The sequence below is a fragment of the Lethenteron reissneri genome, chromosome 51 (genome assembly GCF_015708825.2).
Source record: "Lethenteron reissneri isolate LAM-NWPU_2019-01 chromosome 51, ASM1570882v1, whole genome shotgun sequence".
Classification (NCBI taxonomy): Eukaryota; Metazoa; Chordata; class Hyperoartia; order Petromyzontiformes; family Petromyzontidae; genus Lethenteron; species Lethenteron reissneri.
In genome coordinates, this window is record NC_083829.1 from 11,048,548 (window position 1) to 12,201,980 (window position 1,153,433).

Here is a 1,153,433-nt window from a genome sequence, read left to right on the forward strand (position 1 = left end):
GGGGTTATTTTTTAATGTCTATTTATTGAATCCGCAACTGAAACACATCAGAGGCGCGCGGGAAACGTGCGAGGGCAAGGAGCCGCGCCCTTTGGGCGATTCTCCACCCATGGAGGGGGCCCGAACAGGGTTCACAGGTCAAAGTTCACAGGGCAGAGGTCACAGGGCAGAGTTCACAGGTCAGAGTTCACCGGGTGGAAATAAATAGCCAAATACTTTAAAAGCATGTTGATTCTAAATGTGGAGGGGAAAACCGGAGGACCCGGAGAAACATCCGCACGCCCACGGGGGAGAACATGTAAACTCCAAATATACAGACTTCAGGGTCGGGATCGAACCCACGACCTTCTGCATAACAAGTGAGGGCTCAATACATGCTTTGCTGCATATATATAAGACTTATTTATCCTAAGGTGCGAACCCATACAAATTATTGTGCAATAAATTACGGTATTTCTTTATACATTTCTGAATAATTTAACATTAATTTCGTCGCTAGTTGGACGAGGTACCTGAAGTAATTTTCCCCGTCATTTGTACTTTAATTGGCAAAATAATGGGAAATTCCATTTACAGGCGTTTAATGAAACTGGCCACTGGATAAATCCGCAGCAGGACAGCCAGAGAGTTGAGACATTGGCTGAAGCTTTTAGCTCACCTGGTCACAATGCAATTCCTCACGCTCCATTATCCACTGTTGTCTATTTTAACTACATTATTGAAAAAAAAAAAGTTAACTTCTAAAATCACATCCCTGGGCCCTCGGCTGCATTATAAGACGTGAGTCACCTATTCCCTCTTGCGCGGCAAAATCTTGCCTTTCAAAAAACACCGCTGCAGAACTGGTCACACGCGGGCTTCTGCTCTCTTACAGGTGGGGCTTGTTGATATTTAAGGAAGTTAGGTCAATTGGGCCACAACCAGTGGCGGCTCCTGCAAAATCTCTCAGGGGGGGGCAAATGTCTGGATGATTGATAAGGATAAGGTCCACCCATGCAATGGATAAATTAACAGCTTAAGCATGTAAAGGCAACTTCACTTCTTTAATATTAATGAAAAATAAAGTGACTCTTACAATACATCTTGTTTGTTTCTATACTCACTATTATTACAATCCACTCAGTTTATTTTATTAAAGATTCCACTAGGTGGCGACAAATAATATTGTTGACTGAAATGGTATTACGTATGATGACGTAAGCACGTTAGTGCGAGCCCTCCCGGAAGCCATAGAGAATGCATTGCAGCGCCCGCCGTTCGAAAAAAAACATCTTTGAATGTAAGTCTATGGGAACACTCGGGGCGATTCTCAGCCAGAGTGAAATCGCCCAAAAAGAGGCGGTACTCCACAGAACGTGACATGACGCTGATTGGACTATATCCAGAGGCACAGTAACGGCTAGCATAGCTCTGTGGTTGAATGACATTGGTGGTGCGTCGCCCAATCGCCCTAATGAAGAAACCGCCCCTGGCCACAACAGAATACAATAATAAACTGGGTTTGTGATAGTGCAATTCACCTCAACGTGCTTAGCAAGCACTGTACGGACATGATCGGATCTTGCAGTACTCGTGCCATAGAATGTTGCACACGCTGCAGCTCGGAGATGTTTTTGCCAGATGTCCCATCGAGTAGTCAGTTTCAACAATCGAGCATTATCGATACTACGCTACACGCCACCGTGTTGGCTATGGCACGACTCAATAGTGGTTAAATGTGTCGTAGACCCCTGATATGAACAATTCAGGACCTGACTATTTCCTGTTGTAGAGAAGAAATGAGCAACCCCTCAAACACTCATTTGATCACTAAGCCAATGTGGCTCTTTGTAATTAAGAACACTGCCTTATTTGAATCCAGCTCAAGACCAATATCAATGACAAAATATCTGAAGCTGTCCTGGCCCCTCCACTAGGTCGATTCAGTCTTACATGAGTATCTGGTGCTGTGTATAAAACACCACCCCCCCCCCCCCCCTATGTGCCGTGCCGGCCTTCCTAGGTGTAATCTAATGGCACTTGCCCCAACAGTTTGTTAAAAGCTATACAGGGGATCTTTGTCTGTGTGGCTATATATTAAATATTCTTTCTGTGCAGTGAACACTCTATGGAGTGAAAACGATGAACATTCAAGCACGTGATGGTCTTTGCCACCAACGGCAGGTCAAAACACATTAAAACAAATCTCTCCATGCTGAAGTGAGTGCTGGCTGGTTGTTAATCTCTGCTGGAAATCCCGAGCCTCGTGGTGTAAATGACACGTTATGGCAGGCATTAGTGTTCGTATAGAGCAACCACTGCTGATATTCCCACAAAGTAGCATCTCGCTTAACTACCCCACAATGGACAATGAGCTGAGTCAAACTCATTGCCTAGATTCAATCTCATCACTTGCCAGGTTGAGTCGAGGTTTTTTAAAGTTTAATCTGAGACTGCCACTTGGGGGCAGAGCACAGGTGTTCGCTTTGTCCCTCACACGAAGAGTCGCGGGTGCATATCATTCAATACATTTTCATCTTAATTGTAAACTACTGAAAATACATTCTTAAAGTTGTTCAGTTTGGGGGGGGGGTGCATAATCCCCCGTGCCCCCCACCCGCAAACCCCACCTATGCTTTTAAACAAAACGCGTTGCAAAAGAATTGGCGCTTGACTTTTCGCGAGGAACATTAGAGCAACGCTGCCGAGTCGGGCCATACCGCGAGGGTTACGTTCTGCAAGCGTTCTTTCTGCTTGCCAACGTCCCAAATCTTCCCGCGGTAAAATGAAGGGGCGAAATAATTAGGCTTGGATGCGTGAGGATCAGTGGCATGACTTGATAAGAGATTACCTGTTTCAAAGGTATTCGCTGCTTATACAAAAATGCTTTTTAAACGCATCATGAATATTGTTTTCACCCGGAGATTTCGCTGGCATTTTTATTAAGAGACTTGGAATTGGGGAGTCCCAGGAGTTCTAAAAAAATGTAATTGCAGACCTAATTATTGTGGGATTGGGTTTTGGAGCTATGTATTAAATGTTTAATGTATTTATAGAGGCGAAAGGAAGCCCACACGTGTTGTACTGGTAAGGGAACCTTATCGTTGCGATTATCACAACACTTTAAAAAGCAAAAAAATAAGAATAGGCTTTACCCGTTCTGGCAATAAAACAGGAGGTATTTACACAATGAGACCTCCTTTACCAGTGGCAAAATATATGTTGATAGGTTTTTACCCTTTCAACTGGTACAAAAACTGACACCTTTATACAAGGCATCGTGTTTGCAATAATCACAACACAAGCAGTCAAAATTCAAACAAAAAGAAATATTTTGACTGCTTGTGTTGTGGTTATTGCAAACATGATGCCTTGTATAAAGGTGTCAGTTTTTGTACCAGTTGAAAGGGTAAAAACCTATCAAAACAGGAGGTGTTAAGGTGTTAAAACACCAAACATATATCTATTGCAAAGCATCAAGTCTGCATTAACCAGACACGTGCTTGCGGCAAAATATACAAACAAACATGCTCTGATAATATTATAATCTCTGCGTTGTCTTTGAAACTGAGTGCCCCACATCGCGGACAGTCTTCTTTATGGCCTTGTCTCACCAGTGTTAGACCAGAGGACGCCGATCCTGAGTTCAATTCCCAGCCAAGGCCAACATCAGTGGTAAGTTACGTATAACCCCCCTCCCGCCGCCCCCACTTCACTTGTATGTATGTTGAACTTTTTTACCACCATACACAAACAACCGCGCTAATCGGAGGTGCGGGTTCGAGACTGGTGAAGCACGGTCAGACAACCCCCATCAATGGAGTCGTGGGGACAACGCGGCAGAGGTCGCAACCGGGTACCTGATACCCGTACCCTACCCGATACCCGGCTACCCGTACCCGGCCAGGTACGGGTAGCCGTTTGCGACCCTGGTGCGGCCGGGTACGGGTACGCGTAGGCCGTGAGTCACTGGTGAGTAACCGTTTGTCACTCATTTCGGGTAGGGTACGGGTACGGAACGGGTACCCGGTCGGGTACGGGTACGGGTACCCATTTGCGACCCTGGTGCGGCCGGGTACGGGTACGGGTAAGGGATCAAAACCCGTTTGCGACCTCTGCAACGCGGTGATGGTTATCGTCGTGTTGCTGAAACAAACGGCACAACAAATGAGACGGCAGTCTGGGATTTGTAAATACAAATGAGGTGAAAGAAACGAGACGAGAGATAATGCCCCCCCCAAATCATGGCAGTCAAATTGTTGGGTGGACAGGGGTGGGTGATGAATCGTGACTTCAGAATCGGAATATTGATTTATACTGGCAGAATCCGACGAACTATGAAGCTCAGCTGTCCAGTAGATCCCAGATGTCCAAGCTTGCCTGATGAGATGAGTGACCTCACCCTGAGGGAGGATTTGAGACGAGAACTTGCTTTGCTGGAGTATAGAGGATTAGGTGGAGACGAGGTTTGAGGAAGACGAGAATGAAAATGTAGGCAGAAGCAAATCCGTAGAGAATATTTAAAGTCGTTGGACAATATTAAAATTCGTACATAAATTGACTCTGGTTGGGAGCCGAGATTACACTTCCTGCCCATTCATGGCGGCTGCTACAAGATTGCACGAGGTGCCGCGGATGAAAGATGTTAACTACCTCGCCTGGTATGCAGGAGGTCCTGAGTTTGATCCCGACCCTGACGTCTGCTGTATATTTTGTAATGTTCGTGTTCTCCCTGTGGTCGTGTGGATTTTTCTCCTCCGATTTCTCCCTCCACATGTTAGAAACACGCGTTGAGAGTATTTGGTTGAAATAAATGTCCACGTGATAAGCCACGTCGTTGACCTATCGTTTGTATGTACGCTGAACTTCTTTCGCACCTTACGTAGCCAATCGTGATATTTGAGGGTTTGTGGCCTGGTCGCATCTGAAAACGATCTTTCTAGCACAGTGGGCCTTATCTGATAAAATAAAACGTTTAGATTAGTAAGAACCCCCGTATGAAGGTTTCCTGATTTGGTAGGCAAGTTGGGATTGTGGTCTTTGTTTTGATAACTTTTCTGTTGTTTGTGTTTTAGTGTCATTTCTTTATTTGCTTATTTATTTTGTATTTTTTTTGGTAGTGGCGTTTTCATTTACTCGGTCTGTGTGTGTTTGTTGGGCTTCATTCGAGCTGTGTGTAGCCAACAGCGTATATGGGATTTGGTCCTTATATATATAATTAATGAACGGCGTTGTGGGATGCTGTTGGCATGAATGACGCTGTATAAAATTAAAGTATTATTATTATTATGATCATGTTGTTCAGGGAAATGCTGTTGGCAATAACTGGTTAAGGCCAGCATGGGATACATCGTGTGTCTCACCAGTGCTGTTAATATATTCGGCACAAACTCAGATACCATTTTCCAACGTTTTCTACATCATGGTCAAGAATTTAACCTGCGTTGTCCAGACTGTGATATAAATTCATCACGATCACGTACACGAGGTATTCACGCCATTCTTATAGCACAAAAATGCGGTCGCTATGCCGCTACGTTTCACGGACACGGTCGGAAGTCGTTTCACTGGGGTGCCTTTCCCCGTGGAGTTTGTATGTTCTCCCACTGTTGTATATGGGTTTCCTCTGGGTTCTCCGCTTTTTCTTCCCATAGCTAAAAAAAAAAGACCCGCACAACGTGACTGGTATTGGCCACGACATCCCAATGCTGAGAGGCCACCTGAAAATGACTCATTCGGGATCGCACACAGCAACGTCGCACCCCGCCTGTGTGAAACGTGGCAGGACCCTCCGGAAAAGGAGTCGTGAGACTCGGTAAGGCTTTTCGGGGTTAAAAAGCATCGCATCCCATTGTAATCGTCGGCCCTCCACCAACGGCAGATTCCTGCCCATCGCCTAGCCAGCTGCCGATAGGGGGATTCGCACTCGTGAGACGTTCCATTACGTGACGGGAAGAGCGCGATATGAATGCAAGTCAAGGAATATGCGTAATCCCAGTTGAGTTAATTTGCAGGTCATTTGGCGAAGTCGGACCATGACAGCGGCACGCAATGACCTCTACTCATTTTCGAAGGACGCAAGGGGATCTTGAACGTCCATCGTGAAGCAGACGGTGTAAGGTCAATACACTCGCAGTATTTACCAGGGAGGCCGGCCTGATTCCAACCGCGATCCTCCGCGACAAGGGTGGAAGGCGGTAACCACTGGGTCCGGTCACCACCTCTCCCCCATATACCCCCTCCCTTCTACCCCCCCCCATACCTCCTCCCTTCTCCCCCCTCCCTTCCATGCCCCCCCATACCCCCTCTCTTCTACCCCTTATCCCCCTCCCTCTTTTCCTCTTCCCCATGCCCCCTTCCCTACTTCCCCCCATACCCCCTCCCCCCCATACCCCCTCTCCCCAATACCCCCTCCCCCCCATACCCCCTTCCCCCCATACCTCCTCCCCTTCTTGCTCCCCCCTATACCCCCTCCCCCGCATACCCCCTTCCCTACTTCTCCCCTCCCACCCATGCCCCCCTCCCCCCCATACCCCCTCCCCCCCATACCCCCTCCCCCCCCATACCCCCTCCCCTCCTTGCTCCCCCCCCCATACCTCCTCCCCCCCATACCCTCTCCCCCCCTGCCCCCCTCCCCCCATACCCCCTCCCCCCCATACCCCCTCCCCTCCTTGCCCCCCCCCCCATGCCCACGATGAGAACCACCGCTCCGTCTCTCTGCAGTGCGTCCACACAATGGACGCACGCTCACGCGCCGCGGGTTAAACATCGAGCGTAAAATCATCTGGTAAACTGAAATTTATTCGGCATCGCCGAAGCTGCAACATGTTTTACTCATAAATCTATATATACGACGGCCAGTCAAACAGATTTTATAACATAGGAATGAATTATGCACAGTTTCTTGTTTATTTTACGTTCATTGTATTTGCAGTATTTATAGTGCCAATACAGTACATTGTAATGCACAATATGATTAGTGTTTAATGACGGGTTTTAAAATAATATTTGCATCAGATAAACATGGAGAAATAACAAAACACTCAAGACATTTGCCACTAAACCTGTGTGGCCATAAAAGGGAAATCAATATACAAAATAGACGTTTCACGTAATGGCCCTTCTTCATAGCACAGAACGTGCAGCCTGTTTAATAACCTCGTGTGCTATGACGATATGAAGATGTGCTGGGCTCTACAGAAAGGGCCATTACCGAAAACGTAATCAATTATATATTTTTACTTTGAAGGCGAATGTGTTATTTCTTATCTCTAATTAGCCTGCCTTCAAAACGTTATTTTACACAAAAAAAAACTACGAGTGGCGAGATGTTTACTACCTCGCCTGGTGTACAGGAGGTCGTGGGTTTGACCCCGACCCTGACGCCTGCTGTATATTTGGAGTGTGCTTGTTTCTATCATCATCACGGTGGCTAGATGTTAACTACCTTGCCTGGTGTACAGGAGGTCGTGGGTTTGACCCCGACCCTGACACCTGCTGCTGTATATTTGGAGTTTGCGTGTTCTCCCCGTGGTCGCGTGGATTTTTTTCCGGGTGCAACATACACTACATTCACGTATGTTCGCGTGTGCCCTCAGTCATTGAACCCTGCCCAAGTGACTGTGGGGCAGAAATTGATTCGCGAAAGAAGTTCAACATACGTATATATAAAAGTAGAGATATAAAAAATCTGGTCGGTGGGGGGTCGCCCATCATGCCCCTTGGGATCGATAAAATGAGTACCATGTGGCGAAATCAGCAGTGAGTGTCCTCTTAAGTGATTGGCTAAAGCCCAACTCCGTAGGGTGCCTCTTCCACAAGCGGCTCGATGCCACAGACTGGAATGAGCAAGGCACCAAGCTCACTGGAGCAAGAAAGAATCCCTGACGGTACATTGACAGGACACGCAGAGTGAATGTTAGCTCGCGCCTGGAAAGTCACATCCAGCAATCACAAAGTTTGTACGTCACACATTCAGGGTGATGATTTGGCTTTGAGAAAACTACTACTTCTCCCCGGCCCCCTTTGTTTATCATCTCGTTGAAAATGTATTCCCCTTTTGGAACTTCGACCGTTGGCTCTGGCTCTAAACTCGAGATGAGCACCACCTCTGTGCTCATCATCAGGAAATCGCAGACTGTTGGATTGGGCACTCAAGAGTACCAAATCCAACAGTCTCTGTGAGGTTCACACCATTGTGTGTGTGGGGAGCCGGAGTGTAGCAGTTAGCGCACTGCGCTACGAAGCTGGTGACCCGAGTTCGATTCTCGCTAATGGCCAGCAACACCAGTGACGACAATTATCTGAACCGATTTCGACTCGGTCTCAACTGAGCATCTGGTGCGATATATAAAGAGATTACCACTCGGGAGACAGAGGCGGCCAGGTCTGGTGCTGTCCAACCACCCTCTCGTGTGCCGTGCAGACCTACATAGGTCCTCGCTCACAGCAATTTCCCCAACAGTCTGTTAAGGCCTCGTGGGGGTTCTTTATCTTGGTAATTCTCAGTCCAGAACGTTGAAGGTTTTAGAAACTAGTGCAGCGTTTTGCTACTCAAGTCGGCGGTGTGCTGGGCAATGCTCGTCTCTTTTGGCGGTTCTGAGATGGAGGGTGAAGTTCCCTCGGACGATGGTGAGGACCTTAAAAGCCTCGGCCGACTCCCGACAGAGCCGTTCTCATCGCTGTCACCCCAGAGGTTTGATGGCCGGCTGAGTGACCCTTGTAAACTGGGATTCGAACATATAAACTTTATCACTGCTGTGCACTGAGTGCTCTTCCGTGGCACCGCCCTGCCGTTCAGGCATTGTTTTGGCGTCCTAAAACCTCGCAGACTTCACATTTGCATATTTCTATGTGTCCCTTAGGGCCATTCACAGCCTCTCTTCATCTTTTGAATGACCCTGTGTCCATTGCCAATATATAAGTAGGATATGGAGCCAATTTTCTCATATTAATACCGGGCAGCTAATTGCAGGATGGAGGCAAATATTGAACCGTGTAAGCATCAATATCCATACCATATTCCTCGCATCAATCACTCGGTGTAGATTGAAAAGACCGTAATGGTAGAAGCAAATATAAAACTGCGTGAGGGGTGAGAAGCGAGCATTTTACAAACCCTTCAGTAAAAGAGTTATATTCTCCACGACGACGCTAATTATTATTTTGTGCTACGTATTCTGTAATGTTGCGTCGTACTCGGATTAATATATTTTTTTTCCCCCCTTCCAACCCAGCTTATATATATATATGCTCCAAGCACGTGTGCTGTTTCATTCAGACGCTGTCGTCTCGACAGACCTGGTTTTCACCTGAGGACGGCTGCTTGCGTTGTGGCCGAGACGTCGTGAGAATTGTTTTATTATGTTTTATTTTTATTATTTTATTACTTCCCTTCTAAGTGACTTTACCGAAATAACCAAGAAGAGAAGGTCCTTTGCCTATAATATCTGGCAGGTCACGCAAATAATTGGTTCAAGCAAGCCTGACTGCTGCCGATGAGAAATCCAATGTTGAAACCGGTACGGAGTGTCACGTGTGTTGAACTAATGCTGCTGAGATGATGCACTCCCAGAGGGCCGTGTGGCTGGTGGGAAGGAAGCACTCTTGCCCGAATAGTGAAACCGATTGTTTTTCATCATCTTGATACTGGCAAAAAAGGGTCCCATCGATATTAAAATATATTTTTTTAGTTTCACAGAGAAGGACGGATAAGTTAAGGAGGCATAATGTCTGTGTATTTATTTTGTCTGTGTAATCATAGAAGCTGAGCGGCTTAGGGGGGGATAATGATTAATACTGTACCATTGCTATTTCAGAGCCTTGAGCTTACACCACTGAGATAGATCTTTGGGTTCAAATGCAGGCGGTCTCACTCATGTATCAAGTGCGCACAGGCTATCCACATCATCTTAGTAACAGCTTTGTAAATATTGTTAATAGTGTCTTTATTTTTCCAATGTGGTCTTTAACAAAAACACATCTATCTACATGATTATTCTGCACACAAACTCAAAGCGGGGCAACTATTGCTTGCCTTTCGCACGGAGCACATCTGATTGAGATTGCGCGCGTAAATAATTGATGAGAAGCTAACACCATTTTTTCACCTTGATTGCCGGAGCACATTAAATTTTAATTTTCATCCAGCCTCACTCCGCGCCTTAAAACTGTTTTCAATACGAGCCCATTCCTGGGCTCAACTGAAGCAGCCATAACAAGAAATGCATGGTGGAGGCGATTGGAGCAAAAAATAACTTCACGTTATCGCCCACCCAAGCTTTATCACCCGTTTTGTTAAGGCAAGGCCATTTGCTGTTGAGTGGCAGAGACCACGAGCTGACTGTGTACAGTCAGGTCAGCTAGATATTGCCTCGAGGCTTCCGAGACAACATGGAATAATCCTAACGTCTCTGCTTGCAACAGGAATTCTGTTCACTCACTGCACAGCAGTTTTCATACTGCGCAGTTTGTTGTCCTTTCCGCCTCCCCCACCGCCGCACCTCCGATGAGCATGGTTGGCTACGTACGGTGCGAAAGAAGTTCAACATACGCACAGCGGTGACATCATTTCCAGTCGTGTGGACAGGGCATTGAGGGTCGCCTCGACGGAGACTCGAGTAGGAACCGACCGAGTCGAGGTGCAGTGTTTATTTTAAATCCATTGCATCGAACCATTTGATTTGTGTTTTCAAAGCTGCGTTATTTGCAGTCGTGTCATCGTGGAGTCGATCGCGTGAGCACGAGCGGCCGAGAACGAGGCCGCTGCCCTCTGTCTCGCGAAGACATGCTGGTTTACGAAGGCTTTCAACGTGCAAAACAACATGCCTCTCTACTCAACAAAAACGCAGCCTTTGCCCATGAAGATGAAACAATTTGATACTAACTGCTCATTTGTGAGGGCCATCTTGGTGACATCGCAACGACAATTTAAGGCACCACGACTTGAGAAGTTTTTTTTCACAATTCAGGCGACTGCCTGCTGATGCTGGTTGTAGCTATCAGAAGAACGTCCGCACCCTATTGTAATACGCGTGTGGATTGCTCTTCAGCCAAAGTAATCATGGATTGGCCACGCTTGTTCAAGTGACAACTTTATTTAATTGGCTGCGTGGCGGATGGAGAAGGGTGCACGATGCAAGCTTTGCCGTTTGTACTCGCGCGATCTGACGCAACGATACGTCTCCAGCGAAGCAGCATTTGTAATTGTCAAAAAAGAATTATCGCTTTTCAACATTTACCAAATCGATTGCCGCATTTACCCACGACGGGACGCCTTGAGTTGAACAGCCGTGATGGGTGGTGGAGGAGGAAAAGCTGAACATTGGTATTGTACGTACGCGCTGATCGAACCCGAAAGTAACTGTTTAATCGTAACATTCTTCTTGGTCTTTCCGACAGACCTGTTCTTCACCTGAGGACGGCTGCTTGCGTTGTGGGCGAAACGTCGTGATAATTGTATTTTATTATGTTTTATTTTTATTATTTTATTATTTCCCTTCTACGTGACTTTACCGAAAGAACCAAGAAGATGAATCCCTGCAGTCACGAAAGCTTTAAATCGAAATTTAATCGTACCATTGGTCGTGAAATCCCCACGTGTACAATGTACCCGTGAGAAGTTGTACTGTTTTCCTCTAATATGTGCGAGTTTTATCCAGACATTGCCGTTCCCTGCCATGACTACGTGAATAAATAACGCACTCTCCTGAAACGAATGGTCTGGCCTGGTGTCGCCAGGGTTAGAGCCCTCGGTTCACAACATTTAGGTTGGGAACTAACGCAGCCTGTTATTCCTCTGGGGTCGCAGAGGAAAGAGGGCAATCATTATTATTACTTGGGGCACCGAGGTGGCGAAATATTAACTCACTTACCTGGTATACAGGGGGTCGTGGGCTCGATCCCGATCCCCATCCCGACCCTGAAGCCTGCGTATTTTTCTATTTTGCATGTCTCTCTCCCCGTGGTCGCGTCTATTTTATTTAAAATAATTGTGAATTTAGATTATTTGGCTGCTATAAGTTCCCACGTGATAAGCCACTTTGTTGAGCTATAGTTTGTGGTCAGGTCGCTTCTGAAAAGGAGCTGTGCAGCTCAGTGGGCCTAACTTGGTAAAATAAAATAAAAATATTGAGGAGTGGGTGTTTTATACTTTCCAAGAATCGAACATAAGAGTTGCCAGGTAACATTAAGGCTGTGGAAACCACTACAAGTTAAATATTGTATACCAAAGCCATAAAGATGTATAAGTAGACCAAATGCATGAAGGCTTTAACCAATATTTGAATGAGGATGAAGTCACAGTACAACATCATATTAGGTCACTTGAGTGCTTAGGACGGTAGGTAAAAGGTGCGGAAATAAGAGGATGAATTAAATGTTTTACATTGCAGTGAACAATGAATGCGGACATCTATTAGAGCAGCTGTCAGCAGGGACATGCAAAAAATAAACGCAATATTACGTTTAAGAGTATTTGGCTGCAATACATTTCCACATAAGCCACTTAATTGAACTTTCATTTGCGGCGGGGTCTCTTCTGGAAAAAAGCCATAAAGCTCAGTGGGCCTGAGCTTTTAAAAAATAGAAATAGTTTATAGTTTACTTTAATAGCTCGTCTGTGGAGCCTCTGCGTCATCCTCGCCCTCTCTCTGAGAGTGAGTGAACAACCTGTGGCGGCACCGGTTAAAATCATTATTAATACCTTCCAGTTTCTTGTTAACGTGTTTTACAAAATATACGCTCTACAAAAACGAAGGTTATCTCAGCATGCAAGGATTCTCCGGTTAATAACCCACGCACGACGGCTGCAGTATACGTAAAAATATTGACTTAAAGCTTTCGTGACTGCAGGAATTTATATTCTTGGGTCTTTCGGTAAAGTCACGTAGATAGGTTCAAATAAATTAATAAAAAATAACAGAAAAATACGACGTTTCGATCGCAACGGAAGCGGTCGCCTTCAGGAACAGGGGGGTTAGCGTCCAAGGCAAACTGTTTATAAGGGTTTGAAATGGGCGTAGCCCAAATGTCAGCAGCCAATGATAATGTAAGTGGTGGACAGCGAGCGCAGCGGTGGTTCGTTTTCCACCAATCAAAGGGCTGCCAGGTCAAAATTAGCATGTTAATGGCAGATTAGCAAGTTAGTGGGAGATCGCAGAGCCGCAACCGAGTGGTCGATGTGCAAAGTGGCTGTGAAAGTGCAAGTTTGAAATGGGCGTAAAGCACAACTAAGGTGGTAGGATGGGAACATCACGGCCAATTATGACTTAAACTGGTTAATAACGTCCTTCCAATGATTGCTCAATGTATACCCATCTTCTCGGTTGAAATTGTGTCTGTGTCTATATATATGGATGGCTTCATGAACGAATCTTTGTTGATAGCCAGTGGGCTTGCAAAGTACATTCGTCTGAGAGAAATCAATTTCGTGTGAGCCCACCGCAGTCAAACAATGATCAGCCACGGCCGAGGTATTGGTCCTACCGTGTTTCAGATCTGCCTTATGTTCAAGAATGACATTTTAACTTTTCCCTGGCAGGCAGAACGCTATTTATCGGAGGTTTGCTCGATCTCCAGGAGCCTTCGCCAGTTGCCTTGCGGGAGGCGGCAGGTCGTCAGGATGAGTTCAACACGTAGCAGGAGGCCCTCGCGACCAATATCATCTATAATGGAGGTTTTTTGGGTTAGATCGCGTAAATATATGAACGTGTCGTTAAACCCGCCACCACCCGACACAGCCAACTAGTAAGGGTTGTCAGGTTAACAGAACGTGCCAATTCGTCACTAGTACAGCACACCGGTGTGTTGGAGAGCCAAGCCACAACATTTACAACCTGAGTGCGACGTTTCGCCAGTAATTACAACTAGCTTCATCAGGAGATAGCCAGATTTGTGGAGAAGTCCACCTGGATCGCAACACAAGCGGGCGTCATCCCTGTTCCGGATGACGATCGCTTGTGTTGCGATCGAAACGTCATGATACTTTTATTCACCTTATTTTTATTATTTTATTGTTATTTTTTTCTATCTACGTGACTTTACCGAAAGAATCATAGAATACGTTTTTGTTTTATTTTCCCAAATAAGTCACACTCACTGAGCTAAATCGCCCTCTTTCAGAAGCCGCCACCTGGTGATCACAAATGACAGCTCAACAACGTGGATTGTCATCACGTCAAAATGTATCGCATCCAAATAATCTAAATTTACAATTATTCTAAATAATGTGTAGGGAAACACTGGAGTACCCGGAGGAAAAAAAAAATCAGGTGACCACGGGGAGACACGCAAACTCCAAATATACAGCAGCAGGCGTCAGGGTGAGGATCAAACCCACGACCTCCTGTGTACAAGGCGAGGGAGGTAACATCTCCTAGCCACCGTGATGATGATGATGATTATTAGATAGACGCAAACCCCAATTATACAGCAAGTGTCGTCAGGGTCAGGGATCGAACCCACGATCTCCTGTACACCAGGCGAGCTAGTTAACATATCCTAGCCACCGTGATGATGATGTTGAGACAGAGACGCAAACTCCAAATATACAGCAGCAGGTGTCAGGGCTGGTATCGAACCCTCACGATCTCCTGCATAGCACGCGAGGTAGTTAACGTCTCCTCGACAACGCGGCGAAATGCGTCGACGGCTGAAAGGAAACCCGAGCGTTGTAGAAATTCACGGCCATCGCGAGCGGCACGGGGGCTCAGAGGGGCAATTACCAACATTGTTGGGAGGCCAGGAGTGGAGTGGGAGATTTAAACGAATTCATTCACCATCTTGGCGGAGGGTGGGGAGAGGGCGGAGCGAACAAATACAAAAGCTGCGTTGCGCAGCAACTACGCTGGCTGCTTAAAAAAATAATCGCGTGTGTACGCAACTTATTTTTAAACACCTAACCTTGCAAGTCAATTAATATTCAGGCGTTTGCAAAGTGCAAAGTTAGAGAGGAGGAAGAAGAAGGGAAAAAAAGGACCTATGAATATTAAGTGAGTCCCCCCCCCCCCCCCCCCCATGATAAATGACTTAATAAATAAGTTGCAGGTGTGGCACGAGTTGCATATTTACTCGGCTGCTCTGACCAAATCTGTTGCGGTTGAAGTGGCCTCGGCGAGAGCTGCAAGTGGAGTAAACAGCTTGAGTCCGAAGCAGCCTGAAGTGCGTACGCGCCCCCCCCCCCCCCAACAACAACAACAACTCGCAAGATTGCTGGCTGCCGTTCCTCTGCGTTCACAGCTCCTGCGCCGGTGTTGGAGGTCACAGAAGAAGAACAAAAAATCACGACGTTGAATTCCCACCTCGTAGGGACTCAGTTTCATGGAGCCCGGATGAATTCCAGCCCTAGATTGTGGGTCGTCGGATGCTCTGCGGTGATGTCGCAAAGGAGAAGCGCCGTCAATGTTGTTGTCTCTTAAGTAAATGAGTCGCGTCCGTTGCTTGTTACAAGTGAGAAGTATCGATGTAATAAACTGCACTGTTGGGCACAAGCGGCCTGTCAGGTCACGTTTGGTGGAAACGGTTCTGGCAATTAAGCTGCTTTATCAGATCATGTTAATATTGTGTGTTCGGAACTGGCTTTGCGATCGGTAAAACTGTCGTTCGGTTTAACACGGAGCTTTTCTCGGTCATTACGCTTCGTAATGGGCTTTTTGGGCTTGGCCACGTAATGATCTGGCCACATTTTTTGTCATGTAACCCTCCACCACCCAACATAGGCAAACAAAATACTAAGTGTCGCATGTACAAGCATTTTACAAAATTGCTTTTTTTCCGCTCACCTTCAAGTTGAAGAACAATTCTCAGAACCAACTATAGCAATCACATATCAACAAGACACCTGGGCCATGCTGCAGAGGGTGACTGGGCACACGCATCTCTGTAATCTCTCACTCTGTGTGAAAAGGGTTGTGTGCCTCGCTCCCAAACTCGCCGTGCAACAAATTGATGGTTAAATCCGCGTGCGTGTGTGGAGTTGTGAAGCGTCACCCCCTCTATGCACATTGTGTGTGGTTTTTGTTCCCTCCGGGTTAGTACGACATCCTCCCACATGCAAAATATTTTATTCAGGAATTGGCCAAAATTCCAAATTCAGGAGCCTCCTGAACGAGATACTCGGCAAAGTGTTTCTGGATAAATAAAGGACCTAATTTTGTATGTATATAATTGTTATTCCATGCAGCAAAGCATATAACAATGTAATCTGATGGCGCGTGACAGATGCATTATTCTCGTGACTCCAGAAGTAATCTGCGGCTTCTCCAGCTGCCAAGGCTGTTGCCCGAATGGTCGTGAGGTCCCACTGAGCCTATCCAACAGTTCCCGGGGTACATTTCTTCACCTCACGCCACGACCGTGCAAGTGGTGAGATCCACCCACCCGTGGCATCATTTCGTCGATACATTTTTAGATTTCACTTTATTTATTTTTTGAAAATTCAATTATTTCTGCTTCTTGCTGCTGCTACCGCCGCTTGCTGCTGCTGCTGGTTGCTGCCACTGTTGTTGCGTCTCTACTCAACCGTGGTGCTGTGGTGGCTGCCGACTTTGTGATGAACCAGGATGGCGGTGGTGCCCCACGGAGCGGCTGATGATCTGACGTCACGGTCACAGTCCCACGTGGCGCTTGCCGGAGCCCGCTGTGCCAGCGGTGTCACTCTCTCTCGCGAGAGCTTTCCCCGCCTTCGTTTAACGTTGACCATTAAAGGGTCTTCTCAGTAGTCATTGACAGTGCAAGTGGTGAGATAATCGAACAACAACAAAAATATTTTTCGATTTAAAGCTTTCGTGACTGCAGGGATTCATCTTCTTGGTTCTTTCGGTAAAGTCACGTAGAATGGAAATAATAAAATATTAAAATAAAACATAATAAATTATTATATTATATAATTTTATTATGTTCTATTTTTATTATTTTATTATTTCCATTCTACGTGACTTTACCGAAAGAACCAAGAAGAAAAAAAATATATGCAACGGTGTAAAGTAAAAATGTTTAATAATTATAATTGTTGGCATGGCACGTGAGAGTCGTGGCACGAGACGCTCTTAATGAGGTGGCAACTTCTCCGTGTCGGTGCGCCGTGGGCGAGGTTCAATGAGGCTGCTGTGGTCACAGCGATTCGCCGTGTTTGTAAATGGTCCACTTCCTTAGCAGCCTGCGTGCTTACCAGGGACGTGCGGTCAGGGGAGGCAGGGGAGGCAGAGCTTCACCTGTAATGCTCCAATGAAAATACATGTTACAAAAAGTAAAAAACTGATCAAATAAAATCAATATTCAGATTTTTCCACTGATCTGTGATATAATTGTAATTTCTTTACAATTCCAAATTTTTTATAGTCAAAATCGCGAAATTTGTGGAGCTCCGCTGCAAATTAAGGAACAGACGAGAGGTGAGGCAGCGACGAGCTCAGCCTCCCCTCTGATTGCGCAACCCCTCAGTAACTGGATGGAGCGCGGGCAATAAGCGCGTGTCTGTTACTATCTCAGTGTGTCACCAATGTAATGTTTGTAGACCCCTTCATTTCATGTCCTCGCCTTCCATACTCCAGGTAACTTATTTCACGTATGTGTATAAAGATATTTAGGCTCGCTGGTCTCGTCATGAAACTGCAATGAAAAAGCGCCAGGGGAGGCAGCTATCACATCTGCCTCACTGAGGGGGACGTGTCTAACACGCCCCCTCAGTGTGTGAATCTGGTTCTGACACTAGTCAGTGCCTCTTGACCTCACCGCACGTCACTGGTGCTTACATACAACAAACACACAACATACATACGATAGACACACATACAACGGACACATACAACATACGTGCATACACGTGGAGGGACTCATTCTGTGTTGGAGGCGTATTAGTCTTGGAGTGTTGCTGCAGTGGATTCTTGTGTATCACTCTCATTGCTTCCCCGTGCATGAGAGAGATTCTTGTCACCCCCCCCCCCCCCCCATCCTCTTAACGTATGAGCAGGCCCATTGCTTCTCCCCCACACATTGATTTCTACAAACTTGCCCGTGGCTCCATAGTTTTTTCACCGTGGGCCCCCCCACCTCCCCCTTGCGAGAGAGACGTACCGTTTCTCATCGGGTTATTTCCTACATTTAATTAAGGGAATTATTGATCCATTGATTGATTGATAACTGGGAAGCACCTTTACATTCGACGGCTTCCCGCGATTTGTGGAGTCGAAGGCACGAGCCAGCGAGCGTGTCAGCCGCGCCGGTCCGGGATGCAAGCGGGAACCTGCCTCCACATGGATCCATACGGCAGCACACTATTACATTCTTAGTCAAGATATTTGATGCTCTGCGGAAAAGAGAGCCGACACAAGGTTGCAGGGGGGGGGGGGGGGGGGTTCGTCTTTTATTGCTTCCCCCAGTCCACACTTGTCCAAAGCCTTCCCCCCCTTTCCCACCAGTCCCCCACATCTCCCGCCAATTTTCCCCCTTTCCCGCCAGTTCTCACATTTTCCGCAAGTTTTTTTCCTTTCCCGCCAATTCTCCCCCTTTTCCGCCAGTTTTTTTTTACCTTTTCCGCCAGTTCTCCCCCGTTCCTGCCAGTTATCTCCCCTTTCCCGAAAATTATCCCTCTTCCTGCCAGGTCTCTCCCCTTTTCCACCAGTTTTTCCCCTTTCTCGCCAGTTATTTCCCCTTTCCCGCCAGTTCTCTCCTCGCCTGCTCCCTCCCCTATTTCCATTGTTCCCGCTCCACCGTCCCTCCTCCTTTTGGCGGGAATCCTTCCCCTGACGTCCCCCTTACATCTGTTTAGCAAGACAAAATCCCCATGGAAATGCGGTGCATTCCGGAGCGAGGGAGACGCGGGGGACAATACTTTCGCAGACGGCGAGAGCAACCGAAAAGTTGTGGGTCGTGATTTTAATTTTATGTCACGAGTTGAGGCCGCTGCACCGCATGCCTGGCCACTCGTGCCACTGATGCTTTGGAATATTTACTTTGCCTCTGATAATGAACCCCACCCCACCCCCCTCCTCGCACAATTCAATTAACTTTCAAGATTCAGGGTTATGATTACATTCCGATAACCTGATTGTGCGTGGTTATCGTATAAATTGAGTGTAATGGATTTGTTTGCACGCAAATTCCATGCGCGTACGAGCGAGCCCAAGGATAGATCCCATCGATGAATCGTTATTATTCCGGCTCTTTTAGCGACAACGCGCTGGCACGCAAACGTATTTGTCGAATTCCCCCCGCCGAAATTATCATGCAGGGACATTGCACAGTGCCTCTGAGCATTTGCTTTGCCCGAGTGCAGTAGCCCGTATCGCATCACGCTTTTGTCGTGCCACCGCGTGCAATTAGCGGCGTCCATGTCAGTAGAGGCAAGTGCTTAAAAAAAAAACCTAAATTTCATTTTTTTGGTTGGGGTCCGTCCATAAATGACTTCACGCGATTTTTGACCCCCCCCCTCGTCACACGGCGTCACAAGAAGGCACACCACCCCTCAAATATGACGTCACAAAGCTCTGCCACCCCCCCCCCCAAAACCATATTTCCATTTTGAAAATAAAACATGCTTAAAATCGCTTTAAACGATTGTCATTGTAGTGCGTATTTAATGTGGCGCTGCACTCTGATGTTGCAGGAGTGTTGTTATAACAATTAGTGTTGTTATAACAATTCTATATTTATTTAAAGTTGCGCATTTTGATGTGACGTCACACATCGTCACCAATGTCTGACCCCCCCCACTCCCCCTAGGTGCGTGACGTCATTTATGGACGGCCTCTTGGTATTGCTGGGGTTTTTTTACGTGTTGCATGCAAAATTCTTGCTACCGACATTTCCATTCCGGAAGTCAACACGGGGGAACAAGAGCCGAGCATCGCTTTGTGTGAGGAAATGGTGCGAGGAAGAGAATATCAGAGAACTACTTCTGATGTCACGTGAGTGCAGCCTGTTCACTACGCCGTGTGCTACACCTGCTGAAGGGCCCTCCAAACAATGTTCATCACATTGTAACCACATTGAATCGTTCAGTCTGCAAAGCTTGTGGTATGTTACATTTAGTGACACACCAAATATATTCATGATGGGAAGAAAAAAAGAATGCATTTATCCGATGTTGTGTAAAGTTACGTGTCCATCTAAGACCCATAACGAATGGAAAGGGCCCTTGCCTTTGAACTTCTGGCAGATCACCAGCATTGACGCAAGAAGGCCTGAGTGTTGAGGAGGAACTGAATGTCAAAGCCAATACAGACTTTGCTTGCATTGAACCAATGCTGCTGAAATTGTGCACTCCAGAAGTCCCTGTGGTTGATCGGATGTGTAAAAACACGTTTTGTTTCACGTGGAAGGACAGATATGCGATGGAGGCTCGTGATTGTCCACGTATATTTTGTAATTTTTATTTTCTACAACGTCGCTAATTGTTATTACGTTGTTACCCACGTGGTGGGGAGTAGTGATTGGAAACCAAGCCCAGGCAATCTAAACTATTTAAACTACATTCTTTGGTTCTTTTGGTAAAGTCACGTAGATAGAAACAATTTTAAGTAAATAAAATAAAAAACCACGACAGGTTATTTTTCCCCTCCTGATGACCATCGCTTGTGTTGTGCTCGAAACATCGTAGTTATTTGTTTTATTTACTTTTATTTTTTCTATCTACGTGACTTTACCGAAAGAACCAAGGAATATGCATTCCTGCAGTCACGAAAGTTTTAAGTCAATATTACATTTTTTTAAATTTTCTTTTAGCAGGTAAGGTCCACTGGGCTTCGTAGCTCTTTTTCATAAGCGACATGGCTGTCACAAATGATAGCTCAACAAAGTGGCTCATCACTGTGTGGAAATTTATCGCGGCCAAATACTCTAAAAGCATAATTAAAAATGTGGAGGGGGAAATCGGAGGTCACGAAGAAAAAAATCCACGCAAGCACGGCGAGAGAGACACACAAACTTCAAATAAACAAGCGTCATGGTCGGGATCGAACCCACGCACCTCCTGCATACCAGCCGAGGTAGTTAACATCTCGTAGCCACCGTACGTCACACTTGAGGACCCTGTTAAAGCATGGGAGGCTGCCGCAGATTTGAATTGATGTTTTGCAGTGCTGGCCGAGTGCCCGTGACGTTGGTACTTAACCACCTGAGCCTGTGCCAGGCCAGGCACAGCAGTAGCACCTCCGACACGTCCTGCGTGGTGGGCGCTCACACCCACGGCTGCCCCTTCAGTGTAAACTACGGAGCGCCGCCTCGCTGCGTACCTCGACGGGATTCTCGGTGGCGTTTCCGTCACCCCACTTGGGCAAGGGGGGGGGGGCTGGCGTGTTCACGGACACCAGTGGGTGGGAATGGTTTTCTTTGGAGTTGTTTGTTTCGGCTCTACACCTTGCCATGGCTACCCGCCCCAATGCATTGCACCATTGATAATTTTCATGGGGATTTCCGACAAGGTCACCATAACCTCGGATGTTATAGCATCAGCCAGAGGAAACTTTACACAGAATTGTCCTTCTGTGCCGAGACATTCAGTGCTAGCAAACCCTCCTTTGCTCCGTCGATTTCTGGGGGAGGGGGGGGGGGTAAGAAATGCCACATCCAGTAAAGGAAACTCACTCTCAGATGTTGCCATCCTACGAGCGGCAATGCGTGCTGCAAATGAACATCGCTGCCACGGAGTTTCTATAATGGCGTGTGTACAACGGCACCAAACCTTGTAGGTTGCTTGCACCGCTCACGTCTCTACTTGTTTACAATGTAATGGACAAGATGTCCGCTCTCAGAAAATATTTTAACGCTCTTTTCGATCTGCCCACGAAATTAAATTTCATATTGGCATGTGCCCAGATTGTTATTTTTTTCCCTGCTACATTTGTGGTGAAGAACGCAGAGCTCAGGTTTTAAGCGGAAATATCAGATTGTTACGAGCCTCCATTTTCAAACGATATGTTCAGGGTGACTATATTCAAATTGTTGAATAATTTGGTCAACAGGAAGAAATTCCATAATAGAGGTTTTTTTGGGGTTAGATCGCCGAAATATAAATGTGTCGTTAAACCCGCCACCACCCGACACGGCCAATGAATACTTTTTTCAACTAAACAAAACATGCCACTTTTTTTACAATTATAAATGTTGTGGGTTTACTCTCCCAACACACCGGTGTGCTGAAATCGTAACTAATTGGCACGTTTTTTTACGTAACAAACCTTACTAATTGTGTCAGGTGGTGGCGGGTTTAACGACACATTTATATTTACACGATCTAACCCAAAACAACCTCATGGATAATATTGGTTGCGAAAGCCTGAGTGTTCGGAAGAAATGCATTACATCATGCGCTGTTACCAAAAATACATTGTTGATATTTAACATGTATTTCTGTTATTATTATTCTGCTTCTTTACGCAAGAAGCCCTTGCCGAGTCTCGATTGTTCTTGAGGAGGACTTTACCGAGTTTTCACAGAAAGGGGGTGACGTTGCTGCTGGGCGTGGTCCCAACTGAGTGTGAAGTGCAGTTCATTATTTCTTGTAGCATTGGGATATTTAGCCAACGACATTAACATTGCATGGGTTCCATTGGAACCTCATTTGCCAGTAAAAAATATGATAATTGTTTTTTTACCCTTTTATCTGGCAACAAAACTTACACTTTTTTTTTTACAAGGAGTCATGTTTGCATAGACCACAATACCTGCAGTCATAATGCAAACAAAAAACGTGCGCCTTTTGGCGTCATCTGGTCTAACACCATGTGAGACTAGGCTCTAAGGAAAGCTGTCTCGGGTGTGGACCAATCAACTTCAAGGACAGTGCATACATTATCAGAGTTATGTTTTTTGTTTGCATTATGACTGCAGGTATTGTGGTCTATGCAAACATGACTCCTTTTAAAAAAGGTGTCAGTTTTGTTGCCAGATAGAAGGGTAAAAAAACAATTATCATTGCATGGGTTTTTGTTTTTGTTTAGCTCTGGGAGGAAACCGGAGAACTCGTCAGAAACCGACGCAGAACAGGGGGAGAGCGTACAGACTTCACGCAGAACAGGGGGAGAGCGCACAGACTTCACACAGGAAGATGCCCGAGATGGGACTCAAACCCAGGAGATTTTGCCGTGAAGTTGGCGGATCTTTAATCAAAGGAGCGTTGGGAGGGTGAAAATAACGACTCTTCGTGGAACTGGCCATTTGTCGTGCGTCTAAAAATTACATGAGCACAGCGCGCGTCGCTTCTTTGTGACCAGAAATATATTTTTTTATTCCGGGAATGCCATTCTTTAAGCAAATGTGCGGGACATTATTGGGAGCCAAGTGTGCTGAGGACGGAGGGCGATGAACAAAATGTAAATCCAGTATCATGAGTGGCAGCCATGGCAACTTTGCACCAGAGTGTGGAGGAGTATGTTGCTGGTGAGACGTAAATCCAGGTCTTAACCTTTTTGGCTTTTAATATTTGATTGCATTGTGTCATTTTGGCATTAGGTCGATGCAAGACTGATTGCATTGCATGATTTTTGGCATGAAGCCTGTGTCAGACTGCCCTGTGGTGGTGAGTTCTACATTCCAAATAATCATCTCCATCTTCAGCGCAGAAAACTGAGGCCATCATTTTACAGAGTCTTGAATTAGATTGCGAAAGGGGGGGGGGGTGTCTTGGAGGATGTGATATATGGCATTTCCATTCAATACTGAGCGTTATTTTTTCAGATCAAAATGATGGACACCTGTTTCATCCGCTCTAACTGATGTGCTGAGAACATTGTCTGAACTGCATTGGTTTTGTTATTGATCCCACAGAGAGCTGTCACTGTTACTGACTCTGGCTCGTCGCGAGTTCACGGTGTGCCTGTTCTTTGCACCAGACTTGCAGAACACCTTGTCCATCTGGAAATTGCCTCTGTGTTTAACTGCGCTCAAATTAGACCGTAGATAAAACAAATTCTGTGACCTCCGAATTTTCTGGAAGTCGCAGGACACGCCAATATCACTCTCACGAGCCACTCTTCCACGTTTGGACTCTCAACAGCCAGCAGCCCACTTCTAGCCCAGCGAATGCATTAGAGAAGAATCTCATGATGTGTTTCCCGTATCACAGAATGGAGGGGGGTTTGTCTTCTTGTTGCGGGGGTCATGTCCTTCTTTAAAAAAAAAAATTATTACTGGCCCCGCTTAGATTTCTCAATTGTTCAGTTCACGCACAAACAATAATCTTTTGAGATACCTGTAAAAATGGCACTGTTAATTTATTGCTATCAAATTAATTGTTTATTGTCGGTAATATACTTTTTTATGACCATCACCCTCGTGAGCGCAACTCTTTCTGTACCAGGCTCACGGAGTGTTTGATCACCTCCTCCGATACTTATTTATCAATACGACTGTGTATACATATCTGGCCCGTTACTTCTATTGCCGCCATATCTTCCCTCGCGATACGATACCATACAATAGGACTGTAACATTAGGTTTCCATGGCATTGCAAGTGGATTGCACAATTTCTTTCAATGGATGTTGTGCTCTGTTGAATTTCCAATACAATTTAGGATCACTTCTATGTTTGATTCATACTCTTTGGGTTTTTTTCGGTAAAGTCACGTAGGTAAAAAATAAAATAAAATAAATTTAGTTTTTTTCATTTTTTTTTACCTACGTGAATTTACGATCACTTCAACATTCTTCCAACTGCAGATAACTCACCATAATGAATCTAACCCTTTGCAACTTTACAATCAAAAACACCTATTTACGCACATGCTATCAGTTACGCGATACATTCTTTATCAGTCACATCTAACGATGACAATTATGATGTCAAACAAACACCATCACCGTGTAAATTACTCCAGAAAACATTGAGCAAATCGCTAATATAAAGGGTAAAAACTATTAAATTACATTGTTAATTACGGTATTGTAATTACTCTATTGTTATTTCATGAATTGTTATTCCATCGATATGTTTTCAGGAAATAATCCTATTTCTTCTTGATTTGAAGCTTTCGTAATTGCTGGAATCCATACTCTTTGGTTCTGTCGGTAAAACTGCTGAAATAGGCCTACTTCAGCAGTTTTTTATGGCTGTGGTTGTCCCACCTGATGACGATTGCTTGTGTTGCGATCAAAACGTCGTGATCTATTATTTTTTCTACCTACGTGACTTTACCGAAAGAACCAACGAGTTTGAATATTATACTCCAATGTCATAGCCGAGTGTTGTGGGAAATTGTGGCCCCCTACTGTGAAAACGGTGCTGTAAAATATATCTCTCTTTGCAAAGTCACGACTTTACCGAAACAACCAAGCAGTATCCTCTTTTTTTTTGCACAGTATATAAGCCACAATCGGGATCAAACAAGAGTGTACGGTTACCGTGGTTACCGTGGGCATGTTTTAGTATCTCGCCGTATCGGAGCAACTCTTGCACACCCACAGTGTGTTGTTTCACACTTTACTTCAGTCGAATGTTCACGTTACGGATTTGGAATGTGGAATTGGCACACAAATGGTTTACTCTTGCAAGTGATGTCATCGGGCTTATCAATGATTTGGTGGTGCTGCTACTGCTGCTGTTTATTGCATTGGCAGTGGTGCACGAGCACAGTTCACAACAACAACAACAACAACTCGACTCACTCCTCAACAACACTGCCTCAAAATTAAAATGAAGAACCGGCGACAATTTGGCATAGCACAGGAAAGGCCCCAAAGCGTCGCCAATTTAAAAAGTGTTTGATTTTTTTGAGGCAGTGTTGTTGATGAGTGCGTCACGTTTTTCACAGGGTTATAAGTTAGGTGCTTGGGTGCCGCTCAAGTTGAAGTTTGTTATTTTCAAGGTCTCGCCGCGTCGTTTTATTCATTTCCCCCGGTAAACTGAGGCGCTGTGAGTTTAAATACAATCGGCTCAATATTTAGCGTTCGCTCAACGGAGTTGACAAATGAATTGCAACCAATACACGTCGGGGAGTAGTATGGCGGCGTAGTATAGAGGCCTAGACGCAGAGAAGATTAGGAGCGGGAGTTCCTGAGCTCCCTGTACCGAATGTGAACAGAGCAGAAGGAGGTTCTCGGCCGTTGACTTTTACGCCAAAAGTAACAACGAGAGAGGAGGGTGCGATCCCCCTTAAAAAACGAAGCGTCACTTTTCCCCATGCGTAGTGAATGGCACCCGAGTAGGTGCGTAGCAATCGATAAATCAATGAAAATGTTGCGCTACTCTGCTTCTCCTGACACAATTATCTGACTCAACCACCTGAGTGTAAAATTATAGTTCTTGCTCTACATCAACGTCGCCAGTCACACGAAGAAGAATTAAAAAACGAATTCTTGCACACACTGCAACACGCGTGGCAATTTGTGAGCGCACGAGATTCAATCATTGAGAACGTTCGTAAACTACGCGCAAAGGTTACGTTTTGTCTCGCGGAGGAAATGAAACCGAACAAATGATGATGAATAAATGGGAAACAATAATGCAGACGAGATCTTAAACACAATTTATCTCTCTCTTTGAAACACGTCGTCTCTGAAACAACTTTGCATTGGATTCTTCCACCGTCAATCCAGTTGATCACATTACTTACGTAACTCAATTCGCTCTCTTCCCTGGCTTCTTGCACCTTACATTTTCCCAGCCGTAACATTGATATCCAGTCTCTTGTTTTCTCACTACGTGTCCAGGGCATCCAACATGTCCTTCTCTCATTATTTTTACAAACGTTCTTGTTGTAACCCCGCTGCTATCCAGAATACATATATGTTACTCATCTTAAACGTCATGTAATGTTATTGTATTTTTTTTCAAGAACAATTTTTATCAAATTAGTGAAACGGGGCCTCGGAATCATTACATATCTTTAGTAATAACCCACTTGACAGTGCGGCGCAAAGATTCGGGGAATCCCCGTGGACATTTCAAGAGTCAAACTCTCTACCCTGTGCAAACTGGAGTCAATTTCAAGAGTGCTGTACCACTATAAAGCCATCCACCCACCCGAAACGAATATTGCTCAGAGCACCGCGCAATATATATTCTAATATGTATATGGGCAGAGAGGGAAGGCAATTGCATGTTGCATGAATAAGAGAGATTGTAATTTAGTTAGAAAAGGGAAGAACGGCGTTCGTGTAAATGCCGCATTGTGCCGTGAAACTGGAATTACGGATGAAAGCTCTGGTTTGTTTTTGCGCGACGCTATGGTGGAGTGCGGGAGTCGTGATATAGGAGATAGAGTGGCGGTCTTACATTGAGATACTCTGCCTTTGGCGGGTGAGAATATCTGATAAGTAAGGCAGTTTGGTTTTGCATAAGCTTTAAAAACCAGATATGCTGGGTGGCTGCAGAGGGTAATTACACTGCCCGTATCAGAGCACTGAGCCAGCAATGATAAGATTCTGGGTTAAAATCCTGAACTTTCGCCTGCAATAAAATTGTACGATCGTGTCTTCGTGGGTTTGATTACGTCTGCCTGGTCACCAGGCACTGCACGAAAATAACACATTGTAAAGATTTACTTTTGCACTTATGTTGGTCAGGCTCAGTAGAGCAAACCACTCACTCATCTGCACCAGTGGAGAGAGAGAGAGCTCAGATTAGAGGCTGTGTATACAAGCTAGACAATTTAAGCTTATCAGACAAAGGCCGATGTCATTCTTGGGTCACTGCATATGACATTTGGTTCAGCTGTTATGAGGACTTTCAGAATGTAAAAAAAAACGGGTTGAAAGGGTGTCCATGTCCAGTGGCTGCTGTGATGGTTTCAGCCGGGTTTGTGGGTGTCTGTGCAACGAGATTACCGTGACATTTGCGTCTTCTGCCTTTGGTTCAGCCGCACTCAACTGCGAGCACCTCGGTGGCGGTGCAGATCCTCGCCCGTGCTCGTGTAAGGCGCCGTGTTTTATTTGACGGTGCCACCGTTTCGTTCTGCGAAGGCTATTTAAAGAACGGTGCTGATGACAATGACCACTCGACTTGTTGTCCTTGCGGACGCTTACCGCCGTGGACTACCGGTGAACTATTTGAAAACGAGCGTTCGGATTTGGCCTGCGATATGACGCCGGCAGACATTTGCCGAGCCTCTGCCAATAAATGTTGGAATGTCCACATTACAGAGTTGTGGCAGGAAACGCCAGGGGAATACAATGGGATGAATTAATTAATCACCAAGTGGAAAACCTGGCAGCCATCCCAACACTCATTGACAATAACTCGTTAATGAGATCATTGTGTGTGCCAAGCTAGTGCGCTCCTGTTCAAAGAGAGCGTAAGGTGCTGCTCATGTCCATTGGCAGTCCCGAGCCAGTGGTGGCAATTCCACATTCCTGAGACAAGGCTCAGACTTGTTCACCGAACATCCACTGTTGACGCCCCAGAAAGTTAGGGCTGCTCTATCACCAACCAATCAGGAGCATCATTATTACTCTGAGCAGTCGGACATATATTCACTGCATCAAATATATATTTAGTAACAGATAGAATGGCAAATTATACTATATTCTGCATTCTAGTAGGAGCATATTATTGGGAACGATGTAAATGCTATCATCCATTCTATCGATTTTTTTTGTTTTTGCCTGCACAGCATTATTGCGAATTAATTTATGAACTTGTAAGCCCGGCCCTGTTATAGTTCTAACCAAAATCGAGTGCACAATGTTTATTTCCTCGGTGTTTTTCAGAACATCCGTATAATTGCCAAGTTGACAGGATACCCTTGGAAGCATTCAAATCCCGAGGGACTTGTTAAACTAAAACATCATTATTTTTTAAGAGTAATTGAATATAAAAGTATTTGGTCTTGCTGATCGTTAAGACAGATTGGAAAGTGTCCATACACGACCGTGGAGCGTGCACACGTGCACCAACTAGCACTCGTCACGGATACAAACAAACGACGGTGAAACGCCACGACCGGCGTCTATGTGGGGATGTTAATCACGGATCCTTAAGTCCGCAACACTGCGATGACGACTCTTCACATCTGCGGTGGGATTTAGCAGAAAATCACTAACTTACGGAAATTTCACCCTCGCGAAATCCTAAAAAATCGTTAGTCAAAGCGCCAAAACACACCCTCGCGGTGTGAGTTAAAATAAAGTGCCTACAGAGAGATAGAGACAGTAAAACGCACCTCTTGTCGCTGCAAGCGTTACGGCAACTCATTGCACTCGACGACATTGCGCATCGACCTTCGTTCTCGCGCGCTCGGCAATCGGAACTCGCGCGGTGATGGAGTTCGGCCTGGCGAGAGTGAAGCGGGGGGCAGCTCTCGGGAGCCTGAGAACGACGCGTCCGCTCCCCTGCGTACGTGCGGCAAGCAAGCACAAGCGAACAGACAAAGTTCCTCTGCGGACACGCACGGCGGGGATCTCCTTTCCGACCGAAATTCCGAAACCCGGCGACGCGGGAGGAAAAGAACGGGCGTCGTTTCTGCCCGCGGACGCTCGCACAAAAAGGGATTTGCGGGGTGGCCTGCGACCGATGAATCCCGTCCCCCCCTCCTGCCAGAGTTGCGCGACGCCTCCGGCCACAGACAGCCCCCCCCCTCCCCCCCAACGCGGAGATTGAACGTGTGGGTAATGTCGTCCAGAAATCCTGATCGTTGTGCTGTAAATCAGTCGTTTTGCTGCAGGAAATGTCTCTTTTTTTCCGGTGAAGTATTCTAGCTGGGTCACTGGGAGCAACATCTATTGCGGCATTCCCCAGTGGTGTGTTGGAAAGGTTTATTTTTTCTCCCTCCCCCGTACCATTCCGTAGTCTATCTCCTCTTAATGGGCGGCGCACTGCATTGGTTCTCTATTTGTTCCCATAAAGGAGGGTTTGCTTCGTGTAAAAATAACAGGCCCGGCCATTAACAGAAAATATGATGTTGTGTCGCAATTGTTTTTTGTTTGTTTGTTATAACAATCAATACCGCAGCTATACAAACGTAATAAATAGCATTGCTCTGGATAGAGCTCGGTTTTAATAGATCATTAGTTAAAATTCTGCTTGGGATCAGCTCGGCTCACCATTCTTGCATCGACGCTGAAAAAAGCACCGTCTGGAGGAAAATTCTCCATTGACGCCGGGAGGTTTCACAGCCCCAGAAACGACGCGATTGATCGACTTGCCTCGCGACATTTGAGAGAGCACCCCCAGCGGCAGCTGTCCCTGTGGGTGCAATGGGAATCTGGAATGCGAGCAGGGCATTCGAATGCCCATAAGGGGGCAGGCAATGATTGCTGTGTAACCGCGGGTGACCGGCGCTTCTGCAGCCGTCTGGAACGCTCGTTCTTCCGATATTCAGAAGCCACTGAACCTATGCACTTTTAAATCAACTGGTATGGAAACTCGCTTCTTTCGGACTTCTTGTGGTGTTTAATTGGTTGTCCTTCCCCCGGACCTCCGCATACATTTGCCGTAAATGTGTTTTTGGCTGGCAAATCTGGACCATGACGAAGACAAAACAACGACCTACTCGTTTCGAATGTCAGGGGATCTTTATAATCCGCTGTGAAGCAGACGGCGTGTAAACCAAGTCACGTGGCTACAGTGGTAGCCATTAAAAACAAACTGTTCACTATCGCAAAACGGGAAGTTAATTAGCCTGGACAAATTCTTTGTCATTTTCACGAGCTAAATATATTCTGCTACTTCTTAATATGAACCCGGTGATTAACGTTACGTTAAAATGCAAGTTTGCCTGATTCTGTGCCCTGTGTTAATATCCCAATATTCTGAATGGTCATTAACATGTCAGAATATTGTGACTGTGCAAAAATCATCATGTTGCTGATCACTGCACCACATAATTGGCTCGATAGGCTCAGGGTAAGAACACAGCTGATGCCCTAGGGCAGGGGTGGGGAGCCTTGTTTCTGCCAAGGGCCATTTGGATATGTATTACATCATTCGCGGGCCATACAAAATTATCAACTTAAAAAATAGCCCGTTATATTTTGTCAAACATTTCATTAACTCACCCCTAATGTGATGGCTGGAACTGCTTCTCTTTGGTGAGGCGTGTGATGTTAGCTGGTATTGATGATGTTGCTACTCGCAACTGCTTTTCCAGGTTTGCTCCCAGATTTATTGAATTTTAGATTCCCGCCTGCGGTTGCCTTGGCAAGGCCACACCAAATGATTTTGCGGGCCTCATACGGCCCGCGGGCCGGACGTTCCCCACCCCTGTCCTAGTCACAACCACACTTCTACCGTCGAGTTCTCAAGAGCAGTGAACTCATGGCAACTCACTTGTCAAAGACAGCTCGCAAAAAATTCGTCTTTAGTTTTTTTTTTTTACTTAATACGCACCACTGAGACTTAAACAAATTATTGCCTCCCGTTGACAAACGAGGAACAATCAAGAGTTTGTGTGAATAAATAAGTCTACTGAAGCGACTTCAGGCGTCGTTCTGTAATGTCCTCTTCCGCGGCCATCCTCTCACGCAGGCAGATTCGCTTCGACGGATCGTTGCGTCAAAGTGTCGTCATCTCGTCGCATGACACAGAATTGAGTCACAAATGGGAAGGTAAAAATTAACGAAAAGACGAAACGGCATTGACGCTGCACGGTTATTCATTCACAGACGTTAGTGAGTGGTTGTATAAAATAATTTCAACCTGTTGCTTATTAAGGCGTCAGATGGAATCAAGCACACAGCTGGATCCAACTGGTCCCATTCATAAAGTGATCATTAATGTATCTTCACAGCCCAAGGCAGGACATAACTACCCCAACAACAACAACAAAAAATATCCAGCTGTCATTATTTTTTAGACATAACTGGGTCATGTTTTGTAGGCCGTTGAACACGAAGCGCTTGAAGCAATATCATTGAGTAAAGTGCAGCTTGTTGAGTGTGGAAAAAAAATCTACAAATTCGTCAATAACACTGTAGCCTTAAAATGAAAAGTATATATATATAATAGGCAATATTTCAGGAAATTGTCCTTCTTCATAGCACGCAAATTGAGTGAATATCTCAAGTGTGAGATTGCCATGATTTTAGATTTTGTATGATACCACTTTATCTAAGTACACGTATTCAGGACAACAAAGCCCCTTGTTTCCGTTGTCCGCTGTTCCTGCGGTATTGCATTTCTATAGCTGGACGGTAAGGTACCACTGCAACACCAACAAACGTCCCCACTCAAGAGTCGCGTCACGGTGTTGGCAAAGCATTACATCATGGTAGGGAATGGCCCTGACGTGATGTAATGTCAGAGCCTCGCTCTCGAGACAATCTTTAAGCAGTGTCCTTCATCGGGATGTTTATGGACAATTCCATTTTTAAGGAGTCTTTTTGCTTTTCAGAAGAGCAAAAAAAACAATAACCCTCAAGTACCCGGAGAAAAATCTTCACACAAGAATACGTCCATATAAAGACAAAGATCCCCCCTATAGCCTGGACAGCCGTTAAGGGCAAGTGCTCTCAGCGAACGCCTGTTAAGGCTGGCATTGGCACGCAAAGGGGGTGTGTGGCCAGCACCGTGCCTGGTTGCATTTGTCTCCCTCGTGGCGATGCAGCAGGTACTCACTTGAGGCCGAGCCGACCTAGAGGAGGCCCGGAACCAGTGGAGATAGTCGTAACTGGTGTTGGCCGCGAGCAGGAATCAAACTTGTGTTGCCGGGTTTGTAGCGCAGCGTGCTAACCACGCCACTGGCGCTCTAGCGCACAGACCGAGTGTTCACAGGCACATTTTGCTGTACTGCCATCTCCTGATGACCTCATATGCCAGCAGGTTTGGAAGATTTAAGAAAAAATACGTGTCATCTATCCAATACTCGCGGGGGTGTTCTATCTCGACTATAGAGTCCCCAAATGTGAATCTGTTGGCAGAGTGGCACGCGCAACTTAGAACGAGTAGGGGTAAGCCACGAGTGGTAGTTGTAAGTGTGCATGAGTCGCAGATGCTGTTGCATTGCAGAATGTTTGTTCAGAATCTTCACTTAGTTTAACACGCAGGAGGCTTTCGCGACCAATATCGTCCATAAGAGGTTTTTTTTTGGGTGAGATCGCGTAAATATATAAATGTGTCGTTAAACCCGTCACCACCCGACACAGCCAACTAGTAAGGGTTGTCACGTGAACAGAACGTGCAAATTCGTTACCAGTACAGCAACACCGGTGTGTTGGAGAGCAAAGCCACAACATTTACACCGGTGTGCTGTACTAGTAACGAATTGGCATGTTCTGTTTACGTGACAAACCTTACCAATTGACTGTGTCGGGTGGTGTCGGGTTTAACGACACATATTTTACGCGATCTGACCCAAATGAACCTCTATTATGGATCTTCATTGAGACTGGAGCAATCCGATAAGCTCTTTCACAGACGTCCAGTCGCTTCTGCAGGTGTCCATTTCAATGCACGCAGTCAACGTCACCAGTTGTGAGGTCTCTCCTTCTCCTATGCTTCCTCCACTGTCTGACGTCCTTTCCCCTGGCAGCTCTGCTGTGTTCTCTCTAGCACTGTTCAAATCCGCACTTTTCTCCCCAGCTTATGTATGATTGACGTTTGTCTCTAGCCAAAGTCTAATTTTATTTTATCGTATCCTGTACACATTTTTCACGCCTTGTACAGTGCCGTAAATTGACTGCATTGTATACATTCGTGTGGCCTACATCACACCTTTACGACCATTATATATATATAGCCTTTGAAAATTACTCCCCCCCCCCTTCACCCAATAATTTATATCTCCCCGAGTGTAGTGCAACCTCAAGGTACAATTGTATATAGGTACTTTAAAGATACAAATTGTACATTCCAGGCTGCAAACCCAAAATTCCTGGGTGTCTCATGTGAATTCCTGTCAGCAGCCTTCACTACACCGCGTGACCTTAGCTTCCATCAGGCCGAACGGAAACGCCGTGGCGATGTCACCACCACTTAGCGGTGAATGATGATGGTTGTTGTTGTTGTTCTCATTGTTGTAGCACGGTGCGCTCGTGTTGGGAGCCAGTGGCTTAAAGGTTCGTGCAATTTTTTTCTCTCTTTGTCATATCCCCGTGAGCCCCCCCCCCCCCCCCCGGGTTTCATTTCCAACCAAGCGCATCATTGGTGAGTCGCATTTTGTGTAAGTCGTACAGTCGTCAATTCAGCCCGACAACAAAAACAATGTTGATATTTGGTGGTGTGTAGAGCTGAGATGGTTCTCTAATCGTGATTCCATTCTTCTAATCAAATACGATTATCGATCCCCCGATGCCAGCTGACCCGCAGTTGCGAGTATCGTCATAAAAACAACACGTGTTACATGTGCACGTCTAGTTGATACCTGCTGACCGCTGTCGACCACGATATCAGATGGCCAGCATCGCTGGCATTGCCATTGAGACTTGGAGCACCGTAGTGGCGAGATGTTAACTACTTCGCCTGGTGTGCAGGAGGCCATGGGTTCGATCCAAACCCTGACGCCTGCTGCTGTATATTTGGAGTTTGCGTGCTCTCTCTCCTCGTGGTCGCGTGAATTTTACTCCGTAGTGGCGAAATGTTAACTACCTCGCCTGGTGTGCAGGAGGTCATGGGTTCGATCCAAACCCTGACGCCTGCTGCTGTATATTTGGAGTTTGCGTGTTCTCCCTCCTCGTGGTCGCGTGAATTTTACTCCGGGTCCCTGCGGGCTTTCCCTTCACATTTAAGATGAACATCACACATTTAGAATATTTTGTCTGCTATAAATGTGATGAGCCACTTCGTCGGGCTATCAATTGTGGCCAGGTCACTTCTGAAAAAGAGCTACACAGGTCAGGGGGCCCTTACCTGGTAAAATAAATAAAATTGTAAATAGTAAAGCTATGGACGATGGCAAGTGTGCAGAGATGGTCAAATTCCACCCGGATTGAGGGAGGGGTGCGGGCAGTGTAGTTGTCATTCAGGCGAGGGGGTTTTTTGGGGTTAGATCGCATAAATATATAAACGTGTCGTTAAACCTGCCACCACACGGCACAGCCAATTACTAAGATTTGTCACGTAAATAAAACATGTCAATTCGTTACTTGTACAGCACACCGGTGTGTTGGAGAGCCAAGTCACAACATCTACAATCTGAGTAGCACGTTACTAATTGGCTGTGTCGGGTGGTGGCGGGTTTTACGACACATTTATATATTTACGCGATCTAATAAAAAAAACCCCTCTATTATGGATGATATTGGTCGCGTGTTAAACTGAAGGAGGACCTTACCTTGCAATCGCCTTCCGTGGATGCTTAGCCTTTTATTTTGTTCGCTGTTCTGTTCCCAATGAACTCCATGAGCAACATAAGAGGCTGACTGTTTACCAGTCCAAGTCTGACCGTGCGCTGGTGCAGCATTTGTGCACGAAAGCTCACATAATGGAACACGCAACAAGGACGATTTTTGCTTGCGACGCGCCACGCAGTCTCTCCGCTCGCTCGCTCTCGCGGAGAGAGAACGACTCACGGGGCGCGAGGAGCTACGGAGAGGTGGGAAAGGCAGCAGCGGAGCAATGAGCCGGCACCGAATTCGCGCCCACGCTCTGCCGTCCTCCACATATGAAGGCGTTCAATTAATTAGTTTACACGCGTAGGAGGAGAATGGAGCACCCGGAGAAAATCCAGCGTGCGAAATGGTAACACTCCTATCGGTCTATGCCATATAAAGTAGGCAGGTGGAGTCTACATTTTTTTTCCTGCCTTCCCCTAGCAAACCTTGGTATTGCACCATCACGGTCGTGGGAAGGGGAGTTTCACAACGTCTGGGTGATCCATCAACCCTCGCTGCCTCCACAGGCATGCATAGCCACCATCGTCCCAGCGTTAATATTAAGTCTGTGAAAAAAAGAAAATAGCCATTTAATTTACATTATTAACTGTAGAAATTGGGACGATAAATATACCATAAGGTCAACACTCAAGCCCTGAAAAAGCAAATGGTCTATCAAAGTAAAATTGATGTTAAGAGTTCACAGTTTCTATTAATGTACCGTAATAACACTATTATAATTTAAACAATTTTATACTGTGGTAATTTAAATTATCACCAACTACAGTAAAGGTATCTAATCATATTCATCACTAGTCTGAGCAAATTATTTACTTAAGAATGCAGTCCCCCCCCCCCACCACTTCACTATGTAGATATACAGCTTTGATTAATGTGAACCAAAGTGTTCCAAAATAGCACACGACTGCCCGGTCAAATGCTCTGAGCTGCACGGCGCAAAGATTCATATCCACGCAACTCGCCGCCTTATCGCCGCCTTATCGCTTTCCCATCTCCCGTCGATATTCATAGCAGGGCGCCGCTCAAAATAGGACCGCCCTTCGTGAGCAGGCGTCGTCGGGTTATTAAAGACTCCATTTTCTAGTTGTTGTTGTTGGTGAGTTTCAATAAAGCGTGCGTTCTGCTCGGTGTATGTAAATAGGAACTGGTTGTGTTGTGTTCATGTATATATATACCATGGATTGTGGAAGCTCGGTTTGACTGAGTGCCACTATCACAAACTATTCATCAAATGGATCTGTTTTTGGCTGGGTGGCTGAGGGGCTAATGCTTACGTCCATGTCAGAGTAATGACCCCCAACGCTGCCGGGAATCTGTGTTAGAATCCCAGCCTCTCGCCCAACATAAAAGACCTTTCAGATTAGTCACCATTGACCATGTAAAAAAAACGAATTATAGAAATGTGCCCTTGCACTTAATTTAATGAAGCTCAACTGTAATGGGGTTATCCGGCAGCCGTAGTGGCGCAGTTTGCGGCAGCGCGACGCGCTGGTAACACTCCCCAAGCTTCACAGCTACAAGCACCCGGGTTCGATTCCCGACTCAGGCAACATTCTGCGTGGAGCTTCAAGTTCAAGTTCATTTATTAGGTATAGCCCTGTGAGCCATTCGGCTCTTGAATCGGGTGCAACCGCAAGAAACAAAAAAAAACATGAACAAAAAAACATCTTAAAGTGAATATGTGACTAAGTGCAAACAGAAAATCCAAGAAAAGAGAGCAAAATATTGCAGAAAAAAATCACCGTACACCAATGCTGTGTGCAAAAATCCCAGTGGGATGCAAGTCAAACAACCAACAACAACCATAAGACAACTTAGATTAAGGCCATCCGTCTAACTCTGTACTACAACAAACAAACATGGCCAAACCAATACACTTTTTGAAATCACCAAAATAAAGCCATGAAAGCAAGGAAACATCTTGCACGCTCTCACCGCTGTTCTGCATGGATTTCCTCCAGGTTATCCAGTTTCCTCCTATAGCTAAAAAATAAATCCGTAATATTCCCGGTATCGGCCAAAACATCCCATTGCCGAATAATTACTGCACGTTCATTTGAATTGCTTTGTTTATGCGGGGAAAAATCCACGCGACCACGGGGAGAGAGACACCGCAAACTCCAAATATACAGCGGGCATCAGGGTCAGGATCGAACCCACAACCTCCTCCATACCAGACGAGGTAGTTAGCATCTCGGATAGTTTTGTGTGCAAGATAAACCAGAGTGCCCAGAGAAACCCCACGCACACAATGAGGGGATAGCATCCATAATAAAGGCTTTTTGGGTTAGATCGCGTAAATATATACATGTTTTAGATTTGAAGCTTTCGTGACTTGCAAGGATTCATATTCTTGGGTTTTTTCAGTAAAGTCACGTAGGTAAAATTTCTTATTGACTTAATAGAGCGAGCGTGCTGTGACGGTTCCACCTGAAGACGGAGGCTTGTGTTGCCTCCGAAACGTCGTGATTTTTATTTTATTTTTATTTTACTTTTATTAATTTTAATTTAAAATTTTTACCTAAGTGACTTTACCGAAAAAACCCAAGAATATATATAAATGTGTCGTTAAACCCACCACCACCCGACACAGCCAACTAGTAAGGGTTGTCACGTAAACAGAACGTGCCAATTCGTCACTAATACAGCACACCGGTGTGTTGGAGAGCCAAGCCACAACATTTACAATTTCACTCACTTGATACAGCTATCGTGCTGTGACGGTCCCACCTGAAGATAGAAGCTTGTGTTGCCTCCGAAACGTCGTGATTTTTATTTTATTTTAATTTACTTTTATTAATTTTTATTTTTTACCTATGTGACTTTACCGAAAAAACCTAAGAATATGAATCCTTGCAGTCACGAAAGCTTCAAATCTAGAAGTGATGAGGTTTCCTTAACATAGCAGTGTAGGAAGTAAGTTGGTGATGTACATTGTACATATTTGTTTATTTTCACGTCGTATACCTGGATTTTATAAAGGTGTAGAGGAGTGAAATGGGGACGTGGCGTCAGGTGTGCCGTTCAGTGCGATGACGTCACGTCTCCTAGAGTACTTAAGGGAGACCCACTTGGGTCCTCTCACTGATAACTAAGAAAGCCCTCTAAATTGGTGAAACATTCATTAAATAACCCTGCTGAGACTTTAAGGTTCAGTTAAATGAGTCTGCTTAGATAAATAAAAGACATTTTTAGAAACATATTTTTGGATTTTTTTCTCCACAAATGTGTTATTCCAATTGTACTATCAGAATTATGACGTTATACATATTCTCAATTCGGAAATTTCACAGAGCAGTGTGCCCCGTATGGAGAAACTGCAAAGATATATACTGTATATTTACAGCACTTCTGAAGCACCCTTTACACAGTAGGGGGCACAATTTCCCACACACTCAGCTATGACATTGGAGTATAATATTCTAACTCTTTGGTTCTTTCGGTAAAGTCACGTAGGTAGAAAAAAAGAATAGATCACGGCGTTTCGATCGCAACACAAGCAATCGTCATCAGGTGGAACAACAATAGCAAGAAAAAACTGCTGAAGTAGGCCTATTTCAGCAGTTTTACCGAAAAAACTAAAGAGTATGGATTCCTGCAGTCACGAAAGCTTCAAATCAAGATATAATATTCAAACCAACATATTTTTGTTGCTATTCCCAGAGCGAGAATTTTCAGTTTTTAAAGAAGAAAACAAAGTCTCATGATAAGGTTGTTCTTTTGTACATTCATTGGTGACCAAGCTAAGACCCTCAACTGACTTGCCTGGGTTCAAACCCAGTATCTCAGCAGTCCCAGCTCAGCGTGCCTGGCCTCTGAGTCACCCGGCCACCATAGAGAATATTAATATATCAACTTTACTTGGAAGGCACGAAGCATAACAGCATTCATCTGCCCGGCTAAAATATCACATAATTGTAATTGCTATGTAAGGTAGATCTTCTATAAAGTAAATAGAAGCAAATGTATAAATATATGAACAATGTGCATCATAGCTCTGCAGGCATATATGGGATCATCTAGACTAAAATCAGGCTTTGGTCTGTGCTCAGCACTGTTCATAGCTCTAAATCGTAGCACGCAATTCATATCCCTACTGGGAAATTTCTTCAAAAGAACGATAGGTCCCGGCCATGTTTACTGCCTGCTGTCAATCACCAGATTCACGGCAATAATCTGCAGTAGCTGGTAATGAGAACATCAGAACAGGCCATTCGGTAATGACCCGCCACTCAAATCACCCTTTGGGGGGACAGAGCTTCCTTGCTCGAGCTTTGATATCGGGGCCAATGCCGAGTGCGCTCAGCCGCGGCTGCCAAGGCGGGCCTTGCGACAACTCTTCGCGTGCTGATGCTGCTCTCCACCTGGCCGGAATTGCAGCCGCATCCCGCTGCCTCGACTCCCATCGCTGACGGCACCACCATCCAAGCAGAGCGGAAGCATCAGTGGCGTAGCTAGGATATTTTGCGCCCGGGGACGAACTATAAAATTGGCGCCCCCCCCCCCCCCCCCCCCCCGTCTAATCACATACCAAAATGTAATTACATGACATGTAGGCTGTATGTGGCGGGATATATCAACTTTTAGGTTGAGGTGTAGATTTGTGCAGTAGTTTCAGGCTGCCGCGCCCGCCGCAATAAGTTATAATGTCACGTTGTAAGCCTCCTTTTGGCGCCCCTTTACCTTGGCGCCCGGGGACATATGTACCCCCCTGCCCCCCCCCCCCCCTAGCTACGCCTCTGGGAAGCATCGCAGCATTGCCGGGTGCCCGGGGGAGCGTGGAGGGCGCGAGTCGAGGGGACAGATCGACTGGCGGCGACATCAGTGGGGGAAACCCCTTTTGGCGGACACTGGAGAGCCTTTAACACGTAGCAGGTTTTCGCGACCAATATTATTCATAATCAACGTTTTTGGGTTTAGATCGCGTTATTTATAAGAACGGGAGACAGAGCAGAGCCTCACCATTCTGGCCAATTGCCCGATGATGCTGGATGCAATTACCAGCGAAACGTCGTACTCAAATTGTAAATGTTGTGGTTTCACGCTTCAACACACCGGTGGGCTAAAGCAGTGAACTATTAGTCTTTTGTCAACGTGGCACTTTTTTACTGATTGGCCGTGTCGGGTGGTGGAGGGTTACGACACATTTATAAATAACGCGGTCTAAACCCAAAAACGTTGATTATGAACTGGAGAACCTCCCTGTTCTCTTTGTGTGCAGGCAGCCCTCGACTTACATGTACCCGACTTATGAACACCCACACATTTACGAACATGCTTCCATGAAATATACCCCTGTGTGTGTGTGTGTGGGGAGCGGTAGTCCAATGGTTAGCGCATTGTACTACCAACCGTTCGATTCTTGCGCATAGCCAAACCAGTGACGATTATCTAAATGGGTTCTGGGTGTCCCCTCGGTCGACTCAGCCTCAAATGAGTACTGGGGAGTCAAAGGTGGCCGCCCAATTACCACCTCATGTGCCGTGCCGGCCGCTGCTCGCTAACAGCTCTTGCACCAACATTGTGTTGCACTAAACGCAGGATCGTTGTTATTGGTGTGTGTCTATGTGCATGCACGCGCGTGCCCCATGTGTGTGTCGATGTCTGTGTGCGCAATGTTGGTGACTCATTGCGCCCCTTCCGACAAGCAAGCCAGCATAAAGACTCAAGGTAACTGAAAATGAAACCTCATTTTTTCTATTTATTACGTTATTTTATGTTTAATTTACTATACAGTATTTTTTTACAGTGTTCCATGCAAATGTACAATATTTATTCTTATTTATAATATTAACAATGGCTCACTTTTTTGTTGAACCCTAACACAATTCATAACGCCTACCGGATGGATAATTTTAGATGCAGTACGTTATCGTGTTCAGACTTGCGAACCGTTCGACTTACGAACGGCTCGTAAGTCGAGGGCTATCCGCGTTGTGATTAAAAAGGTAATGGTTTCGATTTAAAGCTTTCGTGACTGCAGGGATTCATCTTTTGGTTCTTTCGGTAAAGTCACGTAGAAGGGAAGTAATAAAATAATAAAAATAAAACATAATAAAATAATTCTCATGACGTTTCGGCCACAACACAAGCATCTGTGAAGGATGTCGTTCCGGACTTACTGTATCCTGGAGTCTACAAATTGAGGTGCATTTGTGGTGATTGCTACATTGGAGAAACGAAACGTCATGTTTCTGATCGTGTCCGTGAGCACAAGTCAGATCTGAAACACGGCAGAACTGATTCTTCGGCCGTTGCCGATCATTGCTACAACTCAGTGGGCTCTCATGAAATTGTATTTTCCGAGACCAAGGTTCTCTGCAAACCTCCTGGCTACCATCAAAGGTTTGTACACGAAGCCATACAAATATAAAAACACAGACATAATTTCAACCGTGATGACGGTTACAAACTGAGTAATCATTGGAAAGATGTGATTAACCATGCAAAAAAGATTTAACTACACTTATTTGCCAATCTTATTTGACAGTGAACCATTAAAATTTCACCATGTTTAGTGGTGGTCTCCCTGTCACAGGTTGAGTCACAAACCGCACCTCTCCATAACAAAGGCTCAGCCTTTGTTATGCAGTCTATTCTTAGTCTTAAGCCTCACCTTACCATATTAATAATAAGTATGCGGCCCTTGCACCCACCACCTTCTCCAACCATTATATAAACGGAGTGGTAGCTCCTGCAATCTCTCATTTACTTGATACAGCTGTCGTGGCTGTGACGGTACCGCCTGAAGACGGAAGCTTGTGTTGCCTCCGAAACGTCGTGATTTTTATTTTATTTTACTTTTTAATGTTTTTACCTACGTGACTTTACCGAAAAAACCCTAAGAATATGAATCATTGCAGTCACGAAAGCTTCAAATCTAGAACAAGCAGCCGTCCTCAGGTGAAGACCAGGTCTGTCGAGGCGACAGACACCGTTCCACGGTGAGGTGAAACGGCCGATGGTCGTTGGCGTCCTGGGTAGCAAGGTGGACCGCTGCACGGCTGTTCTCCTGGGAGGTGCGTGCATTGGCCACTCGTTGGCGATGAGGCTCTGAGGGGAGCCTCCAGAACCGGCAATCGGTGTCTCCCGCCGTCCGCGTGGAATGTCTGAAGTGCTCACCGAGGAAGGGAAGAGGCTGCCGTTCCTTCTGTTGGGCGCCGGATTGCTACCAAACCTGGACCTCTGCGGAATATGGGAGGTCCATTTGACTCAGTCCTTGCTCCCATCGCCATAAGAGTGGGCAACACTTTCACAACGGGGAGTGGCTTTTTGGAATTCACACAACAACTGATGGGGGAATGAGAGCATGGTGGTGGGTGGTGGCGGAGTGTTGTGGGCTCGCCTCCGTACCCGCAGCAGTCAACGCGACTGGTGGTGGTGCAGCAATGGTTGCCCCCCATCCACTACGAAATTTTTTACGGCTGTCCTGCAAATATGTCTTGAGACTCGGTGAGACACAGCACCGTCTCCCGCAACTACGATGAGCAGGGTTGGCTACGTACGGTGCGAAAGAACGTCAACATGCATACACACAGCGAGCACAGATAATTGGTGGTGGTGGTTACCTATGCCGCCGCTGACGATGAGTGTTCGTGGAAGGACACAGGCAAGGTCGGTGTGTCTGATGTTGGGAAAAGTTGCTCCGTGGGATGGATTCATTTGATGAAGTGACTAATGCCCCCTGGGTATTACATTCAATGCCCACGCATCGTGGCTTCTCCTGGAAATATCAAACGTGTTTCATAATATACACAACCTCGTATTGTACATAATCTCAAAGAGCACTGCAGTGGAGCATGCTAGGTAATAAAAATAACAACAAAGGCTGTCCCTCTGATTCTCCACATCAACACAAAATCTATTTCAATTTGTCAGCCGGCCGTCCTTCTAGACTGTTGTTCGCCAACAGCAATTGTTCAAGCGCAGACTCGAGACTGCTTTGCCTATCCGGGGCTCATCAGTTAAGTCAGGCACGCTGGACAAACACTATTTTTTTCTCCGATTGTTATTGGCAAGTGCCTGATAATTAATGATCTGACGAGTCATAAATGTGCCATCAATTCCCCAGAAAAAAAAAACCCCATGCAACTTCCCCTCTCTTACGCCAGATGTCATTAGGAGAGATCTTCGCTGGTTTCATCCTCGGATGGTTGCGTTGGTAGGCATGTTTGGTAGGTGGGTTTGGTAGGTGGGTTTGGTAGGTAGGTTTGGTAGGCGGGTTTGGTAGGAAGGTTTGATAAGCAGGTGCTTGCCAGACTATACGACACCAATGTTTTACTTTCCCTGAAGGTGGCACATGTTTTTTTTATAGACTCTGGAAGGATGATGAGCCAATTGAACCCCTGAGAACACAATAATGTTTTGCTTGTGAGACATACGTAATAACTACATTGTATATATAAATACAATTAATTAAAATATAATTGGCCCAGAAAAATATATTAACTCAATACACCTCAGGGACAAAGTCTTATATCAGTATTTTTTTTTTATTTAGGGTATATTATTAAATGCAAAAACTTTTATATTTTAACTCTTTATGAGAAAAAGATTCGTATTATTTTTGGACTCGGGCCTTCTTGATCTGAAGTAATCTTAAGTGGTCGTTGCATATCCTGGCACACACCAACACTTGCAAGGAATTAATTGCCATCAATTTAACACGCTTTAGAACTTACACCTAATTTGGCTTTTCAAAGTGTAATACACTCGGTGTTTGTATTCGGTGTTCCAGGTGTCAGTTACGAAGCTTGTAGAATTAAGGAAACTCCCTCAATGAGAAACGTCGGGTTGTTTTCTTCTCTTCGCTTGATTAAAACAAAAGTAGAAACCAGTTTAGCGCAGCCGTCTCTGCAAACATTTGTGAAACAAAATAAACACCATCCTCGAGGAAGATTATTATTTCAAACATTTTGAGACCTGAATAGTTTTAACCTCCCTCTACGTGAACGATCGCGTGCTGTTAACCAACGTCTCGGGCTTCGGCGTGTGTGTGGTGTGTGTGTGGTGTGTGTGTGGTCAGTGTGGTGTGTGTGTGTGGTGTGTGTGTGGTGTGTGTGGTGTGTGTGGTGTGTGTATGTGGTGTGTGTGTGTGGTGTATGTGTGGTGAGTGTGTGGAGTGTGTGGTGTGTGTGTGGTGTGTGGGGCGTGTGGTATGTGTGGTGTGTGTGTGGGGTGTGTGTGGTGTGTGTGGGTGTGTGGTCTGTGTGGTGTGTGTATGTGGTGTGTGTGGTGTGTGTGTGTGGTGTGTGTGTGGTGTGTGTGTGGTGTGTGTGTGGTGTGTGTGGTGTGTGTGTGATGTGTGTGGTGTGTGTGGGGTGTGTGTGGTGTGTGTGTGGTGTGTGTGGTGTGTGTGGTGTGTGTGTGGTGAGTATGGTGTATGTGGTGTGTGTGGTGTGTGTGTGGTGTGTGTGCAGTGTATTTCGACTGCGTAGTTCGTGAAGCCTTCAATAGCTGTACCGGGGGAATTTCCAATTGGTACAGATATAATGGGAGGCTGATCGACGCCCGGGTGCGATCAAGGGATGGCTCCCTATTGGTCAACCACGTTATGTATGCCGATGATTTGGTAATAGCTGCTCATTCAAAAGAGGAGTTGGAGACGCTGCTGCTGAGACTGGAGCGTGCCACTAAGAGGTGGGGCCTTACCATCAGCCCCACCAAAACTAAGCACCTGCCTGGGTATTTTGTACCATCGGACACTCCACCCCCACAACTCCCAATCGGTGATGGGGCAGTTGTGGAGAGAGTGGAGAGTTTCCCATACCTGGGCAGTGTGCTTATGACCGGCTCCAGTTTATCAGCAGAGGTCTCACTCCGAATCAGTCGAGCGGCAATATATTTTCATCGGTTGCGTAACGCTGTGTGGAAGCTACCTGGTCTGTCGCTCCGCACGAAGCTTCAGGTCTTCTCGGCCACGGTCATTCCCTCCCTTCTCTACGCTTGCGAAACGTGGACCCCCCTAATGGAGCATCTTCGCCGGTTGGAAACATTTAGGCTGGCCTGCCTACGATCCATCCTGGGTTTAACCAGGCTGGATTGTGTGAGGAGCTCACAAGTCCTTGAAAGATCTGGGCAAAGTCCCATCAGTGAGCTCCTCCGGCAGGCAAGGCTGCGTTGGCTGGGTCATGTAGCCCACATGCCCAGCCACCGCATGCCTAAACAGCTTTTGTTCGGCCGGATCGAGGGGGCTAAACGGGCGCGGCACGGACTAGAGAAGAGATGGAGTGATGTGGTACAGGAGGACGTGGAGCTGAGTGGACTTGCCGATGACTGGTACCAGCGGTGTCAAGATCGGCCTCAGTGGAGGAGGCTCGTGAAGGACGCTACTGGGCAGTTGGAGGCAGTCGCCCTCCAACAACAACGGAGGGCGGAGGAGTGACACTCACAACAACGAGCGGAGCGCCGGGTGGCTAAAGCACAGCAAGTTGGTACAGTAGGGGGCACAGGTAGTGCATCAGCCAGTCATCTCGGTCATCTCGGTCAGTCGACCCGTGGCACCTGCTGGGTCTGCCCCGTGACCTCCTGCCAGCGGGCGTTCGACACTTCACGTGGCCTCAAGGTGCACTTGGCCTAGCACAAGCGTCGTGGTGACGTCACCGCCACTTAGTGGCGAATGGCGGTTGTTGTTGTTGTGTGTGTGGTGAGTGTGGTGTGTGTGTGGTGTGTGTGTGGTGTGTGTGGTGTGTGTGTGGTGTGTGTGGTGTGTGTGTGGTGTGTGTGTGGTATGTGGTGAGTGTGGTGTGTGTGTGGTGTGTGTGTGGTGAGTGTGGTGTGTGTGGTGTGTGTGGTGTGTGTGTGGTGAGTGTGGTGTGTGTGTGGTGTGTGTGGTGTGTGTGGCGTGTGTGTGGTGTGTGTGGTGTGTGTGTGGTGAGTGTGGTGTGTGTGTGGTGTGTGTGGTGTGTGTGTGGTGAGTGTGGTGTGTGAGGTGTGTGTGTGGTGTGTGTGGTGTATGTGGTGTGGTGTATGTGGTGTGTGGAGTGTGTGGTGTGTGTGTGGTGTGTGGAGTGTGTGTGTGTGGTGTATGTGGTGTGTGTGGTGTGTGTGTGGTGTGTGGAGTGTGTGTGTGTGTGTGGTGTGTGCGGTGTGTGTGTGTGGTGTGTGGAGTGTGTGGTGTATGTGTGTGGTGTGTGTGTGGTGTGTGTATGTGTATGTGGTGTGTGTGGTGTGTATGTGGTGTGTGTGGTGTGTATGTGGTGTGTGTGGTGTGTGTGGGCAGCGGTAGTGTCGTGGTTAGTGCGCTGAGCTACGATTCAATTCTCGCTCATGGCCAACACCAATGACGATCATCTGAACTGGTCCCGACCCTCTTCTAGTTCGACTCAGCCTCAAATGAGTACCTGGTGCAGCGTGTAAGCATCGCCATTCGGGAGACAAAGGCGGCCGGGCATGGTGTTGGCCACCCATCCGTGCCAGCCTTCATAGGTACTCGCTAACAGCACTTGCCATAACAGTTAGTTAAGGATATACGGGGGATCTTTGTCTCACGGAACAACTGATGTTTACGTAAAGATCTCCAAGTCAACACCACTGAGACCCCGCGTTTGAATCGTGGCTGCCACCCACAATTAGAACAGGTTTGTAACTTTGAGCGAGGCTGATGGCCTCAGCCAGATCACCAAATGACCGCAACACAAAAGCAATCGATGGCATTTTTGATTTTCGCTTGATTCAGCGTCGTGCGCTGAAATTTTGCACGTGTTCGATAATTGATTCGCTTTGTGGTCACCGCAGAGAGAGAGAGAGAGAGCGACGTGGGAGAGAACCAACTCGCGTTGGTGTATATCCCAGACATCGTTGAAGGCCCGTGTCATCCTCAGAAGTTGCACAAGCGCCATGCCGTTCCGTGGTAGCTTCTTATTTCGTCGCTCTCTGGCGCAACGCAATGTGCTGCTTTGCGCTGTTCTGGAAGGGCATGCTCACCTTGCCTCGACATTGAGAGAGAGAGAGAGAGAAAAAAGTTTGATAGAATTGGGTGATAAAACTGAAACATTTCTGGATCACAGCAATCTCGAGCTGGGAGCGACGCTTCTTCATCAGTCTGTCACTTGACTTAATTGCCTTTTCCCAAACAGCATCAACAACACTTTAAGTGTCTGTAGTTGTCTGAGGTGACAAAATAAAATTGAAAACGCATTAAACCGCATATATAAACTTTATATATATACTGTATAAAGTATATAATTAATATATTTCAGAGAAATTCAATAGCCACGCTGTAAATACCTAAAAACAACCTCATAATCGAAACACCGTTAGGCACAGAACGCACAATAATTAAACTACTAATATTCCTCCATGTACTTAAAGAAGGCCAAACTAAACTGAAAGACTATTTCTTTCAGGACGACCTTGCTTTATCTTTGAAAGCAGCTAACTTTTCACTTGCTCAAAAGAGTCAAATTGTTTTATTCCAAGAGTTTGATCCCCTACGGTGTGGATTTCCCACGATTTTGACAGGAGTGTTGCCGCTGATTCCTTCCACAAAAGCAGACGTCCTATGACTCCTGATTCATTGACCGCTGTCTTTTCGTTTGCCTTTTTGCGCGAAACTTTTGTTCTGTTTTAAATAAACCTTACTTAAGAAAAGAAATACGTTTTAGATAATTAATTGGAGGCCGGGCCACAAGCCATGTGGACCACCCTATACGCCATGCGTATGTCTCACAGCAGTGCTCGGTCGCTGCGAGGGAAAGGACCTATTTCCAATTTGGGCATTATAGCAATTTTAGGACGTAAAAGTGAAACGCGCTCTCCTGATTCTTGACGAGCAAGGAGGCTCTTTGGAGTGCGCACTTTGACGGTGGAGGATGGGCTTTGATAATCGGCCACAGCAGCAGCAGCAGGAGTTGAACCAGTGAACCCTGGAAATGTGTCACTCATTAGCGAGCGTGCTGACCTAAAGGCTTCCCGGACACCCAGGATCTTAAAGCAATAAAAGAGCGCCTTTCTCTTCAATTATCTTAATTGGCAGCACACGCTGTCTGTATTATCCTCAAAGTCTGGCGGCACGCTCCTGGGGCTGCCAATGTAAGAGACGGAGAGCCTCTGGGAGCCACAGCAAAATAAAGGCCTCTTGCTTTTAATGTGCGCGGATTAAAATTAAGTCACAGCTACGGGTGCTGTAATATGTCATGGAAAAAAACGGTGCAATATTTATTTAGGCTGTCTTTGACCACCGGTCTCCTTGCGTTGAATGATCCGGTCGAGGTCTTGCTTTCGCTGACGAGTAAATAAATACGCTGCTGTTGGTATACGTGGCACAGGTGCTCCACGCTATTGACTAAGAGATCAGTTGTGCACGTTGGCCTTTGTAACAGTAACCCAATTGGCTTATAGAGAGTGAATGTGTTTACGTGGTGTGTGGGGAGCGGTGGCGCGGCGGTTAGCGTTACGCTGCGCTACGAATCCGGCGACCCGAGTTCGAGTCCTGTTCACGGCCAACACCGATTATCCGAACCGGTCATGGGCCTCCCCTGGGTCGACTCAGCCTCAAATGAGTGTCTGGTGCGGTGTGTAAACATCACCGCTGGGAGATAAAGGCTGCCGGGCGTGGTGCTGGCCACCCACTCGTGTGCTGTGCCGGCCTGCATAGGCGCTCGCTAACAGCACTTGCTATACGGGGGATCTTTGTCTTTGTAACGGGTTAGCGCACTGTGCTATGCACCCTGGCAAACCGAGTTTGATTCCCAGCCATCGCTAACTTCAGTGGCGAATGACTGATCCGGTCCTCCTGGACCTCCCCTAGGTTGACTCAGCCTTCACACGAGTCCCTGCTGTAATGTGTAAACATAATTTACTGGGGATACAAAGGTGGCCAGGAATAGTGATGACTACACTGACCCCTGTTGGATCGTGTTGGCTTTCATAATGCTCTCATTAAGAGTATCAAATAATATTGGTCGCGAAAGACTACGTGTGAAACGGTATAAATCATCAAGTGAACTCCGGTCATCCTCGCAGCAGCTAATTTTAAAATACCATCGAACAAAGACGGTCACTCCATCGCACGCTTTCAGACGCGCTTCAGTGGCCGTCTGGAACGCTCTTCCTTCCGATATTAGCGAGCCACTGGAACTATTCACTTTTAAATCATCTAGATTGAAAACTTATTTCTGAGAACTGCTTTTTGTGTTTAGTTTGGTGTCCTTCCCCTGCACCTCCGATCAGTACAGTTGGCTACGTACGGTGCGAAAGAAGTTCCACATACGTACGTTAGTGCCCGCCAATAGCACTTGCCCAAATAGCCTGCGTGTAGCTGCAGGGGGAACTTTGTGTTTGTGTGTGCATGCACCTTTGTAAATTGGGGTTATGTGTTTTTACTGTCGCCTGTGTGTACAATGTCGATGTCAAGACAAGTACTGTAGGTAAGCACTCAATTCCCAGAAACCCGCATTTTGTTTCTTGGCCATGTCCTCCAGCAAAAAAGGGTTTCTGAACCTGTCCAGTGCCCCATTGAGGTTGCAGGACCCACATCTTGCAGAGAGGGTCCTTGCCTAAGACCTCATTGATTCAAGCAAGGCTATCGCGGTGCCGAGATGTTAACTACCTCGCCCGATGTGCAGGAGGTCCTTGGAGTTTGCATGTTCTCCCCGTGGTCGCGTGGATTTTTCTCGTGATCCTCTGGTTTTTACATCCACATTTATAATCAACGTGTGTTCAGAGTGTTTGGCTGATGTCAATTGGCACGTGATTAGCCAATTAGTCGAGCTATCATTCGCGATGGCCAGGTCACTTCTGAAAAAGAGCTGCATAGCTCAGCTGGCCTTACCCGCTAAAATATTTAACTATAAAAAAAATTAATCATCAGAACACTGCATGTCGAAACCGGTCCGCAGTTTGTTTGGACTGAATCGACGCTGTTGAAACGGTGGGCTCGACCAAGGCCGTGTGTGGAGCCCCCAGTGGGCTGCGTCAGCAACACTTTGCTCTGTTCGCGTGGAGCGGCGGACGTGCGAAGGCGACGCGTCGTCTGGCGATCCACTTTTGCTCCTTTGACGTTGGTTCAGGTGAAAGACGAGCGCACGCTGCACTGCAACCAACGCCATCGCCGGGAAGTTAAATCGGTCGCCGCCAGCGATGCTGCAACTGCCCATCGGAATTGCCGCAGCGCGTGTTAATGCACGCTCGCCACCGTCACCGTCACCGACGCAGATGAACAGTGCTGCCCCCCCCCACTCCCGCTTTCACGGGGAGACACTTTGCCCTTAATAGGCCCCAACTGAGAGCAATTGACTCTGAAGCATCTCCGGAACAAAAGGAGTCTAGTGCGTGCCTCCCGGTGTGTTTCAGCCTGTACGCGTCGCGTTATTGTGCTCACGTTATCAAATGACGTTAGGTCACGGTTGCCACCTTTTATATATGTAGACTCGGACATATTTGTTGGGCAACCTGTGCAGTTTGCAGCGACAAGAGTTCTACACAATACCGCAACACTGGGTGTGATCCGCCAAACCCCCTGACTTCCACCACAGGGCTGCATTGCAGGTGCCACCCGGGCCCGGCTCAAAGCAACGTCTGTCATGCACCCATCAGTGTGTTTCCACGTCAATTTGTTTCATGTCCCTCGGGGGGGAAACGTTTCCGTCGCGACGAGAAAATACCGTTATTGATGTTTTTGGCATTTCAAGCCTCGTTTAATTTGGGGACGCGGGGATGACGCTCGCCGTTTAAAGTTTGCCACGGATAAATTAAACAAGCTGGCAAGCCACCCCATTTAGCAGAGAACCACCCTGAACCGTGGTGCCACCTCGATCCGAATTCACTTTATTGTGCTACATAAGGCAAACATAATCATGACGCATTATCGCAGAGGGAATGGCAATCGCAAAATAGCTCGACGTTGAGTCAAGTCCAGGTTTCCCTTCTTGACACCGTGCTGACGCCATCCTAGAATCTCAACGCAGATCCGCAAAAACACCTGCGAACAGAGAGAGGAACAACACGGACGTCCAGAATGAACACCTCACTCGGAACATCAGTGATGGCCTCATCTTGCTCTATTTAAGACCGGAAGCAGGTGGATTGGCTTCACTATTCTGGCAAGTTGCCCGGTGATGCTGGATGTAATTACCAGCGACACGTCACAGTGCTCAAATTGTAAATGTTGTGAATTTACTCTTCAACACACCAGTGGGCTGAAGTAGTAACTGATTGGCGCGTTGTTTACGTGACAAATCTTACTGGCTGTGTCGGGTGGTGGAGGGTTACGACACATTTATACTCGCGCGATCTAACCCAAGAACCTTTATTATGAATAATATTGGTCGCGAAAGCCTGCTACGTGTTAAACGAAGCCAAACATCATCACACCTCCCCTGGCTTTGACATTCTTCCTCGAAGACACCGGTTGTGTGACCATCACCCGCATCAGGACATCAACAATGGGCCACTGCGTACGCCTCCGCCAGGGAAGTTAAAGACAAGCCATCGTGGCACGCAACGCAAACTATAAACCAAAAGTAAACTCATACAGTACATAGAAACTCACAGAGACACGGCACACATGAACTCACAGAGACACAGTAATGACAAGCCCAGTCGTGTGATTGTAGCCATGCGACCCAAACTATGGACCACATAGTAAACCACTGCAGTCTGCACTTCTTCAACGCAGGAGGAGAAGCAGGAAAACAACACGAGTTTTCCTGAAGCTCTTTCTTGGCCAGCAGACCTCGACATTGGCATTTAGCCACTGAACCACATTGCTACGGTCGTGCTACAAGAATAGAATTACAAATAGATGACACCTAGTGCACATATTGGTCGAGTCACACAGTCCGCTGGCCACACTTCCTTGACCAGCAGCATTTTACCAGCAGCATTGGTTCAATACAGGAAAATGTCTCGACCGGGGTGTGACATAATTATCAACGTTTCGGCAGCAGAGTCAGGCTTGCTCTCAAACAACTGCTGGTGAACTGCCAGATGATTAACAGGCAAGGAGCCTCTGGTAGAGACCGGGGCCTTATATTTTGACACACGGAACTATACGTATCGCTGCGTATAAAAAAGTGCTCGAAACATTCCGTCAATGGCGCTTTGGCCTTAAAAAGAACAAAATTAAGAATTGACGACGTTTTGGGCAATGGCCCTTCTTCATAGGACGTGAATTGAGAGGCCAGAGAGTGGATAGGAGGAGTTGGGGACTGCGTGTTAAACCATAACGCCTCGTGAGAGTCATGAGTAGTGCAATATACATTGAGGGGGAATTACATTTGTCTCTTTATATATAATACAAATAAAAATATGAATTGCATTTATGCTCATATATTTGATTTTGTATCATTTGTATAGATCCATTGATTCATCAAAGTTCACATTGATGTTTGAGCTCACATACACACACACACATGCATCGCATTCCGCGTGTGGCAATCAAAGTGTTTCACAACGAGCGGTAGAACTCCCCTGATCCACAATCTTCACGTCTGCGGAAAACAAAGTTGGTGGAAAATCGCTCATTTTTAGTCGTTAATTTTTTTTTAATGCCCACACGCACACAAACCCACGGTGGCATGAGATGCTCAAAGCATTCGCCTCTCACGTATTGTACTCAATCTTCAGGGCTTGTGGTGGTGCGTCTTCACACCGTTTTAAATGTCCATAATACAGGGGTTTTGTTTGGGTTAGATCGCGTAAATATAAATGTGTCGTTAAACCTGCCACCACCCGACACAGCCAATTAGTAAGGGTTGTCACGTAAACTGAATATGTCAATTCGTCACGAGTACAGCACACCGGTGTGTTTACAATCTGAGTACGACGTTTCACCAGTAATTACGCGATCTAAAATGTGTTCTTGCACCCATGATGCACAAATTAAATTGTGCTCCCGTATAAGTCGATTGTTGGAAGTTGGTGCCTTCGTGAGACTCGCAGAAGGGTGAACAGAAACTCGAGGAACAAAACAGAAAAATGAAACATCACACGTTCACACGAAGGACACGGAAGGAATTGATTTTTTTCTTTCAAATCAAATCCTCGCCTACGAATTTTGACAGGTAATCAAATAGCTGCGGAGATGAATCGTTACATATCTATGAATTAGAATGTTTGAAGATCGACCGTGCGGTAATCCGATGTGGTTATTGCATGCTATTGGGCCTTTTTATATTTTCAACGCACATTCTAATTAGTCGTAATTTCTGCCACCGCTGTTCGTAATTTACCGTTAAAGGTCTCTAAGTCTTGCGCTTTCACGTGGCGGCTCGGTTTGACCCGGACAATAATTCTTACATTGGCCACCCTTTTAACTTATCCATCAAGGCTGTTCGCGGCTAAGTAACGGCTAAATCACGTTCACCCAAGCCTTGGCTAATCGGCAGTGTCCAACCACTGAGTGACGGCGGGAATTTCAACAGTGGCCTCGTGAAGATTAATAATTTAAAACGGATTGTTTTCAAAGGAGAGACGTGGACCATTGTTAATTAATGATGTTTGTTTTTGACTGACAATGTCACGACAATGGCCCCGTGTCTTGGTTTGGTGACGATGATCAGAGTAAACGGCGGAAATGTCATCAAGTGAGTTTGATTTATTTTATTTATTAAAGATTCGTATTTAAATATCAGGGTTAAGTTTTAGAAATTCTCATCAAGATGCAGTCATAGTAATAACAACAACAACCCTAAACTAGCATTATTATTGAGTTTAATATGTAGGCTTTCGCGACTAATATCATCCATAATAGAGGGTTTTCTTTGGGTTAGATCGCGTAAAAATATAAATGTGTCGTTAAAACTCGCCACCACCCGACACAGCCAACTAGTAAGGGTTGTCACGTAAACAGAACGTAGCCAATTTGTCACTAGTACAGCACACCGGTGTGTTGGAGATCCAAGCCACACCATTTACAATCTGATTACGACGTTTCGCCAGTAATTACAACCAGCTTCATCAGGCGACAGCCACATTTGTGGAGAAGTCTTCCTGTTTCGTTCCTTATATAGAAGCGTAGATGTGTTGACACATGTGTTGACACATCTATTGATTTTGATAATGTTTAAGTTTCGTGCAAAACTAGTTACTACTGGCCAAGAATAATTAGAGAATCTATCGAAATCTAAAGAAATCAAAATAACTCTAACCGTTCGGATAGCTACCGCCTTCGTGCTGCGTGGAAGAATAATCAAATAACACATTATTTAAATGCATGCCTACAAAGGGCAACGTACTGCAATAGAGATTACCGTTGGTAGGGCTATTTTAATAAACAGAATAGACAGGAAGGACAAGTTTAAAGCGCTTGCATAATGCACATGCATAATGTACGTTGCCTCAGTAACCCCCCCCCCCCCACATTGTGCAAGAGCGCAGAAGGGTGGTCACAACACATCTACGCTTCTATATAAGGAACGAAACGGGTGGACTTCTCCACAAATCTGGTTGTCGCCTGATGAAGCTGGTTGTAATTACTGGCGAAACGTCGTACTCAGTTTGTAAATGTTGTGGCTTGGCTCTCCAACACACCGGTGTGCTGTACTAGTGACAAATTGGCCACGTTATGTTTACGTGAGAACCCTTACTAGTTGGCTGTTTCGGGTGGTGGCGAGTTTTAACGACACATTTATATTTTTACGCGATCTAACCCAAAGAAAACCCTCTATTATGGATATCATTGTTATGCCAGCAACAGCTTCCAAATGAGTCACATTTTTACACCGTTTTTTTAAAGCTTTGCATGCATAGTGTTAGTAGTTAAACGAAACTTATATTTACCAATTACATTTGTGTGCTTCCTGCTGAATCACGTGGCAGCTTGGGAAAGACAAACCCAGCCAGCTCCGTTGTGCTCGTGGTGTCGCCTGCGTAAAACGAATCCCACGTGCTCTGTTCAAGATCTCTCTTTGCCAAGCACAAGCCGAGATTAACAAAAAGTAATAACGCAAAGGATTACCTCCAACCAAATGTTTTATTCCCCAGCACAGTGTTATGTTAAACGTAATATTATATTACAGCATTTTTTTATTATCTTACTGTCGTATATAACTATTCTCATGCACAAAGTCGCAGTGGGTGCCGTGCTTGTCTGTGTTGTCAGTTGCGAGGTAAGAGGGTAAATTCGGCATTCCTCTAGCACGCCACAGTAGTTTCACACGATAACCGCTGCTGTCATCCCACCAAGTGGGATGACTTCAACAATTACCACTCTCATTCTGCCAAGCCTGGTTGATGATGCCCATGACGGGCTCAATTCACTTTGGCCCGGATTTTTACTTCAATATAAAATAAAATAAACGAAAAAGCTCACAATCTTGCGAATCACAAAAAAAACATCGCTGGGAATTTAGTCCCAGCCACATTGACAACTTCAGACAACTCGGCTAGCTCTGGCAGAGTTTGACTGCTCTCCTATTAAAAACTCTAAACAATAATTAGCATAGTTGTTGATGACGCCAACTATTATTTTGAGTTGGGTTTTACATCGCCATGCATCGCACTGGGACCCCCACGGCGTTGAGAGAGGCTCCTTGCCTGGAAGATCGGCAGTTCACTGGCATGGGGATGCCACGTTGGCGAGGAGATGTTGACTACCTCGCCTGGTATGCAGGTGGGTTCAGTCCCGACCCTGACGCCTGCTGTATATTTGGAGTTTGCGCGTCTCTCTCTCCGTGGTGACGTGGATTTATCTCCGTGTCCTCTGCTTTTTCCCTCCACATTTATAAAAGATGCATTTAGAGTTTTTGGCTGCTATAAATTTCCGCGTGGTAAGCCACTTTTTTTGAGCTATCATTTGTGACCAGGTCGCTTCTGACAAAGGGCTGTACAGCTCAGTGGGCCTTACTTGGTAAAATAAAAATAGTTTAGTTTTAAACATGTAACGCTCCGCACAACGCTCGCTCGCTCTCGTAGAGAGAGAGAGGGACAGAACGACTCAGAGATGCGATGAGGAACCACAGACAAGCGGGGAAGGCAGCAGCCACGTGGTGAGACGGTGCCAAAGTCCCCCCCCCCAAGTTCTGCGGTCCTCTATGTGTTGAGGTGTTTTCGGCCAATCAATGAGTGTGTACATGTGAGAAAACGCACACGTGCGAGGGGGAAACACTCTATCCCATGCAGGTGGAACAGGTGGAGTCCACATTTTTCTGTACTGCCTTCCTCGGGCAAGCCAGGCTATGGGACCTCGAAGCCCACGTGACGCAGCATCTGTGTGTGATCCACCTACCCTCGCTGCCTCCACATTGCTGGATTACAGGCAGCGTGCTCAGCCACCACTGCCCAGCAATGACGATGCATATGAGCCACTCTCTTTTACCCACTGAACCTAATCCCAGATATGTATCTTTTACATACAGTGATTTCGTTTTCGACTTCACTACCTTTTCAACGTTGGAGTATGTAAATGTTCACAACCGAGCCTGGATGGCTGATGCCAGGGTCATGTACGAATGGCCAGTGGAGGTCATTGAACGCTCGGTTGTGGCGTTCATATCGTATTGTTTAAAGTAAAAGCGTGCGCACATATACGTGTAAAACTCGCCTTTTACATTGTCGGAGCAAGTGCCTGTGATCGAGCATCTCATAAGGCCAGGGGCAGCATTTAATGAGATGGTGTGGCCACCACCACGTTGCCTTTGTCTCCCAGGTATTGGTACTCATTGGAGTCTGAGATTACCTAGGAGGGGGCCCAGGACAGGCTGAGATGCTGGTAATGAAGGCCAGGTGACCAGGATCTGAACGCGCTGTGCTAACTAACCCACTGCTCGAACTGCTCCTTGGACACACACGGAGACAAGGACTCACACAAACGCAACGCCGCTCAACAAACCGTGAGGCGCAGTTCGTATGCAAGCAAAATGAAGAACTCTTAAGTGGCGTTTAAATACATTTGAATGTTTTTTGTTGTTGTTATTTTTACTGTATAGTCTTAATTAGTGCTATCACGGCACATTGCCTGCCGGCTTAAAAAGCCAGCCCTCGACTAATAGGATTCAAATCAAAGTGGTGCATTTGGCGATGTTGCGTTGGCATTGGTGAACAAAGCATTAATTAACGAACATAAACTTAACACATCCGGCAAAATAACACCGTGACCTGGAAAGAATATACAGGCTATGAAGATGGGCGGTAGCCCAAGCATCGCCCATTATATTTTTATTTTGTTCTCTTAAAGCCCCACTGTGTTCTTGACGAATGTGTAAAGTTTTTTTTTTTACAAATAGGATTTAACTCTGCTCCAGCCCAGCCAATAATAGACACAGCGAATGAGACTTTTGCTTCCGAGACATTTTTTTTGTACACAGCCCTTTTGGAAATCAACAGCTGGACACGAAAAAGGCCTTCCCACACTGCACCCCCCCCCCCCCCGCGGTTGTGCTGATTTGGTTTGACCATACTTCACCACGCAGGTTACGTGAAAGCTGGAGATGGCCTGCGGACTGGATCGAGGTATCAACTCGCCACACCGATGCTGGCCCTTGGCCTGCAGTCGAACCCTAGTGGCCTGGTTCACGGCTTCCCAAAACGCGCAACGCTGCTTAACAATTCCCCGACACCCGCAGGGGCTCCCAGTGGGAAACAAATCTTTAATTTCTGCTGAGTGCGTCGTCGCCACAGTGGCAGTGGAGAGAATATACTTGGACTCAGACAAGTGCCTCCATCTGCTCTAGCCAAGTCACCGCGTTGCTACCCATGATAGAGTTGTCCAATTGAGAAGAGTGTCACAGTGTCATTGCATAGGGCACAGACATGTATAGCTCTAAACAAAATGTCCCTCTGTATTCTTGTTTGACTCAGAAAGCCTCGCCGAGTCTCAAGACTCCTTTTCAGGAGGGTCCTGCCAAGTGTTCGCAGTCGAGGTGGGTGGCGGGGTGATGGTTGCTGTTGTGTGTCATCCCAATTGAATAATTTGCTTTTACATGTTCAGCATTGGGATTTTTAGCCAATGCCAGTTACATTGGATGCATTTTTTTTCTTTAGCTATGAGACGAAATTGGAACACCCAGAGCAAACCCGTGCCGAACCGTGGAGACATACAAACTTCACGCATAAATATGCCAGAGTCACGAATCGAGCCCAGGCCTTACTTGCCGAGGCACCAATTGTTGCCACTGTGCTAGAAATCACGTGGCACCTACCACCTCCTCGAGCCGGTTCTCAGCACCACGCTGCAACCTCGCGTGAAGCCGATGCACCGGCGTGGCAATCTCTGCTCCGCCTCCCCCATTCCGTCTCCCTTGGCACCTCTGCTGGCGTGCTCCAGAATATTGTCTCTCTGCGCTCAGTGGCTTAGTGAGGAACACGCTTCCCACAGGACTCGGTGAGGAACGCTCCCTTTTAGCTGCATTTATATGACGGAATTAGGTCTGAACAGGTCTGTTCTGATGTAATCTGACCCGCTTCAGGATCAACCCCGCCGTTTTCACATTACCTAAAAGGTTTGCTCTCACTCCTTTTGTCTATGACCAAGTAATTGCTGTGCTGCCCAATGGAGTTTTTTTGTTTTGTTTGGTTTGGTCCACCAGAGAGAGAGAAAAACATCCTAATGTAATAAATATCTGAGCGCTGATCTCTCGGCTACAGCCTTGGGTGGTGGGGAGGGGGGTCAAAGGGCATGGCCGTAGCGATGACGTCAAAAGAAGGCCTTGCTTTTCTCTACAGCTTGGCCACGTCGGCGTTAAATCTGCTGTTGGTCCTCTGAAGTGGTCGCTCCCAACAGGGCATCCTCAGAAGTAAACACAAGCTCTGCCTTTTATTCACGTGTCTCCCCCCCCCCACCCCCTTAACAACTTAACAACAACAATAAGCAAACAAGATCACGTGAAGTTGATTCTCATGTTGGAGAGAGCGGTATTCGACAACGTTTTAGTGTTTTCAACAACAACAAAAATGCCCTCTCGAAACCCCTATCGGTGATAGGGCCCGTCTGGTTTGGGGCAGCGATCTCATCCCCCCCCCCCCCCCCATCTTTCTATCCAATCTGATTTTTCATGACCGGTCTCAGCTCACGCTGACGGCCTGCCCTACGCGTGCGTCACGACGACACGTCACGCGCCACACGCATTGCCTCAATAAAAACAATAACGTAAACAAATGTGTGCTAGAGGCCACATAAGGCCACTCTCGGTTACAACACACACAAATACACATACAATGTAGTTGCAATTTTTTATGGTGCTGTTTCTTGCTGTCCGCTTGTGGGATTTAGGCCTTGTGGCCTGTGCTCGGAAATTGTGTAAATATACAAATAAAATCTCACAATCCTACAGATCACAAAAAAGCCATCGCTAGGAGTTTAGTCGCAGTCACATTTACAACTTAAAACATCTCAGCAAGCTCAGACAGGGTTGACTGCCCGCCTATGAGCATCGTTGTTGATGACGCAAATTATTATTTAGAGTTAGTTTTAACCTTGTCTTGGGGCCCGTCCATAAATGACGTTAATCGATTTTGAACGATTTTTGACCCCCCCCTCGTCACACGGCGTCACAAAAAGTCAGAACCCCCCTCAAAAATGACGTCACAAAGCTCTGCCCCCCCCCCCCCACCAAAATAAAACATGCTTCAAATCGCTTGAAACTATTGTCATTGTAGTGCGTATTTAATGTGGCGCTGCACTCTGATGTTGTAGAAGAAAACTTTTATTAAAAAGTTGATTTAATTAGGTAGAACGTAAAGTTGCGCATTTTGATGTGACGTCACATTTCTCAAACCCTCCCCCCCTCGCTACACATCGTCACAAATATCTGACCCCCCCCCCCCCCTAGGTGCATGACGTCATTTATGGACGGCCCCTCGCGTCGAGCTCGGACGCCCACAGCGTAGATCGTCGGTTCACCGGCATTGGGACACCACGGTGGCGAAATGTTAACGAACTCGCCTGGTGTGCAGGAGGTCGTGGGTTCGATCCCGACCCTTGACGCCTGCTGCTGTATATTTGGAGTTTTGCGTGTTGTCACCAGGGTCGCATTGATTTTTCTCCGGGTCCACCGGTGTTTCCCTTCACATTTAGAAACATGTGTTTAGAGTATTTGACTGCAATACATTTCCACGTGATAAGCCACTTCATTGAGCGATCGTTTGTGGCCAGGTCGCTTCTGAAAAAGAGCTATACAGCTCGTTTGGCCTTACCTGGTAAAATAGTTTATAGTTTTTTTTTTTTATAGATTCAAGCGAGCTGCTGACACCGAATGCCGAAATCGGTCGTGCAGAGTTTGCTTGTCTTGAAACAATGCTGCTGACATCATGCACTCACAGAAGGCCATGTGTGCAAGTTTATGGCTTTCATTAAATAAAAAATTGATGGAAACGAATATATAAATAAGGAGACGTTTCGTCTCCTTGTTTACTCTGTTAGCGAAATATTTGGTCACCGTTTTGTGTTTAGTTTGTTGTTCTTCCCCCGCACCTCTGATTAGTACGGTTGGCAACGTACGGTGTGAGTGAAGTTCAACGCACGTGCATTCGTTCACCCTCCTGCACCATCGCCACCATCTCACAGGGACTTGGCTCCCCACCCCCACCCGGGCTAACTACGTTATTCACCTCGGCAAACTCCCACAGGACTCCGTACAATCCCTTTAATGCTGGAGGGGTCCCCTTTCACCCCTCTCACCAGCTGCACAACACGCGAGAGGAGTGTCTCTCTCCAACCCTACCGCCCTCCCTCCACTCTCACCGCACCCACACAAGGTCAACTCACTCAGCCACCCTCGACAAATAACACGCGCCGCAGCATTTCAATCGCGCACTCTCCATCGCAAACATTTCTGAACATTGTTCAATGAAAAATAGTTACAATAAAACAAGGGGTACTTGAAGCTTCGGCCCCCTCTCTTGCTTTCTCACGTGCGATTTGGGGTGCCGCGCTGGCGACGTGTTAACTACCCTCGCCTGGCATACAGGAGGTCGTGGGTTCGATCCCAACCGCGACGCCTGCAGTATATTTTGAATTTACATTTTTCTCTCTCTTTCTCCGTGGCCGTGTGGATTTTTTTCCTGGTCCTCTGGTGTTTCCCTCCACGTAAATATTCGCCACTTCGTTGAGCTATCATTTGTGGCAAGGTCGCTTCTGAAAAAGAGCCATATAACTCAGTGGGCCTTACCTACATAAATAAAACGTTTAATTTAGCATTAGTATATTGTTAAGAGTTGCAATAGAAGTTTCACTCGCTCTGTGCGTGTTTGGTTTGCGTGACTCCACGTACATTTGGCGAACCAATTTATACCAAAAAATTGCTATATTATACGGTTTGAATTCACTCATATGCGGCTATACGGTTGGAAATGGGACAACGTTGTGTAAGTGTGTGCGTCCTGAATGCTCAAAACAATGAGCGGAGCGCCGGGTGGCTAAAACACAACAAGTTCGCACAGTAGGGGGTACAGCTGGAGCATCTACCAGTCATCTGAGTGAGCCAACCCATGGCACCTGGGTCTGTACCGAGATCGCCTGCCAGCAGCGAGCCTTCGACACTTCACGTGGACTCAACGTGCACCTGGCCTGGCACAGGCGCCGTGGTCACGTCACTGAGTGGCGACTGGCGGCTGTGTTGGATTTCGGGAGTGAATGCTCTACTTGATAGGCATCTTTCTCGTGCTGTGCATGCTGCGGGATTTCGCTTTGTGTGCCCCTATATTGGAACGCGTCTACCGCATCTAACGAGGGATAGACCTGCATTGTCAACATGTACCACACCCGCGGACATATGCTGAAGACCCCTGAACAGATTCCAGACACGCATTCGAACAGTAGTCAGACATAAGCTCTGCGGTGTAAATGCAGACTATGGGTACTCGGTATTATTACTACTACACAAATCTATCCAGGAAAGCCTCAGCGAGTCTTGAAGCGCGGTGTTCGCACAACGTATCTTCACCACAGCACCGTTCTTCAACTCGGAACGCGTTTCGCACAACGTGGAATGCTCAACGTTATAACGCAGAACGCACACCGTTATAACATGGAACGCGTTCCGTTCTATCAGTGCATGGAATGATAGGGTGACACGGCGACGTGCCCTCATTTTAGTTTTGTCCCACCATCTGACTGCGCGTGCAAACGTCGTATCTCGCCACGCTTGATCGTTACAGCCATTTACAGGCAATTTTAGTTTTTCTCTTAACCCGGCTCTTTTCAAGAACGTATCTGCCGCGCCAAACTCGTTTGTAGGGGGGGCAATGAACGCTTACGTGTGTTTTTTTTTCCTGCAATTAAAATTGTTGACACGGCATTTTCCAGTTTTTGGTTGACGCCCTCCTCTGCGTTGAACGATGTCCACCGTGAAGCGGACGGTGTGTTGTAGTTGACGGTCCGTGCACTTGCAGTATTAACCAGGGAGGCTTTCCGAAAATCGAACCTCGAACCTCTGCAACAGGCGATAAACGCATTACCGCCGTGGCCTTGTCACCTCAGCTCTGAGTCCGAGTATCCTCTAGGCTCAGGGTTCAGTGTAGAAATCTGCACTCCCTTTCACGAGTATTGGAGAATGCAGTCTTTCCCATGGGATCATTGGATGTACGTATGCATGTTGAACGTCTTGTGCACCGTACGTAGCCAACCGTGCTACTCGGAGGTGCGGGGAAGGACAACTAGCTAAACACAAAGCGGTACTCAAAAAATTTGTTTCAATCGAGATTAAAAAATTAATAGCTCCGGCGGCTTCCTAATCTCGGCAGGAAGAGCGTTCCAGACGGCCGCAGAAGCGCATCAGAACGCGCCTCGCGATGCGGTGACCACCGCCTTTGTTCGATGGCAGCAGCCAAAAGACGTTGCTGCTGCTGCTGCTGCTGCGAGGATGAGCGGCGTTCGCGTGATGATGGTTTATGCTCCTTGATGAGATCAGCGAAGTATTGTGGTTCATGTGTGGCAGGCAATTTGTGTGTAATGAGCGCGACCTTATATTACACTCTGTGAGTGTCCTGAGACTTCTAAGAATGCAAGTAGTCATGTGAATGTGACACATTTGGAGGGGGCTCATAAAGTTCAGGAAGCTGAGCTGGCACCACTGGAGATCCTGGGTTTGAATCCAGGTTTTAGTTGCCTGTGATTAAAGGGCGTTCTCAGGTGTAATGAGTTGTTGATGGTCTCCAGTGACTGCACAAATCAAATAAAAACGTAGAATTTTGGGTCAATCGATACTTAATTTGTCTTTGGCATGACGTGTGGGAAAATGTGGACAGATGTTGCTTGATCGTATCGCAGAAGCAGCTTTGTGATATCTAATATGAAACATACATACGCGTGGGTTAGATAGTACGTCCGTAGGCCGCGATGGGACCACAGGGCTAGGATAGCGGCTCTGCCGACGGTCAGCGAAGCCCGGCACGCCGAGCCAGGGCCTGATTAGCGCTGGTTTCATTCACGTAGGATCATCGTTACGCAGACCCAACGCAGAAGGTGCCTCGTTTTGATCTTGCACCGAAACTCATGGTCCACCCTAAACCGCATCCACTGCGATACCTGATGCACAAATGGAAAAATTAAAAACTCTCCAGTAGCGTGCGACTGTGGTCATCCAGAGCAGAGACGGTGTAAAGTGTGACGACGCAATGGCCCGATCCACAAAACACGAAGGAGGCATCGTGGCGATGCCCTCTGTTAGTCTGGGATTGACCACCTGAATGTGAAATTGTAATCGTTGTTCTGCGTCTACATCAGCAGCCATACGACAAGAAAAAGAACAAGAAGATCTCTACGAGTCATCGCCCGTAGGCTGTGATGAGTCGATGACGAATGTGCATTCGCAGCTCTTCAAGGGACGGATCTTTTTCGGGCTTCTTTTGTCTCCATTTTTTAGCCAACTCTTCGCATTTGCCAGTTTCCCAAAGTTTATTGGATAATCTTTACGAGAGTTATGATGCTGCCCCCTGTTATGGCCAAGCAGAGAGTCGGGACAGATGGGCAGCGCTAATGAATGCATCAGTGCCTGCAACATTAGTTGAAATGCCATTGCATCAACTGGAAATGAATGGCATGTGAATATCCAGCTGGGATGGTGGTGCCGTTGCCACCGCTTGACTGATAATTGCGACTTTCTAACCCCGGTTAGCAATGCACTCGACCCATCGTTCTTCCACGCTCCACACAATGCGAGCCGCCTTGTCGCAAGCCCTGGTGGTGGTTGTCTTCGGGACATCCTTGCCCCCGTCGTGAGAACGTGAAATGTCCGCCACTTGCCAACTGACGTGTGGAGCAGCACCGCGATGAGATGCTCTGCGTGAAGCTCAGAGACGCTTTGCTTTTTTTTTACATTTAAACTTTTGACATCCTTCAAAAAAAATCCTGTTACCTGCAAAATGGGCCATTTACGCATCCCGGTAAATGATGGCTCTGCGTGCGCCAGGAGATGTTCACTCCGTAAATATCATCGGATTAATGATCACACGCAAAATGCGCAATGGGACTGCACAGAGCGCAGCAAATTGCTTCTAACAACGCAGTCTCTGTGTAGGGCAAACGCGTGAATGAGCGTGGGATGCCGAGTGAGGCTTTGCACGTGCGGTGTTGGTATATCTTTAAAAGATCGTGCTTAAGCATTACGAGGGGAAGTCGGAACGTTTTTTTATATTTGTATACGTATATATATACTCAAAGTCTTTCTCAGTACAATTATTTTACAAACCCGAATTCAACGTTAGAATGTCCAGTGACTCGACACAATCCCCAGTGTCTCAGTTTCCGACCTCTCACGCTTCAACTTGGACATTTCACTGGCCGTTTTGGCTAGCAGCTGCTCAGAAATTAAACGACACTAAACTCTTTCTATTTATTTTTGTTAACCTAAAATGAAAAAAAAAATTGTTTATATTTCGTGTTTGAACATCTTAACATCTGTTTTATTGCCAGAAAGTGTAAAACCTTTTCTTATTTGTCATTCTTTGATACTGGCAAAAAGGTCACATGGTATAAACAACTGTTTTTCAGAAGCGACCTGGCCACAAATTATAGCTTAACGCAGTGGATTATCACGTGGAAATTTATAGCAGCAAAATACTCTAAATGCATGTTCTATACATGTGGAGGGAAAACCCAGAGGACCCAATGAAAAACCCACAACACTGCAGGTCACAATCACCCACCCACTCACCTACCCACTCACCCACTCACCTACCCACTCACCCACTCACCCACCCACTCACCTACCCACTCACCCATTCACTCACACACCCACTCACCCACCGCACTACAGGTCACACTCACCCACCCACTCACCCACCCACTCACCCACCCACTCACCCACTCACCCACCCACTCACCCACCCACTCACCCACTCACCCACCACACTCACCCACCCACTCACCCACCTACTCACTCACCCACTCACCCACTTACCTACCACACTGCAGGTCACACTCACCCACCCACTCACCCACCCACTCACCTAACAAACTAGAGGCCACACTCACCCACCCACTCACCCACCACACTCACCCACTCACCCACCCACCACACTACAGGTCACAATAACACACTCACCCACTCACTCACCCACCTACTCACCAACTCACCCACCTACTCACCCACTCACCCACCCACTCACTAATCACAATGCAGGTCACATCGCTTCTCTTTTTTCTTCTTCACTCGCACCGCTCCACTTTGAAATTCCCTACCCCCCTTTGTTCAAGCTCTTCTATCAATGCTAACCTCGCTGAATAAACAAAGCAAACCGTGTTGCACTCGGATACAACTTAGAAAGTGCTGTTCGTTGCTGGCCCTTTGATGCGTTTGGGCCGTTTGTCCCTGTGCTCAACAACCGCGTCGAGAGTAAAGAATCTCTGTCGCGTTGCCGCCATCTTGAAACGGACTAAGCACAGAACTGCCACCAGAACCCGTGCGCTTTCACGATCAACAACTTTTACCATTTGTAGTCGGTGTCTTTTGTCACGGGGTGGCGATGGGGGCGAGGAAATACGCCAATTGATTTCGGTGTATCGGCAAGCCGGGACGTTGGTAGGCAAGCAACGTTTTTTGGCAAACTTTGCGCGACATTTCGCTTGAGATTGGACCCGGCACCGTCGGGCGTGTGAGGATCTCAGCCGTCGCGTCGAGCTCCGAGGTAGAGACGAGATGTTCAACGTTCCTCCTCCCGTTTGCTCAAAACACAAATCAATTGACGTGTTTCGCCCACGGTGTGACAATTTGCCTTGATGGGCTTGCTGGGCGGTGTGAGATGCCACGAAACATTGGCGTTAAAGGTACACGATCTATCCCAAAATAAACTAATTACGAATCACAGCTTAAAACGCGCATGAGAGAATGCATTGAAGATAAGTATTTGTAGCACGTCTACATTATAATAAAATAGATGCTTCTTCATTTTACAGTAAACCCTCGCCACCTGCGAATCATGGATCTGCGAGTTCCACATGTTCGCGAGTAGCGACTAAATGTACACCGCTTCGCTCTCCGCGACCCGCCGGACCCGGGTAGTTTGCGAGTGCTGCGCAGTGCCCACAGACCACCGCTACCGGGGAGGTGCTGGCTGAATGTTGTTACTGCGTTTGAGAACTATGAAAATATAATAATAGGCGTTTTACCCTTTCTGCCAATGAAACAGGAGGTATACTTCTAGATTTGAAGCTTTCGTGACTGCTAGGATTCATATTCTTAGTTTTTTTCGGTAAAGTCACGTAGGTAAAAAATAAAAATTAATAAAAGTAAAATAAAAATAAAATAAAAATCACGACGTTTCGGAGGCAACACAAGCTTCCGTCTTCAGGTAAAACCGTCACAGCACGATAGCTGTATCACTTGATGTATCACTTGATACAGCTATCGTGTTGTGACGGTTCCACCTGAAGACGGAAGCTTGTGTTGCCTCCGAAACGTCGTGATTTTTATTTTATATTTATTTTACTTTTATTAATTTAAAATGTTTACTAACGTGACTTTACCAAAAAAACCTAAGAATAGGAGGTATACTATGATACCTCCTTTACCAGTGGCAAAATATAGTAATAGGTTTTTACCCTTTCAACTGGTACAAAAAACTGACACCTTTATACAAGTCATCATGTTTGCCTGATGTTCAAACACCAACTAGGCCTGCTTATATGAACTCAGTGAATATGATGTCTCTGACAGTTATCATTGATCCTTGGGTCACATCGCTGTGTGAGTAGCGTGCCAATGTGTGTTGTATACCCTCCTCCACCCGGCCTGGCTAATTAATTAAAGTCGCCACGTGAGCAAATGTAGCAATTTGTTAATTTGCTTCGTAAAACATTGAACGCGCATGTTTGCGCGTTTAAAATTATGTCTCCCAATGGCATTTGTTCTCGTGTATGTGCTCCGTTCCTCTTCCTGTCTCTCACTGTAATTCCAGGGAAACGTCTTTCCATGCTTCTGTGCCAGGATTTTCAGGTAGGGGGGGGCAACCCCTCCGGCAATGAAAAATGATAGAGGAGTTGTTAGGAAGTAAGGACTGGTCCCTACGCTTTTTATTTGACGCGTGTGCGTCGATAGGCGCAGCCATCAATCGAGGGTCGAATTCGAACCGCGTTGTGTGATCGGCATCGCGCTCGCTGAAGGTGAATGCCTTCAGGGAAGTCGTGTACTGTATACGCAACTGAGCACAATTCTGTGAGTCACTTATAACTGCTTTGCCGTTACTTATTGCCAATTATGGACTCAGACTATTGTTCTATCATCTCATAGAGTCCCTGAAACGTAATAATATGCTACACAGTGGCAGTGGGGGTCACAACATGCGGATTTATTACTAATAAACCCCAATGATCTCATCGAAATGAGGGATTTCGATCGGATCATTGGGGGGGCACGTGTCACCCCAACCCCCCCCCCCCTCACTGCCTCCGCCAGTGGCGATCGCCCATGTATTCCGATCCTCATGTCACGTGTGCCGATTGAAAAAGTTATTCTTTTGGCACATTGCTTATCTTTCTGTTCATTGGCAGGTTCCGGTTTTTTTTCAGCCAGAGCACTTGCACCTGCCCATGCCTGTCTTTGTATCTCATCATTTTGATCCCAGTACCAGCTTCATTGACCATGTGCACACTATCAATCAGTCTCTGGAAGAAAGGATAAAACCCTCCTGAATATCAAAAACCATTATGCTGAGCATTTGTAATACGCATGGTCCCTGCACATGACCACACACATCCTATATTGATGCCGGCATATCTTGTTCTCATCAATCAAAATGTAGTTGTATCACTCACACTGTCATCACCTCTGGTTAATAACACAAATAATAATCAATGGAGGTGAGTCAATTCCGGACACAAACACACACAGAGACACCCGTGCAATTTCAGAAACACCGATGCGCGTGTATTTACAACTATCCACAAAAACAACTCGCCTCCCCTCCCCAGAGATCCCGGGTGCTGTCAACAGTCGTCTCTTAACGCTGGACCATTGCACGCTGGGTAATGTGGCCAGCGCCGCCACGTCAGCTTCCATCGTGTACCCAATGCCGATGTCTGAGCGACAGTGCCGGATTATCCTGGTAGCACAAGTAGCTACAAGTGTAGCTACTACATGTGTAGTAGCTACGGGCCCCGCACTTTCAAGGGCCCCGCGCTAAATGCTTTCAAGCTATCAATTCCGGTCCAGTGATTCTGCACTTGTTATATTACTATAGTACTATACTGCCTTCAACTTTTATTAACGACTGGGTGTTTAAGGTTAGCGATTTGTCGTCTTTGGCTGTATAGAAAATGAAAATATACAAATACTTTACTGTGCAAGTAAAACATTAGTGTTTTAATATTTACGTGTTTTAAAAAATGTATGGCCCCTCCCTTTATAATATGTGCTACAGGTCCCGCGCTAGCTTCATCCCGCACTGCTGAGCGCCACGACACACATTCTCGTCTCAGGCTGAGGGGACCCAAAGGAGACCCAAGGACGGGTTCACGTCCTACTTGCCGTACCTCCGCTGGGCGCGGTTGGCTATCGCCCGCTGAGAAAGAAGCCCAGCATAGTGCACGTGTCTGCAACACACATTGCCACTGATGCTGTCACCTCTGGTTGGCATTAAACCCAGGTCGCCGTGATCAGAGAGCAGCGTGCAAACCACTGCATCAACAACAACAACCGCCGTTCCCCACTAAGTGGCAGTGACATCTCCACGGCGCTTGTGCCAGGTTAGGTGCACTTTAAGGCCACGTGTTAACGCACGCACGCAAGAAAAGGGCCGAACGGGTGTGTTGCACATTTCGATCATAATTATATCGTTAATTTGCTTGGATGCTTCGGTTCACTGATGATCGATCACTCGCTCAATCAATCATTTCATTCATTGATTCCAAAGGCAAAACAAGCCGGTTCGAGCGGCAGCGGGGAGCCCCTTGTCGCCGGCGTGGTGAGCGCTGTGTGCGGCACTCCCACTGACGGCCGTGCCGTCTCTGGCCATGGACATCAATAGCGTTGCTGAGCAAGCCCTCCTTGACTATTCTAGTGGGGATTCTCAGCCTCTTTTGCCAGGAAACTATCGGCCACAAAATTATCAATGTCCGAGGGGAGAGCCTCCCACCCCCCCCCCCACCTCCTGCTACGATGATTCTCAATATGTGAGATAGGCCAAGAGGATTTATTAAAAACTGCCCAGGTCAAGCCTCGGTATTTATACACAGAGACATCCACTTCCATGTACAAAGTAGATGCGTTCCCACAGCTTCGTTCCAATGTTGAAACTTCGTATATTGAATAACTCGTAACATTAATACTGTGAGGATGGGTCCCCAGACTTTGTAACGTACCATTGCATACTGCACATTATTAAAATAAAATAGAATAACAAATAATAGATACATGATGAAGAAACTGAATCTTATTTATCTTTATATCGTACTGTAGATGGATGAATGAAACAATTATTTATGAATTTAAGCGTATGTATTATTTTACTTTGTTTTTCCCTTTCTGTGTAAAATAATGGTTCGACCGAAACGTCGCTTATCGAATATAGGCACATCGAGGTAATAGCGCACATACAACACTTTATGTACACGCGGCTTCATTTGAAATTGAATATTTCCCAGGGAGGGCCCATCATTCCCAAACCCCTCGGACCCCAGCGAAAATGGTCGGGGGGGGGGTGTTGGGATATTTTCCACAGCTCATCCACAGACATCCCCGAGTGAAATTAAGGGCCGCATATCTACTTATCTCAATCACACCAGTCTATATGCAAATACATAACTTTGCCTGACGCGGCACACGACCGGGGTATCTAAGATGAATTGACAGGTCCCATCAAAACAATAATTAAATAGGCCCCCTTTCAGTGATGTTAGTGAGCACCTATTAAGGCTGACTCTGCATACGAAGAGGGTTTTATGTTGTTGTTGTTGCTAGAACCTGCCTGGCTGCCTTTGTATCCCGAGTGCTGGAGCTGACTCAGCCTCCTCGTATTCAAACGAGTAACGAATGAACGTTCGTCTTTCGTGACCCTGGGCCGGTCGGGGAGCTTCCACACAGTTGCGCTCACTTTCATCAACACCCCAGGGAGATGCTCGGGTGAGTGAATTCCTCGACCGGGAATTCAACTTGTAACCTTCTCATTGACAACTCGGGAAGTAAGGATTTCAGGTGGAGACTGGTTTCTAGTGGCGAGATGTTAACAACCTCGTCTGGTATACAGCTAAGGCCCACCGAGCTACGTAGCTCTTTTTCAGAAGCGGCCTGGCCACAAATGATAGCTCAACGAAGAGGCTTATCACGTGGAAATGTATAGTGGCAAAATGCTCTCAAATTCACGTTTCTAAATGTGGAGGGGAAAATCGGAGGACCCGAAGAAAAATCCACGCGACCACGGGGAGAACGCGCAAACTCCAAATAGATAGCAGGAGTCAGGGTCAGGATCACACCCACGTCCTCCTGCACACCAGGTGAGGTAGCTAACATCTCCGAGCCACCGTTGGTGAATGAAGCAGGGGTGGGCAGGATCAGTTGTGACATCGTAGCGCATCTCGCTCACCACTGCACCGCGGCTCCACCGCCACGTGCCTAGAATTGATGGCTTCATATTTTCCACCACAGAGATGCAGAGACGGGGCAAGCCCCCAACGAACCCCGTTGTCTATAATGTCGCAGATGAACGCAATTCCCCTGGTGCCTGGTTATGATGCGTGCTGTGTCACCAGCGTGACACGTATGATGCGGCACGTGTCACATCCTACGGTTGTGATGGATGACCTTATGTTAGTAAACGCGTGTGTTTTCTCGAATGCGGGCGTTTGAAACGTTTCGCGTTTATTTGCAAACAAAAAAATATGATCGCAACTGTAAGATTTTCATTTGAAATCAATTCTGCATTTAACTTTACATTATTTTGTTACTCGCATTAACAATACAGACATCGGTCTCAAAATACTAATTATTCACGAGCAAATAACCCACTATATACGCGGCACACATAATCAGTTAATTGGAAATTCCTCTCGTGTTAAAGCTGACTCCGGTGCTTGTGAATTGTGTGCTCGGCGCCATTGGCAGGCTCCGGGACACCCATGCGACAGTCACTTTCCACGACATGGCTCCACGTGCTCCGTATTGGGTCTCGTCGCGGGTGACTAATTTCACGACGGTAAGGAGTGCCACTCGTCTGCCGAGCGCCCATTGATTAGCACCAAATGGCACCGAGGAATAAAGAGGCAAAAACTCCCATAAACTCTTTACGGGGGGTGGGGAAGGGCATTTGCTGCTGCTGCTGCTGTCGGCAAAATTAACCACCCACCGCAAGGCGATATATCCACCCCCACTTAAAATTAGTGCTATTAAAATTAAAGTGCCACACTGCTCGCTCCACTGAGTATCCATGTACCGTAGAGTACAAAAACGAATAAATAAATTACCAGCACTAAACACGCGCGAATTCGTGTTGCGTGTGTGCATCTGTGCAATAGTCTTCCTCCCCTTGCAATTAGGGGTGCGGTGTTGTGATGAATGTGCCCGCTTCCGTGTGCGTGCCAAAGCAGCAGCACAGCGGTTAGCGCATATTTGAACCAGCACTGGGGAGACAAAGGCGGTCGGGCGTGGTGCCTGCCACCCGCCCTCTCGTGTGCCGTGCCGACCTTCATAGGTGCTTGCCCACCACCGAGGTGACGGTATTCGTTGTGTTTAAGGTGACATGAAAAGCTTATATAACTTTTTCTCCCCATTATGTAATAACAATAAATAGCCCTTTGCTAATTAAATGTTGGACGAAGGCCTCCCCCAACCAACACGGTGTTGGCCATGAGGGTCGTGTGACGATACTTTGCTTACGTTGGTTATTGCAGTGATAGCGACTCCCCAGAAGCGGATCGGATCTATCGCTCGCCACGGCTGCATCGTTAGACGGCAATGTATGCCCACGTGAACGTGTACCCTGCAGATCATCATCATAAAAAAACAGTGTGTTTTATATTTTAGTTTTTTATATTTAGGGTCCCTTTATATCATATGCTACAGGCCCCGCGCTCTCTTAATCCGGCACTGTCGGGAGCGAAGTAAATACATTTGCGGTTTTCGAATTGGGCGATGTCCGCTTCCCCCAGGCGACGGCATTTGTTGCGTTTCAGGTGACACGGTGACGCGTGCCACGTGGGGGTCACTGCGAGAAGGCGACCGTCTCTCACCCTCTTAGCAGGTGTGATACGTCTTGACGAGCACCTCTCTGTGGTACACACGGTGGCGTGTCGCGTCGCATCACCGGCCCTCATTTTGCACTACGATATTACCTTCACGCGATTCGTGTTTTGTTAGTCAATAATGTCTCTTGAATTTTAATTTTCCTCAAGCAAGCACGAGATTGTAGGAAGCCGTAACGACTCACTTCGATATCGTACCCAGTTTGAGTGACCTCTGACAGCCGATGCACGCAGGGCGGCGGCGGTGGTGGCTCCGTGTCTACTGCTGCACGTGTCTACTGCATGTGGCTACTGCTGCAATTTGGCACTGTCGAGGCAGCAGCCAGGTTTGGTGGATCACCGCGCACACGTTGTGACAATCCCTTCGTGTGGGTGTCGAGGAGGAGCCACAAATAATACCCTGGCTCTCCAGCAGATGTATGCACACACCTTCAACTTCTCTCGTTCCGTACGTAGCCAAGCGGAGGTGCGGGGGAAGGACAACAAACTAAACACTAAAGTCAGTGGTGAAGAAACGTGTTTGTCAATCGAGATGAAATAAAAGTGCATAGCTCCAGTGGCTTCCTAAGATCGGAATGAAGAACGTTCCAGACGGCCGCAGAAGCGCATCTGAAAGTGCACGATGCGGTGACCACCATCTTTGTTCGATGGTTAGCCAAAAGGAGCTGCGAGGATGCCCGGAGTTTGCGTGATGATAGTTGTGGTTCACTGTGGCAGTGCAGCAGCTGCTGTGGATTCACCTGTTTGCTCCTGTGCGGAGACACAGCGTTGCCCCCACTCCTGCCTAGGGGTTTCTCCGGGTGCTTTCCTCCCACGTGTACAAACACAAATACATTGGCTGAAAACATCATCCAATAAAAAGCCAATGCAGGACATTCCTGCTAAAATACCTTGCGCTCAGCGCGGCTCTCCTGTATAAATAAGTAATTTATGAAGCAGGAGTGGGTCGGAATAGGTTCTTGGGCTTATCATGGCCAGACCTGAACTTGTTAGCAGGATTGGAAGGTAAAATGAAATTTCACAGGAAGCACTTTATATATATGAATCATGTTATTCAGGCACCATATGTTTGCTTAATGAGATGTGTAATGTAAATAAAACGAAAACAGTTTTCTTAATGCTCAGAATGCATCGGGCAAAAACATTCTAAATTTAAACGTAAAATATTTGTTTAAAATCCAATTTCTTACACTTAAATGAAAAAATTAGATGCAATATTCTTTTTTTAAATATCCACTCAGATGTATATAAGCACATAAGCACACACACACACGTACACACAACACATCTAATTTATTAAAATATATACACTCACCTGCATGCACAGTATTGCTCTAATAAACAACAGTTTTATTTAATAAAATACAAACTAAGATATGTACATTCACGCGCAGCAGACACACACGTGCACCCCACACCACACACGCACACACGATGCCGTCAGCGACACAACGGCGAACTGCCCATTTATTAAGCCAGCAGAGTAACGCGACCTTACGTTAACTCATGTTAAGTGATCTCCTGTAATTGTTTGTGAGGTCATGATATTAAGCACATTACAACACAGCAAGGAAATACTACAATCCGTGGGTGTACGCTTTCTCAATCGCTAACTTTCACCCCCAGTGTATTGGCGGCATGGCTTTAATTAAAAGCCGTTTGATTGCAACGCCACTTCTCCTAATGAGAATTGAAATTACGTTGTCGAGGAGAAGGGCCTGTGCAGAGTGGGCACACCTACGTCTGTTGTCTAGTGCGTAGAAAATAAAGTGTGCCTTCGGATATAGATGTGCATGTGCTGTGTATATGGAAATGTAGTGTGGGGAGCGGTGGCGCAGCGGTTAGCGCTACGCTGCGCTACGAACCCGCCGGCCCGAGTTCGATTCCCGCTCACGGCCAACACCGGCGACGATTATCTGAATCGATCCTGGGCCTCCCCTAGGTCGACACAGCCTCAAATGAGTACCTGGTGCGATGTGTAAACATCGCCACGGGGGAGACAAAGGGGGCCGGACGTGGTGCTGGCCACCCACCCCCTCGTGTGCCGTGCAGGCCTTCATCAGTGCTGCTCGCTAACAGCACTTGCCCCGATAGTCTGTTACAGGCTATACGGGGGATCTTTGTTTCTGTAGCGGTGTGTGTTGTGTATATGGTAGTGTAGAAGCGTGTGTTGTGTATATGGTAGTGTAGCGGTGTGAGTTGTGTATATGGTAGTGTAGCGGTTATCACGAGTCCTGCTCGTCGCCAATGCCAGTGTTGGATAGTTGAACCGGTCCTGAGCACGTGGTTGCGATGCGTCAACATCAGCACCGGGGAGACAAAGGTGGCCGGGCGTGGTCCTGGCCAGCCACTCCAAACGTGCGCCGTGCCGCCCTTCATAGGTGCCAACGGCGCTTGACCCAAGAGTCAACTCCTAGACTTCAGCTCTTCAAGCTTTACAACTAAACAGACTCTTCTCTGCTCGACTGGTTAGCCCACTCGCCGGCCATCACGGCTATGCAGGAGTTTGTGAGTTATTCTTTTTATTTCGGGGGGCAAGGGAGAAGAGGTTCCACGCAGGGCACGACGTATGGCTTGCCTGCCGTTTCATAAAGCTCCCTGCCCGCCACTACATTGCCACAAACACAGCCAACGAGGCAGTTCGCTTGCCAATATATTGGTTCAAATCCCTGCAGCTGCGGCCGTTGTCAAAAGTGTCCCCTCGCGCTCCAACGCACTGCAGCTGCTCGCAGAGGGTAGGCCACATTGTGCCAGTGTCGTAGCCTAAATGCGAATTAAAAATATATTGGCTATAACTAAATTATAACAAACGATGTACAACTGAATGTTCAGTCTCAAAGAGAGGTTGAGGGGGAGGGGAAAATCCCCCCCTCCGAAAAAGTTGGTATTTCAATGTTTACCAGAGAAAATACACGGTTATTATTTTTTATGTTATTTTCATTGTAGGGCCATATTTCTAAATCTTGACATTTCCAGGATCGCCCCAAACCCCTGGGAAGTTTCTAGATCCACCTCCGATACAACGGCGCCACATTACTCTCTCTCTCCATGTAATCATCATGGGGTGCCGTGGTTGGTGAGATGTTAACTCACTCGCCTGCTATGCAGGAAGTCGTGGGTTCGATCGCGACCCCGATGCCTGCTGTATATTTGGACTTCGCATGTTCTTCCCATTGTCGCGTGGATTTTTCTCCGGGTCCTCCGGTTTTTCCCTCCATAATTATAATCAACATCACGCGTTTAGAGTAGATGGTTGCTATACATTTCCACATGATAAGCCACTTCGTTGAGCTATCATTTGTGGCCAGGTCGCTTCTGAAAAGAGCTATATAGCTCAGTGGGCTTTACCTGGTGAAACAAAAAATGTGTTTAGTTTCATCATTCCACAAATCCACATTTCATAGCCACATGCCTTTAGATTAATGCGCTTTCTAGCCTGACTCAATTAAAACAACAATAGTCAGCATCATTGTCAATCAGTTGCAGGATGAAGGCCTCTCCATGCCGTGCGTGTCACGGGGGTTGTTTGACCATACTTCACCATCTGACAAGTGGGGCGTGCCGAGACCGTCTGGGTCATCACTCGTATCCAGAGTTATCCACAGGTCACATAATCAGGCTCAGGTCGCGAGCTTAATAGCGCAACATGCAAACCACCGAACCTGCAAACTAACCCCCCCTCTCCCCGTTAAGTAGAGGCCTCTAAATTGAATCGAGAGTCATTGGAGGCATTGAAGGGACAGACAACAGCGTGGGGGGAGCGTCACGGCCAAGTGCCGCCACGTGGTCCTGTCAAGAAAACCAATTTGGTCACATTGCAGAGTCAGTTGAATTCTTCACCGCTTTCTGCTAATGGGGAAAATAAATAAATTGCGCGCGCTAACGAGGGGCATTCCGCCCACACGTTGATCGCGAACGGCTAAAGCCGCCTCTCCCAAGTTTCAAGGTGTCATGTTGTTTAACCAGCTGGGAACTCAAGGGGCGCCAGGATGTTTCAATGTTTCACGAGTGAGCCGGCTCTCCCAACACACGACAGAGGCGAAACAACAAGGTGACATTCAGCAAGTAAGCGAAGAGGAACCGGAGCGAAAACGACTGCGTCACATGATACATCGAAACTACTTAGTCTGATCATAGTACAATTAAGTTACAGAAAAATGAAACAGTTTGTCTTTTGTCAACGTGACACTTTTTACTGATTGGCCGTGTCGGGTGGTGGAGGGTTACATTTATAAATAACGCGATCTAAACCCAAAAACGTTGATTATGAATAGGGTGAGTGTTGTACTAATGTGGCGAGAACTTCACAGCAGAGGCTGATGGAACAAAGTGCGTGACCCCGATGTTGCGCACAGCGATTCACACATCGCGTCGCCTTCACAAGGGCCTCTCGCACAGAAGGACCCCGTCACAAACTAAGAGAGGACTGCACGCAACACGCGCGCACACAAACGTAACAACAGGCTGCTTGCCACTTTTCAGCCACGTAACGTGATGGCTTGGCTAGCGCTCGTGGGACAGATGCAGATGTGAAAGGTTCACTGCGGCGATTGGCAGATGTGCACCGCCCGCAGTCTGCGCTGCGCCAACTTGTCGTGTGTTGGGGTACCGTGTCGCGTCGGTGCCACGTCCACTCATCTCGTGTGGACTCCACATTGCTCGTGTTTCCCCCCCCCCCCACCCCTCTACGGAATTCGACCAACTTTGTAATGAAAGTGGCATCTCACCTACCCACACACATTGCACTCACCGCTTCCATCGCATTTCTACAACCGAAGACAAAGACCCAGTGGTGCAGTGTTACAAACTCAATGGGCAGGTTGCCGTATTTTCTACTCTTCTGTTTACATGCTGAACCCAAGAGAGGCCCTGGGAAAGTGTAGACACCACTCGCCGCTGATAGCTGGTGTAATCATTCCGAGGCGTGCAACATCAGCAGCCAGCGGTCTGAACATGTTGCATTTTTCTCGAGCTGGCTCATTTTGTCAGCAAAGCAATCACTGCATTCACCAACTTTGTAATTATCGTTCCAACAATGATCCTACTTAGATACAAAGGTAAACAGCAAATGTCCCAGGCGAAGCCAGTGTTTATCTGGCAGGAAAAATAACACCGGAAAATAATGGGACCGAAAACATGTCCTGCAATCGAAAAGCTATCAATGGAAGTGGTCTTTAATCAAGTGAATTATCAACGCTCCGAGCAAGATAACCGCGCACACTTTTTTTTCCATGAAACTCCAGCATTGGACGCGTTTCTACAAAATTACCCACTATTACTCAACTACTAAAATGGCGCTCAAGCGAATCACTGGGGTTAAACACTTCTCTTGCTGTGGCAGATAAGGAAGCCCACTTTGGGAAACTATCGTCGTTCAACAATTTTTTTTTATTTGGACGCCAGGGGAGAACCTCTTTGGATCGCGCAAAGATGTCGCGAAACTCCCTTCGCGTGGGAGTCGAGGAGGAGCCATATCCTGGCTCACCAGGAGAAGACAAGTCCACCAGGTGTGGACTACGCCTGCTTTATCATCCGTGTTGCCCACTCCTCGCGCACGTCAGTTTTCTCCAGGTTCCTCCGGCGTTCTCCCATATCCAAAACACCCGCAAATTGCCTGGAAACACCTTCATACATAGAGGACCGCAAAGCTTCATGGAGGTGTCATTTGTCGCCAGATCACTGCCCGATTGCCTTTCCCACTTGTCTGCGGTTCCTCCTCGTGCCTCTGAGTCCTTCGCTCTGTCTCTCTCGACGTGAGCGAGCGAGCGAGCGCTGTGCAACGCGCCGCGAGTTGAAATGATCGTGAATGTTGCATCACGCGAGACTGTGAGACATGGTGACACGTTGAGGAGGTCTTAGTCCAGCAGTGCATATTCACGATATGCACGTGCGTGCATTTGTGTGTACGTATTGGACTGCATTGTGTGTACGTATTGGACTGCATTGTGCGTACTCTGCTTTCATTTTTACGTAATTCATAGTTAGTGCGTGGAGTAATAAATGTATTTGTAAAATTGTAGATAAGTTATGCATCTAAAGCAGTACGTCCTGTAGTTGTATTTGTAACTGAATAGGAGTGTACTTTATAAGTACCAGGCATGTAGCGTTATAGGGACTTAATTTGCAGACGGTGTACTAAAAATATCCACCAGATAGCCTCTATAGATCTGCGGGTGGAGGTTCTGTTAACAATCACCTATTTAGTTCGGCATGGCACACGAGGGTGTGGAATGGCAACCACTATTCCCGGATGCCTTTGTCTTCCCAGAATTGATGTACAGTACAGAAGCTTTATTCGCAACAAAGTGACGCTGATGCCGCCACAGCGCTTGTGCCAGGCTACGTGCACTTTGAGGCCACGTAAAGTGTCAAAGGCTCGCTGACAGGAGGTCTCGGGACAGACCCAGCAGGAGCCATGGGTTGGTTGACTGAGATGACTGGCAGATGCACCAGCTGTGCCCCCTTCTGTGCCAACTTGCTGTTATTCTTTTAGCTGAGCGTCGCTCCTCAAGCCCTCCGTTGTTGTTGTTGGAGGGCGACTGCCTCCAACGCCCAACAGTTTATTTCACGAGCCTCCTCCGCAGAGGCCGATCCTGACACCGCTGGTACCCGTCATCGGCAAATCAACTCAGCTTCACATCCTCCCGTCACGCATCAGCTCCATCACTGCTCTATCGCGTGCCACGCCCGTTCAGCCTCCTCTATCTGGTCAAACAGAAGCCGCCAGGGCTTGCGGTGGCTGGGCACGCGGGCTACGTAAACTCAGCCAACGCAGCCTCGCCTGCCGAGGGAGGTCACCGATGGGACCTTGTCCACACGCACCGTTGAAGGCGGCTGGATTTAGACCGCTCTGTTTCGGGGCTGCCCACACAACAACGGCGTTCCAGGCCGCAGGTGGAAGAGCCATGGCACAGCCCCGGCAAGCCGCGGTAAAGCTCCGGCTGCATGGCGGCACGACCCCCGCAAGGGTTCGAGAAGACGAGCCCCCTCCCCCGTTATTTCCACGGCATGACCCCTAACAAGCCCCTAGGTCCTCAGCTGCACAGCCACGGAAAGTCAGGGAATACACCCTGGGAAACATAATGGAAACGGCGATGAAAAAGGGAATAAAGGAGGCTGAGGGGGAGCAGGAAAGTGCCTGAAGGCACGAGGGAGAAGCAGGACTACGGCTCCGTCACGAAGGCCTGGGGAGCCATTGCTGTTTGATTTGTTATTTTTTTTCACGTCAGGATTTGTGTTCGCTGGTTCAGTTCGTCGCGTTGAAATTCGGAGTGGCCACACGGTCCCCCACACACTCTCTGCTGTGAGATTCTTTGTCACGTGCCAGTCAAACCAAGGGTTTTCATTCTCAAGAGCAAGAATTTAGCGCGATTAATGTGGAAAAAAAAAACAAATTTAATGACTATTTTTAGTTGTTGTCATGGGTGACTGGGCTCAGACTATCAACACTTGGGAAGGTGACTGTAATCCCCGACGGCTGGCTGATATCAAACTCAGCTTCTCAGCGGTGCCGGCTTCAACGCTCTTCGTCATGTGGACAATGTTCACGGCGTTGTCTTAGGAATGACAATACTAATAACGGAGGGCATACTCACATCCATTCTAAATTTAATAAATTAATACCATGCATTACGTAGAGCGTTATACTCCTCATTCTGGATCTTTTTAGAACCTCTGCACCAACACGTTGGAAGAGAATGGCCTCAATGAAAAAAATAATAATGCTAATGACACAATAATATTAAATGTTTAATGTCCCATGCATTCATTGCATATACAACGAGAGCTTGTGACTTCACTCCCGAGACTTATTGGTCTCATGTATTTATTTAGCGCGGCACAGATGGACACATTATGTTTGTCTCTCATTCATACGAACACATCTATTCATCCTATCACCCATTAGGTCCCAATCGTGCTCTTCGCCACGAGGCAGAAATCAAACAAATGCCGTTTTGGGAATTCCACAGGATGTCAGCTGTTCTTCTCTGCCGACAGACAACTGCCTCCACTGTCTCTCAAAGCCTGCTGTCACAGACTGTGAGGCTGCTTTGTACTAAGAGGATGCATTATTACGTTGTTTCTTTATCCGTCAAATATATAACTAAGAACAGATTCAGTCATATAATACCAGGAATCTATGTTCTTGCTGAGTGGCAAATTAGCTTTATACATTTTAAATGCTTTCTTGGAGCTGGTGAGCCAAACATCCAAAACAGGGTTTGAGGTCGGATTATATTTCATACGCTCCTTTCTACTGAACCTGCAAAACATTTGGCCAAATCTCTGAAGCAGCAGCCACTTAATTTCCATCCCAAGTACATTTATTAAAGAGCTTGTAAGCGTGGAGAGACGATACCAAGCACAAGAGCCCATTGGTGGTCAGGCTAACGCCGCCACCTGCCTAGACTTTAGGTCACGGTTTTAACTTGGACGGAGAACATATTTAAACCGGCTCAGCAATATTCTACTTCGCCTATCCAGCCTACATCACCTGTCATGCACCTGCACCATCGAGGACCCCTCTGCGGAAAGACCACAATCCATAATAGAGGGGGGGGGGGTTGGGGGGGGATTAGATTGTGAATATAAATGTGTCGTTAATCCCGCTGCCACCCGACACAGCCAATTGGTAAGGTTTGTTACGTAAACAAAAGTGCCGAATCGTTACTAGTACAGCACTAACCGGTGTGTTGATGAGTAAACCCACAACATTTACAATTCGAGTACATTAATTACAACCAGCTTCATCGGGCAACAGCCATTACGCGATCTAACCCAAAAATCGAGATTATTATGGATCATTTTGGTCGCGAAAGGCTTATGTATTGAGACCACAATCTTCGCTCAAAAGCCAGGGTGGCCATGCTTTTCACCGGACACCAACCCAGAACATATTTATCAGTCAGCACTGGGCATGTTATCAAAACTGTGCAGTTTACTGTAATAGTAGTGTATGGTAGTGTAGTGTATAATAGTGTAGTGTATAGTGTATTGCAGGGGTCGGTAACCTGCTGCTCTTTAAGAACTGGTCTGTGCCGTTATTTATGAAGGACCACCACCGTCTCGCATTCACCACACAGCGCATTGCGGCTCTTGAAATATTGAGGTTTTCTTTTCGTTCCGAACTCGACAAAAATTTAAAGAGCTATTGTTATTTTGGTTGCCGCCCCCTGGTGCAGTGTAGAGTAGTGTAGTATGTATATATGTTGAGCTTCCTTCGCACCACGCACCGTACGTAGCCAGCCGTGCTAATCAGAGGTGCGGGGGAAAGACAACAAACTAAACACAAAAAGTGATTCAGATCTGTGGACCCTTTGGGTGTTTTGCCCTCACGACTGTTGGGGCAGGTGCTGTTAGCGAGCACCCTACGTAGGCCGGCACGGCACACAGGAGGGTGGGTAGCCAGCACCACGCCCGGCCGCCTTTGCCTCCCCAGTGGCGATGTTTATACAGCGCACCAGGTACTCATTTGAGGCTGAGTCGACCGAGGGGAGGCCCAGGACCGGTTCAGATAATCGTCACTGGCGTTGACCGTGAGCGGGAATCAAACTCGGGTGGCTGGGTTCGCAGCGCGGCGTAGCGCAAATCACTGCACTACTGCCCGCTCCCCACCATGTATGCTATACATGCTACACATGCACACAGTATGTACTTGTATAATGCTGACTGAGATCCACACACACACACGTGTCAACTCTTCCGTCTCGAGTCGTGATGCGGGAATTGAGCGCAGGGTCATGGGGCTGCCGGTTCAATGCTCAAGGCTTGACCTCGTGACCTCTGTGCCATGGAGCCGCCTTTGCGCAAACTCCATTCTTAATCACCGTCAACCTTCTCCACTTCTCAAATGAGTGCTCTTTGTTTGTGTGTGAAATATAATGATTAAATATAAATGTGCCAGCATGCCTCCGGGCTATTCCAGGCTAAAATAAGTACTCAAGAATATAAATGGGGGGGCGAATGAAATCAGTTTTGACGCTACATTATTCACTCACTTGCCTTTCATTTAATTTTGATTGGGGGAAATAAAGCCACTGCAACACTGCCGAGCATTTTTTCTCTCCCACCGGCAAACAAAAGCTGGGTAACAAAAATAAATGGTGGGACGGGGAAGACTTTTTGTTGTTTGTAAAATATCTAAAATAGAAAAATACATTTAAAAAATATATGAAATAACGGTGGCCTTGTTTCTCAGGGTAATAAAAATAACGCTGCAGCTATCTATCGGGCTCAAATGCCAGGGTTCTCTCCTAGGATTAAACCACGCAGTTTGATGGTCTCAGGCCCCCGCCACTGTCTACTTAGGAAGAACAACCCAACCATTGTGGAAGTGGCTTTTACACCACGTACCTCCTGGGAGACCAACTCCACCAATGCAGGGCCCAACAGAGACAGAGAGCAGGAGTTGTTGTTGATGTTGTTTCTCCTCATGTGACAGGCTGGGGGGCTGGGTGAGAGTGGAGGTGCCGCCCCCCCCCCCCCACTAAAAGCCAACGTGTGTGAGGGTGCCGACAGCAGCGCAAGTGGCTACCTGGCTGAGCGGATCTGTCCAGCGACCTGCAAATAAATGTGCCAGCACCTCCGATTAGCATGGTCGGCTACGTAGGGTGCGAAAGAAGTTCAACATACATACAGTCTTGATTTTAAGCTTTCGTGACTGCAGGGATTCATATTCTTGATTCTTTTGGTAAAGTCACGTAGAAGGGACATTGACTTCTCCAAGACAGAGGTTCTCTGCAAGCCATCTGGCTACCATGAGAGATTCGTTCATGAGGCTATCCACATATACAAACACAGAGACAATTTCAACCGAGAAGATGGATTCTGGCAATCATTGGAAGTATTTGCTAAACCATTTCGGGTCTTAATTGATTGTGTTCACGCTTACGGTGACTTTCAGACCGCTTTCCATTCTCTTCCTCTCCCCCCTCCTCTGTTCCGAACATAGATGGACTCGTCCATCTGACCAACTGCCAAATCGCTGTTCGTGGTGCTGACGTTAAGAAAAAACGCCACTTTTTTCAAAATTTATTGCTGTGGATTCCACACCTGATGATGATTGCCTGTGTTGCAGTCGAAACGTCTTGAGAATAATTGATTATTATTTTATTATTTCCCTTCTACGTGACTTTACCGAAAGAACCAAGAATATATATACATACAGTCATGAACACTTTGCGTGTTCAACCCGACCTGGCCACAAATGACAGCTCAACGAAGTAGCGTATCACGTGGACATTTATAGCAGCCAAAAACTCTAAACGCTTGGTCGTTCTAAATATGGATGGAGACATCAAAGGACACGGATACAAATCTTTACGACCATGGGGAGAACATGCAAACTCCAAATATGCAGGCGTCAGGGTCGGGATCGAACCTGTGGCCTCCTGCATACCAGGTGAGGATGTTAACATCTCAACTCCTTGGCGCATTGCTGCTCTCAACCAAAGTGGCTGTATCCTTAATTTCAAAGTGTTTAAGGTTAAGAGCTTCATAGTCCCAGTTGATAATATCTCATGTTGAGAAAAAACCGTAAAACATGTGAAGAATTTGCATGTTTTAAGATGAGTATTTTTTATTTAATTTGTCAACACATTTAAATTAACTGTGTGAATAACAACTGATTATTACCAAATATGATTCATTAGGCAAGCAATACATATGCAGATCGCTAGAGAATTATTAAAAATGTTGAGCCAATTATTGTAATTGAATAATAAGCTCGGTTTTATAATGCGCCTTTCAAATTGGTAATCTCAAATAACTGTACATCAGAGGTAAAGACAATGACGTCAAATAAAACACTGAGACGCCAGTAAAAACGCAATCACAATACAAAGATAGAACGGTTAAACTGAGATTGTGTGAAGAAAATACCAAAACACAAATCAGGAGTTAAGCAATTAAAATAGTGTACAGTCTCACCAAGGCAATACCGGGCGGTGGTGGAGAAGCACGTGGCCTGTGATCCAGCACTGTGCAGGCAGCGAGGGTTGGTGAATCACGTGAACATTGTGAAACTTCTTTCCTGTGGGCATGGAGGGCATGCCATACCCTGGCTTACCATCAGGATGCAACAGAGCAAGTGTGGGCTAATGACACATTCCTGCGGAGGGAGCTGGTAGGAACGTTGGGTTGCTCGGTGTATTCCGCAAAATATGCCCGACTTTGAGGGCGGGCACAAGCCGGCGTGAGTAGGTTAAATGTTGAATTTTAAAAGGGCACCACGGGGTGACCAGCCCCTCCCCACCCAGCCGCACCCCTCCCACCCCCACGCAGCCCCACCCTCCCCACCAAGCCCCTCCCCACCCTTCCCACCCAGCCCCTCCCCACCCAGCCCCTCCCCACCCTACCCTCCCCACCCAGCCCCTCCCTCCCCACCCAGCCCCTCCCCAACCTCCCCTCCCCACCCAGCCCCTCCCTCCCCACCCAGCCCCTCCCTGCACGACGGACGGACGGACACAATAATCCCCTGTGGGCTGGTGGAACCAGTGGGTTCCTACCAGTATCATCTATCCCTTCTGTACGGGATAGAGCGTTGCCCCCTCGCACACGTGGGTTTTCACCAGGTGCGCTGGTTTCCTCCCACACGTATACACGCTCACTACTAATTGGATGAAAATATCTTAATAGAGAGAGAACTGCAGAGCAATTGTTTGGTGCCGGCTCACCGCCTGGCAGCCTTCCAGCTTGACCTGTGCTTCCTCGGTGGTCCCTGGCTCGCCACGAGAGAAGGCGGAGCAGCAAATATGCGGCCTCCACCTCTTTCATCGTGCATGAGATCGAGCGTTGCCCCCTCGCACGCGTGGGTCTCCTCCAGACATGCGAGTCTGTGGTTCCTCCTCGCGCCTCTAAGTCACTGTCTCTCTCTCTTCACAAGTTGAATATTATTATTATTATTTATAAGTCACGATATGCTTGTTCACTCAGAAAAGCCTCACTAAGTCTGAAGACACTTTTTCATGAAGGTCCTGCCAAGTGGTTTTGGTAGGGGGAATGCGTTGTTACAATGTATGTGATCCCAATCGAGTAATTTGATGGTTAATTTTCAGCATTGGGATGTTTTGGCTCATACCAGTTACAATGTTATATATTTTTTATAGCTTTGAAGCTTTCGTGACTGCAAGGATTCATACTCTTAGGTTTTTTCCCGGTAAAGTCACGTAGGTAAAAAATAAAATTAAAAGCTACTAAAAGTAATGATAGAAATAAAATAAAATAATAAATCACGACGTTTCGGAGGCAACACAAGTCTCCGTCGTCAGGTGGGACCGTCACAGCTAGATTTGCTGTAATAAGTGATTATTGTTACAGCAAATTTAGTCATTAAACATTTTATTTCTTACCTACGTGACTTTACCGAACAAAACCTAAGAGTAATGTTATTTTTCGATTTAAAGCTTTTGTGACTGCAGGGATTAATCTTCTTGGTTTTTTTGGTAAAGTCACCGAACAAACCCATGCAGAAGATAGGGGTGGGGGCGGGAGAGAGATCACAAACTCCACACAGAAAGGGACACGAGTCAGGAAACCAATCTCGGGCCCTTCTTGCTGCGAGGCGTCGCGCCGCCTTGCCGCCTGGATGCAACAAGTGAGTGAATACATTGGAGCCGGCCATGGAACGCGAAGGTGAGTTCCACAGCACACGAGAGCATGTCAGATGTGCGGACACCTGCAGCTTGCTGGAATATTTCTTGTTGCAACATTTGATACATGTCAGGCTCGGTGTGGCCACCCGCCGAGGTTTGACCCGGGGACTTGCCGGGAATTGGCGTTTGCGTTTCAGGTGTCCGCGAATTGATTTTTGCACGGAGATCTGCGACCGCTGCTGTGTTTGAGAGTTATCGCAGTCGACTGTGCAGTGTTGATAGACCCCGGGCTGACTGAGAAAGATACTCTGTGTTTGGTGTCCAGTGGGTAACGCTGGCAACGCTGTCCCGGCTTTCAGGCATTAATCACGCGTTCTCGGTGTTCGTCTGCTCTCTTAAGGGGCCATCCATTCAGTACGGACGCATGAAGGGGGGAGGGTGGTTAACCCAAATGCGTGCGTATGGGGGGGTTTACTCACAATGTATGCATAGGAAACGGGGCGGGGGGGGTCAAGCCTCGATAATTATTAGTCTACATTGGCCTTCAAATGAGCCACAGTTCAAAACAAACTAAACACACAAAAAGTAATATAAATAAAAATTTAACACGCTTTTATGAAATGTACTAGTAATGGAAGAACTGCACGACTCCAGGAAGTGGCCCCGAAGCTTGTCATAACGTAAGGGACCGTGGCCAATTAGACCCAAGCCGAAACATAACATGTAAAAAAAACGTTTAAAAATATTTTAGTTTTATTTTATAAGATAGAATGTAGTATTGTTATCAACATGAGGATACAACAAAGACAACAACAACAGTGAGTTACATGAAAGCGTGTAAAAAGCAGTTCGAAGCAGTTCAACCGGACAAACAGTTGTGAGAGACAAGAAGTGATTGCTACATTGGAGGCCTCAATAGTTTAAAGGGGACATCTTAAAACGAACGCTACATCTCACAGGTGGCCAGTGAGGCGACTGATGTTATTTCAGAGTTTGGTCCATAGGCAGAAACACTCTCGACTGCTTGAACTCTGCGTCAAAAATCCATAATTGGCTTCAAGTAACTTTATATATCGAGGACTGCAGAGCTTGGGCAGTGATTGGCGCTGGCTCACCGTGGCTCCTCGCACCTCCGTGCCTTACACATTTTCACGGCGTTGCGAGATGACATGTAACACTAAAACATCATCATTATGATTGGGAAGGGTAGTAAACCATGCAAGCGCTGATGCATCCTGGCTGTAACGGTAGTGTCGCCAGTCAAGGCAAAACGGAACTGGAAAAGCTCAGAAAAGTTTTGCTTCCATGAGCGTTCAATTATAATTCAAATGTGCAACTGGGTTTGTGGTACTCTTAGGTTTTTTCCGGTAAAGTCACGTAGGGAAAATAAATAAATAGCAATACAAATAAAAAATATTAATAAAAGAAATAATAATATAAATAAAATAATAAATCTCGACGTTTCGTTATTTATTCTTTTTTTTCTATTATTTCTATAATTGATTTTTATTACTTCTTTATTTTTCCCTACGTGACTTTACCGAAAAAACCTAAGAGTATGAATCCTTGCAGTCACGAAAGCTTCAAATCTAGAATGGGTTTGTGGTTTCAGAGAGTAAGGACAGCTTCGGCCCATGGATGTTTAGGAAATCAAGGTTTTAGCTTTTTTTTTTGCAAGCAAAGAAGGTAACATCAGCTGTGTTCGCATTTAGCTCAAGGGCATATATTGTATCCTGGGTGGAATAGGGGTTAGGAGTCAGGGAAAATAATCCTCTTTTTTATGTTGGATAATATTCATCATCCAAGCCAGACTTGAAAGGAATAGAGATCTGATTCAAATACGTGTGTCATTGGAAGCCAATATAATAATGATTTTGCCCAAAAAGACACGTACGTTATGAACAATGTTGAGCAATAGAAGACCCAGGATAAAAACCTGATGCTCCCTAGATATACAAACTATTGCTGACCTGAACAGTGTGACTTGAACAAACTGAGAACTTTTTTTTCTGGTAAACCTACATCACGTTGTGACCAACACACATGTCGGCATGAAAGAAGGTAGGATACCAAATGTGTTAAACTTTGAAGCTCTTTTTCAGAAGCGACCTGGCCACCAATGGTAGCTCAATGAAGTGGCTTGTCACGTGGACATTTATAGCAGCCAAATACTCTAAACGCACGTTGATTCTAAACATGGAGGGAAAAACCAGAGAACCCAGAGAAAAATTCACGAGACCACGGGGGAGAACATATGAACTCCAAATATGCAGGGATCAGGGTGGAGAAAGAACCCACAACCTCCTGTGTACCCGGCGAGGTAGTTAACATCTTGCCCCCGCAGTTATCGGTGTGACACCGAGCTCACGGCGGTCAAGGTGAAGACGTGAAGCCGGATGGTGGAATACTGAAAGAAGGGACTTTGGAGATCACGTGACAACAGAGCAACGGTTGAGGCGTCTGAGCAGAATGAAATTACGTGAAGGTGCGGTGGCATTCATGGCTTTGGCTGTGGCAGAAATAAATTAAAGCAGCTGATACTTAGACAGAAAAGGGAAGATCAACAGCGATAGCAAAAGGGGTGTCTGTCTGTACAGAACGTCGAGTCGAGCCGTGCCATGAGTAGAACCGGGTTTCACATTGAGACTCTTGCGTGCCCTTGAAGACCCTGATTTGAACTCCACACTTTGATGCATCCTCGTGTGCGCCACCCTTTGGTGTTGTAAGGAGGCGTTGGGCAGGGTTAGAGAGTCGGGACAAGCGGTGGGTGGTGTCAGAGGTGGCGTGCACCCTGCAAATGCAGCCACACAATGAAACGCCGCGTTTCGAGAGCAATGCCCACAAGCACAAAGACAAAGATGCCCCCTATAGCCTTTGACAGACTGTTAGGGCAGGTGCTGTGAGCGATGACCTGTGAAAGCCGGCACGGCACACGAGGGGATGGGTCGCCAGCACCACGCCCGGCCGCCTTTGTCTCCCCAGTCGCGATGTTTACTACACAATGCACCAGGTACTCATTTGAGGCTGAGTCGACCTAGGAGAGGCTCATGACCGTTTCAGATAAACGTCACCGGTGTTGGTGGCCGTGAGCGGGAATCAAACCCGGGTCGCATAGCGCAGCGCGGAAATCGCTACGCCACTCTTCACGAGCACACACACAGACAGACGCGACTACATACGCAGACAGACAGACGGACAGCTCGCTATTAGGAGGACTGCTGCCTCAGCTCTTAGTTTAAACTCTGTATTGGGAAACAACGCAGCGATCGCTGGCCTATTGGCCCGTTGGCACGCGGTGTTGACCTGCAATTTTTCTCTTTTGCTGATCAGCAGTTTTTAATTCCTCATTTCTTTTAATGCAGATTAAATTACACAAAATATGCCGGCGTGCGTAAATTCACACCTACTTCGAAGCATATATGCGCACACAGGAGATGAGTCCCCTGGCACGCGAGATAACATTGTATTTGAATAAAGAATGTACTTTGGACAAATAGCTTCTTCTTCTTTCAACCAACTTTTTCAGAACTGTGTTATTCTTTTGTGTGCACATGTGCAACACTGTACTGCACAAACATGAACAATAAATGTGCTCGTTTGTGTAGCGGTATAAATATACTGGAATTCGCCCGCACAATTTCACACTATTCTAACAAAAAAATCCCCACGATGGAGTGATCCCCAGATCAGGCCAAGATAGGCCCAACACTGACCCCCCCCGCCTTCCCCTTAGCCTGTTAGCCTGGGTGCCCGAGCCTCATATACCGGCTCAATAAGGGCAGAGAGGCTTAAAGTCAAAGGTTAACGTTACGCGTTTTGCAACGTGCGCAGTTTTCGAACATTACAGAAACAAAGAGGACAACGAGGGACAGACAGAACCGGTGCCCAAGATTGCCCCAAGCTCTGCGGCTCGAGGCTGGGATGTTTGGCGAACTCCATTCACGTGGGAGGGGACACTCGACCCCACATCGTCGGGAGCGAGGGTCAGACTGGTCCGCCTTACCCCGCAAGCCAGGGTATGGCACCTCGACTGCATCAGGATCCATTGTCTGCCACTCAATTATTATTATTCTTGATCACTGGTCATCATCTCTTCTAGCCATCATGGCACCTGCCCAAGTGCACTTTCTTTTTCTTAACAGTTTGAACGATGCCGTTAAGCTGCGCATCTTCTCTGACCCACGTGCTTCTCTGTACGTCTCTCGGTGCAGTGCAAAAGCTTGCATCTCTCCACGCTTCTTCTGAGCTTTTTGTCATAACTCAGAGTAGACATCATCCAGCTAGGAACACTGTATTCTATACACTGCGTTGGGGAGCCTGGGAAACACAAATTGTTACCTTTAAAAAAACCTGTCATCGGCTTGCCACCGCGTAAGCCAACCTAGTCGACAGCAAGTGGTTTAGTGCAAGAGCCGCGATCGGAGAACATTGCGGCTGCACACAGCAGGGACATTCACCGTGCTCTTACATTTCTGACCGTGAACACAAAAGTGCACGGATCCTCTGTGCGGGTTCACCTGTCGCGAGTTCGGCTATCACGGGTTCACCTGGCGGCGTGAGACGCGACACTGGTGATGCACCCTCGTAAAAGTATTTGTAATGTCTCCGGTCAAAACGTGAAACGCACGGTGCCTCCTTTGGAAACGGAACCCTTGCTGCCAAGAGGATGTCCATCATTATTAAGTAAATGCTCTCGTTCAAAACACGTTCCTCCTCCGACGTGAAGAACGCATTCTGTTTAAAATTGCTCCTGAAGCGTGAATTGTCCACGTGAGCTGCTTAAAATGTGCTGCACCCTTTGTTGCGTTTTTTACATTATTCCACGCCGCTTGTAAAATGCGAATCTCTAAACAAAAGTCGGAGTGTTCTTCAAACTGTTTTGTGATGTTGAGTAATATTCCAATTTTGAACCTTTCAGTTTAATTTGCAATCACATTCAGTTCAGAACTCATTAGCCAAAGAGCCACTCTGTCTGCCACTACACAGAGTTTATGTAAATTGCTATCCTCTTTCCTTTCATTTGAACAGGTGTTTATGCCCCGCAATCATTGCCACTACTCCACTTTTCAGCTCAAAGGAGTTTTGTAAATGGAGGAAGTTCACTTCATGCAAGCGTGTTTTTTTTCATATCAGAGTCAAAATATGAATTTATCCTGGAGAAATCCGATGAGCTATGAAGCTCTTTTTCACAGATGTCCAGTAGGGGCGGGTCAGAAAGTCAAAGCAACAAACAGTGCATCATCTAAAATAATTTCTGTGTGAATGACGCACAATAGATATTGTGTTATAATGTCCAACTGGGAATATCTAAAATGGTCCTCTGGCTGTTACAGCAACTCTCGTAGTGACTCACATCATTTGTAGTCGTTTAAAACTGTGATTTCTTTGTTAGTTTTTTTACAGCTGGACTTTTGGACATATCGCTATTCTGTCATGGATTTTCCGTATGTATGTATGCTGAACTTCTTTCACACCGTACCTAGCCAACCACCCGAATCGGAAGTGCGGGGGGAAAGACAACAAACAAAATACCAAAAGCAGTTTTAAAGAAATTAGTTTTCAATCTAGATGATTCAAAAATAATCTCGGCAGGCAGAGCGTTCCAGACGGCCGCAGAAGCCCATCTGACAGTGCGCGACGCAGTGGCCACCGTCTTTGTTTGATGGCTAGCTAAGTGAAGATATATCGGTAGGGGAACTCTTTACAATCGACAGCGCCCGTAGTGCACATGGCTGTCAGCTGAACAAAGCTGACGTGGAGAATGAAAGAGCGATGGTTTACTGTGGGCACTGCCACGGCTGCGGTGGCGTGAGCGGTTTCACACGCAGCACTCGCACGTCCACGGGGTGCGACGGTTCGCTTCCGTGTCCGGGTGCGGCCGTTGGAAACTCGACGGTTGCAAGTTTCTCAAATCCACCACCACCCCTGTCAACGTAATGGAATCAACGGGCGCAACCACGCGATAAGCCACTTCGTTGAGCTATATCTTTGGCCAGGTCGATCCTGATTTTTTTTTCTAATAGCCCAGTGCCCTTTACCTGGCCAAATAAAATAGTTAAGATTTATTTGTATGTGTATATATTTTTTCAGTGATTTGTTTACCTTTCCTATATTTTGCACTCCCGTCGTGTTTTTGTATTGTCTGTTGTTCTAACGTTCTGACCCGCCCCTACTGGACATGTGTGAACAAGAGCTTCATAGTTCATCGGATTCCTGCAGTATAAACACTCTGATTCTGGTAGGGTACAATGTGGGAACACCATGATCAGCTTGGCAGAGTAGAACAAATACCACTCTGAAGGCCCTTCCACCAGCAGTGGCGTGAGCGAGCAATTGCAGGGCTGCACCTTTATAATTTACCCTACGATTTCTCCGATGCTTCTCCCCTTTCTCTCTCCTCTCTCTCTCTCTCTCCCCTGTCTGTCTCTCTTTTTTTACGATCAAAGGAAACAAGAAGATGCTCTGTTTAGTCGGAACTTTGTTTCGTTCATCATTTCGTTTTTTTTTCCATTGCTTTGCTTTATGTGCTCCCCCATCCCCACCTTTTTTAAAATGAAAGATTTCACGTATTTTCTTATGTTAAAACAAAATCATTCTGTGCTACTTTCTTCCTAGACACAAACATCAACACGAAGAAGCACGCTCTGCTCCACCTCCTCACCCCTTCCCTCTCTCTCTACCCCCTCTTTCTCCACCCCCTCTCTCCCCCCTCTCCCTACTCTCTCTCTCTCTCTCTCTGTTCCCCCTGTTTTCTATGTAATCTTTTGTAAGCACTCCTATGGCCTCCGACGGTAGCTCGTGTCTCCATGCAGAGCTCTCCGTCGGCTGCCACCGAGCACATGACCTCCTCCAGCGCCCACTGCCCCATGAAGGCCGGCACGGCGTGGGTCAGCTGCGCCGCACGCCGGAACTCCGGCCCACACACCCTGGCACCGGCCGGAGCGCGGATGATGCCCAGGCTGCTGGCCGGTCGTTTCCCCTCCACGGCCACCTTCCTCGCCCTGTGTATGGCGAGCTTGGCACAGCCGACGAGCACGTTGACCAGCCCCTGAAGATGTTGGGATCAATCGCCCTTCGGGTGTCCAAAGATGAGGACCGTCGGGGAGAAGTGGAGGCTGAACCTAAGGAGATGTATTGAAGGACCTTCAACAGCCGGTCCAGGCTCTTGCACGCCACGTATTGGTGCGCCACCGTCTCCACTAGCTCCTTATCTCCTATCCCTGTCTCTCTCTCGCTCCCCCTGTCTCTCTCTCGCTCTCCCCTGTCTCTCTCTCGCTCTCCCCTGTCTCTCGCTCGCTCTCCCCGTCTCTCTCTCTCGCTCCCTAGATCACAGCTGGTGATCGCGATTAGGGCCAGACGCGCTGGGGAAGGATGTGAATCTCGGTTCCTTAGCGTTTTTTGGAAACAGAAGAAAATAATATCTACACAAATGGTCACATCATATAACCACAAGCCATCAATTACTCCGTAATTATATTTGGTAAAGTGCAAATTAAATAAATAATAGCGGTATATATTTTTTATGAATTTCAAAATATCGCTTTTGTTATGTCATGAATGGTTTATCAGAAAATACAAAAAACATAATCAACAACAATCATGATGATGACTATCGTGGATACTGAACAGCAGCGCACTGTCGTCTCGCTGTCCGCTTCGTGGCAACCCGACTTGTCTCCATGTCGGAGCAATGACCCAGAACTGTTGAGAGACTGGGTTCGACTTCTGCGCTATGCCAGGGAATGCAGAACAACATCGTCATGAATGCCGTGGCGAGTTGATGGGTCCAGCCTTGCCACCAAAGACTTGCACGAGAACACCACTTTCACGTTTTGCCTCTGAATTTAATTCAGCTTCGTCTTGTTTTCGGGCCTTTTTCGGCAGATAGACACACAGCAGACCACTCAATCAATCGATCGTTTATTGTAAAAGCTCCTTTCATCAAAGGTCGCAAAGCACTGAAACCACGTGACGTGCAATCTTTCCGGTTGGCTAATTAATTCAAAAACGCCACCGGCCACAGAGCTGCCCCCTGTCACCACTCACGGCATGCAACACCAGACGCACCGGGGGCTCTTGCCACAACACCGTTGGCCCTCTAACATCAGGAGATCTGATGCTAGAGGGCCGCAGTTGAATCTATCTCTCTTCCTCCCCCCAACCTCTGCCCCACCCCCTCTCTCTCTATCTCTCTGTCTCTCTCGTAGCCCTTTCACACGCCCACTCACTCTGGAGCCCTTCTAAGCAGCTACATTTGGAGGCTTGCCCCCCCCTTTTCTCTCCGCCTGAAGAAGACCGCTTGTGTTGCGATCGAAACGTGGTGGTTTTTTTTCTTCTTTTAATTTTTATGTGTGTTTTCTACCTACTTGACTTTACCGAAAGAACCCAGAACATCAGGAGATCTCTTGGTCCCGAGGCTTTCTTCCGAGGCGACCGAAGCGTGCGACCTCAACCAACGGGTGTTCCTCGAGAGGAGGGAATTGGCCAAAGTGTCGAAGTGCGTTGGGAGGCCCCCTGGCCCTCTGGACGACAACAAAGTTGAGCTCCAGCGTGAAGCCATCTCCTGGAAAAGCCGAGTCGCACGAGAGTACGACGACGATGATGATGCGCTATGAACCATGGGTGCTCGAGCATACCAAGGCTCAACCCTGTCAAATTAAAGGTTCACCTACAGCAAGTGACTCAATATTCAACGGCAGCCAGACCCGTTGTGGAGAAGCCTGCTGCTGTGCCAGTCATCTCAGTCAGTCAACACATGGCACCTGCGGGGTCTGTTCCGTGACCTCCTGCGAGCAGGGCCATCGACACTTCACGTGGCCTCAAAGCGCACCGAGCGTGGCACAAGCGCCGTGGGGACGTCACCGCGAACGGCGGTTGTTGCGGTTGTTTGCGGTTGTGGTTGTTGTTGTTCTTATGTATGGCCAATGGAGAGAGGGGGGTGTTGGGGGCTGGATCGGCCACGGAACGGCACGGAGGAGAGAGTTCGTCTGTCCCAGCTTGCGAACGGAGAGGTCCTCTCTTGCCCGATTATTCCACAAACACCTCGGCACGGCGGCGACTGGTCTGCGGCACACCGCTGCGCTAGGCTACGCTAAAACTAAACTTGAAAAAACACGAAACTATATTTTTTACTTTACCGTGTAAGGCCCACTGAGCTATTTAGCTCTTTTTCTAAAGAAGCGTGGAAATTTAAAGCAGCCAAATACTGTGACACGCCACGTTTCTAACACATCCACTGCTGGGTAAACCCGTGGCGGGTCGCCGGCTCGAGCCAGCTGCATCGTCCAGGTGCACAGGGCTCGGTGCTGTGGGCTGGCTCCGGCTCAACGTGCCCGCGGCAAAAACTCTGAGCAGCACTGCCCAGTTGGCATCAGATCATCACGGCTGGGCGCCCTAGGGATGAGCAATCATGAATCCACCCCTCCCCTCACCCCCTCCCCACCCATCACCCCCCTCCCCACCCCCACCACGTGCTGGCGCCAACTCCGAGTTGCGTGATAATTCCACACGGAAAACAAAAAGCGAGACAAAATAAAATGAACAACTTGACGATTTAATACAGCAGAGCAACAACAAACAAACAGCAATAGAATCGACCTCACGTGTCCTGTATCTCACGTGTCGTGTACCTCCCAACAACCTGTAGGCAAGGCAACCCGTAGGTCTGGCAACCTGTAGAACCAGCAAACCTGTAAAACCAGCAATCTCTAGAACCAGCAACCTGTAGAACCGGCAACCTGTAGAACCAGCAACCTGTAGAACCAGCAATCTCTAGAACCAGCAACCTGTAGAACCAGCAACCTCTAGAACCAGCAACCTGTAGAACCAGCAACCTCTAGAACCAGCAACCTGTAGAACCAGCAACCTGTAGAACCAGCAACCTCTAGAACCAGCAACCTGTAGAACCAGCAACCTCTAGAACCAGCAACCTCTAGAACCAGCAACCTCTAGAACCAGCAACCTCTAGAACCAGCAACCTCTAGAACCAGCAACCTGTAGAACCAACAATCTCTAGAACCAGCAACCTGTAGAACCAACAATCTCTAGAACCAGCAACCCGTAGAACCAGCAACCTGTAGGTCAGGCAACCGCGGAGGGTTGGCGGCAATGGTTGGTGGATCGCACGCAAAATCACGTTGCGCGGGCGCTGGAGATGTCCCACCCTGGCGGTTACAGCTCAGAGGTGCAACTCCACCTGTTCCACCCCGTGTGAGAGAGAGAGCGTGACCCCCACACCCTCCCCCCCCCCACGTCTCGCACGTGTGGGGGGGGGGGGGGTTCTCCGGGTGCTCCGGTTTCTCCCCGCACGTAAACGCTCATTAATTGGCTGAACACACCTTGACTAATAGGGGACCGCAGAGCTTGGGAAATCGTCGGTAAGGCGGCTGACCGCGCGGCCGCCTCGCTGCTCGCGTGCGGCGCTTCGTGCCTCCGAGTCGTTCCCTCTCTCGTTGCGTGCGCGAGCGATGCCGTGCGCGCCGTTGAAAGTCGAAGTGATGATCACTCTTGGCGGCCTTGAATTATTGCCAGATGAGACCTTCCGTTGCAGAGCTACCTCCATCACAAAGGATGCCGAGTCTCTCCTTTGCACAATGACTGCTGACCTTCGAGAGATAACGAACGGCGCTGACCTCCGACCGGGATTTGAACCCAATTTTTTTGTTTTGTTTCCATTCGTGAGAACCGTGCTTTTCCCAAAACATCATTCCAACTGGAGATTTGACGTCAGTGGATTCATGCGCCGATTGGACAGACGTGTCTAAGCGCACTGTGCTCTAATAAAAAAAAGTGCAATATATTCACAAGCGTAAAACACAGATTCTGGGCATTGAAATGTGGAATTGTGAAAAATGCAGCGTAATGAAATAGAAGAGGGGGTCATTCGGAAACTTTCATATTCGTGTTGCAAACTATTGAGTCTTCCACTTAAAAGTGATTGCAAAGCGGACTTCAAATTGTCTCTCCCGCATTTAAAGCGCTCTAAAACCTCCGTGCCACGCGATGTTTTACTCGACAGTGGTGTAATGTAATTGCGCTATTGTCTGATTTGCTGACGCAGGTTCGGCGGAGTATACCTGGTGCCCCTGGTGGAGAGATTGACACAATATATTTACTTATTCATTCGTCATCCCTTCCACCGCGTTCCAATTTCCCAAATTGAATCGGTAATTGGCAAACACGAAATGTGATCTCGGAGATCTGATACGCAAGGCAGCCCGTCACGGCCTTCCATTTTACCTTTTTCATTTTAAATTGAATTGTTACAACGTCGCTACGAGCTTCACCCTCCACCCCGCTCCCTCCACACGCATTTATATATACGTCTTATTTTGTTTAAATTCACATTAAATACTTTCATGGATATATTACAATTCCTTAACAGTTTGACGTAATGTAAGGTATGTGGCCAACCCTGCTAATCGGAGGTGCAGAGGGGGTGGGGGAAGGACAACAAACTAAACACAAACAACAACAACCGCCATTCGCCACTAAGTGGCGGTGACGTCACCACGGCGCTCGTGCCAGGCTAAGTGCACTGTAAGGCCACCCACAAAAATATGAAGACACGATGACGTTTCACTCAAAGTGGACTCACGAAATCAACTCCTCCAGGATTCTCGTGTTAAGGTTAAAACAGCACGCATGTCACACAGTCGGACGTAAAATATTAACAAAAACGCCACTCTTCATGGAGGTAGGTTTCATATTAAAATGGGAAAAATAGCTCTTTAAAATGGGAATTTCATTATAGTTTTATGGACTAAAATAATGTATCGTTGTATGAAAAATAATGAGTGTTTACCCTTTGGCAAAAAAAAACAGGAGGTGTTAAGATGTTCAAACACCAAATATGAACCTCTTTGCAAGGCATCAAGTCGGCATTAACCACACACAGACTGCTTGTGGTGAACATACAAACAAGCACGCGGCTCTGATAATTATGAATCCACGCATTGTCTTTGCAATTGATTGGCCGACACCAGAGACAACCTTCTGCACCAGTGTTAGATCAGAGAACGCCTCAAGATGAACAGTACGAAGACAAGGCATCTATCAGAGCATCCATAGCTCGGTGTGAGCAGCTACATCAAATGAAATAATGGTAAAATAATCATCTTCCATCCTGCCCGATGATGCTGGGTGTAATTAGCAGCGAAACGTCACGCTATTCAAAGTGTAAATGTTGTGTATTTACTCTCCAACACACCGGTGGGCTGAAGTAGTACACTACATTATACACTACACACTACACTATACACTACACACTACTATACACTACACACTACACTAGACACTACACTATACACTACACACTACCCTACACACTACACTATACACTACACTACACGATACACTACACTATACACTACTATACACTACACTATACATTATACTAATTGGCGCGTTTTGTTTACGTGACAAACCTTACCGGCTGTGTCGGGTGGTGGAGGGCTACGACACAACATTAACACACACGCGATCTAACCAAAAAACCGTGATTACGAATAATATTGGTCACGGCAGCCTGCTTCGTGTGAAACTGAAGTCTTACTTTTCGATGTATCGATCGATCGGAGGTCTCAGCCTCGGCGCAGCGGCCTTCGTGACGCATCGCCCGGCAAACCACCATGCCCTGAGCACGCTGCCGCGCGGAGTCCAGGCTGCGACGAGCGATTTCGGCCATCGTCATCATGTCAACTTGTAAGGCCACTCCCGCGCTCGCTCTCGTAGAGAGGCCAAGACTCAAGAGGTGCGAGGGTTCACAGACGAGCGGAAAAGGCAGTGGCAGCCACGCGGTGAGCCGCTGTCATATCCTCCTTCCTTCCTCGCCTCGCCGCCCGGCTGCTGGTGGTGGTGGCTACGCACAGGTTCTGAACTCGTGGCGAATTCTTGGCATTTGTTCTCCCACCGGTTCTTTGCCACGAGAACGCAGGGTTAAGCAGATAGTCGCTGGGAGCGCCAAGGTGGCTATGAGATGTTAACTACCTCGCCTGGTATGCAGGAGGTCGTGGGTTTATTTGGAGTTTGCGTGTCTTTCTCCCCGTGGTCGCATGGATTTTTCTCTGGGTCCTCTGGTTTTGTTCCTTCCTTATTTATAATTAACATGCTTTCAGAGTATTTGGCTGATATCAATTTCCACGTGATAAGCCACTTCGTTGAGGTATAATGCGTGGCCAGGTCGCTTCTGAAAACGAGCTGTATATCTAAGTGGCTCTCACTTGGTAAAATTAAAAAAAGTTGTAGTTTCGTCTAGTCGTGAGTGGTGTTGATTAACCTTTTAGACGGTCGCTTCTCTAATTTGGGAGCCAGCGGCACTGATGCTGAACATCCCACAGGCAGAATAATCATACTCATCTGAACAGCCTGACGATAGAGCTGAGAAGAAAGATCCTTGAAGATGACGTCGTGAAGGACAGTGGTGTTACCTGCAGATCATTCACCATGATTACCTGACTCGCAGCAACCCGCGGAACTTATGCGGTAAAAGGATGGCGAAAATGTAGAGACTGATGATTTCATAAGCTGATAATTTCATACGGAAAGATTGATATTTCAAATATACAGTATATACTTTATGCCGAAAAAAAATGCACAAATCATTATTCACGATTATATCTCAGTCACTGCATTTTATCGATATAACTATAAACAAAACAACACTTTACCAACTTGTTTGCGGTAAACACTGCACACACAAACGAACAAGAGACACAAAAAGCCAAAGATCCCCCGTATAGCCTGTAACAAGCTATTGGGGCAAGTGCTGTTAGTGAGCCACCTATTAAGACTGGCACAGCACACGAGGAGGTGGGTGGCCAGCACCAGGCTCGGCCGCCTTTGTCTCCCCAGTGTCGATGTTTACATATCGCACCAGGTACTCATTTGAGGCTGAGTCGATCTAGGGAAGGCTCATGACCGGTTCAAGATAATCGTCACCGGTGTTGGCCGTGAGCGGGAATCGAACCACAGTCTCGCCTGGTTCGTAGCGCGGCACACTAACCGCTACACTATCGCTCCCCACAAGAGACACACACACGTAGACACACACACGCGAACAAGAGACACACACGAACAAGAGACACACACGCGAACAAGAGACACACGCGAACAAGAGACACACACGCGAACAAGAGACACACACACGAACAAGAGACACACACGAACAAGAGACACACACACGAACAAGAGACACACACACGAACAAGAGACACACACACGAACAAGAGACGCACACACGAACAAGAGACACACACGAACAAGAGACACACACACGAACAAGAGACACACACGAACAAGAGACACACACGCGAACAAGAGACACACACGCGAACAAGAGACACACACGAACAAGAGACACACACGCGAACAAGAGACACACACACGAACAAGAGACACACACGAACAAGAGACACACACACGAACAAGAGACACACACACGAACAAGAGACACACACACGAACAAGAGACACACACGAACAAGAGACACACACGCGAACAAGAGACACACACATGAACAAGAGACACACACGAACAAGAGACACACACACGAACAAGAGACACACACACGAACAAGAGACACACACACGAACAAAAGACACACACACGAACAAGAGACACACACACGAACAAGAGACACACACACGAACAAGAGACACACACGAACAAGAGACACACACGAACAAGAGACACACACACGAACAAGAGACACACACGAACAAGAGACACACACGAACAAGAGACACACACGAACAAGAGACACACACACGAACAAGAGACGCACGCGAACAAGAGACACACATACGAACAAGAGACACACACGCGAACAAGAGACACACACACGAACAAGAGACACACGCGCGAACAAGAGACACACACACGAACGCTCTGCCCACAGCGACGGCGATCGAGCTGAATGGGCGTAACGCAACGGAACGACCTTTCTCTCTGTTCGTCGGAAAGGAAGAGGACGACACGTGCGTCACCACTTGTCGTTGGCCTTCGTCGGAGAGAACAGGTAGGGCAGCAGAACCCGTCCAAACTCGGTGTTTTTGTTTTACTACTTTTCCTGCATGTCCCGGTGCATCGCAGACAGACACACACTCGAACGAGCGGATTATTACCAAGCAGACAAGCAAAATGTATGATACCGCATCGGAACATCGACAGCCCGATGCCACTCGTCTCCTTCGTGAATGGAACATTGAGGACACGAGCCAGAGAGAGAGAGAGGGGGGTGACTGTAGCGATGCGACCCAAAGCTATGGACCACACCGTAAACCAATGTCATATGCGCCCCTTCAGTGGAGGAGGAACAGCAGCAGCAGCACACGAACTTTGTCTCTCTCTCTCCTGAAGCCCTCTCGTCGTGACCAGCAGACCACGATATTGGCATTTAGCTCCTGCACGTGCTGCCACAAACATTTTTGGGGAGAGAACTTGATATGTGGTCCTGCTGCGATAGATAGCTGCCTGGGCTGAAAGGACATTTGGTACAAAAATGGTGGGAAATGACACGTTAAGAGTAAACATTGGGGAAAGTGAATTTAAATCACCGTGTGCTCACGTGCTCACTCGTATCGATGCATAATTGTTTTGTTATTATTCGCAGTTACTAATTCATCTTAGGTGACCGTCCTGTATTGTGACCCATGATACTATAAAGGTTTCGGCTCAGTCTTCTGACACAGCCATTAGCTTCACCCTGAAGCATCCGTGCGCTTTCAAATCCCATTCATATGCAATCTTGCAATTACACAAAAGCACAAGCACATTTATATCAGAGGAGACTGATTTGCAACTGAAAGGACTGAGTGGATTTGTATATAACTCTATTATTTTTCTCAAGACGCGCGTGTGTTGTGGACACGTGCGCTTCCTGGCCATAGCCAACATCAGAGGGGCCAATAATATCTGAACCGGTCCTGGGCCTCCGCTAGGTAGACTCAGCCTTAAATAAGTACCTAGTGCGGTGTGTAAACATCGCCACTGGGAAGACAAACGCGGCCGGGCGTGGTGCTGGCCACCCACCCCCTCGTGTGCCGTGCCGGCCTTCATAGGTGCTCGCTAACAGCACTTGCCCCTACAGTCTGTTAGAGCCGAAACGTGATATATTTCCACATGTAATATATACATGTACGCGTGCGTACAATACACAAATTAAATGTAATCCTGATCAAACTTCCATAATTAGATGTCACATTACACGTTGTTTTCTTTTATACTCGTGTAGAAGAATATTAAATGAGCTTTATTTATAATCTGAAGCATATTTAATTGAATAAATCGAGTAATATTTACATCCACACCTACAAGGCAATTACGAACTCCACACGCATTGCCGGCATAGAAGATCGTCGCAAATATCCCAAGCGCAGCCTGGCGAGAGACAGCCAGGGAGGCTGTCACCCGATCGGAGAGGGGGATACGGCGAGCACAATAACACGAGGAATCACCTGTACGCAGACAAGGGCAGGTACTGCTCTTCTATTGAACAATAACAATATGCACGCATCGCGTAAGTTGATTACCATATGAGTAACCTAACCGGCAATTGTAATTTCTACGCATTTACTAACCCCTCCCCCCTTCAAACAAGGAGGGCTCGCAAGTGGCGTCATCACATCTACCCCTCTAATGAACGAAAGAGGTGGACTTCTTTACAAATCTGGCTGTCGCCTGATGAAGCTGGTTGTAATTATTGGCGAAACGTCGTACTCAGATTGTAAATGCTGTGGCTTGGCTCTCCAACACACCGGTGTGCTGTACTAGTGACGAATTGGCACGTTATGTTCACGTGACAACCCTTACGAGTTGGCTGTGTCAGGTGGTGGCGGGTTTAACGACACTGATATATTTACGCGATCTAACCCAAACAACCTCCATTATGGACAATATTGTTCACGAAAGCCACCACCTGCGTGTTGAACAAAATAACACGAAGCAATATTTTATTCGTATTCGGTAGAACAAAAAACCCTCTAAAAAAACCACTCCACATTTCAAGAGCCGCATCAATGCACTGCGGTGGTGAGTGCGAGACGGTGTCGGCCCTCGGCAAACGACGTCACGAAGCGACGGTCCCTTCAAGAGCCGCACGCACGCGGCTCCGCAGACGCTGTGTGGCCGACCCCCTGGGCGAGAGGCATCGTTTCGGACTCCTAAAAAATTAACCCGTAAAAACAAAGTTTTTCACTATAAATCCTTTATATGCGTGGCGGCTAGAGTCTTCTCGTCCTCTGGCTTGAGATGGCTGCCACCTATGGGTCAGATGATTGTCTGCCAGCATTAAGCAATTGGTAATTAAATATTTTAAAAATTTTCCATAAACAGTGTAAAATTTTGGAAAACAATTTTCACGAAAATTAATTGTCACGCACGAGTCTGTGTGCAAAATGTCAGCTCGATTGGATCACGGGAAGTGGGTTAAAAAACGACCGAAAGATTTGCACGGTCGTAAGCAAGCAAGCACGCAAGCACGCAAGCAAGCAAGCGAACTTAATATAAAGGATTTAAAAATAGTAAGTGGGCTTGGGCAAGGCACGTCATGTCTGTGCTACAACGATGGGCAACGGTCGAGTTTAGTAACGGAGTGGCAGCCAAGGAATGGAACTTGTCCGCATGACATCTCCCAGCTCTGGTGTTGAAACGTCGTGGCAGGGAATCGTTTTGGACTCCGTAAACGTAGATAACGCTCAGGCCTGATTGATACGTGCTATGTATGTGATATCAATTATTGTATTACTATTACGAATATTATTACAGTTTATTTTATTTAGCCAGCAAAGCATCACTTGAGTCTGAGAACTCTTTTTTCGGGACGGTCCTACCACATGTTTGCCATAAGGGGCAATCATTGATTTGTATGCTCCAACTGCGTGATATGCATTGAATATTTTTTTTACTTGGCAAATTTGAACCACGATGTCGGCATACCACAAATAACACAATTGACACAATCAACACAATAGCACATGCATGGCCGAGAATTAGGCGCTGTGCATTCTCAACATTTTTCAAATCTGTAGGACCTCTTCCTTTACAGAGTAGCATCTCAAACACCCAACACATCCCGAGGCATTGCGCTACTCAGACACTCTGCCACTGATTATTGCCACTCTCGTTTTTGTGGCTTTCCTCACTCTGAGCTGCTAGACTTCATATGGTCCAATATGCAGCTGGCAGATTTTCAACCCATTCTTGCAAACTTAACCACGCCACTATACAATGTGCTCCCTATTCTATGGGTCTTTCGGTAAAGCCACCTGAAGACGATTGCTTGTGTTGCGATCGAAACGTCGTGATATTATTTGTATTATTTTTCTATCTACGTGGCTTTATCGAAAGACCCATATAATATGTAGTCCTGCGGTCATGAAAGCTTTAAGTTAAAATGTACTCCCTATCCAGAATCAGAATCTTTATTTACACTGGAGGAATCCGATGAGCTATGAATCTATTTTTCACAGACGTTCAGTAGTGGCGGGTCAGAAAGTTACAATGAACCACGTAATTTGCCATCATTCTGTGATATAAAACTGCAATTCCAAATGATTATCCTGCAAAATCTCACCGACAGAACAGTTTTTTTAGTACCGTCCCACATTGAAATGTTTGACAAATGTCACTGATGCGTGGCACATGGAAATAACTCGGAGGAAATCCACGCATTATGAATGCTCTGAAGCTTTGTTTACATGGGTGTGTGTCCTTGCGCGCATGTGAAAATATAAGGACCGATATAGTATGTGACAAAGAAAGAATAATTAAGCTGAAATTGCTTACACCAATTATATTTTTCATGTGATGTTACATTTAATATGTTGTGTTAAATTGAATAAATGTTTCCGTTAATCAACGTTATATTCAACTGAGTTCATTATTGCTCTCGACTCAAAATAAACAAAACCTAAAGGAACTATATTTATCTTGAGTTTAAAGTTAAACGAATTACCAAAAATGATGCATTGACACATCGATGGGAATACAGATACTGAAATAGAAAATAGAACTAAAAACTAAACTAAACTATTATTTAAATTTGTATTTTACCAATTAAGGCACACTGAAGCTATATAGTTATACTGGTAGGAACCACCTGGTTCCACCAGCCCACAGGGGATTATTGTGTCCGTCCGTCGTGCATCCAAAAATGGGAGGGGTGGGGCTGGGTGGAGAGGGCAGGGTGGGGAGGGGCTGGGTGGGGAGGGTGGGGAGGGGATGGGTGGGGACGGGCTGGGTGGGGAGGGTGGGGCTGGGTGGGGGGTCGGAGGGGTAGGGCTGGGTGGGGAGGGGCTGGTCACCCCGTGGTGCCCTTATAAAACTCAACGTTTAACCTACTTACGCCGGCTTGTGCCCACCCTGACAGTCGGTCATATTTGCGGAATACACCACGCCACCGTTGACCCTGGCCATTGACCGAGCAACCCAACGTTCCTACCAGCTCCCTCCGCAGGAAGGTGTTTTTTTAGAAGCGACCTGGCCACAAATGATAGCTGAACGACGTGGCTGATTATGTGGAAATTTACATCAGCCAAATAGTCTAAATGCTTGTCGATTCTAAATGACATTCAAACTCCAAATATACAGCAGCAGGCGTCAGGGTCGGGATAGAACCCACAACCTCCTGTATACCAGGCGAGGTTGTTAACATCTCGTAGCCACCGTGATGATCATGATGATGAGAGAGACACGCAAACTCCAAATATACAGCAGCAGGCGTCAGAGTCGGGATCGAACCCACGACCTCCTGCACACCAGGCGAGGTAGTTAACATCTCCTTGCCACCGTGATGATGATGATGATGAGAGAAACACGCAAACTCCAAATATACAGCAGCAGGCGTCAGAGTCGGGATCGAACCCACGACCTCCTGCACACCAGGCGAGGTAGTTAACATCTCGTAGCCACCGTGATGATCATGATGATGAGAGAGACACGCAAACTCCAAATATACAGCAGCAGGCGTCAGAGTCGGGATCGAACCCACGACCTGCTGCACACCAGGCGAGGTAGTTAACATCTCCTAGCCACCGTGATGATGATGATGAGAGAAACACGCAAACTCCAAATATACAGCAGCAGGCGTCAGAGTCGGGATCGAACCCACGACCTCCTGCACGCCAGGCGAGGTACATCTCGCAGCCACCGCGGCGCCCTAGAGGATGCCCGCTGTGGAGAATGTAGAAACGAGGTGAGCTGTTGAGGAGGAGCGGGATTAGCTGTGGCATCGTAAGAGGGCAACAGAGATCACAGCTGCTGCTGATGATTGCAATGAAGAATAACATTCGTCAACCTATCTTAATCCAATCAATAATAATTGCCTCCATCAACGCAGGTGGTGAAGAAATGCTCATTCCGGAACTTCTCACAGACAGCGCGGGTCTCGCGTCACCACGTGGGTGGGACCATAGAAGGTACCTGTCAACCCCCTACCTCATTACAGACCGATTCAGACCATATTGGTGCCCCTCATAAATCTCAACGTTCATCCTACAAAGTCCCGTCACAAGGAAGACACACAAACAAATCGACAAAACAAGTTTGTGTTGCCACTATTGAAACGGCTGCACGCCATGTGCACCTGGAAACTCAATTTCCCTGTGCACGAATACGGGGGGGGGGGACTCGTGTGGGTTGACAGACGTCTGACCACGGCGATGATGGCTGTGGCTGCGCTGGAGAGGAGCATTCGTTACGTCCCCTGCCCCAAGGGGCATGTCCCAGTGGGCTCACGCACCACGAAAATCAATGACTGTCGGTGAAGGCCTCCTCACAGCCGTTGCAGAATCAACACCGATCCTCATGTTGCAAACATTCAAAGGCCTTTTTGAATTTTGTCTCCTAAACTCTTACACATTTTACATACATAAATCGTAGTGTACGCTGACTGGGTTGCACCAATGCTTGGGCTTGCATCAAGGCGCCGCGCGAGAATGCCCGAGACGGTGATTCTTCTCCTGTCGGGTGGCACGTGAAGAGCGCCTGTTGCACATCTAACTCGACGTGACCAAGCCACGCTGCTGCTTCGCCTGAGCGTTGGGACATTTCAACATTCACGTCGATATTCGGGGCAGTGCGAAGTTACACGCTGCGTGCTTTGGAGTTCTTAACCACCGTCGCACACAGTCTGGAGGGCCTCTGGTTTGCTACTCGTGCATTATGCATCATCCGTGCTTGGTGCGGATGCAGTCAAACAGATAGAAGCCGGGCAGTGTGGTGGTGGGCTCGCTGATGAGTTGTGTGTAGAGGAAGCTGAGCAGTGTGGTCGTGGGCTTGCTGATGAGTTGTGTGTAGAGGAAGCTGGGCAGTGTGGTGGTGGGGATGGCTCACCCATATCAGGGTTCAGACCCCAGGATCCCACCAAAGATAAAAGCTAGCTCGTGTTTGTGTCATGAGTTGTATGCCCAGAGCCTCCACTCGCACTGCGCACATCAAACACTAATGACAGTACACAATTACCGTCGTACCAAAAGCTGGCTTTGCGCATAATTATCTGCAAGCATATTTAAAGGTTGTCAACGGCCCACTCACGTAGGCACATTTGACTTGGTATTGGTGTATAAAGCCACGTGCGGCCGTTCGTTGATGATGATGCATCTCTCGTGTAAGCACCCCGGCTCTGTTGTGTGAGATCGACATCGAATTAGCACCTCCGAATTAGCACGGTTAGCTACAGTACGTGCAGTGCAAACGATGTTCAACATACATACATACATGCATTGAGATAATATTTGGGCCCCAAACCGAAGAGAGCATGCCTGAGTAATTCTACAAATGTCTCCGCGGCCGTTTCTGTCGGAGGAGGCGATTTCGGAGTTGAAATGTTCTAAGCCTGTGATGCCGATAGCACAATTGGGATATCATTTGAGAAAAAATCATTAAAGAGAGGGCTGCTTTTCTGTTCGCCTTATGCCAGTGGCAGAAATAGGAGATAATTGAAGAGGGAGAAAAGCCCTTTGAAAATGAATTTCGGATCCAATATGCCAGATGTGAATCCCTATCCCGGTTGTAACAATGCAATATAACAATGTGCTTTTCACAGCCTATATCAATACAGCAACCCACACTGCCTCATATTACAACACCTGATGCTACAAGCAGTGGTGTAAGATAATGATTCCCATGTGATAGCGGTTTGATTGCATTCCCTCCATATCTCACTCGTAAGACACATACATTACAGACCGCGTCATGTTATTCTTCTGTGTTGTATCTTCATTAAATCACCTCTTTCACGTGTATATATATATTAGATATATAAAACATACGTGTTTTTTTGGTCATTTACATTTATTTTTAACTGACTTAAACATAAATATTTCGCAGAGTGATGCTGTGGCAGAGTTCTCAACTCACAATCTGAAGGTCTTGAGTTGAAATCTCAGTCTTTTATTATTTTGTTTAAATTAAAATGTTTCACTTGAAAATTCACCAGGGATTGAATATTAAATTTGCGAGCTTGTCCAGTTTGGGGTCAACCGAGCTCATTATACCTCAGATGTCAAGTCAACGAGTAGCACAGTGTTTTTTTATTACAGAAAGGCCTTGCCCCTGCCAGAGGCATGTGGAGTTTCCCCCAACTGAATTGAGGCTGCCCCGAATGATGAGCACTTTTCCATCATCATTTGACCGGAGACAGTTTTGACATATCACTTGAACTTTCACTAATCCAGGTGGCTGGACGGCCTGCATAATCGTTGCTTCTATTGTCATGCATAGTCAAGTTGCATTACCCACAAATGTAACAAAAGACAAAGATACCCCATAGAGCCTGACACCGACTGCTCTGGCAAGTGCTTGTTAGCGAGCACCGATGAAAACCGGCCGGCATCATGCCCGGGCCACGTTTGTGTCCCTATTGGCGAGGTTTATACACCACACCAGGCGCTCACTTGACGCTGAGTGGGAAGCAAAATTCGGGTGGGTGGGTTTGTAGCGCAGCGCGCAAAAACCGCCACGCTGCCGCTCCGCACACAAACATCAGATTCTCCACTGCGTGCACTCGTTACCACGAACACACGTTTGATTTTCGAGCTTAATTTTAACATGACGCATTTTTTGTTTTTTTACAAGATTCGTTTTAATGTTGGCGACACAATATTTCCATGTAATTTTCTCCGAAGGCTTTTTTTCATCGATTTTACTTAAAAAAAAACGAATCAATTACACGGACCCTCGCGCCATGCATTGTGAAGATTTTGAGTTAAAATCTCGGATAGGAGTGAGTTCAGCCGATCTTACCTCAGGGACGCATTTAATGAGTAACACTCTGTGGGAAATGAACCGAGGTAGCGCCACGGAATGAGCGGTCGACTCGATAGAAATGTTGAATATTTATCACCGGTTAAGGGCCGCCAACAGAGACGAGTCTTTCCCAATGCTTATTTGACTTTTCTGTATATATAAAAAAAACATGCATATGTGACAATGGCCGGTGGATAACTTACAATAACAATCGACAGCCCTTTGTCAATGGACTTCAGACGGAAGGCCTCACTCACGAGGGTCGCTGAGCCATACTTTACCCTGCTGGGCCGTGTGGGTCGGTGAAAGTGGGGAGCCCAGGAGCAGCTCAGCTGTCACCCACCGCTGGTGCTGCAATTGCCTGCCAATTGGATCATTGTCAAGACGTTTTTTAAAGCCTCTCCGACCCTATGGGAAGACTCAAGAGCACAGAAGCCCTGCGACTCACACTTCTCATGGTCATGGCTGCACTCTAACGTGTAAACTGTTTTCGCCGTGCCAGACAGATAGGGATATTAAAGCTTGATCTTCTATTACGGGGAGGTGGTAGCCTCGGGACGAATGGGCACTGTGATGGATTTTGGCCAACTTTGATCCTCGATGTGGTAACAAACAAATATTAAACTTGCATCTCTTCCAAACTGTACTGTCATAGCAAGCCACATCGACATTGTCACCCAATCTGGTTATTTACCGTTTTCATTAACCCAGATATCTAATAATCTTGACAAAATGTGTACATTTGCAAATACGCGGGAGAATCGAGATCACCGGAACTTCCAGCACAGGTGCATTGGAATTTATTCTGGTGCCTTCTCATCATTACATATTTATGTATATATATGTGAGATGTAGAATATATGTTAAAACGTTACATGCACTGCCGTGGGCTAATTCACGGTGGACAGGAGCAGGTTAGGAGGGGGCACTATGGGGGGGGGGGGGGGGGTCACGGTGTCTCCGTGGCAACGTCTCGGGTCAGTGGCTACTCAGGGGCGCCGCGGTGGTGGGATGTCAACTACCTCGCCTGGTATGGAGCAGATTGTGGGTTCGATCCCGACCCTGACGCCTGCTGTACATTTGGAGTTTGCATGGAGTTTGGAGTTTGCATGTCTCTCTGCGCGTGGTCGCGTGGAGTTTTCTCCGGGTGGTTATCCGATGGATGGACTGGTCCCCGCCAAAGGAACGTGGAATGTACACCACGGGCTCAACGCTCATTTGAGCGTGGAGTAGCGACCCCGATACGCACTGCGAAGCGGCAGTCAGAGGCAGGGCGCTTGGTGGCACTGAATTGGAAAACAAAAAGACTCGGACAATGTTAGTTTTTTACGATGTATGAAGTAACATTAAATTCCAATGTAGAGTCCCGTAACATTCAATTCCCATGTAGAGTCCCGTAACAGCCTGAAGACATGACAATCCAACAAACCGTTGTGCTGAAGCTGTGATATCTGGGCGCGTTTGTTCATCACGGGATGACTTTATTCTTGGCAGTGTAGGGTGGAGGAGGGTGGACGACACACGTTTTACACACACGACGATCTGACCCCGAACATTTTTTTCTAAATCAAAGTGAAATTCCCTAACAAACACGCACTAAACTAAACTATTAAGATTTTATTTTATTTTACCTGTAAAAGCCCCCTGAGATATACAGCTTTTCACAGAAGCGACCTGGCCACAAACGATAGTTCAACGAAGTGGCTTATCACGTGGAAATTTACAGCAGCAAAAGTACTCTGAACGGGTGATGTTCATGCTAAATGTGGAGGGAGGGGAAAAAACAGAGGATCCAAAGCAAAATCCACGCGACCACGGCGAAAGAGACACGCAAACTCCAAATATACAGCAGCAGGCGTCAGGGTCGGGATTGAACCGACGCCCTCCTTGATGCCAGGCGAGAGAGATACCACACACACACATAGAGATGTTACCCCATCGCCTTCCATGTTTAAATTATGTGTTGTCAGGGATGCTTTCGTCCTTTGTTGTAATTTGAGCTTCGCAATTAATATGTATGACTAAAATGTGCAAAAATAGTTATTCTAAAGCATTACATGCCCCTGAAAATAGTACAATAATGAATTCCAAATGTTGCATTGTCATTATAATTTACCACAAATGTGCATTGTAAAGCTATTTTAATTATGGTATAAATGCATTATTGTTTCGTGAATAAGTTAATTCTATATTAAAGTATTTATGTACATAACACGGGGAGGGGGGGGGTGTACAAACGGCAGTTTGTTTTATTTGTCTTCATTTGTTTCGACCTTACTGCCGGATTAAACATCGTTAAATGTAACCGCTCTATCCATGTTTTTGTACCACACCACAGCTCGATCAAAATAATAGCGACAATAAACTACATTGACTTCATGTGTCCAAGACAACATTCGTCACTCGTTGGCATTCACTTTTTTTAAATCCCTCAGTCCATTCTTTGCTTTGTCAATAAAATGCCACGTCCTACGTGAGTCCATATTGGGTTGCTTTTTTAAAACCATCTTATTAACCGTACAATGTTTTTCATTCGATGACCAACTGCACCGTAGTTGTTGCCTTTGGAGTGAGGGCAACATTCCAAAGGGCATCGATAAAGAACGTTGATCGGTCAGCCAAGGCGTTGCCATCGCTATAACCTCGTGTCGGACTTCGCCACCAAAGCTTTTGCTATTGGGGCAGCAGCCACAGTGTCGCCTCTCTCGATGTGGGTGGATTCACCATCGAAGCAAATTCCCTCAACTCACGCTTGACGCCAAACACAGCCACACTTGCCACGGTGATTTGGCGGCCGTTCATTGTGTCCATTTTATTCTGAAATTGTTGTGTAGTTTGTGAATTAATTGCTTAATTTATTTACCTAGATTTGAAGCTTTCGTGACTGCAAGGATTCATACTCTTAGGTCTTTTCGGTAAAGTCACGTAGGTAAAAAAGAATAATAATAAAATAAAATCATAATAAATGAAAACAATTATTTAGTCATTTTCATTTATTATTATTTTATTATTATTTTACCTACGTGACTTTACCGAATAAACCTAAGAGTATTTATTTACCTGTTTAATTTTGCGTCATTGCCGACCCCAACTTGGGCAGGACCGCTGTGAAAAATATCTTTGTAGCTTATCGGATTTTTACAACTTCAAACAAAGCTCTGTGTGCACGTTGGTCATCGTTCGCACCGTTACGTAGCCAACCGTGTTGATCGGAGGCGCTTAATAACAACAATTTGTGTCTAAATGTCTCGTGTCTCCATCTCAGGAATTACCCCTGGAAGGTAACACCAGGCCACCACTTATGGGGGCACTGCGATGCAACTCGTGATGCTGTCTCTCTCTCTCTCTCGAGAAGAAGAATGTTTGGAGCACGTCAGCCTGTCAATGTTTCAACCTCACAATCTGGGAATGGGCGTTTGTGTTTTACGTGGCAGGAATTCATTTGTGCCGAGATTTGCTACCGGTATTGTTTCGAACATTATTACACTTTTGATAGACACAGGCTGACTGTGAGAAATGTGTATGGGCTTAGAGACTACAATGTAAAAAGTGGTAACCGTCATGTTAAGAATGTAACGTACATTACTGTACTTGTAACCTTTTGCTTTAAGAGTTGGGTAACCCTAAACACATTGCAAAATGACTATTTTTCGAATGGTATTGTGTATGTAGAAATTTGAAGCCAGACTGGCATTCTTAGAATTCACTACACTTTAAGACCTGGTGTAAACATGGGTAGCGACTATGATTGTATAAAGATGACAATTATACAATATATATATTTAGCGTCCAACATGCGCACCATGATAATCATATCCACCTCATTATATTTCCTTACAAAATATGCATTAAATAGCAAAAGCACGGCGTTTAAACGTTTTTCATATCTGTAACACATGAAGTGATCACTGTGCAAAACGAATCCAATAGTTGTGAACGGCATGCTGGTGTGACGACGTCACGATTTTGTATATTTTATTATTATCATTACGTAACTGACAATATGTGCATTCGAGGCATTACAAATTTGAAAGTTGCGATGATCATACAACGCGCGGCAGGGCTTACGTGAAGCAAACTGCGATCGAATAACTGTGAGCTAATCTTTATTTGTACCCGAAATACCACAAAGGGCAAACAACATTCCCATTGTGTCAATCAACAAATCATGACATCTACACGGTATCATCCCGTACGATATGACGTTGCAGCGATCCTGTTATCTCTCTGTGTTATGTCGTACTGCACTTAGCCTCGCCGAGTCCCAACACAATATTTTCAAGAGTGCCGGTGTTGTCGCAGCACGAGACGCTGAAGCCACGGGCATTCATGGGAGACGTCACCCAAAAATGAACGACACGCGCGCGCGTCCGTGTGCGCGCGTGTGCGTGCGCGTGCGTGTGCGTGCGCGTGCGTGCGTGTGCGTGCGCGTGCGTGTGCGTGCGTGTGCGCGCGTGCGCGTGCATTGACGCAGTGGTGAACGCGTGCGCACGCTTGATTTTATTCCAAGAAAAGCTGTCCTAAGCCAGATTATAGAGCTCAATTGTCGTGGGGTATTTTTTGTTGTTGTAACCATGGTCCGTAACACATAATGTAAATTAAATGACTCCCTTAACATTGCTCTTGGATAAACAAAAAAGCACCCATCCCAGACCCCCCTCCTTCCTCCCGTCCACGTTAGCTGCTGGCTGGGTCGGTTCCTATCAATGAGCGAGTGAAAAGGAAAAGCCGGAGGCTCGGAGAGAGAAACATCGCGGACCCTTAATGAGGCAAAACTAACAACACATGGCGCGGTGCATAAAGCGAGCAGACGCAATAAACTGATGCCATAACGTGCACACTCGGATGGCTGAGCGGTGAGCACGCTTCACCGAGACAGTTTGATAAGTTGTCTTTATTTAAAGACAAAAAGCGAGTGACAGCGTGTTGAGACTTGGAAGTCGACTTGTTTTCACAGGAGACGTGGGCGCTAAAGCAATGCGGAACCCAATTGGTACGATGTCAGAGACTTCGATGTCAAATACTTCGATTTCAAAGACTTCGATTTCAAACACTTCGATTTGAAATACTTCGATTTCAAAGACTTTGATGCCAAAGGCTCCGTTCAGTGTCGACGTAGGAGAGCAATATCGGTGGGTAACAAAATGATTCTTAGAAACCAGGAAGCGCTATCAGGACAGCGACTGCCCAAGCGCGAAGTTTAAAGTCGAACCCAGTGTGTGAGGCACGGTTAGGACAATACCAAAGTCCTCGCTTTCACATTGACCCACAAGGTCCGTCGGCCGTCAACAGTCGAATGGTCGGGGAAGCGATTTAAAAGGTAAAAGTGCGATTTTCCATATACTCGGGACATCGCCCGAGGAAGAAGAATACTTCGGTTGAAGTTGTTGTTGAGTGACTCATGCAGCCAGCTATGGCTGCAGGGTTTTGGTAGTACATGTTGTTTATGCCATTTATTGTGAAAATTCCGTCACAGTTCCTATGATTGCTTTTTCATTGCTTTCATGGCTTTATTTTGGTGATTTCGAAAAGTGTATTGGTTTAGCCATGTTTGTTAGTTGTAGTACAGAGTTAGACTGATGGCCTTAATCTAAGTTGTCTTGTGGTTGTTGTTGTTGTTTGACTTGCATCCCACTGGGATTTTTGCACACAGCGTTGGTGTACGGTGTTTTTTCAGCGAAATTTTTCTGTCTTTTCTTGGATTTTCTGTTTGCACTGAGTCACATATTCACTTTAAGATGTTTTTTTGTTCATGTTTTTGTTTTTTGTTTGTTGCGGTTGCACCCGATTCAAAAGCCGAATGGCTCACAGGGTTATACCTAATACATGAACTTGAACTTGAAGCTTTGCAAGCTCATCATTAATGCCTGGGACAAAACGTGGGCGCTCTGAGATTCATCTTGAATTGCGAGTGTATAATTGTGGAATTCATAAACCAGATTAGACTGGGTGGTATCTTCCTTTAAAGATAGAAGCAATGTATAGGCTCCCGTGAAGATCATAATGATGAACAGAGTGGTTCTCAATTGAAATGAAGCATGAGGGATACATGTTCAACTGGATCTAGACTAATGAAGGTTGAAACAAACTGCATGTAATGTATATTAGTGAAAGGCAAACGCATTGCGAGAGTAATTATCGAAGAACATAATTTTGTTCCTTGTAAAAGGCGGCTAAATTAGTGTTTGTCGAGGTTGTAGAGATAATAATTATCCTCGAACTCAACTAATCCGATCCCGGAATCGCTCTATGATCGTTAACAGGAATACTCGACAGTGAATCTGCACGACTTAGTGGGAAGTTAGTTGCTGTTGTGGATTACTACATAAATCAAGCGGCAATAATGTGCCAGTATCATAAACTATTGAACGAAACATTTTTTTATTTCACCAGTTAAGGCCCACTGGGCTACGCAGCACTTTATCTGAAGCGACCTGTCCACAAATGACAGCTCTACGAAGTGGCTTATCACGTGGACATTTATCGCAGCCAAATACTCTAAAACGCATGTTTGGTCCGTTCTAAATGTGGAGAGAAAAACCGGAGGACCTGGAGAAAAATCCACGCGACCACGGTGAGAGAGAGACACTCAAACTCCAAATATATAGCAGCAGGCGTCAGGGGATCGGGATCGAACCCATGTCTCCTGTATACCAGGCGAGGTAGTTAACATCTCCTAGCCAACCGTGATGATGATGATGATGATTAGAGAGAGAGACACGCAAACTCCAAATATACAGCGGGCGTTAAGGGGATCGGGATCGAACCCATGTCTCCTGTATACCAGGCGAGGTAGTTAACATCTCCTAGCCAACCGTGATGATGATGATGATTAGAGAGAGAGACACGCAAACTCCAAATATACAGCGGGCGTTAAGGGGATCGGGATCGAACCCATGTCTCCTGTATACCAGGCGAGGTAGTTAACATCTCCTAGCCACCGTGATGATGATGATGATTAGAGAGAGAGACACGCAAACTCCAAATATACAGCGGGCGTCAAGGGATCGGGATCGAACCCATGTCACCTGTATACCAGGTGTGGTAGTGCATATCTCGCCCCCCCTACTGCTCTTTCGATTATCCACTTGACAAAGACTTTCTTTTGCCAAGTGATGTGGAATTTACACCTGGGGCTGAGATCCGTTAACAGGCGACGGGACCCTCCCACCACACGTGGCGCTCACAACGGAAACGACTTTTTACTTTTGTGTGATAATTAAGACCGCGAGTGTTAATCGCGCCGAGACCAAATTACGAAAGGTGGTAAAATAAAAGCGTAATGATGACAATGCAATTGTGCGGGTAATATGCACATCATGTTTCTTTCTGGATATTAGTGCATATTAGTGTCGTAAGAATAAAATCTGCATTTGATTTTTGTGCTGTAAACTTTGTGTTTCAATTCAACTTCCGGCTTAACGGCTGAGCCATCCGTCACATTCAAGAACAGGACGCTGACGCAGGCCTTCTTCTCTGCCTGACAGCCACTTAAAAACTAAAACATTTTTTGTATTTTACCAGGTAAAGCCCAGTGAGCTATAGAGATATGTTTCAGAAGCGACCTGGCCACAAATGAAATCTCAACGAAGTGGCTTATCACGTGGAAATTTACAGGAGCCAAATACTCTAAAACGCGCGTTGATTCTAAATGTTTGAAGGAAAAACTGGAGGACCCAGAGAAAAATCTACGCGACCACGGGGAGAGAAAGACGCAAACTCCAAATATACAGCAGCAGGCGTCAGGGTCGGGATCTAGCACACGACCTCCTGTAGACCAGGCGAGGTAGTCAACATCTCCCAGCCACCCTCGGCGTGCACCGCGTGCTCACTCTACAACTATCCAGATGAGACTTGCTCACTCTGCGTACAATCTGCCACAGGACCAATCTCTCCTCTCAAGAGCTGGAGAAACTTAACCCTAAGTACGACATTCTAATGATAAGGTTCCTTGTGTGTTTGTTTATCCTCATAGGTGGCAGAGGCTTAGACCAGAACACTCTCCCCGAGGGCCACAAAGCACTTCAGACTTTCCGCTTGCTGGGCCAATGAGCTAGGGGGAAGTACTTTAGCTGTTTTTAACCAAGAGGGGTCATGCATTGGGGTTTCATTTCAAGATGTTTTCAGTCAATGAGCGTTAATACACGTGCGAAGACACCGCAGCACCCAGAGAAATCTTACACGCGCGTGAGGGGACAACGCTCGATCCCCGTAAAGATGGAAACAGATAGCGATTAGCCCATTTGCTGTCGTGTGCGAGCAAGTGTATGGCACGCCCATGGGAAGAGAGTTTCACACCAACCCTCGCTGGCTGGCTTCCTGCCTGGAGTCCGGGATACGTCGGTGCCGTGATCGCCGTCACCATCAGCCACGATGAAGAACATCGTCAAGTCATCGCCGTCTCGTGTGGTATCTCAATGCAACGATCCACCCATGCGACTTCCAGCTGTGCCCCTCCAATGAATATCAGATTAGCACGTAGGCTTTCTCGACTAATATTATTCATGATAAATGTGTTTGGTAGGTGACTTTAATCGCCACCTCCGCCTTCCCACCTCTCCCTCTCACCTGTTGAGACCCCAAAAATTGGAGACAATTTTTTAAATATATTTTGACCAATATTATTATATTCATGATTGATGTAGGGCCCTATTTTCATAGCTAGGGAATTGTGTACTGCCGCCCCTCCACCTTCCACTAGTTTATATGAGAATGAGAATGTTAATCCGATGAGTTATGAAGCTCTTTTGCACAGATGTCCAGTAGGGGCACGGGGTGAGAACGTCACAACAACAAGCAATACACAAACACGATAGGAGTGCAAAGTATACGAAATGTAAATAAATGACAACTGCATCGTATTTATATCTTACCGGGCAAGGCCCACTCAGCTGTTGGCTTATTTTTCAGAAGAGACCTGTCACAAATGAGAGCTCAACGAAAGTGGCTTAATCGCGATGACCGCTTCCTACTTGAATCCCGTGGCTCCATCTCAAATTCAGGTCGGTGCGTTGTCACTCGGTTCGCGCCTGCTTGCCCTGAGTCAGTTGTGCGGATTCTGGAACGGCGGCCGCTCCAGATATACTTAAAACCAAAACACTACACGATGGTACATCTTTTAAATGTACAGAACCTATAATTACTCTTTGGTTTTTTCGGTAAAGTCACGTATAACGATAGAATAATAAATTAAATACTAGCATACGACGTTTCGATTGCAACACAAGCAATCATCATCAGGTATAATGAAATAGAAATACAAATCTAGTATACTTAGAAATGTAATGTAATACAACAGAGAGTCGGATAACATAACAGTCAACACTCTACCTGGTTGATTACGTTCTTCCTGAGAATGCTAAATTTTAGAGAGAGATAAAACACAGAACCAAAGATATACAGACATATAAGCAGAGACAGATATCACAGAGATACATAGAGAGAGACAAACATAGGCACACAAATAAACCACGCCTCTGTGTATAACATTTCAGTATTGTTAAACTGGCATGTACTACATTTGTAGAGTTCGCTTCTAATCTCATTTTTTGTTCCCGTTAATAATCTATTCAGCTTTGTTTCACTGCACCTTTGTAATTTTGCGTCAATTGCGTGTCATGTTCAGCCCGCCTGAGATGTAACATCAATAATGTATGGTTTGTATTGTGTATCTACGGGGCAACCTTGAAACTGTGCTCTGTGAAACCTGTGGCCTTACAAGTATGGTGGTTATAAATAATAATGCTGATGATGATGATGGCAATGACTATCAGCCCCCTATTATGAATAATCAGTTTCTTTAGGATACCTTCAAGGCATCTTCGCGCATGTCTGCCGCACCACAACCACCGCATACATTCGCCGGGGTTGTTCTGCTGCCGAGTAAATAAATAGATGTTGCTCACTGCTGATGTGAAATCACTCCCGACACGAAACACGTGTGCCAGTGGTCACTTTGCCCATGGCATCCCAACTATACTACTGGTCATCCAGTTCCAACCAGTACATGATTGATCTTCTTCTCTATTTTTGCTCTCGGTCTGGCCAATATAAACATTTGCAAACGCACACGACCCTCAGCGCTTGCCACAGATGAGCCACGATACCTCGCTAAACTCGTCGATGAGCTTAAACCATCATCACGCTGCTGGCAATCGGACAAAGACGGCGGTCACCGCATCGCGCGCTTTCAGATGCATTTCTGCGGCCGTCTGGAATGCTCTTGCTTACAATATTGCGAAACCACCGGAGCAATGCGCTCTTAAATCTCGGTTTAAAACGCGACTTTTGAGAACTGCTTTTTGTTTTTAGTCTGTTGGCCGTTTTACCCGCGCCTCTGGTTAGCGCGGTTGGCTACGTACGGTGCGAAAGAAGTTCAACACACGTGGATACATTGCATTGGTTTCAGCTTCAAGTCATACTCAGCTGTCTCTGAAAGGAAAATGAAAAACGCCTCCGCTCTTTTTGATGTGCTTTGCATGCAGAACATGAAATTAAACATGAGTGTGTCAGGGCTATGCAAGATTTAGATCTTTTTTTTATGTTAAAGTTGTGTTTCCACTGAGACGGCATCGTTGGTGTGGTCAAACTGGAAGTTATGATAATTACATGCGCGCTAAGTTATGATAATTACATGCGCTTTAAGTTATGATAATTACATGCGCGCTAAGTTATGATAATTACATGCGCGCTAAGTTATGTTAATTCGATGCACGCTAAGTTATGTTAATTACATGCGCGCTAAGTTATGTTAATGACATACGCCCTGAGTTATGTAAATTGAATGCGCGTCAAATTATGTTAATTGCATGCGCGTTACCCAATGATTATTGCATGCGCGTCAAGTTATGCCATTGATGTGGACGCTTCAGGAGAGAATGGTTCGTCGTGGTGTTTGTCTCTGTCCCTCCCTGCCGCATGCTCCATCGTTGGGGTGGCGTGGCCTCAATCGCGCAGCTGTGGCCTGGTGATGTCCCACAACGGGTTGACTGTTACCGCCAGCAATGTCACAGCCAGGCGGAGTTGCGACGACGTTTGCGCGCCGCTGGAGGGGTCCATCCTGGACGTCTCCGTTGTTTTCCCCTCGCTCGCTGTGCGCCGGCCGCGGGCCTTCTGCCAGATCTGGCTGCGATTCTGGGATGGTGGCAGCAGCAGCGAGGACCTCAAGAACTGGGGGGGGGGGGGGGGGGGTCGTGACTCGATTTGTCAGCCTGCAACACAGCAGCGGCAGAGAGATGATATTCTTTGAGTTATTTATGTAATTTGTGTTCCCCAGGCTGTTCTGGGAAACACACATTGCGTCGCACCCTGTTATTCTTCATATACTCAGGAAACCCACACGGAGTCGGAGAACTTCATCGCTCGTCGGATCCCTCCAGTCTAAGTTAAGTTTGCCATTCTAATTGAGTCGTTGGATAGTTTTCATGAGGCTCTTGCATTCTATTTTGATCCTAAGATGCTGTCAGCCCAATTCATGACGAGCTGTGTGTTTATTGCACACGTGGGAGGACACAGGAGAAACCCCAGGGGCGACGCGCATATCCCCGTACGGACGGAAACAGATGGCGATCAGCCCACTCGCTGTGGCGCCTTCTCCGACTGCGCCAGACTACGACTCGGCACGCTTCAGGGAGGGTTGCTGGGCTCGCGTCGTGCCTGCCGCCAGCGCCACAACTCACCTCGGCTCGAGACTTTCGCGCCGCAGAATTCGCCGTTGCCCCCTTGTGCCCGTGACCTTTCGTCAGTTGTACGATCGCTGATGTCTCCTGATGAGCACTAAGTGCACAAAGCCGTTCCCAGTCCATTGTGTTTCACAAAACGAATTGCTGATTTTTTTAAATGAATATAGCGTAGGTTTATTTTGTCCATCATAGTAACTGGCGTTCCTCCTTTATGTGTCTGTGGCTGTATCGCACACGGGCAGAGCTGGATTCTAACAAAGAAAATGTGGGGGGGAGATAAACAGATTGTGACCTCTGACTACAGATGAACGATGAAGATGCTGGGAAGGTCCTGCGCAGTAAAGGGAAAGCAACCGGAACGTGTAGAGAAGAACAAGAAAGCGGCTGTCGGCGTGATTGAGGAGGCTGTGGTGGATGTAAGACGGCAGGTGACTGAGGGACCCGACTTGAGCGGCTGCTGATGGGAGGAAGCCTAACGGCAGATGGTGGGATGGTACTCTCGGGAGCTGGTCTTGGCAGTCAGACATCGGCTGTGAAACCACTGAGGGATCAGGCAGAAGGAAGCGATGGATAAGAGCGGTGGTGTTTGGTTTGGTGTCTTTCTCCCCCCACCAGCACCTCCGATTAGTGCTGCTGGCTTCGTACGGCGCGAAAGAAGTTCGGCGTACATACGATGTCTGCTTGACATTTTTTGTCATCCGAAGAGACAGCTAAGGAAAGATGATGAATTAGATAGTTATTTGCTGCATTAAAAAAGTCACCTTTTTGAAATGTCGGGGTTTTATAGCAACTTAGAGCTCGTTGTCAATCCGATGCTGGTGGATGGGATCCATACACTGTGTCGATCACGAGTGTTGTTTGGCCATACGTCACCATGGCTGTCTAGCGCGGTTCGTGAACGAAGGTGGCTAGGTCGGTTCAGATACCAGTCGCGACTGATGTGGAAAGTCAGGTCATCGGGGATCGCACGCTAACCGCTGCACCATCGCTCCACCACACACGATCGTTTCCAGGACGTAGCGTGCATCTGTGTTGTCGTCATCCGTGCTCACCGCAGGTGCGGGCCAAGGACAACAAACATCAACAGTCCATGAGAGATGCTGATTTCTTTAATATTTAAAAAAGATGACATGCAATTATTTTTTTTATTTTCAGGAAGCAAAGTGTGCTCATATTATGCTTTGTCTGGAACCCTTAGCTTCAAATCTGCCTGCTTAGGGCCAACGATGACCCTAATCTGGGCCTGGCTCTTGCACATTGCGCATTTGTGCCTTGCGAGATCTGCCCGAATGCGTGTGTGGACCTTGTGTCTGTGTGTGCGCGCGCGGCGTGCAAACACACAACAACAAAACCATGGTTTTCGGCAAAACACTGCCCCAATGACGCGTCCGCTTACGCACGAGATTACAGCGGAGACAGCGAACGACGAAAAATGAGGCCACGTTCCATCATTTGAATTTGGCCTTGAGCGCCTCTCCTGTTCCCATTCTCTTGCTGACCTTTGGGCAACTCGATTCATCGCGCTGGGAAGAGAGGGAGAGAGAGAGAGTCGCAACAAGTCAACGTTAAACTCCTCACGCTACGCAAAGAGATTCGGCGATGCGCAGACGCAGAGGAGCGTTCACGCCGCGACCGCCCCCGTGTCGCGTCTCTTGGCGACTCCTCCGCGCTGCGATTGCCCCGCACTTGGCCCGCACTTTCCGCGTGCCGCACAGACGGTGGCCCGCCGCAGGGCGGCGGGCGCTGTGCGTGTTCGACGGGAGTCGAGTATAACGTCGCGTGCCTGAACGTTGCTTGTACATGCGGAGGAAAAACACGGAGACAAATCCACGCGATCACAGGGGAGAGAGACAAGCAAACTCCAAATATACAGCAGCAGCAGCAGGCGTCAAGGGTCGGGATCGAACCCGCGACCTCCTGCATACCAGGCGAGGAAGTTAACATCTCCTAGCCAATGTGATGATGATGAGAGAGAGAGACAAGCAAACTCCAAATATACAGCAGCAGGCGTCAAGGGTCGGGATCGAACCCGCGACCTCCTGCATACCAGGCGAGGTAGTTAACATCTCCTAGCCACCTGTGGCACCCCAAGGAGGATGATGAAACTAGGTGCATAACAGAAGGGACGTTGCCAGCAGTGCATAGCGCCAGGAAGTCTGCTCCAGACATAGAAGGAGGAAGAGAGAATGGGCTGATGCCGAAGTGTGAATGATTTGTTCTGAGCTATGAGAAGGTTTACATTCACCGATGGAAGAAACGTTATAGGAGGGATGTCGACTTGATACCCCAGAATAACCGTGCACGTGGTTGATGGGAAGTTCAGAGCTGAAGAAGAATACGTAAAGCAAACATGAGCTCAAAGCAAATGAGGATGCCAGGAATTTCAGTCGTTGACGTAGCACCGTGAGAAATTAGACGCAGCATTTAATATAATAATAATAATAATAAAACACAATGATAAGTTTTCAGTGTCAAGAGTGATTGCTTAATTCATGAATGTAAAGTGATTAAGGTACTGCATTACAAAATGTAAGATATCTGTGCACTGCCATGTCAAAACACTCACTCACACGCTATCTGTCTCTATATCTGGATTTAATAAACCCGCATGCCAGCGGTGATCATTAGCGAGGCACTAAAAGGTGGGCCCGGTGACTCTAAGTCAGTGTGTACCTCAAGCAAATGTTAATAATTATAACACCCTGTCTGGCAATAATCTCACATTCAAATGTAATTACGTAATTATATACCCCTCGGCTCCTGTTGATCGGTAAACACGTCATGATATATCTATACTTTGGGAGGTGGTAATTAGTGGAGTTGAAGACCCTCGTATTAAGCAGTTTTTATTTATTTAAATTTTTGTGGTTGCTGAAATGTATATGCCATAGGGGTGGTGTTCCTAAGCTGCCGAATTAATTTTGATGAGCCAAGGTTGTCTTAAAAGAGCTCAATCTAATTATAAATTGTATGTCTCTGCACTTTTGATGTACCCCTTGATCGTGGAAAGCCTGTGAAGTATAAATATATTTTTTTATTTTACAGAGAAGCTGCATAACTTGAGCTGGTTTTAATGTTTTTGGTGGGGAACTGTCACTTGTTGAAACAACTTACCTCGTGTAAGAGTCTACGGTGATGTTATGGCGTGTGATTGTGCAGTGCATTTAAATAACAATCATAAAACCAGGAAAGATGTTGCTCTTTGATTTGCTCAACTTTGTTTGTGTTTAGTTTATTGTCCTTCCCCCGCACCTCTGATTAGCACGGTTTGCTACGTACGGTGCATAAGTTCAACATACACACGTAGTGTAAGTCCTCGCTAAACACATGTTCACACGTACGTATGTTGAACTTTCGCACCGTACGTAGTCAACCGTGCAATCGGAGGTGCATTTTCACTTCAACGCGGGTCTTCTATTCGCAATGCGGAACGCGCCTGCTATAACGTGGAATGCGAGCTGTTATGACGCAAGTTTCTGAGCGATCAATGATGAACTACTTACAGTGATACAGTAACGCGGAGTGATGCAGCAACGTGGTTGCGATGTACCCTCACTAATTCGTCCTGCCATCTCACTGCGCGGCGGGCGTAATAGAAACGTCCTTTCTCGCCAAACCTTATCGTTACATCATTTATGGGGAAATCGTTTTTGTTTTGACGCGCCAATTTTCAGCAGCGCATCAACCGCGTTGAACGAGGACTGACTGTACGCATATTTCACACCAGGGATGAAACGAGATTTTCCGGGAGAAAACCCACACATGCCGAGAGTTCGCATCCCACATTTCCCCAAGACAAGGTTCTATCATCTCGCTTGTTTTTATCGCCACACGCAGGCACCGTGTTTTCTCCCCGGATGGCCACCAAACTCACGATGACTCACATCTCTTAGCGATCCACCACTCCCACCACTTCTAAGGTACTGGATCATTACGGAAGCACAGTGGATAACAGCAGTCACCTGCCACGTGGGGTCCACAACGGCACGTGGGGTCCACACCGTCACGTGGGGTCCACACCGTCCTCCTGGCAGAGACCCTTCCGACGATAGAAATAATTCGAAAGATTTCACCACCGGTGCAGGCTCGAGGCTGAGTCCGGCCACACCTAAGCCAGGACGTATTTTCAAAACAGTTGTTTGTGTGTGTGTTACGTGCATGCAGTGATTGGGGCGGCAACGCGGTGTTGGAAGAGAATCTCGTTGCGTGAAGGAGACGTCATTCTTTTGTTGTCTCCCTGTCCTGGGGCCAGCTTGGAAATTTCAGAAGCACTGTGGCTCAGAAGCCGGACGCGCTGTTTCCCCCAGAGCCACTCTTTCTCTCTATCCTTCTACAGTACACCCAGCATTTTGGCCCTGAGCAGCCAGCCAACTCGCCCACTCTCTCTCTCTCACCATGTTTGTTTGTAGCCGATTTTTTTTTCTACAAAAACACATTTTCGTTTGATATTTTTTCCAGAAAGCACACCATTTGTTTTCATTATGTAAAGGAGAAAACGTTTTAGAAATAAATAAATAAACATCCAATGCTATTTTGTTTTCTGGAGGGTGGGAATCCAAGCGTCGATCTAAAATACATTTTCATACGAACCTCCAAAAGCCACTTAAATGCGGCTGTAAGTCGCGTTCACAATGGAAGTAATCTCATCTCGTCATTTCATCATCAGCCACGAATCAGGCCACTGTCCAATGAAGAACCTCACCCCATACCCGTGACCATTCCTCACGGCGCCGCGGTCCATCTCGCCCACCCGCGCTTCAGATGACATTGACCGTGCGTTGTTTTTGGGGAAAGCGATGAACTCTCCGAGTCCCCTAAAACGTTTCGTGTGAGCCTCCAAAACCCCCTTCACCTGCCACGTGGCCCGATAGCAAAGCACCGACACTCTCCGGGAACTCGCCCTCCACCTCGCCAATGTCTCAACAAACACAACGTAACATCCTCGTTTATATCTGAACGATTCTGCTTCCAATTCAACGAGGTTGGACTCACCATGCACAGGGTCCGTGTCTTGGCCATAGCAATGGTCCGATCCAGCGGAGGAATCCACTTTGTCGTGCCCGATGATTCCTCGCACCTCCGGCTTCGTGATCACCGTCCCAAACCGTGGCACAGGCCTCGTGAACACGCGCAGCTTCTGCCCACTGTGGAGCCATGATCGTGTCGGGGGTTTGACCATACTTCACCACGCTGGTCAGTGTATGTACGTATGTCTGTATGATGAACTTCTTTCACACCGTACGTAGCCGACCGTGCTATTGGGAAGGTGCTGCGAAAGGGCAACAAACTTAACACCGTAATCAGTGCAGTGCCGTTTGAAGGCATGAGTCCATCAAACAAAGGCGGTGGTCACTGCATCGCGCGGCGCTTCCAGATGAACTTCTGCGGCCGTCTGGAACGCTCCTTCCGATATTAGGAAGCCACTGGGAGCGATGCAATTTTATAATCTACATCGAAAACTCGTTGTTTAATTTGTTGTCCTTCCACCGCACCTCCGATTAGCAGTGATTGGTTACATACGGACGCGATAGAAGTTCAACATACGTACGTATGGCAATACAAGTACAATAGCCACAGCGGAAAGTCACCTTCTAGAGACACTCAACAAGGTAACCCTGAATCAATGTATTGCTGGATGAAGGCCTCCCCACACCATGTTGGTCGTAGTGTGTTGCTTGACCATACTTCCCCACGCTGGTCAGTGTGCGTTGGTGCGGGGGAGATGCTCAGGAACTCTACCGGATGCCGCTAGGCCACCGACATCATCTGCGGCTGAGAATCGCACTTCGGTGGCCGGGTTTGTAGCGCAGTGCGCGACAATCCGCTGTACCACGGCTCTCAACCCTGAGATATGCAGAGTGACGAAGAGTTATAATATAGATATATTTTGAAATCCCACCTGGTCAGTTGTTTTAATGTCCTCTCACAATGGCGCCTCTGCTCGCGTAAAATAACTCCTCCCAGCATCATTGTGCCCTGCCTGTTGAAAAGCCATTCATCCTCCCACACAAAACAACATATGCCCCGCTGTTAGGGAGCTCTGCGCGGCTGTCAATACTCCACGGTACAGCGTTACCAGCATTTAGTAAAGTGCTGCACACATTGAACAGATTTGAATGGCGCACAGCAAACACAATGGAGACACGTGACGGCTCTATCCATCCGCGCTAGTTATGGCCGTTAATAAGCAAAGGAAATGTCACTGAATGCCGGTGACAGGTGCGTAGGACGCCTTTGCTTATCCGTGACACCGCGGGAGCCCACGATGTGTCACTGCGTCACCGCGTTTTGTTCGTGGAAGAAGAGGAAGAAGACGCAAATTAAAGATGTGATTTTCAATGCAAGGACTTCGTTTCAGCAGATCGCTTTGTCGATTCAATTCGGGTCATCTTCACATCGTGGCTTGACTCTTACCGATGACAGCAAATTCATTTGACGGTCGCCCTACGCAGCCCCTCAGCCAGTCCGATTCTGGACGAAGACCCTTCGGCCACGCCGTGCAAGCAACGCGCAGTCGTTTGACCGTGTTGCAAGTGCAGCCTGGTACACACACACACACACGTGGCATTGAGTAAGCGGCTCATCCAGACCGGGTGAAGGCAAGCAAAGTAGGGTTGATTTAAACCAAGGAGGCGAAGTGCATAATAAGCGTCGCGTGATGAGTTGATTATACGTGTCGCGTTAAGTTTTACGGCAGTGCCATTAATGCGAGGATTTAAGGCGACGGTCGGTACGTTTCTGCAAATATGCGGGCAGTGCCTCGTGGTGCCACGGCTAGCGGCTCGGCACTTGTGGTCAAGCGAGGTCGCCGAACTCGCTCTCTCAGCGCGTTCCGTGCCTCGGCTCTTGGCGAAATCTGCGTGCCTGGGCCGAGAGCACAGTGACGTCTCCCTCGCATATTCACAGGCGCACAATTAGCCCGCGCGTGTCTGTGCGCGGCCACTCGGGAGACACGGGTGCCCGGGAGTGGTATTGCCCTTTGTAGGTGCTACTCGCGAACAGCACTTGGCCACTAATGACAGCTCGACGGAGTGGCTTACCACGTGGACATTTACAGCGGTCAAATTCTCTAAATGCACGTGGATTCTAAATGTGGAGGGAAAAACCGGAGCATTTAGCTCATGAGTGAAATTCGTCCTATCTCTTAAATGTTCTTGCTGAGTGTCGGTTTCTCTCGTCCCCAATCTGTCTCCGTGCGTCTATTTTACTCTTGGAATCTCTGTGGAGTAACTTAAGCGAAATGATTGCTGATGGCCTAGATGTTTGAGTTATTTTTTTGCTTTGGGGGGGGGGGGGGAATTAAAATGTTGTACAAGCGCATTGACTCGAACGATGGATAGCTGCCAACAAACATAACGAGAAATGTAAAATGCATGAGTTTGTAGGCTCTGATATTGAGCTGTAGTATTTTTCTTACAAGTTTTTTTCTCTTTATTCAGCATATTTCTGATTTGAAAAGCCTGTCAGCAAAAAGAAAAGAAACACAAAATGGATGCACGAGGCTGATTTTTTTTTTACAGGAATTTGTTTTGTGAACCGTTCGTAAAATATAAAAATGTGGCCTGAATCAATGCAAAATTGCACATGGAGCATTCTGCGTATTGGTATATCACACTTTTTCTTTGAATAGCTGGCCTCTATAGTTTGCTCTAGTAAAAAAAAAAACTTGATTGATACATGATTTATATATTACACTCTGTAACAAGAAATCTTTGTTCCTTGGTAGTAAGTGTTATTTCCTAATTTCTTACGCCTCAAAAGTACAGAAAGTGGCTATTATTCCCCACAAACTTTGCTTTTGTGACCAGGACAATGATATTTTGAAATTTACCTATTTTAAATGAGAAAACGTGGTGTGCATTTGTGTCTTTCCTTCACGTAAAGTCCTGGTCACAAAAGCAAAGTTTGTGGGGAATAAGAGCCATTTTATATACTTTTTAGTCATAAGCAATTAAAAAAATAACACTTAGTACCCAGGTACAAAAATTGTGTTACAAAGTGTTTTTTTATGTATATAAAGAATGCATCGACAAACCTTATTTAAAACGTTAGGGTGTTTCTTATTCTTGCATTGCAAAACATTACGAAACAAACATTGTGCCATTGAAATGAAACGTCACAGTAATCGTGCGTAAGCAGCATGCTGTGCGTTCAATGTCAAAGGCCAGGATTCACAGTTAGGTTATTTTGCATCAGATCGTGCGAGAGTAATGTCAATAGTGTTTACGTCTTTGGGCAAATTTGCAACAATTCGACAAATTGCATTACGTCGTTAAAAGTTGTGCTTGCTTTTCAACATTTCTGATTTACTTAAAAATTTCATCAATTGAGGATTAGAGTAAAACAAAGAAAATACGTTCTACCTCCACGATGATAAACCCCAGAATAAACAACACGCGAATCGTCACCGTGTAAAGCGAAAGCCTCCGTTTAGAATGTATCATTGCTTGCTGGGAGAGTTAATCATCGCACTCTTACAGTTTACAAGGCACCGTTTGCCGATATCGCCCAACCACCAGAAGCATGCACCAACGTGCTTTGTAAAATGTGCAAAGCCTGGCCACTGTCAGGGACTTGTACAGCATCTGTTGGCAACATCACGCCGCGACCCGCACATTTGATTATGGAGTTGGGCACAAGATAGATGATATTTTAATGTACTTGACCCTGCCCTTGAAATTTCACGGTCCATTTCCATCCACCCCCCCTTCCTCCCCAAGTCGCTAACCTCCAAGACCTTTACTGTGCCGGCAGCAAACCCCCAAGAGTGAGATATTGTTCCTTGTGGCACATTTACATCACACACCCGCGCATGCACACGCACACACACGGTCCCATTGACAATGCATTTTTCAAAAAATGCAAGAAAAAAAATCAAAATCATTTTTCAAACTGCACCGTGAGAATTGTGCACCCGCTACAGATGGACGGAGGGCATCTGGCCTCCTCCTGCTTGTCTATAGATTTTGATGTCCACGGTAATTAACATATGCGTGGATTACGATGGAGTCCATCGTGTGTACCACTTAATATCTCAATCTTCGTTTTCGTCTGGCTGCTGATGTTGATGCAGAGCAACGGCTGTGATTTGATTTTTGGTTTTGCATTCAGGTGGTTGCGCCAGACGATTGCTTCAGAAGCAGCGGAGCGGTGCATCATCGCTGCGTCGATGCCTCCTTCGTACGGTGTTTGCGAATCGGACACCGAGTCGCTGTACGTTCCATAGTCTGCCCTGGATGACCACAGTCGCGCACCGGGGAGAGGTTTTTTTTGTACTTTCATTTGTTCCCCAAGCATCCGCGTCTGCTGCTGCCACGGTTTGTGTGGGCAGAAGCTTCGTGGACGATCAAAGCCAGGCAACGTCTGTGGATCCTTCGTGTCTTTCAGGTGTTTGCTCGCGACTACTTGTCAACTCCATTTGGCTATCCGATCATCATCGCAATCGTCGTCAGAGTTGAAGGTTGAGCACGTGGGTCCACAAGGGCCTTGCCACGTGACCTCACGGGGTGGTGGTGGTGAGGAACGTTGTTGAGATCCTCCAGGTGGATGGCGGAGACGCACTCTTTCTCTACGGATCTCTATGGGTCTCTATGTATCTCTATGTGTCTCTGTGTATCTTTATTAATCTCTTGTGTGTTTCTATGTATGTCTATGGATCTCTATGTGACTCGATGCATCTCTGTGTATCTCTCTGAATCTCTGCTCACGTTGTCCACCATTCGATTCACCGCGGCGAAGGTAAATAGTGTAATAACTGGTGCGGACAAAGATGTAAGGAGAACTTCATGAACAAAGGGAATAATAAATAAAAAGGGGAAAGAATAGTCAGACAGGGGTTGCCATGACGGAATTCTTCTGGGATGGATGGTGGTGGGAGCCAGGTTTTAGGTAAGCATCCATATGAGTGGCTCTCCTGTAGACAGTGTCCCATTGAGCCATCTGGTCTCTTTTCGATTGAAACATCCAAGAATGGTAACTTGCCATCATTTTCCACCTCCATGGTGAATTTGATGGCTGGGTGTATGGAATTGATGTGGTTGAGGAATTGGTTCAGAGCTGGTACGTCATGTGGCCAGATGACGAACGTGTCATCTACATACCTCTTCCACAAAAACGGACGGAGAGTGGATGCCTGGATGACATCTGTCTCAAAATTTTCCGTGAAAACATTGGCTACAATTGGAGATAAGGAAGAACCCATTGGAGTACCTTCAACTTGTTAGTAGAATATTCCATTCCAGGTGAAGTAAGTGTTGGTGAGGCAGTGTCTAACCAGGGCCGGTTCATCAGCATTCAGTCCTTGTTGGACCAAATCTTCAATGATTGCTATGGTGTCAGGCACATAAACTTTGGGAAACAAAAATACTACGTAGAAACTAACAAGCAAATCACCTGGAGATAGTGAGATGTCCTTAATTAACGATACCAAGTGAGCTGAGTTAAGTACAGCTGAGGTGGTCTTACCAGTGAATGGTTGTAAGGTCTCAGACAGAAATCGGGCCAATTTTTAGGTGAGTGAGTCAATTGTGGAGACGATAGGACGAAGTGATGTGCCTTCTTTATGGATTTTTGGTAAGCCATACAATCTGGGTGGTCTAGATTTAACTTTAAAAAGTTACGAGATATATTGTGTCCGCAATGCACACTGCTCGCTCACTTGACCGTAATGCCGTGTCGGTCACCGATGATTGCGATGACGACGATGATGAACTTTGTCCACCAGCACAGCTGTCACCGGCTTCGTCGGTGCCCCGTTTGTACCTCACAAGCAGCCAAATGCAAACAAATGTTTCCCTTAACCCACGAGGCATTCGTGGCCCTGACTTTCGTTTCGAGCGAGGTCGGGTGTCGGGTTGCCTCTCATTGCCACGCCAGGGTTATCCCGCGTTGGCGAGACGTCCCTGCGAGCGCGGGGGGCACTGCCGAGCTTAGTGTGCACGTTCGGAGTCCAGCTCTTTGATTTCCACGGTCCCCTGGTAGCGTGGTGGCGTGCCGCTTTGTTACTTAGGCGCGCGGTTCGAATCTGGCAGGCCGCACATTACCGTTACGATAATAATAATGGGCACAGTCTGATAATAGTAATTGCGGATGAAATTTAAGCCGCCTCCCAACTATGGATCGCATGTGCCGCCGTGTATGGGAAGCTGCAGGGCAATTGGCCATACCTAAATGGGGAAAGGCCACTTCAAAGAGGTGAGTTTTCAAGGCAGACTTAATACGACTCTGTCTTGTTACCAAAGGCAAAGTGTTGGTCCACAGTCTGCCCCTGATCACCCCAGGATCAGAGCCTTGGCTGAGGAGTCCTTGGAAGAAGGCGATCCAAATGTCTCAGGGAGATCGTTGGAGTGCAGTCGACTGTTGCAGTGGCCTCATGGTTCAACGTTAGCCAAATTGAAAAATCACCCGTAAATGACCCCGTAGGAATATTGGAAGCCATGAGTAACATTAAGGCCTCCATATCACCGTTACACTCATTCCAACATGCAGCAGATCTTTTGGCGAGTTCCCCCGAAAATGGAAAAAAAAATCAAATGTATTAGTATTCAATCGTTTTAACATTTATATTATTTATTTGTTATTTGCTTTATTGTAATAGTGACAAAGGTGTATATTTTTTAGGTTAGGGGTAGAGTTGGAATGACTGTCCGATACACATCATCCCTAATTGGTAGTTATTAAACTAAAGGGAAAAAGCCGTTCCGATTTTCCTAATGTCGTTTCACGCGTGCCTTTCGACGAACGCAACCCGCTCGTAAATCGAGGAAAACCTCCGTATCTGGTTTACAGAGGTGGAACTTTGCAGCAGTGAGCATTGCTGATGAGTTCTAATGAAGACGAAACCGGTCCACAGTTTGATCTAACACTGTCTCACTGCCGATCTCGCTCGGTCGCATTCGCTCGAATTTTATCGCGATCGGGTGGCCCAAGACGAGACGACCAGCGGTGCACGGCCGCCGCGTTCTTTGTGCGTCCTTTGAAACGTGCACGGCGTCGTGGTCTGCGGCGCTGTGATTCTGTTACGATCGGCGCCCTCTCGCCACCGACAGATTTGACGAAACAGAGGCCGCTTCTTGAAGTACAAAACAAATGAGTGCGCGGCGTAACGCAGAGGTCGGCGACCTGCGGCTCCGGGGATGCACGCGGCGCCTCTTTGAGGACTGCAGTACGACCTCTTGGAAATTCGAATAAAATGGCTCTCATTGTTGTCGCTGCCGACCCCTGACAATGGAAGTCCAGGTCACCGTGGGAGTACAGTTTACCATGGAAGTCCAGTTCACCATGGAAGTCTAGTTCACCATGGAAGTCTAGTTCACCATGGAAGTCTAGTTCACCATTGAAGTACAGTTCACCATGGAAGTCTAGTAAAGCATGTAAGTCCAGTTCACCATGGAAGTCTAGTTGACCATGGAAGTCCAGTTCACAATGAAGAATAATACAAATATAAAACAAGGGAAATAATAAAATAATATAAATATAAACCAATAAAAATGTTTATTATTGTTTTATATTAATATTATTTTATTATTTCCCTTCTACGTGACTTTACCGAAAGAACCAATAATATACCTCCTGCTTCATTGTCAGAAATGGTAAAACACCTCCTACTACTGCTGCTATTATAACGTTTTCATAGGATCGCAGACGGCAGTGGCTCACGAGACTGCGCCCGAACCGCAAGCCACGCGACCGCGTCTCGCCTTCAAAGACTTTGCCGATACATCGACACCACAAAACTGAAATAAGCCACTGGGCCATAGCACTCGTCCGTCATTAAACCCGACGACGCCTGCTCGTCGGGAAGCGAGGATTTTGGTTCATTTACACAGCGACAGCGGCGCGCCACGAACGCGAAACCGTCCGTAGGTGGCGCCCCAACGCCCGTGCGTGACGGAGTTGCCCACCGACTCACACGCCGAGACGCCGTGGCGCGCACGTGGCGCGAGGTCTCCTGCCCCGCCGTGATCCATCGCGATGGCAACGATGATTCTTTGTGTTTGTCTCCCTTTGAGGGAAGCGCAGGAGTGGGAGGAGGAGGAATGATCAGTTTGAACGTGAGAGCAGTAGTGGAGCGACAACACCGGTGGCAATTATTCGAACTAGTGCTGGGCCTCCCTTAGGTCGACTCAGCGGAAAATGAGTGGCCGGTGCGGTGGTGTGTAGACAAACACGGCCGTTAGGGAGACAAAGGCGGCCGGGCGTGGTGCTGGCCACTCACTCCCCCTCGTGTCCCGTACCGGCCTTCACAGGTGCTGACTCGCTAACAGCACTTGCTCCTCGTCTGTCAAGGCTGTACGGGGGTGCTTTGTCTTTGTAGCGGTTTCCGTTGACAGACTAACTGTTCCTGGGGCCACCCCTAAGGTCTACTCAGCCTCAAATGAGTATCTGGTGCCGTGTTTTGTAAACATCGCCACTCGGGAGACAAAGGCGGCTGGGCCTGGTGCTGTCCACCCCACACCCGTGCGCGTGTGCTCTGTGTGCTCCCATGAAATTGATTGGTGATGAACATCTCGGCCGAGATCTATATATCACGCGCCTGAAAGCCCCGCGGTGTGGCTCATTCCCCGTGGCCAGCGAGCGTTTACGAGCACCAATTTAGTGATTAATTACCACCTAATTATCCTCGTGTGTTTTTACTCTCTTGTTCTTAATTACAGGCGACCTCAGCGGACGCGTAATTGGTCCCGAAGTTGGTGGGTGGGGAGGTGAGTGTGTGTGGGGGGGGGGGGTGATTCCCACAAACTCAGGTGACTTTGGTAGGAACGCGAACGTGGGGCGGACGATGTAAGAGGTAGTAAGGATTCCACGACGTGGCAGTCTTTGTGATGGGGTGGGAGGAGGGAGGGGGGTGCGCAGGCTGCGGCGTGGATGCCGTGCAGGAGAAATGTTGAGTGTGCGCGGGGGGGGGGATGCGATCGCCACGACATCACGCGAATGCCTTCACTGCCCCAAATACACTCGTACACGCGAATACCAAGATTGTCAGCCCCTTCTCAGTGCCCTACCTTATTGCAGATCAATTCAGACCTTATTGGTCGCCCCGTGCCCCTTATACATCTCAACGTTCATCATAAAAAGTCCCATCACAAGGGAGAAACACAAGGAGGGAGGGGGGAGGAAAATCTGGGGCTCAACTCCCACGACGCTGTTTGGCGAAGCATCCCGTACCGATTATTTATCCCCACTGATGCGCTTTGTATGTCACATCTTTAATAATAATAATATAATTTGATAATTGTTTTTTTACCCTTCTATCTGGCAACAAAACTGACACCTTTTTACAAGGAGTCATGTTTGCATAGACCGCAATACCTGCAGTCATAATGCAAACAAAAAACATAACTCTGATAATGTATGCACTGTCCTTGAAGTTAATTGGTCCACACCCGAGACAGCTTTCCTTAGAGCCTAGTCTCACATGGGTTGGACCAGATGTTTGCATTATGACTGCAGGTATTGTGGTCTATGTAAACATGACTCCTTGCAAAAAATGTGTCAGTTTTGTTGCCAGATAGAAGGGTAAAATAACAATTATCATATTTTAAATGGCAAATGAGGTTCCAATGGAATAATATAATTGGTTTTTTATATCCTAAAGAACCACATGCAAGCTGGAGAGCAAAAGCCAGGTGATACTAATCCGGCGTTACTAACAGTTGCCCAAGGTCTGCAGTCATCTATGTATCCTGAGATGTTTTCAGGCATCTCATTAATGTGTGTTGGTGTTTACAACTTAAAACGGTCTGAAATGGGCTACATGATGCATCCTGAAGTGAGGCGTAATCGTGTGCACGAACATTTGTGGCACTTTTTAGTTTCAATCATTTTTGGGAGTCGAGTCATCGCTTAGTTTAATTCTGCAGTGTCGAGCAAAGTGAGTGCTCCCTTGGCGAGATGCCGGCACCACTGCTTCGCTCCGTCATAGGGCATAGGGGGTGAATGCACCGACTCACTCACTAACGCGCAAGCCGCAACGACGCTGCGATTAAAACAAATACTTTGTTGAGCGCAACGCCGATTTAACGCGAAATTTTTAAACGTGCCTCGTGGAGTTAACACGCCGACTATTTATTATAAATGCGGAATGGCAAAGGTGGTCTGTTCACGTGTCACATTCCCCGGCTTACGCGTTGACGTTGATTAATAAGCAAAGCGGGCGACATGCATCATTCTCGTGCCCGTCTTGTCCACGTACAAAAAAACATTACCCCACACATCACAACAGCCATTCGGTGTTCTGGGATGAATTCGGTTGCATTGGCTCAGCAAAAGCAAACACTCTGGACTGGTTTCTACATTTCAGTGCCTCCATCAGCAGAGTCGGTGACGATCCCATACTTCTTGTAAGAATGTGCTTTTTGTAACATATCAAATGCGGTTGTAACGTACGAAGTTTTTACAGAATCTCCACAAGTCACGCAAATTTGAGAGACGCAATTGTGCAATTGTGTTTGGTGGAACCAGCGATGCTTTGCTGAGTTTCAAGACCCCTTTTACACGACGATGCTGCAGAGATATGTTTGGCGAATTGATTTTTAAAGGGCATGTGTTGCTTGTTATTATCCGTGTTGTCGTTGTCGTTACATGCCCAATACTGTAATGTGTTTACATTCATTCGTAACTTGTCGAGCAGGCTTATTGCCAGTACTACTAACAATGCCACCGTGTAAAGCGCAGTAGTCGCTCGTTCTCCGAGACGAGAGGACGACCCAGAGGCGAGAGGAGGAACCTCAGACACGCGGGAATGTCTCCGGGCAGTCAACAAACATCATTACAATAATCCCCAAGCTCCGCTATTCTAAATCAATGATTGTGTTATCGGGCAATCGATGCGTTTTTACACGCGGGAGGAAACCGGAGCGCCCAGAGAAAACCCCACGCGCGTGCGAGGGGACAACGCATTTGTGTTTGATTTTACCGAAAAAACCTAAGAATATGAATCTTTGCAGTCACGAAAGCTTCAAATCTAGAACGCTCTATCCCTGTCCATGGGCCGTGCAGCAAAAGGCAAAGCGCTCGCAGGCTGCGACGCCTCGAATACCGGCACCAGCGAGACGCGCGCGGGTGTTTGTTGTGCCGCGTGATGCGAGAGGCGCTGTCGTCAACACAGACACTGCCCCCCCCCCTCTCTCACTCTCTGATGTGCGTGGCTGTGTGGGTCACAAAGACAAAGATCCCCCGTATAGCCTTCAACAGACTGTTGGAGGCAAGTGCTGTTAGCGAGCACCTACGCATGCCGGCACGCGCACGAGAGGGTGAGTGGCCAACATCGCTCCCGACCGCCTTTGTCTCCCCAAGGTACTCATTTAAGGCTGAGTCGACCTCGTGACAGCTTCAGTTAAGCGTCACCAATGTTGGCCGTGAGCGGGAATCGAACTCGGGTGGGCGGGTTCTCAGCGCAGCGTAGCGCTAACCGCTACACTACCGCTCCCCTCTCCGCCTAAGACGAAGACCTCCCCCCCGTGTAGCCTGGACACAGTCGCGCCTTGCGGGAGCGCGGCGCCGTTCTTCTGCTCATGCAAAAGAAGCGACATCTCATCCACACGGAGATGGCACGAGCGGGAGGAGGCGGAGTAGGGTGGAGGAGAGAGAGCTGCGTGAGAAAGAGTGGCAGAGTGAAGAGTGTCCTCCTCGCGTTTGGGGTGGGAATTAATCTGCGCTCCTCTTTCCACACGCACACACACACACACGGCCTCCCATCGAGTCACCATCGTTTCTGCTCGGATCTCTGTTGAGTCTGTTCAAAGCGCTGAACCCAGGTGCTGTAGGCTTGGCCAAGAGGGGGCAGTGCCGAGTGTCAACCCTGCAGTATTACAACAGCGCGCAGCGCGGTTTGTTTGTGATGGAGACTCCGGTTGCAAAGCTTGAAACACATTCCGAGCAGCAATGGCAAAACGTCCCCATTGCCTGACCGCTCTAAACAAAACATAACAACACGAGGTCCCGAGGCTCAGTGCGGTCGGCGCTGTCTCGCGTGCAGAAGCACCGCCCAACGACCCCTCGACTCGATTATCGAGTCCACGGGACAAGTGTTACGACCGAGTAAGGCTGACCCTCTGCAAATATCTTTACACCTTCTACGTGAACTTACACGTCCACTGCCGAAGCCGATAATAGTTCCCGGGAGGATCGGCTCCGGTTGTCGAGGTTGGGTTTTAAATTGATGCGAATATCGCCCGTAAAGCCACCGCACTGACCGCGTTCCGAACAGACAAGGCGGTTGCGTGAACGGAACGCAGGAGGGAGCGCTCTGTGTGTGTGTGGCGATGACCCATCTTGGCCAAGGAGCCTCTGACACCAATCAACAGGAGTTGGCGAGACACGTCCCGACCGCCGCCTTTCTTCTCGAGGAGGAGCAGCAGGAGGAGGAAGAGAGAGAGGGTCCGAGTGATCATTATAATTATCAGATTGCCCACAGGCCGTCTATTGCCCATCGAACCCCGTGCCACCACTCGCAAGTTTAGGTCACTGTGTATCACGTGGTCGCAGTCTAAAATTAGCAAATTGCCCATAGCTCAATTGTGAAGTAATAATTACCCCGGGTGTTAATTGTGGTTTGCCGAGTCTCCATTACAATAGTGGATGTATCGTTATGGACTCAGGTCCGTCGGCTTAATGCACACGGGATTATAAAATGCACACAGTCGACTTGCTAATCATTGACGCGTTATGCATTCGACTTCAGCGTAAACATAGTCGAGTGTAATGCTCGGTCGAGCGTATGTAGCATACTCACAGTACGCGTAACACACATATGAATGATGCACAGGGCTGTGACTGCACTTGCTTTCAGCAAATCGTGTGTGTTAATCTTCTTTGTCTAAACTCTATACAAAACGTGGTATGCTATCCTGGTCCACTGATGTTTCCCCAAGGACTATACGTCTTACGACAGATTGATTCTGAACGAAATAATTAATTTATTCCACCCTCTAACGGAGAGGAAAATATTTCGCGTTATGGCCGATGGCCTTTAAATAATTATATTGCGTGTCTCAATATAGATCAAAAGATAAATTAATATAATACATTTTTATCAAAATAGGCATTTCTTGCATGTGCGAGCCCACTCGCATTGAACGGAGGCTGCTATATAGTGCATGCAGTCTCAATCTGTCACGTCTCTGTCTATAGGCGGTGTATGACTACGGCTAATACATCTACCCTGCAGATTGGCCGAGTGAATAATGCCCCCGCTCGCGTGCATTACTACTACAATGAGCCAAGACTGTCTGTCTGTGTGTCCCGCGCGTGACGTCACTACACGTGCCGCACCCCCCCCCCCCTTCATGAATATTCATGAGCGGGTGGATTTTTACACTCACGCAGAGGAAGGTCGAGCGGAAATACATTTTGTTTTCGCAAATTCGCTTGAAGTTTGATGTTTCTTTATTGAAAGTGAATCTTATAAATAATTCTACGCAGCAACAAAGTGCATTTGGTGTCTTTATTTATTTCTTCACCACTTGAGACAAAGGGTAAGTCTAATTTATGATTTTACATTATGGTAAAATCGACATTTCTCGGTGATTTTCCAGATATTGTATCGAATTCCAATTTATTTCAACACCAGCGACCGAAAACAGAAGAGCATAAAGTATCAGAGCAGTGAATTTGAACAAATTGAAGGTCAGTTATATACAGTGCTACAGTGAACTGCAGTGAAGTGTTTGATGATGTAGTTTCGTGCAAGATTCACTGACATTAAATTTACGCAAGATACAATTATACTCTGCTTAATTTTTTCGTAAATATTACAGCTTCCGTCCTAGGATGGGCAAACCAGCTGTCATACTCTACCTTTGTCTTGGCACGATAGATACACTCATCTTGTGTGTGAACCATGCGCCCGTTGAAGGCAGTTTTTATTTACAGTACTCAATGTTAGAAGAGGTTTAATATTTGTTTGATCTTCTCGACACACACACACATACACAAGATGAGTGTATCTATCGTGCATAATAAGCTGTATTAGACGTTCATTGATTTGGCAGCGTTTAGACATGAACCCTATCGGTTTGCTAAAATCGAATGAAGTAATGTGTATGTTGTGTCTGCGCGTATGTCTCTCTGTGTGTGTGTTCCTACTTGCGTGTGTGTGTGCGTGTGATTGTCCCGTGTCTGTGAACCATGCGTGAGTTGACGTCACATGCCAAAGAGTTGCTGGGACTTCGCACCTACGATGAGCACGCTTGGCTGCGTACGCTGCGAATAGAAGTTCAACGTTACGTGGGGAACCTGGTTTGGGGTGGTGATCATTCTGCGTGGTTATAACATTTATATGGCCAGGGATTTCTTCTAGTCCTGCGCTGTAATAGAAGTGGAGCATGCACGTGCACATGCGTGCATGCATGCGTGTGTGTGTTCAATTCCCGCTCACGGCCAACACCAGTGACGATTATCTGAACTGGTCCCGGGCCTCCTCTAGGTCGTCTCAACCTCAAATGAGTACCTGGTGCGATGTGTAAACAACGCAACTAGGTAGACAAAGGCGACCGGGCGTGGTGTTGGCCACCCACCCCCTTGTGTGTCGTGCCGGCCTTCATAGGTGCTCGCTAACAGAACTTGGGGGATCTTTTGCTGTCGGTGTGCATTTGTGTGTGCGTCTGCGCGTGGCCATGTAGGTTTGTAATATGTCGTGGGGAGCGGTGGTGCAGCGGTTAGCGCGCTGCGCGACGCACCTGGCGATCCGAGTTCGATTCGCGCTCACGGCCAACACCGGTGACGATTATTTGAACTGGTCCCGGGCCTCCACTAGGTCGACTCAGCCTCAAATGAGTACCTGGTGCGATGTGTAAACATCGCCATTGGGGCCTAGTGCTGGCCACCAACCCCCTCGTGTGTCATAAATGCTCGCTAACAGCACTTGCCCTAACAGTCTGTTAAGGCTATACGCCGGTCTTGGGCCTCCCCTCAAATGAGTGGAGTTCCTTGTGCCATGTGACAAACATCACCACCAGGGAGACAAAGGCGTCCGGGCGAGCTTCTGGCCACCCTTCTCCTTGTGTGTCGTGGCGGCCTGCAAGAGGTGCTCGCTAACGACACTTGCCCCATCAGTCTGTTAAGAGGCTATACGGGGGACCTTTGCCTTGTGTGTGGCTGTGCGGATGGCAGGCGTGCGTATTCACTCGCAGTGCTCGTGTACAATAATACATCAACCCATCGTCGACGGTGTTCAACTCGTAATCTGCACGCGGAATTATGAACTTCGCTTCGGAATGATGAAAATGGAAAGCAGATGACAAAATTCACACTCGTAATTAAAATCGTATCAACGGCTTGTAGAGCCACCCGCCGGTAATTATGATCATGTTGACAGCTGTAACCCCTGTCTGCGTTTGCTCACAGGATGCTTTACTCAACAACAAAACATCTGAGAACACACGTGAGTCCAATGCTCCCCGTGGGAAAAAAACAAACAAAAAACTACAACGTACAGCTGTGAACTTGATGGTGCTGTCGCTGACAAGCCAAAGTCTACAGAGACGCCTATGCGTACGAACGAGTTAGGTTCCAGAGGTTAGTTCGTAAGTCGAATGTTCGTAAGTCGAATGTCCGTAAGTCGAATGTCCGTAAGTAGAATGTTCGTAAGTCGAATGTCCGTAAGTCGAATGTTCGTAAGTCGAATGTCTGTAAGTAGAATGTTCGTAAGTCGAATGTTCGTAAGTCGAATGTTCGTAAGTAGAGGAGCACCTGTGCTACAGAATGTGGGTGGCGAAGGCCACGTTGCTGAATTGCACTTTTCAAATTGCAGTTGCACTATGACGAAGCCTTATTCTGTGATACTATACATCGCATGCGTCAACAATCACACGGAGAGAACGTAATCTGCCTTCACTGTAGCAATGCGGCCGACTCTCCACGGTGGGGGGTAACTGCGGGAGGTGAGACGTGTTTGGGGAGCGGTGGCGCAGTGGTTAGCGCACTGGGCTCCGAAACCCAACGACGCGAGTTCGATTCCCGCTCACTGTCACCATCGGTGCCGACTATTTGAACCGGTTTTGGACCTCCCCTAGGTAGACTCAGCCTTCAAATAAATACCCAGTGCAGTGTAAAAAAACTAAACAAAAGAACATCAGCACCGTGGATACAAAGATGGCCGGGGGCAGTTGTTGCCACACCACACAGCCTCTCACGCGTCCTGACCTCGAAGGGTGCTGCCATTTTTAACAGCACACTTGCCCCAACAGTCTGTCAAAAACGCTATACGGGTCCATCTCTGTCGTTGATTCCACACTCTCAGACTCGCGCGAATGATGGCATCTTGGGCATGTTCGGGGGCTGAATGCCCTCAGCGGAGGCGGTGCTGCTCTATCATTCCCCGTTGGAGGAGCGCAGAGCCACAGTGGCTTGAAAAACGACCCACAGCAGTGCGATGCAAGCAAAAAAATAATTGCATTCCATGCATGGATGTTGGACTTCTTTCGCACCGTACGTAGCCAACCATCTCCATGGGTGTCCGATGCGGTTGTTTAGCTTGACCACAGTCGCAATGCTGTGACTCGTTGTTAATTTTACATTTGCGGAGATGCGCGCCAGCATCTCCGCTTGAAGTTCTCGTGCGCGATGATGTTCACTTCAGCCGTGCCTGCGAGAAGGAACGTCAACGCCGGGAGGGATTTGCGACAGACGAAGTTTGGGCGTTCGTGTTGAAGTGTTCCGCTCTGTTCCTTGAAGAGTTCCACTCTGTTCCTTGAAGAGTTCTGCTGTGTTCGTTGAAGCGTTCCGCTCTGTTCGTTGAAGCGTTCTGCTCTGTTCCTTGAAGAGTTCCGCTCTGTTCCTTGAAGCGTTCCGCTCTGTTCATTGAAGCGTTCCGCTCTGTTCGTTGAAGTGTTCCGCTCTGTTCATTGAAGTGTTCCACTCTGTTCCTTGAAGCGTTCCGCTCTGTTCGTTGAAGTGTTCCGCTCTGTTCGTTGAAGTGTTCCACTCTGTTTCTTGAAGTGTTCCGCTCTGTTCCTTGAAGTGTTCCGCTCTGTTCCTTGAAGTGTTCCGCTCTGTTCCTTGAAGTGTTCCGCTCTGTTACTTGAAGCGTTCCGCTCTGTTCATTGAAGTGTTCCACTCTGTTCCTTGAAGAGTTCCGCTCTGTTCGTTGAAGGGTTCCACTCTGTTCGTTGAAGCGTTCCGCTCTGTTCCTTGAAGAGTTCCGCTCTGTTCCTTGAAGCGTCCCGCTCTGTTCATTGAAGTGTTCCGCTCTGTTCCTTGAAGTGTTCCGCTCTGTTCATTGAAGCGTTCCGCTCTGTTCGTTGAAGCGTTCCGCTCTGTTCCTTGAAGTGTTCCGCTCTGTTCCTTGAAGAGTTCCGCTCTGTTCGTTGAAGCGTTCCGCTCTGTTCCTTGAAGAGTTCCGCTCTGTTCCTTGAAGTGTTCCACTCTGTTCCTTGAAGTGTTCCACTCTGTTCCTTGAAGCGTCCCGCTCTGTTCGTTGAAGTGTTCCGCTCTGTTCGTTGAAGTGTTCCGCTCTGTTCCTTGAAGCGTTCTGCTCCGTTCCTTGAAGCGTTACGCTCTGTTCGTTGAAGTGTTCCACTCTGTTTCTTGAAGTGTTCCGCTCTGTTCCTTGAAGCGTTCCGCTCTGTTCCTTGAAGCGTTCCGCTCTGTTCGTTGAAGTGTTCCGCTCTGTTCCTTGAAGTGTTCTGCTCTGTTCCTTGAAGTGTTCCACTCTGTTCATTGAAGCATTCCACTCTGTTCCTTGAAGTGTTCCGCTCTGTTCCTTGAAGTGTTCCGCTCTGTTCCTTGAAGTGTTCCGCTCTGTTCCTTGAAGTGTTCCACTCTGTTCCGTGAAGTGTTCCGCTCTGTTCCTTGAAGCGTTCTACTCTGTTCCTTGAAGTGTTCCACTCTGTTCCTTGAAGCGTTCCGCTCTGTTCCTTGAAGCGTTCCGCTCTGTTCGTTGAAGTGTTCCGCTCTGTTCCTTGAAGTGTTCCGCTCTGTTCCTTGAAGCGTTCCGCTCTGTTCGTTGAAGTGTTCCGCTCTGTTCGTTGAGGCGTTCCCCTCTGTTCGTTGAAGCGTTCCACTCTGTTCCTTGAAGTGTTCCGCTCTGTTCGTTGAGGCGTTCCCCTCTGTTCATTGAAATGTTCCGCTCTTTTCCTCCAGATCTGCGTGGTAAGATTATCAGATGCTGGTGCCAGCAGCAGCATCGCGATCCCAGCAAGCATCGGCATGGGGACTCGAGCAGCAGTCGTCGTCACCGCCGTCACCGTGGGCAGGCGACGTCGTCGACGAGGGCACGAACCGCGACGAGCGGCGCCGCCCCTTGCAAAGGCCAAGGAAGCTACCGCCTGCGCCATGACGGGACTCAAAGACAAAGATCCCCCGCATAGCCTGTAACAGACTGGAGGGGCAAGTGCCGTTAGCGAGCATCTACGAAGGCCGGCGCAGGACACGCGGGGGTGGGTGGCCAGCACCACGCCCGGTCGCATTTGTCTCCCCAGTGGCGATGATTTTACACATCGCACCAGGTACTCATTTGAGGCTGAGTCGACCTAGGTAAGGGCCAGGACAGGTTCAGATTAATCGTCACCGGTGTTGGCCGTGAACGGGAATCGAACTCATATAGGTGTCCACCCCTTATCAGTGCCCGACCTCATTACAGACCAATGCAGACCTCATTGGTCACCCCGTGCCCCTTATACATCTCAACGTTCATCCTACAAAGTCCCATCGCAAGGGACAAACACAAACAAAACTCAATTCCCCTGTACAAGAATACGGGGTAAAACCGTATGGTTTGACACGGTATGAACTCGGTTCGTAGAGCAGCGCGATAACCGCTACACCACCACTCCCCACGGCACACGCACACACACACGCACGCACACATACGCACGCACATAGACACGCAGGCACACACACACGCACGCTCGCACGCACACACGCACACACACACGCACACACGCAAGCACACACACACGCACACATGCACGCACACACACGCACGCACACACACACGCGCACACACGCGCACACACGCGCACACACGCACACACACACGCACACACCCACACAGGCACGCACACGCACGCACGCACACACACGCACACACATAGACACACACATACGCGTGCTCCCCATGTTTAAACCGCCCGTGATGTCGCCTCGCTCGCCTCTCGCCCAGCGGAGCCACCGCCCGTGTCCCTCCTTGCCGCGACGGGCCCCGGGTTAGCGACCAGCGGCGAAGCCGGTGGGGGGAGGGGGAGAGGAGGGGGGAGGAGGGGGGGAGGAGAGGGGGAAGGAGAGGGGGGAGAGGAGAGGGGGGGGAGGAGAGGGGGGGGAGAGGAGGAGAGGAGGGGGGAGGAGGAGGTGGGGGGGAGGAGGTGGGGGGGAGGAGGAGGGGGAGGAGGATGAGGGGGAGGAGGATGAGGGGGAGGAGGAGGAGGGGGAGGAGGAGAGGAGGGGGGAGGGGGAGGAGGAGGGGGAGAGGGAGGAGGAGGAGAGGGAGCAGAAGGAGGGAGAGGGGGTTACCCCTGGAGCCACACCCCCGTGGGCGGGAGCCGGAATAATTTATTTATTTACTGCAAGGATGCGAAGGATCTCTCTCTCTCTCTGCGTGTGTGTGTGTGCGGATTTCACTGAATTCGTCTCTGCCGATGCCTCGCGTGCTGGAGGCTGAGCCCTGCCGTGCCGGCTGCGTGCGCGGCACACGCAGCGCGCTCCCCGCACGGCGGTGCTGTCCATGAACACCGCCACCACCGCCACCACACTCGTGGGTGCTGCTCTGGTCCTGTTTCTTTTTTTTTCGTAATTTAGATCGTTCATTTGACCCTGCCCGTGCGTCTATTCCGGTCACACTTTTAGTCTGTTGCATTGCCACGGCGGACTGTGTTGATACATCTCGTGGCAAACTCGAGACACGCTGAACAGAACCGAACATCTTTCATCATCCCGGAATCCGCCTGGCCTCCACTGGAAAAACAAGTTCCCGGAGCGTGGGGTAAGTGCCTGCGTGTGTGCTGTGTGCGTGTGTACTGTGTGCGTGTGTGCTGTGTGCGTGTGTGCTGTGTGCGTGTGTGCTGTGTGCGTGTGTGCTGTGTGCGTGTGTGCTGTGTGCGTGTGTGCTGTGTGCGTGTGTGCTGTGTGCGTGTGTGGGGGGGTTTGTGTGGTTCAGCGGTGCTGATGTGTGGTGGGACACGTGTGTGGGGGGGTTTGTGTGGTGTAGCGGTGCTGATGTGTGGTGGGACACGTGTGTGTGTGCGGTTTGTGGTTTCGCGATCGTGCGGGGTTTACTGCCTTCTTGTTGAAAGTGTTTGTGTGTGGTACAGAGTGAGTGTGTGTGTGTGGTACAGAGTGAGTGTGTGTATGTGGTACAGAGTGAGTGTGTGTGTGGTACAGAGAGAGTGTGTGTGTGTGTGGTACAGAGTGAGTGTGTGTGTGTGGTACAGAGTGAGTGTGTGTGTGCTACAGAGTGTGTGTGTGGTACAGAGTGTGTGTGTGTGTGTGGTACAGAGTGAGTTTGTGTGTGGTACATAGTGTGTGTGTGTGTGGTACAGAGTGTGTGTGTGTGGTACAGAGTGTGTGTGTGTGTGTGGTACAGAGTGTGTGTGTGTGGTACAGAGGGTGTGTGTGGTACAGTGTGTGTGTGGTACAGTGTGTGTGTGTGCTACAGAGTGTGTGTGTGTGTGGTACAGAATGTGTGTGCTACAGAGTGTGTGTGTGTGTGCAACAGTGTGTGTGTGTGTGGTACAGTGTGTGTGTGGTACAGTGTGTGTGTGTGTGTGTGGTACAGAGGGTGTGTGTGTGTGTGGTACAGAGTGTGTGTGGTACATAGAGTGTGTGTGTGTGGTACAGAGTGTGTGTGTGCTACAGAGTGTATGTGTGTGCTACAGAGTGAGTGTGTGTGTGTGGTACAGAGTGAGTGTGTGGTACAGAGTGTGTGTGTGTGTGTGATACAGAGTGTGTGTGTGTGTGGTACAGAGTGTGTGTGTGTGTGGTACAGAGTGTGTGCTACAGAGTGAGTGTGTGTGTGGTACAGAGTGAGTGTGTGTGTGTGTGGTACAGAGTGTGTGTGTGTGTACATAGTGAGTGTGTGTGTGTGCTGTTGATGCCATCGTCGTTGCTGCTGTTGCCTGCTGGAAGCGCACACGCCGCCTCCTTGAAGTCGAACGCGTCTCGTGTCGTGCGTTGCGAGCGAGCGAGCGAGGCGGCGTCTGGCTGCCTGTGAGCCCGGCACGAGTCGCACTCACCGAGGCTGAGCGCGCCGATGGTCCGACACTTTAAAGTTTCACGCGCAAAACAAACTCCTTTTGGCGGATTCTTGGTGTTGTTGTTGTATCCTGTGCGAGCCGTGTGTGGTGCCAGTGGCTGGGATATTCGTAGAGTCTATAGTAGCAGTGTATGGGATGTGTGTCTATAGTAGCAGTGTATGGGATGTGTGTCTATGGTAGCAGTGTATGGGATGTGTGTCTATGGTAGCAGTGTATGGGATGTGTGTCTATGGTAGCAGTGTATGGGATGTGTGTCTATGGTAGCAGTGTATGGGATGTGTGTCTATGGTAGCAGTGTATGGGATGTGTGTCTATGGTAGCAGTGTATGGGATGTGTGTCTATAGTATCAGTGTATGGGAAGTGTGTCTATAGTATCAGTGTATGGGATGTGTGTCTGGTAGTAGTATGGGATGTGTGTCTATAGTATCAGTGTATGGGATGTGTGTCTGGTAGTAGTGTGGGATGTGTGTCTATAGTATCAGTGTATGGGATGTGTCTATAGTATCAGTGTATGGGATGTGTGTCTGGTACAAGTGGATAGGGCGCATCGCTCTGCAGAAAGCGATTCGAGTGTTCTGTGCGCCTTATACTGGCGTCCGCCCGAGTGTGTGGCGTGCGCGGGTCGCGTGTGCGTGTGTGCTGCTCCTCGGAGTGGCACACGCGTGTGTGTGCTGCTCCTCGGAGTAACACGTGTGTGTGTGCTGCTTCTCGGAGTGACACGTGTGTGTGTGCTGCTCCTCGGAGTGACACGTGTGTGTGTGCTGCTTCTCGGAGTGACACGTGTGTGTGTGCTGCTCCTCGGAGTGACACGCGCGTGTGCTTCTAACCTCCATGAGCGCTCTGTGTGTGTGTGCCTGCACTGGTGTGATTAGTGCGCACCCTTGCATTCGGACGGGTTCTGCGTAACAGCGCTCTGCGTGACCGCGTGCGCGCAATTGGGGTCCTCGCTCACATCATCTGCCCCGACAGTCTCGTAAAAGTTCATCGATCACGTCTGCGATGGCCCGAAGTCCGGTGGTAAATAACCACGCGTCTGCCTCGGGTTATAGCGAGTGGTGGCTCTGTGTATCCGCGTGCCACTGCGTGCGCCCGCCTGCGCGTGCATCGCCCCTCTCGCTGCACCCAAAACACCGGCGCCTCGGCATCACCCGCGCCTCGATGGTGCCGCTGCTTGGCGCGTGGCACCCCGGGAGCTGAGCCCCACAGAGCGCCGCGCGCGTGAGTTCATCCGCGAGCGCGCGTGGTGTTCACGCGCGCAGTTGTGTCCATGCGTAAACGTGCGCGCGTGCGTGCGCGCTGGAACGGTGCCGATTGGAGAGGCTCCCTCCCAGCTCCCCCCCGCCGCCCGCCCTCAGTCGGGGCTCGTTGGCCCCGTCCCGAGCCCCGGCGACTCGCGGCCTCTCCCGCAGTCGCTCGTCAGCTGTCACCGCGCACCGAGTGCGGTGTCTCCTGCACCGCCCCCTCGACTCCATCGCTCTCCTCCTGCCCCCCTCTGCCCTCCTCCTCCTCCGCACTCCCCGCGGCGTCTCCGCCCAGCTGCGCCCCACAGGAGGGCGCTCGCGAGACGGCGCGGGCGGCTCCTCACCGAGTGCTTCGCGACTCGCGCTTGTTGTGGGCCACCGCCGTCTCCTGTTCACCACCGCCGCGGTGCATTGCGGCTCGAGACACATCGTGGGCTTGCTGTTATTATTATTTTTGTCACCGAATTCGAAAAAAAATTAACATAGCAATTATTGTTATTTCCGTTGCCGACCGCTGTGCTAAGGATGAAGGCAGTCGCGACAATATATATAGACTGTCTTCGCTGCCGAGCGCTGTGCTAAGGATGAAGGCAGTCGACAGTATATATATAGACTGTCTTCGCTGCCGAGCGATGTCACGCCGCGCACACACACGCAGAGCAGGCTACGGCCCTGGTTAGATCCCCCGTATAGCCTCAGTAGACTGCTGGGGCAAGAGCTGCTAGCGAGTAGCACAACGAGGTGGGTGGCAAGCACCCCGCGACCGCATTTGTCTCCCCGGCGGCGATGTTTACACCGCACAAGGTACTAATTTGAGGCTGAGTGGATCTAGTGGAGGTCCACGGCCGGTTCAGATAATCGTGTCACCACAATCTACCGTACCGTAGGGACCAAAGCGATTCCTTATCAGCCCAAATGTGTGTGTGTGAGCGGGAGAGTAGCGGGCGTGGTGCTGGCCACCCACCCCCTCGTGTATCTTCATAGGTGCAACTCGCTAACAGCACTTGCCACTAACAGTCTGTTTAGGCTATACGGGTGATCTTTGTAGTATTTAGCACGAACAGCACTTGTCCCAAACTTCTGTGAAGGCTAAACGGGTGATAGTTGTCTTTGTAGTGGTGAGTTCGCTGAACTATGAACCAGGCGACTCGAGTTCGATTCCTGAAGCAATCCTGTGCACAATCAGAATCTGTATTATTCCTGGATAAATCCGATGTGCTATGAAACTCTTTTTCACAGATGTCCAGTAGGTCGACTCAGCCTTAAAATGTGTGTGTGGTGCGGTGTGTAAACTTCAACACTGGAGAGACAAAGGCGGCCGGGCGTGGTGTTGGCTACCCACCCTCTCGTGTGCCGTGGTGATCGTAATAGGTGCCCTGCAAACGGCATTTGTAACAGCATTTGCCCTAACAGTCTGCTAAAGGGAACATGGGGGACATTTGTAATTGTTAAGCGCACTGCACTTCTATCCACGCCTGGATATCTGCATCCTTGGCGTGCTGGGTGGGGGGCGGGAGAAAGATTCAGGAACGTGTCCTGACCTAGGTTTACTCGGACCGAATTTAATACCATCTAGGCAGGACTTCCTGCGCAAGACAGTCCACCTGCCGTGATGCGCGTGTCTACTCCAGCGCAACGGGTTCAACTCCAGGCCATGGGCAAATATTGAGTCGAAAGCGGGCATCTAAGCCGGTCTCGCATCTCCCCCCAGGTCAACTGGGCCTCAAACGAATAGCCGACGCGGCGCCGTAATGCGTTCGCAGCAGGTGATCAGCGGTGGCAGAGCGGGGCAGACTCCACGCTCAGCCCCGCCAGAACTGAAGTGGGCTCTCGTTCACAGCACTTGGACGTGCAGTCTGCGTAGGCTCCACAGAGGGGGGACATGGACACCATTGGTGCTGCTGCTGCTGCCATCCCAATGCTTGTGCCCTAAACTGGCGGTCCCTTCTCTCCACGCGCCAGCTTGGGCACGTGGGTAGGAGGGACCGCTGCTTTCCGTCAGATGGTTCCCCGCAGTCTGGGACAGATTATAATCCCCCCCCCCTCCACTACCACCATAGAAACCATTTCTCCCAAAAATAAAATAAAGTTCTGGCCATCCGTCTTCAATCTCCCAGCAAAGTGCGGGGGACATTGCTGATGCTTGCTGCTCCCCATCGGGGCGATGCTGTCGTGGGCTGTGTGCAAGTTCGACTCGATTTGCCGGAACGACAGTCAGAACAACATCCGAGCCACTTAAATGCCCTCCCGGCCGCCTGTGGTGGAGTAAAGTGTGGGTACGCCCAGCTCTTCTAAAGTTGTTTGATGGCCAAGTTTGGGAAGGCAAAACGCGAAATGTTGCTTCTAGAGGTGGGGGGGGGGGGGGGGGTGCTCGAGCTCCTTTCCGGCGAGGCCATTCCGCTGGCAGTGGCGTGAGCAGGCACTTGCAGGGTTGCACCGTTTACTTGGGGGAGCACGCGCCCAGCATCAGTAGCAGCAGCAGTGGCGTGAGTGCTGTTCTGTGCAGGCTCCAATGACTGGGGCTCAAGTCCGCTTCGTAATGAATGCGAGAAACGAGATGAAAATGCCCCACGCCAATATGCCGTTGTGGGGCCCCACAGCACGTAGGAAGAATCCGGCTCCACGCCAAGACATTAAGGGAGACTGGTGAACTGGCAAATGTATAAGGAGGGAGAGAGAGAGCATGGATGGGTGGGATGGGTGGGAGAACAGAGCCTGCATGATAATCATGAGATTTTTTTAAAATTATTTTTTATCAAGGATAGCCACACTGGGTTGCAGGACTATTTTTCAGAAGCCTCCTGCTACATTTAGGTTTTAATTTTAAGATGTGTTCAGACACTTACTGATGAATGTTCATTCTACAAGTGGGAGGAAACCAGAGAAGCCCCACGTGCACGAGGGGGCAACGCTCTATCCCCGCACAGACGAGAACAGTTGGCGATGAGTCCACTTGCTGTACCGCCTTCTCCTGGCGTGCCCAGGGTAGGGCATCTCCTGGACGCTCACGGGAAGGGAGTTTCACGGCATCTGTGCGGTGATCCGCCAACCCTCTCTGCCTCCATGCTGCTGGATTACAGGCTACGTGTGTTCATTATGGGAGGGCAGGTGCATGTCAGGCGAAAGTCTTCGTGTGTCTTAAACTATAAACGAAACTGTGTTTTATTGTTCCAGGTAAGGCCCAATGAGCTATGCAGCTCTTATTCAGAAGCGACCTGCCCACAAATGATATCTCAACGAAGTGGCTTATCCTCACGTGGAGATGTATAGCAGCCAAATCATCTAAACGCGTGACATTCACTCTAAATGTGGAGGGGGAAACTAGCGGGCCCGTAGAAAAATCCACGCGACCTCGGGAAGAGAGAGCGAGAGAAAGCCACGCAAATTCTAAATACAGCAGCAGGCGTCAGGGTCGAGATCAAACCCACGACCTCTTGCATACCAGGCGAGGCAGTTAACATCTCCTAGCCACCGTCTGTCTCTTGCCTTCAGTCCCGCTGCTGCTTAGCAAGCGCAGGACGACACTACGCTACTAATTCACGCAGTGCGCTCTGTACGGCGAGGCAAGCTAAGGTCACCCGCGTCACGCCCCTGTTGCATGAAGGGCTCTCAACTTGTCAAGGGCACATTCAGCCTCGACCTTGTTCGCCTGAGCCGGCCAGCCTGGGTGAAGGACGTGTCAGGTACCCAGACCTTGCCCCACCACGTCTCATCTCGGCGCAGTGTTCCTAATCCCCGTGCTACTTGCTCGCTTTGGCAGTGGCTCACTCCGATGACATTCCTCATTGTCCGTCGGGGTATTTTTTTGGTATTTTTCTCCACCAAGTTCGTGAAATGTGATAGCAGCCAGACGCTCGTTGACCGAGTGATGTCGACTGCAATGACGTTAGAACAGTGGGCAAGGCGGCACGTGTATATAGTCAATCTGAGGCTTTATAACGAGAACAACCCCCACCCCCAAAAACATAATGTTGGAGTTTGAACCTCCCCGTGGGGTTGATCAATGCCACTCCTCAAGCCTTCCCCTCGCCCCTCCACTCCTTCTCGTCCCTCCCCTGGAGCCCTTCCGTGACCCCCAAGTTGTCCTTTGTCACGCTCGCTCATTCCTGAGCTCTTGCACTGCCACTGCCATCTAAATAGCTGGATTTTGTGTTCCCGATTTTTTTGTTTTACTTTGTTGGAGAGCGCCTTGTGCTAAAAGACTCTCTATGAATAGAGAACACGGCAAGGCAGATGGCAGGCGGCATTCGCAGTTTCACATTGCTCCGGTTCTCGCGCTCAGATCGTAAACGTATATAATCCCCGTCACCGGTCAACCAAGTTCTTATTTTCTTGTCGTGTGGAGTGCGACTCTCAAGCCGATAGGAATCAGAAAATGTGTTGCTACACCGTGGTACGAGTATGCACTGCTAAACCAGTTTTTTTTAGACTACAGTATATGTATTGCCTGCATTTGCCCGGGTGAAATCAATGTCCGTGCGGTTACCCATCTCTGCAGAGAGCCGCAGTGTTCATCTGCAACGCCTCGCTTAACATCATTGAGTTCCTGAGCAAGTCCCGCTGATTTGGATGTGGTGCCACGTGGCAGCGAGTGGCGGCGATGACTTTGCGTCACCGCTGCAGAGCGACGATTCGATTCAGTTGTGAGTGACGTCGCCACTGAGGTGCTTTGCCTGGGAGTTAATGCATTTCGGGTACTCGCAGCCACCTCCCACTCAACTTCTCACTCACGAACTCACACACTCGCTCACCCGATCACTCACTCTTCACTCACTCGCTCACCCACCACCTTCAAATGTAAATGTTGGGTGCAGTGCTACATTATGTTATCCGTCGTCGGTTGGTGTTCGTAGCCTCAGTCGCACACAGGTGGGAGTCTGTGCATTCGGTATTGCAATTCGTGCGTTGGGTGTCCACGTGTTCTGTGGTTTGCGTGATCCGTGGAAGATGGAAGCCGGGTGGTGTGGTGGTGGGCTCGCTGATGAGCTGTGTGTGGAGGAACCTGGGGAGTGTGGTGCTACATACTAGCTAGTGCACGTGTAGCTAGTGCACATGTAGCTACTACACATGTAGCTACTCCACATGTAGCTAGTACACATGTAACTTGTGCACATGTAGCTACTACACATGTAGCTACTACACATGTAGCTCGTACACATGTAGCTACTACACAAGTACACACTAGCTACTTTTACTTTTGCTACGAGGATAATCCGGCACTGGCTGACCCTCGTTCGCGTTTCACCTCCCCGCTTTGGGAAGAGAGCGGAAACAGAGCGGGCGATTCCGTGTGGGGCGATGTGGCGCCGTGGAATTGGATCCCCCGGCACGAAATCATGAACACGGAGTGTTAATTATTTTTTGCAAGATAAAAAAAATGACGAAATGCTTTTCAAGCAGATCATTTATATTTTAAAGCGAACGATCGATACGGGAGCTCCGTTTGGCCAAGCCTCAGAGCGAGTGTACGGTTACGCCGTGAGAGGCGCCGTGGAAGCGTTCCGGTCGCATCCAAACGGCAGCGAGGAGGGGTGTGATTAGGAGGTGGGCGATAAGGAGGGGTGCGATGGTGGTCCCTTCCCCCCCTGGGTACAGCTCACGTTAGCAAACCCGTGGGGAGCCGTCGGGACGAATCGTCGTACGGCAGTGTAGTCGAATAGTACGTAGTTTTGTATCGTTGCGTCTGTTTAACCGCACTGTTGGCATTTGTGTGTTGTTTTTCGCCGTGAATTTCACATGATGGCCGAGGATGTGACTCCTTCACCGTAGAACGTGATCAACCGTTCGTCAATTTCACAGCGAGCAGCTGATCACCGGCGTCAAAAATTGGCCCATCAGGAAGCACTGGGCGGTGCCATCTGGAGTCGAATCTTCGCTCCGTGCAAAGTAACTCAATCGTGCTTTGTTTATTTTTAGCGAATGTTTGCTTTTTAGCACGTGACTTTTACACGGTTAGAGCAACAGATAAACAAGCGAAATAAATAATTGCATCGATACATAGCTCGATACACGTGCATGTCGATGTTATCTATTGTGTGTGAGTGGACGTCAGGCGCCACGTAGCCACAAAGCCCTGCCACAGCCTCCTCCTCCACCTCCACGTGCGAGGCGACGCGTTCCCGCACGGCTCGCCCCGAATCACCGCACGGCCACAGACGATGAGCGCGATTGTGACGAGCCTCCAGTCAGCGTCGTGCAAAAAAATTCCAAGCCAAAAAATATATATATCTTGCACATTGAGAAGACCGTCTTTCCGAGCTCATTCCATCTCAACAAATGTGATGCCATTGATGACGTGTGCTGCACGGTGCCAATGGTATATTGTATTCACATCCTTTATTTTGAGAAAGCCTTAGCCGATTCTCACGGCTTTCAGGTCCTGCGTTGGGATGTTGGCCAATTCAATTAAATGTGGGAGGAAAGCAGAGAGTTGTTTTTTCTTCACGGAGAAACTGCCTTGCCTACAAGGGAACAGCACTGGAACATCGATGCAGACCGGGGGTCAGCAACCTTGCGGCTCATGAAGGACTTCTGCTTCGCGACTCTGTTTGTTAGCGACCGCCACCGTCTCGTATTCACCACGCGGTGCATTGTGGCTCTTTTGAGATATTGAGGGCTTTTGAGCGAATTCGCAAAGAAAAATAGCTCGTTTTGTTATTTTGCTTGTCGACCCTTTGACATGGGAGGATCCAAACACCATTTTTTGCTCTGCTGCCAGTGAACTTTACAGTCCGGCTGGGTTTGGAGCGTCACACTGAGCCAACGCGATCCACCAATCCTTGTCTCAAGAGTGGCGAATTACAGGCCAGAGGCGTCACACACCCCGCGCTCACACACAGACTGTTCGTTGGAAGTCAGTGATTGCTTTCGGGATGGGGAAACTTTTTCTTCTTGCAAAGAGGCGTGATTGTTGTTGTTGTGGTTGTTGTTGTATGAAGTGGATGATTTGAACTCGCATCCTCCCAAATGCGTGTTGCGTGATCTATCTAGGATACCACCCAGCTAGATATATTACATGCAGTAATATATCTTAAACGATGATGTATTTTGTATAATCATCGCGCAGTAATTGTACTTGTAAATCATCATAAATTACAGTCTTTCTCATTTATTTTTTCCCCACGTTTTTTTTTTCTCTTTAGTCCGGATAAAATGCTTTGACATTGAACGACCGCTGATGACTTTCCACAACGTGGTCGTAATTTCATTGATGCCACTGTTATGATGACGATGATGAAGATGGGATAATTAATCAACCCACAGATAGAACTTGAACTCGCACTGTCCCCAATTTGAGTGCGGAGCTCTGACACCCTCGGCATCGACGACTGCACGGTTCCCGCAACGCCCCAGCGTCCGCTTTCGTGTCAGCGGCGAAACCGTTCCACGTTCCCACGCGGAACGGGTGACAGTCCACGTGGCAAATGTTGATCTCTCCACAAATCGGCACCTATTTTCGCGTTGTTGTTTTTTTTTACGGGCGGTTGCTCGGCTGTGGACCCCTTTGTCTGAGATTTGACCTTGTGACCTTCTGATTGTCATTATATGGCGATCGGCCACAGTGCCACCTTGCCCATCGTTGACGAGCAATTTAACCCGGCGAAGGCAGTAACAGAAGCGATTGCAATTGCCCTCAGGTGCTCATAAGTGTCTGCATTCTCCCGACATCATTTACCTTACACTTTATGACCTCTATTCACATATGCATATACCGTTCATTATCCGCTGTATATCATTGCATGTGCAAAAATATAGCACATCCGCTGTCACCTTTAATAGCATTTCATATCAATATCGTATATTTGGTAAATGCGTTATAACAAATACAATCGTATATCATTGTGTAATTACACTGTGTGTTGTATAATTGCATGTGTGATTGCGTATGGACTAAAGATTAAATGTCATGATGCATGCAATCAGACACGCGCACGATGCTCACGCACGCGCACACACGCACACACGCACACACACACACACACGCGCATACACGCACACACGCGCACACACGCGCACACACGCACACACACACATGTGCGCACACACGCACACACGCGCATACACGCACACACGCGCACACACGCACGCACACACATGTGCGCACACACGCACACACGCGCACACACGTACACACGCGCATACACGCACACACGCACACACACACATGTGCGCACACACGCACACACACACACGCACACACACACATGTGCGCACACACGCACACACACGCACACGCACACACGCACACACAAACATGTGCGCACACACGCACACACACGCACACACACACACACGCACACACACACGCACGCACACGCACACACACACACACGCACACACACACGCACACACACGCACACGCACACACACGCACACACACACACACGCACACACACACGCACACACACGCACACACGCACGCACACACACACGCACACACGCACGCCGAGTGGGCGAAGCGCTGCATGGGCCGGTGATAAATAGCGCCAATTAAAGGGAGCTGTGGCCACACGCGCCTGGATCAGCACAAATCGCAATTGACAGCCACTCGATTCATTTAGGAGCCGGGTCACAGGGGCACATTCTGTCTGGCTCACAGAGGTCAAAATATTGACAAAATAACGCAGTGTTTATTAAAGCTAAATTATACGTGCGGTCGGTGTTATGTTTAGTTATTAGTGCGTGCGTGTGTATGGGTGTGTGTGTGTGTTCGTAGGAGCGAGTGCATTTTTTTTTGTATGCACGAGTTAGCCGCGCTGAACTCGAATGCGACGAGAGCCCGGTTCAACTCTCCGGTTCCCGCGTCAATTCATGACACCGGCCTGCCAATACTCAGCCCCGGGGGTCAGTCCCAAGGGAGGCTTAGCTCGCAATGCCCGCGGGGGGTAACCGGACTGGAGAACCCCACGTACCCAGCGCTGGGTGGATAGGGGGCACGCAACGAGCGCCTTGGCCCGACCCACGGTGTCGGCCAGCCAGGGGAGAAGACCCGGCCCCAAGCTGTCAGCCCTTGCCCGAGCGGGAGATCGTCGCCTCTCTTTACCTTCGTCACGCGTCGGCGGCTGCTGACGTGTTTTGTTTCGGCCGGCAGTCACGTAGAGCCGTTGGTCACCAGGACGGCTGCCTCGGGGACACGTGCCACGCCGCGGAGAGGGGAGACGTCGTGTGGGAGACGTCGTGTGGGAGACGTCGCGTGGTCGTCGCTCGCGAGATGAGACCACCTGCACGCTCGCACCGCCGCTCGGAGCTTCGCGTTTTGAAATTAGCCGCAACTTAATTGCATGTATATGTTTTTAAAGATAAATCATTGTGTCGCCTTGTAGATCATATAATACATCACAATGAGTTATCGCCTTCATTACTGCCTCAACGGGTTTTGACGAGACCACTGCTAAGTTATGACAGCGATGATTGTTGTGTATATTCCACCCCCCCCCCCCAAGTCATTTGTGAGTAATTATTTTCTTTCAAATTTGGACAACACGTCGGCAAAACAGTGGCTGTCTCTTTGTTGAAGGATATCACCGGATCTTTAATGTCCACTCTGAAGCGGAAGATCTGTGTCTTATGGTTGATAGAACCTGCAATATTAACCAGGGTTTCCTATTGGATTCGAACGACGATCGAACGACAGGAAGCGGTGACATCGCCCAAGTGCGACCACGCACTTGGGCGATGTGCAGTGAATGGGGACTACTATTCGTGGCTACTGAGCAACAGACAAACAAAACGTGTCACCAAACAGACGCATCTGTTCGGTTCAAAAAGCATAAATGCAACGTGTCGCTAGAACATTGCGTAACGGGATGAACCCTTGCCGTGAGGTCAACGCGTAATCCCACTCATTGAGGTCAACGCGTAATCTCACTCCGTGAGGTCAACGCGTGACGTCACTCCGTGAGGTCAACGCGTGACGTCACTCCGTGAGGTCAACGCAGAATCTCACTCCGTGAGGTCAACGCGTGACATCACTCCGAGAGGTCAACGCGTGACATCACTCCGAGAGGTCAACGCATAATCTCACTCCGTGAGATCAACGCGTGACGTTACTCCGTGAGGTCAACACGTGACATCACTCCGAGAGGTCAACGCAGAATCTCACTCCGTGAGGTCACAACGCGTGACGTCACTCCGTGAGGTCAACACGTGACATCACTCCGAGAGGTCAACGCATAATCTCACTCCGTGAGGTCAACGCGTGACGTCACTCTGTGAGGTCAACGCGTGATGTCACTCCATGAAATCATCGCGTTACGTCACTCCGAGAGGTCAACGCATAATCTCACTCTGTGAGGTCAACGCGTGATGTCACTCCGTGAGGTCAACGCCTGATCCACTTTCACGCGACCGTCGCCCGATGTGTTGCCGATCGCAAGGCCAAAGTCTTTTGTCGGCCGTTCGCTCCGGCAGAAGTGTTTCTGGCAATTTTTTTTGCCCGATGAACGTGGGGCAAATTTCTCTTTTGGACGAGGCAAATATTGGCGGTCGCGTAATGAAATCTCTGCCGTGCACACTGAAGTCCACTTAACAACAAACAAAAACCTGCCGCTTGTGAAAATAGCTGCGCTTCCCAGTGGCCGTGGGGATGCCATCGTCACGTGTGCTCTTCCGTTCTCAATCACGGCGCTTCCTCTTCCACCTCCACCAGACTTGCTTCCTTCACTCGTCAGACGGAGTGGTTTACAGTGGCATCTCGCTATCGATCACAGTTGACATTCGCCACTTTATATATAAGCACACCATTTACTTATTTATTTGTTCAGCCTTACCCAGGAGAGGCTCACTGATAATTATCAAGGCACGCTTTTCAGGAGGGGTGCTATACATAGCTTGTGTTTGGCCGATTTTATTTTTCTAGCGTGATTGTTGCGTGCAAGGACACTACAGTGCCCAGATAACTCAAAGTTAACCCCCCCCCCCCCTCCGGAAGCCTTCAGACTGTAGGAGCGAGTGCCGTTAGCGAGTAAGCACCTGTGAAGGCCGGCACGGCACACGAGACGGGGGGTGGGGCCCCCGTGGCGATGTTTACACACCGCACCAGGTACTCATTTGAGGTTCAGCACCGGTTCAGATAATCGTCACCGGTGTTGGCCGTTAGCGGGTATCGATCTCGGGTTGCTGGGGTCATAGCGCAATGCGCTAACCGCTGCCCCACCGCTCCCCATGCCTGCACAACATGCACACACACAGGACACACGGGTGCAGCTGTATATCAATCATTCTGAAACCCACTTCACGTACCGCATTCCACATACACTCTATTAGCTATGAAGTAGATCTTACGACATATCTCATTCTTGCATGCGTATATTATATGTAACGTTTTTTCTCATATCAATTTCTTCTTACCAAATTAGTGGGCGTTTTTTTATCCGCAAGTCATCAGGCTGAGATGACCACACTCGCATGAGATGGACAACCGGGCTAAACAACCGTTGCCCAAAGCTCAAGAGGTTCTGACACAGTGATCTGACGTGGGCACTTTGCCAGTGGAGCAACTCAGCCATCTGGAGGTGCACATTACACATATTTGTTGTAGCAACACCACAGAAAAAAATAACTTTCCCAATGAAATTGAACGAATACATGTGAAAACGGATTAATTATCATCTGGCTGTGACAAACGTGGCTGAAGCTTGCTCCTCTCTGCAGGGTGGTTGCCGTGTGATAATTATTTGCAGAGAGCGCATCTAATGGCTGGGACACCAGTATTGGCAGTGACCTACATCCGAGCCCTATATTGTGATGCGAGCAAAGTGTGTTCCTGCATGTCGCTGTTAGAGTAAGAGCGGCGTGCGTTTCGCTCCTTTGAAAAGGCGAGCCAAAGCGGTCGCAAAACATCGGGTACTGCCTGCCAATTCTCGCACCTTAGTTCACTGTAAATTGCTGTACCCACACAGCAAAGTATTAGCCATTTTGTAACACAGCAATATAGAACGGAGAATGACCGGCTCCTGGCATAGAAATTTGGAATGTGAACGATTGGCTGAGGACCGACGGTCGAGATGAACTCCGCCCGCTATTGTCGACTGAGCGGGGAGATGCTTTCGATAAATGTTGGACATCGGTGATGCTTTGCAGAGTTCACTGCCTTTTTTGCAAAGTGAACCCCAACAGAGTGCACAAAGTCCAATATCGATTTGTGAAGCAACAGTGCGTGTATTTCCCAACCCATTGATTCACATATCCCAATTGAAATTTACATTAATGGGATAGGTGAAATCTACAATTTTTTTTTTTTTTTGGTAATGCTTGGTTCTGATCATATCTACCGCATGGCTGTATCGCAGTGCAGTCTGTTATCCTATCACGCGGTAGTTGTGTTCCGGAAGAACACCGCCTTCTAAAAATAAATGCGTTACAATAAATAATATGTTATATCGGGGTAAAGCACAGCCCGCGATACCACGTGAGATGCGTACGCAGACTGAACAAAGACTGAGGCGCGTGTGTAGTAGCATCTCAAAGCATCCAGCAGCATCCCACTGCCTTGCGTGACGCTACGCCGAGGCAGGCGTGTGACCGCTTGTTCCTACTCACGCGACGTTGTTGCGTTCGCACGATCGCGTTATATCCAATTCGCATCCGCGTTATAAACAAATGCGTTCCCCTATTACATTTATCGCGTTGTATCCAATTCGCGTTATGAAACCAACACGCGGCGTTAAAGCAGACCAGACTGTGTTGTGTTGCGGTCTGGTATCAATGCCTGTGTTGCCCGGCTTAGGCATCATGCCGTTAGCGTACATGCCAGGTCTAACAATGAGGTGACTTCTATTGTAGACATAAGCAATGGTGAACTGATTTATCATGCAATTGTTTTATTTTTATTTTTACGATCCATTTTAATGAGGAAGCTGCCACACTGGACTTGTCTGTCCGATGTCAAACTTCGAGATGCCAATTATTGCGATGTCAATACCCCACAGTTTTGTGATAAACTTTTCTCGCAGTTTAATGATTAATGTTTGTTCCCTGCTGTACTCTGCGCACAATTAAAGGAGACGCAGTGCCGGATTATCCTAGGAGCACAAGTAGCTACACATGTAGTAGCTACAGATGTAGTAGCTACACATGTAGTAGCTACACATGTAGTAGCTACACATGTAGTAGCTACTGGCCCTGCACTTTCAAGGGCCCCGCGCTAAATGCTTTCAAGCTATCAATTCCGGTTCAGTGATTCTGCACTTGCGCTATTACTATAGTACTATACCACCTTCAACTTTTAAGAACGACTGGGTGTTTAAGGTTAGCGAATTGTCGTATTTGGCTGTATAGCAAATGAAAACGTACAATTACTTTACTGTGCAAGTAAAAATTTAATATTTACGTGTTTTTAAATTATTATTTAGGGCCCCCTTTATAACATCACGTGCTGCAGGCCCCGCACTAGCTTCGTCCGGCACTGAGGAGACGTAAACATTCTTAAACTGCGTTTCACTCAACACGGGCTCTGCCATACGTCTCTCTAATGAGTGCAACTTCACAATCGACAGCGCCCGTAGTGCACATGGCTGTCAGCTGAACAAAGCTGACGTGGAGAATGAACGAGCGATGGTTTACTGTGGGCACTGCCACGGCTGCGGTGGCGTGAGAGGTTTCGCACGCTGAAATCGCCGTCCACAGGGCGCGCCGGTTCGATTCCATGTCCGAGCGCGGCCGTTGGAAACTCGACGGTTGCAAGTTTCTCAAATCTGCCCGCCCAGCAGTGCAAATGTGTTCATCGCAAGTAGTCCGGCAGCAAGATCACGTGTGGTGGGGTAACGCGTGGGTTCGCCCACCTCTTCCAACACGTCTGGTCAACGTGGAACAGTTGACCGAATATCCTCGAAAAGTTTGCTCGAGTTGGGGGGGGGGGGGGCTCCTGCCATCAGCAGTGGTGTGAGCAATAACCTTCAGGGCTGTGCCTTCACCTTGTGTGTATGCATGTTCTACTGATTTCGCACCGTATGTAGCCACGCTGTGCTAACGATTGACCTCCACCAGACTGTCGAGGGGGGGGGGGGGGGAGCGGTGATGCAGCGGTTAGCGCACTGCGCTACGAACCCTGCGACCCGAGTTCGATTCCCGCTCACGGCCAACACCAGTGATGAATATATCTGAACCGGTCCTGAGCCTCCTCCCCACCCCCAGGTCGACTCAGACTCAAATGAGTACCTGGTGCGGTGTGTAAACATCGCCACTAGGGAGACAAAGGCGGCCGGGTGTGGAACTGGCCACCCACCCCCTCGTGCACCGTGCTCGCTCACAGCACTTGCCCCTACATTCTGTCAAGGCTATACGGGGGATCTTTGTCTTTGTTTAGTGCCTAAGGTGTTTAGCAAGCACCCTTGCTCCGGCCACGAGGTGTACACAATGGACGCTGGCCAATTACCGGCCGCATTGACCCCATGATGTGCCCTCGTGTTCGCTGTCTCCTCCCTGCACGTGCAATATGCTCTCCATAAAACAAGATGACTTCTCTACAGGGCGGGGGGGGGGGGGTGATGCGTACGGCTCTCAAAAAGGGTAAGAGGTTCTTTGGCGGTTCGCTATTACGATGCCTGAGAAAGAAACGGGGCCTTCCATCGCCGATCTCAGGCACGGGGCAAGCTCCATGCCTCGTCTCCACCGTCCCTTGCCTCTTAATCTGGCAAAAAAAAAAAATTTGTAAGTGGGTTTTTTTTCTTTCACGGCTACGTAAAAAAAAACTGTGACTCGTGCGACGAGCCTGCAGCCTTCGTAAATGTTGAGAGCCGTGATTTTAAACTTTGTTTTATTCTGCCAACTCCGCCAAGAGAGGCACCCCTCTTAAGGTCACGGCGAGATTGCTCTCCTCAATACGACTGTCGAATTGACTCTGCTGATGAAACAACAAAAACCGTGACCTTTTTTTCAACACGCGGACGTGTCGCTTCACAAGATACACAGCGTTCGTATCGTGCGTATCGACTGGGGAGAGGCCGTGCTGGGTGGTGGTGGTGGTGGTAGCTCAGCGGTTCGCGCTACGAACCCAGCCACCCGAGTTCGGATCCCATCTCACGCCCAACACCAGCAGCGATAATCTGAACTCGCACTGGGCCTCCTCTAGGTCGACTCAGCCTCAAATTAGTACCTGGCGCGGTGTGTAGTAAACATCGCCACTCGGGAGACGAAGGTGACCGGGGCGTGGTGCTGCTGCTCGTTAACGGCACTTGCCCCTGCAGTCTGTTAGAGGCTATGGGGGGGATCTTTGTCTTTGCTGGTAAGAGGCTGGGGTGGAGCAGTGGAGTCTCTGGGGGTGAGGAGAGGCTGTCGAGTGGAAGGGCGAGCGAGCGAGCGGGAGGGGGGAGCCACAGGACATTTTTTTTGCCAGTACAGAATTAAGAAGGTTATACGACAACAACAACAACAACAACAAAAAGCTTTAAGCTTGCTGGCAATAATAGAGGATGCGGTTTTTGTTGTTGTTGTTGTTATTAAAGAACCCAAAGGGCGGTTTGAATTTCACAAGGAGATGAAAACAAGGGTTAACGTCGAGCACGATCGATGTCGATGCACCCTCACAGAGTCGGGGACGAGCAGGAGGCGTGCGGGCGCACGGCGGTTGGGGTAGCGGTGGCGAGCGGTGTGCATCAGGGGGGTGGGTGTCTAAATAATAATACAGGGTGTTAAAACACCAACTAAATACACGTTACAAGCAGTGGCGGATTATCCTGGTAGCAATGGTAGCTGCGTACGCTACGGGACCCGAACTTTCAAGGGCCCCGCGCTAAATGCTTTCAAGCTATCAACTCCGGTCCAGTGATTCTGCACTTGCTCTATTACTGTAGTACTATAACGCCTTTAACTTTTATGAACGACTAGGTGTTTAAGGTTCGGGATTATCTAGCTGTATAGCAAATGAAAAAATACAATATCTTTACAATGCAAGTAAAAATTAGTTTTTTCATATTTACGTATTTTTGTTACATTGAGGGTCCCTTTATAGCATCATGTACTACAGGCCCCGCACGAGCATCGTCCGGCACTGGTTACAAGGCATCGAGTCGTCATTAGGGGCCATCCATAAATGACGTCACGCTATTATGGCCGATTTTTGACCCCACCTCCACCCCTTGTCACGCGGCATCACAAAAACTCAGACTCCCCTCAAATATGACGTCACAAAGCTCTGCCCCCCCCCCCCCCCCCGAAAACCCATATTTCCATTTTGAAAATAAAACATGCTTCAAATCACTTTCAATTAAAACTATTGTCATTGTAGTGCGTATTTAATGTGGCGCTGCACTCTGATGTTGTAGGAGAAAACATGTATTCAAAACGAGGCGTTGGAAAGCTGAAATTTAGCATAAAATTAACTTAAAAATATTCAACGTTTAACTAAAACTGCAGATGTTCAGAATATTATATTGAAATTCTCTTATAATTATAAAATATGAAAAGTAATTATAACTATGAAAAATACTTGAAACTTTGTAGTAGAACGAAGCAACACGGAGAGTACAATTATAACAATCACATATTAATTTCACAGAATGAAAAGCCCTGGTAGAATCATTAGAATCAAAATGTTTAATAACAATCATTAAAACAAATTACAAAATGTATGCTTCTCCATTCTCCCATTGAGAAGCAAAATGCTCCTTCGTGGAATAAATAAAAGGTGACCTTAGTAAATTTAAATAATCAAATAGTTAATAATGAAAATTAATCAAAATTTGTGTTGTTAAAACAATTCTATTTAATTAATATTTATTTAAAGTTGCGCATTTTGATGTGACGTCACATTTCTGAAATCCCCCCCTCCACCCCTTGTCACACATCGTCACACATGTCTGACCCCCCTCCCCTCCCCCCTCGGTGCGTAACGTCATTTATGGACGGCCCCTTAACCGCACATATCCATGAGACCTTTTTGCCAATATTAAAATGGTCAAAGATGTAAGAATAGGCTTTAGCATTTTTGACAATGAAAAAAAGAGGACGCGTTAAGACGTTTACACACCAAATAGAAACCTCTTGCAAGGTATCATGTCTGCATTAACCCCACACAGCACCTGTGGCAGAACATGCAAACAAACGATGGCATTGTCTTTCAAACTGATTGGCCTGGTGACCAGCACCACGCACGACCGCCTTTGTCTCCCCAGTGGCGATGTTTACCACACACCGCACCAGGTACTCATTTGAGGCTGAGTCGACCTAGGAGAGGCCTAGGTCCTAGTTCAGATAATAGTCACCTCCGTGTGGCGTGCCGGCATGAATTAAGCGCTACTCGCTAACCTCACTTGCCCCTACAGTTTTGTTTAGGCTAAACAGGGGATCTTTATCTTTTTTTTAATTGACAGTACAGTACTGTACTAAGATAATCTGTGTGCACACTCAGCGGGCTCTGGAGAACAGCGTGCGTACAAAATGCTCAAATAATCTTCAATGAATACATCGCGGGATGGTGATTCTAAATGCGGGGGTAACATCCAGAGGACCCAGAGAAAATCCACAAGACCACGGGGAGAGAGAGACACGCAAACTCCAAATATACAGCAGGCATCAGGGTCATGACCTCCTGTACACTAGGCGAGGTAGTTAACATCTCACCACCACGGCGCCCTGCGATACAACTTCATTTCATGGCCATGATGTACGCCGTGGTTGCTGCTTGATGTTTGAACCTGGGCTTGGACCATGGCATGACGAGACCATTGTGGCGACTGAACATCACCTGTGGCGACTGAAAGGTGACGAGGCATGGTGCTGTCGACTTTGTTAGTGGTGCTCGCGATCACCACTAATCCTGACAGTCTCTGAAGGTGAAAATAAAATCTCTGCTTTTATCCATGGCTTGTGGGTGCATGAGATGCATGTGCATTGTCATCACGCACACGTGCTCCCAAGTGAGAATATGCTCGCGACGTTGACAGAAAGCATTAGAGTAACACGCGTTACTATCTCTTGTGTGAATTGCAGTGAGGCTTTAAAAGCGAGCCGTATGTGGTGGCCACGAGACATTTTGAAGTTTCGTTTGAAGGCGGCAACAGCAGCAGTGGAAAGAAGAGCAGTTCTGGAGAAGAGTGGATCACCGGCCAGAAAGTCCAAAGAGTAATCGCTGCCAGCTCTGGTGAGAAGACATCACAGTGCAATACGGAATTTAAAGTGTGAGCGGGAGAGAAGGGAGGTAGAGTGGAGAGCAGAGGTGATGGAAGGGGGCAAGAGAAAGGGAAGCGAGATGAGAGAGATAGGAGAGAGTGCGCGGACCCACCTGTACACTCCGCGTGGAGCGATGACGAAGGGTTTCTCCACAAGTGTGGGTTGCAGAAGAACGGGGTTCCTTTGCAACGATTTGAGGGGCATGTCAAAGTTGACACTGCAGTTAAAATTCCATCGCGAGCAAGAGTTTACAAGCGTGCCGCTGAATTGTTTTAAATTAAACGCGGGTGAGATTTCACCCACCATACAAAGACAAAGATTTCCCGTATGGCCTTAAACAGAATGTTGGGGCAAGTGCTGTTAGCGAGCACCCAAGAAGGTTGGTGTGGCACACGAGGGGGTGGGTGGTCAGCACCACGCCCGTCCGTCTTTGTATCCCTCGTGGCGATGTTTACACACCGCAGCAGGTGCTCATTTGAGGCTGAGCCGACCTAGGAGATCCCCAGGACAGGATCAGATAATCGTCACTATCGATGTTGGCCCTGAGCGAGAATCAAACTCGGGTCGCCGGGTTTTGAAGCGCAGCGCGTTAACCGCCGCCATCACTTCAACAACAACAGCAGCAGCAACAACCCCAAATTCGCCACTAAGTGGCCGTGACGTCACCACTGTGCTTGTGCCAAGCTAGGTGCACTTGAAGGCCACCACTCCCCACACACACACACACAATCTACGTGCACGCGTGCGAGCGTCCGCGTGTGGGCGAGACGCAGCGTGCATACGGAGTGCGAATGAACAAAAAAAAACACGGCCACACAAATTGTACAGAGTAATGTCTGGCAGGAGCACATTTAATGGGGGGGGGGGGTGTACAATTAAAACACATCAGATTACATGTCCTTTGGGAAATGCCAGGGCATTTACCACCAAAAAGGGCGAGGGGGGGGTATAAAATTACTTTCTGTACACATTATATGTATCTTCAAATCTCTACCCACCACCTTTATGATAACGCAACACGTGAATGACATTTAAAACTGTGGCTTGTGTTGAAGCCAACTTCAGACAACTGACATCACTTTGAAGGGTGGGAGTTATGAATCCGGGTGGGTGCTGCTCACGGAATGCTTAGCGGACAATTGAAAGGTTACAATCTCAAAATCCTGGTCAGGGGTGAAACTCGGCTCACCATACCTCTGAGGCTTATAAAATATGTGGCACTCTGCAGGAAGTGTATATCGGTTGTCGTATGAAAAGAATGTCCCGCATCATAGGAAATGTGGAATTGTCACCACTGACTCAGGGCTTCCGTCACTATTTTTGCGTGTGGAGGACATTTTAACTTTCAATAAAAAGTGGCCCTTTTTATAGAGAGCACGAAACACAACATCAACTTAACGCGTAGGTTTCCAATGCCAATATTATCATTCATAATGCATTCTTGGGTTAGGCCACGTGACGTTCTGACCACTTGCTTTGTGTTGTCAGGACCCTCCACCACCCGACACAGCCAAACAGATAAATTGCCACATCTACAAGTCTTTAACGTGCCACCAATTGAGCAATAATACACGCGACGTTTCGTTTGAAACTGCATAACCATCATCAGGACACAATCCAGGAAGTAATTTTAAACTGGAAGTCACGTTGACTTCCTCGATATGATCCTGACGACGCTTGGTGTGGTTGTGAGTAAAACGTCGGGAACCCAGCAGCTAGATCGTTTGTGAGAATGTGTGCTTCAGCTTACCGCTGATTGAGCTGAAACAATCATTTCTGCATTTAGCCCTTGGAACACGTGACAATTTAATTTGTTTGGCTCTCGAAGGCCGTTGTGACACACATCCTCATTACGTGGCCTCAACCAAAGTATCAATTGTGAATAATTTAAATACTCTTGAATGTATTTTTTATTGGTATCCTTGTGCGTAATAGTTTCGTGTAATTAGCATGAAATAGCACAAAAAGTGAAAACCCCACTCTGAAAGTAACGCCTTCAATTATGTGGCCATCATCATACATTAGTGCAGTGAGTCTGGCACAATGATAATTTCCACCAAGTTCTCTCCCTTTGCTGCATTCCTATTGCTTGTGTATTCACTCTCTTGATATCCCTGGAAAACGAAGAATGGTGCATCGAACTCCCCACGTGAACGTAACCTTGCGGACGTCGTTTGCTTCTCGCAAGATGCGGAAAATGCCCAAACTTGGGGTGCGCTTTTAATTCGAGAACTCAAAGAGAGTGGCATCCGATGTGTCCGGCGGTACGTCTTTCGACGGTTGGACTTCAAGACAGCCTTTGTGCAAGATATCGTTTATTGCACGTATTCTCCTAGCCGCAAGGCGTGCCCTCGGGTCTCGACTGAGGTTGGCGATGTTTGTGAAATCCAAGGAGACCGACCCATCTCGAAGAGAGAAGCCACGCACAAAGACACGAGCCGTGGCTTTGGGATGTTCCCCAACCCCCCATATCCTATTTAGCATTCACGGTATGTTTGTCTTAGTTGGTCCATTTGAATCTCGGATGTTTACACTGAATCCTAAGCACCCTCAATTTGTTTTAGGTAGCTCGCGTCGTTAACACCACCCCCCGTGATAGCTCATGCACTACCGTGAAGAGACTTTTAAATATTAATAATCGCTATCACTATTCAAACCATGCCTTTCCGAGCGATGACCGTGCTGGAAGACGGACAGCACAGCTCACGAATACGCCTTTCTAACTCATTATAAGCCCTATGAAGACAGGTGCGTTGTCTGAAACATCGGCATTTATGTTTTCCTCCTTTTATTGACCACGCAGTGTTGTTGACCACTGCGCTGAGGTTTTGTTTTGCTACAGCAGCACAATCACCAGATCGCGAGTGTTATTCTTCAGCTTGTGTCAGCTCTGCTGTTGTTGTTGTTGTTGATGATGCTCGTGGGGAGCGGTGGTGCCGCGGTTAGCGCGACGCCGCGCTACGAAGCAGCCGACCCGGGTTCGATTCCCGCGCATGGCCAACACCGGTGACGATTATCTGAACCGGTCCTGGGCTTCCCCTAGGTTGACTCAACCTCAAGTGAGTAACCTGGTGCGGTGTGTATTAAGGATCGTCACTGGGGAGACAAAGGCGGCCGGGCGCTGTGCTGGCCTCCCACCCCCTCGTGTGCCCTACCGGCCTTCATAGGTGCTACTCGTTAACAGCACTTGCCCCAAGCAGCCCGTTAAGGCTATACAGGGGTTCTTTGTCTTTACGCATTTTAGCGACCTAGAGGAGCTACAGAGGGTAGCTTCCTCGCACGTCTCGTAGAGAGTGCGGCCAAGCCCATGCGCCCTGCTCCTGTGCGTCGCCTTCATCGCTAATTCTACCCGCAACTTAAAGATCGCTCTTACGCGGGGATTTCGAATGACTTCTTAACAGCTGTTACTGCGGTCATAGTCCTGGGATTTCGCAGGAGGCGCACAGCAAGACGTTATTAGCCGCCTTTGGCTCCGCATTTGTAGTGTAATCGAATTCCTGGTCGTTAAAAATGCCGTTACGCATACACTGTGGTGTACACATATATATACACTTGTATACACTACACTGATATGTGCTTACTCATATCGCCCAACAGCGTAAGAAAATAATAAGGCGAAAAATCAAGCGCGTACACGGTTTCTGTAACACGTTCGTCAATAACACCGTGGCCTTCAAGTAAAAATAGGTACGATAGACGACGTTTCGGGTAATTGCCCTTTATCGTGGTCGGCTCTGCCTCACCGCAGAACACGCGGCCAGCACGGCGGGTGGCCAGGCACTGCTCCCGGAGTTCGCGGCTCGCCAGACGCGTGCTCAAGGCAGCGTAGGAACTATTTTATTATTTAAGTGCCATTGCTTTGGGCTAAATGCAAAAGGTCAGGCTAGCCAGGATCCGGCTAACCACTTCACGAAGCAACTCCAAGATGCGCCACGGTGCATTGTTTTCCCCTCCACATTTAGAATCAACAACGTGCATTCGGAGCATTTGGCTGCTACGATGACGAGCCACTTTGTTGAGCTATCATTTGTGGCCAGGTCGCTTCTGATACAACAACAAAAATGGCGGGCCTTACCTCGTCAAATAAAATAAAATTCGTTTCAGTTCAGCTTGAACAGCTCACTGTGACGTAACGCCGGTGACTACTTTCAGCACCTCTCCCCGTGCCCTGGTCGCGCTCCCCCCGCTACCCGTGCCCCGTCGCTCGCTCACCAGGGTCGGCGAACCCCACCGTGTCCCCCCCCCCTCCCCCCCCCGCCAAGACGGAGTGATGCTCTCGTTTTACTCGCCGTGCAGACACTCTGCCTGCTGCCGAGTGGCTCCCCGCGCATGCCAAACCTCTCGACACGCCAATTCCTCTCTGCCTTTCTCTCTCTCACTCGCAACTCCTAAACCACAGAGCTCCGCTGCCTGCATACTTATTTCCCCGAGCGATACGATAGGCGGTTTCTCAGCGATGTTACCAAAGGATATCCGTGTGAAAGAGGTTTTGAGATATGGCTTCACATTAGGGCTTGCTGCAAGCTGAGCACAACAGCCTTAGGGGGGAGCCTGCCCCAGTAATTTCGAGGGATCTCACCCAATGCATTCCGACTGTCTGTTAAGAAAGAGCCGATGCGATGTTTATAATGGGTTTCTTTATTTACTTGGAATGAATTCCGCAATTGTACAAGATTAAACTTAATTGTAACATTGCAGCGATTCACAATACATTTTTGGGGGGGGGGGGTTAGGCCACGTAATTATACGAGCAAAATGTTGTCGTAATATCCCTCCACGATGTACCTGGCATAGCCGAACAAATTTAGTTGTCACGTGGTCTACAGTCGAATCAATTAACGTGCCAATTGTTACTGTCTGTAGGTCACTCACCGCAGAATTGAGCAAACAGGAAGCAGGATTTCTCCACAAATCTGGCTGTTGCCTGATGATGCTGGTTGTAATTACTGGTGAAACGTCGTACTCGAATTGTAATTGTTGTGGATTTACTCTCCAACACGCCGGTGTGCTGTACTAGTAACGAGTTGGCATGTTCTGTTTACGTAACAAACCTCATTAATTGGCTGTGTCGGGTGGTCGTGGATTTAACGACACATTCATTTTTATGCCATCTAACCCAAAAACCTCTCTCATGGTCGTTCAAATGTTTTGTACGTGCGGGATAATTTTGTTTGTTTGGCTGGATTGGGTGGTGGAGGGTCTTATGAGACAAATTTGCTCAGATCATAATGCAGTGGCTTGGCGCTGCTCACGGATCGTCGTCACGCTCGACGGTAGAGATGTGAAGCCTGTCCAGGAGGCCTGGTTAGAGGCGACGGATGGTGGCGACACCTGAAAGGATATTGACGATGGCGTCTCGACTGGGACTACAACTCCTCTATTAATAGAACATGTCAGTTGTTACGCAGGCAGTCGCAGGCTTGTAACGGGGAGCAGTGGCCGTGACGGCTACAAATCGTAAGTGACAACCAGAGGCAGGCCCATATCAATGTTTGGTAAGGCTCCCCCATTCTTTGTCAGATTGCGATATTCACATCCATAAATGTTATCCTTTTGCGGCTGATCAAATATGCACTATTTTTTGTGCAAACTCAACCAACATTGGTAGTCACATCAAAAAAATATTGTAGCCAACCACCATAGGAATGTGGAATTTCCACTGTTGGCTAAGGGCCAGAACCACTGATGACCATTGCATACTGGCAATGTTACAACATCGCATATCCTGTTGGTGAGTTCACCACCAGCACCGCGATCCTGGGACAATGGTATCCGCTACGCCGTGAAAGCAAAACGGCTTGAGACAGCACCACTTTCACGCGTTCACATCACCGTTCCATATGATTTGTTATTAACACCTATTTTTACCCCGAAAAGCCTCGGTGAGTCTTGTGACTTTTTGCTCGAGAGGGGGTCCGCTGGTTTCCAAACATCGAAGCCCTTCAAGCAGAGGTGATCTTCCCTACCACGAGGTCAGAGGTCGGCGAGCCGCGACTCCCTAACGACTGCTTTGTGAAGTTGTTTGTTATGGACCGCCGCCGCCGTCTCGTGTTCAGCACGCAGTGCGGTGCGTGACAAGTCGAGTTGGCTCCTGTTGTTACTTTGGTTCTAGACCCCTGCACGAGGCCATGCCACTGCACCGTTGGTGAATATGGCTGCACAACTGAGATCGCTTGCACAGGAACCTATGGAGGACTTTTTAAGAAGCCGTTAAATATCAGTAAATGTCCACAATAGCATACCCTTGTTTTCTATGTATGTTATAACTTTTTACGGAAAAAATGTACTGTATTTTACTCTCATAAAGCATGTGGGACTTCTTTCGCAGCGTACGTACTAACGAATCGAATCCGAGAACGGATTCATCGTCCAGGCACGGGCGGTCGTGGAAGCGTGCCAGACTTCTCACAGATGGTTTATATTCCTTTCTACACATCCACTATGGTCAATCCTCGCCATGGGCGAGTAATGGATCTGCGAGTTCCACATGTTCGCGAGTAGCGACTCAATGTACACCGCTTCGCTCTCCGCGACCCGCCGGACCCGGGTAGTTTGCGAGTGCTGCGCAGTGCCCACAGACCACCGCTACCGGGGAGGTGCTGGCTGAATGTTGTTACTGCGTTAGAGAAATATGAAAATATAATAATAGGCGTTTTACCATTTCTGCCAATAAAACAGGAGGTGTCAAGATGTCCAAACACCAAATAGAATTTTTTTTGCAAGGAATCAAGGACCGCATGAACCACACAGACAATGCTTGTGGTGAACACGCAAACAAACACGTGGCTCTGATAATTATGCGAGCATTGTCTTGGAAACTGATGGGCCCACACCACGCACGTTCGAAACTGCCTGCGAGGACTCGGATGCCCGCTCAAGTCCTCCGTCTCGCAGCGATCCCACTGTGAACCCGCCACGGCGCATGCTCACCTCGTTACGTACTCGCAGTCGACTCCTCCATACACGGCGCGATAAACGAGTGGACTGTGCGGTCCATTACAGAGAAGGCGAATGCAATCGGGGGGGGGGGGGGGGGGGGAGTGCTAAACATGACAGCCGTGCGTCATCGTTACCAAGCACCTGCATGTCCCGAGGAGTCATCCTCACGAATTCATCACCACCACCACCTCCATCGTCATCATCAACGGGGATTCAAACGCACGTCGTCCTTTCTAAATTTATATTTATTCTGGCCATTGCTTTTAAAGATTTGCTATTTCCCCGCGATGTTCACTCGTACCAGGAACGTAACCACAATTTTTTTGGCATCGGAGCGAGGTTTTACGCATCCGTGAGCGTTTTCCAGAATTCTACCCTCGGTGGACAGAAAGGGTTCACGGCACTGCGATGCGTCCACAGATGGGCTGCAGGACGAACATTTGTTCCAGCAAGAGGTCCACCAGTTTTGATTTCTAATCGCCTGAGGTACAGCGACTCTGTAGGAGATGTGTACAGGGGGTCCCCGGCTGCATTGGCACTCGACAGCAATGAGACCGTCGCCCGCAGACTTCACGGCCGCTCCTGCGATGCGTGTGGTGTTGGGGGGCGTGGGGTCCACGACTCGCAAACCGCATTTTTGTACTGAACTGAAACGGTTTTTATTTAACGTGGAATTTCATGATAATTGTTTTTTTACCCTTCTATCTGGCAACAAAACTGACACCTTTTTTTTTACAAGGAGTCATGATTGCATAGACCACAATACCTGCAGTCATAATGCAAACAAAAAACATAACTCTGATAATGTATGCACTGTCCTGGTCCAACCCATGTGAGACTAGGCTCTAAGGAAAGCTGTCTCGGGTGTGGACCAATCAACTTCAAGGACAGTGCATAGATTATCAGAGTTATGTTTTTTGTTTGCATTATGACTGCAGGTATTGTGGTCTATGCAAACATGACTCCTTGTAAAAAATTATCGTATTTTTTTACTGGCAAATAAGGTTCCAATGGTGGAATTTCATGTTGACACTCGTTGATCTCGTTAACCCTTTCACGTCCCCAGAGGGCTGCGAGTTGCAGGCTGGTGGGCAAGCTGCTCGCTCGACTTTCATTTTGTTGAGAGAGGCGTAGTAGTAGTAGCGCCGTTGTGTTTAAAGACGTCGTAGTGACACGACCGGACTCTATGATGGCTGATGCCAATCTGTCATGTTGAACTTCTTTCGCACCGCACGTAGCCAACCGTGCGTGGGCTTGTGGGAGCCTCGGTACTTCTTCAGGTCGGAAGACGTACCGATAAAGTGTATGTCATCGGAGCGTAATGGGAAGGAGGTTTTCTTTTCGCTGTGAAAATATATTTGGCAGCTGTTGGTTTCTCCAGTAGCGTGCGCACCTCTGATTGTGCCAAAATACGTTGTGTGATGAAGTTGTGATGATGAAGTGCTCAAATGTTGACCGCCATTCCACGTTGTTGATCACCAACAACATAATTCTTAATTTGCATGCGTAGAAATATCAAAGCCACTGAATCTCACTGCACTCTAAAAAGTGGGGGGACTACATTATGATAAAATGTAGTCGGATAAGGATGACGATTTGTATTTATATGGCGCTTACATTTCTCAGAAACTTAACACCACTTGCTTCACATCTCATCTCGAATTATTCCAATAATTATTTTGTAGCCGAGGAGACACCCTGGCGGCAGATGCCCCACAGCGCTGACCTGCTTTTGGACATTAGTCTGCCAGCAACGGTGAAAGGTCGCTATTTGTTTTCCAAATCAAACAACTTGCAAGTGACGCACACAATAGTTTACGCTTTTAAAAAGAAGCAGTGTTAACCAGGGTGGCCAGCGGTACACGAACCGAATCGTTATTGTGTGACAAGCGTCGAAAGCGCCACCGTGAGACCATGCCAGCCATGCCAAACTAAGATCATCAAAGGACATTCGGGTGCCTTTTGAGATGAAGCAACCTCGGAAGCACCTGGCTCACAATATAATGGGGCAGTACGAGACGTCCTGCTGCGATGTGCAGGGGTGAGGAGGGGTGAGGAGGGGTGAGGAGGGGTGAGGAGGGGTGAGGAGGGGTGAGGAGGGGTGAGGAGGGGTGAGGCGGGGTGAGGAGGGGTGAGGAGGGGTGAGGAGGGGTGAGGAGGGTGAGGAGGGGTGAGGAGGGGTGAGGAGGGGTGAGGAGGGTGAGGCGCGGGGGCTTGGAGAATTGCCCAGCGGAGGGGAGGGTTCATTCCGGGGTAGGGCTGTGGAGAGCCACATGCGGCTGGAGGCATCGGCGCACAAATACGATGGGGGAGCGGTCAAGTGCAGTTACTCTTTAGGGGGCATACGGAGAGAGTGGAGAAACACGCTCGGAACAAAGCTAATGTAGTAGTAGTAATAATAACGGCTGGTTTACGCAATGCGATGGAAGACAGGGTCGGCTCGGTGTGAGTTTAATAAAGTACTGGCAGGCGGGTGATATTTTTTTTCATTAAAAATCTGCCTCTCGGCCAAAATGTATAAATGGCAAACACACATTAGTGGTGCCTCGTACACTGCGTTTTTTTTTTTGTTATTACGGTGCAAGGGCACCTTACGGAAGAAAGTACCTCGTTTTGGTTCACCGGAATGCAGCCACTCGTCTCTGCCGTCCGTTTGCCTGTACCGAAATCTGGTTTCCTGAAGATAAGATTTTTTTTTTTCACGGGACCTTCATTCATTCTGCCAGCGCGCGATAGCAGCACGGCGCATAATTCGCGTGCGGGCGACACGGCTCGCCTCCAGAACCCTGCCGTGCATTGTGGGCCACATCCGAACTCGGCGACGCCAATTAAAACCTAAATAATAATTTTTTCGTCGTTTTGAACGTCTCGCCAACACGAAGCAGCCCTTGGTTAATTCGCCCTCAACGTCACAACACGGCTTGTCTTCCGCACGGGTCCAGAAAGCTTAGGGGGGTTTTCACGAGAATGCCTTTCGCATCTCTTTGCACGAGGATGATAAACTATAACGAGCATTGTCAGCTGTGAAAAAAAAAAACCCATCGCCTGCCGTACACAAACGTGTCCTATTCATATTTAGCCGCCCCCTGCTATGTTCCCTTTAATCCATCAGCCTCTATAGTCCGAGACTCTCTCTGGATGCCGAGAATAAATGAGTCCGAATAAGGGCAATGATTTCTCCGCCTTAACCGAAGAATGAATGGACAAATGGAATCATTTTGAAAAGGGAATTGGCTTATTTATATATATATTTTTTCCCCAAGCTCACAAAGAGAAAGACAAAGTGGGGTAAAAAAAAGCATTCAATGCGTGACCCTTGAGCTGCCTTGATGAAATAACGGAGCGGACTATCTCCCCTGCCGACAGCTGTCTTTACCAAGCGCCGCCCGTGCGGGGAGAAAGTCGTTAACCGTGACTTTGCCACGATTACTCTTATTTTTTTTCTCTGAATAATATAACAAATTTTGTGCCGGCATGCAAAGGACATTTTAAATCGTGAACACGCACCTGCAAGGGGGGAGACACGCACGCACTGTTATTTGAGTTTAAAATGAGTTTTCAATCTCACTTCCGTTGTTATTTTTTTCAACACCGCTTATGGATTTTTTTTAAAAATGCGTTCCTCCCCCTCCCTTCCCATTTACTGGAGCCATTTTCAGTCGCTGTTGGAACAGCTGGATAGTCAGGTGGCAGTGAGCGTGAGGACCCTGAGAGATTCTGGCCCCTCGGCCCGGCTGGATGGTAGTCGGACTCCCATAACCACGCCGTGAATGCTGTGGGGCAGTGGCTGTTAAGAGTGTGGTCCCCTTACCACGCTCTGACAACCACTTCTCCAGACCAGGGGGTCTCAGTGTGTGGTCTCCACAGCCCGCTGACAACCACTGCTCTAGACCAGGGGGTCTCAGAGTGTGGTCTCCACACCACCAGTGAGTGGTCCGCGAGACGATATTAATTATACCTTTTGTTTAGGACACGAATTAATATTCTATTTATGATATTTCATAAAAAAAAGTAAGTTAGGTAAACTACCCTGATTAAACTTCCCTAACCCTACGATTGTTATGTCAGCCATGAAAAAAAACCTATAGCTGCGTTAAAAAAAAATATGTTTTTGATGTTGCAGAAAATATGAATAATTCAGTGTGAGTGGTATTTAGAGAGAGATAAGTGAATGCGTGTTTGTCACCACGGGTGGCTTGGGGGAGCCGGGTGGCCCGCAGGGAATGACTGCATGGGCCGAGTGGTCCCGCAGTGGGCCTCAACATGTTTGAGGATTCATAGTCTTAGTTTTTTCGGTAAAGTCAAGTAGGTAAAAAATGAAATTGAAATTAATAAAAAATAATAAAAAGCACGACGTTTCGGAGGCAACACAAGTTTCCGTCATCAGGTGGGACCGTCACAGCCAGATTTGCTGTATCACTTGATCATTTGATACAGCAAATCTGGCTGTGACGGTCCCACCTGATGACGGAGACTTGTGTTGCCTCCGAAACGTCGTGATTTTTATTATTTTATTTCTATTAATTTTAATTTCATTTTTTACCTACGTGACTTTACCGAAAAAAATAAGAGTATGAATCCTTGCAGTCACGAAAGCTTCAAATCTAGAATGTTTGAGGATCACCGCTGTCAGAGCCACCGTTGAGTTTCGTGAGTGGTGGCTGCAAGCGCACCGTGAAAGTAAAAGCAAATTAATGTTTAACCGCGTGGCCTTTTTGCGGCCGATGTAACGCGATCTCGTAATTTTATCTTTTGTGTTCGGGCAACACAACGAGGAGCAGGCCAAATGTTGCTCGTGAAGATCCTCTTCCACCCACCCCTGCCGTGGCCGAACAAATTCAGTCGCCAAGTGTCACGAGCGTTTAACAACGGACCAAATTAGTTCCGTTTTCCATCTCTCTGGGAAGATCGGATGACACACATTTCTCACGACCGATTTTAAATTGTCAAATGTGCCCGGTAGATTTGTTCTTCGACTTACCGTCAATTATGAATTGCGAATCGTAAAATCTAAAGTTTGCATTCGCGATCTGCCTTTTTTTTGACATCAGTCAAGACAATAAAATGTGAAACAAAACTTAAACCGCCTTAGGCGTGCGCGCCTCCTTGTCTAGCGTGTAAGGGCGCTGACAGAGGAGAGAGGCAGGGCTGTAATATTCAGAGTTAAAATTTGACACTCGTAGTTTTATTGGCACGTGGCGAAGGCCTCGGGGAGTTAAAAAAAAAAAAAAATAAGTATCAATATAATAGGCAAAGTAGACGGGAGACACAATAAATTATGTATTTTCATGGCGTGGTGTTGAGCTGATATCACGGATATGCTGCTTTTCAAATTCTCGGTGTTCACCTGTGAACCATGATCTCGTGTTTATTTTGGGTTTACAGTCCCTTCAATGACTACACACACAAATAATACAACACTCGTTTTTTTTTTCCAGCAAAAGACAGCTGAGCCCAGCTCTGCAGGCTTTAATATCTGCCGTATTTATTCGATGCTAGATGTAGACCCATCTGGTCTGCGGTAAGCTGACCCGAATTTGCCCTGGTGCAGCGGATTGTGTGCGAATCGATGATCGAGTGTGCGAGTGAGTGATGCTGAAGTTGGCATTGTTCTCGATACGATGCAGAGATCATTCCGGTTGGGGGGGGGGACAATAGCTCCAAAGGTGCTGATGTCAGGAGCATGTCCGACTTGCAACATTTGACCGCAGTGAAGGGGTCATCAATGCCGTCCTACCATTTCACGAGCTGTGCTCCTGTTTATATCAACATATGTTAATATTTTTTCACATAATAAGTAGCCAACCGTGCGAATCGGGAGACGTGCGGCAAGGACATCAAACAAAACAAAAGAACCAGTTCTACAGAAATTAGTTTTAAATATTGATTTAAAAGTGCATAGCTCCAGTGGCTTCCTAACATCGGTGTTAGCAAGCCACCGAAAGCGCGCGATGCGGTGACCGCCTTTGTCCGATGGCCATCCAGACGCCGCTGCTGCTGCTGCTGCGAGCATGACCACCGGAGCTGGCGTGATGGTGGTTTATGCTACTTCGACGAGACCAGCGAGGTATCGTGGTTCATTTGCGGTGAGCACTTTGCGTGTAACGAGTACGACCTGATCACGTATTCGTTCGGCAACCGGACGAAAACGTCATCTATCTTCCAAGTGGTTGAGTCCCTCTTGGCTTTAGGTAAATTTAACTTTTACCGAGGTGTATTTGGGTTTATCATGGCACAGGTGAAAGCCATTTAGCTGTAAATGCTCATTTCCTTTGGGGACCGAGTTACGCAATAGAAACCTGGTCACAGAGGGAACAAATAAAGACGCGAACAAAACAATCCCCAAACAACGCTACGTGCTCAAGTTCCGAATGACGAGGTCATCCATCAACTCGGCACGACCAGCACGTGTTCTGCACACACGTGTGCATGTGACAGGGACACTACGCGCTGGGACGGCGGCAATGTACACAGGTCCGCGTGTGCACACCACAACTGACTGATTAAACATTCTCCCCGATTCGAAAACCTACACGTTAGATATCGTTTGGGCTCCGTTTATTGCGGGTATTTGTGGGTAAAAAATATATAATTCTACTCGTCTGTTTGCGCCTCTGATTAGCACGGTTGACTGCGTACAGTGCAAAAGAAGGTCACCCCACACACATGCATCTTTCACGCTAATACTGTGCCGTTTTTTGCTGACGCGACATCAGTGACGGTCACGAACGCCATATGTGTCCAAGCATGTGTACGTCCAAGCTCTGAGAAGATATCGGTATCTCTGCGCACGTGCGAAGTGGACGATGCTTCATCCTGGCTGGCATCGTGGTACAAAATTTAATCCCCCCCAAAAATGTACCCACAAATTACTGATTGGGGATTAGTTATAGCAATCATGGCCCCACTACTTACAGACGGTTTGTTTGCAGGCCAGGTGCCGAGTGAGTTTGATTATTTGGCTGCGATCAAATTCCACAAAAACCATCACGTGAACTCCGGTCACCCTCGCAGCTTTTTGTGGCGAACCATCGAACAAAGGCGGTGGTCACCGCATCGTGCGCTATCAGATGCGCTTCTGCGGCCGTCTGGAACGTTCTTCATTCAGATCTTCGGAGGCCACTGGAGCTATGCACTTTTAAATCATCTCGATTGAAAACTAATTTCTTTAAAACTGCTTTTGGTATGTCGTTTGTTGTCTTTCCCACGCGATCGCCACGGAGAGAACAGCAAACTCCAAATATACAGCAGGCGTCAAGGGATCGGGATCCAACCCGCAACCTCCTGTATACCAGCCAAGGGGGAAGGCATCTCACCACCCTGTCATGGAAATTCCACTTTCATATGGCAGGGACCAATCCCTTTGGAGCACCACTACTTGTGCATGCCTCGAAATCCAACTCAGGTTGCCAGGATTGCAACAGTGTTCCTCCCACAATAGATGTGCATGGGCATTAAAGTGCACACACACACACACACAGCATGCAAACACATTACTCAAAAAAGTAGCAATTATGTTATTCTCAAATGAACAATGAGGCGGTGCTGATCTCCCGTTTACAGGCCTGAAGCCAGTCGTGGCAAGTCCTCATTCCTATGGTGGGGACAAGTCCATACAAATGACTACCGCTGTCGGCTTACTCACAGAGTGGTACTTGTTTTATGTGCCCCAGAGTGAGGGGGGGGGTGTGATGGGCTGAGGTGAACCCCTCGACCGCGATTCCAACCCGCCACCTCCCGATCGCGAGCTGCTCACTCCAACCGCTCGCTAACAACACAACACACACAACACACACAACACACACAACACAACACACACAACACACACACAACACACACAACACACACACCACACACACCACACACAACACACACAACACACACACAACACACACAACACACACACAACACACACAACACACACAACACAACACACACAACACACACACAACACACACAACACACACAACACACACACCACACACACCACACACAACACACACAACACACACACAACACACACACAACACACACAACACACACAAGACACAACACACACAACACACACACCACACACAACACACACAACACACACACCACACAACACAACACAAACACAACACACACAACACACACACAACACACACACAACACACACACAACACACACACCACACACAACACACACAACACACACAACACACACAAAACAAACACACCATTGTGTTGAAGCCCATCGCACTCCACCCCCCATGTGTGTATATATAAACATGCATACATGAGCAGCAAAGAAAAAGATCCCCCGTGTAGCCTTAACAGGCCGTTGGGGCAAGTGCTGTTCCCGGGTAGCACCTATGAAGGCCGGCACGGTGGCACACGAGGGGGTGGGTGGCCGGCCCCACGCCCAGCCGCCTTTGTCTCCCCAGTGGCCATGCTTACACACCGCACTAGGTACTCATTTGAGGCTGAGTCGACCTAGGGGATGCCCAAGACCAGTTCAGATAATCGTCACCGGTGTCGGCCGTGAGCGGGAATCGAACTCGGGTCGCCGGGTTCGTAGCGCAGCGCGCTAACCGCTGCACCACCGCTCCCCATTTGCACGCGCACACACTCACACGCACACGTATCATATTTATATAATAAACCACACACACACTCGAGCCATCGCAGCTCACACTTTCCCCGAGGGCAGGAGAAAATGAACAAATAGCTTTTACTGTTCATTTACCCATGGCAAGACGACAAAAAAAACAACCCAACCCCGTGTACACCGCGATCACGAACAGCGCCTTGGGAACGAGGGAGCGAGACTCCGTCGGTCCGGCCGGCTGGCGGGGGCAATCTCATTGCGAGCCCAGCCACGCCGACATTTCTCTAACCTGCACCACCATCGCGAACCCTCCTCCCCCCCCCACCCCTTGTCCCAGCCAGCCTGGCCCACAGCAGCAATCAACCTACATCGCGGGTGGCACGCGGTGCCGAATTGAATGATCACGCCGTAACTGATTCGGCCATCAACTGGAAACCAGTGAGTTGCTACGGATTTTTCAAAGCCACTCCAACCCCCCCCCCCCCCCAGAGCGAGCGAGAGGGGGTGGTGGTGGTGGCGTGGATTCGAGTGGTCCTGTGGGTTTTTAAGGACGTCTTGCAGCAAAGCCACTTACAAGCGGGGCGCACCTCCCCCCCTCCACGCCGCCAACTGCACGTCCGCTGTGGCTCACAATGCCTCCCCTGCCCCCCCCACGGCGAGCCACAGCTACGCACGTGCCCGTGACGGCACTCGCGATGCCGCGCGCGCTCAGAGGAGCGAGACGGCCGAAGCATTCACGTTCTCGGAAAGGTGGTTACACAAAAACATGTTTCGGGGAAGGAGGTAAAAAGTGAATGTGTTTGGGAATGTGATACACGGTACGTATATATATATAAACACACAACTCACAATATTGGGATGTATTACTTTCATTTGCGGCACAGTACTCGCTCGCTCTCGTAGAGCTTTGTTTTTTTATGAGTAGGGGCACGAGGGTAAAAAAGTTACAACGACAAACAGTGCGAAACAACGATCGGAGTGCAAAGTATAGGAAAGGTAAACAAATCGCTAAAAATAAATAAACTGAAACTAAACTATATATTTGTTTTATTTTAGCAGGTAAAGCCCTCTGAGCTATTAGTTCCTTTTCAGACGCAACCTGTCCACAAATGTACGTACGTATCGCTAAAAATAAATAGTAATTCATCACTAAAAATAAATGTAGGTAAAATAGATACTGCCACTTCCTTCAAGACGAAGTGGGCAGCATGGAAGAGGAGGCCAAACTCCCTCTCGAGGTGCTCACGAGACCTCCCCCTCGGGGAGTCCTTTTGCCAGCAGTTGCACGAGCGAACAATTGCAGGGCTGCCCCTTTACCCGCCCTGTGGACTGCTGTGTATTGTCCCCAATCAGCTGTGGAACTTGATGAAGTTCTAGACGTGAGCTCCCACACCGTCATTGCTTGAGTGTGTGGCTTGACGGGTGCTGCGAGATCTGACCGTGTCCCTCCAGTGCTCACCGATCTGCATTCACGTCCGTTCAACACGTAGCAGGCTTTCGCGACCAGTATTAATCAAGTTTTTGGGTTAGATCGCCTTATTTATAAATGTGTCGCAACCCTCCACCACCCGACACGGCCAATCAGTAATAAATGTGTCACGTTAACAAAAGGCCAATTGGTTACTTCTTCAGCCCACCGGTGTGTTTCAAGAGTGAATCCGCAACATTTAGAATTTGAGTAGTACGACGTTTCGCTGGTAATTACATCCAGAGTCGTGAAGCCATCCACCTGCTTCGGGTCTTAGATGGTGCAGGGTGACGTCATCACTGTTGAACCCCATCGCGATTCGAGATCAGAGGCGGAGGTGGGGGCGTATTGTAATTATGTAATAGATCAGTAATCAGCCACATAGCATGTGACTCCTCTATCAGGAATTGTAATATGTATTGTGTATTACTTAATAATACGCTTCCAGGCTGAGCTAAGGCTGTAGCGATCAGAGCGGTTACAATTATTTGTATTTTTCTCAATTTATATGGATTCTCTCATTAGTCTTGGCCAGTAATACATCGTTTTGCATAACACTTCAACGTGACCAAAATCAATTGAATGTCCTTGTTGGCAAGCATGCTCTGCCACTGCTGACAGCTGTGTTTGGGATAATTTAATGTTCCTTTGGTGTTCTTTTAGTCTTCCGCTAATGTTACGTCCCGTCTGTCCAATATCGCCTTTACCGCATAAGCAATTGATCCGATATACACCTTCTGTTGATAACTTCAGTAATTCATCTTTAGTACACGACACTAGTTTTTGAATTTTGTGTACCGTACCAAATCTCACTTTAATGTTTTGCTTTCGCATTGACTTCCAGTTGCCGAGCGAACACATGATCAGGTCGCGCTCATCACACACACAAATTGCCTGCCACAAATGAACCACAACACCTCGCTGATCTCATCAAGGAGCATCAACCATCATCACGCGAACGCCGCTCATCCTCGCAGCAGCAGCAGCAGCGGCTTTTTTGCTGAGCATCGAACAAAGGCGGTGGTCACCGCGAAGCGCGGCGCTTTCAGACGCGCTTCTGCGGCCGTCTGGAACGCTCTTCTGATATTAGGAAGCCGCTGGAGCTATGCACTTTAAAATCATCTGGATTGACAAACTCATTTTTTTAGAACGGCTTGTTGTTTTTAGTTTGCTGTCCTTCCCCCCGCACATCCGACTCGCGCGGTTGTCTACGTACGGTGAAAAAGAAGTTCACCATGAGTACGTATGGTGCACACATGTCCTCGCTGCTAAGCATGCGGCAGCGGGATCCCATTTAGTTTAGGATTCAAGTCAGCATTTTGCTAATGACTTTAGTCGTATTAAAACGAACATTTGTCACGCTTACCTGTGGGGAGACGATTAAATCATGTGCTCCGGGCACACGCTCTTCCCTCCAGTCTTACACATTTACATTTGCAAATGTCTCGTACCTTTTCCCGACGGGCTGATCGCAGCGAATTTTAAAACACTACCCCCATTGCATGTTAAAGAGCGCACAGCACTTCGTGTTTATTTTTAAGTCGTCTAACAATGTATAGGCTTATCCTCGGCTAGGCATCAACTCCAGTGGGTTGATCTTCGTTGTTTCCAGTCTTGCCGGCACGCATATGGACCTCGACGATACCACAAATCAGTGCGGCCGTGATGTTTTAGATTTGCTTTGTGGAACGGAAAATCGGCGTATAACAAACTAAACAAGGTGACACGGACTGCAATCTATTTCTACTTTCGTGGCCCCTTATACCGTGTCAAAATAAAACACAATCGGTAATTGGAATTACCTGTTGGCTAATTCATCCCTATGAACCAACACCGACCGTTGATCATGGGACCTCCCTTGCCAGTATCAAAATATAAGAATAGGTTTTACCATTTTTTTAAGATGTTCAACCACCAAACAGAACCCTTTTTGCAAGGAGGCATGTCTGCACGAGCCGCATATACTTGTGGTGAACATGCAAACAAAAACTTGCTCTGGTGATATCGCGACCTTTGACCCCATGTGTTTGCTCACGTGGTTTCGACCGTCTCGATCACCCGCTACGCCCGACGCTCAAGACGCCTGGATACATCAAGCCAGGAACCCGCCATCCCCTTAAATGACGGAGCAAGACCGGAGTACCCCGTTACGTCTCCTGTGACCTCGCAAAAATACTGCCATTATTGCTTCGCGAAATAAAATGCTTTAAGTTCCATGCATTTAGAAGCCAAAAAACTCCAAAATGCGTGATTTTCATCTGTGCAAGCAGGAGCCATGTTAATGTAATTCATGCATTGGTGAGTTATTTACTTCTACTTCAGTATAAATTAGGTGACGTTCAACGTTTGTTCGTGTATATATATGTGTGTTTGCTGCTGGCTGAATAACTCACACACAGCGGAGGCAGCTTCTAAGCAGCTGCACACTTTTTCGTGCCTTGTGGGAAGCGTGAAGAAAGGGTCTGATGTTCCATTAAGCCGTGCAGAACTTTGCATGCAGCCTTTCAATAATGCAACCAACAACCACGCTTCGAGTCTATCCACCGTGAGGTCATTTGAAAGTCAAGAACACTCAATTTTACAGGATACCTATGTCCAAACGTAACCCCTGTCCTGTCCTGTAATTCTATACATTTCATCGTAATCATTATCGTGATCATTACCTTGTGTTTGGCGATGATTACATTTTTTTGTTTTTTTACACCAATTACGGTTTATCTCTGCCGCTATTGAATTAGCGTCACGTTACCCAGCAGATACGGTAATGCGTCTGTTGAATAACTAATCAAACAGTAAAAAGTCGCTTTTGGTGAATTAAAATAAGATAATGGATAATGAGACCAAACCATTAACTAATTTATTCCTTTTTCTTGTTTAATCTACTTGGACCGCAATTGTTGTTTCGATAAAAAAAAATCTCCCAGAATTTCGTTTAATAACTCGACGCACTAAAGTGTTTCCATTCTGGCTTCAATGGAACGGAACGTGCACTAGCCTTGTGGATCCCCCCAAATTAAAATAAGAGATTCGTTTACCGAGTCCCACTACTGATTTTATCGCGGGAACAGTTATCGGGAGTGAAATTGTATGTATGTATGTTGAACTTCTTTCGCACCGTATGTACGCCAACCGTGCTAATCGGAGTTGCGGGGGGCGGGGCGAGGGACAACGAGCTTGACACAAACAGCAGTTCTGAAGAAACGAACTGATCCCGGCGATTCGGATGGTTGCATGTGCAGCTGACGCTTCGCCAAATCTTTGCACCGTTGCTGGGATCGGGATGTCGTCAAAATTTCCGAGATTGACACACTTGCCAGAGAACATCGCACGGGGTTGGGAATCCACGGAGGTTACGATTATAGTCGATGAAAAGGGAACGTTTAAGCTGTCAGCAGAACCAACGCCGGTCTCGACGAGCCTTGAGATGGGCGCCACGTCTGAGATAACGGGCCGAGATGATGCACCGGGAATGACACCCCCCATGTACAATGACTTCATCCACAAGGGTCGGACGCAGAAGCAGTTGTTTAACTTCTTTCCGCACCTTCGAGATGAAGCTCACAGGTGATGCCCAAACGAGTTCTCTCCTCTTTATCCCGCCACCGTGGTGCCCACAGTGTAACCACCTCGCCTGGTGTCCAGGAGACTGTGGGTTCAATCCCGACCCAGACGCCTGCTGCTGTTTATTTTGAGTTTGCGTGTCTCTCTCTCTCTCTCCCCGTGGTGGTCGCGTGGATTTTTCTCCGGGTCCTCCAAGTTTTCCCCTCCACATTTAGAATCAACATCACGGGTTTAGAGTATTTGTGTGCGATGCATTTCCGCATGGTAAGCCACTTCGTTAAGCTATCTTTTGTGATAGTCAGGTCGCTTATGAAACAGAATTACATGGCTTTACCTGGTAAAATTTAAAACAATCAGTTTCAAAGCTTTCCATAAGCTCTGTCAACAGCGCATCATCATCATCATCGTTGGGATCAGGTGGTGCGACTTTGTCACAGACGTCACCGTGACACCCCGCGTCGGTCTTGCCAATGTAGGGGACCTCGTCTCAGTGGGGACCTAGCTGGTAAAACAAATATAGAAATGGTTCAACTGGAAATCCAAATTGTGGATCTTGCAGGCAGCATGGCAATGCACCAGCATACACCACCACGTTGTGTGAACCCGCTCGTGGCCGAGTAGGGCTTATTCAATCCTCCATCCCCCCCACCCACACTCTCCGGACCAGGCATATGTTTGTTTGTTTTCTGTTCCCAAGTTATAAAAAAACGTCCTTAAAGGATGGAAGTTTTATGGCATTTCAACGATTAACTCAAACAAGAAAGAGGAAAAAAAGATCACGGGGGAGCAGTGTTCTGAAAATACCCGTGGTGTTTCCAGAAGAGTGCTCTAACAAGTGCCTCCTTGCACTAAGGGGGTGATTGTGTGGCAGAAAGTTTGATAATTGCACGAAGAACATGAACAACAACAAATATAATCGGTCTTTGGATGGTTATTATCGAACGGAATATCCACTTGCTTGGGCGAAAACAATTTGCGTGCGCTGCAGACATTTACTCGGTGCTTCATCAACACGCTAAAGCTCTTGACACGATGAGATTCCCACGTGTTGGCATCGCCCTTGGTGGAATGCAAAAACGTCTCGGAAACGTCCATGAGCTTGTACAGATGTACGCACGTGTCTGCGTGTATGCCGAATATTCTTTCGCACCGGACGTGATTTCGGCCAACAACGGGATGAGCGAGACATTCGCCAACGGCCGAATGGATCCGCACTGCGAGGATGGCGAGCGGTCGTCGCTTGCTGGCGGTCCTGTCGTGGGTGCTCTCGCGGTTCGTCCTCACGTGAAAGACGTTCGCGCAAACGAGTCACGGTGACCTCGATCCTGACCCTGAAGCCTGCTGTAAGTTTGGAGTTTGCGTGTCTCTCTGACTGCGGTCCACCGGTTTTTACGTCCGCATTTAGAAACGTGCATTCAGAGTATTTGGCTGCTGTACATCGCCACGTGATGATAAGCCACTTCGGTGAGCTATTATATGTGGCCAGTTTGCTTCTGAAAAAAAGCTACTATATAGCTCAGTGGACTTTTACCTGATAAATATATAAAATCGTTTAGCTCATAGAATGTGACAGGGGCCCGTGGGAATGAGGTGGTTGTCGCTGGAGTGAAAGGAGGAGAGACCTGTGGATGAAGGAGGGAGCTGTGTGTGACGGAGAAGGTGGAATTAAAGGACTGGAACCCTCCTTACCTGTATCCACGTGTTGGTGAGGAGAGTGTCCACTACACAAGCAAGAGTCCCTCGGTGAAATTTTGAGACTCGGTGAAGCTCCCTTGAACAAAGCGCCACATTATCTGCGCTGCATTTTCACTTTGCGCTTTCAAATATCGCAAACCAAATGCGATTTGTAATAACGCTTTCAACTTGTAACACGCGCGCCGCAGTATTCGCTCGCCCTTGTAGAGATAGAACGACTCGGAGACACAAGGAGGAACCACAGACAGGTGGGAAGTCAACCACGCCACCAGCCAACAATTTCCCAAGCTCTGCAGCCTTCTATATATTAAGGGGTCATCGGCCAATTAAGGAGTTTTTACATGTTGGAGGAAACCGCAGCACCCGGAGGAAACTCACACATGCGAGGGGGAAACACGCTATCCCATACAGACAGACAGACTAGATGCAGTCCACATTTCTGCTGTATCGCCATCCCCATGTGAGCCAGAGTACGGAACCCTTGATGCCGTCGGGAAAGGAGTTTCGTGACAATTGTGCGATCGACAAGCCCTCGCTGCCTCCAGAGTGCCAGATTAGGGGGCCGTGCGCTCCACCACCTCTCGGAGACAAACGAAGATCAGACAGAGCCACCCTGGGCGTTGCTAGCTGGCGTGCGAGCTTCAGCGCGTCTGCCTGGAGACACGAGCACACGTCTGCTCTTGCCCACTGCAACAAGCCCTCTCAAGTGCGCACCTCCGATTCACGCACCTCCGATTAGCACGGAGGTGCGTGAATCGGTGCGAAATAAGTTAAAGGTACATACAGAGGAACTTTATTGGTCAAATTTAACTGTTCAGATGACAGTCTTTCTTTCGTAATACAGCTAAATCTACCGGTGCAATAATTCCGGGTAAACCCCACAGGTGAAATTAACACAATCCAATGCTATGAATTGTTAACGCTTTAGGTATGAATGACATTGGGTTTTCTGTTCACACAGCGAACGTACGGAACCTGTGAATTTATATTTTCAATTCCCACAACCGTGGCATGCTGCGCATTCAATAAAAGAGCTTTAGACTTGGGGGTCCTTTTGATTGGCCCCACAGTAAAACACCCTTGGTAAATTACAGCCAGTGTGCCCGTCTTCAGAGATGTACCGGTCGTGATGAGAGAGGTTCTTTGTGCGAACCAAGAATAGAATCCAGTCAGATACATTGAAGTAGTGCACACTGGGTTGAAAATTCATTAGTACGTCCAGATTCATGGGAAACCCCTGAAACATCCTTGGCTGTCTCAAGAGGAGCAGAACGGGGGGGGGGGGGGGGGGTGGTAGGGCGTAGCTTTATGAGCTCTTCATTTTCCGTCGCATTTCCATTGCTCGAAACGCCCTCGTTAAATATAAGTTGCTCCCGCTGTCACAGAGTCAGCAGCACGCTGGCGGGGTGACATCGCAACGCAGGGCGAGCGTTACTGCCGAGTATTTCAGAGATGCCCCGACCAAAGGCACCTTTAGGACTTTGAGGGTTCGGTGTGATTGCCCAAGGCTCGCAGTTTCTGCGAGCATCACTAGCCACTGGGAATCGCCCAGAACGGAGGTCGGCAACAAAAATAACAAGAAGAGTTATAGATATATTTCTTTTTGTTCGAATTCGGTCAAAATAAAAAAAAACCCTCTATTTCAAGAGCTGCAATGCACTGTGGTAAATCCGAGACGGCGGTGGTCCTTCGTAAATGACGGTCACGAAGCGGCCCTTAAAGAGCCACCGCACGCGGCCCCAGAGACATTTTCACGTCTTTCGAGCCGCTCTTTGTGTTCAGTTTGTTGTAGTTCCCCCGCAACCGGCAATTGGCACGGTCGGCTACGTACGGTGCGAAAGAAGTCCAACACACGTACGTGCAGCATGGCATGTGGGGGCCTTCATCCGGCAGTGGATGAATAATATCAAAGCATTTAGTATTGTAGAGTTGCACTATTGTTACGTTTCATGTATTACTGTATTTATAGAGGGTTATATTTATCGGATAGGATGGGGTAAGAGGCCTACGTGGGGTTAAAAGCCTTTGTGTTCCTTAAATGGGGTCGCCAGCCACGATGAGTTTGAGGTACAGATGCAGTTCAATCAAATATCTATTTAATTTATATTCATTCAATTTATTCCATCTAGCCTAAATCAACAACAACACAACTTTATCACGAATAATATTTGATCGCCAAAGCCTACGGTGTCAAACTAATTTCTATTCATATTCTTAGGTTTTTTCGGTAAAGTCACGTAGGTAAAAAAATTAAATTAAAATTAATAAAAGTAAAACAAAAATAAAATAATTTATTTTAGGTTTTTTTCGGTAAAGTCACGTAGGTAAAAAATTAAAATTAATAAAAGTAAAATAAAAATAAAATACTTTATTTTACTATTATTAATTTTTATTTTTTACCTACGCGACTTTACCGAAAAAACCTAAGAATATGAATCCTTGCAGTCACGAAAGTTTCAAATCTAAAACTCATTTCTGTTTGTTCGCGTGGAAAATCCCGTTTAGCCAGCCGGCCCAGTGCGTTGGCAAGGGGAGATCCGTGGAGCGTCGTGGCAGGCGACGCGTGATCGCGGCACGAGGGGGTAGAGACGATGACGACGACGTCGACGTCGGCCATGGCGAGAACGCGCGAGAGGGAGCTGTGTTTTTGCTGCACCACCACGCTGTGATGGAGGAGAGATTTGGGGGAGAGGGATTGGCGGCCCTTCTCTCGAGCACTCTGCTGCTGCCGTGGTGACGTGGAGACTTTACTGCAAGCCTTGCAGCCCTTTGGTTCTCAATCCTTTAAACAACAACATATGTTAATAAATACGTAGCTTTCATGAAACAAGGTAGTTGTACTCACGTGCCCATGCTTAATGTGTTTTCGATGATTCACCTTCTAAAGAAATCTGACCATGTCTCGCATCCCCAGAAAGGGCCCAGTTTGAAGCATTCAGGCTAGCCTGCCCACGATCCATCCTGGGTTTAACCAGTCCCATCGGTGAGCTCCTCCGGCAAGCAAGGCTACGTTGGCTGGATCATGTAGCCCGCATGCCCAGCCACCGCATGCCCAATCTGCTTCTGTATGGCCAGATAGATGGGGATAAGCGGGCATGGCACGGGCTGGAGAAGAGATGGACTGATGCGTTACAGGAGGATGTGGAGCTGAGTGGATTTGCCGATGACTGGTACCAGCGGCCTCAAGGTTGACCTCTGTGGAGGAGGAGTTTCGTGAAGGACGCTGCTACTGGGGAGTTAGAGGCAGTCGCCCTCCAACCACGGCGGAGGGCACAGGATAAGATTAGGAGTGGGAATCTCAACACGATGGTAAATGTCACCAGCTAGTGCTCACAGATTGCGTTACTCAGTCGCAATTATTAGTATAACTTCATATGCCAAATAAAAAAACTGGTCCTTAGAAAACATTGCATGCGAGCAGTCTCCAACTCTTATTATCCACGTATTATCTCTGGCCTCTCAATGCATGTGTGCTGTGAAGAAGGGCCATTGCCCAAAAACGTCGCCTATTATGTATTTCACAGCCAATGTGGTGGTGGTGTTGCTGACGAACGTGTTGGGTTTTCCTGCCACGTACTTGTTCACCGCTGCCAATGCAAACAGCAGCTGCGTCTTCTAATCCTGTTGCGTTTTGCCGTGGACTGCACTGTCTCGTGCAGCAGCGGCGGCAGGAACACGCGGCAGTGGCACGTACAACAATAACACCGACGACATTTTGCACGTGAACAGTGGTTTCGTGGGTGTGTGCGGTTCCCGCCCATGGCCAACACCGGTGACGATTATCTGGACCGGTCCTGGGCCTCCCCATGGGTCGACTCGGCCTCAAGCGAGCACATGGCGTGATGTGTTAAACATCGGCACCCAGGGAGACAAAGGCGGCCGGGCGTGGTGCTGGCCACTCACCGCCTCGTCTGCCGTGCCGGCCTTCACAGGTGTTCGCGAACAGCACTTGCCCCTAACAGTCCACTAAGGCTACACGGGTGATCTTTGTTTCTGGTAATGCCCCCTCCTTAGCCCCTTGACGGAGCGCTGGCAAGTCGCTGCTGAGATCAGCTCGGCGGAGCGCGTCACACAAACCCCGGAGCGCTTTCAACCTCGAGTTCGTCACATCGACACAACGAGAGACACGTGCAACATGGCCGCGGTGAACACGTGCTCCAGATTACATTCGACTTCATGAGGACGACGACGATGATGATAACGATAGATTTTAGATATTTAAGTAACTGTATTCATGAGCTCTCGCCACTCCACCCCATCAATAGCTCAAGACTTTGTTCTGCCAGATTTTGCTTTTGGGGCGTTTGGCCAATTTATCCCCGAGTTATTTACGTCTCGCATGAAATAACTCAGTGGTAAGTGCTTTAGTTCACACCCCTTGGTTTGTAATGTACTGTTCTGTCGGTGTACCATTCCACCACATGCGGTACTGATGTGGATAATTAAATACTGTATTGTACAAATGACACTTGAATGACCTTTAGCCATAATTAACACCGAAGACATTAGTGCACACATATTTACTTCCAGACATCTATAACGATTCACAAATATGCAGGGAGAAGGGGAGGCAGGCATCATCACGGCAATAACCGCGGCAAACGTCCACTGGAGAGCAATGCACTTTGTGCCAACTGATTTCAGGGTAGGCCTGCGATGGCCTGGGTTTGCCTTGCCAGCTGTCCGCGAATTGGAATCAGCGTTTTGTGTGGTAGGAATTGATTCGTGCCCAGAACTTGTACCGGTATCGCTGTGCTCATTTTCATATCAATTCGCTGCGCAGTTTTTATCTCGCCAGGTATGTCTGGGTTTGGTCTGTAGTGCAAATGTGGTGGCCCTGCTGTGAACACGTGGGTATGGCGGTGTGAGTGTGCAGTGTAATTAATGCAGGCGTACATTTGTACATCAGAGAGAGAGAGAAGGCAATCAGGACGGGAGAAGTTCGCGATAATGTTAATTAATCAGAATCCTGATTGGCATTCTGTTTGGGTTCACAACTTTGCCTGAAGATTCAACGAATCCGAATCTGTGCACCAAATCGGAGGCTGAATTGGCAGTGCCGGAAGCTGGCAGCACCAAGTGCTGATCATGCTGCTGCTCATTATGGTGATGCTGATATTAACATGGTCATACTGCTGCTGATGATGATGATAGTGATGGTGCTGCTGATGATGACGATGATGCTGACGATGATGCTGCTGATGGAGATGATAATAACCTTTTTCCGCACACAAACGTTCTAAGCGACGTATCCAGTTTACCATCGATCACAGGAGAGTGATTTAGAGAGGAGAGGCATTAACCGTAGGCGACACTGTGTCACCCCAGGTGCATGAAGCATCAATTGTGCAGCACGACAAGCCTGCACCATTGGCGCGGTTGGATCTGGGAAATATTGAACCTCAAGACATCGTGCCGAGACGGTGCGGTTGTTATTTCCCATTAATATTCTTTGCGGCTTTCGGTAAAGTCACGTTGATAGCTTCAAAGAAAATAACAAAACATAATAAAAAAACAACGACGTTTCGATCGCAACGCAATATGACGAACGCTTGTGTTGCGATCAAAACGTCGTAGTTTTTTATTTATTATGTTTTGTTATTTTCTTTGAACCTATCTACGTGACTTTACCGAAAGACCCACAGAAAACGAATTCCTGCAGTCACGAAAGCTTTAAGTCTCGCTTGTTATTTCCCGTCAACAGACTAGCTTTACTTTTGCAGGTATTGCAAAAAAAAATTACAGTGCTATCCTTGGGTTGTGTAGATGGCAGAATGCGTAAAGGTCTCTCAATTAGCTCCTTGAAAAAGAATGGGACTTCCAGTCTTGGTGTGAGAACGTGGGCCTGCCCTTCTCCCTGCAAGACGTCTTGGAACACGATGGGGGGCATGCTTGTCCACCTTCTCTTGGGAGGGAGCCGATTCAAATTAGGGTTGAGATCTCGGTGTGCGTGTGTGCGTTCACGATTCGATTCCCGCTCACGGCCAATACCAGTGATAGATTATTATTTGAACCGGTCCTGGGCCTCCCCTAGGTCGACCCAGCCTCAAACGAGTACCTGGTGCGGTGTGTAAATATCGCCACCGGGGAGGCAAAGGCGGTCGGGCGTGGTGCTGGCCACCCACGCCCTCGTGTGCCGTGCCGATCATCGTAAGTGCTGCTCGCTGACTGCACTTGCTTCACAGGCAACGATGTGTTTAACAAGCATCAGGTGCGTGCAGCGTGCAACCATTGATTTGCAACGTGAGTCACTTGTTCGGCGTGGGTGTTGAGTGGCGAGGACTGGGATTTGGGAAACCCTGATTTAGACTTTTCCCGTGAGCAAATTAATATTCGCGTGTAACCATTGTGTCGTGTGTGTAATAAACACAACGATATTATGATAATTATTTACGTGTCTTTGTCAACGCATTTGCTGAATGAAGATCTCCCGATGTGGATTTGCCTGTTCAGCCCACGTTGTTAGCACGGTCGTACGGAATGTAATTAACGATCAGGAAACGTGTTTGTTTCTGTTTAACATCATCTTTTTCCGTAATTATCACCTCAATTGGTAATTGCTTCTTCGTTTTTTAGGTTCCACGGAGCAGACGAGTTGTGAGTTGTGCCGACGATGTCGCTGCTCCGCTCGGCTGTTGCTCTGCAGCTCTGATGGCGCGCGCACGCACACACACACGCGCACACACAGACACACGCACACACACACACGCGCAAACACGCACACGCACGCACGTACGCACACACGCACACACACACACGCACGCACACACAGATACGCGCGCACGTCGATGCGTGCGGGGAGCGGTGGCGCTGCGGTTAGCGCGCTGGCGCCACGAACCCGGCGACGCGAGTTTGATTCGCGCTCACGGCCAACGCCCGTGACCTGCACCGGTCCTGGGCCTCCCCTAGGTCGTCTCAGCCTCAAACGAGTAGCTGTTGCGACGTGTAAACATGGGCACTGGAGAGACAAAGGCAGCCGGGTCTGGTGCTAGCCACACCATGCCCTGCTCGCTAGCAGCGCTTTCCCACGCAGCCTGTCAAAGGCTTTGCCTGTGTACGCATGTTGAATTTCTTTCGCGCCGTACGTAGCCCACCGTGCTAATCGGAGGTCTTTGTCGCACGTCGCGACGCCCGCAGTTGCAACAACCGGCGGTTCGCCGACGAGTTTCGTGTCTCTGATTCTTGTCGAGCCGCGCGAGAACTCCAGGAGCCAGGGCGAGTGTCACCTGTGAGTCCGTGTCGGCGGCAGGCGAACCGTGGGCATTCCGCAGCTGCGGCGGGAAACTTTTCCCCGTCCGGGTTTTTTTGTTTTGTTGTGGACGGCAGATAAGGGGCGGGCGCGCGACGGACACAATGACTGCGCCAGCGAAAATATTTCAAAACTCGGCGAATTCGCGAGAGGTTCTTATCTCCCGTCGGGGTCTCCAGCCCGCACCATCAATGATAAGAAGGCGGCTCGGTGCTCGGCAGAAGCGCCTCGTTATCCAACCCTGACATTGCCGGTCCGTGGCTGCGGATCCGCTTTATTCGTGCATTTTTAACTCCCTCCCGTCTACGGGAAGAAGCGTGGATGAAGCAGAGGCGGCGCCGGGCGTTGTGGAATGTTCACGTCGGTGCGAGGCGACGGGTGGCTCTGTGCGCGTGTGAACACGCACACACCGCCACCGTGGTGGTGGCTTTCGCTTGCGCGGACCTCACTCGCTGCACTCAGAGTGCTCGCCACAAATGAACCACGACACCTCGCTGGTCTCGTCCAGGAGCGTCAAGCATCACACCAACTCGGGTCGTCCTCGCAGCAGCAGCAGCTGCAGCAGCAGCTTTTGGCGAACCAAAGTCGGTGGTTACCGCACCGCGCGGCGCTTTCAGATGCGCTTCTGTGGCCGTCTGGAACGCTCTTCCGACATTAGGAACCCACTGGAGATGGATGCATCGATAGATGCATTTATTTGAACAGTTTTTTGTGTGTTTATTCTGTTCTTCCCCCACACGCCCGATTAGCACGGTTGGCTACGTACGGTGCGAAAGAAGTTCAACATACATACATACTATCTTCAAATATAACAAAAAAAAACACTCTCCGCGCACCTGATTATAAAAGCCTTGCAATTCATTTAGGAACTTATCCCAACTCACTTGAACGCACGTGTATGGACTACATCGCAGTGGCTCCGGTAAGATTTGTCCTCCAAACATCGCAGCCAATGGCCTCCGTTGCCGCATTCTGCTCGCATCCCAGCGCGACATAACGGGGGAGTACACGTACTGTGCTTCGAATAGCAGTCAAAAAGTTCCGGAATTATCCGCACGTGCAGTTCGTATGACTGTGACTCCGCGCCCGGTTATTGCATTATCCGGCTAGCCACAGCTTCAAGTCCAAATCTATTTTGCTGAACTCGGCGATGGTCTTATTCGCTTGATTCGCGTGGCGATCTGCCAGAACCAGATTGCCGTGTCTGTGAGTTCTGCCCGATATATTGTGGCAGAATGATATTTTTTAAACTCATCCTCATCAGTCTCCAAGCCGTATCGACTCTATCTCTTTGGTCTCTCTGGTTGTGTTCGGCAACAGATCCAGTGAGATCAAACAAGAAGAAGTGGCAATTATTTTGCACACAAGAAAATGGGGGCTTTGGGAGTGTGATAATGAGCTCTGGAAGGCCCAAGTCCCAGGCTGTCGCGGGCTTGCCTCCCCATTGATTTGGCGCGTCTATCATGAGCATAAGAATCGATTCCAATCGATACATCAATGCATCATTACATGTCTAGGACTATTCTATGGCGAATTGCCCAAAAGAGCACTGTCCAGGAAGGGGATTTTGGGGCTTAGCGCAGCCTTGCCTGTGATAACCACGGCAGCTGTGGCCACGACTTTGACTCCACCGCTCTGAGAATTAAACCAGAATGCAGTCAAACTCCACTTATACGCAGTCCTCGTATCCACAGGTAGAGCTATAAACTCTACGGGGAAGGGATGCGGTCACGCAGTTCCCGACCTTTTTATACATAGCCCGAGAGTAATCATATTACGGAACAAAATTATATATTGATGTCTCCCGTTGCACGGCTGACCGCTCATTGGGCTCATCTCCACGCTGACAGCGACGATGTTGTTGGCGGCTGTCGCGGGTCATCGCCGCTACAGCTAGCCAGGTAACTGGCTACACGGGGTTTCTTTCGTGTAAGAAATGAACGTTAAATTGGAATGACGGTTGGAGGTTCGGTAGACGTTGGATAGACACCGAAGGTAAAAAAAAGAAGCAAAAAAAAAACTAACCTCGCGAATCATATCACCTTGGGCGAGATAACGATGAATTACTATGGTAACCGTGGTGGACTGATGATGGTGATAATGAGGGTAGCTGTCGCTCAGCCTTCACCGCCCATCAGCGCCGCCAGACAGTGACCGACAATAGTGGAGATGACGAGATGATGATCACCAGAATCAGAATATTTATTTATACTGGAGGAATACACTCTGAGAACCACTGCTCTAGACCAGTGGGTCTCAGAGAGTGGTCTCCATATCACACTGACAACCACTGCTCCAGACCAGTTCATGCCTCTTGTTTTGGTTATTTATAAATATTTTACTTATGATATTTATTTAAAACATGAGTTAGGTAAACTACGCCGATTAAACTATCCTAACCCTAAGATATAAATTCCACCCATTAAAAAAAAATCCTCATAGCTGCGTTAAAAAAAAGTTTTTATCTTCCGATAATACGAATAACGATGCGTATGTGATATTTATAGAGACGTGATCGCGTTTTGTCACCAGGGGTGGGGTGCTGATTCGTCCCTCGGGCCAAAACAAGTTTGAGAAGCACCGCTGTAGAGGAAGTGCCACACAGTGGCACACAGCAGCCAGGGCGAGGCCAGCTCCGAGTGCCACTTAACACCACTCAACTGACCGGGTGTTGCGCGTGGCCACCGACTGAACCTCGGCTTGCTAGCGGCGCCACAAGCCAGTCTCGTGTAGCCCGGCGGGACGCGTGCTGCTGTTACTGAGCACGCATTAAGGCCGACACGACACACGAGAGCTTGGTGTCACTGGTGGCCCGTATGCCTTGCCACTTTGTGTCTCCTATTCCGCTATAGGGGGTCGTGGGAGTGTTGTGCGTGTGTCCGCTTGTGCGTTGTTGCTGGGGTGGGCAGCAGTGGCGCGCTATGAACCCGGCGACCCGGGTTCGATTCCCGCTCACGGCCAACACCAGTGACAGTTGTCTGAACCGGTCCTGGGACATCCCCTGGGTCGACTCGGTCTCAAATTAGTACGCGATGTTATCTGAAAACATCATGACTAAGGAGACAAAAATGGCCGGGCATGGCGCGAGCCACCCACCTCCTCGTGTGCCGTGGCGACCTTCAAAGGTGCTCGCAAAGAGCACTTGCCCCAAAGTCTCTTTTGGAAGCAGTGCACTAAGAAGAACATTATATTATTCGCTGCTCTGTCTCTTCTCTCTCCAAACATGCAAAATCAAATGTAGTCTGTCCCCTTACGGGCCTTGACACACAAGTATTTCATAACCTCACTTGTTTAAGCAGGCAACTCTAGGCCGGTGTTAGCCTCCTGGGTCTCGGCAGCATTCGGCTGCTAAATCTTACCGGTCGGTGGTATCCACTTAAGCTGGGGCCTGTCAGCACAAAAGATAACATTTTAAATACCCAGAATGCACTTTCAACCTTTCGGGCCACATATTAAACTCATGACTCTTGCCGATTCGTTCGTTTACTGGGCCTGGCTGCTGATGAGACCAAAAATGTCGAAACTCTTCCAGAGCTTACGCCGCTCAAACAAATAAAGCCGATACGTTGATGTATTATAAACACTTTAAATTCTTGCGGTTAATATCTTGAACGTCTCACGATTTGCACTCTCATTAAAAACCCGCCACATCCGGTCAGGACCGTGCGTGCGGTGCGAAGGAGGGCCCTGACCCAAGATGTTTCCTCCTCAGTACTTTTCTCTTTTGAGGCCACCGCGTGCTATCGATGAACATGCGGACCCTTGTTGTTATTTGTGCGCCGCTGCCAATGCGGCATCTCCAAATCACTTGTACCGTAATGAGTGCCGATTACAGGTTAGTAGGCACATAATGATTCACCATTGACTAAGGCAGTAAATTAGCAGAAAATAGTCTCCTTCATATATCTGTCTTTCCGCATTAAAATGAAACATGTTTTATTTACACACAACGCATCGGCCCAATTAGCTTCAGGGAGTGGATATAGTTGCAGCAGCATTGATTCAGCACAAGCAACCTGTGGAATCGGTTTTGCCATGCAAGTGTCTCATCAGCAGAGTTCAGGATTACTTGAATCGATGCCGTTGAGCTGTCAGATGTTACAGGCAAGGGACCCTCTTGTGCAGAATCGATGCTGCTGGAATTATAAACTCCCACAAGGCTGCTGGGCCGATGGGTTGTGCAAAAAATACTTTTTAAAGAAATGTTACGTGGAGATATGGATATGTGAAGCAGACGTATTTTCTGCCCATCTATTTTTTTTTGGCCGTCTATATTATTTTGCTAAATTTTTAATTTCCTGCCCGTCTATTTTTTTAATTTCATCAACTTTTTTTGCCCGTCTATTTTATTTTGTTCTGCTCGTCTATTTTATTGCGGGCCAATCCCCGGAATGACGCTCATGACGCCTTTGGACCGAGGCTTAAGACAACGCGTCACGATTCTCATGAGAGGCACTCGATGCATATGCATCGTGAGGGTAAATAATCCGATTCGATCGATTTAGACGGCGTACACTGTCACATTGTCACAGTTTCGTTGTTTTCGTCAACAAACACATCCCCGCATAGTGTAAAATTTGCGCTCTTTTTTAGTTGTTGCTCGATTACTTTTATAATTGCAGTTATTTCTAAGAATTAACCGTACGTTGGATGAATGTAGCCCCTGACTTACTGTAATCTAGTGGTATAATTGCATACATTGTACCGCGGCCCGTACACGCCATGGTTCTGACCCATCTGTTTGCATTAACCAAAGCTGATGGGGTTGTCCTTTTAAATGTGTTTGTAAACATGTCTGTATTCAAATAATACAATTAAAGAGTAATTAGTGGGTATATGGTGAGTAGCTGTAATATAATTACATCCTAAAAACAGAGTATTACTGGTACGCTTACAGTACTGAAATTACTAAACCGATTGCAGTACTGAATTACAGTTACGTATGTCTGTACACATTTTATTATTCATAAGTATCCACGTATGATGCAATGCATAAATTAGCTTTGATATTGTTCTTTTCCCAGATCACAGCAGGGTCCGTTACCCCCAGAGTCAAACTCTGGCCAGAGGCAAAGTTAAGAGCGCAACAAACAGATCATTTCTAGCGCCCCTGTCCTTTGTTAATTTTTTTTTTTTACAATTCCACAGAATCGGTCGGGCACCTGCGAATCGTTTGTATAGCGCGCGCAGTCCCACACCTTGAGACATTCACGAGCTTGACAACGGAGCGAGTCGACCCCGTGAGCGCCGTTCCTTTGCGTCTCGCGCAGCCTGGACAAGATCCACGACGCTCCCGTCGTTTCTTGCCGCTGCCCCGGTACTTTTCTGCGATGGCCAAGGCGCCGCTCGGTGGCCAACAATCAGGAGCGGAGTCGGTGCTCCGGACGAGCGGCAACCGTGGGCACGAGTCGCCGTTCGCTCCTTGTCCGCGCCGTACTCTCGCAACTGCACCCTGTGTGTAAACCACCGAGGAGCGTGAGCCATCGAGCGAACTCTTGCGGTCATCCTCGCAGCAGCAGTAGCAGCAGCAGTAGCAGCAGCAGCAGTAGCAGCAACAGTAGCAGCAGTAGCAGCAGCAGTAGCAGCAGCAGTAGCAGCAGCAGCAGCACGCCCAGTCGAGCAAAGACGGTGATCACCGCATCGCGCGGCGCTTTCAGACGCGCTTACGCGGCCGTCTGGAACATTCTTTCCTTCCGATATTAAGAAAACCACTGGAGTCGTGCACTTTTATATCTCGTTCGAAAACTGATTTCTCGAGAACTGCTTTTTGTGCAAAGTTTGCTGTCCCCCCCCACCTCCAATAATCACGGTTGGCTACTTGCAGTGCGAAAGAAGTTCAACATGCATACATACATTTGCAGCGACATGGAAATGTATTTTTTCGGCATATATTGGATTTATAAAAAACGTATTTGTGCTTGTGACGTCAACTGGGTGTGGAGTTAGCGATGTCAGCTTGTCTGCAGGAGATGAAGTTCCTATATAGAGTATGCATGTTGAACGTTGTTCGCACCATACCTAGGCAACTGTGATAATATAATCCGAGGTGCAGGGAAAAGAAAACAAATTAAACACAAAAAGCAGTTTTTAAAAAATGAGATTTTAATCTAGATTTTAAAATGCATGGCTCCAGGAGGAGAGAGAGAGTGAGTAGCAATGGTTTTTTAAGTGTAGTGTGTGTTGTTGCTCCCAAACAAGAAGATATTTTACCGTTATATTTACTTATTTATTGCTACCTGACCACCTCGAGTGTAATTGCCCAAAGCTGCTTAATTAGTCAGGTGCCCGAGGAAGAAATCTCAATAAACCGAGTGGAGAACCAAAGCCATGAACACGCGGCCCGTCTCGTGAGGTGGTGGCGTGGTGCCGTGGCGACGCGTCGCATTGAAATTTGGGTTCAGACGAAATGTGAGCGAAACGAAAGTGGCGTCAAAAGGCTCTTCGCTAAACGCTCTGAGGGGGCGCAACTGGGAGGGGGGGGGGACGGAAGAATACTTGTGCCTAGCTTCAGTTATTGAAGACGGAGCATTTATCAAAATGATGATATAAAGAGGTGGATTGCCAGGAGTTTGGTGGTTTTAATAAATTGGCAGCAGCTTCTTCTTCATTATTACAGTTGGCATCATCGTCATGGTCGTCGTCCTCTTATCCATGGGATATCGTGGACGAATGAATGAACATAACTCTTGTCAGCAACCACTTTCCCCACCATTAGACTCATCCGCCAAAATTTGCAGACAATAGGACGTGGATCGACCTGCAGGCAGCAGGTAATTTTTGCGGATCGATTTTTGTTTTTGCGCCGCCTTCAAATACGATTCGTTGACAGAGGAGTTTCAGCGTGAGACGCATTAAAGGCAGTGCCTTGATTTGGGAGCGTCGGGCGAAGGTGTCACGTGGCTCCTACGCAGAGACGGGGGCAGCACGTGCACGTCACGTGCTCTGCAGCGGGACAGCCGCCCTCGCCGCCGGGGAGAAGCCGAGGGCGGAGCCACGGATGTAGCTTAAGCCGGATAAATAAATAGACAAACGGGTGGTATCGCTCGCCATCGTTGGAATTGATTCTTAAGTGGATATCCGCCGCCCCGTGATTTCGCGAAAAACCCGAGTGCACTTTACCGCCCGCTGACCCCTGAACTCCTGAGCCGAGCCGGGGTGATGACACGCGATGTTGTGCTGCGGCCGGTTCAGTCGGGGCTGCTCCTGCGGGAGGCCCTTGCCCTCGCCGCCACGATGGCGCTCTTTTATTCATGGTTCGTGCGGCGATTTCTCTGCAAATTGGGGGATTCGTACAGCACGGGAAGACTCACCACGATACCCCTGGCCCCTTTGGGGTAATAAGATTCAAAGATAATGTGACATTTAAGAGGAATTCTGCTCTACGGGATTGAAGATATTTACGTTGAAAAAACAACAAAAACTCAACGCACGTGCCTTAAAGAAGGGCTATTGCCTGAAACGTCAACTGTTATATTTTTCCTTTGAGGGCGACATTGTTTTTAACCGACGTGTTGAGGTTTTGTGTAGCTGTTGTACTGTACACGCGCTGGTGCACCACTGCCAATGCAGCGTCGCAACCACAACATTTATTATTGTATATTTATACGTTAATTTAAAATGCACATTCTTTTTGGTGTGACATTTGGTGCGTGAGCACTGCTAATAAAACAGGTTTTATTCGTTTCTATTTCGTTAAACCCAAACAAAACCCCAATAATCTCTGGACGTAGAAGAGAGTGCTTCTGAATGTCTCTAGCCCTCAGACGGATCCAACCCCCCCCCCCCCAAACGTCTGAGCATCCAACCGTCATCCCGTATTGATCGCCGCTCGTGGTCACTATCGTAAAGCACGTTATTTATCGCAGTCGCTGAACATCTGTGATAAACACGGCCAAGCCTCCAGCGATTGGCCCAAGGATGTAAGTGCCTTGGCAAACAACACCAAGTTCCTAAATCATCAAGTCCGCTCGTGTGATGGCCAGGGCGTGCAATATTCAGCCCTTCTTTATAGTTTCGCCGTTGTTAGACATTAACTGCCGTTCGGAGGATCGAGCCGTTGGGTTTTAATCAAAGTTATGCCCGGAGTGAATATGGGGGAGGGGAAGTGTTTTAAAGCAACCTTCGCGGTCTTCCCAAACTGACACCTGTGGCGTGTCTCGGCCCGCTGGCAATCTTGGATTAGTCCCGTGCAAAATTACTGCAATTGTTTGCCACAGGGTTTAAATAATAAGTGAAAACTCACTGCTCGCATTTATTTAACAAGCGCACCTCCACGCATGATTTGATCCATTTGTTGTAATTTAATGATAAGAATAACAACGTGCGGTCCTTTGTCAATCCACTGCTGGATGACGACCTCGCCCTGCTGTGCCGGTCATGGCGATCGTCCTTCACCGCGCTGGTCAGTGCGAGTTGAAGGTGATGGGGGTGGGCACGAAGGACCAGGACCGGTTGAAATATCTCACGACACTGATTTAAGCTGTGAGCTGGAATAAAAAAAATAATTATAATCCAGTATGCTAACCACTGTGACATCACCCCCCCTCCCCCGCCTCATTGTAATGTGCTTGCAGATCATTTCCAAATCTGTGATTTGGGCTATGGCACCAGTCGTTAATGACCTGGATTTATGATCGCAGCATGAGTCTCACTGCCCGTAGCAGGACAGCTTGCTTTGGCGGTGTCCCACGATGTCGTGGTGGGGGTAGCGGTGGCGGTGGGGGTGGCGGTGACGGTGGGGGTCGCGGTTGCGGGTGGGGGTGGCGGTGGCGGTGGGGGTGGCGGTGCTTGTCGGACTTGGCGAACGCTGTGCATGGCGTGGCAGCCTCAGCGGCGATCGCGCCGACCCGGCTCTAGCGCCAACGCCAAAATCGACGACGTCAACGGGAACTCTCTCGTCGGCGGGCGGGCGAGGTCGAGCGATTGCAGGGGCTGCGCCTTCGCGCGCCAACACCGTCGTGTGCGGGTCTCAACAATTCCACCGAGGAATTGGTCACCGAGTAATCGGTGGCCGATTCGTGGCTTTTCGAAATTGGGAATGGATCCCGAGCAAACGATTTTTGCGGGTTTTTAATTAAATCTGCAAAATTAGGAGAAAGAACCTCCTCCTTCTCCTCCGCACGCTCCAGGTGAAGGGGGTGGTGGGGGGGGGGGGACAAATTGCGTTTCGCCCGATTACCGGTTAACCACTTGTGATTTAACAAACCTGATTTGCACGGGCTACGTGTGTGCGCGTGCACACCGGGCGCACACGTCGACTGCCGCTGAGCGTGGTGGGCGTAGCGGGCCACCGCTGTCTCGTGGCCAGTCGTTATTGTTGTCGTGCCCTACAATGGCGTAGGCATATTCACTCGCCAGTAATGGAGCGCAGATTTTTGGGGGTGGGAAAATTAAAAGTAAAGTTCCATTCCGTGAATCACTTCGTTCGATCGCACCGGCGCAATTTGCACCTGTGTTGTTCTGCAACAACAACAACAACATTACATGATTGTAAATATACTTTTTCTCACACTCGAGGGAAATGCATTTATAATAGAGTTTTTTGGGGTTAGATCGCGTCAATATATAAATGTGTCGTTAAAGCCCGCCACCACCCGACACAGCAAACTAGTAAGGGTCGTCACGTAAACAGAATGTACCAATTCGTTACTAATACAACACACCGGTGTGTTGGAGATCAAATCCACGACATTTGCGACGTTTTGACAATAATTACGACGTTTTCACAATAGTTACAACTATCATCACAGATCTGGCTGTCCACACAGTAAACCCATCAGATTGTAAATGTTGTGGATTTGCTCTTCATCTGTGAGATTCCAGAGATGAGATGGAGCACATCCTCATTGCGGCCCTCTCACGACAAACCACGGCCCTCTGCTTTCATGGCAATGAAAGGCATCGGTGCACATAGGCACACAAACGTAACAACAACAAAAAATCTCAACACGCAAGCACTGATAACACAACAAGAATCGTTGTCCGAAACGTTGCCTCTTATATATTTTTCCTCTGAAGGCCACGTTGTTGTTGATGAAAGTGTTGAGTTGTACATTACATGTGTGAGACGTTGTCACGGTGAGCGAGAAGCCGCGCCACCCTGGACACCTGGCTGGCTGTTTACGAATGCTGAACTTCTTTCGCGCCGTACCTAGCCAACCGTGTTAATGTGTGTATGTTGAACTTATTTCGCATAGAACGTAGCCAACCGTGTTAATGTGTGTATGTTGAACTTATTTCGCATAGAACGTAGCCAACCGTGGCAGTGTGTGTATGTTGAACTTATTTTGCACCATATGTATAATCGGAGGTGCGGGAAATGTAAAGTATGCACCGTGGCCAATTGTTGGCGTTCATGAAATACAAACTTTGCACTCGTTGTTTAATGTTGTCTGAATTAATTACGTAACACTCAGAATTTTTTTTTTATGACTACATTCTTAAATGTAGCAAAATACTGTAACAAAAAAGACCGTCATATACTCACCATGGATTGGCAAAGGGATGTAAATTACTATTATCTATCATTTGAACGAGTGTCCTACATAATCTTCCGCTGCTTACAGCGCCGTGGATAGTGGTTGGGATGAAGGATGGAAGTGTGAAAGAGAATCCCCTAAGGTCTGTCCGCACCTTGGTGAGCCCTGGGGCTCACGTATCCACTCCCGTGATAGCACAAATTGCTCCAGCGAAAGTCAGCCTTGCCTACGAAGCTTAACTCCTTCACTGGACATCACTCCGGCTAGAAGCGAGGACCCGAGGGTTGGTATCACAGGGGAATGGGATATTTACACAACGAAGATCCCATTAAAGGATCGCAGTCCATGGACACACACAGAGGCTGAACACGAACCACGTGAGTTGTATTGGTGCCACTGCTTTAAAAGTCACAGCTGTCCATTCCCTCTGCCCGCACGCACGGATAACATTCGCACATTCAGTTTAACACTGAGTAGACTTTCGCGACCAATATCCATTATAGAGGTTTTTTGGCCATAATGCATGTTTTTGGGGGGTTAGATGGCGATCTAGATGGCGATCTAACCCCACACAACCTGTATTATGGATGATATTGGTCGCGAAAGCCTATTCGGTGTTAAACAAAGCTTTTTAGGTTAGATCGTGTAAATATAAATGCGTCATTAAACCCGCCACCACCCGACACAGCCAATCAGTAAGGTTTGTCACTCAACAAGACGTGCCAATTCGTTATTAGTTCAGCACTCGCCAGTTGTGTGTTGGCGAGTAAACCCACGACGGTTGCAATTGCGCACGTCTCCTCACATGCAGAGACCGTGTGCCCGCTACGGTCGCCACCTTTCCCACTTGCAGACCCAGCCAGCCGTGGCCCACTATCAACACCGTGCAGCGACAGCGGCGATCAGACTTCAAACACGGCAACACCGGCGCCAGGCCTCGGCGCAAATCCATTCCCCGCCACAACCCGGAGGGAGACTGCAATTCCCGTCGCATGCTGGCTCGGACCCAGGCGGGTGTCGACCCCGACTCCTCCACCCGGGGTGAGGGAAGGGCCCTGTCTGCACTGTGGCACAGGGAGCTTGGAGGGCCTCTCGCTCTTGACTTGGCCAGCGAGCATCAAGGGCAGAGGGCACATCAGCGTTGGTTTGGCAGGTCAGCTCGCGCGCCGTAATTGGCAATCATCTAACCGACCGTGGCTTGCAGATGGGCGCTAAGAGAACAAAAATCTGTCCGGAGTGCTGTATCACACAATCGCTGGTGGAATATGTTGACCTTATGAAGGCCTGCAAGGCAAAAGGTTGATTATTCATTCCTCTCAGTGAATACATTTTCTTTTTTAATATAACTCATTTACATAATACACACTGCCACACTAACTGCAGAGATCCCACATTTAACCTCTTATATTGTTGCGGAGTGGCTCTCAATGAGTGAGCATCGAGGCGATCGGAGCGCACGGGGGGGTCGTGTGGCCAGCACCACTCGTGGCAATAATTGTCTCCCCAGTTAAGATGTTGACACTGCGCTCGGGGTGTACTTCAGGCCCAGTTGACCTAGGGGAGGCCCGGTGTTTAACGTTCACGTCGCACTCGACAGTAATTGAATGTGCGTCATTGTGATTTTGGTGTCGTCCGCCAACCGTTGCACACACGTCATTGTGCTCTCTCGCACGTGCACTCAGACACTCCATCTCCATGCCACTCTCTACCAGCAAAGACAAAGATTCCCCCACAGCCTGAGCAGATTGTTGGGGCAAGTGCTGTTAGCGAGCGCCTATGAAGGCCAACATGGCAACGCATTGGGTTGGGTGGCCAACACCACAGCCCCCCATGCTGATGTTTTACACAACGCGCCAGGTACTCTTATTAAGGCTGAGTCCACCTATGGGAGGCCCAGGTCCGGATCGTATATTCGCCACTTATCGTTCGTGAGCGGGAATCGGAACTCGCGTCGCCGGGTTTGTCGTACGGTGCGTTAACCACTGCGCCACCGCTCCCCATTTAAAACACAAACACGCGCAGTACACAAAGTCAGTCCCCATGCTTTCCAAACAGTATCTATTGGTCCAGATTACTCTGAATAAACACCCTTCTGCCGCTCTCCCCACCTACACATAGCGGCACCGCCGGCTAGATTGGGGTCAAAACGTTGCGCAACGAATAAGCTGTCTGAGGCTGACTGCTTGTCTCTCGGTCGACCAGGCCCGTCGAGCCGGCCGATTTCCGAGTGAATTTTCTCGGCGGATCTAAACAGGGCGCGCGGAGACCTCCCGGTGTTTAAGGCGGCGGTGGCGGCCACTCTCCGGGAATTGCAAATGTGTTTTTTTTTATTCTGGCGCGGGGCTGTGATGGGGTTACACTTCGGGACGGGCACGGGTGCGGCGATGTTTGTCGACCGGGCGATGAACGCGATTGCCCTCGCGCGCCCCGCCGAGAGAAATAGAGTTTTCGTTCTTTTTCCCCAAGATATATATTTTTTTATGCACAAACACGACTGCGCGCGCAAATCTGAATTCTGAGCAGAGGCTTCCATCGCTCTGCCGTGGCGGCGACGGAGGCGATGAGGAGATATTTTTTTTTCATCCGGGGTGGGGGGGGGGGGGGTCTCTGCGAGGAATCAACGTGCTTCTAACGGGAAAGAATAAACGATGTATGCAAGCCACGAATTGGTTTGCAGCAGTTTGGGCCAAGAGAGATTATTGAGCAGAAAAAAAGGTGCCGATAAGGTTTTAATTTACGATTGGTAGACTTGTTTTAAGGCTTTAGCAGCAAATCACGCTGAATCCACCTGATCTCATTAGGCCTCAGAAGCCAAGCAGGGTCATTGTGCCTGGTGACTGCTTGAAATGTGCAGTGAAGAAAATGAAGTGTTGCAAGAATGTGTGTGTTTTTTTAAATCGTGTCTGCGTATAAATGCGAGTGTCGCTCCCCTCGTGTGCGTGGGTGCTGTGGCCAAACACGCCGATTCAGGACTATCCTGAGAAGAAGAAAAAAAGCCTGAACGCTCGGCGAGGCTTCCTGAGTAAATAAAGGACACGATCATTATAATTATCATTTATCGTCTCCCAATTGCGCAGCTGGAGCTGCGTCGAAATACAAAGAATGTCTTCCTTGAAATCTCGATCAGCAGACCATTACGGCGCGTCGGAGAACGGCCCTGGGAGAGGATGACACCGTACAATTACCTCTGCAGTCACTTCCGCAGCCCCCCATCTCTCTCTCTCTCTCTTTCTCACCCGGCGTGACTACTTCGAGAATCAATTCCAAGGACCTCTCACCCAGTACGCCGCTCTCAAGTGTCACTTCGACAGGGCCTCTCGCCGAGTGCCTCCGCTCCGTGCTCTGTGCGACGGCCAAGATGAGCCGGGCCAAATCCTGTCTCTGCCTATTACTTCGAACTTGACGAGCGCTCGTTTGCGACGCGAGAGGAGAGCTACCGGAAACCTCCCACGCGCCCTCCGGCAAGTGCGATAAACACCGGACGAATGTTTTTTTTAACCATCAGCGACTCACTTTCCGCACTGCCATCCCTTTGCCACTTGCAGGAGGTTCGGATGATAGTGGGCCCCCCACCCACACCCACTGATGAAACGCAGCGTGTTCACCAGCCCCGTCCATTCAATCTACTCGGCTGGAGTGAAAGTTGCATTCGATTAATTCGGCCGTGCCCGATCAATGCTCTGGCACGGCCATCGTGACCCACCCACTCGCCCGCACTTGCTGGGTCACCTGGCCATCTCAATCCACTGATTTTAAGGTCAATGCAATTCATCAACCTGCCGTACCCGGGGCCTTTCTTACACAAAACACGATGACAAATCTGAAAGTAAGAGACTTTTCATGATGAACATCACAACGTATTCAATTGGACCCGCTGTACGGTTGAATATCAAACAGAGATATATCTCCGTCATAAAATTGCAAAATACATAACTGTTCAGTCGGGCTTCCTATACACACGGATTATTCCGTTAAGGTTTGCACAAAACATTTTAAATATATATAATTTTACATTCGTGTGTTTCATCAATTATATCCCACGTGTGCCGTTTCCATTAAACACATAGCGCTGTGCAAACTCATCCCATTACAATCCCCAGAAGCTCAGAGCTGCCGCACGCTATTGCACGTTCACAGCCGCATCAGCGCAAGGGGTTGCTTGCGTCCTGTTGATTTTTTCCCGTTTGTGCATTACGCCAATTTTTTAATTCTCACTTTTGAGTTCACAAGAGATTGCTCACGTTTGTATGCATTGACGATGCTAGTTAACACAATCAGTTCGTAATCAATGATCACGTGATGAATGCAAGCCTTGGAACAACAGCCCGTTGTGTTTCGCATCACAAGTCGCAATTGAACCCAGGTATATTCATGGTTTGGCTACGTCAGTAACTTGCGTACTACCCGCTATGTAACATAGTTCAGAAATACGATTTGTAACCTGTTTGTTTTGGGTGAGATGGGGTTGTTGTTATGTTCAGTTTGAACTTTAACCCTCCACCACCCGACAATCAAGTCAAGTTTCCACATCGTTTAAACAATCCGCAATGTTGAAAGGGAAGGAAGCACAATTTTAAATGCCACGCCGGTGATTGACACCCAACATCGTCAGCTGTGAACAGAGCTCAGCTCTCGCGTTCATAAACGCGGTGATTCGTGAATTTTAAAACCGATAGAGAGTTGTTGTTGTTGTTGTTCATAATAAACGTTTTTGAGTTAGATCGCGTTATTTATAAATGTGTCTTAACCCTCCACCACCCGACACGGCCAATCAGTAAAAAAGTGTCACGTTGACAAAAGACAAATAGTTCACTGCTATAGCCCACCGGTGTGTTGAAGAGTGAATCCACAACATTTACAACCACTGCATCTGAATGGGTTAAATGATGACGTCACCCCGCTGCTGCTCTATTTAAGACCGGGAGCAAGTGAGGGCTTCACTATTCTGGAAAAATTGCCCGATGATGCTGGATGTAATTACGAGCGAAACGTCGTACTCGCTCTTCAACACACCGGTGGGCTAAAGTCGTGAACTATTTGTCTTTTGTCAACGTGACACATTTTTTACTGTTTGGCCGTGTCGGGTGGTGGAGGGTTACGACACATTTATCAATAACGCGATCTAACCCAAAAACCTTTATCATGAACTTGTATCCGTGTTGCACGGAGCTACGAACTTCTAAATCTCGATTGGAAACTCATTTCCTAAGAACTGCTTTTTGTGTGTAGTTTGTTGTCCTTCCCCCGTGCCTCTAATAAGCGCGGTTGGCTACGTACGGTGCGAAAGAAGTTCGGCATACACACACGTAGACTCACATAGTCACTCATCCACACACTCGCCCATCCTCAGATTAGCGTGGTTGGCTGAGAGCGGTGGTGTGGACGGGCTTCATAAACGCGACTTCTGAAACCCGTTGCAGTGTTGGATGGTCAGCACCCTTCCTCTGTGTGTGTGTATTGGAAAGCCTTAGGATTTTACGAGCGCCCAAGGTATTTTGCTTAATTAGTGCCGATATTGTTCTGGCAAAGTTTTTGGAATTGGAGTAGTGGATTTATATATATAGCGTATTATATATATTTTAATGATGTAATTGTGCATTGATCCATGTTCTTTTGACTGGCTTATTGAATCTGCCCTAGAGCAGGACTTGCTCTCATTCATTTCCTGGAATGGCTCGGAGTCGCGTGTGTAGGATGGGTGTACATGTGTATGTATGTACGTGCGGGCGTGCGTACCTACGGGGAGCGGTGGTGCAACGGTTAGCGCGCTGCTCACCGAAACCCGCTCACGGTCAACGCCAGTGACGCTTATCTGAATCCGTCTTGGGCCTCTCCTAGGTCGACTCAGCCTTCAAATAAGTATCCGGTGCGGTGTGTAAACATCACCAATGAGGGAGACAAAGGCGGCCGGCCGTGGTGCTGGTCACTCACCACTTGCCCCAACAATCTTTTCAGGCCATACGGGGGATCTTTGTCTGTATGTATGTAGAGTGAGGTTGGGAATAGTGCCACAGTGCTGTGGTATGAGCAACGTGGCTTTGATCCTTGGTCATGTATATAAGGTTACTTGACATCTGTGAAGAAGCACTTCATAGCTCAAGGGATTCCTCCCCTAGTCTTAACAAAGATTCTGATTCTGAAACAGCTCGGGTTTTGGCTTCGACAGTTGCCAGTTTCAAAGATTGTGTTTCAGTATCCCAGAGTTTCGGTAAAATATTTTATTTTGTTCCGGACACCGTTTTGAGAATTCTGCCTTTCGCTCCCCACGTTATAAATTCGCCCTTTGCTACTCTGCATTACCACCGCTCACAATTACCTGCAACGCCTCTCGCCAACCGAGTTACAAGCTGTGTGCAATGTGCACACGGCGTCAGCCCAGCGTGGCGTGTATTCGTTGCCGGGGCAAAGAACACCCAAACGAGCTCCTTCGGCCGGGGCAAGACGCTGGCAGGAACGCAGATTTTGGGGTCTACTTTTCAAACGTCCCTCGCCTCGTGCTTGCGTCGGAGGGGGTGGGGCTACCCGAGTAGTGGGCGGGGTCTATAACGACGTGTGAGTGGGACAGGCATCAGAAAGAGCTCGCAATGCGTGCCGATACAGGCCACCATGCTTCAATAGAGATTACCGTTGATACGGCTATTTTAGTACACACAATGGACAGGAAGTAGAAGAGCAATGGGCTCGCATGATGCGCGTGCATCATGTACGTTGACTCATTAATCCGCCCCCACTTCGCGCAAGAAGAGCGCACAAGAGTTGTCACCACGTCTACGCCTCTATTTAAGGAACGAGACAGGTGGACTTCTCCACTAATCTGGCTGTCGCCTGATGAAGCTAGTCGTAATTACTGGCGAAACGTCGTACTCAGTTTGTAAATGTTGTGGCTTGGCTCTCCAACACACCGGTGTGCTGTACTCGTGACGGATTGGCCACGTTCTGTTTACGTGACAACCCTAACTAGTTGGCCGTGTCGGGTGGTGGCGGGTTTTAACGACACATTTATATATTTACACGATCTAACCTCATCCCCCCCAAAAAAAACCTCTTATGGATGATATTGTTCGCGAAAGCCTCCTATGTGCTAGTCTGTGAGTGGGCGTGGCAATGTGTCAGTGGGCGTGGCAATGTGTCAGTGGGCGTGGCAATGTGTCAGTGGGCGTGGCAGTGTACGAGCTGGCTTAGCCCTCGCCAATACTTTGGTGCGGAGTGGCCAGCAGCATCAGCGGTGGGAATACAAAGTTCCGGCCTCCGACACGCGTGTGACACGTGTGTGACACCTCCGCCTTAATAGGCACAGTGCTTCCCAGCAGCACTTTCCAAGGCGGTCTCCCATGGATTTTCCAAGTATTCTCAATGGCTGCTTTCACTCGTATAGACCCTTAGGGGCAAGCGCTCTTCGTCAGGACCTAATTAGACCAGCACATTATATGAATGGGTGGTCTAGCCTGCCCTATGCCCAGCTGTCAGTTTTCTGTACATGAGCATATCATTAATGCATGCTGCATACTACCACTGGCACGGTACAATCGCCAGCCAGTTTCGGTTTGATCCCCAGTTGCAACAGTTGAAACAATGGAGAAATGCATTTAATAGCCAGTGTCTCGCTCTCGCCACCTCCAGAATAAGTGGGCACAACCACTGTTGGCAGGTCGGTTGTGGTGGGGTGAAGCGTGGGATATGCCCGCCCCTTGCCGGGCGAGGAGTAGTGGACCAAACACCCTCTCGATGTCGCTCTAGCGGAGGGCGTTCCGCTAACATTGGCATGAGCGAGCAATTACTGGTCTGTACCTTTATCCTTCTTAACTGCCCCGCATACTCCAGTCGCGCTCGTGTGTGTATATCACGAGTGTGTTAGCCGGCGCCTGTAATCCAGCACTGTAGGCGAGCTGGATTACCTTTTCCCTCTGCGTGGGATAGAGTGTTTCCCCCTCACACTTGTGGAAATCGGTGGAAGCACGAGCAAAAGATTCCACGATTTTGAAATTTTGTAGAGAGAGAGGTTGAATGAGTGAATTTACGAATCACCTGCGCCTAATTTTCAAGGCTTTCTGACCACGTGGTTGGCGGATCGTCCGCACGTTGTCACGACTCGCTTCCTGCCGGTGGGTGTCCAGGAGCCATAACCACGGCTTGCCAAGAGAAGGCGGTACAGCAACACGTGGGCTCCACCTGTTCGATCTGTATGGGATAGAGTGTTGCCCCCTTGCACGTGTCAGGCTTCTCTGGATGCTCCGGTTTCCTCTGACACATAAACACTCATTAATTGCACGGTTTTGCCGCACCTCCGATGAGCATGGTTGGCTACGTGTGGTGCGAAAGAAGTCCAGCATACTTACGTACAATTGTCCGATAACTACTTGCTATATAGAGGACTGCAGAGCCTGGGCAATTGTTGGCGAGCGCTGTGGAGGCGAGCGGGGCCCGATCCACGCAAAGTCACGTGCGTGCTTGTCGCCCCACATTTCGGAATTGTAATTTAACTTGTTCATTTTGTCTAATGTTTTACCATCTCATCTCTCTCATGTTCAGTCTCATTTGTTCGCTGCAATTTTTCATAATAACAACATAGCGTGCAAGCTGATTCCCAACCCTGCCATTTCGGGTACACCACCTGCTCGCGTACTCCGGACTCTGACGTACTCCAGCCCCTCTCCTACTCCACACCTTCGCGTACTCCACCCGGTCACGTACTCCAGACACTCGTGTACTCCACACCTACGTTCCTACCTCCCATTGACACTGGCATCGCGGTTTGTCGCAATGTCTGTTTGTGTGTTTGCGTGTTTCTCCGGCTGTGCCCTTGACGTGTGCTGTGCATTTGAACGCGTAATATATTATTGCTTTGGTGGGGGGGGGGGGGGGAAGTGTCACGATAGCGTGTCATTTGTCTACTAAATGCATACATTATAAATAATGTATTATTACGCACTTGATGCAATGTGCATATAGGAATCGACTTTTATACATGAATTGATGCTTTCTTACATCTTATCGAGGGATGACAGGGTTGACTGAATGCTCAACTGGAAATTGAACTTGAGACGTTATGATTACGAGCCAAGCACTCTGCCACAGCACTGTCTTGACAGATAAATGAGCTAATTGAATGCAATTAAGCGGCACGGCAAACAAAATTGATCATTTCATTTCTGATGCTCGTTGCGTAATCACTCTAACGCCGCGTTTGCCATCTGCTATGCGGAGGGCTTTAACCACCCTGTGACATGCTGTCGTTTTTACATGTCCTCTTTGTAAGTTTGGAACATGATTATTATTACCAACCAGCACCACTCCAAATTAAGTGTTGTTGGCAAACTTAGCAATTTCAAAAGTTTCAAAACACTGCGTGTTGGTCTTGAGGGTTGTTTGACCAGACATAGCCATGCTGGTCGGCGCGGTTTGGTGACCGGTCGCTATATTGTTCGCGACTGACTTGAGCCGTGGCCACGAATCAAACTCAAGCTCCAGGGGGTCAAAGTGCAGTTACCGCAGAGTGTGCCCCGCAGCACCACAGCTCCCCCCTTTGACTCAAGTTCCATCCCCATGGTAGCCACGGATGGTGGTGGCGACGCGCGTGACCCCTTGGTGCAGCAACGCGGAGGCAGCGAGCGTCGCTGGATCGTCGCACTTTTGTCGCGAAGCTCCCGTCCCCTGCGCGTCGTGGACATGCCGCTCGCCGGCTCGCCCGGGAGAATGCAGTGCGGAAAATTGCAGACTGCCCCTTCTGTTCCGGATGGAGTTGGTGTGCTCTCACACGTTGTGTGTTACTTCGGAGTGCTCCGCTTTCCTCCCACACGTATACGCCGATGAATTGACTGAAAAGATATTGATACCGTACGTGGAGGATTGCAGAGCTTGGATAATAATTATTGGTGCCGGCTCACCGCCTGGCTGCCTATCAGCTTGTTTGTGGATTCACAGTGGTTGTGAGAAGCAATTTGCATGAATAACAATGCTGCATGAAACTAAACATCAGTATTATTATAATATGGAACAACAAATGTTCCTCAGATGGCCTAACAGGAATTTAAATTGGTAAAAATTTACTTCGTGCAAAAGCCAGCAATAGTGTGTAGTTTAAAGTAAAGAATAATCAGGCTAAATAATCAAACACATTGCAGTTAAATGTACTTTCGTGATGTTTTTTTCACACACTACAACATCATAAAACATTTGAATAAAAAAAGTTAACAAAATATATTTCATAAACGGCACACAAAATACAGCAAGGCATCAATTGTGACAAATACTTCCCATTAAAAAAGTGCACGGCTGAAGTATCCTGGATGAAGAGAAACGGCACTTGACTTTGAATGAGGCGTTCCTTCTGTGGCGCGGGATGTGATCGAGTCAGCAGGATTGATAGATAATCCTGTGGTGCGTTATCATTTGCACGCGAGCGAAGCATCGTCCGGAAACATTTTCCGGCGAATGTTGCATTTACACAACCGCGGGGTGTTAGGGGATCTATTTAGTCACACCTCAGGTTGCCCGAGTTTTGCCGAGGGGTCTGTGTGCTGGTGCTAATTTTCGTGGCAGTGATTCTCGATTGGCGGTGACTTCGTGGAGATCCTCAGACAAAATCGCCATCGTCGTCCTCATCATCTGTGGCTGTTGGATTACGAGCGCTGTCCCTCTAAGATCCCTTACTGGCAGCAGGTTCACTGTCCCACCGTCCGTCACGTGGTTGGTCATTTTCTTTGAGTGCCATTTCAATGTCCTGTGCCGTTATCTGCATCAGCGGATACTTCTTAACACGTAGGTTTTCACGGCCAATATTACGACTCAAAATTAGATTATTATTTTTATTTTTGGTAAGGCCACGTAATTATTTGGCTAAATTTATGTCGTGAAAGCCTCCGCCATCTCATCACAACTGACCCCTGACCTGGATTCTGTTCCCAAGATGCTTGGCACAGTTTCATCCGATGCGTCGTTTCTAATTCCACAATAACGGTTGCGTGATTTTTTATATATTTTTTTACCAGCGATATTAATCTAATAATAACTGCCACGTTGATTTGCTTGGACACGTGACGTGAATTTGGCCAGATCTCTACATAGCCTAATCCACAGCCTTTGTTACTTTCATCTTCATTCATCGCCAGTGGTGACAGCGGTGACGGTAATCACCACGCCAGACTTCATTCTCATCCCAATCACGGCGACCTCCATTGCGCATGCAAAGCCCTTTTGTCAATCCAGCGCGAGTTGATGGCCTCCCACCGTGCCATACCGACGGCTTCTCGGCGTTATTTGACCATGCTTCATGACGAGGCACGCTACGGGTTTGGTGAAGAAGAGGGGCAATAGACGTTGGAGCATAGTGCAATACAACTATGGATTTTGCAGGGCTGTCCTCTGCTGAAAACACAGCTCCAAAAGCAGCCTAATACACCTGTTTCGTGCACGGCGGTCATCCACGAGGACGTTATCCAGAGGCTCAACCCTGTCTACCATCCGTGGCAAGATTCGTTGCATTCCAGCTGAATTTGTCACAGGCGATCACCTATTTCCCATGAATAATCGCTGATAATAGGATGAAGTTACCACCTCACTGGCCATGGACATCCCCTTACATATGTGGATGGTAGATAAAACATATATATATATTACTTTAGCACTCATCTTTTTGACGCCTTCCTGTTATCCGTAAATGTGTGGATAAGAAGAGTTTCTGATCACTGCTTAATGGCGAGGAATCCTGGCTTGGTCTAACCCCGTGGATATGAGTTGTTGCGGATAAAAGGGCTGCGGATAAGAGGGCTGCGGATACACTAGTTCCACTGTACTTTAGTTCGTTGAGCTGCGGTGGCGTCCATTTGCCGAACGGATACATTACGAGGTGGCACTCGGCACACACACAAAGTTACTTGCGACAAATGAAACCAGAATGCTTCGTTCATCTCGTCGACGAAGCATTCGAATCTCATGGAGTGAACTCCGGTCATCCTCGCAGCAGCCGAGTTTAGCTGGCCCCATCGCGCGCGTTCGAATGCCCTTTCTGCGGCCGTCTGGAACGCTCTTCTTTCCGATATTTGGGGAGTCACTGGAGCTATGCGTTTTCTAAAAATTTAGATTGAAATCTCATTTCCTCAGAACTGCTTTTCGTGTTTAGTTTTTTGTCCTTCCCCCGCATCTCCAATTAGCAAGGCTGGCTACGTACCGTGTGAAATAATACTCTTCGGTTTTTTTGGTAAAGTCACGGTGTGAAATAAGTTCGACATAAATACATAGAGAAACAAGTCTTCCATGCAAAATAAAATGTTAAGGGAACTATCAATGTTCATTCAATGAATGTAGTAAAATGAATATGCCCTTTGAAAATTCACTAAATTATAAGTGTCTGCATGTTTGAATTACTGTGGATCAGGTTTAAGTTTCTCTCCACTATCAAATAACAGAATGCAATTAAAGAAAGTTGCCTGTTTAACTTATCTTTCCAATAACACTGCACTTAGCTTCAAATAAAATACAATGCTGTAGATCACAAGAACCCAACCCCTTTCTCACCAAATTATACTCCCACATTCTATTAATTTAAAGGCACTTATTTGATTATTTTACGAGTGTGCGAGGTTGCGCGGAATGACATCTTTCCTACGCAGTCACATTTGGTACGACTATCACGTGCCACGTTGTGCACATCACTGTCAGGGCCAACAGTTGCATCGATCTCCCTTATCATAGAGGTGAGCCGAGCATAGCGAACCATTGTTGTTGTTATTGACACAAATCAATCGGCTCGTGGTGGGGGCGTGGGGGGGTCAACGCTTTGCTTGTTGCTGCGTTCCCGCGGACGTCGTGAAGCAGCCTCACTCCGTGCCACGGTGTGCGTCCCTGCCGCATGGCTCAACCCGCCGCATGGCCCCTTCCGATGTTAGGAAGCCACTGGGGAGGTACACACTTTTGAATCTGGATCGAAAACTCATTTCTTTCGGGCTGCTTTGCACGATTAGTTTGTTTTCCTTCCCCCCCCCCGCACCTCCGATTAACGCGGTTGGATACGTACGGTGCGAAAGAAGTTCGTGACCAGAGGTAAGGGATCGTATTTAGGTTATTTACGTACGTTTGGGTTTGTTGTTGTTTACGTAATAGTGCACTGTGGACAGTTTCAAAGTAATTTATCTTCGCCAGTATTCGCTCCAGGAAATGTATTTTTAAAATGCTCTTTCATAGTTGTGCTGTGATTTTATTTGTATTAATCCTGTAACACAGGTTTGTTTGTTTTCCTGATTCATATCCCCTTCATTGCTGTCCTTTGTAAGCTATAAAAACATAACTATTTATTGATTTACCAGGTGAGGCTCACTGGGCTATATAGTTATTTTTCAAAAGCGATCTGACCACAAATGATAGCTCAACGAAGCGGCGTATCATCACGTGGACATGTATAGTAGCCAAATACTCTAAACGCGTGACATTGATTCAAAATGTGGAGGGAAAAACCGGTAGGACCCGGAGAAAATTTTACGCGACCACGGGAAGAGAGACACGCAAACTCCAAATATACAGCTCGGAATTGAACCCACGACCTCCTGTAGACCAGGCGAGGTAGTTGACATCTCCTGGCCACCGCGGTGCCCTGCGGTGCTTTTGGTGACCCAGGTCACTTTTGCAAACGAGACTCATCCTGGTGTGTCGAGTTCTCGCCTCGACAAACAGCAGAACCTTGGACGTCGTTGGAGATTGTTGCTCAGTCGCTTCTCTCTCACTGACGACAGAGGAGGGATTTCCGCTGTGTGTAGAGTCTATACGCTGCTCCACCAAATAAGAGAAGATAATTGAAGGATAATTTGGGTCTAGTTGTCTGTGGTGATGTTTTGTTGTTGTAAATAATAAAACAATAACAACAGGAATCTTCTTCCCCTTCATGCAATAGCATAGTTTTAATAAATATTTTTTTGTATTTTTTTTCCCAAGTCGACGGGAGTGATTGAACTATCGAAATATTACCAAGTAGACATCTTTGAAAAAGAGCTTTGCAGCTAATAGGATTCTTCTTGCAGTCTAAATGAAGGTCGTGATGCTGAGTTCGTGTAATGTGTGATTGCATTATTTTGTAAAGGGGGATACCAGTACCGAAATAATTCTTTGGAGTTCTTTATCATTCGGCCTTGAACATAGAAGGACGACGTGCCTGAGGAAGAAAGTTTCCAACCGTCGGATGAAGGCAAGCGAACGCAAACAAAGACACAGTGGCAATAGCCGGCGAGTGCACCGCGAGGCATGCCGAGATGCATGCTCGGAATCACAACGAGAGTGGAGGATAGTAAACACTTGGCGGGGGGTGGCGGGGGGGGAAACAAATGCAAATGTGGAGACGTCGCGCTGTCTGCTGAAGGGAAGCGAGTGGGCTTCAGGCAGCGCGCGTCCGCTGGCAGGTGATGATGGGCCAATGGAAGAGAGACGGGCGATGGAATGGCAGCCGAAGGAGAGAACACCTCGAGGAGAATGATCGCCACGGAGGTGGGAGCGGATGGAAAGTTTGGCCATCACGCGGCAAATGCGTCGCACCTCCGATTAGTGCGGTTGGCTGCGTGCGGTGCGAAAGAAGTTCGACGTACGTAGATACGTGCGTGTGGAGGGGCCTTCGTCCTTCAGCTGTGGATAGACAATGTTTGACGTGTCTATGGTCCGCTGGAATATGCCCAACCATGGAAAAATCTACCTCGCTCTTTCTTCTATGTCTGTGTAATCCAGCTGCCTTCCCAATTCACCACAGGCACTTCTGACTTTGTCTAAAACCAAAGTGAAATGTTATTACTGTGGGCTTCATCTCCAGCTAATTGTTTTAGTCATCTATTTTTATTCCGGCCTTGCTTGTTTTAACGATTCCCTTTGGTTTTAAGAGTGTTATGAATATTTAAGTAGCAAACCCGGTTCAAAGCTTCAAAGGACGTACATCTGCGGTGGCGTTGCAGAGGTTACGTAACCGAGACCAACGTTTCGTGATGAAGACCGTAATAATTATGTATGCGTGTTGAACTTATTTCGCACCGTACGTAGCCAACCATGCTAATCGGAGGTGCGGGGGGAGGACAACAAACAAAGCACGAACATCTGCAGTGGCGTTGCGGAGGTTGCACAACTGAAAACAACGTTTCATGATGACGACCATAATAATGATGATGAGAAGTGGCGAGTTTGCACTCGGTGACTCGCGCAGGCCTGGCGCTGAAACCCAGCCTCCACATGGCTGGCACTGCACAGGCCTCACAGACATAACTCCAGCTGCACGGACGGAGTACGCGCACTCTGTGAGTAGTTCATCATCCCCAGTCACGCAAAGCAGTCGCCTAGTTTATCAAAGCAGAGCGAAACAAGGCGGAGACTAGTCTTAGGTTAAACATATTGTAAGAGCAATCTAATATATTGTCTGCATGTCTGTAGGGGCCGGCGGGTAAAGCTATGAATATTAAATGCAGAAGTTTTGCACACGCATTCTCTAGTGCCTCAAGATGTCCCTTGCTTGTGGCGAACACCTCCTCAATCACATCTCGGCATTTATTGAATCTGCCACGAGTTGGAGTCCAATCAATCAAATAGTTTCTTGGCCGTTTGTGCCCTGTGTTGTTTGCAGAGTTGTAGTCAATCTTTCTTAAAGTCATCCCAATTCCAAATGTTTTCTAAATTTCACGGAGCATCCTCTTGTGACGAGCGCACAGAACTTCACACCGGCGCCTCGGTCCGCTCGATGGGTGGCCTCAATCCCGAGCGAGAGGTGGCCAAGCTGGAGCACGAGGGCTGCCACCGGTTTGTTACGCGGGGCGGACGCGTCGTGACGATGTCGAGACGGCCGCGCTCTACAGCAGCTCGTGAACGGCGAACTCTACCGAGGCAGCCATTCAAAAGGTCGTCCCCCTCTTTCGGTGGAAGGTTACCCGAAGTCAGGGGTTGCTAACGTGTGGCTCTTTGAGGACTGCCCCGTGAACGTTATTCATCGAGCACCGCCAGTCCTGTATCCACGTGCGTCGTAGCTCTTAGATCTTTTTTTTTACCGAATTCGCAAAAAAAGATGGCTCTTCTTGTTATTGTAGTTTCCGACCCCTGGCCCCCAAGTAAATGCACACTCGTGCACTGTGGCCTTCCTGCCCCTGGTTGGCAGGAAGTAGCCCAGCTGGAGGGAAGCGATGCACATGGGGCTTGGACCGCTGGGTCGGGTCGGCGCCTTCATTTAGCGACCTACAGAGACAACGGCCAAGCTCTGCTGCTCCGGGCGAAGACGGCGCATGTCCGCTTTCCTCCGCATGTCACGGAGGAAGGATCTGTGTCAGCCGGCTCGGTCGGTTTAGCCACGAACGCGCCCATATAACGAAGACCGTGCGTTTAAAAGTAATATAATACTTAAGCAAAGGATCACAAAACCACTAATTCCAAGCTTCTGAGACAGCTGTCGTCATTTCTGAAGGGCAGCTACTCGTAATAGACATGGCCAAAAACCCAGACATATTTCTCAGTCAGCCTGGTTCCATCATAACTGTCCAGCAAACTGCAATGAGGTCCAACGCAATGCCTCTAGATCTCGGCGCACATCATTTTCCCTGCCACCTGAACACAGATGCCGATTCCCAGACTGTCCGGGTCAGGGCCGGGTCAAACCCCGTCAGGTGGCAACGCTAAGGGACCACAGGGCTGCCCGGAGCTCCCCGCAAATTACAGATTGACATGCTAACCGCGAGCAATACAATGGCCGCCTCTTCAGCACCGTAGTCGTGAGCTATATCTGGCTCTGCGATCTTACATTTACATGCAAATTATATATCTAGCCCCGCCCACTTACCCGTGGGTTGCACCCATCTAAAACCTCTATAACCCCTTGCTGCAGCAGCTCTCCCGCTATATGTCTCCTGCCTCAGCAGTTCGCCTGCTGTTTTATTTCACCTGGAGACGATTGGTTGTGTTGCGATCGAAACGCCGTGATTTTTAAAAAATATTTTTCTATCTACGTGACTTTACCGAAAGACCCAAAGAGTAGTAAGGGTTGTCACGTAAACAGAACATGCCAATTCGTCACTAGTACAGCACACCGGTGTGTTGGAGAGCAAAGCTTACGTGACAACCCTTACTAGTTGGCTGTGTCGGGTAGTGGCGGGTTTTAACAACACATTTAAATATTTACACGATCTAACCCAAAAAACCTCTTATGGATGATATTGGTCACGAAAGCCTCCTACGCGTTAAACTGGTAGACCTACATTGATGAAGAAATGTTATTGGGTTTGGTCTCCACTGGGAAAGGTGGCAACCAAAATCTGTATGGCTTCGTTATGTTTTTGATTTGGGCTCAGTCTGGATTGGTTTGGGCTGATAAAGGATATCTCTGTGGGATCTGGTTAGGACGTCACCGTTGAATGAGATACTTGGATGCATCTTCTCAATCCCACTCAGTGGATGTGTCTCGGAATGTGGACACATGGACAGAATGAACGCACTGCAGCGAGAATTGCCCTGGTGGTGGTGGGACATCCCGAGCTCGATGGTGGCGAAGACCTGTGAAGTGTCGACTACACATTGAATATGTTACCGTGCCAGTTGGTAGGGGAGGTGGAGTTGTTTACGCTGAGCAATGATTACCCTGTGCGTCATTCTCCTGGCCCTTGATTGGACTTTGCACATGACTGGTGCCAGTGGTGGTGTCAGGATCGGCCTCTATGGAGGAGGCTTATGAAGGGAGCCACTGGGAAGTTGGAGGCAGTCGCCGTCCAACAACAGCGGAGAGCAGAGGAGCGACCATCACGATAATGAGCGGAGCGCTGTGCGGCTAAAACAACGCAAGTTTGGTACAGTCGGAAGCACAGGTGGTGCATCTGTCAGCCACCTCAGTCAACCTATAACACCTGGGTCTGTCAAAATATTTCTTGTCAGTGAACTTTCGATACTTCACATGGCCTCAAAGTGCTTGCTTTATGTCCCTTAGCTCAGCAACCTTTGCCCCATCGCGTCTCTAATTGCCGGTCGTTTCACTTTACACCCCGCAAATTTCAAACCAGCGAATTCATCGCGGCGCATCAACTTTACACCCCTTGCGATGCCACTGAAGTGAGACTTAAGTGGCCTTGCCGTCACATTTACGGTGCGTTAAATTATCCAATGAGTGAACTTGCAACCTGGAATTCTATCACCTCAAAAATGTCCTCGGTTACTCTCCCACACAAATCACAATTATTGCAAGATCCGACCATGTCCGTCCAGTCCTCTATACACGCAAAGTGCTTGCCACAAATAAACCACAGTACTTTGCTGATCTCGTCAAAGGGCATAAACCATCATCACGCAAACTCTGGTCACCCTCGCAGCGCATTTTAGCTGGCCATCGAACAAAGGCGGGGGTCACCGCATCGCCTGCGTTCAAATCCACTTCTGCGGCCGTCCGGAACGCTCTTCGTTCCGATATTAGGAAGCCACTGGAGCTATGCACTTTTAAATTATCTACATTGACAAACTAATTTCTTAACGACTGCTATTTGTATTTTATTTTGTTGTCCTTCACCCGCAACCCCGATTGCCACGATTGGCTACATACAGTGCAAAAAAAGTTCAACATACATACAATTTGATGCCAATTTTCACGTGACATATTAACCTTGTCTGCTTACTTATGAGAGTCACTCTTGTTTCTGTTGGCTGTTTCTGTGACCTAATTATAATTGCGGTATGGTCAGCCGAATATTAATAATAATCATCCACCCCAGCCGACTTACACTGCAGGATATTTATTATTGAACGTAGATTCATGCCAGCGCAACGCTTTTTGATTTTTCGTGCGAACGCGGTTGATTTTTTGTGCTGACTTCTATTTGCTTCCTCGCCGTGTTTAATTTGATTTCCTTTTCCCATTCGTAATCCTTCTTGAGCCCAGGTCACGCTCGTGAACGAGACACTCGCCCTTGCGCTCCTCTCACCGGGTTAAGCTGAAATAAAGCCCGACGTGGCGGTGCCGGGCAAGCTCCATCCCCCGTCTAAGTTGTTATGCCCTGGCCTCGTATGCAGATGCGTGGAGAGAACCTCCCCCCCCCCCACCACCACCACCACCACCCCCGTGAGTGCTGCGGAGTGATGCAGGCCAGCGTGCTTTCCTCACAATGATGTTGCGGGGAATTGTTCCGTACAGAAACACTCAGTATTCATGGAGTTATTTTTTTTTAACCATGCCTTGAATAAGAAGTGATTTTTTTTGTAAGTAGCGAAATAAGATGGAAAAAAATGGTGAACAAAAATTATCCGGAGCAGTGCTGTGCACACACACACACATATTATTTATTTAACTAAAACAAACACCCATAGTTCAAAATCAACTCATCCCACCGCCGTGTTCCGTCCTCCTCCTTCCAACTTGCCTCCATAAAAAAAATTACTAAAGCACTTACATTTTTTATTTATGAATAAATCACGATTTTGTGTGAAACTTTCTAAGTTATTCGTGATTTATTTTTAAACGGGATAGTATTTAGCAAAAACAACTTTTAAAGTACACATGCAGAAATCAAACAAGAGAAACCCCCATATAGCCTACACGGACTGTTGGAGCAAGTGTTGTTAGCGAGCACCTATTAAGGTCGGTACAGAACACGAGCGGGTGGGTGCAGCACCAGTCCTGGCCGCCTTGCGGTAGAAACATCCCCAGTGCTGATGCTTACACACCACACGAGGTACTCATTTAAGGCTGAGTCGACCTAGAGGATGCCCAGGAGCAGGTCAGACATTTATCGCCGATGCTATCTGTGAGCGGGGATCGAACTCGGCTCACCGGGTTTGTCGTGCAGCGCGATAACCACTCCGTGACCACTCCCCAATCAAGCGCAGACTCAGACACAGGGTACTCACACACACACACGCACGCGCGCAAAGATACACAGGCAAATATTCCCACGTGGGCCATATGGAATTTTGAGGCAAGTGTTCATTCATCTCTCCCAATGATTATGTTTAAACTCCCCGCACCAAGAAAGTCGACTTAAGGAAGCTCATGAAAATGTTTAATATTGCTTGCGATTGATGCAATCTATCAATGACAAGAACACCCGATCACATAGGCCAATTAGTGCAGTTCCGGAAAAACATTTAACAACACAGAGTTGCATTGCATGTACAAAAGCTGTCAGCCTTATCCCGACCACCAGCTCCAAAGGAACTGTATGTGTGGCTATTTATCTTATTTTGGACCACCAATTCACTCTAGATTTGAAGTTTTCGCGATTACTCTTTGGTTCTTTCGATAAAGTCACGTAGGTATAAAATAAAATAAATTAAATCACGACGTTTCAATTGCAACACAAGCAATCGTCATCTGGTGGGAAAACAACGGCAATAATTTTTTTTGTTTCACTGTTTGAGAAGATGCTGCCAAACCTACTCCAGGCAGCCGTGAAATGAAGACAAAATGGTATTGGTCCACATGAGGACGTATTTTCCATTTGGCCAACACCAGTTACGTTGTTTGGGGGGAGGTTTTTTAGTTATGGGAGAAAACCAAAGAACTTGCAGGAACCCCATGCAAAAGAGGAGGGACATCCACAAAATCCTCACGGAAAGACTCCTAAGTCAGGAAGCAAACCCAGGGCCTTCTTGCTGTTAGCCATGAGTTGTTACCATTGCACCTCCCTACAGCCCCATGTGAACTGAAATATATATTACAATTTGTCTGTTGATGCTTGATACGGTAAAATGAGAAAGTTGCAGACATTAACAAGGAGTCGACAAAATAACGTTGGTCAAATATAAGACTGTTACGATTCAGTGTGTGTCCCACTAAAGTGTGGAAATTAAAGTGCGTCTATATTGTGATTACGGTAATTCTTTTCGAAGCCGTTTTTTTTGTTACATGACATTTTAAACAGCCATGTGGATGTTTGTCGTGGTGAGGTTTTTACTTTTATGGAAAATAAACATTCCTGTTTTCTCAGATCAGGGCTTGTTCAACAACAGTGCAGGTGCCACAATGTCCCTTGGCTTAAACAAAAACACAACAAAGTTATTTTATTTTACCAGGTAAGGCCCACTGAGCTATATAGATTTTTTTTCAGAAGCGACCTGGGCTATGATAGCTCAACGTAGTGGCTTATCACGTGGAAAATATAGCAGCCAAACGCTCAAAACGCGTGATGTTGATTATTTTTGTGGAGGGTAAAACCGGAGGACCCCGAGAAAATCCACGCGACCACGCGGAGAACGTGCACACTCCAAATATACAGCAGGCGCCGGGGACGGGAACGGGATGGAACCCACGACCTCCTGCATACCAGGCGAGGGAGTTGGCATCTAGCCACTGCGGCGCCCCCCCCCCCCCACCCCCAAATTCTCCTCCCGCTTGTGTTCACTGCCTGCGTAGGCCCTCTGAGAGCGACCGCGTTAAACCATGGCACAGATGTCTACCACAGGCGCATGCCATCATCCCGTGCCCGGGGGCCCTCTCGCGATCGTTTTCCTTGCCACATTTGCCACGGCAACACCCTGCCCCTGCTTGGGAGCCCCGGGGAGCACACCTCAAGGCAGACGCTTTGCTGTTGCACCTCAGCATCTGCCGGCGCCGTGGGCGGCTGGGGCCCTCTTATCGTGGCCGAGCTGACAAGTCGCGTGAATTCCGCTTTGTAAAAAGTGTGACACTCAAAAAAAGGGGGTGGGCGGGGGGGTGTTGGAAGGGGCTTCCGACTTGCCGTGATGCAGCAGCGGACCCTGCATGCGAGGGCAAAGACTGCAAAGCAGTCCGGTTGGGACCCAATTTTTGTGTTTACACGGAGCGTTTATTCGCATAGGTCAGTGAGCATTTCAAATTGACAAGCAGTGAGGGGAAAGACCTCCGTAAACCAGAGCAGGTGGCAGGCCCGAGCGAGGCGTGGCTTCTTTGTTTTTGTCTCCGGCCTCGTCGTTGTGACCGGCAGAGTCGCACGGCTCATTGTGCATTCAGCGCCCCGCTCACGTCAATTGTCCTCTCTCCAAATGGGATTTCTCTTTTTTGGGGGGGTTCCTGTGCCTCTAATAACAAATTTTGTGGCTTTTTTCTCCCGCTGCTGTGTTTTAAGATACATTTCACGAGCGTTGTTTATGGAGCAATTTGATTCTGTTTGGCGGAGGTGAGTGTCGCTTATTCCATTAGGCGGCCGTTGCGCCACCATCACGAGCAAATAAAGGTCCCGCCGTAAATAAGTTGGGGCCCTTGCCTCCTGCTGCCCCGCCACCCGCAGCAATCCGTGGGCCGCGTGTAAACAAATCGTGTGTGGTCTCTCAGAGCGACACACGCACGACATTCAGAATTTAAGCAGGGTACCTGGATCATTTCACAACTCGTGTGTGTGTGCGTGCGTATTAGAACGCGGTAGTGTAGCGGTTAGCGCGCTGTGCTACGAACCTGGCGACCCGGGTTCGATTCCCGCTCACGGCCAACACCAGTGACGATTATCTGAACTGGTGCTGGGCCTCCCTAGGAATCAAGGCGAAGTTCCCAGGTTTTCTAGTGCAATGCACTCGCCACTGCTCCACAGCTCCCCTCACCCTAGCTGGTTGTACGCACTGTAGACGTTTCTGCGCACGTCCTGTGTCTCTCTCTCTCTCCACGAGTGTCATTGCATCGCATCTTCCCCGTAGCGTCGTCTCAACTCCATCTCCCACCTAGAGCGTTGTACACGTCCGTCGCACGTTGTCCATTGCAAAGTTGCCTCTCTCTGTGCGACATCTTGGGGTGCTTTGGGGCACCGCGGTGGCTAGGAGATGTTAACCCCCTCGCCTGGTGTACAGGAGGTCGTGGGTTTCAATTCTAACCCTGAAGCCTGCTGGATAATTTGGAGTTTGCGTGTCTCTCTCTCTCTCCCCGTGGTCACGTGGATTTCCCTCCGCGTCCTCCGTTTTTTTCCTCCACATTTAGAATCAACATGACGTGTTTAGAGTGTTGGGCTCCACGTGATCAGACACTTCGTTGACCTATCATTTGTTGCCGGGTCGCTTCTGAAAAACAGCTCAGTAGGCCTTCCCTGGTAAAATCATAAAATAGTGTAATTTATGCATTTCAAAAAGCATTTGTATTGTGAGGTTGGACTATTATTGCATAACATTTGCAGATAACAGGAATAATTGACCCAGGGATAGGTATTGGCAGATCAATTCGGGGGGAGGATTTAGAAAATGATCACTCTGTTACTTGGAACCAACATTATATTCACGCTACAATATTTCCAAAAACGTTGACAATTATTATTTGTACATCTTGTATCAGTAATGTGATGTATAGTTCATGCTGGTTATGATTTGTTTTAACTAGCAGTGGTTCAATCCCACAATCATTGGTGAAAATGTTCTTCATGTGTATTAGGAATGAATGATTTATCGAATAGTGTTATGAAAAAAGCAGTTGTAAAAAAGAAGACTAAGCAGACAAAACACCTTTCCATATCTCTCTCTCCAACGCGTGTGTGAGTGTTTGTGCCATAGTGTGTGTGGGGAGCGGTAGTGTAGTGATTAGCGCGCTGCGCTATGAACCCGGCGGTCCGGGTTCGATTCCCGTTGACGGCCAACATCGGTGACGATTTTCTGAACCGATCCTGGGCCTCCCCTAGGTCGACTCAGCCTCAAATGAATACCTGGTGTGGTGTGTAAACATCGCCACTAGGGAGACAAAGGCGGTCGGACGTGTTGCTGGCCCACCCACTCCCTCGTGTACCCTGTCGGCTTTCATAGGTGCTCGTGAACAGCACTTGCGCCTACAGTCTGTGAAGGCTACACGGGGGATCTTTGTCTGTGTGTGAGCAGAGCCCTAGAGAGATGTTAGCATGGTGTCGGAGCAGAGACTCATTAGAGACAACACAGACACCCTGCGTACACAGGGGACACATTCAGTACAAAGATAACGACGATCTTGGCAGTGGACTATAGTATTCTAGCCAAACTTGCAATGTGCACAGCGTATCATTTATACACTTCCTGCCGTTATGTACACATATATTCACATCTATTCTTGGCCTACTGGTGTACCTCATAGGTATGCTATAGTGCAGTGTATGAAGTAATATATTTCATTTTAAGCATATTTTAATACTTGTGTAATTCATATTTTTTTTTACGTTGGCAAGGAACCAGAGAGCCATGGTGTTAAATGCGATTACACATAATGTTTGTGCAAACCAGACAATATGCAAGAGGTGATTATTTTTTTTGTAATGAGTAAACGTAACGTTGAAATGTCACCCTTTAATAGCTGCGCTTACGGCCCGAAAATACAAAGAACAGCGATGTTTTCCCATTTATTTTCTGTCATCTGTGAGAAAAGAAACCCCATCACGTCGAAATTCACATTTACTTCTGTACCTACGGCATATGCATACATAGTGCACAGTAGAGCATATACTCTAGACGCGTTGTATATGATACATGTGCTCCATTTATTTACGCGATGATATTGGTCGCGAAAGCCGACTTGTTAAACTGATACATGCGCATTGTGTATGATACATACGCATTGCATACGTGCATAGTATATACCATGTATGCATATAGTGCATGTACATTGTATATATGTGGTATGCAGACACTGCATATACTGTCACATATATATAGCCACGCATGTCATTTTTCAGTCTCCGAGCTGCAAATTAAGCACAGAGCCCCACATTCACCGGGCAGCAGTTTGGGTAGGGGGGGGCGTTGGAGGGGGCGTTGGGGGGGGGATTGAGGAAACTTTTGGAGTGATTCTGCTGACACTCTTAGCGGGGTGAAACAGGTGGCATGATGGCCTCTTTCCTCAACACCCTCCTTCCTCCCTTCCTCCTCGTGACAGCTCAGGCATGCGCCTCTTAGGGCGTCTGCGCTCATTATCCCAGCTGGGGGGAGGACACGTGGATGTCACGTGGATGTCACGGGAACTTTGGCAGAGTCGTGGCAGCCGCCCGCTGGCGTTTGATTGCCACAGTGGCCGTGGGGCGTAATGAGTCACGCTCGTCGTCGACAGACCTTTACCTCCACCGAGGTGTGTGGTGGCAGGGATTATGGGGCCCGGGCGTTAATTGATGGATGAATAACTGAATACGTTATATATATATTTAAAAAAAAATTTCGCTGCAGTGCCGGTTTCGCGATTTTTGACGATCGTTTGATTTGCTCGATAAAAGCTTACGCTCCAAATCGGTCTCCACCAAGAGCTGTGTGCACTTCTCATTTACCGGGATGTATCTGGGCCCCGCCAAGGCGAATACCATTTATTGTTTTAATTTGGTTCCACTCTGCGGATCTTATTGAGCTGTCGTGGGTAGCATACCTCCACATTTCTCTGTTAATAGCACCCCCCACCCAGCCATCCATGATCTCCTTGAAGAGGACCACAGCATCTTTCACGTCCACGTGGTAAGATAAGGTGACCGCTGGTATCACAGAGATATCAACTGCTGCCCCAATAACGCTGCTTTCATCGAAAATACCGAATCATTATTTTGTTATTCCTTCCAGTTTCATTTTCTTTAAAACAAATGCATAAAATCTTGACTTGAAGCTTTCTTGACTGCAGGAATTCATATTCTTGGGTCTTTCGGTAAAGTCATTGGAATGTTTGGTTAATTTTCCAGTTAAACACATTTACTCGGTGGTGTACTTCAGGGAAGACGACCGCTTGTGTTGCGATCGAAACGTCGTAATCTTTGTTATTTTCTTTGAACCTATCTGCGTGACTTTACCGAAAGAACCAAGAATATAAAAACAAATGCATCGTATAGGTTAAAACACTCGGAGTATGCTCGCTTCTTAAGACGGTTCAATTCGGAGAAAGGCAAGTTCGATTGCTTGGACATGTAATGAGAATGCAAGAACAATGAATGTAACTATTTTGGCTGGAAAAATTCCCGGTACAAGAATCCGGGGAAGATAGTGGATTAAGTGCATATGCAATTTGAAGGGGAAAAATGATGCAACTCGGGGAATGAGAATGCAATGCAAAGCTGTTGAGTGAATATCATGGGCAGAGCTGAATGTAAGGAAGGACACGATCGCCAACGTCTTTGAGAAAGGACGCGGCTCACAGAGAGAGAGAGTGAGACTGCATGTATGTTTTTTAATCACTGACACAACACATTCCTGCGGAGGGAGCTGGTAGGAACGTTGGGTTGCTCAGTCAATGGCCTGCAGGGTCAACGGCGGCGTGGTGTATTCCGTAAATATGGCCGACTGTGAGGGCGGGCACAAGCCGGCGTGAGTAGGTTAAACGTTGAGTTTTATAAGGGCACCGCGGGGTGACTAGCCCCTCCCCACCCAGCCCCACCCCTCCGCCCACCCAGCCCCTCCCCACCCTCCCCACCCAGCCCCTCCCCACCCAGCCCCACCCTCCCCACCCAGCACCTCCCCACCCTCGCCTCCCCACCCAGCCCCTCCCTCCCCACCCAGCCCCTCCCTGCACGACGGACGGACGGACACAATAATCCCCTGTGGGCTGGTGTAACCAGGAGGTTCCTACCAGTACAATTGTTTTCTGGACAGTTTGTATTTTCACTCGAGAGGTTCCCTCCAAAATAGCGACGTATTGTCTCAATGATGGGTGCTCTACTCTGCAGTGCAGGGGCATCCTGCATTGGAATGGTTGGTTCATTTCCAGTGAAACACATGTATTCGCTGATGTACTGTATGTCGAACTTTTTTCTCACTGGACGTAGCCAATGGTGCTAATCGGACATGCGGGCGGAAGGACATTGGCAGTGGTGCACAAATACCAATAACAGCACCAACAAACTCAACACGTTTGCCAATAGAACTGGCCTCAAAAGGAAAAATTAAAATAATTTGACCTTTCCGGAAATGGCGCCTCTTCACAGCACTTTTCTAAAGAGGCCACAGAGAGAGATTATGTTTCTCTATGGCCTCTTATGTCCCTCTAAGGCAGTGTTATTGATGAATGTGTCGAGGTTTATTTGTAAATTTTCTCACGAGTGTTTTTGAATGTAGGATGGAAATGGACAGTAAACCTACGAATATTATCAGCCGGGACTCAAATCTGCACGGTTCAATCGGGAATCCACTTTTCTGTACTGACATCTCCTGCTCGCCTTTGCAGCTAAGTAGGTGGAGAATTTCACAGAAGCTTCCTTCCTATGGCGTAATGTCCCCTTAATGATTCTGCTGAGTCTGTTTGGTTCCCCTGTCAGAGCCGGCTGAACCACTTTGGGCCGTACCCACGGCACCCTTCCTGCTGCCTCGCTCCTCTCCCCTAGCCAGTTGTAGCTCAAAACCCTTTTAGACATCTTCCCACTCTCCAATGAATGACCTTCGAGAATAGCTTCTGTCTCTCTCTCTCTCTGTCTTACTGCGAGCGTCTTCCATCTCCTCGCCTGGCTTCTGGACAAACGCAGCTCGTTTTGCAAAGCGACCTGGCCACAAATGATAGCTCAACGAAGTGGCTTATCGCATGGACATTTATAGCAGACAAATACTCTGTATAATCACAGGTAGTTGCTTGTATTTAAATCCATGATCTCGGCATTTTTTGGGTTTACAATTTAATACCGGGCCATTTTAATCTATCCTAGAATATATATTTATATTTTATTTAAATTTGAATATTTGCCGAGATTAAAAAAACTCGCGGAGGAAAGACGTTTGGATCAGACTGTTAAAGTTGTATTCTTGTTGGTGCTGCGAGTCTGACGAGTTGTTACAGAAATATATGAAGTGTTTATACATTTTTTAAAATATATATAAAGTTCTTAAAACACATGGTTCTTTCTTAGGATCGACAGACTCGGAATGTTGGTGTGGGAGACTGGGCAATTTTCACGGCACTTTCGCAAAATCAAAACAATTTATTTGGTAATGTTGCCCGCCAGAAAGCCCGTCTGGTGCAGTTAGCGATGCTGCAGGATTAAATCACGTGCCCATTCTGTTTGTCAGGTGGAAGCAACGTCGTGTCGTGGAAGGTGAGTAACACTGGCTCACTCGGGTTCTTATAGAGTCGTGAAATAACTCGATTTGGCAGGTGGGGGAAATATCTTTGTGTTTTCATTTGGCTGCTGAGCAAAGAAACACATAAGGAGATGCTTTCTAAATGATCATTTCATATGGAAAAAGCTGTTGCTGTACTTAAATTGCGATTATTACGATACAATATCCAACAACAGAATTCCGCTTTTTTAATTGGCTTTTGGGTGGTTGGGCGTCAACATTTTCCTACATCACCAACACATCTCAGACAGGATCCTACAACTCCTCGTTTCGGATCTGTTTTTTTTTCAAGCCACGTTAATGTCTCTGCATTATAATCTGGCAATAGCAATGCTAAGAGCCATTGACTGGACGTTGCAGAGGAACCTGATAGTCCTGGATCGTAAAAGTGAAGTATCCCCCCCATAGCGCAAGTCCAGAATTTGATATTTTGCAAACTAAAATGCAGGATAACCTTGGGATTTCTCGAGGGGTTCACGCCTTCGTCGGTGTAGTGAGCCATCACTCCGTAAACCCAGCGAACCAGCAGTGATTGTTGGCATCGCGTTAGTTTCAGGCTGGGTTTCAGTCTGGCGTGAACAACGTGATAACAGTTGGCCAATCCAAACCTATCAGTAATGAGGCATTTAATGAGGTTAATGCCCTCACAACAAGGGAGGTGTAGTGACATATCTTAGCATTGAGAGATCCTTTATAAAGCACTTCTCTCTCTCTGAATGTCATTATTTAGCGTGGTTGGCTACGTACGGCGCGGAAGAAGTTCAACATGCATCATGACGTGACTTTGAAAGCACACCGTGTATACTTTACGTCTCTAACACCTGGGGGCTCAGGTTAATACCGCGGGGATCTCGATACGAGATCTTTCACCAGCCAGAGAATATAAATACTTAATTCCCTTGGCGTCACGGCCAAAATGACGACGAGCGTCTTGGTCGTATCGTAGAAAATCAGGAATCTTAACGAACGGACGCCTCCTAAAATCCGGCCCCCGAGAACTTTCTCATGAGTTACCAATCTTCTAATAAGCGGGCTCGTGTTATCGTGAAACCAAATGCCTTTGCCCGCAAGACGTTTCCTTTAAAAAGAGATAGAAGTGTCGGTTGTGTCACAATACTGTACACTATTGCAGTGACAATCTTCAGTCGGGATTTTCATGGACGTTTAATTTCCAAAAACCCAATTTGAGAGTTTGCCCAATGCTTTATTTCAATATTTTGATGGCCGTCACAGTGAAGTTGTTGATTGCATACATGGCTAAATGGATGTCTAATTGCGTGACTATTTCTTTGTCAAGCCTCCCGCTACCCTCCGTACATCTTGTAGCCTACAATTTCACCGAATGTGATATTTCTCTCCCAAACGTCTGTGAGTAGAGTACCTGTGAGTTCACCACCGCATCCGGGGTTGAACTCAGCTTATCATCCCTCTGAGGACTATACAAAGAAAAGTATCGCTTTGTGGGCGTAGAGAACGGGCTGACCTCGCCATCGTAAAATTTCATCTTTACCACCGACACGAAGCGCCACTCCACACGTGGTCGACTCGTCAAAAGCAAATCTCTTGATGCACGTTTAATTTGGCAAAAATGTTTCATTTGCCTCTCGGTTTTTTCTTCCTTCCCGGCACTCTCCCCCTTCACATACAGGGTGCTTCAAAAACCCGTGAACACTTACATGGGATCATCGTTTTTAATGGAAAAATAACGGATAATACACTGTGACGTGATAACAAATGTAATGTTAATCGCTTCAAAAATTCAAAGAGTCTGTACTTGTTCGCCATCGTTGTCAACACGTGCCTGGAATCTACCTCCAGGTGATCTCAAGAGCCCGGAAGCACGTTTCTTGCGGTATTGTTGCAAATTTCTCTGAAGTGGTCACATTTTTTTGAAGCACCCTGTACATTCGAGGAAACCGCTCGTTCACGCTTCTCCCGGTCTATCGCGATCCTTTCATCTTTCCTCCAGCACCGCGGCGCTGAGAAACGTGGACAACAACTCGGCTGCGAAAGGTCGCTTGCTCAATGCCCAAGAAGCGTGCGCTCAATCACGCGTACAGGAATCAACAATTTACGGCGTATGCAAATGACGTGTAGATTACCCCTACTTAAACGTTACATTATTTAGGCTTAACGGAGTAAACGAGACTGCGCGCACGAGCCTCGGCAAATGAGGCGCAAAACCAAGCCGGGCATTCCGCGTGGCGCGAGTGCCAGGCCGTGACAATTCAACAGCGAGCGAGGCGAATGGCAGCCCAGACTCGCACTCATCGACTCGCTCTTTCGTGCTCACCTCCGCACGTGTCCACCTGCGGTAGTCGCAGCCATTCGTCGCGAGAGCGGCTTCACGTCCCCGTCGGTGTCTCTCCCACGTAAACTTACAACCGGCGGAGGAGTCGGGGTTGTTTTTTATTCTGAACTGCATTCAGAACGTGCCAATTCGTCACTCGTACAGCACACCGGTGTGTTGGAGAGCCAAACCACAATATTTACAATCTTACAATGTGGCTTGGCTCTCCAACACACCGAATTGGCACGTTCTGTTTACGTTGGCTGTGTCGGGTGGTGGCGGGTTTTAATGACACATTTATATATTTACGCGATCTAACCGAATAAACCTTGCTGAATGCATCATGTATCAATTTCTTTGTATGTATATTTACAATCTTGATTTTAAGCTTTCGTGACTGCAGGAAAACATAATCTTTGGTTCTTTCAGTAAAGTCACGTAGGTAGAAAAAATAATAGATCACGACGTTCCGATCGCCACGCAAGGAACCGTCTCTCTCCCACACACACACAAACACCGAAACACGTCGCGGACGTCACAGGCGGAGCGGGGGGCTCCATCGTCGTGGCCCCCGTCTCCGTCGTGGCTCCAGCCTCACGCCCGCCCCCCTACCTCTTCCCAGCACGACGTTGGCCCATTGCCTTTTAGCCCCCCAGCCGGCTGTCGCCCAACACAAATCCCTTTTTGTCAATCCATCTTGCTTTGATGCATCAAAACAACATCATGTACATATTCTTAGGTTCTTTCGGTAAAGTCACATAGGTAAAAAATTAAAATAAAAATAAATTTTAATTTTTTTTTTATTAATTTTAATTTTTTACCTACGTGACTTTACCGAAAGAACCTAAGAATATGAATCTTTGCAGTCACAAAAGCTTCAAATCTAGAGTTAAAACATCACGTACCATAACCCAGTTCTTTGCTTCTAATTATTATCAAGATATGTACATTTTTATAATTTCTGTAAAGCGCCTCGGTAAAGGCGCTATGTAAATTTGATTAAGTTAAGTTCACGGCACATGAATAAAAAAGCATCCGTGTGTGTGCCACGGGGCAGAACCAATGCCCGAATCGTCGCCTCCTTTTGTTCATTTTGAGGGCACGGTGTTGTTGTTGCCATTATTGACGAACGCGCTGCGTTGTTTTCATCCTTGTTGATTGTGCTCAGCTGCCGTGTCCCCTAGTTCAGCTTTTGTTGCTTGGGTGGAGAGAAGGGTCCAACGCAGAGACGCCATCCAACACTTTGCGCATACGAGTCAATTTTGAGAAGTCCAAAAATATATATTTTTATTTTTCAACAAAGATACACAATCAGTATGTTGTAGTTATGCAAAGGGATTTGCTTTCACGTGATTATTTTTTTTTCATTACATGCGCTGTACACCGTTGCCCAAATCCACGAGCACAGATGCCGACGCTCACGCAATAAGATCTCCAAAGGAGCCAAGCGGTCTGTCGGTGCGGCCGCCGTGACCCAAGTATCTACCGAGGTTGGCAGAGGGCGCGCAATGGGGCGGTGTGACCCCGAAGCATGGCGGGGGTCCATGGGATTTGTTTTACTTTTGATTATTTAGATGCCACATTCACGTGCTCGTATTGAGACCCAGGACATGTATTAGGATTTTTCTTTCTATGGCCAGGGATCGATTCGGATGAGCAGTTGTTGTAGAGTGCGGTGCGCCAACCACCCCACCACCGATGCACGCCACCACACAGTTGTGCACACACAAGCACAACAACATAGATCCCCCGTGTATCTATGGATGGATGTTGAACTACGTTTGCACCGTGTGTAGCCAACTGTGCGGGGAAGGATAACAAACAGAACACAAAACGCAGTTCTAAAGAAATTTACTTTAAATCTAGATGATTTAAAAGTGACAGCTCCATTGGCTTCCTAATATCGAAAGGAAGAGCGTTCCAGACGGCCGTAGAAGCGCATCTGAAAGTGTGTGATGCAGTAACCGTAGAGCCTTAACAGACTGTTGTGGCCAGCGCTGTTAACGAGGACCTATCAAGGCCAGCACGGCACACGAGGTGGTGGGTGGCCAGCACAACGCATTGCCTGCTTTATCTCCCTGGGGGAGGCCCAGGACCGGTTCGGATTATTATACGTTCTTGATATTGGCTGAGAGCAGGAGGTATTTTCGGGTCGCCGGGTTCATGGCGCAGCGCGCTAACCACTGCACCAGCGCTCCCCCGCAAGCACGCGCTCGCATGCCCACCCGGGGCTTCATCTCTCCAATGTATTTTTCGCTGCAATGGAAATGAGGCGCACAATCAAAGCCGCGCGCACAGACACGCGCGCACACGCACGGACACACACAAAAAAAAACACAAATCAAAACACACTCACGCGTGAACCCCGACGATGTGGGCACAAAGGCCGACAAAAAAACCTGCATAAGTAGTAGAGGGGCTTTCGATATGCATGCAGACAAATACAGAGCAGCGGCCAGGAGACACGTAGAATTGCAGCCACATGCACGCTCGCTCACACAGCTGGGCACGCGGGGGGCAGAGCTACTTGTTGTCGTACGGCAGCTGACGTCGGCGCAAAGCATCGACTACAATCTCGCATTCAGGTGGTCAGGGCCAGACTACCGCGTGAGGAGCAGTGGACCGAAGGATGTCTCCTTCGTAGTTGTGGATCGGGCGTTGGGTCGTTGTTTGTCGTACGGGCGGTTCTGCATGATCACAGTCGTACAACATTGGGTATCCGCATCTGCCTTGACTTGTGCAGCGGATGCGGTTTGGGGTGTACCGTGAGCTTGGTGGAAGATCAAACCCAGGGAGGTGAGCAGACCGGCTCTGTCTAATAAGGGTCTCGCCTCAGTGTCTCTCCTTAAGCCTCGCTTTGAAATGCTTGGCACGGTCTGTAAAGTTATGCATAAAAGCAGAATAAGCAGCGCCACTGGGATTTATTTTACATTCGCTCGTCTAATTATGACATTTATTGAATTTGACACAAGCGTGCTGCCCATGTTTCTCGTCAGCTCTATCTCACATATTGACGTTTGGGTATTTTGGCGGTCGCCTAGCAACGCATGTAATGTCACAGAGCGCGATGAATCCGCCCACAAGTTCACAAAGTCGAACGTGGCAGAGAGGGGGGGGGGGCGGACAGATTTATCATCTGACACGTCTTGATAATTGGGTGTGAAGTATAACGGTAAATGGCGCTCTGTGAGTCAGGACTTATTTATATTTCTCTCTGCTGTGCGTGCGTGCGTGCGAATACGCTTTTATACTTACGTGTGTACGTGGAACGTCTTTCACACCGTACGTAGCCAATCGTGTTAATCGGTGGCGCGGGGTAAGGACAACAAACGACAAACAAAAAGCAGTTTTTTTTTTATGTTACCAGGCAAGGGCCACTGAACTATATCACTTATTTCACAAGCGACCTGCCCACAAATGATAGCTCAAAGAAAGTGGCTTATCACGTGGAAATGTATCGCAGCCAAATACTCTAAACGCGTGATGTTCATTCTAAATGTGGGGGGGGGGGGGGGGAAGCGGAGGACCCGGAGAAAAATTCACGTGACTACGGGGAGAGACACACGCAAACTCCAAATATATAGGTGGCTCAGTTGAATTTAACTGGTAAAATAACAAATATATTTGCTTATTTATAAGACATTTTCTAGTTTTTAAATTGTGTAGAGCCGAATAAAACAATTAACATTTTTTTGGTTTATTTAAGCATGTGAGAATCGGTTAAAGTTCTTCTATTTATTTAATAGAATGAGCCAAACTATGCAACGTGCTGCAGCGGGCCTGCATTCTTGTTGCAATTAAAATGAAATAACACAAAAAAAAGATAATGGGCTAAACTGCAATCATTTACGGAGCATTCTTTTTACAGAAAGGCAATTGCAGATACATTGTATCGTGTATGTGAATAAGAGCAAACAGTCCTCCACTGCAACTAATGGCTAGATTCCATCGCTTTGCACAATTTGGTTGAAAAAAATCTCTTCTAATATGTTGGTAGCCTTGGCTGATCACGCAGCAAGCTGTCTGGCTGACTTTGTTCTTGAGAAGTTTCTCAGGAGAGATTGCTAGCCTATAAATGAGAAGTGACCCGGCAACACGGAGAGTTCAAATAAGCATAGCAGGTTAGAGGTTACAGCCTTAACATTGATTCGGGTTACATCAGATTGGAGAGGGAGCCGCAAAGCCCAGTTGGGACGGGCTGAACGAAGCAGTACGAATGACTCCTGCGCTGAATTGTGGACGAGGGGGGCAGTCAATTGTGCAGGCCGTGCTCTAGAATTCTTTGGTAAAATCAAGACGCGCCCGGCTCCTGATAGCAGTGGCCACGACAGCGGCAGTTTGCGGTGGATCCAAGCTCCGCGCCCGGCCACCCTTGTCTTCCCGTGCCTTGTTGACGCAGCGCATCGCCGCTACGTTTCTTCAGGCCGAGGGGACCCAGGCGAGGCCCTGGCGAGACGAGGTTGGTGATTGCCACCGTGGTGAATGAGCAGAGATCGGATCCCACCGCTTTACTGTCGCGCTCTCTACGTCGACGCGATGACGATGCCATCCATTCCCCGTCGCCCGCAGTGAAAGCTGGCTGGTAGACGGCGCGCTAAGCAATCTTCAAAACGCTCCCGGGCACGTGACGATCATCTCGTTCGTCAAACGAACGTCCATTGCTACGCTGAGGTCACGCGGTTCGAATCGTGCTTGTGATCTGCAGCGACTTTAGATTCGTGCCTGGAGGAGAACTCCACGTGACGGCTACCCCGTGAATCCGCGTCCTGAGTCTCGGTGCGGTGGCAGGGGTCGTGCGTACATCGGCGCGTGCCGTGGTGGCTCGCGTCAGCCAGGCAGGAGGATCAAGAGGCAGGGGGATGTTTTTACTTAGCACGCTCAAGCCTCGCGAAGCGGGGGTAAGTTGGCTTAAATAAATTATTAAAGATACACCAATTAAAACTGAGGACAGGAATGCTGAGCGAATGCCAATTAGACTGTGAGTGGTGGGATTACGGCTCGCAGCGCTATGCAAATATTGTGTTTGAGCGAGAGATACTTCCATTAAGGCTAGGAAGTGCGAGACACGGTGCATCTCTCGCGATTGCAATCCACTCAGTGCAAGTGGCCTGCACGTGCGTACTGGCAATTCAAGACGCTTGCCACGGATTTCACGGTGGAATTTACATCCGGGTACGGATACAATGGGAGGCTCACACATGCTCAGGTGCGGGCAAGGGATGGTCCCCAAAGATCAACCATGTTCTGTATGCAGATCATCTGGTAATTGCTGCCCACTCGGAGAAGGAGTTTGAGATGCTGCTGCTGAATCTGAAGCATGCTACTAAGAGAGGGTCTTTCTCATCAGCAACTCAAAACCCGAGCACCTGCCTATGTAAGTGATGTCATCGATTGCTCCGCGCTCTCCCCATAAGTGTGCTATGTTGTATTAGTACGCTGAAGTTCTTTCGCACCATACGTAGTCAGCCGTGCTAATGGGAAGTGCTGAGGAAGGACGCGAGTTGAGCGAGTGTAGACGTGTGTGTACCTGGGCAGGGTGCTTGTGACCAGCTCCGGTTTGGACCGCGGAGGTTTCACTCGGAATCAGCCGAGCGGCATTATCTTTTCATCAGCTGTGTAACGCTGCGTAGAAGCTACCTGGTCTATTGCCCCATACGAAGTTCCGGGTCTTCTCGGCCACGATTAACGCGCTCTCTCTTCTCCGTGCTTGTGAAATGTGGAGCCATGTAAAGGATCAGCTGAGCTGGTTTGCAAGATCTGTACTCAGTCCCATCAGTGAGCTTCTCAGGCAGGCGAGGCTGCTTTGGCTGAGTCATGTATCCTGCATGCATAGCCAAGCTGCTTCTGTTTGGCTGGATAAAGGCGGTTAAACGGGCACGACACGGGCTACATAAGAGATGGACTGATGCAGTGAAGAAGGACGTGCAGCTGATTGGACTTGCCGACGACGGGGTCAAAATCGGCCTTTGTGGAGTAGGTTCATGAAGGATTGTAAGGGCAGTAGGCTAAAACACATCAATTTGGCGCAGTGGGGAGCACAGTTGGTACACCTACAAGTCATGCCAATTAATCAACCCAGGACACCTGCTGGGTTTGTTCCGTCACCTCCTGCCAGCGAGCCTTCGACACGTCAAGTGATAGCCTCAAAGTGCACCTGGCCTGGCACAGGCATATCGGCTCTGTCGTTAGCGACTCAGAGGCTCGATGAACCCTGTACTCATGCCTGTCGTGTGGGATTCAGCGCTCTTGAACTCTGACCTTATCCATGTTTTTTGCTCGGGCTCTCTCTCACACTCTATATTTTAGGCTTAGGTCACGTGTATATAACATCTATATTCGAGCCGTGGGAATCAATCTGTTTACTCGGTTTAAGAATCGGCCCTCCACCTCTGTTCCATGGTGATGGTGACTAGGATTTAACTTTACTGTGCATGTGATAGAAATGATTTTTTTATTAAACAATAAATATTCAATTGTAAACATCTGTTTGTTATTTAAGTTGTTAGGCGTTAGGAGTTATTACACGTGAATGTGAATCAACTTTAATACGGAATATGCTATCTAATGATTTGATTTATCATTTACGTGCTATGAGGAAGGGCCATTTAAGGCAGTGCTATTGACTAGTGTGTTGAGTTATTATTATTAAAGTGTGGCCTAGAGCACCCATACCAGGAAGGATCTCCTCACAGTCTGGCTTCGCGAGGTTTTACTCTATATACCTCTTTGTGTCAATATCCATTGGCAAAAAACAAAGATCCCCCGTATAGTCTTAGTAGACTGTTGGGGCAAGTGCTGTTAGCGAACACGCACGAGGGGGTGGGTGGCCAGCACCACGCCCGCCCGCCTTTGTCTCCCCAGTGCCGATGTTTGCACACTGCGTCAGGTGCTCATTTGAGTCTGAGTCGACCTAGAGGAGGCCTAGGAACGCTTCACATAATCGTCGCATTGCAAAACACACAGAGACAAAAGACGCAGGCTAAGTAATAAATTATAATAAAGCGTCGTCCTTGCAGAACTGCATGTCACAACAGTGTACAAGACGGAGAAGCAATATAATGAACAAACAAACAACAACTGTTCGATCGCAAGACCGCAGAGCGCACTCAAGCCAAGGGCAGCTCAATCAAAACAAAGCGGGGGGGGGGGGTTCACAATGGGGACCACGGAGTGGGAGCTGCCTCCTCACCCCCTGGGAGCTGCAGATGCGACGGCGAAACGCCCCATCCAGAGTCCCGCGTGTAGCTCCAGGCTGGGGGAGCTTGCTCCAGGCAGGACGAGCTTGTTCCAGGTGGGACGAGCTTGCTGCAGGCAGGACGAGCTTGCTCCAGGTGGGACGCGCTTGCTCCAGGCAGGACGAGCTTGCTCCAGGTGGGACGAGCTTGCTCCAGGTGGGACGAGCTTGCTCCAGGCTGGAGGAGCTTGTTCCAGGCAGGACGAGCTTGCTCCAGGCTGGACGAGCTTGTTCCAGGCTGGACGAGCTTGTTCCAGGCAGGACGAGCTTGTTCCAGGCAGGACGAGCTTGCTCCAGGCTGGACGAGCTTGTTCCAGGCTGGACGAGCTTGCTCCAGGCTGGACGAGCTTGTTCCAGGCTGGACGAGCTTGCTCCAGGCTGGACGAGCTTGTTCCAGGCAGGACGAGCTTGCTCCAGGCTGGACGAGCTTGCTCCAGGTGGGACGAGCTTGTTCCAGGCAGGACGAGCTTGCTCCAGGCTGGACGAGCTTGTTCCAGGCTGGACGAGCTTGCTCCAGGTGGGACGAGCTTGTTCCAGGCTGGACGAGCTTGTTCCAGGCTGGACGAGCTTGCTCCAGGTGGGACGAGCTTGTTCCAGGCAGGACGAGCTTGCTCCAGGCTGGACGAGCTTGTTCCAGGCTGGACGAGCTTGTTCCAGGCTGGACGAGCTTGCTCCAGGTGGGACGAGCTTGTTCCAGGCAGGACGAGCTTGTTCCAGGCAGGACGAGCTTGTTCCAGGCTGGACGAGCTTGTTCCAGGCTGGACGAGCTTGCTCCAGGCTGGACGAGCTTGCTCCAGGTGGGACGAGCTTGTTCCAGGCAGGTCGAGCTTGTTCCAGGCAGGACGAGCTTGTTCCAGGCAGGACGAGCTTGTTCCAGGCTGGACGAGCTTGTTCCAGGCTGGACGAGCTTGTTCCAGGCAGGACGAGCTTGTTCCAGGCTGGACGAGCTTGTTCCAGGCTGGACGAGCTTGCTCCAGGCTGGACGAGCTTGCTCCAGGTGGGACGAGCTTGTTCCAGGCAGGACGAGCTTGTTCCAGGCAGGACGAGCTTGTTCCAGGCTGGACGAGCTTGTTCCAGGCTGGACGAGCTTGCTCCAGGTGGGACGAGCTTGTTCCAGGCTGGACGAGCTTGTTCCAGGCTGGACGAGCTTGCTCCAGGTGGGACGAGCTTGTTCCAGGCAGGACGAGCTTGTTCCAGGCAGGACGAGCTTGTTCCAGGCAGGACGAGCTTGCTCCAGGCTGGACGAGCTTGTTCCAGGCAGGACGAGCTTGCTCCAGGCTGGACGAGCTTGTTCCAGGCTGGACGAGCTTGCTCCAGGCTGGGGGAGCTTGCTCCAGGTGGGACGAGCTTGCTCCAGGTGGGACGAGCTTGCTCCAGGTGGGACGAGCTTGCTCCAGGTGGGACGAGCTTGCTGCAGGCTGGGGGAGCTTGCTCCAGGCTGGGGGAGCTTGCTCCAGGTGGGACGAGCTTGTTCCAGGCTGGACGAGCTTGTTCCAGGCAGGACGAGCTTGCTCCAGGTGGGACGAGCTTGTTCCAGGCTGGACGAGCTTGTTCCAGGCAGGACGAGCTTGCTCCAGGTGGGACGAGCTTGCTCCAGGCTGGACGAGCTTGTTCCAGGCAGGACGAGCTTGCTCCAGGTGGGACGAGCTTGTTCCAGGCAGGACGAGCTTGCTCCAGGCTGGACGAGCTTGTTCCAGGCTGGACGAGCTTGCTCCAGGTGGGACGAGCTTGCTGCAGGCTGGGGGAGCTTGCTCCAGGTGGGACGAGCTTGCTCCAGGTGGGACGAGCTTGCTCCAGGTGGGACGAGCTTGCTCCAGGTGGGACGAGCTTGCTCCAGGTGGGACGAGCTTGCTCCAGGTGGGACGAGCTTGCTCCAGGCAGGACGAGCTTGCTCCAGGCGGGACGAGCTTGCTCCAGGTGGGACGAGCTTGCTCCAGGCTGGGGGAGCTTGCTCCAGGCTGGAGGAGCTTGCTCCAGGCTGGAGGAGCTTGCTCCAGGCAGGACGAGCTTGCTCCAGGCTGGAGGAGCTTGCTCCAGGCTGGACGAGCTTGCTCCAGGCTGGACGAGCTTGCTCCAGGCTGGACGAGCTTGCGCCAGGCTGGACGAGCTTGCTCCAGGCTGGACGAGCTTGCTCCAGGCAGGACGAGCTTGCTCCAGGCTGGAGGAGCTTGCTCCAGGCTGGACGAGCTTGCTCCAGGCAGGACGAGCTTGCTCCAGGCTGGACGAGCTTGCTCCAGGCTGGAGGAGCTTGCTCCAGGCTGGAGGAGCTTGCTCCAGGCAGGACGAGCTTGCTCCAGGCTGGAGGAGCTTGTTCCAGGCTGGGGGAGCTTGCTCCAGGCTGGGGGAGCTTGCTCCAGGTGGGACGAGCTTGCTCCAGGCTGGGGGAGCTTGCTCCAGGCTGGAGGAGCTTGCTCCAGGCTGGAGGAGCTTGCTCCAGGCTGGGGGAGCTTGCTCCAGGCTGGAGGAGCTTGCTCCAGGCTGGACGAGCTTGCTCCAGGCTGGAGGAGCTTGCTCCAGGCACAAAGAGATGTTCATGGCACATCAGCGTTTGTGATTCTCACAGCCAACTGCAGGGCAAATCCAAATTTGATGCAGTATGATGGCGCGTGTTTTTTTTATTTATGTGTGCAGTCATCTTTGAATGGGTCGAGACCATCAACTCGTTTCTGAATACTTGAGAACCCAGCTTATTCACGGGCTTTGAACCTGGATTTGAACCCAGGAAATGGGCAGCGCTCTGACCTCTTGGTCACCTGGCCTGCGAAAAGAATGGCCGTCTAAATTGTAATTCATCAAACCAACCTTTAAATGTCAGTGTGTCACAGGAGAGACGGGAGGAGGCCGTTTCTCTACAACGCTCGCGCCCCGTGAGCAGCCTGCGTGCAGCCGACGCCGTTGCCAAATCCGCGCCGGCGAAGGTGATTTAGCCTGCCACAAAAACGTCGCTCGCCAAAGCCACCGGATTCAGCGCGCAGCTCTTGACGCTCAAGCGACGGACCGAGTAGTCGCAAATCACCGACGAGTCGGCCCCTGCGAGCCGACTCGACGGCGGTCCCAGGGCCCCGCCCCCTCACTGCTGACGAAGACGAGGGCGCGATGATGATGATGATACTGATGATACAGCGTGGATCGGCGGTCAGGCCAGAGATATTTTTGTTGTTGTCATGACATACAGCTCCACGGAGGCTGACAAGGCTGCGAGCAGCAGCAGCGCGCGGTCCCTTGATTGCACGCAGCCAAACCTTCACACCACGTGGTCTGTGATCCAGCACTGTGGAGGCAGCGAGGGTTGATGGGTCACACCACGTGGTCTGTGATCCAGCACTGTGGAGGCAGCGAGGGTTGATGGGTCACACCACGTGGTCTGTGATCCAGCACTGTGGAGGCAGCGAGGGTTGATGGGTCACACCACGTGGTCTGTGATCCAGCACTGTGGAGGCAGCGAGGGTTGGTGGGTCACTCCACAGGTTTTGTGAAACTCCCTTCCTGTGTGCGTCGAGGAGCCGTACCCTGGCTCAGCAGGAGAAGGCGGCACAGCAAAAATGTGCACTCCACATGTTTTCCCACTGTATGGGATCGAGCGTTTCCCCTTCGCACGTGTAGGGCTTTGTCCGCGTGCTCCGGTTTCCTCTCACGTGTAAACTATCATTAATTTGACCAATAGCACCTTCTTACAGGGTGATTAAAAAAAATGTTAACACTTACATAAGCCTATCGTTTTTAATCGAAAAAGAACTTCAAGATGATAATAAATGTATGTTAATAGCTTCAAAAAGTCAACGAGTCTCCACTTTTTCGCCATCATTGTCAACACACGCCTGGAATCTGCTCGAGGTGGTCTCCCGAGTGTTAATGTTTGTTTGGAGCACCCTGTGCATAGGGGACCGCAGACCTTGGGCAGTTGTCGGCTCATCCCGTGGCCGCCTTCCCGCTCCTCTGTGGTTTCCCGTGCCGCTACGTCGCTCTCTCTCCCTCTCTTCGATCGAGAGCAAACACTCTGCGGCTCCTTATAAGTTGACACCGTGATTATTCATGGCATTTGGTTGCCGTGTCTGTTAATGAGGCCAGCGCCACAGTGAGACACATTCACGTGCTGCCGGGCATGGCGAAGCGCAATCTTCATCGATGCCCTGCAACACATTGGGGCGTATTTTTTTATTTTATTTATACAGTGTTTGCGGTGTTAGGTAATGAGGGGTGATAACATGGATAACATCCTGTCATCATTTGTGAGATCGCGGGTAATTGGATATGAATGTGTTCTCCTGAATTTAACAATATCAACGGATAGACTTTGTCGTGGCCACTGCCTTCATGAGATTACAACAGTATAATATAGCATTTGCTGTGTGTACATATCATCGTGATTTATTAACATGCTACATTATCAGTATTGGTGCTCTATCTTCCTGCTCGAGTAATAGACTAAATTAAAATCAAACTAGTTTTATTTTACCAGGTAAGGCCCACCGAGCTATGTAGCTCTTTCTCAGAAGCGAACTGACCTCAAGTGGCAGCTAAAAAACACGTGACTTTTCACGTGGAAATTGATAGCAGCCAAATAATCAACTGGACATCTGTGAACAAGAGCGTATTAGCTCATCACATTCCTCCAGGATATATATATATATAAATCTGATTCTGGATATTGCTTTTCTTGAGCAATTGGAAGTTTACAACTGCAAATTGCAGTTAGGGCTCGGCAAACCCCAACATGCGTTATAGGATTGGTAAAATAAGTATCCGTTTGAGGAAAGTGAACTGCTATCCTGCAATTAAAGCATGTAAAATATGCTTCTGCGGTCCAATGTACCAACGCATGAACCTGACTGGTGACTTTCATTGGTGCGCTTAATTACATATTCGACGTCGGCATCTGATACTTATGCAATGCTATTCACTGCATCTCTGTATCTCTGTGCAATAGAACAACTTGGGTAATGAAGCCAGGTGTCATGCGGAATACCAATTGAACCCCAGCGATTGCGCGGCACTAATTGGGAGGGTGGCATGAAGCGTAAAAAGCCTGCCCTTTTCTCCAGGGGGAGCTGGTCTGCGTTACTGAAGAACAGGTTGCCAAATGATCCTCATGGCTGTCCCCCGGGGTACCAAACAATACAAACTGGCCGAGGCAATTAAATTCTTTATTTCAGGGACACTATTTTTTCCAGGGGTGTACTTCACTCTGCGGCTGGGGTACCAATCAATCCGAAATCAGTGCTGCTCCGCGATGTCGAAACGCTGCGAGGACGATTGCGCCGAAACTCTGTACGCTCGTACGCACCGTAGTGATGCATCGTGTACAGATCGTCGAGACGAGTCGATCGCCGCATTGCCGAACATCAACAGACTAAACATGACTGCATCACGGGTACCGCCATAAGGTCCATTAGCTCGGCCTGAGGTGTTAAGAGCTCTCGTTTAAGCACTTGAGGGTGTGTGAGAGAAATGACTTTGGCACGCAGGCACGGCCATACACGCGGTCACACACGCGGTCACGCACGCGGTCATGCACACGGTGACAACAACAACAACCGCCATTCGTCACTAAGTGGCGGTGACAACATCACGACGCTTGTGCCAGGCTATGTGCACGTTGAGGCCACGTAAAGTGTCCAACACCCGCTGGCAGGAGGTCACGGGGTAGACCCAGGTGCCACGGGTCGACTGACTGAGATGACTGGCTGATGCACCACCTGTGCCCCCTACTGTGCCAATGTGCTGTGCTTTAGCCACCCGGCGCTCCGTTCGTTGTTGTGAGCATCGCTCCTCCCTCCTCCGTTGTTTTTGGAGGGAAACTGCCTCCAACTGCCCAGTAGCAGCGTCCTTCACGATCCTCCTCCACTGAGGCCGATCTTGACACCGCTGGTACCAGTCATCGGCAGGTCCACTCAGCTCCACATCCTCCTGTACCACATCACTCCATCTCTTCTCTTGCCCGTGCCACGCCCGTTTAGCCCCCTCGATCCGGCCGAACAGAAGTTGTTTGGGCATGCGGTGGCTGAGCATGCGGGCTACATGGCCCAGCCAACGCAGCCTTGCCTGCCAGAGGAGCTCACTGATAGGGCTTGGTCCAGATCTTTCAAGGATATGTGAGCTCCTCACAGAATCCAGCCTGGTTAAATCCAGGATTGATCGTAGGCAGGCCAGCCTAAATGTTTATAACAGGCGAAGATGTTCCATTAAGGGGTCCACGTTTCGCAAGCGTATTGAAGGGAGGGAATGACTGTGGCCGAATAGACCTGAAGCTTCATGCGGAGCGACAGACCAGGTAGCTTCCACACAGCGTTACGCAACCGATGAAAATATATTGCCGCTCGACTTATTCGAAGTTAGACCTCAACTGTCAAACCGGAGACGGTCATAAGCACACTGCCCAGGTATGGGAAACTCTCCACTCTCTCCACAACTGCCATATCATCAATTGGGAGTTGTGGGGGTGGAGTGTCAAATGGTACAAATACCCAGGCAGGTGCTTAGTTTTGGTGGGGCTGATGGTAAGTCCCCACCTCTTAGTGGCAAGCTGCAGGTTCAGCAGCAGCACCTCCAACTCCTCCTCTGAGTGAGCAGCAATTACCAAATCATCGGCATACATAACATGGTTGACCAATAGGGAGCCATCCCTTGACCACACCCGGGCATCGATCAGCCTCCCATTATATCTATACCAAATGGAAATTCCCTAAGATCATCGGCACACATAACACAGTGACACACATGATGACACACACACGCTCACACATACACGGTGACACACACATGCTGGCCAGCACAGTCACCTGCATGGCCACACACACGCGGGGCCTGTTGAACAAAGACATCCATCTCCTCTGCCACTCACAAGTGACGGACGTTGTCTGGAATTGGGGGGCTGTGGGCACAGACCGACTATGGCCGTGCAAAACGTACGACTTTGTATTTCTTTGAGCTGTTGACACCTTTTTACGTTGATTAAAAGGTGAAATTCAATTGTCCTACCAACATTCATAAACTTGTTAAGTTATGATTTCACACTGTTCAGGAGGGGGTTGAAGGCTTTGTGTGCTTTCTTTTTGTTGCTAAATAACCTCTCATCTGTCATTTGCATGACTCTTATATTCTCGGTCAGCACTGAGTGTCAGCCGAGCAGAGATGCGGCGTTGACTGTGTTTTAATGGTCGTCGTAATTTTCACGGCAATAATCCACTCGGTGTTGCGCGCACATTCACCCTCACGCGTTGCGGCGCGGGAGGCGATGTCACTGCGCGCGATTCCTGTTGAGTGGCCGTGGGTCCTTTATTTTGTTTCCCTTCTTAAATTTGTGTAATCTTGAACGTGAAGCGACACTGGCACGTTAACCTGTCGCTGCTCAAATGCGGCAATTCGGCATTTGGCATATGGGCACCGCGAGAAACAAAAAGGTGACGAGTGAATATTCGTAAATGTCCTCTTTTGTTCCGGGTGGCTGGGAGCCCAGGGTATCCGCTCTTTGCCAATTTGGATTCAAGCTCAGCCTCCCGATGTACCAGCTTCAGGGATTGTTATCAAGTAAACATTTCGGGCCTGCTAATTTGTGTTGATGCAACAAATCCCATGGCATTGTTTAAAGACTGTACCTCTATTGTGCCAAGTGCCGTGAGAGCCAATTAATACCAACACATTGTCCTTTTGTGAAAGCTTTGCCGGGCCTTGTTGCTCACGCTAAGCTATGCATTTGCTAGACTCGGGCCAATTTGCTGCAAGCAAAAATTCGGCTTCCAGTCCAGCGTTGCAGTGATAATCGTACATTTTCCTACCCAATTAATGACAATATACATTCATGGATTATTCATTTCCGCATATTCCAATTGTTTTTTAAATCCGGAAATAAATTAAATGTCGCTTATGAAGGCATCCAAGTCCAACTTTCTCAATACTTGTTCAGCATAATTTGTGTGTGTTGGCTAAAAAGGCAGGCCTTTTGCCAAAACCTTGAGTTACATTGGCTAAGTCATTACTGCTGGGATGGGGGGGCTTTTTTATTTTGGCTGCTTCTGATTGTTCTTGCCAGTGTATCATTCAGGGCCGATTGAATCTCAATAGGTCAGTGGAGTGTCAGCTGTTTGAAACAACATTAATTCTACATTTTAATTGGTTCCAATTCATTTTAAAAACTATATATTGACAGTTTCCTGTTACAGATTTATCAAGTCGCCAATAATGAGCAGGAATCCGCACAGCAACTTCGTTAGCAACTCATTGCAAGGATTAAATCGAGATCATCGGGTCGGATCGCATAACTAGAATGTGTGTTGTAAACCCTCTGCCACCTGACACAACCCACGCATAAAGTTGTCACGTGACTAAACGTGCTAGTTTGTATCTGCATCAGCACACCGGTATGTCGGAGAGCGATCCACAACTGTCGTTTGTCCATCACGTTACAAACTTCATTAATCGTCCGTGTCAGGTGGAGGAGGGTGTACAACACACATTTTAGTTACGTGGCGATCTCACCCAATAATCATAATGGATCATTATACTGGTCCCGAGAGCCTATGGTAAAAAAGTAAAAAAAACACAAATTATTGTCAGAACACTTACAGCCTGCCTGCATGTCTCAAATATATGGATTTGTTTTTGTTTTACCAGCATCTCAAATCCATGTTGGCTTCCCTGACAGTGCTGCCCGTTTCATCAGCCTACAGTGAGAACAAGGGCCCAGTCGCGGTGATGAGATGTCAACTACCTCGCCTGGTATACCGGAGGTCGTGGGTTCGATCCCGACCCTGGCCCGTGCTGTGTTTTTGAAGTTTGCGTGTCTCTCTCTCGCTCTCTCCCCGTGGTCGCGTGGATTTTTTTCTCCGGGTCGTCCAGGTTTTCCCTCCACATTTAGAATCAACTTGCGGTTAGGGTATTTGGCTGCGATCAAATTCCACGTGATAAGCCACTTAATTGGGCTATTATTTGTGAAAAGGTCGCTTTTGAAAAGGAGCTATGTAGCTCAGTGGGCATTGCCTGGTAAAATAAAAAAATAAACTAGTTTAGTTTCAGTTTTAAAGTCAACCCGCCAACTGGGATGTCAACTCACAACTCTCCGACTTCGAGTCACAAGCCCGAATCACAGCATCGTCTTACTGGTATCCTGCGCAACTTTGTCATTTTATATTATTACCTTTTACTGGCTGGCTGGCAGGACGTCACGTCCAGAGGGAGTGACTGAGGGACGCATGGGCACAGCCAAAGGACGTTCGCTTTCATCGTCTGTATATCAATAATAAAACAAATTCACAGTAAAATTAAATACCTGCTGGATTTCTTGGCCACTGACCATATCAGTTGACACCTGTAAAACGCAGGTGGAGAAAAAAATAATAATATGTCCACGGCCGCGAAACATTTGATCTATGACCCAACAAAACGCAGACATCGACATTGGATCCAGCAGTACTCGGCGTGTACATCTGTGGGGGGCGGCGTTGGGGTTTGCGTGCAGTCTTGAGGCCATCAAACTTGAGTCACGTGAGAAACCTCAGTCGACGAGGGCAATGTTCATTTTTCACTTGTCCGCCCGAAGGCCCCTGAACCCAGTCTCTCCGAGGAGCTGTCTCGGTGTTTCCTCGAAGCGGACCCCTTGGCCCCTGAGCCACGCAGCCTCATTGTTCCTCTGCGTAATTTATAAAGGCTGAGAGCGCCGAATCCAAAACGACGCCACGAGCCACTGAACACCGCTGGTGCTTACACGGCCCTTTAACCTGCTGGCCCGAGGCTAACGCACCCACGCTGACACGACGACTTTATTAGCAACGCGCACCAAAGACGCACGGATGCTCGCCCCCATTCGGGCACTTGTAAATGTGACGTTTTGTGGACGTTGCATTTCAATGGAGCGCACATTGAGCCTCGCTCTTGGTGGCAACGAGTCTGCAAATAACATTGTCAGATGAGCAAGAAGGTGGTGCTCGCTTGCCCACGTGTGATCAGCGTTGCGTTTGTTAGCTAAGGGCGCCGTGGCCAATTCACGAGTCACCTCCAAATGAGTACGCAGTTTCATTGATGAACTGAAAACGTACGTTGCCATCATCATCATCATCAGCCAAAATCAATCCACTGCTGGATGAAAGCCTCCCCCAAGCTGCGACCGTTGTCTCACCTGGCTCACTGCATCGCTCCATGTCCCCGGCAGACATCCTCTCAGGCACATTCCCCCCTTCGGCTTCTCACTCAGAGGTTCGTCCTGACCACGGGCGTTCATACTTTCCCGCGACGTGCCCTGCCCAAGCCCCATTTGCTTTTCTTGGCAGTCAGTCGCGTGGACGTGGAGAACTAAGTGCAAATCACAACAATACAGTCCAAGCAAATGCACCCGGGTGACTGCGCTTTGGAACGTTTGGTTGTCATTTATGCAACAAAGCACATTGGGGGGGGGGGGGGGGGGCTGTCCAAACTCTTGACGAGGAGGTACAGAGTGACGCATATTCTGAGAGCCAAAGGCCAGGGACGTGTATTAAACAATGCGAGACAGGAGAGTGATGTACGGGATTCGGGAGAGAGAGGGGTGAGAGAGGTATGATAGAGGGATGAGAGAGACAGGTGTTGACCAATGGTGTGTGGCGCCTCAGAGCAAACATGGGCCTGAGTTCGATTACCGACTCGGGCACCTTTTCCGCGTGGAGTTTGCGCATTCTCCCCCTGCTCTGCGCGGGTTTCTTCCGGGCTCTCAGGTTTCCTTCCCTAATAAGTAAAAAAAAAAAAGTAAACTGTAACTGGTATTGGCCAAAAAACATCCCCATGCTGAAAAACGACCTGCGAATTACTCCACTGGGATAACGCGCAGTGGCAATTGCAGCGACAGCAACAGCAACATCGCCCTCCGACTACAAACACCTGGCAGGACCCTCCTGATCAAAGAGTCTTGAGGCTGAGTGAGGCTTTCCTCGCCAGACAAGAGTATTCGGATGATCGGCACCACAAGAGAGACGCAGAGAATGAATTACAGCAGAGAAATGCGACAGGGGTAGCAGATGCATTTTAGAAGTGCGATATGAGAGATACATTTTAACGAAAATAATATTATTGCCCAAACATGCATTCAGCAGAGAGATAGGAGAAATGTAATAAAGAGATTCATATTGTTTCTAGAGTACTTGTGCATACATTTGGGTGTTTGTATTTGCATCTGTAATTCTGCGTTACGTACGTACAGAGTCTGCGTGTGTGTGTATATGTTTGTACATCACATTGGGAGCGGTGGTGTAGCGGTTAACGCTACGCTGCGCTAGGAACCCGGCGACCCGAATTCGATTCCCGCTCATGGCCAACACCGGTGACGATTATCTGAACCGGTCCTGGGCCTTTCCTAGGTCGACTCAACCTCAAATGAGTACCTGGTGCGGTGTGTAAACATCGCCACCGGGGAGACAAAGGCGGCCGGGCGTGGTGCTGGCCACCCACCCCCTCGTGGGCCGTGCCAGCCTTCATAGGTGCTCGCTAACAGCACTTGCTCCTACAGTCTGTTAAGGCTATACGGGGGATATTTGTCTTTGTACATCACATCACCACAGAGCCTATAGCCTGATCAAGATGTTTAACTAATTTATTTGACGCAGTCGTGTGAAATAATGAAGCTCACAAATTTAATTCATTACGCTCATCAGCTCTAAACCGTGCTCTGCCGCTTTGAATGGTGACTTTGAGTGACATTGCGGAATGGATTCAATAAGATGGCAGGCCGGATTTGGCCTGTGGGCTGCAGTTTATTCAGCTGCGCTGCACAGCACCACTTGGGTATCTTGCGACCAGAAGTGGGAGCGGCTCGCCACTGGGCACCCCCCCCCCCCCCCCCCATTGACAGCTCTGTAGCTTTTGGTGGAAATTCCACATTCCCATGGATGGGGCCTTTCTACAAACACGACAGCCATTGTTGTTGTCCCAGAGATTGCCGTGCTCATTTTGTTTTCGACTCTCGAGAGGTTAACCCCCGTTTCACTACTGTCCTTTTTAAAAAATATTTTTCAAATATTATTGAGGCAATATTCGCCAAACCGGTCATGAAAAGCTTGGGGATGGAAAGATGGGGGGCCGCACTCGCTACCCCAGACTACCAGACTTGCAATGACGACTCAGCGCCCACGGTGTGATCCCCGACTTCCATCGGACACAAATTCTTCCGATCAATTTTCAATGAACGGTGCCGCGTAGCAGGCAAACGCGCCTCGCCGCTCAAACAAGCGACGCGTGGTGAGTGTGGTGAAGGTGCCGATGACGACGATCCCGCAACGGTCGTTAATGACTCTGTGGCTGTAAAGTCAACAAAAAAATCGAATAGGTGACGTTTCGGGCACTGACTCTTCTCTATTGACGAATGTTTTGAGCTTGTTGTGCATGTATACTACAGGCCAATGCAGCATTACCAAGCAATGTTTATCATGTAAAGTGCAGGCATCGTAATGTGTGGCAGCTGTGAGCTTTGATTAAATCCTGAGATTTCTCGTGCTTCCAAAGATAAACTAAAGTCATCTATATGTACTTCTCTTAATTAACATTTGATTGCAACCTACATTGGACGCACGGGCTGCATTCCCTTACGCTAAGCTGGTTACAATGTCTCGATTTTATGAACTACTCAAGGCCAACACGGTGCTGCATTTTTAACTCGCGAAAGAAAGCAATTGTGCGAAACATTGCTGTGAGCTTGTTTCATAAATATAATTCACGTTTTGGCAGCTTAACAAACAGACAATGTCAGGTCGTACATTCTTGTACGCACGTGGATGCACATGCCAACACGGCCGCTCATATCCTCTCACATTCATCACAACGTGCGGCTGTCCATAACCTGTGCTTAATGTCCTCGCCCGCTCACAAAAAGACAAAGATCCCCCGCATAGCCTTAACAGACTATAGGGGCAAGTGCAGTTAGCGAGCACCTATAAAGGCCGGAACTCTACACGAGGGGGTCGATGGCCAGCACCACGCCCGACCGCTTTTCTCTCCCCAGTGGCGATGCTTACACACCGCACCAGGAACTCATTCGAGGCTGAGTGGACCTAGGGGAGGCCCAGAACCGGTTCATATAATCGCCACCGGTGTGGGCCTTGAGCGGGAATCGAACCCGGGTCATAGCCCAGCGTAGCGCTAACCGCTGCGCCACCGCTCCGTCCGTTCTAAAACAGTGGGACTGAGGGCAACACGCCGGCAAATCCTCGCGCGCCTTGTTGAGAATTGTCCACGCGTCCGTGCGGCGTCGTCAGTTGTGGCGCGTCCCGCGGATTAAAAGCGGCCCTCCCTCCGCATGTCCGCGCGGCGGTCGTTGCGGCTGGGAGATTGAACAAGAAACACGGACAAACCCGGCCGACGTCGCGCTCACGTTTTTTATTTCGGGGTCTCGTGAGGCAACGTTGTTCCCGCCCCCCTCTCCGCCTGCCCTCATCTCCGATGCACTTCCCTGCCCCTCCAAATAATCTGCCCCCGGCCGTGCCCCCTGGCACGGCAGTGCGGCGAGCCCAGGGGCTCCCCCCGTCCCTTCCCTCATCACGAGCGTGCGGTGACCCGTGACGTCAGGCGCTCGCCTGGCTCCACGCCGCCTCGCACCTCCTGCTGGTACACACACAAACACAAAACAATACACAAACCAACAACAATACACACAAACTATACACACAAACAACATACACACAAACACAAAACAATACACAAACAAACAACAATACACACAAACAAAAAATATACACACAAACACAAAACAACACACACAAACAAACAATACACACAAACAGAAAACAATACACACGAAACAAAAACGCTTATGAAGAAAGAAACAAACGAGAAAACCAGGCTATGCAGATCCGATGGTTCTCCTCCTCCTCCTTCTTCACGTTAAAAAATAATTAAATTTTAAGGCGGATTTCATCCGTAGATCCCAATGCGCCCAAATAGTAACGTGAACGCGGGTAACGGGGTGAGCACGCGTAACGGGGTGAGCGCGCGTAACGGGGTGAGCGCGCCCTCCGATAGCCCCCCCGGAGGCTTCGGTTGATATTTGCTCGCCAATCAGGCGGTGCAGGAGGGCAACGGCTGGGATGATGATGATGGTGGTGATGGCACGCCACCATTTCTCGCCACCGTTCTACCGAGTGGAAGGAGTTCGCGTGCGGGGAGCTCTGACGGGTGGCCTTTGCGTGCAGGGGAGCTCTGACGGGTGGCCTTTGCGTGCGCCTTCAATACCCGGAATGACGGAGGGGTTATTGTGACGTTTGGGCGAGACTCCCGGAGCCGGTGTCCGGCCTTCACGTTCCTCGAGCCACAATTGGGCGTGAAAGTCACATTCACAGCCTGGTCACGCCGAGCGGGAATCAATTACGACGCACCGCTCTCTACACAGACACCTGCGCTCCGACACACACACAAAGACCCCCCCCCCCCCGTTTAGCCTTGACAGACTGGTCCTGCAAATGCTGTTGGCGAGCGGCACGGGTGGGTGGCCAGCACCACCCCCGGCTGTCTTTGTCTCCCTTGTGGCGATGTTCACACACCGCACGAGGTCCCATGGTGGCTAGGAGATATTAACAACCTCGCCTGATATACAGGAAATGGTGGGTTCGATCCCGACCCTGAAGCCTGCTGCTCTATATTTGGAGTGTGCGTGTCTCTTTCCCCGTTCTTCCCGTGGTTGCGTGCATTTTTCCCCGGGTCCTCCGGTTTTCTCCTCCACATCTAGAATCAACATCGTTGAGAGTATTGGGCTGTTGTACATTTCCACGCGATAAGCCACTTCGTTGAGCTATCATTTGTGGCCAGGATCTCTTCTGAGAAGAGCTGTATATCTGAGTGTGCCTTACCTGGTAAATAAAGTAGTTAAGTTGTTATCCAGCAGTGGACGACCATGTCCGACATGTTAATTCCTTACTTTAACCAGACCCTAGGATGACGATGTTTTGTTTAGCCGTGTCGCCTGTTGGGGCGAGTGCGGAGAAGCCCCGCAGAGCACGTGAGCCGGTAGTGTGGCCACAGCCGCGTCTGGCGTGCCTTCGTGGTGGCGTCCTGCTCCAAGTGATGATCTTGCTTTAGGCCAAGTCAACCTAGGAGAGAGCCCAAAGCGGGTTGAGCGTGTGAAGTGTCGCGGTGTGTCCGCAGTGACGTTGTCAAGATCGCGGTGCGGTCCACGAACCAAAAAGCCACCAATTCTCACCGGCATCTCGCACAGAGCCGCATACATTGTCGTGTAAAAACACTCATAATGTAAACAAACACCCTCAAGACACGCACACCCCGCTTAGCAGCAACACATCCCCAGATAATTCACATTCAAAGCAAATCTCCCGCAGGGATATACACGACGTCTATTCACATTCATCATCATCATTATTATTTCACAACTTTAGTACCCAGGAGAGCTTTGTCGAGTCTCAAGACTCCTTCTCAGGAGGGGGCGCTGCCAAGCTCTCCCGGCAGGGAGGCGATGCTGCTGCTGTTACTGCTGTTGTTGCTGCTGCTGCTGTTGCTGCTGCTGCTGTTGTTGCTGCTGCTGTTGCTGCTGTTGCTGCTGTTGTTGTTGCTGCTGTTGCTGCTGCTGTTGCTGCTGTTGCTGCTGCTGGTGCTGCTGTTTCTGCTGCTGGTGCTGCTGTTTCTGCTGCTGGTGCTGCTGTTGCTGCTGCTGGTGCTGCTGTTGCTGCTGCTGTTGCTGCTGCTGTTGCTGCTGTTGTTGTTGTTGCTGCTGCTGCTGTTGTTGTTGCTGCTGTTGTTGCTGTTGTTGCTGCTGTTGCTGCGTAATCTCAAGTGAGCGATTTGTAAGTGTAATTTAGTAAGCTATGGCATTTGTTTTGGTCAATACCATTTGCGTTGTTTTAGTGGGGGGGGTTTTTGCGACGGGAGGACACCCTGGGAACACCAACAGCGAGAGAACGCACAAACGCCACGCAGAGAAGGCACCCCAGGCGGTTATCGAACCCAGGCTCCTTGGAGCTGCGAGGCACGAGTGTGCCCGCCGCGCCAACATCCAGCCCTTCTGCTGCCCGCCGATTAACAAATGAATGGTTGCCAAGAATGTCTACTCAATAAAACACGACACCGTGATGCGATTATAATGGGCGCGCGCTTATTTAACGGTGATACAATACGATATTGTACACGGTTACGCAGACACCTGTCTAAATGTGTGGATGCAACTCTCCGTGTTTGGACACGTGCAGGCTAAATCATTTAAGCAATGGGCCGAGCCTTCCTTAGCCTCTGTTCTATCTCGCCTGGTCTAAGCAAACAGAGAGACACCCCCAGGTTGTTAATGTTGTGGGTGGGAGGGCACACAAGGGGTGGCGTGGGTGGCAGTATCGTATGCAACTTGCACACACACACACACACCACACACACACCACACATGCACACACCACACACACCACACACACACACCACTCATACACACACCACACACATACACACACCACACACACCACACACACCACACACACACACCACACATACACACACCACACACACCACACACACACCACACACACCACACACACACAACACACACACACACCACACACATACACACACCACACACACCACACACACACCACACACACCACACACACACCACACATACCACACATACACACACCACACACACACCACACACACCACACACACACAACACACACCACACACACACAACACACACACAAACACCACACACACCACACACACACACCACACATACACACACCACACACACACACCACACACACCACACACACACACCACACACACAAACCACACACACACCACACACCACACACACCACATACACCACACACACACAACACACACCACACACACACAACACACACACAAACACCACACACACCACACACACACCACACACACACCACACACACATCACACACACACACCACACACACACCACGCACACCACACACACCACATACACACACCACACACACCGCACACACAGACACACACCCAACACATACACACACACCCCACACATACACACACCACACACACCACACACACACCACACACACACACCACACACACACCACACACCACACACAAAAACACACACCGCACACACCACACACCACACACACCACACACAATCCAATTGGGATGTTTGAAAATACAAATGCAGCAACATCTCGTAAAAAAAATCGTGTAAGAAACTCGTCCAGATGAATATGAATGCCGACGTGGTGTATGAAGGTATACCCACAAAACAAGAGGTATCTCCCCCCCACTGCGCTAGCTTTACTCTTGGTGCAAGTGGAGTTGGGAAGAAATTAAATCCGACAATTACATCTCAAAAATCAGATAATCGCCACTGGTGTTAGCCGTGAGCGCGACCTCGGGCCGACTGATTCGTAGCGCAGTGCGCGAACCGTTGCACCACTCGCAGACACACACGTGTCTGACACGTGTCAGACACACACACAATATCAGATGCGAATGTAGCCACCCTGTATCGAATCGTGGGTAGTTGCTGCTCTCAGCGGTTTATCCTACAGAGACCCAGGCATTGAGCAGGCGCGCGTATTGACCGGTCAGCATTCAGAAATCCCATTCTTTGTGAAGCTTACCGCTGTCCGTTTACTTAATTATTTATTTGTATGAACACAACGGCGAATACAGATTCAGAATACAACACATTTGCACCAAAGGCCCTTTATTCGCAGACATGGAGTGCCGCCGCACAGACATAGCGTTGTCCACACGCCCTCACGCCTATCGTACTTTCACATTGACTTGTACAATATAGGGCGCTTCAAAATAATGCTAACACTTAGATGGGACTATTGTTTTTAATGGCAAAAGAACGGATAATACTACACTGTAACGTGATAACAAATGTGTGTTAATAGCTTCAAAAAGTCAAAGAGTCTCCACTTGTTCGCCATCATTGTCAACGCGTGGCCTGGAATCTTCTCCAGGTGGTCTCCAGAGCCCGGAGGAGGCACATTTCTCGTGGCATCGTCACCTGAGGACGGCTGCTTGCGTTGTGGCTGAAACGTCGTGAGAATTGTATTTTATTATGTTTCATTTTTATTATTTTATTATTTCCCTTCTACGTGACTTTACCGAAAGAACCAAGAAGAGGAATCCCTGCAGTCACGAAAGCTTTAAATCGAAATTCTCAGAAGTGTAAAAAAAAACGTTTTAAGCACCCTGTATTTTTTTTTTTACCGATCACCGATTCAATTGGAATGGGCGGCGCGGCCGTCGTGAAAGTTCGTTCACGCGGAAATATTTTGCCGCCTACAATCGAGAAATGTCCGTGATTTGTCCGCTGCGTTCACGGCGAAATGCCGCGAACCGAAGGTTCGGAGATTGATAGGATACCAGCACGTGTTCGTTCATCGCATTGGGGACTCGTGCTGTGATGCGAGATGGAACACCGTGCCTTAACCCTCTCTAATGGTTTCAAAGAATTTTCGTGTCCGGCCTTCGCAGCCCGCGCTCTTGATTTAAGCCCACCGCAGATGTTTGTGTGCTTGAGCGGGGATTGAAGCGGCGCTCTGAATACTTTCAAGCTCCGAGCACTGGCGATCGTGCGTACCTCAAGGTGAAATAGAGATGTGCACTGTGGTCCACAAAGCCACGTCCGTCCGTGAATTACGTCATTACAAAAGTGTTCGTCACCCATCGTAAACATCGTAAGTGCATTAAACGCATCGCGCCCCTTGGATGACATGGGCACGCATGTCAGCGCGTGTTGTGAGCACTTTGATGCTCTGAACCTCTGTGATGTGAATCGAGTTTCAGATCGAGGCCCTGGAAATGTTGGTAACAACCCAGAATGTTTATTGTATCCGCCCTTTGATGCTTGTTTCTCCGAAGCCACAATTGTCACGCATGTCTGCCGGGTACACGCGGTGATGCCTGTTGTGTGCGTCCGTGCGTGTTTGTTCGACAACAACAGAAAATGTGAGTGAGTTCCTGCTGCTCAAATAAGCCCGGAGACGGTGCACATCTCCCGTTTACATCCATGAAGCAGTGGTGGAAATTACACATTCCTATGGCGGGAGTGAGGTTCCTCATAGGACCAACCACTGTTCACTTCCTCACAGAGAGGTACTGATTTTGTTGACCACCAAGAGGGATGATGATGATGATGATGGGCTCAGTCAACCCCTAACCAGGATTTGAACTCACACGGTTCCGATTGGGAGCCGCTCACTCTCCCGCTGAGCCACCCGACTGGATAATATACACACTTAATTACTTACTAGACATTTAACAGTTCACGTGCACCTGATTTGACGCATTGTCACGATTGAGGGATCTAATTCCGTAGAGGAATGGGCACTTGTGCGTGACTCGTTGGCGCCCTCCTCGTTTGTATTGCCCGTGCCGTTGGTCTCGTCTCTTCTCCCCCATGAGCCGTGTTACATCACTCGCACGGAATTGAAAAAATAGGATAAATAACGGAGATGATGAATTCGTAGACACGCAGGGGTTGACACACGAGTATCGCGGGCGTAGGAGTGGATTTTAATCGATGGACGTGCGGTCGCCACAAGCCAATTACCACGTTGTTGTTGTTGTTGCTGCCGCTGCAACAATCAATTATCCCCGTGGCTGTGGCTGTCGTGCTCCTTTGCCTGCAGAGTCCGAGTGCTCGGAGCAGACCAGAGCTGGGTATGGAATTCTGATGCCGCCGTTACGACGGCGAATCATTGTCCCTTTGGCAGGCTGCAGACGTCCATAATGGCTTTCGTCAAGGACTGTCAAATGAAAAAAAACTGAGCACTAGTTCTGCAGTCTTCTCTTCTTTCGTGTGGCTGCTGATGTAGATGCAGAACAAAGCTACAAGTTCCCAGTCTGGTGGCCAAGCCAGACAGCCGCATCAGGAGCAGTGGAGTGTGTCGCCGTGATGTCTCCTTCGTATTTGTGGATCGGGGCATTGTGCCATTATACGTCCCATGGTCTATTCTCGATGACCACAGTCGCACACTGGATAGTTTTTAATGTTCCATTGGTGCATCAGGTATCCGCATCTGCCATGGTTTGTGCGGATGCATTTTCGGGTGGACCATGAGCTTCGTGGAAGATCAAACCCAGGGTTCTTCTGCGTTGGGACTTTCACAAGGTGGTGTTTGTTTGTGAGTTCATTTGAGCTCCATTCAGCTCTCCAAGCTTATGCAGTGGGCAAAGCCGCTTACCTTGAATATTTAACAGTACGATCATCAAATTGGTTATCTATCCATCCACGTGGTTATCTGCACATCTCTCCGTCTCTCAGGAAAGTGCTTTTACCGCATTTGCTTTTGCGCCTTGGCGCCAATGAGTGCACTTGGGCCATATCTGGGTGATCAAATCCAATATACGTAAAGTGATCACTGCGAAAACCCCCCCATTCCCATCCATTTTGCCAAGAGTGTGCGGGAATGCCCCAGGGGTACAGGCTGTTACACTGCCCCGTGGCCAAATTGTGGTCAGCGAAAGCCAAGAGGCTGAAGATTCATCGCACCCATTGGCCGCTCCGAGGTTCGTGGAACGGCTCGTGACATTAAAAGCACAATTGTACATACGTTGAACTTCTTCCCACCGCACGCAGCCAACCGCGCTAATCAAGAGATGCGGGGGGAAGGACAACAGATTAAACGCAACAAGCAGTTCTAAAGAAATTAGTTCGTCAATCTAAACGATTTCAAGGTGTACAGCTCCAGTGGCTTCCTAATTTCGGAAGAGACGTTCCAGACGGCCGCAGAAGCGCGCGATGCGGTGACCGTCTTTGTTCGGTGGCGAGCCAAATGCCGCTGCGAGGATGACTGGAGTTCGCGCGGTGATGTATGCTCCTTGATCCAGGTATCGTGATTCATTTGTGGCAAGCACTTTGTGTGTAATGAGGGCGACCTTACAACGTTGGATGCCCCTCTACTGTCATGCACCCGGAGCGGTTCCGCCCAGTGCGGCGATGCTCAATTGCCGTTTCCACGACCGCCCCGCGCACGGGAAAAAGTTTTCCATGATTTACCAAACTTCAGGCGCGTGGAAGTGTGCAGTGGCTTATATATATATTTTTTTTTCTGTATGAATAACAACTATTGCTTCTGACGAAACAGTGGAGGATGATTGATCGCAAGGAATAGAGTTTAGAAATGCTGCTTGGTCTCAACTTCAATTCAAGTCGTCAAGGTGTCTGATTGACCAGGCTCCCATTGTGTTGTCGTACCCCCGCACCTCCAATTAGCACGGTTGGCTATGGACCGTGCCAAAAAAGTTCAATGCACACACAAACGTACGTAGCAGGTGGTGTACAGGTCAAAGTCTGATACAGGCTCTCACCTGTATCAGTCTCTCAACTGTATCAGTCTATCACCTGCCCAAGCTCTCACCTGTATCAGTCTCTCACCTGTCCAGGCTCTCACCTGTCCAGGCTCTCACCTGTCCAGGCTCTCACCTGTCCAGGCTCTCACCTGTCCAGGCTCTCACCTGTATCAGTCTCTCACCTGTCACCGACAAGAGACATTGATCTCTGGCTGAGCGTCTCTTAAGTTTTCGATCGTACATTGCGTTCGATTTGCGAAGTATTTGTGTTTATTATTTTACAATACAATAGGCTGCCTGGGAAAATGTTTTAGCAAGCACATATGAAGGTGACAGCAACACACGTGGAGGTGATTTGGCTGCCTTTGTCTCTCTTCCAGTGTTAATATTACGCATTCATTTAGGACTGGCTTGACTCAAGGGAGGTACAGGCCAGATTCACGTTAAGATTTCCATCTGGTGCTGCTTGAATGGGTATTAAAGGTGTCACGTGTGCTCACGTGACAACTTTACCTGTCGGCTGTGTTGGGTGGAGGAGGGTTTACGACGCAACATTTTACTTAAGCGGCCATCTCACCGAAACATCAATTTGCGAATCAAATTCCACCAACGATGGTTAATTTCCGCTGACGAGGAAACGGGAATGTGAATCCTTCACCGATGTGTCTAATGTTCGCTGAACACTACAACAACACGCCACGAACCTCCATATCACGCAATAACAACAACAGTAGCAGCACCACCACCACCGGCTGCCATTCACCACTAAGTGTAAGTGACATCGCGATGGCACTTTGTGGCAGAATGAAAGCGTGAGGGCCCAATGTGGAATGGCAGAAGCTCATTTGGCAGGAGGTCACAAGACGATTCTTATGGGTTAACTGACTGAGGGTGACTGGCAGAGCCACCACCTGTGCTCCCCACTGCGCCAACTCGCTGGCTTGCAAGCACAAGAGCGGTAATATATCACCGACTCAAAGTTGGAGAGCCGCACTTGACGCCTTGGTGGTGCCTTTCAACTTTCGAGAAAGTTGACACCTTGACACGCACAGTTTTGATTTGATATATGAATTGATTTGTGGATGGCAGGATGGAGGGAAAAACGCAATTTTAAGGAACACTCTTTCACGTTTCCTTCAAAGTTTTTAAGGCGTCAAGAGTGTAAAGCCCAATTTCTAAACTATACATCAATCGATCTCAATGCTTTCTCCGCGCTCCGAGGAAGCACCTTTTCCGTAAACATTACCACATTTCGATATTCCATTGTTGTAGCTGCCCAATGCTTTTCCAAGTTGTGACCATTGCTGAAGTAAGCTCCGTGCAACTTGGCCATCCGTGTCACGGTGGAAAGATGTTAACTACCTCGCCTGGTATACAGGAAGTTGTGGGTTCGATCCCGGCCCTGACACTTCTATATTTTGAGTTTGCATGTCTCTCTCCCCGTGGTCATATGCATTTTTCCCTGGGTTCTCTGGCTTTTTCCCTCCACAATTAGAAACATGCGTTTCAAGTATTTGGCTCCGATACATTTTCCACGTGATAAGCCACTTCTTTGAGCTCTCATTTTTGGTCAGGTCGCTTCTGAAAAATATCTATATAACTCAGTGGGTCTTACCTCGTAACATTAAAAAAAAAAATTGTTTAGTCATTCACAGTCCTCTGATACCAATGGTGCCAACCAGCTTTGCTTTGGCATGTGGCTTGCGGTAGTGGCTGCGTGTGCAGATGAATGTCCCAACCATTGTTGCATCGCCAGCCAGAAAAGCTCAATGATGCCGATCATCTCAGGAGCCGAGAGCAGCTTCCTCGCACAATCCGCGGTTGGATGGATCTTGGGGCAGGCAAGTTGAAATATTTTGCCAGCCACCACAGGTGTGCGCTTGTGAGCGTGCCCTCCGTTTTACAAGTGTACGTAGAAGATGGATCGACTGTGGCATAGACTTCTGGCGAGTGACATTATCCGGCTGCTTCCTCCTTATGAGCTGTCACATGAATGAGCCACGTCTACACACAGTTACGTTGGGTCATTTTTTTGCATGGACGGGGTGGCTCGGAATTGCCAGACTTTGTGATAATGTCTGTACTTGCGCGCACAAAGACAAAGATCCCCCATATAGCCTGAACAGACTGTAGTAGCACATCCTTCTTGGCCGAGAACCCACCTATGACGCAGCTCACGAGGGGGTGGGTGGGTGGCCAGCATCACGCCCGGCAACCTTGGTCTTCCTACTGGCGATGTTTACATACCGCAGCAGGTACTAATTTTAGGCTGAGTTGACCTAGGGGTGTTGGCCGTGAGCAGGAATCGAACTCGGGCCAACCGGGTTCGCAGCGCGCCTACCGCCGCACTACCACTCCCCACGCATGCGTGCGCGCACACACGCACACAAGACGGTTGTATTAAGCCATACACGGATCGTGAGCATATAGACGATATTATTGATGCATGTACATATGCAACATTGTCCCGCTAAGTCAGAATTAATGCCATTTGCTGGGCGTATTGAATTATAGAAATGATTGCGGGTTATTTTTCCCACTTGAGCAATAGAGTGTACGTTTGCATTCCATCCTTGCCCCGGTGACGTCCGCATTGCGCTCCGGTGTAATTTGCTCGCCTCGTTATTTATTATCCCCCACGATTACAGCTAATGACAATCGGTGCTCCCGCAAATCCATCACGCGGCGCGACTCGATCCATCACCGGAAATCCCGCCGCGTGGAGCAAGAAGAGCGCTGCTATTCGATGGGGAATCGCTTGCTCTCTCTCTTCGGACCATTACGTTGTGCTAATTATACTATTCAATGAGTCTGACCGGTGCCACTCACAGCAGACTCACTCTGGATTTGTCCAGGGAGGTTGTTGCCTGCAGTGTTGGGCGCATCAATTTCACAGTGTAGTCGTACTGCTGCTCTGTACCTCTGTGGGCTTTGCCTGGTAGGATGGGCATGGTTTGGTTTTATTTGTGTGTGTGTTTGGGTGGTTTGTTCACCTTTCTTATACTTTGCACTACTTGCGTGTTTTTGTACTGTTTGTTGTTGTAACGCTCTTACCCGCCCCTATTGGACATCTGTAAAAAACGAGCTTTATAGCTCATCGGATTCCTCCTGCAGTCTAAATAAAGATTCTGATTCTGACAAGGTGATATCGAGCAGGTAGCTCTGTGGGACCGAGTGCCCGACTGACGACATTGGAAGGATGCGAAGTTTAATTCCTGGCTCGCAGGGAAGACGAACATAACATGGGTGCCACTTAGGGGGAAAGTCGACGATATTTTTATTTTATTTTATCTGTTTATATTTTTTATTTGATTTTCTTTTTTATATTTTTTATTAGATTTTGTTTTTCTGTTTGATTTTTAAAAAAATGTGTTTGATTTACATTTTTATATATTTTTGTATACAAATTTTTGATGTTTGATAAATAAATTGTTTTGATATGTTATTTATTTATTTAATTTTTTATATATTTTTTGTTTCTTTTTATTGACCGCAGCTATAGGAATGTGGAATTTTCATCACAGGCTAAGGACTGTGTCCAATACGTGTTTGACTATGAAGGAATAATAATATTAATTGCTGTGTTATTCTTAATTCACCAAGGAATATCGTAATGAATCTCGATTATATTCTAATAATAGGATCCTTATGGAAATATTTGACAATTATTAATTGGATGCTCTTTCATATATATATATATACCAGTGTACTATATTATGGCACTGGGACACTAATGCACCATATTTATAAATGGACTACCCAATATATGTTCAGATGTACAATGTTCAGATGTACATAGACATATCTGGAAGTAGTTCATAAAAACTCAACACATTAACCGTTGACGATTTTTCACAGTTTATGAATACGTAGATTTTTTTTACAAATTATATCAGTTACTTGTGCTTGTGCACCACTTCCCAACGCACCAAATAATCCATGCGTGCATATATACACACACGGTCAGATGCGTTGAGATGTGCACGAGCTGCACGCATTAAACCATGACACCTTATCGCGCGAAATCCTCATTCATGCGTCCATAACAATCTTGACGCGTTACGCCATCCCGTGGATTGTTGACAACTCGGGGCGATGATGATGACATGCATATATTTTTTGTTTACGCCGCAGTCGCGGGAGTGCCGGCGTTGTGGCTGACACTCGCGGACGTGTCCGCTCGCCTCGATGGCCGCGCTGTCACGCACGGCCTCACCCGCCGCTCTCGGCGCCCCGACGGGAAATTGGCTTCACACAGAAGCCCATCCCACCCCATGCATCGACTCCACAGCCTGGCCGTGGCATGCATCGACTTTTATTTGTTCCAATGTCTCTCGGGGTAAAAAAAATAGATACGTCATCAAGGTTAAGCCACGGGGTTTTAATCTTGACTCCTGTTAACGGCTCGTTTTGGAACCAAAAATTACGAATTATTTTTTGACAACGGCAGGTCAAAGTGAAAGCTTCCTCCCGCTAAAAACAAAAAAATCACTTTACGCAGTGCTCATCGCAATTAACGGCCCTGAGCCAGTGGTGGAAATTCCACGTTCCTATGGTAAAGAGCAGTTTGTTCACAGGACAACCACTACTGATGTGCCACAAAGCGGCTACTCGTCGTTTTGACCCTGTAGGGATTACGGGTCAACGTGACTTCCTCATTGCACATCGCGGCGTCCCCCAGGATTGGGTTGTTAGAGTGAATAGTGACCGCCCTTCCCTCTCCCCTGCTCCCTCTATCCCCTCACTTAAGTTATTCCTCCATCACCTTCCCCATCCCCACGTGAGAGTACAAACACCGAAGCTCGCGGTCCCCGCTCGGTGGTGCGGCAGCAGCGAGCAGCCCAGTCTCCCCTCGCCCTACGTCGCGGTTCGCGCTCTGTACCGGGCCCCGACTGAAACACAGTAATACAAGCATGAACAACAAAACAGTGAATAGTCAAAGAGGAGGGGATGATTTAATGAGATAGATTAAAAAAACTGAACAATGTTTCACATCTCATTGTTTGTATATATGTCAACTCATGAACACCAGGAGATGCATTCACCTTTAAAGAGCTCTCACATATCTACAAATATACAGCGGGGGCGAATGGCTGCATATTTATGGAAGGTGTACATCATTGCCTAGTTCTACACGAACTTGCTATCTGCTATGTTGTGTATCCGCGAATCGCATTTGAAAATCTACGCGACTGAATCGAGAGAAAGTGCTGAATGAGCACACCCAGAGCCGTGGAGCCACACTTACACATTTCCCATACAAGGTGACGAGAGTACATTGACCCTCTTGCATCTCACCAGTGCCAGATTACCCTAGTAGCAAAGGTAGCTACATATTCTACGGGCCCTGCGCTAAATGTTTTCAAGCTATCAATTCTGATTCAGTGATTCTGCACTTGCTCTATTACTATAGTACTATACCGCCTTCAACTTTATGAACGACTGGATGTTTAAGGTTCGCGATTTGTCGTATTATCTGCCTGAATAGCAAATGAAAAAATACAATTACTTTACTATGCAAGTAAAAAATTTGTGTTTTAATATTTACGTGTTTTTTTTAATTTAGGGCCCCTTTATAACATGTGCTACAGGCCCCGAACTAGCTTCATCGGGCACTGCATCTCACCATCATGAGTGCCATGGTGGCTAGGAGATGTTAACTACCTCGCCTAGTATGGAGGCGCGCGTGGGTTCGATCCTGACCCTGACGCCTGTATATTTGGAGTTTGCATGTTCTCCACATTTAGAAACATTCGTTTTGACTCTAAACAAATGTTATACTCTAAACTTAATAGTATTTGGCTGCTATACATTTCCACATGATAAGCCACTTCGTTGAGCAATAATTTGTGGCCAGGTCGCTTCTGAAACAGCTATATAGCTCAGTGGGCCTTACCTGGTAAAATAAAAAAATAGTTTTATAGTTTAAACGCCACCACATGCAATGCTCAAATCCAGGTGAGATCCTCCTATTCACATTATTGAGATCATAGATGCTCAGTATTAACACATTCACAGACGAGTTTCCATCCTGTTATATGCAATAAAGAAGTCATCTTATTTGCGATCAATCGCTGACTTGTGCACATAAAAGACGAGACAGATCCCCCATGTAGCCTTAACAGACATTCGGGGTGACTGCTGTTAGCGAGCATCTACGAAGGCCGGCAGGGCAAATGAGGTGGTGGGTGGCCAGCACCACGCCCGACCGCCTTTGTCTCTGGAGTGGCGATGTTTACACACTGCACCAGGCACTAATTTGAGACCGAGTCGACCTAGGGGAGGCCCAGGACCTTTTTAAATAATTGTCACTGGTATTGGCCATGAGCAGTAATCGAACTCGGCTGTAGCGGGGTTTATAACGCAACGTACAAACTCGTGCGCCACTGCTCCCCACACTCACACCCCTGCCAGGCATTATTTACAAATCTTAATGCTAACTTAATTGCCATTGTATTAGAAAATGTATGGAAAACGTGATAAGCGGAAATTCTTTCAAAAACCCTGCAACATTATAACATAGGCATTTCATTTGCTTTTACCTGCTTTAATTGCTCCCTAAGGTTTGTGTTTTTTTTTCACCTGTCTCTGTGAATTATTTGCGGAGCTGATCCGAGGATAATGGGACGGACAGCAGATAAGACAGCTGCGGATAAGGGAGCCCGGCCTTGCTCTACAGCGATAGGCATCCGTATGAATCCTGAGAGAACAGAGAGTGGAAAAACAACCATCAACACATTCGACTATAGATTTAAAATGTATGCAATAGACTGTAGTACTGGAAGCAACTTCACTCAACGCATTCATCAATATGACCGCGCCTCAGAGGGAGAGATATTCAGAATAACGGACGACGTTTTTTTTGGCTGACAGAGAAGATCTGTAATCAAACCTGGCAGAAGTGGCCGTCAGGTTCAATGTGTGAATCCCTGTCCCTTGTGAATGCTGTCTCTAACTTTGTTACCTGATCCTGCATGCAAAACTGAGCAGCGCTGCATTAGGAGAGAAATATCTGTGTGTGTTTTGCGCGGGGAGTTTGTAGACACCGCGATTGCAAGCGTGGATGAGTGGGGGGGTGGGAGACAGGGGTCTTGTCAGGCTTGTGATTGATCAATAACCCAAACGCTTGCCTTGGCATTAGTGCACCATGCCTAGACCAAGGCTCCGATACAATACAGAAAACTCCATCTCCTCAATAAATCCTCCATAGATATTTGTTAATGTTCCGCCCTACAGAGAGTTTGCACTTTGTCGATAGCTGACAAATCAGTATTTTTTTACGGGCGGCTGGGCAGCCGGGCGGGTTAGAGAATGCGAATCGCTGAGCCACTTTCTCGGGGTCGATGGTTTGATTCCCACTGCCGTGGCCCTGTAACAAAAAGCCACGGAGCTTTTAGAGCTTGATTTGAAGCTTTCGTGACTGCGGGAATCCATACTCTTTGGTTCTTTCTGTAAAGTCACGTAGGTATAAAATAAAATAAATCACGACGTTTCGGGCGCAACACAAGCGTCCGTCATCAGGTGGGAAAGCACGGTCTGCTGCTGAGGCAGGCTGTTTTTAAAACAGAATATCGTTTTTAGAGCGTTTCACAGAGTGCTATGGTGAGAACGCAATTACAGTAATGATGATAATACGTAAATATTTACAGCCATTTGTCAATCGAGAAGACCCATTAATTGATGTGTTCATTATTACTGTGGGTGCTGTCGGTGATTTGAATACTTTTTAACGTCTAGCCAGTTGAGTAAGCACCGTGGTGCAGAGAAACTCGCGCGCGCAAGGCCTCGAACCAACTCTCGTTCGGTGGTTCCATGATGCCTACAGACAATGCTGCCAGGCTCAATAGATGACGTTCCGCTTCGTGGGAAGTCGTGGCACAGGGTTCCACCCGGTGTTAGACAGCAACACCATCAGGTCCATCGGGTCTCGTCGAAGTCACGAGCTCTTCTCCGGTGTAACCATTTTGTTCACTGCAAATTGGCGGAAAAAAGGCAGTCCCCTGCCGACACCGAATTCACCTCGGGTCTTCAATTAGAATAATGCTTAGTAATAATCAAAAGTTGACATTATTTACAATAATCACCGTTGCCTTCTTGTAGACTGCTGCGGTAAATGCTGTTAGCTAATCCCCACAGAGACCGTAAGGGCTTAATCTTCTTGGTTCTTTCGTGTAAAGTCACGTAGAAGGGAAATAATAAAATAATATTAAGAAAACATAATAAAATAAAATTCTCACGACGTTTCGGCCACAACGCAAGCAGCCGTCCTCAGGTGAAGAACAGGGCTGTCTTTCCGACAGCCGACAGACCTTTGTAATTTTTTTGCCTCAACTTGCACCTAGCCTGGCACAAGCGCCGTGGTGACGTGACCACCACTTAGTGGAGAATGGCGGTTGTTGTTGTTGTTTGTGTGTGCACGCGTGCGTGTGACTGCATGCACAATCCAAGCCCCGGTGGGCAATGTTACAGTTCATTTACAGCGCCACGGGGACAAGTCAAGTGGGCCATCTGTTTCGGCTCCCGAGAGACGGCTCGCTCCGACAGTGACGATGGCACCGACGAGAAATATCGGGTGCAACGGGTTGATGGAGTGTTCGTGTGATCTCTCACAGCTATTTACGTTCATACTCCTTCTACCCTCTCCGTGCGGCTGATGTTGATGTAGAGCAGCAGCTGTAATTTTACATTGAGGTGGTCGAGAAGGCGGGTGATGGTGTCAGGAGCAGAGCCGAGTGGTTGTGTGCGTCGCTGTCGTGGCCCCATCATCCTTCGAGTATTTCCGTGAAGCGGGGCATTGAGGGCGTTTGACGTGCCGTGGCCCGTTCTGCCGGAGAGTTTTTAACATTCAATTTGTTCGTCGTCAACTAATCCGTATCCGCCTGGGATTGTGCAGCGGATGTGGTTTCTGGTTGTGGCTCCAGGAGCTTCGTGGAAGGTTGCAGTCGGGCAGCTTCTGCGTCAGATCGTGTGGCTGTGACTTCTCGTGAGCGCCGTTCGGCTTCCTTAGCACCATCGAGGTTGACGTCGTTATGGTTCAAGATGTTTGTTTGCGGAACTGCGGTCATCCTCGCGGCAGCGGCTTCTGGCTGGGCCATCGAACAAAGGCGGTGGTCACCGCATCGCACGGCGCTTTCAGATGCGCTTCTGCGGCCGTCTGGAATGCTCTTCCCATATTTGGAAGCCACTTGACCTGTGCACTTTGAAATCATCTAGATTTTCAACTCATTTCTTTAGAACTGCTTTTGGTGTTTAGTTTGTTATCCTTCCCCCGTACCTCCGATGAGCAAAGTTGGCTACGTACGGTGCAAAAGAAGGTCAACATACACACATAACATGATACTGTATTTCACGATTACTTTTGTGGTGATTCACATTTGTGCACGGGCGGTTAGTGCATAATTGCGTGAACACGGAAGGTGCGATGATATTACGCTGCATAATATTTCGTGTACTAATAACAACACCGCACAATTGTCTGGCAAGTTTGTGGCCAAGTCTGTTTTTGTTCCGATTTGCATTAATTAATGTATTTCATTAAGTGTCACAGTTGCCCTTTGCTGAGCGTGGGAGCTGGGGCAGAATCAGTTTTTTTTTTCATTTCCATGACAGGTAAACACGTGGCATGCGGTGGTTTAGATTCACAGTGGTTTCTAATATCCCACATAAGTAACCTGGCCTTGAGGTACCCAATAAATTAAAAGTACATCTTTGTACGAGTGTGGGCTCGTGACGTTATTATTATTATTACATGAAACATTGTGCAGGAAATGTGGCGTATGGATATTTAAATATACACGTCAACGCAGAGACTGAGAGAAATGCGAAGTGATTGATAATTAACATAATTTGTCTCCTGTTGAAACGAAATCTGACAGCAATTACGTTCGAGCCGAGACTGAAACGTGTGCGACTTGCGCACGCTCTTCAGAAGAGACGCTACAATCCGCGGGGTTAATAAACGCTGCCGCTTGCAAGCGGACGTAGAAATGACACTTTTGGGTGTTATGAATATTAACATCCAATATATGTAATGGAAAAAAGAACTGCGTTTTTTAAAATGGGTACGAACATCTGCGGATAGAGAGCGGCGGTGTTCTGAGCGACGTGTTAGGGGTAGGATTGAGAGCGCGAGAGACGGCCACTGAGGATCCTTTGCGACGACTCACGAATGGTCATTTTCTTGGTTCTTACGGTAAAGTCACGTAGTAGGGAAATAATTAAAAAACATAATTAAATGCAATTCTCACGACGTTTCGGCCACAACGCAAGCAGCCGTCCTCAGTTGAAGAACAGGGCTGTCGGAAAGACAGCATTCAGACGCTGTCTTTCCGATAGCATTCAGACGCTGTCTTTCCGATAGCCCTGTTCTTCACCTGAGGACGGCTGCTTGCGTTGTGGCCGAAACGTCGTGAGAAATGTATTTAATTATGTTTTATTTTTGTATTATTTCTCTTCTACGTCACTTTACCGTAAGAATCAAGAAGATGAATCCCTCAAGTCACGAAAGCTTTAAATCGAAATTTATTGGTCATTGTTTAGTGCGTTTAGTGTGCTGCTTGCTGGCATCACGGCATGTTAATATCCATTTACAATCAACTAATTCTGGACTCTTAAAAAAGAAGAAATTTGTATTTATATATATAAAGAAATAATGCTGGTAATTATCGAATGTGGCTGAAGATGACACAATTGCTACACTCTAAAATGAGGCAATGTCTCTGAACCATACAGTGTCTTCTCTGCCCTGAATATGCATCTGTGCATGTGTTTAAAAGCATTCCTCTGGCAAGGAAAATGTATCAACACTGTGTGTACGATTGATGTCTAAAGTATGAGCAGCTTTTAAAAGGCTTGTGATGACAATGAAGACAACGGACTCAAGGTCCGTCTATCTGCTTTTGTTTTTCACAGCGTTCGTTCATGAGCAGCGTTCGTCTGACGGTGCAACCCTCCCCGGGCCATGGAAGCTATTCCAGCATCACCGCTCCTTAGCCGAGGTCTCCAGACGCTCCAGAAACGACCAGGAGCGGCTCAAAGCCCCCGAGCTCCCACGTCGCCCTCCCCGAGAGCATCTCCTTCACAGCCGACGCCACCGCTCGCTCAAGCGTCACCAGCGCAAGCCGTCTTAGGACCGATGACACCACCACCGCTGGCACAATTGCCTCCGACGCCGCCGGCTGAGCGTCCAATGGCAGCATCGCCAATTGTGCTGAACAAGCCACCGCCGTCGCTGTGGTGGCCGTTGCTTCAACTAATGCCGGCATCAATGCCGACAGCGCCAAGGTCATTTTCAAGTAAACCGACTCCGCAAATACCGTCGCTGCCACTCCCCCAAAAGCTGTCGATGACCTCGGCTTCCGAGCCTTCACCGCCCGTGCTGGCTACGCCTGCAACGATGCCAACGGCGCTATCCGCGGCGTCCGCAGCAGCATCGGCAGCATCATCTCACGCAACTCCAGCGGGCAAAAGTGAGGCGTCGCCACCGCCGCCGGCGGCCCTGTCGGAGTCAAATCGACGGCCGTCACCTTCGCCCGCCGCATCGGCGCCGGCTCCTCCGCCGTCGCCAGCCTCCCGCTCACCGGCGCGGTCCCCGCCACGGCTCCCCGTCCCGTCGGCAAGCTCGCCGCCCGCGGGCCGCCCCCCGAAGACGCGGACGTCCGCGGCCCGGCCGCCCCCCCGCGGCCGCGCGGCGCTGCTGCCGCTGCTGGCGCTGCCGGCGCTGCTGGCGCTGATCGACCGGCGGCAGCTGGGCCCGTCGCCATGCTCGGCGAGCGGCGCCGACGCGCAGCTACACTACCGCGTCAACTACCGCCTGCGCGAGGAGAGCCCGCCGGGCACGTTCGTGGGCGCGGCGGGCTCTGACTCGGGCCTGTCGCGCGTCTCCAGTGGCCTCGACTACCGCATCATCTCGGCCGGGCCCGGGGAGCGGCGCGGCCGTCCGGATGGGGACGCGGGCGAGGGCGGCGGCGGCGGCACCCTCTTCCGCGCCGACGCCAGGACGGGCGACATCTACACGGGGGCGGCGCGCCTCGACCGCGAGCTCGTCTGCGGCCGGGACGCCGGGCGACGGCGTCTGGGCCGGGACGTTGGCCCCGGCGCGCCCGGCCCGAGCGCGGACCGCTTGGGTGAGCGCGAGGACCGGGCGGAGCCGAAGAGGTCGAGCGGAGGGGGGGCGGAGGGCGCGGGCCGCCCGGCCGGATTGCGGGCCAGGCGGGACGTCGGCCACGGGATCCGGGAGCTCGGGTGCCCGACGGGCGTGCGGCGCTCGCTCCGTTCCGAGGGCGCCGTCGGCAAGCGCTCCGGGAGGGACGCTCGCGAGCGCACGTACGGCACGGGAGACCGGAGTGAAGGTGCTGCCGGGGACGCTGAATGGGACGATTTTAACGATGATGTCAAACGGCACAACACCGTCGGCCGCAATAAAGGGAGACGTTCTGGACACAACGTCCTCGGCAGCGATGGGTTTAATAACCGGCGTATGGGGGACGAGAGCACAAGATGTCACAGTGATGCCGATGGTGCTGGGCAGCAGGTTCTCAACAAAGCCCACCCTGGGCCTTTCGTAAACAACCTCTACAGACACCGCCTTGGCCGTGACGACAATCGCCAGGCCGGAGGGCGCGCGAGCCACAGCGGCGACAACGTGGCGCACTGGCCGGCCGGGAGAGACGGCGGCGGTGGCGGCGATCGCAGAGCCAGGAACGTCACCCGCGGCCACGACAACCGGGCGCCCATCAATCGCGCGGGCCGCGGCGCACATGGCAAGGTGCGGGTCGGTCGTCAACTCGCAGCCTATGGGCACGATGACTACGACGACGCCAGCACGAGCGACAAGGACGACGACGACGACAGCAGCTGCTTCTTCGACCTGCAGATCGTCGCCACACCCGAGCAGCCGGACCCCTTTTTCGCACTCCTGGAAGCGCGCATCTTCATCATCGACGTCAACGACAATTCTCCGACGTTCTACGATGAGGACTCGTCATCCACGCTGCTGCGCGACGCTATCTTCTCGCTCGCCGTGCCGGAGAACTCCCCCGCGGGCCTCAGCCTGGCTCTGCCCCGCGCCTGGGACCCCGACGCCGGCTCCAACGGTGCCGTGAGCTACAGCCTCGACTTTGACGACGGCGACGGCGGCGGAGGCGTCGGCGGCAGCAGCGGCGGCGCCGCCAACGACGACGAGCTGGCGCCCGCGAAGGTGTTCGAGCTCCGTGTTGGACAAGAGGATGGAGGAGGAGGCGGCGTGACAAGTGAGTGCACCGCGCGGTCATCGCACATGTCCCCTTGCAGAGCGTGGCGTCCTCCTGCAGCAGAGATTTGACAGATCTTCTGTTGTCGTTTATAAATGTTTGTTGCTTAACCCTTCCCCATTCCTTTGACGTACGTGTACGTCATCGGTAAAAGGCCTACGCGGAAGGGCGTGTGTGGCACAGTTTGGCGTGAGCTATCGTAGAGTGCGGTCGTGCCGCTACCGTTCTCTGCTGTGAGTACAACGTCTTTACAATTGAAGGCGCTATGCCTCTCTAAATAAAGTTCACTGCCTGGGTGACCCATAGTGGTGATGCTACTCTTGATGCTGGTTGCCTGACCTTGGCCCATTAATCATGAATTCCAAGAATCCTAAGGATGTTGTCAGTCTGGTTCAGAGTTTCGTGCATTAGCATCGAAAGCCTTGACACTTTTAAAAGTAAGTTAAACTGTGTATTTTCGAGCCTTGCACATTAGCGCCGGACGTTAGGGATATTAATGGGGTGAGTGCGGGCCGCTCGTTTGGGATGCTACCGAGGGCCATAGGGGAAGTTGTCTACGTGCTGTGAACTCCGGGTCGTGACGGTGCTCGATGCGCGCATGCACAGGTTGCGTTGCTGAGCAACAGGACATGAGGCTAATGGTTTTGCAATCCCATCGTACTCCACCGACTGCTCTGTAAATCTGATCCCTGCGCTACGGGTAGGGCCCCCGCCTACTCTCGCCGTCGCTTGGCGAGGAAAACGAGCAACCTCCCACTCGGCAAAGGTTGATTTGGGGGGGCTCCGATAGAGAGCTTTAAAGTTGCTGCAGCAGAGAGTGTGCAGACAGCAGTCGAGTGAAATTAGAGGGGACGGGCGGGCAGCGGAAAGTCTGTGGGGAATCTTGAAGATGGGGCGAGTGCGATCCTCAAATTGATTCAGGATTGGATTAAGAGCCAGTGGAGCGATTTGAGTACTCGGGTGATGTGGTCTCGTTTCTGGGTACGGCTGAGAAGCATAGCAGCAGCGTTTCGGATCATATGGAGGGTAACGGATGATGGGTTTATGATGATGGTGATGATGGGAAGCGTTGAACATCTTGTGGAGTCGGATCAGGGGACCTGAGCTTGAAAAGCCCTACCTACTATAACAGTTTGATTTTCAGATATGGCAGTGCTCCGAGTCCTGTGGTAGCGCAGCTTGTGGTGTTTCCTCTTTAAACAAGCCACTTTTCTTTTTAGCGATAGCAGGGCAACGGAGCTACTAAATGACAATTCAAGTTAGTTGTATGCGAACATAATAAGCTGCTATTTGCCTCGTACATTATTTAGAAGGCTTTAAACAACACAAAAAAGACACACAAAATCGGGTTCGTATCGCCATCTACGCCTTTGATTTGAAGCTTCTAGATTTTGGATACGGGTCAATGGAAAATGAAAAAGAAAGAAATAATGTCGGCCTGATGGGGAAGCCAAGCTGTTGACGCCTTGAGAATAGAGACTCCGTTGACCCCGAGCAAGGGTAAGCCACGTTGACTTGGTGACGATGCCTTCTTCACCCCGCCTCTGACCCCCAGCCACGCGCGTTGATCCTCAACTTCATTTCCAGAAGAAGAAAAAATAAATCACAAAATCTTCAGGTCGCTCCGATACGACGAAGGAGCGGACCTCGGCGTTCGAAATCGTCGTCGGCTCCATTTCAGGGCGTATTGATTTTTTTTATCTCAACCGCGAAGCGAAATGGAAATGAGCGGCGGGCAGTTATGGAGGGAACGCGGTTGGCACGATGCCTGCCCATGTGCCTCGAGCCGAGCGGAATTGCATCACGAGTGAGGGATACTGTTTTTTTTTCCCTCCCCTCTTGCACGATGAGCCACCTTCAACACCCACCCCTTGCACGATGCTTTGCGTCGCTTTTGGTTTGTGTCTTTCTTCATTGTTTTAGGTTTACCCTCCGAGAATTGTGCCGCTTTCTCTGCTCACTCTTTCCGTTATTGTTTACGCCGGGTCCACTGGTGTGCTGAGCGCCGACCTTTCCAAAGGCGTACGTTGCAGACCCCTTCGTAAACGACAGAGGGTGCCGCGGATGTTGAAGGTGACAATAGTGAATGAGCGAGCCTCGGCTCGTTATGATGGTATCCATCGAGCGGAGTGTTTGTATGTACGCTACGGTTGTGTGGACAGAAGTGGGTGGTGAGGGGTTGTTGTCGTTGTTGTTGTGCATTTTGAACGACGTTAAGCACAATCGCTCACTCTCAACAGGGGATTTTGCCAGTGCAGCCCAACGACTATGGAACGCGTTGTCCTCTGATAATAAGGCAATCAGAATCTTTAGAGCCATGAAAATCTTGACTTGAAAACTCACCTCTTTAAAATGGCCTTTCTGCTGCAGTGGTTTGTACACTGCACTTTGAACATCCAGAATTAATTCCGGATCACGGCAAACATCAGTGGCGAGTGGTATCTGAACTGAACCTGAGATTCCCACCTTTCATAAACCCGCACTTGTCAACGTGTGTGAAGTCCTGCACGGTCACACCAACGCGCACGGCCGACGCGGCACTGACAAAGGGGGTTTCATCTAGAAATATATTGGCAAATGAGAGATGGCAATATTCATATTGTTATCATGTTCATTGTTGTTTGAAGCTGCTACGGCGTAGTTCATCGTTGTCGGCACGTGCTAAGCATTCTTCGAGATGCAGGCCGTGAATGGGCACCATACAGTAATGTCCCATGCGTGTAATGCACGGGCGCAATGTGTTTGATGTATGTGTGCAGCGCGTGCAATATAAGCCCGTGATGTATGCATATAATAAACACGAAGCACGTGATGCATGCGTGCTATTTTATAAATATTGTTACGTGCGACATGAAACATGCCAGGGTCTCCCCGCTAAAACGAGAAATGGGATGGAGTTCATCTTTGTTGGTGCTCTTAAGCCAGTCGTTGAAACTCCACGTTCCTCGTTCCTCTCATGAATCCCTCGTAAGAGAACGGCGCTTTTGTTGGTAGTCGATGCTGCCGCCCACCTGTTGTTATGCGAAGCCAAATCCTTGTTTCTTGTCTTTTGAATGACTCGCTCCTAGAATAGGAAAGTACATATGTATGTTGAACGTCTTTCGCACCATACATGGGTAACCGTGCTAATTGGCGGTGCGGGGAAGCACAACAATCTAAACACAAAAGCAGTTCGAAAGAAATTCGTTTTCAATGTAAATGATTTGAAAGTGTATAGCTCCAGGGGCTTCCTAATAATGGAAGGAAGAGCGTTCCAGACGGCCGCAGAAGCACGTCTGAAAGTGCGCGATGCCGTGACCGTCTTTGTCCGATGGCTCGTTAAAAGCCGCTGCGAGGATGACCGGAATTTGCATGATGATTTATGCTCCTTAACGAGATCAGCAAGGTATTGTGGTTCATTTGTGGCCACCACTTGGTGTGCAATGAGTGCCACTTCATGATGTATTCGTTCGGCAACCGGAAGCCAATGCAGCTTTGCGAGCACTGGACGGACATGGTCGGGAAATTATCACTGGAGAGAGCACCATTTCATGTTTATTCGAGAATTTACTTCGACTATTAAAAAACAATAATTGTATAGACCAGGCCAGAGCCTTGCATAAAGGTTCCAGTTTTTACGGTTTTGCTATAGCTTGATTCCGTTCCCTGCCCAGTAATCCCTATCAAGTTGCGGTGTTCACCGTGGGTATTAATACACAAGAGGAAGCCACGGTGAGCCGGTTTCATCGCACACACATCCCACATTTGAATAGAGTGCACAGGTGTGCCGATACCCAAATGAGCAGTGGGCGGTGATAATCTCAGTTAGCCATCGACAACCGGTTGTGGAAATTCGACATCCCTGCCGATAGAACAGGGGTGAGGAACCTTTTTTCTGCCAAGGGCCATTTGGATATTTATAACATCATTCGCCATACAAAGTGATCAACTTAAAAATTAACCCGTTATATTTTGTCAAACATTTAATTAACTTACCCCTAATGTGATGGCTGGAACTGCTTCTCTTTGGTGAGGCGTGTGATGTTAGCTGGTATTGATGATGTTACTACTCGCAACTGCTTTTCCAGGTTTGCTCCTCGATTTATTTAATTTCGAGTCCCGCCTGCGGTTGCCTTGGCAGGGCCACACCAAATGATTTCGCGGGCCTCATACGGCCACCCCTGCTATAGAATAATCACCTGTGATTGTCCGCATATTGTTCGTTGTTTTGTTAAACCCCCAGGGGGGAATGAAGGGTTGCATTGACCCCCCCTCCCCCCCCCCAATTAGGATATCAATTAGGATTTAAGTTACAATGCTACCTGTAACGTGACAGTGTCTTGATATTCATAACAGTGACTTCAATTTGTGGGTGCGTGCATGCGCAGGAGGGAATTGCTTTTCGCCTGCAATCCTTTGCACGTTATTTTATTTGCGTGTACGATTTCATCGTGCGGTGGTACGTGTTGCAATCAACGTGTTGTACGTACGAATTCTCCCTTATTGTCTCATCTCTGGAAGGCAACCTCGCCCGCGGTATCGCAGCGCCGCACGCAATTATTAAAATTGCAAAACTCCCCGCTTTCGACAAAGTGCCACGGCTGCAGCTAACACTCCCAGCACGTGCCGTGATGACCCTGGGTGTGATTTTTAGCTGAGCTTGGCATCGTGATCCCCCCCTCCTCCCCTCGAGGTAAGCGAGGCCGCTGCAAAATCATTACCATTAAAAATAGGTCATTTTCATACTTCACTCGGATGTAGACAATTTTACAACTGTGCAAAAAAGTGCCACGGGGAAGTCATTTCAGAGCTTGATTTCGGATGCTCGAGGTTTTCTTCATGTGCACGTGTCAACACGTGAGTGTTCACATGTGCAGGCGAGGATGCGCAAAGGATGCAACGCAAATTCACAACATCAAGAGTGAAAGCGTCGCCCAGGGTCACACAAGTCTGGTGTGTGTGTATCTCTCTTGGTGGTCCACATTTCGATGGCAGGCGTGCAAGTATATTTATTAATCGATCATCGTTAGCATCACGTAAAGCGGTGCTCACCATGAAATCGATTCTTTTTAGGAATGATGGCTGAGTCCACCCTGAACTGGGAATTCAACTTGCAACCTTCGGATTGCGAGTCCAGTGTCCAAGGGCAGAGCCACCCAGCCAGATATAAGACAACAACAACAACAACCTCCATTCGCCACTAAGTGGTGGTGACGTCACCACGACGCTTGTGCCAGGTCATGTGCACCTTGAGGCCACGTGAAGTGTCGAACGCTCGCTGGCAGGAGGTCACGGGGCAGACCCAGCAGGTGCCACGGGTCGACTGACTCAGATGATATAAGACGCAGCAGCAAGCAGCAGCAGGAGGCTCTTGGAGCCACTCTACGCTCAAACTCGGCGTCATTTCACGTCCATCACAGTGCTCTGCTAAACGTTCTTCAGGTCAATGTCTAAATCGTGTTCAACAGACGCTCGCTGCCCTCTGATCTAGCGACTGCTTGACCGGTAATGAAATTCGTTATCGGGAGAAAAAATACAAAAAGGTCAGGAATTAAAGAAGGAACGTCTCAAATGGAGTTCACGAAATTTGTGGAGGAATCTCCGCCGTTACCCGTGCAGAAAATGTTTCGTGCGTAACACGACGGTGGCTCTCGTGTGTTGAAGAGCAATGGGTTACACTTATCATTCTCAAGGAGAGGTGACTCGCTGGTCGCTGGTGCATGCGTTAGAGGAAATGCCCCTGGGCCAGATGGAATCGCGGTTGACATAATTAAGGGGATAGAACCGTATGCGAGTAAAAAAAATAACCTTGCATTTCCTCTTCGCTCTGTGCCAGAACAAATATGATTTAGAGCCCCTCAGTCATGGAGTGATGCCTATTTTATTATTATATATAAATGTTAAGTTATACTAAACAGATGTGTATAATTATCGACCTGTCACCTAGCACACATAAACTCATTACAAGGTCATAGGCAACATGATACATGCCACGGATGCAAACTATTGATGTGAATAACCATAATTTATCCCCCAAAAATATATAATACAATGCTTAACTATTGTGTACTGGGTTTTTTTTGCATTGTTATATATATACTATCATTATTTATATTCTGGCTGTTTCAGTGTTATGCCATGAGATGTAAAAAATCATTCTGGAATTTTAGCAGCTGAGTATCACATTCCACAGAAATGGGGCTTCAAAAGATGACTTCAAAGTCACTTTAAGAGACCTCTAGCGCAGATTCAGATGGTGCGCTTGTTTTTAATCTGGAATGCATTTTCGAAAGCATGTCATTTGTGCGAGGAATTCTGCAAATTGTGGTCCTCAAAGCAGATCGAAGTGTAAAGGAGTTCCAGCTAAAAAACTAAACTATAGAAAAGTAAATCTTGACTTGAAGCTTTCGTGACAGCAGGAATTCATATTCGTTGGGTCTTTCGGTAAAGTCACGTAGATAGGTTGAAAAAAAATTACAAAAAAACTACGACGTTTCGATCACAACACAAGAGATAAGAACATCAAGCCACGCACTCCCAGAAGGCCATGTGGCTGATGGGATGTGTGACAAAGAATGTAAATATATTTTTTATATGTAGAGTGAAGGACAGCCATGTGAAGAAGGCTGTATTTTCCGCTTATTTATCAGGATGTGAGTCAAATCACACACTGCTGCCGGAAACAGCTCAACGCCCCTACCTGACTGTAGAATTATTATTTTTAAAACGCCATACCGAAATGTATAAATAAATAAATTATATTGAACGCTGCATTATTCAGTGTCCAACTGCACGTGATGTTTTGGTTTTTGTTGATGCTAAACAGTAGCCACTGTCACTGGGTCTGTTCTTCAAAATGTGTCGCGTATGTTGAGCGGCGACCAGTTTTGATCTTCCGCCGAAGCTCTTGGTCCACCCTACACCACGTGGTCCACTCTACGCCACGTGGTCCACCCTACGCCACGTGGTCCACCCTGCGCCTCGTGGTCCACCCTGCGCCTCGTGGTCCACCCTGCGCCTCGTGGTCCACCCTGCGCCTCGTGGTCCACCCTGCGCCTCGTGGTCCACCCCGCGCCACGTGGTCCACCCCGCGCCACATGGTCCACCCCGCGCCACATGGTCCACCCCGCGCCACGTGGTCTACCCCACACCACGTGGTCCACCCCACACCTCACGGTCCACTGCACAAACCATGGCAGGTGCTGATACCTGATGATGCGCAAGTGGAAAGTTAAAAACTCTCCAGTCGGAGTGTGCGACTGTGGTGATCCAGAACAGAACTTACAACATATAACGACGCAACGTCCGATCCACAAATACGAAGGAGACATCACGGCGATGCACTCCGCTGTTGACGCAGTTGTCTGGGCTTGACCGCCTGAATGTGAGATTGTAGTCGTTCCTCTGCGTTTACATCGGCAGCCTTAAGACGAGAAGAAGAAGAAGCGGCGACCAGTAATGGAGAGCGAATCGCTCTGCCATTTACCGCATCAGAAACCCCCCGAACCGGCAACTGAGTGTCTGCGTCACGGCAGGGAGCAGATTCAGCATGGAGACAACGCCACGGGGCTCCCCCAAGAACGAGTTTCATGACCCCCCCCCCCCACACTCTCACCGTGCGTGCTCCCAATTGTACATTCGTAATTGACCCCGGCCACTGTTATTTACATGCCCAGAGGTAGGTTTGACTGGAATAAGTGAATCAACCCAATTATTATTTCCCCGTAAAAAAATTACCCACTGAAGACTCGGCCGACACTAAAGCGATTACACCTAAAGAGAACAATTTTGTCCCGATTAAGAACACGAACCTCGAGGTAGGATAGGTTATATCGCTAGCGGGGAGTATAAGAGGTAGTCAGTGGCTCTAGTCGAAAGTCAAAGTGATTTCCTGCTCAAGCGAGCGTTGAGGCGCGAGTGCTCATCTCATGTAGAGCCAGCGGTGGAAATGTCACGTTATTTTAGTGGGTTTGAGTCGAGATGTTGTATTTTATTTATATCAGCAAGGACGGGCACGATTTCCTGTTAGGCTGAATTTCACGGGCGTCCCGCGAAATTAGCCTTATATGCGAACACCACTTTTCACTTCCCCATAAAGTGGTACTCATTTTAACCATCGCGGAAGGATGATGGGCTGGGTCAACTCCCAACCAGGATTTGAAACTCCTGTAATGGTGGCATTAGCCTCCAGTCAATTCACCTTCCTGTGTATGTGCGTTGAACTTCTTTCGCACTGTACGTAGCCGACCGTGCTAATCAATTACGTTAATCTTTCCGTGATAGTTGTTGCTAAGAAACAATTTGTTGTTTTTTGTGTCATTCAACTCCAAACACGTATGTTTATTAAACAAACACGTATGTTTATTAAACAAACACGTATGCTTGTTTAACAATCATACGGAGGACGGATAATTGAAATTGAAGCGGTTTGATTTGCCGAGCAAACGCTTGAGTTTCAATCTGCTTGGCTGGCAAGGTCTAATCAATCGCCATTAAGTATTGTTGTGGGATTGTTTTGCCTTGCCTATGGGCGCCTGCACATACGCACGTGCCGTTACAGCGGAAGCACACACGCCGCAGCACGATGCAACCTGCGCTATCACTCTTTCATGTTGTCACCGTTGACCCGGCTCCAAGGATCCCCATTACTCCAGCACAAGACTATCAAACCGTTCGGGTTGAAACCGGAGACGACACGAAGCTGCATTCGCGAGAGACCACCGTTAGAATACGTTCCGGGAGTCAAAACGATTTCGCTGCATGTCATCACGAGACCCTGTCGATGCTTCGAGGGCGCGCAAAATTGCGATTCGCCTCGGGCCTTTTGAGGGTTGAGAAAGGCTGCAGGGAAAGAAAGGTGTCTTCCCAAACAAGCGCATTGGCACATTTGTTTAGCCGCCCCCAACGCAGACGGCGGATGTAAACATGCCGCTGGGCAGACGTGGTGGGTGCACGCGGACCCCAGACGGTTAAAATCCTCAAACCTATTAAGTAATATGAGAATAAGTTTTCGCCTTTTTTTGGCAACAAAACAGGTGTTGAGTTGTTAAAACACCAATCTGAAACCTGAAGAAATAGTTCACTCATTCATAACGATCAGAGTTTTTAGGGAGTATTTTCGTCGCAATTTGCGAACACGTTTCAGGTCGGGAATTTAATGTTTTTGTTTCAATGTACATTCGTAGCAGTTCCGTCAAAATGTACAATGCGTACAAACTGAAAAAACATTCATGATTCTTAGCCACACAATTCAATGCGTGTATTGTGAGCCTAATGGTCAACGTTAATTGATGAATCAACGCCTCGTTATATTACCTTTAATAATAATAATGACACAGGAAAAGCTCGCCCAGCGTGGCGTTATCAGACGCGTGTTTCAGCTCTACACGGTTTGACGGCGCTGAGAGGGGCGCCACATCCATTGGGCGGTGTGAACGAATCGACCGTGGGAACGATTTATTTACCGCGCGTGTTTTTGCGTGATACCGTGACGCACGCTTAACACGCAACAGCGGCACGAGGCAAACTGCTCGCGCATTGCCGCGTGCATCTGGCCGTCCGGTCGTTGAGGACGTCAGTCAATACGTGCGCCTAGATGGCGAATCCCATCGACGTTCGAGTGGCTAAGTTAAGGGGCGAGCGTCGGGATGGCAATTCAGTGTCGGGCGCGAGTTCCACGGTGCGGCAAGAGTCGTGGAGACACGGGGGGTTTTCTTTCGTGGTGGAATTGAAAGATGACGAGTGTGCATACACGTGAGGAATTGCGAGCGACTCGGCATCCTTTACCTCAACAACAAGAGTGGAAGTCACGTAGAAGAGGGGAGGGGGTGATCATGTCAGGACCCAGGAACTCAACCATGTTTGTCGCACAAGGTCTATTGTTTGTCCAACACGGCATTTCCCAGTAACGTAACCCCCACGTTCTGCGAGGTCTGCCTGTAACCGTACTTAGAATTCCGAGCACGTGCATCATGCACACTGTGTGATTGCCTCCGCGGAATCAGAGTTAGAAGTTAATTTCCCCACGTGAAGTCCGTAGAGCTGTACAGCCCTCAGTGGGCAGACAGCAGCGGCAGTGACAAAGTGTGCCATCGTATTCGAACGGCATCGCGTTCTTAACTGGTAGGTTTTTTGTTCACATTGAAAAAAAAAAACCTTTAACTGGCTTTTACAAGGTGGTAGCGGTGCCGTAGTGGTTTGCACTACCTCACCTGGTATGCAGGAGTTTGTGGGTTTGATCCCGACCCTGACGGCTGTATAATTGGAGTTTGCATGTTCAGTCTGTGGTGACGGGGAATTTTCTCCGGGTCTTCTGATTTCTTCCCCCCCCCCCCCCCACATTGGCTGCTATAAATGTCCACGTGACAAGCCACTTCGTTGTGACCAGGTCGCTTCTGAAAAATAGCTACAAAGCTCAGTGGGCATTACCTGGTAAAATAAAACATTGTTTAGTTTTCGTTTAAATTGTAGCAATGACTAACATCAGCGGCGAGTGATATCCAAACTGGTCCTGAACTCCCCTTCATTGAGCAGCGTGGTGAAGCAGCCTGATCAAACGGCACCTCCAATTTTCCCGCACCTCCTATTAGTACGATTGACCACGTACGGTGCAAAATAAGTTCTACATACATACATACATGCAAACATACATACATACATGCAAACATACATACATGCAGACATACACCCATGGCTAACATTGTGTGTGGAAGCCTTCATCCAGCTCTGGATTGACAAAGGGCCATACAATATTCATATTATATCAAAAACTATGGATAGGGACCTTTATTCTCTCTGGGACACAACTGCATGCTATGAGCTTCGAATTTGGTGTCATCATAATTCGGGGTAGGTCTCGTAAATTAGAACCTCAGTGGCGTACGGATGCAGTAAACGTGCAAGATGGTCAGCAGTATCTTCCTGCTGGAGAAACTAAAAAACAATGGAAGGGATCGTGTGGCCAAGTGAGCTAATGTCCTTGTCACAATCCTGACAATGTACATGTCAGGAACGTGACAAGCGGTTGCCTGTGAACGTGCTTCACCAATGTGTCATCTCGAGGTGGATGGATGGCTCGGAGTAGTCATGTGTGTGTCGGAGAACTGAGGCGACACCGTCGACTTGCTGGATTTCAAATGGCGATGACCGCCTGGGGTTCAAAGACATCCCTCCCTTACTCCGGCCGCCTTCGGCCTGGTAAGTGTGTGCAGTTACGACAGGGGGAAAAAAAACACATTGCCGCATTCGATAAAGCATTTCATTCGGCCGGGGGCCAGATCATTGGGCTGAATTTTGAAAAAAAATAAGTACAGATCAAAAGACTCGGTTCACATGTGCACAGTTATATAATGTAGGTATGCAATTGTGCAATTTGCTATTTTCATGATTTGCTTACATTTAATATACTTTGCACTCCCACTGCTCAATGTCTTTCTTTATTTTTGTCTCGTTTGTTGTTGTCACTCGCTGAGCCGCCCCTGCTGGGCATTTGTCAAAAAGAGCTTCATAGCTCATCGGATTCGTCCCCTTGCAGTCTTCGTAAAGATTCTGATTCTGAATTTGTTCATGACAGGGACCTAATGGAGCGATGTCGGGGAACAGTTACGTGATAACCCTTCTGCAGTCCTTCCACACAACACGTGTACAATACGTGCGCTTTTCTTCGAGTCTCGAGATGACACTTTAAGTACTTTCGAGCCTGGGCGTGATGAAGCTGTGCCGGGACGTATCTGCGGTGGCGCATGCGATGAAATACAGCTCTCTGCGGCAGGGTTGGTCGATCATGCAGATTTCATCATGTGAGGCTGCTAACCTCTGGGCTGCGAGGTGGCCAGTAAATCAACGTGAAGTCAATAAAGGAAGAGTGGCCCTGGTGCTCAAGCGGATTGTGAAGCGGCGCTCATTTGCTTCTCGTGGCGCCGGGGCGGTGGGTGGACATTCCACTTTGCTAAGGTTTAGCAAATGGCAGCGGAGCCATTTGACCGGCAGGATACAATAAGAACAAGTTCGGTTTCTGACCTGTGTGGGCAGATTTTTTGTTTGGTGTCATTCCTTCACATGCCCGTGCTTTCGACCAGGTTCTTTGAGTTCTAATTATGAAGAGAGAAAAAACGATCACGCCTTTTGGCGTCATCTGGTTCAACACCAATGGAGACTAGGCTCTAAGGAAAGCTGTCTCGGGTGTGGACCAATCGACTTCAAGGACAGTGCATATCATTATCATTATCAGAGTTGTTTCTTTTTGTTTGCATTTTGCCTGCTTGTGTTGTGGTTATTGCAAACATGACCCCTTGTATAAAACTGTCAGTTTTTGTACCAGTTGAAAAGGTAAAAACCTATTACTATACTAAAAAAAAGATCGTTTGTATTTTTGGCTACACTAATTTTAGCCAAATTGGGTGGCTTTTATCTCTCAGCCCCACGTATGTACAGGATATAAACAGCAACAACATTGCCTTTTTTGATCAATTTAATCCGTCGGTGACCACAGCAAAACTGTCCTCTTTGGTGACTGAGATTAATCGAGACAGCCTCATCTCCAGTGCGTGAGAATCGCCATGGACTGGGAGGCTATCTCTAAAGTGTCTCTGTGCAGATTTGTGATGGAGGTTTGTCAATGGTATTTGGGTAATCTCTGAGATTGGAAAAATAAATTAGCAGACCATACACATCCTTCACATATCTGAAAATATCCGGCAAATTTTTTTAGTTTTTCGATTAAATTTTCAAGTAAAAGCGAACGCTCTTCATGATGAAAACAGACTTTAATGTACTGCAGTATAAGTGCTCCTAAAAGAAGAGAAAGCAACGGCTTACACACCTGAAATAAACCAATTCAATTGCATATCTTTCATGGAAACGTCTTAAGAGCACATTGAGATTCATGATCTGGTTTGCAAGGTGAGCCTGTAGAACGCCTGTCGTTAAACAGGAATCGTTATCATTATTAGCATTGGTATTAGTCTTGTTATTCGTGTTGTTTTTAGCGTTAATACATTTGCGCGTGATTTTCAACTGTTGGGATTTGTGTTTGTCGGCCACGATACAGGCCATTAAAGTCTGCGTCAGATGCCGCGTTCGGTGAATCTGCGGGGAACTCGCCGACAAACTGGCAATCGCGAGGCCGACTCTTGGGCATTGCTCACCAGTGGGCTTCTCGCGTGCCGCAACACAACTGCAAAATAGTTTTGTGAATACACGTTGAATATAATAATGTTTTCTTTTTTTAACCCATTAAAACGCAAACATGATACTCCGATTCATGGGACCTTCCCTTGCCAGTATCAAAATATAAGAATAGTTTTCTCCTTTCTTGCAATAAAACAGGAGGTGTTGTGATGTTAAAACACCAAACTGAAACCTTTTGCAAGCAATCATGTCTACATGAACCACATACACTCGTGGTGAACATGCAAACAAAAAACAACAACAAAAGGCAGACATCATTCCATGCAAAAGGTTTCTGTTTGGTGTTTTAATATCACAACACCTCCTGTTTTATTGACAGAAAGGAGAAAACCTATTCTTGTATATTACTCTGAATGTAAACTTTACACATGATCCGCTTGTAGGATTCGTCTCGCAACATACATACTGCAGTGGGAAATCTCTTTCTTATTTTTGTTTCCTCCCAACTTTGCCCTTGTCTCCTGGGAATAAATGTCCTTGGAGGGGGAGGCAGGCGTCGTAGGGGTGAGTGGGCGTCTGGGTGAGGTAGCAGGGGGAGGGTGTTAAATTTGACGCCTCTGCAGCTTGCGTAAGTGGAACTGTAAGTGGAACCCTGGGTAATGACTTGATTGGAAAAAAACGTAATAGGATTTTGAGAGGCACATCTCATAAGCCTAGCCTAGGGTGGCTGTGGTGGTCACTGTGTTGGCGCCTTTGCCACTGAGATTGCACAGTTTGATTTCAGCAGCTGCTGAAGAGAAATATGAAAGTGACCGTCCACTGGTCAAACAGACGTGAATAACTCCGGGACATTATTCACAAGTTTAGATCACTGTAAGCCAATGTCAAATGGGTGTACATTTTTTACTTTGTAAGAATTATTGTGCGTCTCACCAGACTCTAACATGGGTCATAATGAAATAAATAAAATAGAATTGTAAATGTCCTTGCACCGCCGTACATTAACACAGAAAACCCCTCGCACTTATTGTGGCGGAGGTTTCAAGATGCAATCTTGCTCAGTGTTAGACTCAGCCCAGCATGCTACGCGAGTTAATGAAACGCGTTACCACGTTTGTGGGAAATCGCCAGGGGGGGGTTCTCTTTTCGAAACTGGTCCCACCATATGAATGTGGAGTTTCCACCACGGAGATTAACCCTATCCCATTGGTCATTTGATTAAGGGGACCCTGATAGATGTGTTGTCTTATTATAATAATCTTCTGTGATCTGGATAAACAACACCAGGAATATTAGAACAACAAAACAACCCTGACCTCTTCTCTGGCAGACAGAGAACGATAACACATCTCAACTGGTTGGCTTTCTTCATTAAATTCATTGAAAATAACAATCGTGGTTTTGACCAAACTTGATTATAAATGCTGGACTCGTGCATTGCGATGACGTTGCACCCAATTGGAGATAATTCGGTTGAATCAGTGATTGTTAACCTTTACTGCAGACTGCACCCCTTTGATTCTCAATCGGTAAAAAAATGCATAATGTTAATAAATGCATCGCTTTTATGAAACAAATTAGTTGTACTTGCATGCCCGTGCTTATTAGTAGTTTTCATTATTTAACTTCTAACAGAAATCCGGCCATGCCTCGCACCCCCAGAAAAGGGGCCGTTCATAAATGATGTCACGCACCTGGGGGGGGGGGGGGGGGGCTCAGACATTTGTGACGATGTGTGACGAGGAGGGGGGGGGGGTTTGAGAAATGTGACGTCACAACAAAATGCGCAACTTTAAATAAATATAGACAACACGTTCTACTTAATTAGATTAACTTTTTGTTAAATGTTTTCTCCTACAACATCAGAGTGCAGCGCCACATTAAATACGCACTACAATGACAATAGTTTAAAGCGATTTGAAGCATGTTTTATTTTTAGGGGTGGGGGCAGAGCTTTGTGACGTCATATTTGAGGGGGGGGGGGTCTGACTTTTTGTGTCGCCGTGTGACGAGGGGGGGGGGGGGTAAAAAATTGTCCAAAATCGCGTGACGTCATTTATGGACGGCCCCAAAGGGCATCTCGGCCCTCCAAGCAGGATGCAGCGTGCACTCCAGGTTAAGACCCACGGGGTTAGCTTGAGGTTGGGAACTGAACATGACGGGGAACGCGCAGGAGAATGCGGAGCACAGAGAGGAGGGGGAGCCAGATGTGTTTCCTGCACCACTCGAGGACCGTTCTTCTTCCTCATCGTCGTCGTCGCCATGTCTCCTGTCCAACCTCTCCGGTACTTTCCCAATATTCTGCACAGGCCACCGCTTCTGGTGTTGGCATTGCCACATCTTGAGGAGTAGCATTGTGGTTGCTGCAGGGCACCTCAGGAGGTGGATCCTTCGTCCCAGAGAGATGATTTTTGCGTAACACAGTTGCTGACTACAGGCCCGAAGACCCAAAACGTCAAGCACCCGGCATCAAACAGCACTTTCAAAGTTGTAATAGATGCAGTGTGGGTGGCCGAGTGGGTGGGTGAGTGTAGGTTATATTGAGGTGTGTTGTTGTTGTTGTCGTGATTACTGGTGTGGTGAGTGAGTGGGTGAGTTTTGTGACTATTTGTGTGGTGACTGAGTGGGTGAGTGAGTGGGTGAGTGTTGTGATTATTGGTGTGGTGAGTGAGTGGGTGAGTGAGTGAGTGAGTGGGGCAGTGAGTGTTGTCATTATTGGTGTGGTGAGTGAGTGGGTGAGTGAGTGGGTGAGTGAGTGATTGGGTGAGTGAGGTGGGTGCGTATTTTGTTGTGATTATTGATGCAGTGGCTAAGTGAGTGGGTGAGTGAGTGGGTGCGTATTTTGTTGTGATTATTGGTGCAGTGGTTGAGTATATTATTGTGAACACAGTGGATGGGACGAATTAGTCTCTCTGATAGACCGAGTCCTTTGCCCAGTTGTTACACTTTTATAATTGTGAGTGCTGAACCTTCTTTTTGTGAACTCTGTCGTTGTTAATGCCAACCGGCAACAGTCCACCTTGTTCTCTGGACTCGCTGGGGAAATTGACCTCTTCTAACAGCCTGCACAGTCTGTTGGCTTGCAGACGAGTACACACGTGTAATATGAGAATATCCAGCTTACTGACGTATCACACCTTGTTATGGTGATTGGCTCTGCCGGTCCTGGTTTACAGCCAATGGGGGGAAGCCTGGGGGCATGGCCCTGACGTGATGGAAGGGTGACAGCTATGGAGATTGGTTCTGCTGGCTTTGGCCTCAGCCAATGGGGAGATGAGTCAGGGGCGTGGTCCCGGGAGCTGACGAGGGAGCCTGGAAGATTCGACGCAGGCTAACGAGGATTGGCTGAAGCGTACCACGTGACCCGGGGATTAAATAGGGGTAGAGAGAAACGACACGTGGTCAGAACGGGAACGAACGGAGGAAGGAGCCACGCGAGAGCGGGGCTCCGAGTTGCCACGTGGCAGTGCGTTTCTCTCGGTCTATCTGTCCCTTCACGTTGTCTACCAGCAGCGTGAAGTAGATGTAACCCAAAAGTGAATAAAAGACGGATTCCAGAAGTCGTCTCAAAGAGTATTATTGCACATGCATGGAGTCTGCGTCTGTGTTAGGTGCAGGGGCCCTATATACCATCTGCGTGTTTTTCATTTAAATCCTGTGAAAAGTGTTCAACTCTCAAACTGCAGTGTTGAGGGAAAATAATCCTGGCCAGGGAACTTGACTCATCATATCTATGAGGTAATACAATTATTACCGCTTTGTGGACAATGTGAGTTCTTTCGCTATGAATAGACCGCCCGCCCCCACTTCAGTGAAGTGAAAGTTCCACCGCTGGCTCAGAGCTGCCAAATATAGACAGTTGGATTGGAAGTTTGAGCTCATAGAATCCTGCTTAGGGGCTGAACTCATCATGGCTGTGAGTTTCCTTCCACACGGACTGCACATGTGACTACGGAAACATTGCGACTCAGCCTTGATATTTAGGAATTCATTACAAGTCAGGAGTGGGGGGGGGGGCCTTGTACGTATTAAGGGCATATATAGCCCTTTAAAATAATGTCTTGAAAGCCTCTACACATTAATCAATAATACTGTGGCTTTACAAATAAAAATATAATTGGCTACGTTTTGGGTAATTGCCCTTCTTCACAGTGCACGCGTATTGTTTTCAGGATATTTGAACATGGTAGGCCACATCTGGCCATCGTGGGTGATAAGGTTTTTTTTTACCCGTGGGTTAAGCCTTCAATAAGTTTACGTTCATATTATTTGTTACGCAGATGATCTCGTTTCACCACTTGCCTGGATATTTTACAAGCGGGAGGTCCGCGATGCATGAGCACAGTGACGTCAACAAACAGAAGCGAGCGAGATGCGGTCCACAAAAAAAACACTCGTTTGGCCACAACTCGTCAAACGATCATCGTCATGTTCCCATTGACTCCCACCATAAAAGCCGAGTTACGTGTCAGCCTCGTTAAGTGAACATCCGCTCGCTTTGCGAACAAATTGAGCCCAATTCATATATTGCTTGTTTCAGCGAATCCTTGTAGAAAGAACGCTCGTTTAGCGAGGCACGCCTCTATTTCAGGGAACGATTTCAGGGTCCTTAAAAGATATCACACAACTAACAAACGAGTTATTTAACGGTCGTGTAAACAAAGTGCATGCAAACCGGTGCAAATGTAATACAAGAAGCGCCACAAAAATGAAGCCAGTAGCCGAGGAAATCAGTCCATGCATACAACCTGTCATTGAAATATTCCATACAACTACTGCGGTGTTTAAATATTCAAGTCTGCGAATAATGAGAAGAGCCATCACAGCAGAAAATTTAGTGCGAGTCGGGGAAAAATGAAAAGTTTTGACATCACACAATAACACGGCCTCAGTGGCTCTGCATACTCCTTAAGGGTGAAAGATTTGTATTTTATTTTTGTACGCTACGTATCATGCCCTACAAAATTTTGTTTTTTTACAAATGACGGGTTGGACCAGGGGTGTTACAGGAAAGGAATGGTGAATTGTGGATAAAAGAGCTTTCCTCGGTCGGAATAGCGCCGAGCGAAAGGTGACAGATATTTGCCGTCGGCTTAGAAGTGTCCATGCATCTCCTGTACGTCACGGGAGACGTTGGGATGCACGTTTGCAATTGAATGTGTCGATCTGAGTCACGAGCCTTAATCGCGGTTGGCAATGCAGATCCGAGAGTTGAGTAAGAGGTTGACATTCCAACTTAAAAAGCACAAATTGAAATCGGACGGTACAACAAATGTGGGTGATGAGTTCTAAAGTGGACGAGGCTACGAATTGTGAGGGATGAGGCCAATCGTGTACTGCGGACGGAAGATTGATGAGAAAATACGATGAACAGGGCGAGTTGAAGAGAGTGCAAGTGGCACGCGCAGGTCAACAGACGGGCGGAATAATCCCCACGACTTTAGAAGAGTGCAGCCTATAGGCGTACTCGGTGGAGAGAGAGAAAAGGGCAAGTAAGAGGGCGGCGGTGAGCTACAGATGCAGGAGAGGCTCATGGGATATGGTGCATTTCCAGGGCATCTCTGAATAACAACAGCAAAAAAACATTTAAAAGTATCTGGGCGACTCGATATTTCACCACAGGTGCTCATTTTCCTTATCTGTCGAGCAGAACTCCACGGGAGAGATATGGTGAGCCATAAAACAAAACTTGCTTCATTGTTTTCGATGTGGATCCCCATTGACTGGAAACAACGTGAGCTTGGTTTACGAGCCCCTTAGACTCGGCTGATTTATTCGCTTTTTGCGGCCTTCCAGGTTGTGGGAAGAGCTGCTCCACTCCTCCAGCCAATTGTGGCGTTTACGATCACAGAACGACCTGATGTTGATGATTCCTAGCATTGGTTACACGTTTGCAAATTCCTCAAACGCACAACATTTTTGAAGCTTGTGTATGGGACCATTCACAGGGCTTTGTCCTATAGAGACTGGCCCCGATGACTGATGCCAGTGCTTCTAATGGGTATCGCACCTTTGTGGTCTCATTATGCCACCTGCTACTTGCCCTTCTTCATTGTACGGTGTGATTTGTGAACTCTTTAATTTACACCTATGGCTCAGGAACGCTATTTGAGATAAGTACATGGCTTGTAAATAAATAATTCGACTGCTTTCCGGGCATTAGGGAAGGGAGAGAAAAGTGAGGAATTGTTGTCAGCTCGGGATAGTGAATGGGTGGGGGGGGGGGAGTGCCTAGGATCACATGAGGGGCACTGCAGTGGCAAGGAGATGTTGACTACCTCGCCTGGTATGCAGGAGGTCGTGGATTCGATCCTGACCATGACGTCTGTATATTTGGAGTTTGCGTGTTCTCCCAGTGGTCGCGTGGATTTGTCCCCAGGTACTTTCGTTTTTCCCTCCACATTTATAAACATGCGTTTAGAGTATTTAGCTGCTATAAATGTCCACGTGATAAGCCACTGAATTGGCCTATCAATTGTGGCCAGGTCGCTTTAAAAAAGTTATGCAGCTCAGTGGGCCTTACCTGGTAAAATAAAAACAGTGTTTTAGTGGCAGTTTGTTTCCCCCTAGGAGCAAGGGTAGCCAGGTGCTTGTGGCAATGATTCAGTGTTAAGACTCCACCGCCCCCCCCCCCCAGAGCCCTTACAAGAAGGTCAACAAAATAAATTCCGAAAGCATAGATACCGTGCCAGCTTTTTTGTAAAGAGTTCACTTGCCGTTTGCCTATCTCTACTTTGTGCTTGCCAGAATAAAGTGCTTCATCGCTGCCTTTGGGTTCTGCAACGTACTACATGGTTCAAAACCAATTGCAGTGTGTTTGATGTGGTACATCCAACAACTCTGTGGATATGTTGGGTTGATGTTTTGTGTTGCAGGGGCAGTTCCTACTCCATGATTAAAATAAAAGTAGTGGTACCCTTTTTCCATGACGTGGAAAGAAAAGCCTTTCAGGTATTTTATAATGAACACAGTTTTGATGTATCTTCATCGAGGCAATGGTTCGTGCTGTACTCATTTCTCTTGTTTTTACCCAAAAGGGCTATTTATTATTTGTGTAAAAATCAAAGGAAACTGCAGTTGCCACATAATTCCATTGCCTGGCTTGAGTGAGACACTGGGGCCAGGGCTTCACGCCTATGACTTGAAAGGTACTCGGACCAGACCTAGCAATGAATACGACTGTTAGAAGTCTACACCGCGATTGAATAGACGAGCTTATCAGTGGACGTCGTTAATTTTACATGTGGGCTCACACGACCAATATCATGACTGATAGTGAGTTTTGTTTGGGTTAGGTCATTGTGTAGGTTATAATGTCAATATGGATTGGCTCTGTCGGGTGGTGGCGCGTTCAAGTAAAAAACTGACTTCATACCTACACGATCTATCACAAAATAAACTGATTACTAATCAGTGGACATCATTGTTTATGAGAAAGCACAAAAACATTGTATAACCTATATCTTGCAGAGGGTCCTGGTCTATAAAAACACACATCTGGCAGTCTATCGGTATTGGATTAATCAAGCCTGGGCACTGATGAGACTCTGGATGTCGAAAATGGTCCAGAGTTTGCTTGTATTAAAGCGATGCTGCTGAGAAAAAGAATCACTCCCAGAAGGCCGTGTGGCTGATGGAGGGACAGATCTGAGAAGTGAATTGTCGGATCATTTACATTTCTTATTTGCAACGTATTCGCGTCCTTTATTGGACATCGAGTGTCGTTTCGCACTTGTAGATTGGCAAAGCATCTGATGTACGCGACGCGCTAATTAACCAAGGCTTATGTTTTTTTTACAAATCAAACGTGATCTTACTTAAAGCTGATTTCATATTTATTGCTACATTTCAAGTAAAACGTTTAATCTGCTTTAAAATCCCCGTGCATAATTGCGTCTGATTGGTTCTGCGTACCCTCCGTCGCACGTGGAACGCGATAGGGAGTCGCGCGCTCCCGGCGCGCACGCTTCGTTTACAATTTCACGGAAGTTAAGGAGAAATTAAGAAATTCCACACGGCGGATGCACGTATTAAAAATTAAGCAAATCACGGTATCTCCCTTTTCTCATTCGGCGAAGTTTAATGAGATCGCTCTGTCAATTCATCTGTATTAACGGGGCCTGCATTTGGTGCATACTTTACGCTGGTTGGAGTGTGCTCAAGAGGACCGTGTTCTGAAGCGAGCTAGAGGCAGAGAGTCTGGGTGGGGGTGTCTCTGCTCCTAGCACAGGCGCCCTGGTGCACGGTGGTGAGATCCATTGGAGTTATTTTTTTATTCTTTCAAGATAATAATAACAATCTCTGTTTTATAAAGCGCCTTTAATATCGAAATAAGCCATCTCCCCTCCATTCTCTTTCTTTCTTCCGCAGCTTCATTTATGAATTTGTGTTTTTTTATTTGTTATATGTCACGGTGGCATTTGTGCGATACGTTTTTTTACGCGGATGAATTATCGTTATAAAAATTAAATGAAGGTACCTTTCACATTTTAAAGTAGCACCAAAGAGAAAAATGGCATTTCCTCAAGAGAAAGCATATAGATTCATTTTCAATCTATATTCACATTGTTTGATTATATAATCGTCTGCAGTGATGTTTCTTTAAAAACATTTTCAGAGGCTGTCCTTTTCACATTTTCATTTTATTCAGCGCCAGCATTGTGATACCGACCATTGTGTGCGCGTGACCTTTCATCAACACGTGAACGCACCCGATATCCACCTGGCGTCGTGTCCCTACGCGAGCGCTACGCTGGCTTATTATCAATTAGAAATACAAATCTGCACGTCTCAAACTCGGACATTGACGAAGGTGGGGGAGGGGGCCACAAGCGCACCTGATCGTTCATCATTACATTTTCTTCATGTGTTGAGCCGGAGCTGAGTGAAAGAGTTAAAACTGTCAAAGTGTTGGCTCTCGCCCATAGAGTCACTTACCTTTAGATCATTGTTTTGTGTGTGTGTTTGCCTGTCTGCTGTGTTGTTGTTGTGTGTGTGGCCGATGGGGAGGGGCTTCTTAAATTTCACTGTCTGTCTCCCATTGCCAATGGAGTTTGTCAGGCCCAAGTGCAACAACCTGCAAGGCAGCCGGATCTTCTCGTCCGTTCGTGTTACAGAATGACCAGCGTGCAGAAAACTTACTTTTTTTTACATCCATCGGATATTTCTTCTAATGACTCAATACAATTAAAAACACAAAGCAAACAAAGGAGGGGGGGGACAGCCTATCACAGAGTAGTCCATTAAGCGGGGGGTGCGCATTTGATTTGAATGTAGTGCTGTCCGAATTATGCGAATAAAACTAAACGGATTTGTAGGCGTGTCCGTACGTTGAACGTCTTTCGCACCGTACGTAACCAACCCGTGCGAGTCGGAGGTGCGGGGTATAGACCACAAACACCAAGCAGTTTTAAAGTAATGAGTTTTCAATTTATGAAGTAAAATTTTGTAGTGTACGGCGGCGCAGAGCGACCGCATGAAAGGTGAGAATGGTGGTGTGTGTGTGTGCGCGTTCGTCTGTGTGCAGTTATAACTGCCCTTGAGTGTCCCATATAAACACCACATTAAAGGAAGTTAATTAGGTATCATGAGGCTATAAACTTCTTTTCTTCTCCCCCCAATGAAATTAATATCACGATTTAAAAAAAATCGCAGTCCCATTATTAACTTGAAAATACAATTTAATGGTCAATTATTTAAAATAGGAAAATCCATATCATTTAATTCTCTGCATTAAAAGTCGCCCGTATTCCAATTATTTGACTGTACGGCAAATATTCAAATTACGCGTGACGGCTTTTCGTTTGGGAAGCAGAGCGGAGCGTCAGAGAAGTCGGTCGTGATGTTTAGGCCCGGTTTCTTTGAAGCTACTAAATATTTCATTATAACAGAAAAAGTAATCTGCTCACACAACTGTTGTTGGTCGTGACATTTACCCGTTACAGGGATTTAAAATCCTAATTTTCTTCCAAAGGACTTTGCTTTCACGTAGACTCAAAATAGTTTGCCGAGATATCTCTATTCTTAGGTTTTTTCGGTAAAGTCACGTAGGTAAAATATTAAAATTAATAAAAATAAAAAATAAAAATCACGACGTTTCGGAGGCAACACAAGCTTCCGTCACCTGAAGACTGAAGCTTGTGTTGCCTCCGAAACGTCGTGATTTTTATTTTTTATTTTTATTAATTTTAATGTTTTACCTACGTGACTTTACCGAAAAAAATCTAAGAATATGAATCCTTGCAGTCACGAAAGCTTCAAATCGAGATATCTCTAGACGCTCGCCGCACTTGTCGGAGAGACAGCGAGGCTGGGGCGAGAAGCAGATACCAGCGAAGAGAAAAAAATGTACACATCATCGAATTGTACGAACTGAATATTTCAGTATTTGAGTTTAATGTAAAATACTTTTGTGCCTTTTTTTTTTATTTGAAAACACAACGCAAGTCAAATATTTGTCTGGATCACATACGCTTTAAACTTTGGATGTTAATCATGATATGTACTTTCCTCAATACTATTCTGCAAAGATAACAGAGCGTGCCGTGATGCCACAGTACACACAGCAAGCTGCATCGGCGCGATGTGATGTCACAGAACACACACGCAAAGTGCCGGTGTGGCTTCAGGGCTTCATGTTGAAGCTCGCAAGGACCGTTCCGAGCCTCAAAACAATAAGCCTGATATGCACGACGCGGAACAACAGGCGACTGCGTGTCTACATGGGCGACAAAGCCAGCTCACCCTGGTTCCTCAACAGTGGACTGCCACAAGGCTCACTACTCGTGCCGAAGCTCTTCAATGGCTATACCGGCGTCGTGCTGTCAACCGGGTCACGTGTACATGCGGATGACCTTGCCCTGGCAACGCAAGCAGGAAACTTTCAACGACATCGAATCCACTCTGAACCGAGGCCTAAACACCATGCGGGAATATTTCGGGAAATGGAAGTTCAAGCCAAATATCCACAAGACAACAACATTTGCTGCATTTCATCTTGATAATAGGAGCGCCAAGCACACTCTGAAAGTGACCTTCTGTGGTAACACTGTGCGACACGACCCCATTCCAACCTCTCTCGGAGTGAAGCTGGACCATGCGCTAACCTTCCGTGACCACCTGAAAAAGGTAGCCGCAAAGACCAAAACAAGCGTCAACCTGGCCCAGAAACTGGCAAGCACAAGCTGGGGAGCATCGGCACCCTCAGTGCTACGGACATCGACGATGGCCCTCGTGCACTCTGTAGCCGTGCACCAGTATGGACCCGAAGTAGTCACCACTCGACTTGTTGATGTCCAGCTGAGCTCTGCGATGCGGTGCATCACTGGAACCCTCAAGTCGACCCCAACACCCTGGTTACCGGCGATGTCACGAATCTCTCCGCCACCCATCCACCACAATGCTGCAAACCCCCAGGGAAGTCCTGCCAATCGAGGAAAACAGTCGCCTTCCCATGCATCGGGACCTCCATAACGTCCCTCGTCATCACTTGAAGTCGCTCAAGCCCTTTTGGACCCATGTGCGTAACCTTCAACGGTGCGAATTAAACCCCGACGCAGCTTGGAGAGCTGAATGGAGTTCAAAAGAACTCACAAACAAACCCCTTCTGAAAGGCCCAACGCAGAAGATCCCTGGCCACAAATAATAGCTCATCACGTGGACATATCTAGCAGCCAAATACTCAAAAAGCACTGTGGAGGGAAAAACTGAGAAAAATGCATGCGACCATGGAAAGAGAGACACGCAAACTCAAAATATACAGGTGTCAGGGTCAGGATCGAACCCACGGCCTCCTTCATACCAGACGAGGTAGATAACATCTCCTGGCCACCGTAATGGTGATGAGAGAGACGCAAACTATAAATATACAACAGGCATCGTCAGGGTCGGGATCAAGTCCACGGCCTCCCGCGGCGCCACGAGTTTGGTGTCGCAAAAGTCACGTTCACCATCGAGGAGAGCGTTCGTGACTAACACCTATGTCGGCTGAAGCCGCGACATGTTTTGGAATTTCTCTCTCAACACACACACAAACAAAAACATCATTTTGATTGTAATGAATCGACAAACATGGTGCAGCACAGCACACACTGATTACAATGAGAGGATTCTGATTACGGCAACATAAATAACACAACTAGATGCGTGCCATGCTGAGTGGCAAACGCATTACCGCAAATCTCTTCTGATGAAATAGAACTGTGCCCAAAAAAAACCCAACCATACTAGGCTTTAAATGCGCAGAGAAAATTATACCAATAAGAAATCATCCTAACTGTAATTTTAAGTGAATACCTTTTTCGGTAGTTTCAATCAGCTATCGATTTACACTTGATTGTCTGGGGTTCTGTCAATTACGATGGATAATTGGTATGCAGGTGTACTTGTTTTTTTTTGTTCCACTGGACGAACGACACCTCCGCCCCCCCCCCCCCCCCCGCTCAAACTGAGAGCACAAAAATACACTTTCTAAGATTATTTTGGCAGTTGGTTTGAAAGCCATGGGATGGGGAAACTTCACAGCTCCCATCATTATCGCATACCTCCTCTATCAAAGTATATTGGCAACAACTTAAATTCACCAACAGTTGCTTGTCTGTCTTTTGCGTGGCTTGAGTTTGACTCATATTGTATTAATTTACAAATTAACGATTTTTAAAATTATCTTTAAAGGTGTGTCGACCTCTCAAACACGCATTATTCAATCACATGCATTTGGCGAATTAAACATACTTCCAGATTGCCCTTACACATTGATTTGATTTCAATGTTGAAGATGATATTTATAATGCGAGTGTGTTATGTGATCCAGTCAATTGTATTGGGCGAACAACACACTGCCCTCAGTCAACAAGATACCCCATCAGAGCAGGGAGCAATCCAACAGGATGGCACGGTTGGCTACGTACAAAGCTACAACAGTTCGATATAATACTGGAGTCAGCTCAGCAAGCCTCATTGTTTTGATTATTATTATTATTATTGCACTTGTTACCCAGGAAAGCCTAAATGAGTCTCAAGATTCTGTTTTCAAAAGGGTCCTGCCACGGTGTCACAGTAGGGGTGATGTTGCTGCTGCTTTTTGTATTTCCGATTGAATATATTAGACGCAACTTTTTCAAGATTTGGATGTTTGGCCAATACCAGTCACATCGTATGTTTTTTAAGCTATAGGAGGAACCCGTCATACATTTATTTATGCATTTCCATATTAAAATTATATTGCACTTGCCAAATTCTCTGCCCGTTTTAATTACTTTGATTGGATGAAAGGAGGCATTTCACATTCATTTTGGAATCTCACACGCACTCGCTGTGGATTCACTTGTTATAAGCACACAACAGACCCTAATTAATACAAATATTCAGCAACATAAAATAGCGTTTCAGTCAATTAAATTGTTGCCTTTCTGGAACAATGGATCTGCAACACTGGAATTTCTAAAGCAGGCAACCACTCTACTGATTTTAAAAACTAAACTATTTTTTTTTATTTTACCAGGTAAGGCCCATTGAACTATATAGCTCTTTTTCATAATAGACCTGGCCACAAATGATAGCTCAACGAAGTGGCTTATCATGTGGACATTTATAGCAGCCAAATATTTTAAACGCTTTATGTTAATTCTAAATGTTGAGGGAAAAAGCGGAGGACCCGGAGAAAAATCCACCCGACCTCGGAGAGAACACACAAACAGACAGCAGCAGCAGGCGCCAGTGTTGAGATAGGAGCCACGACCTCCTGCATACCAGGCGAGGGAGTTCACATCTCGCCACCGCAGCTTCATTCAGCCTCATCAGCAGCATTCAGCCAGATAAATTATGCTAATTTTCTGGCAAGAGCCATCCGTGAATACGCTCCCTCTCTCTCTGAGCCGCGTCCGTCCTCAAAGTCTTCACTGATCACGACCTTCCTCCCATTTAGCGCTCTCCGTGATATTTACTCAACAACCTTTCAATAAATACTCCCAGTGGCATTAAATGGTTTCAAATTGTTTGTGTAACTTAATTCTCCTTCTACACCTGGCTTCTTGTACGAAGAATGTTCCCAGCCAAAACATTAGTCAGTCCCTTGTTTTCTCATTGCCTGTCCAATTTATCTTTCCTTCCTTTCTCTAATTATTGTTATGAATGTTTATGTTGTTTATCCTGCTGCGATGTGTAATACATTTAACGTTACCCATCTTGTCTGTCCATTACATTATTATTGTCCTTGAATGCTATTGCGGCTATTTAACACAAAACGGCAACATTTCCCGAAATTATTCCGTGCGGTCTTGATGGATTGTAGGTCATAACGGACTAATAAACAAACAGGGGTGAGTCTGTTTCATTACCAAAATAAAATTACATTTAAGTTAATTGTAAAATGGGCCGTCTGGGCTAATTAACACCTCCTTTCTCGGTGTGCATCTATTATCATATCACAAGTAATCTGCCAATATGCTGTGCAATGATGGAATGGGGAGGGGGGGTGTTCACAGGTGGTACAAGTGAGGGTTGCTGCTGCTGCTGCTCCTTACTGCTGTTGCCGCTGATGGATCTGCCTGACCGAACGTTAATTCTGCCAGCGGGGCGACGACGATGCAGGGGACGACGTTCGCCAAACTCGCGTCCACTCGAGACTCCGGGAGCCACGCAAAGCCAACGAGTCGCTCGTGGAGAATTCTCTTTGTGTCCGGTGACGTTGCCTGAAGCTCAGAGCCAGACTAAAGCCCCCTCTTGGTCGTGGTAGAATTTCACTGTGGATGGCCAATATGGAGTCTTATCCGCTCCTCGCAATAACAATTCATCCTCCGCCTATTTAGCCAGGAACGCCTCGCCGAGCCTCGTTACTTGTGTTTCGTCGTAGGTGGAGGCCGGGGTGTGCCCTGTTGCGATGTAGAACCCAGATTGAGTAATTTGCACGCCATCTTTCAGCATCGAGTTGGTTTATCAACAAGGCGGAGGAATGTTGCCTTTGTCCGGAGTGGCGTTGGAGATCACAACCAGCATCGTCAGGTCACGAACTAAGCTGAGCTTTCTTCTGCTTTTTAACAGTCCTCCTCCAGTTTGCTGAAAAAACAAATCAGTGGGCATATTTGCCCATGACGTGAAAACTTGATTCGATTGGCTCTGTTGCTGGGTGGTGAAGGGTTGTAGTTCATCAAAAAAGACAATTATACCTTCACTGGGATTTAATTAAAAATAAACTAACTTTGAATCATACTACTGGTCGTGAACGCCTACGTATAGCATTTCACATCCTTGTCACAGTGGCCAGGTGGGATGTAACTTCGCCTGGTACACAGTAGCCTTAGGTTCAATCCCAGGTCCTGACGGTGCCTGTTGTATATTTGGAATCTGCGTGATCTCTCTCTCCCCGTGGTCCTCCGTTTTTTCTCCCCTCCACATTTACAGACGCGTACGTCCATATTATTTGCTGCTATCATACATTTCCAGATATGATGATCATGATATCAGCCACTTCTATGAGCTATCACAATGTGTGGCCAGGTCGCCTCTGAAAAATAGCAAATATCTCATTGGGCTTTAGCTGCTCAATACAAACGTTTAATTTACTTTCTTATTAAAGGTGAGCCCAAAGCTCTAACCGCTGCTGCAGCACCCAGCCAGATTGCACCGCCACCACTTGTGTGGTGATTTGTCACTTTAATCCAGCTGGGTGAGGTTGCCACGGGAACCGAATTTAAATAATTGGAGGCATAGCGGCCAGGGAAACCGTACTATGTGGAAGAATCACGAAGCGCCCTCTCATACTCAATGGCTGAACACGCAAACATGGGTCCATTCCTAAACCCTAGACCAGTCTTAAACACATGAACCTTTGACCAGTTTTAAACACCTGAACCTTAGACCGTCCCCCACCCGCCTGCTCTGATGAGTCCGGCGTGCCCTTGACACTACCGCCCGGAACGCCAGGATGTTGCAATCTATGATGTGAGGGAGGATGTGGAATAAAGATTATTTTTTAATAAAAAACACATGATTGGTGGCAGCTTTGTCTCTGCGTGGCGCCCAGTGCAAATGGTCTCGAGTTATCAGCAGAACCGGTTGGGTATGGGCTGGGACTTGGAAGTAAATTTAATAGTTGGGGGATTCAGGGGGGGGAAGGGTGACCAAGGGTCACAATTGACTTGGCACAGTAGATGGCTGCTTAACGAGGAGATTAAGTGGTCAATTGTGACACGTCCGTTGGCAGGTGCCGCATTAACATGAAGTGCAGCCAGCTGGCGGAGGATGAGCTGAAGTGCTGACGTTTGTGTCACCCCCCCCCCCCCCCAAGTTAAGCTGCCTGTGATGCCCTTACAGAATGGGACGCGTTGGGTTTATTTGTGTTAAGTGTTAAGGAATATAGTGCGGCGATTATGGGCTTAGAGCGCAGTCCGGTGGGCTCGGGAGGAGCGGAGCTTCAGCGTGACGGAGCGGACGACCTTTTGGATTCCTCTGCGACGCTGTGATGAAGAAGGAAGCCCGGTGCAGTGCCGCACTGCGTCTCTCCACACCGGGAGAGAACGTCTGACCAGCCGGTGCCTGGAGTCAGTGCACGTGGCGATTCACGGTCGGAATGAGGGGGGTGGCGGCGGGGGAGTCAATACGCCGGTTCGGAATCAACCCAAAGCAAGCCACTGATGTTTTCCATACACATACAGAGGGTTGTGTGTCTCTTGGACTACCTTACACGAAATTGAAGCATTTGTTAATGACGAAACATAACTGAAAGTCGAAGCCACGTGAGAGTCATGTGAGCGCGGCTGGCACCTCCGATTGGCACGGTTGTGCTACGTACGGTGCGAAAGAAGTTCAACGTACGTACGTGCGTACGAGTTCACCGCCGGTGACATCAGGGCCAGGCTGGAGCACTGCTCACCGCTGTCTACACAGCTCCCGGGCCTAGGGCAGGCTGTGCTTGGGCACCTGAGCATCCCCCTTGCCCAGGTTGCGAGCCGGGCGAGCGTGCTGAGCCGAGGTTCCCGCCACGGCTGCGTGAAGGAGCTGCACCTGGGGGCCGCATGCCGCGATGCCAGTCAAAGTGGCCAGGACCCGTGGTTTCTCTCGAGCAGTGGCAACTTCAGGGCCATTTTCGTGTTGACAAATGACGTGGCAGAAATGTTGCAAGATTCACAGATTTTTTTTTTATATGGTACTAAAATACTGTAACAAAAACATTCTAGTTTTATTTTATTTTACCAGGTAAGGCCCTAATGAGCTATATAGCTCTTTTATTCAGAAGGGGATCCTGGTTATTACAAATGATAGCTCAACGAAGTGGCTTATCACGTGGACATTTATAAGCAGCCAAATACTCGAACTGCGTGATGTTCATTTTAAACGTGGAGGGAACCACCGGAGGACCCGGAAAAAAATCCACGCAACCACAGGGTGAGAGACACGCAAACTCCAAATATACAGCAGCAGGCGTCAGGGTCAGGATCGAACCCACGACCTTCTGCCTGCCAGGCGAGGTAGTTAACATCTCCTAGCCACCGCGACGCTCCTTAGGAGAGGTCTCGCTTCCTGAGGCCCCGTCCATTGCAGCCCGGGCGAGTGAGTCGCCAGAGTTATCTCTCATCTCTCACCCAACGCTGTCCCCATCACCGCGGTCAGCTCGTGGGTTCGATCCCGACCCTGACACCCGCTGCTGTATATTTGGATTCAGCGTGTCTCTCCCGTGGTCGAGTGTATTTTTTTTCCCCGGGTCCTATCAGTTTTTCCCAGCACATTTAGAAACATGCGTCTATATTCTAATTCAGATTATTTTGCCAGTAAAAAGCCACTTGGTTGAGCTATCATTTTGCGGTCAGGTCACTTCTAAAATATAAGTTAATAGCCCAGTGGGCTTTACCTAGTAAGATAAACAAGTTGAGTTTCATGTGTCTGTATTTTTTAAGTGATTTGTTTACCTTTCCTATACTTTGCACTCCTATCGTGTTTTTGTATTTAGCTTTTGTTGTGATGTTCTGATCCGCTCCTACAGGACATCTGTGAATAAGTATAACCCGTAAAAACAAAGTTTTTCACTATAAATCCTTTATATGCGTGGCAGCTAGAGTCCTCTCGTCCTCTGGCTTGAGTTGGCTGCCACCTATGGGTCAGATGATTGCATTGCACCATTAAGCAATTGGTAATTAAATATAATATTTTTGTCCTAAAAAGTGTAAAATTTTGGAAAAACGTTTTCATGCACATTAATTGTCACGCACAACGAGTCTGTGTGGAAAATGTCAGCTCGATTGGATCGCGGGAAGTGGGTTTAAAAACGACCAAAAGATTTGCACGGTCCTAAGCAAGCGAACTTAATATAAAGGATTTAAAAATAGCTTTATAGCTCATCGGATTCCTCCCGCAGTCTCAATAAATATTCTGATCCTGAAACTCCTATCAGGGGAGACGAGGTCACGCTGGAATACCGATGGCTCGGCTCTCCGTGGGAAGCCTCTCTGCATGAACACCGCGAGTGAAGACTTTCTGGTGCATGTTTGATCATCGTCATTTCATGGCAGCCACCGGGGCGTGATTGTAGGATGCATTAAACAGGGGCCCAATGAAGGAGGAGGAGCAGAGGGGAGGGAGGGGGGGGCACACTCAATATTGGGGGAGGGACTAACTGTATTAACATTTATCAATTTACAACTCCATACGACCAATAAAACACTTGCATTTCCTGGCAGCAAGGAGCTTTTAGTGCTCAGACAGGGGCATTTGGAGCAAGCGTTAATGTATTGCACTGTGCCCGTAATAGGGCCGCACTTTTCAGTTAGCGGTGAGGATGCGGCTGTCTGTGTGTACCTACGTTGAACTTCGTTCGCACCACACGTAGCCAACCGTGCTAACCGGAGGCTATCAAGAGGGGTTCTCGAATGGCAAAGCCGAATAGGATGGCAGGACTGACTCGTATGCCAGGACTGACTCGGATGGCAGGACTGACTTGCGCTGCAGTTGCAGGATCTGGCAGTAGGGAGGCGGCAATGGCGAGGAGTGGTGGCATCAACCCGGTCGTGTGCGATGACCTCTTTAGCTTGACCTTGAACGCCTCCCCCAACCGACCCACAGGCTGGGGGTGAGGGCGAGAGGGGGGCGAGAGGTTTGCGCCGCTCTTCATTAAGGGGACTTTGAAGCTCCTCAGGCCCCCGTATAATCATCGCTGCCAGCACACTGATAATGGTGTAAAAGAGAAAAAAACCACCCAATCAAAATAATTGGTAATTGACCTTAATTTGACCATGCGTAGCTTTGAGGGTGCATGAATCGACACGGGCTATAGAGTGCTGCCGATTAATGCGCCCTCGGAGGTACATCAATCGGATTCTTACTCCCCTCCTCCCTTCCCCCAAAACGAAAGAAAAATAAACCTCCCCTTCAGCATCTGCTGCCTCTCCTCCAAGCACGCCATCAATCACGGCCGCTTCTCGTCCCCAATGTCCGCAGCTCCCTTCCCCTTGACTCTTTACACTCATGACTCCTTACCCCCCCCCCCCCCTCTTTCAAATTTAAATTAACGACCTTAATTCTTTTTCACCCCCTTTGCCATCCAAGCCAGGTGGCACTTGGCATAGGCACTCGCCTCGAAGTGAGAAAATAATTAAAAGAGTAATTTCTCGGTGCGAGTCGGGCATTTGACCCGGGCTCGCTTGCTCCTGCGAGTCGTCAATGAAAATGGGTACCACTGTTGTGGACACAAAGACAATGTCAAGATACAACTGGCCCCTGCCATGACAATGTGGAATTGCCTACCGTTTGGCTCAAGGACACCGACTGAAGTTGAGCGCAGCTGTAAACTCATTGAGTCATGGAGGGGACCGCACAGGGAACCCGCCGTGGTCTGTGCTCCTTTAACGACGGAGGAGGAGGAGGAACAGCGACACGACACGAACTCTCTCTCTCTCTGCTGAGGCCCTCTCGTTGTGGCCAGTGGCAGACCTCCACATTGGCATTTGGCTCCTGCACCATGTTCATTGCTGTCAACCCTTTATCAGTGCCCTACTTATTACGGACCATTTCAGACCTTATTTGTCACCCTGTGTCCTTATACATCTCAAGTTAATCCTACAAAGTCCCATCACAAGGGAGAAACACAACGACATAGACAAAAAAAATTTTTTTGCCCGTATTGAAATGGCTGTATAGACCTGAAAACTAAATTTCCCTGTACAAGAATACGGGCAAACCGTACGGGTTTACAGCTCTGCATGTTGCCATCATGCGCGAGAATAGAACATCTTGGAGGAGCCTGGAATTATTTCTAGATTTGAAGCTTTCGTGACTGCAAGGATTTATACTCTTAGGTTTTTTCGGTAAAGTCACGTAGGTAAAAAATAAATAATGAAAATATAATAATTATTGTTATTATTCTATTAATTATTGTTTTGTTCTTCCAAATTTCCGTCACCTTTGGGGTTATTTATTTATTTTTATATCAGTTCTGCAGATGAATATGGCAACATTAATTATTTAAAACAATGAATGGACTTTGGATTTGGCTGGGTAACATAGTTGTTGGTGCTCTCACAGTATGGAGCCAGATTGTTGCGTAGAGTTGACAATTTGATTTAGTGATTCAGCCTGGTAGCTCCAGCTGTGTGCTTGTGTATTAAATCATTATATTTACACAGCACGCCTCCGTAATTGAGTGTCCAATATCCTGAGCAGTCGTTTGCATGGTATCGCCACAGCATCGTGGAACACTGAGCATGTTTTATCACGAATCACAAATGTTTATTTTTTACAATCAAACCACGAAAATATTATTTTTACCTTCACATTCACAACAAAGACAAAGATGCCCCCATATAGCCTTTAAAAGACTGTTAGGGCAAGTGCTGTTAGCGAGCACCTATGAAGGCCGGCGCGGCAAACAAGGGGGTGGGTAGCCAACACCACGCCCGGCCGCCTTTGTCTCTCCAGTGGCGATGTTTACGCACCATACAGGTACTCATTTGAGGCTGAGTCGACCGAAGGGATGCCGAGAACCGGTTCAGATAATCGTCACAGGCGATGGCCGTGGGCTGGAATGGAACTCGGGTCGCTGGGGTTTGTAGCGCAGCGTAGCGCTAACCGCTGCGCCACCGCTCCCCACGTTCACACCGTCACGGTGCAGACGCACACTGGGCGGCCCTGCCTAGTTACGGGAAAAGAGTCTCGACTCTGCTCTCTCCCTACCCATCCCACGCGTTGAGAAATGTTTTAATGAATCTCGTTGGACTGATTAAAGAACAAAAAGAAAAGACACTTAATTAAACATTTCACGATGCCATCCATGCTCCTCAACAACCTCGCACTTAATCTCTTGCATACATCTACACATCCTCTCGCCCTTGCTACCGTGCGAATTAAATTGCACACAATCCCTTTCGCCGCTCTTAAAGTTCCTCTGCATAATTGAATTCCCCCTCCCGCTCCCACCGCCAAAGGTCTGCCTTGTCCCTGATGCCAAAGTGTCTGGGGAGACGGATGCATTAAGTATATCCAAATATAAACATTGCCTTGTAACCAGTCAAGGTGTGGATATTTCCTCCACAAATGGAAGCTCGACTGGGAATGTGCGTGAAGTGCAAAATATCAGGCGTCTATCCCTGCATGATGACTGCCCAGTAGAACGCCGCATTCTAGTGGGACAAGCGGATTCCACTCAGCTACCAGCCCAGATGCTGTGGAACGGCTTGCGACATTAAACGTACACTTGTACGTACCTATGTTGAACTTCCTTCGCAGCGTACTAAAGTTTAGGAAAGTTAAGCAAATCACTAAAAAAAAATCTGAATTAACGAATTCTATTTTACCAGGTAAGGCCCACTGAGCTACAGACTTCTTCTTTCAGAAGCGACCTGGCCACACAAATGATAGCTCAATGGAGTGGCTTGTCACGTGGACATTTATAGCAGCTAAATAATCTAATGAGCTTAAACTTAAAGGTCAGAAAAGGGCACTTTGGAAAATGTCCGTCAGCAACGCCAACGTTTCACAACCGACGTACGTCGAAATACCCCGCCGCTGTTTCCTACTTAATTCCCTTCTCTGCACCTGTTTCGGGTTGGGCGGTGATCCATGTGTGTTCGCGTTCGCCGCTTGCTGCAGGGCTTCACGGTTCCAATCCGACCACTGCCAAAGATGATTTCTGTGTTCATAATAAAGGTTTTGTTGGGTTAGATCGCGTAAGTATACATGTGTCGTTGACCCGCCACCACCCGACAGGGCCAAATCAGTAAGCTTCAAATCAAGATCAAGTCAGTAAGGTTTGTCATTAAAAATGTGCCAGTTAGTTACTTAAGCCCACCGGTGTCTCGGAGAATAAATCCACAACATTTATCATTTGAGTGCCGTGACGTTTCGCTGGTACTTGCATCAACCAGGCGTCGTCAGGGGCGATTTTTCCAAAATCGTGCTTTTTGTGCTCTGCGGCTCTTCGTGAAAGGCAACAAAAATTGTGAGTGCAAGTTATTGTTGTTTTTTTACCATGGTGTGCACTTAACCGCAAAATTGCGCGCTGTACACTTCACAGTGGAAGATCAAAAGGGTCTCATGACGTTGTTTGCAAAAGTAGGCCCACGTTTGAGAAATTATACCGCGAATAACTTGTGAACAATCAATTGGGATCATACGTAGCCGCCATTACAGCGCCCTGCTGTGGGAACATTGGCAGGACCTTTCAGAAAAAAGATTCACGAGACTCGATGAGGCTGTCCTTGGTAAACAAAGTGCAATAATAATCACACAAAATAACATTAGTATACTTTATTCTTTGCTGAAGGTTCTTAAAATTTCCCAGATGGCTTCTTTTTGTAGGGAATTAGAGGCTCCGGTGAATTCCATTCATTAGATGCACTTTACGTGAAGATTTTCGAATGTATTTAGTTAGAGAAATTCACATCTGAATCTAAATCCCATTAGTGTTAGGATGCCCTATATTCTACTTCACATATAATCGCTTAATACACATTAATGTCAAAGTATAAACAGCAATTTGAAGCGGGCATGTTACACCCTCCTCACATCCATATCACTTTTGCCAGTCTGTTCTGCCCGTCTTGCCAGGACTTGGCTCTGTAAAGTACCTCACTTCAACCTTGGCAGTGACACCTCCAAACTTAGGAGGCTAATAGCCCTCGTGAGTGGCTTCTGTACTCAATAAACACATGTACTGTCAGTCAAGTGCTATTATCCTCTCTCTGTTTTTCTTTCTACCCCGCCTCGAGCAGAAAGCACGTGCGCGTGTGTGTGTGGCACTGCAGTGGAAGTGCTCATTTAAACGAGCTGTGCGCGCCTCTCCTACCTTTACCTGGGTAACAGCAGAAGTCAACTTCACGTGACACAGCGTGTACGTATGTGTATGCAGAGGAGGGACGCTCACAACAACGAGCGGAGCGCCGGGCGGATAAAACACAGCAAGTTGGCACAGTAGGGGGCACAGGTGGTGCATCGGCCACTCATCTCAGTCAGTCGACCCATGGCACCTGGATCTGCCCCGCGACCTCCTGCTGACGGGCGTTCGACACCTCACGTGGCCTCAACGTGCACATTGCCTGGCACAAGCGCCGTGGTGACGTCACTGCCACTTAGTAGCGAATGGCGGTTGTTGTTGTGTATGTTGAACGGTGGCAGTGTAGCTGTTAGCACGCTGCGCTACAAACCCAGCCACCTCAGTTCAATTCCCGCTCACGACAGATAACATTGAGCTTCCCCTAGGGCCTAGGTCGACTGAAACGAGTGCGGTGTGTAAGCATCGTTAAAGAGGAGACAAAGGCGGTCGGGCGTGGTGCTGTCCACCCACTTCCTCGTGTATCATTTTGGCCTCCATAAGTGTGCGCGAACAGCACTTGTCCCAACAGTCTGCTAAGGCTATGTGGGGTATCTTTGTCTTTGTATGCTGAACTTATTTCGTACTGTGCGTAGCCAACCGTGCTAATCGGAGAATCTCTGAGCATAGATCAAAACCCCACTTATTGGGCTGCCTGCTCGTTTATAAAACATATTTTAGCAATTAATCACCGTGCCAAGTTGTGGACATTAAAGACACGATTCAGAAATCTAACTCAATTGCAGAGTAATCACTTACTTTACACATTCTATAACACTGAACCGACGTGGAAAGGGCTTTGTGATTTGATTGAAACATGTATTATGATTTGGCACTGCTTGTCCTGTCCCATTTATTTGTATAATATTTTTCTGCCTCGGTTGTACAGTTTTTCAAACTTCATTTAGCCCAAATGGTACATTTGCATATTTATGTTTTATTAATTAAAATATTTAACCTCGAAACTCGCTTGCAATGGAAAATCTCATTTGAAAGGGTGTCTACGGTGCCAATTGGACACATACATAGCAAACATAATACTATTTGCATTCAATCTGCATACATTACAAGTAATACATTTGCATGCGCACATGAATCAGTCTTAGTCAAATCAATCATTACCGTACTTGCCTCATGCGCACCGTGTGAAGTCACGTGTTGAATCTTAGAATATTACATCCCTTGTATGTTGCATTTGTGGTTTCTTTTCGTGATCTACAACGAGTCTCCTCACACATTCAAACCTTCAAAATAGGAACGAGGCAGACATCATAAAGCAAGCTGCTACATACCTGAAAATAACCCAGAGCCACACTCATCTACAATATAAGTTTACGGACAATCCCCCGGTTTTTTTCATATCTGTCACACCACTTACAAAAATACGTCGTTTTTAGACATCACATCGGCCACACTCAATGTTTAACACGTAGGCTTTCGCGACCAATATCATCCATAATAGAGGTTTGTTGGGGTAGATCGCGATCTAACCCCAACAAACCTCTATTATGCACACTGAGTGTGTAACTATTATGCACACTGAGTGTGTCACTATTATGCACACTGTGTCACTATTATGCACACTGAGTGTGTCACTATTACGACGCGAAAGCACAACGCTGGTGCGCTGCGGAGAGCACGCAGAACCAATCAGACGCAATTATGCAAAGGGGTTTTTAAACCGATTCAATGTTTTTAACTGAAATTTGGCAATACATATTAATTAGGTTTAAGTAAGATTACATATGATATGTAAAACAAAACATAATCTGTGGTTAATTAGTGTATCGCTGATCTTGGCATTGTCAGTCTACGAGTGTGTGACACTCCAGGCTCGTAAATTAGCGGCCAAGACGCCCCCTTCCCATATCTGTACCTCCACACAAAATAAAAATATATTACCATTGTTTACACGTCACGTCAGCCATACATCCTCACGGGAGTGTTTAATTTCAGCAGCAATAGTTCAACACTTGAAGAACATTGCACGAGTCTCGACTTTCACAGTTTCATCAGCAGAGTCAGGCTTGCCTCAATCAATGCCAGTGAACTGCCAGATATATGTTGGTAAGGACGCTCTCTGTTAGATATGGGTCCTAGATCAATGACAAACCGTAGAATACATTACAAAGAAGGAGATTAGTCTGTCTGGAACATTGTGATCACATTATTACTTGCAAACGTAAATCGACTGTAATTTGTCTCTACATTTAGGAATGTGAGCACCCCTCATGGTTAATGCATCTTCTGGTTAAGATGTAAATGAGCTATCATGTACATGCTCATTTTATACGGAGGCTTTCACGACCAATGTAATGATCCATAATGAGTTTATTTTTAAGTTAGACCATCGTGCAGGGATTTAATTTCAGCATTCCAGGTTGCTGATAAACCAAAACAATTGGCATGTTTGCCCACGTGACAACTAGATTTGATTGGCTCTGTTAGGTGTGGGAGAGCTATAGTTAATATACTCACATTATACCTACAGAAACTAACCCAAAATTAACTGATTCTGAAACATGTATCAGAGTTCAACAGAATCCGATGTAGTAAATATCTAAAATATATCGCCACGTTGGTGAAGGCCACAATTGCTGTAATTGAAACGATTCGTGTGTTAAATAAAACGTTGGTGCGCCCCAAACCTGTGGTCATGAGCATTTACAAACTATTTTTATTATACCAGGTAAGACCTACTGAGCTATGTAGCTATTTTTCAGAAGCGATCTGGCTGCAAATGACAGCTCAACCTAGTGGCTTACCACGTGGACATGTATTGCAGCCAAATAATCTAAACGCATGTTTCAAAATCTGGAGAGAAAAACCGGAGGACCCAAAGAAAAGTCAACACAACCACCGGGAGAACATGCAAACGCCAAATATACAGCAGACGTCAGAATCGGGATCAATCCGACGACCTCCTGTATACTGGGCGAAATCGTTAACATCCGACCACAGTGGCGCCCCACATTCCTTGCTTCCCCACGTGTGATCACTGTTATAGAATCTGGTGACCAATGGCCGCTCAAAGTAAGAATGGCCATTGAATAACCCATCGGTATTTTAAGAATTTCCTTCTGATTCGTAGTTTATTTTAAGGTCAGGATGGCCATGAGAGTCGAATGAGTGTCGTACACCCTCCTCCACCCGACACGGCCAATTAATACCGTTGTCACGTGAACAAATATTCAGATTTATCACTTCTTCAGCAGCACCACCAGTATTACAACCAGTGTCACCAGGCAGTTGCCAGAAATGTTAAAATGTCCTTTAGTCTCGGACCTGGAAGAGGTGGTGTGATGTCATAAATTTGCGGTCCCACAAGACACACATTTTACTTTCGCCTTCTGACCCTGAAAGCAAATTATGAATCACAATATTGGTCGTGGACGCCCATGTGGTGAAATTGTAGACATATTGATTGCTTGTGAGAGAGGCCTACTCAAGGTCTGGCTGTGTTTCCCGTTGTCCCATACGTACGATGGCACAACACTCTTTTGTCTCTACACCGTTAATGGAATCGACATTTATATTCAATGTGCCCATAGCACAATCTGGGTATATTTTGTGCTGAAATCATTCAAACAAATCCATATGAACAAATAGGAATTATTTTGCAACCCGAATTATACTAAGTGCTTGGCCATCCATTGTCGGGAAGACAAAAGTTGACAATAAAATGTATCGTTGGCATAAAAAATACTGCCATGGTAAATTTCCACGGCAGCATTGGGAACGTTTGTAAAAGACACTGGTACACAAATCCATGGGCAGGTTGCATGCGGACCATTCAGTGATGGATCACCGTATGCATCTCAACGAGTGAGAGACGTTCTTCGCGAGAGCAGCACGCAAGTGGCGAGCCACAATTAACCGCGAGTAATTTTCCCTGAAAGGAAGCCCAGTTTCTCGTATGAATGTTTCATGCAGAGATTGACGCAGTTCTGCCGTGGGGGGGGGGGGGGGGGGGGGGGGGGGGGGGGTTATTGAAACTGATCTATTTTACTGTATTAGGCTCAGACGATTAGTGTGCAAATAACAATTGATTACTTTGGGATGAGAGGTTCAATTACGACTATTAATTGATTACGCACAGGGAGGGTCCCCAAATGTTTTATGAATCAAGGTGGCCGGCCGGCTCAGGAGACGTCCGATTGTGGACTTTGGCGTGGTTAGTGAGAGCCGAGGATCTAATCCCTGGGCATTGGCCAAAGCTTTAAACAAAGTGTATGAAAACATTATTACCACGTGACAGGCACACTCTACCATCGCCCTGCATGGGTACGCAGGAAGCCATGGAGCCTGTATATTTGTAGTCCGCGTGTCTCTCTCTCCCCGTGATTGTGTCCACGAGCTGTCATGTTTGGCCAAGTCGGCTTTGAACTAGAGCTAATAGCTTACAAGTGAGCGTCACCTGGTACGTAACATCGTTTTTAGTAAAGTTGCAAAATGCATAGTAGTGCTAGTTGGGTGAATGTGATATTTGCACCATTCTAATAGTGCAAGGCCATGGCAAGGAAGTTGCTGCTGGTTGTCACAGTCTGCAGTAGCTTCAGAGTCGGGGGCTGTTGCTGCTTTGTGCGTAATTCCAATTGAGTAATGTGCGGGTGATGTTCTAAAGTGGGACAATCGGGACCATTACACCGGCCCAGGATGGCCTATTGCTGGACATCTGTGAAAAACAGCTTCATAGCTCATCGGATTTCTACAGGATGAGTAAAGATTATAAATAGAATGTGTACACATTAATGTATCGTTAAACCCTCTGCAACTCGACACAGCCAATTACTGTGGCACGGTTTGTCACGTAAACAAAACATGCGAATTTGTCACGAGTTCAGCACACCGGCGTGTTGGAGAGTAAACCCACGACAACATTCACAATTCGAGTGCCGTGACGTTTCGCCGGTGATTACAACAACCGGCGTCATCAGGCGACAACCAAAGCTGTGGAGAAACCCTCCTCCTCCTGTTTCGGTCCCAAAAAAGATTCTGATTCTGATTTCCGATGTAGTCTTAATACACAACACCAATTACAGTGTGTAGACATCAAACTAACATTGAGGATGCAAGAGTGATTTATATATATATAAAAAAAAACAGGTAGAGTATATGTGTTTTAATTCTAGATTTGAAGCTTTCGTGACTGCAAGGATTCATATTCTTAGGTTTTTTCGGTAAAGTCACGTAGGTAAACATCAAAATTAATAAAAATAAAATAAAACAAAAATCACGACGTTTCGGAGGCAACACAAGTCTCCGTCATCAGGTGGGACCGTCACAGCTAATCCGGCTGTGACGGTCCCACCTGATGACGGAGACTTGTGTTGCCTCCGAAACGTCGTGATTTTTGTTTTATTTTATTTGTATTAATTTTGATGTTTACCTACGTGACTTTACCGAAAAAACAGGTAGAGTATATGTGTTATCAATTTTCATTTGTGGCGATGCAGTGGTGATTCATGGCCCCACTTTGGATAGATCAAGACAAAAAACAATGGTCCCTCCGCTATACGTGGAAGCGTTGCATCATATAAAATACGTTTTAACCAGATTACTCTTGGGTATATGTTTGGATTTATTGTAAATTCTTGTCTATGTAAGCAGTGGCTGTGGCATGCCAAGTTTAAAAAAGCAAATATGAAAGTCTCCAATTAAAATTCCATAAGCACAACTTGAATGTCAATTGAATGCCTTTTACACCGAGGCAATTTGCTCTGAGTTTTTGTTTGTCTCAAACCACCGCATTCTGCACAATTCTTACGCAGCTATATTTGTTTTCTGCATCGGCGTTGTACGACGGTGCACAAAACTTCCCGATTCAAAACTCGGATTATTTCAACGGCTCGTCCAAACAGCTCATTGGTCAGTGGCACGGCCCATCTGGTCGCGTGGTCGGCACATTTTTGCAGTTGTCACGTGGCGCTTTTGGGCGGCAGAGTTGTGCCAAAAAACGTGCCACGTGGGTAACCAAAAATGAATTGACTTTGCGGCTTAAATCCGGCAGGCCATCCTGGTTGTTACTGCGGCTGTGTTAACCACAGTGTACCACGTGCCGCCTTCCTCGCAGTGGTCTTCATAAAAAAAATGGTTAAATATTGTTCTTGACGAGTGGGCCATTGTGTGTCGGTGTCGTGCTCCAAACGTTCAAAATCTGCAGGTTTTCGAGAATTGCCCTGCAAATTGCTCAATTGTCCTTCCACCCGCTCCTCCGATTAGCGCAGTTGGTCAGGTACAGTGCGAAAGAAGTTCAACGTACATATATATGCGTGCAGAAATCAGCGACTCCCTACTGGCTGGCCATTGGCCGCTTACAGACCACGTGGTCTACCACAAAGGGACAGCCAACACTGGGGGGCAGTGGAGGGGGGCCCAGTCAAATGAATGAGATGTGATGTCATCCACTTTTATCACCTGGAAAGGGCTTTGAAGCGCCCTGATGCAAAGGACGCTCTGTCAATGCCTTTGTTTGTAACTTCACAGTTATGCAAAAATGTTATGCCTACTCTCAGCACCAATTCCACGATTTCATAATCGTTCTTAATCAATGGGATTTTCGACCTCTATGTGTGTTTTTTTCTCTAGGCTTAATTTGCAGTCACTTAAAAAGCATATTGGACAGTGGGAGTTTTCTTGATTGTCACTGTGTACACAAGGGCATTATTTATTAGAGTCTTGGGACAGTAGACTGTCTCTCCTGAATATATTCTACAGCTATCCATATCTTGACATAACCGGTAAATACACAGGAGATTCCAATGCACAAAACGAATATCCTCTAGAGAGCAGTGTTTGAACCAGTGAGCTACATGATGACCACCAATGGCTGCATACCAAATTGGTTGCGTATGGAATTCGGTCCAGACCGGGCCTGATTTCTGAAATGCGGTGTATTGAGTGTGTGTGTCATCATGAATGAAATGGTCCGTGTGTGTGTGGAAAGGAGAGCCGACACAAGGTTGCTGTGGGTTCGTCCTTTATTGCTTCCCCCAGTCCACACTCGTCAGCCAGCCTTCTCCGTCCGTATCCCGCCAGTTCTCTCCTCTCCTTTAGCTCCTCGCCTTGTCCTCCCCACTCCACTGTCCCCGCTCCACTGTCCCCCTCCTGTTGCCGGGAATCCTTCCCCTGACATCCCTTACATGTGCATGAAGGATCACTGTCGTGTGTGTGCAGTTTTGTAATTTCTCAGTGGTGCCAATATTAATCTGTGTTCAGGGGAGTTTTTTTTGTAAGACACTACATAACGGAACATTGGTGAAATAGTGGACCTACTCATAGAATACATACATTTATTCATTAAAGAATTCAAGCAAGCAGATAGAGTTCCACTGCGAAACATTACCACTAATAATAATGCAATCTATAACATACACAATATGTCACGGACACACGTGGACGTGACTCTGGGGCATGACGCCAGGCTCAGTGTGGCTCGAATAGCCAGCGGCGAGCGAGCGAGAGATGAGTTGGGGGCCTTCGAGTGCCTCTGAGAAGTCGGTGAAGATTGAACGCTGCTATCGTGAGGTTGGGACGGCGTTGCTGACGGCGGGGACTGCCGCGGAGACTCGACGGGCGGCAGAGGCTGTGGCCTCGCTCCTCGGTGTGGAGAGGGGCAGGTTGGGAGTCGCCCTGTTGCTGTGGGGAGCTCCACTGTGAGCTGGAGTGCAGGGTGACAGGAACTGTGGTGTAGGGTGACAGCAGCTGTAGTGCAGGGTGACAGGAGCTGTGGTGCAGGGTGACAGGAGCTGTGGTGCAGGGTGACAGGAGCTGTAGTGCAGGGTGACAGGAGTGGAGAGAGATGCGGTGGCTGTCCGAGAGTTGAGGCACGGTGGCTGAGGCAGGAGATCTTGTAGGTGACCCAGTTCAGTTTCCGGCGATGGGAAGCCAGCGGAGGGAGTCGAGGGAGGTGAAAGAATTCTGGTCGAGGATGGCAGATGGCAAGGACGAGGCAGGCGAGATTCTATTGCAGCCGTTAAGAGTTTTTTTAACTTCCTCCATCAAGGTCGAGCAAGCACGAAGTTACAACAGTCGAGGTGAGACCCGACTTTGATGCCGCAGGCGAGCGTGTCGGTGATTTCGGCGGTGATCAGTGGACGTACATGACAGAGGGTCCTCAGATGGTCGCTGCAAGATCTGACGATGTGGTCGTTGCTGGCCTAGAAGGACGAGGTGGGGTTGGGAGTGACGCCCAGGAACTTGGTGCGGTTGGAGATGCCGACGGTGGAGCCAGCAGCGATTAACCCTTTCCCATTCCGATGACGTGCGTGTGCATCATCAGTTTATTTTCCATTTCAAATAAAATAACTTCGTCGGTACCGAGGCTCCCGCAAGGCCAGACGGGAGGGCGTGTGGCACAGTTTGGTGCCAGCTATCGTAGAATGCGGTCGTGTAGCTACGGTTCTCTACGGTGAGTAACAATGTCTTAAAAAAAACAACGGCGCCGCTACGCCTCTCTCAATAAATTGAACGCCGAGCCGCTTCCCAGATCCAGCGGTGAACTGGACACCTGCCACCCTGCAACTCGCAGATGTCTGGAAACGGGAAAAAAGTTAATCTGCCATTAGGTCAGGCAGCGTGCACTAGCTGCGTGGCCGGCTGGTGCCAAGAGACGCCACTGGCCCAGAGCCACTGCTCCAGTGCGACGGTGCACTCCGAGACCCTCTTAAGTCCAGAAGCATCCGCGAAATAAACGGACGTGAAGAGCGGGTGGTATCGTCTGCTCCGCCGTGGTATTGACCAGCAATGCAGCTCTCGACGAGGTGAACAGTCGGAGACTTGTGGACCGCGAGCATCAGCGGGTCCGGGACGGAACCTTGCTCGGCGTTTCGGAATTTTTTATTTTAGTTTTAGAGGATCACTGTTCTGAGTGTCGGCTGCGCTCCCGTGGCTGGAGATAGGTTGGCCACCAAAGGGCATGCCGTGACGAGCACTCGGTATGTGTTATCGCTTCACCGCCTATCAATACAAAGAGCTCAGATTTGACATTGCTGAAGCCGAGCTGTGGCTACTTTCATTACCGTGTATGTATCAATTTACTTACCTGATAGCCCCGAGATTGGCCCAATTGAATACAATTATTCGAGACAGCAATTCATTAGACCGATCGTGTTAATTGCCCGAGCCTTATCCTGTATCAATCAATAGGCTGTGTGTGGAGAGGTCACAGTTCCGGCTCTAGTGTGTTTGGAGACACCACGAATGAAGACCTTTAATGTCGATGCTTGAGACCAACAGCTACTTAAATGACAATAGCAGAATAGGCATAGTGTGCGTGTCAAGTCTCAAGGATAACCCTTGATTCTTACGTTTCTTGTTGTTGTTGTTTACCTATTGTACATCACACACAAGCCCGATCAGGGAACTAGAGTGAGGAGAGATGATAAGGACTCTCAAACTGCCACACAAATGCTGAAAAAGACTGCGCCTATACTTGCATGCACGCATCAAGTGTCAAGGATGCCCCTTAGACTCGCGGTTTCTCACAATTGTGATCGGTCTCACTGCCGTGCAAATGGATTCTCGCGTTTTTTTGTTCCCGTCGTTGACCTGTTGTGAGTCACACACTCGCGCACAACGGATCGTCCCTCGTAAGAATTAGCGGTGTGGCTGGCCATACGGGGACCATCTGCGCAATTGATGAAAATAAACGGGAACCCACGCGGCCCCCGCCTCTCGCAGCGTCTCACGGGCAACTGCTGCTGTTGGCTCAGCTCTCATCTAAAGGTCAGCTTCACGAGTTTCTGTTCGCGGTCTTTCTCTGTGTTAGATCTCGTAAATATATTAATCCACCACCGCCCGACACGGAACATTAGTATGGTTTGTCATGTAAACAAAACGTGCCAATTAGTCACTAATTCAGCACTACATCGGTGCGTTGGAGAGTAAACCCACAAAACGTACAATTCTACTGTGACGTGACAGCCAGCATCATCAGGCGACAGCCAGAATCATCAGGCTGTGTCTGCTACGCAAACTCATTTGGTAACTGCTCCCCCTCCCCCGTTTCTTTTCTATAAAATAAGACTCGCCGTAGCCTGCCCGACACTTCCATGGTGCTGCCACTCAGTTTATTGGGTTTCCCTCTCAATTCGCTGGGATTTTATCTTTCGGTTTCTTGGGGGTTCTTTCCCAGTTTCCTGGGATTCTGCAAAAGGTTTTACAGTCGCGGTCCCACTCAATTTGAACCCGTGTTACGGTTGACATGTATGTTGCTTACCCACGTTGCTTGCACCACATTTGAATCACAATACCTTGCCGATCTCGCCAAGGAGCATAAACCATCACGCGAACTCCGGTGGTCATCCTCACGGCAGTGGCTTTTGGCTGGCCATCGACAAAAGACGGTCACTGCATCGCGCGCTTTCAGATGCGCTTCTGTGGCCGTCTGGAACGCTCTTTCTTCCATTACTCAGAAGCCACTGGGAGCTATGCACTTTTAAATCTAGATTGGAAACTAATTTCTTTAGAACTGCTTTTTTGCGTTTAGTTTGTTGTCCTTTCCCCACGCCACCAAATAGCCACGGTTGGCTACGTACGGCGCGAAAGAAGTTCAACATATGTACACCAGGTCAGCAATAGGACGTCGTGAGAAATGATCGTTGATGTAAAAGGAGGAGGTTGTGATCGATGGGGCTTGGGTGCAGGATGGAGGGGGGCGGGGGGGGCAGGTTTCGAACTTGGCAATTGTCATCCAGGGATCTTCCACCATGGAAAAGACCCGATGAATCCAGACTCTGAGATGCTGTCATGCCGCACCTTGCAGGCTGCGTGTTGAGTTGGGAATAAGCACAGGTTCTAGCGGAAGGAGGTGATAATGGAAGTGGGGCAACATCGGTGGCAATGGGCCCTGGTGACCTCTTGACCTTCACAAATGATCTGCATTTGGTTACGTACGCTTTGAGCACTATGTGTAAATCGGTGCATTTGTTTGACTTGAACTGCACTGCTGATCACAGTTTCAGTTTGCAGTCCCTGTTGATTTAAACAGAATACGGTGCATTTGGTTCTCTAGATATGGAACTGATATCTACCATATTTGAGCGTGCACGTGTGTGTGTGTGCACCCACTGTGTATTTTTTTTATCGCACGGAAGTTCATTTTGTGCACACATTCATCTACACATGAAAGTCACAGTGGTTGAAGATAATCTCCTGTAGCTTTAATGTACAATGTGTTATTAAAAGGCGCACAGGAGGAACTTACTTGTGTTCGTAGTGTTTTCATTTTTCTTGTGACTGTTAATGGGGCAATTAACACTTGGGTAATTTACATCTTAAGGAATCAGCCATCTGGATCATTTAGTCAATTATTGATGCTCCTAATTATGTGTTTGTCCATGTAGGCACTTTCATACCCCAGCTGCAGTATACTCTAACCTGCTCGTCGTAAGCTGTGCTCTTGAGTGATAATTACACGTGGTATTATTCACGATGTATCATACCAAATCAGAGCGCGTCACACATGTAGTTTCCTATTATACCCGTGGGTTACATTCAACGGCGTCTGCCCGGGTCAGCGACCCAGTAAATATGTACGCGCCCGGCACACAGCATCCATCATACCTACCCGCTATGGCTTCTAAGAGTCACGTGCCTGCTCCAGTCTATCAGCCACACGTGGAATATATTCAGTGGGAAGTTCCTACAAAAAGCTCATTATTGCCATGTTAGGGGTCGGCTGTTTGGACATACGCCAACACACACGTGGCCACCCAGTGAGAATAATCCTGCGTTAGTTGTCTCTTCAATGGAAATGCTGGGCTATCTGCCGTGGGCCCAATCAAGTGAGTGCCATCACTTGCCGTGGTGCAGACTTAGAAGCCCTCGGAGAGACCAAAAAAGCGAAGGTGGTGACGTAATGGGAATTATATATTTTTAAAAAACTGCTCACAATTAAAGATTGGTTGTAATCTCATTCGTTAATTTATTATTGTTTAACTCGAATCATGACAGCATGAGATCATTCTGAATCTTAAATTTAAATAATCCATTATTTAATCATGTTAATGTAAACGACTTAACAATATCATTAGACCTCCTTTGCCAGTACCAAAATATAATAATGGAGGTTTTCCCATTTTTTCTGACAACAAAACTGAAACCTTTTTGCAAGGAATCATGTGTGCATTAACCACAATACTTGTGGTCAAAATGCAAACAAAAAACACACTCTGATAATATATTAGCATTGTCCTTGAAAGTGATTGGTCCACACCAGAGACGGCTTTCTTTTGAGCCTCGTCTCAATTGGTGCGAGTCCAGAAGACGCCAAAAGGCGTACAGCTCAACGACAATGCACTATCATAGTAATGAGGGCTCGGGGTAAGCATCATTAAACCTCCTTTTCGAGCACCAATTGAGACGAGGCTCAAAAGAAAGCTGTCTCTGGTGTGGACCAATCAGTTTCAAGGACAATGCATATTATCAGAGTGTGTTCTTTGTTTGCATTTTGATCACAAGTATTGTGGTTAATGCACAAATGAATCCTTGTAAAAAGGTTTCAGCTTTGTTGCCAGAAAAAAGGAGAAAACCCCGACTAACAATATCTGATACATTTATACACAACTATAGCTTGTGCAGTAACGCTCAGGCCATCTGTGATTTAAAAAATAAAGAAACTGTACAATAACTAATGTAAATTATAATTAACAGTATAAACCTTCATATAATTAAGGATAGTCTTTAATTCATGAGATTCACCTTGTTGCACTATTTGAACCCTGTAAATTAAATCAATCAGCAATTAGCAATCGTTGGCTACGTGTGGTGCAAAGAAGTTCAACATACGTCCGTGCACACAATCACCCGGTTCACCTGCAATGATTGAACCCGGGTCACCTGCATGGCTCTTCTGATGACGTCACGGCACCTCCTTAAGGACCCAGCTCCGGAAACGCACTCCACTGGAGGTCTCGGCTCTTACTCACATCCGGCTGTTGTTGTCCAGCCAAGCGCCGTGCAAGTCCGTCAACGTTCCGCGTGCTGTTGAACGTAACGGGTTTGATGAGAAACCACATCGATTTGGTGCACTTGCCCTCCAAGTGTGACCACTCGGTTTGTTTGGCCGTGTTGGGTGGTGGAGGGCACACAACTCCAATTTGACAGTGCGCCTACACTATGAACGGAACCCAAACATAAACCAATCATGAGTCCTGCATTCAGCTCGTGAAAGCTTACGTACAAAATTAACACTGTCAAACATTTTACGTGGCAATGTTATTTAATGTCGGAACCGATGCTGTGCGCATAAAGTTTACGGGCACTTATTTCTGGGAATGTGTCATCTTCGTCAGATGAAAGGTTTTGTTGCATTTCACCAAGGGGGTTCTACGGCTATCGCAGAACGTACCCACAGGCTGCCAGACACGGGAGCACAGGGAAATACCGTTGTATGTGATGTTTGAATTTGCGCTTTTGAATAAACGCTCATGGGATAATGTGAACATTATTTCTGGAAGGTATTTTGCAGTATCAACACTTCTGTAAGGTGGAGATGTTGGGCTGCAAAAGGAATGTTGTTTGTTCACACTACGCATCGGATTTTCACTGTATGAGCGATGACGGTGCGAGTATCTGTCATCGACTGCGCGCAGTTTTTTCATTTCACGTTTAATTGTTTGATTTATTGTAGCCCAGTTCTTCTTCGTGTGGTGGATCCTGGTGCAGAGCAACAACTCTCATTTTACATTGAAGTGGTTTGAGACAGATGGTTGCGTTAGGAGTAGCGGAGTGCATCGCTGTGATGATGCCTCCTTCGGATGTGTGAACCGGGCACCGGATGGGTCTGTGATCCACGGTTCTGTTCTGAGTGACCACTGTCACCCGCTACCAGAGAGTTTTTAGTTTTCCATTTATAAAAATAAGTAATAAAAAAATAGAAATAATAATAGAAATAAAATAATAAATCACGACGTTTCAGGTGTACACCTGATGAAGGAAGCTTATGTTGCCTCCGAAACGTCGTTATTTATTATTTTATTTCTATTATGTTAATTGTTATTTATTTATTTTCCCCTACGTGACTTTACCGAAAAAACCTAAGAGTATGAATCCTTGCAGTCACGAAAGCTTAAAATCTAGAATTCCATTTGTAAATCGTCAATTATCAGCATCAGCTGCCGTGGCTGGTGCAGTGGATGCGATTGGAGAGTTGTCCAGAAGCTTCATGGAGATGGTAGCGTATGGATCTGCACGAGGTGTTTGTGACTTTATTTTTATTTATTGGAGGGGGGGAGCCACGGTGGCTATGAGATGTTAACTCCCTCGCCTGGTATGCAGGAGGTCGTGGGTTTGATCACGACCCTGCCTCCTGTTGAATATTTGGAGTCTACACGTTCTCTCCGTGGTCACGTCGGTTTTTCTCCAGGGTCCTCCGGTTCTTCCCTCCGCATTTAGAGTGAACATCACGCGTTTAGAGTATTTGGCTGCTATACATTTTCACGTGATAAGCCATGAGTCCATACAGATATACAAACATAGACATAACTTCAACCGAGAAGATGGATTCAAATTGAGCAATCATTGGAAAGATGTGATTAACCATGTTAATGACATGTTAATGACATGTTAAATCTCAACCGCTACTCTCCCCCGCTCTGCGTCCCCCCTCCCCCACCCGTGGGTCCGTCGTGTAGTATCACCTTCACCCCCCCCCCATCCTGCGCCCGTCCTCATAGGCTCCTTCCCCTCCTCTTACCCTACGTCACAATGTCTCATCACAAATAACTCTCGCTGCAGTTGTTTTGCTGTGCCTTTTTTACACCTGATGAAGGAAGCTTGTGTTGCCTCCGAAACGTCGTGATTTAATTAAGTTGTTTTCATTTATTTTATTTTATTGATTGTTTTACCTACGTGATTTTATCGAAAAAAAACAAAGAGTATAAGCCACTTCGTTGAGCTGTCATTTGTGGGCAGGTCACTTCTGATAAAGAGCTCTACAGCTCAGTGGCCCTTGCCTGGTGAAATTAAATACAATTGTTAGTAAAAGAGTGAGTTGTTAACCTGTCTGTGTGGACTTATGTGTGTTATGTGTGGGTCCTTCTGTTCCTCAGACACAATCAGTGTTTCCCCTTTAAGGAAATGGTCAAACATTAAAAATGCAGCACCCTCCTGGAAAGGAGCTTTGAAAACTCATATACCCACGTACACTGGGGAAATAAATTACATTGATGAGTGCGGCGAAGTTGCAATTATTTAAATAAGTTAATGGCAATCAATAAGGTAATCTATAACGTAGGTTTTGTCCGCAGAACTGTGTTGTGATAACCCTATCACGCACGCACACTCGCGCGTGTAATCCTTTAATGCACACATGCTTCAAAAACATTCATGCCCATTCCGAATAATCCATTTCAATCCTCGTGCATTAAAACGCCCTCTGGTAAAGCATCTCCAAACTCCGCGACTGTATTTGGGTTTGATTCATTGAACTTGATACATATATACAAAAAAATATTGAACAAATTTCGATTTAAAGCTTTCGTGACTGCAGGGATTCATCTTCTTGGTTCTTTCGGTAAAGTCACGTAGAATTGAAATAATAAAATAATTAAAATAAAACATAATAAAATAATTCTCACGATGTTTCACGACGTTTCGGCCACAACGCAAGTAGCCGTCCTCACGACGTTTCGGCCACAACGCAAGTAGCCGTCTTCAGGACGGCTGCTTGCGTTGTGGCCGAAACGTCGTGAGAATTATTTTATAATGTTTTATTTTTATTATTTTATTATTTCAATTCTACGTGACTTTACCGAAAGAACCAAAAAGAATATTAAACAAATTGAGAAAGATAATATGATCACATCACTCTCGGGCTCGGATCAAGGCTGCTTGATTTACCAGCGGTTTCCCCCCAGTTGTGACTGCCTTCAAACCCCTCGCTCAAGGTCGATTCAGTTTCGTATCCTTCCTGGGTAATTAAAGTGAATCCTGACAGGTCAGCACCCCGTGAGTGGTTCTACATCAGTGGTATTCTTTCGGTGGACTGCCCCTGCCATAGGTTGCACAGGATGTGTCTGCCCCTCGCTCAGCACCGCTAATGGAGGGACCCATTAATCAGTGCTCGTGACAGCGGGAAATGTTTTCGCTTTGTCTGTAACAGAAAGATGATTCACTACAGCGTTACAGCCCCGTTCAGCGCTTTACCCCTGGACACTACATTTCCCATGCCTACTATGCAATCGTCTTTGGAGTCAGTCTTTCGGCAGTTTAAGGAACCATGTTCGTAATAAAAAAAAACTACTTCAGAACTACAATTGAGTCACTGCGATGGAAGCTGGCGTGCCAAATGGCCCTCTAAAATGTGTGATAATTCAATGCAAACAGCCTCGTGCTTTTAGCCTGGCCACATGCCACTGTCTCATTCCCTGAGCTGATCCATAGAAACTCAGTCAATTTCCTAAGGCGGCCACATTTTAACAATTACTTGAATTTCGAACGAATGCGTTTCTACTGGGATTGCCGCTGCGGTTGTGAAGGTTAGCGCACTGGGCTTACAATCCAGGGATCACTGACTTTATTCGTTTGGCGCGGCAGTCAAAGCAATGACGCACGTTTCTTAAATCCCCGTTAACCGCCTCCGTCCCACGCAGTGGTAATGACGTGGACACTGCAGTTTGTTCTTGTTGTCGGGTAAGGCCCACTGAGCCATGTAGCGGCCTGGCCATCACAAATGATAGCTCTACGAAGTGGCTTATCGCGCGGAAATCTATAGCAGCCAAATTACTCTGAACGCGTGGCGTCGATTCTAAATTTGGAGGGAAAAACCGGAGAACCCAGAGAAAAGCCCACGCGACCACGGGGAGAGAAACATGCAAACTCCAAATATGCAGCAGCAGGCGTTGCTCGGGTCGAGATCAAGCCCACGACCTCCTGCATACCGGGCGAGGGAGTTAACATCTCCTAGTCACCGCGGTGCCCCAAAGCACCCCCGCAGTTAGTCGATAGGCAGGTCGCGTGCAATAGGATCAAGTGTGGGTCACCCCCAAGACATCTGGCCACCGTGGAAGGGTAGGCCAAATTCCCTCTGGAGTCCAGAGGCTTCTATAGCTCGCTGTGGAGTAGGACCTTCCAGCAGCATTGGTGGCGTGAGCAAGCCATTGCCGGGGCTGCGCCTTCACCTGTCACGTGCCCGCTGCTGAGTACGTCCGCCTAGGAGATCGTGTGCACTGCGTACACAATTGCGTACTGACAACTCCTCTGGGAGAGGACATGGATCTGTAAAATGAATGTAAACATTTTTGTTGCATAGATAATGGGGCAAGATATTTGCCCAGCTATTTCTAAACGTTCACGTTAGGTCGTTTTTATTAATTGCTGTGATTTTCATTTTTTTTCTGGCCAAGGGGAAATCCTCTTTTAGTTTTTACTCCAGGGCATTGCTGTCTGCAATGCTCTCGATTATATGTTTACGGGCGCCACGGTGGTGAGATGTTAACTACCTCGCCTTGTATACAAGAGATCGTGGCTTCGATCCCCAACCCGGCCTCGTGTATATTTGGAGTCTGCATGTTCTCCCCATGGTCGCGTGGATTTTTCTCCCGAGTCCTCTGTTTTTTCCCTCCACATTTGGAAACATGCGTTTGAAGTATTTGGCTGCTATACACCGTGGCAGATGCGGATAGCTGATGCACAAATGGGAAATTAAAAACCCTCCGGTGTGGTCATCCAGAACAGACCAGGCAACGTATAATGACGCAACGCCCGATCCACAAATACAAAGGAGACATCGCAGCGAAGATAGACTCCGCTGTTCCTAACGCGGTTATCTGACTTGACCACCTGGATGCGAAATTGTATTTGTTGCTCTGCATCTACAACAGCAGGCGTACGGAAGAGGAAGGAGGCTGCTATAAATGTCCACGTGATAATCCACTTCGTTGGGCGATCATTTGTGGCAAGGTAGCTTTTGAAAAAGAGCTACATAGCTCAATGGGCCTCACCTGGGAAAGTTTCCAGATTAGTTTATACCAGAGGTTCTTAACCTTTACCGCAGCCTTGCACCACTTTGGTTCTCAATCGTAAACAAATACATACTGTTAATAAATACGGAAGGTTTGATGAAACAAAGAAGTTGTACTTACGTGCCTGGGCTTCATTTGTGTGTTCGATGATTTACCTTCTTAAAAAATCTGGCCACGTCTTGCACCCCCAGAAAAAGGCATCTCTCACCCCCAGCCGGTGCGTGCACCCCCCAGGTTAAGAACCACTGGTTCATATGGTCGCAAATTCCACATATGCGATAGTGCGTGAAGGTATAAACGTACGGTACACATTACGCGTGCGAGTGTTTGCGTCTGAAACTCGTGCACGATCACGATCTGTTGGCACAGAGGAGTTGAGTCTCCGTCTCGGTGAGTCGTGGATCTCCCAACAGCAGCCCCGCACGAATTTGCGGATGAGATGAGTTTAATTTTATATATTCGTAAAAAAAAAATGTTGTGTCCGTGTCTGGTGAGAGTGTGCAGTGACAGCAAGTGTGTCCTTTAACAAAGCACTCTACTGGCAGTGGAGATCTCATTAAAGAAATATTTCATTCATTCACAGCTTTCATTTAGTCACAACTTAATTCATTCATAACTGTATCCAGAACCAGAAAGTACCCTTTCCAATGGTTCCCCGAGTAGCCTTTGGACAGACTGTTGGGGCAAGCGCTGTTGGGGCTGGCATGTATTCAGACCGGGACGGCACACGAGGGGGTGGGTTTGCCAGCACCACACCTGACCGCCTTTGTCTCCCCAGTGGTAAGGTTTACACACTAGGCAATCATTTAGGAGAGGCCCAGAAACAGTTCATGTAATTGTCAATGGTGTGTCTCCGTGAGCGGGAATCGAACTCGATTTCTCAGGTTCGTAGCATAGAATGCTAACCGCTGCACCACCGCTCCCCACCGATACCTACACATGTTGAAAGAGAGGCGTACATACACAATGAAAGCATTTATACGTGTGTAGGAATCAACACGTGGACATGCCCTTAAACGCCTTTCTTTGGAAGGGCCAATAGACACAAACCTCTGTGCATATACACGCAAATACACGTGGACTTACATGTACACACGCACTTGCATCAATATGACCCACTGCACTTTGAGGCTATTACGTGAAGTGCGGAATGCTCTCTGCGTGCAGGTCTCTGGACAGACCTCCGGTGTTATGGGTTGACTGACAAAGATGGCTTCACACACACACACTTACACACGCATGCATACTCTCGCACACCCACGCACTCTCACTTATGCACACGAACGTACACAAAAGATTCCTCATATAGCATTTAACAGCATGTCCCTCTGTCCACACACACACACTTACACACGCATGCATACTCTCGCACACCCACGCACTCTCACTTATGCACACGAACGTACACAAAAGATTCCTCATATAGCATTTAACAGCATGTCCCTCTGTCCACACACACACACTTACACACGCATGCATACTCTCGCACACCCACGCACTCTCACTTATGCACACGAACGTACACAAAAGATTCCTCATATAGCATTTAACAGCATGTCCCTCTGTCCACACACACGCACTTACACACGCATGCATACTCTCGCACACCCACGCACTCTCACTTATGCACACGAACGTACACAAAAGATTCCTCATATAGCATTTAACAGCATGTCCCTCTGTCCACACACACACACTTACACACGCATGCATACTCTCGCACACCCACGCACTCTCACTTATGCACACGAACGTACACAAAAGATTCCTCATATAGCATTTAACAGCATGTCCCTCTGTCCACACACACGAATACAAATATCCTCCGTATTAGCCTTTAACGGAGCGTTTCGGCAAGTGCTGTTATCGAGTAGCATTTATGAAGACCGGTCACGGCACACAAGGGGGTTGATGAGTGGGGTGGCTAGCACCACGCCCGGCCGCCTTTGTCTCCCCAGTAGCGATGTTTACACATCGTGCAAAATACTCATTTGAGGTTGAGTCGACCTAGGGGAGACCCAGGATGGGTTCAAATATTAGCTCCTCTTATTGGTTGAGAGCAGGAATCTAACTCGCATACACACCATACAGCTGCATGCTTGTCAATAAACACACACACATATACTGTAGGTGCATTACGTACACACGTACATACACAGACACACACGTGCTCGTAGAACAGGATTACCCAACCGTGTTGATTCATATATTGTAATGGCACGTGGAATATTTCACTGACGGTGCACATTCTTATTTCACAGCATCATCATCTTCACCCACGAATATGAAGCCACGATAATGATAGCATCAAAGAGCCTCCACCCAGGCAAACGAGAGCACAGCAGAGTCCACTCTGCGCGATTGCACCTCGGATTTATAAAGCGTCGACGCCGACAACCGCAGACATCAACTCCTCCACCTCTTTCTCATTCCGGGAGATTGGACGGCGGCAAAATGCATTTAAAAAGCCCGTGTATTAAAAATCATGGACACTTGCTCTAATTTATGGACTGGGTCAAAATATCATTCTCTTTTACTGTCCATAAATTTCTGTGACAGTTGGCAACCTTGACACGGGCGCACGCTGCGCCGCGCACGAGGACGGGACACCAGGGGGGCTCGCTCGCTCACTCGGCGCTCAAGCGGCGCTCACTCAGCACCCGCTCGCTCACTCGGCGCTCACTCGGTGCTCACTCGGCCACGGCTCGCAGACTCATCCCACGGCTGCTTCACGTTCGTTTACGGGGCGCCACGGTGGCTAGGAGATGTTAACTCCCTCGCCTGGTGTGCAGGAGGTCGTGGGTTCGATCCCGACCCTAGCGACGCCTGCTGTATATTTGCAGTTCGTGTGTTCTCTCTCCCCGTGGTCGCGTGGATTTTTATCTGGGTCCTCAGATTTTCCCTCTACCGTGACACTTGAATCGGCACTCATTTCCAGATGACTTCACACATCCAGGGCGGGTGCAACGGAGGGCAAACAGGTGTGCGCGTTGCAACTTGAGGTGTGCGCGTTGCAGCATGAGGTGTGCACGTTGCAGCATGAGGTTTGCACGTTGCAACATGAGGTGTGCGCGTTGCAACATGAGGTGTGCACGTTGCAACATGAGGTGTGCACGTTGCAACATGAGGTTTGCACCGACAAACCGACAGGAGTTAAGGCGAGAAGCGGGTGCAACCGAGGTCGAACAGATGCTGTGCTTTGACCGGAGGTTGGCGCCTAGGAGATGAGACATTGGGGGGTGATGATAAGAGAATAATGGGGCAACTGGCCCCGGCCTCGGGGCAGCTTAAGTGGAAGCACGTGAGGACTCGGGATGAGCAGGGGGATATAAGCGGGAGTGTGTGTGAGCGAGGGGAGTTGTTGTTGCCGGGAACCGAGAGTGAAGGCATCTCGCCGCTGCCACTCCGGCCAGAAACGGGACCTCAACCCTCACGCCGTTGCCGGGCGGGTGTTGGCTGAACCCCCTGCCCAGGACAGACGGGTGAGCGGGTCTGCGGTAGCGTAGATGAGGGCAGATAGTAATAGGAGTGCCTATAACTGGAGCACGAACAGGTGAATAAAGTGTAAGCAGGTGACTTGTTACAACGTGTTGGTGAGTGATTTTTGAAGGCACTACATAAAGATAGACGCCAATTACCACTGCCTTTGAACATGGGAAATTATACGAATACATATGTACAAAATGCCCCTCCCCGTCGCTGCAATTATAAAGTATTGTCCATGATTTGTTACATTGCTCCCTACAATAATACACACACAAAGACAAAGGTTTCCTGATAGCTCTTAACAGACTGTTGGGGCAAGTGCCATTAGCGAGCACCTATGAAGCTCTACACGGCGCTCCGATGAGTGGGTGTGTGGCCAGGATCACGCCCGGCCTCCTTCGTCTCCCCAATGCTGATATTTACACACTGCACCAGGTATTTTTTAAGGCCGAGTTTACCTAGGGAAGGTCCACAACCAATTTTTACCACCACTGTTGGTCATGAGCGGGAATCGAACTCGGATCGTCGAGTTCATAGCGCAGCGCGTGAACCGCCACGCTGCCGTTCCCCTCTCTGCGCACTAACTTACACAACAAGAATCGTATAGGTGCACGACTGCTCGCAGACAGGGCTGAGATTATCGCAAATCCCCTCGAGATGAGAGGATTACTCCAAAACGAAAACACGACAACCGAGCGGGAAATGCAACGCTGCGCTTTTGGAGGCGCCACAACACTTTTCTGTTAACAAGACTTACGGGAGCAAAAGAATTGCCGAGAAAGCCAAAAGTAAACATTTACATTTTAGCCAATGTTGTCGATGAAAGGGATAGCGTATATATTTATTTATTTCCCTCCATCAACTATTTCTATACCCCGCATGGAAATACTCGGCGGTGATTGTATTGACATCCTTGCTTTGAATAAGAACAGTTAAGAAGATGTGTCCGTGTGTGTGGCTGTGTGATGTTCGCATGTCTTCTCTGTAGCCAGTGGGCATCTGTGAGGTTCGGAACAGGCTGTTTTGTACTGGCTGGCTCCGGAACATTGCAGGGGCTGTTTAAGATTTTGTAAGGCGCTGCCGTGCAGCGTGAATTTAAATTTTGTTCTGAATAAAAGTGTCCCTTTACACCGAGGTTTTTTTTTCTCGCCGTTTTTGACACCAAACTGAAAAGACGGGGAATATTTTAATTTGGCAGGGAAAGGATCGGAAACAAAGGGCCCCATTTCACGAAGGTCTTTCTGGCCGTTATTTCTCCACCTTTTCGGGAAAACGACTGTTTTCGCGATGAATCGGACCGTTTCCCCAATTTTTTTTTGCAAATGACGTTGGGGCCGATTGAACTCAGCCTCTATGCCGCTGTTCGTGTCTAACTCCTTGTTTTATTTCACCTGAACTCAAGAAAGCACGTGGGGTCTCGTTTGCAAAGCGTGACCTGGGTCACCAAAGTGACAAAAGTAATAACAGAAAGTACGGTAAGGAAAGGAAACACATCTCAAAGCAGACAGAACAAGCCCAATAGAAGTGGGAGCATAAACAACCATATTTCAGAAGAAATCTTAAACGGCGCGCCAATATACGTAAATATTGGTGGCTTTCGCGACCAATATCATCCATAATAGAGGTTTTTTTGGGGGAGATCGCATAAATATATAAATGTGTCGTTAAACCTGCCCCCACCCCACACAGCCAACTAGTAAGGTTTGTCACGTAATCAAAACGTGCCAATTCGTTACTAGTACAGCACATCGGTGTGTTGTAGAGCAAATCCACAACATTTATCATCTGAGTACGACGTTTCGCCAGTAAACACAACCAGCATCATCAGGTGACCGCCAGATTTGTGGAGAAATCCTCCTGTGTTGTCCCTTAAATGGAGGGGTAGATGTGATGACGTCCGTTGTGAGCCCAAATTGTGCGAAGGGCGGAGAGATCAATGAATGCATATGAATGACAATGGGTATCCATTGCCGGTTGGGTTATTCACATGGTAATCAACGTACATCATGCATGTACATTGTTCTTGTACCTCCTGTCGTTTTGTGCACGAAACGTCGTACTCAGATGATAAATATTGTGGATTTGCTCTCCAACACACCGGTGTGCTGTACTAGTAACGAACTTGCATGTTCTGATTATGTGACAACCCTTACTAGTTGTCTGTGTCGCGTCGTGGCGGATTTAACGACACATTTTTTTTCACGCGATCTAACTAAAAAAGCGTGTATTATGGATACGTCAATATTATTTCGCTGTGAAACCTCCCCTGTAATTTTACACCATTGCCGAGCCCAGCTTGGGCTGGACCCTTGTAAAAAAGAGCTGTGTAGCTCATCAGGTTTTTATATCTTCAAACAAACGTCTGCGTATATTAAATTAAACACAGTTCCTATCACGCTGCATTATTGACACGCCGTAGGGGAGTGTGATTTGACCCGCAGTGCGGTGGATGAAATAAGTGTGGATGAGATGAAAGAGTCTGTCGGTTAGCAGTGGCAGCAATCCTTGAAGGAAGTGCACGGGAACACTCACCCACGGTAGTTGCTATAGTAGCGTGCGTGAGGAGGCGACTGACCGCCGGTGAGTGAGCGAGAAAGTGGCCGGAATGCATCGGCGAGCGCTGGGACATCAATCAGTGCTCCCTGCGTGATGATGAGTGACATCAAGCGCAGCCACGTAGCTCCACCCCAGATATAACAGCAGTGCTCCAGCTTCGGCAGATTGTTCAATGCACTCACGATATGCATTCACTTTTATCTATTGTAGTCAGTGGTGGAAATGGCGACAACGCCATGCAACGCCATGGTGGGAATGACAATTTGAACCCTGTGACTGCATTGCGGAAGGAATCGAGGATTCATCTTTTTTAAATAGTTTTTTTCTTCTCGCTTACTTTCCACTACCATATAAGGTTCACGATTCGTGAGTTTAAGGTCCACCATTCGCGAGTTTAAGATTCACCATTCGCGAGTTTAAGGTTCACCATTCGCGAGTTTAAGGTTCACCATTCGCGAGTTTAAGTTTCACCATTCGCGAGTTTAAGATTCACCATTCGCGAGTTTAAGATTCACCATTCGCGAGTTTAAGGTTCACCAATACCATAACAAAGGCATCACCCCTAACACGTGGTTTAACTCTATAAATGTGCCCTATAAGATAACGCTATTTTGGGGGTCACTCGACCCCTGTCATAAACAATGTCTTTGCCTCGTAACGCTCGGCACGCATGTGTCCCCCGAATGATGTCATGCCATTTCCACCACCCCCCCCCCTCCCACCGATCATAGCTTCAACAGTGCTGCTTGTGACTGGCCACTTGCCAGCTTGAGTCATTGGGTCTTTGTGCAGCAGCCGTGAATTAAAATAAAATAGAAAATAATTATGATGCTGGCGGTGGTGAGAAAAACAAAAGCAAGGACGACGATCTTGTTGAAAATGCAAGCGTTATTGTTGATGATTATGATGGTGTGTGAAGGGTGGTGCCAGTGATGTTGCTGTCACTGCTTTGGCTTCTGCTATTGGCGCTGGTGACGATGACAAAGAGATGCATTACGAGAATCGTGCGCACACTGCACCAACCCCGACTACAAGGCAGAGTTGACCTCGGAGCTGCTTGTAAACAGGCTCTGTTACCGCTCAACACCGATGGGAGCTGTGGCCAGAAATCAATTCCAGGTCACCGGGTTTGACCTCGGAGAGGCCCACGACCAATGTTAAACATTTGCCACCAATGGTGTTGGTCGTAAGCAGGAATCTAACTGCCCGAGGTGACTGGCAGAAGCACCACCTGTGCTCCCCACTGTGGCAACACAAAATATAAAGACACAAGCATTAGCACGTGCACGTTCGCAAACACGCACAAAGTGAAATAAATCCCCCACAAGGCTTCATAGGTGATTTCCATATATCACGGGGGTGTATGGGTCAGCACAGAGCTACGGGCCCAGCATCCTGAGTTTGATTCCTGGCTGTGGTCGGAATCAGCAGCAACTAAACTTGCATTGGCCAGTCTAAGCTCTCTGAGCTCTTTTACAGAGGCGGTCTCGTCACACGTGATGGCTAGTCGTCAAATTGACAGCAGACAAATCAATTGAACGCACGTCGATTCTAAATGTGGAGAAAAATAATTGGAGGACCCGGAGAAAAATCCACGCCACCACGGAGAGAGAGAGAGACGCGAACTCCAAATATCCAGGAGTCGTCGGGGTTTCGGGATCGAACCGTGAACGACCCGGCGAGGGAGGTAACATCACAGCACCAAGCGGCAAGTGATAGGTGGACTGACCCCAGTTTCCCATTCGTAAGCCTACACTGGCAAGCGTGGGGGAGTATTACGCCGTGACTGGCATGGCAATGGGAAGCATGCATCCAGGAGTGGGTTGACAAGACACTTAAAATCGAGAAATCCAATATTTACAAAAACATAATTTCTTTCTTTTAAACCCCCGCAATAACATTCTGTGCAATTGCGGTGCCATACTTTGGAATGCAAGATAGGCGTTGTAAAGTAACATAATCAGTGCCTTACAAAACACAACAGGAAACAGTTGTCACCACTAACTCAATAATCAATCATTTCACCAAAGCTCCTCGGAATAGCTTTGAGTCACAGTCTGAACGTGCTGCTCATGGTCAAGCCAAATGTAACTTCAAATCGGCTAATCCGAGACCAGTATAGAAAGAGGGATACACAGACAAATTATGTTATTTATTTTTTCATCACGATTTTACATCTTAGTTAGCATCTAATAATTAGATATATATGCATGCCTTGGCTTATTTTTGTTCACACACAGTGGTGAATGTACCTTGCACAGTGATGCAAATTAACAGCGTGGTGTTGTGGCCGGAACAAGGTCAGCAGCAATCATCTCACAGATATGCACACCTCGTGATAGATATGCACCCACATGAGGTTAAAAACACCAGTGGGCCAGTGTTAATCATCGCCAACACCGTAATTAACGCCACACTATCAGTTCAACGACTACGCAGCTATTAGGAAGGTATGTTATAATTAATATGTGATGTTAAATAAAGAAATCATGTATCCTTAATAAATGGCCTTCATTAAAACAGTATTAAAAATTAGACTCGAGAAATACTATATCTAATAAATTGAAGCCTTTATAAATACAAAAAGCGCTTCAGCCCTTTAATTGTATACTTAAAAGCATTCGACTGTATATACAAAAAGAGATGGGCCAGACATATGTAGAGGAAATGAAAATAACATTAATTTGCCTTTGAAACCTGAACGTATACGCACTGTCGCAAATGTGCACGTGTGAACACACAGTCACGACAGACACAAAGAGCACAGATCCCTCATGAGACTTGTAGACCGCAGTTCGGAAGCACTGCTGGCAAGCACCTATGAAGACCGCCAAGGCACGCAAAGTGTGGTGTGGCCAGGAACACACCCAGCCGTCTTTGTTTCCCCTTTGCTGATGTTTACGCAGTACAACACACAGATACTAATTTGAGGCTAAGTCGACCTCGTGGAGAATCGGGACCGGTTCAGACATTTGAAACCGATGTCGGCCACGAGTGGGAATGGAACTCAAGTCACCGGGTTGGAAGAGCAGCGCTTTAACCGCTGCGCCACCGCTCCCTATGTGCACACATACACCTACATACGCATGGATGCAACTGCATACTTTCAGCAGGCATCCACCTCATCAGCCGTAGCCCCCAAGTAATAGGGCCGTGCGTTAACTTCTGCCCAGGGGCTTCTCCATCCAACCAACCCTGCCTCTTCTCCCCACATACCTTCAGGCGCTGACAGCAGACCCCACTTCCTTCTGAAAAGCTGCACCGTCGAATTGAAGCCAACGGCAGTGGCGTGTCGTTCCTCGTAACGTATCCCCCCCCCTGCCCCCTCTCCACCACAAATCGCCATGATCTACTGCTTATTGCGGGTAGTTAATTTGGCGGTGCCTTGGTGCCCAGAGGCCTGCTGTTAAAGAAGAGAGCGCCATTGAGATCTCTGACCCCGAAAGCTCGAGACCCATCTGTGCTTCTCGTCTGAGTGCGGTCTCTTCTCCCGACATGAATTCTAAAAGGCTGATAGGCAAGGCTCGCACCAGAATGAACCCCTCGGTGTGTGCATGTTGCACTTTTTTCGCACCGTACGTAGCCAAATGTGCTAATCGGATGTGCGGGAGCGAGCAAGTGGGTGGGTGAGTGAGTGTGAATTAGTTAGGGGGCACAGGTAGTGCATCAGCCACTCATCTCAGTCAGTCGACCCGTGGCACCTGAGTCTGCCTCGTGACCTCCTGCCAGCGGGCGTTCGACACTTCACGTGACCTTAAGGTGCACATAGCCTGGCACAAGCGTCGTGGTGACGTCACCACCACTTAGTAGCGAATGCCGATTGTTGTTGTTATTAGTTGGGTGTGTGCATGGGTGGGTGAGTAGGTGGGTGAGTGGGTGAATGAGTTGGTAAATGAGTGTACTATAATTACAAAAATAAGTCCGTATAGAATCAGGCATTTATGTGAGCCATATGAAACCGGCATCATCTAACTGCACAGGACAAAAAAAAACAAATACGCCCGGCAAATCTCTGGATGGATTACAGAATTGTGACGTGTGTCTCGTCATTGGAAGCAGAATAATTGTTGAAGGTTATAAGGTCATTGAAATATGATGGCTTGCCTCTGACCTTGGACCTTTGAGAAGTAAATGTGTTTATATGAGAATAGATGGAGCTGAATAAGCCAAAATAATGCAACAAAATCAGTATAACCCAGCATTTTTGGATTAACAAGAATTCTTAATTTAAAAACTAAAAAGTTGTTTACATTATAGATTATTTTTCCAGATCAACATACCGTTCTTTCTAGTTTTAACTCAATTTCATATTTTAAAAAAACTATCGTGTTTGAAACATTTGAGAGATTGGACACTTAACGTTGATTAACTCCGCCACTGCCAGCAACAATCCTATCTTAGAATGTCCTCAGTGAAAAGTGAAACGTTAGATTTGAATAGTGAACAAAAAAAAACAAGTCTCGGTTATCTTAATGAGTTGGCGTGAAAATATGAAGGGGGTATTTAGAGACACGTAGAGATACGTAGAGATACGTAGAGATATGTAGAGCTACGTGATAAATATGTTTTAGATTGCTATTAAATCTATTTTTCACTGAATGTCACGTTAAAAGTTAAGTGCATTTTTAATATGATTTAGACTCGTGTAATATTTTTTATATTACAATTTGGATGCTTTGATTCTTTTTACGTGACACGTTCGTGTTTACAGCAGCTATTCATTTCAGCTATATGTGCAAAGTTCAACTTTTGTGGGTATATATTATTGTGTTTTTGGCAAAATGTCACATAGAGCCAATTTTATCTTAAAAATGGCTTTTGCTTTTGTTGGCTGGGAGAAAAATAAATCAAAATACTGAACAGCGCTGACATGAAAAAGACGGTCTAAAGATTATGACTCGCACGGCACTCGAGATTATTGGTGAGTGATACCTGAAGCAATCCTACCCCCCCCCCCCCTCCTCATCAGCCCCACACTGACCAGCATGGTTAAGTATGCCCAAACTATCCCGATGACCGACAAGGTGTGGGAAGTCTTTTATTCAACAGTGGGTTGACAAAGGGCTGTAAATCAGTAACATCACAATTATTTTCTCCGTGACAATTTTGGACGTGGTTGGGGCTTAGCGGTGAGGTTATTGGGGACATTGCCGATCACAATTTGGAGTTTTGGTTTTCCCAGGTAGCATTTCAATGAGGGATGGAACTGTGGAGCAGTGTTTTAGAGGTTCCATTGCTTTCACATCGCCTCTCATTTCTCTAAAGTGTTGCTGTTGAGTGGGGGGCAAAGGGGGGGGGGCGGGGGGGGCCCTAGGGACGAAGCCTCGGGGGAATTCTAGGCAGGACTGAATCTTGACACTTCATATATATAAAGTTGTTTTAATATATAAATGCATAAATTAGGTTTCTTTAAAATGTTAAGCTACACATTTTAAGTTATGAATGTGTAACACGCGAGGTATTCCCTGAGGTTCAGAGGCATGGGATGCAGAGGCAAGGAGCGGGAAGCCAGCCAGAGCCGGCGCACACGGACAATCTCCCGGTCTCCGTGGCCCTACATGAGATGTTTGGCCAATTCCGTTAATGAGTTATTATTCATATGCTAATAAGCTAATGTGAGTGCTAATGAGTTAAAAAGTGAAGGACAGTTCACCATACTTTGTCGTGAAATGTATTGCGCTGGCAAATACTTGTCCCTATTGAATTATATGTTTTGCCTAGCCATGCTTTTTGGTGTGGGATGCGGGCCTGCAAGTCGGCTGTTGACGTACCTGTCAAGCGGCCGAGTCTTCTTTCACGTGTGTGGGTTTATATTCTCCCTCTGGTCACCAGCCCACACTCCAAAATACTTTTTTTTTTTAAATGGCCGTTTCCTACATAGTGTCGTCTTGCTGAACAAATACACAGTTGTGGTGTGCTTGTTAAAGATTTCGATGCGCGTGTGTGGGAGCGGTAGTGTAGCGGTTAGCGTGCTGCGCTACGAACCCGGCGACCCGAGTTCGATTCCCGCTCACGGCCAACACCAGCGACGATTATCTGAACCGGTCCTGGTCCTCCCCTAGGTAAACTCAACCTCAAACGAGTACCTAGTACGGCTTGTAAACATCGCCACTAGGAAGACAAAGACGGCCAGGAGTGGTGTTGGCTACCCACCCCCTCGTGTGCCGTGCCGGCCTTCATAGGTGCTCACTAACAGCACTTGCCCTAACAGTCTGTTAAGGCTACACGGGGATCTTTGTCTTTGCGTCTTTGTCTATATCCATCGCTCCACGGCGAATAATTACACGAGCCTCAAATTGAAACAACTCAACACTGACCCTACAAATGCAAGAGTCCACTTTAACGGGTTGTACTGTGCAGGCACAAAGGGGTGACCACTGGACCTCATGCCTATGCATTAGCACGGCCTCCCCCTGCTCAGAGCAATTCCTCACACTGTGTCCTCTGTCTAATATTACAGACTCAGGGCTTTTTTTTTCACACCACATCAGCATTTTGTCACAGCTCTACTGTATAAGTCAATGGCTGTTGCCGATAGACTTGCAGCAGGACAGATATTCCTGACCCTGCACCATTTGTAATTCCCGTATCGCAGATCACTGCCAGGAGGCCGGGGGCCTCAGTTGTCTCTGAATTTCAGCGGCCCATTTCAATGTGACCCTTTCTCTCGAGAAAATCTGTTTTATCAGAATCTCTATGTATCCTGGAGAAATCCGATGAGCTATGAAGCTCTTTTTCGCAGATGTGCCACCGACAGGGCTATTTGAAGCGAGCGCTGAATCGGAGCTGAAAGGAAATGGCTCAACATCCGTGGATGTGTGAGATGCAGACGCACGCCGCTGCGGTGGGACCTCGGGTCCACGGTGACACCACCACACAGCTGGGTTCATCCGACGGCACTCGTTTTAATCACAAAGGAACGATGCGATCTCAACACATTCGGCAGTAACACTGTGGCTTTAAAAGTAAAAAAAATACGTGAGATGACGTTTTGGGCGATGGTCCTGCTACAGAGCACAGAGATATGCATTGGGAATCCACGTGTGTGCTGTGAAGAAGGGCTATTGCCTGAAACGTCACCTATTATATAGATTTGTTTCCTTTTTGGGGCCCAGGTGAGGCGCCGTAATTTTTCGTTCTGGTGCATCCTTGCCAATTCGCTTTCACCAAATGTCTTTGTAAAGCAGAGGAATTATGGGTGTGAATGGCCTCGCCTCAGGTTTGAGCTTGTAACCTCGTAATTGGGATCCTGCTGAGCCATCTCTGGCTGCAAAGACTCCATGAGAACATATTTCACGAAATAAATCTCCACGTGTAAAAGTTGCAAAGTACAAATCCCTCGTGTTGGAATTAGACATTTGACTGCATTTTACATAAAAAGCGTTTCCCTGTATAACGACGGTGTCTCAAAAGTCCTTCTCACTAAAATATATATTTATCGTGCATCTCAATGGGATCTCACATTGTCAAGGGCAAGCAAATCTGATTAGGAAAGACGTGAGTATTACAGAGGTGGGTATTAAAGATGTGAGTATTAAAGAGGTGGGTATTAAAGAGGTGGGTATTACAGATGTAGTGAGTCTAACTGAGTCGCAGACGTTGTCTTGGGAGCAACACTATTTGTTTCACCAACTCAACATAACATGGCGTAACCTGCACTTGGGTGTTGAATGCCCATCTCGCCACGCTATGGCAGAATGAGACACGGTTCACTATCCCGGCCCGGACCACGAGCTGCTGGGTCCCAGACCACGTGGCTAGAGGCTTCTTTTACCCGACGTGGATCTTCATCACCAGCAACATGAAGAACCCCGAGCCCCTCATGGGGCCCCCGTTATATCTCCCTGGGCTGGGGCTGGCTTTGCCCCTTGCCCCGCCCACCTTTTAGATCTCTCGAGCTCTTTCCCGAAGGCTCCCGAGAGCTCCTCTATACCACGTGGCCGCCCAGCGGCCCCCGTCCACCGGTGGCCCCCCTCCAATATCATCCGGTCACGTGCCGGCAGGTCAACCAGCGTATCGTGCCCCAACGTAACCCTGGCTGGCTGACACTCCCTCTCGCTCCCTCACTGGGAGCCCGCACCATACACTGTACGTGGTGCCTCCGCGCTGACCAGCGCTCACCCAAGCCCCGCTACGGCTGGTGGTACTACGCCCAGTAAGCGGGCTACACATAATGCCAACACATTACCCGCCATGGCTTCGTAAGCCTGGCACCTAACAGTGACAATCACAGTAACTACACAGAGGTAGGTATTACAGAGGTGGGTATTAAGTTGGGTATTAAATAGGTGGGTGTTATATTCTTGATTCTTTTGGAAAAGTCACGTAAATAGAAAACAAAAAATCTAAAATAAAAGCAAAAAAACCCACGACGTTTCGATCGCAACACAAGCGGTCTTCATCAGGCGGAGAGTAAAGAGGGGGCAAGCCTCCAAATGTAGCTGCTTATAAGGGCCCCAGAGTGAGTGGGCAGGGGAAAGGGCTGTGCAAGGGACAGGGAGAGAGAGAGGGGGCGGGGTAGAGGTAGGGGGGGGGTAGAGATGGGAGGAGGGGAGAATTGCACCTCGGTACACACATCTACACTGCTGACGGTAGGGGTTGACAAGGAAACATTATTTTTATCATTTTTTATTTGATCTATCTACGTGGCTTTACCGAAAGACCCAAATAATATTAAAAGGAAACACAAATTCAAGTCATGACCAAAAGTGGTCGATGACATCTTTCCGATGATTGCTGAGTTTAAAACCGTCGTCTCGGTTGAAATTGTGTCTGTGTCTGTATATATGGATGGCTTCGTGAAGGAATCTTTGTTGATAGCCAGTCGGCTTGCAAAGTACCATCGTCTTAGAGAAATCTATTTCATGTGAGCCAGCCGCATTAAAGTACTCATCAGATACGGCAGAAGTATTGGTCCGGCAGTGTTTCAGATGTGCTTTGTGTTCACGAACACGGTCCGAGACATGTCGTTTGGTTTCCCTAATGTAATTGCTGTCGCAGGTACAGCTTAGTTTGTAGACGCCGGTGTATTGCATGTCAGGAATTTGTCCTTCACAGATGGGATCAGGTCACGAATTTTGTGCAGTGTGTTAAATCAGACCTGGATCTTTTGTTTGTTCAAGATTTTGGAAATCTTTTTGGGTATTAAGGTGGATATTAAGTAGGGTATTAAATAGGTGGGTGTTAAAGAGGTGGGTGTTAAATTAAACAAAAAAATATTTCATCACACAATCTGCATGACAATATTGGCACGATCTTTAATAGTATGCATTCTTCTCCTGACCTTATAATCTTTGGACAGAATCATCTAAGTGCCACATTTATCCACGTGGTGATTTGGCACTGAGATGGTATAGCAGCGTCTGCACTTGGAATGGAGGCGGTGGAGGCACAGGATCCAAGGCGAGGCGTTTAAAGCTCCCAGCACTTCCGTGATTTGTTCATTCCCTGAGCATTCTCCGAATTTGGCTGTAAGTCGGGTGCACATTAGCAATTTTCCAAGTGATATTATTAGATATTCTCCTACATTAAGATACGTTAGCCGATTAAATAACATCAGCACAACATGTATTGTATCTCCATTTAAAATGGATACCGGTAAATATAATATGCAGTAACTTTAATCTTATTTTGAAGCTTTCGTGACTGCAGGAATCCATATTCTTTGGTTCTTTCGGTAATCACGACGTTTTGGGCGCAACACAAGCGTCCGTCGTGATTTATTTTATTTTATACCTACGTGACTTTACGAAAGAACAAAAGAGTATGGATTCCTGCAGTCATGAAAGCTTCAAATAAAGCTCCTAAAGCTACTTGGCTCTTTTACAGGGCCACGGCAGTGGGAATCAAACCATCGACCCACTCGAAAGGGGCTCCAACTGTAATGTGTAACACGTAGGCTTTTGCAATTATAAATGTTGTGGATTTACTCTCCAACACACCGGTGTGCTGTACTAGTAACGAATTGGCATGCTCTGTTTACGTGACAAACCTTACTAATTGGCTGTGTCAAGTGGTGGCGGGTTTAACGACACATTTATATACATATTTATTAAGTGATCTGACCCAACAAAAAAAACGATATTATGGAGTAACTATTATACAATAAAACAATCCTTGTTCCAAGACCTAAAATAAACATGCGAATGTTCTGATGTGCCTCGGCTGTTTTTGAGCCAATGGAACATCCCACATTCCTACGGCAGGAACCAATCTCTCAATTTGATAATCACTGTTGACCTCCCACCAAGTGGTGCAGCATCAGCAGGCAGGCGGTGCCCATTGTAATGAGGTAATGGGTTTCAAGGGACGTTGATTGAGACCTGACCTCTGAACTCACAGCTCGGGGATTCCAACAAACCCCACTGAAGAACTGGAGTGCAGACTCCCTCCTGGCGATCTTTAACGAAAAAAAGAGAGTACATGATAGATAACCATGGCATTGTAAAAAAAAAGCACAGCACATATTTCTCTCCCTTGTCTCTTCCCAACAATACTACGTGGTCATGTGCAAATGATGAGAATTACGGAGGCCCCAAAAGATTTTCCAGGCTCAGCCACGGGGCAGCTTCATCTCTGGGGAGCAGTCTCCAACTGCCCCCCCCCCCCCCCCCCGCACGGCGCTGGCAATCCCTGTGCATTATCGTTATTAAAAGTCAGAAGCTACCGGTGCAGCATTCCACTTCCCGGTTCTTGGGCTCCTTATCGGCGCCCGATTTCTCTCCTGAGACTCATGGTTGCGAGTGAGCTGCTCTTCTGCATGAGCACACGTGCAAAGACACGAGTATCCGTACCCGAGCTCGCAGAGGCGACGCTGAAAACCCCCAGAAAGAATGTTTACCCGTCAAACTTTTCCATCGAGCTGTGGCAATCGCATGCGATATTCGACGTCTTACCGCTAAAATGATTAGCAAGTGAAATATAATAAATAGAACACAAACTGGTCGACAATAATTGTCACGTGTATATGGTGATACAGTGATAGACCCATTTACGTCTCTCCTATTACGTCCTTTGGTAAATCCGTCGTCACTGTAAAATAAACACCGCTACCTGGTCTGCGTCGCCATAATCCCACACTCACGTGGCTGGCAGCATCCTCATCTTCTGCCAATTCTCGTTATCTGTCTCAACCTCCGCCTCCACCACCACCTAGCCTGTAAATCGCTTTGATTGAAGTCGTTTCGATATTCATCGTCGCACCGCTCAGGAATGCATCCCCAACGTAAACCACCGGGGTATTCCCGTGATCAGTTTGATTCCTGGCCACAGCTAACCATCAGTGACTGGGATGTCTGAAACAATCACAGAGTGCCCCCTTCACCAACCCGCACTGACCGGCATGGTGAAGTATGGTCGAAGCACCCCTATGACCGACACGGCCTGGAGAGGACTTCATCGTGCAGTGGATTAAAATATTGAGATGTTATCTACCTCGTCTGGTATGCATGAGGTCGTGGTTTCAATCCCAACCCCGATGCCTGTATATTGGGAGTTTGCATGTCTCTCCCTGTGGCCGCGTGTATTTTTCTCCGGGTCCTCCGGTTTTTCTATCCAATTTAAACTCAACACGCGTTCAGAGTATTTGACCGCTTTGAATGTCCACGCGATGATGACCCACTTCGATTGAGCAAGCGTTTGTGGCAGCCAGGTCGCTTCAAAAAAAGATCTGTGGAGCTCAGTGGGCCTTGTCTGGTAAAATGAAAAAATAGTTTAGTTGAATAGCATTACTACTCTTGTTTCTGGTCACTGTGTCTCTTTCTTGTGCAATAGGCAATCTCAGCGGGGCTCCCCATTGATCCAAGGGCATTGATTTCTTAATTGACTGACTGATTGAAATACGAGCTGTAGTCATCACCAGTGACACAGAAAATATCAGCCAGTAAGTACATTCTGCGAGTCGGAGGATTAATCCAGCAACGTAGACATAGACCTGGTTGATGAGAGTTGATTTTGTTTTCGCTTCTGATTTATATTTGCTTCATTGCCGCACTTGGTGTTGTTTGGTGTTAATTTACTTGCTTTGCTTTCATCGTGTTGGTGAGCCCAGGTCCCTGTTGCGAATGTGGCACTGGTCGTTGTCGCTTGACTTCTCAGCCACCCGGTGACACGAAATAAACTTAAACACTCAAGTGCCACGAATGGGTCTGGAAACTACTTGCCACACAGGCCCATACGTACAGACACAATCAGTCTTCAATTAACGGGGTTTTGTGCTCAGTATTCCCTCGTTATTCGCGAGGGAATAGAATATTCTGAGGAGAATGATATTGAATGAATTGCCTTCAATAAATACATCAATAAGCTATTAAATACATGAACATTATCATAATGCAAAAAAATACTTCTAAAGCTTCTACAAGTTATATCTCATACATGCAACGTCTACAGATGCTTCAAAAGCTTTGATAAGATATCTCTCTTTCTATCTCTTTATCGCATCGCTTCCTCTCTCTCTCTCTCTCTCAATGCAGCAGTCGTGTAGAGTTCCAGATGCGATTCGCTTGTAGCCAAAATCGCGGATAACGAGTGGAAACTGCACATCGTCGCTCTTGCAATCAGAACTAAGAGATTGACCCCCCCCCCCGTGTGATCCACCGTTTCAGCCTCCGGACTAGTCCCATGCACCTGTCAGTCCTGCGATGGCTTTTTACAGCGTCTCAGGGAGGCAAGAGCCGAAGTAGTACGGTTTAAAGAAAGCAGACACCATTTGGTGGCCAGGTAGCATGATATAGTTGATGGTCTCAGCGCGTTCACCAATGGCTGAACAAAAAACTAAATATAAAAACTTGGTTTTGAATTTAAATCGAATTTTGCACATTTGAGCGATACAAATGTTGGTTGTGTTTAAGTGCAGCAATCACTCTTTTTGCACGGCATGTTGAAGGTGCTGTGCTATGTGGAATTTTGAAAGGACCCCTTGAATTGACTTCAGAAGTAGTTTTGTGATGTCATCTTCTGGCACCACTCTTTGGCAAGACAAACTGCGGTGCCCTGCTGTGAGGATAGCGCTCCACAAGAAAATGATCCTCACTTGATGACGTGATGCTAAAAACAACATTGCAATGTTGATGAGGCAAATAGGCAAAAAGAAGTTGATAATTGGTTCTTTACCCTTCTATCTGGCAACAAAACTGACACCTTTTTGCAAGGAGTCATGTTTGCATAGACCGCAATACCTGCAGTCATAAATACAAACAAAAGACATAACTCTGATAATGTGCACTGTCCTTGAAGTTGATTGGTCCACACCCGAGACAGCTTTCCTTCGAGCCTAGTCTCATATGGGTTGGACCAGATGACGCCAAAAGGCGCACTTTGACTGCAGGTATTGCGGTCTATGCAAACATGACTCCTTGCAAAAAGGTGTCAGTTTTGTTGCCAGATAGAAGGGTAAAGAACCAATTATCATATTTTTACTGGCAAATGAGGTCCCCATAAGGCAAAAAGAAGTTGCTTTTTTTTAAGATGCAACACAAACAAACAAAACACAACCGTGGTGGTTTATATCCAGAGACGCTGTGTGTTCTTCTCGGCTGTGCCGCAGATTTAGAACTTTCTTTATTTCACCAGGAAGGGTCCAAGGAGCTGCAACTTCGTTGAGCTGTTATTTGTAGCCAGATCGCTTCAGAAAAAGAGCTGTGTAGCTCAGGACCTAACCTGGTAAAATAAAATAAAATGTTTCGTTTATAATGTTCTTTATCCAGTCTAAATCTTCCATGAAGATGCTCCTGCTTGGACGGAGTGATTAATTTCTCGTTGAGACCCTGTGAGTGTTGAAGGAAACCAGAGTCCCGAGGAATCCTAAACATACGATGCGTGAATAACACTCGATGATTCTAAACTAAAAACTGTGAACATGTTTTTAATGTACCCAGGCAAGGCCCAGTAAGCTATATAGCTCTTGTTCAAAGCGACCTGGCTCTCACAAATGATTGCTCAACGCAGTTGCTTATCACGTGGAAATGTATAGCAGCCAAACACTCTAAACACATGATTTTTAATGTGGAGGGAAAACCGGAGGATCGGGAGAAAAATCCACGCGATCACGAAAACTCCACATGTACAGGCGTCAGGGTCTAACCCACACGCTCCTGTATACTCGGCAAGGTAGTTAACATCTCACAACTGCAGCACCCCATGCGTGTTCAAACTACTTGCTAACTGTTATCGATACTCTTTTTGTGAGCAACAAAGAAACAAACGATCCGTTATGATGGGGTTTGTGTCATTGTTTACATACTCAAAGAGATATTGCTCCAACCGAAATATTGTTGGGAATTTCATTTGAATGCAACTGTCAGCAAGGTTCTTTATAAATCCAGGGTTTCAGACTCAAAATGCTTCATGTTATATTAATCTGCATAAACCCTGACCCTCACGCACCCATTTCTCAATCAATCGGCAGCTGTGCCATCAAAATAGTGAACGTATCATGTCTGAACACAGTACAGCAACTGCCGATTTAACAGAGCATGTGACGTTTAGAGTAACTCGTGTAGACATCCGGGACCTTCTATGCTGTACCGAGATCTGCTGGCCACATCTTAACCTACTATGTTTGGTTTATGAAGCACTTATATCTTTATGATCCGCCAAACCTCTACTTTAAAGCACCGGATTACAAGTGTGTGTGTGTGTCCACATAAGGGGAGGGCCACATGGGCAGCTTGAGTAATGAAATCACTGCAGGAGTGAACGTGACGGGTAATGCAAACGCGAATGAATGAGGGCTATGGGCTTTCTACGGACAGACATCCTTCCTGTGGGAGACTGGAAATACCCAGAGGTGGTGTTGATGACAATCATGAATTGATGATGGTGGTGGTGGTGGTGTTGATTACAATGATGAATTGATGATGATGATGATGGTGGTGGGTGGTAGTGTTGATGACAATGATGAATTGATGATGATGGTGGTGTTGACAATGATGAATTGATGATGATGGTGGTGGTGGTAGTGTTGATGACAATGATGAATTGATGATGATGGTGGTGTTGATGATGATGAATTGATGATGAAGATGATGGTGGTGGTGGTGGTGTTGGCGGTGGTGCTGGCTATTTTTGAAAGATTCTCCGTATAGCCTGTAGAGATTGTCAGGGCAAGTGCTGTTAGCGATCACCTATGAAGGCCGGCGCGGCCACCTTTGTCTGCCTAGTGGCGGTGTTTACACATCGCACCGGGTATTCATTGGAGGCTGAGTCAACTTATGGGAGGCCCAGGACCGGTTCAGATACGCTGCGCTACGCTGCGTCAGGGTGGCAGAGGTGGCGGTTGATGCTGTTCTGCGTCGAGTGTGTAGGACGTGGGTTCTCCCCATGCTCTGCGCGGGTTTTCCCTGGGTTTGTTTTCTCAGATTTCCTCCCACACACACATAACGCCATCTGGCATTGCCCAAACATCGCAAGACTTAAAATGTACCTTGCAAATTACTCAATATGGATTACACACAGCAGCAACATAGCCTCCCCCTACTCTGATGACTTGGCAGGCAGGACCCTCCTGAACAATGCGTGAGACTCAGTGAGGCTTCCATGGGCAATCAAGTGGAAATAAATAATTAGATGTATGTACGTTGCACTATGAACCGGGCCACCCGAGATCGATTTGTAGTTGCCATCCTGCGTCTGCCATGGCAATGTGGAGTTTCCACCGCTTTCTCGAGGGATGCGAGCGGACTTGATTTACAACCCTCTGCTCATTTTGTGCGGGGGAGACACTTCGATTCGCCTTATTGTCACAGGTGTTAACGCACACACACACACATCAACACACACACACACATCAACACACACACACACATCAACACACACACACACACATCAACACACACATACAAATCAACACACACACACACATCAACAGATTCATCAATGATACGGTTGTGGCGGCCTTAAGATGAAACATCTATAACAGATGTGACGTTTCGGGCAATGGCCCTTCTTCATGAGGTGTGTGTTTTGTGAACTGTGCTTGTGTATCACTGCCAACGCAGCAGCATCACCAAATAGTGAGTGCAAAACTGTATAGATACAGGAGCTAAATAATATATAAAGTGGTGTTAAAATCAAGACATATAGGGCTATCATATTTATATTAACAAATCACATATGGTTGTTTAATTTGTTTTAACAAATGTTGAAACTTACTTCAATGAATACTAATGCATGCATGAATTCTTTTTTGAAATAAATTTAGATTTTTTTTTCAAAGAATACACGTTGTAATCTTTGAACTTGCATCAATTCTGTTTCGTCTCAATTCATTCCGGGTTCCTGGTCGAGTTTTGTAAATGTCATCGGACAAGGCATAAGAAAAATTTGGGATTAATACTGAAAAAAGATAAAATATTTAGTTAAAGAATAAAAATGTTTTTTATGTCAGTGTTAAAATGAAATAACCCTGTGCGTCCTGACTTGTGGACCACGTTGTAAACACACGCGCACACGTACAACTGCACAAAAAGCACGCACGCTCATTTTTCCTACCCGCTTGTGAGTCGGGTCTAATTAGCCTCAACGAGCCGTGCCATCGGAAAACATTCGACTTTCAAACACAACAGCGGTTCGACTTTGCGTGAATGGTTTTTTTGTTTTTTATTTTTTAACAATCTTAATAATGACAAGCAGTCGACCGGCAGCACCGTTCTCTCTCTGGTCAATGGCGAAAATAAAATGTAGCGCTGTGAATGGGCGCAGGTGCGACGCACACTCCCCCCCGTTGATTGACTGGCAAGCCGATAAGCAACGATTCACCACCACCACCAGCAGCAGCAACAGCCACCGTTCACCCAGAAACGCTCGGGCACGCGGTCTGACGACTGCTGCAGGTTCGTGTGCCACTTCCAGGGCAGCAGCCCCCTGCCGGGAAGACAGACACACAGGTGGTGCGACACACATCAGAGAGCAAACACAGCAAACATCCCCGCATTAGTACACACTGCTTTATCACAAAACTAATTAACAAACAATTAACGCCAGCGTCTCGCTCTCTCTCAGCCTGCCAACAATCTCGGCGTGCTTGGAGGTTGTTTCCCCATCTCCGCTGCTCGCACAGCAAGAGAACGGCCCTCCCTCCCGCCGTCACTTCTTCCATCCGACGGGATTTTCATCCGCCTAAATTCTCCGTTGAAGACCGTGTCTTTATCCCTCGTGTCGGACGTCGATAAGCCACTGCTTCGTTTAATGCAGGTGTACGACTTTCACAGATCTCCATAAAAAAAGACAAACCAAACGTAATGTATATACCAACGTATCAGGACCTCTGTTGTCCACAATCCTAATTGTGTGTACGTATGTTGAACTTTCGCACCATGCATTGCCAACCGCGCTAATTGGAGGTGCGGGCGAAGGACAACAAACTAAACACAAAAAGCAGTTTTAAATAAATTAGTTTTCAACCTAGATGATTTAAAAGTGCATAGCTCCGGTGGCTTCAGTGGAAGGAAGAGCGTTCCAGACGGCCACATAATTGCATATGAAAGCGCGCGATGCGGTCACCGTCTTTGTCCGATGGTTCGCCAAAAGCCGCTGTGAGGATGACCGCCGGAGTGTGCGTGGTGATGGTTCATGCCCCTTGAGAACAGCGAGGTTATTATCCACGAGTTTACCACGAGTTTACCCACGATGCATAGCGAAGCTGCATGCTAATACTGTACTCGCTTTTTTTTCCACAGACAATAGGAGTCGCGTGGAAATTAAACATGTAACCCATGGAGTTATCTGTTGTTCCCAACATTTATTCACTATTAATTAAAACCAACAGGACTATAACGCCAGCAATTGCATAGCATATTGCACGATATATTTCACATACCATACGACAAAATTTGCCCGTTTCTATGATTTACGCGTACCTTTGGGTCTGCTTATTGCTTACCGCCTCCACATTAGACGGAGCGTCATCCAGCCAGGCCTGCAGCATCCAAAGATGTTTTGCCTTTTGGCAGCATTTACTCTAAACCGATGTGTTGTGTGTGTGTCCATAATCGTCAAGTACTTTACAATATGGCAAAAAGATAAATCATGTAATTATAACAAATTTTGGTGTTGGTAGCTAGAACACTTACACTAATGTAATTAACAATTGGATGAGGCTGACATATTTATTTGATTCTCTGTGACAATCGGAACATTCAGTGTACATTTCAAAGAATTAGACACGATGATTAAATATTTAAGGAGCGCCTAAATTGTTATATTTATAATTCGTACACAATTTATGATTGGGTTGAAACGAAGAGATATATATCAATTTGTGTTTACTATAATCTTTCATCACCCGACATAGACAACCATGCAAATTATTTTTTTCAGCAAAATCAAAACCTTCAACAGTAAGCTACTTTTTCACATTATTGTACGACATTTCACTGGAAATTACATCCAGCATCATTAGGTGTTAACAAAGCCGAGCTCTCGTGTTAAAATTTACGTCAATTATCGTTAAACATATTTACATTATACCTACATGATGATCTAACCAAAAATAAACTAACTGTGAAAGATAAAATTGGCCGTGAAAATGTACACTCGAGAAAAATGCGTAAGTATTGAGGGATATCTGTGTTTTGATTAACAGTGCACATAAGCAACCGCTGCGATTAGAGCCTCGCACCATATAGCCCTGCTTATGCGCAGCTAATTAACACATCAAGTCCAATTTTTTTGTTTCCCCATTCCTTAATGAGAATTCGGGCAGACTGGAGACCGGATGGACAAAACCACTGTTGACTTGCCGCTAAGTGACCATCATCTTGCGGACCCCGTTGAGGAACGACGTGGGAAATTGACTTTGACGGGGATTTGAACTTGGTGACCCCTGCGATCATGAACCAAATGATCGGTTCTACTTCATTGGTGATTAACACCGGCCTTAATTCTAGATTTGAAGCTTTCGTGACTGCAAGGATTCATACTCTTAGGTTTTTTCGGTAACATCACGTAGGTAAAAAAGTAATAAGAAAATAATAAATGAAAATAACTCAATTAAATCACGACGTTTCAGGAGGCAACACAAATCTCTGTCTTCAGGTGGGACCTTCACAGCCAAATTAAGTGTATCAAGTAAATTTGGCTGTGACGTACAACATTTTTGGCATGGTCAGACTCAATGTACATTTATTCGCACTTGGGGTTTTTATTCAACATGTAGGTGAATTAGGGCGCCGCGGTGGCGCGATGTTAACTCCTTCGCCTGGTATACAGGAGGTGGTGGGTCCGATCCCAACTTTGACGTTTGTATATTTAGAGTTTGCGTATTCTCCCCGTGGTCACGTGGATTTTTTTCCTGGTCCTCCGGTTTTTACCTCCATATTATTAGATTCAACGTGCGTTCACAGTACGTTGCTGCTCTACGTTTCCACGTGATAGGCCACTTCGTTGAGCTATCATTTGTGTCCAGGTCGCTTCTGAAAAAGCGCTACATAGCTCAGTGGGCCTCACCTGGGAAAATGAAAATAGTGAAACGAAGTAGAACTATCCAGCAAGGTGGCGACACAGCCGATGTGTGAACCTTGCGGGTTCGTATTCCTCCAGGGGTCAACTCCAGGGTCGTGCTCAAAGGCTCGCCACAGCAATGTGGAATTGTCACCGCTGGTCCCGAGTTGTCACCGAGGGATGGACACTGCCCCTGCACTCGGGTATTTTAAATAAATAGACAACATACCCAGGACATAACCCCAGCATACAGTGCTCATGACAAAGATCCCCCGTGTAGCCTTTGACATACTGCTGGGGCAAGTGCTGTTAGCGAGCACCTGTTAAGGCCGGCAGGGCACACGAGGGGGGTGGGTGACCAACATCGCGCCCGGCCGCCTTCGTCTCCCCAGTGTTGATGTTTATGCATCGCACCAGGTACTCGTCGTTTAAGGCTGAGTCTACCTAGTGGAGTCCCGGGACCAGTTCAGCTATACGTCACTGACGGCGGCGCGTTGTGCCACCGTTCCCATCACAACACAAGAGATATCACAGGCTCCCTCGTGCACGTTTCTATTCTTACGCGTTTGTAATTTCCTCTCGAAAATCACCGAGTGTCTAAAGGACAGAACCTCTCACTTCACGTAAATTAGCTCACTGAGCTGTTCGCTAAGTATCCATCCACGCAATGTTCATTATCAAACAGAGCGCAGGGTAGCCGTAACAGAGAGTTCTGGTGAATTTCCATTCCCCTTCATCGGACGCCGTCGCCTCACTGCCTGTCACAACGCTGCCATCAAACCATCAGCACAGCATCACCGTAACAATTCTCTTCATGCACCTTGTTCCTCCCGAGTCAAGTGGCGTACGCGTACCTACGTTGAACTTCTTTCGCACCGTACGTAGCCAGCCGCACTGATCGGAGGTGTGGGGGTGGCGATAAACTAACTCAACACAAAACGCATCTCTAGAGAAATGACTTGTTCAATCTAGCAGATTTGAAAGTCCAAAGTTCCAGTGGCTTCCTAATATCGGAAGGAAGATACCTTGCTTGGCATGGGGCCCTGGTGCAAGGAATGCCACGGGGGGTTGAGGGGGGGGTTGAGGGGGGGGTTGAGGGGGGGGGCTTCTAAGTCCAATTTCCCATCGCCGTCTCGGCGCTGTTGCACCTCCTGCAAGCTCGACCCCCCCCCCGCTCGCTCGCCATCCTCCTGCCGCACACCACAAACTCCACGTGCGACTCATACCGCAGACGCCGCCCCCTCTCCTCCTTCGTTTTGCTACTTATATTCTTCACAATGATGCGGATAATGATTCTTATTATTTTGAGCAATGCATGTCGGCTCAACGCCAGTTAAGTAACAAAAGGTACATCCCTAATCTTGGCGAAGATGAACTCTTGTTTTGTTTCTATTTAAAGCTTTCGTGACTGCAGGGATTCATCTTCTTGGTTCTTTCGGTAAAGTCACGTAGAATGGAAATAATAAAATAATAATATATTATATTATTTATATTATATTATTTTATTATGTTTATTTTTATTATTTTATTATTTCCATTCTACGTGACTTTACCGAAATAACCAAGAAGATGAGTTTGTTTTGTTGTTGTTGGCAAATCCCCAACATTGTTGTCCTGGGTAGTCGGGCACTGTGACTGACAACGAGGTTCACTTGGACCCATCGAACGACTGACGAATGCACAACGCGTGATTTGTAAGTGATGGCAGCGGTGGGTTTTCTCCGCTCCTTCAGCTACGTCGCACAAAGTTGAGAATAAATAACAACAATCGTGATTAACTTATCCCATTTTTAAAGTATTTTTGTTTTACTAAAAAGTCAAAGTTACATAGACGTCCCTTCTCACGTGAGTACGGGCATCGCTCATCTTCGTCGGCGTTCCTTGAGCCAGGAGGGGAAAATATTTCCCGTTCCTCTGGCCGGGTCCAGGCTAGCCAGAGGACAACATATCTTGACTCCCCACCAGCCTGCAGCAGCATCGGTTCACGCATCGACTCGTGCAACCCGGTGCTCGCCCGGTCCTCACAAAGCAACCTCAAGAAGTGCCAACGTCTACAAAAACAGCTCGCACGCACTGCCCTCGCCTCCCACCAACCGCGTCTGACCTTCGACTTTGCTCTCTGGGCCCTCCACTGGCTCCCAATCCCCATCAGCATCACGTGCCTCTGTCACACCGCCTACAGCACCGGTTGCCCTCCGCACCTTCCGAATCGCCGTCAGAACTCTGCGCAGCTCCACGCAGGAGCTCCCCTCGACACGGGGAGAGTCCACGGGACCAGGGTCACAACGCGTCGTGGCGACTCTTAACCTGCCTTGAAGCGGTTTCTCAAGCAACGTCTTGTTGTTGTGTTTGACTTGTACTAAACGCATCTCAGAGCTGGTCCCGCGCTTCAGGGTCGCTGCCTTCGGGCAAGTGAAAATTGTGCACTTTGAAAATTAGCATCATCGTTATTATCATCACTACGCCTTTCATCGAATGAGAGGGATGATGAGCAGACTTTTAACCCTCCTGGTGGTGAGGCGAGCCCTCTTGCCGTGGCACCAGAGATATATTCCATCACGAAGTGTCTAAAAACACAGATGCACTACACACGCACAGCATCAGGACACGTAACATCGATACTCATTAGCGAAACAGTTATAACTCAACAATGTGTTTGTGTGAGTCACACAGACAGACGTGTTGCAGTCACTTAGCTCAGGATATAATTAGACCTTTTTTGCCTTAAGATAATTATGGCGTTTGTAGCAGTGATTGACAAAATCTATGAGTGTGATGTTAAACATAGGATGTCATGACCAATATGAGTCATAATTAGTTTATTTTGGGTTAGACTACAGTTTAATTGTAATGTTACTTGTGAACTATAACCTCCACCACCTGACAGAGCCAAGCAAGTCAAGTTATGGGGTGCCACGGTGGCTATGAGATGTTAACTATCTCGCCTGGTATGCAGGAGGTCGTGGGTTCGATCTCGATTCTGACGACTGTATGTTTGGAGTTTGCGTGTTCTCCCCGTGGTCGCGTGGAATTGTCTCCAGGGCCTCTGTTTTTTTCCTCCACATTTAGAATCAGCGTGAGTTTCAGGGGATTTGGCTGCTATGAATTTCCACACGATGACAAGTCACTTCGTTGAGCTATTATTTGTGTCGAGGAAGCTTCTGAACAAAAGCTAGAAAGCTCAGTGGACCTTTCCTGGTAAAATAAAAATAGCTTAGTATAGTTTTTTGTTAAATCACCACGTTATGGGCAAATTTGGCAATCGCTTTGGTATTTCAGCAAAGCAAAGTTTTAAAAGGCAAACTAAATGTAGACCATTTCACGCGACATTTGAACTTTAGTTAACACCTCGTGATGCTCCGATGTAATCTCCAGCGGAACATCGTGCAGTATTGTGAAGAGATTTGACTGCTATTGCTGAACAAACCAAATCAATTTCTCCACGCGGCAATGTTTTTATTGGCTCCGTCAGGTGGTGGAGGGGCACATGAACCTCACGGCTCTCGAATAAACTGCCTTGCGACGTCATTGTATGTCTCTTGAAGGCGAACGACACGGCAATCTATTCCTCTCGACGAGCTCTACACGACGAGCTAATCAAAGTATGAAAGTTTTGTTTCTTCTGAGCATTCGTCCTCGCCGCTGCGCCTGGACACGATACGACAACAGAATGGTCCGCGCCAGGCGGGTCGCGGTGTTTATGTGCTCGGTGGGACGGAATCGATAAAAACAAATTTGTTAATTACGAGTTTGACTTCAGTTTATTCGGGACCCCGGGGTCCCGCCATAAGGTTCATCTGACAACCCTTACGAGTTGGTTGTGTCGGGTGGTGGCGGTTTTAACGACACGTTTATATATTTACGCGATCTAATCCAAATAACCTCAATTGTGGATTATATTGATCGCGAAAGCCTATGTGTTAAACTTATTATAGTCTATATTTTTAAAACATGATATTATACCTCTATGACAATCTAACCCAAAATAAACTGATCATGACTATTTTTTTGTTGTTGCTTGCTGACTTTGTAATGACAAGCAGGAGTGCAGCTGATGCACAACGTCGATACATGTTCTTGGTTCTTTCGGTAAAGTCACTTAGAAGGGAAAGAACCAAGAATATGAATCCCTGCAGTCACGAAAGCTTTAAATCAAAATATAACGTCTATACAATCGTGGTGCCAGAGCGGCCCCGAAACCGCGTGCGTGCGATGGTACGGCCCGATCTGTTTTTGGACCAGGCTGCCAACACGTGACAAGTGACAAACTTAAGCAAAGCCCTTATGCTGAAATTATGCTGAAAAGTACAAAAATATTTGTTTCCATATTGTACAGAAGCGCCTTCCTGCTGGAAATATGGAAATGTTCGTATTAAAAATATTAAGCTCCATTCGTTTTCGTTCAAACGCGACCACCCTCACTCGCACTTTTGCAAACGGGACAACCCCCGCATATTCTCTGCTCTTCGCACAATACACCGAACCGAGACGAAAACACGTCCGCAAAACATTATTTGAACACATTGTAGACATGCATAATGCATTACCGCAACACATCTCTTCACCACATTAGAAAGAGGTGGGGGGGGGGGGGGCAGGGAAATACACTTAACAAGCTCCACGATGCCTTTGCTGTCTAGATTTAGTACCTCCCTGCTGTCTCATTACGGCTCGCTGGACACCTAGCGCGCGCTCGCACGGCCCCCCCCCCCCCCTTCACTGGAAGTGTGTCCATTATTGCATTCCAAACGCGAAGTGGCTCTCGGTAAACACCGCCAGTGCCTCCATCTCACCCTCGGCTACGGTTTTCGCACAAGCCGCCGCGCTTATTATACGCAGCGGGAGGGACGCGTTCTCCTCGTTCCCCGCCGCATTTTCCAATGAATCCCATTTCCCGGTGTCGCGCCATGGAAGTCCAAGATTCCCGACGCTATCGGCGGCCGGAATTTGTTTTCGTTTATTTTGTTGTCGTCGTCTGCGGACATTTGCGGGCGGGATGAAGTTGTTTGCGCGTATCGACGCCGATCAACCGGTTCCAAGCACTCCCCCGTTGTGCGTCAACCGTGCTAATCGCACCTCCGATGGGCACGGCTGGCTACGTACGGTGCGAATGAAGTTCAGCATACGTACGTTTGAACAGATAAATGGAAGTTGACAAATGAGTAACAAGGTTTGCAAATAAATTGAGGTCACTGTCAAATTTAACCTGTTTTTTCTGTGCGGATTTTGATTCGGTAATGACTCGGCATTAGCGAAAATATTATACGATCGCAATTTGTTCGTGTGCTTGAAATGGCATCTGATGATACAATTACTTAAATGCCATTTTCACGTTTCTGGCCTCTGTTGTAAGCTAATAAATAAAGACATGGTATCGATTAAACCACAGTAATCTTCGATATGCAAACTCGTAGCTCAAAATAATCACGGGCGTTGTTGTGTAGAATACAAATTAACGCTGCTTGTGATTAATTAGAGTTCTTTGCATGATCCTAGGACCGCCACAGAAGGTAAAGAGGGGTCCTTGCCTCTAAGATTATCAGTTCGCCAGCATCGATGCTATCGAGATTGACTGCTGACGAGACAGCGTATGTCGAAGCCGGTCCAGAGTTTGCTTGAGTTGAAACACTGCCGCTGACATTATGCACTCCCAGAAGGCCGTGGGGCTGCTGGGTTGTATAAGGAATATTCCAGTGCTTTACATCGAGACGGATGTGTGAGACGTATTGCTTGCATATTTGTTTTACTTCATATTCAATAACTCTCGCGATGCTCCGTTCATTGTACCCGTACATCAGAGAACCGTGTGAGTTGGTGCGTGCCTGCCTCTGGCTAATGTAAGTTTCAGTTGGTGGCTCAAGCAGTGAGGAGGATTCGAGGGCCAGTATGGCTGTGCGATCACAGGCACAAGGCACGGAGATAACGGTGCCCACGTGACGTAAACCACGCAGCTGTGGACAGCTCAACGATGTTTCTACTCAATTTCCATGCCACTGGGGGCAATGAGAAAATTACGGTCGCCAAATTTTGACCGCCCAACTTGACCATTATTCGCCGGTTCGCAGTGAACCCCGGTGAACGTTTTTTACGTGCACAGTACGTGTGACGAGAGGCACACTGTGGCTCTGTGATTCTTCAAATCAGGTTCGTTTTCCCTTTTGAATAAACTAATTATCTAGGCATAATTCCACAATTGAGGAATCAACATTTTCGTGTTTTTTTTCCGTTGTTGTTACAAATACATCTGCTAATTTTGATATAGCAGCTGGTCCTGCATCTTTAATGATATCTGCAGTTACTGCATCTAGTCTGGGGAGCTTTGCATGTACGTTTTTTCCATGAAATCACTTGAGTAAAACACAAATGAATGGAAAATACATTTCCCAATAATCCATGGCTTGCCTGGGCCTTGAAAATGAATTCAATTCAATGGAAATCGATGCACTCATGCAGGCTCACGCAAACCAAGGCCTTTATGGATATACAGAAATTATTTTAAAAAAACCCTTAGAAAGACAGAAGAGCAACGCTGCGATTGTGAAAGGAACAAAAGATAAACGGGCTTGGGATTCACTATCACCAAGCCAAGTCACAGTGACACAAGAAGACATTTTTCTACAATTTGGATTGGATCAATGACGGCATAAGCATACTAATAAAATGGATTAAGCATCTCACATTCACTGACTACGTAGCCATTGTAACACCTCGTGGCGATGATATACAGGACATTCCTGAAAAGCATGAGATAGAAGGCCGTAGTGTTGTGGCAAGGATACATATCATCAAAACAAAAGTCAAGTACCACATATTCTCTCTTGTTGGAGGGACACAATCGGAAAACAGTACAAAGCTTTGCATATTTAGAACAAATTATTGCAGACTGTCCAGAATAAAAAGCACCCCGTTTGTCTGTTTAACCAAAAGTGAGAGCTCAAGAGACGAGGATGAATCTCATTTGGGAGAGTGAGCCGGGCCATCAGTCTGCCAGGAGGAGGTCGATGATCGCTTCTACGTTTCATCCCAATCGAGTCATTTGTGGGTCATTTTCGAACGTGGCGAATTCGGACGATGACGCCAGCGGCACGCGGTGGCCTCCTCCTGCGCACGACGTCACGGGGATTTTTTAACGTCCGCTGTGAAGCAGGCGGCGCGTGCCGTCATCCCGGTGATTTAACTGGCGGTATTAACCAGGGCGGTCGCCTTGACTCCAACCGTAAACCTCCACAAAAAATCAGTGGATGCGCCACCGCCCTAAAACAATGAAAAGGGAGGCCAGCAAGAACAGGAGGGAGCGCTTTCAAAACATTTGAACTCAACAATTTTGGGGTATTTATCAAGTAAGGCCCGGGTAAAATACAAACAAATTGTTCAGTTATCTATGTAGCTCTTTTTCAAATGTTACCTGGCTATCAGACATGGATAGCTCAGCGGAGTGGCTGATAATTACGCGGGAATTTAGAGCAGCTAAATACTATTTAAAGAGTGATGTTGATTCTAAATGTGGAGGGAAAATCTCATTAAAAGCACCATACCATTGCGACTAAATACATAAATAAAACCTTTGTAGATAACGGCTGATCATGATGACGATCTATGCTTTTTAGGTTCAGCGTTTTGAAACATTTTTCTTCCATTATTAATTACCCCGTGTGTTTTTACTTAGATGGATTTTAATGCAGTTGTTGTGTACACTTGTCAACGTACAGCATGCGTTCATGTGATGATGCTATTCGTAGCCTGCACTTCTCAGTCACAGCGACAAACGGTTGATGGTGTGGAAAGTAAAAAAGAAAAATAGATAATTCTGCACAGCACCCAGACTCACATGATCACCTCAGGCGCTCGCTAAACCATTCAACCGATTGATCTGTCAAACTTTTTGCAAATTCTCCATGTCAGGTGTGTAAAATTGAGTTAATTGAAGGGAGAATGGCGACTATTCTCGTCCATCTGATAACAACATTCTCTACTTGCCTTAAGCCATTTGAAATTTCCAGAGGATTGATACGATGCCTCCATGGAAGTCCTCCATTTTTGATCTGCGCCCTTGAAATCTTCCGCGGAAAATAAATTTAGCGATACAATCGTTTGGCGCATTTCTGGATAGAGGCGGCTCTTCGCACGCCTGTTTTAAATGCAAATGATACGTGGCAATGTGCTGAGCCGGACTGGGCCATGTCTTGTCTCACGTTCACAGTTCATTTCAAAGACCTTGTTTGTTCATGTGCGCTTGCCCAATGGAAGACTCTGGCAAAACAACGCTGACCAATTCACACGCTCGCCGTTCTCATCCGTCTTGATATCTAAGGAAATGTGAAATATTTATTCAATTTTAATACAATTGTCGACAAGTTTTGGTGCAGCGGTGCCGAGATGTTAACTACCTTGCCTAGTATACAGGAGGTCGTAGGTTCGATCCCAGACGCCTGTATTCTTGGAGCTTGCCTGTTCTCCCCGTGGTCATGTGCATTTTTCTCCGGGTCCTCCATTTTTTCCCTCCACATTTAGAATCAACATCACGCATTTAGATCATTTGGCTACTGCTATAAACCTCCACGTGAGAAGCTACTTCATTATCCTGTCATTTTGTGCCCACGTCGCTTCTGAACAAGAGCTACATAGCTCAGTGGGCCTAACCTGGTCAAATAAAAATGTTGGTTCAATAGATGCTCTTGTTTGTCTATCTAATGCCTATATTCTATGGGGACCTCATTTGCCAGTAAAAATATGATAATTGGTTCCTTACCCTTCTATCTGGTGTCAGTTTTGTTGCCAGATAGAAGGGTAAAGAACCAATTATCTAATGCCTATATTGTCATACCAAATGTTAATTCACTCATATTAATCGATGTAAACAGTGCTTTGTCCTCATATTCAAACATGTATGTGTTGACACTATGGGGACCTCATTTGCCAGTAAAAATATGATAATTGGTTCTTTACCCTTCTATCTGGCAACAAAACTGACACCTTTTTGCAGGGAGTCATGTTTGCATAGACCGCAATACCTGCAGTCATAATACAAACAAAAGAACATAACTCTGATAATGTGCACTGTCCTTGAAGTTGATTGGTCCACACCCGAGACAGCTTTCCTTCGAGCCTAGTCTCATATGGGTTGGACCAGATGACGCCAAAAGGCGCACAACTCAAGGACAATGCACCATCAGAGTATGAGAGCTCGGGGCAAGCATCTACACTATGGGGACCTCATTTGCCAGTAAAAATATGATAATTGGTTCTTTACCCTTCTATCTGGCAACAAAACTGACACCTTTTTGCAAGGAGTCATGTTTGCATAGACCGCAATACCTGCAGTCATAATACAAACAAAAGAACATAACTCTGATAATGTGCACTGTCCTTGAAGTTGATTGGTCCACACCCGAGACAGCTTTCCTTCGAGCCTAGTCTCATATGGGTTGGACCAGATGACGCCAAAAGGCGCACAACTCAAGGACAATGCACCATCAGAGTATGAGAGCTCGGGGCAAGCATCTACACTATGGGGACCTCATTTGCCAGTAAAAATATGATAATTGGTTCTTTACCCTTCTATCTGGCAACAAAACTGACACCTTTTTGCAAGGAGTCATGTTTGCATAGACCGCAATACCTGCAGTCATAATACAAACAAAAGAACACTTGCAAGTGTAGATGCTTGCCCCGAGCTCTCATACTCTGATGGTGCATTGTCCTTGAGTTGTGCGCCTTTCGGCGTCATCTGGTCCAACCCATATGAGACTAGGCTCGAAGGAAAGCTGTCTCGGGTGTGGACCAATCAACTTCAAGGACAGTGCACATTATAAGAGTTATGTTCTTTTGTTTGTATTATGACTGCAGGTATTGCGGTCTATGCAAACATGACTCCTTGCAAAAAGGTGTCAGTTTTGTTGCCAGATAGAAGGGTAAAGAACCAATTATCATATTTTTACTGGCAAATGAGGTCCCCATAGTGTAGATGCTTGCCCCGAGCTCTCATACTCTGATGGTGCATTGTCCTTGAGTTGTGCGCCTTTTGGCGTCATCTGGTCCAACCCATATGAGACTAGGCTCGAAGGAAAGCTGTCTCGGGTGTGGACCAATCAACTTCAAGGACAGTGCACATTATCAGAGTTATGTTATTTTGTTTGTATCATGACTGCAGGTATTGCGGTCTATGCAAACATGACTCCTTGCAAAAAGGTGTCAGTTTTGTTGCCAGATAGAAGGGTAAAGAACCAATTATCATGTATGTGTTGAGTGGTGCCAATATCCATTGGCAGTCCTGGGCCAGTGGTGTAAATTCGACATTCCTGTGGCAGGGTTCAGACTCCCCAAATGATGATCTCTCTTCACACAAAGTGGTACCGATTTTATATACTCCAGAGTGATTATGGGCTGAGAAATTCCCCAATCGGAATTTGAGCTGACACAGTTACTTTCATTTCATTTAAAATGCAAACTGCATCATTAAACCATAAAGCCATCTCAATAAGTCTTTGTGTAAAAATAAGGACTGCTATCCTCCTGATTTATGCGCACCCAGTTTATATATTCGGCACATACAGCACATTTCCCTAATTTAAAACGGACATAAACTTGTTCGCGATATAAATCACGTGGCAGTAGTAGTAGTCGCTAAGCGATCAATGGGGCCACCGCTTCGAATGTTCCTCCAGGTGTCGCCACGAACCGTCGCCCCGAGCCAGGCTTCCTGGACGCGCTTCATGTCCACACCGTCGAGTGTCACGTTGATGCGTTAGCAGCCCGACGCCGAGCGTGGGCGCCCCCTTCCGCCCCCCTCCCCGCCCCCTAGAGCGGATGGTCGTACTCATGTTGAACCGTACTTAGCCAGCCGTGCTCACTAGAGGTGCGTGGGAAGGACAACAAACTAAACACAAAAACAGTTCTAAAGAAATGAGTTTTCAATCTGGACTTAAAAGTGGATAGCTCCCAGTGGCTTCCTGATATCGGAAAGGAAGAGCGTTCCAGACGGCCGCAGAAGCGCGTCTGAAAGCGCCGCGCGATGATCATGCGGTGAGCGTCTTTGTTCGATGGCAGCAGCCAAAAGGCGCTGCTGCTGCTGCTGCAAGGATGGGCCCACGTTCGCCCGGGTTTAGTTCCGGATCTAATTTCTCTGCTCGACCGCAGAGCGAGATGAGCGGGAACTCCGTGTGGGTGAAGACGACGCGACTGCGCTCCGAACCGCCCCAGACGGCGGCGTCGGACGAGGTCAGCCACGCTGGCGAGACCGGCGCGGGTTGTCACGGTGATGTCTGTGACGAAGTCGCATCACCTGATCCCAACGACGACGATGATGATGACGATGTGCTGTTGACAGTTCCTCAACTTTGGAAGATCCATGCAAAAATTGATCGTCATTAACCCTCCACCATCTAACACTGTCGTTGTAAGCGTGGCAATATTTTCGGACGGTGGAGGTTTCGTGGCCGTTACAGAAATTTGTCAACAATGTTCAGTTTGCAGACAAACGCTTGTAGAAAAAAATGCAATTACTCATTATGTTCCGCTTCACACCATTCCAAAGGTAAAATGAAATTGAGAACGGAGGGTCTTGAAGGAATGTATTCTCATTTATGTGGAAATATATCGTACCCTCTGATTGTACATTTAAAAAGAACGTCAAAGCGGAGTTTTGCTTTCAATCTGGTCATTGATTATATTATGAAACAATTGTACAGTTGTATTGACATTGAAGTATACTGTAGGCAAATATTGCTTTGATGTTTATCCATTACTTTTTGTGTATTGATGTTATTATTTTTAATTTGTTCCCTTCACCTACTTGCTTGTATTCTCCCATGCATATTAAAAGTTATACGAGTGTAATGCGAGCGTAAGCGGGGTTCGCTGCTGGCCTCTGGGCCAATCATACGGCCCGGGGTATTGGGGGGCGGAGCCAGTATGGGGGCGTATGTGAAGGTCCGCCGCTCACCTCGGGTCCAATCGGAAGCGAGGTGAGTGGGGGCGGAACCTCGGGGCGGAGCCAGCAGGGCGCTATGGGGAGGCCAGATCTGGAAGGTTCGAAGGCACGTGGTGAGAGGGAGGAGACAGGATCACGTGGTGAAGGGGATTTAGGTGGGAGCCCGGAAGGGCTCCGGGTCAGTTGGTAGAGTTAAGAAGCGGGACCACGTTGGGTGGCCGGAGGGAATCCGCGCCACCAGCCACGTGTCTGCAGGAGCTTCAGCACACCGTCGGCCAGCGGTGTGCGGAGCGGGGGAGCGTGAAGGACTGACGAGAGGGCGCGTGCGGGGCGCACACGAGGATCAGCTGGTCCGGTGTTGGGACCAGCGGGGTGCGGGTGTTTACCCGAATAAAGAGTGACGGAGACCAAGCAGTGCGTGGCAAAGTCCTTTATTACACGAGTACTGCATACGTTAGGTGGATTGCTACATCACAGGATCACGAGATATGACAACGGCTTGGGGAGGCCATCATTCAGCAGTGGATTGACCATAGCTGATTATGATCAATATTATAATTGTTTTTTCTCAGTTGGGCCCGATGTTGCTCCTGCTCTGCGTAATTCCAATCGGGTCATTTCCAGGTAACTTTTCAGCATCTGGATGATTGGCTAATATCAGTAACATATTTGTTTTTATTTTGTTAAGCTATGGGAGCAAACCGGAGACCCGGGAGGAGAGCAATGCAGGTCAGGGGAGAACATGCGTACAGGCATCCCTCGATTAACGAAACGGATGCACTTCTTCAAAAACACAGGCATAAAGGAAATGTCGTGAATCGGAACCGGCTTTTCCCATTTATTTAAAGCTAAAAGTTAAGAATGTGTTTCGGACATTAATTCCAACTCCACTCTAAACCTGAAAATATACACCACCTTTTTCACGATTCACGAGACAAAAATAATAACAAAAAGAATAAATATTTAAACGATTGGATATCAATTAATTAAAAACTCAATAATTAACCTTGCCGGAATGACAGGCGAGGTCACGTGGGGGCGTCACCGCTGCACTGCGGGACACTGTGACGTGGCGCGGGTGGATGACGTCGTGTCCATAATTTTTAATTGCGTTAAGGCGAAATTTTGTAAACGGAACGTTCGAAAATCGATGGATACTTGTACATACGTAACCAACGCACATACTTCATGTGCCCCAGCCGGGAATCAAACCATTCCTGCCATGTGGCACAAAATGTTAGCACCGCGCCACCCGGCTGTCCTCATGATCGATGACGTGAACGAGAGATCAGTTCTGTATATCAACGAGCTCTTAATTGGTTCACGGTTTAAAAAAAATATCCAACCAACAAGAGCTGCTCCACTTGAGAGTCAGCAACTGTGGGACCAGATAAATATTGCTTTCTGTTATGCTTCCTAAAATAATTGGGCCAAGAACCGTTCAGCCACATGGGAGAGAATGTTACTGACATGCAATTCACAATACTACTGCCCTCAGCTATCATGTATTAATTAGTGGCATTTTTTGCAGCAATTGGTTATGGGGCAAAGCCCATCAAAAAGCGTTGCCTCAAGTGCTAACCCCAGGGCCTGAAGCCAGGAACTGAGCGCATTGGTTCAGTGCTGTGATTTGGGGTTTATTCCCTGAAGCCACTCTCAGTCACTTCACACGCCCCATCTTCGGCCTTTGTTCTATTTTCTTCTCTGCCGATTCTAAGACTGTAACAATGAAAAAGAGCAATTATTTGGAAAATGCGGTATTTGTACCATTCTTACAGCGCAGGGCTGTGTATGTGTGCATGTGTAGTGGGTTTCATAGCAGCATACACTCGAACTTGGAGGCAACACTTTTATTCCTAATACAACGGGGTAACCATATAACCACTTGACGGGATAATGACTTAGGGTGGTGACCACCACGGTTAGCTACGTAACCACTCAACGTGATAACTATATACCCAGACCAGGTCAGCTAACTCCCTGCCTGGTCTGCGATGCCGTGCGTGAAGCCCGAAGACCGAAGACTTAGCCGGTGGATTCTATTCCCAGAGACGATCAGCCAAGGTCGCTCTCGGGACTCGGCCTTCACGGGCAGTGGTGTGGCCAGACTCCGCCCTTGGCCACGCCCCCTTTCAGATCCTTCTCGGAGACTCTGGGCCTACATCACGTGTCCCTCTCACCTCCTGTTTGGCCCTCGTTACTACCTCATCCGGTCACGTGCCTTCTCGGGTTCACCCAGACGACCATGTCCTCACCCGACCTCTCTCTTGCTGTCACCCGAACTATGCCCCCTAGGGGCCCTTCCGTTCCGTGCTCATCCCGGTGCTAGAGAGACTCCACACCGACAGTACTGCCCTTCTCGCGGTACCGGCGCTACACCACAGAGACACGATACACGCCACCACACATGTATGTTGAACTTATTTCGCACCGTGCATAGCCAACTGTGCTAATCGGAGGTGCTGAAAAGGAAAGCCCGCTGTTGTCTGCCAGTAGCGAGCAGCGCTGCCATGTGTAATCCCAATTCAATAATTGGCGGTGTAATTTTTTTGTTCTTTGGACCACGACGCTGGCACATATTGACCCGGTTCATCTGGAATGACGACAGAAGGACCTTCAACGCCCGCTAACAAATAAACGGTGCGCGTTCTGTGCCGCGATTGCATCTGCAGCAATCGCCAGTTAGCACGGTTGGCTCCGTACGGTGCGAAAGAAGTTCCACATGCATACACACATGTGCCAATATGATTGCACGCAGTAGTGTGCAACTGCGACGTCTGCTCTATTGCCAAAATTGTCGCCGCACTCATTCCCCTCTCCCTCTATGGGCACATTGGCTCTCAGCTGATGATGAGATTAATGTTGCCGCCCAATAACCGGTTATGGAAAACGCATCATTTTTCTTTTTTACTGCACAAATAGAATCATCCAGTTCATATCGCAATAGGTTAGTTGAGCCGGGTGGAGATTACAGTCAGTGGCAATGAAGGTTAAAGTGGTTTTCTGTTCCATGAGAAACATGCTCGGCTAGATTACTTTTCTGATGTTCGTCGTAAATAAATTCGATGCGACAAATTTGTGGGGGAGATGGTTTTGAGTATACTTTAAACCACTGTGTAATTTACTCTGTAATTGCTACCGATCTACTACAGTATACATCAAGCATTTGCAAATCACAGCGCTTTACAGCAACAAATCAATTACAGTGCGTAATAAGCAGTGGCAAATCAATTGCCATATATATCTTTCTTGGCTTATGAGCATAAAAAAGGAAGAGAGTGGGCATTGTAGACACGTTTTTAAGTAGATGGTGCCGTGTTATACAGCCCGTGAATTGTTTTCTGTGAATATAACTTTGTTTTTGACACAATCATCGCTTATTTCACGTCAAAATATAAGCTTCAGGCCACGCTTCAATAAAAAAAGAATATCCGTCGTGGGATATAAAAATCAGTTTTATTTCCATATTAAATCATCTTAATTAAATGGTCTTTATTTGTATATTGAGGGTGTTGTCGTGTAAATATTTTTTTCAAATGTCAAATGTTCCACTTTTTATCTCAGAGATGTATTATTCCTTTGCGAATATAAGCGGTGCCCTGTAGGATTGTCGCCAATAGAGCTCTGGTCTCAAGGGGTCACCTTCTCGTCGGATGCCGGAGTCCAAAGAGGAGTTAACCCCTAAAATCTGCCGATCGAAGGTCAAATGTAGCGCAGCTAAATGTTTCCCACCGTTCGGTGTCCCTAGGGACGCCCGTGGGCTCATTTCGCGTGGCTGTTTCGTCCAAATTGGTGGCACTTTTTGGCCCAACGATCTCCTTTTTCGTGCAAAAATGTGGGGCATGTTAACTAAGATTATGCAAATAATGTGCGGCTGGTTGTGTAGAAAGACAAAAAGCGTGCCCATTTCCGTGACTATGCATACTCGTGCCGCGGTTGCAAATGAAACTTTTATTATTTAATTTTTATAAAAAATATATGTTATTATTTTTATCGTGGGGTTTTTGCTTTTATTATTTTCAATAGATTTTTCATTTTTTATTTAATTGTATTATTTTATTTTATTTTCTTTCTACGTGACTTTACCGAAAGAACCAAGAATATCAAATCCAACACTTTTACGAAACGATGAGGAAATCCTGTGGGGGGTGTGGCTCCTCTGGGGACCGTGGCTCCTGTGGGGTGGGTGGCTGAAATGGTGCGTTGCCAGTCCACAATGATTCAATGGGTGCCTTGTGTGGTGTGCACTTTTCTCCGTGAAGTGTTGATGGATCAGCGCGGGATAGTGGTTGGTGAGGTGTGGAAACATTAGGGGGTTAGTGGATCGTCATGAGCCGCTGCAGCGTTATCATCTTCACTCGCCATAATTGCTGTCATCATCATCATCTTCACAATCATCATCATTTACAATGTGACCACGTGCAATAGGAACTCCTTCAGAAACTAAATTCAGAAGCTGTCAACACGTTGGGTGAAACGTCAGAAATGATGTCGAACAAAATGCAGAGAGCGGGTTTACTTATTGGCTGGTTCGAGATGTCAACTAAACCATTTTTTATTTTACCAGGTAAAGCCCATTCAGCCATACAGCTCTCTTTCAGAAGCGACCTAGCCACACTTGGTAGCTCACAAAGTGGCCTATCACGTTGAAATGTAAGGCAGCCAAATAATCTAAATGGACGTTGTTTCTACACGTGGACAGAAAAACCAGAGGACCCAGATAAAAATCCACACGATCACAGGGAGAGAGACGCGAAAACTCCAAATATAGGGGGCGTCAGTGTCGGGATCAAACCCACGACCACCTGTATACCAGGCGAGGTAGTTAACATCTCGTGGCTCCCCATGTACATCTTATCCTGTTAATGAAAAGCAAATGTGTGATTGAAAGATCTCAGCAGCCACACAAGCGAGATTGAGCACTAAAAACGTACATCTTTCAATTTCATTCAACAACCCAAATTGCTTTATTATCGTCCACTCACAATATGACCCCTCTCGATTCCAGATAACAGTGCGCTTAATGCATCGCACGAATTAAATCGACGAGCGGAAAGTGTCGAGACGTTTATCTGCCCAACGTGCGGATACTCAACCATCAGTCACTGCCGGCTTGAAAACACTTCTCGATTGGGGTGACACGAAACTAAACGAAAAAACTGTCAAAGATAATACAGCAGCAGCCTTGCCATGACCGCGGTTCCTCCTGATACCTTAATAACGATATCCTTAGCCAGAGAAAAAACAAGAGTCTGCTTTGCACGATTGTCTCATCGGACCTATATTGTGAAACTTTCATTCCGAACTATTACTCCTCCTCGACAAAGCACACATTCTGTACAAGTTGGATTGTTTTGCCATATCTGGGCGAGAGCTCCTCCTGCCTCCTCACTGCAAAGGGAGGACTTCAAAATAAAACAGCCGTCAGGGTGACTGATGATCCAGCGCTCACTCACCCACTCACTCCACTCGCTCGCTCGCTCGCCCGCCAGCGGTCAGTCGCCTCCGTATCACTCTTGTAACGCTGCTACCGTGGTTACTATTCGCGTGAACTTCACTCATCGATTCCTTCATCCATGTCAGACTGAGTGACTTTTTTCCGTCTCATCCACGCTGTTCACCCACCATACTGCAGGTCACCCACCCGTTCACCCACCCACCCATCCACTCACCCACCCATCCGCTCACCCACCCATCTGCTCACCCACCCATCCGCTCACCCACCCATCCGCTCACCCACCCACTCACCCACCCATCCGATCATCCACCCACCCATCCGGTCACCCACCCACTCACCCACCCATCCGCTCACTCACCCATCCACTCACCCATCCGCTCACCCACCCGCTCACCCACCCATCTGCTCACTCACCACTCTGCGGGTCTCCTCACTTCCCTGTCTGCTTCTTCCCTCGCACCGCTCCATCGCCTCTTTCCCCAAAGCTCTTGTCGTCACCTCGCTCAGTTCAAGACAAGTGTTCACAGCTTTAGTAGTGTTGTTCGTTACTGGCCGGTTGATGTTTTGGGTCTGTGGGTCTGTGCTCAGCAACTGCGGTAATATTAAAACAGCCCGAGGTTAACATCTAATTGTTCAATTTGTGCCGCGGAAATAAGAATGTATGACTGTTGATTAATTAGTCAACCTTTCGGATAGTTATTGAAGTGACCCTTTGTAAAGCACCATTAGTTATTGCCAAAATATATGTTTATTTATAACAATGATTTTTAATCTCTACAGTATTATAATTAAAACAAATTATTGGGGTATTTATGTATTTTATATGAACGAAACGTGTACTTTCCTGATATTTATCGTGTAAGACTTAACTTTTAGTTTCCAAGACTACAATTTTTCGGAAGAAAGTTATTTTTTTAAGAACGCCCTCCCTCCCTCCCTCTTCGACAACGCTTTCCCCTTCCTTATTTCGTGCGGTATTCAAAAAGCAACCCGGCAAACCGATGGCCATCCCGCGTCGAGACTCGTCGCGCGTTCGGTGCCACCGGGAGTTACTTGGCGTTCGACGTCCGCGCCATCCCCTCCTCCCCCCCGTGCGAGCACGGAGCGCGCATTTGGTCGTTTCACGGTGACCGTGCGGACCGCGATTGGCGACGTTCACCACGGGCGGAGAAGGCAGCCGCCCCTGCCGTGCGTTGTTGCCCCAACGCGATTAACAATCGCAAGAATAATTCTCATTTCACTTTCTGATGTAGCCGCTCGCTGTCGTGACGAGAGGACGGACCTCTGGGGAGCGAGCAGGAGCCGCAGACGATGGTTTCAATGACGATGATAATCACCTCGACATGTATTCGCTCGCTCTGGTAGAGAGACAGACGACTCGCAGGTGCGGGGAGGAGTCACAGACAAGCGGGAAAAGGCAGCCAGACAACAAATCCCCCCTCCAAGCTCTGCGGTCCTCTATATACTAAGATGTTATCGGCCAATTAACAAGTGTTTACATGAAGCGAAGATCATGGATCTTCTATGCGGGCTGGAGCCAGGCCAATTCTCTGTCGGTTGTGTATCACAATCATCGACACGTCGATTACCAGTGCTTCGTAGGCTCACAGCGGTAGAGTAGTGGTTAGCGAGCTGTAATATAAACCCCGGAGACCCGAGTTCATTTCCTGCTCATGGCTAACACCAGTGACGATTATTTGAACACCTTGGTCGGCTCAGCATCAAATGAGTACCCGGTGTGTAAGCATCGCCACTGGGGAGACAAAGTCGGCCGGGCGTGGTGCTGGCCACCCAACCCCTCGTGTGCCGTACCGGCCTTGATTGGTGCTCGCAAACAGCACTTGCCCTACAAAGTTTGTTGAGGCTACACGGGGAGGGATCTTTGTCTTTGTAAAATCTCTTGTGTTGCACGTCGTTGGTTAGGAGTGTGTGGAGAGAGAGAGGAATCATTACACCTTTGATGTACATGGTATGTGTCTGATGAGTCAGCTACGTCAATTATCTATCGTGCACGAAGACGTGTATTTTTTACCCTTCAGTTTATATTGCTCGGGAAATGTAAATCAATTGCTATTCACAATGAAGAAATATCAAGACATTTACATTTGATCTCGGATATGTTTTGGTCGTTCCACAGATATGTGTCCTTGTGTCCAGTGGATATGGGATTGTTCCCAACTGTAAACCAGATACTGTGAATTGAGGTAACGTTTAAAGTTCATAAAGTCTACATTGAAATGGTCTGATGAAACTTAAAAAAGTCTTCAGCTCTTGCCTTATCTACCTCCAGAGATGCCCCACTCTGATGCATTCGGTGTGCGGTCGTTGCTTCATTGTTGATAAGCGGTGTAATGTTTGTGGCCGGTTTAGGCGCAGACATGAAAAGCTGTGTTCACGTTATGATGGAAGGTCCCCGCTGGAGTGCTAGTGGGATGATAATGAGGGTTAGGAAATTTAATAATGAATATGAGCCAAACATTTCACTTAAAAGCCCCAAACATACAACCGCAACGTCATTCAACTTTGCCCCAGCATATACAGCAGGTCCACTTTTGGTCTCGTTAGGAATGTACAAATGAACGTACGATACTAAAAATAAAAACCTTGCGTGTGTGAGAGATCTACACAGTCACATAACCGTGGCAGAGCCCCAACGCGTGATCTTTCTTCACTCGACTTTACAACCCAGCACAACTCCTGAAGGGACAATCTAATTATTATCGCCCCGTGGAGAACGTGTTCATAACGTTGTTGTTGTAATCACAGCGCTTTATATATTTATTTAGTCAATGACCAACCCTCCCCCAAAATATAAATGAACCTACGTTGCAAAACATCGCGAGGAATTTAAGATTTCACCCAACAGGCCTTTGACCCTTTCCAGAATTAGAAAGAAAAATGCATATTTTATCACCACATTTAGCAATATAGCGCTTGTAATAATATATTATTAACGTATGTACATTGTTGAACCTTTTTTGCACCGTACGTAGCCAACCGTGCTCCTCAGAGTTGCAGGGGAAGGACAACAAACTAATAAACACGAAAAGCAGTTCTGAAGAAATGAGTTTTCAATCTATGATACATACCGCAACTATATGATAATTCAATCTGACCTGTGGTACCATTACCAGTGTGTGTGTGTGGTAACAAATGCATTGCTTCGTGTTGTGGCTTCAGGTACCTTTCATTGTTAATGCCAGCATTGCTTACACAATATTTTAAATTAGTTGCGCACACCATGAGATGGTATGAGACCGGGAACAGGAACAGATCCTTAGATCTAATTAACGCATGAGCTGGTTGGCATTTATGTTATTACTTTGAAACATGTCTTGGATTTTTGCGGGAGACAAAATAAAGTGTGTTTTCTTTTTTAATCGGGGGTGCCGTGATGGCTATGAGATATTAACTACCTCGCCCGGTATGCAGGAGGCCATGGGTTCGATCCCACATTTAGAATCAACATGCCTTTAGAGTATTTGACTGCTATGTATTTCCACCTGATAAGCCACTTCGTTGAGATATAATTTGTGGTCAGGTCTCTTTTTAAAAATAGCTTTAACGCTCAGTGGGCCTTACCTGTAAAATTGTAATAGTTTAGTTTTAGTTTTATAGATTCGATGGCGAATGACACCTTGTTTGGAACCTAAGATTTTCAGGGTTGGAGATAGCAATAAATTAAATGTAGTAATTCTCATTAATAAATGTAAACGTTGTATTGCATCTTATTTACGATTTTTAAAACGTTATCCCTCGCTAGTCTTCGAAATAAATATCAGGGGTATAATTCATGAAGGGTTTCTGGCCATCATTCTGTTCCATTTGTTGAAATGATGGACGATAATTGCACTAATTCGGGCCAAGTCTGCCATTTATAATTCCGTATTTGGCTCATTCTGCATGGATGGGCGTTGACGTGCAACAACAACAATAACCACAACAACCACAACAACCGCCATTCGCCACTAAGTGGCGGTGACGTCACCACGGCGCTTGTCCCACCACCACCTCCACTGGGGAATGTAACACGGCCGCGGTTTTATTGACCGGCCACAGCAACCCGTCGTGTGCTCCGTTGCCAACCTTCACCTCGTAGATGCTCGCTAACTCGAGCGGCACGTGCTCCTTACAGCCGACAAATGCTGCGTGGGGATTGTTGCTTTGTGTGGGCTGAGTGGGACGTGACTGCCAGTTGTGATGTTGTTATTGTTGTTGTTAGTATTACCTCTGCCACAGTGGCATCCTCTCCGGGAGTGTTGGGCAGCTGTAATTGTGTGGCTCTCTCCCCCCGCAAGGTAGCGTGGCTGTGGCGGAACGCGAACCAAACCAGCGCCGCTGCGCAGAATTCCCACGGTCGCTACTTGGGACCATATTCTTCCAGCCGCCCATTAACACTCTGCTCACTCGGGTCCAATTCTGCGCACGGCAATTCCGCTGGTGGCAGAGATGGACTCCCATTATTAGCATAAAGGCTAGCTATGCACTTTCAATATTAAAAACTCATTTATCTAGAACGGATTTTTGTGTTTAGTTTGTTGTCCTTCCCCCGCACCTCCAATTAGCACGGTTGGCTGTGTACGGTGCGAAAGAAGTTCAACATACACACGTACTATAAAGTCCACATTTCGATGCTGCCTAAACGGAAATGGTATTGTTGCTTTAATTCAGATAAAGATTGTGTATCCATAAATCAGTGGTGTGATGTGATCTTCGTAGTAATGTATTCTTTAGTGCTTAACACCACAGAATAACACTGCATATGTAATATACTGAACCTGTCTGCATTGAACACACAGGTACATGACATGCAGACTGCATCTATATCATACACGTAAAAAGACAACTAAAACAAGCGTTTAATAATTAGAAATGAGTCTATAACTTATTATTACCTGATTAAAACAATGGAGGCGGCCAGGTTCAACACACGCACACACACACATACAAGGGTGCGGCAGCGTGACGGACAAAATCCCATTCACGAATCGCGCTCCTGGTCAGGTCCAAGTTCTATCTGCCCGTTCCAGTCGTTTGTTGTCGACGCGGTGAACCGGTCACGTGACTCACACACCATCGCTTTCGCCGGGATGTACGAAAAGGTGACTTTCTAACTGTTGCAGCAACATTTTTGATTAAAACAAAAAATCTTGGGACAGAAATTCATATACTGTACGCCTGGGGGCTGGCAGTTCTTGTCTCGGTAAAAACCTCCTTTTTGAAAAATATCTGAGACCACGCCAGAAATTATTTCAATGCACAAACCACCAGTATCATAATTACAATTCCGTGGTGCCTTTCACAACTTTGCCTCAGAGCGCTTTGCAAGCCAGCCAAGCAAATCGGTCCGCCTAAGATGCATTTACATTGATGTTTTCATCATGTGCCTTGAAGGCTGTGATTCTGCCAATTTGCTTCATTCTTAATGAGCGTGAATTCCTGGAAGGAGGCATCGTATCTGCGAGGCATTGCTGCCACCGGATCTGCAGCACTCTCATTTCAATCGAAGCTCGGGAGCGTCGAGTTCGCCGACCTCGGCGCTGATGCTCCTGATGCTCTATAAATAATTAACGCTTTGGAGCATCCCCGTCCCACTGTTGATGAGCAGTGACAGGCATCTTATGCGTAGTTTGCTCGATCACTGGGAGTCAAAGCAGAATTGACTGTTATATTATTAACTCATCGCATGGGGATTTCGCAGCCAATATTGCGATTGAGAGTTGATCTTTTTGGATTTAGAATTTTTGACTTCCTGGATCTTGTCCTCAGGATGCTTGCTGTAATCCCGAAGCGAAATGTCGCTTTATATAAGGATATAAGGAACGAAACAGAGGGACTTCTCCACAAATCTGGCTGTCGCCTGATGAAGCTGGTTGTAATTACTGGCGAAACGTCGTACTCAGATTGTAAATGTTGTGGCATGGCTCTCCAACACACCGGTGTGCTGTACTAGTGACAAATTGGCACATTCTGTTTACGTGACAACCCTTACTAGTTGTCTGTGTCGGGTGGTGGAGGGTTTTGATGACACAGATTGGCCTGACCCAGAATACGACGACGAATGTTTTTTGATTGACGCTAATGACGATGTTGTATCATGTTTTGTTTCGTGCCATTCTATGACCCATATCTAACTCAGAGAGGGTCTTTGCAGTCCACCACTGTTGGCTCAGGCAAGTCTGACTGTTGATGATACACTGAATGTCGAAATAAGTCCAGCGTTTGCTTGTTGTAAACAAACGCTGATGCCATTGTGCACTCCCAGAAGGCCGTGTTGCTGATGGATGTGTAAACAAAACAACAAATTTGGGTTCTGGGACAGAAATGCCGAAGATGCGTGGTGTCTGCTTATTGTTCTATTTATTACGTGGTTGGGTTTCTTTACCAAATAGAACAGTCACACTTACGAACGTTATAATATTGCAATTTTATGGTGTACTGCAATGTAGCCAGCCTCATTTAGAGTTTCATGAAATAAAAACGTTTTTTTTTTCTTGAGAGCAATGTATAGGAACATAGTGTTTTGTACCTGAATAAACTAAAATATGTTTTCTTAAATATCTATATTTCAAAGCCAATTCAGATGCATTATTTTCTTTTGTTTGCGGTATTTGGTGAGCGCAGTAATAAAAGGCCATTTTCCTTCCATTTTAGTTGCGTATCGTTTTCATATTTGCAAGTGTTACATTTAGCCGTGGTACATGTAGCAATCTAAATAGTCGGCTAAAAACATACGCATACAATCCCGCGCCTGCGATTAGCACATTTGGCTACGTACCGTGCGAAATAAGTTCAACATACACACACATACATAGGGGATCACAGAGCTTGGGAAATTGTTTGGTGCGCCTCATTTCCCTGGCTGCCTTCTCGCTCGTCTGTGGTTCCTCCTCTCAGCCTCTCAGTCGTTCTGTCTCCACGAGACCGAGGAGCGAACTCTGTGCGGCGAGTCACAAGGTGGCATTACTACATCGCTGCTATTATTATCATTTATAGACAATACCATACTCGTGTGCATAATTACGTGATTTTTTATTGATGACATTTAATTTAACATTTTATAATGTTACTTTTAACATGAATGAGTTAGTATCGTGTTATTTTTGGGATTATTAAAGGTTTTGTCTGTTAATCAACAGCTACTAATTAGTGTAACTATTCACATGTCAATTTAACAACTGGTCATCACGAAACATTTGTTTTATTTAATGGGGTTTTTTGTGGCAAGAACGTGAGCGAGCCCCGCTACAACACGCCGGAGGTTTCTGGAGGGGAACAGAAAAACAATAATTTTCTCATAATAATATATATAATTTTCTCATAATAATATACTTCTCATACGGCCCTGTGGTGTGAAGTGCAGTCTGAAACTCGTATTATCCACTGTGTGTGTGTCTCTGGCTTCTCTCATCGTGTCCTGTGAAGAGGAGGGCATTGCCTGAAATGTCACCAATTATATTTAATTTTTTACACTGCCGTGTTGTTTAGAAACATTCGTTTACCGAATTTAGATTATTTGGCTGCGATAAATGTCCACATAACAAGCCACTTCGCGGAGCTATCATTTGTGGTCTGGTCGCTTTGAAAAAAGAAGCTAATAGCTCAGTGGGCTTTACCTCGTCAAATAAAATAGTTTAGTGTTATTATTTGTCTATTTTATTTTTCGTGATTTTTTTTTTATCTTCCCTATACTTGGCACTCATACGGTTTGTTGTAGTAACGTTCTGACCCGTCCCTATTGGACATCTGCGAAAAAGAGCTTAATAGCTCATCGGATTCCTCCAGTCTAAATAAATACTCTGATTCTGATGTTATTGACAGATGTGTTGAGTTGTATTAATTGTGCTTGCGCACCACCAGTGTGGTGAGTAATTGCACCTCTATTACCCACAGGGATGACGTGCATCCACTTTACACGATTCTACGGATTGAAAAACATTCATTCTTACACACGACATTTGATGCATGCATCGTCAACTTATTATTTGACATTATTACATCGCTTACACCCTCCGCTGACAACACGCTTCGGGATTTTGAAATATAAATTTTTGATTTCGGGAATGGAACAGCTGAGCCTTTATAAATTGCATCGTTGGTGCTCGCAATTGCCATTAGTCCACACAGCTGCCCCGATTCTGCATACTTGTGCTCATTTGTGAAGTCTGCAATTAGTTGCAGACAATCTGCCTGCTGCATACTTTGCGTTGACGCTGGCATGCACGGTCACGTAAGACGCGTATCGCAAGCTTCAGAGTGCAGGGACCTCCTCTGGTTTGCGAATTGATGCTCATGGCGGTACCTCGGGACACCACACAATACAAACTGGCCGAGGCAATTAAATATGTTATTTCTGGGACACTATTTTTTCCAGGGGTGTACTTCACTCCGCGACTGGGGTACCAATCAATCCAAAATCGGTGCCACTCCACGAAGTCGAAACACAGCGAGGACGATTCTGCGCTGAAACCCTGAACGCTCGTAGGCACCGTGGCGGTGCATCGTGTACAGCTCGTCGAGATGAGTCGATTGCCGCATCGCCGACCATCAAAATAAAAAAATGACTGCATCACGGACATTATGCGAGAGCCGGCTTACTATGCTACCCCGGGGTACCGCCATAAGGTTCAATTGTTGTTGTTGTTGTTGTTGTTTCGAATGTATGATTGGCTTTTGAGTTCATCTTAATTCCAACAGCTGATGATCGTGGTAGGGGCAGGGGGAACACACACCCCCTGCCTGGCTGAGACAGCCGCAGCGAAAGCCGAGTACGCTTTTTCTGAGCTGGAATTTTGCCGAATTAAGCAAACAACCAAATATAATAACATGTTGTTGTTGTGCTGTCATTAGAGACTGAGCCGAAACCATCAACGCACCACACTTGAGAACCCAGTCTAATCATGGTCACCTGCCCAGTTTTAAAACCCCAGCATCTCAGCAGTGCCAACTCTCTGGCCCTTGAGCCACCTGGCCCAACTCCTGTCGGCCCGCGCTCTTTGTGTTCTAACTAAGTCCTGTTGTTACTGTTGCTGGTGCGCCAGCTCAGTGCAATTACAACGCGGCGTGGAGCGCATCGAAGTCTGCGGGCTTTGGGGATCCAGCCCTTCCCGTAGCGCGTGCACTTCCACGTAAACTTTGCAATGCGCGTGCCACAAATGAGTCACAATATTCGTCAAGGAGCATAAACCATCCTCACGCAAACTCCGGTCATCCTCGCAGCGGCGGCTTTTCGCTGGCCATCGAGCAAAGACGGTCACTGCATCACGTGGTGCTTTCAGAGGCGCTTCTGCAGCCGTCTGGAACGCTCTTCCTTCCGAAACGAGGAAGCCACTGGAGCTGTGCACTTTTAAATCTAGTTTGAAAACTAATTTATTTAGGACTGCTTTTTATATTTAGTTTGTTGTCCTTCCCCCGCACCTCCGACTATCACGGTTGCCTACGTACGGCGCAAAAGAAGTTCAACATACATACAGTAACTAATGTAAACTTTGTTTTGAGCGTCCATACGTTAGAATCGCCGAGGGTTAACAAATAAGAGGAATTGTGATTCAGTATTTGAGGACGAGAGAGGTTTCGGACAAGAGAAGATGGTGTAAACATGTCCAAGTGTGCAGGAATTGCAGTCGTGTCATAGCTCAGTTGGAAGGTTCCAAGGTCATTGAAAGACGATCCTTCCCTTATGTCTAATGCAGAGGGTCCTTACCCACACACATTGGCAGTTCACCAGCAATGCTGTGAAACAAGCCCGGCTCTGCTAATGAGACGATGAATGGCGAAAGTGGCCCGGTGTTTGCTCGTGTTAAACCAACGCTGCTGAAACGATGCCCTCCAACCAGAAGTCCGTGCGGAGGATGAGATGCGTTGTTGTTTGTTTCACGTGGAGAGACAGACATGCCAAGGAGGTGTGTTTTGTCCCCGTGTGTATTTTGTCGCCGTGGGAATCCAAGCCTCGTTTAGTTTAATTTTCTTCACCCAGGGTGCGGATCCACCGAGCTAGCAAGCTACCGCTCTCTCAAGGGTGATCAACAGAATTCATCGCAGCAGTCGTTGTCCTGCGGTTTGGATTTTAAATTAGCACCGCGCAGGGACCAGACCTTGTATCTCTCCCCGTGTGCCTTTTAACATTTTTTTTACTTTGCTGGGTGTAAATTGTGGACACTTAAGATGTGCGGTGTGTTCATCTACTTGCCGATATTTATTGCTACGGCAAATTTCATTGCAGAGCCACGTCAGCTGGTTTGGTGCCAGTGCAGCCCAGGGATGTGTGCGTCTATGTAAATGCCTACATACGTCCACATTATTATTATCATATTTCAACACAGTTAACACTGTGATTTTAAAATGGAACGTGTTTTACAGGCTAGGGTTTGGGCAATTGAACCCCAGTTGCTGAGCACAAAGGCCCAACAAACTATTTTATTTTACCGGGCAAGGCCCAATGAGCTATTTAAATATTTTTTCAAAAGTGATCTGGCTACAAATAATAGCTCAACCAAGTGACTTATCGTGTGGACATTTATCGCAGCCAAATCACAAAAAAGGCGCGATGTCGTTTCTAAATGTGGAGGGGAAAACCGGAGAACCCGGAGAACCCGGAGAAAAATCCACGCGACCACGGGGAGAGAGACACCGCAAACTCCAAACCCACGACCTCCTGTAGACCAGGCGAGGTAGTTAACATCTCCTGGCCAAGCGAGCTCCGCAAAGTGCCCTCGTCAAGCGCCTGCGCTGGCCGGTGGCGGTGGATAAGCGAACAGGAAATGACGTCACGGCAAACCCTGTACGTCACAACGATCACGTGCTCATAGATTACGTGATAATTGAGAAGAGACTGAATATCCATGATGAAACGAAATACTCAAATAATTATTCAGGAACGACAATTACACTATATTTGGACTCGCTGCCATTTTGATTTTGCCAGACAGGAGTGAGACCTTGGATGTCAAGATGCTCCACCCTGGCATTGATCCACCAACAGTTTTGATTTCCCGTCGGTGCCTTATTGACGATGGCCTTCCAATGGAAATGCCTGGCAAGCTCACAATGTCCCCCCCACACCGCCTCCATTGAACATTGACACGACGTCTCTGCACTGGAACACCACGCGTCTCTCCCTCAGCGTCCGCTGGCCATCCTCTTGGGGTATTTTTTGTAGCTATTGGAGAAAAGCAGAGAACCTGGAGGAAACCCCCACGCTAAACGAAAGAAGTGCATACGGACTCCATGCATAAATGCGCCCGAGTCGGGTGCAAAACCAAGTCCCTTGCTGCTCTGAGGCAGGAGGTCGTCGTTTCGATCCCGACCCTGGCGCCTGCTGCTGTGTATTTGGAGTTTGCGTGTCTCTCTCCCCGTGCTCCCGTGGATTTTTCTCCGGGTCCTCTGGGTTTTTCCCTCCACATTTAGAATCAACATCACGCGTTTAGAGTATTCGGCTGCTCTATATGTGGCCAGGTCACTTCTGAAAAAGAGTGATATAGCTCAGTGGGACTTACCTGGTAATTTAAAAACATCTTTAGTTCATAGCTTAGTTTAATTAAACTTTGGTTTCAGGCACTGTTGCATTTCAGTTACGCGGTCCCCGTGTGAAATCAGTCTGAGCATTGATTTCACTGGAGCGTCAGTACATTTAACTTCTTTCACCGTACGTAGCCAACCCGGCTAATCGGAGGTGCGGGAAGGTGGGGGGCCGAGGGAGAGAGGGGGGGAGGGGATGGCATGAGTGGGCGTGTTTACACCCCACCTCTACCAATGGCTGCCCAGCTCGGCGTTTGGGGGAGGGTTGGATGATTGGGCTGTGATCGAAGTGCCGGCAAGAGGGGAGAGCACGAGGCTCCAGGAATCACCCCGAGTCATTTCGTTTCGATGGAGGCCCAAAGCCAGGCATTGTTTTGCCTGGCTTTTCTTAATGCCCAGTTTAACAACAACAACATAAACCCGTGCAGCCAAATACACTGTGTAGAATGCGCGTAGTGTGTGTGTGCGTATGTGAGGTTTTTTATGCTGTGTACGTGATGTGTGTGCAAGGTGTTTTTTTTCCTGGAAAAAATGTAGAAAGTGTTAAACGTCGTGCTGAATGCCGAACAAGGGTACGGCCGTGTGAGTTACTTTGCCTCTGCATCAGTGCATACGTTTCCCTCTGTAAAAGCCATTTTAAACTGTAAAGTTCACTTGTTTGGATGTTTGGCTTTCTTTAACGTCGAGGGCTAGATTATAGTTTTGATTAAATTGCCAAAAACACATTTCCTTAGGTATTTGCTCCGCTGTTAGAAGAGAGTGAACAAGGGAAAACGTGTGACTATGTTCCTTCTCCCAAAAATGCATGGGACGGACCGTTTGACGGCACTTGAATTGTCCCGCTGTGTACGTTGAGTGCTCAAGAGAACACAGCAGAGCACGTGGTCGATGTGTATTCAGCCATGCTGTATAAAACACAGTGCCACCGAATACAATTAAGCAATGCTTGTTGATAAAGGAGTGCCTCCAGCTCTTAGTGTCTCCGAGTTAGTCTCTACAAAGGCATGCATAGCCACCAGGGCCGGGACCATTTTGAGATTTCGTTCAGCACCGATGTTAGCCGTGGCCAGGAATCGAACTCGCATCGCCGAGGCTCGTAGTGGGTTAACAACTGCGACACCTCCTCCCCCCTCCTGTCCTTCCACGGTCCGCGGGTGGCGCCGTCTGTCGTGATTGACCGCACACACACCTGGCTGTGACTCACAAGGCCCGGGGCCAGGGCTGACTGTGCTGTTCTGCGTGCTCCGCACTTGAGATACGGAGGCCTTTTCGCTTCGGTGTGAACTTGGCTCACGTGATGGACTGAAACAAAAGTCGCACAAAGAAACGTGCAGCGGGTCGGTGGGTGAAATTACTTTGCTAAAATGTGAGTGATTCATACGCCACCTTTCGGCTATCTCGCTATACCGTTTTTAAGAAATTGCAATATCACGTGAAATGTCATGACAGAGCGGTGTTCAAGACATCAGATTCCCCCCCCTCCCACCTTTATCATTGAAATGCAATCAATCAAACGATAATTCTTCAAAGGCACCTTTCTTAAAAGGCAAAGTCCCTGTACATACATTATTATCCTCCATGCAATTAAGAATAATCCAGTTAATCTACAACAATGCCATTCGTAACAATGTGATTTTTCATCTTTGAATGCTAGACTGGACAGGTTCACATTTAAAGTTGTCTTTTAGCCTCTGGACGGTCCAGCTGTACGCTTCTTCGATGTGGATGGAAAGTCTAAACTGAATTATTTTTTATTTAACCAGGTAAGGCCCACTGAGCTATATAACTATTTTTTAAGAAGCGACCTGGCCACAAATGACAGCTCAACGAAGTGGCTTATCACATGGAAATATATAACCGCCAAATACTCTAAACGCACCTCCATTCTAAATGTGGATGGGAAAAACCCCATAGAGAAAATTCCACGCGACCACAGGGAGAGATAGAGCAGGCGTCAGTGTCGCGATCGAACCCACGACCTCCTGCATACCAGGCGTGGGAGTGAACATCTCCAGAATGTGGGACCCGAGTAACGAGGGTGGGAGCTGTCTCAGCAGAGGAATTGGGCCCCAGTGTTTGTAGGGGCACCCTGCACGATGGGAGCTGTCTCAGCAGAGGAATTGGACCCCAGTGTTTGTAGGGGCACCCTGCACGATGGGAGCTGTCTCAGCAGAGGAATTGGGCCCCAGTGTTTGTAGGGGCACCCTGCACGATGGAGCTGTCTCAGCAGAGGAATTGGGCCCCAGTGTTTGTAGGGGCACCCTGCACGATGGGAGCTGTCTCAGCAGAGGAATTGGGCCCCAGTGTTTGTAGTGGCTCCCTGCACCATGGAAGCTGTCTCATCAGAGAAATTGGGCCGCGCGGACGTCAGAGATCCCGCGTCAGAGCAGTCACGAAGGAGCAGGAGGGAGACGGAAAATCTTTCAGGTCGCTGGGTCAATTGATTTATTGATATTTGTATTTCACATTTGATTGAATTGTTTGTAATGTACTAATAGGGTTTTTCCCCTTTTTTCTGGCAACAAAACTGACACCTTTTGCAAGGAATCAGTATATTTTGGTACTGGCAAAGGAGATCCCATGATGAAATTGTTTGTAATGCTTTGCACTACTTCTAGTATGGATAGAGATTAAATATACTTTTTAACTGCGGTTCACTCAATATAAACCTGCAATAAGTATTCATATCAATGCAACGTATATGTTGTTTCTGCTTCTATTGCACAAGTTGTCACGAGCGCAACGCTTAAGTAAATAAGCGCTCTGGAGTATCACCACAGGACCATCAATTACGAAAACATACTTTACAGGTAAGAATTTACTGGATGATAACTATTTAAAAACTTGAAAAACAAATGAATAAATATTTTTTCAGGAAATACAAAAAAAATATGCAGGGATAATTAGAACAACATAAGGCCATTATCGTGAATATGAAATCATACGATAGATACAATACCACAAAATTATTAAGCAGTGTCTCCTTTACGTATTTGTTTACACATCCCATCAGCCGTATGGCCCTCTCGGAGTGCATACTTCTTCTCAGTCTTGTTTGAACACAAGAAAACTCTGGACCGGTTTCGATACAACACTCACCGGGAGTGAGGCTTGCTAGAATCAATGCCGGTGAACTTTCATTCTTACAGGCAAGGAGGACCCTTTCCATACGCTATTTCGACACACATATATAGTGATGCATAACTCAAAGTAATAATTGGTGTCATTACGTAGAACATAAGTAACAATGAATAAGCAGACAATGTCTCCTTCACGGATCTGTCGCGTACATTGTTCTCTGGGTTCCTCCAATTTTTCTCTCCACATTTAGAAGCATGCCTTTAGAGTATTGGGATGCTAAACCTTTTTTTGCATGATAAGCCACTTCGTTGAGCTATCATTTGTGATAGCCAAGGTCGCTTGTGAAAAATATATTTCCTGTTCAGTGGGCCTTACCTGGTAAAATAACAAAAATAGTTTCTTGTTATTCACTGAATTAAAAGTATAATCACAAAGAAAACTGCCAAGGGGCAGCCATTGATGGCAGAAGGGCCTCGCTCTACAAGGACCTCTAGAGCAGCCCCTCTCGAGGTGTCTTTGGCCTTCTCTTCCACACTAGCTAGACGTCTTGAAAGAGCTGGGCGTACCCACACTCTGCCCCACCGCACTTGACTGAACTTTGGTCAGCCATTACTGTCCACTCCAGCTGGGGGGACAGAGACAGGGGAAGGCGATTTGAGAAACGTTCCCCGTTCAGTTCCAGCGGCCGCGCCTGGAGATAGAATCGAACTGGTGACCTCTGAATTGCAAGTCCGGCGTGCAGACCGCTACACCGCAGCAGCATCCCCCGTGGCCTTGATTGGCATACGCTGTGCCCACGTTCTGAAAGAGACATTTGGCAGCGTTAATTTTTATTTGTGGGTACTAATAATTGTTTTCACAGGGGTGTGTTTCTGCACAGCACAACATGAACGCAGTTGGCCTGTGACAAAGTGGTGGTGAATTCAACCAAAAGAGATGATCGGTTTAGTTGAAATCCTGGTCAGGATTTGAACTCAAGGTCTCTTTAATTGCGAGTCAAGCCCTGTACATGCCATGCCACCCGGCAGGATTGATCTATAATGCATAAACGACGTTACATTTTCATGAGATCCACATCTTTTCATCCAATACAATCCCAAATAATGCGAACACTATGATTGACAAATATAAAGTTTTAAGTATGTTGTGACATTTATATCCTTTGTAAAGCACATTTCAGAAAGTTCACATTCCCTGATTTCTAAGATGTGCAGCACAATTCAGATACGTTAACTTGTCTTATTAAGTATTGTGACTGCTCCCAGGCACAAGACGTATAACCTTGGATTTACACCACCAACAACAGAACATCTAACATCTTTCAACTTAACCCCACAAATAATAACCGTACTGCTATAAAATATATAAAAGTGGCATTAATTAGTGTTTGGATTTTAATCTCAAATCCCCTTGCTGCCATGCCTTACGAAAATGATAGAAACCAAGAGATAGAGAATGACTAACAAGAAAACTAACGCTATATATATTATTCCAGACATTTTAAACTAAACTAAACTATTTTCATTTTACCAGGTAATGCCCACTGAGCTATGTAGCTCTTTTTCAGAAGCGACGTGACCACAAATGAGAGCTCGATGAAGTGGCTTATCATGTTGAAATGTATAGAAGCCAATTACTCCAAACCCATGTTTCTAAATGCGGAGGGAAAACCCAGAGAAAAATCCAAACTCCAAATATACAGTCATCAGGGTCGCGATCAAACCCACGACCTCCTGTATACCAGACGAGGTAGTCAACATCTCACCACTGGTTAATTGGGGCGGGGGGGGGAACATGACACTACTTTGCTCGCATTAAGACGCATTCTGTTCCTGATGGAGTTATCTACACGTATCTGATAAATAACAATGCATTTACACGGGAACATTTATTAATACGTTCTTATTTTTATTCCAATCGCGCTATCGGTGTCATGGCATGAGATGAAGATCTGTCCCAAGAACTTTTAAAGAATGGTCGATGCAAGATGAGAAAACAGAACAACTTTCTAGATCCATGCAAGCGATGATGCACTTTACCCATTTACTCCACCTTACAAATGTTTTTACATGGCAGGCAAGCCATATATACATACGTTAGAGATCATATTTTAACATATTGGCGGTACACCGGTGCGCGGTATAACAAAATATTTTGGGGGATTTTTAACAATAATTAATTATTTTCGCACAGGTTGCAACCCCGTTCAGAAACTCTTGCGTGGTGGTGGTGGTGCGACAACATCCGTTCTCGCGATGTCGAAGCAGTCAGAAGACAGAATGTCGGTCACAATTGAGATTTTTTTCACTGTTATATGAGGACCGGTGTGTCTATATGCTGCACCGGTGTACCGCCACTACGTCCTTTTGCGCCAAATTAAATGAAAATCCAAATTTGATAAGATGTTTTCTTTTTTGACGTGCAGTCATTGGGGACCAGGCTGACACAACTTCCTCGCCGCACTTTGGAACCTCGTGTTTTTGTTTGTCTGTATTCACGGTTGCTCAGCAAACAAGGCCCCAAGCGGCCAGCAACAAACGGCACCGTGGAAGTGTCCCTCCTCTCCGGCGCTCCGAACTCACGGCTACCTCGCTCTGCATCCTTCTCTGCTCTTTGCCCCCCCCCCCCCCCACTCTTCAATTCCCACAAACGCCCCCGCTTCCTTTAGCTCCTCCACAATCTTGGCTTTGGCTTTGCTCCCTAATTCCATTCCCTTTAATTCTTCCTCCCACAATGGCCATCATCAAACTATGCAGTATGTAATAGATACTAAACCTACGCGTTTATTTAATTTTAAAATGGTGTACGTTGGTTTTTTTGTACAAAGAGACGATGGTGGGAGAGCAAATTCCAATGTGGAGCGGTGGAAGGGAAGTGGTGGAAAGTGAAGGGATATGCAGTGTGGTGAGTGGGTGGGTGGTGAGTGGGTGGGTGGTGAGTGGGTGAGTGGTGAGTGAGTGTGTTGTTGTGACCTGCAGTGTGGTGGGTGGGTCGGTGATTGAGTGCGTGGTGAGTGAGAGACTGGGTGGGTGGGTGAGTGCGTGGTGAGTGAGTGTGTTGTTGTGACCTGCAGTGTGGTGGGTGGGTAGGTGATTGAGTGCGTGGTGAGTGAGAGACTGGGTGGGTGGGTGAGTGCGTGGTGAGTGAGTGTGTTGTTGTGACCTGCAGTGTGGTGGGTGGGTCGGTGATTGAGTGCGTGGTGAGTGAGAGAGTGTGTGCTGAGTGAGTGTGTTGTTGTGACCTGCAGTATGCTGGTTGAACACAGTGCCGATGAGATGAGACAGAGTCTGGTAGACCCGAGTCCTCCCCATGAGCGGAGGAATCAATGAGTGGAATTCACAACAAGACTAACCATGGCAGTAGTAGTAGTAGCAGCAATAGAAGAGTGTTAAGGAGGCGACTGACCGTGGGTGAGCGAGTGCGTCAGTGAGTGCGCTATCACCCTGAATGCTTTCGGTTGAATTTTCTCGAGCACGCAGGAGAGTGTGAACAGTCTGCTCCTCCATCTCTACATAGGACAGTGGTACTTCAAAATTTGTCAGAATGTGTGCTTTGTATTGCAATAATAATAATAATCGTTCGGAGTTAAAGATACTTTGGCTTGAAAGAAAAAGCCACGATTTTTTCAATGTCTCTTTAGCAAGAATAGTGAAATAGCCATTCCATGACAGGTCAGATGAGATTGCCGTGCCAAGCAGATTAATGGTTTTACTACGAATAAGAATAACATCGTACGTGACCAGGTTTTTTGAGACCCAGGTCAGAATTGGTGATTGATCGTGAAGTATTTACATCTTCGATAGCTCAATGTCTCTTCCCCTGGAGCTGTGTGATTCAAATGAGAATGTTGCAGGACGTGCGCTGTCATCTGCAAAGGCGTGAATCACGTTGTGAGGGAAATAAGTTACGTGGGAGACCACGACAGAGCATTGCGGAATGAGTTCATGGCACATGTGTTAGATCGGCTGACACTGACTTCTGCATATGTTGGCCTATCAAATGAAAGGCTAGACAATCCAAGCTTTGTAGATTAGCGTGGGTGACATACAATGGTGGCTTGGTAATTAGCACGTGATACCAGGCTTGTGATCGCAGACTCCAAAGCGTTCAAACCTTTAGCCCCAAACCTAAGAAGCAGGTCTAGCTGTAAAGCGTGCTTTATGGAACCCATACAGACGATCATCTGTCAAACCGGCTCAAAAAAGACGATAAGGAAGTTTGTCATTATTTCTTGTATTAATAGTTCGGGAAATAAACACTCGCATTTAGTCGAATGTATTGGAGAATGCAGCGCGATGGTGTGTCTGGTCTCGCTCTGTACGGTTTCGGGCTGTGTGTGTATGTAATGCGGTATACATGTGGCAGGGTGTCTCTACGACTTGAGCGCTTGGCTCACAAGTCGGAAGTTTGTGAGGTTATTTCCCTGTCGGGGATCGACTCAGATCATCACGCCCTCCGGGGTCAATCAACGTGGACCTTTCCACGTGAACGTTTTTGCGTCAACTGAACTTGCACCGGCATAGCTAAGCTGGCACCAACAGCAATCGCAAGGCCTTGGCTCCGTTCACATCGACTGCCTGTTGGGCCCTCCATGGCAATGACTTCGCCACGAGCTTCGACGCTGGTTACTTAACTAGTTATGTTCTTTATTACTAAACATCTTGTCGTCGTAGCATCAACAGCGCTCTCACGTGGGTGTCTGAGGCTAAAAACCCCATAGTGTTGTTTCCTAGTTGGCTCCTGCCATGGGAATGTGGAATTTCCACCATCGATTTAGGGTTGCCAGTGCAGATGAGCACCATCCCCATCGTCTGATTGAGCGGAGAGTCGCTTTGATTTGTTTCAATGGAACCAAGTAAATAGTTGCGTAGATAATGAGGCATTGCGTGCCACTGAACAGGCCTCTCCATCAGGCACCACCACAGTGACCGTAACATGGTCACAGTGAAATATGTTCCAATCTGCACATTAAAGTGAGAAATTCTTGTCTTAAGGTTTGGGATAAACAGATACATTTCACAGACACCATAAAGTAATATATATATCGGCTGGGCTAGTCGACTCTCGTATTGCGCATGATGGCAATATGTTCAGAAGCTAAGTGGCAATGTCGAGCTCTGCAAGCCATAAGAGGGCTTCATGAGAGAGTTCGTGCAGATTTGCTGTCGCCTGCGCTTCCACACCTACATGGGAAATAGATACCACAATTACGGAGCAAAGGATGACACGAGCATATCCGTAACATTTGCACGAACGTAAATTGCACGCACGCACGCAGGTAAGAAGACTTCAGCCGCGGGTGCCTACGCCGGCTCACTGAAGTCGCCAAACGTTGCCTTTTATGGCAGCGTGCGAGATTTTTACAGAGCCACGAAGCGATAAATCGCCGAAGTTACCGAATGGCCATGGTCAGGTCAGCAAGGCCACGGGTGCCGGGGTTATAAACGTTATACGGTGAACGGTTCGGTGAGGTCTGAAGTGAGGACACTCGAAGCATTCCCTGAGCCGGTCTGGGCACTTGATGAGTTGGATAGCCTTGTGTTCGGTGAGATATGTTTGAGCAGAGCCGGACAGTTCAATTGCTGCGTTCAGTTCCGAGCAGAATTGCCGAGGCAGGCGATCTGTCGTGAAATAGATTTTGAAGCCATGAGATTAAATAAATAAATGAACTCACAACGGCTTGTCATTCATTGTTTGCCGCTGCCAAAAGCACGATGATAAATGATTAAAATTATCCACATGAACAGAGAAGTATCACAGTTGCGGATGAATACGCTAACTTGGGTCCCATTTTACATTAATAAAATGGATAACGAATCTCGATGGACTTTCAACTGGTTAATTCAAAGAGCAGTGATTGATTCTGTAGAGATGCTCTTTGTGATATGCTCCCTTCTAAAATTATTGGCACGTATTACGTTGCATGGCCACTTCTCACAGAACAGGGCTACTTAGCACCCCAAGCAGAATATGTCCTCGCCGTATGAAGTCAAGGTAAGGTATGGGCCCTTCTTATGAGATTATGACCACTCCATGTAGCGTATTGCTCAAGTATATCGCCTTTCCCTTCATATTCACTTTAATGCACTGCCTCGTAAAAGACATCGATTTTGTGAATGTAACTTTCCGTGCCAAAAGTGACTCGGGCGTGCAGATGGGCTGGGCCTGCCGCTGGTTGTCACGAATAGCCTCCCTCAATCACCCAAAATGCTTTCGCGTGCCAGGACAGACTTCCCCTCGGCGCTTCGGCGGACGCAGCACAATGAAGCCCACTGCACGTGGCATTATGCGCACGTGCCACGGACCTAATGTACACACGTGAGTTAATGTCATATGCAGATGTTGGATTTTATGACCAATTATTATCCCACTTGTTTCATCAGCTTCAAGGCGAGGAGCGAGGCAATTGTAGTCGATTTCGGAGACTAAAGGCACAAACTTGCCGGGCAGTAAACCGAGAAAGCATCGCGGAAGAACCGCTGCACCTTTTTTAGCCATACTGAGCAGTAAATGTTCAACTGGGGTGAAAATAAAACTGAAATGTAAAACAAATTTATTGCCTTCCCTCAGTTTGTACAAACTTTGTAAGCTCGCAACAACTGGCTGTCTTTTCTCATCGAGAAGTATCGTGATCCCACCTTGCAAACAAGCGTGTGCACGTGACGATGGGTGCTACGCCAGTTACGGTTTTTTGTTTGTTTCCCACTATACAGTTTACCATAGAAGGTCTCGCGACTTTTTTTTCTTCCACAATTTCATTAGAAGTTTTTTTTTTATATGGGGTGGGGTGGAGGGGGGCGATGATTGTGATGTGGATTCCACTTGAGCCATATGTGATTTTTTTGTAATCTTACAACTTTGGAACGTGACGCCGGCGTGCAGCGGCCTACCCTTGCGAGCAACATTGCGGGATTAACGTCCCACTGTGAAGCAGATGGCGCGGTTGGCACGGCCGCGGTATTAACCGGGGCGACCGCCGGATCGGAGCTGTAAACCTCTGCGGCGAGCGGTGAACGAGCTACGGCTGAGCCATCCCAAACGATTCTTTCACTTTACGTTGAAAGTAGAGTGTACATCTTTATGTCTGTCTTTGGCGTTGTGCATTTTACTTGTATGCCCATGTGCTGTGAATAATCGGCTCATGTATGTCGAATCAAAACTATTCATTTGCCGGCTTTCTGAATTTACCATTTTTCTCAGGGCCCCATGGTATGAAATTATATATTCATCTTTAAACGGAGTCTTTCTCTGCTTTAAAGACAGACCGCTGCTTGATATGCTAGACTGCTATATTTTCCCACTTACAAGGCCTCTGGCTTTTTTTCTTCTGTAAGATACGTCTAAGAAATGCTAAAGGCCCCTCTCACCAGTCACAACTTCGTATTTCCCCCTACCGATAAAGGGCACGGGGTTTGTGTTGCTCCTGCCATTCATTTTAAGGACTCAAACGTTGGCATACATCAACCACGCAGCAAAAAAAAAATTCTGTCCTTCAAAACGGTGCATTTTGACCCGGGCCGTGCCCCATACACTCGCCCACTTGGGCCAATCTTACCACCTGATGAGGCGGCTCCTTTGGTGATGACAACATCATCACGAGCAGCAGCAGCAGCCATGTTTGATGTGCCATTTTATAGAGGGCCTCTGGTGTTGTTGTCTTGCTGTGGTTCTGGGATTGTTGTGGTTGTTGTTGTGTTGCTGCCTTGCCTCAAGTTTGCATTTTTTTGTTGAAAAATCGGTACTTTTACAATTTGTACTTGTATACTTTATTTATTGGTATTCATTGACTTATTTTTAGTAGCTTGTTTATCTTTTCTATACTTTGCACTCCTTTTGTTTTTTTGTGTTGTTGTAACGTTCTGACTCGCCCCTACTGGACATCTGTGAAAAAGAGCTTGAAAGGAGGTCCCATGAGGAAGCTTTATAGCTCATCGGATTCCTCCTGCAGTCTTCATAAACATTCTGATCCGCCGAAGGTCTCCCCGCGTCGTCACCATCTCCGCGTCACTGCGATGCCACATGCCATCTTGCTCCTGTGCATCACCTGATCCTCAGCACTCCATCTCACAGGAGGTGATCTTCGTGGGCATGCGTTTCCTTCCTCTGTGGCCAGTCTCATTCATCTGCCATCGTCCGTTCTGACAACGCGTCATGCCCAAACCCACACTCGCCTTTCTCAACACCCAATCTGATGTCTCTGATCTGCATTTGTTCTCTGGTTCGTGTGATTCTCCTTCGTGCCTCACGGTTCCATATTCCCAGCACATTTCTCCACCCTGCTTTGGGTACTTTTTAGCTTTTGTTACAAGTTTTTGTCAAGAATCCACACTTCTGACCTATGTTGAGCCGGCACTGAAAGCTGATTTTTTTACACAAATTTTAAAGTTGATTTTCATTATCAAGTTGAGTTTTCTCACAGCATTTCATCCTGCTCTTGTCCATTATATCATATTGAGCCAGGTTCACCATCAATGATTGCCCTAGATTTACAAACTCCGTTGTGTTTTCAAATTGTCTCCCTCGAACTATTGAGGTCAGTACCCATGTCAGTGACCTACGGTGACAAAATAAACCAAACGTGACCACTTGTTTTGCCAGGAGTTCATGCACAAGGGGTTGTCGAACAGCGGTTCGTGCACCGTGTTGTGAACCCATAAATCCAAGTTTGAATCCTCACGCCAACATCAGTGTAGATTTATATTTGAACTGGTAATTGGCGGCTTGTTTACAACGCGCGCTGACCAACATGGGGCAGTAATGGTCAATCAACTCTCGTGACTACCATGGTGTGTAGAGGACCTTCATCATAAATTAGTATGAATCATTAATATTCAAACAGATTCAGATATCATCAGTACAGCAAAAATATAATTGCCTGTAAAATGTAAATAAAATGCCTCTATCATTAATGTTGACCAACGGTTTGTAGTGTAAATGAATATGAAATCAAAAGCAGTTCAGTAGGAACTGTTTGTGTTGGTGATGGCTGGATATGAAACGTTACCGTGATATGTAAACTCCACGGTCACGAAGCATCGGGTGTGGGGTAGATTAAGAGGGTCCACATTGGGTGACCGCCTCAAATGAGAATTTGGCAGTCATCTGACTCGGGAGTTCCAGAGCCAGCGGTGGACATTCCACATTTCCCATTGTGAGGATGAGTTTATCCCACAGGACCTACCGACGTTTATATTCCTAACCAAGCAGTGCTATCTCATCACGAAGGTGGCACTCATTCCATCAACCCTGCACGAGTTCAATCCTTGCCGGGATTTGAACCGATGGCTTGACGCAAGTGGCAGCCCTTGCTGCTGATTCACTGAACTTCATCCCAGCACATTATTATAAACGGACTGTGTGCGGATAATAAACACGTTATTTGATGATGATGCTACTGCTGCATTGTTGCACAAGCAAAAGTAACAAATTCAAAATCTCAACGCATTCATCAATTAGACTATGGCCTTGATAATAAATAAATAAATATCATCTGTGACATTTCGGGCGATGCGGTATGAGGAAGGGGCATTGCCTGTCCATTGCCCAAAACGTTGCCGATCATAAATACATATAAGTAGAGACTTGAAACGTTTGTGACTGCAGGAATTCATATTCTTTGTTATTTCGGTAAAGTCACTGTAGATTTTTAAAAAAATGAAATTTTTATTTGTTTTTTAATAAACAATTTTTTATTTTTTTATTTTCTATCTACGTGACTTTACCGAAAGAACCAATAAAACATTTAAGCATAACATTTTAAAGCAACAGTGTTATTGAGGATGTGTTGAGTGCTTTGTGTTTTATATGAACAGTGTTGAGGATGTAAATTGCAACTTCATGGATTTATTCAACATTTAAAATGCAAACCCTCATATTTATAGGAGAAACTCAATGGTTGTGCTACGATTGCAGTGCAGATTAATGTGAAATCTTTAAAAACTGAATTTACAACAGCACATTTTCTGGGAAATGGTTTGAAATTAGAATTGTATATCTGTTTCAAAGAAATGCCTGGTCTACACTATACAGAAGTTGTTTTCATTTAAGTTGTAATTAAATCCTCCCGCAGCAATTCGAATAATTGCTGTGGTGAGGTTGAATCAAGCATCGGACGTTTATTTTTCTTTCAGCAATGTGGTGAATGTTGCTGCCTCTCGTGGCTGCGGAGGGGTCACGTGAACCCACCGTAAAAAACAACAACAACTTACAAACCCTTGATCAAGCCACACACATTTGTCAATAACGCTGCGTCTTGAAACGGAAAGTATTTCATACGCGTTTGTTTAATGTGCGTTCTTCGTTGGTCATGAAGAGAGATGCCGGAGAGAAGGAGGCGAATGCGATTTGGACGCTCCACTTTGCACCATGGCGCCTGATGAGAATTACACGTAAAAAAAAAATCGAACGACCGTGTTTTAAATGGACATGTGAAGAGTGAACCATTCTATTATTGCGGTATGGTGGCAAATTTTCTCAGGAGCTGGCCACAACGATAGAGTTTGTGTCGTTTTGCTCTCCCTTCTGAAAGAGTGTTGACTTCAGTGGTTTACCGTGTGGCCCATAATTCGGGCTGCATGGCCACAATAGTTAGGTATTATATTGTCAGTAAATCTATAAGTGTCTACGGTCATCTCCACCACTGTGTAAATCACATTTCACTGTATTTTACTGCATTTCATTATGTAATAGGTGTGTGTGTAGTTCATAGTGGTAGCGTAGTGGTCAGCACACTCCGCTACGGACTGCTGCCCTGGAGAATCCAGTTTAAACGCTGGTTTCGAACCCAGGATATCAGCAATGGCAGCTGAGCAATCGAACTTGGGAGCCACCAAAACACCACCTCATTCCATTTCTCAATCCTCCTTTCTGAGGAAACCCTTCGCAAGCGGCCGCTTGCTTGGCTAGCCCTTTTATCGCCATCTCTGTAAACCAATACCACGTGGCCAAGTCGACTGCAGCTCGTAGTAATAATAATGGTCAACGTGTGAACACCCTGCGTTCTTGATTTGTATCCTTCCAGCCTCTCTGCCGACAATAACTGTCCCGTCCTCCTCTTTGTAGACTTCATTTTTCTGCTTCGACAGGGCACGTGCATTTTAAAATGCCCCTTATCTTGCTCTCTGTAGTTTCAGAACTCCTCCCTTTCTCAGCCACCCACTGTTTACAGACATGAAGGTGACCCTTGCAACACTTCACTCGAGGGTGTAACGGTGCATTGCTCCATTCACGAGCACAGTGCTGGCGTTCACGTTGAAGACTCACAGAGCCGGCTGGGTGGCTCAGCAGTCGAGCGGACGGCTCGCAAATCGAAAGGTCGCGAGCTTCTTGTTGGGGGATTGATGACTCAGCCCATCATTGCTGTGGGGTCGATAAAACGTGGTACTTACTGGTTCTGTATGTATGTATGTATGTTGAACTTCTTTCGCACTGTACATAGCCAACGGTGCAAATTGGAGGTGCGGGGAAGGACAACAAACTGAACATAATAGATGGACTTGCCCCTGCCATAGGAATGTGGATCGTGTTTTGTTTACCACTGGCTCTGCAGGGGAGTGGGAAACAGGAGATGAGAAGAGATGCCTCAGTGTTCAGGAGATCAATGCGGTGTTTGAGTCACGCTTGATGCGTTGAATTGCATTTGGACGAATCGATTACTTTATATCTAAAAAAAAAATCAAATAATATCCTAGTTTCTACGTATTATGGATAATATCCTAATCGTACATGTAGGCTATCGAGGCGAACACAACTCTACAAACGAGATGGATAAATGAGGCAGAAAAAAACGGCCAAATTGATTCTTGAATCGAATCCAGACCCTCAAATGTTTTGCAGCTCATAAAATCGCCAGGCAGGTGTGAATCATTACAATCATTCACCACACGTTGTAACACAACTAAAATCTCATTACACGAATGTTTACTTTATTTCATGATTTATTGCACTTCACAATTTTAATAACAATCATGTTTTTTATGTTAAAATATGTATGAGCAATGCACCATACTTGAAAGTGGAGTGAAACTAAACTTATTTAAGCTCTTTTTTTTCTTCCCGTTAATGCCACTGAGCTATACAGCTCTTTTTTCAGAAGTGACCTGGCCACAAATGATAGCTCAACAAAGTGGCTCATCACGTTGACATTTATAGCGGCCAAATACTCTGAACGAATGTTGATTCTAAATGTGGAAGGAAAAACTGGAGCGAGAGAGAGACACGCAAACTACAAATATACAGCAGGCGTCAGAGTTGGGGTCGAACCCACGATCTCCTGTATACCAGGCGAGGTCGTTAACATCTCACCACCTTCGCGTCCTCTGATACACTCCTATAGCTCCTCCCAAATGACTCAATTGGGATGACACAGCAGCAAGATTGGCCCACCAGCTGCGACAACTTGACAGGACCGACCCTGACAAAGATTCTTGAGACTCAGCGAGGCTCTCCTGGGTAAACGGGGAGGGCAGAGTGAGGCGCTGGCAAACGTTGAGTGATTATACGGTATCGTTGAAGCGGTGGATAAACCTTGTAGCGTATTAAACAGTGAGTGTGGGCACGATGACAGGACAGAGATACGGATTTCCTGAGATGAAAAATGGCTTCGGTGCTGGCGGACGCACAATCAGCTTATCATTTCAAACCACCGGACGTGCTAAATCCATCCGCGCATGGTAAGGCATAAGCTTGTGCTCTGTGGACGATAAAAAAGGAATTGTAATCACGTGTGTATGTATGTTGCAAAGCGTCAGCAAAACACTTTGATGTTGTATCAAAAGATACATTAACCCTTAAAGAATTGAGTCTCTGGCATAGATTATGTGCTTGTCAAAGGAACCACACTGCTTCTAATCAGTGAGAAGTTTAATACAACTACAGCAGTTCGCTTTTAACTACAAGAAGTAAATCAATTGAGTAAAACAAATATTGAATCTAACGTTTAGTAGAGTACCAGATCGTCATTGTTTAGCAAGATTGATTAATCTAGGTTTGTTTTTATGAAGAAAATACGCTTTTATTGTATCCTCATAGCTTTGAGAAATTAATACATTTTCCATATATTGCAAATAAAGTTTAGCCACTACTGGATTAAGGTATTGTACAAAATCTAGGTCATGCCAGCGGAGGCTTTGCTTCTATATGTAGTACATTGTAAAAGCTCTTTATCATATCCCGTAAAATAAATTCGGAATTAAAAAGTTATAGACAGCAAAAGGCTTTCATAACGTACACTCTATGTGCCACGTTGGGCTTTGCTTTATTTCATTCCATGAAATATGGTTCAATCCCTGAATGTATTTCAATTTTTTGCACTTAAATATCAGCATAACATTCCTCGACTAATGTTAAGATTCTACCTGTCTATCGTGTGTTATGGTTCCACCTTTCTCCTCAACAGTCCATAGGCCGCACCAGCGATGGGTACCACCCAAGGTAACAAACCTGTGGCAGTACCCACGCATTTATTCGGCGAGCAAGGGTGAATTACCTGACAGCCGAATCGATGCAAATCTCATCATATCATAAACTGTTGTTGGCCACGAAGAGAATTTGCAATTGCTAAAGATACGTCACCCTAAGGCGGGACCAACAAGTGAAATAAACGAAAACGAAACTAAATAATTTTCTACGTTACCAGGTAAGGGCCACTGGGCTGCATAGCTCTTTATCAGAAGGTATCTGGCTGTCTCGAATGATAGCTCAACCGAAGCGGCTTATCACGTGGACATTCATAGCAGCCAGATAATCTGAACGCGTGATGTTCATTCTAAATGTGGAGGGCCAAACCAGAGGACCCGGAGACAAATCCAGACGTCCATGGGGAGAGAGATACGCAAACTCCAAATATACAGCAGCAGGCGTCAGGGTAGGAATCGAACCCACAACCTCCTGTACACCATGCCAGGTAGTTAACATATATTTGATCTGGGCTCATGGATTGTACGGGCCACCGCCTGTGCATTGCCACGTGCAGCGTGGAGCTCAATTGTCCCTTTAGAACCGCTTGATGTTGTCTTTAGTTTGTTGTCCTTCCCCTGTACCTCCGATTAGCTACGTTTGGCTACGTACGGCGCGAAAGAGGTTCAACATACGTGCTGTACATACAAGTGAATTGTTACATCACACCACCACGAGACAGCAGCATTGGCTCGGAGTGGACTGATGAGGATGCATACAGTGGACGTGTCAGCGGGCATCAAGATTGCCGAGCGGCAGCCCCTGCGATGTAGAAGGTGGCTGTTCGGGGTTGTGACGGAGTGAAATAAGCCAAGTGGTGACGTGACGATTGGTGGTTACTCTGTTCTGCCGCGATCCAAGGGCAGGAAAACCCCGACAAGGCCCACCGCCGGCCGATCACCGCTTGAGCGTAATTGAATACTCTGTCTTTAGGACAGCACCGAGTTGAGGGTTAACAGTCCCTTAAACATTACCGGCTGTAAGGAGCCATGGCAAGGTCGGAAAGGTAGGGAAATAGTGGCAATATCGTCTACCTCATCCAAGGTACAGACCCAGTGATAACATTGTTCTGTTGGGAGATCTAATTTTCACTGATGTATGGCTCCATCAGCTTGTATTTGTTACCCCACAATCGGCACGCCTGCCTCCTGCGAAATTAAACAAATGATTTGCTGCTGCTGCTGCGGCGTTGGCAGTGGTCCGCAATCACAGTTACTAAAACAAATCGATAACACTGTGGCCTTAAAAGGAAAATAATATAATGATAGGCGATGTTTCGAGCAATGGTCCTTCTTCATGGCACGTAATTCGAGAGCCCAGAGAGATTGAGTGGATAAAGGTTGGAGACTGCCCGAAGCACAATGGGAATTCCGAATCTTTACTTAGAATCCGATGGGCTCTGATGCTCTTTTTCACAGATGTCCAGTATGGGTGGGTCAGAAGGTAACAACAACAACAACAAACAACAACAACAGCAACAACAACAACACACGATTGGGGTGCAATTTATGGGAAAGCTAAGCAAGTCACGAAATATGAATACAAATAAATCAAGTATATCAGTCCAAATTGCATAAGTCGATTTTTAAACGCCAGATAAAATCTTGGGCAAGGCAATTCAACAAAAATGGTCGCAGACAACACTGAGACAAGTGATATGAGATTGGATTTTGAATAGAGGTCACATTGGGGGACCCTGTATGGTACATCCAGTGTACATCGACGCGGGTTTAGTCTGTTTAGTGATGCATTTGTAGCTGATCTGTAAGCAGCGTCACAGTTGTTAAAAAGTGGTAGAATGATAGCTTCAGCAATTTGCAGACGCAGTCAAATAGGAAAACAGTTTCTGTATAAAAACGCTGTTTTAAATTATCTTTGAGATGTGATCAATAAATAAACCCAAGTATTCTAATCACTCCGCGAATGAAACTGGATTTATTTTTAAATAAAAGAACATGATCTTCAATTTTAGTGATGGCAATATATATTGAACTAAGTCGAAATCATGTTGAGATTCTGTTTGACTTCCTTTAGAGATTTACCCGATACAGTACGAGCATGACAGTGTCATTGGCAAAGAGATTTAATTCTGAGTAATTTAAGGTTAGGCCAAGATTGTTTGAATATAAGGGGAGCAGAATTGGAGCCCCGCACGGAACCTTGTGGAACTCCCTTTGTTATCGTAATATTTGTGACGAGATGTTATCACTACGTACTGTTTTGAGACTGGTCTGAGAGGCAGCTCTTAAACAATTGTATTGTAAAGTCACGTAGAAGGGAAATAATAAAATAATAAAAATAAAACATAATACAATAATTTTCGATTTAAAGCTTTCGTGACTGCAGGGATTCATCTTCTTGGTTCTTTCGGTGAAGTCACGTAGAAGGGAAGTAATACTTCCCTTCTACGTGAGTAATACTTCCCTTATACGTGACTTTACCGAAAGAACCAAGAAGATGAATACAATAATTCTCACGACGTTTCGGCCACAACGCAAGCAGCCGTCCTTGTGGCCGAAACGTCGTGAGAATTATTTTATTATGTTTTATTTTTATTATTGTATCATTTCCCTTCTACGTGACTTTACCGAAAGAACCAAGAAGATGAATCCCTGCAGTCACGAAAGCTTTAAATCGAAATTGTATTGTAGTGTCTGAGAGTGTGAGTTGACCAAGTCTTGTGAGTAGAATTAGTGCACAGCAAGCAGTTGCCTTTCACCACGTGACTGATTTGTCGAGTTGAGCTCTTTGGTTACGCATTGTGCGCATTGCGTAAAATGACAGAATGTTTTATCGCAGCCATGTCTTTTGGTGATGTGACATGGTCTTATTAAGAAATAAGACAGCCAACATTCCTTGTTTTTTTCCACATAATTATGCTTTTTATATTTCGCCAATTATATCCAAATTGTGCTGTTGACATTTTAGCACGGAGTGAATTTGGTTTTATTTTTCGACACTCCTGGCAGTGGCTCGAAAGTGACACCACTGTGGTGAATAGCCTTTCATTGAAATGGTAATCGGGCCCAGGGATGCATTGTTAAATGGATCGTGCCTTGTCCTGACAAGAACACATTTTCCCCGCAATGCAATGTGCCAGCAACACTTTTTAATGTAAACTTTTTTTTAATTAGTTTAATTAGTTTGATTATTGAAGGGTTGGTCATCTCAATAGCAACTATTAGGTAACTATTCATATGGAAATTTTAAAATAAATTAAAAAACGTGAATTTTTTTTATTTTCAAGCTCCAGAATGTTATTATGATCAGGCCCCATGGTGTAAAGTGAACTCTCTGATGCGCTCTGACCTCGCTCTAGACACGCTGTACTATGAAGCATAGACAATTGCCACGAATGTAAGCTATTCTATTTTGTTTCTTTTAAGGCCAAAGCGTTAGTGACGACTGTTTTGTGTTGTTGTTGTTTACACTTGTGCACCACTGCCAACGCAACAGCATTACCAAATAATGTAATCTCGGTGTTACCACTAACTCTTTATTCTATTACATTTCAGCTGAGTACGTAATATTGTTTTTCTCAGTGTTAATCTTACGAGTGAGCGATATCTGGTAAATAATTCAATTCAAAACGATATTTTCGAGATATTTTGTTTTATTTATAACAATTATCGCATTTCAGGTCACGGATTATACCTTGTGAGGTGCTAAGCCAAAAGATGGCGTGAACCGAAGACTTACCAAGACTGGATTTGTACCACCTTGATATGCCGCGGTGCATTAACCTCCTCCTTCACCTCAACCCCCAATCTTCCCCTGGGCCTTCACGCAGCTCGGCGTTTCGCATTTCTCTCGCCCGCCTGCGAGATCGCCCCATGCCAGCAACATAGAATCCTGAGGATAGGTGTAACCAGATCAGGATGATGCAATGCCATCGTTACTCTGGAATGTAAAGTCACCCAGTGTGCTACCACCTTGGGAGGTCCACTCAGATGTGGGGAGCGGTGGTGTTGCTGCGCTACCGACCTGGCCACCCGAGATCAATTCCTGCTCACGGCCAACACTGGTGACGATTATTTGGACTGGTCATGGGCCTCCCCTAGGTCGGACTCAGTCTCAAATGAGTACCTGGTGCAGTGCGTAAACATCACCACTGGGAAGACAAAGGCGGCCGGGCGTGGTGTTGGCCTCCCACCTCCTCGTGTGCCGTGCCGACCTTCATAGGTGCTCCTCGCTGCCAGCACTTGCGCCAACAGTCAGTTGAGGCTACACGGGGGATCTTTGTCCTTGGTTCACTCGGATGGAGATCACGAGGTGATGGATCATGGCCCGGGTGGCAAGCAGGAGACCCTCCTGGCATGCGTCACAATGGGATGAAATTGCCAAGACTTGGAGTGTGCAGACGGGCGTTGCACTGTCGTGATTTAGCAGTCAAGCTTTATCACGGCGTCGCAAGGCCATTTGCCTTTTAGCTTTTTAGCGTCTAATTTTCCCTCGTGAGACGCCGTACATTTTTTTTCATTCAGCTAAGTTTAGTGTGAAATCGCACGTTTAGCTCAGAGTCTGCTGTGATAATCAAGCAGTGCTGCTTCTCTTATTTTTGCAAACAAAAGTTCTCTCTTAAAATGTATCCTGCTTTTTTATCATGACAAATTTTAGTGTGAAATTTTAACAACGTTTAAGCTTGACATCCGCTGTGGACATGGAGCAATGGTGTTTCTGGAGTTTTGAAAACATGTGCATTACCGCAGGAATTACGATTGTTAGATGTGAACGTTAACGTTATCGTACGCATAGATACATTAAAATCTGTGCATCCCTTGCTGCGAAAACATTACCAGGTCTCTGGCAACTGCCTGACGATTGCTGGCTGTAACTGCAAAGCCAATCGGCGACCAAATTGTTAAAAGTTGTGGATCGATCACTCTCCAACGACAACACCGGCGGTGCTGCTGCTGCTGCTGAACAGTAAAGCATTGGCCACATTTATTCACGTGACAACTCAATTGGCTGGACACCTATGGTGGCGTAATGTTAACTACCTTCGCCCGGTATACAGGAGGTTGTGGGTTTGATCCTGACCCTGACGCCTGCTGTATATTTTGAGTTTGCGTGTTCTCCCCGTGGTCGCGTGGATTTTTCACCGGGTGCTCCGGTTTTTCTGTCCACATTTAGATTCAACATCCGTATAGGGTTTTTGGCTGCTATACATTTCCGTGTGACGAGCCACTTTGCTGAGCTATCAATTGTGGCCTGGTAGCTTCTTACAAATAACTATATAGCTCATTGGGCCTTACCTGGTAAAATCGAAAGAGTTTCGTTTTCGTTTAGGCTGTCAGGTGGAGGAGGGTGCACGACACACATTTGACTTTCGTGATCTGACCAAAAGAAATCTTAACATTGGTCGCGAATGCCCACGTCTGAAACGGGGCCATTATTCTCTTGGAAGCCCCACATTGTCTCTCACCATCTTTCAGGTGGTTATAGATTCACAGTGCCGAATACAAGTTGACGAATTAAGTATGACAATAACGCTTCGGAGAGAAGCACGTTTGTAAAGTAACAAGGGGATGGAGAAACAAAGTAACACATGGCTTTGGTGAACATTACCGAGGGTAAAACAACGTACGTGAATTGTCAGTGTAGATAACTTGAACTATTTAACTATTTGGGCCACAAATTATAGCCCATTGCAGTGGCTTATCACATGTACATGTATCGCACTCAAATACTCCAAATGCACATTAATTCTAAATGTGGAGTGAGAAACCGGAAGACCCGGAGAGAGAGAGAGAGAGACGCGCAAACTCCAAATACACACCAGGCGTTGGGATCAGGATGGAACTCACGACCTCCTGTAGACCGGGCGAGGTAGTTAACATCTCACGGCCACTGCGGGGGAGGCATGGGCGGAGAGGCGAGGCGCCGTGAGCCTGTGCCGGAGCCGCCAGCGGTGGCCCGGAGGGTGCCGGCTGCAACCCAAGCGGGCAGATCGGCTCCCGTGGGCGCTGAGACAGGTGGCACAGCGAGGTGAGAACAGAAGCCGTGCTGCCTATTTGGAAATTGGCTCGAGTCATAAAATGTTCTGTTAGCATTGCAGCTGTTCCAAGGTATGGGGTGTGTGTGTGTGTGTATATAGAATTGGGTACCATACATTGCGTTTCACTCACGTGCCATCTCTGTTTGTATCTGTCGTACATTCTTCGAGTTTGTACCTCTTTATATATTTATTTATTCCAGGCGAGCCAGAGGAGCAATTAGTTTAAAAAGTTTCTTGCATTTTGAATAAGCCTAGTTTTGTTAGTTTTAGAAATTCAGAGAAACCCCCCCCCCCCCCCCCACACACACACACACTGGGGGATAACACATTTGCAGACTGGTTAGGAACCTGTTTGCTGTACTGCCTTCTCTAGCAAACCCTCACCCACAACTCCCCACCACTGACAAAGCACTGGAATCCGGCACGATGTCGCTCTTTCTCTGTCACTCCATTGGCGCCTCCTCACATCTGCCTGGATGGCGTGTCTATGAGTCCCCATCTGCTGTCCCTGTGTTTGTGTACGCGTCCATGTCTCTGGTTAATGTGCAGGCGAGATGTTACCTACCTCGCCTGGTATACAGGAGGTCGTGGGTTCGATCCCGACCCTAATACCTGCTGAATATTTGGAGTTTGCGTGTCTCTCTCCCCGTGGTCGCGTGGATTTTTCTCCAGGTCCTCCACATTTTTTAACACACGTTTAGAGTGTTTGGCTGCTATAAATTTCCATTTGATGAACCACTTCGTTGAGCTTTCATTTGTGGCCAGGTCACTTTTGAAAAAGGAGCTGTATGGCTCAGTGGGCTTTACCTGGTAAAATAAAACATAGTGTAGTTCAGTTTAATCCTGCGGGTGTATTAAAAGTATAACATTACACACCGTCCGCTTCACAGTGGACACTCTCGTACAGAGAGAACGACTCAGAGGCGCGAGGAACCACTGACAGGCGAGAGAGGCAGGCCATGAGCAGGTGCCTCCAATTGCCTAAGTTCTGCAGTCCCCTATATATGAAGTTGTTATCGGCCAATTAGTGAAGAGTGTTTCGACATATGGGAGGAAACCGGAGAGCACCTGAAGAAAACACACATGCGAGGGGACAACGCTCTATCCCATACACTGCCCCACATCCTCCTGGCGAGCCAGGTTATGGCGACTCGGCGGCCCAGGGAAAGGGAGTTTCACAACCCATCTGTGCGGTGATCCACCAACCATCGCCGTTGCCTCCACAGTGCTGGGTTACAGACAGCCGCGTGCAGCAGCAGCGGCATATGCCACTGCCACCCGGCTCAAGATAAATGAAGCCATCGAGGAAACGCAAGCCCGTCACGCCAGCATCGTGGCAATCCTCCTCGCCTTTAAAGAGGCGCGTCGCCGAGAGCATTGCATGCCTCACGTGCCCCCCCCCCTCACGCCTCACGTGCCCCCCCCCCCACGCCTCACGTGACCCCCCCCCCACCACGCCTCTCAATGCAGCTCCGCGTGTCCCTCGATCTTTCCCCCATTCCATCACCCCCCCCCACCGCTCCCCTCCCCACAGGCACTTAGTCCCAAGTGTCTCCGGCTTTCACAGGTCCCTGGGAATGCTTCCAATGGCCATGCAAGATGCATCGAAGCAACCCGCCCCCCTCCCAGAGCCTCTCGGAAGGGCGTGTCTCTGTCCAGAATGTGGCAGGGGGCGTGGTGCTGTCCCCCCCCCCCCCCCCCCCCGCGTGCCGTGCCGGCCTTCATAGGTGCTGCTGCTCGCTAACAGCACTTGTCCCAACAGTTCGCAAAGGCTATACAGGGGATCTATGTCTCTGCTTTTGTGTAGCCGGTTACATACCGAAGTCAAATTTTCTGTTTTTCCCACATGTGTGGATTTACTGTTCTAATGGTGTCTCCTGCTCATTAGTAGGAGTTTGGATTTGTAACTTTGCATTATTATTCTCAATTTTAGAGTCTAATATTTGTATTTTGTGCACTTATTTTTACTTATTTTATTCTGCCATGGAATGTGCTTTCTCTCATCGTCGCTCATGCCTCTTGCAACGAACATAATTTCGTTTCAAACAACTCTCGCTGGGTTATGAGTAAGAGTCAAGTGATTTACTGGTTCTTAAGCCGGTAAAGCGTAGCATTTTTTTTCAAGCTGGATTATTCTTTCGGAGGCTCCTTCCATCGTCGCATGTTGTGGCGGCCATCATTTTCACGTCAAAATGTGTTCAATGGCACCGTCTTGCAGCCCTACTAAAACTCAAGTTTATAACATCTCGTTAACCGTTGTGTAAATATATATTGTACACTCCCCTATGACATTATTATTCCATTGCAATCGCATGTTTACATGTCGTCGTTCTCTGCATTGCGAATATATCTCCGTTATCCAGCCAGGGCGTTACTCGCGGCATGGTTTATACTTTAATTTAGAATGTTGCTTGCCATGTGCATGCATCATGAACAGCCCTGCGATTGTGGATAGTGAGATTACGTGGCACGTGTCACCCTGAGTTAATGTTGCTATTATGAGCGCTTTATTCTTCGTTTCCAATCGCAAGGCGAAGTTTGTAACATCACGTGTGTATATCATTATTGTGACCATGAAGGAAACAGATGGAAGTTGGTAAAAGTAAAAAAAAACATTGCACTGCAAAGCCTATGTGAGCTTTTTTTACCAAAGCAATATATTTTTTTACCAAAGCTATTTTTTTTTACCAAAGCAATATTTCCTTTACCAAACCAATTTTTTTTTTTACCAAGGCATTTTTTTAACCAATCCAATAAAAACTATTTTTCACCAAAGCAATATTTTATTCAACATTAAAATATGGAGCACGCTCCAAGGGCACAACCAGATAAAGACAAACGCAAACACAGGGCATTCGAATAAATCGTGGTCAGGGAGAGCAGGTCCATCTGTGACAAATAACTTCATAGATCATGGGATTCCTCCAATATAAATACATATTCAGTTGCTGAATTGTCTACTGATAGTAAACGACATGAGAACATCGAGTGAGTTGGTAGAATTACCTATTTTACTCATTTAACCGATAGATACTTCAAGTAGTTACCCTAATATTATTACGATTTGAGCTTTATGAACCAGCCACGAGAGATCATCCTGGTTGTTCCCACCAGACCTGCCGTCACTGCTTTTGAATATACTTCATATGAATCATAAATAACGGAGAACTAAAACTCTAATTGAACATATATCCACTGTTGTTCTGGTGGTGGTCACGACCCCGCTGTGGCTCAGGTACAGATGTGGAGCGCGTCGCAGGCCACCACATTTAACGCAAGTGCTCGAATCTATTTCTGGTTTTGTTTACTCTCAGTTATTGACATGAAGTTCGCGTGTCACACGGTTGCGGAGCTTTAACACCATTCTCATGAAGGATTTTGTTCAATAGGCGGCGTTGAATAGGCGACGTTGAATAGGCGACGTTGAATAGGCGACGTTGAATAGACGACGTTGAATAGGCGACGTTGAATAGACGACGTTGAATAGGCGACGTTGAATAGGCGACGTTGAATAGGCGACGTTGAATAGACGACGTTGAATAGGCGACGTTGAATAGACGACGTTGAATAGGCGACGTTGAATAGACGACGTTGAATAGGCGACGTTGAATAGACGACGTTGAATAGGCGACGTTGAATAGGCGACGTTGAATAGGCGACGTTGAATAGACGACGTTGAATAGGCGACGTTGAATAGGCGACGTTGAATAGACGACGTTGAATAGGCGACGTTGAATAGACGACGTTGAATAGGCGACGTTGAATAGGCGACGTTGAATAGGCGACGTTGAATAGACGACGTTGAATAGGCGACGTTGAATAAACGACGTTGAATAGGCGACGTTGAATAGGCGACGTTGAATAGACGACGTTGAATAGGCGACGTTGAATAGACGACGTTGAATAGGCGGCGTTGAATAGGCGACGTTGAATAGGCGACGTTGAATAGACGACGTTGAATAGGCGACGTTGAATAGACGACGTTGAATAGGCGGCGTTGAATAGGCGACGTTGAATAGACGACGTTGAATAGACGACGTTGAATAGACGACGTTGAATAGGCGGCGTTGAATAGGCGACGTTGAATAGACGACGTTGAATAGACGACGTTGAATAGGCGATGTTGAATAGGCGACGTTAAATAGGCGACGTTGAATAGACGACGTTGAATAGACGACGTTGAATAGGCGACTTTGAAAACGTCCCGATTGTTCCTTGACGAGGGGGAGAACTGTACTGGGCTGTCCAGTTAAATGCATTAGAACTCCTCATAACGACCACCCTGTTAACGACTAATAGCTTAATGATGGGCCTCCATAGAGCCCAATGTGTATAGTGTAGTGTATAGTGTAGTGTATAGTGTAGTGTATAGTGTAGTGTGTAGTGTAGTGTATAGTGTAGTGTATAGTGTAGTGTATAGTGTAGTGTATAGTAGTGTAGTGTATAGTGTAGTGTATAGTGTAGTGTGTAGTGTAGTGTATAGTGTAGTGTATAGTGTAGTGTATAGTGTAGTGTATAGTGTAGTGTATAGTAGTGTAGTGTGTAGTGTTTCGTAGACGGGCCTCTATAGAGCCCAGTGTGTTCGCTTAACGACCATTGTCATATCAACGACGCGCTATTTTAGGTACAGTAAATATTAATGAATGCATTAAATAACCATGTTTATTTTAACATTACGTGTTTATAATATTGTCAGCATCTTTCTATGTTAATATCCATTGTTTAAATATTACAAAGTACGTTTGTTGGGTGAAAAAGTGGGCAACTTTCGATGCTATGGGAACGAATTAAGCCTTTAACGTGTTTTGCAAATACTCGCTTAACGACCGAAACACGACTGGTTCCGTGGAACCAATGATCGTCGTCAAGAGGGTTTCTACTGTAAAATGGTGATCTAAGTGTGGAAAACAAACTCAGTCGGACGGCTAGCAAGAGAATCGAGGTAGTTGTGAAAGCTTAGCGTTGTCAAACAAATTCGCGTTGTCAGTCTTCTGGCCACAGATGGGGCTTTCGCCAAGGGGGAAGAATATGGATCGAGAAAACAAAGCCTACCAATGACAGAGCCTTGAGCGACATCGTGGCACGTTGGGGGGGGAGGGGGGTTAAGTAGCCGGGGAGAGACGCGCCGTACGATGCGAAGTAAAACAAAATCTTCGGGGTGAACGTTGTGAATTAAACTGAGCAGCGTCAGCGTGGAGGATGTACGCCTCAGCTGAGGCCGTTTATGACCATCGCGTTCCGTTGACGTGTCGCGTCACGTCGCGTGGCTCACCGTGGAATAGAATTCTTATTTTCTTATTTTTTTTGAGTCGGTGGAGGGGAAAAAAAGGAAGGCAAAAGTGCAGGAGAAGTCGCGACTGGAGGATTTCATTCGACCTCGAGTCCTCAGAGAGACCACCACAAGCACAGCCTGCACCGTGTGCTCTGTGGCCAGACATCCGTCCGTTTCACATTCATCCAATTTGCATTAATAAACAAGTTGTCTGTGCATATGGTCATTTCGTAAAAACGTGTATTTCGTGCTTTATTTTATTGAGGGAAAAAATCCCGGGTCACCACCGGTGCAATGGCCATCGTGGCGTTTGGCAGGGCCATGCATTAGCAGTGCGGCCATGGGCAGCGATGGGTCTGTGGGTCTGTGCATCTGTGGATCTGTGCATCTGTCGGTCTGTGGGTCTGTGGGTCTTGTGGGTCTGTGGGTCTGTGGGTCTGTGGGTTTATCGGTCTGTCGGTCTGTGGGTCTGTGGGTCTGTGTGTCTGTGGGTCTTTGGGTCTGTGTGTCTGTCGGTCTGTGGGTCTGTGGGTCTGTGCGTTTGATCTGCGGCTCATTGTTGAGGCAAGCTGCTTTGGACAGGCTATCGTGCGCCAGGGTTGATTCACACAACTTAGTCGTAGGAGCACACTGTCTACAAATCCCCACTTGCCTAGATGGACATTTACAAACAACGTAACAACAACAAAAATTCGTCAATAATAGTGCTTGACGATTTTAAAATATATAACCTGTGTCGTTGTGGGTGTTGCTATGTGCTATAAAGATGGACCATGGGCCAAAACATTTCCAATGATATATTTTTTCTTGTTTCAGTTTTCACTTTCAGTTTCATGTATTAGGTATAACCCTGTGAGCCATGCGGCTCTTAACTCGGGTGCAACCGCAATAAAACAAGAAACATCTTAAAGTGACTATACGCAACAGAAAAGTCCTGGAAAAAACAGCAAAGTCTTCCAGAAAAAAACACCGTATTTCAACGCTGTGTGCAAAAAACCCCAGTGGGATGCAAGTCAAACAATAACAACCATAAGACAATGTAGATTAAAGTTATCAGGCAAACTCTGTACTACAAAAAACAAGCATGGCCACACTGTGTCATTGATGACATGCGTTCAGTTTTGTTGCTGCTGTGCACACTCACACGCCCATACGTGCATGCGTGCGCACACACATGCAATCAACAGCCACAATTTGCCACTAAATCTCTGTGAAATCACCACGAAGCATGTGCCAGGCCAGCTGTACGCACAACAATGTGCCCCTTTTTGAGCCATATTGACCGTAGCAGCGAATGCCGTTAGCAATCTCATATTCTGTTCTTGCGTATGATTTCAATACGTTCAAGACTTCAATGCCGCTGTCGAGGTCTGCTCGCCACGAGAGGGCTTCGGGAGAGAGATCGTGTACTTGTGATAGAGCTTTCGGTTGCATGGCCACAGTCGCTCTCGCTGTGGCTCGTGTCGTGTTTTTAATTTTCCGTTCGTGAAGGAGATGCGCGCATCGACCTGTTGGCGTTCTGATGCGGTTGATGATTCCACCGCCGGTGAATTCGAGGAGGGAGAGAAGGACGGTGGCCTTGTCGCTGTGGCCCACCTGTTTTGTGTTTCCGCGTCACCTTTCGCACGACTAGCGCCGTCGTCTGTGCTGAATGAACGCAATCATGTTTCATCCAGATATGGTCGGTGGCGAGGACCTCGTAAAGTCGGCTTGCCACCTGTGTGGGATTTGACCCCGGTGTACGGTCTAGGAATTGGCATCTTTGTTTTGGATGGCAGGTATTGAATTTGTACTGAGATATGCCACTGGTATCTGGTACTCTGTTGCACTTTATTGCACTTCATTACACGGGACTGAGAAATATGGGCAGGTTTGTTCTACAGTGGAAAAGGTGGCAAAGCTTAGGTGCCGCACATAAATTGGTGGAATCGCCACACAGCCACCATACCATTTGGCTTTCCTTCCACAGCTTTGATGTCAGGGCACTAAACCAGGTATCTTTATAGCCAGAGCTGCCCTGGAGAGGCCCAGATATTTGTCACCGATGTTGGCCGTGAGCGGGCATCGAATTCCCGGTCGCTGGCCTCGCAGCGCCGCAGCCTAAACCACCGGTCCCGCGCACCATGCACAGAGCTCTCCTTGCCTGCGTCTCCCTCCTCTTTCGTGCCGCCTTCAAAACAAAAGTGGTGGATCCTTTGCAATATTTACGATTGAAGTAATGTTTAATGAGCGCAGAAAGCTGTGCCACCTTGAGCATCTGGGTAGCGTTTCATTGCCCTGCTTCCGGCTTCTTCGCGCTCCACGTAAGTGCCCCAGCACTGGGAATCTGCCGTTCGGAGTGAAGGAACTTATTTTAGTGATGAGCTCTGAAGCTGTGGAAGAGGTCAAAAGTGTGAGTGGGGGGTGGGAGTCATGGATGTGTATAAATATGCATTTGTTCGAGGCTAAGCGTGTTGTTTTAACTCCTGTTACTCTATCGCGTTCACTTTTCAGTGTCTTTATTGCCACGTGGTTATATCTCGATATGATCTCACTTCTGCATTGAACACTAATTTCTTTAGAACTGCTTTTTCTGTTGTTTAGTTTGTTGTGCTTCCTCAGAACCTACGATTAGCACGGTTGGCTACGTACGGTGCAAAATAAGTTCAACACGCATACAGATTAAGTAATTCACACGAACAGCAATCGCATCCATTAATTCGCTTCAATTTACAAACATTCATTCACGTACTTTTGTTTCACCCAGCACTCAAACCTTATACCAAATACAACAAACTCACGAGTCGAATGATCATCAGCATCAATGGCGGTGATCAATACACACGGCTAGATGAAGGCCTCGCGACAGCGCGATTGGGTTGCTCCCGCACGCGTGCCAATCTCATCGCCCCGTCCCGCGGTGCTCGTCACGTCAAGGCGTGCTCCATCTTTTGGCTGTCGTTCCATCATCGGTCGCGTCCATCGCCCCCCCCCCCCCCCCCATTCATTCGAGGAACTTCCAAAACAACCTCAAAATGCTCGTCGATGTCTCTTGACCCAAGTCAACTTCTCTTCAATGTCAACACGATGTCTCTGATTGGCATCTGTTCTCCGAACCGTGTGTTCGTCTCTCAGTATAATTCCCAGCGTGGATCTCCACCTGCTCAAGGAAGCTATTGCTGGAGGGAGAACATTTGAGGGAGAACATTGGAAAATACCGACGAGTTTTATCTCGAGGTCCACTATTGAAGGCAGAGCGGCGTCAGATCAAGGGGTGATGGTGGGCAGGTTTCTGGTGCCTTTGGAGAAAGACAAACAACATCGTTATGAAGAGCGACAAACCAATGTTGTCGATAGAGGACGTTTTGCAATGATTGAATATTGACCCCTGTGACATTCGGATTATAAATATAGAGAGTAGCAAACACAATTAAACAAATACTGAAATACGTCCAAAAGCAATTTCAATCCTGGTAAAACAGTACGAGTTTCTGATTTAAAAAGAATCATTAAATCATTGCACACGGATTGATCGCAGACACATCCATCGTGATGTAGAGTCGTTGCGTCACGATATCACAGCTCACTCGATTCACACCCCAGACAGAAAAAAACGCACAACCAATCCGTGGTGTTCAAAACGCGGTGAGATATTTCCCGTGGTCAACGGCCCGTCAAGGGCATCCGCGAGCGTTGAAGGAGTAAAGGCCAGCACTGCGCACACGTGTACGCACGTACGTTGAACTTTCTTCGCACCGTACGTAGCAAACCGTGCCAATCGGAGGTGCGCACAAGCGGAGAAGTCCTCCCAAACGACATTCACTCTCCTCCACGCTCACCAATCAGCGCGGGGTGGGGGAGGGGGGGGGTTGGAGACGCAGCCGCTGCGAGTGCCACCCACCCACGTCCTCCCCTCGATAAAATCCATGAAGCAATCAAATGAAACGCATTATTTCCATTCGCTATGCGGGAGGAGGGGGGGTGGGGGGACGGAACGCTGAAGAAAGCGGTCCAGAATTGTCGTCAATTCCATGGGGAATTGAATCTGGTACCCATTGCGTTTGTCCCTCATTTGTGTAACGCGCGATTTGCGGGGCGGTGAAATGTGATGGGCCAGCGATGTTGCTCCCGACTAACGCCGCCAGTACCTCCAGCCCGCTGCGCAGCGAACCCTTCTCCCCGAGGGACCTGGTGGCAGCTGACGACGCATGTGCTCGTGGCCGCTATAAATGTCCACGTGATAAGCCACTTCGTTGAGCTGTCATTTGTGTGGCGAGGTCGCTTCTGAAAAAGAAAGCCGACAGCTCGGTGGGCTTTACCTGGTAAAAGAAAATAGTTGAGTTTTTTTTATTGTGGTGTGCTCACATTTCCTACACTTTGCACTCCTATCGTGTTTTTTGTACTGTTTGTTGTTGTAACTTTCTGGCCCGCCCCTACTGGGAATCTGTGAAAAGAGCTTTATAGCTCATCGGATTCCTCTGGCATGAATAAAGATTCTAATTTCAACAAATATAGGCAAAACCGTTACGATTTACATCAACGATTCATAAATAGTTTATTTTGGGTTAGATCGTCGTGCAGGTAAAATGTCATTGTTTTAACTGTTCCCCTTGCCACCAGCCGACAGAGGCGACCAATTCAAATTGTCACAGTCCGAGGGCAAATATGCCGCTAATTGATTTGGATTTTCAGCAAAATCGCTGGAATATTGAAAATCGAGCACGATGTTTCACTGGAGATTACGACGCAGCATCAACCGGCGCGAGCAGAAGCTCAGCTTTGGTGAGGGCTCAGCTCGGCTGGATGCAACATTCAGCGAAGTGTCGTACACATTTGTCGTGAACTTTGGGCGGTTTGCTGATAAACCAATAAATTGGTGGCATATTTGCCCTTGAGGTGACAACTTTAATTTGATTTTCTCTGTCGGGTGGTGAGGGTTATAGTTACACAACTGACATTATACCTACGTGATGATCTCACCCATAAGAAACGAATTATAGATCACTGTATTGGTCGTGAAAGTTTACGCGTAAAATTATTACGTCAATGTCAGTGGGGGGAGGGGCGGGGTTGGTGGGTTGAACTTTATAAATTCAGGGGAGCCACGAAGTCCCATTGCATCATGGGGCTCCAGCGCCTGATGCCCGCTGGCAATTCTAGACATCATTTCTGAATCGGGATTCAGTTGGACGATGGATTGACGGGAGATCGCGATCTGATGTGGCCGCACTGAAGCCCCCGACCTGACAAGGCGTGATCATTCCCTTTCCCCTCGATAATTCCCGATGGCTTTTTCAGCAAACCGGGAATGAACCATGGAGAAGATTTCACACTGAGGAGCCCAGGGGGAAGGGGGCGGGGGTATTACCACCCCCCGCCCCCCTCCTCCATACGCCCGGGGATGGACACGAGTGGATCACTCCTCGCGAGGCGTCCCCACGAGACGACCACTGGGCGCGGGTCACCTATTTTATTTCGTGCATTTACCCTCTTCGCCTCCCACCCACACCTGCCCCCCGCTCTCACTTTAGTTCCTCTGCCCTTGCCTTCCCTTCCCCGTATAAAAAAAAACACCCTTCCATTCCCGCTCGCTCGCTCGCAGTCCTTCCGTGAGCGGGGGCAGTGCACCCACTCCTTGTCCCCCTTCCCAGAACCCTCGAGCACTGAGTTGTGATGTGGAGCCTCCAGAATTCCTGTACCCCCCGGCCCCCCCCCCGCCCCGCGTGTGTGTGTGTGTTGTGTTTTATGTTTTGTGCCTTTCCCCTCGGCTCGTGCCTTTCGCCCGGGGCTCTTGTCAAATCAGAACAAACAAAAAAACTGCCAAACAAAAACATTGAGGGCACCCATCATCGACTTGGGACAAATCTGTCAGGGAGAATGGGCCACAACAAGCCAGCTGTGTGGTAAGCGTGGAGGACAGCAGACGGCGCTGGTCCCAGATTCTTTGTCCCTTCGTCTCTTTGTTCAAAGCGACTTTGTGGCCACGCTGTGCGACGCAACGGGCAGTTGGTCCACTTGAATAGCAGCCTTTGTGTTTCACTGTAACTTTGAGCTTCACCGTAACGTTGAACTTCACCGATGGGGTCGCATCACTCGCTGGTGACTTGTGTGTTTTTGTGCATTTCACGAACGTTTCATAATTTCAGTGATTTAGTTGTTGTTGTTCATAGGCACGTGGTAAGTGGATTACATAACGGTTCACGGCACTCGATGTTCACATGTAATTTCACACAAGCCTCATTGGTGCTTTGGTCATTTCTAAATGTCCTTGACACTGCCGGATTGCCGAGCCGTGCTGGTTTCCGTCATTCCGTTACCGAGGAGTCGCCCATGCACTGCTGCACTTGGCATAAACACGGTGTGAATAGTCAAGATTCGTGCACACCTTACGGTTGTCTGGGCCCTGCACTTGGCAGAAACACGTGATCTGGCAGCGGCAGATCCGGGTGGGTGGGTTTGGGGGCGTGAGGGCAATCGTCCCTCGGAAACTAATTTATATATATACCAAAGAAAGATACACGTTTCTCTCTCCGCTTCTGTCATCTTGCCACATAAATGCGTGTCAACAAACATGAATTGGCCGGTAACGCCCTCACGTATAGAGGACCGCAGAGCTTGGGCAGTTGTTGACACCGGCTCATCGGGCGGCTGCTGCCTTCGAGCTCGTCCGTGGTTCCTCCTCGTGCCCCCGAGTCGTTCGCTCTCTCGACGAGCGAGGGAATACTGGGCCCGCGCTTTACAAGCCGGGTGAAATGATTGTTATTGTTGCATTGTGCAGTGACAGAATGATGTGCTTTAGAGATCTTGTGCACTTATGGCGAAACTCCCCTGGTCGAAGGGCCTCTTCTATTATTGGCGCCTGTGCAATGCAGTCTTCGTGAATAGAATCGTCCTATTTTTCCTTTCTTTTCTTGGATAATAGTTGTTCCAGCCAGAAGTGGAGGCAAAATTCATGTTTTTATTATCCACATTCATCCACAGAGTAATTTTGCACAGATTAACGCAGATAATAGGATCTGCCAACAGCGTCCCCTAACATCGCCACGGTTAAGAGGATTATCCGTTTGTACACTGAGGGTCACAAATTGTATATCAGAAGTGTTAATTTCCAAAGTGTTTAATTGCATATAAAGTTATTATCTCTCAGCTTGTAAGCTGATTCTTCTTATCTAAATGCCTAAGGACACTTGGGCCTAAGCCAAATGGTAGAAATTCAAAAATGCCATGACGTCCTTGGCCAGTCTGTTTATAAAGCACCGACGAATATTGGTGATTCTCACTCACAAAGTTGAATAATGTTTGCATGACGGGTGAACTAAACGACCTCGCTCACTGGCAACTGAACTCACGCTGTTCGCTGTGCCAACCGTGCTGCGTCTGTACCACAGCGCAACCTGCCCGACCGACAGGGACCCAAACATCCAGTGGATTGTTATTTCACTCGCGAGGTCATATCTCGATATGCGCATGTTCAATCATTTCGGTTTCGGTATGACGAACTGTAGATTTAGTACCATTAGTTTGCCGCAGAATGATAAAAAGTTAAGTAAAAATAGTAAATAAATACATGGAATGAATAAGCATTACATTTATCGATCGACAGTACAATATGAATGAGATTACGATTATAATAAGATATGGATTCAATACACTGTTCCTTTTCTTTACGTCAGTTTTTTTATTTAAACACTGCACAGTATAAATTATAATATTATTTTCAGAATAAATTGTCTTTGTTTACAATATGCATGGCAGGTTATGGAGTGTTTATAGTAGTTAATGTGTTATACGTTATTCAATATGCAAAGTCTCAACAGACGAACGAACCTCCGGGATTGCATCTACTTATATTTAGAGGTATTATTTAAAATTCGGAAACTGTGGAAGACGTTGTTCTTAATCGCTGGATCCAGGATCTAGGGGACGTTATATATATTATTTATCGCGGAGGTTGGCTGACGTGATACAATGTCAATGTTCATTCAAAATATATCCCCACTCAAAACACGCAAAAGCGCAGCGCTCATTGCTCTCGGTCACTTCCCACAAGTTGGGACTGGCTTTGTTTGGCTACCCCCGATTCACGCTTGGTTGCCAACTCCTCCGCTGGGATTTCAAAAATATCGCCTTCAATTCATGAGTTGAGTGCTCCAACCGCACAGTGCCACCTGGCCAGATCGGTTGCAATAAGGGGGAGTAGTGTCCTCTTCATTATCTTTGTCGTACAGCTACTGATGTCGATGCAGAGCGACGACTACAATAATCTCACATGCAGGTGCTCAAGCCAGACAACCGCGTCAGGCGTGGCAGGGTGTATCACCACGATGTCTCCGTATTTGTGGATCGGGGCATTGCGTCGTTCTACGTTGTACACTCTGTTCTGGATGACCACAGTCGCATGCTACTGGACAATTTTTAATTTTCCATTTGTGCATCATCAGGCATCTGCATCTGCCATGGTTTGTGCAGTGGGTGCGGTTTGTGGTGGACCATGAGCTTCGTGGAAGATCAAATCCAGGAATCTTCCATGTTGGGTCTTTCGTAACAAGGAGGTGGTGTTTGTGAGTTCTTTTTAACTCCATTCAGCTCGAAAGAACTCGCAAAAAAACACCTTGTAAAAGAGTCAACACGAAGCTGAAAATAAAGTAATTTAATAAATACATTTGCTGTATACTGAGAAGCAGTGAAGGAACCACGGCCGGGCTAGATTGTGCAAATCGTGATCACATTATTGTATGTAGATAGGGGAGCGAGCCCGGTTGAGGAGGGTTATGGAGAAGGCCCCCAATGTCACGGGAAGGACGCGGGCGCGATGCACTGCACTCAATTATCCACAGCTTACCGCAAACACTAAAGATGAGATAAATGATAAACACATTTCTTATCGACCCACCAATTTAATTAAATTGTGCAAATGACGAAACATGCTTTCTCTCTCCCTTAAACAATCATCACATTAAGACAATGCTGGTGCTGTAGAGCGGTAACACACGTCATGCAACTTGCCTCATTAACAATATAATTTCTTTATAATTGCAATTATATACCAGTGCATCCTTTTTTTGTCTTCATTATAACATTAAAAACAACATTCGGTCGTCCATCTTTATACTAACACAGTTGTTTTGTGTGGCTGTCAGAGTATATTGTTCTCATTGCAACGTTGCCACAGATGGCCAGAATTGTCTGCTGTGGCCCAGGTGAACGCTGCGATCGCTGGTCATTTAAATTGACTCTTGCCAGTTTAAGCTTCATCGTTATCTATAAATAGTTTAACAAAAAATATAATACTCATCAGCGCCAGTTGTGGAGAATGTAAATAAATCAGCAGACAATGTCCCCCTTGCACATCCGTCTCTACGAAGAAAAGAAAACTTCATTTTTTTTTGCACAAACCCATCAGCCGCACGGCCTTCCTTGAGTGCATCATTTCAGCGGAATCGATTCAAGAAAAGCAAAGTCTGGACCGGTTTAAACACACAGTGTCTCATTAGCAGTCAGGCTCGCTTCAACCAATGCTGGTGAATGCATTGCATACTATACAGTATTGTGTCACCGTATGTATTACAAAATATAATTTTGCATCGAGATGAGACACGTTTCTTACAGGAGGGGTCTTTGCCTATACGCATCAGGCAATTGCAGAACTGAATCTCTCAGAGTTGATTTTCATTGGCCACATTAAATCTCCATCATCGGGTAGTTCGACAGATGTAGTTCAAACAAGTCTGGCTCCAATAAAGATACGCTAAACGTAAAAACCAGTCCAGAGTTTGGTCTTATATAAAATGCACTTCTCAAAGGCCCGTGCATTTACACCGCATGAAGTGCCATAGCCAAATACACAAACACAGACAAACGCACGCAACTATAATCACACGCATGCAAAGAAATGCTCAAACACAAACAAGCTGACACGTAGATACACACGGCACCTATACGCTCCTCCGATTAACACGGTTGGCTACGTACGGTGCAAAAGAAGTTCAATATACATACATAGACGCCTAAACTCACAAATACAAAGGTCCCTCCTATAGCCTACGAAGATGAACGTGGCATGCAAGGGGGTGAGCCGGGCAGCACTGCGCCCGGCCACGTTTTGTATCCCCAACGGTGCTGTTTGTACAACAAGACAGGTATTATTTTGAGGTTGAGTCGACCTAGGGGAGGCCCAGGGCCGGTTCAAATATTCACCACTGTCGGTGGTTGTGAGCGGGGTGCTGCAGTGGCGAGATGTTAACTACCTCGCCTGGTGTGCAGGAGGTCGTGGATTCGATCCCGACCCTGACACTTGTATATTTCGAGTTTGCGTGTCTCTCTCCCAATGGTCACATGGAGTTTTCTCCAGGTACGACGTTTTTCCCTCCAAATTTAGAATCAACGTGCGTTTAGAGCATTTGGTTGCTTTAAATGTCCACGTGGTAAGCCACTTGCTTGAGCTATCATTTGTGGCCAGATCGCTTCTGAAAAATAAGTATATAGCTCAGTATATAACTGGTACAATAGAAATAGTTTATCGTTTCTCGTTTAATTGAATTCGGGGTCACCGGGTTCGAAGCTTAGCGCCGCTAATCGTGACACTACCGCTCCCCACAGACATCGGCTCATACATAAACACGCAGACGCATAAGCATATGTACAGCCAAGGGGGTGAGTGAACCCGTCTGCTTAGCGGACTTTCGCAGAGCGCTATCACCCTGGTGTGCACGGTGCGCAACAAGTGGCGATGCTGAATAGCAAGCATCGATTCGCCCCGCTCAAACATCAGCAGCAGCAGCAATAGCGGGCAAGGCCCGACGATCGAGAGGGAACTTTTCACCTGCTCTGTTTGTAGATTCCGAACGAAGCTGGCAGCAGGTGCAGCGAATCATTGGCAAACGACCTGCACAGAGCAACCCGGTGACGCGTCAGAGCGAGATACGTTCTTTATTCTTGACATCACCTCATCAGTGGCCATTAAAGCGCAAACAGTGGCCCATGCTAATGCTGTGTCCGAACACGTGCTTCTACAGAGTTCAACTCTCCACGCTGGAGGATGGGTTTTAGCAGGGCGTAAAGGGGCCGTCCATAAATGACGTCAAGCACCTAGGGGGGAGGGGGGCGGAGGGTCAGACATTTGTGACGATGTGTGACGATGTGTGACGAGGGGGGGGGGGGTTGAGAAATGTGACGTCACATCAAAATGCGCAACTTTAAAAAAATATAGACAACACGTTCTACGTAATTAAATAGACTTTTTGATAAATGTTGTCTCCTACAATATCAGAGTGCAGGGGCACATTAAATACGCCCTACAATGACAATAGTTTAAAGCGATTTGAAGCATGTTTTTTTTTTGGGGGGGGGCAGAGCTTTCTGACGTCATATTTGAGGGGGGGGGTCTGACTTTTTGTGACGCCGTGTGACGATGGGGGGGGGAGGGGGTCAAAATTGTCCAAAATCGCGTGACGTCATTTATGGACGGCCCAAACTGTTGAAAGTGGAATCATTCCTGTAACCAGCCCGGCCAACTTCTGTAAAATATCTGGTATAACTAATTATTTCTAAGTGTTGCGTATAGCTGAAAATTGGATAAGGATGTCACGGGGTCTCTCTCAGATAAATGTTAACACATTTGAAACGTATTTTTGTTTTATATAAGCAATGACCTAGCCTTACGTTTTTTTTTTCATCTGCAGATATGTAAGAATAGCCATCGGCTAGTTTCTGTCTTTTTGGATAACCTAATTTGCACGTACATGGTTTGTGGGAAATTACCATTTCCACCGCTTTAACCAAAATAGCAAGAAATTGTGATATAATTCAATGAAGTGCCACTTAACAAGTGAATGCCCACTGAGATTCATTATCTCCTTCGTAAGGAAGGACTGTAAAACTGTAATTACACGAAAGAACGGGTTTTTTTCATGCTGGCTCAATACAGATTAATGCAGTAGTGATCGTGCCCCTCATTTGTTAGTGTGTATGTATATATGTGCTATTCGTGAGTACAAATCCAGTGTATAATAAGTTTATCATATTTCGAAATTAGGACAGCTGCTCTTCTACAGCTAAGCCATTGGAACCAGAGATGTAACTCCACGCATCCCTAAAGAAAATATGAACATTGGTCAAATATCTTTAGCATTATGCCACAGTAACGCAAGGCTATTTCTGAATATATCTCATAGCAAAAACAAATGCCATCAACTCTAACTCATTTACCGGGCAGTGGTGGCTGCACGCATGCTCAAGAGCAAAATGTGGGCTTCACCTGTTCTATCTGTGCGGGATAGAGCGTTTCCCCCTCGCATGTGTTCGAGTTTTCTCCCACATGTAATCACTCATTAATTGGCCGTTAGCACCTCAATACCTAGAGGACCAGGGAGTTTGGCAGTTTTTGTCACCGACTCACCGCGTATCTGCTGCTGCTGCTTTCCCACTCGTCTGTGCTTCCTCCTTGGGCCTCCAACTACATTCTCTGTCTCATCGAGAGCGAGTGGATGCTATGCGGAGGCTCGTTCCAAGTTAAAATCAATCACAATGTTCTATTTTCACAGATTGAATCACCGATTAACAAGATTAAATGTGATTTATAATTCGGGGGGGGGGGGGGGTCGTTGTCTTTGTTTGACCAACAGTTGCATTCGCTCACCTGTAGTGTTTATAATGTTACGGGTTTATTTTATGTTCCGGGAGAAAGCAGTACAACAAGCGGGATCCTGTCTCATCTACGTGGACCTCTGTGCAACATCTCTCCTCACACGTGTGTGAGTGTCCTCCCTCTACCCAAATTTGCCTCCCACAATGTGATCATCATCATCATCGTCAGCCGCGGTCAATCCGCCGCTGGGCAAAGGCCTCCCCAAGCCGGTGTCGATCTCTCGCGCTCAGTCGATGTAGCAGCACTCCCAGTGACCGCACGCGAGGCGATTTCGTCACTCCATCTCCGCAGTGGAAGGGCCGCTTGACGCCTTCCCTCCTGCCGCCACTCTCTTGTTATGATGCTCCACCACATTGCCACCATCATCTCTTTGCGACCTGCCCAAGCACACTTTGGATTTTCCTAAGAGTCGGCGTCATGTCATGAACACACAGTCCGATGACCCCCCCCCCCCATCCTTCAATGAATCACAATTAACGAAACACCTGGCAGCCAGGAGCTGGGTACAAACACTGGAGGAGCGATGCGCCCTGGGTGCGATGTGCATGGTGATAGGTGCCCTGGCTCTGTGCTGCGCTTGTGGATCCAGCCGGCTGACCAATTAAGGGGTCACGGGACTTTTTTTTTATTCTTGAAAATTGCACACATCTGCATGTGATTTTAACCCATCAAAGACGATACGATTTAAAACAGAGCTTCTTAGACCGCGATCCTTATTAATGTGTTGACAGAAACCGTTGTAATATTTATGTATTTAGTCCCTGAAAAAAAGTGGCCATATCAGCAGAACTACCATAGCGTATACAAGTTCTGTACTGTACATGCTAAAAATTGCTTTAGTGAACACATTCATTGGTCCCAGGTCACACTGGTCTGGACTAAGCAACGTCAATTTTAACTGTTTTGCAGAAGTTATTCTAAATACCATCTCAACTTAAGAATCCTGTGCATATTTCGTTCAAACCCTCCGAAAGCGAGCATCTCATTCTAGAAAATGAATGCTTGCAAGTCATTGCGCTTCAGAATTTTAAAAAAACAGCATTACAATAACGATGCAATTTTGTAACGCGCTCAGCATCCCACGGACACAAGTGACCGTGACTCTGAGCCACAGAGCCAGGCGCAGTCAGTGTTGGCGGAGACAGAAGTCGGTGTACAGGGTGGACCAGATGTCTTGTGACCACCCCCCCCCCCCCCCCATGTAATTTGCTGAAACGTAATATATATTTTTGTAAGTAGTGTTGATTTAAAATAGAAACGAATACCCACAGGGACAAAACATGGTTATGGGTCAATTCATTGGAGGTGGGGGGGGGGGGTCATGAAGACGTCTGGACCACCCAGTGAGACTGAACGCTGCTCCCACGGGGTCACGGAGCCAGCAGCGGCCGCGGTGCCCGGCAGCTCCTTGGCGGAGCAGACAAAGATCCCCCGTGTAGCCTCAACAGACTGTTTGGGGCAAGTGCTGTTAGCGTGGGTGTCCCACACCACACTTCTCCCCGGTGGTGATGTTTACACACCTCGGAGAGGCCAGGGACAGGTTCACATATCCGCAACTGGTCTTGGTCCCCGTCGGGCGAGTTCGAAGGCAGCGTCACGCCTCGAAGACGAGAAGGGCACCCCAAGAGGTGAATCGGCACTGAGCTGCGAGTGAGCATTCATCCACAAGTAGCAAGTGATGATTGCTGTGAAATCCAACTTTGCGTAGAAGTGTGAAATGACGTTATTCTCAGCAACATGAACACATTTGGTGTGTTTTTGCATCACTCTGTCTCTGCGGCCTCTCTATTCATGTGCTAGAAGAGCCATTGCCCAAAACGTTGCCTGTTACAGAGACGTCTCTCTCTGGCCATCCCCTCGCAGCCGCTTCTGTTTGGGGCCGTCCATAAATGACGTCACGCACCTAGGGGAGGCGGTCAGACATTTGTAACGATGTGTGACGAGGGGGGTGGGGGCTTTGAGAAATGTGACGTCACATCAAAATGCGCAACTTTGAATGAATGTAGACAACACGTTCTACTTAATTAAATAGACTTTAAATAAATGTTTTCTCCTACAACATCAGAGTGCAACGGCACATTAAATACGTACTACAATGACAATAGTTTAAAGCGATTTGAAGCGTGTTTTTTTTTTTGGGGGGGGGGCAGAGCTTTCTGACGTCATATTTCAGGGGGGGTCTGACTTTTTGTGACGCCGTGTGACGAGGGGGGGGCGTTAAAAAATCTTCCAAAATCATGTGATGTAATTTATGGACGGCCCCTTTGGCCGCTGCGTCGCGCGCTTTCAGACGCGCTTCTGCGGCCGTCTGGAACGCTCAGCTTCCTTTCAATGCAGGGGGTCCCTGATATGACTTTGTTTCGCTCTCCCACGTCGCTGACTTTATAAAGCGAACACAACGTCACGTGTCCCCACAGACACAACGTCACGTGTCCCTACAGACACAACGTCACGTGTCCCCATCGACACAACGGCACGTGTCCCCGCGGACACAACGTCACGTGTCCCCACAGACACAACGTCACGTGTCCTCGTGGACACAACGTTACGTGTCCCCATCGACACAACGTCACGTGTCCCCGTAACACAACGTCACGTGTCCCCGCGGACACAACGTCACGTGTCCCCACAGACACAACGTCACGTGTTCCCATCGACACAACGTCACGTGTCCCCGCGGACACAACGTCACGTGTCCTCGTGGACACAATGTCACGTATCCCCACAGTTTTTGATAAGCATCAATGCTACTTAAAGGTTCTTGAACTCAGAATTGGTTATACGTGTGTTGTACAATATAGTACATGTACTGTACAATATAGTACATATTTTGGTTGCCAGGTATGGAACACAACATTCCAATCTTATTCCATTGTTTCTTATGGGAGAAATTGCCCCGATTTGCGTTACATACGCAACATTTACGCCCTTATGGACACTATCCCCCCCCCCCCCCCCCCCCATTAACGTGAAGTCGTATGGGGGAAGAGTCCCCGTTATACGTCGTTTAGTTGGAAGGCGCTACTTTATGGTCCCAAACCCCCCGATGTATATCTGGGACCCCCTGTATTTGGAAGCCACTGGAGCTTTTAAAGCGACATTGGGAATTAATCTCCTTAGATCTGCTTTGTTGTGTAGTTTGCCTTTCCCCCCGCACTTCCCATAAGCACGGTTGGCTACGCACGGTGCGAAAGAAGTTCAACTTGCAAGACACACGACGAAACCGCGTCACGCATTCACGATGCATCGTCGTGCAGCAAAAGGGCTTCTACATTTTTTGTTTCAACTTTCAACAAAATTGCGTTGAGGTCCATGAGGTGGATGGAGGTCCTTTGGGCGGTTTTTTTTCCAACGCAAATTTTTTTTCGCAGAAACCCCCCCCCCCCCTCCTCCCCGGTCCGTGTTTTTTGACTTTTTCCGAAAGTCGTCTGCAAATTGTGGCCTGCTGTGTCCAGCTAAGCGGCGCAGTGGCACTGTGCGCGCGTTTCCTCGTGACAACGTCGTCGTGAGCACAACGCAAGTCGGTCAAGGGGTCAACTCTCGACCCCATTGTCTCTTCTGGGGCAGATCGAATAACAATTGGCAGAAGGTGATAGTGGTTGCCCTGTGGGGGCAAAAAATCAACACATTCGCCAATAACGCTGAGGCCTTAAACGAAAATCTATATAATAGGCGACGTTTTTGGCAATGGCCCTTCTTCTTCGGACATTAATAGAAAGGCCATCGAGACGGAGTGGATAAAACGAGTTGGAGACTGAACTTTACACCATGGTTCCTGAGGAGAATAACATTTTTTTGTGGTAATAGACACACCCTTTAATAAACGAAACATATTACTAAATAATCTCATTGGTATTAAAAGTTAAAAAAAATGTTTGCGACACACTGCATTGTGGGAAGATTTGTTCTAGTCAAGATGAATCGAGATTCACTGACCAATGCAATCCTGTGCCCAATCACCATCTCAATGGCATTCCACCGCCCCACATTCCTGAGACGGAGAAATACGAGAAATAAAACATTAGAAACTAAATTGAATAAAACTAGAAAGGGACAGTGTTTGTCTCGCGCTGTTTTTGTCCGTTGTGCGTGTGCACCGCTAGCAACGCGGCATCGCCAAAGGATTTGTCCTGTGGAGACATTGCTCCCTGCCATTACTGCCTCAGACATGTGGCATATGTCCTCGGCTGCTTCGTGAACATCCAATGAATATGAGCAATGCTCAAAGTTCACTCAAATATGGGGACACTTTTATTTGAAAGAGTCTATCTGATTCTTGGTATGGTAGCCGATGTTGAGGTACTTGAGCCAGATGATTGCCTCCGGATTAGCGGAGTGCAAACATCGTGACGATGATGCCACCTCCTTCATATTTGTGAATCGGGCATTGAGTCGTTACATGTTCCGCGGTTCTATTTTGAGTAACCGCGATCGCTCAGTGCCAGAGAGTTTTTTTATTTCTTCATTTGTGCATCAAGCATCTGCATGTGCCATAGTTGGAGCAGTGGATGTGGTTTAGTGTTGTCCGGAAGCTTGGTGGGACATCAAATCCAGGGACCTGCGTCGGGTCTGAAGAGTCGACAGCGGTCAATGACGGTGTGAGTAAACCCACGAGTAATCGTGCATATACTACATGGGTAAGGTTACACGGGAGCTGACGGTCTATTGTGGGGCGGAGGACAAGGAAGGGAGGGGATACGTTGAGTGCAGGTGTCCGGTGGGGATCTCGGTGAGCTCCTGGGCAGGACAACCAGGTGACTGAGAGTAGCATATGATGGAGGGAGTCGCCACTAAAATCGTGTGCACAATGGTGAGCAGAGTAGGGCGGGAAGGGTTTGATATGTGGAGTTATCTCGCGATTCTTTTCGTATTACTCCTTGCCAGTCGTGTTGTGGCGAGTGCAGATATTGCAAGTTGTGGAATTTCAGGCTCATTTTACGATTATATATCTTGTGTAGAAATTTATTTTACGTAGTAGCAATAATAAAACGCACGAAATTGAAAAGTAACACAAAAGAGCAACTTCACAACACTTTCATTATCGCAATGCCGCTAATTTAATGGGTGCTTACCTTCCATTCTATGCAGCACACGTAGGCTGAGAGCAAATATTGTTGATGAACATAAATGTTTCTGCACAGTAGAATCAATACAGTATCCCAGAGGAACTCATTGAATCTTTTGCCGCAAGATGCTGGAATTTGCCGTTGTGAACCCAACGTGCCACATGACCCTAAAATATCTTGTGGATGCCTCTACTGTATATCCATGAGCATCGTTTCTTAAAACAATGATTACATGAGGGCCTTCACAAATGATGGATAATACATTCCTGCGCTATATATGTACGTTGAACTTCTTTCACACAGTACGTAGCCAACCGTGCTAGCCGGGGGTTCAGGGAAAGGATAAATGAAATGCAAGAAAAGTGTTCTTGAGAAATTAGTTTGTAAATCTCGATTATTTAAAATTGCATAGCTCCAGTGGCTTCCTAATATCGGAAGGAAGAGTGTTCCAGATGGTCGCAGAAGCGCATCTGAAAGCGTTGTGCGATGTAGTGCCCGTTTTGTTCGATGGCTGTCTTGAAATCATTGACAAGATCCTCACGTGTAGTTCTGGGCTGATTCCTCACCGTTTTCATGATCATTGCAACTCCAAGAGGTGAGATCTCGCATGGAGCCCCAGGCCGAGGGAGATTGACAGTTATTTTGTGTTTCTTCCATTTGCGAATAATCGCACCAACTGTTGTCACCTTCTCACCAAGCTGCTTGGCTATGGTCTTGTAGCCCATTCCAGCCTTGTGTAGGTCTACAATCTTGTCCCTGACATCCTTGGAGAGCTCTTTGGTCTTGGCCATGGTGGAGAGTTTGGAATCTGATTGATTGATTGCTTCTGTGAACTAGTTGCCAAACGTCAGCCTCGAAACCTTAATGACTTGGAGAAGATCTGCTATGAGGAGTGGGACAAAATCCCTCCTGAGATGTGTGCAAACCTGGTGGCTAACTACAAGCAACGTCTGACCTCTGTGATTGCCAACAAGGGTTTTGCCACGAAGTACTAAGCCATGTTTTGCAGATGGGTCAAATACTTATTTCTCTCATTAAAATGCAAATCAATTTATAAAAATTTGACATGCGTTTTTCTGGATTTTTGTTGTTGTTATTCTGTCTCCCACTGTTCAACGAAACCTACCATTACAATTATAGACTGATCATTTCTTTGTCAGTGGGCAAACGTACAAAATCAGTAGGGGATCAAATACTTGTTTCCCTCACTGTATAATCACCTGTGTTTAACAATATCCCAATGGAGGCAAATTAAAGAAACGAGCGTCGAGTGTTCGAGTTTAAAATCACCCGGGATACCACCATAAGGATCACATATCCCCTGTATAGCCTTGAACAGACTGTTGGAGCAAGTTTTGTTTGCGAGCACCTATTAAGGCTGGTACGGCACATGAAGGAGGGCTGGCCAACACCACGCTCGACCACCTTTGTCTCTCCAAAGATAATGTTTCTGCACTTCACCAGGTACTGATTTAAGGCCGAGTCAACCTGGGGGAGGCCCAGAACACATTCAAATCTGCCATTATTGGTCGTGAGAGGGAATTGATCTCGGGTCTCCAGGCTGACTGCACCACTATAGCCCCGTACAAATACACACACACATTTACACAGTTTGAATATAATATTCCCCCAAAAAATCTATATCTACAACAATTCTGAAGGGGGGAAAACACTTTTTTTTTAACAGCGAGGTCATTTTTCCTTCTCCTGCAGTATCTGCAGCGACAATAGTTCTACAACTCTGGAACATCTGTAGACAAACAACAGATTGCCTCGATTGGCACCATTGTCCAAGGACAACACTCGACAATGAAGGTTCCCAGCCATGTGTTGACGACTCTTGTATTCTCCACGTCAATTCTAATTGTTATGTTGAGATTATATAAACCAGTTATGCACCCCCTGCTCCTACCCTCCCCCTTTCTCCCCGCTTCACCAATTTGCACTCACCAACCTGGTAAAGTATGGTCAAAGAAACCCAAAGACCCCTGCGGTAGATTTCCAACAGGGCCACCTGCCATGTGTGCTACCTGTGCATTTTTGCAGTCTACAGTTAAGCAAAGTATGCAGGCGGAGCAGCTAGGGTGGTGTCACGACCATGCTTGGTCCACAGGCCAGAGCAGAATTTGGTACCACTTAAGCGAGCAAAACTGTAGTAGTACAAATGTATTGCCGTGAACAATGACAGTCGATTGCTTGGTAACTCGCTCATTTCATATGGTGATCACATAACTCACTGGCATTGGTCACATAAGGAAATTGTAACCACGGAAGTGATGCGACCTCAGGTGGTATCAACAAGTGCGAGATGTCTGGTAATGGGGCCTGGGACCAACTGTGCTGCTTCAACACCCGGTGTGGCTGCTTTCCCTTCGCAATGCTCCTATTGGACACGGCTCGCCAATGCAGACCTGACACTCGTACACAAGTCTGGCTTCAGCCAGTGCCGCGACATCTGCTCTGTTTCCTAAGCTGTGGCCGCATTCATTCGAACATCGCACATAGTCTACACGACAGACTTCCTCCTGTAGATTGGCAGAGGGATGCAAGTTATCATTTATTATTAAGACGTAAAGTGTAGGCCAACATTCCAGAAATGTATTCTCCATCAGCCTTGTCAGTACTCGAGCACGTCCGTAATCACCACCGCACAGTGGTAATATTATTTATAATACTTTACATATCTATAGTGCCTTTCACCTGGAGATCACAAGGTGCTGTACAAAAAAAGACAAAAGTCCCCCATATAGTCTTCGCGACTCTTGGGACTAGTGCTGTTAAGGAGCACCGATGAAGACCACCACGGTACACGAGGGTTGGGTGGCCAGCACCACGCCCCAGTGACGATGTTTACACACCGCACCAGGTACTCATTTGAGGCTGAGCCGACCTCTTGGAGACCCAGGACCGGTTCAGATAATCGTCCCTGGTGTTGGCTGTGAGCGGGAATCGAACACACGCACAGGCTCACGCCAATCAGCTCCAATCCCAAAAAAAACAAAGGATTCAAGGAATAGAAAAAGGGCCCATTCGAAATCAGCTGCGTCTTATTTTTCGGCGAAGTCGGACCAGCCGTGGCGTTGGACACGGAGCGCCGTTACCGTGCCAGTTAGAAGCGGAAGTTTAACGCGTTGGCTTTCGCGACCAACATCATTCATCATACAATTCTGGCAACAATCGCCCGATGATGCCGGATGCATTTACCAGCGACACGTCACAGCACTCAAATTGTAAATGATGTGGATTCACTCTCCGGCATACCGGTGGGCTGAAGTAAGTAAATAATTGGCACGTTTTCTTTACGTGACACACCTTACTTAATTGGCTGTGTCGGGTGGTGGTGGGTAAACGACACATTCACGCCATCCAACCCTAAGAAAAAAAACAAAACCCTTTATTGTGGAGAAGCGTAGGGGCCGTATTGCCGTGCCAAGTCGTGCCGTGCCGTGCGCCCTTGGCGGGCTGACATCGCACCGCCACCCTTATTGGGGTAACCGCTTGGCCGGGCGGCGGTGCCGTGGTGCCGCACGGCAGCCGTGCGTGTGTGGCGTGCCGAGCGTCAAATGGCAGCCGATTTGTCCAAATGTACCCGCAATTGTGGAGGATGGAATAAATAAATAATCAAGTGTATGCTGGGGAAATTACTTAACAGTTTACATTCCATCAAGAGCAACGTTTTCAAACTCTGCTACGGTTTTGGAATACGTAAATACATTCATCTAAATTATTTAAACTAAGAAAAGTTTATTTTTGTTCCCCCCCCCCACGCTTCATCTTGTTTCTACCCCCAGTTGTCTCCGCGCGCGCGTTTGTGTGTGCGTGTGCGTGTGTGCGTGCGTGTGCGCGTGCGTGTGTGTTTGTGCGCGCGTTTGTGTGTGCATGTGCCGCGTGTGCCGCGTGTGCGCGGCGTGTGTGTGTGTGTGCGTAGTGGGGAGCGGTAGTGTAGCGGTTAGCGCGCTGCGCTATGAACCTGGCGACCCGGGTTCGATTCTCGCTCACGGCCAACACCAGTGACGATTATCTGAACCGGTCCCGGGCCTCCCCTAGGTCGACTCAGTCTCAAATGAGTACCAGGTGCGATGTGTAAACATCGCCACTGGGGAGGAGACAAAGGCGGCCGGGCGTGGTGTTGGCCACCCACTCCCTCGTGTGCCGTGCCGGCCTTCATAGGTGCTCGCTAACAGCACAGTCTGTTAAGGCTGTACGGGAGATATTTGTTTTTGTGTGTGTGTGTGCGCGCGGCGTGTGTGTGTGTGCGCGCAGCGTGTGTGTGTGTGTGCGTGCCGTATGTGTGTGTGTGTGTGCGCGCGGTGTGTGTGTGTGTGCACGTTTGTAGATATATAGATTTTGAGCAATCTCGTGCACTGGGATGTTTGCCTGCACGAGCTGCAAATGTAATCCTGTGAACCCATGCACGGTTATGTGTATTAATGTGCTGCTTACTGGGGTTGAGATATCACGTTTACCTGCTGAGTAGAGACATTCACTCGCTCGCTCGCACGCTGCTGCTGCTAAAACCTCCGACAAGCAAGGCGGCAACATACAAACATTGAATAAACCCCTCACGCAGTGTCTCACCGTCAGCTGAATGCCCATGATAATTGCAGGATTAATGACACGGTGCATCACCCCATTTTCACAATTCCCAAATAACTTTGGGCTATAGCTTTTGTCAAACGAGCAACGCAACATTTGCAAAAACTTTGAGCATTGCTCAGGAGTAACATAGGTCAGGATTCAATGTAAAGGTTCAGCCCTGCCATTGTTTGAGTATCTTTGGAATCTGATCTTGGCGCACTTGCTTAGTTTGTGAACCAGGCAAGTGGCTCTTCGCTGTTGGCGGAATGTCTACTCTCTGTGGTGGTGGTGGTGGTGGTGGCTGCACACGTGGTCTGTGATCCGGAACTTTGGGGGCAGCGAGGGTTTGTGGAACACCGCACCAAATGTTGTGAAATTTCCTTCCTTCTGGAGCATCGATCTAGATTGTGACCCGCCTCTACTGGTCATCTGTAAAAAAAAATATCTCTTGAGCTCATGGTATTTCTCCAGTTTGAATAGATAATCTGATTCTGACATTCAGCAGAGGTCCACGTGAAGGTCTCGCTGTCACCCGTCCGGATGGTTTGCGCTCAACGGCCCATCTTGGGAAAATTCCGCATGAGAATGCTGTAAAGTATATATTTATATAATTAATACTGCCTGCAGTGTCTTTAATTTCTACTTAAAGTTAATGAATTCCAAATGAGTTCCGTTAAAATGAACATTTGAAATATACAACAGTTTTCTGCCGATTTTATACATGACTGAAACGTGATGGCAATGTATAATGTAAACGATCGGCATCATTAATATACAATACCATACAACCATATTTTTGCAATGAATTAGAAAAAGTTTCTTCATGATATTATAATTGACTTTTTCGCCCCTACACATTTAAAATATATGCTTTAATAATATAATTGTCACTGTGGAGGTGGATGGGTGATTTATGTAAGAGTACCAAGACCGTGCTTGTGAAACTGAGGCCTAGTTTACAGGTCTTATTGAATATATTTATTTGTTTACCTTGTGTATACATTATCAGTTGGTCCATACGATATTTACCATCGACTTCCCACAGTGGTACCAAGGGTTGCGGGCCGAGTTGACCCCTGACCAGGATGTGAACTTGTAACGTCCCAGTTGTGAGTCAAACGTTCTAACTTCCTGTGCCAAACCGAGCTGCGTTATAGAAAATAGTAATCTACAAGTATGTAAGAAAAAAGTTCATAATTACATGACATGTCAAATAAGATTCAGCAAGGTTTTTTTATGTCATTCCAGTAGATTATGGTTTAACAAATAACCTCTAATGAAACCGGTATTTGGACACGGTTATATCCAAAACATAATAAATTAAGAAAACATTTTTGTAGATTTTTTAATATATCCTCAGAAAGCAGAATTCAGTCTGGCTGGGCAGAAGAGGACTGGGATGGCGAGTGAGATTTTAATTGGCGGTTCGGCAAATTGGCGCATACAACTGGTGCGTAATATTCAGATTGAGAAAATGCACGTGAGGTGGCAACAAATTGTAAATGTACGGCATTGTGCACGTGTGATCCGCCATAGCCGTCGCGGGATTGGTGGCGGGGGGCAAAGATCGTGCGCACGAGTCAACCCCGCCGCCCTTTGTGGCAGTGGCGGTTGTGCAGGTCAGCGCTGTGAAGGCAGCGAGGGTTGGTGGCTCACCGCACGAATGTTGTGAAACTCCCTTCCGTTGGTGTCGAGGTGCCATGCCCTGCTGGGCTCGCCAGGAGAAGGCGGTACAGCAAGTCGACCAGTCGCCATCTCTTTCCATCTGTACGGAGGTAGAGCGTTACCACAGGCGGAGTGTGACTTCTCTATTTGTTGGGAGGGGATGGGGAGGTTTAGGGGTTCGCTTTGTCCCTCGCATTAGTAATCGTGGGCTGCATATAATTAATTTGTAAACGACTAAAAATAAGTTAATGAAGGTGCCCACCCATGAGTGTTACCCTCTTGCATTCATAGGGTATTCTCCGGTTTCCTTCTGCCTGTTTAAACAATCGTCATTTATTGGCTAAATACATCTTATAACAATTAAGCTCCAAGGCAGGACCCTCCTGATAAAGAACGCTACGACTCAGGCATGGCTCTCTGGGATACATATATAAAAATGTAATATTTTTGTACGCATCGGAGCGGTTTAGCAAAACAGGTTGCTGATTTATATCAGAATATGTTCGATGTTGTCCTCTTATGTCCATGATTTTCTTCAGACGGTCTGCTTGCCATTAGCTGGCGAGGATTCCATGGCTCAAGAAACATGTGGTGTTATGGCCATGCCCTTAACTAAGTTGGCACAATTCCATGCGCAAGCCGTGCCGAGCACATTAGTCGCTGCATCCAGCCAGAGTAAATCTGCATTCCGAGACGAGCATCACATCCCAGACAGTGCTCAGTGTCAGTGCACATTGCCTTCGCAGGGTTTCAATGGACAAACCAAAGGTGCTTCCTTTCTGCCTTTACGCAACACGCGCGTGAGATTAATATGTTATTATGTTGCGTTATTTTTTTATTTTAAAAACCCAACACGTGTTTTGCACATTCCGCGTAAATATGTAATTACTTCACGTAATCTGTTTTTATCCTCCCTACCCGGTAATACATTTACACTTTTACACTCGCAAATGCACCCCAGTTTAGACCGTACAGAATCTTGAGATAGTGGTGGAGACACTATATAAATGCAAATCGTAATTGTAAAGCACACCTACCAGTTATGCAACATTCGGACGAAGGTCTTTGTTCTGTAATTGTAAAAATAAATTGCTTGCCATTCACTACATCTATTCGTAATATGTAAGAATTTCGGGCAATTTTTGTTATTTTACTGGGATGAGTTATCTTCCATATAAGGTCCATAAGTATAGGGGAATGTGTAACAGTGGATAACGTGTGCGCATGTCAGCAGGAACATAGACTAACACATTGCAGATGTTCCTCCAAATTTTATTCCAGAAATTCTTGATGGTTTATTTTTATTCCTCCTGTTAGATTTCAGCTGTGCTCTTAATGCGACATAACGCAATGAAGATGTCTCCGTATCGCCTCGTTTCAAGAGAATTGGCTGTGAAGATGATGTTACAGAACTACTTCTGAAGTCCCGTCAGTATAGGCCTCTCAGCTGGACTAGATACACGCAATTTATAAATACTGAAAATAAATGTGGTTGTTGCTTGGAAATCAAACGGCATTTTATTTAATTATTTTATTCTTAGACCTGCAAGATTTCAAATTAAGTGAAAAACGCAATTTATTATACCCAGGGTGGGATTCTGTGCAGTCGTTGGTGACGAGGCTGGGCTGGTGGTGGCTACGAGAGCCTCTCATCATGAACTGCGGAGCCAGTGGGGGTGTGTGTAGATCGTACAAATGTTGTCAAACTCCCTTCCCATGGGTGTCTGGAGAGCCACATCTTGGCTTGCCAGAAGGGGGTCCAGCACAAATGTGGAATACTCCACCTGCTCCATCACTGTGGACTAGAGTGTTGCCCCCTCTCCGTTATGTGTTTTTTTTCCGAATGCTCTCTTTTCTTCCCACACGTAACTCTCATTAGTTGGCTGATAACACCTGCATCTGTAGAGAACCGCAGAGCTTGAGTAATTGTTCTTGGCACCAGCTCACCACGTGGCTGCTGTCTCCCTGCTCGTTTGTGGCTCATCGCGCCTCCGAGTCGTTCTCTCTCTTCGAGAGCGATCAAATACGGTGCGACGGAGGCACGCGGTAAGTTAAAATTAGTATCGTCATGAACTCACAACGCTTTGAAATATGGTTTAATAGCAGGTGATTGAAACCGACCCAGGTGTCAGCGGTTTCGGCTCATGCTGCCAGATGACGTCTTGTCACCTCAGCCACACGGCCATCTGTTTGTGAACCTCACTTTCGCTTAAGTCCAAATCAGCGCCAACGCATCAGAGCCCCGGGACTCGCAGTCGGAAGGTTGCTTGTTCTGATCCGGGTTGGAGGTTGACTGAACTCGCCATCTCTTCAGCATTGATTCAATAAGACCCCCCCCCCCCATCCCGTCTCCCACTCCTTCTCCCCGCTCCCTCGATTGTCGTGAGTTCTTCCTCCCTCACCTTCCCGATCCCCAGGTGAGAGGACAAACACCGCGCTCGCTCGCAGTCCCCACTCGGTGGTGGGGCAGCCGCGAGCCGCCCAGTCTCCCCCCTCCTCTCTAAACCCCCCAGGAGGCACGGAGTTGGAGACTAGCGTCCTGCAGAGTTGCTGCATTCCCCCTCCCTGCGTTGCGGGTCGTGCTCTGTACCGGGCACTTATTTAAATAGAATTAAATCAATAAAAAACATGTACCGGTCTGTGGGAAGGCAACAGCGGTTGTCCTTTGGACAGACTCGTCCCTGTCATAAGCAGGGAAGTCTGTTCACTTAATCAGGACCAGCGATGCTCGTTTGACAATTAATCGGCGGCACTGTGACTTCCCAATGTTCAATCTTTCCCTTTCATGCAGGAGCCGCATGACGGCCAATTTACGTGCATTGAATTTCTAAAGGTGGCTTTGAGTGACAATTGCAGATTTGTATTATTATGATTATGTAAGTACCGTGCAATCAACGTTGCGGTGTGGAGTGGTGCTTTCCGCTCTCCGCTGTGAACACCGCGCCGCGTGACCTCGCTTCCCGGTCAGCGCTTACATCAGCGACGAGTGACTTCTGAACTGTGGTCCCCCCACCCCGTGCCCCCCCTCCCGCTCCCCTTCTATCACCAACCCACATTGACCAACGTGGTGAAGTATGGACAATCAACCCCCATGACTGATGCGGCATGGGCGGCTGATTGATGAGCAAGACTCCTCATTCGTTGACAAAAGGCTTGAAATGATTATGACTGTTATGATTTAATTATAATCAACTTCTCATGCGCTGCTTTTGGGAATAGTTCACACATTAGGCTACGTATACCGCTGACGTCACAGGGCGGTGATACGCGAGCTGGATGTTGAAAGCATATCCAGACAAAGGCGAGTACTTGTACGTGGGGAAAGAAAAAACCCAACAAGCTCTGTTGGCAGTGTTACAGGTTGCGGCGTAAATACTGCAAGCGTCGAGTCAGCTGTTTGGGCCTCCTCCATCATCTCATCCACAACCCCCGCAGAGCAGTGGCCGTGTCACGACATCATCAGCTCAGGGGGTCCGGCAAACGGTCAGGTGGGGCCCCACTATTTGATTTCTCACGCACGGTCACATCCAAGGCTGCTCTATATGTTGCGGCTCCTCTCGCCTGATCACGTGGTCACGACGCTCACGGTCCGGCACGTGTAGCGCTGTCGGAGCACTCCGCCGCCGCAACAATGCAGCCGCTACAGCTCTGCTCCTCTACCTGGTTACACCGCCATGATGATGATGATGATCACGACAACAGAAACAGCAGTGACGATTATCTGAACCGGTTCTGGGCCTCCCTTCGGTCAACTCAGCCTCAAATGAATACCTGGTGCGGTGTGCAAACATCGACACTGGGTAGACAAAGGCGGCCGGCAGTTGTCTTGGCCACCCACCCCGTCGTGTGCGGTGAAAACCTTCATGTATGGGAACTTCGTTCGCACCTTACGTAGCCATCCCTGCTTGTTTGAGGTGCGGATAGACTGTAACGAGACCATCTAGCACATCGCGGAGTTTTCCTTGGGGTCGTTCAAGAGCATCGATATTCATCTGGAGTGCAAGATCCACGCCGCATCCGTACACGACAGCGGAGCACGGTCAAACCTAATCTACACATTTAAAAATCACTTCAGTGTGATGGACCTCATTTTGCAAGCAGTGACATTTTACGCTCTCGTTACGAGGACGCACGGCACAATCGGGTGGCAAGCGTGCCGTGTGCACACGTTTGGCCATGTTGCATGATCACTGGTCAATCACGACCTCACAATCGCCCCCATCATACGGTGATTGTTTCAATAAAGCCCACGTTTTTCGAGTTTATTTGCTCGGAATTGAACAGGGAGCATCGTTCGCTTTGTCAATACCGCTGAAGCGATCGTCGTTTAGGGGTTGCGGTCGGAGAGACCATTCGATGGCAGAAGCCCCGTGATGGAACTGTTGAGTGGCCGTGATGCGTGCTCCGTTATTCGAGTGCGATTTAAAGAACAATATCTGGCGTCGTTTGTCAAGATGCCTCCGTTTATTCCGTGCCTCCGCTTATGAAAGATATGCATTGTCTCGCCGGGCTCTTAGCAGGCGAAATAAAAGGTTACTACCGCTGGGACATGGTTGCATTGAGCAATTTATATTTACAAAAAATAAATCATGCAGGTGAAATGATGCTTGGCTGCCTCTTGAGAAATAAACAAAATAGAGCCTTGGTCAAATGTATCCGCTTATATCGAGTAATGCCCTGTAGATTGTACACAAAAATCCCCCACAGAACCTCAACAGACTCCTGTGGGAAGTGCTGTTAGCGAGCACCTATTTAGGCTGACACAGCACACGAAGGGGTGGGTGGCCAGCACCACGCCCAACCACCTTTGTCTCCCTAGTGGCAATGTTTACACACCGCACCAGGTACCCATTTGAGGCTGAGTCGACCTTGGGGAGGCCCAGGACCGGTTCAGATAATTGGCACTGATGTTGGCCGTGAGCGGGAATCGAACTCGGGTCGCTGGGTTCGTAGCGCAGCAATCTAAAAGTCAACGCTATCATTCCCCACACACAAACACACACGTGTGTGTGTGTATATGGTACTGTATAGGCACCAATAAGCATTTTCCAGAATGAAGCGAGGCACTTTGTGGCAACGCTGCTGCTGCACCCTACTGCGGTGGTGCGCAAGCAGTGGTTCGCAACCAACAATTAAAACGAAGGGTGTCCATCAACACCACCACCTGAAGATACGAAAAAATATGCAATAGAGACGACATTTGAGGCAATTAAGAAGGGCCATTTCCCGAAGTGTTGCCTTCTTGTATTTTTGGGGAGGTGTTATTGACGAATGCGTTGAGTTTGTTTTTTTGAAGGTAGCTGCAATGAAATTTTAGTTATAAACAATTGATGAAAATATTAATTGATTTCAAATTTCAGTGCAAGAAGATGTAAAATAATTAGTTGCTATATTTGAAGATGGCATCAATAATAATAAAATATTTGCTTAAAATACAAACCTTTGTCAATCCACTACCATGCCATGTCATGGATTGGACGTGTGTGAAAAAGGGGTGATTGTTTGACCATACTTCACCATCCTGGTTTGCGTGAGGGTGCGGCACACAGTTCTGGACTCAGATCATCATCTCTGTCCATGGTAGTAACTCTTGCCAGGAATCAAACTCAGTCTTACGAGGTTGGAAGCGCTGCACAGCACGAACCGCTCTGCCACTCGCCTTCCCTCTCCTCCCCGACTCCACGCATTCCACGGAGCAGGTTAATTAAACCAAACCAAAGTAATTGCCCTGTAACCTTCGCGTGGTCATTCAAGTTCTAATTAAACCACATTTTGTCAATATGCGTCATCTGTGTAAGGGCAAGACGCTTTGCACACACAAGTTGATATACATTTAAGAACACGCACACACGCGCGCGTGCGCATATATTTGAAAATGCAGATGCAAATGATATTTTTTTGCTGTCGTCCAGTTTAAACACACGCACGTTTTCTTTGATCATTATTGCAAGAGGACTGCTGTGTATGAATGTTGAAGCCCCAACAAGTAACGTTACTGATGTTAATGTATGAGAACGGGCAGTGTTAATATCGTTGAGTCCAAACTAAAAATACAACGGATAAAAAAATATTATTATTTTTTCTAAATGCCACAGTTCCTTGTCTGTTATCTTTGTGCTTTCACGCTCGGTGCCTTGAGACTTTGTGAAAGGCGCCTAATAAGAGCAAAGTATTATTATTATTCTCATCACGGTTGGCCCACACATTGTAATCTTTTGTTAACACGTGCTAAAGAGTGGCCTCATTTTTTACGCTTTCCTGACTGGCATTGCTCGTTCCTGGTCGGCAGCTCTTATTTCTCATAAAATATTTAATTAACAGTTGTTTCTAAATTCTGCTTCATCGTTTGTAAAAGAATGTGTAATGGCAACCAAAGGTAATGCAGCAGCCTGTGATGGGTTTCTAAGGCTACAGGAGAGAATTCAACGGGAAAGGTTTTTTTTGGTTTGTCGTGCAGTAAGTGCATGATGAATGTGTGGCTGGAACGTGGAACTTCTTTCGCACTGCAAGTCGCCAACTGCTCATCAGAGGTCCAAGGGAAGGACAACGAAAGTTATACAAAGAGCAGTTGTGGGAGGCAATACTACCTGGCAGTTTGTAGTTAGTGAATTTAATCTCAGGGCTTTTGGCCGCCTAAGCCTAAATAATGTAAATTAAGCAATGTTAGGGTTTACTGTAAGAACCCAAGACTTAGGGAACCTATACAGCATGAAATGAAGAAGGCCCATTGCCTGAAACGTCATCTGTAATATTATTAAACGCAGTAAAAGGCAACCTGACAAGAATTATATCGAGCCAGGCGAAGACACATTTTAAGCTGACCAAAGCAATCACTGGTACCGTGTTTTGCTATTTATTATTGTAATTAATATTTTATTCAGTGTGTTGAGGGATGAGGCATTTGTACGGTAATTAAATTCCGCAATAAGTGTTGGCAAAGAAATACTGCGATGTGTTCATTGCGCCTTTCTGAGCTCTATGAATCTGTGCAGCAGCTCCAAGATTAGATGCCTTCAAATAGGGCCAATGTCAGCATGTCACCGCACTTAAATGTTTGACGTTTTTATCCCTAGTTTCTCGAGAAAACATTTTCACTTTGCGTCCATGTAAAAAATGAACGTGCCAGCATTATTTTCGTAGCTGTTAATGAGATATACGTATTAGGCTTAGAGAGAAAATAGGATGTGTTGACGTTGCCTTGGTGGCGTTAAGTGAAGACTGCGTGATCAAAAACTGTTAACGCAGGAGGCCCACACTTTGTTGTTTATTAAAAATTGCAGCCCTTTAATCAGCTCGCTGCTGCTGCGTGACAGTTATGGGTGTTGTATTATCACATTTGGTCATACCGATCGCTGTGGGTTGGTGAGGCTGGTGATGTTAAGGGGGTGAGGGAGTAGAGGGGGTTTGGGGTGAGTGGGCTGTAGGGGAGGAGGAGGAGGGGTGAGTACCAGTTTTTAGCTAGTGCTCACCACTGATGTTAATCAGAGGCTGAGAATCTCACTGTGTTCATATCGTGCAGTGCGCTCACCATTGTTCCATAGAGTAACGTATATATAACGCATGCTATGTACATAAAAATATGTTTTTGTCTTCATTGATATGGAAAACGAATGCACCCATTGGGTATTCTAATGTGCTGATGGAGTATCCTAATATAAAGATGGGTTATTCTAATAGGATGATGGCGTATTTAATGGCGTGATGGGATATTGGTATGCAAATATATTTGAAATCGAATAATTATGTATATCAGAGCAAGAAATCAGTTGCTTTACAACAATTCTAAAATAATTAAATTGTATTTCTGTGCGTCCGATTGAAATGGCCAAAAAGAGGCCAGATCCCTTGGGCATGCACCGAGGTGAGATCGACATCTTTAGTGGGTTCATTGCCCCCCCCCCCCCCCCATTAATGGATCAAAAGTGTTCACCAACACCGTGGCAAGTGCTTACATCTTGAATGGAGGGCATGGAAATTATAATGATGCTCATGAGGCTCACCCCTGCAGTAGCCTCCTCGCTAATTAAAACTCCACGCATTCACCACTGCGGTGCTAATGTGGACCAGCATTGTGCAAGTTATTTATCAGGCCGAGTGTGAATATTTTGTCATTAATGAACATTTCACTTCACCCTGGAATGTTCATTCCATTGGCTCTCGAGGTGGAACAGCAGCGTTGCCGGAGTGCACTGATCACGGATGTCCTGGACTTAACCTCAGCTAAATTAGCCATTAACCTTTTGCACTTTGTTTTTTGGAAATGCGAGTGCCCAGCAAGTAATTTGGACAGCGGTCACCCTTAGTGCTCCATGGATATGAATGGAAGTGCTCCATCCCTCTTATAACGACCGGCGAGGGCCTTGTAATAGCCCGGCAACTCGCATGCGGCGCCGCACAACGCCACCCGCTGCACGCGTCGCTAAGAAAAAGAAACAAAAATACCTGGAGATGTCGAGCGGAGAGAGTTGGATGCAGCGGGCAAAAGGAGGTCTAGAATTCATCGGTGACAAGACAGGCGAGTTGGGAGGTTGATGAGAAATCCGGAGTGAGATGAGCGGTAGGAGTGGGAGGAGCAGCAGGACGTTAATGTGGAAAAGGTCTGAACAGCCACTCAGAATAAAATTAATTAACTGCTATATATCGGTAATGTGGTTTAAGGCATGGTTTAAAATTATTACTTTTATAATACCAAAAATCCATTAATGCAAATTTATTTTAATGATCTGGTGAGTTCAAATTTAATGGAGTTTAACTGCACTATACAAATCTGCCTTTGGCCTGATTGGACCATTAAGGACAAGTCCTATTAGTGAGCACCTATCGTGGCTGCCAAGATGGAGTGCGCCACACTCCACGCTCAGCCGCCGTGCCGTGTGCTGGCCAGCCCGCTGGACTTGCAACCCAGAGGTCGCCGGTTTAACCCAGCCTCCCTCGGCGTGGCGGTGGAAGCCGTGAGCAAGTGTCTCGGATAGCCCCGACTTGGTCCGCCCCAGCAGCATAAATGGCTTCGCCACAGTGGGCCAGTAGGTCGCGTGCAAGGGGGCAAAGCGAGGGTGCTTCTGCCCTCTTCCAAGGCGTCTGACCAGCGTCGAAGAGTCGTCGGTCAAAACACCCTCCCCAGAGGGGCTCTCCGGAGCGCCCCTACACTGGAGGCCTTTCAGATGTACTTCTGCGGCCGTCTGGAACGCTCTTCCTTTCGATATTAGGAAGCCACTGGGAGCTATGCACTTTAATTATAGATTTTAAAACGCATTTCTTTAGGACTGCTTTTCATGTTTAGTGTGTTGTCCTTCCCCCGCGCCTCCGATGAGCGCATTTGGCTACGTATAGGTGCGAAGGAAGTTCAACATACATACAACAGGGGTATGAGCATGCAATTGCAGGGCTGCACCTTTACCTGTCACCTGTTTACCAGTGAGTAGGTTTAGGTGGTGTTATCCTTGGAGAGATGCACTGCGGGGTTTTGCATATTGTCGCTGACGCGTTTTGGATTGAGTTGATCTCTCAATTTGAATAACAGGAACCATTTTCAAACTGATATTCAAATGTCTAGGATATGTAGCCAGGGTTTCCAGAATGATAGCAAACACAAACTTCAGCATATGGACTTCACCGCTTATCTCAACACAACTCAGTTCTGTGGACTACGCAAGAGCAGAGAAACGGGCCACCGATGAATTGCGCGCTGGACTCCGAACTCGGTCGCACGAGTTCGATTCCCCGGCCGCAGCTGATATCAGTGGCGCGTGATAATTATCTGGACTGGTCGTGGACTCCCTCCTTTACCAGAGCTGCGCCAGTGTGGTGAAGTATAGCCATTGGGACTCCTATGACCAAACGGCGTAGGGAGGCCACCATCCAGACGTGCATTGATAATGTGCCGTACATAATCACTTTTAGACAAGCAGAGCAGATCCAATATAAACAATATTCTTAGGTTTTTTTGGTAAAGTCACGTAGGTAAAAAATCTAAATTAATAAAAGTAAAATAAAATAAAAATCACGACGTTTCGGAGGCAACACAAGCTTCCTGAAGACGGAAGCTTGTGTTGCCTCCGAAACGTCGTAATTTTTATTTTATTTTACTAATTTAAATTTTTTACCTACGTGACTTTACCGAAAAAACCTAATAATATGAATCCTTGCAGTCACGAAAGCTTCAAATCTAGAATATAAACAATGTCCACCGAGTTTTCACGTGCTGAAAGCGGTTAATCTGCCTCATTCAATGGTAAAAGAGTTGTAATTTAATTGAATGCAATCCACTTGGAATTATACTGTCATCTTCCTTGCAAGATACATTTTATCCCATTGCATTCCGAAATGGTTGAATAAATACAATTATATACAGTCCTGATATAATGTATTAAATGTTCATTAGTGTTATGCTCCTCGACAGGTTTGTGGGTAACATCGTGTCTAATTTCAGTTGCATGACGGTCATAATGCATTTGTGTGGACTTTACAAGCGCATATTTAATTAATCAAAGCAACATGAGTGCAACGCAATCTCAGGGCAGTGCATGGTCATAGCTGGGTCAGGAGTGACAGGTCGAGGAATATGTAGAGAGAAGGTGGGGGGGGGGGGGGGCATGGGGGGGGGGGATTACATCCAGTGGGGTCGTTAAGCTTGTTTTACAGACCATGGAGATTACACGCAGAATAGTCATTATGGGTTTATTGTGCAGCCCTGGGCCTATATACAGGAGGAGTAGGCATCTCCAGGGGTCATACAGGTGAACAATTATGCAAAGGCGAGGGCCACGTTTGGGAGTGAAAAGACATCAATCTTAAGTGGAGGAGAAGAGTCTTCTTCAGCGTGTCACGTGGCCTTAAACAGGGGGAGGGAGTCAGCAGTGCCAAGCGCCGACGGTCGACGGGCAAGAGCAGAAATTGTCACACACCCGAGGTGACAGAGAATTAGTGGCACCGATTTTCTGATACGGCCAATGAAAGGTTAATCATTTAAATATCTTGCTCCTTTTAAAAGGTTATTATGTAATTTTCCTTCATCGGTCATGTGAAGACATCCGTGCCACGAAAGTTTGCCACGTCACGTGCTACTTAACAAGTGAGTGGTGCGGCGTGGGCCCATGGACTTCAAAGGGTAGGTGAGGGTTTCCGACAGAGGAGCAGCTAAGAGAAGGAGTTTCCTATCCGCTAGAAACAGGCAGAGGGTGAAAGCGACTGCTGGGCCGCAGGGCATACCAACGAGAGCAACGTGGGATCAGAGAGATAGCTACAAGTCAGTGGAAGCTCTTCAAGCACCAAAGAGAGCTGGGGAAGGAGGGGCAGGCGAGGGGAAATTTGCCCCAGGCCTCAAGATTCAAGGGGGCCTCAGAGTTTGCCTTAGAAATGACAATGGGGGCGACGGACAGGGAGCTTGATCCGGTGATTTGGCCCTAGGTCTTGAAAAAGCCCTTCGGCGGCCCTGGCCCTTGAAGGTGGTGTGATCGTGCACTTCATTCAGGATTCGGGAAATGGATCAGGAGACACGGTCATAGGTTGCCATGTGCTTTTGGATACAGTACCCCTTCTTCGCAATGTTGCTCCTGTTCGGAGCAAAGGCTCTTGCCGGTGACATCTGCGGGCAGCATCTGCTTAACAAGCCAGTGCGAAGTATTATTGCTGAAACAAAACCCGTTTGATACTTGGAGAGAGGTCACTGTTGGGCATTTATGTATGTACTCACCTTGTGCGTTATTGCGCTACCAGCAGCAGCACACCACTGGATGTGTTTCTGTGTGCAGAAGACTCCGCTACTTAAACCAAATCCCAGCTGTATCAGCTAATTGCTCGAACCCATTGACCCCATCGTGATGATCATCTCTTCTTCGCAAGTGAATTGCTGCTTATTTTAAGTATAGGGTGGAACAAAAGTCAGGACACACAGGGTTATTATATTGATTTTAACAAATCACATAGCGTTATTTAATTTATTTTAACACATTTTTAAATTGACTTCCGTTCACATGAAGCCATGATGAATGTATTTACTTTTGAAATGAATTTAGGATTTTTTTTATAGTACAAGTTGTAACCTTTAAATATTCATCAATTCTGTTTTGTCTCAATTCATTCCGGGTTTTTTTGGTCGAGTCTTGCAAACAACGGGGTTGAGTTAACCCCACAGGAACAAGAAGAACATTGATATTTATCATGATAATAGATAACATATTAACTTTAGGAATAAACTATTAAAATGTTTTAGTGCCAGTGTTAAGATAAATTAAATAACCCTGTGTGTCCTGACTTTTGGGACACCCTGAATATGCATAGGCTTCTTCTGTTGTGTAACATTGTGTCAGTTACGATGACGATTGTGCACGGTGCTGTAGAGGCAAGGCTCCCCTCCCTGGCTGACAGTCAAGGATTCTCATCCTGCAGAGTCCAACTGAAATTGGACAATTTGGCTGCTCCAATTACCGACTCAAGGTGCCTCCTCATCTGCCCCACCACTACTCCTACCGATCCCACCCCTACCCCTACTGACCCATGCCCGCCTTGACTTAGCCCTCCTGTCGTGTTTTTCTGTTGCGTTCGTTCGTCCGTCTACCGTTCTGACCCTGTGCCCCCACCGGACATCTGTGAAAAAGAGCTTCATAGCTCATCAGATTCCCCCTGCAGTCTACATAAATATGCTGATTCTGAGTAAGATCAATTCGGTGCAGCAGGCAGCAGCATAGCTTTAGTGCCGCAAATGCAGCCAAAGGGCCAGCTTGTGATTGTATGTTTTTGAATAAAGCAAATCCACGCTTCAAAGCCCGCCAGACAAATCTCTTCAACCATCCCAATCAGAGATGCCGAGCACTCCGTCACCCTCTGCCCATTCACCGCGGTACGATTTGGCATCACGCTGCGCAGTTGCGTACGCCAATGCTATTAGATTGTAAATATTTACATTTTAACTAGTGAGTTTTCTATTCGGTGATAATTAAATATCTAAGACGTTAATTACGTAACGTTCATAATTAAAATGTAGTGTTTCTGAATGAGTGTCTGTACTATGCTGGACAACCCCCGGTTAATCACAGAGGCCACCCTCCACTGATTCTGGCTACACGATGTTTTGCTGTGCTTCAACTTAGCAATGTGCACTTGGCATCGTGGTGTCTATTCACGCTACACTATTCTTTCCATTCAATTACATATTAATTTATTCAAATTGCAAATACGTGTATTGTTGTTGCTGCTTATTGTTTCCACTGTTATAATGAAGATGTATTTTAATTGTTTGACATGCCACATTGTTTCATACCTATATGTAGTGCAGTACAAGCACGCAGAGACGAGGAATACTACAAGGGCTGTTGCCCTTTATGAACACCATCATAAAGGGCAGCACCCTCTCCCCGTCTTCACACGGACACTGACTCACTAATTTGGATCCTACCCCGACTATCCCCTTGGCTCTCTCGCTCGCCTGCCCGGGGCAAGGGATCAGCCAACACTCGAGCCGCTTCTTCGCCTGGCCCCCGACGACGACCACGTCCCCGTCACGTGGTCTCCCTTAAGAACCCTTTGGGAGGCTCCTCCCCCCAGCTCGGCCCCGCCTTGCGTAACACGTGACGTGACGTCATCCTTGGCCCCGTGTGACTCGACCCGCTCACACCTCCTTTCGCTCGCCCCCTCATTGGTTAGGGGCCGTCCATAAATGACGTCACGCACCTGGGGGGGGGGGTAAGACATTTGTGACGATGTGTGACGAGCGAGGGGGGAAGTTTGACAGATGTGACGTCACATCAAAATGCGCAACTTTAAATATAGACAACACGTTCTACTTAATTAAATAGACTTTTTAATAAATGTTTCCTCCTACAGCATCAGAGTGCAGCGCCACATTAAATACGCACTACAATGACAACAGTTTAAAGCGATTTGTAGCATGTTTTATTTTTTGGGGGCGTGGGGCAGCGCTTTGTGACGTCATATTTGAGGGGGGGGGTCTGACTTTTTGTGACGCCGTGTGACTGGGGGGGGGGGGGGGGGTCAAAAATCGTCCAAAATCGCGTGACGTCATTTATAGACGGCCCCTTACTCACAATACTCCTCTACACATATAAAAGGTCCCCGTTGAAAAAAGAATAAATGTATTTATTTAAAACGTCGGTGCTTTCTCATCCTGCGTAGAAATTAACGATGTCTGGGTATTGCCCTGTAGTTGAAATTAGCATGTTTCAGTCACCATAAATTGTCCACGATTAGGAATATGCACCAAAGGATCGAGCCACTTCTGAATCCGTTGGGTATTACAAAACAAAAATGTTGGTAAAAAAAGATTAAATGTTTCATGTGAAAGTGTCTGCGACCAATTTGGCATTGCATTTTTAAACCCTGTTGATGATTCACGCTGAGAGATGTGTGTGCGTGTGTCTGTGGGAATCTCGCTCAATGAATTATCTGGTATTTTGAGAAAGTGAAATCTCATCGTACCAATTAATAAATGCCACGTTGCCCATTTCCATACAAAGTACCTCCTGCACGATGTATCATGCGGGACGGATGAGCGTAGCGTGCGCCATAGACATGTGCTTGAGTCGACAATGGTGACGAAATCAAGTCAGTTTCCCTCTTCTCACTTGCGAGTAAACTCTCCACATTGTGGAACTTATTGATACCCCGAATGGGGCTGTGATTTATGGCAATAATTTCTCAAGCAGCTGAAAATAAATTCTTCAACTCCGGCATGTGCCAACACGTACACACACCACACACACACGTACTCGTACGCGGCAGCAGATGCACACGTGTATGTCCGTTTTAATATTCTCCAAAGACACGTGTCGCTGGCACTCGAAAATATCACACCCAATGCATTAGACACCACCACAACGCAGAGTATTGAGCGCAGGCATCTCTGCAAACAAAAGAGATGAGTGCGCATACAAATATGACGGTGGTTTCCAAGAACAGCGGAGAGTAAGCCTCTGAACCAGTTGCTCACGAAGCAGTGAGAAGCAATCACGGTTGTTGCCGTACCAGTAAATCACGAATTAATCAGGGTGTTCTCTTAGGAGCAGGTGACAACTCGTTGGTGGAGTAACACATTTTAGCTGTACAAAGAAGGGATGTTGGTTTGTGTTCGGTTGTGGGTAATTATGAGATCTGGATTTTATGCCACGGCACTGGCGCAATCTTCAAAAGGCTTCACAGCCTCGTGCCCGAATGACCTTTGTGAGGTCACAGCCCCCCACCCTGACCCCCCCAGCCCCCCACTTTCACTCCCAACCTGCCATCATCTGCGTGATAGCCGCTTGATCATCCTTCTTTGCGGATCCACGTCGGTTTGTACAGATTAGCGGTGCCCATCTGAATTTGATCTTTTTTCAATCAATTGCGTGCAGTTGATTTCGACTGATCGCTCTTCTTTCCTGATTATGCCATTAATTGTGTGACTTACAGTAAAATAATACACGTAACATTCTGAGCCCGACATACTTGTAAAAATAACGAGCACTTTATTTCACTTCAAATATGTGTTATATACACTGTGTACTACGACAGCCATCAGATGTGTCTGTATCTTCAGTCAGTCCCTCCAGAAAAACGCGGAGTTTTTTGGTGATTGTTGCGGGCAAAAATCGTTGATTATGCGGCACGTTTTCTTAAAAAATGCGATGGAATATGCGGGATATTTATGCAATTTTATGCGATAAAATTGCGGGAACTTGCAAAAACTGCGGTTTGATGAAAAAGAGAAAAAAAGTGATTCCCCCAACACCCTATTCACTAGGCTACTACTTTAATGTAAAGAGTCATTTCTTATTACTTCCTATGATAATCAAGCATACTACATCACAGAAAGTGCTGGGAATATTTAAGTTCTCATCTTGTTTTATTTCAGACCTTAACAAACAGATGGCTCAAACTTACAAAACATTGAGTCGAACAAGTTCTGTAGCTTTATAAAATGAATATGCTACAACTTCTGTAAAAATGAATAAATAAAATATTAAAAAATAAAATGTGTGCTTCCTGTTTTACAGAGGTAGCTATACAAAACAGACATCTTCTGTTAAAATAAGTGTTTTCATTGCACAGTAACGTAAGCAATACAGTAACAGTACAGTCTTACAGTAATGTAAATTTACATACTACTAACAAAAAAGTGCAATCTTACAATTGTAAAGTTGCATAAACTCCTGAATAAAATTAACTACGTAGCCTCTAACACTGGCCAATCATTCACCATCCTCATCCTCCATCCCCTCTCCCTCAGTGTCCATCTCCTCCCCCTCCACCATCTCCTCCCTCTCAAATGCTCCACTGCGGACTCGTTGGTTATGGTAAAGGAAGACCAAGGCTTTGAGGTTTTGGTTGGTAGTTGATCTTCTTCGGTTAGACAACACTAGTTTGTAGATGCTGTTGCTGATTCCGCTGCTGCTTTAACCATCCTTGAATGTTTGTCGGTTGCAAAGTGACTGTCCAGCGTCGACTTCCGCCTGTGTGAAGTAAACGCAACATTTTTCAACTTTCTGCTAAGATATATGTGACTTTTTGCAACGAAAATGCGGGGATTATGAAATCATGCAAGCCCGCATATTTTGCGCGTGGAAATCTGCAATTTATGCGGCGAAAGTGCGGCGTATTTGAAAAAACGCGCCCCCCGCATAAATATGCGGACTTTGGCTGATTTTGCATGGAATCATGCGATCGCATAATCGCGTTTTTCTGGAGGGACTGTTCAGTACGTACATCTCCCTTGCCATTATGTGTTACTCTGGTTGAATCAAGAGCACGAGATTTCTAGCTTTGACGTTCCACAAAAAAACTATTTAAAGAACGTCCGAGTCCTTGCCGCAGTCGGCTCTTAATGCACGTTTTGTTAAATCCTTTCTATTCCTGCGTGGTGTTAATAATAAGAAACCCATGCCCGTGGCCAGTGTGAAACCCATGCGCGTGGCCAGTGTGAAACCCATTCCCGTGGCCAGTGTGAAACCCATGCCCGTGGCCAGTGTGAAACTCATGCCCGTGGCCAGTGTGAAACCCATGCCCGTGGCCAGTGTGAAACCCATTCCCGTGGCCAGTGTGAAACCCATGCCCGTGGCCAGTGTGAAACCCATGCCCGTGGCCAGTGTGAAACCCATTCCCGTGGCCAGTGTGAAACCCATTCCCGTGGCCAGTGTGAAACCCATGCCCGTGGCCAGTGTGACACCCATGCCCGTGGCCAGTGTGAAACCCATGCCCGTGGCCAGTGTGAAACCCATTCCCGTGGCCAGTGTGAAACCCATGCCCGTGGCCAGTGTGAAACCCATGCCCGTGGCCAGTGTGAAACCCATTCCCGTGGCCAGTGTGAAACCCATGCCCGTGGCCAGTGTGAAACCCATTCCCGTGGCCAGTGTGAAACCCATTCCCGTGGCCAGTGTGAAACCCATTCCCGTGGCCAGTGTGAAACCCATGCCCGTGGCCAGTGTGAAACCCATGCCCGTGGCCAGTGTGAAACCCATTCCCGTGGCCAGTGTGAAACCCAGCGCGATTATGCGGCCAACGCCACGCAGTGTTCATGGCGACTCTGAGCTCCGGAAGGCTTGCTACTGATAGTGCTGCTACTGATAGTGCTGTTAGTGCTCGTGCTGTTAGTGCTACTAGTGCTGTTAGCGCTGCTAGTGCTGCTAGTGCTGCTACTGCTAGTGCTGTTAGTGCTGCTAGTGCTGCTAGTGCTGCTAGTGCTGCTAGTGCTGCTAGTGCTGCTAGTGCTGTTAGCGCTGTTAGCGCTGTTAGCGCTGTTAGTGATGCTAGTGCTGCTAGTGCTGGTAGTGCTGGTAGTGCTGCGAGTGCTGCTAGTGCTGCTAGTGCTGCGAGTGCTGGTAGTGCTGCTAGTGCTGCTAGTGCTGCTAGTGCTGCTAGTGCTGCTGGTGCTGATGGTGCTGCTAGTGCTGCTAGTGCTGCTGGTGCTGATGGTGCTGCTGGTGCTGTTGGTGCTGTTGGTGCTGTTGGTGCTGGCAGTGCTGGTAGTGCTGGTAGTGCTGGCTACTTCGCCGGTGACGGGCAACTCCACCGGACTGACTCGTCGCAATTGTCGACGCCGCTCGAGGCATCTCTTGTGACGCCCGAGCGGTATCTTTACAGAAGTGGATGTTTTTTCAGTGATTCGTCGTGGCCCGGTTGTCGTACGCGAAAGGCCTCATCCTCAACAAAAGATATCCTTCAAAGACGCGCTGTGTTTTGTCACTTAATGAAGCGGAGCTATTTCGGCGCCTCGTGACCTTTTCACTTCCAGGACCAACGGTGAGACCGTAACTCTCAGAGGCAAGCTGGGTAGAAAATCAATACGAGTGGAAATAACTCAAAAAGTTGAACGTGGTGGAAAGGATGAAGTCCGTGGTGGTCCGTCTGCTTGTAGCCCAAGGTTTTTAGGGTTTTTTCCCCGTCAAGAAACTCAATCTTTTCCTCGGTGGCATGTGTCCGCGTTATAAAGTGTGCTGTCCTTCAGACACTTAAACCCACTGTCCCATCTTCTTGCGGAGCGTTTATAAAAGCGCGTGACAATTTCCATCGCATAGGCGTTTGCTTCGAGAAGCTGCGCGTTGCCTGCTTATTTTAAATGTACGTGTATTTATTTGCGTCCGTATTGATTTCCTACGACACGTGCAGCTATGTGCACGTGTGCAGTTTTAAAGTAAGCAAGTCATGAAAAGATATCTACAATAAATACTCGGATTACACCCAAATAGGCGGGCACGGCAGCTTGTTTTAGACACTGTCCACGTCTTGTCAGAAAAAAATGAGAGGCATGCCAACTGGCGCAGTTTAATTCCAATGCTCGGCGATGAATGTTGAGAGCTAATAGGTATTGTCATTAATTTTATTCATCATCTGTATACTAATTATTGCCTTGCATGAGGATTTATTGTTTGATTTCCCTCCCCTAATTATATTATCCCTACGTTGCATCGTGTGAGGAGCACGAAGGAATTTCCATTCACAACGTCCAGAGCTATGAAAGCATCATCTTGTATCGGAGACCCACCTTGAAATATGATGTCGGAGAAGTACTTTTGAAACAACTTCAACAGGGCTCTCTGTTCACACTCTGGGCACACATTTTAATCCGACGCAGCGAGTGTTTGTCACGTGTTGTTGAAACCAAGTCTCAGAGCTGAAATGTTTCCCAATAGCACCGTATATTAATGTCTTTTATTTCACGCAGTCATTGATTGACCCGGCTTAGACTATCAGCTCATTGATTTACCGGCTTAGACTATCAGATCATTGATTAACCGGGCTTAGACTATCAGCTCATTGATTAACTGGGCTTAGACTATCAGCTTATTGATTAACCGGGCTTAGACTATCACATCATTGATTAACCGGCTTAGACTATCAGCGTATTGATTAGCCAGGCTTAGACTATCAGCTCATTGATTAACCGGCTTAGACTATCAGCTCATTGATTAACCGGCTTAGACTATCAGCTCATTGAATTACCGGCTTAGACTATCAGCTCATTGATTAACTAGCTATCAGCCCTCTTCACTTGAGAACTTGATTTCATTTCAATCACGATTCCGTTCTTTACCGCCTCTGGCCCCCTTACATCGGTACAAGCTGCCCCTCCACCTCGAGCCATCACTCTCCCTGTTCCGTTATTCCCTTACAACGCTCGCTTACCCCCACTCCTCTCCCCTATTCCCCATCACCCCCCCCCCCCCCGTGACCACCGATATGCGCGGTCGGCTACGCACGGTGCGAAAGTCGTTCAACATACGTACATACATCATGCACACCACCCCCCTTTCCCAGCGTCCCTACCCATTCGTCACCCTCAATCGTCATTAACCACTCAGTGTCACGTCCATCGACGTTTATTTCACGCGTCATCATGCTCACGCACTGCCATCCTTCCCATCAACTCCTCTCTTCTCGCACTTCTTCTGCTGCACAAATAGTTAATCCTTTGTTCAGCGTCTTTGTCAAGACGCTCTATCAATTAAAATAGCACGAGATTTTAGTGGGTGCATGAGTTCAAACCCAGGTTCTCAGCAGTGCTGGCTCAATGCTGTGACCTCCCAGACCCCACGTGGCCACTTCACTCGAGCCACCCAGCCACGCTGCGTCTGATGCCACAGCTCCACAGACAGGACAGTTCCCTGCGTGCGCCTCTCTCGACCCCCTGCGACGGCGCGCTTTACAGGGAAGGAGGAGGCAGACTTTAAAAGGACACGGCACCCGTTGGCCGAGTAGCCGATTTAAACCCGCACCTCGCGTCCTGAATCCCTTGGGCCCGGTGCCATCAGCCACCCCCTTTACCCCTCGATGTTCGTAGTTATCGTTCCCCTCCCCATGGTCACGTTCTATTCCCCTCCCCACGTTCGTGTTCTCGCTCGTGGTCCCCACCTGGATGGGGCAGAGAGCCCAAATCCCCCCCCCATCCTCACCAAGCCCTAGGGCACCGAATTTGAGCGCGGAGTTTATGTCCCCCCCCCCACCACTCCCTGTACTGTGACCGGTGCCCTGTCCTGGCCCACAGCCCTCCCACGTGTTTCCCCCTCCCCCACTCCCCTCTTTTCCCCACCCCTTGCGTGTTAATTTTGAGAATAAATAAACGTTCATCCAACCTCGTAACAGACATACAAACAGCAACAATCAGCTCCGTATATAAGGACCCGCACGACCCGCTGTTGCGCCGTACATCGAAAATGTGAAGGAAGAAAATATGGTTGTATAGCCATCCGATATCACGTGGCATTGTTTGTTGCTGCGTTAGTTTCACTAACAGGGTAACATTCCGAGCTCAACACACAATAGTTTAGTCGTCTAACCCCAGCAGGCAGCGACGAAGCTGGCTCACTCTGGCTGATCGGTGCCGGGTCGTCACCGTTCACTTTGGAACAAGAGGCAATGCTCTGACAATGGTGACCCAACTCGGCATTATTGGTGAAGGAGGCGTTTTTTTGTTTTACAAGGGAGGGGAATGGCATCGCTTCTTCTGCTCACCCCTGGGACCATGGACAGGAGCGCGGAAACTTTTTACAAAAGGAAGGGAAGAGAGAAGGAGCAATAGTGTGAAGGGATTTTAAACGATCGGACCCTTGCAATCGGGCAAAACGAATGGTATTCAAACAATAACACGATACGCTTGGAAGGTGTAATGCATTACGGGACAGGAATACAATAATGAGTTATGCATTCTTAAAACAGCTGCAATCTACAAAAACAACAGGGCCCTTCATAAATAATTCAGCTCAATTAGGCCCAAGTTGAATAGAACGACGGAGAAAAACGATGCCTTCATAAGAATGTAATGCCCCAGTAATGAGCCACTGTACACTGTGCGGTTGGAAAACATTTAAACGTCATCGGTCAAACCGCGGTGTTTGATATGAGAGCAGAAAGCAATTTTAGACCACATTCATCTGTAAACTAATTTGAAGGATGTTTATTCTTGCCTCGCAGATGTGTTATGCATATTCAAGTAAATTGCATTACTTTTCTAAGCCACGTTCATTAATTTTTCTTGGTTAGAAGTTTGGCCAGGGTAAGCGAAGCAACTTCTTAATCAAAAAATGCAGTAACTATCCAGGTATATAAAATGCAATTAAACAGAGGAAGATATAATTATGCAATGCAGACCCTAACAAGAATCTTGTGCCAGAAAGGGAATCGTTAGCTATAGTTTAATGAAAAGCGACTACTGTTGGTAATGAAGACGTTCTAATCCCATGATTGACTTAAAAGCACAATTTTGGGAGCCACAAAGACCTGTTTTTTTATTTTTTTAATGCGATTTCTTTTTTTTTACGAACCTCTACGACAGTCGAGTGAATTAACATTCCATTGTGACGTAACTCCGCAATGGTCATCTTGGTTCCAGTGAGACCACGTCTCTACATTCCCACCGTACTATGGGCCAGGCATTACTATGGTGGTGCCACTGTGGCTATGAGATGTTAACGCCATCGCTTGCTATGCAGGAGGCTGTGAGTTCGATCCCGACCCTGACTGCTGTATATTTGGAGTTTGCGTGCTCTCCCCCATGGTCGTGTGGATCTTTATCTGGGTCCTCTGGTTTTTCCCTCCACATTTAGAATCAACACCACGCGTTTTGAGTATTTGGCTCCTATCAAATTTACACACGATAAGCCTCTTCGTTTCAGCTGTCGTTTGTGGCCATGTCGCTTCTGAAAAACAGCAGCGCATTGGGCCTTACCTGGTAAAATAAGAAAAAAATAGCAAGGCCACACGAACTCTCTTCTGAAGCCCTGTCATGGGTAGCAAGACCTCAACATTGGCATTTTGCTATGTTTTTTGTTTGTTGCGGATGTGCCGTATGACTCTGTGAGATGTGCTTGTCGGGTCGTAATCCGCTTTGTTCGACCGTTAGGTCTGTGACGTTTTGCTCTGCCTGCCGAGAGCTGCCTTCAGCTTATTCGTTCTTTGATGCGGCTCCCAGACCGGGGAAAGTCTCTCCCGTGAGCGTCGATCAGCCTTACCGTGGCTCGCCAGGAGAAGACAGTAAGCAGGTGGACGAATCTCCATCTGTTTCTGTACGGAGATAGAGCGTTGCTCTCTCGCACGTGTGGGTTTTTATCGGGGCTCTGGTTTCCTACCACTTGTATCAACCCTCATTGACTGAAAACATCTTAAAAACCCCATTGCAGGACCCTCCTGAAAACGAGTCGCAGGATGGCAGTGTGGGTGTTGCGAATAAATATGGATGCCGAGCAACACCACAACACACAAGAGGGCTGTTTATTCTTACCGATTTTCTTTTTTATCAGGAGCAGAAGTACACACGTGGTTTGAACACACAGCACACACACACGCAGCTCAATTTCAATGTCATAATTTTAACTTGCAATGCTCCGCACAGTATTTGCTCACTTTCAAAGAGAGAGAGAGAACGACTCGGGAGCCGCAGACGAGTCGGAGAAGGCAGGTGCACGCTGAGCAGGCGCCAACAATTGCCTAAGTTCTGTGGTCCTCTACATATTCAGGTGTTATCGGCCAAGTAAAACATTTTTACAGTGCGTGTAAACCGGGGCACCCAGAGAAAACAGACGCGTGCGAGGGGGGAGCACTGTATCCCCGTACAGACGGACCAGGCGAAGTTCACTTCTTTTTCTGCTGGACCGCCATCTCCTCGCCGCCCACGGAAAGGGAGTTTCTCAACACGTGCGGTGATCCACCAACCTCATTGCCTCCAGAGTGCTGGGTGAAAAGGCGTGCACAGCCACCGCTGCTCGGCTAACATGTGGCCCATGATGTCAGCGTCAAGTATGTTTGCTGAATTTGTTTCACGCCGTGCGCAGCCTACCGTGCTAGTCAGAGTATTCATACCAAGTATAGCGTTGAGCGATCACATTTATCAGTGTTAGGTTTTGTTTCCTCAGGACATTAAATGCGAAAGTAACTGACATTGGGCTACTTACCATATTGAGCAGCAGCGCATCACATGACACTCCGCTAATACCTATCCATCAGTACTGGAATACAAATCCACTATGTATGAATTAAAATGTAATCCTTTACTGCTCCCCTTTGTCAATCCGCTGTTGGATAAAGGTGGATTGGGTCAGGAGTTTTCTCATGACGCAGCAACAAACAATATTAACACCGTGGCCAGGTGTCTGGGTTTGAACCAAAGTGTGCTGAACACTTGCCCTACCGCTGTATTTATTGACTGTTAGTCATAAGCGAGGTCGCATGCCATTGAGACAGTGTGCCTGTATATGGAAAGGGAGACCAGGAAAAATAATTCGTTTTAAAACACGGGGATGGATACTTTATTTAAAGCTTATGAACGACATTGAATTTAAAGATGTTCAAATTGATTGCGTGATAACGTAAATAAATGGTTACATTTAATTATGTAACTATAAATGGACAAGTGTTATAAGAAAAGGGGAAAACCTATTCTTATATTTTGACACTGGCAAAGGAGGTCCTATGATGGACAAGTATTACTACGCAAACACACAGATGCTAGAAATGCTAAAACAAGTATGCTTATTCAGCTACCGTACCATACGAATAGCAATAACGATTAAACGCGCTCTTCATCAGTTCACTCCAAAGGCCGTCAACGTGATAAGCAATGCAGCATTTATGTGGGAATAGTGGCGTTATAGAGGCGTACACCATCACAACGCATCGCGCCCGCTCAACAGTGCACACGCTCACAATATTCAATTCAACACTGAGGCTTCTAATTTTTTAAATAAATGTGTACTCAATATGTTTGACTAAGTAGAATTAGGGATAAACACGGTTTTTGTTTATTTTGAAAACATACATACAACAGTTGAGTGATTCGTACGTTTGGAGCGAGGGCTATGATGCCAGCGATAGTTGACACGTGCTCAACGCTGTTTCGGCATAAGATGTTAACTCCCTCTCCTGATATACAGGAGGTCGTGGGTTATTTTGAGTGTGCATGTCTCTCTCCTCGTAGTCACATTCACTTTTGTCCGGGTCCGTCGGGTTTTCCCTCCACATTTAGGATGAACACGCGTGTGGAATATTCGGCTGCTGTAAATTCCCACGAGATAAGCCACTTCGTTGAGCTATCGTGTGTGGCCAGGTGGCTTCTGAAAGAGTGATCACTTCGCTCAGTGCACAGTACCTGTTACCATAATTAGATTTAGACATGTATGAGGGGGCTGGTTTTGCTTTCTACATGGCCAGTTCATACAATGGAGCCATTCCGTTGCTTACGAGTTTAGCCTGTTCAAGGGTGGCCTATTGGGGATCTTTATTTACACAAAGAATCTCATGAGCTATGAAGCTCTTTTTCAAAGATGTCCAGTCTGGGCTGGGTCAGCGAGTGACATTAACACAAAAATACAGCAATGGATACGAGAGTAAGATAGAGAACTGTTAAGCAAAGGCACTTAAAATAAGTCATTAGAATATTCAATGTACAAATTGCACAAGTACACACATTTCTGTAAATTTGTCAAGGCCAAATGCGAGCTTAGGCAAGGCAGCAAAACAAGAATATTAATTACGTTTAAAAAATGAAATTATAATTCTTAATGTTTGGGAATCGTGCAAATGACAGTCGTGTGCACTGATACTGTACATCCTTGGCTATGTAATGGTCTAACCTTGAAACTTATATTTCGATTTAAAGCTTTCGTGACTGCAGGGATTCATCTTCTTGGTTCTTTCGGTAAAGTCACGTAGAATGGAAATAAAAAAATAACAAAAATATTATATTATTATATTATAGTATTATGTTTCATTTTTATTATTTTATTATTTCCATTCTACGTGACTTTACCGAAAGAACCAAGAACTTGAAACTTATTTCAACATTTTCTATAAGAATACCCTCATGCAGATACAGTAAAAACAATTCATTAGCATATATTTATTATTATTTTGAATTCGGGCCTGCAATGTTGCTACAAACCATCATTCCTTATTTTATTTTTCAAAGTAGATTTTTCCAGAATTCTCTAATTATATCCATTGTTTCCAAAATCCATAACGTCCCAGTCCAACACAATCCTCCTTTTTCTTTCAATTAGTTCACATGGTTCATGTGGAACTGTAAATACATTGCAGCATGGAGCACTCTTTGATTTCCAATGCTGGATTTATAGGCGGAAATGCTAATTGTGTGTACACAAATCGGCCGCATTCCTCTAGCGATGTCTGGGATGAATATTCGTGCCCGGTTCGTGGTTTGAAATTGCACGTCCATAACTAACACAGGCACTCCTCCACGAGAAGCAAATCCATTGCTATTTGAGAGAACGCATTAAGCCGTGGCGGCAGAGGGGTGCTGCGTATACGGACCCACTTTTTGCTGCAGAATATTCACCTGATGCGTGGAGTGAAATTAGACATTCGCTCCGGAGAGCGACATTTCCTGCGGCTTGTGAAGTGACGTTCCTGGCGTGAGGAGAGCATTCTCTGCCAACTGCTCACAGTCGATGTTTTTTGAACTTGTGTGTGCGTGCCTTCGTGTGCATTGTACGTGCGGTGGCAATATTGGTGTCTCCAGACATGGGGGGGGGGGGGGTGTGAGAGTGTCAGCTGCCTCACTCGTAGAGCCTCATATTAGTCTTGAGCCGGGCGCTGATGGCTCTGCACGTAGGCTGCCCGTAATCCAGCACTAGTGGGTGGACCGCACGCAAATGTTGTGTCGAGGAGGTGCCGTAACCCTGGCCTGCCAGGAGAATGCAGGACAGCAACAATGTGTGACTGTTCTGTCTGTATCGGAAAGAGTGACACTCCCCCTTGCACGTTTGCGTTTTCTCCGGCTGCTCCAATTCCCTCCCACATGCAAACACGCATTTTAATTGGCCCATAACACACTTACATAGAGGACCGCAGAACTTGGACGATTTTTGGCGCCGGCTCATCTCGTGGCAGCTGCCTTCCTGCTTGTTTATGGTTCTTCTCACCTCTGAGTCGTCTTCTCTCTCTCTTTCTTCGAGAGTGAGCGAATATTGTACGACAGCGCATTCCAGGTTACATGTATTACTATATTGCATTGTACGCGCGGTGGCAATATTAGTTTATCCAGAGGTAAGCGGAGTGAGTGGTAGCTGTCACGCTCATGATCCCTCGTCCCCATATGAGGTCTCCACGTCTACTGGAGGTGGTTTTGTGGGGATGTTTTGTGCTCTCTTTTCTTCAAGGTGTAAGCGTGTGTGTTTTTTGTCACATCCCAATCAAATGTTGTCCATGTCGCGACATCAAATTAACGTTCTCAGAAAGGGAACGCGGCATGAAATATTTCAGCTCTCACAATGTTCCGGAATTGAACACCTCTCATATTCTTAGGTTTTTTTCTCGTGGTGTTTCTCAGCAGCCGAGGCCTTGGTCTGCGGCCCGCTAGCGATCCCTCGCGAGAACCACGTGGGCATGGCTGTCACGCTGCCGACCGCCTGTGTGACCTTTCATCAAGGCTTGTCAGCTGAAACATTGAGCACAATTTATCAGCAAGTAAACCTCACAATTGTATTTAATTCAAGGATTTCACAGTGTCGTCAATGAGTAGTATACGAGCAAATGCTGCTGTGCTTTATATCTACCCACCATTTAAATTTCGAACTTTGGGTTAGGACACTTGAAGTGCCATTGTTAAGTTTGTAAAATGAATAAGAATATGTGGGTTTTTTTTTCCAATCCAATGCTGGATGAAGGGCGCTCCATGCTCTGCCAGTCAAGGGTCGTTTGCTTGACCATACTTCACCACGCTGGTCGTTATGGGTTGTTGAAGGAGTGCCTGTGGCCCCGTTCTGATATCACCTGGTCACCGATGTCAGCCATGGGGTTATTCGCAGGCCGCTGGGTTCAGAGTGAATTCTGATAAGCGCTGTGCCACCACTCCTAAAGCCATGGATTCGGACTTCATATTGAGTGTGGTCATTAATGTTTGGGCCATAAAATGCCGTGTGCCTAAGGACGTCGTTTACCCGGGGTGGGCATTTACAGCTTGACCCCAAGATGTCGACGGTGCTGTCCCGCTACTGGGGCGCAGGAAAAGTTCTAACGCAGGGGTCGGGAACCTTTTTGACTGGGAGAGCCATAAAAGCCAAATATTTCTAAATATATTGCATTGAAAGCCATATAGTCTTTTTAACGTATAATAAATTAAATATGTATCACTTTTAATGCGACTTCTGGTGCTGCATGGTTTTGCTGATGGCCTTGTAGTCTGGTTCGTACGTGGTGAGGTTGAGCTTCATGCAGGCGTTGAGGCCCCTTGACCCGTGAAATTTATCTTCAAAACTAATTTCTGTTTACTTTAAAATGACACAGTATTATTAAGCAATATCACAAGTATTTTAAAATCAGTTCCAAACTGATTTTTGTATTTTTTTTTCAACTCAAAATTGTCTGGGAGCCATATGCCGTCACCAGAAGAGCCATATATGGCTCGCGAGCCATAGGATCCCGACCGCTGTTCTAGAGCCACAGAGGCAGCCCCCTACTACTTGGGATTGCAGCGTCGATGTTTACCACTCAAAGCATTGGGCAGGCCATTCCCCTCCACGAAACCGTATAATTGAGTCTGCTTAAAACTAAAAGTTAAACTATTGCTATTTTACTAGGCAAGGCCCACTGAGCTATAAAGCTCTGGCCACAATGATAGCTCAACAAAGTGGCTCATCAAGTGGAAATGTATAGCAGTAGCCAAATGCTGTATGTATGTTTCTAAATGTGGAGGGAAAAACCGGAGGACCTGGAGAAAAATCCACGCGACCACGGGAACGACACGCAAACTCCAAATATACATGTGTCAGAGGCATGATCGAACCCACGACCTCCTGTATACCAGGCGAGGTAGTTAACATCTCGCACATCTGCAAGCCGTTGCTGATGCGTGCGTGTGTATGTTGATCTTTTTTTAGAGCACCGTACGTCCCCAACCGTGCAAATCGGAGTTGAGGGGGGAAGGACAACAAACTAAACACAAAAAGCAGTTCTAAAGAAACGAGTTTTTTATTTATATTATAAAGTGCACAGCTACCAGTGGCTTCTTAATATCGAAAGAGCGTTCCAGACGGCCGCAGAAGCGCATCTGAAAGCGCGCTCTGCAGTCACCGTCTTTGTTCGACGGCTCGCTAGAACGTGCGTGTGTGCGTGCGTGCGTGTCTCCCCACGCGTGAAGGTGGCCCCCCGTACCTGGTGGTGCGCACCCCCCCGGACCGCGAGCGGCGCGACCGCTACTCCCTGTGGCTGCACGCGCGCGACGGGGGGACGCCCCCCCACGAGGCGGCCACGCGCGTGCACGTGCGCGTCACCGACGAGAACGACAACGCCCCCCGCTTCACGCAGAGCCAGGTGAGGGGCTCTCTCGCGCGCGCACACACAAAGGCAAAGATGCCCCGTGTAGCCTTAATAGACTGTTTGGGCAAGTGCTGTTAGCGAGTAGCACCTGTGAAGGCCTGTCTCCCTAGTTGCGATGCTTAATACACTCCGCACCAGGTACTGATTTTATACTGAGTCGACCTAGGGGAGGCCCAGGACCGGTTCAGATTATCGTCACTAATGGTGTTGGCCGTGAGCTTGGGTCGCCCGGTTCGTAGCGCAGCGCGCTAACCGCTACACTACCACACACCAGAGGTGTGGGCTCGAGTCATGTGACTTGGACTCGAGTCAGACTCGAGTCATGAATTTGATGACTTGAGACTCGACTTGGACTTGCATAACAATGACTTTGTCCCACCTCTGAGGTGTGGACTCGAGTCATGTGACTTGGACTCGAGTCAGACTCGAGTCATGAATTTGATGACTTCAGACTCGACTTGGACTTGCATAACAATGACTTTGTCCCACCTCTGCCACACACACACGCACACACACGCACACCAATACCAATCTTCGACATTCGCCACAAAATTGACGGTGACGTCACCACCGCGCCTGTGCCAGGCCAGGTGAACGTTGAGGCTATCACGTGAAGTGTCGAAGGCTCGCTGCTGGCAGGAGGTCTCCGGACAGACCCGGGTGCCTTGGGTTGTCTGACTAAGATGACCGGCAGATGCACCACCTGTGCCCCCTACCAAGCCAACTTGCTGTGTTTTAACATGCCCGGCGCTCCGCTCGTTGTTGTGAGCGTCGCTCCTCCACCCTCCGTTGTTGTTGGAGGGCGACTGCCTCCAACTGCCCAGTAGCGTCCTTTACGAGCCTCCTCTACAGAGGCCGATCTTTACACCGCTGGTACCAGTCTTTGGCAAGTCAAATCAGCTCCACATCAGTCCATCTCTTCTCTAGCTCGTGCCACGTCCGTTTAGTCCGACCTGGCTTCTATTTGGCTTCTATCTGGCTGAACAAAAGCTGCTTGGGAATGATGCGGTGGCTGGGCATGCGGGCTACATGACCCAGCCAACGTAGCCTCGCTTGCTGGAGGATCTCACTGATGGGACTGTGTCCAGATCTTTCAAGAACATGTGTACTCCTCACACAACCCTGTCTGGTTAAACCCAGGATGATTAGTAGGCAGGCTAGCTTGAATGTTCCAAACTGGTGCAGATGTTCCTTTGGATGGCTGCATCCTTTGCAAGCATCGAGAAGGGAGGGCGTAACTATGGCCGAGAAGACCAGGGGATGTGCATGGGGTGACAGGGCAGGCAGCTTCTACACGGCGATATGCGGCCGATGAAAAGATAATGCCGCTCCAGTGTTCTAGATTTGAGTGAAACCTCAGCTGTCAAACGAGAGCTGGTCATTAGCACACTGCCCAAGTATGGAAACTTCACTATCTCCACAACTGCCCCATCACTCATGGGGAGTTTAGGGGAGGGAGCGATTGGTGACATAAAATACCCAGGCAGCTGTCACATGCGCACACGCGCACACACGCACACACGCGTACACACGCACACACGCGTACACACGCACACACGCACACACGCGTACACACGCACACACGCACACACGCGTACACACGCACACACGCACACACACACGCGTACACACGCGTACACACGCACACACGCGTACACACGCACACACGCACACACGCGTACACACGCACACACGCACACACACGCGTACACACGCACACACGCACACACGCGTACACACGTACACACGCGTACACACGCGTACACTGGCACACACGCACACACGCGTACACACGCACACACGCGTACACACGCACGTGTGACTGCTGCCATTCGCCACTAAGTGACGTTTCTTTCTGCCAGGATAGTCGCACGTTGAGCGGTGAAATATCAATGACAGGAAGGCACGGGGCAGACACAGATGTTACGGGTTAACAGACCCAGGGTAACGCTTCAACTGCCGCTGGGGTGAGAGAGACCCAACGCCCTGGCCCATTGAGTGTTCAGTCTCACGCTCACGGTCAGGCCGTCCCTACCGAGCGTCATGCCATTGCACGCCGAGTGATGGAAACGTCGCGAGTGGTCGCAAGTGCACACGCGGACGGCAACAGCCGGATTTCAATTTGCCATTCGTTGGTGGCGGTGGTGGGTGAGTGCAGGCGAGGTGCACGTTGAGGCCATGGGGAGTGGTTTGGATTACACAACTATAAACTAAACTATAAACTACATTTTTATTTTATTAGACCAGGTAAGAGCCACGTCGCTCTTTTTCAGAAGCGACCTGACGACAAACGATAGCTCAACGAAGCGGTTGATCACGTGGGAGATACATTGCAGGACGGAGGACCCAGGGAAACATCCACGTGACCACGGGGAGAACGTGCAAACTCCAAATATACAGCAGGCGTCAGGGTCGGGATCAGACCCACAACCCCCTGTATACCGGGTGAGATAGTTAACATCTCGCCACCGCGGAAGATTACCTAACAAGAAACCACTGATTGGACCCAGGTGTTGTGGCTGATGGGCTAATAGATGGGTGTGACCTGCAGATGCGCAAATGGAGTTTCCCATTGTGCTAGCGTGCCGTCGTCACCTCCTGCCGCTCCATTAATTGTGATGAGCGCAGCTCTCTGGACTGATTTGTTTTGTTCTGGAGAGCAGCCACTGCTGCCAGGTGCCCAGTGCCATTACTGATGCACCTCCTCCTCCAGCGCGGCCAAACGTGACACTGCTGGCATCAGCTGGCAAAGTCCAGCTGATGCTCATCAGTCAATTTACTCTCGAGCCGATGCTTTACCGTCTACGGATGCCCTCTATCGAAGGCTGCCCGGACACGTGGTATCCGAGCATGCAGGCGACGTGATTCAACCAATGCAGCCTCATCAGCTAGAGGAGCCGTCTGCTTGGACTCTGTCCAGAATCTTTATGTTTCTGTGGACTCTGCATACAGTCCTGCATGGATAATCCCAGATCTAAGCATTAATGAGACATACACATTATTTCAAAGCATCGCAGACTCGTATGCATCCACGATTGCTGATTTTCAATATGCATTGTACACACTGAAAGCACACGTTGACGCTTACATGCCTTCATGCGCTCATATCCAAAGCCAAGATTCCCCGCACCTGTGAAAGCCGGCACGGCACACGAGGGGGTGGGTGGCCAGCACCACACCCCGTTGCCTTTGTCTTTTGAGTTCTGATGTTTACACATTGCACTAGGTACTCGTTTATGGCCGAGTCGACCTAGAGTAGGCACAGGACCGGTTCACATATTCGCCACTGTTATTGGTTCTACGCGGGATTTGAAATCAGGCCACAGGTTTCCTCTGGCAGTGCACTAACCACAACACTGCCGCTCCTAAAATGTGCTCATACACACACACAATCACACACACACACACAATCATGTATTCCTGTCTAAAATGCATTTGTGCATGCAGACTTACAAGAGGCACTAGAAGAGAAATCTCACTGGGCATGTTTCCGTGGATACGGAAACTAAAGAATTGTACCCTCACTGCTTCTCAACATCATTTCTCATTTCACCATCCCTCTTCCATTTGAACTCAACAAGGCTTCTCCAGTAACAAAATAACTCTTCCGTCTGGTCACGAAAATTAGAAACGTTACCCTTATTATACTCTTAGGTTTTTTCGGTAAAGTCACGTAGGTAAAAATAAGTATTAAAAAATAATAGAAATACAATTATAAATCACGACGTTCCGGAGGCAACACAAGTCTCCGTCATCAGGTGGGACCGTCACAGCCAGATTTACTGTATCTTTCGTCACGATAGATAGGTACAAATTAAGAAAAATAATAAATATGAAATAAACAAAAAAACTACGACGTTTCGATCGCAACACAAGCGATCGTCATCAGGAGGAAAGAGGGGGAAAAGCTGCTGAATGGAGACTGTTTAATAGGGCGAGCTCCTAGGGTCATCAACGAAGTGGGCGGGGTTAGTGATGCTAATGTGAGAGATTAGCGTGTTCACGTGAGAGATTCGCACCCTCGTGGCAACATGTCACACGCCGCATCACCAGCTACTCATTTGAGGCCGTGAGCAGGAATCAAATTCAGGTCGCCGGGTTCGTAGCGCGGCGCACTAACCGCTGCGCCACCGCTCTCCGCTTGATTATATACGCACGTGCAAACACACACACGTGTGTACAAGCTTACTCAGATGCACATACTTCCATGGCCACTCAGCCGCACACATACACGTGGCCACGCGTGCTAATTAACGCACGTGCATTAGGGCAAACCTCACAAGCACACACACCGATGGTTCTATGCACTCTCAAGCAATCCCACGCAAATGAGGCGGCGTATCGTCGCTGTACGCACAAACACGCACTCGTCCTCCGCGTCAAGAATCACAACTCCGCGCGCACTTTCAGGACGATACGCACGGACACACCGAACGTCTACACACGTCCGCTGAAGGCCGGGTGAACATACAACGTTGAAGAATACGCAGGCAGGCACGTAGGCAGGCACGAGAGGTATGTACACATTTCTTGATGTCAGGACATTGTTAATATTTCGATCCGTATGGAAGAAGCCTTAATGACCTGGATGGGGCGGCGGGCAGGGGGCATTGCTCGATCAGAGCCACTCGGGGCACCGTTGACTCGCCTGCTGACAGCGGCGTGGCTGAGGTGCCGGGATGACGCCAGCGTGCCCTTCGTGATTCCGAGTTGAAGTCCCAGCCGGAATTTCTCTCCGTTCCCGTCATCTTTCCCGGCACAAGGAGCAGCACCGCGTGGTGACACGGCACAACTCCACGGGGGAGCCAGCAGTGAGTGGCCTCTTCGGACTGATTCACGTCACAGGAATGTGGAATTTCCATCACCTACTCGGAACCAATTACGGAGATAAAGCAATCATTATACTTTTAGTGGAGCTTCACTTTTCAATATTATACTTTTGAGTCGTATTTAATTGCGTACTGGTATTTGTCTGTGTTGTACAGTGACCTTTCAATTATACCACCTGGATTAAACAAAACACGGGTAAAATATTTCATTTCATTTCATTTATTAGGTATAACCCTGTGAGCAATGCGGCTCTTGACTCGGGTACAAGCGCAATAAAACATAAACATGACAAAATAAACATCTTATAGTGACTACACGCAACAGAAAATCCTAGAAAAAACAGCAAAGTCTTCCAGAAAAAAAACACCGCATTTCAACGCTGTGTGCAAAAAACCCCAGTGGGATGCAAGTCAAACAATAACAACCATAAGACAATGTAGATTAAAGTTATCAGGCTAACTGTACGACAACAAACAAACATGGCTAAACCAAAAACGTTCTCAAAATCAACAAAATAAAGCTATAAAAACAATGTAACAGTGATTGTATATGTAAATAATTTGTTATCATGAGTTCGTATCTAGTTGGGAGTCGGCTCGGCTCAGAATCATCCCTCTGGGTTAATAAAATATATTCCTACAGAGGTACTGGTCCCTGTCACATGCATGTGGAATGTCTACCACTAACTGTGGAGGCACAGCACAGATGATCATTGTCCAACGTCGACCTTTTAAAGGTAGTATTTAAATACCCGTGATGTTTACAAACGGCATCTGCAGTTACGTACTTCCCTATTACGTGGTTTTTAACCTTGGCTAAAGTAGATGACTCATTTTTCAATCAATTTCTTTGCGGCTCTTAATCCATTTTGCACATAATTGGATAGGTTGTGGGTAATTTTAGTTTATATTCCATTGCATTATTGCTTCGTTAGTGGCGATACACAATAAATAAAAGGTCAAGTGAAATTTAAATCGGCTTTCTTATGTGACGGAGAGGGCAATAAGTTCTTGATATTGTGGCCTCACTGCTCATTTCAGGGTAATTTCCGAGGTTACTTGTTGTTAATCCAGATGTTTACGTAAGTACTTGCTTGCTGAGTTTTTTCAGTGATGTCGATGGGCAATTTAATCGTTTATTAGAGCTTCATATCTCTCAGTTATTTCCATTACTACACAGAGTGTTTTAAAAGGATGGACCCAATTTTAAAGCAGTATATTTCACGATAGCAACATGTTACAATTACACAAAGAGTTACAAACGGTTTAATAAGTTATCACGTTTTACTAACCATTTTATAAATGCTCTATGTGCCCTCCACCTGCTGTACGGACAACATCGAGACAATAGTTGAATTTGTCCCAAACGCCTCTCAAAGTGTCTTCTTTCTCTGAAGTCACCGCTGCCGTGATTCTGTTTTTGAGGTCATCCAGATTAGTCCTAATGGTGGCACAAAACCCACGGTCTTTGACGTATCCCCACAAGAAAAAGTCGCAGGGTGTGATGATGTCTGGGGATCTTGGGGGCCAAGAGTGTAGCGCCAAGTCTTGGGGTCCCGTGCGACCTATCCAACGTTAACACAGTGTGTCTTGCGAATCACTGAGGCTAGGGGCTGTTTGTGCACAGGCAGAGGTATCCATGGCTAATCATTTGAAACTCTTTCAAGTGGTAAGAATTTCATTCATGGGCGGTTCTTGGTTGCAGAGATATAGCGATTTCAAATCGGATCCATCTTATTGAAACACCTTGTATACAGTTTCATTTGCACCATACATAATACAAATGATCACAACGTAAACATTCCATTATCCTGCATACAAGTTGTTACAAAACAAAATAGATAACCGAATACCTTGCCAAAACAAATATTATAACTTCTCAGGCTTGTTGGCGTGTCAGGAGGCGTGCTCTTAGTAAGCAGTCTTTTTAAATCCTTTATATTAAGTTCGCTTGCTTGCTTGCGTGCTTTCTTGCTTGCTTGCTTACGAACATGCAAATCTTTTGGTCATTGTTTAACCCACTTCCCGTGATCCAATCGAGCTGACATTTTGCACACAGACTCATTGTGCGTGACAATTAATTTTCGTCAATTTTTTTTTCCAAAATTTTACACTGTTTAGGGATAATTTTTTAAATATTTAATTACCAATTGCTTAATGCTGCCAGACATTCATCTGACCCATAGGTGGCAGCCATCTCAAGCCAGAGGATGAGAGGACTCTAGCCGCCATGCATATAAAGGATTTATAGTGAAAAACTTTGTTTTTACGGGTTAATTTTTTAGGTCTTCAGTAATCCCGGATGAACGGAGGTTAGGAACCCCGATACTCATCGCTACTTAAAACTAAACTATAAACTTTAATTCTGCACCACCAAGAATGGAAAAACGAACACACTACCACTCCTGCGTGTTTTTGACAAAGATCATCCCTATTGCCTCAACAGACTGTTGGGCCACGTGCTGTTAGCGAGCACCACACCCGGCTGCCTTTGTTGCCCTAGTGGCGATGTCTACACACCCCACCAGGAACAGTACGCATTTGAGGCTAAGTCGACCTAGAGGAAGCCCAGGACCAGTTCAGATAATGGTCACCGATGTTGGCCGTGAGCGGAAATCGATCTCAGGTAACCGGGTTCGTAGCGCAGCGTCGCGCTAACTGCTTTAACAGACTGTTGGGGCAAGTGCTGTTGGCGAGCACCTATGAAGGCCGGCACGGCACACGAGGGGGTGGGTGGCCAACACCACGCCTGGCCACCTTTTTCTCTCCAGTGGCGATTTTTATACATAGCACCAGGTATTCATTTGAGGCTGAGTCGACTTAGGAGAGGCCCAGCACCGGTTCAGATGATGGTCAACGATGTTGGCCATGAGCGGAAATCGAACTTGGGTCACAGGGTTCATAGCACAGCACGCAAATCGCTTCACTACCCCTCCCCACGCACATTCACACAGACACGTACGCTCACTCACATCCACGACAGACCGCTTCATATTAGCTGTTTTCTTTGTACCAGAGAGAACATAGCTATGTTCTCGTACCGTGTTACGGGGATGTTTATAATAAGGTCTTTCTTGAAAAATATTTTTTTTCGGCTGATTGCCTTGTTGGAAAGAGAAGCGATTTTGCTCAGTCGTCGGCAAAACCCAAAAAAGTGTGCACGGAACTCTTTCTGCAAGGTCAGAACGGAAAGAGACCTCGGAGTAATTTCTCCATCTCGCACTCACAGACCAAGTTGCCTTCCTCCGTGGGCTCCAGATGTGTGTGTGTGTGTAACCAATTTAGTCTCCGAAATTGTCACAGTTCACAAATGCATTGACAAAAAACCTGCCCATTTCTAAGTTGCCTGAACGATACCAAATAAAACTTAAACACCATTTGTTTCTTGATACCTATTTGCGTGCAAGACACATTTATTTATGTGTCCGTTCAAACTAAACCATTTAATGTATTTTTCAGCCGTGTGTGTGTGTCTGTGCCAGCCGGTTTTGTAAATATTTTTATCTTTCACTTTTTCCACCGACCGCCTCAATACACGCCGTTATCCTGTCATCTGGAAATGCCATCGCCTCTGCTATATTTGCACAAAGCGTTGGTGTACGGTGCTTTTTCTGGAAGACTTTGCAGTTTTTTCCTGGATTTTTCTGTTTGCGCATAGTCACTTTAAGATGTTTTCTTGTTCATGTTTTAGTTATAGTTTTGTTGCGGTTGCACCCGATTCAAGAGCCGAATGGCTCACAGGGCTATACCTAATAAACTGAAACTGAAAAACTAAAACTATACCTCGTGGATTTCAGGGCTGCGCTTTGGGCGGCTGCCCGCTGCGCTCTACCCCACTTGTGTTTTTGTTCGTGTCAGGAGCTGGCAAGTGGCTCTCACGAACTCCCCACCAGTCACCGTTGTTAAAGGAGGCCACCGGATAGACGGTGAACCTTGAGGTGATCAGTTGCCTGTGCACCAGTTGTCACGTGTCCCAGTGCGGCCAGTTTCTCTCCAGTATGCCAGGCTTTCTTCATTGGCATCTTATCGGCCCGGTGGCTGAGCGGGAGAGCTGAGCTGCTTAAAATCAGGTTGCAAGTTCAAATGATGTTTTGTTGGTTGACTCATCCCATCATCCCACTGGGGTCGAAAAAATCAGCACCACTTCATTGCAAAGTTATCAGTGGTTGTTCTGTGGAGTGACTCACTCCTCCTCCCGTCAGCTTCCTCAATGCTCATCTGAGCAACAAATAACGTTGTCGTTTCTTTTTGCTCCATTTCCTGAATATGTAAGCAAGTTTAGAAGTTGTATTTACCGTTCGGTAATTGTTGAATTACAAAAGCCATTTTTGGTAAGTCACAAACAATAACACTTTTTGTTCCTGGGTAGTAAGTGTTATTTCATAACTGCTTATGCCTAAAAAGTCTAGAAAATGGCTATTATTTTCCACAAACTTTACTTTTGTGACCAGGACAGTTATATTTTGAAATTAACCTATTTTCAATGAGGAAACGGGCTAATTTTGTGTCTTTTCGTTCACATAAAGTCATAAAAAACAACATGAATCAAAATTAACATGTTTTTATACTACAGTAATACAAAATTTACTACAAAAGATTTAGAAGTGAGTAGTTTTCGAGATTCACGATTATGCTGTAAATCACTTTGACGAATCAGCCCTCAAATGTAGTCTCACATCATGTTCTCGTTATACTGTCCTTGGTAGCGGTGTTCAGAGTCCAGTATATCCTGGTGAAAGCACTCACCCTGCTCCTCCGAGTACGCTCCCATGTTCTCCTTGAAAATATCAAGATGAGTCACGCAGTGCCACAGCCGCAGTGGTATTCACTACGGATGTGTCACGCAGTGCCACAGCCGCAGTGGTATTCACTGCGGATGTGTCACGCGGTGCCACACACGCAGTGGTATTCACTACGGATGTGTCACGCAGTGCCACAGCCGCAGTGGTATTCACTGCAGATGTGTCACGCGGTGCCACAGACGCAGTGGTATTCACTACGGATGTGTCACGCGGTGCCACAGACGCAGTGGTATTCACTGCAGATGTGTCACACGGTGTCACAGACGCAGTGGTATTCACTACGGATGTGTCACGCGGTGCCACACACGCAGTGGTATTCACTACGGATGTATCAGCCGGTGCCACACACGCAGTGGTATTCACTACGGATGTGTCACGCGGTGCCACACGCAGTGGTTTTCACTGCAGATGTGTCACGCGGTGCTGTGGGCCAGGCTACTTGGCGCCCTCGCCAGCACAGCCCAGCAGGGGCGGTCGGACAGCAACCCCATTGGGTGGATGTCGTCAAAGATTTAACACGTGGTACTCAGATTGTGAATGTTGTGAATTTACTCTCTAACACACCGGTGTGCTGTACTAGTAACGAATTGGCCACGTTCTGTTTACGTGACAAACCTTACTAATTGGCTGTGTCGGGTGGTGGCGGGTTTAACGACACATTTATATTTACGCGATATAACCCCACAAAAGAAACCTATATTATGTCGTCAACGATGTTTTGGGACTTGCTCGCAGCAAATGTAATCATCCTGTCCCATTCCTCGCCTGTTAGGCCTCCGGTACACACAGCATTCACCCGCACGCATGCAAACGCATCGTGTTGATCCTTACCCGATAAACGGCACAGTTTACTGAATATGTACATTACCTAAATATACAAAGATAAAGGGACCCCCCCTACCCCCCACATATAGCCTACAGAGCCTGTTGAGGCAAGTACTGATTGCAAACGAGGGTTGCGAACCCTCCAGGACTGGCAAGGAGTCTCTACCACCATCGGCACGACCTCCCGCTGACTATTGAAAGCAATTCGGTGAGATTTGAATCATAGGATATTTTAAGAAAATAAATAAATAATACTGAAACATCTCTCGTAATAGCTTCAGTCAGTGTTGGCAACCCTATAGGGAACACTTATAGCGAACACCGATTAAAGCCAGACGTGGCAAGCGAGGGGATGATGGTGTGGCAGGTACCACGCTCACCCGCGTTTGATTCCCCAGTGATGATGTTCGCAAACTACACCCGGTGCTAATCTAAGACTGAGTTGACCTCGGCCTGTATGTTGAACTTCCTTTGCACAGTACGTAGTCAACCGTGCTAATCGGAGGTGCGTGGGAAGGACAACAAACTCAACAGAAAAAAAGCAGTTCTAGAAGAAAGGATTTTTTAATCTAGGAGATTTAAAAGAGCATAGCTCCAGTGGCTTCCTAATATCGGAAGGCAGAGCATCCCAGAGGGCCGCAGAAGCGCATCTGAAAGTATCACGCGATGCGGTGACCGCCTTTGTTCGATCGCCAGCCAAAAGGCGCTGCTGCTGCTGCTGCTGCAAGGATGAGCGGAGTTCACGCGATGTTGGTTGATGCTCTATACTTTTTAGGCATAAGCAATTACGAAATAACACTTACTACCCAGGAACAAAAATGGTGTTACATCGTGTAATTGCTGCGACGAATGTTGGAATTTAAATGGCTGTTCAGGCGTAGATCATGGACGTTGGAGATTAAACGGATGTTATAGCTGTGGTCAGTGGATACTGGAGATCATGAGGATAGTTGTGATAATAAATACTCGATGCTTCACTGCGCCGCTACTTTTTCACGTTTGTGAATTGTATTCGGAAGTTCATTTGGTAGAGATCAACACCGCCTTTCCTTTCCGCGCGCGTGCATAAAGTCGCTGACTCGGCAACTTTTTAAAGGTTGTGATATTGGTAAAGGAAATGTTTTTTTGCTGAATGGGAAAGATAGTCCGAGGAGCTTTGACCAGGAGTCAAAAAGCAATATCTGGCATACAAACAAACGTGATGATGTACAGACATTTACATGTATATAAAGTGTTAACACACAGGGACACATATCTCTACATGCGTAGTATACACACAATACTCTATATGTATACAGAAACAATAATTTAACACATAGGCTTTCGCGAGAAATATTGTGATTCATAAATTATTTAATATAGTTTTGTATCAGAATGCATAAGTAAGTGAAATGTGTTATACACCCTCCAACAGACACAGGCACGAATAAAGTTGTCGCGTGAACAAACGTGCCGATTTGTTTCTCATTCGGCAGCACCACCGGTGAGTTGGAGAGCGATTTCACGACATTCAACAAATTTTCTTCAATTGTTCCATGTACCAATTGGGTAAAGCTGTTCAATGTGTGTGGATCGCTGCCCAACAGCAACACCGGTGCTGCCGAGGCAATAATACATAAGATCAGGGTGACGTGGTGGCGAGATGTTAACTACCTTGACTGGTATACAGGAGGTCGTGGGTTCAATCACGACCCTGGCGCCTGCTGTATATTTGGAGTTTGTGTGTCTCTCTCCCTCCACATTTCAAATCAACATCACGCGTTTAGAGAATGTGACTGCTGTAAATTCCCACGTGATAAGCCACTTTGTTGAGCTATCAGTTGTGGGCAGGTCGTCTCTGAAAAAGAGCTGCATAGCTCAGTGGGCCTTACCTGGTAAAACAATTAGTTTTAGTTTAGGTCGTTTGTTCACGTGGCAACTTGACTGCTTGTCTGTGTTGGGTGGAGGAGGGTGTACGACACACGTTTAATTTATGCCATCTGACCCAAAATGATTTTCCATTTTATTTTTTCATCAACTCCACTGACAAAAAAACCCCCCCGCTCTTTGGCAGCAGTCCACTTTGTTTCTATTGTCGCGCGTGGCGATGCGTCATGGAGAAAAATCTCAATGTGGTGAAGTCTGCTCGCCACAACGAGAGGGCTTCAGGCTCGAGTGGTTTTGCCATTCGTCCTCCATTGAAGCAGCGCGAGACCACGGCGGTCTACGTTAAGGTCCATAGTTTAGACTGCGTGGCCACACTCGCACTAGTCTGGCTTGCCTTCAACGTGTCCCTTTGGGTTCCCGTGTGTCTTCTATGTATCTCTTTGTGTCTCTATGTAACACATTCCTGCGGAGGGCGCTGGTAGGAACGTTGGGTTGCTCGGTCAATGGCCAGGGTCAATGGCGGTGTGGTGTATTCCGCAAATATGCCCGACTGTGAGGGCAGGCACAAGCCGGCGTGAGTAGGTTAAACGTTGAGTTGTATAAGGGCACCACGGGGTGACCAGCCCCTCCCCACCCTCCCCTCCCCACCCTCCCCTCCCCACCCAGCCCCTCCTCACCCTCCCCTCTCCACCCAGCCCCACCCCTCCCATTTTTTGATGCAGGACGGACGGACACAATAATCCCCTGTGGGCTGGTGGAACCAGGTGGTTCCTACCAGTATCACTGGGTGTATCTATGTATCTCTGCGTCTTAATGGGTTTACCATATAGTCCATAGTTTGGGCTGCGTGGCACAATCGCGCCAATCTAGGTTGTCTTAAATTTCCATTCATGAAGGAGGCCTGTTGATGTTCTGATGCTATTGATGGTTGCACCACCGGTATCTTCGTGGAGGAGGAATGTCGAAGCCAGGAGGTGCCATGCTTGGGTCTCAAATGAGGTCTTCATTCTGGATGTCCACGTTGCTTCGCTCAGTTTGCCAGCTTTCTTCCAGATCTGCGCGAGATTCCGGGATAGTGACGGCATGATCCCAGAAGAGGCATCGTTGATTTAGGAACATTGTTGAGGTCCTGGTGGTTGGTTGTCGCTGGCAAGAAAACGTGTAAGCTTCCTTGCAGTGTGGCACACTGCAGAGGTGTGGACTCGAGTCATGTGACTTGGACTCGAGTCAGACTCGAGTCATGAATTTGATGACTTCAGACTCGACTTGGACTTGCATAACAATGACTTTGTCCCACCTCTGAGGTGTGGACTCGAGTCATGTGACTTGGACTCGAGTCAGACTCGAGTCATGAATTTGATGACTTCAGACTCGACTTGGACTTGCATAACAATGACTTTGTCCCACCTCTGGCACACTGTCTCTGCCGATATTTGGTGGCAGAATGTTCATCAGAACAAGGAGCCCAGGGGGTTGGTGTCGGTCTCGGTCCTCCGGTAATGACGCGCATCGCTTTACTTAATTGTGCATCGAGCGGTTTTGCGCACGAGCTCCCAGACCAGGCTGGAGCACACTGCTCTCTAACACTGAGTAGTTCAATGAGAGGGTGGCAGTTCGCAGAAGAGAGGCATCAACTGGTTGTACCTGCCAGTTTACGTCATGATAATCTGTCACGGGAGGCATCGTTGTGAGTGAGCACGCAGGCTGGGATAGCTGGGTGCCCTCAATACTTCCATGGATCCTGCTGGATGTCAGTAAAAGACTGCTGGACATCTGTGAAAAAGAGCTTCATAGCTCATCAGATTTCTCGAGGAAAGATTAAAGATTCTGATTGTGATGAGGCAAATTGCCTCCAAAGTCCAAGGCTTGTAGATAACTGATAGCGTTAGGTACCCTGCGGAGTAAGCAAATGTTAACACGTTCAGGATATTATGAGAGAGATGTGAAAACATTAACAGGACGGTTAATTTCACTAAACGATGCTAACCTGGTGTGGCCTTTCTAATGCTACAGTCTGGGTAATTTTCCAAGGTAGATAAAAGTCCTCCATAAGCACCGTGGGCCTTCATGTGCAGTTGATGTAGGGTGCCGTGCACCAGATTGGTATTGAGTAAAGCAAAGCCCTGATTCAGCAGTGGTGGTGCGGTTACTTCTTAAAAGATTGCAATCAGTCCCTGATTAACAAATCACTCGACATTTTAAAAGCACATTCGTATTAATTGATGCAATGCCGTACGTGTTTTGGTATTACGATTGCTCTTTTTTACAATTAACATTGAGTCAAACCTTGGAAAGAACCGCACGAGATGCACACACATCGCACCGACAATACAATTCCGGGTACAGTCAACGAAATTCGCTGTACATGCATGCCAACAAGTAATTTTCATCATCATCAGCCAAGATCACGTCCACTTCTGGATCAAGGCCTCCCTAAGTATCTGTTGTCCTTCCCGCATTGCATAAATCCACTCGGCACCTGTGCAAAATAACTCGCGGACACCGGTTGTGAAAAACATCACGCAGAAGACCTCTGGGTTTGGTCTTCCACGAAGCTCATGGTCCATCCTAAACCGCATCCACTGCACAAACCATGGCAGATGATGCAGATACCTGATGATGCACAAATAGAAAGTTAAAAGCCCCGATCCACAGATATGAAGGAGACCTCGCAGCGATACATTCCGCTGCACCTGATGTGGTTGTCTGGCTTATATGTATGTATGTATATGTATGTGTATGTTGAACTTATTTCGCAATGTACGTAGCTAAACATGTTAATCGGAGGTACGGACGAAGGACAACAAACTAAATACAAAAATCAGTTATGAAGGAATACGTTTTCAATAGAGATTATTTAAAAGTGCATAGCTCTAGTGGCTTCCGCATATCGGAAGGAAGAGCGTTCCAGACGGCCGCCACAGAAGCGCTTAGGAAAGCGTGCGATGCAGTGACCGTCTCTGTTCGATAGAGCTGAGTTTTGATTTTTCCAACTTCATATTGAGGCCAATAGCGCGGGGTTTAATGTTACCTTCTTCCAGCATCTCCTTGTACTCTCGTTCACTCCCATTGGACGTTATAATGCCTCTCCATGTCATCAGCAAATCTCAGATGGTTAATGTTTACTCCATTAATATTGATGCTTTATTTTCATCAATCCAATGTTCATGACACCATCTTCCAATCTTGCTGTGAATAACTTTGGTGAAATGTGTCACCTTTTAATATGTGTTTTGGTACTTTTTTTCCATGCAATATCAATGTGGCTGTTCCTTGTTTGTAATAGTTTTCATTATTTGTAAAAAAAAAAAAAAATCTAGAACTTGTTTCATGAGAGCTTTGATAGCCGCGGTGGCGGCTAGGCACATGTCCTGTGATGCAACACTGTGGAGGCAGCGTGGATTGGTGGATCACCGCTCAAATGTCGTGAAACTCCCTGCCCGTGGGTGTCATCTGTCCTCTCTGTTTGGGATAAGGTGTTCCTCCCTCGCTTACGTGCGATCTTCTCCGGGCACCCCTGCTTCCTCCCACATATAAACAATCATAGATTGGCCGATTACAGCTTAATATGTACAGGGCTACAGAGAGCAGACAATTGTTGGTGCCAACTCCTCGTGTGGCTGCTGTCTTTCCCGCTTGACTATGGTTCCTTGTTGCGCCTCTGAGGTGTTCTCTCTCTACGAGAGCGAGTGAGCGAACACTCTGTGGAGCGTTACACGTTAAAATGTATTCATATATTTCTGCTCAGCCAACTGTATTTCTTTTTAACGGGATCAGTTTTAATTTCCTTTAAAGACAAGTAATGAGAAAAAGCAATCAACACTTGCATGCAGAGTAATAGTTATTTGAATATACGCGCCTACAAATGTAAAATCATATTTTTGGACTCTTTCCAGCCCTTTTCTAATCTGTTTGCTGCACAACAATTATAATAATTATTATAGCTTAGTGCATTAGGCATTCGTGCCATTATGTTGGCGCAGGGCGATCACCAAGTCGCCACTGGGTATCGCAGACGAACGGGAGGGGGCGATGTTGCTCCGTGTAATCGCAATTGAGTACATTTCGCGGTGTCATTTTAGAAATTTTGACAATTTGGACCATTACGCCGGCATGTTTGCGCGTTGTCACGGGATCTCGAGCGTCGGCTGCTAAACAGACGCCGCATTGCACATCCCACGGTGAGTACGCCGGCAGTCATAACCAGGACGGCATGCCGGAATCGAACCAGTGAACCTCCACAAGGAGTGGCGAATTCGCTGCCGCTGAGCTACGTGACCCGCTGCCTCAATGCACTGCCTGCAATGTGCTGCGCCTCAGCACTGTGGTCTACTTCAGGGTATATCGAAGAAACAAGCGCAGATTAGAGGTCTAGCCGGAATCAATTGTGCGCAGTGGAGGAGCACTAGGTCTTTAGATTTAAACGCGGGGCTTCTTAACCCTTCCCCGTTCCGAGACTTCTGCTTGCTTCTGTAGGGTGGGTGGTGTGCCGTTCACCGCTGAATCTCGGAACGCGCGAGCGACTCGACATTAATTTTAATTAGAGAGGCATAGTGCCGCTGTTTTTAAAGACGTCGTTACGCACCGCAGAGAACCGTAGCGACACGACCGTCGCACTCTATGATACCTGGCGCCAAACTGTGCCACACATGCCCTGCCCGCATGGCCTTTTCCTTCCGATTCCAAATGGAAACGGGTTAACGCGTCGTTTTTGGGGGGTTTAGGCCACCACGAAATGGTTGTGGCCCAATTTGTGTCATTAAGACCGTCCACCACCCGACGTAGCAAATCAAATCAAATGTTTACGCCCACAAGCGTGAAACACTCCCAATTATCACTGTTTCCGCTCGCCGGTAACGATTCTCGCAGCCCAACGTAGCGATCAGATACGCGATGCCGCTCCTGCCACCAGAGTAAAAATGCAGGAAGGCTGAGCAAATGGCTTCATCTGCAGGAAGTCGGGGAGAATTTTTATTCCGACTTTTATGATCTCTGTCCACGGGCTCCAGAGCTGTTGTGAACCACTGATCCAGGGAGCGAGTGATCGGCCACCTGCCATGATCTCGCTGTTACCCCGCCACCTCCCGTCGGGACCCCCTCCGTAGGCAGCAGCCTGCCGTGGACGCTGGGCACTTGGACCCCTGAGGGTCGGGGTGGCGCTTTCGCACGCTGGCCCGGCCGTGGGCCCTGCCGTGGGCACGACCGTGGGCCTGGCCATGGGCCCTATCATTCTCGCCGTGGGCGCCAAGAAACGGTCTCTGTGGGTTGCCCGAGAGAGGCGTGCCGAGCACCTGGACAAACACGGCACAATGCATTGCGTAATGCACGTTGGCCTCTTGCTGCAAAGAATTCATCCCCACGTCGATAATTACTCGATTTAAGTGCTTTAAAATTACATTATTTAAAAGTGACTCCAAGGGTATGGAGATACAGGTTTATTCACGACATTTTTTTTTTGCCGTTCTTCACCGCTGGCGAGATAGTAACTACCTCGCCTGCTGTGCAGAAGAAGGGCAATTACCCAAAACGTCGCCTATTATAGACATCTTTCGTACATTTGGTGTACATGCTCAGTGTGTGTATGTGAACAACACTGCATCTAATTAAGTGTGTATTCAACAATATCAATGATACCACCGGCAGGGTGGTCTGCTGTGTATTTGTGTTAATAGAACGCACTCCCACGCGAGGGAGCGAGGGCCAGCATCTGGCTCGGCACGCTGCAGCGTCGTTCACTGCGAGTGCCCGGAGCCGTCTCAGACACACTAGTCAATTGCCATGGCAACCACGTGAGGGTTTTTTTTTTTACATCAGCGGGTTAAAAGTCATTCGCTGCTTAGTTATGAGGAGCGTAAAAGGAGCGTAAAAAGTTGGAGCCAGAGTCGCCTTTTTGTCATTCCTCCACTTTTTTACGGAATTGCGCTCTTCACATAAAATATTTTTTTTACCATTCTCTTACGCGGGGCGGGGAAGTTTGGGGTGATTCCACACGAAGGGGTCACCCATTGCTCGTTCCACTCAGCAGGCTGAGCCCAGAGTGGGCAAAGTGTTTCTTGTGTGTTGGTTTGGTGGAGCGCCAGTGGTGTTGACAAGTTTCCGCTCGATCGTGAACAAATATAACAGATGTTTTTTTTACACGTACCATCAACCACCGCCGCTTTCGGACAGTTCATCACTTCAGCAGCGTTGCTTTAACGCAAGCGCACTTTGGACTGGTTTTGACGCTCCGCGTCTCGTCAGCGGCGACAGAGATGTGGTGACGCGGCCCGGCGGTGGCGCGTCTGCCGGTTTGTTGTGGAGGCTCGCGGTTGGAATCATTAACCGCCCTGGTTAATACCGCCGGCGTAATCATCGCAAAGACGACGCGCCGCCTGCGTCACAGCGGACGTTCAAAGATCCCCGTGACGTCGTACGAAGGATGACGCCACTGCGTGCCACCAGCGTCAGAATACAAATTTTCTAAGTAAAAAAAATGACGAAGATATTTCTCAATTTGGATTATACGCAGCAGCAATAATTGCTCCCTACTGGCAGACTAACGCCCCAGGTCACTATTAAAAATGCTCATATCCTGGTCTCTTGATTTCTCACCAAGTAAAACAAAATAAATGTGAACTTTGGATTTGCTTTCAGACTTTGCTTGTGTTGAAGCAACGCTGCTGTAATGATGCACTCCCAGAGAGCTGTGTGGCTGATGGGATATGGACACACAACGTTGTTGTGTGTGGGTCACGGAGATGTGACGTGAGGTGCTTTGAATTGTAGATGCATTTAAGAGCCGCGTGAATGCAAAGATGAGCACATTTGTACCGTTGACAGCTGCTGTGTTTCGAGCAGCGTCCCTCAACACAATGAACCACACCAGGAGAGGGGTTCTGACAAGCGTTTTTACATGTAATTATTTTCAGCATTGACATTTTGGCTAATATCAGTTGACACTGTATATTATCATTTTTTCTAATTATCAATGTATGCAATATTTAGCTGTGGGAGGAAAGTGGAGAGCCCAGTCGGGAATCGAACCTAGGCCCTCTTGCCGTGGGGCACGAGCGTCACCAATGTGCCACCCTGCCACGCTCCCCTGCGCGATAACAACACACACTGCACCAAATACTAATTGGAAGCTGAGTTCACCTGAAGGAAGCTGTTGTGCAAATTCCGATTGTGACTCCTTCTGCTGGGTCAGCTCATCCTGAAACGAGACGAGATAGATAGTGACAACAGGAATGGCCAGATGTATTGCTGTTGATTGCAGACGCTCACTAGAATCACTTACCCCAGCAGTTTAAAAAGACCAGCGAGGTGATGTGTGTGTGTGTGTGCATATGGATACCGTGAGTGTGGACATGTGTAGCCCGCATGCCCCACCACCGCATGCCCAAGCAGCTTCTGTTTGGCCGGATAGAGGGGGCTACACGGGCACGACATGGGCTGGAAAAAAGATGGAATTAATGCGGTACGGGAGGATGTGGAGCTGAGTGGACTAACTGAAGACCGGTACCAGCGGTGTCAAGATCAACCTCTTTGGCGGAGGCTCGAGAAGGACGCTACTGGAGTGCAGAGGAGCGACGCTCACGACAACGAGCGGAGCGCCGGGCGGGTACAATGGAGCAAGTTGACACAGTAGGGGGCACAGCTGTTGCATCTGTCAGTCATCTCAGTCAACCCATGGCAGCTGGGTCTGTCCCGTAACCTCCTGTCAGCGAGCCTTAGACACTTCGCGTGGCCTCAAAGTGCGCCTGGCCTGGCACAGGCACCGTGGAGACATCACCGCCACTTTGTGGCAAGTGGTGGCTATTGTGGATTTGTATGTCCTGTACGGGTATCAGGAGAGAGACTAATCCCCCAGGATTGTAGGATGCGGTAGCGCAGTGATTAGCGCACTGACATACGAACCTAGCGGACCAGAATTCGATTCCCGCTCACGAGCAATAATATTGGCGGATATTTTAAATGGTCCTAGGCTTCCCCTAGGTCAACTCGGCCTTAAATAAGTATATGTTGCGGTGCGTAAAGACATGGTAGACAGAGACCACTGGGTGTGGTGCTGGCCACCCAACCCCGTCATGTGCAGTGCCGGCCTTCAGAGGTGCTGCTCACAAACAGCACTTGCCCCAACAGTCTGTAGAGGCCATTGGGCAGTCCCCGACTTACGAACGGGTTCAATTCCTGAGACCCGTTCGTAAATCGGAACACACCAATGTACTGTATTAAAATGCTCATGTGATCAGTAATGTTAACTACCTCGCCTGGTACACAGGAAGTCGTGGGTTTAATCAACGCTGACACCTGCATATTTGGAGTTTCCATTGTCTCCTCGTGGTGACGTGGATTTTTCTCCGGGTCCTTCAGTATTTCCCCCCACATTTAGAAACATGCATTTAGAGTATTTGGCTGCTATCAATGTCCACGTGATAAGCCACTTCGTTGAGCTATCATTTGTTGCCAGGTCGCTTTTTAAAGAGAGCTACATGGCTCAGTGAGCCTTCCCGAGTAAAATACAAGTTGTTTTTCTTTAGGCGTGGGGAGGCCCTCGCCTAGCAGTGGATCGGCAAAAACCATCACAAAATATTTACCATAGCTGACTGTCCTATTGCATCACACATGTGTGTATCACATGTGTAGCGTGTGTGTATCATATGCATAGCACAGGGAGAAGGACTGTTGTCCAAAATATCGCCTATTATATACTTCTCATTTAAAGGCCACTGTGTTATTAACGAATGCGTTGAGTTTGTCTTAATGTATTAAACATATTCGTCACCTCGCCGATCGCCTTGCGTTACACGACAACAACCGCCGATTGCCACTAACCGGCGGTGACGTCACCACGGCACTAGTGCCAGGCTAGGTACACCGCGAGGGCACGTGAAGTGTGATTGTCTCGCTGCCATCAGGAGATCACAGGACAGATCCAGCAGGTGCCATGGATTGACTGACAGATGCACCACCTGTGCTACCTACTTGCCAACTCGCTGCGTTTTAGCCGCCCGGCATTCCGCTCGTTGTTGCGAGCATCGCTCTTCCGCCCTTCGCTGTTGCTGGAGGGCGTCTGCCTCCAACTGCCCAGTAGCAACGTCCTTCACGAGCCTCCTCCTCCAACAAAGGCCGTTCTTGACACCGCTGGTACCGGTCATCGACACATCCACGAAGCTCTACCACATCAGCACATCTCTTCTCGAGCCCGTGCTGCACCCGTTACACACGCAAGGTGTAAACCCACGAGTGTGCGCGCCGCACACGGCCAGCAGACACAGGCAGCGTAAAAATCTGTCGCTCGATGCGGCCGCACAGATTCTTTTAGCAACTTGGTAGAGGAGTGCCAAATCCAAGTCAGATTCGTGTATGTGGGAAAGGTTTGAGTGGCCATTTGTCTTATAAAGCCGCATAAACAACAACGCTCGCCTAATGGGAGATGCTGCATAGTCATTAGGTACCTCATTTAGGATTGTAGAATAATCAACAATTAAGAAAGTTGTGCTAATAGAGGTTGGCAGTTGTTTTTTTGAGTGCAATTAATCTCAGAATGTTGATTTCAATGAAGCACAATCATTTGGGAATTACACAAATTGCTTTATAAGTGTGTGTGGGGGGAGTGCGGGGAGGTTTCAAATGCTGTCACAAGCCAGTCCAATTTGTGCTCATCTCTTCAAGCACAACATCAAACCGCATCGCTCTACACATGTAATTGAAGGCAGGTTCTCATCGAATAAGGATGATGTTGTTTTTAAAAAGCCGTCGTTGGCACTTGTTTCGTGTACGTGCAATATGTTGAACTTCTTTCGCATTGTACGTAGCCAACCGTGCTGATCGGAGGAGCGGAGGAAGGACATAAAACTAAACACACTAAGCAGTTCTCGATTTAAAAGTACATAGCTTCAGAGGCTTCCCGATAGTGTGATGCACAGCGCTGTCCATGTCTGTGTCTGCACCGTGGCGGATGTCTTCTGTGTACACCGTTGTACGTGCGTTGGGGTGAGCTTCGATGCATGTCTGCATCTGCTTGCAAATGGCCACGGCAGTTCTGTGGAAACCTCATCCGACTTAAAACATCATCGTTGCCTCGCATTTTCTGCCTGGCTGCAGACTGGGTTCCTCTCTACCCCAACGATTAGTGCCTGCGGGCCCGTTGCCACAAAAACTAACTGGGTAGCTGGCTACAAGGGATCATTCGCCTAACAAATCCACACCTGTGAGTGAAACACTGACCTGGGCATCACGATGCCTGCAGAGGGCAGACCGGTATTCTTCCCTTCATGTCGACACGTTTCCACCGTGCACTCAATGTTCAGCAGAGCCACACTCAAAGACCCCAAAAAGAAATAGTCAAGCATCTTAAATTCAAAATAGCTTAAGATATTTTCCGAGGTAAATGCTGGATGGCAAATGTCATATTGATAGACTTAAAATGGAATGCTTTGACATGCCAAGTCATCTGCGATGCAGTTGCTCCGGATGATGCAGAGTTCACCTTGTGCTTGGGATTCGCGATCGGCACGGATGCTGCTTGACCATCAGGCAGCAGTGCAGCAAGTAGGTTGCCGACTTTGTGCAACATTTCTCTTTACAGAATTAGCCAGACACACAAATGCAGAAGTTTATAAAAACGAAAAAATTAGTTTAGACAAATCCTGGATTTAAAAAGACTGCAGGTAACATTATTATTCTTCAGAATCTCCATCAGCCATAATCAATCCACTGCTGGACGGAGGGGAAGGCCTCTTGCTCACGGTCCTGCAATGTCACGCAGCGTTGCGTCTTCGTGAAGCAGAGTCCTGGCTTGCCGACATAGCTACTACTACTTGAAACGAGTGTTCTGTATCATTCTCCGAAGAAGTTTAACTCTCCCACAATGGAAGTAACCCTTCAACCAGATCCATAGGCTGAAATGCTAAGCCTCCTGCCGCTATCCATATGTATTTTAATTAGTGTCGTTGACAAAGGCCCTTCTGTTTTTGTTCATACGCTCGCGCATTTCTCAAAGCCCAGCAACTGATCACGCCTGAGAATATTTGTCATTCTGTCAACACGCTCATAAATCATGGAAACCGTGGCTGAAAACCGTGGACGAATGAAAATGTGCGGACTGCATGGAAACCGATAATCATTGTACAACATAAATAATCCCCGGTGATTGGGGCCCAGCATGTGATCTATCCCAGCCAGACTAAACAGATGAGCTGCTGAATGTAAGATTAGATCATTTCATTAAGATTCAACCATGCGATTGTCGGGTTACCCACAATAAAGATCTTGCCGTGCCATTAGCTACGATGGCGGCGTGGGTTGATAATCACAACAGCGGCGGTGACCGCGATAATTACAATTGCTTCGTAATCACACAGATGTCCCCGCTTCGAAGGCACTGCCGCTTAATATTTTGCACGCAGGCGTCGTTAACCCAAATGACAGCTACATTCATTTAGACCAATAATGATAGTAATACAAGGTGTTTCCAAGCACCAAAGGACTTCCAAGAGCAATCCAATGCAAAACACTGTAAGGATGTTATTGATGAAGAGGCAGCAGCTCAAGCCCTGTTAGCAAATGAGATGTATTTTAGAGGAGACGTGGCAGGTGAAATTACACGCGCGCACGCAAAAGTGCAACCACACACGGACAAAGATCCCCCGTGTCGCCTTTAGCAGACTGTTGGCACAAGTGCTGTTAGTGAGCACCTATGACGTCAGCCACGGCACACGAGGGGGTGGGTGGCCAGCATCACGCCCGGCCGCCTTTGTCTCCCCCGTAGCGATGTTTACACACTGTACTAAGTACTCATGTTAGGGCTGAGTCGACCTAGGGGAGGCACAGGACTGGGGGGAAAAATCGCCACTGTCATTGGTCGTGGGAGGGAATTGAATTCGGGTTGCCGGATCCGTAGCGCAGTGCGCCACCGCTCCCCATTCGTGCAAACGCGTATACACACACAGATATACACAACAACAACCGCCATTCGTCACTAAGTGGCGGTGACGTCACCACGACGCTTGTGCCAGGCCATGTGCACCTTGAGGCCACGTAAAGTGTCGAACACCCGCTGGCAGGAGGTCACGGGGCAGACCCAGGTGCCACGGGTCGACTGACTGAGATGACCGAGATGACTGGCTGATGCACCACCTGTGCCCCTACTGTGCCAACTTGCTGTGCTGTAGCCACCCGGCGCTCCGCTCGTTGTTGTGAGCGTCGCTCCTCCACCCTCCTTTTGTTGCTGGAGGGCGACTGCCTCCAACTGCCCAGTAGCAGCGTCCTTCACGAGCCTCCTCCACAGAGGCCGATCTTGACACCGCTGGTACCAGTCATCGGCAAGTCCACTCAGCTCCACGTCCTCCTGTACCACATCACTCCATCTCTTCTCTAGCCCGTGCCGCGCCCGTTTATTCCCCTCGATCCGGCCGAACAAAATCTGTTTTGGCATGCGGTGGCTGGGCATGCGGGCTACATGACCCAGCCAACGCAGCCTTGCCTGCCGGAGGAACTCACCGATGGGACTTTGCCCAGACCTTTCAAGGATTTGTGAGCTCCTCACACAATCCAGCCTGGTTAAACCCAGGATGGATCGTAGGCAGGCCAGCCTAAATGTTTCCAACCGACGAAGATGTTCCATGAGGGGGTCCACGTTTTGCAAGCGTAGAGAAGGGAGGGAATGACTGGCCGAGAAGACTTGAAGCTTCGTGTGGAACGACAGACCAGGTAGCTTTCACACAGCGTTACGCAACCGATGATAAGATATTGCCGCTCGACTGTTTCAGAGTGAGACCTCTGCTGTTAAACTGGAGCCGGTCATAAGCACACTGCCCAGGTATGGGACACTCTCCACTACTGTCCCATCACCGATTGGGAGTTGTGGGGGTGGAGTGTCCGATGGTACACAATACCCAGGCAGGTGCTTAGTTTTGGTGGGGCTGATGGTAAGGCCCCAATATGGCATCTGTGCAGGACCTAACTCATTGGCCTTGCCTGCATCCCTCCACGGATGTTCGTCTTCGGTGGGGGCATAAGTAACCACGACCACCACTCCTCGCCTCCGGTTGATGGGAAAGCAAGCCCAAAGTAGCCTGGGGCTTACAGCTTCCCACACCTCACCGCCACGCTCCCATTCCCCCTTCAATATTTTGTTCAGAAGAAGAGCCACACCTTGTTGTTTGGCAGTCTTCTACCCCGAGTAGAGGACTGTCCACCCCTCATGGTGGCAGGAGCCAGAGCCGGTCCACCGGACCTCCTGAATGGCATAGAGATCCAGGCGGTACCGATCTAGCTCCCAACAGAGGAGTGGCAGCCTCTCCTCCGCAGTGAGTGTTCGAACATTCCACGTGGCCATCTGTAGTGGCTTTTTCTTGTTTCTGGAGGAGCCCCGAGGGTAAAGATTCAATCTCCTGCCTCCGCCAAATGGAGTTTGGCCAGGAGACGTCATAGACGCCTGTCCCCCCGGGGCCTCCGGCACAAGCTTATTAATTATATATTGTAGACGTGGTTTAGTGGTAATTTATTGAAGGTGGAGGGGTTAACAGCTCCTCGCACCCGTCCAGAGCCCCCATTTAGCCGCTGTGGTGGCTACAAACGCCCTGAGGGGAAAAGGCCAATCGGAATTGGCCCTCTTCCCACGGCACTATCCACGACAACGTTGCCCATCCGGCACCACGAGGAGGTAGGGGGTTGTTTTGCCGGACACACGTATACACACACATACACACACACGTATACACACATACATACATATACACACACGTACACACACACGCGATGCGATGCAGCATTTCTCGTCAGCTCCAGGCGTCACATGATGGTGTCTCGACTTGACACAAACTGATCTGCTGCCCCACAGGGGAGGAGGATTCTGGGCCAGCTGGAGTCTCTGAGGGCGCTGCCAACTGCAGACACCTGATGCAGACACCTGATGTAGCAGCAGAGGATCTGAGCGCGGAGTCAACGGGGTGGGGAGAGGGGGTGGGGGCTCTCTGGGAGTGGGGGGCTCTCCGCCCCCCTAGAGAGAGAGAGCGGTGTGATGGATGGTAGTTGTGGTGTGAGCACAGAGAAGGGGCGAGGCACAGTGCATTTTGCTTCGTAGATATTTTGTTGCATCAGCATAGAGTCTGCGCGTGTGTGTGTGTACATATATGCAGTGCATTTATAAGCTCAAGCGTTCTGGTATATTCTGATTGCTTATCATAATTGTTATTAAATGTCAATTCTTTCTTTCGGTGCTACAGTCGCTGGCGCACTGAACAACACTCCCCGGTTAACTGGGTTTGATTCCAGTGGATAATGCTATTGACATGAAGTGTCTGAACTTGACCTGGGCCTCCTGTAGGTTAACCCAGCCTTAAAGAGTAATCCAGGCATGGTGTCAGCTACACAACCCCCTTCCTGCACCATTATAACCTGAATAGGCGCTCACGAACAACAAAGGAATAGATCCCCCATATAGCCTTGCTGACTTTTGGGAGCAAGTGCTGTTAGCGAGCACCTATGAAGAAGGACGGCACTGTGGCAAATGAGGGGGTGGGTGGCCAACACCACGCCCGGCCACCTTTGTCTCCCCAGTGGAAATGTTTACACACCGCACCAGGTGCTAATTTGAGGCTGAGTCGACCTTGGGGAGGCACAGGACCAGTTCAGGTAATCCATCACTGGTTTTCGCCGTGAGCGGGAGTCGAACTCGGGTCTCTGCCATTTTCGTAGCGCAATACACTACTGCTCCCCATACTCACTCACAGTGCATTCCCCCACACTCAATAGATCACTCAAGGAGGCCGATGCGTTTGTGTGTTTGTCATCTCCGTCAGTCAACCCATGGCACCTGGGTCTGTCCTGTCACCTGCCAGCAGAGAGCCTTCCACGCTTCCCGTGGCCTCAAGGTGCACCTAGCCTGGCACAAGCGCAGTGATAACGTCACAGCCAATAAGTAGCTAACAGCGGTTGCTGTTGTTGTTCTCAAATGTGTTTATCTTAAGAATGCCCGAATCACGTGTTTTTTTTTCTTGGTGTAGAAAAATTTACTCATGTGCAATTTTGCTCTTGCATTCGATATGTTGAGGTGTAAGTGTGTGTATGCCCAATGCTTCTGCTGTCACGTGTGTCTCCTCTAACAAGCGTCGCGGTCGTGTAAATAGGTCACGGACGAAGAGAAGCTCTGTTTTTTACGATATCCTATTACCAACTTTTCAGTTGGAATCTTCAACAAAAATATAATTAAAAGTGAAATTTTTAGTTTACCGGAATATGTTCTTACTAAGTTACGATATTTGAATTTCTAAAAAAACACTACGGTGTAAAATGTGTGTGCGCTCATGAGTGTATCTAGTCTTGTGTCCCAGTCTATTCTTAGTGGTTCTTTTTTCCATTACCCCTGTTCTCATGCAGGTTTCGCAGTGTGCGGTAATGCTCAAATTGTTTAATGAGCTTCATTTTACTGTCCTCTGAATTCACTGAGAAACATTTGCTGCTAATAGGCTTGAAAATGTATCTAACTAAATGCCTAAATACGATCCCATATAGTTTATTGCCCAGAACTGCGCTTTCCAACGATCAGTGGTCTAATTGCTGTATTGTACACTATTGTAATGTTCCATCTCGTTATTGTTTAAAAAAATAACAGGTCCCTGCATTAAGGCATTGAGATTCAGCAATTCTCACACTCGCAGAACCGGCATTGAACCGTGCTCATGAGTCGATCATTTGTTGTTCGTATTTGCAATTGGTTTATTGGTAACCTTGCAGCCACTGGAGGTGCTACATTCAGCGGAGAAAAAAATGTGATTCGACACATGTGAAGTATGGGAATTGACGGCAGGAACTTCTTGACGGGTAACACACTTTTATTAAATCCTTTAGGTATCACAATACAACGTGTGGTCTTCCTTCTTCCTCCGACACACTCCACTAATCTCGTGTAAGCTCTAGGCCTCTGGCTACACACCATATACTCGACTCGTGTAAGCCCTATGCCTCTGGCTACACAATACACTCGACTCGTGTAAGCCCTATGCCTCTGGCTACACAATACACTCGACTCGTGTAAGCCCTATGGCTACACCCACTACACTCGCCTCTGGGTTACACAGAGTCCCGGTCCCCTTAGGACAGCGGGGCTAGGTACCGCAGGGCTCTAGGTCTTCATCCCCGTCTTCATTCTTCGCTGGTTACACACTGCCCTTACGCCTGTGTGCATCCCCTTTTATAGCCCCTGCTCACGAGGGACGGAGCTGATGCGGCGTCGACGTGTGCGTCGTTCCTTCATGACCCAATCACGACGCACTCTCTCTACGATCCGCTCTCCCCAGCGCGTGTTAACATTACCCCACCAATCACACTGCGCTGCCACCTAATCACTCCCTCTCAGCGCGTCACCGCCCACAGCCAATCGGTACCCCGTAACCCACGACCCCGCGCTGACCCCTGATCCTCCACCGTCAGCGCGCGTCACCACCTACACAGCCAATCATCACACACTGTGCATACGATCCTTAATCCCAGCGCGTATCACCTCTACATCACCCCCTCCCACACAGCTTGCAGCCGGCCCGGCTGTTAACCTACAACACAACATAACGCAACGCAGTAATAAAGAACTCCACATCCCAGTGTGCCCCGTAACACAACAACAACAACAACATAACACAACCTTAAATACGAAGCAATATACAGCCCGACGAACAACACAATAAAAGCGAACACCGTAAAACGAACGCGCCAAGTGTCACCGTGACCCACGCAGTGCCGAGGCGCTCCGGCTGCCTCGACTCCGCACGGGGTAGATTACACAAAGTAGCGCGACCTAGCGCGAGTCCGTCTGGCCGGTTCGTCGTACGGAACGGGACGTTGGCGACCGTCCGGTGTCTCCGGCAGCTCTAGACGGCACGGACCGGGCCTGGAAGGACCGGCCCCACCGTGGAGATCCGGCCGCCGGTGGTCGGCAGCAGTCAGTTCCGAGACACCTGGGAGCGGGTCAGGCGGAGACATGTGAGGAGCAGGCAAGGACAATTCCCCCTCAGGGTCGTCGGTCACGTCACATGCTCGGCCCTCACGACACAAGGGGAGGCCATACGGAGGCGAGAACGGTTTCAGTCGGGAGGGGTGGACGTACCAACGGCGTTTCCCCCATTTTATCTGAACGCACTGGGGGCGCGCAACCCGCACGACCTCCACGGGTCCTCGCCACGGCTTCAACAATTTAGGCGACGTGGCCAAAGGTGCCTGAGGGCAATGCAGCCAGGCCTTGTCACCTGGTTCCCAATTGTGCACGGATACCTTCCGTGCCCGCAACCGCTCGTTCGCAATTTGGCGAGCCCGCGAATTAAGCCGTGCGGCCTCCCTTGCCTCTGTCAGTTTATGAATATTAAATTTAATATGCTCTGCCAATTTAGAATTAGTTCGTGGTGCGGGCAGACCCAGCTGCGTTTCCATGGGCGGGTCGGCTTCCCGGCCGTACATTAGAAAAAACGGGGAAAACCCTGTAGCTGCGTGGGGGGCCATTCTATACGCGGCAAGGACCCCAGGGACCTGCAGGTCCCAATCAACATGCGACTCACACACCTGCTGGCACAGCATAGAGGTCAATGTCCTGTTAAGCCTCTCCACCATCCCGTCTGTCTGCGGGTGGTACGGGGAGGTACGCACCTTTTTGGTACCCAACAGGTCGCACACCTCCTGCAGTAATTTACTCGAAAAATTTTTCCCTTGGTCAGTCAGCAAGCGTTCGGGAGCCCCCTTGTCCAGGACGTAGCCCTGGACAAAGGCGTCCGTCACAGCCGCCGCCGACTGGTTGGCGAGTGGCCACGCCATAGGCCACCGGGTAAAATATTCGACCCCCACCAACAGGTACTTATTACCCCTAGGCGTGACCGGAAAGGGCCCCAGAATATCGAGTGCAACGAGCTCGTTAATGCGCGAGACCTGAATAGATTGCAGCGGTGGATTAGCTGCCACGGGCGGTGGTTTCCGTCTGGCGCACTCAACACAACCCTTCAGAATATTCACCACGTCACCCCCCATTCCCGGCCAATAATAGTCACGCTGAAGCAGGGCAAGCGTTTTGTTAACTCCCAAATGCAAGAGGCGTTCGTGTGCGGCCAAGACAACCTTCCCCCTCACAGCAGAAGGCACCACAATCGAATGCCGCCGGGACAAACTGTCCCATCTCATCAACAGGCCCTGCTTAAGCTCGTAGGAGCCAGTTCGGTCGTGGCTACCTTCGGAACCCGCCGTCTTTCGGCGCAATGCCAGCAGGGAGCTGTCCGCCATTTGGAGACGGCCCCACTCAATCAACGACAGTGAGAGCAGCGAGTCCTGACCCCCTGGGGTAGCGGGACCATCCCCAATTGGTGTGCTCGCGGTCGCAACCAACGCCTCCCTACCTTCCGTAACCGGAGGTTTACAGCGCGCCGATCCCGATAAGCACGCACATTTGTGACAAGGCAACAACCGCGACAGGGCATCGGCATTCGTGTGTCGCAACCCTTTACGGTACGTAGTCGTGAACTGATAGTCCTGGAGGACTTCCAACCACCGCGACAATTGGCCCGAGAGCTGGGCAACCCGTAATGAATACTGGAGCGCCGCATGGTCCGTCCGGACCGTGAAATGACGACCATAGAGATATGGCCTGAATTGTTGTACAAAAAAAACAATGGCAAGTAGTTCACGACGGGTGACGCAGTAGCGCTGCTCTGCCGGCGACAACACCCTGCTACCATAGGCGACCACCCGTTCGACCCCTCCAATGACTTGGGACAGCACCCCCCCAATGCCCGTGTTGCTAGCATCCGTGTCTAGCAAGAAGGGACTCTCAAAGTCCGGATAGCGCAAGGGTGGGGCCCTTACCAAGGCGTCCCGGAGGGAGCAGAATGCAGCCTCCTCCTCCGGTCCCCACCGGAACTTCACTCCTTTTGCCGTTAAAGCGTGCAAGGGCTTTGCAATGGTGGCGAAGTGCTCAACGAATCGGCGATAATACGAAGCAAAACCGATGAAACTGCGCACGTCTGACACTGACGTGGGCGTCGGCCACGAACTGACACAGTCCGTCTTCGCAGGATCGGTAGAAATCCCCGAAGAGTCGACAATGTGACCCAAGTACCTCACGGATTTACGAAAAAGATGGCATTTGGCCGGTTTAAACTTTAATTTAGCCGATCGCATTCGCGAGAACACCCCTCTCAATCGCTGGAGGTGTTCTTCGAACGTTTTACCGAAAACAATGACATCGTCAAGGTAAATGAGGCACGTTTCCCACTGCAAGCCCGACAAAACCAATTCCATAAGACGCTGAAACGTCGCAGGAGAGGAGTGAAGTCCCATGGGTAACCGGTTAAACTGAAACAGGCCCCCTGGAGTCCGGAATGCAGTCTTAGGCTTAGACTCCTCGTCGAGTGGCAACTGCCAAAATCCGGACAATAAATCAAGAGTCGAAAAGTATCGCGCACCGGACAATGCGTCGAGAGACTCGTCCATCCTGGGGAGCGGATACGCGTCGGCCACCGAGATCTTATTCAGGCGGCGGAAATCGACGCAAAATCGCAGGGACCCGTCCTGCTTTTTAACGAGCACAATAGGTGCTCCCCAAGGACTGGAAGAAGGCGAAATAATGTCGGCTTCCAGCATATCGTTAACTGCCGACTGAACATGTTCCTTCTCAGCAGGACTCAGTCGGAAGGGATTTTGCCTGACCGGTGCCGCATCGCCCGTTTCAATGTGGTGGCGTAGCAGGTCCGTGCATCCGATATCATACTTATGTTTACTGAAGACATCCGAAAATTCAATCAGCAACCCGCGCAACGCGCCCAACTGTACCGCTGACAAATCGTCAGAGTCCGCGCACAGCATATCAATCCAATCTAGGTCCTCCTTTGGTGGTACGCTATTCGTGGGGCTCGGATCAACCTGCGCAACCAGCCTCTCCTCCGCAGGGACCCGTGCCGCGTGAGCCAGCACGGTGCCCTGCTGAATGACGGCCGGCCGCGCCCCAGCGTTTAAAACCATGACAAACGGATCCCTGTCTGCCCCAACCAAAGTGTGAGCCACCGATAAATCGAGACCTCCCACAGCCCTATTAGAAGGTCCCAAAAGCATGGCCTGTTCCGAGGCCTCCTTCCCCCATGGCTTCCGTAACCGGAGGGGAATCAACATTTGTGAACCCGGGGGCACGTGCACGGTCTGTGTTGCCAACGCCTGAATGGTAGCGCACGCCGTCCGAATTACATTAGGGCTCGTCAAAAATGAAATACGGCGACCCGATGGTAGTTCAATGCAACGCTGATCAATGAGAATTTTGATGGGCATTTTCGCCAAAAAATCAGTGCCCAATAGGCAAGGAACCGCCAGGGAAGATGAAACGAAAACGGGTCCCGACAATTTGATATCACCAATGCAAATGGACGCCCTAATCTGACCGATAATGCCCAACGATCCCCCGTTAGCGGCGTAAAATGGCACATCCACCGGAAGAAGCGGACGACATTGTACCGGGAGAATATTATAAATGAGATCCGAAATAATAGTCGCCGATGCCCCCGTGTCCACTAACACCCTGACCTCGACCCCATCAATCGATCCGGTAACGACGGATGAACCCGCTGAGGCAGCCACAATTCTGTGCCCCAATTCCGACCATTTAATGTCTCCCCGGTCCCGGCCGAACCCCCCTCTCCGAACCGAATCTCCGAACTCTACTCGGCTCTCCCTCGTCGCAACGCGACGACCCATACGTGTCGAGTATGCGGGCCAAGCATGTGAGGTGCCGCGACTTGCCGGGGTTTGCAGTGATGACTTGGGGCCTTGGTCGTCGTCCAGCCGAGGTCCCATGGCGCGCTGACGTGGGGCACGGCAACCGGAGGCCACGTGGCCACGAAGGCCGCAGTTATAGCAGGTGATGACAGTAGTCGGAGATCTCGGTTGCTCCAGCTTGCGGGCCGCTCGCAGAGGCGAACGACCCCCCGACCTCCAGTCCCCCGCTCGTCCCGCGATGAACGCGTCCTCTCGTGGGCTGACGACTTGGGGCACGGTGTCAACCGGACCCGGAGTTGAGGCCACAGCAGCGTTGCAGACGACCCCCTGCTTTCGTTGAAGGACCTCGTGCGCTTGCATGCTCGTGGCGACCCGTAACGAAGAAATATCGGTGTCGTCGGCCGTGTTGATGGGGACCCCCAGGTCCTGCGCCAACTTGAGCAGCTGCTCCAAAACCATCGCATCTTGGCCCTCCTCGTCCATACGAGGGAACGCGGCGTCAGCGAGAGCGAGCAACGCCGTGCGGTAGGCGAGCACGGTCTCCGTGTCCGCCTTCCGTCTTGCGTAGAAATGATGGCGGCACGCCGAGGGAGGACCGTAGACTTTTGCCATGAGAGCCAGCGCATCCTTGAGCGTGGAGCGGTCCGACCTGCGTGCGGACGTGAAGGCCGCGAGCGCGTTGTCGTCCAGCATGGCAGGCAGTGCCCGCAGTGCCGTAGCGTCGGACCAGGCGGACATCTCTTGATGCGCCAAAAATCTGCGCTGAAATAGGCTCCAATCCCCGCCTTCCGCCTTGAATGCTGACAACGTGGGAAGGCGCTGCTGAAAGATAAAGTCGTCCTCCTCCTCGTGCTTCCTCTCTGCCCAGCCGTCGATGTGTAAGATGGCGGCCCCAGTGGCGGGTGTGTGATGGCGGTCCGCCGCGCGCGTTGGTGACGTCAGCGGCCGCGCATGGAGAACCGCTGCCACGTGGTGATGGCCGTTCCCGCCAAAAGTTGGAGCGGATGAAATGGCGGGAATCGCCAAATCGTTTTGGCGGGAATCTGCAGGGCGACCCTGTAGCACGTCGGCCGCCGTCCCCGCTCCCCCCGACGAGCTGATCTCCGCCAAGATGGACGCGGCGACGAGCAGCAGCTCCGCCAGACGGGAGTGTGCCTCGCGAAGCACGGTGTCAGTCCCCCGTCTCTCGTCCGGCGCCGTCGGTGGATCCTGCCCCGTGGGCAGCTCCTCTTCCTCACCCCCTGATGCCCGCTGGCCCGCGTCGTCGAGGTTGTCCTCGTGGTCAATCCCGTGGGTCCGACGGTTCCTCCTTGTATCCATGCTTGGAGGACCGTTTCACTTCTGACGCCAGTTGAAGTATGGGAATTGACGGCAGGAACTTCTTGACGGGTAACACACTTTTATTAAATCCTTTAGGTATCACAATACAACGTGTGGTCTTCCTTCTTCCTCCGACACACTCCACTAATCTCGTGTAAGCTCTAGGCCTCTGGCTACACACCATATACTCGACTCGTGTAAGCCCTATGCCTCTGGCTACACAATACACTCGACTCGTGTAAGCCCTATGCCTCTGGCTACACAATACACTCGACTCGTGTAAGCCCTATGGCTACACCCACTACACTCGCCTCTGGGTTACACAGAGTCCCGGTCCCCTTAGGACAGCGGGGCTAGGTACCGCAGGGCTCTAGGTCTTCATCCCCGTCTTCATTCTTCGCTGGTTACACACTGCCCTTACGCCTGTGTGCATCCCCTTTTATAGCCCCTGCTCACGAGGGACGGAGCTGATGCGGCGTCGACGTGTGCGTCGTTCCTTCATGACCCAATCACGACGCACTCTCTCTACGATCCGCTCTCCCCAGCGCGTGTTAACATTACCCCACCAATCACACTGCGCTGCCACCTAATCACTCCCTCTCAGCGCGTCACCGCCCACAGCCAATCGGTACCCCGTAACCCACGACCCCGCGCTGACCCCTGATCCTCCACCGTCAGCGCGCGTCACCACCTACACAGCCAATCATCACACACTGTGCATACGATCCTTAATCCCAGCGCGTATCACCTCTACACATGCATTGAATCTGGACCCCGACTTGAAAGAGTTCATCGACTCGCAAGGAGGGCAAATCTTTGGAGGTGTGAAAAAAATTGTATTCGATGTTTTACAAAAATACAGAACTCATATGGATTTCCATAACTGGGTCAAGATAAATATTTGACAGATATCCTCATCTGTTTACATATTCGTACGATAGTCACCCCATATGTGTTTAATGTTAAACATTTATGTAACTGCATCTTGTAATTGTACTCATGATGAGTCTAAATATCATCTGCCCAAGCCGATTTGCGCTGCAGGAAAAAGTAACATTAGACTTTGATTCAACATCGATATTTACTTCGTGCGATTATTTTTGTATTTTACTTCTCACGGGATACAGTTGCTTTATTTGTTTGCTCTGATTTCTATTTGCCAGATTGCTGTCCAGCACTTTAATTAATTTGTTTTACTTTCATCATGTTGGTGACCCAGGTCGCTCTTGCGAGTGAATCTCTCTCCCGTGGTCCCTTGACCTCTCACGTGGCCACACAAAGTCAACTTGAAGCCCCCCTCCCCCCGCCGCTGGAAGGCTTCGTATTAGTTCAGTGTCATTGTTATCCTTCCCCGCACCGCCGAGTAGCACGGTTGGCTACGTACGGTGCGAAAGAAGTTCAACGTACGTACGTGCTACACCGCTCCACGCTTGGAGGAGGCTCTTTTGCCAAATTGTACCGCAGAGCTTGTGCCCAAGTAGAGACCATCAACACCGACTGCTGATGGGGGCTGCCGTGGTGCCTTTGAAATGTTAACTACCTCGCATGGTTTACAGGAGATTTTGGGTTCGATTCCCGACCCTGACGCCTGTATATTTGGAGTTTGCGTGTCTCTTCCCGTGGTCGCGTTCATTTTTCTCCGGGTCCTCTGGTTGTTCCCTCCACATTTAGAAAGATGCGTTTAGAATATTTGGCTGATATACATTTCCACATCAGCAACTTCATTAGGCTATCATTTGTGGCCAGGTCACTTCTGAAAAATAGCTGTATAGCTCAGTGGGCCTTACCTGGTAAAATATAGCTAGTTTAGTTTATACAGTCTGTTGTCGTCAATGCAAAATGATGGCTCATCTTCAAGGCAAACTCCTTGCTTTGAAATGCATCTTAATATCTGAACCTAGGTCAGCCACTTTGATAATTTATTGTATCTTTATCATTACATTGACTAAAACGTGTTCCTGTGACCCTGCCAAAGCCATCTTTGCCCAGTCTGCTATCTATTTTATGCAAGAAATAAGTACTGCAATGTATTCATTTTGATATGCAACCTAATACTATTTTCACTTGCTTTGAAAAATAATAATGTGTCATACCTACTATAATCACCCAGGAATGTCCTTAACGCTCGTGACGTCACTCCACATCGACCAGCCCCCCTCATTAATATTCATGACCAGGTGACGTCCTCCAAATGGACACCCCCACACCCCTCATTAATAATCATGAGCGGGTGACGTCACTCCACATCGAACAGCCCCCCTCATTAAGCAATCGTCTTCAGGTGAAAAAATACAGCAGGCGGACGGCTTGGGCAGTAAGAAATATGGCGAGAGAGCTACTGCAGCCATCGGTTATAAAGGTTTGAGTGGGCGGGGCTAGAGATGGAATTTGCAAGTAAATGTAAGATCGCAGAGCTCCGTATACCTCGGCCATTGTGCTCCTAGAGATGAGCATGTCAATCTGTTGAAGAAGAAGCCATTGTATTGCTCGAGATGAGAGATTAGCATGTCAATGTGAGACGGCTCCCGCAGCAGCGGCTGTGTTAATGAGAGACATTCAGCCGATTAAACAAGGAGCGCCACCGCCGCATCCAGGAAAAGGGGAGACGGGGCGATGTTAGTGAGACATTTAGCCTGTTAATGTAAAGCCAATTAACAAGGTAATGTAACTCAGAGAGTCGGAAATAACTGCTAACATAGGCACGTAGGATGGAAGCATCACAGCCAGTTATGACTTTGCCTGGTTAATAACTTCCTTCCAATGATTGCTCAGTTTGTATTGTATTAACTTCTTCTTGGTTCTTTCGGTAAAGTCACGTAGAATGGAAATAATAAAATAATATTGTTTTATTATGTTTTATTTTTATTATTTTATTATTTCCATTCTACGCGACTTTACCAAAAGAACCAAGAAGATGAATCCCTGCAGTCACGAAAGCTTTAAATAGAAATTGTATTAACTTGTTTAAATCCGGATGATATTTTTTTTCAGATGATAATACTACGTTTAATGACTCTATTGATGCCTTGTCTATTTCACACCCTGTGTTTTATAATTCCGTATTTAATGCCATCTTAGCTAACGTGACTTTAATTTGTGGAAAATTATCTGCCCGACATAATTGGTGTTTTCATAATGTACTGCTCTGATTGACAATGCGTTAGTCTTTGCCACTGTTCACATTATATCTGTACCGTGTATTATCTCACGGGTCTGCAGTTACCTAAAGCCTGTCACTGCACTGAAATTAGAAACGCAGTTCATTTTGTAGATTACGTATAAGGCCAGGACATTGCATTCAACACAACTGAAAGTGTTTTATCTTTGTTTCCGAAATTGATATTGTACCGTATTGTGACATTTATTTTTAAATTAACTCCCATTATAATATTCTTTGGTTCTTTCGGTAAAGTCACGTAGATAGAAAAATAATAAAATGATAAAAAATCACGACGTTTCGATTGCAACACAAAGCAATCGTCAGTTCGCCTGCTGTATTTTGTTCACCTGAGGACGATTTCTTGCTTTGCGATCGAAACATCGTGATTTTTTTTCATTTTATTATTTTTATAGCTACGTGATTTTACCGAAAGAACCAAAGAATATGAATTCCTGCAGTCACAAAAGCTTTAAGTCAAGATTTAACCACCTATTATAATATTTTTATCATATTTTAATTATCCAATCTACCATTTACTTGTATTATTATAAAGCGACCACAGTTATCCGACTTCATAGACAAGGCAACAGTTACGAGACAGCTGACATGGCCAGTGATGTGGACAGTGTTCCGCAGTCTGCAAGTCATCTGACCATTACTTTCTGCAGTCAGTAATGGGCATGCATGAAGGCAATGCAATGGCATCACTGCCTCGTGTCTCGGGCTTGCCACCTGCCTGGGTTTGACTGGGACAGTCTGGGAATCGGCATCTGTGTTCAAAGTGTCAGGAGTTGATTGGTACCGAGATCTGATGCCGGTATTGTGTTAAACTTTATTGCAGTGTGCAGCTCTGCCCAGTTTTAATTGGCCCAGACTGACTGGGAAATATTGTATCAGTTTGTCCTGTGCACAGACTATCCCTTGTGGGCGACAGAGCACGTTTGACTATGTACGGTGCAAAATAAGTTGAACATCCATACAAAATAGGCCTCTTAAAATGATAGCTTCACTGCAGTGGCGAGATGTAATCTACCTTGCCAGCTACACAGGAGGTCGTGGTGGGTTCAATCCCTGGACCCTGTTGTACATTTGGTGGTGGCGTAGATTTTTCTCCGGGTCCTCCAGTTTCGCCCTCTTCATTTAGAAACATGCTTTTAGATTATGTAGCTTCTAACATACGTCCCCACACGTGACAAGCCACTATGAGCTATGATGTGTGGCTCGGTTGCCTCTGAAAGAGAGTTAATAGCTCCAGTAGCTAGCATTAAGGCAGTAAACCTGATTAGGGAGTTACATCTACAGTACAACATGTTTGAATTACTGTACCGTTTAAATATACCGTACCGTATACTACAGTGTGGTACAGTATGTTTAAACCTGCATTAGATTTGTCAGCAAAATATTGCCCCCTTCTTTTCTGGGACAACGGCAACAGCAAATGTTGAATTTCGGAAGCAACCAGGGGCTGACCCTGCATTTGACCCTTAAAAAGAGGTCATGTTTAAAAAAAAATACAATTTGGATGCAATTGTATTGCCCCATCGACAATAACAGCCCCCCCATAAAGAAAGTTCCGTCCTCATGTAAAGGAATGCAATAACCTTCGATTTGACCTTTGAGATGAGGTGACATTTTCCAGAGTGGCGATTTTTTTTGGACGCGATGACCCACGATACGGAGCGATGTGCTTTAAAGCTGTTGTGAAAATGATCAAGGGCGTTGGGAGCGTATCGGATGATCACCGTGCATCGTTGAATACTCCATACTGAAGACGAAATTAAATGTTCGTTTGTAAATTCCAAATGCTACGTACGCGGCAATCATAAGATCCCCTGAGTTGTAACTTCGACGGTTTCATGTTAAAAGTTTGATTCACCTTTAAGTCACAATAAGCTATGTAGAGTGCAGTGCCCGGTACGTTATATGCGGGACGCTGCCATGCTGTCATGGTGAACGCACTGCACTTGCAATCCAGAGGTCACCGCCAGTTTGAGTCAATCTGCCGGCATGGCGTTTGAATCGTTGGTGCAAAATCCTCACGATGCCCTCCTGCCCTGTCCACCTTGTGGCAGTATAATGCGGTTCACCACAGCGAGTCGACCGGCAGGATGCGTGTGCTGGGGTATCTGAAAATATATCAATATAAATATATCAATATATTTTCTGATAATTAATTAGGGTTTATACGCATAGGAAGAAACCCTCCCACGTGCGAGGGGACAACACTTAATCCCAGACAAAAGGGACATGACATTCATCTGCGTTTTCCTCTACCGCATTTGTGCCGCCACAGTGCTGGATTACAGGCGTGCATAGCCACCACCACCCGGCTGTACATAGGTAAATTAGCAATTATATTCCTGGGCATCTGGTCACAATGTCCAGGGTCCCCTGGTAATTCTGCGCAGTTGGGATGGGTACGATTTTGGACAGCAATTTGTCACACTTGAAATTGCGGAGAGTGGATTTGAGTTGATTTTCTGCAACAACAACAAAAACAGTCACCATTCTGCCAACAAGCGGTGGAATGACAGCCAAAATCACTCGACGGATTGGGCCCCATTGCGCACATCACACCACTATTTATCGTGTAACAAAGTGCCTTTCTGGGGCAGTATGGACAAATGGCTGTTATTTGTGGGGGGGGGGGGGGGGTGTAGCATGTCCCACTGTATATCAGGGTTTATTTTATATACTTTGTACTTAGATGTAAGTTGTCTCACCGGCAAGCGCATAAGGAAGTTAAACGGGTGCGGCGAAAGGAGTGCGCTGCAGCTTAACCCACCCACCCATCCCACGCCTCCGATAATCACGGTTGGCTACGTACGATTGTAAAGAAGTTTAACATACATACAATGGGCCTCTTCACAGTATAGCCCTGCTGCAGTGTCGAGATGTTATCTCCCTCGCCTGGAACACAGAAGGCCGTGGGTTCCATCCCGAACCCGGTTGTATATTTGAAGTTGCGTGTTCTGTCTCCTTGTGGTGGTGTGACGTGGATTTTTCTCCGGGTCCTCCAGTTTTGCCCTCCACATTTAGAAACATGCTTTTAGATAATTTAGCTTCCAATATACATTTCCACGTGTGATAAGCCACCTCTGTGAACTACATCCCATCGAGCACCTGCTGCCCCATCTGTGGCAGAGTCTCTGGATCTTGCATGTTCCTCTTCAGTCATCTAGGAACACACAGAACCACAGTGGAAGGAAGTCGCCCTTGCTCAACGAGGAGCTAGCAAAGAGGAGACGATATCCATACGACAGGATACTCTCCTCCCATGTGCAAACAAGAATACTCACACAGAGGAAATGGCCAGACAGCACTGTGCAACAAAATCTCCCGATTTTTTTCCCCCTAAACTTTATGCAGACTTCTTTTGAGAAACACTGAAGATGCTCCATCGGTATTTGTTGTGATCAAATTATTCCTGATTTATTTATATATTATGTGCAATCAAAATGTCATTAGAATTCCCTTCTGTACCAGTCTACATCGGGACTTATTTTAAGCACATCCATCACACCGTTCAAACTGTTTTCAACTCCCAAACATGCAAATTCACCCCAACGACGCATTACAACCATTACCAGCATCACTCTTCCTGTAAACGTTGCCGTGGTTGAAAATTTATAAGAAGCCATTTAAGTTGCGAGTATAATTCAGATTTTCCACATCGAAAGCGACTTCATAGAAAGCCCTTGACGGTTCAGCACTTCCCATCCACCTCTAGTCTCTGAAAACCACACGAACCAACAAGATCTCAACACTCAAACGAGGTCTGAAGTCGGTGGCTCCAATGTTTGCTCTGCAGCGTTGATGCCTTCAAGACGACTCGTCAGACTTTAGAACGGACTTCCAGGCCACACGATATGTCTCAGTGTCGGGCCGATGAGTCCCCATCGAGCTCAGCAGATCTGTTACAACAGGGGTAGGGAACGTCCAGCCTGCGAGCTGTATAAGGCCCTCGAAATCATTTGGTGTGGCCCTGCCAAGGCAACCGCAGGCGGGACTCGAAATTAAATAAATCGAGGAGCAAACCTGGAAAAGCAGTTGCGAGTAGCAACATCATCAATACCAGCTAACATCACACGCCTCGCCAAAGAGAAGCAGTTCCAGCCATCACATTAGGGGTGAGTTAATTAAATGTTTGACCAAATATAACGGGATAATTTTTAAGTTGATCTTTTGTATGGCGAATGATGTTATAAATAACCAAATGGCCCTTGGCAGAAAAAAGGTTCCCCACCCCTGTGTTACAAGGACCATCACAGCCTCGTCTGCATCCGTGGCAGTTACATAACATTGCGGTTACAAAGAGTTAGACGAAGATTCAAAGAGTTACACAGAGATCCAGAGATTTACGTAGCAATCCATAGACGCGCATAGGGTTACGTAGGGATGCGTGGAATTAGACGGAGGCTCATAGACTCGGACTTTATTATTTAATCTTATATGGCCCCATTGAGCAGTTACAAGCCATCACGGTGAAATCGTTCAAATGTGAACCGAAGACACGAGCGTATATTTATATCTATCGCGGCATTATTTTGAGGGGCCTGATGTGAGATCATCCCGTGGAAGTGTGTGATTGGAAGAGTGCTCCACAGTGCTGAAGGAAAGTTAGTACAGATCTGTCATCTGCTCATTCCGGGGGGGGGTTGACAACAATTTCTGCTTCATCCATGACCAGAAACTACAGGACAATGCAAAGTCCATGTGCGTTTCAAGGAATTGTTAATTCGCCCACAGAGAGATAAACTTGCTGTTCGTAGCGTACGTATGCCTGCAGCACAAGATGCAATTTAACTGCTATACATTAAGTAGACAATTGGCGACTTAAACATCAAGTTCATTGCATCTCCGAAAAAGTACAAATCAGAAGCATTAATATCTCTTAACAAATAACTGTTTGTCTTGTGATATTTTTTTACGTGAAAATGACCGTCTCAGCCTGTTTATCCAGCACTGTGGAAGCAATGGTTGGTGGATCGCACAAATGTTGTGAAACTCCATTCCCATGGGTATCGAGATTGGGGCATATCCTGGCTCGCCAGGAGAAGGCGGTCCAGAAAAAATGTTGGCATCCACCTGTTCCATCCCGTATGGGATAGAGTGTTTCCCCCTCGCACGTGTTTTTTTTTCTCCAGGTGCTCCGGTTTCCTTCCAACTTGTAAGCACTCGTCAATTTGCTGATACCACCTTAATATGTAGAGAACCGCAGAGCCTGGGCAATTGGTGTATGTTTACCACGTGCCTGTTGCCCTTCCGCTCGTCTGTGGTTTCTCCCCGTGCCTCTGAGTCGCTCTCTCTGTTCGAGAATGAATGAACGCTGTTCGCATTACGAGTTTAAAGTATTATTATTAAGTAGCCTTTTGTCCATCCAAGGATGGGTGTATTGCAGTAAATCTGAAACTTGCAAGCGAAAAGCAGAGCGCCACGTGATATTCATTGCATTAATGCGTGTGCAATTTATTTCACTTAAAGGTTCCTCATGACGTCCTTTTTACTTTGATGTCTCAATAGCGTCACGGAGATCGCGTGACGTGAGGGTTCTGCCTTTGTAGTGAGGGTTGTAAGTTGACGCCGAGGAGGGGGGAGGAGGCGCCTCGCCCCCCCATGTGGAGTGACGTCAGCCACTAATTATTATTAATGGGGGGGGGGGGTGTCCCTTTGGAGGACGTCACTTTATAATGATTATTAATGAGGGGGCCTGTTCGATGTGCAGTGACCTGTTCATGAATATTAGTGAGGGGGGCTGGTCGACGTGGAGAGACGTCACGAGCATTAAGGACATTCATGGGTGATTATAGTTGGCAAATACACGTGATTCACACTGCATTTACGATGATACACTGCACATGTTCTGTTTGCTAGAATTCAAACATAGGATTAATAATAACATTCATGCCTTGTAACAATGGAGGATACATGCCATGGCACCTGGTGTGTGGTTGCCATGATCTACAAAACAAACCAAAAAACGCTGCTTTTGATTCTTAAGTGTTTGTGAAAATTGGCCTAAAGATGTCTCCAGTTCGCACAGAAAAATATTTAACTGCAATGTATACAGCTGGCACGGCCGAGGAAATGCAAACCACCAGGAATGTTTAACGTCTCAAATGTGCAGCTGCTTTATTCCGCCGATAAGGATTCCAAAAGGTTGTATCCAATGAAAACTCATCCCACGCAGAGCTAGAGATGAAACAAAATTCTTCTTCTGAAAACGTTCCATTTGAATGTTTGCAAATAAAATCCTTTAATATGATATTTTGTATTCGTATGGCGTTGAAACAGCACAAGACACCTAATAAGTATCAGGGTATAGTATAAAATGTTGTTTTCTTTTCGTGGATGTTTTATTTATTATATGTATCTATATATTAATTGTTAATGTGCGACAACAAGTGTAACTTAAACAAACGTGAATAGGTGGTAATCTATACGAACATGTATATTGGTTGCAAGTATTGTGGGTGATTGACGTGTTTATCGCAATGTGTAAACAAAAAAACACTCAAGTCCCTGACAAACAGGATAAATATTCACACTGCTGCCCGAGAATAGTGACTTGCGATTTGAACGTGTCGGTGTGTGTGTGTGTCACCATGGCTATAGTTGTGTGTGTGTGTTACCACGGTTATAGTTCATAGTGCAGCGGGTTCGTAGTGCAACGTGCTAACCTGGTTCGAATCCCGCTCACCACTAACACCAGTGACGATTATCTTAACCGGTCCTGGGCCTCCCCTAGGTTGACTCAGCCTCAAATGAGTACCTGGTGTGGTGTGTAAGCATCGCCACTAGGGAGACAAAGGCGGTTGGGCATGGTGCTGGCCACCGACCCTCTCGTGTGCCGTGCCAGCCTTCATAGGTGCTCGCAAAAAGCACTTGCCCCAACAGTCTATAGCGATACGGGGGATCTTTGTCAATAGCTGCCCCTGCCGTTGAAGACAACTCGCACGGCAGTGTGTACACCTCGAGAGCCCGCGGGCGCGTGTGGGGCACAGCTGACCTTAGCGGTCGTGCCACCCATCATTGCCACCCATCACTTCACGCTCGTGATAGCTCCGTCAGCTTGTATTTATTTGCCTTGCTCCGTGATGGTTTGTGGCGTATCCCGATCGTGTCTGGCTTGCGCGATGGCTGCGTCGTGCGAGGAACTAACATCCGTGTCTAAACACTTGGACGGCACCGCTGTTCTACTCTTGTGTACGATGAAAATACGTCAAGGAGCTAAATGCCAATGTCAAGTTCTGCTCGCCAGGAAAGGGCTTCAGGAGAGAGATTTTTTGCTGTTCCTCTTCCGTTGAAGGAGCGCGGATGACAGTGGTTCTTCTACGGTAACACGGTTTGAGTTGCGTGGCCACAGTCGCACTCCTGTGGCTTGTGGCTTTCGTTTTCCATTCACGAAGGAGATGCGAGCATCGGCCTGTTGGTGTTCTGTTGCAGTTGATGGTTCCACCTCCGGTGTCTTCGAGGAGAAATGTGAAAGCCAGGAGGCGCGATGACCTTTGGGTCTCGAGTGAGCTGTTCATTTTGAACGTCCGCGTCGTTCGTGAAATAAACAGACGTACATCTCTCCAACGCGATGTCTACATATATATCGGTGATGTTAGTCTGTAGCCCCTGCGTGCATTGAAGCAGGAAACGTATGGATTGACTTGACCTTCTGGGTCTCATCAGCAGATTCCCTCGAACCCCGTTGCTTGCCAGACCCGTGCAATCCCAGTGTGTCCAGCAGAGACTTGCAATGGATTTGGACTTCTGTCACTCGTGATAGTGGAAATAACCACATGCGTATAAATACTTGCAATGGTCGCAACACGCCATTCTTTCGCTGAACCAGCGCGAGAACGTGCTCACTGACGGCGCCGTCAGTTTGTGCGGCACAAATGTTGCACGCACGCCATGCATTCTCTTCGGTGACGTTGTTCACAGATTACTCGGTCAGTCTGCTTGCTAAACAACCCTCCGGCCGTAACATCCACAGCGCAACGTAGAGGAGAATCAAGAATGGTCGAGCACATGCAACCTATTTTGGTAAATGTTAAGTTTAAACTATTAAACGACAAACTATAAACTGTTTTTAATTTCACCATGTAAGTCCCACTGAGCTACAGAGCTCTTTTTCAGAAACGACCTGGCCACGAATGACAGCGTGATGTTAATTCTAAATGTGGAGGGAAAACCGGGAGGACCCAGAGAAAAATCCACCCCTCAATGATGACTTACCCTATTGACTTCCCCACAAAGTGGTAGGTATTTTATCAACCCCGCAGGGATGATGATGGACTGAGTCAACCCATGTTGACCAGGATGTGAACCCGTGACAATCCGACTGCGGGCCACTCGCTCCACCGCGGAGCCTTCAGGCCGTGTGAGACATCCATTACCGATCGCAATTTAATTCATTTCCTGCACACGTGGACGTAACCTTTTAAAATTGCATTGTGGGCTTAATTTCGACAATGTGTGCTTTCTTATGAATTCATGTCATTTTGTTATTTATTAAATCTCAAAACCTATATTCAAAAAAAAAACATATCTGGAATCAATGAAGAAAGAGGAGGATAGGAAGAAGAGGAAGAAGGTGGCGGTCCACATCTACGGCCCTCGGTGTCCACCATGCGGGCGAAGTGGTCACGTGACCCTGCGGTTAAAGGGTTGGCGGCTCAGGCAAACGCGCCGTTTCCCTGCCGGTACACGTGGGGTGGCCTGGGACTTGGGTGCCCTTCGCCCAACAACTATTCTCTGATCGGTTTCCATTCCCTCAGCGGACGTCAACGCGGTCGCCCCAATACGACGGAGGATGAGGAGGCATCATCTCAGCAATGATGCACCGCTCTGCTGCTCCCGAATTAGCCAGACAATGCCGAGGTAGTGGTGAGAAGCTGACGCAGGGGCAGTGAGATCAACAGCCACTCGGCGGTTCAACTCGGCCCTTGAACTCGGCCCTTCATCCCTGCTCAGTCGATCATACAAAACGAGTCCCGCTTTACAGGAAGCCGACGGTTGTTATGCTGTGCACGTGATTCACCCCCGCCATTGAAATGTGGAGTTTCCACCACTGACTCAGGGACCAACGATGCTCGAGTGGAGAAACGTGTTGACTTGGAAAAACAAATGCACGGATATATTGCTGTCTTGCAAATGGTTAGGGCACTGGACTTGCAGTGCAGAGGTCGCCGGGTCGGTCTGTCGGCTGAAACGGCGGTGCAAGTTTCTTAAATCTCCCCCCTGCCTCCTGTCCACCCAGCGGTGTCAATGGGTGGACCGCAGCTGGTCGGCCAGCAGGCCACGTCTGGTGGGGTAAAGTGTGGGTTCTCCTACCTCTTCACAGATGGAAGATTAGGCCAAATGCCTTCTAGAGGGATTCTGGAGCGCCATCCCGTTGTGTGAGTAAGAAATTTCAGGGATGCGCCTTTACCACTTCCGACCTCTGTTCCCCTCATATGCTGCGGGTTTCTCTCTCGCTATTCCAGTTTGCTCCTGGTGGCAAGACTAGTGAAAGTGAATTTGTGAAACATACTCAAAGCGGAAACCCACTTGAAGAGGAAAAAAAAGGTCTTGGATATTTAAACACACGGACTCCTTAACAGAACCGAGAGAAACTAATTGGGGCTCATTAAGATCCAGCGACTTGAAGAGAAAAATGGGAGACAACTCTGCGTTAAAGAGCGGACACTTTTTCTACTCCTGCAGAAAGAGGGAGAGAGATGGCAGTAGTTACGGGCGAGTGGAATTCGTGGCTTCTCCGGCGGTCTGCGATGGTGACCCGCCACACTCCAAGCACTACCAGGCGTCCCTCGTTCCGAGCGGAGCTGGCGCCAGGCCTAGAGAGTGTGTAGACAACGTCCGCTTGTCGTTATTTTCTAAACGGAGGAGCCTAGAAAATAGGGTTACTTATGAGCCCAATTTCCGACATTATGAATGAAACCAACTGAGTTAATAGGAACTCCTGACATTTATAGAGTGCACGTGTGAAATAGAGGGGTTCTGAGCAGGAGGCCAAGAAGTATATTGCATTAGCAGGACAGCTTTTGCCCTGCTAATAATCCACTTTGGCAGACGAGAGAGACCACTTCAGTGCTCGGCGTATGTAGGAGAAGTGATGGCTGTGTTACTGTGCAGGTTGCATGGCTGGAAATGTAACATATTAAACAGAAAAAAAACAAGCTCTATCCAGAGAGGGGTTATGGTGTAATGTGCCATCATTCAACTCTCAGCGCCATGAAGAAGGGCCATCGCCCAAAACGACGCCTATATATATATATTTTTTTTCATTTGAAGGCCACGGTCTTGATGAGAAATGTGTTGGCGTTTTGGGTTGTTGTTAATCGTGGTAGTGCACCACTGCCAATGCAGCAGCATCATAATCGTCATTTGTTTACCTTTGAAACGTAGTCGTGGTCAGGAGGTTGTGACGAGTGGGGCGTGCAGAGGAGGATGGGAGAGGGGCACTCAGGTGGAGCTTTGGCCTCTTCGGTGTACAGAGCTGTGGGGTCTGGCAGCAGGAAGGAAGCGTGTCCGCGACGACATGTGGACTTTGAGAACATAACTATGAACCAGACAATACGTCCCCTTCCCACGTTTGCCTCTCCACAGGAATCATATCCCGTCGGCCGCACAGCCTGTTGGGAGTGCGCATATCCCTGTGTTCTATTCTGCTGCAATAGCAGCAGGTCAACTGTCAGATGTTTGTAGACAAGGCCCTTGTTTTGTTTGATTATGAGCCCCAGTTTGACTGGGTCATTACTGAACTCTGTCTCTCCGTACTACAGTTGAAACAAGCCATCACGCACGGTCCCTGCGGCACCACCTGCAGGGTCCACGCACCCGCAGCTTTGGGAGCCGCTGATCTGGGGACGATCCCTGAAGGTCACGGGCTCGTCACGTCGCGCTCAGACTTGCGTCCGCGGCGACGAGCGGAGGCGGCTGGGCGATTTGAGCACCACGGCTGACCGCGCGTGGGCATGTGTGGTTGTCATTGATCTGCGGTGGCAAATGGTTGTCATTGATCTCAGTTGTCACGATGGACACGAGTGAACGAAGTCTGCTCAGTCGAGCATCGGACAGGTTTTATTATTTCTCTTGGCTAATGCCGAGTCCACGCCCCCGTAGTGAGCGCTCGTTTCTTCGGAGGACGACAGCTCTTCACTTCCCAACAATCGGTGCGGCCCATTGAAGCGATGTAAGTTTTACCCTCGCCAGGGAGACGAGGACGATGATGATGATGATGAGGGCCGAGCAGACCCTCGCTAAGATATGGATTCACGTCTTTATAGTTTTTTGCAAAACGAGACTGTCCTTGGCTCTTGTGTTTCCACCTGGTTAAACACTCAACTTGTACTCTGAACTTGTTAAGAAGCCTGCCATTCTACCGACTGAGCTGTGTTCTGACCAGCTTCGAATGAAATACAAAATAACACACAGCTGTAGCTGTTTACACCGCCAGCGCTCGGGCTAAAATGTTTCACTCATTTCAACGTGAATAGAACCTTGGCTTCGCACATTGTGAGCCTGACAGTGCCTGGACAACAGGGTTAAGCAAGTTCAGAAACATTCAACACATTCATCAATAACGTTGTGGGCTTAAAAAGAAAAAGGGGGTATAATAGGGTGACGTTTCAGGTAATGGCCCTTCACAGCACACAGAGAGGCCAGAGACAGAGAGTAGCCTCTCTGTGTGTTGTGAAGAAAGGGCCATTAGCCGAAACATCACCAATTATATATTTTTTTATGTTTAAGGCCACAGTGTTATTGACGATTTCTTTGTGTTTGTGTTAATTGTGCCTGTGCACCAGTGCCATCGCAGCAGCAGCAGCATCACCAGGTAATTCGTTTCAAGTGCGTTGAGGCGAGGCTGTCGGCATTCATTGACATGAGACCGCTAATGCACACAGCTGGAAAAGGTCAGTCCGAAAAATAGAATTGTGGGTAAAATAATTTTGAGTTTTGAGCAAATTCCGCATTCAAATGTAAAAAACACAGACACACACTCGGTGTGTTCACTCGGTGCAAATGTCGACCGCTCGGCGAACGGGCTTGCAGTGTAGGTTTTGTTTTTCTGCCACTGACAGTCGGGCAATCAGAGAGGCTCGGATGCGTCTGGAGATGTTTTATCATTCGACGCCAACGGCGTAGGCAACGTGTGTTTTTATGTTGTTGGTCGCCATATTAGTATTACTATTATTACTACTATCATTATTACTACTAGTATTACTACTAGTGTCAATACTATTATCACTACTAGTATTAATACTACTATTATTACTATTATTACTAGTATTATTACTATTATTACTTCGGGTGCGATGTTTGTCTGGACAAACGCTCCGTATGCAACTTGATATTCCAGAATTAGGTACCCCGTTGTGGTGCATTCTAAAACTAGTTAGGGTTTCCGTCTGTTTGTTTTAATAGCGTACGGTACCTTCTATTATGTGTGCACTTTGTCTCGGTTCGCTGCTTTTATTTGACGAGGGGTTTTAGGCATTGTTTGTGCACTCCTCGCGTGTTGGTTGTTTGTGTCGAGCCGATTGTCTATTTTGTTAGGCCCAGGTGTCTCTTTCAAAAGGCATTTCATCTCTGCATTCTCACATCGTTAAATACACGAGGTGAGATGTGAATGATAAAACTAGGACCGTCCCGTATCTCACAGAGAGGAATCTTTGCCTCTAACATCTCGCAGTGCACCGGCATTGATTGGAGCAAGCCTGATTGCTGATGAGACGCTGCATGTCACAACCGGCTCAGAGTTTGCTTGTGTTGAACCAATGCTGCTGAAATTGTGCCACTCCGAGAAGGCTTTGTGGCTGATGGGACATGTACAAAATAGAAGTGTATCTTGTATGGAGGAACAGATGCATGAAATAAATGTGTTGCCTGGTCATTTGTGTGTTAGCCAGAGCCGATATGTTATCTGAACTAATATCTTGCACTCTCAAAACCAAATTTGTTCAACTTTTTGACCAACTCATGTTTGTACTACAAGTCCTTAGGCCAGAGCAGAAATGATAACCCCCAGCAATACCTGTTCATTAATGTGCCCAATGTGAGCGGAACATTTAATAACCCCACTTATTTCCAATTATTGTCACATAATTGGCAGTTTTCTGGCCACATCAAGAAAAGGGAACCGCTAAAGTGATGCCCCCTCAGGTGGTGCCGACAATGAGAGATGCCTGGGCTGGGCTCGTGGACTATGATCACGAGGGGCAGACGTCGTGACCAAAGAACCCATTCGGCCTCGCAGCCTGTCAGGGTAGGAGCTGTGAACAGACACCGCAGCTGTCGTGGCCAACGGCGGTGCCGTGACGAGCACCACACCTTCCTCTCACAGCCGCGAAATTAAACAACTTGTCTGGAATCGGAGCGTCGCACGCACGCGCCAACGTTGTGAACACAGCCCGCTACCGCCGTGCTGCGTGTTCCAAAGGGAGATTTGACTCCTCGTGCCCGAGACTTGGTCGGACGGTTCCTCGATTCATTTCCGGAATCATTCCTTGGCGGACGGCGGCATCACAAAGATTACGTAACCCGTGGTGACGGTGTCAACCACCACGCGTACGAATAGGAAAAGCAGCCGCTGAATCAGAGCGCAACTTGTGATGGAGAAGTCTGCGGCTCACTCAAGGGGGCCACGGCGGCATCGTCAGACTGCGACAAGAGGGCCGCTGCGTTATGATGCACCGGTGTAGAACCGCCGATGCGTCCGAATGCTCGTGTGCTCACAGCTCACCGAGTGAATGCCGGCTGCTGTCACTCGGGGACATCGGCTGTCCCCAAACTCCACCCCCCATCCCGCACTGTAGGCAAGACCCAGCACCCCGGGACCGTTGCTGAGCGTCACAATTAACGTCTGTGGGGATGTCAGTTTCTAGATAATGGTTAAGGCCTCCCCCCCCCACTGCTATTGACTAAGCTTCGAGATGACGACGGAATGGATGAATCTTCACGCAGTGATGGCCTCGTTGGGTTCACGGTGTACGAGGTGTGTCGGCGCGACGTGAGATCGCACCGGCGAGCCGAGTGAAGCGACGCCACCTCTTGATCTCGCTGGAAACGCGCTCGGGCAGATTGCTTTCCTAATCACGTCGCTGCGTCGACTTGGAGTAAAGTCGCAATGGATTTGGAAGACGAGCGGGCGAGATGTTAGCGGCGGTTTTTTGAAGGTGAACAGGAATCCGCTGGAGGAATTTGACGTTCGATGTAACGCGATACCATTTTTTTGTTCCAAGCTTTGGTAAGGAGATTAAGCGGAGACGTTCTACGAGATTTTTTTTGTTGAGACGAGGGACTCGGGGCAGCTAGCAGAGCTGTGGGGTTTCTTTAACACAGATTTGCAATGCTAAGTGCATTCCCTGCGCTTGTCTGTGCGTGTGCTATACACGCTCTATGCTGCGTCCTGTGCATTGCACCCAAGTGACACGAGATTGCAGAGATAAGTAGTTAACCTTTGCCTTAAAGGGAAACGCAAATCCATGTTGAATGCTGTGCTGTGTGGGGTGGTTGTAGGCTCGCATGGCAGTGTGCTTGTACTCATTATTCCAGGTTTCTACATCGGGCGTTAATTCATCCCGGCTGGAGTAGATCATCAAGAGCTACTATATCCAACTCTTATTACAGCTGAACTCGTATCACTGCTATGAATATATTTTTATCGCATTACCTTTACACCAAGTCATTCTCATTCGCCACGTTTGCTGTTGAACACGAGGTGAAGGCGCAGCCCTGCAAGTGCTCGCTCGCACCCCTCTGTGGCTCGTGTCTTCGGTTTTAGATTTCCGCAGGAGATGTGCGCGCATCGGTCTGTTGTCGATGTTGTGGGCATGCGGTTGATGGTTACGCGGCCGGCGTCTTCGAGGAATGTCAAATGCCAGGAGGTGCGATGGCGTTTGGGTCTCCCGTAGGCAAGTGTTCATTCATTCTGGACCGGATTGGTTATGGCTCACGAAGGTGACGACCTCTGCACGCTTCTGTTTGTGAATACCCATGCTTCTGCTCCATTTGTTATAGCGGGTGATATAGACGAGGTGCTCGCGAAGAGACCGACAGAAGTCACGGACTCTCACGTATACGCGGTGCATTTTCGAGATGCGTGGTGCCGTCCATAAGCAAAATAATAATTCATATTCTTGGGTCTTTCAGTAAAGTTACGTAGATAGGTTCAAAGAAGATTACAAAAAATAACCAAAACTACGACGTTTTGATCGCAACACAAGCAATCGTCATCAGGAAAATGAGTAATGGCGGCTGTGTTAGTGTGAGACATTTAACCTGTTAATATGAAGACATTTACCCTGTTAATGTAAAACCAGAGAGTCGAAAATAACTACTAACATCGGAAGGAAACATCACAGCCAGTTATGACTTAAACTGGCTAATAACGTCCTTCCAATGATTGCTCAGTTTGTATCCATCTTCTCGGTTGAAATTGTGTCTGTGTCTATAAATATGGATGGCTTCATGAACGAATCTTTGTTGATAGCCAGTGGGCTTGCAAATTACCTTCGTCTTAGATAAATCAATTTCGTGTGTGCCCACCGCATTCAAACAATGATCAGCCACGGCCGAGGTATTGGTCCTACCGTGTTTCAGATCTGCCTTGTGTTCACGAACACGGTCCGAGACGTGTCGCTTAGTTTCCCCAATGTAACTACTGCCGCAGACACAGCTTAGTTTGTAGACGCCGGGGTATTGCATATCAGGGACCACATCCTTCACAGATGGGATCAAATCACGCATTTTGCGTAATATGTTAATTCGTTGTCCTCGATGTGGCGGTGGCTCTGCGATCTTACATTGACATGCAAATGTATCACATTAACATATCTAGCCCCGCCCACTTCGATTATGACCCTTTGGTTACGCGCATTTCAAACCTTTCAAACATCCTGCCTCAGCAGCTTTCCCGCTTTTTTTCTCCTGATGACGATTGCTTGTGTTGTGATCGAAACGTCGTAGTTTTTGTGATGTTTTGTTATTTTATTTGAAGCTATCTACGTGACTTCACCGAAAGACCCAAGCATATGAATTCCTGCAGTCACGAAAGCTTTAAGTCAAGATAAAATAATAATTGTTAATACTTTAGTGCATTTCCTGTCTTTGGCATTCGCATAGCGCAAGTCTACCACGAAGGCGCAATATTTCATAGACATTGTCTGCTGTCGCTTCACAGTTGGGGGTGATGGCTCTGTGTGTAAACCCAATTGAGTAATAATAAAAACAGAAGTCCCAATGTCTCCGTTTATTCACTTAAAAAAATACAATTTGTGTTTGATTTATTTGAGATACATTAACCATACAGAACCCTTATCTAAGTGACTTTGTCATCATCATTATCAACCATGAGCAATCCACTGCTTGATAGAGGCCTCCCCAAATCATTGCTACTGTCACTGTTAACAAATTATTATTTTAAACCACGTAAAAAGTAAGCAATTTAATACAATACCAAAGTAAAATAATAACTGTAGGAGGTATGCAAATCACAAAAATATAACTCTACATGAGCAGAGATTTGGATTTAATGCAATGTAAGCTGGAGAGATAACAATAATTTTAAATGGCCCCATCCCACAATTATCTTATCGGTGTTTCTATCATCTTTGGACATGGCTTGCCTCGAGCACTTACTCTCTCGTAGAGTAAAACAATCCGGAGAAGCATTAGACCGACTCACCAAAATAATTGGCTGCTTCTACTAAGTGGCTGAACATAAAACGAAAAGGGAAAGAATATGAACACGCTAACAGCAAAGACATGAGGACTGGAGGGATTCTGGAAAGCATTATGGAATAAGAGCATACATTGATTATTTCTGTCATTTATTGCAGTGGAATAACAATAGAGCCATAGTCCATATAACAAACTCATAATTCATCAATGACCATGATTTTTAAAGAAACACGTATATATTGTAATTGGTGAAGTTTTGTGCAATTATTCAGTGGATACGAATTGGAGACTGAACTTTAGGCCATGGGGTCTGATCAAAATTAAATGGTGAAAATGAGTTCTGATCACCAGTTATTTTAATTGGCATATGAGTGGTTACCGAATAGTAGATATATATTCCTTGATATTTCACCTGATGACGATTGCTTGTGTTGTGATCGAAACGTCGTGATATTTTTCTTATTTTTCTATCTACGTGGCTTTACCGAAAGACCCAAAGAATATGAATTCCTGCATTCACGAAAGCTTTAAGTCAAGTAGATATTTAGTCACATACAAACGCTTCAGTCAAACCACGTCTAACTAAAAAAGCTAATTGGTATTAAAAGAAAAATTGTAAAATGTTGCTGGCAAATAGCATTTTGGTGACAGCTGTTGTCGTGAGGTCAGAAAATAGCTCCGCTATTACTCGGCTATTATAGCCCAGGACAAAATAAATGAACAGAAAATTTGTGTTCTTGACATATCCGTCTCCACATAAAATATATTAAATATCTCTCACACAAGCCATGAGTCGCACGGCCTTGTGGGAGCGCGTAATTTAAACAACTAGACCGGTTTAAAAATTCCATGTCTCATCAGTAGTCGGGCTCGCTTGAACCCATGCTGGCTAACTGCCGATCTCACAGGCAAGGAAGCACCCACTCTTTAAGATTTGGGGATCCTAGGTTCTACAACAGACCAGGACAGATGAGTTTGATTTCACACCAAGTTGGGCGAAATTCATAGCAAGTTTCACCACGTGGAGATCTCTCTTACAATAGCGCTCACCACGTAGTGATCTCTCTTACAATAGCGCTCACCACGTAGTGATCTCTCTTACAATAGCGCTCACCACGTAGTGATCTCTCTTACAATAGCGCTCACCACGTAGTGATCTCTCTTACAATAGCGCTCACCACGTAGTGATCTCTCTTACAATAGCGCTCACCACGTAGTGATCTCTCTTACAATAGCGCTCACCACGTAGTGATCTCTATTACAATAGCGCTCACCACGTAGTGATCTCTCTTACAATAGCGCTCACCACGTAGTGATCTCTCTTACAATAGCGCTCACCACGTAGTGATCTCTCTTACAATAGCGCTCACCACGTAGTGATCTCTATTACAATAGCGCTCACCACGTGAGCAAGATTTGCATAGTAATGCTCTGTAACCTTTACAATGTTTTTTTACACTATTACGAAGCTATGCGAATATAAAGACGACCTCTTAACTGGAACAGTATTCACACACGAAGCTACAAGCGGTAACTTCGATGGTAACTGTGTGGGAAATGTAAGATGCGCCACTAGTTTTATATTTTATATTATATTATGTCGCGCCGAACTAGGACCCCCGAATCGTAGGGAGAGGGTCCTTGTCTGTAAGATTGGCAGTTCGCCACCATTGTTTCAAGCGAGCTTCACTATGCTGATGATCCACTGTGATTTGAAACCGGCCCAGAGTTATGCTTATCTTGAAATGATGCTGGTGAAAGTATACACTGCTAGAAGACGATGCAGCTGATGGGTCATGTAAGAAATAATTTTATTGTTGATGTGGGGAGAAGGATATGTGATGGAGACGTGGCTTATTTATGTTGTCATTGAGATACAGTCGGTTTTCCGCGATAAATACAATTTTCACAATACAATACTTTATTGCATTTCACGATAAGATGATTATTTTCGCAAAATCTGATTCACACAACTTCATTGTACTTAATGCACAAACAACACATGACTATTACCGATGTGCTGGGCACTCAACATAAGCCTGCCATAAATCTCCCAATAATTGCAATTTTACAACCTATAACAGATCTTGACTTAAAGCTTTCGTGACTGCAGGAATTATTTTTCTTTTGGATCTTTTGGTCAAGTCACGAAGATAGGTTCAAAGAAAATAACAAAAAACTACGACGTTTCGATCACAACACAAGCGGTTGTCATCAGGAAAAGGGGATTAGCTTCTAAAGGCAAACTGTTTATGAAGGTTAGAAATGGGCGTCGCACAAATGTCAGCAGAATGGGCGGGGCAGCTAATGTTAATGTAAGTGACTTTACCGAAAGACTCAAAGAATATAACCTATAACACAAATAAAGGACACGCTGTCAGTTACAAACTACATAAGTACGTGAACCGCACAAGTTTGGTTGCCATTATAACCGCTATGCTCTCAATTACTCACGGTCGCTTTTTCAAAAGCGATGCATTCGCGGGTTAGAACTTTGTTTTTCCTCAATTTTTATTTTGAACTTTGAATTCCCCGTGACGTCATAAATACCTCTGTCAAGGAACAACATACCTCCCCAAAAAGTAAAATGTGCAACAACATGATCAAGTCGTGACAACATTTTGCTGAATGGACGATGCTATTCATGGCTGCGGTGTTGAATATGATGATGTTGCATTATTATCCACACACCCTGGCATGCACGAGTGGCAGATTCCTGGCACAGGGCGACCACTCTGAGCTCCAATGTGTTTGCCTTCTTCCTCGCTTCATTTCATTCCTATCGGCTGTCCAATAACGCAGGAGTACATGTGTTCTAGACATTACATATCAATAGCGATTATAATTATAATAAAGTACATTTCCTAAACGTACAATGTGAGAGCTTGTAGATGAGGCAGCGTTAGTTTTGCGTGTAAATGACCTGAAATAAAGCAATGTAGGAACCCTATCAATAAAAGGATACACGGTTACCAAGAAAAGCGTGCAAAATCCTATAGAAACATTAGAATGCTAAACCTTACCATCAATGACGGCTTAAACGGTGTAACCATATGCATTGCATTGCACTCAGAATTATGTTGAAGGTTGCTAGGATTTGGATATTTTTTTATTCTCTTTAACCTTTTTATTTAAATTCCTTGTTATGACATTGAAATGCCTTTTAACAAATGCCATCTTGGGTCACACACGTTAATAATTTGTTAATTATCAACTTTCCTTTCCTCTCTGATTGCTTCAGTTTGTACACAAAACACACGCAATCACAAGACAATGTACCAGCGGCAATAATAACACAAATACATCTGACCAATAAATTACAGGTTACGGTGGTCGGTGCTATGAAGGCAATAGCTGTTTTACAAATATACATGGGCCGTCATTTAATCGGCTGTTAAATATTTTCTACAAATATTGTAGTTGTTGATTTGGCAAAAAAAAAAAAATGGCCTATTATTGAAAGTAATACGTCTATCTTTTTTGTGGGATGTCAGTAGTGCGAGATATATTTTATTTACATCAGGTGGACGGGCCCAATAAGCTGTTATGCTCTATTTTATGGACGGTACAGATGTCACTGCATGGTACAGATCTCAGTCCCAACCATGGTTATACATCGATTGCGATACACACGGCAAATATCTGTACACACCAGTATGTATAGTACTTATCCCATGGAGAGATTGGCCCTTCACATGAAGCAGTGTGGAATTTCAGAATCGCTAATAGGGAGGAATGAGCAATATCCAGACCCTTGTTTACATGAGAACACGTTGACACTTTGTCAGTTGCGTAACGTCCAGGCATCGGAGCCATGGTGCTTGTTGACCTCTTAACAATTCTCTTTCTGCATGAATACCGTGTGCCCCGTGCAGAAACGGTTTGGGCTCAATGGACTTCACAAATGTCTATTTAATGGCAAATAAACACAGGGGGTTCTCGCTATGAATTTTCAATTAGAAAAATAATAATAATTTGAGTTTCTAACGCACCGCCGCCGCCAGCACCACACGGCGTTGGCTCGCTCGCGAGGAGACAGAGAACGAGGAGGAACCGCAGACGAGCAGGAAGTGCAGTCCCCACGCGGCGCGGTGAGCCGGGGGCCAAATTACCCCCCCTGATCTCCGGTCCTGTGTCTATCGAGGTGTCATTGGCAAATTGGTGAGCGTTTACATGCGCGAGGAAACCGGAGTGTTCGGAGAAAACCCCACGGCGTGCGAGGGGGAAAACGCTCTGTCCCAGACAGATGGAATCGGCGGAGTCCACATTTGCCACCCTGGCCTCTCCTAGCAAGCCAGGGTATTGGCTCCTTCGTGCGATTCACCAACCTGCGCCTTCACAGTCGTTGGCCTACAGGCGCGCACCACCGCCGCACGGCAATTAATGTATTTTAAATGCCAGCATTTTATAAAATGGCAACGTTACGATGAATCGGAGACTTGAGGGCGCTGTGTTAACACGGGCAACGTTTTTCTACAGCGCAACGATGAATGCTCCTGAAATAAGAGGGTAGGAATTCAACGTCTGCTGCAGTCGCAGTTCGAAAGGTGAAGCCTTTTAATGATGTTCCCGTCGGCTTTTCAGTCTCGGGCTGCGCACATTGTTCACGGCGCTTTTTGACCACCGTGTTCAAACTGTGTAATGAATGTGCAGGACGCACTTAACAAGCTGTAGCCAGGGTTACCCAATCGTTGAAGCCTCCGATGTACGTCTCGATTTTACAAAGCGATTTACCGCACGTCCCATTGGTCACACCATCACTTTACGACCACAGGGTCGACAATCGCCTTCTGCTTTTACCGCGCCGAAAAAATCTCATCCCAACTTCGCCTCTACATGACCAAGTCGGCATCTTAGCGCAGTGGTAACGCTCGTACGTCTCACGGCAAGATGGACCTGGGGTCGCGATTCCGGGAGTTGGCATGTTCTCCCCGCGGTTCTGCATCGGTTTCATTCTGGTTCTCCGGTCTCATCCAATGGCATAAAAAGTAAGCCTGCGATGTGACTCCTCGTGGCCAAACATCACGATTTGAAGCTTTCGTGACTGCAAAGATTCATATTCTTAGGTTTTTTCAAGAAAAGTCACGTTTCGGAGACAACACAAGTGTCCGTCATCAGGTGGGACCGTCACAGCTAGATTTACTGACGGAGATTTGTGTTGCCTCCGAAACGTCGTGATTTATAATTTTTACCTACGTGACTTTACCGAAAAAACCTAAGAGTATAAACATCACGATGCTTTAAACATATCTGCAACTTTCGCAATTGGGATTACACGCAGGAACACATTCACCTCATGCAAAAACTTGGCAGGATCGTCCAGAACAAGGTCTTGAGACTCGGTGAGGCTTTTCTGGGTTAACAAGTAGATTAATAATAATAATATACCGTGGTAGCAAACCATACCTGTGATTTACAATTTCACACAAACTCGCGTGTTTATGAAATTGCGTGGCTAATTTCTCGGATAACCTGCACCGCACCGCTTGGCGCGAGTGTTGCTTTCGCCGATTAAAAGTTTGACCTCCATGGGGGCCGTGGATTACAGCATCCGCAATGTGATCCCCTCATTGGAGTTCTGCTTTTGTTCAGGAGCCCAACGTACAAACATCCGCGAGGGTGAACACGGGTCACGAGCGTGTCACACGTGGGGGCAAAACCCTGTCGAGAAAGGGGACCTGCTGGGAGCACATGGAGCTCCTCACAACCCTGCCATCGTGGGGATGACAGTCGGGAGTAGGATACTGGAGCTCATCACAACCCTGCCATCGTGGGGATGACAGTCGGGAGTAGGATACTGGAGCTCATCACAACCCTGCCACGATGACGGTCGGGAGGAGTCCTCTGGCTCTATTTTCACCACGTTAAAATCAATTATAATCAAACTCCATGTGCTGAATCGTTTCAAATAGGTAGGTAATACGTGAATTACACATTTATAATTATGAAACCTGTGTACTTATAGATACAGTCTGCATGTCATGTACTTGTGTGTTCAATGCAGACAGGTTCAGTAAATCACTTATGCGGTGTTAACCTGTGGTGTTAAACACTAAAGAATACATTACTACGTAGATCACAGCACACCACTGATTTTATTTCCGTCTAGACAGCATTTAAATGCTGACTTTGCAGAATCTATGTACGTCGCCAACCATGATAATCAGGTGTGGGGAAGGACAACAAACTAAACATGAGTACTAAAGAAATACGTTTTAAATCTACATTTAAACGTGCATAGCTCCAGCGGCTTCCTCATATCTGAAGGAAGAGCGTTCCAGACGGCCGCAGAAGCGCAACTCAAAGCGCCGCGCAGTGCATTGACGGTCTTTGTTCGACGGTTATCAAGGTTCTTTGTCGCATTTCTTTTTCAAGTCAACACTTCTCAAGATGGTATTGACCTTATATCTCGGAAAATGTATCTTACCTCTCCCCCCCCCCGCCGCCCCTCTCAACCAACTCGCCTTCCAAACCCCGCGCTCCAGCACCTGGGGGCTTGGACAACCAGCGCTCACCCAAGCCGGGCATCCCCTGGACAAAAGACCTTTGGCCAGAGTGGCCTCCATTTGTTCATGATTATTTTAAAACTATTAATTAATTAATTAATGCCGTTGCCTTACAGTGAGTTGGGAAGGAGGGAGCTTATTTTCAAGGGGAAAACGAGGGTGCCAAGTGAAATGTATTTCTAGTCATAGTTGGTCAATAATATATTCGCTAACAAGTCCAATTACGCGACATTCTGCCCGGAGAAACTTTTTTTTTAATCGCAAAGAGCAAGGTGCACAGCGTGAGCTCATGTCTGGCAGACATCGGTGCGTTATCCACTGTGTCGTATTAATTCCCAACAGCAGGTGTGGCCGGTAGTGTTAATGCGAGCACATTGGCATAAGCAGAGCGCTTACATTTAGCACGCCCGTGGCGGGGAACGTGTCGTTGTCATCTGCATATTAGCAGCTTTTACATCGTTACTGGAACTCTCGGCCCTCGCGAGTAGATACGTGTGGCGTGTTTATACGGTGGACAGAGGCTGTTTTTGCTAAACTCCCTTAGGAAAGTGAATAAAATGCGAATGTTAATACCACATCGGGGGCCGTCTCTAAGTTGGCCCCTAGACTAATAGGAGTGCTTGGCACGGCGATCAAAACCAACGCATTGGAGACAAAGGTGGCAGAATGTGTCCCCGAACCCCTGCGTGCGCTGTGCCAGCCTTAATTGGTACATGGGAACAGTGCCTCTGCCAAAAATCCTACCACGATCAAAGTAAACACTTTGAGTGCGTAGTGGAAGCGCAGTGGTAAGCGCGCTGCGCTGCATGTCCAATAAGAGTGGCCTCCCCGAGGTTGACTCGGCTTCAAATTAGGACACTCTGTCCTTCTCCTATAGCGCGGAAGTAGTTTCAATCCTGAAGAACACTGTGTTATGAAAAAAACAAGTTATAATAAGGAATAAATAATATCGGGGTAAAGCACAGCCCGCGATGACACGTGAGGTGCATACACAGGCTGAGCAAAGACGTGGGTATTAGCATCTCGAAGCATCCAGCAGCATCCCACTCCCTTGCGTGACGCTACGCCGAGGCAGACGTACGACCGCTTGTTCCTGCTCGCGTGATGGAGTTGCGTTCGCTCAATCGCGTTATTTCCAATTCGCATCTACGTTATAAAAAATGTGTTCCCTCATACGATCATCACGTTCTATCCAATTCGCGTCATGAAAGCAACACGCGGCGGTATAGGAGGACAGTTACCTGGTGCAGTGTGTAAACATCGGCACTGGGGAGACAAAGGCGGTCGGGCTTGGTCTTGGCCACCCACAACCTCGTGTGCCGTGCGAACCTTCATCGGTGTTCGCTATAACAGCCCTTGCCCCAACAACCTGTCCAGGCTATACGGGGGTTCTTTGTCCTCTGCCTTAAGTGGGGACTTGTCAAGTGCCAAGTGTTAAATCTGCTCAATGTAATTTGCTCCAAACTCAACCCTGACGAAGTAAATAATGATACATAAGAGGTTTTTTGGGTTAGATCGCGTAAATATATAAATGTGTCGTTAAAACCCGCCACCACCCGACACAGCCTACGTGTTAAACTAAATAATTATAGTTTAAAAAATAAAACTATTTTGTAAACCTATAACGTGCATATTGTGTGTGATACGTTTCCAAGTAAGTTTCTGAATATTTTCAATATTAAATCCAGGAAAGCTTCCACTTTCCTCACAACGTTGAGTTATGATTGCAATATATTTTCGATTCCTCATGTGATAGTGTTTTTGTTCAGTCGACTTGGGTTTGCTGCTCTTTAATTTATTTGCTTTGCTTTTTGTCATTTCTGTGACCCAGGTCACTCTCGCAAAATGAAACTCATCCTGGCCTCTTGAATTCTCACCAAAACAAACTTGAACTTTGAACTTACAGTAGGTCACCACTGCCGAGTGCTGAACTGTGCATTTGAACTCCTGTGCGACAGCCGTAATTGGCTGACATTGGGTGAAATGGCTATGGTCTTCTTGATGGCATATCAGCTCATCACAGAGTTACCACACAATCCCATCCCCAATTAGCAGGATTTGCAACTCAATTCGTTTATTTTTTTAACTGAATTTTTTTTATTGAATGGTAAAATAGAGAGTGATGTGGAAAATAACCACGCTGCAGTGTAGGTTGCACGTTACGAGCTACAGATAGACGGACAAATAGGCCGATGGACCGACGATATTTTCAGATTATACGCGGGATTATTATATCATAGCATTCATGAAAATATGGAAACATCGGTCACTCCGGTAAAGACAAATTGTTGTAGAAAGATCGAAGGCTCGTGCAAACCGAGGCACATGGAGTGGTGTACAAATGTCACTGGCCAGTCTGCTGAACGCATCAGCTCCCCCCTGTCCGACTTCTCAAAATGTCAACGTGCAAAATGACGGTAGGCTTATGCAAATGAGGTACGGCATTGCGAGTTGATCTATGACTTATCGACTGGGAGTACATCGAGGGCCGTCTTGAGCGAGACGTCGAGTCTGATTTGACGGATTTGAAAAATAAGAATAGGTTTTCCCCTTCCTGGCAACAAAGCAGGTGTTAAGATGTTCAAATGCCAAATAAGATTCCTTTTGCAAAGGAATCAAGTCACTCGGAGTGCTCAGTTTTGTTGTGCTGATGGCTATGATTAGACAACGGCGGTGTTTAGATCTCCACCTCAGGACGTGTTCAATCTCTCGTTTTACTGGTAAGAACCACCATGTTCGACCAGCCCACAAGGGATTATTGTGTCCATCCGTCGTGCATCCAAAAATGGGAGGGGTGGGGCTGGGTGGAGAGGGGAGGGTGGGGAGGGGCTGGGTGGGGAAAGTGGGGAGGGGCTGGGTGGGGAAGGGTGGGTGGGGAAGGACTGGGTGGGGAGGGTGGGGCTGGGTGGGGGGGTGGGGCTGGGTGGGGGGGTGGGAGGGGTGGGGCTGGGTGGGGAGGGGCTGGTCACCCCGTGGTGCCCTTATAAAACTCAACGTTTAACCTACTCACGCCGGCTTGTGCCCACCCTCACAGTCGGCCATATTTGCGGAATACCCTCATAGAGAAATAAAACTGGTAGGAATCTTCTGGTTACACCAGCCAACAGGGGATTATTGTGTCCGTCGTGCAGGGAGGGGCTGGGTGGGGAAGGAGGGGCTGGGTGGGGGGTGGGAGGGGTGGGGCTGGGTGGGGAGGGGTTAGTCACCCCGTGGTGCCCTTATAAAACTCAACGTTTAACCTACTCACGCCAGCTTGTGCCCGCCCTCACAGTCGGCCATATTTTCGGAATACACCACACCGCCGTTGACCCTGGCCATTGACCGAGCAACCCAACGTTCCTACCAGCTCCCTCTGCAGGAATGTGTTTCCCTCTCTCAATCGGCTTCTGTTTGCCTTTTTATTTGTTCCTTCCATTGGCCCGTTATACTGCAGTTGTTTTGGCACGTATAATTCCTCCACCGAGTAGAAATTCTTCATGTTGGTTTTATTTTAATCTCTTTTTCAATAGGCCTTCATGTTGATGTTCACCAATGCATGTGTTTTGAAACGGTTCATATTCAGTGCTCCGTCTTGTCCATCCTCACATTTCCTGTCTTCATCTTCATGTCCACAAAGACCGTTCCTTGAACACTACAAACTTTTAAACGCTTTAAGGAGTTTAGATTAGGTGTTATTGTTCCAAGAAACATTTTATTCTGAATCAAAATACGATGTACATTACCTGTAATCTGTCTGGGTTGTCTTCTGTTCTCGGTAAGAACGAAATTGCGCTGGTATCATTTTGTTTGCAATAAATATACCAAGCAACATTCGAGAAAAAATTGTCTTAACATAGTTGCTAAGCCCATGGGTTACCAGATTGGTTAATAGTATTCACAATTGATATTTATTTATTTATTTTACGAACACGTATTTTTCTACACAATATTTAAAATTGTGCGTTTCACGGTGATGTGCTCAACGGGAGCGGGGTGGGTTGCCCTGGCTCCGTGAAATGCACCCACGCTGACATCTCTCAGAATGTCCGTAAATCCAAAATGCAGTTGGCTCTGCTATTAGATCGGATTAAAGGAAGTGTAATTCCGCAAATGCCAAAGGACCTTTGACTAAGGCTTGTCATGCCTGCATTGAGGGTATTGTAAGAGAAAGGTTAAGCCAAGGCAATACGTGGTGACGGAACGTAACAATACGGCTGCGTCGCTAAACTGCCAAGAGCCGTTCATTTAGAATTAGCGGCTTCGGAGGATATTTTTAGAAATATTTTTCACATTTTTGCAGTAATCCTTTGTGTCGGTAACTAACCACATACATAGGTTAAGATTGCAAAAATGTAAAAACTCCATCCGCACTGCAATGTACAAGATATGAATTATATGCCCGAGCACGTTGATGGACCGAGTTAATTCTCCCTCGAAGGGAACTATTTAGTCACATGTTAAGACCATTGTGAGTTGTGAATATTTGCATAAACCATCGAGAGCAAAGATAACAATCCCCTGTATAGTCTCAACAGACTGTTGGGTGAAGTGCTGTTAGCGAGCACCTATGGAGGCCAGCATGGCACACGAGGCGGTGGGTGACCAACACTATGCCCGGCCGCCTCTGTCTTCGCAGTTCTGATGTTTACACACTATGCCGGGTGCCAATTTAAGGCTAAGTCAACCTAGAAGAAGGCTCAGTTAAAATATTCGCAGCACGCTAACCACTACACTAATGCTCGCCACTAAACCAAACGCAAACGTGATAACATCCATGGGGTGAGAATACGTTTTAATCAATGGATTTGTTACACCGACAACTCTTTGATCGCCACTCACAGTGCGTCACGTTGGGTGAAAATATTGAGTCGAACATGAAACACAGGTGGGGGAATTCAATGACGAGAGTATTTTGAGTGAATTGAAATGGAAGACAGTTGTGTGGCAGACGGCTTTTACAGACAGTGCGGTAACAGCTCCTAATCTTCTCAGGAACAAAGCATATCAAGGAGTTTGTCAAATTTGGGAGATTTTTTTTGAGCTAGCGGTTCTATACTTCTAAAATCGGACTCTTTGTTTTTAATGTTACAGGAGTTGTTAAAAAAAAAACACTTGGACTCTTGATACCACTTGCAAACACACGACGACCGTTGCTCCTCAGGGAAAACAAGAACAGTAAACTCGGGCACCGCCCGCATGTTACTTTATTGTCGGTTTTGTTTGGTGGCATTATTCCACCTCCCGCTCCCCCCTCTCTTCCCTCTCCTTCCACTTCCTTTGTCTTTTGCCGTGGATCGTCGTCCCCTTGCACTGCGGTCGGGGGGCGAGCCCCAGGTGCCTCCAAGCGGCCCCTCATTTGAGGGAGTAACGCTCCGGGTCCCTTACACGCTCATGGCCTGCGTTTCCCTCTGATGTCTGTTTTGGGTTCTTGAAAAGAATAGAATAATGGAAAAAATGGTGTCTCTCTGTCTGTATATCGCGTGTCTCTCTGGGTGTACCTCGCTGTCTCTCTGTAAATCTCGGAGACACGCAGAGAGACGCCCTCACTGTGCACGCGACTCGAAAAATCACCGCGTTGTATTTTATTCATACGCTGCGGGAAACAAGTAGCGGCACACGCACGCACACGTTGGAAGCGAAATGTGTGCATCATGCATACTTTCATGTTGTGCCATGAAACTCTCCACCAAATGGGGTTATGTCTCCAAACTCGGTGCTACTTCTATACCAGTGCAGGAGTATATCATGATGCTGAGCCAAAACATGTCTGGTATAGAGTTCTGTACTTCTCATATTCACAGCCAAATATTTTGTGAGGATCCTTCATAGTAGACTTGAACTCTTCCTTCAAAAGGAACTACTTTCACTGGGATAATGTCCAAAGGAGCTTGGACATTCTTATTTTTGAGTCCTGTGGCCATAAATACATTGGGACTATTCATGTCTTCTTTATTTCTGATTTTTTTCTGATCTTATTGTGATTTCCTCTTGACGTGAAAATGGCTCCGTAGAAAGGGAATTGGTCAAAAATCTGAATGCGGGATGGTCACAGTAGGACCAGCAGGATGGTCACCATTCGGAATGTTTGTCTTGACGCGGCAATGCGCGTGCGACGTTTCAGCTGGCAGCGCGGCGGGTATTCGGTACTAACCGTGGATCGCTTTCTCGGCTTGCGCAGATGACGGTGGAGATCCCGGAGAACTCGCCGGTGGGGACGCCGGTGGTGCGCGTGCAGGCCAGCGACCCCGACGAGGGCGAGAACGGAAAGGTCCAGTACCGCCTCGCATCCTGGTCGTCCTCCTCCTCGTCGTCCCAGCCGATACCTCCGATGTCGTCGTCGCTGTTGTCTCTCGCATCATCGTCCTCGTTGACGCCTTCGTCCTCCTCCTCCTCCTCCTCCTCGTCGCCGCCGTCGTCGGTCAAGCCTCGTCGACGGCCGGACACGGCTCTGTTCTGGCTGGATTCGTCATCGGGCCTCGTCGTCGTGTGGGGCCTGCTGGACCGCGAGGAGGCGGACATCCACCGCTTGGTCATCGTGGCGACGGACTGTGCGCCTTCGCGACCGGCGAGCGCCACGGCCACGCTCACCATCATCGTGGGTGACGAGAACGACACGCCGCCCGAGATCGAGCTGCGCATCATCGCCCGCACCGAGGGGGACGCCGTGACGGCCGAGGACGCGGACGACGACGACGACGGCGGCGACGGCGAGGTGAGAGGAACGGCTTCGGCGGCGACGGTCGTCGTCTCGGAAGCATCCCCTCCGGGCTTCCCCATCGCGCTCATCTCGGTGTCGGACCGCGACTCGGGCAGCGGCGGTGTCGTCTCGCTGTCCATCTCCCTCGACGGCGACGAGGAAAGCGCCGGCAAGGACGACGGGGATGAGGCCAGCGCCGCCGCCGCCGATCTGCCGTTCCGGGTCCGGCGCCTCCCGCCGTCGCCCGACCGCTACCTGCTGGAGACGGGCGTGGGGCTGGACAGGGAGCGGCGCGAGAGGCACGTCGTGCGCGTCGTGGCCAAGGACTCGGGCGTGCCGCGCCTCTCCAGCACGGCCGTCGTGTTCGTGCGCGTCGCGGATGCCAACGACAACCCGCCCGCGTTCCCGCGCCTAGTATACGAGGCCGCCGTCGCGGAGAACGGCCCGCCGGGCTTGCGCGTTGCCTCGGTGACGGCGACGGACGCTGACGTGGGCAAGAACGGCGCCGTCGTCTATTCCATCGAAAGGGTGATCGCCCTGAGGATGGGCGCCGGAGGGGCCGACACGGCCGGAGGCGGCGACGCGACCGCCTCCCGGGCCGCCGACGCCGCCGGCACCGTGCGCCCCCCTACCGTCGTACGGCCCTCATTGTCGGCCTTCCGCATTGAGCTCACGACGGGCCTGGTGACCGCCTCGCAGAGCCTCGACCGGGAGGACGCCCCCGGCGGCTACGCTCTCGCCGTTGTCGCGAGGGACCGGGGCGTCCCGCCGCTCTCGGCGACGGCCACCGTGATTGTGCGCATCCTCGACCGCAACGACAACGCGCCGCAGTTCGAGCTGCCTGATTTCCACTTCTACGTCCGCGAGAATCAACCGGCCGGCAACATCATCGGCCGCGTGTCCGCGTGGGACCCCGACGAGGGTGACAATGGGAAGCTGGAGTATGCGATAACCGTCGTAAACGGGGAGGAGTTCGACAAGAACGACGCCAAGCATCGCGCGGAGGTCTGGGACCAGGATCCGAACCGGCACGCGGCCGACGACGGGGAATCGACGTCGTTGTCTTCGCTGTCCTCCTCGTCGTCCCAGCAGCCGTTGTTTAGCATCGATCCTGACACGGGGGTGATCCGGGCCGGGTTCTCCTTCGACCGCGAGAAGCAGCACTTCTACACGCTGGAAGTGCGCGCGCGCGACCTCGACCAGACGCCCACGTCGCGCCTCAGCTCCTCGGCCCGTGTCTTCATCCACGTGGTGGATGAGGACGACAACGCCCCCGAGTTCCTCGCACCCAAGACCAACTCGACGTTCGTGTTCGTCGAGACGACGGGGGGCGCCGTGCCGGGCACCACCGTCTACCCCGTCTCAGCCATCGACCCAGACTCCCTGCCGCCCGTGCCTCGGCGCGAAGACGTGGCGGCCGCGGTCGTGGCGGCGGCGGATGAGACCAAGTCGGCATCGTCGTCGTCGGCGACGTCCACCGCCAAGTCTCCGATGGCGCCGATGCAGTACTCGATCGATGGCGGGAACCCACGGGGCCTCTTCGCCATCGACGCTCGCACGGGCCTCGTGACGGTGCGGGAGGCGCTGACGGACGAGCATGCGGGTCTGCACCGCCTGGTGCTGTGCGCCCGCGACACGCGGCACCGGGCCGTCGCGCTGCTGCACGTGTTCGCCAACGCAACGCTGGACGACGTGACGGCCGTCAACCGCCTCATCACGCGCAGCCTCGCCACGCCGCTCTCCAAGAACGTGTCCGGCCTCGGTGGGCCGTTGGGCTTCGACGACGACGGCGACGAAGACGGCAAGCAGAGCAGGCTGCTGCTCGTGGCCGCCGCCCTCGCCCTGGCGGCTGTGCTGGCTGTAGTGGCACTGCTGGCGCTGCTGGTCGCCCTCGCGCACCACTGGTGCCGCTGCTGCTACGTCTGCCGCTGCTGCTGCCGCTACAAGAAGGAGCACCGCGGCAAGCGCAAGTTTTGCGGCGGCGGCGTCGGGGGCGGCGGCGGGCTGGCACAGGCGGCCGTGGATTGGCCCATCTCCAACGATGACAAGAGCATCGGCCACGCTGGCAGGCGGGACAAGGGCGAACGAGGGATCACGGTAGCCTGCACCATCCTGGGCCACGAGGGGGCGAGGGACAAGCAAGCATCACTCGCAGGTGAGACGGTAACAGTGAAGCCGCGCGATTTGTTCCAAAGCGCTGCGGAACAAAAGTGATTGCCCGAAAAATGCTCGCGTTGTTAAAAGAAAGACACGTTATACAGTCGTTAGTTCTGTCATTTTAAATTTAACCTTTGGCATAATCCTGGCTCTTAACTATAGCCTTAAAATGTAACACCTGTAACTACTGCACGCTGCACGCAGCAGCCCCAAGGTTGCGGCCTAGTCTAGGCTTTGCAGCGCTCCCCATAAAAGTGACGTTTGTAATAAAATGTGATCATGGTGGCAGCAATCACAAATAAGGAGCGATGCGTACTTTAAATGATAGCACGGTGATTAAAGCTCACGTTTGCAATTAATAGTATGCCAATCGATTTCAGTTTTGACATTAAACAAATAGGGCACGGTTTGCATATATGTTAACGCTTGAGGAATATATTATAACAGCTTTTTTCGAACTATTAATGCTTTGATGTTCGCATTGTCTTTGTGCTATTTGCCTTTTGGCGTTCTCTGGTCTAACACTGATGAGACAAGGTCTCTGATGTAGGCCAATCAGGATCAAATCATGTTGTTTCCATGTTTTACCACAAGCGCGTGTGGTGAATGTAGAAATGGTGCCTTGTGATAGGTGTCTATTTGGTATTTGAATATTTTAAGGATAAAACCTATTCCTTTTTCGTTTCCATCAGCTTGAGGAATATACCACACTGTTGCTCTCAGAAGTAAGGTTATTTAGGTCTTAAGTGTCCATAAAATGTTGCATTGAAGTACATTATTTAAACATTGTCGATGAGCACCAGCATTTGCATTGCAATGGTCTTGCTCTTATTTTTCACATGCACAACAAAAACTGTGGCTATGCAATAATTGATTTGCCTAACTGCCTTCAGCAGCAGTCCATGTGATCCACAGAAGCACAGAATACGTTGTTCAAGATACATGCTGTACATTAGCTTTTACGACCACGAAGCCCTTCTGTCATACCCATGTGCATTGTTCTTGCAAGCAGCCAGCCGTCTTGTTTTGCTGTACCAATGGTGAATAGAAACTATTGGGTAAAATGTTAAACAGCCCGACACTGAGGCGTTATTATCATATATCTTCTCATTCAATTCCCTCCACGGAGACACAGAAAAAGTTCAGTTGCACACTATGTCTACGTTTAACATTATTATTGCATCCATAATAGAGGCTTTTGGGTTAAATTGTAGTAATAGAAATGTGTCGTTAAACCCGCCACCACCCGATACAGCCGATTCATCAGGTGTCGTTGGGTGGTGGCGAGTTATAACGACACATTTATATTCACACGATCAATGGATAATATTGGTCGTGAAAACCTACGTGTTAAACATTACTATTGCATACTCTTAGTTCTTTCGGTAAAGTCACTTAGGTGAAAAATGAAATAAAAAATTATTAAAATAAAAAAATAATAAATCACGACGTTTCGGAGGCAACACAAGTCTCCGTCATCAGGTGGGACCGTCACTGCATGCAGCAAATCTGGCTGTGACGGTCACACCTGATGACGGAGACTTGTGTTGCCTCCGAAACGTCGTGATTTTTTATTCTTTTTATTTCATTTTTTACCTACGTGACTTTACCGAAAGAACTAAGAGTATGAATCCTTGCAGTCACAAAAGCTTCAAATCTATAATTACTATTGCATCTCACCTGGGATACGTGGGGACACGTGGGGAGAGCTAGCAGCCCCTCCTCCTACTGCAGTCCCGCCCACTTGTGCATAACCACGCCCACCCACCAACTAGCCCGGCCCACACAGTGAGTGGCCTCCCTCTCTGCTCATGGCCCTGCCCTGCTGCTCAAGGCCCCACCGACTCACTTTACAGCCCCCCCCCCCAACCCCCGCCATTTGCTTGATCGTGAACTCAGACACTGTATATTACAACTGGAACAAAATCCAAATGTTCACTAAATCTTTGTGACACCGGGACAGCCTCTCTGAAACTGGAGACTGCTCTGGCCAAACGGGTACTTTTGGTAGCACGAGTAAAGGTATAGTACAGTACTGTCCTCATGGATCCTAGTGAATTAGAAAGAAGCTAAAAAAACGTCAAGAGGGCTCTCTATAGATAATATAACGTCTGCTTTTAATAGTGTACTTTTAATTGTTAAGCTTGGAATGTATTATAACCTCCAAAGTAAACATCTACACTTTCCCTAAAATGTAATTGAAGAAGACGATTCCATTATCTCCAAAAACATATGGGACCGAAAGACTGTGGGATAAACATCTTGGGGCCTATATGTACAGCGCTTCATCATTATAACACGGGCATCACAATTATTTACTAAAAATGGTTAATTAACTAATGCATTAAATCAAATGTTGGTATGGAAATTAAGTCAGCCAGAGTCTCAGGACAGTCTTTTATTTTAAATCTCTTACGTTAAAGATCGGTATCTACAAACAGTTTACTTTACATATTGATTTTATCAGCCAGCATTTTAATGCTCTCCTGCTACAGGCTAACGCGTGCGATGTTCATCATTGGCCCAGATAAATTAGAATAAAACCCAAACACATTAATTGTGAATAAATTAACTTGTAATGCTTAATATCTAGGTCCTGTGATGGTACCATTTGCTCGAACCAAACGGTTCCTGCGGACGCCGAGAGCCTAGCAACGGCATTGTGACGTCACGACGTATCCGCTCGGCCAATGAGGGCGGCGCGCGGTGCGTCGGACAACCGAGAGTTTGCAGGATGCTACCGGCGCCTCCAATTGGCTGGTATACAGAGGGTCGTGGGTTCAACGCTTGTATATTTGGTGTTTGTGTGTATTTTTCTCTAGGTCCTCCGGTTTTTCCCTCCACATTTTGAATCATTGTGCGTTTAGAGTATTTATTTGGCTGCTATGAATTTCCACGTGATAAGCCACTTCATTGAGCGATCATTTGTGGCCACGTCGCTTCTAAACAAAGCGCTGTGTAGCTCAGTGGGCCTCACCTGGTAAAGTAAAAACAATATAAAAGCACCCTGGACCACTATGGAGTGTTCTGACCATGGAACGCACCGCTACTTAAGAAGCTGGGTCAGGTGACACGGTTATTCTGACTTCCTGGATCCTACCTTGAAGATTAGTTATGCCGTTTCAACGCAAACGTCGCATATATATTTGATACATTTGTTGCCTGAAATTTTCTCTTCTAGTATATTGCAAGTACGTGTAAATTATACAACGGGTTTCAGTTTGTGAGCCATGTGATGATGATAGCTTAAGGGACAGCACGAATATAATGCTGTCCCGTCTGCCGGAGAGAGCAGGCGTAGAATGCAGGTGATATACTACAATGTGGGTTGTTGAAATATGACGATACTAGAATCTACGAATGTATAGTGAGATATATGGTCTAGGTTAATAAAATTGTGTTAATCAATATTATTGCAGATCCTGTTATTTCTTATGAAATATTTCATGTTATTTTATTAAAGGAAACAATGATTAAAGTTCAAACATGAAAAATGCCGCTTAATTATTTACATTTCATACAAATACTATGCATATGTTATGCAAATTAAACATTTAGACTAATTGAGTGAGCAAGACCCGAGGAGCAATACGTGCAAGATGGTCAAAGTGATAATCGCCAACGTTATTCTGACAGTTTCGTCGAATCGCTGAGCTCTAACTTAGGGGTGTCTGCACAGTGTACCGTGCAGAACAATCGCAAAACACTTCTGGTGCATCCACTTCTCTGTGTCCATTTTTGTGCCGTTTTATAGCAAGGCGCAACGATTTTAATAAACGCGGACCCACCTTGCATGCATGCTGAGTGAGAATGGGAATAAGAGTGGGCCCCATGCTACTGAGTGGGTGCCGTGCCATCGAGATGTTACAGTGCGAGTATTTCCTTAGACACGTTCAGTACAATCTGAGCAGGCCCACGCGTCCTTCGGAGGCGACCCTTCACCCGTCCCTAGCTTCCTCCGGATGTCACGTCCTGCCAGGCAGCCAGACAAATATTCAAGTTTTTGCCCGTGGCTAGACCTTGGCAAGGGGGTGTAGAGTCCGTTGCGCAATACGGCAGACAGGGCAAGATGAGCGGGAAAGGGCCGGGACGGAAGTCCCCAAGACGGAGAGAGTGGACGTGGGTCAAGACGGAGCCGCCGGTGCAGGAAGGGGAGAAGGAGGAGTTCCGGTGGGAAGGAGGAGAAGGACAAGAGGTTGGCGATGAGAGGTGATGATGACCAGAGGGGGGGGGGGGGGGGGGGGAGAAGGAAGGAGCGAGCAGGATTGAGCTGCGAGGGGGAGGAGCGTCTGTTTTCACAGTGGGTGGGAGAGTGGAGGGATTCAGAGTGGTGGCTGATTTACATAGATCCGGCGTGATTGGTGCAGATGCATTGGCACATTGTAAGTGACAGGGTCCGTTATTGGGATGTCCAAAACAACTAATTTAGAAATAAGAACTCGACTTTGTTGGTAAAAGCATCCAGCCTCCCCACCCCGAGGACATTTTCCTATATTGTAACAATCCCCACGCGAGCAGTTTGCGTTATGCAAAGTGGCACATTCTGAGAGACAACCTTGTCGCCATTCCACTGCACGTGTCGTGCGAAGCATTCCTCAAAGTGAACACACAATGACCTCCTTTCAGCTTTCTTCATCTGGTCTACGTTCATTCATTGTGGTTGTTGTTGTGATTATTTATTTTACCAGTTTGTTTGTGTACCTTGGAGAAGAGGGAAGATTGTAGGAAGGAGTGAAACAGGCCCAGTGGCTCACGCACAGTTCCATGATCCAAGTTAACATTTGAATTCCTGTTATCCTCCTATCTCGAAACACATTTAGTCAAGGTGGATACAACTCTGGGTGTGCCTGATTTATGCGGCTGAGCTTTGGAGTTTGCAGAAATATCAACAACAAAACTAAACGCTAAAACTAGTTTTATTTTACCAAGTAAGACCCACTGAGCTATACAGCTCATTTGCAGAAGCGACCTGGCCACAAATTATCACTCAACGAAGTGGCTTATCATGTGGATATTTATAGCAGCCAAATACTCAAAACGTATGTTTCTAAATGTGGAGGGAAAAACCGGAGGACCCGGAGAAAAATCCACGTGACCACGGGGAGAACATGCAACTCCTAATATACAGCAGGCGTCAGGGTCGGGATCGAACCCACGATCTCCTGTATACCAGGCGAGGTAGTTAACATCGCACCAGCATGGCGCCCATAAAACATTTGTACTTAGCCTGGGCCTGCCCTAGGTCAACCTCAGCCTTCAATGAGTACCCGCTGTGTGTTATCAGCACTTGGGGAGACAAAGGTGACTTGGCATGGGCACGGGAGCTCGCGAGAAGTTTGTTGGCGTGTGAATTGTGCGTGTTTGTGCGTTGTTTGTGGGGTGAGGAGGGGAGCGCAATGTGCGATGCATGAGTCCTTGGCGGCTCCTGTCATAGATAAATGTTGTGAGGCTGACGATGTATTATTGAGACGTAAAGTCATTTTTTTTTCAACACAATAGCAGCAGGAGTCTCAGATTACATTAATTCCATAAGACTCTTACGTTTCATTTTGCACACATGGTTTCCCCGTGTCAATGCCCTTACCAGCAACGACGGCTGCTTCATTTGATGAATGTTGTGCTTATTGCTTAAAAATCATCAAAAATTCTCATTTTCAAGCAGTTAATCAAAACTAACTTTTTTTAATTCAAGTTCACCGCTGACAGACGACCTACCTCATGTTTCACAGCTGTGAGCAGCAAGAGATCTGTCTCTGTTCTTAATAGCGACGTAAAGTGCAGGAGCAGTGGGGAGCCTTCACTTCCAGTACACCATAAAGATCTTGGGGCATTTATTTGTTTTTTATTTTGTTAGAATTTCATCGACTTAATTATATCGTAGCATATGACACAGAGGATAATAACCCACTGAGGCAGCCTTCACAGCTCCTTACGTTTTCCAACAGCCTCGTTGCCTCAGCGAGCATGGACCGAATGATTTACAGAGTTTAAATACGTTGGCGATGATACATTAATTAAGAGACAAATATCCCCAAAACAAAAGCTACCATCTGCCAAATTAAGAAATGATGACATTCACCAAAATGTTTGTGGCAGGCTGGGAGCAGTTTGCGGAGAAATGGGGTGGTGGAGACCCACTGGCAGGAGGCGACAGGACCGACCCGTAGTATGCGTGTTTATATATATATTTATGTTGAACCTCTTTGGCACCATACGTAGCCAACCATGCTAATCGGACGTGCAGGGGAAGTACAACAAACTGAACACAAAAATCAGTTCCATAGGTAATGAGTTTTCAATCGAGATATTAAAGTGCACTACTCCAGTGGCGTTTTAATATTGGCATGAAGAGCGTTCCAGGCGGCCGCAGGAGGGCATTTGAAATCCTGCGACGCGGCGCCCGTCTTTGTTTGATGGCGAGACAAACGCTGCTGCTGCTGCTGCTGCGAGGATGACTGGAGTTCGTGCGATGGTTTATGCTCCTTCAAGGTATCAGCAACCAATTGTGGTTCATTTGTAGCAAACATAATGCCGTGTGTAATGAGGGCAAACCAGCAGCAACGTGTTTGCCGCTTGTTGCAGAGGCCCGCGGCCCAAATCAAGCAGACTGCCCCGGTTATTACTGCTGGTTTACAAACCACTAAATAGTGCCCTATGCCTAAAAGTGGACATTAATGGTCGACTGACGTTATTCGTAAAGAGTGTGCCATTTTGTACTTTCGTCATAGTCCATATATGCCAAATGTTGAACAATTGCCTGCAAAACAGTCAATTGAAATTGCACACACATAGCAACATCACCAGCTGCTGTGAGCCACCTGCAGACGAGGCCTTGAAGCACAGCAGCGCCTGCCTTCGCGACAGCCTTGCGATAGCCTTGCGCTCTAAAGATCGGCGTGAATGCAAATTGTTCACCGAATTCATATGATGAGATAACACACGCGTACCACCGCACACGCGTGTGCACACACTGAACAGTATCCACACTGCGTGAGTGCTGAATATTAATGCAGCAAGTGTCACACTTTGTTTCAGTGTTTGCTCTTGTCACGGTGGATTTTGCACTCGCACAGCCTCTTCAGATTTTCCTCGAAATCTCTAAGTTAAATAATAACAGCGTTACTTGTTTTGTTAAATCGTCGTAATAAAATAGCTGTGCACCAGTGCAAGCCTTCCTGAATCAACACACTGTATAGAACATCAACATATCCCGGGCGTGCATTAAGCATTACAATACTGATTTAATCTGATGGCCCTGTGGTTAAAGAGTCCCGCTCATAATGTGAAGATTGCAAGTTGAAATGTCACCCCGGGTTGCCCATTATTTTCGGTAGCTACATCTCTGCCTCATGCTACGAATGCAAATGAGCGTCATCCTTTGAAAAAACACACGTTCCTGATGACGAAGACACTTTGCTAACGACACAACAGCATCTACAAAGCGTACACACGGCCAGGGCTCACAGCCGGCACGGTCCGGGAATTGGCGCCTGTGTTCGGCTGGCAGCGGGAAATGATTCGTACCGAGCCCCGGTGTCGCTCCGTTCAATCTTTCGTCGCCGTGAACTGCACGGCTTTGACAACACACCGAGGCCGAATGAGAAATAAGTGCGGGTTTGCTCTACAGGGCGGGTGGGGAAAGTGGCGAGGGACCGCCCATGGCGAGCTGCGAGAGCGCCGTGTTGTGGATTGGGCTGCATCTCGAGCCGCGTCCGCTCTCTCTCACTCACTCACGAGTTGTTGTTGTTGCTGTGGCCGCGTGCGCGAGCGAGACCGCCGTACGGCGGGCGGGGACTTCAGGAGTCCCAAGACCTGGAGGTGCCCCCCCCCCCCCGCCGTAGCGCGCCGCTGAACTTCTGGGACGAAAGACGCTCAAACACGTGGCTCGACCCGCATGGGCCACGCCTGGATTACAAGCGGGTGCCAGATCTCCCATTGCTGAATTAGACCCGCGGTGGCAAGCGTGGATGATGGAACTGCCAGTCACGCTCGCATTTAGCCCTTGTTTAACATTTAAACGCCTGCTGTCTCGAATAACATTTTTGTCGAGTTGGATACAACTCTTGGGTGTGCCTGATTCACGGGGCTGAGCTTTGGCGTTTGCGGAAATATCAACAACCAAACTAAAAACTGAGCTATGCAGCGCTTTGTTTAGAAGCGACGTGGCCACAAATGATAGCTCAATGAAGTGGCTTATCACGTGGAAATGTATAGCAGCCAAATAATCTAAAAACGCATGTTTATAAACGTGGATGGAAAAACCGGAGGGCCCGGAGAAAAATCCACGTGACCAAGGGGAGAGAGACACGAAAACTCCAAATAAACAGCAGCAGACGTCAGGGTCAGGATCGAAGCCACGACCTCCTGTCTATCGGGCGAGCTCGTTAACATCTCATAGCCACCGTGGCGAGATGTTGCTGCTGGAACGAGCTGACTGAGAAGAATAGTGGGAGTGTGTCGACGGTAGAAAACAAGGAACAACGAGCACGAGCGGCTGCAGCAGCAGTGACGCCGACAGAGCGGAGCCGATTCCTGCGCATCCACCACGAGGTCGAGAATGGCTGCCCACAGCATCCCAAGGGCGGCGTGGCGCGGACGATCGCACGGAGCGAGAGGCGGCGGTGGCAGGGCGCAGGCGCGCTGGGTTCAGCCGGCGGAGCGTTGCCGCGAACGCAGCTGGCCACAGGTCAAGGAAGTCAGGAATCTGGCGCGAGACGGAACGAGGTGGAGGTCTCACTCGGCCCCATCATCCCCGCGGGAAGACGGGAGGGAGCTGCATACACAACAATAATGAATCACGGTCACACCGACACAGGTGCCATGGTGAGATCAACTACTATCGGTAGCGAACTGCTCTTTGCATAGCGTACATAGCTTGGGTAAACATTTGGTCGAATCAGTTTAAAATGAGTACCTGATGTGTGGCGGGGTTGAAATGAGTGCTGGGACAGGTTAATGTGAATGGGAGTGGTGTCAGTGCTGACCCTATCGTTTTAACATTCTGACAGCACTTATCTGAAGAGGTCATGTATTATAAATACACTGCAGTATCGTGTACTATATATATATATGTGAAGACAAACATCCACAGTTTAACCTCAGGCAAGAATGCACACCCACGCACATTGCAGCGCACGCACACACACCCGTGCATAGATTTGCGTATTTATGGAATGTGCTAATAATTAGTTGACCATGTGATCTTGCATAATATGTCATTATATCAGAACATCATTCATTTTATAAGCCAGGTTGCCATTTCCCCACAATATTCTCCCACCTCCCTCCGTGTACCTCGACGCCTGGGAGTCTTTGATTAAGACCACCCACTGCCACAGGATTGCTGTCGGTAGGAAGTGTTAATTTATCATCATATATTAATATTCTAATTATATTCCATTCGTAAAGCAATATTAAAATCTAAAGTTTAAGTAATACAGAATGTCCTTGGTGTGCAGCGCATCGGTTCACCTTAAAGAGGCCACCCTTAGTGGCTTGCCATGTATTCCACACATACGCTATGTATGGCGATGTGTTTGTACACTTCATGCATAAGATGCCACGTTCTTTTTTCAGAATGAATTTGTATCAACGTCCTATATTTAATCGCCTGGTTAATATCTAACCGGTAGGCGAGTACCTCGGATATTAACCACCATGTTCAATAGAGGATTTAGCCGTCCTAGATTATGAATCGCCATGTTCACGAGAGATATTATCCACCATGTTAAATATAGTGCAGGACATCGCCGCCTCCTTGCCGGAGATTTTCTGAAAATAAAACTGTGAAATGAACGACGGGATAATTTTGAAGAAATTAACCAAATAAAAGGGGGTATGTAAAGTTGGGCTCAAAATAACTATGAACAAAACAATACGTTTGCTAAAGAAAAGGATCGTATTTCGTGAGGGACACAATTGGGAAAAAAACAGCGAATGCATTCCTAGGACAACTTCCGCCTGGCTTTGAGCGACACTGAGCTTGACGAAGCACCTCAGAGGGATTCCTGATCATTTGTGAAATATTGTGGCACGTTAAAAAGATATATTTCATGATGTTTATTAACTTATTGAAGGGAAATTGAGATAGATAATTATGCAATAAAGAGGAGAACTCAAGAACTGATATTTTTAGGAATAAACTGAATTAGATAATAATAATAATAATAAACCAATTGTGCTGAGAGAAGACAGTCCTCATCAGTGCTTATTGCAATCACAGGGTTTGGAGCGATGAGATCAGCCCATCGGCAGCATTGAGAGAGACGGTGGCATCGCAGGGCCACGAGGCCTCTCGACATACCCAGGGAGCGCCATGTTAGCGAGATGTTCACTCCCTCGCCTGGTGTGCAGCAGCTAGCTCGGGGGTTCGATTTTTACCCTCACGCCTGCTGCTGTATATTTGGAGTTTGCGGTGTCTCTCTCCGCGTGGTCGCGTGGATTTGTCTCCGGGTCCTCCTTTTTCCCCCCTCCACATTTAGAATCAACGTCACGCGTTTAAAGTATTTGCCTGATATAAATTTCCACGTGATAAGCCACTTCGTTTGAGCTGTCATTTGTGGCCAGGTCGCCTCTGAAAAAGAGCAACAGTATCTGTAGTCTGTGCTCTCTGGTTGCCTGGGTAACAGGTGGGCTGTGTCCTGGTCCAGCCTGGCTCAACAACTCAATGAACAAAATGATATCGCGGGAACAAAAAAAACAAGCAAACAGTGCGAGATACGAATGGAATGGCGGTCGTGGGATAGTGGAGATATCGGCAAGACATTTAGAACGTTAAATCGGGGGTGGGTGCGGGGGTGGGTGATGTGATCATCGCTGTCAAAGGCGGCAATTAAGTAAAGGGTAACAAGAAGGAGGAGACAATGCGTTGTGGGAAACTGAAATTCAACGGGACTATTAAACACACAGAGAAGGGCACTTGCTGCCCGTGGCCACGTTGCAAAGGGCAATGGTGCCCCGTGAATGATTATGTGATCTCATGGAAGAAGACAAAACATTTCAAGCGACTGTAATGCGGGCTCGTGGAGGGCTGGAACATAGCAGTTTTGGGGAGTGTGTGTAAAGGAGGCAAACACATATTCAGACTGGATGATACACGAGGTATTATTTTTTTACTTGACTAAACTAAACACTTTTTTTTTACCAGGTAAGGCCCACTGAGCTGTATAGCTCTTTTTCAGAAGCGACCTGGCAACAAATGATAGCGCAACAAAGTGGCTTATTGCGTGGACATGTATAACGGCCAAATACTCTAAAACGCACATTTATTCTCAATGTGGTGGGAAAAACCGGAGTATCCGGAGAAAAATCCACGTGACCACGGGGAGAACATGCAAAGTCCAAATATACAGGCATCAGGGTCGGGATCAAACCCACAACATCCTAAATACCAGCAGAGATTGTCAACTTCTCGCCATATTTAGAGGGCAGTGCGGTTGCCGATTGAAGGTTTAAAAGCAGAGGTGGGCAGACAAACCCTGGTAATGAGAAAATAACTCGAGGGTGCTTCTTCAGACTGTCGGTGATGGAGAAGATTGGCCTATGAGCACTCATTTAGTGGAAGGTGAAGTGGGGTTTGTTGGTGAAGGAGTTTTTGTACATGTGAAGAAAACCAATGTATCTCCAGTAAAATGGAATTCCTTCAAATGTTACGTAATGTGTTGACTCTGTAAATGATTGCAAGTGCGGGGCATTGTCTCATCCTGGTGCATTGGTCGACAAAACTTTATCAGTGACAGCAGGAGCGCCTGTACCTGGGGCACGGGAATCGGGACGTCTGTAGGCCGCAATGAAACCATGGAGCTCGGATAGCGGCCCTGCTGAGAGTTCGCATTCCGTTTGTGGGTTGACTCAGTCCACCGTCTCTCCCAGTGTTTATAAAAATGAGTCATTTTGTGGAGAAGTCCAACGGTGGTCATCCTATGCAGAGACTCGTCCCCCATCATAGGAATGTGGAATAGCTCCTCTGGTCTACACAGAGAAGATGAGCACCGTTCAGTTGAGTAAGACTTCACGTTGACTTTTCTTCTACAGGGTTATGCCACCAGCGTTATGATTTTGTTGTGACGAGCTCATGCACACAGCCAGCAGCACCGCTATGATTCCCGGTCTAAGAGACAGGTCGGTCAAATTATTTATTTCAGAAAGCTCTGGTTAATATATTTTGCAAATGTGAAAGTCTTTCGCGAGTAGTCAGGTATTGTATCAAGGAAATGATCCGTAAATTTGTACTTTTGAGAATATATTTGGTGGCACAGTAGAACATTTATCTCGCACAAAATAATAATTCGCGTCGTTGTGGGGAATAACTAAACAAATACGCCTTCCCATATTCGTCCCTGCACATAATGGGGGAGGATAACAGCGGCAACGTTGGCTCAACACACAACAGCCGCTGGACTGGTTTTGACATTCACTGTCTCATCAGCAGACTTCGGCTTGTTTGAACCAATGTTGGGGAACTGCCAGATGTCAATAGGCAAGAATTCTCAGTGTTAGATATGGGTCCTAGTTCCATGCAAAACGATGTCATACATAACAGTATCGCTTGTGTCAAAGCATTGGTGCTGTAATGATGCATTCTCGGAAGAGCCGTGTGACTGATGGGATGTGTAAAGATTTTAACATATTATTATTCTTTTATTGTGGAGGAACAAATATGAGTAAGGAGTTGTAGTGCCCACTTATTAGTTAAATGCATCTCAAAGCACAGGAAGCCAGGATACATCTATAACTCGAGAGTAGATCCTGAGCAGGTGGCTTTCAGTGAAGGCGCAGAGGTTTACTTGTAAATATAAAACTATGTCTGAAGCATAATTAGGCCCCCAAAATAATAAGCACCCTGAAGATAACTCAAAAATAAATGTAAAGTTGGATGGGGGAGAGGGGGTATTATGCAAAATTATGAGATTTCCGTGTGGAGTATGTAAAGAATAAATGTTTATTTTTTAAGGCAGACTATTTGACTTGTTTTATTTCATCTGTAAGAAGTACACGAAAGCCAATTGTTTTTTGCATTTTTTCAATTAAATTTGCAATGCTGCAGTAGTTGTGAACGCATCTTCCAGTGCGGTTTAGCTGTGTAATAACCAAAATGTTATTTTCGATCCAAACTTCCTGTTGTGATGGGGCAATGAAAGATGTGGCCTGCGCTATTGCGCTGTTGTATAATGTGGCAAACGTGATAATTGCACTCGTTGTACTTTGTGATTTCTGTGCAATTTATAGTGCCTCCTCTACTTACGAACGAGTTAGGTTCCAGAGGTCTGTTCGAAAGTCGATTTGTTCGTAAGTCCAACTTGATTCTTGTCGATTCCAAACATGTTGTAGGGCATGTACACTAAACAAGGGGAATTGCTTTAAAATTGTATAATCTCTTGTACATGTAGATGCCACTGCTTCTTAATGTTCTGTAGATGTAGATCCCACTGCTTATTCACGTTTTGCAGATGTAGATGCCACTGCTTCTTCACGATCTGTAGATGTAGATGTCACTGCCGCCATCTTTTGCATGGCGGTCAAACTTACGACTCTCGGTCCAAACGGGCAACTGGACATAAGCTCAGCGTAGATTGACGCTTCATGAAATACAATACGTTTCCTACAATCTCTCTGACTGCCCCTCATAAAATACGCATTGCAGTTGCAAAATTAGACTTGTCACATCTTTGTACACCTTTGTGTTTTCATCTGTCCCAATGCATTATTCTGCGATGACAACTTTCAGTTAGTGCACATGTAAAATTCAGGGGAAAGCCACGTGCGTTCATTGGTAAGTTTTAAAATTTTATGTTTTTAATCATTTACAACATTTTTACCATTTTGACAATACATCTCTCACGTAGCCCCAGGATAGGCAAAACAGTTTTTGCTTTGCGTGTCTTTGCTATCAAAAAATGTGCACCTTACGAGTTTTTCATTGCATGTGGGAGGGGGGTGAGTGAACAAATGGAATTGCAATTAGCTGTTTAAACATTAAAACTTGCAACATTACTTTAAATGCAAGTTGACATTAATAGCGAAGTTCAGGGCCTGTGTTTCCGTGGATGGGAAGAGTTGGATGCAGAGGCGGAACTTAGAAACGTTCCCAACGGGATAAGCAGCTCCCACATTTACAACTTTTTAACCAGGGCCCTAATTTAATTAAACGCACAATGTATTTCCTCTGGTAAATATCTCAATACATTACCAATGGGCAGCTTGTTAGAGGAGGGTGCGGAAGAGGTGACTATAGCGCCCCCATTGCCCCCCCTCTCCCACCACTAATGAGATGCAACACTTATCTCTTGATGACTCTAATGACCGGTGTGTCTCAAAGTAGCAGGCCACTTAGTACGCACGCATAGACACACTGAAGAAGGGCCGTTGCCCAAAACGCTGGCTATCGCATACATTTCCTTTTCAAGTCCGCAGCGCCATTGAGGGGTGTATTGAGTCTCGTGGATTTCTGCATCATGGCGATGACTTGGGGGAGGGAGGGGGATTAATTCAGCAGTGGATAAAGAATGTCTGATGATGATACTGTACTATGCTTATGTTCTTCCATATGGAAAGATAGATGTTCAGGAGCTAAATACCAATGTCGAGGTCTGCTAGCCCGAGAGAAGGCTACAGGAAAGAGTCCGTGTCGTATTGCTCGTTCGTCCTCCGATGGAGGAGCGCAGGTGGCAGCGATTCATGATGTGGTCCACAGCTTGGGCTTTTCATTTCAAGCAGAGTTTTACATTTCTGTATTTAATGTAAGGAAATCAGTGCGTTCCACTGACATTAATTATCGACTGACAACATGGTAACGACTGGACCGGAAACGACTACGAGAAATGAGAGCACAGCACAAGAGAACACCACAGCAACTGTCACAAGTTCCGCTGCAACAGCAGGCCACAAACAGATGCAGGTATGTGTCTGTGGTTGGAGGAAAGTTACATCACACCATGGGTTGAGGATCCACCAGGGGAAGAAGGGGTGTTTGGGTAAAGAGAGACAGAGGCCTCGCATTGATTACTTTCTGCGAAAGCGATCAAATCAGTCAAATGAAGCACAGCAACTGGACGCAAACCATAGTTTGCAGTGCATCAGTACCACTGTCATGGAGGACGTAAACTCAAGCACCGAAGTAACAACTGAGGTGGAACCAACAACAGGAGTGGAACTCACCCAGCCTCCGAGACCTGCAATCGAGAGGAGACTACCAGGGCACAGACCGTATGTGAAGTGGCCTGGCGCCAGTGACAAGAAGTTGTGGGAAACAGTGAATACTGACCTTATCTTGACCCTCGAGAAACTTCGAGGCACAGTGGAGAAGAAGTTGGAGAGGATGGGGGACATCATCTATGAGTACGGGGCAGAAAGCTTTGGAGTGCAAGAGGCAAAAGGCGGGAGAAAGGTTCCAACCCCACCAGTTTCCAGGAGGCAACAAGAAATCAAGCGCCTCGTTCAAGAAAGGAGACAGCTTAAGAAACAGTGGAAGAAAGCCTCTGAAGTGGAAAAGGAGGGCATAGAGGCACTTCAGGCTGACATCAAAACCCGGTTGGCATCCCTCCGTAGAGCAGAGAACCTACGGAAGCGCAGAAGGAAGAAAGAACAAACTAGAACTCGATTCTATAAAGATCCCTTCAAGTTCCTTAAAAGTCTCTTCACGAAGGAAAAAAGTGGAGTTCTAAAAACAACAAAGAAAGACCTAGAAGAGCACCTGAGAACAACAAACTTTGACTCAAAGCGACATGAACATCTGGCCATCCCATCAGATATTCCACCCATTGAACCCCCGGAACATCATATTGAGACCAGCCCTCCGACATGGAAAGAGGTGGAAAACACAGTTCGAAGGGCAAGAACAGCATCAGCCCCGGGGCCAAATGGAGTCCCGTACAAAGTGTATAAGAACGCACCAGACGTCCTGAGGTTCCTCTGGAGGCTTATGAGAACAGCTTGGCAAAAGAAGATAATACCCAAAGTGTGGCGTAGGGCAGGCGGGGTCCTGATCCCTAAGGAGAAGGATGCAGTGAACATCAGCCAATTCCGCCCAATCTCCTTACTGAATGTCGAGGGTAAAATCTTATTTAGGATCATTGCCCAGAGGATGGCCGAGTACCTGCAAAGGAATGCGTACGTCGATACATCTGTACAGAAGGCAGGAATATCAGGGTTTTCTGGCTGCTTGGAACATTCCAGCATGATCTGGCACCAGATCCAAATGGCCAAGGTGGAGAAAAGGGACCTCCATGTAGTCTTCCTCGACCTCGCCAATGCATTTGGCTCTGTGCCCCATGAACTCCTGTGGTCTGCCTTCAGATTTTTCCACATACCGGACACCATCACAACCCTGGTGAAGTCGTACTTTCAGGATCTGCAGTTCTGCTTCACCACCTCAGAGTTCACCACCTCATGGCAATGCCTGAATGTAGGTATAATGGCGGGATGTACCATTTCTCCATTGGCATTCATAATGGCAATGGAGGTTATCATCAGATCCTCAAAATGGGTTGCTGGTGGACAGCGAGTCGACTCTGGTTTTCGCCTCCCTCCACTCAGAGCCTACATGGACGACATTACAACATTGACCACCACTGTCCCATGCACCAGGAGACTGCTCAGAAAACTCGAGGAGAACATCAGTTGGGCCCGTATGAAGATTAAACCATCCAAGTCACGCAGCATCTCGATTGTGAAGGGAGTACTCTGTGACCTGAAATTCTTCATCGGAGATGACCAAATCCCAACAGTGTCTGAGCAGCCGGTAAAAAGCCTTGGAAGGTGGTATGATGCAAGCCTGAAGGAAAAAAGACCAGGTGCAACAGCTGCGCAAAGACATCAGTAGTAGCCTACAGTCCATCGACAACACCCAGCTACCTGGAAAGTTAAAGGCCTGGTGTCTGCAGTTTGGTCTCCTACCCCGGGTGTTGTGGCCCCTAGCAGTGTATGAGGTTCCAATCTCAACAGTGGAGAAGATGGAAAGAGGAGCCACGAGCTACTTAAAGAAGTGGCTCCGAGTTCCACGATGCCTTACCACCATAGGCCTCTATGGAGATGGTGTCCTCAAGCTGCCCCTCACCAGTCTAACCGAGGAATTCAAGTGTGCAAAAACCAGGCTCCAGATGACACTGAATGAATCTTGAGACCCAGTGGTGAGCAACAACGCGCCGACCTTGGCAACTGGGCGCAAATGGAGGCCAGGAAAAGCAGTCCAGGAGGCAACAGCAGCCCTCAGACATGCTGACATTGTGGGTCATGTTCAGCAAGGGAGAGGAGGCCTTGGGCTAACTAGCCGTGCTGCTTGGAGTAAGGCCACTGCACCAGAGCGGCGGAAGATGGTAGTGCAGGAAGTACGCCATCAGGAGGAGGCTGCAAGGTGGGCCAAGGCAGTCTCTCTTGCCAAACAAGGACAGTGGACTCGATGGGACAGTGTGGAGAAGAGGAAGATCAGCTGGAAGGATCTGTGGGCCATGGAAGCGAGGCGGTTGAGCTTTTCCATCAGAGCAACATATGACATCCTTCCAACACCAGTTAATCTTCACCAATGGTATGGTGAAGATCCGGACTGTGCCCTCTGTTCCATGCCAGCCAACCTCAGGCACATTCTCACAGGGTGTAAAACAAGCCTCACCCAAGGACGCTACACTTGGCGTCACAACCAAGTCCTTAAAAACCTTGCGTTCGCCCTGGAGGACAAGCGAGCTGCCACCAACTCCCTACCACCCCCAGCAGCATCACACCCCTTACGGACGACCTTTGTCCGCGAAGGGGCTAAACCACCGAAGAGCGGCTCTACACCAATAGAGCGAGACCAGCTGCGCTTGGCCCGTGACTGGAAAATGCTAGCTGACATTGGCCGGCAACTTGTGTTTCCTCCGGAGATCGCAACCACCACCCTAAGACCTGACATGGTGCTCTGGTCCCGTTCGCTTAAGAAGGTCTTCATCATTGAGCTCACAGTACCCTGGGAGGACTCAGTAGATGAGGCTTATGAGCGAAAACATCTGCGCTATGCCGATCTAGCTGCCGAAGCACGGCATCATGGCTGGAACACAGAAGTCCGACCAGTGGAGGTGGGCTGCAGAGGTTTTGTGGCAACATCTACAACCAGACTGCTTAGAGACCTGGGAATTAAGGGCCAGAGCCAGCGTTCGGCAATCAAAGCTGTATCGGAGGCGGCAGAAGGCAGCAGTCAGTGGCTCTGGATGAAGAGGAAAGACCCCAGCTGGGCCCCAAAGTGAGAGGGCCAGGAGGTATGCAGTCAACAATGCTTGACTCAGGGAGGAGGACGCTCCTGCCATGCATAGTCCCATGGGATGTTGGCTACCAACAACAAGGCAACTCCTATGACTAATTGGGAATGGGACGCAAGCGTAGGATTGATCACCCTGTCGCTGGCCGCCTTTGGGGAGGGTGTATAGTATGAAAGGCCGAAACACCCTAGGAACCAAAGGGTCACTACTGACGATGCGCTCCCCAAATTTCACCAGGCTCACTGTTCATGAACTCTTGGAAGTGCTTGCACAAAGGATAGTAACATCTCATCCTGTGTTCTTTGGAAACCAAAAATCCGGTGATGCTGTTACGTGTGTTATTTTTATTTGTAATGGCTATATATTTACTGTTGACGCCAGACAACTGACATAAAATAACACGTGAAAAATTTACAATGTTTAATTGGTGTCAATATCACATCAGATCCTTTCAAGAAGGCTTAAAGCACAGTGATCAGAAGCATGTTTAATTCGTATTGTTTCTCAGTGCTGTTGTACCCAGCGATGCTCAGAAGTGTTTCCCCATAAGACATTGCAGTTTGTTAAGATTAGCAGCAAGACACTGAACAGCTGATTTGGTGATACTGTACCACATTGGCAATGGTGTCAAAAGCACAAATAAACAAACATTCTGCACGTTAATTAATAACGCTGCGGCCTTAAAAGAAGCACACACATGAATACCACAAGCAACGTTTCGGGCAGTAGCCCTCCTACATAGCTCATGCAATGTGTACCAGGAATTAATCGAGAGAACAATGCAGAGGTGTATCATTCAAGTCAACCTCGAGCCAATGAAGTCGCAATCAACTGGTGTTTCTGAAGTCCTGTAACCATTCACAAGTGCCAAGGTTCACGCACCATTGGCGGGATGGTCTTTATTTTTGCTCCTCTCGAAATCTGCAATTCCGGCAGCCCGCATTCAAATTGTGAACGGGTTACACATTCACGAATCTAGAGAGAGTGATGCCACACGTGGTTCATATCCATGATCCGCGTTATTCAAGACATTGTCTCGCGTAGAGCAGACATTTACAGATTCATTATAAAGCAGCTGAGACCTGGTAAAGTGGTAGGATTTTGTGGTATGAAATTTAAATAACAAAACAATTAACAAATCCTTCTATAAGCATGTAGCCTTAGGGGGGGGGGGGGGGAATATATATAATAGGCAACGTTTCAGGCAATGTCCCTTCATAGTACATGAATAAAGAGGCGAGATAGACAGAGTAAATACGAGTAAATAATTGGTATTAGGTTTCGTTTAAATGTATTTTGTTTAAGCAGATAAGAATTCAAGTAGAGTCAGGATTCGCACTGAACGACTTAAAAAGAAAGGGGCCAAAGAGGTGTTGGAGAAACTGCGCCAGACGATGCCACGTCTGTGTGCAGGAGGGGCCATTTGCCACTGGAGCGGAAAGACACGGATTGCACCCTTGCATAAGAATGATTATTAAAAAATGCAGGCATTTTGTAACTCTAGAGGATACATTTAATTAGCTTTGCACGGAATGTGTTTACCATAGTTTAGTTTTTTTCCCTGTGTAGCATAAACAAACAGATGTATGCTAAATAAAATGCCAATATGGCTTTAGAGTGGCAAGGGGCTTTAGCGAGTGCATTTTACTCTGAGACGGCGACTTAAATAGGGGAGAGCTGGCAAGTCAAGATGGAGGATGAGCTGATGGTTTTGTGTCTTTACGTACATATACAATCTGAGCCCCGTGATCCCATTTGGAGAGACGGGTCTTGAGACTTCCTATGTCACTCTGGTATGTACATTATAGAAGCATTTCCAGAAACAGATCATGGGTCAAATGATCCAACGCCGCCCTATTCCGCCGACTTGCGAGCAACACCGACCCACGTCCACCAAGCCTCCGCAGAGGCCGTCGCATAAATTAAAGACCTCGTTATGCACTCGTAACGTCGACCAATTTCACCGTGCCAAACGAAAGAAGAAGATTTGGGGTAAGATATTCAGAGTGGGATTCGGAGAGACATCGCAATGCGATGAGGACTACGTTTCCAAGGGGTAGATTTCGTCTCCCTCGCTTACTGGTGTCTTGCTCATAGCTGTCAACCCATACGGTTTACCCCGTATTGTTGTACAGGGAAATTGAGTTCCATACGGCATACAGCCGTTTCAATACAGGCATACTTTTGGTTGCCTATTTGTGTTTCTTCCTTGTGATGGGACTTTTTTACGATGAACGTTGAGATGTATAAGGGGCACGGGGTGACCAATACGGTCTGAATTGGTCTGCAATAAGATAGGGCACTGATAAGGGGTTGACAAGTCTGCTTGCTCCACCACGCCGACCGCTCTGTAAGGGTCACAGTGGTATCTGTGATGCGAAAGAGATGCGCGTGTTGAAGGCAGGAAAACCATTCCTGTTTTTGTGTCGGTTCGGCCAGCCAGGCTTGTAATTGATCAAATAAAAAGTAAGCTTTTGGCCATTGAATTTGGATGGGTACATGCAGGAGATGTTAGGAACGGTTTAAACGAAACGAAACTTTTCTTTACAGATCAAACGTGGCAGGAAGATATTGTAGACGTAGCTTCATCGTGAAGAGTGGGTGGGTGTGTGGTGACGTGTGCCTAAAGGGGAGGGGGGCAGGTTATAGAGGCGGGTGGCATGATCGGCAAACCTGAGGTCGGAAACACAAAGGGGGAGATGGACGTTTGATGCGGCTTTATATATTTTTGTTAAAACACACAGACCCTAAAGGTTAGACTTGTAGGATCTGGCAGAGGGGTTGATGGCATCGGTTGAAGCACAAAGCGCTCCGAGTGGCTCGCAGCGTCGTAGGCTCTCGCCGTCATTGTTGCAACGCCACCCTGACTCGGACTTCAGGAAAGAGACCTCCGACAAACCACGGCACCTTCGAAACGGCCTCTCGTGGTGCCCTCCTCCGCGTCACGTCTGGCCAAAAACCCTGCGAATGGCTCAGCTGGTCTCAGGCGCATCCAGGGGGAGAATGCAGGTGGTATCGGTCCAGCTCCAGACAGAGCAGTGCTCGAGCCCCTTTCCCCATCGAGGATTCGGACATTGCGGGTGGCAGCTGTAGCAGCTGCCGCTTGTTTATGGAGGCTGCATTGGGACGGGCTGAGTTCCTGGGCACCTCCAAATTGGGTGAGGCAAGGGGAAGTAATGGAACACCTGTTACTCAGGGTGTCTGGGCATATGCTCATTGAACCTTTAATTTGTCGTACAGTACTCCGGTAATTATGCTGGTGTCGGGATTTCTACCGCATTTAACGGCGCCAGACGCCGCGTGGCCACCGTGGCGTGCGTGGCTCTGCCGCCTGCCGGCCACTGGCGGCCTGCCCCACCACCCTACCCCCCCCCCCCCCAATGGCATGGCCCACAATCACAACCGCACAGCAGCGGCGTTGCCATCTGCACTGTGTCTGGTGGGGGTTGTCTTCCACGAGGGCCGGGCGCTTGTGACGGGTGATGGGATTGTTCACTACCTCGCCTGGAAAGCGGGAGGTTGTGGGGTCGACCCCGACTCTGGCTCCTGCTGTATATTATTTGGAGTTGTCGTGTCTCCTCTCCCTGTGGTGTGTATTTTTCTCCGTGTCTTCCAGTTTTTTTCCCTCCATATTTAGAATCAACGTGTGTTCAGAGTATTGGGCTGCTATACATTTCCACGCGATAAGCCGCTTCATCGAGCTATTATTTGCCGCAAGTTTGCTCCTGAAAAAGAGCGCTATAACTCAGTGGGCCTTACCTGCTAATAGTTTATTTTAGTTTCCCACACGCCGCCCCGACTGCCCCGCTATCCAACAGGATCTGGAGCTGGAACTCATTTCCATCTTCCAACAACAGCTTTACACCCCCACACAAAAGACAAAGATCCCCTGTGTAGCCTTAAAGACTGTTGTGGCAAGTGCTATTGGCGAGGGCCTATAAAGGCCGGCACGGTACACGAGGGGGTGGGTAGCCAGCACCACGCCCGACCGCCTTTGTCTCCAAAGTCGCGACATTTACACACCACACCAGACACTTATTTGATACTTAGTCGACCTGGCGGAGGCCCAGCACTGGTTCAGATAATCGTCGCTGGTGTTGGCCATGAGAGGAAATCGAACCTGGGTTGGCAGGTTTGTAGCGCAGCGTGCTTACCGCTACTCTACACCCCAACACACTTAAGCACACACATACACACACGCGCACACACGCGCACACACGCACACACACGCACACACGCACACACACGCACACACGCACACACACACACACGCACACACAAGCACACACACGCATATACATCAGCTCATCACACCATACATTGTTGGAGAGCCCATAACTACATCCTAACTGTGGCACGAGTAGCACGTACTTACAAGTGTCATCTTATCACTGCTTCAGGTTAGACTTCGCAAACAACAGTTACTCCACTTCTGCAGGGGGTCATTCCATCTCCGGCAGGTCATCTCGTCCACGCTGTGTTCCCATTCTAATGCGTTGGCTATTATTGCCTTTGCGAGACACGGTATATAATTTTGACCCTATCCAATATGTGAGGTCACTGTCCGGGTCACACTTGTAAATGAGACCATGCCGGTCTCTCCCGAGTTCTCTCCTGGTTAAACAAAAATAAACGCGTCTTTGAGTCATCACAGAAAGAGCATCCACATGTGTTTCTTTTACATTTCGTGTTCAATTGCGTCGGTGTGATTTATACGTGAATACTCATATATGGCTAGTTGATTTGGGACATTTTAAATATATATTTAATTCGTACATAACTCTGTTTGAATTTTTTGTAACTGGCCTATTGTTTGTTTCCACAAATGCACGAAACACAAACACTGTGTTCTACGCATTCATGTTCTTGCGTGTTTTTCATTTACCAAAAAATATATATTTTCAATTTAATAAAGATATCACACAAGGACTCTCCAAACACGTCCCGGTCAACGTGGAAGGGTCGACCAAACACCACGCTAGCGCTCCTTCCAGTGGAGGCCTTTCCACTAGCACTGGCGTGAGCGAACAAATACCTGGCCCTATTTTCACCTTGTTTGCACCGTTTGTTAAATTAAAAATCCCACCACCAAGATTCCCACCACGAGGATTCCCACCACGAGGAATCCCATCATGTATGCTCCACTGTTCAGGGAACGTTTCGTGGTGCGCTTGAAGAGCGTGAACCGGCGGTGGTAAACGCCAGTGTTGTACGACCAATCTATGGGCCTTTTGGTTTGACATCAAACTATTATAGCAGGAATTCCAAAACCGAAAAATTAATTTTGACTTAAAACTTTCGTGACTGCAGGAATTCATATGTTTGGTTCTTGCGGTAAAGTCACGTAAATAAAAAAACCAAAAAACTAAAATAAAGAAACTCAATTTACACTCTTCAGCACGTATACATTTAAAATAAAATGTATTTTAATCATTGTTTTTTGTGTCAAATAACGTGTTAGTCCATATTGTGCGTGGTCATGTAGAGTTACCGGAAAGCCCTGCTTCTATTGAAGAAGGGTAGCTGGCCAACGAGATGGCAGGCTCGCTCATTTTTCTCTTTGTATAAAAAAGTCACATTAACCACATTTTTTCCATAATTTCCTAACCGCAGAACATAAGTAGATTGTTTCTTTCTCTATGCAGAGATTTAGCTCATTCTCTTCAGCTTTCCGTGGTCTCAATTCTGAAGGATATCATGACAATTTGCCATTTCCATCTATCTGGCTGCGTAATCTCTGGGCCTGGATTAATTTCTTTCATCCTGGGCCTAAAGCCATTGGTTTTTTTTCGGTCCATGCCACTGACTCTGTTATGACCAACATGGAGCCAGCTACCCTGGAACAAAACCAAATGCTCGATGATGGTGGCCCATGCATTGGAATTCAGCATAGTGGAGGTAGTGTTGGTAGATTGTGAAAAATAATCATCATGTGTGGCAGAAACCCAATACGTAGGGTCCTGTGCAAGGTAGCCATTAGATTGACATTAGATAGTGGACCTACTTGCGCGGGTTTTGCTGAGCGTGTCTTCCACTTGAATTCATGGGGTTTTTTTCTGGTTATCCCGGATTTGACTAAATGTGCAGTGGACACCTCCGGGCTGTCTGCCCTTGGGTCGTGATGATGTTGATGTCCCTTGTACGAAACAACTCGTAAACAAAGGGCAAACACATCCCAAACAGGATGTTCTTAAAAGGCCCTTGGGACTGAGCTTGGCTATCCTCGATGGAATAAAAAACACAATTTATTATGTTAATTAAACAACACTAATGACAGCAATGACGTGTCTCTCATTTTGTGAATCCAGAACTAAGAATACAAGGAAACTTAAACTGCATTAAATGGGTACTAAGTCATTATTTCCTACTTAGCATCGAGCCATTGATGTGTTTACAAGAGACCAGATTGCCAGTGGGAGGGCTATGCAGAGGGCAGTCTGCAGACAGAAGGTTTCTACGTATCTTGACTGAACGCTGCACAGATCAGCGTTACGCTGAATTGTCTGGCTGCAAGGCGTTGCGAGTAAGAAATGACACGTTACTACAATGAGGTAACTGATTGCTATAGATCGATAACTGCAGTCTTTGAAATGAATTACGTCAATGTGCAATCTGCTCATACTATTGCGAAGCCTACATATTATATTAAAACTGCGCATTGTGGGTGTGCACGTCTTTTAAAGGTGCAATTTTGTATGCAGGTCATCGGATTTCTCATGATTCCGTGCCCCGTGAACGCCATGAGATGATGGCTCTAACCTGGCGCAGCACCCTCGCAGGACAAACCCCTTTGCTGTGGAGAATTTTCTCGGTGTCTACCGAGCCTCTGATGACTCCACGGCGATACTCGTGGTTACGTATTAGTATGTTTATTATAACACTAGTTTACCCAACAAAGCCTCGTTGAGTCCCAAGACTCCTTTTCAGGAGAGTCCTGCCAAGTTGTCGCAGTCAGGGACGATGTTTGCTTACGTGCGATCCCGATTGAGACATTGGTTTTCTTCCACAGCTAAAAGACAGAGAACCCGGAGTAAACCCACATGCCATACACAGGGAGAACATACAAACTCTACGCGGAGCGGAACCTGAGTCGGGAGTCAAACTCAGGCCCTTCCTGCAGTGAGACGCGAGTGTTGCCACAACGTTTCCTCGTCAGTCGCGACGAGGGATACAGTCCGGAGATGCTCGTGAATAGCAAATTTCGTAGATGATATAGGCCTACGGATTACCTTCAACATACATAAATAAGCTTTTTATGTTAAATTGATCATAATAACACAAAGCAATTAAAGGAATGCATATAATGAACAAAGTAAATAAAAATAAATATGAAAGTATTACATTATAGTTTTTAAATGAACTTTAAAGTATTACATAAATATTAAAGTATTATCTCATCACTTTATCTCATCACTTTCTCTCTCTCGATGCAGAAGTGTGGAGTTCCAGATGCGATCCATGGATAGCCAAAATCGCAGACAGCAAGTTCGCAAATAGCGAGGGAATACTGTGTGCACTGTAGCCAGCAGTTATAATTAAACGATCAATACATTCACAAATGATTGAGAAATTGAGCAGCGCTGTTACCGGAACAATTCACAGTCATCTTTTATCATGGAAGGGCCGTGTGACCAGTGGGCAGGATGCAGCTCTGACAGAACAACCCACAGGCGATATCAGAAGTAGAGGAAAGCGTGAACTCATCCCCAGGCCGAGAAGGTGCGTGTTTTGGAGGATGGACAAAACGGGCGGATTGATGAGACGCTGCACAATGCATCGGTCACTGGGCGTCCCTGGCCCTCCATCGCCTTCCTTTGCTCTGGTGCCCAAGGAAATCCGCAGAGAAAGAGACGTTCACTCGGGTTTCATTAAAAAGTCTCCGAAATAACTTCAACTTATTCAAATCATAATTACCCTGCTTTTATTCAAGTAAGTTGAGTGGCTTAACTTTTTTTTTGCCGAATAGGAAAATCATTTCTGTTGAACAGCCACTGCTGGCATAATATTTCGTGATTTTCACATTGCCTTTTTTACAGTTCGCATCCCAATGATAATCGTAATTGCATAAAATGTTTCACGTAATGTTATTTGACATTTTAAACGTCTTCACCACATTCTTAATCCAATTATTCGATCAAAATGTGTAGAGGACGTGTACACTTATCCTGCTTGTGAGTAATTATTTTTTGTTTTTTGGGAAGGACAAATACATTAGCATTAATCCTATTGATTGTCAAAGCAGATGCTTATTTGTGTCATAATTTGATGGCTGCAATTATTATTCACTTTCATCATAGTTCTTCATTTTGTTGGGATTTCGAGTGCCGTCATTGATATTGTAATTATCAGCTTTCTATTCCGCTTAGATTGTATCTCTACTTGTGAGTGCAGTTTTATTTTTTATGTACAGTGCTTTGAGATACTTCAATATGAAAGGCGCTTTATAAAATCGAGGTTGTATTTATTCCTATAAGTAGCACTCATTCAATTAAAAAGGCGAATTGTAAAACTCAGTAATGTATTTTCTATAATTGGTTCCAGCAGCGCAGTTGCTGTTTCGTTGGGAAAACAATAACAATCGGTGGCAGGTACATTAATTCACGTGAACAGTGTTCAGGACGATTTGAGATCGTAGCTGGCCATGGATGAGTGTATCCCTCCGAGCTAACGGAGCTGACACCGAAATCTTCGGGCGAATTGTCCCCACGCAAATGAAACGTAGCTTGTGAAGCCATGCATCTCCTTTGGTGGCCCACATTGGTGGCACAAGTTGCACATTCCCGTGGTATGTCTTCATAGGATAACGACTTCAGTGAATGAAATCCGAAATATATTACCACCATTCAAGTCCTAAGTGCTCATAGTTTGTGCATTCAAGTCACACGTTGAATGTGTTGTGGAAAAAAAATACTATTTTCATGGCACCTTTCGGATATGAAGCAATTTTAAAAAGGTAACGTGGAAATTGGCTATTGTGGAACAAGTTTAATTTGATCAGGAATTAAATGTTCCTTTTATATCTCTCCCACAGATCCCTTGCCTAATAGACGTGACTCTCAATGGACTAACACGCACGTATAGCATTCAGATCTGTTCGCCCACTTACAGAAGCGAATTTAAATGCCTACACACATCCCATTTCATTTCTCTGTTTTCCTAAACGCAAACATTTCCTTTTGGCAAATATCTGTTTATTAAATCATGATTATATTATCTCTTCCTTCACTCCAGTGGGATTGATTCATAATATATTTTTGAATAAGACCATATCTGTCTGGCAATATTTCTGTCGCAAGGACTCTCCATGCAAATTCGATCATCATGTGTACAAGCGTTTAACTCACCAACTATGATTGTTTCAGACTCCCCGGTGAGTTGAGGAACAATTCTCACTAAAGCAAAATTAGCAATTATGCCGCATATGCACGTGTAATCATACACCAGCCACGACTGACGGAGGTCCATCAGAGCGGCTCGTTTCGATGAATCGTAAAGTCCAATTTTAGCGCTGCGACGCTGTGCAATGGGAAGAGCGTTACAGAACTTATCCTCCGTCGGAAGGCACGATAGACCCAGATGTTCTGTTTGCGTGCGGCCGTTAAAATATTCCATGACGCACACCTCCAGGGAAATCCAGTGTGCGGTGTGTGTCATGGAGAAATTAACAGTCTGCAGCAGGGCTCTCGCGCTCCCACTGGATGAGGTCCTGCCACAGTGCACAGTGGTAATAGATAAACAAAGATGCTTTGGGCGGCAGCGGGGCGCATTGGTAACACCTGCGCCTCACGGCAGCAAGGGCTTGGGTTCGACTGCCGACGTGGGTGGATGTCTGCGTGGAGTGTGTGCGTTCTTCCCCAGTTGTGCTGCATGGATTCCCTGCAGATTATCTGGTTTCCTCCCATGGCTGAAAAAAAACCAACGTACATTTGGCTTAACGTCCCAATGCTGGAAAATTATCAGAACATTAAACCTTGTAGGACCCACCCGAGAAAATGTCATATGGCTCAGGCTATCCTGGGAAAACGACCATAATTACATGATACTATATTAGACGAAAATGTTTTGCTGGCTGGCTGGCTGACTGCCTGACTGACTGGCTGGCTGGCCAGTCAGCGTGGAGCCGGGTCCGTGCGTCGCGCTGTTGTCACGCCTCTCCCCCCACCTACCCTCCACACCGGCCGTGCTTCCCACGCAAACACGCGGCAAGTGCAGCCGTCCTAGATAATAAACAGGAACCCTGATCTGGGAAGGGAAACAAATGGAGGAGTCTCGTGGTGGTTTGGCAGGAAGGCTACATGGGAGTGGGAAGTTGGTTATAGAGTGGTGGTGTTATCAGCTGATGTGTAGCGATTGCTCCTCTTACTAAATAAGCAATACCAGCAGTGGGATGTTTATGTATTTCAATACACATGATGACTGTACGCTATGTGCATTATTCAATAACTTATTTAATCCACTGTGGCAGCATCTTCCACCCCTTTGAGTTGATGTTTTGCCAAACATCCAATGACCTTGTGCTGTTACCCTGGCCAGACCAACAATCAACTTGATAAAATGTAATTATATATATATATTTTTATCTTAAAAGTAAATAAAACATGTAATGAGTTTTTGGATTATTCATGCTCCTGATTATCAGGAGTACGTAAATTGTCTCTGGCGAAATATTTTGATTAGAATTCTTGAGATGGCCAGCCAGTTCCTCATGACTGCCATGGTTAGTTTCTCACGTAAAGTGTTATAAAATTAACTCGCATTTTAGAAACTCTGACACTAATATTAGTCAGGGGATCAAAAATAAACATTCTATAGATATGACATTTGTTCTGTAAAAAAATTCTGCAAAAACTGATCTGCCAATTAAATCAAAGTCAAGCAGGGTGATATGCTTAAACATTAAGACTTATATGTAGGTAATGGCAGTCAAAGTAAGAAATCAAATAACAGAGTTGAAATTTTCGGGAGAGAAAAAGATAATAAAACCCATAAATGCATAATGAGAAAACAAAGATATGAACAGAGATGAAATGCCAGACACAAAATAGAATACACAGAAGTTTCTACAAACCAATAGGGGATAAAATTTGAATAGAAATCACAGAATACAACAACAAAAAGTGATGGAAGATGTCGTACGAATGAAAACACAAACAAAGAAAAAAGATGGTTGATGATGGCTACATCACAAATACAGCTACACATTTGGTGATGCTGCGGCAGCATTGGCAGTGGTGCTGCACAAGCACAATTAACAACTACCACTCTCAACACCTTTTTCAGCAACTCTGTGGCCTTAAAAGGAAAGATATATAATCGGTTAACGTTTCAGGCAATGGCTTGCCTTTTTTATGACCAATAGTAGATTTTATGAAGCAAGATAGAATTGTAATGCACAATTGAAACAGAATCTTACAGTTGCGGGGAATTGTATGCAGATCTCCTGTAAAATCCCATTCTCTCCAGGGAATTAATGAATATTCAGAGGAAGAAAATAATAATTTTAACTTGTAACGCACCGCAGAGTATTCGCTCGCTCTCGCAGAGACAGAACGACTGAGAGGAACCACAAACGAGTGGGAAGGCAGCAGCAGCAGCAGCAACGTGGCGAATCGGTGTCAACTGCCCAAGCTCTGTGGTCCTCTACATATCAAGGTGTTATCAGCCAATGAATGCGTGTTTACACGTGGGAGGAAACTGAAGCATCCGGATAAAATCCACGCATGTGAGGGGGAAACACTCTATCCCATGCAGATAGAAGAGGTGAAGTCTACATTTGTTTCTGTCCTGCGTTCTCCCGGCAAGCCACGGGAAGGGAGGTTTACAACATTTGTGCGGTCCACCAACCCTTGCCTTCACAGTGCCACGTGCGTAGCCATGACCGCCCGGCTATTTCTCAAGTCATCATTGAAGAAGTAACCACTGACCTTCGCATCACAAAGACAGAGAAAGTTCCAGACTGCATGTAATAAATGTGGGACATCCTTAAAGCAGCGGAACAGAATGTTCTAACAAAATTGAGCTGAACAATTTTTTTCTATAAAAAAAAAACCATACAAATAAATAAAATTTCACAATGGTGGATTGACGTCTCGATCATTCTTCTATTCAAAAGGGAGGACGAACGGACCCATTCGGCTCTTCTCACATATACGTACATCTTTTCACTCTGAGCAATTTTGAAAGCGGAGTAATGGACAATTTACAGGCCAATCACTTGAGCAAGCTGGGTGTATATGAAGTCCCATTTTTCCCCCGTGGCCCTGCATTTGGGTGAGCAGCGCTAATATGATGTTAATAATAATCATGCGTTTTTATAATGGGCACAAAAATATCACGGACAAAAATGACCGAGACTCTGCGGTGCAGGAGCCAAACTCGGCGTCGCTCGAAAGGCACGGCGAAAGAGGTGGTGGCCTTTTAGAAAGAGGTGGGACCTTTAAGAGGTGGGACCTTTACGAGGTGGGACCTTTAAGTGTCTATCTTAAAAGTTGGCGTAGATTGAATGCTGCTGCCAATATGCGGCGTTGTGGCGTTCCGGACGGTGGGAGTCTAAACCCAAATGGAGGCATCACATCATCGGGAAAGACGTGCGTGGATTTGTGTGTCTTTTCAGGAGCGGTGCCTTCGAATGTACACCTTTAAAATGCTACCCGTACCTACGTGTGGGGGAGAATATGCAGCCTCTAACCAAAACGCTCGTTGTTAACCGTGGAAAACATTTGTGATAACAGCAGTAGTTTTGGCATTGTAGATATGAGCTGCAATCAAATGCTTTCAGAGTAAGATCGTACAATTTAGGCATGTGGCGATTTGTTGATTAAAGTGATTATGGCTCCCCATGTAAAGTGACCACAGCGCCCCATGTAGTATCATCAGTGATTATTACTATATTATGATGATACTATATGGAGCGCCGTGGTGGCGAGGAGTTATCTCCCTTGCTTGCCACATAGGAGGTCTTGAGTTCGATCCCTGACCCTGACGACGCCTGTTGTATATTTGGAGTGCCCTTGTTCTCCCTCTGCCACGTGGTGACCGCGTGGATTCTTCTCCGGGCTCTCGTTTTTTTCCATCCACATTTAGAAACAGGCGTTTGAGATGATATCGCTGCTACTATAAATTCCCACGTGTGGTGATATAAGCAAATTATATGAGCATTCGTGCGTGGCCAGGTTACGTCTGACAAAGAGCTCATAGCTCGGTGAGCTTTACGTGGTGAAATAAACTTGTTAGTAGTGGTCGAAAATGGTTAATCTTGTGCATGCATGTTCACCAGTAGTTTACAACTCATGCAAGTTAATCACGGACATTGCCTTTAGTCTAATGGAACAAACAGACAGATAATACAAATGTTGCTTTAGCTACAGGTCAATACATATCTATGTTTGTGCTCTCTGGTTGCCTGGGTGAGTATTTAGTGGGAGTCCTTGCCCAATCCTAGCCAGCCTGGCTCCAAAACTCAACAAAATAATATGAACCTTCATGCATTAGAACGGCGAGGTTAGAGTACACTGCTATTTACATGTTATCACATGTTATCACATGTTATCACATGTAAATAGACATTTACTTATAAAACCGGATTTTTGTAACCCTCTTGACTGGTGCACATACCAAATGTGCATGCTACTGGCACTGAAGAGGTGTCTTTACTCTCAAGATTGCATTTATCTGCAACAGTAAATTTAAATCTACACACGACCTCGACCCACCATTGCCCCCTGATTTCCACCGCATCACGTGACACTTTATGTACCATTATTATTTATTACATTTCATAAACACCTGGGGCAGGGGTGGGGAACATCCGGCCCGCGGGCCTCATACAGCCGTATGAGGCCCGTGAAATCATTTGGTCTGTTCCAGCCATCACATTAGGGGTGAGTTAATCAAATGTTTGACCAAATATAACAGGCTTATTTTTAGGTTGATAATTTTGTATGGCCCGCGAATGATGTTATAAATATACAAATGGCCCTTGGCAGAAACAAGGCTCCCACCCCTGCCCGAGGGTATTAGAGAAAATTCTAAGTAAGTTTATTGAGGATCCTGAATAATTTGCTGAGAACTAATAGGTTTCTACGAATGTATTATTATTATTAACAGATATGTTCAGATGCACGAGGATTAACTTTGAGGAGTCTCCCCCAGTCTACAAAGGGAAATTGTTGAATGCATTTTGTAAAAGGAACATTGGGGAGATGCAGTGGTTCCGCATGTGCCTCACAGCAAGCGGGGCCTGGGTTCACTTCCCAACTCAGGTCTCTTCCTGTGTAAAGTCTGTGCGTTATCTTTCTCCCTGATCTGCGTGGTGTCCATCCGGCTTCACCGTTTTCCTGCCTTAGCTAAAAAACAAAAGTACAATGTCACTGGTATTCACCAAGCATCCCAATGCGGAATAATCACCTCCAAATTACTCAACGGGAATGACACGGAGCGGGAGTAAAATCACCCCCTTCTGTGAAAACTTGACAGGACCCTCCGGAAAAAAGAACCTTCAGACTAAGTAAGGCTTTCCTGTGTAACGCGATCAAAAACATGATGATACCAACCGTAGTAATATTTTATTATTATTATTGAGATGTGGGATTAAGTCATGAGTAATTTAGATAACAGCTCTTTTGCTGAATGTTCTTTAACACCCTAAGTATCTATGAAATGTAATCAACAATAGCTCTTTTTAGGGCTGATGTTTGATATGGAGCAACGACTAATTGCACATTGAGGCGGTCGAGCCAGTTGATTGCGTCAGGAGTAGTGGCGTGCATCATCATCGTCGTCGCTGTGACGATGCCCCTCTGCTTCGTGTTTTTCGTGAATCGGGCATTGAGTTGTCGGACGTTGCGTGGTCTTATTCTGGGCGACCGCACTCGCCGCACAGTATTCACGAAGCAAAGGCACGATATGTATGTTCCCATTGGGATCTGTGCTTTTGTGTACATAGGTGTTACAGTGTGGACTGTGGCTTTTTTTCACTGAACTACAAACCCAGTAACCTGGGTTAAATTCCCAACCATGGGAACATGGTGACTGGGCCTTTCCAAGTTCAACTCGGCTCTCTCATTCTCAACAGGTGCTTGCCATCATCGCTTCCACCCACAGTCGATAAAGCCACGTGGGGCATATTCGTGCCATTACGTCACCCCATAACGTCCCCGTGCGCGAGTGAATCACACTTGCAGCCACACTGGTAATGGTGGCCCTGACAATAATCCCTGACAATGTATAATGTACTCTACAATACACGGAAAAGAGTGTGGGTAGATTAATATTTTAGCCAACATTGCTTTATACTCATACCGCTTTGCAAAAACGTTGTAATGCTATTCAAATATTGAGCTCGGTGTAACAGCGTTTTGGTTTAGAAATGTATCTTTTGGGGGAAGGGAAGCATTTGAGGCATCGGAGTTACGAGACAAAAATAGTCGCACTGAAGCGCGATTTATTTTGCATTCAGGGGTGACAACCGATGGATACAACCAAAATAGGGTCCACAATCAAAACAAACGAACGACAAAGGAATAACCAAAGAGAAGATCGCGCAAAGAGTACTACATGTTGCAGTTTGATGGATCACAGCAGCTTCCGTTCACAGATAGGCATCTGTATAAGTGTGGAGTGGTCTTCATCCAACGGCAGATAGAACATGGCAGATGACGACGATTAAGGTGATGGCTTCGTGAATTCCGTGATTGCATCACAATTAGTATTAATAGCCACAATGAGAACACGCAATTGATTCTCAGCAATTGGGTTTTGGCCACAATTGAGATATAATCATGATTAATTGGTATCGCAGGGCGAGGTAATGTGCTTAAGAGAGATATTGCATCTCAGTGGGCTCTCGGCTGACTCCCAAATAAAGGGGCGATTATTAGATGGCCGAGCTTTTGTTGCTCGCAGGGGGCGGGGTGCGGGTGAAATAAAGAAGGACCTTTTGCGAAAGGATCCTAGAATGCGTATTATTTGTTATCTATCTATAATGGCACGGTTATTTTCGAGTGGTTAAAATAAATTGTCGGTAGCCTCATCAGGTCAGTCGCCGGCTTTCTTGTGCCCTGCATGGCCACGGGGATTGTGGATTTGATGAAGATTCGCCGCCTATTTTTTTTATGTTGTACAAAATAAAAAGATTCACGAATGTCGTCGTGTGCCCGGCAGCGGTTTGTATGGTACGCTTGCAATGTTCACGCAGTACGGAAGATTAAACAAAACATCGAAGCTGTGTATTATTTTAGTTTTCTCGTTATGTTTTAATGTATGTTTGTAAATGCTATTATCAGAGGGGTGTATTTATTAACTTTTGGGCCAAATTACTTTTCGTTGAATTATTTACGTGTAAATTTTCTGTCTGTTCGCTCCGGTGGCTCCTGAAACCATACAGAGGTTAATGAAATATTTAAAAGAAGGTTAATTAAAAATATAGTAAACTGGGGTGAAATGTTCCTCGTCTCAATGGGCTCAACCCAAATGCAAAAGTCCAATTACACGATGATTGGAGCAATGTTTTTCGTCCAGATATAATATATCACTTTTCGGGAAGATCTGATTGTGATTGTATGTAATGTGTCCATTAAAAGCAGCCCTCCCACAGCTGGCGTCACTAGTGGAGGGTGTCGGGGCTTCAAGGTTTCAATGGGGCATCTTTGATTCTGGGACGTTGCACTTTTTCAATGAATATAGTTAATATATTCATACCATTTACGTGATGTGGTAATCACACCATCAGAATGTGACCCCGACCTCGATTTGGTCAAATTGTAATCCATGCTGGGCAGTCTGATTGTCCGGTTCACTTCACTTTTTTTTTCCACAAAAGTCCAATGGGATTCATGTTTGATATTAACCAAATAGCTGTAACTGCCGTTTGCCACGAAGTGTCAGTGACGTCACCATGGTGCTGAGGTACACCTTGAGGCCACGCGACGTGTCGAAGGCTCACTCGCAGGAGGTCACAGAACAGATGCAGGTGCCATGAGTTGACCTTCTGAGATCACTGGTAGATGCACCACCTGTGCCCCTACTCTGCCGATTCACTGTGTTTTAGCTACTCAAACACTGCGCTTGTTGCTGGGAGCTTCGCTCCTCGACCCTCCGTTGTTGTTGAAGGGCAAATTCCTCCAACTGCCCAGTAGCATCCTTCACCAGCCTCCTCCACAGAGGCTGATCTTGACACCGTTGATACCGGTCATCGGCAAGTCCAATCAGCTCCACATCCTTCTGTACCACGTCAGTCCATCTCTTTTCTAGCCTGCGCTGCAGCCATTTAGCCTCTTATATTGGGCCAAATAGACGCTGCTTGGACGTGCGGTGACTGGGCATGGAGGCCAAATGACCCAGCCAGTGCAGCTTTGCCTGCCAGAGAAGCTCACTAATGGGACTGTCCAGATCTTTCAAGGATCTGTGAGCTCACAAAATCCAGTCTGGTTAAACCCAGAATGGATCATTGGGAGGCCATTCTGAATGTTTCAAACGATGCAGATGTTCCTTTAAAGAGCTCCATCTTCCGTAAGCATAGAGAAGGGATGGAATAACTGTGTCAGAGAAAACTCAGAGCTTTGTATGGAGCAATAAACCAGGTAGCTTCCGCACAATGTGCCACAGCTGATGAAAATATAATGTCGCTCGACTGATTCGGATTCGGAGTGAGACCTCCACTGCCAAACTGGAGCTGCTCATAAGCACACTGCCCAGTTATGACAACGTCTCCACTCGCTCCACTCCCCATGAGTGATGGGGCAGTTGTGGAGCGAGTGGAGCATTCGATGACATAAAATACCCAGAGGCGTGCTTTATTTTGTCAGAACCCTTCTCTTAACAGCATGCTCCAGGTCCAGCAGTCGTGTCTCCAACTCCCCAGAGTGGACACCAATTGCCAGATCATCTGCATACATAACAAGGTTGACCAATAGGGAGCCATCCCTTGACTGAGCTTATCTGTACTAGATGGAAATTCCACCAATATATTGATGGTCAAGACGTTAAATAGTGTAGGGGCCAGAGGACATCCCTGCCACACACCCCCAAGGTGATCAGAAAATTCCTCCGCCTCCTAGCCACACAGCTTGACAGGGAGCTGCCCACCATCATGAAGATCCTTGATGAGGGATTCCAAAAGCACGAAGAATAACCCAGTGCACCAGAATGGAGACCCACGCACTTGAAGGTGAGTGAGACAGAGAATGTGAAAACATTAATGATGAAGATTGTGAAGGTGGCAATGAATTGGAATATTTAGTTCAGTGATTGCTCAAAAATTGCATTCGTTTTAACAAACAATAGCTCATAATTTGCACAGTTAATGGGAAAACTTGTTTGGATTCTAATAACAAAAGCCCTAATGTGTAAAGAAATAAGTGGGGTGTATTACTTGAATATTTTGTTTAGCTTAAGAGTTAGATGCATTTTCATTCCTGTAGACTTTGATAAATGCCTACATTCATGTCTAACTATTCTGTGCTTGATCTAAAATGTAATGTTGAGAACATACATTTGGACGTATATTCAAATGTGGATTCGTTTTTTTTTTTTGCAGATACATTTTCCATGAAACCTGATTACATCCAAATGTGTACTAACTTTTTGGATGCGACTAACGCGTCGACCCTCGATAACCCGAGATGTTTATGAAAACAGCATTGAGATTATACACTCAGTGAAACAACTGGAGCACAATCCAGTGATGTGAGCTATTGTGATTGCACTAGTAGAGTGAAACGCATCTTAGAGGGTCGGGGGGAGGGTTACGTGTCGTGGTGGGTGCTTAACGTTTCCGGACAAGTTGCCTTTGGGTCACGAAAAAATGATCCCAAGTCCCGCGCTTGCTGAACCACCGTTACCCCCGGTCAGCCCGCACCGAGTCATGTGTGTAGCAACAAAGGGTGACTGACATGATATCGCAAATTAGTTGGTGATGATGAAAGTAATAGGTTTTTACCCTTTCAACTGGTACAAAAACTGACACCTTTATACAAGGCATCATGTTTGCAATAACCACAACACAAGCAGTCAAAATGCAAACAAAAATAAACAACTCTGATAATGATAATGATATGCACTGTCCTTGAAGTTGATTGGTCCACACCCGAGACAGCTTTTCTTAGAGCCGAGTCTCCATTGGTGTTGGACCAGATGACGCCAAAAGGCATACGATGATGATGCTGCAGCATTGGCAGTGGTTCACAGGCACAGATAACAAAAACCAACACATTTGTCAATAACACTGTGGCCTGAAAGTGAAAAATGGCCCTTCGCAGCTCGGTGAATATCGAGGCCACAGTGACAGAGTGGGTCGCCGGAGTTGAACACTTTACACCTCGGGCCTTGATGAGAACTACGTACTCGAAATGTTTTCTGATTACCATTTTTTTTCAAATTGGCTTTTGAATAATTACCTAATAATGGTTATTAAGTAACAGACAAAGCCTTCACTAGTAAAACAAATTGTCACTAAATATATTCATCTATATTAAAAGTAAAATTATACAATGTTGCCCAGCGCATTGATTTCCTGGAGCCGTTCAACATTTCAATATAAAATGAGAATGCAAATGCCCTATTTTCCTGAGGCAGACAAAATGTGAGAGATAAAATGTGAGGGACGCACATGTGTGAAACTAAATTCTATAAAAAGGAATACCACAGTTTGTCTGGCACTCAATAAAACTATAGTTGTAACTGCAGGTGACATCCGACTGACTGAGCAGTATTCACTTTGAAGGCGGCCTTCTGTCCGATTTCTCATCTCATTATACATATATTTTCATTCAAGGCAGATGTGTGACAAATGTGTTCATTTCCCCCCCCCCCCCCCCCCCCATTTAAATGTAGATTAGCATTATTTTAAGTAATTGCTGTTAATACGGCAATCAATAGGGCAGCAGCGTGCTCTCCTCACCCACGTGACGGAGTGGCAGCTCGGCCTTCGCGTCACACGGGAACGGTGACGTCACACGGGAACGGTGACGTCACTGTTGGGGAGTGCTCCGTTTCTCGTCAGGCTGCAGTTGGATTCAGATTTTCAAACATCAAATAGACGCCCATTGCAAGGCGTCGAGTCTGCATTAGCCACACGTGCTTGTGGCAAAACGTGCAAACTCTGATGATAAATGACATTGTCTTTGAAACCGATTGGCCGACACCAGAGACAGCAGCCTTCTTTGTGGCTTCGTCTGACCAGTGACAGACCGAAGAACGCCCAAAGGCAAACAGTTCAAAGGCGGCAATGCAAATATCAAAGTATTAATAGTTCGGGTTGAGCGGTTATTCCCATTATTATTTTTTTCATTATTTTACCAAAAAATGTCCCAAAGATGCAATTTGGATTCTATGTTTTTAGTCCTCGTCTCTCGAGCAAACAGATGACATGGGGATGGGCAGAGAGGCTCCGTCGTGCCCAGGCTCACGTGGCCTGGGCACGTCCGTGCGTAGCTGCTGTTGCACGCACATGGAGCTTGCTAAACGTGGCAACTTACTCTGCTCACCGATTGACGCACGGCAAGAGCCGTCGTATTCTCGGAGAAATTAGGAGAATTTCAGAATCAAAATCTTCATTTCGACTGCAGGAGGAATCCGATGAGCTGTAAAGCTCTTTATCTCAGATGTCCAGTTGGGGCGGGTCAGAAAGTTACAACAACAAACACGATATGAGTGCAAAGTGTAGGAAAGGTAAGGTAAGAAATTCATTAAAATAAATAAAAGTATACGTAATGTTATGTTTCCCGAGCACAATTTAAATATAACTGTGAGAGTTCATCGATGTATTTTTATCCTATTTTCATGCTGAGATCATAATGAGTTTTGGTCTAAGAAGAGATGTACTTCGCCACGTAATCTTGTCTGCCTTCGGTAGCAATAGCAATAATGAGGCAAGTTGATGACATCCGCACCACAACACCACTCCCAGGATTCCGTGAGTCCTCGTGAATCCCCAGAGAATGGCAGATCCCCTGGACTCCACGGATAATAAAAAAAATGTGGTGGTGATAAGACAAGTCTAATGGCATATACTATATATATCCAGCCACGTGTAGCAGTCCACTGCTGGATGAATGCCTCCCCACGTTTTGTGGGGGGTGAAGGTGGGGAGCGTAGAAGTGTAGTACAGCAAAGGGGTTTCCACTGCGCTGTCGCCCATCAAGTAGCCCCAGAGCCACGTGACGAGAGCCCCGTGGGAACCCACATCGAAGGTCATTCCTGCGGCCACCGTGTCCCCGTTTTGGACAATGTTGCGTGACTTTTAATTATTTTGTGCGCCAGCTATCAGGAAGAATGCAGCGCGTCTTTTAGATTAAGCGCAGCAAAAAAGGCCTCCTTTCATAGTTGCGACATTAAAGACGCGAAAAGAAGGGCGCTAAAGAGGAGCTTAGCGCTGTCGCGTCCGCCGCCTGTGGGCCCAAGCGGTGGGGTCACCCTGCGCTGGATTGTCGTGGGGAGAGATGAAACGCAGCGCTGACCCTCCAGCCTCTTCACTCGCCGGCTCACTCCAACCAAAGACATCTTCTTAATCACCCCGTCCTTTGAATCGTCACCCGAAGCCAATTTGGTTACCCGGTTGATAGGCCTCTGCTTCGCAATTCTATGCCTTAAAAAAAGAAAAGCGCGTTCACTTTTTAATGAAGGCCTTTCATGAAGTATCTGACTTGATCACAGACATTTAAGAAAGCAAAAAGGGATTAAACATAACCGCTCTTACATTTCCCATCAAATTGACACAAGAATGCGCTTACGGTTTTGTATCTTTATAAAATATATGACCGCACCATATGTTTGGGAAAGATACGAATGCTCGCTATATTATCAGCTTCTCAGTATTACACACAAGTATTATTGGAGTCTGTAAACACGTCCATACTTATTTTGTTGTAGATGTACGGTGTCTGTTTAGCGATCCGTGTCTCCCTGAGCCGTGCTCAAACGTTTGTGCATTGTGAAACAAAGCGCGTTGTGGTTTATCTCGCTACCTTAATGCACACACATAGTAGTTTCCATAATAGAGTAATTTGACTGTACTACACATACGTGTACCTGTTTGTCGTATATTTTACATTTTCTAATTGTTGGTCATGTACATCTTATTTTATCAAAAGCGTTCTGAGACTCCTTCATTGATATAAAGTGCGCTGTGTGATTGATTTGGTGAATTGAAGAGAGAAGGTGCTAACACTATCCATGAAGTACTGACCTTTGGTTTGTTTAAAGAGGACAGCCTCAGTCCAATTTGGACTTTGTTGGGATTGACAAGCACCGTGTGGGTTGCAGTGGCATTGGGCAGCCCCAAGGAACGGTAACCCTCCTGTAACTTTTCCAAAGCAGCACACCCCAGTGCTTTTGTGCACAGCAATTCTATTGCTTTTATACGATCTTTTTCCTTCTTCAATGGCCCCAAGCTGCCAACTCTTGGCTATCACTTCCAATCATACAGTTTGACAAGCAGCGTAACAGCTGAGGGTCACTGTAGCGATGTATGTTGAACTTGTTTCGCACCGTACCTAGCCAACCGTGCTCATCCGAGGTGCGGGGAAAGGACAGCAAACTAAACACAAAAAACAGTTCTACAGAAATGAGTTTACACTGCTGACTACAAAGAGAATATAATAATCAGAATACTTGTTTTATTGCGCGCAATTAACAGTAAAGATTATTGACATGCAAGGTATTTGAATGAAATGGTTATTTATTTTTTTTATTATAAAAAAATATATATATCGTATTTTACGCAAACACAAAGATCCCCATTTTAACCTTGAACAGACTGTTGGGGCAGGCGCAAGCAGACAGTTTGCCAGCACCACTCCTGCCCGTCTTCATCTCCCCAATGTTGGTGTTTACGCACCATATCAGCTCCTCATTTAAGGCTGAGTCGACCTAGCGGAGGCCCAGCATCGGTCCAGATATTCCCCCACTGGTGTTAGCCGTGAGCGGAAATCAAATTCGGGTCTCTAGGTTCATGTCGGAGTGCGCTAACTATTGCACCACCACTCCCTACCACACACTCACTCACAGAGACGGCATTGAAACCTCATTCAGACAAATTGTGTGTAAATTAAACTTGGTTAATATTAATATTATCCAAACGAGCATTTAAATTAAATATAATGTTAAGCATTGCACATTATTAAAACATTTCCATTTCTTCCTGCAAATGACACGGGTGTTTTTATATTTCATATTTTCACACATTTCTTTTTTATATCTCTAATAAGTTATACATCGAAATGAGATTTTGACATGTACGCTTGGGTTTACTTGCAAATGTGCTACATTCCAGAATGCATCACTGTCATTTGTTGCATTCCCAAATGAGATATTAAGAAACAAATATTATTTGTGTGTCAGTGCATTTCCCTTTTTCAGTGTTTAAGAGAAAATGTAAAAAAGTGATGATACATCCACTGTACTGCTCCATAATAAGTCATTCATCTACCATGAATAAGGGCCATTGTCCGAAACGTTGCCTATTATACATTTTTCCATTTTATGGCCGCACAGTTGCATTGATGAGCTTGTTCAGTTGCTTTGTTATTTCCGTGTGCGCACCACCATAACCCGAACCCAACGCAGCATCACCAAATCATTTTCACGCAATGAGGATAGTTTACCGTTACCAAATTTAATTGGGGTTGGTTGCAATTACTTGCGAGTACATAATTAGGCAAGTTAATCCATTGAAAGTTTGCTATTGGAATAACTAATGATGGGAATGCACAATTGTCACATCAGTGATTCCGACTAGCCCATTATGCCCAGAATGGTGAGATGCGCGCGATCGTATCGCGCGCGTATTCATCTTCGGAGCCGTACTCCATAGGCCAGATAGAGGGAATTTTCGAAATGTTATTGAATATATGGAAGCAGTTTTCTTGTATTCTATACTTTCTGAACATGGAGCGGTTGTTAGTTGGTGAGCGGCGCGTCATTATGGAGGGCGGCCACAACGCGGGGCCAAGCGCGATGTGTTGTGGGTAATTTAGTCTCAGCACACCGCTTGATGGGTTCTCACCAGAAACGCGATTGGTTCAAATTGACCAGTCGAGAATGAGTCCTTTAGGGGGGATGGTTTTTGTCAAGCGCCGAGCCAAAGTCCTTTTTATCCCATTTGAGTCCCACAGAAACTTCGAGAGGCTTTGCACCTTTGCGATGTTGCGATTATGGCAGTCGGCATCACATCGTCGGGCGTTTCCTATCCCTCTCTGAGAGACATCGTTGTTTAACTGTGCTGACATAAAAAAAAATGTATACAATGTATCAATTATATTTCCTTAAAGACTGAATTTATTTGAAAATCTAATTTCAACGTGGGTTTTGTCGTTACCTTTCAATTAGATCATAAAACTCTCAAAATGAGAATATGGTTCATCTTCTTGTTTCTTTCGGTAAAGTCACGTAGAAGGGAAGTAATAAAATAATAAAAATAAAACATAATAAAACAATATGGTTGTCCACGACTTGAATTCCATAGGCTCAAGAATTATGATGGTGGCATATGACCCTTAGACTTGAAGGCCATCTACCCACCTCCCATACCTTCCTGTTGACTATTTGGGACAGCACGCAAAGCTCAAAAGAAGCTTTGAGCCAACTTGAGTCATGTAAAATCGACTAAGAATTAAATTTGTGACGTTTTAGTGCACAACAGCACGATGCAAATACCAGCGATGTATTCCGAGTAACCTTCATCACACTAATAACGTTAAAACATATTAAGTTAATGAACAGGCATTAACAGTGGGGGAGAACGAAGTGTGAGGCCCTGGTTCTTTATTGCCTTTTAAATTAATTGTTTTTTCTACGCATTTGTGAGTCACTGTTGTTAACACGTTCTCCAGTGTATGTGCGCTTAAGGTTCGGTGATCCAGCCTCATCTTGGTTCGTTCTTTGATGCGCAACAGCAGTCTCTGTGTGGCATGTCAGCCAACTCTCCAACTTGCACCTCATCACTTCCCCTCTGATTCGGCACCACCGTTGCGTGTTTTACGACGCAGTCAGTCTTAGCCTTTCGGTTGATATCTTGCCAGCCGATGTGAATCATGATAAAAATATCAGTAGTACGAGTGACATTGGCAAGTTCTAAAAATCGGCAATTGCAATGAGCTGCATGATCAAGGTTCTTTCACAATGCATGGGTTAAAAACATTTCTTACAATAGTCGTACGCTAAAAGGACACGGCGCAGCCCCTGTGAATAGTGAAGTAAAGACTCAAAATTACCAGAATGTAATTTAGTTGTCTGCATTGCACCAGCTCTGGGACCTCTGCGCCTTGCGCTGTCGGGCTGCCTGGAGCGCTGCTCCTCGGCCCATTGCTAGCAGTGTTTTGAGCGTAAGAACTATCACTGTCATCTTAAATATAGGGAGAATTACCCAGAGTTTCAATATCTCAATAGATCGGGATGTTTTGTAATCGTTGTTACTGCGTGCGTACGTATGTTAAACTTCTGTCGCACCGTACGTAGCCAACGGTGTTAATCGGAGGTGTGTGGAAGGACAACAAACTAAACACAAAAAAGCAGTTCTCAAGAAACGAGTTTTCAAGCTAGATTTAAAAGTGCATATCTCCAGTTGCTTCCTAATATCGGAAGGAAGAGCGTTCCAGATGGCCACAGAAGCGCATCTGAAAGCGCTGCGAGATGCGGTGACCGTCTTTGTTCGATGGCTGAGCCACAAGCCACTCCTGCAAGCATGACCGGAGTTTGCGTGATGGCTCCTGCTTTGTCATGTACCTGACAAGGTGGTCAACAGTTTTTTATTTTGTTGAGAAAAGGTGGCCCTGGCATCTCGACGGGTCAGAGGTCACTGACTGCGAATGCCAAGTGGCCGTCACACCCGAGACAAATCGCTTCTGCAAGCGTGGCGAGTGGATGGTATAAACTGAGCCACTAATGACTGCATTGAACGAAAAAAAACCCATAACTCGGCTTAAACACGTGATTTGGCCCAGCTGATTCATCTGGCCAGGTGACTTAACAGACTGTTAGAGTGCTTGGCTCACAATCAAGAGGTTGTGGATTCCAATTACGGTCGAACATTGACTCAGACCATCATCCGTCTGTGGTCAATACATTGAACACCACGTTTTGGGGATTTAACTCGTATTGTCCTGTGGATAGGCTTCATAGAATCATATAATTAACTGCTCTTTGTCAAGTCACTTCTGAATGGAAGCCTCCCCGAGCTTCATCGGTCACGGGGGTTGTTTGACCATACTTGACCACGCTGGTCAGTGCAGGATGATGAAGGGAAGGCCCCCAGGATGGGTTAATAGATTACTCGCCACCGATGTGGGCCCTGGCCGGGAAACCAAAGCAGGTCGCGCTTCACATCCATTCCCTCCGTTGAGTCCAGCGGTGGCCAATGCACCAAGCACTGTGATGTTGAACTTGAACTTCTTTCGCACAGTACGTAGCCAACCGCCCACATCATCCCTTCAGGTGGATCATCACGGGCTCCGTGATGATCTCCCAGAAAGCTGTGACCAACAATTGCCACTTTGGATTATTGACATAAAATACCTGTGCCATCTGTTGGTCAAAGTTGTGTTTTTAACGTGTGAATTCTTAAAGGTGGAGACTTTTTTTTGTATCAGTTGTAACCTGAACTGTTTGCGTGCTTATGCCAGAGGCGTGTGTTCTGAATTGTCCTGAGATCCACTAAAGATTGTATCACGTATTGGGCCACCTCTGGTTTAGGGTAAAATCTGTGAAAATAAAAATAAAGAAAATGTACGAGAAAAGTAAACTCCTATTATTCAAGCGTACGGATCTTCATGAAGCTCCATCCTCCTGTACAATCGTTCCATTATCTTTGCGTATATTTGTTTTGCTGCAACACGTTCACATGCCGTGACGATACCTTATGTAGCCAATGCTTATTCTTTTTGTTACAGATATACACATACAATATTTGTTGATTCTACATCCTCCCTCACATGTATACATTCCCAGGTATAGATTAACATGCTGACGTTCTGGGCGGTAGTTCCAGGGGGATCGACGGTACCAGGGATAAGTTCCACACCGGACTCATCAGATTAGGGGGGTGGGGGAATGGGGGGAGGGGTGAGGGTTGGCCAGTCATTGCCGTTTGAGCTCAGGTGTTTAAGGTTCAAGTTGTTAAGACTGACCTAAGATTCAGGTGTCTAAGACTGGCCTAAGGTTCAGGTGTTCCAAGACTGGTCTAAGGTTCAGGTCTAGGAATGGACCCCATGTCCCTGTGCATTCTTCTTGCTTGCCTCTTTCTACACTGCACTGCTAAGAGTCACAATAATTTAAGTTCACTTTTCCCCTTCTTGGTTCTTTCGGTAAAGTCACGTAGACGGGAAGTAATAAAATGATAAAAATAAAACATAATAATTTACGTAATTATGTTTTATTTTTATCATTTTATTACTTCCCTTCTATGTGACTTTACCGAAAGAACCAAGAAGATGAATCCCTGCAGTCACGAAAGCTTTAAATCGAAAAGTAGCATCATTGTTAATATACACCCATGAGGCTCATCGGGGAAGCCGTTGGATGCGACTGAAGCCAACTGGGTGCGCGCTGCGTTTGGGCCCCAACACCACGTGACATGTGTGGAAATCATTCTCGGTGTGTACACCTCCCTGGCAACTTGTCATTTGAAAGGGTTTCTGCGTAAAATCGCATTAACGTCTGCATTAGACCCCATTCGCAAGTGAACATTTAGCTTGCCAGCTCGTGCAACGCACATTTTAAATCACATTTTATCTTTACGATTTCTCGTACAAAACCAATCCCTGTAGACATGTTTTTAATAACTATGTAAAACAACCGTGACTCCATTGCTGAGAGAGTTTCATCAGCTGATGAGTCTGGTGATTTGCCAAGTATTAAAATAAAGTTTTGCAATAATGCATTGCTGAATTGCATTCATATACAGTGTTTAGTAATTGCATATTTATCTGATCCCTGCCTCAGCCATAAAACTTTCAACATGTTCACTATCTGGAGTTGTAATTCTCTCACCATACATGCTGCCTCCACCCCCCCCATCCACTCAAAGTATGTAGTCATCAGTCTTTAAGTTTCATTTAAGATGTTTCTCATTTGTCCTGTGCCAATGTGCACTTGATCCCAAGTTCCCAGCTCACATCTCCCTCTCTCCAGGCCCTGTGAAGGTTACCGCATGACCGCGCGCACAATGTGAACTCTGCCCATTCATCTTGGTTGCTCCCTTGAAAGTTACTCGAAACTAATGATGTGGTGGAGGCTCGATGCTTTGCCATCGTCAGGTTTCCCGGTGTATTTTGCTCCTTAATGAACGCTGCCCATCAATAACGGCCTCAACAACGGCGTTGTTTTAATACCCCCATGCTGTTTGTCACGAGAGTGGGAGCGCTAGCGTGAGCAGTGAACTTAATGCATTCTCCTTTAATGTCAGAGTACCGTATACATTGATGTATGTCTCGGTTCAACTATTTCTAGAACTCAGCAGAAGCTTAATATTTATATAAGTTGTAACGTGGCTCAATTACGTTGCCGTATAACAATATGTATTTCTGCATTCAGGAACAGATGCTGTCCAAATAATCCTCTGGTGTCTGCATTTTAATGATGCATGCAACCATGCCGATACATATCTATTCAGATTAGCATACTGTCTTGAGCCTTGCAGAATAGTGCAAATAACCATACATGGAAGGAATTATTATCGCTACCTGCTGAGCGACAATCATTTATGTCCATTACAATTGGGTGGGCGGTTTTTTATTTCACATTTGGAATATTTTATCTAAATAATTCGTTATCAAATGGTTGTTGTATGTAAAAAGAACGCAGACCCACCATAGGACTGTGGAATTTCCACCACTGTCGCAGCACTGTGAGCAAGAGTGGAGTGCTGCCACTGATCTGAGCAGAATCCATTGAAGACATGTATCTTGTGTGTGTTTAGTCATGTACATTTCTAGTATATAGCTCTTATTTTCTGCTTCAATTACTTTCATTTTGTATGTATTGGCAAGGCATATATATATGAGTGTTAATTGGTTTATTTTGTTTACCTGTGGGTGCTGTTGTGCGTGTGTAGCGGTGAGCGCGCCGCGCTACAAACCCGGCGTCCTGAGTTTGATTCCCGCTCACGGCCAACACCGGTGACCATTATTTCAACCGATACTGGGCCTCCCCTTGGTCGACTCAGCCTTAAACGAGTACCCGGTGCGAAGTGTAAACATCGCCACTGAGGAGACAAAGGCGGCCGGGCGTGGTGCTGGCCGTCCACCCCCTCGTGTGCCGTTCCGGCCTTCATAGGTGCTCGCTAACAGCACTTGCCCCTACAGTCTGTTAAGGCTACACGGGGGATCTTGGTTTTCGGCTTGGCTGACGTGCGTGTCATTTTTATAAGCAATGAGAATGCGGCCGACCAAAGTCCAATAAGCTGGCAAGCCAGTCCAATAAGGAAGATGCACTTTGCGTCTCTATCTTTACATACAAATGTACTCGTTCTGTCTTACCCCAGTTCCTGTCTCCACCTTCAGCTCATGTCCAATTATCTCTCCTCTTGTTCTCTGTTCCTTCCCTCACTTCTTCGCTGGGCTTCCCTCAACCATTGCCGGGCCCTTTACTGGACTAGCTCTGAAAAGGAGCTTCATAGATCATCGGATTCGTCCAGTGTAGATACATCTTCTGATTCGTATTCGCTCTCTGGCTTATTCGGAGTGCATCATTGTGCTATTGCTGCGGCCTTGTCCGTTTCCTCCGAACTCTCCCAGAAGCCACTGCCATCCCTTGCAGCTTGCTGCTGCCTCTCTCCGACCTCACTGCCTCGCGCGCCATCCACTCCGCACTTGATTGGCAAAAAAAACGCAACGTTTACATCGAGAATTTAACCGGCGAAGCCTCCGCTGTCTTAAGAATCGTTTTCACGTGAGTTTTCTCGTGATATTTCTCTCGTTCAGAAGTGGGTTTTTTGAAAAACAATGTTTTTTTTATGCAACATGAATTAAATGATTCTGCAAGAAAAATATGTGGATGTAAGTCTCCGAGTAGATGATTTCCACGCTCGCCACAGGGAAGGAAGCTTTGCAGGATAACTTTGCGATGTGAGAGCCTAATTCAATTTATTTCGGGAAGTTATTTGTGACGTCATCATCCTGGGGTCATTCTCTGCGACTACTTACTGCAAGAGCTCTTTCTAGAAGAACAATTCATCATCTCAAAAAAACTGAGATTATCATTATCATTATTGCTACTGTATTATTTCACGACTTGTCTCAGCAAAGACATTGTTAACATTACCTGGGCATTTAAAAGCCCATCGGAAATCCGTCCGACCTCAAGAGTGGTGATCGAACAGATACAACCTTAACATTAAAGAACAGCTCAAGCGCGATAATCAACACACACATAAACACTCTTCACATATCCACCAAATTGTGCACATCGAGCTATTGCCAAATACAATCGGAAGGTTGCTCAAATTCCATTGTGGGATCGCTTCAGCCCATGATCCTGCCTGGGTTAACAAAATGAGTTGTACATTTTTGCAAGTGAAAAATTAATAGTGGTTATCGAATGATAGGCTCACTAACAAGAGCCAATCCGCACGTTTGTTGAACTTCTTTCGCACCGTACGCAGCCGACCGTTCTCATCGGAGGTGTGGATATGAACAACCACGCTGTGCGGCTTGAGCATCGAGACACTTCCCTTGGCTGAGTGACAGATCGCTCCGATTGGGGCAAGTGAACCACTCTCGCCTTGCCACCTACATGGCCGGCGTGGGACAATAGCCAAGCCCCCCTTAAAAGCAACGAAGCAGGGGCTGGCTGTGTGCACGTCGGTGGTGCAGTGTAGGTGTAGGTTGTGCGCGCCTCTTTGTAATTTAGAGCAGAGTAGGGTAACTGTTTGAAATTTTACCAAAGTATTTTCCCCTACTTTGAGGCTACTTCTTTCTGCTTGTAGAGTGCTTTTCATTTGGGGGGGGGGGGGTGGTGGTGGGGAATTGTATAAAAAACAAACTATTTCTCAGAAAATGTTCACGTGGCAGGAATATAACCCATGCCCTCTTACTTGTAAGGCTATCAATCCGGTGAGGTGTCCTTTAAAATTGCAAGTCAATTTGTGCTTGGAAAAAAAAAACCGTAAAAAAACGTGTGTTGCTCATCCCGTTATAAATAGAGACCTTTCCCATTGTGCACACGATGTGTGTCACGGCCATGTCCATCGCCTACAATGGGAGATTCGAGTCAAACCTGTGTGGCGGTAATGGCTCAAGCAATCGTGACACACAAGCGGCGCCTTGATACAGAATGGGGCGTAAATAAGGCAGAAGACGTTCCAAGCTGCGAATCAGCCGTTATTGTGCTCAGCTGGGTTATCAAGAGTGGTTTGTGAGAGTCGCTTTCGTTATATAATGCCCAGAACGTTAAATGATGCTCTCTGGGCTCATTTAGAGGAGCCCGACAGATGCCCATTGGTTTTCTCGTGGCCTGCAAACAAAGCGGTCACATCTAACTCCTGTCCCCATTGATTCGAGCGTTGTGGCTAAATGGCCTCTGCAAGCATGTGGCCACTGCATTCATGGGGCTGTGCGCTGTCAAGCATCTGTCACGCCCATGTAAACAAGCCCTTTGAGTGCAATACTGCGGGGGCTCTATAGCACCGCTCTCCACACACATGACCAGAGTGCCTTGGCATTACATAAATAGTGCACAAACTAATTAATCACTTTGCCGAGCCCAAACCCATTAAAGAAATGTACGGCCATATTGCAGGTACACATGGATGCACACGCATGCTCCTTTATGATTTTCCCATCCCACGGCCACCGTTAATACATTTTTCCAGCATGTGAAATCATTATCAAACAGTTACACGAGACTGGTCTAATTTGGAAAGAACATATCACGCAATAATGAAACTTCAAAGTGCCGTGCTTAGAAGTTGATCACATTTTTTACGATACCTTTACCAACCACAATTAAATGAGAATTAAATTATAGCAGAGATAATTAATTATCCAAGCATGCGATCAGAAAGCTAAACAGCTTCTTTGACATGAATGTAAAAGTTTCCTTCTCGAGTTTTGACGGACTTCCGGGGGTTTGTTCCATGACATAGCAGCTGCCGAGGAGTAAAACTTAATTTCCTGAGTGTGCCAGGCAGTCACAGCACCCTTCGGCACTATAAGCGTTGGCATGTTGGCGGCTAAAGTGGACGCGCGCGCGGGCCCAGCCGTGCTCCTGCCAGCAGTGACGCGGGGGGTGGGTAGACCCGGCGGTCCGTGTGCGTTCCCTCGCTCTCGTTGCAGAGGCTCGCGGTTCGAATCTCCAGCAGCCCATCCCGGTTATTGCTGCGGGTGCGTTAATATAATAAAATAAAAATTAACATTTACAATGCGCATTTCATCCGAGGATCCCAACGCACGTACGCTGCCGCCGTCAACTCCTTTGCAGTTGACGTTAAAGATTGCCCGGGATGAAATTCGAAATGAGACGGCCGTTGTGTGTCCGGCGGGTGCCAATTTGCTAAATTGCCATCGCAAGTGACTCATTTGGGATTGTGTGTCCTGCGTTGGCGTGGTTATTTTTTTCTCCGGGTCTTCCATTTTTCCTCTCCATATTATAAATGTGCGTTTAGATTACTGAGAGTATTTGGCTGCTATAAATTTCCACGTCAGCCACTTTGTTCAGCTATCATTTGTGGCCAGGTCGCTTCTGACAAAGAAGTTATTAGCTCAGTCGGCTTTACCTGGTAAAATAAAAATTGTTTCGTTTTTAGTTTTTTCGTGGTTTCCTTACCTTTCCTATACAGGGTGCTAAAACATTTTAACAATTATATGGGACTATCGTTTTTAATGAGAAAAATAACGGGTAATAATACACTTTAACATGATAACAAACGTATGTTAATAGCTTCAAAAAGTCAAAGAGTCTCCACTGGTTCGCCATCATTGTCAACGCATGGCCTGGAATCTTCTCCAGATGGTCTCCCGCAGCACATTTCTTTTCGTGTTTTTGCTAATTCTCAGAAGTGTGAACACTTTTATGAAGCACCATGTGCTTTGCACTCCTGTCATGTTTTTGTATTGTTTGTTGTAACGTTCTGACCCGCCCCTGTGGAAAAAGAGCTTCATAGCTCATCAGATTCCTCCCGTCTAAATAAATATTCTGATTCTGAACCTGAATCGTCACGGCCCACTGTGACACACCCGGCAGGACCCTCCTTGAAAAGAGACGCGTGAGGCTCAGGGAGGCCTTCCCGGCTAAACAAGCGTCAGAATAATGATGATCGCAGCGTGGAGTCGAGTGCGGCGTGTCGCGTGGTGCTGCGTCTATGCACCTCGGGCCGAGTGAACCCTGATGAACTCTGATGAACCCTGATCCCATGCACAGAACTGTGAGCTCCCACAAATTGTCCTATCATGTGCCCGGACAGAATAATGGAGCCAGAGAGTGGAAGTGACAGCTATGAAAGATGATCTTTGCTCGACATAAGAAACATTTTTACAAGTAAATATAAGTGCATCACCTTGATAGTAAAACAGATAAAGAATTATAATAAAAGGAAATTACTAATTATTAACAAGAATGATTACATTAATTTTCAGAGCAGGAGTCAGGGTCCACGGCTTCACCTATCCTTATATTTTATGAAACGAATGCACATAACTAGACTAAGGCTCTTTTGAGATTTAGAAATTGCATAATGCACCCGTGGATGCATTTAACGCGTGTCTTTGTGAGTAGGAGTAGAATGGGCAGAGGAAATATAAAACATAATTCTTGCATACGTACTAAATTGACACTTTTATTAACATGTGCTTCTGCAGTTTGTGTTAATACAAGTCCTTTATTCAGCAAGCCTCACTGACTTTCATTATACATTCCTGTGGTGTTTAGCCAATTGCTTGATGAGCTTTTCGAACAATCTATATGACGTGAATATAATTTAATTTAGTTTTCCAGGGAAAGCCTATCCGAGTCTCAAGATTATTTTTCAGGAAGGTCGTGCATTGGCATGAGGCTATAATCGCTTTAATGTAATGTACAGCCATTTGTTAATCCACAACTGGATGAAAGTCTCCTCACACTGTGTAGGCCAGGGGGGGGGGGGGGATGTTGACCATACTTCACCCTGCTGGTCAGCATGGGACGGGCCTCACGCACCACTGATGCGAGCCACGGCTGGGAATTGAACTCGAGATGAGCTCGGTTCAGAGTGCGGTGAGTGCAGCGCGCAGGAGCATTGCGCCGGTCAGTGAGCAGAAGCCGGGCTCCGTGGTGACCGCCTCTCCACACGACAACGCCCTGGCCGCTCCCCTCTATCTGTGCCACTTCGTCTAAACTTAGTCGGGCATATGTCTCTGTGTTCGCTCACGGCGCCCCGAGCGCTGGTTCACAGGCGTCGTGCGGGAGGCACCCGTTTTAGGGCTGAGTCCACCTAAAAAGAGGCTCGGAACAGGTTTACCAAAGACCACTTTGCCGCAGACAGAGAATCAAACTCCAGCCGCAGGTTGAACAACCGCAACTCCCCATATTCGCGCATGCACACGGACACATACGGGCACGCACCACATATATACAAACACACCCAACGACAAAGACTCCCCCCATGTAGCATGAGACTGGCTGCTGGCGGTAAGTGCTGTTCGCGGGCACCTGTGAAGGCCGGCATGGCACACGGTGGTGGGGTGGCCAACACCACGCCCGGCCGCCTTTGTCTTACCAGTGGCGATGATGTTTACACACCGCACCAGGCACTCATTCATGTGAGGCTGAGTCAACCTAGGGGAGGGCCAGGACTGGTTCAGATGTTGACCGTGGATGGAGGAGGAATTAAACTCGGGTCGCCGTGTTGGCAGCAACAACAGCCGCTATTCACCACTAATTGGCGGCGACATCACCACGCCGCTTGTGCCAAGCCAGGCGCACTCTGAGGCCACGTGAACTATCCAAGGCTCGCTAGCAGGAGGTCACGGGACAGACCCAGGTGCCATGGGTTGTTGACCAACTGAGCTCACTGGCACATGCACCACCTGTGCTCCCTACTAAGATCATTGCCACTGGTGTTAGCCGTCAGGGGGAATCGAACTCGGGTCGCCGGGCTCGCAGGGCACAAACCGCTCTACTACCACACACACACTGGGACTCCCCACACATGATGGTGTATGTGTGTGGGGAGTGGTCGTGTCGTGGTTAGCGCGCCCCCACTTACATTCCTGCTCACAGCCAACACCAGAGACGAACATTTGAACCGGCGCTGGGCCCTCGCCTGGTTCAACTCGGCCTTAAATAAGTACCTGGTGCGGTGTGTAAATATCACGACTGGGGAGACAAAGGCGGCCTAGTGCAGTTCTGCCCACTCCACCTGAATAGGTGCTCGTTAACTGCGCTTCCCCTTTACTGGTGGTCTGTTTGTCTGTAGGGGATGATTTGTATCTGTGTGTGAGACAGACCAGGCCTGTGATTGGTCAGCTCAGTGCTTCGGTGGGGCGTGCGTGCTGATGGACTGTGGTGGTATTTTGTGGTCTGTGGCTCCACTCATTATGCAAGCCAAAAACTGGGTAAAACAAAAAGAGCTGCCCATAAATTTGTACCAATGTGGAAATTTCCACAGTTCGCTCGAGCTATAAAGTAAAAAGAAAGTACGAAACTAAATTATCCCTCATCATGTTTAACCCTCATCCTGAGTCTGGCACACAGACGCACACACTGTCAGTGGACATATATACACTCTGCACGCTTGGCGATTGTAATACCCAATAAAGAACCCTTTGAAGATGCACTTAAACATGAACAGCATGCTTAGAAAACAGAACCGTACAGTTAATTAGAATTCCCTACTGCATAGAGGTAAATGTGGCTTGCGCTGCTGCAGTTCACTCTCTCCCCAGTGTGTCGAGCACACCTCAATTAAAGGACTCATTATTTAACCATAAATCAACACCCAGAGCGGCTGATGGAAAGCACATACCAATTTGGCAGTGAGAGTCTGTCAACACGACCCCTGCCACAGAGATGATACACGGAGCAATAATAGGTGGCGGTGCTAACTGCGAGAGGAAAGCGAGGCTGGTGGCCTCGCTCGCGGGCTGTTTCATTTATTTCTACGATTTAAACCGAGCGAGGAGACGGCCCCTTGTCATCACGGCTCATGCATGTGAGCGGCGATTTTTTTGTTCTAACATCGGAGCAAACATAAAACACATTTGATGCACAGAAAAATAACTTTGCGCCAACAATTCCACGCTCCCTCTCCGTGGCTTGCTGGATCTATTTCTTAAAACATATTGCTTAAGATAATTAAAATAATATTGCTTAAAATAATTAAAATAATGTTTACGTAATATGTAATAATCCTCTTGAGATGTAAAATAAACTTAATCACTGGTATTAAGGTAAAGACTATATGTATGCCTGGTAGTGGTTTATTGCATTACTCCCTTGACAGAATACTGAGTGAGCTGGTGCTAGGTGACATCCTGGGTTTGAGTCCCCCATTGGGTACAGTGTTCATTAGAGGTACAGTGTTCATTACAGGTACAGTGTTCATTATATGTACAGTGGTCACCAGAAGTACAGTGTTCATTAGAGGGGCAGTTTTCTGATGGTCTCAGCCCGGTCGCTAATATTTTCACTTTTAAAAAACCCGTCATTAGAGACGTTTAGACTTAAAACTTTCGTGACTGCAGGGATTCATATTATTTGGTTCATTCGGTAAAGGCACATATCTACGTGACTTTACCGAACAAACCAGAGAATATCATTAGAGACGTCTCAATTCTACGTCGTTCAGTGACGTCCAACTCAAAGGGTTGCATCAATGGGACACGTGATGGAAGATGCTCACTCAGTTGTGCGCTACGAAATTGGTGACGAAAAACAAGAGAGCCAAACAAGAGACTTTTGGAGGAACGTTTCCACTTTTCGTAACGCTCCACAATGGAGCACATCTGTCTACCACCGCAGAGAGTTCATACGCGTTTTTATGTGTTTCATTTATCCATGAACGCCCCTCTAGGTTTTAAGAGTCTTTCATATGAGAGTTTAGCATTGAAATGTTTGCCCATTTCCTGAAATAACTTTTTTTGGCTTTTTGGAGGGAAAAATATGTTGAGAAAAGCCATCGATGACAAACATATTTTTTTTTAAACCTGGAAAGATATCTCACAGCCACATTTGCTTCTAATCCCACTCACGGGCCACTTCGTCGATCATCAGGTTTGGCAGTCTTGCACCCATGATGAAATCTGTCAACGCCCACCTCCAAAGTTCTGGAATTCTGCACATTAAAGGTAAAAAAATCTCACTTGGCATAAGTACAAGTCCAACTATGTTGGTAGCAGTGCGTAAGGTTGATGTAACTTTTAAAACATCTGTTAAAAAAACTAAAATCATTCATTGTTTGTGCATTGTACATGTGTATAATGCAGTTGATGTTTACACGGCTATGAGTACTTGCACCAGTATTCACAGCGGTTATGTTTAAAGGGATATAATTTGCTCGTGTGACAGTCACACGAGCCTAAGTCATACAACGGTTGCACCTGAGATTTCATTTCATTCAAAGCTGACCAACCTGCATTTATTTCACATATAAATTACTTCTATAGCTCCATCACATGTCCAAGTAGAGATTTTGACCTATTCACTCCTCTGCTTGGAGTTTTTTCATCATATGGGCATTTTCTGGGTGTATTCGCATTTTCTCACACAAACAAATATCAAAATGGAATTGGCCAAGCGTCCCGAGCAAGATGCAAGCTAGCGGTGATATGTAGTTGAGGCTTTCTTCAATAACTAAAGGATTTGATAAAAATACAAAGTGGTTTCCTAGTTAAACAATTGTAGGATGACATTTTTTGTAATTTTTACAGTCCTTGGAGAGAAAGGGGGTTGAATAAACATAATAGCAATGTTAACTCACAAGCTTTTAATTTGTGAGCTGCTTTCTTTTCACCACTAAGCCAGCCAAGTAAAGGAATTATGATAATTATATTAACCTAGTCACGGCTGCTGCAGACAAGATTATGGTGCATACATACAGACTGCACAATTCCAGCTCATCATATTATTACGTCATACCCAAATTCGAACAGCAATGAGGTGCTATTGCGAGCACAGGATTGCTCCTACCATAATGCCTTGCACGTCACATGGCGTCGCCACGCTGTGTGGACGATGTGCACAGCCTTATGTTCGTAGGCCACTGAGATGAAAAATGGTCGCCTTTTTATTTTAAGCAAGTGTGAGAATTAAACAGCTGTATGCAACGCTGGCACCTTTTGCAGTCTATGAACACTTTCCCCTTCCGAGACATCCCGTTCACCGCTGAGTCTCGGAACGCGTAAAGCAGTTAGTGTTCATTTTATTTAGAGAGGCGTAGCGCCGTTGTTTTTTTAAAATACATTGTTACTCACAGCAGAGAACTGTAGCGACACGACCCCATTCTAAGATAGCTGGCACATAAACGTGCCACACACGCCTCCCACATGGCCTTGTGCACGCACCTCAGTACCACAACAACCGGGGACGAGAGGTGTGGGGGGCATCAGTAGGGAGTTCCACAACTGGGGGGCACCATGGGGGGTGGGGGGGGTAGCGCAGTCCGCGCCCGATCACCCGACCAATGCACCCGTGGTCGAGGTGTGAGCATGGAAGGGCACGCTCCGTAGTACTTGAGCACCCAGCTGCAGGGCCGTGCGATAGAATTACCTCCTGGATATGAAGTGGAGCCAGGGCCCCGCGAGGCCTTAAATAGGAGCAGTGTTCACTGACGTTCCATTCGACTTCAGACACAGAGAGACAATTTAACGAAGCAACGTACGATAAATTGCATGGCAAAAGCATGTTAACCTAACGGGCATGTCTTCTTGAGAGTGAACTACCAAATGCCGAGAAAATTTAAATACAGACTATAAAAAACACAGATAACGGAATATGTAATGAAACATGGGAAGTAAAAGGCGTTTCTGTTTGCGAGCGCTGATCAAAGGTGACCCACATGTTTTGTGTCCACAGGCGTGGCATGAAGAAAAATGGGCAACTTTATTATTTATTGAATTAAAGCTCTCGTGACTGCAGGAATTCGTATTCTTGGGTCTTTCGGTAAAGTCACGTAGATAAGGGTCAAAGAAAAAAAGAATTACGACGTTTCGATCGCAACACGACGATTGCTTGTGTTGCGATCGAAACGTCGTAGTTTTTTGTTATTTTATTTGAACCTATCTACGTGACTTTACCGAAAGAGCCAAGAATATGAATGCATTGTTGTTGTTGCCGTTGCGGCAACGTATTTCCCTCGTCTGTGTCACACAACCCACACGCAGTGGAACACGCTCTTGATGACGGAAGCACAAGGAGAGTTTTTTCACCAATTTCTGTACAAAATTTGGCATCTGTAGAAATGTTAATTATTATTTTTAGCATTGCCTCGGCACACAGCAAATCGATAATCGCATCACCAACACTCTGTTGCACCCTGTGCACTCAGCTAGAGGTGATTCGACAGCACATTGACCATTGTCCTGACGTTGTCTCTCTTGCGCTGTCGGGAGGGGAAAGTTATTTGCTTTGTTGACCAAAATGCTGACCTGAGTGAAAGAAAAACGCTCGGCTCTAGCCGAGGCTGCAGCCCACGATTCCTGTACAGCGTGCGGCGTACGCTTTATCCGCAGAGCCCTGTGCTTCAAGCCGGCGACTACCACGCGCGTGGTGCAGATGAGAACCTCTCGCGGCCGTCGCTTGCCACTTGACAGTCTGGATACGTCGCGTGTGCGGGCGCTGACCCAGTCGTACCCTGGGCACGCGGCGTTCACGTCGGGACCCCTCGAGTCACAAAGCCGCCACTGCACGGCCATTTGCAGGGCATCCGATTTTCACGGCATCATCGGTTTGGAAATGAGGGTGCCTCCTCAGAGGGACCCAAACAAATGGAAATCAATGATAAAACAAGGCTGTAGGGTGATGGAGAACTTCCTGCTCGTAAACCGTGCGATGCGCGGACCGGCATGTGCGATGCGTTGATGCCCTTCCCTTTAGTTGTTTTGGGAAGCATCGCTGAGCGCCTAGGGCTGCGCGTTTCCTAAGTCGAATCCACCGTGCACTTGAACGCGCGTGAATTGGCGTGACGTGAAAATGTGCGCAAATTGTTTTGTCACGTTGGGAACGCCGATCGTTGCCACGTTTTGAATTGGCACGAGAGTTGAAAAAAAAACATATCTGCTCCGCTGGTTGAGCGGCAACAGTTTAATGTGCGAGCACCCCATTAAGTGCCCTCTTCAAACATTTAGATTGCTCAGATGCACTTTTCTTACACCAGCAATGCCAAAAATGCGAAATGTGTTGAACATTTTAAAAGGCTCGTTTTTTTTTCACAACAGCTTTACCGCACAATGCTGGGTTTAACAGCCTCATGGAATCCTAAGTGTTGTTTTGTTTTGTATAGATGGCATGCAGATTACTCTGGAATCCGATCATACCATTAGCGATGTGAACAGCAATATGTTAACCAGGTCAATTTATATGTAGAGAACTTCAAGGTCCATGGTGGGGACTGCTCACCACAAGAAGGCTCCAGGTGAGAGTTGGTGTCGTTTTGCCTTTCCTCCTCTATTCAAGGAGCGCAGGCGACAGTGGCTCACTGTGTGGCCCGTAGTCACGGCCACACGACAGTGGCTCACTGTGTGGCCCGTAGTCACGGCCACACGACAGTGGCTCACTGTGTGGCCCGTAGTCACGGCCACACGACTGTGGCTTGGCTTTAATTTTACTTTCGTGAAGATGCGCACAGCGGCCAGTTCACGCTCTGATGCTGTCGATGGCTACACGAGTGTCTGAGAGGAGAACATGAGAGCTAGGAGAGTGTGATGATGTTTCGGTCTTCCAATAAAAAGGTTAACTCCACGAGCTGAGCCACACTTCCACATCGACATCGTAAAGCCTCCGCCAGTGCGCAGCTGACGTCCCGACGCGCAGTGTGGGTGTCGCCACCACAGCCCTCAGACCCGAGGATGCGCCTGGGTGCGCCTAACAGGGATCTCATCGGTGACCCGTCCATTCAGATGCCCAGCTTTGACCTCCCAAGGTGTGAGAGGTCAAGTTGTACAGATTCCGCCGTGGCCCAACGGGGTTTGTGCGGCTTCCGAACGCGCGACAGCTGCCCACTGTGTGAGTGTGGGGAGCAGGAGACTGGGTCTCACATCGTCTGTGTGTGAGTGGGGGGAGCAGGAGACTGGGTCTCACATCGTCTGTGTGTGAGTGTGGGAGCAGGAGACTGGGTCACACATCGTCTGTGTGTGAGTGTGGGAGCAGGAGACTGGGTCACACATCGTCTGTGTGTGAGTGTGGGAGCAGGAGACTGGGTCTCACATCGTCTGTGTGTGAGTGTGGGGAGCAGGAGACTGGGTCTCACATCGTCTGTGTGTGAGTGTGGGGAGCAGGAGACTGGGTCACTCATCGTCTGTGTGTGAGTGTGGGGAGCAGGAGACTGGGTCACACATCGTCTGTGTGTGAGTGTGGGAGCAGGAGACTGGGTCACACATCGTCTGTGTGTGAGTGTGGGAGCAGGAGACTGGGTCACACATCGTCTGTGTGTGAGTGTGGGGAGCAGGAGACTGGGTCACACATCGTCTGTGTGTGAGTGTGGGGAGCAGGAGACTGGGTCACACATCGTCTGTGTGTGAGTGGGGGGAGCAGGAGACTGGGTCACACATCGTCTGTGTGTGAGTGTGGGGAGCAGGAGACTGGGTCTCACATCGTCTGTGTGTGAGTGTGGGGAGCAGGAGGCTGGGTCACTCATCGTCTGTGTGTGAGTGTGGGAGCAGGAGACTGGGTCACACATCGTCTGTGTGTGAGTGTGGGGAGCATGAGACTGGGTCACACATCGTATGTGTGTGAGTGTGGGAGCAGGAGACTGGGTCACACATCATCATCTGTGAGGCCAGGGCACGTGAGGCGGCCTGGCTGCTCTGTGCGTGTTAGATGATGTTGTGTTTTTTACACATTGTATCCATTGCTCTAACTGTGCACGCACGTGTAACAGAATTCACTCAATATACGTATACTTTCCGAGCTGTTTTGTTTAAATTTGTAAGAAGGGTTTTGGTGTCAAGATAATCCCCGAGGGTTTTAAGACAAAGGAGACACACACAACACCTGTATTATGGAGACACATTTGTGGCAAGGGAATAATTATTGTGGCACGGTAGTCTTGTCCCATTCAACTTACCACCACTTTGGCATCGCTGAATATTTTGTGTCTAGTTCCTGGAAGAAGAAAAAAAGTACTGCAGGTAACCCTGAAACCCACATTAATTATTTGTAGCGAGATGCATTTTACAGTCAGTTCGTATTTTACTCTCCATCTCATTGCTAGACGGATGCACACATGAAGAAATACTCAAGCAGCCAATGGCTCTCAGACAAAGTAATTGACTGTTAATAACTAAAATACATTACATATCACGGAATATTATCTGGGTCTTTTGGTAAAGTCACGGAGATAGGTTCAAATAAAATAACAAAAAACTACGACGTTTCGATCGCAACACAAGCATTGCGATAGAAGAATATGAATTCCTGTAGTCACGAAAGCTTTAAGTCAAGATTTATATCACTTAATAGTTGGAATATTTCAGCAAGCCCAGGTTCAAATCCTCCTTAGGGATTCACTCCGCCCCATCATCTCTCTCCAGAGTCTGTAAATGAGTCACACTTTGTGGGGTAGTCTACAGTGACTTTGCTATGGATGAACCCACCCCCACCATAGGAATTTGGAATTTCCACCACTGGCTCAGGGCTGCAGACAGGAGATGAGCACCAATGCCTCAATAGTCGTTTCAGCCAGAAATCCCTTGGACGTTGGTTTTGTAGAGCAGCAGAGCCCTGGTGAAGGAGTTGTGCTTCGTGATAGTGTGGCCACGTTCGATGCAGTCAGCCCTCCCTGCTCGTGACGTCACCTCCGCAGGGCTCGTCCTGAGAACACTCACTCTGGACCTCCAGTCGTAACAATCACCGTCAAATGCTCACGTACTATATTTTTTTACATGGAAGGACAGACATATATATGGTCTCCCTATCTGTTTTACTATATATATTATTTGTGTACACCGACGCTCACAATTGCTTTTAACTAAACAGTTTTTTTTCTTTACCAGATAAGGCCCACTGAGCAATATGGATATTTTTTCAGAAGTGATCTGGACACAAATGATAATTCAACGAAGTGGCTTATCACGTGAAAATGTATAGCAACCAAAAACTCTAAACGCATGTTGATTCTAAATGTAGAGGGGAAAACCCGAGGACCCAGAGAAAAATCCACGCGACCACGGTGAGAACATGCAACCTCCACATACACAGCAGCAGCAGGCGTCAGGGTCGATTCCATGACCTCCTGCATACCGGCCGAGGGAGTTAACTTCTCGCCACGCAATAACCGTGCATCATAAGACTCGGTCCTTGCCCATTGCCCATAGCATCGGCAGTTCACCAGCATTGACTCTGCTGATGAGACACTGGAATGTCAAAAACCAGTCCAGTTTTATTGTGCTGAATCAATGCTGCTGGAACGATGCGCTCCCAGAAGGCCGTGCACACATTGGGATGTGATAAACACACTTACAAATATTATATGTATGTGGAGAGACAGATATGGCAAGGTGATGTATGGTCTGCTTATCTATTTTTGTTATTTATGGGAAGAATATGCGTTGGCAAAGGTGTTTTTTTCTGATTTCCATTCTATTGTACTGGTTATGTAATTTATTCTATGACCTATGACCAAAATAACCTGAGCGTGCCCGCTCCTGTCATATATAGTCTGGTGAGCACTTGGTCCTCCTCTGTATGGGGGCTTTGAAGAGTAGTTGTTAGAGACTCGGTTGTTGGTGATTTTTCATGATGAAGTGTTTTTGTACAAATGATAAATGTCGTGGGTTTACTCTCCAACATAAGGTGTGATGAACTCATTGACACGTTTTGTTTACGTGCAAACCTCACTAATTGGCTGTGTCTGGGTGGTGGTAGGCGAACGGCACATTTATATTTACGCGATCTAACCAGAAAAAAACCCTTTATTATTAATACTATCGGTCGCGAAAGCCTACTACTCCGTGTTAACTTGTTGGTGATTTAGCCAATCGAATTGCTTCGTCGGAGAGTTGGTGAATCCCAGGCGTACCTGCATGGCCAATCGGGGGCTGGGGCGTCATGCTGCGGAGGGGCTCACGGACGGCGTGTGGAGTCGCCACCGCCCTCCTGTGATGTGCGTGGGTTGTCTCGGGGCTCCCTCTGGTCTCCTCCATCTGCCATTCAGCACGGCCGCGGTAGTGGCCGCACGTCTGATGGCCACTTCTGCTGAGACAACGTGAAGCTTCCTCTGCTCATTAATTTTGCGCGACGAACGCCTGGCACGACTCTGACGTGCTTCCAGTTTTTCGCACCTCTTGTGCACCGGTGTAACTTTTGACCGTGCACATCAAAAGTGTAAATTCATGGTTACATTTAATTGTCGAGGGAATTATTTCAGAGCGGTGCTTAATCTTGCAATCCGTGGTAAAGGCATGGACGGAGAAAAAACGTTGCTATAAATGCCTTACTCTCTGGTGAATACAAAAACGCCGATGACACAGAAGGGGAGAAAATGAGTCTGGAACGATGGCCTTTGAAAGCTGGTTGATTCATGTCTTCCATTCCCCCCCACCATTGGTCATGAATGATTGTGTTTTATCAGTGCCTTGGCGTGACGTAATTTTTGACTTTAGACATTTCAAAAGGTAATTCTTAAGATATTTGTGTTCCGTGTTTCTCAGACCAATGTTCTATCTCCATCCGTATACATGCTGCTTATTCACAGTCGCGTTCAGAGTGTTTGTACAAGTACTTATGCACACGCCTTCTCAAACCCAAACGATCGGTTTACAAACCTGCTCACGAGAACACCCCAGGTGTTGTATTAAATGCGCTATAACTTTACACGAGGTTCCGCTGCTCTACGGGCTGCTCGTGTCGCCAGGGCAGCAGCAGCTCATCCTGTTGACCATGGCTCAGGTGATTCTGATTCTCACGAGCGCCGCCAGGGTTTTTCTACATAAGTAGGAATAAACCATTTAGATTAACAATTCATTGTTGGGTTCGATTTGCCGCGTGAGTGAAATTGTGTGTCGGGCGCACAGTCGTCTCGATTGTCTGCGTCGGGTGGAGGAGGGGTGCACGACACACACCGCCCTCGTGTGGCGATCTGGCCCACACGTCAAATACGGATCCTAATGTGGGTCGTGAAAGCCCACGCGAATTTAACATTTTATAGATTAACATTCGAACGTGCATTATTGTTGTTATTGTTAGAGATTCAAAACAAAAGACGACGTGCGGCCATGTCTCCTGCTCCCCACACTCACACAAATCCGCTCGTGGATTATGCTCCCCCTGCTCCCCTCCCACGGTGGTTTTCCCCCCATACTTCATTCTGGTCAGTGTAGGTGAGTTTAATGTGGGTGGGTGGGAGGGTTAGGTATCGGTGCTGGCTAACAGCACTTGTCCCAAAGGTCTGTCGAGGCTACGGAAGGGGGTCTCAGTGTTTGGGCAGCTCTGGTGGATCACATCCCTCACCCTGGACTCGGGTCGCCGGTTCAGCGAGCGGTGCGCGAGCCGCCATGCTCCGCTGCCTCCCCCCAGGTCTTCCCGACACATGGACGTGGACGCATGATTTAATTGGGTAATTATAAAGCCGTCTCTACCAAGCGGAAGGAAAAAACCCTCCACTTATTTTCCTGCAGTCTGTTCCGTGTGCAAGTCGGTGGTTAATTCGGCCATGTTACGAGCCAAGTGTATTTCATTTTACTTTCGGCGCTTGCCAGACTTGCGTGGTCCACCATGATGAACCAGGGCCGTGTTAAGCACCTCGCACATTTACTACGGGACTCGGTGATGTGCAATTACACCGGGGCTTGGAGTCTCCACGGCCGGATTACCCCTGAATCTCCCGGCGTGCAAACAAGCAGAATTGTTTATAATGGCCGCACGTTATCCGCCTCGGCTTCTGAGCCCTTGCGTGATTGCGTCATTTTCATAAATGAAGATTAAACAAATATTTTACCAAAATGAAACAACCTCATATGGAGATCAGAACGCGTACCAGATGAGACAGGGAGATGTACATTTGGCAATGTTTTCACGAGCAACATTAGGCACTGTGTTTTCCCAAGATTGGTTTGTAAAGGCAATTGCTTAAACGTACGTGGAGAAAATATCAACCGTGCCAGATTTGCTGATAGCACCGTCATTATAACGAATGGAAACTAACTGCAGGACATTATTGGAAACCGTTATAGGCAAGGAAGCAAAGTGGCGCACAACTAAGAGAAAAACAATTCTGTGCGTTCAACAAATTATCCAATCAGTTTTAGATACCCGTTGAAGAACACAACTGAAAAACACATCGGCGTATGCTTACCTCGAGCTATCATTGAAGGCAGACCGTAGAGTTGGATGAAAACAAGTTAAGAGTGTGTGTTTTTTTTAAAGACATACTGAGCTGAGTAATGAAAAATGACACCAATGCACTTCAAATAAATGTTTGAATCCGTGTATATTACCTGCTATGACTTACCGATGATAAATATGGACATTGACATGAAAGGGGAAATGGAAACAAAAGATAAAAGTGCAAAAACGAAGAGTGGGGAGGTGCATGATTGCCATCAGACCGAGAGACGGCAAGAGTCGCACACGGATCGGGGAACATCGCCACACTCAAGAGTAGTGGTGCTTCTGAGCCTTGTTTGGCTACTCTACCCCATTGCTGAATCGAGCTTCAACCGAGTACCACCTCGCCTGACCCCACGTGGTTCTGAGAAATGAATGTTTGAATTAATGGACATCATTCGTTTAACAGATTGTCCATTTTGTGAGGAATCCTAACTAAATCTTGACTTAAAACTTTCGTGACCGCGATGTGAATCCTAACGAGCTCGTCACTGCAAGCGAATGAAACTAAATTGAACGGACTCTCTGCACGCGTGACGCAGAGTGTCCGCGCTCGCTGGCTACTCTTGGAAACCCGCATTGTTTACCATCAGTAAGTTTAGAAAGGTCTTTTATACCGTTCTGGGTTACCACAGGGAGGGATTGAAATGTTATCGTAGCTATTTGATATTGGCAGATTCATACGTGATTAGTCACCAATGACTCTCGCGTATGATATCAATTGACACATTTATCCATCACCACACGTGCCCCTTGGGACATTGCCTCGTGTACCCACAGGGGTCCGCGTACCCCGGTCGAGAACCGCGTCTCTGAAGACTGAGGCAGCGGTCACCAACCTGTGGTCAGCGGACCCCTGGTGGTCCGCGACGCTGCTACAGGGGTCTTCGGGAACAACAAAAACACTTCCTCATCAAGGAAATTTACAATTTAGAACCTACCCTTCCCTCGTTATTCGCGAGGGGTAAATTCCAGGGATGCTCGTGAATATCAAAGTTCGCAGATGATCACATTGGCCTACGCACACATCTCGTTTTAATGAATTACCTTAAATACATGAGCTTTATCTCTCGTCACTTTACCTCATCAGGTGATCTCGTCGCGTCATGTCATCACTTCTTCTCTCTCTCTCGATGCAGTCGTGTCGAGTTCCAGATGCGATTAGCGGGTAGCCACGGTCGTGAATAACGAGGGAGCACTGCAACGAGTAGTCCGTGATATGTTTGCGGGTTAGAAAGGGGGTCCGCACACTCGGAAAGGTTGCGGTACGCAGACCCCTGGAGGTGCGTGGCAATGTCCCAGGGGGGTACGTGAGGTGATTGATAAATGTGTGAATTGTAATCATACATGAGAGCTATTGGTGAATAATCATGTATGAATCTAAAAATATAAAATAACTACGATAAATGTTAAATCCATATGGTAACCTACAACGATATAAAATACCTTTCTAAACTCGCTGATTATAAACAATGCAGAGCGTCCATTGGAATGTGTTATTCGCTTGCAGTTACTAGCTAGTTAGGATACCTCACGAAATGGACAATTGGTTAAAATATTGATGTCCAGTATTCATACATTTATTTCTCAGAACCACGTTGGGTCAGGCAAGGGAGGGGGGGTACTCTTCGGCTGAAACTAAATTCAACAGGTGGGGGTAGAGCAGCCAACAAAGTTTGAGACCTGTCGCTCTAGACGACATTAACCGCTCACAAACATCAGTGTGGGCGGACATGGCGTGCTTGGTGGAGGACAGGCCTTTGATGACACCGTGGGCTCAGCTCGAGGCACCGAGCGGTCTCACGGATGGCTGCGCACACACAAACACACATAATTTGGCTGCGTTCCAGCTCTGAGAATGAAAAGTGTTGTTTTCACCGTCACGATACAAACATCGCCGGTTGACAGAGGTACAAGTTGGACTGCACTGCCCCCTGGAGTGAGTTACCTGCACCCAGCAGTCGATAGACATTGGCTGACGATTATTTATTTTAATAATCTGCGCGTGAAATATTCCACCGGTGGATAATGCTCGAACTTTAACCTCGCTAAACGGATGGGCCGCTTCATATTTGTTTCATTTCAACATGAATTGAAAGTAAATAAAAATAACACCTTACACTTGCACACGATACAGACTATAGTTATACTCTTGCCAAATCAGTCATTCCAGTGATGTTGGAATGGTTGCTTTGGATTTTAATATTTAAGTTGCTAGCGGAGTAAAGAAAACGTCATATTGCTTCACTGTGTTCCAAGTCCACACTCATATTTGTCTTCTCTCCGAATATTATCACCACTATCTTTCATTCTGCTGAGTTTATAATGCTCAGCACTTCCACTCCCCTGGAATTAAAATAAGCTCACTGCTCAATATGTTTTTTCAACGACTACGGTAATCCTTCTTTGGAATTGGGTGAATGATGGCCAATGCGAAATCATTCGGTTGCCATCTGCAGTTAGCAACCACAAAATATGGAATCGATATCTCGGGAAAAAGAAAAAAGTCCTCTGGAAGGCCTCCATAAGAACTGGTGCCATTCCACTGATCAATAACCTGATGTTGTGTAAACCTCAGAGTGATTAAACAATAACTCCTTTCCCACATTTTAAAACCTCATCCGGAGCATATACCCTGGAGATTTCCGACGTTGAGAATGTTTTCAATGGATTGCTTTCAGTCGTTTCTACACATTCAGCAGCACTTGCTCATGTTTAACATATTTACATTGACGATTCTGTTGGGTCGGTGAAGAATTGGTTTCTTTTGACAATGGTGTGACAAAATGTGCTGTTACTGGCAAACATATTCAGCCTGGAGTGGTGAGCTGTGGATGACCAGCATGGTGTATTTAGTGTGATTGGCACACAGTTGTTTGTGTGGTTTAATAACTAACTTTTTGTATGGCTGATGTTGATGTCCAGCAACATCTGTGATATTACACTAAGGTGGTTGAGTCGTACAATTTGCGTCACTAGTAATACTTTGACTTAAAGCTTTCGTGACTGCAGGAATTCATATTCTTGGGTCTTTCGGTGAAGTCACGTAGATAGCTTCAAATAAAATAATCAAAAGCACGGAAAACTACGACGACCGCTTGCGTTGCGATCGAAACGTCGTAGTTTTCTGTGATTTTTTATTATTTTCTTTGAACCTATCTACGTGACTTTACCGAAAGACCCAAGAAAATAGTAATACTTTCATTTTATATAGCGTCATTCATGCTAATGGCATCCCATAACGCTGTACATGAATTATATATAAGGACCAAATCCCATACACAGCCACTAACAATCAAATGAAAAACCCTACTACTATCAAACAAAATACAAAATGAATAAACAGATTTAGAAATGGCACCAAAGCATAAAGCAATACAACAATAGAGTGTATCGCTCCATCCTGTGTGTTCACCTCCGTTTAGCACGGTTGGCTACGTACAGTGTGAAAGAAGTTCAACATGCATATCATGAACATGCACATTTATTAGTTCATCAACTTATTGGTTTTCCAAACCAATATATCACCAAACATTTTTTTGTTGAAGCAAGAAAATGCTCGACTGGCCTAGACCTTCTGGGTCTCATCAGCAGTCAACCTCGTTCAGTAAACGCTCGCCGGATTATCAAGTGTTGTTGACAAGAACGCTCAATATAAATTACGGCAAGCGTTGATCACTCAAAACAATGCTGTACACAAGCTCATTACACATTTTTTTTATTTAAATGTGTACACAGAATGGAGTTCCGCTCACATTTGCATTCACCCATAATGCTTCCCAGCTCTGCATAATGAGTTTGAGTACGGTATTGCTGTTTCCTTTATAAAGAGATATTTCTTTCCAGTTATCCTTGAAAATATTAATATATTGTTCATGGAATTAATATAAATGTATAATCTGTATGACCGGCACTTAGCATATGACATTGTTTGATATCTGTAATACAAGAAAACCTTGCAGAATACGAGATAAATTCCAATGTAATGTGCAACGGCGACAGCCAAACAAAAATCTAATATATAATCAATGCCTTAGTTCAGCATGATGATGTGACAGCTTGTGAATATGTTCCGTGGCACAGCATTGCATGGACAACCATGGCAACTGCACAAGAAAGGGACATTTGCCATCATTTATTTATTATTGTATTGTAATGTGGGTTTTGAGGCATGGCACCGCATACCATATTCCGCTCTAAATTCAGAGGCTTTAGTGCCACGCAGTTTTATAACAGACAGCAGACTTTGGCAATGCCGCACTGCAGTGTAAGGTGAGATGACAATTCCATGTATCCAGCCCAAGTGAGCTGGCTTCGAGTCAGGTTTGCTGAGCAATTTGTACTGTTCACTAATTCAAAATTATATCCTCTGTCCATCTCAAACTCCTTGCATTGACATTATTTTATTTGTCTCCTGTTTTCACATGGATATTTGTTTAGACCTTTCAGTCCAATTTTTCATCAATAGGATTAGTGAGATAATTTTAATGGGGCTCCACTGCACGCTCCATTAAAGTGAACGGCTTGGATGGTTGAGTGTTAACATCTTTGCAAAAAATAAATCTGAAACCTTTGATGTCTTGAGGTTTATCGCCTAACTCAGCCGTCCCAGTTTTGATTTGAGATTCTGCATTCATTGATCAATAGACCCCCTCAAAATATAAAAAAAATTCCCAACCATTTATCTTATCCGTGTCAATAAGGTAACAAGTGTTGCCGTGAAATGTATCTTGCAGCTCAAGATTCATATTTGGTATCAGGGAATGATGATTGTATCTGGCGATATTGAAATTACAATATATGTGCTTCAGACTCTAAACCAATTAAGCAAACGTTCCATTAAACATTATAACACAGTCCAACCGTATCGTTTGTTACTGTATCCCTGGTGTGCCACATATACTTTCCAAATGTCCTCGTGAATTAATTGTATGTCATTGGCAACATGTTAACCGTGCATAACTGCAGTAATAGACAACGCTATTTTATTTTTGTTTACCTATCTCAGTACATTCTAAAACTGGCTTTATCCCTCTTGCTGCTTTCTACCAGAGCAATAAAGTCTGAATAAAGGAGCAACACGCCCTGGAGTTAATTGTATATATTTTCTCATCGCTGAACTTGTGTGTGTGTGTGTGCATCTTTTGTTATTGTGCAGGGAAAATAGCAGCAGGCATCCTGATTTGTTTGGACCGAGAGTCAGCGGTCGTAAGTCTTTAACTTAAGTGGGTCCTATCGCTAATAGAACCATGATTTAATGGTTCTGCAGCTGGAAACCAAAGCCCTGCCGGTGCTCACTGGATTTTCTACCTGAATGAACATTGAGTCTATGAAGGTGTGAGGTGAAGATGGGGGGGAAGGGAGGCGGTTTTAATTTACTATTCCACATCCAGCCACTGCCTCAGTCACTTCTAATCATAGCCCCAAATACTGTGCGCGTGTGCCTGGGGAGTGGTGGCATAGTGGTGAGTGCGCGGCGCTTTTGAACTTGGCCAACTGAATTCGATTTTCATCCACGGCTCACCTCAATGACACAAATCGCAAATGGTGCCTGAGCATTTCATTTTCTCAGCCCCAACAACATCACGAGTGTGCAATGTAATAAACATGAGCACTGGGTAGGCATAAACGTGGCCAGGTGTGTTGTTGGTGGTCGCTGCACCATTACGAGACACACCAGTTTCAATGGCAACCCACGAGCAAGGCCTTGTCTTTAACACCGTCTCACTCTCAGGGCAATGGATCGGCAATTCGATCCGTGTGCCACCCGCCGGTGTGGGATTGTACGGCCCTGCCGTGTGGGATTGTACGGCCCTGCCGTGTGGGATTGTACGGCCCTGCCGTGTGGGATTGTACGGCCCTGCCGTGTGGGATTGTACGGCCCTGCCGTGTGGGATTGTACGGCCCTGCCGTGTGGGATTGTACGGCCCTGCCGTGTGGGATTGTACGGCCCTGTCGTGTGGGATTGTACGGCCCTGCCGCGTGGGGTTGTACGGCCCTGCCGTGTGGGATTGTACGGCCCTGCCGTGTGGGATTGTACGGCCCTGCCGTGTGGGATTGTACGGCCCTGTCGTGTGGGGTTGTACGGCCCTGTCGTGTGGGATTGTACGGCCCTGCCGTGTGGGATTGTACGGCCCTGTCGTGTGGGATTGTACGGCCCTGCCGTGTGGGATTGTACGGCCCTGCCGTGTGGGATTGTACAGCCCTGTCGTGTGGGGTTGTACGGCCCTGTCGTGTGGGATTGTACGGCCCTGCCGTGTGGGATTGTACGGCCCTGCCGTGTGGGGTTGTACGGCCCTGCCGCGTGGGGTTGTACGGCCCTGCCGTGTGGGATTGTACGGCCCTGCCGTGTGGGATTGTACGGCCCTGCCGTGTGGGATTGTACGGCCCTGCCGTGTGGGATTGTACGGCCCTGCCGTGTGGGATTGTACGGCCCTGCCGTGTGGGATTGTACGGCCCTGCCGTGTGGGATTGTACGGCCCTGTCGTGTGGGATTGTACGGCCCTGCCGTGTGGGGTTGTACGGCCCTGCCGTGTGGGATTGTACGGCCCTGCCGTGTGGGATTGTACGGCCCTGCCGTGTGGGATTGTACGGCCCTGCCGTGTGGGATTGTACGGCCCTGTCGTGTGGGATTGTACGGCTTTGCCGTGTGGGGTTGTACGGCCCTGCTGTGTGGGATTGTACGGCCCTGCCGTGTGGGATTGTACGGCCCTGTCGTGTGGGATTGTACGGCTTTGCCGTGTGGGGTTGTACGGCCCTGCCGTGTGGGGTTGTACGGCCCTGCCGTGTGGGGTTGTGGGTTTACACAGCTGCCCCTGGTTTTAAATCAAGGATTGCTCGACTGAGCCCCCACCTATGTTTACTCCCCCTAAGACACATTGATATTCCATTCTGGTTTGTCTCGTATAGGCTGGTAGGCTGGCACTGCAGTCTACAGTGAGTATGTGCGATCACAATGAGTCTGCTTTGGAGATGTTGCATACCTTTGCCTGAGGTTATCCTAATCTTGAAATTAATGCCACTTCCCCAGAGGTCTGCTGCTGTGGCGGTGGTGGTGGGGGCGCAGTGTTTGGTGTGTTGGGTTTCCCCCACATTACGGTTAATCACGTAACCGCTCGCGCTTGTCACCTCACCCCCAACCCGAGAGGGAATTTCGCAGCTTCTCCAAGCTGGGGCCACGAGCCGCTGCTTACGGAAATCACTCTCTTGAAATGAGAGACGGTTGCGGAGAAGGGAGCGTGGTGGGATGTGAGAATGGCAGGGTGGCATTTAAAACACATTTCCTTCTCAGAGACGGTGCTTTTCCCACTAAGTGCATAACATCTGCGCACGCCACATCAACCTTTATGGAGGACTGCTGTGACACATTAATTGTGCCATCTGTTGTAAGATACTTTTATTAATTTTACTCTCCCCTCTGCCCTCTTCCCAACAATTTCCCTATCTGTCATGTGCCCCCACACATGGGATCCCAAGCAGGGTTTTTCTTTTTGTGGAAATTACACCTCACAATCCCTGAAGTCTAAACCATTTTTACAGCCTCATAAAGGAGACTTACCTCTTATTTCGTGTGGCATTTGAAAACCAATCGACCGAGTTTACAACTGAATGTTGGGTTTGGATAAGGCATTCGATGGCGTCTGAGGTCTCCAGACATATTTCGTTTGTACCTCCTTGCAAGCGCGTGTGCGGGGCACCGATCTGTGCTCCGAGTGATGGATCACACTTCCCCGGTCACAATTAGGCTTCGCCTCGCCTTAACTCCCCGCCTTGTGGGCGATACTCGCGTAGACTCATTTAGAGACCCACAGACTCGCACGGAGACCCCGTACTCGACGACGGAACGTGATCCGAGTGATGGATTGCACTTGGCAGCCACAATTAGGCGGCACTTTAATTGCCTCCGCGCGGCGGACTTGGCCGCTCGTGCCCACGTGGTGCTCTAACACGGCAGAGCGCAGAGTCCTGTGCGCGTTCCAGATAACGTGAAGCCAGCGAGTCGCTTTGTTGAGCCCTCAATACGAGTGGACTTACTAAACCCCTTTTACCCGATATTTCGTCACCTGGCCATGTTTGTAAGCAGCCCAATTCAGCGCATTGTTGGGAAGGAGGGGGGGGACAGGGAAAGCGGCGGATTCAGATCAGTCGCAACGTGGCAAGCCGTGCACAGCTTGCTCTGTCCGCTGTAATGATTCAACATCAATTGGGGCGCACGTGCTGAGCCCCCGCAATGCCTGGCACAGGGGGAGTTTTCGGTTCCTAAAAGGTAGGCAGCTGTCTGCCTTTGTTTCTGTTTCTCGTGATGTATGAATTTTGATGACTCTAGGGAGGACTGATTTAACATTTATGATGTCTCACGTCTTTCCTCTGTACTTGTGTTTTTTAGACAGATACCCCATACCTCTAAAACACAAACTTTGTTTGAAAGTGTTTTTTAAAAGTTGTTTTCGTGAAGGATGTCAAGGATATCTCTACCAGAGTTGCCGCCTGTGCATGTCTGTGCGTCAGCCTGTCGACGCAGACACTTTTACAACGTTCTGCGATCGCATTGAAACCCCGTCTATTAAAGCCGATGGAATGTTGCTCACAGTCGGTCATGTGCACATTGCCCCAGCCAGCCGTACGAATGCCCACAGCCGATTACAGTTGTAATTTGTCGAGAACATACGTACAATTGTTTTTATATATACGATGTTTTTAGTGTTTTTACAACAAACGTGAGGCACATTTGCATAATCTATTTTCTGAGTGAGTGCTTCAACCTGGTTCACAGTGAGCATGTTGCTAATTATGAGAATGATTATAAAGTGGTACAAAATTATTTTTGCCTTCATATGGCCACTTAATATCATGAGCCACACAAAACCACCTTCCACATCTCATCTCAAACATTCCAAGGGGACCCCCTCCCGCAGTGGCAGCTGTCTCTGTGTGGCACAATGGGACTCAGCACCATGCTGCAAGTGGGCATCAATTCTGACAGCAGGGGCAGTGATTGATGTTGCCCGTGTGTGTGGTTTGTGTGCAATCCCAATTGATTAACTTCGCGATGTAACTTTTCACATTTTTTTTTGCTAAATTTGGATCGTGACGTCGGCACGCGCAGTGCGCCATCTCGTTTCGAATGAGGTCATGGGGATTTGTAGCGCCCCGCTGTGAGCGGGGTCGTTGTACTCGTCCGCACCGTGCTCTCTCTCTCTCTCGCTCTGCGTGCCATCCCAGCGCTGTGCACGATCCCCGGTGAGTCGTTACGAGACCAGGCTGAGTGCTGTGCCAGGCGTGTGATGCCAGTCGGCCCTCGCAAGGACACCCCAAGCGTTGGAGTACGCTGATTGGTCGGGGAGGTTAGCACCCATGTTTAAAATATATATATATATCAATTTTTACAAACATATCACAAATCAATTTGTTTTATACATCGGCACTAAATACAGAGGGTTATTTGTAGAATAAGTACGTGCTTCCAGCTCGGTTATTCACTTCATTGTCAATTGTTTATATTACTGTTCGCTGCAGCGCCGTTCGCCAAATAGGCTCCTGCCACACAGCGGTGTATTCTACGTTCAGAATCGACAGCAGAATCTGTTCCTTTTTGCGCGTGGGCTTTGCGGGCAGGATTAGGCAGTGATAGGATTTGGGCCCGACCGAGTGGAAAGATTGAAGGAAGGCGCTGCTGCTTAGCTGCTCCACGGCGCGCCTCTTCTCCCACGAGTGGCCAGCAACTGATTGTGGAGGCGACGTTCCGCTGCTCGCTTCCTTTCTGTTCGAGCGCACGCAGCGCCGCGTTGAGGTTGTGAGGGGTCGAAGGCTGATGGGAAGGAAGGGTCTAAGTGTGTTTCACGTATTGAAAAAATATATATAACAAAGTCATCAAACATTTATTTAGAAATTTATTCCGCTCAAGGTAAATCCATGACACTTAAATCACGGACTACACTAATTCATTCAAACAAACACTGTTCTCCTAACATTAGCTGTGGCAAAGTGCTGAACGATATCGTAATACAAAGACATTTCCGATGGCTGCGCTAACGTCGCTCAGCTCTTTAATATAGAACGGAGGTCCTTAAAGGAGGGCCTACAAGTAACGAAGGCATTCGGGTTAATCCAGCCCTGTTCATACGGCAATATGTTAAGGAGCTAAATACCATTGTTTTGGTCTGCTCGCCACAATAGGGTTTCAGGAGAGAGTTCGTGAAGTTTTGCTATTCCTCTGTTTGAAGGAGCACTGACTGCAGTGGTTTACTATATGGTCCAAATTGTGGGTTGTATGGCCACAATCACACTACTGTGGCTTGTCTTTAATTTTCTATTAATGAAAAAAATGCATTGCAACATCGGCCTGCTGATGTCCAGATGCTGTTAATGGTTTGACCACCAGCATCTTCGAGGAGGAGGAATGTCAAAGCCAGGATGTGCGATGATTTGGGTCTCTAATGTACGTATGTATGTCGCTAATCGGATGTGCGGGGGAAGGACAACAAACTAAACACTAAAAGCATTTCTAAGGAAATTAATGTTTTCAATTTAGATGTAAAAGTGCATAGCTCCAGTGGATTCCTAATATCGGTAGGAAGAGCGTTCCAGACGGCTGCAGAAGCGCATCCAAAAGTGTGCGATGCGTTGATCGTTTTTGTTTGATGGCTCGCCAAAAGCCGCTGCTGCAAGGATGACTGGAGTTTGCGTAATGGTTTATGCTCCTTGACGAGATCAGCAAGATATTTCAGTTAATTTGTGGCAAGAACTTGGAATGAGTGCGACCTTATGCTGTATTCGTTTGACAGCCGGAATCCCATGCAGCTCAGCGAGCACCGGACGGATATGGTTCGATCGTGCAGTACCCATCACAACATGTGCCAACAAATTATATACACGCTGCAGCTTGCTCATGTTTTTGCCAGACATGTCGCAGAGTAGCGAGTTACAAAAGTGTAGCTTTGTCGATAAACTGCTACATGCCACCATGACTCAGTAGTGGCCGAACGTGTCGTCGAGTCCTGATATGAAAATTGCAGGACCTGACTAGATTTTGCCGACTGTGAACAAGCAACACATTTTGGTCCAGTATGTTGCCGAGGCTCTTTAGATGAGTAGAAAACTGAATCCTGGAGTCTGCGACCATTTGTTCTGGACGGACGCAGCAGAACGCGGGACGAGTGTTCTGCGAACAGACGGTACCTCTGAGGCTGCACCCTCGTCCCGCAAAGCCTCGGCCACTCTGCCCACGCAGCCCACCCAGGGCCGTGAGGCTCGCCGTGTCCCCAAAAACGGCCACATTGGGACAGTTGTGCACAAAATCATCCACCGATCCACCACAACGAGGGCAGAATGACCGACGAAGGCAGCTGGTTCTCCTGCCCAGATAGTGCATTTAATAAGCCCATCATTCACATCGGATCACACAAGTGTCACACGTGTTGTGAGAGTGATTTGCGCACAGCGTTTAAATGTATTTCCTTTATTCTTCAAAGCTGAAATATGGCAGATATAAAACGGACATCGGTGACTGCGCTGAGAACATCATCTTGCTACCTACTGTAGATCGTATCCGAGTTATCAGTGGACGTCTGCTCAGTAATTCTGTAGCAGCATTCGATTTGCGGATGACCCGGTTTACCTCTCGAGCATATCTGTGGATTGCGGAAGCGGTGTGCATGCACATTGTAGTGTCCATTTTGAAATTAATAGCCAGACCTGCATTTTTGTGATTTTTTTCATCCTCGGTGCAAACGGTAATCACAAGATTTATTTTTAGGAAAAGTAAATGTTGTTTATGTCATTAGTCAAGTATTCACGTGCACGTTTTGTGACTTTGACTTCCAGCTAGAATCATGTTGAGTTGGCCTGAGCCGGTGTTCTTCACTCATGTTCAGAAGGGGCACTCTCGCCGACAAGACGTCCTCAGCGTGAGGGCCGCCACACATTTGAAACCATTGGGGGTTTGCCAGCAGCACGATGATGATGATGGGGGTGGTGTTGTTACGTGTTGTGTATTGTCGGGGGCCGCACGTCAAGGGCCGCACTAAAGGCCAGCAGGGATCGCCAGTGGCCCGCGGGTCTCGCCATGAATAACACTGGCCGCAGCTCTCAAGCTGATGGCCAACACAAGTCGGGAACAAATATGGGGCATTTCCATACTTCCATCACTTGTAGAGATTCTCGAGTTACCGTCTGAGTTGGGCAGGTCTGTGCCAGCGACACTTCCGATTCAGAGTTTCCCAGAAATACTTGATCGCAAAATGTTTCGTTGACATGCTGGATGACGTGTTTCCATTTCTGACTCGTGTGGAATCCAGGCCAGGCCACGTCGTGAAATCAACCCGGAAGGTTCAGGCTCCAGCCTGAAGTAGCGCCCAACTTGAGTCGGCTAACGCCATGGGAACACGGTGCCTGGGGAGGGTGGATGCTTGAGTACATATCTTGACTCACAACAAAAACACGATTGGCCACTTTTGTGTGTAGGGAACATCTGCCGTAGCGCATCACTGCAATAAGAAAGACAGCAGAATGCAGCCAGAAGTTCGGTGTATAAACATATTTATCTGTTTACATACACTTAGAATCACAATTTCTTTGTTTGACTAACTTCATGCAAATACTTACCGTGAAAAAGTTTTTGTTAGGGGTTTTTGTGCGCCAAAAATAACACATTTTTTGGGAGAGAAAAACATTCATGCGAGTGTCATGCTTTTTATTTCCTTCAACGTATTTCGATTTTTCACACTGAAAAGTCCAATATAGCTCTATAATTAATTAATGCTGCTGCTATACTTGCAATGTTACTCTTTTTTCAACACTTTCACCCAGGTTATTTTTCTAGACGGGGTGGGGGGGAGGGTCATGTGGTGTTAGACGGGGGTGGGGGCGGGTCACGTGGAGTTGAGGTTCACAGGTGTTAGGCGGGGTGGGGGTTCACGTGGTGTTAGGGGGGGAGAGGCAGGTGCTTCATGTGCTCTGAACAGATTCAAAACCAAATGTGTGTGTGCGTGTGCGTGCGTGTGTGTGTTTGCGTGTGTGTGCGTGCGTGCGTGTGTGTGTGCGCGCGTGTGTGCGTGCGCGTGCGTGTGTGTGTGCGCGCTTGTGTGTGCGCGCGTGTGTGTTTGCGTGTGTGTGCGTGCGTGCGCGTACGTGTGTGTGTTTGCGTGTGTTTGCGTGTGTGTGCGTGCGTGTGTGTGCGTGCGTGTGTGTGCGTGCGTGCGCGTGCGTGCGTGTGTGCGCGCGTGTGTGTGCGCGCGTGTGTGTGTGCGTGCGTGTGTGTGTGGGAGTGCCACAGGTTCCCAGTGCCAGTGTTGTGGCAAAGAGCTGGAATTACGTGTCAGGTTAATGATAATGCTACGCCGAGTGGTAATTGCAGAGCATACGGGTACTTTCGAATCACCGTAATTGTTGGAATGTGAATTGCAATTCCCGGGTTATGTAAGGGGTTAGAAACGCTCTCGTTGGCCGGCGGTAAACACTGCGCAGTGTGTCGCAGCGTTGCTTCAGAAACGTCTCCGTAGCCTGGCTGTCTGGCACCTTGGCGGCAGAGGGCTCACCTCGCAATCGCAAGGGTGTGAATTAAAATGCCAGTCGGGGGTCGACTTAGCCCATCATCCCTCCGGGGTCAATAAAACAGGCAGCCCTTTGTCAGAAGTCAGCAGCCGTGGGCCTGCGGGGACGCAATATGGGCACCTCATGGGAATATGAACTTCCAACACTGGGTCAAGGCCACCAGCGACGATGAGCAGAGCTCAGTGCTCATTTGGCATTCTTCCGCGCTGTTGCCGTAACGAATGGCAGCTGAGATGGGGAATACACGCAAGCGGCGACCCGCCGTGGGATTGAAGGATGAGAGCAGCGAGGCGTGCGTGGCAATGAGGATCGTCGCAGCCACAAAGGGCCGTGGATGCTGCCATCGGAAGCAAAACCATGAATGACGATTGGCGACGCTGATATCGTAAATGGGATCGTGGCCTAATTACGCTTGGGCACAAAGTCGGGGCTCTATTGTTCGACTGCTCTTCATCGCCAGCAGCCGACGTGCGTCTAGATCCACGCTGTGGCTTCTTGCCGGCCCCTTTTGCTTTCGATGGACCGAATGTGCAGCTGCTGGCACCGCACGCGCCCTGCCGTGCAGCATGGCGTGCTGCTGCTGCAGCTGCAACAAGACGTGCTGGCACGCAAACGCGAGCGAGCGGTTGAGGTTTTGGCTTCAGGTTTTATCTTGGCCGAGGTAAAACACATTGGGTGATAAATGCCCACCTTCGATGGCGACCTGGTTACGCTTTAGGAAACCTCCGATTAGCACGGTTGGTTAAGTACGGTGCGAAAGAAGGTCAACAGACATACAACCTTGTTAGAGTGGGGGGATGGGGGGGAAACGTGGACAAAACAATCGACGAACAACGCCACACGGTCACGTCCCGAATGGCAAGGTCGTGCATTAACGTGGTACGACCAGCACAAGGAATATAGGGCTGATAGAACACATCGCGTACAAAAGAAATGTACAATCTCTAAATTAAAGTGTGCAAAGCAGAGCGATCACGTGCACGTGCATTTCAGAGGAAGTCTGAGTTCCGGAAGTGAATTAAGAGTGAGTGGTTGACAGGTGAATTTGCGCTAACGTTTGTGTGTGCGGCGGGGCACCAACAAGTACAGGACGGTGTGGATAGGAAGCTACACAACAAGTAGGCTACTCACATACCCACCCACCTACATACCTGTGCGGGGTTTTGTGAGTTTTAGCCCAACATATGCGTGGGTTTTCTCTGGCTTTTCTCGGCATGTGAAATATACTGCACTCAAAACGTACGAGCCAAAACTCCCGAGCAGAAATCTCTTGAACGATAGTGAGTCATGAGGTCTCCCATATCGGGAATGATATTTGTTTAGCTCAGCTGGCCATCGATTAGTGAGTGTTCATACATGTGGGAGAAAACCGGAGCGTCTGGAGAAAACCTAACGGGTGCGATAGAGGCAACCATTTATGGGAGTCCCCAATTCATAAAATGTATTTTCTTTTCCCCAAAAGTACGTTCCTGAACAAACGACTGAGGTGCACACAGAGGACAATGTATGGGAATTGACACCGGTAGTATAGACACAATGCAAAGTATAATGATTCTCATTACCAACGTTTGATATTTTGAATCTGTCTGTGCCGTGTGTTTCAATAAACTCTCCATCCCTGATGTCCACTTCCAAAACTCGGAAATCCCTCTTGGGATTCACGTATGTATTTTAATTGTATTTCTTTTTGTAGTCCTACGCCTCCACATCGACAAACCCACGTTCAGATAGCTTCGCCAGTGGAACTTAGTCACGCACATTCAAGATATGTTGCGCATGAACGACGCACGCATTAACAGCTTACTGTGTTATAAGAAATTAACTGCGCAGCAATACATGCACTGAATATTACAGAGAATTAATTAAAAATTGCTGCAAGGGCCGAACTTGATGAAACATTAAAACTAATTAAAGCCTCTTGTGGCAGAGTCACATTCCTAGTCACGTGACTCTACCCACGTGCACTTACAGGCGTCAAAGTACGCGCGGTGTTTTATCTTCCCTCCTCAACAACAGTGTTCAGTCATCGCGCCTGAAGTGAGACCTGGACGTTCCCACGAGGTCAGCGCGCCTCCCATGAGCACTGTTGCCTAAGTACGGTGCATACGAAGTTCAGACTACATACACACATACATTGCTGCTCAAACAATTATCCATAATCGAGGTTTTTTGGGTTAGATCGTGTAAATATATAAATGTGTCGTTATATCCGCCCGCAGCCGACACAGCCAACTAGTAAGGGTTGTCACGTAAACAGAACGTGGCAAATTCGTCACGAGTACAGCACACCGGTGTGTTGGAGAGCCAAGCCACGACATTTACAACCTGAGTACGACCAGCTCAATGTCACAATTGTAGTCGTCGCTGGACATCAACATCAGCCGTACGAAGCCAAAGAATGTGTAAGCCGTACCATGAGTACCCGCGGAAGAGCGCTCGTGAGAGCGCTCGTAAGGGCAGTTCAGGGTCAAAGTGTGGCCTGGGATGTGTTGTGTGGGTCCCATTCTCTCTCTCTCTCTCTTTCGTGTCAGGCTAAACATAACATTCACTTGCAGCGCACGCCCGTGTGTATCTCTCCAGGCCCAGAGGGACATATTTGTTTGGTTCCATATGAGTTGTTGTGTCAACAGCAAACACATTTTACTGCCGAGATGGGGCAAAATATCCACATCTCCGAGCTCTCGGTCGAACATCGTGTGCGCGATATGCGAACTCTGCGTGCACTATGAATTGAGTTCATTTCCGTAATTATTGGTTTGCCAAATAACTGAATTGCAGTGCCCGGAACGATATGTGTTACTTACGAATATGCGTGGGCGTTACGAAAATAAAAAAACACCATCTTACGGAGCTCAAAGACTCAGGAAATGTTGAAGGCGTAACGAGGTGATCACGAGCACGTGTCAGGCACGGCATGCTCACCGCTCCCAATGTCTGCAAAGGAATTTGCAGGATGTTCACCGTTTCTAATCCCACGTGTTCCCGGGGATTAATTAAAAATAGTTTTCTCTGACAAAAGTTTTAAAAATAAAATAAGTGTTTCTGCTGTATAATTAACGTGAGAGAAAAAAAAAAACTCGTGTTATATTAGGTGTAGTTCATTAACCAAACTGAAAACATTTACACGTTTTCCATAATTTACCAAAGTAAAAATAATACATTGACGGTCTAGTATTTGGTTTTGAATCATCAGCCGAAACTTCCACAAAATATACGCTGGGCATACACTTTCCATAATAGAGGTGTTTGGGTTATTATCGTTTAAATATAAATGTGTCGTCAAACCCGCCACCACAACTCTGGCTGTCGCCTGATGATGCTGGTTGTAATGACTGGTGAAACGTCGTACTCGATGTGTAAATGTCGTGGGTTTCCTCTCCAACACTGAACTAGTAACGAATTGGCACGTTTTGTTTACGTGACAAACCTTACTTGTTGGCTTTGTCGGGTGGTGGCAAGTTTGACGACACATTTGTACTCACGCGATCTAACCCAAAGCCCTCTCATGGATGATATTAGTCGCGAAAGTCTCCTACGTGTCAAACTGGGCATACACGTTGATTACATTGTGAATCTGGTGATGCACACGGCCGAGTCAAACAAGTGTGAGTTCAAATCCCAGATCGGGGACGCCTACGCCCGTCATCCCTCCCGTGTTTGCGTCATGAAGATTTCGCGTAAACAACGTGGAAGTTTGGAATACCACATTTGCAAGAAAGTGATGTCGATGCAGTCGGGAAGATGACGTTGCGATGAGTGGGACGCGTGGTGGAATGGCACTGAGAGGCCTTTCATCCAGCGCTGTCGAGGCAGTGACAGTTGATCACGCGAACGTCGTGAAACTCCATTCCCATGGGCCTCGGCGTGCCGTGCCCCGGTGTTGCCAGGAGAAGGCGGTAGAGCAAGTGTGGACTAATGTCCAGCTGTTCCATCTGCATGGGATAGAATGTTTCCCCCTCGCATGTGTGGGTTTTATCTGAGTGCTCCGGTTTCCTCCCACGTGTATAAACTCTCATGGACTGGCTGAGACAACGTACTTTACGCGCCTCCGTTCTACGGATTGCGCTGCGTTGTGAGATGTGGTTTGCATGAACGACGTTAAATGAAGAATTAATGATTTTTAATGAGATACTGTAAGGGCGATGGTTGAAAGTCATGTGTTTGATTCGACAACAGTTGTGGGATCTAGTGGAAGGGAGGAGTGGAACGTAAGGAATTAGTCATGATAACTTCTTAACCTCACGTGAAGTCTACAGTCATTGTCCAATGAACAGACTTGTCCCTGCCAGGAGAACTTGGAATTTTCACCATTTAGCTGAAGCCCAGCAATAAAAATAGAGCACTGGCCAATGCTCATCTGGAAATACTTGTGCTTTACGGAAGAAAAGCAATTGCAAGTGTGAAATACAAGTCGATAACTGTTGCAGCGAAAAATAAAATTTGCTTTGGACGGTGCATATTAGTTCACAAAACACGTACATCTGTGCATGCGATGAGTGAATAGAGGTAACAAATATGCTGGGTTCAATTATAGGGGCAGAAGCTGTAACTATGGGGTAGATTTGTTTTCATCCAATTAGTCTGGAATATAATGCATAAATGTTACCTCCAAAATGCTTGCATTGTATTTTTGGATGTCACGAAGTAGTTTTGAGTATATTTTATATCTAGTTTTGGCTATAAGCCATGAATCATCATGATACGCAGTGGTAAAGAAATTGGAACATTCCCTGTGTGCATTTTGGTGTTTCTACGATATTGGAACAAATTGGAACGAGTGACGTGACTATATCACATGGTGATGAACTGGAAACATGTCCGTTGAGCACAATGACATAGAATGCGTAGCTATAGATATCAAAGATGTATGCTATGCATTTTCCAAAGTACTTTATTGATATATTTTGAGATGTATTAAATGTTTCGTTACATAAACCTGCGTTGTGTGTGGGTTTGCAGGGCACACCCACAGTCACTCTTCAGTGTTGACATTACACAAACAATAAATTGGTACAATGGGTATTAATTATTTACATAATTGCCTCCGTTGAAATGCAGTATTGTCAACTCAAGATACAGTTTGTTGTAAATATTTTATACCACACTCCTCGTGGTCGCATGCATTATGAAGACTTCATACTTCAGTGGGAACTTTGTTCTTCCAGCAAGACGCAGCCTTTTTGTTGAATACTTGTCACAAAATGCGTACGGGTGATTGTTGGACGTTGTTCAGTGGTCCTGGTTGAGCCGTGAACGCGTGCGTTTGTACCCTCAGTAAGGGTATCAATAAAATGGATTCGCGGCTGTTGCTAAACACGCGCGCGCGCATCGGATTGTCGAAGAGATGGTCAGTTCCAAAAATAACCGAACTCACCTGTGATCGCACCGTCAACTCAATGTTCACAGTAAGCCAGGCAAGCCCAGAAGCCGCTGTTTCATTAAGCCTCTGATTTACGATCATCCGGACAGTGGGATATTAAAAAGGCTCCTTGGGTGCGTGTCTCGCCAGTGCTAGAAGTTTACAAGTGCATGACTGTAATCCTCGTGACAGCCTCCGTGAAAGCATGTTATTGCTCTTATATTTTTTTTACTTTTAGCGGAAGCATTTAATGCCTGTAATCCATCTCATCGATCGGCCCCAGTGTAACTCTTTACTTCTTTTAAACTTTGCCTTAAAATTGCCATTGCGGGGGGCGGGGGGGGGGCGTTGGGCGGGGGGGCGGCTCTCTGCAGCAACGGCGATTTTTCTACGGGCCGAGGAGTGCAGAGCGATCGCTTCGAGACTCCGCTGAGCGATGCGACGAAGCCGGATCCCCGACAGATTAAAAAAATGTATCAGTTGGCTGCCTCGGAGCGCTCCGGTCACAGCCAGGCGCAGGGCGTGTGGCTTCTGCGCGCGATGACGCAAGGCGCGCGAGAGCCACACTCTTTGCGTTATTTTATGTGCCGCGTGTAATGGGATGGAGAGGGCCGGGAATCCGCGGAGTCAACTGGCGAGGCCCTCTCGCTTCGTGCAGAGGCGCTCTCGTCGCTGCGGTGACCTCGGTGACCTCGGTGACACCGTTCACACTCTCATTGCCTCTTTGTCACGGCTGCGATTTAGATGCACGTACGGCACTGGTTGTCTCTGTGGGTGTGTATTTATATAAATATATCGATTTTATTTAACGTGTCTTCAAATAAATATATAGCCATGTGCACGACAATGCTTACACAATGTGCACATACATTAAGTGTTATGCTTTATGTGCCATGAAGAAGACCCATTGCCCGAAACGTGACCGATTACATGGAAACTATTTTCAGGCCACAAAGTGTTTTTGACAGTGTGTGCGATGAGTTGTTGTTTTTAAATAACCGTGCTTGCGAGCCACTTGATCTGCAGCAGCACCACCAAATACTGTGTTTAGTTCGTAGAAGAGTCGGTGGGTTGCCAGTCATGGGGCAGCAAAGTAACATCCCAGGCAGGGCTCATTCAGCTCCAGCATCGCTCGTGAGTTGACTAAATGAGCCGATGATGCTTCTTGCGAGGCAATCGGCAGTGGCCGTTCAGTGGGTGACCCGTTCTCCATCATCGGGGGGTGACGTTTATGTAAATGCCACAGCACTGATCGTCGTCGTTGACAGTTGAGCTTCAAGATATTGATTAGTTTACCAGTGCTGTTACAATGTCAGAAAAAAAGCACCAAACTGTTTTGTTAATGTTGCTGTCCTGCGTACCGCTTGTGAATGAATGAGGATGGGAACATCAATCGCGGAACACAACGCGAACACGATCAAAGACGTTGTTGCAGGCATTGGCGAATGCAAGGAACAGCAGGGAGGTTGATTGTTAATTATTAAATGGGTCACCCTTTGGGAGGAAGTTGGAATCATAACTCCTGATAGAAATAGAATCTTAAAATAGACTTTTTGGCATACTCCTCTCCGAAAAAAATCCTACTTATCCCAGCCTTAACTATTTTTTCTGTTGAAGTGGAGGGAGTAACACAGTTGAAGAGGTAAACTCTGCCATTCGCAGGTTCAAAAAGAGGGAAGCTGCTCGACCAGATTGACTCAGAAGAGCCAGTTGTTGGAACAAACATGAGCCAACCTCTTTCCTACAAATGTAATAGAAGTAGAAGAATGTCAACTTGTAACGTGCCCCACAGTGTTCACTCGCTCTCGTAGGAAGGGAGCGACTCAGAGCGGGCAGGTGACACCCAGGCCATGAGCCGGCACCAACAACCGCCTCAGCTCTGCGTCCTCTTCATATTTATGTGTAATCAGCGAATGAAGATTAAATGTGAGAGGAAACCGGAGCACCTGAAGAGAACTCACGCATGCGAGGGGACAACGCCCTATCCCCCACACAGATGGAACGAGTGCGGTCCACATTTGCAGTGTACTGCCTTCTCCTGGCCACCATAAGGCAGTTTCGCATCATTTGTGTGATCCACAAACCCTCGCTGCCTCCACAGTGCTGGATTACAGGCAAGCAGATTTATTTAGATTTTTTACAGGAAATACACACCGAAGTGATGTCACGAGTCCTCGATGTTTTGTTTTTGAAAACAGAGACAAAGCTGCCTTCAAAAATTGCAGATCCCTTTGGCCTCCAATTAGGCGTACATGCGTTGTTCAGAAATAACACAAATAACACTAGTAACGCTGGTAACACTAGTAACGCTGCCTGTAAAGGGATGTTAACCACGCTAATAGGCGTTAAGGCACGTGCCAGTAACTTGTTTTTTGTGGACATCTCCACAACCCGGCCATGATGGTGGAAATCAATATCATGATGTGCAGTACATACAATTCATGGATAAATAAACAAATGACTGTATTATCTTGACAATGGCACCATCGTCAATTATCACAAAATGCAAGATTCCAAACCAGTGGCCTTTAATTCCAAACCACTCTACTTTATTACCCAATCCATATTTTGCTACATTATTACATTGTCATTTCAAGTTTAATGCTGACAATTAAAAATAAAACTCTAAAGTAATGTTGTGCCCAATCAATACATGTTTCTAAAGGCGAGTACACGGTGGAGTGGTGGTAGTGCTATTAAAATACTGGTGATGGAGATGCTAAACATTTGGGCTGGGGGGGGTGACGGAGGCCATCTCAGTCGAGAGACGCCACCGGTGCCTCGTTTGGCTGACAATCTCTCACCAAGGCCGCCCGCCTCACTCCTCATCCCTCCAGCGAGCCTGTCCGTGCAGCGAGCCGCTGTGGTCTGCGCTCCTTCTACAGAGGAGCGGCACAACTCCGACAACTCTTCACTCTCTCTCTGTCTGCTGGAGACCTCTCGCTGCTGCCGCCAACAGCAGCAGCAGCAGACATTGGCATCATTTAACTCCCGAACATATTGCGATGTGCAAAATAGCAGAGAATTAAACTTCTTTTGGCACATCAGTACGTTTATTTTCATGATTTTATTCATTATTCCAAATGAAATGCAACCTGCTGTCACTTGCTTGTAAAAACAATTCCAGTTCGCCTTCAGTAATTGCCCTAACTTTACATACGCGTCTTGTTATTGCCAGTCGTCCCTTCAACAATGATTTCATTATTTTCAGTCGACGGTTACTTCGCCTTCAATTTGTTGCCCGTAATTTATCTTTCGCCCAACTTGAAAAAAATCATCCGGAGGCTGCTTCATACATGAGGTGGTCAGCGTCGCCCCGGGCCAGATTCGTGCAGATGATTCCTGTTCAACTCAGGAGAGACCGAAGCGAACGCACGTGTTCCATCCATGCCAAGGACACTGCAAACTCTGGGGGCATGAGGCACGCGCTAGAGAGGTGCTTCGTTGAGTAGAAACCAGCGGCTGACAGACACCAATAACGATCCGTCTCGGTCCCAAGCGGCGGTCATTACCACCGTTTTACGATGCTCGCGGAACCGTCACTAAAGTGGGCTCAGCCGGCACGAGACTCCGCCCACGTTCCGTGCGTGAGCAAAAGTTCCCCCCAGCCGAGAGCTGGCGGGGAGTTTAAAGGGTGCGGGGGTGTGGCACGCAAAGACAACGGTCCCCCGCATCGTCTTCATAGACTGTCGTCTCCCTCGTGAGTCGTGGCGATGCTTAAACATTGCATGAGATACTCGCCGGGTTCGTAGCGCAGCGTAGCGCTAACCGCTGCGCCACCGCCCCCCCACACGGCCGTCATCGCCGTCGCCAGCGTAGCGCCTGCTGACCTCCTGGCAGCACCGCGAGCGATGCCACCCAACAGGATCGCCCTAGAGCAGCAGCAGGAGGAGGGCACGCGCTCACTGATGGCACGTGTAAAGCCTCACCGAGTCTCAAGGCGGGTTTTCAGGAGGGTGCTGTTAAGCTTTCGCCGCAGCAGGTGACGATGGCTCCCAGTTGAAGTGACTTGCGAAGATCTTTTCAAGTTGGAGGGGTGCATTGCCGTGCAGCCGTGCTGCATCGCACGTGGGCTTGGCCTCAGCAACACGCGTGTATCAAGTCCACCCCACCGCGTGCCACCTGGACGTTTGGTCACCAACCGAGAGGCATTTCACGCCGTTGGGCCGCTTCAGTCTGCGCATCTGAATTCTGGCGTCCGATCAGCACGGCCAGGGCGCCAAATTATGGTCTGGTGCGAGAGGTCCCGGCGGAGGTGGCGGCTGGCGTGCCACGCTGTAGGCCGCGGTGCGCTCCAGCTTCCACTCGCGTCTGCAAATGAACCGGAGTGAAGGGGCACGCTCGCTCGCGTCTCCCTGCCGCAGCGGTACGCAGCAGCAGCAGCAGAGACCATGCGAGTCGAGCCTCGTGCAGGCAATGTGGGCCGTGCCTCGAGCACGGCACGGGCAGAGCTCACGGCGAAATCCGCCGAGGGCATCCGGTCTGCGAAAATATCCCTTCTCTCGTTCACCATTCCCCTCCCATCAGAGGTGGGACGTGGCATTTTTCACCATGCTTCAACCATTACTCCATCGTTATGAAAACGGAAGTTGGCTTTTGGCATTCGTATCGCTATGCCGTGTGAATATTTTTAATTGTTTCGAAGTGAGGCTGCGGATACATTGGAAGGGCTTCAGTCTCTCTGTGCTTCACGTTTTAGAGCTGCAGTTTGTTGGGTTTGTAGTTTCTGTGCCACTGTGACTAAACAATGACACACATTGCTCGGCGTCATATTAAAGTTTTTGCAACAAAAGAAACATTAAAATGCTAATTTACAGCAACAAATGTGTCATTCCAAGAGACGTTTATTTTCATCGCAGCAGCAGCTGCCAATAGCAGTGGCATGATGTGTGTGTGTGTTTGTTTAATGAGTCGTTGGCCTGCCATGTGGTTTCTGTATTTTTTGTCACATTTATCAGCTGAATTTTAAAGTAAAAACCACCCTACTTATTGTAGAATGTGCATCATTTGCCCCAAGTTATTGGCACTCGAATGATAATAATTCAATTATGTTGATGAATGTCTATGCATTTTAACAAAAACTTTTTATTTTACGAGGTGAAGCCCATTGCGCTATATATCTCCGTTTCAGAAGTGACCTGGCCGCAATTGACAGCTCAACGATGTGGCTTATCATGTGGAAATGTAGAGCTTAGCCAATTACTCTAAATGCATGTTGATTTTATATATGGAGGCAAAAATTGGAGGACCCAGAGAAAAATCTACCATGGGGAGAGAAAGATAAAGAGACACGCAAACTCGAAATATACAGCAGGCATCAAGGTTATTATTAACACGGTGCGAAGGAAGTTCAACATACATACCGGATTGAACCCACGACCTGTATACCAGGCGAGGGAGTTAACATCCCACCACCGTGGCGCTAACAGAAGTGTCCATAGGAGATGTTTTTTTTTGCTCAAGATGGATATTAAACATTTCATGGGTAGACAAAACGAGGAGTGTGTTTTGCACAATAGCATGTGCAAAAAGAACATAGATACTAATTATATTATTCGAGAAAGGCAAGTTAAATGTCTTGGACATATAATGAGAAAACAAAATACTTAATATAATGTTTTGACTGGAAAAATGACGGGTACGAGAAGCTGAAGAAAACAGTGCTTGACTTGCATAAGCTATTTTAAACAATTTGATGCAACTGGGAATATGTAATGAATAGTTGTTGAGTAAATGTCATGGACAGAGCTAAATGGAAGGCCACGATCGCAAACATCTTTGAGAAAGTACAGGGCTCACGTGTGTGTGTTGATGTTCTTTCGCACCATACATAGCCAACCGTGCTCATAGGATGAGTCCAAAATAAATTAGCAGACAATATGCCTCCGTCCAATATCTGTTCCCACAACATTAAAATAATAAACATTTTTGCAAATCCCATCAGCCACGTGACCTTCTGAGAGTGCATCACTGCAGCAGCATTGGTTCAATATAAGGAATCCATTGGAGCTATACACTTTAAAATGTAGATTGAAAAGTAATTTGTGCTTAGTTTAATGTTACTCCCCCCGAACCACCGATTAGCATTATAGACTACGTATCGTGCGAAAGAAGTTCAACATACATACATACATAGAATACGAAGTGAACTCCGGACAGGTTTTGACACTCAGGGTCTCATCAGCAGAGTCAGGCTTTGCTTGAACAAATCCTGCTGAACTGCCAGATGTGTATCGACAAGGACCCTCTCCGTTAGATATGGGCCCTAGCTCGATGTAACTCAACAAGGTCATCAGTATCGTGGTCGAGAATATAAATATCAAAACAAAAGAAAAGACAACACCCCTCCGTGTTTTTGTACCTCCGCATAAAAAAATTCTTTTTTTAAGTCTTTTTTCCCCCAAGTATTTATTTTTAACTGAAAGCGCATTCGGAAGGGTTGGGTTTGGGTCGATGAGCCCCCATCTGAAGTCAAGTCCACACACTGTGCACTGACCAACCAACAGGGGACGCTTTGGTGCCTGACACAGGCTTGGGTAGGCGCGCCCTTGGGGAACCCGAGTTTCAGTGTTGAGCGCAGGTGCCGAAGCACTCCCTGAAAACGGAATTGGCGACGCTACGCGCGCCCGTTTAGCCACGCAGCGCTCTGCACGGAGCGCTCTGCACGCAGCGCTCTGCACGCAGCGCTCTGCACGGAGCGCTCTGCACGCAGCGCTCTGCACGCAGCGCTCTGCACGCAGCGCTCTGCACAAGCCAAACGCTTTCTCGTGGAGTGAAACGGCAACTGCAGCAAGGGCATCGTCCACTCAGCGCAAATTGACGACTAATTCCCACTTTAATCGCCTCCCTTATTTACTGTTCATCTGTGACCGGCTAAACACTTTTTTTTCTTTCGTGATCTCAACGTATGCAGAAAATGCTCATTTAATTATAAACACAAATAATAAATTAGTTCCATCACTATTGTTTTTTTGTTTATTCCTCAACTAACTAGCATGATAAACATATATATTTAGAAGTTATATTTGTTCGTTTTTGGTTATGAAGCAAATTAATGTTTTACGTCGCCCGTACCATAAGCAAGCTTATGCAGAGAAAGTCACGCCAGATGTTCAGCCATAATAAGCGTGCCAATCTTCATTTCTCCCCATACGGAGTCAATGTTTGCCAACAATCGCATTCATATTCACGTCTTAATCTCCTTCAGAAGCATATGGGCTGCCTCAACATTTAAATTGCAAGACAATAATGAAATATAATATATATTAAGAATGTTTTTTTTTTTACCTTATAATGTTTTAGTGCACTCTGTTGGGCTGTATTATAGAGAGCAATGCAGCACTCTTCAGACACTGCTGCAATGATTCCGAGATGATTCAATTTAGCCGATGATGGTGGTGGCCATGCTGCTGCACGTGGCTGCTGCCTGCCGCCCGGCGCTGCGCGGGCAGCAGTCGCGAGGGCTGGTGGATCGCCGCACAGATGCTGCGAAACTCCCTTCCCGTGGCCGTCGAGTGGCCCTACCCTGGCTCGCCAGCGGAAAGCGGTGGACTCCAACTCGTCCATCTGTACTGGGATAGAGCGTTGCCTCCTCGCACCGGTGGGTTTTATTCGGGTGCTCCGTTTTCCTCCCGCGAGTATGAGCAATCAAACGTCGGCTGTAAACATCTTCATTTATGCAACACCACACAGCTTTGGGCAGATGCTGGTAGTGGTGGCTCACCACGTGGCTGCTGCTGCTGCCGCCTTCCCGCTCGTCTGTGGTTCCTCCTCAAGCCTCCGAGTCGTCCTCTCTCACCACGAGAGCGAGCGGACGATGTGTGGCGGCGACGCGATACGAGTTGAGATGAGATCAAGCTCGTAGGTAGCCCTCCGGTGGGTTGTCGCGTTGTTCAGCACGATGTCCGACGTTTCGCTGCACTTTGCTGGTCGCTTTTTTAAGGACCGAACCGGATGTTCATCAATCCGTGTGGACATCCGTGCCTTTGCAGTCGTGGTGGTTCAATGCAAATAGCAGAGCTTGCCACAGGTAGCTGGTTACAGCTCGGTGTAAACATATTGCCGGAGATTAATAGGTTTATTTTCATGTGCGCCATAATCCAGCGCTTTGGAGGCAGGCATGATGGACGACGTAGAGGTGACTGTGTGCATGAGATGCCAACTGCGCGGCTGTGAGGTGCTCTCTCACAGGCAGTACAGATCGTCGCTTGATAACGATCCCAAGCTGATTTTTCGTGTGTATCTTTTTCTCAGTTCCAGTTTGCATCTGGGAGTAAAAAATAATAGTAATGAACGATTACCATTACGTAGTCAACATAAATGAGTCAAATTGTGCACGCGCGTACTATATATGCATCGGTGCTGTGGGAATGGTTATACGCCTAAAGAATATCTATATTCATATCCACGAAAATGTGGTTGCATAACGCTAGTTGTTTTATTATCTGGAGGATCGTGGAGTGTGTGGCAAAATCCCTCGCAGGCAAATTATTTGGTGATGCTGCTGCATTGCCAGCGGTGCACAAATATGCAAAAATAACTCCAGACCGTGACCTTGAAAATTAAAGTTTATGATCGGTGACATGACGGCTAATGGCCCTTATTTCACAGCACGCATAGAGGCCACTCGACCTCTCCGGCCCTGCTGTGACCTCTCTTATGTGCTGTGAACAAGAACCATTGCCTGAAACGTTGCCTATTAGTCACCAGCTATTGGCTTCACTGATCACATTTAACCGGCAGAATTTTGTTTTTAAAAAGCAACCTCCTGACTGATTTCCACCTTTACGGCCTCATCAGCATGCTTGCTTAAACTAATGCTGCTGGAAAATATTGGCCAGAAAATGCAATCGGCTGATGACTCAAAGAGATCGTATTTGTATGTAGAGATGCAGAACGGAGGTCTGTTTATGAATCTAATTGCCAGTGTTGTTAAACAATAAACGGTAAACCGGTAACCATTTTCAGAATCTGTTACCGATCCCCACAAATGTAAATTGTTATTATGCTTATGACTATTGACACTTCAATGTGTACCACAAACCGGTACCTGGTGTCTTACTCATTATTCTACACGGTTACCATTATTGCAGATAAAACAACTTTTGACGAAGCTAGTTATAACCCATAATGCACCACAACAACGCGTGAAATATTTTGGAAGCTGGACTTAAATGCTTGAGGGATGGGCCACAACACAGCCAACACCTTGGTCACAAAAATCAAGACGCCAATTTTGCAGAAATTTTCCCTTCAAGAAATTACCGCTCGGTTCCTCGCAATCAAAGTGGCGCAAATGTTCGCACTTGCGAGCTAGGCCGCCCACCACCGCGCCGTCTTGTCGAGTGCCGTGATTAATTTTAAGCCGGGCCTCCAGTTCTCTCTCTTGCGCCGGTGTTCTTCATTTCATCGGCGGGGGGTTCAGGCTGAGCGCTTGCTGGATCGCCTGGCAAGTTATTGCCGTCGTGTAAAACAGCACCCATCGTGCGCTCATTAAGTAGGCGTTCTCACAAATCGTTGCCCGGGGGTGGCTTCGTTCGGCAGGTGTAAATCCCCGCGTGATTTAAGGGATTTCTTTTTTTATGGAGAGGATGCTGCAATGGGCGCGTCCTGCAGTTTGAGATGGCCAACCTTATAGCGCACCAAACATTTTGGGTACCCATTTAAAAAAAACGGTAAGATGGAAATAATGCGTTTACAATGCGACCATGTTTGAGACGGGGTACGCACGTGCTATTTTGCCTTCAAAGACAAGAATTCAACCTAATTACTGCGCTTATATCTAAATTGTTTGTTACGTGTTACTGTTATTTAGAGGCAGAATACGGGGGCCTTTTACAAAGCAGTAGTTTTCATTCTGAAGCCTTAGGGACCCAGTGCTCGGCCAGCTTTCTGTGTCTGCCTATCAGCAGTGTTAGGGATAATATGTTACCTGATTTACATATAAATAGATTCCTATTGTATTCATGAATGGAGGATATTGGCGGGAGTCTAAAGCTGTAATGGATGAAGGCATCCCCAAGGATAGCAGTTTGGATGACTGCTCCTCACAATAATTTATATTTTGTATACCCTTCACAGTCTTACTTTAAAAAACAATATTATATGTAATATTATATATGTAATCTGCTATTGAATGGTTTTCTCATATAATCAGGTTCTCATATAATCGCTTGTTTCCTTATTTTATCGCAGTTAATGGAGCATCTTTGTTTTTTTTTTATTTTAATCACATTTTTGTTCAGGAAAGTCCCCAGGCCAGTGATGCAAATCCGTAGCAATGAAAGTGGAAATAAGGCGAGCAAAAATAACTCCGCACATTTGTTAATAACACTGTGACCTTGAAAGGAAAAAAATGCTAAAATACTGTGCGCAAAGTTTTGGGCAATGTGCTATGAAGAGGGGCTATTGCCTGAAACGTCTCCTGTTATATACTTTCCCTTTTAAGGCCACGGGGTTGTTAGTCAACGAATGTGTTGGAGTTGTTTTTGTTAACTGTGCCTGTGCACCACTGCCAATGCAGCAGCAGCATCACCAAACAATTTGTCTCCTTAGTAAGTATAGCAGGCGGGAGCTGACGTGCATCGGCAATTGAATAAATTATCTCGTGATGCTGCTGCTGCTGCATTGGCAGTGGTGCAGAGGCACAATTAACGAAAACAACTCAACACACGTGCGTCAATAACACCGTGGCCTTCAAAGGAAAACGAATTTACAATGGCTGACAGTTTGAACAATTGCTCTGTATTCGTCGCGCTTATGCCTCAAATTGAGTCGAACTGAGTCCGGCCATCCGATAGAGTGTGTCGGGATAGAGCGATGGCGCAGTGTACGAGCCTCGGTTCGCTTCCCAGCCACGGATAACACCGCCGGCGAGTGCTACCACAGGCCCTTCCCCCACTCACCCTTCCTTACTGGCCAGTGTGGTGAAGTGTGCTCACACAACCTCCACGGCCAAAAGCATGAGGGGAGGAAGCCTTCGTCCAAGGGTGCTGAGGAGCATCGCTATTTACGTTAAGGTGGAGTACCTGATGTAGGTTGCGAGCTGCACAGCTTAACAATAATATTGAAATGCGCGATTATTTACAACTTTTTCAGAGCGAATGTGCTTCAGCGTTTGTATTTTCTATAGTGGAGAAGTGAGAATATCAGTTTTAAATGTCACGGTGATCCACGCGTTTTTAAATTGCCCATTTACCAGACTACACACAGAAATAATTATAATTACTTTACGTTGGCAGCAGCTGTCAGCGAGCATAAAACACGTGCCATCACGCGCACACATACCGTCGCGGACTGTGCCAAGACAAATGCTGTTTAGCGCGCACGCAAAATTGGAATGTGCAGGCGTGCGCAGCTGCCGTACACAATGCCCCATATTGCTCTTGCTTCGATGTGCGCAGGGACCACACGTGGCACTGCCAGCGTAGGGGCTGTATGGCAGTGGTGATTGGGGTGGGCACACCACCCGCCCCGCCTCCTCCCATCATATCCTGGAATATATATATTTCTATTGATATTTAGCAGAGAAAACACGTTGAGTATTTAGAATAAAAAATTGTTCCCTCGTTTTTCACGAACTTGGCTATCCACGATTTTGGCTATCCGCCAATCGCATCTGTGAGATAGAGAGAAAATTATGAGGTAAAGTGATGAGATAAAGGTGAGATAATTTATATACTATTATTTAATACTTTCATGTTTATTTACGTTATGTTTATTATAATATTTTTTGTGTTATAATGTTCATGTATTTAATAGCTTATGTATGCATTTATTTTAGGCAATTCATTTAAAAATTGGTTTTCGTAGGCCAATAGCAATATCTGCGAAATTTGCTATTCACAAGCATCTCTGGAACGTGTCCCTCGCGAATAACGAGGGAATACTGTGCAATTATTAATGATTGCCCCTATTTCAAAAGTTTGACATTTCGGGATCACTCTTTCCCTGCATGAGTAGAACACCGGACATGGGACAGTCCGCGAGTGGAACGACGGCGCCTGTGAGTCTTCGTGCCGCACACCTCTCCGCTGTAAGTTAGTTAGTGAGTTCGTGAGTTAGTGAGTTCGTGAGTTAGTGAGTTAGTTAGTGAGTTAGTTATTTAGTGAGTTCGTGAGTTAGTTAGTGAGTTAGTTAGTTAGTGAGTTAGTGAGTTAGTTAGTTCGTGAGTTAGTTAGTGAGTTAGTTAGTGAGTTAGTTAGTTAGTGAGTTAGTTAGTTAGTTAGTGAGTTAGTTCGTGAGTTAGTTAGTTAGTTCGTGAGTTAGTTCGTGAGTTAGTGAGTGAGTTAGTTAGTTAGTGAGTTAGTTAGTTAGTTAGTGAGTTAGTTAGTTAGTGAGTTAGTTAGTTAGTTAGATCTTCTTCATTAACCTATGGGACATAATGCCGCATGGCTCTTCGTTGTGCCTGCGGGTTGTGCCTCGGGGCGTTGTTCGCCACAATGTCTGACGTTTCGCTCCAGAGGCTGGAAGCTTCTAACAGGAACTGTTATAAAACACGTGGAGCAACAACGTGGGACGTCGTGAGGAACAAGGCGCGGTTCGACCCGTTAGCAAAACCGATTCTCGTCCAGAAGGGTGGCCGTCTGTCAGTGTGCTCGACTTAAAGCGCGAAGTCACGATTAAACATTTTCTCGACGAGGTTTGACTCAATCCATCATGCCTTTGCGGTGGATAAATTGCGTACCACTTTGTCGTAATTTCGACCGTCGTTGTCCAATGTAGACGCTGGCCCAGCCGGTGGCCCCTCTTGAGTCTTGACGCTGAATGAGAATGTTGCAGCCCATGAGGCTACGGTGATGTCGAGATTCTCAATTCAAATTCTGGGCTCCCACCCAGGGGCAATACCAGGTCCACACGTGCAGTGAGCTCCGTGCTCTCACCTTGGCCCCAATAACTGAAAACAAATTTAGGCTGCATTTAGTTTGGTCCAGCTCAGCTATGAAGGCTTATTTGGCAGATATGCATGGGCCAATTTGCCTATGAAGCCTAAAAGAGGAGACACAGGCTGCGGTCCGTGGTGATTTGTACACTTGTGGCTCAGCTGATGTTAGAAATTCCAAGAAAAGTATCTTTGCACATTGATGCAATAGCACCAGCGGAACACATATAAAAGCATTGAGTATACCCCTAGCGAGTATACCCTCATTGATAGTATAGAGCCTACAATCACATTGTCTACTGTAGGGGCAGTGTCCCGGTCTAGCGGTTAGCGTGATCGCCGCTTGTTGCGGAGAGGTTCATGGTCAGTATCCAGCGACCACCCTGGTTAATACTGCGGGTGAAAAACCGGAGTAATATGAATAATACTACGTGCTGTCTGCTGCACAGTTTATGTCACTTGCAGAGTAGGCCACCGTGTGCCAGCGTCAGGGTCTACATTTGCTGCTTTCGAAAACTACCTTCAAATTATTTGGAATTGAAAAACCCAACGCAAAAGATCCCTGGTTTTGATCTTCCAAGAAGCTCATAGTCCACCCTCAATCGCATCCATACAAACCATGCCAGGCGCGGATACCTGATGCACAAATGCGAAAATTAAAAACTATCCAGTGTGCGACCGTGGTCATCCAGAAAGGACCGTGCTTTGTATAACGATGCAACGCCCAATCAACAAGTACGAAGGAGACATGACGGCGATGCACTCCCCTGCTGACGCGGTTGTCTGGCCTTGACCGCCTGAATGTGAGATTGTAGTTGTCGGCAGCCGTACGGCAACAAGAAGACTCACAGCAGCCACCAACTGCTGGCAAATGAATGCACATTTTGCTTGCCGAGTCACGGTGTTGCCAACGGGGACAGCTGCCACTGCGGGTGCCCTTTCAGATGTTTGAGATGTGACGTAAAGCACTCGCAGATGCCCCGGTGTATTGGGGGTTGGCGCTATATCGAAAATAAAATCGCCATCATCATCATTATTATTATTTGCACATTTCCTCTGGCCAAGGCCACCGGTCTCTACTTGAATCCGTATGACTGTTGGTACTGCCTGTACAAGACAAAGTGATGATCACCGTAGTCAGATAGCATTCTGGAATTCTTGTGATACCTGGCATGGGCCGTGGCACATTCTTTTTAGCGTCAGGGGATTTGAGACACGGGAAAGAAAGCTCCAGTGATCACCCCACTCAAAACACGGCATCTTCACGTTTGCAAAAAATAAAAAAATCTCTTCGATGTACGATCACCCTGTTCCCACAAACATGGCTTGAAGTTCCCCTCGTCCTGTGAGCCAATGTGACAACCACCAGATATATAACAGGAGCATGGTGACAGGTGCCACAGTGAGCACACTCGTCGCACGGGGCTTAATAGGCCAATACCTCCGCCTGTCCATGACCTCAGGCAGATCTCTTCAGCCTCAACGGTTGACATTGGCGGAAAGTGGAAATGTGTCCCTTGGGAAGGCTTACGGCAACCGCACGGCTTGAGGTTACTTCTGTGAGGTGGCTTCCACTGAGAACTCCATAATGTGGGGCAAGACAACTCAGCCAAATATTACCCCTTCGAAAAAAAGTGGTCAGTGAGATTCACGGAGTCCATGAGCTGATTGTTGATACTCTCTTGCTGACCGGCTTGAATGTTTCACCGAATGTGTGAAAATCTCACTCTTACACTTCAACTGCGGTGAGTTTCTCTCACTCATTGATCAGTGGTCTGCAGGCTGTGGGAGGTTGATCTGCATAACTGTTGCACATCCTAACTGTGTCTGGTTAGTTTCAGTAAAATATTTGTATTAATTTAGCTTACGGTGGTACCTGAAAATGTGTTGTTGTGGGTTGGCAGTGCATCGCGTGTTCCGGGAAGGTAAATAATAAACAACAATAATAATGTCAACTTGTGATGCACCTCCGCTGTCCACGCACAGCGCTCGCTTGTCGCTCCCGTAGAGAGCGACAACGACTCCGAGGCACGGGCAGGAACTGCAGACGAGAGGGAAGGAAGCAGCAGCAGTCAGGCGGGGAACCGGCTCCTCATTTACCCCCAAGCTCCGCGGTCCTCTGTATATGGAGGTGTTATTGGACAAATGAATGAGTGTTTACATTTATGAGGAAACCGGAGTGCCCGCAGAAGCCCCACGCGTGCGAGGGGGGAACACTCTGCCCCATCGAGACGGAACACGTGGAGTCCACATTGGCATGGCCGCTTTCTCCTGGCGAGTCGGGGCACGGCGCCTCCTCGACGCCCACCGGGAGGGCGTTTGACGACATTCGTGCAGTGATCCACCAACCCTTGCTGCTGCGTGCACTTCGCTTGACCACAGGCAGCAGCAGCAGCGGCTGCTAGCAGCAGCAGCAGCCACGTGCAGCGTAGCCACCGCCGCAGGAACACGTGTCCGAGCGCAACACCTGTGTGGCACATTTCCGCAAGAATGATCCACGTGGTTCATATTTCAGTCTGAGATAGAATGCGTTTAATCTTGATTTGAAGCTTTCGTGGCTGCAGGAATCTATACTTTTTGGTTCTTTCGGTAAAGTCACGTAGTTAGAAAAATAAAACATGTTTTATTCTAAAGTCACGTAGGTAGAAATTTTTTTTTTATAAAAATATTTTCTTTTGCTACCTACGTGACTTTACCGAAAGAACCAACGAGTATAGTTCGCGTTTATTTTTTCCATTCATTAATAGTTTGTATTTGTTCTGTTGTTTGCATTCTCCACAGCGGACGCTCGTGATTATTTAGAGAAATCGTCTGGCCTGGTTTGTTTCTTATTCTTAGGTTTTTTCGGTTAAGTCACGTAAGTAAAAACATAAAAATAAAAAATAAAAAATTTTTTTTATGTTTTTACTTACGTGACTTAACCGAAAAAACCTAAGACTATGAATCTTTGCAGTCACGAAAGCTTCAAATCTAGAATGGTTTGTTTCTGCTTTCAAACGGGCGACCGTGCTCTGTGTTTGTGTGTTTGGCGATAAAGTAACTTGACGTGTTGGATTGTGCATTATGTATCTCTATTTATGGCTGGTGACGGTTGCTCTGTGTGTGCGCGAGGCAGTGCAATTATGCACGGGTATGCGGCGAGCGTGCGCTCAAGGCTGCGCTGTGCGCGTGACCGTGCGAGCGTGTGCGCTGTGTGTGTGTGTGCGCGCTGTGTGAGTGTGTGTGCTGTGTGTGTGTGAGCGTGTGTGCTGTGTGTGTGGGCGCTGTGTGTGTGTGTGAGCGTGTGCGCTGTGTGTGTGTGTGCGCTGTGTGTGTGTGAGCGTGTGCGCTGTGTGTGTGTGTGCTGTTTATGTGTGAGCGTGTGCGCTGTGTGTGTGTGAGCGTGTGCGCTGTGTGTGTGTGTGCTGTGTATGTGTGAGCGTGTGTGCTGTGTGTGTGTGAGTGTGTGCGCTGTGTATGTGTGAGCGTGTGCGCTGTGTGTGTGTGTGAGCGTGTGCGCTGTGTGTGTGTGCTGTGCGCTGTGGTTATGTGACCGTGCGAGCGTATGCGCTGTGTGTGCTGTGTGTGTGTGAGCGTGTGCGCTGTGTGTGTGAACGTGTGCCCGGTGTGTGTGTGTGCTGTGTGTGTGAGCGTGTGCGCTGTGTGTGTGTGTGCTGTGTGTGTGTGAGCGTGTGCGCTGTGTGTGTGTGTGCGCTGTGTATGTGTGAGCGTGTGCGCTGTGTGTGTGTGAGCGTGTGCGCTGTGTGTGTGTGTGTGCTGTGGGCTGTGTGTGTGTGACCGTGCGAGCGTATGCGCTGTGTGCGCTGTGTGTGTGAGCGTGTGCGCTGTGTGTGTGTGCGCTGTGTGTGTGTGTGTGTGCGCTGTGTGTGTGTGTGTGCGCGTGTGCGCTGTGTGTGTCAGCGTGTGCGCTGTGTGTGTGAGCGTGTGCGCTGTGTGTGTGCGCTGTGTGTGTGCGCTGTTTGAGTGTGTGCGCTGTGTGTGTGTGAGCGTGTGCGCTGTGTGCGCTGTGTGTGTGAGCGTGTGCGCTGTGTGTGTGTGAGCGTGTGCGCTGTGTGTGTGTGTGCTGTGTGTGTGTGTGCTGTGTGTGTGCTGTGTGTGTGTGTGAGCGTGTGCGCTGTGTGTGTGTGCGCTGTGTATGTGTGTGCGCTGTGTATGTGTGAGCGTGTGCGCTGTGTGTGTGTGTGAACGTGTGCGCTGTGTGTGTGTGCGCTGTGTGAGTGTGTGCGCTGTGTGTGTGTGTGAACGTGTGCGCTGTGTGTGTGAGCGTGTGCGCTGTGTGTGTGAGCGTGCGCGCTGTGTGTGTGTGAGCGTGCGCGCTGTGTGTGTGTGAGCATGTGCGCTGTGTGTGTGTGCGCTGTGTGTGTGTGTGCTGTGTGTGTGCTGTGTGTGAGCGTGTGCGCTGTGTGTGTGTACGTGTGCGCTGTGTGTGTATCGTTTCCATCTCAGGCGGAGCGGCGGCGCAGTTGTTAGCGCACTGCGCTACGAACCCGGCAAACCGAATTCGATTCCCGCTCGCGGCATAGAGGGATGATCGTCTGAACCGGGCCCTTGCCTCCCCTAGGGTGACTCATTCTTGAATAAGTACCCGGTGCTATGTGGAGACATCTGAACCGGTGAGACAAAGGCAGGCAGGGTGGCATTGGTCACCCACTCCCGCGTCTTAGCAGGTGCTCGCTCACTGAACCTGCCCTAACAGTCTGTTAAAGCTTACAGGGACTGTCTTTGCCTTTCCATCTGAGTGTTATGAGTGTATGCTCCTACTGTCGAGTAGTTTTCAACATTAAGCACTCTATTTGTAACGCGATGGTGAAGTCATTCCGCTATGGAGACCCAACCCAGGGAGCGAAGTTTAAATTGGGTTCCACTCAAATGAACGTGGCCAGGGCTCATCTCCTGTGTGCAGCAAGTGGTGGAATCTCCGCGTTCCTTTCGTGGGGGCAAGCAAAGAACTCGTCGTTTCTTTCCGCTGGTTAAATAATGATGAGAATGCATCGTATACTAAATTGTAGTTTGTTATCTGTGATGCTTCTCCTTGTAAATAGGCGTGTTTGCCGCAGCGTGCGGGCTTAGAGTGCTGGGGGGTTGCTGTGCATTACAGGGTAGGGCAGCCGATGTTACAAACAAACTTTCTTTCTCATTACATGAAGACCTTTAAACAAAAATCGCGTATTGTTATTATTTCAAAGTATTTTACGCGGAGTAAAGTTCAGACGAAGATTTAAATCGACTTGATATTTAAATAGGTCACTCTGGCCCACACCGAGAAATCCTCACCGGCGTAGATTGCAGATGAAGGCACCAGGCATTTCATGAGCTCCGAGATAGCGGCTCTTTAATGACGTGCAGCACAATCCACCTGCCAACTCTCTCTTGCTTCGTCAACAAACAGGAGTTGGGGGGTATGGCTGCTACTGAACACCGCAACAGGCTGCGACGCTGCACCTGCCCACGTCTTGCAATGAACACCACGGAGACGTTTCACCTTTTTCTGACTGAGAAGCGAAAGCAGTTTTCAGTTTCATTTATTTGGTATAGCCCTGTGAGCCATTCGGCTCTTGAATCGGGTGCAACCACAACAAACTAAAACATGAACAAGAAAACATCCTAAAGTGACTATGCGCAAACAGAAAAATCCAGGAAAAAAACTGCAAAGTCTTCCGGAAAAAAGCACCGTACACCAACGCTGTGCAAAAATCCCAGTGGGATGCAAGTCAAACAACCAACAACAACCACAAGACAAGTTAGATTAAGGCCATCAGTCTAACTCCGTACTACAACAAACAAACATGGCCAAACCAAAAAACGTTTCCAAAATCACCAAAATAAAGCCATAAAAGCAATGTAACAGTGATCGTAGGAACTGTGACCGAATTTTCACAATACATGACATAAACATCATGTACCACCAAACCCTGCAGCCATAGCTGGCTGCATGAGTCACTCCACAACAGCAGGAGCATCAGTAGGAGTACTGATGCAGCTGCCACCGTCAGGGCCATGATGCAGACGTCGCACCCGCAGCAGCAGTGTCGAGGTCGCCGCTTGGATCCCCAACGCCCGGTGCGGCGTTGAGAACAACAGGCGGCAGCCTCTCATGGGGCCGTCCCTCAATGACGTCACGCACCCGGGGGGGGGCGGGGGGTCAGACATTTGTGACGATGTGTGACGAGGGAGAGGGGTAGTTTGAGAAATGTGACGTCACATCAAAACGCGCAACTTCAAATAAATATAGACAACACGTTCTACTTAATTAAATAGACTTTTTAATAAATGTTTTCTCCTACAACATCAGAGTGCAGCGCCACATTAAATACGCACTACAATGACAATAGTTTAAAGCGATTTGAAGCATTTTTTTGGGGGGGGGGGGGTGGTGGGGCAGACCTTTGTGACGTCATATTTGAGGGGGGGGTCTGACTTTTTGTGACGACGTGTGACTAGGGGGGGGGGGGGGGTCAAACATCGTCCACAATCGCGTGACGTCATTTACGGACGGCCCCCAAGTCCCCCGGCAACACCAGCGGCCCCTGTCCGCCCGGCAGCACGGCGGCCAGTCGGTCCACAGGAGCGGACTTGCTTGGGAAGCCTGGAGCTGGGCCCTCTGACAGCCGTGCCCAACCCAACGGAGCTGACGCTGAGTGACGGCAGCTTCAGTGCTAGAGGATGCGGCCCGCTGGGCGTGGTGCTGGACACCCACCTGGCAATTGTCAAACAAGTCATGAGCGTTTATACGCGTGGGAGGAAAACGGAGCACCTCGAGAAAACCCGCGCGTGTGAGGGGGAAACACTCGATCCCATCGAGATGGACGAGTTGGAGTCCACCGCTGGGGAGCCGGGGTATGGCAACTGGACGCCCCGCGAAGCGAGTCTTGAGTCTTACAAGAACATTCGTGCGGTGATCCCACAACCCTCGCTGCCTCCACGGCGCCAGATTGCCGCTCACTCGCAGCGTAGCCACCGCTGCGCGGACAGTGCCGCTGCCTATCCCAGTTCGTCACCTCACGGGTGGTGTTTGATTCACTATTAATGGAAAAGCTCTGACACACGGGCAGTTTGAGGATATACTACCCACGACATTGCATACAAATATGACCCAAGAATCTTATCCCCAAAGGAAATCAATTCCGTGACTGTTCCCATTTATGTCGGCTGACAACCTGTCATCCTCAGCTGCACCGGTAAGTAGATGCTCGGCACATGTAACGTATCCAATGGGAATGGACACTAAATTATTCCTGTTATCCGTAAAATTGTGGAAAATAGCAGAATGAACGCGCAAATGAAGCTTTATAAAATCTACATTTAAACTTGTGAGTAAAGTGTAGCCGGCAATCACAAAGAAACATGGACAAGATGTAACTCTAAACTTCTATTGCTATTCAAGTTGACAACCACGATGGCCGTATCGGTAATAATGATCATATTTTATTGACCAATGGCATTCTCGGTTTAATGCAATTTTAAGTGCGCGACTTTTATTTGTCCACACGCCTGGCCACCGCTTGGCCAGCCGCCTGGCTACCTGACACCGGAGATCCGCGCTACATGAGCCCAGCAGTAACAGCGACAACAACGACATTGCAGGGGACGTGTGCGTGGTTGTCGAGGAATGTAAATGGATGCAACTGCAGCCGTTTAGGAGGCTTGTATATAACGGGAATTCCGGCACAAATAAGCCTCCAACCGTCTTTCACTTTTACACTGCAACATTTGCGGAACCGAACCCAAGCGTGGGAGATTCTGCGCTAAAGCACAGCATGCAGACACCGTGCGCAGTGCTCTGTACACACATCAAGATTAATAATCCAGGGTCCTCACCGATGGAAATCGGAGCGTCGACCAGCGTAACGTCACTGAACGCGGAAACCTGTGAAGCCGTTCGCGTGTGCGAAAGTCGCTGAAGCAACGCTCCTTGAAACGAGGCACTCCACGAAGAAGGCTAGCATGGCATGTCGCGATGTACAAAAAAACCGTGGTATTTTTCAAGCGCCGGGACAGACGTTCATGTTGTCACACACATGATGAACAGGTGCCGCGACAACAACAACAACAAGAAGCGTGCTTGCGATTGGTTAATCCCGCGTGGTCGATCACGCAGAGACAGCTCCTCCGGCTTGCGACTCTCTGGCACGAGGAGGATGACGTGCCCACAGGGGAGCGGTGGCACAGCGCTTAGCGCTACACCGCGCTTCGGATCCGGCGACCCGGGTTCGATCACGGCCACCAACACCGGTGACGATTATCTGAACCGGTCCTGGGCCTCCCCTAGGTCGACTCGGCCTCAAATGAGTACCTGGTGCAGTGTGTAAACATCGCCGCTGGGGAGAGAAAGGCGGCCGGGCGTGGTGCTGGCCACCCACCCACCTTCTGTTACATCGTGCCGGCCTTCATAGGCGCTGCTTTTACACGCTAACAGCACTTGCCCCAACAGTCTGTGAAGGCTACATGGGGGATATTTGTTTTTCAGGAGGCCTGGGCCCTCACTCGTCGGCCACGCGGCTGTGGTGCAGAGTTTTTGTCGAAACCGCTTCGTTTCGACCCCATAATGAGGCATTAAAACCCGAATCAATCATTGTTATCGTTTAGTTTTTGCTCACATTTACGGATACATTTCAACGTCGGGAGAGAAAAAACGAATGTCAAAAGTCAGTACTTTGTGCGGGACCAGCTCAAGTTCGTAAATCATGATTTATCGCTCAGGCAAATGCATTAAATGATTTCCAACTTAGGGAGCAATCCCTTTATGTCCACCGAGAAAACGGCTACGATCTTTTTTTTACATTTGTTCCGTGAAACTCGCAGCGGTGCGTAAACCGCGCGCGGGTTTGCTCGCGTTTAAAACCGCTCGCTCCGACTTGCATTTGCGGATTCTCTCCGCCTGTGGGCTTTACCTGGTTAACATTTAAAAAAAGAATTAGTTTTAGTTAAACCGCTCGCTCGTAGCGTCACGGCCGTGTCACGGCTCTCACAGAGACGGCGAACGGCGTTCCTAGCAGACGTCCCTGCGAGCGACTTGCCAGGGAGCCGACGGATGGCACACGGTGTGTTGGCAAGGTGGTGGTGGTTTCAAGGTGGTGGTGGTGGCGAGGTGGTGGTGGTGGTGGTGGCAGGGTGGTGGTGGAAAGGTTGTGGTGGCAAGGTGGTGGTGGTGGTGGTGGCAAGGTGGTGGTAGTGGTGGCAAGGTGGTGGTAGTGGTGGCAAGGTAGTGGTAGCAAGGTGGTGGTGGTGATGGTGGCAAGGTGGTGGTGGTGGCTTCGTTTTTTGAGAATTTAGCCGCGTGGAGGAGAACTTCCGTCCGGGTAAGGGATTAACTTTTACCGAGCGGCTGCGGGCTCTAAAGTGGGAACAGCCCCTGGCCTCTCTCCAAAGGAGTGCTGCTGAATGTTTAATGTCCACCGGAACGACATGGTTGGCCATTTAGCCATCTCGTTTTGATAGGAGGTATGTCATAGGTCACATCACGCCTGGCATAATTGCAGGGACGTTAGACAAACGGTCACCCACACAGAGGAAACGACAGAAAAATGTGGCTCGTTCCTGCTTGAGAATTCCTTTGAGTGTGCACTGTGTCCAACTCAACGAGCTTCTGAAATGTTAATAAATCAGGGAAAAATGTATTATATATTAGGGACATTATTCATGTCCCATTGAATAATGTCTGTTATGCATTATATAACAAAGAGTACGTTTGTTGATATAAGAAGATCTCACTTGTGAAGGAAACCAATGTAGCAGCAGTTAATGTAAAGGCATTTGTATTATTATTTCTGAGTAGGTAATTGTTTTATTTTTTATTTTATTAATAAGTAGCAGACAGTGGTTTTCACTCTCATAATGAAATCACAAATTCTTTAATGGTCATAACTATAAAAGTTGAACGTTAGCTCTGGGGAATATGCAGCCATCACTGAACTTAACTAAACTTTAATGTATTCGAGTGACTCTCCTTTGCACAATAAACTCATGAATCACGCCCCAATAAAATGACAGTTGTAAAGCACTACACTCCATTGTCTGCTCATCTGTGAACCACATGACGATGTAAAAATAACAATAAAAATAACAATATCACACTCTCCGACAGTGGCCTTGACCCCGTTCGACACTTTGGTTTTGGTTTTCCTTCTAAAGGGTAGGTATAAAACGTCACATCCGACTCGCTGGGGACTGAGGTATTCGAGAGATATGTGAAAGAGTCAGATATGTGAACGTCTGTAGATAGTGGCAGTTACACCACTGGGTGTGGTTCATTGGTGGGGGCCGAGATGCGACGGTCGGACACGTGGCCTTGTTGCTGTGCTGCCAATTTGCCTCCACAGTATTACCCCTGGGGTTTATCAGGGAATCGTTCCTTCTCGTGTCTCTATACGTATTCGTTTTTACCAATGATGACTACACTAACATACGTGAAAAACTCTTGTCGATTATTTTTCCAATCCCCACCCTCCCTCGCGGCTTTAATTTCCATGTAATGTGCACCCTGGTACCACATCGCCCTGGGTCCTGTCTTAGGAGGCTGACAACGTGGGCTGGGTTTTACGAGCGGAAACATGAGACACTTGTCATGTTTTGTCACCTCCACCTAACATGTCACAGTCAATCACCACAATCTACTGCCACTCGCCATATTCTCGGATATCATCAACGACACTCCTCCTCTTGGAAGTCTGCCATGCCTGCAACGTGAGCCGCTACCCGGACGGCATTTGTGATTCACTCCGGCCAACGCATCGCGCCCTTTCAGTTGCGCTTCTGCGGCCGTCTGGAACGCTCTTCCTTGCGATATTAGGAAAGCCACTGGAGCTATGCACTTTTAAATCTAGATGTGAAAACTCGATTCTTTAGAACTGCTTTTTGTGTTGTGTTTGTTGTCCTTCCCCCGCACCTCCGATTAGAGCGGTTGGCTACGTACGGTGCGAAAGACGTCCAGCGCACACACATACAACATACACACATGACACGACGCGGTGCTGTTGTTGTCACACTCTCGCTGCTGGGGAAAGGCCTCTCGCATTTTCTTCAGTTGATTCCTCTACTTGGTGGTTGTCGCTGTCCGTCCGTGGCCTCCACGGTGCCACGATTATGCGGTACGGCTCGCTGTTGGGGGAAATAAACCCAAGCCCCCAGGAACCATGGAGAGACAAGACGGTGACCGTCGTATTGGAGTGGGAGGCAGCAGCACCTTCGTGAAGGCCTTGCACTACAAGAATGGCGCTAATACGAATGGTACTAAATGATTCATGGTCACGAACCCTCTCCAAGTGGCTTATTCCAAGTTCGGGTGGTAAATACAATTGCATGAGGTCATATACATTTAAGGTCGTATGCTATTAAACCATACCATTTTTTAAAGGCCTACCTGAAGTAAATGTTGCAGCAAATACTCGTATTTGATCTCACGTGCAAACCTGATGTTGCAGATTGTGGTTATTTTTGTTTAACCTGCAATTTTAAAATGGCAGAGAAATACAACTAATGCCAAAGAATACTACTTTTCTAAATTATGTGGTGATACAGCACAATGGACAATAACTAAACTCCACACATTCCTTAATAGCACTGTGTCCTTAAAATAGAAAATATATACATAATTGGTGACGTTTCAGACAATGACCCTTCCGCATGGCACACAAACACAGAGGCTAGAGAGATGGGATTAGTCAGGGTTGAGGACTGATAAGAATTTGATTTTTAAAGGTGTTTTCTGATGACCAGTTTAATAAATAGGCATATGAATAGTTACTAATGGTAGCTATTGAGTACTGGGCAAACATTTTCAATGATCAAAAAGTATTCCGTTTTATTTTTCGTCGCAGCAAATAATTATGGTAATTGCCGGACTGTCCGTGATGTGTATTAATTCGGTTTAAATTTAGCGCACCCATCAATTGTGAGCACTGTGAAGAGTTTCCACAACAACAACAATCATATTTGGCGGACGCTGTTCAATCGATGTAAACACGGCTTGATTGACGCAGGCCAGACAGTGTGATTCTCTGTAGCGTTGCCGTCTTGCTGGGAATAAACTAGATTTGAAGCTTTCGTGACTGCAAGGATTCATACTCTTAGGTTTTTCGGTAAAGTCACGTAGGTAAAAAATAAATAATAATAAATAATAGAAATAAAATAATAAATCACGACATTTCGGAGGCAACACAAGTGTCCGTCATCAGGTTGGACCGTCACAGCCAGATTTACTGTCACAGCTAGATTTACTGTCACTTGAGACTGTTAAAACTGGACATGTGTCAAAAAGAGCTTCATAGCTCATCGGATTTCTCCAGGATAAGTAAAGATTCTGATTCTGCAGTTTTTGAGTCACACTTAATTTTACGTGGCTTTGCCTGTGAATGTTGAAATTTTGTTACTTTGGAATGATAAACTTTTTTTTACTATTCCTCATTAAGAAATGGGAAAAAATGCCATAATGCTAAGAATGATGTACATTTGACCTGGATATATATATAATTCCTTTATTATATTTAAGATATCCATTTCTAGGTGAGCATGACAAATGTGTTTTAAAATGTATGAACTTTCAATTTATGCAGTTTATTTTTTAAATAGGCACACTGCAATTGAGTTATGCACCTATCTAGACTCAAAAGATCTAAATAAGCGTTCACTCGTGCTTTTTATAGAACTTAACAAGGCGTCTAATTGAATGCATTTGAAATATCATCTCGAGTCCGGACGTGGGTTCCGCAAGCTTTATTCCCTGCGCTGGTTGTCAAATTCAGCTTCAGGCCAAATGGCCTACCGCTGATGACGCGGGCTGCCCGCCTGTCTGAAATCCCCATCTCATCGACAGACCATCTCCTCGCGATCCCTTTATGAGTGCCATTTCCGCAGATTCCGCAGATATAGTTCATTAGCGTTAATGAATCCGGCTTCCCCAGGAGTGGCGGGGAGCCCATCCAGCCCACTCGGCACGGCCGTCCCGTCCGCGCTGGGCGCTCTCCCCGCGCGCACGCCGCACCACTCATCATTTCAATCGCTTTTTCCCCAGCATCCCTAAACGATGGGGTTGATTCCCCTGCATGTCGTGGGTTTTTTTTTTTACTCTCTGAAACCTAAAAATCTATAGCTATTCAAAAATGTATTAACTGGGCTGGAATATTCTTGATTGTTTTGTTCTCACCGTATTGTTTATTTAGATCGTCGGCTGACAGTAACGCGGGTCTCACCTCGCTACCGTTACCTGAAATAATCTGACGTTTAGAATGAATGTTCAAAGGTGCATCGGTTTTTTTTTAATCTTGTTAAACCGTGGAAATCGTAGAGAGTAAATAAGCAAAAGGCTACATTGTGACGGTGGGCAATGCCTGTGGATATTCCTGCTCGTTGGTATTCGGAGCGCTGTTGTACAGTAGCGTTCCACGTGCTCAGCACTATATGTCAACCTCGCGTAAAACCAGTGCCCGCGTCTTAAAACGTAATTGTTTTGACATTTATCAAATTCATTCTTTGCCTCCAGATAAGACGCAATCTGCTTGTTTCACTCATTTGTCTTTGAGTTTCAATAAAATACAAATATACAATAGTAGCCTAGTATTCTTACTGGAATTCTTTACATCACTGCAATTGTGAAGGGGAGGTTACACTCGCCAAATGTCTAATCATCATGGCACCACGTTTATATAAATGGACAGCTTTAAAGGATGACTTACGGGGATTGCAATGGAGCTCAACGCTAACCTTCAAAACGCTGGGATACCATCAGGGGCCAGATGGAATTACAGGGATTTAGTGGCCATGAAGCCAATTTCACTTCCTGAATACCACAATGATTGCAGCCAGGTAAAAGAGAAAGTGGGCCAACAATCCAAGTGTGGAATTGCCGCGCGTGAACCGGTGAGGAACTCCACGTTTCTACCGCTCACGCTGCAGCTTCACTCGCTAAGGCCACCCACTTTGATTCCACCCATGGAGGCGGAGGTGCGGATTGCACATTTGTCAGCTGTCAGTTTGAGTTTTAATATATAAAGTATTATTATACCAGATTTCTGTCCAGGAAAACCTCACTGACTCTCATGAAACATTTGCAGGAGGGTCCTGCCGAGTTTGTGGTTGCAATCAAGGGGCACTGTTTGCTGTATGGCCGGGCGGCGGTGGCTGTGCACGTGGCCTGTAATCCAGCACTGGGGGTGGCAAGGGTTGATGGATCACGCAGATGTCGTGAGACTGCCCTTCCCCGTGGGTGGCGAGGAGCCACACCCTGGCTTGCTTGGAGAAGGCGGTACAGCAAGTGTGCTGATCACCATCTGTTTCCATCTGTATGGGGATTGAGCGTTGCCCCCTCGCGTGCGTGGGTTTTTCTCCGAGCGCTGCCGTTTCCAACCACGTGTATAATAAACACTCATCATCGATTGGATGAAAAAATCCTAAAATGAAAACCCAATACAGGACCCACATCAAAAATAATCCTGCTACTCAGTGTGGCTCTCCGAGATAAGTAAATGAAAATAAATATATTCAAATCGAGTAATTTTCCGTGTAATGTTTCAAGGTTGCCAAACGTGGACCATGACACTGCCACAAATAACAAGCATCTGAAGCACATCTTCGGACAAAGTCAATGACGATCTGAGTAACAAAACAAACCGAGGGCTACTTTTGCTCCATCCCTCTCTGCTGCAGGTTTCTGCACAATACATTCAGTAGATTTTCGCAATTGTTGACGTCGGCTCACAGCGTGGCTGCTACTGCTGCCTTCCCGCTCGTCCGTGGTTCCTCCTCGGCCTTCTGAGTCGTCCTCCGAGCGAGCGAGCGCTGTGCGTCACTAGTTGAAATCGTTGTTGTTGTTGTAACGTCGTTGAGGCTCTGCTACGGCTTGTATGGCCACGGCGCTTCGTCACGATGGCGTCTTCGACATTTGCGGTTGGATTTGTCTCGAGCAAAGATAGCGGCACACTGCCTAAACTGAACAGAAACTTAAATGAAAGTTTAAAAAAAATCAATGCGTCGTTGACATTGAAACTGAGAAATAATTTCTCGCCTGAGTTCCCCACCCAGATGAGCTTGGCAGTGCCTCCTTGACTGCACCGACAACACTTCTGATTGCTAATCAATTCCTGGATTAAAGAATAGACTCCAGCCGGTCTGCCCGACACTCAAAGAACTATCCATCATTTTGACCCGCCACATTGCAAGGGATTGTTTTTCGGGATTTCAACAGCAGGTGCAAGCACCCCGGATTCCGTGATGCGTGACATCTCGTGCGGATTTCCACTTGCTCCTCCGTAACCCCGATTAGCGTTCGTGACTCTCTCGCTCCCTCATGCTGACCACCCCCCTCCACCCGCCCGCCAGAGGTCAGGGATCCACTTCATAATTCCTCCCGCAGGGAAACACAAACATTCATTCGTCTGTCTCGCTGCGGATTGCCCACGTGAAAGTGCCATTTCGCAGGTTGTACGTGCATCTGCCAATGTGTGTACAACGTGGGGAGCGGCAGTGTTGCTGTTTGGCACTCTCTGTGTGTGTGCTACGAACCCGGCGACAGCAGTTCGATTCCCGCGCACGGCCAACACCAGTGGCGATTATCTGAACTGGATCCGGGCCTCCCCTAGGCGGACTCCCGGCCAGACGGGACGGTGGCCAATGGTCAACAGGAGTCGTGAGGCGGCAACCGAGGGACGAAACGTGTCAGAGAGCACGACCGACCTCGCAGATGGAGCGATGCCAATGGGGAATCCCTCCACTGCTTCCTCTCCTGAACCATCCTTCTCATTCCAAACTTCGCCCCTGCCTTTCCTGACCATCGCCCTTCCTTGCCAACCCTTCCCCTCCCCAACACTCAAACCCCATCCCCGTTCCCCATCAGCCAGTACCATTTATAATTCTTGTAGAGCGCTTTGACAAAAACACGACACAACATCCGAGATAAGATATAACATGACTCCAGCTCGCGTGCTGGATGCATTGCTGCATCGTGAGAGGTTCAAGTTCAAGTTCATTTACTATGTATAGCAACGGCTTGGGGAAGACTTCATCCAGCAGTGGATCGATCACGGCTGATGATGATGATGATGACAACAATAATGAATGCTGCTGCTGATGACGATAAGGCGAAGTTGATTGCAGCTGTTATCAAGTTATCGGAATGCAGTGAACTGGCCATTGTACGTGGACGCAGGTTGTTGCCGGGACAATTCCACGCGTCTGTCGTAGCCCGTGGCTCTTCTTGTTATTGTGACGATGTCTGCGTTCTCATTTTGTTGAGGATCAGTACGGAGCGGTGCGTTTGAGAGCCTCTCTCCGTGACATTTGTAACGCAGAATAAATTGTGTCCGACTTGAGCCGCATCTCATGTTTAACGCTTCTAGTTAATGCAAGGACCTGCCTGGCTCGTTTGAAATCCGTGTGTTTTGTTGCCTCCATAAAGGCCAGTGCTTTGTATACGTGTGTGTGTGTCACCCTATGTGCGAGCTCCCTCTTGCGGCCCAATTATTCACTACATTCACAAACGTTGAACTGACCAAATTCTTTCAAACCAATAGGTGCCACGGTGGCGAGATGTTAACTACCTCACCTGGTACACAGGAGGTCGTGGGTTCGATCCCAACGCCTGTACGTTCGGAGTTTGTATTCTCTCCCTGAGTGGATTTGTCTAAGCGTCCTCCGGGTTTTCCCTCCACATGTAGAAACATGCGTTTAGAGTATTTGACTGCGATATATTTTCACAGAATGATTATCCACCTCATTTAGCTATAATTTGTGGCTTCTGACAAAGAGCTATACCGCTCAGTGGGCCTTACCTGGTAAATACTAGTTGACATAATAGAATATATGAAGCAAGAATATAACTTTACGCATCCATGATACAGGTCTTTTGGGTTGCGTAAATATAAATGTGTCGTTAAACGCGCCACCACTCGAAACAGCCAATTAGTAAGGTTTGTCACGTTAACAGAACGTGGCAATCCGTTACTAGCACACCGATGTATTGGAGAGTAAATCCACAACATTTACAATCCGTTTTGCCAGTAATTGCAACCGGCATCATCAGGCGGCAGCCAACACACCGGCGTGCTGTACCGGTAACGAATTGTGACGTTCTGTTCACGTGAGAACTCCTTACTAATTGTCTGTGTCGGGTGGTGGCGGGTTTAACGACGCATTTATATTTACGCAATCTAACACAAAAAAAACCTGTGTTATGGATCACATAGGTCGCGAAAGCCTAAGTGTTAATAAACGAACTTGTTACATTTTGCACAGGTACATATAATGTTCCGTGCGGCTCTTGGCAAGGTGTTGTTTTAACTTGATGTTATGCGTCGACTTTTGGGTTAGATCGTCACGTGGGTACAATGCCATATCTTAGCTATAATCCTCCACTGCCCGACAGGTAAAGCAAGTGAAGTTGCCACGTCGTGAGCAAATATGCCGCAAACCGATTTGGGTTATCAGCAAAACCGGATTGTTAAGATGCACGCGAAGTTCGACGATTGCTTTTCGACATTCTGGTAACGCTGATGAAGCCAGATCCATTAGCGACATATTTGTCCCTGACGTGACAGCTTGATTTGGTTGGCTGTGCGGGGTGTGTTGACTTTTTTGAGCTGGGGAAGCGCTGGGTGGTCAGGTGACTAATCCACTTAATCCTGAGTATGAGCACCGGTTAAAATGCATCACCTCCTGTGTACAAGATAAGATCAAACCTTGCATACTTTTTTCGTTATTTTATGAAAATTTCCATGCACTATTTGGAAGCCTATATATACCTACGACAATTACTTAATCATCAATTTGTAGTTTTATTTCATGCTGCATGGGGTTAGGCAGACAGTGAAACGGGCATGTACATGTCGGCATCTGGACAGGGAATGTGAAATTGAATTATAATGGCGATAGTCGAATCATGTGTCGCACTTCCAAATAAGGGACAATTATATGGGCCCTGTGTTGTTCACTTCCACAAAAATTCAATTTCTGAAAAATACAAATTCACCTAAAAACAGATCACACAGAAAATGCTCGTCAGGATTGCACTGCAAGAAAAAAATTATTTGCGCATTGATGTGCTGAACAATTCCTGAATTGGCTATCAAATTATTGGGACTACATTCGTTCAATTTGTTTGGCAATCGCAATTTTGGCATTGAAGACACTTCGGGAATTGGCCAGTCGATGGGCCACCAGACAACTTCCATTGGATGCACGGGAAAAACAGCGGTAATTTGGCGGTGAGCATTTTCATACAAATGCATCTAATTTCATCTAAAATGACGGTTGAAATAAATAACGGCGCACTGCATATTCAGAAAATGTATCCCTATTTTTAAAGCGATAAAACGATTCCTAATCTCAATCAAACCTCAGCCTGCCAATAAGCGCTGGAGAAAAAACAGAATACAAAAAAATAAACAGTTTTATAATCAATGAAATGTAATTATTCACCACATCATTTGCATGACCTAAGAGAAAAATCAGTAGATTGTTAATTTTCTATGCAGGCTTACAGTCAATGTGATTCATAATTAGTTTATTTCTGGTGAGATCGTGTCAAGAAAATTTTACTTATTTGTTTTAATATCACCCCCTGCCACCTGACAGAGCCAATAGAATCAACGTGTCACGCTGCAACATCTGTGACAATGGCTTCACTTTTCAAAATAAACTAATTGGCAATGGCAGTGGATTGTGATACAAAGTAAGCTGAAAAAAAATCTATATTTGTGTTGTGTGCGTTTTTTCACTGACACATTCTCTTTTGAAGGTCACTCAACATGAGTCCGTGCAGTAGATAGATGACGGCTGATGATGATGCTGATGCAGGGCTCATTTAGAGGGGAGGCTTTGTTTGAGGTGAGACCTCTGGAAAAATCAACACATTCTACACACATCAATTAACTAAATCTATGACACTGACTAAATAAAGTGATGTAAATCAGATTTAAAGAGTAAACCAAGATGACCAAACTCAAGCACATGACGATATAGGATGACAAGAAGGCCCAGGGGTGATGAGCGGAGGGACGTGTGGCGAGCGAACTGTGAAACTTCACAACCACCGCGCTTACTACCTCAGTGGCGAGCCTGGACAGACACCGCAGCACAGACACCGCAGCACAGACTCCGCAGCACAGACACCGCAGCACAGACTCCGCAGCACAGACTCCGCAGCACAGACACCGCAGCACAGACTCCGCAGCACAGACACCGCAGCACAGACACCGCAGCACAGACTCCGCAGCACAGACACCGCAGCACAGACTCCGCAGCACAGACTCCGCAGCACAGACACCGCAGCACAGACTCCGCAGCACAGACACCGCAGCACAGACACCGCAGCACAGACTCCGCAGCACAGACACCGCAGCACAGACTCCGCAGCACAGACTCCGCAGCACAGACACCGCAGCACAGACTCCGCAGCACAGACACCGCAGCACAGACACCGCAGCACAGACTCCGCAGCACAGACACCGCAGCACAGACTCCGCAGCACAGACACCGCAGCACAGACACCGCAGCACAGACTCCGCAGCACAGACACCGCAGCACAGACTCCGCAGCACAGACACCGCAGCACAGACACCGCAGCACAGACTCCGCAGCACAGACTCCGCAGCACAGACACCGCAGCACAGACTCCGCAGCACAGACACCGCAGCACAGACTCCGCAGCACAGACACCACAGTACTGACTCCACAGCACAGACTCCGCAGCACAGACACCACACCACAGACACCACAGCACAGACACCACAGTACAGACTCCACAGCACAAACACCGCAGCACAGACTCCACAGCACAGACACCACACCACAGACACCACAGCACAGACACCGCAGCACAAACACCGCAGCACAGACACCGCAGCACAGACTCCGCAGCACAGACACCACACCACAGACTCCGCAGCACAGACATCGCAGCACAGACACCGCAGCACAGACTCCGCAGCACAGACATCGCAGTACAGACACCGCAGTACAGACTCCATGAGCCTGCCTGTGATATGAGTGGAGTGTGGGCTGCCCTCTAGCAGTGGGCTAACAAAGGGCTGGAAGTTATTCTTATAAAGGAAGCCAAAAGGACGAAGGCGATGTGCAGCGTGCAGTATAAACATCGGTTTCCGTCCTTCACTCAACAATATTTTTTTTATTCTCACAGGCACAAATGTTAACCTCGTGTTCACCAGTTTGTAAAGATCGCAGCTCTGCCGCCTTCTCTCCCCGGTTCGCAATCATCGTCGTCTTGTCCCAGCGTCCCGTGTATTCCAACTGCGTTGTCACGTGGGCATATTGTGTGTGCGAGCGCCTCGTGTGTGCTTTTATGATTGCTGTAAAGCAGGACGCCCAGCAAATGGCGCGCCATTGCACCACAAGGTCATCACTCGTAAGAGCCAGGCTCGCCCTTCATCTCTCTCCGCAAACAAAAACAAACACGGCTGGAGCACTGAGGTTGTTTCAAGCCTTTTATAAACAATGTGAATGGTGTACAATGGCGGCGGAGTTGGAAGGCTACTTTGCCTTCACTCCCATCGCAGCGGCACTTCTTTACCCCTCCATCTCGAACGACCTCTGACCCCGAGCTCTCAGTCGTCCTTCGGAGCTCGTCGCCAGGCACTTGTAAGATTCTACATCCCAGACAGGGTGCCTCTCCTCTGAGCCCTGCACACACTTTTGCCCACCCTGTACAACACCAATTTTTTACTATTAAACTAAACTGTTTAGTATTTTATTTTACCAGGTAAGGCCCACTGCGCTATGTGGCTCTTTTGCAGAATCCATCCGGCTGTCACAAATGATAGCTTATCCTAATCGTGTGAAAATGTATAGCAGCCAAATACTCTAAATGCGTGACGTTGATTCCTTCAGCTTCCTTCTCGCTAGCCCACCATCTCCATCCGGGTGACCACACCTCACTCATGAGTGACACGTGGTCTTATTCCACGATTGATCCTCTTCCTCAGGATGCTTTATCTCCCCCCACAACGTCCTGCTGCTAATTATTCTCCGATACACCGGTGAAGTGTATCAGTGAGCACGCTGAGGTACGAACCCGTTGACCCGAGTTCGATTTCCGCTCATGCTGGCCAATCACTCCCTCGAGTGCCCTGGCAGCCTTTCATAGGTGCTCGCTGACAGCATTCTCCCCAAATGCGATCCCAAGATCTTAGCAACCTCGTTGGGAGTATAAAAGTGGATCAGTTCCTTTAAATATTGTGGGACTGACCGATTGAGGGTCTTGTAGTTCAGCAGCAGCAGCAAGCTCTCATCGCCAGTGCAGAGACAAGCGAGCAGGTGTGTGATGTGCTCGCAATTTCAGTCACTGCGTAATACCTACGCTTCACAGATGCGCTTACTTGACACACAAATGGAATATAAAAACTCTCTGGCAGCGTGCAGAGGCTTTGGTCACCACCCAGAACAGAATAAATACGAAAGGGGACATCATCACTGGAGCGATGATTCACTACTCCGCTCCTCCTCACGCAATCATCTAGCTCGACCGTGTCAATGTAAAATCACTGCTGTCGCTCTCTAGATCGACATCAGCAGCCATAAGAAGAAGAAGAAGCAGACTTCGTAATAACGTAACACATTGGGCCTGATTGATTCAGCTATTCTGGCGAATGTTCCACAAAAAACGGTGACAGAATGATGGCCGTTTCCGTGTCAAAATCGGAAACATTAGGAAATTTACGTACAGACGATTTCTTATGAAAAAAGAAACTTTTTTCAGCACATCGCAAGATTGTGCAGTGGTAGTGATTCGCGCCCAGCCACTGTGGGGTTTGTATTCTCTCCCCCTGTTATACAACGGGTTTCCTCCCGCAGCTCAGTGAAAACACCGTCTCACCACATTGGTGCTGGCCTAACGTGCCAATTGCAGGAACCCTCCTGAAACAACAGCCTTTGGACTCAGTGCTGCTTTCCTGGTTAAATTAGTCATTGTATTCTTGTATTCTTCGAGTATGCATAATTGTATAATTTACATTTATTATAAATGACCATACAATGTTATGAAAGTGTGGACTCGTGCATGACCCATCAGACAGGACGCTGAGCGACGCTTTCTGCACTCTTCCCGACTCGCATAGACGTTACCCAGAATGCAATGCTCGCTTTACACATATTTTATACGTGGAGGATGTTTATATTACCACATCTTTATTAATCAAGAATAATTCACAGGGTTTAATTGACTTCATCGCCATTTATGAACTAAATTAGTATCAGTTCAGATGTAATCCGATCAAATAACATCGTCGTCATCTGATCTCAGTTGCAATCCCACACGAATGCTGTTTGTGTCTGTCCAATCGTTTGATCCGATCAGCTTGTTAGGCGACTCATTAGGTAAATTCTGCTTCCACACAAAGCCGAACACCCCTGAGAGTGCACGCACGTATGGCCACGTGGCTCTCCAGGCATCGTGCTCATGCGACTGTTCCTGCTCTGGTTTGTGTCTTTACTTGATCGTTTTGATTCCGATAACCTTTCATGTATTGCCCAGGTAATTTTGAACGAACAAAAAACATATTTGATATTTGTCAATAACGCTCTGTCTTAAAACATAAATTGCCAAAATGGGGAAATTTCAGCGATTGGCCCTTCTTCGTCTTGCTAATTTGTATTTGTTTAAGGGTTAGCGTTATTGACGAATGAGTTGAGATTTCCCTAAATTGCGCTTGTGCACCACTACCAACGCATCAGCACCCCAAATAATGTGTTTAAAATACATTTTGTATGTAGATATATATATACATTTAATTGTGTGCATATCGCCAGCCTGTGACATGGGTCAGAAACATCGACGCAGTGACAAAAGTTTTAAAAAGTGTACAATATTCATACGTACCGTTGTTCATTTTCTGCAAAGTGCCTCAGTTAAGGCACTGTATAAATTACGTGAAGGTGAGGTCAGCGATCAGCTCGTGCGTCGGTGTGAGATGATTTGCGGCATCGTGGGAAGGCGAGCGGTGTGGGTAGGGTCTTCGTCCATACTCTAGTTATCCTACCGGGTATTGTTAAACGAGCACCGTTCAAGTGCAAACTAATTTGTGTATGTGCTTTACTTGGCAAATGCAGCGCTGAAAAAACACAAAAATCCCGAGTTCAAGTCGTAATTAGACTCCCTGCTGGAATTATCATTGTAATTATGGTAATCATCGCTAGCCTCACATGATGATCATCAACATTTTCAGTTAATGATAACGTTTGTCACTTCGGAGTAGCACAGGTTCCTCATTAAACGCCAGGGCATGTCCCTGCCACTTACAGGTTGTCATTGGGGCAACACAGCCTCGTGTCTCAAATCCCTGCTTTCGTTTTTCGCGTTTGAGAACCCCCCCCCCCCCCACGATTGGGAACATTCCTCTCTGGCACTTAGGATTCTCAACTTCGTGTAATGACTTGTTGAGCCAGGCTGGGCCAGGTTTGGCCAAGGACACAGCCCACCCACCTGTCACCCAGGCAACAGGAGGGCACACACAATAGATCGTCTTTGACTCAATGCTAGAACAACAAACAATTGCATATACCTACGATAATCACCCTTAACGCTCGTGACGTCACTCCACATCGACCAGCCCCCCTCAATAATATTCACGAGCAGGTGACGTCTCCAAATGAACACCCCCCCACCCCTTCTCATTAATAATCATGAGCGGGTGACGTCACTGCATATGGAGTACTCCCCCCTCCCTCACTAATAATCATGCGCAAGTGACATCACTGCACACTGAACAGTCCCCCTCATTAATAATCATGAGCAGGCAATGTCCTCCAAATGGACCCCCCCCCCCCATTATTATTAGCTACTATAATGAGCCAAGAATATCTGTGTGCAACGCTCATGACGTCACTCCACGTCGACCAGCCCCCCTCATTAATAGTCATGAGCAGGTTACGTCACTCCGCATGGAGCACCCTCCCCCCTCATTAATAATCATTATAAGGTGACGTCCTCCAAATGGACACCCCCCAATTCATAATAATTAGCGGGTGACGTCACTCCACATGGGGGGCGAGGCGCCTCCTCCCCCCTCCTCGGCGTCAACTTACAACCCTCACTACAAAGACAGAACCCTCACGTCACGCGATCTCCGTCACGCTGTTGAGACATCAAAGTAAAAGGACGCGTTGATGAGCAAGGGATTATAACCTCGACATGAACTAGATCTGTGTTACCGCGCCCTTACAGATTGCACCCGAATGGATGCAATGAATATACCACGTCGTGGTCTGCTTTTCCCTGGCAAGTTTAAGATTTACTGCAATACACCCGTCCTTGGACGGGAAAAAGCATAGTATTTAATAATGGACAAAATATAGACACAAAATACTCTTCTTTGGTCCTTTTCGGTTAAGTCACGTCTAAAAATAAAATAATAAATTAAAATAACATATTACGACGTTTCGATTGCAACACAAGTAATCATCATCAGGCATACAAAGAAATAGCAACAAAAATCTAACTAGAAAACTATAGACAGACATACAAGCAGACAGACATCACAACGGCACACAGAGAGAGGACACAAATCGGCACAAAGAGAGGGGTCGTTTCTGTGACGGTCCCTTAAATATAGAGAGGGGGGGCGGGGACGGAGAGAGGGAGGGGGCAGAGAGAATTAGCATATCAATGAGTGTACGGCCACGTACTGCTGTTGCAAGTAATTTAATTTTCGTGTGCCTGTCTCCTAATTTTCAAGCTTGCGTGCCCGTTCCACATTGTCATCTTACTTGCAACAGCAGTACGTGGCCGTACACTCATTGATATGCTAATTCTCTCTGCCCCCTCCCTCTCTCCGTCCCCGCCCCCCCTCTCTATATTTAAGGGACCGTCACAGAAACGACCCCTCTCTTTGTGCCGATTTGTGTCCTCTCTCTGTGTGCCGTTGTGATGTCTGTCTGCTTGTATGTCTGTCTATAGTTTTCTAGTTAGATTTTTGTTGCTATTTCTTTGTATGCCTGATGATGATTACTTGTGTTGCAATCGAAACGTCGTAATATGTTATTTTAATTTATTATTTTATTTTTAGACGTGACTTAACCGAAAAGAACCAAAGAATAATTCCTGCAGTCACGAAAGCTCCTAAATTACGACAAAATACTCTTTTACTATTTTCATTTTATTTTAGCAGGTAAGGCCCACTGAGCTACACAGTTGTTTTGCAGAAGCGACCTGGCCACAAATGAAAGCTCAAGGAAGTGGCTTATCACGTGGAAATTTATAGCAGCCCAATACTCTAATTACATATTGAGGAATGTGTTGGGAAAACCGGAGGACACGCTGAAAAAACCACGCGACCACGGGGATAACATACAAACTACAAATATACAGGTGTCAGGGTTGAGATCGAACCCATGACCTCCTGTATACCTGGCGGGGTAGTTAACATCTCACCACCGTGGCACCCCAAATATACAATTAAGGAAATTAATTGAAACTAAACGTCTTAAAAATGTTAAATTGTATCAATGATTCTGGTACTGTCCGGGACGCTCACAGCTGATCCATCCGAGACTGTCTTGCTGCATTTAATGCGCATGGTGGGTGAGTGCTCTGACCTTTTAAGGACGCTTGCTGCTGTCGTCCTTGTTATTTGATATGCCATTGTGACATTTGAACTGAGGCATCTCACGACAAGGAGACCTTTCGGAGAGGGCTTTGTTCTCACTGTGCACAACTTGACCTGGTGCCTACTCAGCGTGCCACTGCTGGCATTGCTGATTCATTGCATCTTGGTATCTGCGTGCCTTTTTTTTGCAGCTCGAGAGATATTGCCAAGGGCGCATTCCCAAAAGCTTTGGTACTGTGTACGGAAGTGGACTTGTTGCAATACGCTATGTACTCACCTTAACAATAATAATATCCATAGTAGTAGTAGGTTTTTACCCTTTCAACTGGTACAAAAACTGACACCTTTATACAAGGTAGAATAATATTCATGTTTAGTTTAATATAGCATTGTTCATGCAAAACCCACGCACCCCCGATTAGCACGGTTGGATACGTACGGTGCGAAAGAGGTTCAACATGCATCCGTGTGCAAGAGGGCAAACGCTGTATCCCATAGAGCAGGGACAGATGGCATTCGTCTGCACTTTGCTGCAGCGCCTTCTGCTGGCGAGCCAGGGAATGGCACCTCGACACCCACGGGAAGAGAGTCTCTCACCACTCGTGCGGTGATCCACAAACCCTCATTGCCTCCACGGTGCTGGGTGACAGACCACGTGCGTAGCCACCACCGCCCGGCTGTAAAATACATCAAGAGGTGTCGACCACATTTCAATTCTTGTGTCATTAGTCGTCTCGTTCCGTGAAGATGATATGTAATTACGTGCTCCAGATCACATTTCTCTCGTGTATTCTGTGAAGTCAATTCACGCACAGACTGCTCTAATTCATCACATGAGGATCGCGTTTTAAACACTGTGCTCCAAGAATCACAGTTGACTTGGGGAAAAGTAATTTGGGCCCATGCCAGAAGAAAGAGAAATCTGAAGCTCCGCAAAGGAGTGCATCGAAGGAGTAAGGTCGCGAGATGCTGCAGCTCTCACGCCCTCGGTCATTTCATTCGCGAATCCCGTTGCCTGTCGGGATCGTCTAATCCACAGTTCTTGCGGCCGTTCGTAAACTCCCACCCCCTCCCACCCCCCCGAAGATCCTCGGCAAGATTAAAGAGACATTTGTACCTCGTGTATTTCGGTAGCTAATGTGATGGTACAGGACATTTCTAGAAGGAGGGCATATGGAGATTCTTACATTGGGGTTTTTTTTTGCGAACTACACGAACAACTTTGGGAAATGTAGAGATGTGTAGAGAGCGACTTCCGACACACGTCCAGTAGAAGGCTTCTTATTTATTAAGAGCACACAGGGCGAAACACTTCGTAACGCGGCCCACCAGAAGATGTCTTTGTTACCTTTCACTTCGTCTCTTCGAGGTGTATACGAGAGAGAGAGATAAGTCAGCAACGTGCCCTGTGCTAAGGTCACATGAGCAGATGTTCACCTTTTATCGTCATTCGTATTAAGCGTAGGGTCTCAACACTAAATGTGTGAACATTAACGCACATTTCCTGGTGTGACCCGATGGGAAACACCTCTCGTTATCAAAGACCCACCCGGCTGTCACGTGACCGCCACGAGTGTACCCGCTCCACTTTACCTCGGTGTGGCACAGTGCACCTCACCTTTGTGAGACTCACGTGACCCCACGCCACGTGCTCCCGTGTGGAGTCGCGTCAATCATTTGGGGGGGGGGGAATTCGTTGTTCTAATAAATAATTAAATGCTGTCACCTCCGTTTAATATCTTAGGCTATCGATTTGGACTTTCTGACATTTTCACTGCTCTTGGCGCTCCAGCACGCATGGCAGGACTGCACGGACTTTCTGTACAAGGTTCACTCTCATTCCTTTCCACTGCAATTACGACAGTGTATTAGTCCACAGGACGAAACAAAACACATCCAATATGAAATTATGACTCGCAGCGTCCCAGAGCTGTAAAGACCGTTTATGTTGCACGTTCTAAGACGCTAGAAAACTTTCGTTGTAACTTTCTGACCCCGTGCCCCTACTGGACATTTGCAAAAAAGAGCTTCATAGCTCATCGGATTTCCCCAGGGTTCATAAAGATTCTCATCTGCGGAGCAAGTAGCTCGAAATTGGAAGGTTGAGAGTTCATGATCCCCGGTCTATAAAATGACTTCCACTTTGGTGGAAATCCAACAGCAGTTGCCCTATCATTAGATTCATCACCGTCATAGGAATGTTGAATTTCCTCCACTGGCTGACAGGCTGTAAACAGGAGATGAGAACAACCTCAATGGTCGTTTTAACACAAAATCACTCTGACTTTTACTTTTTGTAAATTTTTAATGTGCCATGTGTTACATCCACGAATGCATTTTCAGCTATACTGTATCCAATATCCCTCTTGCGTACAGCTCGTGTCAGATGAAGTCAGCGACGTCTCGGTTGGGGTCTTCAACTCAGTTCTTCATCCCTCCAGGGTCAGTAAAATCAGTACCACTCTCTGGGAAGTCGCCGCTTGTTATCCTGTGGATCAGTCTGGCCCCTGCCATGGAAATGTACAATTTCAACAAATGTCTGATATTCTATAACAGCCACCACAAGGGTGTTTTGAGCAGACGCACCTTAATTTGTACTTTGTGATTGGGGCGCCGTGGTGGCGACATATTAACTACTTTGCCTGGTATACAGGAGGTCATCGGTTCGTTCCCGACCCTGACTCCTGTATATTTGGAGTTTGCGTGTTTTCCCAGCGGTCGCGTGCGATTTTTCTCTGGGTCCTCCAGTTAGAAACATGTATTTAGAGTTTTTGGCTGCTATAAATTTCCACGTGACAAGCCACTTTGTTGAGCATTCATTTGTGGCCAAGTCACTTCTGAAAATTACAGCTCAGTGGGCCTTAACTTGTAAAATAAAAATAGTTTAGTAGTCGTTAATAGTAAAATCTAATGCCCGTTTAACCTTGTTCCTGATAACAAGTGTCGAGGCCTGGGCAAAGTTAACCGCAGAGTGGACACCGAGGGAGGAACAAAAAGCAGCAGCGAGGCGAAATAAAATCATTCGGAGGCCTCTACAGCAACAAAGGAACGTATTTCGCACCATACGTCACCAACCGTGCTAATCAGAGGTTCGGGGGAAGGATAACAATCTAAAACACAAAAGGCAGTTCTCATGAGTTTTCTTTTCATATTTAAACTGTATAGCTCCAGTGGCTTCCTAATATCGGAAGGAAGAGCCCAGAAGCACATCTGAAAGCGCGCGATGCGGTGACCGTCTCTTCTTTCCATCGTTAGCCAAAAGCTGCTGAGAGGATGAGCGGAGTTTGCGCGATGATGGCTGATGCCTCTTGACGATCATGCAGGGTGGGTTCGTCTGTACCATTCTTTTTGGCAGAGAGATAGTTTCCGCAAATATATTTCATGGAAATTCACCGCGTTTTTGTTATTATTTTCGCACCAAAAATTCGGTGCAAAGGGATTTTTACCCATCGCATGCATTGGGCCTGTAATTAATTCACATTAAGTTTTCACCGTAATTAAATGAGAATCCCGTTATTGTACTTCGAGTGTTTGTCACGCCTAGGGTGGCATCCTGTCAAGCTGAGTAAACTCGTCCATTCTAATCTGGAAGGGAAGGCGTGTAGGCTGTTTTTATAGCCTGCTATCTATCTTCTTAATATAATTACACAGTTTTACTGATTTGTAATGAAGCCATAAAAAACACTCTAAAGGTACAGTCTATCTGTTGACCTTTGATGATGAATGGAACATCTGTCTTCCATTAAGGAACAAGACGTACTCTCGGGACAGAGATGGTTATTTAAATATTTGTGAAATTTTGATCTAATTTGCAACTACTTTACAGAATGCTATTGTCTTTATTTCATGTTCATCGAACAGATGCTTGTTCTGTACAGCACTTGATTCATCGAGCGCACGTGTGCCCGTTTGCCACCTGTCAAGATTTGTCCCGGCATAGTTCGGCAATTGGCTTCTGTGTGATACGGACGGTAGGAATTCATTTGCACCAAGATCTGGTACCGGTGTTGCGGTGTTCAACTTTGTCGCAGTCAACTGCACAGTGTTGATAACAAGACTGAGTCTCACTGAGAAATATGCCCACGTTTGTTCTGCAGTGGAAAAATGTAGCCACTCTTGTGTGGAACACACGCGCTCGTCTTTAAAAGATGTCACCCCTTTTTTGGATTCTGTACGAGTTGTAAAACACTCGCCTGGTGGACCTCGGCGGTGCGGAGAGACGGGGTGCACAGCTGCAGCGCAGGGCAGCACTGCGTCTGTGAGCGGGAAGAGAGCGGAGACTCTTCCCGTTTCGTGCCAAATGCCACGCACGCTTCGGATGTGTTCACGGTTCTCGTGTGTGCCGAGGGAGTTGGAAGGCCGCCTCTTGCTGTCCGTCCACGGTCACTTGAGTGGCCGATGTATTTACTGCCTCAGCAGCAACGCCGCTGTGTTGGAGAGCCATCCACGCGCACTTAACATTTGGGTGCGATGTTTCCCCGGTCGTTAACACAAATGCACTGAAGCAGCAATAAATTGGCACAATTTGTTCACTGGACAACTTTATTAATCGGCTGTCTCAGGTGGAGGAGGATGTACAGCGCACACTTTACTCGCGCAATCTGACCCAACAATAAACTATGAATCACTGCCCTCAAAGTCAAAATATTTAATAGGCAATAACTAATCGCTATGCAAATTATCACTGCTTACCCACCATCACGAGTGCCCACATATTTGTAGTTTGTGAGCACAATTGGCAATCACTCTTATATTTATAATCTCATCATTAATATTATGCTGCGATAGCGCGCACCGGTATAACGTGCGTGTGTATGTCCAGTACGCATGTTGGACTTCTCTCGCACCGTACGTAGCCTCGCCGTGCTAATTGGACGTGAACGGGAGGGACTGAGCGCACTGCGCTAACATCGCAGTGCGCGTGGTGCGCGTGAGGGCAGCGATTGTAAGCGGCGCACATCGGTGCAGGGGAGAGTTCCATTCCTGCTCACGGCCAACATCGGTGACGAATATTTGAACCGGTTCTGGGTCTCCCGTAGGTCGACTCAGCCTTAAATCGGCAGGGCGTGGTGCTGGCCACCCACCCCCTCGTGTGCCGTGTCAACCTTCATATACATTTTTGTTAATACTTGAGGAATAGGTGCTCGCTAACAGCACTTGCCCGAACAGTCGACTGGGGCTATACGGGGGATATTTGCCTGGTCTGTATTTTTTAGTTGCCATTCTATTGACATATCGCATCCCCTCTCTCTCTCTCTCGGTATACTGTATTTAGCTCAGGGCTAATACAAAAACAGGGGTGGGTTTTGTCAGTGATGTATCAGCCGCATGTAAAGCCATGCATCAACCCCAACGTGCGAGCACAAAGTCTCACTGACTTTGTGTTCGCACGGCTCGATTTCCAGCAGGAGGTCTGGCGATGTGGTAGCGCACCATTGTTCGTGACGAGACCACCGTGATGGAGGCGAACCCTCACAGCCGGGGCCGGATCAAGGCACGGGGGCCTTAGGGGCTGCAAGCCCAGGGGCCTCCAGAGATGAAGTGAAAAGTTATTTCGCTTGTGAATGCTGAATTTTATTTGTTGTTAGCCTTGTAAAAGTACATTTTACTTTTCTTTAACTTTGTTTTCCTTTTGAAAATATTACTGGGGGCCTCACAGTACCTGTAGCCCAGGCGGCCTACACAATCTTAATCCGGCCCTGCTCACAGCGGTCACGCGCGTCCTTGAGCTGGACAGGTCGCGGAGTCTCGGAGCTTTCTTTCTGCTCCTCTCAGGAGGGTCCCTGCCTGTGAAGCGTCACAATCAGTCGTGTTTGTTTCCCGGTCACAGCGCAGTGCACCCGTTGCGACTGCCGTTGCGACTGCCGTTGCAGCGGCAAAGTTTTGCGACGACTTCGTCTCCTCCCTTGACGTCGTCAATCTTCCTTCACGCACATGTGTCAATGTGATTTGTAACTTTTACCCTCACCCGTGTATCGATAGTTGCATTTTATGTGCAGTGTTATTGAGGGACTGTGTGGTATCTTGCTGTGGTGCATTTATTGTTGAAAAGTCGCCAGGAATTTTTATACTCTTTCAAATTTTACTTGTATGCTTTATTTATTTTTGTTCATTTTTAGTGACTTTTTTTTACCTTCCCTCTACTTTCCACTGCTGTCGTGGTTTTGTGTTGTTGTTCTAACTTGCTGACCCGCCCCCCGACTGGACATCTGTGAAAAAGAGTCCTCATAGCTCATCGGATTCTTCCAGCAGCCTAAATAAAGATTCCGATTCTCTATATGAAGATTCTGACAGCGCATTGAGGCTCCACGGCTCTCGTTCAAGGGCATCGCGACCGGTAGACTGCAGCGGCAGCAACGTTTTTGCCGCGTCGTGGTTTGTACAAAACATTCCTCGCTCATGCCGGAGAAAACTCGTAATTTTCGAACAAAAAAAATCCGCGTGTTGGTGCCGAAGCCACGTTGTGTGCTGCCGTGTCCTCTGGCACACCTGAGAAGTCTACCAGGTCGACCCAGCTTGAGAGTCTCGCTGGGTCACGACGGGACCTTCGTGACCCAGCGACGCGCCAGCCACCAACTGACGGCTCGTGGCGCTGTGCCGTGCCACGGCAGGGAGACGCCGTGGGGGTGGACCGCATGTGCGCGTGCCTCGCTACACAAGGGCCTGGCTCCGCTTCTAGATTCGGGTCGCTCTCCACGTGGTGTTCATATCTTCTCCCACCCTGTTCTGCTTGGGATTTCTCCCGGGATCTCTGCTTTCGTCCCGTACATTACAAGAAACAGACAATGTAACTGATGTTGCTGAAGGCTTGACCTGAAATTCACACAAATTGGGAACACACACGACATCGCCATACTACAAAAAACTTGGCAGGACACTCCTGACAAAGGGTATTGAGACTTAGCTAGGCTTTCCTGCGTAAACTCGTGTAGTCGTAGCAATAATTATAATAACAATTCCTCCTCTTGTAGCTGTGCTTTTGGATTGTCTTAATCGGTACGTGAAGAAAAGACGCATAGATTAATTCACGATTGTGTGCAAGAGTCATCCCGTGTTGGGTCCGTGCTCGTCGATCGATGCCCTGGACACCCTTGCGACGGCGATGTTCCATCCTTGAGGGATTATCCAGGTGAAATAGTTTAATAAAACGAAGCAAAAAAAAAGTCTCGGTAAAATCACGACAAACCAACATTTACTGAAATGTCAGACAAACATGTCGCTTTGGTCAGGACATTCTGAGGGAAACTATTGATGGCTCATGCCAGGCAACCTCGAAGCAGCATCAGACTATTCTGTTCTGTGCAAGTGATATAATAGTATCGATACGGCTCTGCTTTTCTTTGAAGTCACTGAATCCAAATTTTTATTTAGACTGGAGCAGTGAAGCTCTTTTTCACAGATGTCCAGGAGATGCCAAAATTATGTATTTCCCTGTTCAGAATAATAACTTAGAGTCTGAGTACATAATGAAAAAGAAACACGCAAGACAGTGTCGCTATTATAAGGCTCATGGAGACGTACTTGTTTTCAGTTGATCGTTTGTATATATTCACCGCAGCACGCCATTTCTAAATTGGGCTTACTTGTGTTGAGCTAGCATATACCTCTGTGTGAACATTTGGATTCACACACAATTGGGTTGGTTCTCTATTTTTGCACGTTGGCTAGGTAGTATTTACATGCGTGTTTTTAACTGGTGTTATAAATCTCCTGCAAGATAAGAGTACAATGACGTATCACTTCGTGAGACCTTGAATTAGTGAAACAACACAAAGGGTCTTCGTCACAGCTACTCACAGATCGTGCATTATTCTCTGACCCCTTTCGCAATAATCCGGCACAACCACCGCAATGTGAAATTAGAGTTGTTGGTTTAAATTCATTGTGAGCCATATGAAAAAAAGTTAAAACAATTATTATTTTTCATCACATTCACTAAATATAACATCGCCCTGAATGCTAACTGTATCCATATAAACAAGTAGACCAAACCCTAATGCCACATTATAATGACCTTACCATAAGCCTCATTTCAATAAATGTTCGGAAAATATTCTGCATTTGACAATCATCTCGTTTGTTTAAAAAATGAACAGACAATACATCACCTTCACACAGCCATCTCCACGTAAGCAAGCAAAAGCGTTGTCTTCACACAACCCATCATTTCAACTCCGTTGATTCAAGACAAGCAAACGTCTTGGACCGGTTTCGACACGCAGTGTCTCATCAGCAGAGCCAGGCTCACTGGGACGAATTCTGGTGAACTGACGATCCCACAGGCAATACAGGGGCCTGAGTTTGACGGTAAAATTACACCGTAGTTTGTGAGTACAATTGGCAATCACTTCCTTTTATATTTAAAATGTCGACTTAAAGCTTCCGTGACTGCAGGAAATTCATATTCTTTGGGTCTTTCGGTAAAGTCACGTCATCAGGATGACGACCACTTGTGTTGCGATCGAAACGTCGTAGTTTTTGGTTATTTTCTTTGAACCTATCTACGTGACTTTACCGAAAGCCCCAAAGAATATTTACAATGTCATCATTAATATTATGCTGCAATGGCGCGCACCGGTATAACGTGCGTGTGTATGTGCAGTACGCATGTTGGACTTCTCTCGCACCGTACGTTGCCAAACCGTGCTAATCGGACGTACAGGGGAAGGACATAACTCTAAATAATGACTGGCATTGTTGCGGAGAATATAAATAACACAATAAATAACACAGGCAGACAGTGTGATGCTTGTTTGTTCAAAGTGGGTATTCTCTGCAAGAACAAACTTAATAAATAAATAAAATTCTGCTCTCCATATAATGATATGATATGAAGCGTCAAAGTAGAAATGTACCAGAAATGTAACAAAAGCGTACTGAAGGTGTTGTTCAAGTGGGCACGCACAGGTGCGGGGCTTTGTCTGGAGTGTATTCAATTGTTGCTGCCTCATTTATATTCCACTCTTTAAATGTAGAGTATCTACAGGATGTTCTTCTATTCCTGACATAAACATCACAATAAAAATATGGTAATCATAGCTGCATGCAAGGAGACAATAACTAAAGGGTTAGAAGACACTCCTACAGATTATAGATGCACATCTGGGTTGGTTCTGTCCCTTCCTCGTGATTTGATAAATTGTCACGATTTGTGGGTTGACTCGACATTCCGTTTTGTTTAAAATTGCGGCGAATGTTTTGTGCCTCGAGTGACGTACGTGTGTCGAACTACTTTTGCACCGTGCGTAGCCGACCGTGCTAATCAGAGGTGCGGGGGAAAGACAGCCAGTGAAACAGAAAATGCCAGTTCTGAAGAAATTGGTTTTCAATCTATATTTAAAAGTGCGTAGCTCCAGTGAATTCCTAATATCGGAAGGAAGAGTGTTCCAGACGGCCGCGGAAGTGCACCTGAAAGCGCTCAATGCAGTGACCGTCTTTGTTTGATGGTTAGCCAAAAGCTTCTGCGACGATGACCGGAGTTTGCGTGATGGTTTAAGCTCCTTGAGATTATCAAGATATTGTGGTTCATTTGTGCCAAGCACTTTGTGTGTAATGATCGTGACTGTAGGAGTCAGTGTGCACTCATTGCAGAGTCAAGTTTAATCGATGAATTGATCAGCCTCATGACCCCCCTCCGCATATTCTGGGGTGGTCCTGTAACCCAAACTACGGACCACACAGTAAGCCACTGTCGTCCGTCAACGGAGGAGGAGCAGAAAAACTACACCAACTTTCTCTCTCTCCTGAAACCCTCACGTGGCTAGGAGCAGACCTCGACATTGGCATGATATAGCTCCTGAATATATCGCTGTCATCATGCACAAGAACAGAACGTGTACATGCCGGTTATTGTGTTCGTGCAGCACGATTCGATTTGTACCGAGATCTGGTGCCGCTGTTGCTTCGTAGAACTTTGTGGCAGTGCACTGCACAGCTTCGATTATAATCATAATAGAGCCGAGTGCTCGCTGAGAGGTCCGTCCCCGTTTCGTCTGCAGTGGAAAAGGTGGCGGCTCCTACACCCAAACCCCGGCGGTGCTCGCCTCACTTGTTGTGAGGATGGAGGAGGGAATGTTTGACTGTCAAAGAGGCGTTATTAATGACAGAGGCTCCTGTTATTAAAACAATAGCACGAGCCCGCCGGGAAATCAATAGCTACGCGTAGCCCCGCGTATACGGCATCGTTGCAGTCACAACAAATATCGTCCAACAGAATGGAATTGATGAAAGGGTCTGCTGCGAGAGCACACGCAGCATCGGGGGTGATTGGCAAGCGGTGGTGTGAACTGACACTTGACAGGTAGCAACGGACTAACATTGGCAGTGGACCAGGGGCACCCTTTTCAGGAGAGGCAATGTGTAGGGGATTGCCAAGCGTTAATAAATGCCAGCTCTCACGTTCTCTGGCTGGTTATCGTAAACATTTTTACGCATAATGTGAGTGATGCTTCAGTGAATGGAAAGTTGATCAAGGGATTGGCGCTTGGTCTAAACTAAAACTAAACTAAACTATTTGTATTTTACCAGGTAGCACCCACTGAGCTTTACAGTTATTTTTTTCAGAAGCGGGATGTTAACTACCTCGCCTGGTATACAGGAGGTCGTGTGCTAGATCCCGACCCTGTTGCCTGCTGTTTTTTTTTTTATTGCTTCTTCTCCCCGTTGGAGCGTGGATTTTTCTCCGGATCTTCTCATTTTTCTTCCACATTTAGAAACACGCGTTTAGACGATTTAGCTGCTATACATTGTTCCACATAACAAGCCACTTTTGTTCAGCTATCATTTGTGGCCAGCTCGCTTTTGAAAAAGAGCTACATAGCTCAGTGGGCCTTACCTGATAACATCAACAGTTTTTAGTTTGACGTGGAAGAGTAGACCAAGTACCATCTACCGTTGGCTCTAGCGAAGGCCCTTCTGCAGGTGCAGCCTCGCTCGTCCGGCGAGACGCCCCCGCGCTCGTGAGCTGGTCACTGCATCTCACGTGAGCATTGCCACCTGCGTGATTCTGGTAAAACACAAGTGAAACATCCACGATACCCCACCTGTCCAGCAGCCTAATTATCCTTTAGCAGCCTTAAGAAGCTGAAAACACAGCTTTATTTTAATATCTGACGGCGACGCAGCTTGTAGGCTGGGACGCAGTTTCATCTGTAATTGCCGGAGGTAGCACAGGCCTGTGATCCATTGCTTTGGAGGACAGATCCCATGAGATAATTATTAATATAACGTTATGGTGACTAACGTGATATCATTTAAAACAACGTTGTAATTGTATTTCACGTTTGTATTATGTTTCTGTCGCACTTTTGCTGCACTTCTAATATGAATTAAGGTTCCTTTAAAGTGTTTCAACTGTTTACTTAAAGGATCACCCAACATAAGCTTGCCATAAGTCTTCGCTGAGCATTGCAAACGATAACAATTATGATGCTCATGCTGCCAGTTGCACTAAAATATTATATTAATAAAACTGCGAGAGTGACGGCATGATATATGTAAATGCCATGCCATCAGTTACTCGGGCAAAAAAAATCTACATTTAGCACGCTGCTAATTCAATGGATAAGCTATTTATTTAAAAATGTGTGTCTTGAGTATTTTTATTTAGTATACAGATGTTGAGTCAGGAAATAACATTAAAGGATTTCATATTAATCCTGTCCGTTAATCGGGAAAGCTCCTCCTGCCTTGGGAGGTTTTGTCCTTAACAAGGTGGTGGTGTTCGTACGCTGGAGGAAGCTGAACCACACAGATACATCCCATTGCAAGCTTTTGGAATTAGTCTACTTAATGTAATTTTAACTTATAAACTTTATTTATATAACCTATTTATTTTAGTGATAGCTTATCTCTCGTGTACTCTGCACTTCTATCGTGTTTTTATTGTTTGTTGTTGTAACTTTCTGACCCAGTGCCCCTACCGGACATCTGTGAAAAAGAGCTTCATAGCTCATCGAATTTCTCCAGGATGAATACAAGTTCTGATTTTGTTGACACTCGACGGTCAATTAGACAGGTTTGCATGACTGTGCTGATAACTCCTGAACAGCTGTTTGGGGTGTCATAATCTATGCAATCCACTGATCATTCTCGATAACATTTTGGATCACAGGTTTATCTGCTAGTCACATCTGGATCACAGGTTTATCTGATAACCACGCCTGGATCACAATCTTATCTGATAACCACATCTGGACCACAGGCTTATCTGATAACCACACCTGGATCACAGTCTCATCTGCTAGTCACACCTGGATCACAGGTTTATCTGATAACCACGCCTGGATCACAGTCTTATCTGCTAGTCACACCTGGACCACAGGTTTATCTGATAACCACACATGGACCACAGGCTTATCTGATAACCACACCTGGACCACAGGTTTATCTGATAACCACACCTGGATCACAGGTTTATCTGATAACCACGCCTGGATCACAGGCTTATCTGATACCCACACCTAGAGCAAGACTCATCTGCTAACCACAGATGGCCCGGCACATTACATACTGTAAAGATGATTCATCACACATCATACGATGTGCTGTGGAGCGTCAGTCCCAGAAGCACAGAGGGCTTTCTCCAGTCCACTATGCGTCCGATTGGAGGAAGCTTAATACCCGCCTTATCTCTCCCGCATTACTCCAGTGAAGTGATAAGGAAAACATTACTGGAGTCGCCCCCTCCCCCTTCCTTGATCTATGAAGTGCAAGTCAGGTGACTGCACCACATATCAATCGGCTTTAAAATGAGGAGCTGATTGATCGTACTCTCCCAGCTCTGAGCCGCTACCGGAGGTGCATGCTGTATCCCTGCGTGATTGTATCGCCGTAGTTTAGTTTATTGTGTACGACTAGGGGAGAACTCCAGAGGCGAGCGTGACCCCCGCTTCTGCACGCGACGCGGTTCTGATGATCGGTGCCACAATTCCCAGGGATGACCCCTGACTCCATTTTGGCGCAGCGGCAGCAGCGGTAAAATCCGCACGCTGGATATTCGATTCCAATCGACGCGTTCAAGAGGTTAAATGTGTTACTGGAATGCTTTGGCAAATGCATAAAACTCCCAGCACTGGCCAGATACGGGGACGGACACCCCTGAGCGAACGTCTTGTTTTCATTTAACGGTGAATATGTAGCCAGCGGAGCCAACCGAGGATATGATCACTGGCATGCTTGGTCGTGATTGTATCAACGTCTACGTTCATGCCTGTCACTCGTATCGCGTGCAGGCGCGTATACGGGACGGTTTGATGGTGAGCATTCCTCGCCACGGCTTAAAAGAGAGCTCACGAATGCGCTGGCTTAATAAGCGAGCCGTTTCTAATGCAGAAGCGTTGCTCGCAGTCATCGTCAGTATAAATAATGATCACTTAAGAGCATGACCTTAGAAGCCCAGGCACCCTTGAGCTGAGATTATTAAATGGTAAATCAAGTAAACAGCTCAAATTTACAATCATAAACCGATCGTATGCGGTCAGATGGAAGGGGCCGGTCGGTGGGGGCCGGGTACGTTTGCGGGGGCGAGGTAATCAGAGGCTTGGGGACAGTGGGCAGGGAAATGCGGGCAACAGATTGCGATGCGATTTGAAACATTTACTGGGCATGTCGAGGAGACCTCGTGACAAATTGAATTAACCTGTGCTGCTGCTGCTGATGCCCGTTTGGTTGAGGATGTTCGTGTACTCGTGCGAGCGAGCGAGCGAGCGAGCGTGGATATGCATACTGCATGCAGCCCGTTGCATCCCATTCCAAGGTAGTGAAATGTAAGATCTATAAGTGATGACTTAAACTAAACATTTTTTTTTATTTTTACCATGTAAGGCCCGCTGAGCTATATCGCCTTCTAGACAAAAAACGTTATCGTGATTTTGCCAAAGATGTGTTGCTGAGGACACGGAAGACGCACACTTATCACTAAAGTGAAACTTGACAAAGATCTTAATCCAGGGTTGGCGGATCACCGCACAAATGCTGTGATGTTCTCTTCCCGTGGGCATCGACGAGGTGCCAATCCTTTGCTTGCCAGTATAAGGCGATACGGCAAGGGGACTCAGCGCTATCTGTTTCCATCTGTAGGGGGATAGAGCGTTGCCCCTTCGTACAGTGAGTGGCTTTTCTCTCGGTGCTGTGGTTTGCTATCACTTGAATAAAGACTCATCATTAATTGGCTGAAAATGTCTTTCAATTAAAACCCAACGTATCACCCTCGTAAAAAAGAGTCTTACGACTCAGTGTGGATCTCCTGGATAGATGAAACTTAATAAAATTCTAATTACAGCACCATTTCCGTGATCCACACAAACCCATTAATTCTGCCGGGCTTAACTCCTAACATTTGCAAGTGTATGCTTGGATTAAAATAAAATGTCAATGCTAAAAGTATTTTTTTTGTTACTGCTCCTGTAATGCTCAAATCATCAGTCAACATGTAGCAGCATATTCCGTGAGGAGAAGAAATGAACAGGGCATCCAAGTCGGGCTTGCCACCTTTTCCACTCGAGACCAAACCTGGACAGAAATCTCAGTCAGCTTCGGTCTAATACGAAAACCGTGTACACTATGGGAACCTCATTTGCCAGTAAAAATATGATAATTGGTTCTTTACCCTTCTATCTGGCAACACAACTGACACCTTTTTCAGTTTTGTTGCCAGATAGAAGGGTAAAGAACCAATTATCGAAAACCGTGTAGTTACGCTGTCCTGAAGTTCAACGCAGCAGCACAGGTACCAGACCTCGGTACAGTTTCATTCCTACAAAATACAGGTTTTTCGCGGAAATATGAACGTGTCGTGAATTCTGCCACCACACGGCACAGCCAATTCATTTGTAAGGGTTGTCCATCAATCAACAACATTGTAAATGTAAACATTGTACAGGTTTGTTCATTTGCTCTCCGATACACGGGTGTGCTGTACTAGTAACGAATTGGCACGTTCTGTTTACGTGACAAACCTTACTAATTGGCTGTGTCGGGTGATGGTGGACATTTCTATTTACGCGATCTAACTGAAAAAAAATCCTCTATTTTGGATGATATTGGCCGCGAAAGCCAAACTCCGCGTTAAATTCAATTCCTGCCACCACCGGAACACAGACACTGTGCGTACATCAGAAGTGTCATTAAGTGCCCCATATCGGGGGATTTATCGCTAATAGGTTTTATTCATCATAGCGAGAATCCTGATGAAAATTCACCCCCCCCCCCCCCCATCACATGTGTTATAACGAGGTTCTTCTGCTGTCGTTTTATTCGTCGAGTTAATCGCCCAAGCCCACTGCCCGCCATCCGGGGCAGTGCCACTCAGCCTCGGACCTCATGGCTCCCAACGGTCCCCTCTTTCGTGTCAACCAATTACCGGACGCGTGCGACGATGCGTATTACCCAAGTCGCGTCGCCGCTAATACACGAGCCTTCGCCTGGGATGGGGGTGATTTAGCAGACGCTTGAAAGCTGAAATTGTTGTGGCCATGTGGAGGACAAGGGTTAAGAATGGCTGCTATGAGGTCACCCATTTGAGAATGTGTCCTGAAGACCTCCACTTATAAAATAAATGTTTATCGGCTTCCCGTTCAATGATAATGGTCCAGACTATGGATACAATGCCTCCTGTACATTGAAACAAAACAGTCGACCTCCGCTTTTACAACACAACGCGTTTTAAGAAAACCCCGCCATCGTAAATTGTATCATAGTAAATGAGACCCTATATTGCCATAGACGGTAGAAACAGTAGAATCATCATTAGTTTTTCATTTTATCAGCAATATTTAATCTAAACTCTTGGTTTTTTTTTCACCACGTAAGGCTCGCTGAGCTATGTAGCTCTTTTTCAGAAGCGACCTGGTTATCACAAATGATAGCTCAACGAAGTTGCTTATTATGTGGAAATGTTTAGTAGCCAAATGCTAAAACGCATGTTTCTAATGACCAAGGTTTAAAAGGTAAAAATCGACAAAAAAAATTCAGAATAACAAAATCTCCGCACCAAGTCATGGAAGCCAGACTGACTGTTTAAATGTGTCCGGAGTCATGTCGAAAGATGCGTCATTCATCAACTTTCTGCGTTGTAAATCGATCCATGGCGGCATTATATAAACGTCGTACATGTGGATCCTAGTAGTCAATCGGAGCCTCGCCGTGAGCCGGAGAGCGCCTGCACTTGGGCGACGACGTGGCCCAGCGGCGGCATTTTCGGAGGCTGCTGCAGCGCTTCGGCGGCTTTGAATCCGGCAGGCCACCCCGTTGTGGTCGTGTGGACCACACTTCAACGCCCCGTCTGCTGCGCTGTGAACGTAAAACATCCCGTGGCGTCGTTCGGAACGAGTGGGTCATTGTGTGCCAGCGTCGCGGTACAAGATTCCCAAATCTGAAGAATTGCAACGCTAATGACTCAATTGGGACAACACACACACACTCGGCAACATCTCCGCCTGCTGTCGAACTCCTGCCCTCCGTGTCTGTGAAACAGCGGCGCCTTCCTTCGTGGTGATAGACTTGCGCTGTAAGAATTGTGAAAATTGTTGTTGATTATTATTTGAATACAAGTTCTTGATGTTGCTCTATTAAAATGCTCTTTTTACACAGACAACATGAATTTAAATGAAGCGACATTTAGTTTGATATATATTTTTCAAAATACCTCCTTTCGTTCGTAAAAACGTGGAAAGTTTGGGGGTTTTTAACATTTCTCAAGAGTACGATGAGTAAACAAATACTGTATTTGCAAATCTGCAGAAAACAAGTGGCATAAATACTGCTTCACTTCACTTTATTTTAATTAACATTTAGGTCATATGAACATTTTACAAGATACAATTTTCCATAAGTGAAGAAAATGCTACAATTTCATAACTTTTAAAAATGCAGTAATTTTCACCCTGAAATTTGTAGTTAGGCCGCTACACAGAAAGTCGATTGAATCTCCAATTAAACGAACATTTTAACCAGGCCATAGCCTAATGAGATTCATTATAACTTAAAGCTTTCGTGACTGCTGTAATTCATATTCTTTGGGTCTTTCGGTAAAGTCTCGTAGATAGGTTAAAATAAAATAACAAAAAACTCCGACGTTTCGATCGCAACACAAGAGATCGTCATCAGGATGACGACTGCTTGTGTTGCGATCGAAACGTCGTAGTTTTTGATATTTTCTTTGAACCTATCTACGTGACTTTACCGAAAGAACCAAAGAATAGAGATTCATTATACCTTGGAGCATCGAGTTTATGTAGCTGCTGTGACTAAACATTCCACTTTAAAATAAATTAATTGATTATCAACACAATACATGGTTTTGCCATTAACTTAATCAAAACACATCAAGAAAAAGTGTACGTGTAAGAGACACAAATGACGAGGGCGATGATGATAGTGACCACTTCTCAGTGTATTGCTTTTAAAACACCGGGGACTTTGAAGGACGTTAACACCCATTGTGAGTGGGAATCATTCTGAACTACTGTAGACAAACTCAACACAATCGTCAGTAACCGCCGCCTGACCGATAACACGTGGAATTCCAGGCATTGTTTCAGGCAGTGGGCCTCCCTCACGGCGTACGGAGCCTCTCTCTGTGATGTGCAGAAGAGGCATTGCCCAAAACAAGCACGCACGATGGCCCCTTATTGACGCACGTGTTGAGGTGTTTTGTTTGTTGTAGCCAGGCTCCGCGATTGTGGAATTCTCTTCCTCGGTCCAGGAGGGAATCTGAGTCTGTTATACTCTCAAAATATCCTCTCTCCGTAACATAAGCTTCACGTGAAGCACTTTAAGGCTTTGTGCGAAATGCGCTTTAGAACACTCCGTTAATTATATTATTATATGTGCTCCTTCACCTCTGCCCACGCAGTTAGCAGCAATGCATTTGTGAAATGCTGTCGTATTAATTTACCTTCACCGATGACGGTGGAAACTGATCGTTGGTTACATTGGCGACGTCGCTTTAACGTGGCACCCAATCTGCGGTGTGGGTTATTTTTACTTCTTTAGCCTAAACTCTGGGGGAGCGAAATGACAAAATTCAGCAGCGAAGAACACATTTCAAACTTGTTCTAGTAATTGGATATCGTCATCATCATCTGAAAACATTGAAATACACTTTTTATCAAAGCTCCCTTCCTGAATGCGACATGACCTTGCAAATTCCAGCATTTAAGAATGGCTGTATGTCACGTGTTAAGTAGAGGTCAACTGTACTCTATCCACGGCTGTGTCTACACTGCAAGTAGCGTGTGACCTGTCGCCATCACGAGCCGGGCTCGCTCGTTACGTGCGATTCATTTGCTCATTTGCTCCTGAGAGCTCACAACATCCTCAACGGATGTCTGCGCTGTGCGATGAGCGATCTGTCGTTCTCATCTCATCATCATCATCTCCCAAACTCCTTGCACAGCCTCAGGGTCAGGCGTTGGCAGGTTTCTTTTTTAGATCTTTCAAAGGCAACACGGCAATGCCGTCAGTGGCGTAAATAGTAATCGTTTTTTTATTGTCATATTCAGTCACCTGTTCAAGAATACGCCCGTTTAGTCACCTCAAGTCAAAACATGTTTACAAAGTACGTAATCAAATATATGATAGCCAAATTACATTTCTGTTATATAAATCTAAACTAAATTGGATCAACGTGTTTTTATTCATTCTCTGCTCTCAATTTGTAACAAATGATCTGCTGCTGCGTTTGCAGTGGTGCACGGACACGGTTATCAGTCAGCTCAACACACTGCCAGCAACACTGTCACCTTAAAATAAACATTTGTCATCGGAGATGTTTGTGACCATCACCCTTCTGCATGTGTGTGCTTTCAAGAAGAGCCATTGCCTGAAATGTCGAGGATTCTTTATTTTTTATTTTAAGGCAACGTTATTGACTAATGTGTTGAGTTGTTTTGCTTTAAAGTTGTGATGATTAACAGACAATGCAGTTTTGAAATAATTATTAAAATGTGTCAAAGATACCAATTATTTGGTGATGTTGCTGCATTGGCAGTGGTGCACTAAAATACAAATTTACGTTTTGGACAATGGCCCTTTTTCATAGCACACAAAGAGAGGCCAGAGAGGTGGAGTTGACAAGGGTTTGGGGACAAGCACTTAACACCATGGGGCCTGATGAGAATTACATCGTTTTTAACATTTCTGATGACCAATTTTCAAATAGTCACCAATAAGTTACCCAATAGTAGTTATAGAGTACCGGACAAACCCTTCAACATTAATATTAATAATAATAAAAGTATTACTATGAAGTAAACTAATTTACATTAAAAGTACAATTAGAAAATGTTGTTGGCACAAGGCATTGTGGGAAGATTTATTATTGTGCTATCAAAAAAACACCGAGCAAGTTAAGTATTTGATTTCTATGCAGATCTTAAATCGTAGGAAAGCGTGTGCAGCACTACTTAAAGGTAGCACACAGGATTACAGTAACTGTGCAAGGCATCCAGGAAGGCCTACAGTGGCCAGTAATACCACCTGGTAGATGGAAATTTCTGGGCTCATTCATCACTGAGCCTGAAATGTTTCTTTCGATATCAGTGACATTTGTCTTACATTAATTGAGAAATGAGTAATAATTTCAGTGTTGTGTGAAATTAAATAAGATTTATCAAGACCTGGCATTGAAAGTTCATCATTCAGTAAGTCAGTGGTTGAATGGTATATGTTATTTATTTTGGAGAGCCAGTTCACTGGGGCGGTGAAAACTGTGTTGAGGCAGGAATTAATTACATTTAGAAACATTTGCGAGTCACGTCAGTAAATCTCTTCTTATCTGTCGTGAATTCTGCGGTGGGGGCTTGTGACGAAGTGGGCGGGGGGGGGGTGAAAGCAGTTAGCGATGAATAATTTAGGCGGGCGGTGGTGGCTCTGCAAGTGGCCTGTAATCAAGCACCATGGAGGCAGCGAGGGTTGGTAGATCACCGCACGAATGTTGTGAAACTCCCTTCCCGTAGGCATCAAGGTGGCAAATCCTGGCTTGCTATGTGAAGGCAGAACTTAAAATGTGAACTCCAGCAGTTCAGTCTGTGTACAGGAGAGTGTTTCTCCCTCATACGTGCGGGATTTCTCTGTGTGCTCCAGTTTCCTCCCACGTTTTAATCGGCCGGTAACACCTTCATACATAGAAGACCCACAGAGCTTGGGCAATTGTTGGCACCGGCTCATGGAATGGTCGCATTCTCGCTCGTCTTCGGTTCCCCGTGCCTCTGAGTGACCCACACTCTGATCGTGAGCGACGACTACGCGGCGCATTGCACAGTTGAAATTAGCATTATCGTGGTTGTTGATAATTTAATATAATTCAGGCGCTGTTCTTACCTGTGGTGTCATTTAACTAGGCTCCTTCATTGCTTGTGAAATATATTCCAAGCGTCAAGCAGTCTCCACCTGAACAACACTGCACAATTTGGTCACATCCCAAAAAATAAGAAAGTTTTTCCCAATATATTTTCTGTAACAAAATACCGTCGAGTGACACCACAACTGTTAGATTCTCCTCTCTTGAGTCACCTGCATTTTGTACATTGAGTTGGGTGACTGCCGTGTATTTTTATGACATCTCTGAGTGGGCAACAATACAAAATGTTGGCAAATTCGGACCATGGCGTCAGGGTATCTGTAGCGGCCACTGTGAAGCGGACGGCGTGTATCAGTGTGGTTAATAAAACCGCAGTTATAACCGGGGCGGCCTGCCGGAACCGAACTGCGGACCTCTGCAGCAAGCCGTGGATGTGCCACCACTGGGCCACGCCACCCCCCAATTTCTGTTCTGACCGTCATGTTTTTGGTCACCGCAAGTTTTACGCCGTTGACTTTGCCCATCGCACACGTCGATCTATCTCTCTTCCCCTCGGCTTTGCCCTCGCCTCATAACGTCTCCCTCGCTTAATAGACTTGAAAATCGCATTGGTGCACACCGCGATATAAGTGAACGTTTTGAATGATTGGGGTCTCAAACTAAAACTAAAATGTCGGTACAATTGGCTCTCATTCGTGGCTGCTGCAACATTATCAGTTGAGACTCAAGCTGGGAGGACAGTGACCCGCCATCACACCCCCGGGTGCTTTTGAATCGATCGACCACCGTTCTTTTTGGATGTTCAATTTCTCTGCACAAATAAACAAAAAACCTTCAGCTCACTGTGCAGGCCAGGCCACCGTTTTGCCTCTTAATGCCGATTGTCTTCTGCGCAATGCAAACTGTTAAGATGGCAAAGCTATTGTGATCCATTGAATCGTTGAAAAGGCCAATAATTATTTGACTTCATAATCTATAGCACATACGAAATAAAATACATCATCAATTGGATAAACTTTGTCGATAAAAGAATGCAACTATTGAATTGGATTGAATTTTTTTCCAAAGAATAGTCTTTTTGTTCAAGGTAAAGGTGCAGCCCTGCGATGATTGACTCTGCCGAGGAGAAGTGCCTCCACTGAGAGGGATCTCCTCTCTCGACGGTATTTGGGCCGACTCCCCACGCTGGCCACGTGACTTGTGAGAAGTGGGATTACCCACACTTCCCCGCACCACACTTCACCGCACCACACTTCACCGCACCACACTTCACCACACTTCACCACACCACACTTCACACCACCACACCGCACCACACTTCACCCCACCACACGAGACCTGCCGGTCGATTGTGGTTTACTCACTTACGCCGCTCGGGGAGGTTAAGAAACCATCGCCGTCGGTTTGACGGGCGCCACTCTTGCTGACTGTACGTCGAACTTTCTTCGCACTGTACGTAGCCGACCGTGCTAATCTGAGGGGGCTGGGTGTCTGTGAGTCTCTGTGGTTGTATGTTTGTTTAACTTCTTTCGCAAGGTATGTAGCCGACAATGCATATATTCTCAGAGCAAGTTGTTTGCTTGCATGTACACCACAAGTACGTGTGGTGAATGCAGTGACAGGATTCCCTGAAAAAATGTTCCTGGTTGGTGTTGTAACATCTTAACACCTCCTGGTTTATTCCCAGAAAGGGTAAAACCTATTTTTATAAGGACAACCAGGACAGTGCACGCCATGGACTCCACAGTCAGCCTCAAGGAGCCTGTTGATGTCACTGGCTCTCTAAAAACGTGCCACTTTGTGTTCTTGTCTTTCACTCGCTTCGTTTTGCCTTCGATCTTATTCTTGCGGTATGGTGCCAATATTTAGAAACATGCATCGAGAGTATTTGACTGCTGTACATTTGCACGTGACAAACCACTTCGTTGAGCAATCATTTGTGGTCAGGTCACTTCTGAAAAAGATCTATATCGCTCACTGGTCCTTACCTCGTGAAATAAAATAAAAAAGTTAATATGGTGCAGGAGCCAAATGCCAATGTGGAGGTCTGCCGCTGGCCACGACGAGAGGGCCTCAGCAGAGAGAGCGAGAGTTCGTGTCGCTGGCCACGACGAGAGGGCCTCAGCAGAGAGAGAAAGAGTTCGTGTCGTGTCGCTGTTCCTCCTCCTCCTCCCCCGTTGAAGGAGCACAGACCACGGCGGGTCGACTGTGCGGGTCGACTGTGCGGTCCGTAGTGCGGGTTGCGTGGCCACAGTCGATCTGTTGCACGTTCAACATGAAGCGGTGTAGGACTCCAGGTCAATGGCAACGCATTCACTCTGAATGTAGAAGGCAACGATATGTACACATCCACAACGAGCAGGGCTGCATGAGACATCGATAACCCACGACATGTACACATCACAACAAGCAAGTCTGCATGAGACACCGATTACCCACGATCTGTACACATCCACAACGAGCAGGGCTGCATGAGACATCGATAACCCACGACATGTACACATCACAACAAGCAAGTCTGCATGAGACACCGATTACCCACGATCTGTACACATCACAACAAGCAAGTCTGCATGAGACATCGATAACCCACGACATGTACACATCACAACGAGCAGGGCTGCATGAGACATCGATAACCCACGACATGTACACATCACAACGAGCAGGTCTGCATGAGACATCGATAACCCAGTTACTCAAGTACCAGGTTACTCAAGTACAGTACAGTATACCATTTTGAATCTACCCTACTCACAACACCAAGTTTTAATGTATTCATTTGCTATTAAACTTGAGTATTAAACTATAACTTTTGACAAAACTAAGTCCAGTACATAGATATGACATTCGCGTATATTCACATAACCCTTTGACTCACATTGCATGTGTAGTGACATGGAATGGGTCACTACGTGACATCGCGCGGGTTGCTGGCAGGGAAGGGGATCTGCGGTTGCAGCAGCCCTGACTGACAGCAGGCCACGTGACAAGCCAGAGAGAGGGATGTGGGGGAAAGGTGACAGAGGGGGCCACGTGAGGGAAGCCCGGGAACCCGCGAGTCGGTTCTAGAAGGGGGGCATGGCCGGGGCATGGCCGGGGCGGAGCGAGACCACGCCGGGAGGATAAAAGGGAACCCCGAGGGAAGGCTCGGGGCTGTCGCCTGGAGTGGGATCCCCTCCTCGTGCCGATGGGGTCTTCGTCTGCGTCTTCACCTCCTCGGCATCGTCAGTCAGGCAGTCTGCCAGCTGTCCTGACTGGGAGCTGTAGTTACCTCTTGTGAACTGTGAAGGCTGTTAATTGATAGAGTGCCTGCTACTCCTAGTGTTTTTGGTAACCCATAGCTGTCAACCCATACGGTTTACCCCGTATACAGGGGAATTGAGTTTCATGCGGCGTACAGCCGTGTCAATACAGACATACTTTTTATTTGTCTATTTGTGTTTCTCCCTTGTGATGGGACTTTGATGAACGTTGAGATTTATAAGGGCACGGGGTGACCAATAAGGTCTGAATTGGTTTGTAATAAGGTAGGGCACTGATAAGGGGTTGACAGGTATGGTAACCACTGTACAACTGATATAATGATTAAGGTTCACATGTACTGCATGCCTGTCTCGTGGAACAAGACCCCCTCTGTAGCCTTCACAGACTATTGGGGTTGGTGGCCAGCACCACGCCCGGCTGCCTTTGTCTCCCCAATGGTGATGTCTCCACATTTGAGGCTGAGTCGACCTAGGGGCGGCCCAGGACCGGTTCAAATATTTGTCACCGATATTTGCCGTGAGCGGGAATGAAACTCGGTCCGTCGGGTCCGTAGCGCAGCGCGCTTCACCGCTGCTCTGCCGCTCCTCGATGTGGCGGCACGCCTTGTCTCCCGCACAGCACGGTGGTCACAACCACGTGGCCAGTGTCATGCAAGAGACGGTTCCAGCATTCTCTTTCAAGTGGGGGTTGTAAAGACTGATTAATCCCTTTTATTTGTGGGTTCATTTGGATTCTCTCAATGCGACGACACCAGATAAAAGACGGCCTTGGCCTGTCGCATGAAGCCCATGAACAGTGGAAAGGCGCGTGGCGGGAATACGTTATTTTTGCAGTCCTCAGCTTTGCAGATGCATTATTAATACTTTGTGGCAACGTTTATATAGTCCTGAATGTATCAAATATGATACAGATGAGATAGCAAAAAAACGGGATTGAATTTACACGACATTCAGCCGATCCATTGCAGTCACTACATTGCACTGTTGGCAACTTGCTTTAATAAAAAGAACTGTAGCTCACCGGGGTCTCCTGGACTGTCCTCTCTGACCCTCCGCGTTCCCGGATTGCCGGTAAATCACCGCGATTCAACGCCGATGCCGTGGTCACATTGAGTGGTTGCGAGTGAGTGGAGGTGTCTGTCCGATCACAGTGCCACGGCTTATTTCATCACACGCTCCGCCTGACGTCAAATCCATCACAATGCACTGTCGCTCAAATCCTGAACGTCAGATATTCTCTTTGTTGCGAAAGCCCCTTGGTTAATATTATAGCAACAAGAACAACAATGCAACACATTTGTCAATCACACCGTGACCTTAAAATTGTGGAAATATATAAATATATATAAATATATATATAGAAATAAAATAGATTAAGTTTTGGGCAATAGCTCTTTCTTCATAGCACATAGAGATTCCAGGGAGATAAAGTGAGGAATTGTCAGTTGAAGGCTTCACTCTACTCCGTAGTAAATACACTTTCAAATGTTTGCTGATCAACCGTTTTAATTTGACACTGAGTAAACGTCTTCAAGGATCAAGCATTTTATCTCATACATAAACTAATTTGTATTCAATGTACAATATTCAAATGTGGTTGGCACATTGCATTATGGGTGGCAATGTTGCAGTCTGGTATCTTATTGAAGTGACCTAATGGTGGTTAATATTACATCCAAGGCTTAGGGGTTAGGGTTGTGGTTATGTTTAGAGGCAGTGTTAGAGTAGATGTGCTCTTAGGTTTTGAAATAGGATCGGGTTTACGGATGGCCCTTAAATCGAGCGTTGGGATTACCGCCTTGGTTATTGTTTTGGTGAGGATTTGTCTTCGAATAACCACGGCAATCTACAGTCATTTGCGACCGCTGTTCATGTGTTTATATGGGCAATCGCCATGAAAGCATGAATTGATGCACAGTGTCAGAAAGGACGGGGCGTGGGAACATGCAATGTGCTGCGTTCACCGTTTCAATCTGGAACAAAGAGCCGAGTGCAAAACCTTCTTGACGGTGCGGCAAACTCGTCGACCGATAACGCCTACACACGTCCAAGTGACTTGCTGCCAAAGTGCACATCTCCAATGTACAGCCCTGGGCTGGTGGTGGAAATTCCTCATTCCTATGGCAGGGGTGAGTCTATCCATAGAACACAACCGGTGGGGGGTGGTGGGTGGGGAGGCACCAGTAGGGAGTTCCACAACTGGAGGTGGGGGGGCGGGCGTCAGACTGAGTCAGCTCCTGAAAATAATATTGAGGGGATCCGGCCCTGGCGAGGCACGGAGATGAAGCAGTGCCTATTCATCCTGGCACCAGGATGAAGTGCCACCAGCACCATCTGATCACCTGCAGACTTGCTCTTGTGCACTGATACACTCGTGACGGCCCGAACCAATTCACAGGCAACCAAATGACTCCACGATTAACAATCCTCGTGGATGTGACGATTCTGGACGAGACTTTGGTTTGGTAATACTGTACGTGTGATGTATATATGTGTGTGAACACAACTGAACAATGTGAGAATGCAATTCTTCTCATTTAAAAAAAATATTACATTTGTGAAACTTATTTTTTATTAACTTTTTATTATTTTTTTGCTGTGCGCAAGAACAAAGACCCGCCGCAGAACGTTGGATGACAAAAAACGACCGCTCGCGAATATCCGCCAGGCCCCATGTACACGACGCGTCCTGGTTGATGGGGGGAGGGGACACACAACCCCTGGGATGTGAAACTTAAATAATATTACTTGTTGTTTATCATATAACAGTCCTAAGTTGATGTTATCAAGCTCATTTTAGTCGACACAAACTCATTATGCATTTGCCGTGGAGCTTTCCGGGCAGAACTCCAGTCTGTGTCACCACACATAAATAAATATACAAAATGTGTGTTCGTCCTTCAGCCTTTTGGCTTTTCAGATAAATTCGATTCATCGTCATTGTTTAAGGAAAAAACTTCGCACCGGTTTCAACCTTCTTTTAACCCGCTTCATTGCGATTGCCCAAACCGCTTATTGGTCTCTCATCACCTGATAATGTGCGGATAAGCACCCACCATAAGTTATCCCATATATAATCTCACTTGAGTGCCTTGCACACCGCCGGTATATTACAGAGAATGGATTTCTGTGAATTTGCTCAATTTCGGTGGGATGGATAGAGACTCCCACTGGTGTTCCATTTTCCACGGCGGCACGCTTTAAAATCAACCCCTTAAAAACACGTGTACCATCGTCCCACCTCGAGAAACGAATCGTACAGAGAAAATAAAGACTTCAACCACGAGCTCAGCACGGTCTCACGATTGCAACTCGCCGCTGCTCTGCCGGTAGAAATTAAGGGCTGGGGGTGACTTCCTCCCCCCCATGTCCCCCATAGTGAAAGCACGAGTTAATTGACACATATGCCCCATGAAGAAGAGCCATGATGTGCACTGCTGGAAAGTAACGTCGTTTGGGGGCTGCCGGCTATGGGAAGCTCCAGGTAGTAGGAGAAGAAGAATATGGCTCTGTTCTGCGATACTGGCAGGGGAAAATAATTCAATTGAAATGGAAGTGGGGGGGGGGGGGGGGAGAGACATTTTAAAAATCGGTAAAATGTGAACGTGAACGAGTACACTCTCAGACCACGGTGTAAATGTGGATCATTTATGATATATTCATTTGGATGCTGTAACAATGAATTTGCAATGGGATCCCCTCAAAACGTGAATGTAATGTCTCATTTACATACACTGTACGTACCTTCTTCATTCTGGCACAAGCTCGAGGCCATACACGTGACCGAGGGAGCTTAGATACGCTGCGTTGAAATCCTCCTGCATTGAAGCTGGCCTAGGGGTGACCCTGCTATTATTATTATTACTATTCTTCAGCAAAAGCCATTGCATTAAAAATGGGCTTTGAAGTCCTGCGAAGAACACCGGTGCGGCGGTGCCAGTTCGACGAATGTGCTTAAATAGGGCTCTCTGTTTTCCAAACACACCGAGCCTGTCGATGCCAACTGACGGTAATCCACTTTTCCTGCCTGCCACAGGTTTGTCAGATTGTGTGCCACACGTGGTTTAAATGTTTTTTTATTCCAACTCAACGCGAGCCCAGGACAAAGCACCGATCACAGAACAGAGGGGGGAACAGGCCGAGGTGGCAGGGCTTAGTGAAGAGGGGGGGTGGAGAATTGGGCTCAGGGCCCTACCCAGGTGGGGACCACGAGTGGGGACGTGAAGATGTATTTGAGGAGGGGGAAAGGGATAGGGGGGAAGATACCTCACATATGGGGAGAAAGGGGGACATGAGGGAGGTGAACTATGCTTTGAGGAAGCAGGTGATGTTTGCGCTGGCCACACCACTCTGGCATCGTGCATGTCGCTTTAGAGAAACACAGGAGTATAGTGGCCGATTGGTATCTGCCCTAAGCGATGGTGGCCCAGTGCTGTTTTAAGCATTGACTATTTTGATGAATGGGAGCCTATGGGCTGGATTTTAATTGTATCTTAAAATGTGGTATTATGGACTATCGTGCAACAGTTTGTTTGCAATCTCTCTGTGTGCCGTGTTCCCTCTCAAAGATATGGCCGATCATGGCCATCCTTTCAATTACCTCTGTCCTTGATCTTTATTCAGGAACTGTCCATCAGATACTTCCATTTCAATACGATAATTTAAATTGCTTATTTAACTCAGTTCGTTGTCTTCCCTGGCTTCTTGTACCTATCGTTTTCCCAGTCACTTCGTTATATTCGTTATTTGTTTCTCATTACATCTCCGAGAAAACCATCTTTGCCTTTCTCTAGTACTCTTATTCATTTTCTTTCTGTACCTGCTGTTAGCCTTAATACATTGATGTTACTCATCGTTGCCATTAAAATGTTGACGTCCTGGCTTGCAATACAATACAATAATACACCTTGGGTTTGCATGGCACCTACAGCTGACCTCCCACATCTCAAGACGCTGTACAAATAAGGGACGTGAAAGAATAGATTGGGCTATTGGAGCCGGGATTATTGAGGGGTAGAATTCTACAGGCCAGAGGGGGAATTGAAATGATACGATGATGGTCGTTGTTTGCAAATATCCATCACAAGAAAAGACAGTCAAATGCAGAAAGAAAACGTCCTAACTCGAAGCTGGAACAGGGGAGGAGCACGGCATTAAGATTACAAATTCATTACGATTCTCAAATATTTATCATCGAGGCTTGTGCCTCCCTCGATCCTGCCATTCTACGCAAAGTGTAAAAAGCGAATATATTCTACGCCACACACGCAGAATATCACAAATCTGAGCGACTAGTGCTGCATCTCAACGTGTGCAGTCCATAATGCGGTTTGTGTTTTGCGATGTTGCTTTGCGAGCAGCGGTGTTTATTCACAAGTCCACGGTCTCATGTGATGTGGTTACCGAAGGAGCCTTGGGTCTGTGGCTCTGTCAATAGTCACTGCATCTGTATTCAACTTCAATTGTTACACATTCAGAAATTATGTCGGTTGGGTGTGTTTAATTAGTGCGGGGACCTAAACGCATGTGATGGCAATCTGATGGCAAGCCTGCATTTGGAGAATAGATCCCATGGAAATGAATACACCCATACAACATTTATTTATGGCACCTTTGTACTGGGCACATCCAAATGAAAATGTGAAAACATTTTAGGTTATTAATTTAGTCATAATAACATGAATGATACACTGCACAATCAATATAGCCATCATTCCCAGCTAAAAAATAATAATGTCACCTTACATGCCTATTTCCATGAAACGGACCCAAGTAGTTTGGATATATGATACAGACAGGAATTACTGTAATCTGACTCAAAATAATCATTTGTGTTATTGTGGAGAATAAAAATAACAAAACAATTACAGAAATATGTGGAGATGCCTGCTTATTTATTTTGTTATTTCTAGTCTCCACAACGACGAGAGTGTTTATTTTTAATTGTGTATTACTCATAATACAGGTTTTTGTTGGGTTAGATCGCGTAAATATATAAATGTGTCGTTAAACCTGCCACCACCCAACACAGCCAATTAGTAAGGTTTGTAACGTAAACAGAACGTGGCCAAGTCGTTTACTAGTACAGCACACCCCCGCCAGTAATCACAACTAAATTCATCAAACGTCGTACTGAGATTGTAAATGTTGTGGCTTTGCTTTCCAACGCACCAGAGGAACTAGAGAAACATCCACGCTACCACGGGGAGAACACGCAAACTCCAAATGTACAGGCATCAGGGTCGAGATCGAACCCATGACCTCTGATATTCCAGGCGAGGTAGTTAACATTTCGCCACCTGACTCAGTTATGCTCCCCGCGACCGCCGTTTGCAGTGTCTAGCGGCCACCGCTATCCACCACGCGGTCGGTGTCGAAAGCAAACACTGACAGCAGCACAATGGATGGCGTCTCTCACGAGCCTCCCGACAGAAGCCGATGCAGACGTTGTCAGCGCCAGGCAGTGGCAATACTCCTGACGCAATTGTCTGGCTCAACTACCTCGATGTGAATCATAGTCGTTGCTCTCGATCAATATCAGCGGTCGTACGCAGAAGAAGAAGTGCTAGAGTGCACACACTTAGTGGTCCATAATAGAGGCTTTTGGGTTAGATTGTGTAAATATAAATGTGTTGTTAAACCCGCCACCAAACTTACTGGTGCACATTCTACAAATACAAATGTCAATTTTCCATGTTTCAGCAACTGTTACATCGGTTTATAAACTTTTGATGTAAACGTTTTCGTGAAAATATTGAAATTTCTTTGCTATCAGTAATTACACAAAACCCTTCATGACCCTTTTTTCTGGACTGATGTAAAAAAAAAACGGAAAAGTTTTGACTTAGCTCCAATCTCTATTTTTTTAAATTTATCAGCAGAACATTTTGGAGTCTGGAGATATCGGCACAAATTGCGGCCACAAACTTTCCGCTGGCTTTGCAAATGGTGCCCAGCTCGGGCTGTGTGTGGAGAGAGATTCATAACTGAGCAAAAGATTAAGTGTCTGCATCTGCACAAGTTGCTGGGCTCTGGGTGGTTTGGTTGGTGGCCTTGAACTCTATTTCACAGAGCAAAGGACGAGGCACATGAAAAAAAGATTATTCCTGTTTAACTCTCAAGGAGGACTATTATTCGATGCTCTTTCCAACATTAATACATTTTCACGATATCATTAAACTGATGTTGATTTGTATGAATTGTGTATATTACATGTCAGACAGTCTGGACGTAAAGTGGGTATGCACATTGTATGTTAGAACCAAGTCACCCGAGCATAGCGAATATCGGAAGGGAGCAACGTCTGACCCTGTCTTTGGGTTCCACCTTCACCAACCCGCACTGACCACCGGCACGGTCAAGTCCAGTCAAAAACAACCCACGCTCAAGTCCGGTCAAAAACAACCCACGCTCAAGTCCGGTAATAAACAACCCACGGTCAAGTCCAGTCAAAAACAACCCACGGTCAAGTCCAGTCAAAAACAACCCACGCTCAAGTCCAGTCAAAAACAACCCACGCTCAAGTCCGGTAAAAAAACATCCATCGGCCAAGTCTGGTCAAAAACAACCCAATGACCATCATGGGAAGGTTTCATCCAGCAGTGATTTGGCATGGGGCTGAAATTTATCACGAATATTTTTATACTACAAGAAATTACGGTCATCGCTTATTTTTCTCCGCGACGAAAGTGTATCACGTGAAACAAGAGTTTGATGTGATTGATAGCTTTTAACGACGAGACTTTGTCTTGCGATCTGGTGCGACGAGCTTGTGCACTTCCATTAGGAAGCCGCTTGCTGACCCGTCCTGACTGGACATCTGTGAAAAAGAGCTTCATAGCTGATCGGATTCCTCCTGCAGTCTAAATAAAGATTCTGATCAAGATTCTGATTCTGAGCTGAGAGGAGTTGCCATTTCATATACAGTATGCTCCCTAAACATAAAACAATACAATTGGCATCTATAGAGTGGTGTCTAAATGCAACCACGTCTCCGATTGCTTCACAGCGTGAAAGAGGAAAAAAACGAGCTCTATGCAGATGAAAACAAATGGATCTTCAGTGTCGACTTTAGCAATAGCAGTAGCAAAGTCAACCGCACGGAGTTCAAGAGGAAGAGAATTCCAGACAGAAGGAGCAGAAGCCGAGAATATTCTAGGACCCAGTATGACTCGTAATTGATTTTCTAGTTGGGTCATTTCGTGGCCTAACTCAAAAATCAGTCGATTATGAATCTCTAGAATCTTTTTGCTTTTAAATAAAAAAAACGTATATACTACATAACGTACAAATAAAACACGATCTTGAATCATAAATGGCGCAACGGAAACTTAAACATAACGAGCATAATAATTCAAAAATATACTTTAATAAAGTGCCTTTTACAAATTCACAAAGCGCTGAACAATGACGCAGATGTATTATGGCCACGCGATAGGCAGCCCGAGCCTTACAGAAAAAGAGCGAGAGACGCGTGGGCTCCATGACGAACATCATGGGGGTTGTGAGGAGGAGCAGGAGAGCCCTCGAGCGAGAAGTGGAGGAGGATGAGTTGAGGCGATGCAGTGAAAATATCAACAGAGGCCGAGCCAAGGATACGGATTGGGAGTGCGTTCACAGGAGCCGGGGTACAGCCACGAGCGATTAGATATTTTCAAACAATTGTGGAATTAATACAGATTGACTTTATGAATTGCTGTTGACTCCGAATGTCAGTGATCCACTGCTAATCTCAGACAGAACCGTCCCTGTGGCCCAGTCTCTACCCTTCTGCAACCTCCCACGGAAACAATTTTTCTACGTGCCCGTTCCCTTGCTAATACATTGGAGAAATGAGCGTCTCGTGTTTGCCAGCAGACAGATCGAGATGTGTGAGAGGCGCAGCACTTTTCATCTATTCTCGTGTGTTTATTGCGCGCGTGTCTTTGGGAGCGAGGTGATACATATTTTCTTCAATGGCGCGATGTTTCTCTGTCGTAGGTTGCTCCAAAATGACTCTGCTGCACTCTGTACGACCACTTTCGAGCTAACCATTACGAATAAAAAATGTAAAAACTAATTAAGATGATTTATTTCATCTCCTAATTACATTGCAATTATTTTTCTTTGTATGTTTGGATGGTATTTACTCTTTAAAAAAATGTGTAAATGCTCTAAAATATCAAGAGCTGTGTTTAGGCTCGAAACTATTACTTTTATCACCTTACACACAGGCCTTTTGTTATAAGAATAATAATTCACACTTATTAGGCACCTTTCACAAGAAGTCTCCAGGCACCGTGAATGAAAAGGACAAAGATAATGAAGAGCCGGGTGGCAGAATCAGACCAAGAGAGGCACTCCAAAGCTAAGACGTAGTCAGGACTTAAAGATATCAACACTGCCCGAGGGTCTGATCGCCACAACAAATAGGGAGTTCCACAACCAGGAGGGAGTTCCACTACCGGGGGGGGGGGGGTCACAGGGCATCAACAGGTGGCTCTTAAGGCCCTGACAGGGCGTACCACTGACTTAGCTCCTGAATATAAACTGGAGTAAGGCCTTAAATATGAGCAGTACGATCCACCATCAACCACGCGTCCCGTCGTAATGACCTACAGCAGGAACAGACTCAAGGCACCGCTACATAACATGGCCACTTCATACTCAATAAAACTGATTCGTCGTTATTTCACATACATTTCCTTGTTTTGATTAAGAAGAAGAAAAATGTCCCCCCTCTGTCATGTTTCTTTATTTGGTTTATATAGACCGTGTAGGCCACAACTTCTTGCCCAGATGCCCTGCCTGATTCAGGTGAGCGCGTTCGGTCTGGACCATCCAAGCAAAAAGGGAGGCTGAGATGTCGGGTCGAAGGCCTTCTTAACTCGTCCTATCATTACTGGGTGGATGCATTGCAACACCTCGCTGCTCTTGTCAAGGAGTATAAACCACCACGCCAACTCCGGTCGTCCTCACAGTGGCTTTTGGCTGGCCATCGAACAAAGATGGTCACCGCAGCGCGCGCATTCAGATGCGCTTCTGCGGCCGTCTGGAACACTCTTCCTTCCGATATTAGGGACCTACTGGAGCTATGCACTTTTAAATCTAGATTGAAAACTACTTTCTATAGAACTGCTCTTTGTGTTTAGTTCGTTGTCGTTCCCCCGCACCTCAGATCAGCACGGTTAGCTACGTACGGTGCGAAAGAAGTTCAACACACGTACGTGTGTTCATATAACACCTGTTTACCCAGAAGAGCCTCACTGAGTCTCAAGGCTTTTTCAGATGGGTCCTGCTATGGTTTTTCAGTGGTGGCCGGTGATTGCTATGTGTTCCAAATGATGTATTTTGCGAGTAATTTTTTTTTACTTTGGAAAATGTGGGCCATGATGCAGACAGACATTATTGCCTCATTAATATTGATTGGTGTTGGTGATAGCAGTGAGTATGATGATGGTGGATATAAATATAGTGGTGGCACCGGTAATGGTGGTGATGAGGTAGTTGTTACCATTGTGATGGTAATTGTGGTAAACGGGCAGGATAAATGGGGAAAAGGATATGTAACCCGATTAAACTCCACAGAGGAGGAGTTTACACTTAATGGTCTGCACAGATGGATTCACAAATCTACGTTGTGTACTACCATCTCTTGGCCTCATTTCAGCCGAGTGGGTTTGAGAGTTTTGCAAATCCATCGCTCATTTACTCCACAGCGCCGCATTACAAGTGTGTGCCACCTCATTGATTAATTAATTTTCATATATTTCTTAGAATGGGTCATCCACCAGTTAATGTTAAAACTGTTCACGAACTAATCTCTTTTCAAATGACCTAAATGGATATAATGGCCTTCAGTAAGAACACTCAATCATGCTGAAAAGTTTTGGAATTAATGCAGAAATGCTAAATCATTCATGTTTTCAGTCCACTGTTTTCATTAAAGGGTTATATAAAAGATCCTACTCTTATGTAATGTTGAAAACAGAAAAACCCGACTCAACAAATATATATTGAATGGAACTAAAAACACAAACGTGTCGGAAATAAATTGCATGCGAGGTACTGTCATCCATTTTCAGGGTGGAAATCATATTTTAGATTTGATTAAATATTAAAATAAGGGCAAAATAAATTGCATCAAAGTGAAGCTTTGTCATTGGCTATTGTGATGAGAATGCTGTCGGAGGAACAACTGCTCCACCGCAGACATGGGGACCTTTTCACACAATGCTCTTTCCCAGTTAAAGCCGTTTTTAGAACTGCGTTTTGCCTCCTTTCAGTAAGCAATATGAATTATACCCATCGGTGATTCATGCTGCAGTCGGTACTTTTCGTTTAAATTTGGCACTGGTATTTGGGTGTTGTTTATGTGTAATGACCGAAAGTTTACCCCAAGCCAAATGCAGCCGAAACGGTCGAAAGAAAGAGGCCTCCACTGTGATTGGTCAGGAGGCAGACTTTAAAGTTATTGGAGAATCAGGGGATTGAACGGGAAAACAAAAAGGATCCGTTAAAGGGAAAGGACTGGGATTGGCTTGAGGTAAGAACAAGGAGAAGAAGGTTCGAGAAAGGGGGGCTGAGGGAGACACAAGCACGAAGCCTCGGGTCCATTATTGTTGAGGTCGTTAGTAGGGTTCCTTATTTTGTAAACTTTAATTTAAAGTCACTCTTCATATAACTTGTCGTCGAGTCGTTACATATGTATGTATGTTGTATGTACGTATGTTGAACTTCTTTCGCACCGTACGTAGCCAACCATGCAAATCGGAGGTGCAGGGGAAGGATAACACACTCGACACAAAAAGCAGTTTTAAAGAAATGGGTTTTCAATCTAGATTATTGAAGAGTGCATAGCTTCAGTGGCTGCCTAATATCGGAAGGAAGAGCGTTCCAGACAGCCGTATAAGCACATCTGAAAGTGCATGATACAGTTGACCGTCTTTGTTCGGCTGCTCGGCAAAAGCCGGTGCGAGAATGACCGGAGTTCGCCTGATGGTTTATGGTCCTTGTGGTTCATTTGTGGCAAGCACTTTGTGTGTAATGAGTGCGACCCTATACCAATGTGTTTGTTCGGCAACTGGGTTGCCAATGCAGCTTGGCGAGCACTGGACGGACGTGGTCGGATGATGCAGTACCCGTCACGAAATGTGCCAGAGAATGTTGTACATGCTGCAGCTTGCTAACGTTTTGGCAGACGTTCCGTAGAGTAGTGATTAGCCATCATCGAGCCTTGTAGATACTACGCTAAACGCCACCGTGTTGGTTAAGTCACGACTCGGTCGTGATTGAATGCATCGTAGAGCCCTGATATGAAAATTGCAGGACCTGACGACATTTTGCACGTGGTGATCAAACGACACATTCTGGTGGAGTATGACTCTTTAGCTGATTAGTAGACTGGGATTGCTTGACCACACCGCTCGGCTCGCTCAGCCGGAGTCGTGCGAGAGCGAGGCCTGGCCGCACTCAGCTGGGCAGCAGCTGCCGAGGCCGCAGCGTCGCTATTGCAAGGTGCTGCTGCTGCTGTTCCAGTTACTTTTGTTTTTACTGCTGTTATTGATGTTGTTTTGAGTTGTAGACCTAACTTATGGAATAGTTGAATGCGTCACGTAGAGTCCAGCAGAGCTGCGTTTCATTGCCCTCCACTTTGACTCTGGCAATGGGTTCTGCGATGAAAGTAGAAACACAATAAGCTGAGATATATTTACTGTGGAGCGGAACTCCGCTGACCAGTCTTGACGTTGCACCCTTTGGGCAAAGGCTACTGGGGACGTTTACAAATCGACAGTCGGTCATCGGTGGTCAGTAAACCTTTGGGCCTTGTTATTTCTGCAGGTTAAAAATACGATATTCATTCTTGGGCAGATACCGCGGGCTCAAAAAAAGTATTTTCATTTGAACACTGGGTAGCGGCATTGTTGGGTAGCAGTGTTTGTAGCACCAAGAGAGAGAGAGAGAGGTGGGTGTGTAGTGGATGTGGCTTAGTATCCAGCTCAGTCACCACGGACTCACTTTGCAACGGGGTCAATGATTCAATTTCCACAGGAAACCAATATCGTTGTCAAGCGATCCCACAGCGTGCCCTCTGCTATGCTATGAAATAGCCTTCGCCAATGCCATGGCATCACTTACGGACACGTCTTGCCTTCATTGACAAATGAGTCAAATCACAAAGACCAAAAGTATTGTTTTTCAAGTCTGCATCTTAATTATAAAAAGATAAACGACACAGTCATTCGTATTATTTTGCTAAAGATACACTCCAACTCACCAGACGTTCACCTGTTCATATATAAGTATTTTAGTATGCGTTGTAGATAAAACATTCGGCCAAGGCCGCCACAATAAAGCAAGGGGAATTAATATTTTAGAAATACTGGGGCATATAATTAAGTGACTGCGTGAACAGGCGTAATGCAAATCATTGCTGTAGAAAGTATTTAAATATATTTGCAATATAAAAAACGGGCAATTCTCTTGGCAAGACCTGTGCCAACGTGATTCATGAAGTGAAACGGAAGGACGTGCACGTAAAGTGATGAGCTGCGTGCTAGATCACAGCTGATGCCACTTAGCGCAATAACTCATCATCTAAGATGCGGTTTTTAAGAGCAGGTAAAAACCTGAGCAGGTGTAGCAAGCTGTGCTTTTCTACAACGGTAACTGTCGAAGCCCAAAGTTCTACCGCTCATGGCTCTGTATTCTCTGCTGGTGAGATGCACGATGATACTCCTCTACCCCTAGTGGATTACACTTACAAATGCACGCCGAGATGACCCTGCCTTCATTGCGTATTGTTCTTTAGAATTGGTTGCACGGGCGCTCTCCTCTTCGAATGTACGGCGGCGCGAGGCTTTTGTTATAGCATCGGCGGGACAGGTGGAGTCAAAAAGCAATAAGATTGGTCGATTTGATTTCTTCGGTCGCGAGATGTTATCTCCCTCGCCAGGTATGCAGAAGGCCGTGGGTTCGATCGTAACCCTGACGCCTGTATATTTGTAGTTTGCATGCTCTCCCCATTGTGGGTCGTGTGGATTTTTCTCCAGGTCCTCCGGTTATCCGTCCACATTTCCGTCCACGTCTTTAGACTATTTGGCTGCGATAAATTTCAACATGATAAGCCACTTCGTTCAGCTATCATTTTTGGCCAGTTGGCTTCTGAAAAAGAGCTGTACAGCTCAGTCGTGGGCCTTACCTGGTAAAATAAAAAATAGTATGGTTCTAGCAGTTAGTTCGAGTTACTTGATGATCGTCATTGTCAGAAGCAGCCATTATCTGTCAACTGCTGGATGAATTTCTGCCCGTGCGCTATAAAAAGCAGCGGATTATGGTTAGCTATAAGAAAAAGATGGTAACTGCATCGCACCCGTTCAGATGTGCTTCTGAGGGCATTTGGAGTGCTCTTTCTTCAGATATTAGGAAGCCACTGAAGCTATGCACTTTTAAATCGAGATTAACAATCTATTTCTTTAGAACTGCTTTTTGTGTTTAGTTTGTTGTCCTTCCCCCGCACCTCCAATTAGCACGATTAGCTACGTAGGGTGCGAAAGAAGTTCAACGTACATTTCCTCGTGGTCATACGATGCCACAAACCAACTCGCTCGATAAGGTCACCACGTTGTTCTATCTCCATGGTGGTCGTATTCTCATGGTGGTCGTATCCCCGAATCCATTCTTATTTTTGACTGCCGCTCCATCATCGCCAGTCTGATTCATTGGCCATCATCCCTCCCACCTGCGTAAGCTTTGATTACTTTGTCTCACAGTCAATGTGATATCTATCATTAGTATTTGTTTCCCCAATCCATGGATTCCTTATTCTGTCTGTCAGTGTCAAATCCAAGCGGACAAATCCAAGTGTCAGCTTTTTTTCCAATATTTTTGTCTGCGTGTATGTTTCTGATCCTTAGCAGTTATATGCACTGAGTAACATTATAGCATCAACAAAAAATAACTACAGGAGATTATTGAGTCACCAAGAAAGCCCCGATGTTTACAAAACAGGGCCCAAGATAAAATGTGAGCAAAACGAAAGTCACCTGCGGCAATTTCTCTAAATGGAAGAAAATTGCTCGCGGGAAGCAACAGAAAACACAGCAGAATGTGCAAACCTGGGCCACTCATTCGATGCAAATGAAGGACAAGAGACAAACAAGAGAAGGATAGATTGCTTTGGAAACCTAATTTTACAATGAAAAGCAACGCGCAAATCTGGCTGTGGAAGCACATTTTCAATTAACATAATTCCTGTGCTAATATTGCTCAGCGGGTTTTTTTTTGCCAATTTCTTGCACCGCTCGCAACGTGTGTGATCGCGCTTTAACAAACGCATTCCATTCACACCCAGTGACGTCCTCTTCATGCACAGGGCTCATAACTAATGCGTTGACACGGAGGAAGTTTCTGCCGATATTTGGCAGAGATATGACCGTGTTGTACCACTACTTCCCTCTGATTTGGGGACTATTTTTATTTAACATCCAGCCAGCCCGTGAAATCAGGAGGCCCAGTTCTTTTTTAGAATGCAAAGGAGGATTGGGAAACTGTGCCAGAGAGGGATCATTGCCGAAAATTAGAAGCCCTGAGCAGACCACACAATAACGCAGAACCATGCAGTGCCTGATTTACAAAAAGTAAGGGGACATCACGGCGATGCTGTTGACGCGGTTGTCTGGCTTGACCACCTGCATTCGAACTTGCAATTGATGCTCTGCATCTACAACAGCTACATGCAATACGACTACCTGTGTTGTTTTTTGTTGCTTAATACGATGTAGTCTCTTAAATCCAAATGCTTCTGTGACACGGGTGCAGAACAGATCATTCTTGCTCTCTGGAAATTAGGGCCTACGATATGACCGTGTGTCAATAAAATTCAGCCGACTGACCACGTCGAGACTGATTTGGTAGTGAGCATTGTCCCAGCTGATTCTTAAACATGATTAGTATCCCATATCGTGGAAGGTCCTATATGATGCTGTGTTGAGAAACTTAATGACACCACTGCTTTGCACTATACTCGTGTAAGTTAGTTTCCAAAGAATATTTCTGATCCTCTTTTAAAAGGTAAAATATTCCCAAAGCCTACAGCTTCACCATAACTCACCATTTCTCGAAATGAAAAATGTAACGTAACTTTTGCTCATTTTGTGAACTTTATTCAGCGAACTGCGAAATAAACACTTGTTATAAACGATGACAAAATATGTTTACAAATGTTATTATGCCTGTTCGAGCAGCAGCACATTTGCCGATCTCTGCGGAAGTTCGCCGTTCCAGCCGTGTGGCAACCTGGTAAAAACGTGTGGGCGCATTGACAAAATGAATGCTCACTGTCTTCTTCACAGGGGAATTTAAACATCCCATCGTGACATTATTTAAAAACGAGTAGGCCGTATGTGCTAGTTTCGTGGGCCAAATTTGCCGAATGATAAAAAAAAATTGCCACAAATTATTTAATTGGGTAATAACCACATAGCAGATGATACCTATTTGCAAAATATCGTGCCCTTGTGATAGAATGGCACGAATGCCAATTGTACTCGTCATTCTATTTCTTAACCTTGGTTCTCAAATCTGCACACGTTGACTTCTCGAGTGGAAGCTTTGGAAGCTTTTACCATTGAACTTAGAAGAAAAGAAATTGAAGGAAAATCACAGTTGTTAAGGAAAATTATCGAGAATTAGGACGCGAAAAATGCTGACGAAAATGATGCAGTGTTCAGAAATAGGTCAGATGACAAACAAAAGGCAAGGGAGGGTCGAGGGAGACATGGGCAATGAGAGATACGTGCAGGGTGTTATTCCCGGAGCAGCTGGGCTGTAGCGCGAGGGCGCCATGCACAGCCAACGGTGTTCATCAGAGGTGTGGGTGAAGGACATCAAACTAAACACACACAAAAACTATTCGAATGAAATTAGTCTTCAATTTTTTGAATTAGTTCATGAATTAGAATTAGTACATTAAAATTGAGGAAGTAAGCATGGGGCATACGAAGAGAGACACTACGTTGCTCTTTATAGAAGGGGCTGGGTGAGATGGAGTGAACAGCGCCTCTCTGCTGACGTCAGTGGGCCCTGCTGTTTGGTGGTGGGCGGGAGTGAGAGCGGGCCTGCTGATGATGATGATTGATCGTTATTTTAGAGATGAGTTATGATGATGCGTAATGATCTATTACTCTCCTCCTTCCGTGGAGAAATTTACTTAGAAAATATTTATAATTGATTGCTGATATTAAAAGTTTAGTTGAACTGGACTAAGCCAAAAATGAAACTCCCCTATTCCAGATGTTTTGCCGAGCAATTTAAATATGTTAATTGTTGGTAAAATTCGTGATGATGAACTGTTAAATTATGACTGACAGCGGCCATTCATTGGTTTTCGACGACTAATTAAGGGTGGTAATGATGATCACATTGCAGATATTACCAATTGTGTAAATGAATTCACATATAATAAGGAAGGCAATTGTGTTTATTGGTGATGCTCGGTGATTGAAAAAAATGGTGACAACAGCCTGCATAGTCCTGCACAATAATAATTTGTGATTCCGCATTGGCAGTGGTGAACAAGAAAAATTCACAAAAAGTGCAACGCATGCGTCACCAACACTGTGGCCTTCAAAGAAAAACAAGATATATTCGGCGACGTTTGTATTCTATTCTTGCAAATGGTGGCACTACGTTCAGTCTCTAAATGCCGCTGTCGAGGTCTGCTGGCCACGACAGGGCTGCCGGAGAGAGTTTGTGGACTTGTGATGTCCCTTCTCCAGTGAAGGGGCACAGGCCACAGCGGTTTACTCCATGGTTCATGATCTGGGTCGCATGGTCACAATCACACGACTTTGATTTGCGTCATTTCCATTAATGAAGGAGATGTGCGCATCGGCCTGTTGGTGTTCTGATTCCGTCCATGGTTACACCACCGGTGTCTTCGAGGAGCGACTATGTTTGGTTCTCGAGTGAGGTGTTCATTGTGGACGTCAGCTCTCTTCCACATCTGGGCGAGATTCTAGGATGGTGAGAGCGCGATCCCAGAAGGGGAATCCAGACTTGAGTCTGCGGCAGGATGCTTTGCTTGTGAGGTTAAAAGCGGCGGTCACCGTATCGACTGGTGAAGCTGTATCTCAGGAGTTACCCTCGGCCCACTCTGTGCAATGTGATCTCTGCCGTTCAGACGCCGGTCTTGCTCGTCACAAACGAACTCGCAGGAACCCAGCATAACGACCGTATGAGATGCCGAAGTCTTACCGCTTCCCGATGCAAGAGAGGTCATCGTCCTTGGGGACGGAGTTCGTGAAGACATCGTTGAGGTCTTGGTTGACGAGTACGTTGTACCGTGAAGAAGGGCCATTGACATAAAGGTTGCTGCTTCTTGGTAGATATTATTTTTTATTGTAGTGCAGTGCTGTTGATGAGTGTGTCGAGTGTTGTTATACGTATAATAACCATTGGTCCAACTCAAGGGCCAAGTTCTATATTTTATCACAGCGTGACATCAGGTACAACTGATATAATACATGTGAGGCACACGTGCACCCATCCGTATCACTCCATTAACTTACATGGCCAATGCAGCCAGCACATTTGTAAAAATCTTGTCCGGCTGGAACTGGGTTGTGTAGATTGGGCTGCTTATAGGAAGCAGTGTATCTGATCGATGACAATAATATTCTGGCGTGACGTTTTTTTAACAGACGTAAATCCTTCATAATATAGTATTGCCTTCAATGGCGCTTGTGTGTGGATGTGTTTTTAACCAGAATAGGACCTGCGATGAATTTATAAACAGTCATGAAAAGCAGTTACGTTCAATAAGAGAATAATGTCGTTACATTATAGTTTTACTCCTATCCTGCAAGCAATTATCTCCTGGATTCCTAGTTATTGTACGGTAACTAATGATGAAAAAACTCACTTTGATGTGTATATTTATCAACACAAATATGACAAACAAATAATTGGAGTCTACCTCAGGGGCTAAAAAAATGTGTTGCTTACAAGGCCAGATTAAGGATCATTGGGGCTCTATGGCCCTGGGGATCTAATAAAGCGAGGGTTTTTATAAAACACTCGGATAAAATGAAACACACGGTAATGCAGATTTACGGGGGAAACTAAATGCGCATTTTCTATTATGTTTCTTCGCCCGTTAATTTAAAATTCTTTGCAATACTGCACCTTATTAAATTATGTAACAAGTAACCCCCTGTGGATCCCACATTGTTTAGGACCACAGCGCTGCCCGATGCATGCTTTGGTTACGCTTTTGTAAATGCGATAGAGGACTTCCTCAGTTTATTAGCCAGTCCAGCTGGAACAATATATATATATATATTTGTTATCACTTCTGGGGCCTTCTTAGCGAGGCTCAATGCCTATGTGTGGCCCCTGTGGGCTCACAGGCTCAAGCCCTAGTGCTGTTTTTCGTAACGCGTTAATTTCCTTTACGACACGTTTTAAAAACGCACCATCTAGATCGTCCCAATTCCAATTCTGCGTCGGCTGTTTTATGTTTCATAGCCACAATCTCTTAGCAATGTAATGGAACTGAAATTCCCACAGACCAAGCTGCCCGGATAGGGAATGATCCTGCCCGGCTCATGGAATTTCCTTCTCCAGTTTCGCCGATACAGAGAGCATGGCGCAAACACATTGGAGTCTCTTGGTCGAGACGATGCTAAACGCTGCTGTTTGTAGCGAAATAATGTTCTGATCTCTCAAAGATTTTAAAATCTTGTAACAATGCCGTTTATTCATCTAGGAAACGCCTTATCGAACACTTGCTTACTTTGATCACGCTTTTGGATGTTTCGCCAATACCTTTGAGGTAATGCTTGTTGGTTAGTGAAAAGTCAGCTTCGGGAATTGTTGATAAAAGAGACAACCTCCCCACTGAGCTACAGGCCAGAGTCACAGCATCCCAGTGTTGGTCCAGTGTGCTATAAATGCCTTTGAGAAGCTTTTCAGAATAAACCTCGGTTCTTAGATACGATTTCAGCTTCAGTAAATAAATAAATATATGTCCTTGCAATATAGGGTGATCCGTTTACAGATACTCCATGAAAATAGACATTTGAGAAAATATGTTTTGTTTCAAAGGCTCCACATGTCTTAGGATTGTAATGGCCTTTCAGCAAACACAGTTGTGTAATACCTCATAGAAATACTGGGTCGTATTGGATCCAAACTGTAGAGTTATGGAAACTTGCTAATTGGAAAACGAACTGATCATTCGCCAAATAATCAAAAGCCTGTAATAGGCCCTCGATAATTTATAATATTTTAATATATTGTTTTTATGCCCAGTGTTTTCTGAATATATAACATTTGGGCAGGGCGTAAGAGTGGTGGCGGGTTGGTTACCCCACTGAACACTGAGCCATGCGATATGAAGGCCATGCTGTGTCAGTCATGGAGGGCGTTTTATCATAACTCACCAAACTGGTCAGTGCAGGTTTGTTTGTTTGGATGGAGGCAGCTTGGACTGGTTCAGATATCACATGCCAAGGGTTTTATCCGTGGCCGGGAATTTCAACTCAGGATTGACAGGTTCAGATGACAATGCGTTAACTGCTGCGTCACCACTCGTACCATTTTTTTAGTTTTCAATTCCACATTCAGAAAAGATAAAAAAGCAACGCATTGCAGACACGTTTAAGGAAATAACGTAAAATATTGAGTGAATACGTTATTAAACATTCAACCCACCATGATAAACACATCCAGATACATGTATATATATCTGATGTGAAATTCTCAAATTCATCAATGTTCAACATCTTTCATAGTGTTTGTGTGTGTCATGAACGAGGATTGTTAGGTTTTGCACACATGCCCTCCCGCATGTAACCTTCATATTCACATCAGATGATTAAGTTGGGTGGTGGTGGTGGCTACAATCGTGGCCTGTAATCCAGCACTATGGAGTCTAGGGTTGTGTCACTCCCTTCCTGTGGGTGTCAACGTGCCATAGCCCAGCTTGTCGTGGGAAGGCAGTACAGCAAATGTGGACTCTGTTTCATCCGTTGCCCCTGGCATTAATGGGTTGTCTCTGGGTGCTCCAGGTCTACTCCTCCAAAATGTGTAAACACGCGTTAATTGGCTGAAAATATCTTAATATATAGAGGACAGCAGAACTTCGTGGTTCCTCGCACATCTGAGTCTCTCTTCGACAATGAGTCGAAGAGAGTTGCAGTTATTCACCTTTTTAACAATTTTACGAAACAAGGAAAGAAGCATATTTGTTTAGTGATCCAGTGAGTATATACATCATCACATTGACTGTCAAGAAATGTATTAATTAACTCGTAATATTTTTGGCAGGTTTACTGTGAGGAGTCACACGGACCGTGAATGTACGACACTCTGTGCAATAGTTTATAGATGCCCTGATCACCATTGGAGAGAAGAAAAATAGTCCCTCCTAATTATATTAATAATTTATAAACTTTGTACCTCCACTTATAAATCACATTAGGTTTTTTTGCCCGATTGGCTTATTGGCCTTCAGATATGTAGCAGACAATTCGCTAATGGATGTGCTGCCGGGTACTTAAATCGTGAAGTCACCAAGAGGCGATGGAGATTAATTAGATCAAGAAACTTTTCCAACTGCCCTCACTGGTGAAGTCAACAAAAGGCTTCGTGAAATGCATTGCGCGCCTTCCCCTGTGGTGGCAGCGCCTTCACACACTGGAAACAAACATGACACCGATTCCCTCAAAGTTCTAATTTCCTGCTGAAGAAGAACAAAGGAGTTTTATAAATATTTGCGTTCTCCTGCCACCACTGACAGAGCGTGGCAAGGCGCCACGTGGGCAGTCGTCCATCCGTTGGAAATTCATTAAAATTGTCAATGAATCTTGCGGTAAGGGATTACGCATTAATATTAAACAATTACCAGACCAACTCTGGCTTCCAGTAGGTTTGGTCTGCGGTGCCTCGTGCCGGCGTTCGGTGAACATGAGAGAGTAGCTTCGTCAAATTGCGTTCGCCACTTACCACAAATCCACCCTTCCTTTGGACTTCTACAGAACTCAGATGACGGGAGTAGAGGTGGGGGGGTAGCATGAGAAATGAAGGATTTACATCAATTTCAATGCTTACGGCACATTGTGCAGCATGTGGTGTGTCCTCGTACATGGAAGTCAAGTGTCGTTGTACGTTGTGTCGTTGTACGTTGTATCGTTGTCGTTGTACGTTGTGTCGTTGTACGTTGTGTCGTTGTACGTTGTGTCGTTGTGTCGTTGTACGTTGTGTCGTTGTGTCGTTGTACGTTGTGTCGTTGTGTCGTTGTACGTCGTGTCGTTGTACGTTGTACGTTGTGTCGTTGTGTCGTTGTACGTTGTGTCGTTGTACGTTGTACGTTGTGTCGTTGTGTCGTTGTACGTTGTGTCGTTGTACGTTGTACGTTGTGTCGTTGTACGTTGTGTCGTTGTGTCGTTGTGTGTTGTGTCGTTGTACGTTGTACGTTGTGTCGTTGTACGTTGTACGTTGTTTCGTTGTGTCGTTGTGTCGTTGTGTCGTTGTACGTTGTACGTTGTGTCGTTGTGTCGTTGTACGTTGTACGTTGTGTCGTTGTGTCGTTGTACGTTGTACGTTGTGTCGTTGTGTCGTTGTACGTTGTACGTTGTGTCGTTGTGTCGTTGTGTCGTTGTACGTTGTTTCGTTGTGTCGTTGTGTCGTTGTGTCGTTGTACGTTGTACGTTGTGTCGTTGTGTCGTTGTGTCGTTGTACGTTGTACGTTGTGTCGTTGTGTCGTTGTACGTTGTACGTTGTGTCGTTGTGTCGTTGTGTCGTTGTACGTTGTTTCGTTGTGTCGTTGTGTCGTTGTACGTTGTACGTTGTGTCGTTGTGTCGTTGTACGTTGTACGTTGTGTCGTTGTGTCGTTGTGTCGTTGTACGTTGTTTCGTTGTGTCGTTGTGTCGTTGTGTCGTTGTACGTTGTACGTTGTGTCGTTGTGTCGTTGTACGTTGTACGTTGTGTCGTTGTGTCGTTGTACGTTGTACGTTGTGTCGTTGTGTCGTTGTGTCGTTGTGTCGTTGTGTCGTTGTACGTTGTTCGTTGTGTCGTTGTGTCGTTGTGTCGTTGTACGTTGTTCGTTGTGTCGTTGTGTCGTTGTGTCGTTGTACGTTGTTCGTTGTGTCGTTGTGTCGTTGTGTCGTTGTACGTTGTGTCGTTGTGTCGTTGTGTCGTTGTACGTTGTACGTTGTGTCGTTGTGTCGTTGTACGTTGTTTCGTTGTGTCGTTGTACGTTGTGTCGTTGTGTCGTTGTGTCGTTGTACGTTGTACGTTGTGTCGTTGTACGTTGTACGTTGTGTCGTCGTGTCGTTGTGTCGTCGTGTCGTTGTACGTTGTGTCGTTGTACGTTGTACGTTGTGTCGTCGTGTCGTTGTACGTTGTATCGTTGTACGTTGTGTCGTTGTACGTTGTGTCGTTGTGTCGTCCACGTACATCGCCGAGGAACCACACACAAGATGTGACGCAGCAGCCAGGCGATGAGCTTGTGCCAACATTTGCCCAAGCTTTGTAGTCCTCCACCACCACTACCACCGCCGTCGCCACCACCTCTGCCTGACTTGTTGTGTAGGGAGGAGGGGGGCATTGTTCAGTCAACACTCTGGAGTGTTCATACATTATTAAAATCTATTCTCGAGGACAAAACTGTTGCCGTTTCTGTTGCACATTATGTAACACAAACAAAGCGGTGATTGCATGCAAATAAAAATAACAAAAAAGCCCTCTTTTATCACGTTTGATTTTAATAATTTATATTTCCATAAAATATATGAAGTTCTCTCTAAATTGTCAACGTAAAAGAAACCGGCGGTTTGAAGTAGGCAATTCAGACCTGGCAAGCAGTCATCCGTATGCAGGGCAGGTGTGGGCTCAAGCAAAGCGGCAAAAGGACGGGGGTGGATTTGGGATGAGAAGGTGGATGCTGGTTATTTAGGCTAGTGGGGGGGGGGGCATCGCTTTCAGATAGCCCTCTCACGTTAGATAATGAACGATTACTTGAGTTAGAAAGCCTCCCGCTCAGGCTAAACTGATTTAATCACGTCGATTCATGCAACATCCGCAGCGCTGGTGTTGCGCGATAGATGTGCATCAAGCAAACTCATTCTAAACAAGCACATCTCTTCGGCTCCGCATGTTTCTTGTCCAACTTCCTATGTCCACACAGCGTCAACGGGGGTCTCTGTTTCTGTAATTAGGGTTTGTATTCCCCCATTTGTTTTAAATGGAATGAGTCCCGAGTCCCCTACCCCATTCCAGCCCTGTTTGAGCGGCGTGACGGAGTCGCGTAATATCTCGTGAGACCTCAGGGGAGGGGACGGCACCCCATATCGGCGCGAGTAGTGTGGTGAAGGAACATATTTGTTTACCATTTAACCCGCTGCACCCGAGCCCAGCCTCGTCTCACGTGGGGTCTCTCTCGCTGCGACCCTCGTAAGCCGAGTGTATTTGTATTCTAGTGCACCACCAGCAGCATATCCACGCATTCAGTGCTGTGCCTCTGCATCCGCCTGCTATTAATGGCCTTTATCTATGAACTGCGAAACTGGGACTGAACAACATTCCGCATAGCTCGTGTGTATTAAAATCCCAAACACCGACATCCGCAGGCCCACTCGGCAAGATTCAGGGAACCCCCTCTAAGCCAGGGGTGGCCAGCCTGTAACAGAGTCACAAAGCACCCACGAGTTCTGCAAAGAGGCAAGCGTACGCGTCGTATTACGTCATACAACTTATCATACCACTTTAATTCGTTACTCTTTGCTCCCGTGATGGAATGTTCCTCGTTGTGCCCCTTCGATAGAGCCACCGCACGCGGCTCGGGAGACGCCAGTTGGCCACTGCTGCTCGAAACTATTTGCAATTTATCCGGCGTTCCGTCGGGCAAGTCCCCAATAGCGACACAACTTTCTCCTCAACTTTCACTGATATTGGATCATCGCTACGAGTTATGGAACTCCCCACACACACACACACAAATTAAAATATATATATATCCACATGTAAATAACATAAGACCATTTTGGTAAAAGTCCATGGCTGGCATGGCACAATGGGAAGTTCTTTTTTACTCAGCAATAGATTGACAAGGAATAAATTATTGCCACTTTCATTTCGGGATATGTATACGAGCTGAGTGAAGCGCACCGGCTGTGTGCTGTGGCAGGAGCCTCTTCCCTGTCCCCGCAGAGCCAGCTTTCAGTGATTCCATCGTCACTGCCGCCACACTATCCATCCTGCAGGGCGTCGTCGTGATTGTGATAACTCCGCAATGGGTGGTTTTACATCTTCACCCAGGAGATCCACGCTGAGTCTTGGGACTCTTTTCCAGGCGGGTGTTGTCAACCAATTCATGATGAGTTGTAATCTAGATTTGAAGTTTTCGTGACCGCAGGGATCCATACTCTTTGGTTCTTTCGGTAAAGTCACGTGGGTAGAAAATAAAATAAATAAAATCACGACGTTTCGGGCCATTTTGCCGTGCTCGCCCTTTAGTCTCTCCAGCAGCGCCCCACGTCCCCCCACCCCCCACGGCATGTTCTGCTCGTCCTCGAAACGTTCTCGCAGCACTCCCCTCCCCATACCCCCCCTCTTATCTCTCCCCCCTTGCTCCCCCCCCCCTATCTCTTACCTATATAGCCTCTTGTTACAGCAGCCCCTTTGCCCACTTCAGCAATTGTTTCTTGCTGTGGTTGTCCCACCTGATGACGGACGCTTGTGTTGCGCCCGAAACGTCAGTGATTCATTTATTTTATACCTACGTGACTTTACCGAAAGAACCAAAGAGTATGACGAGTCGTGTTTATTATCCGCGTGGGAGGAAACCGGAGCACCCGGTGAAACCCCACTCGCACGTGGGGGCAACACTGTGTGCCCGTACAGATGGAAACGAATGGTTAAGATAGACTTGAAAAGACTTGCGACAGCATTTGCAAGAGTAGGATGCTTGCGTGGCAGTTATATGGTGACACAAAGCTGAAGAACACGATTGCATTCAAATAAAACATATTGCAAGGGAAGAAATATATTAATATTTGTGGTCTAGTGATTAACAAAAAACTCAACACACTCGTTAATAACACTGGTCCTCATAGTAAATGTACATTAAGAAGGGCCGTTGCACGACACGCATTATCTGTTCTATTATTTTTCTTTTAAGGCCACGGTGTTATTAATAATAATAATTCACACTTACTAGGCGCCTTTCACAAAATGTCTCAGAGTGCCGGGCATGAAAAGGACAAAGATAATGAAGAAAGAATTGGGTGGCAGAATAAGAGCCGCAGAAGAATAAAGGCAATTATATATATTGGTGTTTTTAGTTGGGACTACAATAAATTGACGGACATTTTGAGTGTTGTGATTTTTTTATTAATTGTGCTTGTGCACCACTGCCAAAGCAGCAGCAACAGCATCACCAACTAATTTGTTTAACAGCAACGTATATAGGGCATCAGAATAGGCTTACAAGCTATGCATCAATGCATTCATTAATTGTCATCATTATAAGGATGAGACATTTTGGACGAGGGTAGAGGAGAAGCAACATGGCAGATCAACTGCTGAGGTGAAGTTGACGCGAATGTAGAGGGCTGAGCACAGTCGTAGAGTGAGGTCCGGGGTCGGCAGTGGATTTAGAATGCCGACTGATGATATGAATCATTTACAAAGCTTGTAAGGAAAATACTTGGATCCCTATTCAGTTTCTTCACATATTGTGCTATTGTCCATTGAGACTGACATTAATCAGCAGCGTTTAGCATGCAGACTCTTCCAGTGTTAACCATCTGGGTCTTATTCAGCGAGTCTAGAAGGCATCTAAATCATCATAAATATTCCGACGTGGAGACATGGGAAGGATGCTGCTTTTTTTCGTCTTCTAAAACGCTGTACTACAAATCATGGTTTATATTATTTTCGCAGGGTCGTTTGTGTGCGGCAGGGCACCATTGTTTAGAGAAAGTAATCTTACCTCCAACATCAGGAAATCCCGCTGTATATGTGGAACACACCTGGTTGCTGATGAGACCCAGATGATTAAACTCAGACATAATTTGCATGCTTCAACAAAGGCTGCTGGTTAACACAAATTCTTGACGGCCTATAGGCCAAGACATTTAAATACATGTTATATCTACGATGATGATTAATTTAATCTGTTGCCAATTATGTTTCCATATAAATGACAATGTGTCCCTTTGTTACACACTCTTATACAATTCACTGAGTATATGCAGCGTCGCTGTGACGTCCCCGTGACGTCACCGTTAATAGCCTCAGGAATGCACGTGGCTGCAGATATCAAATATTTTGGGGCCACTCGCATCGCAAGATCTTCTATCTCACCCAAAAACGTCCACACGTGTAGACATTGCACCATTGTGGTGGTGTTAGTGCTTATGAAGTATTCGGAATGACGGCAGGAAACCACTTGACGGGTAGCACACTTTTTATTAAACCTTGACTTGTCACGATACAACGTGTGGTCACTATTCCTCACACTACACACACTTCACTTGACACGTGTGGTCACTATTTCTCAAACTACACACACTTCACTTGACACGTGTGGTCACTATTTCTCAAACTACACACACTTCACTTGACACGTGTGGTCACTACCTTTCCCACTACACACTCCACTTGACACGTGTAGTTACTATGGCTCACACTGCATGCTCACACTGCACTCCAGCCCCGTAACGTCCGTGGAGCCTCCAGGCCCACCCTAGCTTGGGCGTGGGTCACAACCTCTGGGTCCCGAGGGCCGGCCCTCCCACGGACGTTCGGCCCCGGGTCCCAGGGTCCCGCCTCTGGGTCACACAGAGCCCCGGCCCTTGCAAGGACAGCGGGACTAGGTGCCTCCTCCGTCTTCAGTCTTCGCTGGTCACCAACTACCCGTGCGCCTGTGCGCACCACCTTATATAGCCCCCGCTCTCGGGAGACGGAGCGTATGCGGACCTCGACGTGAGCATCCCCCTTAGTTGACCAATCCCCGCGCGCTTGCCCCAGGATCCCATCGCTGTCAGCGCGCGTCACCGATACCCAGCCAATCACTGCCTCATAACCCCCGACCCCGCGCTGACCCCTGATCCTTCACCGTCAGCACGCGTCACCAACACACACAGCCAATCACTACGCGCTGGCATACGATCCCCAGCGCGTATCACCACTACACTTATAACGGCGCTTGTGGATTGATGGACCCTCAACTCGTCATCAAGGTGGGCGAAACGGTCAAAGCCTTTACATTATTTTTTTACAAATTCTATAAAAATGTCAACAAGCTCTCCCTTCTACTTTGAAAAACAACTCAACACATTCATTATGAGCAGCGTGGCCTTGAAAAGGAACATGTATCAGAGGCAATGTTTCGGGAAATGTCCGTTCTTCATAGCAATTATTGCACAGTATTTGCAATGAAGAAGGGACATTGCTGGAAAAAAATGCCTCCGATTTACTTTCAGAGGCAATGTGTTGAGTTGAATTTTGTTTGTTATCTGTGCGTGTGCACCACTGCCAACGAATCGGTAGCAGCAGCAGCAGCGTCGCCAAATTATGAGTTTGCACTCCCTAAATTGAGCGTGACACACAACATCGCGGGTCTCCTGAGTTTGAAAGTCTCGGTGAAGGCCGCCCAAGAGTCCGCTCGACAGTGGGCAGGAGGCACCGACGACCTCCGGCCGCAGCGACGATGCACTGCTCACAACCGCGACTTGCGGAGGCTTGCTCTGACAAATGTTTTGATGTCAGACGGCAAGGGGGACTCTCAGTTGGCACTACGAGAACTTCCGTTGTGCGAGTATTCTCCATGTGTGTGCTCGAACACAAAGCGCTTGCCAAAAAAAATGAACCCAATATCTCGCCGAACTCGTCAAGGAACATAAACCATCATCACGCAAGCTCCGGTCATTCTCGCAGAAGTGGCTTTTGGTTGGCCATCGAACGAAGACGGTCACCGCATCGCGCGCTTTCAGATGCGCTTCGACGGCCATCTGGAAAGCTCTTCCTTCAGATATTAGGAAGTCACTGGAGCTACGTGCTTTTAAATCTCGATTGAAAACTCATTTCTTTAGAACTGCTTCTTTGTCTTTAGTTTGTTGTCCTTTCTTTCCCCCTGCACCTCTGATGAGCACGGTCGGGGCTACGTACGGTGGCGGAAGAAGTTAAACATGCACACGTAACGCGGACGATGTGGCGTGCGAGGTTTGATGGCGAGCTTCGGGGCCCTCTAGCCTGCGACATGAAGCAGCAGCGTGGCTATATAAAAAAGCGCCGCTCCACGAAATCCAAATGTCCAAAACTACGGTCCATGGCGTTTATTAAAGTTGTCATTTGTGATCGTGACGTACTGCACAAATATTGTATGCAATGTACATAAAGGGTATGTATAGGTATGGAGCGGTGGCACGGTTGTTAGCGTGCTGAACTATGAACCCGGCCACCTGGCCACTAACATGAGCCGCACCGTTGCACGACAAGCAAGCTGTCCAAGGTTTGCGTGTCTTGAAACGATGCTGCTGAAATCATACTCTCCCAAGAGGCCATTCGGCTGATAGGTTGTGGGAGAAATACTTCATGATGTGGAAACAGAGATGTCAAGGAGATATATTGCCTGCTTATTTATTTTGTAACCATTTTAGGTTTGTCGTTGGCATTTCCATCCTTTTGTCGTATGAAAATGAGTTTCATGAATATATTAGCCGCACGATTGAAGTCTCAAAGTTTGCACTCTGAATAACAAAGACAAAATTATGTAAGTTGTGTACGTACAGTTGTCACATTTGGAAAAGCCAAAACTTTGATATTGGTACCTCGTGTGGGATGACCGTGATTTGTAATCACAGCCATGTAATCAAGAGAAAATACCCAGGAACACATTCATTGTTCCTGGCGAGATGTTAATCACCTCGCCTGGTATACAAGTCGCCGTGGGTTCGATCCCGACCCTGACGCCTGCATATTTGGAGTTTGCATGTTCTCCCTGTGGTCGTGTGGATGTTTCTCTAGGTCCCACGGTTTTTTCTTCCAAATTTAGAAAGGTGCCTGTACAGTATTACCTGCGATACATTTCCACGTGATAAACACTTCATTGGGCTATCATTTGTGACCAAGTTGCTTTTCAAAAAGAGCTACGTCGCTCAGTGTGCCTTTCCTGGTAAAATAAAACATAGTTTAGTTTTTTGTTAAGTTTAGCTCCGAACTATATATCTGTTACAAAGGGTAGAGTGCCATTATCAGAGCCCGCTCAACACAACCAATGGTAATAGTTGATACCAGTGGTAAAAATTGTTACCAATGGACAAGATTTGAAAGGGATTAGCAAGAATGAACTCCAGGAGTGAGACCAGGTACAGAGAGGCAACAGCCATCGCAGGAGAAGCAGAAATTCGACTCTACGAGTGGGCATTGACTTCTACGAACATGGAGGGGTCTCTGTCTGCCAGCCCAGTAATCACAATGTGTTTGTATCGATGCAGATCTTACACAGCCATAGCCCAATTCACGCGTTTTGGCGATCGTTGCTTTGCTGTTTGGTGTTCAGTGAAACCACTTTTGTATCTCCACCACCCACAATGGAGTCAGGTCTTCATCACCAAAGCACGAGTCTTGCCACTAAACGGAGTACTTTTTGTATCTGAGGTGTTTCGGGTGATGGCTTTTGTGGACAATTAACAAACTAAATAAGCAGACAATGCATCTCCTTCATATGTCCGCCTCTCCGCATAAAAATAAAATAATTTCTTCTGCAACCCATCAGCCGCACAGACGTCTGGGAGTGCATAATTTCAGAAGGCTGTGCAGCTGCTGGTATTGTTTAAACAAAAACATTCTTAGCATTGAGACAGATCTATGAAGGAGATGTACTGTCTACTTCTGTTGGTCATTATATTCTCCACAACAATGCTGTTTATTTACTAAAACTAAATAAACTATTTTTATTTTACGAGGTCAGGCCCACTGAGCTACACAGCTTTTATCGGAGCCGAGCTGGCCACAAATGATAATTTCATGTAATATCGCGTTATTCATGCAATTGCATCCCACAACGCTGCACATCAATTATAGCTGAACGAAATGGCTTGTCATGTGGGCATTTATAGCAGCCAAATACTCAAAACGCATGTTTCTATCTTTTCAATGTGTGCTCCTATGAGTGTAATTCTTTCACCATAATATTATTTAAATCCTTGTCAATATAAACACAAAAACCTCACAAAATAAATGTTATCTTGGCATTTTATTACATAAGAAAGCAGGTAACTTTGAGCGCTCCGAGTCCAGGAGGAGGATCGTGAGTAGATCACGAAAGCTGCTTCTGATTTGCTGTTGCAGAGCAAGGGCTCTCTTCCCGTATACATTTTAATAAATGTCCAATTCGTGAAATGTAACGTCATGAATACAGTTTTTAGATATTTGAGTAGAACATGGCAACTGCGGATGTGGGCGTGCGGCATTGCGGGTTAGCGCACCGCAGCCAGCGATCGACCCTCGCGATGATCCGCCGTTAATCCCCAGTTGTACACGCCGTTAGCAGTTGGCAGCGGAAGCTGTCAGGGGACTCCCCACATCGATTCTTCCCAGAGCCGGCACGGTGGAGCTGCGGGAAAGCCAAAGGGGAGGGAGAAGAGGCTGCCTACACCCACCCATCCACGGAACCACCCACCCACCCACCCATGCAAAATAATCATTAGAGTCTTAACGCATAGGATATCGCGAACGATATAATGCATAATTGATTACCTGGGTCAGATGGCTTGAGTAACATGCGTGTCGTGAACATTAACCTCAAGGTATTACTCACTGCTCCCTCGTGGGCGCACATAGAAGACATGGCACCACCGATTCAAAGCCCAAGGGCTGCCTGGCGATGCTGGCTGTAACTACCAGCGACACTTTCGTCCCCAATTGTGAAACGTGTGTGGATCACTCCCCCGCAACGCCGGTGCCGGTGAGGCAGTCATAAACCCGACCGTTTGTTCACATGGCAACTTTACGAATTGGCCGTATCGGGTGGCGGAGGGTGCATGACACACATCTTACTTACACGGCTATATAAGCCCAAAAATTAATTATGAATGATTATAAGCATCGTTGCGGAGAATGTAAATAACAAAATAAGAAAGAAAAATGTATTTCAGCCACACAGCCTTCTGCGAGTGTGGAATTTCAACAGCATTGGTTCAACAAAAGCAAACTCAGCACCGGCGTTGGTGTTCATTGTCTCATCAGCAGAGTCGGGTTGCTTAAACGAAGGCAGAATCTGAGAGGCTGACTGCTGAAGAGACACTAAACATTGAAGCTGGCTCACATAACGGGCTTGTGTTGAACCGTTGCTGCTCAAAATTTATATCACTCCGAGCGAGGTAATTTAGCTGATGGAATGTGTACAAAAACATCTCTTGTTCTATTATATGGAGAGACAGACATGGGATGGGAAGTCTATCACCTACCGGTTTGTTTTGTTCATTATATTTAAATGTGTTTAACTTTAAACCTGCGCCGCTTCATTGTGAGCAATGGGGTAGGTTCGTATGTGGGAGTTCACGCGTGGATGTCCTCTTGTTCGCCAGGCTGCGGCTGGGTGTAGATTTGTAAAAAAAATACTTTTTTTCCCAAACGGTTTTCGCTCCTTTACACGTCAGAGATGCTCTGCATTGTCACGAGCGAAATCCAACAACAACGCAGCCAGAAGCAGGCTGTATGGGACCCGATCTCCTGGACTCGCGGCTGATCAAAGGAGGATATCTCATGGGGCTTTTATTGCATTAAGAGAAATTACCCAGTCACCTTGAAGATTGTGGAGGAATTATAAATGATATAAAAATTTCAGGGTGACTGAGTGCCAGCGTTTGTGGGTCCACATGGGGTTGGGCTTTCTACATCACTTAGAGCCTCACGGAGGCATCGGTGCACATTGCCTCACACAGACAGTGTGGAATTACTGCTTTAGTTACTCGACTGATTCTTACATGTTCTACAATTCAGCCGGTGGAGTTGTGTGTAGCTAGTTTTATTGGAACTGAATGCTTAAAAGAGTAAGATTCGCCCACAAAAGCGTCGTGCAATAATGGCACAACATGAAGTGAACATCCTCTTAGTTGGCGACGAGTCCATATTTGACAGAAAATGTTGGACGTTTTGTTTTGCCCTCCATAAATATTTTCTAGCTTATAGAATTTATCAATGGTTGCAAAGATGTGAGATTATTCTAACGAGCCTTTACGATGTTTCCAATCCTTGGTTTATAAGCGATCAGCATAGTGCTTCATAAACAGCCTTGGGTCGAATGTGTGAGTTCGCTAAACAGTCAGCGATATCTGTCAAAGATACACATCGCCAAACACGTCAGAACGTGTGCGTGCCTATGGCGGTTATTGGAGGCAGAGATGGAAATGATGAAATAAACACGTGGTGGGTGCTTTATAGTGTGAGGCAACATGCCAATATGTGGGAACAAGAAAGCTTGTAAATCGGCGCATATCGCCTGCTTTGACGCGTGGATCAGAAACGTGAATAGTGGGGTCGCGAATGAAACACAAGTTAAAAAGGGCACAAAAACGCGTGTAGAGACATATGCTTGGGATTACGGAGAGACAGAAAGATGTACTCGTGGATTAGAGAACGTGCCCTGGTTCGTGGGCTTGGGCAGGAGGCGTCACGAGAAAGGATGATGGGCGTTGGGCGAGGATAACGATGGAGTGGAAGCCAAAGGCGGGAATGCATCGGAAGGGCACCGCCGCCACGGAGATGGAGTGATGAATTAGGACTCGTGCGGTGGATTGTTGCCTCGCAGGACCGTGAGAGATGGCAACGTCTTGTGGAGGCCTTCATCCAGCAGTAGATTGATGTAATTAATGATGATGGTCCACTGCTGCACGTTTCACCCGATTCACGTGGTTGGCTATGTATGGCGCGAAAGAAGTTCAACACACGTACATAGAAATGGCTAAGCTTGTGTATATCTCTCACTTTGCTTTTCTGATTCAAACAATTAAATGGCCCCAATTTTAGGATTTTTACGGCGATGGAAAAAACAGGCTAAGATGTATGTACAGCAGACATATTTCGTGGGATTTCAAATGTTAAAGTTTTTCCCACGATGTCTTGTCGACTAAAATCCGTGTGATTTGACGATGATTTTTTTCTGCAGCTCTCATATTTGAATTTGCAGCACACACGGCACCGTGTGCATATTTCAGCATGGCTAAAATGTCTTCATGCCATTTTCATTTAGGAAATCTAAAATAAAGCGGGATCAAAGTCGCGAAAGTTGGTCTTAGCTCTTAAACCTACAACACGTTGTTGCCAAAAGGAAATACAGAAGCCAATGCTTGCAATGCTTCTGTTCAATGTCCGGAGAGAGGGAATCTCTCGCCGGAGTCAATTGGCTGACCTCTAGGTTTGCGGACCGTGGCAGCATGTATTCCCAACTGGCGGCTCAAGCCTGGAGACGGAGCGTGGATTTCAATTTTCCATAAGAAAAGTTTTTGTTGGGTTAGATCACGTAAATATAAATGTGGCGTTAACCCGCCACCACCCGACACAGCCAATTGGTAAGGTTTGTCACTTTAGCAAAAACGTGCCAATTCGTTACTACTTTAAAGCAGCCGCATGCATCTCTTTAAAGCGGTTTTATGACCTTATTTATGAAGGACCACCATCTCATATTCACCACAGTGCATTGCGGCTCTCGAAATATTTATGTTTCTTTACCACATTCTAAAATAACTGCTTCACTTGTTATTTTAGTTGCCGACCCATGTACCAGGCTGACTGAGAAACTTGTCCGGGTTTTGTCTGTGGATGATGCAGCAATGCTATGTGTCGGGGTAGGTTTGCAATAGGTGGCGTGAAACGGGTGATTATGTAGAGAGTGGTTAGTTCACTCACATTCTGCCTTACTGAGGGCAGGCAGACGTTTGGCTCTTCATTTGTGGTGTATATTCAGAATTATTAAAATGCAATTATCCTATTGGTGTTGCGTCATGAGACAAAAAGACAATTACCGTTCACATCTGCGTGACACTAGTTGTTGGGGAGCAGCCTCGTGAGGGCAGTTTCCCAGAATCACTCGGAGAGTCGTTTTAAACGGCGGGCTTCGAAGTCAACATGAGAAACCATGCTTCTATAACATCACAAATGTATTGTTCGTTGTTTTTATACGCTCATACGTGTGAATATTTCAACGTTCCATGCCGTTTGTCTTCACTAATTTTCAGACGGGGGGTGGGGGGACCACCATCGCCGATAAGAAATCATCAGTGCGAGGGCCGCCACCACACATTTTAAACCATTGGGGTTTGACAGCAGCACGATGATGGGTGGGGAGGTGTTTTCACTCTTTGTGTATTGTCGGGGGGCCACATGTCACAGGCCACACTAAAGGCCACCAGGAGGCAGCCAGTGGCCCTTGGGCCTTGCAATGAAGAACACTGCTCCATGCAAAAAACAAGATCAAATCAACCAAGACGGGTAAAGATGATTTCAGTGGCACGGCAATGGAACTCGCGTACACTTCTTTCGGAGCTCAAAAATACCGAATTTAGGTGAAACATCACAACCCCGACGGTGGCAAGGGTGTCGAGCCCGGCTTGCATCGCAGGTGGCACAAACAGCCCCATGATCTCGTGGGACGTGAGCCTTATGAGCCGCCCCCGCTTCATATTAATACACAGCATTGACTCATGTCACTTCCTCGGTGTGTTGGAGGTTGTGTGCATTTAAATGGGCTGTTAATCAGCTTGGGATGAGTAAAAAAGATCACCAAAGTGTTCTGACGATGTAAACCGCATGGCCAAGCTCCTCATCCTCCACTTTGTCATTGGACAGTGTCCTGTATTCAATACCAAAACTAATTTCTCCGAAGTCCGCCACAGCATCCACAGGGTCAACCCAAGGGCATCTTGAGCCTATCGTGTCTTTAATCCTCAGTCGTTGTTTATCTCAAAAGTTGAACTTCACGTACATGGGTTTCCCTTTCACTGCACTCACTGAAACGGAATGTTTAAGGCCGTCCTTGTTTTACTACAGTAATTTACATTAAAATAAAAAATGGGTTGATTAAAAAAAAGGTTGTTCAATGTTTAATGGGGAAAACATTGCACAACAAGATATTGGTAAGAAGTTTCACAGAAGGAATGTTAGGGTCCAGTTCTTTCAATTTATTACCAGCTACTCAGCAATATGAAGTAAACTCCACTAACAAGATGGCCACCAGAGAATGCCGGCTTCTCTCTACCCTTAACTCTCCATCTAAGCTTTATTTTATTTGTGCCTTGAGACATCGTGAAAGGTGCATTATAAGTGCACATTTTTATCATGACTAAAACTATTATCAGAATGTCAAAATATATTCACGTTTTAGACTCGCCACCTTATCTTCCGCTGATACAAGTAGAGTTGTGAGCGGAGACACTCCCCAGCACTGAGGACAGTCTTCTTTTGAGTGGACAGATCTGGAAATTTGTAGTCCAGCAGACGCTTCTCAGCCACAGCGATATGGGGACACATCCACCCCTCCTCCTCCTCCTCTTCACCACCACGACCACCAACTGCGACGCCTTTACCTTTACATTTGGAGTTTGCGTGTCTCCCCCTCCCCGTGGTCGCTGGGGTTTTTTCTCCGGGTCCATTGGTTTTTCTGCTCCGCATTTATATACATGCGTTAAAAAAATGAGTTCAGACTTCAGACGTTATTCTTCTCCTCGTGTCGTCACCTGCCTAGGTTTTAACCGGTACAGTCCGGGAATTGGTATCTGTGTTCAAATGGTAGCAGGAATTAATTTGAACCGAAATCCCGTGGAACTGTGTTGAACTTAATGACAGTAAATCGCACAATTTCTATAAACTAGACTGACTGGGAAAACATGATCTACCGTGGCACAGATGGCAACGCTAAGATAGGCACAGATGCTCAGATGGGTAATAGAAAGAGAATAGACAATAGAAGAGCTGATAATACGATACTCATCATACTACTGTATATGGTAATATTTTGGCAACAATGTCAGAACACAGCAAACGTCCTCTAAGCCACATCCCTCATATCTATCACTCCTGGTATTTGCGGTTGGCTAAGCCACAATTTATCAAATTTTCTATAAAATCAAGTCCTTCCTGTAGAGGAATTTGTGGACACCTACCATATGAAGATGGTGGTCACATGCTGTGATTGTACTGGGAAACAGAGAGGCTGTCCCGGTATCTTCATTTGTATCAGATAAAGGGGAATTGAGCGTTGCATTCATTTTGTTAGATGCAGTTTCCCACGGTTAACGGGAGCAGATTGGTGGATCACCACACGTGGTCTGTGATCCAGCACTGTGGAGGCAGAGAGGATGGGTGCTTCACCCCAACCCTCACTGGCCAGGAGATGGTGGTACACCAAGGGGGCTATGTGTCATCTGTTTCCATATGTACGGGGATAGAGCATTGCCCCCTCGTACGCATGCTTTTTCTCCGGTTGCTCCGGTTTCCTCCCACATCTATTATAGACAATGATCACTACTTGGCTGAAAACATCCTAAATTAAAGCGCAATGTAGCAGCAGGACCCTCCTGAATATGAGCCCGATGATTCCGTGTGGATCTCCTGGATAAATAAGCAAAGAAAATGTACATGCTGACATTTTACTAATGAACGTTGGTGTTAGATCTATTCCAATACGAATGTTCCAGTTGGGATGGCAACACGCTTGCTAGTGCCCAGCAAGGCTGATGAGATGCACCGCATGGACTTTCCCCGGACACGTGGCACGTTTCTCCAAGTCGTAGCTGACCGCTAACAATGTAAATGAACGACAGCAAGGTCTTCTTATTGCCGTGTTAAGGAGAGCAAGAGTTGAGCAGCACGTAAGTCCTGTCACAGCTCCATGTTGAGAGCTAAAGGCGCGTTTATAGAGGAGATTAGGCAGGAGAGTCTTCAGTTGTTACTCTCTGTGATGGATATTACCCATTGCATTGTGGGTAAGCTTTGAACACACCTGGGGGTCAGCATTTGTCACCAAATATGTAAAAACAATCTAATGGGGCGTATGGAACTTGTGGAAACAACAGTTCACGTTGTCCTCATTCACACAAACCAGGGAAGCCGTAGAGAAGGCCAATACGATGCTTGGGTACGTACGGGAAAACATTTCAAATATCAATCCAGACAAGTAGTGCTAAGGCTGTACAATGCACTCACTCGTACGACCACACCTGCAGCATCATGTTCAGTCTGGTCACCGCGGTACAAAAATGACAACGCTGCCCTGAAGGCCACACAACCGAGAGCACTCGGAGTGATTCTTCAACTCAAAGCCAGAGACGTACGCAAAGAAGCTCACATTTCTACATCTCTTCAGTCGTGGACCGAGACGAATCTGCAGGGACTTAATCCAGGTCTCAGCACAGGGCAGAGGACAGAGGCCACGGTGTTTTGCTCAAAGCGATGGGAGGGTGCAACAGGCCGCCCACACAAGATCTTAGGATCGATCTTCTACTCACCACCGTGCGAACTTACGGCCGACATTCTAGTGAGAAAGCCACGGTCATGGATGAGGAGTGAGCGATTTACACATTATAGACGGAATGATTTTGTGTGATGGGGATGCCACGTAGGTTGAACAATTTAACAACTCTAGTAATTTATCCAGGAGACCCTCGGTGAGTCTCGGAAAGCCTCCAAATGAATTTTCTTTTGGGTGTTAATCCAATTTCATACTTGGATGTAAGAAAGAAAATGAAGAAGCCATAAAGAATAATGCTTAAATGTCCTTACGGCAAGGCCACGGACCATTTTGCATGCATTTGCTAAATCTCCATATTCTGACCCCCTTACAGCCAAATCAGGTATGGAATGTCGCACCATATGATGATGAAATCTACATGATCCATCAACCCCCACCACCCCGGTGCTGAATCATCGGTGTGCGACACCCGGGCCTTGCCGTGAGGTGCGACCACCTCTCTTCGCAGTGGCCGTTGCGTACTGGAAGGAGCTGGCCGATGTCTCGTTGCCTGGCTTGGTCACGTGTCCAGATCGCTTGGAAGGCTACAATGAGCTCATGCTGTGAGGTCTGCGAATTCCCCCGTTATGTACGTATTTACAAGGGAACGGCTCATTGTAGCAATGACATTATAGAATTCAAGGCTCACAGATCCAGTACCAAGAGCGTATTAAGTTCAAGGCTCGTAGTATAACAACGTTCAGTGACACATAATGTGAGCGTTTAAAATATTGTGTTGAAGCACAATTTTGTTTACGTTACAGATTTTATCTTGAGGTATTTTATGGCTTTCATTGTATTTCAGGGATTTCTTCTTCGTCAAGGAAGTAATGCACATATTATCAGAGTATGTTTTTTGTTTGCATTCTGACCACAAGTGTTGTGGTTAATGCAGACATGATTCCTTGTTAAAAGGTTTCAGTTTTGTTGCCACAGAAAAGGGGAAAACCCTATTCTTATATTTTGGTTCTGGCAAAGGAGGTCCCATGATGTATGAAATAACTTTTAGCACCAAGTTATTCTGCGTCATGTTCGTTGACCTTGGGAATTACAAATTGCTCTGCCGCTGGGAGGAGAGAAGTGTGGGCACTAATGCAACCGCTGGCGAAAATGGATTTATGTGTCATCGCTCCCCACTCGTTCAAGCAAAAAATAATCATCTTGACCGCGTGGGGTTAGTTGACGAGGAGTGGGAGGGTCTTCTCGGGAGCGGAGGGTGGAGGAAAATGCACATATCTTAAGAGTGCAGGGAATATATGCATTCCCAGAGCAGTACATTGCTCCCAATACTGACAAGTCCATCTTTGAATCCCATTAGAAAGCCAAGTGCTACATTTTTAAACAGCCTCCATTATGGACACTCCATGAACAATGAGTTCCAAAGCCAAATCGCTCCGTCTTCTTCGTTGATTGAAATACAGACAACACATTTCTTAGTGAGACGTACAGATGCCGTATTCATAATGCATTTCAGCCTTTCGACGTTATATTAAATAGGTCGCATTAGCGGGCACACACTTTTACTTTAGAGCTATTTGTAACATTAAGTGTTTATTGATCATAAATAATAGAGCAGTGCAATGTGCTGTTTATGGTCCACTGATAATTATCACTGTAGTTATGCGCCGGTCACGTGATATGTTTTTTCAAGCCTGATTTTGAAGATGGGAATAATCTCGCGAAATTTGGTTTTGGCGAAGCGCACTGAATGTGTCTGAGTTGCACAAAACAACCGCAAATACTGGAGAGAGATAAGTTGCCTGACAGGTCTGCTCAAAGTCCACCGCTCTCCTAAGCAGCGTGGATCGGCTGTGGATTGTAATATCACAGCGCATGAGTAACTTGGTGTGCGCGGCAGTCAGGAATGGGCATCATTCAGCTGCTCATTCACCCAGGCCGAAGCGAAGTCATGGCTCCCGTGGTTGTAAAAAGAGAGGGAGACTGCCTCCATCGCCCAGCCCAGGCCGACCCTTCCATGAACTCTCACGGTGTGCGCGTGCATGCTTAGCGATCTGTGAGCACATATCAAGCACACGACATCCACATGATCCACTTGCGTGTAGGTTCTGTGTGCGCTTGTGGAGTCGGCGGTGAATGGAACGTGCCAGCAGTGTTACTGTACTTGTTAATTGCACGTCACAATGCAACGCTTGTGTTGGCTCAGCTTTCTGCAGCAGTGTTTCTGCTAATCTCGATCTATCGTTCATATTGTATTCGGTTTGCAAGGTGCGCAATTGTATTATTCTTATTGTACGCCTGTCCCTGTATATTTGTTCTGAAGCACTTCTTGGTGGATTTTCTGAAAGAGTTCCCCGTGTATTTTATGAGCATACATCGGCATAGTTCTGGTCCAGAAGTGACGAATGACCAACTGGACATTTGTTCCGCAATTGTGATGTGTCTTTTGGAGAAGTTGTCATGGTTTTCGGTGCAAACGCCAGAACACAAATTAGAATTACCATGCAATAATTTAAAACCCTTCATATTAATGAGTACCACCTCTAGACGATTGCGGCAGGGGCATGGTGCTGGTCAGCCAGCCGCCCATGTGCCGTGCCGGCCTTCGTAGGCGCCACTCGCAAAACAGCACTTGCCCCAAAACGTCTGTTCCAAGACGACACGGAGGGTCTTCGACTTTTTTGGGGTGAAACGTTCCGTTATAATGACGACAACATGTCCACGTCAAACGCGACTTCGACCGCTATTTGGGGCACATTCGGCGATGGGGAGGAAGCGCAGTGGAGCAATGAGATGACAGCCATCGTGACGAGAGGCGAGCGCAGGCCGTGGGCAGAGAGCGACGGGTTCGCGTCGTCTGTGCGTCCAGGCAGCAAGGGGCCGTGTCCCCGCTTCACGGCATCTGGAGAGAGCCGGGGGAGGAGGGAGGAGGGAAACAACGTTCCCCCGACGCGGCTCGGCGGGAACGCGTATTCCGCTCGTCGCGGGTTCGCAGTTTCGAAGCGGCTCGGCCAGCCGGCCGCCCTGGTTAATACTGTGGTAGCACGCGCCGTCTGCTTCGCGGTTGGACGTTCAAAATCCCGATGACGTCACCCGCAAGTGCAGGCCATTGTGTGCCGGCGTCATGGGCAAAATGTTAAAACTTACGCCGCAAATTTATTCCATTGAAATAGACGCTGCGATCAGGCTGTGGAATTCCCTTCCACTCGCTAGCTTCAAATCGCGCCTTAAGGCGCACTTATTTCCAGGGGCTTTCTTCTATTTGTTGAATCTTTTGTTTTGGGGTTGGATCTGATCGGTGTGAGCCTTGCGTGTGTGTGTGCGTGTTTTCTGTACAGCGTGAAAGGCGTTTAAGAAGTGTACATTTTTATAATTATTATAATGATTATTTTTAAAATTATTATAACTTTTTATAATTATAATTTTTATAATTATTTTCACCCGCCCCTGCTGGGCGCTACGGTGACGAGATGTTATCGTCCTCGCCTGGTATGCAGGGTTCGACCCTGGCTCATGTACATTTGGAGTTTGTGTGTCTCTCTCGCCGTGGTCGCATGTATCTTTTTCCTGGGTCCTCCGGTATTTCCCTCCACATGTATAATCAACAGACGTTTAGAGTATTTGGCCGCGATGAATTTCCACGTGAGAAGCCACTTCGTTGAGCCATCATTTGTGATCAGGTCGCTTCTGAAAAAGAGCTCTACAGCTCAGTCGGCTTTACCTGGTAAAATAAAAATAGTTGAATTTCACTGTAAAGACTTGACAGGACCCTCTTGAAAAAGCCGTGAGACTCAGTGAGGCATTGCGAGGTAAACAAACGCAGCCATGATCACAATAACAAACAGGGATTCATACAAACCTAGCGCAAAGGTTCGTTGCTCGTGCCAAAATTCCCCTTAAGAAAGTTCCTGGCTCGCGTTGGCCTCTATCGGTGGGCAACACACGACGCGACCAGATGTTCAGCTCGCGCAATGCCTGGCGTCGTTAAAAATGAATGAGTTCATTAATAAGTGAACAATTCACAGCTTGCTTTTTTGTCCGTGAAGGAACGAAGTTTGATGCGCTTAGTGAACACGCAGGCAGCGGCGTGCCGCGGAGGCTCGCGCGGTGCCGACGGTTGGCGGCGCGGCAAACCGCCGCCTGATTCCTCGCGAGGCCTCGGCGCAAACCGCAAGAGTTGAACGTCTCGGGGTGGCGGGTGATAATTTGCATGTTTACATCCGATGCGTTTTAGTTTGTAAGAAAGATGTAATGCCACGAGACTCAGTGAGGTTTTCAGAATCAGAATATTTATTTATACTGGAGGAATCTTATGAGCTAAGAAGCTCTTTTTCACAGATATCAGCTTTGCAATGGACGTACGGAATGTGAATGACCCCCAGTGCTGCTATGAAGCTCTGCACTCCTGGGTCCATGATTTGAATCCAAAAATGTTTTATATAAGTAGCAATATGTCACTATACATGGCCTGTGACATGGCCTAGCACAGCGGTCGCTCTTTCCCCACTTGTTGCTATTGCAGAGGTTCGTGGTTTGATTCCACCAGGCCACGATGTTGAATTCTGCAGGTGATTTAACCATAAATACACACCGCCTGCTGTACAGTGGACATTAAATACTCATGAATTGGCCGTAAACATCCTAATACATAGAGGACCAGAGTTTAGGCCCTCGCTGGTACTGGCTAACCACCTGGCTTCCTTCACAATTATCTGTGGTTCCTCTGAGCCGTTGACTCTCACTTTGAGAGTGAGATGATACCGTCCCGCACTTTTTATTTTTCCGTGTAGTGCACGATGGTTGTGCAGTCACTTCTGGAGAAGTGAGAGCAGAAAGCCATGATGGTGCCAAGCGTTTGTTTTGGTGAGGCTGTGGGGCCTGCTCCAATGCTGGCAATCATCCACAAATCCCTTCACAATTGACTGCATTCATCAAGTGATCACTACCCTTAGCGTGGCTCAATAACAAGGAGCCCGTCTCTAGAGGGAATACACACACAGCCGTGACCTGGGCCAGAGAATCCCACTGGGGGTGCATTCATGACCACAATTTAGAATATTAGTAGTGGCTGTTCATGCATCGACTTGGCCTGAGCTTCTGCTAAGTTCATTCAGCTTAAACAAAAAAGAAGTCAGACCCTGTGCATTGTGTGATTGTAACGGTGAGATTAAAAAAGAAGCCACGCATGCTTGTCATCACTCCTCTTACAAAACACCGCCATTGAAAAGCATCGCAGGGCTTTTGCATTCTTGCAATGCAAAGGTTTGAAGTCTGCACCTCCTATTAGCACGGTTGGCTAAGTACGGTGCGAAAGAAGTTCAACATATAAGAATAGGTTTTGCACTTTCTGGCAATAAAGCAGGTGTTAAGATGTTCAAACACCAAACAGAAACCTTTTGCAAGGAATAATATCTGCATTAATCACAGATGCTTGTGACAAAACATGCAAACAAACATGCTTTGACAATGTGTAATAAAGGACTCGACCACGATGTCTGGCTTGGTGTCCTTTATTCGGTTCTTCTCTCTTAACCCGCACGGCTGTCCTTCTATAAGACTCTATACTGACACTGATACTGCTCTCCTGCAGTTTCTCCCCTCGTCGTTCTCTCAGCCTCTCTCTCCTCTCGTCGCTCTCGTAGCCTCTCCCTCACACACAGCCTCGCCGGCTGTGTTCCCCGCAGCTCCTCGTCCGCCTTCTCTCCAGCCGCCCCACCGCTGTCTTCTCTCGCAGCTCCGCTGGCTGCTCCCTTAGCTGGCCACCGCTGGCCGCCGCTGCCACCCCTTGGCTTTGCCCACGTGGCCTTACTCTGGTCCAGTCCCACTCGTTCTCCCTTCCTCTTCCGGTCTCCTCCCTTAAGAACCTTAACCTTTCCTCCCACGTCACCTAACTCCACCTCTCCGTGACGTCACATCCGGGAGGTCGCCCGCGCCCGCATTACACCACCCTCCCCCGTGGAGAAAAACCCAGCCGACCTCGGCTGAACAACACCAACAGTAATGCGGGCGAACCCGAGCGTAACACACCAAAGGACACCAAGCATGCAATATAACAGTAAGAACAATCAACACAACTCAACAATCAATAACGTAGCAGAAGCAGGCAATAAATACACAGTAAGAACAATACAACATAACAATCAACGAAACACAAGGGATTTAGAGCGTGTGCGGGTCGCCGGCCCGTCCCGGACGGTCGGCGGCCCATCCGCGGAACGGGAACGTGATTGAGTTTGAGGAGCGACAGGGTGAAATCCCCCTGTCGCTGTTGGAAGTCCACCAACGTCCCGTGTCCTTGAAGGATCAGTCTTGGGCTTGTCCCGCGGATGCGTCTGCAGCGGGGTCGGAAGGGCTGCAGGGCTCGAAGGACCCGCAGATCTGGCAGGCACCCTCCGAGCAGAGCGCCTCGTCCCCTCCGGTGTCAAGGCCGGCCTGCCTGGAACAGGTACGACAGGCGCTCTAGCAAGATCAATGGACGCAGGCGGGGGAGAGTCGGCAGCAACAGACCCCGGCAAGGCAACATTGGGAGATGATGCATCATGTAGGGGAGCAACATACGGTTTCAAGCGCGACGTGTGAACAAACCAGCGGCGAGAACCAATTTGAACACGCGCCGACTGAGGATTAGGAACCTCAATGAGGCGGACAGGCCCTCGCCAAGGTTTGTGAAATTTGGGAGAGGTACCCGGCCGCACCTGCGGGCAATGGAGCCAGGCCAGGTCCCCAACCTTCCAGGGGCACTCCCCTTTGGAACGCCGTGCGTACCTCTCATTTCGGGCCTGAGCTTTGGCCGTAGCCACACGGGCACTCTCCCGCGCCTCCGAGACCCGGCGAACAGTGTCCCGAATGTAGTCAGGAAGCGGTTTACAAGGTCCCCTCACACCGGTTCCCATCTGCACATCCATTGGCGGCACGTTTTCCCGACCATACATAAGGTAAAATGGCGAATAACCCGTAGCCGCATGAGGAGTCATCCTGTACGCCGAAAGCACCCCCGGGATGTGCAGGTCCCAATCCGATTGTTGCTCACTCACCGTGTGGCACAGCATGGCAGACAATGTCCGGTTTAGCCGCTCAACCATACCATCCGTTTGCGGATGGTATGGGGATGTCCGGACCTTCTTAGTCCCTAGGCCCGCGCATACTTCCGCCAATAATTTCGAAGAAAAATTTCGGCCCTGATCCGTAAGGAGTCTCTCCGGCGCACCCTTGTCCATAACATATCCGAACAAAAAGGCGTCGGTAATGGCCGCGGCCGATTGATCGGGCAACGGCCAGGCCATCGGCCAACGGGAGAGGTACTCAACCCCGACCAGCAAATATTTATTACCCCTCGCCGAAGGTGGGAAAGGTCCCAAAATGTCCAGTGCCACCAATTCATTGACCCGAGACACCCGAATTGACTGTAAGGGTGGCACATAAGGATGTTTAGGAGGCTTACGCCGGCCACAGTCAGGGCACGCGCGGACGTGCCCCACGACATCCGTCGACATGCCGTGCCAAAAATAATGACGTTGCAACGTCAACAAGGTCTTCTGCACACCCAGATGTAATAGCGTGTCACAATGGAGAGTTCTAATCAACTCGTATCGGAGGGACGCAGGCACCACTAGACGCCAGTGTTCCTGGAGACTTTCCCTCCACATAAGCAGACCATCTCGGACCGCGGTTTCCGGCGCACCCTCCGTAACCGGACCCCCAACCTCCACTTTGGATCGCTTCCGCAAGGACACTAACGACTCATCCATCATTTGCTCCCTTATCCAAACAGACCGTGGCAGATTCAAAACCCCATCAGTCGGCCCCGGTTCCACAGTAGCATCCGACTTCTCCACAGCCAATACCACCGGCTGAGGGGGGGGTAGGCTGGGCGCACATCTCTGCGTCCCCGACGCACATTTGCAAGGGGAGCGCTGCGGCAACCTAGAAAGTGCGTCTGCGTTCGCATGGCGCACCCCTTTACGATGGTGAATTTGAAATGAAAATTCTTGCAGCGTGTCCAACCAACGCGACAGCTGGCCGGAAGGTTGATCCATTTTAAGGGCATATTGCAAGGCCGCATGATCCGTACGTACGATAAAGGAACGGCCGTACAGGTACGGTCGAAACTGACGTAGGAAAAAAACAACGGCTAAGAGTTCCCTGCGAGTGACACAGTAGCGTGTTTCCGCGGGCGACAGGACCCGGCTACCATACGCAACGACGCGCTCTACGCCCCCTTTAGACTGAGACAACACCGCGCCAATACCTGTGTCGCTCGCATCCGTATCAAGAATGAACGGTTGATTGAAATCCGGATAATCCAATGTTGGGGCGGTAGCCAACAGATTACGCAGACTCTGAAAGGCCGCCTCTTCCGGCGGTCCCCACGCAAACTTACGTCCCTTACCCGTAAGGAGGTGCAAGGGCCTCGCGATGGTCGCAAAATTCGGTACAAATCTTCGATAATACGAGGCAAATCCCAGAAAGCGACGTACATCCCCCACGGTGACCGGAGTCGGCCAATCTCGGACGCACGCCGTTTTTTCCGGGTCCGTAGACACCCCCTCAGCACTCACGATGTGCCCCAAATAACGGACGGACCGTTGCAGTAGGTGACATTTCTTTGGTTTAAATTTCAAGTTCGCGGAGCGCATCCTCGCGAACACCGTCTCCAGCCGCCTTAAATGTTCATCAAATGTGCGGCTGAAGACGATGATATCGTCCAAATATATGAGACATGTCTCCCACTGCAACCCCGTCAAAACGAGTTCCATGAGCCTTTGAAATGTGGCAGGGGCCGCATTCAGCCCCATCGGAAGGCAGTTAAATTGAAACAACCCCTGCGGCGTACGGAATGCGGTCTTCTCCCGTGAGGGCTCGTCAAGGGGAAGCTGCCAAAATCCCGAAGAGAGGTCCAGTGTAGAGAAATACTTAGCCCCCGACAATGCGTCGAGGGAGTCGTCCATACGCGGCAGGGGATACGCATCTGCCACCGATATCTTATTCAATTTTCGAAAGTCAACACAGAATCGCAATTTGCCATCCTTTTTCTTAACCAAAACCACAGGCGCGCCCCATGGGCTGTTCGACGGCGATATAATATCCGCAGCCAACATATCCTCCACTGCCCCCCGAACGTGTTCTCGCTCGGCCGGACTCATTCGGTGCGAATTCAACCGAATAGGGGCAGCGTCGCCTGTAGCAATGTGATGGTGAAGCAATGAGGTGCGTCCCAAATCCAAATCATTGGAGCTGAACACATCGGAATACGTCAATAACAATTTATGAAGCGCACCCCGTTGATCCACAGACAGGGAAGAATTTCCGTCACATAAGCTAGCAATCCAGCGGTCATCCGAAGCCACAGGCTCGGAAACACCAGCAACCACTCCCTGGCTATGCGAACAATCGTGAGCCGTAAATGCCGTGGTGGCATGTGCCACAACCGTGCCGGCTGGGACACAGACATTTTCCGTACCCGCATTGAGCACCTGCAAAAACGGTAATTGATCTGGCCGGACGATGGTCTGCGCTCCGACCAGCGCCGATCCGGCCGTTATCGAGGCTGAAGGTGACAACAAGATCCCAACCGCTCCCAGCCGACCAGGCAGGGGCTTCCGATACCGCAGGGGAATAAGCATCTGTGAACCAGGTGGAATATCAACAGATGCCACGGATAGCGCCTGCACTTGTACGGCCGAAGCAGGTCGCCCCCAGGGCGACGGCAGAAACGAAATTTGACGGCCACCCGGCAGTTCAATACAATTCTCATTAATTTTGATCAAAATAGGCATCTTAGCCAGAAAATCAGTGCCCAATAAACAGGGAACTGCCAAGGATCTTGAAATCAACACAACGCCCGAGGCCGACACATCCCCAATAGATATTTTAGCGTCCACCTGGCCCACGATGCCCATACTACCCCCGTTCGCAGCGACGCACGACCCGTAAACCGGACGCACGGCCCCGGGTGGGATGCCTAACAGATGAAAAATGACATCCGAAATAATAGTCGCGGACGCCCCGGAATCGACCAAAATGCGCACGTCCACCCCTTGTATAGACCCCGGCACGGTGGACGAACCCGTAGCGGCCGCAACAACCCTCCGTGCCAATTTGCGCCACTGCGTCACAGAGCGACAAGGCCCCGTCGAAGGTCCCTCTTTAACAACAACACTATGACCGCACAACGAAGGTGATGGGTGAGGTGTAAAGCCTTGCCGGGTGTCTGGTGCGTGCCGACTTGCCTGTTTCGGTGGATCCTTGGGCGGCTTGGCCGGTAATGAGGCCTCCTGTTGTGGCGGACCCGGGATGCGGGCCCAGCAGTCCTTCGCGTAGTGGCCCTTCCGTCCGCAGCGGAAGCAATCGGCGTCGTTGCGCCGAAGCGCAGGCCTTGCATCGCGCCGCCCGCGTATCGGCGGTGCAGCACGAGAGGCCGGTCCACCGCGGCCTGACCATGGCACCGAGGCGGCCGTCAGCTCCTGAGGGCCCCGCTCATCCGGCACGTATACCGACTTCGTAGGGTCCCAACCCAGAGCGCCACCCTCCGCGACGGGCCCCCCTGTCCACGCCGTGACCTGTTTCCATCGTCGTAGGTTGAATTGTGCATCCAGACATTTCGCCGCCGCCCGGGAGGTGAGCTTCTCATGCCCGCACACCGGCATGGGAATCCCAAGATCCCGCGACAGCTCGAGCATCTTGCCCAAGATGAGAGGCTCGAGCAGGTCAGGTGTTGTATCTGGATACGCGGCCATAGCCAAATCAAGCACTGCACCCCTGTACGCCACAGGCGACTCCTCGGGCGCTCGTTGTCGTTGAGCGAATCGCCGATGCGCGTCGTCAGGTGGCTCGTAGGCGTCGGCCATTTCTTGAAAAACTCCATATAATGTCCTCTTCTTCTCGGCCTTAATGGAGCGAAAAAAACGAACAGATTCGTCGTCCAGAAGAGTCGGCAACACTTCCAAGGCCTCAGCATCGGTCCATCTCGCAGAACGGACCGCCGCTAAAAATCTGCAGGCGAAAGCGCTCCAGTCGCCCCCAATGGCGAATTCCTTGACCGTGGTGAGATGGCGACTCCGACTTCGCTTCACTCCGCCCTCCGCCGATGGTTCCTCCGGAGGCAAATTCAAAATGGCGTCGAATCGCGGCGTGGTCAAGATGGCGGATTCCCGCCGCGGCACGCGCAAGATGGCGGCCTCCTGCCGCGTGGCCCATGGCGCCGGGAGTGAAGAACCCGTGGCGGCCTGTGGAGCACTCTCCGCTCTCTCCGTCGCCGTGCTTGGGGTGACGAGATGACACAATTGGCCCAGGCCGTCCTTGAGAGTCTCCAGTTGCTCAGCCACCTGCAGCCATCGCCGATCAGCGTCTGATGGTGTCGGCGGCCCTGACACTGTGGCTACATCTTCCACTCCCGTCCCCGCACTCGTTTCAGCAGGGCTCTCCTCCACCACCCTGGCAGGATCCATGTTTGGAGGGAAGTCTTCGTCTTCGGACGAAGAAGCCGATGCCGGCGCTGGAACATTTTTCTTTCTCACTTGTTTCGACATGCCGTTGCACTTCCGACACCAATGTAATAAAGGACTCGACCACGATGTCTGGCTTGGTGTCCTTTATTCGGTTCTTCTCTCTTAACCCGCACGGCTGTCCTTCTATAAGACTCTATACTGACACTGATACTGCTCTCCTGCAGTTTCTCCCCTCGTCGTTCTCTCAGCCTCTCTCTCCTCTCGTCGCTCTCGTAGCCTCTCCCTCACACACAGCCTCGCCGGCTGTGTTCCCCGCAGCTCCTCGTCCGCCTTCTCTCCAGCCGCCCCACCGCTGTCTTCTCTCGCAGCTCCGCTGGCTGCTCCCTTAGCTGGCCACCGCTGGCCGCCGCTGCCACCCCTTGGCTTTGCCCACGTGGCCTTACTCTGGTCCAGTCCCACTCGTTCTCCCTTCCTCTTCCGGTCTCCTCCCTTAAGAACCTTAACCTTTCCTCCCACGTCACCTAACTCCACCTCTCCGTGACGTCACATCCGGGAGGTCGCCCGCGCCCGCATTACAAATGTATGCGTTGTCTTTGAAACTGATTGGCTGACGCCAGAGACAGCCTTCTTTATGCCTCGTCTCACCAGTGTTAGACCAGAGAACTCTAAAAGGCAAACAGCGCAAAGGCATCGCAAATATCAAGGTATTAATAGCTCGGCTTGAGCAGTTATATCTATGGGACCTTTTTGCCGGTATCAAAATGATGAAAACAAGAATAGACTTTACCCTTTCTGGCAATACCACAGGAGGTGTTAAGATGTTCAGAGACCAAACAGACACCCATGGGAAGGCGTGAAGTCTGCATTAACCATGCACGGTCGTGGTGAAACGTGCAAACTGGCAAAACAAAGGTCCCATAGAGATGCAGGAGTGGAATGTCTTTTTGCAGAACTCCTGCTGGTGGAGTGGAAAAGGCGGCTCGCTTGTTAACTGGACATGTGTGGAACATAGCTTCATAGCTCATCGGATTCCACCAGTACAAATTCATAGCTCGTCGGATTCCACCAGTACAAATTCACAGCTCATCGGATTCCACCAGTACAAATTCATAGCTCATCGGATTCCACCAGTACAAATTCACAGCTCATCGGATTCCACCAGTACAAATTCATAGCTCATCGGATTCCACCAGTACAAATTCATAGCTCATCGGATTCCGATTTTGATAGCGGGGCAGCCATTGAGACTCGTGAGACTTGTGAGCACTTGGGGATTGTGCAACAGGATTAGAGATTTCGGGCCATTGTTACATTCTATATGCATTATTATGATGCTCGTTCATCAAGGAAAGCCACATCGAGTCTCAATATTCGTTTTCAGGAGGGTCCTGCCAATGTTTAATGACAAGGGGGTGATGTTTCTCTGCGTCATGCTATTTGAATAATTTGTCGACAATTTTTCACAGTTGGGATGGTTTGGCCAATTCAGTGACATTTTATGGAATTGTAGCTTTGGGAGGAAACCAGAGGACCCAGAGGAAACTCGTCCAGAACAGGGGGAGACTGAACAGATAAACGCGGCGCAGAAAGGAGCCGGAGTCAGAACTCAAGCTCGGACACTTGTTGCTGTGAGGCACAAGTGTTACCACTGTGCCACCCATTGTGTTTAAGTAAGTGGAGCCCACTCCTGTAATTATAGCATCAGGGTCACAGGTAATATGAGAAAAAAAGTGGACATGATCTTATATTTCTAGAAGGCCCATTCCTTGAAGCCTCAGAGTATTCTTTTTGTTTGTGTTTTGTAGAGCAGCATTCATGATTAGTGTGTAAATTACATTTTTTGGAGCTTGAGTTGCTTCCAAAAGTTGTTGGAGTTTGAGAACTCGCATTCGCTCACATTAGTTAGTTATGCTCCTGCTGCGTTGGCAGTGGTACACACAAATACAGCAACAACGAACAGCTAAACCCTTCCACGTGGCCACAGGATGAGAATATAAACAATCCAAATCTACAACAGGCATCGTCAGAGTTCGGGTCAAACCCACAAACCTCTTTCGCACTGTGATTTATTTAAGTATTTAATGTTGTCCATCATCACTGTTTGTCACATTCGTCAATAACACCTTGCGGCCTTAAAGGGAAAAAAAACTATAATAGGCGACGTTTTGGGCAATGGCCTAATTACATTATAAATTAACTAATATGGTGAAGTTTTAGCGAAAGATAATAGCACATGCCACTATAAATGTAGAGTATAATGGCTGCAAGAAATACCCACATGAAAAGCCACTTTGTTGAGTCATCATTTGTGGGCAGGTCACTTCTGAAAACGAACTATATTGCTCAGTGGGACGGTAAAATAAAAATCTTTAGTTTGTGATTGTTTTAGTTTAAGTCCCACAGTTCCTCCTTTAATGTTTAACAATGATTTTCGTATCCAAAGTGAACCCGTTATTCTGCTTTGCACAACAATCTCATCTGGCCGGTCGTGTAATGGCTCTTTCACTCATCTGGCTAAGGATGCATCGAAGAAGCTTGGTTTTATTTCCACGCCAAACCCTTCATCTGTAACTCCAAACAATTATTAGTGCCATACACGGCACATATTCGGCCGAATGCGGATTGCTGTTGTCATTTCCGGGGTAGGAGCAAGGGACCAATTCAAACTTCACTGCACTTGATGAGATTGAACGTACAGCGGTCATGGTGATTGATGATCGTGCACTCACTCATTCACTCCAGTGGTCAGTCACCCCCTCGTCACTCTTCTACCACTGTTACCATGGCGACTGTTCTCATGGACTTCACGCGTTGATTCATCCACGTTGAGGACTCGGGCAACCAAACCGTTTAGTCCCATCCACACTGTGAGCAGCCACCACCACCACCACCACACTGTAGGCCACAACAACACACTCACCCACCCGCAAAACAAAGACAAAGATCCCCCTATAGCCCTAACAAACTGTTGGGGCAAGTGCTGTTAGCGAGCACCTATGAAGGCCGGCACGGCACACGAGGGGGTGGGTGGCCAGCACCACGCCCGACCGCCTTTGTCTCCTGAGTGGCAATGTTTACACACCACATCTGGAACTCAATTAAGGCTCAGTCGACCTAGGGGAGGCTCAGCATCGGTTCATATAATCGTCACTGGTGTTACCCGTGAACGGGAATCAAACTCGGGTTGTCAGTTTCGAAGCAAAGCACGCTAACCGCTTTCCACCGATTCCCACTCGCTTATTCACTCACCCATCCACACACTCGTTCACTCACCCACTCACCCACCCACCCACTCGCTTATTCACTCAACCCATCCACCCACTCACCCATCCACTCACCCACTCACTCACCCATCCACTCACCCACTCGCTCACTCACCCACTCACCCACCCACCCACTCGCTCATTCACTCAACCCATCCACCCACTCACCCATCCACTCACCCATTCACTCAACCATCCACCCACCCACTCACCCATTCACTCACCCATTCACTCACCCATCCACCCACTCACCCACCCACCCACTCGCTCATACACTCACCCATCCACACACTCGTTCACTCACCCACTCTTCACTCACCCACTCGCTCATTCACTCACCCATCCACCCACTCATCCATCCACCTACTCACCCACCCACCCACTCACCCATCCACTCACCCATCCACTCACCCATCCACTCACCCATCCACCCGCTCGCCCATCCACTCACCACGCAGCAGTTCACTTTCCTTTCTGTTTCTTTCCTCGCACTGCTCCGCTTGGGCACTCCCTGGCATCGTCTCTTTCCTCCAAGCTCTTAGAACTTTCATGGTGCTGTTTGTTGCTGGCCGCTTGGAATTGTTGTTGAACCTTTGGGATACGCGCTCAGCAACTGTGCTTCACATGTATATAATGTATAGAGCACAACTGAAAGCTATTTCGCGAAGGTGTGTAAAATGTTGTGTTGACCGTCCTTCAACCTTGTTCAGCAATTTTTCTTGCCTTTATTCGAGAGCTAAGCAGTTTTATAATGTTTGGATATTTGCTGAGCATCAACAAAATCGCGTGTTTACATGAATGCTTTATTCCGTGTCTTTATTCTTTTGAGTTTAGTATACTCGTAAAAGTGCAAATACAACAAGATTCATTGCAGAGGTTTATATACGGTAGAAATCAATCTTGCACTCACGTTCACCCTCAGCAACATGAACCTAGAAGGCATTTGCGTGAGTTCCGTTTCGCTGGAACGTTGCTGCCTTGCCCGCCATGCGGGCTGCAGGCGATGCCGTTACACACCCAGACACACCCATACACACATACACACCCACACACACATACACCCACACACACACATACACACCCCCATACACACACACATACACACCCACACACATATACACCCACACACACATACACCCACACACATACATCCACACACACATACACACCCACAAACACACACCCATACACACATACACACACATACACACCCACACACACACACCAAAGACTTACCAGACTGTCGGTGCAATTGCTATTAGCGAGCACCTATGAAGGCCGGAACGATACACGAGGGGGTGGGTGGCCAGCACCACGCCCGACCGCCTTTGTTTCCTCAATGGCGATGTTTACACACCGCACCAGGTACTAATTTGAGGCTGAGTCGACTTAGGGGAGGCCCATGACCGGTTCAGATAATCGTCACTCATGGTGTTGGCCGTGAACGGGAATCGAACCCGGGTGGCCGGGTTCCCAGCGCGGCGTAGCGCTAACCGCTCCCGCCACGGGTCACCTCTGTGCTCTGTATCGACTTGTCCTGACCGTCGGATGCCTTTCCAATATTCAGAACAGTTGGACACACCGCGCCCGGGAGACACGGCGAGAGCTTTGGAAATAAACTGCCTCGTTGCGTTGTTCTATTGTGCGCCCGGTGACTGATGGCTGTGCCCCTGTTCCCGCGGGTAATTGTGCCAAAGCCGTTCCCCCCCATTGGGAATGTCGACATAATGGGAGCGATGAAGGGCGCTGGCGCTCGGCACGGTGGAACATCGGCACCGGCACTTGCCGTGGCGGCCTCACGTTCGTGAAACAAAGTTACCGTGCCGACGGTGCCACGGTGGCTTTGTGTACGGCGTTTTAATGAAATTTTCCCCGGCTGTGCCTCTTGCCACATACCAAACAAGCGTTCGTCAACAGAACTAAAAAACAGCACGCATTCAAAGTGAATGCGTGGTTTTCCAAAGCGTAATGCAAATTAAGTCTTGAGTGCATATGTCGTCAACCTTGCGGTGTCAGCGACTGGGCAAGGAATCTGTTCCTCAATAACAAAGTAGATCACCGCATGCCACAGTGCCCCAGTCGTGTGAGCATCGCAGAGCAAACCACTAAACACCCTTTAAAAGTCATTCATAACAAAAACAGAAAATCAATAATTCCATCTAAAACCACTTGGATACTAAGGGGTTGAATGCCCCCAATCTATTTGGGATTGACCTGAGCATTTATCCATTGTTCAACAGAGAGTGGCCAGTTGGAGGCACACTGAAGTCAGTGTCGACTGTTGTACATCACGTAAGCATTCGTTGTACAGACACACACGCTCGTTATCAAACCTCGTGGGGACGTAGGTATGGAAACGACACAGATTTACAGACAGGAAACGGGTAAATTATGAAAAACATTTCATGAACTCTGATGACATGCTGTGGGAAAATAGCGGTGAATTCACAGGTTATGCATGTTCATTGAAAGTACGGACGGCTAGATTTACAAAAAATTAAATTTGCTTTTTGCAAGAAGTAAATACATAAAAACAAACAAAAAATGTACACCATGACAAACGATAGCAAGATTAACAAAAAGCAAGCACCAGTGTTTCATAAATCCCTCGAAATTACAGATGATAAAAGATAAATACATGTCAGCACCATCATCATTGGCAGCTTTGTTCATTCCACTGCTGGATGAAGACTTTCCCAAGTGGCGGCCACCTTCCATGATCCTGCAATGCAGCACTGCACCTAATGGGGTTCATATTATATGTGTATAATACTATATGAGTATAATACTATATGTGTATATTACATACAGCATGTTACTATACATGTAACAATGCATTTATTGAACTTGTTTTGCATTTAATTGCAATGCCACTTTATTTCTCTAATTTGGTTTATGGCTTTGTTCTAGTTTCTAAAAATCATTAATAAAAAAAAACCACTACTTTAAAGGTAAGATATTAAATATTCCCCATAATGTGTTCTGGAGGAGGTTTCAAGTCACTATTTTAATGGCTTGCGCCACATATTTTATGCAGAGTAAAGTCGCGCGAGGTGTCTGCAAATCACTGCCGTTCGGTGCTCCACTCTCGTTGCGCTAAGCGAGCGGCGGCTGGAACACTCGGGGCCTGCCACGAAACACCGCACGATGAGCGATCCGCGATGAGTGAGGGCGATACCGACGATCACGTGGATACATTTGACGAGGTCGCCCGCGTTGTTTCTGGACGCGACGATAAAAACGAGGACGTACAAAATCTGCTCTGATGGGGTTTAGCGATCGTCACGGTCAATGTTGCGACAGTGTTTAACATTACGCACTTGATCGTCATTACGCTTCGATAGTAAACTTTTCACGATGAGTTGCAACAGGTCTCGCGCACGTGCGTTCGTGCGTACGAGGAATGGTGGCGATTGTGGTTGGCGCATTGAGATGGAGTCCTGACACCATAAATTCTTGGCCATTAATATCTGTGGATACTGGTAAATGAAATATATAAAGCATTACAACTGTCATGCCTAAGACTGTATATACAGTTGTGAGATGTTAACTACCTCACCACGGTGATGAAATGTTAACTGCCTTGCCTGGTATACAGGAGATTGTGGATTCGATCCCAAACCTGACACCTATATATTTGGGGTTTTCATGTCTCTCTCCCTGTGGTCGCGTGGATTTTTCTCCGGGTCCTCTGGTTTTTCCCTCCACATTTAGAATCAACGTGCATTCAGAGTATTTGGCTGCTATTAATGTCCACGTAATAAGCCACTTCGTTATCATATGTGGCATGGTCGCTTCTGAAAAAGATATATATAGCTCAGTGGGCATTACCTGGTAAAATAAAAAATAGTTTGAGTTTAGTAATTTAAGAACCACCATTGGCACCGTGGGAGAGCAAAGATGGTTTGACAGTGGAGAGAGATCGCGACGACAGTCCGAGCCGGGCCCAGATCGGCGCGCACTCACACTCGCGCGTGCGTGTTCTCCCATTCCCGCACCGTAGGCATTGGCAGAAGCACAAGAGGCTGCATCGGCCGCAAGGCCAAGAGGAAGGAACGTCGCCGAGAAGAGGGGGGAAGCATGGCCGTCGCCTTCAGCATCGCCATGGAGGCACGCGGGCGGCACGGCGGCTCGGTGGACAGCCCGGGAGGCTGGGCCGGCCCCAATGGACACTCCGTCTATGGGGTCACCGCTCAGGGTAAGGAGCTGCATTCATCCGTACAATGCTCACATTCACAAGCACCGTGCGGTCTCTGACCCACAGATGGGGTCCCAAACCCTGTGGAGTTTTTGTATCATTTTCTGAGGCTGACCAACATGCTCCATGTCATGCCATGTGACATTTTCGTTTGGGTTTTTTTTAGTTTGTTGTCCTTTCCCCGCACCTCCGATTAGCATGGTTGGCTACATACGATGCGAAAGAAGTTCAATATACATACAAACTGATTTTTATTCATTGTAGATGTCAATACCTGGGCTAGGAACGAATGCGGTTCTAATGATTTGTTTGATGCTTTTGAAATAAAGCATTTTTTCAAATATTGCCAATTATTCTTCATCCAGTTTTGGGATATATATTTTTAGGCTTTCTGAAGTCCGATGAATGGTCAGGAAGAGACGATGGAATATCATCGATCATCATAATCATGATCGACAGCCATGATCCATCTACTGCTGGACGAATGCCTCCCCACATTTTCGCCATCCCTCACTGTTTTGAGCCCCCAGTCCGTTTCGTTGCTGTAGATTGCCTCGTCCTATTGCTGCTCCATCACCACCGCGAGCATCTCCTGGGGCCTGTTCCTTACGTTCGGTGCTATTTCATCACCAGTCCCGTACCGTCACCCATCATCCCCTTGCAGCGGCGTGTACTGTCCACGCTCACTTACAATCAGTATGATGGCTCTAATATTCGTGTATTTTTTTCCTTATGCGTGTGTTCATATTTTCGTCTCTCAGTGTAATTCCCAGCATGCATCTCTCCATACGTTCTTTGTGTTTATTTTTTGTTAACATTTCTTTGTCACGATCCATTTTTCACATCCACGTGTTATAGCAGGGCATACATGCACATTGGTCTGTTGCCTTTCAATATCAAATATAATGTTCCAAAACCCCTCCAGCATGCTCTCTCTCACCTCAATTTCATATTTTTTTGTATCCCTGCCTGCCCACGATAATTTCCCTAGATACGCAAATCCTTGTGTCCCTCAAAAACATAGATTTTCTTTTGGAAAGCAAAATATTTCTCCATGGCTGTTGTTGTGCTCCAATGTAACGTTAGCCGACCACTGCAGCCTCCTTTGCTAAGTCCTTCAATCACTTTCCCGTAATTTATTTACATTTCTTGTTGTCATCAACAACTTAGGCGGTTAATCTCTTCTCCGTTTATGTTTGTGCCTCTGTATCTCCAATATAATGTCGCTGTCAGTAGCCTTGGGGAGGGTTTGTTTCCTTGCCTGATTTGTATTTTGTTACTTTATCCAATCTCAGTGTTAGACTGTCCCATCTTTATAAACGGGTTTGTTCATTTTTTATTTTAAAATATCCATTTATTTTGTAACCTTGAGTTTGTGAGGCGCTCGATGAATGCATTTTAGATTACGTTGCATCAAATTCCTTTCCAGAGTCGACAATACCTGAGCACAATGCTACTTGATATTCACATTTTCTGAACCCAGTTTGCCCACTTGCTTGGCTTGGCCTCTTCATTGTTCCGAACAAAGCATAACTGTATATCAGCGTTGTGTCCTTTGAATGAAGGAATTAATGTGACATAATTGCATGATTGTAGTCTTTCGTTTCTGCATAAACGGTAAATAGGTCTGATTATGTTGAGCCAAAAGCTGGTTCTACCTCTTTGGTGATGTCCACTGTTATTCTGTCTGGCCTGGGACGTTTCGCTTCTTGCTTACTACAAGTATTAAATCTGGAACTTTGTTTCCTGGGATATGTTTTTTTTTCATCCCGAGAGTTCATTAGAAGTCCACCGAAAAATGTATGATTCCGATTCAATCCGTTATGGTTCCATCTTACAGCAGTTGTACTGCTCCTGTTTACTTCCCTCGCTTCAGGTCTCTCAGCTTTTGTCCTCACGCTTTTCCCTTGAACAAGCACGGTCTCAAACCAACACCTTCTCTCTAGTAATAGAAGAAACGAGCATACAATACTTCCCCTTTATGCACATTCCTCCACTTTAAAACTAAAATGTAAGTCTTTTTTTTCTGTGACCCATTGGCCCCGCGGCCTTCTGGGAGGCCGTAATTTCAGCAGCATCCATTCTGTGCAAGAACACTCTGCACGGGTTTCATCGTAGTGTTTTCATCAGCAGAGTCAGGCTTGCCTGAATGCTTGCTTCTCTCTAATGGGTCCCTTCTTCTCAGTCACCCTCGATGGCCTGACATTCATCCATTTCCCCCCACCCCGACCATCTGCCCCACATACTCTGGGATGCTGGTTAAATTTAGGTTAAAGACCTCCGTCTTCTCCTCTACCTGCCTCCCGGAGCCTGCACACAATTCCTTGTAAAGTGCTCATATGTCTTGCTCTGGGTAAATCTGTGCATGAGTCACCCTTAATTCCCATTCCTCTCCATGCATCTCCGGGTACCAGACTATAAACCCTCATTCGAACCTACATCCATTCCAAAACACTCTCACTCTATACGTAATTGTACATATCTCTATGGTGTAGAGGATCTCATCAGAATAAATAAACATTCTGATCTCATATTTGGATGATTCTACTGAGTATGCATAAATCCAAATTTCCGAAAATTTTTTAAAGAAGACAGATGCTCTTCATCATTATAATTATATTATTATAGTATATTGACACAGTGAAGGAACGGTATTGTCGATAATATACCATCTTTGGCCAAATTAGCCTCGCAATTTCATAGATAGCCCTACTACAGAAACGTTTTAGGTGATGGTATTGCTTTACAGCACAGGTAGCTCTGGATACATTCCTCACACCAGGCACCCACAAGGCCCCAACTCTCAATGCACCAACCCAGAGGTGTGGACTCGAGTCATGTGACTTGGACTCGAGTCAGACTCGAGTCATGAATTTGATGACTTCAGACTCGACTTGGACTTGCATAACAATGACTTTGTCCCACCTCTGCACCAACCTAACCCTCGCCCACTGCACCATGTCATCAACTATTCGCATTTCCATCACATACCCTTCGGCCACTGTTGATCTTCTATACCCCTCAATCATTGAATTTTTCCTTCTGTGCCCACGTCCCTTCATTTGCACCACGTTCCCTTTCCATTTCCATTCTCCGACTCCCCCAGTAAAGAACCTTTCTCCAGGATAATTACAGTTTGTGATAATTCTGAGAACCTGATGATGACCACAGCTGACCCAAGTCCATGCCCGCCATCCCCTACTCCCCTGCTCTTGTCTCCATCCTCATGCTTCCCCTTTGAGCCTTACCTCTCTCCGTCCCACTGTCTCCCTCCGATCGCTTGGCTAATTCCCGCGGCCATATCGCCACTCGCTCTGACAAGTTATTCCTGCCACGAGGCTGCGTGTATCCTCTCAGCGCTCACAAGTTCCCTCGCTTCATCTCGTAAACGTAACAGCATCGTAGTAGCAACAATAATAGTCCTCGACAACATCACAAAGCACCGCGTGTTTTGCAATATCCAGTAGAAATAACACCGCAGCCATTAGTGATATGCCAGTCCTGCTTTGCTAACTCACAGAATAAACAACAACGTGATAGAAGCAGTTCGGAGCTTGTGCATTAAAACTTGACTGCCTCTAGTAGATGTTTAAAATACTCTCCATTTTATAAACATCTGTGCAAAAACACGAGGGCCATTGAAAGCCCGTCAAGATATTGAACCTCACGGAGGCTTTCACCTGGTGAGCAAACGTGACTCATCGTGACGTGCGATATGATGTCATAGTTTCAAGTTAATTTTCTATAACCAGCTGAGAGCTCAAGAGACCAGCAGGCTCGTTCGCACGAGCGACCTGGGCCATAAAATTGCAAAGCAAACGAAAATAAGTTACAGCAGTGAGGAAAATAGAAACAAGAGCAAAAACAACCGTGTCATATGAGAAAATACAAATACTGCCTTGTACAAACATAAATCGGTGTTTTTTAATACATTCCCCTACCATAAGTTCACTTTTGCGGAATATTACCTCAGATTATCACCTCAGATTATCACCTCAGATTATCACCTCAGATTATCACCTCAGATTATCACCTCAGATTATCACCTCAGATTATCACCTCAGATTATCACCTCAGATTATCACCTCAGATTATCACCTCAGATTATGACCTCAGATTATGACCTCAGATTATCACCTCAGATTATCACCTCAGATTATTACCTCAGATTATGACCTCAGATTATGATCTCAGATTATCACCTCAGATTATCACCTCAGATTATCACCTCAGATTATCACCTCAGATTATTACCTCAGATTATCACCTCAGATTATCACCTCAGATTATGACCTCAGATTATGACCTCAGATTATCACCTCAGATTATCACCTCAGATTATCACCTCAGATTATCACCTCAGATGATTACCTCAGATTATCACCTCAGATTATCACCTCAGATTATCACCTCAGATTATCACCTCAGATTATCACCTCAGATTATCACCTCAGATTATGACCTCAGATTATTACCTCAGATTATGACCTCAGATTATTACCTCAGATTATGATCTCAGATTATGATCTCAGATTATTACCTCAGATTATTACCTCAGATTATTACTTCAGATTATGATCTCAAATTATTACCTCAGATTACCGCAGATTATCATCTCAGGTTATTTGACATTGTGCCCGGCCTCGTAGTGCCCTCTTAAGGCTCACATTGTTATAACGCTCACGTATTGTTCCCGTGCTACGAGTTAAGAATATATATTTGAGCCCTATACAAACACTGAACAACTCTTTGATCAATGTGGGCAGTTTTCTCGAGGACAAGTCCATAATAGCAGCAAAACCACGTTACAGAAAGACCGACAGACAACCAGAGCTGAGGAATTCATGCTTTTGAGCTTAGTAGCAAAGCGACTAATAAGATTGGATACATTAAACATCGGTATTTGGCCGTTTACATAGAATAAGGACATTGTGATAATGTCCATTATCAGCTGTGAATTCTGGTGTCTGCGGAGCTCTGCTCATCACTGAGCTCCTCTCCATCGATCCCAGCGATAATTGTGATTGTGTTTCGGCAGCGGAACATAATATCCACAAGATAATGGCGTTTCATGTCAAATATTCCATACATATGGTGTAATGTTAACGTTGTACTTTGCACGTATTTTTTTGAGAACATGTAAAAAAAAAATCTCATTTGCATTGATGTGTGTGCGATTAATCTATCCAATTAAAAAGCCGATTGTAATCAATCCAGCTTGGTGGTTCAGCGGGAGAGCGAGTGGAACTTTTGAGGGAAAGTAACAGCGGGGTTGTCGTATGGAAAGACTTGCCACCCCCCTCCATAGAAATGTGGAATTTCCATCACTGACTCGGGCTGTAAACAGGAAATGAGCACTGCCACAATCCTCATTTTATTTTTAAGTTAATGAAATACAAATACGCAGAATGTTTTGACAAGGAAGACGGTAGATTATAGAAATTTGAACAAATGGATGAAAATTGGGGTATTTAATGCAAAGTTGTTAAGTAAACATCATGGACAGACCAAAATGGAAGGAAAGCTGTGATAATTATTGATAATCAACGTCTACGAGACAGGACGCAGGACGCGGCTCACCGATAGAGAGAGACACACACAAAATGCACACCAATGCAGAATGCTTGCTGGGGTACATTAAACGTTGGCTTGTGAACACAGGTTTCTGTGAACACAGGTATCTGTGAACACAGGTGTCTATGAACACAACATAAAAACACATAACAGGTGGAGCCACGGCAAGAAGGCCACTGTCTCCCAGCCCTGTGAACCTGGCAGTGAACCGCTGTAGTCTGGGCTCCTTCACCGGAGGAGTAGGAAGATAAAAACGACGCGAAATCTCTGACTCTCTCTCGCTCCTGAAGCCCTCTCGCAGCTGCAGACCTCAGACGTCAGCATTAAGCTCGTGCCATAGGCCAGACTAGAATAGAGAGGCCAGAGAGGCACAGTGGATAGGAATTGGATACAGGGTGCTTAATTTTTTTGAACACTTCTGAGAATTGGCAACAATGCCACAAGACATGTGCCTCCAGGCTCTGGAGACCACCTGGAGAAGATTCCAGGCCATGCGTTGGCAGCGATGGCAAACAAGTGGAGACTCTTTGACTTGTTTAAGCTCTTAACATACATTTGTTATCATGTTACAATGTATTATTCGTTATTTTTTCATTAAAAACGATAGTCCCATATAAGTGTTAATATTTATTTAAGCACCCTGTATATATACTATTGGGCTTGATAAGAATTCAATAATTTAAAAAAATCCTGGTTAACAGTGTTTTCCATATTCCACTTAGTGATGTACTCCTGGGTTGAATCCTCGAAATGTTGACTGAACCCACGTACATGTCACTGATTAGTGACATTCCACGAGTGACACTTTTGTGACTCTGCTGCACAGTATCTGCATGTCACCAGGAGTCCATTGCTAATTGCCTGAGATGGCTTTCAAATCAATGATGGAAATGAGTAAACGGTTCCTAAAGATGTTATACATTCTAAACATTTGTAGAAGTCAATGATTTGTTATCCAAAGCTGTTCCTTGTTATCCACAATGATCTCAAATGTTTTAGTGCCCCTGGTTATATTGATGTCATATTGCCACCAATTACTTAATGAAGCTAGAAATAATTGTAGTGTTGTTAGTAAATCGATACTCATTTACAATTTATGTATGTTGCACCAGGAATTGAAAAACATTTCGACCGTGTTTCGAAATAGAACCGACACAATTTGCATGCAGCGTACAGTTGAGTACTGTATGTATTATTTGCAGCGCTGGCTATTTGAAATTAAATTCATTTTTGTGAAATAATAATTTTATCCAATTCCAATCTAAATTTAACTATTCACAGGAGCATAGTACTCTGCATCATACGTATTACAACAGGTTGTTTTTTTCTTTCACGGAAATGCAATATCAGTTAAGCTTTCTACTCTTTGTTCATTATCAAAACAAATCCAACACTCTTGTTTTACACCCATCACCGTCGAGGGGATGCGGTATACGTGAGCTGGAAGTCGTGAGCTGAAAGAAGGTTTTTAGTGGGGTCTTTTCTTAACATACGTATTGGTGAGCTGCAGCTGTATTACAACTATGTTTGTTCCATGTATCCTCACACCTGTAAGTTTTAACCATAGTTATTTCATTTTTTTTAAGTAACCGCCATTTCCAAATTTTTTTTTGTTTTCTCCATCATCATCATCATCCTCATCATTGTCAATTCCTTAAACACCTTACGCCATCTTTGTATGTATGTATGGTGAACTTCTTTCACACCGTACATAGCCAACCGTGCTAATAGGTGCTAATCTTTACCGTAACCATTACAACGGATACTTCATGACGCCCTCTCTACACATCCAACAACGCCCATTAATCTCGATGCACAATTCGCATGTACGTTTGGAGTTTGCATGTTCTCCTCGTGGTCACGTGGATTTTTCTCCGAGTTCTCCGGTTTTTCCCTCCGCATTTAGAATCAACATCACGCGTTTAGAATATTTGGCTGCTATAAATTTCCACACGATAAGCCACTTCGTTGAGCTATCATCTATGGCCAGGTCGCTAAATAGCTCAGTGGGCCTTACTTGGTAAAATAAAAAAAGAGTTTCACAGTTTACTATCGCAACCTTTTGTGATGCTCGCCGCAGTTCCGCAGCCGTCGTTGTCGACCCGTGACTCTCCCCCCCCCCCCTTTCTCCACGTCCCCCCCCCCGCTGACGCCCGAAGGCGGTGGCGATGCCGACCCCAGGGCACCGTCGCGCTCGCCGTCCCCACCGTCGCCGCCGCCGTCCTCCTCCTCCCCGTCGGCGTCGTCCTCCTCGCCGTCCCTGCAGTTCCCGGCGGTGCCCGGTGGGCCCAGCCCGGTCATCCACAGCCCCCGCGCCGCCCTCGAGTTCCCGGGCGTCGTGCAGGAGCTGCCGGCCGCCAACACGTTTGTGTCGGCACGCGCCGCCGTCCGCACCCCTGGCCAGGCCGGCCCGAGCCCCCCATGCGCCCGCGAGCCCGGGGACTCCGTCACCGAGTGCGGAGGCTCCAAGTCGGTCTGCCGCAACGCGGCGTGCGACTGCTTCGAGGTGCGCGGCGCGGGCGACAACGACCGCAGCCTGCGCCGCCACCACCACCAGCAGCGCCAGCCGCAGCCGCAGCAGCAGCAACGCCACGAGGAGCGTATGCCGCACCACCGGCTCGAGAATCACTTTGGGTGCCAGGCGGCCGACGTGCCCGCGGGCGCCGCACGGGAACTCTCCGACTTGGCCGCCAAGAGCTCTGGCGATGACCTCCTTGGGTCCGAGAGCCTGGGAGATGGGGGGAAGGTGACCGTCATGATGATGATGGTGAGAGACGGGGAAAGGAACCTCGCGGAAGATTGCACCGGCCACGTTCACGTGAGTGTGCACGTTTAATGCTCCCAATTATGCCGAATGCTTTGCGACTTTATACCTGGTTGTCATTTTTCATGTTGTGTGTCGATAGAATTTACTTTGAAATATATGTGTTTCCTTTGTACTCTTCAATTTTGTGCTTAGACTGAATTTCATAAGGATGGGAGCAAAACCACAGAACATGTGACGTCGTGCGCATTGCAGAAGGACACTTCAATACGATGTATTTTGCTTCATAACTGTTGTTTTTAAAGAGAGAAAAGTTATCCTACTTATGTACTTTATAAGTGTTTAAAAAAAAAGAGAAAGGTTATACCACTATAGAAATTATAATTGTATAGTTTCTCCAATTACAGTGCACAAAAAAGCCATGAATCGTTTGACGATGTAAAAAAAATGGCAAGTGGTTATCTGTGAACTTTTAAATAAAACTTCGAGTGATCGGTCACAACCCTTCCAAATGTTATAATTTCTGAGGTTTGCCGACAGCTTTAAGGATATTTCACAATTACTCTCTGGAACAGCTTAAAGATGGCCCACAACACGCCAGCGCTTGGATATAGGGAGCAATTTATTTTAACTAAATTTATCGTCAGTAGTCTACAAAGGCAGAATGTTGCATTGATGATGGATTTTTTTTAACAACACTGTGAGATGCGGTTTTGCATGAACGACGCTGTATAAAACATTATTATAGTTCCATATTTAAACAACTGAGTTATTTTAGTGAGACATTAGGCATTACTTTGTTGTGACATTTTCAGAACCGACATAGGCTTATAACAGACCAGTTCTGTTTTACCATCTGGATTACATACACATTTTAATTATAATCAAATTGTACATTGTACTCAACTTTACTTGCATCCCACCTCTGTCCCACATACACTCACTTATGCATCCCCCACCGACGTAGTCCTCTCCCATCTCGCTTCCCACGTGGAAACTGTAACAGCTTGGATATTGACGCTCTTCCCATCGCTGGTGCTGCTGTGCACAGCCATCGCTCTACCCCAACCCACACCCCGAAACCTCCACCTGCCCCTCGCTCGCAGTCGTTTCTCCCGTCCTGGCACGGATCAAGGAACTGGTAAACAGTCCCCTGTACAATCAGTGGCCGAGTGCCGGACAGATTAAACACCATTACCGTTCACCAAAGTAGGATTGGAATCGATCGATTCCGATGCTGTGTGCACATTTTTATTTCAAACTATCCAACGACTGCGCTTTGTTTTTGTTTAAGAAAAATTCTGTGTTCATTGGTGAGCCAATTGACGTTTTTAGTAAGGTGACAGAACTCGTTCGTTATTATTCGTAGGGTTTCAAGGTTGCTTTGGTAGAGACGGTTAAGTCCGAGTTTTGCTTTGAATGGGACCTGATCGGCACGCGTATTTATTGGCTCATCACACGGTACCAGATCAACCAAGTACAAACATTTTACAGGATTATATATATTTTTTGAAAATAAACTAATAATGATCAAGTATGCTTAAAACCACATGATTCCTTCGAGAGGATGTAGTCGAAAATGTAGGATCCTATGTGGCTTTCCCTTGACACGCGAAGGTTATGGGTGTGATTCCAAATTGGATAAACAATGCATTTGTATTTACAGTGGAAAACAGTGAGTTATCGCAATCGCCACCGGCTCTTTTATATTCATCAGCGTTGGCGTCTGTGCAGAGGTAGACATCCCACACAAGCCGCCACCACCTACACCGTGGACAACACAAAGGCCCGGGCACTCAGCCAGTCGAGGCGCCCCAGTCATGTGACCTACGCATTTACGAGTTGAGAAGAAGTTGTTGTTCTTGTAGAGCCAAGTTGAGTAGCACGATGATGCTGGCTCGCTGTGATCGTCGTGGTCCTCTTGTCGTGACTCTCGCCGCTGACGGTTGGTCGGTGGCTTTGCTACTCGTGAGAGTGACGACGACGTCGAGGTCGGTGGCTTTGCTACTCGTGAGAGTGATGACGACGTCGAGGTCGGTGGCTTTGCTACTCGTGAGAGTGATGACGACGACGATGTCGGTGGCTTTGCTACTCGTGAGAGTGACGACGACGATGTCGGTGGCTTTGCTACTCGTGAGAGTGACGACGACGACGATGTCGGTGGCTTTGCTACTCGTGAGAGTGACGACGACGACGATGTCGGTGGCTTTGCTACTCGTGAGAGTGACGACGACGACGATGTCGGTGGCTTTGCTACTCGTGAGAGTGACGACGACGACGATGTCGGTGGCTTTGCTACTCGTGAGAGTGACGACGACGACGATGTCGGTGGCTTTGCTACTCGTGAGAGTGACGACGACGACGATGTCGGTGGCTTTGCTACTCGTGAGAGTGATGACGACGACGAGGTCGGTGGCTTTGCTACTCGTGAGAGTGACGACGACGACGAGGTCGGTGGCTTTGCTACTCGTGAGAGTGACGACGACGACGAGGTCGGTGGCTTTGCTACTCGTGAGAGTGACGACGACGACGATGTCGGTGGCTTTGCTACTCGTGAGAGTGATGACGACGACGATGTCGGTGGCTTTGCTACTCGTGAGAGTGACCGACGACGACGATGTCGGTGGCTTTGCTACTCGTGAGAGTGACGACGACGACGATGTCGGTGGCTTTGCTACTCGTGAGAGTGACGACGACGACGATGTCGGTGGCTTTGCTACTCGTGAGAGTGACGACGACGATGTCGGTGGCTTTGCTACTCGTGAGAGTGATGACGACGACGATGTCGGTGGCTTTGCTACTCGTGAGAGTGACGACGACGAGGTCGGTGGCTTTGCTACTCGTGAGAGTGACGACGACGATGTCGGTGGCTTTGCTACTCGTGAGAGTGACGACGACGAGGTCGGTGGCTTTGCTACTCGTGAGAGTGATGACGACGACGATGTCGGTGGCTTTGCTACTCGTGAGAGTGACGACGACGACGAGGTCGGTGGCTTTGCTACTCGTGAGAGTGACGACGACCGAGGTCACGTGACAAGGCGCGCCGAGCCGCAGATGGGCGGCTAACTGTTTGTGACATATCTGCACCTACACGGGCGTCGTCGACACTTGCATTGGCTTCCGGTTACTGAACGAATGCAATGGAAGGTCGAACTCATCACACACAAGGCGCTTGCTTCAAAAGAACCACAACACCTTGCTGATGTCGTCAAGGAGCATGAACTATCACGCAAACTCCGGTCATCCTCGCAACCATCGAACGAAGACGGTCACCGCATTGCGCATTTTCAGATTTGCTTTTGCAGCCGTCTGGAACGCTCTTCCGTCCTAAATGAAGAAGCCATTGGAGCTGTGCACTTTTAAATCATCGAGATTGACAAACTCATTTCTGTAGAACGGCTTTTTTAAGTTTAATTTGTTGTCCTTCCCCCCACGTCTGATTAGCACGGTTGGCTACGTACGGTGCGATAGAAGTTCAAAACACAGACATACAAGCTGAAATCTGTGTGAACGTCAGCTCCAGAAGGGACTGTTTCCAGTTATACACGACACTTGCTGTCGATATATTTCTATCCTCACAAGAAGATGTTGGCCTTTATGATGCCCCAAAAGATCTATAAAGAGATTATGCTGAATTTGAATGATGTAGATTGCTCTTTGATTTTGAAATGAGGGCGGCAGAGAGTGTACCAAGTGTGTAATATCATCGGTGTAGAACAGAATTAGAATGTGTTGAAGGTTTCGGCATAATTTGATCATTCAGAAGGAGAGGAGAGGTCTCAGGGGTTGTGTAACATAATTTTATAAATTGATTCTGTTTGATAGAATGGTATGAAAGCAGCGTGGTAATGTACAGCTTATTGCACTATTAATTTGATGAAAGGACGAAAGGATTGTCTAACATTAAAAATAGGCATCACGAGCTTGCATCATCGTCATCATTCCCTTGTATCGTGCTAAATAAAACTGTAAACTGTTTTATTTTTCCAGGTAAGGCCCACTGAACTATACAGCTCTTTTTCAGAAGCGATCCTGGCCACAAGTGATCGCTCAACAAAGTGGCGTATCACGTGGACATTTATAGCAGCCAAATACTCTAAACGCACGTTGAATTAAAATGTGAAGGGAAAAACCAGAGGACCCGGAGATGAATACACACGGCCACGGAAAGAACACGCAAACTCCAAATACACAGGCGTCAGGGTCGGGATCGGGATCGAACCCACGCACTCCTGTGGAGCAGGCAAGGCAGTTAGCATCTCGCCACCGTGGCACCCCAAATAACCTTGTTGTATTCAGAGGACTGACACAATACACTTCCTGCTCTGCTAATGTGCAGTTGTGCAAGATCTGGGCGACCATCTGTGATGACATTAGAGGGTTGTCATCTGGTAGCAAAAAAACAAAGAAACTAAATAGCGCACACAATTATCAGGGTGATGCCCCAATTACTTTGCAATTTTTACCCAAAACACATTGACGTAAGTTTCATCATGATGAAAACACTTCTTGAAACGCCCTTGTCTATATGAAAAATAACCGTTGTGCTTTTATTATGGCTGAAATTACATTTAAATATTTTTCTAAATACGAATGCAATCCCAGGACACTTGGAAATAAAAGGGCAATGTGTGTGCTCCCTCCACCAAATTACTCATTTGCTCTTCCTCATAATGGCCCTACATGTTGAGTGCTTAACAAACACGAGTGGAATTTGCAAAATGAACAAAATCGATGCACAGTCACGCAAGCCTTTAGCCCGGGTGTGCCCGGCTGACACCGCGTGCACCAACCCACGTCTCAATGCAACCTTGCCGGTGACATGTGCTGGAAATGCACGTGGTATTGTGGTTGTTTGTTTAATTGCTATTGATATACTGCATATGAGTACAGTCGTGACATGAGTTGATCACGACGTTTTGAAAACGTGACATTAAACATGCATGCCTATTAATGATATTTTTCATCTGAAATGTTCATATGTGACTAGTTTGTATTCAGTAGTAACCACATTTTTATCAAACAAGCCCAGCATTATGCTGGTGCTATATGTTTTGTCTCATTCCAAAAATGTGTTGTTAACCCTTGCATATCATCATCCTCATCATGCACCACGATCAATCGACTGCTGGATGAAGGCCACCCTCAGCCATAATTCCATCTGCAATGCCCCTGCGATATGACAAGCCATCAGATCAGAATCTTTTTCAGACTCATAATCTTTATTTATCCTGTGGAAATCCGATGAGGTACGAAGCTCCTCGTCACAGATACCAAGGAGCCAATTCCTAGCACCTGCGCACGAGCTGATTTCATCGCTCCATCTCCTCGGTTGACGGCCGCTTGGACGCGAACCCTTCCTTGGCTATCGTCCTTCACAATCGGTCTCCAAGACCCTTCTTGCGACGCGTCCTGCCCAATCCCCCTGTGTGTACACGAAGCTTAATGCTGAGGACAGATTTTATTACAGTTTTGTGGTTTTAATGTTGGCGCTCAATCAATAAAAAGTCAATCTGTCTTCATACTCGGATAAACACTCGTGCACGTCCCAAGAGGCGGTGCGAATGATAGCAACGAGACACTCCGATCGCGTAGATCAGATCGGTCTCCCTGATCGGTCTCTCTGATTGGTCTCTCTGCGCCACAGCCACAGATGGCCGAGCAATGGCACAACGAACCGTCAAAGAGCCTGTACCATAATCCACCAAGTTTGACAATCACTCAGTTCACCGACGATACTCTCTCACTCTCTTGGTGGGCAGGAGGAGATGCCTCGTTATAAGCTAAGTGGATTTCCATGCGACTACAACGACATGATTCTAATTGACACGCGTTTGATGGGTGTCCATTTCATGCACCGTATAATCTGTCGCTGCGTGTTGTCAATGGCCTGTACTCTTCCTACCTGAAGTGGTGAGTTGAAGTTTGCCTGGGGAATGCCCGTGGCTTTGTTTTAAGATGCCAGGGGATGAGAAGGAGGTTTGTAAGCGCTCAAAGATGATGACATCTGCCACGCCACTTCCTTCAAGCCAACGCTTCAAAGCTGCGGATGAGTGAACTCGTGGTGCATTTCAGTTTTACAAAACTGCCTTGAGACGAGAGCTGATGTTTTCATTAAATTAAGTGGCCTGGAATGTATTCCAAGGCATTCGACTTTAATGAAGCTAGCACGCAGGGCTGAGCAGACCATCTGGTAAGGCTTGTTTTGTCATGTGTAATCAAAACATGAAAGAGGTCTTTACAAATTAGTGCGTCTTTATTTATCGATAATGTTTGTACGATTCTACAAAGTGTCCCTGATGTTCAATAGATATTCACGACAACCTTTCTGTTTTTTTTGTGATGTAGACGTGAAATTAGGTTTCTCTTAATCTCATTATTGTCTTAAAAGTTATTCTACAAGGATGCAATTGTACTTTGCTTCTCCAAACTAATTTTTGAGTTTGTTGTTTGACCACACTTTCAACATACTTTCAACTCAACATCATTTTTAGTGGGCCGCCCCCTTTTCAAGTTAAGATTGGACACAGGCTTATGCTGCGCATTCCGTCGCTGTGCGTCGATCACACCGATGTCATACCGCGACAGAGTAAGCAGTGCGAGAACTCGGTACATACACGCGGGCCTGCATGCTGTCTCGTATCAACATGAAGTCTGATGATAGTCTGCGTTTGGGAATGTCTCGCTCTTGTGATCACTCGCCTACGAGTGAATGGTTCAGCCGGTTATGGGTGTTTACTAAACAGTGCCTCCCAACTTGTTCCTCGTGGTGAGAAGTGGTGCGTGGAATTCTTGAGGACTTCACAATTTAGAGTCATTTTAAATTTGAAAAAACAATGTGGTGCGTGGTGGTCTGTCAAAAATTGCTGGATGGTTGATAGTAGCCTGACGCGTCCAGGAAATGTCCGTTAGCCGCCGGATTCGTGTTTGTTTCATCAGGCCTTCAGAAGGATTGTAAATTAGCACGTTACAGATGGTGCTGTTGATGCCTGCGGCCCTGTGTGCAAGGGCGCGCGAGTCTCCTTCGTACGCACAGGGAGGCCTGCCCCCTGGACGCCACGTTCACTGAGATGGACAAAGGCAGAGGAGGGTGCCTCTGAACGCCGAGCCTCATGAACACAAAGTGGTGGCTTGCGGGAATACACCAAGTGCGGAAGGGCATCATCGCCTGGCCTCTGTCTTTATATTTATGCTGTGCACAGCCCCTAGTGAGGTAAACACACTTCTTTTTGTATCGGCGATGTTGTGAGGGGACTGGCACGGCTGTGTGATGTGAGGTTCCCAGCAGGGAAGGGTGGGGAGGGGATACAATGGCCAGGCTCTCATCAATCTGTACTGACCAGTGTGGTGAAGTATGGTCAAACAGTCCCCATGACTGACACAAATTACTGAAAATGACAATGATTTAACACGTAACAGGTGATATTACCTTCGTGTGTTATAGGCGGCACTTTGAAATAATAATGCATTTTACCTTGGCAAGCCTCGCCATGTCTCAACACTCATCCAGTGGCTCCTGCTACAATCGGATTGCTTGCCCAATTAGAATAATGAGTGTTTGGATTCTTGTCGGAGGGATCCATAGAAAATGGTGAAAACTCACCACACAGAGGAGTGGAATGACGCTCAAAGTGCTGCATAGATCGAGACTCCCAGAATCCATTTCTGCACCTCCATCTCCTGGCCAACCCCACGGCCATCCTCAAACCCGACAACATCTGCTATTTCCAAGCAGTCTCCCATTCCAGTGTTTTCTAAGCTCAACCCTGGCATTGTCACTTTAAAATATTTCCTGTGAGGGAGATATATTTATCCCCTCCGGGGATGACAAGTGAAACTACAGTCCCGGGGATGAAAAAGCAGAGCCAGGGAAATCCTCCCCAATGCCCCCTCCTCCACAAATCGCACCTTTGGGACAGGGTCACATTTAAGGGAATTTGAGAATAATAGGACTTTCCCCAGGTTTTTCTAAAATGATCCAGTCTGTGTGAACTGAACCGCAACATATGGCATTCCAAGGTTGTTCCCCGCCATATTGTAAATTCGGAATAAGCAGAAAGACTTTTTACTTGAGTTTTTTTTTACCATTATTTGAATTACCAATACGGGCACACATGGCATAGTTCATTTTGCCTGTCATCGTCGATGACACGGTGAGTACTGCCATCGTCCATCACTGCCTGTGGCAGAATTGTCGCAGTTTTGATTGGAGCTTAGGACGACCATCGAACAAAGACGGTGGTCACCGCATCGCGCGCTTTCAGATGCACTTCTGCGCCAGTCTGGAACACTCTTCCTTCCAATATTAGGAAGACACTGGAAGCTATGCACTTTTAAATGTAAATTGAAAACTAATTTCTTTAGAACTGCTTGTTGTGTTTAGTTTGTTGTCCTTTCCCCATACCTCTGATTGGCAAGGTTGGCTACGTACGGTGCGAAAGAAGTTCAACATACATATATGCATACATATTAGGCCGTAGATTTTAATGGCGTTGTTAGTCCACTAAGCTTCCTGCGCAAGAGCCACAGTAAGACGGGATTTGTTGACATTGCCCATCTCCCTGGAGGACGAACGCGAGTGGAGGCGAGTCGATGGCCCGACCCGCGTGCCCGCGACTTGACAGGAAGAGCCTCGACATTTGTTGAGTGGCGCTCACGACGGGGCACGGCATGGATTGTCGCGGTGCGTTCTGTCGTCGCTGCACTCCGCATCGTGCAAGTTCCGCCCCCCCCATCTCCCCCCAGTGTACTAATGTCAAAACAGCGATAACCGTAAACCGCGCTTGTATTAAAACACCCCCTTAATAAAAAGCCACAACTTTATGGTACTTAATTAAACACAAGACGTTCACGGATCCACAACCGTAGCTGTGTATTAAAAGCCTGCTTGCGTGCCAGTGGGGCACTGCCCGCAAAACCTGGGGTTTTGCGGCCTCTTGGGAAGGCTGAGGGCCCGGCCTGCTGATCCCAGTGCGCGAAGCCATTTACGTGGAATCATACATGCACGTGCCAGCTGCTGGATAGGCTTCCATGGGGGTTTTCACGTGGACGTGGGATTTTAGCAGAAGCAAAGGCATTCGTTTTATTCCCTCCCAAGCACCTATGTAAAACACTAACGTTTGCTTTGTTCGCCAGAGTAATTGAGTCGTGGAATTTTCAATTAGCCGCGATTAATGTAGAATCAAACTACGCTATTTCAGTTCCCAGTGGTGTATGTGCGATGGGAAAGGACTCGGTGAGGTCTATTAAATGCCTGCATGGATGTTCTTCCGTTTGCTTTGTTAAGGCAGGGCCTGCCGTGGGCAATGATGATGCGGAAATGAAGCAGCAGTTCTTGAAAGAGCCTTTCCCCCCCCGAGACTTTGAGAATATGTCACCCTCTCTCAGCGCCTGCAGATGTGCACGACCAAAGCTAGCCCTCCAGAACTTCATTTCAGCTATGGGTGCAAACTACGAATGCGATACACATCTCGCCGGTACCCGGGAGATGCATATATAGCCGAGTTGGCAGGAACTGGCGGCGAACTATTTATCTCTTTCTAAGAGTTGTCACCAGACAATAATCTGTCAGGTTTCATATCCGACCGATCATTGCACAGCGGTGCTGTTCGGGGCAACGCAGTGAAAGTGGATGTGGCTATGGCGAACTGGGGGCATGGCAGCAGCGGCTTGCACGCGCAAGAGATTAATTATTTCTGCCACCACTCCCCCCTAGTGTGATAATGTGCGAACCCGTCAGGGCCTCTTTGTTGTACGAGGGAACGATGGTAGGCTGCACAGGGTGGTGCGTGTGCACCGTCCTGTCCTGAACTCGCACAGCCACCATCACCTGGTGCCCATTCACACAGCTTGAGGCCTCTACTCCACTTGTTGGCTGTTAAACCAATCACTGGGGAGAGCATTGGCCTGGCTTTCATTATGATTACTGGATTGCCCTGCGTGTTCTGCTCCACACAATTAAGTGCGGAGTGGCCGGACATCTGTTGCCTTGTTTTCATTCTGTATTTACGAGGCTTCGCGTCTGTTTTAAAACCATATTATATCCCAATCCATAATTTATCTGATCTCATTTCTTGCCATCGTGATCTCATCGTCATCGTCACTGTTGTCACCTGTTTTGCTGCTGTCACGCCAATGCTCGCATAGGCAGATTGTGAGAATCTTTTAAAATAGGCTGTTAGATATTTAATGCATCGTAGGGAAGTAAGTCACAAAGGGAAAACTTGCAAGCTGATAATGTCCCAATAAAGCTAAGAGATATTGCTATCTTTTTTTTATGAAAGTGTTTTTTTTTTTTTAAATAGGACAACACCAGGTTTCAACTCCAAAGAGGTGTCCATAGCTTTCAATGTCAAGTTTTAACCCCACGTTAGAATGTGTGGACTGGTCACTTCTCAATGTTGTACTCCTAGAGCCCACGGCTTAAGATATTTACTTCAGCGCCATCCTGATCAAGTACTGAACTCTGCAGCTCGGTGTAAACACGTGAATGAAGCTAAGCGAGAGCACGGTCACGTGGCTGTGTGCCAGTTTGCGTCCTGTACGCATCATTCGTATACCTGGCAGAGACCTGCGGCCATGTAATCCGTGGATTAGACAATGAGTCCTAGTTGCTGCCTCATGAAAAGACATCTTCAGACTCATTTGAGGCTTTCCTAGATACAGTGATGTTCGGAGTGATGAATCATTGCAAAGCATGCCCCCTTCACCAACCCATACTGACCAAATTGGTGAGGTCTGGTGAAGCAACCCATGTGACCAAAAACACGGCGGACCTTCATCCAGCAGTGGATTTAGCAAAGGGCTGTTATTTTTTACTATTTTACTACGCTGGAAATTAAACCCATGTGCTCGTTGTCCAATTGTTAAATGCACTTTATTCCTTCATAAGATAATCTATGGTAACAAACCGCACGGATGCAGGCTGAAGGGTAAACAATACACGGGTAATTAAAGAGTGCACAGGTGCAGCTATGCAACCGCTCGCTTCCGCCACTGCTGGCAGAAGGGCCTCCACTGGGGGGAACTCGAGAGCCCCTCCATAGAGGATATTTGGCCTACTCTTCCACATTGACCAGACGTGTTGGTGGGGGTGGCCGTACCGAGAGGGCCCACCACACGTGACCTGCCGATCAACTCTGGCGAACCCAATCATAGCGCAGAGTGGACAAGAGGCGAGCAGCTGGAGGAGATTGAGTGTGCTCATTGCTGCTGCACCACGGCAGATCAATTAACATCTCAGGTAAAGAGGGTGAACATTTGACGTTCATTAGTGGAGACATTTCTGGACGTGTGGCGGACCGGTAGCTGGTCTCGTACCGCTGTTCTTCCCATGAGGGTCTTCCCCTGTAGGTGTCATGGACTGCTCCATTGGTCATGGACTGCGTCTGACTGCTGTTACTTTCTGATGTTTAGAAAGAAAGGAAAAACCTACTTATTGCCGATGAATTTTATACGAACAAGAAATATTTTTTTTTGTATGGCACTCTGACGCAGTTCGTTGGTGCTGGGTGTAGTTGCATGTACTGCACTTTATCGCAATGGTTCTCCTGCCAAGTAGCAGGCATTGCGCTGCACATTGACGCGTCTGTTATCAGGATGAAGGGACATCCCCTGGTATGCAGGGCATGGGTTCGATCCCGATCCTGACCCTGGCGCCTGTATATTTGGAATTGCATTGTCTGTCTTCCCGTGGTCGTAGGGATTTTTTTCCACGGGTCTTCCGGTCTTCCCTCCACATTAAGAATCATGTGTTTATAGTATTTGGCCGCTATACATTTCCAAATGCATAGCCACTTAATCACCTATCATTTGTAGCCAGGTCACTTCTGAAAAAGAGCTATACAGCTCAGTGGGCCTTAGCTGGTAAAATAAAAATAAAATGTTTAAAATTAGCAGCCTTTTGTTAAAACTGTCTGAATGTGTCACTTAAGATGGTTGCACGTGAAGGCTTATGTTGACTGGGTGCTCGCACAGTGTGCCTGGAGAAATATACTTCCAGTAGGTGTAGGCTTTATACATTTATAGCAGATCTATAACCCAAATGGAGATCATTCTTTCAATCGTGTGTGGGAAAGTCAGTGATGGCTTTTGAATAATGGAAGTCTTAAAATTAGGCTATTTGCATTCAAATGCGAGCACCATCAAGCGGTCAAGCAATGTCTCAATCCTTGCGATTGCTGAGCGTCTGAGGATTGTTTTAGTCTACACCTGTAACATTGTGCTTGAAAATCCATTATATTTCTGTAAAAAAAAAATCACAACAAACACAGTAACATAACAAATATAAAGAGCATATGAGCAAATGTTGAGAATATTGCAAAAGCAATCACTTCACGGGAAATATTTAGCATCAATAATTACCAAGGATTTAACGACAACAACAACAAATCTCGACTCACTCTTCAGCGTGCCCTCGTGTGGGAACGGTGCAGCGCTTTAAGGGTTTGTGGAAATTAGATTAATGGCAGGGACCACATGCGCATTGGTCAGATAATCCCAAGCTCCTGTCTTATTTTCTCGTGGTCAGCTTATTCCACCCCAATATTGGCTCTTTTCCATCTCACGTAAATTCCATTACGATCTGGTGTCATTTCTTTCCTTGTAAATCTGCCTTGGGGAAAGGCCGAGTCACCGGAATGGCGGTAGCTCGAGATGGGCCCATCGTCCTCCTCCCATCCGTTTGATACTCTGGAAGATCTATATCGTGCAAGCTCTGCTTTTAGTTTGTTCATTAACATCGGAATGCTTCGTCGCAATAATTCTGAGTTGAGCCTCCTCAAACATTATTTAGTGATGCTGCTGCTGCTGCTGTGTTGGCAGTGGTGCACAGGCACAGTCAACGAGATGCAACACATTCGTCAATAACAGCTTGTGGCCTTTGAAGGCACCACGGTGGCAAGATGTTAACTACCTCGCCTCGTATACAGGAGGTCGTGGGTTTGAGCTGTACATTTTGAGTTTGCATGGTATCCCCTTGGTCGCGCGGATTTTTCTCCGGGTCCTTCGTTTTTTCTCTCCAGATTTAGAATCAACATGCGTTGAGAGTATTTAGCTGCTTTGAATGTCCACATGATAAACCACTCTGTGAAGCTATCATTTGTGGCCTGGTCACGTCTGAATTTTTTTTTATATAGCTCAGTGGACCTTACCTGGTAAAATAAAAAATTGTTGAATCGTTTAATATAATCGGCAGAGTTTTAGTCAATGGCTCTTCTTCATAGCACATCAAAAAGATGAGTTTGATTACTCTGAATTGCCTCTGTGAATGAAACAGTGCAGCTGCATCGCTGTGGCATGGTGAAGATGCACTTCAGTTATTTTTCAATTGGTTATCGTATGTCTAAAAAATACACACAAAATGAAAACATCTAAAGTGCTTAAAAAAATGTATAACAAAATAATGGTTGAAAAAACGTGTAAGCTTATAATGTAGCCAATAAAGCTAAGAGATATTGCTATCTTTAATGATAGTGTGTTCTTGAACCTAGACAACACCAGGTTTCAATTCTAGAGGTGTTCATTGCGTTTAATTACAGGTTTTCACCCCATATTTGAAGTGTGGGTAATTCACGATGCAATAGTTTACCGCTGGAACCCACGGATGCGAATTTAGGTCTCAAGATCTCTCTTACCAAGAAATCCACCATGTGTTGTCACCCTGCATTCATCATCACTTCCAACTATACCAACCATCCTCCACAACCCATGTTACTCCTCCACAAACCATGGTACTCCTCCACAACCCATGGTACTCCTCCACAACCCATGGTAAACCTCCACAACCCATGTTACTACTCCACAACCCATGGTATTCCTCCACAAGGGTCCAATTTCATTGATCCGCAATTACATTTTATCCATGTGTAGTGACAATATGCCATCTGGTGGCCATGGGGACTAACTACGGGTATGGGTGCGGTATAGAATGACACTTATGCAAGCGACCACAAGGGGGGCATAACTGGGCAGGGGTCAAAGAGGGGATCGAACTGGAAGCCCACGAGAGAGTTCTAGAAGAGGGGCGTGGCCAAGGGCGGGGCTTGGCCGCGCTGGGTGAATATAAGGGAGAGGCAAAAGGGGGTTCGGGGCTGTCGTGGGGGTTCGGGCCTGGCTGTTGTCGCTGTCATCACTGGCATCTCTCCGTCGTCATCGTCCCTGCATAGCCAGCCAGCTATACAGTCTCCATCGCCGTCGTCACTATATAGTCAGCCAGCTCTATAGTTGTACGTCGCTGATGTCGCTGTATGGGTGGCCAAGCTATAAGTCAGTCAGCGCTTATGTTACTCTGTGACCCTGCCGTAAAGTATTAAGAAATAAATAAGAAACGCTCTGCAAGTCGTGGCTCAGAAGTCGTTTCATTACGCATGTTCTGAAAATCGACCTATGAATGTTTTTTCCCCATGTGGCTGTTCTCTCATTACCACCACTAGCGCCACCTTGTTCTGTGTAGCAATAATAATTGGCCTGTAAAACAATATCCTTGTGTTTCTGTTCTGCTGTTCAACTTACCCCAAGCATAAATCCTTCAACGCCGTACAATTTTATATTTTGTTTGTTGTTCACTATGTGTCATTGCTAGAATCAGATTCCTTATTCATCCTGGAGAAATCCGATGCGCGATGAAGCTCTTTTCACAGATGTCCAGTCGAGGCACGGAGTCAGAAAGTTACAACAACATAAAAGCTACAGAGGAGACGAAATGTAAAGGTGTGGCCCTGCAATTGCTCGTTCATGCCACTGCTGGCAGTCTGATATCCCACACTTACCAGACGTATTGTAAGAACCATAGTCAAGGTTGTTGTGTTAGTTCGTGGAAATATATAAATGTGTCGTTAAACCCGCCACCACCCGACAAAGCCAATCAGCAAGGTTTGTCACGTAAATAAAGCGGTGCAACTCGTTACTAGTTCAGCACTAACTGGTGCGTTGGAGAGTAAATCAACAACATTTACAATTCGAGTACGACGTTTCGCAGCTAATTGCAACCAGCCTCATCAGGTCGCGAAAGCCTACGAGTTAAACTGTGATGGAAGAATTGAGCATACCCACACTTTACCCCACCATATGTGACCCGCCGAATAGTTAGCTGCAGCGGTACCCACCTACAACTCCTGGGTGGACAGACGGAGAGGGGCGGTTTAAGGAACTTGGCACCGTTGTTTTCACTGCCGCACCAGAGGATGCAGTCAAAGCAGCGGCCTCTGCATTGCAAGTCCAGTGGACTGACCATGACACGACTGGCGGCTGGCACGCACACCCACGGCCCATCACTCTGAATCCACGCCCTTCCGCGTGTATCCTCAAACACCCCAATGTGGAGGCTGCTCGAAGGGTCGAAGCAGTGACCTGAGACGGCTGATATTACGAGATTGAATACAATTATTCGTGATTATCTTGTGCAGTGACTTGATGGTTCGTCTCAGCTCAGCATATGACGACACAGTACACCGATTCATCTATTTAAAATGTTCTTAGGCTCACGATGGACACATTGAATGACGCACGTAGGAATTCTTTTTTTTTTTTTACATTTTTAGTTTTTAAGTTATGTTTAAAATTTTTGCTGATTTCGTCAAGGAGCATCAACCATCATCACGCAAATTCCGGTGGTCATCCTCGCAACGGCGTTTAGCTAACCATCGCACAAAGACGGTCACCGCATCGAGCGCTTTCAGATTTACTTCTGCAGCCGTCTGGAACGCTCTTCTTTCCGATATTAGGAAGCCACTGGAGCTATCCACTTTTAAATCTTCTATATTGACGAACTCATTTCTTCAGAACTGCTTTTTGTGTTGTTTGTGTTGTGCTTACGATTTGCTCGGTTGGCTACATGAGGTGGGAAAGAAGTGCAACAAACATACTACATCAGCTCATCGGATTCCTCCAGTATAAATAAAGCTCCTTATTCTGATTTTGATTGCATATGCTTGTGTGGTTGTATATCAGGGTTATGGTTCAGTGGTAGTGTAAAGTTTAGCGCTACAAACCCGCTAACCCGAGTACAATTGCTGCTCACGACCGATAACTGGAAAGTATCTGAACTGGTCCTCGGCCTCCCTGAGGTCGACTCAGCCTTCAATGAGAACCAGCAGTGGTGTGTAAACATCACTATTGGGGAGATAAAACCAGCCGGGCATGGTGCTGGCCTCCCACCCCTCCCTTCGTGTGCCCTGTTGGCCTGAATAAGTGCTCGCGAACATAACTTGCCCCAACAGTTTGTTAAACATAGGAGATATTTGGATGTCATGTATGAAATAAATATAAATTTCTGCAAAATATATGCAAAGACCTTGTTTTTTAAAAGTATGCGGTCAATGGTAGCAACTCCTTTTCTAAAACAAGCTATGTGTCTTGCCGTCAATTGGCCTCTAATTTGACCATTTGTTGATTCTTTGATATTTGTGGAAAGTTATTGCGTAATATGATCGTAGTGGTGGGGTATTTCTATACGCTCGTGTACATCACCGACAGCACAGTTGCTTTTGTGCATTAAGATATTTCTTATGCTCATTAAAATCTGGAAAAGTCCACCTATGACCCTATTCACTTTTCTATTCATCACATGCTGGCTGCTTCGTCTTGTACCCATTCCTCTGTTCGTTTGCGCGAGCCTCAGCTCTGCACACAGGTCAAGATTTCTTCTCCATAGAAAGGAATTAATTTTCAACAAGAATTTAATTTCCCAAAAAATTCCCATTGCCTAACAGTCAACTTCTACAAAAGGTTAATTATAACCGGTTGTGTGTTATCCTTGACCCAGAGCTCACATTTCATATTCATCAGCTTGCATCAAAACCTTACATCAGAGTTACATTGTATTGCTTATTCACATGTTGATAACACTCTCCGTGACCTTCCTGAAAACATTAGCTTGACGCTTAAGTTAAAAGATAATTCTGAAAAGCCCCTCCAATCTGAACTCACAAAAGAATTCCGATTGCAATTTTGCACTACCTCCCCCTCGGAATGTTTGGATGATGAGGAAAACTACAATCCACTTTAGCAATGCAAGAAAAAAACTCAACACAATCGTCAATAACACTTACGTGGCCTTCAAAGGAAACACCACTTGACCGTCGCATTTGCATGCAATGAAGGGCAGCGTCATCAAAACATTTGCTTAGTAATGTAGCATGGATTTGTTTTCCGAGCGAAAATGAACCCCCAGCAAAACTCCTGATCGCTCGGCCATCAGCCACGTAGCACGAATGGCGTGCACATGTGTTGACAATGCGGAGGCTATCGTACAAACTGATGAAGATGTACATCCAGTTTAAACCGAATGAAAGTGTGTGACACTCGTGACCACTCATTTACCAGAAGCGAAATGAACATGAACGAGTGACGTCAGTGAGACGGCATTGATCGTTATATTTGTACGTCTTGACAGTAAATAGGAGCCGCTTAAAGTGATGAGAATTCTGCTCCATTGTCCTGGAGGCAAATGCGCGCTCATTCCTACTCGACTACTGCACGTGGCAACATTGAACAATGTCAACGGCAGCGATTTAACGATAACTGAAGTCAATCTTGAAGAAGTGTCACGGGAAATGAGATTGTTGACACAGTTGTTGACGGTGATTGTCTTCGTACCTTAGTAAACATGAGTGTTCTATTTGATGACTGCATGTCACAGGCCTGGTGGATGTCTTCATGGTGCTGTGGCCCTCGTGATTATCGCCGGCTGACGATATATCGGTGTCTGTCGATTATCGATTCGGTTACTCAACGGATCAGATAGCTCGACAATAGTTGTGCTGCTGGCCAAGAGGTGGTGGGCACTGTCCCACCTTCCCATTTCTCCACTGAAGTCAATCACGACCGGAAATAGAACTCAGGTCACCAGGATCGAGAAACTTAGCAAGTTTGGAGCCGTTCTGAAATTTCAATTTTATTTTTTAAATAGGACCCTACATCAAATAGGACCTACATCAAATAGGACCCGACATCAAATAGGACCCGACATCAAACGAACCGCGATGCCTTGCTGATCTCGTCAAGGAGTGTAAGCCATCACGCAAACTCCGGTTGTCCTCGCAGCGGCTTTTGGCTCGGCATCGAACACAAACGCGCTTTCAGATGCGCTTCTGTGGCCGTCTGGAATGCTCTGGAGCTATGCGCTTTTACATCTAAATTTGAAAACACATTTCTTCAGAACTACTTTTTGTGTTTAGGTGGTTGGCCTTCACCCGCACCTCCGATAAGCACAGTGGGCTATTTACGTTGCGAGAGAAGTTCAACATAAGTAATAACCTTCAAACATCAATGTTTTTATGGTAAATACAGTAAAGTATCAATATTTGGAGTTTAAAGGCGGGCGGGGGGTGTGCGGGGTGATTTCCCCGTTGGATCTGTCACTGGTGCAGCCTCCTTACCATTCACTCTACCCCAGGGGTCAGCAACCAAAGTAACAAGATGAACGATTTTTTGGGGGGAATTCGGTAAAGAAAAAAAATCAATATTTCAAGAGCAGCGATGCAATGTGAATCCGAGACGGTGGCGGTCCTTCATGCAAGACGTCACGAAGCAGTCCTTGAAGAGGCACCGCACGCGGCTTCGGAGCCGCAGGTTGCCCACTACCCTGCTCTACCCCCTACGTACCACTTTTATCGCCGTACCAATTTTATGATCAATCATTTTTTGACAACCCAACACCATTTCGCACGCGCCCGTGATATCACCGTACGTATGTACATACCGCGAAGTGAACAAGTGTGGAATTAGTGTGAATCGCACAAAGACATTGTAACGAGGTCTGTTAATGAGCGTGTGTCATCCTCATCCGTCATCGCAGCCTGAGCGCCGCATACCACCAGTACAACTTTTATGTTTTCCTTGCTTTGTTCTGTTACTGAATGTTTACAACGGTAACGTTACGACGACAATAATAATTATAACACAGACACCGATAATTGCAGTGATGCTGCTGCACGTCTCCTGTGAAGTGCTGGAGTTCTGAGCCACTATCCCTTCCCGAACGAGCTCGCAACAGGGAAAGATTGTGCGGGATTATTGTGCCTCCTCGAGATGGGAGCACACCCAGCGGCATAGCTCTCCGGTTGTGCCAGGCGGTGCAATTGCCAGCGGGGGTCCCACGGGCCGGAGAAGCCCCCTGGGAAGAGAGGGGACATTGGACAGGCTTCCCTATTTCATTCCTCGCACCGGGAGCCCATCATGCCAGCCACACCACTTCTATGGACGTACTCGGGCATCTCGCCAGGCACCGCCGTAATAAATCACGGTGCCCGGCATGCGGGTGGGCGTGATGTGATGTGAATTGCTTCGGCTCACCTTTCGGAAAAGGTTAGAGACCCACGATGTAAAACAACGTGCTGTGTGACGTAACGTGTAAATGAACAGACGTGACACCTGCTTACGGCCGAGAGTCGCACGGGCAAACTCCGCTGCAGGGACAGCGCACGGCGCAACCACTCCTTGGCTGCCACCGCGTGTCGTGGGGACGAGGTGCACGTGCTCCTCCTCGGCGGTGTTCTTCTCGAGTCGTTCAATCGGGCAAAGTCGGTGACCGATTCTCTACGCCGAGTTATGTGGACCGCTGGTGCCTGCGCAGGCATGTGCAGCGGTAGAAATGTGAGCGTAGAAGCGGCAGTGATGTGACCTGGTAACTGTCCTGCCGTGTCCCCGCTGCGGAAGCATCGCGGCAGAGGGATTCGAACTCTTCTGAAGAGTGGCCGTGTTTGATGTTCTGGGAAGTGCCGGTGTGGCATTAATTATATCATTGTTATACCGGCCCATTTCCACCACTGGGTTTATCCACAAAGCAGAACACTGCAACAGCCTTGTATCCCTGATGGACTCTTGCGCAAGCAACACATGCTTCCTAATTTGCTATAGGATTGCTTTTTAGTGCTTAACATTCAGACCATGAATTCCTATTGAGGTATACACCTTCGGTTCAGATTGGAATCAGATCCAATTTGATTGTTGAAAAAAAAATCCGAATCGGATCAGGTTATTGGACGGACCGAGCAACATTGCATCTCGTCCTTAATGCATGATTGAATGACGTTCGATCAGTCATTTGGATGGGAAGAATGTTGGTGGATATGATGACAATCAATTAAACTGAAATTCTAAAAGTTCTGAGAAATTGGGATGAAAAAATCGTTTATCAGTAAGCACTTCATAATTTCAGTCATAAATATTAATGTCTGGATCGATGTGCACACATTACAGCATTCGCTTACAGTTCAAAGAGATCATCAGAATTGTAAAGTAGCAGAACTGGAGAGATGAAATGAGTCTGCTTTATTGTACCGTCGGTTCTTCACAAGCCAGCGCATAGCTCTTCCTGGACGCCCAGGGAAAGGGAGTTTTGCAGCATTTGTGCGTTGGTCCACCAACCCTCGCTCCCACAGTGCTGGAGCACAGGCATGCGCCACCACCCACCCAGCTTTTATAAATCGGAGGCATCGTATGGACCTTTAAGGAAAGTAGATGGGCTTGGGCAGGAGACACCGCGAGATGAGATGATGTTCAATGGACAAGATTGCCGATTGAATGGCAGACAACTGAGGGACCACGTCCAAGAGAACGGCCACGGTGAAGATGGAATGATGGGATCAGATCGTTTGTGGAGGCGAGTTGTTTTGTGGGATCACGTGGGACCACGTGGTTTGGCGATGGCATGAAGAGTCTCTCACCCAGCAGCGGATTGGCAGTGGCTTGTGATGATGATTTTGATGCTATCGGTATGACAACGGTGATGTTCTGCTAAGAGCATTAAGCGGAAGCCCTTTTCAGACAGAATAGTAAATCATGAAAAGGAACATATCTTACGTAACATAAAACTCATCACTTCCATCAATAACACTGTGGCCCTAAAAAAAGAACATATATAATGGGCGATGTTTGGGGCAATGGCACATGCTATGTGCAATTTTCACTTTATGTCTCAGAAGAAAGGCGCGTGTCTGTTTGGCCTTTCCACTCAGCGTGTTGCTTTCCTTTGCCTTCAGAGGTATTCCAGACGTGTAGCAACATCCATCACCTTGAACTTTTTTTAAAAAATTCGCAGGCGTTTCAAGCAGATGCAGCCTTCGCAAATGACAAGAGGACTCCCGCAAGTGCCTGCTCAATAAGTCTTGAGCCCAAGATACAATAGGTGATGTGAGTGCGATCAATGGCCCGTTATGCGATCATGATGACATTGTGTACAGCAGGTCATGCCTGGTCATGCTTTTTGCCCTGCCCATTCATTTTAACATTGACTGTTTTAGTATTGATAACCTAAGCCATGGAAGACACACCGAGGCCACCACAATTATCTGGCGCAGTTCAACGCAATCGCACTGGATTGCAAAGGGCTTTTGTGGTACAATTTTCATGTAAACCCGACGCGTGACTTCGATCAAGGGGCCTCTCATTGCGGTGACCCACGATCCATACAATGCCAACTCTGAGGATTCATCAATGTTTACCCTTTAGACTCGCGGTTTCTCACAATTGTAATCAGTCTCACGGCCGTGCAAATGGATTCTCGCGTTTCTTTGTTACCGTTGTTTACCTGTTGTGAGTCACACACTCGCGCACCACGGATTGCCCTCGTAAGAATTAGCGGTGCGGCTGGACATACGGGGACCATCCGCGCAATTGATGAAAATTAACGGGAACCCACGCGGCCCCGTCTCTCGCAGCGTCTCACCGGCAGCTGCTGCCGTTGCCTCGGCTCTCATCTAAGGGTCAGCTCCTCTACTCAGATTGCAAATGTTGTGGATTCGCAGTGTGCCGTGTTAGTAACAAATTGTCATGTTCTGTGTACGTGACAAACCTTACTAATTGGCTGTGTCGGGTGGCGGCGGTGGCTTTAACGACATATTTATATTTACGCGATCTCACCCAAAACACCTCTGTTATGGCAGCTCCAAAAAGTTGTAACTTTACTCACAGCCTTACTCTGAAACTAATCACTACAAATATCCAAGTTATAATAATTTCGACTCCAAGCTTTCGTGACTGCAGGAATTAATATTCTTTGGGTCTTTCGGCAAAGCCACGTTGCCACGCTACGTGGCTTTACCGAAAGACCCAAAGAATATAATAATTGCATTTACTCTGGGGGGGTGTTCACGAAGTGGTGGACGTTAGAGCCCCCCCCCCCCCTCCTGTAAGAGTCGACGCGCCCACGCCCGCACAACACAGGTCGACCTCTCCGCTACTTCGTGCCTCGGATTGACCCTCTCCGTCGACGTTTTTTGGGTTTCCGGGGCGATTTGAAAACGTTGAGAATAACGTTTACGACAATCTGCATACGTTATGCTGGGATTTCTATGGTCATCAACTCTTCTCCGTTTCGTTGTTGTTGTGTAATCTCAGTACTTAACATCACGGGCCTAAATTAAACGTAACATGATATTGTTACATTCGTGATGGGTGCGTTTCATTTTGGTCAATTTCTGTTACTGCTTCAAAATAATTACAAAAAAGATCGGATATAAATTATTAGAAAGGTTCCCTTTTCACTTCACAAATCTGGCCAGCCCAATTGTTTTAGTTCTAGGTGTTAGTTTGGTGACTTTGACATGCAGCCAAAGCAAAGACTTGTTGCCCTGATGCCTGCATCCATTGTAGCCATCATCATCCACTTGTTGGGCAGGACGATGGCTTAGTTTGCGCACACAAAATTGGACCCTTTCTGCATTCTGCAATTCACCCGCAGCCAATTGTTGCACCAAAACCACAACCGCCCTGCCACTGGTCTCACGCTCTCACGCTTGCGGAATGCCAGGGGTGTGGAGTTTATGGCGGTGCCACTAATGATTTTACGTTTCCACAGATATGATGACTTAAGACTGATTGTCATCGTCAATGCCATCCTCGCTAGAGCCACAAAAAATCCGCCCCTGGGGTTACGTGCAGCTGTGAGATAAAAGTTGTGGGGTGGAGGTGCCAGGCGCGCTTGTGAATGAGCGTGGATTGGTCCCCACTGCACCTCCCCAGAGCCGCGATGAAGCGCCACTGCTGTGATGCTGTGCAGTTGTTAGCTCCCATACAACCCCACGCACCTTGGACCATTCCACGACTATTCAAAGCTGTACACGATGGCAAAACTTATCACGGAAAAATGTGTGTAATTACAACACGGAGGTGTGCAGCATTGAATTTACGACAGCTCTCAGCCTTATCCAGACCACCGGCTCAATATAACTGACTGTGTGGTAATTTTTGTCGTTTACAGACCACTGATCTAATGACTGAACTCTTTGAGTCGTAGTCAAAACAAAACAAAAACATCAACCCTCATGAAATTATGCCATCCCAGAAGGCAATAGAACCAATAGGTTGTGTAAAAAGGTAATTTAATGTTTTTACGTGGAGAGACAGACATGCAAAGGAGACTTAATGCCAGCTTGTCTATTTCACATGACAAGGAAGACAGAGATAACTGGAGTGGAGGGCATGTGGAGAGGTGGCAATTGTGAAGGTGGAGCTGTAGATTAGTGTGAGAACACTCAGGAGATGGGACCCCCCCCCCCCGCCCACGTGATTGGAGGCTGTAATTGGAGTTAATGGCAAAATATTTCTAATTTCACAAGCTTATACAACATTGCCAAAGTGAAGGTTTCTCCAATGTCGTGGTTTCTTTGGCTCTGTTGAGGCGTGACGCTCTGCACCTTCATTATTCATGACATTTGCAAGAAGTAAATTCAAACTCGCATATGGCTACAATGTCACACCACTGTATTAAGCTCAATCCCTTTGAGCTAGATTCATCCTGCAGTATTGGGTCCGATTGTGCAAGTTCAATGTTTGCCGTCGACGTGCCGATTTAAGACGGCTCCAGCACCACCTGCGTTGGCGTTGCAGAGTGAACCACGACGTTCAACAAGCGGGTGCAGACGTCTCTCTGTTGGTGCCTACAGAAAGCGTCGTGAGGCCGTTGCCAGACCTGTGAGAATGTCCACCAGTCTTGAGCCTAAAACAAACTCACCCAGTCAATGTAAGCGTGGATCGTGGGAGTGTTTGACTGAACTTCACCACGTTGGTCAGTGTGAGTTGGTGAAGTGGGAAGCCCAGATGTCACTATCCACTGATATTGAACTTTGTATGCTATTACTTTGTTTTACCAGGTACTGAGCTATGTAACTCTTTTTCAGACGCGACCTGGCCACAAACCATAGGCCAATGAAGTGACTTATCATGTGAAATTGTATTCGCCTTGTTCCAGAGTTAAACTTGGGTCCCCTGGGTTCATAGCGCAGTGCGCTTACCACTGCACCATCATGCTATACTCTTTTTGTACATATTACATAAGTATCATTATTGAGATGAAACATGTAATGTGCTTAATAGCATCCAACGTTCGTCCTGAAATTTCAGTTGTTAAAATTAGCAATGTAGATTTTGACATGAACGTTATGTGTTGAAGGGTTACTATTAGATTTCACAATTGTAAGGAAAGCATCATCACCATCTGTCAACATCGGTAGGTGTAAATACACGACAATGGACATTTCTACGAGTGCCTTCACTTCCATATGTGCAGAGTATGCCGAGCTCGAACTGGCAGGCGTGGTGGGTCACGCTGGTGGTATCTGCAGCCTCTCAACTGCGATCCCACCGTTTGCCGAAATTCTCTCCAGATACTCTGGATTACTGCCACATGTCAATGATGATTAAGGCCAAGGACTGTCTCTGTGAGATATGGGTCCTAGCTTCATACGAAATTATATCATGCATAACAACAAAATATCAGTGACGGTCACTGCCAATAATGATGAGGCAGTTCACCAAGAATTGGTTCAAGCAAGCCCGACTGCGGACGAGACGCTGAATATCACCGCTGGGTAAGAGTCGTCTTGCGTTGGACCGACGCTGCTGAGTTTATGACTCCCAGCAAGTGGTGTGTCTGACGGGATGTGTAAAGATATTTTATTTTCATTTAGAGGGACAGATATGGGAAGGAGGCGAATTGTCTGTTATTGAGAATGTTACTTTGTATTCTCGACAGCAACACTCTAGATGATTTTGGGTCGTATATATAGTCCAACGTTTTGGAGAAGATTCATTAAGGCGTTGCCAGAATAATAATCACTTATAACACACTAACATTACATTTAGAAATTCAATTTGAATTTGCAAAAGAGGATTTAGTCTTTTGAATGCTAATGTTCCCACGCTTTCTGCCTCGTCTATCTGCACATGACGCATCATTAGTGGACTACATCCTGTCACTCATAGTCTCAGTGACACTTCAAACGGTCCTGGACACAATTGGAGATATCCCTTTCCGTTTGAGCGTAACCACCGCCCATTCTTCATCAATAGCCACGTCTCTGGAGTCGACACGTGTACAGCCGTGCGTGCCACAGGCACAAGCCAAATGAACAACACACACAGCTAAGCATGCATAAACACACGGCACTTATTGCCAACGTATAATTGCATCATTAATATCGTGGATTTCCACAGCAGAACTTTACCTACAGCCTTGTATATAACTCGAACCCTTAAAGAAATCCAAATTCACCTTCAAGTCTCGAGGTGAAATTGCATATTATTCAGTCATTCTTAACATACAATATTCCCCGAAATAACTGCCAAGACACGAACAAATGCCTTCCTTCGACAGATGCCGGAGCTCTTACCCTCACAAGAAATATAACGGCGAGGGCCATTACTGAGAAATCGGGCGCTTATTCACGACGGGACCCTTACCGTAACGTGTGTTATATTTACCCGCACAATGCAGGACTTTCATTTGTATGTTGTAGCAATTTTATCTAAGAGGCAGCCTTGCCTACCATTCACAATTGCAGTTCTTGTACGGGCATGTTTGCATACAGTTCAGGCAATGGTGATTAAATAAATAAATAAGTGGGGCCTGTGAGGGAGCATTGGCAGGGAGAACGTCGACAGTTCTAAGCTTTCACATAAATACCGATTATGGGTGCGCCGCTCAGAACCGGTCAGATCCAATCTTGCCCAATGCAACCAAGACCCAAATCCCATCTTCAACAAACGGGATCCAAATGTCCAAATTGCGCAATCTGACCTAAACACATAGTCTAAACAATTGTGTTAGAGTGTGTTATTATAGCACCTCCTCCATGTGTAATCAAATCTAAAAGGTACGTTGTTGGGTTTTCCCCATCACGTTTTGTTGTTGTAAGGAAACCAGTGTTGTGAATCGCACTGTCAGTCAATGCCGGTCCCACTCTGCCAGGAGTGTGGTAGCGGTTAGTGTGCTGCACTACACACTCAGAGACCCGAGTTCGATTCCCGCTCACGGCCAACACTGGTGACGATTATCCGAACCGGTCATGGGCCTCCCCTAGGTCGACTCAGCCTCAAATAAGTATCTGGTGCGGTCGGTAGTAAACATCACCACTGGGGAGACAAAGGCGGCCGGGCGTGGTGCTGGCCACCTTCCCCCTCGTGTGCCGTGCAGACCTTCATAGGTGCTCGTTCACAGCACTTGCCCCAACAGTCTGTTAAGGCTATGCAGGGGATCTTTGTCTTTGTGTTTGTCTCATCGTAGCTCGTGGTATAGCACCACGGCTGACTTCAGGACACCAGGCCCCCCTCTACTCCCATTCACGCTGACGCAGCTAAGCACCCCTTCCCCTATAATACAGGTTTTTGGGTTAGATCGCGTAAATATATAAATGTGTCGTTAAACCCGCCACCATCCGACACAGCCAATTGGTAAGGTTTGTCACGTAAACAGAACGTGGCCAATTCGTTACTAGTACAGCACACCGGGTGTGTTGGAGAGCAAAGCCACAACATTTACAATCTGAGTACGACGTTTCTGTATTTTGGATAATATTAGTCGCGAAAGCCTACGTGTTAAAATGAATAAACAGTTCTACGTTTAATCAAAGACACACGTCACGTGGGCCCCTCCCTGGTGCGGGGGGGGGCTCTGGACACAAGTCTCATTTGCAAAAATAATTTTTTAACGGTCGACAATTTCATCGATCAAATGTTGCGATTAAAAGAGGTAAATACAATACATATGAGCACAACCGACGCCTCGAAATTCATCATCTCAGAGCCGCGCATGAAACACGGAGAGCAGCACTCCTCGCGAGGAGGCGAGCTGAGACCCACAATCCCACCGATTCACCTCCACCGTACCCTGCGGTAAATGTGATAACACGTTTGCAAAACGGCGCCGCAAATTTGTTTTTTGCTGTGCAAGGGGAAATAAAATATCGCTTACGGAGGGAAAATATAACTCTTGGGGGTTTTACCGGCACGAACGCGGGGGGAACGGTGCGATCCGGGGCGGCGTTAAACTGCCACGTCGCCTCCTGGATCGCATCAGAAATCTTAAAGCACAACAAGGCCGACCAGATCGACAATTCCACAGAATAGAGAATTGCACAGAATAGTCGATTAAAACCGGCGCTGTTTTCACTGGATCTTTTACGACAACCATCGAACACTTTCAGATGTGCTTTTGCGGCTGTCTGGAATGCTCTTCCTTCCGATATTATGAAGCCACCAGAGCTCTACGATTTTTAATATTCATTAGTGACAAACTCATTTCTTGAGAGCTGCTTTTTGTGTTTAGGTTACAGTCCTTCCCCCACACCCCTAATTGGCACGGTTGGCTACGTACGGTGCAAAAGAAGTTAAAGATACATACATGATAGATCCCCTGTATATCCTTAACAGAGTTATAGGGCAAGTGCTGTTAGCGAGCACTGGTTAAAGTCGGCACGGCACACAAGGTGTTGGGTGGCCAGCACAACGACCGGCCGCCTTTGTCTCCCCAGTGGCGATGTTTACTGCACCAGGTACTCATTTGAGGCCGAGTCCACCTAAGGGAGCCTCAACCCCGGTTCAGATAATAGTAGCTGGTGTTAGCCATGAGCGTGAGTCGAACTCAGGTTGCCGATAGAACAAAACCAGACAGAATCGAATAAATTCATGAATAAACTTTTTCGTAATTTTCGTTATTTTGACAAGCAGGACCATGAAATTTGCTGTCCACTATTCTTTATTGCCCATTTAATACTGTTTGTTATCTACTCGTGCAAAATGTTATTATAATGCTAACATTTAGAGATATGTTTTAAATGTTTAGTGCCATTAATCACTGGTATATGTGTGACTTAAGAGCCGCCGCATGTACAGTACAGTTACTTTTTATAAGTGTTTAAACTCTTTCTCTGCACAAGTAAAATCCACACAATAGAGAATTGATTGGACAATCTGATGACTTTCACACAGAGCATCAGCTACACAACAAACATGAATAATACACGTGTCTTCTTGGTTCTTTCGGTAAAGTCACGTAGAAGGGAAGTAATACCGAAAAGAACCAAGAAGATGAATCCCTGCAGTCACGAAAGCTTTAAATCGAAATTTAATACACGTGTGTGTCGGCGTTCTGTGAGTGAACGTCAGCCCCAGGTAGCCACAGAGCCACGTGACAGCCGCCTCCTGCTCGAGCACGTGGCAGGGCAGCCACCCCCTGGCACACTCCACGGCCTCCTCCTGCCCACGCTGAGTAGCCCGTGGAAGGTGATACCGTAGATCTACTTCTGAGAAGCCTTGAAGCAACAGCTGCAGTCACCGTCGTGGCTTTCATGTTGCCATCGGTAGCCTGGCAGAGGCATTCGATTTAACTTGAGAACCCAGTATAACATGGGCGCTGCCTGGATTGTTTACCGGGGGGGTCTCAGCAGTGTCAGCTCAGCACTCCGATCCCTTAGCCACCCAGCCACCTTACAGATAGGTTATTGGTAGCAGTCTACCGGACCAAGTCCAGCCAGGAGAATAAAAGCCGATATGTTCACATCTCGATCACCGTTGATGCTGTGCATGGTCAGCAACTGAACTTTGTACTCGAGGATTGTAACCCAAAGCGCTAAACACTGCAGCACCACTCATCGCCATCGCGAGCAACTATAAACCACAGACACATAAGGTGACAAACACCCACGCACTCAAACCTGCACAGTCCGTGAGGACACAGCCCACGTACGCAAATGTGCGCGCACACACGTACACATGCCACGTGCGCCTCTTCAGAAGAACATTCTTCACCACACACGTCTACTGCACTTGCACACGCATCGTTCCACACACACACATATATACACACCTAAACATGTGCACATTTGCTTTTGCTTTATTGTGCTATGGCCAGAAGAATAAGATGGATTGCCCATGTCAGCGCCCGGTGATATTGTTCCGTAAGGTCATTGCCGAGTGCTAAGAAAAGGGATTTGGTCCAGTCCGTATCCGGCGAAACCGAGCACCATAACCCTGGCAGCCTTGAAGTATTGATCACTGCAACAACGTCCTCCTGCCAATTTGACAGGAACTGCTGAATCCAATTGTAAAGGTCGCCCCTAATTCCAAGGAATTTCAGTTTTGAGAGTGAGCAGGCCGTGATGGCGGGCGGGCGGGCGTGGGGGGGGTGAAACGCTCCCCCATCTCGCTGAAGTGCTGGCGCACTCGGCCGCCCCATGTGCCGGCCACACCGAATCGGTGCGCCGTGTCATAGCGAGAGGAGAAATGGAGGCCCATCTCTTGTGACTGAAACTAATATTGATTGGAAGTGATGGAACAATAGCCGGGGCAGTGTGTGGGTGTTTGTGGGTGGTGGTGGGTGATGAGGTGAGAACAGAGGAAGATGTCTCAGCTGCCGTGGGAAGTGGTTGCCCAAGCTGTTAAAAATCCACAGTATCCCAGAAAAAATCCCGATTTATTCATGATACGGACAACAAAATCTGCCTCGTAACATGCTCGTGTGGTCATCAATATGCAGGCATAGAACTTAAGGTATGGGCCAGAATTTCATTTTCCTAAATGTTAGTCTTTAAAAACAGAACAATTTAAATGCTTTTTAGTAAAAAAAAAAAATGGGTTATGTCGCGTTGGCAGCAGTGCACAAGCACTGTGAACATTAACAAGTTAACACATTTGTGCCACCTCAGCATTTACGAGAGTCGACGCTTTGAGCAATGGACCTTCTTTATCGTAAATTTATCCACTATAATTGTAAAAAAAATTGTAGAGGGTTGCTATAGATTTGCATAACTATTACATTGATCAGATTAACACGGAGGCTTTTGCGACCAACGAACATGGGAAGACTACAGACACCATTCTGTTTACAACTCGAATTTATACATTCAGTAGCCTGTCACATTTCTTAGGGGTCATAGGTTCTTGCAACCCTCAGTTTAATGGGGACACTGTTGTAATTCTGAGAATTGACCGTACGGTAGAGTGTACTGATCTTCCAACATCTAGTTTGGGGGCAACTGAGGTCAATAATTTAGCAGTTGAGGGCAGCTGACCCGTAATCCCTCAGTTGGACACGGCACCGAATAATCCGGAGTCCTAGAGGACAAGGAACGTGCCTGGAACAGTCTATGTGCTGCGATTTTTAGTGAATGCAGCCCTCTGTGTTTCACTGGGGAGCCCTCCACACAGCCACGAGTTGTATTTGTAGGTAAGACATGTCCCGCAGGAGGTGAGGAGAAGACTCACCAAATAAGAAATGGCACAACGAGCAGATTGAATTTTCCTCGGCCATTACCGAAAAATATCCACTGCTTGCAGTTGTTTCTTTACAGCGCCGGCCTATGTGGACTGCCTCTGCCCACCGATCCAGGACAAACAGGCACACCCCAGTGAGTCGATCGGAATGGTGCCCTTGGTGAGGTAAAGTGTGGGTACGCCCACCTCCTTCCAACACGATCTGGTTGGTGCACCGCGGTGGAGAGATGTTAACTCCCTCGCCTGGTACGCAGGAGGTCTTGATTTCAATCCCGACCCTGATGCCTACTGTATTATTTGGAGTTTGCATGTTCTCCCCGTGGTCGCGTGGATTGTCCTCTGGGTCCTCTGGTTTTCACCTCCACATTTAGAATGAACAAGCGTTTAGAGCAGCGGTCACCAACCTTTTTGGCACCAGGGACCGGTTTCGTGGAAAACAACTTTTTCACGGACCGGTGTGGGGGGGGGGGGGTCATCATTGGGTCTTTTCCCATTTTCAAAGAAGCTCTCCAGCGACGTTTGTGTTTGACTCATTATGGCTACTAGGGGTTAGAGCTTGTGGGCTCACCAACACTGTGACTGTGACAAGTGCGCAGTGTGGGAAAGAGGCGCGGACGGAAGTGGTGAATAATAAAACAAAGGGGGTGGGGGCCACGTGCGGACTCACCCCTCACCTCCTGCTGCTGTGCGGCCCAGTTCATAACAGGCCACAGATCGGTACCGGTCCATGGCCCGGGGGTTGGGGACCCCTGGCTTTAGAGTATTTGGCTGCTAAAAATGTCCGCGTGATAAGCCAATTTGTTGAGCGATCATTTGTGGTCAAGTCGCTTCAGAAAAAGAGCTACACAGCTCAGTGGGTCTTACCTGGTAAAGTTTAACTCGTTTAATTCGGGTTCTATATACAAGCAAATTGGTGTCAAGGAACCATGGGATTCTACCCTCAGATTAACACTGCCATATTGCCACCATTTGTTTTATTGTTTTGGTTTCCACCGCAATAATCGTGAACCCTCTGGATGCGGTGATCCAGTCGGATAGGGTGAGACAGACTTTGTTTAGGGCACCGTCTCTAGCGCCTTTCCCACGTGGAGTGAGCAGAGTGGATCCTAAAAAGGACTGTCCAGTTGCAGTTACAGCTGCCGAAACACTCTCGTGTCCCCACAACACTCCCCTGTCTCCCTGTCTCCACAACACACTCCCCTGTCCCCACAACACTCTCCTGTCTCCGTAGCTGCCGCCACCTTCCTATCAAATTGTGGCTAGAAGCTTCACAAACCTACTCCCGTCGTCACTAGCTGGTCGCCAAAGGACTTGTATTGAACGTCTTGGAAGATGTTGCTCCACTCATGAAAGACATGGTCCCGTTCTTCACCATGGATCCAATGGCAAGGAGACCGAGACGATTGGAGATATCGTTCTGCTGCAGCCTTCGTCCGCCTTCACAGCCGTTGAGATATTTGCATCTTCTTCCACCTGCTCTGTCGTTAAGGACTTCTTAACCCAAATTATAGTGGCGGTCTCTACTCGGCGTGTCACATGATCGTCAAAGGGTGTATGTGGCCTTTCAAGAGGAAAAGTGTCGCCATCTGCAGCCCTAACCACACCCTCCTTAGCGGTGCCGTCGCTGCTTGGTCCATGACTGCGTACTCGTCAGGGTTGACACCTGCGTACTCGCCAGGGTTGACACCTGCTTACTTTGCAGATAACCTTGGCAGAAGGTTTTTTCCACTATCCGCCACCTGCGGATGCGCTGGGTAGCAACTTACGTAGCCAACCGTGCAAATCGGAGGTGTGGAGGAAGGACAACGAACTACAGACAAAAACAAGTTCTAAATAAATGAGTTTTCAATCTCGATTTTAAAATGCATAGCCCCAGTGGCTTCCGAATATCAGAAGAAAGAGCATTCCAGATGGCCTCATAAGAGGATCTGAACGCACGCAATGTAGAGACCGTCTTTGTTCGATGGCTATCCAAAAACCGCTGCGAGGATAACCGGAGTTCATGTGATGGTTTATGTTCCTTGACATGATCAGCAAGGTGTTGTGGTTTATTTGTGGATTGTTCTTTTGAACACTGAACTCTATAACCAGCGCCTAAATTCGCCAGCGCAGGCTCTGATTCCCAGTGTCCTTCGTGGATCTGCGAGCAGCACTTAAATTAACATTTTATTACTGTAAGTGGAATAACAATTCATATTCTCCATGGCAATCAAAGGCAAGCACTCATACCAATTATGGAGTGCCTACAATGTGTGTATATATTCTCATATAAGATGATATCGCAACACCCAATGACAATGTTGACTGATTCACGATTCCTAATGGCATTATTCCTGGAATCCTGGGATTTTAATTATTTAGTCCCACATTTCCCAGAATTGCCCTCTAGCCCACACGCACGCTCGGTTTTGTAAGCATGCATCCACATGCAGCCCCGTACATCTGCACTGGCAACATTTTTGCAAGTACGCGCACTTTCCATACACAATTATTAATTCATTTTGCCACCTCTCCATACCAAGCATGCACAGCGCACATCAGCAAGCCCTCGGCTGCATAAAATATCACGAGACACTTTTTTTCCACTTTGCCGTTGTGGTTAGCCCCGTACGTAAGAGGAAGATATGATCGGACATCGGGGTCACGCGCCTCCTCGTTCTGCCTCCGGCTCCAGCCCTTTGGGTCCCCTCACAGACGTGAGCACTCAAGGCCGGCTCCCCGCCCACTTCCAACCGCTGGAGTTGGTGATCGCTCTGCTGCTGCTGCTTGCTGCTGCTGCTGCTGCTTGCTGCTGCTGCTTGCTGCTGCTGCTTGCTGCTGCTGCTTGCTGCTGCTGCTGCTTGCTGCTGCTGCTGCTTGCTGCTGCTTGCTGCTGCTGCTTGCTGCTGCTTGCTGCTGCTGCTTGCTGCTGGTGCTGGCCCTGCTGTTGCTGCTGCTAGGACACCAGCCCCCCCGTCAGTCTCCTCCTCCAGCCGGCAGGGACTCCGGTCCGAGTGTTCAGGAAACCCAACGTGTGGAGGATTCTCAAAAACGTAATTTGAGGGATTTATTTTACAGAGTTGATTTTCCCGTCGTCAATGTGTTTACACGTCACCATGTCGGGGAATAATTGACGTGCAGTGTTACCCGTTGGGTGGATGCGTTCCTGAGCAGTGCGATGACGAATATCTAAACGACGTCAATCAAAGCGATTTACAGGGTGATGGTGGTAGTCGTGGGTGATGGTGGTGGTAGTGGTAGTGGTGGTAGTGGTGGTGGTGGTGGTTGTGGTGGTGGTGATGGTGGTGGTAGTTGTGGTGGGTGGTGGTGGTGGTGGTGGTGGTGGTGGTAGGTGGTGGTAGTGGTGGTGGTGGTAGTGGGTGGTGGTGGTGGTGGTAGTGGGTGGTGGTGGTGGTGGTGGTAGTGGTGGTGGTAGTGGGTGATGGTGGTGGTAGTCGTGGTGGTAGTGGGTGGTGGTGGTGGTAGTGGTGGTAGTGTATGGTAGTGGTGGTAGTGGGTGGTGGTGGTGGTGGTGGTAGTAGTGGGTGATGGTGGTGGTAGTCGTGGTGGTGGTGGTAGTGGTGGTGGTGGTGGTAGTGGGTGGTAGTGGTGGTGGTGGTAGTGGGTGATGGTGGTGTAAGTGGGTGGTGGTGGTGGTGGTAGTGGTGGTAGTGTATGGTAGTGGGTGGTGGTGGTAGTGCCATGCTGCAAGACTCATTCCAGAACCACAACACTGGGATTAGCTTCATCTACCGTCTTGACGGTGGCCTATTCAATCTGCGGAGGATGCACGCCAAAACTAGAGTGGAGGAAGTCACTGTCCGAGAACTTTTGTTTGCTGATGACTGTGCTCTGGCTGCTGGCTCAAATAAAGATCTACAGGACAGTAGGGACCACTTCTCTTCAGCCTGCAACAACTTCGGTCTAACAATCAGCACAAAGAAGACTGAAGTCCTATACCAACCTGCTCCTGGGAAACCCTACACTGAGCCCACCATCTTTGTGAATGGGCAAAAGCTTTCAGCCGGTGACAAGTTTACTTACCTTGGTAGTACTCTGTCTCGCGCTGTGCACATAGATGATGAAGTTAACATCATGATTGTCAAGGCCAGTGCAGCCTTTGGACGTCTACGTGACTCGGTATGGGAAAGGACTGGCATCAAGCAGGAGACAAAACTGAAGGTCTACCAGGCTGTTGTCTTACCAACTCTTCTGTATGGGTGCGAAGCTTGGACAGTTTACCAGCGCCATGCCAAGAAATTGAACCATCTCTACTTGAACTGTCTGAGGAAACTGCTGAGGATCAAGTGGCAAGACAATCCCTGACACGGAAGTCCTCAGCAAGGCCAATATCCCCAGCATCCACACCTTGCTTGCGAATAAACAGCTTAGATGGACTGGCCACGTGACCAGAATGCCCTGCGTGAGACTGCCAAAACAAGTCTTCTTTGCGAGCTGAGGAATGGCGAGCAAGCACAAGATCGGCCCCAAAAAGCGCTACAAGGACACCCTTAAAGCTTCCTTGAAGAGCTTTGGATTCGACCTGAAAAGCTGGGAATCCCTAGCACAGGACCGACCTGCCTGGAGAAGAAAAGTACAGGATGGTACAGTCCTCTGTGAGAGTAGGAGAAGCTCCTGTGCTATCTTGAAGAGGCAGCAGTGCAAATCTACCAAGGAAGGACTTGTGGCTGCATCTCAGATCTCTACATCCTTCCTGACCTGTCCAGTGTGCCACAGAGAATTCCGGGCTTGGATTGGCCTGTTCAGCCATCTGCGCACTCATCAAAACCCAACAAAATGACAAACGTGCCATGGTCATCATCAACTTGATGGACGAACAAGAGGGGGTGGTAGTGGGTGGCAGTGGTGGTAGTGGGTGGTGGTGGTAGTCTGTGGTAGTAGTGGGTGGTGGTGGTGGTGGTAGTGGGTGGTGGTGGTGGTTGAGGCTGAGAGGCGACGGATGGAGAGAGAGGAGTGACGACGTCGCTGCTGCTGCTGCTGGCAGCAACGCGAGTGTGGGGTTGGGGTTGGGGTTGCGGCGACGCTGATGAGGCCGCTGCGTCAGCAATAAAGCGGCGACGGGTTAGCGAAGCGACGTCAAGGTTGGAGATGTGAAGTGGGGTGTTGTTGCAACAATTATTTTCAGGGTGTGTAATGAACAGAATTAATCCGTTAATAGAATTTGCTGTAGGCCAGACTGGAGCCCATTGAGGTCATGGGGAGAGAAGTGGGTGAAGGTCTGAATGGTGCGCAGAGCGCTGCAACGTGGCGATATGAGCGCTCCATCTCACCGATGGCATGCCAACATTGAACAAGGGTTTCCAGAAAAAAATAAAATAAGTTATTCAAATTAATATATCTATTACTGTAGTATTATGCATTTTAAAGCATGATGACTAATTAATTCGGGTCATGTTTGAAGTGCTACGAATAATGTGCTGTATATGTTTTTTTCACGTTAACCATCTCGGGGCATTCCCTTCCACTTTGGGTGCTTATCTTGTTTAGCAAAACCCTTAAGTCATTACATTAAATGAGTGAAACATTTCCCTTAAGTGGGATGCTTGAGAGAAATACTTTTTCCCCTCCAATTCTATTCCAGTTGTGTTTTAAGCGCCACAGTCATGAGACATCTCTCACAGAGCGGCGTCTTACACCCCCGCGCCGTGGAATGGCCCAGGAAAGAAGATCTAGCGGAGCGACTTCAGAGATATCCCTCCGAGTGACCTCTTGCCCACACGAGGGACGCTGCATATCCCATAGCACACTGCTACGTGTGTACTCCTTTCGCACCGGATGTAGCCAACCGCGCTAACAGAGAAGTTTAGTCCCCACGGCAGTTGAACCAAATGCAGAAACTTTCGCACGATTGCATCAGAAATGAATGTAATGTTCTATTGAATCACTGGTAGACCAAGTCCTTTAACACATTTAGTTATTTGGCTTTATCGTGCAGTCGCTGGCAACATAACTGGGACCATCAAATCGTGCCGCGTGAGAACCCAGCCGCTGAGCACAGGGCCCAAATGCCCAATACGTCAAACGGCCAGCAACACACGGCACTCTGGAAAGTTGTCATCGACAAGAGTCACCGAGCTTCTTGAGTTGAGCACAGTTCCACTCGCCTTGAGTGCGAGGGCAGACGCAGAAGTGTTGTGGTCTGGAGTGTGGTGGTTTAATGGACCGGTACGGATGAGATGAGAGAGCGAGTCGGACAGACCAAGGCCTCGATATGGGTGGAGGAATTTGAAGGCGGGATCCCAGCACGCCAGCTCAGTGCTCTGTGACCTCCCTGTTTTTGCGAAGCCGCAGTGCATTACACTGTACGGTACATGCAAGTGTCTCATTTTTATAAACGCAAATGGAATGTGTGTAACGACAGAGAGAGAGGGGGGGGGGGCGGAATGAGCGCTGGAAAATTGCACCGTGCGAAACAGACGAAGTCCTAGCCACGAGGACTAGTGCGCCATGGGGTTGTATGCAGTGTGGGGCGCTGTCATCGGGGAGTTTGTACAGGAGGCCGAGGGTTAGGGAGTGGGCCAGAGCGCCACGGTCGTGAGATGTTTGCTACCTCGTCTGGTCGTGGGTTCCAAGGTTCGAGCTCGACCCTAATGCCTGTATATTTGGAGTTTGCATGTTCTCCCCGTGATCGTGCTGAATTTTCTCCGGGTCCTCTGCTTTTTCCCCTCCACATTTAGAATCATGCATTTAGAGTATTGGCTGAAAAAAAAATCTACACGATTACGAGCCACTTCGTTGTGAGCAATCATTTGTGAAAGTCGGGTCGCTTCTGAAAAAGAGCTGTATGGCTCAGTGGGGCTTACTGGTAAAATATAAATACAGTGGCGTCTTATTATCCCCATGCGGTCCCATTACGAGAGCAACCTCCAGTCACTCAGATTGCTTTTGGGGAGGGGGAGGGTTCTCATCTGGAATTGACACAACAGACGAAAGGTATCATTTTAAAGCATTTCTCTTCTCTCCAACTAACTGCTCGGTGATCCCTTTAACGTTTGAGAAAGTGCGTGTATTTGTAATTTTTTTGCTCGATCTTTGCATTGAAATATTTTCACAATATGTACAAAGTATATCGATGTATTTTTTTCTTAGTAATCTCACCCTTGCCCCTTGGGGGCACTAAGCCGTTGCTAAGTCACACTGAGAATCGCCTGGGGAAACAAGGATTGGTGCGCGGCGAGGAGCGCCGTCTGTCCCACTTTGAGCAAATCCCGTGCACACACGGACAGCTGCGAGTCCACGTTGCGGCCTCACATCAGAAATGCTTCCTCGGGTCCAGAGCGTCCCCACGGGGTGTTTTACCTCCTTGAGAGACGGCGTTGTGGGGAAATGGAGAGTGGTTGGGTTGCCTTTCTCGCGGGAGAGCGCAGTTCCATCGGCTCCTTCAGCTCAAAATGTATCGTTAACGTGCCCCCCCCCTCCCCACGAGGCAGCGAGTGAGCCGCTTCGTGTGAGAACGGTCGCAGAGCCAAGAGTGTTGCACGGATGATGATGGTCCCGTCTATCGGGTTGCTCGACTATTGTACACGGGAGATCCGTGGTGCTGCGTGAGCCACAGCAGCAGCAGCAGCAACAAAGACAACAACAGAGACAGACAAGAGCGTGCGTGCTCTACCCAGACGCGCGCACCCTGACATGCACGGCCACGGGCGAGTACCCTCACACACGCATAGAACCCGCATGCCGGCATCCGTAAAGACAAAGTTCCCCCCAATATAAAGTCTACCTGGATGGTAGAACACAAGGTGTAAATGTACGAGGTTTTATATCGGATGACCGCAGAAGCGCATCTGAACGCGCGCGATGCGGTGACCGTCTTTGTTCGATGGACAGCCAAAAGCCGCCGCTGCTGCTGCGAGGATGAGCAGAGTTCGCGTGATGGCTCCTACTCCTCGAGATAAGCAAGGTTTTGTGGTTCGTTTCTTGCAAGCACTTTGTGTGTAATGAGCGCCGCCTTACAACAAGGATAGCTCCCTCGAGCCGTCAACGCTCTCCAGATTCTTTGGTTGAACAATTCACAAATTGTGGCGTTTTAAGACAGAACCACAACACAAATGCAGCGACCTGCTCCATAAACCCGTACAAGCCGAGTGTAGGGCTATCCACTGACTCACAAATAATATTATACAGGAGATAATTTCTTCGTCAGATTATTTTCCAGATGTTGCCCCTGGAAAAGCAGAGCCACTGCCCTTCTCAGTGTGAGAAACGGAAAGCCCTAGAGGCGGATGTCAGAATGAGGGCCATTGTCAAAGACGTGGGACCAGATTACCTCGCCTATTTATCAACATGAAAACAACTTAAATCCTAGACCATTATTTCATTCACAAAGGGAGACAAATCTGATCTGAACAACCACATACCCATTCACCATCCACCACATACTGTATGTACAGCTGTTCACGAATATCATTGGAATTTCTTGTGATCTATCAACTTTATGGCCAAACTGGAATATGTATCTACCGTACTTAGAGTCAATGACTGAATGCGAATCGGGATCAATGTTCTTTTAGAGATGAACTTGTTATTAAAAATGCAGCATGTCAACACTGCCTGAAGAAGAGGGGGTTGAATCAGCGTGCACTACGCTGCCGTTACATTCGGATCAGAAACTGATAAATGGAACAAAAGCAAAGAATCATGTCAGGCACCGCGCTGGGGATCACAGTCGGAGGCAGGCGTGGACAAGTTTGCGCAGGCACATCAACGTGTGATGGGTTCAGGAGTTGACGTATCGAGTGGACGTAGGCAGGACGCGTCGGCGGTTAGAAGGGATGATGGCCGATGGCCGATGTCTGGCGGTGATGAAAAGGCGAACAGAGGAGGGAGGTTTTTTTGGAGGTGGCGACGGAAGCTGCTGGGGGGTGGGGAGAGGATGGAGCGATGGCATCCGGCCGTCTGCAGGAGTGAGATGGGATAGTGGCATCGCAGCGTCGTCAGCGATGGTGGCCACGACGAGGTGGAGGCCTCGGCTGGCATAGGTCGCCCATGGATGATGACGACGATGATCCTTAACACAGGAACTACTGAAAGGTCTCAGTGTTCACATTTTAACAGGGCGCTTTTTGGGTTGTGTTGAGCCACTTCCCTATGGAATATGAACAGATTTGTGGATGTATAAAGTATGTTAAGAGCAGCATTCTGGATTTTATGCATTCCACATTCTCTAGTTTGTTGCATATGGAATGTTACAAAGTGCAGTGTAATAAACATCCCTGTGCGCTGCCCTTCAGCGGCTAACACAAACACGTTTATATTTTTATTTATTTTCCGGGTGCATAACAGACCTCAAACAAAAGCTGCTGGCACAGGGCTGGGACCGAGCTTTGAATAATAAAGTAAATACATTGATGGGTATTTGAAAGCAAAATTCGTTCACATTGTTATTTGAAATGATTGTGTTTGTCATGTGGATTTCTGGAAAGTGCTTTCACCCAGTAAATTGTGAGCATTTGTAGTTTGCTCTCTCTTATGAGTGTAGAGCTCCTAACTTCAATGGGTTGTTGTGCGTTGTATTTAAATGACGCTGTCATGCAGCTCTGACATTGAATGACAAAAGTGATCCACGTGAAAATGACGCTCGTACAGAATCATCACGAAATACAACAATCTGGTTTTTCATTTGTGTTGCGTGATACACATAGATAAAGTCGAATTGTGATTGATTGCTGCCAAAGAATGAGTTGGTAAAATCGTGAATTAATGGGCATTTAAATACTACTTTACTTGTGTTGTTATAACGGGTTGGATAAAAATGAGGCGTGGATCTTTCTCGTTCAGAAAAAGAGTGGGGGAGTTCATCGGAGGTGGGATCGAAGCGCGGTGGGTAAAGCGGAAAGATGGGGAAGCCCAGGATTCAGTGATGGATGGCAACAGAGACGGAATGGTTTTTTGAGATGCACACAGATTAAAAATAAAAGGGACCGCGCAAAAACGACTTCACCATCCTGAATGTCAATGCAGGCGCGCGTGTCAAACGCTGGCTTCATATAGACGTCAAGCCCGACGCGTCAACAAGGAAAGGCACTGATCGTCGATGCTTTTGTTATTTATAAGCGCGAGTGTGTCAGTAATGACAATCTCACATCTTGTCATCCAGTGCAGCCCCCCAGAAAGAGATTTTGACAAGTCACCCCCCCCCCCCGTGCCATTGTGTGAGATGCCAAGCTGTTGCGGATTTCACTCGGCGCGCCTTTGAGCCTCCTCGTGATGTCAGGGAAGCTTGGGCTGGGGGAGGGTGTTTTATCAGCAGCGTGAAGCCAGATCCAGAGCCCTCTGCTCCGCCTGCTTCCTGTGCGCGCGGCTGAGGACTGGCGGCCGGATTCGAGTTGTCAGCTGCAATCCCAACGACCGCTGCCCCTCTTGCCAAGGTCTCGCGCGAGCGGCAGTGTTTAGCCTTGTTTGGGTTTATTAGAGTACAGGATGGGGGAATCAATTATTGTAATGTTATAACCTATGAGCAATTGCTCTTGGTTTAGAAAAAAAAGTAACATGACATCCGAGTAGACACGCAATTTTGGGCAAACGTTGGTATGAGGTTGGAAGCATTGGCCCAATGTGCCGTGTTTACCGGTATAAAACGATGCCACATTCGAGTACTTGCAAAGTAACATCATGTTATGACGTGGTCACGCTATCATTTAGCATCGTAGGGGCGGCGTGAGTCTGGAGTGGGGGATGACAAGATAGGGCCTAAGATTGTAGGGATGCAGTCTTTATTGAAAAACATCCAATATATTGCACACTCGCTATTTCTAATCAAATAGACATTTACTCAAACACCGCAATTAAGACATCGATTTTTTTTCACGTGTTTTCGATGTTCTTTTTGATCAAATATTTATAAGAAAGAGCAACGTAAACGTTCTAAATTAATTATTATCCAAGAAAATCATAAAAAATTGTCGTGAAATGGCAAAGAAATTGAATCATTATTAAGGTCTAAGGCCTTTCTTGGCAAGAGCAACACTTCAACACAAACTCGAGTTACTTTCCAGAGTAGATCGTAAAAAGAGAAACATTAATAATGTAATTTAAAAACTGTAATGGCACACGGTTGTCAAGTCTACGGAACTTTACAAAATATAAAAAAACGTAATGATTTATAATGTACAATAGTGTGCAGAGGCACTTGGTTGACATTTACACAGTCAACACTCAACCAACAGTATTAACGTTAAACCTTTCTACAACAACAGCAACCGCCATTCGCCACTAAGTGGCGGTGACGCCACCACGACGCTTGTGCCAGGCCATGTACACCTTGAGGCCACGTGAAGTGTCGAAAGTCCGCTGGCAGGAGGTCACGGGGCAGACCCAGCAGGTGCCACGGGTCGACTGACTGAGATGACCGGCCGATGCACATGAATTGTCGCATGCGTCATGGTCAAATCCACGCCAGAGGAAGAAAGCCTCCTCTTGCTGTTGCCACCTGGCACAGCCTGGGAAACTGTGGCACCTGTGCCAGGGTGGCGGGCAATGTATTTGTACCGAGTTCTGGTATGGCCGTGTTGAACTTTAAGACAGATTGCCGACTGATTAACATGTGTGGGTTTGGTGGCCACTCGAAACCCCGCCAGCACACTTTCTCACGGAGACCCGCACACTTGCGCACAGGCCCCGAGGCCCCGAGGCATTGGCTACCACCGTCTCTTTTATTATTCTGTGGACTCAGAGACACAAATATAAACAAATCTCTACACCTCTCAGGGTTCTGTGAACACAAATCTCGTCGAGAGCGAACAAGACGGTGTGTGGTTCTCGTGTGCGTGTGTGCGTTGAACCTCTTTCGCGCCGTACGTAGCCAACCGGTTCGTGCCAGGAGTTGATTCAGCCAGGCGCTTCTCCACTGAGATCACCGAGACCCACGATCGTGCCCCCCCCCAACTGACCACGCTCCAGGCCTCGACCCTCCAGCCCTGGCCAGCGAGCCTCCGTCCCCCTGACAGCGCCCAGGCTCTGCAGTTCGCCCAGGATCTGCAGTTCGCCCAGGCTCTGCAGTTCGCTGCCCTGGGAGGTCAGCAGCTCGCTGTTGTTGGACATCTCAGTTCTGGTCTCTCTCTCTCTCTCGTTCCGTCACCACGTCTCTTTGGTCACGCTCTTCATAGTCACGTCTCAATTATTTCCCTCCTTTACACGCGCGTCTCTCTGAGGTCTTATAGTGTCAGGGCACCGTGTGAATCGCATTAGTATCATCGTTCCTTGGATGGATTCACGAACAAAAATGTTTAATTTACTTACAAAAAACAAAACATTGTTACCTCCTTAAAATATCGTGAATGCGTCCACGTAGCTCAGGGATGCCCTTCGCAATCTCTGGCCCGGCGGCTTCAGGTGAAGATTACCGGTTGTTTGTTTTTGAAAACTGGCCTCTAGAGCACAGCAGGAAGAGGAGCCGTGCCGCAGAGTGCACATCGCTCCAGCAACACCGACACTCGTGCTGTTCGTGGAGTTTGTCAATGACTTGCGATTCGTCACGAAATTTTCCACGTAATCAGATTATTAACAGATTAGGCTTGGCCTTAAGATAATCCAGCCACAGATAATTATCCTTTGAAGCTCACACTGTGTGTATATATGTGTGTATGTGTGTGTATATGTGTGTATATGTGTGTATATATACTTCTATCTTTACGTATGGTGGGGAGCCGGCGTGGTTAGCGCTGCGCTGCGAACCCGGCGACCCGAGTCTGATTCCTGCTCACGGCCACCAACACCGGTGACGATTATCGGAACTGATGTTGGGCCTTCCCTAGGTAGACTCGGCCTCAAAAGAGTACCTGGTGCGGTGTGTAAACATCGCCACTGGGGGAGACAAAGGCGGTCGGGCGTGGTGCTGGCCACCCGCCCCATCGTGTACCGTGACGGCCTTCATAGGTGCTCGCTAACACCACTTGTCCCAACAGTCTGTTGAGGCTATGCAGGGGATCGTTGTCTTTGTTTATATACAATCACACGTCTCGTGTGTCATGGAGTGCATCCACCGTGATTTCCTGTTCTAATGAGAAACGAGGCGGTGCTCGTGGTTTGTTTGTCGGCTTGAGCCAGTGGTGGAAATTCCACATTCCTATGGCCACAGCTCAAGTTTAATCCTCAACAATATCATTAAACCGTGGATAATACCCCCCTCATTTATGATTACTGGATATAAAGTGTCGTTATTATTGCTACAATTCCAACCGCTCCTCCCACCCGCCCTATTATTTATAATCCTCTTATTAAACAATCCTATTATCTGTCGGAAGTGGGGGATCTGCAGCCATCATCTTCTCTCACAGTTGCTCAAAGGATTTGCAGATGAGTTTGATGATGGCAGAGACAAGGCTCGTGTGGAGCACAATGAGGCGAAGCGTCAGAGAGTGTGCAAGTTTACTACTACTGCCGTAGTGGTGCCCCCCTTAATTGTGGAACTCCTGACTGGCGCCCCCTCCCCGGTTGTGGAACTCCCTACTGGCGCCCCCCCCCCCGGTTGTGGAACTCCCTACTGGTGCCCCCCCTGGTTGTGGAACTCCCTACTGGTGCCCCCCCTGGTTGTGGAACTCCCTACCATAAGCGACCAGGCTCTCGGGAAATGTTGTGGTTCGAGTCCCGACTAAAACCACGACTTTGACATCGCGTTACCTCTGATTAGTTTAGTTCCCCCTTGTCTTCTGTGGTCGATCACTGCTAAAAATGCATTCGGCACTAGCAATGCCGGCGTGGCATTAAGTGGAAAAGCTCTGATAAGCGACGTTGCTGGCAATGGGCCTTCTTGACAGAACGTCGCCTGTTGTATATTTTCTCTTTGCGGCCGCAGTATTCCTGACCGAAGTTTTGCGTGTTCGTTGTTTGTTGTGCACCACTGCCAACGCAGCAGCCACATCGCCACAATAATTTAATTGACACTGAAAGTAAAAATTCTGGCATGAAATAAGTTCCACAAAGTGAAGCCTGCTTTCAAGAAAACACTTGGTAAATGAACAATGAAATGTAGAGTTGAGAATAATCACATTCTAGGCAGTCGAACTATTAAAGCGTATGCACTCATTTAAAAGAGACATGTTGATGTCAATATCTATCACTTGTCCATAGCAAAAAATTACGTCCCATGATTTTTATGTTGACAGTCACAATTACCATTCGCTGAGTGTCTGCTGAAAGGAAGGAATTAATTGAGTTTCTCATTCAGCACTGCTCACGTCCCCTCCTCTCGATCTCGAGGCCCGCCCGGCTCTATGTGAGCGCTGTCTGGGGGTGTTGTGTGTGTGTGAGTAGGGGGAGCTTTGGTCTTATTGACGCACGTCTTGAGTGCGTTTCCATTAGCTGTGAAAGTCAATAGTTAGGCGCAGCAGATATATGCTGAAGGTTTCCTAAATAAACTACATCATTGTTAGATGTCTTTTTTTCTCTTATTTCGAAATGTTTAAATGCAAGGCACATATTGTAAAGAATGTTTGCGACAAATCAGAAAGATATGCAATGATGGTGCCCTGGACCTACTGTATGTGCAAACTATTGTCATTCGTGGCTTTTGTTTGTTACGAATTTTTACAAAGATTGCTGCATACCAGCCCACTCTCACAACCTTCCATGTATTTTCATTTAAAGAAAAAAGATCAATAACAGTTCAAACCTCCAATTGACCAATGTCAATGTTCCCACTAAGGCTATATCCCTTTTTGCCAGAATGTTTGCCTGGAATACCTTTGCTGTTGCTCACTTGGAACAATGAGACGACATTAGGTAATCCGTGAGCACCGCGATTCGTGAGTCTCACTGCAAGCGGCCGTAACCTTGAGAGTTGAGAGCGGCATTGTCATGGTTTCGGAAATCGACACGGCCTTCCCATTATCTACGGCTGCTCGTGGCTTTTGGGGTTGCTCTGCGCGCTGTTGTTGTTGACTTACTGGTGATTGACAGCTGTTAGGGTCAAATTGAGACAAAACTCACCAACTATCATCATCAACACGGCCTCCTCGATAAATGCACGAAAGGGTGGCGCTTCGAGCAATGGCCGTTCTGCAGAGCAGAATGACAGCGGAAAGAATGCCCATTAGTTAATTTGACAATCTGAAAACTGACGACGACGGCCAATCTGACACATCAGTTCTCAGGAAGTCAACATGACTTGTCGCAGTAGTCGCACCGGCAGTTGCACCAGTCAATCCAAAGCAAAGAAACGCGATACTCAATGAGCACGTGTCATATTCGCCGTGTATTCTATACTCTACTTCATTAAAATCGCATGGCTTTAATCGGGAGCCTGTGATCGTACCGTACGACGTTCAGACGCTGCGCTTGTGTCGAATCGTCCCTCCGAGCCGGTCATTATCCCAGAGCTTTGTAAACGTCAACATTTGAGGGAAGTGGAGTGGCTTGATGTGAGAGAGGCTTTTCGGTAAATTGGCCACAGCTTTCTCAAGTGCAGCTGTTACTGAGAGAGTTGACACATATCTTGAGCAAAATTGAGAACAAAGTGTGAGTTCATGGTCTCGCTGGATTTTGTTTGTTTGTGGTCTACAAAGCACAAAAGTCACCGACGTCAGCCTTCTACAGGCGTGTCTCACTTAGCGATCGAGATGTGAACCGCGGCTCCCCACCATACTCGCTAAACGATGGTCGTTTTTCCATTGACTCACTCCTCCTATGTTCAAAGATGAGCTACGTTTCAGCCCCAAAAAGTTCCACTCTTGCGAGCAACTTGTTTAAGGTGAGAAATGCCAATTTTCATTTTTTTCTAAAGTAATAAAACATTAAATGTAACATTCACCACGCATGAAGAAACGCAGTGCTTGCAAGTGCCTGTCCTCAGCGTCTGCAATTAATTAGCAGCGCCACCCGCCACTCCCCCCCCCCCCCAGCCTTTTCCCCCTCCCCTCCATTCTCTCCCCCACCCACCCATTGCAGTGCCACCACGAGGCCCCCCTCCCCCACACTGCGACTCACGCGGTGTTTGTGCAATGATTCTGTGTCTCAGAGAGCCTATGGGATCATTAATTAAGTAATAATTCGTCGCGCAAAGTCAGCGAAGGACCGTTGCGCCAAACGCGTGACCTCTTGCAAGAGCGTTCGCACGAACTTCTCTTTGCCGCCATCCATGTGCGGCGTCTCGAGGGATTTGTTTGATCCACGGATCACGGGGGGGGGGGGCTGTGGGGGGGGGGCGACCACAGGGGGTCGGCGCCATTCCTTTGAAGTTCGCACTCCTCACTTTGAACCGAAGCGAGCGAGCGCAATTTTCCTGCGGGAGTTTGCGCATCGAGACGGGGCGACGTGGTCCACGGGGTGACACCACGGCCGTCTCCTCCCTCGGCACTGAGCTCTCGATCGGCCGGAGACTGGTCGCAAATGCAACGGTGACATTTCTAACAAAATCCAACAACCGCATGCCAAGAAGGCGTCTTTGACATCGACCAGGGGAACGGAAGGAAATGTGGATGAACCTTGCCGCCTGTCGGATACGCAATGGACAGCCGTAGGATTGAGGGCCTCGTGCGGCTCTGTTGTCGTCATCGGTGGTCCTGTCCGAGCAGCTCCTCTCTGTGCTCGAGTCGCTGCTGGGTGGTGGCACGGGGGAAGGCCACGGGCCTCGGACTGCAGCAGCCACCTCGGGGGTCTGTGCCGGCACCCACGCAGCTCTTGGGTTTCGTTGTGCAAGGACAGACGCTGGGTTTTCTTGCCCTGTCTGGGATTTGTGCTCCCACACTTTGGATGAAATATCGAGGCGCCGTCGTTTAAACCCTAAATGCATTTGAAGCTCCGAACAGTGCTCGTGATTTCTTGACTAAAAATAGCCCAGAGGATGTATTACATTATTATTAAATAGCCCTGTTGTTTATATATATATATAATTGTTTTAAACAATGTACCACAATGATCTTCTACTGAAAATAGGATTAAATATCTCAACGAGCTATCATCTGATTCCGAGTAAATTAACTCGTGAATGTCAATGAGTATCTCTTGTGTGGCATGTCAACTTGGACTTGGACTGGACTAGGTTGCTCATTTCTGCAGCCAACTCGGGTTGGGTCAAAGTTCACACACACTTTTCGTAGCAGTCGCGATGTATTCAGTAAATCTAATGTTTAGCCACTGGGTCCTTGTGCCTGTAATCAAAGTCCAGCAGCCCTGAAGTGCCAGGCACGGTGCTGCGTGTTTACGTTCCACCCGCCAGGCCCTCCCGCCACCCACGCTGTGATTACTGCCGCTCAGTTGCTAACGCCGCAACTCATCGCGCCCGCCTACCGCACTTCATCAGCGCGGCTCTCGCCGTGACTGCATCACGACACTCCGTAGGCCGTCTCGTGTCTCACGAGTCTGTTCCAGACTCAATTTGAGTTTTACAAAGTACTCCAACGCGCTCTCGTCCAACGCTTTATTTTATCGCAGGGGTTTTTGTAGAAATATCAAATTTTTCTAGTTATCTCTCTCTCTGTGAGCTGCATCCTTTCTCAAAGACGTTGGCGATCGTAGCCTTACTTCCATTCAGCTCTGCCCATGATATTCACTCAACAGCTTTGCATTGCATTCTCCTCCCAGTTGCATCCAATTGTTCCAGTTTCTTCTGTAACTCAATCCGCTGGCTTTCTGTACTACCTATGATTTCCCAAGTCTAAACGTTTATATTCAATCTCTTGTTTTCTCATTACATTCCCAGGAAATCTATCTCACCTTTCTCTAACTATTCGTATTACTTTTTGTGTTGCGCGCACTTCTATCCGAAATACATTGATGTTACTAATCTTGCGTCTGCCCATAAAATTATCATTGCATAATTATTGAGCTCCTTAGCTCAAGGCACATAGTTTAAAAGCGGCATCAAAATCCGAGTGATTGAGATGTGCGTGCAAGAGCTGAGGAATGAGCGACCGTGGCAGAGGGCAAGTGGGGGTCACGGAAGGGCTGCAGGGGAGGGACGGGACGCAGTGGAGGGGCGAGGGGAGAGGAAGCGGGTGGGCGATGGAGAAGGGGTGAGGCTTTAACGTTCAACATCCTTCTTAAAATACTCACTGATGTTGCTTCTAGTTTGCCGTTTAGTCTGTGCAATTGTCCGGCTTTCACATCCATACAGGTGAACCGACCTGCACATGTGACACTGCCAGATTACAATTCTTATTGTCAGAAATAATTATTTATTTGTGATATATCCTATTTTATGAAATATACCTTTTAAACTGAGCTATATAGTTGTTTTTTTAGAAGCGACCTGGCCACAAATGATAGCTCAACGAAGTGGCTTATCATGTGGAAATGTATAGCAGCCGAATGCTCTAAATGCATGTTTTTAAATGTGGAGGGAAAAACCGGAGGACCCTGAGAAAAATCCACGCGACCACGGACGGAACATGCAACTCCAAATATTATTCTAAGAGCAGACACCCATGCCCATATTCGTGTGTTAGCACAAAGGCAGACGCACTCCACTTTTTAACCGAGTTAGATCGTCTCATGCAGCGCCCAGAGCTCTTGATCAATTATTTGTTACCGCTGGCTCACTGATTATGTGTTGCATAAAGGCACGAATGATACATGTCTCGAAGTTTTATTGATGTATTTGTGATCTCATTAGGATTGACCCCCGCGGGGTTATTGTTTGAACTGGCTTTTGTCCACAACAATAACATCAGCCGCCATTCGCCCACTCAGTCGTGGTGACGTCACCACGCTGATTGTGCCAGGCTGCATGCACTTTGATGCCACGTGGAGGCCACGTGTCTCCTTCTGAGCTTCGTGGTCTTCATAGATTACCTTGTGCACGGTGCAACCCGTGTGCGTCAATCCACTGCTGGATGAGGGCTTCACCACGCCATCTAAGATAGCTCTAACCATAACTTCACCACATTGGTCAGTGCGTGTTGGTAAAGATAGGAAGAGTGCAGAACAATGAATGTTCCTGCACTGCCCTTTGCTGGCTACAGTGCCGACTACGCCTGCCTATGATCCATGGTGGGCACCAACACAAGCACTGGGCAGGCTCACACCTGCAGAGCTCGAGGAGATCCGACATTTGATTTGTCCGTAGACAGGTTTCGTTTGGATAGTTTGAGTCTTCGATATTCCCACTAAAATGCGGGGATTCTCAGTATTGAGTATTGTATCTAAGTATTGTACGGTGTATGTTGGCCTAACCATTGCATAGTGGCCATGGCTCTTGAACATAGATGGCATGGAATGTTGATGGGCCCTTATGAGTCTGAAACAGATCAACAATTTTCATGATACGGACTGAGCAGTGGATTTTTGTTCCACTGGTTGTAAGTCTTTTTAGCGATTAAAATGCCCCTCTGTTAGGTAGATGCATGTTACATCCAGAGAACACAGAAGGGGTGATGAAAAGTTCTGAAATACAATGCAACTGACCTTAAGGATTTACCTTTGAATGAAATTATTTAAATGGTACATTCTTATTCTTGGTTCTTTCGGTAAAGTCACGTAGAAGTGAAACAATAAAACAATACAAATATAAAACAATAAAGTTTGGGACATTCTTAATAAGTTTTGGTATAAAGTATTATATATTTCAAAACAGGCAATTGGTATTATCTCAGGTACAAATCGAACAAATAGGCAAATTTGTGTGCAAAGTACATTTATAAACGCGCAACTCTTACAAACCTAGGTTATGACGCGTGGGCTGGTAAGGAAGGTTCAGGCAGAACGGAATCCGTCGTTATCTTGCGTAGACGACCTGACCACTGTCCTCTTTCGCAACCTTGGTCACAACCAAGTTCTCAAGTAGATTTAAAGAAGCAGCAGCAGCAGCAGCGTCACAATGACGGGTACACTCGACGGCTCAAGAGGCAACGCCGCCATCCCACACGCACACACCACGGAGTCGCAGATTGCAAATTTGCTCTTGAATTTATTTTGCCCGTCAGCACCGGCGAGATAAATAGCCAGACGGGGATGTGAACGCACTCACTTGTGCCGTCAGTAGCGGCCGTTTGGCGCATTCGCCAAAAGCAATGAATATCTGAAGGCGCTTGCTCCCCCAGGCCCCCGACAGCAGGAGAGATGGACTTCCACTGAGCGCAGATTCCCGACGGGACGACCCCAGATTGACTTGCACGGAAGTCACTTCCTGGATGCATTTAACTTCCTTCCATCCTCAAAAATGCATGACCGTGCGCCCTTGTGAACGACATCTCCGTCGGCCGGATCTCGACTGTCAGATTGTGACTGTCTAAAGCATGTTTGTTTCAAGCAATCGTCGTTTATAATGGGGCACTGTCTGGTCGCGTCTGCCCGCCGTGGGGGGTGCTGAGTGGGTTTAATATTTAAAACAACTCGAGCGCTTGTCAACCGCGAACTTGGGCCATGTCCAGATTATGGACCTCATAGCAGGCTGACCTTCCCGCTGCCGTCCGTGTCTCTGCCGTCACACAAGCAAGTGCGCTAACGCACAGTGTTAGCCACGGAGCATTGTCCCGACTCTGGGACAACCTCATCCACAGACTGTGTATAAACATGGAATTAAATGCATTTCCACCTTTATCGCGAACGCTGCCCGCCAACTGGAGACGCACGCGTCAGAAACTGTGGGATATCGCGGCGTGTGAATTGCGGCTCACAAAGAGCGGCCGTCCACGCGTCGGCGCCTCCACTGCTTCCGCCGCTGCCGCGGCGCAGAGGACGGCGTTAGCTGCAGCGCCCTGCCCGCCGCTACAGATGACTGGTCAAGAGAGAGCGGCAGAGAGTTGAGTGGTGGGACAACTGGGACCTTCTCGTGGGAGAGATCCATCAGTGGGTTCCGTTGTCCGGACCGGCCGGGGAAGAGATCTCTCGTGTGGTGGTTGGAGAGCGAGGTCCCCCACCCTCCTCTCCTCATGGATTCCTCCATGAGCAGCCGCTACTGGAGACGGACGCCAGCCCCGTGGTGGCCGGGCAGCGTCTTTGCCACAGCCGGGCCGTGCAGGGCCGTTGATCCCGAGCGCACGAGCCTCCTCGAGCAGTGCTTCTCAAACTTCTTTGCCGACTGCTGTAGCTCCTTGCTGGATTTTGTTTCAACCGAGTACCTCCCATTGCCTGACCCGACATGGTTCTGAGAGATAAATGTATGAATAATGACGAGTGAAATCTGAAACGGTACTGGGCTCACCGCCTTCGTGTGCCGAAACTGACCGGCACGGCACAGGATGGTGAAACAACCCCCGTAACTGGCACGGAGTGGAGAGGCCTTCAGCAATGGACTGACAATGGGCTGTAATATGGTTTCAATGATCACTCTTGACTAGTTAAGGTTGGCCGAAACGTAGAGAACGCCCTTTCTTCGGTGACAGCAAAACACAAACATTGTTTGTCATGAACTTGTTGAATATTTACCTGTCACGAATTGTTCTCCAACACCCAACAGAGCCAATCAAATTAGGATTCTGCCCTAAAGATGCTCGGCACAGATTCAAGCGAAGCGTCGAATCTGACTTTTCAATTCTGTTGTGGGGATTGTTTGCGGATTACCTGCACCGGTGCTAATTGGCGAGTAGCCAAACGGTTGTACACGAGACGCTTTAGTTTGTTTGGCTTCGTCGCGTGGTGGAGGGTGTTTGCTACACATATTTGGCCAGATAAATGCATGGCCTAAACCAAAAACTAATTTGAAAGTTATACAGCTGTAAACTCACTTGTTAAATGATGTTTAGTACAATGAATGGATAGCTGATATTCACGTCATCTGTTTTTTTTTCATGTCAAAAACCATGGCATAGTATTCTCGGTACAGTTGGAGGAAACATGGGGGTTGGTGAGAGTTTACGACGGTAGTGTGTCTTCACAGTGTGTGCAGAATCTTCAATTCGGTTTGTGGGCAGAGGGGTTGGAGGGGGCAGGGGGCGAGGGGGTTGCGAGGCGGTCAGGGTCAGGGGTCAGGGTGACGGGAGCAGACATGAGCGATCCACTACCTGGGTTTACAAATTCCCCAAGCATGGCCTGGCCACGAGGGTGACAGCGGAGTTCACGTGCGCGATTGTATTCGCACAACACGAAGCCTGCGCTGCTAAATTACTGTTGATCCTCCCTGTCCCCCTCTCCCAAGTCCCATCCCACCTGTGCTTTGTCGTCTCCGTCTGGCACAGCGGGGGCCGGTGTTGTAGTTTTGCGAGCAAGTCTGGGTGGCTGAGGCGCAGCTTCTTCGGGCCAGTGCCGCACTTTTGCCGCGGCGCGGTGACGCCCGGTGGTGCGTGCGGTAGCGTCGCGGTGAGCGCGCCGCACAAGTTCGATTCCCGCTCACGGCCAACACCGCTGACGATTGTCTGAACCGGCTCCTGGGCCTCAAATGAGTATCCGGTGTAGCGGTGTGTGGAAAACATCGCCACTCGGGAGACAAAGGCGGCCGGGCGTGGTGTTGGCCACCCACCGCCTCGTGTGCCGTGCCGGCCTTCTCCACGGCAGCGAGATTATATTCACCCCGCCTGGCATGCCGGAGGTCGCGGGTTCGATCTCAAACCTGACGCCTGCTGTTGATTTGGAGTTTGCGTGTCTCTCTCCTCGTTGATCTGCTACCACTTGTGGCCAGGTCGCTTCTGAAAAAGAGCTCTTATAGCTCAGTGGGCCTCACCTGCCAAAATAAAAAAACAGTTTAGTTTGCAGTTCAGTGCACGTGATGAGGTGTACGTGACGAGGTGCGCGTGACGAGGTGCGCGTGACGAGGTGCACGTGACGAGGTGCACGCCGCACGGCGCTGCGGCGGGCCCAGGCCGCGGGCTCCACCGACCGTGGTCCCTGACAACGGAGCAGCCGCGGCAGCATCAATCGATCAATTCGGCGAACGTGACTTCACTGGTGACAATGTGTCACCGATGCTAACACGATTAGATTACAGGCAACCGCGGCTATGCGCATGGCTGCCTGCAACCCGCCACTGCGGAGGCAGCAGCAGCGAGGGTTGGTGGATCACCGCACACGCGTTGTGAAACTCCCCCTGGAGAAGGCAGTACAGCAAGTGGACTCACCGCCGCATGTTTCCACCTGTACGGCGATCGAGTTTTGCACACGTGGGTCTCCAGGCGAGTCTGTTGGTCTCCACGCGAGTCTGTGGGTCTCTACCTGAGTCTATGGGACTCTGTGTGAGTATGTGGGTCTCTGTGTGAGTATGTGGGTCTCTACGCGAGTCTGTGGTTCTCTACCTGAGTCTATGGGACTCTGTGTGAGTATGTGGGTCTCTGTGTGAGTATGTGAGTCTCTACGCGAGTCTGTGGTTCTCTACCTGAGTCTATGGGTCTCTAAGCGAGTCTGTGGGTCTCTACGCGAGTCTGTGGGTCTCTGTGTGAGTCGGTGGGTCTCTGTGTGAGTCTGTGGGTCTCTACGCGAGTCTGTGGGTCTCTGTGTGAGTTTGTGGGTCTTTTTGTGAGTCGTCATCACCGTCACACTTGAGAACCGGGTTTAATCACAGGCGGCTGTCTGAACTCGAGCCCAGGACCTCATCAGTGCCAGCTCAGCACTCTGACCTCTGCACCATCTGACCACATCACCCACTCACTTTGCTCAACAGTCACTCAGGTGTCTGTAATTTGCATTTTTGTTCTCTAATCCACGTGTGTCTTTTTCCTGTCTCTCAAAGCAATTCCCCGCATACATCTCTCAGTGGGATAAACATTAGTGTTATGCCTGTAATATTACGTCTCTATATCAAATGCCATGGGGGTTGCGTTTGAATTATTTATTGTACACTTGTGTGTTTAAATCTTCAAAATGCCCTAAAAACGACATATGTTGTAGATTGAAAATCATTATTTGCTTGTGTCTTTTAAACGTTATTACTCTATGAGCTGGCTGCTCAGCGTGTTATTTGATTACGTTTACTTTCGAAGCAGAGTCTGTCCTGTGTCTCCACGCATGCTGAACGTCTTGCCCACCGTATGAAACCAACCATGCTAACATGAATGTGTTTAGCCCATCAGCCTATTGGCTTTGTAGACCGGCGTCATCAAGCATTGCTTTTGACACATGGAAAACCATAGACTGGTTTCAAACTTCTGGGTCTCATCATCAGGCTTGTTAAACAAATGCTGCCGGATTACTAGGTGTTATTGGCAACAGCGTTCCATATACACTATGGGACCTCTTTCAATGCAAAAATCAGTGCTGTACACAAACTCATTCTGCTTTACCATAGGGTATTAATGAGGCAGCCTGCCCCGCGTGAAAACATTTGTACTCTGGCACAAAGAGGTTAAGAGAGAACACTGAAATGTGAGACGTCAAAACCTCAGTACCGTTAGGCACGTAAACCAAAATTGGTTTGGCAGGAACCATAACTGGAGCAAACCAATTGATAGCCAAAGCTCGACCCGGGTAATGGAGCAGCAGCCTTTCAATGAGAAGGACTCACATAGGTAACCCAGTTTAACACGCAGAAGGCTTTCGCGACCAATATCACCCATAATAGAGGTTTTTGGGTTAGATCGCGTAAATATATAAATGTCTCGTTAAAACCCGCCACCACCCGACACAGCCAATTAGTAAGGTTTGTCACGTTAACAGAACGTGGCAATTCGTCACGAGTACAGCACACCGGTGTGTTGGAGAGCCAAGCCACAACAATTAAAAACTGAGTACGACGTTTCAACAGTAATTATATTTACGCAATTTAACCCAAAAACCTTATTATGGATAGGTAACCCAATTGAGATGTGTGATTTGAAATTCGGGCGCCTGTAGCTTGTGCTCTGTGCGGGACACGTGTAAATGAATCTGACATGGGGGAGACAACGCAGCACGAAGGGAGAATGGGTGATGCCGGCGGCCGTGGACGGTCACAGTGCCGAGATAAATGGTGCTGGCACCCTCCTGACCTTCCTCCCTTCCGCCAGAAAAGCGAGGAGGGCATCCCCACGACAGGACCCTCGAGAAGTCGCTCCACGTGGCGTCGTGCTCCAAAAACACTGCTCACTCGTCGTCACCGTGACACTTGAGAGCGCGGTTTAACCACGGCGCAGTCCGCGTGAGTCTATGAATCTCTATGTGGGTCACATGGCGACCTTGCCGCTCGTCTGTGGTTCTTCCTGGAGCGGGCGGCGCATTAGAAGTTGACGTTATTACGATTGTGAAGATCGATATGGGTCCACAGGCCTCAGTGGGCCATCAACTCTGAAGGTTCCGATTTAGCGGTTTGTAGAATGTCATGAAACAGGAAACTGAACGTGCTGTCACGGAAACATGAATGTTGAAACGGCTGTCATTGGAATTTCACCATTTCACTTGTGACGGTGAAACTGAAGAGTAAAATAGTTTCAGTCCAAGTGAAGAGAGTTTTATCTAAGATGCATTTGAGTTCTTCCGACACGCGAAAAGTGACCTCACATAAACATACTGCGCTTTAATTTCACGATAAAAATTAAACGTGCGCATTGCAAATGTGGACATTCATTCCGGCTCGTGCCAACTTTGTTAAGAGTCGTTGTCTTAGTCCGCGTTGCTTACCACGCCGTTCCCTGTCACCGAGGTAACGCTCAGACTCAGCTGCCTCTCTCGGCAGAGAGGGCCCGTTACCTGATCACTCCGCCGTATTGTGCTTTAGGTGATTTACTATTAATGTGTCAACACAGATGCATTTAAAATCTTTGATAGTTGGCGTCGAATTGGCATGACCAGCTTGCGTTCATTGACCACCGCTATAAATAGATGTCGTGAATGTCTCTCTCCCCGTGGTCGCGTGGTTTTTTTCCCGGGTCCTCCGGTTTTTCGCTACACATTTAGAAACGTGCATTTAGAGTCATTTGCTGCTATAAATGTCCACGTGATAAGCCACTTCGTTGGAGCTATCATTTGTGGCCAGGTCGCTGAAAAAGATCTTTACAGCTCAGTGGGCCTCGCCTGGTCAAATAGATAATAGTTTAGTTGAACTTTGCATGCATAGTAGTCAGGCATCCAAGCACTATCCAGGGTCACAGCGGAGTTCGCCTGCGGGGTTTGCTGATGTGACCGGACGCATTGAGAGCGATCGTCTCGTAGGCTCCAGCGGCCGTGCTCCAATCCTCTCGGATTTTGTGCGCAGCCGTCAAACCCCGGGAGCGGCGCCGCCGCTGAGGCGCGGCTCACCGCAGCTGTCCGCGGCCTCTCGCGTGTTCGCTTCACCTGCAGCGTGGATGTCGCGCGTCCTTCGCTCCGAGCCGGCTCCGAGCCCTTTAAATCCGGGCGGGCGCGCGCTGTTAGCCCGGCGGCAAGCGCCTCTCTCGTGAATCACACTCCCCACTCGCCCGCCGTTATTTATTCTCCAGCCCTGTCATTCCTCCCCTTATCCGGCACACCCCCCCCCCCACGCCTCTTCTATTCTGCGCTTATTTAAGTAAATTATTTACGTCCTCGTCGAAAGGCTGCCGCGGCCGTGTCGGTTTACGTCAAGCGCTGAGAAGTAGCGGAGCGCCGACAGCGGGCTCGCGTGTCGCGGGGCCGCATCCCCATCGCGTGCGGCAGAGGCCACGGCCCCCCCCCCCCCCCTCCTCCTCCTGCTCCTCCTGCGCCACGGCAACTCGTGGCGAGGGAAGGCGCCGCGCTGAGGCTGCCGCAGCTCTGGGGCCCAGTCCTTGGCGCGTGACGCGCGGAGGAATCTCGTCGGGAAATAATTCACCCGATCGTGTCAATGGTTGGAAAATACGGTTTAAAGATAGAGTAAGATATCGTGCAATAGCATTCGGAATTAGGAATATTTAACTTTAAAAAAATTGCATAGATTTATGTAAGCACCTGAACTATGAATGGAAAACAAAACACATTGCGGCACTGTACCTCTCGAGCCATGAAGACCCATTTATAAAGCTCATGCAAATAAGGCTACGTCGTCTTTGTCTTCTTTGCAAACGATACAACTCTGTGGGTTCAACTTTTAGGTGCAGCCCTGCAATTGCTTGCTCATATCGCTGCTCGCAGAAGGGCCTGCGTCCACAGGTAGAGGGAGGGCCATTTGGCCTGCTATCCTTTGCCGCTGCGCAGACGTCTTGGAAGGGGTGGCAGTACCACCCCTCCCCCCGTGACCGGCTGATCGACTTGCTGTGGTGCCGCGCGATTGTTCTGCTGGGTGAACGGAGTTGGTGGGTGGCGGGGAGATTTAAGAAACTTGCACATCGGTTCAGCTGCCGCGGGTCCTCCGGTTTCTCCCTCCACATTTAGAATCGACACGCGTTTAGAGTATTTGGCTACTGTAAATGTCCACATGATAAGCCACTTCGTTGAGTTATCATCTGTGGCCAGGTCGCTTCTAAAAAATAGCTATTAGCTCAATGGGGCTTACATGGTGAAATAAAACATCGTTTAAATAGTTTAGCAACTGGGAGCTGAGCTGGGATTGATCCACACGCAAGCACTCGTATCATTTTTACCAGCACTTTCGAGTGAATGGGCCGCTGGCCTAGACCACAGGGCTATAATATCTAACAGTTGGGCCCATAAACCCCCACAGTTAATTTTATTTCGACCACATTTCACGTGGCTGGATATGACAAAGGTCATAGACTCTTGCTGGGGCATTTATGAGTTATAGATGAGAACAAGATTAATGGATGCTTCCAAAAACCTTTTCAGAAGGTGGTATTAAAGGTTCACGCAAATTATTTTTCAACGTGGTAACTTGTAAAATATTTACCCGTCATCCCATGCACAAGTAGAATTAAAAATATATATATAATATGAACATTAGATCGTTTACGATATTCTTTGACATTCTGAAGAAGCTTTAGACCACATCTTATATGTAAACTTATTTAAATATTCAGTGGGTAGAACAAGTGTTTAACTTTGTTTATTGCTGTGTATGATGATTTTGATTTTGTAATGTTTTGTTCTTTATTACACCATACAAACAGCATTTCGCAATCGCTCTCTCGATGTTGTAACGCACACAGATTGCAGACGGAGGTGCAGAAACCCACAGACACGTGGCAAGGCAGCCAGAGCCAGCGGCAACAGTTGCCCAAGCTCTGGGGTTCAATGTTGGAATGTTCAGCCACGCCCGTCATTATCCTCTGTGAATGTTGTATTGGCACGCGCTGTATTGGTCTATCCAGCACGGGCATATTCAATTATTTAAGGGTGGTGGAGCAGTGCACTATGTGCCCTGAGACCTGAGTTCAAAATCCTGGCCACAGCTATCATCAGTGGCGAGCGATATCTGAACCAGTCCGTGTCAACCTCCCACCCCTTCACCAATCCGCACTGTCCAGCGTGGTGAAGTATGGTCAGAAAATGCCCATGACAGACACAGTTATGGGGAGGCCTTTATCCAGCAGTGGATTGAAAAAGGGCTGCGACATTAATGATTATGAATATTTATATTATTGATTGTGACGAGCACATAACTGACAACCTTTTACTATGTATTTCTGAATTGAAAACGTGTGGTTAAATCTATTTTTTTTATATTAGCAGCGTGTACACATTTAAGTCTGTCACTTGTGTAGTAAATATATACTTTGCCTATGTCGTAAAAGTATCTTAAAATGTTGGAAAATGAGAAACATTGATCATTATCCTGCACCAGATGGCTTTATTCTGCGTGAACACGGCAGATTATGCTGTCATAAATTGTTTTTCTGCCAATTGCATATGCATGCGGCCACGCCAACTCGCAGTGCGATGCGTACAGAGGCAGAGGGCCGCAAATGTCTTAATTAAATTTCATATTGATGTTTCAAAATCAATTTGAACCCCTAAAACATCTTGGTGTGCGACTAGACGTCGGCAAAGAAACACACGGACGGCGCATAACACCGGGCCCGTCTTTCGTCAAGGATTCTCGCGGTGGGAATTTTAGTTTTTCCAACTTGACCGCAAGGCTGCTGTGCTTCAGGGAAGCTGTGTGCCTTCAAAGCGTGTGGCACTGAGTCGACGCCTGTGGCCAGCTCCTAAACGTCAGAGGTAACTTCTGTAGTTGGCGGTGAGCGCCTGCCAACGTGAACGCATATTCCAGTTGGCAACTCGGGGACAGTTCCCAAGAGCGAATTACTTTTTGTGCCGCTCTCAATTGTGTGTGTGTGACATTTCGCCCTTGTACTTTAATCGCAGGGCTTCGTCCGTGGCTTTAGAAAAGAAATCAACGAACATTTTTGTTGTTGGTCACGAGCAGGCCAAGACTGTTCTACGTCGCTGGCAAAGTGAGCGGTGAAACACAGCTGCCGTGGAGGAAATGTTTTTTCTATTTTTTTAAATGTTCAGCCTTCGTAGAGTGCACAAACTAGATGCGTCTAATTACTTAACGCAATGCAAGGAAGCTGAATAAGAGCAACCGATCGTTGAGAAGCTAGACACGAGTGACAGGAGATACTTTTTAGAACCCACGTAATGCTAAAACACATCAAATAATAAAATTATATCTATAGCTACAAGTACTCAGTGCTGCATCTGCTCACTTCCTGATGCCTGACCCATCTCTGTGCCCAAATCAAGTATGGTGGCTTTCCATTAACCTCCACAAATAAATATGAATTCCTCCCAGTTGCTTGAACAAGTCTACACTCCTTATCGATCTTCCTTTTCGTTGATCACAAAATTAGGCTATGTACGACTTATATCACAATTAACTATATTTTCCCGCGCATTCGGATTTTGAATTTAAACCAGGATTTGAAACGGACGTTTTTGCTGCTGGAGTGATAAGGATGGCGGTATCTGTAGGGGTCGCGGGCTCACGATATGTTTCGAGTGGCCATGGGGAGGACGGGCCTCTCTGTGCAGACCACACCGAGTGGGGGATCAACGCTGGCGCGGAGTGAACCGGGTGGGGGCGGCGGTGGATGTGCGTGGGTGAGGCCGTAGAGAGAGGGGGGGTTAGAATACCTCTTTGAAAAATAGTCGTACAATTTTAAACACGTGGCGGGCCGGAGGAAAGGGCTTGTGGGGCCGGTGGCGGCCCGCGGGCCTGCAGCGGAGGGATGCTGAGATCAAACACACGGGCGCAGCCTACAGGAGAGCGCCTCGCCGCACTCCTCAAGCCGCACCAACCTCCCCTCCGCGTGGCAGCGCCACCACGAGTCCCGTCACATAGCGACCGAGACGACGCACGGGGTCACGTGAAATTCTTAATTGGGATAATATCATTACGAAGCCATTGGCGGCCCGCTTTTAATGGCGCCGTTGTGAGCGTCACCGCGGGCCAAGACGACACGAGCCGGCGGGCCCGATGTGTTCCACGGACCGTGGCTTTGTAGGGACCCGCTGCTGTAACATGCAACCCTTGGACGAGCTTGAAACATATAATTTGCATAATCATGTTGGCTTGTGCGTTTGTTTTTTACTGTAGCTTTTTGTTAGACGGAAACATTGGTTACGATCCATTGTGCTGCTGGCTTATCATGGTGAGCAGCGCGCTGGACTTGAACCCAAGATGACCGTTCCGATTGTGTGTATGTTGAACCTCTTGTAAGTATGATTGTGTGTATGTTGAACCTCCTGTAAGTATGATTGTGTGTATGTTGAACCTCCTGTAAGTATGACTGTGTGTATGTTGAAGTCTCTTGTAAGTATGATTGTGTGTATGTTGAACCTCCTGTAAGTATGATTGTGTGTATGTTGAAGTCTCTTGTAAGTATGATTGTGTGTATGTTGAACCTCTTGTAAGTATGATTGTGTGTATGTTGAACCTCCTGTAAGTATGACTATGTGTATGTTGAAGTCTCTTGTAAGTATGATTGTGTGTATGTTGAACCTCTTGTAAGTATGATTGTGTGTATGTTGAACCTCCGGTAAGTATGATTGTGTGTATGTTGAACCTCCGGTAAGTATGATTGTGTGTATGTTGAAGTCTCTTGTAAGTATGATTGTGTGTATGTTGAACCTCTTTCCCACCGTACGTGGCCAGCCATACTAATCGGAGGCGAGGATTCCATCTCCCGGTCGGTGCCACGTTTTAAAATCTCGCACCACCACCGCCCCCTGCCCACCAGCGGCACGAGCCGGCGTGCGGCTGACGCGTGGTGGGGTCCAGTGCGAGTAGGCACACTTTCATGACATCCGCCCGGCGTCGTAGAAGACGACGACAATGCGCCCGAGAGGGGTTCTCCAGCGCTCCTCTTGCAACGCGTCTGGTCCACCTCTTGCAACGCGTCTGGTCAATGTGGAAGAGTAGGCCAAATTCCACTCCAGAGCTCCCGCTAGTGGCGATCCTTACGCCAGCAGTGGCATGAGCAAGAGATTACTTTGTTAAGGGCTGGCCACGATGCCGGCTTTTCCAACAAACCAATTTACGCTAATTATTGCTCCAGGAGAGCCACACTCAGTCGGATGACTTTTATTTCAGGATGTTTACAGCCAATGAATGATGAGCGTTCATTATACACGTGGGAGGAGACCGGAGCACCCTGAGAAAAACTAACACGCACGAGGGGGCAACGCTGTATCTCCGTACAGATGGAAACAGATGGCCATTAGTCCACTTGCTGTACTGTCATCTCCCGGCGAGCCCAGGAAATGTCAGTACAATGGGAGGGGGAGTTTCACAACGTGGGTGCGGTGATCTATCAACGCTCGCTGATGCCTCCACAGCGCTGCATCACGGGCCACGTGCAGCAGCGGAGCCACTGCCGAACTGGTTAGCACTCGGCTTTCTTGGCCGGTAAACGCTCGTGTCACCAAATCTATAAATAATGAGAAACCCCCATCGTGACAGAATTATAGTGCAGGGGCTGTAAAGCCACGAGTTGCAAACAAGACGCGAAAATGTGCAGAAAGCACAGAGCCGCCACCGTCGCGAGCTCCGTCCAGCCAAACACGCGCTGCCTCCTGCAACCGGCTTGTCCTAAAGAGCGCACGAATGCCGCCGCTTCTCCCTGTAGAGAGAGCCGTGGGCTCCCCGTGTTTCTCAGAGGCCTGGGGGTGTCTGTGCGGCTGCCACCCCCCGCTGGAACAGCGCTGCCGCTCGGTTGTGCGTCGATAAGACGGAACGGGGGGAAAAGTCACGCCGCTCTCCGGGAACCAGCGTCTTTGTTCCCTAATGGAATCCTCAGCGGCGTCCCATCCCAGAGATACTCATGGGAGCACAGGAATTGTGCAGGAAAAACCGATGGCTCTCTCGCGCGCACGCAATGTGCGCGCGTGCGTGCGCGCGCGTGTGTTTGCATGCGAGCGTTGAATAATACATGTTCCATTTATACTTGGTTTAAAAAAAATCATTCCGCCAAACAGATTGCCTGAATTAACAAACACGGGGCGATAGAATGTCACACTTGTGTTTACCGAGCTCGAAAAAAATGTAAAAGAATCTAAACGTATCGAATGAGTGTTCACATACATACAGCTGCGGGGAGAGATGCGCGCGCGTGTACACAAACTGTAGCCGCATATTCAGAGCCACACTGCGATCGTGCACACGCACGCACAAACCCACGTGTGTACGTGTGCGCGTGTGCACGCGCGAGTGTTCATCCGTAGCCCAGCGCAGGGTGCGCGCACACATCGGCGTGCGCGTGCCCGTACGCAGCCATGCACACGAGGGTCATCCTCATGCATCGTCCCCGGTTCGTGGCTCTCTCTCGCACCCCGCCTAACACGAGGAGCCCCAACACGCTCTTCGCTGAGATCGCACGTAGATGAAGCCGAGGTCACATTTTAACAATCACCATAATTTTGGGGTTCGCTGTGCGCATCAGCGCTGCCCCTCTTGTGTACTTCTAGCAGAGCTCATCCTTCCAGCCCCGCCGCCTCCCCTCCAAGGCCGCCGTCACGGCGAAGCCACCGCGTTGTGAATTCGGCCGTGTGCATGGTGAACGTGTGTGTGTGTGAGTGTGTGTGTGCATGGTGAGCGTGTGTGTGTGAGTGTGTGTGTGCATGGTGAGCGCGTGTGTGTGAGTGTGTGTGTGAGTGTGTGTGTGCATGGTGAGCGTGTGTGTGTGAGTGTGTGTGTGAGTGTGTGTGCATGGTGAACGTGTGTGTGTGAGTGTGTGTGTGAGTGTGTGCATGGTGAGCATGTGTGTGTGAGTGTGTGTGTATGGTGAACGTGTGTGTGTGAGTGTGTGTGTGAGTGTGTGTGCATGGTGAGCGTGTGTGTGTGAGTGTGTGTGCATGGTGAGCGTGTGTGTGTGAGTGTGTGTGCATGGTGAACGTGTGTGTGTGAGTGTGTGTGTGTGCATGGTGAACGTGTGTGTGTGAGTGTGTGTGTGAGTGTGTGCATGGTGAGCGTGTGTGTGTGAGTGTGTGTGCATGGTGAACGTGTGTGTGTGAGTGTGTGTGTGAGTGTGTGCATGGTGAGCGTGTGTGTGTGAGTGTGTGTGCATGGTGAACGTGTGTGTGTGAGTGTGTGTGTGAGTGTGTGTGCATGGTGAGCGTGTGTGTGTGAGTGTGTGTGCATGGTGAGCGTGTGTGTGTGAGTGTGTGTGCATGGTGAGCGTGTGTGTGTGTGAGTGTGTGTGCATGGTGAACGTGTGTGTGTGAGTGTGTGTGTGAGTGTGTGTGCATGGTGAGCGTGTGTGTGTGGGTGTGTGTGCATGGTGAACGTGTGTGTGAGTGTGTGTGTGAGTGTGTGTGCATGGTGAGCGTGTGTGTGTGAGTGTGTGTGCATGGTGAGCGTGTGTGTGTGAGTGTGTGTGCATGGTGAACGTGTGTGTGTGAGTGTGTGTGCATGGTGAACGTGTGTGTGTGAGTGTGTGTGCATGGTGAGCGCGTGTGTGTGAGTGTGTGTGTGAGTGTGTGTGCATGGTGAGCGCGTGTGTGTGAGTGTGTGTGCATGGTGAGCGTGTGTGTATGAGTGTGTGTGCATGGTGAGCGTGTGTGTGTGTGCATGGTGAGCGCGTGTGTGTGAGTTTGTGTGGGGGTGAGTGTGTGTGTGTGCATGTGTCGTTGTGCCCTGCAGGGTGAGTGTGTGTGTGTGTTGGTGAGTGTGTGAGTGTGTGTGCATGTGTCGTTGTGGTTTGCAAGGGGAGTGTGTGTGAGTGTGTGTGAGTGTGTGGGTGAGTGTGTGTGAGTGTGTGTGGGGGTGAGTGTGAGTGTGTGTGTGCATGTGTTGTTGTGCCCTGCAGGGTGAGTGTGTGTGAGTGTGTGTGTGAGTGTGTGCATGGTGAGCGTGTGTGTGTGAGTGTGTGTATGGTGAACGTGTGTGTGTGAGTGTGTGTGTGAGTGTGTGTGCATGGTGAGCGTGTGTGTGTGAGTGTGTGTGCATGGTGAGCGTGTGTGTGTGAGTGTGTGTGCATGGTGAACGTGTGTGTGTGAGTGTGTGTGTGTGCATGGTGAACGTGTGTGTGTGAGTGTGTGTGTGAGTGTGTGCATGGTGAGCGTGTGTGTGTGAGTGTGTGTGCATGGTGAACGTGTGTGTGTGAGTGTGTGTGTGAGTGTGTGCATGGTGAGCGTGTGTGTGTGAGTGTGTGTGCATGGTGAACGTGTGTGTGTGAGTGTGTGTGTGAGTGTGTGTGCATGGTGAGCGTGTGTGTGTGAGTGTGTGTGCATGGTGAGCGTGTGTGTGTGAGTGTGTGTGCATGGTGAGCGTGTGTGTGTGTGAGTGTGTGTGCATGGTGAACGTGTGTGTGTGAGTGTGTGTGTGAGTGTGTGTGCATGGTGAGCGTGTGTGTGTGGGTGTGTGTGCATGGTGAACGTGTGTGTGAGTGTGTGTGTGAGTGTGTGTGCATGGTGAGCGTGTGTGTGTGAGTGTGTGTGCATGGTGAGCGTGTGTGTGTGAGTGTGTGTGCATGGTGAACGTGTGTGTGTGAGTGTGTGTGCATGGTGAACGTGTGTGTGTGAGTGTGTGTGCATGGTGAGCGCGTGTGTGTGAGTGTGTGTGTGAGTGTGTGTGCATGGTGAGCGCGTGTGTGTGAGTGTGTGTGCATGGTGAGCGTGTGTGTATGAGTGTGTGTGCAGGGTGAGCGTGTGTGTGTGTGCATGGTGAGCGCGTGTGTGTGAGTTTGTGTGGGGGTGAGTGTGTGTGTGTGCATGTGTCGTTGTGCCCTGCAGGGTGAGTGTGTGTGTGTGTTGGTGAGTGTGTGAGTGTGTGTGCATGTGTCGTTGTGCCTTGCAAGGTGAGTGTGTGTGAGTGTGTGTGAGTGTGTGGGTGAGTGTGTGTGAGTGTGTGTGGGGGTGAGTGTGAGTGTGTGTGTGCATGTGTTGTTGTGCCCTGCAGGGTGAGTGTGTGTGAGTGTGTGTGTGGGCGAGTGTGTGTGAGTGTGTGTGGGGGTGAGTGTGTGCATGTGTTGTTGTGACCTGCAGGGTGAGTGTGAGTGAGTGTGTGTGCGGGTGAGTGAGTGTGTGTCTGCATGTGTTGTTGTGCCCTGCAGGGTGAGTGTGAGTGTGTGTGAGTGTGTGTGTGGGTGAGTGTGTGTGTGCATGTGTTGTTGTGCCCTGCAGGGTCAGTGTGTGTGAGTGTGTGTGAGTGTGTGTGTGCATGTGTTGTTGTGCCTTGCAGGGTGAGTGTGTGTGCGCGTGTCGGTGTGTGTGGGTCACCGCACGTGCTCGTCATGCGTGTGTCTCGCGTGTTGCCCGTGTGTGTGTGTGCCACGCGTGTTGCCCGTGTGTGTGTGCCTCGCGTGTTGCACATGTGTGTGTGTCTCTCGTGTTGCACATGTGTGTGTGTGTGTCTCGCGTGTTGCCCGTGTGTGCGCAGTGTCTGCGAGAGGGCTGGATGCCGTGCGCAGCCACTGCAGTGTTTTTTGTCCCCGCTGTGCGAGTTGATGGGCTGTTTTCTTTTTAATGCGTCGCTTTATACGTCGGATGTTTTACTTTGTCTTTATCGTGGCGATGCGGCGAACGCGACAGAATTTATCAGCGCCTCCTCCTTCCCGTGTCTCTCTCTCTCGCACATCACAAAAATAATTACATCCCATTAGCCAGACAGCCTTCTGGGAGTTTTTTTTCCAACGCCAATTTCTTTAATGCAAGCTTAGCTCTGGATCGGGCTTCACCTTCGGTGTCTCATCAGCAGAGCCAGGCTTGCTGCAGCCAATGCTGGTTGACTGTCAGTTGTTTGTAGCCAAGCATCATCTCGATTAGATATGGGCACTATTGTGGGAAGAGGGTCCTCCTCATTTCTGATGTGGTGTCTATGGGATCTTTGTCTGTTTTTATATGCGTGTGCATGTGCGTGTGCATGTGTGTGTGCATGTATGTGTGCATGTATGTGTGCATGTGTGAGTGCATCCCGCCCATGGCCAGTGACTTGCGGCGAATGTTTGAACCGGTCCTGGGACTCCCCGAGGTCGACGCAGACTTAAATGATTATCTGGTGCGGCGTGTTTAAACCAGTACCGGTGTTAATGCTATACGGGGGATCAGTGTGTTTGTATCTTGTGAAACACGCAGAACTCTAACGTGACATATATTGCAGTAGCTGTGCACATTTTACATTCGTGTATCAATCTAATTAGCAAATTGGTGACACATTGGGAATAAAATGAAATAAAACATGAATAAAAATGTCCCAACAATGGATTCAATTGTGAATTTAATTGGCAACGTGGCAAATCAAATTGCAGCTTGGTTGAGGCTTTTTGTTCGTTCAACGGCGAACTTTGTGGAAGCGAGTATGCCGGTGATTGTGTATCAAGCAAACAACGAGAGGCATTTATTCAGGGCTCGAGAGAAGAATAATTTAATTTGAAACTGCACAAAAATGTAAAATGGTTTTCATACGAAGGTGATAATGGTTCTAAGAACATACACGCACTGTGGTTGCAGACGCGAAGGTTTAAGATGGTTTCTTGTTCATGTTTTTGTTTTTTGTTTATTGCGGTTGCACCCGATTCAAGAGCTGAATGGCTCACAGGGCTATACCTAATAAATGAACTTGAACTTGAAGGTAATATGTGCGCTGCTGGTGTGTATGTTATCTTTATATGTGTAACTAACAATAATGTTTATCTACTGTGGAGTTCATGGATGAAAGGGAGTCTATATACATTGTCAGCGATAGTTTTCTTTGCAGAATTGTCTAAAATATTTCACCCCCCCCCCCCCCGCCTTAAATTCGTAAGAACACTTTCACTGAAAATTATCAGTTTTAATCATTTTAGGTGGGCGTGAGCACAAAGGTGAGAGATGATTGCAAGGCGAAAATATCTCAATTTTCTCGCCAGGAGAAGACGGTACAGCAACGATGTGGACCCCACCTCTTTCGTTGTATGGGATAGAGTGTTGCCCCCTCGCATGTGCGAGTTTTCTCCAGGTGCTCCAGTTTCCTCCCACACGTAATCTCTCATTAATTGGCCGATAACACCTTAATGTATAGAGAACCGCAGAGCTTGTGCAATTGTTGTCACCGACTGACCGCGTGGCTGCCTCTGCCTCCCGGCTCATCTGTGCTTCCTCCTTGCGCCTCCAAGTCGCCCTCCGTCTCTTCGAGAGCCAGCGGACACCGCACGGCGGCGACGCGTTACAAGTTGACATTATTATGATATGGTGGCGTCCAGAGTTAGTGCTGATTATTTTTCGAAAATCGTTAAGATGTACTTCTAGGCAACAACGAGTGAAGCAATTGTCTTGAATGGTGCAGACTGCCCGCGTATGACTTTGCAGGACAGCCATGCGCCACAGTTGAGCGGTTTAGCTCACTGATGATGGCTTGGGGCGAGAATTACTTCCGCACTCTATCCCGACTGTCTAAATATTACGCTCCCTGGGTCTCAGTGCACATTATTATCTATAATGCTCTTGCCTTGTGGCAGATCTCTCGTGGAGCAACGCGTGCGCTAATTTGTGGGCAACCTCACTTAGTTGGACCCAACATAGCCTTGGGGTGTGAGGCTCACAGCGAGAGAGATGGCTGTGTACGGCAGGGCTGAACAAGCTTTGAGCACCGCTCTTCACAAGCAAATTCCAGTGAAGCCAGCTCGAGCAGCGTGCGGGTCTGCGTGCAAGACGATGTTCAACATGAACACTCAGGGCGCCGTGCTCACGTATCTCAGGTTTTCATTTAAACATCGCGTTCGCTCGTTGTCAACAGGGGAGCCGAAGTGCACGCAGCCAGAGTCGAGCGCAGAACTCCCGCAATCAGATGTTCTATTCCCCGCAATGATATCGGGGAACAATCTCTCACGCGAATCCTCGTATCCGCGGGGCAGAACGTTGCGGGTAGCCCCACGGCTAATGGGATTCATTTGCCGCGAGACTCCTCGAATCCGCAAAAATAAATTGCGGACAATCGGAATAATGATTGCCCGCTTTCTCCTCAATTATAGCCATCCTTGCCTGGTGTTCCCTGGTGAGGGTGTTTGTATTTGACGTCACTTGAGGTGTGAGGACAGCGGAACACGTGTGCACAACAGCAAAGCCATCTTTGAACAGCTCCTAGGAAAGATTTCAAGGCTTCCAAGTCTTTGGAGGTGGCACCACTCAAGCATAACCGGCCACAAATTAAAATTATGGGATGGTGGAGACGTCACATTTAAGCTACATCTCAAGGTTTATTTACTTTGCTAGTGTTTTAACCATTGCCTTTTGCGGCTTCGTGGGTAGTATTGTTTTCTTACCGGTTTTCAATATGTTTTTAACACAGTTTGACGTTTTATTTTGTTAGTTGAGTTTTCCGTGATTACTGATTAATCGCACACGAGGACTGAGGAGGAAAAACAGACCGTTGTGAACTGTTGCGGTATATTTTGTAAAGAATACATTTCTACAATTTTATATTTTTCGCTGTACAATGATATGCGTCTCCCGTTGAAAGTGATTCTGGATCCCCACTGCTCGTGTGAGTTCTTGCCCGTGACATCAGACGACGTTTGACTTCTTGTTTTAATTAGTGAGTCACGACCTGCTGGTGAGCCCTACAGAAGTCTCGGTTGTTCAGGGGTTTGCCTCATTTCACCAAATGCGTCTGGTGGATGGCCTGGATGTTGTTTGATAGTAATTGTGATTGAGACAACCTGCTTATAACCTCCAACCTGCCAAAACAGCACGTGGTTCTGCAGAGTAAGACCACGTTAAATATTTTTACTATAATAATGCCTCATGTTTACCCAGGAAAGTCTTGCCGAGCCTTCAGACTCTTTTTTTTATTCAAGAGGTTCCTGCATCGGAATGGCTGGCCAACAACTGAAGTGCGTGAAGAAACCCTCACTCGTGAAATACACTCGCTGCACACACTCACTGCACACACATACTGCACACACACTGCACGCACACACTGCACACGCACACACTGCACACACACACTGCACACACACACCGCACACACACTCACACTGCACACACACACTCACTGCACACACTGCACACACACACACTGCACACGCACTCACTGCACACACACACTGCACACACACACTGCACACACACACTCACACTGCACACACACACACACTGCACACACACACTGCACACACACACTGCACACACACTGCACACACACTGCAAACACACTGCACACACACTGCAAACACACACTGCACACACACACTGCACACACACTGCACACACTCACTCACTGCACACACTGCACACACACACTGCACACACACACTCACTGCACACACACACTGCACACACACACTGCACACACACACTGCACACACACACTCACTGCACACACACACACACTCCATACACACACACTGCACACACATTGCACACACACTGCACACATACACTGCACGCACACACTCACACTGCACACACACTGCACACACACACTGCACACACACACTGCACACACTCACTGCGCACACACACTGCACACACACACTCACTGCACACACTGCACACACACACACTGCACACGCACTCACTGCACACACACACTGCACACACACACTGCACTCACTGCACACACACACTCACTGCACTCACACACACACTGCACACACACACACACTGCACACACACACTGCACACACACACACTGCACACACACACTACACACACACACCACACACACACTACACACACACTGCACACACTCACACTCACTGCACACACACACACTGCACACACACACACACTACACACACACACTACACACACACTGCACACACACACTGCACACACACTACACACACTGCACACACACTACACACACACTGCACACACACACTGCACACACACACACTGCACACACACACACTACACACACACTGCACACACACTGCATACACACACACTGTGCACACACACTGCACACACCCACACTGCACACACATTGCACACACACTGCACACATACACTGCACACACACACTGAACACACACACACTACACACACACTGCACACACACTCACTGCACACACACACTGAACACACACACACTACACACACACTGCACACACACACTCACACTGCACACACACACTCACACTGCACACACACACACTGCACACACACACACTACACACACACACTACACACACACTACACACACACTGCACACACACACACTCACTCCGTCTCGACGTGGACTGAGCGCGTCGCTCCACTGCCATCTGCTGGCCGAGTCGCGTTCTGTCGACTCGGCCACAATCACCACCGGCACGCGCTCGCCTCCTGGCGACGTCTCTGTGTGTGTGTCTCTCTGCGTGTGTCTTTCTCTGTGTGTCTGTCTGTGTGTATCTAGCCGGGTGTGTCTGTCTGTGTGTGTCTAGCCCGGTGACAACTGACTGGGTGCCGCGGTGGTGAGATGTTAACCACCTCGCCTCGCACACAGGAGGTTGCGGGTTCGATCCCGACTCCGACGCCTGCTGCTGAATATTTGGTTTTCTCCGGGTCCTGTGGGTTTCCCTCAACATTTAGAAACACGCGTCTCGAGTGTTTGGCTGCTGTAAATGTCCACACGATAAGCGCCATGCGTTGTGCTATCATTTGTAGCAAATTCGCTTTTGAAACAGAGCTGAATAGCTCAGTGGGTCTTACTTGGTAAAATTAAAATCGTTTGTTGAGTGTCATTTGCAAGAGTGACCTGGGTCGTATGGATGTACACAGGCTCAGTCACACACACAGTCACTGCCACGTCCTCAACTGCCCTCTCTCTCTGACTGTCACCAGAACCATGCCCCCTAAGGCCCCCTTCCATGCCATACATACTCTGGTACCAGAGAGAAGCTCTAACACGCACAGTTGCACTCTTATCTTAGTAGCCGGCGCTAAACGCTGGAGTGACTCAATATGCGTCACTACACTATGATGACGTCGCAGTGTCACAATGCTACATTCTCGTAGAAATGATTTCTGTGAGCGCCGTAAGACGGAGAGCCATGGCAAGTGTAGTGAGGTCTCCCGTCACTAATACAGTTATTAATATAGTTCTTAATAAACGCGCCGCCTTAAAGACGGAAATGCATTAAACTACACCCGTGGTGTTGTGAAATTCTTTGTATTTAAAGTTAAAATATCAAACTTTCTGTGCTTCGAAAAACAAAACATTTACAATTGTGATTAAACATTAAGTAGAGTCAGTAGGGATACAATCTGTGCCATTTGAACATCTGGTAACAAGTTTTTTTGTAATCCCTTTAGTCGCTTCATGCTAATTAAAATTGGACACGATATTTTTTCAGCGGGGAGTGATTATGACTCTGTGTGCATTGTGCATGTTCTACCAAGAGCCACTTTGCCACAAGGTAATGTATAATTTTCACCCACATGCCAAAATATTTTAAAGCCAATATCGCAAAACCATGAAATGTTCACTGCACTTTCAAATTTTTGCCAAGATGTGTGTGTTCGCAATGCGTTAGCTCGATTCTTGTTGTGTAGGTCATGTGGGTTATTCGCATTGGCTACCATTAAAACAGAGATGTGAAAGAGTCACCAAACAACACTACAGTATTTTCAGCCTTTTTTATTCCAAAATATTTTCTTCAGTCAAGTTCTCTTTTCGTGATGGTCATAACATACTTTCATGTTCAGTGAAAATCAAACCTCAACGCAGTGCTGTATTACGGCCCATCCTCCTGCAGGCACTTTATTTCACTGCCCTCTGAATTCTCAGACATTTCACCATCACTTTGTGCTCATGCAAACGGCCTTTTTTCCAGTGAACGGGAAACTCCATTAAACCGGCAGAGATTGGAATTTCACAATGGTCGCTGGCGAAATAACATATTAAATAATAAACTCGTATGCCACGCGTTGAGCCGTGCAGCTAATTCCACCATTGCTGTTTGCACAAGGGATGCTTTCAGCCGCAAGCAACCGGATCATTTCCACTTTCTAAATGCACGATTTAACTCTGCTTTTTATTCAGACCTGCGTTATCTTCTTTCCCGAATGCGTCTCAGCCACAAGGTCTCTCCACGCGTTCTCCTCTCGATCACTCCAATCGTTCGCTCGTTTGGCCTTTTCCCCAACGTCGAGCCCAAAGAAGCAGTCGCTCTCCCTCTTGCTCAGAGGACGGACAGCTGGGTTTGCTGGCAAAAGATCAGCGCATGCGATCCCCGCCCATCGCTTTAAACGCAACACGCCACGCGTGTGGAGCGCGTCCCTGCATTCTCGGCACGGCCTGAGTTCCCACGTGGAGGGTGGCAGGCACCGGGCCGGCGAGGATGTGCGTGGCGCGCCAAAGTCGTGAAAAGCTCCCTTCTCTCTCGTGGGCGTTGAGGAGCCATGACCCTGGCTCGCGATGGAGAAGGCGGTTCAGCAAAGTGTGGACTAATGTCATCTGTCCCTTCTGTACGAAATAGAAGGTTGCCTCGAGCACGCCTGGATTGTTCTCCTTGTGGTCTGGTTTCCTCCCACAAGCACTCATTCATTGGCAGCAGCAGCCAGGCTTGCCGCCTGGCTGCTGCTGCCTTATAGATTGTCTTTGGTTCCTCAGCGACTGAGGGATGTAACTGTGCATGAACGACGCTGCTATAAATATGAAACTAAACCGTATTGTCAAGTAGGAAGGTTTCGTACCTTGATTAAAAAAACGTGTTTCTCTGGTGCATGACGCGCTCACCGGTCACATCGCGAAGCTTGACAATGAGCAGCTCCCACTCGGATCACGCAACGCGATGATGATGATGCAGCAGAGAGAGGCACGGTGCGGGCACCCTGTCCCCTGCCCACTACCCACAAGTGGCACTGCCGCCGGGTGGATCGTGACATCGCAGGATAGCAAGACGCGGCCTGGGGAGGCCTTCATCCAGCAGTGGATTGAGCTTTGCTCATGATGAAGATCACCTGAAAGGAGGTGCTTGCCCCACTTTGGTTTTACTCCACAACAACGCCCTGCGAGGGAATGGTGAAGTCTACATTGTAGTTTCAGTTTTCAGTTTCATTGATTAGGTATAGCCCTGTGAGCCATTCGGCTCTTGAATCGGGTGCAACCGCAACAAACAAAAAACAAAAACATGAACAAGGAAACATCTTAAAGTGACTATGTGACTAAGTGCAAACAGAAAATCAGGTAGAGAAACATTACAGTAAAAGTCAATTACTGTCTTTTTTACGTTAACAAGTCATACAATTCAATACAATTAAGCATAGCAGATACAAACAGTTGTTGGAGACTAAGGATGATGAATATTCAACAACAGTATTAATGTAGTCAAGAGTAAGGGTTGATTCATGAATATGTAATGCAAATGAATGCACACGCTGTGAAACATTGCGCACAAATGAGCATTTGGTTCATCGTTAAAATATCTGAGCGCGCCTCTGCCAGGAACCGTCCACAAAGGCCATGGAATAGAACTTTATTTCCCCAGGTAACTCTCACTTGAAAGTACTTCTCAAATAACAGCACCCTCTTGTTATTAAATCAGATTTAAATTGTCTGAGTAATTTGTTTGCCTTCTCACGAGAGAAGCGGAACTTTCCAAAATATTAAGATAAAATATCACTGGAGGTTTTGACATTTTTGGAAGTTCCGCATTAAACAAGTGACATGTTACTGGAAACTCCACAGCCGCAAAGCCATTTATTTACAACTCTTTCACCGAAGTTTCCAGAGTACTTCTTTAAAAACGCTCTGCACTTCTCCACTGGCTCTCTGGGATGGATGGTCACGCCCAAAAGGCCGTACGGGTTCCTGGTGAATACTTTAAATAAATGTCCACACATTTGTGACGGCGAACAGATTTTTGTTACGAGTCAGAGGCATCATGAGGGGAAAGCCGAATTAGCGGACTCGAGGTGGACCTTGCGAATGAAGGCGACAATGGGCCTTGAAGACGTCAATAGCTCATTTGCATGTGAACAAGAGGCAAGCGGAGGAGCTTAAACACTCCAATAATTGTTTTCCTTTATAAAATTGTAATGAGTAATTTAATCGCATTTTTGGGTCAACAAAAGATCAACATTACAGGCTTAAGGCTTTGTCTTCATTTGCACTTGTGCTGAATAATATTGGATAAGCTCATGGCCACTTTTTCTCTCTCTCTCATTAAATATTAAACACGTGAATGTAATGTAGATACTGCTCGTTTTAGCCAGGATGCTTTGCCTGCGATTCTCCTCTGGTATTATTAGACGTGTAAATTGCAGGACCAGTGTTGTTGGAGAGAACATCTGATTCCTGGCGACTGTCTGACGATGCTGTGTGTAACTTCCAGCGAAAATTGTTAACCCCGTTTGTTAAAAATTGTTGATCGCTCTCCAACAAGAATATTGGTGATGCTGCAGCGGTATTAAATCAGCACGTCTGTTCATCACGTGCCAACGTTATTGATGTGTGTGTGTCAGGTGGCGGAGGGTGTACGACACACATTTTACTTACGTGGCGATCTGATCAAAAAATCTATTATGAACAAATAGACTAATTTATTTCATGCTTTTATTTCACTTAATTGCCTGTCAAATTAACCAATTAACGACAAATTGGTCGCATTATTTTGCCATGCTATATATGCAATGTGGCTTCTGTGATAAATAGGGACAGTGTGAAAATGGGGATATTATCCGAGTATAAATAATTGGGCTTCCACACAAAGACAAATATCCCCATGTAGCCTAAACAGACTGCTGGGGCAAATGCTGGTAGCGAGCACATATGAAGGCCGGCACGGCACACGAGGGGTTGGATGGCCAACACCACGCCCGGCCGCCTTTGTCTCCCCACCGCACCAGGTACGTATTTTTTCCATAGACCGTCTGTTTTTAGATCCACGGAAGTAGACAATGCTAACGTTGACATTCAAATTGTCGACAGCTCTTACGATGTATTTTTTCCCCCTCACCATCGATGGGGTTTGGCCGATGTACATAGTCTCCACCAAGTCATTTCACCGACTTATCAGAAACCTTTGTTGGTTGTTCAGCCAATGAAAAAAAGTTATCTTTTGGGAGGGGGGAGTTGGGAGGGGGGAGTTGGGGGGGGGGAGTTGGGAGGGGGGAGTTGGGAGGGGGGAGTTGGGGGGGGGAGTTGGGAGGGGGGAGTTGGGAGGGGGGAGTTGGGGGGGGGAGTTGGGAGGGGGGAGTTGGGAGGGGGGAGTTGGGGAGGGGAGTTGGGAGGAGGGAGTTGGGAGGGGGAGAGTTGGGGGGGGGAGTTGGGAGGGGGGAGTTGGGAGGGGGGGAGTTGGGGAGGGGAGTTGGGAGGAGGGAGTTGGGAGGGGGGGGAGTTGGGAGGGGGGGGAGTTGGGAGGGGGGAGTTGGGAGGGGGAGAGTTGGGGGGGGGAGTTGGGAGGAGGGAGTTGGGAGGGGGGGGAGTTGGGGGGGGGGAGTTGGGAGGGGGGAGTTGGGGGGGGGAGTTGGGACGGGGGAGTTGGGAGGGGGGAGTTGGGAGGGGGGAGTTGGGGGGGGGAGTTGGGACGGGGGAGTTGGGAGGGGGGAGTTGGGAGGGGGAGAGTTGGGGGGGGGAGTTGGGAGGGGGGAGTTGGGAGGGGGGAGTTGGGAGGGGGGAGTTGGGGGGGGGAGTTGAAACGGGGGAGTTGGGAGGGGGGAGTTGGGAGGGGGAGAGTTGGGGGGAGGGAGTTGGGAGGAGGGAGTTGGGGGGGGGAGTTGGGAGGGGGGAGTTGGGAGGGGGGGAGTTGGGGAGGGGAGTTGGGAGGAGGGAGTTGGGAGGGGGGGGAGTTGGGAGGGGGGGGAGTTGGGAGGGGGGGGTTGGGAGGGGGTGGGAGCTGGTGCAGCGCAAACATCATGGGGCGGGGCAACCAGCCAGTGATCCATCGCTGTGTCAGGCAGGTGAATTAGACAATTCTTGGGAGGAAAAGCCACAGACAGATGCCTGTTTTCTTGCTTGGTACACCACAGTAAAATATTCAGGGACGTTTTCTAAAACAAGCCTTTTAAATGCTGTTTCAACAATCCCTCCTAAGGGCTATTTTCTAACAGCCTTTTTAACGAGTTAGGGTTATTTTATGTGCTTTTCTATTTTTTTCTTTTATCTACTCAAAGCTGCCTTCGGGGTACAAGTAGACTATAAAATACGACCACTTGATTCTAGATTTGAAGCTTTCGTGACTGCAAGGATTCATATTCTTAGGTGTTTTCGGTAAAGTCACGTAGGTAAAACATTAAAATTAATAAAAGTAAAATAAAATAAAAATCACGACGTTTCGGAGGCAACACAAGTCTCCGTCATCAGGTGGGACCGTCACAGCCAGATTTGCTGCCTCAAGTGAGGCAATGATTCAAGATGTAATCCCTTAAAAGCAAGTTGAGGGAGGAGGAGAGGGGGGGGGGAGCTTCTGATGAGCCCCCCCCCCCCCTCTCCTCCCCCCTCAACTTGCCTCCGAAACATCGTGATTTTTATTTTATTTTACTTTTATTAATTTTAATGTTTTACCTACGTGACTTTACCGGAAACACCTAAGAATATGACCACTTGATTGTATTTCCCAGCAACAGTATTTGATGGGTGTTGTCATTTTTAATATATATTAATTAAATTATTATTTAATAAGTATTGAGATATGCTATAAATATATTCATATAAATAGCATACTAGTTCTGAAATGTGGACCACAAACGTTGGAATAGTGGTGCTTCCAAACTGAAAGCCAAAACAGAAACGGAGGCAAGAGAGGCAGTTTTGCTTCAAAGTGTTTCACTGATTGCCAACTTCTTTCAAAACCCCTCCAATAGTAATGATGATGACAGCAGCAATATTGTCAGCTGTGAGGAAGGCACTAGCACTAGTTCAGTTTCCAGTAATGCTGTCACTCTCCCCATAGCCATCCTTTGAAGGTGAACCCTCAACAGCTGATGGTATACAAGAACCATCATTTCCACCTCGGGAGCAGTTGGGCAGTTCACAAGAATCAAATCAGCAACCAAGCCATTCCTGGTGTTATGAGATCACTCACCCTGCATTATGGCAAAGCACTTCCAGTGGCATTGCTAAGTCTGGGATTATTGAAAGGTTAGAAGTCCCCTTCCAAACCCGCAGTGAAAAATACCCAGCTTCAGTCCGAGATAGAGCGCTTTGTGGAAGGACTAGACGTTTCACCAATGAACTTCTGAATTGTATATTGCCAAATGGGCAGGTTTCTAGACATGGCTATTGTACTCACCCTCAACAGGTTGTGTGCACTGTTTTACATGCAAACTGTTCTCCAGCAAGCTCGGTGGCTTTAGTCAGGGGTTTAGTGACTGGAAGCACTCTGAAAGAATAGCGGGACACGATAAGAGTGCAGAACACAGATCACACATGCTTGCATTGCACCAGCGGACAAAGGGCGGTGCTATAGATGCAGATCTCATGCAGCAACTTGATGGGAACGTAAATATTGGAGGGACATTTTGAAAAGAGTTGTAGCAGTGATCAAGTTCTTGGGTGAAAGAGGACTTGCGTTTAGGGGAGATGATGAACGGTTTGGGTCAACCCATAACGGTTCTTTCCTTTGCATCCTAGAATTGCTATCACAATTTGACCCATTCTTAGCTGAACACTAAAAAGTTTGGCGGAAAACGCACAGTGTCCTATTTGCCATCGACAAAATGTGAATAACTCATTGAGCTAATGGGTCGGAAAACTCGCCAAACAATAGCAGATGAGATTCGGGATGCCAAATATTTTTCAATAATTGTTGACTCTACCCCAGACCTGTCACATGTGGACCAATTGATGTCCATATTCCGGTTTGTTAACAGCAGCGGGAAGGTGGTGGAGCGATTCCTGGGCTTTGAGCCAATCGAGAGGCACACTGGTAAAAGTTTAGCAGACTGTGTGACTCTGATGGTGGAGGGCCTTGGGTTGGACCTCTAAAACTGTAGGGGTCAGTCATATGACAATGCAAGCAACATGTCAGGAAAATACAATTAGCTACAGGCCCACCTGAAACAAAACAAAAACCCTCTGACAGAGTATGTGCCTTGCGCAGCGCAATCACTTAACTTAGTTGGTGTTACCACCTTAGACGGCAGTAGCCCAGAGGCTGACGAGTATTTTTTTACATGTTGCAGTCACTGTACGTTTGCTCTACATCCACAAGCAGATGGGGGAAAGTCTTTCAGAAGACAGATGTCAGACTGACGTTAAAATCGCTGTCCAGTACTCGGTGGAGTGCTCGGGCAGAGTCAACCAAGGCACTGTGGAGAGGCCTTCGGTGGTATGTGCAATGATGGTAATGAGAAAAGAGACACTCAAATTGAGGCCGCTGGACTCTGTGCTAAATTGGACACCTTAGAGATGGTGTTCATGGCACATTTCTGGGACAGCGAGAACAGTTTGAGGCTTAAATGTGACAGGTGTCTCCTGGTCATATGAGCACGATTTTCAGCGAAAGAGGAAAAGCAAAACATTTGCAGATGAGAGCTCAGAGCCAGGTGTGACACTTGAGGGGAGGGAGCAGTTCAAAATAGAAACATTTTATGTGGTCATTGGTAAGCTAGTGGCATGCCTTGAACATTGCTTGGACGCTTACAAGCATTTAACCAGTCTCTTTGGAGTTCTGTTTATGTCAATTCAAGTGTCTAACAGTGATGTCATAGTGGAAAAGGTAAATGCACCTTCCGCTGCATATCCATCAAACCTGGACATGAACTTTGCCAACGAATTCATCCAATTCAAGTCTTTCATGTCTGACTGAGGGTGAGAAGTGCCCAACTGAATTGATTGAGACGTTGCAGGCACTTTATTTGCAGTGTTCCCCAATATTTTTGTGGCACTTCGGATTTTTCCAACTTTGCCGGTGACAAACTGCCAGGGTGAGTGGACATTTTCCCTTTTAGGCAGAACAAAAATGAGCTTCGCAGTAGCATGTTCCAAACACGTCTCAGCTCAATGTCAGTTACGTCAATAGAGTCAGACCTTGTCAGACAGCTCGATTTTGACGATCTAGTGGATGATTTTACGAGGAGGAAGGCAAGAAAGACACCAGTATAGGAAAGCGGGTGGGGGGGGGGGGCTCTAAGAGACTTGTGCCCAGGGGCGTCACGGGACCATGGCCCCGCGTGTTCGGGCTTCACGCGGCGTGACTGAGCCCCTGGGAGGCCTCGTTTGTTGCTGTGGGACTACAGCGCGCGTCCCGTCGTCTCGTGTTGTCAGCGAGACGCAAAGCCTCGCGCGGTCTACTGTCCTGACCGCACGAGCGGCAAGCCTCGGCGTCTGAATACCGTGATGTCTCTCTCAGCTCCTCTGCATCATCATACGGCTTCTGGCAGTGCCGATTGCAAGGACGCGGATCGGAGCTGTCACTGTCCGCCTATGGCGGTAAAAATGAGGCCCAAATGGTATCTGAGAGTTCATTCTAGATTTGAAGTTTAGGTATCTGAGAGCCCAGTGGATTCAGATTTTCACTGATTGTGAGAGGAGTATTTTTTTCTGAATACCCTTTCTGAAATTGTCAAAGTAAATCGACTAAATCTCGTGTTATGGGCCATACCCCCTCTTACTGCACCATTATAGCCTCTGAGAATATCAGCGACTGAATCCACTCATTTCCATTGCTCTTCACACAATCTCGTCAATGCACCCTGCGGAGTGTGGCAGGCCACCATAAGCGATGGGAGCAAAAATGTTTATGCAAACTTGTTTTGTACTTTGTGTCTCGGAGAGCCACTATACACATTAAACCCGTGTTTCCACAAGCAGCGAAAAGCTGCGAGATGAGAAAGCAGAATGGTTTTTGATATAGAAAAAAAACAATAATCTCTGAGTTCTAAAGCTGCCTGTGATGTCAGAGCTACAAAGCAACTCATATGGCAGCATGGCGGTGGAAATAAACACTCCCTTGGTTTTTAACTACTTGGTATTTCCACTGAATAGCAATAATCTTTCTGTCAGACAGAGGCCCAGTTAACAAGACAAAAAACATTAATTAAAATCACCTGGTGCACATACCCACGGAGTTGTGTAAATGCGTTAAAGTAATCAGATCATGGTTATCTCGGCTCTCTACTGTCTCCACTGTGTTGTATTTCGCGTGGCATTTGTGTGCTGCGCCGAGACAACAAAAATATATTTAATAAATAATAAACTATTTATTTGCAAAAACAAAACAGCCGCTTTAAGATGACTTTAAGAAAGTAACATAGGTAAATATATAAACTATAAACGGAAGTCAGAGCAGGCGGCGCGCTTTTGCCGACATTGTCCACAGCAACATTGGACAAATATTATCTGGCGATGGGATTGGAGAACCAAAGAGACATAGACATCAATTGGGGGGAAACATTAACGACACGCTGATAATAACGTCTAACTGGAATGGACCTCAGGAACGTAATCAAGAAGGCTGCAGAGTTGCGATCAGGATAAACGTGAGCAAGCAAAGGCCTCGTGCAGCAAGTTTGTTAAACGGTTGGATAGATCTGTGAGAGAGACAGAACATGAACACACAGCAGGGCATGTTGAACCGAGGGCTGTTCTTGTTGGTGGGACAGGATCAAAACGTTGAAATAAAGAGGCGGACAAGGGCAGTTCATCATTCCGTATTTCCCTGATTTTATCCTTCACTTTGTACAATACTTTAAAATCCGCGCATCCAATTAGCACAGTTGGCTACGTGCTGTGCGAAAGAAATTCAACACCATACGTACAGCATACCCCCTTGAGTGGGGGTGATATTGCATTTCAAATAAAACCTTTAAAAATAATCTACCCGTGGATGATCGACTGGACTGTACTTAAACTGTTTTAATGTAAAGGTGGCCACCAATCCCAAACCACTCGACCACATTGTAAACAGCTGTTGTCCTCACTCCTCCAAAGGAGGAACGGGCGACATCCACTCTGCGTCTGAGCTGGCAATTGAGTGGATAACAACATCCAAAATTGCGTCTTCAGTCTGCTGCTAATAATCCATACGACACAAGAAGAAGAATATAAAGGATGGCCAGGCTAATCCCTTGGCCCTGTCTGAGCGAACTATTGTGTTTTACGCGCTGCTATATCAAAACAATCATTTACGACGTCTTCATTGAGACTCAAATTAAGTAGGCCCTGTCGTTGCCATTGGTAAAGAAATCAAATTGAATATACATTTAAAGAAGTTAATTTAAAATGTTACAACAAAACGCATGAACAGTTATCCCACGTTATTATCTGTTATTATTACGCCTAATTACCCACCAAAGCCTCGCTAAGTCCCAAGACTTTGTCAGGAGGGTCCTGTCAAGTTTTCACAGAAGGGATTATGATGATTACTGTAAACATTCTTATTGAATAATTTGCGGGTAATTTTTCAAACGTGGACTACGATGCCAGCACACAATGACCCGGCTCTTGCGAAATATCTCGGGGGATCTTTAACGCCCGCCGTGCGTGAAGTGTGAAGCAGGCTGCGTGTGGAGTTATCATTAAAGTCGTTATTATGCACCTCACTCATAACCAGGGCGGCCGCTTCATTCGAACCGCGAACCTGTGCAACAAGCGTCGAACACGCCACCGATGGTGCCACGCCACCGCCAACGCTACTCACAGACGTAACCACGTGCTCAACGCGTACTCACAGACGTAACCACGTGCTCTAGGGTGTGAACTTCACACACTTTTTGAGCAATCTTCCGTTAAATTGTTTTTTTGTCTCTGACGCTTATCGCCGAGGGTTATGGGTCCGCCGTGCAACCGTCGAACGACTGTTCTTGCTGCCCTCAAACAGGAGGCGCTCAAGCTGCCACGCTTGCAGGCTAAGCGACGGTGGCTGCTACAATTACGGAAGCGTCTAATGTGTGGTTTTCGTTGCAGTGGAAATGAGCATTGTTATTAACTGTCTAGATAACATGGGAAGGTGAACAAAACAGCAAATGGGAGAGATACAGTGCAAGGTAGGGTATCAGTGCAGTGGCAACACGTGTGTCTCGTCGCAGGAAGAGGCTGGGCCTGATTCCCCACTTGGGTGTGAGGTTTGTGTGTTCTCCCCTAACTCTGCATGGGTCTCCTCTGAGATCTCCGGTTTCCTCCTAAAAGGTGAACAATATTACAACGCAACTGGCTTTGGCCAAACATGTGCCAATGCTCAAAGAATTGGCCTGAAAGTTACTCAATTGGGATTATGTTCAGCAGCAGCAACAACATCGCCCCTGACTGCAAACTTGGCAGGATCCTCTTGCAAATGAGTCAAGCAGAGATGGAGCTTCGAGTGGCAGCTGCTGGACTCACTCCATGAGCGCGTCAAACCGGTCAAAGGCCTACTCTAGGTCTACTCGGCCGTAAATAATTACCTGGCGCAGTGTGTAAACATCAGCACCGGGGAGACAAAGGTGGTCGGACGTCGTGTTGGCCACCCACCTGCTCATGCGCAGTGCCGGTCTTCATTGTGCTCGCGAGCAGTCCTACCCCAATAGACAGGTTAAGTTTGTAAAGGGGGGATCTTTGTCTTTCAGAATGGTTCTTACTTGGCTTACTGCATGCAATGCAACACCCTACAATGCCACATTGATTTATAAAGTGTCTTAATATCATGGTTGCACAGTCAGATGAGCCCGGAATCACAAAATAAATGAGCAGACAAAGAGTCTCCCTAACACATCCATCTCTCCACAGAAAAAATAAAAGTACTTCTCTCACAACACATCAGCCACACAACCACACAGCCTTCTGAGATTGCATCATTTCAGTGGCATTGTTTCAAGACAAGCAAACTCTGTACCGGTTTCGACACGCGGTGTCTCATCAAGCAGGCAGGCTCACTTGAACCAATGCTGGTGCTCTTCCAGTTGTTACAGGAAAAGAGCTCTTCCCTTACGCTCTGGGGTCGGAATCGGAATCAGGCGATTGTGTGGCCCGCTGTGCCCGGATTCACATGCACGGCAATTACTGAGGTTGGCGGAGCACAAGGGCACCTTTGCCCATGCTGTTTGAAAAGGCGTTTTGAGAAATAAATGTTACGCAATCAACTTTGCTAATTGTTTTTTTCCCACAAGTTTTGCACCTTACAGCCCTGTGCTCAATTGCACTACCGCACAGCAGCTCGCTCGCCCGCACGCAGGCAGACATTCTATGGCCGTGCCAAAAGGGCAACGCTTACTTTGTGTGCCTCCAGAGTGTTGTTCTCTTTCAAGCTGAAGACGTTCTAGACAGCCGGTGATCTTGGCCTCTTACCGGCTGCTGGTGTGCGTCTCCCGAGACTGGGAAAGCCGCAGGTCGTCGGCAGGGTGGAGGGCACGCGCAAGCCTGGTGATGCCCTCTCGCCTGCACAAGCAGAACTTGTGGGGTTAAGGTCACGAGCAACAAGTGAAGGGCATGAGTCTGTCGCCCATTAATTACTGCGAGTGTGCTATGAAGAAGGGCCATTTCTGGAAATGTCACTTGTTGTTCGATATTATTAATATTACAGCAGCACAGTGTTATTAACGAACTTGTTAAGGTTTTTTGTCAATTGTTTTAACTTTTGCACCACTACCAACGCAGCATCACCAAATAATTTGAGTCGTAAGTTATTATATGAGACACATACAAATGATTAGAATCGTGGAGTTTTGTCTACAATTGTTCATCTGAGATTGGAATTTTTAATAAATATTTCAATCCAGTATCCCAGGTTTATAAAATTATAAAAAGACACAAACGCTAAACATAACAATTGTAATGTCCAGTATAAGATTCAGGTGAATAGAAATTCACACCATTAGGGATGTACGGCATTTCATGTTTTTTTTTATATAAATAACAAGAACAAGGTGGGAGGAAGAAAGACACCCCCAGTAATTGCAAAGGCTCTTCCAAAATCACCGAGAGGCTGGTGCCACGGTGCATAACGAAGGCCGTTAATGTCGCTGCAGAAATGTTCTTGTAAACGACGGAAGCGACGAGAGATTTGATTCGGGGGAACGCGAAGCGAGCGCCTTCCCGAGTCACTGGAAGCAACCGCCTACCGGAGGCGCGAACATTGGGCTCGCAAAGCGTGTTTTATTCACCAAAAACAAAGTGTGTTCAATTCGTATGGTTTTTTTATTATTCAGATATGTTACGTTTCGTGTTAACAAATGTGCGTATTAATCATTCAGTACAAATGTGGCCTTGTAATTGTTACGTTCGCGTTTAAACGGTTTGGTTTGGAACATGTGAATGTAAATGTAAAGAACACAGGTAGAATGTGCGTTATTAGCGGCGGGGCAGATTAATGAACAGCACATGTGGAGCTGTTGCAAAGGGTATCCGCTATTGCAATAATTGCAATTAAATCCGGTTACAATTCAAAATTTTGGACGTGTTCGTGTTGCCGAAAATTTACAGACATTATTTTGCTGACTACAACGAAGGAGGAATACATCATCTGAACCTCCTCACCATTCATTCACGATCCCCAGTCAAGTTTTTTTGAAATATAAAATATCTTAGAATTCTTCTGTGGTTTTTTCCAGGTTTCGTGTTTCATATTCGTTTGCTTAATGGCACAGAGACTGGCTTCATTCTGGATTCTCCGTAGACTTAAGGGCATTATTTTTTGTTATACGAATTTAAATGCATGTTAAGTGTCATGCTCCATTCTGTTATGTTCAGAATACGGCTGTATAAAGTGTCCAAACGCAACAGTATCTTTTCAGACACTCTCATTAAACCAGAAGGCAAAAAGCAGTAATATTTTGCGGGGCCTCAATCATGGCCATTGTTTTCCCAACCCACTCCTCACTTCCGTTGTGTTTATTGAGTAGCTGAGCCAGGCTGGCCGAGGATTGGGCCAGATTGGGCCCACATGTCACCCAGGCAACCAGAGAGCACAGACTGGAGATATTCCTTGACGCAATGCTATAACAACAAACAATTACATACATTTCATAATGCACAATTTAGCAAAATGTATAAGAAATATATATTTAAGAATAATGAAACGTAAAATTATTGATGAATATCATACTGTCTGGGGCACGATTCAAATTTCGAACCAGCCAATGTTTTACATCAGTGGTAGAACTGACCAATCTCCAGGAGAGGGGACACAGTCGCAGTTAAGGTGCAGTTCTTGAACGCCATCTCTCTTATCTCCGGCTGCTCCGGGTGTGGCCCACAAGCTAAACTTTCCCTTTAGATGATAGAAATTCTGACTAAACAAAACCTTTTTTGTATAAACAAAGTGGAGGATTATGGGCACAGGTCGCATGTCCAGTGATGCTTCTGTGACATTGGGGCTGATCTCTTGTGCGGATCCAGACATCCGACTGGACATCTGTGAAAGAGAACTTCGAAGCTCATCCGATTCCTGCAGCCGAAAGAAAGATTCTGATTCCGTATCCCCTGATTCCGATTGCGACCCAGAGCGACGATTCTCACTCTGCCCGGTCAGCTTCTAGTTCTGCCCATCGCCCACGTGGCCGTGTGGTCTTGCGAGTGAGGTAAAAGTGGCTAAAATGATTCCGTTCCCATGTATTTGTTTTTTTTTATCATTGCTTACAGATTTGATGAAGAAAAAATAATAAGAATAATCAAATGGTCGACTTAACGGGGCGGCCTGTAACCCAGCGCTGTGGAAGCCGCAGAGAGGGTTGGTGCATCACACAAAGATGCCGTGAAATTCCCTTCCCATGGGGGGTCGAGGAGCCATACCCTAGCTCTGCCAGTAGTTGCTACAGCAAATGTGGACTAAGATACGTCCCTTTTGCTTGAGGTTGAGTACTGCCCCCTTTCAACTGTGGGTTTTCTCCGGCTGCTCCGGTTTCTTCCCACGCGTATAACCACTATTTAATTGGCTGAAAATATTTTATATATCGAGGACCGCAGAGCTTGGCCAATTACTGGTAGTGCTGGTTCCTCACCACGTGGCAGCTGCTGCCTTCCCACTCGTCTGCGGCTCCTCCTCCTGGCGCCTCTCAGTCGTCCTCTCTCTCTCTGAGTCGTCCTCTCTCTCTCTGAGTCGTCCTCTCTCTCTGAGTCGTCCTCTCTCTCTCTCTGAGTCGTCCTCTCTCTCTCTGAGTCGTCCTCTCTCTCTCTCTGAGTCGTCCTCTCTCTCTCTCTCTCTGAGTCGTCCTCTCTCTCTGAGTCGTCCTCTCTCTCTCTCTGAGTCGTCCTCTCTCTCTCTATGAGTCGTCCTCTTTCTCTCTCTGAGTCGTCCTCTCTCTCTCTGAGTCGTCCTCTCTCTCTCTCTAGGGAAGCGAGGGAATGCTGTGCGCTACAGGTTTATATCGTCGTCATCATTACCACGTCACGCGCAGCGGTCGACGCGGTGTGCCTCAGACGTTCCGCGTGACGCAGCCTCGCCGTGGCCCTCGCGTGTCCCTCCAGGAGAAGGCGGCGGGCGAGAGGCGCTCGCCCACCCCCAGGGCCCAGGACGGGGGGGCCGGCGACGCGCTGGAGGCGGCCGCGGCGGGAGCAGGAGGAGGAGGGCCCCGCAGCTTGCAACGGAGCACTCCCGATGGCAGCATCGGCGAGGCCGACACCACAGAGCACGGTCAGAGACCTCCACTCACAATCCCTCTCGTGAGACACCCTCTCTCCGTACAAATCCCCACTCACAATCCCTCCTACAGGACAACCTCCCCCTTTCTGTCTACATCTCCACTAACAATCCACTGGGGCACTCTTCTCCCTGGGCTGCAAAAATCTCAGGGGTGCTGCCGTGGGCAGGGGGAGGGGGTGGTGGGATTGGTGTCCGTGGGTAACGCGTGATTCTAAACGTGAAGGGAATAACCGGAGACAAATCCACACGACCCCGGGGAGAGTGAACGTGCAAACTCGAAATATACAGCAGCAGGCGTCAGGGTCGGGATCGAACTCACGACCTCCTGTATAGCGGGCGAGGTTGTTAACATCTCATAGCCACCGTGGCGCCCACCTGCCCGGTGGGTCACCCTTGAGGTGGAGAGGAATATTCTGGCCGTAGGGCACGAACTCAGAGCCTCAGCACTGCTGCCTCAGTAATCCTGTTGTCGGTCCAAATCCCGTGATTCCTTTTATCTATCGCCTTAGAGCCCCTTTCTCACGTCTCCCTTGCCTTGGTGTTCGTTGTTGTTCCTTCTTTAGATTCAAATCTCTTCACCAGCGTGCAGCCGCGGCGCGTGGCCGCAAGGACACAAAGCGCCACTCAGCGCACCCCCTTGGCATGCTGTTGTTTACAGGCATGAACATTGTGAAGAATATTTAAGAAGCTTTTCTGGCCATTTCAAAATAAATAAATAAAATAGCCCCATAATAACTATTATAAATAAATGTGTCCATAAATTATTTATTTTGCACACCATGGTAGCCTCTTTGACAGATTTTATTTCACAACTGAAACAAGCATACGCTTGGATTCTGCATAGGCATGGATTCAGCAATGCAATTTTCAGCACCAAGATGTTGGATCAGGCTTTGATCTATTCGACTGATTTTTATATCTGTCAGCTAAGTCTCTCATAGCAACAAAATTTCGTGACTAAAATTGTTTTCAAACGTTGAACTAATTATTCGGTGATGCTGCTGCTGATATGGCAAGTGGTGCACAAGCGTAATTCACAGCAAAGTAAAGGTGTATCATAGCAAACGTTTTAGCAATGGCCCTTCTTCAGAGTACCATTGATGTACTATCAAGAAGGACCATTGCCCAAAACGTTTCCTATTATATTCGAATATATGTTTCAATTGGAAAATTTTTCGAAGACTGGATCATCTTTGCGAGAGTTATCGTAACCAAATGTTACAGAAGGCCAGGCAGATCGAATGCGGAAACACGCCCTCAACCCGAGTTGTACTGTGTATGTTGAACTTCTTTAGCACCGTACGTACCCAATCGTGCTGATCGAGGTGAGGGAGGGAAGGACAACGAACTAATCACGAGCAACTGTTCTCAAGAGATGAGTTTTAAAGTTGGCTAGCATCACTACAACAAATGTGTATTGATATTAAGAAGCCAGCTAAGCTGAAACACCTGCACCACTCATCATTGTTGGTCAATGGCAAACCTCAGCCGTGCAGATTTTCATTGAAATTTGTGGTGCATTAATTTGCATCTGATTTAGTCTCCTGCTTAAACATAAAGGCCGTATTAATCTTAATGTTATAGCTGTTTTTTAAGCGCATTAGCAAGAAATATTACAAAATAATCTCTCAGTATGTTAAAGCTGTTCATAAATTGCTTCCATTTACACTGGTTAGCAGTAAATTACATAAAAAAAGTATAACGAATTACAGCGCCTAAAGTGAACAAGAAAGCCCAGCGAAGAGTGAGGACTGACCTGGCTTCGCGCGATGTGCGAGTGGAGCCTCAACGACCACGCACCGCCACGGGGGTCATCGTCCCACCTCGTCGGGCAGGACCCCCTCGCACTCTCACGCCCTGGCTCACGGCGCGTCGCAGCGGGCGAGACGCGGGCACAGACAGCGATCTGCCCCCCCCCCCCCCGCTAACCCGTGACTCGCGCTCGCTGTGGCAAAAGCCGACGACAGCTCCCGCAGGAGTTGCGTCCATCATCGCAGGAGGAGTTTTCAAATAGCGCCCGCCTCGTGCGAGCTGGGAATGTTGTGCTGTGATTCCACCACTCTTAATAATAATTATTATTGCAGAGTTCAACTTGTAACGCGCCGCCGCCGCCGCCACGCAGCATTCGCTCGCTCTCGAACAGAGACGACCCAGAGGCACGAACCGGAGCTAATATTAGCACGGTTGGCTACGTACGGTGCGAAAGAACTTCAACATACATACATGCAGAATGTATTTTAATATTTGGGCAACACCATCAATGAGTGTTCATACAGGATACATGCGGGAGGAACTGGGGTGTCCAGAGAAACCCCACTTGTGTAAGGGGGGGCTGTACTCAATCAACCCGTACAGATGGAATACACTTGGACATCACTCCGCTTGCTTGCTGCGATGATGCCCTGGCAAGCCAGCGGATGGCAACGTTGACGCACAGGGGGAGAGAGGGAGGGAGGCTCACAACATTGGCGTGATGCTCCACAAATTAATTGCGGGCGTGCAGTGTAGACACTCAGCGCCTGCTATGTTGCTCTCGATTATTGAATCGTGATTACATTGACGAACGGATCCTTTGCTATTCTGGGGAATGTGGAGTTGAAATCATTTAAAGTGGTGATAATGGCTGCATATGTGAGCGAGTTGATCTGTGTATAGATCGCGATCATTGTCTCAGCACTGCTCTTCAAATTCACTCCAAGCGATTTAATTTAGAAAAATTGCAAAGAGGGGTGGGGGGGGAGCAGTTGTCTGTGAAACATACTTGAGAGAGGCACCCACTCGCCTTGAGGTCTCACTCCACATTTTTGTTGGTGTCTTGTCCACACGCACGCACTAAACTATACATGATGTATATGCATCCATGATACCATTTAAAATAATATAATATTAATAAAATACATGTCCAGGTTGAAGTAGTTACGTGGATTAATAGATGTCAAAAGGACTGGCAATTATTGCTTAAAATAATACAACATTGTTCAGTTTGAAATCACACTTCTCCGAATGCAAATATTACAGTGTTATGCTTTAATAGTTGAATGTTTAATTAATATGCATTTGCATAAAAAAACACTTCTACAATAGTGAATTAGCTCGGAATATTAATGTAATCTTAACTAACATCGGCATTCACAGCGCTGCTCTGGAAGTTTCTATAATAGTATTGTTATTTACTCTAATTAATGTCATAGTCTCTTGATGTTTGCACGTACGGGAAACTAAATGGTTTCTAATTTTCTTCACACGAAAAAAATATAGTTTGTGAAATGCAATATAATTGGATTTTACACAACGTCAAAATGCATCTGCAGCTGTGAACACAGATGTGATAGGATCGAAACGTATTCGCTTCTGTTCGTCAAACCTGATCCAGGAAATTAGGAGTAAGACTTTTTTAAATGAAAAGGTTGGCCCAACAAAAATCTGTACAACACAGCCAGGTACATTCTCCGGTGCCCTAATGTGGAGCAAGTCGTGGCAGGCGGCGGCGGCGGCTACGCTGCTGCACGTCGCTGCTGCCTGCCACCCAGCAGTGTGAAGGCAGCAGCGAGGGTTAGTGGATCACCGCACAGATCTTGTTACAACTCCCTTCCCGTTGGCGCTGAGGAGCGTGTCTAGTTTCTTGTCCTTCCCCCATACCTTCGGTTAGCACGGTTGGCTACGTTCAGTGCGAAAGAAGTTCAACATACATACTACATACATACGACATACAATATACATACTACATTCATACAACATACATACTACATACAACACACATACAACACACATACTACATACAACACACATACTACATATAACACACATACTACCTACAACATACATACTACATACAACACACATACTACATACAACATACATATAGTGTTGCCCCCTTGCACAGGTGGGTTTTTTTCCGGGTCCGTGAGTTTCCTCCCACATGTGAACACCCATCAATTGGCAGCTAACACCTTAATATATAGAGAACCGCAGAGCTTCGGCAATTGCGACCGGCTCAGCGCGTGGCTGCTGCCGCCTCTTTGTGCCCCCGAGTCGTCGTCGTCTCTCTAGGCGAGCGAGCGAGTGAGCACTCTGCGATGGCAGCGAAGCGTTACAAGTCGACATTCGTATTGCTACTACTGTCACTATACCTCGCCTTCCCTGATTCAGTCCTTGTGTGCGAACCAGGACAGACGGCGTGCGAACCAGGACAGACGTTTCCAAAGGTGTTATCTTGTCAGGTTCAGCGATGTGGTGCAGACACTGACACCGACACCGACCCCCTGGCTACCTGTTCTGTAATGTCTAGAGGACCGCAGAGCTTGGACAGTTGGCTCACCACGTGGCCTCCGAGCCGTTCTCTGTCTGCGCGAGCGATGAGCGTACCCTGTTCCGCGTCACGTTACAAGTTCAAACTATTATTTACATTCTTCTTTAAACCTTGTTTTTTGTAGATGCTGCTCGGTTGCGCACACATTTATTGCAACTTCATGGAGAATTGAACAAAACCTTCATCTGTCTCATTTAATTAATAAATTTTTCAGTGTAATTACGGCATTTTGTTTGAAAAGTTTTACTTTTATCTAGTTAATGTTATAGCCTAATTTCGTAAATATATATTCTGGCAATTTTCTGGCATCCCAAATGGCCTAACTTTGTTACAGATGAGAAATGGCTGTTACCCATGGTACATCTGTTTAAGCGGTGTTTTCTCTTCACGTGTTCTCGCTCTCTCGTCTCGCCGTCAACTCGTCGTTATCCACTCCAGCGTCGGAACTTTGTATCACGATTAAAATGTGTTATGCACCAAATCAAGATTTTTTTTTTATTACGAGCAGCTTGTTTTAACCATGGCACACTGTGGGAAGGGGAGTCCAGAATAGAATGCGTGAACAAAAATACAGAATCAGAATGTTTATCCTGGAGAAATCCGATGAGCTATGAAGCTCTTTTTCACAGATGCCCTGTAGACATTTGTATTAAAGGAACAGGGAAGCGAGTAAATAAAGAATGGGGAATGAGCGGAAGTGGAGCAGACAGACGGGCGGCAAGGGTCAGGAGAGATGAGGAACGGGAGGAGGAAGAGGCTGCATGAGCATGAGGGCCTCGCCGCCGCTGCTGCTGCTGCAGGAGGAGGAGGAGGAGCGGCGTCTGTTCTCACAGTGGGCGGGGCGGCGTGCGTCTCGTGACGTAGGGAAATCTTGAGCTGATTTCGATGTGGAGGTGTGACAGTGATTTCAATATTGCTCACTTATGAATACATTTAAATGTTAATTGAAGCTCGGATTTGTGTATGCATCCCCGATATGCATCACGGTATGCTGCAGCACAATATTGTGTTTTAATTTGTTTGTTGACCAATCTTCTCGCGAATGTGGTGGCCTGGCAAATGCATCACTTGGACTCCATTCCGATGCTCAGATGGCCTGAATTGTTTTTCTCTTTCCCTTTACACGTGAACACACATTCATGCAAACACATCCACACCCCTTACACACTCGCACACACACTTAATAAACACGCACACATACACATGCGCACACACACACGCACACCTCTGCACACACACCCCCACGTACATACACACACACATCTGCACACACACACACGCTCCACGTGCAGCGCTTGCCGACGGGATGACGATGGCGACGTCGCGCTGCACCTCGGACTGCCGGAGGTTCGGGCACTCGGACCGCTGCTGGATGCCCAACACCGCCACCCCGGTAGCACCCACGCCACACACACGCTGAACACACACGGCACACACGCTGAACACACACAGCACACACGCTGAACACACACGGCACACACGCTGAACACACACAGCACACACGCTGAACACACACGGCACACACGCTGAACACACGCTGTAACCACGCTGCACCTACACTACACACACGCTGTAACCACGCCACACACACGCTGCACCTACACGACACCCACAATTCGAAAACGTGCGCTGAGAGTATTTGACTGCCACTGTCATCAATGTCCACGTGCCAAGCCGCTTCCTTGAGCTGTCATTGTGGCCAGGTCGCTTCTCAAGAAGAGCTACGCAGCTCAGTGTCTGCCTGACCTGATTAGTCAAAAACAATCGCCTGAAACGTGGCCTATGTTATATGTTTTCTACCCAAATGCTACTATTCGTGTAACTCTTCATATGTCGATTTAAAAACCGGTGATCAGAAAACATTTTATTATAGTCATTCTCAGCAGGCCCCATGGCGTTCAGTGCAGTCTCCATGTCCTGTTACCAACTCCATCTCTGTGGCCTCTCTATCTCTGTGCTATAAAAGTGCTACAAAGAAGGGCCATTGCCCGAAACGTCATCGATTATGTATTGTATATGTTTCCCTTTTAAGGCCACACGCAGTGCCATTGACGAATGCGTGGAAGTTTTGTTTGTGGTTAATTGTGCCGCACAAGCCGAGTTCTGCAGGCCACTCCGTGTCGCCAACGCCTCAAGGCAGAAGGTGGCCGCGAACGAGAGCCCTCGCGCATATGACTCGACGATTTACGCGTAATAACTTAATCCTGGATCTGTAATACACACTTGGAATCGCTCCTAAATGGGAATGACGCCATCATCCTAGAAAGTAGTCGCCCTGACTGAATTTCGTCGCGAGGGAAATCTAAAAAGTTGTCTCTGGATCTCGCGGCAATGGCTAAGTTGGCACCACTGCCAAGAGCGGGCAGCTCTGGTTGCCACTTTCCACTGGAGACGAAACGTCCAGAACGATCGAGGCCCAGACATCGCAGCCCCTCCTGGCGTTAACATTCCTCCTCGATGCGCACATCTCCCGCACGAATGGAAAATCAAAGACAAGCTGCAGTAGTGCGATTGTGCCCACGTAACCCAAGCGATGGACCGTATCGTGAGAAGACGTTGTCATTAGAGAGCTAAACACAATACCGCTTGCAGATCCTCGCTACAAATCAATTCTTGACACCCGAATACAGAGAGACGCCAATTCCCGGACTGTCCTGATGGAACCTGGGACGGTGGCAACCTCTCGCTGCACGTCAAAGGTCCCGGTGCGTGGGGAGCGGTGGCGCCGTGGTTACCGCTCACGGCCGACACCAGTGACGATTGTCTCTGAACCAGTCCTGGGCCTCACCTAGGTCGACTCAGCCTCAAGTGAGGACCTGCTGCAATGTGTAAGCATTGCCACTGGGGGGAGACAAAGGCGCGTGCCTGGCCACCGCCACCCTCTCGTGTGCCACAGTGCCAGCCTTCTTCATCGGTGCTGCTACCACTTGCCCCAACACTCTGCTGGGATCCATAATACAGGTTTTTTGGGTTACATCTCGTAAATATATAAATGTGTCGTTAAACCCGCCACCACCCAACGTGTTAATCTGTTGGAATCAATGCGATGGATCTTTGTCTTTGGTGTCGGAGAGATGGGTTGAGGGGTGATGCGCTCATCAGCCACACGAGGGCGATAAATCTACATCTCGCCACCACCACGACAGGCGTGTGCAGCAGCAGCAGCTGGGGATGGAAAACTCCCAAGATGTTTAAAGTCGATTAGAACAGAATCTTGATCATGGAATTGATTCAAACGATTCCTACTCCAAACCCACCTCCCAAAAAGCCCATTATCACATACAACAGACCCTCTCTGTTGCTGTGTAATCTACTTTATTGTTGGGTTAATGCAGCACAAACAATTCAATATTTAAGTGGTACAACGAACTATGTTTGGAAAGTGAATAAACTCTCACTGAAGGTTCAGACTATGCTTAGTTTGTTGTCCTTCCCAATTCGTAGTTGGCTACGTACGATTGTTAAAGAAGTTCAACATGCGTAGATTATGTAGATTATGTTGATTATGTTGATTGTGTATATTATGCTGATTATGTTGATTGTGTTGTGGTTCCTGAATGTGAATCAAATACTCCGGGGTACCTACATATCAATATCTTGAGAAAACACAATAAAAGTATGAATATAACAGATAATCACAATTCACACAAAATAACCAATGAACACTAATTTACACCGATAGCATTTGTATTGAACGTAACCAATAATCATTTACAAAACAAGAGCCATTTTAATACCTCACTTATATCAACTCTTCCTCAACTACATAATGTCGGGTCGTGTTGACCTAATTAATGTTAGTTAAATAAATTAGCAATATTTAGTAACTAATTAAAAAAACGATTGTGTCATTGGGATTCTAAGAATTTGAAGCGATTATCGAGTTAAACAATCGTAAATCGAAACTTTTAAATTCGTATCTCTGGAATTGATTCCTCTGGGATCGCCAGTTTTACAACTGTTGATTTGGAACGCGTTGTTGTTATTGTTGTTATTCTTGTTATTCTTGGGTGTTTCGGTAAAGTCACGTAGATATGTTCAGAGAAAATAATAAAAAAATAACAACAAAAAACTACGACGTTTGGATCGCAACGCAAACGGTCGTCTTCAGGAAAAGGGGGTTAGCGTCCAAGGCAAACTGTTTATAAGGGTTTGAAATGGGCGTAGCCCAAATGTCAGCAGCCAATGATAATGTAAGTGGTGGACAGCGAGGGCAGCGGTGGTTCGTTTTCCACCAATCAAAGGGCTGCCAGGTCAAAATTAGCATGTTAATGGGAGATTAGCAAGTTAGTGGGAGATCGCAGAGCCGCAACCGAGTGGTCGATGTGCAAAGTGGCTGTGAAAGTGCAAGTTTGAAATGGGCGTAAAGCACAACTAAGGTGGTAGGATGGGAACATCATGGCCAATTATGACTTAAACTGGTTGATAACGTCCTTCCAATGATTGCTCAGTTTGTACCCATCTTCTCGGTTAAAATTGTGTCTGTGTCTATATATCTGGATGGCTTCCTGAACGAATTTTTGTTGGTAGCCAGTGAGCTTCCAAAGTACCTTCGTCTTAGAGAAATCAATTACGTATGAGCCCGCCACATTAAAACAATGATCAGCCACGGCAGAAGTATTGGTCCTGCTGTGTTTAAAATCTGCCTCGTGTTCACGAACACGGTCCGAGACATGTCGCTTAGTTTCCCCAATGTAACTGCTGCCGCAGGCACAGCTTAGTTTGGAGACGCCGGGATATTGCATGTCAGGAATCTGTCCTTCACAGATGGGATCTGATCACGAATTTTACGTACTGTTAAATCGGACCTGGATCTTGTGTTTGTTCATGAATTTGGATTTTGGAAATGTTTTCCAAAATCATGAACACTCACAAGATCCAGGTCCGATTTAACACAGTACATAAAATTCGTGATCTGATCCCATCTGTGAAGGACAAGATTTAGAAAAACGGTTACCGGTTTAGTGGCTGTTGTTTAGCGAACCGACTATAAAGAGCAGGCACAGTGCAGCGAGCGGAGAGTTTAGGTTCCAGAGGGCGTCGTTTGGATTTTTAAGGAATTGGCAGAGTCAAAATATTCCCAGCACAGTAATCTATTAAAATACTCGGATAAGTGTTAGCAAAGAAACGATGGGTTACAGTGGGGAACAATTGGCATGAATGTAAAGTAATTGTCAAACACTATATGTGTGCATACGTAATTGCATGAATTGTGTGTTAACTTTAGAATGGAGCAGTCACAGTAAATTGGGGTGTGAATTTAATTTGTACCCTATCCATGTGCACACGTCAGCACTGGTAAATTCTCATTAGGAATGGAACTGCTTGAGCCATTAAGGCAAATACCAAATAATTATAAACAGTACCAGGACAGCACTCCGCATTTGCTCCGTAACTGTACTGCGTGCGTGTGAAATGACGGAGGATGTCCATTGGTTGACCGTGGCTGGTGCATCGTGCCCTGGTGACCCTCCTTTTGCATCGCACGGTGCAGGTAAAGATTTCCGAATGAAAGTAAAAAAAAATATGAAACGGTCTGCATAATTGATATTAATGCTGTGCGTATAAAATAAATGTTCCACATTCCATTACAATAGATTGCTTATGAATAGATTGCTTTTATTAGCATTGTGGCAGAGAATGCCAATGCAATACCTGGCTAGCCAACATGGGACCCCCCCCCCCACCCTCGTGGCACAAACCTCACAAAGAATCTCGTGCAGCCTTCACAGACTGTTGGGGCAAGTCCTGTTGGCAAGCCCCTAAACAGGCCAGTACGAGGAGGCGGTGGCCAGCAACACGCTCGGCCGCCTTTGTCTTCCCAGTGGTGATTTACACATCACGCCAGAAAATCATTTTAGGCTGAGTCGACCGGGGGAGGCCCAGCACTAACCGCTACGCTGCTGCTCCCTGCACCATCCTCGCTACCATCTCAACCACCAACTTCACCATGAACCATATGAGCACAACCTCCACAACCAAATCGTTACCATTGCTGCCGCATCACATCAACTACCACGACTGTCTGAAACCAAGACCACCACCACCACAGTGTTATAACCGTACCAAAACAAGGTGATCAGCGCATTCCGCAGGATTACAAAACTGAAATACGTTTTAGATATTTAAAAACAAAGTGCCCGTTCGTTTAATTTCGTGCCTCCTGTCGCCCCCGCCCCACTCCTCCTCTGCGCACGACCCCAGCAGGGCGCGCTTTGCCGCGGCATCCCCAGCGCCTCGAGCCCAGCCGCTCTGCTGTGCCCCCTCGCCTCGTGCCCTCCCGCTCCTCCTCCTGCTCCGGGCCGCCAGCCGCCGCCCCCCCACGCGCCGCGTCCCTCGGGCGCTCCGCGGTGCCCCCCTGCTCTGCCCGCCGCCGCCGCTCCCGGGGGCCCCGCGCGCTCGACGGAGCCGCCCGCGCCCCGCGCCGCCTTCCCTCCCCCCGCGCACGGCGAGCGCCCGCGCGCCCCGGCGAACCTCGGCGCCGTCGCCGCCGTCCACGGTGAGGGGGCGGCGGGACGGGGCCCCGGCGAGGCCGCGGGGAGCCCCGCGCGCGCCCAGCCCGACGCGTTCCTCGTCCGCAAAGCGTCGCTGGGCGGAGGGGGGCGCGACGAGGCGGCCGCCCCCTTCCCACGCTGCGACGAGCACTATTTGTAAGCGCGCGGCTCGGTCGGACGTTCCCCTCCGCCCCCTCCCACCGTCTCTGACCTTTTCAGCAGCGATGATTTTATGGACGTGTAAAGTTTTAGTATCGTACCGCTGTAACGTGTATAGAGATTGAGCTACGATCGAATGTTTTTTTTGAGAGCGCGGCACTAAAATTACGGACAGCCGGTGTACTTATTTCCTTTCCTGGTGTGTGCGTCACCTTTCGATACAGAAACGCCCTTTCCATCAGCGCTTTTGTCACACACCTATCGCTGGCGCCGACGGCAAAGTCAGGTTTGTTAACGGTGCCAAGGCTCGGAAGGAAGTTTTTCCATGACAGTTTCGCCATCGACCGGTCATCTTATTTTACACGTGTGGGCCAAATCCCGCAGGGTCATGGGACGTGTGCAGAGAAGGCTCTTGGGATCTCTGACCCCGCCACCTGACTTAACCCACCCTCTACATAGAACCCCTCACGTGACTGGCAGCAGCGTAGACGAGTGCCACCAGTCGCTGGGAAAACTAAAAGGTTTGATGGAGCACAAGTTTCAGTTTCTCCCTTTCCTAACTCCATCCTATGAGCCGGGTCGCATAATGGCACCTCAACGCACCCTCAGAGGCTGTCGATGCGGCCTGGAGCTTAAACGCCTTGACCCCCACGCCAGGTGTGTTACCTACTTGGGGCCGGGGCACCACGTGGACACCTACTCTGACTTGCGGCACTCTTCCGTTCTCCGAATGCCGCGGCCGCGAGGCCCAGTTACAGCGATACGTTCTTCCGACCTATCTACGGGACCAGATGCGGCCTCTCTAAGCACAAGAGCAGGTGGAATGGCAGGGCCCCGGAGAGCGGAGGGGCCACCTCCGTTGGGCGTCGGGGGCCGCATGTCGGCGTTCCTGCGCGCCTGGCGGCGTTCCGCTTCGGACGGCAGGGTGTTGAGGTTCGTTGAGCGGGGCTACCTCCTCCATTTCATCGGGCCCAGCAGGAGCAGGAGCTGACCCGCCAAGCTGTGGCACTCCACAAGCGAGGTACCGGGTTATGCTCCTGATTCTTCACGCTCGAAAAACACTCTGGCGGATACAGGAGATTCCCTATCTGAGAAAACTGAACCTTGCGTACAGAATTGAAAGGTGGAGTCCCTCCGGTCCATCAGGCGAGCACCGCAGCCAACCAATTGGCTCGTCTCGATAGACTTACAGGACCCGTAACTGCACATCGTCATATACCCACAATATTGGCGGCACCTGCGCCATTTTGTTCCGGAGCGTATCAGGCCATTCCCCTCGGCTTTTCAGAGTCGCCAAGAGTGTTCACCAAAGTCGTTTCAGTCCTCATCGTGGCCATCAGGGAGAGGGGGGATTCACTTCTACCCCAATCTCGATGACCTCTGAGGGTGCCTTCGACAAACAAGCTTCAGAGGATTACAGCCACAATCACCTCACTATTGGAGATGTACCGCTGGGTTATCAACCAGCCGATGTTTTGTTGTCGCTGACCCAGCGGCTTTACCATCTGGGCGATGCCAATATTTGGACGGACCGGCAGGTGATGGCAGCTTCTGGATGGAAATGCGCTCCCGATAGCTTGAGTTGCCCGTTTTCTCGCAGTCAATTCAGCTCCCCAGGCAAGGGAAATTACGGTTCTGCTGGGGCATACGGCATCAACCACCGGAGGTCATTCCCTGGGCGAGGCTACGTATGAGACCTCTGCAATGGACTCTGCTACGCCGCTGGGACCTGCGTCACGGCCCCAGGCCATTCAGCACCTGGCCTAGTGGACCGATCTGCAGAGCCTCCAGTTGGGACTACTATTGGGAGACCTTCCCCCGCCCCCCCACCTTCCAGACGTCGTCTTGCAGATGCACGCCAGCTCACGGAGCTGGGGTGCGCATCTCCAATGGAGAACAGTGCAGGGGAGATGGTCAACCCTTGCCAAGGGCAGCATCAACCCGGCCGAACTGCGAGCTGTGCATCTAGCGCTGTGTAAGCTCAGTTGATTTGCAGGTCAGTCCTGGCCCACTGCGACAACATCACAGCAGTAGCTGCGATGAACCGACAAGGGTCCCCCAAATTGCATGTATTGTGCGGAGGAGGCCTGGAGCCGCTGAGTCGGCTGACTTGGCCCTTGAGGGCGACCCGCCTGGCGGGGTCCGAAGACGGATAGCGGCAGCTGCGCCCCGAGGTGTTCACCTCCCTTCTCGATCGCTTCGGCCCCTTCAGCGTCGACAATTTTGACTCTGTGGACAACGAGGAGTTGCTTCTGCTGACTTAGTGCTGGGCACAATTTGCTCCCGAGAAGCAGAGGACGCTTCACGTTGAGAACGGCCATGTGGCGGTCTACGGAACGGTCTTAATCGGCAGAGCTTTTAGGGGCAAGCGAGCCTTGAAGGTGCGGCCGCTCGTGTGGCTGAGGAAGTGTGACGAGCGTTGCCACAGGGGCACAGAGAAGCAGCCCCCCGACAACCTTAGGGCGCTGGGCCGTTGCAATCTCGTGGGCTCGAGCCTCCAATGTGGCCATATGGGGAAGCCCCGCACTTCCTCCGGCATGCCAGCTGTGGCACATGGTGCTGATATGTTTATAATAAGAAGACCGGTGGGCCGTGGAATTGTGATGAAATATATTTGGTGTTGTACTCCTGTTAAAAACAACACAATTCCAGTCAGTGCTGCCGTCCGTCACAGGGATTCCTACCGATCCATCGCCGCATCAGGCATCCCCTCGAGTCAGGCAGGAGACCTCAGATCCTAGAGTCTGGGGTGAATCGTCGGGATCCCCGCCTTCTCTTGGTTTTCTTGTCTCCTCACGGAGAGTGTGGAGCCAGGGGCCCGCTGCTATAAAGCTCGTGAGGGGTTCTGCGTCGAGGCTGGGTGGAGTCAGGTAGAAGGGGGGCGACACCCGGCCCCCGTGGCCCTGCCAGATGCCGCTCTGAATATAATAATATTATTATTTACCGGTGGATGGCGGAATTGACTGGAAAAGCTCTTTTTACCGAGGTACAAAACCTACAATTTGTTTGGGTCGTGCAGTGAAATAAATGTGAACGGTTGAGCAAGGTAGGACCACGTGAGTGACCGTTGAGTCGTCTGTATCTATTTTTACAGAAATCTGGTGAAATACAGGGTACATGCAAACAAGGGTGCAAATACAGAAAACCCTCGAAGATTAACAAAAATTGGAGGGAAAACAAAATCAAAGATTAAACATAGACTAATAAGTGAAGAAATCGGTATGGGAAGGCACAGAATAATATTTTTACAAGGCATAGTATGTCATATTAAATATTAACCAATGACTGCTCAGTAATAGTTTTCAAATCTGAATAGCCTAAGAAAAATATTTTCAGTCAAGTTTTTCTGGTTTTAGAGACTTAACATTCTGCATCAGGTGCGAGTGCGCTTTTGGTACAAAAAAAGGTTGCGGAGTGAATGGAGCAAGTTGACGTTTCAAGTTTATTTTTAAACCAAGCTAAAACTCCAGAGACCATCATTAGTCTCATTTGCAAGAGTAGAGCTGGATCGCCAGCTGGGTCAGCCAAAGACCCCGAGTGCCTGCGAGCAATCGTGTTCCAGATGTTGCCGTTAGGTGGCAGACGTATTACGCCATCAGCAGTTGCAAAAGCTCACGTCCTTTGAGAGTGCAAACAAGCAGACGTTGAAGACTGAGGCCGAAATACGGGGACAACAGTCAATTGTGGCTTTCGCTTACGAAACGGGTGGCACAGCTGAGATATTTTATAAATGTATTTCGTGTTTGCACCCACAGAGGACCAAATATGGATAACAGCTCCGCTGTTGATCACGTGGTCCGTGCGCCGTCTTGTGGCAAAATCCGAACAAAATGTTGCACTTGGAGCCCAAGGTAGGGCCGCTGTTTTTGCTAAAATGGCATTGGCAAAATAAAAAATCTCACATTTAAACTAAATTGTTAAATGAATTACGGTAATTATGTACATTGATATGTATAGCTATGTATATGCTAAGTAGGTTTTTTTATGCAGAAAGCATGTGGCTAAGTCGAAACCTCTTGACGAAACGGCTCAACACGCATTGAGCTAGTAGCTTCTCATGAATGACCCCTACCTCGACATACATTTTGCAAAATAAAAATATGCAAATGTACAAGCATGCATTTAGTTGAATGCTTTAAAAAAATTGGCGGCTTTGCCAATTAATGTGTCAGCGATTTCTTCACGTCCGAGCCAAGGTATGCACTTGCACAACAACCTGCACGCTCGAGTTCCCCGGCCAGTGTGAATGTTCCCAGCGCAGTCCGCAGGGCAGCTGCCATCAGCTGTTCTCCGTGCAGTCAGCTTCACGGAGAACAAAAACACTCCACACGTTCATCGATAGCACTGCCCTCAATGTAAGAGGCGTATAGTAGGCGACGTTCTTTACAGCACATCGGTCAGAGAGGGAGAGTTTAGTTGTTACCTGTGCATCACTGCCAACGCAGTATTACCACTTCATTTGTCATATTAATAGATGTTTAACCATATGGTACAGGGAACCGCACATATTGCACATACAGTATTCCTATATTGTACTTGTGAATATACCTTGGTAGGATTAAATATACACATGGATATAAACCTGACGTAAGGATATTGCTAAATGTAATAAAAACTCAACTTGGTTACGAGGTTATTGTTTAATTCTACTAATTATAGTAACTCCCAAACCTGGATTGTGAGCACGAGGTGAGGGTACAGCCAGCGGATTCATGACGCGTGGGTGTCCTCGGGGAACTTTGGCTTCCCCACGACATTAGAAACAATAAAACTCCTTGGCCAAACATCCTACGGCAGGAACCTTCTGGAAATCCAATCCTTGAGACTCAGTCATTCTGTCCTGGTCAAATACATTATATTGTTACCGTATAATAAAGTCTGCTTTGCATCAAAGTGATTTTTTTGACGAAATAATCCCTCAACATATTTGCACGTGATTCTCAAGGATAAGTGATATTTTTCCAGTTGGCGGTTGCTCTTTATAAGGTGGGTGCCCCTGTGTGTGTGTGTGTCAACAAAGTTTGTAATCTTGGGGAGGAGGTTTCTCACTCGGTCTGAACCAGTGGCATTTTTGTTTTATTACCGTTAAACTTTAATTACGTGGCCGTGACCTTTTGATTCTAGGATTGCTACTTCGATAACAAACGTACACAGAGTTTAGAAACGTTAAAATCATCGCTGCTGTGAAAATGTCCGGTTTGCATATTTGGCCCTGCTGCTTGCCAGGTTTTGTGATGGCCGTTGGGGTCAGGGGTTATGTTCCGAACCCGGTTGAACCCATGCACAGTGCCCTCCCATTCCATGGTAAGCGTCACCACGTTTAAAAGTGTTCAACATTCCACGTTAAAGAGATTTCCTCCAGCTCTCTCCCAACATTCTGTAATACAGCACAGTGACAATAACCCATGTATTTCAAGGAATCTAACTGAACGCAAAGCCCAAAGAAACTGAGCCAGAGAGCAGATCCGTGTGAAGGGTGGGTATATATTTTTCACCACAGTGACGACAATATGGTGCTGCGATTTTAATGTGGAGTGCATCCTGGGATTTTAAGTGAATAAAAATGTATGATCCAGAGTTGGGTTCATTAATTTAATTTACATATTGACAATATTTGCCCTTGTGAAATGCTGGTTATAGCTCTGACTGCGCATTGGTTTTCATATGGAATGTTATATTTTAAATTTGAAAACATTGTTGGCAAAAGTTGTGATATTCTGTTTTGTCCATTGGTTTTGAACACGTAAAACGTAGCAATGCCTCCACCTCCAACAAAACGAGGTGCATCTCCCAATCCATTGCGCTCCATCTGTTTAGATCGCGATGTGAGTATCGACCCCTCGTGTGTGCCAAGCAGGGCCGCCTGTGCAAGCCAAGAGTGAGCTGCGCTGCCGCGATGGTATTTCTACTTGTTTTTATAGCGATGGCGCTCGCAGGTCTCATTCTGGAGACGGCTCTTTTTTACATTTGTGTAATCCCTCGATAGCTGTGCTGGTCGTTTCATTTGCAATGTATGACTCGTTTGATGTGCAGCTTAACAGGGCACATTTTAAAAGAACGAGAGAGTGGATCTGCGTGTCCTGATGATCGTCTCGCTGTAGATACGTCGGGCCCGCGAATTGTGTCAACTTTGCTTCCCCACTTTATCCTACGCGTCCCATCCCTGCAGGTTTTATTTGCGCGGAAATGTCTTGATCCGAATGTGCAATGGCTTTTTTTCGTGTGTGCACGTTTTCATTGACAAACAGATGTCGTTTGTGCTGAAAGTAGTTTGGCGCAAACCGCGACGGGTGAATGCTATTTGGGCTGCACACGGGAGACAGCGTCGGCTAACGATAGTTGTACAGTATTTTAAAACCCAGTTTGACCGTAGATGTTCACCCATCGGGTTGAGGGTGCACACAGTCGTTGAGATCGATCGTGAAGCCTTACAAATTAGAGCACGAACAATCGCTTCATTGGCTGCAGGAGCCCTCTGAAGGCCACACCGACGGACAAACGCTCGCGCAAACACACGTGCACGCGTACATGGCATTTGTCTGGCAAATGCATCAAAGTTTGGATGGGAAGTCATTTCCATTTTTCACAACCCACACATCTTGACGAGCGCCAGTTGTTAACACCGCATTGTGCACGATGTGAGGACACCACAATACCACACAGAGGCCAATTCCTGGCGGTCTTGCCAGCTGCCACGAGTTCAACACTTGGGGTTTCAGGTGTGCAATGTGTGCCAACCAGAGACCAGTAGGAATTCAGACATGCAAAGTCACGTACTTCGTGAGAGTTTCACTGACTTTTTTACTACCGTAAACTTGTGGAAGGAAATACGCTCTTTAATACATTCACTGTTGATATGATGTGCGCTCTGTGTATGCATACTGCCACCTCTACTCAGATTAATTATAATTTTTTCAAATCCCTTCAGCTTACAATCGAAGTGGGCAGGCAGTGGGTGGTGACAGGCCGATGGGTTCTGTTCCAAGTTAAGTGCGTGGTTCAGACTCCGTTATACCCGGCTGTGATTACAACTTCATCGAAGATCATTTCGCTTGCCTCTGCACCACAGCAATTCTAGCTCATCTCACATAAATGGAGGACTTGAGAAAGTTATGTTTGACACCATTAGACTGCAGACGAGTGGGCCCCGTATTACTACCACCATCAAAAGGAACATGTTTAGGCTGCAGGAATAATACTGCACAGTATTCTAAATGGTTCCAATATTGTGTTTCCGTTTTCTCCTCATCTACGATATGCTGATTCCATGGCGTTTTGCGTCGGTTAGAATGGGCATCGGCATATTTTATTTTGATTGCATGGAAAGGAAATGTTTATAATATACAGAGTGTGGAGGGGGCAGTATGCTTGCAGATTCATTGTCTGTTAACTTACGGTAAATAGTTTATATGGCAATGTGGTAACCACTTATTTGACTAAAGAATTCATGCATAATTTATATTTATGTTCTGCATACGTTTAACACATGTTGCTCGGAGTGGAGATTATGTTGATCGTCTTAACCAAAGTCATAGAGCTCTTAGACAAATCATTCTGCTTTCCCGAGGCTTTGGGAATAATCTTAAGACGTTCATTTATCATTTATCGCTTTTTTCAAATATTTCCATTTTTTGTCACAAATTATGAAAAACGCAATTACACGGATAATCATTCGTTTCAATGCTCGGATTGCGCCCTCATCCTCCTGACACCACAGACACGACCGATTCAGCAGCTCGGCGCTGCCGATGCCATTTCATGTGTTTCGACCCAGCCTTGCCGGGGGCACTCGCTCGCTCACGTGGCCCCCAGGAGTAAGCCATAGACGCACCGACACAGCCGGAGGCCGCCTCGCAGTTGGATTCCCAAGCGATCTCAAAGGTAGCATTCGAAGAGTTTAACGCTGACGCGGTTAGTTTGTAACTGGGCTTGTTCAAACCGGCTGCTGCTCGTGAATGCTCCACAGCTGACGAATGCCCTGCTCGGAGTGCTGCAGCGACCAGAGTCTTAAGATGCTGCGAGTGAGGATTGACGCCAAGTAAACCAAAACAAACAGAAAAAAAGCCCAGTGGCAACGCTTCATGCTGGAGTCGAGTTTTGCAGTTTTTGTAAAAAGTGCACAATGTTATATCGTTCAGTAATTTTGATTAAATTCTGAAAATGTCAAGTAATCGTGCCATCCCATCTGAAAGAGGGCATCTCGGCGTCTGTAAGAAGACCATCGGAAGACAATTTAAAGGGTTTTTTTTATAAGATAAAAGAGTGAAGGCGTTTGACCCCCGGTGCGCCAAGACAGTGGCAGTTTTCCGCTGGGCCCCCCACGGCGGCCCCGTGGGGGGCCCCTTGGGGGGCCCCGTGCCAGACGACGGCCGCACGAAGCGCTCGCGGATCTGCTCGGTGCCGAGGAAGGTGTGGACGTCAAAGACACTGCCGCGTGCTCTAGCGAACACGAGAGCAGAGGATTTGGCTTCGTCACCCGCATCAGCTGCGCCGTCGTTTTTCGTTCATCGGTCGATTGCGCCGCTGCCTGCAAGTAGGGGGGGGGGGGCTGCTTTCGAGGCGAAGGTCGTGAGCTTCACCAGGCTCCCATACAGGATACCCATAACCACGTGGAGTACCCCCATACAGGACATTTGACGTGCAAAATGATGTGAAAGTCGCATTTATAGTCAACTACTTTAAATGAATATTAGATGCGCTCCTCCACACGGATGTTCAGTTATGTCAATCGATGTGGAAATATCGACAAAGAAAACAGAGGGCAACTCTGCTCGTCGCCATCATAAAACACATCTAATCAGAAATGCCATAATCAGACTTCACATTTTTTACTGCCGAAGCGGTCTTTTTGGATTGTGAATATTTTTTCTGTTGTATTGCTGACCCTTGCTTTTTTTTATCACCGTTCACATTTTTGTACATAGGCTGATGAAAATGTCTTAAGAATGTTATCCCAGTGTAAACATCCTCACAGTGATTGTGAAGTCTGGTCCCACTTTCATGCCAAGCCAAACTGATGCCCTCAAAGTGGTTTGGCTGTATGCCCAGCTGTTGCTTCATGAGGCTTTTTGAAGGATTTGTGAAGTGTTGTTTTGTACAAATTATTTGGAAAGAGGTACAACCTGTTAACCCATCGGCTTTGTCCACCTTTTAGGTCGCCACCTCTTCTGTAACGTTGGAATGATTACAGACGTCGCACAATAATCTGCAATACCGGTTGGTCCGAGCCATGTAATACTGCAGCAGATTTAATGGGCAATTAATTAAACTTACGAAGTTTGATTTAACCTGACGGAGACCGTCCTATGTATGCATGTTGAACTTCTTTCGCACCGTGCGAAGTCACTACTTTGCGGCGGTTAACGGATGCTCCCAGGTTGAACCAAAATGAAACTCGTGTCAATGAAATCGCTCTCCTTTGGTTGAGTGATGCAACAGGAGAAGAGGCCGGCTCCTCCTGGGTTGGCTGAGCGGCCTCCACTGTCGAACCGAATCCATTTGTGCCGGGCATCATCCACCTCATACGAAACCAGTGACAAGTCCCCTTGCAATCTCTGAATTTGAAGGTATTTTCGTAGTTTCACATTTGTTGAGAAAATCGAGGCTTTATGCATGTCACTTATATTATTGATACATTTTTACTTTGGTTGTCAATTTGCTAAATGCAATATACAGTAATTACAGAACAACTTCAAGTCTATTTCTGGAAGATGTTTTTCATTCGGACAACACTAATGATTTATTCCTATAATATAATCGTAGCTTCACATTATGTGGCTATGTGGTCCAACTTGGTTGTTTTGTAATGAGGATTACGAGGTACGCTCTCACGCTGTGTTGGCATTTCACAAACTGCTTTGCAAAGGCCAGCAGCGTACGATTGAGAGCGACACGATAATCTTCACACGCGACATGGAAATAAAACAAAACTCAGAAATAGATTATTTTTACGACGACGTCATGTTATACACACGAGGTTTTTAGGTCATTTTCACATGGGTGTTGATGGAAAGTAAGTCACGCGTGTTTCACGTTGCCTCATGTGATTGATTATTGCCGAGAAGCAACGCTTCCATGCGGTTTGTGGGCTCGGCCTGCTCGCTGTAGAAGTGTTACACATGTGTGACGTAAAGAGGCAGATGGTGGTTTCCCTCCAACCATTGGAGTTCTGCTGCCAGGCGGGCCACGTGTTGTCATCGGCGTGGTGGTTGTGCTGTGAACGACACTTTGAGAACTATTGTATCCCGTGCTGTCTACTTGACGTTTTCCTCTGCGCTTCTTTTGCCCAAAATGTTTGGTTGGAGAAAAAAGACCGAGCACAATCTGCGGACGAAGTGTACGCTCGCTTTGTGACTGGTATCAATACAAATCGCCAAAATGAAAACAGGCAATGCAGAACTGAATCATGCTATTTTAGGACATTGTCTCTATTGTCAACGATGCCATCACCATGGACGTGTCGATACAATGAGACCATCGTTACATTATTATGCATCGGTTATATTCACAGAGACAACTGCTGATATATGAGAATGTAGGTTTGTAAAATGTATTCAAATTCATACAAGTTGAAACGATTGAGACGCCATCTCTTGAGCCTTAGGTCATGCTTCTCGGCACATTGATTGTCCACGTGTCCGTGTGTGTGTCCGTGCGTGCGTACTGTGTAATGTGTCGGTGTGATCGTGATGCTGGGTTTTGAAAAGGATGTTTGTAAAAAGAAAAATATAATACCATTGAATTCGAAGGCGTTGTCAACTAAGCGGGGATGTGTTCACGCCTCTGAAACCTGCGTACGTGCGTGCAGTTTGAGTCTAAATTGCATTTGTTCTGCAGTTATAAACCCCATTTTGATTGTAACACATTCACAAAATGTTGGGAAACGAAGAGACAAGAACAGTGTATGCTCGGTTAAACTGTGGATGATGTATCGTGACGGAGTGAGAACCCCACATTTTCAAGAGTGAGCTGGAGCATGAGGGGGGTGAAGTGAGGTGCGATCATGGCTGAGCGATTTGCGGGTAATTTGGCAAATGTAGATTCCCAGCGCCAGCACGCTCTGGCGAATGACGTCAGGGGACCTCTGACGTGCACTCTGAGAGCAGCCGGCGTGGAGTCGTGTTGCGGTTTGCTGCACAGCCGCACTAATAGCCAGGGTAGCCGCTGGATCCGAACCGGAGAAGAAACCTCCGCCGCCTCGACAAGGGGCACCACCAGGGCCCTGCGACACGCCCTCACTGCTGGGCCACCCCCTTGCCCGACATTGGAATCTCATTTCTGTAGGACAGCTTTCTTCTGCCTTGAGTGTGTTGTCTTTCCCACGCACCTCCGATTAGCGCGACTGGCTACGTACGGTGCGAAAGAAGTTCAACATACTGTACATACAACAAAGACAAAGATCCCCCGTATAGCCTTAACAGACTGTTGGGGCAAGTGCTTTTAGCGAGCACCTATGAAGGCCGGCACGGCACGCGAGGTGATGGGTGGCCAGCACCACGCCCGGCCGCCTTTGTCTCCCTCGTGACGATGTTTATACACCGCACCCAGGACCGGTTCAGATGATCGTCACTGGTGGTGTTGGTGGCCGTGAGCGGGAATCGAACTCGGGCCGCCGGGTTCGTAGCGCAACGTAGCGCTTACCGCTACACCACCGCTCCACACCAACAACAACACACACACACACACAGACACAAACAACACACAGACACACTAACAACAACACACACACAGACAGACACTAACAACAACACACACACAGACACTAACAACAACACACACACACAGACACAAACAACACACAGACATACACAGACACTAACAACAACACACACACTAACAACACACACACAGACACGCGCATTCCCTGACACGGTCCACCCTTCTCTCGACATCACCACCACCCCCCCCCCCCCTTGTCCTCTGGCACGAGAGCGCGGAGCCACTGATGAGGGTTGTCTCTCTCTGCCCCCTCCCCTCCCACCTCGTGGGGGAGCCCCACGGGCAGGGGACCCAGCGCCGGGCGCGGGGCCGCAGGAGGGCTCGAGGCAGCCGGGGGCATCACACGGGGCACCCCCCCCCCCCCTCCATTCATTTCATTTGTAATTTCATATTTTTTCACGGAAGACTAAAAAACATTTTGACCGTAAATTACACGTCTCCTGAAGGGATCTTGACTTTAAAGCTTTCGTGGCTGCAGGAATTCATATTCTTTGGGTCTTTCGGTAAAGTCACGTAGGTAGGTTCAAAGAAAATAACAAAAAAACTACGACGTTTCGATCGCAACACAAGCGGTCGTCATCATGAAAAGGGGGTTATCTACGTGACCTGGCTGAAAGACCCAGAGAATATGGGTCTCCTGAAGGGTTGTGTGTGTGTGTTTTCGCTACCTGGTTAACTCTTTGTTTAAATGGCAATTCTGTTTTGCTGTGGCGTGCGCGTCCAATCGTGTCTCTTGATGTTCAGCATACTGACACGTCTCATCGGCAGCCAAAGCATATGTGAATCCAGTCACAAGTCACACAGGTTAGCACTTGCTAATACAGAACGGTGTTTTACAACAGACTTATGATTAGATGCATGCATGCATGCTCTTTTCCTCTCAGTGTGTGTAATTTTGTGTAATGGTTGCTTGATGAAATCCGCATTAAAGGTACACATTTAAACATTGCTCGCCCCTCGTGCATTCGTTGACAAACGCCGAGTCGCATCTTCACCGCCACCCCAAGTCTGCTGCGAGCTCGTCAGGCGATCCAGAAAGTTTGCCAACGTCCCCACAGCGACGAGTAACCCATCGTCTGGCAATGGGCACCCGTGTTCAGGTGGAGTCCACGGAGCTGTTAGTTTGTTTTAGAGGCCAAGTTCCTTGTCACGTGGGAATGTATAGCACCAGCCAAATCAACTAAACTCCGCGGGCAAAACCAGGGGACCGAGAGAGAAATCCACGCAACCACGGTGAGAGCACGCCATCTCGTGAGATATACAGGGCCCAGTCAGGGTCAGCTGATCGCACATCATGGTAACGTCTCCCCGCCACCAGTGTGGAAGAGTAGACCAAATACCCACTGGAGCAGTGCCGGCACCGAGGTTGGTCTCTGCGCCGCTGAAAGTCAACGCAGGTTCACGCTCCCCTCCCCCAGCCGAGAGGAGCTGCAGCAGGGCCGGGGGTCACAGCGCAACGCGAGACGTCGCTCGTTTGGCGAAGTGGCTCGACACATGTTGTTGTTGTTGTTTCCCCAGGTGAGAACTCGAAGGGTAACAAGTCTCGTGTGCCAGTGGCGTTCATATCGGCAGTGGGGTGACGAAAGAGCCACCGCGTTGACCCGAATTGGTGTTTTCTAGCGGTGCGTTATTTGCAGAAAGGGGGACCCGATGTTTTCGTCGCCGGTAATTCTGTGCTCAACACCACCGCGGAGAACTTGGGCAAATTAACCCACCGCATAAAATTGCCACGAAACAGCGGAGGCGTTTGTCAGCTGTGGGTCTGAATCCAGCAGAGCTCCCTGGGTTCAGCAGAAGGCTCGGTGTGGATGAGAGGGCCTGGAACAGTGACGGGGATACACCTCTGACAGTCTATTCATATGACCAACCACTGTTGACTTTCCCTCAAATTGGTACTTAATTTTATCGACCATGGAATTGATGATGGGCCGAGTCAGCACCCCAACCATGCTTTGAGCCACTTGGCCACTTGAGAATAAATGGTCAAGGAAACCGGTGTCGAATACATCGTGTTTATACGGCGGACTCATCAACGAGACTATTGCACGCAATTGTAAAACAGTACAAAAGCAAACAATACATTCATTTTATTTGCATTTATCACACCTGAGCACATCTAATACGTTGGCAATCTGATACAATATAGCCTATTTTTCATTTTGTACATTACAAAGTCAATGGACTCCAAATGCACTTTGTCTAATCTGCAATGTGTTACAGTGGAATGAATACCCCATGTGTTCCAGCGGAATAGATCGACCCAATGTTGTGAAAAGAGGCCAAGGTTTCAACCGATGGACGCCCTGAAAAGTCAAAGTGTTTTTAAGAGGCCAGGGCAGGAAGCGTGAACCGCCTGCCCTAGCACGTGTTGCGGGGGCTTCTTTCTCATCGCCACAAATGAGCCAATCGTTGTTGATTTGCCATACAAACGACGTCAGGCCGTTGTCTACGCTTCAGTAGCATTAGGAGAGAAGATATCGAATTTGCCTCCAGTGCCGCCCTGGTATTGCACACCACAAGGTCCTTGTGCTTTGTAAGCATGTACTGTACAACGAACTTCTTTTGCACCGTACGTAGCCAACCGTGCTGAATCGGAGGTGCGCGGTTTCAAACACAACTAAGCAGCCATGCGTCTATTCACTTCTGCTTGGACCTGTTGTGAGTGTTGGATCACAACGTGAGCGTGGGACTTGGAAGTGCAAAAATTACAGAATACGGGGACAGATGTGGAATTCAGCACCAAGTTGCACCTCAGGTGCACAAAGTTGTACCTCAGGGGCAAGGGGTGTCACACAGGATGCACATTAGCCATTTATAATATTATCACGCAGAGAAACAAACCGCCAGAGTACTTCTGGTGCCTCTTATGAAGGCCTCTAAACAAGGGTTTCCTGAGACGCGAAGTAAAGCCCCTGGCGAGGTCGATGCGATACGTTCCATGGTCTGATCATTTGAGACAGCGGGAGCCACTCGGTTGGAGTGAATTTGAGGATCCAATGGTGCCACGTGGACAGACACAGCCAGAGCAGTGTCCTGCAGCAGCCTGGGCCAAGGCCTCGGTTGCCCTGCGGAGAGTTCCAGCTACGCTGTTTCCCACGATATCCCCGGGGTGAGTTTTTGGATCGGGTTCACCGTGATCGTTACTTTGTGGCCGATGCTGGCAAGACGAGGGCGATAGGCGAGATTCCCCACCGGGGTGACGCCCACGTGTTTGGGTACAGGCGCCTTCCGCAAAAAGAAGCGTCGAGTTTCTTCCCTGGCGGCATTGCCGCTCGAAACGCCGACGCAACTTTCATTGGTGCGGTGTTGAATGATGTTGACTAGGCACTCGGTGGCCCACTCAGAACATCTGCATCGAGTCAAATAAAACCAAACGCTACGATCCCATTTGTAGAGTCGCTCTGTGGCCAGCCTCACACCGTCAGCTAGCTGCGTGCTCCAGAGCTGTTCGGTCTCAAGTAGAACGATGGAATTAAATCCGAAGAGTTTAGTCGGTGGTGCTGGCTCAGACGTGAGCCCCGTAAGCCACACGTCCACTGCTGCCAGTGCAAATTAGCAGGTACATTCAAGTTTAAAAGAGGTTTGAGATTTTTCGTAACAAAGATGTGCATTCATTTGATGGGAGAATTGTTTTTGAAGGCACATGATGACATTCAATTATTTATACTGGAAGAATCAGATGAGCTGTAAAGCTCTTTTTCACAGCTGTCCAAAGCGTGTGGCACTGTCACGCCATCGGCAGGATGGCTGAAGTGGATGGCAACTCAAGCAGACTGCTGTAATGACGATACTGCAGGGATGGAATTTATACTGACATAAGGGTGCCGAGACTGCCAAGGTGTGAAAAAGATGTATGGGTGAGCGAGCTTTTGTGGACGGCCACGCCTGCACGCGTGTCCACTGTAAACGTCGTCGAAAAGCGAGCCAAACGACGCAAGGAAATCAAAGCAGACATCGTCGATCAAGCCAAGGAACAGCCTGACCAAGAAAACGGCTGTGACCCCCAGCAATGCTGAGAGCGGAGCGACGCCGAGGGGTGGCGGTGAGGGAGGGACACCGCGAGTTCGTTGCAGGCCACCCCTGTGCTGAGCAGCACACGATGTGCGAACCGGAACGTTGGGTCCACTAGCCAGCTCGTCTGCAGATAGCAACCGAGAAGAATGGAGTTTTCCCCGTGCTGTACGTACGTATGTTGAACTTGTTTCGCACTGTGCGTAGCCAACCGTGCTAGTCGGAGGTGCGGGGGGGAAGGACAACAAACTCCTAAATATAAAAAGCACTACTAAAGAAATTGGTTTTCAATCTAGATTATTTAAAAGTGCATAGCTCAAGTAGCTTCCTAATATCTGAAGGAAGAGCGTTCCAGATGGCCGCTGAAATGCATCTGAACGCGCTTGATGCGATGGCCTTCGTTGTTCAATGGTTCGCGAAAAGCCGCTTCTGCCAGGATGACCGAGCGGTGACGTTTTATGCCGATACTCGCAAGGTGGCGCTCCGACAGCGTGCGGCGATGGTGCCAAGCGTTACGCGGAGAAGTGACCTCCAGGGCCTGACGACACAGGCATGCATCGACTGTCCATGTGACGACTTTGATGAATAGTTATGGTGCATCCGTCGTATGACAGAGTTAAAGCACTGATGTTTAGGTGTTGCTTGACTTCATAGATAATGTGTTGTGTGCATTTCCGATTAGCACGTTTGGCTACGCACGCTGCAGCAGAAGTTCAACATAGGTACCACATCGCCTGGCGTCAACATTCTATGGCTGCCTTTGTCATTTTATTATTTTTTGTATGGCTGATGAGCGACAACTACAATTTCACATTCAGGTGGTCAAACCAGATCACATTATTGATTCAGATCAATGTACCAAAAAACCATATAATATCGGTTTAAAATTGTTCGATCGTTTCTCACAACGGCAAATTGTACGCTCATAAAAATCTAATAAAACCAGAAAAAACGTGCCCATAACGTAAGGGATCTAAGAAACCTATTTGTAGGGTCAACATTACAGGACGCACGTTCACAGCGCGGCTGATGCAAGAGAAACTCAGCAGGGTCACAGCTCCCTCCTCCACTCTGCTTCCACGTTCACGTCGCCACCTGCAAGGAAATAGAACAGAATGGATTTGTGCTCTCACCAGAAGAACACGCCGTACACATTTCATGACTACCACCGCTCCTTCTCGTCAAAGAGCATAAACCGTGACGCAAAATCTGGTCATGCTCGTAGCGGCTTTTGGATAGCCATCGAACAAAGACGGTCACTGCATCGCGTGCTTTCAGATGTGCTTCTGCGGCCGTCTGGAACGCTCTTCCTTCCTATATTAGAAAGCCACTGGGCTATGCACTTTTAAATCTGAATAACAAACTAATTTCTTTAAAAATGCATTTTCTATTGAGTTTGTTGTCCTTCCCCTGCACCTCCGATGAGCATGGTTGGCTTGATAAGGTGTGAAAAAAGTTCAACATACATACGAAGTGCTTGGACAGGGTGGTCAGTTTTAGTGATTATTCCAATGTTTTAGTCTAACTGTCCTGTACGTGTCACGTTGTAAGAAGAGTCCATTTGCAAGCGGAAGTCTCCCAAGTGAGCCATAGGTCACCCCGTGTCAACGAGCGGCACGGGAAGGCATCGCAGAACTTGTACTGCTCATTGTTACTTCTTTATTGCTTCTCACATTACTTCAAGGGACCTCTCATTCACATTCATGCCTCTTGATTTGCTCTGGAGAAGAACCGTGGCCTTGAACCGTTTCTAACTTATGGAAAGCAGCCCCAACCACACATTAAAACGGGAGATTGGTCGCAAAACTGCAAGGCATAATGCAGTGACGTAATGCATTTTTGTCATGGGCCCAACTAATCAACATTAGGCATCCCTAGAACAACTGCAACATTTTAACCAAGTCACCGGGAGCCACAATGCTCAGAGGTGCTCATTCTGGGCCGACACACAAATTGTGTGGAGCCTCGGCATCTTCTAAACGTGCCGCATGCCCCCATCATCTCCGTGCTAAAATATGGCCCTAACCGTCTCCAAACAGGGTATGGCCCTGTGCGTGCTCGCGGCCGGCTGCACACCATCACGATGGTGGAGAGGACGACAAGACGGACCAGGGGAGGGCGAGGTGACGGTGGGCGACAGAGGGGGGGGGGAGCCTTGCGCTAGGAGGGGGCGGGCCTGGCAGTGTCGGCATGCTGGAGCAGAGGAAGTTCCAGACAACGGGGGAAGAGAAGGAGCGGCCGCTGAGCTGAAGCTGACATGGGGGGGTAGGAGGGGGCACTGGTGTCTGGAGTGGGCACCAGAGGGAGCTACGTGGGGAGCGATGAGCTCAGAGGTGCAAAGGGGCAAGGTCCTGGGGGACATCCCCACGGCACGGAGAGCTCCATCGCCCGGCTACAGGCGCAGTGGCAGCCACTGGACGCGTCGCAATTCACACCGCTCGTCGCCATGGATACGTCACGATTCACACCGCTTGTTGCTATGGATAAGTCGCGATTCACACCGCTTGTTGCTATGGATATGTCACGATTCACACCGCTCGTCGCCATGGATACGTCACGAGTCGTCTTAAGAATAAACTCCTGGGGTGAGTACCTTCCCTCTGGCGGCTGCAGCAGTCACGTTAACCAATTGCACACAACTTATACAAAGTGAAAATAATCGATTCTTACATGCACAGCTCAATGGCTGTATGAGCACAAGAATCTATTTAACCGATGAATCGATGCATCATTACTCCCAATGATGGGAGTGATGCAGTCACATGACTATCTACAGGGTTCTACGAACGAGAATGAGTGCTGCAGCGAGCAGGAGGCCACGGAAGTTACCTTTGATGCCATTGGAAGTACCGGCGTCAACTCCACCATCCATCTCGTTCGGGTCTTCGTCCTCCTCGCGGATGTCGACGCCCATGAAGCCTCCCCGTGAGCGACAGTAGTTGATGAAACTAGGACAAGGAAGACAAATCACGCTCATGCGTGCATTCTCAACATGCCTTGGTGCTCAGAATTACACATCGTAAAAGTAACGGCGTATTACCTGCTGTGTGACGTGGAGTCGAAACATGGATGTTACCCAAGCAAATACGAAGAGTGCAAAGATTGGAAAGGATAAACAAGCAAGGGTGGAGAGGTGCATGCTGGGAATTACAATGATGGGCAGAGAGAGGAGCTCGTGGATTAGAGATCATACGTAAGGTATAGGCATCACTTTTATATTCATGCAGCAGTGGATAGAGCATGATGAACACTATAAAAGCATGGAGAGATGAATGTTTGCAGTCTCCACCCTGTATCTGTCGCCAGTCACATGTTTTTTTTTACCAATGTATAGTTTATTTTAAATAAACTCTTTTAACTATTTTTATTTTACCAGGTAAGACCCATTGAGCTGGCCACAATTGATAGCTCAATGAAGTCGCTTTTCAGGCGTAAATTTATAGCATCCAAATAATCTTAACGCCCGTTTCTAAATTTGGAGGTAAAAACTGAGCCGATGGAACGAAAGAGAACAGACGAAGCTTTCAGCGACGCGTGGGTTGAGGAGGCGACTCGCATCAGGAAGCGGCTTCAATAATAAAGTCACGACGTATTAGTGAAACGACGCTCAAGGGGGAGACGTATATAGGGGTCTTAATGCATATGGGATATGATAGGGTTGTGTTTAAGGTGTTATTGTGGGCTTTGCTTTTTGGGTGTCTCGTAGAGGGAGCTCTACATCCAGAGAGGTGATATCCGAGGCTGGTACATTACATTCAGAAGAAGGCTGCGTCCACCAAAAATGTCGGATTTTTGTTAATTGGTCGTCAACAACTTGTAAAACTACTTCCATCTCTTGCCACCAGTGGTGTCCTGCGTCTCAAATGCAGCCCCCACCTCTCCCAGTTGGGGTCCTTGGAGAGCGTGACGGGGTTTCCGATCACCACCAGCAGGGCTTTGGCTCGGGTCAGCGCGACGTTAAACCTCTGTTGGAGAAACCGGTGGCACCCACAAAGACAACACTTAGCTCTGGCACAATGTCGCTGTTCAGGTCGAGCAGGGCCCTATCGTTTAGACAAGAGTGCCTTAACCAATGACGTTCGGTAACCCAGCAACATGCGTTGTACAAGCCTGACTGCTGATGAGGCCCAGAAGGTCAAAACCAGGCCAGAATTTGCTTGCTTAAACAAATGCTGCTGGATAAAATTTGGTCTGGAAGCTTAATAGGCTGATGACAATAACATCGTATTTGTGTGGGCAGACACAGACCGGAGTGATGTTTAATCACATTATTACCCATAATACTCCACAATGATGCATAACAAGTCAGGAAAAGAACACTGCTGACACAAAATATACAAGGAGAGTTTAACGTCACTTGACAAACATTCTATATTGAGATATTTGCATTTCTGTTGAAATATTAATTATAGCAATTGTAAAAGGCATATGTGGTGCCATCACCTGCCTATGCAAACTGCCTATAGAGGATTGAGTCCCTGGTTCAGGATGGTGTCCAGTTAGCATAGATTCCGAGTCTGAATGTCAACGTTGCCAAAAAATAAACAATTATGACATGATATTGTAAAACTGAGGAGAATATATTTTATTTGGAGACACATCTTGCCCAACTCAGAGGGTTTCGGCTCAAACTTCACCGGCCGTGGGTTTCCCCACCACGGATTTGACCATTCACGCCAATGCTTTGAGGAACAGTTCGCCAATCGCGTCCCTGTAGCTTGCCCAATCAGCTGAGCGAGAGATTCCTGTAGAGTACGCATCGTGATGAAACACAGCACTGTACTCTAACGACACTGCTCATGATAATGCTGCCGTAGAATAATACACACGCCACCATTATCGTTTGTAGTAATTAAAAGTATTGTTAGTTTGTTCTTTATTTAACTGCATAATATTTACTGCACGTATGCCATTAACCTCATCTTTATTTTCAGGTCAACTTTTACATATAAGTGTACAGTGTAGTACCATACACTATATTGACTATATACATTTACTGTACCGGTTATATATAACGCTATAAAAATACATTTGACATAAAATCAACTTCCCGTTTCATATTCACGTTGGTGTAGGATAATGTTAAACAAAAGAACGGGGTGTGGTAATATGAAGCGAGAAGCAAACCCGAGTTTTTCCATTTGAGTTTGCAGATAACAGATTTGCCGTTTGTGGATATTTCCTAGAACGTGGACCCGGCGATGGCCAAGGTTCTGGAGTGCTTCATAAGCACTGGAACCTACATGGGCTGTCTGACGAGGGCGATCTGGTCAAGATGATCATAAGAGTAAAGTAGAAAACACAAGTAAACACGGTACTTCAAGGGATCGAATCAAGTTATTTCAAGCTATCAGCTCATAAATTACACCCACAGGATGGCCTCTTGGTCAACATCATGAACTACCACTGCATCTCCTGATGAGTACAACGTTTCACTCCTAATTAAACGTCTTCCTCAACAGTGGCATCTGGCTCAAGAGCGGGCGGCTGGGGTCACCTTTGGATTCCGAAGGAAGCCAAGTCCAAACTTCTCATCGAAGGAGAGGAAGCTCATGTCGCTGCGGACCGTCGAGATGATGATGGCCGTGCGCTCCTGCCCCTGGAATTCCTCCACAGAGCCGACCTGGGATCAGCACACGGCACAGCCCACCGATCGATCACCGCCAACGAGCAGGTAGTGGCACAGCACAAACCGTCCGCCGCCGTGAAGCCCCACGAGTGGAGACAGCACAAGCCGGGGTCACCTAACAAGTTCCACGGACACAGACTCCGCTAGCTTGCTGACCCGCCCCTACTGGAGATCTGTTAAAAAGAGCTTCATAGCTCATCGGATTCCTCCTGCAGTCTAAATAAAGATTCAGATTCTGATCAGAACTTTGTCTTCCCAATCCCAAACCCACATTTTATAAAAATATTTTCTGTTTTTGTGGATAACTTTGGCGGAAGTGTCTCTCCTTGCCCGACACAATTTCTAATTTGTGTGTCTTGGCCCTTTCTTCATGTAATGAAATTGTAGCCTTTCCCTTGAAATACTTGTTGTTGTTGTTAATTATTATTTCTAAATCTAGATTAAAGTCTTGGATTGTGGGGACTTGGATGGTCCCATCAATTTCCATCAAATTAAATACCTTTTGGTCTACAAAAGGCCAGGCATACAAATATGTTTAAAATACCACTTGGCATAATCATCAGTGTGCATATATTCTTAGAGGAATCAATTCTCATAGGTACTATGTAATGCACGAATCGTGAGCTTAAAAACACATTTTCATTAATTAATTGACAAATCTTTACATAGATTATACTGCCCCGTTATGATTGCACAGGCCCATATACATATTAATATGACTGTAACTATTGTTGATGACCATTTGTATGCGAAAGCTGCATCGCTGGCTGCCTGTGCTCAATGCTAACAACCATGCTGGCTGGGAAGACACGTCACAACTCCTGCACAGCAACTCAGATGAGTCGGGATTGCTTCCCACCTTCAGCTCACGAATATCCTTCCGCTTTCTCAGCTCTTTATCAACTTCTGTGATGGCCTTCTTTATTTTTTGGACCTGTTGGCACACAAGAACACATTTTACTCACACACGTGCTGAATTTAATGCGAGTGTATTCGTGCTATTTGAGAGAGGGGTCGCCACTGGAGTAGAAGCAGTGATGACAGCAGCGTGAAGTCGTCATTGGCCGAGCCATCCCTAGGGTGGATGGCAAATCGGGGCGACCGCCCCGGGCCCCGTGCTTTGGGGGGGCCACGCTTCGACGATGTGAGACTTCTGGTTTAGTTTGAAGGTGTTGGGGCGCCCGCACGGTGGGGTTTGCCCCGGGCCCCGGAACCCTCCTACGGAGGGCCCTGCTCATTGGAGATCTACACCGGAGTGCAATCATCATGGACATGGGGCTCAATTTGAGTGCCGAGTCTGCCAAGTGGCAGAATATGGAAAAGAGCAAAGGACAAGCATCATTGCAGTGGGTGCAATAGCCATCATAATACGCGCCGTCTGCTTAGCATTGGATGGTAAATATACCCTGACGTTATTCGCAACAGTAGGCCATTGTGTGCAGGGGACAGGGTCCCGATTTTCCGATTTAAAAAAAATACCCACAAATTACTCAAATGGGTTTACACACAGCACTCATCATCCCCTCCGAGCAGAATAACACCCCGATCACTCGCGCTCATGAGACGGTCCTGGTCTCTTGAGTCTTCACCTGGGTTACCAAGCAAACGTGAAACTCGCACGTGCAGCTAGCTGGGAGCCTTGTGGAATGGGACAGATGACAGATTTGAGCGAGGGAAGAGATAAAGTGAGGAGCGAGGGAAGAGATTAGGTGAGGAGCGAGGGAGGGAGGAGGGGGGTGAAAGAGCACCACCTTGGGTGACAATTGCTTTATATGGCCAATGCCAGTGAATTATGTGATAACCATTTGAAACTAGTGGTGTTCATATCAAATAATTTGCTCTTATTAGCCATACATCCTCTCTTATTAGCCATACACCTCCGATTAGCACACTTGGCTATGTACGGTGCGAAAGAAGTTCAACATACATGCATGCAATTGGTATGACTCAAGTTTTACTACCGGAGGTGGCACTGATTTCTGCTCTGGCTCGTGGACTACGAAGGCAGATGCAGTTGTGCCGACTCTCTCAGCTGCTACTGAGCAGCATCGCACGGAGACCCACCTGCTTACGGTACGGCGCAATGACTCCAATCTCCTTGGGCGAGACCTTGGCGAGGCCCTTCTTGCCGCTCGATTCCAGGATCTTCGTGAGGTACGACACCACCTCTTCCACTTCGGCCACGTTGAAGAACGACGGGCTGTTCTCCTCGCGCGTGTCCTGGCCGATGACCGAGTGGAAGATGACGGGGAAGCCCTGGTGACGCAGCAGGGTGTGGAACACGAAGGCAAACGGTCAATTCGGTGCCAGAGCAGAACGGTGCCCAGAGCGACACCTTGCGCCATGAGCGGCCACGACGATGGACAGGCAAGCACGGGACGTTGTTCAAATTTGACTCTCGTTTACAAATGTGCTGAGGATCGTGATTAAGTTTATTTTATCCACGACAACGTTCGGGCATGGAGTTGGAGATATACGAGCGCCAGGATGGCGGGATGTTACCCGTGCGACTTGCGGGGGTACAACGCGAGGTTCTACAAATCCACAAAGCTTTCGGGGATCGTCAGGTTTGGTAAAACAATCCCCGCGACCGACGCAGCATGGGTAGGGCCTCCGTGCAGCAGTGCGCTCGCACAGGAAGGGCCGTGCGCTGCTCTGATCGTGGTTATTTCCCCGGGGAGCCGCACTGTTGGGGGGCGACCGCTCGCGCACCTTGGTCGGCAGGTGCTCCCACTGGCAGAAGTTGTTCCTCTTGAGCTCGTCAGCGCACACCTGCAGCTCGCCCTCGTAGAACAACGTGTTGGGAAGCTCCAGGATGGCGGGATGTGACCTACGCGGGTTGCGACAACGGGCTCCGTGAAGCCGCTCGCTCTCCACAACAACAGCAGGTGACCACGACAAGCGGCTGCTCCAGCGGCCGCAGCGCTGGCGACGTGGGAGAGCAGAGTGCCGCCGCCCATTGCGGACCAACCTCGGGCAGTGCCTCGGGCATTAGTGACGGCAATTAATGTTGTCGTAATCCACCCACTCACTGCCAAGCATCGTGATGTACCCGTGTTAACTCGCAGCTTCTGCTAGGCTGTTTTATAATTACGTGGGCATCTTTGTTTGTAGAGATCTCTATTCCAAAAGCTGTCCGAGTATCCAAATGACACAAGCGCATGTTCTCGTATACGTTGACGCGAAGAGACTCTGCGGTCTGGACATGAGCAGAGACGTTCGCCTGAACAAGTACCGCTGTCGCTGTTGGACCAAAAGCAAGCAGTCCGCCTCTCATCACCTGTAGTTCTTGAGCAGCTTGGTGACAAATGAATGGTTGAAAAAGCCATCAGACGACTTCTGGTACAGGGGGTTCTCGTTCATGAGCCGCTCTATGAGGGACCTGTCTGTAGAATGAGAAGGGGCGGGGGGGGGGGGCGTATTTGCTTTGTGCTGCTAACGACAGTGCACAGATAGAAAGAAAAATCGTGTCGCGTATTCAACACTTTGACTAAACGAGACTTATTGCCATGTTGTTATTATTGTATGAGAATTACACGTTTTTCAAAGTCAGTTGATTTTATGATCAAATCACCTAGAATGTGTCCAACCTCATCAGAGGCTAAACAGGGATGAGCCTGGAGAGTTCTAGAATAGGCAACCGCTGTGCATGAAACACGGGTCGATAGCCCGCTGTAAAGGCCTTGATCCACTTGCCAATATCAGGGCTACCGTTGCCGGCAATCATGACCAGCAATGGTTGCCTCAGCATTTATCATTTTGTAAAAATCTCACCGGCTCAAACTCTCAACAATTCCGATTCAAGCTGCCCCCCGAGCGGGTAACGGGGTGGCAACTACCAATCAGATTTGAGGGGTCACACCGACCGCCTGGCCACGTCAACGCTTTCAGGGGTGCAGGGCAGAGGGGCTCACTGAGGTGGTGCTTAATGGCGAGGGGAGAGCGGATGATCGGCCCCAGCTGCTTGGGGTCTCCGGCCAGAACGAGCTGCCCCCCGTCTTGGTTCACTTGCGACGGCGGCCTCAGCAGCCCTGGGCGTCAAATAGCGGCACACAGCGCTCCACCACCAGACCACGCTCCACCACCAGACCACGCTCCACCACCAGACCACGCTCCACCACCAGACCACGCTCCACCACCAGACCACGCTCCACCACCAGACCACGCTCCACCACCAGACCACGCTCCACCACCAGACCACGCTCCACCACCAGACCACGCTCCACCACCAGACCACGCTCCACCACCAGACCACGCTCCACCACCAGACCACGCTCCACCACCAGACCACGCTCCACCACCAGACCACGCTCCACCACCAGACCACGCTCCACCACCAGACCACGCTCCATCACCAGACCACGCTGCACCACCAGGCCACGCTCCACCACCAGGCCACGCTCCACCACCAGGCCACGCTCCACCACCAGGCCACGCTCCACCACCAGACCACGCTCCATCACCAGACCACGCTGCACCACCAGACCACGCTGCACCACAAGTGAACGTGGAGGGTGCGAGATTCTCCACTCACCCGCGACAGCCACCAGGCACTCGGGCTCCACGGCCTGGCCCGCCTCGTCCACGAAGATGTGTGAGAAGTGGCCTTTTCCATGGAAGCTGGCCGACACCAGCCTGGGAGCAGGGCAGCCACAGTGAAGGTTTGCTCCGACCGCCTCCTTCAGCGATGTCCGAGTGCAGCTTAATCAACGACCTTTGCTCATTTCCATAAATCTACTCCCACCTGGAAAAACCATCTCCAGCTCCAGTGTCTACCCTCACGTCGATGCCGATGGCACTCGGCTTTACACACCCACGGACGTCTGTGTGAAGCGGGACTCTAAACCTTGCACGGGCCTCCTCCAAGTCGACCCAACTTCAGAGGAGTTCTTGCTGTGGTGTGTAAACATTAGCTCTATAGGGAGATATTTGTCTTTGAAGTGTGTGTGTGCATCACCATCATCACCATCATCACCGATTCAACACCGATTGCACTGTGTGTGCCACCAGCGATGAGACGCGTCTGTGTAAATGTGTGTTGGTATATCAGATGAACCAGATCCTGATTGGCCGGCTCTGTCGTTGAGTGGCGCTCGGACAATGCCTTCCGTAACAGTCCATAATCAAAAAGTGAATTAATTGGTTAATGATATTCACTTTGTACCAAGGGTGGCACAGTCGGGTTTTTTTTACAATCGGGTTTAATTGTCTTTTTATATTAAATCCGATCATCTGAGATTGGGAGAAATCCGGTTTAATTGGTTCTAATTGCAGAACCGCACTTCTCAACGATGGGCTTCATCCATTCCAAGCTAAGGAACTCACTGGCGCCCACGATTGTGGAGGAGAAGCTCGTGTTCATCAAGACCAACCTGCCCGCCACATTCTACGACTACCCCGTGCCCGACGGCCCCGAGTACGATAGCAGCACCGACGAGGAAGCAGCCTAAGCCTATCAGAGTTTCGTATTCATTAAACCAGGTTTTAATTCCCCGAAATCGGGTTTAATTGTATTAAAGAAAAAACCCCGATGCCTGCCGCTGGAAAAAAATCGGGTTTTTTCCACCCATGCTTTGTACAACAGCAAAAATAATTATGTGTCCAATAGAAGCAAATGGCTTAAAACCACTGCAATATTTTCAACATTGAGAAATTAACACCTGGAATTTTTTAGATCAAGCGCTATGGGTGTTCCAACAGGTATCATTTAAATTGGTGAACATCTTATGATGCATTGTAGTATTTATAACATACCAAAAAACACATCGTACCTTCCTGCAGTGATCAGTGTTGTCACCAAAACTTTGTACGTCATGAGGTCTTCCTTTTTAGGGTACCAGAAACGCTTTTGTTCCCCGTCCCAGTTGGAACACTCCTGCAAGCGCGTAGTAGACACGTTACATGGGACACAGCGCATATACACCAAGACACACGCAACTCGTATTACAACTCTCCTGTTGTGTGCAACTTGTATTCCGCTTAGCAGTACCAACTGTGTGTGTATCTCTTGTTGCATTTAAAAGTCTCCTCTCAATTCACTCCCTCCTGCACTAGGGTGCAGCATGCGTGCGTCTCTGTGAGTTACCGTGCTCACTGTAGTCAGAGCACGGACTTCAATAAACATCCATTTTAAAAGCATGCTTCTGCCCTTACAATGGGAAACTCTAGAACAGCAAATTGGATGGTACGGAGAACCACTGTGTGTGTGATGCGCAGCTCAGTGAATGAATGTTACACGAACTGGGCGACCACCACAGCCTGGGGAGGCATTCATCCAGCAGTGGATTGACTCAGGGGACGTAACATTATTGTGCTTATTAATTTCATACGAACTGTGGAAAAAGACCGATACCTTCACAGCAGCAGGGATTGAATTCCAGTCACGGCTGTAAGCGTTGAGGCGGTATATGTTGTTTTTGCCAATTTCAGGAATCAACTGCTGGCAGATGAGATCAGCGGCACTGTTGGAGGGAGCACAGGCCAACACGTGCGTCCCAGGAATGCACTTTACCACCTGCGTCAGACACACACAGCGCAGACATCACCTGCGTGATTAGTGCATCAGATACACACACAGCGCAGGCCTCACCTGTGTGTTGACTAAACACAGCAGGGGGACCTACTCACATCAATGACATAAATTATTGAATGGAGCCAACATTACGAAAATCAGCGATTGCAATGCTGGGGATGCCCTTTACGGAAGATTATTTGGGCATCATTCCACCACTTTTTTATCCGTATTTTTTATTCACGAGTCTGATCGCACCCAAAGCCTCGCCTAAAGTGGGCGAGGCTTCGTGCAGGGTTAGGGTGGAGCCAACACTGATGAAACGTTTCTGTGCACGATGCGGAAACGTTGCACCGTAGCCCGGAGTCGCATCGAGCGAGTTCCATTGCCGGCCAGGGTTAACGTGCGTGGCGAGTGACATCTGAACCAGTGCTGAACGTCAACTTCACTAACCCGTTCTGACCAGCGTGGTGAAGTATGGTCATACAACCCCCTTGACCGACACGGTGTCGGGAATCCTTAATCCAGCAGTGGGCTGACCAAGAGCCAAGAATATCATTATAATTTTGAAGCTTTAATAAAAACCCGCGAATATGAAATGCCCAAGTCAGTAGGTCAGTAGGTTACTTTGTGTAGATATGGAATGTTGAACTTCTCTCGCACCGTACATAGCCAACCGTGCAAATTAGATATATGGGGGAAGGACAACACCACTAAAAATAAAAAGCAGCTCTAAAGAAATGCGTTTTCAATCGAGAAATTGAACTGAAATTGTGAACTGCGTGTGGGCTGGGTGGGTCTCCCGCACTGACCTGACGGATGGATTCCACCAGAGTCACCGTCTTGCCGGTCCCTGGAGGCCCGAAGATGAGGTACGGCGCAGGGCGTGAGATTCCAGACACGATGTTTTGCACGGCGCGATACTGCTCCGGGTTATCGGACAGGATGCGGTTGTACAGCCTGGGTCACAACAAGGGGGGGGACTCGGCCGTCAGCACCTTCCCCAGCAAGACCGATGCATCTATATCAGCCATTATTTCATTTTACCAGGTAAGGCTCACTGAGCTACATAGCTCTTTTTCAGAAGCGGCCTGTCCACAAATGAAAGCTCAACTTAGTGCTTATCACGTGGAAATTTACAGCAGCCAAATACTCTGAACGCATGTCAATTATAAATGTGACGGGAAAAACCGGAGCACCCGGAGAAAAATCCACACGACCACAGGGAGAACATGCAAACTACACCTATACAGGCATCAGGGTTGGGATCGAATCCGCAACCTCCTGTGTACCAGGCAAGGTAGTTAACATCTCACCACCGTGGCGCTGCCACATCGGCTGTGTTATTGATGGACGCATGGGGTCTTTTTGGGTTGGCTCTGGCTCAAGTGAACCGGCTTAAAGTGGCGCTTAACTTGAGCCGGGTCCCAGCGATGCTCAACATTTCCATAGAGCCGAGACTGAGCCAAGCCACAGCAGAACCACTCACTCGTGAGTCCCTGAAAGCAACGGAGTGGCTCCATCCTGAGCTAGGCCGCGTTACAGGCCAAGCCAGGACCTCAGCACGACTGGAAATGATGGGTGGTAGGCAAGTCTCGCAGTCAACGCCATCACCAACAAAGGTCACCGCACACCGCTTACACGAGTTGTGAGCTGGGATCCTGTATCGTCATGTTGTAGGAGCCTGTAGGGAACAGGACGTGCTCGAAGGCCGGGTTCGCCACCGCCTGGTCCACGGCACGGTGCTGCAGTTTCAGTGGCGTCCGGTTGAACGTGAACATCACATCGAACTTCATGTTCTTCACAAATAGATTCAAGAACCTAAGGTTGCCGCACGAAACAGACACACACGAAAAAAATAACTGCGGACTCTGAAAAGTCAATGGACAACCTTTGAGAGGGATTAGAAATACAAGACGGTCACTCGCGACACAGACTCTCGATCGTCCCCCGCTGCCCCGTCTCCCCCTCCCCTCCCCCGCCCCTACCACCCAACTCGCCCCGGTGTGCGACGTGTGCACGTGCGGTGTGCGCGCACATGCTGTCGTCATCGTCGTTTGTAGTTGTTCCTCCTGGTTTCTCTTGTTGAATGCTGAAGTCGGATTGGGGTGGAGTGGTTCACGCACTGAGCTGCATGAACCCGATTCCCTGAGTTCAATTCCCAACCCTAACTGACATCTCCAGTGAGTGATATCAGAACTGGTTCTGGACTGGATTGACCAGCATGGTGAACTATGGCCAAACAATAACCCATGGCAGACATGGCGTGGGCAGGTTGACAAAGGGCTTCACAATACTCGTCACCATTGTCAGTCTTCATCAATCCACTGCTGAATGACAGCCTCCCCAAGCCATCACCATCTCCCACGGTTCTACGGTGTAACAATCCACCCAGCACCTCCACCCACGGGCTGATTTCATCGCTCCATCTCCTCGGTAGATGTCCTCTCGCACAGAGAGCTCCATTCCTCAGCTGCCACTCCATTAACATTCTTGACCATTGTCCACCATCACTGCTATCGACACGACCTCCCCTAGCCCACTTACTTTCCTCCTTCATAGTTTACGTGACATCATTCACCTGCGTACGTTCTATTTTTACTATTTTTATTTTACCAGAAAAGGCCACTTCGCTATAAAAAGCTCTTTTTTTAGAAGCGACCTCTATAAATGTGTAGTGACACAGCGCCGACTGCTGTCCAGCAGCGGGAACTGCGGTGGACAGTTGGCACACTCACGCCGTCGAGCATCTACATGCCTGTGCGTGCCGGCAGGGCGGAGGAACTGGGGCAAGGGTCACGGAAGACCTCATCGGGAAGCCCCTGGAACCCGCTAGTGGGTAATCCAAAGCGTGAACCTCTCCACGCTCCTTCGCTAACTTTTCAATGTTTGCACCATTCGTTTTGTTAATTCTGAGCCATGCGTCATACGAGAAGCAGAGCACGCTGAGCAAACACTTTGTTCTTTCTCCACATTGGAATGTTTCTTTATTATCAGGTTAAAATTTTCAAAATAACTCCAATTCGCTCTAATCCACTTCTTGATTTAAGTTGACCCTCCAACAAAAATCACCACTCATTTTGCAAACACATGGTTCATGACCCTTGTTTAGCTCATATTTCTCCTGGACCCAATTTTGCAGCCTTCCTTATTAACAAAGCAGGCTGTAATGTACCATTCAAATCAAATGAAGCAAGGTCCCACTGAAGCATAACCTACATCTCAAAAACAACTGAACTTTAAATTTCGATTTAAAGCTTTCGTGACTGCAGGGATTCATCTGCTTGGTTCTTTCGGTAAAGTCACGTAGAAGGGAAGCAATAAAATAATAAAAATAAAACATAATAAAATAATTCTCACGACGTTTCGGCCACAACGTAAGCAGCCGTCTTCAGGTGAAGAATGAAACACCACCAAGCTTGGAGCGTATATTTAAGCTGAGTTGGAGGGGGGGGGAGGTGGGAAGAAGAGCGCCTAAACAAAATAATTTGCATATCAAGAGGAATTTAGCATATGGAAAATGCGTAGGAGGTGGGCGGGGGGGTTTCAAATTAATATTATGCCCGTGCATTATGCAGGATTAGCAGCATCAAAGGGAGGGGGAAGGGGGGTAGCATTAACAAAGGAAAGGAATGTTAATAGTATGTAGCTGCAGTTGCTAAACAACCACGTAAAAAACTAAAGTATAAACTACATAAACAACTAAAGTATAAACTACATAGCATCATCAGTATACTTACTATACTCTACAATAAGCTGAGTTACTAACAGTAAGTAATACATTACAATTCTACGTCGTAAAAATTATATATCATTTTTACGACGTAGAATATTAATTTGAACCCCCCCCGCCCACCTCCTACGCATTTACTATACTCTACAATAAGCTGAGTTACTAACAGTAAGTAATACATTACAATTCTACGTCGTAAAAATTATATACGCTCCAAGCTTGGTGGTGTTTCATTCTTCACCTGAGGACGGCTGCTTGCGTTGTGGCCGAAACGTCGTGAGAATTATTTATTATGTTTTATTTTTATTATTTTATTACTTCCCTTCTACGTGACTTTACCGAAAGAACCAAGCAACTGAACTTTAGTTGAGTTCATCACACAAGGGGAAAATGTTTAAACGAACCCAATACCGAGCACAACCACCGGTAGAGCAGGTGTGACGAGGCAGCGACCCGCTGCGCAGTGAAGCCGTGGATCTTACGAGGGGGAGAATCCGAGGGAGACGTCCTCCAGGTGCACCCCGTGCACGTAGCCTGTGAAGTCCATGCAGCTGTCGGCGCTGCGCCGCGCGCTCTCGCTCACCACCAGCCTGTCTCCCCGCAGCACCGAGGGGCGGCTCTCCGCCACGCCCGGCACCTGCGGCGGGGATCACGCCGAGCGTCAGCATCGTCGCTGCCCGGGACGCCGCCTCGCTCATGCGGTCCCCGGGGGCCCTCCGCCGTCAGGGCGAGGGCCTCCCCATGGCCATGCGGAGTTAAAAACTAAAATTATAAACTACTGAGCTATGTTAGCCAAACAAAGTGCCTCATCGTGTGGAAATTTACATCAGCCAAATACTCTAAACGCGTGACGTCAATTCTAAACGTAAAGGGAAAAACCGCAGGACCCGGAGAAAAATCCATGCGACCACGGGGAGAGAGACGCAAACTCCAAATATATAGCAGCAAGCGTCAGGGATGGGATGGAACCCACGGCCTCCTGTATACCAAGCGAGGGAGTTAACATCTCGCCACCAAGGCACGTGACCGTGTACCTCACCACGCCGGTGAAGACGTGAAGTGTGGACATGGGACCATTGAAGTACCATGCAACGATGGAATTGGCTGCACTAACCTCTGCTGCCCGCCATGTATCCCCGTAGCCATCAATAACCACATGTCGTGCATGGCGGTCACCGGTCCAAGCACTGAGCCAGGTTCGAGCCTGCCGAGCTTCAGATATATCTGACGAGGTCGGGTAAACTCTGGGCAATTTGGTCAGAGGAAATTTCATCTTGACTGAGATATTTACAAAAATCGTAACTCAGCTTTGTGGAAATAAATGCTGCAGTTGTCATGCAAAGAGTGCATTTAAGTGTAGTTGTTGTCTTGGTTACTACTTACTCTCAACTTGAGAAGTTTTCTGTTGTTGAGATCAGGCTCCATGATTTGGTCTTCCAAGTCATATACCCGGATATCGGACCTCATTTGCAATTCATCCAAGTGAAGCAGATGATGAAACTTCTTCTTGTAATTCAAAAATGTCAGCGGATCTTGAAGCCATGAACTAAAACCAAAACAAGATTCAATGCACTGCACAGTAAAACAATCAAACGCTCTAAAATGATCGGACTTCTAGTATCGTTATTTCCTAGCCATCTCTGCGTACTCAGAGACGACAATGACGAACATGTGATTGAAACGTTAATTTAAAAAATGGGAATATGAAAACAGCAAAAAAAGGCAATAGGTGGAACCATATATCGCATCATACAATATGAAGTATGAAACCAGTTGAAAACATGTTTAAACAGATCTCATGGGCAAAACAGTGGACACACGTCAGAGAATGAGACGAGACTCCAGAGGAGGAGATGACAGATCTCATTTGGAGGCAGGAGGGGCGCAGTTAAGCTGGGGCCTCAATATTTGTATCCTTTTGCATAATTAAAAATACCCAACAAATTAAGGAAATCACTGAAATTAGCCACTTGGTTCAAGTAAAAATAATGCAAATCGTTACACCGCAGCTCTAAAAATGTATTTAAAAATGTAAATGTTCAGTTGTTCATCTTTTTTTTTTATCTATTGTCTAGGTGGGAAAGTGCAACTTCATTAAAAAAAAAAAAAAAAAAAAATCACTCGCGAGTGGTGGTGGTGGTGGTGGTGGTGGCTTGCGAGCGGCGTATTGTGGGAGTCGGATACCAGGTGTTTGGTGAGTGAGTAGCAGTGGTGTCACGCGAGTGGTGAGTATTTGGTGGCAGTGTGAGGTGGCGAGTCGTATCCAGGTGCCTGGCGAGTATTGAGAGTGGCCTACAGAGGAGCAGTGGTGCTCATGGGGAAGACACCAGTGAGGGGAGACCTGGTGAGACAAGGGGCCTGAGCTGATGGGGAAGGTAGCCCTGTCTGTAGGATGGACTGCCCTCCAGTTTACAATAAAAAGCATTTTTATTTTCAGTGAGACACCATCTGAACTTGTTCCGTGCCATTTCCATAATTTGCTTTTGTCTTTTGCCCCACACCTAGGTGGTGAATTTCACTCAAAGTGAGTGAAAGACATTAATTAAAAACAAAGAAATGCTTTCAAGTCGGGGTAAAGGGAAATTCGCTCAAAATGAAAGACACGTTCAGCAAGTTCGTCCAGCAAATGGAGTCACAAGCCGCAAGTTCACCCAGCAAATGGAGTCACCAGCAGCAAGTTCACCCAGCAAATGGAGTCACAAGCTGCAAGTTCACTCAGCAAATGGAGTCACCAGCAGCAAGTTCACTCAGCAAATGGAGTCACAAGCTGCAAGTTCACCAGCAAATGGAGTCACCAGCAGCAAGTTCACTCAGCAAATGGAGTCACAAGCTGCAAGTTCACTCAGAAAATGGAGTCACAAGCTGCAAGTTCACCCAGCAAATGGAGTCACCAGCAGCAAGTTCACCAGCAAATGGAGTCACCAGCAGCAAGTTCACTCAGCAAATGGAGTCACCAGCAGCAAGTTCACTCAGCAAATGGAGTCACAAGCTGCAAGTTCACTCAGAAAATGGAGTCACAAGCTGCAAGTTCACTCAGAAAATGGAGTCACCAGCAGCAAGTTCACCAGCAAATGGAGTCACAAGCTGCAAGTTCACTCAGAAAATGGAGTCACAAGCTGCAAGCTCACTCAGAAAATGGAGTCACCAGCAGCAAGTTCACCAGCAAATGGAGTCACAAGCTGCAAGTTCACTCAGAAAATAGAGTCACCGGCAGCAAGTTCACCAGCAAATGGTGTCACAAGCTGCAAGTTCACTCAGAAAATGGAGTCACCAGCAGCAAGTTCACCCAGCAAATGGTGTCACAAGCTGCAAGTTCACTCAGCAAATGGAGTCACCAGCAGCAAGTTCACTCAGCAAATGGAGTCACCAGCAGCAAGTTCACCCAGAAAATGGAGGTCACCAGCAGCAAGTTCACCAGCAAATGGAGTCACAAGCTGCAAGTTCACTCAGAAAATGGAGTCACAAGCTGCAAGTTCACTCAGAAAATGGAGTCACCAGCAGCAAGTTCACTCAGCAAATGGAGTCACCAGCAGCAAGTTCACCCAGCAAATGGAGTCACCAGCAGCAAGTTCACCAGCAAATGGAGTCACAAGCTGCAAGTTCACTCAGAAAATGGAGTCACCAGCAGCAAGTTCACCAGCAAATGGAGTCACAAGCTGCAAGTTCACTCAGAAAATGGAGTCACAAGCTGCAAGTTCACCAGCAAATGGAGTCACCAGCAGCAAGTTCACCCAGCAAATGGAGTCACCAGCAGCAAGTTCACCCAGAAAATGGAGGTCACCAGCAGCAAGTTCACCAGCAAATGGAGTCACAAGCTGCAAGTTCACTCAGAAAATGGAGTCACAAGCTGCAAGTTCACTCAGAAAATGGAGTCACCAGCAGCAAGTTCACTCAGCAAATGGAGTCACCAGCAGCAAGTTCACCAGCAAATGGAGTCACAAGCTGCAAGTTCACTCAGAAAATGGAGTCACCAGCAGCAAGTTCACCAGCAAATGGAGTCACAAGCTGCAAGTTCACTCAGAAAATGGAGTAACAAGCTGCAAGTTCACCAGCAAATGGAGTCACCAGCAGCAAGTTCACTCAGCAAATGGAGTCACCAGCAGCAAGTTCACCCAGCAAATGGAGTCACCAGCAGCAAGTTCACCAGCAAATGGAGTCACAAGCTGCAAGTTCACTCAGAAAATGGAGTCACAAGCTGCAAGTTCACTCAGAAAATGGAGTCACCAGCAGCAAGTTCACCAGCAAATGGAGTCACAAGCTGCAAGTTCACTCAGAAAATGGAGTCACAAGCTGCAAGTTCACTCAGAAAATGGAGTCACAAGCTGCAAGTTCACTCAGAAAATGGAGTCACCAGCAGCAAGTTCACCAGCAAATGGAGTCACAAGCTGCAAGTTCACTCAGAAAATGGAGTCACAAGCTGCAAGCTCACTCAGAAAATGGAGTCACCAGCAGCAAGTTCACCAGCAAATGGAGTCACAAGCTGCAAGTTCACTCAGAAAATGGAGTCACCGGCAGCAAGTTCACCAGCAAATGGTGTCACAAGCTGCAAGTTCACTCAGAAAATGGAGTCACCAGCAGCAAGTTCACCCAGCAAATGGTGTCACAAGCTGCAAGTTCACTCAGCAAATGGAGTCACCAGCAGCAAGTTCACTCAGCAAATGGAGTCACCAGCAGCAAGTTCACCCAGAAAATGGAGGTCACCAGCAGCAAGTTCACCAGCAAATGGAGTCACAAGCTGCAAGTTCACTCAGAAAATGGAGTCACAAGCTGCAAGTTCACTCAGAAAATGGAGTCACAAGCAGCAAGTTCACTCAGCAAATGGAGTCACCAGCAGCAAGTTCACCCAGCAAATGGAGTCACCAGCAGCAAGTTCACCAGCAAATGGAGTCACAAGCTGCAAGTTCACTCAGAAAATGGAGTCACCAGCAGCAAGTTCACCAGCAAATGGAGTCACAAGCTGCAAGTTCACCCAGCAAATGGAGTCACCAGCAGCAAGTTCACCCAGAAAATGGAGGTCACCAGCAGCAAGTTCACCAGCAAATGGAGTCACAAGCTGCAAGTTCACTCAGAAAATGGAGTCACAAGCTGCAAGTTCACTCAGAAAATGGAGTCACCAGCAGCAAGTTCACTCAGCAAATGGAGTCACCAGCAGCAAGTTCACCAGCAAATGGAGTCACAAGCTGCAAGTTCACTCAGAAAATGGAGTCACCAGCAGCAAGTTCACCAGCAAATGGAGTCACAAGCTGCAAGTTCACTCAGAAAATGGAGTAACAAGCTGCAAGTTCACCAGCAAATGGAGTCACCAGCAGCAAGTTCACTCAGCAAATGGAGTCACCAGCAGCAAGTTCACCCAGCAAATGGAGTCACCAGCAGCAAGTTCACCAGCAAATGGAGTCACAAGCTGCAAGTTCACTCAGAAAATGGAGTAACAAGCTGCAAGTTCACCAGCAAATGGAGTCACCAGCAGCAAGTTCACTCAGCAAATGGAGTCACCAGCAGCAAGTTCACCCAGCAAATGGAGTCACCAGCAGCAAGTTCACCAGCAAATGGAGTCACAAGCTGCAAGTTCACTCAGAAAATGGAGTCACCAGCAGCAAGTTCACCAGCAAATGGAGTCACAAGCTGCAAGTTCACTCAGAAAATTGAGTCACCAGCAGCAAGTTCACTCAGAAAATGGAGTCACCAGCAGCAAGTTCACCAGCAAATGGAGTCACCAGCAGCAAGTTCACTCAGCAAATGGAGTCACAAGCTGCAAGTTCACTCAGAAAATGGAGTCACCAGCAGCAAGTTCACCAGCAAATGGAGTCACCAGCAGCAAGTTCACTCAGAAAATGGAGTCACGAGCAGCAAGTTCACTCAGAAAATGGAGTCACCAGCAGCAAGTTCACCAGCAAATGGAGTCACAAGCTGCAAGTTCACTCAGAAAATGGAGTCACCAGCAGCAAGTTCACCAGCAAATGGAGTCACAAGCAGCAAGTTCACTCAGAAAATGGAGTCACAAGCAGCAAGTTCACTCAGAAAATGGAGTCACAAGCAGCAAGTTCACTCAGCAAATGGAGTCACCAGCAGCAAGTTCACCAGCAAATGGAGTCACAAGCAGCAAGTTCACTCAGCAAATGGAGTCACCAGCAGCAAGTTCACCAGCAAATGGAGTCACAAGCTGCAAGTTCACTCAGAAAATGGAGTCACAAGCAGCAAGTTCACTCAGAAAATGGAGTCACCAGCAGCAAGTTCACCAGCAAATGGAGTCACAAGCTGCAAGTTCACTCAGAAAATGGAGTCACCAGCAGCAAGTTCACCAGCAAATGGAGTCACAAGCTGCAAGTTCACTCAGAAAATGGAGTCACCAGCAGCAAGTTCACCAGCAAATGGAGTCACAAGCAGCAAGTTCACTCAGCAAATGGAGTCACCAGCAGCAAGTTCACTCAGAAAATGGAGTCACCAGCAGCAAGTTCACTCAGAAAATGGAGTCACCAGCTGCAAGTTCACTCAGAAAATGGAGTCACCAGCAGCAAGTTCACTCAGCAAATGGAGTCACCAGCAGCAAGTTCACTCAGAAAATGGAGTCACCAGCAGCAAGTTCACTCAGCAAATGGAGTCACAAGCTGCAAGTTCACCAGCAAATGGAGTCACAAGCTGCAAGTTCACTCAGAAAATGGAGTCACCAGCAGCAAGTTCACTCAGAAAATGGAGTCACCAGCAGCAAGTTCACCAGCAAATGGAGTCACAAGCTGCAAGTTCACTCAGAAAATGGTGTCACAAGCAGCAAGTTCACCAGCAAATGGAGTCACCAGCAGCAAGTTCACTCAGCAAATGGAGTCACAAGCTGCAAGTTCACTCAGAAAATGGAGTCACCAGCAGCAAGTTCACCAGCAAATGGAGTCACCAGCAGCAAGTTCACCCAGCAAATGGAGTCACAAGCTGCAAGTTCACCCAGAAAATGGAGTCACCAGCAGCAAGTTCACCAGCAAATGGAGTCACCAGCAGCAAGTTCACCCAGAAAATGGAGTCACCAGCAGCAAGTTCACTCAGAAAATGGAGTCACCAGCAGCAAGTTCACCAGCAAATGGAGTCACAAGCTGCAAGTTCACTCAGAAAATGGAGTCACCAGCAGCAAGTTCACCAGCAAATGGAGTCACCAGCAGCAAGTTCACTCAGCAAATGGAGTCACAAGCTGCAAGTTCACTCAGAAAATGGAGTCACCAGCAGCAAGTTCACCAGCAAATGGTGTCACAAGCTGCAAGTTCACTCAGAAAATGGAGTCACCAGCAGCAAGTTCACCAGCAAATGGAGTCACAAGCTGCAAGTTCACTCAGAAAATGGAGTCACCAGCAGCAAGTTCACCAGCAAATGGTGTCACAAGCTGCAAGTTCACTCAGAAAATGGAGTCACCAGCAGCAAGTTCACCAGCAAATGGTGTCACAAGCTGCAAGTTCACTCAGCAAATTGTGTCACGAGCAGCAAGTTCACAATTCGTTGCTGGAATAGCCGATGGCCAATGGCTGACTGGTGATGAAATGGCAGCTGAAGGAGAGAGCACGAAGGAGGTGGTGCAATGAGAGCGGCTCACGCACAGCGGTGAGAGGGACGGTGGCGTAAGGGGACCCCCGTCAGGGATGGTAATGGCAAGCCTTCACCCAGCAGTGGATAGAACATGGCTGATGATGGTTATGAAGTGCTGTCCCTTCGCCCATGTGGGTTTGTACCCACATTCTCCGGGTTTTCTCTCACACGTGTAAACTCATTATTTGGCCAATAACACCTTCATATATAAAGGATCACAGAGCTTGGGGGGAATTTTGCACTGGCTCAACCCCCTGGTTGCTCCCTTTCCCGCTTGTCTTTGGTTCCTCGTGCCTCCGAGTCGTTCTCTCTACTCTAGAGTGAGCGACGACTGTGAGGCGCGCTTCAAGTTATGATTAAGAAGAAAATTTATCTACCAATGTTTTTTATTGCAACTTACTTGACCTCTTGAGACATTGGTGAGACCTCATCTTTGTTGATAGGATAACTTTCCAGCTTCAGAACCAGCTTCAGGTCAGATTGGTCATCTCTAAAAACATTAAAAACATGAGCTTCAGCAGCAAGATTCTGCTTGGCAACTTTGGCTTGTATGGCTTATTGATTTAATTCACAGCCATAGTTTATATCTAACAAAAAAGTGTAATTCCCACATTTTTGTTACATTTATGCAAAATGTTTTTGCATGCCCATATTTTTGCTATTTTTATGCTAAATGTTTTTGAAATTAAAACTAACAAAAATGTGGGAATGCCACTTTTTGTTCGTTTTATGCAATTTTCAGTTACACAAAAAGTGGTGTTGCCACATTTTTGTTACGTCAAATTTTTAATTTGCAAATAACTGCTGCAATAAACATCTTATCCACACGAGGCCACTCCTATAAATGGCCTACAGAGATAATTACTGGCATTTAAATCAAACCTTGGTTTCAACTTCTCCGAGTCTCATCATCAGTGTATAGCCCATTACTGAAAAAGTCCTAAAAGGCTGATTGATTGACAGAATTTTTATTTATTTTAAAATTGATCAATCAAGCAAACCCTTACCTGTCTTTTACATCAGCACGGTCGCTTCATCAGGACGATCGCTTTGTGTTATGATCGAAACCTCGTATTTTTTTCTTTTATTTACTTTTATTTTTTCTATCTACGTGACCGAAAGATCCAAAAGGATATGAATTCTTGCAGTCACGAAAGTTTTAAGTCAAAATCTATTATTCCATTCTTTGTCTTGTTTGTTGTTGTAACTTTGTGACCCGCCCGACTGGAGATCAGTGAAAAAGAGCTTTAAAGCTCATCGGATTCCTCCTGCAGTCTAAATAAAGATTCCGATTCTGAAATTGCCACTTACACTATGCAAGTGCGTTCTAATCTGTATTTCACAAATGTCATGGGTTTCTGTGGCGAGTGCCCTTTCAGCTATAACCACCGTAGTTTGGAATAGGAGCCCAGTGTCTGAGACCTGAGCTGCTGCTTTGCACACGTACTTCAAGGTATGTCAAGCACATGCAAGAACACGTAACTACCGTCAGCATCATGTTTAATTGCATTTTGTGCTTCCCCACTGCGGTGGCATCCGAAAATCCATCAATGAGCCTTCGGCATGAACACTGAACCCGAATAACCACAAAGGTGCATTGGTGTGGCTCTCCGAGTCTTGAGCCGGGCGGTGGTAGCAACGCACGCCTCTAGTCCAGCACTGTGGAGGCAGCGAGGGTTGGTGGATCGCACAGATGTTGTGAAACTCCCTTCCCATGGGCATCGAGGTGCCACACGCTGGCTCTGCCAGGAGAAGGTGGTGCAGGGTGGTGTGGACTCCACCTGTTCCATCTCCATGGAATAGTTGTTGCCCCCTCACATGCGTGGATTGTCTCCGGGTGTTCCGGTTTCCGGCCACAAGTGAACACTCATTAATTGGCCAACAACCCCGCCATGTATACATATACATAAAGTACTGCAGAGCTTTGGGTGAAATTTGGCACGGGCTCACCACCCGACCGCCTTTCCCACCCCTTTGTGGTCCCTCCTCGCCCATCCCGAGTCGTCGTTCTCTCTCTTTGAGAGCGAGCGAATACCGGCGCTGTGCATTACAAGCTGACATTATCGTGAATGTTATCAATGTCTGGTCTCGCGTGCATTGTGGCATCATAAAATCCTTTGCGCCATTCGGGTTGTCGGCGAGAAACAAAACTCTGTGACGCCGGTGTACAATGTCCACTGTGCAAGGAAGTTGTGTCGTGTGGGCTCACATGTCCGGCTTCACCCCATCCACGGTGCAGCGGTTGCGGTAGATGGGAGGTCTCTGTTTGATTGGCTCGTACGGCTTCGTGGGCTGCAGCGCGTCGCTCAGCTCCGAACGTGTCTCCATGGTGATGGAGCGCGCCACGTGGAACGGCACCTCCTCGCCCTCAAACAGAAACTCGAAGACCAGCAGCAGAATGTGGTGGCCGCGAGTTTTTGTGCAAAAGGTCACGTGCATGCAGAACGGCTTCCCACCTGCATGTGGACCACACAACGCCAGCAAACAAAATCATTTGTGCGCCGGGTATCCGCTCCCGTGCTGTTCATGGCTGTCATCTCAATTGAGTATTTATGGTGAATTTCCTAATCTGGAAAATGTGGATCTTGTCGGCGGTACACAACGGCCCAGTCTCTCGGAATTAAGTGACGGGATCTTTAACGTCCGCCGAGAGTCGGGCGGCACGCAGTTGACAATTAACACATCTTTAATATTACCCATAATACAATTTTAATACCGTATTCAACAATGTGTGAACAAATAACTGAGTGGCGGTTAAGCTCTGTCTTGGTGATGGACTGTATTTCAAAAGCAGGGTCAGCTGTTGTTGATGAAGCCCCGACGTGACAACGAGGTTCAAGTGATGGTGCTGAAACACGAACAGCAACGAGCAAGAAAATAAAATAAACAAAAAACTACGACGTTTCGATCACAACACAAGCGATTGACATCCTGATGACGATCGCTTGTGTTGTGATCGAAACGTCGTAGTTTTTAGTTTATTTTATTTTTATTAATTTTAACCTATCTACGTGACTTTACCGAAAGACCCAAAGAATATGAATTACTGCAGTCATGAAAGCTTTAAGTCAACAATCATTCTGCAGAGCAGCAACGTGCAGTCGCAACTGAGGGCTCACTTCAGGTTTTAACCAAATCTCGAAATGTCTACAGGAGGTATGGATTGAATTAAGATGCCTCTATTCGTAAAATAATAAAATGCGAATAAATGCAAGGTGAGCTGGTTACGATAACTTTTAACAAATCGAACAACTGACTAAAGTTAAGAGCCTGGGTGGAAATGAATGTGAGCAAAGTGGCCACTGCTGCAGAGCAATCTGTGGGAAGGCAGTTGACGGTCAGTCAATTAAAGATGCCCAGTGAAGACCCCCAATTGCTTTTTTGTGTTTAGTTTGTTGCCCTTCCCCCTGCACCTCTGATTAGCGCGATTGGCTACGTACGGCACAAAATCAGTTCAACAGACGTACATACACAACTGTACATTGCCATTGCCTCCATTGCTCCTACTTGAATCTTTACTCGCAGTGTAACGTAGTGCGCTTCCCGCACGGCGACCGTGGATAGCCTTGTCCACACAATATGCCAGGAAAGCAACGCCACTCTTGGGTAATCCCCATGTCACGAGGGGTGCAAAGCCAAGGCCACCGTGAGAGATCTCTGAGCTGACCCAAAACCACTATTCTGAAGACAATATATGTTTTATTTTACCAGGTCAGGCCCATTGAGCTGTATAGCTGTCAGAAGTGACCTGGCCACAAATGATAGCTCAATGAAGTGACTTGTCACGTGGAAATTTATAGTAGCAGCCAAATACTCTGAAAGCATATTGATTCTAATGTGGAGGGAAAAACTAGAGGGCCTGGAGAAGAATCCAAGCGAACACATGGAGAACATGCAACCTCCAAATACACAGCAGGCGTCAGGGTCGGGATTGAATCCACGACCTCCTGTATACCAGGCAAGGTCGTGAACATCTTGCCACTGTGGCGGCCTTTTTGTGTGGCATGTGCATGGGTGCACGACAGTGCCAGAAAAACTCAGACAGACACAGAGAGTATCAGTCTCAGATAGTCTCAGAGAGCCTCAGATAGTGTCAAGTCAATTAATGATTAAAAGGCTGGGTGATAGATTCGGTCCGAGGATCCTAACCTGTGGTCCATTGACCATCGGTCGTCCCGCAAGGCTGTGGGAAGTGGCCCGCAAAACTGTCCATTACACAACTACTGCCCATTCTCCAACTATTTAAAGTTCATCCATGACTCGTCACACAGCTGGCTATTGGCTATTGAATGCATTTGCAAATTGCCGGCATAGGGCAGAGTCGTGTTAATTTAGAAAAAAGTTATTGGTGAAAATTTTTCTCAGGGTTGGCAGTGGCCGGCAAGTCCACTCAGGTTAGGTGCTACTGGATTAGGTGATACACAAAGACCATTAGAACTGACTGCGAGAACACAAACCGAGTTGAAAGTGTAAGTTTCAAAGGCAACAGGACAAAGGTGAGGTTTTGCCTTGCTAGGTTATCAGTGCCGAGGGGAGAAATGGGAACCAATATTTAGTCGAAAGGCATTCGCTGCAATAAGTGAGAACAATCACTGGAAGTGCAGTGCTATTATTCAACTGCAGATCACAGCTGTGACAAGAACTTATAATATTCCAGTTAGCTTGGCACACACTGTTTTCTACGACCCACAAGCACAAACCACGTGGAAAAGGACATCCAGGAACAATGTTTACAAAGAAACAGTTTAGGCAAATCGATAAATACCTGCAGGGAGGAAGAGGGGATTGTTGGGCTGAAAGTCGATGTCGCTCGTTAGTGAGAAGCCGACCATCTTGCGCAATCTATCACAGCGTCTCAGCTGCACACAAGTGGTACCCTGGTTCCTGATTGTGATCGTGACGCGCTTCTTCTCAGTCACGAGCAACTGCTGCTTCACATCACCACTCACAAATGGCGGCTCAGCAGTAATTGAGATCCCATGTTTATCCTCAAGCATCCACGCTCTGAAAAAAAAAACACAATTTCCACGAGAGGTTTGTACGCGGCAAAAACAATGCAGGCCAAAGCTCCGGTGTTTGCATGCTGAAGCATGCGAAGCAGCGCAACAGCCAATTCTCATTGGCAATCCTCATGCACTCATTAAACACTGATTAATTGGCTTGAAAAACATCTTAATATATAGATCTATAGAGGGCTGCGGAGGTTGGGCCAGCCGACCACTGACTCTTCAGAAGTGGTGCCATATCTACCGATCCCAGAGGGTTGAGGGGTATTGGGGTGGCATCGTGTCGCAGTGGTAACGCTCAGAATCAGAATATTTATTTATACTAGAGCAATCTGATGAGCTATAAAGCTCTTTTGCACAGATGTCCAGTAGGAGCGGGGATGAACGTTACAACAACAAACGGTACAAAAATATGCTAGTAGTGCAAAGTATAAGAAAGATAAACAACAACCCAAACACACACACAAATAAAAAATAAACCATCCCCATCCTACCAGGCAAAGCCCACTGAGGTATTAACTTATTTTTCAGACGTGACCTGGCCACAAATGACAGCTCAACGCAAGAAGGGCCTGGAGGGTTCTATTTACGACTTGAATGCCTTTCAACGTAGGTTTCCGAGTTATCTCGTTTTCTCACCAATGCTCTCAAATTTCCCACAAATCATCCAGTTGGGATTACAAACAGCAGCAACATTGCCCCTCCTGCTCATAAACTGGCAGGATCCTACTGAACATGAGTTTTGAGACTCAGTGAGGCTTTTCTGGGTAAACAAGTGAAACGATCATGATAAATAAATCCCTACAAAGAGCCCGAGGCAGTTACATACAAGACTTTGCCTTTTAATTGAAGTAATTTCCCTTTAAAGCCTAATTCCCAAATGAACAATTAAGTCCAGAGTTCTTGTCATCATCGAAGGTCCGACTTGTGCATGTGCCGGTCATGTTGTAAATAACACTGTGGGGAAGCTTGACCGTGAACCTCAAATACCATTAAAATAAAACTACTTCCTGTTTCATGTTTGGGTGAATGTAGGGTAACATAAAAAAATTTCCAGGACGTAACCCCAAACCCCACGATGGGCAAGGGTTTGGTGTACAGTACTCATCTCTACAGTTACCAAGAAACCTCATCTAATTTAAAACCGGGTAAGCACTCGAATGAGACATACACACATGCCATCCTCAGAACGATGGACATAACTACAGTATTGAACACAATACAGTACTCTTTATTTTATGGTCTGTTCAAAGACCACCCCCGTATAGCCTTTAAACAGACTGTCAGAGCAAATCCTGTTAGCGAGCACCTATGAAGGCCGACACGGCACACGAGGCGGTGGGTGGCCAGTACCACGCCGCACACACATATACCACATGTGTGTTGTCATTTTAGAAGAGATTTTAACTGAAATCAGAGCGAGTAGGATTAGAGCTCCCCCCCCCCATTAGCCTGGATAGCTGAGGTTTTACTGCCCCTTGTGGTGCCTTCCACAGTGTAGCCTCAAATAACGACTACGGGAAGCACAGTTTTACAAATGTCGAATCTTGGCTCCGCTGACTGCCTGTACGCTTCCGAATTAAGGACCCATCTCCGAAAAACAAAGAGCTTTTAAAAGCGTACTCGGGATTTATTCGATATTTAACAGCATTTCGTCTGACTGGAGGCTCTTCTTGACCAGTAATTTAGTCACCCCCAGGGTGCTTACTTGTGTGTCCGGAGCAGCTGTATCAGAGTGGCTCTGCGAGCACTCCTGGTGGCATCCAGAGGGATGATTTCAGAGGGAGCCACCAGATTCTCCACACCTCCGCTGTGGCCTCCTCCACGCGCAAAAGAGGCAGTGGATGGTCGTCGATCCGGCCTTGCTGCACTTATCTATTTTCCCATGAGACAAACAATGGCACACAGAACGTATGTTTTTTCGTAGCCAATACAATCACCCACGTGTGTTCTTGGGTTAGGCCACGTGGTCGTTTTATATCGTAATTCTCGTCATAAACCTTCCACCTCCCGAGAGAATTGTCACACTCACAGTGATGTTATTAAGACAGCCGATGTACTCATCAAATTCTGAATTTAACATCAGCTTACGATGATCTTTCACTCAAACTGCTTCAAGCACATGGACTCACAAAAGCAACTTTTCCAGATTTCTCGTGTTAAAAAAGTTTAAATAGCACGCAAGTCACACAATTCGATGTAAAAAGCACCACTCTTCCTTAAGGTCGGTTTTTTATTAAAGTGTAAAGAAGCTCTTTAAAATGGGAAATCGCTTTCAATTCTAAAATGTCCTCGAATCCTTTGTTAGATTTCCAAGAAGTTGTACCGAATACAGGTCAAGCTCCCTGCGGTTTGAACTGGGCCAAGGTGTTGATTGGTTCATGCTTTGTGATGCAAACGGCTCCAATTCCTTCACTGTGCCTCTTCAACTGCTAATATCCTTATGTTTGTTACTTTGCCGGAAAATACATTTAAATGAGCAACTCACGGTAGCAATATACTTCCATTCTACAGTCTCCCAGATGCAAAACTAAAAATTATTTAAGAACTGGCTCACACAATGCACGTAATTTAAATAGTCGTACAGTATACATTAGGCAGTCACTAAAATATTCCATAAAATTTCAGTCAAGAGTGACTTTCTTGGTCTACTTATGTTGGCTTCAAACATCTTGAAGTAAATATGAAACTAAATTGCAGGACCCTTCTGAAAAAGAGTAATTGGAGTGTTTTTATCTGAATAAATAAATCACTCTTATCACCAGCAACAACCACAGACCATATTATAAAAACAATGTGTTTTGTAAACGTTTAAACATCACCTTGAAAGCAATGTTTCCATTCCTAACTCTAACGTTTTCACATTGCTTGAGGTAATAAATCATTGAAGAAAAGTTCGGCCTCCTTTGTTCATCACTGAAATAGAAACAGATAATCAGACAAACGATTAATATCTTACATTCAGACAATATTTTAATATCTTACATTATGAATGCGTCGTTCATAAATGGCGTGATTGAGTCAGCCCATCATCCTTCTAGGGTGGATAAAAAACAACCCCCTGGGGTCCCCACGGGGGAGGAGCAGAGTCAGGGGGTCCTGGCAGTACCCCCCCCACCCCCCCATGAAGATCAGAATCTGACTGAAACTGGAGGACACCAGCGAGCTGTGGGGGGGGGAGGGGCAGGGAGGATGTTGGGGGGCAGCACGAGTTGCTCCCCCGGCGGGATGCCGTGGTGGAGTCCATCGGCGGAGACCATCGGCGCCCAAGGGGTCTCCTCTTGTGCACGCGCCGTGCCCCGGCAGCACCCTGGGCGTGTGCTGCTTGGCCCGTGCGTGCCCTGGCAGCCGGTGTTCTCGAAAGCGAGGAACCACAAGCTCCTGAGACTGGAACTCTGTGGAGTGGCGTGGGGGTGCATATACCACCGGGGGGTGCATACCGCCGTGGGGGTGCATACCACCGTGGGGGTGTCTTGTGGGATTTTTTTTTAATCCCATTGTTGCCGTGATGCACTTGGCCATTCAGGACGAGGAATTCCCTCCTGACACTCGACCCGCCCGTACTGGACATCTGTGAAAAAGAGCTTCACAGCTCATTGGATTCCTCCCGTCTGAATAAAGATTCTGAAAATCTAGTTGTGGTACTTTTGGTGTTACTCAAAGAAAGGTGTTCTTCTGGCCAAGCTTGGTCTCCATTGCGTGAGCGCCGAAGGGAGCGTGCGAGTGGATCTGGCAGAGTAGAAGGGGAAGGCCGGCGCCTCGACCGCCTCGTTGTGCCAATGTGTGTAGGGATGTCAAAGGTGGCCTTCCTGCTTCACCAATGTGGAATCTCTGCCACTGCCTTGTGGCTGTAAAATGGAGACTAGCACGACTTGAATGCTGATATGAGCACGAAATTATGTTAACTTGAGTTCATATATACACGTGTGTAATATTAATCAATTATTTCAGAACCCTCATGTTGTGCACGCGGAAGGCATGACGGTGCGAGACTGCTGCTGTACACAGCTAGGCAGGGACACGTCCAGCTCCTCCTCGGCCTATCACAGATGCTTCTTCCCACTTCAATCACCACAGCAGAGTTTATTCCCCTGCCAGTCATCTGCCTAGGTGGAGCGGTGGCCCAGTGGTGTGCACACTGCACTACACAGCTCGCGGATTCAGTTCGATTCCCGCCGACGGTTAGCATCAGTGGCGATAAGATATCCAAGTCAGTGCTGGAATCACCCCCCCCCCCCCCGCCTCCGGATCAACCTGGGTAGGGTTGCTACGTGTCCAGACTTGGCCCAGGCAGTCCTGCGATTTGCATTTGTGTTTGGGTGCCAGGAAATTATTTTAACCGAGCTCTCGTGGCATTGAGTTGAAGTGTATTTGTGTACACTGCACAGTTTGCATCGACCTAGGCTGACCGAGATATAGATCTGGGTTTGGTCTGTGGAAACGGTGGTCACCCTAAACCCGGCAGTGGCCAGTGTGGGAAGAGGAAGTACGGACAGTCCCCATGATCGACAGTCTGGGGAGGTCTTCATCCAGCAGGGGATTGGCCGAGGGGTTGTACATCGTGTCAGTGATGTGCAATCCTGCCAGCTGGTGAAAGCCACTCTTTGACGGCAAGGTCAGGAGACATCATCACGGAAATCTTCGACTCCCCGCTCCTCTCTAGGCAATTTCTCCGTGGAAGCTGTCGATAATTACACCGCTCTTGTTTTAATATTTAAGTGAAAAATAGTTTATCACGTTTGCAAATTGTGCATGTTATCTTGGGCTTGCCGGTCACAGTCTCATCCTGTTCAGAAGCATAAATACAATACGAGCCTTTTGCCCATCCAAGGACGGGTGTATTGCAGTACACCTGAAACTTGCAAGCGAAAAGCAGAGCCACGTGATATTAATTGCATTAATGCGTGTGCAATTTGTAAGGGCGCGGTGACACAGACCTATTTCATTTTAACGTTATAATCCCTTGTTCATCATGACGTCCTTTTACTTTGATGTCTCAACAGCGTCACGGAAACCGCGTGACGTGAGGGTTCTGCCTTTGTAGTGAGGGTCGTAAGTTGACGCTGAGGGGGGAGGAGCCTCGCCCCCCATGTGGAGTGACGTCACCCGCTAATTATTATTAATGGTAGTGGTGTCCATTTGGAGGACGTCACCTTTTCATGATTATTAATGAGGGGAGCTGTTCGATGTGGAGTGACGTCACCTGCTCATGATTATTAATGAGGGGAGCTGTTCGATATGGAGTGACGTCACGAGCGTTGCACACAGACATTCTTGGCTCATTATAGTTGGTAATAATAAGGGGGGGGGGGGGCGTGTCCATTTGGAGGACGTCCCCTGCTCATGATTATTAATGAGGGGAGCTGGTCGATGTGGAGTGACGTCCCCTGCTCATGATTATTAGTGAGGGGGGGTGCCCGTTTGCAGGACGTCACCTGCTCATGAATATTAATGAGGGGGGCTGGTCTATGTGGAGTGACGTCACGAGCGTTAAGGAGAGACATTCCTGGGTGGTTATAGCAGGTATTAGAAAAGTATTTTACCTCTGTCGTATCAGAAAAGTGGCGACAGAAAACAATGAAAAACATCGCCAGGCAAGATTGGTCAGCAGCCGCACCTTGAGGAATTGACTGGCTGTACCTTGCTACGAACAAACATTTAGTCGTGCTGAAAATAGACAAGCGGCACACGATGGAACGTCGTGTCGAGTGTCCTCATCATCTACCACACCCAGCAACCGCCCACTCCCTGCTCAACAAGCCCTCGATACGCAAGCAGTCAACAGAACATGTCCCGTGTCACTGGGGCAGACGAGTAACTCAGAAGCTGCTGCTGCTGCGACTGCGGCTGCTGTCACCCCACAGAAATCGCAACTCGCTCGCAAACCCCATCTCCATTGTCCACCACATTCAACAACACTTACTCTGCCCACTCAATTGAGACTCGGTAGGTTGAAAACAAAGTACTGTACTGTATTTGTGGAGGTTTGCCTTCATTGCCACTCAGTCACTTTTACAACGCCAAAGCCAAATAAAACTGGGGCCAACTTACTTTGGTCAACACCACGGCCAAAGGTTTCTCCAGCTGCGAGACATCACTCACGGGCAGGTTTAGAGCCAGCCACCTTGAAGATGTGGAGTGGGTCACGGCATCAAGCTGATCAAGCTGATGCCGTGGGCCTGATGAGGCTGCTTCTTCAGGCTCACGACACACATGTCTTGATATTGCCCCACAATTATCTGATGCCCCTTACTGACGTGCTGCATATCCCGTTTAGCTCCAAGGGACAATCATCTTAAGTCACTTGATGATGCATTACTTAAATCAATATTGAGAAATGACATGTGGGGAGCGGTAGTGTAGCGGTTATCGAAATGCGCTAACCGGGCTTCCCCGAGGTCGACTCAGCCTCAAATGAGTACCTGGTGCGGTGTGTAAACATCGCCACTGGGGAGACAAAGGCGGCCGGGCGTGGTGCTGGCCACCCACCCCCTCGTGTGCCGTGCCGGCCTTTATAGGTGCTACAGGAGGGACTTTGTGAAGAGATGAAGTTGCACAGTAGTTGGCATTATGACGCCGCCAGATGACATCACGTGCGAGACATCACGTGGGAAGGTGGAGGAGACCCTTTAGTGCTGCTTTAAGGGCCGCTAACTCCTTGGCAATCCTTTAATAAATGTAGCCGGTGTTCTAGTTCCCAATAGCAACAAAGTGTTATACTAAAACTTAGGTTTTGTTCATGTATGCATTGAAGCTTTAAACCCGAGTTGTAAACCATAAATTAATTGCTACTGCCCGAAACGTTGACGATAATTCTCCTCTAAAGACAGTGGATGTTGATGAGCGAGTGTGCTGAGCTTTCTATTTGTGCTCTACTGCCAACATTGCATCACCAAATACAGTAATGTGTAATGCTGTTCTAAGAGGGTCCATCAACGTGAAACAATGGGCATCTTAATGACGTGTCTGCCTTCTTAACATCCTGTCTGCACTGGGATCCATTCAATCAACAAATGGTAAGTTCCTCATTGTTTACCCCTTTTCCCTAATCCGGAACACAAATGCCTCTGGATCTGGATTATCACCAAAGATTTGGTTTTCACATTCATAAACTTGCCAACACACGAAAAACAAAACTGGGATTCGTGTTTGAATATAAATCTTGATTTTCCTTCAACATCTGGTATCCGCTCCCTTACTCTATCTTGCACATTATGCAGACGACACTTTTACAGAAACCCAAGTTTAATTCCACCTTAAGTTTCATCCTGGATGCTAATTACTCAAGCCATCCCTGTTACCTCTATTCCAAGTCTGGCCTTTGGCCTATCTCAGCCAGGATTGAAATGCATTGGGTGAAATGTCTTCAATGCTTCGTACAAATTAGCTAATGCCACTACTGTGTTGCTTATATCCAGATCCAAATTATCACAACTTCAGACATGCCACCCCCTTTCAATACATCTGCCCTATATTGTATATATATACTGTATATAATTTTGCCATTGTCTGTGTGTGTATTGGTGCTCGCTAACAGCACTTGCCCCAACAGTCTATTCAGGCTATACGGGGGATCTTTGTCTTTGTATAGCTACTCTGGCAGCTACAGAATGCCCGAGTCCTGACTGGAAAGCATCGTGGGAACAAATCTCCCCAGCGCCGAGATGTGTCCGTGAGTTGCCAGTCGACTTGCGGATCAAGTTTAGAATCCTCCTACTAACATGTCACGCCTTGGGATGGGTATGGGTCCCGGCTTACCTCGGAACTTTCGGAGAGATATGTTCCTACCAGAAGTCTCAGATCTACACAAAGACTCATTGTAGCTCCTCGGTTGAGGTGTGTTACGTTAGGAGGGTGTTCATTCAATTGTCTGACTCCTAAGTTGTGGAATGACTTCCTCCATTGATATCAGAGAAACTGGTAGTTGGTAGTTTTAAAGGTTGCTGAAGACACATCTCCCAATTCCCTATGGGGTTAATAATCCAGGGTTGTTGATTCCGAGTCCTCGTTCATGAGTTCCTAGTCTGCGTTTGTGGATTCTCAGAGTCGGGTGTTATGGGTCCCGTGTGTCACGGTGCCACGTGCTGCTGGTGTGTTGATGTCGAGCACACAATGGACACCGCCTCATAAGGAAGCTGTTGCACTTTTTAAACTAGAGTACTGCATTTTTATTATCTCTGCTATAATTACATTTTATTGATGTAATGATGTTTCCTTGTGGAGCGCTTTGTGACAATATTATTGTGAAGGCCGCCACATTAAATAGAGATTGGTTGACTTTAAACACACCTTATAATAAAAAAAACTACTTTTTAAAGTTACGTGTACAACGTTGGTACTTTCTGTATCATACATTGCACTACACTATATTTCTCTTTTACATTATTCAACATGTTAAAGCGCATAACCGCCTACGTTGCCTTAGCCTTATTCAAACACATTTTAAATTGATTGTTCTAAACGTGTTACTTTTCAAATGTTTTAAAAATGTTCCGAGTGTACAGGGAGTTACTTAGAGCTCCTCTCCATGCAACCCGCGTCTACCCAGGTCCACACCCCGTCCCCCATGTGTCCCACCCCCCCCCCCCCCTTGTGTCCCCCCCCCCCCCCCTTGTGTCCCCCCCCCCCCCCCCTTGTTCCCACCCCCCCCCCCCCATTGGTGTCCCACCCCCCCCCCCCCCCATGTGTCCCACCCCCCCCCCCTCCCTTGTGTACCCCCCCCCCCCCCCCTTGTGTCCCACCCCCCCCCCCTTGTTGTCCCACCCCCCCCCCCTTGTGTCCCACCCCCCCCCCTTGTGTCCCACCCCCCCCCTTGTGTACCCCCCCCCCCGTGTGTCTACCCATTGTGCCCCCCCACCTTCTCTGTGTCCCCCCCCCCCGTGTGGTCTTACCAGTGTGCCCCCCCCCCCCCGCCTACCCCCCGTGTGTCTCGCCTGTTTCTGAAGCTCTGGTTGTAGACGTCTCTGAGCTCGGCTTTGCTAAAGACGCGCAGTTCCGGCTGGAAGCCGCTCTGCTGCAGGAACAACTCGAACTCCAGCCCCGTCTGGACGCACTCGTGCCGGCTCGGCGCGGGCATCGCGTTTCAGAGTTGCCTCGCGAGAGTTGAGTGAGAAAGTTGAATGAAAAAGTTGAGTGAGAGAGTTGAGTGAGAGAGTTGAGTGAGAGAGTTGAGTGAGAGAGTTGAGTGAGAGAGTTGAGTGAGAGAGTTGAGTGAGAGAGTTGAGTGAGAGAGTTGAGTGAGAGAGTTGAGTGAGAGAGTTGAGTGAGAGAGTTGAGTGAGAGAGTTGAGTGAGAGAGTTGAGTGGGAGAGTTGAGTGAGAGAGTTGAGTGAGAGAGTTGAGTGAGAGAGTTGAGTGGGAGAGTTGAGTGAGAGAGTTGAATGAGAGAGTTGAGTGAGAGAGTTGAGTGAGAGAGTTGAATGAGAAAGTTGAGAGCAACTCTGCGCGAGACGAGAGCTGCAGCGCGAGCTTCGCCCCACCGACAAATGAGAGGCGGACGAGACGCCGTGCGGCTCAGGTGAACAAGACACCCCCGCCCCCCCCCCCCTACTTATCCCCCTCTGCCCCACACGCCCACCCCTCCGCGCCCACCCCTCCGCGCCCGCCCCGTTGGTTTGATCCGCCGCGCTCGAACACGCGCGAGACCGCCCGGGCGAGACCAACCGAGCACCGCTCCGGGGGGTGACGGCGCAAGGGGCTTCCCGGTCGGTGGAGGCGGAATCCCGGAACCGCCGTCACCGAGCGCCGCTGCCGCGGCGGGGAGACCCTCGCGAGGTGCCACCGCGAGCCTCGGCCCCGCGAGTCCCCGCCCCGTGCGAGTCGCGAGGAGGAGGAGGAGGCGCTGCTGCTCCGGCGGGGGTCGACGCCACGCACCCTCAGCCCCCCGCGGGGGGCTCCGTGCGCCACGCGCATTGTGATGATGCCGCGTCTGGCGGCAGCAGTCACGGGGCGATTGCTACGACCGCCCGCAGCTCTCCCGCATTGTCCGAGATTATAATTCACTCTGCAACACGATTCTTGTTCCTGGGCACCGAGTGTTATCTTCTAATTGCTTTTGCTTCAATAGTAGAGAAAATGGCTATTGTTCCCCACAAACTTTGCTTTTGTGACCAGGACTTTATGTTAAGGAGAGACACAAATGGACGTTTTCTCATTGAAAATGTGTACATTTAAAAGAATCACTGTCCTGCTCACAAAAGCAAAGTTTGCGGGGACTAATATCCATTTTCTGTACTTTTGAGGCACAAGCAATTGGAAATTAACACTTACTACTCAGGAACAACAAAAAAAAAATATATATATACAGTCCATTGTCCCACAGTGATGCAATCCCCTCCGCAGAGTGAGACGCAACTCTCCTGCCCCCAACTTGTACAATTCTGTTCACTCACCGGATTATAAGACGCACCGCCCAGACCTGTAACTTCAAACTACAGGGTGCAGGGTGCGTCTTATCGTCCGGCAATGCCGCGTGATTTATCACGCCGCTGTGCGGTCCATCTGGGAAGCTAAGCAGGCGTTGAACCTGGATAAGAGCTTGGATTGGCTAGCATCATCCTCGGCAGAGAGAAACACAATTACTGTTGTACTCTACTTCTGGCTGCACCGCGTCTATGCTCCCCGCACATCCATGGTGAGGGATGGTCAAATAACCCACGACGTGTGGAGGAGACCTCATCCAGCAGTGGATAGCACACGTCACCATCCGCGGTGAGACGTTCAGAGTGTTTTTATTCGTGCGTTTGCACCACGACCTACCACGTAACTTGACGTAGCCCTACGCAGCACTCCGTGCTGTTTCTACATATCAACAATACCATGCTTGAGTCCATCAGGATTACCCAGCAGCATCTGTTTCAGGCAAAATCAACCTGTGTACGGTAAGGGAGGGGGGGGTCCCATCGTCAACGTGGAGTGCTCTTGCCAACCACATCTGTCAACGGGCTGGTGAATACCCAAGTTGAACCCATTCTAGAGTCCTCTCTGTTGCTGCCTGTTATAATGTTGGTCTAAAGAGCCGATGGGCTGCTGGAATAAACACGTAGATTAACACGTTTACACGGGGGAGTGTGTGAATAGAAGTAAACCCAAAGACAAACCGACGAGTCAGCGTTGTTCCTCGTCTGTAAACGACGTTTTGTGGCTTCCTTGGGTCTTGTGGGCCAAACGTCATTTCTGAAAAGTCAACTCTCCTTATCAGATAACAGGAACTTGCTCTTTATTGATGTTAATACATATTGTAGTTTATCCTCACCTAGTTCTAAGGGTCGCAGACTCAAGTGCATTGCGTACCACGCCTGGTGGAGTTGACTGCGTGCTGTGCATTCTCCGCATTATAAGACGCAATTTCCCCATGCGCCTTATTTGAAAGCAAAGTTATGTAGGGGACACCTCAAGTAATCAGATAGCTGTGTCTGTAACCAGATTTGTATCGCTCCATTGACACGCGCACAAGTTGGGGGTCGCCTTATCTTATAGGATCTTAGCAACGTCTTATCATGAGGACAATGGGGCACAGCGGTGGGAGCCCGGCAGCTGCCCCCCCACAGGGCACGCAGCACCACAATGGGGGGGGGGGGGGTGCACGCGTGCGTGGCGTCACCCCGCGGAGACCTCCTCGCCTGGACCCCTCGGGCCCCGTGATGACTCCGCACCGGGCGGGACTCGAACCGAGTGCCTGTGGTTTGCGGTTCCCGCAAAAGGAGCGAGCGGCTTCAGTGACGTCTCTTCCGAGAACTCCGCTCCGAACGAAAGTTACATTCCCCCCCCCCATCTCCCGCGCGGTTTCACCCGAGCGGCCTCACCTGTGTCCGTGCACTGCGGATCAAGCCACTCTAGGGAGGGCGAGGAGGAGGGGGGGGGTCCCGTACACCTGGGCGCTCTACGGCTCTTGCAGGTCTCATTTCGCGTAACTCGCGCGTGCGTCCAGGTCGGAGAGACGAGCTCAGAGACAACATCAGGCGAGACACGAGGGGACACACGGGGATACACTTACTCCATATCCTTAATTTAACAAGGACATTAATTAACCTCATTAATACACACACACAACGCAGCGCCTCAGTAAGTCTGAACACGTATGTACAAAGAACAATGTAGACCAGGCGAGGTAGTTAATATATCGCCACAGACGTCTCGCCACAGACCCAAGTGCCGTGGACTGAGATGACTGCCAAGATCTACCCACCTGTGATCTGCCAGTCATCTCCTGGGCGCCGCGGTGGCTAGGAGATGTTGACTCCTTCACCAAGTATGCAGGAGGCCGTGGGTTCGATCCCGACCCTAACGCCTGTATATTTGGAGGGTGAATGTTCTCCCCGTGATTGCGTGGAATTTTCTCTCGGTCCTCCGGCTTTTCCCTCCATACTTTAGAAACATGCGTTGAGAGTATTTGGCTGATATACATTTCTACATAAGCCACTTCGATGAGCTATCACTTGTGGCCAAGTCGCGTCTGAAAAATAGCTGCTACATGGCTCAGTGGGCTTTGCCGGAAAATAAAAAAAATAGTTTAGTTGTTGGTCTCAGTGTGGCGCCGTGATGCAAGACACAGCCTCACATTGACCAACAGAGGGCGCGCGTGAGTTCTGGTTCCACAAGTCTGCGGGAGTATTGTGTGCACCGCACGCGTATTTTGGCTGCCCAAGTGCCATATGACAATTATTCTGCAGCAAGGTGTGAATGGGCGCCATGTACGCCATGTGGTTAGAGGCCTTGATCAGAGGCGCCAGAAGTCCTCCCAGGGTATCTCCTGCGGCGTGCGTCTTGGACGCATGCGGTGCTCGTGTGCGCGTTGTTGTTGTTGTCACCCCTTGCGCCCGAGGTACAATTTGGTGCTGCATTCCACATCTGTCCCCGTATGCTGTCGTTCCCCACTTCCAGTGCGGCACAGATTCCTATTCAAACAGGGCCCACACTTGCGTTGTGGCACAGGTCTTGTCCACACCGTGCACCTGTATGCTGAACTTCTTTCGCGCCGTACGTAGCCAACAGTGATCCTCTCTCACCTCGCTCCCCAAATAATCCCCATCCCCTCTTAGTGGATGAAAAGGGACGGAACGCGAGTTTCTTAGTCCCGTTGTTGTATTTAACCTGTTAATACTTGTATCGACTGTTTTCATCACAGGTGTGCCCCATGTGAGCCCTGCTACGGCTCGTGTGTAAACCACCGCAGCGACGTCGCTGCGTGGCCATGTGCTGCGAACGTGTTGACGGGTGACTGCTGCGCACACCACGGACACTCTTGTGAACAGTAATCATCGTTATAATCGATGTTTACAAGTTGCAGCGTCAGTCATGCAAACATCATCTCACAACACTGCACAATCCGCGATACACTCCGAGGTGTGTGTGCAGATTAAGATGTATTCAGCCAATCGACGAGTGATGGCGCGTGTGAAAGAAACCCCACAACATTCTAGGTGGCAGCAATCTCCCCGATACCGATGGAGACAAGTCCGCATTTTGCCGGACTGAATGATGAGCCAGGCGATGGCACCACGCGTCTCGGCGAGGCAGAAACACTCCATCCCTGACCGACGGAACAAGTCCAGATGTTCACTCTACCGCCGTCTCCTGGCAAGCCCTGGGGTACGCACCTCGACTTCCACGGGAAGGGAATTGGTGCGATCCACCAACGCTCGCTGCCTCCACCATGCTGACTCACAGGCCACGTGCAGTGTAGCCACCACCGCCACGCAGTTGGTGTGCTACCGACTTTCACTCGAAGGCACCACACAAGGTCTATGTTCTGTTGATCTACTGAGATGAAATAGGAGTTGACAGCAGCCCATCACTTTTGCACACCCGAGATTGTGCAGTAAACATTCAATTTGACGAAACATTGTGTACAGGTACATAAGAGTGTTGCTTGGATCAGTTATACACTCATTTACCTCATTATCATTCAGTAGCCTTTTACAAAAAACATGCCACACCAACACAAGCAGTGCCATCCCAGTGTTGTGTGGAAGTAAACAAGTGTTTATTGTGCAGGTACACTTTCCAATGTAGTTTACAACTAGTTTATCCTAAATCTAAAGACACCAAAATATGAAACATCCTTTTATAAGCAAAATAATCCACAGATTGGCTAATATCTAATATACAGTATATATTACCTATCCGTACAGAGCTCTCTTAATTCACATTCAATGAAAACTATATTCTCAATCGACCTTCAAACTAACGTTCAATCAATTATATCTCACAACTTAATTTTGTACCTATAAAGACATTCAAAGATCAGACAACAATCAGAACAGACCTCCTGCATTTCAGCAATTAAATACATTTCAGAAGAAGCTGTAGCACGGCACAACACTTCCCGAAGTGTCGAGTAATTTTTGAGATCATAAACGGTACGGTTCAATTAGCGGCGCGCTCCTGCTTGTGAGCTACCCGTCGCGACACCACCTGGAAGGGAGTCAAATCTAAAATGTTCGGGCAGTCCTCGGGCTACGAACCTAATTCGTTCCCGAGACCCGTTCGTAAGTCGAACGGTTCGTACGTCGCAACACAAAACGCACTCGATTTAAATTCCCATAGGTCAGTGTTATGAAATGTTCAAAAGGAATAATTGTTACACTCATAATTAGGAATATTGTACATTTACATGTAACACTGTAACAAGAAACTGTTTAGTAAATAAAACATAAAATAAAGTAGCAAGTGCTGTAAGCGAGCAGCGCCTATGAAGGCCGGCACGGCACACGAGGGGGTGGGTGGCCAGCAACACGCCCGACTGCCTTTGTCTCCCCAGTGGCGATGTTTACACACCACACCAGGTACTCATTTGAGGCCGAGTCGACCTAGGGGAGGCCCAGGTCCCATTCAGATATTCGTCACTGGTGTTGATCCTGGGCGGGAATTAAACTTTGGCCGCCAGCCTTGACAGTCTGTAGGAGCAGTGCTGCGAGCGAGGAGCACCGACAAAGGCCGGTAACGACACACGACGCGGTGTGGCCAGCACCACGCCCGGCCGCCTTTGTCTCCCCAGTGGCGATGTTTACTACACACCGCACCAGGCTAGCTACTGGTGGTGGCCGTGAGCAATAAACGCGCTAACCGCTACACTACCGCTCCCCACACACTCACAGTTTCACACACATGCACGCACTCCCATGGCAAGGCCCACTCATTACATCTCGCGGACGGTTCCCGCTCTGAACAAAATAGTTCCGCGGTTCAGTTTACAATTGTGAGTTCGCGTTGTAAGTCAATTTTTTTTATATTTCATGGAAGCTGGTTCGTAAGTACGTGTTCATAAGTCGAGAGTTCGTAAGTCGAGGACTGCCTGTATGGAAACATAACAATGGAAGAAAAGAGAAAGACTGGGAAATAAGATTAAAAGGATTCGAAAATAATGTAACAGGAGCAAAGAGTGAGGAGAGATGAAGATGGGGAAGACGAGGCTACGGAAGGGCCCCTCGAGGGTGGTGCTGCGTAGAGCGGTGTGTGTGTTCACAGTGGGCGTGGCAGGGAGGGGTTCGAAGTGGGGGTGGCCACGTAGAAGTGACGTGAGTTACGGGAGACTTGAGCTGATCGAGACAGATGAACTAATCTGTTACTGGATGCATGCGAAGCTACGTGGCGCTGCTAGTGCACATACAATACAATTTGTTTCAGCATAACAAACAGTAAAACATATATAGGAAGCCCTCGCTATACATAATGATTTCCTGGGAAATGCTACTGAACTCCAAATTACTTAAATCAAACTTATGTTTCATAGATGTATTAAAATCAGGGGTTGTGTTACTAACCGATATTTCTGGAAAAACTAAATGTGACTAAATGTCATGAAGTGTACACAAATGCATTTGATCATTAGTTGCCATACATTCTAACTAGTACTAAAGACAAATACTTGGATAACACTTAGGAGAGATTATTTAAGAGCTTGCTAATCGAGACCTCTTGGGGTGAGACGTGGTGGAGTTACGCAGACAAAGGGGCAGGATCACGTGCCCCTTCATCTGACGATGAAGCTGGAGCAGTATGCACCAGAGGAAGCCGGCTCTCTCCTCTGGTCTCTTCTGGCTTGATTGCAGAACGCTTAAAACATCTGTCCAAAGACAGCTGGACAGAATGTTTCTACTTTTGCTGTGGGTACGGCTCCTCGTTGTAGCGGATGCCACTGGTTAATGTCCTGTCTCTATTCGGCTCATCCTCTCTAAAGATGTCCATTGCTACTTCCAAATGAATAAAAGCCTCTTGACAATCTTCTTCAAGTGGATATTCGTGGTGGTGGTGGTGGTTGAGATGGTGGAGGTATCGTTTAATTGGCCTCTTCCTCAGCTCGTTGTTGTTCCAGATCCTCATTTCATAGCTCCTCAGCGTGGGACTCGAGCAACTCCAGCACATTCTCCAACTCCTCCACACCGTCAAGTCCACAGCTTCCCCCTGCCATGTGAAAGAATCTCCTTTCACATGGCGGAGGGCTGTTCAGTGGTATGCGCTACACACAGTGTGGTATTATATCGAAGAATGGTGCGTTTTCGCCGCATGTGTTCTGAGTAATTATTGCGCAATTTGCGAAACATTACTCTTCAGGAAATGTGTTCCCTCATTAATCGCCAACGAATATGCAAAACAGCATATAATGCTGCAACTTATAGCGTGGTATTCCTGTACGGAAAATAAGCAGCAGGGAAATCACAGAGCATTTAAAAGATAGGCTACACCGAGTCACAAATAGACAAATAGTAAGCAAACAAGAAATCTGTCTAGATATTAAACTCAGTTCACTATTTGTCCAATGGCCTATGGGTTTTCCACAGCAACATTCCACGGGATATCTTTCTTGACGCAAGCCAACTCTGGACGAGTTTCGACTTTTTGAGTCACCAGTAATGTCAGGCCTGTGAAATCAAGGGCCACTGGGGTTCCAAGTGTCATAGCGAGAGATCTTCACGGTGAAGCCCCATCACGCCGAGTGTGCCGGAGTTTGTCTCTTGCAATCAAATCGGCCGAAGAGAAATGTAGTTTCACTTGGAGAGATGGACTGCCGTGCTCACCGTGACCCTTTGTGACGATGAACAATGTAGCTTGTTTAAACAATATACACATGTAGGTTACATGAAGCTGGAACGTGACACCTTCAGAGCAAGCTGTAGACCATATAAATATTAAATTTGTTCTCAGTGTCCTCGAAAAAAAGAAAACGATATATGACTGCAGGATAAACCGTTAACGTATGCTAAGTGTACATTCCAGAGTCATACATTCTACCCAATACAATTTATTTTGCACTCCTATCGTTTTTTGTATTGTTTGTTGTTGTTACTTGCTGACCCACTCCTAATGGACATCTGTGAAAAAAATAGCTTCATAGCCCATCGGATTTCCTTCAGGATAAATAAATATTCTAAGAATTCTGATTTGGATAATTAGCATGTACAATGACTATGGATACATGTGGATGACACCACCATAATATTTGCACAGTGTTCAGTATTTCGATTTTTTCTTGCTATGTAATTCCCAAGAATGTATTGACCTTCAACTGACCACAATCTGTAAACCTTAAATATTAAATGTCAATGCATATTGGCAAAACTGCTTTCCATTAATGAGTAATTACGTGCAGCATTTGTTGACTTGTTCAACGGTTGTGGAATCGTATTAATTCAGCCCCTCTACAGTTCAATCGCTACGAGATTGGACACGTGACTCCGCTCACAAATGAATCATTATGTGTCATGGAGAATGTTCATACTCAATAACACCTCCCTTCCATATTTGTTTTTCCACATTAAAAAAAAACATTATTTAACACATCCTATCAGCCAAACGGCCTTCTGGGAGTGAAATTTATCAGCAACAGCATTGGTTCAATTCAAGCAAACTCTGGATTGATTTTGATATTGAATGTCTCATTTGCAGAGACAGGCTTAATTCAATGCTGGTGAACTGGCAGCTGTTCATAGGCAAGGGACGCTTCTATGAAGATAGGTCCTCATTCGATACAAAACTACACCAGTTAAATGTTCTGTGGCAGGGGCTAGAGTCTCCCCATAGGATAACCACAGTTGACGACACCACTCACCGATACATCCTAGGCCTCACGGTATGGGTGGTTTTGCACTGGTTGTTTGCCGTGTGGAGCCAAAATCAAACCAAGGCATCAGAATCCGTTTTGGGTCTAAGCAAGGCCAGGAGCGGGCCTAATGACACATCCACTGCACGTGACGTCAGTCAGGACACCGAGGTCACGGCGTCAGCACGTCGGCCACACGCGCCTCAACTTGCTCACACGTGTGTGACATCACAGCGGCACGGCTCAGCCTCTGCAGTGGAGAAAACAACCCGGCCAGCAGAAACGTTGGCTAGCCGCGGCTCTGGCGCAGCTCGGTCGTGCGGAGGAGAAGGGGCTTTAAGAGAGCTCGGTGACCGCGGCGACTGGATCGGTATCGGCGGAGGGCGAGGCGGCGTAGTGCGGTGGCGACTCCAGGTTGACGTAGGCGACACGCAGCGTGATGTAGTGGTCGCCCATGAGGCACGACTGCAGCAGCTCCAGGCGGCTCACGAGCTCAGGGAAGTCCGGGCGATCCCCGGCGGTCGGCCCCCAGCAGTCCAGCATGAGCACGTACCTACAAAGATAAACCAGTTAAAATAATCGTCACCGGTGTTGGCCGTGAGCGGGAATCGAACCCGGGACAACAGATTCGTAGCGCAGCACGCTAACCGCTACACTTCCGCTCCCCACTTAAGCGCACACAACAACCGCCATTCGCCACTAAGTGGCGGTGACGTCACCACGACGCTTGTGCCAGGCTATGTGCACGTTGAGGCCACGTGAAGTGTCGAACGCCCGCTGGCAGGAGGTCACGGGACAGACCCAGGTGCCACGGGTCGATTGACTGGGATGACTGGCTGATGCACCACCTGTGCCCCCTACTGTGCCAACTTGCTGTGCTTTAGCCACCCGGCGCTCCGCTCGTTGTTGTGAGCGTCCCTCCTCCGCCCTCCGTTGTTGTTGGAGGGCGACTGCCTCCAACTGGCCAGTAGCGTCCTTCACGAGCCTCCTCCACAGAGGCCGATCCTGACACTGCTGGCACCAGTCATCGGCAAGTCCACTCAGCTCCACATCCTCCTGTACCACATCACTCCATCTCTTCTCTAGCCCGTGTCGCGCCCATTTAGCCCCTCATGTACGTCTGTGTTGAGTCGTGCGTGTGCGCGTTGAGGCACGTGTGTGCGTGTGTATGTGTTTGTAGAGGTGCCTGTGTCTGTATGTGCGTGTACGTCTGTGTTGAGTCGTGCGTGTACGTGTGCGCGTTGAGGCACGTGTGCGCGTGTGTATGTGTTTGTACAGGCGCGTGTGTGTGCGTGTACGTCTGTATTGAGTCGTGCGTGTGTATGTGTGCGCGTGTGCGCTGTGCGTACAGCTCGTCGGGGCAGAACTCGGGCTGGGGCAGCCGGCGGCCCTGGCGCAGGAAGCGCGCCATGTCGAATGGGTCCACGTCGGGGTAGGGGGGCGCCCCCCGGGTCTGCAGCTCCCACAGCAGAACGCCAAACGACCACTGCGAGGACAACAAAGACAACGATCTCCCGTGTAGCCTTGGCAGACTGTTGGGGCGAGCGCCATTGGCGAGCACCTCTGAAGGCGGCACGGCGCACGAGGGGGTGGCCGGCCAGCACCACACCCGACCGCCTTCGTCTCCCCAGTGGCGACGGGGACACACCGCACCAGATACTCATTTGAGGCTGAGTTGACCTCGGGATCACGTGTGTATGTACGCACACCGCAGGTCACAACAACCCACCCACCCACACGCTCGAGTGTGTGTGAGATGTGTTTGTATTTTGAGACGCGGGTGTATGTGTACTATATGCACGTGTGTACAGTATATTCATACACGTGTGTGTAAATGATGCATATTTGTGCATGTAAAGTTGTCATGCTTTAAACGTTATCTGAATCCCATGTGACATTTTCTAACCTTCTTGCTCAGTTTAACAAATAATTTTGCAGAGACCATTAATTAAATTGCAAGTATTACATCATTATTGCATCACTCATTATAGCAGCAACCTTTTTCAACGTTTAACATAGTTTCATTGTTTAGCGTCTGACGTTTCGCCCCACGCGCTCGGTAAGCCCTGGGTATGTGGAGCGATGGTCAGACATCGTCTGAAACTCATGGCAACTAACCCAAAAACACAATGGCGAGCGTTGACAATCTTCAAGTGAAATTGATCAACATGTAATGCATTTGTTTCCCATTAACACTGGGTTTCGTTGTCAATCTTAACATGATTTTTGGGTTAGGCACTGTAACGAACTCGCCAAACTCGTGTTGTGAAGATGCTTGATGCAGTTGCAATCGAAGCGTCATATTTAATTAAAAAAATGTTCAACATACGAAACCGTTGACGACGATAAAAATAAATAATTACAGAGGGGCCGGAAAATTGCACATTTCTGGCAGATGGCGAGATGCAACATTGACAATTGGCGCTTTATAACGGCGATAAAATTGCAATGGTTAACTTGTGTCGGGTGGAGGAGGGTTTCACGGCACAAAACCGGCCAGTTCATTATGAGGCTGAAGCCCAACCAAAGCGTTGTGAATTAATTTTGCCTATCCGAAAGTCACTCACCACATCCGACTTGGTGGTGAACCTCTGCGTCTGCAGGCTCTCCAGCGCAATCCACTTGATGGGCAGCTTGGCCCGCTGGTGGTTGCGGATGCTGTAGTACTCCTTGTTGTAGATGTCCCTCGCCAGCCCGAAATCGGCCACCTTCACCGTGTAGCTCTCGTCCAGCCTGCGGGCCGGGTGGTCGCGACAGCCGACGCACGCATCAACCGGTGCAATGTAACACGGCCACACGGCCAGTTCTATAGTACTGGTGGCTGAGGCAAGGCTGAGAGCATTGGACGACCGTGCAATGTTTCCTCCATCCGTGTAGAAGACTTGGTCCACCAGACACTGACTGTTTAACCTCAACCACCACACTGCAGGTCACATCATCCTCGCTCACCCACTCACTATCCACCCACCCACCTACTCACCTACCCACCCACCTATTTACTTAACCAGGTGGGTGGGTGATTCTAACCACAAATCCCTGCAACAAGCGCTGAACACGCTACCGCTGGATCACATCACCAGCGTTTGCGCATTCGTTCGTGTTTGACTGGGTGCCATATCCATATACATATCACATAAAGGTCCAAAATCCAACAACCATGAAGGGTCTTACAAGTAGAATGCACAGATTTTGTTCTTAAAGGGAAAATAAAACATGTGACGGCTCCTCCCAAACGTGCCAACTCTACCGCCGAGAAAGACAAGGCCAGAGGCACCGGCGTGCAAATCCCACCGCCTCGGAGTTCCCCTCCGAGTTGCGCGCCGTCCGAACTCGGGACGCGCGTCGCCGCTCCGCCATCGTCACGGGGACAGAATCGTGGAACTGTGAAGGAAATATTTTTGAAAAAACCACAAGTGGCAGTATCGCTGTGTGCGCAAACCCACATGCAGTTCCTGGCAGCCAGGTCTCTGTGCACGAACTTCCTACTGGCCAGGTACTCCATGCCCCGAGCCACTTGCAGCCCAAACCCGATCAGGTCCTTAACCGTGGGATTCTGTTCATAGGAAGGCAAACACAACCCACAAATAATAACATTAATTATAATAAGGGCAATCACACGGCGCTTGCTGAAATAATTACCTCGGCATCTGAAAGCGACTTACGTCACATCTCGTACAAACATTCGAAGGGCACCCCCGGTGGCAGCTGTCCCCGTGCGGCAGAAGGTGACTCGGAGCCTGGCCTGCGAGCAAGCATCAGTCTGCCAGTGGGGTGGTGGGGGGGCGACGTGCTGCGTGTTTCCCAAGCGAGTCACTCGCAAGTGATTTTTCTACTTTGGACCGTGACGTCGGCACACAACGGCGGACTACGCATTTCAAATGACAGCGTCAATCACGGGTTCTTTAACGTCCAGCAGACGGCGCGTGGTATTCTACAGCTTGCCCCACCGCAGTAGTATCTAGGATGGCCTGCCAGATTCGAATCACGAACCTCTGAAACGAGTGGTGAACGTGCTGCCGCTGGACCACGATAACAAATTGGGTTTCATAAATAAAAGTGGATTCTCACTGAAAACGAACGTGGGTCGACAGGCCTCTCCTGGTTACAACCCAAAGCTCGTGGTGGAAATTCCACATTTTTTTCCCCCACTGGCTCAAAAGGGATTTCTATTTTGATGTCTTCGCTCCGATTGCTATTTGGTTGGTTGTAAACTGGTTTCCATTTATATTCTTGTTTTTTTCGGTAAAGTCACGTAGAAGGGAAATAATAAAATTCTTCTACGTGACTTTACCGAAAGAACCAAGAATATGAATCCCTGCGGTCACGAAAGCTTTAAATCGAAATTTGGTTTCTATTTGTTTCACCGTTTTATTTGGTTTTTATGTTTTCGCTTTCGTCAATTTGGTGACCCAGGTCAGTTCAATCTTGCAACTTAAGGCTCTATCCTGGTCTCTTGAGTTCTCACCCGGTTAAACATTTGTTACCGAAATTTAAAAGCTCGCGAGGACACAGCCTAGAGGAGACCGACGCTGAGGCACCCACGTGCGTCTCCTGCCGCAGGAAGTGCCCCAGGTCTCCGTGCTTCATGTAGGGCAGCACCACGAGCGGAGTTCCGCGTAGCGGCATGCAGATGCCGAGCAGAGACAAGACGTTCTCGTGCTGGAAGTTCTTCATGAGCAGACCCTCCCTCAGGAACTGCTCCACCTCCTCAACGTCCGTGATTCCTGTTGGCCCAATAAAAATCGTCATCAATAACGTCGTCGGCAACGTCAACGTCGTCGTCGGCAACGTCATCGTCAACAACGTCAACATCGTCAACAACGTTACTATCGTCAACAACCACCACACTGCACGTCACAACATTACTGCGATCGTTATCAGCGTCGCCATCGCCAACGCCGTCGTCAACGCTGCCACCAGTGGGAACCACGCGAGTGCTATCGTTGGTGCGCACCGCGACCGCTACCGTCACGAGTCACAAGACTCTCAAAGTGGCATTGTCAGTGATGGGTACGTGGATGGGAGAACACGCCAATCCCGGATATGCAGATTCCACAACAGATTTCACAAACGGAGTCACCAGTAACACGATCGTTGTAATGTTTGTATTACTATTACTATAATCCTTACCATGATGGGCATCCTTAAAACAATATTCTGATTAGTGCTGGACACAACTGCATTTGCCAATGTAATTTGTAACTTTCCTCCTTACTTATGTATCGATAGTTCAATTTCAATGTGCAATTGTATTGAGGGACTGTGTGTTGTCTTGTTGTTGATTCCCTGCCTTGTCCAAACTTAGGAATTGGTATGCTTATGCAATTTCAACTTACATACTTTATCTATTTTATATATTTATTTTCTTTCCTTTCCTATACGTTGCACTGCTATTGTGTGTTTGTATTGTTTGTTGTTGTAACTTTCTAACCTGTCCCTGTTGGACATTTGTGAAAAAGAGCTGCCTAGCCCAGCAGATTTCTCCAGAATAAATAAAGATTTTGATTCTGACATTAACATCGTCATCAATCATCAGAATCAATTAATGAAGACCATCAATATGATTACATTCATAATCGTGATCAATGGCACACCCATCATCAATCCACCATCATCAGTCTAATCAACTCAATATCCCCACAGCATCACCATTACCACCACCACCAAAACCATCTCAATAACATTCATCGACACCGTCATCATCATTAGCATCGGTGAAATAATCATCATGACTATCAATGCAATCATCATCACCATCAAAGCTCGTCATCTTTAATCATCAATCATCCTCACCACAATCACAACCGCTGACCTCACAGCTGCCTATGACAAACCTGGAATGCACGGGGGTCACCCAACTGAGCGCTATTCGGGCAGGCTCAACGAGACGTGACGAGAGCACAGATGTGGTCATGGGTGCAAGCCGACTACATTTGGATGCTCGCCTACGTGGAGGCGGGCGCACCGCGTGTGAACGCTCACTCACTGCTCAGGGACTTGACGGCGCAGCGCACCGAGTGGCCCGCGTTGTTGGTGAGCACCCCGCGGTACACACAGCCAAAGTGACCTGGAGCACAAGGGGTACGGGAGCACGGCCTCCGTGTTAAACAACAATGACGACGGCAACTTGTCACGGGCCACCACCGCACTGCGTCCGCTCACCCTCGTAGGCCGAGAACGGTTCAAAGGTGCAAGGTGGAACCACAAACGAGCCGGGAAAGCAGCGGACAGGAAGAGAGCCGTCACCAACAATTGCCCAAGCTTTGCGGTCCTCAATATATAATGGTGTTATTGGTTTTACGAGTGGGAGGAGACCAAAGCACCTGGAGAAAACCCACGGCGCGTCAGCACACTTTATCACGTCTGCATGATACCGCATATAGTTTTTATAAACCTGTTGATCGGATAAGAGAAATATAAAGCACAGAATACAGTCTTATTAGAGTAATGCCTACTACAAGGCAGCTGAGTAGCGGGTCCGGAAATAGTGCGAAAAATTCATCTCTACCACCGACGCTGTGGGTATCGCCCAGTAACGCTGTGGGCAGAGCAGCAGCCCTCACCGCGTGACACTGTGGGCGTGAGCTGTGCTGCGCTACCTTTCCCGATCATCTTGTCCACCTGCAGGTGTCCCTCCAGGATGAGCAGGTGCTTGACCTCTAGGAGGAGGTCGCCGTCCAGGCACGCGTGCTGCTCGCGCGGTTCCGTGCCGGACCCCTCCGCGGTGAGCGCCCTCGGCTGCGGGGGCAACGGGCGGCACGGGACGGGGCCCTGGCCGTCGTCGCCGTCCGAGTCGACGGTCCTGTCCGTCGCGTAAAGCGGCGACGTCGCCGAGCCCGGGAAGCACGGCAGCCCGGCGGGGCCCGCGTCTCCCCCGCCGCGCAGCGCCGCGTAGACGTTGTCGTGTGCGAACGAGCGGCGCTGGGCGGCTCCCGGCGCCGCGTCCACCCGCGGGGCCGGAGGTCGCACGGAGGGACGCGGCCGCCCGGGCTCCAGGAGCGCGCCGAGCCGCGTGCCGGGCTCCGCCGCCGCCGCGCCGAAGCGCGGCCTCGGCTTTCCACCGCCTGTCGCCGACCGCGAGCTCCGTTAGTTTGCCCCGCGGCGGCGACCTCGCACCTCGGCGATTGCAACGACGATCGCGACGAACGCAAACGAACATGCCGCGATGATCGCGATGGACGGTGGCGATGACGACGGTGGTGGCGGCAATCGATGACGTTGTTGATGCTTACTCTTAGGTTTTTTCGGTAAAGTCACGTAGGTAAAATTTTTTTTATAAATAACAGAAATTATAATAGGAATAAAATAAAATAATATTATTATTTAGTATTATTTATTATTTATTTTTACCTACGTGACTTTACCGAAAAAACCTAAGAGTATGAATCCTTGCAGTCTCGAAAGCTTCAAATCTAGAATTAGTTGTTGATGCTGATCATGACGACGAGGCCTACCAACGACGCCCCTCTTCTTTAGCAGCAGCCACAGCAGCACGAGGCATCCCAGCAGCAGCACGGTGACCGCCAGAGAGCCGGTCAGCCAGAACACGGTGTTGGGGACCGGCTCCGCCAGCAGCAGCCACCCCGGCTCCAGACGCAAGTTCCCCACACGCACCTGGACTCGCACACGAGGCCAACGGGACTGCTGGACACCCTCGAAGCAGAATTTAAATTTCAACCTAAAACGCACCGCCACCGCCACGCGACGTTCACCGACTCTGGAAGAGAGAGCGGGAGGACGAATCTGCGGCGGAGGTGCCACAAGGAGCCACGGACAATCGCGGAAAGGCGGCCAGGCGATGAGCCGCGAACAACAATTGCCCGAGATCTGCGGTCCTCTATGTATATAAATGTTTGCAGCCAAGAAAGGCGTGTTTAAGTGTGGGAAGAGACCAGAGCAACAGGAGAAAACGCACGCATGCGAGGAAGCAACACTCTTTCCCATATAAACGGAACAGGCTTGCTGTACCGCCAGGGTATAACACCTCAAAGCCCACAGGAAGGGAGTGTCACAACATTGGTGCCTCCACCGTGCTGGGTTACAGGCCACGTGCAGCGTAGCCACCACTTTCCGCGTTCCCTCACGAGGGATTTTAAAAGTTTAATATTTTATCCATAAGAGGTTTTTTGGATAGATATATATATAAATGTGTGTCGTTAAATCTGCCACTACCTGGCACAGCCAATTACTAAGGTTTGTCACGTAAACAAAACATGGCAGTTCTTTACTAGTGCAGCACACAAGTGTGTTGGAGAGTGAACTCACAAAGTTTACAATTCGAGTACGGCGTTTCGCCAGTAATTACCAGCAGCATCATCAGACGACAGCCAGAGTTGGGGAGAAATCCTCCAGCTAAGGGCTTAGAGGGATAAATGTGATGTCATCACTTGTGAGCCAATCGGGTGCGAAGGCCGGGGGGGGGGAGGTTAATGTTGCATATAAATTACAATGGTTATCCATTTACCGGTTGGGTTATTCAGTGGGTAATCAACATACATTAGGCATGTACATTATGCATGCCTGTATATTCTGCCATTTTTGGGTGCAAGAAATCGCGATACCTGTTGTCTGCTCAAAGTTAATCACCATCCACGTATGGTGACCTATATAGGCATGCAGTTAAAACCCAAAAACCTCTATTATGGATAATATCGATCGCGAAAACCTCCGTGTTAAACTTAAATAGTTTAATAATGAAAAGATGCCGGGGACAGTGTGAGGCGTAAGAATAAGGATTTTAATTTGTTTGTTGCTTTGATGGCAGGTCTCCAGGCACTGCAAAGTGCAGTCAGAAAAACGCGGCACCTAGGTACGGTACGTCCCCACACCTGTGATGTATTATTATTTATATTAATGCTCAGTGAAAGTGTCTCTCTGCTAAAGTGAATGTAACGGAATGCTCTTTTAGTGGCCGTGAGCCAGTGGTGCAAGTTCCACATTGCCATGGCAGGTGCGAATCTATCAGCAAGACGTTCACTCGTGGTGAATAAATATCAACGACGGCCTCTCCACGCGATCGCCATCGTTCACGGTCTCCCAAAGCCACGATCCATATCGCCCCCCATACTCGGGCTGACTTTGTCACTCCCGTCTCCCCGGTGATCGTCCCCACTGGTGCTACTTCAGCTGCCAGTCTCGGACACCGACCGCCGCCATCCCTTCGAGCGACGTGCCCCAGCCAGGGCCCCCTGGCTCTCCGTCTCGTTCATCGCCACAGCGCGTCTCTAACGTACGTCCCCCTTCTCGTCTCTCGTCGTTCCGAGCGTGCATCTCTCCACGCTTTTTCTCTTTAGTCGGTGACTGTGTTTGTAATTCGTATATCATGGCACATTGATCTCATGGACCATCACGCAAACTCAGGTCATCCTCGCAGCGGCTTTTAGCTAACAATCGAACAAAGACGGTCGCCGCATCGCGCTCTTTCAGACGAGCTTCTGAAGCCGTCCAGAAAGCTCGACCTTCCGATATCAGGAAGCCACTGGAGCCATGCACTTTTAAATCATCTGTATTGAAAACTTATTTCTTTAGAACTGCTTTTTGTATGTAGCATGTTGTCCTTCCCCCGCATCTCTGATTAGCACGGTTGGCTACGTACGTACCAACGTACACGTACATTTGTACATCGCTCTCATTAACGAGTCCAGCTTGTCAATAACGCTTCCAACCTGACGCCGCTCGCCTCTCCGCGTCACCGTTCTCAACCCCGGACCGCGAGCGGCACCTGTACGGCGAGGCCCTCGGGGCCCGAACGGAGCCCCGGCGGGACCGTGCAGTTGATGAAGTTGGCCGACAGGCGCACGTCAGTGCAGGCATGGCCGCCCAGGCTCACCGCCACCTCCTCGCTCGTGGCCGACAGGTTCAGGTTCTGGCCCTGCATGAGAAGGAGAACAACGCGACAATGGCTGCCGTCTAAAACTCAACAGATCCACCGGGAAGGGGGGAGGGGGCTGCCTACCCCTATTTCTATTTATCACAGAAAATATGTTTAATGTTTTATTTTTCTAACGAATGTAAGAAATGTAAGGCCTTTAATAAAAGGCTTGACATTTTGTGGGACCGCCCCAGAGCTCGCACTGCCGCATTGGATCCCAAGATGTAGTTCCGCGATATCCACTTCCGTTCTCTAGCGTTAAAGGTTGTGGGGAATATAAGTAACGCAATAAATATGCAGACAACGCGCCCCCTTCCTCTATCCGGCTTCTCCCACGTAACTTGCATTCTCCGCAACGACGCTCATGATTTATTTCTGGCGATGTAACAACGCGATGGAAGCAACCGGAAAGAGTGGAAGACCTAACAGAGAATGGCTTGACGACGACAGAAGAAATTGTTGCCGCATGAATCGTGATGGTGATGATGATGATATAACAACGTGGCGGTGGCTCGCCTTCCCCCCACGTGGTAGCCGTGTCGCTGCCCACCTCCAGGCTCAGCGTGCGGACGCCGCTCCACATCCGCAGCAGCCTCCGGCCGGCGGCGTCATCGTCGTCGCGGAAGGCGGCGAGCGCCGGGTCGGCCACGTAGGAGAAGGGGAAGGCCCGCGGGTCGCCCATCGCCAGCGACACGGTGGCCGTGGCCGGCAGGCGGCGCGGCTTGCCCGCGGCGCTGCCGTTCGGCGTTAGCGGCGGTGCGATGCAGGTCATGACGTCGCCGTGCGCGGTCGCCTCGCAGGCCTGGGGGGATGGGGGGGGGGAACGAAGATCTGGGTGACGCGGGAGGCGGGACGGAAGGCGCCATACGTGGGGACGTGAACAGAGAGGGTGACGGCGGGGGGAGGCGTGACGGCGGTGAGTCTGCGGCAGAAGGGACGAGTTCCAAGTGATCTCTTTATTGTTGGACCCGGGGGGAGACCCGAGAGGTCATTTGCAAGGGTGACCTGAGTCACAGCAAAACAACAAAAAGCAACACGAAGCAGTCGAACCGTGAAGTCAACAAACATTTTTACGGTCCAGGAACATAATAAATCGTATATATGGATCAGAAAAAAGTTTTGCTGGCTGGTGGGCAGGCGAATGAGTCGGGTTTGTGCGTCGCGCTGATGTCACACCTCCCCCACACCAACCCCCCCCACCCCCCCACACTGGGTACTCTAGTTTCCTTCCACTTGTATAATAAACACACCCTTCATTAATTGGCTGAAAAAATCTTAAAATAAACACCAAATGCAGAACCTTCCTGAACAAGAGTCGCTGATAACGATGATGCTGTTGCTGCCACCGATTCTCACCGCTCTCAGAAGCTCGTCCGTGTCGAGGTGCACGACCAACTCGGGGCTCTCCACCGAGTCCAGGTTTACTCCCCGCACAGTGAGGACTCTCCCACCGCTGCCATCGCATTCACGCAGAGGGAGACAGAGCTCGCGAGACGAACGCGGCGCCACTCGGCGCGCGCGGACAGCCCCCACCATGCAGCCACGGTGGCTAGGAGATGTTAACTCCCTCTCCTGGCATGCAGAAAGTCGTGGGTTCCATCCCGACCCTGAAGCCTGCTGTATATTTGGAGTTTGCATGTTTTCTCTCCCAATGATCGCGTGTGGGTAGAGAATTTGGCTGCAATACATTTCCACGTGATAAGCCACTTCTTTGAGCAATACCTTGCCGCTAGATCGCTTCTAGAAACAATCTATATAGTTCAGTAGTCATAACCTGGTAACATAAAAAATAATATTTTAGTTTAGCCACCCGCCCCGGCTGGTGCCACATAGTTGGGGCTGAGATACGGGCTGTATTGTGGGGAGAGTGAGTGGTGCTAATGTTGGCGTAAGGACCGATGGCCGATTGCATACAACCATACAACCACCTTCTCTGGAAGTGTCTATTCACAGGCCATGTGCTGCGTCACCGTGTGCCGCGCAAGGAGAGCCGTCACCGGGAGGGGGTTCTGGATCGATCGCGGGACGTTTATTATTGTTAACGTTGTTTATAGAGTGGAATTTATATTTTAATGAATCAATATCTGCAGGACCGTGCATCCCACCCGCCCTGCCCGCCACCGCGCGGCATCGCCGTTAGGTAGCTGCCGTGACGTTCAACGCATTGGGGGCACGTGGGGGAGCAGCGGCGCCGAGCTACAAACTTCCCACGGGAGGGGGGGGGGGGGAGATGGAGGGGTAAGGGGTGGCTGTCCCAAAATGTCGAGCTTGTTAAATAGGGCTCCCCCACATTCTTAGGGCCTAAGTTGATAATGACATTAATTCATGATGAAGGTCACCCTGATTTCTTTAGCGAAAATATATCAGTCGTTGAGTCTCAATGAGTGGGAGCGCCACTGCCCCCATCAGCCCCCTCCCCCGACTCGTGGCCCTCCTGGACAGCCACTTCACAGTGGAGTTAATGTGGTGTGTGAGGTGTGCGTGGTGTGTGTGGTGTGTGAGGTGTGCAGGGTGTATGTGGTGTGTGTGGTGTGCGTGTGGTGTGCGTGGTGTGTGGTGTGCGGGGTGTTCGTGGTGTGTGTGGTGTGCGTGGTGTGTGGTGTCTGTGGCGTGCGTGGTGTGCGTGGTGTGTGTGGTGTGCGGGGTGTGTGTGGTGTGTGTGGGGTATATGTGGTGTGCATGGTGAGTGTGGTGTGCGGGGTGTGTGTGGTGTGAGTGGTGTGTGTGGTGTGCGTGGTGTGTGGTGCGCGTGGTGTGCTCGTGGTGTGTGTGTAGTGTGTGGTGTGCGTGGTGTGTGGGGTGTGAGTGGTGTGCGTGGAGTGTGTGGTGTGCGTGGTGTGTGGTATGCGTGGAGTGTGTGGAGTGTGTGGATTGTGTGAAGTGTGTGGTGTGGAGTATGTGGAGTGTGTGGTGTGTGTGGTGTGTGTGGTGGGCGTGGTGTGTAGTGTGTGTGGTGTGTGTGGAGTGTGTGGTGTGTGTGGTGTGTGTGGAGTGTGTGGAGTGTGTGGTGTGTGTGGTGTGCGGGGTGTGCAGTGTGCTCGTGGTGTGTGTGGAGTGTGTGGTGTGCGTGGTGTGTGGTGTGCGTGGTGTGTGTGGAGTGTGTTGTGTGCGTGGTGTGTGGAGTGTGTGGTGTGCGTGGTGTGTGGAGTGCGTGGTGTGTGTGGTGTGCGGGGTGTGTGTGGAGTGCGTGGAGTGCGTGGTGTGTGTGGTGTGCGTGGTGTGTGTATGTTATGCGGCGCGGTGCGTGGCGAGGCACCTGGCGGCGCTCACGGAGGGCTCCAGGGCCAGCGCCACGGGGTCCGGCGCGTACTTGAAGGAGGCGCCGTTGGGCATCGTGCGCGTCGCCCCGTCGATCTTCAGCGTCACCTCGTGTCCCACTGGGACGCCCGCCACGGCCGCCTCCGGCGGCGTCACGCACTCCAGCAGCTCGGAGCTCACCCTGCCCACGGCACGCGGCACGGAACGTCGGGCTGGCGACCGGCGTGGCGTCGGAACACGAGCGCGGCCACGGACCGCGCGGTTTACTCGGCACGGGGCGGCGAGGAGACGCCGTCTCCTTCGCCTGACATGCAGGTCGCGTGGGTTCGATCCCGGACCCTGACGATGCCTATTGCGTATCTGGAGTGCGCGTGTTCTCTCTCTCTCCCCTTGGTGGCCGAGGGATTTTCTTTCTGTGTTCCTCCAGATTTGCCCCGTTCACGTTTAGAAACAACACGAGCTTAGATTATTCGGCTGCAACTATGAATTCCCACATCTGATGATATAAGCAACTTTGATGAGATATCATAATGTGTGGCCAGGTCACCTTTGAACAAGAGCTAATACCTCAGCGGGCTCTAACCTGGTAAATAAAAAAGTATAGTTTGGAAACCTTCCTAAATCCCCGCCTTCTCTCCTGGCTGACTGACCGCGTTATTCTGTCCCCAATCTCCCCACGTGCGACAAGCCTGCGGCATCTTCAGGTCGGTGTTATCACCCTTTGCCAACAGAAGGACGGACGAGGCATCCCTCTCCATGGCAACACATTCTACCGTGTCCTACATTTAAACTAAATAAGTGATCAAATAAATAATTGGACAATTCATCTCCTTTCCAAATCCACCCCTCCGCCCAGTCAAATAAAAGTAAATATTCACAGATTCCGTCAACCACACGGCCTTCTGAGAGTGCATCATCTCAGCAGCATTGATTCAATACAAGCGGAACTCTGGAGAGTCACGATGGCAAGATGTTAACAACCTCACTTCGTATGCAGGCGGCCGTGGGTTCGATCCCGACGCTGACGCCTGCTGTATATTTGGAGTTTGCATGTCTCTCTCCCCGTGGTCGCGTGGATTTTTATCTGGGTCATCAAGTTTTTCCCTCCACATTTAGAATCAACATGCTTTTACAGTATTTGGCTGCCATAAATGTCCACGTGATAAGTTACTACGTTGAGCTATCATTTGTGGGCAGGTGGCTTCTGAAAAAGAGATACATAGCTCAGTGGCCTTAACTGGTAAAATAAAACTTAGTTTTATTTTTGAACCAGTTTTGACATTCAGTGCCACATCAGCACTCAGGCTCGCTCGAATCAATGATGGCGAATTGCCAGGGGGCTCGCTCATCCTGTTGCTTATATTCCCCAGGACGCGGCTCGCGACAGCCCTGCGCTCGACAGGCCCGGCGTGCGTTACCGCGTCAGCTTGCAGCTGCTGCCCGTGCTGCCCAGCAGCAGCTGCCTCCGCGTGCCACTGTCGAGGTGTCGCCCCCGCACGGTGACACGGGTGCCCCCCGAAATGGGCCCACGCAAGGGTTTCACCTCCAGGAGCACCGGGTTCTGTGCCACACACAACAAAGACAAAGATTCACCCCTGCCCATATAGCCTTCAACGGACCGTTGGGGCAAGTGCTGTTAAGCGAGCACCTATGAAGGCCGGCATGTCCTCGAAGGAGTGGTGTGGCGAGCACCATTTCCGGCCACCTTCGTCTCTCCATGCTTAAGCACCGCACTCGGTACTCATGTAAAGCACACTTGGCTTAAAGGAACCCCAGGACCTGTTCAGATCTCACTTTCCACCGATGATTTTCATTTCACGAACCACATGCATCCACAAATACAAAGACCCCCCCCCCCCCCCGTGTAGCCTTTAACAGAATGTCGGGGCAAGTGCTGCAGGCCAATGTGACATTCAAAGGGGTGGTGTGGCTGGCGCCACGCACGGCCGCCTACGTCTCGCCAGTGCTGATGTTTATGCACTGCACTAGGTATTCATTTAAGGTGGAAAAAAACATCGGGAAGGCCTAGAACCGGATCAGAAATTCATCACCGATGTTGGTTGGCTGTGAGCGGGAATCGATCTTGTGTCACTGGGTTCGATTATACACACGCACACACGCACACAAAGTTGGTCACGTTTGTTATTATGGAGGTGGTGGAAGTGATAATGATGGTGCCAATGCTGCTGCTACTGAAAATGACGATGCTGATGATGTGTTTGATACGCAGCAATGCTTCATATCCAACACTCGAGTTTGTAAAGATGAGTGGGTGGGTCATTGAGTAGTTGGGTGGGTGGGCCAGTGGGTGGATGGGTGAGTGAGTGGCTGGGCGAGTATGTTGTGACCTGCAGTGTGGTGGTTGAACACAGTGTGATGGACGAGACTAAACAGTCAGTGTCTAGTGGACCGAGGAGGAAACACTGCACGGTCATATAATGCTCTCAGCCTTGCCTCAGCCACCAGCTCCACAGAACTGGCGGTGTGACCGTGTTACACCGTGGAGAGGAGGTTCGCTCACCACAAACTGCAAACCGGAGATGGTGGCCACGCCCTGCTCGGTGAACCGCGCGGCCTGGCTGGTACTCGGCGCCAACTCGTTCATAAACACGTGGATCACCTGGGGCGTCTCCGGACGACCAACAAACGCCTCCAGCCGACAGCACAACCTGCAACACGATCACAAGGGACCCGCGGTCGCAAGGGACGCGCGGACGCACGGACGCACGTTCAGCCTCTTGGTCCACCCGCCTGTGGCGGAACAGTCGGCGAGCGCCTATTAAGGACGACGCAGCACACGAGGGGGGCGGAGCGGACAGCCTCCTTTGTCTTCCGTGTGAATGTGCACAGCCACCTTTTGTCAATCCACGACTGAAAGACAGCCTCCCTGTGAAGTGCGGGTCGTGGCGGTCACACCGCACGGACAACAGTGACACAAAGACAAAGATCCCCTGTGTAGCCTTTAACAGACTATTGGGGCAAGTCGGTGGGTGGCAGCACCACGCCCAGCTACCTTTGTCTTCCCAGTGCAGACATTTACACACTGTACCAGGTACTCTTTTAAGGCTAAGTCGACCTAGGGGAAGCCGAGGATTCAAATATTCACCACCGTTATTGGTCGTGAGTGGGAGTCAAACTTGGGTCACCGGTTTCGTAGCGGCAGTGCCACCGCCCCCCACACATATGCACGGATGACACAGACAGTACACAAACACATACCATAACACAGACGCACAAAATGACACACACTAACGCACGACAACATTATGACGATGGTGGCGGATGATGAAAGACGAAGATGTTGACAATGACCGCACAGTGTTCGCTCGCTCTCACAGAGAGAGAGAGAGAGAACGACTCAGAGGCACGAGGTGGAACCATGGATAACAAAGTTGGAAATGCAACAGTGGCAGTCACGCCGTGAGGCGGCGCCAGATTCGTCCCCAAGCTCTACGGTCCTCTGCATATCGAGGTGTTATTGGCCAATTAACGAGCATTCACATGTGGTGCCCCAGGAGAAGACCTATGCGTGTGAGGGGGCAGCACTCTGTCCCAAATAAATGGGGCAAAAGGAGATGAGTCCACATTGCGCTGCACCACATTCTCCTGGCGAGCTCGGGTATGGCCCCTCCTCAACGCCCACGGGAACGGAATTTCCCAATATTTGCGTAATCCACCAACCCTCGCTGTCTCCACAGTGCTGGGCGAAGGGCAGCGCCGTGGAGCTTACCCACCACTGCTCGGCTGACAATTGATAGTGGTGTGATGATTATAGTCGTGGTGATAGTGGTGATGAAGATGATGGTGGTGGTGATGATAATGCTGATGACAACGGTGGTAGTGCTGATGACGGTGGTTGTTATCTGAATGTGATGATAATGATGGTCATGAAGGTGATGATGCCAAAGGTGGTGGTGGTGTTGGTGACGATGATGGTGATGACGATGGTGATGCTCATGATGACGAAGCCGCTGACGACGACGACGGTGATGATGATGTTGCTGCCTCCGCGAGCCTCACGTGGTCTCGTTGCTGTGCGTGGGCAGCACCAGGCAGCCCGTGCCCCCGACGCGGACCGTGAACGTCCCTGCGAGCTCCGCCGGTGACCGCAGGTGTCTCCCGCACAGCGTCAGCTCCGTGCCGCCCTCCAGCACCGCGCGCTCGGGGTGGAACTATGCGCACAAAGACAAAGGTGCCCCAATCCCCGAGATAACCTTCAGAGACTGTTGGGGGCGAGTGTCGTTGGCAAGCACAGACGAAGGCCGTCGCGGTACGCGGGAGGGCGGCGCGGCCGCCTTCGTCCCACCGCTGACGGCGTTTGTACGCGGAACCGTGTGGGCATTTCATGCTGAGTTGACCTGGGGGGAGGCGCAGGACAGGAGGTGGCCGGGTGGCTCAGATCCTACATTCGAGACGGAGAGCCAGTGCCGTGAATATAATGAGGGTAGTGAACCATAGTTACAAACGGACTCTGAACCATAACAGAGGTTTTTTTGGGTTAGATCGCGACCGGAGGGTCAAGGATCCCCAGCGGCGAGCGAGAGCGGCGGAGGCAAGAGAGAGGTGGGGTGGGAGGGGGAGGGGGCAGGTGGCGGATTGAGATGGCGCCACCCGGTCGGGTGCGCACGCGGACGTTCCGGCGCGCGGCAACTTGGGACAACGCGACGAAGGTCGCGACACCAATTAGGTGACGGGAAACCTTTAATATGGCCGGCTGCATTCCAGGAGCCAGATCGACGGTGCCGCTAGTCCCGAGAGCACGCATTGTCCGAAGGCAGTAGGGGGACGGTGGGGGGGGGGGTCCCAGCGGAGCGCTTCCTCGCCGGACCGCGACCGCTCGCCCGGAACAAGACGAGCAGAGACTGCCAAGTTCGGGGCCGAAACCCGGCCTCTCGATTCGCACCGACGGAAACGCGTTCCGGGGAGGGCCACGGAACAATGGGGGGGAGGGGCGCTGCCGTCGCTCCGGACGACTCCCGCGGGACGCGCCGAGTGGGACGCGCCGAGCGGGACGCGCCACGGTGCGCCGAGGAGGCCAGCAATGAGCAGCGCTGCCGAAAGCATAATGGGGGAGAAGAGCTCGCTTAGATTGAGGTCTCCGCAGCCCAGATCAAAACTGAGGTATCGCCGGTATTTGCGTGCCACTTCGGGCGAGACTTCAGCACCGGTTGATTATCGATAATTATCGCTCGAGTTGGCGACGTCGGTTTGAATATGAACAAGCGCGTCACTCACGGGGGTAGTTTATCATACTTCACCACACCGGTCAGTGCGAGTTTGTTGAAGAGGGGGGGGGGGGGGGTCGCGAGAACCAGTTCGAGATAACGCTCCCCGCCGAAAATAGCCACGGCCGAGATCCCGGAGAGGCGGCGGTGCCGAGGTCGGCGCCGCCGCCGCTCCGCCTCGGGGACAGGGCACGCACCGCGGAGAGGAGGGGCGGGCAAAAGCGGGGACTCCAGGGCGTCCCCGCGAGGCAGTGTCGCTCCGGCACGCACCGCCCGGCGCACCACCCGCAGCCCAGCGAGCGTGGAGCGGCCACGCAGCGGCCGCACTCGAGCAGCTGGCTGCAGCCCGGCCCCACCGCTGGGACCCTCACCACCTACGGGGAGTGGTGGAGGGGGGGGGGGGTTAACGTGACGAACGGGACAGCCAGCTGCGTATCTCAACTCGCATTCTCTGATCAATAAAACAGCAAGATAAGATTCGGGTGTGGTAATCTTGCTGATAGGCCCATGCTGTGAAAAAGAGCTTCATAGCTCATCGGATTCCTCCTGCAGTCTAAATAAAGATGCTGATTCCGAGTCATGAAAGTAATGTGTAAATACAACCACCGCTCCATCAATCACTACGGGCAACATTTTTCAAAGCACACATTTAATGGCTCATGGGCAATTTATTTAGAATTTTTATGATTGGGCTTTTGTGAGTGATGAATGTATTTTTCGGGAAATAAAGTATGCCGTATAAGCGACGATAATCACGATAAAAGGATATTTAGCGAAAACAAACGATGCAATGATTTCGGTTCATACATCGCGCAGTATGTCGTAGTAACGAAGCGGCCACCAGGGAATGGAAAGCGTACAGAGAGTGTCCACCGAGCAGCCAGAGCGATGGGCTCGCTTCAGCAGGAGCCGGGCGCATCCTTGCTTCTTGGGATCATGGGAGGTGGGGTCGACTTGGGGAGGCCTTTATCAGCAGTGAATCGATCATGGTTGACCAAGATATCGTAGCATCGCCCCATTGCAGCAAGGCACGCTTGATCGAGCAATGGGCAGTGTTCATCACTCTTGGAAGGTGGTGAATCCACATGACCAGGGGTCAGACTCCCCATAGGACAACCGCTTTGGCGAGTATCTCCACCAACGCTGCCCCTTCTTCGTGCTGCCCACTTGTAGAGCGTGCATCACCATACAGGGTGTAAAACAAACAGGTGTATGATAAGGCGCCTCCTCTTCCTGCATCTGTCCCTCCAAGTGAACTATAAAGCTATGTTCTTAACACATCGCATCGGCCACACAGCCTACGGGAGCGACTCTTTCTTGTTCACCAGCATTGGTTCAACACAGGCACAACTCTAGCACAGTGTTGATATGCATCGTCTAGTCATCAGTCAGGCTGGGCTTAGATCGATGCTGGTGGACAGCCGGCTGCTTATAGGCAAGGATCCTCTCCGTTAGAAATGAGCCCTAGTTTGACAGATTTAACATGTTTTCAGGAGGGAGGCAAGCGGATGTTATTAAATTCCTGCAAAATCGTGGACAGGGTGGACGCAGCTGCCCTGGCACATCATAAAGTGAGACATTTCATTCCGCAATGTGTTTCGTATTAAAGAGGTCTCGGGTAAAGAAGCTCCGTTTGTTCTCACAATGACAGAGCGGAAATGGCGTGGCAGCTGATGGTCAGGAGGCAGGTGCAATCTAGGCTCTTCATCCACGCCATGTGTGTGCGCATGTCCAGCAGACACATGTCCTGGCACAAATCATCTGATATGAGCTCGAATCTAGACAAGATAGCCCATCAAGAGAGCCTCTCAAGAGACGCATTTTGGCATTTTCTTCCGCAATTATTTATTTATTTATACGCCACTTTCATACTTCAGCCGATGGTCTTGATTTAGCCGCCCGACAGCCAAGAGGGATTTTGTCAGACACGCTCTGCAGGTATCTACCTACGAAAAGTTACATTTATTTTATTTACATCATCTGTAGAAACATCAAACACATATCCTGGCATTCTGACAACCACAACCAATGTCTTTAATTAGAACTTTAACATGCAATAAGTATATGATGGCAGCAAGATGTCTTGCAGCTGATGCCAATGTTCAGGTCTGCTGGCCACAACAAGAGGGCTTCAGGGAGAGATTTCGTGGAAATTTGCTGTTCCTCCTCCTCCATTGAAGGAGCTTAGACTAAAGTGGTTTAGTTTAAAGTGGTTTAGTTTAATATAGTTTCTTTGGGTTAGATTGCATAAATATAAATGTGTTGTTAAACCCGCCACCACCCGACACAGACAATTAGCAAGGTCTGTCACGTAAACAGAATGTCACAATTCGTTACTGGTACAGCGCAGCGGCGTGTTGGAGAGTGGATTTGGCTGTCTGCCTCTTCGTTGTAATTACTGGCGAAACGTCGTACTCAGATGGTAAATGTTGTGGTTTGGCTTTCCAACACACCGGTGTGCTGTACTAGTGACGAATTGGCACGTTCTGTTTATGTGACAACCCTTACCAATTGGTTGTGTCGGATGGTGGTGGGTTTAACGACACATTTATATTTACGCAATATAACCCAACAAAAATGTTATCATGGATAAAGTGCTTTTCCAAGTAGTTTACCGTGTGGTCCATAGTGTGAGTTGCATGGCCACAGTCGCACTGCTTTGGCTTGCCTTTATTTTACTTCGATGAGTCCCTATTTGTCTCTATGGGTCTCTGTATCCCTATGTATCTCTGAGTCTCTATGTATCTCTGAGTCTCTCGATGAGTCTCTACGTGTCTCTATGAGTCTCTGTGGGTTGACTACATGGTCCATCGTTGTGGTGGCTTGGCCAGTCGCACTACTGTGACTTTGTCTTCACACAACATTAGTTCGTAGGAATGGGACGAATGTGAATCTCAAGTGCAGCCTTCACAGAGGGGCTGTGCGTGTCCGTGTGAGTGCCCAATGGAGTCAAAAGGTCAAGAACTCCACGCAGTGCACATAATATATGTATATATTGTGTGCACTGCGTGGAACAGTACCCTTAGAAATTGGGCAACCACCGAAACTTGATTACGACTTTCTTCTCCCCTCTATACCCTAATAAAGCAATCCACTGCTTTACTGTCAAGGAAACAATCTGATCACCTGGAGGTTGGAAAGCAGATTGCCTTCCGTAGACCAAAAGCAGACGTGCTTATTTCGTGTTCCCGGTTCGCAAACTCCAAATCGATCGCTTGAAGCCACAGGCGTGTGCCGCGTGTCTCCGCGTGAACCATACGTTGCCGTGTGTCACATCGTGTGCCGCGTGTCGCCGCGTCTGCTGCATATCACCGCTTGTGCCGCGTGTCACTTCGTGTCACCGCGTCTCCTCCGCACCTTGTTCCCGGAGACAAACAAGAAGTGTCGGTTCGTGCCGTCGTACAGGGACGCGGGACGGGCCGAGATGGGGACGTCCGGCGTCGCGCGGAGCTCGGCGTACGGGAGCGGCTGCCCGCCCATGCTCACCGCGATCTGTCGGCACGCACGTCCGGAGAGGTCGGGCAAAGTCACTTCGCATCGGCACATACCATCGGCAAAGCAATTTCATCCGTTCACCCGTTCGCTTTTTGGATATTGTGGCAATCACATGAAGCACAGATTCATAACCGATGTGTGGCTCAAGCCACGTATGTAACTCTCACAAAACACAAATATAAAAAATGTGGCTGCTACCGGCGAGCTGAAACAATAGTGATTGGCGCGTAGTTAAATGCTTGTGTACACCATAAAGATTTAATTTGTTCGGCTATAATGGGCAAGAAACCGGTTACCAGTTTGCCGCTCGGTCTATTTTTACGGCAAGTGCTAAAGAGACTCTCCAACAAAAGTTGTTTTTGTCTCCAATGAATTACTCTACCCGGCTCACTGGGTATAGGAGTTTTTTCACATTTGATAACCTTGACTTGAAGCTTTCGTGACTGCAGGAATTCATATTCTTGGAAAGACCCAATAATTTTTGATAACCTCTCACCCCTTTAACCAAAAACTACTTTGTGGAGCCTGAAACCAAATGCTCTGTCAAAACATCAGCATGCTTGACTGCAAATCTTTAATATCCCGGCCAGGAAGGTCGTGTTGACCAATTTGAAAACCACGAACCCCCTTCGTGGAAACAGTGGCTTCACACCCCTCCTAGCCCTTGGAGCATTTAAGCAACAAGCTTAAAGACAGAAACGGAATTCCGATGCAGGAAGGTCGGGTGGAGGGGATGCGTCACTTTGGGGGTTGTGCCCCCTTCCAGGAACGGGCGGGAGCGGAGCGCCTCTCTCTGTGGGACGTGAGTTCACAAGTTCGCACGGTGCGGGGACATTATTTTATTTGCGGTGTTTTATGACATTCCCTCCCTCGTTTTGCCCCCCCCCCCCTCTCTCTCTCCAACCTGGCTCCCCTCCTTCCCCTCCTCTTCCCTGTCCCCCTTTCTCCCCGAATGTTATTTATCTTCCCCCCTCCCCATATACATCGTCTTGCCGCCACTGGTGGCCCCCACCTGGGTGGGGCACTGAGCCCAATTCTCCCCCCCCCCCCTTCACGAGGCCCTGCCGCATCCAACTCGGCCTCCTGCTGCTACTGCTGTTGTTGTTCGCGGAATTTTTGTTCCCCTTCCGTTCTGTGATCGGCGCTGTGAACCGCCAGCTCACGAGGGCTCTTTGATTCGGGAGCGTTGCGGTCGGGGCCTGGCGTGTTTGAGGCCGGCCCCGTGGTGGTGGTGGCGCGCGTGATGGTGGTGGCGCGCGTGGTGGTGGCGCGCGCGGACGTGGCCTCCGTGGCCAACGCGGCGGCCGCTTTGTTTTCCCACCGAGAGACGTGTTTTGTTCTCCCCGCGGCCACGCTTCATGCGGCATTTCACTTTTTTGTTTTCTTGAGAAACCGAGCTGAGCACGCGGCGCTCAGCAATAAACAGCACATCAATCAAAGTTGTAATATGCAGGGTGGCCCAAAAGTCAGGACACAGAGGATTATATTATTTATATTAACACGGGCATTACAACTTGTACTTGTTTACGTTTTAAGTTAATATTTTATCTATTATTCACATCTATTCACTTCACCCCTGTGGGGTCACCTCAACTCCATCGTGTTACAAAACTCAACCAAGAACTCTGAATTAAAGGATGCAAAACATAATTGATTAATGTTAAAGGATTACACTGGTAATAAAAAAAAATCCTAAATGAATTTCAAGAGAGAATTAATGCGTGCATTCATGTAAATGGAAGTCAAATAAATTAAATAACCCTTACGTGAATATGTTAAAATCAGACTATAATGAAGCAAGTGTGAGTCTCTCTAGAATTCTTTTTTTTTATATAAAAGCTCATTAATATTCCATTGAATTTATGTATTTTTTTAATGTCAGAAATCATTTAGATAAAAAACATTGGGATGTATTACATCCAGTTTACGACGATTTACGACACATTTACGACGTCTATGTTCACCACATTTACGTGTGGTTAATGCAGACTTGATTCCATGGAAAACGTTTCTGTTTGGTGTTTTAACATCTTAACACTTGTTTCATTCCCAGCAAGGGTAAAACCTATTCTTATATTTTGAACAAATTTGTTTCTACCGTCGTAGAAAGTGAGCGAGCTTATTTGTTTGTTCAAAAGGCCAAAGTCACTTAAGCAGGAAGAAAAAATACTTACAAAATAATAAAAAATCGTCTGGCAAATATAATAACCCGATGTGTCCTGCCTTTTGGGCCACCCTGTGTCGTTGAGCGAGGTTATTTCCGGCCAACACAGACGAGCACCGCTCCACTTGAACTTTACTCCACGGACGTAGAAGGCCCACGTCTGACGTGGATATCATCGATTTAACAGCATGCAGTGAGTGGGGTGTGCAGCACTGCGCACGTACAAAAAGCTCTCAGCTTTATCCACACCACCAGCACTAAGGAACTGAGAGTGTGACCATTTTATCGTTCAGACCGCCGCTCAAAGAGTTGTGAAAACGTGGCTGTCCCATAGGGCGGCGTTTGTAACACGCAATGCTGCACATCTGTTTGCGTTGTTAAAGATATTCCCTTTCCGGCCTGGTCTCGTGTTTATGTTGTGATGCACGGGTTTTCTTGTAATTTAAAGATTTGAGCTGCAGTGGTTAATAGTGCAATGGGCATCACAACCGCAGCACTGAAACCGACACAAATCCCCAGTTCTGGTGAACATTCTGCCATAAATTTTCCACAGAGACATGCTAACTGCTAGGGAATTTACACGTTTTCTTGTCAACGACAACTACCTACCCATCAACCAAGACTTCAACAGTGCACCTCACCATGGGCACCACGATGGCAAGATGTTAACTCCCTCACCTGGTATACAGGAGGTCGTGGGTTCGATCTTAACCAAGATGCCTGTATGTATGAGTGCATGTTCTCCCAATGGTCACATGGAAATTTCTCATGGTCCTCCGGTTTTTCCCTCCACATTTAGAAACATTAATTTAGAGTATTTGGTTGCTATACATTTCCACGCGATAAGCCACTTCGTTGAGCTATTATTTGTGGCCAGGTCGCTTCTGAAAAATATCTATATAGTTCAGTGGGCTTTATCTTGTAAAATAAAACATAGTTTAATAGTATTAGTATAACTCAAAACCGGATCGCCTTTTTGTGTTCATGCTATCGCTATCGCTATCGAGGAATCTCACCCAGATACGGAATAACGCCGGCGAACAGTGGAACAACGCGAACGTCCAGGAATAAACACCTCACTCGAGACCCAAACACCGCACTCCCTGGCTTTGACATTCCTTCAACCCGCTCACACCGGTGGAACCATCGACAGGCTACTGTGCACATCTCTATCATGAATGTAAAATAAAAAACAAGCCACAGGAGACCAATTGTGGCTATGCAACCCAAACTATGGGCCGTATATTAAACCACCGTAGTCTGTGCTCTTTCAGCGTAGGAGGAGGAGTAGCAGCAAAACGACACCAACGCTCTGCTCAAGCCCTCTCATGGCCATCAGAACGAGACATCGGCATCGAGCCCCTGAATGTATTGCTGCTGCCATCATGCACAAGAACACTACCCAAACTGCCTACAGGAAAACACAAACATTTAGAAATTGAAAAAACAAACAACAACCGGAGGCTGACACTTGACAAGAGCGACTGTTTTGTCGGGGCTACTCAACACGACTAATGGGGCCACACCACGGCGGTTGTTTCCACTTCCGCCTCGCCACCCAACCACCTCGCTCGTCTCAACCAATTTAAATCTCTCACTAAAACTCGAGCAACGCCTACAAGCGTCACAGCTGCAGAGTGCATTCTACATGGACCGCCGGTTTGTGCAGCTCAATTACTTATTCACGCGTGTTCACTGGGCGAGACATCCACTGTGTAAACGCAGACTGCACGAGTTATTGAGTTCGAGTGGCCGTACACGCAGAGCCGTTACATGCATCTGCTGTGTCGACCCACGGCCTGGCAAACCTTGCAAACCCAGATGATCCATCCCAAGGGGTTTTCCAGGTGAAATGTTTTGGCAACAGTACACATGAGACAGACGAAATGAGATGGTACAAACAAGACAGACAGCCCGAATGAGACCGTGGAAACGAGACATGGAACAAACATGACCATACTCACGTGACTGTACAAAGTACAAACGGGACAGCAGAGACGAAACGGAACAAACGAGGCAGGTAGTATTGACAGCGCAAACGAGACAGAACGTAATAGATCATCAGTATTCAGTCAAAATAAATAACTCACAGCCTTAGGTCAATCCACTGCTGGATGAAGGCCTCCCCACGCCTTGGGGGTTGTGGGGGTTACTGGACCATACATACGTCACCGTGCTGGCCAGTGCGGGTCGGAGAGGGCAGCGCAGATGCGGGACCACAGAGGCACAGAGCGACATTGGATACCGCCGCTCACCACCGATCGAGTAGGGCCGCAGCCGGCACCGCCTGCGACGCTTTACAAGACGGTCGGTCGCTCGCGGCCAACGGCGTCCACGCTCGACCGCGCCGCCGCCCTCGTTGCCGATGTCGTTACCGCCGGGGCGCTCACCTGCACGATGCGTCCGTCCGCAGTGCCCAGGCTCGCCAGCGTGTCGTCGCCCGCAGCGCCCACCGCGATCGACGTGAGCAGCGTGCCCGAGAATTGCCGCTGGTAGACGTCCACGCGGGAGTAGGGCCTGGCGATCAGGGCCAGCACGTCACGGCCACCGGCGCCGCACACTCGACGGGGCACCCACGTCTTGTTCTGGGGGGGGGGGAGGAGGGGAGACGGGGTCTGAGCGTGGCTTGTCGCGACGAACTCGAAGCGGCTCTCGTGCTTTTGCTCTCCGCGCCGTTCTTGCGGTCTCGAGGCTATTTTGCCGAACCGGGCGAGAGCCCGAGAGGTAAGGGGAGAGAGAGTCTCGTTTGTAAAGTGACCGGGGTCCTACCACAATTAGAAAATAACATAAAAAGCAATGAAGCAAATAGAAACCAACGACCGAATAATAATGATTAACAGTTATAATGCGCATTCCATGCTCGGATTCCAATCAGAACGAAAACGAGCAAATAAAAATGACTGCAAAATCAAGCACATTTGCAGATGTCACAAATTGTGCACAGACATAAACAACGTTAAATAAAATGACAGCACACGGCTGTCAAGACGGAAAGCGCTGCTTCACAAGCAGTCTGGAGTATTTCACAGTCTGAGCGATGTTGCTACGAGTTATCCCAGGGAGTCATTGCGGTATAATTACTCAATTAGCACCACGACGCCGACACACATACGCACACACATCAAAATGGCATCACAGAATCTTTGACGTCTGTTGTGATAAGCAGACGGTTCACGCTTCCACAGTTAAAGCACCTGCAGCGTTAACCGGGGCGGCCGAGGGGGTTCGAGCCGCGAACCTCCGCGACAAGCAGCGAACACGCCGCCGCTCGTCCACTTAGTTACTGGCTACAAGGGACGATGGGCTGATGGATGAGTCGAGGTGCCATTTAAAAAGGCGGGACGGCGGTGAAGGTCCGGCGAGCCTAAAGGTGGCTCTGTAAGAGGAATATTATCGGGATCGGAGCAAAATCCCAAATTGAAATTCTCCCGGCTCGTGACACAAGCAACAGAGAGCAGCAAAAATGTAATTTAATGCTCAAAGAAAAGTTTAGGGATTTTCATCAGAAAAATAAATGAATCAATTAGGATATTAACGTTGGAGCCCAAACATAACTAAATAAAAATGACTGGTCAAACCAAGTCGTCTTAATACGAACGCCACTGCGCGCCAACAATGTCCCCTGCTGTCACTTCTATAAACTAAAACGAAATAAAAAAAACTATTTCTATTTTACCAGGTAAGGCCCACTGTGCTATATAACAGCTCTTTTTCAGAAGCGATGATAGCTCAATGTTGTGGCTACTAATATGGAACTTTATCGCAGCCGAATACTCTAAACACATGTTTCTAAATGTGGAGGAAAAAAACGGAGGGAAAAACCGGAGGAAACGGAGAAAAATCCACGCGATCACAGGGAGAACACGCAAACTCCAAATATACAGGCATCAGGGTCAAGATAAAACCAACGGCCTCCTGCATACCAAGCGAGGTAGTTAACATCTCCGAGCCACCGTGACAAACATCGCCGTGTCCGTTTATTCCATTTGACGAATTTACAGGAAATCGGGTAAACACAAGACGCAGCGTACACGAGAAGCCTGCCAATGCACCACGTCCATCTAGTCTGGAAAATAAACAGTTTATGCAAGTTTCCCCTAAACCAAATCGTACTCCCTCCTCTGGTGGAATGCGCGAGACGTGACGCGGGAATGCACCCAAGGGGCCCTGGGGTGTCTCAGCCGTGTGGGGTTTCTCTGCCGGACATATCACATGATAACCACTGTGCTTTTTTTCCATTCGGCGCTCTCAATGCGCTCTTTTGAAACGTTGTAAAACTGTACACACACGAACAACTACCTCCACCTCTAGACTACGTGCAGAAAATGAAACACAAACATAGGTGAATTAACACTCGTAGTACAACCTCGATTCAGTGAATTCGAGAGTTACATTTGAATCTGCTGTTTTATTGAGGGACTGCGTGTTGTTGTCTTGGTGTGGTCTGGGACTGTTTTTGTTGTTTTGTTGTCTTACCCAAACTTGCATTTAATGTTGAAAAATCGGCAGGAATGCATGTACTTATGCAATTTGTACTGATATATTATAGTAATGTATTTTTTTTGTTTGGGACTTGGTAACCTTTTCTCTATTTTGCGCTCCAACCGTTTGTATTGTTTGTTGTTGTGACTGGACATCAGATTCATACTCCTGCAGCCTAAATACAGATTCTGATTCTATTCTGGGAGTGACTGCGCGGGTGACTTTGTCCCCCGGTTGTCGCTCGGGTAGCCCTCCTCCCCCTGCCAGCACGCGGTCCCCGTAGAGCACACAGGCCTCAAGCAGCGGACACAGGCCTCAAGCAGAGCACACAGGCCTCAAGCAGAGCATCACCAGCAGCAACAGTACATTGTTTGCTGCTGCAGATGCTGCTGCACAAGCCGCCCAGGCTACAGGAGGCGTGTGGTGCGGAGTCTCCATCGGCGAGCGTCTCCTCTGCACTCCGTGCAGGAGGAGGAGGTTGACAAGTGCAGTCACTCCCAGAACAGAAGTCGTACGACAGATTCAGGCCAGGGCTGCGGAAAACCTCAAATCGAGGGTTACGTTGGCTGCAAATCAAGATTCAGTTGCAAAACGTAATTTTGTATAGAATCTTTGCTGCTATGGGAGGGGGCAAGATTGTCATATCCCATAAGACGGACATTCTACTCATATTATCTTCACTTCGTATGAATAACAAGACGAGGATTTGCGCGACACTTCTGGCGCACGCTGCTTATCCACAGGGAAGATAATTGGAAGTTCGCCACGCGGCTAACGGGGAGATCCGTGCGTCCACTCGGGCACGTGGATCATGGGAGCAGCGGACAAGAGACGGAGAACGAGACGCGTCTCCCCGTGCACAATTACTTTGCAGAAACTCAGCACGTACTTCTTCAACACTCGAGCCTTAAAAGGTGGGAGAAATATATAAATAAAATATATATAATAGGCGGCCTTCATTTATATGCTATTAAGATTAGACTTTATATATTTTTTTCATTTTAAGGCCAGTGTTATTGATTGTTCATTGTTTACCTAGAAAACCAGAGGTGCTTTCCAGTTTCGCAATGCTGTTGGCTGCGTTCCCTAACCGCAGATAGAACACGGCCTGCCGGCCGGCGAGCCCCAGCGCCGATTAAACGGACTCCGAGGAAGTCATCGAATGACCTCATTCGTGATTCACGCACGACCGCCGTTCCATTCAGCAAGACGTGAAAGGCATTGTTATTCACAAGGGACAGGTCACGTGGCCCTGCCCGGTGCCGGCGGGCGGCGCTTCTCGGCTCAGATCGGCCGCCTTTATTTCATCGGGGGAAGTCAATTGAGGCTGCAGGTCCTTTTTCCCTCGGGCCTGTTTGGGTGGACAAACGACAGTTGTGCAAATAAAACGCAGGAGCCGATTCATCCAAACAGAAATCAAAAAATTCTCGATGCCTGCCCATCGACCAGCTGCGGTGTCCCCATCGGGTGGACGGAGAAACCCGTGGCCCGCTGCTTGAGCGTTAGCCGCTGGAAGATGGCATCGAACCGGCGACCTCTGCGCGCCGCCAACTATTCCGCCGCGGCGGCCGCCTCTCGCCACGGCAAAGCGCCCCACGCGGGACGGTGCCAGCCGAGGGCAACGCAGAGCCGAGAACCGAAGCGTGCCAGCGGCGAGGAGCCGGCAATGCCAAGCCCGGCCTCTTTAAGGAGACTGCCGCTACGTGCGCCCCTTGTGTGGGCCGGCGCTTTGGCAACGCGACGTAAACACGGGGTGAGCTGCGGGGGGGGAGGACACTCGGAAAGGTTCACGCCGTTTCCAAAAACAACGGCCAGCCGGCTGGAGCTGCTGCTGTCGCCGTCGCTACCGCTGTTGGACGACGATAATGATGATGGCAACTTTGCATGGACAGTGCAGTCAGCTGGGGTGAGGCTCAGTTGGGGGGGCGGCTCATTCGCCAGCACCCCCGTGGTGCCTGTGAAGGTCCTGTTGTGAAAGCCCGTGTGAGTTGAGGCGACATTTTGTGGCCACTTTGATCTGATTTTGGCAGACACCTGCACCGCCAGCAGCCGAGTAAACCAGCATGGCGATGGGGCAAGATGGGACGCAGGTCACTTTAACGCTCAATATAAATAGTAATTTATAATTATAATTTATTTGTTTTCATCATTTTGATGGTGAAAAAAATTGTACCATACATATAACTGTCCAACCCGTGCTATTAATGCTTTGATATTTGCAGTTTCAAAGACAATGCATACATTATCAAAGCATGTTTGTTTGCATGTTTTACAACAAGGATGTGTGATTAATGCCTAGTGATGGTGTCCATTTGGTGTTTGAATATCTTAACACCTCCTGTAGTTTTGCCGGAAAGGGTAAAGCCTTTTCTTTCATCATTTAGATGGTCCCATATAAATAAATAAATAATTCGTTTGGTATTGGCGTCATTCCTGCTGCTGTGTCATCCCAATTGAGCCATTTACTGTGCAAAATGTTGCAAATTTGGACCGGGCTTTACAACGAACGTTCACCACGTTTAGAAATGAGCTCTGCCCGTCCATCACTGCGGGGTCCAATACGAAGCAGACTTCAGCTGAAACGTGCGTGGGCGTCCAGAACCGACCCTGCTGAAAAATCGGCGGCAAGTGTTACGGAACCCATGAGGATGCAAGCTTATTCATCACTGCTTACGCTTGCCGATAACACGACCTTGACGATGATGATTCCACAGTATGTCTTATCTGCTTTGGTTTATATTCACAATGTGTGTCAATCGTCATATTACCATATTTGAAAAAAAGATGACCTGGGTGGATTCCTGTCTGCCTGGTGCGTGGCCAAGTGTGCTGCTCGAGCGGTAACGACATCACAGCGTTGAGCCGGGTTCGTGCGTCGCGCTCACGTCACGCCTCTACCCCACTCTCTTCCCGCATACAAATGTGCGAGATACTCTCTCATGCTATCTCATCATCATACCCTCTCGGTCATACTCACACTACATTACTATGTTAGTACAGAGGAGGGAGGTGGGGGAGAGAGGGAGACAGAGGAGGGAGGAAGACACGAGGAAGAGAGGGGTGGGGAGAGAGTGAAAGGGCGTGAAACGGGGAGGAAAGAGAGAGAGCAAAATAGAAAGAGGACGGTGACGAGAGAGGATAAGTGAGAGAGAGACCAGACAGATTGAGATGGGAAAGGGAGAGGTGGGAATAAGTAGAGTGGGGTGACAGGTGAGAGAGAGAAACGGGGAGAGAGATGGGGGGGGGGGTATGGGTGAGATACAGTGGAGGAATGGAGAAACAGAGACAGACATCGTGATAAATTGCAAAGTACAGCACAAAGAAGGAAAGATAAATGAGGAGAGAGACATGGCTCTAAATAAGAATAAAAGTATTGTTGGCTGGCTGGGAGAGACGGGCGGCCACATCCAAAGGACATTCTATGGGTGTGTGGCTAGTGTGCAGCAGCAACAGAGCCGATGAGGGAATCTGTGGACACATATAGTCTGCTTTGGCCACGTGGTGTGAATTTGCCTACAAATGAATGCACGCGGTTCAGTAAAGAATACATTTCAGCTGCAAATGCAGCCAGTTTGCCACCTCTCGTTCTAAGATTTCTAAAGAATCACCGGTTTCATGGCCTGAAAACACTGGCCGAATTTGTACAACTTTCTCAAAGTAACAGTAAGTTTATAGAGACAGGTGAAGAAATCATGAAATCGGGCAAAGCAGAGGGCTCGACTGACGCTGCTGTTAAAGCAAATAGACGACTCAGTGAAAGTGGAGGCCGACAGCAGGGAAGAGAAGCAGAGGGAGGCACTGGAAGAGATGCCAGCAGCGAGATGACACGATGTTAACTACCTCGTCTGCTATGTCGGAGGTCGTGGATTCAATCCCGACCCTGGACACCTGTAAAATTGGAGTTTGCATGTCTCTCTCCCCGTGATCGCGTGGATTTTTCCAGGGGTCATCCGGTTTTTCCCTCCACATTTAGAATTCACGTGCGCTTATAGAGTATATGGCTTGCTATACATTTACATGCGACAAGCGACTCTGTTGAGCTATCATTTGTGGTGAGGTCCCTTCTGAAAAGAGCTATATAGTGGGCCTTACCTGGTAAAATATGTTTTTAAATGTAGTTTAAAAGTTTTTTTTTTAAGTTTCGTTTCGTTGACCTGACAGGAGAAAGTGGGCAACGGAAGGCAGAAAATGTGGCAGGCTTTGGGTCAGCAGGGGCAAAAGTTACAAGCTTACAACAGCAGCAGCAGCAGCGTTGAATGAGTTAAAACATTCTCGAAGCAATTTAAAACAACGGCCGAGAGTCCCCGCTCAGGGCCACATGGACGGCCACTCTGTGGTTATGGCAGGAAGCTCAAGAATTCCCGCAGAAATGGCTGGAATGTGTTCACGGGCACCCAGGGACACGTGGCAATGACTCTTGCCGCCAAACGCTTGTAAAGAGACCGTGCAAAAGCCGAAGCGATGTTCTGCTCAAATGATCATCGAGGCACTGGTGCTCATTTTCTGCTTACAGCCCTCGGACGGTGGTGGAAATTCCAGATTCCTCTGGCAGGGGAGACTATCCATAGGACAACCACTGTTGAGTTCCCTACAAAGTGGTACTTCTTTTTTATCTCTCATCACTTTATGTCATCACTTTCTTTATCTCGATGCAGTCGTGTAGAGTTCCAGATGCGATTCGCGGATAGCCAAAATTGTGCAGAGCAAGTTCATGAATAACGAGGGAATACTGTGCTGCATCAGTCCATCTCTTCCCTAGCCCATGCCATGCTCGTTTAACCCCTATAACTGGCCAAACAGAAGCTGCTTGGGCATGCGGTGGTTGGGCATCTGAACTACATGACCCAGCCAACTCAGCCTCGCCTACCAGAGCAGCTCACTGATGGAACTGCGTCCAGATCTTTCAGGGATCTGTCGGCTCCTCACACAATCCAGCCTGGTGAAAACCAGGATGCATCATCGGCAGGCCAGTCCGAATGTCTCAAACTGGTACAGATGTTCCTTTAGGGGGCTCCAAGTTTTCGCAAGCAGAGAGAAGGGAGGGCATAGCTGTGGTGGAGAAAACCTGGAGCTTCGTATAGAGTGATAGACCAGGTAGCTTCCCCACACACACACATACGCGTCTGTTAACACAAAGATCCCTGTTTGCCCTCACAGTGAGGTTACAAACCCAATAAATATAACCATAAGGTGTTTGTTTTAAATAGAGAGCCCGAACCATAGCTTTATATTTTATTAAAATAATCAGGTTCGCATCGAACTGGGACCCCTATCTAAGAGAGAAGGTACTTGCTCTCTCTTAGATATGCTGTTGAAAAAAATACACCCGAGGAGTGCCGTGTAGCTGATGGGAGTCTTAAACAATACAATGGTTTGTTTATGCGGAGACACAGATGTGGGAGGGGAGCTGGGATAATGTTCTCGGAAACATTTTCTGCTATTCCCTAAAGGGGTGGCCAAGTTCGTTTTGTAATCATTATCGTTGGTGGTTTGAACGATGAAAAGGTAACATAAAACTAAACTATTTTTGTTATTTTACCAGGTAAGGCCCACTGAGCGATATCGCTATTTTTCAGAAGCGACCTGGCCACAAATGATAGCTCACCGAAGCGGCTTATGACGTGGACATTTATAACAGCTAAATACACTCAACACATGTTGATTCTAAATGTGGAGTGAAAAACCGAAGGACCAGGAGAAAAATCCATGCGACCATGGGGAGAACGAGAGTTGGGAGCGAACCCAGAACCTCCTGCGTACCAGGTGAGGGAGATGACATCTCACCACCACGGCGCCCCAAACATGTCACTGTGAATATCTAATTGTCGTAAATATCGTGCCTCGGATATTGCTGCAGATTCCTCAATCACTAGAAACATAGATGATAATCCACAGCAGTGTGATTGTGGCCATGCAACACAAACTATGGACCGTAAATTAAGCCCATTGAGACTCGTAGAGAGTCATAGAGACACAATGAAGACAAGCTACAGCAGTGTGGTTGTGGGCATACAATCCACACTGTAGACCGTACACACAACCACTGTGGTCTGTGCTCCTTCAACAGAGCAGCAGGGGCAGCAAAACGACGACACAAACTCTCTCTCTCTCTCTCCTGAAGCCCTCTCGACATTGGCATTTAGCTCCTGAATATTGCCTGCGTCACACACGGGAAAAAAATATGGAATAAAATCAGTGCTTTCCCAGCTATATTCTCACTCGGGCCGTGACTCGCCGCTTCGGGATTATTAAATGGATGAATGGTGTGCAGCTGGTCAATAGAAACGCACTGAAGCAGGTGAATTGTTCATCCCCATTCACCCAGCAGCTCTGGGTTCTTTCACATTTTTTACTTTTCAAAACCCCCGGCCCCTCCCCCACCTTCCCGCCCACTCGCTGGGTGGGAGAGAGCAACTGAAATTCCCTGAACACTTGCTTCTGGAAAAGGTTTGTACAACGTTATTATTCTGACGCTTGTTTACCCAGAAAACTCTCACAACTCTCTGTTTAGGAGGGTCCTACCAAGTGTTTTTTTCCAGTGGAATGCGATGACTGCTCCGTTATAACTTCAGTTGAGTAATTTGCGGTGTGATTTTTTTTATTTTGGGAAACTTTGGATAACGACTCCAGCACACAACGGCCTGACGCTTGCAAACAACGTCACGGGATCTTGAACGTCCTGCTGTGAAGCAGACGGCGCGTAGTATTATTATCGTGAACGCACGCCGCAGTTATAAAGCAGGGCGGCCTGCCAGATGAAAACTCGAGCTCTGCAACGAGCGGGGAACGTGCTACCGCAAGGCCGTGTCAGCGCCTGGGAAAGTTTGTTATGAGTTAAGTTTAGACCGAGCTCTCCAATGCTGATTCGGGCTGCACGTCGTGTGGTTTGCCACGATGCCCGACGTTTCTGGGAGCTTTTCAAGGAACTGAAATGTCGGACATCGTGCCGAACAATACGCAGTAACAACCCGATAGCAACGCCGGAGAGTTGCACAGAGCAACCGCGAAAGCCTACGCAGTCCTAAATATTCGTGAAAGTAGGCACTGTGTTGAATTCTTTACAAGTCAATTCCATGGGTTTCAGAACCACTGCTATTATAGAGGCAGTCTCCAATTTACTACAATGATCCACATTTACGACGTTTACATAATGCAACCAAGGATCAATTCACGACGCAGAAACTTGATTTCTGACACATCTTCTGACATGACTCCAAACACATTTGAATAGAGTCGGTCTGCTTTCCGATGTGACTTAGCATTTTTGTGGACTTTTACCGATGAAACCCTGTTAAATATGGCCAATTAAAAGAAAAAACAAATCGGAAAGAAACATTTCTACTGTTTTTACCATCAATGGAAATATAGGGTCCAATTTATGATGACGGGGTTTCTAGGAACCTGTTGTATCGTAAAAGCAGGGAACGCCTGGAAATATATATTTTTAGTGATTTGCATTTGGGAAGAAATGTCGTCGCCATCACGACGCACGTAACGTCGGCACTCCAGACGAACGCGTCGCACCGCGGGGACAACCGCCGCACGCCGCTCACCGGTGTGCACGCCGGCGGCTCCGTGCCGAGGAAGTGATCGAGCCCCTTGATGTCGCAGCGTTGCAGCGCGTTGTCGATGTCCAGGTCGACGGCGGGCAGGGAGAAAACGCACACGGCCGAGTCGGGTAGCGGCACAGGGGCTCCGTCAGGCCCGGCGGCGGCGCCCCCGTACCGGGCGAACGCCACGAACAGCGCCTCGTCGCCAGCCTTCAGCTTCAGGTAGGAGGCGAGCTCGACGCCGGGCCGGCTCACGAACGCAGCCTGCGCGAGCTCGTAGTCGGACGGCTCCGCCGACCGCCGCAGCCGCGTGTCGGCGCCGCCGCAGCGCAGGGGCAGCTCGACGTAGGACGCGAACTCCGACTCAGAGGCGCAGAACCTCGCCAGGCGCGTCTCGTAGCGCCCGGAGCCCGGCGCGCTCCGCTGCACGGACAGCGCGTAGACGTACGCGCCGCTCGCGAACGCGTCCACGTAGCGCACGCGGTACGCGGCGCGCAGCCGCGGGAGCAGGTCCATTGTCGAGTCCGCCCCGACTTGCCGGCCCGCGAACACGAAGCCGTCCTCGCTCGTCTTGAGCCGGCGCAGCGAGAGGGAGTGCGGCGCGAAGCGGCCGCCGCCGCCATCGACGGTGTTCGCGACGAACAGCCGGGTGAAGCCGTCCGAGTAGAGCACGGCACGGCTGCCCAGGGCGCCGGCCACACAGTCTGGGCAGGATTCAGCTTCCTCGTCGTCGTCGTAGTCGTAGTCGTCGTCGTAGCCGTAGAGGCAGCGCGCCTCGCCGGGGCCGCCGCGGAGCCGCGCCAGCAGGCAGGTCCCCCGGCGCGCGCTACCGCACGCCACCATGTAGTCGTCCGACAGCAGCAGCAGCGCGTTGTCGTTGTCCACGAGGCGCGGCGTGCCGGCGCCGGTGTCGTCGTTGCTGCCGCTGACAGGGAGGTGCCGGCAGGGGTCGTCCCCATACGTCTCGGGCCCGGGCCCCGTCGTGTAATTCCTGACCGTCCGCAGCTCGCGGTCCAGCACCACGATGGCGTTAGTGGCACCGACGAAGACGGCGCCGTTTCTGGCCGCGACGTTGGAGACGGCGCTTGGCGCGACGTATGTCGCGAAGTCGAACGCCGAGGTGGGGGTTACGGAATTCTCGGCGTCGTTCCGGCCGGCGCAAGAAAATGCCACGGAGGGACCGGCGTGTAGGAGCAGCAGCAGCAGCAGCAGTGCCTGCAGGTGAGCCACCAGCGCCTGGCGGCCAGTCTGAGGCCTCATGCCAAATCCTTCCAACTGAAAGACAGCAGAAAGTTTATTTTGTTTAACCAAGTGAGAACCCAAGAAACGAGGATGAGACTCAATTGCAAGCATGACCCGAGTCGCCAGAGCGACAACTTAAAACAGAGTCCAACAATGAAGCAAATATAAATCAAAGCAAAATCAACCGGAGTTCAGAATGAATAGAAAACAGTGCACAAACCTAAATCAACCAAAAATATATCGAGGGGTCACCACATACTGCGCCGCTGCTTACTTCTTTCTGTCAGTTCTGGGAAAAGTTGCACAATTGACATTTGCGCTGCGAGATGAACTCCAACAAAATCTGCCAACCTCTGGGGGCCACTTCAAGGCCTCTCTCAGCTGTCCACCTTCCCCAGATCGACACACGCCCCCCCCCACCACCACCACCCATAACAACGCTTTCACGTCTGTAGGCCAGCAGGTCAATCGGTGTTTGCTCATTAAATGTAAAAAACATTTATATTCACGTGACATATCTTCACAGCGGCATTTTATTAAAACGTAAAGCCTTACTCTGAACTCACTCCAAACGACCAAACCCACGGCCGAGATTCCAGAGTGATTCACAGACTCTCTCTCTTTTCTTAGCAAAGGCCGTGATTTGTATGAATCAGCCGAGAGCTGTGCCACCAGAGACACCGAAAACAAAAAAACCTCCCCTCCCGGAACGCCGGTCCGTGCTGGGTTTTGATGCCGTGTCAGCAGTCTGTCAACTAAACACAACAGCTGCCCGTCCGTGCCCCGTCAAAGGGACTACAGCGCACTTCGATCCATCCTGCTGCTGCTCCTCCTCCTCACCTCACTTTCATTTTACTCTCGCCCGCCACGAGAGGTCCAGAAAAACACACCGAAAATATATACTGTACTGTGAGCGGTGCTTGCGTTTCACAGACAGCCCTAAGCCAGTGAGGAAAATCCCTGATTCCGATAGTGGGAACCAGTCACTCCATAGTCGGGATGACCACTGTTGATTTTTTGCCCACAAAGCAGTTCTCATTTTATTGTCACCTCGGGGATGATGCCTGACTGGGTGCAGTGTGAAGACTATCATCCAAGGCAAGGGTTGGTGGATCAAATATATATATTTTTAAACTCTTGGTGATCATGAGATTGCAGTCCAGCAAATGTGTTCTTGAATCCTTCACTGCAGAGCATTTGAGTGTTTCCCCTTTGCGTGAGTGGGCTTTCTCCGGGAACTCTCATTTTCTACCGCAGCACTCACGGGATTGGACAAGCACTTCCGATGCAAGATGTTCTAAAAATAAGTATTGAGACTCGGTGAAGATTTTGTGGATCAAATATTCAGGGGAAATTTTGTGAATCGTTGGGAATTGGGTTTTCAACTTTCAAATTGTGAGCCAAGTGCTAAAAGCGAAAACAAGATTATGATCCGACCAAAAATTATTTTTGTTGTCAGCAGTCCAGCTGCTATAAAATGCACAAAGAGCCCCATGTAGAGAAGTGTTTTCGTACCAGTTCTGAAAGTTTTATTAAGAGTCAAATAAACTGCTAAGCCACCGAAATAGATATCGGCATAAGTGTGCAATCGAACATCAGGTTGGTACTTTAACCGAAACATTGTTCACCTGAAGCAGGAGGAATCAAGCTCGAAGATGAGAGCACAAAGAGGAAATCATCATCACGATCACCATCAGACATGGTCTATCAACGACTGGGTAAAGGCTTTCGCATGCCGTCCGTCACCATCCCACGTGGACCTGCGCTGACACAATCTATCTCACTCCTGATTTCATCGCCCCATCTCCGTGGCGTTGGTCGCAAGTTCACTCCTTTGGCTGCCATTCCAGTACCAGTCTCCTCCATCGACTGTCATGGCTGCTTGCGTCATGTCCTGCCCAAGCCTGCTAGCGATGCGTCTCGGTCAAGGGGAAAGAAGACACGTGCAGCGGGTCAAATATTCGGCTACAAAGAAGCAGTGGAGCGCTCCGAGAGTGCCGCCCGACCTTCCTGAACCCACGCGCCGCATCAACTGTCTACCAACCTTTGCTGAATCACCATGCGCCAATAAAGTCATTTTCAAAATGTAAACTTGCGGTACGTTACTCTAAAACGCTGTAAAATTATATTTAATAAAATCCACATAAACGTCCAACTTGCACGGTCCCCTACAGACCCGGTGTACTCCTTCTCTGCGACGATGACATTTTCGTCTTTGTTGCTGCTGCTGTGGCTCACGCAGCACCACGGATCTCCCGTGTACAATAGTCAGGCAACCGGAAAGACGGGACCCTCATCATTATCATCCATGCAACAAATTAAATGAACTTAACTATACCTGCATTGACCAACCTAAACATCTGTGCAATAAAAAAGTATATAATCGTATTGTGCCTAAAAATTCCACGGGAAACCTTCCACGGGCCCTGCGGGGTCGTGTGACATGTCTGTGGGAATCAGAGTGGGAACCGCTGCTCGCGTTGCCTCGTCACATCCGTGCCGCGTCCGTGCCGTCCGTGCCGCGTCCGTGCCACATCTGTGCCATGCTAGTACCACACCCGAGCCACGTCCGTCCCACGTCCATGCATCTCAAACTCTTGAGCTTAGAATTCCTCTCGGCTCTCGAGGCTTCCTGCAATCATTGCCAATTCCTGTGTTTTTGTGCTCTGCTTTTTCGGGATGGTTGTCACTTCAATTTAATTGTGCTTCATTGATTTATTTACCACTGAGACGGCTTTCCTTGGAGTTATTTTCCCATGTAATTGGAGCTTTAACGACTTTAAATTCCGGTGTCATTTTTATTTTGTCGGAATTTAGATGTTTTATGCGATTTTTGTTGTTGTCGCTTTAGGCCTCCTCAGCTTCTTCACGTGTAGCGGTCCGGGGTGCTGTTTAACACAAACGACGCGATGTAGATGTAAACTATCATTACCACTTATGTACTTGTATCTACCAAGCGATTGAAACCCGGTGTGTGGAGTGCAGCATCTCTAAGCACTCTGCCCCTTGCATTCAATGACAACGCAATCGGCCCAAGTCAATTACAAGCGCAGCGACCTTCTGCTCCAACGCGATCGCATGCGGTCGTTGCAAGGATCGGTAACTTTATCGAGTGCGGTGAATCGTGATGGGCAAGGAGGAAAGAGGGGTGAGCAACCGTTGTTCAATTGCAAAGCAGACAGCTGCCCAGGACGATGGCTGAGGGCGCTCTCGTCACCGAGCAGGGAACATGGAGCCATGCAGACCACGCAGCGTAGAGACTGCCGGGGCTGATGCCACGGCCTCACCAACCACTGACTGCATACACAAAAACCCAGCAGATCAACCGTGGGTTTTCACTTAATCTGGCGTATTCCAGCCTGTGGCTAGCTGCATAGTACACCAAAATTAGTTTCTTAAATACCCCTCAATTGACAACGAAGTAATTGAAGAGAAGTTCGCACATGTGTTGTTTTACGGAAGTCGCTCACCCTCTTGAGAGTGCAAGCCGTGGGCTCGACTAACTAACATGGGAAACTCCGTGCAGGGTGCAGGGCACAGCGGCACGAGCTGCCCCCCCCCCCCACCTCTGGTGGGAATAACGAGGCCAAGTGAAGAAGGCCTCTCTCTCTTCACGGGTGGTTCTGCGACCTTATCCGGGATGAGGGGCTTTCCAGGAGCGGCTCAGATATCGTCGCTCGCCACTGATGTTAGCCATGAATAAGACACACCAGCGGATCGTCGGGTTCACAGCACAGGAGCTATCCGTTGCGCCACCGTTCCGTCATTTTAGGGACTTGAATGTGGCACGGATCTGTTGGCCCTGCACGCATTCACGGGTGTGACTCCTGGGTGCATCGTCCAACGCTTAGAGGTGGACATGTTGCGCACGGTATTCTAAAGTACCGCGCTGCTCGACGCAGATTTTTTATAAATATCTAAAAAAAAACAATGTCTTGAGCCTCGAAAATCTAGGCTGGCAGGATGGTGGTGCGCCTCACAGTAAAAAGGGCCTGGGTTCGAGTCCCAACTCGGGCGCCTCTCTGTGTTGGAGTTTGTATGTTCTCCCCCTGCACTGTATGGCTTTTCCCTGGGCTCCTCCAATAACAAAAAAAATACAGACACAATGTCTTCAAGTATCACTAGTATTGGCCAACCATCTCAATGCTAAAACATTACCTGGTATTGGCCAAACAGATGCCACGGTGGCGAGATGTTAACTACCTCACCTGGTAAACAGGAGATCACCTCACCTGGTAAACAGGAGATCATATATTTGCAGCTTGCATGGTCTCTCAGTGATAGCATAGAAACATGCGTTTAGAGTATTTGGCTGCTACAAATATCCACGTGATAAGCCACTTTATTGAGCTGTCATTTGTTTGCAGGCCGCTTCTGAAACAGAGCTACATAGCTCAGTGGGCCTTACCTGGTTAAATAAAAAATAGTTCAGCATAGTTTCGCTTTCATGGCGAAAGCAACAATATCAACATTGCCCCCTCCTGCGAAAAGATAGCAGGACCCTCCTGAACAAAGAGACTTGAGACTCAATTAAACATTCCGGGGTAAACAAGCGTAACTAAATAAAAATGTGACCGTAAAACTGTTGTATGTGTGGTGACACATACAGTGGTCTATTTAGACTCCACAGTCATGCGGCTGTGGTCTCGAAGTGCTGATGGTATGTGTACACGTGAGACTTATCTGAATGTAGATATTGTGTTACACTGCTAACACGGCAATTTGCATGGATAAGATCCGTTCATTGTTAATTAGCATTGCACAACAGTTGCATTTTTTTTGCAGACAGGATTTTAACTTTAGTTACCGAAGCCTCTTTTGCAGGAGGGTCCTGCTACATTTGGGATGTTTGACCAACAACGATGACGTTGTGTGGGTGTGTGTGTGTGTTTTAGCGAAGGGAGGAACGCGGAGGAAACCCATAAAAGAACACGGGGGAATCGAACCCAGGCACTTGTCAATTTGAGTAACGAGTGTTACCACTGAGAGCACAATGGTGAGATTGGTTCCCCAATATAAGCGCACATGGCATCTCGTATTAAATGCTTGGCGTATGATGACCAACACCATGTAAACACTAACTGATTTGCTGATAACCGCTTAATACATAGAGCACGAGAGAGCGTGGGAAATTCAATTAAATTTAAACAATTTTAATTTTACCAGGTAAGGCCCACTGAGCTATCATTAGAGGACACAAGCCGCGGCCCCCAGAGGGAGCGGCGCTGTTGTTCATCCTGAAGAATCTACAATCTACGTCCTGCAGAGTCTCCAACACGCGGACCGGGACCCAAGCTGTGGTCCCGTCCGTTGTCACGGCCTAATTAGTTCATCACTAGAGTATGTAACTAGAGTAGTTAGCTGGTAACTAGTGTAGTTAGCTGGTAACTAGTGTGGTAACTAGTGTAGTTAGCTGGTGGTCACCACCATAGGATGTTATCCTGTAGAGGGGCAATCGCCTCCAACGAGTGCGTCTGCGACTCGGCTGAACTCGCTCCACACGCCAACGCGACTCTCACGTCAGAGCCATCCTCGCTGAGTTGGTTTCGCTGTCTTCTAATATTTAACCAGCGACATCAAATTGGGCAAAGTCAAATCAAGCTTTGGTCAAACACTTTACACACAACGAGACCCCCCCCCTCGTGTCGCCTTAGCGGACTGCTGGGGCACCGATGAAGGCCGGCACTGTGGCACACGAGGGGTGGGTGGCCAGCACCACGCCCGGCCGCCTTTGTCTCCCCAGTGGCGATGTTTACTACACACCGCACCAGGTACTCATTTGAGGCTGAGTCGACCTAGGGGAGGCCCAGCACTGCTTCACATCGTAGTGGTGGTGGTGGTGGCCGTGAGCGGGAAGTGAACCCGGCTCGCCGGGTTCGTAGCGCAGTGGGACAACGACACCACCGCTCCCCCACTCCCATCACCCACCAACACAATTACAAACATCACCACCATCATAGTCCATCACTACCACCTCTACTACCATCGCTATCACCACCATCATAGTCCATCACTACCATCATCTGTAGTCTAATGCCCACTCTAGACTGTGAACCCGACCACAACTTTCACAACTTTGTGCAAGTTGACTTGTGTCTGTGAGCTGCCCTGCGCGTACGCCAGCCACACCGACTTGAAACACGGTCACACATCACCAGCACGGACAGAAGAAGCCTCGCCTCGGGTCCCCCCCGCCTTGATGGGGCTGTCACCACCACGATCGCCGTCGTCACCATCACCACCATCACCATCCCCACCACTCACCATCACCACCATCAACCACCCCGTCACCATCATCACCACCCCATCACCATCACTCACCTCCCCACCACTCACCACCACTCACCATCACCGCCCCGTCACCATCACCACCCCATCGCAGTGCCGGGAGCGCCGCAAATCCTCCCAGGTCGCCGCGCCGCTTCAGCTCTCACGCCTCCCCCCCTCTCCTCTCTCTCTTCCAGACAGATCCACGATCTATTCACTTCTGTGTAGCAGCGATGGCCATCGAGAACGGCGCAGTCTCTAGCAACTCCAGCAGCAGCAGCAACTCCAGCAGCAACAACAACTCCAACAACTCCAGCAGCAACAACTCCAGCAGCAAGAGCGCAGGGACAGCAGCAGCAGCAGCGGCGGTGGTGGCGGCTTTGCTGACCGCAAGCAAAGTCCCCGCGACTCAGCGGAGCTCCCCGTGACGTCACGGCCCGTGATTTCCTCTGACATCACCACTCACCTCCCCACCCCTCCCCATCACTCACCATCACTCACCTCCCTCCCCATCACTCACCACCACTCACCTCCCTCCCCATCACTCACCTCCCCCCCCCCCCATCACTCACCATCCCTCACCTCCCTCCCCATCACTCACCATCCCTCACCTCCCTCCCCATCACTCACCACCACTCACCTCCCTCCCCATCACTCACCTCCCCCCCCCCCATCACTCACCATCCCTCACCTCCCCATCACTCACCTCCCCACCCCTCCCCATCACTCACCATCCCTCACCTCCCTCCCCATCACTCACCATCCCTCACCTCCCTCCCCATCACTCACCTCCCCACCCCTCCCCATCACTCACCATCCCTCACCTCCCTCCCCACCCCTCCCCATCACTCACCATCCCTCACCTCCCTCCCCATCACTCACATCAATCACCTCCCCACCCCTCCCCATCACTCACCATCCCTCACCTCCCTCCCCATCACTCACCATCACTCACCTCCCCACCCCTCCCCCCATCACTCACCATCACTCACCTCCCTCCCCATCACTCACCATCACTCACCATCACTCACCTCCATCCATCACTCACCATCACTCACCTCCCTCCATCACTCACCATCACTCACCTCCCCCCCCCCCATCACTCACCATCCCTCCCCATCCCTCCCCATCACTCACCATCACTCCCCATCCCTACCTTCTAATCACTCACATCCCCATCCCTCCCTCTCCATCACTCCCTCACCATCACTGAAATCCCCATCGCCTCCCCATCACTCATCTCTCTATGACTCACCTCCCCATTACTCATCTCCCCATCCCTCCATTCCTATCACTCCACCATCACTAAGTTCGCCATATCTCCCCATCACCATTCTCCCCATCCCTGCCTCACTATCACTCGCATCCCTCATCACTCACCTCCCCATCCCTCCCTTCCCATCCCTCCCCATCACTCCCCATCACTCACCTCCCCACCCCTCCTTCCCTCCCCATCACTTACCTCCCCACCGCTCTTTCCCTCCCCGTCACTCCCCATCCCTCACCTCCGCACCCCTCCCCATCACTCACCATCACTCACCTCATCAACCCTCCCTCCCCATCCCTCCCTCACCATCACTCAATTCCCCATCCCTACCTTCTAATCACTCACATCCCCATCCCTCCCTCCCCATCCCTCCCTCCCCATCACTCACCTCATCCCTCCCTCCCCACAACTCTCATCCCCATCCCTCTATCATAGAAGATACTACATGTACAATTAATGTACAGTGGAATAATCAAATATTATTTCACTCTGCTACTAAATCAATGTTTAAAAGCCTCACTGCTGATGTGACCCCAAATGTCGAAACCAGTCCAGAGTTTGTTTAAAGAAATGCTACTGGAGAATCCATAATACAGGTATTTTTTTGGGGTTATATCGTGTAAATATATAAATGTGTCGTTAAACCCGCCACCACCCAACACAGCCAATTGGTAAGGTTTGTCACGTAAACAGAACATGACAATTCGTCACTAGTACAGCACACCGGTGTGTTGGAGAGCAAAGCCACAACATTTACAATCTGAGCACGACGTTTCGCCAGTAATTAGAACTAGCAAACTCTTTTCAGAAGCGACCTGGCCACGAATGATAGCTCAATGAAGTGGCTTATCGTGCGATGTTAACTTCAAGTGCATTTATTTGGTATAGCCCTGTGAGCCATTCGGCTCTTGAATCGTGTGCAACCGCAACAAACTAAAACATGAACAAGAAAACATTTAAAGTTACTATGCGCAAACAGAAAAATTCACAAAAAAACTGCAAAGTCTTCCGGAAAAAAAGCACCGTACACCAACGCTGTGCAAAAATCCCAGTGGGACGCAAGTCAAACAACAACAACCACAAGACAACTTAGATTAAAGCCATCAGTCTAACTCCGTACTACAACAAACAAACATGGCCAAACCAAAATACTTTTCGAAAATCACCAAAATAAAGCCATAAAAGCAATGAAACAGTGATCATAGGAACTGTGACCGAATTTTCACAATACATGACATAAACATAATGTACCACCAAACCCTGCAGCCATAGCTGGCTGCATGAGTCACTCCACAACAGCAGGAGCATCAATACAGGAGGTCGGGGGTTCAATCCCGACCCTGGCGACGCCTACTGCTGCTGTATGTTTGTAGTCTGCTGCTGCTGCATGTTTGTAGTCTGCTGCTGCTGCATGTTTGTAGTCTGCTGCTGCTGTATGTGTGTAGTCTGCTGCTGCTGCATGTTTGTAGTCTGCTGCTGCTGCATGTTTGTAGTCTGCTGCTGCTGCATGTTTGTAGTCTGCTGCTGCTGTATGTGTGTAGTCTGCTGCTGCTGTATGTTTGTAGTCTGCTGCTGCTGCATGTTTGTAGTCTGCTGCTGCTGCATGTTTGTAGTCTGCTGCTGCTGTATGTGTGTAGTCTGCTGCTGCTGCATGTTTGTAGTCTGCTGCTGCTGTATGTTTGTAGTCTGCTGCTGCTGTATGTTTGTAGTCTGCTGCTGCTGTATGTGTGTAGTCTGCTGCTGCTGTATGTTTGTAGTCTGCTGCTGCTGCATGTTTGTAGTCTGCTGCTGTATGTTTGTAGTCTGCTGCTGCTGCATGTTTGTAGTCTGCTGCTGCTGTATGTGTGTAGTCTGCTGCTGCTGTATGTTTGTAGTCTGCTGCTGCTGTATGTGTGTAGTCTGCTGCTGCTGTATGTTTGTAGTCTGCTGCTGCTGTATGTTTGTAGTCTACTGCTGCTGTATGTGTGTAGTCTGCTGCTGCTGTATGTTTGTAGTCTACTGCTGCTGCATGTTTGTAGTCTGCTGCTGCTGTATGTTTGTAGTCTACTGCTGCTGCATGTTTGTAGTCTGCTGCTGCTGTATGTTTGTAGTCTGCTGCTGCTGTATGTTTGTAGTCTGCTGCTGTATGTTTGTAGTCTGCTGCTGTATGTTTGTAGTCTGCTGTATGTTTGTAGTCTGCTGTATATTTGTAGTCTACTGCTGCTGCTGTATGTGTGTAGTCTGCTGCTGCTGCATGTTTGTAGTCTGCTGCTGCTGTATGTTTGTAGTCTGCTGCTGCTGTATGTGTGTAGTCTGCTGCTGCTGTATGTTTGTAGTCTGCTGCTGCTGTATGTTTGTAGTCTGCTGCTGCTGTATGTGTGTAGTCTGCTGCTGCTGTATGTTTGTAGTCTGCTGCTGCTGTATGTGTGTAGTCTGCTGCTGCTGTATGTTTGTAGTCTACTGCTGCTGTATGTGTGTAGTCTGCTGCTGCTGTATGTGTGTAGTCTGCTGCTGCTGTATGTTTGTAGTCTACTGCTGCTGCATGTTTGTAGTCTGCTGCTGCTGTATGTTTGTAGTCTACTGCTGCTGCATGTTTGTAGTCTACTGCTGCTGTATGTGTGTAGTCTGCTGCTGCTGTATGTTTGTAGTCTACTGCTGCTGCATGTTTGTAGTCTGCTGCTGCTGTATGTTTGTAGTCTGCTGCTGTATGTTTGTAGTCTGCTGCTGTATGTTTGTAGTCTGCTGTATGTTTGTAGTCTGCTGTATGTTTCTAGTCTACTGCTGCTGCTGTATGTTTCTAGTCTGCTACTGCTGCTGTATGTTTCTAGTCTGCTACTGCTGCTGTATGTTTCTAGTCTACTACTGCTGCTGTATGTTTCTAGTCTGCTACTGCTGCTGTATGTTTGTATCTACTACTGCTGCTGTATGTTTGTATCTACTGCTGCTGTATGTTTCTATCTACTACTGCTGCTGTATGTTTGTATCTACTGCTGCTGTATGTTTATAGTCTACTACTGCTGCTGTATGTTTGTATCTACTGCTGCTGCTGTATGTTTGTATCTACTGCTGCTGTGTGTTTGTAGTCTTCGTGTCGCTCTCCCCGTGGTCGCATGGATTGTTTTTCCTCCGGGTCCTCCGGTTTTCCCTCCACGTTTATAAACATGCATTGAGATTTAGATGATGTTGCTGCTATACATTTCCACGTGATACGTTACTCTGTTGAGCTATAATTTGTGGCCAGGTCGCTGCTGATCAAATAAGTTGATAACCTCAGTGGGATTTACCTGATAAGATAAAAAAAATAGTTTTATTTGTAGAACATTTTAAGTAATTTGGTTACCTTTCCTATACATTGCGCTCCTATCGTGTTTTTTTATCGTGTGTTGTAGTAATGTTCTGACTCGCCCCTACTGGAAATCTGTAAATAAAAATCGCTTTATAGCTCATCGGATTTCTTCTGCAGTCTCAATGCAGATTGTGACGCTCAAGTAGGGGGAGGGGGCGTGGCCTCGGTTAGTTTACTCTCGCGTCATTGGTCAAGACGCGCCGCTTGCCGGAGAATCAGCCAATGGGGAGCGAGATCTCTGTCTCCAGGCGCACGCTTAGCAACGGCGTGAGGACGCGTCGCGCTATTAATGTTTAACCGGGCCCCAATCATTCACTCCCACGCGTTACACCACAACTATTAGCACGTACTACTACTACTACTAGTGTTACTGCTACAGTTATTGCCTATTGCAGGCGATTAAGCGCTGCGTTATGAGCTGGCGTCGTGAGTAGAAACCCTCGGGGTTCGTGCTCCTGCAAGCTCAACAGGGCCGTTGCAGTGGTGAGTGGCCTGCAGTGATTTGTGTTCAACTTGTGTTCACATTCATACCCCCCTCGTCGACCCGTCTCCTGTGTGTGCGATACAGATTCACTTGTGAGCACAGTAACAACATCTATTACAGTAAAGGTGTATCTTCAAAACAAGCAATAGTTGTTACTATACAACGTGGTCCAGATGTCTTGTGACCCGAATTTAATTCTCTAAAACTTTATATTTTTGAAGTAAGGTTTCTTTAAAACAGAAATGAATATGCAAAGGGGGGGAAATGTGAGGGGTAAATTAATTGTGGGTCACACGACATCTGGACCACCATTTACAGTGATTGGTGAATGCCCCCGCCATCAGCAGCCAGCAATTGACCAAAGTGGTGAGTTGTGGTCAAATACCACCCATCATCCAGCAGTGGGTTGACACGGACACTCAGAGTGTGTCATTACACTCTACAAGATTCTGGTCAAATACCACCCATCATCATCCAGCAGTGGGTTCACATGGACACTCAGAGTGTGTCATTACACTTTACAAGATTCTAGTCAAATACCACCCATCATCATCCAGCAGTGGGTTCACATGGACACTCAGAGTGTGTCATTACACTCTACAAGATTCTGGTGAAATACCACCCATCATCATCCAGCAGTGGGTTGACACGGACACTCAGAGTGTGTCATTACATTTCGATTTAAAGCTTTCGTGACTGCAGGGATTCATCTTCTTGGTTCTTTCGGTAAAGTCACGTAGAAGGGAAGTAATAAAATAATAAAAATAAAACATAATAAAACAATTCTCACGACGTTTCGGCCACAACGCAAGCAGCCGTCCTCAGGTGAAAACCAGGTCCGTCAGACTCTGTCGCCTCGACGGACCTGGTTTTCACCTGAGGACGGCTGCTTGCGTTGTGGCCGAAACGTCGTGAGAATTGTTTTATTATGTTTTATTTTTATTATTTTATTACTTCCCTTCTACGTGACTTTACCGAAAGAACCAAGAAGATGTGTCATTACACTTTACAAGATTCTAGTCAAATACCACCCATCATCATCCAGCAGTGGGTTCACATGGACACTCAGAGTGTGTCATTACACTCTACAAGATTCTGGTCAAATACCACCCATCATCATCCAGCAGTGGGTTCACATGGACCCTCAGACTGTGTCATTACACTTTACAAGATTCTAGTCAAATACCACCCATCATCATCCAGCAGTGGGTTCACATGGACACTCAGAGTGTGTCATTACACTCTACAAGATTCTGGTCAAATACCACCCATCATCATCCAGCAGTGGGTTCACATGGACCCTCAGACTGTGTCATTACACTTTACAAGATTCTGGTCAAATACCACCCATCATCATCCAGCAGTGGGTTCACATGGACACTCAGAGTGTGTCATTACACTCTACAAGATTCTGGTCAAATACCACCCATCATCATCCAGCAGTGGGTTCACATGGACCCTCAGACTGTGTCATTACACTTTACAAGATTCTAGTCAAATACCACCCATCATCATCCAGCAGTGGGTTCACATGGACACTCAGAGTGTGTCATTACACTCTACAAGATCAGTCAAAGCAACGCGTCTTCTTTGCGCAGTGATCTGGTAATATCGTAGTGTCGGAACCAACAACTGCAGGACCTGATCTGGAGTGCACATTGGCGTTTGGAGATATAAAGACGGCCCGCGCGTGGTGTTGGTGATCCTGGCATGAGAGTGCTGTACTGGACTTAAGAGGTGCTCGAAAATGACCAGCGCGGGTGCTCCATGCGGCTCATAACTCGGCGTAAGGTTGCAGCTCGAGTCGGCATTGATTTCGTGTACATTGCAGTGTTACTTCTGTTGCCTATTACCACCAATTCGTCCACCTCGCCAGATCATGGAAGTTCGCAGCTGTGAGCCTCATTATACAGGGTGGCCCAAAGTCCGGATACATCGGGTTATTATATTTATTTTAACAAATGGCACGTGCTTATTTGATTTATTTAAGCACATTTTCAAACTGGCTTCCTTTAGCATTAATGCACGCATGAATTATCTTCTGAAATTAATTTACAACTTCTTGTTAAGATTACAGGTTTCATTTTTTTCACGTTGATCAATGCTGTCTCAAATCATTCCGCGTTCTCGGTCTAGTTTTGCAAACGTCGGATCTGAAGTGACCCCACAGGAATAAGAAATATCGATATTATAAATGGGAGTAAAATATTAAACCAAAGAAAAACAATTACAATTTTTGAATGCCAGTGTTTAAATAAATTAAATGACCCTACGTGTCCTGACTTTTGGGCCATCCTATATGTATGGTTCTTGCATGGGCGAGCACCGTTCATCACGGGTATTGTAGGCTTTCAGGATACGTTATTACCAGAGGGCAGTGAAAAAAAGCCATAGATGTACTCTATTAGGCTCCAACGTATATGATTATTTAATCACACCACAACCATCGTGGTGAAGTTTGGTTAAATAACCCCCCCCCCCATGACCCGCATGGCGTGGAGGAGTCTTTTATCCATCTCAGCTGTTCTGAGAGGTGGACATTCCACATTTCTATGACAGGCAATTCAATGTTCTTTAGTGCACACCTCGAAGAGTAATACTTTGCCCAAGTGCTGTTCGTGAGCAGATGTTATGGCAGGAACTGCACTCAAGAGGGGTGGTGTCGCTAGAATTACACCAGCAGTGATTTTCACAACGGATACCAGGCACTCATTTAAGACTGAGTCACCTGTGGGGATACCCCGACCAAGTTAAAATGCCCCTTTTACATCATATCCCACTATGTTTTGTTTTACCATACATATTTTAATAAACAGTGTAAACGTGTTTTGCTCACTATGCTGAAATTGGTGAAATTCACCCTTGCTACTTAATGCGGCTTTGATTTTAAAATGTATTTAATATTGAAATTAACAACGTAATGTGATTGTCAGTTTCTTGAATAACCAATTGGAATCGCACGATTTCAAATCAGTTCGGTGGTTGACCCAGCCCATCCTTTCTCTGGGGGAATGATAAAATTAGTACCACTTTGTGGGAAGCCAACTTTTGTTTCCTTAATTTAACACGTAGGCTTTCGCAACCAATTTCATCCATAATAGAGGCTGTGTCGGGTGGTGGCGGGTTTAACGACACATTTATATATTTACGCGATCTAACAAAAAAAAACTACTTTGTTTCCATGTGTAAAAACTGTCCCCCACCAATTTTGTGATGTACTTTGTGTTGGAATTCGTAGATAAATGTAATTGTGTTTTTATACTGTATATATATAAATGTACGGTACACAGATAAACAAGTGTGTGCATATTTTACAGAAATTTCTGAAAAGCACTAGGGATAGGTCCTAGGTTAGGTTACAGTATTACTGGAGAATCCTAAGTTTCAGTCGGGAGCACTGTAGCTCTTAGGCCAGCCATAAATAATGCAAGTTCAATAGATCAATCCTCGTGTCGAACGAGGAGTAGGATTTGTGCACATCGCTGGCAGGTAATGGTGATGGTACTTTACTGAAACGGAACACGCTGAGATCCTGAGTAACAGAAAATCGATATCAGCATGTTTTCTAGGTGCAGGGATTGTGCCTAACAGCTTGGAAAGGTGGATCAGATAGATCAGTTTCTTACCATCTGCTTAGTCCGTTTAAATATACATCTCTGGGAATAAATGTACAGTACAGTATACAGATTGTCCATAAGTGACGAGGGTGAGACCAACAACTCACAACAGAAGAGAACTCAGTTTCATCACAGGCAGCTGCCAAGGATATAATCCCAAGATGCAGACATGCCAGCTCAGTCCTCTGACCTCTAAGCCACTCGGCAATCTCCTAAATCAGTGTCTCTTAAATCGCATGATGCTTTGTAATTGTTATTCCATAGAACTGACTCATGTCTCAGACCCATGTCTAACCTATGCACTTGGTATAGCTTCAATGTTGCCGTATATCTGTCATAACATGAGCAATATGTAGACAACATTGATCATCTTACGTTTCCAGATATTGGCTTGAGTTAAATATTTCCTGCATGTATTTTTAGCAGTGCCGTACAGTCGTGTACTATGTTACCATCTATTTGTTTCTGAAGGCAAGTAAGTCTTTATGGAAAATGTTTTTAATTCATGCCCTTGTGTTAAAACTATTCACAAATATAGTCGTAATATGTAGGTAAAATCAACTTGTGTGGCCTGTATTACCATTGCATTTTTAAGGAGTATCGAGCTGGAGCTATATTGTAGGTAGTTCAGGTTTATTATATGTATACTCTTTGGTTCTTTCGGTAAAGTCACGTAGGTATAAAATAAATCACGACGTTTCGGGCAAAACACAAGCGTCCATCATCAGGTGGGAAAGCATGGTCTGCTGCTGAGGCAGACTGTTTTAAAAGGTGTGAAATGGGTGTAGCTCAAGGGTCATACAGAAGTGGCCGGGGCTAGTGATGTTAATGTGAGAAATTAGCGTGGAACTGTAAGAGAGGAGGAGAGCGGCCTCCTCGACGACTGGCCCCCACCACAGGAATGTGGAATTTTCACAACTGGTTCAGGCGCTGTCGGAGATGAATGCTACTTCGTTGCTCTTTGAGCAGGAAGACGTTTTGACTGTGGCTTATTCATGAGTGAAAATATGAGGACTGTCACATGACCCGTGAAATGAGAATGCCAAATTTTATCTCGAGTGTTCCTTGCTTGGAGCATGTTTATCATCTAACATCCTGCGCACACCCGACACAGCACTCCCACTACATTCCGAGTGTGTGTGCTCAGCAAAATACGTACTCTTTATATGCTGTTCATATTTTATGTACAGGATTACAAAGTAGGTATAATGTGGAAAAACATTAAATATCAGCATATGAAAAATCTTAATTCTTAAATGAGCATTGGCAGGCCTGAGCCATTATTAGCAATTCCACATTGATATGGCATGGGCCATTATTTCTGTAGAATCACCTCTATTCCCACAAAAGTGCGGCTCAATTTTATCAGCCTGGAATTGATGATGTGTTGGGTTGACCCCAACATGGAATTTAAATTCCATGTTGGGGTCAATTAAGGGAGACATTATTATAAATCATGTAGTACAATGTCACAATCTACAACCCTTTGTCAGTCCACTGCGGGATGAAAGATTCCCCACACTGTATCAATCTTGGGGGATGTTTGATCACACTTTGTCATGCTGGGCACTTGGTGGTTCAGATGTCACTCGCCACCGATGTTGGCCACAGCCGGGAATCAAACCTAGGTCACCAGGTAGGTAGTAATGCAGAATGTGAGCCACTGCGCCACTCCCCCGCACTTTGGTGGTACTGTGCAGTGCTGTCATTTATTCACGCTGTTGCATACCTGCCAAACACAAAGATTCAAATAGGTGAGACCCCAGCTGAAAATCCTTGGGATAACCTTGGGAAAAATAAAAAAATAAAAAAATTTAAGTATACACAAACGAAATTTTGACAAAACTGACCCAATGTAACTTCACATGTGTAGGGTAGTAAAATAACCCGGGACACCGTAATCGACTCCGTCAGGGGGAGAATAAACACCCAGAGGGCGCCTCGGTTCTGTGTTCTTTGGCTCGAATGTTGATTTGCCCTCTGTTATGTTTGTGATTGTGGGTTCAATAAAAACATTTTTACGTACATGAAAGTAAAAATTAAACCCCTTACCCACAGAACTTGCTCTTTGCGGCACGGCCAATGTTATCAATGTTTAATGTTAATTTTATACAGAGGTTTTCACAACCAATATCAAATTCATAATTGGTTTCTTTTGGGTTAAATCGTGTAGGTATAATGCCCACGGCCTGACAAAGCCAATCAATCCAAGTTGTCACGTGGGCAGATATGCAAATTGCGTCTGTTTATTAGCAAAACCAGAATGTTGAAAGGGATGCAAAATGTTGAGAGTAAAATTGCCAATTGGTAATGTCCTGAAGTGCTGCGCTGTCGGATCGTACGCCCGTGACGCTGCCAGGCACTCTCACGTCATCCCATCGATACGCGGTGCAGGAGGCAGCAGGTTCTCCTCGGTGCGATGCCACGATGCAGTCAAGCTGATGAGCAGTCCCACTGTGGTAAACATCGAGAAGAACAGAGCTGTCGCTTAGGTCGCTGTATTTCTCGCTCTCACACGCCGCCTCTCTGAGCGATTCGTGGACAGAACAATTGAACTGTCACGTAGGCACGGGCGAGTCTGCTTTTGGAGATGGGGGGGGGGGTTAGCAGCAACATTCTAGTGTCCACCACTAACTAAACACCCTCCTGTAGTATGTAAAATAACCGAAAATATTTGTGATTAGTTTCTCAGGGAAAGGTTTTGATTCAAAACAAAACTTTTGGAGGTGACCCTGACATGAGCGCTGAACCACCGGCAGCAGCGGCCGGTGAGACACTGCAATAAATTGGGCTGAGTGTGTGGTTTTCAGGTAAACAGCAAAACATGTGATAATCCAGTCGAAACCAGGGAAATCCTTGAGACCTAACATGTATGCCTATTTTCTTGGTTCTCGAAAACTTTAAATCGAAATGTATGCCATTGGCAAAATAAATACAACACGGCGTTCCATTAAGGAATCGTTTTATAAATGACCATCATACCACCAGAATGTTTCCTAGATGGCAGATGAAATTATAATTGACATAATTTGTCAGGCGCCTCTGTGCTAATGCAATTTTAATTTAATTTAATGGAACACAACACCTATAAAACACTTACGCTTGAGTTCAATGTGCAGGCGCTGCCTTTTTCATGTTAATTGCGTCCAGGCATTGTGCAATCAGGAGCCTGACAGGTTTTACACTACAGAGTTTAAGTGTAAGTTATATAACATCAACCAATACAGTAAGGCATTATATACATTGACGTATGACTTTAATTTATTGAGCTATCTCATTTTCAAAATATACCTTTGTGTGTGTGAGATAGTGTGTTTGTACCTCTGCTTATGTGTATTGTCGAAGTATGTCTGTGTATATGTGTCTGGATGTGTGTTTGATGGTAAATAGGTGCTTACCTAACAGTGCTTGCCCCAACATTCCAGGCAGGCTTATAAGGGGGATCTTTAGTATGATATGTGTACTGCATGTCGTATGGGAAACTTTGCGCACGCTGCACTACAAATCCGACTTTGCTTCCTGGCCACGGTTAACATCACTTAGCCTTAGAGGAATATTTGCTGTGCTGGGCAGACATCAGCACTGGGGAGGTAAGGGCGACTGTAAGCGGTGCAGGTCATGCTACCCCTTATGCACCATTTCAGCCTTAATAGGTGCTCGTTAGCAACACTTTACCCGGCAGTCTGAATGGATATACAACAATCCCTCACCAACCGCGTTTTCCGCATCCATGGTATTCATGTTTCCATGGTTTTCCTGCAGCATACCAATTTGCTATTCACGGTATGGAGTTTTTTGTATCCATTCATATTGCCAACTGCGGTTGTGTCAACCTTGGCGGATTTTAAAAAGGTAATCCCCCTGATTGCTGAGGGATTGTTGTATGAGTGATTTTTTGTATTTGTTTTGCTTATACATGTATCCCTCGATTTACGAAAGGGAGGCATTCTTTATGAAACATGCGTAACACGAAATTTCATAATTTTGGAACGGCTTTTCCCATTAATTTTAAACAAAAAATTCGGGATGTGTTTTGGACAGTTATTTCAAGTACTCCAATCATAAATAGTACAACAATTGAATAATTAAAATAAAACCAAAATAATTAACCATTTCAGGGAACTCACCAAAGATCTGCATGTTGGAATGACAGGCGAGGTGACGTGGAGACGTCACCGCTGCACTCTAGGGATACCGTGACGCTGTCGTGGGTGGATGACGACGCAGCCTCCTGAGCGATTCTTGTTTGATGATCTCATGGCGCATAACGTGTGAAAGGTCGTTAATGCAGAAAATCAGTGACGTTAATCAAAAAGTGTCCATAATTTGTCAATTGCGGTCACACGAAAATTCGTAAATCTAACGTCCCTAAAGCAAGGGATACCTGTATGCCTATTATGCAGCCAATTTCATGTTGTGCAGCTATTTCCGAGACTAAACTAAAAAATGTATTTTACCATATAACGTCCACTGAGCTATTTAGCTCTTTTTCAGAAGCAACCTGGCCACAAATTATAGCTCAACGAAGTGGCTTGTCATATGTAGATGTATAGCAAGCCAAATACTCTAAACGCATGTTTATAAATGTGCAAAGAAAAGCGGAGGACCCGGAGAAAAATCCATGCGACCACGAGGAGAACATGCAAACTCCAAATATGTAGTCGTCAGGGTCGGGATCAAAACAATGTCCTGCATACCAGGCGAGGACCCGGCAGATTCCATATGATGTGTAATTTATATCCACACAATTGGCATTATCAAGGTTGTTGTTATACCTGCTGTATTGTACTGGATTATACTCCAGTCAGGTGGCATTGTGACCAGAGTAAATAACTCTTAAGTCAGGAAGTTGGAAGTTCGAATCCTGGTGAGGTAGTGCAGTGAAATGGCTATTAAACATCCAGGCAGTGCCACGACACAGGGACCCATGGGCCAGAGGGATCCAAGCGCTGGGCTATGATGAGGAGGGGAATTGGACAGAGGAGTTCCCATTTCATTACTTACACCAGCGCCCGTGCAAATCACGCGACGCCACTGTGTGATCGACTCACCAGGATTGATAACATGTCTACAACTTTATTGAAAGTTTGCATTTAAAAACTAAAACTCTCAACAATGTTTTATTTGACCAGGTAAGGCCCACCGAGCGATTTATCTCTTTTTCAGCAGCGGCCTAGTCACATATGATAGCTGAACAAAGTGGCTTATTATGTGGAAATTTATAGCAGCCAAATACTGTAAAGTTGTCATCCTATGGATTAACTTAGGAATATGTGATTTCCACCACTCACTGGGACACCGCGTGTTGCAACGAGAACTGCTTCATGCCCGTTTGAGTCGGTAGTCACAGAGGTAACCGGGTAATGCACTCTATTTCGCTCTGTATATTATTACAAGTTGCAGAATCTTGAAAACAACGTCCCTGTATTGCTGGCAGCATCAATCAAGCTGTATCTGTCATTGTGCCATGCTGAGACAATTGCAGGATTTCCTGTCCCAGAAAAATACATCCTGTTCTTTCAAATTGTGTGGAGTTTGACACTTTGAATGGATATTCCGGTATGCACATTATTATTGCTTATGAACCTTCTTCATAATAAAGCCAAAGGTTGATGTCACTGGGCTGCATTGTTTCACTCCCCAAGTTGTACAATGAACTTGCTGCGATTTGGACTTGCGATTCAGTTCTAGAATAAATTATTTTTTGTATAATTTGTACGTCTTAGTTGCATTTATTTGGTAAACAAAACCTTTTAAGTTACATTTTTGCTACGGTAGCCCAAATGTAACATTTGCATATAATGTTTAATAATTAGTAAATACTCGATTCTAACACGCACAATTCAATGCGTCACTGTGCAGATAATGGACCACAGCAATGGTTACCCGTAATGCGATACAAATAATGTGCCAGCAACATTATATAATTTTGCTTTTAACACGAAGTAATTAATGTATTTATATCTATTTCATTACATAAGGGTTTGTCTGTACTCAAAATCTACTAATAGATATTAGTGACTATTCATATGCCTATTTGAAAACATCATCAAGAACATATATATATTTAATTATCATCATTCCCCATGGTGTAAAGTGCAGGCTCCAACTCTTACATTTTGTATCTCTCGCCTCCACTCCCCTCTACATTCTCTCTTGCCTCCACTCTCATCTCACGTTACTCCCCTCCACGCACTCTCCTGTCTCTCCACTCCCATCTCCACTCCCCTCCACGCACTCTCTTGTCTCTCCACTCCCATCTCGACTCTGCTCCACGCACTCTGCTCTGGCAACCCAGGCTTTCTGTCGAAGAACCTGGTTAACCTTCGCTCAGTGTGAGGTCGCTCTTTCTCCTCTGCTGCTCCTCAGGTCTATAATTCTCTTCTCCAAGCCATTTATACTTCTAGATTTGAAGCTTTCGTGACTGCAATGATTCATATTCTTAGGTTTTTTTGGTAAAGTCACGTAGGTAAATTTTTTTTTTATAGAAGTAAAATAAAATAAAAATCACGACGTTTCGGAGGCAACACAAGCTTCCGTCTTCAGGTGGAACCGTCACAGCCACGACAGCTGTATCAAGTAAATGAGAGATTACAAGAGCTACCACTCCGTATATATAATGGTTGAAGAGGGGAAGGGCCAAGTACGGCACGCTTAAGACTTAAGCCTCACCTTACCATATTAATAAAAAGTGTGCCGTACTTGGCCCTTCCCCTCTTCAACCATTATATATACGGAGTGGTAGCTCTTGTAATCTCTCATTTACTTGATACAGCTGTCGTGGCTGTGACGGTGCCATTTATACTGTTCACTTCCTGCCCCTTTTCAAGTCCAGGCTCAAGACCTTTCATTTTTCCACAGCCTTTTTCGACAAAATCTATACTATATGTCCACTGGATCTGTACCGCATCTTGAGATAGTCACATAAAGACACTTCTTCTTCTTCCTAGCGTTGTTCCCGCTGTGGCGCAGGGTCCGCTTTTCGGCATTGTCTTCTCCATTTGGCTCGGTCCAGGGCATCTTCAGGGGATGCGTTGACCGTCTTCATGTCTTCCTTTATTCGATCCATCCATCGCTTCTTCGGACGTCCGCGTGGATGGCGGCCCTCTGGCTCAATACGCATGGCAGTCTTGGCCACTGATGACTCTTCACTTCGCATCACATGGCCGTACCACCGAAGCCTTGCCTCAAGCATCTTGTCCACAATGGGGGCCACACCAAGTCGCTTCCGAACGTCTTCGTTCATGACACGATCCCATCGAGTGAGTCCGAGGCTCCATCTGAGCATCCTCATCTCCATGGTGTGGAGAGCTTGTTCGTGTACAGTTGTGGCTGACCAGCACTCGGATCCATAGAGTACCACCGGTCGGACGATGGTCTTGTAAATTTTTTCCTTCAGCCTATCCGGCATTTTCCGATCACAGAGGACTCCGGTGACTTGCCTCCACTTCATCCATGCCGCATTGACTCGTGACCTCACATCAGTCGTGATGCTACCATCTGAGCTGATGGTGGAGCCCAGGTACTTAAAGTCCGTCACTTTCTTCAGATCTTCTCCGTCAATGCTGATGGTGCCGTCGGTTTTGGGGCCACACTCCATATACTCCGTCTTTTTGATGTTGAACCTCATCCCGTTTTCGTCCAAGCGTTCCTTCCACAGGCGCGTTTGTCTTTCCACTTCTCTCTCTTCATCTGAGAGGAAGGACGTCATCTGTGTAGAGAATTGACCATGGCAGGGGCGTGTGCAGGTCGGCAGTGATCGTGTCCATGCACAGGATAAACAGGAGTGGTGACAGGGCCGATCCTTGGTGCACTCCAACGCTGATGGGAAATGGCGGTGATATGCCCACTGCACACCTGACTGCACTGGTGACGTTCTTGTATAGGAGTTGCACCCAATGCACGTAGGTTTCAGGGACTCCATGGGATCGAAGCGAGTGCCAGATGAGGTCGTGGGGGACCCTGTCAAATGCCTTTTCAAGGTCGAGTCACATAAAGACACGGTATACGGTAAATCGACATCGTATTGTATTGCCATGTACATTACCTTTATACGCTCCATGCCTAAGACTGGAAATACATTAATTGAGAGACACGTGCATTGCTCACAAAGGAAAAGTTGTGAGTTAAAATTCATATGGATTTCGACCCAGCCGGTAGATGCAATCAGAACCACTTTGTGTTAATTCAACACTGGTTGTGTTGCCAGAGGCAGGCTCCCCGCCAGGCTTGTGGTGCAGGGTGTTGTACCTTTATCGACAGGTGTTAATGGACTGTTCAAAAAGACACTGAAAGTCAATCATCCCATATTCGTATGGTGGGGATGGGTTTTTCTTTCGGACAACCACTGTTGACTTCCCCACAAAGTGGTGCTATTTTTTTATCGACCACGGAGGGGTGATGGGCCGAGTCAATCCCCAACCGGGACGTGAACTTGCGACTGCACGGTTTCTAAACTGCTCACTGAGTCACCTGCCCGGATATTCTCGTCACAGATGAACAGATGGTGAACCGATCTAGATGTAGAGGCTGGTTCCCGTTGTGGTAATGTGGAATTTTCGCCACTAGCTCAGAGTTGCTGACAGAGATGAGCACTGTTTCATTTGCCTATTTGAGCAGAGAGCCTCTTTCACTGCTTAACTTTGTTGTTTGCTTTAACTGTTGAAACATTAACTCGTGTGCAATGCAAGCCTCCACCAGTGAGGTATGCTTGTATAGAGTAATACCCAGCCGACGAAGAAACGTTGCTCTTGTGTAACACAACCATGACAGAGAATGGAATCTGAGCAGAATGTCGCGCCTGGAGATAGTGCACGTGACGAGTGACCACCATGCACGCCAGGGTCGTCAATAGGCGACTGCGGGGCATTGCTACTTGGTGGTCATCATGGGGCCGTGCAGCAAAATCCATTGTTGGACTGTAACACAAATCTTCATGTTCAGGAGTTAAATGCCAATGTCTGCCAGTGATGAGAGGGTATCAGGAGAGAGTTTGGGTACTATTGCTCTTCGTCCTCCTTTGAAGGAGCGCAGGCTACGGTGGTTTACTCTGCGGCCCACAGTTGCATGGCCACAATCGCACGACTGTGGCTGTCAATTTTACATTCATGAAAGAAATTTACGCAGCGGCCTGTTAATGTTGTGATGTGGTGAATGGTGTCTTTGAGGAATGTCAAAGCCAGGAGATATATGGTGTTTGAGTGGCAAATGAGGTGTTTATTCTGGGCATCCGCGTGGGGCAAAGAGGTTCATGAGTCATAATTCACGCAGAAAAAGAGCACGATATTTCACAATCGTTCACATGAGGTATTTCAATTATCCCACGGCTGTGATCCCCCACCTTCACCAACCCACACGGAGCAGCGTGGCGAGGCAGAGCCAACTGGCCCTCGTGCGCCAGTGGATTGACAAAATGACTGCGCCTTGTGCCTTGGTATAATACTGACACAATCGTGTCCTGCGTATGTGTCAGTATTATAAGTGGAACGTTGTGGGAAACTGTGACGGGACTGTGGCTATTGATGTTTAAGCAGTCATACGAATGGCACTCCATTGCGTCTTTAAACGGTGCAGTTAAGAACAGGAAGCAAACGCCAGCCCCATAAAGTGGATTTTTGAACTGTCTACCTCAATGTTTACAAGTAATAAACCTTAAGGCCTCAATCAATACTTCTCCCCAGACTCACTATTTGCTTTCTGTGTAGAGAATTCGGCATGTGCATGTAACATACGGACGGGAGCGGCAGTGCAACACCAGTGACGATTGTCTGAACCACCCATGGGCCTCCCTTAGGTTGGGTCGACTAAGCCTCAAATGAGTACCTGGGGAGACAAAGGCGGCCAGGGGTGGTGCTGGCCACCCATCCCCCTTTGTGCCGTGCCGGCCTTCATCTGACTAACCAGGTGTTTTGTTTGTTCGTAGCAGCACCATACATCACATAGCAGCAATCCTAACACTCGGCTGCATCCCGCTGCACATTTGCAGCATTCAATCCACACTTCTCGTTCTCAGAGACGCCTGAAGGCCCCCCACCTCTTTTACCTCTTTTTGCCGGCTTCCGAGCATTACAATGTAATTAGTATTGTTGTTACTAGGGTAGAAAAACCCAGCGTCTGTGTACACAGTGCGTCAAACAGTCTGTCCTCCCGTTGTTTTCAAGTTTATAACATGATTTTTAATGGGTTTTTTGTTGTTAACTGTAGGATAAAATTAACAGGCATAACATCAAAGGGAAAATCTCTACCGTCATCCAGTCTATTGTAATGTGGGTAAAAGGGCTGTAAGTTGTAATTCAAGTCCGTGATGTACGCTGTTGATAACAAAAGCGAGTTAAGAGACTTCTCGCAAATAATGTCACATTACTGACTTGCAGCCATAGTTATGTAAAGCAAAAACAAGGCAGCCACAGACAAGAATATAGTCCTAAATTAATAGACCAATTTACTGTACCATGTTTAACTGTTCTCGAGTTAACTGAATCGTCATCAGAACATCTGTTACATCTCTTGAGTTGTTTAATTTGACACGAGTTTGTGATTGTTTTGGCAACGGTTGTTATCGTTGAACCAAACAGAACTGTCCTCATGCACTCTTGCTCAGTTGTCCCATGTGCCTGTCATGGTTCTTACACACGGCCAGCAGTGACGCTCTCTTCTACAGCCAACCCGGACGGGACATGGGAGGAAAGTTTGCATTTAATGTCGAGTTTCAAGACCCTTTTTGCAAGGTTCCCACCTGGACCGCCTGCAGTGTTTCTCACTGCGTGCGTTATTTTGCACCAGGGAGTAGTAAACCGGTGTCCCAAGAGTCAACCGTAAACAATCTGGAAAGAGACTCCCGGCCTACTTTCTGTACTGCCGCCACCTGGTCATGTTGTAGTCCAACAGGTGGGTGAATGCACGTGTACAGCTCTTTGTCAATCCACTGCTCGTTGAGAACCTCTTCATGCCATGTGAGTCATGGGAGTTATTGGAACATATTTCTCCACCCTGGTCAGTGTGGGATGCCATCTGCTGACAAGGGAGCCTCGCAGAAACCTAGAGCACCTGTTTTGTACTTGGTGGTCGCCCGTACAAGCACCATTCTGGCTCAGGCCTGCTTCTGAGATTCTGGCAAGATCGGGAGCATTCCCGGTCATTTGTTTGTATGCCAGGCTGCGTGTATTCTGCTAATTGAGATGGAGGGCTCTCGGTGCATATTCTCCATTCATGGCGCTTGAACTCCTGGATATGAGGGGTAATGAAGAAGTCCGTTACCTCGCACACCTGTGACAGAGTGGATGCTCCGGCAAAGGGTTAATGTTAAGTTTAAAGTACCCCTCTTTTAAGGATTACCAATTTTCACATTTCAGCACCTCGTTCATTGCAAACTCTTATTCATGTGTTGGCAAAGAGACATACAGAAATCTGAAAAATTCAGACCAATTAAATAATAAAATACTTGGAATATAAAAGCAATCTATACCAAATAGACCTGGCTCTCAGTGATTTCTACATGATTCCACAAATACAGAATCACTTACACAGATAACTCCTTGGGAGATTGATGAACCAAGTGCATTACACTTCAAGGGGGAAAATAGAGAAATAAGAATTTAATCCACGTCATATTATTTTCTATCAGATAACGCACATTTCATCCCTAGTGTAATGACATAATGACACCTGCTGGCTGGGAAAGGGAAGCACGGGTACCCAATCGGAGAGGGAGAGGTATCTGGGGCAAAGGTAGCAGGTGGAGTGAGCCGAGATACTCAGGGAACCTGCTGGAAGGTTCCACGAGAGGGCGTGGCCGCAGACGGGGCCTAGCCATGCCTGGGGGGATATAAGGGGGAGCGGACCCGGGGGTTCGTGTGTGGATTCTTGGGTCCTGACATCTCTCTCCGTCGTCCGGCCACGTGGAAGATCTGCGGGGTTTCCATCGTAATCATCGTCGCGCCGCCAGCCAGCGGCGTGGCTGAGTGAGGGCGGTGGGACCACGCCGAGTGATCGGCTATGTGTAACCAGTAGAGACGTTAATATCTAAGTGTTGTACTCAGAGTGAGAAGAATAAGGTTGGCCTGTGTTGTGCCCAGTGTGAGTAATAAAAGAAGAAGTACCCTCTACACGACGTGTCGTGGAAGTCGCTCATTACACGAGTATCATGGATGTGTGTTCCCTGTGTTTTGTATTTACACAGCTTCAGGATGAGCAGCAGTGACCATGAAGATGATGGAGAGTGGAACGAAGAAGAGGAGGAAGAGGAGGAGGAAACAGAAGATGCGGAGCAGCTGGAAAAATCAGAGAGAGATGAGGAGAGGGTGGAGGTGGGGAGTGGGAAGGAGGAGGAGGAGGAGGGAGAGGAAGGTGCATGGGAGGGAGATGAAGGGGACTATGAGGATGCATTGGCACCGGTTGAAATTCGGGGACCCTTCCTCCCTTGCCCACCTCCCATCTCCTCTCTCCAGCAGAGCTTTGTGGAGGTGTCTGCCAGCCCAGCCTTCCACTGCCTCGATCAGGTAAATGTCAGCTAATGTTAAATGTATGTATGTTGGACTTATTTTGCACCTTATAACCATGCTAATCGGAAGGAAGACAAAAGGAAGAAAAAAACGCGTCATTATAATCTTGCAAATACAAATATTGGCTGTGTCGCAGGCTGTACAACACAAACTTAAAGATGTGTGAACAGGGCTCACGTCTCACAATTAGAACATTGCAAGTTTAAATATGTTTCAGTGATAAACGCAGTCTTGTCATCCTTCCAGGGTAGATGAAATGCATGCCACTTCTCAGAGGCACAGATACAACACCAAGTATTCTTATTCTGAGAGGCTGCCTCCCTCTCATGGAATGTTGAATCGTCATCACGACCATTGTCAGAGCTAAACAAAGCCCCATCGATTGTGCTTGTATAAAAACTAAAGTAAAACGTTAACAAAAGTATCACATACACAGTTGAACACCCTAATCCCGTATTGGTCCTGCTTGTGTGTCAGCTGTTTCACGCAGGCCAGATCACGGGTGCACGCGTTGCCCAGCTCAAGGAGCTGTACAGCCGCTTGCAGGAATCTTTCAAACTGTGAGTCAAGTTCATTGGTTACCGGGTTACACTAAGACTGACCTGTATCCACTTGAGCTGGTACAAACTTCAATCTCCGCAGAGAATGAGAACATACATCAGGGAAGAGTGTACAAGCAGCCTTCTACCCTCTCACATCTGTATACTTTCATAGAATGTAGTCGAGATGAGATTCATATTTGAAAGATTTCAGCTGTCGATTTTTGAAAATTAACTTTTGGATCCTTTTCAGATTTTCAAATCGTTTAGATTGTGTTGTATGTTTGTGCGAATTCAGCTCACAAGAGTGAAGTCATTAGGTACCACATGACACAATTTTTCTTGGAAAAATAACAAGTGACATCATATTAGTGGTGTGACTTCCCATGCGGAATAATTAAAACAAAACAAATTCCGATCCTTTGAAAGTCCTGATTGGAATATTTTTTTGGATTAATCTGAAATTGGGAGGCACATCAATAGTATGTATTTACATGCATAGCGACATTAAAACGTATTTATTTTTCCCAATATATCTCTACATCACGTCATACGACTAAGATCCCTAATGGAACTCCTGCAGAGCAGTGCGACCCTTCGTGTTACAGGACAGCCCACGGAAGTGGATATCACGGATCTCTCCAAATGTTGTCTGGTCCACACAGAAGGAGGCAGCACATCCCCCCACCCACGCTGCTACACCAAGTCTATTGTTTATCGCGTCACAGTCAAACCTAGAATGTATCCTAATTGTGTGCAGAGACAGGTTTAACAGTTTTTTGTGGTGCAGTCTTTGGTGACTGAGCTTGGACTGTCAACTCACTGCAATTGAGAACTAGGGTTAATAACGGGCGGTGGAAATATGGATTTGAACCCAGGTGCTCAGTGGTGCCAGCTCAGTGCTCTGACCTCTGAGCCACCCGGCCACCTCCAATTACATTTAAATGCATAACTGCATCTAAATGGTCACTCAGAGTACAATTGTTAATTATTTGTAAAGTGACTCTAAAATGTAATGGTACTAAGTGTTTCATCACAACAGCCTTTCACAATTATGTAAATAAGACCACAAAGTGATGGGTTTTCAAGTGTAGCCATTTGATAGTGTGTCAATCTGTACCAGGACTGTGGAATCAAGGGTTGATGAATTGTGTAGATTTGCTAAATTCCCAAATCCAGCCAACTATAAGCTGTCTAGACAATGGAAATACAGCAATTTGGTTTGTGAATGCATTTGTGAAACCTTTTGAGTGTTATCCCTAAATTGTATTGGTTTCCTCTGGGTACTCTGAAAAATAAGTCCAATGCAGTTATCTCTTGAAACAGCCTTGAGACTCACTGTGTCTCATATTGTCCACGATAACAAAAAACATATTTCCTCGTCACCAGTGATTGCACAACTTTAGTCCCTGCGTTGATAATGCAATACACTAACCACTCCAGCCTTATTTAATTTTTTATTTCTGTGCACATGCAATGTACATGTATCTGTGTACGTATGTGTGGAGCTGCGGCGGTAGTGATTAGCGAACTGCGCTATGAACCCGGCGACATGGTTTTGATTACCAGCCGTGGTTAACATCAGTAGCAATTAACCGAACCGGTCCTGGGCCTCACCTCGGTTGACTCAGCCTTAAATGAGTACCTGGTGCAGTGTGTCAACATCAGCATTGTGGGGAGACGAGGTGGCCAGGTATGGTGCTGACCACCCACCCCCTCGTGTGCCATGCCGGCCTTAATAGGTGCTCGCTAACAGCACTTGCCCCAACAGTCTATTAAGGCCTACATCACAATAAAAAATTAGAGAAAATTGACCCTAAATGTAGAGTGCCAGACCACAACCCTATACAGCATTTCCCACAAACCACTGTTAATTTTGTTTTTACATTTGTAAATATTTATGTTGGCTGATTGAAAGCCATGTTACTGCCAGAAGGGACAAAGGGCTACGCACTCTGTGCTTGAAAGCGACTGCTGTTTGTAACGTTTAATGTCTGAAAGGCTGTACGTGGCGTTCCTGCAGAATAAAGGTCGCTCATATTGACAGAGAAATACACTGTGGCAGACTTAATATATATACACTTTTGCAAGAATACTATTGAAGCGTCACACACAGCTTGCACTAAACGAGCCAGTGGTGTCACAGAACCACAGTGCCCGCAGCTGCATGACAAGACCTGCAGTGTGTTTTGTTTTTGTAAACATCTACAGTTGCTGAGCATGGGCCCAAAGGCCCAACACGTCGAGCAGCCAGCAATCGACAGCACAATCAAAGTTGTAATAGATAAGCGTGTAACGTATGTATGTTGAACTTCTTTAACGCTGTACGTAGCCAACCGTGCTAATCGTAAGTGTGGAATAACGTTTCTGGGATTGAGCAAAGTTATTGTGATAAGAGCGTGGGAAAAAGAGATGATGGGAGGGAATTGCAAAGTGGAGTAGTGAGAGGGAGGCAGTGGAAAGTGCAGTGTTGTGACCTTGCAGTGTCATGAGTGTGGGTGTGAGTGTGTTGCTGTGACCGCAGTGGGGGGCGGGAGTCTGGCGGTTAGCGCGCTGCACTACAAATCCAGCCACCAGAGTTTTATTCCGACTCACGGGCAACACCAGTGACGCATATTTGAACCAGTCCTAGGCCTCTCCTAGGTCGACTCAGCCTCAAGGGAGTACCTGACGCGGTGTGTAAACATCGCATCTTAGCAGTCTTCTTTTTTCTAATGGCAGGATAGAAAAGCAATGTTTTTGAACTGCATTCTCGTTGAATATTGAATTTTTTTAAACCAATCGAAGGAGGCAGAAGTCGACGCTTTTTGGATCACAGCGACGCCGCCCAGGATGTTACATGGACGGTTCATTCGTCGGTGAAGCATTTGATGGTTTGGACTTCACCACGGTTGCAGTTTGGCGATTCTGTGATGATCGTCTGTTTGTGGAAGGTGGACGTGCGTCTCCCGCGCAGCGTTCGAGTGTAGTGAGGCCCACAGTGGTTGTTGGAGTGAGAAGCACGGTTATTCCACAGTCACACCCTCTGTGAGGTTTTGTTGTTTGCCACATCCATAGCCGCCCACGATTTTGTCCAGTGAGTGCCAATGTTTTTACTTTCGGCTGCTAGAGCAGAGGCACGCAACCAGAAATATTTTTTGCATTTCAGCCGATGGCGTGGGGGTTCTTTTAGGTGGTCAAAATATAGGTTTTTGGGTTAGATTGCGTAAATATAAATACGTCATTAACCCACCACCCGACAGTCAATTCATAAGGATTGTGTCCGGTGGTCGTGGGTTAATGACACATTTATGTTCACGGGATCTAACCAGAATCCTTTATAATGAATACTATTGGTCGCGAAAGTCTGCGTGTTAACTTGTAGGTGTTGTTGAAGCGGCAGAGCGTTGTTGTCCATCACCTTGTGGTGCTCCCTGGTCGTCGCGGCATCACATCGGATGTTGGCTGGGGCGATATTCGCTGCCACGGGAAGCCACAGGAGTGGAGTGGACTTCAGGATGCCGCTGATGATACGCATTTGGGTGTTGATTTCGGTATCGACAAGGTTTGCATGAGAGCCGGCACTCCACACGGGAGCGCAGTACGACCCCATTGTGGCGTGGAACAGAGCTTGCGTCGATATCTTTAACGTGCAGGCGTGGCTTCCCCTCGTTTCAGAATAATGCTCACTTGTGTTTTTTTTCCTGTTGGCTCATTTGGGCTGGTGGCAGTCGGTGGTCATGTGTTAGGGGTGTTGTTCCACAGTAGTTGACATTTTTCGTGGCTTGGCATTTGTCCAGGAGGAAAACGGAGACATCGCGCTTGGAGACATTTGACTTGAAGCGCCAATTCTTGAAATTTGCTTCTAGGGGCTTTACATCTTTACCGAGTACTTTTCCAGTGTCCTCTATTGTCCGGGCTTGGGTTACCAACGCGATGTCATCCGCGTTCTTGAGCCTGTTGGAGAATGTCACCAAAATGCTGCCGGTCTCGAGATTGAACAGCGCTGGGGCAAGAATAGATGCCCATGGAAGTTTGTTGTTCAAACCTCGTGGATTGCTTGCTGGCAACTTCACCAAGGGTGAAGCATAGGTCAGTCATTATTTCTGTGATGAGTCCGATTGGTGGACGGCGATGTAAAGCTGTCACAAGCTTGAGCAGGAGACCCTTCTGCCATGTGGTATCGTGTGCCGTGAAGAGGTCAATCAAGGCTGTTGCTGTTTTGAGCTGACTTTCGAAGCCTGTCTGAATGCAGCTCGTTAAAGCAAATGCTTGATTGCAGCAATGTCGCCCGGTTCTGAACCCGACTTATTCCTCGGGAACTATATCCTCAAACGTAGGCTTCGGCCTTTGAAGCAGGAGTCACTCCATTTGCTATAGCCGACACTGAGGAGGGAAATTGTGCATTAGTTTTTAGCATCCGATGCATCCTTGCCGGGTTTAAGAAAGTCTATAATCGTAGCTGCTTTCCACTCCTGTGGTACCATGTCTGAGGAGTGGATGTTGGTGAGGAAAGTGCCAAAAAAAATTCTCACTCATCGTCTAATTTCTTGATGAATTCTGGATGAATCCCATGAAGACCTGCAGCATTCCCAGATTTCATCTGTACAACACCATCGTTTTGTTCCCCATTGAGCAATGACCGGAGAATGCGGAAGTTTGTTATCAGTGGTTGAGAGTTACAAAGAGTTTTTTGTAAACTTGGCGTCTTGATTTCGTATCGATCGCCGCTAATGAATTCCTGATTCGCTGTCCGGCAATGTCGTAAACCAAACATACAATTTGAGACTCAGCTAGGCTTTACTAGGTAAATAAGCGAAATAGAAAAAATATTATCGTGCAATCGCGTGGCGCAGGACCCGCGACTCGGAGGAGGCGCTGCTCCGGGAGACGAAGCGCTACACAGAGGAGCTGCAGGGCCAGAGGGGGCAGCTGGAGAGTGCCGACGCCTTCCCCGACGGGCAGAGCACGGACGTGGGGCGGCTCCGCTCCCAGCTGCTGCGTCACCACAATGCCCTGTCTCAGAGCGAGGAGACCCACACTCAGCTGCACTACAAGATCCAGAGGTCTCAGAGACCCACACACAGCTGCACTATCAGCCAAGACACTACAGATCCTGGGTTTGAATCAAGGTGGCCACTCCATCTTCATCAGATTGTCAAAATGAATTAATTGAAAGTTTCAGCCCAGTCACTAATAACTAATGTTGCTTGTCCCAGATTTGAGAATCTTAATCAGATGATGTGTGAATATTGAAAGAGGGGAGACAAAGGCAGTTGCCACCTTTTCCATAATCCAAGCCTGGACAGCTTTCTCAGTCATTCTGGATCTGTTTTATGAAAAAGTTCAACACAGTTCCACTAAATCTCAGTACAAAGAAATTTCTGCCACACAAACACAGATCCAATTTAAACACTATTCGGGTCAAACCCAGACAGGTGATAACCCTGTGTGCCATGCTGGCCTGAATAAGTGCTTGCTCACGGCACTTGTTCATACCATTCGTCAAGCTAGTCAGGTGGTCTCTTCTGTTGGCTTCATGGGTATTTATTACACCAGCCACAATAATAACAGCCGCCATTGGCCACTAAGTGGTGATGATGTCAACACGGCACTTGTGCCAGGCTAGGTGCACTTTGAGGCCACGCGAAGTGTTGAAGGCTCGCTGGCAGGAGATCATGGGACAGACCCAGGGTCGTGGGTTGACTGACTGCGCTAACTGGCAGATGCACCACCTGTGCTTTTAGGCACCCGGCACTGCGCTCGTTGTTGTGAGCATCGCTCCTCTGCACTCCTCTGTTGTCTAAGGGCAACTGCCTCCAACTAGCCCCACACACATACACACACATACATACACACACATGCATACACACACACACGGAGATGTTAAATGCATTTCTCACGAGATGTGCTGTTTTGTTTTATATCTCAGTTTACAAGATGAGAAGAATTTGCTTCAAAAGGAATATGAACGCATGCCAAAGCCAGGGGTAAGCGTGACACAGTTTCGAATCTGTATCAGCTCTGGAGGAGGGTCATTGCACTTCATATATCATTGCCTTAACTGATGATGGGCAAGCATTTCCCAACTCTTTCAAGTGAATCACCACCGTGTATAACAAGTGTTGCAGTTGCTGCAGGGCTATGTCGTGGGTATCATCGAGTAATGCAGCAACATCCATCGTACTGTATTTGTATGCTCCCAAACCAATCTACACAGACCAGTGTGGTGAAGCATGGCCATTCAAGCCCCACGACCCGTGCAGAGTAAGGTGGAGAAACATGGCAGAAATTGATTTCTACCGTGACCTGGGACTGGTATTGTGTTCAAATTGTATCCCAGTTATCTGCACAAGTTTTGATAATACAGGAATCCCCCGTTTTACGTAAGGGAATGCATTCCTGGGAAATGCTACATAACTAAAAAATACTTTAAACAAACCTTAATTTTCCCAAAGGGGTTGCATTACTAGCCGACTTTTCATGACAAAAACGTGACTGAATATCATGAAGTGTACAAAAATTATTATGCATGTCATAAGTTAACATGCATTCTAACTTTATTAAATACAAATAATTGGATACAACTTACCTGAGATTATTAAAGAGCTTGCTGATCGATACCTCTTGGGGTGAGACGTGGTGGAGTTACACAGACAAATAAAGTGGCAGTGTCACGTGCCCCTGCATCTGACGATGAAGCTGGAGCTAGAGCAGAGTGCACCAGAGGAAGCTGGCTCTCCTCTGGCCTCTTTTCTGGACCTTCTGGCTTAATTGCAGAACGTAAAAAAAATCTGTCCAAAGACAGCTGGACACAATTGTTTCTCTTCTCTTGGTACAGCTCCTTGTAGTAGTGAATGCCAGTTCATATTCATCGTGGTGGTGGTGGTGGTGGTGATGATTGTGGTGGAGGTATCGTTTCATCGGCCTCTCCCTCAGCTCGTTGTTCCAGCTCCATCAGATCCTTATGTGACAACTCGTCACTAGCAATTACACCACATTGTCTGACTCCACCACATTGTCATGTAGCACACGGAGGACTCTTCTCGATGTGGTATGCGCTGTGTGCTTTACAGTAGAGCATTCCACAGCAAAATAGGTTTCACTGCTCGCGTTCCTAGTTAAAAAATTGCGCAAAAAATGTGCACATATATTTTTTATAGAACACATGCGAAAAATGCAACTTATAAGGAAGTATGTTCCCTAATTCAACAGAAATGTACGTGCGAAACAATACATAATGTGTTTAACTTATAGCGGGGGGTTGCTATAGACCTAGTGCTCTCTGAAACATATGTCCATGTTTGGGAAAAGTGGCAACCCCAGTGGCGAGGCCTTCATTGAGTAGTGGATTGACGAAAGGGCGTACGTATACACTTTGACTTTTTCTCATCATTAATTAACAACACCCCCTCCCCCCCATAGGATCTGGAGAGAAAGGCCAAGCTGGTCATGGAGGGCTGCGAAGATCTACGTAGGGAGGTGTCCCAGCGCAAGGCAGAGGTGCAGAGTCTGCAGGAGGAGCTGGAAAGCAGGAAAGGGCAAATGATTCGGGAGCAGAAGAGCCTGAACCAGCAGAAGATTCTGCGGGAAAATCTTAAGGTAACGCTTGCAATGGTGTGCACTTGCACAGGGAAATTGAGGAGAGTGCGTGGAGGGGAGTAGGGTGAGATGAGAAGGGAGAGGTAGGGAAGTGTGCAAGGGAGTAGAGTGATATGAGAGGGGAGAGGTAGGGGAGTTCATGGAGGGATGTATGGTGAGATGAGAGGGGAGAGATAGGAAAGTGTGTGGAGTGAGATGACAGGGGAGAGATAGTAAAGTGTTGGGGAGTAGAGTGAGATGAGAGGGGAGAGATGGGAGATTGTTGGGGAGTAGAGTGAGATGAGAGGGGAGAGATGGGAGAGTACATGGAGGGGAGTGGAACAAGATGGAGGGGAGTCGGTTGAGTCGGGAGGAGAGGCGTTTATGTTGTAAAACTGTGAACAGCTGCAATGACTCAGTCACTGACTCAGTCACTGGGCACGTTCTCCGAGTCTGAATGTGTGCACTTCCACTCGTACGTTGTCGTCTTCCTCGCATCATCTCTTGCAGAATGAACTGGTCCAGATCCACATGGTTCCCGGAGAGATTATGAAGGAGATCAAGGCGGTGGAGCACAAAAAACAGTGCGTGATTCATTCAACTTTGCAAACAGTAATGGCAACACAAGCTCCTTGTCAAATACATCAGTGTCAGTCAGAATTAGCGATCGAGATCAGACGTCAAAATGTGTATTTCTGCGGTGGGGCAATACTCAACCTCCGTTGGCAGGCCTTGAGCCATTTGTGGAAATGTATTACTCAATTCCTGTTCTGATTTGTACATAGGTGTCCCTCGATTTACAAACGTTCTATTTACGAAATGTCGCATTTATGCAATTGACAAATTATGGACACTTTTCGATTAATGAAATCGAATTTCCACATTCACGAAATTTCACTACGGCATGCGCCACGAGATCATCAAACAAGAATTAGCCTGGATGGCGTCACGGTGTCCCTAGAGTGCAGCGGTGACGCCTCCACGTCACCTCGCCTGTCATTCCAACATGCAGATCTTTTAGTGAGTTCCCTGAAAAGGTTAATAATATTTGTGTAAATTTTATAATTTTATTATTTTTATACTTATGTTATTTATTATTATATTTGGATTGTGACTAGTGATATAGGTGTATATTTTTAGGTTATGAGTAGTTGGAATGACTGTCTGAAACACATCCATAATTTTATGCATTACATTCATCGGAAAAGCCATTCTGATAGGGGTGGGGCAGCTTTACAATGACCAAAATCCCTCGCGGATATAATTAATAGATCTGTTGAAAGTGTGCACGATGCGTCACTCCTGTGCTGCAGGGAGCAGGAGGAGCGGCGGGCGGCGCTGGAGGCGCAGAGCCGAGATGCCCAGGCCGCACTGGCGGGGGCAGCGGTGCGGGCGGAGGAGGCACGGCACGAGGCGGTAGCGGTGGCAGAAGAGCTGGACGCTCGGCGTACGCAGCTGGACGCGCAGCGGCACGAGCTGCAGAGGCTGGCACGAGACCTCGCCTTCGCTGGAGAGCGGGAGGCCCAGCGCCTGGGCGACCGGTACGACGCCACAAACCCTGTTCACGGCACCAAGATAAAGGATTTTTCCTGGACATCTGCAAAAAAAAGCCTCATAGCTTTATCGGATTTCTCCAGGAATAAATCAAGATTCAGGTTCCGATTCTCATGTAAATTCACATTTCAACTCAAAAGTTGCAATATGAGTTTTTGTCAAAGGCTGCCGAAACGTCTAATACAAATCCCCCACGTGGCCTACGTCGACTGTTCACGAGCACCAATGAAGGCTGGCACAGAGTATGAAGCCGTCACATGACGAGCAGCAGACACTAGTTGAAAACTAATTTCACCTAGGGGAGGCCCAGAACCCATTCAGTTATTTGCCAATGATGTTAGTCATGACTGGGAATAAAACCTAGGTCACCGCATTCCTAACATATGCACACAATCGTACATGTGCTGATATTAATATGAAATATACATTTCAATAAAAAGTGCGTATGAAGATCGTAAGAACGCATGAGCGGGTGTTGTGACGCGTTCCACACCTGTCCACCCTTATCTTCACACTGCACAAGGTACCCATTTAAAACTGAATGGCCCCATGGGAGGCCAAGGATCATTTCGATGTCACTCGCCACTGATGTTAGCCGTGGATGGGAGTCGAACGCATGCCGCGGGGTTCAATAGCGCACTTCGCCAGCCACCATGCTACCGCTCCACAGAGACCTTGTTATGACCCGTCACAGCATGCCACTGTCACACAGACAAAGCGCTACACAGGGGGTTACTAACACGGCGGTCTGACAGACCGTTAGGGGGCAATCGCCACCACCATGAGGAACTCTGCAATTGATTGCAGATTCTACGGGACCCGTATTGGCGGGTGTCATATTGTTTACCAACCTCACGTTGCTTATCTCGATTGGTAGCTATGAGTCATTGTTGAAAAGTCCACAATCCTATGATGGGGGCCCGTTTATCCATTTGACTACAACTTCGACTCTGCATGATGTGGTATTCCTTTGGTCCGATTCCAGGGAGACAATGATCCGAGTCTACCCTTGATCAGGATTTGAACGATTATCTGCTACTATATTCCAAATTATACTGTCGAGTGTCAGCATTACTCATCATCAATTATGCATCACAATCAAGTAAACTTGCGGTCAAATATAAAACGTACGGAATAAAAACTGTTGCTGGATCTGCTCTGATATAAAGATTGTTAAAGGAAAATGCAAGCGAGAATTCTAATAGGTCTCTCATGAACGTACTAAATGTCTGCTATGGCATTGCCCCCTACTGCCTACAATGAGTCCTCGCGGCTGCCTCCGAGCTCGCTGTCACGTGCGTGCTTATGCTGCCGGCCTTGACGTGTGCGGGTGTTTTGTGTGTTGCGTGCTGTGCTCGCCTTTGTGTGTGTTGCTGTGTGTGCTTAGGCGCCCACTAACAGCACTTGCCCCAACAGTCTGTTAAGGCTATACCGGGGATCTTTGTCTTTGTGAGTCGCGTGCAGGGCCACGTGCGACCTGCGTCTGCGCCACGCCGGCGTCGAGAAGAGGGCGCAGCACGAGCTCCTGCTGCAGCGCGAGCGCGAGAAGGAGCGCGAGCTGCGCGCCCTCGCCAAGGCCGACAAGCAGTTGAAGGCGGCGCGTGACGCGCTGGCGCTCGTGCAGAGCGCGCATGCCAAGACGCATGCGCAGGTGTGCGCCACCCATGGGGAGCGCTGTGCATTGGGCATGAATCGCACATCGTGATCATCGAGTGTTCTCTCCAGAGACGACTCCAAAACACGATTCTCCCACTCCATGCTGCTGTCTTTGTCCGCACGTTCGTCCTTGTTGAAAACCGTCTGGTGTTGCCGTTATTCTTCTTCCTCTTGGTTTTTTCCCAAAGAGACGTTCTTCAGTCGCCTTCTCCAGCCCATTGCCTCCCACTACATCACGTCACACATCGGCACAATACTCGGATCGCTCCACTGACTCCCAATCCAATCCCACATTAATTTCAATCCTGCACTCACTGCCTTGAAGATCCTGCATGGATTAGCCCCGACCCACCTCTCACTTTCCATCCCACTCGTCTCCCCTCCACACTGTCCCCTACTCCTCCCCTCTCATTTCACTCTACTCCTCTCCAGGGTTGGGGGTGTTGTCTTGGCCTGTCATTCCATCATGGTCGATAAAGTGAGTACTCTAGTACTCTTTTTGTAAGTCAAGAGTGGTTGTCCTATAGGTGGACTTTCCCCCATCAAAATAATGTGTAACTTTTGTTTGTTGCGGTTGCACCCAATTCAAGAGCCGAATGGCTCACAGGGCTTTACCAAATACATGAAACTGAAATGAAACAAATGTAAACAGGCGATGAGCACCAATGCCTGGACAAGAACTCGAGCGGCGTTGTATTGACCCACAGGTCGACTCCATGCCCCAAGATGACGGTTCCAACGTACACAGAATCAAGGAATTGCGCGATGACATTGAAGCAAAGAAAAGGCAATTGTTAAAGGAGGTACGTGCGATAGTGTTGCGTGTACACAAGCAGTAGAAACACTCGACACATACATCCAGACAACACGTTGAGATAAATGTGCACCTGCATTTACAATTGCGTGACTGCATTTATGAATGGTGCTGCCCCCTTGTGGATGAATGACGTCAAGGTGTCATGTTCAGCATGCAATGATATGGCTACATTATGGAACCTCCTTTGCTAGTACCAAAATAGAGGGAAACCTATTCTCACATGCGTAATGATGCATTAGTCACCATTTAAGATCGATTTTTATGCTCACGCTCGATGTATAGTCACGCTTGTGGGAATTGGTGATACTTGTTACGTAAATGTGATGCAAATGATGCACGAGTGTTAAACTTCGAGCTGCGCTGTGGGCAGCAGGTGGCAGTGCAGCACAATCTGAGGTCGACGTTCAGGACGAGACGGCTGCCTGCCGTGAGCCTGCGCTGACCAGTGAGGCGAAGTACGCAGAGTAATCCTCATGGCGCTCACAGCTCGGAGAGGCCTTCATCCAGCAGTAGGATGGCAAAGGACTGCCCAAGTACCGAGTGAATACAAGGGCTTAAATAAATAAAGTTTCAAGTTTATTTTGATTAACCAGATGAGAGCTCAAGAGACCAGAATAGTCTCGTTTGCAATGGTGACTGTGGTCACTAAATTGATAAAAGCAATAACATAACAAAGTACAACAATTAAGCCAATTAAACTCTTGAGCAAACACAACAAAATAGCAATTAGAGCAAAGAGGACCAAATATAATTCAGAGCCACCGTGCGTCACTGTGCGTCACCATGCACCATCGTGTGCCACCGCGCCGCCCGCAGGAGTCACTGAGCGAAGCGGAGGCACGTGCCGTGGAGGCTCAGCTGGCGGAGGAGGCTCGGCTCGGTGGGCTCCACACGGAGCTGAGGGAGCAGCTCAGGAGCCTGCTCCACCTGGCGCAGGTGAAGGCCGAGGAGCGCGAGCAGAAGTCCCGTGACAGCGCCAAGGCCAAGGTGCGTGCGTGTGTGCCTGCGTGTGTGCGTGTGTACGTGTGCGCCTGTTGCGCCAAGCGTCAGTCGACATGGCCAGTGTCCTCATTTATAATAATTCTAATGATATTTTGCATTCATATGGCACTTGTTTAAATCCCTCAGAAACTCATCTACATCGCATTTCATCCCGAACCTTCGTAGGGCACCCCCATTGCCAGGTATCCCTGTGTGGCACAGGATAACGCAGGACCTGGCCTGCCAGTAGGGGGCATTAGTGGGCCAGTAGGGGGCGATGACTGCTGCTGCTGTTTCTATGGAGATTTTTGTGGTGTAATTTTTGTAATTTGTAAAAAAAAAATACCGTGACGTCGGCGCACAATGGCCTAGAGGATCTTTCACGTCGACTGTGATGAAAGCAGGTGGCGCGTAGTATTTTATTACTCACACCTCTTGCAGTCGAGGAATCCTCTTGAACACATTGCACACTCCATATTCATATTTTAGTCTTGGCATAATAAAAATTATCACAAGACTAAAATATGAATATAGAGTGTGTGAACATGATGATTTTCATAATCATCATTATGTCAATCCACTGCTGGATGAAGGCTTCCCTAATGTAATGCGGGCGTAAATGGGCGGGGCGGATATGACGATCCGAGAGGGAGGAGTCAGGGTGACGTGGGGGAGAAGTTATAGCGGGGAGACAGGAAGCTATCTGGGGCAGTCGGGGGAGTGAAGGGTGGTGAACACGTTGGGTGGTCGCCGTGCCTCAGCCTGGTGGCTGAGGGGCTCATGACGGCGCCAGCCAGCGGGGTGGAAGAGAGAGTGGAGGATTGAGGTAGGAAATGGCGAGATAGCCATAGAGGCCACGAAGGGCTGACATTGGGAGGTGGCGAGATCGCCACGCACGGAGGAACAGGGAGCAGAGATGGAGCTGCTGGGGGAGCAGCCAGAGGGCTGTACCAAGAGCCTGCAGCGGAGCTGCAGGAGCGTGGAAGGCTACGGGAGCGAAGGCAGATGTGGGGCTGCCAGGGAGAGAGTCTCAGGAGGAGTGCCGTGTGGGAAGGAGAACGCGAACCCCAAATAAAGGACACGGAGTCAGCAAGAAGTGTCTGAGTCCTTTTTATTACACTAAGATGATGCCATCACTAAGTCATGAAGTCTAGCACTGTATCTAGCAGCTGCATACGCTCTAATTTAATCACGCCATCTCCGTGGCTAATGTCATTTTAAGTGAATTTCCACCTTTAGCGGATACTCTGAGACATTGGGCTCGCTGAGCCCTCAACACTTGTCACTGATGGTCATCCTTGGAAGAGATATAATCATAAGATGATCGCCTCACTTATTTACCTGCATTTATCGAAATGGAACAAAAGTTACAAAGTGGAAAAAACTTATAGAAGCGCATCGCAAATGTATACGAAGAGACAGACGGTCGAGTGCATAGGCCAGGGAACATTTGCATTGACCATTTAAAAACGTTAAGTGGGCTGTAGACAAGACGAAAGAGAGAATGACAGCCAAGGGAGCGAATGTACGAAGAGGATAACGTCCACGGAGAGGGTGTGTACTCGAGTGAGATGGATGGGTGGCGTTGACCTGTGAAGGCCAGCATGTGGCAGTGGATAGACTATGAATGAAGATGTTCTCGTCATTGTTGACTGAGGCTAGCCTGTCCGAGTCTCACCACTCTTGCGATTTGCTTTGTGTAGATTCGATACGAACGGATACTGCAGGAGGTCAAAGCCAAGGACCTCTCCATCGTGGACCACAGGAAGAGGCACCAGGAGATCGTGTTGAGGTAGCGACGCGAAGCACAGCTGCACGGCATGGCGATGTTTAACGGCAAATTAACCTCTCAGGCCAGATGGCTTTAACCATCCCTAGAACAAGAATTGGAATAGGTGACCAAAGCCTTTGCCGTTGCAGCACTAACGGTTTGGAACAGCCTCGTTTCCTCCCTTAACACCATAAATCTTCCTTAGAAAAGTATCCCGGAGAAAAAGATTAGTGCTGGATACAACCACATTTGCAAATATGATTTGAACCCTATGGCGAGACCCCGGGGTCCCATAAGCCCCCGGCTCTCGCATGAACTGCGTTGCGACGTCATTTTATGTCTGTTGAAGGCGAACGATGTGGCAATCTATTCCTCTCGACGAGCTCTACACGATGCGCTAATCAAAGTTTAAAAGTTTTGTTTACGACTTCGGCAATTTTGGCAACGACGGGTGCTTGGTGAAGAACGAGAGGATTGATTTCTGGTGGGTCGCGGCGTGTATGTGTGCGGTGGGACGGAGTGGCCAAAAAAACATTAATTAATTACGATTTTGACTTCTGTGTTTTCGGGACCCCGGGGTCCTGCCATAAGGTTCCTTTGTAAATATAATCCTTGCCTATGTATCAATAGTTACATTTTTATGTGCAATTTTATTGAAGGACTGTGTATTGTCTTGGTGAGGGCCACGTGGCGCTGTGTTAAGGACAGATATTTCTGGGTGATTATAGTCGGTATGAGGCTAAGCTGATCTTTTGAGTTCACACCTGGGTAAACATAATAAACTTGAACAGCCTATGTGGTCTACAAAGATAATCATCGTCTATGTGGACATCTGTAAAAAAGAGTTACATAGTTCATTGCATTCCTCCAGAATAAATAAAGATTCTGATTCTCTGTATGAGCCAGGGTACCGTATTGTGTGTTTGTTGGGGTTTAAGGCCCCTGCCTGCGGAGCTCACTGCGGGTGGCGTGACTGGCTGCAGGCTCAAGGAGTTTTCCCAGCTCTACAACGTCATCAAGCTGGAGCGCAACAGGTGCGCCAACATGATCCTGGCGGCGGCGCAGCAGAGCGCCGAGACTCGAGAGAAGCTCAAGATCCTGGAGAACGAGCTGGAGATCCTGGTCTCCTCATCCAGCAGCAAGGCCCTGTGAGCCCCTCCCCAACCACAGCTAGCAAGTTGCTTTTGATTGAGCGTACTTTATTCTGGGGCCTATTCGAGAGAGAGCCCTTTGTGTGCGGTAAGTGACTCTCACAACATCTCATCTTGACACATTTGAAAGGACACCCCCAGGGGCAGCTGTCCCTCTACTGCACAAGGTGATTCATTAGTATGCAAGTACGGGGCGATGATTGCTGTTATGTGCAATTCCAACTGAGTGTCTACGGTGTGATTTTTATAATTTGGCAGATTTGGACCATGATGCCAGCGCACAATTGCCTGCTCATTTCTAACGACATCAGGGGATCTTTAACGTCCACTCATGAAGCAGACAGCGCGTATTTTTACGGTTGACACTCCTGCACTAATAACCAGGGCGGCCTGCTGGATTCGAACTGCGAACCTCTACAACAAGCACATCGTTTTGAAATGCAATTTGCATGAATAACAGCAGATAACAGCGACAAACATTATTATTATTGTTGTTGTTATGTCCTCGGGCTCCACCTGCCCCAGAATGGTCCAGAAGCGAAGGAAGAAGCACCAGACGGTGGCGCTGTCCCGCGATAGCGCCCGTGCGGACACGACGCGGTGCGGGCGTGAAGGGCGAGAGCTGGAGGAGCGGCGCCAGCGCGGCCAGGAAACGCTGGCGAGGCTGCTCGCCCACGTCGAGCGAGCGCAAAGCGGCACCCGGGAGCTACGCTCGCGCTACGAAGAGGCCGTGCGTCAGCGCAGAGCCCGGTACAATCCACCACCCGCGCACGGTTTTAGAATGATCCCTTTCCTTCATCCCTCTCACCGAGCTTTTCCTCATCTTCCTGGCATTCGCTACTGAAGGTCGATATCCAAGCCACCCCACCACTTGATCACCACTTAATCTGCTTCAATCGGCCTTTTCACCCCACCTTTTCACCCTACCTTTTCACCCTACCTTCTCTTCGTCGTGAAAAACGATCCTCAACTATGCGGATGGTTGGGCAGCTCCGCTGTCATGCGCAGGAGAGGTGGCACACAAACTATGACGGTGATAAATCATCGTGCCAAGACGCCCATAGCAACACACCAGTCTGGTAAGCCTGGTCCAAGGTAATCTGGACAGCTAGTGCCCATGCCAAGCTCATATAACCTGACTCGGGTCATGAAGGACTGAGGTGACCCTTGAGCAAGAATTGAACTCGCAAGCTTTACTATTACGAGTCGAGAGCTCAGTCAGATCAGCGCCACTTAGATGTAGGTGCTAAGTCAACGCAAAATAATATGATACGTAACATAACTGTTAGCGTCGTTGTGGAGAATGTAGCAAAATAATAAAGAATTACTTCGTTACTTATATTCTCCACAACGATACCAACGATGACGTTATTCGAGGTTGTCTATTGAGTGCGGATGAAGTTGACCGCATGCTGGGGCCTGCGCGGGGGGGGCGGTGGCAGGGCGTCCCAGCTGCTGGAGCGCGAGGGCGAGGTGTGCGCGCTGTACGAGCGCCTGCACGTGGGCGACACGGCGGCACGCGAGGGCCACGTGGCGCTGCAGGCCCTGGAGGAGGAGGCGCGCTTCTTGGCCATGGCGCGCCTCGAGGAGACGCGGCAGCTGGGCCTGGCACGCCGCGACGGCCCGAGCCGGCGCACGCTGGACGAGCAGCTCATCGGCCTGCACCTGCAGGTGCCTGTGCTCTGGCGGTTGTGCAGGAAGAGGCAGGCACAATTGGGTGGCTCTGGGCACTAATACTTATCGTCATCATCAGCCATGCTTGATTAAAATAATTGCAATTTAAAATTGCTTTGCAAAAAAGGTATCCTGCGTTGCTAGAAGGGATGATGGCTGATGGTCTAGACCAGGGGTGGGGAACATCCGGCCCACGAGTCGTATAAGGCCTGCAAAATAATTTAGTCTGGCCCTGCCAAGGCAACCGCACGACTCGAAATTCAATAAATCTAGGCGCTTTTTTCATAGCAACATAAATTTAATTTTGTATGGCCCGCGAATGATGTTATAAATATCCAAATGGCCCTTGACAGAAAAAAGGTTCCCCACCCCTGCACTCTAGACCAACGACTGAATGACAGCCAAAGGCCTGCCTCACCTGGTTTCCTTGCCCGATCCCCTGCACCTGCCCAGGCAAGTGAATCTGAGAGACTGGGGCAGACCGAAGTTGCTCATCATCATCATCATCAGTGTGTGACATCATCAGCCATAGTCTGTATCCAGATTGTTTGGCTGCAATATATTTCTCCAAGTCCCGTTGCTGCTGCTGTTCCGAGTTATCACGCGGCGGCTGCATGTGGATGTTGCTGCTGCCCTGCACAGCTGTTGCAGTACCAGGACCACATCCGTGAGCTGGAGGGGCAGCTCGAGGACCCCGAGGGCCGCAGGGTCCGATTCCTCGAAGGAAAGGACCTCTCCCCCAGTGAGCTCGCCAGGAAAACTGAGGAGGTGGGGGCCCTTGTGTTATTAGCAATGCTGTTGCCACTTGTACAGTAGTTTATTATTAAGCTTTCGCTGTAAGATATAAAGTAAGTCCTCACTTAACGAATGTTCACACAACGCGTTTTCGATATGACGTGGTTCTTCCACGCACAACGTGCACCGTTATAGTGCAGAACGGGCACCGTTTTCATAGGAAATGCACACCGTTATAATGCGGAATGTGCACCATCATCAGCTCTCAAAACCATAATTCAATGCATGCACCGTTAGATTATATTCACTGATATGCATCATCAAACCCTTGTTGTATTCTAATATCTGGCTGGGTGGCGATCTGGATAGAGTGTTCGACTCACAATCTGAAGGCTGGATACACTAAGAAATATGAAGAGCATTGACACGAATGATTTTGAATGCTCACTAACGAGCACCTGCCCCCGTGATGTGCGAGGCTAAGTCGGCATTGTCTTCTCGCTTGCTCGCTTTGCGTGTTCACGTTTGCGGTGTTGGGTGAAGCTGGAGGAGCAGCTGGCGCACAAGGAGGAACAGCTGCTGGAGAAACAGCTAGTGCTGGAGCAGGTGTCTCGGCTGGCGGAGCGTGCAGATGCACAGGCGCGCGAGGGGCACAACGACACTTTGTCGCTCGCTGGGAAGGTTCGAGTACTCCTCTTGTTCCCTCTGCCTGTGAACTTACCCCACCTACCGGTCCCCTCTCATCTCACACGATTCCCCTTCCCATGTACCATAGGACTCACGATTCAATTCTCAAAAGGCAACTGTACTTCGCAGCCGGGCATGCAATTCAGAGATTGCCGGCAGTTGAAACTATGGGACAAGGGTTTTAATTTCTCCCAATGTCTATTCAGTATAAATGGGTACACCGCTAATTGGCGACAGGCCACGTACGGTGGGGTAAAGTGTGATATCTCCCACCTCTTCCCCGCCCTGCAGGACAATGCAGGGCTGCGCCTGTACCTTTTTTAGGGCACGGCGATCCACCCGCCCCCAAATGCCCTCGCCCGCGGCCCGTACGTACGTAGATATGTCGAACTCCTTCCCCGCGGTACGCAGCCAATGCCGCTAATGGGAGGTGCGTGCCCACAGATGAACGGGGCGCGGGGCCGCCTGCGCGCCCGCACGCGCCGCCTCATGGCGCTCGTGTCGGAGCTGGCCATGCGGCAGGCGGCGGCGCTGCGCCTGCAGCAGGAGGTGCGGGAGCGGGCGGCGCTGGTGGAGTCGTGCCACGCGCGACTCGCCCAGGGGCTGGCGCCCTGCGACGGCGCCGAGCGCGAGTGGCGCAGCGCGCTCCGCGACGAGCACCGGCGCCGGTGCGAGCGGCTGGCGCGGCAGAAGGTGAGGGCGGCGGCGGCGCGGGCCGCGGGGACAGGAGTACGCGCGGGTTCACGCAGCCCCCCCCCCGCGTTCACCGTTGTCTAGTTTGTTGTCCTTCCCCGCACCTCCGATGAGCACGGTTGGCTACGTACAATGCAAAAGAAATTCAACATTCTTACATGTAATTGATATCTACGCCAAAATTTTACCTTCCTATGTGAGGATTTCCATCTCGCAATCAGAAGTCTCTTGAGTTATGTTCCCTTTGTATGGACATGAGTTGCTAAGCGTCAGGCTCAAAGGCCCAAACCGTCAAGCGACCAGCGACAAACGGCCACGTCGCAGTGGTAATGGATGAGAGTGGAACGTGTTTCTTGAATTGAGCGATGTTATTATTGTCAGAGCTTGAGGAGAAGAGATGATGGGAGGGAGTTCCACAGTGGAGCAGGTCGAGGGAAGCAGCAGAGAGAAGTGCATTTTAGGATCGCAAGTTTTGGATCACATGGGTTTATGAGACTGCAAGGTGGCAACAGCGTGCATGTGAAGACCTTTGAGTATTAGCTCCTCATGTGTGGGTTTTCTCTGGGTGCTCTAGTGTCCTAACACGTGCAAAAGACACTCTTGTTGACTTGGCCAAACATCTTAATGCGTGCAGATCCCTTCTGCAAAGAAAGAATCTTGAGACTCACAATGTGATGTCTCATGAAATGACTGCACACTGTAGCTCATATCCATAGATGTATAACATTCTGTGTTATGTCTCCTGGAGTCATATCTCATCTGCGGGAGTTGTATAAAAGAATATGTGTGAGCGTGTAAGTTGATGATGTTGATGATTGTAATGGTGACTATTGTGGTGATGGTGGTCACAGATTTGAAGGTGGTCTTAGTCTATAAACATAAAAGATGTTGACAATGTCAATCATAAATGGGGCCAGCAACAAAGATGATGAAGTGTTGACATTGCCACCGATTATAATGCTGATAACTACGGTGGCGGCAATGATAATACATCTAAGTCACGTTGACAATAATAATTATGATCATGATAAGTTGAAGAAGTAAGAATAATTTTAGCTGGCGTTTGCTTAATTGCCTCAGCAACGGAAAGTGCCTCACGTCGGGTCTCAAACGTTCAATGGGCACTCTCAGCGGCAGCTGTCCTTATGCGGCACAAGATGACGCAACACTGGTCTGTCAGCGGGGATTAGTGTGCCAGTCGGGGGCAACGATTGCTCTGTATATCCCAATTGAGTCATTTGTGGGTCATTTTTCAGATTTGCCACATTTAGCCTGTGGCGCAGGCACATAATGGCCTACTCGGTGTCAGCGACGGTGCGAAGAGCGTCATTGCGGTTCGCGCGCTGTGCTTCAAACCCGGCGACTCGAGTTTGATTCCCGCTCGCGGCCAAAATTGGTGATCATTATCTGAACCAGTTCCGGGGCCTCCCCTAGCCGACTCGGCCTCAAATGAGTACCCGGTGTGGCGTGTAAGCAACGCCACCATAGAGACAAAGGCTGGCCAGGCGTGGTGCATGGGCGCTGGCCACCCGCCCCCTCGACTGCCGTGCTGGCCTTCATAGGCGCTAATCGCAAATGGCACTTGTCACAAAAGTCTGTTGAGGTGATACGGGGGATCTTTCTCTCTGCTGCGAATCCGGAGCCGTAGCGACGACACAGTTTTCACCGTCTCCTCCTCCGCGCACGCAGGAAGAGGCGGCCGCGGCGGACCGGACTATGGCCGGCGACGGCGCGGCCTCCACCGCCGAGCCGCGACCCAATTGCTACATCCCCGACGACGATTTGGGACTCCCCGTGCCGCGACCCTACGGAGCCCTGGCCCCGTTCAAGCCCAGCGAGGCAGGGGCCTCAATGAGGCACATCCGCAAGCCCAGCATCAAGCCCATCGAGATTTAGAGCAGGGCCTGCCAACTGCGGGGTCGCGCACACCCACGGGAGGCAACTGTGATGAGCTGGCCTCTCTCTGACTATTTAAGGAATCGATCGCTCCACCATTGCTCAACAAATCGGATAACACGACGGTAGTCGAAATGCAACGTCCCTAATGTGTTCCCACGTGTGACGGGGGACAGGAGGTCATGAGCAGAGTTTGATGGCGTCATGGTCATCGTCGGCCGCGTCGCGCTAGCAGTGACGGCCGCCGAGTGATCGACGGCAGAAAGAGTCTCTCACGTAAGTTTTAGTGGAGGGATTGACTTGGTCGCCTCGTCGTGCCAGCTCGCACCTGTCAAGGTAGTGGAGCGCCCAGAGGCCACATCCACACTCCCCCTTTCCCCACTCTCGAGCCAGGTCTGGATGCATATTGAAGTAATTATGTCTCCTTGTTCATGACGTGACAGTCTTGTCGGGTGGTGGAGGGTTAATGACAAGAATTTTGGCATAAAACTACCACGTGGCCTAACCCAAAACCAAGCGTGGACTCATTGCCATGGCTACGAAAGCCGGGTCCTATGTTCCTCTTCCTGGCTCTCAATGCAATGCCAATCGTGCATCTTTGAGTACTTAACAGTTTCTACATATGTTTGAGTTGCGTCCTTAGGAAGGCTGAGACGTACATTAGATAAACTCTGCAACCCTGCAGTGTAACACATGTGGGTTTCCTCCCATACGTATTAACACAATCTGGTTTCCAACTCTCTGGGTTTGACCCATGAACTGTGTATTGACATTAATAAATTGTCTGAAAACATCTTAACATATATAGGGGACTGCAGAACTTGGGAAATTGTTGGTGCCGGCTCATCACCTGGCTGCTGCCTTCCCAGTTGTCTGTGGTTCCTCTCCGTGCCTCTGAGTTGTTCTCTCATTGAGAGCGAGTGAGTAATGTGTGGCGGCACGTTGCAAGTTAAATTGATTAATGTTACAGTGGCATTCCACTCAAAAAAAAACAAAGCGCCATTGAAGCCGGCTACTCATTTGTATTCGATTTGCCAAATCATATTATGATAAATTATTATATTATAAAAATTATTAATTGTGACTGCTATTTTTCAGATGTTTTGTAATTGTATGCTTTGCCAAATTCAGACTAAATGATGGACTATGAACTACATCTTTTTTTGGTTATTATGGAAGCAATTTGTTTTCATTATTTGTGTTATCCCAATGGTAACGTGTGGCTGTAGTGTGAACATTCACATAGTATGTGTTGGCGCAGTGTAGCAATATGTTGAAACGGTGTTGTCACTGAGTAACCCTTATGTCTTGACTTAAAGCTTTCGTGACTGCAGGAATTCATATTTTTTGGGTCTTTCGCTAAAGTCACGTAGATAGAAATAAAATAAATATGTAAATATCAGGACGTTTCGATCGCAACAGCAGCTCTCCCACTGTATTTTTTACCTGATGACGATTGCTTGTTTTGCGATCGATACGTCGTGATATTTTTATTTTATTATAATTTTTCTATTTACGTGGCTTTACCGAAAGACCCAAGGAATATAACCCTTATGTGGTTTAAACATATTCTTGAATTGTGTGAAGTTTTCCTATTTTTAAATGTGCATGGTGGCAACATCATTGTTTCACGTGGATAAATTGTACCCATCAGTGGAATAAGTGTGGCTTATGCTGCCCTCCCAGTCGAAGATGGATATAAGCCACAACCCAGGGGAGCTTATGTCTTAAATTGTATTGATTAACCAACCTTTTCTGCAAATAATAACCTTGTAAACGTATAACAATCGTAACAATGCCTTTAACATATGTGCAGAATTGGTTCTGTTCAGTTGAGTACTTCCCTACCAAGTGGCTTCTGCTGTATCGCAGCAGTGAACAGATATGCAATCACACATGCACACATCGGAGTGAGAGAGAGAGCCCAGCCACAGCAACACTTCCTGCAATGGGCATGCATGTTGACAGCGATAGGGCTCGCCATTGCTTATAGTTGGTGCCTACGCAGCATTTAAATAAAGACACAAATGCAGAAGCAAACCAACCGCTTTGTTTTTTTAACAGTCGCCGATTGATGTATTTTATCCAGCTGCAACGTCAACTTAAGAGTCATTGTGAGGACATCAGACATCACTGATCGAATCCAACATTCACAGCGGGTGAGATTCCATGGCGAGGTAGATCACGAGATGGGTGTGGAGCATGGGAGGAGGAAGCACACGACATCGATATTACCCATTGGGCCATCATTATTTCTGGCCATGAGCTGAAGCAGGTCGCCATTGCATTTCATTTAATCAACATAGTGTGAGCAGACAGCAGTGCCAATTAGAGACGCTATTAGCATGAATTTGCGTTTCTTAAATTACTACATTACATTGCATTACCACCGGTCATCATTCCAGTGAAGTGTCCTGCCCAAGCCAACTTACTTGTATTAACAGTTCACACGATGTCTCTAACGCCAGCTATCATCCATGTTCCTCTTGCAGTGTATCTGTGTACTTCCAGGCATGCAGCAACTCTCCATGCATATTTGTTCAGCTTTTGTTCCGTTTCTCGGTTACTGCCCTTAATTCTAATCCATATGCCATAGCAGGGAGCATGCATTGATCAAATAAAAATTCGCAAAGTGATCCATATATTGTAAAAAGAAAATCTGATATCGATATCCCATCGCATTTACTGGAGCAGGGCGTGGTGTGCAATATCGCCTGTCACGTCTCGTATCCCGTGTCTGTAAATCGCTCTTCAACTAAATCGTTAAGAGTAATGGTAGTCACCCCTTTTCCATTACCATAGTGGAAAAGGCAATGAATGGCAAAACGCACTCACCGGGTTAAATGGAATAACACCGAGGTGAGCCCTCTAACCAGAATGCCACCACTCGACACAACTTACATGCACATTGTCACGGCGGATACTTAAAGGCCAGACGTCAGCAGTCGTGGCTACTCGATTTCCAAGCTCACCATCTGATGAAGCTCAAAGTGGTTCGAGCAAAACGTCCTTGTAAATGTATTTTAAATTCAGCGACGAAACGTCTCAAGCCACCGGTGAAGAGTAGGAGCTCTGTCGATCCGCACGTTGGCACGTATCGTTCACATCTGTAAACGTGACAATGTTTGTCAGGTGGCGGAGGGTTCATGACAAGAACTTTTGCATAAAAACAACGAAGTGACTCCCAAAAGCACACGTTTGGATCCCTGTATTGGCTAATAGAACCTAGGTTTTAAGTTAACGCAGATGGCCTATTTAATCTTCTTGGCTGCCAGGCAAATGCTGTCAGCGAGCACCTATTGTAGCTGGCATTGCGTGCGAGGGGGTCTGGTGATGTGGATGCTGAGCGCATCACCCACCGCACCGGGTACAGCGGCTTTAGGGCAGAGTTTACCTCGGGTAGTTCAGGCCAGGTGCAGGCACCAATTGTTCTCAGATGGTGGATAGGCACGAATTGAAGCCAGGTGCCAGCATTGTGGAGAAGTGCGTCAAGCGCTGCACGATCTCTCCCAACCCGAGCGCTCGCCACTGCCCTGTGCACTTCTGCTTTGTGCCGCGTGCGCCGTGTGCGCTGTGAACGCAACTGCGGCTTGGAGCCATCTATTTACTGAGCGAGCTGCATCGGCAGCGTGTTTTGACGAACTGCAGGCAGCTCCAAGTTCTGCTTCGTGCAAAGAGCTGACCAAAATGTTAGCAAACAACGGGACTTTGCGGAATGGGGAATTCTACTGAGTTTGGGGAAGCAATGGTGGCATTTTCCCACGTCTAAACACCACACATAAAGAAAGGCGTTTCAACCGACAAATATCAATCGACTGAACGTCGCAATGTTTTACAACCTCGGTGGGTACTGCACCCTGCAGCCAGTCCACGCAACTCAAGTACTGAAAGGCCGCGTTGCTCAAGCAGCCGAGGTAGGTCACGCAGGCCGAGCGTTCTCGCAGAGGGTGGAGGATGCAGCCTCTGCAATGCGAGCAGCAGCAGCAGCAGCACGTGGGCGGCCACCTCCCACGGACACAGCCCGGGGACTTCAGCAAGGTCCCCCCGTGGACAGATTCGAGTAAATGACTCGCAAGCAGCAATCCAAATAAATACGAAGACAATTGCGCCTCATAATTCCCATGTCTCTCCCTCCACACAAACAAAACAAATAAAAAAATATGTTGTTTTACACATCCCATCAGCAGCCTGCTTTGAACCGTCGGTGGACAAACATGATATGATATTTCGTATCCTGGCCTAAATATCGGATTCTGAATCACGCTTCGAGTTCACCCCTGTAGTGGATAGCGCAAGTCCACGTCGTGTCGGGTTGCTGAGTCAGGCCTGAAGCAACAAAGAGCACTGGCAGGAGTTGCTCGGAAACCGATGATGATGATGATGAGGGTGCTGGTGATGGCTGTGGTGGTGTAGTCGGTGGAGTGGTGGCACAGTGGTTAGCACGCGCGCTAGAGACCTCGACGACCGACTTTGTTTCCCGGCTGGTCCTAACATCAGTGGTGATTATTTGAACTGGACCGGGACTTCCCCTATGTCGACTCAGCCTTAAAATGAGTACCCCGTGCAGTGTATAAACATGAGCATTGGTGAGTCAAAGATCGACCGAGCGTGGTGTTGGCCACACCGCTCACTAACAGCACTGGCCCCAAGGACTACACAGGGCGTCTGCGTGTTTCTCTTTTTGGTGCTCGTGCTAGGGTGCAAACACAATGGGCATTGCTGGCAGCACTTTCCCATTGTTGAACCTGTATCCAGTGGCGTAGTCCTGACATCAGCACAGGAGGTGCGGCAATTGGTCAGGTGGGGGCCACAAATATTTGATTTGTCTTGCACAGTCGCATCTCGCCTAATAGATGTGTATCTCGCGGCTCCTCTTGCCTAATCACATCGCGGTCTCGAACATTTAACGATGTTGGGGCGCTCCACCTTTGCAAAATATATTTTTGTTCTTTAACACTGTTGTCAAAAACAGAAATCACGGTCATTGTGGGTTGTCTAGGGGGACCCAACTCGTGTGGGGGGGAGGCAAGGCACCCCCTGCCTGCCCCCACGCTCCCTGTCGCCCAGGCAGTAGCTCGTGGGCCCCGGGTGGTGTCACGTGGTGGCCCCCTGTAGGGGCGCGCGTTGCACGCGACAGAAGCAGCGTGCTGCGCTTTGTGGGATGGCGCTGTCAGCTGTGCTGCTCTGGCGGTGGGGAGCAGGTGAGCGCACGAGCCTCTCCTTTTACGGCCCCGTTCCTCTTCACCAACTTCACGAAGGCCACGGAGATGTTTACAATTTGGGGAACCACAGACGCCCGTTTCTCTCAAAGCTGCCCCGGTTCGCCCAAGCCAAGCGAGGTGCAGCCCGGAACTTTGGGCAAAATTCTCGACGCGGGGGACGACTTCAAACCGATCCCTAACGACCCCCAACCCCGAGCTCGCTCATGCGGATTCGCGAGTGTCTGCCTTGCCTTAGCCAGCATAGGCCAAGTGCCCTGAGCCAGTTGTGGAGATTCCACATTCCTGTGCCAGTTTTCAGTCTCTTCGTAGGAAAACCACTCCTGCTTTCCCATGAATTAATGCTAATTTTAATTGAGGTGGAGTTTATTTGATTTGTTACATTTGAACGGGCAACCTAACCGAATTATCTGCCAAAATAAATAGCAACGTCCCATATTTGTCTCTCCACGTAAAAACAAAAGTTTGTTTTACACAACCCATTGGGCGTACAGCCTTGTGGGAGCACACACACGCACACTCTGTGCAGGCTTCAATATTCAGTGTATCATCAACAAAGTCCGGCTTGCTGACAACAATGCTGGTGAACTGCTGGATGTTCATAGGTAAGAAATGGGGGTCTTACACTGACGCAAAACCGCGTCTACTCCAGTAACACGCAACACAAGAACATTGGCTATGAGCCAAGCAGTCTTTAGCAACGCACTCACCAGACTTGCAACACAAGCATCACTGAGTTGACTCAGCCATTCATCATCATCCCTCTGGGTTTAATAACAATGAACACCGCTCTGTGGGAAAGTCAAATGTGGTCGTCCTATGGATAGACTCGCCTCCGCCAAAGGAATGTCCAATTCCCACCACTGGCTCAGGGCCGTAAACAGGAGATGAGCACCAATGCCTCAATGCTGATCTGAGCAGCAGGGAATCACTTTGACTCAAGAGACAACGCAGTAAATGATATTACGTTGACCGACGAGCAGTGCACTGCAAACCGCGCGTATCAGAGCTCACGCACTGTGATTACCACGCAGGGACCTTTACTGACTTCGTTCAATGGAAATAATTGTAAATTATATTTCACGGGCAACTTTAGTGGCGGTGTCAAAAACTACAACCAGTCCGTGCGCTCAGCGCGTTCGTCAGTCACAACACCGCGGCGTTAACAATAAAACAACAACATGGGCGACGTCTCGGCAATGACCCTACGAACTGCTATTGAAGGGCCATTGCCTGATACGGCACCTCGTGGAAACATTTTTTTTTTAAGGGCACACACGGTGTCGTTATTGACGAAGCTGGTTTTGTTGTGAGCAGCAGGAGCAGCATCGCTCGGTGGGCGCCACGGTGGCAATGAGATGTTAACTACCTCCCCCGGTATACAGGAGGTCGTGGGTGCGATCCAGACCCCGACGCCTGGATATTTGCATGTCTTTCTCCCCGTGGTCGCGTGGATTTTTCTCCAGTTATTCCCTCCACATTTAGAAACATGCATTTATAGTATTTGGCTGGGGTACATTTCCACGTGATATCATTTGTGGCCAGGGCACTTCTGAAGGAGGGCTATATAGCCAAATGGGCCTTCCCTGGTTAAAAAGAATAATAATAGTTTAATAGTTTAAATATATTGTATTTACATTCTTGTGACAAGTCATTCATATCCCTGGTTATTCAAGAAATCATAGATTCAGGGTTTTGGTGGCATCGCTTAGAACTTCCTTCTCACTTAAATCTTGACTTAACGCTTTCGTGACTGCAGGAATTCATATTCTTTGGGTCTTTCGGTAAAGTCACGTAGATATAAAAATAAAAGAATAAATATGAAAATAAAGTGAATAAAAAATATAAGAAATCATTATTTTCATTTTTTTTATTGTTCTATCTACGTGACTTTACCGAAAGACCCAAAAGATATTCCTTCTCTCTTGTTTGTGCAGATGGCCAAAATGTAACGGTATTTGCATAATATTTGCATATACTTTTGCACGAATGGGACAGTAACCAGTGACATTCAAACGATTCGATTGTGTGTGTGCTGAGCCATGAGAATGGATGCATCAGCCATCCTCCTCTTCAGCTGTCGCCACGAACTCTGTGATGCCATGGAAATAACCAATGAGCAGTAACTACCAGATAACAGATAAGAAAGCCCCACACAGATGAGATTCCAGAATCCATTGTCGCTCCGCGATCTACTGGCCAATTTTCAGTGCAACCTTGCTACATCACCTGGGTGGCAGTCCCAAGCACGCACCAGGCTCATAACACGCTGAGTATTGTGGACACGTGCAGGATAATTGTGGCTCTCCACTGCTGGATGAGGGCCCTCCCGCACACTGTGGGAGCCGTGTGCGTGATTGGTGGACCGTGGCTCACTACGCAGGTCAGTACGGGTTGGTTGGATGGTTGGAGGGGCAACGTAGACGTGGGATCATAGCAGTGCAGTACAGCAATTGTTTTAGCTGCACTACCCTCTGCTGCTCACATCGTGAATCGCATAATGTGCAGCAGCCGCTGCAGTTGGCTTTTGTAGCTCACGACCGCAATCTTGCCAAAGTGGGAGGCTGCGGATGTTTATATATAGATACAGGGTGGCCCAAAGCTCAGGACACATTAGGGTTATTTAATTTATTTTAACAAACGTTCACACTGACTTCCATTCACATTGATGCACCTCAGCACCTCCGATTAGCATTGTTCGCTACGTACGGTGCAAAAGGAAGTCAATGTGTCCTGACTTTTGGGCCACCTTGTATATTTTATAATGCCCTCTGTCATTTATTTTGCTCCGAGGCAGGCGCTGTGGGTGGCGGTTTAAGAAACTCGCTACCATTGTTTCAGCTGCCGCTCCGGGAGATAGAATGTCCCCGGCGACCTCTTTGTGGACTGCGGGTCCAGCGTGCTGCTGCTGCTGCTACACAACACCATTGTCGTGGCAGTCACCTGATGACGATTGCTTGTTGTTGCGGTCGAAACGTCGTGATCTATTATTTTTTCTACCTACGTGACTACCGAAAGAACCAAAGAGTGTGTATGTGCGTTGTATGTAATATTTTATCAGCTTCATTGACCTTTACTTCAATATCAGTGATTTGGAATTCACCACAAAAAACAAATTTAATTGGCAAATCTTTCATGAAACATTTCCAATATTTAACGCACAACCATTTCAGGATAAGGTGCAAGCTAGAACAATTTACAAAAAAAAATTCGAGTGGAAAAGTAAAACATTTATGGTTAATAATGTTCACGTTATTGCCACTTCCTGCCTTCTTGAGAGTAGCACCCATGCTGTGTGGAATTATTATTAAGTTCAACAACCCTCAGAAGGGCAACATCAGTTGAACTCAGTTCAACTCCTTCTTGAGAATGAGACGATGGACCTCAGTGGATATTCAGCCCCCGGGTCACGTGCTTGGTGCCGACATCTCTCGCATTGTTTGTGAGATCTCATCATTACCCTCAACATCATCTGGCGCGCTTCCGTCAGCTCATCATTAGCGCCAATTTATACCTTGGGTCTCTTTCTTTCGCCAGTATTACCGATTTGTTAGGTCGGTCGTTTTATTAAAAGAGTAATATATTCATATGGAATATATGTACTGTATATAGTGGCATCATACATGCGAATTGCATTTTAAGACTGTAGTAGAATACCAGAATTTGTAATGGGGCACAGTTTTTGCACGGAGGCGCAGGGGAAACCACAGGCAACACGCGGGAATGGAGGCAGCCAGAACCGGCGGTACCAACAATTGCCCAAGCTCTGCGGTCCTATATTGATTGGGATGCTTTGCTGTTCGTGAGTGTTAATGCCATGTGGGAGGAACTCGGGGTAACACTGATCCTCAAAAAAGCTTCAAATTAATTTTGTAGACCTTCAAACATTTACCAATCCAATAGGATACCGCATATACCATGTGTACATCCAGTAAGGCACTTTGCAGGTACAAAATGCCCGTGTTCTTTGCAATGCATAACGGTGCTCGCTCGGTTGTACCATGGAGGGGACTTGTGGCTTGCCAAGGGCATGTGGAGGTTCAACCCCACACCTGTTTTATCAGGCAGCCACCATGACTCATAATTATCAACACTGGCTAGCACTTGTGATGATTGTCTTAACCGGTTCTGGGTTTTCCCTAGGTTGACTCAGCCTCGAATGAGTACCTGAGGAGACGTGCTGGCCACTGAATGGATATGTATATTGAACTTCTTTCGGACCGTACGTAGCCAACCGTGCTAATCGGACGTGCGGGATTGCTAACCTCGACATCAAACTAGGTAATGATCCATGAGATGCATAATTAGAGTAAAGCTCCGCTTATCGTTAGATCACAGGTTGAGTCACTGGAACAGTTCTAACATAACACGGTGCGGGAGGCAAGCAGCAGCAGCGGCTGCGGCTGAACACTTTCCGGGCACTGGACGCATCTGGAAGTCGTGGCGAAGGAAGGGAATGCTAAACGTGATTGCTCCCCACCTCCACACACAGCGCCGATCAATATCTCCATCCGCTCCATCCTCCTCCACGGGGACAGGTGGGAGGGAGGAAGTGGTGTGGATGCCGTGGTGTTGTGTTTGCGTAACTTTCAGCAGAGGTAAGATTTCGCTTGTTGCCACCAAGTCTAAAAAAGGCTCAAAGCAATGTTGTGGTCGTGCACCTAAATCGGTCACGGAATAACGATTCAGCAGTCGTCGCGCAGAACTGAAGTAAAACAATCAACTCAGCAGACAATCGCCTCCTCCTTTGCGCATCTCTCCCTCCACGTACAGAAACGCAGTTATTTTTATTTACACATCCAATCAGCCACACATCATTCTGGGAATGCATTATTTCAGCAGCATTGGTTCAACACAAGTAAAACTAGGGACCGGTTTCTACACGCGGTCTCTTCAGCCGAGTCAGGAGGTGGACTTGGTGGCCTTGTTCAATGTACGTGAGAGAAAACGACTCATTTATCACGCGGGTTTGTCTGGATGGGCTGAAACCGTGGACACGCGATGCTGTAAACCCGTGTTTAGTTACGGCTGGCTGAGACGTGGACTGATTGGGACTCATCAACTCAGAGGTACTGGCCCAATGCTCCTCCAACACAGCGGCAACGTCCAACAAGCGCATGCGACAGGTGACACTCAAACAGGGTAACTACTGTTTCTGTGATCGGGGCCATTTTGAGAGAAGTCGCACTCGCCTGCTCCTACACCAACACGCATTATGCTCAATTTGCACTTGGTAAATGTCTCTACTTATTTTAATATATTTATTTAAATGTCCAAAGCACTGCCATTAAAATTGCATTGTCAAAAAGCCCAGTCGTCCAACAGAGAAGGAGTAATAGAGGCTTTTTTTGTTAGATCTGGCTGTCCGTCTGATGATGCTAGTTGTAATTACTGGCGAAACGTCGTACTCAGATCATAACTGTTGTGTAGTTGCTCTCCAACACACCGTTGTGCTGTACTAGTAACGCATTGGCATGTTCTGTTTACGTGACACACCTTACATTTATATTTACGCGATCTAACCCAACCCCCCCCCCCCCCCCCCCATATCATGGATGATATTGGTCGCGAAATCGGACGTGTTAAACAGAGAAAGAGCAATTTCCCAACTGCAATAGACAGGAAGGAATGCATGGCAGACATGCACAGAGCCGACCGCGCATGCTGCAGATTATTCTGTGTCCCTGTAACTTTGGATACCACGACGCAGTTGGTTTTGCATCGAATTCTATTCACTTAATTGCTGGACTTTATTTGTTTTGCTTTACGTAATTTGGTGACCAAGCTTGGCCACGAAGCCTCGGCGTCTCCGAGTCCTCGCCTCTGGTTACACAGAATCGAGTTGAACTTGGATCGAATGCGGGCGACTGGGACTCCTCGTGACGTCGTCGCACGGCGGACGTGGCCGTCAATCTGCAGCCTCCCATTGTCCCAATTAGCACCAAAGCTGCCGAGCGGAATGTGGAAACTGTCGTCGGAACGATTTGGTGACCTTCACGCGCGCCTGGCGCCCCAGGGGTCACAGACCGCAGCGTGAAGGGCAGAGCTGCGGCTCTGTGAACGACGACTTGCCTCAACTTCGTGTGTAGGGCACGCAGCCACGCCGCTGTGTATGTGTTGGAACTTCTTTCGCACCGTACGTAACCAACTGTGCTTATCGGAGGTGCTGAGATCCTTAGCACACAATCCCGAAACCCAGGAGTGTTGACATCTGAGATCCGTGCCCGTCGACGGCTCTCACACAGCGCTGATACTTTTCATTCCTCGCTAAGAACATGTTCTAAAACACAGCTTTCCTCTAATAGCCCTTATTCCTCGATGCCTCTCATTTAGCCACCCGGTTCCTTCAGTATTGCCTTCACGCACGGCGCCTTGAGACGCGATGAGAAAAGGATGCCACATAAACGAACATCGTCGTGAGCGACCGCAGTTGAAACAAAAAGTGGCCACGTTTCTTAAATCCGCCCCTCACTCCGACTCTGTCCACCCAGCAGTACACATGGGTTCAGTCGATCAGCAGGTCACTAGTGTGGTGGGGTAGAATGTGGGTATTCTCTCACTTCTCCCAAGACATCTCGTCAGTGTGAAAGAGTAGGCCAAGATGCCCTCTTCTCGAAGGGCTCTTAAGAGCAAGAAAAATCCACAAAGCTGGATCAGAACGCTTCTTGCTGTACTGCCAAGCCTGGCCGCCTCTCAGCTCAAAAGCGGATTGGCAATGTCACAGAACGCGATGATCTACGTGTGACCCCCCCCCCCCCCCCCACTTCAAAAAGCACCGGGTCGTGTTCTGTTCCCATCCACCACAACCGCCGGGTCGAGAGGTCCACAACCAACGCGGGGTGGACGGGCCCGAGCTGAGCGGGCCGCTCGCTGCGGCTCGCGCAGCCCGAGCGAGCGAGTCGGGGCTGCTGCCACGTGGAGCTTGCAATGACCGCACGCTTTCATTGCTTTGCATATGGTTTGCATAGGGCTGATTTCATGATAGCAGGTTCCTATAAATAGCCAATCGTTGTAGAGTGTTGGTATTGCCGTGCTGTGGCCGGTCACACCGCACCAGGTAGTCATTTGAGGCTGAGTCCACCTAGGGGAGGCCCAGGACCGATTCGGACAATCGTCACCGGCGTTGGTGGCCGTGAGTGGGAATCGAACCCGGCTCGCCCGGTTAGCAGCGCCCAAACCATCGCACCACGACTCCTTGCAACTCCTCCACCATCACCATCACCACCTCCACCACCTTCACCGCCACCACCTTTACCGCCACCACCACCACCTCCACCACCTTCACAGCCACCACCTTCACCGCCACCACCACCACCTCCGCCACCACCTTTACCACCACCACCTCCACCACCACCACCGCCGCCGTTGCTTCCCCTCCACATCTCAACTTTCAGCTTCCTCCTCCTCCTCGTCGCCCGCCGCTCTCCGCACCGCCCCCATCACCTCCTCCTCCTCGCGCTCAGCTCACACGAGGAAGCCGCAGTCGCGACATTTCACGAGCGAGCCAGTCACTTCGCCCGCCCGTGCCCCCCAGCTCTTGAACGACTACAACGACAACGACCACGGTAGCAGCAGCAGGCACGGCGAGTGAGTGCAGCCGTGCAGGCAACAGCAGCAGCAGTAGCAGGAGGTGGAGGAGGAGGAGGTGGAGCGAGACGCAGCGTGGGGACTGCTCGGGGCTGCGCTCCTCCCGTGGGGTCCGGGCTGCTGCGATGAGCCAGCAGCTGGAGCTGGAGCAGCAGCAGCTGGAGCTGGAGCAGCAGCAGCTGGAGCTGGAGCGGGTGCTGCACGCCCTGACGTGCCGCCTGCAGCAGGTGGGGGTGAGAGACGAGAGCGGGCAGGACGGATTCACGCGCGAGTACTCGGTGAGTGCCCCCCCACCTCCCCCATGCCCCCCCCCACCTCCCCCATGCCCCCCCCCCCCCCAGGCCCCCCCCCCACCTCCCCCCACCTCCCCCATGCCCCCCCCCCACCTCCCCCCACCTCCCCCATGCCCCCCCCCCAGGCCCCCCCCCCCACCTCCCCCCACCTCCCCCATGCCCCCCCACCTCCCCCCACCTCCCCCATGCCCCCCCCACCTCCCCCATGCCCCCCACCTCTCGCTGTGCGCGCGCCGTGGAGACGCGCGCTGCCCCACCGCGCCCCGCCCCCGCCTCCCTCTCGCCGCTGCTTTGGGGTAGTGCACAAGGGCGGTTAACAACTCACACACAAACACACACACAACTCACACAGCACACACACACAACACACACACAACTCACACAACCACAACTCACACAACACACACAACACACACACAACTCACACAACACACACAAACACACAACTCACACACACACACAACACATACAACTCACACAACACACACCACACAACTCACACAACACACACACAAACTCACAAAACCACAACTCACACACAACACACACCACAAACACACAACACAACACACACCACAAACACACACAACACAACACAAACACAACATACACAAACACACACAACACACACAGCACACACACAACACACACACACAACTCACACAACACACACAACACACACACACCACACACACAAACAACAACACAGACAAACACACAACACACACACAAACACACACCAACTCACACAAACACACACAACACACACAAACACACAAACTCACACAAACACACACAACACACACAAACACAAACAAACTCACACAAACACACCAACACACACACAAACACACAGACACACACAACTCGCACAACACACAACACACACAAACACACACAAATACACACAACACACACAACACAAACACACACACAAACACACACAAACACACACAAACACACACAACACACACACAAACACACAAACACACACAACAAACACACAAACACACACAACGCACACAACACACACAAACACACAACGCACACAACGCACACAACACACACAAACACACACAACGCACACAAACACACACAAACACACACAACGCACACAACACACACAAACACACACAACACACACAAACACACACAACGCACACAACACACACAAACACACACAACGCACACAAACACACACAAACACACACAACGCACACAACACACACAAACACACACAACGCACACAAACACACACAAACACACACAACGCACACAACACACACAACGCACACAACACACACAAACACACACAACGCACACAAACACACACAAACACACACAACGCACACAACACACACAAACACACACAACGCACACAACACACACAAAAACACAAACACACACAACGCACACAAACACACACAAACACACACAAACACACACAACGCACACAAACACACACAACACACACAAACACACACAACGCACACAAACACACTCAGACACACACAACACACACACAACACACACAAACACACAACACAACGCACACAACACACACAAACACACACAACGCACACAAACACACACAAACACACACAACGCACACAAACACACACAAACACACACACGCACACAAACACACCACACACACACAAACACACACAACGCACACAACACACCAAACACACACAACGCACACAACGCACACAACACACAACAAACACACACAACGCACAAAAACACACACAAACCACACACAACGCACACAACACACACAAACACACACAACACAACACACAAACACACACACGCACACACACACACAAAAACACACACAACGCACACAAACACACACAAAACACACACAACGCACACAACACACACAAACACACACAACGCACACAAACACACACAAACACACACAACGCACACAACACACACAACACAACACACGCAACCACACACAACACCACAAACACACAAGACGCACACAAACACACACAAACACACACAACGCACACAACACACAGCAAACACACACAACGCACACAACACACACAAAAACACAAACACACACAACGCACACAAACACCACACAACACACACAAACACACACAACGCACACAAACACACACAACACACACAAACACACACAACGCACACAAACACACACAGACACACACAACACACACAACACACACAAACACACACAACGCACACAACACACACAACACACACACACAACGCACACAAACACACACAACAACACACAACGCAACACAAACACACACAAACACACACAACAACGCACACAAACACACACAACACACACAAACACACACACACGCCACACAAACACACACAACACACACAACACACACAACACACAAACACACACAAACACACACAAACACACACAACGCACACAAACACACACAAACACAACGCACAACAACACACACAAACACACACAACGCACACAACACAACACACACACAACGCACACAACACACACAAACACACACAACTCACACAACACACACAAACACACACAACACACACCCACACACAAACACACACAACTCACACAAACACACACAAACACACAACTCACACAAACACACACAACACCACAACACACACAACGCACACAAACCACACAACACAACAACACACAAACACACACAACACACCCAAACACACACACGCACACAAACACACACAAACACACACAACTCACACAACACACACAAACACACACAACGCACACAACACACACAAACACACCAACTCACACAACACACACAAACACACAACGCACACACACACACAAACACACAACACACAACACACACACAACACACAACACACACAAACACACACACACGCACACAAACACACAAACACACACAACTCACACAAACACACACAAACACACACAACTCACACAAACACACACACACACAAACACACACAACTCACACAAACACACACACACACAACACACAACACACAAACCACAACACACACAAACACACACAACGCACACAAACACACACAAACACACACAACGCACACAACACACACAAACACACACAACGCACACAACACACACAAACACACACAACGCACACAACACACACAAACACACACAACGCACACAACACACACAAACACACACAACACACACAACACACACAAACACACAACACACACAAACACACACAACGCACACAAACACACACAACACACACAAAAACGCACACAAACACACACAAACACACACAACACACACAACACACACAGACATACACAACACACACAACACACACAAACACAACTCAACACGTTCGTCAACAACACCGCGTGGCCTTAAACGAAGAAGAAAACACATAGGCGACGTTTCGGGAATGGCCCTTCAGAACACGTGCAATGTTTATGTGCCATGAAGAGCTTTGCCCGGAATGCCGCCCCACTGTATGCATTTATTACCTGTAAGTCCACACAGTGGTTATTGCCGATCGTGTTGAGGGCGGTGGGGTTCGCTCACAGAAACAGCGCTCGCGTGACGGGCAAAGGGCGACTGACAGAGTTCACTTTGACCTGTGACCTCACTGACATTAAATCATTCTACCGCCACTAAAACCGCATTACCGCCGTAAATATTGGCTCGTGTCTGTAGGAGTATCGGGTCCCACACGCACCGGCTCGCCGATGCCGTGCCGGCCTTAATAGGTGCTCGCTAACAGCGCAGGCTGGGGTCAACTCAGACCACCAGCCCTCCCAGGTCTGGTGAGAGCTGCTACGGTGGAGGGCTTCTCGCCGTCGTGCTGCTGCTGAGCGCGGCTCTCCGATGAGTCGTTGGGTCGCGTTGACGGGTCGCGGAGTCGGGTCGTGCGTTGTTCGGGACGATGTCCGACGTTTTGCGGACTGGGGCGCTTCAATAGAATTCCATAATATGCTCCCAGCAGGTGGAGCGAGACGTCGGATATCACGACTCGAGACGAGGGCCACTCCGTGAGAAGCCGCCTCGGGCTGCGGTCCGCACGCTCCGGACGTGCGGACCGCAGCCATCGCACGCGGAAATAGACAAACTGTGAACCTGACTTGGCACACTCAGACTTGGCACACTCAGACTTGGCACACTCAGACTTGGCACACTGTGACTTGGCACACTGTGACTTGGCACACTGTGACTTGACAGATTGGCAGAGGAACACTTTTGATGATGAGAATCGTGATAAGAAAAGGTTTGGTTCTGAGCAATGGTACTTGTCGGCTTACAAATCTCTCCAACGCCTCTGAGGGGTTTGAGGGCCCCGTGTGCGCACAGAGCAACAGTTGCCGGCTGCGTCTTAGTGAGCAGCGCCACCGGAGCTGCGAGCCAGAGGCCTCTGGTTCGATTCCATCTCCTGGCGTGGCAGTTTTCAAAAATGAAGATTCTTAATTCCACTTTGCCCACCGCCTGCGTCCCGCCCAGCAGGAGTTGAATTGGGTTGCGCCACAGTCGGTCGGCAGGTCGCGTGCTGTGGGGTGAAGTGTGGGTACTCATACCTCAGATTGTCTGGCCATCGTGGAAGAGTAGGCCAAATTAACTCTCTAGCGGCGCTCTCTTTCGAGCTGCCTGGAGTGGAGGCCCTTCCACCGGCAGTGGCTTGAGCGAGCGGTTGCATGGCTGCTCCCTCAGCTTGCGTGCGGGACATCTAATGGCCACCCACGAGCGTGGATTCTTAGCCTTGCAGAGGAAGGTTCTTGCTGACCAGGCCGTGGCCAGCGGTCTTCACGTCCGAGCCGCCTCCTCCCTCTGGGAGACGAGCGGCCGTCGAGCGGCGTTCAGCAGAAATTCTGCGCGTGCCTCGGGAGAGCAAAAGTGCCGAGCGAGCTCCGGGTCGCCGCGCGTTCGGTTTGGCGGGCAGAGCGGCGTGGGTTATCGCCGCGCGCCGAGACGCGGGAAGGGGAACGCGCGGACGGGACGCTGCGCCCGCCGATCGCGCGAGCCGGTGGCCTCGGCCGGGCCCGGCACTCGCGGGGAGAAGGGCGAGCGGCGTGAAAGAGAACGACGGAGCGCGAGCCGAGGCAGGGAACGGGCCCGGAGAGGGCGCCTGGCGGGGAGACGGAGCGACGGCATTGGCTCACGTGCAGGAGCGAGATGGATCATAGCGATCAAGGCGGCATGAGAGTTGACGGCAGCTTTGGGACTACCCTCATACAGCAGTGGGTAGATCGTGGCCTGATCGCGACGACGAATCGACGACCGGGGGATGTGGCGGCGACCCGAGTTCGACTCCCAGTCACAGCCACCGTCCCCTTGCCTGCCACCGCCCGACCCCCAAAGTCACCCTGAAAAATATACGATTGTGTTCTAACAGGTAGGATCCACTGAGCTTCACAGCTCTTACTCAGAAGCGACCTGGCTATCACAAACGATAGCTCTCAACCATGTGGCTTATGGGGTGGAAAGTCATCGCAGCCAAATAATCTAAACACGTGTTGATTCTAAATGTGGAGGGAAAAACCAGAGGACCTGCAGAAAAGTCCACATGACCACAGGGAGAGAAAATAATAACTCCAAATATACAGGCGTCAAGGTCGGGATCAGACCCACGACCTCCTGTACACCTGGTGAGGTAGTTAACATCTCGCCACTGTGGAACCCCAACCACAGAGGGTTTCTGGTAAAAAATGTATTAATGCCCTTAAATAATTATTAAATTCAAGCCACTGAACCAACAGTGCTTCAATAAATATGATAAGACCTTATCGAGACTTGTGCCGTTACCGCATGTGAATGTAACCCACACACTGTACCGTAAAAGATAACGCTTTATGGGATTTAAAATCCGAAAATCTTGTCAAATCTGAGAAACGGCTCGGGAAAATATCGAGTGAGAAAATGAGCGAGGCACTAGGAATGGGTGGACACCGCAGTCGTTCGGAGGAGGTAGTGGAAGATTTTCCCCCCGATTTGTATCTCCAACAAAGGACATAAAAAAATCATTTTTAAATCAGAGCGAGGATTCGCGGGATCGACGCCACGGGGATCTTCGCAGCGCACACAGGGATTCACTGCGTGGAGGCACGAGGAACCCCAGCCAAGTAGCAAGGGAGCCACGCAGTGAGCCGGTGACAACCATCAACCAAGCTCTGTGGCCCTCTATATATGAAGGTGTTATAGGCCCATTAATGAGTGTTCACATGTGAGAAGAAACCGGAGCAGCCGGAGAAACCCCATGTGTGCGAGAGGGAGACAGACACTCGCTCATACAGGCGGAATAGGTGGAGTCCATATTTGTTCTGTACTGAATTCTGGCAGGTCCATGTTGTGACACCTCGACACCCATTGGAAGGGGGTGTCAGAACATCTGTGTGTGATCCACTAACCCTCACTACCGCCACAATGCTGGGTTACAGGCCACGTGCAGTGCTAGCCACCACTGCCCGGCACAGCAGAGGGATACGGGGGGAGCAGGGTGAGGTGAGAGGGGAGAGATCGATAAAGGATCTCGAAACAAGTGAGGGCCTTCTTTTCCATCAATGGTCCTGGTAAGTGCCTCCGTAGGGATGGGCACGTTGTGCATTTCATTTTTATCAGGAAGAATGTGCAAGAGTTGGTTTTATTCGCGCGAATATGTGGAGAGTGACTCTGAATGACATCTTACTCCTTAAGAGACCACAAATTGCTGTGCCCCGGGGCACGAGAAATAGTTCCCTTGAAGGAGAACCGACAACGCCGCAGCGCCACAGCGCCCTGTCCCGGCGACAGCGGCCGCGGTCACTAAAGTGGAAAGCGCCGTTCGTGGAATCACGAAGTGCTGTGGGCGGCGATCCCAGTTACACGTCTCCCTGCTCACCACACGAACGCCGCTCGGGTTTGACGCGGTGCTGTGCGAGGCTGCTGCGTGTTGCTGCCCAGATTGCGATATCTATCTCGTGCGGTAACTTCGGGATATCTCCCTCGGAATCTGCCTCGGCTCCGTGCAGTCGGCCCCGATTATTGTTATCACGTCCCAGTGTTTTTGTATCGCAGTTTTATTTAAAAATTGTGAAAGCAACTTGATAGCCGAAACGTAACCGTGTACATCATAACGTAAACTCACCTTCCCATATGTTAAGATATCTTTACGGTTAGATATCCGTTTACAAAACAGGGTTGTTGTTATTTTCTTTACAAAACTTATAAAAGAGGGTTCCTGTTGGTACAGTAGCCTGTGAAGTGTCATGTAGGGTTCACGACCTTAACCCCGCGCTGTGGAGGCAGCGAGGGTTGGTTGGTTGTTGAAGACCACACAAGTGATGTGTAACGCCCTTGCCACATCCTGGCTTGCCAGGAGAAGACGGTACACAGAGAGATCCCACTCGCAGCTGTTCCGTCATTACGGGATCGAGCGTTTCCCCCGTGCACGTGGTGGTTTCTCTCCGGGTGCTCCGGCTGATGCGATTGCTCTCGTCCCTTGTTCCTCCCCGTGCCTCCGAGTTGCTCTCTCTCTCTCTCTACATGGGCGAGCAAACACCGTGTACAAGTTGAAATAAAAAATAATATCATCACTGTTTAATTGTATGGATGTTGTTGTATGTTGAACTTATTTGGCACTAAACGTAGCACGGTTGACACGCTGGTTTCATCTCCAGGCTCGGCACTCGGGAGTTGTTCTTGAATCTCTCCAACGCTGTCCACCCGGCAGGCGAAACGCGCACGCCGCAGTTACTGGATGAGCAGACCACTTGCGTGGTGGGGTTAATTGTGGAGACTCCAAACTTGTTGTGCTCACGGTCTGACCTGCCCATAGATTCCTCCAGTATAAATATTCAGATGCTGACCTCTTCCAAGACGTTTGGCCAGTGTGGAAGAGTAGGCCAATATACCCTCTAGAGCTCCCTCTAGTGGGGAGGGCCTTCTGCCAACAGTGGTGTGAGCCAGGCATTGCAGGCTGCACATGGACAGGTGACTGGACTGTACTTGTTGGGTTTGCAGGGTATCTTTTGACATCGTGCTTTGCATTGTAATCGTCTACTTCGGAAAAGTTTATAAAAAGTTTCGCAGCAACAGTCTGTGAAGGGTTCCATTGTGTACCTTAGCGCAGCGCTTCTAACAGAATGTGCAACATATTGATAAACCGCGGGCAGGGGATTGTATCTGAAAACAACTCAAAGGGATTTTTCGATTTAAAGCTTTCGTGACTGCAGGGATTCATCTTCTTGGTTCTTTCGGTAAAGTCGGTCGCAGTTGCTTTCATGAAGAACACCGCGTGATGGAAACATCTCGTAATAAAGAGTACATAGTAAAGCACAGACCGCGGTAACACATGAGGTGCGTACGCAGGCTGAACAAAGACTTAGTGCGCGTGGGTAGTAGCATCTCGAAGCATCCAGCAGCATCCCACTGCTTTGCGCGACGCTACGACGAGGCAGACGTACGACCGCTTGTTCCTGCTCGCGTCACGTTGTTGCGTTCGCTCAATGGCGTTATTTCCAATTTGCATCCGCGTTGTAAAAAAGCGTTATAGGAGAACAGACTGCATTATCACCGTGAATACCCCCACAGTAATAACCAGGGTGGCCGCTGAATTCCAACCGTGCACCTCTGCGACGAGCGGCAATCGCGCTGACGCCGAGTCGCCGTGGGACGTGGTGGGGCTCATCTCTGCTGGCAATCGTGAACCAGTGGCAGTAACTTCCACATTCCTATGGCAAATCCGTCAGCGTGTAGCGTTCGTGGGGGGGCGTTCGGATTGAGCGTGGGGGTCACGAAAAGGACCAGGGACCGCAGCGCCATTGAGAGAATGAAAAGGGGGCGCTGTGCAAGGAAGGTGGGAAAAGGGGGTATCGGAGGTTTGGATGGAAGACCCAGAGAGATATAATTTGGGGGTATAGAGGAGGAGGTAGATGAGGGGAGCAGATACAAAGCGGAGGGGCTCTGGGGAAGAAAAGGTCGGTTGCCAACAACCGTGCTCATGCCCTGCCAGTGTTCGTGCCGGCGTCGCTGGAACAAGAACGTCCCCTCGCCAGCACGCTCGTAAAGCATTCGTACACAAGGAGGTTGGCCAAACATCCCAATGTAGGACCTCAGAGCTTGGGCAGATTGCCGGCAGCGACGGCTCCGGCTGCCTCCCCACTCGGCGTCCATGCAGACACCGTGCTGCGCGTCGACGCCCGTGTTTTGAAATAAATAATCATCATTATGGACAACTCAAAGGTCAACAAACCATGAGAGTAAGCTGTTTCGAGAAAAGTTTCAGTTCAACATTGGCCACATACTTAGTCTCCAATCAGTTTACACCATAATGGCTAACGAATGCCCAGCATAATTCTGCCTGGACTTTGTCCACTAGGAGCCTCTGCGATCGACTCACTGCAAGTTTCCGTGAGGTCGCAGAAGAGAAACAAAATAAAAATCGTAAAAGGAGCCGAATAATAGATGCGAGGCCATTCGCCAAATATTTCGGAGATATTTTCTTCAAATTGGGTCGGAGAAAGAAAGGCACGGACAGAGACGGGAAAGTATTTGCCGTCTCCGATGATGCCACGGTCACATAACCTCCATCGGAGATGGACGGCAGGACACGGTTGAGGAACTCGACAGAGAGGATGCGACGGAGTCTGACTCAAGAGAAATACGAGCAAAACAGAATCAGGTGGCTGAACAAGCGGGGACGACCGTGGGAAGGACGCACTCCGCAGAACACAGCAGACTGTCCTGTCTGCAGGGTAGGGGCATCGTGTTGGCTGCTAAGAAAATCCTCTGGGTCTGGGCCGGAGCGGTCGCTGTGTGAGACGACAGCTCCCAGACGAGACCGACGATGGACGAAATGGCAGCCGGAGGAGGGAACAAGGAGATGGAGCGATTCAATTGGTCCATGCACGGGAGTGATGCGGATTGCGGCTTCGTGGACTAGCCGTGAGGGATAGTGACGGCTTCGGAAAGGTTTCCCGCAGCACTGCAGAAGTCGTGGCTGTCGACAATGATGATTGTAGGTCGGGGACCGCCAGGACCTCTCTCCCTCCAGCCACCCGTCAGGCCGTGCAGCTCTTAGCGCACAGCCACTCCTCAGCACAGCCAACTGAGATCGAGGGCCGCTACAATGATGATGATGATGATCGTCGTGATGGTGCTCTAAGCCATTGGTGCAAGGTTCGTGCGAGTGTTTATTTGACGTTGATCGGCAACACGCCGGTGTTGTGTGGTCGCACGATGACGCGACTGCGGTGAAAGCTGAGAGCCCGCGACGGGTGGTTTACTGCGTGGGCGTCGGTGAGGCCTGGGCCCCGGGGGGAATCTCGATGGGGCAAAGTTTTTGTGGCAAATTCTCGCCCTGGCAAGTCGCAAAACGGTGACGGTAGACCACCCCGAACGCTCCCGCTGAACAACGGGGAACCCATCGCAAAGGCAATGCGTGGGCAGGGTGCAGTCAAATGGAACCCGTGGTAGCCACTGGGAAAGTGAGTTCTGGAAGCAATGTTAAAATATGATGAGGCCCCATGTTTAGAATGTTTTTGGGCTAAAACAACGCCGTTGCAGCACATGCACGGGTTAATGTCTCACGCAGTATTTTCTGGAACGCTGCTCGGGATGGCTCAAGAGTAGGGATTGAAGGGACTATCACGAGAGCACAAGGTATGCACCGAACCAGAATGTTTATTTACGTTGTTGTATCCCGTTTTTAAATAATCTTCAGACACAACGAGGAAGAGGAAATCGGGGTAGCTGGGGGTGGCTGGGTGCGGCTGGGGGTGGCTGGGTGCGGTTGGGGGTGGCTGGGTGCGGCTGGGGGTGGCTGGGTGCGGCTGGGGGTGGCTGGGTGCGGCTGGGGGCTGGGTGCGGCTGGGGTGGCTGGGTGCGGTTGGGGATGGCTGGGTGCGGCTGGGGGTGGCTGGGTGCGGCTGGGGGTGGCTGGGTGCGGTTGGGGGTGGCTGGGTGCGGCTGGGGGTGGCTGGGTACGGCTGGGGGTGGCTGGGTGCGGTTGGGGGTGGCTGGGTGCGGCTGGGGGTGGCTGGGTGCGGTTGGGGGTGGCTGGGTGCGGCTGGGGGTGGCTGGGTGCGGCTGGGGGTGGCTGGGTGCGGCTGGGGGTGGCTGGGTGCGGCTGGGGGTGGCTGGGTGCGGTTGGGGATGGCTGGGTGCAGCTGGGGGTGGCTGGGTGCGGCTGGGGTGGCTGGGTGCCAAAATTATTCCCGAAAAACGACGTTCCGGACTGTGCCCCCTGAAACAATGGTTATACACGCAGTATGGTGATGTCATGTGACATGCAATGCATGATGGGAGGACTAATCATATGGTCATAAATGTCTCGAAATCACCTTGCGTGTGTTGTGGTGGTGGTGGTGGTGTTGGCCTGTGACACGGCCCAGCTTTAGCGTAATTGCTGCTTGTTGCAGAGGTTCGTGGTTTGAAACCAGCAGGCCACCCTGGTTATTTCTGCAGGTATATTACTACACGCCATCTGCCTCATCTTGAACTTTAAAGATCTCGTGACGTTATTCGCAAGAGTAGGCCATTGTGTGCCGGCGTCACGGTCCAAAATTTTAAACGTTACACTACAAGTTTCTCAATTGGGATTCCACACACAGCAGAAGCAGCAATCAATCTCTCCGCCTAAGGACATCTATATCGCTGTCATTCATTCCTCAATCCTTGCACGCTCCTGCCATCTCAGTAATTATGTTCGTCATCGTTTTCTAAACTGCGTCAAGCACCTTGAGTGAAGGCGCTCTATACATCAAACATTGCATCCGAGTAGAGTAGGCGGTATCACTCCCAGCATACTCTGCTTCTCATAATTCCCTTGCTTCTTACGACGCCCTCCTTCCCCAGCATATCTACCTCCCAGCATGACGTGTGTCTGCCCCCGCCTGCGCGAGCACCCAGCAGCGTGCGTGACCACCCTCGTCGGCACGCCATCGCACTCCCCTCTGTGCAGCGATCTTGGCAGCGGCGTAGCTGCCCACTCCGCAGGCGGTGCAACTGCTACGACGAGGGAGATGGGGGGCGGTGGCCCGCTTGACCCCCTGCACCAGGGACGACGCAACACCGTCGAGTGGGCCTAGGCATAGTAGTAGAACTGCACTGTAATAAAGTTCAACGCAGCATCACCGGCACTGGATCTCAGCGCAAATCAATCCCTACCACCACCCAGACATGGATGCCAATTACCAAACTGTCCCGGTAAACCCCGGCTATGGGGGCAGCGCCAGGCCTCGTCGATGTGCAATGCAAACCTGCATAGAATGAAGCGATGAGCTTCGCAGGTTTTCCCCATTTGCACAGCGTGGGTGAGCGCCGGAGCAGAATGCACGATGCCCATTCTGTTCAACGTTTAACAGCCTGTGTAATTTTATATCATTACTAGGTTGTTTACTCAGGAGGCCTCATTGAGTTCACGGCTCTTTCTCAGGAGGGTCCTGCCAGGTGCTGTGTTGTTCTTGAGCTGGATGAGGCCGAGCTTCTGCACAGCGCTCCGTGTGTTGTTAAATCTGATTGCATCCGGCCTGCATTGGTCACTGTGATGTGACGGGTTTTTCTTGTAATTTAGAAATTTGCATGACCGTTGCCTTTAGGCAGTGCTAAAAGGGTCCCCGTAGTTTAAAGGTACGAGCCCTTCCCACACAGAGGCATGTCACAGCGGTGAACATTGATTACTGTGCCACACTGATGAGTCGTAATGAGAACGAAACCGCTCACAGAGTTGTCTTTGTTTCGCTGCTGCCAGTTGGAACGGCCACATTTTTCTCAGCCCTTTGAGTCCACTGTCTAAAACCACAAAATGGCCACACGTTCAGTTCCTTTGCGCTGATGGTCTGGTTAAGGCCGAGGACTTGTTGTGCACACGGTGTTGCACACGCTCCCCTGCGTGTCATTGAAGCTGTTTTGTTTTCCTGCAGAAACTCAAGCGCAAGTCTGTGAAGCATCGCAATGACCGCTCCTTCCCGACGGCGGCCGGCGAACTCCCGGAGAACAGCAAGAAGAACCGATACAAGGACATCCTCCCATGTGAGTGGCGAGAACACCATGCCGCGCCACCGACTTCCGCTGCCACTGAAACCACACAGCACATTTCCTGTTCCCGTTGTAATCTATTTTAATGTGTTATTATTCTTCATAGATATTTGGGTCGGGCCACTCTACGTGATCATCTGACCAAATTTGTATCGTCAAGACCCTCCACCACCCGACACGGCCAACAAGATTAAAGGGCGCTCAAGGCTTTAACGACGAGCTAATTGTCATAAAAAAAATTTACTGGGTAAAAAAATGTGTGAACAATTCTCACAAACAAATGTTGTGGCAGTTAGACACGACGATTCTGTTTGAGACTACTAACTCCAAACCTCGTAGGGGCAAGTTCCAGGAATTCAGACTAAAAATCCCTTAGATTTGGCTGCTATGACAACGTGCTGCACTCATTCGGCATGTTAGATCGTTAAACATAATTAAGAGCCACAGCGCTAGGCTTCACGAGTTGCATCAACTGCATTGGCGTCTTTTTAGGGTTGCCACGCGTCCAGGTTGAACCGCGTACGGTCCGGGAATTGACGTCTGTGTTCGGTCGGCAGGAATTGATTTGTACCAAAGTCTGGTACCAGTAAACTGCACAGTTGCGATAATAGACTGAGTGTTGCCTGATAAGATAGATGTATTTTATTTATTTCAGCAGTAAGGGCCCAATACGCTGTTGGGCTCTATATTATGGGTGTTGGTTCGAATGTTGACCATTACAGATCTTCGGTACAAACATGGGTGCATAGGTCACGATACAAACGGCGAGTATCAGAACACGCTTCACAAGTTACAGGAATAGGGAACTGGTCGAAAACATAACAAAAATAGACAAAGCATGACTAGATTTGTTTCATGAACATAAATAAAGTGGAAAAATGTAATTCAACAAAGCAAACACAAAATCACCAGTAATTAAGTACGCTCCAAACAAACTCGCACTTTTCTACCGATATTTATTACAGCTATGAGGAAGTTGAGTTTCTGGAGTTGTTCGCAGGATTCCCACGGTCAGCAATTATTGAATTGCGAAGTCGAACGCGAGAAATGTGCCCGGGTTTGGTCGACAACAGCTTCTTCACTCGTCACGCTGCCATTGTGAGCCGTGTCCCTCCACCACCGTATCTGTCGCTGAACTCGGTTATCCTCGTGTTTATTTTCAGATCGACGTGGCAGCCTCATTTGTTAAGATCAATCATCTTCTGGAGTTAATTTTCCAGTAATTTGTTACCGCATTTTCTGTAGAAATAGAATCTGTGTATTTTACAGGTTGTAAGAGGAACTTTTTCTTCCCCTGCACTTTAAAGCAAGCGTAATAATCTTCCAGGAGACGGCTTCGGAATCAGTCCTTTTTATTTCCACTCCACCATACACTTTCCTCACTCACTCTCCGTTGCTGGCAGACAACGGAGAGAGGACAGACTACGCACGAAGTCCCCTTCGCGCACGTGGCAACCCGAGGCCCCGTCCGCGCGTGACCTTGCTCTTGTTAGATTCAGTCTGCTCGCGATCGTTCCCTCTCGCTCGCTCTTAAGACCTTCGTCACGTGGTTCCCCCAGCCAATCGTGTATGGACAGCTTCGACCCTTCTCGATGGTTCCCTGTCAATCCCGGGACCACGCCCCTCATCCGGCTCCCCATTAGCTGGGGCCCCGAATGGCTAGGCCAATCACTTCTGATGACCTGTCGTGATGACGCATGGGCCATGGTCCCAATCTCAACCCTTATTGGCTACGAGCAGGACCGGCAAGCCAATCCCCACGTGAACCCTCTATGGCTGTTATTACACAAGCATTGGAGTGAGCTGCGTCGTATGCCCACGTACTGTATTCTATTTTACTAGGTGAGGCCCACTGAGCTACATAGCTCTTTTCAGAAGCGACATGGCCACAAATGATAGCTCATCAAAGTGGCTTATCATGTGGAAATGTACAGCAGCCATATATTCTGAAAGCATGTTGAGTAAATTTGGAGGGAAAAACCAGACGACCCGGAGAAAAATCCACGCGACCACGGGGGGAGAGACATGCAAACTCCAATATACAGGCATCAGAGTCGGGATCGAACCCACGTCCTCCGGCATACCAGACGAGGTAGTAAACATCTCGCCACGGCGGCCCCTTCATGTGGGTGAGGGCCCAGGATGCAAGATTTTAACCCCGGAGTAAACAAACGACGAATGGATACGACGTGTTTGGGGTCCAGTTGTTCAGAATCGCCTTCAAGAAGACGGTGACTCCGTAGCGGAACCACTCTGATCTCCTGATCGTATGACGCACTTCTTACCCAGCGTCCACTCTGCATGTGTCGTAACTTTATATTTGACTGCCGTGTTTCGCGCTGTCCCACGACGTTGTATTTCCTGGATTCATATTTTCAAAATGACCCACAAAATGAGCCCCAACTCTCACGCGTTTATTCGTGACGTTGCCCGTTCGTGTTTACACTTTAATTTCTCAGATCAAATTTTTAATGAAAAATGTTTCAAGTGTTGCTGCTGCACATCGCCCTGGTGGCTCAGAGCGCCTCGCCCCCTTCCTGCCGCTCTGCTTTGTGTTCGTTACTTCGTGCAATCTCAGAGCGGCAGCTGTTCTGTCCCTATAAACGGCGTTAATAATTTCTAGGTGTTGCATGCAGAACATGTGTACCGAGGGTGATTGCTTACGATGGACTGGGATCAGAATGATGATTTTGAAAAAAAACTATTTCTTTATAAGAAGCAACATAGCGATGTGCCTCCAAGAGAAAATTGTATGAGAGAGGCCATCTAACAAGGCATTTGGCCTACTCTTAAACACTGGCCAGACAGACGTCTTGGGATATATTGGGAGCACCTCACACTTTCCCCCACCACACGCAACCTGCTGCCAGAACTTCGGCCCTCCTGTTCACGCTGCGGGGTGGAGATTTAAGACATTTGCCCCCATTCTTTCAACCGTCTCGCCGGGAGATCGGACCGAACCGGTGACCTCTCTGGATAGCTGGTCCAGTGCACTCTCGTAACACCCTCTGCAATGTACAGAGTCGGTAACATATACAGTATATGGGCAGTGGCGTAGTAACGACATTGTGTAACAATTTGTTTTTTGTCCCTGGCTAGTAAGTGTTATTTCCTAATTGCTTATGCCTCAAAAGTACAGAAAATGGCTATTATACCCCACAAACTTTGCTTTTGTGACCAGGACAGTGATATTTAGAAATTTACCTATTTTCCAGAACATTCCAGATAGATTCAGTGCTGAGTAAACTTGGAGTAACTTCTAGAACATTCTAGAACTTTCCAGTAATATAAATAATAGTATAAATACAGGGGCCTTAAGCCCACCAGTTCAGTTTAGTTCCAACTGCCTAAGTGGATACATATCTGAATTTTTCTGAGATGGTATCAAGAGGCTGCAAGCATCCGGCAGACGCATTTTGCTATGTCTGCGGCCAATTTATCAAGATAATAGTGAAAAAGTACTCTGTGGAAGCATCTGCTAAAATGTGTGAGGCATACAAGGCATATTTCGGCATGCCTGTCGGGGATTAAGACAAACCCTGGGCACCTCATTTCACCTGCGAGCAATGCAAAACAAATTTGTTGAAATTTTAAATATTGTAAAAGTTTTTAATTTTTAAATGTTTTACAATTTTCAATGTTATTGAAAAAATATATCATATATAAAAAATGTTGCACATTAGTCATGGGTGAAATAAATGTATTTTTGTAGGATGGTACAGAGGGGAAAAGAGAGCCATGAAGTTCGCTATCCCAAGTATTTGGTGGGAACCCACTGACCACTCAAACAACTGCTACTTCTGCATGGTGGACCCATCCAAACGTCGGACTGGCAAGAATGCACCTGCTATCACATAACTTGACCTTCCTTCATCCATCGCCCCGGTGCCACACTGCCATGAGCTCCCGTACCCACTCCTCCGGTGCAAGAGCAGCCGTCTTTAGAAGAGCAGCAAGTCAGAGAGCGAGGAAGACGTTGTAGATCCAGATGACAATTTCAGAGGTGGAGCTGAGGAGAGAACAAACAAAAATACCTCAACGACTTGATCAGAGATATTGGTCTCACCAAGTCCAATGCCGAGCTTTTGGCGTCTAGGGTCAAGCAGTAAAACTTGTTGGATGAAAGTGTGCAAGTCGCAGATCAGAGGAAGCGTCACCAACCTTTTTGCAGCTTCTTCACCCGTCAAGATGGGCTCTGCTTCTGCCACAATGCGACCAGTCTGTTCGAGGCAATCGGAATCGTCTGTAACCAGAATGAGTTGCGCCTCTTCATTGACAGCTCATCCAGGAGCCTCAAAAGCCGTACTGCTCCATAATGGTAACAAGTACCCGTCTCTTCCCCTGGCTCACTCGGTGCACCTCAAAGAGGATTACAACAGCATCAAGACCTTGCTGGACGCCTTGAAATATGATTAGTACGGCTGGGAGGTCATCGGAGACTTCAGAATGGTGGCATTCCTGACGGGTCTCCAAGGCGGTTTTACCAAGTTTCCCTGCTAGTTTTGCCACTGGGACAGCAGGGACACCAAGGTGCACTACCACAGGCGGGACTGGCCACAGCGGACCAAGTTCTTTGTGGGGAGGAACAACGTCAAGTGGGAGCCACTGGTGGACCCCCAGAAGGTGCTGATGCCACCACTGCACATCAAATTGGGCCTTATGAAACAATTTGTCAGAGCTGTAGATAAGGAGTCGGCAGCCTTCAAGTACCTTCAAGACTTCTTCCCTAAGCTGTCTGAGGCAAAGGTCAAAGCCAGTGTTTTCGTCGGACCACAGATAAAGAAGATATACTGGACTTTGAAGACTGCTACCAAGGACAGTATAACGAGAACATGATGGGAGACTACATTTGTGGGCTGATTCGTAAAAGTGATTTACAGTATAAATCTCGAAAAACTACTCACTTCTAAATATTTTGTCGTCATCTTTGTATTACTTTAGTATGAATACGTGTTAATTTTGATTCATATGTTGTTGTTTTCTGACTTTATGTGAACGAAAACACACAAATTCGCCCGTTTTCTCATTTATAATAGGTACATTTCAAAATATCACTGTCCTGGTCACAAAAGCAAAGTTTATGGGGAATAACAGCCATTGTCTATACTTTTTTGGCATAAGCAATTACAAAATAACACTTCCTACCCAGGGACAAATATTGCGTTACATCGTGTTATCAGCTCAGGGGGTGTGGCAATCGGTCAGGTGGGGCCCCAAGATTGTATTTGTGTCGCACGGTGACACCACACGTCGCAAATGGATTCGGACTTCACTCTGGCATCCGCTGGTTTGGAGCGCTCCAATATTCATGTTTTGGTTCACCCAACAGCACCGGAGTGGCTTTCAGTGAACGAGCGCTCAGCCCGTGAGAACGAAGTGTTCACACCTTGTACCTTCCCGGTATTCTCCCCAGCCGGGAAGTGAGGCTCTGCTTGTCTACCTGGTGACACTGGGATGACAACGTAGAAACAAACGTACGTTGCACAATTTGCGGCCAAACGTTACTGCACTAATTAAATTAAAATTAAATGTGGAACGTAAATGAAAGCATTTTTTTTTAAAAAACGTTTTAAACTGTTTTAATTTTTATTTTATTTTGTACTGTTGTTGAAACCACATCTCATGGTGGTTGTCAAGGGGGCCCCAACTCGTAGCTTTGCCCACCGGGGGGGGGTCTAAGGCCCCCCCTGCCTGCCCCTCGCTTCGCTCTGGTACTGTATATGGGCAATGTTGTATCAGTAAAACTCTTTAAAGGGAAGCGGCAGTGTAATTCTGAGAGAGCCGTGCTACTAACGCAGCGAGTTCGATTCCCGTTCATAACCAATAACAGTGACGAATATCTGAAGCGGTCCTGCCCCCCCCCCCCAGGTCGACTCAGCCTTAAATGAGTGGTGAGGTATGTAAACATCAGCGGTGGGGAGAGAAAGGCGACCGGGCATGGTACTGGCCACCCACCCCCTGGTGTGCCATGCCAGCCTTCGTAGGTGCTATTCGTGAACAGCACTTGCCCTGACAGTCTGCTAAAGGCTACACAGGGCACCTTTGTGTCGGTCCCTGCAGTGTGTGAGTTGCGCAATCCGGTCGTCATATTTGACGCGCAGTGTGATGATATCAGCAGCTTGAAAAAGAGTTCCTTGTGTGTCACTTCTGCTCCCGCGTTTTGTTCCTCTTGTAGTTTGTCATTCGTTTGCTAGATTTCATCATCATCTCCTCGTCGACGATGAGAATCTTAAATCGTGTCCCATTCCTGATGACGTCAGGAATGCTCGCCGATCGGCATTGGCTTCCAGTTGCTGAATGAATATGTAATAAGGTCGCACTCATGCCACACAAAGTGCTTGCCATAAGAATGACAACACCTTGCTGATCTCGTCAAGGAGCATGACCCATCACGTGAACTCCGGCCATGGAACAAAGACGGTAACTCGCGTAGTTTCAGATGCGTTTCTGCATCTTCTGATATTAGGAAGCCATCGGAGCTATGCTCTGTTATATCGAGATTGAAAACTAATTTGTTTGGAACTGGTTTTTGTGTTTAGTTTGCTGTCCTTCCCCCCGCACATGTGATTAGCACGGTTGGCTACGTATGGTGCAAAAGAAGTTAAACATACGTTTCATACACAACTCCAGCAGCATTAGTTCAATGCGCGCAACCTCCTTACCGGGTCAGACACAATTCAACATTCCATCAGCAGACGCATGCTTGCTGGAAACTGCTACGGTCAACATGCCTACAAGAGTTTGGTGATTTTGGATTGTCAGTTCTCCCAACGTGAGTCACGAGTCTTCTGAACATTACAACTTTCATAATAATTCATAATCAACGTTTATGGGTTAGATCGCGTTATTTAGAAATGTGTCGTAACCCTCCACCACCCGACACGGCCAATCAGCAAAAAAGTGTCACTTTGACAAAGACAAATAGTTCACTGCTTTAGCCCACCGGTGTGTTGAAGCGTGAAACCACAACATTTACAATTTTTGAGTACGACGTTTCGCTGGTAATTGCATCCAGCATCATCGGGCAATTCGCCAGAATGGTGAGGCTCTGCTCTTGCTCCCGGTCTTAAATAGAGCAGCAGCAGCAGGGTGACGTAATCATTTAATTTATTCAGGTGCAATGATTTGAGGCAGAGGGGGGGTATTGTAATTATATAAAAAAAAATGATAATCAGTCAATTATATTATTGGTTCTTTCGGTAAAGTCACGTAGAAGGGAAATAATAAAATAATACGAATATAAAACAAAGAATATGAATCCCTGCAGTCACGAAAGCTTTAAATCAAAACCAGTCAATTGTTACGATTAGTAATGATTCTAGATTTGAAGCTTTCGTGACTGCAAGGATTCACACTCTTATGTTTTTTTCTGGAAAGTCACTTAGGTAAAAAATAAATAATTTATTATCATTAATTTATTTTTATTATTTCTATTGTTTTTTTTACCTACGTGACTTTACCGAAAAAACCTAAGAGTGTGATTAGTAATGAGTTGTAGATTAGTAATTGGTTGTAATGTGTTTAATTGTAATGATATGCTACGTTAGTAATCAGTTAATTAGTATTTGTTTCCCCTATAAGGAATTGTAATATGTATTATTTAATAATACGCTTCCAAGCCGTCATAAGGTTAGGAGAGATTTTACAGGTGGTGATGCCTTCACGTAAAGTCAGTTGTCAAAGTCGGTCGCAAAATAGTCGTAACTTGACAAGGACACCGGCATTGCCTCTACAATGTTTGAATTGAATGTTTGAATGTTTTAATGGCCATTCTGGCTCTTACTGAAATTGCTGCCCTGCCAGGTCCCACGCCATTCAAATCTCTAAACGATGGGAACCCCCAATCTGCCGCCGCCCGTTGGGACGGCCGCGTATTCTCAACTCTCCGAGTCGATGGCGTCGACGACAAAATGGGCCATGCGTTCAGTTCTTTCGAACTGGTGGTCTGGTTAGGGCTGAGTGAGGGCTTCTGGACATGCAATGCGTGCACCGCCTTTTGCGTGTCATTAAATTATCTTAGAATTTACTAACAATTTTTCTTCATCAGGCCCCTGGCCAATAACAAGGCCTGTATCAAGGCCCGAATCAAGAAAACGAGATCTACGTCACTGAGCGCATGACCTCTGCGTGTGTCTTTGTGTTTCCGCCATGTCTCTGCAGTCGATTACTCACGAGTTGTCCTCAGCTTACAAACCGACGAGGCCACGTCTGACTACATCAACGCGAACTTTGTTCAGGTGAGCCCGATCACGGGACTCGGTGGTGGCCCCCGTGTCCACCGTCTCACCGCCATGGCCCTGCACTCGGGGAGGGCCTCACCACACTAGCTCAGGGGTCGGCAACCAAAACAACAACAAGAAGAGACATTTTATTTGAATTTGTAAAAAAAAATCCCTGAATATTTCAAGAGCCGCAATGCAATGTGAATACCAGATGGTCGAGGCAGTCCTTAAAGAGCCGCATTCAGCTCCAGAGCCGTAGGTTGCCGACCTCTGCCCTAGTTTCTCTGCTTTGGGATCATTTAGATTTTACCAAAACGCGCTCAGGCGCACAGCGCGTGTTCCAGAGCCTTGTCCAGACCGCCAACTCAGAAGCCACGTTTTTGTTGTTGGATCACCAACTCAGTGCTGCCTAAATGCAACAGTAACTGAAATCAATAAATCTTTGTGATGGGTTTTCTCACCGTTTACACATGCTAATTGTTGCTTTTGTTTCTCAAGTTGTAAACGTGGAGTTATGGATAAACGTCTTCCAGCGCTTTGCTTGTAGATCGATGGTGAAAACAAACATCGTTCACAAGACGTTAATACGACTATCGGGGACAGGATGGGGAGGCGTTCATCTAGCAGTGAATAAGACATGGCCCACTATGTTTGAAATTCGACGATCCGTCAAGGCCTCTCTCGCGAGCAATCATAACCACAAATAAACTCCGTTCAACAGGTTTCCGCGCTATCCAGGTCAGCTGTCACCCTCAGTGAATTAACGTGCGTTTTAGAAAGGGGCATTTGCTTTGCTGACATTCAGTGCATTACTCATCCTCGTGCTGCTTCATCATAACAGGCCGAACGGTCAACATCGGTGAATGAGTCAGTGGGTCTTGTGATTTCATAAAGAGACCTCTCAAAATTCAATGCTATTGTAGGGTCATTGCACAAATATATCTGACTGGTACTGGGTACATCAGGATGCCAGTTAGCGTAGGTTTACAAATCCTGGTTGGGGGTTGACTCAGCCGATCTTCACTCCAGGGTTGATGGAATGAGTCCCATAACATAGGGGGGGAAAGTAAACAATGGTTGGCCGAGGGATAGACTAACCCCACGCCATAGGAATGTGGAATTTCCACCACTGCCTGAAGGGTTGTAAACAGGAGATAAGTGCCGCCTCGATGCTCAAGTTGTGATTCGTGCGCGTGATCCCGCCTCCGCGCGTCGCCCGCATGTGGCCCCGCAGGGTCTGAACGGGCCCCGTACTTACATCGCCACTCAAGGGCCTCTCGCTCACACGGTCATCGACTTCTGGAGGATGATCTGGGAGTACGAAATCCAGGTAGAGACACAGCTGCACGGTGATGCTGGGGACTACAATGCCACGGTGATCTGGGAATGTGACATCCAGGTAGAGACATGGCTGCATCATGATACTGGGGAGTTCAATGTCATGGTGGTGATGCGTCTGCCCAGGCCTGGAGAGTCATGAATTTCCCTAAATAAATAAATAAAAGTGTATGTACGTCATCCCTCCCATATCTGCCTCTTTCCAGAAAATTTCCGACTATTTTTTACACATCCCCATTAGCTTCATGGCCTTCTGGGAGCGCATATATAAATATATAATTTCAGCAGCGTTGGTTTCAGACAAGTAAACTCTGGACCAGTTTTGAGATTTAGTGTCTCATCAGCAGTCAGTCTTGCTTGAACCAATGCTGGAGAACAGCCTGATGTTTTAGGCAAGGACCCTCTCTGTTCGATGTGGGTCTTAGTTCGACGTAAAACTAGATAATGCACAATGCAATTATAGATTTTGGAATGAGACCACGAAAGACTAGTAGTGGTAATGTTGTGTTGTCAGTGCGTCATCTAATTACGTTACTAATAATGTCCTGGGTGAATACTTTCGTTTTGATTACATACAGAAATTATTCTGTAAACTGGTTTAAAAAACAATGGAAAGGGGAAGCATCATCTTATCATCATCTTATCAGCAGCATTGATCGCTGTAACTACAGCAGCGTCCACGGCCGTGCCGAGCCATCCCAGCGCAGCTCTGGACGTGCCGGGTTGTTTTTCCACTGCATAATGCGAGTCGCGCCGCTGACATCCCACGCAGCGAACGAGCGATGCGGCGACGCCATGCCCCCACGGCGTACCGACTGGCGCCACGCGCAGTGAACGCACCCTTAACCCCGCCTCTGGCCCTGCTTGGCTCAAAGCCAGAGTCAGACTTCTCGCAAGGCCATCGTGGCACGGTTTGGTTCTGGCCCGGCATGGTAAATAGCCAGTGGAAAAACCACCCGTACCGTAAGAGCCCCGTGCTGGCTGAGCTCAGGTGTGCCAGTAGCAAAAGGGTTTTAGTGGCCGGAACCAAGTCTCACTGCCCCTGCTTCTAGAGTACTGATGTTTATGCACCGCAGCACTAATTATAATTACAGTAATTTAAGGCTGAGTGGAGTCAGGGGAGGCCCAGATCAGGTTCAGACACAAGTAGTGAGCACCCAATCATCACATGTGAAGTATGGGAATTGACGGCAGGAACTTCTTGACGGGAACACACTTTTTATTAAATCTTTACGTGTCAAAATACAACGTGTAGTCTCCTTTCTTCCGACTTCACACTCCACTACTCTCGTGTAAACTCTAGGCCTCTGGCTACACACGATACCCTTCACTCGTGTAGACCCTACGCCTCTGGCTACACAATACACTCGACTCGTGTAGACCCTATGTCCCTGGCTACACAATACACTCGACTCGTGTAGACCCTATGTCCCTGGCTACACAATACACTGCATTCGGCTCGTGTAGACCTTACGCCTATGGCTACACACACTACACTCGCCTCTGGGTTACACAGAGTCCCGGTCCCGTTAGGACAGCGGGACTAGGTACCGCAGGGCCCTAGGTCTTCATCCCCGTCTTCATTCTTCGCTGGTTACACACTGCCCTCACGCCTGTGTGCATCCCCTTTTATAGCCCCTGCTCACGAGAGGCGGAGCTGATGCGTACTTCAACGTGAGCATCGCTCCTTAATGAACCAATCACGACGCACTCTCTCTACGATCCGTTTTCCCCAGCGCGTGTTAACACTCCTCCACCAATCACACCGCGCTGCCACCCGATCACTCCCTCTCAGCACGTCACCCGTCCACAGCCAATCAGTACCCCGTAACCCACGACCCCGCGCTGACCCCTGATCCTCCACCGTCAGCGCACGTCACCACCTACACAGCCAATCATTACGCGCTGGCATACGATCTCTAATCCCAGCGCGTATCACCTCTACATCACCCCCTCCCACATAGCTTGCAGCCGGCCCGGCTGTTAACCAACAACACAACCTAACGTCAATGCAGTAACAAAGAAACTCCACCTGTCAGTGTGCCCCGTAACGCAACAACAACAACACAACACAACACTTAAATATGAAGCAATATACAGCCCGACGAACAACACAATAAAAGCGAACACCGGAAAACGAACACAATAAAAGCGAACACCGGAAAACGAACGCGCCAAGTGTCTCTGTGACTAAACGCAGTGCCGAGGCGCTCCGGCTGCCTCGACTCCTCACGTGGCAGGTCACACAAAGTAGCGCGACCTAGCGCGAGTCCGTCTGGCCGGTCCGTCGTATGGGACGGGACGTTGGCGACCGTCCGGTGGCTCCGGCCGCTCAAGATCCGGCCGCTCAAGATCCGGCCGCCGGTGGTCGGCAGCTGTCAGTTCCGAGACACCTGGGAGCGGATCAGGCGGAGACATGTGAGGAGCAGGCAAAGACAATTCCCCCTCAGGGTCGCTGGTCACGTCACATGCTCGGCCCTCATGACACAAGGGGAGGCCATACGGAGGCGAGAACGGTTTCAGTCGGGAGGGGTGGACGTACCAACGGCGTTTTCCCCATTTTATCTGAACGCACTGGGGGCGTGCAACCCGCACGACCTCCACGGGTCCCCGCCACGGCTTCAACAATTTAGGCGACGTAGCCAAAGGTGCCTGCGGGCAATGCAGCCAGGCCCTGTCACCTGGTTCCCAATTGTGCACGGACACCTTCCGTGCCCGCAACCGCTCGTTTGCAATTTGGCGAGCCCGTGAATTAAGCCGTGCGGCCTCCCTTGCCTCTGTCAGCTTATGAATATTAAATTTAATATGCTCTGCCAATTTCGAATTTGCTCGTGGTGCGGACAGACCCAGCTGCGTTTCCATGGGCGGGTCGGCTTCCCGACCGTACATCAGATAAAACGGGGAAAATCCCGTAGCTGCATGGGGGGCCATTCTATACGCGGCGAGGACCCCAGGGACCTGCAGGTCCCAATCAACATGTGCCTCACACACCTGCTGGCACAACATAGAAGTCAATGTCCTGTTAAGCGTCTCCACCATCCCGTCTGTCTGCGGGTGGTACGGGGAGGTACGCACCTTCTTGGTACCCAACAGGTCGCACACCTCTTGCAGTAATTTACTCGAAAAATGTTTCCCTTGGTCAGTCAGCAAGCGTTCGGGAGCCCCCTTGTCCAGGACGTAGCCCTGGACAAAGGCGTCCGTCACAGCCGCCGCCGACTGGTTGGCGAGTGGCCACGCCATAGGCCACCGGGTAAAATATTCGACCCCCACCAACAGGTACTTATTACCCCTAGGCGTGACCGGAAAAGGCCCCAGAATATCGAGTGCAACGAGCTCGTTAGTGCGCGAGACCTGGATGGATTGCAGCGGTGGATTAGCTGCCACAGGCGGTGGTTTCCGTCTGGTGCACTCAACACAACCCTTCAGAATATTCACCACGTCACCCCCCATTCCCGGCCAATAATAGTCACGCTGAAGCAGGGCAAGCGTTTTGTTAACTCCCAAATGCAAGAGGCGTTCGTGTGCGGCCAAGACAACCTTCCCCCTCACAGCAGCAGGCACCACAATCGCATGCCGCCGGGACAAACTGTCCCATCTCATCAATAGGCCTTGCTTAAGCTCGTAGGAGCCAGTTCGGTCGTGGTTACCTTCGGAACCCCTCGTCTTGCGGCGCAATGCCAGCAGGGAGCTGTCCGCCATTTGGAGACGGCCCCACTCAATCAATGACAGTGAGAGCAGCGAGTCCTGACCCCCAGGGGTAGCGGGACCATCCCCAATTGGTGTGCTCGCGGCCGCAACCAACGCCTCCCTACCTTCCGTAACCGGCGGTTTACAGCGCGCCGATCCTGATAAGCACGCACATTTGTGACAAGGCAACAATCGCGACAGAGCATCGGCATTTGTGTGTCGCGCGCACAGCGAATCGACCCATTCGAGGTCCTCCTTCGGATTAACGTTTTTCGTGGGGCTCGGATCAGCCTGCGCAACCAGCCGCTCTTCCGCAGGGACGCGTGCCGCGTGAGCTAGCACGGTGCCCTGCTGAATGACGGCCGGCCGCGACCCAGCGTTTAAACCCCTGACAACCGGATCCCTGTCAGCCCCAACCAAAGTGTGAGCCACCGACAAATCGAGACCTCCAACAGCCCTATTAGAAGGACCCAAAAGCGTGCCTTGATCCGAGGTCTCCCTCACCCATGGTTTCCGCAACCGGAGGGGAATTAACATTTGTGAACCCGGGGGCACGTGCACGGTCTGTGTTGCTAACGCTTGTATCGTAGCGCACGCCGTCCGAATTTCAGTAGGGTTCGTCAAAAATGAAATACGGCGACCCGATGGTAGTTCAATGCAACGCTGATCAATGAGAATTTTGATGGGCATTTTTGCCAAAAAATCTGTGCCCAATAGACAAGGAACCGCCAGGGAGGACGAAACGAAAACGGGTCCCGACAATTTGATATCCCCAATGCAAATAGACGCCCTAATCTGACCGATAATGCCCAACGATCCCCCATTAGCGGCGTAAAATGGCACATCCACTGGAAGCAGCGGACGACATTGTACAGGGAGAATGTTGTAAATGAGATCCGATATAATAGTCGCCGATGCCCCCGTGTCCACTAACACCCTGACCTCGACCCCATCAATAGATCCCGTAACGACGGATGAACCCGCTCTGGCAGCCACTATTCTGTGCCCCAACTCCGACCATTTAATGTCTCCCCGGTCCCGGCCGAATCCCCCTCTCCGAACCGAATCCCCGAACTCTACTCGGCTCTCCCCCGCCGCAACGCGACGACCCATATGTGTCGAGTATGCGGGCCGAGCATGTGAGGTGCCGCGACTCGCCGGGGTTTGCAGGGACGACTTGGGGCCTTGGTCGTCGTCCAGCCGCGGTCCCATGGCGCGCTGACGTGGGGCGCGGCAACCGGAGGCCACGTGGCCCCGGAGGCCGCAGTTATAGCAGGTGATGACAGTCGTCGGAGATCTCGGTTGCTCCAGCTTGCGGGCCGCTCGCAGAGGCGAACGACCCCCCGATCTCCAGTCCCCCGGTCGTCCCGCGATGAACGCCTCCTCTCGTGGGCTGACGACTTGGGGCACGGTGACAACTGGGCCCGGAGTTGAGGCCACGGCAGCGTTGCAGACGACTCCCTGTTTACGTTGAAGGACCTCGTGCGCTTGTATGCTTGTGGCGACCCGTAAGGATGAAATATCGGTCTCATCGGCCGTGTTGATGGGGACCCCCAGGTCCTGCGCCAACTTGAGCAGCTGCTCCAAAACCATGGCATCTTGGCCCTCCTCGTCCATACGAGGGAACGCGGCGTCGGCGAGAGCAAGCAACGCCGTGCGGTAGGCGAGCACGGTCTCCGTGTCCGCCTTCCGTCTTGCATAAAAATGATGGCGGCACACCGAGGGAGGACCATAGACCTTGGCCATGAGAGCCAGCGCATCCTTGAGCGTGGAGCGGTCCGACCTGCGTGCGGACGTGAAGGCCGCGAGCGCGTTGTCATCCAGCATGGCAGGCAGTGCCCGCAGTGCCGTAGCGTCGGACCAGGCGGACATCTCCTGATGCGCCAAAAATCTGCGCTGAAATTGGCTCCAATCCCCGCCTTCCGCCTTGAAGGCTGACAACGTGGGAAGGCGCTGCTGAAAGATGAAGTCGTCCTCCTCCTCGTGCTTCCTCTCTGCCGCCCCGTCGGTGTGTAAGATGGCGGCCCCCTCGGCGGGTGTGTGATGGCGGTCCGCCGCGCGCGTTGGTGACGTCAGCGGGCGCGCATGGAGAACCGCTGCCACGTGGTGATGGCCGTTCCCGCCAAAAGTCGGTGCAGATGAAATGGCGGCCATCGCCAAATCGTTTTGGCGGGAATCTGCAGGGCGACCCTGCAGAACGTCGGCCGCCGTTCCCGCTCCTCCCGACGAGCTGATCTCCGCCAGGATGGACGCGGCGGCGAGCAGCAGCTCCGCCAGACGGGAGTGCGCTTCGCGAAGCACGGCGTCAGTCCCCCGTCTCTCGTCCGGCGCCGTCGGCGGATCCTGCCCCGTGGGCAACTCCTCTTCCTCACCCCCCGATGCCAGCTGGCCCATGTCGTCGAGGTTGTCCCCGTGGTCAATCCCGTGGGTCCGACGGTTCCTCCTTGTATCCATGCTTGGAAGACCGTTTCACTTCTGACGCCAGTTGAAGTATGGGAATTGACGGCAGGAACTTCTTGACGGGAACACACTTTTATTAAATCTTTACGTATCAAAATACAACGTGTAGTCTCCTTTCTTCCGACTTCACACTCCACTACTCTCGTGTAAACTCTAGGCCTCTGGCTACACACGATACCCTTCACTCGTGTAGACCCTACGCCTCTGGCTACACAATACACTCGACTCGTGTAGACCCTATGTCCCTGGCTACACAATACACTCGACTCGTGTAGACCCTATGTCCCTGGCTACACAATACACTGCATTCGGCTCGTGTAGATCTTACGCCTATGGCTACACACACTACACTCGCCTCTGGGTTACACAGAGTCCCGGTCCCGTTAGGACAGCGGGACTAGGTACCGCAGGGCCCTAGGTCTTCATCCCCGTCTTCATTCTTCGCTGGTTACACACTGCCCTCACGCCTGTGTGCATCCCCTTTTATAGCCCCTGCTCACGAGAGGCGGAGCTGATGCGTACTTCAACGTGAGCATCGCTCCTTAATGAACCAATCACGACGCACTCTCTCTACGATCCGTTTTCCCCAGCGCGTGTTAACACTCCTCCACCAATCACACCGCGCTGCCACCCGATCACTCCCTCTCAGCACGTCACCCGTCCACAGCCAATCAGTACCCCGTAACCCACGACCCCGCGCTGACCCCTGATCCTCCACCGTCAGCGCACGTCACCACCTACACAGCCAATCATTACGCGCTGGCATACGATCTCTAATCCCAGCGCGTATCACCTCTACACATGCATGGCCAGGTGTCGAACCTACGTCCCCTGATAATTCCTTACAGTGTGCGGACCTCACACCACCTCTACCTTGAAAGGACAAGGGGTGGTGACGTGGCCCAGTGGAGCGAGTTCGTCTCTTGTTGTGGAGGTTTGATTCTGGCAGGCCACGCTGGTTAATACTGTGCTGTGTATTAACCGTAAAATATAATGTTCCCGTCTGCTGCACAGTGGAGCTCAATATGCGGTGAAGTCATTCAAAACGAGTAGGCCATCGCGTACCGGTCCCAATTTGCCAAATTCAAACAATTACGCCGCAGGTACTCAATTGGGATTACACACAGCAGCAGCGCCTTCATTTGTGATGTTGGCCAAGAGCTGTAAGAACCACAGCAGCAATACTAAACGTACAAAATCAAATGACAAATACTCAAAACCCCAATGCATGCCGAGACTGTTTCAGACGGTGACGCTGTGTGTATGTGTGTGTGCACTCTGTTACCTGCCAGGTGATAGTCATGGCTTGCCAGGAAGTGGAAGCAGCAAAGGTAAGGAAATTTCTGCCTCACCAAGACCGACTAGGCCGCACTTCCTGACACTCCAGCAACCGAGCTAATACGTGCCAGTGCCAACACTGGCTCAGCAAAGACGATTGAATCTAGTGGCTGGATAACTGAAACTTATTCACATTTTATAAATTTTTATCTCAATAATGTCACGTGAATCTGAAATGAGGCCAAACAATATGAAACATTTAGTATCTAAAAGTATATATCTTAAACTTACCCCGACAGAAGCCGATTCAGCTCCCGGTATCGCATGCCCACTGCCTGTGACGTCACCACCTCTATGGCATGCCAGGCCGAGGGAGATCTCGGTCGGAAGCTATGGCGCTGTGTGGTGGCATCGATGGGTTTGGGACTTACGTCTCGGAATTATTCGCGTCAATCCAGCTGGCCGTGGTTCTCTGATGAGCCACAATGAGGGCGTAAGCTCATCCATACCTCGCGTGCTGCAGACTGCTCAACGCTTATCAACATCCACACGCTTGTGAGCAGCGTTTTTCAGCGAGTAGAATTTACCGGGTTATTTTATTCGTAATTTCTCGCGTTTTTTGAAAACAGCCCAGAGGCAGGGTCACACACCTCTGCATCATATCAGCGGGAGCTTTAGGAATTTCCATTGAAGCTTCATGATTCTCAGAACCCTAAGTGCAAACACCTGGCTAAGCAGATCCATCTGCCCTCAGCAGCACTTTACCAGATGCCTGTCGCGAGGCTTCACAGTGGCACTTGAACTGTGTTCTGCATTACCCTCCTGCGTGCCAGGCCTCTGTTGGCTCAGTGCCACGTCTGTTGCCAATGGGTTTTTTGCGTGAGATCCGTAACAAGGCTGGCTGGAGACATTTCTCCCCGTTCGATTATAATCCACGATAGGCTGCCTTCGAGGATCTGTGAATTTGGAGGGTTCCGATGAAGTACAATGGCTGTGTACGCAGGGTAGCTCACCCGTAAACGGTTCGCTGTATACGCACCAACGCATTGCAGTTTGGCGTGACGGGAAACGTCTCACGCCCGCGACGGCCCCTCGGGTAGCTCTGCAGGAGAGCGGCGTGCACGCTCTGGGAATGTGGTGGCCACCTGTCCCCCAGGGTTGACCGGTACAGTCCCGACGGCCAGCATGGTGCACGAGATAGTGGGTGACCAGCACCACGCTCGACCACCTTTGGCTCTCTAGTGGCAAAATTTGCACACCATACCAAGTACTCATTCGAGGCTGAGTGGCTCTAGGGGACGCTCAGGACGAGTTCAGATAATCGTCACAGGTGTTGGCCATGAGCCGGAATCAGGTCCCTGAGTTCATAATTCAGCGTGCTAATCCCTGTGCCACCGCTCTCCAAACAAATAGACAAAGGTCCCCCGTGTAGCCTTAACACACTGTTGGGGCAAGTGCTGTTAGTGAGCACCTTTTAAAGGCCAGCACGGCACATGAGGGGGTGGGTGGGTGGCCAGCTCCATGCTCGGCTGCCTTTGTCTCCCCAGTGGCGATGTTTACGCATCGCACCGGGTACTCATTTGAGGCTGAGTCGACCGAGGAGAGGCCCAGGACCGGTTCAGATAATCGTCACCGGTGTTGGTGGCCGTGAGCGGGGATCGAACTCGGGTCGCTGGGTTTGCAGCGCGCTAACTGCTGCACTACCGCTCCCCGCTCCCAACAACACACTCACACGCACTTGTGTGTGCGCAAGTGCGTGTGAGTGTGGACACACGTGTACACGGTGCGTGTGGTTCTTATACAACAAACGTGCGCACGTGCACGCACAGGATGTGGCGTGAGTTGTGGTCTTGGTGCTTGGCTGCAATTCCTGCCGCTTGTTTTGGCGTCGGCTCCGTGGGGCTGTTCTTGATCGCTTGGCGATTGTCAAGGAGGTGATTTCTCGCTTCAGGTTTCCGTGTTTTTCCGTGCCGTTCCCTGCGTCCCGCGAGTACAACTCGGCGCCTCGTCGCATTCAGTAACATTGCTGCTGCTGCTGCTGCTTAACAATCTTCCTGAAGACTCAAGACGCATTTATTCTCCCGACAGTTCGGTTCGTTTTCCCCCCTCATGGCCAGCGATCTCATTATTTATTTTGTGATATGCAGCGTCGTGAGTTCCTTTATAACTGCAGTTTATGATGATTGCCGCTACAGCGGGCATGAGGTGGTGCGGAGTCTCCATCGGCGAGCGTCTCCTCCACGCTCTGCCCAGCGCCTGCTCTCCTGATGCGCTGCTTGAGGCCTGTGTGCTCTACGGACCGCGTGCTGGCAGGGGGAGGAGGGAGGACGACCCGTGCAGTCGCTCCCCGAATAGAAGTTAGACTGCGAATTGTGACCAACGTTGCGGAAGCCTCCCCGTTCAAGTTGATTACCAGAAGAGGAGAGCCCCCGTGAGACGAGATCCCGTTGCGGTAACAAATAAAAGAAGTAAACAAAGACAGGGCGAGCGCAGTACCCAAGGACGCAATAACAGGCGCCCCCATTCCCTGAGGAGCGTTGGGAATATGGGAGCCTTGTTGTGGAAATTCCAGATTAATATCACGGAACCAGTCTCATATTCTTAGGTTTTTTTGGTTAAGTCACGTAAGTAAAACATCAAAATAAAAAAAACCTAAGAATATGAATCTTTGCAGTCACTAAAGCTTCAAATCCGGAACCAGTCTCCTCATGAGATGAGAACTGCTGGCTCCCTACAAACCAGTCCGAGCTTATCCCTCCTGGAGAGACGGTGGAGGTGACCTCTGGTTGGGTTGTGAGCTCACAACGCTAACCAGAGCGCTGTCACCAGAGCTCTCTAACCAGAGCTCTCTAACCAGAGCTCTCTAACCAGAGCTCTCTAACCAGAGCTCTCTAACCAGAGCTCTCTAACCAGAGATCTCTAACCAGAGCTCTCTAACCAGAGCTCTCTAACCAGAGATCTCTTACCAGAGCTCTCTAACCAGAGCTCTCTAACCAGAGATCTCTAACCAGAGCTCTCTAACCAGAGCTCTCTAACCAGAGCTCTCTAACCAGAGATCTCTAACCAGAGCTCTCTAACCAGAGCTCTCTAACCAGAGATATCTTACCAGAGCTCTCTAACCAGAGCTCTCTAACCAGAGATCTCTAACCAGAGCTCTCTAACCAGAGCTCTCTAACCAGAGCTCTCTAACCAGTGCTCTCTAACCAGAGCTCTCTAACCAGAGCGCTGTCACCAGAGTTCTCTAACTAGAGCTCCCTAACCAGAGCTCCTTAACCAGAGCTCTCTAACCAGAGCTCTCTAACCAGAGCTCTCTAATCAGAGATCTCTAACCAGAGATCTCTAACCAGCGCTCTCTAACCAGCGCTCTCTAACCAGCGCTCTCTAACCAGAGCTCTCTAACCAGAGCTCTCTAACTAGAGCTCTCTAACCAGAGCTCTCTAACTAGAGCTCTTTAACCAGAGCTCTCTAACCAGAGATCTCTAACCAGAGCTCTCTAACCAGCGCTCTCTAACCAGCGCTCTCTAACCAGCGCTCTCTAACCAGAGCTTTCTAACCAGAGCTCTCTAACCAGAGCTCCCTAACCAGAGCTCTCTAACTAGAGCTCTCTAACCAGAGATCTCTAACCAGAGATCTCTAACCAGAGATCTCTAACCAGAGATCTCTAACCAGAGCTCTCTAACCAGCGCTCTCTAACCAGAGCGCTGTCACCAGAGCTCTCTAACCAGAGCTCTCTAACCAGCGCTCTCTAACCAGAGCGCTGTCACCAGAGCTCTCTAACCAGCGCTCTCTAACCAGCGCTCTCTAACCAGCGCTATCTAACCAGAGATCTCTAACCAGAGCTCTCTAACCAGAGCTCTCTAACCAGCGCTCTCTAACCAGAGCTCTCTAACCAGAGATCTCTAACCAGAGCTCTCTAACCAGAGCTCTCTAACCAGAAATCTCTAACCAGAGATCTCTGACCAGAGCTCTCTAACCAGAGCTCTCCAACCAGAGCTCTCTAACCAGAGCTCTCTAACCAGAGCTCTCTAATCAGAGATCTCTGACCAGAGCTCTCTAATCAGAGATCTCTAACCAGAGCTCTCTAACCAGAGCTCTCTAATCAGAGATCTCTAATCAGAGCTCTCTAACCAGAGCGCTCTATGTGTGTGTGTGTGTGTCTGTGTGTGTGTGTGTCTGTGTGTGTGTCTGATCCATCAACCCTCGCTGCTGCCTCCACATACTGCATGGCCACCGATATACACTGTACAATATACACGGTACACAGTCGTTGTGAATGGTTGCATGTTTTTTTTCCCTGCAGAGAAAATGTGAAATGTACTGGGCCGAAGAAAACAAGCCCAACACCTACGGCAGTTTCCTCGTGGAGTGTGTGAGTACACAGGCCCTAGGCCACGCACCACCTCACGCCTCCACACGTCGTGATCGCTGCTGCCGGGCTACAGCCCTGATCAGCATATTATAGAAATGTCAACATTTGTATGGTGGGGGTCCAGACTTTGCTAAAACAAGCTCACTACGCATTTTTGCGAAGCGTCATGGGTAAAAAGCAAATATAAGCTAGAACTCTGTTTTGTCCCCATATATGAATACAAACAACAACAACAAGATTTTAGTCCATCAGTGTATTGGCATTCCAGATCAATATTATCAAGCAGCATTTGCTAAAGCAGGCAAGCAAGCACACTCTGGACCGGTTTCCACCTTCTGGTTAAAGACAAGCCGCAGTAGTGCGAGCGATTGTGAGCATGCGACCCACACGACGGTCTGCGCTCCTTCAATGGACGAAGAGCAAAATGACAAACTCTCTTCTGAAGCCCCCTCGTCGTGACCAGTAGCAGACTTAGACATTGGAATCTAGCTCTTGAACTTATCGCTGCCATCGTGCGCAAGAGTAGAACAAGTCAGATGTTTATTTACAAGAGCTGTCATTTCACACGACGCACATCGGTGAGGGTAACGGTTGAGCGATGCGAGTCGCTAATGCTGTGCCGACCGTCCAGGTCGCGCCCGGTGCAAACCCCGCCGACGTCTGTGTGTGCCGTCCGAATTGCATCGGCCGCCGAGTGATCCGCTCGTTTGCCCTCTCGTGCAGGATTCCATGGAGGGGAGCAAGCAAGACAGAGCGGCAATCCCCTCGCAGGCAGGTGGCGTAGTCCAATCTCCCACCCACGGGGGCCCCTCGCGTCCTGGGGGCCGTCGAGCGGCCCACCGGGGGGTACGGCGTGGCCGGGTCGTTGGAAGCGCGCGGCCGCTGTGGGCGATGCGCACCGCAAAGACGGCAGTGCGGTCGCCGCTCGTCGTGGTGGTTCGCGGTTTGAATCCGGCAGGCCGCCCTGGCTAATGCCGCTAGTTGTGCGTTCACCATAAATTCGTGCCATCCGCTTCACGGTCGACGCCAAAGATTCCGCGTCATTCGCAAGAGCAGGCCGTTGCGTGCTGCCGTCGCCGCCCACATTTTTTATCGCACCACGAAATTTCTCAATTCGGGATAACACAGCAATGTCGCCCAGCCCTACCGTGAAACTACTGCAGGCTTTGCCTTTGAAGCACAGCAGCACCTTCGTGATAGCCTTGTAAGAATGGCTCGAATACCATAGGGAAAACTAAAAGTCACCGATTCTTGAATCTAATTGCGACTCCCAACCAATGAGAAGTTCATCTCGTTGTGGCGAGCGCAGTCGTGGGAGTGTGCCGCTTAGCGACGAGCGTCATGCCGGCACTCCTCACAACGTTCCAAAGTAAAGCGACGCTCCTCCTCCACAAATCTTGGGGGGGGGGGGGGGGTGGCGGAACGGCAGGGGGCATCGCCACCGCCGGACGGACCACGGACGGTTTCATCCGAGGATTTTGACATGACACGCGTTGCATGGCTACACGCCTGACGAGGATAACTTTGTCGATTTTATTGTACATGCCTAGTCATCGTGGAATGACTGGTGTAAATTGCAATGCTGTTTTAGAAGGGCTGTACAGCTGAAATTTGGAACACATTTAATTTAAATCTATGCTTCCAAGTTGCAAATACGAAAAGCAGGATAATGTTAATTTCAACTTGGTGGTTGATTAGTTTTACTCATCGGGAAGCTTCGGCTTAAAACTTTAAATCCCTTTAAATCTCATGATAAACACTCACACCAATACTGTCCCAATCACCAGCGAATCGGGTAATTTGCTTCGTATGCAGTGTGATGCTATAGCTGATAGCAATCAGAGAGCCTGCTACCAGTTGCGAGGCTTTGTATACAAGATGTACTGGCCGGCGTGGAAGGGTAAGCGGAGGCCACTTCGAGAGAGGCGCTCGCTTCAGCTCCCTCGAGTGGAGGAGGCCCCTTCCGACGGCAATGGCCGGACCGATTCATCGCAGGGGCGCACCTTGAATGCCTGCGTCACGATTACTCAGATGTAATGTTGCTCTGTCTATTTCCTTTTTTACACACAGGAAACGGACGATGCGTGTAAAGGATACTTTGTTCGTACGCTGAAGGTCACATTCAAAGAGGTAAGGTTAACTGTACGGTGCATTCCCGTTACTGTTCACATTAACGCCGGTCAGGCGTGAGGGTTGGCGGATTGTGCAGGTGTTGTGAAACTGCCGCCCCGTGGGTCTCCACGAATCAGAACCTGGCCCTGCCAGGAGACGGTGGTACAGCAGGAATGTGGACTCCACCTGTTTCGTCTGTATGGGATTGAGTGTTTCCCCCTCGCCACCCGTGGATTTTCCCCCAGTGCTCCGGTTTTCTCCCACACATAAACACTCATTAATTGACCAATAACACCTTATTATGAAGATAGGACCGCAGAGCTTGGGAAATTGTTGGCATCGGTTCCTCCTTGCGCCTCTGAGTCCATTCTCTCTCTGCGAGAGTGAACAAATACAGCTGCGCGTTTCAAGTGATAACTCAGCACTGCACTGTAACGACTCTTCATGTAAATTGACTGCCAAGCTTGTACGTGAATAATAAAGTAAATATACTTTACTGTACGGTAACAAGTAACTTTTTAAAAGAATAATGGCGTTTATTAACAGTCAGTGTTGAATAAATGGCCACTTTCCGGCCGTGTCAGAATTCAATTGAAATATTCAGGGGTTCCTTGACCTCCTTGGGGACCCTATGCCTCAGCTTGTTCCACGTGTACCTGGGGCTGCCACCGATTCCATCATAGGAATGTGGAATCTTCACCACTGGCTCAGGGCCGCAAATGGTAATTGAGTAGGGATACATCGCTGACATCGGGCGCCGTGGTGGTGAGATGTTAGCTCACTCGCTTGGTGTGCAGGAGGTCGTGGGTTCGATCCCGACCCTGACGCCTACTGTATATTTGGAGTTTGCATGTTCTCCCTATGGTCAGGTGGATTTTTCTCCGGGTCCTCCGGTTTTCCACTCCACATTTAGAATCAACATGTGTTTAGAGTATTTTGCTGCTATACATTTCCACGAAATTAGCCACTTCGTTGAACTATCAGTTGTGGTCAGGTCGCTCCTGCGCGGGCGTGAGGCCGTGTGCACTGACATTATAATCGGTGACGTGTGAGGAAATGATCCTTCTTCAAAGCACATCAAGAAGAAGGACCCTTGCTCGAAACGTCACCAATTATATAATTATATATTTGTATATTCTTCTTTTAAAATGTATTTACGGTGCTATTGTGTTTTTTTCTTGTTAATTGTGCCTGTGTACACTGCCAACGCAGTAGCAGCATCACCAGATTACCTGGTTTTAATAATAAGTTTACTACTACTGTGACTACCACCTGCTACTGCCTGTAGTCATCATGGCGATGAAGTGATGGTAATCGCTGTGATGCTATTTGAAGGCATTTTACGACTGCTGATGGCACTGCTGATATCCAGGCAGGTGGTGGCCACGCACGTGGCCTGTAACCCAGAACGGAGAGGCAGCAGCGAGGGTTGGTGGATCACACGAATGTTGTGAAACTCCCTTCCGGTGGGTGTCAGAGAGGTGCCGTACGGCAACTGTGGACCCCACTGGGTCTGTCTGTGTGGGATCGAGAGTTGCCCCCTCCACATGTTCGGGTTTTCTCCGGGTGCTCCAGGTTTTTCCCAGATGTAAACACTCACAAATAGACCAATAACACCTTAATATGAAGAGGACTGCAGAGCTTGGGAGGGGGAGTTTGGCACCAGCTGAGCCACTTGGTTGAGTGCGTAATTATGATTGATGATGAGAACATTACCGCTCGTGTGTTTATTAATGAACCACCCCTATCGGACGTCTGTGAATAAGGGGATTCATAGTTACCAGCTTTTAACTGTGAAACCTTCTTGTACGTTTGAGGTCCTTGCCTATACATTCTGGCAGTTCACCAGCATTGGTTTCAAGCCAAACCCAACTGCTGATGAAATAATGAATGTCGAGACCAGTCCGTAGTTTTGCTTGCGTTGAACGAACGCTGGTGAAATTATGAACTCCCTAGAAGGCCGCGTGGCTCATAGGATGTGAGAAACAGAAATGTGAAAAAGGCGTACCGTCCACGATGTTCCTTCTCCATGTTGAAAGGGTGCTTGTGCAATCCCCACCTCTGCTACAGGAAACCAGGGAAATCTTCCATTTCCAGTTTCCTTCATGGCCAGACCACGGAGTCCCAGAGTCTCCGCACAGCATCCTCTGCATGGTCGCCCACATCCACAGGAAGCAGGGGGCAGCCGCCAGCCCCATCTGCATGCACTGCAGGTACCGCCGTTCGCTCGACCCGTCGCGAACGGCCAGCGCAGGTCCATCACGCCGCCCGCGTGGCCACCGCCGCTCTCCGTCTGCCTTTCCGGCGTCGCTGGCGATTTGTCCGATCCGTGCGTTTGTGGGTGGGCTGGGGTGGGGGGGTGGGGGGCGACCCCGGGGGGGACGGCGCCTCTCCCAGTGCGGGGGTCGTAATCAACTTGGGACGTCGACCGCCGACGAGGCAGACCCCCGGGCGCAACAATGGCCGCCTCCTCCGATCGGAGCGTCCGATCGTCGGCAGAGCCTGTTGTGGATCCAGCATTGGCGCTTGCGGCAGCATCGACCCCTAGGAAGGCGCCTTTGGCATCGCTTGCAAAGAGATCGGAGCCAACGCAGGATCCCTTTGGAGTAACGTCCAGGTTTACGAGCCGTACAACAGCAGCGATGGAAGTGCACCGCTCCAGTAGAACTTTCAGTTTTGCGATCCCAGAGTGTCGATGATTACGGAAGCCAGGCCGACCGGGGGTCTGCCTCGTCCTCCCGTGCTCGGCGTGCGTCTCGAGGAGACGAGTTCCGCCACTGCCTCCACTGTGCGTCTGGTCTCGCTGCTCAGTTGATTTTGTGTGACCAGGCGAGAGAGATCAAGAGGCCACGATAGGGAGTCTCAATTGCCAGAGTGACCTCGGTCACCACAATGACAAAAGCAAAACAAATGAAGTACAACAATGAAGCAAATAGAAAACAGTGGAAGGACAACGGTGGCACAAGACGAATACACATTTTTTTTCACAAACATAAATCAATGTTAAACCATGGAGCGTGTCCTTGTGAGTGAGTGTGAGTGAGAAGTTGGGTGGGTGAGTGGGTGCATCTGCAACTGAGTGGCTCCATCACTTGCAACCAAATCTCTAGGACATGACTGTGTGTGCAGGGTGGCCCAAAAGTCAGAACACGTGGGGTTATTCCACTTATTATTACACTGACAATCAAACATTTTCACTTGTTTCTTTTATTTAACATGTTGTCTGTTATCATTATTAATATCTATTTGTCTCCCACCTGTGGGGTCACCTCACATCCGTTGTTTACAAAACCCGACCAAGAACCCGGAATGAATTGAGGCAAAACAACATTGATGAATGTTCAAAGATTACACAGTTTTAATGTTAAGAAGAGTTCTAAATGAGTGTTAATTGAAGTCAATTCGAACATTTGTTAAAATAAAATATATATAATAACCCTATGTGTCCTGAGTTTTGGGCCACCCCATATGTATGTGTTCAGTGTGTTGTCCTTCCCCCGCACCTCCGATTAGCACGGTTGGCTATGTACGGTGCGAAAGAAGTTCAACATACGACATTGCTCTGGAGAGCCAATATAGTTCGATGGACTAAGAAATATGTCTGCTCGTGTTTGCTTTCACTCACGATGCTCCACGGCGATGCGTGATGAGTTTATGTACTGCGCTGGTGTTGTGTTGGACCAGGCCCCGTAGTTTACAGGGAGTACTCTTGCTGATCACGTCTGGCTCTGCCGGTGAGACCCATGAGGTTTGAGACCGGTCCAGAGTTTGCTCACGTCAACAGATGCTGGCGGATAACATTGGTCTGGACAGCCAAAACGCCGATGGCCTTTAACGTGTTGTTATTTTCCTGTGGAGACACGGAGCGGAGCTTTGCTTTTATTGCAAACGTCTGACTATTTATCGGCCAAATCAATGCACAAAGTGAGAGCCATATCCTGCTCAAGCCAGCATTGAGCCAGTGCTGATATCCCGTTTACAGCCCTGAACCACTTGTGAAAATGCCACATTACTTATGACTGAGACGAGTATATTTTGCGTGGTGTGCAGGGCAATCTACAAATACCCCACTGACTTCTAATGGCCATATTGTTGTCAACAGGCGGTTGAAGGTTGTGACAGCGATGCTGCACATTGTGCACCCTGAGAGCATTAATGGACGATACGTGATTTGAGGCTGGCTATGAGACGTGCAAGTGGCTATACAATGCCGACGTCGTTTTCTCTCTGGTGGTTTCCCTCGCTCTATGTGGTTTGTGCGATTTCAAGCTGTATATGCGGCCAACCTATTTCTAGCCAAAACTCGCTCGATTATGCACTTCAAATTCACTCACATGCGGCTACGGACGTGGGACAATATTGCTGCGAGTATTTTGCGTCTACTGCGTGTGTCCCGCGCTACTCGGCAGGCAGCTGTCATCGGCGGTTTCGCTTTGTGCCCCCTTTTTTTGGAAAAGCGTATACTACTGCTGCCGCATAGAGCGAGGGAAACCTGCATTGCGATGTCTCCCTAGTGTTTGAACAGTGTCTATAATTGGATCGGGCTCGACTGTATAACGTCTCCATGTGCGTGGCGTGCGCAGCGCTGGCTGTGGAAGAACCGGAGCGCTCTGTGTCATCCATTACACGTGGGACCTCATCAAGTCGAAGGTGCAGTCATAGCTCAGTATCTACACGGGATGTCTAACACGACATTGATTTCTCCTTCACACACGTTGAGCGGACACTCCCGTCATCTCATCCATCGCACTGAGTTCACCCACCACAGTTCACAGCACAACAACGCACCCACTCGGTCAAACACTAACTCAACACACAAAGACAAAGATCCCCCGTATAACCTTAACAGTTATCTTGGGGCAAGTGCTGTTAGCGAGCACCTATGAAGGCCGGCACGGCACACGAGTTGGTGGGTGGCCAACACCACGCCCGGCCTCCTTTGTCTCCCTGGTCACCATGTTTAAACATCGCACCAGGTACTCATTTGAGGGTGAGTCGACCTAGGGTAGGCCCAGAACCCGTTCAGATAATCAGCACTGGTGTTGGCTGTGAGCGGGAATCGAACCCGGTCGCCGGATTCGTAGCACAGCGTGCAAACCATTGGATTACCGCTCCCCACTTACACACTCGCCCACCTGCTCACTCACCCAATCACTTGTCACACTGCAAGTTACAACACATCTTCTTGCACTCTTATATAATATTACAACTCTGACAGTGGTGCTGTCACTGGCCGCTTGATGTGTTGAGCCTTTGCGCCTGTGCTCCGTGGCTGCGTTTAAATAAAGACCGCTGCTCTCAGTTTAGCATTTGCAGACGAGTGCTGGCCTTATTCTGCGCTAATCTGCAATGCAGCGCTTTACGCCTGGATGTCCCTCGTCCAACGCAAAATCAAATCCGTGTGGATGTTTCGTCATGGGACGGCAGGGTGGTGGCGGCGAAGTGATGACGCTTGTGCCTCACAGCAACTAGGCTCTGGGTTTGATTCTCGACTTGGGTGCCTGTTTGTGTGGAGTATGTGTGTTATCTATCCCGCTGTTCTGCATGGGTTTCCTCCGAGTTCTCTGGATTCCTGCCACGGCAGAAAAAAATTATACACCTGGAAGTTACGCCAGGAGCATTGCCTCAGACTGCAAAACTTTGGTAGGGCCCTCCTGGATGGGAGTCTTGAGACTCAGTGAGGCTTTCCTGGGTAAACAGGCGCAATAATAATAATAATAATTTACTTTATTTGTTTTTCTGTGCATTTCCAGAGAATAGAAGAAAATTTCAGCATCTTCAATGTGATCCAGGAAATACGGACACAGAGGCCAGCAGCTGTTCAAACCAAGGTATTTTATTTCTTTGAAATATACAATGAATGGAGTAAGATGCACCCTAACTGGGCTTGCTCATCTACAATTCATGTTCATGTCAATATACTGTGTTTGTTTTCCGTATGTGAGGTGAGTTCACTTACAAAACCACTACCTAAGTTCCATCGTTAAACATGTGTAGTGACATGATGACACCTGCTGGCTGAGAATGGGAAGCACGGCTACGGGCACGGTCAAGGGAACACCCAATCAGAGAGGGAGAGGTATCTGGGGCAAAGGTAGCAGGTGGGGTGAGCCGAGATGCTCCGGGAACCTGCTGGAAGGTTCCACGAGAGGGCGTGGCCGCAGACGGGGCCTAGCCACGCCTGGGGGGATATAAGGGGGTGCGGACCCGGGGCTCGTGTGTGGGGTCTTGGGTCCTGACATCTCTCTCCGTCGTCCGGCCACGTGGAAGATCTGCGGGGTTTCCATCGTAATCATCGTCGCGCCGCCAGCCAGCGGCATGGCCGAGTGAGGGCGGTGGGACCACGCCGAGTGATCGGCTGTGCGTAGCCAGTAGAGACGTTAATATCTAAGTGTTGTACTCAGAGTGAGAAGAATAAGGTTGGCCTGTGTTGTGCCCAGTGTGAGAAATAGAAGAAGAAGTACCCTCTACACGACGTGTCGTGGAAGTCGCTCATTACACATGTATGCTGTTAAACTTCTTTCACACCGTACGTAGCCAACCGTGCTAATTGGAGGTGCGGGGGAAGGACAACAAACTCAACACAAATGTAGACGAGAGCGTGTGGGTGGGGCAACGACTCTCTGCTGCGCCTCTCCCGGTGCGGTGTGCAGGACCAGTACGAGTTTGTGTATCGCGCCATCTCCACGATGTTCTCCAACGAGCTGGACAAGAACCCAGACTACGAGAACCTCAGCGCCCACTACGAGAAGCTGGTGAATGCGCCCGTGCAGGCGAGGAGGCCCAGCACAGCCACAGCTCAATATTTATAATTGTTCTGCATTTAGCGTTGAAAGATCAGCAGCAATTTATGTACTTTTGCTAAAAGCACTTGCCCAAAAGTATTTTCTGTATTTGTGTGCACATATGTTTGGCGCAAAGGAATCCTACTATACAGATGTGCTGCAGAGCGGCAAGCCAATGCAGAGACCCTGCATCCCTCTCAAGACATCTCGCTTGTACGTATGAGCCGTACGCACCCCAGGTGGATCGGGCGGATGCGAACGCGTGGAGCGGTGTAATACGCAGGCTGCCGTTGCTGCCGTCTTCCTTTTATTCCCATTCTTGACGCCGTGCAGGATCAACGGGTGAGTTAACGCCACTCTCATCGCCGCCTCTTGTGTGTGTCGTCCCGTAGAAGCGTTCCGTCGCCAAACGCCGGCGATCGCGCCGAAAGCCCCACCAAATCTCCTGCGAGAAAAAAGATCTTCCCACCGGCTGAGGACAGCGGCAGCAGTCGCAGTGGTGGCGGCAGGAAACCCGCGGAGCTGCCAAGCGAACGGTGTGGCAGGGACGACGCGGTGCAGCCCAGGTGGAAGAGCGACTACGAAGTTGTGATCGTCCCCGAGAAGCCGATGAGGAGCAGGCCGTACGAGACGTACGGCGCGCCGGTCACGCCGGACTACGAGAACTTGTTCGTTTCCAATGGTGGCAATGGCGGCAACGGCGGCGGCAAAGCCCGCGTGGGCGGTGGCGGAGCGGCCCAGCACTACGAGGTCGCGGCGCCCTCCCCCGGCCCGCCGCCCGCTGACCCGAGCGGCGTGGACCGCCTGTACTCTGCCGTCACTCCACGCAATCAGAGGCCTGGGAAACTGGCAAAGTCCTCCTCGGTCGACAGCGGCAGTGAAGGAGGAGGAGGCGGCGGAGACAGAGGACAGTCATCGGTGCCGGGGGGGCTCGTGACCCCCCTCTACTCCCAGGTCCAGCCGCCCAGGCTCCCGGCCGCCATCTACAGAGAGGCATCACCTCCTCAAGGTGTTGGATGTATATTATAATAATACAATAATAATGATATGTAGATATAACTACTCGATCTGACCCAATAATGCTTTTATATTTGCATTGTCAATTATGAATCATCACAGGCTGCGAAAACCCACAAATTGAACTCATTTATTTGGTTATGCAGCGGCTTTGGCATCGGTGTATACATAACAACAAACTCAGCACGTTCGTCAGCAACGGTGTGGCCTTAAAAGAAAAACTAAATAAGAGGTGACGTTTCTTGCAATGCGCCTCCTTCTTGATGCTTTTTAGGCCACACAACGTTATTGACGAATGTGTTGAGTTTCGTGTTAAAAATCATAATGCTGCTGGGTGGGGCGGTGCCGCAATTCATAACGCATTGCGCTGTGAGCATGGCAAACTGATGTTAAATCCCAGTCATGGCTAACAGCGGACGTGAGTGATATCTGAACCGGTTCCTGGGTCCTCACCGACCATGACGCCTGCTGTATATTTGGAGTTTGCATGTCTCTCTCCCCGTGGTTGCATGGATTTTTTTATCTGGGTCATCTGGTTTTTACCTCCACATTTAGAAACATGCGTTTAGAGTATTTGGTTGCTATAAATTCTACATGATTAGTCACTTTGTTGAGCTATTATTTGTGGCCAGGTCGCTTCTGAAAAATAGCTATATAGTTCAGTGGGCCTTACTTGGAAAATAAATACTTTATAGGTTAGTTTTAATTTAGTTTAAAGCTCCTGGGATCGAATCCAGGTTTCAGGGTTCTCAAATATCGCGAGTTAATGATCTTAGCCAGGTCGCCAGCGACTGAGCAAAAAACCTCATTCATGATTAAAATTAAGCTCTGCACTTAATTTGACTAAACTCTGAGAATTAAAAAACAATGGTTAGACTGTCATGTGATGAACATTACTCTCATATGGCAGGATGAGAGGGAAAGTCGTGCCCTCTAGGACATGAAATCGGTCACCGCAAGGGACCTCAGAGGTAGCTCTGTGATACCCGTTTCCTTCACATTTTGATGATGCCGATAAAATTGAGGGAAAATGGCAACAAAAGAAAAAAACATTCCAACAACGCCGCCGACGTCACCTCTCACGTGTTCTGTGTCATCCTCGGCCTGATGGTTTTCTCTGAATTCTCCCTCAGGGCCGATGGCTGGGGCTGCCTTCTACAGCGAGGATGGAGGTGAGGCCTGGGTGTTACTCGTCCTGTGAGAGTTTATGGTTCGTGTAAACTCGGCTCTTAACCTGGTGTAGCTAGACAGGCAACCGTAGAGTTGCCGCCTGTCTGGGTTTGACATGGACACTCCAGAGATTGGTGTCTGTGTTTGGGCGGCAGGAGTTGCGTTGTACCGATATTTGGTGTTGAACTTCAACTTTAGACCGCACAGTGTTGATAGGCTTAGGTTGACTGAGAAATAAATCTGCGTTTTTTCTTCTTGTTTCTTTCGGTAAAGTCACGTAGAAGGGAAGTAATAAAATAATAAAAATAAAACATAATAAAACAATTCTCACGACGTTTCGGCTACAACGCAAGCAGCCGTCTTCAGGTGAAGAATGAGACACTACCAAACTAGGAGCTTATATATAAGCTGCATTGGGGGTTGAAGAGCGCCTTAACAAAAAGAATGTGCATGTGAAGAGGGATTTAGCATATTCATGGAAAATGCGTAGGCGTTGGGCGGGGGGGTGTCAAAGTCATATTATGCCCATGCATTATGCAGGATCAGCAGCAACCAAGGGGGGTGCAGGGATTAGCAGTAACAAAGGAAAGGAATGTTAATGATATGTAGCTGCAGTTACTCAACAACACGTAGAAAACTAAAGTATAAACTACATAAAAAACTAAAGTATAAACTGCATCGCACCATCAGTATACTTACTATACTCTATAATAAGCTGAGTTACTAACAGCAAGTAATACATTACAATTTTACCTCGTAAAAATTCTATAATATGCTTCCATCTAAACCTTATTCTCTTACATCACACGAGCATATACCGTACTATATACTGCCATAGATAAACCCAACATTAAATTATATACTGTATTGCTGTAAACCAACCTATATCTTATACATTTAATATCACACTATGTATTATTCTACACACCCTAATGTGTATCGAAATGGTTTATTACGTCCTTCCAATGATTGCTGAGCCAGAATCCATCTTCTCGGTTAAAGTTGTCTCTGTGTTTGTATATGTGGATCGCCTCATGAACGAATCTCTCATGATAGCCAGATGGCTTGCAGAGAACCTCTGTCTTGGAGAAGTCAATATCATGTGAGCCCACTGAGTTGTAACAGTGATCTGCCACGGCTGAGGTGTTAGTCCTACCGTGTTTCAGGTCAGCTTTATGTTCACGGATGCGGTCCGAAAGCTGACCTGAAACACGGTAGGACTAACACCTCAGCCGTGGCAGATCACTGTTACAACTCAGTGGGCTCACATGATATTGACTTCTCCAAGACAGAGGTTCTCTGCAAGCCATCTGGCTATCATGAGAGATTCGTTCATGAGGCGATCCACATATACAAACACAGAGACAACTTTAACCGAGAAGATGGATTCTGGCTCAGCAATCATTGGAAGGACGTAATAAACCATTTCGATACACATTAGGGTGTGTAGAATAATACATAGTGTGATATTAAATGTATAAGATATAGGTTGGTTTACAGCAATACAGTATATAATTTAATGTTGGGTTTATCTATGGCAGTATATAGTACGGTATATGCTCGTGTGATGTAAGAGAATAAGGTTTAGATGGAAGCATATTATAGAATTTTTACGAGGTAAAATTGTAATGTATTACTTGCTGTTAGTAACTCAGCTTATTATAGAGTATAGTAAGTATACTGATGGTGCGATGCAGTTTATACTTTAGTTTTTTATGTAGTTTATACTTTAGTTTTCTACGTGTTGTTGAGTAACTGCAGCTACATATCATTAACATTCCTTTCCTTTGTTACTGCTAATCCCTGCACCCCCCTTGGTTGCTGCTGATCCTGCATAATGCATGGGCATAATATGACTTTGACACCCCCCCGCCCAACGCCTACGCATTTTCCATGAATATGCTAAATCCCTCTTCACATGCACATTCTTTTTGTTAAGGCGCTCTTCAACCCCCAATGCAGCTTATATATAAGCTCCTAGTTTGGTAGTGTCTCATTCTTCACCTGAAGACGGCTGCTTGCGTTGTAGCCGAAACGTCGTGAGAATTGTTTTATTATGTTTTATTTTTATTATTTTATTACTTCCCTTCTACGTGACTTTACCGAAAGAAACAAGAAGATGAATCCCTGCAGTCACGAAAGCTTTAAATCGAAATTTAAATCTGCGTTTGGTCTATGGTGAAACGGTGGCAACCGCAGGTAAACGACTGTTATTGGAGAAGGATGGAGGTGGTCCGGTGGCTTAGGGTGCCTGTGATATTGGACTGCAGAGCACTGAGCCAACATCGGCATCTGAATTTCGAGTCCCAGCCGTCCGCGATTAACCTGGAGTTCAAACAGGAGCACAGCCACACTGTGGAGGTTGAGGAAGCCTTACTTGCGAATGGTTAACGGTGGTTACTGGTTGGACTGCAGATGCTCGGTGACCCACGAATAGTTTGCAAGTTTGCGAGTGACCGTGTGCAAGGTTCGCTTGTGCTGTGTCGCACACAGCTCTGTCGGCGGCGTGGTCCAGGAACTGCGCTGCATCGTCGCAGGACAAAACGGAGTATGTCATCACGGCTCCAGACGGAGCAGGTGAGTGGGATGCAGCGGCTCTCTTTCAGGATGGTCTTGAAACACGTTTTGCAGAAGGGGTGATGTTTCTGCTGTGTCATCCCAATTGAGTCATTTTCAGGCATTTTTTTTGCATTGGGATGTATGGCCAATACCAGTTACATTGTGTGGGGTTTTAGCTATGGAAGGAAACTGGAGAACTTGGGAGGAACTCCATGCACAACATAGGAAGAACATACGAACGCCATTCAGAAAGGCACTCGAGTCGGAAATAAAACTCGGGCCCCTCTTGCTGTGCGGCATCGTGAGAATTACCCAACTCGGACAGCGACGCTGGGCACACAATTGCCTTATCATGCGCACGTCACGGGACCTTTTGCGTCCAACGTGAAGCAGACAGGGCGTATGCTGTGGTTAATACACCCACTGTAATAACCAGGGTGGCCTGCTGGATTCGAACGGTGAACCTCTGCAACACGCGTTGAACGCGGTGACGCTGGACCCCGTCACGGTATTCGCGCATCGTTGGCAGGCCCTCTAATCCGTGTTTCTCGACTTTCCCAAGCTCTTATAATAACGACTTACATGCACAAGGCGCCATTAAGCAATAGATTTCAGAGTGCCGTAATAACCTCGCTCAATTCAAGAAGCGTGTTACATTCTTGTCTTTTAAAATTTGACGGCGCCATTTGTTGCTGGCTGCTTGACGTTTTTGGCCTTTGGGCCTCCTGTTCTCAGCGACTGTGTACAAAACTAAATCACCCAGAATGCACCCAGGGTTGAGCCTGGATAGTGCATGGATGGGCAGTGGCCGTGCAGTCGAGGCTGTGGTTAGTGGGGGGCACTGCAGCAACATAACTTGTGCTGCACCGCCCCCCACCTTCACCAACCCGCACTGACCAGCGTGGTGAAGTATGGTCAAAATATGCAACAACGGGGAGGCCCTCGTCCAGCAGTGGATTGACAAAACTGGGCTGTACATGCACAAGTCCACACATGTACACGAGTTATCACGTGCATTTTCTGAGCATCATATATCTCATGATGCTCAGGACACTCAGACTGAGATGTTCCATGGGAAAGAAGTTTCCAGGTGGATTATTTTTTATGTAAAACATTGTACAAATGTTATCCCTTTACAAGAGTAACAAATCACTTATTAACGCCATTCCTCTCATCTAACAAAGGTCTTAGATAATGGGAAGACTACAGCATGCGCATGTGTGCCAAGCACATTCAGCAGGCGTACGTGTGCATACGTCTGTGCGCACGTGGTCGGCTCAAATGAGTACCTGTACTCAAAGGCGGTCAGGCGTGGTGCTGGGCATCCGCACCCTTGCGTGCATAGGTGCTCGAAGCATTTGCCTCAACAGTCTGCTTCGGCTATCGGGGGGATCTTTGTGCCACGTGTTTTGTGGATGGGAGGATTGGTGGAACCCCTCACATGCACGTGCGCACTGTACTTTGAACCTGGGGATCCGAGTTTGATTTCTGCTCAAGGCCAACATCTGTGATTTACATCTGAACCGGTAATGGGCCTCTCCTAGGTTGACTCAGCCTTAAATGAGTACTTGGTGCGGTGTGTAAAACATCAGCAATGGAGGAGACAAAGGTGGCCGTCCGTGGTGCTGGCCACCCACCCTCTATTACGCCGTGCCCGCTTTCAAATGTGCTTGCTAACAGCACTTGCCCCAACAGTCTGTTAAATGCTACATGGGGAGCTTTGTCTTTATCTTTCTGGATTATAGGAAGCCCAAATTAAAAGCGTTTCACTGAACCATTGACTTTCTATAAAGATGAACTTATTTTCTAGCCCTGGACAGATGATGGGCTGAGGCACCTCCCGGCCAGCGTCCCTTCTGATTGTACTTTGAGTGTTCTGACCACAAATGCGTTTTCTTTACGACCCACAGATGACACCCTCTTGAAAGGAAATCCAAAAACCACATCCCTTCCATTCAACATCAAGCAGGGTGTCAAGATATTTGGAAAACAACTCTTTGGAAAGTCCGAGGTATGACAACAAATATTATAACTGCCGTTATTTGTTTAATAATTTTGCATTTTTATGCATTTTTTTAAAATTCACATTACAATGTTTGTTTTTTGTATGCTCAACTTATTTTTTCTGGGTTTCTCATTCAGCCACCCAGTGCAGCCACCACAGAAAAACCAGGTGAGACCAGTTCAGTGAAGTCCACATGACCCGAGTTCACTCTTTGAAAGTTGAACCCTTCCAAATTTCAATAAAACTCAACACATCCGTCGATAACACACACTGTGGCCTTAAAATAAATAAAACTTCGGGAAATATTTTGTGCAATGGCTCATCCTCACCGCATATACATCAAAGAAGGGCCATTGCCCAAAACGTCTTCTATTATATATATTTTCCTTCCAGGTGGGGTTATTGGTGATTGTGTTGAGCTTTTCTGATAATTGTGCTTATGCACCACTGCCAACGCAGCAGCCTCACCAAATAATTTGTTACATTTCAGTGGGTTCAGGTCATTCGCAGTGATTGTTAATCACCGAGCACGAAACTACAACGTAGGTTTTCGCCGTTGTGCCGTATAGCTCCGCCATGCGTCTTCTGGTTGTACTGTTAGTCGTTCAGCACGTCAGCTGCTTCAATGCTGGCAGCTTCTTCAGGAACTGAATTCAGTACAACAACAAAAAGACATCTGAGAACCACTAAGAAATACGTTTCCTGTCTTGTGAGTGGTCAGTTTGTTTTACTGACCAAGAGCCAAAGTGATGGGTTTCTCAACTAGTTGGTGAATTCAGCCCAGTCATCAATTCATGCACACAAAAACCCATCGTATCCATTTAAGTTTTTCATCCAGTTCAACGCCGAGATTTAAAAAGCAGAGATTACAAATGGCTGTGAAAGTGTACGGGGCTGCCATCATCGAGGGCATATTCCTGATGCAATGCGAGGTTATGCTTACTTAAGCAGTTCAGGTAGGAGATTTCTTTATTTCATTATATGATACCGACAGCACAGATGCATTGATTGTAGGAATAACGAAAATGTCCATCGCGCCGCAACACGGCGAGTCATTTCAAGGCCACTGAAATATGAGGGGATGTATGACGCTGCATGTATTTGTAACGTGTCGTGGTTTTAACAGTGTTTCCCTTGATCTGTGTTAGGGGTCTTGAAAGCAGCTAATAACTCAGATTATGAAGACGTTGAAACCTCTCAGAACCATATATCAAGCACGGCTGCCGTCAATACATCAAACATGGGTACAGTGTTTTTGGTTTACACTCATCTGAACCATCCTGCCTCTCTAAACACACCCCAACTGGTACCTGTGCACCTGTTTTTACCGTAATTAAACTCACATTAAGAAAAGGTTACTTAAGTATGGATATATATAGCCACATCCACTGCAGGAACTAGAGAAGTTAAGGATTTTTGGGCGTTTAAATTCCCCAATAAAAACAACACTTTTGGATGTACTTACCATTTACATGCAACTTCACAGGGTGGAGCAGTGTACAGTTGTTAGCACACCATGTCATGATCCCGGTGGCTCAAGTTGGATTCCCGGCCACGGCAAACATCAGTGGTGGTTATAGCCGAATTGGGAACGGGACGAATCCATCAGAGCGGAACTGAATCCGAATCTCAGCTCAGCTTCCAAATCCGAAACTAACTAAAATATCCATCGCTTAAGTTTACAAAAGTCAAAAAATCAAACCAATCACAATTCGCGATCATTTCCACGTGCCGAGACTACGACCACCAACAGCTACGATAACTGGGAGCTCAATTGCACCTGCGTCAATGGTACCTGCGCCAACCTTGTGTGGCTCAGGTGCAAATTGTGCATGTTGGGGTATGGGAATAGAACCCAGGATGCTAGCTGGGATCTTAGTTTGGCGTTTGCCACCATCACCCAAGCAGGCGTAGTGGTGTCCCCTGAATAACGAGCGGGACCGGGTGAGCGTGCTGTCGCGATAGGGCTGGCCCCGACTTCCTGCCGTGAACTGATTACATAACGACGACAGCTGATGGAGTTGCTCGCGGGTGCTTTTATTGGTTATTCTGGGCAATGAGGGGCACAGCAGCCTCGGCTCCTTGCCTGGTGCGTCTCGTGCATCGCCCCTCAGTTCCTGCGCACACTTAACACAATTAGCAGATCATATGCTTCCTTTACATATCTGTCCCTCCACATGGAAAAAGTGAGTTTTGTTTTATGAATTCCAACTACCACATGACCTTCTGGTAGTGTATACTAACTGCAGCATTGGTTCAACACAAGCAAAACTCTGGACTGGTTTCAAAATAGTGTCTCATTCATCAGAAGAATCAGGCTCGTTTGAACCAATACTGGCGAACTGTCAGGGATTCCTCTCAGTTAGACATGGGTCCTCGTTCAACCCAAACCTATATAATACATGACACGTAGATTATTTGTGCTGTACTAGTGACGAATTGGCATGTTCTGTTTACGTGACAACCCTTACTAGCTGGCTGTGTCGGGTGGTGGCGGGTTTTAACGACACATTTATATATTTAAGCGATCTAACCCCCCCCAAACAAAACCCTCTTATGGATGATATTGGTCGCGAAAGCCTCCTACGTGTTAAACTGAGGTAGAGTTTTCCTTTGGATGTTTCAATAAGATACATGCACCCTCCCTTTTTCCCTCACTCTTGCCTTCCACAACCACTCAGCATTTTTAACCACCTACCCTGCACCCCCCCCTCTGTCGGCAGTAATGAGTCGGCCTGTGTGTATGGTGTGTGTTTGTCGTTGAACGCCTGCAGGGTTTGGCCACCGCCTTGCGAGGCCACGCGGCCCGCGGCAGCCTCCGGCAGACTGGCCCAGCTTCTAAACGATCATTTCAGCGCCAGCGACGGCCATTAGTGTTTCTTGTTTATAAATCAAGTATGAATGTAAATTAATAAAAATAACATTTAAAAAAATGAATGGGGCACACTGAAGTTTCGTTTGCCAACAACAATTCAAGGAGGTGAAATTAAGCACAATTTTCTTGTCTCAAACTTTTGACATGCGTGTCGTTGTTGTAAACCTCTGTCTGCTGCTTTGGCCAGAATAATCGGCTTGGTGCCACCACCACCGTCGTCGTTTTTTAGTCATCGTCGTTTATTTTATTTTATTATTATTTTAACCTATCAACGTGACTTTACCGAAAGACCCAAAGAATGTATACTTAATAACATTTTTATTTGATATAGCGTCAGTCATGCTAATAGCATCCAATAACGCTGTACATCAATTATACTGAGGACCAAATCCTATACACAGCCACTACCAAGCAAATTAACACCTTGCTACGTACCAAGCAAATCTAAAATTAAGAAATTAAGAAATGGCACCAAAACTAAAAAAGTTATCAAAACAAAGAAATTAGTCCATTAGGTCACACCCGAGACCATAATTCCCATTTTACAACCAAGACAAGAAATCTTCACAGGAGGGACGGTGGAGTGCCAAAAATGTACGACTAATTTATATCAATCGGTCCAATATCTAAAAAATGATTACCAATTTTTCAGCGTATGCCTGGATGAATAAAAAAAAAACTTTAGTTCAGATTTGAATAATATGATAGAGTTGATTTATTGGGTGTGGAGTGGGAGGGTATTCCAGACTGCAGGGACTGTGCATGAGAAATATCGTCCACCAATGGTTTTAAGTTTTATTTTTAGAGTGGAGAGCCACCCTAGAGAAGATGAACGGGGGAACCTGAGGACGGGAGTAAACTGAAATCAGAGGCGAAAGATAGGCAGGGGCTAGCCCGTGAAGAATTTTGAAAACAGTGAAGTGCAATCTTGTAGGTGATGCTGGACTGAATAGGTAGCCAGTGGAGCGACTGTAAAATGGGTGTAATGACGCTTACGGATGTGAGTCCTCTTGCAGCTGCGTTTTGAATGCACTGGGCACGTTGGTTGAGACACGAAGACCAAATAAGAGAGAATTGCAGTAGTCTAGCCTGGAAGTTACAAATGCATGCACTTTTGTTGCTGCAGCCGTTTCAGAGACACAGTTGCAGATGAAAGCGGTCTTGCACATATAGGAAATGTGAAGTCAAGAACGAAACCCAGTTGACCTGCCTGTTGACTAATATGAAGATCAGAGTCAAGCAGATGGACAGTAGATTGCTGATGTGAGGTAATTATTTTTCCCCCAGTTTTAGAGTTATTTAGTTTTAGAAAATTTTCTGCGAGTCAGTTAGAACCTGCAGTAAAACAGGCAAGGTCGCAACCAATGACCACACAGGAGCAGATTTCGTAACTGCATGCCGGTATCAGCACTGGTTGAATACTCAACAGCTGGGCAGGTATCCCAAACGACGGCGACACCGTGCTGTGGTAGAGGGCAGTGTCAGGCAATGACCAGATTCAGAGCCACAGCCATTTGTGGTAGAAGGCGATGTGTCACAGCCAGCAGCACCACACGAGTAGGACCCGCAGTATTGTACCGGGACAACTCGGGTCAAAAACAGCACTAATCCAGTGCCGTAGAAACGGTGAAGTTTCTTATGGAATCGAAACAGCTCACAACGTGAGGCTACGTATAGCAATCAGCTGCGTCGGCTTACAGCAGCAGCAATTTTGGCTTCATAACTTCTGTGACTTTTTTCAGCAATATTTGGTGTAATTGGTGGTGAGTTCAGAGTAAAATAAGTAATCGCTGTAGTCAAACAGTGTGATGAGAAGTGTAAAGTTGAGCAAGAGGTCGTGCAGTTATGGTGGTCAGATGAATGTATATTATGTGTTGAACCTCTTTCGCACCGTACGTAGCCAACCGCACTGATCAGGGATGCGTGATTATAATTATTAGAATCACACTGAAGTGGTCTACCAGGTGACCCAGCTAAAATTAAGCCCTTGCTACACAAACACAACACAAACTTTAGTGCACTTTACTGATGATCGATACTAACATGCTGCATGGAATTACAAATCTAATTTCTCATGTGTCTAAATGTAATTGCATCACAATACAATGCACAAAAACAGGACATGTGCCTCAAGAACAACCGTGAGGGGTATATATCAAGTATAGTTTCCATACAAGACCCTTTGCAGACAGGATACACTCCTGTCTGCAAAGGGTCTTGTATCAGGGCAGAGAGTCTGCACTACGCATATGAGGGCGTCTGGCCGCCTTTGTCTCCCTAGTGGCGATGTTTACACATCACACCAGGCACTAAATCGAGGCTGAGTCGACCTCTGGAAGGCCCAGGACCGATTCAGATAATCGTCACTGGTGTTGGTCCTGAGCGGAAATCGAATTCCGGTCCCAGCGCAGCACGCTAACCACAGCGCCACCACTCCTCACGCACCTTTGAGCTTGAAGTAATGCACGCGATTGGTGGCGCTGTGGAGGATGCAGCCATCCGCATCTACTCCACGGGCTCTTCCACTACGGAGCCAACCTCCTCTGACCACCACGAACAGAACTAGCAGCCCGCAGATTGTAAATCACCCTTCTGGGAAGGTCAAGATCTTGGTCCACCTTCAATGGTGTAACAAGTGAATATGAGTGTGGTTAATTAGTATTGAGTGAAGTAACTGGATAGTGTGCTTAGATAACTGGCTGTTCGCCTGTTGGCGTCCTCTGGTCTAACACTGAGACTCGGCTCGAAAGAAAGCTGTCTGGTGTGGACCAATCCGTTTCAAAGACAATGCACCATATACTACCAGAGCATGTTTTTTGTTTGCATGTTCACCACAAGTAAATGTGGTTACTCTTTGGTTCTTTCGGTAAAGTCACGTAGAAAGGAAATAAATTAAATAATAGTAGAATACGACGTTTAGATTGCAACACAAGCAACCATCATCAGGTGCGAATTATTTAATTGATTTCCTTTCTACGTGACTTTACCGAAAGGACCAAAGAGTAATTCCTGCAATCACGAAAGCTTCGAATCTAGTTTTATATGTGGTTAATGCAGACGTGATTCCTTGCCAAAGGTTTTAGTTTGGTTGTTTTGACATCATAACACCTGTTTTATTGCCAGAAAGGGTAAAACCTATTCTTATATGTAAGTGAATAGTTAAATGAGTGGTGTGGTCGAGTGATGAGCATTGAGGTAAATGCAGATAGTGTGGTGGTGAGGTACCTGGTGTAGTAAAGTGGCAACGTCATTGTAATTAGCGTGGCGAGTGATCATGTTGATTGCTAAAGTGCTATGGTTGAATAGTGTGATGAGAGTAAGTGGCGTGGTTGAACAGCGTGGCCAAGCGGCGTGGTAATGTGGTCGGATGGTGAGACGATTGGTGAGGTTGGATGTTACACCGGGCAGGAGACGAACGGGTGGCAGGAGGGGGATAGGGCCCTGGTTACACCGACGGCAACTCAGCACACAAGCGGGAGGATAGGGTTCAAGGTAATTTAAAAACGAACTGGCACAGAAAATAAAATATAATGAACTAAAATAAAAGGAATTTACAAGCACATCAAAAACGGTGCGTTTTCAGTTTTGCATCGCTGTTTTTCGGCATTGATTGTCCAACGTTTCGCTCAAAAAAGCAAACCGTGGACCGGTTTCGATATTCAATGTCTCATCAGAACCGCTGGCATAAACACTTTCTTCCACATTCAACTTCAGTTACAGCTCATAGGCAAAAAACTGAAAGTAAAATAAAAACTTCTGATACATTTCAATTAAGTGCAGGAGGTTGAGAGAATGTCTGATTTCGACACTGTCAATGTTTCTGCCACCATCCCTCAGTACCGCTTGCTTTATTCTGCTACAGTTGACAGAACCTTCCAACATTATGGCCATAAATATTTGCGCTAAAACTTTTATAAAACTTCACTGTGAATGGAGTATTTTTTTACATCGTTGATGTAATGTACAGTACCGATGAATGTTCATTAAATTATACAAAGTGAGTGCATTTGTATAATCGTTATTCACTTGTGCATTCAAAAGTGTGACTTTCTGTTGCGAATGCAAATGAAAATACCATTGTTTATCTTATACATTTTATGCGATGCGTACTGTTGTTTGTTATTGTTTGTGACAATGTCGGGTCGGCATTTTTTAGCTTTACTCAAATACCTTGAACAACCAGAATTATCTCGAGTAACACCGTTTTTTTTATTGCTTTACGATTGTTTAAATGGTTTCCATGTTGTGGTTGTGCTCTCGATATCTATGAGACTTACCAGCTGCTGTACATTGGGTTGTGGGATATTTCTGGTATCTTGGATTGCTTCATAAATACCAATGTTGATGGTGATGTATTTAAATGTTTTCTTCCAATAAAAGCTATATTCCATATCTACTTTCCTGAATTATGATTTGTATTTTTATTTACATTTCTACACTTCCTACATATCAATGTATGGCTGTTCAGTCTGTACAAAGTTAAGTGCCTTTTCATAGACTGAACAATCTAGACAAGTAGATTTGGTATTCATTTGTATTTTATAGCAGCATCTGTTCATGTTATTGCAGTCATAAGTAGAAAATGCTTTACTAAATCCAGCTTGTACAAGTGGTTTGTGGGCCTCTAGATTGACTGTTGTGAACAATTGTAATAATATACTGTGGCTGTCATTCTCAATCAATTTTCAGAATTTCTCAAATCAGTTGTCAGTTTGAGGCACCTCTCCGAAGAAGAGGCTTTAAATGTCTGTAAACAGGCAATGATTCTGATCCAACAGTTCGTCCCACTTATTTGATGATTTCTAGTGATTGTATCTGATCATTGGGGCTCTTGTGGTGCCACGGCCTCGGAGCAACTCTGCAAGCGCCACGACTCCCCCCTGGCCCCCACACTGAGCACACGCACACAGCACACACACGGAGTGTCCTGGTGGGGGATTTCCTGGCACAACGGGTTTTAATCCGAAGGATCCCTAGGAGGAAAGTCCCACGGTTTCCCGGTGCCAGGAGATTTGCCGACCCTCGCAGTACAGGTTACATTGCGGTGCCCGTGAGTTGGCCTAATATTGTATGGGCGCAAAAAGGTTCACCGGGCCAGCCGCAATCAGTCATTCGCGACATCGGGAGGGGCTGCGGTGGAATATTAAGTGAGAAGGGCAGACCATGAGGTCAGGGGATCGCAGCACCACGACCTCCCCTGACCCCCATACCGAATACACACTCGCAGGGTGCGTATTCGCCAGTCGGGCATTATTCCGGATTAACAAGAGTGAGTAATAAATCAATGAGTGCGGACGGACAGGCAATGGGTCGCAGAAGCACCAGCAGCAATTCTCCATGTGAGGACAAAAAAACCGGGCGGTAATCACAGGTAGGCGCACGATTGGCCACGCGGCACAACGCGATTCCAGGATTTTGAAGTCAGGAGGATAAAAGGGGAGCCTGGGGTTCGTTCAAAAGAGATCTTTCTTCAACCTCTTGGCCGCCAAGACCCACTCCCTGCCTACTCGAGCCGCTCGCAGCATCCGTGTGATGCCAGCGAGGGCCTGCCACGAGGCAGTGATAGACAAAGCTTTTTTCGTCCTCCCTCCGACCCTCACAGCGTCCGTGCGACGTCGTGAGTACAGCTACGGGGTACGTGGTAGGGCATTTGAGTATCTGGGGACTTGGGCAGTAGTAGGCTAGGCTCTTCCCCCCCGGGTAGGGCGGGGTTTGCAGCCAAGAGTAAAAGTTAGCACAGAGCATCGGTGTGGTGTCTGTGATTTCTGTGTGGAGCGACTGCGTGGGGGAACGTGCGGCGAGAGAGAACGTGGAGCCGCAGCAGTGTTCACGTTAAGAGATAATTACCCGCAGGTGCGAGCGCGTTCGCGCCCCCTGCGTTAACGATAGCTGCGGTGTGCACGGGTGTGTGGGTTAACTCCGTGTGGCTACGGGCCAGCAGCACGAGTAAGTCCCTCAGAGAGGGCGCTAGCGTGGGGGGCCCCATCACTCGGTCAGCGGGGGCCCAGCGGGAGCCGACTGACGCAGTGGAGATGGGAGCGGAACGGGCGGATGTCGCGCCCCACTTGTCCAGCGAGGGCGGTGGGGCGGACGTGGCGCCCCACACTCTCTCTATATGCCATTCTGTAACGCGCATTGAGTAAATGACATCAAGTATACAATCTGGGAGATCCTCCTTATCTAAAAAAATGTTACCCACATTTTACTCCACCCCACGCAACTTGCTTTAGCGACTGATTTACCCAACTATACACCCAATGCGCACTGACCAGCGTGAAGTATGGTCAAGGTCATATATATATTTGCACATGATGGAAGTAGCAATATGTTACAATCCATCACAAACTACAAAGGAACAATAAGCTGTGAGGCAATCAACCACGCCTCCCTCCCCGACCAGCTCAACACCTTCTATGGACAGTTTGAGGCAAAGACAGCTACCCCTGCACCCACAGCTCCACAGTCCCCCCGCCTCCCCCTACGTTCCCCACCTCCGTCTTCCCCCCATTGCACCGACCACAGCTCTCTTGCAAGCGTCCTTAGGCTCAACAGAGCCGAGGTGACAAAGATCCTCCGGCAGGTTGACAAACACAAGCCAGCCGGCCCAGACGGGATACCAGGGCGTGTCCTTTCTCAGGGCATGCACATCCCCAGCTGGCCCCTGTGTTAACAGACATCTTCAACCTTTCCCTCGTCCAGGCTGTCATTCCAACATGCCTCAACACGTCTACAATCATTCTGGTTCCCAGAAAGGCCAAAATTACATGCCTTAATAACTACAGACCCGTAGCGCTCACCCCACCATCATCATGAAGTGTTTCAAAAGGGCAATAAAGAAACACATCTGCTCCATCCTACCAGATACACTGGACCGCCTGCAGTTTGCATATCGCACTAAAAGGTCCTCGGATGACGCTATTGCTATTACATTTGTAGTGACATCACGGGATGTCACTGTGTCGTGCCGACCCGAGAGAGGCACGGCGTGCGATGTAACGACATCGCAGACACCACAATGGTGTGGGTGTAGTACCGGCCCTAGAGGTGCTCGGTGAGCGCTGATTGATAGCGCTGGATGGCACCACGCCTGGCGTGCAGTGCCGGCCCCTACAGGATAGGGTGTTAGAGTGCCGGCCATAGAAATGGGGTTACTAAAGGCCGTGGCACTCTGGTTGACCCAAGAGGACATGTGACCAGTTAAGTCTACAAAGGGGCCCCAAGTGGGGGCTAGGGGTGGTCACATGGTCGGGGATCAGATCCTGATGGAGGATTCTGGAAGGTGGTCGTGGCCAAGGGGGGAGCCGGCCACGCCGCAAAGGATATAAGCCGGGTCCCCCAGAGGGACCGGCGTTGTTGTTAATCCTGAAGAAACCTTCGTCTACGTCCTACCGAGTCTCCAACACGTAGACCTGGACCCGAGCTGTGGTCCGGTCCGTTGTAGCAATTACGTAGTGACTAATGTAGTTAGCCTGGTGGTGGCCACCATAGGTTGTTATTCTGTTAAGGGGCAGTTACCCCGTGTGTTGGTGTTAAATAAATGTGTTGCCTCCAAGAGTATGTCTGCGACTCAGTTGAATCCATTACACATTGCATAAGGCACTGTCCCACCTGGAGATGGAGGGTAACTATGTGAGAATGCTGTTTATCGATTACAGCTCAGCATTCAATACTATAGTGCCCTCCGTCCTAATCTCCAAACTGGAGGCATTGGGTGTGAACGCCACCCTCTGCAGTTGGGTGCTGGACTTTCTAACGGGAAGACCTCAGGCGGTAAAGGTAAGCAAAACATCTCATCTTACCTGACCGTCAACATTGGTGCCCCCCAAGGATATGTGCTTAACCCTCTCTAGTACTCCATCTACACTATCGACTCAGGTACAGCTCCAACGCCATAATAAGGATGAGGTGACGGCACTCTCAACGTGGTGTCAAGGGAACAACCTTGAGCTCAAGGTTGGCAAAACTTAGGAGCCGATTCTGGACTTCAGGAAGAGGGGAAAGCAGGTGCCACTAACCATCAACGGGGCCTCAGTGAAGCGGGCCAACAGCTTCAGGTTCCTCTGAGTTCACATCTCAGAGGACCTGAAGTGGTCCCGGCACGTGGATGCACTGGTGAAGAGGTCCCAGCGGTACCTACGTAACCTCAGAAGGCTGAGTGAGGTGCACCATTGAGAGGAGCTTGACTGGCTGCATCACCATCTGGTATGGTAACTGCACCGAACGGGACCGGCAGAGGCTTCAGAGGGTGATGCGGTCCGCTAATCACCCTGAGAGACCTCTACACCAGGAGGTGCATCGCGAAGGCCCTCCAGCCACCCGGGCCACGGCCCTTTCATCAGGAAACAATCCAAGAGGAAGCTCGGCTCCATCAGCTTTGGGGCTACCATCAACCACCTCAGTTTCTATCCCCAGGCCATGCTGAGCTGAGCAGAGCCCCGCGCAATATCTGCCCAAGCCCCACCAACCCTGATTCTGCTCCCCCCTACCCCCATTCACACCCCCCCACCGACTGCACTAGACATTAACCAAACAAGAACATTTTGCATAACAAGATCATTTATAAAGCCCATCCGCAGGGAGCCCTATTTATGCTAAGCACATGTCACTTTTATAATCTGCACAGCGATTTTAATATTTTTGAAATGTTTATATTGTAGTTAATTTGCACAAGCCGAGAGCGACACGGTGATAAATGATCTCACTGCCATGCACCTCATGTATGCATGGCTATGTGATCAGCAAAGCTGACTAGTCTCAAGGAGCGAAATGCCAACGTCGAAGTCTGCTCGCCATGAGCGCTTTAGGAGACTTTGTTGTTTTGCTCTTTGTAGTTTGGGTCGGATGGCCACAATCGCACTGCTGTGGCTTGTTTTTAATGCGTCTGGGTTTCTGTCTTATATGTATCGCTGTTTCTCAATGTATATCTTATGAGACTCTACATCTCTATGTCTCAGAGTTTACGATTTGGATTGTCCGTAGTTTGCATTGCGTGACCACAATCTCACGACTGCATCTTGTCTTTATTTCCCATTTATGAAGGATATGCGTGCATCGGCCCTTTGATGTTCTTATGCGGTTAATGGTGACACCAGTGTCTTCGAGGAGGAATATCAAAGCCACAATGTTTGGATCTCAAATGATGTGTCTATTGGGGACATTCAAGGGCATTGTCCCACTCTGTTGGGTGAAACCACCCCCACAAGGCCGCCCAGACCGCACGAGGCACCGATCGACTCCAAGCATTCGCACTGTACACGCACGTGGGGCCGCACTGTACGGCAGCGGCCATATTGGGCAGGGACAGCCATCGCTGTGACATCATCAGCGCGCGACCTCGCCGTATAAAAAAAATGCCCGGAAGATTCCGGCTCGTGCTGCGCCTACCCCAACGGTGTCCCCTACCCAAGATGGCGTCGTGTTGTCTGCGTTACTGGCGCGGGTTGTGCGGAGCGGCAACCATGTTGGGTAGGGAAGTGCCGCGCGCGTCACGCGTTTACGTGGGGGGTGCGTCTTTGCTCGGGGTCCGGTCCGTCAGGGGCTGTGGAGTATCCTTGTGGCTCGGCCGCGTTGTTTATAAGTGGCTCTTAACAAACCGGAGAAGCCGAGGTGACGTCTTCAACTAAAAATCAGCCACGTGTTTTACTTGTGCCCGCAGGTGTTCCAATGTTCAATTCAGTCACCGTTACAGATCGAAGTGTGACGGCTGAGCCAGGTGATAGGAAGAGTCGCTCGTACACGTGAGTTCAATGACGATTCGCAACTCGGACACACACGGTCTCTTAGTAATCACAACACGGGGGGGGGAGTGTGTCTTCATGTTGTATGTGAGCAGGACACCCAATGTCTCTTAGTAATCACAACACGGGGGGAGGGAGTGTGTCTTCATGTTGTATGTGAGCAGGACGCCCAATGTCTCTTAGTAATCACAACACGGGGGGGGGGGGGGGAGTGTGTCTTCATGTTGTATGTGAGCAGGACACCCAATGTCTCTTAGTAATCACAACACGGGGGGGGGGGGTGTGTCTTCATGTTGTATGTGAGCAGGACACCCAATGTCTCTTAGTAATCACAACACGGGGGGGGAGTGTGTCTTCATGTTGTATGTGAGCAGGACGCCCAATGTCTCTTAGTAATCACAACACGGGGGGGGGGGGGGGAGTGTGTCTTCATGTTGTATGTGAGCAGGACGCCCAATGTTCTTAGTAATCACAACACGGGGGGGGGGAGTGTGTCTTCATGTTGTATGTGAGCAGGACGCCCAATGTTTCTTAGTAATCACAACACGGGGGGGGGGGGAGTGTGTCTTCATGTTGTATGTGAGCAGGACGCCCAATGTCTCTTAGTAATCACAACACGGGGGGGGGGGGGGGGGAGTGTGTCTTCATGTTGTATGTGAGCAGGACCCCAATGTCTCTTAGTAATCACAACACGGGGGGGGGGAGTGTGTCTTCATGTTGTATGTGAGCAGGACGCCCAATGTCTCTTAGTAATCACACACGGGGGGGGGGGGGAGTGTGTCTTCATGTTGTATGTGAGCAGGACGCCCAATGTCCTTAGTAATCACAACACGGGGGGGGGGGATGTGTCTTCATGTTGTATGCAGGGGGGGGGGAGTGTGTCTTCATGTTGTATGTGAGCAGGACGCCCAATGTCTCTTAGTAATCACAACACGGGGGGGGGGGGGGGGGTGTTCTTCATGTTTATGTGAGTAGGACACCCAATGTCTCTTAGTAATCACAACACGGTGGGGGAGTGTGTCTTCATGTTGTATGTGAGTAGGACACCCAATGTCTCTTAGTAATCACAACACGGGGGGGAGGTGTCTTCATGTTGTATGTGAGTAGGACACCCAATGTCTCTTAGTAATCACAACACGGGGGGAGGGAGTGTGTCTTCATGTTGTATGTGAGCAGGACACCCAATGTCTCTTAGTAATCACAACACGGGGGGGGGGGGGGGGGAGTGTGTCTTCATGTTGTATGTGAGCAGGACACCCAATGTCTCTTAGTAATCACAACACGGGGGGGGGAGGGAGTGTGTCTTCATGTTGTATGTGAGCAGGAGGCTTGACGAGGCGTCGGTCGGGTGGCTCAGATCGAGATCCCGGATCCCGCGAGTATCAAACATTTACTGATTCTGAAACGGAGATCGCGAGTTTAAATCATCCCTCCGGGGTCGATACAGCGAATACCATTTCTGTGGGGAAGTCGGCAGATGTGTTGAGAGGCTGGACCCCGTCAGGAGGAGGACATCCGCCACTGGCTCTGGGGGAGGTCAGCGCCGATGCATCGACGATGCTCGTGGCTCAGCACCGCGAGGGCTGCCGCGGTGTTGCGATATTAAGATTCTGTGTATCGTACGATGATCCTATCGTTAGTGTTGTAAAATATCGTGGTTATTTGCCCTCAATTTACTTAAATATCTGCACTAATGTTTCTAGTCATTGACAAGTTTTAAACATTTTACTTCATATGAAATGACAATCACATTTAAAATACCAATTACCCATTTAAGTTAGCGCTTTGCAAACGTGTTCTAGTTATAGACAGTTTAGTAGGTGAATGTGTTGCTGTGACGAGTGATGCGGGTGTGGATGAGAACTTGGTGGACTAGGAGCCTTTTGTAGTAGCGATAAGAGTGACGATGAGGAGAGCGAGTGACTTGGTGAATGGTGGTGGATCTTCCATCGCCTTGATCTCCGCTTCACTCTCGATGGCGATCCGCCGTGGTGACCACTGGGTGCTGCACCAGAGTTGTTTACTTTGTGTAGCAGCAATAACTCGCTTACACAGGAGTATCATCATTGTTTGGAGTTAAGGCTTTGCATGGAACAACAACTACCTAATTGCCTCCTGAAGTAACAGCCATTCCACGACACAGCCCAGGTGGGACTGCTTTGCCAAGCAGATTGATGGTGTTACAATGGCCCAGCGTGAGGGTCAGGTCGCCTTTTGAAGGTCTGTACACTCAGAATGTACCATCATATGATGGGAGAAGCCAGCCAGCCTGACGTGAAATCATTGGCGGGTGGTGGTGGCGGCAATGCACGTGGCAGATCGCACACGCCTTGTCCACAATCCCTTCCCGTGGGTGTTGAGGAGGAGGAGGAGTCGTTCCCTGGCTTGCTAGGAGAAGTTGGTACAGCAATAATGTGGACTCCACCATGTGTATGTATGGGTTGTCTTTGGGTGCTGAAGTTTCCTCGCACATGTAGACATTAATTCATTGGCTGACAACACCATATACACTTGCTTGTTTGCCCGTCCAAGGACGGAAGCTGTAATATTTACGAAAGAATTGAGCACACTATAATTGTATCTCGTGTACATTTAATGGCAGTGAATCTGGCACAAAACGAAGTCATAAAACGCCTGACTTAATGTCACTGTAGCACTGTATATAACTGACCTTTAATTTGTTCAAATTCACTGCTCTGATACTTTATTCTCTTCTGTTTTCAGTCGCTGGGGTTGAAATAAATGGGAATTCGATCCAATATCTGGAAAACCACCGAGAAACGTCTATTTTACCATAATGTAGAAGCATAAATTAGACTTACCTTTTGTCTCATGTGCTGAAGAAATAAATAAAGACACCAAATCCACTTTGTTTCTGCGTATAATTATTAATTAGATTCACTTTCAATAAGGAAACGTCAAACTTAAAGCGAATTTGCGAACAAAAAATTCCGTTCGACCTTCTGCTGCGTGAGTGTAAAAATCCACCGGCTCATGAATATTCATGAAGGGGGCGGGGCGGAGTGCGGCCAATGGCGGAGCCACATTTTTCAGGTAGAGGGGCAACCCCTCCAGCAATGAAACATTATAGAGGATATTAACTTTAGTATTATACAGGAGTTGTTAGTAAGGACTTGTTCCTTGCTTTTTATTCGACGCGTGTGCGGCGATGGCGCAGCCATCGATCGAGGGTCGAATTCGAACCGCGTTGTGTGATCGGCATCGCGCTCGCTGAAGGTGAATGCCGTCATTGAAGTCGTTTCCTGGATACGCCAGTGGGTGCGGCATGTGGGGTGACGTCACGCGCGTGACACACAGACATTCTTGGCTCGTTCTAGTAGTAATAGAGGTATGCAGAGGTTGGGCTCGTCGCATGAGCTACCTTCCCGCTCGTCCGTGGTTCTTCCCCGTGCCTCTGTCATTCTGAAAGAGAGCGAGCGAATGCTGTGTGCGTTACAAGTTGAAATCATATTCACTATCTTTCATTTTAGTTGGACGAGACCAGGTTTTTGTCTAACAACATCCTATTACTTGATCATTTCTCAAAAGAATACAGTACCTAATTGGAGATTATGCGAACATATGTTTTGTAACTATTTTGATTTGGCAACAAAAGGCTCCGTATATCCTTAAATATCTTATCTGCATTCTTCATGCAATAGAATCAATGGAAATGCGATACTGTGCTGTAATTGCATACATCATAAGACTGAAGTAAGCGTTTCTGTGACTGATCAGTCCTTGTGATCATAGCCAGAACTCAAACCCACAGCAGTTGCCAAGGGCACGGCTGAATTATAATTAAGACTCTGGGTCGGGTGTTGTGTGGATCTTTTAATCAATGTGGGGGAGTTAGACACCGCATATCTCTCTGGAAGTAACAAATGAAATGCCAGTTTTGCCCATATGTAATGGCTCCAAAGTGATTCACAGTATTCCAGACTTCTCATGACTCAATGTCTTTGTGGATATCAATAACAGTATTGTACTGTGTACTGCACTGCAATACTGTGCTTATGACCACATCGCCGGGAACGTGCCCAATCCCATCACATAGGGTATTGGGCCAAACCCCGGACCACGGTTCCTCAACGTTCGATTGGTCAACGCATGCTCCATAGTCAACAAGACGGTGCTGATCCATGATCTGATCAATGATTGTGGACTCGATATATTGGCCATAACCTGGGTATATGACAATTCACCGGATGAAATTAAGCATGAGGCTGCACTTAATGGATATGCTATTGTACATCAGCACCGTCGCGGGAAGCCTAGCACCGACAGCCCGCATGGCAGTGGGATAGCACTGATTCACCGTGAAGACGTGCGTGAAAGTCTTGAGTGACTCATTAACAATCATGTAATTCGCTGCTGCTTGTGATAATAACAAACAGCATGCGGGGCTTACGATCGCTGTCATCTACTGCTTTAGGAATTATTTTACAAGCTTTCTGGTCTGCAAGACTGGGTCACTTGGCTTCACTTTACCCGTGATCAGCAGGCACACTCAATTACGCTTCCGCACACGGGTCACATGACAGATGTGGCGTCACAGCTCACTTACCGTGCAAAATATATGCATTATTGCGTCCCTCCCCCCCCCCACAAAAAAGTCTATTTTTTAATGTTTGCATGGTGTACAGTCTGGAAAGTACCCACTTGCCAAATTTCAAGTTTGTTGCATGTCGGGAAGTACGCTAAACATTTTGAACAGACACACATATTCACAAATTTCCCTTTATATATATAGATGAGATTTTTCAGTAGTCAAGGTGGTGACCGTCTCCTGTTGGCAACGCTGTGTTGGTGGTGCCATCGTTTGTGTCAGCAGTGGAGTTTTCCACATTCCCCTGGCAGCAAGCTGTTCTTGACCATGCCAGTGCCGTGTTGAATTGCCACAAAGCGCTGCTTCATATTTTGACAATCCTGCACGGACAATTAAATTAATCATATCTGGTGGTGCTGCTGCTGCGCTGGCAGTGGTGCACAAGCACAACTAACAACTCAACACATTCGTCAGTAATGCTGTTATAGACTCAACACATTCGCCAATAACACAGTTATAATCTTAACACATTCGTCACTTACACTGTTATGAAGGTAACACATTTGTCAAAAACACTGTTATAAACTGAACACATTCGTCAATAACAGTGTTTCTGTTTATGAGGTGTCAGTCAGGTCGGTGGGTGACTGAGCTCTTCCCAAAGTGCGTTCACATTTCCACGACTTTGAACTTACAGTTCAGTGACTATAAACACGTGGGCAATTATTCCTACGTGCGCACATGATGTCAACTAATGTTTGACTGCAATTCAGAGAAAAATCATTTGTCCAACTTTGTCGGCAAGGGGAAAATACTCAAACCACTGGTGTCAGGTGTGCACTGGGTCACACTGACCGCTTCATCCACGCTGGGATGGTGGCGATGGTGAATTCAGTTTTGTGTACGTGTCAAACCATCGACTTATTCCATAAATAAGCCACATTTTCTAAAACCACAAAGAGCTTAGAAACGACACCCCATGTATATGATGATGATGATTTAGAGATGTTGACCGCCGGGCTCTCATTGAGTGGAACCGTCTTAGAGCCGTTGACTCAAGTTCAGATCCTGGTTGGAGGCCGACAATCAATCGTCCATGTAAAAACACTCAACACATTCATCAATAACACTGTCAGTAACACTGTTATTGACAGTGTTATTGATGTGTTATTGACAGTGTTATTGATTAATTGATGTAAGTCCAAAGTTGTGGAAGTGTGAACGCACTTTGGATAAAGCTCAGAGCCACCCACGGACTTGACTGCCATCTCATTCTTAAACGGAGAAGCGTGAACAAAATGTGTAAGGTCATCCTTGACAGCGGCGGAGGGGATCGCTGCCAGGGGTTTGAGTATGCTATACAACCGGCCTCTATCCCTAACCCCAACAAATTAGAGCCCTTGCTCTTAATGGTCTTGCCAACCGGACCCTGGCTCTCCTCTTGGCCTCAATCCCGCCTCAGTCACTTGTAATATCTGCCCCCTCTCACATTGTCCACGTTTGAGTTTTGTGCTCAGAGTGCCATAGATATGGAAACACTGCATAGATATGGACACGCATGTAACATATATGCTATGGAAAGATTTCCCTGACCCCTGTTCTGGAAGTGTGGAATACCCATTACCCTCTCGAGCCATCGGTGGAGATGAGCAGTTACTGTTTTGCGTCACAACGCACTATGACCACATTGACTTACAATACCACGTGTTTGACCTTCGCTTACGCACTGGCCAGGCGTCTTGAAGACGTGCGAGTACCCACACTTCTCGCGACACGCAGATTGCCAATCGACTCTTGTAACCAAATGATCCTGCTGTGGTGGACAGAGATGGAAGGATTTTAGAAATTATACGTTTTGACTGCACGCCTTGCCCGCCCGCAAGGCGTTTAAGTGTCTCGCGTTCTTTCCGCCCCCCTCCCTCTGCCACCCCCATCCCTCGCAGGCGCTGACGATCGATGTGCCAAGCCCGAAGCGGCCCCCCCACTTCACCTTGCTATCCGCGCCACAATGGCGGCGTTGCTGCTGCTGAAGGCGCTGTGCGCGCTGGCCATGTTCGTGCTCATGTCGCTGGGCTGCCTGCTACCCGTGTGGCTGCTGCGCCGCGCGGAGGCGGCTGAGTCGCGGCGCGCCCGGCGCCTCATGGCGGCCGCCAACACCTTCGCCGGTGGCGTCTTCCTCGGCACCTGCTTCTGCGCCCTGCTGCCCTCCGTGCGCGAGAAGGTGCGCTCGCAAAACATCACGGGGCCGGCGGGGCCGACGGTGGTGACGGCGTCGGCGGTAGTGAGGGTTATGGTGAAGGTGGTGAATGAGGGTGACGGTGAATGTGGCGGTAATGATGGTGGTGATGGTGGCGGTGGTGATGGTGGCATTGGCGATGGTGGTGGTGATTAAGTGAGTGAGATGGTGAATGTGGCGGTAATGATGGTGGTGGTGATGAGTGAGGGGCAGCTGGCACTTGGGGTTTCCTTCGAATATTTTAGATGAGATGTGATGTAAAGCACTTGGAGTTGCTCAGACATTCAAGTAAAACGATCGTTATTCCATTATTACTAGCGACGCCGATTCTAGCGATGTGCTGCCGCCCATGGCAATGACTATTGGAGCGTCCTCCCCCTCCTATCCAGGCCTTCATCGTGGGGAAGGCGATGGGCCTCCCGGATCAGTACCCCCTGGCCGAGTGCTGCATGGTGCTCGGCCTGCTACTCACGCTGCTGTTGGAGCAGCTGGTGCTCGTCTGCCGGCGCTCCGAGCCACCCCCGCGCGCCGCCTACGTGGGGCTCGACTCGCTCGACGGAGACGCCGGTGCCGACTCGGACACGGAGGCCGAGGAGGAGGACGCCGACGAGGCCGGGTCGCCGGCGCCGCTCAAGCACGTCCGTCCCCCGCCCGGCCGTCGCCAGCAGCAGCCGCGGCGCCACCGCCACCACCGCCACCACCGCCAGCAGCCGCAGCATGGGCACGGCCACGGCCACTTGGACGCGGCCGAGCTGGCCGAGTCGAGCTCGCTGCGCCTCGCCGTGCTCGTCCTCGCGCTGTCGGCGCACTCGGCCTTCGAGGGTGTCGCGCTCGGCCTGCAGGAGACGGCGGCCAAGGCCGCGGGGCTGGCGGTGGCGGTGGGCGTGCACGAGACGCTGGCGGCGGCGGCGCTGGGCGCGAGCATGGCGCGCGCGGGGCTGGCGCCCTGCCGCGCCGCGCGCCTGGCCGCCGCATTCTGCGCCGCCATCCCCGCGGGTGTCGCCATCGGCACCGCCGTGGAAAACGGCGCCGCGGGGCTGGCCGGCGAAGCCGCCTCGCTGGTGCTGCAGGGCCTGGCCGCCGGCACCTTCCTGTTCGTCGCCTTCCTGGAGGTGCTCGCCAAGGAGATGGCGCACGGGCAGCGCGACCGCGTGCTCAAGGTCGCCTTGCTGGCGGTCGGGTACGCGCTGCCCGCCGGGCTGGCATTCATGCACTGGTGATGCGCGCGGTGCCACCGCCGCCACTGTGCTGGTTACAACCCGGCACGCCGGGACGGGAGACCCGTGCGCGCCGGTCCTTCGGCGTGGCCTCGGGTAGTTGTGGAGAAAAAAAATGGATGACATTTCATGTTTGCACCATTCTCATAGCGCAAGGCTATCTTGAAGGAAGGTGCTGCCGTGTTTCACAGGCATCGTCTGCAGTGGTTTAAAAGTATGGGGTGATGTTGCTCCGTGGTTTCACGCATTTAAATCATTTGCAAGTAATTTTCGGAACGTGGCAAATTCGGACCGCGACGCCACCACATGCTGCCTACTATTTCTTGAAAATCGTCACAGGATATTCAATATCCACTGCGATGCAGGTGGACCACAAGTCCAGTTAAACACACGCGCAGTAGCAATCGGGAGGGCAAGCAAATGTTTCCATGGCGGTTGGAGCGCATAACCCGGAGCCCTTTATTTCTTATTGCTTGTTTAAATGCGTTACCTGGGTTCTGCTTAGAACAGCCAATTCCCAAAAAGAAGGTCGCGAGTTTGAATCCAAGTATAGGGGGCGGTGGACAGAATTCAATGTTTTATCCATCCTGGGTCAAAAGAATGTCACCTTGTGGAAAGCTGATAGGAGTTGTCCTTTGGAGTCACTGGTCCCACCATCATCATCACCATGCACGATCAATCCACTGCTGGATGAAGGCCTCGCCAAGCAGTTGTCATTTTACACGCTCCCTGAGAGGGAAATATCCACCACGGTACCTGCACACGATCCGCTTTCATCGCTACATCTCCTCGCGGACGTGCTCTCTAGCGTGTTTCCCACCGGAGGGTGGCATTTACACCGCTGAGTCTGGCAGATGAGCACCAGTGGTGACTTGGTTGAGCAGGGAAGACACATTGACCGTCTCAAAGCTGCCTCTTTCATTATTACACCAAAGAGCCTGGCTGTTGTCCTGTTTGGTCGATCGCTGACAGTCATGGTGAGGTTGTACCACGGATCTGGAGAAGGAAGGCGCTTTCCTACAATGTGTATTTGTATACATTTACCTGCTGTCATTTCACATGTAATGGATACTGAGTATTGCTCTGTAGACACAAGGTAGACATGTCCCTGTTGCATATTGGGGGACGAAGTCACTTGCGCAGTCACTCCTAGAATAGAGGATGAATTGTGCATTATTATTGTTTTCCACATTTTATTAATATTGCGCAGCGTATGAAACAAGGTGTAGGAGTCTGTATGGAAAAACTCTGATCCCTCAATGGCTTTTTTACTGCTGGTACTGTAGCACGCCATAGCGGAACAAAGCTCGCTAATGAACAGTAGCTCCCTGGGCAAGGTAGGCAAGGAAGTCCACGTTAAAGAAAGACAACCCATAAAACGTAATAATGCAAGAATACTAATAATAATGATCGTACGAGTGTCCATATCGTACCCATAACATAAGGAAATGTCTCCACTAAGATTCATCTTTACACTCCTACTACACAATTTGGTTTGATGAGGTCTGAATGCAAATTCGATGTGTGCAATATAGTGGATTGTGGGTAAATATATAATTAAGGTGTGGCCAAAATAAAATAGTGCTCCTGTCCAGAGCATTTGCCTATTTGAAGTAAACCTTGGACCGGTTTTGACTTTATTTGGGTCTCATCAGCAGAGCGTGTCTTCCACCAATGCCCATGGGAGCTCTCGACACGTTCGGATCTCTGGCTCAAATGACCATCTCAACTGCTTACGGAATTCTCACATGTTAGAATTTTTCCCAAATTTATTAGTTGTGTTTCCGGCATAATGTCACGAGAGGATGAATCCATTCACAACTCTGACAGGGCAGTGCGTTATCCCCGTGGTAGAGAACGGCCTATAGAAAGTGGACATCACAGAGCTCCCTCTGAGATGCCTTCAAGTGGCCTCTGGTGTACCCATCATGGGGGCAGTACATTCCTACACGCCCTGCCACTGAGAGAAATGTTCGTCGCAAGACAGTCAAACTCATGTATTTAATTCTCAAAGCTGGAATAGGCAAATTTAATCACGGAATAAATGTGGTCTTTGTGTGCAGTTTTTGACCGGGCTGAGGCCGTCGACTAACAACACTTGAGAACCTCTGATCCATGTGCCACCTTTACAGATCTTTTTATGCACTGTATATGCGGTTTAATAAGCATTCAGATATTTTCAGAAGGATATTTATCTCTGAGTGGATTAATGGAGGGATGGAAGTTATCTAACATATGATAATTTCCTTTTCATTCACAATCAATGTTGCTGATTATTCTCTTGCTACTTTACTGTCGGTTGTAAGGGTCACTGTGTTAAACTTTTTAAAGTTTACTCTATAAACGTTACTCATAGTTTATCATTTGGCTATTGACTGTGTTTACAAATTAATCATTTGAAATGATGTACAGCCGTCTGGAAAGAAAACATACGGTACTGGTATGAGCTTGTTAATTTGTTTACAACGTTCCTGTTGGTTTTGTTATTCTGGGTGTTCTTATTTACAATTTTAAATAGGGTTTTAAAAATAGAAAATTGGCTAGGTGTTGAACAATTCATTTCAACAGGCGATTGGATGAATTGTCACGATTTGGAGTCGTTCGATTCGAGCCTCAAGCAATTTTGTCTCGTTTTTTATTGTCTCATTGGTTCTGTTTACCCCGAGTGTTATCGGGGTCTTGTTTGTTCCATTAACCTAAATCTGTAATATCCTGTGGAGCACACGTGGCTCAGTGGTACAGCAAGCGGAAGGTTGAAGTTCATATCCTGATTATGGGTTCACTCAGCTCATCAATCATCTACTGCACACGTGACCACGAATGTGAATCGCTTGTCCCTAGGTCTCTCATCTCGCGATATCTTGTTTCTTTCTCTCTTCTCGCTAATCTGTATTTCCTCATGTCCCAGCTAGCCAGATTAATTATTAGCAGGCCATAGCTCAGCGGGCCCCTCCAAAGGGCCTACATCTGGCACACCATTTGAAGAGCCCTGGCCTAAAGGGACATGAACATGTAATCCACATTAATTATAAATACATTTCTCGGACGCACAATTCGATGCGTGTATTGTGAGCACAAGACTCGATCTGGCATGTAATAATTGTAATTCAATGCATTTACATGTTAAATAATTTGTTACATGCCCAATAAATATGTAATGGATAAAGTTTGAAATATTTTTATGGACTGTGGGGACGATTGTTTGGTCACAAATATATGCCACTCCTAAACTTGTTTTTGTTTACTTCACAATAGTCGGTGCCGATTGGTGAAAGCAGGGACCATAAACGTGGGAGGGTAATACAGTACAACAATGGATGTTGCTGCATTGCCCTCTGTTGCCTGCAACATAGTGGCGCAGCAGCCTAGAACAGCTCTGTACTCGCCTGTCTCGTGCGTTGTGATCGCCCATCCAACTACTCTACAGGCTCAACCCTACTTAGCTTCCGAGATCCAGCAGGATGCGATGCATTCCTGGTTATTGTCGTTGGTTAATCATGATAACATCTTGAGATTGGTTTCATAGGAAAAATGTGAACAGTGAAAGTGTATGTTGCATAGCAATATAATGTTGCTACAGAACTCCAAAAAATCTGCGGAGATATGGGAATGGGTTTTTCGCAGATTCCGTAATCTGCGATGTTAATCTAGAAAATCCGCGAGAAAAAATGGTGGACTTTGAGGTTTTAGCCACGCGTCTCCATAAATCCATGAGAAATATATGGATTATAGAAGCAGGGAAGCACGTAACGATACTCCAGAGCAAATTGTCAGCACAGTGACATCTGTTTATATTGTTCTCTCCCTGTATCTCCATGTGTCTCTCTGTGTCTTTGTCTCTCAAGCACTTCAAACACATCTCCATTGTGACTTTTACCTCAAACAAAAGGTAAATGCCATCGCTGGTGTCTTGTGAAAGAGGCATTTTACTTGGCAGATTACAGGAGTTTTTAGCTGCCCTCCAAATGTCCCCAAGTTCTCAGGCGTTTTGATTTTCTCCTCCGCAGATGACGAAAGTTGCAGTAAACCGCGGTTGCCACAGATTTTAGAATTCCCGGATTTATTGGAGTTCTACTGTAATCGTAAAACGAGTCGTGGTATAAATAAACAACGTGGTGCTTATTGTTTGGTATTTGTAATACTAATATATACTACTATGGAAATAGTGGATGCATTGAATTTAGTCTGAATTTTACAGTTTATAACTGTATTTCTGTTGTAATTATTTTAGATAACTTGGAACAATAGGCTCATTGTTTACCATTAAAACTGTGAGCCGAGGGCAAGGCTATCAGACACTTCCCAAATGCCGGTCACGCTATCAGACGTCAAATACAGCACGGAGGTTTCCTGTGGCGCCTCGTGGCAGGGCCTGCGCTGCAAGATTCGCAACGCCACTGGACGGACGGCCACGAGTGGTGAAATAAACCCCAAACTGTTCTCAAAGGTGACGTGGCATTCGTGAAGAAATGGTGTGGATGTAAATAAGGTACAATCTTGTTATAAAACCATCCCATGTCGATACTGTGTTGTCTTTATTGCACTTTTGTCATATGTCTTAACCAATTGAATTATATTGGACATCTGTGGAAATAATGGACAACTAAAAATAGCCATATAGCTCATCGGATTCCTCCAGTATATATAAATATTATGATTCATATTCTGATCAACATGATACTCTTAGAGGAAGAGATCTCCCCTGCGCCCCTGTTACAGTCTGCCAACTCGGTGCGTCTCATCCTGCCGGCGCGTCGCTCACCTGTCTGTCCCCCGCTGTTGTTGGCAGGCGGCTGCCTCAAACTGCGTCCTTCACGAGCCTCCATATAAAGTCGATCTTAGCACCGCTGGTACCAATGATTGTGTACTGGAGATGCTTAATAACAGAGGGATATGTTTAGAGTGGATTTCCACGTAATTGGCATTCAGCAAATGGTTGTTTTCCCCCCAAACTGCGTCATCCACCCTTCACTTCACACAGCCAATTAGGAAAGTCGTCACGTGACGAGCAAGCCTACCAATGTATTACTACAGCACCGCCGGCGTGTTGGAGACCAATGGGTACGACGTTTCACTCATAGTTACAACCAGCAGCAGCATCAGGTAGTAGCCAGAATTAATAAAATAAGGCCCAGTACTTGGAGGACATTTTTTGCACATTCTGCGCTGCGTGCGCCCTCTGGTGGTGACCGTGTTGCTCTCGCGGTACAATTTGATGATGACTTTTATACAGCCGATTAATTTTAGTCCCGAGTACAGGAGTACTGTTAAGAAGAAGCAAGGCGATTGTCGCTGTCGCCTTTTCCCCTTTGGAGACGAACGGCTTCTCTACGGGCCCGTGTCTCCTCTCGTATGGCCGGACGTGCAGGGTGAACGCCGAGTTTGTGTTACACCAGGAGGAGCCCGCGGCACCAGGAGGAGGCACCAGGAGGAGACGCGGCGAGGACCGCAGCGGTGCCGCACGGGCGGCGCGTTCGTTGCTGTGGTCACTGGGATTTTGCTCCGGGTCCTTTCCCCCCCTCCACATCTAGAATCAACATTACGCGTTTGGAGTGTTTGGCTGCTTTACATTTCCGCATGATGAGCCACTTTGTTGAGCTATCGCTTGTGGCCAGGTCGCTTCTAAAGAAGCGCTACATAGCTCAGTGGGTCTCACCTGGGTAAAGTAAAAAGTGTTTATCGTTTCAGTGGTCGTGGGAGCCCGGTACTCCCACAGTAACATCCTCTGTGGGGGTTTATTGTTTACCACGTCCATTGATGCCCACAATCTCGTCCCGTGAGTGCCAATCAATGCCTTTAGTTTCGGCTGCGAGCTCAAGAGGCGCGCGTCCAGAAAGGTTTCCTGGATTCTACCCATTGGCGTGATTCTTGTCGGTGTTCATAATACAAGTGTTTGGGTTTAATCCCGTAAATGTGTCGTTACTCCAACCACCACCCGACAGCCAATTAGTAAGGTTTGCGTCGGGTGGTGGTGGGTTAACGACACATTGACCGTGATTTAGGCGATCTACCCCCACCACCTTTATAGTGAATATACTACTGGTCGCGCAAGCCCGCGGCGTGTTCACTTGTAGGTGTTGTTGGAGTGGCAGAGCGTCGTTGTCCATCACCTCGTGGTGCTTGCCTGGCCGTCGCTGCGTCACGTCGCATGTTGGCTGGGGCGATGTTCGCTGGCACGGGAAAATAGCTCAAACTCGTTCTTCATAAATAAGTCGACCCCTGTGTAAGCGATCTCGATAACAGCTACACGCAGACACATGGCAGTGTGAAGGTTGCATCGTGTAGGTCATCAGCCGGAGGCAGCGAGGGTTGACCACACGAAGGTTGCGGAACGCCCTTCCCATGGGCATTGAGGAGCCATGAACCCGACCTCGCCAGGCGAAGGCAGCAGCAGCAGTAGCAGCAGCAGGGAAGTGAGTACTCACACATCGGCTCTGTCCCTTCTGTATGTTGCTCTCTCGCACACGTTGTTGCACTTCTCTGGGCACTTTTTATCCCACGTAAGAACTCATGAATTAGCCGATAACACCTTCATATATATAGGACCGCAGACCTCGGGCAATTGTTGGGACCGGCTCACCACGTGACTGTCTCCCCTGCTCGTCTGTAGTTCCTGGGGCCGCTGGAGATGTCCTCTCTATTCGAGAGCAAGCAAATACTTACGTTACAAGTTGACATTAGTATCGAGGGTATTTGTTCTACTACGCCCAATTGACGAGGCGTGTTGGCAGAGATGAGCCTTCCCACACTTTGGCCCACCACGCACAACCTGCCGATCGACGAACCGTGCTGGTGAACCTATTTGCACTGCTGCCGGGTGGACACAGGCCCGCTTTGCTTCAACTGCGGTGCCGCGAGATGGACTCGAGCCGGCGACCTCTCTGTTACAAGTCCAGCACGCTGCTCAGCATGACACCACTGGCAGCTCCATTCGTCTCCCAATTAAACAGTTAACTTGCAAACGGTTATGCCTCAACGTGCTACTGGTTTGGCATGCGGTTACCGGTTACACAATAACAAACGCTTCATAAACTTTCCTACAAACAAGCAGCCTCGTGTTCCTTCCTGTCCTAATTAAACTGGCGTGGCAGGCAAAACGAAACATCACATCACCAATGCAAATACCACCGATATAGGGACTCAACTTTACTAGTTTTAAACTCGCGGTGTCCACAAACTCCACCGGGAGCAGAACCTCGTGCAACCTCGCATCAAACACACGTGCTTACTTGGCCATGCGGAAAAATAAACTTACAAGCATTTAAATGTATTAGTGCACATTAACTCTAAACATGAGATGTCGTAGCACGGACAAGCGTCGCGGTTCGTTGCATCGTAAATATCTAACGCCGACCGCGCTAACCGAGTTCCAGTGCTGAACAACGCCGCTCGACTCTAACACCGGCCACTCTTGGCCCTGCATCTCGAATGAATGGAAATGACAAACTCGCGACTACTGCGCCTATCAAGCTAACCACCATTCAGCAAGGCGGCTCGCCGTCTTCTTACGCACAATCACAAACTCGAATGCCTCTTTATTTTTTCCACAGAACAACCGAGCGACGCCGGGCCGTTGCCGAGTCAACCCGGCGCGGCTCAGGAGAGGCAGGGTTACTTTTCCACTGCAGATACCGAGCCGTGCCGTCGACGTCGCACGTAACGAATGAGCCGAGATGCGTGGAAATGAAGCGGTGACTCCGTGTCCTCACAGTGTAGCGACTCTTGGGATGAGTTTATCACTATTTACAGAGGGGTACACTTGAGTTATCTTCTTGGTTCTTTCGGTAAAGTCACGTAGAAAAATTGTTTTATTATGTTTTATTTTTATTATTTTATTACTTCCCTTCTACGTGACTTTACCGAAAGAACCAAGAAGATGAATCCCTGCAGTCACGAAAGCTTTAAATCGAAACTTGAGTTATCGTTGTCTTTCGGCAGTGCCAATGGGCCCCCCGAAGAGTAAAGGTTACATATTCTTGGGTCTGTCGGTGAAGTCACGTAGAAAGGAAATCATATTCTTGGGTCGCGTAGATAGGTTCTATCTACGTGACCCAAGAATATGAATTCCTGCAGTCACAAAAGCTTTGATTAAAGAGAAAAGGTGACAGCTCTCTCTCCATATGTGGGATCCCCCAGAGCAGCAGTGGCAATGGATGCCTGTCGGATATTGATGAGTCCAAACGAAAACGAACCCCGTGTGCTGTGTCTCCTTATCCACTGCCACCTGTTGGGATGGCCACATTTTCATATATTTTTTAGTTGGTCGCTTAAACATGAAGTGTCACGGGTTCGGCACTTTTGAGGTGTGAAATTTGAGCGTGAAATGTGTTGGTCACGTGACAAGCATGCCAGGCAATGTGGGGGGAGCCCTCCTGCTGTGTGTCGTCACTATCTTAAAACAAGTCTAAGCGTGGCCCCTTACTCCGGAGCCAATTACGTAAATTCCACATTCCCATGGCAAGGACCGCTGTCTCCATAGGACAACTCCTGTTGACTATTACACAAAGTGGTACTTTGTGTTATTAACTGTGGAGGGATGGTGGAAAAAGTTGAGCCCCGACCAAGATTATAAACCCGCGACTTACCTCCCCAATCACGAGTAAAGCGCCCCAACCCCAGCGCTGCCCGCTCGTACAAGGGGCGTCGATTTTGAGCGCGCCAGGCGCCGTGCGGCATGAAAACACGATACCGACAACCACCGTAAACACAAACATAAGTTACGGCTACCAACGATCAGTGTGCCATGCTTCGTCGGAATAGTGCTCACTGTGGCTCCGTGCGGAGACAAACTCGATGTGAATGAGAGAAGAGGGGTCGACGTGGGCGAGCCGTGAGCCTGAACTAAACACAGTCCAGGCCCCTTCCGAGCTCAGTCCGATCGCTCGCTACCCCAAGCTCTCAACCTCGCTCAAGAAACACCGCAACTCTTTCCCATTACAACTTTGACGCCAGTGCCACGTGTTTGTTGCTGCCTACGTTGTGGACCTGTGCTCAGGAAACACGAGAACCAAATCCCTCACTCTGCCGGCACATGCTGCCTCAGCCCCACGCGAATTCTGTAAATTTGACAAAACAAAGTAACATGACCAAATGAGCGCTCGGAGAGAGCCGTGCCTTCTTGATTGGCCCTCGATCGATTCTCGAGCGCACATTCCGCGTCGTCTGTGCCGTCCGCGTCACATTGGACAAAGATCCTTTGACGCCACTCGCAAGAGCAGGCCGTGGTGTGCCGGCATCACGGTCCAGTTATGCCAAATTCAAAAATGACACCGCAGACTAAAGCACACTTTCAGACCAGGTTCTAAGTCATCTTGTGCCGCACAGGGACAGCTGGCACTGGGGGTGTTCTTCGAAGGCATTGAGATAAGATATGAGGTGAGATGTGAGATGTAAGGCTGCTCTGGGTTTGCCGAGCCTTAGAAAAGGGAAAGATGGGGAAACGTTTGGTAACTGTTCACGGCAAGGTCCAAAAGTTTTGCAGGGTCGGTACTCGGGGATTCATGACGGCGCCCAGTAGACGGGGAGGAGGTGCCCCCCCCCCCCCTCCCGGTTTGCGTGGACGAGCACGGCGACACGGGACAGCAGCGAGTCCGAGCTCCCGGCGTGGGGTTTGGAAACATCCGAGAACGTCGCCTACGCTCCGCACATGCGGTGGGAGAGGTCACGCACGGCTCCCGGATTGTGTAGGTCGCAAGGTCGTGGAAGCGCGAGGCCTGCCGCCGTCCCGTGGGCGGATGCGCCAGAGAATCCTCGCGGTGGCGGATGGCGTGGGGGGTCTGGGGACCGTGGGCAACTCGGCACGCTCCGAGCGCTACTCGACGGAGAGCCGACACGGGGAGACGTCGTCTCCGCCCGATAGTAAAAGACAAAGGGGCAAGCCCTGCAACTGCTCACTCCCGTCCTCTGCTGGCGGGTCTCCACCAGAGGAAGCGCGATAGAGCCCTTGCCTATGGGGTATTTGGCTCATTCTCCCACGCTTACCACACGACGTGGAAGAGGTGAGAGAGTAACCTCGTCTTTTTCTCATCCATCGTCATTTCACCCAAAGTTTATCTGATTGCACTGCTGTTGGCATCACACGGTCAGGAGACGAAGAATCCATTCGGAAAACTTGCAAATGAATGTGACCCCCTGCCCGCAGCGGTAGAGAAGGGCTGAATCTTGGGGGCCACTCTCGAATGCGGAGTTGGGATGTGAGACGTGAGGGAGCGGCTTTTTATTTACAGTGTGAGCATCTGTGTGAGGGAGAGAGGCTTGTGGGGGGAGCCTCGTGTAGGATGCTACTCGGCAGTGCCAGGCTAGGTGCACTGTAACGCTACTGGGCAGTTGGAGGCAGTCACCCTCTGACAACAGCGGACAGTGGAGAAATCACGCTAACAACAGTGGGGAGCACAGGTGGTGCAATCTGCCAGTTATCTCAGAAAGTCAACCCACTGCCCTTGGGTCTTTCCCGTGACCTCCTGGCAGCAGCGAGCCTTTCCACACTTCACGTCGCCTCAAGGTGCACCTAGCCTGGCACAAGTGGCAGTGTTGTAGTGACGTTAGGGTGACAGTGGGTGTTGTTAAGGATGAGACTGAGTGAGTACGATGTGAAGCACTTGTGGCGTTGTTGTTGCGAGGAATCCGGTGCTCCAGTCCCAGCTCCCACGGCCACGTGACTGTGTGTGCCTCCAGTACAGTGGCTTCACAGTAAGGATCTGGTTCCTAAACGTAGAGTATAACTTTTTAAATGTCATTTTATGACCAAACAAATAAAAAAACTCACAAGGACTGATGCTAGAATTGTTAAAATATAAGTGGGCCTTTTTGTGAATATATTAATACAAAAATTAATTGCTAAGTCCAGATTCAAAGTCCTGATTCCAAATTCTAATGATCACTGTGACAAGTGAAATCAAGTTGAAGAGAGCACTGGGCCTAAGTACTCGCACGAACCTCAACACGAGAACCACCCACAGTAAAAACCGGCGTGCGTAACAACATCCAATCGACGCGAGCTACTACCTCGCCTCGACCGTGTTTTATGATGAACGCAACGTGCACACTTTGTTCACAGAGCAGCTAAGCTGGAACTCCACGCGTACCATACACAGAGCACCGATGTGTGACACACACGTGGATTCTGGGCTCAGCCTCTGCGCGTTGAGAAATCTCTCAAGGACAGTGCCGATTCCACTCCCGGAAGACACCGTGGGAGTTTGTGGCGACGGCCAGAGAAACATAAGTGCCCGTCCACAGCCTGACCCGGAAAACCCGACCCAGATTCCGAGCGATACAGTTGGAATAAAAAAAAACTGCTAAATTAAAGTTTGAGGTTCAGCGTGTAATCCAGTTTCAATTAACTCCTAGCAGGTCCACATAGTTAGGGACGAAATCTCTTTGAATACTGACACCCAAAAGCTTACAGGGTAAGTGGGGACGCATCATAAATAAAGACGAAAGCAGAGACGGTGGCCGCTACGCGCGGTTGGATGTTTGCTGTTGTCTCCAAAAAGTTAATTTCAGCCAAAACGAGCATTGGGCCTTTGGTGGCTCATCTCCCGTTTACAGCCCTGCGGAGCCAGTGGTGGAAATTCCACATTCCTTTGGTGGGGATGATTCTCTCCATAGGACAACCACTGTTGATTTCCCCATGCAAAAGTGGTGTTTAATTTATTGACGCTGGAGGGAGGGATGATGGTGGTTTGAGTAAACCCCGCCAACCAGGATGTGACCTCGCAACCAGAATGTGACCTCGCAACCTCCCTATTGCGAGCCGCTTGCTCTGCCACCGAGAGAATTTGGTTTACGGAGGTGGTGGTGGTTTCTGCCGCGTTGGGTGAAGAGGACTTCTCCAGAACTTCTCGTGGCCGTCTCATCTTGAGTGACCTGGGCAAGGCACATTGTGACCCACGCACGCACACACACGCACGCACACACACGCACACGCACGCACACGCACGCGCACGCACGCACACACACACACGCACGCACACACGCACACACACACATGCACGCACGTTATAAGGAGGCAGCAGCACGAGCATGAGGAGAGTCTGATACGGGGTCTCGCTCCCCGAATGAGCAACGGGACGTCGATCCCGAGGGTTCGTGGCCGTAATGTTAACAACACAAATACCGATCCGTTTCTGTAAAGGCCACCACGACGACCGGCTGTGACTTCGGGTCTTCTCTCTCTCGACGGAGGGTTCATGAGACGGCACGAGGTGTCTCCTGGCTATCGCCGTGGATCCCGCTCCACACCTGCATGCTACTCGGAACCCGAAGTGCCGTCCAACCGGGTGCCTCGGAGCCTTGAATATTCCACCACTCGTCCTCTCCACATCCACCCGCTCACCCGGAGACTTCGAATCTCCCGCGCGGCTCGCGCTCCCTCTCACCTCCTTCACCCTGTCACTTCCTCCCTCGCACGCCCCCCATGCCCTGACACTCCCTCCCTCGCTCTCACCTCCTTCACCCTGACACTCCCTCCCTCGCTCCCCCCCCCATGCTCTGACACTCCCTCCCTCGCTCCCCCCCCCCATGCCCTGACACTCCCTCCCTCGCTCCCCCCCCCATGCCCTGGCACTCCCTCTCTCGCCGTCACAGCAGCCAAAACGCGACTTCACACCACTCCACTAGAACCTCCCTCCCCTTTAGGTCACTGGGACCCACTCCCCGATGGTCTCACCTGTTATCCCCCCCACCCCATCGTATCTTGATGCCTATTGGCCTTTCGGGACGCAGACCCCTGGTGCCATGCCTACTCCGGCCAGGTCTCCCCTGGCCCGCCTTCTCTGCCCCCCCCCCACACCCCCTGCTGTCCTCGACTGCCCCTGCTGCCCTTGGCCGGCTCTAACCCCCCCGCCCTCCTTCACGCCACCACGGCGCGTCGACTCGGAGCGATTCACACGCCGATGAGCGACTTGCATGGCGGCTCCAGCAGTGGATTTATCACGGCCAATGAGGACGATGACAAATGTGTTTGCTTGCTATTATTCACATGTGAACATAAGAAGGCGATGAAATGCTTTGATAGATACAAAGATCCCCCTATAGCCTGAACAGACCGTTGGGGGCAAGTGGGTGGGCAGCGTCATTGTCGGCCACCTTCGTATCCCCGTTGCGGATGTTTGCACAGCACAGCAGGTAATCATGTGAGGCCGAGTAGACCGACACGCACGCACGCACCTGGCTGCAAGGCCTTGGAGCGCGTGTGTCGGACCAGAGACTTGGTCGCGGCTTTCTCCTCCTCCGCCGCCGCCACCCTTTGAGCCGCGAGCCCGGCGCCGACGGCTCTGGCGGCGTGCCGGTGGGTCCGGCGATGCAGGGCGAGGCACGTCTTCTTGGCGAACGCCTTGCGGCACACGGGGCACTCGTACCGCGCCGGCGCCGACCTCGCCGCAGAGGCCACGTCGGCCGCCTCCGCCCTCCCGTTCGCCATCGTCGGAGACTTGGCCCGGCACGGCGGCAACTTTGCGGGCGCCGGTGCCGGCGGCGGTGACGACGGTGCCCCGATCGCGGCAGCGCCGGCGGGGTCGGCCGCCGGGTCGCCCACCCGCTCGTCCGGACCCTTGGCTCGGCCGCGGCTCAAGAACGCGTCTATCGGCTTCTTGACGGCACGGCTCTCGAGGCCGCCCACGATCTTGGCGAGGTCGCGCGAGCGCTTCTTGTGCACCATGGTGATGTGGCGCACCACGTCGCGCTTGCGTCGCGTCTCGTAGGGGCACAGCGGGCAGCGGTAGAACTTGACGTAAATGCCGCCGCCCTCGTCGCGGTCCGAGTGCAGCTCGATGTGGCGGAGCATGTTGGCGCGGTTGGTGAAGCAGCGCTTGCACAGCTTGCAATACAGCCGCTTCATGTCGAAGCCCAGCGACAGCCGGAGCCGCCGACCCTGCGCGGCGCGCGCCGTCCTCGCCGCCAGCGCCAGCAGCTGCTGGCTGCGGCCCAGCCCGTCGTCGTGACGCCCGTGTGCGCTGCACGCGTGCCGCTTGAGCCCGGCCTTGGTGGCGAACTTCTGAGCGCACGCGTCGCACCGCTCGCCGCCGCCACCGCCGTCGGAATCGTCGACGGACGACGCGGAGGAGGACGAGGCGGGGCCAGCGACGCGCGGGGCTCCCGCTGGCGCTGACTCCTTCTCTGCTTCGACGTGAGTGCGGTGCGGCGCCCGCTGCCGACTCCTGCGCGTGCGGTCTCTCCGCCGCCGCTGCCGGCGCCGGCTGCCGGCACCGTCGCCGCCGGACGACGAGTCGCTGTCGCCCTCCACGCGGCCAATGTCACGCCGGTGGATGAGCAGCATGTGGCGCTTGAGCGTCTGGGCCGTCGTGTACTGCCGGTGGCAGCGCAGGCACATCTTGGTCTCCATGTCCCAGTCGGCGGCCGGGCCCGAGCGCCCGACGCCGTCGTAGCCGTAGCCGTAGCCGTAGCCGTCGGCGCCGACCGAGTGGCGCTTGGCACGCGTCTCCACCGTGGACGTGCGGAACGGCGGCCGCTGCCGCCGCTCCTCTTCCGCGCCACCGCGCACGACCTCCCCGGGCTCGCGGAGCGACGGGTCGGCCGGGTCGCAGGAGGACGCGGGGCTACGCGGCGCCATTTGCAGCAGCGTCAGCAGTTCCATGGCGCTGCGGCTCATGGGCGTGCTGGACTTGCGCCGGGAGACCCGCTTGACGCTCGGCTCGGGCTGCGGCGTTTCTGCCGCCGCGACGTCGCACGCCGCTTCGGGGAACTCGACGGTGCCGGCGCTGTCGGCCGGCGGCGGAGGTGGGAGGTCCCGGTCCGGCCCAGCGTCGTCCGCGGACTCCCTCGCTCGCTTGGCCGAGCACGGGCGCCGGGAGGAGACGACGCAGGATAGGTTGACGACGGGCTCCAGAGAGCCGACCGTCGCGTCCGACACGCCCAGCGCCGGCGCCACGCCCGACCGCTCGGCGGCCGCTCTCGCGCAGGTCGCGCCCCGGCCCGGCCCAGCGTCCGCGGCGGCGCCCGGGCGGTCGCCCCACCCCGCGGGGAACGCCGGCGGCCTGGCGGCGCCAGAGGCCTCCGGCTCGCCGGATCGGCGTCCGGAGAGAGAGAGGTCGACGTCGCTGCCGTCGGAGTCGTCGTCGTCGTCCTCCTCCTCCGCGGAGCCAAGCGCCGACACGGAGCCCGGGACGGCGGAGGCCGTGGTGGCGATGGCGCCGGTGTCACGGCGCACGCCCAGGTGGACCTCGTCAAAGTGGCGGCGCGTGTTGGCCTTGGTGGCGAACGATTTGCAGCACAGGGGGCACGACTTCCCCGCGAAGGCCGGGGGCCCCGGCGCCTCCGAGGCTGGGGGCGAAGGCGAGGCCGGCGCCGGCGAGGCCGGCGACTCCGCCGCCGCGCCGGCCTCGCCTCCCCCGCCCCCCGCCGTGCGCCGCGCGCCGCCGATGAACCCGCCGACCTCTTCGGGCGGCTTGCGGTGGATGACCTTGATGTGGCGGCGCGTGCTCTTGCGCGACGCGAACACCTTCCCGCAGATGCGGCACGTGCGGTTGACGGACGACGCGATGTCCGGGAGGGGCGGCGGAGGTGGCCGCGGCGGGCCGCCCGAAGCCGCGTCGGTCTCCGGCGACGAGGGCCCAGCGTCGCCGGCATCGCCATCGGCCGGCGGCGCTGCCTCGTCAAACTCCGGCTCCACGGCGGCGGGGCCCGGCGGCGCCTCGCCAAGCGGCAGCGCGCTCTGGAAGACCGCATTGGAGTTGGAGGAGATGGGCTCCAGCTCGATGACGTACTCCTGCCGGTCGGCACGTGGGTAGATGGCCTCCAGGAGCTCCTTGACGGCCTGGCTCTGCCGGTCCGCCTTACCGGAGGTCGACGGCTCTGCGAGATCAAGCGCGAGGGTCAAGAGATCGCCGCGGCAGCCGGGCAATCGGTGCCGGTCGGCGAGCGGCCCTTTTACCGTCAGGCGGATACGATGTCTCGCCGTGCCGACTCTCCGCGTAGCGACGCGCGGAGCGAACCAAGTCGCCCGCGGTCCCTGGGTTCCCACGCCATCTGCTTCCGCGAGGGTTCTGGGCGCATCTGCCCACGGGATGCCAGCCGACCTCGCGACCCCACGACCTCGTGACCCCACGACCTCCGCAATCCGGGAGCCATATGGGATCTCGCTGGCCGTGTAGGCGCCGTTCTTGGACGTTTCGGAATCCCGCACCGGGCAATGACGTTACCCTCATCCGCGGTGTTGATCCCGGTTTGTGCGTAACGCTAACGTCGCGCCCCCAACCCCCCCTTCCACCCTGGCCACGGATCCCGCCCACACCAACGTGATACACCACCATAGGGACGGAGGGTGGGTCCAAGGATTTGCAGCCTGCTAGCGTGTCTATTTATTACTAATGATAATAATGATGATGATGATGGTAATAAACAGGCCACCAATGAGGTGAGACCGACCGGGCAGGCGCTCCCAGCTGCAGCAGTAGGCCTCCTTGTGCAGGACGAGGTTTGGGAGGCCGCGGAAGAGGCTGCGGCAGGCGCGGCACTCAAAGATGGTGTCCACCTCCCTTAGTAGCAGGTGCTTCAGCTGCGTCGTGCCTGCAGTGCCGGCGGCAGTGGGAACAGCGGCAGAAGCGGTAAAAGCGGTAGCGTTACATTTCTGACTTAATCGAAAAAGAGAGGCCGTGTGGAGCCACCACATCTTCCACCGGAGACCCAACCTGGACAACTTTTTCTGTGAGCCTCGGCCTATCTAAAAGATTGAGCGTGTGGGCGAGTGAGTGGATGGGTGAGTGAGTGCGTGGGTGAGTGAGTGCGTGGGTGGGTGAGTGCGTGGGTGGGTGATTGAGCATGTGGCTGAGTGGGTGTATTGGTGAGTGAGTGGGGTGAGATTCTCATGGTGGGTGGTGCCCCCGCTGTATCTCGTGGCACCACTACCCCCCCCCCGCCCCCCCACCACACCTGTGCAGAAGCACTCGATGATTTGCTGGATGCCAGACTTGGCTGTGTTCTGCTGCGGCTGCAGCAGCGCGGGGTCCGGGGACTCCACGGCTGTGGGGACACGCACGTACACACGCACGTACACACGCACGTACACACGCATTCACACGCACCCACACGCACCCACACGCACACGCACCCACACACGTACACAACGACAACCGGCTATCACCACTAAGTGGTGGTGACATCACCACGACGCTTGTGCCAGGTTATGTGCACTTTAAGGTCACGTGAAGTGTTGAACACTCACTGCCAGGTCATGGGACAGACCCAGGTGCCATGGGTTGACTGACTGAGATGCCCGAGAGATTTACCAGCTTTTCCTCCTACTGGGCCAACTTGCTGCGTATTAGCTGCCCGGTTCGTTGTTTTGAGCGTCGCTCCTCTGCCCTCCGTTGTTGTTGGAGGGCAACTGCCTCTGACTGACCAGTAGCGTCCTTCACGAGCCTCCTCCATAGAGGCCGATCTTGACACCACTGGTACAATCTAGATCAAATCTAGACTTGACGTTTTCGTGACTGCAGGGATCCATACTCTTTGGTTCTTTCGGTAAAGTCTCGTAGATAGAAAATATTTTATGCCTACGTGATTTTACCGAAAGAACCAAAGAGTATGGACCACTGGTACAGTCTTCGGCAAATACACTCCACATCCTCCTGTACTGCATCAGTCCATCTCTTCATCTCTTCTTCAACGTATCGTGACCATTTAGCCCCCTTTATCCTTTCAAACAGAAGCTGCTTGGGCATCCGGTGGCTGGGCATGCGGTGGCCGAGCATGTTGGCTACTTGACGCACGATGCGATCACGTGGCTCCTCGGCAATGAGCGCGGCTCGTTAACATTGCTGCAGCGTCTCACCCCGCACCTGCGCTCCCACTGACCAGGGCTCCCGGTCGTGGTAATTGGGGCGGCATCACGACGACGCAGTAGGCACGCGCGCGGAGGGGACCGGCTCTCCAAAGACGCGTGCGACCGCCCATGCGGGGATTTTTTTAATAAGCTGCCTCGAGGCGCGAAGAGGCCCGGTGGACTTTGTGGAATCGGAATCGTCGCCAAATCCCAGCGACGCCGCTCATGGAATCGCCGGGGCGCCGTCCCCGCGTTCGCGCCCCGGCGCCCCGGGGACGCCGCCGCGGTTCGCACCGACGACGCGGCAGCAGGGCCGCGGATTTGCGGCGTGCGCCCGCTCGGGATCGCATTCCTGGCATTCCGAGCATTCCCGCGCCACACGGCCAACCTTTGGTTCCACCGGCTGTGCGTGTGCACTCGGCAGGCGGGCGTGTGAAGGAGCCCGGTTGTTCCTTGCGGACGGCGTCAGAGCGATGAATGCATCTGGCCAGCAGGGCAGGTGGCTCAGGAGGTCAGAGCGCTGAAATCCTGGGATCGAATGCAGATTTCAGCCACGGCCCCTGGCACCACCTTTGTGTCCCCAGTGATCGTGTTTGCATCTCGCACCAGGAACTCCGGCGGGACACAGTACCAGGTTTAGATACCACTCCTAGCCACTGATGCTAGCTGTTAACCACAACCATGAATCAAACTCGGGTCACCGTATTTGTAGTGCGCCACCACTCCTCACACACAGTGACGTGGCCGGGGATGGTGTTGGCCTTCATATGTGCTCGCTAACAGCACTTGCCCTAACAGTCTGTTAAAGGCTATATGTGGAATCATCTTTGTCACTGAGGCCGAGGGATGGCTCCCTATTGGTCAGCTATGATATGGAAATGTCTGCTCACTGAGGAGTTGGGGGTTCTACTGCTGAACTTGGAGCGTGCCACAAAGAGGTGGGGCCATACCATCAGCCCCACCAAAACTAAGCACCTGGCTGGGTATTTTATGTCATCAAACACTCCATCCCCTCAATTCCCGATGAGTGATGGACCAGTTGTGGAGAGAGTGGAGAAGTTTCTGTACATAGGTAGTGTGCTTATGACCAGCACCGGTTTGCCAGCAGAGGTCTAACTTATAATCAGTCATCACCTGTTTAACACTGTGTGGAAGCAATCTGGTCTGTTACTCCACACAAAGCTTAGGGTCTTCTCAGCCACAATTATGCCCTCCCTTCTCTATGCTTGCAAAACGTGGACCCCTCTCATGGAACATTTGTGCCAATTAAACACATTCAGGCTGGCCTGGCTATGATCCATCCAGGGTTTAACCAGGCTGGATTGTGTGAGGAGCTCACATATCCTTCAAAGATCTGGACATATTCCCATCAGTGAGCTCCTCCAAGTTCCATCAGTGATCAGGTGAGACTGAGTCATGTAGCCCACATTCTCAGCCACGGCAAGCCCAAGCAACTTCTGTCTGGCTGGATAGAGGGGTCTAAACGGGTGCAGCATGGGCTCGAGAAGAGATGGAGAGAATGCGGTTCAGGAGAATGTGAAGCTGGTGCAATTTACAAAGACCGGTACCAGTGGTGTCAAGATCGGCCTCTATGGAGGAGGCTCATGAAGGATGCTACTGGGCAGTTGAAGGCAGTCGCCCTCCAGCAACAACGGAGGGCAGGAAAATGAGAGGAGCGCAAGACAGCTAAGAGGCAACAATGTGGCCCAGTGGGGAGCCCAGGTGGTACATCTGCCAGTTATCTCAAACAACCCACGGCAACCGGGTCTGTCTCGTGACTTCCTGCTGGCAAGCCTTTGAAACCTCACGTGGCCTCAACGTGCACCTAGGCTGGCACAGGTGAGGTGGTGACATCATCCATTTCATAGTGAATGGCGGTTCTTGTTCTGTCCATGTGTGTGTCACTGTGCAACTAGGGGAGTAGTAGTGTAGTGGTTAGTGATAGTGGTAGTGTAGTGGTTAGTGATAGTGTAGTGTAGTGGTAGTGTAGTGGTTAGTGATAGAGTGGTAGTGTAGTGGTTAGTGATAGTGTAGCGTAGTGGTTAGTGATAGTGGTAGTGTAGTGGTTAGTGATAGTGTAGTGTAGTGGTTAGTAATAGTGGTAGTGTAGTATTCTTAGGTTTTTTCGGTAAAGTCACGTAGGTAAAAAAATGTAATTAATAAAAGTAAAACAAAAATAAAATAAAAATCACGACGTTTCGGAGGCAACACAAGCTTCCGTCTTCAGGGGGAACCGTCACAGCACGATTGCTGTATCAAGTAAGAGAAATTCCAAGAAAACAGTCCTTGTATACATACTGGTTGAGGGTGGGAGGAGCCAAGGTAGGCCCCTGGATATTATTATTGTGAGGTTCGGTGCGGCTGAAGCCGCTGCTAGGAATGAGCCTTTGTTGTGTAGACTGGTTGAACTGGGAGGTTCCAAGAGTTGTTAAGGTGCGGCTGATGTAAAGGTGCGGCTGCTGTAAATTGGGACTGAGCCTTTGTTATGTAGAGGTGGTGCGGCTGAAACCGCTGCTAGGAATGAACCTTTGTTCTGTAGACTGGTTGAATTGGGAGGTTCCAAGAGTCGTTAAGGTGCGGCTGATGTAAAGGTGCGGCTGCTGTGAATGGGACTGAGCCTTTGTTATGTAGATGAAACAGCACTTTGCTACGTTGCTGGGATTAATTCTAGATTTGCCAAATATGTGTGGTAAAACTTAAAGCAGGAAAACCAGTGTGTAAAAAAAAAGAATAAACTATACGGTAACTGAAGAATATTTGGACCATCTTATTTGACAGGCACTATTCTTTTTTACCTACGTGACTTTACCGAAAAAACCTAAGAATATAAATACTTGCAGTCACGAAAGCTTCAAATCTAGAATTGGTAGTGTAGTGGTTAGTGATAGTGGTAGTGTCGTGCTTAGCGCACTTTGTATGAAGCTGGAGACCCGAGTCCAATTCCCACTCGCGGTCAACATCGTTGATAAATCTGAACCAATTCTGGGTCTCTCCTAGGTCGACTCAGCCTTGAATAAGTACCTGTTGTGGTGTGTAAACACCACACCAGGTACACCACACCAGCACTGGGGAGACAAAGAGGCCGGGTGTGGTGCTGACCCCACCACCCCCTTACATGCTGGTGCGGCCTTCATAGGTGCTCGTGCAGAGCACTTCTCCACCAAGCTGTTGAATGCTGACAGGAGATCTTTGTTGAGTCACAAAGACAAAAGCAGCGTCACACAGTGATGCATACACAGTGACACACAATACATACACACAGTGACACACAAGGACAAAGACCTCCCGTGTAGCCTTAACAGACTGTTGGGGCAAGTGCTGTTAGCGAGCACCTATGAAGGCTGCCACGGCACACGAAGGGGTGGGTGGTCAGCAACATGCTCGGCCGCCTTTGTCTCCCCAGCGGCGATGTTGATACACTGCACCAGTCACTCATTTGAGGTTAAGTCAACCTAGGGAAGGCCAGGACCAGTTAAGACAATTGTCACTGGAGTTGGTCATGAGTGGGAATGGAATCCAGGTCGCCCAATTCACCGCTACACTACCGCCCCCCGCACACAGCGACACACAGTGACACACACACAGTGACACACAGCGACACACAGCGACACACAGTAACATACACACAGCGACACAGTGACACAGTGACACACAGTGACACACAGTGACACAGCGACACACAGTGACACACAGTGACACAGCGACAGAGTGACACAAAGACACAGTGACACACACACAGTGACACACAGCGGCACCCAGTCACGCATGACACTCTGCACACCTGCACCGCAGCAGTGCCGCTGCCGCCCATCCGTCTGGATGCCCTTGTCCACCGTGGCCTTCCGCTTGGCTGCAGTCTCCCTCGTCCCCTCCGTCCGCGTCCGCGCCTCAAGGTGACCAGGGCTCTTCGCGCTTGCCTCCGGCGCCTCGGTTGCGGTGGCTTCGCGCTCCTCTCCCCGGGAGCTTTCCTCGGTTTTGTCAGCCGGTCCGTCTCCGCCCGGCCGCGTGGCCGCCGCGGCGCCCTCCCCGTCGTCCGCTTCCATCGCCTGCGTCACGGGAAACCGTCGCCCCGAGCGCGGTGAGTCGCTGGGTGGCATCGGGATCATCAACTCCCACTGGGCCGCGCGGCTGACGGGATGTGCGAAGGATGGCCGTGCCGTTGACGTGGAGGGGCAGGCGTGGGAGGGGAGAAGGCTTCGTGCCTGCAGGGTCAATTGCCCAGCCCCAACATCTCCACCTCTTCTTGCCCCCGGGTGCCCCCTCTCACATGTGACAACCTCTAGCCCCCCCCCCAACTCACAAACCCTTCTCTACCCGCATGCCCCCTCTCCTCTCTCCTGTGCTCTGGGTGGGTAGTTGGGTGGGTGGGTAGTTAAGTAGGTGGGTGGGTAAGTTGGTAGTTGGGTGGGTGGGTAAGTTGGTAGTTGGGTGGGTGGGTAAGTTGGTAGTTGGGTGGGTGGGTAAGTGGGTTGGTTGAAAGGAGGCAACAGCAGCCAGGAGGTGAGGAGCCGGAGCAAACAATTGTTCAAGTTCTGCAGTCCTTTATATATTGAGGTGTTTTGGCCAATTAATGAGTGTTTACATGTGGGACAAAATTTAATCCCCTAGAAAAAACTCACACATGTGAGGGGGAAACACTCTATCCCATAAAGACGGAACACATGGAGCCCAAATCTCTGCTTTACCACCTTCTCCTGGCAGAGCCAGGGAGTTTCCCAACGTTTGTACCATCCACCAACCATCACTGCTGCCTCCACAGCACCAGATCACAGCCAGCCGCGTGCAGCAGTGTAGCCGCCACCGCTGCCACCACCGCGCAGCTGACAGAGCTGTCTTTACATCATCGCCACTACTTGGCTTAATGTGTTTTTTTATTTAATGTTGCTTGTTAAGCGCTTTAGGATGTTTCACATGAAAAGCACGGGATAAATCAAGCTTGTTATCATCATCATCGTTGTTCTTATTGAATGCTGCTCGCAACTATGGGTCAAGTCACTGTGCCCTTGCTCTCTGCCCGCAGCGAATGCCTTCTAAGTCCCTCGGCTACGTCACAGATGAGCGAGTCGCTGGACAAATGCGTGCGTCGCGTCTGGGCACGTCAGCAGGGCCAGTCTCGCTCCCAAAAATGGGTTCCATTAAAATTAAATTCTGCACCAGTTTCAACATTCAGCATCTCATCAGCAGAGTTCAGGCTTGCTTGAACCATTGGTTCAATTTAAGCAAATTCAATTTAAGCAAGAGTTCAGGCTTGCTTGAACCACTGGTTTAACATAAGCAAATTCTGGAGTGATTTCAATATTCGGTGCCTAATCAGCAGAGTTCAGGCTTGCTTTAACCATTGGTTCAAGTAGGTTAACTTCCATCTGTACGGGGTTTTAGTGTCACCCCCTCGTGGCGCGTGGGTTTTCTCCAGCCACTCTGGTGTCCTCTCACGTGCACAACCAACTCAATAATGGAGTTGGCCAAACAGCCTCATATAGGAACGCAGAGCTTGGGCGATTAGTGGCACCGGTTCTGGCTGCCTTCCCACTTGTCTGCGGTTTCCCACACCTCTGAATCATTCTCTTTGTCTTCGTCTCTCTTACTCTCTTTCTGAGACTGAACGAAATCTGCGTGCATTACAAACTTCTTTAGTATTTAAGTTATTTGAGAATAATAAATCCTCTCCTAGATGGCTTTCCATGCCATCATGGTCACGGACGGCTGTTTGACCAAACTTCACCACGTTGATGATATCGCTCACAACTGGGAATAGAAATTAGGTCACCAGGTTCGTATCGCTGTGCGCTAACCGCTGCGCCACCATTCCACGCCACACCGCTCTGTTCCTTTGCATTCGTGAGGCAACAAAACGTCTACTTTTCATAGATGTCCAGTCAGTGCAGGTCTGCGAGTTACAACAACAAACAAAATGAAAACACGACAGGAGCGCAAATTAGAGAAAAGGTAAACTCGTCAAGTAATAAATAAAAATAACGTATACAAGTACAAACTGTATAAGTATATACATCCCTGCCCATTTCTCAACATTAAATGCAAACTTGGGCAAGGACGTGTTTCAATACCCCACGAGGCTGGGACTGCTCCATTCCCCGGCCATGGAGCGATTGCGCTTGGCATGAATTGGGGGACAGAAAGCACGACAAATGGCCACCTGCCCCTGCAACTCTGCACCTGGGTGGTGGGGCCACGGTTAGAGGGAGACGCTTGCCCAATGTTTGGTTGTGAATTCAAATCCCAGCCTGCCGGGGGTCAACTAGGCCCCAATCGTCAGCTCTTTGGGGACAATAAAATGAGTAGCACTCTGCGAGAAGCAGTCATCAAATGGATAGACTTGCCACTGCCATAGCAATGTGAAGTTCCCAACGATGGCACAAGGCTGTTAATGGAATTGGATACCTTCCGATGTTTATTTCAGTAGAATATTTTAATAAAATGTCCACTAAGGCTTCGTGTTTGGGAATAACCAGACACTCATGTACACCATTGTGGCGTGTGATGGGTCAGCAGCTGGGCTCGTTGTGAGAATCCCTGAGTAGATTCTTTTTGAGCAGCAACACGGCCCATCTGTAGCAAATTCACCGCATGAAAGGCTCACTGTACTAATCCAGCAGGCCGCCCTGGTTACTACTGGCGAGTGTATCAACCCTAAAATACGACGCGCTGTCCGCTCACAGCTGAAGTTAAAGATCCCGTGACGTCATTCGAAGTCAGGAGGCCATTGTGTGCCAGCATCGGGGTTCCAATTTGCCAAATGATAAAAATGACACTGCAGAATCACCCAATTGGAATCAAACACACACAGCAACATGGCCCCGGACTCTGAAACGACTGCAGACTGTGAAACACAGCAGCACCTTCACGATGACAGCCTCTCACGATGAAAAACGGCACGAATACCAAACGTACTCCCGCCACGTGCATACCCGGTATGCGTGTGTGCGTACGCACGTTCAACGTTGACTACCTCGTTCGATCCGTTTGTGATTGAGCCTCCAGTGATTTTACATCTGCTCTCCTCAAAGTGATAGCCTGTTGGTGTTCACCTCCCATTTGCAGCCCGCAGCCAATGGTGGAAACTCTGCATTACTATGGCGGGAGGACGGTCTATCCATAGTACAACCACTGTTGATCTTCCCCATAAAGTAGTATATATTTTATCGACCCTGGTAGGAGGGATGATGATGGGATGAGTCAACTCCAAACAGGCAACAAAACATCAACAGGGATTTGAACTCGCGACCTCCTATCTCAAGGCAGCTGGTTCGTAAGTGGAAATGTTCGTAAGTTGGGCTTTCATAAGTTGAGGACTTGTTATGATTCTTAAGTGTGTAATTCAGGGAATGTATTGCAGGTTGCATAACGCGATACTCACCGATGGATCAATGCATCCCCAACATGCCTAGGAATGGAACGTTATCAACTCCCCGTTTTGTGAACGGCAGCCACCCCTACGCAAGACGGCGAGTGTCATTACCTCATGTGCCAAGTTCCTCCCACAAGAAGCCAAACAGTCATCATCGGGAGTGGCCAAACACCCCAATGCATGATACTCCTGGAAAATGGTCCTGAGACTCGGCAAAGTCCTTCTGGTTATATAACTGGCATTGATAATTCCTATTATTAAATAACGGGAGAAACGTTCCTCATGTAATGTCTTGCATTCCACAAGTCAATGGAGTTTTGTGTTGATGTACACCTTTGGGTTGCCTTCTCCACAGTGTCGACCCAACCCGGGCACGTTTCTCAGTCTGCCGAGACCAGAGGTCGGCAACCTGAGCTCTTCAATGACTGCTTCGTGACGTTATTTATTGAGGGCCGTCTCGTATTCACATTGCATTGCAGCTCTTGAAAATTGAGGGGTTTTTTTACCGAAATCTATAAAAATGCCTCTTCTTGTTATATTTTGGTTGCCGACCCCTGACCTCGACCTATCAACGCTGTGCAGTAAACTCAACACTGCTGATGAGTCCCAGCAGCACGTGCCGCTGATGGGATGTGTAAAAAAATACTTTAGTTATTTTTCTGTGAAGAGACAAATCGTGGAAGAAGGCGTTATTTATTTTGATCATCATAATAATCCATTAAAGTGTCATATTACTTTATCCAGGAAAGTCTCTCTGGATCCTCAAGACTCTGCCTTGGGATGGTTTTTCACTCTGATGTTTGGCCAAATACGTTTTAATGAGCGCTTCATTGAAGGGGATTAGAGATGCCTCCTGTTCTTAGAGTTCTGTAGTAATGCCCTAGGGTCGTAGAGCCAGACTAAGGCACTGCGAGGAGATTTAGAGTTGAGAGTCAACGACCGAGGCCAAGATGACGGGATGAGGGAATTCTAAAGTGGGGCAGTGTGCGGATAGAGGCGGAAAGAGAAGTGAGGTGCAGTGTGGTGTGTGGGTGAGAGGGTGAGTGGGTCAGTGAGTGGGTTAGTGAGTGGATAAGTGGATGCTTGTGTAAGTAGTTTAGTGAGTGAGTGAATGTGTGAGTGGATGACTGAGTGAGTTACTTCGTGAGTGAATGAGTGTCTGGGTGGGTGAGTGTTTGACTGAGTGGGTGAGTCTATTGTTGTAGGAAGCGGTGGCAGTGGTTAGCGTGCTACACTATGAACCCGGCCACTCGAGTTCAATTCCCCGTCCATGGACAACACCTGTGACGATTATCTGAGCTAGTCCTCAAATGAGTACCTTGTGCCATGCGTAAACATTGCCACTTGGGGAGACAAAGGCAGCCGGGTTTGGTGCTGACCACCCACCCCCTCGTGTGCCGCGCCAGCCTTCATAGGTGCTCCCTAACAGCACTTGCCCCAATAGTCTGTGTAGGCTATTCAGGGGATCTTTGTCTTTGTGTGTTGTTGTGACCTGCAGTGTGGTGGTTGAACAGCGTGGATAAGAGACGAAAGAGTCACGTCTGGTACAGAGTCCTCAACATAGGTGGAGCAGGAATCAATGAGTGGAGTTCACAGGAATGGTAACCATGGCAGTAGCGGTAGATGAGTGATTAGGAGGTGACTGGCCGCTGGTGAGCGAGCGAACCGGAGAGAATCAACGAACGCTCGATCATTGATCCACCCCGACTGCCACTCCACTGTGATTTCTATCGGGTGCAGCAGCAAGGTAGGAACTAGGTGCTCACCCCCGATGTGGACAGCAGCAGCAGCAGGATTCCAACTTGGGCTGAACTGACGCCTTGTAAATTAGCCAGTAGTGATGATCGTTCTGAGTTAATAAAGTCATTGGCACGGAAAAGAAAACTAGCTTTCTCCGATGCCTCCTTAGCCAGCCGTTATTCGTGGTTTCACTACGGATAGGAAGATCAGCGTTCAATATGATGGGAGAAGCTGTCGCATTGCCACTCCGACGTTACCGTTACCACTGACCGGCCAACAAATTGACTCGTCAAACATTTTAACGCAGGGCCCTCGTGAAATGAGTCACGAGACACTTTGTGCCATTCCTGGGTAAAGGCACCAGTATCGGCTGCAGCTCTACGCGGCTCATCATCCCTCAAGGGTTGATACATTCATGCCAATATTTAGCCAATTCGGTAGTGGCTATGCACGTGGCCTATTATCCAGCGCTGTTGAGGCAGCAAGGGTTGGTGGATCACCGCACTGCAGGAGGTGCCAATACCTGACTTGCCAGGAGAATGCAGCACAGCAAGTGGACTGCCATCTGTCTCGATCGATACGGAGACAGATTGTTGTGTGGGTTTTATCCGGGTGATCCTGTTTCCTCCAACTTGCATAATAAACACCGTCATCTTTAATTGGCTCAAAACATACTAAAATAAAAAGCCAACGCAGGCACCTCTGAACACGAGTGGCTCTCCTGTATAAAGTAAATTACTACACCAAGCGGTTGTCCTCTGGAAAAAACTGAACCCTTCATTGGAATGTGTAATTTCCACCACTGCCTTTGGTCCAATATAATGACAGCAACAAATTATAGCATTGTATTATCTGTGTTGGCAGCCCCGAGTGGTGAAACTGGCACACTTCCATGGCAGGAGCCAGGCTATCCATAGGGGAACCTCGGCCTGCAGTATAATTCCACGCAGAAGCGGATTCCAGCAGAACCAGCCCAGGTCCAAATCTCTCTTCTGGGTTAAAACTCAATTAACCGGGTTCCAGAGTCAGCTAAACGATTCCAGTGGAGATTTAGTAACGAAAGCACCGATTGGCATGCGCCGATGTACAAACCTAACGGCAGCCTTAGTGGCAGCGCGGTACGTTTGCCCTCGTTTCTCAGTTAAGATGTAGAGGCGCAGCCCTGCAATGTCTCGTTTACGCCGCTGCTGGCGGAAGGGGCCTCCGCGAGAGGACGCCCTGGAGTAGTGTTTGGCCAACTCTTCCACGCGGTCCCCGGCGTCTTGGAAACGGTGGGAGCATCCTCACCCTATACCCCGCCACACACGGACTGCCAGTCATCGACATGTCAAATAACAAGGTAAAGTGTTTGTTACTCTAGTAGTGTCTATGCTTGTGGTGAACCGATTTTAAAGTTTATTCATGCGGTTACCGGTTACGCAAAACGACCGAGTCTCATCACCATAACAAAGGCACCCCCCCTACGGACACGGGGATCCGGGCCAGGGTCAAGGGCCGTGCCACAGTGCTGGGTGCTGAGACCGCAGAATATGAATGCCCCTCCAGCTCTCTCCAGCTCTCTAATCACAGCATCCCCCACCACACGTGCCGCCCTCACTCATGGCCACGTGTGGCACAGGAGGATGGCAGATGAATGTAGGTGGAGGAGGATTGGGGGGTGGTGCAAGAGGTGGCTGATGGAAGGATGGCGGAAGAGAATGGGGGAGGGTGTAAGAGGCTTAAGACTGATGGAAGAGGAAAAGAGTTGAGAACAGAGGATGAAGGCGGATGGAGGACAGTGGAGTGGGAGGGTGTACGGCGAGGAAGGGAAGAGAAGGCAGAGGAGGTGGATGATCAAAGATAGCGGATGAGCGATGCGACAAAATAGGCGGGTAGAGAAAGAGGAACATTGATGGGGGCAGACGAAGTGGATGGTGAATGAGGAAGGAAGAAGAGAGGGTGGACAAGGCGAGTTGTTAACGGACGACGCGGGATGTGGAGGAGGAGAGGGATGACGATGATGGAGGAGAGGGATGGATGATGACGATGATGGAGTAGGAGCAGGAGAGGGATGACGATGGAGGAGGAGGAGAGGGAGCGCACCGAGGCGCTGCGCGCACGCGGAGCGCGCCGTTCCATAGGGAGCGGCGCGCGTCGCCTGCCGCCGCCGCCGCCTCCTCCTCCCCTGCAGGCGACTCGCCGAGACACAAAGGAGTACGAGGGGCAGGAGATGGCGACGATGCTGATGGCTGTAACGACGATTAATGTGATGGCGGCTGCGGGGTCCGACCTGCCGGGGACGTCATCCCCGCGGGGGCTGCCCCCCATGGGGGGCAGCCCCCGCGGGAGACGCCGCCCGCCCGCTGCGACAGCCCCGGCCATTTGCCTACGAGAGGCCGCGGCAGTCGTCGCCGGCGCTATGGAGGCCTCCTCCTCCTGCTCGCTTCCTCCCCCTCCTCTCCCCCGCGCTGCTGCGAGGGACTGGCGCGGCGCAGGGCCCGGCCGCCTCCTCCGGGGGCCGCGCCCAGCAGCGCCGACGGGACCCCCCCCACCCCACTCCGTCTCTCGCTCCCCGTCTCTCTCCCCCCGTCTCTTCCGGACTCAAAATCCTCCTCCTCCTCCTCTCTCCACTCCGCGGCCGGGCCCGGCTCAAGCTCATCCATTCCTGCCTCCATCTCCCTCCTCGCCCCCGCGCGCGGCCGCTCAGCCCCCTGCCCCCCCCCCCCCCCGACTCGGTCCCTCTCACCTCCTCTCCCCCCCGCCGCCCGAGTTCGTCTCCGCTGTGGATGCTCCCGGACGCCGCCGCCGCCTGGCACCGGGGAGCAGCTGGGGGCGCCCACTCGGGGTCCCTGGGTCCCAGGACCCCCCCCCCCACCCCGGTCCCGGGCGCCGAGACCCCGGCCCGGGGGTTGCCACCTGTCCGGGTCTGACTCGGGACGGTCCGGGGGGCCGCGCCGAGCCTCTCTGCAGGAGGGGGCCGCGCGGTGTCGGCGGCTGCCGAGCGGAGCGGCTGAGATGCCCGTCCCGCGTTGGTTTACAGTGGGGGGAGAGGCGGCGACCAGACAGCCCCATTCTTACCCGATCCCAAGTTCCCTGGGTCCGCAACCCAAATCCTATAGGCCCAAAAGTCCCCGACCCCTCGAGGTGGCCGGGTCCAACTCTCCCGAGGCACACAACCCCAGTTCACCCACCGCACGCCGTGTAACAGGAGAGGCGGCATCACCGGCATGGCGCAGGGAGATGGTGGCTACTGCGAGCAGCGGCAGGAGGCGGGGGGGTCGAGTACTGCGTGGAGGTGGATGCAGCATTCCCGTGACAAAGTGCGGAACAACTGGGCTCGCTACCTTTCTTCTGCACCAGCACTGGGGTCACCACCCCGGGCGGGTGGCACAAGCCCCGCGTGGAATGATGGCGCAGTGGGCACTGCACGGGCTCGCTCGGGTTGCCACCTGTCCGGTTTTGACCAGGAGAGTTTTGGGATTTGGGTGGCAGCTGATTTATACGGAGATGCGGTACCGGGCTTGCTCTGTTGAGCTTTCTTACAGGAAAAGGTGGCAACCCCCACTTGTGGAGCCAGAGTTTACTCAGGGGTCCAGTGCCCCGAGGGAAAGGCGGGTGGGGGGGGGGGGCACTGAAGTGCGAAGGGGATTAAAGGGTCTGGGACCGTCCATTCATGGGGGTGCGCGCGCCCGTGATGGGGCCAGCGAGACCGCACGCTCCTTCCTCCCCGTCCGCCTGTACCCAACAACACCACCACCAACACCACCAACAACACCACCACACGGACACTCAAACCCCCACGCCGCGCGCCATTGACTCGCGGGCGAAGCCGGCGTGAGTCGCGCCGCGTCCACCACCGCATCATGGCCCCGATAGCTTCTACCCCGTGCGCCCACGGAACTCATCCACCCACAGGGGAGCCCCTTTAGACTCCCCTCCGCGTGGCGTGGCAGCAGGCGGCGACGTGTCCTCGCTCAGCGATGGCGCACAGGCCATGAGCGAGGCACACGCGTGTACACGCACAAGACACGCACAGGACACGCACAGGACACAGCCGCGTATCCCCCTCCCACCATGGCTGGTGCGTTACCCGGGCGCCCCATCATCATCATCGCCGCCGCCGCCGCCCCCCGTCCTCCTCCCCCCCAACCATCGCGGTGAAACACGGCGCTCTCCTGCTGCTGCTGCTGCTCTCTCCACTACGCGCGGTGCCCGTGGAGCGCGCTGAGACGGCCAGAGGCCCCGGGGGCGCGCACCGCGGCCCAGTGGCCGCGGACGGGACCCGCTCTCACCTGCGCCGCGCGTCCCTCAGCTCTCGACTGCCGCGCCGGGAAATCGACCCGAGACTGGCGACCGAACTCAGGATTTGCGAGTGCGGCGTCGCCGACCATCACGCCGCGTGGCGGTGCCCGTGGCGGTGCGTGGGAGCCCGGGGCGAGCGGCTCGCACCCGCCACGGCCACCCGCGCGCTCACCGGGCGGGTGGCCGACGATGGCCGGTCGAGCGCCGCCGTCCTCGCCGCTCGCCGCTCCGCGTACCTCGCGTTGCGCCTCCGCCCGCGATGCGCTTGAAGGGCCCCGGCAGCAGCAGCGGCAGCAGCAGCAGCAGCTGCTACTGTATCCCCCACACCCGCCAGAGCCCAGGGCCAGGCCAACGACCGACAGTCTCCCCCACGGACTCTCCACTCCTCCTCCCTCCTCCTCCACGCACGCACCTCGCACACGGGACAGCCTCGCCCCGCACACGCACCACGCCAGAATGAACGCGCTCTGTGGCTATCCGACAGAGCGCCACTTTGGCGAGACACGGGAGGGCCCCCTTGCTCTCGCTCCGCGCGTGTGTGGAGGAGGATGGGTGCAGGGTGGCGGCGTGGGTGGGTGGGAGCGTGGGTGGGTCTAAAGGGGCTTGGCCGGCGGCTCTGTGCGACGAGAGCCGCATTCGCGAGAGCCGCCGCCTCCGAGAGCCGCCGTCGCCGTCGCGGCCCTCGGCGCTCGGAGCGATCCCGAACCGCGGCGCCTGCGGTCCCCGCGGGCTGCGCGCGGTGAGCGCCGTGCGGGCTGGATGAGGGCGCCATCGCTGGCGCGCTCACGACCCCCACCCCGGGGCGCCGTGCACGACGCGCGGCGCCCCGTGGGGCCGCGCTGCCCGCCCCGGCGAGGGCGCAGTGCGGCGGGGACGGGGGGTCAAGCGCCGCTTCCTCCGCCGCGTTACCTCGTTGCAAGGAAGCAGCTCGCGAGTGCGCGATGGCGCTCGGAGGAGAGGCTGCCGTGTCACTCTGTGAGCGCGTGTCTCCGTCTGGCCGGATTAGTGGGGGGGGGGGGGCGGGCGTGCTCCAGCCGCCGCCGCCGCCGCGTGCGCACGGGGACGCGTCGAGTGGGCGCCGCCGCACGCGCCCCGTGCCCTCGTCGTGTGCGTGTCCTGGGCCTCCCCTCCTAGGTCGCCCCAGCGTCAAGGAATACTTGGCGCGAGGGAGACAAAGGCGGCCGAGTCTTAGTTCTGACCACACGACAACCCTTGATAGGTACCGCCGTGCGGCCTTCGCAGGTGCTCGCTAACAACAACTTGCCCCGGCAGTCTGTAATTATACGGATGTCTTTGTGACTCTCGTTGTGTGTCAGTGTGTGCAGGAGGCTTGTGAAGGACGCTACTGGGTCGTGCCAGGCTACGTGCACTGTGAGCTTACTGGGCAGTTGGATGCAGTCGCCCTCCAGCAACAGCGGAGGGCAGAGGAGCGATAGTGGAGCGCCGGGCGAGTTGGCACAGGAGTGCACCACCGGTGTATCTGCCAGTTGTCTCAGTAAACCCAGGGCACTTGAGTTTGTCCCGTGACCTGCTGCCAGCAGGGCGACTTCCACATTTCACGTGACGGCCTCACGGTACACTGAGCCGCCGAGCACAAGCGCTGTGGTGACATCACGGGAGGGGTGGCACAGTGGTTAGCGCACTACGCTACATACATATAACCCGGCGGTCCAGGTTAGATACCCAACCACGGCTAACAATAGCAAGTCCGGTCGAGAGATGCCTTCCGATTAGCCAACCATGTTTTGTATGCTGATAATCTGGTGATTGCTGCTCACTCAAATAAGGAGTTGGGGACGCTGCTGCTGAACCTGGAGCGTGCTACTAAAAGGTAGGGTCATACCATCAACTCCACCAAAACTAAGGACGTGCCTGGGTATTTTGTCCCATCAAACACTCCACCAGCCCAAACTCCCCATTGGTGATGGGGCAGTAGTGGAGAAAGTGGAGAGTTTTCTCATACCTAGGCAGTGTGCTTATGACCAGCTCCGGTTTGACAGCAGAGGTCTCTGCGAATCGGTCGGGCGACAATATCTTTTCACCGGCTGCGTAACACTGTGTGGAAGCTACCTGGTCTGTTACTCCACACAAATCTTCGGATCATCTCAGCCACGATAATGCCCTCCCTTCTCTATGCTTTTGAAACGTGGATCCCTCTAATGGAACATCTGCGCCAGTTAGACACATTCAGGCTGGCCTGCCTATGATCCATCCTGGGTTTAACCAGGCTGGATTGTGTGAGGAGCTCACAAATCCTCGAACGATCTGGACATATTCCCCTCGGTGAGCTCTTCCAGCAGGCAAGGCTGCATTCGCTGGGTCATGTAGCCCGCATGCCCTGCCACCGCATACCCAAGCTGCTTCTGTTAGGGCCGATCGAGGGGTCTAAACGGGCACGGCATGGGCCGGAGAAGAGATGGAGTAATGCGGTACAGGAAGATGTGGAGCTGAGTGGCCTTGCCCAAGACGGGTACCAGCGGTGTCAAGATCAGCCTCTATGGAGGAGGCTCGTGATAGACGCTACTGAGCAGTTGGAGGCAGTCGCCCTTCTACAACAACGGAGGGGGAAGGAGCCTCGCTACGAGTCCAGATACAATGCAGCAATATGGCGCTGTAGGGGGCACAGGTGGTGTATCTGTCATTTCAGTCAGCCAAGCCATAGCAGCTGGGTCTGCCCCGTGACCTCTTCCTGTCAGCGAGCCTTCGACACTTTACGTGGCTTCGGAGTGAACCTGGCCTGGCACCAGCACTGTGATGACGTCACCGCAACTCAGTGAATGGCGGATGTTGTTGTTGGGGAGCGGTAGTGTAGCAGGTAGCGCACTGTGCCATGAACCCCGTGACCCGTGTTCAATTCCCTTTCACGGTCAATATTAGTGAGACATCTGATCAAATCATGGGCCTCCCTAAGGTCGACTCAGCCTTAAATGAGTACCTGGTGCGATGTGTAAGCATTTGCACGGGGAAGACAAATACGACTTGGCGTGGTGCTCGCCACCCACCCTCTCGTTAGCCACATTGGCCTTCATAGGTGCTCGCGAACAGCACACGCCCCAACAGTCTGCATGGCCATATGTGGAATCGTTGTCTCTTTGTGTGTGTGCCATGTGCATTGCGCAATGAGGATATACACTGTGTCGATAGGCGACTTGCATCTCACCTGGACACATTCGAAAGGGCACCCCCAGTGGCAGCTGTCCCCGTGTGGTCTGCAAATGGCAATAGTCTGCCAGTAGGGGGCGATGTGTGCTATTTTGTCATTGATTCCAGTTGAATCGTTGGCGATGCAGTTTTCGAATTTGGCAAATTTGGACCCCAATGCCAGCACACGGTGCCCACACTTATGAATGACGTCACGTGATCTTTAATGTCAGCTGTGATGCAGACGCCGCGTAGTATTTTACGGTTCATACCCTCAGGGTTAACCAGGGCAGCCTACCGGATTTGAATGCAAGCGGCGGGCGCGTTGCTGCTTCTGTCCCCTGCCACGGCCCCGTTAGTCGAGCCGGAGCTGAGGTTCCAAAGCAGCTCTCGCATCCTCCACTGTTATTTTACGCAGAGTCAAAAACATTCCTCCCACACGGTTCACGCGTCTGTCCTTGGAAGCCCAGGAATGTAATTGGCGACAGCGTTCAGGAACCCGTGCAGAGAATCGCCACTGACTTTGGCCGTCACTGGAAGTTGTGAACCCAGACTTTCCGCTTCATAGCGTACTGTCCAGCACTCGTATAGAGACCTACAGAATCAAATAGAGACCTACATAATCATATGCAGACCTCCATACCGACACAGAGATCAATAGATCTCCCATAACAGTATCCCACAATCTGCGATTATACTCACATAGAGGCCCATAAATCCATAGACCAATTGACTCGCACAGAGATCCATAGACTCGCACAGAGATCTACAGACACACACATAGACTTATAGATCGTCCTTAATAGTATCCCATCATCTGCCTGTAGACACACAATGAGACCCATAAATTCAAAGAGACCCATAGAATCACAGTGACTCAAAGATCTGCCCTCACAGAATTCTACTATCTACGCTTAGGCTCAGACTTATAGACTAACGCAGAAACCCATAGATGTGCCCTGCCAGTATTCCACCATTTACTCTGAGACTCACAGAGAGACCCATAGACTCACACAGAGACCTATAAATCTGCCCTAAGTATCCCACCATCTGCTCACTCACCCAACCAATGACCTAACTACTCACCCACTCGCTCACCCAAGCAATGGCTCATCTAAGCACTCACCAGACTGCAGGTCACCTCATTTCTCTTTGCACGTCTTCCCTTGCACGGCTCCACTGGAATTCCCTCCTGCCATCACAACCTTATTTTAACGTAATTTGTATAGCACCTTGACCAAGGTGCTTTACAGAGAATTAGGAATGGTACATATACATGTAATGGTGGAGAGGAGGTGAATAAAATAGATGTGAGGAAGTAATGAGCAAATCTGTGATGCGTGAATTTTTTTAAACAAAATTGATTAAAGCAAATGATGATGAATAGATTGAATGAATAGGGAATAAGTGGTAGCCATGTTATGAGATTAGGAAGAGGGAACAGTCACGGTGGTGGTGGTGGTGAGGGGGGAGATTAAGGGGGGTCGTGGGGTGAGCTCGGGAACAAGAAGTGAGTTTTGAGTGAGGAGCGGAAACTCGTGAGCGAAGGTGACTGGTGATCATGGAGGGGACGTTTGTTCCAGTGAAGGGGAGCGAGAAGAGAGAGAGCGAACGCGTGGAATGAGCGAAATCGTGTATTGAGTGCAAGGAGAAGGAGGCACAGAGAGAGACAGCAAAGATTGAGAACATAGAGGGTGAGGAAGGGACATGAGATACAAGAGTGGCAAGATATGGTGGGGCAAGACCATGAAGGGATTTGTTGACCAGGGTGAGGAATTTGAACAGGCAACGGTAGTCCACAGGGAGCCAAAGCATTTGCGTGCCGAGAGTCGAGGAATGAGAATTGTAGGGAGAGTTAGCGTCGTCCAAAACGAGGACGGACTACTATCATCGTCGTCGTCTCTTTTCCCCCAATCTCTTACAAAAACAATAACCTCGCTCAATTCAAGAAACACGTTACACTCGTATCTCTTCACAATTTGGACAATCGTGTTGTTTGTTGCCAGCCACTTGACGTTTGCGGCCTTTGGCTCTGCGCTCAGCAACTGCCCGGCCACGCGCAGTCTCCGTGCCATCAGTCTCCGTGCCATCGCTCCCTCCACCAGGGAGGGGCAAGCGCGACTCCAGAGCATGGAGCTCGAGTGAGAGGAGATTTGGTGGTCTCGCGCTGTGGAGACAGAGGCAGCAGCGAGGTTGGTGGATGGTACACACACACGTGTTGTGAAAATCCCTTCCCGTGCATATCCCTGGGAGCTGTATCCTGGCTCTGCCAGGAGAAGGCGGTATAGCAAGTATGGACTCCACCTGCTCTGTCCATGTGGGCTAGTGTTTCCCCCTCGCACGCGTGGGTTTTCACCGGGTGTTCCAATTTATTCCCACACGTAAACACCCATTCATTGGCCGATAACACCTTAATGTAAAGAGGGCCCCAGAGCTTGAGCAATTGTTGGCGCCGGCTCACCGCGTAGCCGCTGCCTCCCCACTCGTGTGTGCTTCCTCCACACGCCTCGAGTCCTTTCTCTATGAGGGTAATGAGCAGATGCTGAGCAGTGGCTGCAGCGCACAAACAACCCCATTGCTCCTTGTCGCAGCGAGACGTCGCCTCGTGTTTCATTGAGCAGCGTGAATGGGGTCACCACAGCCCACTGGCAGGTCGCGTGTGGTGGAGCCAAGTGTGGGTAGGTACGCTCACCATTTGCAACAATACAGTTACAATGTGGATTTGTATAGGGTCTAAATACGACCGGGGGCAAGGAGTCGATTGGTCTCTGTGAGTTTATTGGTCTCAGTGTCAGCCTGTGCATGGGTCTCTGTGTGTGTGAGTCTACGGGCCTCAGAGTTTATGGATCTGTATCTTAGTTATATCGGTCCCCGTGCGAGTGTACATGTATCTGTGTAAGTTTACAGGATTATACGTACGTCTATAGGTCTCTGTGTAAGTCTATGATTAATTATCTGAGTTTATGGAACCTTGTCAATGGGTCTCTGTCTAAAGTTATCTTTGGGAGTCTACGCATCTCCATGCAAGTCTAATGATATCTTTGCAGCGTGGAAGATTAGACCAAATACAATCCAGAGCTCCCTCTAGTGGAGGCTTCTTCGGGCCAGCAGTGGCAGGAGTGAGCGCTTGCATGGTTGCGCCTTTGGCTGCTGCTCAACAGCTACGCGCAGTGGCGGGCGCGTCACGCACGTGAGACGGCGGTGGGCCCAGACCAGATGTCCCGCACAGTCGGGCCAAGGTGCGATCGCACCGCCTGCACACTCGATAGCCACGTCCACTGGGCACGCCACAGAAGCAATGATGGACACAGTCGACACAAAGTGCCCCCGGCTCGCGTCCACGTTCGTCGTGGATTGGCGCTCGAGGCCACAGCGAAGAGGCAGGAGGAGAGTCTGCGTCGTGCACAGAGACAGGGCACTTGCCAGTGACAGCAGCAGGACAAAGGCTTGTGAACGTGCGCGTGGCACGGTTCGCTTCAGCGATGCATGGCGAGAATAAGGGGCCGCTGTTGGCAGTGATGCGCACAGGTACGACAGATACAATAAAAACCGCACTGCACTCATTAATTTGTTTACTCATTTATATATCCAGGAGAGAGCTAAACTGAATGGTAGGACTCTTTTCAGGAGGGTCCTACTTCATTGGAGTTTTTATTTTAAGATGTTTTCAGGCAATTCATGAGGAGTTGTTTTTTATACAAGTGGGAGGAACCCCTCACACGCGAAGGGGGAGACACTCTGTGCCCGTACAGATGGAAACAGATGGCGATGAGTCCACTTGCTGTACTGCCTTCTGATGGCGAGCCAGGGTGTTGCTCCTACAGGAAGGGAGTTTCGCAGCATTGGCTGCCACCACAGCACTGGGCTACGTGCTAACCACCACCAGTGCTCATCACGATCACTGCCCCATAACACAGCAACTGTGTATGTACTGCACTGCAATATGCCGACTTGCAAGCTACGCAATATCTAGTTGTTAGAAAAGTAAAAACGGTTGATGTTATTGTAGTGGCGATGCTGCTGCGACGTTTGGCACGGTGCATAAAGCGCAAATAACACCTCAACAATATATACGTCAATAACGATGCCGTATCCCTAAGGGAAAATCCGGTAATTCGTCAATTCCAACCGCTTTAGCTCTCAAGTCGAGTCCCCACGGTGTGATGGGTGATCTCCGGCCGCGGCACGGGGATTGTAGGTCATCTTTGTCCTCTCTCTGCCCTGGGTGAGGGCAAACGACCGAAACATCGGCCAATTACACAACCACTGGGCCACCACATCAATTAATTAGTCTTTCTACCCGTATCGGTCCTTCCACAAAATAAAAAATAAAATAATTTTTTTACATCCCATCAGCCATTGACCGTGGCCCTGCTTCCCAGCTCGGCCGTTCACAGGGAATGCAAATGCAGGCCATGTGTCGCGTCGAGATGCGCAGCTGGCAAGCAGCCAGCTGCCTGCACAGGGGGCCAGCACAATCCCCAATCCGATCAACTCCCAATTCCTTCCCGTCTGCTCTGGGCACCAGGGTGGCGAGATGTTAACCACCTCGCCGAGTATACAGGAGTTTGTGGGTTCGATTCCGATACTGACGCCTGTATATTTGGAGTTTGCTTGTGTCTCTCCCCGTGGTCGTGTGGATTTTTCTTCGGGTCCTCTGGATTTCCCTTTCACATTTAGCAACATGCGTTTAAGAGTATTTAGCTACTTTACATTTCCACTTCATTGAGCTATAATTTTTGGCCAAGTCGCTTTTGACAAAGAGCTATATAGCTCAGTGGGCCTTACCTGATAAAATAGTACAAATATTGTTCAAAATGCAGGCTTCACCAGCCTCCTGATACAGCAGCAGTAACCGAGTTAATTATCCAGGGCACCACCCTGGGCACTCAATCCCCTCCCCCCACCCTACTCCTGGCCCGATTGGCTGAGCCCGTTTCCGAGCAATGGGTCTCACACGGTGTGGGATCAGCGCGAGCCGAGGACTCTCCCCTCCCCAGCAGTGGAGCCGCTCGGAGACTGCGCGGCACCTTTGACGGTCACCGGAGGTGGGCGTCAAGGGAGCGTTCGAGCGACGTCTCGCCGGCGGAGCGAGCGACGTCCACGTGCGGCCGCTGCGGTGTTGCTCGCGAGCGATTCTCCTCTCTGAAGCTCTCGCGCACCGCTGAACAAATGCCGGCCAAGCGGAACGAGCGTAAAATTTCCGACCGTGACAGAACGTGCGGGTGGACCATGGGCCGAGAGCCTGTGAAGTGAACACGCGGACCAAGTCCGGTCTTGGCGTGTCGTGGCAGTGGCAGCAGCGTGCGAGGAGCTCGTTGCCAATGTCGAGGTCGTGCTGCTGCTGCTGCTGCTGGCCACGAGAGGGCTTCAGCAGAGTTCGTGTCATTTTGCGGAGCGCAGTTTCGTGGTTTACTCGACGATCCATAGTTTGGGTTGCATGGCCACAGCTTGTCTTTAATTTTCCGTTTATGAAGATGTGGTACCGCACCAGCATGTGCTGCTGTCGATGTTCTGATGTGGTTGACGGTTACACCACCAGTGGTCTTCGAGAAGCGATGGCAAAGACAGGAGGTGCGTCTACGTTTGGGTCTCGAATGAGGCGTTTATTCTGGATGACCGCATTGTTCCATTCTGTTCTGGGTGGAGACGGCATTGTCCTCCTCGCGGTGGCTCCACCTTGTGACGAGTTTTCATCGACATCGGAAATTGGATTCCAGTTGCGGTCAGTGGGCGAGATGACCGACGTCGACTCTTGGGAGACGGGAACCGCGGGCCACAAAGAGCAACAAACCAGTGGGCAGGCTTGGAGGGTGGCGAGTGCAGTGGTGGTAAAGTTGTAGGGATGGGAAATACCATCGATAATTTATCGTGTAGGTTTTTGCAGCCGATTTTGTGATTCATGATTTATTTTTTGTTTATGACATGTAACGGATCTGGCCAAAGTTTTGTCGTGAAACCCTCCACCACCGGATAGCCAAACAAATGATAGCGTGACGTAGTGTACAATCATTTCACAATGCGTCGATCGTTATGGTTTCAGCTCACTCGCTGTGTATGACTGCCATGGGTATAATGGGTACAATGGGTCATCAACAAATGTGGCTGTACACAGTATTCAGATGCAGGCAGGTCCAAAAAACGGCAACACACTCCTCATGAGTCCAAGCTTATTTTGCTTAACCAGGTGGGAACTCAAGAGACCAGGGTGATCCTCATTTGGAAGATTGAGTAGGTGACCAAGTGAATGAATAGGTTAGTGGTGAATTGGCCAACATCAATGACGTTTATCCGAATCGGTCCTGGGCCTCACCTAGGTCGACTCAGCCTCAAAGGCGGCAAGGCGTGGTTCTGGCTACCCACCCCCTCATGTGCCGTGCTGGCCTTCATAGGTGGTCGCTAACAGCCAGTCCCAAAATTCTGTTAATGCGATACGGGGGATGTTTGAATGGGTAGGTGAGCGAGTGTTTTGTGTAACTAGGCGAGAACTCGGAAGACCATTGGAGTGGCGATCAGGGTGGAGAAGGGCCTCCACGCGGCCGCTAGTGCCAGTGGGGCCTGGCAGGTCCTCCATGGCACCGTGTGGAGCTGCGGGCAGGGTAGGGGGCGGCCGTCACACTCGGTCTGTTTTCAAAATTGTTCACTGTACTGCAATAAATTTCAACAAGGCAATGTTGGTACCAAATCGCTTCACATTTATAAATGGGCCACTCAATTAATTTTCCACGTGTGAAAGAGATGGCCGCACCAGACGGGCATTGTTTGAACTAAATAATATATCTGGTGTTAAGACTTGTTCCAAGTTAGAAGTAGACTGAAGCCAGGTCATTCGAGCGTCGGGAAGTTTCAAGCCATCCAGCTTTAGCACCAGCAAATGCGGACGTCTTTCTCGGCCATCAGGAGCATCTCCGGGTGACTCCACCCGCTGGGCGGTGCGGCGCATGTGATGTACAGGTGTTAGGAGGTGCATCCTGCCACTGTCACATAAGCCACTTCGTTATCATTTGGCCAGGTCGCTTCTGAAAAAAAGCTATATAGCTCAGTGGGCTTTACCCGGTAAAATAAAATATTTTTTCGTCTCACCCAATGGTCAAATGTTCCTGCTAATTCTCAATGGGTTTATAATATAAAAAAAGGTTTTTATATAGGAGGGTCATTTATGCCAAGGCATCAGGCAAACATTAAGGCGTATATGTAAATACTGTATATGATTGTGTTCAGCCAAATAATGTGTTATTCATATGGGAAAAAACCAAAGCAGCCCGAGAAAACCCCCCGCTTGCCAGGGGGCATCAATATCCCGTACAGAAGGGACTGATGGAGATTAGTCCACATTTTGGCGTACGGCCTTCTCCTGGCAAGGCAGGGTATGGCACTGCAATGCCCAAAGGAAGGGATTTTGCAACATTTGCGATCCACCAACCCTCGCAGCTTCAACCATTGTTGATTCCAGGCCACGTGCAGCATGTGACAGCCACTGCCTGACTATGCTATCAAAAAGAGAATGGAGGAACTCTTTATAAGGCACGAATATGAAAGTAAAAAATTTAGCGATTGCCTGCTCATGAGCATTGGGACGGTGCTCAACTATTTCGAGCCCTGAGCCAGTAGTGGAAACTCCACATTCCTATGGCAGGGGCGAGGCTATCAATTTGGAAACGCAGATTGACTTCTCCACACAGTGGAATACCTATTATCGACCGTAGGGGGATGGGCTGATGAATCGGGAGTCAAGTCCCAAACAGGATTTCAACTCACAACCTTCTGATTTCGAGTCGCTCGCTCGAGCACTGAGCACGACTAAAGTAATAATCAAATGGCACTTGCATTTATTAACATTACACCTACTCCTAAAACCCCAGCATCAACACCACTTGCATGAAGTGAACATGGAACGGTGGTTCAGTGGCGAGTGTGCTGCACTGTGAATCCGTGCAGCATCCGGGTTCAATTCCTGGTCAGAACTATGGGAACATGAGCGGTGAGCAATATCTGAACTGGTCTAGTCCACACCCTCCATCCCACACCCCCACTTCACCAACCCTCGCTGACCAGAGTGGTGAAGCACGGTCAAACAATCCTCATGAAAGAATGTGAATAATTATTATTAAGGTTCAATTGAAATTTAATCTCCATTCAAATCACCGATAGTATTTTCCCAGCTCTCGCACGGTAATTACAGGCCACGTGAAAGTTCTTCGAGAGCCACCAAAGAGGAAACGCAACCACGTGCTTAAGCATGTTTCTAAAGCCAGGTGAACGCATCGAGATCCATTTCGGATGATTGCAAGGCGACCGGGCAAGGGTGGTTGCTTACAGATCACACAACCCCAAAGTAGTCGGGTGGCTTTAAATGTTTAACGCTGGTGCTGGCACAGCCACAACAACGGCCTAAACCTGTGAAAGGGACGACGTCTTTCATGCGTCTCACAGGGGCCGGCTCGCTTTGATGATTTGGCACCGGGTGCCGGCGGCCGTGGGATGCGAAACAAGGGACTGGCTGTCGCGAGCGCGCAGACAACCCGGGCTTTAGTGGCGGCGGCGGCAGCAACGTGAACGAGACAATGCCCGTGCTCCCCGGCGGTCTGGGCAATGGGCACTGCTGCGGTTTGAACGCTCATAAAGGGGTGCACGTAAATCCTGAAACGAGTTCTTAAATGAGTTTACCAAATCAGAACATGTTTTTGTGTTTTTGTTTTGGCTTTGTTTTCTGCGTCATAGCCCAACTTCTGTTCGCCGGTCGCGGTCGTTGAAATGGCAGCCTTGAGGTTTCAGCAATTTAGCACGGGCGGCCAAACAATCCCATCATAGAAATACCACACAAAGGAGAGGTTTACGATTTCTGTATCTGTCTTGAGTGGCATTAGTGGGGTGGGAGGCTGTGTAGGGGGCCTCTATACAAACACGGGCCCCCCCCTTTGGAAATGCACGGGGCGACTGCAGAGCACGACAAAGTGGAACACAAATGTCTAGAAATCCAGTACCTTAAGCAAACAAAAGCACGCGTTGGCTTGCCACCTGTCCCAGCACAGCCCGTATTATTTATTTATTACATTTTCAGTGAGCTGCGATTACATGTATACTGTACAAATGGGAGATAAACACATTCATAATAAGCAATATTGTCTCACTATTTTATAACTCCCACCCCCCCCTGCGCGCCCCCAGCCCCCGTAACACCGGATCTTATCTCAATTTACAGTATATGACTGGCACAAACTCTTTCCACGATTCGTTTTTATTAGCTCGGCTTGTGTCTCACAATCGGACGTCAGAACGGGGTTTATTTGATTCTACGCCGTGTCCCGTGTGCACGGCGCTAAAGACTAAAGTGAGACGGCGTGAGTTCCCGTATCGTTTGAATGTACATCACACGCTTGCGTTCACCGGAGCGCCAAGCCCCACACAGGCCGCTGGAGCAATCCTGTGTTTAAGTCTCTCCAGGGGTGCAAACAGAAATGGAGAGATGAAGAAACTAACAAAAAACCCACGAAAATCCACAAATATATTCTATAGTTGCGCACCCGTGCTGCATTCACTCGTGACAAAAATATCTAAAGTGGTCAATCGGCATTTATAAGAAAATACAGAAAAGATTCGCGTCCGAGTAATGAGGAAAGCAGCGCTATTGCTTTCCGTGGGTGCAAGTCGACGGTGTTTTGTGCGTAACGGTGCACTGGATGTCTGGAATCTGCTGCCTGTTGTCATTCCACAAATAATGCACCGAGAGCAGCCGCTGCCTTGATTGCAACTCAAGAGGATCCTGGTGGAAGATAGAATGCCGAAGCAGAGACATTGAAGCTCTCCCGGGCGGCTGCCGTGGCACACGGCTCTAGCGGTGCAGCCCCACGGCCACTTTGAAACAAAATGCGAAGCTGAGCGTGACCCCGCAAAAACAACAACCCATTAAAGTGGTACGCTCCACGGCGAGCGCCGAGCCTGCGCCTTCACGAGCTGCCTCCACCGCCACGGTAGGTGGCAACACGATTTACAGACTGCGGAGCAAACCATCATACCACTGTGGGTGGCAGCGGGGGTAGGTGGGGGAGGGGTGGCAGGCATTGATAAGCACAGGAGACATCTCGACCCCTCCCTGAAAAACTGTGCCTTCTGTAACTGAACATCACCCGGCGCGGTGCCGGACGCGTGTTCTTCCCCCCCCCCCCCCCACCGCTGCGGCCCGGGCGGCGGCCGTCGGTGTCGTTGTCGCATCCGCGTGGAGGTTCCGTCGTGAGGACCGTTCGTTACCCATTGCAAAACTCCAGCCGCTCGTTCGCCCAACGGCGACCGCGTCCGGTGCTCCGTACGAGCGCGAGCGTCCCGCGGCGGCGCGGCCGCCCGTCCCCGTTGGCGGAGCCGGCGCTGCCCCCGTCGCGCCTAGTTCCTCCGGGACCGCGAGTGCTGGATCAGCCACTGCAGGGTGATGTCTGTGGGCGGGGGGGGGACCACCGCAGCAGCGGAAGCAGCAGCACGTTACACTGGGGTGGCAGCAGGGTGGCACGGAGTGGCAGCAGGGAGGCAGCAAGGTGGCGGCAAGGTGGCGGAAAGGAGGCGGCAAGGTGGCGGCAAGGTGGTGGCAAGGAGGTAGCACTCGGGCCTCGCAGCCAGTATCCAGGGTTTGACTCCCAATTCGGGTGCCTGTCTGCTGTTGACATTTCATCTCCCTGTTCTGCGGAGTGTCTGTGTGTATGTCTGTGTGTGTGTGTCTGTGTGTCATAGAAGCCTGTCCCCCGGGGCCTCCGGCACAAGCTTATTTGTTACAATGTTTGTTACATGTGGTGAGGAGCTCACAAATCCTTGAAAGATCTTGGCAAAGTCCCATCGGTGAGCTCCTCCAGCAGGGCAAGGCTGCGTTGGCTGGGTCATGTAGCCCGCATGCCCAGTCACCGCATGCCTAAACAGTTTTTGTTCGGCCGGATCGAGGGGGCTAAACGGGCGCAGCATGGGCTAGAGAAGAGATGGAGTGATGTGGTACAGGAGGACGTGGAGCTGAGTGGACTTGCCGATGACTGGTACCAGCGGTGTCAAGATCGGCCTCTGTGGAGGAGGCTCATGAAGGACGCTACTGGGCAGTTGGAGGCAGTCGCCCTCCAACAACATCGGAGGGCGGAGGAGCGACGCTCACAACAACGAGCGGAGCGCCGGGTGGCTAAAGCACAGCAAGTTGGTACAGTAGGGGGCACAGGTGGTGCATCAGCCAGTCATCTCGGTCAGTCGACCTGTGGCACCTGGGTCTGCCCCGTGACCTCATGCCAGCGGGCGTTCGACACTTCACGTGGCCTCAAGGTGCACATGGCCTGGCACAAGCGTCGTGGTGACGTCACCGCCACTTAGTGGCGAATGGCAGTTGTTGTTGTTGTGTGTGTGTGTCTGTGTGCGAGTGTGGTGTGGTGTGGGAAGCGGTAGTGTTAGCGGTTAGCGGACTGTGCTACGAACCCTGGGACCCGAGTTCTAATTCTGCTCATGGTAAATATCGGTGACGGATATCTGAACCGGTCCTGGACCTCCCCTAGGTCGACTCGGCCTCAAATGAGGACCTGGTGTGATGTGTAACATTGCCACAGGGGAGACACAGGCGGCTCAGGCATGGTGCTGGCGACCCACCCCTTTGTGTGCCATGCCGGCCTTCATAGGTGTTCGCTAACAGCACTTTCCCCAATAGTCTGTGTTAAGGCAATACGGGGGGGTCGTTGTCTTTGTGTGTGTGAATGAGTAAGGGTGTGTGCGCGAGTGTTGTGTGTGTGCTGTGTGTATAGTAGTGGTGTGTGTGTGCGCGCGAGTAGTGTGTGTGCAAGTGCTGTGTGTGTGCTTGCGAGTGCTGTGTGCGTGTGCTGTGTGTGCGAGTGGGTGGAATTTAAAATAATGAAAGATTCACTTCCAAAAGGCCGTGTGTCGATGGGATGTGTAAATCAATCCTTTATGTCTACGTGGAAACAGGAATATTTGAGGCAAAGTGTCTGTTTAATTAGCTGAGCAGCCAACGGATAGTGAACAAACTTTGAATGTTTTTGTATCGTTTGCGCATGGACAGCACAGTCCCCAACAACTAAACTGCCAGTGTGTTCATAGCAGAGCAATGCGACGCAAGCAACATACCAATGTTGTCCTTCTCCTTGCAGGAGATGGAATAGCAGCAGATTTCACGATCCTGAATGGCAGACAGATTCCTACAGACATAACATCAACATGAACATTCATTCAATCTGACACATGGCAAAGAGGCCCGAGAGCCGTGTGGCCATGAGTCACTGCAGACCTGGACGGGGCCACCCATTGCGGTGAGGTACTCGGCCCGCACTGCCGGCCGGCGCGGTGATGTATGGTCATTCCCCTGCCAACTAAACCATGGGCCCCCCCCAGTCTCCAGCGTCTCTTGATCCACCAACAATGTCGACTGTGCGGGTCTCCGCGTGCGACTCTGCGGGTCTCTGTGCCCTTGGCTGGGTGGGTGGAGGTACAGGGGGAGCGAAGCATCACTGGGCACGATCCGGACGCCTCGTCAATTTGACCATTGCTGCGAACAGGACACGGACTAAGTTGGTATCAGCGAGGTGAGAAGAAAAGGGGAAGGCTCCATTTGTCTAAATAGTGTCGACATCGCTAGATGGGACGATAGCCGACGCTCAAGAATAAGAATGGAGCAGCAGCCAATGAAACGAAGCGCGTCCGGGAGGACTTCACTGCAGAGACGGAGCAACGAGATCCGTTTGCGGCAGGTGCTGGACAGATTGTTGCATTGCAAGGTGGCGGCGGATTGGGAAGGCCTTCATCCAGCAGCGGATTGACAATGGCCAATGATGATGATGTTCAGATATTCAGACAATATCACAAGGAACCCCGAGAGCAGTGCAAAGTGCATGCAAATACCGAGCACAATCCGATTCTCTCAGCTGAACCAAGTGTAGGTGGCCTCCCGATGTTGACTCCGCCTCAAATGACTCGTGAAACCCAACAAGTGATGGGGAGATTGGAACAGGAGTTGATTTGTTATTTTATTAGATTATTGCGCCGGTTTGCACAGGACAGCCTCGCCGAGCTGCTAGGCGTTCAGCAGTAGGGGGCGATGGTGACTGTATCATTAAAAATTAGTCATTTGAAGGATTGTTTTCTCTCAAATTATGCTAATTTGTAACGTGAAACTGGCACACAATGGCCTACTCTTCCAAATGACGTCACGGAATATTCAACATTCACTGCTGAAGCAGACATCGCATAGCAGAATTTTGACGGCAAATGCACCTGCAGTCATAACCAGGGCGGTCGCTGGATTTTAACCACAAACCTGTGTTCATGCTACCTCTGGGTTATGTCGCTTGGTCCCTGGAAAACCAGAGGCCCCATCAATAGACTGGTTCCCGAGTTTGCCGAGTTCAAAGCGCTACTAATGTACACTGGCACCATCCTCATCAGAGATCATCATTACGCCATGGCCCAGTTACCGTTCAGCCACAACGGTGGGTCACGACTGTTGTATAAATAAAGCTGTCATTTTAGAGAGTGAGGACTTTAAAAGCTACAGCTGACATTTTCAAGCTGTGATTATGGATGTCTGTGTAAGTCAAGCTGTTTTCACTGCGATCAAAACGCGATACTTACAGCTTTTCAATCAGCTCCTTTTCATCCAGGGCATTGGGCAGGTCTTTCTTATTTCCGAGAACTAGCACCTGGACAAGACACACAATCGCTCTATTATAAGCACAGATACTATTCATCACATTTGATGGCTGTATTTTATTAGTCATGCAATATTCAAACGCACCATAGACAGATATCACAGTTATGCATGAATGGGAAGGAGTGCCCATCTGTTGGTAATCTGCTGGCAGTCCTAAGGTCGTGGTGGATATTCCGCATTCTTATGGCAGGGATATTTTTACCATAACAGATCATGGCGGCTCAGCGGTAGATCTAGAAATTGCTCATTAAAGCAAGTACCACTTTGTCGGAAAGTCAACAATGGTTATCCCTTGGTTAGACTCAGCCCCACCAGAGGGACGTGGTATTTCCACCACTGGTTCGGGGCTGTGAGCCAATGGGGCGGCTCGCAGGGAGAGGCGACTCGCGCGGAGACTCCGAGATTGGAAGATACTGGGATTAGCAATCACTGCATGGAGCTTGCCTATGCCAGTTGGTTGTATCCAAAAGCTTGTTCCAGTGCAACTAGGAACACGAGTTCGATTCAGCATACAGGACAGCACCCATAACGATTGTTACATTTGTAGTACGTGCAGTTTTGTTCACGATTCAGGGGTGTTGGGAAACCACAGACGAGTGGGAAGGCAGCCAGAACCAGCATCAACAACAATCGCCCAAATTCTTTGGTCCAACATTGGGATCTATGGAAAATTCTATTAACACATGGGAAGAAATTGGAGTACCCGGAGAAAGCTCAAGCATAGGGGGGGGGGGGGGGGTAACATCCAATTCCTGCACACTTTCTGTACTGCCATTGTACCCTGGCTATAAGCCCGGAGACTGTGACCTCGGTCCCCACGGATTGGGAGAGAATTTCACGAGCCTGTGTGTGTGTGTGTGTGGTCCACCGATCCTCACTGCATTCACAGTGCTGGGCAATTATTGTCATGCACCATTCGTGTCCAGATAGTGCAATGCATCAACTTTGGCCGCCACACTTAAGAAACCCAAGTATGGGTGCAACGTCAGCTAGTCCTGGCACAAATAAACATACACACAAGTAAACAAACCCAATTTCTACACTGTGGTGTAGGCCCAATTTACGTTTGTCTTCATTGTCAGCACAGGTGGCTACTCTGTTGTTTGAAACAAATGTTTCGTGAGATATCAAGATAACGGCTTGGGATTGGCACTCGCGACCTTCCGCTTGTGAACTGCGCAGCTCTACTCATGGCGATAACCCAGCCGGATTATTTTTTAATCAACACTGAAAATTAAAACTGCGTGCATGTGACTCTCACTCGCAAAATTGTTTAAAGTATTTGATAAAATCCCATTTGAATCAATTGCCACCCTCCAACTAATTACTGCTGCTATTACCATTCACACCACCCACTGCCCCCCCCAACCTTCTCCCTGTCCTTCAAAACATAACTCTCCACTTCTAGGCTTCAAACATCCCCTGCTCTCAGGAGGGCGGGTTGGGGGGAATCCATGAAAACACCGGCTTTGCAGCCTGTCCATTACATTTTAAGAACATGGCCCTTTTGCCAATCCGCTGTTGGGGGGTTATTTGACTACCTGACCACGTTCGTCAGTGTGGGCTCAGTGAAGGGAGGTTAGCATAGAAGTGCAACGATGGATTTTGCTGCACTGCCCTCCGCCGCCCGCCACGTAGCCCCAGAGTAGCCTCCAGCACCTGGTCTACGCACGGCAGTCGCCCGTCCATCGGACTCGGGCGCGATCGTAACGAGGGATGTCGAGAGCCCTCCGAGTGATTTGGCACCGCTCGCGGTGCGCGTGCCATGTCGCTACACGCACCGGGATGCCGTTGAGCTGCGGTTTGTCGAGCAGGTTGTGCAGCTCGTTGCGAGACGCCTCCACCTTGTCGTGATCCGCTGCATCCACCATGTACCTGCACAGACAACACGGGGCACGGGCGCTGGTGCTCAGCTGGGCCTCCCCCTTCAGAATGACGTCGTGGGGGTGGGGATCTTTAATGTCCGCTGAGAAGCAGCCAGAACGCAGCACGTTATGGTTAACGCGCACCGCTGCATTAATCAGGGCGGCCGCCAGGCTTGAACTGCGAACCTCTGAAACATGCGGTGAACGCTGAGGCACGTGAGCATGGCCCATGACTCCCCAATATGCTTTCTGCAGTCATACACTGACAATAATAACAATAATCGTATCAACGAGTGAGAATAATCACCATCCTCCATGTATCCGGGATTCAGCTCCGCAATACTACAGCACAGCGAGAGCTCACATCCTGCTTAGATGTCAACTCGGCAAAGCATCACCTGTGGTCGACAAAATTTTGTACCACTTTGTGGAAGCTCAAGAGTGACTTCCCAATCTATACACTAGCCTATGCCACAGAAATATGGAATTTATGTCACCGACTCAGGGCTATAACTGGAAATGTTCACCAAGCCACGGCTGTTCGAACAGGGAGAGTTTTTTTTCTTCAAGAAGCAACTATCCAAACAGTCCTTGCATTCAGAAAATAAGAGAAGAGATCACTCCACACATAAATGTTGAGAATATAAATAACAAAATAAACAAGCAGACAATCCGCCTGTTGTACATATCTGTCCCCCTCCACATAAAAACATAAATGCATTTGACTCACGGTCTTCTGTCCCAATGATTGTTGTTGTGTATTGTATTATTTTGGGTAAAACTAGGACACATACCTAACAGTGAGGGTACTTGCCTATAAACATCAGGCAGTTCACCAGCAATGGTTCAACCGAGCCCGACTCTGCTGATGAAACATTGAATGCTAAAAGCAACGATGCACTCCCAGAAGGCTGTGTGGCTAGTGGGATGTGTAAAACATATTTTTTTATGTAGACAGACAGATTTGAGGAGGTGGAGTATTGTTGTCTACTTATTTATGTTGAAGAGCACACCGAGTTACAGAGCTATAGAACACTCAGTGTAGTTTGGAAATCTCCAAGGGCAATGCTGAATGAGTGGCTGTGGAAACAGAACTGGGTACCCGCCGCTATTTCCCCGAGGCAAGCGAGAGGTGCGTATCCTGCACTGGCAATCTGCTTGTGCTACAACATTCACGTTGAAATTGGTGCGGCTCGTATACCGCATCGGCCAGTGGTTCTTAACCTGGTTGGCTACTGTACCCCAAGTTGCATTGTTTCAACAGAGTAACACCTTGCCTGACCCAAAATAGTTCTGAGACAAATGTATGAATAACATCAATATTTTAACCAATTGTCCATTTTGTGAGGTATCCTAATTAGCTTGTAACTGCAAGCGAATAAACAAACATTTAACGGATGCTGTGCATGCGTGACGTATTTTGCTCGCGTTTGTTGGTTACTCTTGAAAATCACATTGTTCACGATCGATCAGTTTAGAAAGGTATTTTATTAAAATGTTATCCTTGTTATTTTATAATGGGAGATTCATACATAATTATTGACCAATGACTCATGTACGATATAATTTCACACATTCACAAATCACCTAACGTACCTCCTGGGGACATTGCCACGTGTCACCTGGAATCCGCGTACCCCCGGTTGAGAACCACTGGGGTAGGCCACTGAGCGCAAGGTTGTATACACAGGTACCGTTTTGCGGGGAGTCTCAACGTTGGCTGCCCCACTGAGAGCACGAGCCACACCGTGAGCAAAGGGGAATTTCCATCCACTGGCTGGAGGCTGTAAATGTATACGGAGCGCCAACTTGTTTGAGCAGGGAGACGCTTTGACTTTTGATTTTCGGGAACGTTCATCAGCGCCCTTGCATGGAAAGGGTTGAGGGCGCACGCAGCACTCACACGATGGCGTTGACGCCCCGGCAGTAGCGCTCCCACATGCTGCGGAAGCGAGGTTGTCCTCCGATGTCCCAAAGCTGCAAAAATAAAGACGACACCACATCTAAAGTAGGGCTCGTGCCTCGGTACCGGATTGTGATTATCTGTGCCACCGCCCGCTGAACTTGTTTGGTAAAACACCGCAGGGTTGACCAGGTGGCTCTACAATTCAGGAGTGCAGAGTGCAAAGAAAGATCTCAGCTCTGCCAGCCAGCCAGCAGGAGCATTTGTACGAGAGAGTACGAGTTAGCTCATAAGTAATACGTGCTTGTATGTTTACATATGAGTGCAACAATCACCCCATATCTTTTAGGTTTCTGCAAGATAATTTTACGATGATTGGTTTTCACAAGTTATTCGTCTTAGTCTAAGTTTCTGGAAATGTATTTCATTTAACACCGATTATTATGTTTGGATGTGGTTTTAGATTTTTCCTGCTTTGCGGTTGTTTTTGCTCCAATTTCTATTTGCCTCGACTGCTTGGGCATACCTATACATCTATTTGGTTTGCAGTGTATAAGACATGAATGTAAAGTGAAACATCGTACTGTATAAATCTTGACTTAAATCTTTCGTGACTGCAGGAATCCATATTTATTGTTTCTTTCGGTAAAGTCACGTAGATAGACTTTACCGAAAGACCCAAAGAATATCGTACTGTATATCGAGTCTGTGAGTGAGTGCGTGAGTGAGTGGGCGAGTATGCGAATGAGTGTGCGAGTGAGTGGTGTGTAACAAACCTTGATGGTCACGTTCCCCTTGGTGATCTTCCTCATGTTGAAGCCCACTGTTGGGATCATGTCTTCACTGAACTGTCCAGACTGCAAAAGAGAAAGACACCAGAACATACACAACTATATTCAACATATGCACAAACATCCCCCCTATAGTCTTAACAGACTCGCGGGGCAAGTGCTGTTAGCGAGCACCTATGACGGCTGGCATGGCGCACAAGGGGGGTTGGTGGCCAATGCCTTACCCGGCTACCTTTGTATTCCCAGTGCCGATGTTTACACACCGCACCAGGTACTCAATTAAAGCCGAGTTGACCTAGGGGAGGCCCAAGACCAGTTCAGATATTTACCACTGTTATTGGTCATAAGCTGGAATTGAACCCAGGTAGTCGGGTTGGTAGCACAGTGCACTAATCATGACGTTAATGCTTCCCATATATACAACAACGACAACAACCGCCATTCGCCACTAAGAGGCGATGATGTCACCACGACGCTTGTGCCAGGCTATGTGCACGTTGAGGCCACGTGAAGTGTCGAACGCCTGCTGGCAGGAGGTCACGGGGCAGACCCAGGTGCCACGGGTCGACTGACTGAGACGACTGGCTCATGCACCACCTATGCCCCCTACTGTGCCAACTTGCTGTGCTTTAGCCACCCGGCGCTCCGCTCGCTGTTGTGAGCGTCGCTCCTCCGCCCTCCGTTGTTGTTGGAGAGCGACTGCCTCCAACTGCTGAGCAGCATTCTTCACGAGCCTCCTCCACAGAGGCTGATCTTGACACCGCTGGTACCAGTCATCCGCAAGTCCACTCAGCTCCACGTCCTCCTGTACCACATCACTACATCTCTTCTCTAGCCCATGCCACGCCCGTTTAGCCCCCTCGATTCGGCCGAACAAAAGCTGTTTAGGCATGCGGTGGCTGGGCATGCGGGCTACATGACCCCAGCCAACGCAGCCTTGCCTGCCGGAGGAGCTCACCGATGGGACTTTGCCCAGATCTTTCAAGGATTTGTGAGCTCCTCACACAATCCAGCCTGGTTAAACCAACGATGGATCGTAGGCAGGCCATCCTACATTTTTCCAATCGGCGAAGATGCTCCATTAGGTGGTCCACGTTTCGCAAGCGTAGAGAAGGGAGGGAATGACCGTGGCCGAGAAGACTTGAAGCTTCGTGCGGAGCGACAAACCAAGTAGCTTTCACGCAGCGTTACGCAACCGATGAAAAGATAATGCCGCTTGACTGGATCTGAGTGAAACCTCTGCTGTCAAACCGGAGCCGGTCATGAGCACACTGCCCAGGTATGGGAAACTCTCCACTCTCTCCACAACTGCCCCATCACCAATTGGGAGTTGTGGGGGTGTAGTGCCCGATGGTACAAAATACCCAGGCAGGTGCTTCGTTTTGGTGGGGCTGATGGTAAGGCCCCACCTCTTGGTGGCAAGCTCCAGGTTCAGTAGCTGCGCCTCCAACTCCTCCTCTGAATGAGCGACAATTACCAGATCACGGGCATACATTGGTAAGCCTCCTCATTCTCTGACGTGGGATGCTGTAGATGATTAAAGTGGGCCTGTCCCTTTTTCTCAGCCATCCTGAACACCTGCTTTGTCAGCCAGGGTCTCTGGGGAGGTCTGGACCACGTACCCAAAGCAGCCATTGCAGCTGCCTGAGTCAGTCCTAAACCTCGCCCATTTACCCTCGACATCTGGAGGAGTGGGGGACGATGCCATCCCCAGCTGCAAGCGATAATGAAATTCTAGCTTTCAACTTTCATCAGCTTGCTGAGACCAGGCCACCTTAGGTTTGAATGGGGTCCTGGGTGTACACCGACCACCGAAGTGGAAGAATGGCAGGCGCATCTTACAGATGACAAGTCGATGGTCAGAGGGCAGATCAGCTCCACGGTAGGTCCTGGTCAAGGACAAGGGCTTGCATCCGCTGTTCTGTCACTATGTAGTCCAGCAGATGTTCTTGCTTAGACCCGGCATGCATCCATTATGTTGTGTGGATGCGCCGATGCCGGAACAGCGTGTTGGTAATTACAAGCCCATGGGCTGCACAAAAATCTAGCAGCCTCCTACCGTTGTTTTAGCTGATCTGGCCCATGTCTTCCAATCACTCCAAACCAGGTGCCAGCATCATGACATTGAAGTCACCCAACAAGATGACTATCCCGAGGGGCCACTTTAGCCAGCACCTGTGACAGGAGGTCATAGAAGGCATCTGACTCATATCGGCCTTGCCTGCATCTCTCCACGGATGTTCATCTTCGGTGGGGGCATAAGTAACCATGACCACCACTCCTCGCCTCCGGTTGATGGGGAGGCGAGCCCAAAGTAGCCTGGGGCTTACAGCTTCCCACACCTCACCGCCACGCTCCCACGCCCCCTTCATTCTTTTGTTCAAAAGAAGAGCCACTCCCTGTTGTTTGGTAGTCTCCTGCCCCGAGTAGGGGACTGTCCACCCCTCATGGTGGCAGGAGCCAGAGCCGGTCCACCGGACCTCCTGAATGCCACAGAGATCCAGGCGGTACCGGTCTAGCTCCCAACAGAGGAGTCGCAGCCTCTCCTCAGCAGTGAGCGTTGGAACATTCCACGTGGCCATCCGCAGTGGATTTTTGTTGTTTCTGGAGGAGCCCGGAGACGTCATAGACGCCTGTCCCCCCGGGGTCTCAGGCACAAGCTTTAAATTAGCTATATTTTTTACGTGGTTTTGTGGTAATTTATTGAACGTGGAGGGGTTATCAGCCCCTCGCACCCGTCCAGAGCCCCCATTTGGCCGCTGTGGTGGTTACCAACACCCTGAGGGGAAAGGCCACAGCACTGTCCATGACAGCGTTGCCTGTCCGGCACCACGAGGAGGTAGGGGGTTGTTTTGCCAGACCCCATATATATACATATGCACATATACACACATGTACAGCCCTGTTGCCACTCCACTGCTGGATGAGGGCATCGTCATGTCGTGTCAGTCATGGGGGGTTGTGTGACTAAACTTCAGAATGTTGGTCAGTGTGGATTGGTGAAGGTGGTGGTGGGAGTGAGCTGTGGCTAGGAATCAGTTGAGTATGTAGGTTCATGGCTAGGGTTGCCCCCTGTCCGGGTTTGCTTTGGACAATCCAGGAATTGGCGTCTGTTGTTTGTTCAGGACAAATTCATTTGTAATAAGATATGACTCCAGTCTTGTGTTGAACTTTATTCCAGTGAATTGAACAATTCCGATAGACCTTGGCTAACTGAGAAATATCACGTTTCAAGTTTATTCGTTTAATAAGGCGAGAGATCAGAAGAGCCCTATTTGAAAGAGTGACCTGGGTCACCAACATGACAATCATTACGACCGAGCACGGTCTGCGCATAAGCCAGTAAAAACCTTATTCATCGCACACTGCGCTAACCACTGTACCACCACCCACCCATACAGTAGCATCATACCATAGCATAGAAATGCAACAAGTGTAGAGAATGCACTCCTCAAAGCCACGTGACCTCCTGCCACCATCTGCATCTCAATTCAAGCCACAACATCGCAAGAGGTACATATAAAGCAGAGTTGAGCGTAGCTAGTGCTTAGATAACAGATCACAATGCATAAAATAACAGGTGCTATAGGCTTATGCGGGTCGACGTTTAGTAGGAGGGGTACAGTAAAAGCCATTGTACTATACTGTGCTCCAAAATCTATGTACCCCGCCTTCACCAAACCACACTATCCAGCATGGTGAAGTATGGTCAAACAACCCCCACAACATGTTGGGCATGAGGAGGCCCTCATCCAGCAGCGGACTGGCAAGATAAGATTTCGTCATAGGCATGAAGGATTTTTTTCATGAAATCACCCGTTAGCACGGTTGGCTACGTACGGTGGTAAAGAAGTTCAACACAAATACATACGTGCAAATCATTTTTTTGTTGATTTATTTCCCGATCTAAAACACCTGGAGTTTGTGAATTCATAGTGTGAGTAGTCACCTTCCTTGCCTAGATGACCCTGACCGGACCTCCTGGGCCAAGCTGTTCAGTCGAGACAGGAGGACAGGGGTCAGGCCTACCGGCCTCTGCTCTATTAATGGTCATAATAAATATGGTCCTTCAATGAGTTGAATGGCTCCGCAATGTGCAACTTTGTTGCCCAACAAAAAGCTACACAGTTGCACCATAAATCACAGGATGTTAAGCAACATTTGTAGAAAGCAGCACAGTTGTGTTTAACCCGAGCTGCAAATTATATATTTTTCTGATAATTCTTGATCTCATTAATATATGATGCTTGCAATAGGTTTACACTGCATGGGAAAAAAACTAATCAAATTAAAAATCCCAATTCGTTATAGTTTATTAAACATAGGAACGGGTGAATTTCTACATTCCTGATGTGGCGGGGAGGTGCTGCGGATAGAGCGATTGGCTCATTATCTCTGTGGTCGATAGAATTGCACTGCACTACTCTGATAAGTTAAACAAGATTGTGCTGGAGATTGAGACTGATGCCCACCAGAGGAATGTGGAATTTCTACTACAAAGTCATGGCCACCAATGGAAATAAGTGCACCACATATTTGTTTTGTGTGAGAAGACAGGAGATATTCTCAAACCATGAGAAAGCACTCTAGCGTGTGACATACTGACCACCGAAACGATCAGTGTGAACAGCTGGGCACCGTGAGGTGAAGAGTCATTATTAGTATTGCTCTGCTTGTGAACCCCAGAAAATTCTAGATTTGAAGCTTTCGTGACTGCAAGGATTCATACTTAGGTTTTTTCGGTAAAGTCCCGTAGGTAAAATAATAGTATCACTTTATACAGTATCAAGTGATACAGTAAATTTAGCTGTGACGGTCCCACCTGAAGACGGAGACTTGTGTTGCTTCCTAAACGTTGTGATTTAATGGAGTTATTTTCCTTTATTATAATTGTATTATTATTATTTTTACCTACGTGACTTTACCGAAAAAAACCTAAGAGTATGAACCCCTGAAAACCTCAAGAAATCGTTTTTTCAGGAAGGTCCTGCCAGGTTTTGGCAGTCAGTGACGATGTTGCTATATGTATTTCAACTGAGTCATTTGTAGGCAATTTAAAAAAATTGGCAAAATTGCACCATGACGCCAGCACACAATGGCCTACTCTTGCAAATGACACCACAGGATCTTTCATGTCCACTGTGATGCAAATGGCAAGTAATATATTTTTGGCTCATACACATAGGAGCATTAACCAAGGCAGGCACTGGATTCGAACTAGTAACCTCTGGGCCGTGTCCATACTGAACACAGCTTCCACAGCCAAGACAAAATCAAGAAAAATGAGCACCACGAAGCAAAGTTGAACAAACCCTGTCACCAGGCTATTCCCTGTCCACAGATAATTGAATAGCGTGCCCCCCAAAGAACAATCAGGCTCACCTTGTGGCTATAAAAGAGGGTAAATGCATTTCTGTGACTTTTTTAAGCCTTCAAAAGCAGTCGCCTTCTGTGACCTTCGCCCTCTTTCCTCCTGAAGACGATCGCTTATGTTGTGATCGAAACGTCGTGGATTGTATTTTTTTTTCTATCTACTTGACTTTACCGAAAGAACCAAAGAGTGTGTGTGTGTGTATTAAAGACAAAAATAAGCAGTGGTTAGCGCACTGTGCTACGATCCCAGCTTTCCACTCACGACGAATATCGATGACAAGTATCTGAACCGGACCCGAGCCTTCCTTTGGTCGACTAAGCCTTAAATGAGTACCCGGTGTACAAAGGCAGCCAGGCATAGTCTCAGCCACCCCACCCCCTTGTGTGCCGTGCCTGCCTTAAAAAGTACTCGCGAACTGCACTTGCCCTACAGCCTCTTAGGGCTATACGGAGGATCTTTGCCTTTGTGTTAAAATACTGTCTAAAGAAGTTAGAACAATTCAAAGTAAAAGTGTTTCCCTGTTGTAACGACCGTGGGTCATCTCTCATCTCTGTTGGAAGTCCCAGGTAGGGTGCAGGTGGTGGGTGGGAGGCGTAGGGGTGCCAGTCTCTCCACTGAACAATCACTTCTGATTGCTCACAAATTGGTACGTATTTCACTCAGCATGAAGGAATGATGGGCTAAATTAGCACTTGTAACCTGTGGTGGTACAAGTCTAATTTAGTGATTAATAACAAGCATTTAGCACATTACGTATTCTCTACATTCTTGTTATCCAGGGTGCTATGTTTCAGACAAGTATAGTCTTCTAGTAGGGGAGGTGATTGCTATGTTTAATCCCAATTGAGTCATTTAAAAAAATTGGCAAATTTGACCGAGGCATCAACGTACAATGGTTTCCTAATTTCGAATGCCATGGGGGGGGGGGGGGATCATTAATATCCACTGTGAAGCAGATGGCGTGTAGTATTGTTTTTGCCAATACACTCAGCAGTATTAATTAGGGCAGCCTGCCGGATTGTAATAGCGAACCTCTGCAACAAGCGGCGACCGCTCTCCTGTTGGGCCATGTCACCGTGGCTGGGCCATGTTAAGCCACCGCACCAAAATCAATGCAGGCGAGTCTACACAATCATTTATCAGACCGGAGTTGTGCATTCAACCCAGCACCTGCACATGGGCGTTTTCATTGCAATTTCAATTCAGCTGCCACATGCTCACTAAAAGCACTTATCCCTAGCAGTTGGTTAAAAGGCTATGGGAGGGGGGGGGGAGGAGATCTTTGTCTTTGTGTGTACATTGACGATCATTGCACAAGGATTATTTGATTTAATTTCAACTCTTGCAGGCAGGATAGTTCAGTGAAGGCACAATCCCAACGGTCGGCTTCCAAGCAAACCGAAATGGGATTCCCACGCGCAGCATGTCGAGTGATGCGGAAGTGAGCAACAGCCGCGGCGGAAAATGCACGAGGACACACTCGTAAAAAAAGACCCGCCCAAGAGGAGATGGGTGGCGCATATTCATTTTTTACAAGTCAATGCAGCAAAAGCCACGGTGGACTTGGGGAGATGGATCAACGCCTCACATTGGTGGGGCGAAGGAGATCCATCTCATTTAAGTCAACGAATAATAATGATGATCTGTGAGGGTCATTCATTTATAACAGGAACCAGCGGGGCAAGACTGTGCCAGAGTACGACTCACACTTTAGAAGGGTAGAGTAAGGGTAGCAAGTCCAGATCCAAGTAAAGGGTTCTGTTCACTCGGCTCATCATCTTTTAGTCAATAAAACATATATCATCGGTCTCTGCGAGTAGTTGCCAGCAGTTGTCCAATTGAGAAGATGTACCTCTCCAGAAGGATGTAGAATTTACACAGCTGGTTTCAGGCTGCTGATGGAGAAGTCGATGGCCACGATCACTCTCTTAGTTCTCCGTATTACGCTCGTGTCATAAAGGAACGGAACAAATGTGCTCATTTATGGAAATGCGGAAGATAAATAAATGTGTGCAAGGATAAAAGCCATGGTGTACCTTTCTGCTGCAGCTGATGGCGTGAATGCACTCAAGCTGCCACTCTGTGCTTATAAATGACGGATGCATTGAGCGATCACAATGCACCAAGCGTTGTACCTCTGCAATAGTTCAAGTGATCTGCGATTCATTTTCAGGGCCCTTGGAATGAATGAAATGTGCCTTGAACTGTCGTTATGGCTGCAGCGCAGTGTAAAGACTGAAAACCAGGATATACCTCCACCCTCACCTGCTGCAAAACAAGAAAGTTCACTTCTCTCAGAACATATTTTCAAGGTGGATGAAAAGGCCAACCGACGCGACTTCAGAAGAAGTTCCGTGATATCATCTTCCGAGGACTCGAGGTGGTGCCCTGCTCATTGCGAAAGCTTGCAAATGAAAGTCTTAATCTCACGATGCAGACAGTGCAAGTGGCAATTTTATGATAGAGAAAAAAGCAAAAAAAAACAATAGTAAAAATATTAACTTACGTAAAAGGGCCAAAACTACCTGATGCAGTGGGTAACCCCCCAATCCAACACGAAGCCATGTTTGTTTTGAAAGACACAGCAGCCTTTGAACTGGTACGCAAGCTGGCAAGCATCACACATGACGTGTATGCCACACTGTATTTTCAAGACACTTTGGCAGAAGTATGGAGATAGAAAAGCTTGGTTCCTCCTTTATAAAGGCTGACTCATGAGCTCACTGTGCGGTTTTCACTGGCTTCCTTTACTGATTTGTCCAAGGCCATTCATTAGGCTTCACACTGCAAATTGTAATTTCCACAGTATCGCTCGTTTAATTTCTAACGTGCGGAGAAAGTGCGGCTGTCAATTTTATGGCTCGGCCAAATATATTTCCACGTGTGAAACCACTAGCTGGGAATTAAGCAGGGTGTAATAATAGCCTTCATTTTTGTATAGGCCCACATCAAGCAATGCACACACTGGACTTCACCACCACACAGAAATGTAACGAGAGCTAACTGCTTCAAGATGCCGAGATATTGTTGCGTTACCAATTGTGAGATTGTCAGTTAAAATCTAGGCCAGTGTGAGATTATCTCATTAAATAAGCATCACTTGGCAAGTCGTTAACATTTTGTTACAACGATAATGGATCCCACCCCACAGGAATGTGGGTGAACAGCACTTAAAAGTCGTTTATCCGGGAACTTTTGTTACAGATTTAGTTACTATACTGTACTGATGAGTCCCAATTATGACGACATCGGTCCATGGTTGTGTCTCATTACTCCCGATTAGACGGCCACATTTAATCAAAATGGTGACCCGAAGACGAGAGGACCACAATGCGTGTTGTTTGAAACTCATGGTTTTCCGGCCTGTGCTCATGCTTCTGTTACGAGTTTCTCGACATGTACACGTTCGACAGAAGTCCTTGGAAAGCCATTCTCAACCACTCCCAACTGCTGTGGGCAGTGACAGGGCCCAGCCATAGTGCGATAGCCACTTGTCACAGGGTTTGAGGCTCCAATCGGGAGGCTGTCCTGGTCATGACAGCAGAGGTCATAACCGAAACAAAACATTACACTCCGTTTGCTTCACAGCGGCTGTTAAAGATCCCATGACGTAATTTGTGACAAGCAGGCCATTGTGTGCCTGCATCACGGTCCAAATTGTCTAAAACTGGAAAAACCACCCGCAATAATTAATCAATTGGGAATACACAGAGTAATCATCCCTTACTGGTAATCTTTGTCTGTGAAACATAGCGCCTTCTATGATAGCATACCTGTCCACCCATACGGTTTACCCGTATTCTTGTCAATGGGAATTTGGTTCAGGTCCATACGGCGTATAGCCGCTTCAATATGGGCAAAACATTTTGTCGTTCTCCAATGTGATGGCACTTTTTAGAATGACCGTTGATATGACCGTTGATATGTATAAGGGCACGGGGTGAACAATACAGTTTGAACTGGTCTGTCATGTGAACGAATAGCAAATGTGCTCAATTATCATTATTATAGTTTAAAAACATTATTATTTTAAAACTTAGTACTCAAGCAGAAAGCGCAATCGTACACCCATTACAATTAATAAAAGCCAAGCAATGGATTGATGTCCTGGTTTGAGAAAGGCCATGGCAATGTAAAATTTTCACCACGGACTCTAGGTCACCGGTAATACGAGTACCACTCTGACTTCATGGGATAAGTGTCCAAGGGTCCAAGTGAGAACTGAATGGGAGGTACGCTGGCGAGTAAATAACAAAGCCCCTCGCTAGGCTCCCATGCGGCACGTGGTCGGTTTGCCCAGTCTCTCATCCTGAACGAGCAGTAACTTCCTCGTTTTGCGGTGTCTTGGGAAACGCTTCCTGCCACACAGCAACCTCCACCCCAGATGCATGCGCACATGGGCTAGCAGCAGGAAGAAGCGCACCAAGCCAGCATCACTCACACCCCACCTTCGGATGCCGAGTGGCCATCGCAGATAAAAGCATGTTCTCATACTAAGTGGTGAACTCCCCCATCTATCAGTCACTCAATACACAGATTTGTAAAAAGAGAAAATCACAGAATGTGTTGCATAAAGGAAAAACTATATTAAATTAAGTACGTCAAACAATGACTGTTTTTTCATAATTGATGTTTGTTTTAGGCTACGTAGAGATCTTGAAAATGTTTTGTCATGTAACCCTCCACCAACTCACACAGCCAAACAAATTAAATGATCACGTGTACAAGCGTTTAACTGTGCGCACCAGTTGACCTTGTTTCAGCTCAATGGTGAGTTAGAAAACAATTCTCAACCAATACTTAGCATAAAGGGCATTTCGCAATAAACTGCACCAAGCATCTTCAAGAATATCCATGAAGTCAGAATACCAGTGTCACCTGACCCGGCTTCTTAAATCTGGATGAAGGTCTCACAGGAATGACCAATTAGACTTAAAAGTGACTCCTCTTGCCACGGTTCATTTTCCTGTCATCATCGTGGCTTCGAGTGCGACGCGCGATGAACAATCGTCTTTTGTTTTCACGGCGGCTCCCAGGGTAGCCGCACCCTCGCTACAGGACGCCAGGCTTCCCACCTTCCGCTCGTTACCGCCCCTAACGCGGCTCCGCCGATGCCATGCGCGCACGGCCGCGGCCTCCCGTGTTCATTAAGGGGTTGCTCGTGTGTCCTGTAGGGATGCTGTGTTCGGGAGTCCTTGAGCCGCGTCCTGTTTATTGCCGAGCCACAGCGAACGATTGCATTTCTCATTATCTGCCTCTCGTACCTGCTCAATGAGAGGCCAGCTGGCCACGTGTGACGAACGGATGCAAGCCGCTCTTTCCTGCTTCTCTACAAGCAAAATGAGCTGCTTAGCATTGCCAGCTGTCCTGCGCATCAGGCGAGAGCTGCCCCAGAGGGTTCAACGTGTGGTGTGTCTGAACTGCATGATTATAAATTGACAGACATGAGTTTTCTCTTCCACCGCTGCACGTCTTTGATCCCAACACCTTCAGCCCGACATTGTACTTCATGTGGAAAAATAATATTAACGACAATGTAATTTATCCACAAAAGGTCACCAAGTCTATTTCAGAGGAGTCCTGCTTTGGGATATTTAGACAATAAATTTCAATGAGTGTTCAGCGAGTAGAAGGAAACTGGAGTACCCAAAGGAAAAACAATTAATAGGGGGGGGGGGGGAATTTGCAGACTAGTTCAAGAAATCGCTTCATGTACTGCATTATTCTGACCACCTTGCAGGTTTGGGAATTTTACGTAACTATTTACAATCCACCAAGATCCCTAAAAAAATATATAATTTAGGCTTATGCCACCATGCATAACACCTGTTTGATAATAAACCTCGCTATGCAAGTGCCCAACACCCACCCAAGGAATTATTATAACTTTGTTTTCTGCAGCCAATCGACTCCATTGCAATGAAATCCAAGCAAGCGACTGTCTCCCTCCCTGCTCAGTGAAGTGTTGGGGAAGTTGTCGTCCCCACTGGCAGCCAGCCCTGAGTCAGCAGCAAACATTTCTAAAAACCAACGTTAACTTTCCAGTGATATTCATGACAATGGGATGAGCTGAGTGGAATTTAAAACTTGAACCGTTCTTATCTTGAACCAAGTGCTCAAAGCAAAGGGGCCACCGGGCCAATTGGCACACAGAGGCACTCTACAGGCAAATACGGCACGGATTTGAGCAACCATTTAATGTAGAGCAACAAAGGGTCAACTTGTCATGTGTGTAAGCTGAGTTCCTTATCTTACTTATGCGAGTCCCCCTGCTATACTTATTTTTTTTAAGTTGTTGAGAAACGGCCCAAAAACATCAAGCGGTCAGCAACAAACAGCACGATTATGAAAGGTGAAATAGAAACGCGTTTCTTAAATTGAGCAAGGTTATTATATTCAGAGCTTGGGGAAAGGATACGATGGGAGGGAATGCCAAAGTGGAGCAGTGCGAGGGAAGAAGCAGAAGATGAGTGTTGACCTTCAGTGTGGTGAGTGGGCAAGCAAGTCATTTGGTGAGTGAGTGTTTGAGTGTGTGGCATAGTTTGAGTGGTTGGGTGAGTGTGTGAGTGCGTTTTGACCTGCAGTGTTGCGGTTGAACAGTGTCTGATATCAACACGAGTGGTGGAGGAATCAACAATTATAGTTTATGGCAAAAGTAACCATGACAGTAGCAACAGAAGAGTGATGATGCGTCTCGCATTAACAATTATTGACATGATCAGTCTTAGAAAATCAGCTGCTGAGTACCAAGTGTGCAGAGCCTGTAGGTAAACAGTGATGATTCATCGATGCACTCGTGCCTGAACGTAATAAACACATACCACACGTGGTACGAACAGGCACACTGCTTCCGAGCTACCAAAACAAACGTCACCACGACGCCAGACAAACGTTGGCATAACTCGCTCCACGACTCTCTTGGCAGGAGCCTCTTGGTGGTGGTGGTGTGCTCGTGTCATTACCACAGCTAAATAAAACGCAGGGTTGTGAACGTCACTTTCTTGCATTACCAGCCAGGGCACGTGCAAGATTTTCCTTGTCCACGTTGCAGGCAGCCGTTGCCTGCAGGCTGGGTATTCTGCAGGAGCCGGACACTGGCTCAAACTTGGCAATGACAACCTAGGTGTAGGGTTACCTGGACTACCAATGGCGAGTAAGCACTGCTTGCTAACCTTCCGGCCAACCTCCCTTCGCAGCCTGTCTGCCTGCCAACTACCTGCACAGGTCTTTCAACTTGCCTTTACAAATGACAAAACCGTTTAAGCTGCCTTCCTACCTGCCTGCCTGCTTTCCAACCTTATTGTAACACCGTAACACAAAGGGGTAACTGCCCCTTTACCAGATACAACCCAGGGTGGTGACCACCCAGCTCACTACACTATCAAGGGGAGTTACTGCTACGAAGGGTCGGACCATCACTCGGGTCTCCGACCACGTGGTCCCCTGTAGGATGAAGAGCTTCCAGCTTGAGACGCAGTGCTTCCAGCCTGTAGAACTTAGAGACCCCGGTCCCTCTCAGGGACCCGCCTTATATCCCTCTCCGGTCAGGGCCGCTCTGCCCTCGGCCCTGCCCGCCTTCCTGAACATTCTCTTTCCCTCTCAAACTTCTCAAGAGCTCCCTCCGGACACGTGATCACCCACCAGTCCCCCCACGTGGGGCCCCCTGTGTGGACATTCCGGATCACGTGTCTATGGGGTCAACCAGAGTGCCACGGCCCGGGGCAACCCTGCCCCTGGGCTGACACTCACCCCCTCCCCCTCGGGGGAGCCTCCACCACGCGCTGTGCGTGGTGCCCGCACCATCCCAGTGCTCGCCAAGCCCCGCTAGGGCTGGTGTTACACACAGCCACCCACACGGTGCTGTCCACGATGTAGGAACATCGAACGGCACGACCCTTTCGGGCCGGCCCCATACAGTGACATCCCCGATGTCACTACACATGCATACCGACACGTAAACGCACCTGTTCACGTACCTGCCTGTCTACTAACCGACATAGCTCTCTCAAGTGAATAATAAAAACAGAGAATATATTTATTATTGGCACTTTCGCTTAAACGAAGATATTCCTGCACCTCCAAGTTTTGTTTCTCATTTCGTTTTGCTGGACAGGGGCGAGGGGAATATTTTTAAATCGTAAAAGCACAACAGGTGGCATATGAAGATACTAATAATAAATACCCAAAATCCACCGTGGGAGTCTGGTCACCAAACGGGAAAATTTACCCAAACAAACATGCTGGCAGGAACAGACGTGCCACTCAACTTGAGAAGTCGTGCACACGGCACTCCCGCAGGACAAGATGCATTCTAGCACCGAATTAATTCATTATTCTGTACCAGTGTATGCATTTACAGCGTGCAAAAGCCCTCAGCATGAACTAGTGCACTTGATTTAACATTCCGGCAATTCATTGGCAAACTCACAATGGAGACCAATCCATGAATTATATCTCGTACAGAATGCTCATGCCACATGTATCAAGACAACCAATTAACACCGAAAACATGGAACATCATTAAAGCACGTTGGGTAAATGTTGACCACAAAAGGATTTTAATGAAACAATATCGTGTTTTGCCAAATGCAGCATCTTGTTTTGTAAAAGAACCTAGGCAATATTTCTAGTGTGAAATTTATAACAGTATTTAAATTTAAGGTAAAAGGACATGTTCAGAGCTTCTTCAGCAGGTAGGTGTCTTGGACCATAAAAACACGAAGCGTCAGGTCACGTCACTCGGCTGCAGTCAAATGCACGGACTTTAAATTTCCCCCCTGGGATTTTTGTGGTGGCGCTTCAGACGACTACTTTGCGGTTTCACAAGACCGGGTTCCACACCGATGCCGCGTGGTCACACGAGGGCAGACCTGCAACTCCACCTCTGGCCAATCGCAGAGGAGATGGCCGCTAAGCTAAAGTCCTCGGGGGGGGGGGGGGGGGGGTACGTGGCATACAGTGACGTCTCCAGGCGTTTGATGCGTTTGTCTAAAACGTGTTAGCTCTTCACGTCGCTGTTCATCAACAGCATGACACTGGTTATTTTGGTGCTGCGTTCTATCCCCCCAGCAGCCGGAGATGTTTAAGCAGCTCGGGAAAGACAGCGCCGCCAATAACTGTCTACGCCTCATTACTAATATAATAAGCCAAGAATGTGTGTCCTGCGCGTGACGTAACTCCACATGCCGCACCCCTCATTAATAATCATGAGCGGGTGACGTCACTCCAAATGGGGCAACCACCCCCCTCATTCATAATCATGAGCAGATGATGTCACTGCACATGGAGCTCCCCCCCCCTCATCAATAATCATGAGCTGATGACGTCACTCATGTGGACCTCGCCCGCACCCCCTCATTATTAATCATGAGCGGGTCATTATTTTCCATTGAATATTTCAGATTAACTGCAATATACATCCGTCCTTGGACGGGCTAGTTGGCTAAGAAATGCAAACCCAGCGCGATTTTATCTGCGACAACAGCACAACACCCAACTTTCTTACACCAAGTTGAGCTGGTGATCACGAAACTGCGTCCTTGGGCTTGGACAAATCAGTGCGCAGACAGCAGAATGCGATTTCACCAGCACTATCAATATATTTGGGTATTTATACCCCAATCGTGCTCTTGGTGTTGAGGCAGGAAATACAATAGACCTGACATGTAGAGTGACTCCAGTTTAACTGCACTAATCCGTGCAGTGACCTCAGTTTAACAAACAAGGCATGACATGCTGTATAATTACACAACATACATGAGTAAATGAGTACTGTACTCACCAATAAGTACTGCACTCAACACAGGCTGGTAGTTATGGAAACAATGCCACGTGCATCCACTCAACAATGGGCTATGGAGGGGTGCCTCACTTCTCCCTCCATGATCTTGAAAAGTTTTGGTTTATTTTTTTTGTGTGGTTTATCTCACTTAAATATTGTCAAAATGCCAAAACAATACACCAGTAGCTAGGGCAAACTCAGGACGGTCAATCTTTCATAAACGATTATGGGAAAAGGTAAGGAGAAGTGAGACAGCCCTTTGCATGTGGGAGTGTGGCATTTCTCCCGGACTGAATTGAATAATGGGATCAGAGAGAGCGAGTCACACGCGGAGTGTGGGACAGCTCGCTCGTTGCGCGTACCACACCACCTCTTTCCTTGCAACCCCCACTCCTCAACCGTGCAGCTGTGAACCAAAACCTGTGCTGCTTTCCTACATATTTGAAGTAAGAAATATACCATGCAGCTATCACAGTCCATGCAGAAAGGTCCTGTGCAGAGCGAGGGTCAGGGGAACTTTGGATTTAATCTCAGAATTCACACAGCAGCAGAGGCATGTCACATTGCATATACAGCAGTTCACTGGGAGGTGCATCATTCACTGTGCTTCGAATAAGTTTGCAGTGTTGGGACTGAATTAAATACATTTTGAATCATATTTTAAGCCAGCAGCACAAAACTCACTGGTGGGTATCAAGCGACACATGAGACCTTCGTCTCAGCAGGTATGGCAAGGCCGGGTGCGTGATCTGCGGCAAGCACTCACGGGCATCGGTGCCACCAGAAGAACCACGCCTCAACCAGTGCTATGGGAATGCATTCGGCTTACAGGCGAATGAGCATTTGGCCATAGTGCAAAGCACTTCTTGCATTGCCTGTGTCTACTGTGGATCACATTGAAACCTTTATCATTGGATCACAGCCCCAAAAGCAAATGTGAATAAATGGCATGATAAAAGTGGAGTATGTTAACCCCTTTTAGAAGTCCCTCGAAAATAACAAAATGCATAAATGCTTACATCTTGGCATTGACCCTCAAAGACCCCAAAATATGTACATTACGTACCAGGCTATCACAAGCAATTCACAGGGTGTACACGGAGTACTCGTGCTGTGCCACTGGTGGGTTTAACTGGCGTTACGGCCAAAAATAAATCAGCATCTCCCTACTCAATTGAGTTAGTGGCGTAGAACCAATGGTGGAAATTCTACAGTCCCATGGCAGGAGCTGTTTACTTTCGACAAAGAGCGTCTTCTTTATCCATCCATGAGTAAAGGAAGGCCAAGCTTTCTGAGATTTGAACTGACATCCTTGAAAAGTAATTAAGTGTTTTCGCCAAAGTCAATCTGAAATCTGGCTCTGCTTATCAGATTCTGAATTTATACTGGAAAAATCCGATGAGCTATGAAGCTCTTTATCACAGATGTCCAGTACAGGTGGCTCAGCAAGTTCCAACAACAAAGAATACAAAAAAACGATTGGAATACAAATTAGAAAAAAAGTTTAAAAAATGTTTTATTTAACCAGGTAAAGCGCTTAGAGCTATTAGCGACTTTTCAGAAGTGATCTAACCACAAATGATAGCTCAATGAAGTGGCTAACCACGTGTAAATTTAAAGCAGCCAAATAATATAAACGAATGTTTATGAATGAGGAATGGGAAAACCGGAAGACTGAGAAATAATCCACGCGACGACAGGGAGAACATGCAAACTCCAGGTATACTGGCGGCATACCATCACGCCACTGTGGCACCCCTGAATAAAACATAAAGTATATAAGTTCAAAAGGCATAAGTAGATACATTTTCAAGTTGGGAAAAGGCAGTAAAAGAACAGAAAAAACTGGTGCGGACCACACCAAGACAACACAGTCCCTCAGTACAATTTTACATTAAAATTGAACTATCGATACATAGGTAAGGATCAAAGTTAGAAATGATATTTGCAAATGGGGCTGTATTAAGGACTAATCTTTTGCTTCAGAATATGTATTAAAGGAAGATGCATGATGTCAAGGGTTCTTCAACTATATTTGCCAGCCGACCACATAATAAAGCAGGTAAGAGCTGGCAGGTCATATGACACCATGACGTCACACCTATTGCACGTGACCACTAAATCTCTACTTCGGCTCCAGGTCTCTCATCTATATCTTGTTCTATCTCGATGTCATATTACTAATACAGGAAATATCTCTATGCTTTGACGAGCCATATTTCTCGGTGGGCCATATCTCTGTGGGCCACTGCAATGGTCTGAGAGGGCCACAAGTTGAAGACACGTATCTTACACTGAAACGGCTTGGTGATCCTTTTTGTAGCAAGCAGGCACTTGAGTGCATGCTTGCTACAAACAGGATATGTTGAAAACCTAGTGCAGTTTGATGTCTAAAGAACATGAGGAAATGAAAGATTTATTTTACAGAGTACTATCATGTGAATATTTTTATTCTTTGCTGACAATTTATATAATTACAGCCTACTGTATTGTTAAAACTGTATATAGGTCTTTGCTGTGCTCTCATAAAATAGAAGGCTATAGGATTTGGACATTTCAGGTAACATCCAGTTCGAGCTCTCAGCATCGTTTACTGACTGCAGCCTGACACTGAATACCCATTCGTGTCTGTGAGCGACACCCACAAAAAGTAAAACCACATGATTGCTCTGGAGCCTTTAAACTCTTTTGGTGGGTGAGCCTTCCATCAATAATCACACCCATAACAGCATGGGTGACATGGTTGCCTTGCACACAATTTACGGTTCAGTACAATTTACTGAACAACCCAGATAGCCAAATTAGTCTACAGCACCAAACCAGAGGTCAGAGCTGCACCCTCGGTAGTATCACTACTCGTTAAATTCAGCAGCCGTGTTTACAAAGGTTTCAACTCAGGGAACTCGATGACATTCCAATGGCCCGGCATTGCCGACTGTTATCACGTACCTTCCCGTACACCATGAATAGTGCCCACCGAAACTATAAATCCAAATTTGATGAGCTCATCCAGGACCCAAGTATAGTACATAATGTACGCGAAAACATAACAAACGTCTCCAGGCTCAAACATCGCATTGATGGAATTCCTCTCTGTTGGCAGCTAAGAGCCAATGGTGGAAATTATATGGTCATAAGATTGAGGCCAGTCTCCACGTGACAACCGCGATTGGCCATCACTATAAGTGGCACTTATTTCATTAACAGGGGATTGAAACTTAGCCAAATTAAAATCTGTTCAATTGCACTGATCTATACGTCACACAAATGGCCCATTTCCCCCAACGTTTTTACTCTGCACATTTACATTAGTCTCATCTGTGGATAAGATTTACGTAAATATTAATGATTCATTAATAGTAATAACCATAAACACACATCACCTTCCAGTGCATGTTGGAGTGAACAATAACATACGCAACTTGGACTCTACGGAAGGCATATGTTTACGAAATGCGAGTGTGGATGAGAATGCACCACAACTCTTCAGCCGACCATTTCTCAAGCATAAGACCAAAGCCTCATCATCACCCAGGGGCGAAATGGAGGGTGGGTCTCAAACGGCCCACCTGTCCTGTTTCTGTCTCTTCACCCCCCCCCCCACCCCGTGATGCTGGCGACTCGCCTTCCCATTGGCTTGCATGTTAACACGGCGGTCATTTGCCCAACTGCTCACCTTTCGCTTGGCACGGTACAGCAGCATCTTCGAGAACATTAACCAAAACAATATTTTTTCCACGTTCGTCTAAAGCATGACTGCACAGAAATGGCCGTGAGAATAAATACAAATCCACACCTCGTGCAAAGAGCGGCAAAGCCTGACATTGAAAATGACACCGGGCAATGCATTGATTGCTCAGGCTGGGCATTCATGCAAGGTGGCAAACTGATTGTTTAAGCTACAGAGTGAGCTAAACTGATAGCTTAGTTGCTCCTTACCTAGGTCGGCACGTGGTGCTAAATACACAATTTTTTTGACACGCGTTGAAATAGCACGTGACAATAATTTCCTGTTCAGAATAAGCATGAAATAAATATTGTGTTCTCTTTTCCTATACATACAGCAATATTTAATTTATTCGTGAAAAGGTTGAGCAGAGTATCAGTGCAATGAAGTCATATTTCTCCAGAATAAGTAAAGATTCTGAAAAAGAATTAGATACTTAAGGAAAATGCATCTTTGCTCAACTAAGCATCTTTGTTGCCAGCCCTGATCCAAGAATATAAATCCACATTGCTATGGCAGTCGCCAGACCCTTTTCAGAATTACCACCATTTACCTGCCTCAAGTCAAAGTGGCCAGTCACCTGTTAAAACAAAGCGAGGAATGCGATCGTTTTTATGTGGCTCCAAGCCAGTGCTGGAAATACCACGTTGCTGTGGTTGGAAGCAGTATATCCAAAGGATGACTACTGTTGACCTTCAACAAAAATTGTTTATTAGTTGACCCCAGAAGGATGACAACTCTGGGCTCTCCGGGTAATAATCTGTCGAGCTTATGGTCGCAATGTTTTTAATACAGCCAACAGTTTATTATAATCTGCACTACAATCCTGACTAAAACATATACAGTACACGTCAACATTGGAACTAAACGAATTATGCGGCAGGGTGTCAGCACATTGGTAACACTTGTGCCCCACAGCAAGAAGGCCCTAAAGTTTCATATCCGACTTGGGTGCTTTTCTGTATGGATTTTGAATGTTCTCCCCCTCAATCTAGATCTGAAGTTTTCGTGACTGCAGGGATCCATACTCTTTGGTTCTTTCGGTAAAGTCACGTAGGTAGACAATATAATAAATTAAATCACGACGTTTCGATCGCAACACAAGCGACCGTCATCAGGTGGAACAGATACAGCAGGATAACTGCTGACATAGGAGACAGAGCTGCTGCAACAAGAGTTCATATCGGATTTTGGTGGGCTCAACCCAATGGTAAGTGCATCACCAGGCTAAATATCTCTGTGGCAGCCAAGGCTCAGGATTCCCACCACCCCCGGTGGCTGGCGACCTTCTCACATTGATATATTAATCTCTCACATTTATGTACAAATTCCTTCTCTAGCTCCTCCCACTTACCACTGGGTTGAGCCCACCAAAATCCGATATAAACTGTCTCCTATGTCAGCTCTGTCTCCTATGTCAGCAGTTCTCCTGCTGTATCTGATCCACCTGATAACGGTCGCTTGTGTTGCGATCGAAACGTCGTGATTTAATTTATTTTATACCTACGTGAATGTACCGAAAGAACCAATGAGTATGTTCTCCCCTTGTTGTGCATGGTTTTTCCACTGGGTTGTAGTTTCCTCCAAAATACCACGCAATCTAATTGGTATTTTCCAAATATCCTTCGACTGAAAGGATGTCTGCACATTACGTACTCAAATTCGGATTAGACATTGCAACATCTGCAAAAACCTGGCAGCACCCTCCCGAAAAAATCGTGAGGATTAATCAGGCTATCCTGGATAAACAAGCATGAAAAAAATAATAAATTGCTATTTAAAGATATACACCTCCATATTGCAACAATCGTGTGACTGAATTAATAAAACTAAAGGAAACTTATTTTACTTATTCATCCAGGAGAGCCACACCGAGTCGTGGAAGTCTTTTACAGCAGCGTCCTGCACTGTTTTTTAATTGAAAGATGTGTTCCGTCAATTAACGAGCGTTTATACATGTGGAAGGAAACCAGGGGACCCAGAGAAAACCCACGTGTGCGTGGGGGCAACACGATATCCCCACAGATGGAAGCAGATGGCGATTCGTCCAAACAAATGACAAGAGTGAAAATATATCAATCGTTTCGCAGGACTGAGTGGTTTGGGCACGACGCTAAGAACCCGGTCCCATTATTTATATTCCTCCACGGACTACCAGAACCCAACTGTGATGTTGTGGTTTCTATATTGCGGCGCGAGGTGAACTTGGTGGAATGAAAGGAAGGATTTCGATTTAAAGCTTTCGTGACTGCAGGGATTCATCTTCTTGGTTCTTTCGGTAAAGTCACGTAGAAAGGGAAGTAATAAAATAATAAAAATAAAACATAATAAAACAATTCTCACGACGTTTCGGCCACAACGCAAGCAGCCGTCCTCAGGTGAAGAATGAGACAATGCCAAGCTCCTAGCTTGGCAACGCAAGCAGCCGTCCTCAGGTGAAGAATGAGACAATGCCAAGCTAGGAGCTTGGCATTGTCTCATTCGTTGTGGCCGAAACGTCGTGAGAATTGTTTTATTATGTTTTATTTTTATTATTTTATTACTTCCCTTTCTACGTGACTTTACCGAAAGAACCAAGAAGATGAAAGGAAGGATCTCAACGATCGGTGCCAGCTCAGTACTCTGGCCCGGCGAGTGAGATCGGAACGAGCCCTCTAGAAGTATGGTCAAATCTAGAAGTATGGTCAAATCTAGAAGAATTGTCAAATCTAGAAGAATGGTCAAATCTAGAAGTATGGTCAAATCTAAAAGTATGGTCAAATCTAGAAGTATGGTCAAATAAACCAATGACCTAAAGGGCCTGAAGGGGGCCTTCATCCAGCAGTGGCGTCGGAAAGGATGTTAAAAAGGGTTGTAGATTAAACAAGGCGTAGAAAGTTACAGTATTGCATCCACAAACCTATTACATTGTTTCCTTTTA

General features: G+C 48.0%; 8 protein-coding genes across 15 annotated transcripts in view; 4 read left to right on the plus strand and 4 right to left on the minus strand.

The window, feature by feature from the left end:
• Window positions 1-276,786: 276,786 nt before the first annotated feature.
• LOC133355557 (uncharacterized) lies at window positions 276,787-846,708 on the plus strand. The gene is made up of 8 exons (XM_061572897.1): window positions 276,787-278,692; window positions 467,758-467,930; window positions 534,800-537,473; window positions 740,214-740,408; window positions 748,142-748,800; window positions 835,571-835,736; window positions 841,347-841,447; window positions 846,262-846,708. The coding sequence occupies exons 1-8, from the start codon at window positions 276,787-276,789 to the stop codon at window positions 846,706-846,708; spliced, it is 6,321 nt and encodes a 2,106-aa protein (XP_061428881.1).
• Window positions 846,709-860,460: 13,752 nt separating this feature from the next.
• On the minus strand, window positions 860,461-900,389 carry MOV10 (Mov10 RNA helicase). 2 transcript variants are annotated; one of them, XM_061572922.1, is made up of 22 exons: window positions 899,812-900,389; window positions 893,701-893,794; window positions 892,587-892,753; window positions 890,638-890,876; window positions 888,082-888,328; window positions 886,273-886,362; window positions 879,693-879,855; window positions 878,792-878,946; window positions 876,218-876,397; window positions 875,389-875,536; window positions 874,418-874,579; window positions 873,837-873,940; window positions 872,600-872,700; window positions 871,980-872,096; window positions 871,346-871,451; window positions 870,778-870,895; window positions 870,130-870,321; window positions 868,925-868,999; window positions 867,934-868,059; window positions 866,313-866,401; window positions 865,266-865,384; window positions 860,461-863,531 (listed from the first exon to the last, which is right to left on the minus strand). In XM_061572922.1, the coding sequence occupies exons 1-22, from the start codon at window positions 899,952-899,954 to the stop codon at window positions 863,488-863,490; spliced, it is 2,979 nt and encodes a 992-aa protein (XP_061428906.1). In that variant the 5' UTR covers window positions 899,955-900,389; the 3' UTR covers window positions 860,461-863,487. The 2 variants fall into 2 exon arrangements, with proteins under 2 accessions (XP_061428906.1, XP_061428907.1); XM_061572923.1 differs by lacking the exon at window positions 886,273-886,362.
• A 4,460-nt stretch (window positions 900,390-904,849) lies between these two features.
• Window positions 904,850-952,870, minus strand: LOC133355399 (hepatocyte growth factor receptor-like). 2 transcript variants are annotated; one of them, XM_061572673.1, is made up of 20 exons: window positions 952,551-952,870; window positions 944,966-946,237; window positions 935,321-935,515; window positions 930,629-930,763; window positions 927,469-927,645; window positions 926,067-926,218; window positions 924,568-924,715; window positions 923,465-923,607; window positions 922,045-922,227; window positions 920,145-920,241; window positions 919,339-919,590; window positions 918,639-918,788; window positions 916,372-916,531; window positions 915,517-915,981; window positions 914,904-914,984; window positions 913,460-913,641; window positions 912,361-912,470; window positions 911,485-911,650; window positions 910,267-910,403; window positions 904,850-909,470 (listed from the first exon to the last, which is right to left on the minus strand). In XM_061572673.1, the coding sequence occupies exons 1-20, from the start codon at window positions 952,551-952,553 to the stop codon at window positions 909,254-909,256; spliced, it is 4,425 nt and encodes a 1,474-aa protein (XP_061428657.1). In that variant the 5' UTR covers window positions 952,554-952,870; the 3' UTR covers window positions 904,850-909,253. The 2 variants fall into 2 exon arrangements, with proteins under 2 accessions (XP_061428657.1, XP_061428658.1); XM_061572674.1 differs by having other exon boundaries at window positions 952,526-952,870.
• Window positions 952,871-957,307: 4,437 nt separating this feature from the next.
• Window positions 957,308-997,418, plus strand: CCDC146 (coiled-coil domain containing 146). The gene is made up of 19 exons (XM_061572920.1): window positions 957,308-957,546; window positions 973,343-973,661; window positions 974,142-974,224; window positions 979,039-979,248; window positions 980,115-980,172; window positions 981,608-981,784; window positions 982,274-982,347; window positions 983,077-983,304; window positions 984,782-984,968; window positions 985,681-985,776; window positions 986,607-986,777; window positions 988,475-988,563; window positions 989,526-989,690; window positions 990,219-990,443; window positions 991,136-991,364; window positions 992,010-992,135; window positions 992,646-992,783; window positions 993,234-993,482; window positions 995,172-997,418. Exons 2-19 carry the CDS (start codon window positions 973,350-973,352, stop codon window positions 995,376-995,378), a joined length of 3,024 nt encoding a protein of 1,007 aa, XP_061428904.1. The 5' UTR covers window positions 957,308-957,546; window positions 973,343-973,349; the 3' UTR covers window positions 995,379-997,418.
• A 10,605-nt stretch (window positions 997,419-1,008,023) lies between these two features.
• Window positions 1,008,024-1,065,738, plus strand: LOC133355528 (tyrosine-protein phosphatase non-receptor type 18-like). 5 transcript variants are annotated; one of them, XM_061572859.1, is made up of 20 exons: window positions 1,008,024-1,008,462; window positions 1,021,357-1,021,465; window positions 1,029,632-1,029,708; window positions 1,030,928-1,031,092; window positions 1,038,471-1,038,509; window positions 1,042,757-1,042,825; window positions 1,043,549-1,043,596; window positions 1,044,896-1,044,955; window positions 1,047,008-1,047,150; window positions 1,049,521-1,049,587; window positions 1,050,691-1,050,768; window positions 1,051,591-1,051,692; window positions 1,051,859-1,051,935; window positions 1,052,115-1,052,731; window positions 1,053,873-1,053,911; window positions 1,056,403-1,056,486; window positions 1,058,379-1,058,479; window positions 1,058,611-1,058,641; window positions 1,059,622-1,059,717; window positions 1,061,248-1,065,738. In XM_061572859.1, the coding sequence occupies exons 1-20, from the start codon at window positions 1,008,310-1,008,312 to the stop codon at window positions 1,061,313-1,061,315; spliced, it is 2,223 nt and encodes a 740-aa protein (XP_061428843.1). In that variant the 5' UTR covers window positions 1,008,024-1,008,309; the 3' UTR covers window positions 1,061,316-1,065,738. The 5 variants fall into 5 exon arrangements, with proteins under 5 accessions (XP_061428843.1, XP_061428842.1, XP_061428844.1 ...); XM_061572858.1 differs by lacking the exon at window positions 1,061,248-1,065,738 and having other exon boundaries at window positions 1,059,622-1,061,241; XM_061572860.1 differs by lacking the exon at window positions 1,061,248-1,065,738 and having other exon boundaries at window positions 1,047,035-1,047,150; window positions 1,059,622-1,061,241.
• A 5,124-nt stretch (window positions 1,065,739-1,070,862) lies between these two features.
• SLC39A3 (solute carrier family 39 member 3) lies at window positions 1,070,863-1,083,611 on the plus strand. Its single transcript, XM_061572913.1, has 3 exons — window positions 1,070,863-1,071,085; window positions 1,077,578-1,077,855; window positions 1,078,260-1,083,611. The coding sequence occupies exons 2-3, from the start codon at window positions 1,077,643-1,077,645 to the stop codon at window positions 1,079,088-1,079,090; spliced, it is 1,044 nt and encodes a 347-aa protein (XP_061428897.1). The 5' UTR covers window positions 1,070,863-1,071,085; window positions 1,077,578-1,077,642; the 3' UTR covers window positions 1,079,091-1,083,611.
• A 2,426-nt stretch (window positions 1,083,612-1,086,037) lies between these two features.
• ZNF800 (zinc finger protein 800) lies at window positions 1,086,038-1,107,864 on the minus strand. Its single transcript, XM_061572855.1, has 7 exons — window positions 1,102,637-1,107,864; window positions 1,100,651-1,100,915; window positions 1,095,978-1,096,067; window positions 1,095,474-1,095,614; window positions 1,094,482-1,094,900; window positions 1,092,258-1,094,427; window positions 1,086,038-1,090,955 (listed from the first exon to the last, which is right to left on the minus strand). Exons 1-7 carry the CDS (start codon window positions 1,102,733-1,102,735, stop codon window positions 1,090,942-1,090,944), a joined length of 3,198 nt encoding a protein of 1,065 aa, XP_061428839.1. The 5' UTR covers window positions 1,102,736-1,107,864; the 3' UTR covers window positions 1,086,038-1,090,941.
• Window positions 1,107,865-1,122,418: 14,554 nt separating this feature from the next.
• The window catches only part of LOC133355408 (ADP-ribosylation factor-like protein 8B), a 31,896-nt gene continuing 881 nt past the window's right edge, over window positions 1,122,419-1,153,433 (minus strand). Inside the window, exons 1-7 of one of the 2 annotated variants that reach the window (XM_061572688.1) lie at window positions 1,140,779-1,140,908; window positions 1,131,617-1,131,697; window positions 1,130,841-1,130,914; window positions 1,128,854-1,128,947; window positions 1,126,994-1,127,061; window positions 1,125,494-1,125,564; window positions 1,122,419-1,123,824 (exon numbers count right to left, since the gene is read on the minus strand). In XM_061572688.1, coding sequence (XP_061428672.1) covers window positions 1,123,775-1,123,824; window positions 1,125,494-1,125,564; window positions 1,126,994-1,127,061; window positions 1,128,854-1,128,947; window positions 1,130,841-1,130,914; window positions 1,131,617-1,131,697; window positions 1,140,779-1,140,790 — 450 coding nt within the window. In that variant the 5' untranslated portion in view covers window positions 1,140,791-1,140,908 and the 3' untranslated portion in view covers window positions 1,122,419-1,123,774. Of the gene's footprint in view, window positions 1,123,825-1,125,493; window positions 1,125,565-1,126,993; window positions 1,127,062-1,128,853; window positions 1,128,948-1,130,840; window positions 1,130,915-1,131,616; window positions 1,131,698-1,140,778; window positions 1,140,909-1,153,433 lie in introns of those variants that run through there. The other variant, XM_061572687.1, reaches the window with a different exon arrangement.

Coding starts and splice junctions, on each gene's coding strand:
- LOC133355399 (XM_061572673.1), bottom strand. Junction 927,646..930,628: donor TGTTTGTCTCCGGGAACAAG/GTGCGGAGGAGA, acceptor CACTCCCCGTAG/GTGGTGAGGGTCCCAGCGGT. Junction 913,642..914,903: donor CGCCGTCAAGTCCCTGAGCA/GTGAGTGAGCGT, acceptor TTGGGCCAACAG/GAATCACGGACGTTGAGGAG.
- LOC133355557 (XM_061572897.1), top strand. CDS start 276,787: ATGACCTCGGCTTCCGAGCCTTCACCGCCCGTGCTGGCTACGCCTGCA. Junction 278,693..467,757: donor AGGAGGAGGCGGCGTGACAA/GTGAGTGCACCG, acceptor CCACGCGTGAAG/GTGGCCCCCCGTACCTGGTG. Junction 748,801..835,570: donor ATTGCACCGGCCACGTTCAC/GTGAGTGTGCAC, acceptor GTGTCCCTCCAG/GAGAAGGCGGCGGGCGAGAG.
- ZNF800 (XM_061572855.1), bottom strand. CDS start 1,102,735: ATGAAAAGTAGACGTTTTGTTGCCTCACGAATGCAAAGGAACAGAGCG. Junction 1,094,901..1,095,473: donor CAGCTGGGAGCGCCTGCCCG/GTCGGTCTCACC, acceptor TTGATCTCGCAG/AGCCGTCGACCTCCGGTAAG. Junction 1,094,428..1,094,481: donor ACCGCAAGCCGCCCGAAGAG/GTCGGCGGGTTC, acceptor GGGGGAGGCGAG/GCCGGCGCGGCGGCGGAGTC.
- LOC133355528 (XM_061572858.1), top strand. CDS start 1,008,310: ATGAGCCAGCAGCTGGAGCTGGAGCAGCAGCAGCTGGAGCTGGAGCAG. Junction 1,031,093..1,038,470: donor TCTGGGAATGTGACATCCAG/GTAGAGACATGG, acceptor GTTACCTGCCAG/GTGATAGTCATGGCTTGCCA. Junction 1,047,151..1,049,520: donor CCCATCTGCATGCACTGCAG/GTACCGCCGTTC, acceptor TGGCGTGCGCAG/CGCTGGCTGTGGAAGAACCG.
- MOV10 (XM_061572922.1), bottom strand. CDS start 899,954: ATGCCCGCGCCGAGCCGGCACGAGTGCGTCCAGACGGGGCTGGAGTTC. Junction 872,701..873,836: donor ACACTGATCACTGCAGGAAG/GTACGATGTGTT, acceptor CCCTGCTCCCAG/GCTGGTGTCGGCCAGCTTCC. Junction 868,060..868,924: donor AGGATATTCGTGAGCTGAAG/GTGGGAAGCAAT, acceptor TGCTGATCCCAG/GTCGGCTCTGTGGAGGAATT.
- SLC39A3 (XM_061572913.1), top strand. CDS start 1,077,643: ATGGCGGCGTTGCTGCTGCTGAAGGCGCTGTGCGCGCTGGCCATGTTC. Junction 1,077,856..1,078,259: donor TGCCCTCCGTGCGCGAGAAG/GTGCGCTCGCAA, acceptor CCTCCTATCCAG/GCCTTCATCGTGGGGAAGGC.
- CCDC146 (XM_061572920.1), top strand. CDS start 973,350: ATGAGCAGCAGTGACCATGAAGATGATGGAGAGTGGAACGAAGAAGAG. Junction 980,173..981,607: donor AACGCATGCCAAAGCCAGGG/GTAAGCGTGACA, acceptor TCCCCCCCATAG/GATCTGGAGAGAAAGGCCAA. Junction 986,778..988,474: donor GTGACAGCGCCAAGGCCAAG/GTGCGTGCGTGT, acceptor TGCTTTGTGTAG/ATTCGATACGAACGGATACT.